The sequence below is a fragment of the Chiloscyllium punctatum genome, chromosome 19 (assembly GCF_047496795.1).
Source record: "Chiloscyllium punctatum isolate Juve2018m chromosome 19, sChiPun1.3, whole genome shotgun sequence".
NCBI classification, from domain to species: Eukaryota; Metazoa; Chordata; class Chondrichthyes; order Orectolobiformes; family Hemiscylliidae; genus Chiloscyllium; species Chiloscyllium punctatum.
This window is the reverse complement of record NC_092757.1, coordinates 58,584,940-59,734,551: the sequence shown is the minus strand read 5'-3', so window position 1 is coordinate 59,734,551 and position 1,149,612 is coordinate 58,584,940. Positions and strand designations below refer to the sequence as shown.

Genomic DNA, 1,149,612 nt, shown 5'->3' with positions numbered 1-1,149,612 from the left:
TTGCCAATGCTATCTCATGTCCCTTTTTTGCCCTCCTGATTTCTCTCTTAAGTAAACTCATACTGCCTTTATACTATTCTAAGGATTCACTGGATCTATCCTGACATATGTTTCCTTCTTTTTCTTAACCAAACCCTCAATTTCTTTAGTATTCCAACATTCCCTATACCTAACAACCTTTGCTTTCACCCTAACAGGATTATACTTTCTCTGGACTCTTGTTATCTCATTTCTGAAGGCTTCCCATTTTCCAGCTATACCTTTACCTGTGAATATCTGTCCCCAATCAGCTTTAGAAAGTTCTTGCCTAATAACGTCAAAATTGGACTTTGTCCAATTTAGAACTTCAACTTTTAGATCTGGTCTATTCTTTTCCATTACTATTTTAAAATTAATAGAATTATGGTCACTGGCCCCAAAGTGCTCCACCACTGACACCTCAGTCACCTGCCCTGCCTTATTTCCCAAGAGTAGGTCAAGTTTTGCACCTTCTCTAGTAGGTACATCCACATACTAAATCAGAAAATTGTCTTGTACACACTGAACAAATATCACTCCATCTTAACACTATGGCAGTCCCAGTCTATGTTTGGAAAGTTAAAATCCCCTACCATGGCCACCCTATTATTCTTACAGATAACTGAGATCTCCTTACAAGTTTGTTTCTCAATTTCCCTCTATTACTGGGTCCACAATACAATCCCAATAAGGTTATCATACCTTTCTTATTTCTCAGTTCTACCCAAATAACTTCCCTGGATGTATTTCTGGGAAGATCCTCACTCAGTACAGCTGTAATGCTATCCCTTATCAAAACACCACTCCCTCTCCTCTCTTGCCTCCCTTTCTGTCCTTCCTGTAGCATTTGTATCATCGAACATTAAGCTGCCAGTCCTACCATCCCTGAGCCATGTTTCTCCAATTGTTATGATATCCCAGTCCCATGTTCCTAACCATGCCCTGAGTTCATCTGCCTTCCCCGTTAGGCCCCTTGCATTGAAATAAATGCAGTTTAATTTATCAGTCCTACCTTGTTCTCTGCTTTGTTCCTGCCTGCCCTAACTGTTTGACTCGCCTTTGTTCTCAATTGTAACCATCTCAGATTTATCTCTTTCCTCACTTTCTCCCTGGGTCCCACCCCCACCCCCACCTTACAGTTTAAATCCTCCCGAGCAGCTCAAACAAATCTCCCTTCCAGAATGTTACTCCACTTCCAATTTAGGTGCAATCCGTCCTTCTTGTATAGGTCACTTCTACCCCAAAACAGCTTCCAATGATCCAAAAATGTGAATCCTTCTCCCATACACCAGCTCCTTAGCCAGTCATCTGCTCAATCTGCCTATTCCTGCCCCGCACTAGCTCGTAGCACTGGGAGTAATCCAGATATTCCTACTCTCTCTATCATACATTGCAAAAGGGGAGATGCTATGCTGAACCACATGGAATTCCAAAAGCAGGAAATCACCTTGAATGAATGACATGGACCAGCAAAAGTGAGAAGCAAGGAATGCCATTGTCTAAACAGCATAAAATCTGAAAACAGTGAACAAGAAGGATAAGAGTGGAACTGAAAAAGCACAGCAGGTCAGGCGGCATCCGATGAACAGGAAAATCAACGTTTCGGGCAAAAGCCCTTCATCAGGAATAGAGGCAGGGTGACTGCAGAGTGGAGAGATAAATGAGAGGGGGTGGGGTGGGGAGAAAGTAGCATAGAGTACAATAGATGAATGTGGGTGGGAATGGAGGTGATAGGTCAGAGAGGAGGGGGGGGGAAGGTAGCAAAGAGTACAATAGGTGAATGTGGGTGGGAATGGAGGTGATAGGTCAGAGAGGAGGGTGGGGGAAGGTAGCAAAGAGTACAATAGGTGAATGTGGGTGGGAATGGAGGTGATAGGTCAGAGAGGAGGGTGGGGGAAGGTAGCAAAGAGTACAATGGGTGAATGGGGGTGGGGATGAAGGTGATAGGTCAGAGAAGAGGGTGGAGTGGATAGGTGGAAAGGAAGATAGGCAGGTAGGACAGGTCATGGGGATGGTGCCAAACTGGAGGGTTGGAGCTGGGGCGAGGTAGGGGAAGAGGAAATGATGAAACTAGTGAAATCCACATTGATGCCCTGGGGTTGAAGTGTTCCGAGGCAGAAGATGAGGCGTTCTTCCTCCAGGCGTCTTGTGGTGAGAGACCGGTGGTGAAGGAGGTCCAGGACCTGCATGTCCTCGGCAGAGTGGGAGGGGGAGTTGTAATGTTGGGCCACAGGGCAGTGGGGTTGATTGGTGCGGGTGTCCCAGAGATGTTTCCTAAAGTGGTCTGCTAGGAGGCGTCCGGTCTCCCCAATGTAGAGGAGACCGTATCGGAAGCAACGGATACAATAAATGATATTGGTGGATGTGCAGGTAAAATTTTGATGGATGTGGAAGGCCCCTTTTGGGCCTTGGATAGAGGTGAGGGAGGAGGTATGGGTGCAGGTTTTGCAATTCCTGCAGTGGCAGGGGAGGGTGCCAGGAAGGGAGGGTGGGTTATTGGGGGTGTGGACCTGACCAGGTAGTCATGGAGGGAACGGTCTTTGCGGAAAGCGGAAAGGGGTGGGAGGGAAATATATCCCTAGTGGTGGGGTCCATTTGGAGGTGGTAGAAATGTTGGTGGATGATGTGGTTTATGCGAAGGTTTGTAGGGTGGAAGGTGAGCATCAGGGCCGTTCTGTCCTTGTTACGGTTGGAGGGGTGGGGTTTGAGGGTGGAGGGGCGGGATGTGAATGAGATGCATTGGAGGGTATCTTTAACCACGTGGGAAAGGAAATTGCGGTCTCTAAAGAAGGAGACCATCTGGTGTGTTCTGTGGTGAAACTGGTCCTCCTGGGAGCAGATACGGCGGAGGCGGAGGAATTGGGAATACGGGATGGCATTTTTGCAGGAGATAGGGTGGGAAGTGGTGTAATCCAGGTAGCTGTGGGAGTCGGTGGGTGTGTAAAAAATGTCAGTGTCATGTCGGTCATCATTAATGGAGATGGAGAGGTCCAGGAAGGGGAGGGAGGTGTCAGAGATGGTCCAGGTGAATTTAAGGTCGGGGTAGAATGCGTTGGTGAAGTTGATGAATTGCTCAACCTCCTCACAGGAGCATGAGGTGGCGCCAATGCAGTCACCAATGTAGCGGAGGAAGAGGTGGGGAGTGGGGCTGGTGTAACTACGGAAGATGGACTGTTCTGCGTAGCCAACAAAGTGACAGGCATAGCTGGGGCCCTGCAGCATCTGCAGTCCTTGTTTTTACCAAAGAGAAGGATAACTCAGGCAAGAATGTGCTCCAGTCAGTCTGGGGATTGTGCTTAAGTCAGTTCAGGGTCTGAAGAAATGGATGAGTGGAAGGTGTCCGCTGAGTAGGAAGCTGATGTTCAGTGTGCTGAAATGACCCAGGACAGACCTCACCAATTCCAAGATGACAGGACTGTGTCTAATGAATGACAAAAGACATGTCAGAAACCTATAGCCACCCACTCCAGATGACTTGAATTCATGGGCACTTAGCTTTCAATATGCTGATTGCTCTGGACCAGCTGGCAATCCTGCTGCATCCTCTATTCAATATACATCTTAGACTGCATAGCTTTTCATTTTGCACTATTATTTGGAATAAAAGTGAAGGTTTATTCTCTGTGATGTGATAACTTTGAGGCAGGATGCTCTGCATTAACTGCATTCATCTATAATTATAACATGTTCAGTATTCCCATTCATGGAGGGCTGTGATATTCTGGGCCACTACCTCATTGAACAGAAGACCAATTTGGAAGCACTCAAGAAGGCGCCCCAGATCTATAACATCCTACCTGAATGCATTAGCACCACTCTGCTCCTTTCCTTCATTTCCACCCATTTCTTCATTCATTCTGGTTTGAGTAAGATAAGGAATAAAAATTCATATCTCAACATTTTCAAAACATTATGAGCAATCATGATATAAGTCAGTTAAAGTTTTCATTTTACCACTCCCTTCCACAAAGAGCTTGAAAATGGTACTATCAAACACTCAGATCAATGGTCAGTGAATATCCTCATGATTAGGTCAAAGGAGCCTGCAAAGTACCTCAAGAACCAACCATGAAACTGTGGAAAGATGGACAGCAGCAGAAATGGCAATCACATTGGTTAAGAGCTAAAATCAAGTATGTCGGGAATTTTGGTCATGCTAGTTTAAACTCTGACCTCAGGTAAAACTTCCACTGGGATGTGAACTGTAGTTTCCTGTGTTGAACAAATAAGGTAGGTTCTATGGTTGTCTCAAGCATACTGGTACCATAGTATCTTAAATGGAGTATGGAATGCCACCGTGTGCCAGGATATGTTGTGACCTGCAGTTTCCTGTGTTGACCAATTAAGGTAGGTTTTCTGGTTGTTTCTAGATATACTGGGACCATACTATCTTACATGGAGTATGGAATGCCACTGTTTACAACTGCTATAAACATTTGGGAGTAGTTTACTAGTAAACTCCATTGGCGGGGATTGAACAATGTAATCAAGCTTTGATCAATTCATTGGCTGAATCCCAAAGAACTTTCTGGATGGAGTACATTTTCAGATAGCTTAGCAGAACAAAGGATGTTTATCAGGAGAAGCCTTTGTGGCCAGATTTGACAAGCTTGTGCCCTGAAATCACCTTCAGAGAGAATAAAGAACCATGAGGCATGATCTACATGGAGAACAAATTTGGCCATTTCACTCAATTTGGGGTAGTCATTGATTCAAGCCAAATGTTATATGTTAGCTAAGTATTGGTAACATTATACTGGTAACTAAGTATTGGTACTTATCAAGTTCAATAAAGAAGAGTTTGTTTAAATAAATTCTGAATCAGTCCCCTACCTTTTGTCTGTCACCTAAGGGAGGAATACTTAAGTAAAAGGCTTGCATACTCCTTTTTGGGTAACAAAACAATGGAGCCAAAAGCATGTCAAATTAGAAAAATAATATCAACCAGGGTGTAAAGTGTTAGTATTATTGAATTTCCAAAGTAAAAAGTAGCTTATGGTTACAAAATAAGTTTTAAAAGTCCAACATTAAATGTCATTCTACAACTGGACAACACTTGCTAAATAATTCTGAGTGTGTTAGGGATTATGTTGACAACAATTTAAGATTGTTAGTCAGGCTTGCAATGTGGCGTATGTTCATAGTGGAATCTACATACATGAATGCACATTGACTTTTTTGTGTAGCCAGAATAACATGTATTCACATCGCACCTGTTTTAAAGTTAATAAAATGGGTGACAGTCATACTTTGGTTCAGTCCTCAGTGCAATGCCTTGACCAATCAGAGCCAAAATGCTGAGTTAAAATTTAAACAAGCTTGGGAGTGAACTATCAGTTATCATTCAACTGGTGTATTCTCCATTATAGTACCTCAATCCATCAGATTCTACTTATAGGGTCACATCGTCATAGAGTTATACAGCATGGAAACAGACTCATTGGTCCAACTCATTCATGCCGAACAGATATCCTCAATTAATCTAGTTCCACTTGCTGCATTTGGCCCATATCCTTCCGTGATGATTCTGTCACTTTGAAAAAGGTTACTTTGGCCTTGTTTTTTTTGAAGAGAGGGCGTAAATGCAGATGTGCCAAAGAGTCTGGGGCTAACAACTAAACAATGGAAAGGGTGTGGCCATTCTCCCAGTTCACGTTTTTTCCAGTTTTTTTTTGCTGTAGCAGTCACAAAATGTTGGACTCCAGAAGTGTTGCAAGCTTCAGTAAACGATTCCTTTGACTTCCTCTGAAATGTCTTTCTGGATGTTGTTTCTTTCTGGATGTTGTTCCTTCCTGTCTGTGAGAATCTGTGTTTGAATTTACTTTTTTGCCAACGGGTGTGCTTATGGGATGTTACTGAATTAGAACAGTTAATTAATTAGGTCAATTAGGTTTTCCAATAGTTAAATTATTCTAAATTCTGTTTTCTTTTGTTTGTGTATCAACTGTAGTGTTTAAATAAATTCTGTTTCACTGAAAGCTAAGTGATTTGAGCAGTTGCAACACACCTGGAACCGCAACTTCACATCTGCCTTCAAAATAAGAAAACAAATAGGGTCTAGGCTACCTTCTTAAAATATTTTGAGGGGGTCTGGTCTGGTCCATAACACTTCTAAATCCTTCCTATTCATGTATCCATCCAGATGCCTTTTAAATATTCTAATTCTATTCTAATTTGTCAGCCTCCACCACTTCTGGCAGCCCATTCTGTACACACACCACCCTCTGAGTGAAACAGTTGCCTTTAGAACCCTTTAAATCTTTCCCCTCTCAGCCTAAGCCTATGACCGCAAGTTTTGGACACCCCTACTCTGGGAAAACTATCTTGGCTATTCACCCTATCCATGTCCCTCATGATTTTATAAAACTCTATAAGATTATCTCAGTCTCTGGTGCTCCAGGGAAAATAGCCCCAGCCTATTCGGTCTCTTCCTGTAGCTCAACTTCTCCAACCCCGGCAACATCCTTGTAAATCTTTTCTGAACCCTTTCAAGTTTAACAAAGTCTTTCCTATAGCAGAGAGACCAGAATTGAAAGCAATATTTCAAAAGCAGCCTAACCAATGTCCTGTACAGTAAAAACATGACCTCCCAACTCCTGTATTCAATACACTAACCAATAAATGCAAGCATACCAAATGTCTTCTTCAATACCATGTCTACTGTGATTCAACCTTCAAGGAACTATGAACCTGCAACCCAAGGTTCTTTGTTCAGCCACACGCCCCACAACTCTACCATTAAGTGTATAAGTCCTGCTCTGATCTGTTTTACCAAAATGCAGCACCTCACATTTATCCAAATTAAACTCCATCTTGCCACTCCTCGGCCAATTAGCCCATCTGATCAAGGTCCCATTGCATTCTAAGATAACTTTCTTCATGTTCACAACACCATCATTTTTGGTGTCATTTGCAAACTTGCTAACAAAGCAGCACTCACTCTTCCAAAATAGTTTAACATGTCATTTCCCCAATAGCCTGTATTATTTGGAAATGTTCTCATGAGAGCAAAAGCTTCCAGTTTCCTGTCAGCAATACTTCAATACAGAAACACATACACACACATACTGAATTCATCCTAACTGGATTCAAACTCTTTATGAATAGCATCTGGACTTGTTTCCTGTGAAGTGCCATTCAGGCACATTTTGAAATTTCACCGTCAAGGATGTTACTGGTGGTATTCTGATGTTTGCATCCTATAGAGTGTCTGTACTTGTATCCAGCACCTCACTTTCTTTGAAATTGTCATAATCCAATTGGACTAGCTGAGAAATTTGATTCAGATTGTTTAACCTCTCGCAGGGTAACCTTTTTTGCCTTATTTTCATGCTCTGGTGATCTCTGTTGCTTTGGGGTATGTTCTTTTCCCTTCATTTTGGGAATATATTTACCTGTTTTACTTTTCCTGGAACACTAATGTTATGGGATGCTCATCTTCTGCTCTTAACCCTTATGGATATTCCACAAAGTGAGGCTTCACCTTTACCTTCTCCTGGCCTGTCTGAGAAGCTTTCTAGTCTCTCTTCAAATTGATTCTGAAGGTATCTGGTAATCAGGCTCTGTTATATCACTTTTTATCACCTTCTCTGGCTTTTGTTATACCTAAACAGAGCCATAGAGTCATAGAGATGTACAGCATGGAAACAGACCCTTCGGTCCAATTCATCCATGCCAACCAGATATCCTAACCTAATCTAGTCCCATTTGTCAGCACTTGACCCATATCAATAGACAATAGACAATAGACAATAGACAATAGATGCAGGAGTAGGCCATTCTGCCCTTCGAGCCTGCACCGCCATTCAATATGATCATGGCTGATCATTCCTAATTAGTATCCTGTTCCAGCCATATCTCCATACCCCTTGACTCCACTATCTTTAAGAGCTCTATCCAATTCTTTCTTAAAAGAATCCAGAGACTGGGCCTCCACTGCCCTCTGGGGCAGAGCATTCCACACAGCCACCACTCTCTGTGTGAAGTAGTTTCTCCTCATCTCTGTCCTAAATGGTCTACCCCGTATTTTTAAGTTGTGTCCTCTGGTTCGGCACTCCCCCATCAACGGAAATATGTTCCCTCCTGCCAGAGTGTCCAGTCCTTTCATAAGCCTATACGTTTCAATCAGATCCCCTCTCAGTCTTCTAAACTCAAGGGTATACAAGCCCAGTCGCTTCAGTCTTTCCGTGTAAGGCAATCCTGCCATTCCAGGAATTGACCTCGTGAACCTACGCTGCACTCCCTCAATAGCCAGAATGTCTTTCCTCAAATTTGGAGACCAGAACTGTACACAGTACTCCAGGTGTGGTCTCACCAGGGCCCTGTACAGCTGCAGAAGCACCTCTTTGCTTCTATACTCAATCCCTCTTGTTATGAAGGCCAGCATGCTATTAGCCTTCTTCACGACCTGCTGTACCTGCATGCTTGCCTTCATTGACTGGTGGACAAGAACACCCAGATCTCTCTGAACAGCCCCTTTACCTAATTTGATACCATTGAGGTAGTAATCTGCCTTCCTGTTCTTGCCACCAAAGTGGATAACCAGACATTTATCCACATTAAACTGCATCTGCCATGCATCTGCCCACTCACCTAACTTGTCCAGGTCACCCTGTAATCCCCTAACATCCTCATCACATTTCACCCTACCACCCTATCAGCAAATTTGCTAATGTTATTGCTGATACCATCTTCTATATCATTTACATATATTGTAAAAAGCTGCGGTCCCAGCACGGATCCCTGCGGTACCCCACTGGTCACTGCCTGCCATTTCGAAATGGAGCCGTTAATCACTACCCTTTGTTTCCTGTTAGCCAACCAATTCTCTATCCAATCTAGTACTTTGCCCCCAATCCCGTGCGCCCTAATTTTACTCACTAACCTCTTGTGTGGGACTTTATCAAAAGCTTTCTGAAAGTCCAGGTACACTACATCCACTGGATCTCCCTCGTCCATCTTCCGAGTTACATCCTCAAAAAATTCAAGAAGATTAGTCAAGCATGATTTCCCCTTCATAAATCCATGCTGACTCTGTCCTATCCTGTTACTATTATCCAGATGTGCCGTAATTTCATCCTTTATAATAGACTCCAGCATCTTTCCCACCACTGAGGTCAGACTAACTGGTCTATAATTTCCTGCTTTCTCCCGCCCACCCTTCTTAAAAAGTGGCACAACATTAGCCGCCCTCCAATCCTCTAACCCCTTCTAACCCCTTCCTATTCATATACAATATCCATCCAGATGCCTTTTAAATGTTGTAATTGGACCAGCCTCCACCACTTCCTCTGATAGCTCCACCCTCTGCGTGAAAAAGTTGCCCTTTAACTCTAGCACTTTTGATTCCTTCGGGTTCTGTCCTGGCCCTCTCTGATATTTTGGCTACTGTTCACATCTGTTTAGTTGAAGTGACCCTCCCATGTGCCACTCCAACCCTCAGAAGTAGAGGTCCTGAAAGTTCCCAGCCACTCCGTTGCTTGCTTCCTACAGCCTTTCCAGAGTATCTGCACTGTTTTTGTTTGAGAGGTACCTAGAGTCATAGAGATGTACAGCATAGAAACAGACCCTTCAGTCCAACTTGTCCATGCTGACCAGATATCCTAACCTAATCTAGTCCCACCTGCCAGCACTTGGCCCATATCTCTCCAAACCTTTCCTATTCATATCCACATCAATATACCTTTTAAATGCTGTAATTGTATCAGCCTCCACCACTTCCTCTGGCAGCTCATTCCATATAAGCACCACCCTCTGTGTGAAAAAGTTGCCCCTTAGGTCCCTTTTATATCTTTCCCCTCTCACCTTAAACCTGTGCCCTCTAGTCCTGGACTCCCCCACCCCAGGGAAAAGACTTTGTCTATTTATCCTATCCATGCCCCTCATGATTTTGTAAACCTCTATAAGGTCACCCCTCAGCCTCCGACGCTCCGGGGAAAACAGCCCCAGCCTGTTCAGCCTCTCCCTGTAGCTCAGATCCTCCAACCCTGGCAACATCCTTGTAAATCTTTTCTTAACCCTTTCAAGTTTCACAACATCTTTCTGATAGGAAGGAGACCAGAATTGCATGCAATATTCCAACAGTGGCCTAACCAATGTCCTGTACAGCCGCAACATGACCTCCCAACTCCTGTGTTCAATACTCTGTCCAATAAAAGAAAGCATATCAAACACCTTCTTCACTATCCTATCTACCTGTGACTCCACTTTCAAGGAGCTATGAACCTGCACTGCAAGGTCTCTTTGTTCAACAACACTCCCTAGGACCTTACCATTAAGTGTATGAGTCCTGCTAAGATTTGCTTTCCCAAAATGCAGCACCTCGCATTTAACTGAATCAAACGCCATCTGCCACTTCTCAGCCCATTGGCCCATCTGGTCCAGATCCTGTTATAATCTGAGGTAACCCTCTTTGCTGTCCACTACACCTCCAATTTTGGTGTCATCTGCAAACTTACTAACTGTACCTCTTATGCTCCTTACACCCGTGACTTTGAACAAGAATTTTGTCATCTGTCCCAATATTACCTTATGTAGCACAGTGTCAATTTTTTCTTATGGCAATCCTGTGAGGCAGCTTGGGATATTTTGTTCCTTAAAAGGCACTATATAAATACAGATTGTAGTTATTATTTGTTTTCTACTGGTTTGTACCTATTGTGTATTGAGTAGTGTCACTTAAAAGATATCTGTAATACAGAGACAGGATACAGAACTCTTAACACTCAAACTGCAGGGAGCTTGTGATTAACATTGCCCCGGTAGTATAATTTCATTTAACATAATTAAATTATTATGACAGGAAGTCTTGTTCAGTGTCCCAAGTTTTATATTAACATTGTTCCTTACCTGATCTAATAGAGTGACTGCTCTGTTTTCAGACCTGAGGCTGTTCCCAGACCTCTGACTTGTAGTCTGTCCCCCTGCTGCACCAGAGCTTGAGGTCATTGCCAGGGACCAGATTGTCCACCCTCACCGTTGCCGAATAGCACAGGAAGACCACATGGGCTGCCACTGCCTGGAAGACCCATCCCAGCATAGTGGAATTGTCTTTCTTGGCAGTACTCATGTTATAGCCTAACAAATGATGGAGACAATGTTAGAAATTGGGGTGCCCTTTAACATTGTGTCAAACAAAGAACAAAGAAAGTTTACAGCCCAGGAACAGGCCCTTCAGCCCTCCAAGCCTGAGCCAATCTAAATCCACTGTCTAAACCTTTTGCCCTTTCCTAAGCATCTGTATCACTCTGCTCCCCACCTACTCATGCATCTGTCCAAATGCATCTTAAATGAATCTACCGTTGTTGTGGTTCTGTTCGCTGAGCTGGGAATTTGTGTTGCAGACGTTTCGTCCCCTGTCTAGGTGACATCCTCAGTACTTGGGAGCCTCCTGTGAAGCGCTTCTGTGATCTTTCCTCCGGCACTTGTAGTGGTTTGAATCTGCCGCTTCTGGTTGTCAGTTCCAGCTGTCCGAATTCGACTGGGACAACACTACTATTATACGACAAGCCAAACAGAGAACAGCCAGGGAATTCCTAGAGGCATGGCACTCATCCACAGATTCAATCAATAAGCACATTGACCTGGACCCAATATACCGACCACTGCAACGGACATCTGGAACTGACAACCGGAAGCAGCAGATTCAAACCACTGCAAATGCCGGAGGAAAGATCACAGAAGTGCTTCACAGGAGGCTTCCAAGCACTGAGGATGTCACCTAGACAGGGGACGAAATGTCTGCAACACAAATTCCCAGCTCGGCAAACAGAACCACAACGAGCACCCGAGCTACAAATCTTTTCACAAACTTTGAATCTACCGTGCCTGCCACTACCACCTCTGCTGGCAATGCATTCCAAGCACCTACTACCCTCTGTGTAAAGTACTTGCTGCTTATATCCCCCTTAAACGTTTCACCTCTCACCTTGAAAGCGTGACCTCTCGTTATTGCATCCTTCATGCTGGGAAAAAGCTTATCACTATCTACCCTGTCTATGCTCTTCATGATTTTGTAGACCCCAATCAGATTCCCCCCTCAATCTCCTTTTTTCTAATGAAAACAAACATAACCTACTCAACCTCTCTTCATAACTAGCAGCTTCCATACCAGGCAACATCCTTGTAAACCTTCTCTGCACCCTCTCCAAAGCGTCCACATCCTTTTGGTAATGTGATGACCAGAACTGTACACAGTATTCTAAATGTGGCCGAACCAATGTCGTGTACAACTTTAACATGACCTGCCAGCTCTTATACTCAATACCCTGTCCAATGAAGGCAAGCATACCATATCTACCTGTGCAGCAACCTTCAGAGTACAGTAGACCTGAACTCCCAGATAGAGTCATTGAGTCATAGAGATGTACAGCTGCTCATCAACTTTTCCCAAGGCTCTTCCATTCATTATATAATTTGCTCTAGAATTAGTCTTGCCCAAATGCATCACCTCACATTTGTCTGGATTGAAATCCATCTGCCACTTCTCCGCCCAACTCTCCAGTCTATCTGTATCCTCCTGTATTCTTCAACAGTCTCCTATGCTTTCTGCTACTCCACCAATCTTCGTGTCATCTGCAAACTTGCTGATCATACCAATAGTGCCCTCTTCTAGATTATTTATGTATATCACAAACAACAGTGACCCCAGCACTGATCACTGTGGAACAGCACTGGTCACCTTTCTCCATTATGAGAAACTCCTTTCAACTACTACTCTCTGTCTCCTGTTGCTCAACCAGTTCTTTATCCACCTAGCTAGAACACCTTGCACACCATGTGACTTCACTTTCTCTGTTAGTTTATCATGGGGAACCTTATCAAACGCCTTACTAAAGTCCATGTATATGACATTTACAGCCCTTCCTTCATCTATCAACTTGGTCACTTCCTCAAAGAACTCTATTAAGTTGGTAAGGTACAATCTCCCCTGCACAAAACCATATTCCCAACTCTGATAAGCCTATTCTTTGCCAAATATAAATAGATTTGATGCTTCCGTAACTTCTCCAGCAACTTTCCAAACACTGATGTCAGGCTCTTACCCGGAATATCCCTAATACCCTTCTTGTACAGGGGGACAGCATGAACAACCTTCCAGTCCTCTGGCACCTTACCTGTGTTTAAGGATGCTATAAAGATATCTGTCAGGGCCTCAGGTATTTCCTCTCTCGCCTCCCTCAGCAACCTGGGATAGATCCCATCTGGTCCTGGGTATTTGTTCACCGTAATAATCTCTAGCCTACCCAACACATCTTCCCTACTTATGTCAACATGATGCAGAGTAATCAAACTTCTATCTGTAATCTCAACATTCATCATGTCCCCCTTCTCAGTGAACACTGTTGCAAAGTAATCATTCAGAATCTCACCCATTCTCTCAGGTTCGACACAGAGCCTTCCTTCATTATCCTTTAGTGGGCCAATCCTTTCTCTAGTTACCCCCTTGCTTCTTATATAAGAATAAAAGGCTTTAGGATTCTCCTTAGTACTGCTCGCTAAAGTTATTTCATGACTCCTTTTAGTCAGCTTGATTCCTCGTTTAAGACTAGTCCTACTCTTCCGATATTCCTCCAGGGCCTGTTCTGTTCTTAGCTGCCTAGACCTCATGTACACTTCCCTTTTCCTCTTGGCTAGTTGAACGATTTCTCCTGTCATCCACGGTTCACGAATCTTGCCTTTCCTATCCTTTGCCTTCAATGGGACACGCCTATCCTGCACTACCATTAACCTATCTTTGAAAGCCTCCCACATCTTAAATGTGGACTTCCCTTCAAAAGGCTGTGTCCAATCCACATTTCCCAGCTTCTGCCTAATTTTGATATAATTGGTCTTGGCCCAGTTTAGTACTGTTCCCCTAGGAGCACTCTCATCTTTGACTACGAGTATTCTAAAACTTATGGAATTGCGGTCACTGTTCCCAAAGAAATCCCCCACCGCAACTTCTACCATCTGGCCTGGCTCATTCCCCAATACCAGGTCCAACATAGCCCCTTCCCTCGTCAGACTATTGACACACTGCTCTAGAAAACTCTCCTGGATGCTTCTTACAAATTCTGTCCCATCCACAGCTCTGACACAAAGTGTATCCCAGTCAATGTTGAAAATTAAAATCTCCCATCACCACCACCCTGCTGCCTCTACATTTTTCCATACTCTGTTAACCTATTTGTTCTTCTACCTCACGCTTACTGACGGGAGGCCTGTTACACAGCCCCAGTAGAACATAGAACATAGAACATAGAACAGTGCAGCACAGAACAGGCCCTTCAGCCCACGATGTTGTGCCGACCACTAATCCTCATGTATGTACCCTCAAATTTCTGTGACCATATGCATGTCCAGTAGCCTCTTAAATGATCCCAATGACCTTGCTTCCACAACTGCTGCTGGCAATGCATTGCATGCTCTCTCAACTCTCTGTGTAAAGAACCCGCCTCTGACATTCTCTCTATTCTTTCCTCCAACCAGCTTAAAACTGTGACCCCTCATGTTAGTCATTTCTGCCCTGGGAATAAGTCTCTGGCTATCGACTCTATCTATGCCTCTAATTATCTTGTATACCTCAATTAGGTCCCCTCTCCTCCTCCTTTTCTCCAATGAAAAAAGTCCAAGCTCAGTCAACCTCTCTTCATAAGGTAAGCCCTCCAGTCCAGGCAGCATCCTGGTAAACCTCCTCTGAACCCTCTCCAAAGCATCCACATCTTTCCTATAATAGGGTGACCAGAACTGGACGCAGAATTCCAAGTGCGGTCTAACCAAAGTTTTATAGAGCTGCAACAAGATCTCACAACTCTTAAACTCAATCCCCCGTTAATGAAAGCCAAAACACCATATGCTTTCTTAACAACCCTGTCCACTTGCGTGGCCATTTTAAGGGATCTATGTACCTGCACACCAAGATCCCTCTGTTCCTCCACACTGCCAAGAATCCTATCCTTAATCTGTACTCAGCTTTCAAATTCGACCTTCCAAAATGCATCACCTCGCATTTATCCAGGTTGAACTCCATCTGTCACCTGTCAGCCGATCTCTGCATCCTGTCAATGTCCCGCTGCAGCCTACAACAGCCCTCTATACTATCAATGACACCTCCAACCTTTGTGTCGTCTGCAAACTTGCTGACCCATCCTTCAAACCCCTCATCCAAGTCATTAATAAAAATGACAAACAGTAGAGGCCCAAGGACACAGCCCTGTAGAACACCACTCACCACAGACTTCTAGGCAGAATATTTTCCTTCTACTACCACTTGCTGTCTTCTGTTGGCCAGCCAATTCTGTATCCAGACAGCTAAGTTCCCCTGTATCCCATTCCTCCTGATCTTCTGAATGAGCCTACCATGGGGAACCTTATCAAATGCCTTGCTGAAGTCCACATCCACAGCTCAACCCTCATCAACGTTTCTAGTCACATCCTCAAAGAACTCAATAAGGTTTGTGAGGCATGACCTGCTCCTCACAAAGCCGTGTTGACTGCATTTAATCAAGCCATGCTCTTCCAGATGGTCATAAATCCTATCCCTCAGAATCCTTTCTAACACCTTGCAGACAACAGACGTGAGACTTACTGGTCTGTAATTGCCGGGGATTTCCCTATTTCATTTCTTGAAGAGAGGACATACATTTGCCTCTCTCCAGTCCTCAGGTACGACTCCAGTGGAGAGCAAGGATGCAAAGCTCTTCGCAAGTGGTGAAGCAATTGCATTTCTCGTTTCCCAAAGCAGCCGAGGACAAATCTGGTCCGGGCCTGGCGATTTGTCAATCTTAATGTTTGACAAAATTTTCAGCACATCAGCTTCCTCTATCTCTATCTATTCTAGCATGCACACCTGTTCTTCAAAGGTTTCATTCACTACAAAGTTCATTTCTTTTGTAAAGACAGAAGCACAAAACTCACTTAGGGCTTCCCCTACCTCCTCAGACTCCACACACAAATTCCCTATGCTATCCCTGATCGGCCCTACTCTTTCTTTGACCATTCTCTTATTCCTCACATAAGTGTAAAATGCCTTTGTGTTCTCCCTAATCCGTTCTGCCAAGCATTTCTCGTACCCCCTCCTGCCTCTCCTCAGACCATTTTTGAGCTCCTTCCTCGCCTGCCTGTAATCCTCTAGAGCTGAGCTTGACCCTAGCTTCCTCCACCTTATGTAAGCTACCTTTTTCCTTTTGACGAGAAGCTCCACCACTCTTGTCATCAAAGGTTCCTTTATCTTACCACTTCTTGCCTGTCTCAGAGGGACATATTTATTCATCATTTGCAACAACTGTTCCTTAAACAGTCTCCATATGTCTATAGTGCCTTTACCATGGAACAATTGCTCCCAATCCATGCTTCCTAACTCATGTCTAATCGCATCATAGTTTCCTCTTCCCCAATTAAATATCCTCCCATTTTGCCTAATCCTCTCCTTCTCCATAGCTATGTATTTGTAACACTACATAGTAGTGTAACTGCACCCTTCTTATTTCTCAGCTCCACCCATAATGCCTCAGTGCTCAAGCCCTCCATAGTGTCCTCCTTTAGCACAGCCATGATATCATCCCTGACCAGCCTTTTACTTTTCTCCATGTCCTGTCTGAAGAGTCTATATCCTGGAACATTCAGTTGCCAATCATGCCCTTCCTTCAACCAAGTCTCTGTGATTGCAATAACATCATACTCCCAGGTGCCAATCCAAGCCCTAAGTTCATCTGACTTACCCACTATATTCCTTGCATTAAAGTAGATGCACTTCAGGCCACCAATTCTTTTGTGTTCATCTGCTCTCTGCCTACTCTTCCCCTTATTAATGCTAACTTCATGATTCTTACAGTCTCCAGTTTCCACCTCGCTATCTACTTGCCTTCTCTTCTGGTTCCCAGCCCCCTGCCACATTAATTAAAAACCTCCCCAACAGCAGTAGCAAAAACTCCTCCAAGGACATTAGTTCCAGTCTGGTTCAGCTGTAGACTATTCAATTTGTAATAGTCCCACCTTCCTCAGAACTGGTCCCAATGTCCAACAAATCTGAACCCCTCCATCCGACACGATCCCTCAAGCCACATGTTCATCCTGCCTATTTTTTCATTTCTACGCTGGCTAGCATGTGGCACTGGTAATAATCCTGAGATCACTACTTTTGAGGTCCTCCTTTTTAATTTCTCTCCTAGTTCCCTAAATTCTGCTTTCAGGACTCATCTCATTTTTTACTTATATCGTTGATGCCTATATGCACCAAGACAACTGACTGTTCACCCTCCCCTTTTAGAATGCTCTGCAGCTGATCAGTGATATCCCTGACCTGAGCACCTGGGAGGCAACATACCAACCAGGAGTCCCGTTTTCAGCCACTGAACCACCTATCTAAGGTTCTATCTAACAGCCTATCTAACTGCCTACCAAGTGTCCTCTTAGTTTTCCACATTTAATATTTTCTGTGTCGTATAAAACTTCATGTAACTGTAATACGGTAGAAGCTAGCCTCCTACATGCAGAAACAAAAGTTTTATCAGGCGCCACACCACCCTATTATCAAAGCAGTATTTGAAAAATAATACGTTTCTGTCCTTAGAAGCAATGAAAGTTGCTTCATTTGCAATTGCAACATTTAATAGGCATTTGGATGGGTATATGAATAGGAAGGGTTTGGAGAGATATGGGCCGGGTGCTGGCAGGTGGGACTAGATTGGGTTGGGATATCTGGTCAGCATGGACGGGTTGGACCGAAGGGTTTGTTTCCATGCTGTACATCTCTATGATTCTATGACTCTATTTTCAAAACGTTATGAGCAATCATGATATAACTCAGTTAAAGTCTTCATTTTACCATTCCCTGCCACAAGGAGCTTGAAACTGGTACTATCCAATACTCAGATCAATGGTCAGTACACACTCATGAATATCCTCATGATTAGGTCAAAGGATTTAAATTTTTTTTCCTTAGCTACACAGAGTTCACCTAATGAGTTGACAGATTTTAATCCTTTTGAATTAGTTTATGGTCATGAGGTCATCTCATGTGGACATCTGAAAATAATGAACGAAAGGTTTTCAGGATTGAAAGATGAGTCATTTATGTATCTATGACCTGTAAGCAGCTCAAAGGAGTTCTAAAACTGACCTTCAAAGGAAGATGGACAAGGGGACAACAGAAATCATGGCATCATGAGAAGCTGTCTGTGATAATTGACTGAGAGGGTTAAGCTAATTGGTTGAAGGATGTTTTTATGACTGCAAGACTGGGTCCAGTGGTGGGCCACAGGGTTTAGTGCTTAGCCTATGCTATTTGTTGTGTACATTAATGATCTAATCAGTAAGAGCTATCATCAGTAAGTTCGCAGATGAAACAAAAATTGGTGGTGTGATAAATAGCGAGGAGAAAAGCCTTACACTACAGGATGACATAGACAGGTTGGCCAGAGGAGCAAAACAATGGCAAATTAAATTTAATCCTGAAGTGCATGAGGTATTGCATTTTGGGAGCATTTACAAGACAGGGGTGTCCATGTTGAATGGTAGGACCCTAAGAAGTACAGAGTATCTGCAGGGCCTTGGTGCTCATATTCGTCAATTCTTGAAACAAGCAGGACAGGTAGAGAAGGTGATTAGCAAGGCATATCAAATACTTGCCTTTATTGTTCAAAGAACTGTATACAAAAGCAAGGAGGTTATGATAAAGCTGTATATAAAATCAGCCACGCTACAGCTGGAGTATTGTGTGCAGTTCTGATCATCACACTATAGGAAGGTTATGATTACACTGGAGAGGGTGCATAGGAGATTCATTAGGTTGTTGCCTGGGCTGGAGCTCTGAAGAGAGATTAGACAGGGTGTAGTTGTTTTCAGTAGAGCAGAGAAGGCTGACAGGGGATCTGATTAGGGGATACAAAAGGATCACAGTTTAATGTAAGGTGCAGGAGGTTTAGAGGGGATTTGAGGAATTATTTTTTTCCACCCAAAGGGTGATGGGTATCTGACACTCATTGCCTGAAATGGTGGAAGAGATGGGAACTCCCAAGATATTTAAGATGATCACTTGAAGTGTCATCGTATCCAAGCTACGGGTCAAGTAGTGGAAAATAGCATTTGAATCGATGAATGTATGGACATGATGGATCCAAAGGTTTCTTTTCCATGCTGTAAAAACTCTATGACTCTGTTGTTTTCTGTAACACAATTTCATATCAAAGATTTTAAAGGCTCATTTATGGGATGTGGCTAACACTCGGTTGGGCAGCATTTATTGCCAATCTACAATTGCCCTGGAAACATTGGTGGTGAGCTGCCTTCTTGAAATGCTTGTGGTTTGAGGACATCCGATTGCTGTTTGGAAGGGAATTCCATATTTTGACAGAGTGACCATGAAGAATTGTAGTTTCAAGATAAGGGTTCTGCAGGGCTTGGATGGAAGCTTGCAGTTTGTGCAGTCCCCATGCATCTGCTGCCCTTATCCTTCGAGGTGGTATTGGTCTTGGGTTTGGAAGATGCTGTTAGAGGAGCTTAGATGAGTTACTACAGTCATCTTGCAGATGGTATAGACTGCCAACACTTTGTGTCAATGGTGTGGGGAGAGAATATTTAAGATGTTTGGGATGAGGTGCCAATCAAACAGTTAGCTTTGGCATTCTTGAGTGCTGTTGGAGCTGCACTTATACATGCAAGTGGGAATATTGCATCATACTCTTGACTTGTGCCTTGAGCATGATAGACAAGCTTGGAGATTCTAATTTCACTTGTCTTATGGAATCACTATCCATACAAATCGCACTATATCAAATCATCAAGACTCCTTCACTAGCACCTCCCAAACCAATGATCTGGACAACCTAGAAGGACAGGAGGAGCTGATGGATGTGAACACCATGGCCTACAAATTCTCTTCCAAGACACTCCCACATCCTGACTTGTACTATATCACCAATCCCTTACAGTCACTGGGTCAAACCGGAGGAACTCCCCACCACACATACCAGGTTATAGTCCAACAGTTTATTTGAAATCACAAGCTTTTGGAGCGCTGACTTCACCTGACAAAGGAGCAGCCCTTTAAAAGCTTGTGATTTCAAATAAACCTGTTGGACTGCAACATGCGGTCCGGTGACTTCTGACTTTCGCAAAGGCAATTAGTGATGGGTAATAAATGCTGGCCAAGCCAGCTATTTCCATATTCTGACAAAGTTTTTTTTTTGAAAAGGTACTAAAACATACAGTTGGCAATGAATTAGTAAACATAATTTTTTTTTGACAAGGAGATGATAGAATTTTTCATCAACCTATTCAGAGATGTTTCTGTATGCTACCAGAGCACTTGGGAGTTGAACTGCGGCTACCTAACTCCCAGGTGACACAATACTGCAGCGACAAAAAACCCCACACAGTGAAAATATACTTAGCTGCAAACAAAGATGCCGAGGACCACCACAGTGCCAGATAACATCCTCATTCAGGTGCCTCTTCATTTAGCAAAAGAATCTGAAACTAGATGACTGTAACTTCAGAATCTGGTCCAACGGGTAGCAATGGTAAACCGAGAACAGGAGCAAATGCCCGCCCACCACTCAGGGGCTATAATTGCCACTGCATTTCAGATCACCCTCAGCTCACTCCGGATCGGGAAATCAGAGCCAGTTTGTTTTGGTAGCTCACCGATTACTGCCACCTAAGTTCCAAGATTGGCATCAATGGGACTCCAGATTCTGGGCATAGCCCTGTGTGTGTTCGGGTGGCTGGGAGCTCTGCTCACCTGCGTCCTTCCCATGTGGACAGTGACCACTTTCATTGGGAACAACATCGTGGTGGCGCAGATCATTTGGGAAGGGCTTTGGATGAACTGTATTGTTCAGAGCACTGGGCAGATGCAGTGTAAGGTGTACGACTCACTGCTGGCCCTCTCGCAAGACCTACAGGCTTCCAGAGCTCTGACCGTTATCTCCCTGGTGGTGGGTATCATCGGTATTCTGATCTCCATTGCTGGAGGAAAATGCACCAACTGTATAGAAAACGAGGCAACAAAGGCCAAGGTAACAATTATAGCAGGAATTATCTTCATCCTCTCTGGAGTGCTCACCCTGATCCCAGTGTCCTGGTCTGCAAACACCATCATCAAGGATTTCTACAACCCACTGGTGACGGACGCCCAGAGGAGGGAGCTTGGAGCTTCCTTGTATGTCGGTTGGGGAACCTCGGGTCTGCTGATCCTCGGAAGGGGCTCTGCTCTGCTGCTCCTGTCCTCCCAAGGAAGAGAACTGGTACTCAGCAAAATACTCTGCACCTAGATCTACAGCTCCGAGCAAGAAATATATGTAACTTGGAAATGCATAAATCGTGGATGATTCCTGATGAAAAGCTTATGCTCGAAACGTCGACTCTCCTGCTCCTCGGATGCTGCCCGACCGGCTGCGCTTTTCCAGCACCATACTTTTTGACTCTGCTCTCCAGCATCTGCAGTCCTCAGTTCCCCTTTGCACTAGGGTGGACAAAGTTAAAAATCATCCAACACCAGGTTATATCCAGTAGGCCTATTTGGAAGCATAAGGTTTCGTAGGGCTAGGTACCTGACGAAGGAGCAGCGCTCCGAAAGCTTGTAGCTTCAAATAAACCTGTTGAATTATAACCTGGTGTTGTGCGAATTTTAACTTTGTTCTGAGAGTGATGGATGTAAGGAAGGATTTGAAGTGAGTGCACTTACACCCATCACAAACTCATGAATAGAGATTGGAAATGTGGCCAGGGTTTGAATGTGGAGATGTTTAAAAAGGGATTTTTGTTGAGAGATGTTGATGTTAATATTTTGCATAATATCGATGTTCAGCAGCAGTGGACCTAATGTATACCGATGTAATCACGTTTCCAGTGAGAGCAAAACTTTCCTTTCTAACTCTAACAGTGACCTGGCACTCGGAATATCCGGGGAGAATTGGAAAGAGGCAGCCGCCGCCATTTCACATCCAGTGTGGAAATGATAGCTGTGACATGGGTCTCGACCCACTCAGAATAGTTCAGTGTATTAAACAACGTGATCTTAATACCAGATCCCATTTGTATTTCCCTGTGGTTTAACTTATATCTCAACTTTTCACTGTATATTGTTCTCTTAATGTTACTTCCAGATTGAACCCTTTCCCCCATCCCTCTCCATTCCCCCTTTCCCAAGCTTGACTGTGTTTTGGGCAATATTGTGCAGAGATACTGGGACTTGGTACCTTTGTAAAACACGAAGACTCGAATTAAAAATAAATCTTACAAAACTATTTATCTTTTTTATGTACACTGTAGGCAACTAATCAACAGTGCTGAAGCAGTAAAGCAAAAGAAGCAGGCGATCTGGGGTATTGTATAAGAAACATTTAAAAGAAACACTGTTTAATTCAGCCATTTGAAAACAAACAAAGCACTGGGTTCGTTTCAGTTGGAAAGAATTTGACAATAAGTACGTTTTTAAGGCCTGAGGTTGAAAGTGTGCTGGTCGAGGATAGAGTCATAGTAGAGACAGTAGGGTCGGCAGATGCTGGAGATCAGAGTGGAGAGTGTGGAGCTGGAAAAGCACAGCAGGTCAGGCAGCATCTGAGGAGCAGGAGAGTAGATGTTTTGTGCAAGAGCCCTTCATCAGGAATGAGGCTGGGACCTTCCGGCGTGGAGAGTCATAGAGTCATATGGAAACAGACTGTTTGGTCCATGGTTAAAAATCACACAACACCAGGTTGTAGTCCAACAGGTGTATTTGGAAGCACTAGCTTTCAGAAAGTGGCGACAATCACCTGATGAAGGAGCAGCTCTCCGAAAGCTAGTGCTTCCAAATAAATCTGTTGGACTAAAACCTGGTGTTGTGTGATTTTTAACTTTGTACACCCCAGTCCAACACCAACATCTCCAAACCTTTGGTTGAACTCTTCCACGCTGAACAGGTTTCCCAAACAAAACTGGTGCCTGTTGTTAGCCCACATCCCTCTAAATCCTTTCTGTTCATGTAGTTGTCCAAATGTCTTTGTAACTATATTTGCCTCTACTACTTCCTCAGGCAGTTTACTCCATATATTCATCACCCATTATGTGACAAAGTTGCCCCTCAGCAAAAGATCTTTCTCCTCTCATCTTAAATCTATTCTGCCTAATTTTGGACTTTCCTAACCTAAGGAAAAGACCTTGGCTTTATCCATGCCTCTCATGGTTTAATAAACTTTAATAAAGTCACCCCTCAACCTCCTACGCTCCAGGAAAACAATTCCAGCCTATCCAGCCTTGCCTTATTAACCATGCCCTCCAACCTCAGTACCATCATTGTAAATCTTTATTGCATCCTTTCCATTTTAGTAACATCCTTCCATTAGTGGGTGAACCAGAATTGTATGCATACTCCAAAAGTGGCCTCACCAATGACCTGTAAAGCTGTCATATGACGTTCCAACCCTATACTCAATGCTCTGACCAATGAAGGCAAATGTGTACTTGAACCACTAGATCTGTCTGTTCAACAACACTCCTCAGGGCCTGACCATTAACTGTATAAGTCCTGCCCTCGACTGTCTCAGCAAAAATGCTAAAAATCACACAACACCAGGTTATAGTCCAACAGGTTTATTTGGAAATACTAGCTTTCAGAGAACTGTTCCTTCATCAGGTAACTAGTGGGGCAGGATCATAAGATACAGAATTTATAGCAAAAGATCACAGTGTCATGCAATTAAAACAATATACTGAACAAAAATGTGTTGCTGGAAAAGTGCAGCAGGTCAGGCAGCATCCAAGCAGCAGGAGAATCGACATTTCGGGCATAAGCCCTTCTTCAGGAATGAGGAGGGTGTGCCAAGCAGGTTAAGAAAAAAGATAGGGAGGAGGGACTTGGGGGAGGGGCATTGGGAATATGATAGGTGGAAGGAGATTAAGGTGAGGGTGATAGGCAGGAGAGGGGGTGGGGGCGGAGAGGTTGGAAAGAAGATTGCAGGTCAAGAAGGCGGTGCTGAGTCCGAGGGTTGGGACTGAGATAAGGTGGGGGGAGGGGAAATGAGGAAGCTGGAGAAATCTGCATTCATCCCTTGTGGTTGGAGGGTTCCTAGGCGGAAGATGAGTCGCTCTTCCTCCAGGCGTCGTGTTGCCATGGTCTGGCGATGGAGGAGGCCTTGGCAGAGTGGGAGGGGGAGTTAAAGTGTTCAGCCATAGGGCGGTTGGGTTGGTTGCTGCAGGTGTCCCAGAGGTGTTCTCTGAAATGTTCCCCAAGTAGGCGGCCTGTCTCCCCAATGTAGAGGAGGCCACGTCGGGTGCAGCGGATGCAGTAAATGATGTGTGTGGAGCTGCAGGTGAATTTGTGATAGAGATGGAAGGATCCCTTGGGGCCTTGGAGGGAAGTAAGGGGGGCGGTGTGGGCGCAAGTTTTGCATTTCTTGTGGTTGCAGGGGAAGGTGCCAGGAGTGGAGGTTGGGTTGGTGGGGGGTGTGGACCTGACGAGGAAGTCGGGGAGGGAATGGTCTTTCCGGAACGCTGATAGGGGAGGGGAGGGAAATATATCCCTGGTGGTGGAGTCTGTTTGGAGGTGGCGGAAATGACGAAGGATGATATGATGTATCTGGAGGTTGGTGTAGTGGTAGGTGAGGACCAGTGGGCTTCTGTCCTGGTGGCGATTGGAGGGGCGGGGTTCAAGGGCGGAGGAGCGGGAAGTGGAGGAGATGCGGTGGAGAGCATCGTCAATCACGTCTGAGGGGAAATTGCGGTCTTTGAAGAAGGAGGCCATCTGGGTTGTTCGGTATTGGAACTGGTCCTCCTGGGAGCAGATGTGGCAGAGGCGAAGGAATTGGGAATATGGGATGACATTTTTACAGGGGGCAGGGTGGGAGGAGGTGTCGTCTAGGTAGCTGTGGGAGTCGGTCGGTTTATAGTAAACGTCCGTGTTGAGTCGGTCGTCTGAGATAGAAATGGAGAGGTCTAGGAAGGGGAGGGAGGAGTCTGAGATGGTCCAGGTAAATTTGAGGTCGGGGTGGAAGGTGTTAGTAAAGTGGATGAACTGTTCAACCTCCTCGTGGGAGCACGAGGTAGCGCCGATACAGTCATCGATGTAGCAGAGGAAAAGGTGGGGGGTGGTGCCAGAGATGTGCCAAGTCCCTTCTTCCCTACCATTCATCTTAGCCGGCTTGGCACACCTTCTTCATTCCTGAAGAAGGGCTTATGCCTGAAACATAGTTTCCCCTGCTCCTTGGATGCTGCCTGACCTGCTGCGCTTTTCCAGCAACACATTTTTCAGCTCTGATCTCCAGCATCTGCAGTCCTCACTTCCTCCTAATATATTGAACAAACCTGGATTGCTGTTAAGTCTTTCATGTTTTAGAATAGGTTGCAGGTTTCAGTTCATTAATATGTAAACCTGTTGGACATCACCTGGTGTTGGGTGAATTTTAACTTTGTCCAACACTGGCACCTCCACATCATGCCTTACCAAAATGCAACACCTCACATTTATCTAAATTACATTCCATCTGTTACTGCTTGGCCCACTGGCCTAGTTGATCAAGATCCTGTTGTTATCCTCTTAGATAACCTTCCTCACTGTCTTCTATACCACCTATTTTGGTGTCATCTACAAACTTATTAACTGTGCCTCTTAAATTCTCATCCAAATTGTTTACGTAAATGACAAACAACAGTGGACTCAGCATCCATCCCTGCAGCACACTGCCAGTCACAGGCATCCAGTCTAAAAAAACAAGTCTCTACTACTAACCACTCTCTCTTATCATCAAGCCAAGTTTGTATCAAATTGAGCTTCTTGGCCACTTCTTCCAAACTCTCAATCAAATTTGTGAGACACAATTTTTCAGGCACAGAGCCACACTGACTATCCCTAATCAGCCCTTGTCTTTCCAAATGCATATAGATCTTAGAATGATTCATAGAATCCCTACATTGTGGAAAGAGTCCATTCGGCGCATCAAGTCCACATTGATGCTCCGAACAGCATCCCACTCAGACCTGCCCTCTACCCTATTCCTTGTAACCTTGCATTTCCCATGGCTAACCCACCATTTCCTATACATTCCTGGACACTATGGGCAATTTAGCATGGCCAATCCACCTATCTTGTACATCTTTGGACTGTCGGAGGAAACTGGAGTACCGGAAGGAAACCATGCAGACACGGGGAGAATGTGCAAACTCCACACAGACATTCACCAGAGAGTGGAATCAAACCTAGGTCCCTGGTGCTGTGAAGTAGCAGTGCTAACTACAGAGGCACCTGCGGCCATCTTAGAATCACCTCAAATAACTAACTACCACTGATATTAGACTCACTGGTCTGTATTTCCAAGACTTTTCCATGTAGCCTTTCTTAAATAATGGCACAACATTAGCCCACCCTCCAGTCTTCTGGCACCTAACCCATGGCTGTCAATGATATAAATATTGAATTGAATTGAATTTAGTGTCACATGTACCAAGGCACAGGGAAAAGCTTTGTCATGCGAGCAATACAGGCAGATCATAGAGTTAAGTAGCATAGATAGGTAAATAATAGGTAAACAGCAGCAAAAACAAAAACACAGGTACAGGCAAATATTAAGAGTTTGTGAGTCCATTCAGTATTCTAACAACAGTAGGGTAGAAACTGTTGTGAAACCAGCTGGTGCGTATGTTCAGGCTTCTGTACCTTCTCCCCGATGGTAGAGGTTGTAGAAAATCATTGCCAGGGTGGGATGGATCTTTGAGAATGCTGGTGGCCTTTTCTTGACAGCGGGCCTGGTAGGTGGATTCTATAGATGGGAGGTTGGCCTTTGTTATTGTCCGGGCTGAGTTCACCACTCTCTGTAGCTGTCTCCTATCTTGAATGGTACAGTTGCCATACCAGGTTGTGATACATCCAGACAGAATGTTCTCGATGGTGCACCTATAAAAATTGGCAAGGGTATTCGCCATCATGCAAAATTTCCTCAGTTGCCTGAGGACGAAGAGATGTTGTTGGGCCTTTGTAACCAGTATGTCCACTTGAAGAATCCAAGAAAGCTCCCAGAAGCTTGATACTCTCCACTCATTCCACATCTGTGCTGTTAATGTGTAGGGGGGCATAAGTAACATCCCGCCAAAAGTCAATAATGTGTTCCTTGGTTTTTCTGGCATTGAGAGCTAGATTGTTCTCAATGTACCATTTTTCCAGGTCTTCCACCTCCCATCTGTAAACTGTTTCATCGCAGTCTGAGATTCGACCGACTGTGGTAGTATCATCAGCGAACTTGTAAAAGGCATTAGTTTGGTATTTGGTGATGCAGTCATGGGTTTACAGTGAGTACAGTAGGGGGCTGAATACGCACCCCTGGGGGGCTCCAATGTTGAGTGTTAGTGAGGATGAAATATTGTCTCCAATCTTCACTGATTGTGGCCTGTGGGTCATGAAACTGAGGATCCAGTTGTAGAGAGTGGGGCTTAGTCTGAGATCACTAAGTTTATAATCAGTCTCGAGGGGATAATAGTGTTGAAGGCTGAATTGCAGTCAATGATTAGGATTCTTACATAGCTGTTCTTGGTGTCAAGATGTTCTAGGGAGGAGTGAAGGGCAAGTGAGCTGGCATCTGATGTGGATCTCTTGGTCCGATAGGAAAATTGGATTGAGTCAAGAGTAGTGGGGAGGCTGGAGTTGATTAATGTTGAGAGTGTGTTGCTGGAAAAGCACAGTAGGTCAGGCAACATCCGAGGAGCAGGAAAATCGACATTTCGGGCTGGAGCCCTTCATCAGGATTGAGGCTGGGAGTTGATTAATGCCATGACCAGCCTTTCAAAGCCCTTCATGACCAACGAAGTTAGGGCCACTGGACGGTAGTCATTGAGACATGCTGCATGAGACTTCTTAGGCACAGAGATGATGTTGGCCCTCTTGAAACAGGCAGGGACAGTGGCCTACTGCAGGGAGAGGTTGAAGATGTTCGCTAGAGGCCTCACAATTTCTTCCCTAGCTTCCCAAAATGACCTGGGATACACCTGATCAGGTCGCAGGGAATTATCTGCTTTTATGCACTTTAAGAGTTCCAGAACCTCCTCTTCTCTAGTGTGGACTCTTCAATCCATACCAATTACTTTCCCAAATTCCCCATCTTCCATGTCTTTGTTCATGGAAAAGCTTTACAATCTATTTTACAGATTTTCTCACATATACACACACACACTCACAGACACACTCACACAGACCATCTCTCAGAGGCACCCTCTCTCTCTCTCTCTCTCTCACACATTCACACTTGAACACACACTCTCACAGGGAAATACTCCATTAATACTTGTGCACACAGTCTCTCAAGCACACACACATACTTGCTCCCCTCCCCCCTTTACCAGAAGAAGGGCTGATGCCCGAAACGTCGATTCTCCTGCCCCTTGGATGCTGCCTGACCTGCTGCGCTTTTCCAGCAGCACATTTTCAGCTCTGATCTCCAGCATCTGCCGTCCTCACTTTCTCCTCAAAGAGTTGGGAGGTCATGTTGCGGCTCTTTGGGACATTGGTTAGGCCGTTTTTGGAATACTGCATTCAATTCTGGTCTCCCTGCTATAGGAAGGAAGTTGTAAAACTTGAAAGGGTTCAGAAAAGATTTACAAGGATTTTGCCAGGATTTGAGCTATAGGCTGGGGCTACTTTCTCTGGAGCATCAGAGGCTGAGGGGTGAGCGTATAGGAGCATAAAAAAATCATGAGGGACGTGGATTAGATCTTTACCCCAGGGTGAGGAGTCCAAAACTAGACAGCATAGGTTTAAGGTGAGGGGGAAAGAGTTAAAAGGGACCTAAGGGACAACTTTTCATGCAGAGTGTGGTGCATGTATGGGATGAAATATCAGAGGAAGCGATGGAGGCTGGCACAATTGCAACATTTAAAAGGCATCTGGATGGGTCTATGAATAGGAAAAGTTCAGAGGGATATTCGCCAAATGCTGTCAAATGGGTATATTAGTTTAGAATATCTGGTCAGCATGGACGTGTTGGACTGAAGGGTCTGTTTCTGTGCTGTACATCGCCTATGACTTTGACTCTAAATAAGTAAAACAAAAGAAAAGAAAAAAAAGAAAACCAGTCAATGTGGAAGAGCCCTGGCACAGGAGCCCTACTCCCCTGCCATCTTGATGACAACACATACAAAGATCTCTGACTACTCATGCCTCCCTTTGAGAAATTGCTGTAACTGCTCCAAGACATCTTTGATGCTGGCACCAGGGAAAAAAAAACAAGACTATTCTGGAGCCTCACGCATGGCCACAGAAACACCTGTCTGCGCACCTGATTAGAGCATCCCAATTGCTTGGTTGGTCTTTGCCATGCCCTATTTTGCATCAGAGTCAGTTGTACTGCCACAGAACTGGTTACTGCTTCTATTTTCCCCTGAGAGGGGGGAAATACCCTCCAATAGTATTCAAAATGGCACACTTGTTTGAGAGGGGGATAGCCACAGGAGACTCCTGCGCTACATGCACATCTCTCCTGGTGGTCACCCACCTGCCTCACTGAATCTGTGGTGTGACCACTTCCTTGAAGCAATTATCCATCACAATCTTTGCCTTCTTTGTGCTCAGTGTGTCCAACTGCTGCTCCAATTGATACTGCTCCCTGATCTCTTACTTCTGACAGGAGGAGCATACCCCTCCACTGACTGCCATCTCTATCCCTTTTACTTGACTGAACCCTTTAAAGTTCAAAAACTCTAGTAGACTTTTTAAAACACAAAACAAAGCCAGCCCCTTGCTCAAACAAAGATGTATAAAATAACAAATTGCGAACACCCACCTTGACTTACTCACCAATCTGCTGCTACCATTGGTGCTGAACTGTTACGTCTAGTCTGCCCCCAGCCCTGCTGGACCTGTCGAAGTACTAAGGGAAACAAAACACAGCAATACCTTCCACCCCACTTTCCTAAACTCCCACACTTAACTCAACTCCTAATGTTGAACTCTTTGCAGCGAGCACTCATAGTAGGCTAGTAGAGCTAGGTGACATCAGCAAACATATGCACACGTTTTGTTTCCTGTATTGTCCCCGAGGGCCAAGTTGTACAGAAGATATAGGAGGCAGTCAAAGGAGGATCTTAGAATACACTGGAAGTAAAGTTGCAGCAGTGGGGCAAGAAGCCATTGCAGATGATTTTCTGGTTGAGACTGGATGTTAGAGAGTGGCTGGGCTCAGCAGAGCCACTGACTGAAACAATAGAGACGATAAAGAGGAGCTGCCACTACAATGACCTGGGAGGATAGGCAAACATGAGCATGATGCAGCATCTGTGATATTTTTTAGGGTAAATTGATCAAAGATGTTGATGTCAAATCCATCCTTATTGATTGGATTAGAGGATAGTGATTTTACTTACTTGATATTGTTCATGGTTTGAACAGACCCCTTGTTTTATTCATTGCTTTCTTCCCTTTTGCGAGTGTCTGTTGAAACTAATTCTTTAGCATTTCAGTTTTCCTAGATTCCGATAAGTATCAATTTTCACATTTCAGTCTGCGGTTCCCACCAGAAGAATCAAAGAAGGAAATGGATAGCGGAGGATTTGTTTTACATCAGCTCGATGAATCTTTGCAATGTGAAAGCAGCAGCAAGGAATTCAAGTTCCAGCAGGTCGTGCAATTTACAAAAATAGCATTGTACAATTTATGAGGAGGATTGCCAATACAGCTTCCAGTGTGTTATTTACCAGCCCTATTCAAGTGTCTCTTCATTTAGCAAAAGAATCTGAAACTAGATGAGAGTAACATCGGAATCTGGTTCAACGGGTATTCCTTGTTCTCAGCAATGGTAAACTGAGAACAGGAGCAAAAACCCGCCCTCAGTTAAAGGCGATGATTGCCACCTCTGATCTTCCTTGAAATAACTCCACACAGGCCAGCATCTCACCACCAATCACCCTTTATGTACATGTGGAAATGTACTTGCCATTGCTCCAGCTCCCACAGAGCCAACTGTCAGAGTGAACAGAATCTCTGACACTTCTGCTTTTTTTTAAATAAAGGCCAACAATTCATTTGCCTTCTTTTATTACCTGCTGAACTTGGATGCAATTTTTTATAATCCATCCACAAGGACCCCCAAATCCCTTTGTGCTACACGTTTCTGCAGACTTTCTCCAATTAAATAATACTCATTTCTTTTATTTTTCTTGACCAAGTGCATAACTTCACATTTCCCCCATTATATGCCAACTGTCACATGCTTGCCCAATCGCTTGTCCTTTGTATACTCTTTGTGCAATCCACACTATTTGCATTTCCATTTATTCTAATGTCATATGCAAATTAGTTGATAGTACACTCACTTCCCTTATTAAATCATTAATACATATATTGTCAATAACTCTGGTCCCAAACTTGATCCCTGTATTGCCCTACTGGTTACAGGTATACACTTCTGTTTTATCTGGGTAAAAACAATGACTGCAGATGCTGAAAATCAAATACTGGATTAGTGGTGCTGGAAGAGCACAGCAGTTCAGGCAGCATCCAACGAGCAGCAAAATCAACGTTTCGGGCAAAAGCCCTTCATCAGGAATAAAGGCAGTGAGCCTGCAGCATGGATCTGTCAGCCCCAATTAACAGCCCCAATCAGGCAACTGATATTCTAAAAGGTCCTCCTGGTTGATCTCATTACATTCCAATAGATTAGATTAGATTAGATTCCCTACAGTGTGGAAACAGGCCTTTCAGCCCAACAAGTCCATACCGACCCTCTGAAGAGCAACCCACCCAGACTCATTCCCCTACGTCCATCCCTGACTAATATACCTAACACTACAGGCAATTTAGCATGGCCAATTCACCTGATCTCACATCTTTGGACTGTGGGAGGAAACCTGAGCACCCGGAGGAAACCCACGCAGACACAGGGAGAATGTGCAAACTCCACACAGACGGTTGCCCGAGGGGGAAATTGAACCTGGGTCACTGGCGCTGTGAGGCAGCAATGCTAACCACTGAGCCACCGTGCCGCCCCTAACATTGCTCCCCCTCTGAGCCCAAGGACATAGGCTGGGTCTTCCTTTTGTAGCTCCTCCTGTGGCGTTTTAGCACCTGGTCAAGTTCCTCCAACTCTGCCTCAAATACGAGCAGCATGTATTGCACAGTAGCTCACCTGTTGTGCCAGGAGTGTTTCAGAAGTAATTCCTCCTCTTCCTCAGGCAGCAAAGGCATTGGGGCAGTGACATCCACTGTGTCCAACTCAGACTTTGAGGTATCTTCAATGCTGGACAGATAGACAGAACTCCTAGGTTCCAGAACAATTGGAAAGGCTGCCAAGGAATGGTGCACGCTCTGCTCCCACACTGGGAGTTTGCAGCTTTCATATGGTCCATGTGCTTGTTCATAACTGTTGCATCTACGCAAATTTTATATGTCACTGGACCTGACCTTGCATCGAACTTGTCTCTCAGCCATACAGGACCATTTTTGTGGTTCCTACACAAAACTTCGTTCTCCAAAGTAAATTGTCCCTCTTGTTTAGCAGAGTCTTGTGTCCAGCATTGGTGTTCCTGATTCCATCTCACTCTCCCCACCAGGTCTGGGAAGATCAGATTTAACCTGGTGTTGAGTATTCTCTATTCTCTCTATCAGCAGGTCCGCTGAAGCCATCCCTGTAGTTGGATGAAGGGTGAACCAATAATCAAATAGGAACTGGGAAAGTTTGGTATCAAATGAAGCGGTACTCCTGAGAGTCCATGTGCTGCAAAAGATGCGTGCAAGTTTTCTATCATCATCCTCGTGTTTGACAAATGAACTCTATGCACACCCGGCCACTTTGAGCGGACGTCCACAATGACTAAGAACATTGAGCCCATGAAAGGACCTAGACAGTCAGTATGTAACTGAGTCCAGGGATAACCCAGGCATTCCTACAAATATGGGGGAGCTACTGGTGGTAGTTTGTATCCTTGTTGGCATTCTGGGCACTGTACCAACAATGCATCTATGTCTGTATCCAATCCTGGCCAGCAGACATAACTTCTTGACAATATCTTCATTTTGGAAATCCTGGATGACCCAAGTGGAGTTCAGCCAATATCTAGCGGCAACCTTTGCTTGGGACAATCACTCATGTTCTCCATAATAATGTGCCATTCTCTATTGTGTTCTGGTCTCTCTGGGTCCAAAAAGGTTTCAGTTCTGGTTGTGAGAGCCTTTTGGTTTCCCCCATCACCACCAGCTGTTTCAGTTTTGCCTCAACCGGATCTTTCTGCATCCAAAGTCAGATACTGTCAGTTGTGTTTGGAAAGGTTTCCAGAAAATTTAAAACCATTATAGCCTCTTCCAGTGGCGGTACTACTGGTGGTGTAACTGCCAGTGGGAGGTGGCTCAGCGTATCTGCATTTGCTGCTTGGCCTCCCAAATGGTGATCTAACCTGTAATTGCACGCATTTTGTATTAGAGCTCACTGCTGAATTCAACCTGAAGTTATGTGTGTACTGCCTTGTACAGTTTAAGTGGACCTAACATGGGTTTACGGTCTGTTATTATTATAAATGTACATGTGTGGAACTTCCTGACTCCAACTATGACAGCCAAACCTTCTTTCTCTATCTGGGCATATTTACGCTCTTCATTAGCCAAAGTCTGGATGCATACGCCATTGAGCGTTCCTCTTCCTTGGGCCACCTTTGAGCTAATACTACACCAATTCCATACAGGGAGCCATTGCATGTCAATACCAGATCTTGCTTGGGATTGTGGTGTGCCAATACCTTAGAGGATGGTAGGTGCTTCGTCACTTCACTGAAAGTTATGGCTTGACTAGGTGATCATTTCCAAGGCTGACCATTTTTAAAAAGTTCTTGCAAAGGTGGCAGGAATGAAGGCCAGGTTATATCTGAACTTTCTGTAATAATTCACCAGCCCAAGGATGCAGACATGGAACTGGGACACGTGTGATTGCCCTCATTTTATCTTCCAACTGGTGTAACCCTGTCTCGTCAATTCTATAGCCCAAGTACTTGGGGTGCCTAGAACACACATTTTTCTCTTATAAGGTGTATGCCTGCCTTCAAGAAACATCTAAGAACTAAGCCCAAGTTCTCTAGGTGCTCATTATTGGTCTTCCCAGTTATTAGCACATAATCTCAAGGTTGGCTAAAGTGATGCCAATATTTAAGAAAAGTCGTAAGGAAAAGCCAGAAAATTATAGACCAGTGAGCTTGACATCAGTGATGGGCAAGTTGTTGGAGGAGATTCTGAGGGACACGAAAGGCAAGGATTGATTAGGGATTGTCAACATTGCTTTGGGCATAGGAAGTCATGTCTCACTAATTTGATTGGGTTTTTTGAAGAAGTGACAAACATGATTGACGAAGGAAGAGTGCTGGATGTAGTCTATATGGACTTCAGTAAAGTGTTCAACAAGGTTCCGCATGGTAGACTATTAACAAGATTAGATCACATGGAATACAGGGAGAACAAGCCATTTGAATCGAAAATTGGCAAGAGGGTAGGAGACAGAGGGTGGTAGTGGAGGGATGCTTTACAGACTGGAGGCCTGTGACCAGTGGTGTACTGCAGGCATCGGTGTTGGGTCCACTGTTTTTTTCATTTATATACATTATTTGAATGTGAAAACAGGAGGTATAGTTCGCAAATTTGCAGATGACACCAATATTGGAGGCATAGTGGACAACCAAGAGTGTTACCTCTGATTACAATGTGAGACCTTGATCAGATGGGCTGAGGAGTGGCAGATGGAGTTTAGATAAATGTGAGGTGCTACATTTTTGTAGGGCAGGACTTAGGCACTTAATGGTAAGGTCCTGGGGAGTATTGCCTAACAAAGGGAACTTGGAGTTCAGGTTCATACTGCCTTGAAAGTAGAATTGCAGGTAGACATTAGTGAAGATGGTGTTTGGTATACTTTCCTTTATTGGTCAGTGCATTGAGTATAGGAGTTGCGAGGTCATGTTGCGACTGTACAGGACATTTGTTAGGCCACTTTTGGAATACTGCATTCATTTCTCGTCTCCTTACTATAGGAAGGATGTTGTGAAACTTGAAAGGGCACAGAAAATATTTACAAGGATGTTGCCAGGGTTGGAGGATTTGCGCTATAGGGAAAGGCTGAATAGGCTGGAGCTATTTTCCCTGGAGTGTCGGAGGCTGAGGGATGACCTTATAGAAGCATATAAAATCATGAGGGACATGAATAGGCTGAATAGCCAAGATCCCCGGGGTAAGGGAGTCCAAAACTAGACCGCATATGTTTAAGATTAGATTAGATTACTTACAGTGTGGAAACAGGCCCTTCGGCCCAACAAGTCCACACCGCCCCGCCGAAGCGCAACCCACCCATACCCCTACATCTACCCCTTACCTAACACTACGGGCAATTTAGCATGGCGAATTCACCTGACCTGCACATCTTTGGACTGTGGGAGGAAACCGGAGCACCCGGAGGAAACCCACGCAGACACGGGGAGAATGTGCAAACTCCACACAGTCAGTCGCCTGAGGCGGGAATTGAACCCAGGTCTCTGGCGCTGTGAGGCAGCAGTGCTAACCACTGTGCCACCGTGCCGCCCGATGAGATGGTTAAGATTTAGAAGGATCGAAGGGGTAACCTTTTCATGTAGAGGGTATTGCGTATACGGTTTGAGGTACCAAAGGTTGTGGTAGAGGCTGGTATAATTACAATATTTAAAAAGAATCTGGATGGGTAGATGAAAAGGAAGAGTTTGGATGGATATGGGCCAAATACTGACAAATGGTACTTGATTATTTTAGGATATCTGGTCAGCATGAATGAGTTTGACCGATGGGTCTGTTTCCATGCTATACTATAAATGACGACCTGGGGTCGATTTTGTAAAATATTTTCCGTCATTTGCTGAAAAATTTCATAGGCTGATGATATGCCAAATGGCACTCTCATATATTGGTCCAAACCCGAATGGGTATTAATTGTAGCGTACCTACACCTTCATCTAACCACAATTGCAAAAACACATGGTTCATGTCGAGTTTGTGAAGGGCAGTTCCCTTTTGAAAGTTTTTTTTAGATTAGATTACTTACAGTGTGGAAACAGGCCCTTCGGCCCAACAAGTCCACATCGACCCGCCGAAGCACAACCCACCCATACCCCTACATTTGCCCCTTACCTAAACTGCGGGCAATTTAGCATGGCTAATTCACCTGACCCGCACATCTTTGGACTGTGGGAGGAAACCGGAGCACCCAAAGGAATCCCACGCAGACATGGGGAGAACGTGCAAACTCCACACAGTCAGTCGCCTGAGGCAGGAATTGAACCGGGGTCTCTGGCGCTGTGAGGCAGTAGTGCTAACCACTGTACCAGCTTTGTGTACAAATCCTTTATGTCAGGGATTGGGTGTTTATCCAGCTGTGAAAAGCGGTTCACCATTTGTTTGAAATTCCCACAAAGGCAAACCAACTTATTCCAGCCTTCTGATTTCTGTCTCTACTTTTGCCTGTAAGGTAAATCATTACAGAATCATAGAATACCTACAGTGAGTGAATTTTGTTAAAGGCTGGTTCTGCGATCACTGAAACGGCTGCACCAGTATCCAGGCTGGCATAGAGACCAAGTTAAATACACAAGACGGGCAGCAGCACGTGAGAGAACGATGAAGACTGATGAGTTATTGCACCAGCCTCAATCTTCTCTCTTGTCTCACTACTGCTTCAGGTCCTACACCCCTGCCAGACTAGCTTAAACCATCCAAGTAGCTCTAGCAAAGCTCCTCACCAGGATATTGGCTCCGCCTCCAGCTCAGATGCAACCCGGATGCAATCGTTGCCAGGATGGCAGAAAATTAGTTTGCAGACTAGCAAACAATAAGGCAGACAAATGGTAAGTTGGCCTTTATTGATATGAATAAAAATTCTTGCGAAAATTGTGTAAGGTTTTCATGATGCAACATTGGAAGTACTTTATGAATTCTTCCATTTATGAAAGAATATACTTTCATTTGAGATTGTGCAATGAAGGTTCAATTATTCTTGAGGTGAGGGAATTGTCTTACGATGAAAGTCTGATTAAGTTAGGCCTATATTCTCTAGTCTTTAGGAGAATGAGAGGTAACATCATTGAGACATACAAGATTCTGAAGGGGTTTGATAGTGGACGCAGTAACAGATTGTTACTGCTTTTCAGAAAACATAAAACACTGGAACTGGAACACGACACACACAGTCTTAAAAGAAGAGGCAGGTCATTTAGAATTAAAACAAAGAAAAACTACTTCACTCAAAATGTGGTGGATCTAAACTTGATGCAATGAAAATATGACAGCGAAATTGCATACTATCTTTCACAATGACCAGGAAACCTTTGTGATGTGAATTGAGAGATAAGTATTCACCAGGGATAGCTTTTTCAAATAATACCATGAGAAGAAATATAAGGTGTTCATATATATGTGCACCTGAGAAAGGACATACAAACAAAAGCTCCTCCAACAGTACAATACTCCTTCATTATCATGCTGGAGTATCAGACGTGATTATTCTGCTCTACTCTTGCAGTAATCCTTGAATTCACAACTTCTGACTCAGAGGCTACAATGCTGCACTTTGAACACACAGCTGAGACTTTGCAGAGAATCACATAGAATGACAGACAGCATAAGTACACGCCACATAACACAATGTATCTGTCTGCCTTTGTGCTTCATGTGTGCCTGTTTCCACTCTAAATCATCTAAACCAATCTACATTTTGTTCCAAAACACTTGTTTTAAACCTGTCACTTAACTGCTGAAATAAATTTAGAGGAACATTAAACCAACCTGAAAGAGAACCCAAATGTTGTCTCTAGGCACACATAATGTAAAACAGTGCTGAAAGGAATGGGGCCAATTTGAAACCTACAAGGGATTCACATAGAGTGGCGGTTCTGGGTGGGAGACGGGAGTTTAACTGATGTACAAAACAATAAATTTGCATCTGTCTTTACAAAAGCATGATATGGAGGTGCTGGTATTGGACTGGGGTGGAAAAAGTTAAAAATCACACAATGCCAGGTTATGGTCCAACAGGTTTATTTGCAAGTACTAGCTTTCAGAGCATTACTCCTTCATCAGGTAACCAGTGGGGCAGGATCATAAGACACTGACTTTATAACAATAGGTCACAGTATCATGCAATTACAATGATATATTGAACAAACCTAGATTGGTGATAAGTCTTTCATTTTTTGGAATAGGTTGCAGATTTCGGTTCATTAGTATTTAAATCCCAGAACTTCTTTTAAGTCACATTCTCAAGATAACTTAAGGTTTTATTAAAAAAGGGTGACATCTCAGCTTAGGCACTGTACTAAAGATGTGAGGTTAGAGTCTGTCTGTAACCCAATCTTGAGTCAGATTGGTTCAATTTCCAAAGTAGGAATTGATGAAATGTGATATGGATTGACTCTCTGCAGATTGTGTGCTTTTTGAGCAAAAAATAGAATGTATCTGCAAATACAATTCTGCAAATGCAAATGCACCCCATAGACTTATATGTGTGCGTGTGTGTGCATGTGAGAGAGAGAGAGTGTGAGTGTGTGCATGCGAGTGTGTGTGTAAGTGTGAGTGCGGTAAGAGAGTATGTTTGTGTGTGTGCATGCTTGATAGAGTGTGTGTGTGAGTGTGACGGAGTATAAGCCTGTGAGAGGGTGTGTGCATGGGTGTGAGTGTGGGGCTTATATGTGTGTGTTTCTCTGAGAGAGAGTATGTGTATGACAGAGGATCAGTATGAGTCTGTGAGTATATAAGAGTGTGTGCGTGTATGTGTATGAGAGTGCATAGTGTAGTGGGGTCACCTGTAGTGTGACATGAACCCAAGGTCCCATTTGAGGCCATCCCCATGGGTACCACACTTGGCTATCAGCCTCTGCTTGGCCACTCTGTGTTGTTGCATAACCCAAAGTCACCTTGGAGGATGGTCACCGGAAGATCCCAGGTCGAATGTCCCCAACAGCTGAAGTGTTCCCCAACTGGGAGGGAACACCTCTGTCTGGCCATTGTGGCGCGGTGTCCATTCATCCGTTGTCATAGCATCTGCTTGGTCTCACCAATGTACCATGCCTCGGGGCATCCTTGCCTGCAGTGTATGAGATAGACAATGTTGATTGAGTCACATGAGTACTTGCTATGTACAAGGGTGGTAAACCCATGTGTAATGGTGGTATCCACGTTGACACTCTGACACGTCTTGCAGTGGTTGCCATGACAGGGTTGTATGGTGTTGTGGTCGATGATGTCCTGAAGGCTGGGCAGTTTGCTGTGAACAATGGTCTGTTGAAGATTTGGTGGTTGTTAAAAGGCGAGTAGTGAAGGCGTAGGGAAAGTCTTGGCGAGGTGCTCATCTTCATCGATAATGTGTTGCAGGCTGTGAAGAACATGGTTAGTTTCTCCTCTCCTGGGGAGTACTGGACAATGAAGGGGACCCTACTGATTCCATGCTGTGCCTGTCTCCTGAGACGGTCATTATGGTTTTTCGCTGTGGCACGTCAGAACTGGCAATCAATGAGTTGAGCATTGTACCCTTTGTTGTCCAGTACTTCCTGAGAGTGGAGAAATGATGCCATGTTCTTCACTGCCTGAAACACATTATTGATGAGGATGATCACCACGCAAAGACCTTCCCTATGCCTCCATCTTTTGCCTTTAAACAACCATCAAATCTCAATAGAGACCATTGTTTACAGCAAACTGCCCAGCCTTCAGGTCAACATCAATCACAACTCCGTACAACCTTGTCATGGCATCTACTGCAAGACATGTCAGAGTGTCAACATGGATACCACCATTACATGTGGGGACACCACTCACCATATAGAAGGCAGATACTCATGTGATACAAGGCAGATACTCGGCCAACATTGTCTATCTCATAAGCTGCAGGCAAGGATGACCCGAGGCATGGTATATTGCCGAGACCAAGCAGATGCTATAACAACAGGTGAATGGACACTGTGCAACAATCACCAGACAGGGATGTTCCCTCCCAGTTAGGGAGCACTTCAATTGTCAGGGACATTCGGTCTTGGATCTTCGGGTGACCATCCTCCAAAGCGGACTTTGGGGCATGTAACAATGCAGAATAGCTGAGCAGAGGCTGATAGCCAAGTTTGGTAGCCATGCGGATGGCCTCAACCGGGACCTTGGGTTCATGTCACATTACAGGTGACCCCACTACACGATACACTCTCACGCATAAGCACACACACACACACACATACACACACACTACACACCCTCTCACAGGCTTATAATCCATCACACTCTCACACACACTCTACCAAGCATACACGCACGCAAACACACTCTCTCACGTGCCCACATTTGCGTGCACACACTCACACACTCTCTCTCTCTCCCTCACATGCACACACGCACACATATAAGTCTATGGGGTGAATTTGCATTTGCAGAATTATATTTGCAGATACATTGTATTTTTGCTCAAAAAGCAAACAGCCTGCAGACAGTCAATGCAGACAGTCAGTCCATGTGACATTTCATGAATTCCCACTTTGGAAATAGAACCAGTCTGTCTCAAGATTCAGATACAGCCAGATTCTAACCTTACACCTTTAATGCATTGTCTGAGCTGAGAGGTCACTTTTTAAAAATAAAACCTTAAGTTATCTCAAAAATGTGACTTAAAAGAAGTTCTGGGATTTACATTTTAATGAACCGAAACCTGCAACCCATTCTAAAAGATGAAAGACTTTAACATCAATTTAGGTTTGTTTAATATATCATTTTAATTGCATGACACTGTGATCTTTTGCTATAAAGTCTGTGTCTTGTGATCCTGCCCCACTAGTTACCTGATGAAGGAGCAGTGCTCTGAAAGCTAATACTTGCAAATAAACCTGTTGGATTATAAGTGGCATTGTGTGATTTTTAACTTTACAACTAAGAAACTGCTGCCTGGTAAAAGAGGAGATGGTTACAATACAGGATAAAACCTGTTAACGGGAAGGTTAGGTTGATAGGTTGACTGTACTGAAAGTTGTTCAACCACTGGGACTGGGTGGTGTGCAATGAAGGGTTTGGGGGAAAGCAAGAATGAAAGTGGTCATGTATTTCCAGTCTTCCTTAGAGACAATGATATTCCCAAAGGACTGAAAAGTAACAAATGTTATACCTTATTCAAAAATTCTAAGGATAAGCCCAACAGTTACATTTGTTGGTTTGACCTTAATAATGAGTAATCATTTGGAAATTATAATTAAAGAAAATTAACAGCTTCCCGGAAAAAATGGATTAGTTAAGGAGAGCAGCTGATTTGTTAAAGGCAAATTGTTTTAGTCTAATTTGTTCCTTTTTTTTGATAAGGTTGTGATGATAAGGAGAGTGGTTTGATGTGGACTTCCAAACAAAATTTGATGAGCAGAATTGTGAACAAAACTAGAGGCCATAGAATAAAAAGGACAGTATCAGCATTGACATAAAATGAATTGAGCACAGGAAAACAGAATCATAGCGAATGGTTATTTTCAAGGTTGAGGGAAGCTATATCGTGGAGTTCAGCAAACCCCATGTTTTTCCTGATTTATTTTTATGACCTATACTTGAGTTTATGGAGGACATATTCAAAATTGTAGATGACATAAAGCTGGAAGCATTGTCAAGTGTGAGGAGAATAGCAATTAATTTCCAGGGACAATAACAATCTTACGGAATGGGCGGGCAACTGATAGATACAGTTTAATGTAGAAACGTGCAAAGTTGTTCATTTTGTTAGAAAAATGGAAATATAAATTAAATGGTGCAATTTTGAGGAGAAACTTTGGCATGCATGTGTACAATTTATTAAAATGCCAGGGTAGTTTCAACAAGTGGATAAAATAGCTTCCAGGACTCTGAGCTTTGTAAAAGAGGGAAGCAAGTATAAAAGCAAGGTTATAACAAACATATGAAACACTGGTGTAACATCAACTGGAATAATGTGTGCAGTTCTGAGCACCATACTGTAAGAAAGACTGGGGTGTACAAAGTTAAAAATCACACAACACCAGGTTATAGCCAACGTGTTTATTTGGAAACACTAGCTTTCGGAGCGCTGCTCCTTCATCAGGTGGTTGTGGAGTATAAGATCGTAAGACACAGAATTTATAGCAAAAGTTTACAGTGTGATGTAACTGAAATCATACATTGAAAACAACCTGGATTGTTTGTTAAGTCTCTCATGTTAGTTTTAGTTTTAACATATGTAATCATTACGAACTCGCATTCCTGGATGTCACAGTCGAAAGACAGGACAACGGAGAACTACAAACCTGCGTATACAGAAAACTGACAAACACTGACCAAATACTTAACTACACCAGCAACCATCCCAACACAAACAAAGCTGTATCAGAACACTATTCCAACGAGCCACCACACACTGCAGCACAGACGAACTTCAGAAAACAGAGGAGAACCACCTGTACAATGTATTCAAGAAGAACGGATACTCAAAAAATACAGTGCGCAGATTCCTCAAGAACAAACCATGACAAGCAGACCAAACACAGCCAGAAACCCTAACCACCTTACCATACAATCCAGGTCATTTTCAATATATAATGTTAGTTATATCACACTGTAAACTTTTGCTATAAATTCTGTGTCTTACAATCGTATTCTCCACAATCACCTGATAAAGGAACAGCGCTCCGAAAGCTAATGCTTCCAAATAAACCTGTTGGACTAAAACCTGGTGCTATGTGAGTTTTAACTTTATACTTTAAGAAGGAAGAGAAAAAAATAATGTCCAAGAAATTAGAGGGATAAAGGAAAGGGATGGATGACATCCTCAGTGCGTGGGAGCCTCCTGTGAAGCGCTTCTGTGCTGTTTCCTCCGGCATTTATAGTGGCCTGTCTCTGCCGCTTCCGGTTGTCAGTTTGAGCTGTCCGCTGTAGTGGCCGGTATATTGGGTCCAGGTCGATGTGTTTGTTGATAGAGTCTGTGGATGAGTGCCATGCCTCTAGGAATTCCCTGGCTGTTCTAGAGGCATGGCACTCATCCACAGACTCTATCAACAAACACATCGACCTGGACCCAATATACCGGCCACTACAGCGGACAGCTCAAACTGACAACCAGAAGCGGCAAAGACAGGCCACTATAAATGCCGGAGGAAACAGCATAGAAGCGCTTCACAGGAGGCTCCCAAGCACTGAGGATGTCACCTAGACAGGGGATGAAACGTTTGCAAGACAAATTCCCAGCTCGGCGAACAGAACCACAACAACGAGCACCCGAGCTACAAATCTTCTCCCAAACTTTGGAAAGGGATGGAGCTATTTACATGTCTCTTACAATGAGCTAACATAAAGATGAGTGGTCAAGTGGCTTATTTCTGTTTTGTAACCAATTATATCCTTTGAGAATGAATGTGTACTGGGTGTGACCACAGACACAGCAAGAATGAGTCAACTTACTTTTTATAATTAAGCAGACATAAAAATATTATCCCTATTTAACCTGAAGGTGGACTCAGGGGCCTGATTCCATGTTCTACTGATTGCAGAGGTTGTGATGCTATGTGTTGAACCTGCCTTTGCCCTGAGGACTGAAGAAGAACAATTCCTCAATCCAGTCTTGGTGATGGAGTGTATATGTGACTTATAACTGATTTGGGATAGAATGTGCTATCACATTGTAGGCAATCTGGTTCAGATACAGACAGTTGCTAGAGAGTGAGATGAGGTTGGTGATGAGAGAACTGAGTTGTTTATGGAGATGAAAGCAGTGGTTTTGTTCTTCCTAATATTAAATTAGAAGAAATTACTGGTTATCAAGTATTGGATTTCTGTTAAGCAGTGTGACAAATCAGAGGCTGCAGGAAATCTTGAGCGATGGTGGTAAGAGTCATAGAAGTATTCAGCATGAAATCTGGCACTTTGGCCCAACTCATCAATGAGGACCAGGCTTCATAAACTGAAATTGTCCCATTTGTCTGCCTTATCGCCATGCACCTCTAAACCTTTCCTATTCGTTTATCTGGCCAAATGTCTTTTAAATGTTGTAATTGTACCCGCCACTACCACTGCCTCTGGCAGATCATTCCATAAGCATACCACTCTCTATGTGAAAAGGTTGCCCTTAAGGTCCTTTTAAAATCTTTCCCCTCTCTCTTTAAACCTATGCCGCCTAGATTTGGGCTCATCTACCTGTGGAAGAGACCTTGACTACTCACCTTATCTGTGTCCCTCATGATCTTATAAACGTCTATAATTTCACCCCTCAACCTCCAGGGGAAGAAGTTCCAGACTTTCCAGCCTCTCCTTACAATTAAAATTTTCAAGCCTTGGTAACAAGTCTTTAAACCTTTTTTCTCCCTTTCATGTTTAATAAGATTTATCCAATAGCAGGGTGAGCAGAATTGTATGCAGTACTCCAAATATGGCCTTAGCAATGTTTTGTATGATTGCAATACGATGTCAAAACCCCTATACTCAATGCCCTGACATTAAAAGGCAAGCATTACAAATACCCTGTCTACCTTCGACGTCACTTTCAAGGAATTATGCACCTGCATCCCTAGATCTCTCTATTTGACCACACATCCCAGAGCCCTATCATTAACTGTGCAAATCCTGCCCTGGTTTGTCTAACCAAAATGCAACCCCTCACATTTATCTGCATTAAACTCTGTCTACCATTCCTCAGTCCACTGGTCCAGTTGCTCAAGATCCTGTTGTAAACTTCTTTTCTGTCCACTATACTACCAATGTTGGTGATATCCACAAACTTAATAACCATGCCTCCTATATTGTCATCTAGATCACTTATACAAATCATGAACAACAATGGATTCAGCATGATCCTTGAGGCACACCGTTGGTCACAGACTTTCAGTCTGAAAAACAACCCTCTTACATCACCTGCTGTCTCATATCAAATCAATTTTGCTTCCAACTGGCTACCTCACTCTGGATCCCATGTGAGATGTAATATTAATAACCAGTCTACTAAGTGGAACCTTTTTGAAGGCCTTGCTAAAGTCCATGTGGACAATGTCCACCACATTGTTCTCATCTATCTCCTCGGTCTTCAAAAAACTCAATCAAATTTGTTAGAAATGATTTCCCATGTACAATGCCATGCTGACTATCCCTAAACAATCCTTCCCTTTCCAAATGCATGTAAATCTTGTTTCTCAGTATCCCCTGAAATAACTAACCTACCACTGATGTTAGACTCACCTATCTGTATTTCCCTCGCTTTTCCTTGCAGGCTTTTTTAAGTAAGGGGACAACATTAACCACTCTCCAGTCATTTGGCACTTCACTCATGGCTATCGATGATACAAATATCTCTGCTACGTACTCACAATTTCTTCCCTAGCTTCCCAAAATATCCTGGAATACACCTGTTTCTACACTGTAGGGATTCTACAATTCTATGATTTGATCAGGTCCCAAGGATTTGTTTACCTTTATATATTTTAAGACCACTAGAACCTCCTTATATGTAATATGGACTCTTTTCAAGCCATCCCTATTTGCAGCCTAAGTTCTCTACCTTCCATGTCTTTCTCCACAGCAAATACTGATGTGAAATAACTCCCAGGATATTGACAGTGGGGGATTCAGTGATAGTAACACCATTAAATGTCAAGGAGCAGGGATTAGATTATCTCTTATTGTTAATGTTCATAGCCTGACGTTTGTGTGGCACAAATGTTACTTGCCACTTGTTAGCCCAAGCCTGGATATTGTCCAGATCTTGCTTCATTTGTTAAAAATCACACAACACCAGGTTATAGTCCAACAGGTTTAATTGGAAGCACTAGCTTTCGGAGTGCTGCTCCTTCATCAGGTGGTTGTGGAGGACACAATTTTAAAACACAGAATTTATAGCAAAAGTTTACAGTGTGATGTAACTGAAATTATACATTGAAAAATACCTTGATTGTTATTTTGTACATCCCAGTCCAACACTGGCATCTCCAAATCATTGTTTTATCTAAACATGGACTGCTTCAGTATCCGAGGAGTTGTGAATGGTGCTGAACATTGTGCAATCATCGGCGAACATCCCCCCCTTCTGCCCTAATGATGGAGGGAAAGTCGTTGATGAAGCAGCTGAAGATGGTTGGGCCTATGAAGGACACTACACTGAGTAACTCCTGCAGGGATATCCTGGAGTTGAGATAACTGACTTCCAACAACCACAACCATCTTCCTATGCATCAGGTATGACTCCAAACTGGAGAATTCGCCCCATGATACCCATTGATTTCACTTTTCCTAGGGCTCTTTGATGCCACACTTGGTCAAATGCAGTCACGATGCCAAGGGCTATAACTCTCAACTCACCTCTGGAATTCAGCTCTTTTATCTGTGTTTCAATCAAGGCTGCAATGAGATCAGGAGCTGAGTGGCCCTGGTGAAACCCAAACTGGGTGTCACTGAGCAAGTTATTGCTGAACAGGTGCAGCTTGATAGCACTACTGACGATATCTGACATCACTTTCCTGCTGATTGAGGGTAGACTGATAGGGCGGTAACTGGTTGGGTTCGATTTGTCCTACTTTTTATAAACATGACATACCTGGGCAATTTTCCACATTGTCAGTAGATGCCAGCATTGTAAATGTACTGGAATAGCTTAGCTAGGGGAGCGGTAAGCTCTAGAGAACAAGCCTTCAGTGTTATTACTAGAATGTTGTCAGGGCCTGTAGCCTTTGCAGCATCGAGTGTGTCCAACCATTTCTTGACAGCACATGGAATGAATCAAATTGGTTGAAGACTGGTATCTGTAATGCTAGGGACCTCTCGAGGAGGCTGATTGCTGTTAAAGCTTCAAGATTAGAGTGGTGCTGGAAAAGCACAATAGGTCAGGCAGCATCCAAGGAGCAGGAAAATCAAGTTTCGGGCAAAAGCCCTTCATTTAGGATTCCTGATCAAGGGCTTTTGCCTGAAATGTCAATTTTCCTGCTCCTTGGATGCTGCCTGACTTGCTGTGCTTTTTCAGCACCACTCTAATCCTGACTCTAATCTCCAGCATCTGCAGTACCCACTTCCGCGTTGTTAAAGCTTCAGCCTAATCTTTTGCACTGATGTGCTGGGCTCTTCCATCATTGAGGATGGGATGTGGAGCCTCCTCCTCCAATGAGTTGTTTAATCATCCACCACCACTCACTATTGGATGTGGTAAGACTGCAGAGCTTAGATTTCATTCTTTGTTTGTGGGAAAACTTAGCTCTGTCTATCTCTTGCGGCTTATGCTGTTTGTCATGCAAGTAGTCTTCTTTGGTGGCTTCACCAGGTTGATACTTTGTCTTCAGGTATGCTTGATGCCCTCCTGCATTGTCCATTTTACCAGGGTTGTTCCCCAGGCTTGACGGCAATGGTTGAGTGGGGAATAGGCCGAGCTATGAGGTTGTAAATTGTGCTGCTGCTGTTGATGGCCCACATCGCCTCATGGATGACCAGTCTTGAGTTGCTAGATCTGTTTGAATTCTGTCCAATTTAGCACGGCGATAGTGCCACACAACACAATGGAGGCTATTCTCAATGTGAAGGTGGGACTGTGCAGTGGTCGCTTTTACTGATACTATCATGGACAGATGTGTCTACAGTTGGCAAATTGATAAGGATGAGGTCAAGTATGTTTTTCCCTCTTATTAATTCCCTCACCAGCTGCTGTAGACCCAGTCTAGCAGTTATGTCCATTTGGACTTGACCAGCTTGATCAGGAGTACTGCTGCCAAGCCACTCTTTGTGGTGGACATGGAAATCCCCCACTCAGAGAACATTTTGTGCCCTTGCCACCCTCAGTGCTTCCTCCAAGTGTTGTTCAACATGGAAGAGTACTGATTCATCAGCTGAGGGAGGCTGGTACATGGTAATCAGTAGGAGATTTCCTTGTCCAAGTTTAACCTGAAGCCATGAGACTTCATGGGGTCTGGAGTCAATGTTGAGGACTCCCAGGGCAATTTCCTCCTGACTGTATGCTATTGTGCCACTGCCTGTGGGACAGGACATGTCCAGAGATCGTGATGGAGATGTCTGGGACATTGTCTGTAAGGTATGATTTCGTAAATAGGACTATGTCAGGCTGCTGGCTGTTGCTTGACTAGTCTGTGAGACAGCCCTTCCAATTTTGGCACTAGTCCTCACGTAGTGGTAAGGAGGACTTTGCAGGATCAACAGCGCTGTTTCTGCTGTTCTCTTTTCTGATGCCTAGGTCGATACCTGCTGGTCCACCCAGTTTTATTTTTCTAAGCCCTAGTAGCAATTGGTACAACTGAATGGCTTGCGAGGCCATTTCAGAGGGCAATTGACAGTCAACCACGTTGCTGTGGGGCTGGAGTCAACGTAGGTCACACCAGGTGAGGATGGCAGATTTTCTTTCCTGAAGGACATTAATAAATCAGATGGGTTTTTTCAACAATTGACAATGATACCATCAGTGGCGGAATTTGAACCCGGACCCAAGAAGTCTACCTGAGATTCTGGATTAATAGTTTAGAGATAATACCAAAAGGCCATCACCTTCCTGTGACCAGAAACTCAACTGGACTCACCCACTCTTGGGAAATAAGGCAGGGCAGGTGACTGAGATGTCAGTGGGGGAGCACTTTGGGGCCAGTGACCATAATTCAACTAGATTTAAAATAGTGATAGAAAAGGATAGACCAGATCTAAAAGTTGAAGTTCTAAATTGGAGAAAGGCCAATTTTGACGGTATTAGGCAAGAACCTTCGAAAGATGATTGGGCGAAGACGTTCGCAGGTAAAGGGACGGCTGGAAAATGGGAAGCCTTCAGAAATGAGATAATGAGAATCCAGAGAAAATATATTCCTGTTAGGGTGAAAGGGAACGCTGGTAGGGATAGGGAATGCAGGGTGACTAAATAAATTGAGGGTTTGGTTAAGAAAAAGAAGGAAGCATATGTAAGGTATAGACAGGATAGGTCAAGTGAATCCTTAGAAGAGTATAAAGAAAGTAGGAGTATACTTAAGAGGAAAATCAGGAGGGCAAAAAGGGGACATGAGATAGCTTTGGCAAATAGAATTAAGGAGAATCCAAAGGGTTTTTACAAATAACATTAAGGACAAAAGGGCAACTAGGGAGAGAATAGGGCCCCTCAAAGATCAACAAGTCGGCTTTTGTGTGGAGCCGCAGAAAATGGGAGAGATACTAAATGAATATTTTCCATCAATATTTACTGTGGAAAAGGATATGGAAGATATAGACTGTAGGGAAATAGATGGTGACATCATGCAAAATGTCATATTACAGAGGAGGAAGTGCTGGATGTCTTGAAATGGGTAAAAGTGGATAAATCGCCAGGACCTGATCAGGTGTATCCTATAACTCTGTGGGAAGCTGGAGAAGTGATTGCTGGGCCTCTTGCTGAGATATTTGTTTCAACGATAGTCACAGGTGAGGTGCCAAAAGACTGGAGGTTGGCTAACATGGTGCCACTGTTTAAGAAAGGTGGTAAGGACAAGTCAGGGAACTATAGACCGGTGAGCCTGACCTCGGTGGTGGGCAAGTTGTTGGAGGGAATCCTGAGGGACAGGATGTACATGCATTTGGAAAGGCAAGGACTAATTAGGGATAGTCAACATGGCTTTGTGTGTGGGAAATCATGTCTCACAAACTTGATTGAGTTTTTTGAAGAAGTAACACAGAGGATTGATGAGGGCAGAGCAGTAGATGTGATCTATATGGACTTCAGTAAGGCGTTCGACAAGGTTCCCTATGGGAGACTGATTAGTCAGGTTAGACCTCACGGAATACAAGGACAACTAGCCATTTGGATACAGAACTGGCTCAAAGGTAGAAGACAGAGGGTGGCGGTGGAGGGTGGTTTTTCAGACTGGAGACCTGTGACCAGTGGAGTGCCACAAGGATCGATGCTGGGTCCTCTACTTTTTGTCATTTACATAAATGATTTGGATGCGAGCATAAGCGGTATAGTTAGGAAGTTTGCAGATGACACCAAAATTGGAGGTGTAGTGGACAGCAAAGAGGGTTACCTCAGATTACAACAGGATCTTGACCAGATGGGCCAATGGGCTGAGAAGTGGCAGATGGAGTTTAATTCAGATAAATGCAAGGTGCTGCATTTTGGGAAAACAAATCTTAGCAGGACTTATACACTTAATGGTAAGGTCCTAGGGAGTGTTGCTGAACAAAACGACCTTGGAGTGCAGGTTCATAGTTCCTTGAAAGTGGAGGCGCAGGCAGATAGGATAGAGAGGAAGGCATTTGATATGCTTTCTTTTATTGAGTATAGGAGTTGGGAGGTCATGTTGTGACTGTACAGGACATTGGTTAGGCCACTGTTGGAATATTGCGTGCAGTTTTGGATTCCTTCCTATCGGAAAGATGTTGTGAAACTTGAAAGGGTTCAGAAAAGTATTATAAGGATGTTGCCAGGATTGGAGGATTTGAGCTATCGGGAGAGGCTGAACAGGCTGGGACTGTTTTCCCTGGAGCATCGGAGGCTGAGGGGTGATCTTATATAGGTTTACAAAATTATGAGGGGCATAGATAGGATAAATAGACAAAGCATTTTCCATGGGGCCGAGGTCTCCAGAACTAGAGGGCATAGGTTTAGGGTGAGAGGGGAAAGATATAAAAGAGGCCTAAGGGGCAACTTTTTCACGCAGAAGGTGGTACGAGTATGGAATGAGCTGCCAGAGGAAGTGATGGAGGCTGGTATAATTCAAAGTTTAAGAAGCATTTGGATGGGTATATGAATATATGGGTATATGGGCAGGTGGGACTAGATTGGGTTGGGATATCTGGTCGGCATGGACAGGTTGGACCGAAGGGTCTGTTTCCATGCTGTACATCTCTATGATTCTATGACATAAACACAGTGGCTATTACAGCATGTCACAGGTTGCAGCAGGTCAGGCCTGAAGAAGGGCTCATGCCCGAAACATCGATTCTCCTGCTCCTTAGATGCTGCCTGGATGACAGTAGCCTCACTAACACTCAAGAAGCTTAGGACATAGAACATAGAACAATACAATGCAGAACAGGCCCTTCGCTCCTCGATGTTGCACTGACCTGTGAACTATTCTAAGCTCATCCCTCTACACTATCCCATCATCATCTTCCATGTGCTTATCCAAGGATTGTTTAAATCTCCCTAATGTGGATGAGTTAACTACATTGGCAGGCAGGGCGTTCCACACCCTTACCACTCTCTGAGTAAAGAACCTGCCTCTGACATCTGTCTTAAATCTACCACCCTCAAATTGTAGTTATGCCCCCTCGTACAAGCTGACGTCATCATCTTAGGAAAATGACTTTCACTGTCTACCCTATCTAATCCTCTCATCATCTTGTATGTCTCTATCAAATCCCCTTTTAGCCTTCTTCTTTCCAATGAGAACAGACCCAAGTCTCTCAGCCATTCCTCATAAGACCTTACATCCAGACCAGGCAACATCCTGGTAAATCTTCTCTGCATCTTTTCAATGCTTCCACATCATTCCTGTAATGGGGCAACCAGAATTGTACACAATATTTCAAATGCAGCTGCACTAGCATTTTGTACAGTTGCAGCATGACATTGCAGCTCCGGAACTCAATCCCTCTATCAATGAAACCTAATACACCGTATGCCGTCTTAAAAGCACTATCAACCTGGTGGCAACTTACAGGGATCTATGTACATGGATTCCAAGATCTCTCTTCACATCCACATTACCAAGAATCTTTCCATTGACCCAGTATTGCGGAACATTTCAGAGGGCTGCCTACTTGCGGAACGTTTCAGAGGGCCGCCTACTTGCGGAACGTTTCAAAGAACACCTCTGGGACACCCGGACCAACCAACCCAACCACCCCGTAGTCCAACACTTCAACTCCCCCTCCCACTCCACCAAGGACATGCAGGTCCTTGGACTCCTCCATCGCCAGACCATGGCAACACGACGGTTGGAGGAAGAGCGCCTCATCTTCCGCCTGGGAACCCTCCAACCACAAGGGATGAACTCAGATTTCTCCAGTTTCCTCATTTCCCCTCCCCCCACCTTGTCTCAGTCAAATCCCTCGAACTCAGCACCGCCTTCCTAACCTGCAATCTTCTTCCTGACCTCTCCGCCCCCACCCCACTCCGGCCTATCACCCTCACCTTGATCTCCCTTCACCTATCGCATTCCCAACGCCCCTCCCCCAAGTCCCTCCTCCCTACCTTTTATCTTAGCCTGCTGGACACACTTTCCTCATTCCTGAAGAAGGGCTGATGCCCGAAACGTCGATTCTCCTGTTCCTTGGATGCTGCCTGACCTGCTGCACTTTTCCAGCAACACATTTTCAGCTTCCTGTTATTCTTCCCAAGGTGCATCACCTCACATTAGCTGCACTGAACTCCATTTGCCACCTCTCAGCCCAATTCTGCAGTTTATCCAAGTCCCCCTGCAACCTGTAACATTCTTTCACACTGTCCACTACTCCACCGACTTTAGTGTCATCTGCAAACTTATTAACACATCCACCTATGCCTGCGTCTGTCATTTATAAAAATGACAAACAGCAGTGGTCCCAAAACAGATCCTTGTGGCAGATAAGCTTGACAATATCCAGGACAAAGCAGCCACTTGATTGGCACCACATCCACTCCCTCCACCACTGATGCTCAGTCACAGCAGTGTGTAATATTTACAAGACACACTGCAGAAGTTCACCAAAGATTCTCAGACAGCACCTTTCAAATCCCAGACAGTACCTTTGAAACCCACGACCACTTCCATCTAGAAGGACAAGGGAGCACCACCAGCGTAAAGCTCCCCTCTAAGCCACTCACCATCATGACTTAGAAATATATCACCATTCCTTCACTGTCACTGGGTCAAAATCCTGGTATTCCCTCCCTAATGGCATTGTGGGTCAACTCACAGCAGGTGGACTGCAGCAGTTCAAGAAGGCAGCTCACTACTACCTCCCCAAGGGCAACTAGGGATGGCACTAAATGCTGACCAAACAACGATGCTCATATCCGACAAATGAATAAATTTTTAAAAATTCATTTAGGATCTACCCATCTCCTGTGGCTCGACACATCGAAAAACTTGTTGATTTTTAAGGGGCCGTGATTTCTCCCTAGTTCGTCTTTTGCTCTTAATAAACTTGTAGAATGTCTTTGGATTCCCTTTGTATTATCTACCAAAACTATCTCATGTCTCCTTTTTGCCCTCTTGATTTACCTCTTCAGTACAGTCCTACACTGCCTATACTCCTCAAGGGATTCACTAGATCCCAGCTCTCTATTCTAGACATACACCTTCTTCTTTTCTTGACTAGACCCTCAATATCTGTCATTATCCAGTGTGCCTACTCTTACCAGACTTGCCCTTCACTCTACCAAGAACATGCTGGGCAAGAATTCTCATTATCTCATTTTTGAAAGCTTTCCACTTGTCAGATGTCCCTTTACCTGCGAACAGTCTCCTCCAATCTACTTATGAAAGTTCCTGTCTCATATCTTCAAAATTGGCCTTGCCCCAATTTAGAACTTTAACCAGTCGACGAGACCTGTTCTTTTTCATTGCAATTTCAAGACTGATAGAATTATGGTCACTGATCCCAAAGCACCTCCCCATGATACCTCAGTCACTTGCTGCTGCCTTATTTCCCAAGAGGAGGTTGAGTGTTCTGTTTCTCTAGTAGGGCCCTCTGCTTACTGATTGATTTTTTTTCCTGAATACACTTAACAATTCCTTCCAACCAAAGCCTTTAACACTGTGGCAGCTCTAGTTTATCTTCAGAAAGTTAAGATCCTCAATTATTACAACCTTATCATTTTTCCAGCTATCTGTGATTTCCCTAAATAGTTCCTCCTCAATTTCCCACTGATTATTGGTGGTTCTACAATACAATCCCAAGAAAGTGATCATCCCCTTCTTATTTTTCAGTTTCACCCATATCACCTCACTGGACAATTTCTAAAAAATATCTTATAAGTGTACCAGCCTCCACCACTTCACGTCCATACCACATGAGAATAGCTTTTAGGCCTTCAGCTCCTTCCTCTCCAACAGACCCATCCAGTCCCCCTCCACCAATAATCCTCCTCCCCCTCGCCAAACAAGTCCTCACCCTCAATAACTTTTTCTTCAACTCTTTCCATTTCCTTCAAATCCAGGGAGTGGCTGTGGGCACTCAGGTGGGCCCCAGCTACACCTGCCTCTTTGTCGGCCATGTCGAACAATCCCTCCTTAGTACCTGCACAGGCACTATGCCCCAACTCTTCTCATCGATGACTACACTGGTGCAGCGTCCTGCACCCAAGCTGAACTGGACCAGTTCATCGACCTTACCCACAGCTTCCACCCCGCCTTTAAATTCACAGTCTATCTCGGACACCTCCCCCCGCTTTCTTGACCTCTTCATTTCCATCTCCGGCGACAGTCTACAGTCTAAATCCACAGACTCCCATAACTACCTGGACTACACCTCCTTCCACCCAATATCCTGCAAGAACTCCAACTCATTTTCCCACTTCTTCCACCTCGGTCGCATCTGCTTGGATGAGGGGACATTCCACTCACGAGCATTCCAGATGTTCACCTATTTTGAACAAAGTGCTTTCCCCCCCTCTGTCATCCGGACAGCCCTCCACCACACCTCCTCCATTCCCTGCTCCATTGCTCTAAACCACCTCCCCTCAAAACGCAATAAAGACAGGGTCCCCCTGTCCTCACGAACCATCCCACCAGTCTCTGCGTCTAATGTATCATCCTTAAATACTTGTGCCAAGGCCAACTAGATCGCACCACCAAGAACATCCTCCCCACCCCACCTGTCTCTGCCTTCCACAAGGACCGTTCCCTTAGCCAATCCCTGGTTCATGCCTCTCTCCTCACCAACCTACCCCCATTCCCCCCTCAAAACCCGCTGGTACCTTCCCCTGCAACCATAAATGATACAAACCCTGCCAGCACACCACCGCCCTCACCACCATCCAGAGTCCCAAACAGTGGGGCAGAGGGTCACCTGCCTCTCCTCTGACCTAGTTTACTGTATCCTTTGCTCCCGATGTGGTTTTCTTTACACTGGGGTAATCAAATGTAAACTCAGGGCACATTTCGTCGAGTCTCTCAGCCAGGTCTGCCCATTTTAATTCCCTCTCCCATTTCTTTCTGACATGACCATCTTTGGCCCTCCCCATTGCCACAGCAAATCAGACCGCAAATTGGAGGAACAACACCTCATCTTCTGCCTGGGCTGCCTACAGCCTGGAGGACTCAACATTGAGTTCTCCAATTTCAAATAACCTCCTTTCCTATTCCCCAAACTCCCTTTCCAGTCCAAACTCCTCCATTCCATTCCTCTGACTGACCCTTCCTTCCAGATTCATTTCTCCCATCGACTAATCAGGTTGTACCCTCTATCTGTGTTCACCTATCCCGACCTCACCACTCCACCTCTCTTCCCACCAAAAACCCTCCCCCATCCCCCCTCATTCTGAAGCACCCCGTACACCCACCCCCAATCCTGAAGAAGGGTTACATGTCTTGATGTTGCCTGGCTTGCTGTGTGCATCCAGCCCCCTGCTTGTCCACATTGGATTCCAGCATCTGCAGTTTTTTAAATCTCCTCCACTTTCTCTGGCAGCTCATTCCATACATGCACCATCCTCTGTGTGAAAAAGTTGCCCCACAGGTCCCTTTTAAAACCTTTCCCTTCTCACCCTAAACCTATGCCCTCTAGTTTTGGACTCTCCCACCCCAGGGAAAAGACCTTATCTATTTACTCTATCCATGTCACTCATGACCTTATAAACTTCTATAAGGTCATCCCTCAGCCTTTGATGCACAGGGAAAACAGCCCCAGTCTAATCAGCCTCTCCCTGTAGCTCAAACCCTCCAATCCTGGCAACATCCTTTAACTCTTTTCTGAACCCTTTCAAGTTTCACAACATCCTTCCAATAGGAGGGAGACCAGAATTGCACAAATTATTCCAAAAGCGGCCTAACCATTTGTCTTTCCTGTTAGGCCTCTTGAATTGCAATAGATACAGTTTAATTCACTAGTCTACCCTTATTCCTGCCATGCTCTTGCCTGTCTTGTCTATTTAACTTGCTGTCTTTAATTTCTGTCAATTTAACTTGCCCTCCTTAACTTCTGTACTAGCTTCAACCTTCTCTTTTGTCTCAATACTGTTTAGGATTTAAAGCCCTGCTAGATAGTTTAAAATCTTCCGAGTAGCTCTAACAAATCCCCCCGCCTAGATAATGGTCCCACTCCATTTCAGGTGTAACACTTCCCTCTTGTACAGGTTACCTCTGCCCCAGAAGAGTTCCCTATTATCCAAAAATCTGCATTCCTGCCCCCTGCACCAACTCCTCAGCCACTCATTCATCTGCCCTATCCTCCTATTCCTACTATCATTACCACATGGCACAGATTACTACACAGATTACTTGAAGTCCTGTTTTTTAAACTCCTGCCTAACTCCCCATATTCACTCTGCAGGACCTCATCCCTTTTTCATTGTCATTGATACCAATGTGTACAACAACCTCTGGCTGTTCCCGCACCCCTTTAAGAAATTGCTGTAACTGCTCTGAGATGTCCTTGACCAGGCATCAGGGAGGAATCACACCATCCTACAGTCTCGCACAGAAATGTCTGTCTTGGTCCCTGATTAGAGAATCTCCTATTATAATTGCTTGCTTGGACTTTGCCAGGCTCTATTTTAGAGCAAAGCCGTGGTGCCACACATCTGGCTGCTGCTGTTTTATTTTCCCCTGAGAGGCTGTCTCCCCAAAAGTATCCAAAGTGATATACTTGTCTGAGATGGGTCAGCCACAGGAGACTCCTACACTCTCTGCCTACGTCTCATGGCAGTCACTTGCCTACCTGACTGTACTTGCGCTGGATTAGTGGTGCTGGAAGAGCACAGCAGTTCAGGCAGCATCCAAGTAGCTTCGAAATCAACGTTTCGGGCAAAAGCCCTTCATCAGGAATAAAGGAAGTGAGCCTGAAGCGTGGAGAGATAAGCTAGAGGACGGTGGGGGTGGGGAGAAAGTAGCATAGAGTACAATAGGTGAGTGGGGGAGGGGATGAAGGTGATAGGTCAAGGAGGAGAGGGTGGAGTGGATAGGTGGAAAAGAAGATAGGCAGGTAGGACAAGTCCGGACAAGTTATGGGGACAGTTACTGAGCTGGAAGTTTAGAACTAGGGTGAGGTGGGGGAAGGGGAAATGAGGAAACTGTTGAAGTTCACATTGATGCCCTGGGGTTGAAGTGTTCCGAGGCAGAAGATGAGGCGTTCCTACGTACTTGCGCTGCGACCACCTCCCTGAAGCTACTATCTATCATTCTCTCTGAATCCTGTATGCTTCTCAGCGTTAATTGAGCCTTGGGGCATGCTTCTGAAGAAAGAGATCTCAGAGTGCAAGAGCATATTTGCTTTGTAGGTAGATAGGATGGAGAAGAAAGTGTTTAGCATGCTTGCATTCATTGGTCAGTGCACTGAATATAGGAATTAGAATATCACGCTTTAGCTGTACAAGTAATGTGAGGTCACTTTTAGAATACTGTGTTCATTCTGGTCTCCTAGCTATAGGAAAGATGCTGTTAAACTGGAAAGGGTTCAGAAAATATTTATGAGGATGTTGCTGCCATTGCAAGGCTTGAGCTATAGGGAGAGGCTGAATAGACCGGAGCTTTTTCCCTGGAGGATGAGAAGTGACTTTATAGAGGTCAACAAAATCATGAGCAGCATGGATAGGATGAATAGCCATTGTCTTTTTCCCAAGATAGGGGAGTCGAAAACCAGTAGGTATAGGTTTAAGGTGAGAAGGGAAGATGTAAAAGGGACTTAAGGGATAATGTTCTCACAGAGAGGGTGATGCCTGTATGGAACAAGCTGCCAGAAGTGGTAGTGGAGATGGGTACAATTACATTTAAAAGGCATCTGGATGGGTATATGAATAGGAATTGTTTAGATGGATATGGGCCAAATGCTGGCACATGGAACAAGGATATCAGGTGGGCACAGATGAGTTGGACCAAAGGGTCTGTTTCCATGCTGTACAACTCTTATGACTATGAACTGCTGCTCCAACCAATCCTGGTCTGAGAGGAGCTGCAGCCAGAGACACTTCCTGCAGATATAGTCACCAGGGACACTTGACTGCTCCCTGATCTGCCACATCTGACAGGAGGAGAAACCCCTTCACTAACTGCCATCTCCACCCCTTTAACAACTAGACTTTTTTTTAACTGAACCCTTTAAAGTTTAAAAACATTCTAGCCACTTAAAGACAAAAGAGATCTGTCCATACCCTTGCTCAACCCACCATGACTTACTCACCAATCCGCTGTTACCATTGGTGCCACTTACTTTCTGAACTGTTACGTCTGGTCTACTCCTATCCTCACTGGACCTGTTGTAATACTAAGGGAAACAAACACAACAGTCCTCCCTGTTCCACTTCCCTAAACTCCTACACTTACTCAACCTCCAGTGTTTCACTGTTTGCATCCAGCAGCCATAGTAAGCCAGTAAGGTAGAGGTAGGTCACATCAGCAAGCGGATGAATATGTTGCATTTCCTCAGGTGGTAATAGGAGGCAGTCAAGAGGAAGATCCTGGGAGTACACCCGAGGTAATGCTGCAGCACTGGGACAAAAAGGCATTGCAGATGAGTTTCTGGTTAAGACTGAATGTTAAAGAGCAGATGCAGGGCTGGGCACAGCCACTGACTGGAACAACAGAGATGATAAAGAGGTGCTGCCACTACAATGACCTGGAGGACAGGCACACATCAGTATGATGCGGCACCAGAGATATTTTTTGTGTAAATTAATCAAAGATGTTGATGTCAATTACATGCTTATTGATGGGACTGGAGGATAGTGATCCTTTGTTTTTTTTTTCATTTGTTTCTTCCCTTCCCTTCCAATTCGTTAGCATTCCATCAGAATCAGATAAGAAAATATCTACAGTCACCGTTCAATCGGCACCTCCCATCAGAAGAATCAGAGAATGAAATGATGGCAGGGGATTTGTTTTAGATTAACTCGATGAAACTTTACGATGCAGCGAGAAATTAAAGTTCCAGTAGGCAATGCAATTCACTAAAACGGCGTTGTTTTATTCACGAGGCAGAACACAGATGCCAATGCTTTATTTACCAGCCCCATTCAGGTGCCTCTTCATTTAGCAAAAGAATCTGAAACTAGATGACAGTAACTTCGGAATCTGGTCCAACGGGTATTCCCTGTTCTCAGCAATGGTAAACTGAGAACAGGAACAAATGCCCGCCCACCACTCAGGGGCTATAATTGCCACTGCATTTCAGATCACCCTCAGCTCGCTCCGGATCGGGAAATCAGAGCCAGTTTGTTTTGGTAGCTCGCCGATTACTGCCACCTAAGTTCCAAGAATGGCATCAATGGGACTCCAGATTCTGGGCATAGCCCTGTGTGTGTTCGGGTGGCTGGGAGCTCTGCTCACTTGCGTCCTTCCCATGTGGAGAGTGACCGCTTTCATTGGGAACAACATCGTGGTGGCGCAGATCATTTGGGAAGGGCTTTGGATGAACTGTATTGTTCAGAGCACTGGGCAGATGCAGTGTAAGGTGTACGACTCGCTGCTGGCCCTCTCGCAAGACCTACAGGCTTCCAGAGCTCTGACCGTTATCTCCCTGGTGGTGGGTATCATCGGTATTCTGGTCTCCATTGCTGGAGGAAAATGCACCAACTGTATCGAAAACGAGGCAACAAAGGCCAAGGTGACAATTATAGCAGGAATTATCTTCATCCTCTCTGGAGTGCTCACCCTGATCCCAGTGTCCTGGTCTGCAAACACCATCATCAAGGATTTCTACAACCCACTGGTGACAGACGCCCAGAGGAGGGAGCTGGGAGCTTCCTTGTATGTCGGTTGGGGAACCTCGGGTCTGCTGATCCTCGGAGGGGCTCTGCTCTGCTGCACCTGTCCTCCCAAGGATGAGAATTCGTACTCAGCAAAATACTCTGCACCTAGATCTACAGCTCCGAGCAAGAACTACGTGTAACTTGGAAATGGATAGGTCCGAACCAATTTCCAGAGATAAGATCAGACCAATGTTGTACACTGTCTATATTGTGTGACATTCGGCGAATTAAATCAATGTACTGTAAAACTAATTTGCTATATCAATATCCTAACAACAACTCGAGTAATTAACATTGAACCGTACCTGCCTGTTCTTAGAGTGATCGATGTAAGGAAGGATTTGAAGTGAGTGCACTTACACCCATCACAAACTCATGAATAGAGATTGGAAATGTGGCCAGGGTTTGAATGTGGAGATGTTAAAAAAGGGATTTTTGTTGAGAGATGTTGATGTTAATATTTTGCATAATATCGATGTTCAGCAGCAGTGGACCTAATGTATAGCAATGTAATCGCGTTTCCAGTGAGAGCAAAACTTTCTAACTCTAACAGTGACCTGGCACTCGGAATATCCGGGGAGAATTGGAAAGAGGCAGCCGCCGCCATTTCACATCCAGCGTGGAAATGATAGCTGTGAAATGGGTCTCGACCCACTCAGAATAGTTCAGTGTATTAAACAATGTGATCTTAATACCAGATCCCATTTGTATTCTATGGTGGAACTTGTATCTCGACTTTTCACTGTATATTGTTCTCTTAATGTTCCTTCCATTCGTGTATTTTTTTCAAACAGTCTTGTCTGCGTACTTATTTGGACTGTATATCATGAAGGCCAAAATAAAAAGTACATCTCTTTCACAACGTCTTGTAGTTTTACCTGTGGGTTTAAAAAGAATGCCAGGTGGGAGAGAAGAGGGGTAGGCCTAAGAAGGCAACAACAGAAAAAAAACAAAAATAAACTCCTGCAGCAAGCATCTTAACTAAGAAGAGCAGGTAAATTATGGCAGACATGGACTGAATCCTTGGTTGACTACATTTGCAGCAGTAACTGGTTCATAGCATAAAACAGACGGGAAGGCACTGGAGAAATACGAAAAATGTTTACTCAAATCATCAAAACTGAGAAATTGAATTTCATTCAGGACAACTTGTACTTATGTAGAACCTTTCGCATAATCAAATACCTTATAGGCACATAATGAAACAGAATTTGACAAGAGATTTACATAAATCACGTTTGTGGATTTGATGCCCAATCGTAATATGAATGGGGAACACAAAGAACTATTACACCACGAAATACAGGATAACGTCTAACTTATTCTGTAATTAGACTGTGATTTAAAGATGGAAGTAAGATTCTTAACACAATGTTCTCAGCGTTAATGGTTATTTTCTAAGAATTGTTTAAATAATTTTGGAACGTAAGTTTAAGAAAACAAAAGCTTTGAGATTTCTGCTTTATTGTAGCTAATCATTAAAACTAGATTATATTCAGTTAGTTGACCAAATAATAAGTTCTGTGAAATAATGGGTGTTTTGTGGGGTTGGGAACAGGGCATCACAGTCAGTTGAGCTCTATCCATGCAATAAACCATAATACCAGAGTATTTGTTCCAATTGAGGTGGTGGAATTTAAACTATGAATGTTCGCACTAGTGGTATTTGTGCATTTTATTTTTCAACTGTTTACAATAGTTGCACTTTACCCGTGCATAAGACTTAATCCACAAGGAGGAATTTTCCCTGTTGAAGTTAAAGTATGGCGGTGAGCATGTTGGATAGTGTCATATCCAACAAAACTTGGATGAGATATCTCACTTCATCATGCACTTCTCAGCTCATTATCTCTGCAAATGAGATTTTGCACAAGTTATTTGAAATTGTATGGTGAGTGAGCAAAAGTTCTCCCTGCAGTTGGATTTGGGTTTGAAGATTGAGATGTCAAATTTTATGAGGAGAAAGTGAGGACTACAGATGCTGGAGATCAGAGCTGAAAATGTGTTGCTGGAAAAGCGCAGCAGGTCAGGCAGCATCCAAGGAGCAGGAGAATCGACGTTTCGGGCATCAGCCCTTCTTCAGGGCTGCATTCCTGAAGAAGGGCTGATGCCCGAAACGTCGATTCTCCTGTTCCTTGGATGCTGCCTGACCTGCTGCGCTTTTCCAGCAACACATTTACATGTCAAATTTTATGGCCAATTGGATTCTACTTCAGATTCTGCAAGCCAGGAACTGGCCCTCAGGCTGTTCATGTCAGCAAAAAAACTTCTGATGGCTCCCCACTTTAAAGACTGTACCCAGCAGACATTGCTGGATGGGGGTCAGAGAAGGATGGCACAACCTTTTCCAGGTGAATAGAATCAAGAAATCATCACATCGCAACCTGGGTACTGATACTGGCACAGGTTGGTGTAGTTTGACCACACAAAACAGATGGCAAAGAGTGCCAGAAAAAAAGTCAATGATCAACTTTGCTAATTAACTGACAGCATCTTTTCCTTGCTATTTCACACTCAAAGGGCTATCATTCACCTAACAGCCCCTGCAAACACATCTCACAAATCCTCGTAGCCTGTGAGCCTCAGGATCTCACTTATTCAATAACGTAAATCTACCTCATCCACTCAAACTACTAACCCTTTCTGCTCTCGCATTTCCTTCTTATTCCTTGCTGACATCTCATCTGGTTGTAGAAAGTGAGGACTGCAGATGCTGGAGATCAGAGCTGAAAAATGTGTTGCTGGGAAAGCGCAACAGGTCAGGCAGCATCCAAGGAGCAGGAGAATCAATGTTTCGGGCATAAGCCCTTCTGCAGGAATGAGGAGGGTGTGCCAAGCAGGCTAAGATAAAAGGTAGGGAGGAGGGACTTGGGGGAGGGGCGTTGGGAATACGACAGGTGGAAGGAGGTTAAGGTGAGGGTGATAGGCCGGAGAGGAGGTGGGGGCGGAGAGCTCGGGAAGAAGATTGCAGGTCAAGAAGGCGGTGCTGAGTCCGAGGGTTGGGACTGAGATAAGGTGGGGGGAGGGGAAATGAGGAAGCTGGAGAAATCTGCATTCATCCCTTGTGGTTGGAGGGTTCCTAGGCGGAAGATGAGGTGCTCTTCCTCCAGGCGTCGTTTGCCATGGTCTGGTGATGGAGGAGGCCAAGGACCTGCAACTCATCTGGTTGTGCAAATTCATAACCTGCTGTGGCACTCATTTCCATTACACTGAATTCTTCCCTTCATTGATGATTATAGGAAGTAGTAAAGTGGTAAATGAAAATGGAAATCAGCAGAAACAAATCCTCAAATCACCCAGGGTAATATTATAGAAGCATATTACAAAAAAACCCAGATTTAAACACATCTATCTGAATGCAAGCAGCATTTGCACCAAGATAGGAGAATTGATGGTTCTAATAGAAGTGAAAGGATAAGATTGAATTACCATTATGGAAATTTAGCTGCAGTGACCAAGACTGCAAACTGAATAATAAAGGATATTCAATATTTGATGGAGATAGACAAAAAGCAAACATTGGGGAATGATCATAAGGGATGGGGTCAGTGTATTAGTGAAAGAGGATCTCTAATCAGGAGACCAGGATATAGAATCTGTTTGGATGAAGTTCAAAAACAACGATTGGCAGCAAAAATTGGTAGGGATGGTCTGTAGGTCCAGTAGCGGCAATGTAGGGTATGATATGAGTCAGGAAATTAGAGGCAAATGTAGCCGGGGGAAAGCAATCATAATCTACTTATAAACTGGATTAACTCATTGAGCATTAACACTGTGGAGGAAGAAATCCTGGAAAGTGTTTGAAATAGTTTTCTGGAGCAATCGTTGAGGAATCAACCAAGTAGAAGGCTACTTTAGAAATGATCATAAGAAAGGAACAGGAGAATCCTGCTCTTCCTCTTAATAGAACCATAGCTGATTCATAATTCCTCATATCTACTTTCCTGTATTTTTGTCATAATCCTTGATTTCCTGATGGATCAAGAATTTATCTATTTTAACCTTATATTTACACAAGGCCTTTGTCCCTTGTGGCAAGGAGTTCCAAAGACTCACAGTCCTCTCAGAGGAGACATTCCTCCTCATATTAGTCTTAAATTGGCACTGCTTTATTCTGAAATTCTATTTTCTGGTCCTAAACTCAGCCATGAAGGGAAACACCTTCTCAGCACTTACCCTGTCAAGCCACTAAAGAATCCTGTGTATGTTAATGAGATCATCTTTCATTCTTCTAGACGCTACAGAGTAGAATCCCAAACTGTTTAGCCTTTGCTCATAAGACAATCTCTTCATGCCAGGATGTGGAGGAGCAGGTGTTGGACTGGGGTGGACAAAGTTAAAAATCACACAACACCGGGTTATAGTCCAATAGATTTATTTGGAAGCACTAGCTTTTGGAGCATTGCTTCTTCATCAGGTGGTTGTGGACAACCACCTGATGAAGGAGCAGTGCTCTGAAAGCTAGTGCTTCCAAATAAACCTGTTGGGTATAACCTGGTGTTGTGTGATTTTTAACTTTGTCCCTCCATACCAGAGAACATCCCTGTGAACTTCTCTGAACTGCCTCCAATGAAATTATACCTTTCCTTAAATAAGGGGACCAAATCTGTTTGTAGCTGTATATGTATATGTAATTCCTAGAGGCCTGGCACTCCAAACACAACGCGATAACAAACAGATAGATCTAGATGCCATCTATGAACCCCTCAGAAAACGAACAGGAAATGACATATGACATCACCACAAACCCCAGGAACCCCTTCCAGGAGAAAGATATAAATAGAAAGCAAGAGACAACAGCTTCGCTTCACTTGGAGGTCACCACTGATGATGTTACCTAGCCAGGTAATGAAACGTCTGGATATCAAACCTACAGTTCAGCGAGCAAACCTACACCAACTCTCCCCCGCGCCCCCCCCCCCCCCCCCGCTTTTTTTCTGTACAGGTGTGGTCTCACCAGCACCTTTTACTGTTGCAGTAAGGCTACTAGTTGCAGTAAGATCTAGTAATATACAACGAGAAAAGATTAATAATGTTGTTGTAAAAGAACGTTCTGAGAATAGTGACCAAAGTATTGCATCACTTACATTAAGTTTGAAAAAAGATGTAGTTCATTCGATACTGGGACCTTAAATCTAAACAAAGATACTCATGAAGGTGTTAGGAGTAGGCCGGCTGTGACGGGTTGGAAAAATACATTATAAGTTTTGACAGAAGATGAACAATAATTGGTATTTAAAGTATTAATCCTTGGTTTTCAAAACCCATGCATTCCTTTAAGGAAAAGTGAGAGAGCCATGGCAAACAAGGGAACTTAGAGATAATATTAGATCAAAGCACTCAGCAAAGGAGGACCAAGAAACGAATAAAGACAGAGAGAATAGAATAAGAATGTAAAATAGTGAGAAACATGCTAATGAGTTGTAAAAACTTCCACTGGTACATAAAAAGCAAAAGATAAGCAAAATCAAATGTGGATCCATTGCAGGCAGAGACAGGGAGTTTATAATAGGATATAGAGAAATGGCAGAGAAGCTAAGTAGATTCACAGATGTATACACAAGTAGTCTTCTTGAAGTAACTATGATCCAAGGTTCTAGTGAGTGCAATATAGGAGAAATCAACATGACTGGAAGTTCACAAATCCCTGGGATCTGATAACCTTCACCCAGTGTTGAAAGAAATGGCTCCACACATAACAGATACATTGGTGATCCTCTTTTAGTGATGCCTGTAGCTTGGAAGGTTCCAAATGTAACCCTACTATTTAAGAAAAGGGAGAGAGAGAAAACAGGAAACTACAGACGTATTAGCCTGACGTAGTGAAAATACCTCATTCCTGACGAAGGGCTCTTGCCCAAAACATCGATTCTCCTGCTCCTCGGATGCTGCCTAATCTGCTGAGTTTTTCTAGCACCACACTTTCAACTCTGATCTCCAGCGTCTGCAGTCCTCACTTTCTCCTCCAAAGTGAAAATACCTGAATATATTATATAGGATATGACTACAGATATTTCAAAACTACTGCACAACATGAATTTATGAAGGGGAAATTATGTTGAACAAATGTGCCAGAGCTTTCTGAGAAATGTTACTAGCAGAATCAAAATGGGTGAACCAATGGATTTGATGTGCTCAGATTGTCAACAGGCTTTTGATAAATATCCACACAAGAATTTAAAAAACAAAATTAAATCACATGGGATTGGGGCTAACATATTAGTTAACTGGAACTGACCAGCATCTGTAGCATCAATGGCATCTTTAAAAGGCCATTGCATACCTGGTCACCATTGTTGGTTCAGAGCTACCCTGCAGGGTTCCTGACATTTTCACCAGACTTGGCAGACAAAGTAAATTTTGTGCCCCATTTTATGGGCATGAATCCTGTAAGTGGATTGGAGATATGCTCATGAGTATTGTTAGAGGTTGTCAAATGTCAGATGTCAACGTCCGTTGATGTGAGAAGTGTGTGTGGCTAGTGCCTTAGCAGCGTGCCTTGAGATGCTGGTTCCTGGTGTCCAACATGAGCTCTTCTGGAGTAAGCAGCAAGTTGAAATTGCCATGTTGAGAATGCTCAGAATCTAGTTTGCTTGCAGCAGCTGGTAGGATTGGAAATTGTATCTTAATGAGGTGAGATGTGCGGTTAAAAAGGTTGTTAACAAGCAATAATCTTCTTTAATAGCATCACTGTTTCTCAGCGAGAATCTTATCTCAACACTTTTCGTCTTTCTGCAGCTGTGATGGTAGACAGAGGTTGCGGAGCTGTTGAGCAGTGAATCTGTCCATTCTTCAGGATCATAGTAGTCATAGCTTGAGCAACTGTTTCAGCATCGATGAATTGGGGTCTAATCTTTTCCTCTGATGTTTTGGCAGCGTCTGCAACGGTGGCAGAGTGAATGATCTCTCGGTCCTTGGGAATTAATTTGAAAAGTCAATCGCTTCTTGGAAGTTGAGATGGGCCCCGGGCTTTGAGAGTTAGAACAATCTCCTGTAAGTTAGGGTGATGCTTGAGCAGGCCAGTTGGGAAGGTGTCTTCAAAGATCAAGTTGGATGAAAGGAGGACAGGAAGGGTCAGTAGTTTGGGAAAATGGGTTGTGTGCAAGCTGCTGAATAGACATATTGCACACAATACTGAGAATTGTATTCCATGAACCTTGATGAGATGTCTGTGCCGTGGCAGGATTAGAATGAGTGATTACACTGTGATTGGGAGTTAGATGATGGCATATACCTTTACGGAGCACAGAAGATCATTGGCACTCAAGCACTTCCTGCTTTATTCACACCTGACCTTAAATTCACCTGGACCATCTCTGACACTTCCCTCCCCTTCCTGGACCTCTCCATCTCCATTATGATTAGATTAGATTACTTACAGTGTGGAAACAGGCCATTCGGCCCAACAAGTCCACACCGACCCTCCGAAGAGCAACCCACCAAGACCTATTCCCCTACATTTACTCCTTCACCTAACACTACAGGCAACTTAGCATGGCCAATTCACCTAACTTGCATATTTTTGGACATAATGGTGACTGACTTGACACTGATAATTTTTACAAAACCACCGACTCCCACAATTACCTGGATTACACCTTTTCCCACCCTACCTCCTGCAAAAATGCCATCCCCTATTCCCAATTCTTCTACCTCCGCCTCCACCGTATCTGCTCCCAGGAGGACCAGTTCCACCACAGAACACACCAGATGGCCTCCTTCTTAAAGACTGCAATTTCCCTCCCCATGTGGTTGAAGATGCCCTCCAACGCATCTCATCTACATCCCGCACCTCTGCCCTCAAATCCCACCCCTCCAACCGTAACAAGGACAGAAACCCCTGGTCCTCACCTTCCACCCTACCAACTTTCACATAAACTGCATCATCCGCCGACATTTCCGTCACCTCCAAATGGACCCCACCACCAGACATATATTTCCCTCCCCACCTCTTTACGCTTTCCGTAAAGACCGTTCCCTCTGTGACTACCTGGTCAGGTCCATGCCCCCAACAAACAACCCTCCTGTCCTGGCACCTTCCCCTGCCACCGCAGGAATTGCAAAACCTGCGCCCACACCTCCCCCCTCGCCACCATCCAAGGCTCCAAAGGAGCTTTCCACAACCATCAAGGTTTCACCTGCACATCCATCAATGTCATTTATTGTATCCATTGCTCCCGATGCAGTCTCCTCTACGCTGGAGAGACTGGACGCCTTCTTGCAGAGTGCTTTGGGGAACATCTCTGGGACACCTGCACCAATCAACCCACCAACCTGTGGCCCAACATTTTAACTTCCCCCTCCCACTCAGCTGAGGACATGGAGGTCCTGGGCCTCCTTCACTGCCGCTCTCTCATCACCCGATGCCTGGAGGAAGAACGCCTCATCTTCTGCCTCGGAACACTTCAATCCCAGGGCATCAATGTGGACTTCACCAGTTTCTTAATTTCCCTTCTCCCCACCTTACCCCAGTTCCAAACTTCCAGCTCAGCACCATCCTCATGACCTGTCCTATCTGTCAATCTTCCTTCTCATCTATCCACTCCACCCTTCCCTCTGACCTATCACCTTCATCCCACCTCCATCCACCCATTGTACTCTTTGCTATCTTCCACCACCCTTCTCTCTGACCTATCACCTCCATCCCCACCCCCATTCACCTATTGTAACTTTGTTACCTTCTCCTGAGCCATGCACCCACCCCCACCCCACAAATTTATCTCTCCATCTTGGAGGCTCCTTGCCTCTATTCCTATTGAAGGGCTTTTGCCCGAAACATCAATTTTCCTGCTCCTTGGATGCTGCCTGACCTGCTGTGCTTTTCGAGCACCACTCTAATCTAGACTCTGGTTTCCAGCATCTGTAGTCCTCACTGTTGCCTGCTATCTTCACACATTTACCTTGCTGCAATATGTATCAGGTTGGCTCGGTCTGGTTGTATGATCTTCTGTGGTGATCAACTGCCCTCCTGTCCACCACTACATCCACCAAGCACTGCAAGTCCTTGTTTGTGAAGCAGGAGTGAGCTTGATTATCATCCAGGTCATTCCTTGACTATCGAGGCTCGAACACCACAGTATAATGGGTTAGTTCTGGCTTGGAGCATCTGAAATGGTGTGAGCTGGCCTTTAAATATAGTGCCAGAGGCATGCAGATTGGTAGATCCAAGCAGAGGTGAGCAATTCTGGCTCTGGCCATGTCATTCTCTGATAAAGGTGCCAAATACTTTGGTTGCCTAACTAATGAGGTAAAGAGCAGAAGGTTTTGTGAGAAACATAATTGTGAGCCATGGCAAATCAGGCACCATGAATCTCACTCAACAAAGCACTTCAAATGGAGATGGGAAAATTCCACCCTCAGTGATCATTAATTGCATCCTATATGACAATCTCTAATGATTAACTAACAAGGTCAGACCAAATGATTAAATTTTCCTGGCTTAGTCTTCTCTTTCCAAATGATAAGTACCTGCTGGCAAGACAGACAGTTCTTTGCAGCCTCCGCACAGTAAGTTAGCTCTGTATGTCTTTAAGGTGCATATTGTTTTGGAGACGCTATACTTGTGGTACTGCATTCCATTCTCGTCACTAAGAAAAAGAGAAATTTCTAATTTTTTTTTAACTTGCTCTAAGCCCTGAATCCTATTATCAAAAGAAAGAAAGTTTAAGAAAAAACCCAGACTTACAATTTGGAAATAAAATAGAGTGGGATTTTTAGAGTTCTGTAATACATTGTGTATAATTTAAGTTGGACTTGAAATTATATAGGACATACAACAAACTCATAGCATTCTAATATGCTTTACAATTGATGAAACATTTTTGTATTGCCATTGCTTCAAATTTGCAAAGACATCACAGAATTTGCACTCAGCAAGCTCTCACAAGCATAATTGGTGGAATCTTTCCAGCCCCTGAACAATATGTGCCCATCGCAAAAAAGTTGGAACAAATCAGTGAGATGGCCAGTGAGGAGCTTCTTGTGTCCTTAAAACCATAATACATTGGAGCAGAAATAGGCCATGCAGCCCACAGAATTTGCTCCACTATTCAATAAGATCATGGCTGATTTAAGAAATCTAAATTCCACTAAATGGATGGCGGAGCAGCCTCAAAGGGACGAATGGTCTATTCTTGTTCCTTGTTTGTATGAGATTGAAACCTCCATGCCTTATTCATCACCAAAATTACTGATTTTGATCTTTGCAACATTGATAGCCCTCACTTATGCCCCAACCACTAAAATCTGTATCCACATAGAGTTATAGAGACGTACAGCACGGAAACAGACCCTTCAGTCCAATTTATCCATGCCAACCAGATATCCCGACCCGATCTTGTTTCATCTGCCAGCACCCGGCTCATATCCCTCCAAACCCTTCCTATTCATATACCCATCCACATGCCTTTTAAATGTTGCAATTGTACCAGCCTCCACCACTTCCTCTAGCAGCTCATTCCACACAGGTACCACCCTCTGCATGAAAAAGTTGCCCCTTAGGTCTATTTTATATCTTTCCCCTCTCACCCTAGCCTATCCTCTCTAGTTCTGGACTCCCCCACCCCAGGGAAAAGACCTTGTCTATTTACCCTATCCATGTCACTCATGATTTTATTAACCTCTATAAGGTCACCCCTCAGCCTCCGATGCTCCATGGAAAACAGCCCTAGCCTATTCAACTTCTCCCTATAGCTCAAATCCTCCAACCCTGGCAACATCCTTAAAAATATTTTCTGAACCCTGTTGAAAATACAAAGGAAAGGGGGGAGCTAAAAAACTACTGCAACCCTGGATTGGATGTGCTTGTAGAAAAAGTGTGTTTGTGAAGTGAGATTCCGGTGTACTAGCCGGGGTTCAAACATTACTGTGCTGTGAAGGTCACAGTCAATGAACCACCCACAGGTCACCCGTATGTTATAGGAAACAGAATTCTCTCATTCTGACACAAGCAACCAACTCGCCAGCAAGCCATTGGGAAGGAAACTGCATAAGAAAACTTTTCTTGCGTTGAGCACTGCTAACCAACTACAGCCAAAGGAAACAGTACAAATGGAGTTAAAAATCACACAACACCAAGTTATAGTCGAACAGGTTTAATTGGAAGCACACTAGCTTTCGGAGTGCCGCTCCTTCATCAGGTGATATCACCTGATGAAGGAGTGGTGCTCCGAAAGCTACTGTGCTTCCAATTAAACCTGTTGGACTGTAAACTGGTGTTGTGTGATTTTTAACTTTGTACATCCCAGTCCAATACCGGCATCTCAAAATCATGAATACAAATGGATTTCAACCAACTGCAAAGAGTCTCAAAATCAGCTATCAGTGTTCCACTGTTTACTCTTGACCAACCACTCAGACAGACTGATCTGTATTTCTTAAAATATTCACTAAAGCGCAGAATATAGTAATTGAGATTTAGAAAAGTTCAAGTTTGTGATGATGAAACAATAAAAAGATAATCCAAAATTGGAGGTGCAGTGGACAGCGAAGAAGGTTACCTCAGATTACAACAGGATCTTGATCAGATGGGCCAATGGGCTGAGAAGTGGCAGATGGAGTTTAATTCAGATAAATGCGAAGTGCTGCATTTTGGGAAAGCAAATCTTAGCAGGACTTATATCCTTAATGGTAAGGTCCTAGGGAGTGTTGCTGAACAAAGAGACCTTGGAGTGCAGGTTCATAGCTCCTTGAAAGTGGAGCCGCAGGTAGAAAACACAGTGAGGAAGGCATTTGGTATGCTTTCCTTTATCAGTCAGAGTATTGAGTACAGGAGTTGGGAGGTCATGTTGTGGCTGTACAGGACATTGGTTAGGCCACTGTTGGAATATTGCATGCAATTCTGGTCTTCTTCCTTTTGGAAAGATATTGTGAAACTTGAAAGGGTTCAGAAAAGATTTACAAGGATATTTCCAGGGTTGGAGAATTTGAGCTATTGGGAGAGGCTGAACAGGCTGGGGCTGTTTTCCCTGGAGTGTCAGAGGCTGAGGGGTGATCTTATAGCGGTGTACAAAATTATGAGGGGCATGGAAAGGATAAATAGACAAAGTCTTTTCCTTGGATTGGGGGAGTTCAGAACTAGAGAGCATAGGTTTAGGGTGAGAGGGGAAAGATATAAAAGGGAGCTAAGGGGCAACTTTTTCACGCAGAGGTGGTACGTGTATGGAATGAAGAGGAAGTGGTGGGGGCTAGTACAATTGCAACATTTAAATGGCACATATATGATTAGGAAGGGTTTGGAGGGATATGGGCCAGGTGCTGGCAGGTGCGATTATATTGGGCCGGGATATCTGGTTGGCATGGATGAGTGGGACCGAAGGGTCTGTTTCTGTGCTGTACATCTCTATGACTCTATGTGGAAAACCCACAGCCTGGAGAGACTGCAAGCTATAGAAGGCATGTAATAGTTAACTCTTATTTCTTTGACGTCCTGATTTATACTATGAAGAACTGTAATGTATAACTTTTAGCTTTTCTCTTTGTTTTCTATTTTTGTATGTAATCTGTTTTCATACCTAAGTTAAGTACCTAGCTACTTTGTACCTAAGGTGGCACCTTGTGTGGTGACATTGTACACATTTCACTATACTCCTGTATTTTGTACTTGAGTACATGTGACAATAAACCTAATTCTAATTCTAATTTGGTGATGCTGGTGCTGGACTGGGGTGTTCAAAGTTAAAAATCACACAACACCAGGTTATCGTCCAACAGGTTTAATTGGAAGCACTAGCTTTCAGAGTGCTGCTTCTTCATCAGGTGTTTGTGGACAATTGTAAGACACAGAATTTATAGCAAATTCTAATTCATTTAACTGAATACATGGGCAATGTGTGACCAGATTTCTAGATAGAATGATGGTTTTTTTAAAAATTGTGCATCACATTACTGGATTAACCGTGAATATTTCTGAATTAATCTAATTGCTGTTGTGTTTTGATAAAATTGCTATGCATTCTCACCATTTTCCATGTATCTGGACTAAATTCTGCATTTGTTGTAGGCTTAGAGAGAGTAGGAGTACAGTCTGGTGAGCTCCTCACAGCGACAGCTCCATAGCTGGCCGGGGAATAAATATCCCAGGCAGTTGACACTCGCAGGTCTACCAGAGATTAACTACCTGCTCAGCCCCTCAACAACAGGGATGCTGTCCCCATGCACAGGAAGCGACAGGAGTTTCAGACAGTTATGTGAGATATATTGGTCCTCATTGTTCAGAAGCTGTAGCAGCGCAGTGAATCATGCATCTATCTTGGCTGGCAAAGGCAAAAGTGAGGACTGCAGATGCTGGAAATCAGAGTCTAGATTAGAGTAGTGCTGAAAAAGCACAGCAGATCAGGCAGCATCCAAGGAGCAGGAAAATCAACGTTTCGGGCAAAAGTCCTTAATCAGGAATGAAGGCCATCCGTGGACAGTTGGCGCCTATCTATATCAACCTACCTTCTGAGGGTCTGGTGGAGAAGAGCTTGCACCTGCACTTCATTGCCCCAGCCATTGGTCGTCAGGATTGAAGGGAAGGTGACTGGAAATGTGGTGAACTTTCCAGGTGCCCTTTCTCACGAGGAGACAGGGTGGTGCCAGGAGGCATCCAGCTAAAGAAGGAATCACACACAATGACCTCAGATGTAAATATTCAAGATATTCCAAACAGTGCCAGGCCCACCACCCTAAACTTGCTTGCCCCTCTCCCACCCCTCGAAATTCATGCTGAGTTCTGACCCTATCAGAAAATGCCCATGGGATCATCCAACAAAACCCCAGGGCCTACAGACTCCACTGCAAGCTGACTGCCTCCCCAGCTGTGGAACAAGGGAATACACAAGAAATAGTGGGAGGAAGAGAGAAGAGTTATTGAGGACACTTTGGTGACAATGCATAGTTTTTATAAATGTCACTGATTTCACCTTCCATCTGGTAGACCATCTGATTATTTAGTCCTGAATGCCATTGTTACAGCATGAGGCATAATTCCATGGGTACAGACAATGTTGCAAGATGGAGGTCTGTGCTGAGAGCCTGCTGCATTATCTAAAAGCAACAGGAAATTGTCATGTCTTGGGCTAAGATGCTGATAAAACATTCATAGTCCTTCCTATGCATCCCATAGACTTCACATCTTCCCAGGTCCCCAACCAACCCATGTACTTATGACTGCATCTGCAATCTTTCACACCCAGTCTCTGGCACATGAAGGAGAAGCCAGTGCCTATATATTCCCCAACTACCATTGAAGTCAGGGGTGAAACAAACTTCCCTCCTGCACGATCCATTTCCATTCCTTTATGTAACCCTCCCTTTCCGATATTGTTGCCTCCCTTTAAAATTATCCTCCAGAGGAGAACTACTCAGATCCTTGACTGGTGGCTATACATTTCATAGAATCATAGGGTCATAGAGTCATACAGCACAGAAACAGACCTTCGGTCTAACTCATTCACACTGACCAGATATCCTAAACGAAGCTACTCCCATTTGTCAGCATTTGGCTCATATCCCTCTAAGCCCCTCCTGTTCATGAACCCATTCAAATGCCTTTTAAAAGTTATTATTGTACTAGCCTCCACCACTTCCTCTGGCAGCTCGTTCCATATGTGCACCACCCTCTGCATGAAAATTTTACCCCTTAGGTCCCTTTTAAATCTTTCCCCTCTCCCCTTAAAACAATGTTCTCTGATTTTGGACTCCCCTACCCTGGGAAAGTGGCCTTGGCCATTCACCCTATCCAAGCCCCTCATGATTTTATAAATCTCTATAAGGTCTCCCCTCAGGCCCTGACACCCCAGAGAAAAAGCCCCATGCTATTCTGCCTCTCTTGATAGCTCAAATTCTCCAATCCTGGAAACATCCTGCAGATGCTGGAGATCAGAGTCAAAAAGTGTGGTGCTGGAAAAGCAGAGCAGGTCAGGCAGCATCCAAGGAGCAGGGGAATTGACGTTTCAGGCATAAGCTCTTCATCAGGAATGGGGGCTTATGCCTGAAACATCGATTCTCCTGCTCCTCGGATGCTACCCGACCTGCTGTGCTTTTCCAGCGCCACATTTTTTGACTTTGGTGAGCACTACCCCTCTAAGCTGCATGCAACGTGTTTGCCATATAAACATGGTGTGAGGCTGAGATTAATACAACACACTGCTGTGCAGTAAGATTATTCACCATTGATTGAGGAATGTTGATGAACAAGGTAAGCTGCATTAATTGGTATAGCAAGACAAGGTAAGGCAAGGCAGTGATGGTGTGAGCATACAGGTAAGTGCTACGTGGATGACTGCTAATTGAGCAAGTGATCAGCCCTGAGATGTAGCCTGGTTGAATCCTTCAGCTGGTGATGTTTGGACACACAGTCTTTCAATGACAGCTCCCAGTGCACTCAATGAGTCTGTGCTTCCAGAGCACCCAAGGATGCCATGATGGTCATGAAGGTTGGCAAACACTGGATGACAATGTTTGGGATGAGAGCTGTGTGTGGCAGGTGACCATGGATCTTGGCCTGTGATGCAGTTCCGTTGTCCGCAACATGGGGAAAGCTGTGATTTGAATTGGGCCAGGTACCTATTCTGGTTTCCATGTAAAGTTTTCTTGATGTCTAGCTTCTTATGTGCGTTTGTTAAAATAGAAAGCTGAATATTAATGAGGGAAATTGTGCCATTATCAGGGCATTAAATAAGCAATAATTATTCTTAATTGGCAACTTGCAACCTGACTAAAGCATAAACGATGGACAGAGTCCCTCCTGATTTTGAGAAAAACCTTGCTTGACCTCTTGTCTAATTCTGCTGCACATTTCACCATAGCCAATGTCACTGTAGTAAATTCTGCACAATTTTGCATTTCAGTTTCATTGCAGCCCTATTGAAACGTGTGGATGGTTTAAAAATCTGAGCTCTGTATTGCATGAATGCTTTATAATTTGAAATTCCAGTACAGCAACATTCTTGAGGCCAGCAAGGCATTACACTTTGGATAAGTAGGGTGAGGCTCAGTCAGCAGCTCTCTTTTCTTATACAAAGTAATTCATTAATTTACTGAAAACATATCTGATCAATGTGTGGGGATTTAACTAAAAATGTTCTTTAGTTCTTCATTTTACCCTCCTAACTTTCTGATTGCAAAATGTATTTTCCATTGATTGTCTATGTGAGGCTGCTAACTCTCTCAAATTCTCAGAGCTTTAATCACATGATCTATTGTCTTTTACCTCACCCACTCAAAATGTCTGCTTACTCAACTGCTTCTATAATAAATGAATTGCTCAATGAAAATTCGGTGGGAAAGCTTTTTTAAGTACCTACAATTTTATCCAACATTACATGAAACATGTCTGGGAGGCTAATTTTCAATTCTTGTGGGTTCCTGGACTGCCCTGGAAGGTTGGTGAGTCAGAAATGGAGTAGAGAGTCAAAAGGTGTGAAGCTAGAAAAACAAAGCCAATCAGGCAGCATCTAAGGAGCAGGAGAGTCGTCGTTTCGAGCATAAGTTACATCAATTTACGTTAACTGTTAAAGAATTACAAATGAGGTTTGGATTTTCATTTAGAATTCTAGGTTGTTAAAATATCAGAAAGTGAAGTACCTTTGAATAGGAAATAGGTAAATATTTGAAAAACAAAAGGTAAAGAGTCATGACTGACTTTTACCACAATGTGAATGGCACTTTCAGAGCAATGTCACAGCTGAAGTGAGCTGAATGGCCTTTTTCCAGAGGTGTGCAACAGCATCTTGATCAGGAAAAATCCAGAAGTAGAATGCCTGGAGGGAATTGTTACTTCTCCTGTTGAGAAATCATGGACAATAGTAAAGTGGCTATCTGTTTTTGTTTGATTTTTTTTTAAAGTGGGGAAAAGGGGTGTGCATAATAGACAGCCAAAGCATTTACCTTCCCTATTCATCGTTCCTAGATGTTTACATTCAATCTACAGAAGGGTGTTTTAAATTTGATCAGAAAGTGATCGATTTCGAAGCTCCTTGGATGCTGCCTGAACTGCTGTGCTCTTCCAGCACCACTAATCCACTTCTTTTACATCCCACCCAGTGTAGAGGCGTGCAAATAAGATGGAATCTAAGACAGGCAAGTGATTCACCAATGCCCATTTTTCACTGATGGTATAAATTACTGGCATTATTCAATTTTACATTATTGGCCTTTGTCCTTTCCAATGCCAGTGAAAGTTAAGAACAGTGGTTAGCAAGATTAGATCACATGAACTACAGGGCAAACTAGCCATTTGGACACAGAACTTGTTTGAAGGTAGACGACAGAGGGTGGTGGTAGGGGGTCGCCTTTCAGACTGGAGGCCTCTGACCAGTGAGGTGCCACAGGGACCGGTGCTGGGTCATTGGTTAGGCCACGTTGGGAGTACTGAATTCAATGCTGGTCTCCCTGCTATCAGAAGCATGCTGTGAAACTTAAATGAGTTCAGAAAAGATTTACAAGGATGTTGCCAGGGTTGGAGGGCTTGAGCTACAGGGAGAGGCTGAATAGGCTGGGTATTTTCGCTGGAGTGTCAGAGGCTGAGGCGTGACCTTACACAGGTTCATAACATCAGGAGGGGCATGGATAGGTTGAATAACCAAGGTTTTTTTTCTCTGGGTGGGGGGAGTCAAAAACTAGATTTAGGGTGAGAAGGGAAAGATTTAAAAGGGAACTTTTTCACACAGAGGGTGGTGCATGTATGGAAGAAGCTGCCAGAGGAAGTGTTGGAAACTGATACAATTACAACATTTTAAAAGACATCTGGGTGGGTATATGAATAGGAAGGGTTTAGAGGGATAGGGGCCAAATGCTGGCAAATGGGACTATTTAGATTAGATTACTCACAGTGTGGAAACAGGCCCTTCGGCCCAACAAGTCCACACCGACCCGCCGAAGCGCACCCACCCATACTCCTTCCCCTACATTTACCCCCACATCTAACACTACGTGCAATTTAGCGTGGCCAATTCACCTAACCTGCACATTTTTGGGCTGTGGGAGGAAACCGGAGCACCCGGGGGAAACCCACGCAGACACGGGAAGAATGTGCAAACTCCACACAGTCAGTCGTCTGAGGCAGGGATTGAACCCAGGTCTCTAGTGCTGTGAGGCAGCAGTGCTAACCACTGTGCCACTGTGCCACCGTGCCGCCCACAAATTAGTTTAGGATATCTGACCGGCATGGACAAGTTGGACCAAAGGGTCTGTTTCTGTGCTGTACAACTCTATGACTCAAAGAGCAAAGAAAAAATGTCATCTGTCCTAATGCCTGGGAATTTTATTTTTAGTTTAACCTGTGTGACACTCAAAACAAAAATTCAAAGTCACGTTCAAGTGTTTTCAAGAGAATACTTGAGAAATCCGGACAAGTAAATATCCGTTCACTATGGGATTCATTTTAGATTGAGTCCTTCAACCATATAGAAAAGAACTAATAGATATTTTTAATTAATCACTTCTGATATACTGTATATCTTCAACAAGCGTGACATGTACCCAGGCATTCTGGTTAATGAGTAGAGACACTACCATGTTGCCACAAGATCCTAAACATTTCACAGTTGTAATGATTGATTAGTTCAGACTTGTTATGGTACTTCCAGCTGTGCAGAACCCATTGGGAATGGAGGTGCATTGATCAATATGTAAATCCCTGCTCCAAGGTAACTTCAGGTTTTATCAGAATAAAGGTGACACTTTAAGTCAGACAATGCATTTTAGGTGTGAGGCCATGTTTCAAGTCTATTTGTTTCTCATTCCTAGAGCCAGACTGGTTTTATTTCCAAAGTATGAATTTATAAAATGCCACATTGGCTGACTGTCTACAGATTGTGTGCTTTTTGAACAAAATTGAATATATCTGCAAATTCAAATACTCAAAAGTAATTTCACGTGTGTGTGTGTGTATGTATGTATGTGGACCTATGAGAGAGTGTGAGTGCCTGTGTGTGTATGAGAGAGGGTCTGTGTGAGTATGCACGAGTGGTTGTCTGACAGAGTATGAATGTGTGTGTGTGTTTGTGGGAGGATATACCTGTGAGAGTGTGTGTGTTTGTGTGTGTATGAGATAGGGTCTGTGTGAGCGTGTGAGCGCATGTGTCCGCGTGTGTGTGTGTGAGTGTATAGTATGGTGGGGTCACTGGTAGTGTGACATGAACCCAAATTCCCAGTTGAGGCCGTCCTCATGGGTACCAAACATGGCTATCAGCCTCTGTTCAGCAACTCTGCGTTGTTGCGCTTCCCAAAGTCCGCCTTGGAGGAGGTTTGCCTGAAGATCCGAGGCTGAATGTCTTTGACTGCTGAAGTGTTCCTCCATTGGGAGGGAACATCCCTGTCCAGTCAAGCCCTACACATACACAGGATCTGCTTGGATGAGGGGGAACGCAACAAACACCTGAAGGTGTTGAGGGATGCCCTCATAAAGAGTGTAGAATGATTGTAGGAAATAGGAAACTTAGATCTGCATGCAAGAGCTTGCAATGAGTCGACCATATCCAGTGCCATCTTGCACCTTGCACCTGATGACACCACCATAGTCAGTCAAATCTCAGATCGTGACAAAACAGACTACAGACGAGAGGTGGAAGACCTGGAAAGGTGGTGTACTGAGAACAACCTAGCTCTCAATGCCAGCAAAACCAAGGATCTCATTATTGACTTTTGGCGGGATGTTACTCATGCCTCCCTACACATTAACAGCACAGAGGTGGAACGAGTGGAGAGTGTCAAGCTCCTGGGAGTGGTCATCCACAACAAGCTTTCTTGGACTCTTCACGTGGACGCATTGGATACAAAGGCCTAACAACATCTTTTCTTCCTCAGGCAGCTGGGGAAATTTGTCATGACGGTGAATACCTTTGCTAACTTTTATACATGCACCTTCGAGAGAATTCTGTCTGGATATACCACTACCTGGTATGGCAACTGTACCATTCAAGATCGAAGACAGTTACAGAGAGTGGTGAACTCAGCCCAGACAATCACAAAGGCCAATCTCCCATCTATAGAATCCATCTACCAGGCCCGCTGTCAAGGAAAGGCCGCCAGCAATCTTAAAAATCCATTCCACTCTAGGAATGTTTTTTCACAATCTCTACCATCCGGGAGAAGGTAGAGAAGCCTGAACACACTCACTAGCCAGTTTCAAAACAGTTTCTACCCTATAGTTGTTAGAATAGAACAAAGAACAAAGAACAAAGAAAATTTACAGCCCAGAAACAGGCCTTTCGGCCCTCCAAGCCTGAGCCGATCCAAATGTACTGTCTAAACATGTCCATCAATTCCTTAGCATCTGTATCCCTCTGCTCCCCACCTACTCATGCACTACATCCAGATGCATCTTAAATGAATCTACCGTGCCTGCCTCTACCACCTCTGCTGGCAACGTGTTCCAGACGCCCACCACCTTCTGTGTGAAGTACTTGCTGCATGTATTCCCCTTAAACTTTCCACCTCTCACCTTGAAAGCATGATCTCTCGTTATTGAATCCTTCACCCTGGGAAAAAGCTTGTCTCTATCCACCCTGTCTATACCCTTCATGATTTTTTAAACCTCAGTCAGGTTCCCCCTCAATTTCCTTTTTTCTAGTGAAAATAAACCTAACCTACTCAACCTCTCTTCATAGCTAGCACCTTCCATACCAGGCAACATCCTCGTAAGTCTTCTCTGCAACCTTTCCAGAGTGTCCATATCCTTTTCGTAATGTGGTGACCAAAACTATACACAGTATTCTAAATGCGGCCAAACCAATGTCTTGTACAATTTTAACATGACTTGCCAGCTCTTATACTCAATACCCCAACCAATGAAGGCAAGCATACTATATGCCTTCTTGACCACTCTATCCACCTGGGCAGCAAACTTCAGGATGCAATTAACCTGCACTCCCAGATCTCTCTGCCCATCAACTTTTCCCAAGGCTCTTCTGTTCTTTGTATAATTCGCTCTAGAATTAGTCTTGCCTAAATGCATCACCTCACATGGACCAACAAGCTCTTAGCATTTGCCTGTACCTGTGTTTTTGTTTTTGCCGCTGTTTACCTATTATTTCTTATCTATTATTTACTTGTCTATGCTACTTAACTCTGTGATCTGCCTGTATTGCTCACAAGACAAAGCTTTTCAATGTGCCTCAGTGCATGTGACAATAAATTCAATTCATAGTCATAGAGTCATAGAGTCACAGAGATGTGCAGCACGGGAACAGACCCCTCGATCCAAATTGTCCACGCCGACCAGATATCCCAAACCAATTTAGTCTCACCTGCCAACACCCAGCCCATATCCCTCCAAATCCTTCCTATTCATATACCCATCCAAATGCCTTTTAAATGTTGCAATTGTACCAGCCTCCACCACTTCCTCTGGCAGCTCATTCCATACACGTACCACCCTTTGAGTGAAAAAATTGCCCCTTAGGTCTCTTTTATATCTTTCCCCTCTCACCTTAAACCTATGGCCTGTAGTTCTGGACTCACCCACCCCAGGGAGAAGACTTTGTCTATTTATCCTATCCAATTCGATTCAATTCAATTCATAAGGTTGGTATAAAATCTTCAACTCATCGATTGCCAGTTCCGACGTGCCACAGCGAAAAACTGTCATGACCTCCTCAGGAGACAGACAAGGTATGTGACTAATCGGGTACCCTTCATCGTCCAGTACTTTCTGGGAGCGGAGAGACTGCTCCATGTTCTTTGCAGCCTTCAACACATTATTGATGATGATGAGCACCTCTCCAAGGTCTTCCCTAAGACTCCACTTCTAGCCTTCAAAGAACCACCAAACCTTAAATAGACCATTGTTCACAGCAAACTGTCCAACCTTCAGGACAACATTGACCACAGCACCATGCAACCCTGTCATGGCAACCTCTGCAAAACATGGATACTACCATTACACATGTGGACATCACCCGCTATGTGCACGGCACATGTGACTCGACTAATGTTACCTATCTCATATGCTGCAACGAAGAATGTCCGGAGGCATGGTATCATTGGCGAGACCGTGAAGACGCTGTGACAGCAGATGAATGGACACCGCGCAACAATTGCCAGTGGGGGAACACTTCAGCAGTTAAAGACATTCAGCCTCGGATCTTTAGGTAAACATCTGCCAAGGCGGATTTTGGGACATGCAACAATGCAGAGTTGTTGAACAGAGACTGATAGGGTGGCCTCAACCGGGTTCTTGGGTTCATGTCACAATACAGGTGACCCCACCATACCATCTCTCACACACACACACACACACACACTCTCACATGCATATACTCACACACACTCATACTTTTGCGCACAAACACATATGCATACTCACACAGACCCTCTCTCATAGATACACACTCGCACTCACACTCTTTCACAGGCATATACTTCCTCACACTTGCACATACTCTCTCTCAAGCACACACACTTGCACACGCTCACGTGTATGCTCTCACACACATATAATCCCTCACACTCAATCACACACCCTCTCAAGCACACACACTCACACATATGCACTCTTTCTCCCTCTCCCTAACACACATGCATGCACACACATAAATCTATGTGGTGAAATTGCATTTGTAGATTTGAATTTGCAGATACATTCTATTTTGTTCAAAAAGCACACAATCTGTAGACAGTCTATGTGGCATTTCATAAATTTTTACTTTGGAAATAAAACCAGTCTGACTCCAGGATGAGATACAAGCAGACTTGAAACATGGTCTCACATCCAAAATGCATTGTTTAACTTAAAATGTCACCCTTATTCTGATAAAACGTGAAGTTATCTTGAGACAGAGAATTACATAGTAATCAATTGAAACCTGCACCCCCATTCTAACTGTTTAAAGACTTAATAGCCATCTAGGTTTGTTCAATACATTCACATAAGCTGTATGACCCTTTGATCTTTTACTATAAATTCTGTGTCAATGTATTCTCTCTCACTAGTTGCCTGAGTTGGAGATGCCGGTGTTGGACTGGGGTGTACAAAGTTAACAATCACACAACACCAGGTTATAGTCCAACAGGTTTATTTGGAAGCACACTAGCTTTCGGAGCGACGCTCCTTCATCAGGGGACTATCCCCTGATGAAGGAGCGTCGCTCCGAAAGCTAGTGTGCTTCCAAATAAACCTGTTGGACTATAACCTGGTGTTGTGTGATTTTTAACCTTAGCTGCCTGAGGAAGGAGTAGGATCCGAAACTTTGCAGTTTCAAATAAACCTGTTGGGCTAAAACTTGATGTCGTGTGATTTTTAACTAGAGCACACTGTGGATGAACATGAGTCTTAAATTAATATAAAGAAAACATAAAATATTGGAAATTTAAATCAGACCATCTGCAGAGGAAGAAGCAGAAATGTTTCAGCTAAGAGCTGGGAACAGTTTGAAACGTAATCAGTTTTAAGTGAGTGTAAGGGTGTGAAAATAGCAAAAGGGGACATGATGGAAAATAGAAGAGTTTAAGTGATGCAAGTGTTGGTGATACAAGACCCAAGAGAGTGGCAATGGGAAAAGTAAAGAAACAGTGTGTTTAGGGTTGGTGTGCATGGCAGAATGATGAACTGCTGCTCTTTGAAAACAAACACCTGGCTGAAGTGAAGCTGAACTGAAACCAGCAAGGAAAAAGGGAACAAAATGTTGCAAAGTTTATGGTCTGAAATTGTTGAACTAAATATTGGGTTTCATGTGTTAATAACTTGATGCCAGTGGAATACAGAATTCTTTCTTCATGATCTTTGAGTTGTCTGTGTGTTCAACTTTAATGTCATATTGGGTTTGGAAGGATATATAACACCCACTTGATAGATGAATACTTTCCATAAAGTTAGTAAAAATCACACAACACCAGGTTATCGTCCAACAGGTTGATTTGGAAACACTAGCTTTCAGAATGCTGCTGCTTCATCAGGTGGTTGGCAATCACCTGATGAAGGAGCAGCGCTCTGAAAGCTAGTGCTTCCAAATCAACCTGTTGGACTATAACCTGGTGTTGTGTGATTTTTACTTTGTACATAGAACATAGAACATTACAGCGCAGTACAGGCCCTTCGGCCCTCGATGTTGCGTCGACCTGTCATACCAATCTGAAGCCCATCTAACCTACACTATTCCATGTATGTCCATATGCTTGTCCAATGACAACTTAAGTTTACTTAAAATCTACTACCATTGCAGGCAAAGCATTCCATACCCTTACTACTCTCTGAGTAAAGAAACTACCTCTGACATCTGTCCTATATCTATCACCCCTCAATTTAAAGCTCTGCCCTCTCATGCTCACTGTCACCATACTTGGAAAAAGGCTCTCCCTGTCCACCCTATCTAGCCCTCTGATTATCTTATGTCTCTATTAAGTCACCTCTCAACCTTCTTCTCTCTAACGAAACAGCCTCAAGTCCCTCAGCCTTTCCTCGTAAGACCTTCCCTCTATATGAGGCAACATCCTAGTAAATCTCCTCTGCACCCTTTCCAAAGCTTCCACATTCTTCTTATAATGCGGTGACCAGAACTGTACACAATACTCCAAGTGCGGCTGCACCAGAGTTTTGTACAGCTGTAGCATAACCTCATGGTTCCGGAACTCGATCCCTCTATTAATAAAGGTCAAAATACTGTATGTCTTCTTAACAACCCTGTCAACCTGGGTGGCAACTTTCAAGGATCTGTGTACCTGGACACCGAGATCTCTCTTCTCAGCTACACTACCAAGAATCTTACCATTAGCATTCTTTGCATTCCAGTTACTCTGACCTCACACTTGTCCACATTAAACTCCATTTGCCACCTCTCAGCCCAGCTCTGCAGCTTATCTGTGTCTCTCTCTGTAACCTACAACATCCTTCGTCACTATCCACAACTCCACCGACCTTAGTGTCGTCTGCAATTTTACTAACCCACCCTTCTACGCCCTCATCCAGGTCATTTACAAAAATGACAAACAGCAGTGGACCCAACGCCGATCCTTGCGGTACACCACTAGTAACCGGACTCCAGGATGAATATTTCCCAACAACCACCACCCTCTGTCTTCTTTCAGCAAGTCTGAACTAATCAATCATTACAACTGTGAAATGTTTAGGATCTTGTGGCAACATGGTAGTGTCTCTTATCATTAACCAGAATGCCTGTTGAAGATATACAGTATATTGAGCGCCTTGCTGAAATCCATATACACCACATCAACCATTTTACTCTCATCTACCTGTTTGGTCACCTTCTCAAAGAATTCAATAAGGTTTGTGAGGCATGACCTACCCTTCACAAAACTGTGCTGACTATCCCTAATCAAATTATTCTTTTCTAGATTATAAATCCTATCTCTTATAAGCTTTTCCAACACTTTACCAACAGCTGAAGTAAGGCTCACTGGTCTATAATTACCAGGGTTGTCTCTACTCCCCATCTTGAACAGGGGAACCACATTTGCTATCTTCCTGTCTTCTGGCACTATTCCTGTAGACAATGATGATTTAAAGATCAATGCCAAAGGCTTGGCAATATCCTCCCTGGCTTCCCAGAGGATCCTAGGATAAATCCCATCTGGCCCAGGGGACTTATCTATTTTCACACTCTGCAGGATTTCTAATAACTCTTCCTTGTGAACCTCAATCACGCCTAGTCTAGTAGCCTGTGTCTCAGTATTCTCCTTGACAACATTGTCGTTTTCTAGAGTGAATGCTGTCAAAAAATATTAATTAAGTGCTTCCCCTATCTCCTCTGACTCCACACACAACTTCCCACTTCTATCCTTGATTGGCCCTAATCTTACTCTCGTCATTCTTTTATTCCTTAAATACCTATAGAAAGCTTTAGGATTTATCCTGATCCTATCCGTCAACAACTTCTCATGTCTCCTCCTGGCTCTTCTGAGCTCTCTCTTTAGGTCTTTCCTGGCTACCTTGTAACCCTCAAGCACCCTAACTGAGCCTTCACATCTCATCCTAACATAAGCCTTCTTCTTTCTCTTGACCAGAGATTCCACTTCCTTCTTAAACCACGGCTCCCGCGCTCTACAGCTTCCTCCCTGCCTGACAGGTATATACTTATCTAGGACACACAGGAGCTTTTCCTTGAATAAGCTCCACATTTCTAATGTGCCCATTCCCTGCAGTTTTCTTCCCCATCCTATGCTTACTAAATCTTGCCTAATTGCATCATAATTGCCTTTCCCCCAGCTGTAACTCTTGCCCAGTTGTAAACCCCAGTCCATCACCGGCACCTCCAAATTATGACTTCCATGAAGTTAGGTTGTGCTCCATTTCAACATCACCAGAGACCAAAGGTAAAGGTAAGCATGAGTATAAGGTAGAATTTTAAAATGACAGGGTCAGCATTGTGGACTGATTGTTCCACATTACCTGCTTCCTTTGCATCATCAACTATTTTACCATTTAATCTCTCCTGTCTTTCACCTATCAAAGACTTATCTGTTTGATAATCCTCCCCGTTTCCCTTACACTTGCTTAAATCTATAGTGCTTCTAATTTTTTTTCCCCCAGTTTTGACAAAGTGTCATTGTAATAGAGTCATACAGCACTGACCAGACAGCTTAATCTGATCTAGTCCCATTTGCAAGCATTTGGCCCATATCTGTCTGTCATCATCCAGAAACGTTAACACTGATTATCTCTCCTGTCCTGCCAATAGCTTATGGCATTTCTCATTTTTAATTTCAGATTTCCAGCTTTGGCATTATTCTACTTTTTCTGTTACGGGCTTTTTAATGTCAGTATTTAATCAGTTCTGCACTGTTCACAACATTTGAATTGTGGGAATTTAAAGTGACAATATGGAAATTTAAGGTAAACAATCACATTTGCTATATGTAAAACCATCTCCCCCTGCTTTTGCAAACATTGTGATGCAATAAATCTACCTAATTTAGCTCAGATGCACCTTTGGTGCATGAACCTCAGCACATAAAGTTAATTTTGTACTTGAAAGCTATAGCTAATGTTAGAAGTCACATGACACTTGACTTTATTTGACGAAAAAGCAGCACTCCTAAAGCTTGTTATTTCAAATAAACGCTGTTGGACTATAACCTGGTGTTATGTGATTTCTGAGCTTATTCACCCCAGTCCAACACCTGCACCTCGACATGAGGGCTATAGTTGATAGGGAAAGCATCACAACATAAACCTCGGCAATTGAACCGATCCCAGGGTTAAATGCACCTATTCAAATATAAAGTTTACCATACAGTTTGCATGTTTGATAGCGAGTCTCCATTGTTCTTGCAGAGCTCAGCTAGGTGATCAACTGCCAACTTAGAGTGCAAGGGGGTCAGAGTGGAACATGGAAGATGGTGAAGCAGTTAAAAAGAACTTTGTATGAATAACACTAATCTGTGTGGGAAATACAAAGACAGCTTGCTTGAAAAAAAACATGGCCATCAACATCAAGGAAGATTAATGTAAGTGGAATCTGAAAGATTACCAACCTTTTAGAAAGAACAAATAAAGGAGTGAGGGATGCTTACAAGAACAGATAAAAAGTCATTCGTCCCTCTCTGATTTCTCTTTTTAAAATCAATCAGTAATCAGTCCTGCCTCCTTTCTATAAAAGCGTTTTTGCTCCGCAGTTTCCAGTTCAACTGTCTGTTGTGTATTTCAAGCAATGTCTTTCAAAATCAGATAGTTTTTTTCTAGTTGTACAGTGGAGCCTGTGACTGGAAACTGCTCTTTCATTTGTTTTGATGGGGGAAGGGTGGGTCAGGTGTTGTGTCAGATTTCCTTTTATGTTCTGAATTGCTGTGGGTGAGGGGTATGTGGCTTTTCAGGTTTTTCGTAATACTTTGTTCTGAAGTTAAATAGGCAAAGATGAATTAGACACCATAGTTTAAAGTAAGCAAAATAAACCAACCAAAAAGCAAATCAAACTTAGTAAAAGCTGTCGATCTTAAAGCTGAAAATGTTGGAAAGTCACCAAGTTACCAGCGACTGTCAGCCTTTCATTGAAACAGAAGAACAGCTTTTAAAAATGAACAGAAGGAACACACACTTGGTCTAATTTTAAGATTGAAGCCACACCTAAAAAACATCATGTCATCCACCAATCAAACTTCGAATTCTTACTGCTTGCTGAACTAGACCCACACTTTTTTATAAATAAACTCAGTGACCCAATTAACAAATCACCCAAGATAAAAACTGCCCAATAAGGGTTCCGTATGGCAAAAGGGAAAACAAAGGAGTGGACTAAATCAAAGTAGTTTGGAGAGGGAGATATGTACTCCAGCAGCCCCCACCCCCCCTCCCCAACAATGCCCACTCATCCCTATAGGCTTCAAGGGCACTGCCTGGCCCACCATAGGCTCCCTGTCTGAGGGTACCCAGACATGGACCTAACTCTGGAAGAATAGCAGCAAGTTGGGAACTACAAATCCCTCTGTAGTCCACTGTCTGGACCTGTTGAGGCTACTGAGTGTATTTAAAACAGAGATAGATAGGTATAAAAACAGAAATTGCTGGGAAAACTCAACAGGTCTGGCAGCATCTGTGGAGAAAAAACAATTAACATTTTGAGTTCAGTGACCTTTCTTCAGAGCTGATTGTAGCCAGGTAAAGGGTTTGGGCGGCACGGTGGCACAGTGGTTAGCTCTGCTGCCTCACAGCGCCAGGGACCTGGGTTCAATTCCCGCCTCAGGCGACTGACTGTGTGGAGTTTGCACATTCTCCCCGTGTCTGCGTGGGTTTCCTCCGGGTGCTCCGGTTTCCTCCCACAGTCCAAAGATGTGCAGGTCAGGTGAATTGGCTATCCTAAATTGCCCGTAGTGTAGGTAAGGGGTAGATGTAGGGGTATGGGTGGGTTGCGCTTCGGCGGGGCGATGTGGACTTGTTGGGCCGAAGGGCCTGTTTCCACACTGTAAGTAATCTAATCTAATCTAATATGCTGAAGATGGGATGTGGGTGAGGGGGAAGGAGTAAATAATAAGTGGAGATGAAGCCCAGAAGAGAGAGAGAAAACATAGTTGGACAAAGGAATGGGTAAAGGTTAACCTCGGGGCAATCAAAAGCTGAGAATGGAATAATTAGTGACTGATAATGGATTTGATAGCAGCCCATTTGATGATGAGGTCTGGGTGAGTGTGGGTTGGGAAAAGGCCATGGAAGAAGGTGCTCAGTCCGTAAAATGATTGAATCCCAAAGGCTGCAGAGTCCCCAGAGAATCTGGACTAGATGGGCCAATGGGCTGAGAAGTGGCAGATGGAGTTTAATTCGGATAAATGCAAGGTGCAGCATTTTGGGCAAGCAAATCTTAGCAGGACTTATACACTTAATGGTAAGGTCCTAGGGAGTGTTGCTGAACAAAGAGACATTGGAGTGCAGGTTCATAGCTCCTTGAAAATGGAGAAGCAGGTAGATAGGATAGTGAAGAAGGCGTTTGGTATGCTTTCCTTTATTGGTCAGAGTACAGGAGTTGGGAAGTGAAAACAATGACTGCAGGTGCTGGAAACTAGATTCTGGATTAGTGGTGCTGGAAGAGCACAGCAGTTCAGGCAGCATCCAAGGAACTTCGAAATTGACATTTCGGACAAAAGCCCTTCATCAGGAATAAAGGCAGAGAGCCTGAAGCGTGGAGAGATAAGCTAGAGGAGGATGGGCGTAGGGAGAAAGTAGCATAGAGTACAATAGGAGAGTGGGGGAGGGGATTAAGGTGATAGGTCAGGAAGAAGAGAGTGGAGTGGATAGGTGGAAAAGGAGATAGGCAGGTAGGACAAGTCCGGACAAGTCTTGGGGACAGCACTGAGCTGGAAGTTTGGAACTAGGGTAAGGTGGGGGAAGGGGAAATGAGGAAACTGTTGAAGACAACATTGATGCCCTGGGGTTGAAGTGTTCCGAGGCGGAAGATGAGACGTTCTTCCCCCAGGCGTCTGGTGGTGAGGGAGCGGCGGTGAAGGAGGCCCAGGACCTCCATGTCCTCGACAGCGTGGGAGGGGGAATTGAAATGTTGGGCCACAGGGCGGTGGGGTTGATTAGGGCGGTGTGGTTGATTGGTGCGGGTGTCCCGGAGATGTTCCCTAAGGCGCTCTGCTAGGAGGCGTCCAGTCTCCCCAATGTAGAGGAGACCGCATTGGGAGCAACGGATACAATAAATGATATTAGTGGATGTGCAGGTAAAACTTTGATGGATGTGGAAGGCTCCTTTAGGGCCTTGGATAGAGGTGAGGGAGGAGGTGTGGGCACAGGTTTTACGGTTCCTGAGGTGGCAGGGGAAGGTGCCAGGATGGGAGGGTGGGTTGTAGGGGGGCGTGGACCTGACCAGGTAGTCACGGAGGGAACGGTCTTTGCGGAAGGTGGAAAGGGGTGGGGAGGGAAATATATCCCTGGTGGTGGGGTCCTTTTGGAGGTGGCAGAAATGTCGGCGGATGATTTGGTTTATGCGAAAGTTGGTCGGGTGGAAGGTGAGCACCAGGGGCGTTCTGTCCTTGTTACGGTTGGAGGGGTGGGGTCTGAGGGCGGAGGTGCGGGATGTGGATGAGATGAGTTGGCGGGCATCTTTAACCACGTGGGAAGGGAAATTGCGATCTCGAAAGAAGGAGGCCATCTGGTGTGTTCTGTGGTGGAACTGGTCCTCCTGGGAGCAGATACGGCAGAGGTGGAGGAATTGGGAATACGGGATGGCATTTTTGCAAGAGGTAGGGTGGGAACAGGTGTAATCCAGGTAGCTGTGGGAGTTGGTGGGTGTGTAAAAAATGTCAGTGTCAAGTCGGTCGACATTAATGGAGATGGAGAGGTCCAGGAAGGGGAGGGAGGTGTCCGAGATGGTCCAGGTAAATTTAAGGTCAGGGTGGAATGTGTTGGTGAAGTTGCTCAACCTCCTCGCGGGAGCACGAGGTGGCGCCAATGCAGTCATCAATGTAGCGGAAGAAGAGGTGGGGAGTGGTGCCAGTGTAATTACGGAAGATCAACTGTTCTACGTAGCCAACAAAGAGACAGGCATAGCTGGGGCCCATACATGTGCCCATGGTTACCCCTTTGGTCTGGAGAAAGTGGGAGGATTCGAAGGTGAAATTGTTAAGGGTGAGGACCAGTTCGGCTAAACGAATGAGAGTGTCAGTGGAAGGGTACTGTTGGGGACGTGTGGAGATGAAAAACGGAGGGCTTGGAGGCCCTGGTCATGGCGAATGGAGGTGTAGAGGGATTGGATATCCATGGTGAAGATGAGGTGTTGGGGCTGGGGAAACGGAAGTCTTGGAGGAGGTGGAGGGCATGGGTGGTGCCTTGAACGCATGTGGGGAGTTCCTGGACTAGGGGGGATAGGACAGTGTCGAAGTAGGTAGAGATGAGTTCAGTGGGACAGGAGTATGCTGAGACAATGGGTCGGCCAGGGTGGTCAGGCTTGTGGATCTTGGGAAGGAGGTAGAACCGGGCAGTGCGGGGTTCCCGGACTATGAGGTTGGAAGCTGTGGGTGGGAGATCTCCTGAGTTGATGAGGTTCTGTATGGTCTGGGAGATGATGGTTTAGTGATGGGGGGTGGGGTCATGGTCAAGGGGACGGTAGGAAGAGGTGTCCTCGAGTTAGCGGGAGGTCATGTTGCAGCTGTACAGCACATTGGTTAGGACACTGTTGGAATATTGCGTGCAATTCTGGTCTCCTTCCTATTAGAAAGATGTTGTGAAACTTGAAAGGGTTCAGAAAAGATTTACAAGGATATTGCCTAGGTTGGAGGATCTGAGCTACAGGGAGAGGCTGAACATGCTGGGGCTGTTTTCCCTGGACGTCGGAGGTTGAGGGGTGACATTATAGAGGTTTACAAAATTATGAGGGGCATGGATAGGATATTTAGACAAAGTCTTTTCCCTGGGGATGGGGAGCCCAGAACTAGAGGGCATAGGTTTAGGGTGAGAGGGGAAAGAAAGAAAATAGACTTAAGGGGCAACTTTTTCATGCAGAGGGTGGTACGTGTATGGAATGAGTTGCCAGAGGATATGGTGGAGGCTGGTACAATTGCAACATTTAAGAGGCATTTGGATGGGTATATGAATAGGAAGGGTTTGGAGGGATATGGGCCGGGTGCTGGCAGGTGGGACTAGATTGGTTTGGGATATCTGGTTGGCATGGACGGGTTGGACTGAAGGGTCTGTTTCCAGGCTGTACATCTCTATGACTCTATAACTAATGATCCCCATTAGCAGCTATTGACTCCCCCAGGCCGACGTTTACCCATTCCTTTGCCAGTTTTCTCTCTTAGTCCCGAGACCTTGCAGATCGTGTGTCAAACTAGAGCTCACAGATTGAGACTCTCCATGAATCTCAACAAAAATGACAGTTTGCGAAAATTCTGACAAAATTCCTGTTAATGCCAGACTTGTCGGGTAAACGCAAACTTGGTTAGAGACAAAAAAAACTGTTGATGCTGGAATCCAGAGTAGACAAGCAAGACGCTGGAAGAACATAGCAAACCAGGCAGCATCAGGATGTGCAGAAGTCAACGTTTCGAGTGTAACCCAAATGGGGCTGATGTGGATGCAATGGCCCAGTGGTGTTATCACTGGACTGTTAATCTCAGAGACCCAGGTAACGTTCCGGGGACCTAGGTTTGAATCTCACCATGGCAAATGGTGGAATTTGAATTCAATAAATATCTGGAACTAAGAATCTAATGACTACTATAAATCCATTGCCAATTGTCAGAAAAACACAAATGGTTCATCAGCATCCTTAGGGAAGGAAACTGCCATCCTTACCTGGCCTGGGCTACATGTGACTCCAGACCCACAGCAATGCGGTTGACTCTTAAATGTCCTCTGGCCATCTAGGTACAAGCAATAAATGCAGCCTAGCCAGCGACGCCCTCATTCTGTTACAGAATAAATAGAAAGCAAAACATTCTTCAGGACAGGGGGTGGGTGTGGGGGGAGCTGCAGGGGCAGGGTGGTGAAGTGGGGATATGTGATGACAGGTAGAAGGTACTACCTAGGTGGTCAATGGGAGGAATGAATCCGGTTGGTGGCAGGGAGGGGGAGGGGCTTGGAAGGGAATGGGGAATGGGGAGGGAGGTTATTTGAAATCGAAGAACTCGATGTTGAATCCTCCGGGTTGCAGGGTGCCCATGCGGAAGAAAAGGAGTTGTTCCTCCAATGGCACCTGACTTTGCCAAAAGATGTGGATGGGGATTCCATGCAGCTCTTGGTCATGAACATTGGTGACTGATGGAAGGCCAGAGGAGCAAGTAGTGAACTAGGGTTTCCAAGTTAATGTTCTGAATTTCTGGCTGGGAATTGTTGTCAATTAGTTTCTATCTGGCAGGTGAACGAAGAACAACAGCAAAGATCAATACAGCACAGGAACAGGCCCTATGGCTCACCAGGCCTCTGCCATTAGCTAGTCCTTAAAAGATAGAAGAATATGAAACTGCATATTAATAAGGTGAGGTGACATCATATAAGGATGCTAATGCATGCAAATTTGAGCTGGTTACAAGCCAGAGTCTCATTTTGCCATTCAACACTTGGTTTGGAAATTGGACTTTTTGCTGTCAGTGTTTGGGAACTCATTGCTGGCCATCTCATGTGAATTTCTTGATCGTCTCCAACAACACACAAGTCATCAGGGACTGGGAAGACTCTGCCCAAATTGCCTGACCCTACTCTTCCATATTTCATTGAAAAAGATTTTGTTCCTTTTAAAAACTTTTCCATTCAGGACTTCAAAAACAAATAGGACTTTTATTAATGTAAGATGACATAACACTTATTGCCATTAAGATAAAAGAAATAAGGCACTTCACAGAACGACAATTAGACTAAAAACTATATTGAGCCAAAGCAGGAGATATTAGATGTTGAGACCAAAAGTTTGGTAATTAAAATATAGTGTTAAGAAGAGTTTTAAGATTGGTAGTGGGTAGTTAAGATTTGGAGAATTTGACAAGGGCTGTTCAGGATATAGATAATTGACAGACCAATTGCCATTGCTGAAAAGGAGGTAAAGGAAGGAAAAGCACAAGTGGACAGAATTGAAAGAAGCAACTTGCAGGTTAGAGGTAGTGAGGGGCATAATCATGAAAGGTTTTGAGCACAAGAATGAGAATTTTAAGTTGGAAACAGTGGGGGGCAGGCTGAAAATAAAGGTCAGAAAGCACAGTTTTTCAAATGGAATTGCATGCAGGTTAGGATGTGGTCAAGTAATTTGGAATGAGATGTGGCTGTCCAACAGAGCAATCAAATAGATGATTCTCGAAGTAACAAAGACATAGAAGAGGTTTTGGCAGCAATTGAGGTGAAACAAAAGGCAAAACTTGCATTGATAGAATACCTTTTACAAGGTCACTCAAAAATGCTTACTTTCAAAATGTTTTAATGTTCTTATAATACAGGGAATGTGGCAGCCAATTTGCACATAAAATTCCCACCAGCAATTGTATGATGATGATTTAGTGGTTTTAAAAGCAGTGTTCAAAGGATAAATATTAGCTGGACACAAGATACAAGTTTCTCTTGTTTTCAAAGTAGTGCCACAGGATCGCTCATGTCCATATGAGAGAACAGACAGGGCATCAGTTTAATATCTCATATGAAAACCTGCAACTTGTCAGCAGTCCCTCAGTCCCACACTGAGTTGCTTGTCCAGGTTTTGTGCTGAAGCATCTTGCCTCTTCATTCATCTGTCAAGTAGGACTCGAATCCATAGCCTTATGACTCAGAAATATCTGTTATCAACTGAACCACAATCGATATCATTGACTTGAGAGTAAGCACAATGTTGATGAAGAGAATGCAGCTGATATTTAATTCTTCAATGCCTAGGTGTAGGAATATATGTGTTCAGTTATAACTGACTTTACAATTCCCCCTCTTCTCCCCTCCAAACTCCGCCCTCACAACCAACAAGAAAACTTGTTGGATTGAGCTTTAATCAGATGGTTTAATCAATGTCCCTCAATGGCCCCAGATGGGGGGGGTAAATCAATGGTCAAGCCTTAGTTGCTGCTGAGTCAAGCAGGTCCCCAGGGGATCTTCTCGTCAGCGCTTAACTGCTTAGATGGTGGCAATGGGGGTGAGTATCCCCCTAGGGTCAAATTATCAAATAATGTCTCAATTCACCACGTTTCCTGTCACCTCCAGGGAGGGGAGAATCGCATCCATATAACATGCAAGTTCAGGTCTGCGCCAAATAGAACTCTTTGGTGACAGTCAGCCTCAACCGAAGACTGTGGGCAGAGGAAAATGATGAAGTGATAATGAAAGAGTTTATGGTGCAGGCCAAAGAAAATGACTAGATATTTAACCAGAAGTTAATGTGGCTCATCCACGATGCAATATCAACCTAACAAGGATAAGCACATTGACATTCTGAGTAAGACAAAACCTGGCTCACAGTGTTGACTTGTTCCCTTTTAACTTTTTTGTTCTAAATTCTGTGCTGTGGTGCAACTCTTGCTTCATGTTTTATTTTAGATTTTTCTCTTTCTCCGCAATGACCAAATACCCAGTGATTAAATTTTCCTTCCTACCGCTGTCTATAATATGCTAGATTACATTGTAAATGACCATATAGCCTTCTGTGATGTCTTTGCTCTTCCAATTCTGGCCTCTTGGACATTCCAGAATTGAATTGTTTCATCATTAATAGCTGTGCCTTCAGATACTTGGAACACCTTTCCAAATGTGTCTCTTTCTACTTCATTGCCTCCTTTAAAATAGTTCTGAAAACTGAGGTCTTTGACTCATCTAATATTCAGCTGAGTTAGTATTGCCTTGGTGCCTAATTTTATTTGATAATTTTAGATGTTGTTACCATGTTAAAGGTGTTCTTGAATTGAAGTTGTTATTTTTGCTTCTCCTCAGGAAACTGCCCTTTTCCCTTTCAAAACTGTTGTTGCTATTCCACCTTGTTAATAGGCCGACTCAGAACTTTAAATTGATTAGATTATTTACAGTGTGGAAACAGGCCCTTCAGCCCAACAAGTCCACACCGATCCTCCAAAGAGCAACCCACCCAGACCCATTCCCCTACATTTACCCGTTCACTTAACACTACGGGCAATTTAGCATGGCCAATTCACCTAACCTGCACATCTTTGGACTATGGGAGGAAACCGGAGCCCCGGAGGAAACCCATGCAGACACAGGGAGAATGTGCAAACTCCACACAGACAGCTGCCTGAGTTGGGAATTGAACCCAAGTTCCTGGTGGTGAGAGGCAGCAGTGCTAACCACTGTGCCACCGTGTCGCCTCTAAAGTATCACTTAAACTCCAACTTTAATGTTCTTGAATATTTGTTAATTCCCAGCTTAATTTGTGGCCTCTCTTTTGAAATGGTTTATGCTCTAATCCAGCATCCGCCTTTCCAGAATCTCAAAAGGGCTGAACTAAAATCATAATGATGTAACCTTTCTGCATTTGACACGTAGTCTACCGCACCATTTCCACCCAAAACCTTGCTTCTGATGCCCAGCAGTGTTGGACAGCACAAGCTTCCATTCTTACTTCTCTAACCATAATTGGAGTCGCTGGCTAGTTATTCTCTTCCCAACAGTTTGTCAAATTTTCAGTTCTTCAAGAGTCCATCATTGCCTCTCTACTTGATTGACTTGCTGCATTACAGGACAAATGTCCACATACATGGGATCAGCTCCCATATCCAACTCAATTCCTCCAGATTGCACCTGAAGTTAGCTCTAACTTAGTATGGTTACAGACAATTGAATTGAATTGAATTTACTGTCACGTGTACTGAGGCACAGAGAAAACCTTTGTCTTGTGAGCATTACAGGAAGATCACAGAGTTAAGTAGCATAGATAGTAAATAATAGGTAAACAATGGCAAAAACAAAAACACAGGTACAGACGAATGTTAAGAGTTTGTGACTGTATTCAGTATTCTAACAACAGTAGGGTAGGAACTGTTACGAAATCTACTATGCGTGTGTTCAGGCTTCTGTACCTTCTTCTCGATGGTAGAGGTGGTAGAAAAACATTGCCAGGGTGGGATGGATCTTTGAGAATGCTGGCAGCCTTTCCTCGACAGCGGGCCTGGTAGATGGATTCTATAGATGGGAGGTTGGCCTTTGTGATTGTCCGGGCCGAGTTCACCACTCTCTGTAACTGTCTCCGATTTTGAATGGTACAGTTAGGGAGAGAGGTGAATTAAACTTCTTTATTTTCTGACCTTCTGACTATAGCCTGAGTGGTTTAATTTTTTTCTGCCCTTGAAAAAGGATGTGGCATGTTTCCTCCAAACCCTCTGTTTGTGAAATCTAGATTTACAGTGACCTGCATCAAAATTCCTTTCGGGTTAAATATTGTTATTCATTCAAAACTGTGGGAGGGTTATTGCAACATATATACATGTACAAGCATATGTGGAAGAAAAGGAAAGAAGAGCTTACAGTTAAGAAAACTTAAAAACTCATAATATGAATGTTATTTCATGTGGTTATTGGAGTTCAAAAGTTTAATGCCCAGTCAGGATTCTTTCGTACAGGAACTCAGCTTGCTGAGAGAGGACCACAGTTGCAGAATTCATTTCAAAGTTAATGAAGATGTAGTAGTATGAGGTTGGCATATAGAAATTTGGTCCACTTTTCAGTCAAGTACAAGACTTCTTTCAGAATTAGGTTTCAAGGAGTCTTAGACAGCTTAGCTGTTAGCCTGGCATCATGTCCTAATTGTATGTTAGATTCTTAGCAAAGTTAAAAATCACACAACACCAGGTTATATTTCAACAGGTTTATTAGGAACAGGTTCCTGATGAAGAGCTTATGCCTGAAATGTCGATCTCCTGCTCCTCAGATGCTGCCCTGACCTGCTGTGCTTTCCCCAGCCTCGGCTCTGATCTCCAGCATCTGCAGTCTTCACTTTCTCCAGTTTATTTGGAAGCTAGTGCTTCCAGATAAACTTGTTGGACTATAACCTGGTTCTGTGTCATTTTTAGCTTTGCCCACCCCAGTCCAACACTGGCTCCTCCACATCACAGATTCCTGGCAGATGGAGGTAAGGGGTCGAGGTTATCAATGAATTGTTCAGAGACCAGAGGAGATTAAACAAAAATTGCTAAAGCACCCCAGCAGATCTGGCAACAACTGCAGAGCAAAAAATAGAGTTAATATCTAGAGTCTAATATGGCTCTTCTTCAGAACTGGTTGTTTCCCAAGAAGAGTCATATTGGACTCGTATTGTTAACCGAATCTGTCTCTCCACAGATGCTGCCAGATCTGCTAAGTTTCACCAGTGTTTTCTTTTATTTCTGATCTGCAGTACTTTGCACATCAGATGAACTTTAGCCACGTGACTGGTTCCTGGATGAGTCAGTTTCAAGTTAACAATTAGTTTCATTCCTTCTGGCACATTATTCAGGTTAAGAGATTAATGGGGTGATCAGCACCTCCACAAATATAGCGACGTTTGATGACTCTCCCTTTGTTATCTGTTCAGGTTTGCTCTCTCTATCTCCTGTGTTTGCAGTGCTCGAATGAGAAATTCTCTACCAGGACTGATCTGTTTAGCTTTGTCCTTTAAATTACAGCTGGAAGTTTCTAGAGCTACAGCCAATTTGCAAATCACGTGATCTGTATCAGTTATTTTAGTCTCGGAAAGTCCATTTTAAAATTAAACAGCTTTTAAAACAATGCAAGTCTCACTTGCATGTGATCTGACGTCATGATGACAGCGCTCCTTACGCACACTAGTAGATTTTATCAGAATATTGGTATAGTTACTTACTTATACTCCATAATTACATAGCATCTTTAACAAAACAGAATACTCCAAGGTGTATTTCACGTGTGACTAAACAGAAAATTGTAATTTATCAAGATAAAGAGATATGAGGACTGATGACTGAATCCAGATCAAAGAGGGATATTTAAGGGAGATCCTACAAGAAAAAAGAGAGGTAAAGAGACAGAAAAGTTTGGGCAGTGGAATTTCAAATCTTAGATCCTTGGTACCTGAAGGCACAGCCACCAACAACTAAGTTAAAAATCACACAACACCAGGTTATAGTCCAACAGGTTTAGTTGGAAGCACGCACTAGCTTTCGGAGCGACGCTCCTTCATCAGACAACCACCTGATGAAGGAGCGACATTCCGAAAGCTAGTGTGCTTCCAACTAAACCTGTTGGACCAAAACCTGATGATGTGTGATTTTTAACTTTGTGCACCCCAGTCCAACACCGGCATCTTCAAATCATAGAACAATTAAAACCTGGACTGCTGAAGAGGCCAGAATTGATGGAATGCGAACATCATGTGAAGGGTTGTAAACAGTATTTCCTCTCATTTTCTTTCTCTCTGTGGATCTCTGAAGTCTATACGCTGCAGCCATTTCTGGAACTTGAAGTCAATGCTGTGATCCGTGAGCAGAATGTCCAAGTGCACAACTTATGAAAGATACGATGCTGGAGCAAATTACTGCACTTGCTGGAATCTGGATTGAAAACAAAGAAATGCTGGAAATTACAGCTGGTCAGACAGCATCCATGGAGTGGCAGCAAGCTTCCATTTTGAGTCTCGATGACTCTGCATCTGAGCTGACGTGGAATGTAGAGGGGGCAGCATTTCTGCAATAGTAGGGAGTGAAGCGCTGGTGGAGAAAAAGTGCTCAAAGTGCAGATTAAGTGATCAGAATGTGAGAATGACAGAACAATGATGTGTCTAACTGCACAGATGGTCCCAATGGAGTGGGGGGAGGGGAGAGAGGACACTATGACAAAGAATGCAACGAGTGAATCTAAAAGAAAGGGAAGAAATGAGAGTGAGTTCACAATCTGAAGGTGTTGAACTCAACATTTTATTAAGTTGAGAAGATTGTAAAGTGCCTAGTCTGAAAGTGAGATGTTGTTCCTCCAGTTTGAGCTCTAATTTGCCACAGTATTGCAGCACACCGTGGATTTACTTCACATCAACTCTGCTGAAAAGTCATCTAGATGTGAAACATTAGCTTGGAGAAAGTGAGGACTGCAGATCTTGGAGATCAGTGCTGCAGGATCAGTCGGTTCCTTAGACAGGCACTAAGGTAGGAAATGTGGTTGTGGTAGCGAGTCTGCTTCTGGATGTAGCTGAAAAGCTTCAGGGCAGAGGAGATGAAGCAGGACTCTAACTTGCGGATTGTTTCAGAGAATAACTCTCGGAGACCCGCACCAACCAACTCCACCACTCTGTGGCTGAACACTTCAACTCCCCCTCCCATTCCACCAAGAACATGCAGGTCCTGGGCCTCCTCCATCACCAAACCCTAAGCACCCTACACCTGGAGGAAAAATGCCTCATCTTCCTCCTTGAGACCCTGCAACCACATGGGATTAATGTGGATTTCACCAGTTGCCTCATTTCCCTTCCCCCCCCACCTCATCCCAGTCCCAAGCCTCCAACTCGGCACCCCATCCTCTTGACCTGTCCATTGTCTTTCCCATCTATTTGCGCTACCCTCCTCCAACCTATCACCTTTTCCCGCTTCCATCATCTACCTATTGCATTCTCAGCTACCTTGCCCCCAGTCCCAAACCTGCCCCATTTATCTCTCAGCATCCTGGCCCACAAGCCTCAATCCTGATGAAGAGCTTATGCCCGAAACATCGATTTTCCTGCTCCTCAGATACTGCCTGACCTGCTGTGGTTTTCCAGCACCACACTCTTGACACGAAATATTAGCTTGCTCGCTCTCCATGGCTGCTTCCTGACCTGTTGTAATTTCCAGCATTTTTTGTTTGTAGTTAGTTATGAAAAATACATTATTATGACAATTGGGTGCTTCAGAATGCTTTACAGCCAATTAAGTTTTTCTGAAGTGTAGTTACTCTTTTAAGTGTAGGGAACACAGCCGCTAATTCCTTTACAGCAATCTGACAAACAGCAAAGTGGCCATGATCAGATCATCTGTACTTTGTAACAGAGAAAGTGAGGATTGCAGATGCTGGAGATCAGAGTCAAAAGGTGTGGCGTTGGAAAAGCACAGCCAGTCAGGCAGCATCCAAAGAGCAGGAGGATCGACGTTTTGAGCATAAGCTCTTCAACAGGAATGTTTTCTGATGAACATTCCTGATGAAGAGCTTATGCTCCAAAAATCGACTCGCCTGCTCCTCGGATGCTGCCTGACTGGCTGTGCTTTTCCAGTGCCAGACTTTTTGATTCTGTAATTTGTAATGCAGACCAAGAGATAAGTATTGGTCAGGACACCACTGATAACTCTCCTGTTCTTCTTCAGAATAGGAATCTTTTGAATCCATCCAAAGCTAGTGGATGGCTTAGTTTAGGATCTCACTTGGAAAGCAGTTCCTGCAATTGTGAAGTACAGAGGAACTTCAATTATCTGAACAACATGGGTGGAGAGTATTCCTTTTGGATAATCGAAATATGAATAATTGAATGTCAGATAACACAATTTAGACAAGCACCAGGACCTTGCGATCTTGCTCGATAATCCGAAATTCAGATAATCGAATGCTGGATAATTGAGGTTCCTCTGTACTCCCTGCTGCACTGGAGTATGAGCCTTGATGTTTGTGCTCAAGTGAGTATGTGGAACTTAAACCAAAAACCTTGCACGAGGTTAAAAATGTTACCAGTTAGGTCTAGGCTGACACATTAAATTAGACAATAGACAATAGACAATAGGTGCAGGAGTCGGCCATTCTGCCCTTCGAGCCTGCACCACCATTCAATATGATCATGGCTGATCATCCTTAATCAGTATCCTGTTCCTGCCTTATCTCCATAACCCTTGATTCCACAATCCTTGAGAGCCCTATTCAACTCTTTCTTAAATGAATCCAGAGACTGGGCCTCCACTGTCTTCTGGGGCAGAGCATTCCACACAGCCACCACTCTCTGGGTGAAGAAGTTTCTCCTCATCTCTGTCCTAAATGGTCTACCTCATATTTTTAAGCTGTGTCCTCTGGTTCGGCACTCACCGATCAGCGGAAACATATTTCCTGCCTCAAGAGTGTCCAATCCTTTAATAATCTTATATGTCTCAATCATATCCCCTCTCAGTCTTCTAAACTCAAGGGTATACAAGCCCAGTCGCTCCAGTCTTTCAGCGTAAGGTAATCCCGCCATTCCAGGAATTGACCTTGTGAACCTACGCTGCACTCCCTCAATAGCCAGAATGTCTTTCCTCACATTTGGAGACCAGAACTGCACACATTACTCCAGGTGTGGTGTCACCAGGGCCCTGTACACTGCAGAAGAACCTCTTTGCTTCTATACTCAATTCCTCTTGTTATGAAGGCCAGCATGCTATTAGCCTTCTTCACTACCTGCTGTACCTGCATACTTACCTTCATTGACTGGTGTACAAGAACACCCAGATCTCTCTGTATTGCCCCTTTACCTAAATTGATTCCATTTAGGTAGTAATCTGTCTTCCTGTTCTTGCCACCAAAGTGGATAACCATACATTTATCCACATTAAACTGCATCTGCCATGCATCTGACCACTCACCTAACCTGTCCAGGTCACCCTGTAATCTCCTAACATCCTCCTCACATTTCACCCTGCCATCCAGCTTAATATCCTCAGCAAATTTGCTAATGTTATTACTAATACCATCTTCTATATCATTAACATATATTGTAAAAAGCTGCAGTCCCAGTACTGATCCCTGCGGTACCCCACTGGTCATAGCCTGCCATTCCGAAATGGAGCCGTTTATCACTACTCTTTGTTTCCTATCAGCCAACCAACTTTCAATCCAAGTTAGTACTTTGCCCCCAATACCATGCGCCCTAATTTTGCTCACTAACCTCCTATGTGGGACTTTATCAAAAGCTTTCTGAAAGTCCAGATACACTACATCTGCCGGATCTCCCTCGTCCATCTTCAGAGTTACATCCTCAAAAAATTCCAGAAGATTAGTCAAGCATGACTTCCCCTTCATAAATCCATGCTGACTCTGACTTATCCTGTTACTACTATCCAGATGTGCCGTAATTTCATCCTTTATAATAGACTCCAGCATCTTTCCCACCACTGAGGTCAGACTAACTGGTCTATAATTTCCTGCTTTCTCTCTCCCACCTTTCTTAAAAAGTGGTACAACATTAGCCACCCTCCAATCCCCAGGAACTGATCCCAAATCTATCGAACTCTGAAAAATAATGACCAACGCATCCACGATTTCTCGAGCCACCTCCTTCAGTACCCTGGGATGTAGACCATCAGGCCCCAGGGGCTTATCAACCTTCAGACCTAACAGTCTCTCCAACACCAATTCCTGGCAAATATAAAATCCCTTCAGTTCAGGTGCTTCAGCCACTGTTACCTCAGGGAGATTGCTTGTGTCTTCCCCAGTGAACAGATCTGAAGTACCAATTCAATTCTTCTGCCATTTCTTTGTTCCCCGTAATATATTCCCCTGTTTCTGTCTTCAAAGGCCCAATTTTAGTCTTAACAATTTTTTTGCCTTTCACATACCTAAAAAAACTTTTACTATCCTCCTTTATATTATTGGCCAGCTTACCTTCGTACCTCATTTTTTCTCTGCGTATTTCCTTCTTAGTAATCCTCTGTTGTTCTTTAAAAGCTTCCCAGTCCTCTGTTTTCCCACTTATCGTTGCTATGTTATACTTTTTCTCTTTTGACTTTATATATTTCTTAACTTTCCTCGTCAGCCACGGCCACTCATGCCTCCTCCTAGGATCTTTCTTCCTTTTTGGAATGAACTTATCCTGCAACTTCTGCATTATACACAGAAATATCCGCCATTGTTCCTCCACTGTCATCCCTGCTAAGGTATTGCATCATTGTACTTTGTCCAGCTCCTCCCTCATAGATCCACTGTTCCCTTTATTCAACAGAAATATTGTCACTTCCGATTGTACCCTCTCCCTCTCAAATTGCAGATTGAAGCTTATTGTATTATGGTCACTACCTCCTAATGGCTCCTTCACTTCGAGGTCCCTGACCAATTCTGGTTCGTTGTACAATACCAGATCCAGAATTGCCTTCTCCCTGGTCGGCTCCAGCACCAGCTGTTCTAAGAATCCATCTCTGAGGCATTCCACAAAGTCTCTTTCTTGAGGTCCAATACCATCCTGATTCTCCCTGTCTACCTGCATGTTGAAATCCCCCAGAACAACTGTAGTAACATCTTTGCAACAGGCCAATTTCAGCTCCTGATTTAACTTACATCTGACATCTAGACTACTGTTTGGGGGCCTGTAGATAACTCCCAAGAGGGTCTTTTTACCCTTAGTATTTCTCAGCTCTATCCACACTGACTCTACATCCCCTGATTCTAGGTCTCCCTGCCCAAGGGACTGACTATCATCCCTTACCAACATGGCCACCCCACCCCCTCTGCCCGTCAGTCTGTCCTTACGATAGCATGTGTAGCCTTGAATATTCATCTCCCAGGCCCTGTCCACTTGAAGCCACGTCTCAGTTATCCCCACACTATCGTATCTGCCAATTTCCAAAAGAGCCTCAAGCTCATCCATCTTACATCTAATGCTTCGTGCATTCATGTATAGTATTTTTAATTTGTTACTGCCCTCACCCCTCCCATCAACTCCTATTTCACTCAACCTTACAGCATGATTGTAGGGCTAGAGGAGGTTACAGTGATATAGAGGGGAAAGGGCATGGAACAATTTGAAAATAAGGATAAAAATGTTAAAATCAGACCAGTGAACACATACACTGATGAATGAATGGGACTTGGTATGAGTTGGGACACAGGGTTTTGGATGATGTCAAGTTTAGAAAAATAAAGTCCATTTATATAGCATATGTCATGACCATCAGATATCTGAGAGCACTTCATAATCAACTACATGCTTATGAAGTATAGTCACAGTTGGGCTGGCAATCAGTTCTTGTGATATTGATTGAAGGATATAAATGATGAGTGGAATCTTACTAGACTCTGAACAATGGGGGCTATGGTGAGATGATTGGCAAATCCCATCTTGACACAAGATCACCTTGTAGATTGTTTTAAAGTTAACCTGTTCAGACACATTATCAGGTTATAATCCAACAGGTTTATTTGGAAGTACAAGCTTTCAGAGCCTTCATCAGGAGCAGCGCTCCAAAAGCTTGTACTTTCAAATAAACCTGTTGGACTGTAACCTGGTGTTATGTGATTTTTTAACTTTGTCAACCCCAGTCCAACACTGGTACCCCCACTTCATGTCAGACATGTTATGGCACACCTCTTGAAGGTAGAAATTGAAACCAAGTCTTCTAGCTTCGAGGTAGGGACACTATCACTATATCACAAGAATCTATGCCATATATTGTATGCTTTTTGTCATGCAGCCTGATGAGATCCTCGCAAGGCAACAGCAAGTTTCCCACTAATGCTCATTACTGCTTGTTGAACAGCTCAACATACTGTGGGTTGTGATCTTACCAAATTTATCATACAAACTAGCTGCCCAGAAAACTCAATACAAAAATCAGAGTATGTGTTTGGCAGGTTGAACTTGCAGAGTGGAGCAGAATCCTGAGGCAATAGTTGCCCATACCCTTCCCATATGGACATTGGCACTCTATTTTCAGGGAGCCATCAGCACTATGCTGGCATCCTCTAATGCACTGACACTCCACCCTGATGGTCTAGCTCATTGGCAACTAGTAGCACACAGCTGCGTCAGGTACAGGTGATGTACCGGCAGAGGAACCCAATTCAATACACACATTCTCTTGAATAGTAGAATTTTGGATGATCTCAAGCTTGAAATGAGCAGAAATTGGGGGTAAAACAACAATATATTAAAATACTCAAGCCTAGAGAGAACAGAGGTGTGGACAAGGGTTTCAGCAACAGATCAGCTGAGGCAAAGGTGAAGTAGCACAAGGTTTCAGAGGGGAAATAGGCAGTAAGAACAATGAAAAGAGAACAAAGAAAATTTACAGCCCAGGAACAGGCCCTTTGGCTCTCCAAGCCTGAACCAATCCAAATGTACTGTCTAAACCTGTCAGTCAATTCCTTAGCATCTGTATCCCTCTGCTCCCCACTTACTCATGCATCTGTCCAGATGCATCTTAAATGAATCTACCGTGCCTGCCTCTACCACCTCTGCTGGCAAATGCCCACCACCCTCTATGTGAAGTACTTGCCAAATGTATCCCCCTTAAACTTTCCACCTCTCACCTTGAAAGCATGACCTCACCCGTTATTGAATCCTGCACCCTGGCAAAAAGCTTGTCGCTATCCACTCTGTCTATACCTTGTGATTTTGTAAACCTCAATCAGGTCCCCCCTCAATCTCCTTTTTTCTCATGAAAATAAACCTAACCTACTTAACCTCTCTTCATAGCTAGCACCTTCCATACCAGGCAACATCCTCGTAAACCTTCTCTGCATCCTTTCCAAAGCGTCCACACCCTTTTGGTAATGTGGTGACCAGAACTGTACACAGTATTCTAAATGAGGCTGAACTAATGTCTTGTACAATTTTAACATGACATAGATACTGGTCGGAACCTCATCTTGGGGTTGAATGACACAAAGATTGTGCCAGTATATTTTGGCCTGAGGTAGCTTTTAGGAACAGGTGGGCAGTAGATGGGTTGGGACCAGATTTTTGGGTGGTCAATATTTGATTGGAAGAAATTTCTCCACATCAATACTAGATGTTGGTCAGGTGGCCTTATAATTTTAAGACAATCAAGAGTTCAAGATGAGTGGCGGTATGTTATTGCTAAACGTCATTGATGTAGACAAAGACACTAATTCTGTATTTTTGGACGATATACCTGGGGCATCAAATGGATTAGAAAGAGAAGGGGACTAAGGGGGAAATCAGGTCGAGAGCCAGAAGAGAAGCCCAATGTAGATGATTCTCTGGCTATAATTTAATAAATAAAATTGAATGAGGGTAAGAACATTCATTGATGAATTCCATTTCCAGCATTCTGTGAAAATGTAACATTCAGAGAGTAAATTATGAGTTGCCAGGTGACAACATTCAATTCTGCCCAGAAAAGTAGAGGTTCTTTTTGCAAAGTTTTCAATTGGTCAATCAGGACAGTTTGGGAGTTACTGAAGAGGATTTTGAAGTTTATAGGTAACTAAGTACGATTAGATTAGATTCCCTACATTGCGGAAACAGACCCTTCAGCCCAACAATTCCACACCGACCCTCCGAAGAGTAACCTACCCAGACTCGTTTCTCCTCTTTTACCCCTGACTAATGCACCTAACACTATGGGCAATTTAGCATGGCCAATTCACCTGACTTGCACATTTTTTGGAATGTGGGAGGAAACCCACGCAGACATGGGGAGCGACTTAAAAACATAAGTAAATTTCATGCTAGGCAGTGCTGATGTTAACTGTGTTGCCAAGGCAGCTGAATTACACAGACTTTGTGTAGTGAAGACTCAAGAAAGTCTTAGTGCAGTTGCATTACTTTATGTAGTGGAGGCTCAGGGAAATCCCAGGAGCTGTGTTGACTCAGAAGAAGATGTGTGCCACTAATAATTCAGTACAGCTGAGAGTGAGGGTTGAAAGATTCACAAGCAGTATTTGCTGGATACAGTTGATAAGGTTAGAGCTTCGGGAAACGTCCAGGGCAGTTTTAGCTTTGTGATATTAGCTGCAGTGAAGAGCTGGAGTTCTGCTTATTAGTTCTGGAAGGAGTTTGGTAGGCCAAGAGAGGAGGTTCAAGAAAGTAGAGTGATCAACCAGAGTAAGGGCAGTTTTTGAGGCATTCTATGACAAAGCAGTTATTGAGAGGATTTTCAAGTTTAGGTAATCAAAATGGAAAATCTGTCACCCCTTGCAAAGGTTAATGAGCTTTGATGACTCAGTGTGTTATTAACGTCTGGAAGGAGTTGCTGAGAAATCCATAGGGTCTGCCTTCATCACATTTCCTATTTAATGTGTGCGGTCAGGTATTCAATATTAGTGATATTTTCCACATGTTAATTTTGAGTGTTAGAAATAAGTTGCACATCTAATGTTGGTTATATTAATTTTTTAACACAGTCTAGTAAAATCGAATGTTATTTGTTCCAAACAGTAGTATCTTATTTTAACCATGAGATCAAAATCGTGAATTGATTGGTTACTAACAAAATGGCATAGATTTAATCTGATGTGCAAAAAGTGCAAGGTTAATGTGAGAAACAATTTTTCATACAGCAGTTAGTTTGGATATGGAATTCATTGTCTGGAAATATAGTGGAGGCAGGATTAATTAAGGTGTTCAATTGACCATTGGATGAGTTTTTGTATAGAAATAGTGTGGAATGGCATGGGAGAACGCAGGAGATTGGCATAGGTAATGGTGTTGGTTTGAAGAGCCAGTGCAGGCATGATAGGTCAAATGGCTTAGTTTTGCACTGTAACAATTCTGAGATGTTATTGTCTTAGACTTCTATATCTCTCATTTGGTCTATTTAAAAGTTACTTGTGCCTAGCCAGAATGTTACAAATTTGGCAGCATTGTTGGGATCCAGCAAGTCCCACCTAGCTAGACTACAGCACCAGGAACATGGTGCAGCCAATTGTGTCAATTGTGTCTGCAAAACATTTGCATTATCAGCCCTCTTTTGAAAATGTATAAGTTAGGTATGTCCTTTGTAGATCCAAGGCTTTGATCTGTGGGCATGACATTGAGAAATGTTATAAAGAAGATAGTATAAAGATTCAAAGTAGAAGGAGACAGTACTTGAGGAAAGAGAATCATTCATGATGTCAGCTAACATCAAGTGCGGTTTAGTGGAACTAGAACAAGAGGTCTCTCTCCTGGACATGATGGGTTCATAGGGGGAAGATGAAGTGGACAGAGGGGACAAAGGGATGAAGAGGGATAATTTATCTTGTTCGTAGTTATGTAGGATGACATTTATGAGTTAGATGAGGGCTGCTTCAGAACTGCAGCAGTGCAAAACTCCAACTGAAGAGATCCGGACATATCGCCTGGGAAATATAGGAATGGACTTTGGAGATAATAACATATTTCAGGACTTTCTGTAAGAAAGTGGTGTTGAAGATGTGACAGTAGTTTGAAAGGGCAGAGGAGTGAAGGTCTGGTCTTACTACCAGGTGAGATTTCCCAAGTTCTTACATTTCCAGATAGATTACTTTAAACTGTTAAACATTTGAGCAAGGAGGGTTGAACTGCCTCCCCTTCTTTTACTTACTCTCTCTTTCAATTGGTTGCACAATTAACAAAGCTGTTCATTTATGAATACCTTGCTCCCAGACCAAATTATGTTTTAAAAGGAGTTAATTTAATGGGTTCTTTTCAGTTAACAAAGAATAGGATTATTAATTACAAAACATGCTAAGAATTAAGAACACAACTCACATACACACTGATTAGAAATGAGAAATGAATCCAAAAATGATGCAAATTGAAAGATATCCAGTTTCTGGGTCATTCAGGACGAGTAAATGGAAGTACATTGGAGTCACTACAATGGTTGTAACCAGTAGTGTTGACATTAGAGCGTTGAACAGTCCATTCCAAAATTCACTGCATTGAAGACTGAAAACTTTTTGTCTTGATTACATCCCACAGTGGCTCAGAGGACTCAGAGTGAGTGACTGTCTTTCTCTTTCTTTACCTGTATTGTAGAGGCATTTCATGCGGTTCTCAAAGTTGAGATGTTCACAAAACATTAGAGAATGTCCGGCCACTAACCACTGACTGGTTTGTGGATTGCTTTTAACCCCTGCTCCTTTGTATTCTTGGGAAAACACAAATTAATCTCTCACTCAGATTACTGTCTTTTTTTTACCATCATGTTCATAAATTAAGGTATTCACAGGGGATTACAGTTTGGATTGTAGTGCATTCCTACTTTTGAAAATTCTTTGTCTTGTGCATGCATGACATACCAAAGTTTCTCTCCATACAGCCGCTATATTTATATCTGCAAAACATTTGCCTTATCAGCTCTCTTTTGAAAATGTATAAGTTAGGTTGGAGATCCAAGGCTTTGATCTGAAACAATTAGATTACTTACAGTGTGGAAACAGGCCCTCCGGCCCAACAAGTCCACACCGCCCCGCCGAAGCGCAACCCACCCATACCCCTACATTTACCCCTTACCTAACACTACGGGCAATTTAGCATGGCCAATTCACCTGACCTGCACATCTTTGGACTGTGGGAGGAAACCGGAGCAAACCCACGCAGACACGGGGAGAACGTGCAAACTCCACACAGTTAGTCGCCTGAGGCGGGAATTGAACCCGGATCTCTGGCGCTGTGAGGCAACAGTGCTAACCACTGTGCCACCGTGCCGCCCACTAATGTCCACTAATCTGTGGGCATGACATTGAGAAATGTTATAAAGAAGATAGTATAAAGATTCAAAGTAGAAGGAGACAGTACTTGAGGAAAGAGAATCATTCATGATGTCAGCTAACATCAAGTGCGGTTTAGTGGAACTAGAACAAGAGGTCTCTCTCCTGGACATGATGGGTTCATAGGGGGAAGATGAAGTGGACAGGATAGAAACAAGAAAAATACACAAGTTTACAGCTAGGGTTGGTAGAAATAATTTGACATGAAAGGGAGAAAGTGATTAGTGTTAGGTTTGAGGTTTATATAATCTCAATATTCATGACAAAAGATTGATTTAGGGTTTCAGCAGCAGACAAGCTGAAGCAAAGATTGAGTCACGTAGTGCCTTCAAGGTGGAAACTGACCATCTGAGTGATATTATGGATGTGTGGTAGGAAAATAATCTCATGTTCAAATATCGCCAAGGTCAATTATGATCAAATTCACCAAGGTTGTGAACAGGCTGATTTAAGCCTCAAGCTCTGGGAGAGAAATAGTGGCAAGAATTAAGTTTGTGGTATGGATGAAAGGCAACAATTTTGGCCTTCCCTATATTTGGCTGGAGGAAATTTCTGTTCCTTTGGTACCAGATCTCAATAAGCAATCTGAGAGTTTTAAGTGGAATGATCAAGAGATAGACATGAGGTCAACATCTCTCTGGAATTCCATTTTTAAACTGCTCAGCCCAAGTGGGATGGTAGGGAACCAGAAATTGATGAAAATTAAGCTCTTGGACCAGTGTAGGACTGGAGCAAGTTACAGAGTGGGAGAAGGTAAGAGCTATGAGGAGATCTGAACTTAAAATTTGATGAATTGAATGACTGGGACTGAAGTAAATCAGTGAGTGAACTAATCTAATTTCAGGTTCGGAAATATACACCAGAGATTTAGATAAGCTCAAGTTTACAGAAAAAGGTGATGGGGGGGCTAGCAGAGAAATTTGGAATAGTTGAGTCTGATTTTCATTCACCATTTTAGATGACAAAGAACTGAGCTCTGAAGGAAGAGTGTCTGAAATGTTGAACTGTGATTTTCAACATAAGCAACTGATCTACTTAGTATTTGTAAAGTTTTCTATTTTTTTTCATTATGATCTAGTATAGTGCAACAGTGACATCTTGTGACCAAAAAAAACCCCACAACAGATGCTGAAAAAGCACACATTATGCATGCATGACAATGGGAAATATACCACACAGTTCAAAATTAAAAATGTCAGTACAGACATGTTTAGTCTACACATGGGTAATGAATCTTTGAATCTCTGGGTACATATATTGGGACAGAATGATAGTTCACAAAATCAAAGAATTGTTACAGTATTTAGCCTATGGTGCTTGCACTGGGTCTCTCAGCATTTTAACTTGATGCCAATCCCCATAATCCTGCATGTTGTTTTGATGTAAATATTCATCCAATGCCTTCTCGAATGCTTCAATGAATCTGCCCCACCATACATCCAGGTGGAGTATTCCAGACTCTTGACTACTCGCTGTTTGAAAATGTTTCTACTCACCTCGCACTTGTGCTTTTTGTGGGAAACTTTACATCTGTGTTCTCTAGTTTTCGATCTGTTTAAAAGCAGGATATCTCTCTAGCTACTCTGTCCAGACTCCTTATTATTTTGAAAACTTCTTTCAAATCTCCTCTTAGCCTTCTTCTCTCCAAAGTCATAGAGTTGAACAGCATAGAAAGAGGCCCTTTAACCCCTTCAACGCATTGTGCCTATGCTGGCCATTAAAATTTATCTACTTTAGTCCCATTTTCCATCACTTGGTCCATAGCCTTGTATATTATGGCTCTTCAAGTGTTCATTTAAATATTTCTTCAATGTTATGATGGATCCCACCTTCATCACACATTCATAAGTTCATACGATATAGGAGCAGAATTGCACCATTTGGCCCATCGGGTCTGCTCCGCCTTTCAATTATGGCTGATATGCTCCTCACCCCCATTTTCCTGATTTCTCTCCATATCCTTCCAACCCATTACCAATTAAAAATCTGCCTAACTCCTTAAATTTACTCATTGTCCCAGCATCCATCACACTTTGGGATAGTCAATTCCACAGATTCAGAAGTAGTTTCTCCTCAACTCTGTTTTAAATTTGCTACCCCTTATCTAAAGACTATGACCTCACATCCTAGAGTACTCCACAAGAGGAAGAATCTGATCCATGTCTATTTTATCCACAATTTTTATCATCACGAATACCTCAATTTGGTCTCCCATCATTCTTCTGAATTCCAGAGAGTATTGGCCTAAACTATTCAAACTCTTTTCATATAACAAACCCCTCATCTCTGGGATCAATCTAGTGATACTACTTTGAACTGCCTCCAATGCCATTGCATCTTTCCTCAAATAAGGGCACCAAAATTGTGCACAATACTCCATGTATGGTCTCACTAATACCTTGTGTAGTTGCAACAATACTTCCTTACCTTTATATTCTATTCCATTTGCTTTCTTGATTATCTGTTGTACCTGCATATTAATTTTCTGTGACTCATGAACAAATACATCTAGATCCCGCTGCACGGGAACACCCTGAAGTCTCTCACCATTAAGATAAAGGTCACCTTCCCATTTTTTTAGACCCAAATGGATGACCTCACACTTATCCACATGAAACTCCATCTGTCACATTTTGGCCTATTCTCCTAATCTATCGATATCCATTTGTAACTTGCTTATTTCTTCATTGCAATTTACCATCCCACCTCTTTTGTGTCATCCGCAAATTTGGCTATAGAACCTTATATCCCTGTATCCAAGTTGTTAATGTTGATTGTAAATAGCTGGGGTCCAATGACCGGACCCTGTGGCACCCCACTAGTTACATCATGCCATCCAGAAAAAAAAAGCATTTTTCCCGACTCTCTGTCTTCTGTCCATCAGCCAATCATCTATCCAGGCTAATAAATTACCCCAATCCCATATGACCCAACCTTGTGAATTAACCTTTTGTGCAGCACCTTCCGGATGTCCAGATAAATTATATCTACAGCATCCCCATTATCCACTTTGCTTGTTACATCTTCAAAAAACTCTAGCAAATTAGTCAAACATGATTTGCCTTTCATAAAACCATGCTGACTCTGATGGATAGCGTTTTGATCTTGCAAATGTCCTGATATTGCTTCCTTGATAATTGATTCTAACACTCAAGTAGCAAGTTCAAAATACCAACCACTCTCTGAATGAAACAATATTTCCTCAAATCCTCTTGAAATATCCTGCCCTTGCCTAAACTCTGTCGTCCCTGGTTGGTATCCTCTCTATTAAGGGGAAGCTTTCCTTCCTCACTACTGTAACTATGATCCTCAATGTTGTAGATCTCAGACAGGTTTCCCCTCAGCCTTCTCTGCTCTAAGGAAAATAACTCTAGCTTATTTAGACTCTCTTCGGAGGTGAATCAGTCCAGCTTGGGCAATAGCCTTATGAATCTCTTCTGCATCCTCTTTATTGCAATCAAATACTTCCTATAGAGCAGTGAACTGAACTGCACACAGTACTCCAGCTGTAGCCAAACTAACACCTTATCCGGTTCTATCATAACCTCATTTGTATTCAATCTTTCAACGAGTAAAATCAAATATTCCATTTGTTTTCCTCACCATCTTATCTACCTTGTTGTTGCATTCAAGGATCTGTGGGCATACACACCAAAATCCCTCTATTCCTGTATATTTTCTAAAGTTTTACCACAAATTCTATTACAAAGTGGACGGACTACACATGGAACCAATGTCCTAGGGGGTGCTTTTGCTAACACTGTTGGGGACGGTTTAAACTAATGTGGCAGAGGGATGGGAACCAAATGAGGAGGTTAGTGGACAGTAAGGAGGTAGTAACTAAAGCCTGTAAAGAACTAGGTAATGAAATCAGCGTGACTGAGGGGAAGAATAGGCAGGGAGCAAATGATGAATGCAGAGGGACAGGTGGTCTGAGGTGCATTTGTTTTAGTGCGAGAAGTGTAGTAGGTAAGGCAGATGGATGTAGGGCTTGGATTAGTACCTGGGCGTATGATGTTATTGCTATTACTGAGACTTGGTTGAGGGAAGGGCAAGATTGGCAACTAAATGTCCCAGGATATAGATGCTTCAGGGGGATAGAGAGGGAGGTAAAAGGGGTGGAGGAGTTGCATTACTGTTCAGAGGGGATATCACAGCTGTACTGAAGGAGAGCAATATGGAGGACTTGAGCAGTAAGGCAATATGGGCAGAGCTCAGAAATAGGAAGGATATGGTAAAAATGTTGGAGCGTGAGATAGTTACAAGTATGGAAACAGATTATGGAAAGATGTCGGAGCAACACTGTGGTAGTGATGGGAGATTTTAATTTTCCCAACATTGATTGGGATTCACTTAGTGCGAGAGGTTTCAAGTGCTAGAGTTTATAAGGAGCATCCAGGAGGGTTTTATAGAGTAGTATACAAATAGTCCAACTTGGGAAGGGGCCATACTGGACCTGGTGTTGGAGAATGAGCCCGGCCAGGTGATTGAAGTTTCTTTGGGAATAGTAATCACAATTCTGTAAGTTTTACAATACTTGTGGACAAAGACGAGAGTGGTTCTAAAGGAAAAGTGCTAAACTGGGGGAAGGCCAACTATAGCAAAATTTGGCAGGAGCTGGGGAATGTGAATTGGGAACAGCTGTTTGAAGGTAAATCCACATTTGATATGTGGGAGGCTTTTAAAGACAGGTTCATTAGAGTGCAGGACACACATGTCGCCGTGAAAATGAGGGAGAGAAATGGCAAGATTAGGAAACCATGGATGACAGATGAAATTGTAAGATTAGCTAAGAGGAAAAAGGAATCATACATAAGGACTAGGTGACTGAAACAGATGAAGCTTTGGAAGAATATCGGGAATGTAGGACCAATCTGAAACGAGGCATTAAGAGGGCTAAAAGGAGTCATGAAAAATCTGTAGCAAACAGGGTTAACAAAAATCACAAAGTCTTTTATTCGTATATAAGGAGCAAGAGAGTAACTAGAGAAAAAGTTGGCCCACTCAAGGACAAAGGAAGAGGTTATGCGTGGAGTAAGAGAAAATGGGTGAGATTTTTAATGAATACTTTGCATCGGTATTCACCGAGGAGAGGAACATGACGGATGTTGAGGTTAGGCATAGATGTTTGATTACTCTAGGTCAAGTCAGCATAAGGAAGGAGGTAGTGTTAGGGAATTCTAAAATACATTAAAATGGACAAGTCCCCAGATCCATCCTATGTTACTGAGGAAAGCAAGAGAGGAAATAGCTAGAGGCCTTAACAGATATCTTTGAAGCATCCTTGAACACGAGTGATGTCCCGAAGGACTGAAGAGTTGTTAATGTTGTCTCCTGGTTTAAGAAGAGTGGCAAGGATGATCCAGGTAACTATAGACTGGTGAGCCTGACGTTAGTGTTAGGGAAACTACTGGAGAAGATACTGAGGGATAGGATCTGTTTACATTTTGAAGAAAATTGGCTTACCAGTGATAGGCGGTGTGGTTTTGTGCAGGGAAGGTCATGTCTTACCAACTTAATAGAATTCTTTGAGGAAGTGACAAAGTTGATTGATGTCATATACATGGACTTCAGTAAGGCATTTGATAGAGTTCTCCATGGTAGGCTGATAGAGAAAGTGAAGTTGCATGAGGTCCACGGTGTACTAGCTAGATGGATAGAGAACTGGCTGGGCAACAGGAGACAGACAGTAGTAGTGGAAGGGTGTATGTCAAAGTGGAGAACTGTGACTAGTGTTGTTCCACAGGGATCCATGCTGGGAATCACTGTTGTTTGTGATATACATAAATGGTCTGGAGGAAGGTATGGTCTGATTAGCAATTTTGCAGATGACACTAAGATTGGTGGAGTAGCAGATAGTGAAGGGGACTGTCAGAGAATGCAGCAAAATATAGATAGATTGGAGAGTTGGGTGGAGAAATGGCAGATGGAGTTCAATCTGGGCAAATGTGAGGTGATGCATTTTGGAAGATCCAATTCGAGAGTGAACTATACAGTAAATGGAACAGCCCTCGGGAAATTGATGTACTTATAGACCTGGGTGTTTACATTCTTTGTACCCTGAGGATGGCAACGCAGGTCGATAGAGTGGTCAAGAAGCATATGGCAAGTTTTCCTTCATCGGAGGGGGTATTGTGTACAAGAGTTGGCACATTATGTGACAATCGTATAGGACTTTCATTCGGCCACATTTTGAATACTGCGTACAGTTCTGCTTGATACATTACCAGAAGGATATGGATGCTTCGGAGAGGGTGCAGTGGAAGTTCGCCAGGATGTTGCCTGGTATGGAGAGTGCTAGCTATGGAGAGTCAGAGAGTCATAGAGATGTCCAGCACGGAAACAGACCCTTCGGTCCAACTTGTCCATGCTGACCAGATATCCCAACCCAATCTAGTCCCACCTGCCAGCACCCAGCCCAGGTTGAGTAGATTAGGATTATTTTCATTAGAAAGATGGAGGTTGACGGGGGACCTGATTGAGGTCTACAAAATCATGACAGATATAGACAAGGCGGATAGCAAGAAGTTTTTTCCAAGAGTGGGGGACTCAATTACTACAGGTCGCATTGTATAATGGTACAATAACAGCTATCCTCCAGACCTCAGGCAACTCTCCTTTGAAAATTAATGCCAGGGTACCTGCAAGTTCTTCCCTTACCTCTCACAACAGCTTGGGATATACCTTATGTGGGCCTGGGAAATTATCCAATTTTAAGCCTGCTAAAACCTCTTCCCTCTCAATTGTAATTTGTTCAAGTATGTTGCAGTATTTGTCCCAAATTTTTATAGATACATCATTGAAAACAGAAACTAACTAAAGAAAAAATAACTAAAGAAGAAATACTTGCAGAACACATTGTCATGGTATACTGTTCCCGGATACAGCCCTCTCTGCGTGCGCATGCACAGAACACAATGGCGTGGTACATCATTCCCGGAAACAGTAATCTCTGTGTACATAACACAAGAAACCATCTTTTGCTGGATTTCTTTTGTACATGTCTTCCAGACTGTAAAAACTGCTGTACCTGTTGTTCTGTGAGAGATGGCGGGGTCAAGTCCTGCGGTTAGGGTCAAAATCACGCTGCCCCTCCCAAAAACTTTTGATTTTATAAATTTGATTGATTTGCTTCTAAATTTGATTGACTTGCTTCTAAATTTGAGTTTTATTAATTTTACTACAACAAATTAGCACTGCGAGCAGGGTCCTTTTCATGGTCCCGGATAGGGTGGCCTCCTCCCAGAGTCGGTGCAGGATATCGGACAAAAGTTGCTCAAACTACAGAAGTTGTTGACTTAGTAAGAGTGAATGAGAGTGTCCGTTGTGTGACCTCTGAGTTGAGTCATACTCAGATGCCAGTGTGATTGTTCCTGCCTAGGTTAAAGGCCTAGATTAAATAAGCAGGATATAGAGAAATGATCACTCCCTAAAACAGGTGTCACCGGCCTCTGAGAAGATTGATTCCGGGAGAGATGTGGCAGGTGAGAAAACACGCAGCAGTCGTGGCTGGTTGGTAAATGCGGTTGACCAACAGAAGATCTGTGAGTATAAACATATCAGTGTTATGGTAGGACAGGGAGATCAATGGGGACCCCCGCGATCTCTCATTTGCCAATATATGATAGACAGACATTCTCTCATTCGACAGATGAGAAAGAGTGGGTGGAATATGTCCCAGACCCTAGATCAACAGCAAAATTGGCTCATGGGTGAAATGAAAGATAAGACCAAGAAAATAGGTGTCCTTTTGGTTCATCAATTGGATAGCCTCATAGGTCAGACTTTGGAATCCACAAAGAAATGGACCGAGGGAAAACAAATGCTTCATTCCTGACCAAGGGAACTGGAAAAGAAAAATCAGTTCCTAGAGAATAGTCAGTGGGGATCATAACCACTTTATAATGCCCAGGAGAGCCTGGAGTGAACCATTGGACTACCCTCCCAAGGAAATTAACTCGGTCCCTGTAACTCACAGTGGGGAAGGAGCTAACGTGAATGCAAAATATAAGCTGTTTACACCAGGTGAATTGCAACAGATCTTAGCTTCCCTGGGTCGCTTACAGCCCTGCAGTAATAACGCAAAAGTTTGGGCTGAATTAGATACCCCCTGAGTGGGCCACCAACTACAGTTAAGGGATATCCACCAACTGGTCCAGGCTGCATGCTCTCAGGACGAGTGGTGTCTGACGGGTCTGACATAGCTGATGGTGCACAGCAATGATGTCAAGATTATAGGAGAGGCAGGTGGACCCAGGGTACCCTTATTAAAGCAGATACAGAGGATCAGCAGGAGCCCTTTTGCAGATTTAAGGTTGAAATTGGGGAAACCGCCCGCCAATTGGACAAAAATAACAAACACCAAACACCAGAAGGGGGAAGGCGCTTTCATATATAGGAAATGACTCTTTAGGATCTACCAAGGATGCTCAGGGATTCCCCAGACTGCTCCTACCGGGGGTTCATTCAAGCTTCCAAGGAGGGACTGTCGCCCGTGCACCAGACAGTCCTAAAAATGGGGGTTGTCATTCTCCAAGATTATGACGCCCTGGTAAAATGGGCAACAGGTGTTAAGGAGAACATAGGAGGAAAACCCCTGTGCGCGTAAAGTAGGAAAACCCAGCTGCCGTCTCAAAGACAAAATCCAGGCTCACGTGTCACAATTGTGGCAAGATGGGCTACAGAACAACAGGAAGCCCACTTGTGTCTGTCAGTACTGGGGCAAAGAGGCCACTCTCCAGACGCTTGTTGGGAAAAACACGGCAAACCAACAAACAACGAGAATACATTGGACTGATGTCCAGCAGCCCCTGTGGGCACAAGTGATAAGGAGGGAAGGATTTACGTGTCTGCGCTGGTAGGGGCCAGACTGTGTGAGATGCTAGTGGACACAGGAGCCTTCATATCTATTACTGACCTACCCCTGCCCACAACTAACAAAATGATTTATGTGAAGGGGATTAATGGATAACAAACCCTGCGTGCTTGAGTGAGACTACTCTGGTAGAAATCAATAACCTGTATATATTAATGCAATCTTATGAGTGTAAACATAAAAAGGAACTATTATAGGAAATGATTTAATGAAGGAGTACAAAACCCTTATAGACAGTGGGAAAGGTGAATTAATGCGTCAATGAGTCTCCCGTCCCAATGGGAGAAAGGAAAAAATGGGGACTTATGCAAGCAACTTGAGCACTGTCCCAATGGGATACGATTGGCAGCTAGAGGATAATGGCTTTGGTGTCATTTGCACCTCTGTTCCAGGGGTATGGGTAGAGACTAAATTAGATACAGGCTTAAGTAAAATTGACCCCATAGTCACGGAGGGTCGGGAACACAAGCCGCACTGCCAATATCCAATAAAACCTGAAGCCAGAAGAGCGGTTGTGGAAACTGTGAAAGGATTAGTGGAGAGGGGAATTCGCCAAGATAAAACGAGCACTACTAATTCCCCCACATGACAGCAGTTACTGTCGCACAATTGATTATACATCCTTAAACAGGGTCACTCCTAAATCACACCCTATAGTCGCCAACCCATCCACATCTTAAATTGGCTCTCCCTGATCCACAAAGTCTTTACTATATTAGATATTGCGAATGGATTTTGGTCTATCACCCTCCATCATGAACTCCGAGATAAGCTTGCATTTACCGTCAGGGATAAACAGTATACTTGGACCAGACTTCCCCATGGATTCCATAATGGTCCAGCCATCTTTCACTGTGTAATGAGTTAGGTACTCAGGGACATCGACCTGTCCCATGGCAGTACGATACTCCAATATGTCGATGACATCCTCCTGGCTTCTGAATCCTAGCCAAAACATCAGGAAGTGCTATATTTAGTCCTGAAGCACTTGGAGGGAAGAGGGTTAAAAGCCAGCCTTAAGAAAGCTCAATTTGGGAAAACTAGAGTGCTTTACTTGGAGCATTTAACTTCCCAAGGCACAACAGAAATGCCTGCAGACAGGAACTGAAAAATGTGTTGCTGGAAAAGCGCAGCAGGTCAGGCAGCATCAAAGGAGCAGGAGAATCGACATTTCGGGCATAAGCCCTTCTTCAGGCAGTCAGCTATACAACAGATGCCATGGCCTGTGACAGTTCATGGTGTGAGAAAGGTCTTGGGCTTGTTTAATTACTGCAGGAATTTTATCCCCAAGTTTGCCAAAGTTGTCAAGCCCATACAACAATTGGTAAAAGGGGGTAAACCTGCAACGGACCCCATTGATGGGGGACCAGAGCAAGACAACTCCTATACAAAACTGAAAGAAGAGTTAATGTCAGCACCAGGACTGGGATTACCAGAAGCTAGTAAAGACTTTCACATTTACTGCAACGAAGAAGGAGGTTTTTACTTGGCAGTAGTAACCCAGCTCCATGGCAATAAACAGCGACCTATGGGGTACTACTTGACTGCTGAGGGTCCCGTAGTGAACGGCTTGCCCAGATGTATAGCTGTTTTAGACTGTGCCACATGGGCTGTGAGGGTCAGTGAGTCTATTGTGATGACAGGGAATATAGTCTTGCATACCAAATAGACGCTTGTAGAAATGTTAAATATGGAAAAATTACACATGGTTTTTAACATGAAAAGGGCAAAATAGGAGGCTGTTCTTTTGCCACCAACCAAATCCATTACCATTATACAAGATACCCTGTGGAAGGGATGTTACATGATGGTAAGCCACATGTGTGTGGGAATGTGGATGATGAAGTAGAGGAAAGTAGAATAAAGGATGTACCCATGAAGGCACAAGATGAGACCCTGTTTGTGATGGCTAATGAAAATATATAGACAGTTTGACATGAACGGGATGGGCAGTAGTGAACACGTACCAACGTTGTCGAGCGGGGAGAATAGAGGGAGCCTGTCAGTCTAGGTAGCTGAGTTAGTGGCCCTCACCCAGACTTCATGGAGGTGACAGGGAAGAGGGTTAACATTTACACTGACAGTAGATATGCATTTGCGATTTTCCACGATTACATAACTGTTTGGTAAAGACAGGGTTTTGTCACCACAGGGGGCACCCCTGTCAAGTATGGGCAGATAATAAAGGCCTTACTGGAGGCCAGCGAGCTTCCATTGGAGGCTGCAGTGTTGAAGTACAAGGCCCACTGAGAGAACCAGGTAAACAGAATCCCAAGTGGCACAATTTTAAGGGGAACCCCCAGGCTGCTGACAAAGCTGCTCAATTGACCCTAGAGACAGAAGACATCCATCCTTTGTCTGCCACCTTTGCTGAGGGTGGCCCCACCATAAGCATTACTCAACTGCACATTGATACCCCTGAGGGTGAATGTGCCAGGTGGAAGGCACAGGGGGTCATGCCAGATGAGAAAGATGTCTGGAGATTGAATGACAAGGTCCTGGCCCCCGCATACATCCAACACACTCTTATGCAATTACATCCTGACGTTTCCCATGTGGGGCGTGATGTTATGATGACCAGCATTGGAAAGGAATGGTGATGGAAGGGCATAGGCAGAGATATAGTTGATTCTGTCACTGCTGTGTGATGTGTGCTCAGCACAACCAAGGCAGGCCCATTAAAATTAGAATGGGGCACCAGCCATGCTCAAAGGGCCTGGGAGCATGTACAGATAGATTTTACAGGACCTCTTCCCCAATCCGATGGGAAGACGTATTGCCTTGTGATTATTGACCAATTCACCAGGTGGGTTGAGGCCTAACCTACCCAGAATTGCTCTGCTAACACTGTTACAAGGGTTTTAGCTGAGGAGGTGATTCCCAGGTGGGTGGTGCCATCCCAGATTGACTCCAACCAGGCGACCCATTTTACAGGAAGAGTTGTAAAAACCATATGTCACCTGATGGGCATAAACTGAAATTTCACATCCCTTAGCATCCACAAAGGTCTGGCATGGTGGAGTGAATGAACAGAGCACTTAAAACCTCCCTTGCTAAGGCCATGCAGGACTCTGATTAATGCTGGACTGAAGTCCTGCCTGCTTTACTCATGCGATTCTGATCCACCACAAGGCGGTCGACTGGTTTAACCCCTTATGAATCGGTGATAGGTAAGAAAATGCAACTGCCCAAATCCATCATCATGGGGGGGTTCCAATGTTGACCTTCTCCACGATAGAATATGTCGCTATGTGCTCGAACTGAGCGCCCAGCTGAAGGAGATGCGGAAAGCAATAAGGGATAAACAGGAGTGGTGGGATGAACAGAGGCAATTAGAGGATTTTCTGGAGGTCCCATTTATGGGTAGTAAGGTTATAATTGACACTCTACCCATTAAACCTGGCTTGACTCCCTAAGTGAAATGGTCCCGATGAGGTTTTTTTTTGGATTAGATTAGATTACTTACAGTGTGGAAACAGGCCCTTTGGCCCAACAAGTCCACACCGACCCACCGAAGCGCAACCCACCCATTCCCCTACATTTACCTAACACTAGGGGCAATTTAGCATGGCCAGTTCACCTGACCTGCACATTTTTGGACTGTGGGAGGAAACCCACGCAGACACAGGGAGAATGTGCAAACTCCACACAGTCAGTCACCTGAGTTGGGAATTGATTCCAGGTCTCTGGTGCTGTGAGGCAGCAGTGCTAACCACTGTGCCACCGTGCCACCGGTTATCATTAGCAGTGACATGTCGCCTGTATTGACATACGTGGGAAGGGGGTCTGGAAACATTGTCACAACTGAAGAAATATAGAGACACTGGTTGATGATCCTCACCCTCTGCTTTCTTTTCAGATTAACTCGTCTTGAGGCCTGCTGATGTTGTTTGTGTGTGCACGGTTGTTGCAAACTGACCAAGAGTGTGGGTTGTTGCGCGCGGGTGGTATAGCCTTTGGACCATTGTATAACTCCGTTTGGTGAGCTCCCGGATGTTTCTGTTGATTTTTGCCTTTGCCCTTTGCCTAGTAGCCACTGGTGGGGGAGCACCAAAGGAATTGTGACGACCAAGGCACTGTTCACCAGAGTAGACACAGGTTACATGTTAATATTTACCTATACATGTCCTATATGCATGTACATCAATATAACATCTTTAAATGTACTCAAATCCCCACACACTCTAATCGGGGAGGGGGGATTCCCCTGAGACCCATTCCGTTTAATAAGTTAGAAATGGCGGAATGGTGATTGGACCAGGACCCATCCTCACAATAACCCATTTGGCAGGTTTGTTGCGGGGGTGGGTGGGAGTCGTCTGACAGAGAATCTCACGAGTCATTCATGCAAGACCCTAACGGGATCATTTATACTGTCAATGATAAGGTCACCCGGGAGACTGCACGTTATAACATGTAAAACTATAAAGGATGGTTCCAGCCTCACTACAACCTTCCGCATACACCCTCGGCTCTGTCCCTCACAGACACCACAGGTGAAGGAACACCCACTATTTGTTTTCAATGTAATTGCACGTCAGGGTGGAATGCTGGAACCAGCGAATGTTCCCTTTCCCTGCTCCTTACCCCGCCTGGCCGCCAATCATTTCTTTCTGGAAGTATTCTAAGCCTTGAGGTTGTCAACATGACTACAGGTAAAATGTTCAAAACCATTTGCAATTCAGACTGATTACCTGAAGACTTACAATGGTACTTATTTTGTCTGTGGTTCCAAGGCCTACCCTTGACTCCCTTCAAATTGGTCTGGATCTTGCTACCTTGCCTATGTGATCCCTTTTGTTTGCCATTGCAGTTCCTTCCGCCTTCTTCCCAACATACACCTACTTCGATCCAAATAGTCCATCACTGAGACTGACTGATTCTTTATGATCACCTTCCCTGCCTATGGAATTGCTAAGGCTGCTGGAGAACTGATCAACACGGCCTCGACCTTGGAAAGGCTGGCTAATGAGACTGCCGATGGCTTTGCAGTTGTTAGCACAGCCATCTCTGAGGTGTCGGCTGAGGGTATTGCCACCTGTACTGTTGCGTTGCAGAACCGTTTGGTCCTTGACTATTTGCTAGCAGCACAAGGTAGCACCTGTGCTGTTATTGGCCCTGAGTGCTACACATACATTCCAGATGCCTCGGACAATATAACTAACCTAGCGGATCACAACTGTTTGGAGGCTGATAAGATCCAGCAGGAAGGGAAACAGTTTCATGATTATAATCCCCCAGCGTGGCTAAGATGGCTACAAGTTGGATCTTGGGGCTTGTACCTTTTGCATGCCTTCATCATGCTCATTGTTATTGTCATCGCTTTTGCGTTGTTATGGCTGTCCTTAACTCATGTTGTAAAGTTTTGACAGCTAACTTCCACGTTGAGTTGGCTGGGAGTCACCCCCTTTCTGGCCCCACTAATGATTACTCGATGTAGGTGGTCTGGTCGTCATGCTCCCACATGTCTCGGACCACAAGGGGGACTGAAAACAGAGACTAACTAAAGAAGAAATACTTGCAGAACACAACAGCGTGGTATGCTGTTCCTGGAAACAACAATCTCTGCATGCATAAGAAACAGTCTTTCGTAGGCTTTTTTGTACACGTCATCCAGAGTATAAAAACTGCTGTACCTGTTGTTCTGGGAGAGATGATATGGTCAAGTTTCACGGTTACAGTCAGAATCATGTTGCCCCTCTCAAAGACTTCTGAATAATAAATTTGATTGACTTATTTCTAAATTTTAGTTTAATTAATTTTACTTCATCATCCTTTTCTATAGTTAATACAAATGCATTTAAATCTCACCCATGTCTTCTGGTTCCACAGTTTCCTACTTTGGTCCCTGATGGGTTCAACTCTTTCACAGGTTATTACCTTGTCCCTAATACAATTATGATATTCCCTTATTTTTCCATTAGTGTTTTATCATGTCCCTTCTTCACTTTCCTAATACATTTTTAATGTAACCCGCTGCACTTTCTACATACCTATTGGGCTTCTGGCATTCTGAATCTTCAGGGTCTCCTAAAAGCTTCCCTTTTTTCACCTTATGAGAGTATATAGGCTCTACACTTTCACTATTTCCATTTGAAGAACTCTTGCCGCTCTGATGTAGAAAATAGTCCCAACTTCTCCAATCTTGCCTCATAACTGAAATATCTCATCCCTAGAAGCATAAACAACTCTGTAACCTTTCCATTCATTTCCTATCTCTCGTGTGGTGTCCAGAACTGTATTCCTATTTCAGCTGAGGTCAACCTTGTGTCTTGTATAAGATCATCACAACTGCCCTGTTCTTATACTTTTTGACCTCTCCGCCCCCACCCCCACTCTGGCCTATCAACCTCACCTTGACCTCCCTCCACCTATCGCATTTCCAACGCCCCTCCCCCAAGTCCCTCCTTCCTACCTTTTATCTTATCCTGCTGGACACACTTTCCTCATTCCTGAAGAAGGACGCCCAAAACGTCGATTCTCCTGCTCCTTGGATGCTTTTCCAGCAACACTTTTTCAACCATAGTGATACAGTGTCAAGTTTATTGCAGCTAACTTTTCAGGAGTTTTACCTAAATGACAGGATGGGGCAATGATGGAATGTTGCTGGCATTCTTACGTGTAACCATTGACCAAAAACTGAACTGCGCTAGTCATATAAATACTGTGGCAACAAAAACAGAGTGGAAATTCTACAGTGAGTAATTTACCTCTCCAAAGCTGTCATAATAAAGGCAATTAAGAGTCAGTGTGAGCTATATACGACATGCATGAAATCTATTATAGTTCTCCAAGTTATAAACTCCTTGCCTATTAAGGAAGGTGACAAGCAGTCATGGGTCATATTAGATAGGCCTCAACTGGGTGAGATGGCTGTAAGGCAGTAGACTTTCAAGATAGGATCATCCTAATAAAGACTTACAGACTATGTTGACTAGGGCAAATTCTCAGAAAAGATCTGTTTCCTCTTATTTGTTCATAGTACTATCATCCCAATTAATATTACTATTAGTCAGATCCTAGAATGAAGGGGAAAATTATTGCAGATGCTGGGGTCTGTACTGAAAACAACAAATGCTGGAGATCACAGCGGGTCAGGCAGCATCTGTGGAGAGAGAGAGAGCAAGCTAATGGTTTGAGTCTAGATGACTCTTGATCAGAGCTGAAATGACGTGCGCAGGGTGCAGCATTCATGTTACTGTTGGGAGGGTGTAGAGTGTAGGGAAAGAAGGATGTTGATAGAGCAGATTAAGTAATCGGAATGTGAAAATGGCAGAACAATGGTGTATCTAACTGCTAGGCTTGAAAGAACAGATAGTCCCACTTGGGGGTGTGTGAGAGGCGCTTGCAAATGTTGTTGTTTCTGCAAAAATCACAAGGCTGAATCATGAGGGGAGGGCGTTTATGTTAAGCTAGATATGCTTGCACAAACAGCTACAAGTAGCTGCATCTTGCTTCTGCAGAAGTCACGTACTCAGAAGTCATAAAGACTCAGTGTGAAGACATAATAAGGCCCAGTGTTGCGTCAACAAAAGTAATAAGACTCAGCTATCAAAGGGGGTTGCACACTAACAACAGGCCACAGACAGATGTGGTAAACCGATTAGATTAGCAGCTGCACAGAGCAATACAACTGTTACATATGAGGTAAAAGGGGAGGTACAGGGAGGCTCATAGAAAACTGTATAAATGTGCAATAATATTATTCAGAAGTGTGCCTACTTTGTGGTCACCCAGGCTTGCAAGAACGTATGAATCAAGACTGCTTCGGAATTTGACTCGGACTAAAATTATTTGGCAGTGAGCTTCGTTTCTCACAATTGGGGGCTCATGTCCGGGATCCTGTCATCACCAGCGGAGTAGGCACCATCGACGGCTGGGAAGATGTGCCTCGACGGTGGATGCCCCTTCCGGTAGACTGACCAGAATCCTCAAGGGGTCATCCTGAACCAGGAAAGAGTTAAGTAGTAATACTTGAACGGTAGGCACAGGGAGACGTCAAACTAGGCAACTCCATGCACAGATCAAGGTAAGAAAATTGACTTTTATGTACTACCTTGGTGGCTGGGATTGAGTTCTAGTAGTTAATAAGGGACTAACAAAAGAGCTTAACATGGGTAGTACTGGGAATAAAGAAGGAGTCTCTGGGAGAAAAGGAAATGGAAATAGAGGTGGGGTCCCTGGCAACATTCCTCCAGAAAGTCCATTGGGGAGAATTGGAAATATAATACTTGTACAAGGGAAAAGGATAAGAAGAAGATGATTAAATATTGTTGTTTTGTATGGACTAAGGAGCCCATTCTTCGTCCTGCCATCTTCTGGCCAATGTTCGGGTTGGACGAGGACTGGGTTTGTCAATATTTGAACTTATATGTCAACAGCAAACAGCCCCTCAGTCAGGAGGAATCAGATTATGCTTCATGTTGGAAGAGGGGTTCAGGAACAAATAATCATTTAGTTACAACAGAGAAGAAAGATTCTCCCACGGCGCTGCCTCTGTGAGAAGTATTAGATAATCTGCCGCCCCCATATAACGAACCTGCAAATAAGGCAGAAGGGGACTCAGGAGGAGCAGGGACAGGGGAATTGGCGGCAGGGACAGGGCTAGAGCCAGAGTCAAAGTCAGGACCAGGGCCGGGGCCGGGGGAAACTAGAATAGATGGGATGATTACCCGCAAACAAAAGGCAGAAGGAAAAGTTGGACAAAGAAGTTCCATTATGTATCCCTTCCGTGAAGTCCCAATAGGGGATAAGGAAATCAGGTTTGTAAGTGCACCCCTAATGAGCGGGGAGGTACGGACCTTAAAGAAGGAAATGAAGGTCCTCATAGAAGACCTGGTGGGATTGTCCGAACAAATCGACCAATTTCTGGGTCCCAGTTTATACACATAGGTGGAACTAATGTCCATATTATAATATTTTATTTACTGGAGAAGAAAGAGAGCTCATTAGAGGAGCCACAATTAAGATCTGGGACAGGGAGCATCCAGTCAGGGACGGGCAGGCTGGAGAAGGTGAAGCAAAGTTTCCCTTTAGGGACCCCAGGTGGGATAATCAAAATGAAGATCATAGAGAGGACATGAAAGAGCTCAAAGATTTAATATTAAAGGGAATCAGAGAAGCGGCACCGAAGTCACAAAATTTGACAAAGGCGTTTGAAGTGTGCCTGGGAAGGGATGAGACCCCCTCAGCCTTTCTCCAAAGACTAAGAGATTCTATGAGAATGTATTCTGGAATAGATCTGGAAGGGTCAGTAGCAGAAGGGCTACTGAGGGTACATTTTGTAACAAAATCATGGCCAGACATCCAGAAAACGATTCAAAAGTTGGAGGGGTGGAGCGAAAAGCCCCTAGATGAGTTGTTGCGGGAAGCTCAGAAAGTGTTTGTGAGAAGATAGGATGAGAAGCAAAAACAGAAGGCAAAAATGATGGTAGCCACGGTTGATGAGGTACTTAAGAGTGGAACTGATATTAAGCAACCGGAGAGGCGGCTGGCAGCATGTTGAAAATAGAGGTGGGGAAAAGAATGAGGAGGACCCATTAGGGGGTCCAGTCGACAGGGACAGGGATTAAGGTGGAAATCCCCACAGGCGGGATGTTACTACTGTGGAAAGACAGGTCACTTTAAGCGGGAGTGTCCGCATCTAAAAAGGGCGATACCGCTTATAAACTTTGATGAAGAATAGGGGTGTCAGGGGTTCCTGCCCCTGGGGACCCACCGGGAACCCTTGATAAACTTAAAGGTGGACCTTATAAAGAGGATGTAGTTTTCTTAGTCGATATGGGGGCAGCGAGGTCATTTTCTTAATTTCAAGCCCAGGGGAGTGGGAATTTCGAAGTGAATACTATCTGTCTCTGGGGTAAAAGGGGAGGGATTTACAGTCCAGTTTTTGAACCTATGATGATTGAAAGTGGAGAAGAGATAGTCGAAGGCGAACTGATATTGGAAGTAATTTATTGGGGAGGGAGTTAATCATACTCTTGGGGCTGGAAATTGGAGTATGGGACCAGAGATTAGTGATACAAATGGCCATCCTGATTGAGGAAGAGGAGAGAGAAATAGAACCCACGGTATGGGCTCGGAAAGGGAATCACGGCAGATTACAAATACCTCCTTTAGAGATCAGTTTAAAGAGGGAGGGAGACGTAGTATGTGAAAGACAGTATCCAATTTCAACAGAGGAACGCAGGGGATTGCAGCTGGTAATTGAGGGCTTGATTGAGGATGGATTATTGGAGCCCTACATGTCCCCTTACAATACCCCTATTCTTCCAGTACAGAAATCGGACAGAACTTACCATCTGGTACAAGACCTGAGGGCGTCGAACCAAATAGTACAAATCCGTCACCCTGTGGTCCCTAACCCCTATACACTATTGAGTAATATTCCCTATGACCATAAATGGTTCAGTGTAGTGGATCTAAAAGATGCCTTCTGGCATGTCCACTGGCGGAAGGAAGTAGGAATATGTTTTCCTTTGAGTGGGAGGATCCAATGACAGGATGAAAACAACAGTAGAGGTGGACAGTACTCCCACAAGGATTCACTGAATCCCTGAATCTCTGGTCAGGTGTTGGAACAAGTCTTGGAGGAATTCAGTTGTCCCAAAGGGACTACTCTGTTACAATATGTAGATGATCTTCTGGTAACAGGCAAGAGGAGAGACAAAGCAGTAGAGGCCACAAACAAATTACTAAACTTTCTGGGACAACAAGGATTGAGGGTCTCCAAGAAGAAATTACAGTAAGTAGAAAAGGAAGTTAAGTATTTGGGACATCTAATCAGTGAAGGAAAACAAAAAATAAGCCCAGAAAGAATAAAGGGAATCGTGGAAATGCCACTGCCCAAGACCAAAAGGGAGTCACAAAAATTTTTGGAGTTAACAGGGTACTGTAGATTATGGATAGACTCAAATGCACAGAAAACAAAGAAATTATATCTGAAACTATTGGAGGAAGAACCTAAATGATTGAATTGGACAGATGAAGAGAGAGAATTGGTTGAAGAACTAAAGAAGAGCCTGATCCATGCCCCTGTCCTTGCATTACCCTCCCTAGACAAGCCCTTCCACTTGTTTGCCACAGTGGATAGGGGAGTGGCTCCAGGGGTCCTAACCCAGCGATGGGGGGGGGGAATGAAACAACCGGTTGCCTACTCAAGGGGGTGGCCAGAGTGTGTGCAGGCAGTGGCAGCAACAGCCTTATTAGTAGAAGAAAGTTGGAAACACTACCTTTGGGGGAGCCCTAATAGTCAGTACTCCACACCAGGTATGGACCATATTAAATCAGAAAGCAGGACGACGGCTCCAGACTCAAGGATCCTGAAATATGAAGCAATTTTAATAGAGAAGGATGACCTCGTGTTAGTCACAGACAGTTGCTTAAATCTGGCCACATTCCTGTGGCGGGGAGAGGGTGAGGCCCCTGGTAATCCAGAACGCGACTGCCTTGATAGTATTGAATATCAGACGAAAGTGCAGATAGACCTAAGGGACATCCTGCTCTATGCCGGAACTCGGTTGTTTATCGATGGGTCCTCCCGGATGATTGAGGGCAAGAGACATAATGGATATGCTGTAATAGATGGGATGGAGAGAAGCATTATCGAGGCCGGGAGACTGCCTAACAGGCTGGTCAGCCCAAACTTGTGAACTCTATGCTCTAGAAAGAGCTCTCAGAGTCTTAGAAGATAAGGAAGGAATGATGTACACAGACTCTAAATATGCATTTGGAGTGGTGCTCACCTTCAGAAAAATTTGGCAAGAAAGAGGACTAATAAATAGTTGAGGAAAAGAACTGGCACATGAGGAATTGATAGAACGAGTACTAGAATCTCTGTTACTCCCGAGGGAAATTGCAATAGTTCATATAAATGGACGTCAGAAGGTGAATGATCTGGAAGTAAGAGGAAATAGACTGGCCAATGAGGTAGCTAAAGAAGTGGCCCTGAATCCACAAGGAGCAGCGATGCACTCCCTAGTACCTGTAATTCCAGATCTTTAGGGTACCCCGTTGTTTACTGCAAAGGAGGAAGAGGAACTAAAAGACTTAGGGGCCACAAAGACAGTGGTAGGGCTCTGGATGTTACCCGATGGGAGGGAGATGTTGAATAAAATAATGATGCGAGAGATTATAGCTCTCCTACGTCAGGGGAGTCATTGGGGAGTGCAAGCAATGTGTGATTTAGTGTTAAGGAAATATGGATGCAAAGGGATATATACAATAGCCAAACAGATATGTGAGGGATGTATAACATGCAAGAAGGTAAACAAGAAGGTGCTAAGGAAACAAGTCCCAGGAGGGAGAGAACCTGGACTAAGACTATTCCAGAGCATCCAGGTAGATTATACCAAATTACCCAGAGTGGGAAGACTGAGATATATGTTGGTAATAGTAGATCATTTATCTGGATGGGTGGAGGCGTATCCTCTGGCCACTGCCACCGCAAGTGGGGTGTCCAAGATAATACTTGAACACATAGTTCCCAGATACGGGATATTGGAGTGTATAGATTCGTATCAGGAAACTCACTATACTTCCAATGTACTCCATGGAACGATGAAGTGGTTAGGAATCTCCTGGGAGTTCCACCCTCATCAGGAAAGGTTGAGAAAATGAACCAGGCACTCAAGAGGTAGTTATCTAAATTAATAATAGAAACCAGACTCCCTTGGACTAAGTGTTATCTACAGCCCTCTTGAGAGTGCGGATGGTCCCAAGGAAAGATTTGGGGCTGTCTCCTTTATGAGATATTGTTTGGTCTGCTATACTTGAGAACAAAAGGGAACAAATTACCAATCCCAGAAACTAAAGATTTGTTCTTAAAGAAGTATATACTGGGCTTGTCCTCCTCTTCATCTTTCCTCAAGAAACAGGATTTATTGGCATAGACACTGCCCCTTGAATTCACCGAACATCCCATCTGGCCGGGAGATTGGGTCCTAATTAAGTCATGGACAGAAACTAAATTGCAACCGGATTGGGACGGACCGTACCAGGCTCTTTTGACTACCGAAACGGTGATAAGAACAGCGGAGAAAGGCTGGACTCAATACACCAGGATTAAGGGACCAGTGGAATCCCTGATTGAGAAAGAAGTCTGGACAGCCGAATCAACGCAAGAACCACTGAAACCCAGGCTAAAAAGACTTTAAGTGATTGATTATACTGTGGCAACGTGAGCGCTAAATGGTTTTTTTTGTAGATTGCATGTAAAATCTCTCGGTGCTTCAATACTATTGTAGAATGCTGGGGATGCTTAGGGTTATGATATTAGCTCTCTTAGTATTGGGATTTTGTCAAACATCGTCTTCATACTTGTTATTAACGGTCCCCAAGTCTGATAATCCGCAAGTAATAGATACCGATGCCTGCAGCCTAGTTGATTGTGGAAATGTAGAAAATCAGAGGCAGTATAGCTACTCAGAGATACATCTTAAGTCCTCCGGGGATGGCCTTGGGGATGGTACTTGGTATACTGGTCTTGTCACAGTACACTGGGCCCCTTTCCAACCAGTTCTCGATTGTCCCGATAAAAAGTGTAACCCAATATACTTAACGATAAAGAAAACTACATGGCACAAAGCGATTCTTGGGGGGGGGGGGGGGTGGGGAGGGGGGCACTTATCAGGTACAATTAAATGAAACATTTGGGATAGAAATGAAAACAAACGGGAAGGATTTCTCAGGCTGTTGTTTCCAAATTAGTGCAGGAAAGGGAAAACAGGCAGAAAAACTGGATAATAACAAACAACCTTTCACCCCTCTCGATGACCCTAAGGTGGTAAAAATTATAGAGGTGAAAGACTTGAAACAGACCATTGAAATAGAAACTGGACATGGGGATGCAAATGCCTGGGCTGAATGGGTAAAGTATACTGTAAAAAGTCTGAATAAGAGCAATTGCTATGCATGTGCCTCCGGTAGGCCAGTCGCCCAGGTTGTCCCCTTTTCGCTCGGGTGGAAGCGAGACAGGAAGAGCATGAAATGTATGATAGCTCTATACCAGGATAAGACTGTATGGAATGATAGGAACTGTACCTCCCTATCTCTAATGTTCCCTCCCTTGGAGAAGAAAGACTTAAAAGCCCCCCCTACACTTTCAGCCGCAGTCAGAAATCACACGTCGTGTGTACATAGACAAGGTACAAATTAGTTCAGAGACTTGGGGGAGCTGAAATTATGTATAGAAATTGAGAATGTCACTGAAATGGACAAGGGAGAGAACTACACAGCACTGAAGGTACCCCGAGTGGATCTGTGGTGGGACTGTGGAGGCAAAATATTGAGACCCACCCTACCTCCAGATTGGAGAGGGATATGTGCAATTGTATAACTGGCAATCCCATTCACCTTGGCATTTGAAAAGGAGAAGATAGCAACAAAAAGGGGGAGGAGTAAAAGATCATTATTAGACACTACTTTTGATGATAGGATTTATCTAGACTCTATAGGAGTTCCTAGAGGGGTGCCGGATGAGTACAAGGCTCGCAACCAGATTGCAGCAGGTTTTGAATCGGCTCTATTCTGGTGTGTAACGGTCAACATGAATGTGGACTGGATAAACTATATTTTATATAATCAGCAAAGATTCATCAATTACACTAGGGATGCTGTCAAAGGCAAAGCAGAACAGCCTGATGAAACCAGTAGAATGACCTGGGAAAACAGAATGGCCTTAGATATGATCTTAGCTGAAAAAGGGGGTGTATGCATGATGTTAGAAGGGAGCTGTTGTACTTTTATTCCAAATAATACAGCACCTGACAGGTCAATCACTCATGCCTTGCGAGGATTGACCACTGTGGTGGAAGAACTGGCTGAGAATTCAGGAGTAGACATCACTCACGGGATGGCTGGAATCATGGTCTGGGAAATGAAAGGGAGTAGTAGTCTCCATCCCCATCTCACTGACAGTGATAACAGGGGTACTGGTAGCAATTGGCTGTTGTATCAGACCTTGTAACCAGGGACTAACCCAATGGCTGATTGAGACAGCCTTGGCAAAACAGATGCCCCTAAAAGGTAATCAGGCAGAGGAACTCTACCTCTTGAATAATGAGGGGATGAGTGACCTTGAGGCCAAGATGGATGAAGTCTCGGGGATGATGCTTGCAAATTTGGGGGCGACATATGAGGGAAATGCAGAAATCAACAATTATTTAATAAAAAAGGGTGAGAGGCGCTTGAAAAATGTTGTTGTTTCTGCAAATATCATAAGGCTGAATCATGAGGGGGGTGCGTTTATGTTAAGCTAGATATGCTTGCACAAACAGCTACAAGTAGCTGCATCTTGCTTCTGCAGAAGTCACGTACTCAGAAGTCATAAAAACTCAGTGTGCAGAAGTGATAAGGCCCAGTGTTGCGTCAGCAAAAGTAACAAGACTCAGCTATCACGGGGGTTGCACGCTAACAACAGGCCATAGACAGATGTGGTAAACCGATTAGATTAGCAGCTGCACAGAACAATACAACTGTTACATATGAGGTAAAAGGGGAGGTACACGGAGGCTCATAGAAAACTGTATAAATGTGCAATAATATTATTCAGAAGTGTGCCTACTTTGTGGTCACCCGGGCTTGTATGAATAAAGACTGCTTCTGAATTTGACTCGGACTAAAATTATTTGGCAGTGAGCTTTGTTTCTCACAGGTGGGAATACATACGGTGGCAGAGAATGTAACAAGTAAAGCTCTGATGAAGGGTCACCTAGACTCAAAACGTTAGCTTGCTCTCGCTCCATGGATGCCCAACATGCTATGATCTCCAGCACTTGCTGCTTTCATCCTAGAATGAAATTTGGCCTGCTGGATTTTTAAAATTTAATATGGTGGGTCATTCACTTAAACATAGGCACATAAGGCTGTAGTATTCTTTAACAATAAAACAGTTTATTACACAAAATAAAAAAGAATCAAATCAAGCTACCTAAACATAAAATATAATTTGAAATATCTTAAAACACACAGAAAATCAAAACTATTCCTCAAAATCATCATTTGTGTTTCAAATCCAGATAAATGACTCATTACATTAAATCTTTGCATCACACAGCTTGTTCCCAGTTCTGTCTGGTGATCTGTTGAATCTTCATCCATGAATATTTTCAGAGTTGTGGCTGAAACAGTAACCATTGCCATCTTTAGTTGCCTTTGAGAGGGTGATGCTTTCTAGCTGGCATAGGTATACTTTCAATGCTGTTAGAGAGAGAGTTTCAGGATTTGACCCAGTGACAGGGAAGACATAGTGATACATTTGTAAGACAGAGTGAGCTTGGAGGGAACCTGCAGGCAGTGTTATTCCCACGTATCTGCTGCCTTATCTTGCTACTGTTAGTTGGTGATAAAGGGAGTGATTCCTTGATTTGCTGAATGGGATACCAGTTAGACAGGTTGCTTTCTCCTGCTTGTTCAGTGCTGCACTCATCCAGGCCAGTGGGAAGTATTCCATTACACCTCTGACTTGTGCCTTGTAGATGGTAAACAGGCTCTGGGGAGTCAGGAAGTGAGTTACTCACTGCAGGATTCCCAGCCTGTGACCAGCTTGAGTAGCAACAATGTTTAAATAGCTAGTTAAGTTCAGTTTCTAGTTAGTTGCAAACCTCAGAATATCGACAATTGTGCAATCGTAATTTCACTGAATGTCAAGGAGTGATCGTTAGATTCTCTCTTTTTGGATACTGTAATTGCCTGGCACCTGTGTGGCTCAAATGTCATTTGCCACTTAAACAGAAGTGCTGTGATTGCCAGAAATTTCAAACAAATGCAGAAAATACTGGAGAAACTCAGCATATCTGAAAGCATCTGTGAAAAGCAAAACAGTTAACATTTTGAACCCATTATGAGTCTTCTTCAGAACTGAAATTATTTGGAAAATGGTGTTTTATATACATTTGGCAGAAGTGGAGTAGGAGTATGGGAGCAGATAGTATGCAAAAGTCAAAGACATTGCTAATTCGAATCAATGAGCATCACAGATGTACAGCACAGAAACAGACTCTTCAGTCTGACACAGATATCTTAAATTAATCTAGCCCCATTTGCTAACATTTGGCCCATATCCCTCTAAATCCTTCCTCTTCATATACGCATCCAGATGCCTTTTAAATGTTGCAATTGTACCAGCCTCCACCACTTCCTCTGGTAGTTCATTTCATGCATGCTCCACCCTCTGCATGGAAAGGTTGCCCTTGGGTCCCTTTTAAATCTTTCCCCTCTCACCTTACACTGTTGTCCTCTAATTTTGGATTCCCCTACCCTGGGAAAAAGACCTTGACTATTCACCCTATCCATGCCTTCATGATTTTATAAATCTTTATAAGGTCACCCCTCAGCCTCCAACACACTCAGGAAAATAGCCCCAGCCTATTCAGTCTCTCCCTATAGGTCAAAACCTCCAACCCTAACAACAGCCTTGTAAATCTTTTCAGAACCTTTTCAAGTTTAACAACATCTTTCCTTTGCAAGACCAAAATTGAACACAGTATTCCAACTGTGGTACAAGAGAAACAGAAATGTAAAATGTGTGTAAATTAAGATGAAAAAAGTAGAAAATGTCTCCCCTGACAGCAATGTAAACAAGACACAAACAAGGCTACAGGGGTAGGTGGGGGGGATATAAGGGAAAATGGGGGCTCTGTTTGAAGTAGTGGATTTCAATATTGAGTGCTAGAGACTGTAAAGTATCTCAGCAGATAATGAGATGTTGCTGCTTGAGCTTGTGTTAACATATTGCAGCAGGCTCAGGACAGAAATGTTTGCATGAGAAATACTTGCTTGAAATTACATTTTCCAGATGGAACATTTGGAAGGTTTTATAGAAGATTATATTGTGTGACATAATGCCATAAATTGCAAAGAATTAGCCTTAGTAAACATGGGTATTCACCCACCCAAGGCACCTATAATGGTTTAGAGACAGCTGTTGTGAAGAACTACAAATATTAACATTCATGGATCTTCCTGCCCACCGTGAAAAGGAAAATCATGTGGTTTTTATGAAGATGTCATTTCCACCACAAATATGGGCCAAATTTCAGCACTTTAGCTGCCATACTGATTTACTTGCAACAGGTAAAATAAGTGTAGGTACAGGAGTGCCAAGCAACTTTTCAGAGGTTGAAAGCTATCTTAATAAATAACTTTGTGTTGGTCATCCAAAATTTCAGTAGGCCTTCTTAGAAGTTATTAATGCTTGTGACTTGTAGATCAGTGCTGACCAGTTCGAAATGAGTTGGGCATTGTGAGACAAAGGGATACTTCTTTAAAAAGATAAATCGACACTCCAAGATATATTTCAAGGCAGAGAAAGGAAACCTACATTATTACCAGTTTTTAAACTCTACATGTCTGCCACAGAGATAGCAATTAGAATATTTCTCTTAAGATGCTGAAATACCTGAATATTTCTAGTATTTTCTGATTTTATTGACACTGCTCCAGTAAGGTGTTATCAGTGATTTTGGAGTACATCACTTCTCACAGATAATTTAATTTGCTCTTTCCAATTGTAAAACACTTTTTACTAGAATGATGGCTGTCAATCAGCCTGTAGCTGCAATGAAATTTAAACTTTATTATAAAACAATTTTTGTTACCAACAATCCTGTATTTTGTACAAATATCTGACTGGTCAGAATGAATTAAATTCCATGCTGAAGCGACAGAGCCTCAATAAAGACATTGTTTAATTATTCGCAGGTAGAAATTTAATTCCTTGATTTGCGGTACAAATAGATAGTCCCAGAGATGTATGTAGAACCTTGTTCAGCTTCACATTCAGCTATTGCTTTTTCCCAATGTTCTATTTCTTGCACTGTAATTCTTTCCCACAATCCATTTTGTTCCATTTCCTCTATGACAGCTTGTAGTTGTTTTTTGTAGAGTTGATTTGAGGTATTGCTTCGGGTGGTCATGCACACAAAGCCCCCTGAAGAACAGAAAACAAATTTAAAGGGCAGGACTTTTCACACCTGCAGGAGAGAAGCAAAGCTTGCAGTGTGAACTCAATTGGGAGACAGTCAAAATCTTCCTGTCAAGCTGAGCTTTAGTAATTATGTCCTTCAATCACAAAAGCAGGGTTGCCAGCAGCTGTTCAGAAACTTATTGACATGCATCAGCAGCTCACAAATCACTGCAATTAAGCTGACTGCCCAAAACAAGATTTGAAGGGTTCTGCTCCAACCTCTCTAAAACAAAGCCGATCATTATGAGTAGGAAGGTGTATCAGTTTGCTTTAACTATCCCAGACAATGTACTCCAACTCCGTGCAATTGTATGCTTGATCAAGAGTTGTTGTTCTGAAGCCACATAGGATACTGCTTTCCATGTTCCATGCAGGTTGGGAAGGAGATTAGGTGGGAAAGATAGCTAGCTGAAAAGATTTACCTCAGGCACAGTAGCGAAGACTGGCAAATCAAAAGCCAAAGAAGAACAGGACTATTGGCATCCAATTATAGCTTTAAGAATTTAAATAGTCTTTGTAGATCTCCTGAAACTGATAATACGATGGCACATATCAACCTTTTATTCCTCTGATCACCTTGCAGTTAATGAGGAACCAGAGACAATAGTTGCTGCAGCAACAGTTAGTGGCTGCAGTCCAGATTGCAGAGTCATTACATTGAGGAAAATCATGTAAAATACAGGTGAGAAGTGGCCCAAAACTGCATTTACATGCTTCAATGCAGATATCTACAACTGACAGACAGGCAAGGTCAAAATCTCTTCAATATGTCCCAGGGCCATTGCATTCTGCATCTGCCAGCCGCTAGCCACTCTAGTTGCCTTGAATGTAGCAGTGGCCTGCAATTTCTATGCAAGCTGATTATTGTAGGGAGCCACTGGAGACCACTGCAGAAAGTTGTGGGAAGTGACTGATGCTAAAGTATACCAAGTTATTCATTCCCCTTGGATGCAAAGAGTCGGGCAGCCACAGAAGTCTGCTTCACTGCTGTTCCAGGATTTCTACAGGTACAATCCATTGCAACCCATTTACATTTATCTTCTACAGAACCATTCAGGTTTCATAAAAGACCTGAAATTTTCTTACCTCGCTTGGTAACACGATGGAGTTCAGGAAGGATAGCAAATGGCACCTGCCCTCCACTTAATGCCCCAACAATCACAACAACATCATAACTGTCTGAAACAGAATTTAAAACATCAATTTAACATAAATTCAGATTAACAGCTGCAAAATCTAACCGTGTACTATTAAGCAAAAAAATTTCTTCCTTGTCTAGTTTCACAATACAAATTAAAGCAGGAGTGATAGATAGCTGATACAGAAAAAGGAGGGAAAGCTATGTGATGTAGTACTATTTATATACAATAGTTTTTCACATCTGCTTATGAATGGACGAGATTTTGTTGTGTAGTGGGAAGAGTCCCTACTTCTGAGCCAAAAGCACTGGATTGAAGATCCACTCCCGGATGTAAGTGAGATGGGACTGGACAAGTGGAGAAAAAAATGGAGTCAAGAGGAAGAAAGTTTCACGCAACAGAAACAGGCAGAAACAATGGGTCTGTTTGGGCAGTCTTGTTTGTGGATTTTGTGAAGAAGGTAGAAGTGGGCTGTATGGGAATAAGGATCTGTGTGCTTGGAGGATAAGGGGAGGAGATCCCTAGTTAAGATGAAATTAGTAATGGACCTGGACACAATAGCCTGATGATCGATGGTGGAAATCAGGTCCGGGGAGATAAGAGGAGGTGTCTGAGAACTGGCGCTCACTCTCCACAATGAAGAGGTCAGTACACCAGACACCAACAGAACCACCCTTACTGTCAGGCTTGATTACAAAGTCAGAGTTGAATTTGAGCATGGATGTAGTCAGTTCAGAGGGAGATAGATTCAAATTTTGGTTTTGAATAACCTTTACATTTGAGCTTAGATAGGATGCTGATATTGGCTATTTGATCACAGAGGCAACATATAGAGCAAAATTTAGCTCCACTTGATATTAAAATGGGCACAAAACAATTAGACCATTGATTTTTCAATTACATAGGTTAATGCTAAAGTCAAGTGAAACCCTCCAACTCTTTCCCTGAATTGACCAGAAATCAAATTGACGATTTTTTGAAATGTATGATTACTGAAAACAATCAAATCATTCTACTCTGCTTCATTCTTTGTAGCAAGAACAATAGAAATTGGAATCGGAACAGTTCACTTAATCCTTTGAGTCAGCTTCACCATAAGATCATGTTCCTTTAGCACTGCAAAATCTAGGCAATAATGGAATTAGAAAATTATATACTAAGCTTGTTCTTAGGAACATGGTCGAAGAACAAAATATTGCCAGTCGCAGATAAGTATATGTGGCTTTAGATTTTGTGTTACCTGAAGATGCTGGAAGCAACTCAGAATCCAGCACACATTTCTGAAGTGTTTGGTATATTGATTTGGACCGCGCTAATTCCAACATTTCTTGACTACCATCCACGCCATGAAAGTTATGAAAACCAAATCTTTGCAACTAGACAAAATAAGCCACATAAGCAATTAGTTATGACAGATTTGCTTTGAACTGAAAATCAGAAGCAACCAGAAGGAACATTTTGTAAAACTCTAAATATGTTGAGAGCTATAGTACTGCTTACAATTAACAACCTGTTTAGCAACGAGCCCAGTTCCGCAGGCAACATCCAAGACCAATGCCTTATCACGATCTTCATGAATTACTGCTGCTAGACTTTCTGCGACCATGACAGGAGCACGATAATCCAGAATCATCATATCCTGCAGCAGAAACAAATGAAAAAAAGGTTGTAATTACAACACTGTACAGATTCAGATGGAAGCCTTGGTCTTTCAGATTTCATCAAATCATCATTATGGCATTTTTAAAATTAGCAGAGTCTATCCTTCCTAACAAATGATTTCTACTGATTCCATTCTACGAATCCAAACAATTGTCCTTTATAACAGTGAAGCAAGGTTGTTTCTCAGATTTACTTTCTCTAATCTGCTATGCTTTTTATTTTACACAGAAGTCCACATAACTGTTCTTTCTCAACACAGAATGAGACTGCACCTGGAGTACCATGTTTGGTTTTAGTCTCATTACCAAAGAAAGAATACTCTTGCCTTAGCAGGAGTGCAAAAAACTTTCACAACTGACTTTTGGGATACAGGATAGTACTATGAAAGGCTGAGTAAATTATATCTATATAATCTGGAACATAGACATTAAGACATGATCTCATTAAAACATATACAAAGTTTTAATGGGCTTGTTAGGGCAGATACTAGGAAGATGCTTTTCCTGACTGGAGAATTGAAAGCTTAGAATAAAAGTCTCAAAACGTAAAGTTGACCATTTAGGAAAGAGATGAGGAGTAATTTCTTTACTCAAAAGGTTGTGAATCTTTGGAATTCTCAATCTTGGGTTCCCTTTGAGTATAATGGAATCAATGGATAATGGATAGTATGAAAATTGGAAGTGGAGGTAAGAGATTACCCTTGATCTTACTGACTTGAAAAGGGGGCTCAAGGAACTGCACGGCCAACTCCTGGCCCTTGTCCATACTTTTATGATTCCCTTTCTTGGTAAGTAACACTTGTCACTGTTACGTCACCTGTTCATAGAGTTCAGACCAACTGTCATAAAAGGACATCTTATCTTCAGTCGTGGACTCCTTATGAGCAGAGAGGACAGTTCTCTGTACATCTGTAAATGTTCTTTGATTGGCTGCCATTCTGAAGATAAAACAGAGAGGTTTTCAGAAACTGTTATTTCAATCGGCTTCCATGAACCATGCAGCAGTTTAATTAATACTAGGTTACGCATACACTATGAACAGAGTTGCATGGTGCCAAATGTGGATAAGTTTGCACTGAAAGTTGCTGAGTAACAGACCACACATTGTTGTCAAATCTCAGCAATTCATAAATTTCAAATAATCAGACTTAAGAACAGCATTTATTCCCTCTTGAAAAACAATCAAAATCTATTAAATGTCCACATGTTGACTTAAAAACACTAATGTCTCCAGAATAGTTCACATTTATATAAAATGAAATTAAATCAAGCAAATAGATAAATAGAAATAACATATGGAGAACATAGAATTTGCACTGCTGACCATACATAAATGCTGTGTATTTCAACATAAAGTCTGTTAATAACAAAATTACTTACTAAACAAAATCTTTGACATTTCAGAATTGCAGATATTGAGAAATTGTTCAAATCAGTTTCTTCTGTATTGCATTATGTGTAAAGTCAACTAAATGCAATTTGAAATAATCTGGATGGTCAAGCAGAATGACTGATAACATATTGTCGAAGATTTCATAACGAGAACAAGCAACACTGAAAAGAAGAGTGGTTGGAAAGCACAATGGATATATTAAAACAAGGATACTTATTTTGGAGAAGCAGCTCAACTCACCTCAGATGGCACTTCATTTGCACACAATTTTTTAAAATGTGAAAAATTTCATAGGCTATCCATAAGTTTTACAAAATAATTAAACAGACGACATATCTGTTAATTATTTGTAAACTCTGAGGAGGATCTCATTAAGAGTTCTCTTATCTAGTTAACAGTATACCTGAAAGTCAATGTAGTATGATTGGAAAAAAAAGCCATTCAGCTACAGTTTTATCCCTCTGTTTCCATTCTCAATATTCCCTGATTCTTTAACTACATGAGATACAAATTATTTGACTTGTCCCTATACCTTCATTCTTCAGCCATTTCCTACAACCTTGGGACGGAATTTAAGTTAACAACTGCTCCTTGGAATAAAAATTCATTATTGGGAATGTGAGCGTGTTGGCATCGCACCAGTAATAGTGAACCATTTTCTTGAACTGCTGAAATCCACACGACCTTGGGTCTGCCCACAGTGCTGTTAGACTTAGAATATCCTAAAATGTCACGGTAATAGAGTACGGAAGTGCAGGAGCACAGTGGAAAGTGATAGGGAGGGAGTTTCAGGGTTTTGAGTCAAAAAAAATAAAAGAACAATGTAGCTCTCAGTCAGGATGGCGTGAATCTTAAAAACAGCAAGTGATGGAGAAATTCAGCAGGTCCGGCAATACTTGCGCAGGGAGAAACAATTGACAATTCACATATAATACGACCTTCCTGTAGAACTGAAAGGAGTTGGAAATATGTTTTATGCTGTTGACAAAGGGCGAGAGGATGCAGGTGGAACAAGTAGCAAGGGTGCTGACAACAAAAAACAAAGGGAGTGTTAATGCTAATGGAGGAGGAAAGATAAAGATGAAGAACAGGTTTCAATGGCAGGTGTTAGTAGCAGAAAATAGGTCAGCTCTGAGAACAAACTCATGCAAACAAAACAATTGTGTGTGTACACACGCATACACGTGTGGGTTTGGGAAGAGGAAGTGGTGGTAAAAGATATCATTAAAATAGAGTAAAGTGTTCATGTTCTGAAGTTGCTCAACTCAGTGTTGAGTGCTGAAGGTTGTAAAGTGCCTAAGGGAAAAATGAGGTGCTGTTCCTCCAACATACATGGGCCTTCACTAGAATACTGCAGCAGGCCTATAACAGAAATGTTAGCGTCAGAGTGATACTTATTCCTGATGAAGGGCTTTTGCCCGAAACATCGATTTCGCTGTTCGTTGGAAGCTGCCTGAACTGCTGTGCTCTTCCAGCACCACTAATCCATCATGAAAACAGGCCCTTCAGCTCAAACTGGTCCATGCCAACCATGGCGCCCACTCAGCTAGTTCCAATTGCCCACATTTGGTCCATATCCCTCGAAACCCTTCCCATCAATGTACCAATTCAAATGTATTTTTAAATTTTGTTATTGTACCTGCCTTAAACACTTTTTCTGGTAGCCCATTCCATATAAGCACTACTCCACGTGTGAAGTTGCCCCTCTGGTCCTTCATAAATCTTTTCCCTCTCACCATAACCTATGCCCTTTAAGTCTTCTATTTCCACATCCCTGAGAAAAAGACCATATGCATTTATCCAATCTACGCCTCTCATGCTTTTATAGACCTCAATAAGGTCACCCCTCATTCTCTCACGTTCCAAGGAATAAAGTCCTATTCTGTCCAACCTCTCCTGCAAACTCATGCTTACTAGACCTAGCAACATCCTTGTAAACCTTCTTTTCACTCTTTTCCAGTTTAATTATGTCGTTCTTATAACAGAATGACCAAAACTGTACACAATACTCCAATACTCCAAATGCGGCCTCACTCCAAATGACTTGTACAACTGTAATATAATGCCCCAACTCTTATACCCAATGCCTCAATTGATGAAGGCCCGCATGCTAAATGCCGCCTTCGCCACATGGTCTATCTGTGACACTGCTTTCAAAGAACTATGTACTTGTACTCCTAGGTTCCTCTGTTCCACAGCACTGCTCAGGACCTTACCATTTACTGTATAAGTCCTACCTTGGTTTGACTCTCCAAAGTGCAACACCTTACACTTCTCTGTATTGAATTGCATTTGCCAATCCTCAGCCCAGTTCCCCATCTGATCAAGATCCCTCTGTAATTTTTGATAACCTTTCTCGCAAACAACAGTATCTCTTTATTTTGTATCATCTGCAAACTTGTTGTGGTTCTGTTCGCCGAGCTGGGAATTTATGTTGCAGATGTTTCGTCCTCTATCTAGGTGACATCCTCAGTGCAGCACTTCTATGATGTTTCCTCCGGCATTTATAATGATTTGTATCTGCCGCTTCTGGTTGTCAGTTCCAGCTGTCCGCTGCAGTGGCTGGTATATTGGGTCCAGGTCGATGTGCTTATTAATTGAATCTGTGGATGAGTGCCATGCCTCTAGGAATTCCCTGGCTGTTCTCTGTTTGGCTTGTCCTATAATAGTAGTGTTGTCCCAGTCGAACTCATGTTGCTTGTCATCTGAGTGTGTGGCTACTAAGGATAGCTGGTCATGTTGTTTCGTGGCTAGTTGGTGTTCATGGATGTGGATTGTTAGCTTTCTTCCTGTTTGTCCTATGTAGTGTTTTGTGCAGTCCTTGCATGGGATTTTGTACACTACATTGGTTTTGCTCAAGCTGGGTATCGGGTCCTTCTTTCTGACGAGGTGTTGTCTGAGAGTGGCTGTTGGTTTGTGTGCTGTTATGAGTCCTAGTGGTGGCAGTAGTCTGGCTGTCAGTTCAGAAATGTTTTTGATGTAAGGTAATGTGGCTAGTCCTTTGGGTTGTGGCATGTCCTCAGGCCGTTGTCTTTCCCTTAGGCATCTGTTGATGAAATTGCGAGGGTATCCGTTTTTGGCAAATACATTGTATAGGTGTTCTTCTTCCTCTTTTTGCAGTTCTGGTGTACTGCAGTGTGTTGTGGCCCTTTTGAACATCTGCAAACTTACTAATCGTGTCATGTACATTCACATTATTTATGTAAATAACAAAGTTCTCAGCACCTACCCTTGTGGCACACACTAGTCACATGACTCCAGTCTGAGAAAACAATCCTCTACCATTATCCTCTGTTTCCTACCACTGACCCAATTTTGAATCCAATTATTTTGCTCTCCCTGGATCGCACCTGACCTAATCTGCATGACTTGCCTGCTGAGGAGTGATGGACAAATGGACCAAGTTGCCATGAAAGGAACACTATCTGTGTAATGCTGATAAGGGAGAGGAGGGGAAAATATGTTTGATGTAGCAGCCAGTTGGAGGTGGAGAATTGACAAAGGATGGTCCTATGACCAGAGGCTGGTGGAACAGATGCGAAGGATGTTGATAGCAAAAAGCAAAGAGAGTGCGAATGCTAATGGAGGAGGAAAGATAAAGATGAAGAACAGGTTTCAATGGCAGGTGCTATTAGCAGAAACTAGGTCAGCTTTGAGAGCAAACCCATGCAAACAATAAGTGAGCATAAAGGAACACTTGATTTTCTGGAAGGGAGATTAAGGGTGAGAAGACCTGTGGAAAATGAATCAGTTACAGCCAAAAGTTTTGACAGCCATGATGGTGTCGGAATCCTCAGTTGATGAGAAAAAAAAAAGGACAGGTTGAAAGCAGCCTCATGAAAGGTGGGATCATCACATAAAGAAACTTGAAGAATGGAATTGAGTCTTTAAGAAAGCAAGGTACAATGAATTATAATTAACATAACAGTGGGAGTTGATGGGTTTGCAACAGATATCAATTATCAGTCTTTCCCCAGAAATGGGAACAAAGAGGTCAAGTAAGGGACTGCAAGAGTCAGATATGGACTAGGTGAAGGTGAGAGAAAGATGGAAATTGGAAGGAATATTGATTAAATTTATTATTCTGAACAACAAGAGGAAGAAGAATCAATGATGTCATGAATAGATTGGAGAAAAATGTGGGAAGGGACTGGAACAAGGAATGTTCCAACTTCACAAAGAGACAGGCATAACTGGAACCCATTTAGGTACTCCTAGCTATACTTTGACTTGGATAAAGTGAGACAAGGTAAAGAAGAAACTGTTCAAGGTGAGAATAACATCAGCCAGATAAAGAAGGGTGGTGGTAGTGGATGGGAACTGTTCTGGCCTCCTTGCAAGGGGAAAGAGCTTTCAGACTGTCTTGAAGGGAAAGGATGTGTCCAGCGGCTGTATGTCCATGATGAAGAGGAGGTGGCTGAAGCCAGGAAATTGGAAATTGTGGAACTGAAGTAAAGTGACAGAACAATCATGAATGCAAGTGGAAATAAACTGGACAATGGGAGAAGGAAATAGAGCCCTCTATGAAGAAATAAGTTCAGTGGGTGAGGTACAGCCTGAAATGATAGGTCTGCCAGGACAGTCCTGTTTGTGGATTTTGTAAAGAAGATAGAAGTCAGTTGTTTGGGTATCTATGAAGTGGGAAGCTGTGGAAGGAAGACTTCCAAAGGCCATGAGGCCAGGGACAGTGCTGGAAACAACAGCTCGATGTTGGGAGATGGCGTCTTGATCCAGGAGATAGGAGGAAGTAGCTGAGACTTGGTGCTCAGCTTCTGGAAAGTGGAGCTCAGCATATCAGATGACAACAGCACTAGCATTGTCAGTAGGTTTGGCGATAAGTTCGGGGTTAGACATGAGACAATGGAGTGCATTAAGTTCAGAGGGATTCACAGGTGAAATACGTTCCAAATGGATCCTGTGAATTGAGAGGCATGACTATTATGGGATATGTAGGGACGTTACTGCCAATATTCAAGATAACAATTAAATCAGGGTCTCCAATTGTGAAGGAGAGATCTTGCATTTGTAGTGCCAAACAAAATCAAAGTGCAAATAGAGGCTGCTCCTCAAATAGATTATACAAGATGAAATTTAACAACAGTCTTGATAGGAGTAGAACCAGAAGGCCACATGAAAGTTTTAGTGGCTGCCAGTAAAGAATAAATTGGCAGCAGAAGGAATTAGATAGTGGTCAGGAATTGTGTTTATTTTACAATACTGAATAGGAGACAATTATCTTTATTGCATAGATGGCTTTGAATGAAAAAAGGTTCAATTTGATTCACTCCACATAATATCAAGAAATGTTTGGAAAAGATATGAGCCCACACAAGAGTTCAACAATAGTACTAAAGATTGCGTTCCAGAACTTGTTGCTCTCCTAGTCAAGCTCTTCCAGTATCCTCAGATACTGAAGCAGTTCATGTTCAAATGTAACAAGATCTGGACAATATCCAGGCTTGGGCTGACAAGTGGCAAGTAACATTTGCACCACACAAATGCCATGCAATGACCATCTCCAATAAGAAATAATCTAATATAATTATGATTGTGGTTCACTAGAAACATAAATAGAAAACAAGGTAGAGAGAGGGTAAACAGGAATACTTTCCTGTGTGTCATCTCACCCACATAGTTGATATTTGACTGCCTCTCCTGGCTCCTGTTCTGGATCACCTGATCTGCTCTCTTAAAAAAGGGGAACAGCACACAATTATAATACCCTCTGCTCTTTATTTCCATACTCCCCTTATCTATATACAGAGGAACCTAGATTATCTGAAGGACACAGGCAGGGAGTATTTCGTTTGGTTAATCGAATGCTGGATAACAGTTTAGCTAAGACCTTGGGATCTTGCTGGATAATCCGATATTTGGATAATCAACCCTTCTATTGTTACATTGACATGATCAGTCTCTCGGGGGATGGCAATCCTTCAAAGACACAGTCTCCTCACCTCAGGAACCTTTTCTAATGTAGTCTCCCAGGCTTCCATAAGCTCCTGCTGTTCTGCAGGCATACCCCTTGCTGATTGGTTGCTGTTGCCTTGTGACACTGCTGTTGTCTCCTCCCTGGGTACGGCCAATCCTGGCTAAGAGACACATTACTTAATTGACACTAGTGGTCCCATCTGGACTGGTACAGTATTCAGAGTAACATCCTTCTACTGGTGAGGTCCAGCGGCCGGCTGGTCCTTGTCTCTCCAGACCAATTTATCCTTAGCCTGTATCGTATATGGCAACAGTTCTTATTGAGCCGCCACCACCCCTGGGAACCATTTTTTCCCAGATGTGGTCTGTTGGCAGCACAAAATGCCTGCCGCAAAAGGAAATAGTTGAACTTCTTAACACAGAATACAATGCCCAATCCTCCCTTTCCACTTGGGCACGCTTCTCCTCTGCCATGGTTAGTGACACGATGCAAATGTAATACACTGCTCATCTCCATTCAGCAAGATGTGTGACAGTACAGCGCCAACCCCATAAAGTGAGGTGATGCAACTTTGGGTTGAAATAAGTCAACACTTCCAACCTTGTTTAGGGCTTGCTTCACCTCCCAGTAAGCCTCCTCACGTTCCTGGGCCCATTTCCACAGTCAGCCTTTTCCCAGCGAATCATGCAGGTGATTTTGCATTGTTGCCAGATCAGACAAGAACTTGCCATAGTTTTTGAGAGTTGTGAATTTCTATTGCAGCTGAGAAATGTTCTCTAGTCTAGGGGCCATTGCAATAACCTCCATCTTCGAGAGCCTTTTGTAGTCTCTCACCATTAACTACATGGCCCAGGTACTATATGGGGTCTTTAAAATACTTGGACTTCTCCCATTTCACTTGCAGACTGTGCTTTTGCAACCTTTTTTAAAAGGTTTTTTTTCCTCGGCTTTTCAAATGCCCCTCTTCAGAGGATTCAGGAACTAGAATATTATCCAGATAATACTGGACACCTGGCAATCACTCAAAATTTGGTCCTAATTCTCTGCAATAGCTGATGTGACACAAAAATGCAGTTGCTTGTAGCAGAACAGTCCCAGGTGTATCACTTACATCAGTAGCAGCTAGGATTCCTTAACCCCCATCTACAAGTAGGCCTGCGACAGATCCATTTTTGAGAATTCTTCTCCCCTCAGCCAGTCTACTGAACAGATCCTCAATATGTGGAAGTGGGTATTAATCCACACACAGGGCTGGGCTAGGTTGACTGTGACCTTAATGTCACCCATAAATCCTCACTACGTTGTTTTTAAAGCAGAAACAATTGGAGTAGTTACAGTTTCTGATGCTCCCAGGTTCACCAGCTATTCCAATTCTGCCTCCACTTTAGGTCAATGAACAGTACTGAATATGCTTTAAACTCCTTGAAAGGAGCCTCCCACTTCAACTGATGTTTAATTTCGATTTCTTTCATAACCCCCTGGGTGGGTTTCCTTTATACATTCTTATAAAAACTCTTACAAACTTGTTTGTGAGTCCACTAGTCTATTAACCATGCTCCAATTTAACTTTAACTTCGGTAACTAGGTGCATCCAAATAACACAGGTTAGTCGGCATTCACTACATATTGTTACAACATAGAGGTTGAACCCCTCTGTTAGTTAAAACCAAAACACCCAGAAAAGCTTGCCTCACCTTGTGATCTGTTAAAATATGAGTGACGGAAAATTCCTAAATTCCACTATTCAAAAGAAAAATAATTTATTTTCTTAACTCTGATAGAAAACATTGAACAACAATTATTCACAAATCCAAGCCTCCCTTTTCTTAACTACTTATTATCTGACACCAACTCAACAAAAATATATGTTTTTCCAATGACCCTTTTATTAAACATTACATTAAGTTAATCTCAAGACCACACAGTCTCTGTCTTCTCTGCTGTCTTCAATCTTTTAGCTGCTGATTTCCCTAGGTCATCATTTGTTTTTTTTTTTAAAAACTGCGAGTAGGCTTTACATGAAAAACTACCTTTGAAAAAGAGTGCTTTCTAATTTCTTTGAGAGCAAAATGTTCAATGGCAGTTAGCTCCAGCTTTACTGCAGTTGCTCTTCCTCTAATTTTCAAAATACCCTGCATGATGCATTAACTTTATGATTTGACTGGTTTCCAGGTGTCAAAACAAAAAAATTAAAATTTCATTGGCTTTCTGGTATCCTGGGCATAATTTAAATTAATTGGCTAAATTCGAATTGTCGTCAAAACAACAACCAAAACTCAGGCATCCATTTAAAAGCCAATTGTTAGATTTGGAACAGCCTGCCTTTAGCTGGCAGCTGCGGCTGTACTTTAAATTCAGAAAAGCACATTCTATCTTAAAATGACTGTAGATGCTTTTGACTTCGTAACACCTTCCTACTTAAGGAAAAAATGAGCCATCATAATGAAAAGATGGCTTTTTTTTCTCTAATTATTAATACCATGAAATATGTATGTCACTAACCCAAGTTATACCTTTCATATTAATTCTGCACACATGGGTAATGTTGGAATCAGTCAAATCTTATCTCTACTTGTTCCTTTAAACCCATTTGCCATCACATTTTTACAACCCACAACATGTACAACTTATAAATTAAACATCTGTAACATAAGACTCCAACAAAATATTTTTGTCTTAAAATCTTTCCAAAAATGTAAGAGGATTATAGTCCGTGTACACAACCCTCTCCAACACATTGTTTGCCACATAAAATGTTGGAAGGCCAGTATCAAACTCAATAATTCTTTGTTGACGGTAGAGTATTTTCTCTGCTGGACATTGAGCTTTTTTTTTGAAAAGTAGCCAATTGGCTGTTCAATTCCATCATCACCTTCCTCTATCAGTACAGCTCCAATTCCTATAACCGCTAGCATTGATTGCAACTTTAAAATTTGGTGTAGCTAAAATTGGTGCGGTGATTAACACAGTTTTTAAATGTTCAAGTGCCTCCTGGCATTGTTCTGTCCACTGAAATTTTGTGTTTTTCTTTCGTAAATCTGTCAGCGTTTGGAGCAGACTTCTGGTAGAATCTGCTCAGTCCCAAAAATTGAAGCACCACTTTCTTCGAGGATGGTTGTCGAAATTCCTTGATGGCCTTTGTCTTCCACATCTAATGTTATGCCCCAAGAACATCACTTATGCCTTTGCGAAGTCTGTTTTCTTTATTACCAGTTTTCCTTATCATAATTGTTAAGAGGTCTGTCAACTGTTCCGTGAGATCTTTTCATGACTCGCTAAAGATCACTACATCATCCAGATTAACTGCACAAATTGCTAATCTAGCCACAACTCTGTTCATGAGTCTTTGGAATGTGGCTGATGCGCTCTTCATTCCATAGCACATCACTTTGAATTGATATAGCCTATTTGGGATTACAAATGCAGAAACGTCTTTCGCTTTCTCTGATAATCATGCAGTAAGGCCAACTTTGCGATGTATGTGGCTTGTCCAAGTTTCTCCAGTCTTCCAACCTTTATGTTGGATAGGAGTCTGATTTAGTTATGGTGTTGACCTTCCAAAGAAAATCATTGAGCCCTGTCAGGTTTGGGAACTAACACGATTGGTGAACTCCATTCACTCTGACTCAATTCGATGTCTTCGTTGAGCATAGCATTCACTTCCTTCTAGACCTGTGCAGATTCGAGAGAATTAAGCCTGTAGGGGTGATGTTTTATCAGAACAGTATTCCCTAATTCCACCTCAAGCACAACAGTACTGGTCTTCCCCATTCTTTTCCTGCATATGTCCTCATACTGCTGCAACAAACCTTTCAATTCGGTTCTTTGGTCCTGAGATAGATAGGTCATTATCCTATCCAATTTCTCAAGGACTTTTGTTGTTTAAATGAATTTTGAGGCAATCAAAATCCACACCCATCTGGATTTGATTCTTCACTCAGAGGCAGTAAGTAACACCTGTTTCTCCAGTTCAGTCTCTTTTATAGTAACATTTCAACTTATTCACATGACATACCTGATACAGTTTTTTTCCTACCTGGCATCTTTACTAGACAGCTTACCTGACTCAACTTTTTCTCAATTTGATAGGAACCACTAAATCGTCTACCACTGGTAACAATACTAATAACTCAGCCCCACAGGAAAACATCCGAATTTTAGAGGTTTTATCTGCCACCTGCTCCATTCTGTGCTGTGCCCTCTTCAGGTGCTGTTTAGCTAATTCACCTACCTGGTTTAATCTCTCCCTCACCCTCAGATACATAATCCAAGTGTGAGATCTCCAACTTCGGTCCGGTCAATTTATCTTTAATAAATTTCAAAGGCGCTCTCACTTCATTAACAAATATTAACTCAAAGGGAGTAAAGTGAGTACATTTGTTTGGGGCATGTCTAATGGCAAACAAGATGAATGGGATCCCTTTATCCCAATCATTCGGGTAATCCTGACGTATGCTCTTAACATGGTCTTCATAGTCTGATGCCATTTTTCCAAGGCTCCCTGGGATTCAGGATGGTATGCATTTGATTTAAAGTGCAGTATGCCTAAGCTTTCCATGACTTCCTTAAACAGCCTAGTAAAATTAGACCCTTGGTCAGAATGAATCTCCCTGGGTAGCCCATACCATCTCCCTGGTAAATAAAGCTACCAGTTCCTCCACCATTCTTTTTTGCCTTATCATCCATAATGGAATTGCCTCCAGAAACCTGGTAGACACATCCATTATGGTTAGCAAATATTGGTTTCCATTTTTAATTTTAAGGAGGGGACCTACACAATCAATAATTTCCCGCATTTAAAGAACCTTTCATGTGGGTTTTAGCAACAAAGGTGCTGGTTTTATTACTGCCTGTGGCTTGCCTATCATTTGGCACATGATATGTATAGCAAAATTTAATCACATCCTTATACAGCCCAGGCCAATAGGAGTGTTCTTGTACCTTAGCCTGCGTCATCCTCACACCTAGATAACCTCCTAATAGTAATTCACTTTCTACCGGTGAAACTTCTTGTCTGTAATGCTACCAGCAACACAATCTGGTGCACTTCCCGCCTATTCTCCTCTGCACTAACCTGTCGTGGCCTCCATTTTTGTCTTAGGATTCTATCCTTAAGATAATAACCCTCAGCAATGCATTCTGATTCCTTTTCTGGGTATGAATTAATATATACATCTTCTATTGGCTCATCTTTCTATTGTAAGTCCATTAGCCTTTCAGGACTAAACATCTCCGCCTGACCCCTCCACCTGTTCAGGATTTTCATGCACCATTACGTCAAATAGCATGTTAGCCTAAACTCCTTTGTCTTTCTCTTCTTGTTCTAATTTATGACAGTGGGATTTTGTTACTGAACATTCTGGAAAAATTCCAGGGTATTTTTCTTTTACTGCCTCAGTTCCCTGATTTTCCTTGGCTTCTCCACCAAAAGGGATGTCACTCCCACCTTGAATCCTGCCAGGTCGTTCCCAAGAACAAACTGTATCCCAGGAACTGACATGCTGTCAATCACTCCCATGGTTACTTCCCCAGTCTTGGTTTCGCTCTCCCATCTGATCTTAGATAGGGGAATGCCAATTTTCTGTCCATCTATTTCACAAATTATCACCCTCTCGAGTAACAGTCTGAAAGAATGCTGATATTTTCATCTCTATTAAAGCTTGACCAGATCCTGTAGCTCTTAAAATTGTAACTTCTTTCCTTTCTCCTGTTCTTGCTGAGTAAACTTTACCCACAGAGGTGAGGGCTTTATAGAGATCGGGCACTAACTCAATACTCAGCCCCTGCCGAGGCTGTGCACTCTCTTGCAGCTCCTCAACTTTGCCTGAGGGTTCCTTTAGTACTTTCACTAATCCCACTGGCTTAACCTCTTTTACCACGTCTTTTCCCACAGTGCCTTTTTTCAACAATGACTTAACGTGTCCCACCAAATGCATGAAGGAAGCTTTTGAAATAAAAAAAAGCTTTCGTGGCCCAAATAATGCTTCAAGGTTCCCCATGGGAGACCGATTAGCAAGTTTAGATCTCATGGAATACAGGGAGAACTAGCCATTTTGATACAGAACTGGCTCAAAGACAGAGGGTGGTGGTGGAGAGTTGTTTTTCAGACTGGAGGCCTGTGACCAGTGGAGTGCCACAAGGATCGGTGCTGGGCCCTCTACTTTTTGTCATTTACATAAATGATTTGGATGCGAGCATAAGAGGTACAGTTAGTAAGTTTGCAGATGACACCAAAATTGGAGGTGTAGAGGACAGCAAAGAGGGTTACCTCAGATTACAACAGGATCTGGACCAGATGGGCCAATGGGCTGAGAAGTGGCAGATGGAGCTTAATTCAGATAAATGAGAGGTGCTGCATTTTGGGAAAGCAAATCTTAGCAGGACTTATACACTTAATGGTAAGGTCCTAGGGAGTGTTGCTGAACAAAGAGACCTTGGAGTGCAGGTTGACAGCTCCTTGAAAGTGGAGTCACAGGTAGATAGGATAATGAAGAAGGCGTTTGGTATGCTTTCCTTTATTGGTCAAAGTACTGAGTACAGGAGTTGGGACGTCATGTTGCGGCTATACAGGACATTGGTTAGGCCACTGTTGGAATATGGCATGCAATTCTGGTCTCCTTCCTATCGGAAAAATGTTGTGAAACTTGAAAGGGTTGAGAAACGATTTACAAGGATGTTACCAGGGTTGGAGGATTGGAGCTACAGGGAGAGGCTGAAAAGGCTGGGGCTGTTTTCCCTGGAGCGTTGGAGGCTGAGGGGTGACCTTATAGAGATTTACAAAATTATGAGGAGCATGGATAGGATAAATAGACAAAGTCTTTTCCCTGGGGTCGGGGAGTCCAGAATTAGAGGGCATAGGTTCAGGGTAAGAGGGAAAAGATATAAAAGAGACCTCAGGGGCAACCTTTTCCACACAGAGGGTGGTATGTGTGTGGAATGAGCTGCCAGAGGATGTGGTGGAGGCTGATACAATTGCAACATTTAAGAGGCATTTGGATGGGTTTGTGAATAGGAAGGGTTTGGAGGGATATGGGCCGGATGCTGGCAGGTGGGACTAGATTGGGTTGGGATATCTGGTCGGCATGGACAGGTTGGACCGAAGGGTCTGTTTCCATGCTGTACATCTCTATGACTAAGTGGAATCTACTTCATTGCAAGTAGACTGCATTCAACTAAAAGCAGAATCGACAATGTTTGATCAGCACAAAAATTGAAAACCTTTAGACATTTTCATCATGCACCTGATGATTTAAGAGATGTTTCAGAGATATGTAATAGAACTGCTTAACAGGATGATTAAAATATCTGCCAATCATAACATCTTTAGTCAGGCTTCGGAACATTTCAAATATACTGCTTCAGAAATTGAGCAGAATAGCTTGACAAATTTTGATTCAGCAATCCTACTCCAAGATTACTACGCTTTCACAGTTGCTCATGCTAGGCCATCACACACAAAAGAAGTTTTGAAGTTTGAATAGTCTTCTGAATTGGTTAAAGATTCACTCAAGAACAAATACCATATGGATATATACTGGGTGAAATACAATATTTCCCTGCTCTGTAACAAATTGTTTCCCCCACACATCCACTGATTTACAGAAGTTCTCTTTTGCTTCCACACTCGGCCCTCCCCCTCTCTATAATAAGTCTTTTCTACTATCCCTTGCTCTGTCATTGGTCTCATTCCACCCCACCTTCCCCCACTCTGCAATGGGCCTGCTCCCTCTCCTTCTCTATAATGGGCCTGTTCATTTCTTCCCCCTCCAGTTATTATCCCCACTGTTCTGTTATGGTCTCTCCTCCCCTACGCTGTTATGGGCCACCCTCTTGCCCCACACATCCTGTTGTGGGCTATCCCTCTCCTGTGTTGTTATGGACATCCTCTTCCCGTCCCCCAACCTCACTCTGTAATGGTACTCACACCCTCTGTTATGGGCCCACTATTACCCCCCCATCCCCCCCCAACATTATGGCCGCACCCTCTTATGGCCCACCTTTCTCCCACTCTGTAATGCCCCCTGACACCCCCCCCTCCCCTGTTATTGAAGGCCCTCCCCTTCCACATTCTGTAATGGGGCCCCTTTCTCCCCACTCCCACTCTATAATGGCCCTGCCCCTGCATGTAATGGTCCCCTTCTTCCTCCTCCTACTCTGTAATGCAGCCCACCTGCTCAGTTATGGGCCCCTCTGCCTCCCTTCTTCCAGCTCTATAATGAGCCCCCTCTTTCCCACTCCCTCTGCTCTGTCGTCATGGTTTCCCCCCCTCCCTACCCACTCTATTACAGCCCCTCACCCGCACTTACAGGACCCCTTCCATTCTGGGCCCACCCTCCTCACCCACACCGTTATGGTGCCCAACTGGCTGTTATGGATCCACCCTGCTCCCAGGCTGTTACAGGGCCCCTACCCTGTCCCACAATGTTACGAGCCCTCCTCACTCTGTTTTGCCCCTCCCCATGCTGATTCCCCACCTCTGTTATAGGCAACCCCCAGATACTATCTCCCCCCTCCACAACACTCTTTTGTTTCGGCTCTTCCTCTGTTATTCACAGGAGATGACCGGAGGATTGGAAAGAGAAGTTGTTCAGAGTGAGGACCAGTTCAGTCAGTCGAAGGAGGGTGTCAGTGGAAAGGTACTGATTGGTACTCTTCGTAGGATATGTGGAACAGTCCATCTTCCGCAGCTACATTGGCACCACCCCCCACCTTTTCCTCCGCTACATTGATGACTGTATCGGCACTGCCTCGTGCTCCCACGAGGAGGTTGAACAGTTCATCCACTTTACCAACACCTTCCACCCCAACCACAAATTTACCTAGACCGTTTCAGACTCCTCCCTCCCCTTCCTAGACCTCTCCATTTCAATCTCGGACGACCGAATCAACACGGACATTTACTATAAACCGACCCCCTCCCACCCTGCCCCCTGTAAAAACGCCATTCCATATTCCCAATTCCTTCGTCTCCACCGCACCTACTCCCAGGAGGACCAGTTCCAATACCGAACAACCCAGATGGCCTCCTTCTTCAAAGACCGCAATTTCCCCCCAGATGTGATCGACGATGCTCTCCACCGCATCTCCTCCACTTCCCGCTCCTCCGCCCTTGAGCCCCGCCTCTCCAATTGCCACCAGGACAGAACCTCACTGGTCCTCACCTACCATCCCACCCACCTCCATATACATCGTATCATCCGTCGTCATTTCCGCCACCTACAAATGGACCCCACCACCAGGGATATATCTCCCTCCCCTAAAGGGCCATTTCCCTTCAAAAAGACCACTCCCTCGTCAGGTCCACACCCCCCACCAACCCAACCTCCGCTCCCGGCACCTTCCCCTGCAACCGCAAGAAATGCGAAATGCGCCCACACCTCCCCCCTTACTTCCCTCCAAGGCCCCAAGGGATCCTTCCATATCCGCCACAAATTCACCTGCACCTCCACACACATCATTTGCTGCATCCGCTGCACCCGACGTGGCCTCCTCTATATTGGGGAGATTTGTCGCACACTTGCGGAACGTTTCAGAGAACACCTCTGGGACACCCGGACCAACCAACCCAACCACCCCATGGCTCAACACTTCAACTCCCCCTCCCACTCCACCAAGGACACGCAGGTCCTTGGACTCCTCCGTCACCAGACCGTAGCAACATGACAGCTGGAGGAACAGCGCCTCACCTTCCGCCTAGGAACCCTCCAACCACAAGGGATGAACTCAGATTTCTCCAGTTTCCTCATTTCCCCTCCCCCCCACCTTGTCTCAGTCCCAACCCTCGAACTCAGCACCACCTTCCTAACCTGCAATCTTCTTCTTCCTGACCTCTCCACCCCCCCCCCCCAATCATCCTCACCTTAACCTCCTTCCACCTATCGCATTTCCAACACCCCTCCCACAAGTCCCTCCTCCCTACCTTTTATCTTAGCCTGCTTGGCACACTCTCCTCATTCCTGAAGAAGGGCTCCTGCCGGAAATGTCGATTATCCTGCTCCTTGGATGCTGCCTAACCTGCTGTGATTTTCCAGCAACACATTTTCAGCTGTTATTCACACCCCACTACTGTGTAAAGGGGCCACTCTCCCCCACCTCCTGCTCTGAAATGCTCATCCACTCTAATGGTCCCACTCTTCAGCCTCTCCTATTCTGTAAAGGTACCCCCTCTGCTCCCACTCTTATGACCAACCCCTCTGTTATGCCACCACCCCCCCCCCCATAACGGGGACCCTTATCATCCCCCATCACCCCTGTTCTACAATCTCCTCCCACTCCATAATATACTGCCTCTCCTGCTATGTAATGGGGCCCCTCTTTGCCCCTTCCCCCACTCTGTTACAGCCCCCACCCAGCTCTATTACAGGCCCACCTCATTCCAACGCTATTACAGGGTCCCTGCCCCCGTTCTGCTTTGTTACAGCCATCACCCCCCCCCACAAAGTTTGTTACCAACCCTCCCCATTCTGTTAGTGATCCCCACCCTCTCACTGCCACTGTTACAATTTTCCCCACTCTCTCCCCCACTGTTAGAGGGAGCCACGCCCCCTGTCCTTTTCTGTAATGGGCCCCCTCTTCACCCCACCTGTAATGGGCTGCTCCCTCTTTAACCCTCCGTCTGTGTTCTGGATCTCTTCCCCCCCCCCCATCCCGCTCTGTGTGGGAGTGGGGTCGGTGCACGCACCCTTACATGGTCCTCCCCTTTGCCCCTCCTCGCCTGCTTTTTATGGGCCGCATTCCCGCCCCCACAACATTTCGGGACCCCCTACTTCGCGCGCTCACCCTGTTAAGGCCACGCACGCGCATCTCCGTTACAGGGTTACCCCTCCCCCCGGCTCCGTACTGCGTGTCTTTCTTGCACGACCGTTGGTCGCGCGCTCCCTGTTGAATTCTGACGACGAGGCGCGAGTCTAACTGGCATTATGTAGTTCCGGCAAAGTCCAACATGAGCGTCTTTAGTGCTACAGTATTCTATCATTATGAAAAACCCGACCCCTCAGCAAATCATTAACAATGTAAAAATTACCAGTTTGCTTTCTGAGCAACGTCAGCTTCAAAATAACGTGCGGGTGGCGGCATCTAGACATTATACCACTGTCAATTCTACAGATTTTAAAATTGCGCCTAATGATATAATTTGCCGTGCAATCGCTCTCAACATACAACTATCTGGAAAATGTTCTTAAAATGTCAATTTCAAAAAAAAAAATCCCCAGTCTCTCAGCACCGTTTTAGAAGCGCATTTTTTTCCCCTGAAGAAAGTGTCACTGGGTAGCGTAGACTGAGTCACAAGCGGAGAGAGTGGCTCTTGGAATCAAGATTCAGACAATCTGGAAAACAGATGCACTAAAGAAAAGCATTCGAGAATTAGAATCGTTCCTGACACCAAAATCTTTGGCTGGCTGCCAAAGTCAAACAGAATGTTTGAAGCAAACTTTATGATTACCTGTGTAGACCAAGTGAAAAAGTTACTCAACATGGATTTATAAGATGTCGCCTGCAAATCAATTGAAGGAAACGGTAATGTGAGTGTATTTGGAAAGTCACGTGACATGGTTTTACATATTTTAATAAGTTTCTCATTAAGGTGTGCCCAAAAACCTGAAAGGTGTTTCACGTAATATATTTCAATGGCTTCTACTTTGAAAGTGAAAGCAACCTGTAGCAGAGGTCAAAAACGAAAAACAGAACTTGTTGGAAAAGCTCAGCAGGTCTGGCAGCATCTGTGATGAGAAATCAAAGTTAACGTTTCGGGTCCGGTAACCTTTCCTCAGAACGTGTAAATGGTCACAGAACCCGAAACGTTAACTTTGATTTCTCTGAACAGTTGCTGCCAGATCTGCTGAGTTTTTCCTAGCAACTTCTGTTCTTATTTCTGATTTACAGCATCTGCAGTCCTTTCGGTTTTTGTACAACAGAGGTCACATGACTATGAAATGGCACAAGTGAATTTCTTCAAGCTACGCCCTTTTCGTTAAAAATTGCAATCATTTGTAGTTGTAAGTTATTCTACATATGGGGAACAGATAATTATCATTCCCAAAGAAAAAATGTTTGTTGGTTCTAGTTTATCCCACTTTCACTAGTATCGGCACAGGCATTGCACACACAATATGGATATTCTGATGTTATATGTGCCCATTGGCTGTTCGTGTGGAATCTGGCCATTCTTGGAGTGCTTATCCATTGACCTTGTTGGAGAACAGTGAACTGAAAATATATTGCTGGAAAAGCGCAGCAGGTCAGGCAGCATTCAAGGAGCAGGAGAATCGACGTTTCCGGCATGAGCCCTTCTTCAAGAATGAGGAGAGTGTGCCAAGCAGGCTAAGATAAAAGGTAGGGAGGAGGGACTTGGGGGAGGGGCATTGGAAGTGCGATAGGTGGAAGGAGGTTAAGGTGAGGGTGATAGGCCGGAGTGGGGGCGGGGGCAGAGAGGTCAGGAAGAAGATTGCAGGTTAGGAAGGTGGTGCTGAGTTCGAGGGTTGGGACTGAGACAAGGTGGGGGGAGGGGAAATGAGGAAACTGGAGAAATCTGAGTTCATCCCTTGTGGTTGGAGGGTGAGGAAGATGAGGCGCTCTTCCTCCAGCTGTCGTGTTGCTATGGACTGGCGATGGAGGAGTCCAAGGACCTGCATGTCCTTGGTGGAGTGGGAGGGGGAGTTGAAGTGTTGAGCCATGGGGTGGTTGGGTTGGTTGGTCCGGGTGTCCCAGAGGTGTTCTCCGAAACGTTCCGCAAGTAGGCGGCCTGTCTCCCCAATATAGAGGAGGCCACGTCGGGTGCAGTGGATGCAGTAAATGATGTTTGTGGAGGTGCAGGTGAATTTGTGGCGGATATGGAAGGATCCCTTGGGGCTTTGGAGGGAAGTAAGGGGGGAGGTGTGGGTGCAAGTTTTGCATTTCTTGCGGTTGCAGGGGAAGGTGCTGGGAGCGGAGGTTGGGTTGGTGGGGGTGTGGACCTGACGAGGGAGTCACGCAGGGAATGGTCTTTTCGGAACGCTATTAGGGGAGGGGAGGGAAATATATCCCCGGTGGTGGGGTCCGTTTGGAGGTGGCGGAAATGACGACGGATGATATGATGTTTATGGAGGTTGGTGTAGTGGTAGGTGAGGACCAGTGGGGTTCTGTCCTGGTGGCAATTGGATGGGCAGGGCTCAAGGGCAGAGGAGCGGGAAGTGGAGGAGATGTGGTGGAGAGCATCGTCGATCACGTCTGCGGGGAAATTGCGGTCTTTGAGGAAGGAGGCCATCTGGGTTGTTTGGTATTGGAACTGGTCCTCCTGGGAGCAGGTGCGGTGGAGACGAAGGAATTGAGAATATGGAATGGCGTTTTTACAGGGGGCAGGGTGGGAGGGGGTGTAGTCTAGGTAGCTGTGGGAGTCAGTCGGTTTATAGTAACTGTCCGTGTTCCTCTGGGACAGATGAAGTTTCTATATTCTGTGCAGTTGGTGACATCTATCTTTCTCTAATTGCCTACAGTAAAGGAGCAACTTCACTGGTTATACGTATATGTCCACAGTTGCAACAATGTAGAGGTGCTGGTGTTGGACTGGGGTGGACAAAGTTAAAAATCACACAATGTCAGGCTATAGTCCAACAAATTTATTTGGAATTACAAGCTTTTGGAGCACTGCACCTTCATCAGGTAGCTACTTGACGAATGTGCAGTGCTCCGAAAGCTTGTACTTCCAAATAAACCATTGGACTATAACCTGGTATTGTGTGATTTTTAACTTTGTACAGTTGCAATGATGTAGCTAGTCATTCTAAAGGACTGGAAAGTTGCTAATGTGATACCCCTGTTTAAAAAGGGAATGAGACAAAAGATGGAAAATACAGACCAATTAGCCTAACCTCAGTAGTAGGTAAGATCCTGTTCCATTGTGAAGAATGAGCTTGTGAATACGTGGAAGTGTCTGGTAAAGTAGGGCAAAATCAGCATGGTTTCATCAAGGGAGATCATACCTGACAAATCTCCTCAAAGCTTTTGAGGAAGTAACGAGCAAGTGAGACCAAGGAGATCCACTGGATGTTATCTACCTTGATTTCAAGAAGGCCTTTGGCAAGGTACCTCACAGGAGGCTACTGAGTAAGGTAAGGGTCCATGGTGTGAGAGGCAAGGTGCTAGCATGGATAGAAACTTGACTGGCAGGAAGCAGAGAGCAGGATTAAAAGGGTTTTTCTCAGGATAGCAACTGGTGACAAGTGGTGTTCCATAAGGTTCAGTGTTGGGACCACAACTTTTCACTTTGTACATTAATGATCTCGATGAAGGAACTGAGAGCATTCTGGCTAAGTTTGCAGACAATACAAAGATAGGTAGAGGGATAGGTTGCATTGAGGAGGCAGGGAGGCTGTAGAAGGATTTGGACAGGTTAGGAGAGTGGGCAAAGAAGTGGTAGATGGAGTACACCATGGGAAAGTGTGAGATCATGCACTTTGGTAGGAAGAATAGAGGCATGGACTGTTTTCTAAATGGGGAGAAAATTCAGAAGTCTGAAGTGCAAAGAGACTTGTGAGTTCTAGTCCAGAATTCTCTTATAGTAAACTTGCAGGTTGAGTCAGTAATTAGGAAGGCAAATGCAATGATGCCATTTATTTTGAGAGCACTTGAATATAAAAGCAGGGATGTACTTCTGAAGCTCTATCAGGCTCTGGTCAGATCACATTTGGAGTGTTAAGTGCAGGTTTGGGCCCCATATCCCAGGAAGGATGGACTGACCCTGGAGTGTTTTCAGAGGAGGTTCACTAGAACGGAATGCAAAGCATAACATATGAGGAACGTTTGAGGACTCCGGGTCTATACTAGGTGGAGTTTAGAAGGATCTAATTGAAACTTATAGAATACTGCATGGCCTGGACAGAGTGGATGTTGGGAAGATGTTTCCATTGGTAGGAGAGACTAGTGTTATGAAGTTGGAGTTGTGTACTGTACTTTAAGAGGGAGAGAATGCTGTTCTGAACTGAGAGATTACAAGCCCTTGTATATGATTGGATGGCAGTCCCAGAGTGTACTGGAAAATTGAAAATATATAACATTTGGCTGTGAAATGGATACATGAGTTTTGGTTGCTGTTTTGACAACAATTCAAATTTAACCAGTCAGTTTAGATTATACTCCAGGATACTAAAACCTAATCGAATTTGAATTTATTGTTTTGCCAACATTGAGTCAACGAGATGATCGACGTTGGGGAGTATAAGAATGCAGGCATTTTGAAAATTGGTCAGAGAGCAATTGCCAGAGACAGAAACTGCTGGAAATCTAAATGCCCATCTAACATGGTGCACTTCGAGAAATCAGAAAAATAACCCCTCTCTATCAAAGATATTTTTCATGTAAAGCCTATTTGCAGTGAAAAGGAAGAAGACAATGCAGGGACATCAGCAGGAAAACTGAAGACCGTGGAGAAGACAAAGGCAGTCTAGTTTTGAGATTAAGTTAACGTAATTTTAAGTGTCTTATTGGAACAGCATATTTTTATAGAATTGGGGTCAGATTGTAAGAGAAGTGGGGGTTGAATTTGTGAATAGTTTTTTGTTTAATGTTCACTATTAGAGTTAAAAAAATTGATATTTTTTCTTTAAGTAGTGGAATTTTGGAGTTCTCTGTCACTCACATTGTAACAGATTACGAGGCAAGGCAAGCTTTTCTGGGTGTTAGGTTTAGTTAACAGAGGAGTTCAACAACTGTTTCATAACACTAGGTATCAGAGGGCACAGCCTTACAGTAAAAGGAAGACCTTTTAGAATGGAGATAAGGAGAAACATTTTCAGCCAGAGAGTGGTGAATCTGTGGAATTCCCTGCCACAGAGGCTGTGGAGGCCAGGTCACGAAGTGCATTTAAAACTGAGATAGATAGGATCTTGATTGTCAAGGGGAGAAGGCAGGAGAATGGGGATGAGAAACTTATCAGCCATGATTGAATGGCAGAGCAGACTCGATGGGCTGAATGACCTAACTTCTGCTCCTATGTCTTATGATCTTATGGTTCAAGTTCACCAGATATGCTTGAGATGACAGTTGCTCACAGAGGTCTTAGTTGTCATTTGAAAACATTGAATTTTGCATTGTAAGTGGCTCTCCAGTGCTCAGCTTTGGCAGTTTTTAAACAATTTTATGAAGTGAAATCTCTCTCAATGTATATGTAGCAAATTCAGCTTACATTAATGCCCTGGATACAAATCCTTATGTCTTTGCCGCATAAGGATTGCTCCAAATCCTATCTTCTACTGCATCACACTGCAAGCTTGTTCGTTGTTGACACTGTTGTACCTCAGCACTGGCATTGTCGCCACTCGTTGTGAGATAACCAGTCTTTTGTGCCCCACTGACACTGCACGTCCTTAACAATGAACTATGTAGAGGTGCTTACACTGGTGACAAATAACAAAAACTTAGCTCACAAATCATTGCACCACTTTCATGCCTGTTGGTCATAGCATCTCTGGTACAGCCCTCACCTTGTCAGGATTCAGGTGAAACCCTTTAAGTTGTACATGACATATGTATTTTTTGCATCTTTTTCTTCTTCAGCATCCCATTCATCTGGTCTGCTCTTTTTAGTAGTTTTCCCAGACTCTGTTTATGGTTTTGTTGGCTTCTTCTATCATGTTTCTGTTAAAGTTCCTATTCGAGATGGCTCAGGGAATCCCTGATGGACTTGACCTGTAAGCCTCTCTTGGTTTGTCCCGGAGATCGTACTCTGTGGTAGTCTGGAATATAAAACTCTTACAGATAGTTTAGTTTAAATGATTATTTTTATTTACCAATGGCATCAATGTTACGTTATAACATCGATACTCACAAGCCAGGCTTGAGCTAAGATTCTAAAACCATTAGCAGAGTAGTGGTGCCAGCTCTTACCCCTAAGAGCTCTCTCAGGCTACTCTCCTTATTGCTGCAAATAAGCTGTCTTTATACAGAATTTGGTATTAAAATTACAAAAATATCAAATGTCCGTAATCAGATAAGCAGCAATAAAATGGCAAAAGTTTGCAGTGTAAGAGAAATTAATTGACAAGTCTGTGTATGCATGACTAATTACGCTACGTGCACATCAGAGTGGGAAACCTTGATCCAGCCAGGCCCAAAAGGCTGATTGCTTTGGTTAAATAACCTTCCATTTTAACAATACATCGTAATGAGGGACTAGCCTAAACTATGTGGGAAAGGTCATGAGGTAATATTGCTCAGCTAGCATGTCCAGTATCGTTGTCCTACAAAATAATGCTTTCTTTTAAAATCATCTTAGATTGCCAGAATGCAAATTAAATTCATAACCTTCCCAGATCTTGAACTCCAGGGAACAACATACAAATATTTAATCCATGACAAGCCAGTGTTCACTCAAATCAGACCATAAAGAGTTAATCTTTCCACCAGCTTCAGTCCTATCTGTCTGTCTGTCTCTTCGTGTTTCTTATCAACATGTTCAGACATGCTACTACACACATCTGAGCCAGGTGGGATTGGAACCCAGGCCTCTCAGTCCAGGTGTAGGGACACTACTTCTGCACTTCAAGAGGCCTCCAGAATGTATTTAAACCAATTTTTTCTAATCAATCTATTCAGAGGTGTTATTGCACGTCTCTGAGCAGGTGGGACTTGAACCCAGGCTTTCTGGTTCAGAGGTAGGGACACAGCTAGAGCAGCACAAGAACCTTGTCAGAATGTAGTTAGACTATTTTTTCTAATCAACCTGTTCGGAAGTGTTATTGCAGGTGCAACTTGACCTTGGGCCTTATGGTCCAGTTGTAGGGACACTACCACTGTGCCACAAGACGGCCTACAGAATGTAATTAGGTATGTTTCATCAGCCAGTCCAGTGATGCTATTATACACCTCTTGATGTGGGAATTGAACCCAAGCCCCCTGGTTCACAGGTAGGGGAATATGGTTAGACTTATTTTTTCTAATCAATCTATTCAGTGATTTTGTTACATATCTCTGGAGCTGGTGGGACTTGAACCCAGGCCTTCTGGTTCAGAGGTAGGGACACAGCCAGAGCGGCACAAGAACTTTGTCAGAATGTAGTTAGACTATTTTTTCTAATCAACCTGTCCAGAGACGTTATTACACATCTCTAGAGCAGGTGGACTTAAACCTAGCTCTCTTGGTTCAAGGGTAGGGACACTACCACTGAGCCACAGGAGAGCACCAAGAATGTAGTTAGAAAACTACTTTTATCAGCTTCACCTGCTGGTAACAATCCATTTCACTGAGGGTAATAAAGATTATGGCAACTTGTGGCAAAATTTCTTCAATGATTGGCACGGGTTAGTGCGATCTCTTTTAAGTCGTATTGAGATACTTTGAAAATTTGAATACTGCCAGACTTTGCAGTCTTACTTTTCAATGATACCATGCTGTTAATCTGGTTTATAGGAGTTGTCAGTTATTAATTATACCCTTTTCTATTTTATCTTTTGGCTGGACTTGGACATAGTTGGAACACCCTTTGACAATTGCTGTGTTGGTCTCACACTCATATACTTCAAGATGACATTCACCACAAAGACATCTAAGACCATTAAAAACATTTTGTAATCTTCTACGTCTGTTGTGGTTCTGTTCGCCGAGCTGGGAATTTGTGTTGCGGACATTTCGTCCCCTGTCCAGGTGACATCCTCAGTGCTTGGGAGCCTCCCGTTAAGTGCTTCTGTGATCTTTCCTCTGGCATTTGTAGTGGTTTGAATCTGCCGCTTCCAGTTGTCAGTTCCAGCTGTTCGCTGTAGTGGTCGGTATATTGGGTCCAGGTCGATGTGCTTATTGATAGAACCTGTGGATGAGTGCCATGCCTCTCGGAATTCCCTGGCTGTTCTCTGTTTGGCTTGTCCTATAATAGTAGTGTTGTCCCAGTCGAATTCATGTTGCTTGTCATCTGCGTGTGTGGCTACTAAGGATAGCTGGTCGTGTCGTTTCGTGGCTAGTTGGTGTTTATGGATGCGGATCGTTAGCTGTCTTCCGGTTTGTCCAATGTAGTGTTTTGTGCAGTCCTTGCATGGGATTTTGTACACTACATTGGTTTTGCTCATGCTGGGTATTAGGTCCTTCATTCTGGTGAGTTGTTGTCTGAGAGTGGCTGTTGGTTTGTGTGTTGTTATGAGTCCTAGTGGTCGCAGTAGTCTGGCTGTCAGTTCAGAAATGCTCTTGATGTATGGTAGTGTGGCTAGTCCTTTGGGTTGCGGCATATCCTCGTTCCGTTGTCTTTCCCTTAGGCATCTGTTGATGAAATTGTGGGGGTATCCGGTTTTGACGAAAAATTGTATAGGTGTTCATCTTCCTCTTTTTGCAGTTCTGGTGTACTGCAGTGTCTTGATGCAACTTCTTTTGTGTGTGTTGGGGTGGTTGCTTTCGTAGCTTAGGACTTGGTCTGTGTGCGTGGCTTTCCTGTATACCTTTGTGGTGAACTTTCTGTTAGGTGTTCTCTGTACCATCACGTTTAGGAATTGGAGTTAGTTGTCCTTTTCTTCCTCTCTAGTGAATCGGATTCCTGAGAATGTGATGTTGATGATCCGGTGTGTGTTTTCTATTTCTGTGTTTTTAATGATTACAAAGGTGTCATCCATATATCTGACCCAGAGTTTGGGTTGAATTTGCGGTAAGACTGTTTGTTCTAATCTTTGCATTACCACTTCTGCTATGAGACCAGAGATGGGTGAGCCCATGGGTGTGCCGTTGATTTGTTCAATACCCAGCATGAGCAAAACCAATGTAGTGTACAAAGTCCCATGCAAGCATTGCACAAAACACTACATAGGACAAACAGGAAGACAGCTAACGATCTGCATCCATGAACACCAACTAGCCACGAAACGACATGACCAGCTATCCTTAGTAGCCACATGCGCAGATGACAAGCAACATGAATTCGACTGGGACAACACTACTATTATAGGACAAGCCAAACAGAGAACAGCCAGGGAATTCCGAGAGGCATGGCACTCATCCACAGATTCAATTAATAAGCACATCAACCTGGACCCAATATACCGACCACTGCAGTGGACAGCTGGAACTGACAACCGGAAACGGCAGATTCAAACCACTACAAATGCCAGAGGAAAGATCACAGAAGCACATCACAGGAGGCTCCCAAGCACTGAGGATGTCACCTAGTCAGGGGACGAAACGTCTGCCACACAAATTCCCAGCTCGGCAAACAGAACCACAACAACGAGCACCCGAGCTAAAAATCTTCTCACAAACTTTGATCTTCTAAGTCTGTTTAGCTTCTAGTGGCTTCGAGGCCTGCAATATGCAGCAGAACTGTTCTGCATATGTAGGGTTATCAGCTCAGGCTTTAGATTTTCTTATGCTGAGGCAAGAGGATTTTGTTGAATATCTAATATCTGGAACTGCAGATCTTCTTTCTTTCTTGCCATTGACATCTCAGCTTCATTTGCTGCCTTGGGATGAGTATTCTATCATATACCCTCAGCTTAACTTAGCCTAACTTTTGAATCATCAAATTGAGTCACTTCACACAAGTCTGTGAAGCTCATGATGTTGCACTTAGTGTCAGTATCTATCTGGCATTTCACATTCGCTAAACACACTCTTGCACTCATCATTCTAATAGACAAAAAAAAGTTTATTACCTTTAGACCTGACAATGTCAATGTGTTGTATGGTGTACGATGACTGTCAGTCATCAGCTGATGTCACTGTAGAATCTTCTGTTTGCTTCTTTCTAGTTAAGCACCTAAGTACAATGTGATTTAGCTTCTTGCATTTGAAAGGTTGGCACTTCTGCATTTTTTTCCCTTTTTTTAAATGCTATTGTTAGGCCAGGGTTGTCTGTCAATGTAATGCAAAATTCCATTTGCTTTCCCATTATCATTCTGTGACTGATGGTTGACAATCTCAAAGCTTCTGCATATGTTGATAATTTTGTGCAGAATAACTTTCCCCTATCTTAGCATATATGCTCTCACACAGGATTTCTTGTGCCTAAAACAGACTTAACTCTGATGAGATCATCTCCCACTTACCAAAATCACAGATGTCAGCTGGATATCAGTGCCGTCACAACCGATCAACATTCCTCTTGTTCTCTGAGTTCTGATGTTGAATACTTGCCATTTGTACATTAATAGAGGGTTCAAAATAAGTTTTCATTGTCATCAAAATTTCTCCAATTTGACTTTTCTGCTCCCTGGTGAGATCTAGGTCCAGTACAGTTTGCAGCATTTTTTCCTCAACACTGACAACAGAATGATTTGTTTAAGTTCCTTATTCAAGTCTGTAGCTACTTCATAGTTTTGCTACTGAGTAACTCCAATTCTGATTCATATTGCTTTGCATTTCTAATAAACCAAGCTCTGGAAAATTCAGTCATTCTGAGCAATTTAAAGTTACAAACTGCTGTTTTAATTCATCCCAGTTGTTTTTTACATATGGTAGTTATCTTATTGCTCTGAAAATGCATTCAGTTTTTTCTGGCCTTTTAGAATCATAGAGTTATACCCAAATAGAAACAGAACCTTCCGTCCAACCCATCCATACCAACTAGATATCCTGAACTGATTCAGTCCCATTTGCCAGCATTTGGCCCATATCCCTCTAAACCCTGCCTATTCATGTACCTATCCAGATGCCTTTTAAATGTTGTAATTGCACTCGCCTCTACCACCTCCTCTGGCAGCTCATTCCATACACGCAACAATCCTTGCATAAAAAGATTGTCCCTCAGGTCGTCTTTAAATTTTTCCCCCTTCACCTTAAACATATACCCTCCAGTTTTGAACTCCCCTACCCTGGGACAACGACCTTGGTTATTCACCCTATCCATGGCCTTCATAGTTTTATAAACCTCTATAAGGCCACCTCTCAGCTTCCGATGTTCCAGAGGAAAATGCCCCAGCCAATTTAGTCTCTCCTTATCCGTTTCTTTGCTGTGTGACTCAATGAGTCTATAGCTGAAACTCTCCAATCCTGGCAACACCTTGTAAATCTTTTTTGAATCCTTTCAAGTTTAACAACATCTTTCCTGTAGCAGCAAGACCAGAATTGAATGCAGTATTCTAAAAGTGGCCTCACCAATGTCCTGTACAGCTGTAATATGACATCCTATACTCAGTGCACTGACCAACGAAGGCAAGCATGCCAAATGCCTTATTCTCCGCCTTGTCTACCTGTGACCCCACTTGCAAGAAAAGTCAACTATGCACCTGCTCCCAGAGGTCTCTTTGTTCAACAGCACTCCCCAGAGCTCTACCATTAACTGTTTGCGTCATGGGAGAAAGTGAGGACTGCAGATGCTGGAGATCAGAGTCGAAAATGTGGTGCTGGAAAAGCACAGCAAGTCAGGCAGCATCCGAGGAGCAGGAGAATCAATGTTTTGGGCATAAGCCCTTCATCTCATTCCTGATGAAGGGCTTATGCCCAAAATGCCGATTCTCCTGCTCCTTGGATGCTGCCTAACATGCAGTGCTTTTCAAGCACCACAGTCTCGACTCTTTATACATCCTGTCCTGGTTTACCTTATCAAAATGCAACACCTCACATTTATTTAAATTAAACTCCATCTGCCACTTCTTAGCACATTGACCCACCTGTTAAATGTTCTGTTGTACTCTGAGATAATCTTCTTCACTGTCCACTACACCACCAATTTTGGTGTCATCTGCAAACTTACTAACCATACCTACTATATTCACATCCAATTGATTAATATAAATGAAGAAAAGAAGTGGACCCAGTACCGATCCCTGTGGCGCACCGCTGGTCACTGGCCTCTCGTCCGAAAACCAACTCTCTACCACCACCCACTGTATCCAATTGGCTAGCTCTCTCTGGATTCTGTGTGATCTAACATTGCTAACCATTCTACCATGTGGAACTTTGTTGAACACCTTCCTGAAGTCCATATAGACAATGTGTACTGCTCTGCCTTCATCAGTTTTCTTTGCCACCTCGTTAAAAAACTCAATCAAGTTTATTAGACATAATTTCTCATACACAAAGCCATGCTGACTATCCCTAATCAGTCCTTGCCTGTCCAAATGCACATAAATTCTGTCCTTCAGAATTCCATCCAATAACTGACCCATCACTGACATTAGGCTTAATGGTCTATTGTTCCCTGGCTTTTCCTTACCAGCTTAAATAATGACATTACAATAGCCACTCTCCAGTCTTCTGGTGCCTCACCCATGGCACTCAATGATCCAGATATCTCAGCAAGTTTCCCAGCAATTTCTTCCCTACCTTCCCGCAAAGTTCTGAGATACACACCTGATCAGGTGTATCTACTTTTATGCATTTTAAGACTCCAGCACTTCCTCTTCTGTAGTATTTTTTACTTTTCAAGACATCCCTTTTTTTCTCCAAGTTTCCTAGTTTTCATATCCTTCTCCACAATGAGTACTGATGCAAAATATTCATTTAGTATCTCATCCATCTCCTGAGGTTCCACACATAGGTGGCCTCATTAGAAACCCTATTCTCTTTATATTTACTCTTCTGTCCTTAATGTTTTTGTACAATCTCTTTGACTTCTGAAGTCATCTGCCATATAATGTGTTTCATGTAAGGCAACGACTTTTAAAGTGAAAGTAAGATGCAATAGAGGTCACATGACTATAATACGCCATATGTTTACAATGTAAAATGTGTTTCTCCAAATAAAGAGGATTCAAAATACCATGTTGGAATGGACATACTAAGGCGTCTTCAAAAACAAGGACTGCAGATGCTGGAAACCAGGTTCTAGATTAGAGTGGTGCTGGAAAAGCACAGCAGTTCAGGCAGCATCTGAGGAGCAGGAAAATCGATGTTTCGGGCAAAAACCCTTCATCAGGAGGGGGAAAACTTCTTTAAGGCAGACATCCTTGCAAGAGGATTTGCAGTAGAGTTAAAATTGACTAGGTAAAAACAAGGACTGCAGATACCCTCCTGATGAAGGGTTTTTGCCCGAAACGTTGATTTTCTTGCTCCTCGGATGCTGCCTGAACTGCTGTGCTTTTCTAGCACCACTCTAATCTAGAATAAGGTGTCTTCATCCCAATTAAGATCACTCACAAAAATGTTTGCAGTACTCATAGACATACCCGATAATTGGTTTTTCTGGTCAGGTGAAAGCCCACATACAGATATAGCCATATTTTCCACATGATACATTTTACCTGAAATCCTTCCCAGCAATGACCTAATTAATGTTCCTAATTTCAAGGATATATACAAATGTTCTTTTTGATTGTATATTACTCATTGCTATTATAAGCAGATGCTGAATTCGCAATGATCAATAGATCACCTTTATTTATTAGAGTCATAGAGATGTACAGCATGGAAACAGACCCTACGGTCCAACCTGTCCATGCTGACCAGATATCCCAACACAATCTAGTCCCACCTGCCAGCAACTGGCCCATATCCCTCCAAACCCTTCCTATTCATATACCCATCTAAATGCCTTTTGAATGTTGCAATTCTACCAGCCTCCACCACATCCTCTGGCAGCTCATCCCATACACGTACCACTCTCTGCGTGAAAAAGTTGCCCCTTAGGTCTCTTTTATATCTTTCCCCTCTCACCCTAAACCTATGCCCTCTAGATCTGGACTCCCCGACCCCAGGGAAAAGACTTTGTCTATTTATCCTATCCATACCCCTCATAATTTTGTAAACCTCTATAAGGTCACCCCTCAGCCTCTGACGCTTTAGGGAAAACAGCCCCAGCCTGTTCAGCCTCTTCCTATAGCTCAAATCCTCCAACTCTGGCAACTTCCTTGTAAATCTTTTCTGAATCCTTTCAAGTTTCACAACATCTTTCCGATAGGAAGGAGACCAGAATTGCACACAATATTCCAACAGTGGCCTAACCAATGCTCTGTACAGCCGCAACATAACCTCCCAACTCCTGTACTCAATACTCTGACCAATAAAGGAAAGTATACCAAATGCTTTCTTCACTATCCTATCTACCTGTGACTCCACTTTCAAGGAGCTGTCAACCTGCACTCCAAGGTCTCTTTGTTCAGCAACACTCCCTAGAACCTTACCATTAAGGTGTATAAGTCCTGCTAAGATTTGCTTTCCCAAAATGCAGCACCTTGTATTTATCTGAATTAAACTCCATCTGCCACTTCTCAGCCCATTGGCGCATCTGGTCCAGATCCCATTGTAATCTGAGGTAACCCTCTTCGCTGTCATCTGCAAACTTACTAACTGTACCTCTTATGCTCATATCCAAATCATTTATGTAAAAGTAGAGGACCTAGCACTGATCCTTGTGGCACTCCACTGGTCACAGGCCTCCAGTCTGAATAACAACCCTCCACCACCACCCTCTGTCTTCTACCTTTGAGCCAGTTCTGTATCCAAATAGCTAGTTCTCCCTGTATTCCGTGAGATCTCACCTTGCTAATCAGTCTTCCATGGGGAACCCTGTCGAATGCCTTACTGAAGTCCATATAGATCACATCTACCACTCTGCCCTCATCAATTGTCTTTGTTCATTCTTCAAAAAACTCAATCAAGTTTGTGAGAAATGATTTCCCATGCACAAAGCCATGTTGACTATCCCTAATCAGTCCTTGCCTTTCCAAATACATGTACATCCTGTTCCTCAGGATTCCCTCCAACAACTTGCCTACCACTGAGGTCAGGCTCACTGGTCTATAGTTCCCTGGCTTGTCTTTACTGCCCTTCGTAAACAGTATCACCACGTTTGCCAACCTCTAGTCTTCTGGCACCTCACCTGTGACTATCGATGATACAAATATCTCAGCAAGAGGCCCAGCAATCACTTCTCTAGCTTCCCACAGAGTCCTTGGGTACACCTGATCAGGTTCTGGGGATTTATCCACCTTTAACCATTTCAAGACATCCAGCACTTCCTCCTCTGTAATCTGGACATTTTGCAAGATGTCACCATCTATTTCCCTATATCTATATCTTCCATATTTCCATATCCTTTTCCACAGTAAATACTGATGCAAAATATTCTTTTCGCATCTCCCCCATTTTCTGTGGCTCCACACAAAGGCTGCCTTGCTGATCTTTGAGGGGCCCGATTCTCTCCCTAGTTACCCTTTTGTTCTTAATATATTTGTAAAAACCCTTTCGATTCTCCTTAATTCTATTTGCCAAAGCTATCTCATTTATTTAGTTCAACAATATGATTTTGAGACTATAGCACAAAATTTTTGTGTAACCCTATATTTGGAGACATTATCTTTTCATGTATTATTTGATTTTGTGTTTGGCTGGAGAGAAGGCATCACACAAAATGTCTGTTCCCAAAGGTGTTAATGATTGACTTTTGAAAACATATAACGAGCAAGGGATTCTGCAGAAGTGCATCTTTAACTCCCTTGTTATGACACAGGGTTGGCAAGCCTGTCCAAATCAGACTTGCTAACATTGGATTTGCAACACTATGAAATTAATACGTTCAATAAGCCTCAAAATTGCCCAGTTGTTCCTTACCAGTCGCTTGGAATAACACATATCAGACACCAAATTTATAACTTAAAGAAAAATGAGCAATTCTTAATAATGTAACTGTGTCAGAACTTGAAGAAACAACACAACTATCTACTTAATATCAATGATGTCAGCCCAATATTCTTTAACCAAAACCCTGACTAACATACCAACAGACAGACACAATTAAGGGATAAATTAAAAGAAAAAAAAAGAATTATAATTTGCTAGTTCAACCATTTCACGATGGACTCCAGACCTTTATAAATTGTTGCTTAATTGAGTTGTTCACAGGCAAATAAATTGTACGCCTTATTTGAATTCCAAAGTCACTGATTCATGTCCATTACACTTTCAGGATTATTCACCCCCTTCTTTATATAGGGGCATTTTCTGATCACTTATTGTCTGGGGTTCACGTATGGGCTACATTTTTGAGGGTTCTAAGAGCTAAGATGCTCAAGAAATTTCTCCAGTAACAGACAACACCTTCAAGAAACATAATGGAAATTGCATAGCTGTGAAGCCTAATTCTCTAATGCACACTTGTCAAATACACAACATCGAAAAATGTTTTAATGGGGCTGTCTTGTAGTTTAGTAGTATCCCTATCACTAAACCAAGAGACTTGGGTTCAAGTCCCACCTGCTCTAAGGGTGTATCATAACATCTCTGAACAGGTTGATTAGGAAAAATAGGTTAATAATAAAAGTTAAAAGGTGTTTTGCTCCATTGCTTGAAGAATCACGTACACCCACTGGGTGGCAGAAGAGACTTACTAAGCTTAGAGGGTTCAAACATTAGAGCTGTTAAGTGATCGAGCTTTGGAATGATAAAATATCACCACATGAGATAAAGTTATTCTTTGTGTGCTCATTGTTTTCCTCTTCAAGGATGCTCATAACAACCTTTTATGGTCACTGGAAAGCAGTTAGAATGATCCATTTTTTGATTCCTGGCATTCCAAATAGCTGATTTTGGCATGTGGTGAAGCCTGCTATTAAACAGCCTGCAGAATGCATGCCCAGCACACAGCTGTGTCTGATGCACTGGTTGACACAGAACCTGGCTTCTTTGTGCACTGCAACCTGGGAACAATTTTCTTTTGTCTGATTTGTGCCAGAAATAAAATTGATTGTCACTAAAGAATGTACTGGGTAAAACTGGACTGTTTGTGAGGAAAAGCTTGTAATGTTCAAAGGAAAACTTGTAGCCATTCCAGTTTGTAGAAGAATTGACACTAAAACCATCATAAGCCTGTGGATTTAGGACAATCTCTGAGTATGGATGTTAGTTTTAACTAGACAATGATGTTATTGTAGGGACAGTCCAACTTGCTCCTGAGGTATGGAATAATAATGATCAGGTTGATTAGCATAATAAAACAGCATGGATACAAATTGGCTGAGTGATGGAAAACTGAGTAATAGTCAACAGATATTTTTTGAGGTGGAGGAAAAATTTATAGTGGGAGTTTTCCAGGGACAGGTATCAGAATCCTTGCTTTTCCTGATATATGTTAATGATCTGGATTTAAGTGTTCAGTGGATAGTTTCCAAGTTTGCAGATGATACTAAATGTGGAAGAATTTTAAACTGTGAGGAGGACAGTGTGAAACTCCAAAGGTACATTGACAAGTTGGTGGAGTGGTTAGATAGGTGGCAGATGATGTTCAATGCAGAAAAGTGAGGTGGTGCACTTTGTTTGAAAGAACACTGAAAGACAAGGTAAAATAATAGGTGTAATTCTAAAGGGGGTGCAGTAGCAGAGGATCCTGATTATATATGTGCACTGATTATCAAATATAGCAGTACATGTGGTGAGAGCAGTAATTAAACCACACCGTTCTCAGCTATATTATTTGTCCATAGAATAAAAGAACAATGAAGTGATGTTGAACTTGAACAAAATACTTGTTTGACCTCAGCTAGAGGATTGTGTACAGTTGTGAGCACCACATTGTAGAAAATGTATTAGAGAGAATGCAGAAGCAATTTTCTAGAATGGTTCCAGGTATGAGAAACCTGGACTATGAGAATAGATTGAAGAAATTGGGACTGTACTCCCTGGAGAAAAGAAGGCTGAATAGAAATCTGACTGGGGTTTTCAAAATCATGATCAGACTGGACAGAGTAGTTTGGGTGAAGCAGTTTCCCCTTGCAAAAGAAACAAAAATGAGAACACATAAATTTAAAGTGATGTGTAAATGAAGCAAGGGTGATGTGAGAAAAATGTTTTTGTACATTGAACTTTTTTTATTCATTCACAGGATGAGGGCATCACTGGCTAGGCCAGTATTTATTACCTGTAGGACATTCCAGAGTCATATGGACCAGACTGAGTAAGGATGGAGGTTTCTTCCCCTAAATGACATTAGTGAACCAACAACAGTTTCATTGTTATCATTAAACTCTTCTTTCCAGATTTTATGGAATTTAAATTTCACTGTCTGCCATGGGAGGTTCAAACCCAGGTCTCCAGTACATTACCTGGGTCTCTAGGTTAATAGTTGATAAAATGTGGCACTGGAAAAAGTACAGCAACTTCTGAGGAGCAAGAGAGTTCTAATTAAGGTTTAAACCTGAAACGTCTTGCTCCTCAGATGCTGCCTGACCTGCTGTATTTTTTTTATTAAACGCCACACTTTATTGACTCTTAACTTCTCCAGCATCTGCAGTCCTCACTATCTCCTGCTCTCTAGATTAATAATCCAGTGATAATACCATGAGGTCATCACCGACCCTGGTTGTTTGGGTTTGGAATATATGGCCTGGAAATGTGGTTGAGGTAGGTTCAATTGAGATTCAAGAGGGTATTGGATGATAGTTTTGATAGTAATGGTACACAGGGATGGAGAAAAGGCAGGTGATTGGCATTAGATAGAGCTGGAGCAGACATGATGGACTGAGTGACCTTCTGCGCTGTCATTATTCTGCAATTCTGTAATTAGACTGCATAGGTTCTTAAAGAAGAAACTGAACTATAGTCACAATTTCATTTGAATATAGCTCTGTTGAGCATCTAGACAAGCTTTTATCTGTCAACAGTAATGTGAAGAAAGGGATCTTGGATGATAAAACAATGGCATTGTTGAAGCTACAGTGACTCCAGATCAAGGTATTTTAAATATAAGATTTCTTTTGCAGTTACTTTAAAGCTAGTAACAACTCAATTAATTTTGTCCAACAAGTATTTCTTGACTGTTTACAGTTAGGGCTCTTTTGTATCACTTCTGGTTTGTGGTTCTTGCAAATAAAATCATAAGCACACTTATAATGTATCTTACTGCCACACCATATATGGGTTAAAATAGCTAATTTTTTCTTTTGATTGTCTACTATGCCAACTCCATTCTGCTATCCGTAACAAAAATCAGAAATTGTCATCCTGATTGGTCAACATGTGAGGACTAAAACTGTTTATCTACTAAGGGGAAGCGATGGCCTAGTGGTATAATCACTGAACTTTTAATCCAGAAATTTAGCTAAGGTTCCAGGCGCCCATGTTTAAATTCTGCCATGGTAGATGGTAGAATTTGAATTTAACATACATCTGAAATTAAAAGTCTAACAATGATCATGAAACCACTGCTGTTGTCGAGAAAAAAACATCTTGTTTTGAACGAGTGTTCTTCAGGGAAGGAAATCTGCCATCCTTACCTGGTTTGGTCTACATGTGACTCTAGACCACTAGCAATGATTCTTTACTCAGCAATATCAATTATTATGAAGTTTCACAAAAGAAATGCAACCAGATGGACCACCTGGCATCAATCTAGGCACACAGAAATGACAATTGCAACAGTTGTGTTCACCCTGCAAAGTCCTCCTTACAAAAAAATGGGGGTAGTGCTTAAATTGGGAGAATTGTTTCACAGACTAGTCAAGCAACAGGCTGACATAGTCATACTCAGTTATACCCTACAAACAGTGTCCTGTCCCACTGCCACAGTGGAATACAATATTGGTCCTCAACATTGATCTCAGACACCATGGCATCAGGTCAAATATGGGAAAGGAAACCTCCTGCTGATTACCATATATCTTCCTTCCTGATGACTTTGGACTCTTACAACACTTGAAGGAAGCACAAAGAGTGGCAAGGGTGCAGAATGTACACTGGGTCAGAGTGGTCCGGCAGCAGCACTACTGGTTGGATCCTGAGGTCATTACTGCTGGACTGGATCTGCAGCAGGTGGGAGGGAACCAACAAAAAGGAAAAACATACTTGGTCTCAGTCTCACCAATCTGCCTGCAATAGATGCATCTGTTCATGACAGTACAGTATGAGTGACTATTACACAGTCCTTGTGGAGATGAAGTCCTGCCTTCACTCTGATCATGCATTACACTGTGTTGTGTGGCAGTATCACCGTGCTAATCGAGACAGACTTTGAACAGATCTAGCAACTCAAGACTGGGCATCCATGAAGAGCTGTGGGCCTTTAACAAGCAGCAGAATTGTACTTCAACAATCTGCAACCTCATGGCTCATTCCATAACAATAGACCAGATCTAACCTCGACAGTCTTGCCACATCCAGTTGTGAATTATGGTGTATAATCAAATAATTCACTGGAGGAGAAGGCTCCACAATACCTCCCCCATGCCCCATGATGGAAGGGCTCAGCATATCAGTGCAAAAGAAAAGGCTGAAACATTCGCAACAATTTTCAGCCAACTTTTATCCAAACAAGTTTTACATAAGCTAGTGTCTGCAGATAATGATAGCTCAGGGGCATCAGGAGGTACTTACTCGCTGTAGAATTTCCAGTTTCTGACCGGTTCTTGTTAACATTCTATTGGGTGGCTCAGTGGTTTGCACTGCTGCCTCACAGCGCCAGGGACCCAGGTTCAGTTTCTGCCTCAGGCAACTGTCTGTGTGGCATTTGCATGTTGTCCCCGTGTCTGCGTGGGTTTCCTCCGGGTGCACCGGTTTCCTCCCACAGTCCAAAGATGTGCAGGTCAGGTGAACTGGCCATGCTAAATTTCCCGTAGTGTTAGGTATAGAGGAATGGGTCTGGGTGGGTTGCTCTTCGGAGGGTTGGTGTGGACTTGTTGGGCCGAAGGGCCTGTTTCCACACTGTATGGAATCTCATCTAATCTAATTCGTATGGTTAGTCCAGTTACGTTTCTGGCCAATGGTAATCCCCAGAATGTTGACAGTCGGGTATTCAGCTATTCAGTTATTGAAAGTTTCGTATTAAAGATAGTCATTGTCTGGCACTTTGCTGATATGAATATTACTAATTTCAATATTAATACTTAAATATTCATTTGTGTAATGTTTAATAGTAATTTCTTTTAATGATTTTGGTTGAGGGTATATATTGGCTAGTACATTAGGGAGAGGTCTCCAACACTTCTTTGAACTAGTGCCAAAGGATGGTATATTACCTGAGGGGGCCACTGGAACCTTGGCTTAATGCTTTTGAATGTTAGTAGAACCAATGTTGCAGCATCTCCTAGATTTTATGTGCAAATTGCTGATGGTTTTGAAGCCATACCATCTGACCCAGAGGTAAGTATGCTACTGCTGAACCATTGACATCTTAATTATCAGAAGTGACACATCAGGTGTCAAAATTGACACAATAATTAAAGAAAATATAACTCAGTGTGGTAAAGAATGATTATTTACTCTCCACTATTTTAATACTGTATCAATTTCAGAAAGTATTTCTCAGAATTTGTTCCACAATAATACTCTAGGAAGAAAGAGTCTGGTTTGTCTCCTAGTAGAAAACAGACATTGCTGGAAATTATCACTAGGTTGTTAAATCTGGAAAAAAAAAAGACAATATTTCAACTGTAACCTTGCATCAGACTGGGAAAAAAAATGATACTAGGTATTAGATAGGATTGAGGTGAGAAAGAGACGTGCATTTCATTGATATGATTTGTAAACAATTTCTTCAATGACAATGAAATAAAATGTTTTTTGATGCTGCAGTTACATGCATAAAACTGCAATTAATGTGGGGTTGCATTGCTCCAGCTTCACAATCATCCTTTTAGGATGATGTTTTTACTACATTGATCAAAACACTTGAAAGAAAACGCTTGTTTGCTTATTTTCAGAAAGTATCCCTGATCAAAATGTTTGTAAGAAAACTCTTGTTTGCTGCTTTTCTTTAGAAAGTATCCCTGAAACAGCGAGCTACTAAAATGTTTTGCTAAAATAAACATATTTAATTTTAGGAGTTTAAATTCAGAAATTTTCTTCAAACATGAATTTTACTGTAGTACTTGCAAAACCTATATTTTTGTTTAAATTTTTCATCTTTTAGGTAGTTTTTCCTAAATTCCAACATAAAGAAATTAAAAAAAAACAGCACTTAGAATGGCTTTCAAAATACACAATATTAAAAAATATCAGTTTTTTTACTTGCATTTGCTGAAAATTTCCCAGAGGTTATCAGCATATGGTATTATATTGGTAACCTTCATATAGTAGTTTGTTAAATCTCAATACTAGTCCTGCTATTATTCAGTCTTGTAGTATGTCATTAAAGAAATTGAGCCTCAAAATTTTGATTTCATTGAGTTATACTTAAACACCCTGAAAGTAAAAAAAAAGTGAGATATTGTGCTATGGGAAGAGAATAATGTTACAATAAAGCTTGGAGGTGTTCACTATTTCTTTATCTAGTTCCATTCCTCCACTGTTCACAACAAATTTCAACAAATTTAGTGCCACCCTAATGTGTGACAGGTCTTTGCAGTTACAATCTTACAATGCTTCATACCACTATGAATGAGACGTTTGCATCAAAGTAGACCAGGTACCATAGCAGAGCAGAGCAGATCACTTACCCTTTTGTGACACCGAACCAACATTCTTCTGTTCTGCCCATGGCTCCTGACATCCCTGCTACGTCTGTGCATGTGGCTTGATCAGTAAGAATTGCTTTCTGTTGCCATCCCTGGGAAAAAAGAATGCCTCTCCTTTGCTGAGAAACCTAATATGTGGCACTTTATGAAATGGCTTTTGGAAGCACTTTATGTTACATCAATTGCATTACTCCTCCTCAATTGTCTATTATCTCATCAACAAATTTCAGCAATTTATTGTTAAGAATTATGTGCTGGCTTTTCTTAATTAACCTGCATTTGGCCAAGCCATTGCTGTCATGAATGATCATTTCCAAAAACTTTCTCTCTGCTGAGGTTAACCTGACTAGCCTGCAGTTGCAGGGCTTATCCTTACACATTTGCTTGAACAACAGTGTACCATTTCCAATTCCTCAATGTCTGGCACCACATCTGCATTGAAGGAGAATTGAAAGATTGCCCCCACAATTTGTACTTTCACTTCCCTCAGTTTCCTTGGATGAATCTAATCAGCTCCAAGTGATTTATTAACTTCTAAGTACAGCCAGTCTACCTAATATCTCCTCCATCCATTTCTAGCCCATCAACTGTCTGAAATACCTCCTTTTTCACTGTGATTTGGGCAGTAATGTCCTTCTTAGTAAAGCACTATTTTAGTAGCACTTCAGCTATGACTGTTGTTTCCGTGTATAAATCCCCCTTTTAGGTACATAATTAGGCATACTCTTCTCTTGATCATCTTTTAACTATTTATATGCAGTTTGAAGACTTTTTGGATTCCTTTATGTTAGCTTTTCATACATTATTTATTTGGTTTTTTTTGTTTCTCACTTCCCGTCTGAACTATTTATGTTCATTCTGGTTCTGAATTATATGATCCATCTGACATGTGTCAGATGCATATATTTTTTGCTTTGTCTTACTCATTACGTAATCCTAAGAATGCTGGATTTATTTACCCTACATTTCTCCCACGTGGGAATGGATTTTGACTGTACCAGTATTATCTCCTCTTCAAAGACAGCACCATCGTTCAGTTATAGTTTAGCCTGTCAAGCTTTGATTATCATTTAAAAATACCCAAAGAACTGGATGCTGGGAATCAGAAACATAAAAAGATATGAGGATTCTGGGTAATTCAAGATGGAGGACAGGAATAATTTCTGGCTGTAACAGTTGCTCCTTTTTTGAGGTACTTTGGGTGCTGGAGGTGATTTCCTTGAATTCCAGGAGCAGCAATTACTGTTTTATATGCTGTTGCATTGTTTTGGAACTTTGGAAAAAAATGTCAAAAAAACAGTAGTTTTAAAAGGGAGAAGAACAGACAAAGAAAGCAGGAGGGAGAGAGAGAGAGCGACCGTGCGCACACGTGGGCCTGCACAGTTACTGCCTTTGATGTTTGAATTCATGTATTGCTGGACATTGGAGTGCATCTGGGAAAATTATCAAACAGTGAAATTCACAACTGATCTTGGAGGAACTGTTGGGCAAAGTTCACAGCACAGAATCAGATAAGTTAATCGTTGTTTTAAGTGTGGCCTACAGAGAATCTGCAGTAGTGAGTAGAGTAGGTTCTTTCTTTATTATATGTTTTTGGAGATATGTCTCTTGATTAAACTTAAAATATAAGCCATAAATATTAATTTAACCAGGGGCAGTGTTTGTAGAGGAATAAGACAGTGTTATCTTCTGGGTCTGTAGATTGTGAAGGAGTAAAAATAGCCTTTAATAGAGTGATATGTACTTCTTGTCAGATGTGGGAGTTTAAAGAGAGTAAAAATAGCCTTTAATAGAGTGATATGTACTTCTTGTCAGATGTGGGAGTTTAAAACAGACTGAGTGACCTTCTGCGCTGTCATTATTCTGCAATTCTGTAATTAGACTGCATAGGTTCTTAAAGAAGAAACTGAACTATAGTCACAATTTCATTTGAATATAGCTCTGTTGAGCATCTAGACAAGCTTTTATCTGTCAACAGTAATGTGAAGAAAGGGATCTTGGATGATAAAACAATGGCATTGTTGAAGCTACAGTGACTCCAGATCAAGGTATTTTAAATATAAGATTTCTTTTGCAGTTACTTTAAAGCTAGTAACAACTCAATTAATTTTGTCCAACAAGTATTTCTTGACTGTTTACAGTTAGGGCTCTTTTGTATCACTTCTGGTTTGTGGTTCTTGCAAATAAAATCATAAGCACACTTATAATGTATCTTACTGCCACACCATATATGGGTTAAAATAGCTAATTTTTTCTTTTGATTGTCTACTATGCCAACTCCATTCTGCTATCCGTAACAAAAATCAGAAATTGTCATCCTGATTGGTCAACATGTGAGGACTAAAACTGTTTATCTACTAAGGGGAAGCGATGGCCTAGTGGTATAATCACTGAACTTTTAATCCAGAAATTTAGCTAAGGTTCCAGGCGCCCATGTTTAAATTCTGCCATGGTAGATGGTAGAATTTGAATTTAACATACATCTGAAATTAAAAGTCTAACAATGATCATGAAACCACTGCTGTTGTCGAGAAAAAAACATCTTGTTTTGAACGAGTGTTCTTCAGGGAAGGAAATCTGCCATCCTTACCTGGTTTGGTCTACATGTGACTCTAGACCACTAGCAATGATTCTTTACTCAGCAATATCAATTATTATGAAGTTTCACAAAAGAAATGCAACCAGATGGACCACCTGGCATCAATCTAGGCACACAGAAATGACAATTGCAACAGTTGTGTTCACCCTGCAAAGTCCTCCTTACAAAAAAATGGGGGTAGTGCTTAAATTGGGAGAATTGTTTCACAGACTAGTCAAGCAACAGGCTGACATAGTCATACTCAGTTATACCCTACAAACAGTGTCCTGTCCCACTGCCACAGTGGAATACAATATTGGTCCTCAACATTGATCTCAGACACCATGGCATCAGGTCAAATATGGGAAAGGAAACCTCCTGCTGATTACCATATATCTTCCTTCCTGATGACTTTGAACTCTTACAACACTTGAAGGAAGCACAAAGAGTGGCAAGGGTGCAGAATGTACACTGGGTCAGAGTGGTCCGGCAGCAGCACTACTGGTTGGATCCTGAGGTCATTACTGCTGGACTGGATCTGCAGCAGGTGGGAGGGAACCAACAAAAAGGAAAAACATACTTGGTCTCAGTCTCACCAATCTGCCTGCAATAGATGCATCTGTTCATGACAGTACAGTATGAGTGACTATTACACAGTCCTTGTGGAGATGAAGTCCTGCCTTCACTCTGATCATGCATTACACTGTGTTGTGTGGCAGTATCACCGTGCTAATCGAGACAGACTTTGAACAGATCTAGCAACTCAAGACTGGGCATCCATGAAGAGCTGTGGGCCTTTAACAAGCAGCAGAATTGTACTTCAACAATCTGCAACCTCATGGCTCATTCCATAACAATAGACCAGATCTAACCTCGACAGTCTTGCCACATCCAGTTGTGAATTATGGTGTATAATCAAATAATTCACTGGAGGAGAAGGCTCCACAATACCTCCCCCATGCCCCATGATGGAAGGGCTCAGCATATCAGTGCAAAAGAAAAGGCTGAAACATTCGCAACAATTTTCAGCCAACTTTTATCCAAACAAGTTTTACATAAGCTAGTGTCTGCAGATAATGATAGCTCAGGGGCATCAGGAGGTACTTACTCGCTGTAGAATTTCCAGTTTCTGACCGGTTCTTGTTAACATTCTATTGGGTGGCTCAGTGGTTTGCACTGCTGCCTCACAGCGCCAGGGACCCAGGTTCAGTTTCTGCCTCAGGCAACTGTCTGTGTGGCATTTGCATGTTGTCCCCGTGTCTGCGTGGGTTTCCTCCGGGTGCACCGGTTTCCTCCCACAGTCCAAAGATGTGCAGGTCAGGTGAACTGGCCATGCTAAATTTCCCGTAGTGTTAGGTATAGAGGAATGGGTCTGGGTGGGTTGCTCTTCGGAGGGTTGGTGTGGACTTGTTGGGCCGAAGGGCCTGTTTCCACACTGTATGGAATCTCATCTAATCTAATTCGTATGGTTAGTCCAGTTACGTTTCTGGCCAATGGTAATCCCCAGAATGTTGACAGTCGGGTATTCAGCTATTCAGTTATTGAAAGTTTCGTATTAAAGATAGTCATTGTCTGGCACTTTGCTGATATGAATATTACTAATTTCAATATTAATACTTAAATATTCATTTGTGTAATGTTTAATAGTAATTTCTTTTAATGATTTTGGTTGAGGGTATATATTGGCTAGTACATTAGGGAGAGGTCTCCAACACTTCTTTGAACTAGTGCCAAAGGATGGTATATTACCTGAGGGGGCCACTGGAACCTTGGCTTAATGCTTTTGAATGTTAGTAGAACCAATGTTGCAGCATCTCCTAGATTTTATGTGCAAATTGCTGATGGTTTTGAAGCCATACCATCTGACCCAGAGGTAAGTATGCTACTGCTGAACCATTGACATCTTAATTATCAGAAGTGACACATCAGGTGTCAAAATTGACACAATAATTAAAGAAAATATAACTCAGTGTGGTAAAGAATGATTATTTACTCTCCACTATTTTAATACTGTATCAATTTCAGAAAGTATTTCTCAGAATTTGTTCCACAATAATACTCTAGGAAGAAAGAGTCTGGTTTGTCTCCTAGTAGAAAACAGACATTGCTGGAAATTATCACTAGGTTGTTAAATCTGGAAAAAAAAAAGACAATATTTCAACTGTAACCTTGCATCAGACTGGGAAAAAAAATGATACTAGGTATTAGATAGGATTGAGGTGAGAAAGAGACGTGCATTTCATTGATATGATTTGTAAACAATTTCTTCAATGACAATGAAATAAAATGTTTTTTGATGCTGCAGTTACATGCATAAAACTGCAATTAATGTGGGGTTGCATTGCTCCAGCTTCACAATCATCCTTTTAGGATGATGTTTTTACTACATTGATCAAAACACTTGAAAGAAAACGCTTGTTTGCTTATTTTCAGAAAGTATCCCTGATCAAAATGTTTGTAAGAAAACTCTTGTTTGCTGCTTTTCTTTAGAAAGTATCCCTGAAACAGCGAGCTACTAAAATGTTTTGCTAAAATAAACATATTTAATTTTAGGAGTTTAAATTCAGAAATTTTCTTCAAACATGAATTTTACTGTAGTACTTGCAAAACCTATATTTTTGTTTAAATTTTTCATCTTTTAGGTAGTTTTTCCTAAATTCCAACATAAAGAAATTAAAAAAAAACAGCACTTAGAATGGCTTTCAAAATACACAATATTAAAAAATATCAGTTTTTTTACTTGCATTTGCTGAAAATTTCCCAGAGGTTATCAGCATATGGTATTATATTGGTAACCTTCATATAGTAGTTTGTTAAATCTCAATACTAGTCCTGCTATTATTCAGTCTTGTAGTATGTCATTAAAGAAATTGAGCCTCAAAATTTTGATTTCATTGAGTTATACTTAAACACCCTGAAAGTAAAAAAAAAGTGAGATATTGTGCTATGGGAAGAGAATAATGTTACAATAAAGCTTGGAGGTGTTCACTATTTCTTTATCTAGTTCCATTCCTCCACTGTTCACAACAAATTTCAACAAATTTAGTGCCACCCTAATGTGTGACAGGTCTTTGCAGTTACAATCTTACAATGCTTCATACCACTATGAATGAGACGTTTGCATCAAAGTAGACCAGGTACCATAGCAGAGCAGAGCAGATCACTTACCCTTTTGTGACACCGAACCAACATTCTTCTGTTCTGCCCATGGCTCCTGACATCCCTGCTACGTCTGTGCATGTGGCTTGATCAGTAAGAATTGCTTTCTGTTGCCATCCCTGGGAAAAAAGAATGCCTCTCCTTTGCTGAGAAACCTAATATGTGGCACTTTATGAAATGGCTTTTGGAAGCACTTTATGTTACATCAATTGCATTACTCCTCCTCAATTGTCTATTATCTCATCAACAAATTTCAGCAATTTATTGTTAAGAATTATGTGCTGGCTTTTCTTAATTAACCTGCATTTGGCCAAGCCATTGCTGTCATGAATGATCATTTCCAAAAACTTTCTCTCTGCTGAGGTTAACCTGACTAGCCTGCAGTTGCAGGGCTTATCCTTACACATTTGCTTGAACAACAGTGTACCATTTCCAATTCCTCAATGTCTGGCACCACATCTGCATTGAAGGAGAATTGAAAGATTGCCCCCACAATTTGTACTTTCACTTCCCTCAGTTTCCTTGGATGAATCTAATCAGCTCCAAGTGATTTATTAACTTCTAAGTACAGCCAGTCTACCTAATATCTCCTCCATCCATTTCTAGCCCATCAACTGTCTGAAATACCTCCTTTTTCACTGTGATTTGGGCAGTAATGTCCTTCTTAGTAAAGCACTATTTTAGTAGCACTTCAGCTATGACTGTTGTTTCCGTGTATAAATCCCCCTTTTAGGTACATAATTAGGCATACTCTTCTCTTGATCATCTTTTAACTATTTATATGCAGTTTGAAGACTTTTTGGATTCCTTTATGTTAGCTTTTCATACATTATTTATTTGGTTTTTTTTGTTTCTCACTTCCCGTCTGAACTATTTATGTTCATTCTGGTTCTGAATTATATGATCCATCTGACATGTGTCAGATGCATATATTTTTTGCTTTGTCTTACTCATTACGTAATCCTAAGAATGCTGGATTTATTTACCCTACATTTCTCCCACGTGGGAATGGATTTTGACTGTACCAGTATTATCTCCTCTTCAAAGACAGCACCATCGTTCAGTTATAGTTTAGCCTGTCAAGCTTTGATTATCATTTAAAAATACCCAAAGAACTGGATGCTGGGAATCAGAAACATAAAAAGATATGAGGATTCTGGGTAATTCAAGATGGAGGACAGGAATAATTTCTGGCTGTAACAGTTGCTCCTTTTTTGAGGTACTTTGGGTGCTGGAGGTGATTTCCTTGAATTCCAGGAGCAGCAATTACTGTTTTATATGCTGTTGCATTGTTTTGGAACTTTGGAAAAAAATGTCAAAAAAACAGTAGTTTTAAAAGGGAGAAGAACAGACAAAGAAAGCAGGAGGGAGAGAGAGAGAGCGACCGTGCGCACACGTGGGCCTGCACAGTTACTGCCTTTGATGTTTGAATTCATGTATTGCTGGACATTGGAGTGCATCTGGGAAAATTATCAAACAGTGAAATTCACAACTGATCTTGGAGGAACTGTTGGGCAAAGTTCACAGCACAGAATCAGATAAGTTAATCGTTGTTTTAAGTGTGGCCTACAGAGAATCTGCAGTAGTGAGTAGAGTAGGTTCTTTCTTTATTATATGTTTTTGGAGATATGTCTCTTGATTAAACTTAAAATATAAGCCATAAATATTAATTTAACCAGGGGCAGTGTTTGTAGAGGAATAAGACAGTGTTATCTTCTGGGTCTGTAGATTGTGAAGGAGTAAAAATAGCCTTTAATAGAGTGATATGTACTTCTTGTCAGATGTGGGAGTTTAAAGAGAGTTTAAGGGTTACTGTGGATTATATCTGCCATAAATGCTGCTGGCTGCAAATCTTATTAGATCGAATGTATCGGTTTGAGAGACAGTTAGAAGCAATGAGGAATTTGCAACAGCAACAGTATGTGATGGATGGCAGTTATAGGAAGGGGGAAAGTCTCAGATACAGTCACGTAGATGGGTTAACTCCAGGAAAGGTAAGAGAGGTAGGCAGCTAGTGCAGCAGCCTTTTGTGGATATACCCATTTCAAACAGGTATGCTGTTTTGGAAAATGTAGGGGGTGATGGATTCTCAGGGGAACATAACACAAACAGCCAAATTTCTAGTATTGAGACCGGCTCTAATGCAACGAGGGGTACGTCGGCTTCCAAGAGATCAATTGTGTTAGGGGATTCTCTAGTTCAAGGTACAGACAGATGTTTCTGTGGCCAGCAGCGAAAAAGCAGAATGGTGTGTTGCTTCCCTGGTGCCAGGATCAAGGATATCTCAGAGAGGATGGAGAATGTTCTCACGGGGGAGAGGGGCCAGCAAGAGGTCATTGTCCACATTGGAACCAAAGACATTGGAAGGGAAAAGATTAAGATTCTGAAGGGAGAGTTAGGCAGAAATTTAAAAAGGAGGTCCTCGAGAGTAGTAATATCTGGATTACTCCCAATGCTACGAACTAGTGAGGGCAGAAATAGGAGGATAGAGCAGATGAATGCATGGCTGAGGAGCTGGTGTATGGGAGAAGGATTCACATTTTTGGATCATTGCAATCTCTTTTGGGGTAGAAGTGACCTGTACAAGAAGGACAGATTGCACCTAAATTGGAAGGGGACTAGCAGGGAAATTTGCAAGAGCTGCTCGGGAGGATTTAAATTAGTAAGGTGGGGGTGGGGGGCGGGGGGAGTGGTGGGATCCAGGGAGGTGGTGAGGAGAGAGATCAATCTGAGACTGATACGGTTGAGAACAGAAGCGAGTCAAACAAACAGTCAGGGCAGGCAGGGATAAGGTAGGACCAATAAATTAAACTGCATTTATTTCAATGCAAGGGTCCTAACAGGGAAGGCAGATGAACCCAGGGCATAGTTAGGAACTTGGGACTGGGATATCATAGCAATTACGGAAACATGGTTCAGGGATGGGCAGGACTGGCAGCTTAATGTTCCAGGACAAATGCTACGGGAAGGAGAGAAAGGGAGGCAAGAGAGGAGGGGGAGTGGCATTTTTGATAAGGGATAGCATTACAGCTGTGTTGAGGGAGGATATTCCCGGAAATACATCCAGGGAAGTTATTTGGGTGGAACTGAGAAATAAGAAAGGGATGATAACCTTACTGAGATTGTATTATAGACTCCCTAATAGTCAGAAGGAAATTGCGAAACAAACTTGTAAGGAGATCTCAGTTATCTGTAAGAAAAATAGGGTGGTTATGGTAGGGGATTTTAACTTTCCAAACATAGACTGGGATTGCCATAGTGTTAAGGGCTTAGATGGAGAGGAATTTGTTAAGTGTGTACAAGACAATTTTCTGATTCAGTATGTGGATATACCTATTAGAGAAGGTGCAAAACTTGACTTACTCTTGGGAAATAAGGCAGGGCAGGTGACTGAGGTGTCAGTGGGAGAGCACTTTGGGGCCAGCGACCATAATTCTATTAGATTTAAAATAATAATGGGAAAAGGATAGACTAGATCGAAAAGTTGAAGTTCTAAATTGGAGAAAGGCCAATTTTGATGGTATTAGGCAAGAACTTTTGAAAGGATAAAAACAATGACTGCAGATGCTGGAAACCAGATTCTGGATTATTGGTACTGGAAGAGCACAGCACTTTTGAAAGCTGATTGGGGGCAGATGTTCGCAGGTAAAAGGATGGCTGGAAAATGGGAAGCCTTCAGAAATGAGTTAAGGAGAATCCAGAGAAAGTATATTCCTGTTAGGGTGAAAGGAAACGCTGGAAGGTATAGGGAATGCTGGATGACTAAAGAAATTGAGGGTTTGGTTAAGAAAAAGAAGGAAGCATATGTAAGGTATAGACAGGATAGATCAAGTGAATCCTTAGAAGAGTATAAAGAAAGTAGGAGTAGGAGTATACTGAAGAGGGAAATCAGGAGGGCAAAAAGGGGACATGAGATAGCTTTGGCAAATAGAATTAAGGAGAAACCAAAGAGTTTTTACAAATACGTTGAGGACAAAAGGGTAACTAGGGAGAGAATAGGGCCCCTTAAAGCTCAGCAAGGTGGCCTTTGTGTGGAACCGCAGAAAATGGAGGAGATACTAAATGAGCATTTTGCATTAGTCTTTACTGTGGAAAAAAAATGGAAGATATAGGGAAATAGATGGTGACATCTTGCAAAATGTCCATATTACAGAGGAGGAAGTGCTGGATGTCTTGAAATGCATAAAAGTGGAAAATCCCCAGGACCTGATCAGGTGGACCCTAGAACTCTGTGGGAAGCTAGAGACGTAATTGCTGGGCCTCTTGCTGAGATATTTGTATCATCGATAGTCACAGGTGAGGTGCAGGAAGACTGGAGGTTGACTAACTTGGTGCCACAGTTTAAGAAGAGTGGTAAGGACAAGCCAGGGAACTATAAGGCAAGTTGTTGGAGGGAATCCTGAGGGACAGGATGTACATGTATTTGAAAAGGCAAGGACTGACTAGGGATAGTCAACATGGTTTTGTGCGTGGGAAATCATGTCTCTCAAACTTGATTGAGTTTTTTGAAGAAGTAACAAAGAGGATTGATGAGGGCAGAGTGGTAGATGTGATCTATATGGACTTCAGTAAGGCGTTTGACAAGGTTACCCATAGGAGACTGATTAGCAAGGTTAGATCTCACGGAATACAGGGAGAACTAGCCATTTGGATACAGAACTGGCTCAAAGGTAGAAGACAGAGGATTGTGGTGGAGGGTTGTTATTCAGACTGGAGGCCTGTGACCAGTGGAGTGCCACAAGGATTGATGCTGGGTCCTCTACATTTTGTGATTTACATAAATGAGTTGGATGCGAGCATAAGAGGTACAGTTATTAAGTTTGCAGATGACACCAAAATTAGAGGTGTAGTGGACAGTGAAGAGGGTTACCTCAGATTACAACAGGATCTTGACCAGATGGCCCAATGGACTGAGAAGTGGCAGATGGAGATTAATTCAGATAAATGTGTGGTGCTGCATTTTGTGAAAGCAAATCTTAGCAGGACTTATACACTTAATGGTAAGGTTCTAGGGAGTGTTGCTGAACAAAGAGACCTTGGAGTGCAGGTTCATAGCTCCTTGAAAGTGGAGTCGCAGATAGATAGGATAGTGAAGAAGGTGTTTGGTATGCTTTCCTTTATTGGTCAGAGTATTGAGTACATGAGATGGGAGGTCATGTTGCAGCTGTACAGGACATTGGTTAGGCCACTGTTGGAATATTGCATGCAATTCTGGTCTCCTTCCTATTGGAAAGATGTTGTGAAATTTGAAAGGGTTCGGAAAAGATGTACAAGGATGTTGCCAGGGTTGGAGGATTTGAGCTACAGGGAGAGGCTGAACAGGCTGGGGCTGTTTTCCCTGGAGCGTTGGAGGCTGAGGGGTGACCTTATAGAGATTTACAAAATTATGAGGGTCTTTTCCCTGGGGTCGGGGAGTCCAGAACTAGAGGTCATAGGTTTAGGGTGAGAGGGGAAAGATATAAAAGAGACCTACGGGGCAATGTTTTCACACAGAGGGTGGTACGTGTATGGAATGAGCTGCCAGAGGAAGTGGTGGAGGCTAGTACAATTCCAACATTTAAAAGGCATGTGGATGGTATATGAATAGGAAGGGTTTGGAGGGATATGGGCCAGGTCCTGCAGGTAGGACCAGATTGGGCTGGGATATCTGATTGGCATGGATAAATTGGACTGAAGGGTTTCTTCCCGTGCTGTACATCTCTATGACTCTATGACTCTGAGATATTGCTGGGAAAATTCAACAAATCTGGCAGCATCGGTGAAGAGAAAGTGGAGTTAACCTTTCGGGTCCAGTGACCCTTCTTCAGAACACTATAGGAATCAAACTTTGATTGCAATTTACCCGGGCCAGATTTGATCTCTGTCTACCAAAGTGGACTTTCTTCTAGTTGATTAGTTTCATTCTTTACTTTTCCATTGTTAACTTGAACCTTAAGATGCCACTGACCGTTAAATGTTCCCCAACTTGATCCTGAGAACAAGATCCAACAATGTCTCCCTAACTCATTGAACTGGGAACATACTCATCCAGATCTTCTGAATTCAAATTAAGAACTGACCTTCTTTGTTGTTTTTGTTCTAATGTTGTCTCATTCTATATTAGGATAGTAAAAGTTCCACATTATTCCTCCTCCATAATATCTATACCTTATTGTAATATCCTTTCAAGTTTATTCCTCTGTATTTTTTGTACGATGATGTAGAGGTGCCGGTGTTGGACTGGGGTGAACAAAGTTAAAAATCACACAACACCAGATTACAGTCTAACAGGTTTATTTGAAAGTACAAAAGTTTCGGAGCGCTGCTTCTTTTTCAGGTAGCTACTTAACGAAGGAGCACCGCTCCAAACAGTTGTACTTTCAAAAAAACCTGTTGGATTATAACCTGGTGTTGTGTGATTTTTAATTCTTTTCTACTAGTTAGTGGCCTATGGAATACACCCAGGAATTTTTTTTGAGACAATACTGTGGTTTTAAGAGGTGTATTTTATCCTGTTTTTAATTGAAGGAAGATTGTGACAGAACTGCTGGGCAGTCTGCTTGAAAGTCAATAAAGTTAGCAACTTGTCAAACCTTGGGTTTTATTTAAAGTTGGAACAATAGAAGCAACTTCAATGAGTGAGGTCAAGTTTCCACAGAACCAGGATTTTTAGTTTTAGTTTTTCAGTAACAGTTGCTGAGGTTTTGAAGCTGGATTTGGAAGTTGCAGTACATCTCTCCTTACTACTTTCTGTCTCAGTGTTTTCTCTTTATGTGTTTTTTTTTCTCCAGGACTGGAGAATTGCATGTGAAATAATCTATTTTACTGAATCTTTGCCAATGGTGTGTTTATGGAATGTTATCATATTGGAACAGTCATTGTTTAGTAGTTAAATAAGTTAGTTATTCTGTTAAGTTTTCCAATAGAATTGTTATTCCATTTACTTCTTTTGTTGTATTTTAACTATTGAGTATGAATAAAGTGTGTTTTGCTTCAAGACTGGTAGTGTGATCATTTGAATTGCATTTGGAACACGCTTGCAATTGCCTTTAAAATAAGAAAAAGCTAGTGTCTGGGCTAACTTCTTAAAATATTTTGAGGGGTTCTGTCTGGACCACAATACACATACAATTTGTTTCTTAGCTCAAACTAAATAGATTCTGAACTTGACCTCTGTAATATATTCTTTCTTTCCAATCCTGTAAAGTTTTCCCTAATTGACAATGCAACCTAACTCCTCTTCTTCCTCCCTATCTTGTATGAATACCTTTTATCTATGAATATTTAGTCTCCAATTCTACTTTTTTTTAGCCAAATCTCTGTTATCTTCACAATATTACGTTTCCATTTGGCCTTATAGAGGTTTATAAAATGAGGAGTATAGCTAAGATGAATAGCAACTGTCTTTTCCCTATGATGGGGAATTCTCATGACCAGGGAGCATATTTTTAAGGTCAGAGGAGAAAGATTTAAAAAAAGATAGGAGGGGAATTTCTTTTTACACGGAGTGGTTTGTATGTGGAATGAGCTTCCAGAGAAAATGATGGACGTGGGTACATTTACAACATTTAGAAGACATTTAGGTAAGTACACAAATAAGAAAAGTTTGGAGGGATATGGACCAATGCAGCAGGTAGGACTAGTTTAGTTTGCGATTATGGTTGGCATATTAACCTCTTCAAACTCTTATACTGTGATTTCAGTCACTGTTTCAAGATCAGTAGAAAAGCCACAAATTCCTTCAACATAAATATAGCAAGGCTACATACTCTTCCTATTCCTTTTCCACCCATTTAATGATTTCATTGTGAAGGAAGTGAAGAAAGCTGCAGACTTTGGAATTCCATTGCAGCACCACTAGTGGACAGAACTGGATTTCAGAAAGGACTTTGCCCTTCTGGCTGAAGCATCACATGCACTCCAAAACATGACTATTAGTCTTGGAAATAGTTGGTCTACACATCAGCTTTGTGAATGCCAAGACAGTGATGATTGGGTAGCAACAGGGTCACTTTGCCTCACCATTGGGCTACAATACATCAAGGACATTGATCACTTTCTCTGTCTAGGAAGAAATGTTTCCAGAGAGTGTGATGTTGATATCAAGATTCATACAAGAATCAGCAAAGCAGCATCAGTCATCCAGCAGTACCACAACATATGGGCATTCAAGACAATCAACATGGACATAATACCAGAAGTCACATGACACCAAGTTATAGTCCAACAGGTTTATTTGAAATCACAAGCTTTTGGAGTGCTACTGCAGCTCAAAAGCTTGTGATTTCAAATAAACCTGTTGGACTATAATCTGGTGTCATGTAACTTCTGACTTTGTCCACCCCCTCCTATTGTACTGCACTAATCACCATCTTCAACTGTCATTCCTACTCCTTGTTTTTTGTCTATTAATTGATTCATGCCAGTATATTGTCTTCACTCCGATGTGCTTTAAATTGCAGAATCAGCTTTTCAGCAAGTAGTTATCAAGAATTATCTGAAAATCCAAAAATGTAATATCCTTAGCTCTCCCTTATCTGTTATACTCGTTAAATCCTCAAAAGCTCCAGTAGGTTTATTCAACATGATTTCCCTTTCATAAATCCTTGTTGACTTTGACTATTCCTCTTGATATTTTCTAAATGATCTGTTATCACATCCTTTATTATAAAGTCTGGCTTTTTACCTATTGATAATAGACGAGCTGGTCTGTAATTCCCTATTTTCTCTCTCCCTCCCTTTTTTAAAATAATGGGATGACAATTGCCATCCTCCAATCTGCTGGGTCTGGTCTAGAGTCTGCAGAAGTTTGGAGGATGACAACTAAGTCTTTCATTATGTCCATGGCCACCTCTTTCAATACTCTTGGATGTAGATTATCAGGCCCTGGGATGTATATTATCTGTTCTTTCCCTTTCTCAACTCTCCCTTTTCATATAGAACCCATATTTGTCCAACCCAATTGGAGTTGCATATAGTGAAGAGGATTGTCAAAGGATACAGCATGATATAGATAGATTGCAGATTTGGGCAGAGAAATTGCAGATGGCGTTTAATCCAGACAAATGAGGGATGATTCATTTTGGAAAATTGAATTTAGGTGTGAATTATACATTAAATGGTAGAACACTTAGGAGTATTAAAATACAGAGGGGTATGGGTGTACAATTCCAAAGATCCCTGGAAGTGGCAACACAGGTGGATAAGGTGGTCAAGAAGGCATACAACACATTTGCCTTTATCAGCGAGAGCATCGAATATAAATGCTATGTCACAGTTGTATAAAACTTTAGTTAGGCCACGTTTGCAATATTGTGTTCAGTTCTGGCTGCTGCACCACCAGAAGGATGTGGATACTTTGGAGAGGGTGCAAAGAAGGTTTACCAGGATATTGCTGGACCTGAAGGGTTTTAGTTAGAAGGAGAGGTTGGATAAACTCGAGTTGTTTTCACTGGAAAGACAGAGGCTGAGGGGTGACTTCTCAGAGGTCTACAACATTATGAGAGGCACAGATAGTGTGGATAGTCAGAGGCTTGTTCTCAGGTTGGAAAGGTCAACTACAAGAGGGCACAGGTTCAAGTTGAGAAGGAAAACATCAACGAGAGAAGTGTGGGAAAAAGTATTCACACAGAGGGTGATGGCTGCTTGTAATGCACTACCAGTGGAGGTAGTAGAAGCAGCCACATTAGCAATGTTCAAGGCATATTTTGATAGACACATTGAATGGAAGGTGAACAGAAGGATAGAAACCACATATGAACAATAAATAGCGGGTCTAAATAAGGATTAGAAATTGGCACAGGCTTGGTAGGCTCAAGGGCCTGTTCCTGTACTGTGTTGCATTATATTGTATTGTATTATTTTATAAGCTATCATACTCTAAAGCTTTTATATTTCTCACAGGTTTATTCTCATACTTTAATTTTTCCCTCTTAATCAATATCTTGGTTCTGCTTTGTTGAATTCTAAACTGCTTCCAATCCTTAGATATGCTGTTTTTTATAAAAACTCTATGACTCCTCTTTGATTTTATTTAGATATAGTTGGGCCACTTTTCCTATTATTTTTACACCAGCAATGAATATATATAAGTTTGCAATGCATGTATATTCCTTAAATATTAGCCATTGTCTATCTACTGACATGCTTTTTAACGAGGTTTAAGTCTATTGCTGCTAATTCAAACTTTAAACCTTTCTGCTTTATTTAAATTTAGGACCGCAGATTAGGATTGGACCACTTCACTTTCTATCCCAATGAAGAATTTTACATGTTATGATCACTCTTCCCGAAATGATCTCACACAACAAGATTATTCATTGCATTCTCTTCTCTTGCACAAGACAAAATCTAAGATAGCTGTTCCCTAATTGGTGTAAAATAATAACTTGTATACACTCTAGGACTGCACCCTACATCATATTATAGCTGAGTTTCTATGTAGATTAAGGTCACCAATGTTTATTGTCAGACTCTTGTTACATGCTTTGCTAATTTCCTGTTTACTGCCAACTCCTAACTTACCATTATTTGTTTGGAGACCTATAGACAACACCCAGTAATATTTTCAAGCTTTCATTGCTTCTTAGCTCCACATCGACTGATTCCGTATTTCATTTTTTAGAGCCATTATCCTTTCTCACTTCTGCAGCGATTCCAACCTTTACTAACAGTGTTACCTAAGCTCCCTTTCCTTTTTCCCTTTCTAAATATTGAATACCATAGGATATTCAGTTCCCACCCTTGGTTACTTTACAGCAATTTTATTTATCATTATATTGCAATTATATCTCAAGGAGAACACTTGGGCACTAGTGATTAAAATGCTATTAGTTTTAAAATAGTTATAGAAAAGGATAAGTTCCATAACAATTAAAGTTCTGAATTGGAGTAAAGCAAATTTTAAGGGTATGAAACAAGAACTTTCAAAAGTTGATTGAAGTGGACTGTTCGCACGTAAAGGGATGATTGACAAGTGGGAGACCTTCAAAAGCGTGACAGTGAGAGTTCAGAGGCGTTAACTTCCTGTTAGGGTGAAAGGCACTGCTGGTAAGATTAGGGAACAATGGAGAAACAAAGATCTAGAACAAAGGTTCTAGTCAAGAATAAAAAAGAATCACATTAGAAATAGACATCTGAGATCAACTGAATATCTTGAAGAGTATAAAGAGTGTAGGGGCATTCTTAAGAAGGAAATCAGGAAGGCAAAAAGGGAATATGAGATAGCCTTGGCAGGTAAGGTTAAAGATAATTTTTTAAAAAATCTACCAGCACATTAAGAGCAAGGGAGGAACCAGAGAGAGTAGGACCCTTTAAAGATCAATGAGGTCATCTTTGTGTTGAATCTTAGCTGACGGGAGAGATATTGGCCCGGCATGGTGGCTTAGTGTTTAGCACTGCTGCTTCACAGCATCAGGTACCTGGGTTTGATTCCAGCCTCAATCTGTGTGGAGTTTTCACATTCTCCCTGTGTCTGTGTGGGCTTCCTCCAGGTGCTCTGGTTTCCTCCCACAGTCCAAAGATGTGCAAATTAGGTGAATTGGCTATGTTAAATTGCCCACAGTGTTCAGGGATGTGTAGGTTAGGTGGATTAGTCGGGGAGATCTAGAGTACGGGAACGGGTCTGGGTGGGTTACTCTTCGGAGGGTTATTGTGGGGTTGTTGGGCCAAATGGCCTGTTTCTACATTGTAGGGATTCTCTGATAGCCAATGAATATTTAGTTTTGATTTTAACTGTTGAGAAATAAGTGGTAGCTAGATAACTCAGGAAAATAAATACTGATGTTTTGAAAACAGTTCACATCACAGAAGAGGAAGTACTGGAGCTCTTAGAAAACATAATGATTTATAAATCTCCAGGCCTGATCAAATGTATCCCATGACATTGTGGGAAGTTAAGGAGGAAATTGGAGGGCGCCTGGCAGAAATGTTTGTATCACCTATAAACATGGATGAAGTACCATAGGTGGGTGGCTAATGTTGTGTCATTGTTTAAGAATATCTGAAAGGAGAAGCCTGGGAACTATAGATCTGTGAGTCTGACATTGGTAGATGGTAAGTTATAGAGATGTACAGCACGGAAACAGACCTTTCGGGCCAACTCTGCCATGCCAACCAGATATCCTAAATTAATCTCGTCCCATTTGCCAGCACTTGGCTCATATCCCTCTAAACCCTTCCTATTCATATACCCATCGAGAAGCCTTTTAATTGTTGTAATTATACCAGCCGCCACCACTTCTTCTGACAGCTCATTCCATACCTGCACCACCCTTTGCATGAAAAAGTTGCCCTTTAGATCCCTATTACATCTTTCCCCTCTCAGCCTAAACCCAAGTTCCCTTGTTCTAGACTCTGTCACCCCAGGGAAAAGACCTTGTCTCTTTACCATATCCATGCACCTCATGATTTTATAAACCACTGTTTTCCCTGGAGCTTCAGCCTCCAAAGCTCCAGGGAAAACAGCCCCAGTCTATTGAGCCTCTCTCTATAGCTCAAACCCTCCAACTCTGGCAACATCCTTCTAAATCTTTTCTGAACCCTTTCAAGATTCTCAACATCTTTCCGAGAGGAGTGAGACCAGAATTGCACACCATATTCCAAAAGTGACCGAACTAATGTCCTGTACAACCACAACATAACCTCTCAACTTCTATACTCAATTTGGAAGTGGCTCTGAAAGGTAGGATTTACAGACATTTGGAGGGGCAAGGATTGATTAGGCATAATCAGAATGGTTTTATGCAAGGAAGATGGTGTCTCACAAACTTGACTGAGTTTTTTCATAAAGTACCCAAAACGATTGATGAGGGCCGAGCAGTAAGCGTTATATACTCGGGCTGTAGTAAAATCTTTGCCAAGGTTCCACATAGTAGGTTAATGGTAAAGTTAGACACATGGGATTCAAGGTGAGCTTGCCAATTGGATGCAAAATTAGCTTTCTGGTAGGAGACACGGAGTGGTGGTGGAAGATTGTTTTTTGGATTGGAGGCCTGTGACCAGTAATGTTCATCAGGGATTGGTGCTGCGTCCACTTTTGTTTGTCATTTATATAAATAATTTGGATGAGAATTATAGGAGGCATGGTTAATAAGTTTGCAGATGACCCGATATTGGCGGTATAATGAATAGTGAAGAAGGTTATCTAGGATTACAAAGAGATGTTGATCAATTATGTCAATGGGCTGAGGAGTGGCAGATGGAGTTTAATTTGGATAAATGTGAAGTATTGTATTTTGCTAACACAAGCAAGGACATGATTTATACAATTAATAGCAGACCTCTGGATAATACTGTAGAACAAAGAGACCTAAGGGTTCAGGTACATAGTTCTTTGAAATTCACATCACAGGTAGACAGCATGCTTAAGGAGGTGTTTAGCATGCTTGATTCATGAATGAGACCTTTGAGTATAGGAGTTCTTCTTTCCACCCATCCACTCCACCCTCCTCTCTGACCTAACACCTTCATCCCCACTCCCATTCACCCATTGTACTCTTTGCTACCTTCCCCAACCCTCCTCTCTGATCTATCACCTCTATCCCCATCTCCATTCACCGATTGTACTCTATGCTACTTTCTCCCCACCCCACCCCCCTCTCATTTATCTCTCCACTCTGCAGGCACCCTGCCTCTATTCCTGATGAAGGGCTTTTGCCCGAAACGTCGATTTTCTTGCTCCTTGAATGCTGCCTGACCTGCTGTGCTTTTCCAGCACCACTCGAATCTAGACTCTGGTTTCCAGCATCTGCAGTCCTTGTTTTTATCCTGTTTGGTTGTTATGTTGAAGCACTGGAGGAGATTGGGGAGGCAGCAGTTCCAGCAACAGTAAGTGTACCTGTGGCGGCATTGTCGAGAAAAGACAGTTTGATGTCTCACTGCAGAGCAAGATAAGCGGACGACTCATCAAAGATGTTAAACTTTTAACTTATTCCTTTATTTTCCTAGTTTAAAATATAAAAGACTTTAATGTAAGCTATTACTGATGTATTTATATTTCTACCATTCTGTGAAGTAATGCTTAACTTTTTAACTCTTGTTTCTTACTACTTTGTATCTAAGATTTTTGTTTGCACCTAGGTACCCTGGTACCTAAGATGGCACCATATGGGATTGATATCCCTTTCGACCCTGAAACCTTACACACCCCTGCCCAGAACCTAACACCTGCTGACACTGGACCCAACATATTTTTCACTGTACTCCTGTACTTCTGTACATGAGTACACATTCCAATAAAATCTAAAATCTAAATCTAAAAACGTAAATCTAAATTATTTATGAAGTGTTTTGGTAGTTACCTATGGAGATTGTGTGGAATTGCTTGCAAAATTGAAGATTCTACTGAGCAATTCCCTTCCACCTTGTACCAGCTGAAAATATCAACTTAAATCAGAGAATTTGAAGGCTTCCACTGAATTTAATAGTTATTCAGGTCAAGTTATTAAAGCTATTAAAAAACTAATTAATTTCTGTGTAACTATTCATCTGACACACCAACTGACCATGCACTGTCAGTTACACATACCAGAAACTCTCATGTGACAGCAGATAAGACTCTTAGGATCTGATACCCCCTTTGACCCTGAGACCTTACACACCCCTGCCCAGAACCCAACACCTGCTAACATTGGATGCAACAACCCTCACCCTCACCTTTGCACACAGAGACCCAATACTATTCCCCTCTCCATGGACCCAAACTCCATTCCCCCAGGGCCAACACCAATTCCAGTCTATTAATCCAATCTCTGCTCCTGTGGTACTCGGCCCAATTCACTCCATTGTAGATCTGACCCACCTCATGCTTTCATACTGCCAGACATGATGCACCCCCCTCCAAGTTCCCCTGGAACTCAACCACTGAATATTACCAATCCAACTTCATGTTCCCTGCCACCAACGCAACCGTTCCTTCCTGACACCTAAATTCCAATCTGTCGGAACCAATATCTCCCACCAATCCCAACTTATCTGAAACATTCCACCATTTAACTTGGCACCCTATGTACCTGGCAGCCTACCCTTTCACAGGGGCTGTCAATGTAGCTGTTGGTAGTGCTGGTCATTTAACTGCAGCATACAGCAACAAATAGTTGTGAAAAAAGTGAGTATGGTTTTTCTTCTCCGACAATCCTGCGCTATATAGGCTGTGTATCATTTAAAGTATAGATCTGCATTTCCAAAGGAACCCTGATTGCAAACTCCTGTCAGAGATGCAGGTATCATCCTTTGTGTAAAGAGGAAGTAGTGGAGTAGCAATCTGCATATGATTGCCGCTCGTTGAAAAATCTGACCCTTTATCTATCGTTGAAACCAGTAAGACATGGCAAAACTGGGCATTCAATGCTCAAATTAGTCATTACTCCCATTCCTCCAATCATAGGTTCTATAATATCTGCTCTTGCAGCTCCTTCAAAAGACAGAAATTATGATTAGAGGAACAATGTAGGCGAGATAGGGGGAAAACCTGCGTTTAGAGGAGTTGGAATAGTTATTCTGGCTGTTTCTTCACCGTGCAGAAATTTTTCAGCTGAAATGAGTAATTTTGATGACATCACCGCAGCAGGCTAAGAAGGAACAGATAATGAATGAACATGAGATGACTCCACCAGCGTACACCCTGGATCAACTCTGAGTGAGCTGTCAGATATCATTGCATTAGTCAAATCCAGTTGTGACCCACAGCATGTCTACTCCCAGGGAATGGGAACTCCACTTATAATGATACTGTGATACCTTGAGTGAGGGGAATGACTGCCGTATGGATGTTTCTGGGAGGAGGAGGGAGCTTAGTAGCAGAAAATGCATGGGACTGTCGTCTCTCTCCACTACTCCTTCTTTCACTTCTCCAACTTTCCAACAATGAAACAATGTGAGATAAAGCATGAAAATGTCCTATCTTTTCTATACAGAACAGATAGTTGAAATATATAAAATGAAACCCAAAATATTTTCTTGCATCTGTATTGCATATATTGAATCCTTCCTTCAAATATTAACTTACTGTTTCAGTAGTCATGTAGTGCAATGTATAGAACACATTAATAAGTCAGCCATCAACACCAGTGTTATTGTCTGATACTGTGCCAAAAATAACTAATGGGTTATTTTCTTGTTAAGTGCATGATGCTGTTAAAATCCTTTTTCCAGTTTAATAGTCATTGTGGGATCACCTATAGGGAGCACGTGAACTAACAACATATTTGAAAGTTATTGTTCTTAGTAATTCTTGCTGATGATATTTATAGTAATATTTAAAACTGTTGAATGATGTAAATATTGTATAAAAACAATGCCTTTTGGATAGGGAATTGCAGAATAAAAGGTTGCCATAGTCTTTATCAGACCAAGGACTGTTCTCTCATTAGAGAGAGACAAGTGGAGGTGGTTCAACCTGTTGGTCATCACACCCCAGACAAGGGGAGAGGTTGAGAAGGACAGTCCTTATGGTAACTTCAACCACTGCAAGAAATGAACCCACAATGTTGACATCACTCTGCATCACAAACATAGCCATTCATCCAGCCAATTGAGCTAATCAAAAGCTGAGAAATTGTAATACTGTCATGGATGTTTCACCAAATAGTGGAATACTTTAAGGTTAGGAGCTAATTGAAAGAAGTACCAAATCAATATCCTTCTCTATGGAAATGGCAGCAATTTTAACTAATGTTTTAGCAAGGTAAGGTATAAATGAAGAAATTGTGATTTATGAAGAACTTATTAGAGCTTTCAATTGTACTACAATCTCTGGTGAAATATAATCAGGGAAATAGTGAAGACAGGACCTTGAAAGATGACCTAATTAGAAATTAGATTGTGGTCAGAATTTGAAGAAACCTCATCAGACATCTTACAGACCAGGGAAGCGAATGTGGTGCAATTCAGAAAATAAGCTGTTGTAAGGAAACAGAAGTCTTTGCTTAAGATGACATAGGTGTTCTTAGGAAAAAAAAATGGTTCCATTCGCACAGCATGCTGGACACAAAATCGAAAGCAGAACAAAGCTGAGACCAGGGAAGTGCAAAGAAAGAGTGGTAGATGCAATGTTTTCACAATTATGGTGAGAATCTCTGTCCACTGAAGATTATCCTGCAAACATTATGGAATATCATACTTGCGAAAGACTGGGCATTTTAAAATGTTTGTCATTGTAAAAAGATTTTACCCACAATGTAATGTTTCTGGTAGAAATAAATGAATCAAATGGAAAATACTGGAGTACCGACATAAGAGTAAATGAGTGTAAAATATATTTTGATATTGTCATTGGGACAGGTATATCTATCGTCTATGATTTAGTAAAATCGCTGAATCAAGAAAACCTCTCCCCATCCACCATTTGACTCCAGTAACCAAGAAGTTCTAACTAAAAGTTAACTGAAAGACAAAATCAAGAATGAACTTTACTGAACAGAAAATCTTGTAAAGATCTCTGGCTTATTTTTAAACTTGACGAAAAGGATAAGCAGAGTAAATGAGATGGATTCAGAGATTAATTCAAAAAGTTGTTCAAGCCCTGGAGAAGCTAAGGATAGTTTACCATTTAATGCTGAGAACAGAAACCAAGGCAAGTTGCCTATTCACACTGGGCATAAAAGAAAATTGGATTACATGCCAACGTTAAAATTTATTTACAAACGTAACTGAGCACAAAGGAAAAGCAAAAATGCTACCAAGGGTACAAAAAATCCACTTAAGACTGATAAAATACTACAATTGAACATTTTCAGAGAAAATATGAAATCACAGTGGCTACGTTGTCAGGGGTTCCAATTGAACAACCAGAACAGGAGAACATGGACTTAATGAAGAAACAGTGCCTTTGAGCACCCGACACTTGCATGAATGACAAGAAAACTACAAGATTACTAATCCAGTAAAATTATCACTACACTACAATTTCTGTAGTTTGAAAGGGAGAAGCTGAATCAGGTATTACACTTAAATAAAAGTAATCAAAGACATGAGGAAGAGCTGACCAGAGTTGAGTGGAAGTGATCTTAGTAGGGAGAATAGTGGAAGAGCAATGGCAGGAATTTCTGGGAGTAATTCAGAAGACACAGCAGAAATTCTTGCCAAAGAAGAAGAAACGTATGAAGAGGAGGATGAGGCAACCATAGATGACAAAGGAAGTCAGGGATAGCATAAAAGCAAGAGGAAAAACATGTAATATGGTGAAGATTAGTGGGAAGCCAAAGAATTGGAAAGCCTTTAAAAACCAGCAGAGGATAACTGAAAAAGCAATAAAGGAGCAGAAGATGAAATATACAGGTAAGCTAGCTAGTAATATAAAAGAAGATTGCAGGAGTTTTGTTTTAGATATAGAAAATGTAAGAGAGAAGCAAGAGTAGACATTGGACTGTGTGAAAATGAGGCTGGAGAAGTCATAATGGAGGACAAGGAAATTGCAGAGGAATTGAATATGTACTTTGCATCGATCTTCATTGTGGAAGACACCAGCAACATAGTAGAACTTCAAGAGTCAGTGGGCAGAAGCCTCTGAGTGTAGTGGCCATAACTAAGAAGAAGATGCTGCGGAAGCTGAAAGGTCTGAAGGTGATAAATCAGTTGGACTGGATGGCTTACCCGAGTTCTGAAGGAAAAGGTTGAGAAGATTGTGGAGGCATCGGTCGTGATCCTTTGGTAATTGCTGGAGTCAGGGAGGGTCCTAGATATCTAGAAAATGGCTGACATAACACCCTGTTTAAGAAGTGAGGGAAGCAGAAGACAGGAAACTATAGGCTGGTTAGCTGAACCTCAATTGGTAAGATTTTAGAGTCCGTTATTAAGGAAGAGATTGTAGAGAACTTGGAAGTGCATGATAAAACAGGGCTAAGTCAGCACAGCTTCATCAAGGGAAAGTCATGCCTGACTAATCTGTACGAATTCTTTGAGGAGGTAATGAGCAAAATAGACAAAGGAGTACCAGTGGAAGTATTTCCAGAAGGCCTTTGACAAGGTGCTGCACAGGAGGTTGCTAAATCAGATAATAGTCCATTTTGTTAAAGGAAAACACTGCTATGCACAGAGGATAGGCTGACTGAGAAAAGGCAGAGAGTGGGAATAAAGGGTGTTTTCATGATGCTACCTGGTAACTAATGGAATTTGGCAGGGGACAGTGCTGAGTTCGCAACTATTATCATTATATATTAATGATCCGGACAAAGAAATTTATGATGTCGTTTCTAAGTTTGTAGATGACACAATGGTAGGTGGAGTGACAAGTAGTGTTGAGGAAACACAGGTGGTGTTGAGGAAGCAGGGAGAATTCAGAAAGATTTGGACAAGCTTGGAATGTGGACAAAGACATAACAGATGGAATGCAATGTGAGAAAGTGTGAGATTATGCACTTTAGTAAGAAGTATAGAGGTGTAGACTATTTCTAAAAGGTAAAAGGATTCAGAAATCTGAAGAAGTCTTCGGAGTCTTAGTTCAAGATTCTCTTAAGGTTAGTATGCAGCTTCAGTTAATAGTTAGAACAGCAAATGCAATGCTAGCATTCATTTTGAGAGGACTAGAATACAAGAGCAAAGATGTATTGCTGAGGCTGTATAAGGCTCTGGTCAGACCACATTTGGAATATTGTGGTTTTAGACCCTGTATATAAGGCAGGATATCCTTGAGGGGGCCAGTTTACAGGAATAATCTGGGGATGGAGGACTTGTCAAATAAAGAGTGGTTGAGGGCTCTGGGCCTGACTATAATAGAGTTTAGAAGGATGAGGGGGACCTCATTACTGAAAGGCCTGGATAGAGGGGATGTGAAGAAGATATTTCCACTAGCAGCAGAGACTTGGACCCAAGTGCACGGTGTCACAGTGAAGCGACGACCCTTTAGAACTGTGATGAGGTGGAATTTCTTCCAGCTAGAGGGTGAAATTTATATTATGAATAGGAAGGGTTTGGAGAGATATGGGCCGGGTGCTGGCAGGTGGGACTAAATTGGGTTGCAATATCTGGTCAGCATGGACAGATTGGACCGAAGGGTCTGTTTCCATGCTGTACATCTCTATGACTCTATTGCCACAGAAGGCTGTGAAGGGCAAGTTATTGAGTGTATTTAAGGCAGAGGTAGATAAGCTCTTGATTAGTAAGGAGATCAAAGGTTATGAAGAAAAGGCAAGAGAATGCGGTTGAGAAGCATATCTGTCATGATCAAATAACAGCCGACTCGATGGGCCGATGATCTATTATGCTGCCATATTTTATAATGTTATGGAGAGAAAATAACATGTAATTGAAAGAGAGGGTTAACTGAAGCTAATAAGGGGATTGGAAACAGAGAAACACTTGGGCCTATGATTTCTCTCCCTGTCCCAACCTTTTTTTATAAATATTCTAATGCAACTAATAGTTGAATAATGTACATTTATGCATGCTCTCCACAAGACTAAAGTCTTTTTCTATGAAATAGTCTACAGTACTGCCAGCTTCCAAGAAGTTCCCAACTCCCTGTTTCATTAAGTCATAATATCCTTGTCTAATGCAAGGCTTCTCTGTTTTCAGAAAATTCCTTATGTGAGCACTAGCAATGTCCACTCTGGCAACTAACCCTCCTAGCTGTCTGAAGGCAAATCTACCAGAGCCTTTAGACTGCACAGGATGCAATTTTTTGGCCAACAATTGTCCTCCTTGGTAGTTTGCTGAGAACAAGCAGAACTGGAAAAACAAGACTGAATATCAACAGGTAGCACAGCTCCTCCTGCCTCTATTTTCTAGTGTGAATGATTTGTAAGTTTGTCATTTACAATTTAAATTTGTAAATCTCAATCTGGATGACCCTGCCCTGAAAAACCAAGCCACCTAGGTTTGTTGTTGACAAAACTTGAAGCATATCACTTGGCCATTTTCACTCCTCCATTTTTGCTTGAATTAAAGAGGAAGCCTAAAACATAATCAGTTATAAAATGTTGCATTCACACTGATATGGAATAGGTGATACTGAAGGGGCTATGTCATAGATATCTAGATAATCCATGCCACTGATATGAATAACATTTCCAGTCACAAAGCTTGAATTTTTTCAAACAGAATTCCAGTCTCTTTACTTCAAGGACTAGCTACTTTTCTTTTAAGGCAAGAGCTTCTATACAGACATGGTTTCTCCTATGCAATTTTTCACCCAAAAACACACTTTTTCCAGAACTCCAAATATTTTAAACAATCTATACATTATCCTTAGTGTTAGTCCTTCTGGATTAACTGTTATCACAAGATAGAGATTTATCCTTCATAGACGACACCTACTTCTTTCTGCCTTGGATTTCATTTCATCTGATGGTTGTAAATATGCAAAACTTTTCACAGGGGCAAAAACAGTGAATTATGGCGTATAACTCTTTTGAATTGCTATGGTCCCCATCAAATCCTTTATCTCTTGATTAGAACTTAAATTTGTAGTCCATCAATAATCTTACTTACAATTAGATCAGAAGCTTTCTTTTTAATTTTACTCTTTGGAGGAAAGCTGTACCCATTCATCCTGTGGGCAATTTCTGTATTTATTTAAAATAAAATATCTTGTCTCAAATTACTGTTTAGCAGATCAGTGCATGTTTCATAATGCTTTTCTGGCTTCAGGCCCCAATTTTCTGTCTGTGTTTGTTTTTTCTTCTTGTAATGTCCCAAATCTGCTCTATATGTTAATGAGTCTGTGTATTTATTAAAGTTATGGATTCTCATAATGCTTGGAAAAATTAAATGAGAAGCTTTTGAGTTCCCAATTGTTTCAGTCTACTATTGAGGTCATGAGTAATATACTGTTTAAAGTCTTTACCATGAATGCTCGAAAAGATGCTGCCAAGTCCATATCCATGATTTACCTGACAGGAGGCTTGCTACTTGCTGGAATGCTGCGAAGGTTCCAGTTCGTGATGTGATATTCTTTAGCTGGGCGTTGTATTTGGTTTCTGAGTCATAAACTTTATGGGCTTCTAAATAACGCACACTTCTTCAAGGTAGTAGCTGCTAAAGATACTTAGGTGGATTTTATAATACTTTTCTGAAGTAGTCATTGTTTATCAATGAGTTCCTTTCAAGTCTAGAGCCAATTAAATTCAGATAAACCAGTCAGGTTTCAAGATACTTTTCTTAGCAAGGGTTAGTATTGAAGACTAATTGGAAGCCAGAATGTATTGCAATGAATGGCACAAATCTGATTGAAGGAAGAAGATAATGTAAGTTATAGTATACAGGATTTCATATGAACTAATATTAAACTATGAGTCACAAAGGATGTAACTATAATACATATTGGGAAATAGTTGCATGACAAAAAGATATAACACAAAAGTAGCTTTCTGCATATATTAGATTCATGTTCCAATAGAGACATTAGACACAACTCCAATTTCAAACACAGATTCTGGCTAGATGCAAGTCTCAGTGAACATATGAAAGACATATTCTGATTATAGTGCAAGACTTTTAAAAAATTCACTCAGGTGACCAGGGCATTACTGGCTGTGCCAACATTTATTGCTTGTGCTTAGATGCGCTTGAGATTGTGGTGGTTGTAGTCATTTAATGAGGTTAGTCAGGTGGACTTCATAGAATAGACCCATGGGCCTCTGGAACCTTCCTTTTCTTTCCTCTGACTCCATTCCCTCCCTCCAGTCCACCTACTGTTGGGTATTCACCATCTCTCCTAACCTTCTGCTCTCTGATGCTGAATGTTCTGTATTCAACAAAGTTCTCAGCTTTATTCCTCTGCATGCTCACCTTAATGAATTTCGGGCATGACATGATTTTGAACTCCAGTTCCTTTATCTTCGCCTCCATGTCCATTTCTTTGGACAAGAGTCCTTGCCCCATCCCACAGACCCTTTCGCACAACTCCAACACTCTCCCTCCACCTAGACCCTTCCCTTTGGCCTTTTACCTGCTCTCGATCTGTTCATTGAAAACTGTCAACATGACATGGGTCGCCTCAATTTCTCTGCCCCCCTCACCCAATCCAACCTATTTCCATTCGAATTGATGGTACTCAGCGTGCTTAGATCCAACCCTGACTTTGTTATTAAGCCTGCTGGTAAGGTTGGTGATGTTGCAGTCTGGCGCACTGACCTCTACATTGCAGTGGCTGAGTGCTAGCTGTCAGATACCTCCTCCAATCTTCCCCTGGACTATGATCCCTCTGTGGCACATCAGGTTATTGTATCAACTACAGTCACTGACCCAATTTCATCTGGTAATCTGCAACCCAACCCCCACTGCTTCCAAGCTGATAGTTCCCCAGCCCCACATAGCTTACTTCTTACTTCTACCTTCTTCTGAAAATCCACAAACTGGACTGCCCAACTGACCCGTTGTTTCAGTCTGCTCCTGCCCCACAGAACTTTGTCTCTTCCTACCTTGACTCAGTTTTTTCTCTCCTGGTCCAATGTCTGCCCACTTATATCCATGATTCCTCTGATGCTTTATGCCAGTTTTGGAATTTTCGGTTTGCAGGCTCCAGCTACCTCCATTTTACCATGGGCTTGCAATTCCTTTTGCACGTCCATCTGCCACCAGGATGGTCAGGGCTCTCCGCTTCATCCTGGAGCAAAGGCCTGAACCGACTCAACCACCATCCTCCTTCGCTCGGCTGAGCTCATCCTCATTCTCAGCAACTTCTCTTTTAGCTCCTCTCATTTTCTTCAGGCCAGGGGCGTGGCCATGGATACTTGCATGGGCCTCAGTTTTACCAGTCTCTTTATGGGGTACATGGAACATTCCTTGTTCCAGTCCTATTCTGACCTCTACACACAACTCATTCTCCAATATATTGATGATGCCATCAGTTCTGCTTCTCTCTCACCTCTGGAATTGGAAAAGTTCATCGATTTTGTTTCCAATTTCCACTCCACCCTCACTTTCACCTGGTCTATCTCTGACTCCTCCCTGCCTTTCCTCAATATGTCTGTTTCCATTTCTGGGGATAGACTGGCCACTAATATCCACTGTGAACCCAGCAACTTCCACAGCTACTTGGACTATCCATCCTTGCACCTTCTTTCCTGTAAAGACACCATTCCATTCTGCCAGTTCCTCTGTCTCGGTTGCATATGTTTCGATGAGGCCAACTTCAACAAGGGAGTTTCTGAAATATCCAAATTCTTCCTCAGACAGTCATAGAGACATAGAGATGTACAGCACGGAAATGGAGCCTAACTTTCCCTGAGGCACCAGATACAAAAACCTTTCAAGAATTGGATTTAGTTAAGGAATATTACAATCCCAAGCCTCCTCTAATTCTGAGATGCTATTGGCTTTACTTGGCAATTCAAAAACCAGGGGAATCCGTATTGTGATTTTTGATCAGGTTAAGATGATTGGCAGAGGCATGTAACTTTGATTTCACCATAAGTTTCTGAGAGACCGTTTGCTATGTGGGATTATAGAGTCATAGAGATGTAAACATGTAAACAGACCCTTCGGTCCAACCCGTCCATGCCAACCAGATATCCCAACCCAATCTAGTCCCACCTGCCAGCACTCGGCCCATATCCCTCCAAACCCTCCCTATTCATATACCCATCCAAATGCCTCTTAAATGTTGCAATTGTACCAGCCTCCACCATATCCTCTGGCAGCTCATTCCATACACGTACCACCCTCTGTGTGAAAAAGTTGCCCCTTAGGTCTCTTTTATATCTTTCCCCTCTCGCCCTAAACCTATGCCCTCCAGTTCTGGACTCCCCGACCCCAGGGAAAAGACTTTGCCTATTTATCCTATTCATGCCCCTCATAATTTTGTATTTTGTAAACCTCTATAAAGTCACCCTTCAGCCCCTGACACTCCAGGGAAAACAGCCCCAGCCTGTTCAGCCTCTCCCTATAGCTCAAATCCTCCAACCCTGGCAACATCCTTGTAAATCTTTTCTGAATCCTTTCAAGTTTCACAACATCTTTCTGATAGGAAGGAGACCAGAATTGCACGCAATATTCCAACATTGGCCTAACCAATGTCCTGTACAGCCGCAACATAAACTCCCAACTCCTGTACTCAATACGCTGACCAATAAAGGAAAGCATACCAAATGCCTTCTTCACTATCCTATCTACCTGTGACTCCACTTTCAAGGAGCTATGAACCTACACTCCAAGGTCTCTTTGTTCAGCAACACTCCCTAGAACCTTACCATTAAGGTGTATAAGTCCTGCTAAGATTTGCTTTCCCAAAATGCAGCACCTCGCATTTATCTGAATTAAACTCCATCTGCCACTTCTCAGCCCATTGGCTCATCTGGTCCAGATCCTGTTGTAATCTGAGGTAACCCTCTTTGCTGTCCACTACACTTCCAATTTTGGTGTCATCTGCAAACTTACTAACTGTACCTCTTATGCTCGCATCCAAATCATTTATGTAAATGACAAAAAGTAGAGGGCCCAGCACTGATCCTTGTATAACCATTCAAAACACCTACTAGTGGAAGCCCAAAAGGACTTCAAACAGGAACTACAACCGGCTTTATCATTGGAAAATGAAATAATTGGAATATATGAGTTGCTGAGATTTCTGTTGGAAGTGGACATCCTCTCCAGTCTAGCTGAACTTGGGAAACACTATTCGAGTGAAGGCAATTGTATAGCCTCGGTCAAGCTATGTCCTGAAGAGAGGGACTCTAAGTCAGCCCACATTAAAACCCCAAAACAAAACCAAGCCTTGGCCAAATGGTTAACATTTTCTTCAGGATCCGGGCCATAAAGCCATTGTAGTTGCTGGCGGTATGTGGTCTTGAGAACAGCAAAAGAGTCCCAGTAGACCTAAATTGAGTAAGAAAACTCACAGGCCAGTTTCCAGGTGAGTGCATACCCTGGAAAGTCCACCTAAATCTGGTTTGGGACACATTGCTTAGCAGCATCCAATTCAGAACCCATCAGAATAAATGTCAGGTTGAGTGGTTACCTGGTTCTAATTGAGGTTGATACCAACATGGGCCATTTTAGTGACTGCAGAACCAGTCATAACCAAAATTTGTTCTGGACTTCAACTCTTAACTTTGTGCAAGACTCCAGGTAGACAGATAACATATGCCACAGAACCTTTATGGATTGAGTACAACTTTCGTTCTGATCTCTTATGAGAAACAGTTAGTTCAGTTGGTTGAGAAAGATTCATCTAGATTGACTCAACATTTCTTGATTTGAAAATGGCTGTCTGATGAAGGCCTAACTAAATACCTGGAAGTTTTCAGAAAAGTCTAGGGAAAAGCAAATAAGCCAAGCCACCTTGCATGTTGACCAGGAAGCAATTCCACAATTCTGCAAAGCCCATTGACTGCCATTTGCCTTATTGGCAAAAGTAGAAGCAGAAATCAGAACGCTGGAAAGTGAAAGAGTCAACCAACTAGTCTAGTTTGCTGAAGGGTCAGCACCGGTCATACCAATGGTAAAGCCTAACATGTTGCTTTGCCTTTATGGGGACTTTGAATGAACAGTAAAATGCTTTTCGCAGCTGGATAAATACCCAAACTGTCGCACAGAGGATTTAAACTAGAAGGCAAGTGAAGAAACAGCTATCATCTTCTAAGGTGTTGGCTCGTGATGATCCCAAGGTAAATCCTGTATAATTATGTGCTGCCTCTCCATATGGCATCAGGGTAGTATTAGCTCATAGGTGGCCCAATGGAGAGGAACGCCCAACAGCATATGCATTCAGATAAATGTATCCAAGTAGAGAAGGAAGGTTGGAGTCAGAAAGTTTCACCAACATCTTCATGGATGTAGATTTGTGATAATAACGAACCACAAACCCATTCTAGGTATACTTAAAGAGGACAGTGCCATGCTGCCCATAGCTTCAGGCCAAATTCAGTGGTGGTGGTGATGGGAGAAACAAAAGGGCTGTCACAGCCAGAGTTGAAAGCACAGAGCTCAGATCACATTTGAGAATGAGATATTATTATGGGGGGCAAGAGTGGTTGTCCTGAGCAGAGGTCACCACCAGATACTGGCTGAACACAGCCAGCATCATTCAGGGGTTTCCAAAATGAAGATGTTGATGAGAAGGTAAGTCTGGTGGCCAGGATTGGATGCAGACATAGCCATGTTGGTGCAGCCGTGCCAAAAGTGCCAATAAGGACAAAAATTACCACCACATTTGTGGGAACAGTTGGTTATCCGTTGACTGTGTAAGATCTTTCATAGGCTCAATGATCTTAGTCATTGTAGATGCCCACTCAAAGTGGCTGGATGTGTGTAAAGTTCATTCTTCAAACACTGCAAGTTCTTTGCCATGCCGGACTCAAGGAAGTGTTGATCACAATAAAAGACTATCGATTACCTGTTGGAAATTTGAGTATTTCCTAAAATCAAATGGTATTCGTCATATGAGGACAGCTCCATATCTTTCATCATTCAATGGTCTTGCAGAAAGAGTAGTCCAAACTTTGAAGGCAGGCTTCAAGAAACAGTTTACAGTTTCAATAGATATCAAACTGTCCTGGTTCCTATTTTATTATTGGACCACACCTCGTGCAATTACAAGGATTGCTCGAGCAAAGTTGCTAATGAAGAGAAGACTCACCAGGATGTGGGGTGAATGTACATTGTACATCCTTTAACCTCATTTGTTGCAACCAGTGCTCTGAATGTGGTGTCCTCTCCATTGGACAGACTGAGCGCAAACTCATGGAATGGTTCATAGGACATCTCTGGTCTGTACGCACCAAAAATCCGCACCTTCCTGTGTCCATCCATTTCAACTGTCACTCCCACTCCCGAGGGCATATCCATTCTGGGCCTCCTCCTATGACTACACAAGGCCACCTGCAAACTGGAGGAGGAACATTTCATTGTCCACCTTGGGAGCCTACAACCACACGACATGAACATTGAATTCACCAGTTTCCAAATCTCCCTCCTCACCCCCACTCCATCCCATCCCAGATCCAATCCTCTGATTCAGATCCACTCTCTTGATCTGACCCATCTGTCCATCTTACTTCGCACCTACCCACTCCACACTTCCTACCAATCTATCACAATCGCCTCCTTCCTTTGACAACCTATCACATCCTGCTTTCCATTCCACAAACCCATCCCCCTTTCCCATTTATCTCTCAGATCCTTTCCACTTACCTAGCCCTGAAGAAGGGACATCAACTATCTTGCTCCTCGGATGGTGCCTGACCTGCTGTGCTTTTTCCAGTGCCATGCTTTATCAACTCTGACTCTCCAGCATCTGCAGTCCTCACTTTCTCCTAGTGTTTTGAAGATAAAAGAGTTTACAGATGGAAATTGATTGGCTAGGAGAATGAGCTAGAATCTGGCAGATGGAGTTTAATGTGAATAAGTGCGAAGTTATGCATTTTGACCCGAAAAATAAAAGGGCAAATTTTGCAGAAAGTGGGTATGCAGGAGCAGCGTCTTAATAAGAAAGGCAAATTGAATCCTAACATTTATTACAAAAGATGGATTATAAAAGTAAAGTGTTACTACAATTAAACAAGGTGTTTGTGAGACCACAACTGAAATATTGTATCCAGTTTTCTCTGCTTGGCAAAAGTGAGGACTGCAGATGCTGGAGATCAGAGAATAGATTACAGTGTTGCTGGAAAAGCACAGCAGGTCAAGCAGCATCCGAGGAGCAGGAAAATCGACATTTTGGGCAAAAGCCCTTCATCAGGATTCTGAAGGGCTTTTGCCTGAAACATCAATTTTCCTGCTCCTCGGATGCTGCCTGATCTGCTGTGCTTTTCCAGCACCATTCTAATCTAGTTCTCTCTCCTTGCCTAGAAAGGATGTTCTTGTGCTTGAAGCAGTTCAGAAGAGGTTCACTAGGTTGAATCCAGGGACATCCAGTCCCTATACACATCCATTCACTATGGCAAAGTTCTCCAAACCCTCTGTTTCTTCTTCTCTCGCCAACAGTATCCCACCACCGACATGCTCATTTGATTGGCAGAACTGGTCCTCATCCTCAACAACTTCTCCTTCAAATTCTCCCACTTCCTTCAGACTAAATGGGTAGCCATGGGCACCTGTGTGGGCCCCCAGCTGTGCCTGCTTCTTCATAGGATCCATGGAACAGTCTATCTTCCACAGTTACACTAGGACCATCCCCAAATTTTCCTCCATTACATTGATGATTGTATCAGCACCACCTTGGGCTCCCAAGAGGAGGTTGAACAGTTCATCAACTTCACTAACACCTCCCATCCTGACCTTAAGTTCACCTGGACCATCTTGGACACTGTCCTCCCCTTCTTGGACATCACCGTCTCCACATCTGGCGACCGTCTATTTCAAACCTACTGACTCCCATAGCTAGCTGTATGGCACCTCCTCTCACCCCCCCACCCCTGTAGAAACACGATCCCTTACTCACAATTCCTCCACCTCCGCCGCATCTGCTCCCAGCAGGAGCATTTCCACTCTAGGACATCCCTGATGGCTCCTATTTCAAGGACTGCCATTTCCCCTCCCACATGATCAACAGTGCCCTCCAGCTCATCTCCTCCACTGCCCATACTTCTGCTCTTGAACCTCACCCCTCTAAGTGCAACAAGGATAGAAACTCCTGGGTCCTCATCTTCCATTCCTCGTATATCTGAATACAACACATTATCCTCTGCCATTTTCGCCACCTACACTCAGACCCCACCATCAGATATATTTCCCTCCCCACTCCATCTGTGTTCTGCAGAGAGTATTCCCTCCATGACTCCATTGCCAGGTCCACACCCACTACCAACCCACCCTCCATACCCAACTTTTCCCTATCCGCCACAAGATGTGTAAAACCTACACCCACACCTCCCTCTTCACCTCCGTCCAAGGCCCCAGAGGATCTTTTCACATCTGGCAGAAATTTTCCTGCACATCCAAACACTTCATTTACTGTGTCTGTTGCTCTCAATGTGGTCTCCTCCACACTGGGGAGACAGGACGCCAACTCGCGGAACGTTTCAGGGAACATCTCTGGGACACACGCACCAAACAACCCGCTGCTCTGTGGCCGACCAGCTCAACTCCCCTTCCCATGCAAGTCCTGGGACTCCTCCACCTCCAAACCCAAGCCACACGACAACTGGAGGAAGAATGCCTCATCATCCGACTTGGGACCCTTCAACGCTTGGGGTAGCACAGTGACACAGTGGTTAGCACTGCTGCTTCACAGCGCCAGAGACCTGGGTTCAATTCCCGCCTCGGGCAACTGTCTGTATAAAATTTGCACATTCTCCCTGTGTCTGTGTGGGTTTCCTCTGAGTGCTCCGGTTTCCTCCCACAGTCCAAAGATGTGCAGGTTCAGTGAGTTGGCCATGCTAAATTGCCCATAGTGTTAGGTGAAGGGATAAATATAGGGGAATGGGTCTGGGTGGGTTGCTCTTCGGAGGGTCGGTGTCAACTTGTTGGCCCGAAGTGCCTGTTTCCACACTAAGTAATCTCATCTCAAAAAACCACATGGCATCAACATCGACGTCACCAGTTTCCAAATCTTTCCCTCCCCCTACTCATCCTAGATCCAACCCTCCAACTTGGCACCACCCCCATGACCTGTCCTAACTGTCCATCTTTCTTCCTACTTATCCACTCCACCCTCCCTACTGACCTATCACAGTTATCCCCCATCTGCATCTACCTATCGTCTTCCCTGCTACTTTCCCTAACCTTCACCCTCACCCTATTTATCTCTCAGCCCCCTTCCGCCTGCCACATTCCTGATGAAGGCCTTATGCCCGAAACATTAATTCTCCTGCTCCTTGAATGCTGCCTGACCTGTGCCAATCCAGCACCACACTTTTTGACTCCAGGGATGAAAAGGGCTTTTGTATGAGGAGTGGATGAATGGCTCAGAAGAATGAAGCGTGGCTTGACTAAACGGGATGGATAAAGTGAATGTTGGTCAGATGTTCCTTTTTGTGGGAGAGTCTCAAACAATAGGTTATAGATAAAAAGTCAGGGGATGTAGGTTCAAAACTGAGATAAGGAGAAACTATTTCTGTAAGAGGGTTGTGAATATCTGGTACTCACTGTCCTAGAGTGCAATGGAGGCAGAATTAATCAATAGATTCAAAAAAGAAATAGATATATTTCTAATGAAAAGTGGTATAAAGGGTTATGGGGAACAGACAGGAAAATAGAGTTGAGACCAGAATAAAAGCAGCTGTGATCATGTTAAGTGGTGGAACCTGCTTGAATGGCTAAATTGCTTGTTCCCGCTTCTAATTCCTATGCTCTTAAGTTAAAAAAAATGGAGGATAGAGCAACACAAGTATATTTGGCAGCTGCAAAAGCAATTTTATACATCCTAGGCAAACCCATTTCATAACTAACCCTTCCTATTTCCAGTTTATATTGCACTTTCTGCATGATCTGCAATGGATTTATCAATACAAACCTCATAATTCTTGTCTGTTGCGTAGAACTGCTTCTTTTTTCTGCACAGATCTTTTCCACAATCATATAGATTGAAGTGCATATATTTAACCTGTGCTTTAATCTTTGATTTTAGTACCTTGTATTTTGTTGTTCACCTTCCTAATTGCCTATGTGTGTGCTGTGTTGCTGAAAATATGATATGGCAATTTTTTCTTTGCAATTGTTACACCTTTGTGTTGATTGGCAGTCGCATGTCAGTAAAATTTATCTCTAACTTTGGTAACATGATTCTGAAATGGACCTATTTCAGGATGTAACACTTTCCTAGCTGCAGGGACAACCTGACCCAGACATTTTCTGTCACACATGAAATTATTGAAAAGACCATCAGGAAGAACAGCAACAACCTTTGGCATTTCTAAGAACCACTGCTTCAGGTGTAACTTCACTATGAATCTGTATGTGAGACCAGCTCATTGTATTGACATTGATGAAGCATTTCTTTCATGTGACCTGTCTGAGGGCTTGGTGGCTTTGGATTGTGTAGCCTAAAAACAAGTGTTTGGGCATTCAGGAAAGAAAGAAAAAATAAGTTGAAACTACAGCTCCTGCTGTTAAGGGGTTGCAGCTATCCCAGAAAATATTAGATCCCAGAAGGTGAAATGCAGAGTTTCAGTTTCAACTACTGGGTTTCAGTTTGCTTCTGAGCCTTACATGTCTTGTGAAATTGCCATATGTACACTCTTCCAGATAATTACCTCCTCCACAAACATTGCTGAATTCTTGTAATACAGCTCAGAAGGCAAAATCTACCACTTATTCCTGAATTTTTGAGGTTTGGTGTTCTAATAGAAAACTACTTTTACAGTTATACTAGATCCTTAATGTATGTAAATCCCAGATTATTTAGCAATACTGTTCAAATGCTGGATGACAGGGAATCAACAGAGGGCTGTCTTTCAGTACAAAAATCATGAAAGCAATTTACTTATCTCAGATAGGTTTTATTCCACAATCCAAAGCTTGACACCTTGGCCAAACAACAGGATTTTCAAACTGAAATCGCTGCTAGCTGACAACCATAATTTACAGAATCTTTTCCTTTATATACATGTAATTATGATAATGTTACATGTCTAAGTTTCAAGCTGTTTTGAAACCCTCACAGGGACTCTAACTAGGCATACTGAAGGGTTCTAAAACATACATGCCAGCTGGCAACACTGAGTGGATGTTGGCACATTCAGTTGCTGATGAAGTGACTGTTTTTCAGTTTGTATCTGAGCCTCTGTTCTCAATCAGCATTCACTGCTGAGACACCAAATCATACTATCACTACTTGCCAAGGGAGGCAGCAAATGCCAGGGCTGGGGCTCCTCTTCGATCCCTCCAAAATATTTATTTATTAAATTGTACAGTGAACAATCTGATAATGGGTATTATAATAGCAAGTAAACATCATGGATGATTGACCTGAGCAAGGAAATAATTGCCTTGTTTGACATTATCAGAGCTGGATTCTTTCAGACTATTTAGAGTAAAATTATTCCTGATCCGTATATCCTGAATACTTCTTTAGTACACAGCATGTGGTTAAAATATATGTAAAACAAAAAAATGACCATCCCCAACTCTTATGTTGCACATTTCAAATGAGTGAGAAATACATGGTTGATGTGGGAATTCATTTAAGGAGAGGGGAGAAGACATTCCTATGTTTTCCAGCCTCCATGAGGGGTACAAGACATGAGCTGCATGTTAAGTAATTGGTTTGAGAGTATTTTTCTGGTTATCTTTCAAAACATGGGTAATTAATTGCAGTTGGAAGCTTTTATTTGTAATAGTGCTAAGGTTTGCTAGTGGAAAAGCTTTTTAGATTGGCTGGTGTGTATTTCCTACTTATCTTAATTAGGGCATATCAATCAGAACAAATAGAACATTTATTAAAATAGTAATAACATAAGCACAGAAAGGAATGGAGACATCATTTAAGTTTAGTTGGTAAATTAATGTATTAATTAAATGTCATTAAGATGTGAGGGTAAATGATATGTGATGGTTGGAACACATGTGGGCATATTTGAGACCTATACATTCCAAGGCAAACATGGCTGCAGTAAGCACATATAGCTGGAGAAACTTTGGCTTAGAGTCATTAATCTGGAAACTGAGCTGTAGATACAGCAACATAATCAGGAATGTGAAAGTTATCTGGACACTTTATTCCAGGAGGCAGTCATGCCTCTTTAGATCATATTTCATTTGGTTCATGGCCAAGGGCTGTAAGGCTAACTGAGTGAGATGCATGTGGGGCTGAGAAGGTAGAATTGGAAAAGCATCTGCATTTATAATTGTCCAAAAACGTGAAGTTCTTGCAGTATTCAACCAAGAAGGCACCCAGGAGACCTGAAAAGCTCAGGTACTTTGTCCTTCCTTAATATGAAAGGGTACAATAGTTAATTATAGGTTACTGTACTGATGGAATCATGTAGACCTTGTTGACTATGAGTTTCTTGATTGGGATTGTTAACCTGGGTCAATCAAAATGCCCTGGCTGATCAAAATAAACATAGGACCTGCCCTTTGATGTGAAGGGCACTGCTTGTCACTGGCCACTCGAGTGTTTTCCCATCTTCCTGGTGGTGGAAATTGAATAAAGATTTGTGCACCTTGTGTGTCTCTCACTGTGTCTCACATGTGTACACACACACACCATGGGTGCTGGGGAAAAACTAAGCACTACCACAGTTAGGCGGTAGTGTGGGGGTTAAATTAAAAAAAAAATAAATAGAAAAAAAAGGAAAAAAAAAATAAACATGAGACCTACAGGATACTAGCCTCTGTGGAGTTACTTCATCAGCCATGAGTGATATTCTTGTTCACGAGTCGGCCAGAATGATTCAGTACTGGAGAAGATGAACGGGACTCTTTGGAAATATTTACAAGATAATCTAGATTGGTTTGTTTTAATCATATGTTATCAAATCATATGTAAGGGGACACTTTGCAGTTATTAATTCAGAAACATGATAAAATATTGACTCTAATCAGAAAGTGATGATATTGAGAGATGTCAGTGAGTAAAGCATAGCTAAAAAAGGTGAGAAATGTCCAACTACTGATGTTATCTGGTGTACAACACTGAAAAAAAATAAACATGGGACCTAGGAAGCGGACAAGTAAATGAAGGGCGACTTGGTGATGGGATACCATCCTCTGTGCAGTTATTTCAGTAGTGACGGGAGAAAACAGTTCATACTTGAAGAACAGTTGGGGTAAACATTTCTGGCAACATGCCTTTATGTGGCAAGCTTGACTCATTCAATCTTGCTGTTGGAGACTGGGTCCAGTGTATGGAAAGAAAGTGATACTTTCTCCAGGCAAATGACATTGAAGCAGATGAAAAACAACGAGTAATCTTCTGACTGCTTGTGGACTTGCAGCATGTTTGGTTATAAGGGGCTTAACTTTTCCAGAGGCACCGAACTTGATCCCCTGAATTAGATTATCTTTCTTACTTACAGGAGGCACGTGGCTGGCGTTGGTGATTGATTGATTGATTGATTGATTGATTGATTGATTGATTGATTCTCTCCCCCGCCCCTGATCTGGAAATGTCAGGTTTAACCTGGTGCAGAGTATCTTACCCATCAGCAACTCTGCTGAAGCTATCCCTGTTGGTTTGTGAGGGGTGTCCTATACTCTAACAGGAACCAGGGCAGTTTGGTATCAAGTGACATTGTATGTTGCTTCTTTAAGTCTGTTTTCAATGTTTGGACCACACTTTCCGCTAGACCATTGGAAGATGGATGGTATGGAGCTGTGTTATAGGAACCTGGACATGACCCATGTCTACCTCCAATTGTGACTGTATGAGGAGTCCCAGAATTAACATCTGTAAGGGTTTATACCAATATACAAGTCTGACATTTGGTATTTCATCAGCCTGCACCCTTTTCCAGCGGATCATTGAGAACATTTTACAAGGGCTACCATTTATCTGGATGGCGTGCTAATAACTGGGAAGAACAATAAAGAACACTTGGAGAACTTGGACATGGTGCTTGAATGTTTTTCTCAGTTGATTGTATGCCTTAGAAGAGGAAAATGTGTATTCCAGGAACCCCAAGTAACCTACTGGGATTACAGAGTCAACAAAACCAGGTTACACCTATTGGAAGATAAAATGAAGGCAATCAAAGGTGCCTCAACTCCCACATCTGTACCTGGAGCTGGGTCTGTGTTTATAAATTGCTACCAGCATGCCCTCAAGTTCTTGGGAATGACGGGGTAAATTCTAGACTCATTTGCATGTTGACTAATCAGGTCCTTTCATGGGCTCAATGTTCCTGGTCATTGTGGACACACATCCAAAGTGGTTGGACATGCATAAAGTTGTTTTGGCAAACTCAGGAATGACAATTGAGAAACTGTGAACATCGTTTGCGATACAAAGGCTTTCGGAATTATTGGTCATGGACAATGCAATGTCATTTACCAGCGGGGAATTCAAATATTTGGGTGGAGGGTGAATTGGAAGCAGGAGACGGCCACATGCCTCTTGTAAGCGAGAAAGACAATTTAATTCAGTCGATAAAGTTTGGTGCCAGGACCATGGAAGTGGCCCTAACTGGGTATGTGGGGAGGTTTACACAAAGTCAGGTCCCATGACTTACAGAGTTGGGTAAGTGAGACAGTACCGAACAAACATGGATCACCTGAAAACTGTCACATCACAAACAGGACAGGAGCAAGATGTACCTGGCCCCTCAGAACAATCAGAAGGCCTATAAGAAACTGTTCATTCTCCCCGTCCATTAATGTTGAGGAAACATCAGAGTCAGAGATGGACGCAGCCTTGATTCTGCTACCGATGGAAGAAGAGGAGGACGACGCACCTGAGAGAGGGTACGATCTGGTAAATACTGCCTGTGTCAGAGTCTGAGTTAGAGTAATCGGACCTTGGGCAAAAACATCACAGGAAAATCTACAAGAGAAAGACCAGGCCTACATCCTGGACTTATCAGGGGAGGAATGCAGTGATTGGAACCAGGTGGATCTTGTTGACTATGAGATCCTTGATTGGCTTGTTAACTTGGGCCAATTAGTAATCCCTGGCTTAGATTAGATTCCCTACAGTATGGAAACAGGTCTTTTGGCCCAACAAGTCCACATCAACCCTCCAAAGAGGAACCCACTCAGACTCATTCCCCTACCCTACATTTATCCCTGAGTAGTGCACCTAACACTATGGGCAATTTAGCATGACCAATTCACCTGACCTGCACAGCTTTGGATTGTGGGAGGAAACCTGCACAGACACGGGGAATATGTGCATACTCCACACAGACAGTTGTCTGAGGCTAGAATCGAACCCAGGTTCCTGGTATTGTGAGGCAGCAGAGCTAACCACTAAGCTACCATGCTGACATATTGGCTGACAAATATAAACAGGGAATTTTGGAGACTGACTTTGAGCTGGCTGGCCACAACTACTGTTCTGTGGGGAAAGTTCTTGTTGGACAGTAAAAGAAAAAAAATGAATAAGGGATTTAGATTCTCCTCAGTTTAGGGTATTGACTTCGAGCTGGCTGGCCACAGTCAGTGTACTGTGCACAAGCAAATAAAGGGTAAATTTGTCTTCTGTGCAGTTATTTCAGTTATATTGATAATGACAGACATTCTTAATGAGATTTGGGGTGGCTCTGACTCCTTTGAGATGCATGGCTGTTCAGTCCACAAGTCTGTATAACACCAGCATAGTGATTGGTGCTAAGGGCACTCAGTATTAATGCTTTGTAATCCTTTCATACCCATAAACACCTTCCCCTGAAGCTTGTTTTATCATAATTAGTATTGTACACTTGTGTACGTAATTGCATTTACCATGACCCAATTTCCTTCCAAGTCCCTGCCTGTACAATTTCTTGTGATTGGGAGCTTTCATTATTTTGCCCTACAAATACCTTTTCTTCAGATTTGGAAATCTGGCAGTTAGCTGGGTAGAATATAGTGCAACTTTGGTTACCCACCTGCTAAACAATGTAGGCTTTGGAGAGAAAGTTGGGAAAATCAAATGTGGCAGCAGGAGCTTCCTAATGCTAAGAGAAAAGACCCTTTTCTCAACCAATTATTGAGTGTGAGACCAGATTCTCATTAGCGAGTGGCAAAAAGCCTATTTGCTTACATTAGCATGCCATTATTAGCTAATTTTATCCCATTTATTTGCATTTCACATTCTCCTAACTATGAATTAGAAACTAGATGGTGACATTTCCCAAAGTAAAAAGTCAGAGCAGTAACCTGGTGCCTCAAGCTTGTTGCTTGTTCTTCTGGCCTTCTATCTTGGACACCAGACACTAACATCTCAGGGTGTCCTTCTATGGTAATGATCACATGTACCTCCTATCCATGTATGTTAGTATTCATGGACATGTTACCACCCTCACCACATCCTGATGGAACATTTCCTACACCCTTGTAAGATGTTTACTTCTGCTCCTATTTTCTATGTTTCTACATTTCCGTGTTAGATTTTGGAGAACACTAGCAATCTCATCGCAATGCTTCTGCATGGACACTTTGTACACAAAAGACAGTCATCCATCTCAGCAATTGGACTATGCTGCATTTTGGGGATCCCTGCCTGCTCCCTTAGGACTCACTTTGTATCTACTTGGATGCTCACAACATTCCTGACACACCTTGCTTTTCTACCCTTTGCTTCTCGGCCAGAGCTTCAATGCTCACAGGACTTCTGCCTTGACTAGCCTTTCAGCACCGAAAGAAAGTCAAGCAGCGTGTCCTGGTTTTCGGCAATCACCAGACCAAGAGGCGCTATGGCACTGTGTGATATCAATCTTATTCCTGCACCATGTGCCAGCAGTGTATATGGCAAACACAGTGCATGTACATCAACCAAACAGCTACATTATATTACATTACAGTATGGAATCAGGCCCTTCGGCCCAACAAGTCCACACCAACCCGCCGAAGCGCAACCCACCCATACCCCTACATTTACCCCTTACCTAACACTACAGGCAATTTAGCATGGCCAGTTCACCTGGCCTGCATCTTTGGACTGTGGGAGGAAACCGGAGCACCCGGAGGAAACCCACGCAGACATGGGGAGAACGTGCAAACTCCACACAGTCAGTCGCCTGAGGTGGGAATTGAACCCAGGTCTCTGGCACTGTGAGGCAGCAGTGCTAACCACTGTGCCACCGTGTCACCCACAACAGCTATGTCACAAGTCTAAGGGAAATAGTCCTTCGTCATGTTAAGTGACAAGTTTCGTCAGGAAGTCTCAGCACAGTATACTAAAGGTAACTTCCAATATCAGTCTAGGAGCTTGGTCAGTCATGTGTTTTTGTCAGTCAGGATCAAAATCTATACCTCTAGAATCCATGGAGTGTGCCATGGTGATCCCTTTAGGTTCAGTACACACACAGTCTGGGGAGATACACATTAATCACTAATTCACCATCCAAGTTGATCATTGAGGTTGGGCCATGGTCAATTCGGGGAATCTGTTGACTCAAAATTGAAGGACTGAGATGAGGAGAAATTTCTTCACCCAGAGAGTGGTGAGCTTATGAAATTTTCTGCCACAGAACTATTTGAGGCCAAAACATTAAATGTTTTCAGTGGGAGTTAGATAAATTTTTGGAGTATAGGGAGAATGCAGGAACTGAGTTACTGAGTTAGATGATCAGTCATGATCATATTAAATGAGACTCTGCATGAGGTGAAACTGTTGTTCTCCTCTATGATGATGAAAGTAAGAAGAGCACATGGAGCTGAAAATGTCTCCCTCCACACTCAGAGTGGGTGAGGTGATGTTTCATTCTGTGAAGGAAAGTTCTTCACTTTTAATCGATGCCTTCAAAGGGCAATAGCATTAAACAAACACTCATAGAGAATAAGCGAAAGATACTTACGAATATGACATGCTCTGTAAAGGCATTAAGCTACAGTGTGGACCACAACTCCTGGCCCCAAGCACTGTTGACCATTTCATGCAATATCAGGAATCAATATCAATAGTACTAGCAATTTATTGAAGCTTGGAAAAGTTTGCCAAAGTAACGATCACCTTTCAAGGTCTAAAAACGTGCAGGTGATGCAGGAGCTTCATATCTTAGACTCTGAAACCTCATGGAGCACAATGGATGGCTAGGATCTGTACTTTTAAACGTGTATTTCCTGATAAGAAGACATTCACTCATACAGCTGTTGAAAAATGTGAACATATATTTGCAAGTATAGAAATATGTTTAAAATGAAGTGCCACCTCTGCTATGTGCAGAGGGTTTTCTTCCTTTCCCACCCAATATATTCTAGGTGTAGTCCCAATCTCTGCCACTGGGGTGGAAGTAGCCTACACGATGTGTGCCCTTTTGGTCTTTGGAGTTTTGTTTGAGTAAAGCCAGGCATTTGATTAGATTAGATTTCCTACAGTGTGGAAACAGGCCCTTCGGCCCAAGTCCACACTGACACCCCCGAAGAGCAACCCACCCAGACACATTTCCCTCTGACTAATGTACCTAACACTATGGACAATTTAGCATGGCCAATTCACCTGACCTGCACATCTTTGGACTGTGTGAGGAAACCGGAGCACCCGGAGGAAGCCCATGCAGACACGGGGAGAATGTGCAAACTCCACACATGCAGTCGCCCAAAATGGAATCGAACTTGGGACCCTGGTGCTGTGAGGTAGCAGTGCTAACCACTGAGCCACCGTGCCACATTTGTGGCTGGTGAACAGAATAGAGTAAAAATTTTGTAAGTTACCGTACCACCTAAATTAATGCAAAAAAAATAGAAAATATATTGTGAGAAAAGTGTAGAGGTTCAGCATGTTAAGAATACATTCACAGCTGCAATCATGGGAGAGTAGCATTGCAATGGACAATGCTTCTTCCTTGGTTGTTTGATATGGATGTTTTGGCATCACAAAAAGAGCAGTGGCCAGGGTGAAGTCCCCAACCCATATTAGTGGGTTGTTTTCTCCTGGAATAAAACAAAATGGGGAGATTGAGTAAGAGGAATGTAGCTAGCAGAGTTTTTATTGCTGCTGCAGACAGGAAAAACGGTTGAGAGAGACAGAGAAAGCAGAAGAAATACAGAGAAAATGTTGATTAGTAGTATGGGTGGGGGAGAAAGAGTTAGGGAAAATGCTGCATGCAATGGTGAGAATGGTAGATCATGATCCTTGGCGGGTGGTATGTGCAGCAGCAGTGATAGAGTGGGTGAGTGAGGTAGCAAAGTGAAGATGGTAGCATCCTCAGGAAAAGTAAAGGTCATTGACCTTCGTGGAGCATTGTTACACGTTCATCCAGACCATGGGTATTGGACTGACCCAGGTGGCAACTTCAGACCTGACTGGTAAGGTCTGCTGTTGTTGTCTTCTTTGCCAATCTTGACAGTTGAGGATGACCCTCCTCTGTACCACCATGTACACCAGGACCTTCTGTTCCCTTTTTATAGTACATGACACTGATTTTCCTTTGTCTGACTTTCTGGGGCAGTTGAGCTGAAACATTGCCAGTCTGGACTGCTAGTACTTGACCTGGTGTGTGGCCAGGCTTTAAGTATGGTATAGGTGCCAGGGATCCTGGGATGTTTTGGCAGTGGAGAACACTTCGGTCTATGGCACTTGAGAGAATACAATGAGCAAGATGCCTTGGGGTGTGGTGCATTTTAATAAGTGATTCTTGGCTTTATTTTGACTCTTATGAAGGATTCTCCACTTTTTCAACAGGCCAAATAAAGTTTCCATTTCATCAGGGTTGACCAAAATAATCACTTTAATCATTGGCTTTTTGATACTCCAGTTATGTGACCTCAGATTAATATTTCTTTCATGACCCTTTGTTTCTGTTTCTGTAGGTGTGTCTTATATTGCCTGTTTGCAATGGCCACAATGCAAATTTGAAAGTACATTTTAACTTCTTACTTTTCCTGCCCGGATTACTATACCATTTTAAAGTTTGCTATGGACTCTCCAATGTTTGTTTACCGGCCTGCTCTTACAGACCTCCCATGACGATACAACCTGTATCTGCTTTGGAGTTACAAACTCATATTCTACAGCATGTCTCTTACCCTTCACTGAGAAATTCAGCAGGTCTGGCAGCATCAGTGGAGGGAGAATTGAAGTTCATATTTCAAGTATATAAGATTCTAATTCTGAGATTGCTATTGAATTTCTCCAGCATTTTCTCTGTTTGTTTCAGATTTCCAACGTCCACAGAATTTTGCTTTTGCTGGAGTTTTGTTTCTTGATGAGAATTGCATGAGGGTTTTGTAAATCTTGAGGTTTTCTCTGCTGTTGACTGTGCTGTATGAGCAGAGGACTTAGAATCTGAACACCACGATTATGAGCTGTCAAAACAAATCTGCCCCATTGCCAACCATGTGATTAAGGCATGTCAGGTTATGACACTGTATGAGCTGCTGTGCACAATGAAGATTGTTGTCACCATCCTGGTTAGGTACAAGAAAACACAAGACCTGCTTGGTCTAGTGGGGTAGAGGGAAACCACTTACTGACACAACTAGAAGAATCTCTTGTAATTAACGAGATAAGTTTATTAAAGCTCTAAATTAGTTGTAGGTTACAATGATATGATAGACATTGTGAACTTATTTGAGATCCTAAGCTTTTTGGCCAACAAGCCTATCTGAAATCATATGGGAAATGCTTAACAAACTCTTCAGTATTTACAGTAATTCAGTATTAATGGACTGTTCAGTATTTGGGTGGTATGGTGGCACAGTGGTTTGCACTGCTGCCTCACAGTGCCAGGGACCTAGGTTCAATTCCTGCCTTGGGTGACTGTCTGTGTGAAGTTTACACATTCTCCCACATTTATGTGGATTTGCTCCAGTTTCCTTGCACAGTCCAAAGATATGCAGGTTGGTAAATTGGCCATGCTAAATTTCCCATGGTGTTCAGGGATGTGTAGGTTAGGTGCATTAATCAGAGGTAAATGTAAAGTAGGGGAATGGACCTGGGTGGGTTACTCTTTGGAGCGTTGATATGGACTTGTTGAGCCAAATGGTCTGTTTTCCACGCTGTAGAGATTCTATGCTGAACCCTTTCATACCCATATACAACAACACTATTTTGTAAAAGGAATTTGTGCATGCCATTGAGGTAATGGTACAAATGAATGTGCAATATTGATTTGAAGGTGTTGTATTTTTCAACTCTAACTAACGCACTATCTCAATGTTGCACAGATAATATGATAAATGGAAAGAATCTTCTCCTGGAAGAGTCATTTGAAGTCATTATGAAATACTTAAAGGTTCATTGTTCCTTTAATTTTTGTTCTGGCTGCTGGTGCAATTATATTCATCTTTGGGGGTTTTCTGTACAGTTTAGGACTACAGGTCATTCTGCTATAACATGACAGTTGTGTTCCTCTGCAACCTCGCGTTATAGAAAAATGAGCTATGGAAAACTGCTATAGAAAATCGCACTGTATGAAATTGCTAATAGAAAATCACTGTACCCCTGCAGTAGAAAGTTTGCACTATCCAAACAATGTCCATAATTCATCAATCATGTTATAGACAATTCGCGCTGATGAAATACACATTACAACAGAATGACTTTCTACACTGGAAAATATTGTTGAGCTGGTCCTTCAGTAAACTTTGTTGTATAAAATATTGTGCTGAAAGAACTACTTTCCAGACAAGGGTAAAGATGGTAAGACTTCTTGGTTTCTAGAACTGATTGTTTGCTGAAATTATTGGAACAGTTTCAACTATTTTATTGTCCTGCATGCAATGAACAAAGAGTTAATTGTGTATAGTGATCTCTCTGCCTGTTTTTGGGGCTTATCCAATTTCATTCATGAAATTTGTGATCTAGTTTCTGTGCTATTTTCTCTTCTCTGTCTTTATCCATTTTCCATTCACAGATTTAATAGCCTGACGTTCTCTGTTAACACAATTGATGCTAATTAAAGACAAGAAAAGGCATTTGCAACATTTTGTTCAAATGAAATGAATTGTTACCATTTTGTTTGAAAGGGAGGTGTTGAGATGGATGTTCCTATGTCATCAACAAGTTGGAAAAGAGCACTGGTGCACGTCTGGCTGATCTCAATGAATGAATTATGTATTTTTTCTGTTAAGATTGCACTCCAGTTGCATAGCACAATGTTTCATAACTAGTGTTCATTGAGAGACGTAGACAAGAATTTAACTTAGAAGTTCAATTACATCACGAGGAAAAGTAATCAAGATGCTATGGGTGAAAGAATTCATTGGCAGAAAGGAATTCAGTTTCACAAATTCATCACTTCTCTCATCTTTACTCAACAGATCTTTTGTACATTTGTACTCTTAGCTCTTCATCAACTAACAATTATTGTTTCCTCTGATATTAAATGGAATTTGAATCTTCTCCATTCATAATGCAGCCTCCCAAAGTTTGATTTTGTGCCTTTCATGCCAAACATTTGCCTTTCTCTTAATGATTTTCATTCTTTATAAGCCAGATCTCTCCAATATTTGAATACTGCTGCCACATCTGGTAAGTTATTCTAACTCATTTTTGTACTTCTTGAGAGAATACAGGGAATTGCTTCCTGTTTGATAAGTGATCATTGTCTCACTTTGCACTCCATTATTTCTTGTAACCTTATTCTATGAGCAGTTCTCATCTAACCATTAGCTAGCACAAAGAAGCTCTTCCTCCTTTCTGCACCCTCAGCTTTGAGAGAAGTCACCCCATTACCATCAACTTAAATTAGTTACTGCAAGATTTCAAAACTATGCCAGTCTCATCTCAGTGGATATTTCTTTTTTCAAAAGTACAAGCTTTTGGAAGCCAAAAGTAACATAATTTAATTACTACTTTCTGATTCAATCTCATTTTCATTTTTACTTTCTGATATCCAATGTGATGGACCAAAGCTTTGACCTTAGTTTCTGCAATTGAAAGTTATCAATTTCCTTTGTTTAGAAAGCTTCACTAACTTTGTGCAGTAAGGGAGGTTGATTGAAATTAAATTATTTTGATAGCTGTGATCTCTTTTGATTCCAAGTTAACTAAAATAAGAATGGATAGTTAGGAAATGCTGGAAGATTCTGTCCTCTTCTCACTCTGTGGGAAATGCTGGCATAGGCAGCAACATAAATAAATGTGTGCTTGCCAAATTGTTTCCATCACACTTCTCAGCAATGTTGGCACAGAGCTTGTCTAAGTGTCTCAGTATTTTCCACATTTCATTGTCTCCATTGGTGCATTTATCATCTTTGTTCTTTATCTTCCTGTTTATGTAAATGTTCAACAGATGTTCAGATAGTCTCTAAAGCTCCATTTAAGTTTTCTTGTTCACATGGGTCAGAATAAATTCAAAGAAACCTTGTCAGCTAAAGTAAATTTTCATTTAGCTAGTTGCCTGGACTAGCAAACAAAAAGTAATTTTGTTCTATCTTTTTCTACCATCTAATGATCCATGCTTTAAAAGTTTGCATTATGTGCTCGGTGGGAGAGGAATGGATTGTAGGTAACCCTATGCAATAATCATCAACAATCAGTGCCTGTAGGAGAGGTTGGGATGGGGGTGGCAGGGGAAGAGAGAGAAAAACTTTTTAAAAAGTTGTGTATCTGAGCAAATTCAGTAATAACTACCTCATGGGTCAGAGTGGCCTCCACTAACAAACAATTCCTGCATCTGCTGACTAGATGCCAAAGTTATAACATGTGTGAACCATTTATTGAAGCAATGAATCTGGAATCTCTGTTTATGAGGAAGATATGGCTCTCATCGTCTAAATAAAGGTCAAACCCACAGATTGGTGTGTTCATTACTGAATGTAGAAAAATCAGCATTTGTTTACTAACAAAGTGTAAATTGCTATAATAAGAGGAATCTGCTAACTTGTTCTAAACTTACTGTGAGGGATACAAATGGGGAGTCCATATTCATGGTGATGATGCCATAAAAAACAAAATTCGATAGATCAAAGATTTGGAATGTCTAGGATTGATACTCATTTCTTCATGTAACTACATCAATTAGCACAAATATCAGGAGGAGATTAAAGCCTGAAAAATGAGGCAAATGGAGATTACATTAATAAACAAAACACTAAGGCATTGGGGACCAAAACAGTTGATCAAACTTTTAAGCTCGTTAAAACCAAAACCCCATGTTGAACTCTGAGCCAAGTGGAGACTAAATCCACGCAATAAACAGTAAGCTAAGTGAAAACCAGATCTCCAAAGTGAACAGTAGAACTAAATGGAAAATAAAACCACAACTTGCACACTGAGCTATGTTGGGTTCAATAGTATTAATCCAATGCAAAGTAGACTGTAGATCAAAACCACAGTTGAAACATTGATTTGAACAGAAACAAAAACATGAGTCTGAAAATTTAAGGATTCTAGACATAAAAATCCAACTCCCAGGCTAAAAGGCCAATTTCATCGAATACCAATACAGGGTGAGTTCATAGACTGAATATCACACAAAGTTTGACTAAAATTAGGCAACCCAACACAAATCATAACAATGAAGTTAAAACAGAGGCTAGGGGTTTCCAATTTGAAATCAAAGCAATGCATTCACATGTTGGAGATCATTAATTAAGCGAGGGCCCAGGATGAGTTCTTTTACACGATCAATTGATTTCATAATACATACAATAAATTATTGAAAGAGTTGAACATCAAAATGGACAGGATGAGTAAACCAGGAAGTTCTTGCCTATACCAGGACCTTCTGAGGTTGAAGGTTCTATGGCCATATGGAGAGGCCACCTGGACAGCATTTAACTTATTGCAAATCTGTACTGCCACAAGAGATGGTTTTCATTGTTCTGATAAGATCTCACAGCAGAAAAACCTTCCCCGAACTCCACTTTTGATGATGTCTCACTAGAGATTCTGGTCCAGGCCACCCAGAAAAGAAAATAGATTCCCTTTCTAATGGATGGCAACAAGAAGCCAACCAATCAGGCCCCAGGCAGCCTGAATTGAGATTGCAGTGCAGGTAGTTACCTGCGATCCACACATTTGGATATGAATGTAGGAGATATGGTTAGTAAGTTTGCAGATGACACCAAAATTGGTGGTGAACTGGACAGTGAGGAAGGTTACCTTAGAGTACAGTGACCTTGATCAGGTGAGTCAATGGGCCAAGGAGTGGCAGAGGGAGTTTAATTTAGATAAATGCATAGTGTTGTATTTTGGTAAGGCAAACCAGGGCAGGACTTATGCAGTTAATGATCGGGCCTTGGGGAATGTTGCTGAACAAAGAGATATTGTCATGTGGTGCATTGTTCCTTGAAAGTTGATTGGCAGGTACACAGGGTGGTGAAGAAGGTATTTGGTACTCTTGCCTTCATTAGTCATTGCATTGAGTTTCAGAGTCGGGATGTCATGTTGCGGCTGTATATGATTTTGGTTCGATCACTTGGAGTATTGCAATCAACTCTGGTCTCCCTGCAGGAAAGATTTTGTTAAACTTGAAAGGGTTCAGAAAAGATTTACAAGGATGTTGGCAGAATTGGAGGGTTTGAGCTATAGGGAGAGGCTGAATATGCTGAATATATTGCTCCCACGTTCCTAGTGCGAGGAGGCTGAAAGGGTGAGCTTATAGAGGTTCATAAAATTGTGAAGGGAATAGATAGAGTGAATAGCCAATGTCTTTTTCTCAAGGTGGGTGGGGGGTGGGGGTGGTGGTCCTAGAGGGCAGAAGTTTAAGGTGAGAGAGCAAAGATATAAAAGGGACCTAAGGGGCAAACTTTTCACACAGAGGATGGCGCTTGTATGGAACAAACTGCTAGAGGAGGTGGTGGAGGCAGGTTCAATTACAACATTTAAAAAGAATCTGGATGGGTCCATGAGTAGGAAGAGTTTAGAGGGATATGAGCTAAGTGTTGGCAAATGGGACTAGATCAGTTTAGAATATCTGATTGTGACTGACGAGTCTGTTTCTGTGCTGCATAACTCTATGACTCTATGACACTGTTTAACTGGAAAAAATGTAGAACTTGGGTGTACAAAGTGATCTATGGTCATGGTACATGAATCACAGCATTATAATGCAGGTACAGCAAATGATTATGAATCAGAATCTTTTATTTTAAGGGAATGGAAGATAAAAGTGTGAATGTCTTAAAGCAGCTGTACAGAATTTTGGTGAGATGACACCTGGTGTACTAGGTACAATTTTGCTGTCTTTATTTTGAAAATGATGTAATTACTTTAAAAGCTGTTTAGAGAACATTTACTTGACAAATTCCTGGGATAAAAGGCTTATCTTCTGAAGATGGTTGACTGGGTTAGGCCTATATCCATTGAAATCTGATAAAATAAGGCATGATTTTATTGAAGCATGTACGATCTTGAGAAGCCTGAATAGGATGGCTACAAAATGACGTTTCTTCATATGGAGCAGACTAAAACTACGGGATCTTGCTTTAGAATGAGAATTTTTCTTTTTAAGACGGAATAGATGTTTTGGTTCTCTCAAAGTGTCATTTCAGTGCAGAATTCTCTTCCCAAGAAAAACTTTACGTTTTTTAAAGGCCACTTGATTTTGATAGACAAAAAAATGAAGTTTTATGAGGTCCAGACAGTAAATTGGAGCTAAGACAATTCCTAGATCAACCATAAGCTTGCTCCCTCATTCAAAGGGCCAGGTCTTCTCCAGTTCCTGGGTCCCATGTGCCTATGATTGCCTGGGCATCAATGAATGAATCCTGATGTGTCCAAAAATACCTCCTGCAGCTTAATGAGGCTCATTTACAACCAATATCTTGTGAATTGTCATGAAAATTTGTCATAATTTGGTCTCGTCTTTTAAGATCAAATATATGGATTTAGTGAATAATTCAATAGATAAAAGATAACAAGCAAACGTTTTCCAAAAAATTAATTTTTGTCCAAAAACATTTGAAAGTTCCAGAAAGGTGTTTTGACACTTACAGCAATATCTATTAGTTAAGCTGCATTTTCCCACCTGAAATGTAGATAGAAACCATATGTATCAGTTTCTGCTATCAAAGTCAATATTCCTGTCTTTTCTATCAGTTTGGGGTTTGACTGTGATCCATTTGCTGAATCCTAATTGATTTATATTAAATAAAATAATACCACAGAAGCATGGTTTCCAGAAATTCTAATATTACATTTGTAATGCCCTCAACATAATTGAATGGGATTTATATTATGTATCAATTTCCTGGATATTCAATAAGGTTGACATATATGAGGAAGTCTAGAGCTTGAAGTTTGCAGAATCTTTAATTCAGGGGATTATTGACTCTGAAAAAGAGTTTTGAAGCATTTATTTTAGCTTCTTTTATGGTCTGTGTTGTGCCTGATTCTAGCTATCCATGTGACTATGCATCCCCAGGACATCATTTCCCCACAGTGAAAATTTCTTAATCCAAGTTAAGGGTCTCCCAATTGGTATTTCTTTGTTTGACACCAGAATGGAAAAGGAGAAACAACAAGATGAAGAGGAAAGGAGTGATTCTCCCCTGTCAAATAACATAAAAGGTCAGTGGGGAAGGTGGAGCTGATAGGTGGGAAGGAAGATGGACAGGTGGGACAGGTCAAGATGGCAGTGGCAAGTTAGAGGGTTGGATCTGGAATAATGCGGGGGAGGGGAGATTTGAAAAATAATGAAGTCGACGTTGATGCTGTGTGGTTAAAGGGTCCCAATGCGGAAGGTGAGGCGTTTTTTTCTCCAGTTGTCAGATGGCTTGGATTTGGCGGTGGAGGAGGCCCAGGACTTGCATATCCTTGGTGGAGTGGGAGGGGGAATTGAAGTAGTCAGCCACAGGGCACTGGGATTGTTGGGTGCATGTGTCCCATGAATGTTCCCTGTACAGTAAGGAGCTTTGATTTAAAGGAGTGTGTGTCATGGAAGCTATTAAGAAGGTCTTGCACTATGTACTTAGAAAATCAAAATAATTTGACAAAATTAAACATTATTTTCTGCTCATTAAACCATGCTAAAAAGTTAGAGTTTCTGAGTAAATAATTACCTTAAACTGTGAATTATAAGTTTACCAGGTACATAAGACAGCCACATATTCTGAGTTGCAAAAATCATGTTCTTGCGTATGCTCAGTGTAGAAGTCAACTCCTTTTCAGCCACAACATACCATACTCATGTTAGTGTCATTGTCAGCCTCAGTCTTTGTGTTGTTAGAACTGGGCACAAGAAATCAGCATACAAAATGGGTGGTGTTGTGAAGATGCGTGACGTTCAAGACGTACTTGCACAGTGCAAACCATGTGAAACAAACAAAGAAAAATGAGTCTTCTAACAAATCAAATGAAATTTCACAATAAAATCATAATAATTGCTACATCATCAAATATCTGTGTTGTAGTCGTCAAATCTAACGTTAGAAAACAACTAGTGCCACCAAGGATGAAGGATAGTGCCCTAGATAATGTGCTCAAGATCAACGCACATATCAACAGATTCAAAAGTAGATTTTTCCCTGTTGTTATAAGACTTTTGAATGCACTCTCATAGATTAGAGCGGATCTTTTTCTGCACCTTCTCTGTAGCTGTAACACTTTATTCTGCATTCTCTTCTATTGCCCTGATGTACTCATAAAAGGTATGATCTGATCAGTTAGTACACAAAACACCTTTCACTGTGTCTTGGTACATGTGACAACAATCAAATCAGGGAACAGTGACCAGCAACTGGCCTAATCTTGAGTAGCATGATTCAGAATGGGCCCTTAAAATTTCGAGAATGATTTAATTGTCACCAGAAGTATAATCTAGATGTATGCATTTAAATGGGTCAAATCAAGCCTTGAGTCCAGCCAGGATTTCAGAGCAACAACTAGTTGGTGCAGCCGCTTAATGAAACAAAATACACCCAGTGTTGCAATGGAAGACCAACCAAAAACCACAATATTAAAATGACCAGTTTACAGCATTTCAATATCAGACAGTTGCAAGAACATGAGCCATCAACAACGCAGTGGCTCAGTGATTAGCACTGCTGCCTCACAGCGCAAGGGACCCGGGTTCAATTTCCGCCTCGGGCAACTGTCTGTTTGGAGTTTGCACGTTCTCCCTGTGTCTGCGTGGGTTTCCTCCAGGTGCTCTGGTTTCCTCCCACAGTCCAAAGATGTGCAGGTCAGGTGAATTGGCCATGCTAAATTATCCATAATGTTAGGTGTAGGGGAATGGGTCTGGGTGGGTTGCTCTTCGGAGGGTCGGTGTGGACTTGTTGGGCCGAAGGACCTGTTTCCACACCATAGGGAATCAAATATAATCAACAGTGATAACATTTGCATGAATTTTGATATGCCCAGAAATTGAATTGTGAAGTGGAAAGCTTTGATAACCATTCTAAAGAAAATCACAGGAAATTAGAAAACAAGATTGGGATAGTACTACATGACAATGGAATTGAATTAAAATCTGTGGTTCTTTTCCAGCATCAAAACTTGCCAAAAAACATGTTCCTTGCAGGAGTTCTTGTTCATGTTCATAGCAAGAGTGGATGGATTAGGGTGGATTAAGTTCTGGATTGACAATATATGGCTTGTGTAAATGGCTTGTGTGGGATTCCATATAATTAATGAGATCAAGATGCACTTACAAGGAAATAACACCCACTGTGCTGTTATACCAGCAGGTCTAATAACCAGGCATTAACATTTGGATATGTGCATCAACAAACCATTCAAGGATCAGGTTTGACCTCGATAGAATTGGTAGACGTTTGGTGGGGATCAAAGCTTTCACAAAGAATGTAAATATGCACATATATTTGGGTGGCTATGTTATCAAATTGTCAGATGTTGTTAGGTATGTTATATCTATTTGGAGCAATGTCACAAATTGTATGTTGCCTGGGATGGAGACATCACTGGCTAAGGTAGCATTTATTGCCCATGACTAACTTGAAGTAAGTAGCTTGCTAGGCCTTTTCAGAGACATTTAAGAGTTAACCACATTACTGTGGCTAAGGGATTGGTATGGAAAAGAGGGATTCCACTTCATGGGGCATTGGCATCAGTTTTGGAACGGGGGGGATCTGTACCGTTGGGACGGTCTCCACCTGAACCGATCAGGTACCAATGTTCTAGCGAAGAGGATAAATAGTGTAGTCAGTAGGACTTTAAACTTCTGAGTTGGGGGGAAGGGAAAGTGAAAGCAACAGGGAGTATGGCATTAAATGGAAAGACAAGCAGCAGGATAGCATGTGTCCAGGCGGATTTAAAATTGAGGCAGACTGGGAATGCAGAAAAAAGCAAGGATAACTTAGGACATCATATGACTTCCAATATCTCTTATGATAAGAAAGTTAGCATTAAGGTGCTTTACCTGAATGTGCGTAGCATTCATAACAAAGCAGATGAACGAATGGCACAGATCATAGTGAATGATTATGATGTGGTAGGCATCACAGAGACTTGGTTACAGGGGGGTCAGGACTGGCAGTTAAACCTCCAAGGATTTTCAACTTATCGAAAAGACAGGGAGGTCGGCAGAGGGGGTGGGGTTGCCTTGTTAGTTAAGAACAATATTAAATGTATGGCACTGAATGACATAGCGTCAGATGATGTGGAGTCTGTGTGGGTGGAATTGAGGAACCACAAAGGCAAAAAAACCATAATTGGAGTTGTGTACAGACCTCCTAACAGTGGTCAGGAGCAGGCACGCAACATGTACCGGGAAATAGAGAAGGCATGTCAGAAAGGCAAGGTCACGGTGATCATGAAAGACTTCAATATGCAGGTGGACTGGGTAAATAATGTTGCCAGTGGATCCAAAGAGAGGGAATTCATGGAATGCTTACAGGATGGCTTTTTGGAACAGCTTGTCATGGAGCCCACAAGGGAGCAGGCTATTCTGGACCTAGTGCTTTGCAATGAACCAGACTTTATAAAAGATCTTAAAGTAAGGGAACCCTTAGGAAGCAGCGATCATAATATGGTAGAGTTCAGTCTGCAGTTTGAAAGAGAGAAGGCAAAATCGGATGTAATGGTGTTACAGTTAAATAAAGGTAATTATGAGGGCATGAGAGCGGAACTGACAAAAATAGACTGGAAGCAGAGGCTTGCGGGGAAGACAGTAGAGCAAAAATGGCAGGAGTTTGTGGGTATAATTAAGGACACTGTACAGAGGTTCATCCCCAAGAAAAGAAAGATTATCCAGGGAGGGATTAGACAGCCATGGCTGACAAAGGAAGTCAGGAAATGTATTAAAGAAAAAGAGAGATCCTATAAAGTGGCCAAGAGCAGTGGGAAATCAGAAGATTGGGAAGGCTACAAAAACAAACAGAGGATAACAAAGAGAGTAATAAGAAAGGAGAGGATGAAATATGAAGGTAGGCTAGCCAGTAATATTAGAAACGATAGAAAAAGTGTCTTTCAATACATAGGAAACAAACGACAGACAAAAGTAGACATTGGGCCACTTCAAACTGATGCTGGAAGCCTAGTGATGGGAGATAAGGAAATAGCAGGAGAACTTAACAAGTACTTTGCGTCAGTTTTCACAGTGGAAGACAGGAGTAATATCCCAACAATAAAAGGGAGTCAGGAGGCTGAGTTAAGTATGGTTGTCATTACAAAAGAGATAGTGCTAGAAAAGCTAAAAAGTCTTAAAATTGATAAATCTCCTGGCCCCGATGGGATACATCCTAGAGTTCTGAGAGAGGTGGCTGAGGAAATAGCGGAGGCATTGGTTGAGATCTTTCAAGAGTCACTGGAGTCACGGAAAGTCTCGGATGATTGGAAGATTGCAGTTGTAACCCCATTGTTCAAGAAAGGATCAAGACAAAAGATGAAAAATTATAGGCCAATTAGCCTAACCTCTGTTGTTGGTAAAATTCTAGAATCCATCATTAAGGATGATGTTTCTAAATTCTTAGAAGAGCAGAGTCTGATTAGAACAAGTCAACATGGATTTAGTAAGGGGAGGTCATGCCTGACAAACCTGTTGGTATTCTTTGAAGAGGTGACAAGTAGGTTAGACCAGGGAAACCCAGTGGATGTGGTCTATCTAGACTTCCAAAAGGCCTTTGATAAGGTGCCACATGGGAGGCTGCTGAGCAAGATGAGGGCCCATGGTGTTCGAGGTGAGCTACTGGGATGGATTGAGGATTGGCTGTCTGACAGAAGGCAGAGAGTTGGGATAAAAGGTTCTTTTTCAGAATGGCAGCCGGTGACGAGCGGTGTCCCGCAGGGTTCAGTGTTGGGGCCACAGCTGTTCACATTATATATTAATGATCTGGATGAAGGGACTGGGGGCATTCTAGCGAAGTTTGCCGATGATACGAAGTTAGGTGGACAGGCTGGTAGTACTGAGGAAGTGGGGAGGCTACAGAAGGATCTAGACAGTTTGGGACAGTGGTCCAGGAAATGTCTGATGGAATTCAACGTGAACAAATGCGAGGTCTTGCACTTTGGCAAAAAGAATAAAAGTACAGACTACTTTCTAAACGATGAGAAAATTCATAAAGCCAAAGTACAAAGGGATCTGGGAGTGCTAGTCGAGGATTCTCTAAAGGTCAACATGCAGGTTGAGTCTGTGATTAAGAAAGCGAATGCGATGTTGTCACTTATCTCAAGAGGGTTGGAATATAAAAACACCATTGTGCTACTGAGACTTTATAAAGCTCTGGTTAGGCCCCATTTGGAGTACTGTGTCCAGTTTTGGTCCCCACACCTCAGGAAGGACATACTGGCACTGGAACGTGTCCAGCGGATATTCACACGGATGATCCCTGGAATGGTCGGCCTAACATATGAGGAACGGCTGAGGATCTTGGGATTGTATTCATTGGAGTTTAGAAGATTAAGGGGAGACTTAATAGACTCGTAAAAGGCTTGGAAAGGGTGGATGCTCGGAAATTGTTTCCGTTAGGTGAGGAGACTAGGACCCGTGGACACAGCCTTAGAATTAGAGGGGGTAAATTCAGAACAGAAATGCGGAGACATTTCTTCAGCCAGAGAGTGGTGGGCCTGTGGAATTCATTGCCGCAGAGTGCAGTGGATGCCGGGATGCTAAATGTCTTCAAGGCAGAGATTGATAGATTCTTGTTGTCTCGGGGAATTAAGGGCTACAGGGAGAATGCGGGTAAGTGGAGTTGAAGTGCCCAGCAGCCATGATCGAATGGCAGAGTGGACTCGATGGGCCGAATAGCCTTACTTCCACTCCTATGTCTTATGGTCTTATGTACCAAGTAAGACTAACAGATTTCCTTTCTTAAAGGACATTAGAGAACCATTTTTTAATTTACACCAATGGTTTCATTGTAACAATTACTAGTTTTTAAAATCCATATTTATTAATTGAATTTAAATTCCACCAGCTGCCATTATAAGATTTGAATCCATGACTCTGTGATCCAGTTCAGTGATGTCATCAATGCACCACTGCTGAACACGTTTTTACTCAATATGCAGAAGCATCCATTCAGCCCATCATGTCTGCACTGGTACTCCAAATGAACATTCTGATTTCATGCCATTCTCCTGCCTTTTCCCTGAAATCTGCACATTATTTGAATCAAAAAAATTATCCAAAACCTCTTCAATGTCTTGATTGAATCTGCCTCCACTATATATTCAGCCAATGTAATCCAGACCATAACTGTTTACTGTGAAAAGATTTTTTCTCATGTTGCATTTGCTTCTTTTGTAAATTAATTTAAATCTGTGCTCTGTCATTCTGGATCCTTTCGCAAGCAGAAACAATTTCTCCTCAACAAGTTCCTAGAACTCCAAATTTTAAAAACTTCTATCAGATCTCCCGTAACCTTCTCTTCCCCAAGGAAAATAGTCTCAATTTCACCAACATATCCTTATAACTTAAGTTTCTCATCCCTGGAACCATTCTTGTAAACGTCTTCTGCAGTCTCCTCAATATATTCACATCCTACCTGAAGTTTGGCATGCAGAACTATACACACTTACTCCAGCTCATGTCTAACTAATGTCTTATACAAATATATAGTAACCTCCTTGCTCTTGTACTCTATCCATCTATTAATATAATGTCTGATATCTATGCTTCATTAACTGTTATCTCCTTCTGTCCTGCCACTTTTAATTACGTGTGCACATGTACATTCCTAATACACGACAGGAGACAAGCAGGGAAGTGTCATTGTCACTACCCTTTTCTCCATCTTCATTGCCAGCATTTTTCATGTTGGCAAGAACGAGTGTCCTAGTGGTACAGACATTGTCTATAGCATGAATGGAAAACTTTTCAACCTCAACCAGTTGAAATCCAAGAAGAAAATGACCATGTTTCAGTTGATGCCCCAGTAGTCAGTGGGAAATTGAGAAACGACAGTGTCAGATCTCAGTTATCTGTAAGAATAATAGGGTGGTTATGGTAGGGGATTTTAACTTTCTAAACATAGACTGGGACTGCCATAGTGTTAAGGGTTTAGATGGAGAGGAATTTGTAAAGTGTGTACAAGAAAAGTTTCTGATTCAGTATGTGGATGTACCTACTAGAGAAGCTGCAAAACTTGACCTTGTCTTGGGAAATAAGGCACAGCAGGTGACTGAGGTGTCAGTGGGGAGCACTTTAGGGCTAGTGACCATAATTCTATTAGTTTTAAAACAGTGAATGAAAAGGGTAAACGGGATCTAAAAGTTGAAGTCCTAAATTGGAGGAAGGCTAATTTTTGACAGTATTAGGCAAGAAATTTCAAACGTTGATTGGGGGTAGACTTTTTTGCATGTAAAGGGACAGCTGGAAAATGGGAAGCCTTCAAAAATGAGATAACAAGAGTCCAGAGACGGTATAGAGTCACAGAGTCATAGAGATGTACAGCACAGAAACAGATCCTTCAGTCCAACTCATCCACGCCGACCAAATGTCCGAACCTAATCTAGTCCCAATTGCAGCACTTGGCTCATATCCTTCTTAACCTTTCCTATTCATATACCCAACCAGATGCTTTTTAAGTGCTGAAATTGTATCAGCCCTACCACTTCCTCTGGCAGATCATTCCATACACACTCTACCCTCTGCATGAAAAAGATGCCCCTTAGGTTCCTGTTAGGGTGAAAGTCAAGGCTGGTAGCTGTAGGGAATACTGGATGACTAGAGAAATTGAGGTTTTGATTAAGAAAAAGAAGGAAATATATGTCAGGTATAGGCAGCAGAGATTGAATTAATCCTTAGAAGAGTATAAAAGCAGTAGTAGTATACTTAAGAGGGAAATCAGGAAGGCAAAAAGGGGACATGAGCTAGCATTGGCAAATGGGGGCTAAGGAGAATCCAAAGGGATTTTATAAATACATTAAGGACAAAAGGATAATTAAGGAGAGAATTGGGCCCCTCAAAGATCAGCAAGTCAGCCTATGTGTGGAACCATGGGAGATGGGGGAGATACTAAACGAGTAATTTGCATCAGTGTTTACTGTGGAGAAGGACATAGAAGATATAGTTTCCCCACCCAAGCCTGTATGACATCACCAGATTGGGAGGAGCTTGATGCAGCATCCAAAACTTATCCTTTCAGAACTATTACTATATTCAGCAGCCACCAGTAACCATTCCTCAAGCCTTGCCAACTAAATTTATTTTCTCTTGGATGTAAATTTATAAATGTAGCTTTATCCTGATTGTGTCAGCATCCTTACATACATATATACCACAGCACAGGTAGTTGTGAATGCATTTCTGTTCCTCTGGAAGAGTACCAATGCTGACAAGGTGAAATAGTCAATGATCTTGCAGAAATGGAAGTAATTGTGGGTTATCTCCTAGTCTCTGAATGCAGATGTATGATGGCAGACTATCATCAGAATCTAATGAGACTACTACAGACAGTTTCCCACCTGAACCTGAAACTGAGCATGAGAACTGTTATGACATGGGGTAAACCCCTCTGTTAATTTAAACCCAACACACAGAGAAGCTCACCTCGTGCCATAATCTGTTAAATTTTGAGAGGCAAGGAACTATCCCAGAGCTCACTATTTAAAGTAAAAATTAACAATTTTATTCTTTAGATCCAGCAGAGAATATTAAAACCAACAACTATTTACAACTCCTTTCTCTTAAACCTATCTTTTACCACCCCATTCTAGAATATGTGTCCAATAAAAACCCTGATTAAGATATACAAAGAAAATTTAAATTTCAAAACCAGCCAGCTGTTGAATCTTCTCTTTGTATCTTCCTCTGTAGATTTTCCCCTGTTATTTTTTCTTCAATATTCTGCTTCACAGGTCTTTCATATGGACAGGTACCTTTCAGAGAGCTATTCAGCTAGCAGTCTATACTTGTTGGTTTTCTTGGCAGTTCTCCCTCTTTTGGTTTAAAATGTCCAGTTTTATACTCCAAAACCTGAGATTATTTCATTGGTTTGATGTTGTCAAAATACTAAATCAAATTTGATTGGACTTTAGTATCTGGGCATAATTTAAATGCATTGGCCAAATTTGAATTTATTTTTGTATCCTAGCAACTCAGCTGCGCTATTGGTTTCACAGTGAAATGTTATATTTTAAACTTTTTCAGCACACTCTGCCCTCTCTAAGTCTGTGCCAGCTTCCAGTCTCTCTTAAATGTGCAGTACACACCTGTACATTCATAACACCTCCCCCTTAAGAAAAAAATGACCCATCATGAGGAAAAGATGGCTTCATTTTTTTCTATTCCTTAACCAAATTATCATGACATACATGTAACTTTAATTTAAGTTCCTATTAACTTTTTCCTACATATATATAACATTGAATACATACCAATCTCATCTATACTTTATCAGTTAAATCCGCGATAACGCATCTGTGATTAAATTCTTATGACCCCCAACATGTACCATCTATAAATTAAAAGTCTGTAAAATAAAACCCCAACAAAATAATCTCATATTCTTGTCTTTAATGTGTTCTAAGAATGTAAGAGGATTGTGTTCTGTGTACACAACTGTCTCCGACACATTGATCATGATGCACACTTTAAAATGTTGTAAGGCCAGTACCAAACTCAATAGTTCTTTTTCAATCGTGGAGTATTTCTCCTGGTGGATGTTGAGTCTCTTCTAAAAGTAACCAACTGGCCATTCAATCCCACCATCATCTTCCTGTAGCAGTACAGCCCCAACTCCTATGTCACTAGCATCGATGGCAACTTTGACAGGTTTTGAAAAGTTTGGTGTAGCTAAAACTGCTGCGGTGGTTAATATTGCTTTTAAATGGTCGAATGCCTCTTGACATTGTTCTGTCCACTGAAACTTTGTGTTCTTCTTCAGCAAATTGATTAACGGTGCCACTACACTGCTGAAGTTTGGAACAAACTTCTGACAGAATCTGCTTAGTCCCAAAAATCAAAGCACCTCTTTCTTCGAGGTAGGTTGTGGAAATTCCTCAATGACCTCCATCTTTGCATTCTGTAGGGTCAACCTTCCATGACCGATGTTATGTCCTAAGTACGGTACCTTTGCTTTTGCGAATTCAGTTTTCTTTAAGTTTATTATCACTTTTACTTTTCGTAGTCATTCAAAGAGCTCTGCCAACTGTACAATGTGATCTTTAAAGACCACTACATCATCTAAATGGACTGCAGAATTTGTTAATCCAGCCACAACTCTGTTCATGAATCTTTGGAATGTGGCAGGTTCATTCTTCATTCCAAAGGGCAACACTTTGTATTGATATAGCCCATTTGGGGTTATAAACGCAGAAATTTCTTTCACCATCTCTGATAAAGGTACTTGCCAGTAACCACACAGTAAGTCCAACTTAGTGATGTAACTGGCTTGTTCAAGTTTCTCGATACAGTCTTCCAATCTCAGTATTGGATATGAGTCTGATTTTGTGCTGGCGTTGACCTTCCGACAATCCAAGCAAAATCATTGAGTCCCATCCAGTTTAGGAACTAAGGTGATTGGCAAACTCTACTCGCTCTGGCTCAGTTCAATGATATGAACTGTCAGCCATATCCAAACTGTGTATCAATCATAACTTGACAGGGCAAGCATTTCATCCTGATCCCGATAAAGTGAGCTGCAGCAGTGATGTAACAAAAAACAGATATGAAGTCAATATAATGACTTATGAACTACCTGAAAATATTCTCACCCAATTTTTCATCAAAGCGTCAATGTCTAATCAATCCACCACAAAAGATGAAGCAGAGAAGAAGTTGCAGCTTCCATGTACATAAGCAACTCACGATAAGTATGCCAGTTCTGAGGTACAACAATGTCAATAACAAAGTAACCTGCAGTGTGATGCCAGTCAAACAGGACTTGAAGAGACTCTCATGCAGCAAGGACAACCACTTCCATTTATGTCTGGAGAGTTTGCAGAAACTGAATGACACTATGTACAGATTGTGAAAGCATGTCTGTCTATTGTCTTTACTATTGAGCATTTCAATGATCACCTGTTTGAGAGAAACAAAGTTACAGTAGAGTCCAACTGCAAGCTACTTCAAAGCATGTACTTTAAATTTCTATCTTTTCCAAAGAGTATTAGAATTGGAGCTGGAAGAGGCAATTTAGCCCTCTGCTATTCAATACTATCCTGGCTGATCTCATCTCAGCCTCAACTCCAATTCCCTGCCTGTTCTCCATCACTTTTCAATCTATTGCCACTTAAAACCTGTGCACGTTATCCTTAAATTTATTCACTGTTCCAGCATCTAATGCATTCTGATGTAATGAATTCCACAGATTCAGGACCCTTTGAAGAGAAGTAATTTCTCCTCATCTCTACTTTAACTAAAAGAATGACTCTCATTCTAGATTGCCCCACATAAGGAAATGTCCTTTCTACATTTATTCTGTCAATCCTCGTTCGCATCATATACCTAAATTCAATGTCCTCTCATTCTTTTAATCTCTAGAGAGTAAAGGCATAAACACCTCAACCTCTCTGCATAAAGAAACTTCATTTCTGGGAACAATCTCATGAACGTCCTATGAATTGTGTCCAATGTAATTACATCTCTCCTCAAGTGGATCAAAATTGTATGCAATACACTGGGTGTGTTTTCAACAATGCCTTGTACAGTTCCAATGAAACTGCCCTATATTAAACTCTAATCTTTTAGCAATAAATGCCTAAATTCCATTTGTCTTCCTTATTAACTGCTATATTTGCATACTAATTTTCTGTGATTGACATATAAGGACACCCAGAACCCTTAGTACTGAAGCATCCTCAACTTAAATAATAAATTGCCTTAATATTTCCCCGACCAACACATCTGCAAAGCAGATCTGAAGAAAGGCCACTGGATCTGAAATATTAACTCTGCTTTTTCTCCACAGATGCTGCTAGACCTACTTACTTTTTCTAGCAATTTCTGTTCTGCTTCTGATTTCCAGCATCTGCAGTTCTTTGGTTCTTTTGTTCATGAAAAAAAGTCTTGTTTTCTGTCTTACCAAGTGGCTTGGTTCCAAATTGACAACCTTTCTCTCCACTTACATTTCCCTCAGTTTATTCTGTAATACATTTTGCCGTTGTTTTCCTCTGGAGACATAGTAGGCATTTTCCCCTTTGATGCCTCTTATCTAGGTAAGTCTCATGAAAATTTGTTTATTTTTGTAAATTATTGGAATACACTTTTTCCTTTTTGGCAATCTCTGTCAGATTGTCCAGTGGAAGACAATTTTTAAGAATTGCACAAAATCACACAAGATATCTAATATTTGACATAGGTTCACTGAACCAACCAATTTCTTATTTGCTGGTCATTTATCATGCTGCTGCACTCTTCAACCGGACTTGGGGACTTTTCAATGGCTGCACTCTAATTTATAATTGCTCACGGCAGATCGATTTTGCTTTACATGGAATTTGTGGTAATAGGTTTGCAAATTATTTTGGGGCAAATACTAATTGCTTATTTGGAGTTTAGTGCCGCCATCTCTTTCTTATTAGCTAATTCTTAACACTGTTGGATTTATCTCTTCAATTTAGTTGTGAAATATGCAATCTGAGGAAGAAATACCTTAATGTCAATGACATAACACAATGAATATCAATCATTGGTTAAGTTCAAGTAGTTGTAAAGGCATCTGATTGATCTTTCTTCCATCAATTTAAGTGGAAGAAAATTGGACAATTTTCTTTCTGGGTCTATGCTCTTACTGGCTAAGTATTCTGATATTTGGTATATTGGGTTCCAATTCCAGGAAAATCTTTCCAGATCCCTCAAATTTTGTGCTTAATGCTTCAAAGAAAAACCATAAAATGAGTAAGTTTTATGTCTGTTTGAATTTGTTAAAATGGATGTTTCAGCACATAGTAAATTTTAGAAAGAAAATTACACAAGAGCCTAAAGCGCAACATCATTAGTTGACCCTGTTGGCTGATAGACAACAAAGTTGGTGTAAACTACTAAGCAAAAAGCACAGGCACATGAACAAGTATAGTCCATGAATTTGTCAAAAAATAATTTACAAGTTCTGCAGCTGTTTATTTTCACTAGAGTTTTGGGAGTTGGATAATACATTTGGTATTGTTATTGGAAAAATGTAGTATTTTGTTAATCCTTCACACCTCTGTTGTTTCATGATTAAATTCATCAGAATCTGATTTTTATGCAGCAAAAATCATCATAAAATATCTAGTCCTAAAATTCTATGCAGTTTCAGAAAGATGATGATTTCTGTTTTATAATATAATTTGTAAGATGTAACAGGTAGTGTGCCACATCTAAATATGTACAGCTTCAAAAACTCTTATCACTGGTGAATTTACACTTGAAGCCAATGAGGTAATTGATGTCTCCTTCCAGCGTTTGAAAAAAAAGAAGACATTTGAACACCATGAATGTGAAAACTCTTAACTTTAGTTGTGAAATATGCAATCTGAGGTGGAAATACCTTGATGCCAATGAGAATAGGCCATATTACTCTAGAGAAACTGAAATTGCTGGGAAGTATGGTAATAAATAAAAAGACCACAATGTAAGTAACAGTGAGGGGTGAAAGCATTCTGTAGAAATATTCCTGATGTCGATGGAATACCATTGTCAATTGACATGTTGGCTAAATAATGCCGACAATCATTGGTCAATTCCATCATTTTTGAGGGACATGTATGTTTTGGTGTTAAACTTCCTCATCTTGCCCAAATCACCTCCACTGTTGGAAGCAAGGAGGCATGTGATTGCTCAGAATGGGCCTGGTCAACAAGATGGTCCTCAAGGTGATTAAAATCAATCAGTGTCACGTGTGAAGGCACATTTTGAGGTGTTTCTTCAAAAATTGTTTTCTTACTAATCATTAAATTTTGGCATTGGTGCTCAAATTGAGTTGTGTAGTCTCCTAGACACAGGATATGAAAGTCAGTTTTGGTACTCACGTTCAATTTGTTCAGATTTACAATGACTCATGATCCTCAAAATATATTTTGCCTCACCTCTGTTTTACATAGGGGACTCTACCTGATTTTTAAAACTGACTTCTAGTGTAGATGCTCCCATAAATAGAAACATCCTCTGCCTTGTCCATACCATTCAAGATCTATTTCAATCAAGTGACCAATGTTGTGCACAGTACTCTAGGTGGTGGAGGGTGGTTTTTTACAGACTGGAGTCCTGTCACCAGCAGTGTTCCACAGGGATCAGTTCTGGGTCCTCTTTTGTTTGCTATCTATATATTTATATAAATGATTTGGGTGAGAATATATAAGGCATGGTTAGTAAGTTTGCAGATGACATCAAAATGGGTAGTATAGTAGACAGTGATAAAGGCTTTCTAAGATTAGAAGGGGACCTTGATCAAATAGGTCAGTGGGCTGAAAAATGACAGATGGAGTTCAATCTGGATAAATGCAAGGCATTGTATTTGGAACAACAGGGGTAGGACTTGTACAATTAATGGTAGGGTATTATAGAACAGAGGGACCCAGGGTTCATAATTCTTTGAAGTTTGTGTCACATATAGACAAGGTGGTTAAAAAAGGTATTTAGCACACTTGCTTTCACTGCTCAGAGTTGTTTGAATATGGGAGTTGGGAAGTCATGTTGAGGTTGTGCAGGGCATTGGTAAGGCCTCTTCTGGAGCACTGTATCCAATTCTGGTTGCCCAGTTACAGGAATTAGACCATTCAGCCCATTGGATCTGCTCTGCAATTCAATCATGGCTGATATGTTTCTCAACCCCATTCTGCTGCCTTCTCCCTGTCATCCTTCATTCCCTTACCCATCAAGAACTTATTTATCTGTCTTAAATACACTCAATGACTTGACCTCCACAGCTTTCTCTGGCAATGAGTTTCACAGACTGGCTGAAGAAATTCCTCCCTATCTCAGTTACAAAGATGCCGTGCCCTCAAGTCCGAGTCTCTCCTCCTAGTGGAAACGGATTCTCCATGTCCACTCTATCCAGGCCTTTCAGTATTGTGTAAGTTTCATTGAGATTCCCAATCATCCTTCTCTGCTCTATCAAGTACTAACCCAGAGTCCTCAACAGTCCCTCATATGATAAGTCTTTCATCCCTGCGATGATTCTTGTAAACCTCCTCTGGAGCTCCTCCAAAAGCAACACATCCTTCCTTAGACACAGCACCCAAAACTGCTCACAATATTCCAAATGCTGTCTGACTAAAGCCCTATATAGCCTCAGCAGTACATCTCTGAGGTTGTAAGTCGGAACAGCAGCAGCACGGAGTGAGTAAAGATTTAGGGCATTGTCGCTGCAAAAATACTGGAGTGATGTCACAGGAAAACTGTGACCTTATTTGCTGGTAGAAAATCTGCACTAAGTTTGAAAAAGAACATAACAGAGAAGTATTAAGAAATTAATTAATTCATAAGTTTATATAAATTAATAAAGTAACTAAGTAGAGATGGCTGGGCAGATGATGTGCTGTCACTGTATGATGTGGGAGTTGGCTGATCCCATTGCGAGCTGCAGTGACCACATCTGCAGCAAGTGTTGATTGTTGGAAGAACTCTGGATCAGAATTGATGATCTAGAATCTGAGTTTCAAACACTGCAGCACATCCAGGAGGGGGAGAGTTAGCTGGATACTTTGTTTCAGGAGGCGGTCACACCTGTTACTTCAAATCCAATCAGTGATCGGCAACAGCAGGGTGTGACTGCAAGTGAGGCAGGTGGGGGGATCCTTTGTTCAGGAACGGAGGAGTCTAAGCTCCTGACCTTGTCCAACAGGTATGAGATACTTGCTCCCTGTGTGGATGAGGAAAAGGGCTGCAGGGAGGATGAGTCAGCTGGCCACAGCACCATGGTACAGGAGGCTATTTAAGAGAGGTCAGCAAAAAGACAAGTGGCAGCTGTAGGGGATTCTATAATTAGGTGGATAGATAGTATTCATTGCAAGCAGGATTGTAAGTCCCACATTGTATTTTGCCTGCCCAGTGCTAGGGTGCAGGACATCCATGACCAGCTTGAAAGGATATTGGAGCAGGAGGGCAAGAATCCACATTAGGACAAACAACATAGGTAAGGCTAGGAAGGAGGACCTGTTTGGGGATTATCAAGCACTGGGAATGAAATTAAGGAACAGATCCTCAAGGGTTATAATTTCTGGATTATTACCCGAGCCACGTGCAAATTGGTTAGGGATAAGAAAATTAAGGAAGTAAACACATGGCTAAGGGAGTGGTGTGGGAAAGAGGGATTCTATTTCATGGGGCATTGGCATCTGTTTTGGAATAGGAGGGATCTGTACCGATGGGACAGTCTCCACCTGAACCAATCTGGAACCAGTGTTCTAGTGAAAATGATAAATGGGGTGATCACTAGGACCTTAAACTAGTGATTTGGAGGGAAGGGAAGGGTAAAATAACAGGAAGTATGGTAGCACATAAAAAGGAAAGCATGTGAGCAGAAGGATTTAACCACCTGGCAGACTATGAAAGAAGTAGAAAGGAAGGATAACTCAGGAGATATTATTGTTGGAGATGTTAGAATTCATAAAGAGGTACAAAAACTAGCATAAGAGCACTTTACCTGAATGCTCTTAACATTTGTAACAATGTAGATGAGTTAATGGCACAAATCATCGCAAATGAACATAATTAAGTAGCCATTGTGGAGGCACGGTTGCAAGATGGTCACGACTGGGAGTTAAACATCCAGGGGTGTCAGGCTATTCGGAAGGACAAATAGGGAGGTAAGGAAGATGGTGTAGCTGTGATATTTAAGGGATGACATCGGAGTGATGGTGGGAGATGATATACATTCTACTACTGAATAAGGTTGAATCCATTTGGATGGAATTTAGAAATTCTATGATGAAAAAGTCACTGATAGGTACAGTCTGTAGGCCACCAAATAATATCACAGTAAACAAAGAAATAACTAATGCCTATATAAACGCATGTAAAAATTTTAATCTACATGTTGAGGAGGAGTTCATTTGATGTATCTGTGATAGTTTTCTTGAACAGTATGTAATGGAACCAATGAGAGAGTAAACTATCCTCAATCTGGTGCTGTGTATTGAGATAGAAATAATTAGTAATGTCATAGTTAGGGATCTTCTTAGAAGGAGCAATCACTGTATAGTTGAATTTAGAGTACAGATGGAAAGTGCGAAGATAAAATCCAATACCAGAGTCCTGTGCTTAAACAAGGGTGACTACAATAGGATAAGGGAGGAATTGGCTAAAGTAGACTGGAAGCAAAGACTTTATGGTGGAACAGTTGATGAACAGTGGAGGACTTTCAAATCAATTTTTCAAAGTGCTCTGCCAAAGTATATACCAGTGAAAAGGAAGGACTGTGGGTAAAAGAATAATCTGCCATGGGTGTCTAAGGAAACAAGGGAGGCTATCTAATTAAAAGCAAAAGCATACAATGTGGCCAAGATCTGCATGAAACTAGAAGATTGGGAAAGCTTTAAAGGTCAACAGAGAGCCACAAAAAGAGCTATAAAGAAAAGTAAGATAGATTATGAGAAAAAAAACTAGCTCAGAATATAAAGACTGATAGCAAAAGTTTCTATAAATATGTAAAACAAAAAACAGTGGCTAAAGTAAATATTGGTCCTTTTGAGGATGAGAGGGGGATTTAGTATGAGGATTTGGCCAAGGCATTATGATGGTATTTATAGTGGAGGGCATGAATAACATACTAGTAATTGACAAAGAGATGAAGGTAGGTGAGGACCTGGAAACAATCATTATCATGAAAGAGGTAGTGTCGGGCAAGCTAATGGAGCTAAGGGTAGACAAGTCTCCTAGCTCTGATGGAATGCATCCCAGAGTACTAAAAGAGATGGCGGGAGAAATAGCAAATGCAGTCGTGGTAATTTTCCAAACTTGACTGGACTCTGGGGCAGTTCCAGCATATTGGAAAACAACAAACGTAGCACCACTGTTTAAAAGGGAAATAGACAAAAAATAGGAGATTATATACCAATTAGCTTAACTTCTATATTGGGGAAAATGCTTAAGTCTATTCCCAAGGAAGAAATAGCAAGGCATCTAGGTAGAAATTGTCCCATTGGACAGACACACCATGGGTTCATGAAAGGCAAGTTATGCTTAGCTAACCTTTTGGAATTCTATGAAGACATTATGAACACAGTGGACAACAGACTCATTAGATGTGGTGTATCTACATTTCCAAAAGTCATTCGACAAGGTGACACACAAAATGCTGCTGCATAGGATAAAGATGCAAGGTGCTACGGATAATGTATTAGCATGGATAGAGGGTTGGGTCACCAACAGGAAGCAAAGAGTGGGAATAAATGAGTGCTATTCTGGTTGGCAATCAATGTCTAGTGGTGTGCTTCAGGGATCAGTGTTGAGCCTGCAATTATTCACAATTTATGTGGATGATTTGGAATTGGGGAACACATGTAGTATGTCAAAGTTTGCGTTTGATGCTAAGATAAGTGGTGGAGCAAAGTGTGCAGAGGACTGTGAAACTTTGCAAAAGGACATAGATGGTTTAAGTGAGTGGACAACGGTCTGGCAGATGGAGTACAATGTTAATAAATATGAAGTCATCCATTTTGGTAGGAAAATCAATAAAAAGGACTATTACTTGACTGATAAGAAATTGCAGCATGCTGCTATGCAGTGGGACCTGGGCATCCTTGTGCATGAATCACAGAAGGTTGGTCTGCAGATGCAACAGGTAATTAAGAAGCCAAATGGGATTTTGTCCTTCAGTGCAACAGGGATTAAGTTTAAAAGCAGAGAGATTATGTTGCAGCTGAACAGGATGCTAGTGAGGCCACACCTGCAATATTATGTGAAGTTTTGGTCTCCTTACTTGAGAAAGGATGTACTGGCACTAGAAGGGGTGCAGAGGAGGTTCACTAGGCTGATTCTGGGGATGAAGGGTTTTGCTTGTGAGGAGAGACTGAACAGACTGGCATTATATTCATTTGAATTTAGAAGAATGAGGGGAGATCGTATAGACACATAAAATTAGGAAAGCAATAGATGAGGTAGAAGTAGAGAGAACATTTCCACTAGGAGAAAGTGAGGACTGCAGATGCTGGAGATCAGAGCTTAAAAATGTGTTGCTGGAAAACAGCAGCAGGTCAGGCAGCATCAAAGGAGAAGGAGAATCGACGTTTCGGGCATAAGTCCTTCTTCGGGAATGAGGAGGGTGTGCCAAGCAGACTAAGATAAAAGGTAGGGAGGAGGGACTTGGGGGAGGGGCGTTAGGAATGCGATAGGTGGAAGGAGGTTTAGGTGAGAGTGATAGGCTGGAGAGGGGGTGGGGTGGAGAGGTCGGGAAGAAGATTGCAGGACAAGAAGGCGGTGCTGAGTCTGAGGGCTAGGACTGAGAAGAGGTGGGGGGAGGGGAAATGAGGAAGCTGGAGAAGTCCGCATTCATCCCCTGTGTCTGGAGGGTTCCTAGGCAGAAGATGAGTCGCTCTTCTTCCAGGTGTCGTGTTGCCATGGTCTGGCGATGGAGGAGGCCAAGGACCTGCATGTTCTTGGCGGAGTGGGAGGGGGAGTTAAAGTGTTCAGCCACAGGGCGGTTGGATTGGTTGCTGCGGGTGTCCCAGAGGTGTTCTCTGAAACATTCCGCAAGTAGGCGGCCTGTCTCCCCAATGTATAGGAGGTTACATCGGGTGCAGCGGATGCAGTAAATGATGTGGGTGGAGGTTGAGGTGAATTTCTGATGGATATTGAAGGATCCCTTGGGGCCTTGGAGGGAAGTGAGGGGGGAGATGTGGGCACAAGTTTTGCATTTTTTGCGGTTGCAGGGGAAGGTGCCGAGACTGGAGGTTGGGTTGGTGGGGAGTGTGGATCTGACAAGGAGTCGCGGAGGGAGTGGTCTTTCCGGAACACTGATAGGGGTGAGGAGGAAAATATATCCCTGGTGGTGGGGTCCATTTGGAGGTGGTGGAAATGACGAAGGATGATCCGATGTATCTGGAGGTTGGTGGGGTGGTAGGTGAAGACTAGTGGGGTTCTGTCCTTGTGGCGATTGGAGGGGCAGGGTTCAAGGGCGGAGGAGCGGGAAGTGGAGGAGATGCGGTGGAGAGCATTGTCAACCACGTCTAAGGGGAAATTGCGATCTTTGAAGAAGGAGGCCACCTGGGTTGTTCGGTATTGGAATTGGTCCTCCTGGGAGCAGATGCGGCGAAGGCGAAGGAATTGGGAATATGGGATGGCGTTCTTACAGGGGGCAGGGTGGGAAGAGGTGTAATCTAGGTAGCTGTGGGAGTCAGTCGGTTTATAGTATACGTCCGTGTTGAGTCGGTTTTCCGAGATAGAGAGGGAGAGGTCTAGGAAGGGGAGGGAGGAGTCTGAGACGGTCCAGGTAAATTTGAGGTCGGAGTGGAAGGTGTTAGTAAAGTGGATGAACTGTTTCACCTCCTCGTGGGAACACGAGGTAGCGCCGATACAGTCATCAATGTAGCGGAGGAAAAGGTGGGGTGTGGTGCCAGTGTAACTGCGGAAGATGGACTGTTCCACATATCCAACGAAGAGGCAGGCATAGCTAGGGCCCATGCGGGTGCCCATGGCTACTCCTTTGGTTTGGATGAAGTGGGAGGATTGGAAGGAGAAGTTGTTAAGAGTGAGGACCAGTTCAGTCAGTCAAAGGAGTGTGTCAGTGGAAGGGTACTGGTTGGTTTGGCGGGAAAGGAAGAAGCGGACGGCTTTGCAGCCTTCATGATGGGGGATAGAGGTGTACAGGGACTGGATGTCCATGGTGAAGATAAGGCATTGGGGGCCAGGGAAGCAAAAATCATGGAGAAGGTGGAGGGCGTGGGTGGTGTCCCAAATGTAGGTTGGGATTTCTTGGACTAAGGGGGACAGGACCACGTCAAGGTATGCTGAAATTAGTTCGGTGGGGCAGGAGCAGGCTGAGACAATGGGTCGGCCGGGGCAGTCAGGTTTGTGGATTTTGGGCAGGAGGTAGAAACGGGCGGTGCGGGGTTGTGGGACTATGAGGTTGGAGGTGGTGGATGGGAGATCCCCTGAGGTGATGAGGTTCCACTGGCAGGTGAAACTAGGACAAAAGGACATAGCCACAAAATTAAGGGGAGCAGATTTAGGACTGAATTGAGAAGGAACTTCTTCACTTAGATAGTTGTGAATCGATGGAATTCTTTGCCCAGTGAAGTGCTTGAGGCTTCTCAGTAAATATTTTAAAGCTAAGGTAAATAATTTTTTTGAACAGTAAAGGAATTAAGGATTATGGTGAGAGGGTGGGTAAGTGGAGCTGAGGCCACAAAAAGTTCAGCCATGATCTTATTGAATGGCAGAGTGGGCTCGAAGGTCTAGATGACCTACGCCTGCTCCTACTTCTCATGTTCTTATGAGTGATTTCACACTTGCCCAAACTGTGTTCCATTTGCTCCTTCTTTGCTCATTCTCTTAGGCTGTCCAAGTCCTTCTATATGCTCTCCACTTTTGGAACACTCCGTCCCTTCACCTACCTTTGAGTCATCTGCAAACTTAGCAACAATGCCCTCAGTTTCTTCATCTACATTGTAAATGTACAATGTGAATAGTTATGGTCCTATGATTTACCGCTGTGGAAATCCACTAGTCACTGTCTGCCATGTGAAAAGACCCCTTTATCCTAACTCTGCCTTCTACTGGTCAATGAATCCTCTATCCATGCCAGCACATCACCCCTAATATCATGGGGCTCTTATCTTATTTAGCAGCCTCCTGAGTGACACCTTGTCAGAGGCCTTCTGGAAATCCAAATAGATCACATCCATTGGCTCTCCTTTGTCTGACTTGTTTCTACCTCAACAAAGAAATCTAACAGGTTTGTCAGACATGACCTCACCTTGATAAAGTCATGCTGACTGAGTCTTATTTTACCATGTACTTCCAAGTGCTTTGCAATCTCATTCTGAATAATGAACTCTACAATCTTACCAATGACTGAGGTCAGGCTAATCAGTCTATAATTTCTTGCTTTTCTTCCCTCTCTTTTTAAACAGGAGTTTTACATTAGCTATTTTTCAGTCTTCTGGGACTCTTTCTGACTCCAGTAATGCCTGAAAGATCACCACCAATACTTCCACACACCACCCAGCAATGTCCTTTAGAACCTTGGGATGTAGTTCATTTAGTCCAGGTGAATTGTCCATGTTCAGATCTTCCAGCTTTCTCAGCATGTACTCCTTAGTGATGATCACTACACTGGCATCTGCCCCCTGACTCTTTTGGTGTTTTAGCATACTATTGGTGACTTCCATCATGAAGACTGATGCAAAGTACCTCTTCAATTCCTCTTTCATTTCTTTGCTCCCCATTACTATTTTTCCAGTCTCATTATCCAGCAGTTCAATGTCCACTTTTGCTTCTCTTCTCTTACCTTTTATATTTCTAAAAATCTCTTGCAATCTTTATTTTGTATTACTAGCTAGTTTATCCTCATTTCATCATCTCTCCTCCTTTTAATTGTGCCATGCTGGATTTTTTTTAAGGCTTCCAAACTTCTGGCTTTCCACTAATCTTTGCGACAGTGTATGCTTTGTATTTTGCTTTTGTGCTGTCCTTGACTTCTCCTGTCAGCCCTTATTATGTTTCTTCTTCCTTGGAGTGAGTTTCTGTTGTGCCTCCCTGAATACCTCCTGAAACTCGACTATTTCTGCTCCATCATCTTCTCTGCTAGGCTCCCCTTCCAATCAACTCTGGATAGCTCCTCCTGGAAAATTCATTCACATGTGGCTTGGAACAGTTAAATTGCTTAGCAATATCTAACTCAGAACTAATCAAAATAAATGTCTGGTTAAGTGGTAACCTGGTTCTAATAGAGGTCAATACTGGCACAGCTTTATCAGTGATTGCATAATCAGGCTTTAACAAAATTTGCTCTGGACTTCAACCCTTATGTTTATGCAAGACTTTGGCCAGACTGAGAACAAAGATGAGGAACCATTACAGATTAAGGGTATGACTTCAGTTCTGGTCTCCGATGAGAAGCAATTGGTGCAGTTAAAATTGATTGTAGTAAAAGGTTCAGGCCCAAGCTGGATGGGTGGATTTAGTTCAGAAAGATTCACCTTGGTTGGCTCAACATTTTTCAATTAGAAATTGGCTGCCTGAGTGAAATCTAATTAAATACCCAGATATTTTTCAGGAAGGTCTAAGGACTACCAAAGGAGCCAAGGCCACCTTGTATGTTGTCCAGGAAGCAATTCTGTGATTCTACATGGCCCAACCAGTACCATGTGCTTTATATGCAAAAGTAAAGGCAAGAATCAAGAGGCTGGAAAGTGAAGGAATCATCAAATCATTACATTTTGCGGAATGGGCAGCACCAGTTGTACCTATTGTGAAGCCTGATCGGTTCACCTTTGTGGGGATTTTAAGCAAACTGTAAACCGCTTCTTTCAGCTAGGTAAATACCAATACTTTACATAGAGGGTTTGCATGCAAACCTGACTGGGGGGAGGGCTGTCCTTTACGAAGTTGAACATGACCCATGTGTACATGCAGTTGTGACCAGATAAGGAATCCCAGAAGTATGCCACAATTAAAACACATCAGAGTTTGTACTAAATTACAAGACTGTCGTTTGGGGTATTATCAGCCTGAGCCCATTTCCAGCAGATGGAGTAAATTTTACAAGGCAAAACTCTAATCTAAATTTTACAAGGTCTAACCCAGGTTGCCATTTATCTGTATGACATGCTAATAATCAGGAAGACCGATAAAGAGCACTTGGAGAACTTGAACATGTATTTCTCCTAGGCAGGCATAAGCCTTAGAAGGGAAAAATGTGTTTTCCAGGCACGCCAAGTGACCTGCTTGGGCTACAGAGTTGACAAGACCAGATTACACATGTTGGAAGACAAAGTGAGGGCAATCAAGGGTGCATCGGCTCCCTCTTCTGTATTGGGGTTTAAACCTTTTCTTGTGTTGGTGAATTATTATGGAAAATTCATATGTAACCTGACCTCCATTTGGCAAATATATATTTGCTATTGAAAAAGGATCAGCCTTGGCAATGTTTGTGTCACTAAGAAGTAGTCTTTAGGGGAGTGAGAAAACAACTATTGTTGTTTAAAGTTTTTGTTCACTACAGTCCCAAGCGAGATGTGGTGCTGACATGCGATGCCTCCCTGTACAGTATTGGGGTAATTTTGGCTTACTGGTAGTCCAACGGAGAAGAACGCCTGATAGCGTATGCTTCCCAGACTCTCTGATGCTGAATGCAGATACACCCAGATAGAGAAGGATGCTTTGGTGACCATCTTTGGTGTGAGAAATCTCCACAATACCTTTACAGATGTAAGTTTGTAATAGTATCAGAACACAAACACCTGCTATGGCTACTTAAAGGAGACAAGGCCATGCCTTTCACAACTTCTGGTCAAATTCAACGGTGGGCCCTTATTCTCATTGCGTACAATTACAAGTTGGAACCCTATCCGGGAAGTCAAGTGATAAATGCGGATACCTTGAGCTGCATCCCACTGGTAGGTACACCAGCAGTGGTGCCTCCCTGGAAGAGTCCATTCTGGTTTTAAACTTTCCAGACACCCTTCCAGTCATCACTGACAATAACCGACAGTGGACACAAAAAGCTCTCATTCTGGCAAAATTTAGACAGTTAGTGGTGATGGAAGAAACAAAAGAGCCAACACAACCATTAAAACCTTTCTGGATACAGTGAGACAAGATCACTGTAAAGGATGGCATATTGTTATGGGAAGCAAGAGTGATTGCCCCAAGTAAAGATCACTACCTACTACAGGCTGAACTCCACAAGGGTCATCCAGGAGATTCTAAAGTGAAAATGTTAGCAAGATGTTATGTTTGGTGACATTGCTGTGTTGGTGGGGCAGTGTCCAGAGTGCCAACAAGGACAAAAATTACAGCCTGCATCTCTCCCATATTCATGGGTATGTCTAGGTAAACCCTGGACTCAGTTGCATGCCAACTATGCCAGTCCTTTCATGGGGTCAATGTTCCTAGTCATTGTGGATGCCCATTCAACGTGGTTGGATGTGAATAGAGTTCATTCATCAAACTCAAGGGTGATGACTGAAAAACTGCAAGCATAGTTTACCATACATGGACTCTGGGAAGTATTAATCACAGACAATGAGATGTTATTTACCAGCAGGGATTTTGAGTATTTCATAAGGTGAAATGGCATTTGACATGTTTAGGCAGCTCCATACCATCCATTGTCCAATGGTCTGGCTGAAAGACCAGTCCAAACATTGACAGCAGGCTTAGAGAAACATTCTACAGCTTCACATGATACCAAACTATCCTGGTTCCTGTTTGATTATAGGACCAGCCCTCACACAACTACAGTGATAGCTCCAGCAGCATTGCAGATGGGGAGAATACTCCAGACCTGTGGGGGTAGAGTGAAACAACATCAGAAAAGCCAATGCTGGGCACATACCTGCTCTAAGTGCAAGATGCAGTTTACTTCAGGGAACTAAGCTTGATATCAAAACCATGGAAATGGCCCTGCATGGTTATGATGCATGTGCAACATGAGGTTAGGCCCGGTGACAATGAAGTTGGAGTCGGTGAGGCTGTCTTGAACAAACATGTGGATCACATGAAAACAGCTACCTCACAAATGGTTAAAAATATGTTGCTGGAAAAGCGCAGCAGGTCAGGCAGCATCAAAGGAGAAGGAGAATCGACGTTTTGGGCATGAGCCCTTCTTCAGGAATGAGGAGGGTGTGCCAAACAGACTAAGATAAAAGGTAGGGAGGAGAGACTTGGGGGAGGGGCGTTGGGAATGCGATAGGTGGAAGGAGATTAAGGTGAGGGTCATAGGCCGGAGAGGGGGTGGGGGCGGAGAGGTCAGGAGGAAGATTGCAGGTCAAGAAGCGGTGCTGAGTCTGAGGGTTGGGACTGAGAAAAGGTTGGGGGAGGGGTGTCTGAGGATTGGGACTGAGAAAAGGTGTGGGGGGGGGGGGGGGTGTCTGAGGGTTGGGACTGCACTTTTCCAGCAACACATTTTTAAGCTCTGATCCCCAGCATCTGCAGTCCTCACTTTCTCCTGGTTGACCTGCAATCTTCTTCCTGACCTCTCTGTCCCCACCTCCTCTCCGGCCTATCACCCTCACCTTAACCTCCTTCCGCCTATCGCACTCCCAACGCCCCTCCCCCAAGTCCTTCCTCCCTACCTTTTTTCTTAGCCTGCTTGGCACACTCTCCTCATTCCTGAAGAAGGGCTTATGCCCGAAACGATATTCTCCTTCTTCTTTGATGCTGCCTGACCTGCTGCGCATTTCCAGCAACACATTTTTAAGCTCTGATCCCCAGCATCTGCAGTCCTCACTTTCTCCTACCTCACAAATGGGGCAAGAGCAAAACATACTCAGTCTCTCACAACAACCGGGAAGACTGTCAGAAACTGTGGTCTCTCCCCTTCTGCCTAGCATTGAAGAAACTTTAGAGTCCGAGATGGATGTGGCCAATGTTACTGCCTAAAGAAGAGGACAAATTTCTTCGAAGATGCTTTGAGCGCAAGGGGCAGGCTATGGTCTGTAACACACTGTCTGGTCCAAGTCAGAGTTGGAAGAACTGGATCTGGGTCAAAAATGTCACAGGAGAAACTACTAGAAAAAGAACAGGCCTACATCCTGGACTTGAAAGGGATGTAGTGATTGGAACAATGTTAGCCAGGTGGATGTCATTAAGTATGAGTTTCATGACTGGGGCTGTTAATCTGTAGGGTTCTGGCTGACAGGTATAAGTAGGAGTCTTATGGGTTCTCCTCACTCTAGGAATGTCTGTGGGCTAACTGGTCAGAGTCCATGTCTGGTGAATAAGGGGTGACTGGGTGATGGGATACTAGCCTCCATGGAGTTATTTCATCACAAGAGACAGAGCTGCGTATTCTCTACTGGGCTCTATCACAAGCTGCTCCAAAAAAAAACCATCACTTAGATCTGACGCAAATTCCTTTTCCTGAGATCTGCTACCAATTTAATTTTCCCAGTCTATTTGCATATTGATGACCCCCATGATTATTGTGATGGTACCTTTCTTTCATGCATTTCTGTCTCCTGATTTATTTTCTGCTACACATTTGACTTCTGCTCGGAGGCCTGTACACAGCTCTCTCAGTGCTATTTTGCTTAGCGGTTCTTCAACTGTATCCACACAGATTCTACATCTTCAACTATATAGCACTTCTTGCTTTCAATTTTAATTCACTTCTTACTAAACAGGCAACCCTCCCCCCGCCCATCTGCCTGTCCTTTTGTTAGGACTTGTATCCTTCTATATTTAGTTCCCAGAACTGATCCCCCTGCAGCCATGTCCCTGTGATATCCACAACATTGTACCTGGCATGACAATCTTTTAAGGTAATGTACCCAAAACTCCATTACTCCTTAACTCCTTTACACAGTTTGATGGGTTTCGATGGTTCAGTCCACAACTTCTTACTCTTTTTGTCTTAGTTCTTTGTTCCTTCCAACTGGTAATGCATTTAATAACAGACCTGCTTCAACACCAGGATCTGTTTAAAGACTGCCAAATGTAGAGAATGCTGCTTGTTATCTTTTCGTGCAAATTGTCAGTGTGTTCTGAACTGCCAAATGGTAAATACTGGCTGACCCAACTCCAATGCAATTTGCTTTCTACTTACCCTTTGCTTCCTGACTAATGTTCCTCATTACATACTCAGATCACATGGGCATTTCTTGGAATTTACTTATCTAGTGATCAGGAAATCAATCAACCATCTTTCAGAATGCCACTCAGTCTGCTTTGATCTTAAAGGGGCATTCCAGAGAAAAAAAAATCATATCTCCCAAAGCATGTGGTTCATCACATAAATAGGTGCAAACTCTTTCATGCTCCTTGACATTGACTCTTTATTAGGCCTTTCAAAACAAAGTATTCTGACATAAATAACCACTTGCATCCTTGTGCATATTTCTCCCTCAGTGTATCATTTGAGTTCTCATGTGTAACATTAATCATGAGGAACTTGACATCAATCCTCTCCTTACCCTGTGCTCTGCCTGCAGTCCACAATAACCAATGTTAAACTGTGTGCTGAACCCACCACCATCCTCTGAAATATTTTCACACAGTGTCAGTATCTAAATTGTTGACTACGAGTGTGAAATCAAATGACTGGGTGTCTTCATGCCTCCTGTATGCAGTTCCTTTCTTTATTGTCAGCAGCTAGGAGATAGTGAGGACTGCAGATGCTGGAGGAGTCTCAGTCAATAAAATTTGATGCTGGATAAAGCACAGCAGATCAGGCAGCATCTCAAGAGCAAGAGAGTCAATGTTTCGGGCTTAACCCTTCATCAGAACTAGGAAAAGGGAAGGGGACTGCGAAATAAATGGGGGAGAGAGGTGAGACTGGGGGAAAGGTAGTTGGGATGGCGATGGTGAGTGAAGATAGGAGGTGATTCTGGTAGGTGGGTGGGAAGTGTGGAGTGGATAGGTGGGAAGGAAGGTGGACAGATAGGTCAAGTCAAGAGGGTGGAGAGGAGATTTGGAAACTGGTGAATTCGATGTTGAGGCCATGTGGTTGTAAACTCCCAAGATGGAAGATAAGGTGTTCCTCTACTGGTTTGTGGGTGGCCTTGTTTAGATGGCGGAGGAGGCCCAGAACGGATAAGTCATGGGGGGAGTGGGAGGGGGAGTCAGCATGGATGGCTACAGGAAAATGGGGTTGGTTAGTGCATATGGACCAGAGATGTTCCCTGAAACGTTCCGTGGGTTTGCACTCAAGTCTCTCTGACGTAGAGGAGACCATGTTGAGAACAATGAGGTTTGAGCATATGCAAGTTAATCTCTGATAGATTTGGAATGATCCTTTGGGGCCTTGGACAGAGGTGCAGAGGGAGGTGTGGGTGCAAGTTTTGCACCTCTTATGGCAGCAGGGGATGGTGCCAGGTGTGGAGAGGAGTTTGATGGGTACTGTGGACCTAACGAGGGAGTCATAGAGAGAACAGACTCTACAGAATGCATATAGGGTAGGGAGGGAAATATAGTTTTGGTAGTGGGGTCTGATTGTAAGTGGTGAAAATATTGGAGGATGATACACTGGATTTGGAGGTTGGTGACATGGAATGCAAGGATCAGAGGGATTCTATTCTTGTTGTGGTTGGGGGTGTGGGGTTCGAGAACCCAAGTGTTGGAAATGGAGGAGATGCATTTGAGGGCATCGTTAAAAATAGGAGAGGGGAAATTACGGTTCCGGAAGTAGGAGGACAGTCCTGATGAAGGGTTAAACCCGAAACATCGACTTTCTTGCTCCTTAGATGCTGCCTGACCTGCTGTGCCTTTTCCAGTGCCACACTTTATTGACTCTTCCTTTATTGCCAAGCCAGTTTACACTTCCTGGTCTCTGAAAAGAGAAAGGTATAAGGGTAAGGTCAGTGTTGGAGGCATGAAAATAAAAGGTATGCTTATAGTGTAGTCACCATAGTCTTACTATACCACAGAGCTACTGTTTTACTAGAGAGAGATGACTGGTGGTGATTTCCCCTGAGGGCTACCATAACTCAGGTGAGGGGAGAGGTTGACAAGGAGAGCCTTTCATGGCAATTTCAGCCAGTGTGGGTGTTGAACCTCCGCAGTTGGCATCACACTACTTTGTGAACCAACTGTCCTGTTGACTGAACTAAACTGATTATTGTGGGTAATATCCTTTCTCAGATAGATAGAGCTACATAGAGAATAAATATTTTGGAAACATGGGAAATGCTTACATTTTTAATAAGGAATACTTTGTTAATAAAAACAAGTTGAATCACACACTGAATTTTGTGTCCCTTCACCCCCTCATCAACAAAAGCTCTTGGGTAAAGTGTTTTTAATACTGTTTGAAGTATCCAATGCATGGACAATGTTGGCCTCTCTAGGACACCTTTGATTAGAAGTGTATAATTTCCAAAGTCAAACCCCATCAACCCAAACTCTCAGATGTTCTGCCTGAACCTGTATTAAGAGAACAACTGCCCCGCGTGATGGCCAGGATTCAAGGATGGAAGAGACCGAAAGTTTCTGATCAGTGACTGGGCCATAAGCTAAGTGCTTGTAATGTGAGGACGACAGACAGCTAAGTTGGTACAGAGTCAGGGGCCTATGGAAAAGGAAATCTAGCATACTTTAGGACCCACAGAAAACAGAGACAAGAAAGCTGAATACAGGGTTGGAGGACCCATGAGGTAGCAAGAAGCCAGATTTTGGGGTTGGGTACAAGGTAAGAGATAGTGAAAAGGGTCAGAGACCCTGAGTCGCAGAGAAGCAAAAAACCAGTTAATATATCATAAGGGGGCACACAGGAGATAAATCAGAGAGAAAGAGAGAGAGTAGAGAGAGAGCAACAAATGAAAAGGAAACAATTGAAAAAATGGCACAGTGCCCTAGAAAGTACCTAAATAAGAAGTGGTTTAACTATTGCATTTAGCAAATATTAGGTCCAGGACCTGCACGATAGAAATGTTGGAAGGCACTGCAAAAAAACTGAGGGGAAGCGTGCTTTAAAACTCAGCAAGACTATAGTGATAAGCGCTGAAAATGTGTTGCTGGAAAAGCGCAGCAGGTCAGGCAGCAACTAAGGAGCAGGAGAATCGACGTTTCAGGCATGAGCCCTTCTTCAGGAATGTGCCAAGCAGGCTAAGATAAAAGGTAGGGAGGAGGGACTTGGGGGAGGGGTGTTGGAAACGTGATAGGTGGAAGGAAGTTAAGGTGAGGGTGATAGGCCGGAGTGGCGGTGGGGGCGGAGAGGTCAGGAAGAAGATTGCAGGTTAGGAAGGTGGTGCTGAGTTCAAGGGTTGGGACTGAGACAAGGTGGGGGGAGGGGAAATGAGGAAACTGGAGAAATCTGAGTTCATCTCTTGTGGTTGGAGGGTTCCTAGGCGGAAGATGAGGCGCTCTTCCTACAGCCGTCGTGTCACTATGGTCTGGTGATGGAGGAGTCCAAGGACCTGCATGTCCTTGGTGGAGTGAGAGGGGGAGTTGAAGTGTTGAGCCGGTTGGGTTGGTTGGTCCGGGTGTCCCAGAGATGTTCTCTGAAACATTCCGCAAGTCTGTCTGTCTGTCTCCCCAATATAGAGGAGGCCACGTCGGATGCAGCGGATGCAGTAAATGATGTGTGTGGAGGTGCAGGTGAATTTGTGGCGGATATGGAAGGATCCCTTGGGGCCTTGGAGGGAAGTAAGGGGGGAGGTGTGGGCGCAAGTTTTGCATTTCTTGCGGTTGCAGGGGAAGGTGCCGGGAGTGAAGGTTGGGTTGGTGGGGGGTGTGGATCTGACGAGGGAGTCACGGGGACTGGTCTTTTCGTAATGCTGATAGGGGAGGGGAGGGAAATGTATCCTTGGTGGTGGGGTCCGTTTTGAGGTGGCGGAAATGACGACGGATGATATGATCTATATGGAGGTTGGTGGGGTGGTAGGTGAGGACCAGTGGGGTTCTGTCCTAGTGGCGATTGGAGGGGCGGGGCTCAATGGCGGAGGAGCGGGAAGTGGAGGAGATGCGGTGGAGAGCATTGTCGATCACGTCTGGGGGGAAATTGCGGTCTTTGAAGAAGGAGGCCATCTGGGTTGTTTGGTATTGGAACTGGTCCTCCTGGGAGCAGATGCGGTAGAGACGAAGGAATTGGGAATATGGGATGGCGTTTTTACAGGGGGCTGGGTGGGAGGAGGGGTAGTCTAGGTAGCTGTGGGAGTCGGCCGGTTTATAGTAAATGGCCGTGTTGATTCGGTCGCCCGAAATAGAAATTGAGAGGTCTAGGAAGGGGAGGGAGGTGTCTGAGACGGTCCAGGTAAATTTGAGGTCAGGGTGAAAGGTGTTGGTAAAGTGGATGAACTGTTCAACCTCCTTGTGGGAGCACGAGGCAGTGCCAATACAGTCATCGATGTAGCGGAGGAAAAGGTGGGGGGTGGTGCCAGTGTAGCTGTGGAAGATGGACTGTTACACATATCCTACGAAGAGGCAGGCATAGCTGGGGCCCATGCGGGTGCCCATGGCTACTCCTTTGGTTTGGAGGAAGTGGGAGGATTGGAAAGAGAAGTTGTTCAGAGTGAGGACCAGTTCAGTCAGTTGAAGGAGGGTGTCAGTGGAAAGGTACTGGTTGGTACGGCAGGAAAGGAAGAAGTGGAGGGCTTTGAGTCCTTTGTGATGGGGGATGGAGGTGTACAGGGACTGGATGTCCATGGTGAAGATAAGACGTTGGGGACCGGGGAAGTGAAAATCATGGAGGAGGTGGAGGGCGTGGGTGGTGTCCCGAACGTAGGTGGGGAGTTCTTGGACTAAGGGGGACAGGACCGTGTTGAGGTATGCAGAGATGAGTTCGGTGGGGCAGGAGCAGGCTGAGAGAATGGGTCGGCCGGGGCAGTCAGGTTTGTGGATTTTGGGCAGGAGGTAGAAACAGGCGGTGCGGGGTTGTGGGACTATGAGGTTGGAGGCGGTGGATGGGATATCCCCTGAGGTGAGACTATAGTGATAGCCAGGTGTATGGAGCAGCTGAGAAAGAATGGGAAATACTGGAAGAAGTGACACAGGAACTGGAAAATGTTAGAGTCAAAGCAATAGAAAAGGAGCAGAGGAACTAAGTGAATGTGGTACATTTGGGATAGTTTCAAACACAATGCAATATATAGTGTACCAGGAGGGATAGCACACGGTCAGTCAGCGATTGGGGCACAGCCCAAAAAGCTGTGGAAAAACTGACCAAGAGGTGCATGCAAAGAAAACAGAACCCACATTGCAGACCATTTAAAATGCCAGCATGAAATTGAAAATTAACTTTCCAGTTAAAAGGGAATGATATGCACACTTGGGATAATAGAATCAAATGGGGACAGTGATTACAGGATAGTCTGGGTCGAAATGGAAGAACAAGCCCATAGATATGCCAAGAGGGATGAAAATTAGGGATCACCACCTCCTATTCCAGAGGGAGCAGATCCTTCAACATCCCCAGGATCTCACCCTGCCTGAATGAACCAACTGACCACAGGATGGTCAAGATATCTGTTAGGATGGCCAGAACAATAATTCAATTACTTATAGAACTCTGTTTATGGTGGCGCAATTGGTGGAGCTGGTAAAAAAATCCCTATATTTGATCCCATAACTGACTTCCATGTTTTGTGACTGTACCCACCAATAAAGAGTTCACCATGATTTCAATGATATGCAAGATGTAAAATTAGTGTAAATGTGCCTGAGACCTGTGATCCATTCTGTCTTCCGCAAACCTCAGGATGTGGAAGGAAGGAAATTTCAGGCCATCAAAACAGCAATCCTACCCACTGTAGAATAAAATAGCAGTGACCCTGTGGAGGGATTAAATAAGTGTAGTCAGTGAAAGGTAGAACACCCTACTGCATTTGCCAAGCATCTGTGGGTACAGTTTGCAGTAACCCCAAATCAAACTGTGCTGACACCACAAAACATGGCAAATTGGAACCAAACACTTGTCTCACATACCACTGAAGTAGTGAGAAATGCCTGCAAAAGGTTTGATCCCACAGACAACACCAACATAAAATAACATGTGATAAGGAGTATGATCTAGTCTTGGAAGAAAGAGATTCATCTCAAATCAGGCTAGGGAAATATGCATCCAGAAAAAGCCCCAAACCCTTAAGGAGGAACAAAGGGGGTGAGTGAAACAGGGGGAGATATTATCAGAGCCATCCACCTCTTTTATCCTGTAGAGTGCAGTGTATTGGGAGTCTGTACTCTGCTGCAATTGGAGCTTAGAGGCTGAAGTGGCAACATCTGTTGCAACTGAGAGCAGCTGAAGCTGATTTAGGCATAGAGCTTTGGGTGCTATAGTTTGCCTGCCTGCATGGAGGCTTTTGAGCTTGGGATTCTTTATTGCTGCTGTCTTTCTCTTTACTGAGTTGAAGTAATAGCATCTTTTGTGACTGGGAGGAGTTGCTGCTGAATTGAAGTCTAGGCTCTCTATTCCTGCTGCTGCTTTTAGAAGCCTTATGGCCTGCATTTCTCCCTTGTGAGTCAAAGGCTACAGTAACAATGTCTGTTGTGTTTGGGAGAAGCTACTGGTGATTAGGGCCTGGGGCCTTGGGTGCTGCAGCATGCCTGGAGGGACTTGCTGGTACTGCTGAGCAGAGAGATCAGGATATTGTGAAAGGGAGGTTGGGTGAGTAAAGGTGTGTAAGTGGCAACCAAGGAATGACAGAGATGCATACCTAAACAGCTTCTGGTGAGAGGGAGAGCAAGACTGCAGAGTGACATCACAGTCAAACTGGAAAGTGGCTAATAGTGGGATGAGTATAATTCTTTAATTTCCTTACTCTATTCAAGTAACATGTTGAAATTACTAGTTAAGTGTTAGTGAGAATTAGATTAGTTTTTTTAATTGGGTAATCTTTGATTTAATTATAGGGATGGTGAGCCAGCTCTTTCAAGTAATGTATTCCACATGTGGGAATTGTTGGATGCTGATTGCATCAATGAGCAATATGTGCACAGGAGGTGCTGTCAGTTCCTCCAACTCAAGTGCTCGGTTATGGACCTTCAGCTAGATCTGGTGGCACTGAGGAGCATCTGGGAGAATGAAAGTTATGTGACTAGCACATATAAGGTGGTGGCATACTATTGTGTAAAAAGGTGCAGGAGGATAGGGAATGGGTGGCCATTGTATGCAAACACAAGGTGAGGCAGGTAGTGCAGGACTCCACTAAGGCTGTCCCAATAGTGAGCTGGTATTCTGTGCTGAGCTCTGGCGATGGTGACAATATCTCCAGGAATTGTAGCCAAAGCAAAGTCTGCAGCACTACAGGACACTCGACTCCCAGGGGGAAAGCAAGGTAGTTATGACTGTATTGATAGGAGACTCAGTTAGGGGAACAGAGAGGTACTTCTGCAGCTGCTATAGTGACAACAGTGTGGTATGGTGCCTCCCTGGTGCAAGGTTGTTGCAGGTTAGAGTGGTTGTGGTAAGTGTTGGTACCATTGACATAGTGAAGAAGGGAGATGAGGTTCTGAGGCTGAATTTAGGGAGTTAGGAGCCAGACTGAAAGCCAGGACCTCAAAGGTAGTAATCTCTGGATTACTAGTGCAGCATGTTTGTGAGGCTAGGAATTAGCAGATTAGACGGTTTAACTTGTGGCTGTGGAGTGGTGTAGAAGGGAGGCATTTAAATTTTGGAGTTACCAGACTGTTCCTGCGGGAGTGAGACTTCTTCAAGAAGAACAGTCTTTACCCATGATTTGGAGGTGCTGATGTTGGACTGGCCTAGACAAAGTTTTTAAAAATAACAACACCAAGTTCTAGTCCAACAAGTTTGTTTGGAGGCACTAGCTTGCAAAGTGTTGCTGCTTTGTCAGGTGGGGAAGCAACGCTTCAAAAGCTAGTGCCTCCATATAAACCTGTTGGACTATAACCTAGTTTTTAACCAAACAGTGACAAAACAAATATTCTAGAGTGGTTTTGCTAGCACTTTTTGAATGGATTTTAAACTAGTTTAGCAGGGGAATGGTAACCTAAGAGGAGGCTTGGAGTTGGTGGGTGACAGGTTAAGGAAAAACAGAATCAGATAGTGAAGAAAAAGCAAGAAACAGCTGAGCTGAATAACACTAAGATGAGTAGAAGCTGGATAGTGACAGAAAGAGAATATGTAAAAACAAAGGTTTTTCTGGTGGAGGTTTTAAGATTCAAAAAGAAGGCATGACAACTAGCTTAAGGAGACTTTCAAATGCTACGAGCATTCAACTAACAAGGTAAATGAGTTGTTGGCACAAAGCATCACACATAGGTATTACTTAGCCATTATGGAAACATGGCTGTAGGGTGGTCAAGACTGGGAATTAAATATCCAGGACTATTAGACTATTTGGAAGGATGGACAGGAAGGAAAAGGAAGTAGTGTAGCTCTGATAGTTAGGGATGACATCAGGGTGGTAGTGAGAGATGATTGGGATGACTCAGTAGTTAGCACTGCTGCTTCACAGTGCTAAGGACCTGGATTCAATTCCACACTGAGGTGATAGGCTGAACGTATGAACTCTGCACAGACAATGTCTGCATGGATTTCCTGCGGTTGCACCAGTTTGTTCTCGCAGTCCAAAGATGCGCAGGTTATGGCCATGTTAAATTGCCCATAGCATCAAGGAATGTGCAGGTTGTGGATTAGCCATAGGAAATGTGGGTGACGGGGACGGGGATGGGAATGGGTCTGGGTGGACTGCTCTCCAGTGGGTCAGTGTGTACTCAATGGGCTGAATGACCTGCTTGTACACTGTAGGGATTCTATGATTTAGTTTCTATGGAGAAAAAGTTTGAAGCAGTGTGGGTGGAAATTAGAAATAGTAAGGGGGAAAATGTCACTGATGGGTGTAGGCTGTAGGCCACCAAATAATATAATTGTGGGACAGACAATAAACAAAGAAATAACTGCATGTAAAAATGATACAGCAACTATTATGGGGTTTTTAATCTACATATTAATTGGTTAAACTGAGTCAGTCAAAGCAGACTTAAGGAGCAGTTCATAGAATGTATCCACAATAGTTTCCATTACATTGTTCGAGGAAACTGAGGAGGTGAGCTATCCTAGATTTGGTCCTGTGTAATGAGATAAGAATAATTAACTAATCATACTGTAATTGTCCTTCTGAGAGGATCCTGAATTATGTCTGAATTTTAAAATGAGGTGAGAAGGTAAAATCCAATACCAGTTTCTGGTCCTTAAACAAAGGAGACTACAATGAGATGGAGTTGGCTAAGGTAAATTGGGAGCAAAGACTGTATGGTGGGACAATTGAGTGGAGGACTTCAAAAGTGGTTGTTCAGTAAAAGTATATAATGAGCGAAAAAGGAAGGACTATAGGGAAAAATAATAGTCAGCCATGGATAACTAAGGAAATAAGAGGGTATCAAATTGAAATCTTGTGCTGTTATGACATAGGGTAAACTCCTTTGTTAATTTTAAACCCAATACACACAAGCTCACCTCGTGCTGTAATCTGTTAAATTTCAAGAGGCAAAGAACTATCCCAGAGGTCACCATTTAAGAATAAAATTATTAATTTTTTAATTTAATCCAAGAGCAAATAATAAAACCAACAATTATTTACAACTCCTTTCTCTTAAACCTATCTTTTACATCCCACTCTACTGGTCCAATAAAATCCCTCTTAAATTTATAGCAAAATCAATTTCAAACCCAGGTATAGTGTTCAGATGTCAAACTTTCTCTGTAGATTCCTCTCGGTTGACTTTGCTGTTCTGCTGCACAAATATCATACAGACCGGTACCTTTCAGAGTTGTTCTGCTTGCAGTCTGTTGCTTCTTGGCAGCTCTCCCCCTAACTGTTCAAAATGTCTCGTTTTATACCCCAAAACATTAGATCTTTTCATTGGTTTGATGTCCTCCCAAACAGTAAAATTCAAATTTGATTGAATTTTGGTATTGGGGCATAATGTTAAATTAGTCGCAGTTGAATTTGTTTTTGTTCCATGGCAACACAACTCTAGCTACTTGTTTTGACTAAATGTTACATTTTTTATCTTGTTCAGGACACTGCGTTTTTGGTCAGCCCTTGCTAGTTTCCTCTCTTGTTAAAGGTACAGTATACCTCTAAACCTTCATAACAGTGGCAAAGATTTGTGAGAAAGGAGCAGATTGGGAAATCTTTAAAGGTCAACAGAAAGCTGCGATAAAAGCTATAAAGTAGCATAAGATTGAGTGTAAACTTTCTCAGAATATAAAAACAGACAGCAAGCGTTTCTACAAATACATAAAACGAAAGAGTGCCTAAGCTAAACATTGGTCCTTTAGAGGATCAGAAGAATTTAATAATGGGAAATGAGGAAATGGCTGAGGTGTTGAGTGGGTATTTTGTCTGTCTTCACAGTGGAAGACACAAGTCTCCTGGCCCTGATGGAAGGCATCCAGGGTACTAAGATTACCATGAGCACATTTGGTATTTCCCTAGCAATTTACCAAAACTCACTGGTCTCTGTGGCTGTTCCAGTAGATTGGAAAATAGCAATTCTTTTTTAAAAAAAGAGGTAGACAAAAAGTGGACCACTATAGGCCCATTAGCTTAATTTCTGCAATGAGGAAAATTTCTGAATCCATCATGAAGGAAGAAATAGTGAGACATCTGGATAAACATTGTCCCATCGGCAAATGCAGCACTGGTTCGTGAAAGGCAGATCATGTTTAACAAATTTATTGGAATTCTTTGAGAACATTGAGTGCAGTAGACAACAAGGAACTAGTGGATGTGGTGTATTTGGATTTCCAGAATGCATTCAGCAAGATGCTACACAACAGGCTACTGCATAAGATAATGATACAAGGTATTATGAGTAATGTATTAGCATGGAAAGAAGGTTGGTTAACTGACAAAGCAAAAAGTGGTTGGAGGTCAGTGGCTAATGGTGTGTCTCGGGGATTAGTGTTAGGCTGCAATTGATTACAATTTACATAGATGGTTTGGGTACCAAGTGTAATGTGTCAAAGATTGCAGATGGCACTAAGATGAATGGGAGAGCAAAGTCTGCAGAGGGATATTAGATAAGTTAAGTGAGTAAACAAGTGTCTAGCAGATGGAGTATAATGTTAGTAAATGTGAGGTCGTCATTTTGGTAGGAATAATAGCACAACGGACTATTATTTACATGGTGAAAAATTTGCAGCATGCTGCCATGCAGAGGGACCTGAGTATCCTTGTGAATGAATCTCAAAACTGGTTTGTAGGTGCAGCATGTAATTGAGACAAATGGAATATTGTCCTTCATTGGTAGAGGATTGTTTACAGCAGGGAGGTTATACTGTATAAGATACTGGTAAGGCCACACCTGGAGTATTTTGTATAGTTTTTGTCATCTTATTTAAGAAATAGTGTAATGGCACTGAAGGGGGAGCAGAGGAGGTTCACTAGGTTGATTTTGGAGTAGAGAGGATTGGCTTGGCTTATGTGGGGAGATTTGAGTAGACAGGACCAAACGCATTGGAATTTAAAAGAATGATGGGGAGATCTTATAGAAACATATAAAATTATGAAGGGAATAGATAAGATAGAAACGGGTCATTTATCCTCAGTAATGGAGAGAAAATTTAGGGCTGAGCTGAGGAGGAACTTCTTTACCGAAAGGGTTTTGAATCTTTGGAATTTGCTGCTCAGTGACACAGTTGAGTTTACCTCGTTGAATGTTTTTAAGGCAAAGAAAGATTACATTTTTGAACAGTAAAGGAATTAAGGATTATGGTGTGTGGGTGGATAAGTGGACCTGAGTCCACAATAAAGATAAGCTGTGATCTTATTGAATGGTGGAGCAGGTTTGAGGGGCCAGAATCTATTCCTGCCCCAACTTGTGTTTTAAGCCCATCCTGCATGAGAGCTAGGGGTCAGCAGCAGGAAGGTTTGAGGCAGCAACTGCAAGGGAAATGCTATTATTGTGGTGCTCAGGGCAGTTCTTAATGGTTGCAATGCACCCTGGCTGTTGGTACCACCACAGAAGCCAGACCCAGTTCATGCCACTGCAAGGACTGGAGATGAACAGTGGTTAATATGATGGGGGCAATTGTGCAACCAAATTCAGTGGAGGAAATTGCACTGTCTAACTCCTTCTTCTACCCATGATTGGATACACTCCCCAAAGCATAACAGATCCATGCCCCTCCTCACTGGGTGTGTAGTGCCAGACAGGACAATCAGATGGCCCTGGTAGATGCTGTGATGGTAGGCCACCCTGTTGAGTTTTTATGGCATGTGGGTGACCCAAATGATACTTAAAACACATGAAATTTTGTTAACACATGGTGTACCTGTAAGAAAATTCTGAGCAATTCCCTGGACACCTACAGGAGGGGACAGTGACAGAACCTATTGAATTTAAACTCTGAGACATAGTCAATCATCACCTCGCAGTGTTGGTTAATCCCCAAATGATTGCTGGGGTCATTTTAGACTGGACCTTTTATGAGGAAGTGTAATTTATCTTTTGACCCAGTCATTTGTTGTATTTGACAAATGTCCAAGCTCAATGAGCCCCCAATGGAGTTTGTGACAGGCATGTATACAGAGAATTTGTACCATGGGAGAATTGTGCATTTGACTCACTGAAAAGACTGAGGACACAGCAGCACAGGCAGTTCTTACGGAGAACACGTGTCCTCTAGTCATAAAATACAACTATGGTAGTATAGTGGGCAAGGTGGTAATAGAGGACAGACCCAAAGCCAAAAAGACAATATAATTTCCCCAAGCAGGAAGAGGGGGAGGTGAGTGAGGTCATTAGCAGTTTGTTAAAGCAAGGACGCCTATGCCCTATAGCAACTGCCAATAACTCACCAGTATTGTCGGTTACAAAACCAGGCAGTTCTTAGTGGCTCACCATTGAATATGGGGAGCTAAATAAAACCAACTCTATTATGCCACAGTCAGTATTGACTAGCGATGAAATCATGAGGAAGCAGGCCCAACAGGCAAAATATTTCACTGTACTCCACATTAGTAATGGATTTTGGTCCATCCCCCTCTACTGCTACTGCCACTGCCCATATAAATTTGCCTTCACATTTCAGGACCTGCAATAAACATGGACCTAAAAGCTCAAAGAATTATAGATGCTGAAAATCAGAAACACAAACAGAAAATGCTGGAAAAACTCAGCAGGCCTGGCAGCAACTGTGGAGAGAAAGCAGAGTTCACATTGAGTCTAGAGATCCTTCTTCAAATCCACCTTCAGAAATTATACCTTTATTTGACTCATTGGCTATAAGGATTGAAAACAGGGGTTGACATGGGGAAGACCAGACCCAGGCCAGTGCCCATAGTAAATGTGATACATTGAATAATTTGGGAACATCTTATGGAGCATGAATATCAATAGTTAATACCTTTGATTTGGGTAATATGCTCAGACTTGTAACCCAGTAGGTTGACTGACCTTGGATAAAATTAATCAAGATAGTTGGTAAAATGCTGAGGAGGCAATAAAAGTAAATCAGGTAAGCCAACACCAGTAATGGTTTTAAAAGGGAATACCAGCATTACGAATGAGATCATCTGGAGAAAGAGGATTATAAATCACAACACCAGGTTATAGCCCAACAGGTTTATTTGGAAGGACTAGCTTTTGAAGTGCTGCTGCTTCTGAGGAAGAAGCAGCACTTTGAAAGCTAGTGCTTCCAAATAAACCTTTTGGACTATAACCTGGTTTTGTGATTTTTTTTTTTTAACTTTGTCCACCCTAATCCAACATTGGCACCTCCAAATCGTGGGGAAAGATAGATGATGATAGAAGGCAATAAAATAAGACTCCATGCAGCATCTGTGGCCACTGGATGACTGAAAGATTTGAGGGAGAACCTAAAGTTTGCTAAACAAGGAAAGGTCCATTTTAGATCAGTGATTAGCAGGTAGAGCGTTTGTTCCATGGGAAGAGAAGTCCCAATATTTCAATTGTTCAATTACAACAACAGAACGAAGTCTGGTTTAATGACAATTGTAAGAGGGCCTCAGGGCGGCTCTGGAATAGTACTGGGGATCCTGATCATAATGCCAAATCAAAATGGGTTATAAGTCTTCAAAGTAGAAAACTTTGGCATTATCTGGGAGAGAGCATGTTTAGAAATTGATGGCAACCTTTCATATGCTGTTGAGAAAGAGGTTAGGCTCATAGGTACCACTCTTTAATAAATGGCAGCAAACAAAAGAAGTAATTGTATGCACCTACCCTGTATATTCAAATGAACATGCCTTGATTGGTTTTCAAACAAATATTGCTGTAAATTGAACTTTAGAGATCCAGAGCCCGAGCATTGACATTGCCAAGGTAGTGTATAGGTGGTAGGAAGAATGCTGCATTACAATTTCCCTAAACCAGTACTAATGCAGGGCCTTCATATGCAACATCCCATACACCATGTGTGTGTTAGGCCATGCATACCACCAGGAGACATTCACAGGAGGAGTGAGTTCTTTACAAGTGTCAGTGGTGAACTCGTTCACACTTTAAATGATTATCAGAGAAATACAATTCTGGCATTGAACTTTTACCAGAAAAATTACAGCAGCACACAATTAACCAATGCCCATAAAGTGTTTGCTGCTGATATTCAGCAAATAGAACAAATTCAAAAGGGTATCAGTGACTAATTGATGGAATGACATCTGGGATGCAGATACAGGATGGGTATGTCTCCTATCACACCTGGCTGTTTCTCATCCTGTTTACTTTGATCTGGATCACCAGTCTGAGTTAAATTTAGCTATTGTAAGAAGGAACTCATCCAGAAACAATCTATGGACTTTATGCAACTATAGTGGGAGCCAAGAAATTAACGACGGTGTTGTGAAAGGTATAGCTTGTCGTCTGGCATGAATTCTACTCTATCAAATGCTAATCACTAAAGAGGATTGAGGGTGATATATGTAAATAACAGCTAATTCTTAATATATTCAAAGAGGTCACAAAGGTCCAGGGGGATCCAGTTACATCCAGCCTAAGGGTTGTGTATTAGAGAAGTGTGATCAGGCTTTCTGGCACTTGACTTCCAGCCAGTGCCTGAGCATGTGCACTTTACATCTCCTGACATGGTAGTAGTGAAGGGCATTGGTGACCCCGTTGGCCAAAAGCTACAGAAAGTTTGGGAATGTCTACGGGGAAGCCACTCCATCAACAAAGACTCTCAGTAAGATTTGTCGTGAAAAGCTCTGTGGCAACACAAGAAGATCCAGGAGAAGATTGTCCTGACTTGCGAGAGCCATCTACATGGAAGAAAGTCAGCTCTATGTCAGAGGAAGGAGACTTCAGCAGTCCAGCTCAAACAAGTGGATCTTTGAAGATAATATACTTTCTGAGACAGATTGAGCTGGGTAGAGAGTAAATATTGTGGAAATTTGGGAAATGCTTGCATGTTATTTTTAATAAGGGTATTTTATCAGTAAAATAGAGTTGAAACAACCAAATTCTGTGTCCCTTTGTCTGCCTCACTGACAAAAGCGCTTAAGTAATGTATTTTTAATACATAAACTGAAGTGTCTAATGTACAGACAACAAATGTAATAATAAGAATTGAACTTGATAAGGATGGCCCATATCTGAAAAACACAAACTGGCCGATGAGATAAGTAGAATAAAACAGCCTGATCTTGCATTTAAGCGTAACGTAATCCAAGATCAACGAGGAGCACTGCCAGTGACCTTCCAAGACAGTTTGATAAAAGCATGCCTAAGGATAGATGAATCATTGATTCCAGTCTTATTAATGAAAGAGCGTTGTCCCATTAAGTGAATAACACCAGTTATCACAAGGGGTGTAAATCTCAGCCCACGAACCAGCCAACCTAACTCATTAAACAGCTGTGAAAACAACAACTCAAGTTTTTTGTAGTAATTGATTGTTTCTTTGAAGTTATTCCCAATGTTAAGAAATGGGATCTAGTTAAAGATTTTTCAGACAATCATTGCTATAGATTTCAACATAAGTATAAATAAACATATGTCTGAAGTATAATAGAGGCATTAAGGGAAAAACATTTAAACATAAATGTGAAAATTAATTAGTCTCAGGAAATGCTTTCTCTTATCTCTAAAAAGATGTTTGGTATGCCCTGAATGAAATAGGTTGGTCACAACTTATTAATCTCAAACTGTTAACAGTGGAAGTAGCTATATAACTTTATAACTAATTTATAACATAAATTAATATTATGAATTTTACAGCAGTTAGTTAAAATGAACTGTCTTTTGTGTCTTTTATATATAATTGGGACAGTAGACAATATGAGGAATAATTGAATTTGATAGAGAGAGCACTTGGAAGACAATGAATAACAGAATTCAAACAGTCCTTAGAGATAAGCAAGTCTGGGACAGACCAGAAGGAATATAACCAGTAACTTTGGAATGCTAATTAATAGGATGCATCAAAAGATCCCAAGATTATCATGTCTGTAAAACACCATGAGATCACAGGAACCTGGGGCTGTCTATTAGAATACCCATCATTAATTATGTGTTTCACAGGATTGGGTATATGGAATAAGAGGGAAGCATAGTAACCATGTTGTATGTGGTTATTGTAACACAAAATGTATATTAAGAAAGCTGTATTTTACTGTAAACATCAGTGTTTTTGATCTCATGATCTGAATCAAAGATTAAGGGAATAATCATGTTCTCACTTTGAGGCCAAATTCGGGGAAGATCCTTTAACCCTCTCCCTGCTTTATCCAGTTTTTTGCTAGAAAAAGGATGTCACTTGCCTGAATCCTGTCTACCTCCTCAGTCTTTGTCTCCAGTCATGGCCGGGTGGGGATGCTTCTATAAACTTTTCAATCACTTTAAGCATTTTCTTTACTTTTTAAGTGTTAAAGGCTGTTTTCTGTTGTGCATTTTTTGTTGAGGCAACTACTTTTTGGAAATTTTTAGTCACTTTCTTCAAGTTCTTACGTTGGTGTGTTTACATAATAAACTCATCCCCGGGGTGGCATGGTGGCTCAGTGGTTAGCACTACTGCCTCACAGCATCAGGGTCCCAGGTTCGATTCTAACCTCGGGTGACTGTGTGGAGTTTGCACATTCTCCCCGTGTCTGCGTGGGTTTCCTCCGGGTGCTCCAGTTTCCTGCTACAGTCCAAAGATCTGCAGTTTCGGTGAATTGGCCAAGCTAGATTGCCCATAGTGTTAGGTGCATTAGTCAGAGGGAATGGGTCTGGGTGGGTTACTCTTCGGAGGGTCGATGTGGACTTGTTGGGCCGAAGGATCTGTTTCCACACCGTAGGTGATCTAATCTAATCTAACGCTATGCTAAGAAATACGGCTCTGTGCCAGGCATAATGCATAAAACTGGGGTCTGAATGACTAACATTGTGTCCTAGAAAGTAGTTGAAAATATACTTGTTCCTAGCTTAAGAAGTGGATTGATATCAGCATAAACACCTTGTTGATGAATTAAGCACTTGTTTCAGTGTACAGAAAATTACAAACAATTGATGCCAGAACCTTTTTAATGATGTAGTATGTCAGTTACTTTTACCAAGTATTCCTACTGTATCCCTATCTTTTTTCAGTCATCTTCAGCATCTGTTTATTCTCTTGTGAATTGTATTTGTGTGGGACAAGTTGTAGCTAGAAAAAATAGTTAGGTCAGCTTAAACTTTGATTCTTTTTTAAGCTCATGAGACTGCAATGAATGTTGCATAGTATTTGTAAACAGGACTACCTTCCAGTTCAGTTTTCACTTTTCTTCTGGGATTTATCAGACATCTGCACTGGCTGACTTAACTGCCTATATACTCTGGATTCTCTACTATTTATAGCTGTTTTTATCTATAGTACCAACTGAGAGTGTCAAATGAATTCACTTGTCATACATCACACATTATGCTCAATTTTGGACTTTCAAACAACTGAGAGAGGTGGTTCAGATGAGATGTAATTGACAAATGAAACTAAATGTTTGGACCTGCAGAGTTGTTATGTCAAGAGAGAATGGATAAGCAATCTCAGAGTCCAACTTTTCAATAGTTTTTATAATGATTCCTTCATTCAGCTGTTTGACAAACACTGTCCAGTTCTCTCTGTATCTGTCCATAGCGACTAATTTTTAAATCCTATATTGCCAATTACCCCTTGGTTATTATTCCTTCCCCTGTTTCAACTTATGTTTCACCAGAGGCTGCTGGTTTTTTAACCCAAATTTAGGCTCTTCCTTGAAAAGAATTAAATACTTTAAATAGAGGACAAATTACACTTTAAAGTCACAAAAATGCTACACCTTGTTACCAAAGGATACAAACATCATTAGAGTTATTCTTCACAGGATGGTTCGATTTAGTTAATAGTTCTGGTTCTGTCACATGCATGGCTACGGCTCCTGAAAAACATTAGTGAGAAACATAGAGATTGAAACTGTGTAATATTTCAAGTTATTCTGGCATTCAGTTATTATTCATTTGGTATGAGATATCAGTGATACACAACATTATAGTTAATCTACCAAACACAGATAAACAATGTGCACACATGAATGTAAAATGCCAAGAAGATTTGGAAACTGTCAACATTTTAAGCAATATATTATGAAACCCCACAATTTAAAAACCCTTAGAATTTTTTGTTTTCATTCAATTTACCATTTTCAATTTAAATTGGAAGTGCATGAGTTGAAATAAATAAGCTTTTTTGTAGAACTTCTATTTTCCCTGATCAAACATGTTTCTACATTTATTTCACTTTATGACATCTTGCATGGTAGGTACTGAGTTTGGGAGATATGATGCAAATCATATTGACCTCAGAACACACTTTCACCACTGTTATAAAATCCTTCACATTCTTTATTAAAGATGTAACTTTAATTTCTTTTGAACGTCTAAAAGTATTCCTTCAAAATCCCTGTGGTTTGCTCAGAAATCTGAGTCATCCTATGAGGTATAACTCTAATGATGTTTGTCATTTGTTATTCAGACTTTTTGTAATAGATATTGCATTGATTCAATGTAGCTGTTCTATATTTTCTCCCATTCTAAGCAGACATTTTTTGCCTGGCCTCTGTTTATTTGTTCTTCATTCTTTCAAAAACAAAGGCTACAATAAAATTGCAATGTTATGTTTCCCCCTTACACTTATCAGATATTCGCGCCCACATACAAACATCAAACAAGCTGAAACACAAAATTAATATATTTGGTGAGCTAGAGGCAGCCATATAAAACCATTGAGCTTTGCTCAGGAAGTATATACAGTGTAGACAGGAAGGGCTCACAGCTGTTTTACTCCTGGCCCTATTATTGCATTCAGGAACCAGACTAAGGAGGAGCATGCTCATGGTCAGCCAAAGTAAACTATCATATGGCTTCAAAATTTATAGGTACTGTCATTTATATGCTGCAAAAGATCATGTTTACACTAGTACTGTATTGCTACGCAACAACTCAGTCACTGAACCTTGCACCCTTGGTGTGCTGGCACCTTTTTGTGGGAACAGATTTAATTTCAGAGTCACGCAGTCTTCTTTTTTGAAGGAAAAGAAGCAGAGTTGAGATAGGGGCAGGACAAAATTGGAAAAGAACACTGAATATCCTTGTTCATAATAGCCTTTCCAATTTCCAGTATACACAGCAGGGATGGCAATCTTCTATGATCATTAGATGAACAAAAATGACAGTCCTCTGCAAGACTTGGAAAACATTTACGGTTAACTTTTTCTTAAAGATCTCATGTCAATAAACAAGAAACAGCAATATTGAAATATAATGGTGAAAACATCAAGAGAATAAGCAAGCAATTGTCAGGACACTGAGGCTAAATTAAAACCAATATTCAATCCCACAGTTTATGAACAGCAAGCTTGTAGGGTTCCGTGGCAATTCAAAAGTGTATATTTTCATACTAAGGATATAGAAAGAGGCAAGTCTATCTTCATACTGATGAACATCTTTAACTAAGTAGTTACACTATATACATGGATGTGATAGATGAAAGCATTCTTTGAACTTGGACCTGGCTTCAAATGAATCTCACATCAGCAAGTATCACTAATAATGTAAACTATTCATTAACGAAGTGGAACTTACCAATAATCCTTTGCATTGCTGAAATTTTTTTATTCTAAATCATTATCATTTAATCACTAATACTTCTCAATATTTTTAACTGCATTTAACTTTTAGCTATTAATAGTTTCCTCAGTCCCACACAGCCCACCCTCAAGTTTCTTCGTGGTTCTGTTCTCACTATCTCTAGAAGATGGATGGGACATCTGTGGGTCACATTTTCTGGTAGGACTGAAGAATCGTGTCTAGACTGGGTATATAATTTGAAATGATTGGCACTTGTGGTACAGATTAGAATAGTAATTGTCAATTGTATTGTTACAAAAAAATACAGTGAAGTGTTAAGTCATGATACTTTGCCACCCATATTAATAACAGAAATCACATAAAAAATTAAGATAAAGTCCATCTTTGTTCAATTCATGGCTCATGGATTCCCAAGGTCAAAGAAAACACACAAACCACATTCTCCATCATTGCAGAAAGCTGACATTGAAACCACCAAATCTCAGACCATTGGAATCCTGGGCCACCATGCTGCTGAAGACACAGCAAAAATCGACTCAAGGATCCATCTCATTGCTGAAGCCGACCATCATGCTGGGCCATTGGAATCCCAGGCCAACAATCTGTAGGCAAAAGGACTGAAGTGGGATCAACAAAGGGCGGACTCAGTGGGCAAATCTTCAGCATCTAGAGGAAGAAATGAAGAAAAGAGAAAGGAAGGAACTTGTAGTTTGAATCCTATTCATGCTTTTCTCTGTATTAGGGGGACAAACTTCAACACACTCTTTGGGAAATATATCATTTTATCTTTCACACCTTTCCTCATGTACTGATAATGGAGGAATAACTGAACTCGCCTCTGGGATAAAAGAATAATGGCCAGAAAAAGGAAGATTTTCGATTGGGCTAGTCCATGGAACTGATATAGGTGCATTCATTCATTGCTGTAGGTAGTGGTGTAAACCTGTCCATGTTTACAAGTTTGGAAGTACTCTAGAATGAAGCATAATCTCCCTGCAGTCTGAATAAGAAAGATTAGTATTCCTATCTCATTGCACAATACTAGCTCTAATTTAGCCTGCACTTTGGTTGGCTTCAGTATACTCTGTTCTAAGAAACTATCCTGAAAACACTAGATGAGAAGCTAATATTGCTTCTCATGCCCACCTGATTTTTCCAGCCTATATGTAGATTAAAATCCTTCATGATTATCACTACTTTTCTGGCAAGTTGCCATTATGTTTCATTATATTCCATCCTAGCATGTGTTTACTGTTAGGGCCTATACATTACTCCACAGATAACTTCTTGCCTTTATCATTTCTTATCCCTATCCAATCACTACTACATCCTTATATCCTGAATTTAGGTCATCCTTTATTGTCTTAATACCATCGTTAATTAAGTGAGCTGTACCTCCACTTTTTCCTAGTGTTTAACCTTGCTAAATATTATTTTCTTTCAATATTAAGGTCCCAATCAATATTATGCACAGCCATATTTCTATAATGACTATCAGATTGAACTTCTTTATTTTAGTTTGTGTTGTCAATTTATCTGTTCTGTTTTGAATACTAGGTGCATTCAGATACAGAGTCTTTAGTTTTGTCTGCTTCTAATTTTATAACATCGAGCCTTATCTGTTGATTTACTCTTAGATTTATGTTCTTTACTCTTCCTAACACAGTATGTCCATCATTTCCTTTATTAATAACTTTCTCTCCTGCCTTGTCTCTACTCTTTAATTCACCACATCTTCCTAATTTTGATCACTTGCCTTCATTGATGCAAAATATCCTTTTAACTCCTCTGCATTTCCCAAAATTGTCTCCCCAGATTCATTTTCTAAGGACATATGTTCACTTTGACCTTTCTTTAAAAGGTATATTTAATGAAGTTCTTATTGTCAGTTTTTATATTCCTATGATTAATATTCATGGTATTCCATGAATAATGGGATGTTTCTTCAGTTGCTATTAAAATCTAAGCCTAACTCCTTCATTCCTCCAGCAACAATAAAACTTGCTGCTCTCACTTTGGATGTATTCTTTTCCAAACTGAAAGAGAATTGCACAGTTGTTTGCCCAGGCAAGGAGTTGAGATTCGCTATTTGTCTGTGAAGTAGAGTACCAGCAGACCTTTGTCACCAATAAAGATCCCACATATTCTATCTTACCATGCGCCCCCTCCACCAAACTTACAGCGAATACCCTCCATGTTATAATTGATGTCTTCATTTTGCCTCCAGGGTTGATCACAATCCAGGTTCCAATATGTCCTGATGCTCTATGCACCCTTACTTTCCTTGATTGCACACAATGAAACTGTACACTTCTTGCCTACTAAGTCCTCCCATTCAAGCACATCCAAGTCCCCTCTATGACTGTTGCCATTCCTTTTGCAACACAAAACCAGAAAAAAAGTCTCTTGATATGAGCTATCCCGAGCAGTAATAATACCTTGAACAGACATTCCACCACTCCTGGAGTGATAGCGGCTCAGCGTAGACTGACTGTAGCCCAATCCCAAGCCTTTCTGGAGGGGGCAGGCCACACCATATGATTGTGGCCCACTGCTTGACTGGCTCCACTCTAAGTTTTAGATCTACTGTGACCCAATGCTAGGATTAGTTGTGTCTTAACTTTGACCCATCAATCCTTCCACTCCTTTGCCATTAATGTTCTAGCTCCTTTTAGCCACATACATCCCTGCTTTACACTTTAATGTTATTAGCAAGAGGAGGGGCTAAGGTGGAGATGGAGCCTCAAGAGAGAGAGATTTAAAAGGGACAGGTAAACTAGGAGATAACTGAGAGCAGGCTAGGATAGAAAAAAAGCTGAATAAAAGATAATAAGAGCCAAGAGTGAGAAAATAGGTTAGCTGTGCTGAATGGGCCCAGACATAGCTGGGTGTGGGGATGGGTGAAAAAAAGGAAGGACAGAATCAGGCTCTAAAGTTATTGAACTTGATGTTGGGTCCTAGAGACTTCAGGGTTCTCAAACAGAAAATGAAATGATCTTCGATCTTGCGTTGAGGCTCAGTGCAGCAGGCCTGTGACAGAAATGTTGACCAGGGAACAGGGTGGTGTGTTGAAGTGGCAGGAAACTGGGAGTTCGGGATCATTTTTATGGACTGAATGTAGGTGTTCTGCAAAGCAGTCACCCAACCTCTGTTTTGTCTCCCTAGTGTATAGTAGACCATGTGAGCAGCAAATACAATAGAATAGATTGAGTGAAGTACAGGTAACTCACTCCTTCTCCAAGGCATGTCTCTAACCTTGGATGGTGAGGACGGAGAAGGTAAATGGGCAGATTAAGCTGGTAATTGGGGTCAATTGATTAATTAATTTACTGGTTGAATAAAAAAGTTTAACAGTGGGCTGTGGAGGGGGTCGTTATGGCTGACTGTCTGACCCTCTTCCCTGTGTATGTCAGAGCCCGGATGTCCTTGGAGAAGGAGCATGCGGTGTCCACCAACACCCTCGAGATTTTCTGTAAAAGATAGGCACCACAGGGAATAGAGTGTATTATTTCCCCCTCCAACTCTATTTTGATTTCATCCCTGCCTTCCCCTTCACCTTTTTGATCACGCAGCATCGCCCTTTGATATGAAGGGCATTGCTTGTCACTGGCCACTCGGGTGTTTTCCTATCTTACTGGTGGTGGAAATTGAATAAAGATTTGTGCACCTTGTGTCTCTCACTGTGTCTCACACCTGCACACACACACCATGGGTGCTGGGGAAACAATAAGCACTACCGCAGTTAGGCGGTCGTGTGGGGGTTAAATTAAAAAAAAGAAATGAGAAAAAAAGGAGTGTGATCACACAGCATTGCCCTTTTGTGAAAAAAAATAAAAAAGGTTAACAGTGGGCTGTGGAGGGGGTCGTTATGGCCGACTGCCTGACCCTCTTCCCTGGGTATGTCAGAGCCCGGATGTCCTTGGAGAAGGAGCATGCGGTGTCCACCAACACCCTCGAGATTTTCAGTGAAAGATGGGCACCACAGGGAAGAGAGTGTATTATTTCCCCCTCCAACTCTATTTTGATTTCATCCCTGCCTTCCCCTTCACCTTTTTGATCACGCAGCATCGCCCTTTGATGTGAAGGGCATTGCTTGTCACTGGCCATTTGGGTGTTTTCTTTCTTCCTGGTGGTGGAAATTGAATAAAGTTTTGTACCCTGTTGTCTTTCACTGTATCTCACACTTGCACACACACAACATAGGTGCTGGGGAAAAATAGGCTCTACTACAGTTAGGTGGTAGTGTGGGGGGTTAAAAAATATAACCAGGGGATTAGAATCTCTAAAAGAAATACATAAGGATAACATTTGGAGGTGCCACTGAAAGCAATTGGTGAGCACAGCATCAATTGAGAGGTCAGAAGAAATGAAAGGGAAATAATCTTGTGAGTACTGAATATCCAGATGTTTTTTGGTCATGTACTTACAGCTGATTTCTACTACTATGCTTTCACTACTTCGGAAGTGAGTTTCACCATTTTGGTGGTCTGCATAACTGGACTCTGTATATACCAGGTCAAGCATGGGTGCTATCTATACTGTTTTAGTTTGACCTCAAATAAAGAGCAAGGTGACCAAGATCATCAACACCAATGTTAGGGTAACTACCAGCAAACTACACAATATCAGCAGGGTTCTCCTCATGAACCTGCTGTTCCAAATGAGGAATGTAGATTCTAGAAACCATGAATCCATAACCGTAGGTATCCAGGTAGAAAATAAACTTAGTTCACACGTTTGAACAGCTTTCAGCCTATTGTGTCCATACATTGTAGACCTTTGTCACCTACTGGAAGAAGACCTGCTGCCTAGTGGATCAGGTTGCCATGCTTTTACCAGTTTCATCAGTCATCATTTTCCTCAACTTTGCCTCAAACACCTCCCAGGAATTGGCCTGCAACATTAGACATTTTTGCAGTTGGTATCATTTAAATGCATCATACAGATAACTGATGTCAGGTTTGCAATGACAGGCACTTTATATGAGATGCCAGTCATAGGGCTGGTCTCTTAGGTTTGTGGTTCTAACTGGCTTCCCATTGCCAGAAAATATTACTGATTATATATGTTTGGCAAACCAGATCCATCCAAAAGTGTCAGTTTGGAAACATTTGCAATTTACTATCAATATACATTCAGAGTGGGATCACAAAAGGATATTCATGCTATTGTATGCAAGATTCTGATCCAGTTGTCATGATATTTTTGCCTTGTTCCCTCTCACTCATCTCTTCATAAACTTTCCACATTGCTGAAAATTATAGGTTGGAGACAAACAGTAATATTGAAAATGTGGCTATTATTATCTTTGAGGAACCCAAGCAAAGATACCCAGGATTGCTACAATGACAACCATGTGACAATGAATGCGTGATTGAGCAAACAATTTCATTCTCAATAGAACTGAAGGCAATTTTAATTATAAACCAGCCAGAGTTCACAGTCCTAATCTCCTCTTCTCTGCTCAGCATTGTAGAGACAAAAGATTTTGACCTGACCAGGAAACAAATTACAGAGTACCAAGCCTCATTAGAGATGGAAGAGGTGAAACATCATACGGTCAGTGCACCAGGATGATGCATATTGCAAACGACGTAATGATGAGGTTCAGTTAAGTTGAATCAGTGCAACCATCTGACAGCCACACCAGTTACACTCAAATCCCATTCCTACCCACTCAAATCCTTTGTTTAACCCAGGAAATTAAGTGGTTTGGCCGTGCTAAATTATTTGTAATGTCCAAGGATGTGTCTGTTAGGTGCATTAGCCATGGGAAATGCAGAATTATAGGGTAGGGGGATCGGTCTGGGTGGGATACTCTTCGAAGGGCTGGTGTGGACTTGTTGGACCGAATGGCCTGTTTCCACACTGTAGCAATTCTATGGAAAGCCCAACAACTAATCAAGCATGCAAAGATTTCAAACATAGATTGAAACTTGAAAGACCTTAAACTTGCAGCTGCAGCAATTGAGTAGGAAAATGCTTATGACTGAGTTACTCTAACTGTCGTGAATGCTGAACTTGATAAGATGGCTATGCTTCGAAATCTACCTGTGTCAGGGTAACTGTGCAGCATGATGGTTGGTATGACTAAGCTGAAAGGCTGGATCTCAGGATGTAATAAGAGAAACAAAGTCATAATTTGAAAAAAGTGTTTTGGAACATTTGGAAGCTCAGTGCTCATGGCCTTGACAAGGGAGTGCCAAGAGAAAGGAATATGGATATTCCACCCTGACCTTAAATTTACCTGGACTATCTCTGACACCTCGCTCCCCTTCCTGGACCTCTCCATCTCCATTAGTGACGACCGACTTGACACTGACATTTTTTACAAACCCACTGACTCCCATAGCTACCTGGATTACACCTCTTCCCACCCTATCTCTTGCAAAAATGCCATCCCGTATTCCCAATTTCTCCGCCTCCGCCGTATCTGCTCCCAGGAGGACCAGTTCCACCATAGGACACACCAGATGGCCTCCTTCTTTAGAGACCGCAATTTCCTTTCCCATGTGGTTAAAGATGCCCTCCAACGCATCTCCTCCACATCCCGCACCTCCGCCCTCAGACCCCACCCCTCCAACCGTAACAAGGACAGGACGCCCCTGGTGCTCACCTTCCACCCTACAAACCTTCGCATCAACCAAATCATCCACCGACATTTCCGCCACCTCCAAAAAGACCCCACCACCAGGGATATATTTCCCTCCCCACCCCTTTCCGCCTTCCGCAAAGACCGTTCCCTCCGTGACTACCTGGTCAGGTCCACACCCCCCTACGACCCACCCTCCCATTCTGGCACTTTCCCCTGCCACCGCAGGAACTGTAAAACCTGTGCCCACACCTCCTCCCTCACCTCTATCCAAGGCCCTAAAGGAGCCTTCCACATCCATCAAAGTTTCACCTGCACATCCACCAATATCATTTATTGTATCCGTTGCTCCCGATGTGGTCTCCTCTACATTGGGGAGACTGGGCGCCTCCTAGCAGAGCTCTTTAGGGAACATCTCCGAGACACCCGCACCAATCAACCAAACCGCCCCGTGGCCCAACATTTCAACTCCCCCTCCCACTCTGCCGAGGACATGGAGGTCCTGGGCCTCCTTCACCGCCGCTCCCTCACCACCAGACGCCTGGAGGAAGAACGCCTCATCTTCCGCCTTGGAACACTTCAACCCCAGGGCATCAATGTGGACTTCAACAGCTTCCTCATTTCCCCTTCCCCCACCTTATCCTAGTTTCAAACTTCCAGCTCACTTACTGTCTCCTTGACTTGTCCGACCTGCCTATCTTCTTTTCCACCTATCCACTCCACCCTCTTCTCTTTGACCTATCACCTTCATCTCCTCCCCCACTCACCCATTGTACTCTATGCTACTCTCTCCCCACCCCCACCCTCCTCTCGCTTATCTCTCCATGCTGCAGGCTCACTGCCTTTATTCCTGATGAAGGGCTTTTGCCCGAAACGTTGATTTCGCTGCTCGTTGGATGCTGCCTGAACTGCTGTGCTCTTCCAGCACCACTAATCCAGTATTTGATTTTCAGCATCTGCAGTCATTGTTTTTACCGTATTAATTATTAGGTTGAGCCTGGGACTCATTTTCCAAATGCAACCTGCATTGCCTTCTATACTATTGTGAATTAGAAATATGCAATGTAAATGTGCTATGCCCACACTTGGAGTGGGCAGAGTAGGTGTTTTTTATTCTGTCTGTGCATGTGGGCTCTACTTATGAGCAGTGTCAGAACCTTCAAACTACAATTGCATTATCAGGCACTTTCACAGTACAATTTGAATTAATCTCTGACCATATTACCTGCGTGTGAATTACATGCAATATCTGATTTTGTGTAATACAAATTCCGGTCATTGAAGATGGTTCACAAAAAGAATCCAAAATCTCACAGGCTCAACAAGGGCACAGCCGATTTCTTCCTACCTTAACCACAATGCTCTTAAATGCAGTGCTGTCTTTTGTGATGATTATGGGGTTTGCGAATTAAGATATTGATGATCGTGCAGCACTTGAACTCTCCCACTGCATTTACATGACAATGGCTTATGTTGATAATATTAGAATAAAATCCCTGTGTCAAAGGTCAATGTAGAGACATGCTATGGCCCTCTTTGTTCAAGTACTCCATGTCCCACTGTATGAAGAACTGTGCTAAATTATTAGGGTTGAGGGGTTCAGAGAGTGGGCTACAAGCGATGATGATGTTGCTCTGCACACCTGGAGCAGCTAAAGAGGGCATGTTATAGACATTGACTCTCTAACTCTTGTCAGAAGGAAGGCAGAAATGAGGAACATGTTGAAATATTCTTTACTTGCCTGGCTGTATGCATCTCCAACAGCACTCCTGAGGTTCAGCATCATCCAGAACAATGACTGCACACATGCTTGGCACTCATCCTCTACAATCAACATTCACTCCCTCCACCATGATAAACAACAGTAGCAACACATTGCAGCAATCTACTGAACCAAAAGCAACTTCTTTGTAGGGTAAGAACAGCATTTGCATGCACATACCATTACCAGCAAGCCACATATCACCCTAAGTTGAAACAATATCATAATTCCTTCACTGCTACTGGGTCAAAATCCAGGAAATCTCTTGTTCAAAGGCCTGTGGGCCTACACCATATGGACTTCAAAGCTCAAGAAGACGTCTCACCACAACTTTCTCAAAGACAGATTTCTAGTACAAAGTAGGATGGTTGTGGTTCTTGGAAGGTAGTCATTTCAGCTCCAGGACATCACTGCAGGAATTGCAGTGACACTAGTGCTACAGCACCAATCACTCAGATTAGTGCCCTAGACTCAAAATTTTCAGCTGCTTAATAAATGACCTTTGTTCCTTTATAAATGGTGATGTTCATCTGATGATTGAAATTTAGACTCCATGTCTAAATCAGCAAGACCTAGACAATGTCAAAGCTTGGGTTGACAAGTGTCAAGTAGCACTTGTCACTTTAGTACCAGCCAAAGACCATCTCAAACAAGAAAGAATCTAAGTCTATGATGTTTAATAGCAAGCCATCACTGAATCCCTCCCTATCAACGTCCTGAGGACAGCATGAAATAGGCTGATACGTTTCAACAGGTTGATGTCAAGAAGGAGGATGTATTGGAAATTTTGAAAAACATGAGAATAGATAAGTCACCTGGGCCAGACGGGATATACCCAAGTGAGGGAAAAGATTGCTGCACCGTTGGTAATGACCTTTGCATCCTCACTGTCCACTGCAGTAGCACCAGATGACTGGAGGGTGGCAAATGTTGTTCCCTTGTTCAAGAAAGGGAATAGGGATAACCCTGGGAATTTCAGAACTGTCAGTCTTATATTGGTGGTGGGCAAATTATTGGAGAGGATTCTGAGAGTCAGTAGTTATGATTATTTGGAAAAGCATAGCTTGATTAGAGACAGTCAGCATGGCTTTGAGAGGGGCAGGTCATGCCTCCAAAGCCTTATTGAATTCCTTGAGAATGTGACAAAACACATTGATGAAGGTAGATCAGTGGATATGATGTATATGGATTTTAGCAAGGCATTTGATAATGTTCCCCATGGTAAGCTCATTCAGAGCATAAGGAGGCATGGGATTCAGGGAAATTTGGCTGTCTGGATACAGAATCAGCTGGCCCATAGAAGACAGAGGGTTGTAGTAGGTGGAAAGTATTCAGCTTGGAGCTCAGTAACCAGTGGTGTTTCGCAGGGATCTGTTTGATTAGATTAGATTAGATTCCCTACAGTGTGGAAACAGGCCGATTTGGCCCAACTAGTCCACACTGACCCTCCGAAGAGTAACCCACCCAGACCTATTCCCCCTAACTTATGCACCTAACTCTACGGGCAATTTAGTATGACCAATTCACCTAACCTGCAGATCTTTGGACTGTGGAATTGAACCCAGATCCCTGGCACTGTGAGGCAGCAGTGCTAACCACTGTGCTACCAAGCCATCTCAATTTCTGGGACCTCTACTCTTTGTGATTTTTATAAATGACTTGGCTGAGGAAGTGGTAGGGTGGGCTAGTAAGTTTGCCAATGACACGAAGGTTGGTGGAATTGTGGATAGTGTGGAGGGCTGTTGTAGGTTGCAACAGGACATTGACAGGATGCAGAGCTGGGCTGAAAAGTGGCTGATAGAGTTTAATCTGGAAAAGTAAGAAGTGATACATTTTGGAAGGTCAAATTTGAATGCAAATTACAGGATTAAAAGCAAGATTCTTGGCAGTGTGGAGGAACAGAGGGATCTTGGGGTCCATGTCCATAGATCCCTCAAAGTTGCCACCCAAGTTGATAGAGTTGTTAAGACGTATGGTGTGTTGGCTTTTATTAACAGGGGCATTGAGTTAAAGAGCCAAGAGGTTATGCTGCAACTCTACAAAGCCCTGGTTAGACCACACTTGGAATATTGTGTTCAGTTCTGGTCGCTTCATTATAGGAAGGATGTGGGAGTTTTAGAGAGGGTGCAGAGGAGATCTACCAGGACGCTGTCTGGACTGGAGGGCATGTCTTATGAAGAGTGGTTGAGGGAGCTCAGACTTTTCCTATTGGAGCAAAGAAGGATGAAAGGTGACTTGATAAAGGTGTACAAGATGATGAGAGGCATAGATAGATTGGATAGCAAGAGGTGTTTTCCTAGGGCAGAAATGGCTACCACGAGGGGACATACTTTTAAGCTGATTGCAGGAGGGTTTAGGGGAGATGTGAGAGATAGATTCTTCACACTGTGAATGATGGGTGCATGGAATGCACTGCCAGAAATGGTAATAGAGCCAGATACCTTAGGAACATGTAAGCATTTCTTGGATAGGCATATGGATGAAAGTAAAATGTAGAGTATGTAAGTTAGTTTGATCTTAGAGTAGGATAAAAAGGTTGGCACAACAATGAGGGATGAAGGGCCTTTATTGTGTTGTACTTTTCTATGTTCTATGTAGGGAGATGCCCAGAATTCTGGGCTTCTGTCCCACTTTAGGACTTGATTGCCATGAATGTGTATTCATCACAGTGATTAACCCATGGGTCCTTCCAATATGTCTGTGGCAGATGCTAAGATTAGGAAAGTTTCCTTGCCAACCATGGTTAATGTGGATGTCACCCATCCCAAGCTATAATCAATAGCACCAGGCTGACAAACTCTAACAGGCTAATTAGTAATGAACTCAAACAAAAGATGTTCTTTATCTGCCACCTCACCTCTTTAACTCACTCACCCACTCACACATTCAGTTATTTATGCATTCATCAGCTCACTCACTGAAATACTCGGAATTTTAAGAACTTACCTGAATTCAATAGCTACTGTTTGAAAAGAGCATATGTTCTAATTTCTTCTCTCTCTTGTGATCAATGATGTTGTATAGTGATGGCTATACCTACCTTTCAATTCTTCACCTTGAACCAGAAGATACAAATAAAAAGCCTTAAAAGGATCAAGCTTCAGAAATCATCATGGGCAATGTCAATGTAGTCAGCATTGACACTGACTGAAAGCTCAGGATTTAAAAATTGCCACACAAAACCCTGAGAATACGCTGGGCAGTTGCAATCATAATAAATGACAAGCAACATTTTCTCTCTTTTTAATGGCAAAATCTGGAACTTTTAAAAAGAATTTGCTAAGTTTGAACATCCAGGCACTAACCTCAACCTTCTGAATTCAAAATGATTTTTAATTTATCTACAATTTACTGGCCCTCTACTAAATGCTGCCACCCAACCTATCGAAATGACATGGCACTGAGAATAGCAACTGACAACAATATGAATCAACTGTACAAAGCTAGACTGTCATGGGAGACAGACTTCTTAAAGGTGAAAAATTAGATGAAGTTGTGTAATCACCAAATTGGAACATTGCGACTGCAAATATCTAGTGTACAGAATTTTTCAGGCTTTCTTGGCTATACTGAAAAGTCTGTTGGCTGAAGTGTATTTCCCTTTTGGACTAACTCTGAAAAGAAAATGAAATAATAGGACAACATAATACTTAGTCCTTGAAAATGTTTCAGTCTCACATGTGAACACGAATGAGAATTTGAGCTGTTGGGCGTATTGTTCCAATTATGTGCTTTTGGAAACTAACCACTGTTTATTCATAGTCCTGAGAACACAATCTTACAGCTTCTCACAATTTTGCCTCGTGTGCTTTGAGATGGATTCTGTGCAATGATGTATCCACCTTTCTCAGTATAATACTTGCTTATATATTCCACATATGTGTAATATTGTCTGACACTGTATATTCCGTATTCCTAATTATAATAATCTCTGGCATTTACATACTTATCACTCTACACTTTCCATGCAACACTGAAATGCTCCACATATTTAGTAATTTGTTCTAATATACTCTTCACTCCAGAATTCTGATATGCTCTACTTTTGCAGTAATGTAGTACAATATAAAATTAAAATATTAAAGCACAGAAGAATGCCATTTCCTCAGAGAGTTTGCATTGGCTTTTTTCAAGGAACAATCCAACTGCTCCCAATCTCTCCTCATGACCAGTAATTTATTTTTTTTTCAAGAATGATCTAAATTTTTTTCAGAAGGTTAACACTGAATCTATTTCCATCATCATATCTGTCAGTGCAATCTAAATCTTAACTACTTGCGTTGTACCTGACGGAGGAGCAGCGCTCCGAAAGCTTGTACTTTCAAATACAGGCTGTTGGATTATAACCTGGTGTTGTGCTACGCCTCATCTTCACCATGGACATCCAATCCCTCTACACCTCCATCTGCCATGAACAGGGCCTCCAAGCCCTCCATTTCTTCCTCTCCCGACGTCCCCACCAGTACCCTTCCACTGACACTCTCATTCGTTTGGCTGAACTGGTCCTCGCCCTTAACAATTTCTCCTTCGAATCCTCCCACTTCCTCCAGACCAAAGGGGTAGCCATGGGCACCCGTATGGGCCCCAGCTATGCCTGTTTCTTTGTCGGCTACGTAGAACAGTCCATCTTCCGTGGTTACACTGGCACCACTCCCCACCTTTTCCTCCGTTACATTGATGACTGCATCGGCACCACCTCGTGCTCCCGCAAGGAGGTTGAGCAGTTCATCAACTTCACTAACACATTCCACCCCAACCTTAAATTTACCTGGACCATCTCCGACACCTCCCTCCCCTTCCTGGACCTCTCCATCTCCATTAATGATGACCAACTTGACACTGACATGTTTTACAAACCCACCAACTCACACAGCTACCTGGATTACACCTCTTCCCACCCTATCTCCTGCAAAAATGCCATCCCGTATTCCCAATTCCTCCACCTCCACCATATCTGCTACCAGGAGGTCCTGTTCCACCACAGAACACACCAGATGGCTTTCTTCTTTAGAGATCGCAATTTCCCTTCTCATGTGGTTGAAGATGCCCTCCAACGCATCTCATCCACATCCCGCACCTCCGCCCTCAAACCCCACCCCTCCAACTGTAACACGGACAGACTACCCCTGGTCCTCACTTTCCACCCTACCAACCTCCGCATTAACCACATCATCCGCCGACATTTCCACCACCTCCAAAAGGACCCCACTACCAGAGATATATTTCCTTCCCCACCCATTTCCACTTTCCACAAAGACCGTTCCCTCCGTGACTACCTAGTCAGGTCCACGCCCCCCAACAAACCATCATCCTGTCCAGGCACCCTCCCCTGCTACTGCAGGAATTGCAAAAGCTGCGCCCACACCTCATTCCTCACCACCATCCAAGGCCCCAAAGGACCCTTCCACATCCATCAACGTTTCACCTGCACATCCACCAATGTCATTTATTGTATCCGTTGCTCCCAATGCGGTCTCCTCTACATTGGGGAGACTGGATGCCTCCTCGCAGAGCGCTTTAGGAAACATCTCCGGAACACCCGCACCAACCAACTCCACCGCCCTGTGGCCCAACATTTCATCTCCCCCTCCCACTCTGCCAAGGACATGCAGGTCCTAGGCCTCCTCCACTGCCGCTCCCTCACCACCTGGCACCTGGAGGAAGAACACGTCATCTTCTGCCTCGGAACACATCAACCCCAGGACATCAATGTGGACTTCACCAGTTTCCTCGTTTCCCCTCCCCATCTTACCTCAGTTCCAACCTTCCAGCTCAGCACCATCCTAATGACCTGTCCTATCTTCCAATCTCCCTTCCCACCTATTCGCTCCACCCTCCCCTCTGACCTATCACCTCCATCCCCACCCCCATTCACCTATTGTACTCTTTGCTACTTTCTCCCCAGCATCCCTCCCCCCCATTTATGTCTCCATTTATGGCTTCCTGCCTCTATTCCTGATGAAGGGCTTTTGCCCAAAACATCGATTTTCCTGCTCCTCAGATGCTGCCTGACCTGCTGTGTTTTTCCAGCACCACTCTAATCTAAACTCTGGTTTCCAGCATCTGCAGTCCTCACTTTTGCCTATATTAAACTTTGTCCACCCCAATCCTACATATGCCACCTCCCCATCATGACTTGTATTGTAAATAGCTATTTTTATTTTGTTGCCTATAGTTCTTTAAATTTTTGCCTTCTGGTTAACTAACCTGCTGCAATTGAAATAGTATGTCTTTAGTAACCTTTATATAACTATATATCTTTATTAAACCTTGATTTATTAAATCTACTTGTAGCCTTCTCTGTTCTAAGAATAACAACCACAACATCACTGTAACAGTAATCCATCTTCTTGAGAAACTCAGTCTGAATATTTGTGTACAACCATCCTTGATCTTCCTGTTTCTTGTGAACTGTAAATATATGCCACTTAGCTTGTATTGTTATTTTTTTCTCCTCAGTCATAATCCCAAAGTGTATGATCTTGCAATTTCTGTACAAAATTCTTTCTGTTATATGACTGTGCATTCCACTATCCTGTCTTTTGGTCTCTTGAAATTAATTACAATCTTCTTTGTTGTTTACAATGCTTTTGTTACATCTTCAAATTTCAAAATCTGACCTCCAAACGAAATCAATAAAGTATATTAAGAATTGCAGTAATCCTAGGATGGAACTTTAGACAGTACAACTTTATATCTTTATTTCCCCATGCTGAACAATAGCTGTATATCACAACACATTGATTTGTCTTCCTTAACCAATCTTGTACCATACTGCCAATTGCCCATTTGTCCTACAAGTCTCAATTTTGCTACCAAGCCCAATTTGAAGTGAATGTCTAGGGAAACATATATCCTATGGTGGTCTAACAATTGACTGCTGTAATGGCTGCTGCCCCAGATGGGCCACCCCAATCAGACCTCCAGCTTAATTAGATGTTTGTAGTTTAGCAACCATGGTAGTGTCACATACCAGTAGTGGTGGCCATTTCTGAGGCTTACTTGGACTTGGGTCATGTCAAGGATAGGAACCAATAGTCCCTGATGGCTGGGGAGGAGACATGTTAATGGATTTGGGAGATACTGACAGCATTGCTGTTGCATTGCATTGCCATTTTCCACTGGGGAGGCTTCTATGTTTGCCTGGAAGTGCCAAAGAAAGGAGCACCCCTTCCCACAAATGGAACATCTTGAAGTCTGCCAAGTTTCACAAGGCAGTCTCTTCAGATAGCAGTTGACTATTCAGTGCAGGGAAATGCCTGTAGAGATGGTAAGTAGTCCTTAATTGACCATTAATTGATTCAATTCAATTGACTACCATTCTGGCAACTTACCCAAAGCTGAGAAAATTGCAAGGCACAGGAAAACATTGGGCACAGCCTTTGATGAATTCCTAAGTCATTTTTCAGGACTTCCTGCCTCTTGGACACAATTAAAATGCTGGTAAAGTCTGGCCTACATAACTTAATTGAACACTTTCTGAAATAAAACAGAGAGTGCTACTGAAGAAAAGACATACTGGACTCAAAACGTTTATTCTCTTTTTTTATTTACGAATGCTGCTTAATCTACTGAGCTTCTCCATCATTCTCTGTACTTGTTTCAGACAAACTAAATTTCTCCTGGGCCAAATAGGTAAAACCCCTAATGTGTTGAAGAACCAAATAAAGGATTGAATATATCTTAAAAAATCGACCTTTGCAAGTAAATGTCCATCTGTAACAAAGGAAGACTGCAGACAATAGAATAATGAGAGCAACGGATTTAACTAGAGTATTCACTGTTTTAAAAGCCAGTGGCGATTGGAAAATTGTGCAAATGTATTTGTTCAAATATTCCTCCTAGTTTCTTAATATCTGATGTATGGGCTTGCTGTTTTTTGGATTATTTGGTCAACTTGCAGCCTAAACACTACACCTTAAGGTGATATTTGAAGGACTCCATCAAAAAGGTATGTTTTTCTTTTACTTAATTACTTTCTTCTCTCTGGTAACTGCCTGCAGGTGAATCAAACTGTTTATAACCTTTGTGTCATATTTGGCTCTAAGTTAAACTTTCAGCCTCATATCTGTGCTATCACTATACTGCTTATTTCTATCTTTCTAACATCACCCAACTCAGCCTCAAATCATTTGCTGCTGAAACTTCATCATGTCTTTGCTAGTTGACAATTCTGACTAATCTTTTATTATCTGCCCTCCATAAAATTGTGATCATGCAAGATACTGCTGCCTGTGTCTTAACTTCACCATATTCGCTTGAACCAACACCCCTGTGCTTATTAACCTACATTGGTTCCTGGTTAAAAAGTGCTTAACTTTAAATTTTACATTCTTATTTTCAATTCCCTCCATGATCTCACACTGTCTAATATTCTGTAATTTTCTCCAGCTCCAAAGCCCTATGTGTTCCTCCAATTCTAGCCTTTGAACATGCTGGATTTCAATCACAGCACCATTGGATCACTAGCCTTCAGCTGCCAAAGCTCTAAACTCTGGAATTTCCTCTCTAAATTTCTCCACCTCTGTTCTTTTCACTGTGCCTTTAAAATACTTTTAATTCTAGATTTTTGACTATGCTTTGCATTTTGGCCTTTATGTGACTCAGATATAAATTATTGTTTAATAATGCTCTTATGAAGTACACAGAACCAGTTTACTACATTAAAGACACACCTTTCTAGATTGTTGTTAAAGTCACCTCTGAGGAGCAACAGGGCCAAGTTGATAGTCCTTTTTTTGTTGTCATTTTTTCTCTCAAACCCCAGAAAAAAATTGCTTTATAGTCTTTCATGACAAATTAGATAAATGAAGTTAAAAGGAACCAAACTGTGGGAGCGTTTTTTGGAGATACAAGAAATGCTGGAATCACATCTGAGTTATGATGGGGTCTCAGATTACTTTCACGAGGCTGTCAGGCTAGTTATTTTGGTATGAGTCATGTCTAGTGAAATAAGAGAGTGCATCTCTTACAGCTTGGGGTCAGTTCACTTGTTGGCTCAACAGTTGGCTTGCAATATAGAGTGATGCCAACTACATGGACTGAGATTACCATGAAGGACTTTCCTGTCAGTCTCTCCCCTCACCTGAGGTGTACTGACCCTGAGGTTAAATCATCATCAGTCCATAAGATATAGCAGCAGAAGTAAGCCATTCAGCCCCTTGAGTATGCTCTGCCATTCAATGTGTTTTTCAACTTTATTCTCTTGCCTTCTCCCCACAAACCCGATCCCTTTACTAAAACAAGAACCTATCTACCCCATCTTAGATACACTTGGCCTCCTCAGTCTGCTGCAGCAATGAGTCCACAGATTTACAACACTGTGGCTGAAGAAATTCCTCCTAATTCCAGTTCTAAAGGGTTGTCCCTTCATTTTGAGATTGTGCCCTCAGGTCCTAGTCTCTCCTATAGTGGAAACTTTTTTCCCATTTCCACTCTATCTAGGAATTTCAGCATTCTGTAAATTTCAATGATATTCCCCCCCCGATGCTTCAAATCTCAACTACTCCTCAAATGACAAGTCCTTCATTCCTGGGATCAAGCTCATAAACCTCCTCTGGGCCTCTCCAAGGCCAACACATCTTTCTTTAAATATTGGGCTGAAACTGCTCACTCTATTCTGAGTGCGGTCTGACCATAGCCTTACACAGCCTCAGGAGCAAATCCTGCCCTTGTAATTTTGCCATCTTGAAATGAATGTTAACATTGCAGTTGCCTTCCTAACTGCCAACTGAACTTGTATTTAATCTTGAGTATCTTGAATTAAAACTCCTAAGTCCCTTTTTTGCTTCAGATTTCTGAAATCTTTCCCCATTTAGAAAATAGTGTGTGCCTTTATTCTTCCTACCAAAATATACAACCTCATGTTGTACCACATTTTATTCCAATGTTCACTATTTTGCCCACTGTCCTAAAATGCCCAAGTCTTTCTGCAGCCACCCCACTTCCTCAACATTACCTGTCCCTCCATCTATCTTTGTGTCATCTGCAAACTTAGCAACAATGTCCTTAGTTCATTCGTTCATATCCTTAATGTATTGTATGAATAGTTCTGGGCCCAACATGGACCCTTGCAGAACTCCACTTGTCACCAGCTGCCCTACTGAAAAAAATCCCCTTAGCTCCATTCTCTGCCTTCTGATATTCAGTCAGCCAGTCCTCCATCTATGGCATTGACCCGAACACAATGGGCTCTTACCTTATTTAGCAGCCTCCTGTGCCACATTGAGAAACTGTAATAACCTCCTCAGGAGACAGACATGGGATGCGACCGATAGAGTACCCTTCGTTGTCCAGTACTTCCTGGGGGCAGAGAAACTACGCCATGTTCTTCGCAGCCTGCAACACATTATCAATGTGGTTGAGCATCTTACCAAGACCTTCACTATGCCTCCATTTCTCACCTTTAAACAACTGTCAATCCTTAAACAGACCATTGTTTGCAGCAAACTGCCCTGCATTCAAGACACCATTGACCACAACACCATACAACCCTGTCATGGCAACCATTGCAGGATGTGTCAGAGTGTTGACATGGATACCACCATTACACGTGAGGACACCACCCACCATATACGCGGCAGGTCCTCATATGACTTGGCCAACATATCTGATATGCTGCAGGTGAGGATGCCCTGAGCCATGGTACATTGGTGAGACGAAGCAGATGCTACAATAATGGATGAATGGACAATGCGTAACAGTTGCCAGACAGGGATGTTCCCTCGCAATCAGGAAACAATTTAGCGGTCAGGGATGTTCAGCTTCAGATTTTTGTGTGATGATCATCCAAGACGGACTTCGGGATACACCATAATGCAGAGTGGCAGAGCAAAGGCTTATAGCCAAGTTCGGCGCTCATGAGGATGGCCTCATCCAGGACCTTGGGTTCATGTCACTCTACAGGTGACCCCACTACACTATACACTCTCTCACACACAAACACACATGTACACACACGCTTACATACTCACACTCACGTAGACATTCTCTCATACGTACGCTCTGTCTAAGGTGTATAAACACACACACACATCTCCCACACTCACACCCATGCGCACACCTTCTCACAGGTATATACTCCATCACATTCACACAAGCAACTCCATCAAGCGCACGGTCACTCACTCATTCACTCACTCCCCACCTCACATGCATGAACACATACAAATCTATGGGGTGAATTTGCATTTGCAGAATTGCATTGTCGATACATTCTATTTTATTCAAAAAGCACACAATCTGTAGGTAGTCAATATTTTTTACAATTCATATGACATTTTAAAAGTTTGTATTTTGGAAATAGAACCAGTCTGACTCAAGATTGGAATACATACAGACTCTATATGTCAAACATTTAATGCATTGTCTAAGCTGAGATGTCACTTTTTTATTAAAACCAGGAATGTGACTTGAAAGAGGTTCTGGGATTTACATATTAATGAATCGAAACCTGCATCCCATTCTAAAAGATAAAAGATTTAACAGCAATCTAGGTTTGTTCAATATATCACATCAGTGTATGACACTAAGATCTTTTGCTATAAATTCTGTAACCTATGATCCTGCTCCACCAGTTACCTGATGAAGGAGCAGCGCTCCAAAAGCTTGTACTTTCAAATAAACTTGTTGGACTATAACCTGGTGTTGTGTGATTTTTAATTTTGATCAAGATTAACAGGTTAGATCATATGGCTGAATTTTCAGGACTATATATATAGATGAATTTCATATTTTTAAAATCTTAGCTGTGATAGAATAATTTAAACAGACTTCAAAAGTGAGCACCTAAGGTGACAGCTTTTCACATGAGTAGCATTAAAACTTCTATGGAGCTTGTCTATAGATTTATCTGGGCTTTTACAGAAGTTAGACATGGTTCATTTTTAAAAAATCTGGAAATCCAAATAGATCACGTCTATTGGCTCTCCTTTGTTGAACTTGTTCATTACATCCTCAAAGAATTTTAACAGATTTGTCAGACATGACCAACCCTTGATGAAGCCATGCTGTCTTAGCCCTATTTTACAATGCACTTCCAAGTACTTCACAATTTCCTCCTTAATGATGGATTCTAAAATCTTACCAACAACCGAGGTCAAGCTAACTGACCAATATAATTTCCCATCTTCAGCCTCCCTCCCTTCAGAAACATCTCCTATCCTTTTGGACCCTCCCTGACTCCAGTGATTTCTGGAAAATCATCACAAATGCCTCCACAATTTCCAAAACCGTTTCCTTCAGAACCCTGGATATAGTCCATCCAATCTGGCTAATTTATCTACCTTCAGGTCTTTTAACTTTCCACTACCACCTTCTTAGTGATGGCTACTATACTCACCTTTGCTCCCTTACTCTCCTAAAGTTCTTGTGTGCTGTTAGTCTCTTCCTACCTATTCAGTTCCTCTGCCATTTCTTTGTTCCTCATTGCTATTTATCCAGCCTCACTTTCCAGCACACTAAAGTTCACTTTTGCCTCTCTCTTACCTATCTAAAAGACATGGTGAAATCTTTTAATTAACTAGCTAGCTTACTCTCATATTTCTTCTTCTCAATTTATATTAATTTTTTAGTAGTCCTATGGATTTTTAAAGACTTCCCAATTTCCTAGAATCCCTACAGTTTGGAAACAGGCCATTCAGCCCAACAAATCCACACTGACACATTGAACTGCATTCTACCTAACCCATCCCTTACTCTATCTCTGTAACTCTACATTTCCCATGGCTAATGAACCTAATCTACACATCTGGGCAATTTTGCATAGCCAGTCAACCTAACCTGCACATCTTTGGACTATGGGAGGAAACTCATGCAGACACGGGGAGTATGTGCAAACTCCATACAGACATTCACCCAAGAGTAGAATCTGAACCCGAGTCCTTGGTGCTATGAGGCAGCAGTACTAACCACTGAGTCACTATGCCACCTCTAATCTGTACTACAGTGTTTGTTTTTTCTTGTGTTTTGATGGTGTCCCTGATTTTTCTTGTCAGTCATGATTGCTTCATTCTCCACTTATTATGTCTCTTCTTCCTTGGCAAGATTTTCTGCTGTGTCTCTTGAATTATCCCCAGAAACCCCTACCATTGCTGCTCCACCATCTTTGGCTAGCTCCTTCCTCATGTCTTTGTATATACCTTTAGTCAATTGTAATACCATTACATCTGATTCAAGCTTCTCCCTCTCAATAGACAATAGAGAATAGACAATAGACAATAGGTGCAGGAGTAGGCCATTCAGCCCTTCTAGCCTGCACCGCCATTCAATATGATCATGGCTGATCATTTCTAATCAGGATCCTCTTCCTGTCTTATCTCCATAACCCTTGATTCCACTATCTTTGAGAGCTCTATCCAACTCTTTCTTAAATGAATCCAGAGACTGGGCCTCCACTGCCCTCTGGGGCAGAGCATTCCACACAGCCACCACTCTCTGGGTGAAGAAGTTTCTCCTCTGTCCTAAATGATCTACCCTGTATTTGTAAGCTGTGTCCTCTGGTTCGGCACTCACCCATCAGCGGAAATATGTTTCCTGCTGCCAGAGTGTCCAATCCTCTCAAACTACAGGGTAAATTTTATCATGTTAATGTCATTGCTCCCTAGGGGTTCCTTCACCTTAAGTTCCCGAATCAAGTTCTTATCATTGCACGTCATCAAATCCAGAATTGCCTGTTTCCTCATGGATTCTACCACAAGCTGTTCAAAAAACATATTGTAGACATTGCACAAATTCCTTTTCTTGGGGTCTGCTACTAACCTAATTTTCCCAGTTCACCTGCACATTGAAGTTCCCCATGATTATTGTAATCATGCTTTTCTTACATGCCTTTTCTATCTCTTGATTTATTTTCTGACCCACATTTTGACTACTGCTTGGTGGCCTGTGCATAGTTCCCATTGGGTCTTTTTTTGTTTCTGGTTCCTTAACTTACCTACAAACATTCTACACCTTCTAACTCTTTATCATTTCTTTCTATCAGGTTAAACTGGTTTCTTACTAATAAGGGAACCAACTCTGTCTGCTCTTCCACCTAACCTTTCAATAGGCTCTATATGTTGGATATTTAGTTCCCAGCCCCGATATCTTTGTAGCCACTTCTTTGTGGTGCCCACGACATCGTATTCTGCAATTTCAAACTGCACTACAAGCTCACTTACAGTGTTTCATATATTGCATGCATTTAAGTACAACCTCAAGTCCTGATTTGACTGCCCCCCTTCTCATAGTTCTACCCTTATCTGCTGTGCCTGAAGTTAGTTTTTCGATCCTTTCCTTACTCTGTCCTATAACTTTTTCAAGAAAATTTAATAACCTCTGCTGAGCCCTCCGTGCTTTAAATAGTTTCAATTCCTTTTGACCTCAGTTTACTTTGATTTACACCATCAGTTTGTCTATCTCATTTCAAGTGCTTATTACATTAAGAGACAACACATTTAAGTTGGTTCTATAATTGAATTTCCTTGCACTTTTAAGGTTTCTAGGTACAATATGGCATTCACAAATTTTCTGCCTTCCTTTTATTTTCCTGTAACAATCAAATGGATCACTAACCATTAAACCTACCTCTCCTTTACCTTTGATTTTATAATTTTCCATGCATCTGAATCCATCCACCCACTATTTACTTCAAAGCCCAGCCCACAGTCCAAGTTATGTAATTCACCAGGACTCTGGTCCCTGCATGATTCAAATGGACCCCATCCCATCAGAATAGTTCCGTTCCCCAGCTGCCATTGTTTCATGAATTTTAACCTGTTCCTCCCACACCAATGTTTAAGCCATATGTTTATCTCTTTAATTTTGTTGACCCTGTGCCAGTTAGCTCATGCCTCAGGTCATAATCTGGAGATTATTACCTTTATGGTTCTGCTTTCTAATTTAGCCCCTAGCTGCTCATATTCCCACTGTGAACCTCTTTTCTTTTTCTACTTGTATTGTTAGTACTTATTTGGGCCACAACAATGGATCTTCCCTCTCCCATTCCACATTCCTCTGCGTGCAATGAGATATCTTGAACTCAGACACTAGGTAGGCAACACAGAGATCAGGACTCTCAATCCTGAACAGAGAGCTCTCAATCCTGGCCCGCATAGAACGGGGACTACAGAGGAACCTTAATTATCCAAAGGACACAAGCGGGAGCATTTCATTTAGTTAATCGAATTCTGGATAATCGAATGCCGGATAACATAGTTTAGCCAAACATTGGGACCTAGCGATCTTGCCGGATACTACAAAATTTGGATAATCGAATGCCGGATAATTGAGGTTCCTCGGTATACTATCCCTGATTGCAACTAGATTTATCTTTTCTGCGCTGTCTTGAATGACTCCCTTTACCATGGTACTATTGTAGATTTGTTTACCCTCCCTCTTGCTCTTGCTGTTGTCCACACGGAGCAAGAATCTCAAAATAAGCTCAAGGGCTGAGGTTCCGTCAACACTACCTCCTGGATTCCTCTATTTATCTCGCTCATTGTCACATCTTCCTGTCGCTGACCACTGACCGAATTAGAAGTAATTCATCTAAGGGATGTGACTTCCTCCGGAAACAGAGTGTTCAGGTAAATCTCCCCTCCCTGGTGCACTTGAGGCTCAGACTCCAGGCCATCAACTCTCACATGGATTTCTTCAAGCAACCAATACTTGCTACCGATGTAGTCACTATGAACCATAATGGAGTCCATCAGCTTCCACATCATGCAGTTACAATAGATTGCCTGGCTCTGTGTCTCTATTTTATTTACTGAGTTCTTAATTTGTTTTGTTTTAAATTTCCCACTGGTCTTTTAGTTTGTAATCTTTCTCTTATTTACCTTCAATTTGTAACAAATCAATAATTTATAGTCAAATTAGCAGCTTTACTGGAGTGTCCTGTGATGTCACCCTTTGTTTTGTGCTGGGCCCTGATCCTAGGCTTCAATTTTTCCTGTAAAAATTCTTATAAACTATGAGCCAAAAAAAACAAGAAAAATGCACATCTCTCTATCTGCATTGGAATCCCACATTGTCTCCAAAGTCCTGAACTATACTCACACGAACTCTGTCTTGCTCCAGGTGTGGTCTCTCCTTCCTGAATGTGTGGAGTTTACTGTTGTCTTCTCTAAGGAGATGCTAGCCCTATAGTCTAGTAAGACTATGGTATCTTATGATAAAGTTTAATTACTTGGGCAGAAAAGTTATATTTGACATTTTAAAAATTAATTTACAGGAGGAGGGCATCACTGGCCAGGCCAGCATTTAATGCCAATTCATAATTACCCCCAGAGGGCAGTTAAGAGTCCACTACATTGCTGTGAGGCTGAGGTCACATGTAGGCCAGACCTAATAAACCTGTTGCTCATCACCTCCTCAATAATAAACATAAAGAGAAACAGGATGCAATTTTAACTACAACCACATTTAAGCAAGCTTCACAAGTGTACAGCTGAAACACTGAATGTTTAGTACTCGGCGAAGGTCAGGAATTAAGTTGGACAGTGCTAAAACTACTGCTGTCAATAATATGCAAGTTCCCTGGCTTCGTTGCTTTCTTCAGGAGGGTTTGCTAATTGTGGAATGAGATGGGAAGGATGCAGAGCTGGAGGGCTACAGCCTGATGCGATGGGTATTTGACCAAATGAATAAATGGTCACTTAACGTCAAATATAGTAGGCCAATTGCAATTTTTCAGTTAGTTTTCAGATTTCTGGATGTGACAGAGACAACTTTCATTATCTAGAAGCAGTGGGGGCTAGCATTCTGGCAGACCTGGGTTTAGCAGTATCTACAACATGCTCTGTGGAAGATCCCCCAAGTTGCAAAAGTCACATTACACTTTAATTTTGAAGAAGTTGGAGAGAGGGTGCCCATTTTGTAGTGACCTCTCCCTCTCCTATCTGCCATGATTGATTTCAGGCTGAATGGCCTCAGTTATGCTTACATAGACATCAAAAATGCCTTTGAGCCATTAATTGGCCACTTGAGGAAATTCACATTGAAATTTTGGGCACAGTTTACAGATCCAATTGAGATCACAATGTTGTGACCAAATGTGTGTTAGAATCACACATTGGTGAGACTTCCCTCTGCATTCTGACTTGGTTAATTGGCTGCTGATAGGGGAGGTCATCCAATTGATAGTGGTGGATGGATCCTACAGCTGGCCTGCTGTAAGCTTACGAGGAACCTATGTTGTATTCAGTCGATTGAAATCAGACTCAGGAGGAGGAGATGGACTGCAATGCTGAGATGCTTACAAGAAAAGCAAAGATAAAAATATTTTTGATTACTTACAGTGTGGAAACAGGCCCTTCGGCCCAATAAGTCCACACCAACCCGCTGAAGCGCAGCCCACCCATACCCCTACACCTAACACTACAGACAATTTAGTATGGCCAATTCACCTAACCTGCACATCTTTGGACTGTGGGAGGAAACCGGAGCAAACCCACGCAGACACGGGGAGAATGTGCAAACTCCACACAGTAAGTCGCCTGAGGCGGGAATTGAACCCGGGTCTCTGGCGCTGTGAGGCAGCAGTGCAAACCACTGTGCCACCTTGCCACCCTCACCACTGTGCCACTGTGCCACCCTCTCACACAACACCAGGCATAGTCCAACAGGTTAACTGGAAGCACCATCTTTTGGAGCGCTGCTCCTTCATCAGGTGGTTGTGAGAGAGAGGCTCTGTGTGTGTGTGTGAGTGTGTGTGAAAGAGGGTGTGCATGCAAGAGAGCATGTGTGTGCACTTGTGCGTACGAGACAGCATGTGTAGACATATATGAAAAAGAATGTGTGTGCATGTGTGTAGGAGAAAGGGTGTGTGTATGATAGAGAGAGTGTGTATGGGAGAGACAGTGTGTGCGAGAGAGTGTATGTACAAGAAGAAGTGTGTGCATGTATGTGAGTTGAGAGTGTGTGTGCATGTGTGTGTGAAAGTGAGAGTGTATAAGAGAGATAGTGTGTGTGTGAGGGAGAGTGTGTGTGAGAGACTTTATGAGTGTGTGAGAGAGAGAATGTGTGAGAGAGAGTGAGTGTGTGTGTGAAAGAGTGAATGTGTGTGAGAGAGAAAGCGTGTGTATGATAGGCAGTGTGTGCATGTATGTGAGAGAGAGTTTGCGAGAGAGAGTGCGTCTGCATGTATGTGAGATGAAAGCATGTGTATGCATGTGTGTGTGAGTGAGAAAGTGTATGAGAGAGAGTATGTGTTTGAGAGATAAAGTGATTGTTAGCATTTTTTGAGAAGATTTGTAGCTCAGGTTGATGATAAGTTTATAAGTTAGTTCACTGAGCTTGAAGGCTTGTTTTCAAACGTTTCGTCACCATACTAGGTAACATCATCAGTGAGAGTCTCTAGTGAAGAGAATGTGTGTGTGTGTGAGAGAGAGAGAGAGAGAGAAAGAGAGACAGTGTGTGTGAGACAGTGTCTGTGCCTGTGAGAGAGAGTGTGTGAGAGAGCGCGAGTGTGTGGATGAGAGATAGAGTGAATGTGTGTATGTGAGAAAGAGTGTGTGTGCGAGAGAGAGTGTGTATGAGAGTATGTGTGTATCTATGTGTGTGAGAGAATGTGTGTGCTTGTGTGTGCAAGACAGCCTGTATGTTTGCATGTGTGTGCAAGAGAGCAAGTGTGAGAGAAGGTGTGTGTGTGAAAGAGGGAGTGTGTGAGAGAGAGAGTGTGTGAGAGAGTATTTTTGAGAGAGCAAGTGTGTGTGTGAGAGAGAGAGAGAATATGTGCGTGTGAGAGAGTATGTGGGTGTGAGAGAGAGTGCATGAGAGAGAGTGAGCATATGTGTGTGAGAGAGAGAGAGTGTGTGTGAGAGAGAGTGAATGTGTGTGCGAGAGGGAATATGTGCATGCAAGTGTGAGTGTGTGAGTGTGTGTGTGTGTGTGAGAGAGAGAGTGTGTGTGTGAGTGTGTGTGTGAGCGAGAGAGGGAGGGAATGTGAGAGAAAGAGTGTGAGAGAGAGAGTGTGTGTAAGAGCTTTGCGAAAGTATTATTGTTTTGTTTCTGCCTTTGTCCAGTACATCAATAAATCTGAGTTATGGTAGCCATTGCACCCTGCTTGCATTTCCCTTATTTTTGTTCAGCTACACTTTTACTTTGGAGATTAATGATATGCACAGAGATGTATGTTACTTTGTTGATAAGTCTCCCCATCATCATAAATAAGTGTATGGTCCATTTTCTAACCACCACTTACTTGGCCAACTGCACAGCCTTTGACAATATCAAGTCAGCCGTCGACTACACAAATCTGACAATATGTCATCAAAGATTTCCAACCCACAATTTGGTTTTGATTAATTCTTCCTTTAAATTCACATTTTCACAATTTTCTGCCAGCTGAGATAAATTATTAAAACATGAATCAACAAAGCTGTGTGCATTTCATCCACTTGACAGTATTTTTTTCTGAGACTGAAGTACTCATTATATGCTTTAATTGCATTATTATGTACAGCTGTTTCCTCATCCATCCCTTGCCTAAAAGGAATATCACCTGCAGAACATCCCATCGAGTACAAAAGAATACTGACTTTATCGCTGACGGAGAGAAAAAAAAGGATGATTTGGGGGGGGGGGGGAAAGAGTCTTGCAGTTGTGTATAGCAGCACCTTTGGATATAAAAAAGTAGTACTGACCTTGGGCTGTAGTGGCATAGCAATTGTTTCTCTACCTTTGGGCCAGGTAGGCCTAGGTTCAATTCTTACCCACACCAAAGGTTTGTAATGACATTTTCTTTTACGGTGATTAAAAAGCAGTGCTGACCTAGGTCTGGCCAAGTTGGCCAATAACAGGTGCAGGCAGTAATGGGCATTGGTAGGAAGTGGGACAAGGTCTTGAAGGCTGATTTTAGGAGGAAAATAAAATGCAAGATTTCAAGAGCGGTGGCCGGAGAACTAGTTTATGAGAAAGGTCATGAGATTACTCAGGAGTTAGGTCAAGTTCTGAGGCAGATGCAAATTGTATAAACTAAATGGGTTACACCTTAATGGGACTGGGACTGAAATCTTCCGTGGAATTTTGCTAATACCTTTGGGCTGTGCTTCACTAACTTGTCAGGTTGATGGGAATCTGAGGGATAGTCTGAATTGGAAAAAAAGTAAAGATATTACAAGAAGTTGAAAGAATGCTAAGGAACCTAGAAAACAGGAAAAACAATACTGAGCAGAATATGCTTTGCAATCAGATGTAAAGAACAATGTTTAAAATGATAAAGTTAAGGGCACTCTTCCTAAATGCTCAAAACATTTGCAACAAGATAGGCAATCTAAAAGCTCAAACAGAGATGCATGAGTTTGATCTAATTGCGACTATAGAAACATGATTCCATGGGTACTCTGATTACTGAATATTGAAAAATATTCAATGTTTAGAAAGGAGAGACAGGAAGGAAAAGAATATGGAGTTGCACTGATAATAAGATTATCAGTTAGGATTAGTACATTTATAAAGGACGATCTCACATCTGAAGAACAATGTATCAAATCTCTTTGGGTGGAGCTACAAGACAGCAAAGGGTAGCAGACATTGGTTGGAATTATTTGTATGCTACTAAATAGTAATGGTAGTCTGAGGCATGGTATTAATAAGAAGATGAGAGAAGCTATAACATGGCTAGCACAGTTATAATGGATAACTTCATATTTGGGTAAACAAATTGTGTACTAAAACTGTGGAGGATGTCTTTCTGGAGTGTGTTAGGGAATGTTTGAGAGAAGTTTATGAGCACCAACTGCAGGTTAGCCAATTTTTGACTTAGATTTAGATCCTAAGACTATTTTAGATCTAGTATTTTGTAATGCAAAAGGACTAATTAACAATCTCATCCTGAAAGAATGGGCAGCAGGCTAGGTCAGTGGTTCACACTATTGCTTCACAGTACTAGGAACCCAGGATCAATTCCAGCCTTGGATGACTGTCTGTATTGAGTTTGCACATTCTCCCTATGTCTGTGTGAGTTTCCTCCCACAGTGCAAAGATGTGCAGGTTAGATGGATTGCCCATAGTGTCCAGGGATATGTAGGCTAGATTGATTGTCCATGGAAAATGCAGGGTTACAAGTATAGGAAGAATGGATGCTCTTCAGAGGGGCAGTGGGACTTGATGGGCCAAATGGCCTGTTTCCATACTATAGGATCTTATGATTCTGATATTAAGACAAGTGGCCACAATATGATACAATTGTACACTATGTTTGAAAGTGTGGTAGTTCAATCTGAAGCAAGGGTTTTAAATTTGAATAAAGTAAATTATGAAAGCATGAGGGATAAATTGGCTGAGGTGGATTGGGAAAATAATTAAAAGGAATATCTGTATCTAGGCAATCGATATTTTAACAGAACTATTGCATGACATACAACAGTCATGCAATCCTTTAAAGTGCAAAAATTCAAAATTGATTAATCAACCTTAACTAACAAAGGGCACTAAACCACTGTAAATATATCAGAAATTGGCATGCCTAATTCAAATCCACAATTTGAATATATTTAATAAAAATAGTAATTTTTTTGAAAATTTTGTCAATTGCATGAGAATTCTGGATGCTTGGCTACTGGACAACATGGAGTTTACTGTAGTAAAAAGGTTATAGTCGAGAAATTATTGGGGCTGAAAGTTATTAAATCCTAAGGACTTGATAATCCACATCACAAAGTATTAAAGCACAAGCCATAGAAATAGTTTATGCATCAGTGATTATATTCCAAAATTTCACAGATTCTGGAATGATTTCTAAAGATTGGAAAGTAACACATAGCACCCTTTGAAAAGGAAGAGAGAGAAAACATGGAACTACAAACCTGTTATCCTTACAATAAAGTAGGGAAAATGCTTAAATCTATTATAAATCTGATAAATAGACATTAAATGTTAGTTATCTGCTTGGGCCTAGTCAGATTGATTTGCAAGTGAAAAATTGTGTTTGATGAACTTGGAATTTTTCAGGAATGTTACAAACAAAATTGATAAAGGAGCGCCTTTATACATAGAATTTCATTCATGACCATGATAAAGTCTGCCAAAGCAGGCTGGTTAGAAAAATCAAAGCATGCATAGGAGGTAATGAACTGGCATGGAGTAATATTTAGCTAACTGTCAGAAAATGGGAAACAGCAACAAATGGATCATTCTTGTACTGGTAGTCTGTGACTCTGAGGAGAGTTTGGGCAAGTTTAGAGTTTCGAAGAATGAGAGGTGATCCCACTGAAACTTACAAAATATTTAAAGTTACAGATAGAGTAGATCTAGTAGTTTGCTTCCCTTGGTTGAGGAGTCTAGAGCTAAGGAGAACAATTTAAAAATAAAGGGAATGCTACCTTCATCTGAAATGAGGAGGCATTCTTTTGCTCAGCTGTTTCTGAATCTTTGGAATTCTCTATCACAAAATGCTGTGGAAGTTCAGTCTTTGAGGGGTTTATGGTAGTGATGGGTGGATTTCTGATTATTAATAATGTACAAGGTCAGGTGGAGGGGGGAATAAAAGGGATTTAAGTATTTGATCAGCCAGGATCATATTGAATAATGTCGCAGATTCAATGGACTGAATAGGTCCAGTCCTGTTCTTATATACCTGTCTTATTTACACAACCACACTAAGCCTTTTACACTACACCCATCAATTGTTGGAGGTTGAAATAATTCACATGAAAATAAGATAAGTAAATCTTTATTAAGCATTGGATGACATAGAGGATAAAATTAAACTGTGGAGAGGGATAGCTTTGAGGTACAGTGCATCAGTGCTGCTGAGAATTGTCAACATGTACATGTGTACGGGCTATGGCATTGATTGTGAAACTCAAAGCGGCAAGAACAGCGGTATTGTGTCTCCTGAATGTTGAGAAATTATCTGCAATTGTGGATTTACTTTGAAGTACAAAGAATAGAATTTTATTTGAATTTCATGCGAGGTAAATTGGAGCCAAAGATAATTGCTGAGGAAGGAGATTTGGCTGTGAAAGTGAGTTTGCTAGATACCAGATTAAATGTGGTTTGGAGGTGCCAGTGTTGGACTGGGGAGGACAAAATTAAAAATCACACAATACCAGTCCAACACGTTTATTTGGAAGCACTAACTTTCGAGGTGCTGCTTCATTAAATGTGAGAAGCAAAATAGAAAGCAATGAAGGCAAACAAGGTGAAAGAGATAAACAGAAATGTCACTGTAGAGATGAACAGAAGTTCTTCAAAGTAGGCATTCCTTGAATAACATTGATTGTGAATTAAACGTAAGTTCTAAAGCAATTTCTGCTGATGCTGGAAATTTAAAATCATGTCAGAATATGTTGGAAATGATCAACACTCTGGCAACATCCATGAAGGAAACAGTTAACATTCCAGCGTTGTAATGTTCTATCTGTTTCTCTTTTTGTAATTGATGCCAAGTCTGCCAAATACTCTCTGAACTTTGGCTATTATTTTGGATTTTAAGCACCCATCATATTTTGCTCTAGAATCCCAATATATTTTTTAGAGATGTTCCTCGTCCTGACAAAATAGGAAGCATATTTAGTGAGACTCTCAATCTTGGTAATAAAGGAAGCTTTTAGCCAGTTATTATAAAGGTTTAAGCACAGTTGGAATGTTAATTAAATCTGGTTTTTTGGAACCCGACATGCAAAGTTTTTCCTCATCCAGTTACAAGTAGAGTTATTTCAGCAAATTAGTCAGTTCTGAATTTGGAGTAATCCACTGTTCTTTAAAGAGTGACTTGACCATCAGTTGTGGACCAAGCTGGTTTAGCAACAGCGGAGGGAAATGAACTGTTTCTCATCATCATGACAGCCCAATGGAAAATATGTTGCTGCTTTATCAATTTGTTCTTTATTGTGTAACAGTCCATTGTAGAAATTGTTTATTTGGTTTGGTGAATATTTGTTTGCCACGTGAGGGAAGCTAGAATTTTTTGAACTCAGGCACATCAAGCATTCCTAAATGCGGCAAAGTTGTCTGCAGAATAAAGGTCTGCAGAATAAAGGTCCCCAACAATAAATCAGATTCTCCAAAAGTCATCTATTATTGAATTATGTGGAATGTATAGAATCTTCAGCACAGAATAAACCATTCAGCCCAACTAGTCTGCACTGCTGCTTATAGCTCTCACATGTCTCCTCTGACTTAATCCCCTCAGTTCTTCTCATTCATTCAATGCTGTCTGCTTCAGCTACTCTGATATAATTTTTAGTCACATGTTTTGTCACATTGGGCAATGCCTAGGAATCGGTCTTTAACTATACTGTAACACTAGTCCTCAAAGGAAATGACTGAACAAACTGTATGTAGTTTTAGTATGGATAATTTCCAAGGATTTGCGCCCAACTGCTGATTTTATATTTACCATAAAAACTGCAAAAATCAAATGCCAAATGGATACAAAATTGGGTTGATGACAAGAGACAGAGATTAGTGATGGAGGGTTAATTTTTGGAGTGGAGGCCTCTGACCAGTGGTGTTCCATAGGGATTAGTGTTGGGTCATTTATATAAATGGTTTGGGTGAGAATTTGGTAAGTTTATGGATGACACTAAATTTGGTGATATAGATGAAAGTCAAGAAGGTTATCTAAGATTACAAAGAGATCTTGATCAATTGAGCCAATGGACTGAGGAGTAGCAGATGAAGTTTAATTTGGACAAATGCGAAGTATTTCATTTTGATAAAACAAGGGCAGGACTTATACAGTTAATAGTAGGACCGTGGATAGTGTTGTAGAACAAAAATACCCATGGGTTCAGGTACATAGTTCTTTGAAAGTTGTGTCACAGGTAGACAGGGTGGTTAAGAAGGTGTTTTGCACATGCCTTCATTGTTCAGACCATTAAGTATAAGAGTTGTGACATCATGTTGCGGTTATACAGGACGTTGTTGAGACTACTTTTGGAGTACTATGTACAGTTCTGGTCACCCTGCTTTAGGAAGGATGTTACTAAGTTGGAGAGGGTTCCGAAAATATTTACCAGGATGTTGTTGGGAATGGAGGGTCTGAGTTATAAGCAGAGGGTGAACAGGCTGGGATTTTTTTCACAGGAACGCAGGAGGTTGAGGGGTTATCAACATTTATAAAATTATGAGGGGCACAGATAAGGTAAATAGCAAAGGTGTTTCCCCTAGAATTCAAAACTGTGGGGCATATTTTTAAGGTGAGAGCAGAATGATTTAAAAGAGACCTGAGGGGCAACTGTTTCACACAGTGAGTGGTTCGTATGTGGAATGAACAGCCAGAGAAAGTGGTAAATGCATTTGGTTACAAATAGGTATAGGAATAGGAAAAGAATAGAGGGATATGTGCCAAACACAAGCAAGTGGAGCTAGTTTAGTTTGGGAAACCTGGTCAGCATGGATAAGTTGGACCAAATGGTCTGTTTCCATGCTAGTCATTATTAAATCTAATATAACATTTTTTTATTGTTGATTCAAGGATAGTGTGCTGCAGAAAACTGAATACTCTCAGGAAGTTCTGATGCATACTAGTCTGCTTTCCTAATCCGTATGAAAGTTAAAATCTTCTATTATAACCACTGTACCTTTGCTTTCACTATTTATACAATCTACCATTTCACAGATATTACCAATTGTTCTAAACACAAACGCCATGACAAGTTCAAATCTTTTATTATTTCTTTTGTCTATTCTCAGCCTTGTTTTGAAATTTGTCCTTGGCCTTACCTCTCCAAATCACTGTTATCTCTTCAAAACTCACAGTCCTCTGGATATGTGTGTTCTCCTAATTAGAACATAGAACATAGAACATAGAACAATACAGCGCAGTACAGGCCCTTCGGCCCTCGATGTTGCGCCGATCAAAGCCCACCTAACCTACACTAACCCACTATCCTCCATATACCTATCCAATGCCCGCTTAAATACCCATAAAGAGGGAGAGTCCACTACTGCTACTGGCAGGGCATTCCATGATCTTACGACTCGCTGAGTGAAGAACCTACCCCTAACATCAGTCCTATATCTACCCCCCCTTAATTTAAAGCTATGCCCCCTTGTAATAGCTGACTCCATACGCGGAAAAAGGTTCTCACTGTCAACCCTATCTAACCCCCTAATCATCTTGTAATTCTGGTCTCTTGTGCATTTCCAGTCATAATATTTCCACTAGGGATGATTGTCTTCAGTTGCTTAGCTCTGGAATTCCCTCCCCTCTCTTGTTGCCCCCGTCTAAGGTTTGAAATCTATCTCATTATACAAGCTGGTGGTCATCTGACCTAATTTATTCTTATGAGTCTAGACGTTGTACCTTATTTTATAATTCTCCTGGAAAATGCCATGGGTTTTATTGAATTGAAGATGATACAAGATGTTATTATTTTCCATGAAGTTTCTTGATATCTTACCATTCAAATGATTTAATCCTTAATCACATGAGCCATTCCTTTTCTATCATTTTCCAGTCTTTTTTGTAAACTTACAACCTTGTTTAGTTTTTTTTTAGTTTTCAATCCTGCCTGCCTTCAAGGGTTGAATCAGTAATGGTTAACATGCCCGTTAAGTTGAATGTATGTCTGAAATTTACTCAATCATTTTTCTTGTACTTCATTTACACCAAGAATGTTTATTCTGCACTTAAGTCTCCATAGTCGATTAGTGGGGCCAGACATGTATTTTTTTTTGCAGTTGCTGCTGTATTTCAACAGGCAAATGACCATAGAGTACTTCGACAGTGATGGAGGAAATTTAAGTGTGTACTAAGTTAGGGGTAAAGAAATAATGTGTCAAGTAGGTGAGATGCATTGGGTGCCAGGTGGGTAGAATGCTGTGGAGTGTTGGTAGGGTTAGACTACTGAGGGAGTGGTATTTTGGTCAGGAGTCAGGGGAAGATGTAGTTTGATGAGTAAGCGATAAACTAGAAGGTCAGTTTAATATTTACCCAGGAGCTACATTAAGTCTTTAATCTGCTAATTTTTCCTGCATAGCTATTAAGCTTAATTGAATCAGAACATTCTGAACTCTCCAACATTAACTGACTTTTTTGGAGGATTCCAGATACAGGAATTTCCCACTGGGCAGTTCAATTTCTGAGCAATTCCCATGAAGTCAGATGTGTTCACGATTTTATGTGGTCCTGAATTTGCAAAACTATTCTACTCTGTTCTAATAACTCTTTAGCTATCAGAATATCTGGGCAATTAATTTACTTGAACTTATCCCCACTTAGTTTATAGTGCTTGTCACATCTCTGTTTATCTTTTCCCTTGGATCCTGCAGCATATTTGAATGGAGATTATCTCAAGTATACAGTTCCTTCCTATATTGTTATGGGTGCCAGTGTTCCATGCAATGTAATCACTCTTTTCCACATCACATCTTTAGCTATATGGCAGCTCCTTAGTCTGATTATTATTGAAGTTGATGTTCCTTCATTTAACTTCTATTTCCTAGCAGTTCCAAAGCAGAATTCTTTGCCAATTTCCATTATCATTGGCCTCAAAATTGTCACACAATTGGATCCTCCTCATTCTCTCTTTCATATCTTTTCAAGTTTGAGATGTTCCTCACCCTGGCACAAAGTAGGAAATATACTAAATGAGACACAGTCTTAATAACAACTGATGTCTGAATCTGTACAAATATCACATTTCATTCTGGTTCCTCTTCTCCTTCCTTCAGTATGTCATGGTCCTCATACTGACTGTTCTTCCAATAGTCTTTATCCTTATCTTGACAACTTTTTCCATTTGTGACAATTGTTTACAGCTCAAAGATTTATTAAGCCCTTTCAGAGGCATTAATGCTTAAAATTGCACTGCATGTAACTGGGCTGCGCATTCATTAACTTTATTTTGAATTTACCATTAAATACCAGTGTCACTCTGAAAAATCTATGATGTTTGACATTAGTGACTTTATAGGTCAGATATGAGAATTTCATCTTTCTTTAGAGAAATATTAATGAACCAGGTACAACATTTCAGCTGCATTCATAACCATTTCCCTATTACTAGTTCACAAATCATAACATGTATTAAATTCAATTTCACAATGCCCCGATGGTTGGATTTGAATTTCTAACTTCTCAATTACTAGAATGACATTTAATGTGCCTTAGAGTAAGGAATGTTCATCAAATTTGGCAAGCCAAGTCGTCTAGATCAAAACAGTTTTCAAAATGCAACTTGATCATGTGATAGAATTTTAATAAATAGAGCTTTAATAGAATTTTGAATTGTACTCCATTTATTTTTGTTGAATGTAATTAGTGTTTTTTTTGTATTAATCACTTTTTCCTGGTGCCTATTTAGTTATTCAGAGGATTTTACTGACCTCCTTTATTTAACTCCTTTAACATTTTATGACAGTTGTTAGATGCATTGAATTATGCCAAGTACATGTTTTGATTACTTATATTTGACCTGTTTGTGAAGGAAATTTTGAAAATACCTATAAGGTTTGGTCTTTCCAATGTCCATCTGATCCCGGTGGTATGTAACAGCGATGTGTGTAGTGATTACAGAAATCTAGTAGACTTGGGAATATGTTTGAGCATAAGTGACACCCAACAATAAGAGTGAAGTTTGTTACAAAAATGGGAGTATCCATTGAACTAAATCTGAAACTTCCAATAAAGGAAGTTAGCCATACCAAGAAGATGACTGATAATTTGTCCCTTGCATGTATTCACTGAGATCTCTGGTTATAAGAGGTGTGTGTGGAACATGGAGATCTCCCAAGAGTTAAGCAATCTAATAACATTTCTTGATTTAGTAAATGTGCAGTCAAATCCAGGCACTTATATATTTATATCAAAAATAGAAAACAACTTGTTCCTGGCAAGAATGAATGATTTTTCTGAGATGTTGTCATGACTGTTTTAGTTGGATGAATTAACAGCAATAATGTGGAAATTTGTTCTAAAAATATATGTGGGTACAGACAACATACAGAAGAAAAATATCAAGCTGAAGAGAAACAACAGAGCCAAAAAGCAATACCATCAACCCTGGATAATCATCTTTACCTTTTATGTACAAATAGTGCAGCTCCAGCCATGTGGTACTTCTTGTCTTCCACTCAAAAGACAGTTTGAGTGATCTCATTCAGATAAGGTCAAATGCAATAGGAAGTGATGTTCCAAAAGGGATGAAACAACAGTGAGTCAGAGGGGAATTGTCTGCCCTTTAATAAGGGTGAAGGAACATGAAGTGAGGACAGATGATGACCATATCTAAATGTGAAACACATTGCAATTGGATTATTCAGAATTCGATGATCTCTAAAATGACCATTTAACATCAATATAAGGGAACCAACCCAGTAATGCTGGGATAACTATGATTAGCAAACTCTTATACTTAGGTACTTATGAAAGGAGTCATGACCATTCATTAATTGACAACAGTAAAAACTGTGTCCATTTGCAGAGACACAGGATTATTCATATATTTTGAACCAATTAGCTAAAGACTGAAATTCTTTGTGTGTTTTTTTCTGATAATATCAGAGAAAGATATCGGCTGGAAAATTGATTAAGCGATATATTAAAATAATCATTTCTCATTTCATAAACTGAAGATTTGGTACATTTTGCTATCAGTTAAAAACTATGCAGAGTCTATGAGGTAATAATCTATTGCATTAAGCAATCAAATTTCAGAAAGAAATATACAACTAAGGCTGGATTTATCACTTAATCTTTTAATACTTTTACAGATTACCATTAGGCTCAAGGAACCATTGCTAGGACTGAGACAAATGGTTGTCACTGACAACTCGATCAAGGGAAAGACAGTAATCTCATGGTGGCCAATTTGCAGATGGGTTATAATTGTTTCTATAATGGCAAAGTGACTGCTAAAGGTGAAGCTGGTGGAGGTTATACCACCATAGTTAAAGTGTTGTCCCGTTGCTGCCGCCCTGTTTGGAGCCTTGAAATTCAGTGCATCTCAGAAAGTGAGAGAAGTCCAGCTGCCTACTGATGCTGGCTTCCTGAAAGCCAGAGAAATTAAACGTGTCTCAGCATGGCAGAAGTTAAAATCCTAGGTGATCCACTGCCCAGTGATGACTCCCCACAAATTTTCCTCCAGTTCAGGAAAAATAGAATGTCCTCATCCCTAGGAACAAACGGAGAAGACTGCCCTCTTTACTAAGCAAATCTGGATGGCAGTTGCAGAGGATTTCAGCAGCAATTGGGTTATCTTAATCTTAGCACAAATCTGAGAATTCTTTTCTGTCTGGTACACAGAATGTAGCAATGCTGAATCAGCTCAATTTGTAATTATTACATAAAATTATGAGACATTACAATGCAGAAACAAAATGTTAAGCCCAATTGAGCTGTACCATAGTGATCTCATTGATCAGTATATATTTTAAGGGAATTGGAAATGTAGGATTGGAGAAGAAATTTCACTTAGTCTAAACCAGCCATAGGGTCATGTAAGGAGACAAAATGTTTGGATTGTGATGAGGAGATTCTGTTCACGGAGTCAAAGGTACCCAGTTGTTGAGTACAGTATATTTGAGATAATGTTTCTAGAGTTCAAACACAAATGGAATTGAGGGATGTAGGGACAATGAGGGAAGGTAAAGCTAAGGGAGGTCAGCTATGATGGAGTAGATTCAAAGAGCTGAATAGCTTCCTCCTGCTCTCAATTTGAATAATCTTGTATCTCCTATTCCATCTTTTAATACTTTTACAGATTATCATCAGGCCACCTCTCTGCCTTCCCCTTTCTAAAGGAGAAAACTTATTCAGTCTTTCCTGACAATTGAATGTTCTCAGTTCTGATATCATTCTTGCAACATTTTTTTTTGTTTTTTCTTTGGTAGAATACTTCTCTCACAAGTTTTAATATGGCGAGTAGAACTAATTGTAGTACACAAGGTGCTATCTATGCAGTTCTACATAGTTCAAAATTTTGTCTCAGTTTTAAATTGTGTTCATTTTACATTCAATCCTGGTTTTGTATATTTGGTGATTTTATTAAAGTGTGCCTGCTAATTTTCATGATTTGTGAGTCTGTATCCCAAGTCCCCTGGTGTCTTGAATTTTAATCTAATTAAATCACAGGAATACAAAGTTAATGATTATATGACATGTGATTGTAGATTGTTACATTAACAGAGAAAGGGGAATTTTCAGGATCCATAATCACCTCCATGTGAGAGAGAAGAGGCACACACAAAAGTCAGCTATTTTCAAACAATTATGTTTCAAATGTAGCCTTTAATTCTCAGGTATCCTGAAAAGCTATTGGAATTCTTCTGACTGTTTGTGAAACTTGACAGCCAGTCACCACACTATTTCAAATAATGGTAGCAATGATGAAAATGAAGGCAGAACTATTTAGTTAACAGAGCTACACAATTCTATGCTAATCACCTCTAAGACAACCCGGACACAGACAGAATTATGGAAAGTGTGTTATCCTTAATGTTACTAATGTTAGTCTCAATGAAATCATTGCCTGGAAATGTTCACATTGCTTTCCAGTTCTTCCATGTAATTTGTACATTAAATCAATGAGTGACTGACTCAGTTTGACCAAGTTGTTTAATGTCTCATCTGAAACATGAATTTGATATCATGTGTTAAGTCTTGCAAGTAACACTTGCAAGCTGCATTGGCTGTTCTCTTTGTTTACTGTGCAAACCAAATGGAAGATCTGGAAAGCATTGTGAACATTTTCAGTACTACAGCTGAATTGTAATTTAAACCATTAATTCTGGCAATAGTTGCATCAATATGAAATGGGTTTCTGTATATCAAGTAAAGCAAAAATAAGATGTTCACATACTTCTTCATTATACCGAGGCAATGTATCTATAACAGTTCACAATCAAGTGCCTCAGACCAACGTTTTGAACATTCCACAATGTAAAATTAGTCATGTACCTTGAACACTTCACAATCAAATACTTCAGTCCACTGTTTAATGCAGTTACACAACCATACATCTCAAGCAATATTTGAGGTGCATAATTTCAGGATTTCATAATGCAGTGCTTGAGCTACAAATAAATCCAAAGCATTTCAAGGTACAGCAGTGTATAAAGTATCAACTGCATTGTAAAGGAGTTCCTCATGCACACACTTATGGCAGTTCACAACGTATTTGAGTCAAATAACTCTTGACAGTTTACAATAAAATAACTGAAACACTTACATGCAAAAGGACTCAGTTAAGTCCCTGCACCATATGACTGCAACATGATGCAGCACACTTCCTTGAATTGTACAGTTTAATCCTACATGTACTTGCAACACTTCATGATGATGTATCCAGGTTAACTGTAGATAATATAGTATCAAACATGTCTGTCTGACTCTGCACAATATAATTTGTGCACTATATATTTACAACAGTTAACATGGTAACCACAGCAGAATATTACCAATGTTTTGCAATGCTGTGGCTTAAGGCATGGAACTCCAATATTTTAGTGTGACAGCTGAGCAATATATCTTCAGAAAAAAATATTGTGCCTACACTATAACTCCAATGCTTTACAATGCCAGACTCATGTCATATTTTACAAAGCTTCACTATACAGTAACTGAATTGTAAATTTGAATCATTTTTCATAAAACGTTTCTACATAGTACTACTAGAGCCTTAATGTAGTTCATGCTGAAACCATAGTAATTTGATGGAATATATCAATGTGTATCAATTTTGGAATGCTCCAGCAATGAGAAAATGAAACCAGTGTGATACTTGTGACACATCAAAACTGAAGCCACTAGTTCTCCCAAACCAGTTGCTATCCTGTTTACTTGATCAAAAAACGAGGAATTCATTTTGGGAACAACAATTTTGAAGATATTGGGGAACTCACATTCCAATGTCTCAAAAACTATGTCCAGTTTTTGCACAAGTTGCATTGTCTCAAGCCTTGAGAAATTTGACTTGGATCTAGACACAGACATAGATGGCTATATTTATTGGCAAGCTGTTGGGTTTATACACATGGATATTATAACATTTGCATGTACATTTACAAAACACCCTTGGCCTCCAAAGGTAGTGCAGCTTCTAACAGTCCTCAAATAAGAGTGATCTGTAAGTCACTCTAAGTTCAAGCAAGAGTTTTGAGAAGATTTGTAGCTCAGGTGGAGGTTCTGGATGTAAATTTCCTCGCTAAGCTGGAAGGTTCATTTTCAGACTTTTCGTCACTATACTAGGTAACATCTTCAGTGAGCGTCGGGATGAAGCACTGCTGGTACCTGCTTTCTATTTATATGTTTGGTAATGTAATTTCCTGTGGTGATGTCATTTCCTATCAGGCCAAAGGGTCTGAGTAGTCTGGCAGTCATTTCCAAGATGTGTTCGATGTAGGAAAGAGTTGCTAGGGTTTCTGGATGCGTTTTTTCTGCTTGTTTGGTTTTGTTGCTGAGACATCGGTGGACTGTGTTCATTAGGTACCCATTCTTTTTGAATACGTGGGCATCATGGTAGCCCACAAACCCACCATCACACTGAAACAGCAGCTAATGAACTTGCAAGACCCTATGCAGACAACAAGTAAAACTAATGTAATTTACAAAATACCTTGCAAGAACTATAACAACACTACATTGGACAAACAGGCAGAAAACTAGCCACCAGGATACATGAACATCAACTAGCTACAAAAAGACATGACCCAATCTCACTAGTATCCTTACATACGGATGAGGAAGGACACCACTTCGACTGGGACAGCACACCTATTCTAGGACAATCCAAACAGAGACACGCATGAGAATTCCGAGAAGCATGGCATTCTAACTGGAACTCTATCAACAAACACATTGATTTGGATCCCATTCACCACCCCCAGAGAAAAAGAACAGGAGATGACCTCACCATAGGAAATGACGTCGCCACAGGAAATGACATCAGCAACCCAAAGGAACCCAAACATCTAAACAGAAAGCAGGCTACACCACCAGTACTTCATCTGGAGGCTCACTGAAGATGTTACCTACAATGGTGATGAAAAGTCTGAAAATGAACCTTTCAGCTCAGCAAGCAAACCTACATCAATTTGTTAAGACTGTATGCTATGATTTATTTTGAAAGAGTGTGACCTTGATGTTTGAAGAGTTATTGGCTATCACAACATGTTGTCCAATCTCCTAACCTAACAAGAGAAGCCATTCGATTTCATGAATGAGGACATTATAAGAAACTAGAGACAAGGAAGAACACTGAGAGAATCAGGAGATATGAGAGGCAATGGAATGAGTTGGACACTTGGATAGCAGGTTGCTAATATTGTAAAGTGAGAACACAATACTTACAGACAGAGCAAGCCTAGAGATTGAAGAGAATTGGGCAAATTGCGTAGAATACTTGGAGAGAAATTAGGAATCTTAAACACTTAGCTGTAAAGAGAAACCATAAGAAAATTCAACTGAGTATCATAGTGAAGCAAGGAATACACAGGAGAAAAAATGCAGATCCAGAATCAAGGTATACAGTATATAGGTCGACAAATTGGAATGATAAATAGAACTTTTAGCTTTCTACCTTCTCATGTTAACTTATATAATCTTCACTATTTCTTCCCACAGTCTTTAAATACTTATTAAACAGCTAAGTGTTTTTATGTTGGCATAGGTGAAAATTTTAAGCCTAATCAAGGAGCTGAATTCTTCCCCTGTTGATGAGCTAGGTTAGCAGAGTGCGAATACCAGACATACAAAATAATCCATGCCTAGCCTGTGATTGCTGATATTTACCATCTTGGACATGGCATCTTACTTGGTCCAGAAAGAATCACAAAATAGGAGTAAATCATATGAACTCTCAAACCTGCTTTATTATTCAGTGCAATCACGGGAGAACATCGACCTTAACTCCACTTTCCCACCTGCTCTCCATATCCCTTTATTCCCTAGGAGACCGAAAATCTATCCATCTTAGTCTTAGATGCATTCAATACTTGAACATCCCTCTGGGGTAGATTCCAAAAACTTACAATTCTTTGAATGATAACATTCCTTTACATCTCAGTCCAAAATTGATTTGTCCTTTATAATAAGACTGTGCTTCCATGTTCTATATTCCTCTCCACTGTGCGTTCCAATCCGTTCAGAACCTTAAAAATTTCCACGGATTAATTTTACATTCTTCTAAACTCCAGGGAGTATGGGAGCAGCCCAGAGACAATTGTGAACAAATTGTCAGTAAATCAGAAAGTTTGTTACTGAGCACCAGAGCAAATTGTTATGATCTGGTGAGAAGAGGTGAACTAGCTTTCTTCGTTTCAAACTTCTCAGTTGGCTGCAATACAGATTTGAATTCCTTTTAGTACAATACTATGAACGTAATTCAGTTATAGAAGGAATAAGTTTAGAACCTTCGAACCCCATGAAAAAAGTAAAGGTGCAACATCAAGCATGAGACCTTCATAGAGTCTCTTAGCACACACATGCACAACAGTACAAAGAAAAATACATAGGACATACAGTTTGAATCATTTAAATGTCCTTTTCGCTAAGGCTTTAACTTGAGACCACAGTTGGTTACTTGAACTCTCAGTAGTAGTGAATATTGTCAAATTCTTTTTAGTTCTTAGTCCTCTAATGGTTCTTTCTAATCAGTGCCGCCACTAGCTGCATTTTGTCGAGAGAGGAAAACATCCATAACCCACTGTGTTCAATTCTGAATTCTTTAATCAACCTTCACTAAGTTTGCCAAAATAAAAGAACTCCTTGAAACAGCATTTTATTTGTATGTTCTTCACTGAGCTGAAGTTTTCCAAGCTTAGTAATTGTAGGAAATGTTTCCTCTCGAACATATAAAATTTCTCATAATCGTGTAAATCACAGGATATGAGGGCATTTTCATGCCTGCCATGGTAGCTTGGTTGACTGCTTTCATTGCCTTTTGGAAACTGTTGATGTCAGCTCAGACTATCATTGATCTAAGGAACAATAGATTTATGAAATTTGGCAAATTTGTGTGCACCTGCAGCTATTTTAAGTCAAAGGAAGCTGAATACTAATATGGCGCCTTGCGCTATTAATAATAAGCTATAATCCCCCCTGAATTGGCAATTTGTCGCTGCCAAGAAAGAACCTCATTTTGCCATTGGCAGACGCACAAATAATACAGCGATGTGCTCCTGCCACCTCGATAGATGGTTGTGGGCTCCTGCCATAAATCTCACCATAACCCATGTCATAAAGGGGCCTTTAAGATTCCATCCTAAAAGTCATTGGGATAGAATAAAGACAGATCTGTAGAAGAGATGAAGAATGCCACTTCTTTACAGATACCAGAGAAACTGACAATGTTATCACAGAAACAGAAAATGAGAGGAGTAGGCTGTCCAGCCCATGAACTTGCTCTGTCATTCAATACAACTGTGGCTGATCATCCAACTCATTATCCTGCTCTTGTTTTCTCTCTATTACCCTTTGATCCCTTTAGCTTTAAGGACTATATCATTTTCTGTGGCAGAGAATTCCTCAGGCTCACCACTTTTTGGGTGAAGAAATTTCTGTTCATTCCAATTCTAAATGGTCTACCTCGTGTCCTTAAACTTTGACCCCAGTTCTGGTCTCCCTTGTCATCGAGAACATCTTTCCTGTGTTTATGCTGTTTAGTCCTATTAAAATTTTATAGGTTTCTAATAAGAACTCCCCTCATTATTCTAAACTCCAGTGAGTATAGTCCTACCCATTCCAGTCTGTGCTCACGTCAGTTCTGCCATTCTAGGAATCATTCTGATAAACCTTTTTAGCCTGTCCTCCAAATTCAGAACATCCTTCCTCAGGTAAGGTGCCCAATACTGTACCGAATACTCCAGATGTGGTCTTACCAAGTCCATCTCCAATTGCAGCAAGACATTCAAGTACTCAAATACCCTTACTATGAATGCTGTCATGCATTCTTTATTGCCAGCTATACCTGCATGCTTATTTTCTGCAATTGGTATTCAGGACTCCTGTCCTTTTCCCAATCTATTGCCATTCAGATAATAATCTCCCTCCCTATTTCTGCTACCTAAGTGAATAAACTCACATTTATTCAGATTATATTTCATTTGTCATGCATTAATACACTTACTCAACATTTTCCAATCACACTGAAACTTCTCTGCATTGTTTTCACAGTTCAACTTCCCACCCAGTTTTGTGATGTTTGTAATCTTGGCGAGTTTACATTTAGCTCTGTCCATCTAAATTGTTAATTTATATTGTGAATAGATGGGATCCAAGTTCTAATACCTGCAGTACCCTCTTAATCATTGCTTGCTATTCAGAAAAAGATCTGTTTACTACTACTGTTTGCTATTTTCTGTCTGCCAACCGGTTTCTCTATTCCTGTCAATAATCCAATCCCATGTGCTATACTTTTACAGCTAATCTGTAATGTGGGACCTGATCAAAAACACTCTGTAAATCCAAGTAAATCACATCAACTGGCTTTCCCTTATCAACTCTACTAATTACATCCTCAAAGTTCCAATAGATTCGTCAAGTGTGAATTCACTTTTGTAAATCCATGCTGATGCTGTCCAATTATGTCACTGTTTTCCAAATGCTTTGCTTTTAAATCTTTTATAATTGAGTCTAGCATTTTCTCCATGGCCACTAATCATGCTATAATTCCTTGTTTTCTGTCTAGTGTTTTCTTGAACAGTGGGGTCACATTAGCTACCTTCCAATCTGACAACCAGCTGATGAAGGAGCAGCACTCCGAAAGTTAGTGCTTCCAAATAAATCTGTTTGATTATAAGCTGGTGTTGTGTGATTTTTAACTTTCTCCAGTCTGTAGTCACAGCTTGCCAACTTGATAATAACCTATTTATCCTTACATATGCTTTCCACATATTGGAGGGTCAGATCATAAAAGAATAACAATTACATAGCTTTAACCTAATATTCAGTCAGTATTCATGTATTTTGTTGAAATGGTGGACAACAACAAAAAATCTACCTTCCATTATTGCAACACTTTGCAAGAAATCTCTTCTGACCTGAAGATCATCCTAGGTAGGGTGGAAGGCCAATACATTTCTGCAACAAAGTATCAGGCATACATAAATATCTTGCAGTTCAGCCTCAATGTAATGTTTGAACAATTCCAAATCTTACATAAAATCAAAAAAAAAACTGCAGGCGCTGTAAATCAGAAACAGAAACAGAAATTGCTGGAAAAGTTCAGCAGGTTTGGCAGCATCTATGGAGAGAAATCAAGAGTTAACATTTCGGCCAAGTGACTCTTCCTCAGAACTACAAATCTTGCATGTTAATTTGTAATGATACTGAGGAGTAGCATTTCTGAATTCAGTAGGGTTAACAAATCAAGGCTAAAAAAATTTGATTAGGCCTGATAACATGATTATCCAGCCTGATCAGGTTGAGGCAGACAATGCACAAATTGAATGCTATCTGCTTATTCCAATGATTGTTTGCATGGGGTTCTTGTGTGAAATGGAAGTCATCTGAGTGGCCTGTTTTTAGCAGGGGGCTAAGAAACACACATGATTTGCACAACAGTCAGTGAATCCACACTCCTTAAAGATTACTTGATGATCCTAATGCAATCATGCTATGCCAACTGCTACAAGTGTGTCAGAAAGTATTTTAGGGTGGAAATAATAATGCAAATGGAACAATATCTCCAAGAGATAACCCAGGTTCTCTAATATGGTACTGGTAACCTTGGTGCAGATGTTTGAGAGAAGGAATGAGGTGGTGTTTCCAAAGGTACCTGGAAAGCTTTCAAAATGTGCCCTCCAAAGGCAGTCAAAAGCCTTCTCATAGAATCTGGCCTGAAGTATCTGACAGCTGGGCTGTAAAATGTTCAAACACCTCACAAAAATGGTCCAGGCCAGTGTATACATCTTCAAATGACATCTTCTGCCAACCATACCACACCATCTTGTGATGCTGCTCAATCCCCATCAGTCATCATCAATCAGGACTTGTATCTAATATTCAATACTTCATTTCACCCTCTTCCTGCATTTATTTACCATTTCTGACAGCTTTAGCTACCACTTAGAGTTTCAACATACTTGCTATTATTCAAGTACAACAGATACACATAAGCACTTTCAAAATATGAACTGGCATTTTTCCCGTTCTCTTGTTGGATATGGTCACACATAACCTTAGGAACTGGCAAAGGGAACCAATAGAACGTTGAATATGGAACATAGAACATTACAGTGCAGGACAGGCCCACAATATTGCACCGACCTGTGGAACCGATCTGAAGCCCATCTAACCTACACTATTCCATTCTCATCCATATACCTATCCAATGATATTTTAAATGTCCTTAAAGTTGGCGAGTCTACTATTGTTGCAGGCAGTATGTTCCACACCCCTACCACTCTCTGAGTAAAGAAACTACGCCTGACACCTGTCCTACATCTATCACGTCTCAATTTAAAGCTGTGTCCCCTCATGCTAGCCATCGCCATCTGAGGAAAAAGGCTCTCACTGTCCAACCTATCTAACCCGCTCATTATCTTATTGGTCTCAATGTTAGCTGAGCCATTGGAGGGCCTATGCTCCACAATGTGGGGCTGGCATTTACTACAGGAGAATATAAATGGGCTGATCAGATGGGCTGATAAATGGCAAATGGAATTCAATCCAGATATATATCTGTTTATAAAATCATGAAGGTTATGGATTGGATAAATAGACAAGGTCTTTTCCCTGGGGTGGGGGTGTCCAGAACCAGAGCACATAGATTTACGGTGAGAGGGAAAAGAGTTAGAAGGGACCTAAGGGACAATGTTTTCACAGAGTGGTGTGTGTTTGGAATGAGCTGCCAGAGGAAGTGGTGGAGGCTGGTACAATTACAGCATTTTAAAGGCATCTGGCTGGATAAATGAACAGGAAGGGTTCAGAGGGATATGGGCCAAGTACTGCCAGATGGGACTAGATTAGGTTAGGATATCTGGTCGGCATGGACAAGTTGGACTGAAAGGTCTGTTTCTGTGCTGTATATCTCGATGATTCCGTGACTCTATATGTGTGTGGTGATGCACTTCTCCAGGACAAACAAGGCAAAAGGATACATGGTAAACAATAGGATGTTGAGAAGGCTCAAAGGGAACTTGCTGTACATTTTTACCAGTCGCTTAGATAATGGGATAGGTAGATAAAGTGGTTAAGAAGACTTATGGAATACTTGCCTTTATTTGCCAAGACATAGAGTTTAAGAGCAGGGAAGTTACCCTGGAACTGTAGAAAACATTGTGTGCAGTTCTGGAATCCACATTATAACAGCGATGTGATTGCATTACAGAGGGTGCGGAGGAGATTTATGGGGAATGTACCTGGACTGGAGAGTTTCAGTTATAAGCAGTGATTGAACAGACTGGAATTGTTTTCCTTGGGAGCAGAGGAGACTTAGGGAGGACATGATTAAAATGTATAAAATTATATGGGACATAGATAGGGTACTCAGGAATGGGGCAAATGGAGGCATCAATGACTAAGGGCATAGATTTAAACTAAGGGACAGAATATTTAGATGGGATGTGAGGAAACATATTTTACCCAGAAGGTGGTGAGAATCTGAAACTCATTGCCTATAAGGATAGAGACAGAAACTCTCAGAACATTTACTAAGTATTTAGATATGCTCTTCCAGGCCACATAAAGTTATGGGCCAAGTGCTGTAAGATGGAATTAGAATAGTTAGGTGATTGTTTTTGACTGGTATAGAGCTGATGGGCTAAAGTGGCTTTTGTGTGCTGTAGACTTCTACAATGATGCCATAGATGCTATTGCAGCTGGATTTGCTAAGAATATTCTGAATAATGGTAGGCTGTTGCCTAATGTAACTTTTAAAATCTTACCTCAACCTCTACAACCTCATGCTATCTAAAGTGAAGAATACCATAGACATTCAGCTTTCCACCCTTCCCTGAACCCACCACAACCCCTCTTCATTTCTACCTTCAGATACCTGAGATCTACTGTTTGATCAGCAAATACTACCTCAACATAAAAACCAGAAGCAACATGATGATGAAGAATCACCACTACTTGATCTGAGCCACCAGCTCAAATACTAGCACAATGCGTAGTTAAAAGAGTACTGCAATGTCAATTTCTGCACAATGAATCATCAGCATGAGTGGGCTGGAGCCAGGATATGGTGAATGGATAGTATGTGCACTGGCTCACAGGAAGGTAAGGTTTCAGATGGTTCTGCTGTGAGGAACTCAGAAATGGATTGTGATAATGTGTATGTGATGAGCATACCCACTGGTTCAATGACAAGCCTGACAAAGAACCTATTGTCACTATCAAGGACTAGGGAAAGGCATGCATGTGCAGGCAATCTGATTCCAAAGACCAAGCCAGACGCTAGAATAAAATACAGGGGATGACTGAGATGGTCCAATATTAAATACCTGGCAGTAAGGAGGCTGATAACGAAATGCATAAATGCAAACACATCAATGAAATTCAGAAACAACCAAGTGAAAGGTCAAGCATGAAACATGGAGCAGTGGTGGATTATTGTGGCATAGTTGTAATGTCCGAACCTCTGAGCTAGAAGTCTTGAGTTCTACCTGCTTTAGAGGTGTGTGATAACATATGGAGTCATAGAGATGTACAGCATGGAAATGGACCCTTCTCTCCAATTCGTCCATGCCAACCAGATATCTGAAACCAATCTAGTCCCACTTGCCATACACATCCAGATGCCTTTAAAATGTTGGTAATTGTACAAGCTGCCACCACTTCCTCTGCAGCTCATTCCGTACATGTACCACCCACTGTGTGAAGAGGTTGCCCCTTGGGTCTCTTTTATATCTTTCCCCTCTCACCCTAAACTGATGCCTGCTAGTTCTGGACTCCCCCACCCCAGGGAAAAAAGACTTCGTCTATTTATCCTATCCATGACCTTCATGATTTTCTAAACCTCTATGAGATCACCCCTTTGCCTCTGATGTTCTAGGGAAAACAGCTCCAGCCTATTTAGCCTCTTTCTATAGCTCAAATCCTCCAACCCTGGCAACATCCTTGTAAATCTTTTCTGAACCCTTTCAAGTTTCACAACATCTTTCTGATAGGAAGGAGACCAGAATTGCACACAATATTCCAAAAGTGGCCAAAAGTGGCCAAACTTCTGTACAGCTGCAACATGACCTCCCGACTCCTATACTCGATGCGCTGACCAATAAGGAAAGCATACCAAACGCCTTACTCACTGCTGCAAATCCACTGTCAAGGAACTATGAACCTGCACTCCAAGGTCTCTTTGTTCAGCAACACTCCCCAGTACCTTCCATTAAGTGTACAGGTCCTGCCCTGATTTACCTTTCCAAAATGCAGCACCTCGCATTTATCTAAATTAAACTCCATCTGTCACTCTTCAGCCCATTGGCCCATCTGATCAAGATCCCATTGTAATCTTAGGTAACTTCCTTTACTGTCCGCTACATCTCCAATTTTGGTGTAATCTGCAAACTTACTAACTATAGTTCCTACATTCACATCCAAATCATTTATATAAATGATGAAAAGCAGTGGACCCAGCACTGATCCTTATGGCACATCACTGGTCACAGGCCGTCAGGCTAAAAGCAGCCTTCCACCACCTCTGAATGAACAGGTTGATTGAAAATATCTAAATGATGGAGTGCGATACGCCCAGTGTTGTCAAATATACTTCTTGTCAAATCTACCACAGATCTCACCATAGCTCATGCTGTTCTAGCCCATATAACACTCTGCCCATTCTTACCATTGAAATGCGCAGCTTCATATTTTTCTCTGTTGAATTTACCTGCTGACTTAGGGCAATTAGGGATAAACAGCAAATGCTGGCATTGCTAGCAATCCTTATGCCAAGAATGAAAAAATGAAAGCTGACCGATTTGTTAGATTAACTGATTAACTGTAACTGTATTTGGACTTTGCCAGACTTCATGCCCTGTAGACTTAATGATTATCCTGGAATCATGCCACATTTCAACATTTGTTTTTAGTTGAAACCTGTTTAATTTATCACTGTCACATTACACATGCATCAAGAATGTCTGACTAGGTGAAACATCCTTTGTGTATTAAAACCTAGAGAGAAAACAGTGAACAGGGTGAAGATTCCTAAGGTTTATAAAGTGCCCATCTATGGAGATTAGATGTTAGATGCATCTCTTGGTTATTAGTTTAATGAGACAGGTGAAATGAAATTTTCTTTTCTGATGATTGTAAAAATCACTTGAGAAATAAGATCGGTAGCCTCACTATGTAGTGATAAACGGTTTCATCTGTGGCTCAGTTAATAATATGAGAGTCAGAAGCTGGTGATTCAGGTAAAAAACATTTAGCGGAGGTCCAGAGATAGAAGTAAAGAAGAAAGTTGTATCAAATTCTATCCAAAATATCTGGGTGCCTGGCCATGGATTTTTCTTGCTTGGCATTGGAATGTTTATGAGCTGATAAGAGTCCAAACACTGGAAGTAAGAGACCTTGGAACTCTGGTTTGGCCTGGGTAGGCAATTTCTTTTTACCTCCTTTGTAATTAGCTTGTTCAAAGAAAAGTGATGTAATGATTGGAGTCCATAGACTCTGTGTAAAGTAAATATTAGAAAGGATTTTCTGAATGCAGCAATTGTAAACATGGCTTGTCCAGAAGGTAAAGGGGCCGCAGTGGTAGTCAACCTCACTATTAAGCCAGCAGATAAAGGGGGCGCAGTGGTAGTCTGGCGCACTGATCTCTACACCACTGAAGCCAAACGCCAACTCGAGGACACCTCTTCCTACCGCCCCTTCGACCATGACCCCACCCCCCCATCACCAAACCATCATCTCCCAGACCATACAGAACCTCATCATCTCAGGAGATCTCCCACCCACAGCTTTCAACCTCATAGTCCAGGAACTCCGCACAGCCCGGTTCTACCTCCTTCCCAAGATCCACAATCCTGACCACCTTGGCCGACCCATTGTCTCAGCATGCTCCTGTCCCACTGAACTCATTTCTATCTACCTCAACACTGTCCTATCCCACCTAGTCCAGGAACTCCCCACATACGTTTGAGACACCACCCACGCCCTCCACCTCCTCCAACACTTCCGTTTCCCCAGCCCCCAATGCCTCATCTTCACCATAGATATCCAATCCCTCTACACTTCCATCCACCATGACCAGGGCCTCCAAGGCCTCCGTTTTTTCCTCTCCCAACGTCCCCAACAGTACCCTTCCACCAACGCTCTCATTCGTTTGGCCGAACTGGTCCTCACCCTTAACAATTTCTCCTTTGAATCCTCCCACTTCCTCCAGACCAAAGGGGTAGCCATGGGCACATGTATGGGCCCCAGCTATGCTTGTCTCTTTGTTGGCTACGTAGAACAGTCGATCTTCCATAATTACACTGGCACCACTCCCCACCTCTTCCTCCGCTACATTGATGACTGCATTGGTGCCACCTCGTGCTCCCGCAAGGAGGTTGAGCAATTCATCAACTCCACCAACACATTCCACCCTGACCTTAAATTTACCTGGACCATCTCTGACACCTCCCTCCTCTTCCTGGACCTCTCCATCTCCATTAATGGTGACCGACTTGACACTGACATTTTTTACAAACCCACCAACTCCCACAGCTACCTGGATTACACCTCTTCCCACCCTACCTCTTGCAAAAATGCCATCCTGTATTCCCAATTCCTCCGCCTCCACTGTATCTGCTCCCAGGAGGACCAGTTCCACCACAGAACACACCAGATGGCCTCCTTCTTTAGAGACCGCAATTTCCCTTCCCAAGTTACCCTCCAACGCATCTCGTCCACATCCCCCACGTCCGCCCTCAGACCCCATCCCTCCAACTGTAACAAGGACAGAACGCCCCTGGTGCTCACCTTCCACCCTAGCAACCTTTGCATAAACCAAATCATCCGCCGACATTTCCGCCACCTCCAAAAAGACCCCACCACCAGGGATATATTTCCCTCCCCATCCCTTTCCACCTTTCGCAAAGACCATTCTCTCTGTGACTACCTTGTCAGGTCCACGCCCCCCTACAACCCACCCTACCACCCTACCACCCTTCCCTGCCACTGCAGGAATTGCAAAACCTGCGCCTACACCTCCTCCCTCACCTCCATCCAAGGCCATAAAGGAGCCTTCCACATCCATCAAAGCTCTACCTGCACATTCACCAATATCATTTATTGTATCCGTTGCTCCCGATGCGGTCTCCTCTACATTGGGGAGACTGGACGCCTCCTAGCAGAGCGCTTTAGGGAACATCTCCGGGACACCCGCACCAATCAACCACACCGCCCCGTGGCCCAACATTTCAACTCCCCCTCCCACTCTGCTGAGGACATGGAGGTCCTGGGCCTCCTTCACCATCGCTCCCTCACCACCAGACACCTGGAGGAAGAACGCCTCATCTTCCGCCTCGGAACACTTCAACTCCAGGGCATCAATGTGGCCTTCAACAGTTTCCTCATTTCCCCTTCCCCACATCACCATAGTTCCAAACTTCCAGCTCAGCACTGTCCCCATGACTTGTCCTACCTGCCTATCTTCTTTTCCACCTATCCACTCCACCCTCTTCCCTGACCTATCACCTTCATTCCCTCCCCCACTCACCTATTGTACTCTATGCTACTTTCTCCCCACCCCCCACCCTCCTCCAGCTTATCTCTCCACCCTTCAGGCTCTCTGTCTTTATTCCTGATGAAGGGCTTTTGCCCGAAACGCGATTTTACTGCTCCTTGGATGCTGCCTGAACTGCTGTGCTCTTCCAGCACCACTAATCCAGAACCTTGTCCAGAAGATGGCCTGTGGGCCACCAAGGGGCTTATGTGGCCTACCAATAGTTATTCAAAATAAAGGTAAAAGTTACTGGCAAATTTTGCAGGAAGTTGCTCCTTCAAGCAGTGACTGGTTCCAACTTGGGTTTGCTGCTGATTGCCTCATTATGAGCCTATTAGCAGCAAATGGAAGAGAGAAATGGCCTCAGATTGGAAGAACAATGAGCAGTAAGATGTGAGCAGTTCACTTGGCACAAGGCCTTGTACTTGGGTGGTGAATCTGTGTAACTAGGACTAGGATGGGTATGGGGTCAGGATCTAGGTTTGGGAGTGTGAGCATCTCAGGGAGATGCAAACTTGGGGAAGTGTGAAAGTTGGGCTGCTTGGGGCATAGGGATTGGGATTGAAGAGTCAAGTGGAAATCAGGGCTGTGGGGATAGAATAAATGAGATTTGAGTCATCAGCGTACGTGAACAAGGTTTGAACAGGATGCCAAGGATTTGGGCAGAATTGACAGTCAGCTTGGCTCTGGGCACAGACAGGATGATCACGAGTAGTAATGACAGCAAATGCAAACTCCTGGACAACGAGTGTTAGATTGTCTGGGAGGAGGCCTATACTGATATCTTCTGTACTATTCTTCAGTAATATTAATCAGAAAACCTCCCAAGCTATGCTTAATGACTGACTGGGGAGAGAGTTGGGTGATTGAGTGATTAGGGGCCACCTGGAAGCACGGGTGTGAGTGGTTAGGGTGGGTAAATAAGTGAGTCATCAGGGGCGAGGATGGGGATGGGGTGTGAGGTGTGAGATGGGTGAATGAGCGGTACACATTCTTAATTTAGCCCTCCTCTTCTGCCTTCCAATCCACCCTGGAATAATCTATCCACAAAGCAGGCTGGGAGAAGCGAGGTAAAAACAATGACTGCAGATGCTGGAAAGCAAATACTGGATTAGTGGTGCTGGAAGAGCACAGCAGTTCAGGCAGCATCCAACGAGCAGCGAAATCGATGTTTCGGGCAAAAGCCCTTCATCAGGAATAAAGGCAGTGAGCCTGAAGCATGGAGAGATAAGCTAGAGGAGGGTGGGGGTGGGGAGAGAGTAGCATAGAGTACAATGGGTGAGTGGGGGAGGAGATGAAGGTGATAGGTCAAGGAGGAGAGGGTGGAGTGGATAGGTGGAAAAGAAGATAGGCAGGTCGGACAAGTCCAGACAAGTTAAGGAGACAGTTACTGAGCTGGAAGTTTGAAACTAGGATGAGGTGGGGGAAGGGGAAATGAGGAAGCTGTTGAAGTCCACATTGATGCCCTGGGGTTGAAGTGTTCTGAGGCAGAAGATGAGGCGTTCTTCCTCCAGGCGTCTGGTGGTGAGGGAGCGATGGTGAAGGAGGCCCAGGACCTCCATGTCCTCGGCAGAGTGGGAGGGGGAGTTGAAATGTTGGGCCACGGGGCGGTTTGGTTGATTGGTGTGGGAGTGTCGGAGATGTTCCCTAAAGCGCTCTGCTAAGAGGCGCCCAGTCTCCCCAATGTAGAGGAGACCACATCGGGAGCAACAGATACAATAAATGATATTAGTGGATGTGCAGGTGAAACTTTGATGGATGTGGAAGGCTCCTTTAGGGCCTTGGATAGAGGTGAGGGAGGAGGTGTGGGCACAGGTTTTACAGTTCCTGCGGTGGCAGGGGAAAGTGCCAGGATTGGAGGGTGGGTCGTAGGGGGGTGTGGACCTGACCAGGTAGTCGCGGAGGGAACGGTCTTTGCGGAAGGCGGAAAGGGGTGGGGAGGGAAATATATCCCTGGTGGTGGGGTCTTTTTGGAGGTGGCGTAAATGTCGGCAGATGATTTGGTTTATGAAGTGGTCAATCGAGGATAAAAGGCACTCTATTTCCAATTCCACTTTCATGTGAATTCCACTGAAGTCTGATGAAGTGTGCCCCACCAGAGGCAAAACTAGGTTAGTTACTTAGCACCTTAATTTGGCCTGGACTCCATCTTCCTCAAGTCAAGTTGTCCATAGCACGATGGCTCAGTGGTTAGCACTGCTGCCTCATAGCACCAGGGACCCAGGTTTGATTCCAGGCTTGGGCAACTGTCTGTGTGGAGTTTGCACATTCTCCCCGTGTCTGCGTGGGTTTCCTCTGGGTGCTCAGGTTTCTTCCCACAGTCCAAAGATGTGCAGGTCAGGTGAACTGGCCATGCTAAATTGCCCATAGTGTTAGGTGCATTAGTCAGAGGGAGATGGGTCTGGGTGGGTTACTCTTCAGAGAGTCAGTGTGGACTTATTAGGCTGAAGGGCCTGTTTCCACACTGTAGGGAATCTAATCATATATATTAACATTTCATAATTTCTCACACAGAACTCTGAATCAGCTACACATCGCACTCTTCTGTGTCAGCTACTCCTTTAGGTCAGTGGCTGTGGCCTTCTTTCAGATACAAGCCTGCTGGGTTTGTGCCTGGACATGCCACCATCTATATCCCAAAGGATGAGCATCTCACCCTACGCCACTATTTAATTGGCATTGTTGATAAGTGAATACGGGGTTCGATTAATCACTCACTTTCATGTTAGAACCCTGTCCATTACCATTTTGTTTCACCCAATGAAATTAATAAATCTAATTTTTTTTCAGTTTAATTTTTCAGGAATCCACAAAGCTGTCTGGAGGTTAGAAACAGCTTGAACCTCTTTTGAATTGTCAGAAATAAGAATCCAAAAGGTGGATTTCTGAAATACCAATCGCAGAAATTTATTGTCCTTGAATTAACTAGCTAGCATTTAGGTTTATGGTCAATGGAAAGCCCTGGGATGTTGAAAATTTACAATTGAATGTCATGGGGAGATGGTTACATTTTCTTTTGGTGGAGGTTGTCTGGCTCTTGTATTGTGAAAATGTTAATCACCATAAAACAATAAGATATATAAGCAGAAGTAGACTAAACAGCCAATTGAATCTATTCTGTCATTCAATAATATCATGGCTAACCTGATAATTCTGAACTCCACTTTCCTGACTTATCCCCATAATCTTGATTTCCTGTCAGTAGATATGAAGCTGGAAAAGCACAGCAGGTCAGACAGCATCTAAATAGCAGGAAAGGCAACTTTTTTGGGCCGAAACTCTTGGTCAGGACTGGGGAGCAGGAGCAAGCCCAGAAGTATATAGAGGGATGGGGTGAGGCTGTGGGAAGGGTAGGTGGGATAGTGATAGGTGGATGCAGGTAAGGGGTTATTGTGATTAATCATGGGAAGGGTGGAGTGGTTAGGTCTGTAGGAAGATAGACAGGTTAGGTCAGGCCAGGGAGGCGAGGTGGAGGAGTGGGGCTGGACATAGGATAAGGGTGGGGTTGAAGGATTTTAAAGTTGGTGAAGTCAATAATGAGTCCATTCGGCTGTAAGCTTCCCAGGTGAAATATCAAATGTTGTTGCTTCAGATTCTGTTTAGCCTCACTTTGCCAATAGAGGAGGCCAAGGATCGACATGTCACTGGGGGAATGGGAGGGGAAATTAAAATGAATGGCAACCAGAAAGTTGGGTTGGTTGATGCTCCATGAACCAGTCCCCAAGTCTGCCTTTGGTCTCTCCGATATAGAGGAGACCACATCGGGAGCAATAGATGCAATAGATGAGGTTGGATGAAATGCAGGTGAATCTCTGTCAGATCTGGAAAGATTGTTTGAGGCCAGGGATGGAGATAAAAGAGGAAGTGTGAGGGTAAGTGTTGCTCCTCTTGAGGTTGCATGGAAAGATACCGGGTGTGGTGGAGAAGCTGGTGGGGAGTGTAGAGTTGACGAGGAGTCATGGAGTGAACAATCCCTGCGAATGTGGATAGGGGTGAGGAAGGAAATATCTTCTTGGTGGTGGGGTCTGATGGTAGGTGGCAGAAATGTCAGAGGATGATGCGCTGGATTTGGAGGTTGGCCCAGCCTTATCCTATGTCCAACTCCACCCCTCCTCCTTGCCTCCCTGACCTGACCCTAAACTGTCCATTTTCCTCCCACTCCTCAGTCCTGACCAAGAGTTTTGTCCCAAAACATTGACTTTCCTGCTCCTTGGAGGCTGGCTGACTTCCTGTGCTTTTCCAGTTTCATATCTCTTGACTCTAATTTCCAGCATCTGCAGTCTTTACTGTCTCCAAACCTTGATTGCCTTACTGATTAGAAATATATCTATCTCAGCTTTGAATATACTTTATGGCTCTACTTCTACAGCTGTCAGTAACAAATTCCACAGATTCACTACCCCCTGTGAGTAGAAATTCCTCCTCATCTCTGTTATAAGTGGATGACGCTTTACCATGAGACTAGGCTGTCTGATCCTACACTGTCTCACTTGGGGAAATCTTCCACACCTACCTTGTCAGAATCTAAGAAGCTTACATGATTCGGTAAGATCTCCTCTGATTCTTCCAATTCCAATGAGTATAAACCCAATCTACTCAACCTTTTCTAATATGAAAATTGCTCCATACCTGTGAATTTTCTCTGGACTGCTTTCACCATCTTTCTTCAGATAAGGGTGTTCACAATATTCCAATTATTGTTTGATTGATATCTTGTATAATTTAAGCTTGACCTCCCTATTTTATTAATCCATTCTCTTTGAAATAAAGCTCATCATTCTATTTGATTTACCCCCATTACCTGCTGAGCTTGTATGTTAGCCTTTTGTGATCCATGCAGAAGAAACCCCAAAATCTGCAGCTTTCTGATGTCTCCCTTCATTTAAACAATGTTCAGGTCTTCTATTCTTCCTGGTAAAGTGCAAAACCTCAATTTCCTTGAATTTTATTCCATGTATATTTATCTCACACACAAAGTGTCTGTCAATATCCATCTGGAGACTGTATCATCCTCACTACTTGCTTCCTCACCTATTTTTGTGTCATCTTCAAACTTGGAGATTGTACATTCACTTCCATCATTCAAGTCATTAAAAGATATTCTGAATAATTGTGGCCACAGCACTGATCCCTGTGGCACTTCTCTCATTGCACATTGACACAAATTAAAAATGCCATCTCTATCCCAAAACTCTATCTTCTATTCGTTAGCTAATCCTCTATCTGTGCTAATATATTACACCAAAAACCAAGGCCTCTTATCTTATGAAGTAGCCTTATGTGCACTTTCTTATCAAATGCCTTTTGGAAATCCAGATATATTACATTTTCTGATTTTCCTTTATTTATCCTGCTTGTTAACCCCTCAAAGAATTCTTATAAATTTGTCATGCATGATTACTCCTTCATGAAGTCAAGTTGTTTGCTGGTTAATGTTGGACATTTCCAAATGTTCTGCAATTACATCCTTAATATTAGAATTTAACATGTTCTAAATGATAGATTTTAAGCTAACTGGCCTATAGTTGCCTACTTTTTTGTCCTTCCCTTTTTTATTAAGGGTATTACATTTGGCAGTTTTCCAATCCTCTGAGACTTTTCCAGAATCTGCTATCTGTGCAGCTACTTACCTTAAAATCCTAGGATATAACTCATTGTGTCCAGGGGAACTCATCAGCTTTGACCGTAATACATCTTCTCTGGTGATTGTTAATGTGTTTTTTTCCTTTGTCCTCCCTCTTTTAGCCTTTTGATTATTTAGTAATCTTGGAATGCTGCTAGTGTACTTGTCAACACAAGCTAGGAAATGTCCAGGTCTTGCTGCATTTGGACCTGAACTGCGAGAGTACTTGAGTAGTTATGAATGATACTGAAAAATGTACAATCATTAGCAAACATCCCCACTTCTGATCTTATGAAAGAGGGAAAGACATTGATGTAGCAGCTGAAGATGGTTGGTTTAAAAAATTACTGAGGAATTCTTGCACCAATGTGCTGGGGGCTGAGTTGACTGGACTCCATCATTGATGCGTTTTCCTCTGATTTCTATTGACTTCAGCTTTGCTAGGTCTCATAAATGCATTGGTCAGTTAGAAGCTACATTATTTTCAAGAGTATTTACTCTGAACTCAGTCTTAACTTCAGCTCTTTCATTGAGGTTTGTATAAAGACTGTACGAACACAGAATGTTGCTAAGTCTCCCAATTCTTTCGAAACTTGCATGATGCTATCCATTAGAGGTCTGGCTTTCAGCCTGATAGAAGGTGCTATCCAAAACATCTTGGTGTACTAAGTGTTTGAGTCCAGTGTTATGCGTCTGATTTATAGACAACTAAATGCTTAATCTAAGTAAAACATTGCGGTTCATTCTACAACCAATCTGTGCTTTCCTTACTTTGGAATTTTTGATGCAGGTAGTTGATAAATAAAAACAAACAAATTCTGTAATTCAGCAATCATTTCCCTAAACTTGGCTAGTTCAAAGTTTATCTCAGCTATATGTTTACAAGAAGTATATCCACTTTGGAACAAAAACAGGAGACAGATTATTATCTGAATGGCAATAGATTAGAAAGGGGGCAATGCATCAAGACCTGACTGTCCTTGTACACCAGTCACTGAAAATAAGCAAGCAGATGCAGCAGGCAGCGAGGAATTCAAATGGTATTTTGGCCTTCACAATGAGAGGATTTGAGTACAGAAGCAGAATGTCTTGCTGCAATTTTACAGGGCTTTGGTGTGACAACACTGAAGTATTTTGAGTAGTTTTGGTCTGTTTACCTGAATAAGGATATTCTGGCTATGGAGGGAGTGCAACAAAGTTGTACCAGACTGTTCCTGGAATGGCAGGACTGACGTGTGAAGGAAGATGATCGTTAGGTCTATATTCATGGGAATTTAGAAGAATGATGGGAAACTGTCAGAAACCTATAAAATTATAATAGGACTAGACAGGTCATTTGCAGAAAGGATTTTTCCAATGACCAGGGAGTCCAGAAGCAGAGGTCATATTCTCAAGATAAGAGATAGTCCATCATGGCCTCAAAATGATAACTCTGTTTCTCCCTCTACAGATGCTGCCAGATCTGCTGAGCTTCTTCTATGTTAGCATCAGCACAAAAATGTTGGAGAAGAGGAAGATGGCACTGCAGTTTTCCAGAAGGAGCTGAGGTCACCAGGTACCTGCTCTGACTTCCATGTTGAAAATTCATGGCATTTCAGTTTGTTCTGCACTTTATCGATTCTTTTCTGTTCAAAATTGAAACCTGAGTTAGGAAAGTTGTCAGTATTGCTCTGGAGCTATACTACCAAGATAGATTGCCAGCATTGATAGCATTGATTGTAGATAAGGGTTCAATATTTGAAAATCAGGTCTGGTTTTCCCGATTTGCAACAGTAAACAATCAGATCTGCGGTTAGTCTGCAAAGGTCAGGATAGCACAGTTACATTCTAATTCTGAATCACAGCATTGGAACTGGTCAGCCCACTAAGACTGTTTCACTAACCAATACAACCATGGCTGATCATCCATTTCACTGCCATCTTTCCACACTATCCCCTTATCTCTCTATAGTATTGATATTTCAAAATCTGTCAACCTCTACTTTAAACATATTCAATGATTCAGCTTCCAGAGCCTTGAGTTAGAGGATTCATAATTCCTTGACTGAAGAAATTCTCCTCATCTAAGTTCTAAGTAGCTTCACCCTTATTTTGGAATTCTCAACCTAGGTCTGGATGGTACAGAGCTGAAAAGACATGTTATATATGCTAGTTTAGTTTAGACCTGTGTGCAAGACACAGTAGGAGGAAATGTCCCCTCCTTGGAGTGGTGAGAATAATGACAAGTCTGATGACAAATGGAAGAAAATTATAACAGTAGACTCTCAACATTGGGAACGCTTTCCGGCTTTTCCCCACAGGACTTAAGTGGTGACTTGTGAATTTAACCCTTGAATGGTGACTACCTTCTTTTTCATGTATTTGTATTTCACTAAAGGCCCAACTTACCTGTTTACAGCCCAATTCCAATTTTCCTTCCCTCCACTGAGAAACTAGACTGCAAACATTCTTGACATGTAACACAGATCAGACAGCTGCAGATCACTGAAAACCTGTCCTGATCATCATGTGACTGCTTCTTTTACAAAACATCTCATGGTCCATGACCACCATCATTCTTCATCCCTTCAATTCAGATCAGCAAACCACCAGCCCCAGCTCATCATTATACCTGCTCTTGAATCAACTCAGCCACAATTTCAGGTCTTCAACACTGTAATATTGAGCTGATGGATACCTACAATTTGCATGCTTCTGCCAGGTTGTTTTGCGAGCAGGAACTGGCATGCATCTGTGCGGGATGCTTTTGTGCTGACATGGACACTCACTTCTTCAGGTTGTTAATTTGCTTTCTTTGCACTCTTCACTCTTCTGTACACTTCACATTGTTTTCTTCAGTCAAGGTGCTCACACAATTACTCTTGGGGAGGGGTTGCATTGGCCACAGTTTGCCATCGAGGTGAAATGTAAGCAGTCCAGTGATTATAGGTAGATTGGTTATGGTGCTGTTGGAATATTAGTCTGGGGGCTGGGCTAGGGCCAGTTTTTCTTACAATGAGACAAAGATTGGGATTAAGTATGATGGAAATGGATGCAAAAGCAGTTACTAATCACAATCAAAAACAGAAATGGCTAGAAAAACTCAACAGGTTTGGCAGCATCTGTGGAGAGAAAGCATACTTAATCTTTTGGGTCCATTGCCCTTCTTCAGAACAGTTCTCTTTACATTTTTACTTCAGATTTCCAGCATTGGCAGTTCTTTTGGTTTTTGTTTCAGTTACTGATCATGCCTGAGCAGGAGAGTTAATGAGATGCCCCCAGTGAGTGAGTAGGAAGCACAAGCTTGAGGATGAGGTGAGTATGAGCTCTACGGTTGAGATGATATATGCAATACTGAGAATTTCATTCCATGAGCTTTAATATGAACTATATGTAATGTCAGAGTTGGAATATTACCCCAGTCAGTATGATGTAACAGAAGGAAGATGGTAGCACTCACTATTTTGGAGTCCAGAAGATCACAGTTTGTTTTGCAGAATTGCTGTGCATCCATTTCATTTCATTTTCACAGCAATAACCTCTGCTAAAACTTCTGTCCAGGTTGACAGGATCTGTTGGTGTAGTCTCCTTTGGAAATCAGCAGGAAAAAAGGACTAGTCCAGTCCACCTCCCTTAGTTAGCTCATACACTCACTTTTCCTCAGTGACTATGAAAACAGTTTTGGCAGCTTTCAACTTCTGAAATATGGCAACAAGAGTATTAAAAAGATATGTCTAGGTCTGCAATACCACTCCCTCATTTCTTTTGATGGATGCTTTCAGGACTGTCCAGACGCAGAACCTTCAGCAGAAAATAACCTACGGTTAAGTGTAATTTTATAGAAGATCACTGATTATTGAATCTGTTCAAATGGTAATCAGAATGTACAAAGTTAATAATCGCACAACGCCAGGTTATAGTCCAACAGGTTTATTTGGAAGCACTAGCTTTCGGAGCTGTGGTCAACCACCTGATGAAGGAGCAACGCTCCGAAAACTAGTGCTTCCAAATAAACCTGTTGGACTATAACCTGGCGTTGTGTGATTTTTAACTTTGTACACCCCAGTCCAACACTGGCATCTCCAAATCATAATCAGAATGTCTATGCAAAAATATATAATAATTGACCCATGGAGCCTGCATTGTCATTCAAGTAGATCACATCTTACACCAATGTACCTTAATATCTTTAATTTAATTGATTTCTGCCTTGGACATGTTCAATTATTGAGGTACCACAACTGTCTGTGATAAAGAATTCTAAACATTCATCACTCTTTGAGTGAACAAATTCCTCACTGTCTCAAGTGAGCCTGACTTCGATGGTTGGAAAGGCAAGAACTGATTAGGGATAGTCAACATGGCTTTGTTTGTGGGAAGTCATGTCTTATTAACTTGAATGAATCTTTTGACGAAATGACAAAGAAGATTGATGAAGGCACATGAACAAGAAAGGTTCAGAGGGATATGGACCAAATGCTAGCAAATTGGAGTAGATTAATTTAGGACATCTGGTCAGCATGGATGAATTGGACCGAAGAGTCTGTTTATGTGCTATACAACTCTATGACTCTCAATGGCCTGCCCCTTGTTGTAAGATTACACCATTTGAATCTAGCCTTTTACTAGTGGAAATATTCTTCCCACTTCTACTTTATGCAAGTGACTGGTGGTATTGAACATGACACTATATCTAAAGCAAGCTTGCTCTTTGTAACAGGCTGATTTTGGAAAATTGGCATGGGATGGAATTTCCCATGGAAAGGGCACTGTCTGTGTTAATTTTATCTTTGAACACAGAAAGTTGGCTTCACTTGATTTAAGTCCAGACAATTGTAGAATGTGCCTTAGCTTTGTCCTTAAGCGATAGCTGTTGCATATTGCATTTAGAATAAGGTTGTCTCAATTTGAACATGGTGCAATGACAGTGCATGGCTAATGTTGCATATATTACATACAAGGACTGAGACAGTGACAAAATAAATTTGGGTCTGAGGCTTTGATCTGAAACATTGGTTTTCGATCTGGAGCTTGACCAATGACATGGTAATGTTTGTCATGATATATTGTGGTTCATTTCACTCTACTTGGCAGGGATAAAGGAGACAGGTTATTCATGGTGCCAGGGAAACTTCACTGGAAATATTTCTACATTTTAAGCCAAGTACAAAAAAAAACAGGTTTGAATTAAGTTTCTCAAAGAAAGGCCATGCATAAAAAAAAAGATATAAACTTGTTCCTTGGGGAGAAGACTGGGATGCAGACATCTGCAAGACAAACGTATGCTGTGTGCCAGTGAGGATGAATATGTGCCAGCATCAGAAACCATAACTATATCAACACAGGAAATATCCCAACATAATATGCATCACTTATTAAATACTAAACCTATTAAAGCTGAGTAGAATTTCTCAGACAAGCACAGGCCATTAATCAACACTAATGACCTCACTGAGACATCATGATATCACCACCAAATGAAGTTAAAATGTTTTTTGTGCAGTAACCTCCAACAATAATGTGTTGTTCACTTGCATATCTTTCCAGAATCAATATACCAAATTGTGCACCAGTGAAATTGTGATGCCAATCCTTTAAAAGCAGTTTTAATTTTCTAGCTTAAAGTAAAATGCAAAAAATCATAACGCAACATCCATTTTTGCATACTAAATTGTCTGCCTTGAATAAGACCAGTAAGTGCATGTTGATAATGAGCTGCAAATGAAGTGCTTGTTATATTGTCAAGGTGCTGAAAAATTGCTCTGTTGTGCCTATACCTGAAACAAGAGTTTAAGAGCATGTGCAAATGCAAAACTTAAAGTGTTTGGGGTCCCTGTTGAAAGATTCACTGGCCCCAAGGAATACCTGTGTTTTCCACATTTTTCTAGGTGGGACAGCAGCTCTCCCTTGGTTTCATTGGCCAACTCTGCAATGGAGCCAGCAAGCGTGAGTATACCAATCTGGTGGGTTCCCCATAACTTCATCCTGCAGGGAGAAAAAATGCCAAGAATGGAAACTGGGGAATGAATCCCATAATTACATCCTGTTTGCCATTTTAAAGGGCTCCAAAGTTCCATATATTAGCCACTATTCAACCATAATAGCCGCATCACTCAAAGGAGTCAAGAGAAGCAGGAATCTGAACAGTGACACAATGCCTCCATCAGACCAAGAAGCAACAAAAATAAAACAAGTATCACTGATTGCACTTTTCCCCAGTAAAAAACACTTCACATTCAGTTGGTTCAGTTTGTAATTCAACCAATGCTAATTCTGCTTTGACTTGCTCCATTGATCAGTTGTACCACCCTAGATAATACCTCAGTTGGTACAACTAATTAGTTTCATTTGACGAGACTTTAGTTCTTTGAAAGAAATGTAAAGGGTAAACAAAACTTGGCTAAGTGATCACCCTAGTGGGAATAGCCCCAAGCAGAGAGTTTTTACCTCCGACTTTTAATATGTCCAATAATATAGGCTTTGCTTTGATTCAAACCAAAACATCAGTGTCATAGAGTGCAAGATCTCATCCAAGCAGTTAAGCATTGGCATGAACTTATAATTCCCCAACTTATTGGAATGTTAGCAAAAATCACTTCAGCTAATGATGAAGATATGTAACAGAAAGAATAGAAAACCTAACTCCAAATCAAAATGTAAAATTAAAAGACATTGTGTTTTAAATTGATTGGCCCCTGAAATTGGGCACAGAGATTATAATGCACAATTAATCTGTGCCCGTGAAATACAATACAGGCAACATGCCAATATTATGCTGCTTGCTAATTATAATGATTCCGATATGTAACCAGTACTTCCTGCACTGTCAACTCTTTTAATTTGTTTATAGGGTATGGGTCTCACTGGCATTATTACCCAGCCCTCAGTGGCTTTGAGAAAGTTGTAGTGACCTACCTTCTTGAACCACTGCAATCAATTTGGTATAGGTACATCCACAGTGCTGTTAGTAAGGGAGTTCTACGATGTTGATCCAGCTACAGCTAAGAAATGATAGTATAGTTCCAAATCAGAATGGTGAGTGTTTTGGAGGGAAAATACAGGTGGTTTTGTTCCCATGCATCTACTGTCCTTGTCCTTCTTGGTGGTAGTGACCATGGGTTTGGAAAGTGCTGTCAAAGGAGAGGAAACAATGTCTACCATATTATACCTCAGAATCTTGTACAATTGTCTCCCTCTCCCCTAAATTCCAGTGAATATAGGCCAAATCTACTCAGCCTTTCATCATAGGTAAGCCACCTTATCCCAGAGATCAATTTAGTGAACCTTTGCTGTACTTTGTCCAATTCAAGTACTTTTTTTGTAAATCTGGAGACCAACACTGCATACTCCTGATCTGATCTCAACAAAACCATGTATAATTGTTGTAAGTCAATTTATTCTTATTTTCCAATTCCCTTACAATAAAGGGCAACACGTCATTTGCCAACCAGATTGCTTTCTGCACACTCATGTTGACTTTCTGCTTTCCTTTTAGGAGCAATCATTGTCTCTTGGAACATAATACACAGATTTCACACCTTTTACCTTTTTACTACAGTTTCAATACAATTAGATAAAAATGTCTTACTTACAATATACCATCCAACATCTGACACTGAAAGAAGAGATTTTTTTGTATTTCAGAGTATGTCAATGAACAAATTCCTGAAGAAGGTGACTATATTTTCCATGTTTTCCCAGTTGGGACAGCTACTGTCCCTCGTTTTGACTGTTCATCTCTGCAATTGAGCCAGCAAGCATGAGTATACTCATCTGGTGGGTTACCCACAACTTTATCCTGCAGACAGAAAATTGCTTAGAATGGAAACTGGGGAAGAAATCCCATAATTACGTCCTGTTTGCCATTTTAAAAGGACTCCAAAGTTCAACACATTGGCCACTATTCAACCACGATAGCTACATCACTCAAATGATTGTATAACACTCATTCATGGTGTTCTTTCTTTCTTTCAGTAGAAGGTGGCAGACAACTGAAAGCAGAATGAGTGAGACCTTCTGCATGTTTTGAGCCCCATGAAGGAGCCTCTTATGTTTTGCTGAGAGTCCATTTCCCTCTCCACCATCTTCTAGTAACTTGTGCTACTTTGTCCAACTTGGTGAAAACCCAGGCCACAATGCAAAGACAGGAGAAATAGTTGGGAAAGATGTGAAAAGCCAGAATTCAGCTGTGTGTCCCTAAATTCAGTATTGGAAGAAGTATGATGATCTGACAAAAGTAGTCAAGATCAATGAATCCATCTTAAAATTCCATCTTCTACTGTCTGCATTATTAGACTTAGATGCTGCTCAATTCATTGCTCGCCTGCAAACAATCTCTATCATTAGGCCCCATCTCTAATATTCATAACTTCTAATTTTTACATATTTATCATTATTGCAATTTTCAAACACACACCTTACAGCTTTTACACATTGGCCAATATTCAAACATGGTAGCCACATCACCCAAATGATTGCACTAACTGATGGTGTTCTCCCTCTCTTGCAAAAGACAACTGAAAGTAGGATGAGAGAGGCCTTCCTACATGTTTTAAGGCCCACAAAAGAGTCTTTTGCTGAGAGAACCCATCTTCCCCTCCTCCATCTTCTCGTTATTTGTCCTGCTATGCATGACAATTGCTCATTATTTGAGTCAAGTTCAATATCAAAGTGAACCCAGTGTGACAACAAAGTTGGAACAACTCATTTATGCATAATTCTTTAAGTCACCAGACAAAAAAAAAACTTCAGTATCAGTCAGATCACTTCTATAGATCACAGAAACCTGTAACAAGTATTGTGAAGCAGCCAAAATGTGCAGAAAGGCCAGGAGAAATAATTCAGCAACCAAAGTCTAAGCAGTCAATGATATCTTGAAATAGTACAGGGGGCACTGGTTTATGCCATTGAACATATTCAGTCAGGCTCGGTGATATTAAACCAATGGTTGACATCATGTCCTAGTCATTCAATGTACTTCCAGGAGAAACTTGTGTGTACAATAATCCTCTTATGAACTGCTAATATGGTCTCCGGCATATTTCAAAAACTCAAGAGTCTATCCATGCCACAGATGCCAATTTGGATACTCATGGCTGCTCCTGAGCCAACTTTGCCTCTGTCATCTGATTACTGCCATCAAGCCTGTGGAATGAATAAAATGTGTCATTCTGAGGCAGGTTCCAAGGCTGAATAGAAGATGTATCCAACACCAACTCAACTATTAGTAAAAACCCACACAGACACAAGGAGAATGGGCAAACTCTACACAGACAGTTGCCCAAGGCTGGAATCAAACCCAGGTGTCTGGCACTGTGAGGCAGCAGTGCTAACCACTAAACCACCATGCCAACACAATGCACACTGTTGTTATCTCCTTCCATTTCTCATTCCCAGCTTATTAAATAAGGGAATTCTGCAACACACAAATAATTCAATTGGTCTATTGGGCTTGCACTGCCTTCATCAGAGGAAATTATGCTATCATCAGGAAATGAGTAGTTTTAAAAAGAACTTGGTAATAGATGTGTCAATAACTTGCCAATAATCACAATATCTGCTCACTCGCATAAAATCACAGGAATGTAAAGTTTAATTCCGAGCTTGACGTCCTTACCAATTTTTTCTTAAGCCACCCTTATCTGCTTTATTGACGAGGATGCCTAGCTCCCTTTGTACATCTACACTTTACAACCTCTCACCATTTAAGAAATATTTTGCTCCTCTTTTATCCATAAAAGTGGAATCCTTCACATTTTCAAACATGGCACTCTATCTGCCATATTCCTGACTCCTCACTAGCCTGTCTAAATCTTCATAAAGCCACATTTAATTTTCCTCACAGCGCATGTAGTATTTGGAAACTTGGAAATATTACATTTGGTCCTCCACATCTAACTTATTGACATGTAATGTGAATAGCTGAAGTCAATTACTGATCATTGTGATGTCCAATTAACCAGAATTTGCCAACATGAGAATGGCCAATTTCTTCATGTGCTGTTTTCTATCTCTTAGCCAATCCTTGTTTTATGCCAGTACATGAACCTCCTCTCCTATGTACTTTCATTTTGCTCAACAATTGCTTGTGAAGGACCTTATCAAAAACCTTCTGAAAATCCAAATAAACAACATCCATCAGCTCCTCTTTTATGAATTTTCATAATATTTTCAAAAAACTTCAAGTGTTTGTAAATGTGATTTTCCATTTGAAAATCTATTCTATCTCCAATCAGTTAACTATTTTCCAAGTATCCAGTTATCAGATCCTTTACAGTAGGTGCTAGTACGTTTTCTAGTAACGCTAACAGGTTTGTAGTTCCTGTTTCTTTCATGCTTCCTTTTCAAATAGTGAGGTGCCGTTTGTTAGATTTGAATTTATAGAATTATTCCAGAATCTATAGATTATTTAGAAGCTGATACTAATGCATTGATTATAGCCATCACCTCTGAAATATAGAATATCAGGTCCCAGTGACTCATCAACTGTCAATCCCATTAATTTTGCCAATAGAATCTTCTTACCAATACTAATACTAATTTCCTTCAACTCCTAATTTTCCAAGGTCCTTCTGCACATTGCTCTATGTTGTTCTTCAATTAAAAACCACCTGTACAGGTTGGGGGAGAGTCTTCTCCAGAGGCAGGCACAGCAGAGGCTCCAGAAGCACACAATACATACAGTAGCTAAAACCACAGTGCACACTGGCACAAAACATGGCTTTGTGCATGGGAAATCATGTCTCACAAACTTGGTTGAGTTTTTTGAAGAAGTAACAAAGAAGGTTGAGGAGGGCAGAGCAGTAGATGTGATCTATATGGACTTCAGTAAGGCGTTTGACAAGATTCGCCATGGGAGACTGATTAGCAATGTTAGATCTCACCGAATACAGGAAGAACTAGCCATTTGGATGCAGAACTGGCTCAAAGGTAGAAGACAGAGGGTGGTGGTGGAGGGTTGTTTTTCAGACTGGAGGCCGGTGACCAGTGGAGTGCCACAAGGATCGGTGCTGGGTCCTCTACGTTTTGTCATTTACATAAATGATTTGGATGTGAGCATAAGAGGACACCAAAACTGGAGGTGTAGTGGACAGCAAAGAGGGTTACCTCAGATTACAACAGGATCTGGACCAGATGGGCCAATTTGCTGAGAAATGGTAGATGGAGTTTAATCCAGATAAATGCGAGGTGCTGCATTTTGGAAAAGCAAATCTAAGCAGGACTTATACACTTAATGGTAAAGTTCTAGGGAGTGTTGTTGAACAAAGAGACCTTGGAGTGCAGGTTCATAACTCCTTGAAAGTGGAGTCGCAGGTAGATAGGATAGTGAAGAAGTTTGGTATGCTTTCCTTTATTGGTCAGAGTATTGAGTACAGGACATTGGTTAGGCCACTGTTGGAATATTGCATGCAATTCTGATTTCCTTCCTATCAGAAAGATGTTGTGAAACTTGAAAGGATTCAGAAAAGATTTACAAGGATGTTGCCAGGGTTGGAGGATTTCAGCTATAGGGAGAGGCTGAACAAGCTGGAGCTGTTTTCCCTGGAGCATCGGAGGCTGAGGGGTGACCTTATAGAGGTTTACAAAATTATGAGGGGCGTGGATAGGATAAATAGACAAAGTCTTTTCCCTGGGGTCGTGGAGTCCAGAACTAGAGGGCATAGGTTTAGGGTGAGAGGGGAAAGATATAAAAGAGACCTAAGGGACAACTTTTTCACGCAGAGGGTGGTAAGTGTATGGAATGAGCTGCCAGAGGATGTGGTGGAGGCTGGTACTATTGCAACATTTAAGAGGCATTTGGATGGGTATATGAATAGGAAGGGTTTGGAGGGATATGGGCCAGGTGCTGGCAGGTGGGACTAGATTGTGTTGGGATATCTGGTCAGCATGGACAGGTTGGACCGAAGGGTCTGTTTCCATGCTGTACATCTCTATGACTCTCTGACTCTAATATCAGGTAAAATGCAGGCGTTGCACCCATCGAATAATTTCGGAGAAAACTTAGGATGTTCCAGAGAGATGGTAGCTTGCATACGTCAGCAGCTCAATGAAGTGTTGCATTCTAAGGACTATACGGAATCCAATGCATATGGCATAAAAATGTGGTCTCTTTCATAGTGACCTCTTCCAGGGTTCTACTGAGGACTTGTGCAAGATTTCCCAGTCACCTGTATAACAAGTGCATCTGAGAATTGTGACATGTTCTCTTCAGAAGATCCAGTAACTTTGTAACATTTTGTGGACTCCAAGTGCCAAGCAGCCACTGCATTGGGGATTGCTGCAATTGCAGTACTCCCACAACTGGCTACACACACTTGGCCCTGACATTTCCCTGGCAGTAGCCATTTGCATTTATTAACAGGAAAGATTTTCATTTTATGAATGAGCAGCTGATAGGTGATTACAAAAAACCGATAATTTGGGTTTATGATTTGAGTTCCTTGATGTGACCTTGTGTTTTTCTAAATTCTGGTGAATACAGGTATGGCATACTCGATCTCTCCTCATTGAACCATCCAGACATAGCTGCAAGTAGGATTGCTTAACATGGGTTAAACTCTCTACATTGTAATCACATCCTTCCTTCATTCAGGAGGCCACCACTGTGCACAATGCTCAAGGGCACTGAACACTGAACACATTGTACATCTGCAGCAATACATCTTTCATTATACATTCAATTCCTCTTGAAGTAAGGGTGATTATTTTCCTGAGTCATTGCTGCACCTGAACGTTGGCTCATTCTGACTTTTGACCAGGGCCATCCAGACCCTGACACTCAACAACACTTCATAATCTGTCATCATTATAAAGTACTCCACATTTCTGAAGGTCCTAGAAAAAATGGAAACCTTCAAATCTTTCATTATTGTATCCCTTTGACTGTTCTCACAAGCTTGTTTTGCCTATCTACTTGCCTTTGAGGCCTCCTTGCTTTACCAACATGATTCACTGCAGAACAGCACCAACGCCTATAATGAAACAGCTGCAGATGCAGCTCAGACAATATTCATGGAAGGATCAATGTATGGGGAATAGAAACTGCTGGATTCAGTGTGATATTTCAGAGATACAACTTTGCAACTGATAGGCAAGGATCATTACTATACATGTAAGGAAGCATACAGATGACTCAACTTATGTTGAAAGGTATTAAGTGGTGTTTCTATTGATGTGCATCATCTGTGACGAGAGGGAGGTCAAATTCAGTACCCAGGTCACAAGCGAAAAAGTTGGCTAGAGGTGGGGGGTGTTCACAGGGTTTGGTTCACATGTTCAGGGAGGTGGTCAACTTCACTAACAGGGCAATCGTCTCAGTAAGATATACTTCCAGATGCAGATTCCTTGATCAGAACTAAATGCTCGGATCAGGACTGAGTGCCTTGGGATGGGGAACCACCCTGTCACCCTTCAACCTGTAAATAGATCCAACAATTTGCTTTTCAGGTATACCAGTATATTGTGATCTCTTACAAGTCACAATCCATGAAATCAAACATCACAGTAACAGAAGAGATTGCAGCTGATTATTGAATAAATCAATACAGAGCTGAATATGAAAGAAGAATAGGATACTTCACTTACTTCTAAATTTGTAGAGCTAAATTGAAGCTCGCTTCTCTGCTAAGACAAGGAAAGTGGAAGTTCAAGAGGAAAGACTGAACAACTGCCTGAGGATAAATCCAAATTTGAGAGTACCACCTCTGAAATAATGCAGTATTTATGAGATAACTCTGCTCAACTAACAAGGCTGAAATGAAGAGCTGATAGAGAAAGAAAGGAAGTAGGATATATGACAGGCTGTGGACTAAGCTATTTAAAAGGTTGCCAGCTTACAGGAGGATCTGGAGCAACCTGTATATAAAACAGGCCAGACTCATCAAGAGCAGCTACAGAAACATCAGCTTGATCTCAAAGCAATGCTCAAAGTAAAAAGAAGTAGAGCTGCACAGTACACATTGCAAGGAGATGGAAATCACCCACAAAATATTCCTTTTAGAAATAAATGCAAACCATGATGTTCTCGTGAAAGAATTCAAGCAGGACATGGAGGAAACCAAACAATTACTGAAGCAGCAAGTATATGAGGATTTGACTTCCAAGAATGCAAAAAGAAAAAGAAAATGCTGAAAAGGCTGAAAAATTATTAGAGTAAATAATGAAGAAGAAAATGTACTTGACCAAAATAACACAAAAGCTTTGGTGGAATTGGAATAGCCAAAGTATAAAAGCAATAGATTTAAAATGAACTGTAAGTTATTAAGAAACAAAACAGTAAATGTCAAGCAGATTTGAACCATTCAAAACAGCATAAGTAACAAGATCAGTCAGGGCTAATCTAAAGAAAAACCTGGCTATAATACATCAAGATAAACAAATTGTGGGACAGTTCCTGCTATCCATTAAACAAACACTTGATATCACAAACAGGAATGTCATACAATATCACTGATGCCTGCAGAAATCGAAATCACCAATATGACATCCGGATGTATTATAAAGACTCATAGGCTCATCTGTTATTGTCAATAGTTAACTTCTTTTGGAAGAGTGGTTTATATGTATTTTCCCTTTAAGAGAATTCACCTTTAAGGGTGCCATGTGCGATATGTATACAATGTTGCAACTCTGACTGCAGTCAGTCTGCTGTTGCCCTGCAAGCTACTCAAACAAAAATCAATTGGTTTGCTGTAATATCTGCTTTATAACTTACCATGGGTTTTACTGATATAAATAAATTAACCTATCCAGTTAATCAATCCCTGATGAATGAATGATCATTAAACCACTCATATTAACAGGACAACACTGTACCAGAAATGGCTCATGTCTGTGAACTTACGTAGCTCATCAGTCACTTCTAGTTCTTTGAGGATCCCAATTTTAAAAATGTCTACCAGCAAAGCTTTAGTTCTAAAAAAGGATCATTATTATACAGATAATACTTAAAGTTACTAGTTAATAAAGTACTACAGTTATTAATTAGAACATAAATGCAAAGATTGAAATTAGATAAGATAAAAGTACATATTATTAGTGAGTTTTGTAGCTCAGGTTGAGGTTCTGGATGTAGGTTTGCTCACTGAGCTGGTAGGTTCATTTTCAGACGCTTCATCACCATACTAGGTAACATCTTGAGTGAGCCTCTGGACGCAGCACTGCTAATGTTTCCTGCTTTCTATTTATATCTTTGGGTTTCTTTGCATTGATGATGTCATTTGCTGTGGTGATGTCATTTCGTGTTCTTTTTCTCAGGGGGTGGTAAATGGGGTCCAAGTCTTGCATAGTATTTTGTAAATGACAGTAGTTTTTCTTGTCGTCTGTGTAGGGTCTTCCAAGTTCACCAGCTGTTGTTTTAGTGTGGGTTTGGACACATTTTGTCTGCTTGTTTGGGTTTGTAGCTCTGGTTGGCTTTACAATGGATTGGCATTAAGCTGAAGCCAGCATAAAGATCCAATAATAGCAGCTCAGCTCAACCTAACAATCGTCCAGTGTTCAATCCCAAGTCAGCGGTGATCTAGAAAGCCTCTGAACATTCACAACTCGGAGCTTACACTTGATCTTAGCTAAAAACTGAAATGTGATATGATGCAGTGGTAACACGTCAACCTGTCTAGCTTTCTGGCTAAATGGAATCAAAAGTCAATCATGTGACTCTTGGAAGCTATCTTTGAATTTGTTGTGCTCATTTTTAATAAATAATGTTTTTGTACAATATTTTATATTATAATTACACAACCATGACACATTTAAGAGGTACAGGCTTTTTAAACAGAGAAAAGTAGCTTCAATTTAAGCTAGATTTGCACAGTCTTCCTCCCACACCCCCATGAAGCATGCAACAATTCATCAGCATTCTTGTCACTGGGCTCATGCAGTTGTCCTTTAAATTAATAGATAGCATAACGTTTGCTAGGTATCTGCAGCAGAAGAAATAGACAAAGGTTGATTGTGCATTACAAGCCTCAGGTGATCTTGGGCCTGAAACGGCAGCAGGAATATCAATGCTGACCATGTGCCTCCTCTAAGTGAGAGTGACATTTTAGTTCAGGGGACTGACTGAGCATAGCCAGCATACTCTGCACAAGTAAATAAAGGATGACTTGGTGACAGGATATTGGCCACTGTGCAGTTATTTCAGTGGTGATGGAGTAAACACCACATGCCTGAAGAACATTCAATTACAACAGTCATCTTAGAATTGGGGATAAACTATTTGGGAAGCTTGACCCGTTTGATCCTACTGTTGAAGACTGGGCCCAGGATGTGGAAAGAATGCAATATTGTTTCCAGGCAAATGACATTGGGGTAGATAAAAAGCAACGAGTAATCTTTCTGACTGCTTGTGGACCGACAACAGTTTGGCTTATAAGGGACTTAACTTTCCCAGAGGCACCATACACTAAAACCTTAATAGAGTTGATGGAGTTGGTTAAGGAATATTATGACTCCAAACTTCCTCTAATTCTGAGATGCTATTGGTTTTATTTGGCTGTTAGAGAATCGAGGAATCCATATCTGGATTTTTGAAAAGTTTGAGATGACTGCCAGAGGCATGTAAATTTGGGGTCAATCTGAATGAGATGTTTGGTATGTGGGATTAATGATGTAACCATGCAGAAGCGCCTACTAGCTGAAGTCCAGCTGGACTTCAAACAGGCACTACAACTGGGTATGTCATTAGAAAATGTGACAATTGGAGCATGGGAGCTACACAGCATCCCAATGGAAATGGACTATCTTGCTTGTCCAACTGAGCTTGTGGAACACCAGTTGAGTGTACGCAATTGCAGAGCCTCATTCAGAGCATATCCTGAGCAAAGAAACCCAAGGTCAGCCCACAGCAGAACCCCACAAAAAGCCGAGCCTTGGCCAAGTGGCTAAAACATTCTTCAGGCTCTGGGCCTGCAAGCCATTGTAGTTGGTGCTGGTATGCAGACTTCACACAGCAAAGGGGTCCTACAAGGTTTGACTTGAGTAAAAAAACTCGTAGACTGGCACTCAGGAGAGTGCACACCCTGGAAAGTCCCCCTACATGTGTGATGGAACAATAAAATTGCTTAGTGACATCCAAATCAGAACTGATTAAAATTAATGTTTGGTTAAATAGTCACCCAGTTGCCATGGAGGTCAATACCAGTGCAGCTGTATCTGTAGTTAGAGAATCTGTCTTTAACAAGATTCTCTCTGGACTCCAACCCTTAAGTTTGCACAAGACCTCAGCCAGACTGAGAACATACATGGGAAACCGTTGCAGTTTAAGGGTACGACATCTATGAGAAGCAGTTGGTGCTGTTACCACTGATGGATGAAAAAAGGCTTGGGCTCAAGCCTATTGGGGAAGAATTGATTGAGAAAGATTCATCTGGATTGGCTTAACATTTTTTGATTAGAAAATGGCAACCTAAGTGAAATTCTAATGGAATAGCCAGGAGTATTTCAGGAAGGGCTTGGGACTATCAAAGGCGCCAAAGCCACTTTATATGTTTACCAGGAAACAATTCCAAAATTTTGCAAGGCCTACTCAGTGCCATTTGCCTTGTGGGCAAACGTAGAGACAGAAATCAGAAGGCTGGAGAACAAAGGAATCATCATATCAGTGCAATTTGCAGAATGGGCAGCATTGTTCGTACTGATTGTGAAGCTGGTGGTTCAGTTTGCCTTTGTGGGAATTTTAAGCAAACAGTAAACCGTTTCTCACAGCTGGATAAATATCTGATCCTTCGCATAGAGTACTTTACAAAGCTGAACGTGAGCTATGCCTACCTGCAACTGCAACTGCATGAGGAGTCCCAGAATTATGCTATAATTTATATCCACAGGGGTTCATACATATATACAAGATTGCCATTTGGGGCATCATCATCCTGCTGTCTTTTCCAGCAGACCATGGAGAACATTTTACAAGGGCTACCCCAGGTTGCCATTTATCTGGATGATGTCTTAATAAATGGGATGACCAATTAAGAGCACTTGGAGAACTTGGACATAGTGCTCCAACATTTCTCCGTGATGGGCAAATGCCTTAGAAGGGAAAAATGTATCTTTCAGGCAAGTGACTACCTGGGTCACAGACTTGAAAGAACCAAGTTACACCCATTGGAAGATAAAGTGAGGGCGATCAAATGAGCCCCAGCTCCCACGTCTGTACTGGAGACTGAGTTAGTGAATTATTATGAAAAATTCATACTTAACCTGGCACCCTTGCACCTGCCATTGAAAAAGTGTCAGCCTTGGAAATAATCATGGAACCAAGAAATAGCCTTTAAAGAAGTGTCAAAAAGAAGCTTTTGTCATCTAAGGCATTGGCCTACTATGATCTGAAGTGAGAGGTAGTGCTAATATGTGATTCCTCCCTACAGTATTGAGGTAGTGCTGGGTCACCAGTGGTCCAATGGAAAGAAACGCTAAATAGCGTATGTTTCCCAGACTTTGGCTGATACTAAACTCAAATATGCCTATATAGAGAAGGAAGGTTTGGCAGTCATCTTTGGTGTGAGGCAATTCCACCAGTATCTTTACAGATGGGAATTTGTCATATTAACAGGTCACAAACCCCTGCTAGGACTACTGAAGAAAGATAAGGCAGTGCCACAAGTAGCTTCCAGCAGAATTCAGCGTTGGGCTTTATTCTCAGTGGGCACAAGTTAGAACACAGTCCAGGAAGCCAAATGCTAATGCAGATGCCTTGAGCCACTTCCCACTGTCAGATACCAGCTCCCACGCCCCAAACCCTGGTGGTGCCTCACTGGAAAGATCCATTTTGATTTTAAACTTCCTGGACACCTGTCCAGTCACCCTGGACAGTATCAAACTGTGGACACAAGGAGATCCTATTTTAGTAAAACTAAAACAGCTGGTGATAATGGGGGAAACAGAAGGGCCATTGCAACCAGGATTGAAATCTTTCTGGGCCTGGCAATACCAGATCACAATACAGGATGGCATATTACTATATAGTGCAAGGGTGATTGTCCTGCATAACGATTGCCACCAGAAAATGACTGAACTCCTCCAGGGTCATCCAGGGGCTTCTAAAATGAAGATGCTGGCAAGAAGCTATATCTAGTGACATAGCTGCATTAGTGGGATAGTGCCAAGAAGGACAGAGATTACCACCAGCGGTACACCCACATTCATGGGAAAGGCTGGGTAAACCCTGGAGTCAGTTGCATGTCGACAATCTGGTCCTTTCATGTGTTCAATGTTCATGGTCATTGTGGACATCCATTCAAAGTGGTTGGGTGTGCATAAATTTCCTTTGGCAAACTCAGTAATAACGGTTGAGAAGCTGCTAGTATCATTTGCGATACACGATCTCTTGGAAATATTGGTCACGGACACTGAAATGTAATTTACAAGTGGGGAATTTGAATATTTCCTGAAGTCAAATGGCATTCAGCACATAAGGATACCTCCATACCGTTCATCGTCCAATGGTCCAGCAGAAAGAGTGGTCCAAATGCTGAAGACACGCTTAAAGAAGTAGCCTGCAGTCAATTGATACCAAACTGTCCCAGTTCTTGATTGATTATCGGACCACTCCACACACAGCAACAGGAATAGCTCCAGCAGTGTTGCTGATGGGGAGAAGGCTCCACACAAGGTTAAACCTGATATTTCCACACCGGAGGGCAATGATGAAATGGCAGCAGGAAACCAATGCTGGCCACATGCCTCCTCTAAGCAAAAATATCAATTTAGTTCAGGGGACTGACTCTGAACTGGCTGGTCACAGTCAGTGTACTGTGCGCAAGTAAATAAAGGTCGACTTGGTAGTGGGATATCGGTCTCTGTGTAGTTATTTTAGGGCCTTAGCAAATCGTTGTCTGTCCACCTTGAATAACAAAGAAGGCCAATGGACTTTCAGTCTTTTAATGATCACATAAATTCGTATAGAATTTAGAACATAGAAGCAGGTCAGCTATTCTAACTGAACCTTGGTTGTTTACAGCTAACTGAACAATATAGGAGATTTTAACAGACATGGCAGGCACTCATATTTTTGATAAGGCAGTTAGGTCGCCTGCAGCTGTACAAAAACATTCTCTATTAATCAGGGAAAAATATCAACAAGTACAGTTGCAAAATGCCACACAGTCCCTGAAACTGAAAAGAATGCATCTGTCCATACAACCCTGTCACGGTAGGCGCTGCAACACGTGTCAGAGTGTGGACATAGATACCACCATTACGCGTGGGGACACCTCCCACCTTGTACATGGCAGGTACTCATGTGACTCAGCCAACATTGTCTATCTTATACGTTGTAGGCAAGGATGCCCAGAGGCATGGTACATTGGGGAAACCGAGCAAAGGCTACGACAACGGATGAATGAACACCGCACAACAATCAACAGACAGGAGGGTTCCCTCCCAGTTGGGGAACACTTCTGTGGTCCAGGACATTCTGCTTCGGACCTTCGGGTGACCATCCTCTAAGGTGGACTTTGGGACAGGTAGCAGAGAAAAGTGGCTGAGCAGAGGCTGATAGCTAAGTTCGGTACCCATAGGGAGGACCTCAACTGGGACCTTGGGTTCATGTCACATTACAGGTGACCACCATTGCACTATACACACACACACAGATACTCCTACACACACATACTCTCACACATACACAGGCACTCCTATACACACATACACACGGACACACATACACACAGATGCGCACACACAGACACCCACACACACCCTTACAGACACACACACTCCCACACTCACACATGCACCCCCTGACAGACTTAATACACTCTGCACTCACTACACACACACATATACATTTTCTCACACTCACAACCCCCAACCCAGACTGGCACACACACACAGACAGACAAAGACCCACATGCACACATATATTTTGTGAGGTGAATTTGTACTTGCAGGATTACATTGTACTTTGCTCAGAAACTGCATACATTCATGTAGAGCTCTGAGCTCAAATACTGCATGAATTTATGTACAACTCTGTTATCTCACTTTTTAGATTAGAATCAATCTAAACATCATGGCATAGACAGAGAACACAGGGGGTCAACACCTTCAACATATTGTCTACCTATCACCATTGTTAACAGCTAACCTGAGAATGCAACTTTTTAAAAAAAAGGTTTTGTGATTTACACATGAAAGAAGTGAAACTATCACGGTACTCCAACAGATGAAAGGCTTAACAGACAATCAATTTTTCAATGTATAATTTCAGTTACATCACACTGTAAATTTTTGCTATAAATTCTGTGTTAGGATTGAGCCCTCCACTATCACCTGATGAAGGAGCATCGCTCCGAAAGCTAGCGTGCTTCCAATTAAACCTGTTGGACTATAACCTGGTGTTGTGTGATTTTTAACTTTGTACATCCCAGTCCGACATTGGCATCTCCAAATCATGTATAAACTACATCTTGTTGAAGTCAACAGCCTCTTCTTATTAAATCTCACCAGTGATTTTCCTCTACCATTGTATATTAAATAGACCCCTTGACCAGTGAAGGAAAGAGGATGGTGGCAGCAGACGACCTCAATTACAAACTGGTGGTAGCTGGCATCACAACACAAACCACTTGAAACAGAGTTAAACCAGAGGTTACATCAAGTAAAAGTAGACATCTACCAAAGTTATTTCTGTACAATTTTCCACCAATATTCTGTCCTTCATTGAATCTCTGAGTTCAATAGTTCGATAGTTGGCACCAATATGGCTGTCCATAATTAAACCATTCTGTAAAGACAATTTACTACATCAAGGAGAAACAAAAACTTTAAAATGCATGCTGTTTAGGCTGTCAATTTTGTGCCAACTTTTTATGGGAGCTATTTATGTAGTCCTATTGCAATGTATTTCTTCCATAATCTTTTAAATTTTAATTTTAAAATATTGATCTAATTATCTAATGAATGCTATTGTGCATTTTGTAACCATTCCTACTCTTTAGGATACATTCTGATTCTTAACAGCTTGTTCTGTAAAACAAACCCATGAAATGAGATCAGACATTTTTTACACAGGTTTATGTGATCCGAAATATTCTAGCTGAAAAAGTTATGGAAACTGATTTAATTAGTAACTTTAAAGGCAGTTGGAGAGGTGTCTCCGTATGAGGAACTATAGGTTACAAATAGAATGTGGAAATGTGCAACCAAGCCCTTTTGCTGTTTCAAAGACCTAGCACAGACACAACAGACTAGATGGTCTCTTTCTGTGCTGTACGTTTCTATACTTTGTATTTTTGAGAGTGGTTTGGAGAGAGGCAAATGAAATTTAAATTCTTGCAGAGAGTGATCCATGTTTAATCAGAATGCAACAATAAAGAATGTGAGACATGTCCAAAATAGGTTAGAACAGTGGATCTATCACAGTATCTTCATCAAAGTAAGCAAGACTGAAGATGAAACATGAGACATACCTGAAAGTATCTTATTATAGGTTGCAAGAAAAACAGGTTAGTGAATGGGTAGGGATCGATACTTCCTAGTTTATTTTTATTATGTAGGCTGCTAGTGAACTGTACCCCCACATGGGAAAAGATTCCACAGGAAGGTTATAAAAAGTCATTTGTAAAAATTAATGGTAAAAATATGCATGTGAAAAAACAGACACCGGTTTTTTTGTTAAATACTAATGATGTATTCTCTAAAGTTTACAGATGAAGCCAAAACCAGGAACTGGGGTGGAACTGGGGGAGGGGGAATCTCCTACTGGGCTGAAATTGATCTCATTATAATGGGACAACCCAGGACCTTGGCAATGATTTTTAAAGATTTCTATGTTCAAAGTTTATTTGTAGAACTCATCCAGCTGTACAAACAGAAACATCTGACATGTACAAAATAAGACCTTCACTGTCAGAGGGAAAAGATAGTAAATCTAAACAATGAATAATGGGCCCATTCATGCATAACACACTCTGGGAGGCTTCATGCAAATTCCCAGCATATAGAGGTCCTGATGTGAAGCAAAGTATGCAAAATCTGAATTCTTGTAATGTAGGTCCTCATATAAAAAATACACTCTTAAATGTTGTAGAATGTGCTTAGGATCCCTGATGATGCAATGATTAATGTGGAAGCTATGATTTCTGTCAACCCACAGATGCTCAGGCAGAGACTAAGACCTTCCTAGAATTGTTGGTAGACAATGGACTTTACTTAATACCTCAAAAAAGGTCGGGCTAGGGAGTAAGGGCCACCAGTCATCCTACCCACCATGCCACACTGTCATCCTACCCAGCTAGTACCCTAACTATTTACTTGCTTACCTCAGTCACTTGCTCACTAATGCGTAAAGGCTATTTAAATGTTCCAAAGCTTTTCAGTATGTGTTAGGGAATGGATGAAGATTTACCAAAAAAAGCAGCAAATACCATAAAAAGAGATCATAATTTGGATTTTTATATGGATGCTCCACATTTCTGGAGAGATTGGTTCAGAAATGTTGGTAATAAATCCAGAGATCCACTATAATGCAAAAAAAAGTAGCAATTTGACAGTGATTGTCAATACTTCAAAGATTTAGCACTAAAGTCTCACTCCATAGTTCTGGCCTCGCTTGTTAAATATGCTAATAGTTCTGAGAAAGGTTCATGTTTTGAGCTATTCTGAGCTCTACCCAATATTAATGTCATGTTGTCTCTGGATGGAGAATCAGTTGAAGACATCTGGTCTTCTCTAGCAATAAAAGCAAAGCACTGTATATGTTGAAATCTGAAACCAACACAGAAAATGCTGGAGATATTCAGCATGCCTGGCACTATATGTGGAGAGAGAAACAGATGACTCTTAGAATCTGTACAGTGCAGAAAGAGGCCACTTGACACATCGCATCTGCACCGACACTCCGAAGAGCATCCACCCACATCCCAGTCCCTTATCCTATCCCCCTAATCCTGCAATTACCATGGCCAATCCACCTAGCCTGCACATCCCTATGTACTATGGACAAGTTAGCATGGCTTTGGACTGTGGGAGGAAACTGGAGCACCAGGTGGAAACCTATGGGAAGAACATGCACACTGCCTGCAGATGGGTTCAGGTATATAATTCTTTGAAATTTCTGTCACATATAGACAGGATGGATAAAAAGGCATTTAGCAGGCTTGCCTTTATTGCTCAGTCCTTTGTATATTGGAATTGGGAAATCATGTTAAGATTGTGCGTGACATTGGTGAGGCCTCTTTTGGAGTATTGTGTCTATTCTGGGGACCCTGCTTTGGAAAGGATATTCTTAAGCTAGAAAGGGTTTAGAAGAGATTTACCTGGATGTTGCAGGGTACAGAAGATTTGAATTATAAAGAAAAGCTGGATGGCTTGGTACTTTTTACACTGGAGCATAGGAGGTTGATCGGTGACCTTATAGAATCAAGGGGGGTTCAGAGAGGGCTAATAGTAGGTGTCTTTTCCCCAGGAGGAAGATTTCAAGAATAAGGGGCATATTTTTAAGGTGAAAGGAGAGCGATTTAAAAAAGACATGAGGGACATTTTTTTTAACACAGAGGATGGTTTGCATGTGGAATGAACTTCCTGAGGAAGTGGTGTATGCAAGCACAGTTCCAATGTTTAAAAGACACTCAGATGACGAGGAGGGATATGGGCCAGGAGCAGGTAGGTGGATCTAATTTAGTTTGGGATTATGTTTCGGCATGGACTGGTTGGACTGAAGCATCTGTTTCCATGAGCTATGACTATGACTGTATGACAGTCACCCAAGGCTGGAATCTTCAAAACTTCAGAAATTTGGAAGACATTGTGCAAATTCCCAATAGTTCCTCATGTGAACCAAAGTCTTCTCTACCTCTTTTTAGTAACAGTTAACATACCTAAATCTAAATACTGATGTAAAGTGCCACTTTACATCAAGACAAGTGCCACTTCTGATCAGATATATTCATTCTATCCTCCACCATACAGTATTGAGCAGTCCCTTAAACTAAAGTAAGGAGGATTGGTAGCATCATTGTATTCAAGCACTAATCACCAGGAGTTGTCACCCAGGCATCAGATTATATTATAAAATCCTCCACAAGTTTTCATAGCTTCTCCACATCAATCAGTTTGTTACTACACAGGAATGGTTGAGGCAAGGAGCATAGACACACTTAAGTGTGTAAGAAATTAAAGAATAAATTAGGGAGAAAAAAGGATGAATTAGTGGGTTTAGAAGATAGAATCATGTAGGAGGAGCCAGGTTGTGTGCATCATAGACACCAACCCTGACCTATGTGTTGAATGATCCGTTTCTCTGCCTTAAAATTCAATGTTATTTTTTAATAAGATTTAAAGTGTAGGTTTAGGCATTCATTAGTGCTAGTAGTTTATTGCTGAATTGCATGACATATATACAGCATACTTGAGCAATGAAATGCATTACAGATGGTTTTAATGCTGAATTTTATGTCAAATCTGCAGTAGCTTCATAATGATGTGGTTTGGTTTGAACTGTAGTTTGTGTCAGATCCCTGGGGTATTCTGGTGATATAAAAGTCTCATTCAGACTCAAAATTCTGAAGTAACGTTGTAAATTATGGAGTGGCACAGTGGCTCAGTAGTTAGCAATGCTGCCTCACTGCACTAGGGACCCGGGTTCCATTCCTGCATTGGGTGACTGTCCGTATGGAGTTTGCATATTCTCCCCATATCTGCATGGGTTTCCTCCGGGTGCTTCATTTTCCCTCACAATCCAAAGATGTACTGGTCAGGTGAATTGGCCATGCTAAGTCGTCCATAGCGTTAGGTGCGTTAGTTAGGGGCAAACATAGGGTAGGGGAATGGGTCCGGGTGGATTACTCTTCGGACGGTTGGTGTGGACTTGTTGGGCCGAAGGGCCTGCTTCCATACTGTAGGTAATCTAAATGATGCAAAGATGAATCATAGATGCAGCAGAACAGTGGCCCCTCAGTGCTATTATTAATTTGAAAGCATTAGTATGCAATTAGGAAAATTTACATTAATACAAGTTGAAATGCCACTAAATACTTCACATAATTAATATTAGGAGCATAGTGATTTTTATTGTGTTGGTAAACACAGAACTCATTTCCCGTCAGTAACAATTCACGAATAGCCATGTTATGAAGAACAAGTGTTTTCATATGGTGTAGTTTGAAAAAGGAATGTTGACTACAAGTAAGGATTCTATGCTCACCTTTGAATCTTTACATCCATCTGAAGAGAAGGAAGCTGAGTTTATGATAGACTCAGAGGGTGTTACTTCAGATAATAGTGTACTGTACTAAATTTTATATTGTTGGATAGGATGCAAAGTTGTTTCACTTAAGGGAAGTGATCATAGCATCAGATGGTTGTAGTATGCTAGGAACATTTTCCCCACTGGTCAAGAGTGACAACAATTTATGAGGAATCAATACCTGTGAGTCAACATTAGAAATCAATACAAAGAGTTCCTCCTTGCTACTACTGGACTGTCCATCTTCTACTATTCTCTTCCCTGTTGTGCTGAATTATGCAAAGACAAAGTTTCATTTCAGTTTCAAAGGCTAAGCATCCTCACTTGGAGCACACCACCTTTGCATTGTCAGGAAAAACGAAGCATATGTTTTCCACCTACCACTGACCTCATCTTGAAAAAGGACTTAATCTGATGTGAAAACCAAAAGAACTTAAGATGCTAGAAATCAGAAGCGCAAACAAAAATAGCTGGCAAACCTCAGTCGGTCTGGCAGCATCTGTGGAGAGAAAACAGAGTCAATATTTTAAGTTGAGTGACCCTTCCTCAGAACTTAATCCGATGTAGTTCTCAATCAATAATTACTGATGGAATGCAAGAGAATGATAAATAGGCTCTCATCAGCTGCCAGAAGAGTCCATCCACCTACCACATTTCCCATTCATATAGGTTCAGTTAAATGCTGAATGGCTTCATTCTGTTCGGTAAGATTCAATGAACATGTAGTTCAGATATATGATACCACTGGAGATGATGCTATGTAAGTTAAATGGCACTGTGATGATAGTCACTTCTAATGCAGCCCACCTGAGGTACCATGTTAGGAACAGCACTTGTGTGGACATACTGTGAAGGAAGCAGCTGAGATGGTACTGACATAACTTTGCACATTGATGTGATGTGGGAATGGAAGATCATCAGAAGGGGAAATGGTGCTAAGAAGCCTGACTCAGGCTAAAAATGACTCAGATCTCAGCAGTCCAGAATTCAAATGGGAAATTATGTAAATGTTTAGAGTCCAGTTAAAGCAAGTAAAAACAGTTTCCAAGAATGCACTTCAGATGGTGTTTGCAACTGACATATAGATAAGAATGTTTAGTGGGGATAAATAAGGTCATGATGATTACAAGTCATCAGGAGAACAATCAATCATAACTTCTGATGTGCCAACTATGAAAACTTTGATTTGTTCTCCTTCCAAACATTCACCCAACTAAATAAAATCTAGCACCAGTATATTCCAAGATGTGGAGAGTGTGGTGCTGGAAAAGCACAGCAAAAGCCTGAAATATTGATTCTCCTACTCCTTGGATGCTACCTGACCTGCTGTGCTTTTCCAGGACCACACTCTCAACTATAATCTCCAGCATCTGCAATCCTCACTTTCACCTATATTCCAAGATTTGGAAAGTACAGATGACACTGTTGCCTCGGACAGTTACTTGAAGATACCCTTACAGTCTCTCATTAATAGGGGACCTCTGTGCTAATGCAACTTAGCCCTGTCAGGGCAGTAACTGATCCTCAACTTCAGTAAAACTGGTCCAGTTGAGTTGTTGAAGATTGCAGAAAAAAAATCGCATGGGAAGTAAGGGATTAGATATATTGGGCATAAGTGTTAATAATGTGGTAAGAAATAGAAGTAAGAAGTTCTAATATGTGCATCCATTAAGTCTGACAATGTTACATTACTGAATGTTTGTGCATCTTGCTATTAGAGTTTCTGCATTACTTTCTCTTACATTAATGGATTCTTCCTTGAAATATGTATAATAAGATGATCAAGTGCAAGGGGTTATTCAGGGATCAATAATTCTTGGATTACATATTTGTTTATGCAGACATTTGTGATGCTTGTTGGGAAATATATATTTACTTATTAAAGGAATTGTTTTCTATCATCTATTATTCATTGTTGGCATGGATTTTCATGTGTCCAGAACTGACTGCAGTGCTCCAAATCGCGTCTAATGAAAACTTCATATAAATGTAACGTAACATCTACTTATTTAAATCACAGCTTTCAAGATGAAAGCCAGCATTCCATTAGTTGTTTGAAGTATTTTTTGAACCTGTTCTCTAGTTAATGCTGATTTATGTACGAGATACCTCTAAATTTCTTTTCTTACCCAAGTTCCTACCTTCTTGCCATTTGGAAAATACATTGATTTATGTTTCAAAACTCCAAAGTGGATGACATTACAATTTCCTCCATTAAGTTTTATCAAAGAATAAAGGACAAAGAACAGTACAGCACAGGAACAGGCCCTTCACCCCTCCAAGCCTGTGCTAACACATTTTGCCCTTCCATACTAAAATTGTGTTCACTTACAGGATCTGTATCCCTTTATTTCCTTCCTCTTCCTGTATTTGTCCAGGTGTTTCTTGAATGCTGCAATTGTATCTGCTTCCATCTCCTCTTCTAGCAGTGCATTTTGAGCACTCACCACCCTTTGTGTGAAAAACATGCTCCGCAAATCTCTCTTCAACTTGCACACCACCCCCACCCCCCTCCCCCCTCCACGTTCAACCTGTGTTCCCTAGTAATTGACCCTTCCACCCTGGGAAAAAGCATCATATTTTCCACTCTATCCATGCCATCCACAATCTTATAAACTTTTATCATAGCTTTGCCTGCTCACCTACTTAACAAAGTCTTTTTGCAATATTCTGTTGCCACAATCCTATTTATTGTGGCACCCAACTTGGTGTCAACTGAGATATATGGCTCTACAACCCATTATCTGATCCACTTATCAATAGTGAAATGCTGTAGCCTAGTATAAATTTCTGTGGGACACCTTTAATCATAAACAGGCCATTTGAGGACATATCCATTATGTTTAGTCTCTGTACCTTGTTGAGTTTTAAAGCCAACAATTGTTGCTATTTTAACTTAAGAACAATTCATTGTTATCAAAGATCTAATCAATCAAAGTCAACTGTTACTAATATCATGTTTATTTTGTTATTAATCAAAATTTGAGGTGGGATATAACACACTCATTATTCTGCAATATGACTGGCATGTTGTGAACACTGGTCTAGATCATGTAAGATCAGTAGCATTTGTAAGCTTAGTTTTCTTGCTTCTTTTCTGTGACCCTGACATTATCAATGACTTTCCAAACTACCAAAGATTGTTAGTGTGATCCTACTCTTAGTTGTTTTTCTCCATCACCTGCTGGAAAGGCTTCCGTCTAAAAATATACCTTTTAGTCTTTTTCTTAGGGTGGACCTGGGTATTATGCTAATAGGACTAAACTGGCTTGCTGAAGTTCTACTTACTATAAAAGCTTTCAATTGTGCTTCAAGTTCTTTGTTTAAGCTATGATATACAAGCCAACCCTTAAGCTATCTCATATTTTCCATGAGCTTTCTTTTAGCCTTTTAAAGTACTAAATTTTTAATCAACCAAATCCTTCCACCAGTTTCGCAAAGCTCATTCAATGTTGTTCACCACGATAATTTCAACAACTCCCTCAAAGCATGTCTCTTACGGCTTTCAAAGTCATTGCCAAGGGATTAATTGTTCACATTTGCCTGTTAACAAGTATTTATGTTGTCACAACATTTGGGTGTGTTCTCACCATTGTCAATGAACTGCAGATAAATATAACTAATTTAGTCCCTTCTAAATTTTTAAGATTTAAGTTAAAGTGAACCAGCAGTTAAGCATTTGCTTGAAACAGGTTAAAGGTTCATTTATTATATATTAATACTGAAAATTCCTTTAGGATAAAGAGATAATATTATTATCAAGAAATTGTACACATCAAGATTAAAATAAATATCATTTAGACAAAAGATTATTTACAAGGAAGTCCCAAAAAGTCATCTTTCGTAAAGAAGGGAGATAAACTGAAGACACAGTCAGGTAGATGGGTTACATCCAGGAAAGGTAGGAGAGGGAGGCAAGTAGTGCAGGAGTCTCCTGTGGCTATTCCCATCTCAAACAAGCTGTTTGGGAAATTGTAGGGGATGATGGACTCTCAGGAGAATGTAGCACTGACAACCAGCTTTCTCGTCCCGTGACTGGCTCTAATGTAACAAAGGGTATGCCAGGTTCCAAGTGAATAATTGTGATAGAGGACTCTCTAGTAAGAAGCACAGACACATATTTCTGCAGCTGACAGCAAGACACCAGAATGGTGTGCTGTCTCTCTGGTGCCACGATTAAGGATATCTCTGTGAGGTGCAGGATGTTCTCAAAGGGGAGAGGGATCAGCAGAAGATCATTGTACACATTAGAACTAACGACATAGGAAGAGATAAGGACAAGATTCTGAGGAGAGAATATAGAAAGTTAGACAAGAATCTATAAAGGAGATCCTTGAGTGTTATAATATCTGGATTACTCCCAGTGCCGCAAGCTAGTGAGAGGATACAGCAGATGAATGCTTGGCTGAGGAGCTGGTGCAAGGAGAAGGATTCACATTTTTGGATCATTGGAATCTCTTTGGGGGTAGAACTGACCTGTTTAAGAAGGATGAATTGTACCTGAATTGGAAAGGGACTGATATACTGGCAGGGAGATTTTCTACAGCTGCTCAGGAGGATTTAAACTAGTTGGGGGGTTCCCAGGGAGATAGTGAGAAAGAGTTCAATCTGAGACTGGCACTGTTAGGAAAAGGAGAAAGTCAAACAGTCAGTGCAGGCAAGAACAAAACAGAGAATGAGGTAGGACTGATAAATTAAACTGCAATTATATCAATGCAAGAGACCTAACATAGGTGATGCAGATGAATTCAGGGTCTGATTTGGAACATGGTACTGGGATATTATAGCAATTACAGAGATGTGGCTCAGGGATAGGCAGGACTGCCAGTTTAATATTCATATAGATGCTATAAGAAGGATAGAAAGGTGGGGGTGGACAAGGGGGAGGGGGAGTGGCATTTTTGATTAGGGATAACTATGTGTGGAAATGCAGAAGTTGAGGAAAATGCTAAGTAAGTACTTTACATAAGTGTTTACTGTGGAGAAGGATATGGAAGATAGAGAACGTGGGGAAATAAATAACGACATCTTGAAAAATGTCCACAATACAGAGGAGGATGTGCTGAACATCTTAAAATGCATAAAGGTAGATAAATCCCTGGGACCTGATCAGGGGTACCCTAGAATTCTGTGGGTAGCTAGGCAAATAATTGCTGGGCCCCTTGCTGAGGCATTTGTGTCATCGGTAGCCAGAGGTGAGGTGCTGAAAGACTGAAGGACGGCTAATGTGGTGCCATTATTTAAGAAAAATGGTAAGGAAAAGCTAGGTAACTGTAGACTGGTGAGCCTGACATGAATTGGAGGCAAGTTTTTGGAAGGAATCCTGAAGGACAGGATTTAGGTGTATTAGTAAAGTCAAGGATTGATTAGGGATAGTCAACATGGCTTTGTGCATGAGAAATTGTGTCTGCCAACTAATTGAACTTTTTGAAGAAGTAACAAAGAGGATTGATGAGGGTAAAGAGTTGGAGACGATCTATATGGACTTCATAAGGCAAAATTCCTCATAGTAGACTGATTAGTAAGGTGATATCACACGTAATACAGAAAGAATAGCAATTTGGATAAGGAATTGGCTTGAAGGTAAGAGACAGCAGGTAGTGGTAGAGGGTAGCTTTTCAAACTGGAGGTGACCAGTGGTGTGCCTCAAGGATTGGTGCTGGGTCCACTGCTTTTCACCATTTATATAATAGGTATGAACATTGGAGGAATAGTTACTAAATTTGCAGATGACACCAAATTTGGATGGTGGAAAGTGAAGAAGATTACCTCACAGTACAATGGCACCTTGATCACATGGGGCGATGGGTCGAGGAGTGGTAGATGGAGTTTACTTTATATGAATGTCAGGCACAGCATTTTGGAAAGGCAAATCAGGGCAGGACTTATACACTTAATGGTAAAGTCCTGGGGAATGTTGCTGATCAAGGACACCTTTGAGTGCAATTTCATAGTTCCTCGAGAATGGAGTCACAGGTAGATAGAATACTGATGAAGGGATTTAGTATGCTTTCCTTTATTGGTCAGTGTATTTAGTATAGGTGTTGGGAGGTCATGTTGTGGCTGTATAGGGCATTGGCTAGATCACTTTTGGAATATTGTGTGGAATTCTGTTCAGCCTTCTATGGGAAGAATGTCGTGAAACTTGAAAGAGTTCAGAAAAGATTTAGAAGGATATCGCCAGGGTTGGAGGGTTTGAGGTATAGGGAGAGGCAGAATAGGCTGAGGCTATTTTCACTGGAGCGTCAGAGGCTGAGGGGTGACCTTACAGAAGTTTATAAAATCACGAGGAGTGTGGATAGGGTGAATAGCCAAGGTCTTTTCCCCAGGGTGGGAGAGTCCAAAACTAAAGGTCATAGGTTTATGGTGAGAGCAGAAAGATTTCGCAAGGACCTGAGTGGCAGGTTTTTTTAATGCAGAGACTGGTGGGTATATGGAAGAAGCCAACAGAGGAAGTGGTGGAGTCTGGTACAATAATAGCCCTGAAAAGGAAGGGTTTAGGGGGATATGGGCCAAGTACTCATAAGTAGGACTAGATTAATTTAGGATGTCTAGTCAGCATGAACGAGTTGGACGAAAGGGTCTGTTTCTGTGCTGTACATTTCTATTATTCAATGACTGTATGATATACCATTAGAGCCTGTTGCTTGAGTTTCAGTTGCAAAAGCTAAGAGGTCAGCATTTGAAGTCAGATCCAACAGGAGTGGTGATTTCTGTGGTTGAGTAGAAAGTATTTTCTTGTGCAGGTGGACTTCCTAGGACAACAGAATTTGAAAGAGAAAAGAGATTCTTGGCTGTTGGTTCTGCAGGTGTGGTACTTGTAGTTGCTTGGTTACTTCAGCAGAAAATCAAAGTGTTTCATGATGCCTTTCTCTCTCTTTAACTCAATCTCCCTTTGCCTTAATTTCCCTTTCTTCTGCATTTTCTCATTACCTGGAGAGGTAGTCCTTCCAGATAGTTCAAGATGGTTCTTTCTTTGTCTGGGCAGCTTATATTTTTGAATCATTACCACCATTGCCAGGTTACATAAGAATATAAGAATTAGGAGCAGGAGTAGGCCATCTGGCCCTTTGAGCCTGCTCTGCCAATTAATAAGATCTTGGCTGATCTTTTTGTGGAGTCAGCTCCACTTACCTACTCTCTCACCATAACTCTTAATCTCTTTACTGTTCAAAAATGATCTAACATAGCTTTAAAAACATATACTGAGGAAGCTTCAACTACTTCACTGGGCAGAGAAGTACATAAATTCACAGTCCTCTGGGTGAAGAAGTTCCTTCTCAATTCAGTCCCAAATCTGCTCCACCTAATATTGAGACTATGCCCTCTTGTCCTCATTTCAACCACCAGTGGAAACATCCTCTCTACTTCTATCTTAACAATCCCTTCATAATTTTATATGTTTCTATAAGATCCCCCCTCATTCTTTTAAATTCCAATGAATATAATCCCAGTCTACTCAATCTCTCCTCGTAAGCCAAACCTCTTAAGTCCAGAATCAATCTAGTGAACCTCCTCTCCTAGTGCCAGTACATCCTTTCTCAGGTAAGGAGACCAAAACTGCATATAGTGCTCCAGGTGTGACCCTTACCAGCACCCTATACAGTTGCAACATAACTTCTCTGCTGTGATTCATGCAAAAGGACACCTAGGTCCCTCTGCACAGCAGCATGCTACAATTTCTTTCTATTCAAGTAATAGTCCTTTTTACTGTTATTCTTACCAAAATGAATGAATTCACATTTATCAACATTGTACTCCATCTGCCAGACCTTTGCCCACTGACTTAAACTATCTATGTCTTTTTGCAAAGTTTCACAGTCCTCTGCACACTTTGCTCTACCACTCATCTTAGTGTCATCTGCAAACCTAGACACACTACACATGGCCTCCAACTCCAAATCAACCGTATAAATTGTGAATAATTGTGGTCCCAGTACTGATCCCTGAGGCACAACACTAGTCACTGATTGCCAACCAGAATACCACTCATTTATTTCCTCTCTTCCACTCTTTGCTTCCTGTTGGTTAACCAATCCTCAATCCATGCTAATACATTGCCTGTAATGCCTTTATCTTATGCAGCAAACTTTTGTGTGGCATCTTGTCGAATGCATTTTGGAAATCTAGTGTATCCCTGTTGTCCACCGCATTTGTGATGTCTTCATAGAATTCCAAAAGATTAGGTAAGCATCACCTGCCCTTCATGAACCCATGCTGCTCTGCCCAATGGGACAATTTCTATCTCGATGTCTTGCTAGTTCTTCCTTGATAATGGAGACTTGGGCATTTTCCCCATGACAGAAGTTAAGCTAACCGGTCTACACTTGTATTTCTCCTGCCATTTCATTTAGCACCCTGGGATGCATTCCATCAAGGCCAGGAGACTTGTCTACTCTTAGCTCCATTAGCTTGCCCAACACTAGCTCTGTCATGATAATGATTGTTTCCAGGTCTTCACCTACCTTCCTCTCTTTGTCAATTACTAGCATGTTATTCATGTCTTCCACTGTGAAGACCCACACAAAAATACCTATTCAATGTCTCAGTCATTTCCTCATATCCCATTACTAAAACACCCTTCTCATTCTCTAAAGACCAATATTTACTTTAGCCACTCTTTTTTGTCTTATATATTTATAATTACTTTTCTGTCTGTCTTTATATCTTGAGCTTTTTTTTCTCATAATCTATCTTACTTTTCTTTATAGCTCTTTTTGTGGCTTTCTATTGACCTTTAAAACTTTCCCAATCTTCAAATTTCCGCTGATCTTGCCCACTTTTTATGCCTTCTCTTTCAATTTGATAGTTTTACTGATTTCCTTCGACACCCATGGTCAATTACCCCTTTCCCTACAGTCCTTCCTTTTCATTGCTATATACTTTTGTTGAGCACTTTGAAAAATTGCTGTTCATCAACTGTCCCACCATAAAGTCTTTGCTTCCAGTCTACTTTCTTCAACTCCTCCCTCATCCTGTTGTAGTCTTCCTTGTTTAAGCACAGGACTCTGGTATTGGATTTTATCTTCTCACTTTCCATCTGTACTCTAAATTTAACCATACTGTGATCACTCCTTTCAAGGCAATCCTGAATGATGACATCATTAGTTTACAGGACCAGATCTAAGATACTTTGCTCCCTTGTCGGTTTCATTACATACTGTTCAAAAAAATTATACATTGAGTGAACTCCTCCTCAAGGCATGACCAATCAACATGTAGATTAAAAGTCCCCATGACAATTGCCATACTATTTCTACAAACAATGTGATATTATTATTTGGTGGCCTAGAGACCACACCTCTCAGTGGTCTAATTTCTAATTTCCACCCAAATGGATTCAACCTTATTCTCCATAGAACCTATATCATCTCTCACCACCGCCCTGATGTCATCCTTAAAAATCAGATCTACACTGTTTCCTTTACCTCCCTGTCTGTCCTTCCGAATAATCTAATACCCCTGGATATTTGACTCCCAGTCGTGACCATCCCACAACCATGCCTCTGCAATGGCTACTAGATCCTATTAATTCATGGTGATTTTTGCCATTACTCATTTACCCTGTTACGAATGCTATGAGCATTCAGGTAAAGAGCCCTTATGCTAGCTTTTGTAGCTTCATTATGAATTCCTACATCTCCAATAATAATATCTCCAGAGTTATACTTCCTTTTTATTTTTTTCATAGTCTGTCATGTAGTTAAGTCCTCTTGCTCACATGCTAACCTGCTGCTTTCCTTTTTATTGACTACCATACTTCCTGTCATTTTCCCCTTCCCTTCCCCCAAACTTCCTAGCGACCACCCTATTTATCCTTTTTGATAGAATACTGGTTCCAGATTGGTTCAGGGGGAAACAGTATCATCAGTAAAGATCCTTCCTGTTCCAAAACTGATGCCAATGCCCTGTGAAATGGAACCCCTCTTTCCCACACCACTCCCTTAGCCAAATTATTTTCTTAATTTTCTTGTCCCTAAGCCAATCTGCACGTGGCTCGGGTAGTAATCCAGAGATTATAACCCTTGAGGACCTATTCCTTAATTTTGTTCCCAGTGCTTGATAATCACCAAACAGGTCCTCCTTCCTAACATTGCCTATGTTGTTTGTCCCAACATGGACCACAACAACTGGATCCTCGCCTGCCTAATCCAATATCCTTTAAAGCCTATATACAAAAGAATTAAGTCATGTTCCACACTAGACATTATCATTTCATTGATAGTATTTCTCCTATTTGTGATTCTTAACTTTTATTTTGGCTATTGCCCAATTTTAAGTCTCAAAATAGTTTGTCAATATTATCTCCTGGACAAGAGTTTTTACATGTCTGAGGATTGATCTCTGTAAAACCTGCATTATCACAGCCAAGTTTTTAGTTTCTTGTGTACATATGCAATTACAGTCAGAATAACATTTTTTACAAATATTGGTGGTCTTTAGTAGATTTTTTCTAAATATTACTGGTTCATAACTAAGCAGTTGTGACAATGTTCAGAGCTATTCCTGAGGCTTGTCACTAAACTATTCATTATTGGCTATCTAGGTTAATAATTCTAATTTCATATCAGACTATTGAATCATAGAATGATTCACTTAATTGACCTCTTCTACCTCTACATACTTATTAACTGTTGCATTTCAGCAAGCATCTTAATTCAGCAGAGTTAACTGAAAACCTGCCACAGCTTTGAAGTATGGTTATTTATTTTGAATATCTGTCCAGTTGTCTCCCACGAATGCAAAAGTATCATCTGACAACAGCCTTAAACAGTTTCCAGAAAAACATATTTTGTAGAACTAACCTCGTAACTTATAAATCTACATTTATATAAGCACATCATGAACATGCAGTTTGTAATCTTATATAGTTTGAAAGAAAAGCAACCAAACTTCAAAATGAATACAAGGATACTTTCAATGTTTCTCCTGGCCTCCAACTTTTATCAACACAAGCTATTGCAGCTACAGGATCCAATTTTATGTTCGGAGTCCATTTAGGGTTTGAGTGATGTGGGCTTTGGTGGTATTTGTGACAGAATTGAACGAGAAGTCTGGTAAAGCCTATTTCAATGTTGGGAGCATCTTGTTCTATGTTTTATGCTTTTGGGGAGTAGAATGGTGAGTTTCTCCCTAGCCAGTGGAAATGTTTCTCTTGTGGATTCAATGGCAGCTAAAGCAAGCATTGAGACTGTATTATCTTAAGAATTGATCATAAAAGGCATTAAATAATTCAAGTATTCCAAAACTGTCCATTGAAACCTCAAAAGGTGTGAGGTCTTAAAGGTTTTCTAATGTTAAACAGGCAACAGGAGGGACATTGTAAAGAATGCCAACATAATTAATCCTCTATTTGGCTCAGTGGTTAGTACTGCTGCCTCATAACACTAGGGACCTGGGTTCAATTCCACCCTCAGGTGTGGATTTCTGCTGGGTGCTCCACTTTCCTCCCATAGTCCAAAAATGTGCAAGTAAGATGGATTGGCCATGTTAAATTGCTCATAGTGTCCATGGATATGTAGGTTAGGTACATTAACCATGGGAAATGCAAGGTTACTGGGAAAGGGTAGGGGATGGGTCTAAGTGGGATGGACTTGTTGGGCTGAATGGCTTGTTTCCACTCTGTATAGATTCTATGAAATTCTATTGTGGAGCAAGGATTTACCAAAGTTATCATTTGAAGTCATTTTGTCATCTTTCAAGCTGGCTCAGGTCAGGCATTTTGAGGCAACTGAACACTTGCATCAAACATCTTGAAATAAAACTGCTTCTCAACAGGGAGACAGGAAGAAGATATCAAGAATTTTAAAAAACACATAGTTGAAGCAGTACCATATCAAACCTTTCTACCAAGAGCCACAATCTGCAGTGCTGTAAAAGATGAAACAAAGGAGATTTTATTTACTCTTACGACATGTTCTGCTAACTGAGAGCACCTGTGGGAGTGGCCTCCAACTATGTTTTTTTTGCCTTTGCAGTTCCTCAATTCTAACCACACAGATTCTGTTCCATCAAACCCTACTTTGTTTCTCGCTATTGATTTAATTTCATTTCTTACCAATAAGGCTATCCCCACCCCCCTCTGCCCACTTGCCTATCTTTTCGCTAGGATGTATATCCTTGAATATTCAGCTCCCAATCCTGATCTCTTTGCAGCCACATTTCCTTATTTCCCTGCCCTTGCTAAGTCAGGTGGCAACTTAAATGTAAATCAGGCTATGAATTGCACATTGGGAGCCTGATTCAATTCTTTTAATATGTGTCTCAACTCACCAAAACAGGATGTTTGTATAACATACTCCTCACCACCATAAAAACAGTAGCAGGATATATGAAGCACATTAAGGGTGTTCAGCATTTTAACTTTTTTGGTGCCCCTTCTGACCCTGTCACATGGATAGATTAATATTCAAGTTTTTGAATGTGAATATAACAAGAAATTATTAACATCATTTTTAAAACTGATCAAGTTACAGTTGTAAGGGTTAAGATACTCAATAGATAATGTGTAGGATATATGAATTTAATTAATTTTTGTTTAATTTCACCTCATTCTGGAAGGTTGATGCAAATCAGTCAGAAAATCTTTCACGAGTTAGGTAAAAATCTCAAGACACATTATGTCAAGCTTTCTATTAACAGGTTTTGGTTCATCAACTTAATCACTTCTCAATTTGATTGATGCCAATATATGGGCAGTGTTATTGCAATTTTGGTGTTGAAAAAGCACACTGCACTAAAAAAAGTCTGCAAAACAAACTATTTAGAGATTCACATGGAGAGTTGTATATATTTGGAAAGCTTTAGCCTGAAAATAGTTAGCAAAATGTCTACTGATTAGACAGGCTACATTTGAATCTTTGCTAAATGGACAGTAGGTACCAGAAATTCTTCATAAACAGGAAAGTTCATAAACATATAAGATGCCATAACTGGATGACTGCCCTATCATTCAGCCATCCATTCTCTATGCCATGGTATGCATGGTGTGCGTGGACACATAGTTTAATTTGAATAAAGTCTTTTTGCTTCTCAGCAGGCATTTATTATAGACACTGAAACCTGAATACATGAACACACATTGCCATTTCTGCATGATACCTTTTAGTACACACAAAGTTTCTTATTAGTTATTTATGTAAATATATGCTTTACCAGTTAAATGTTTAATTTTAAACTGAGGAATGTTAGTATGTGTCATAGTGAAGCAAAGATCTTCAGATTTTAATATTGAACTGCTAAGCCCCTTTATCTGCCAAAGGAAAATTGAGAGCCCATGCCTGGTGCAGAATTTCAGGTCTGGCTTGTGAAATTGAAATGAGAGAAGTTTTTGCATTAGAAACATTTTCAAAATTGGAACACAACGAAGCAGCAATGTGAGACAGAAAGTTACTCAGATCCAAGCACATAAGTAGATATATTATACAATGAAAAATATTTTCTTCGAATGAATTTTGAAAAGGGTGAAGTACCAGAAATTATATCCCATGAAATAACAACCTAAAGCATTTAAGATTTCTGCATCATCTTAAGCTACATAATATGTTTTAGTCTTTGCAAAATATAATATGATTTAACTTTAATAAGCCCTTTGAGTAAGTACTGAATTTCCATAAGAGCACGGAAACAACTCTAAGATGCCAAACTTTAGAACATACAATTTGCTCTCAAATTCTCTAGGGGTTTACAAACTGTGTAACTTGTAAATTTGATTTAAGCTTCACAAGACTGGAATGGCTTTTTGAACATTCCAGCTGGAACTCAATCTGAGAGAAATGTGACAAGATTTGTGAGGGGTTTGTGAATCCTGTCTGAAATCAAATGCCAAAGATTTGCACTCAATTGAACTCATGCGATGAGGAAGTGAAAATGCCAACTCTCTACTGAAAATTATGCATGTCATTGGACAAAAACGTGCCATTCTGAGACTTTCAACTTTGTCACAGGGATGGCATAATGAGACTAAGCACATACAGAGGATAGAATCTAACCATATTTTTGCTTAAGATAGGACTAAGGAGTGTAAATAGTGCTATGTTATTATACTAAAAGAAGATGGACGTGCCTATATAGTACAACAGCAGAATGAGAAATTCACCAGCTCAAAATAAATGTATAATAATAAATAGGCACAGTACACAGCAAGTGTTACCAACCTTCTACTGGGGGATAATTCCAATTGTGGAACTTTTTGAATGAAATTAAATAAAATGGGATTCGATTACTTTGATAACCAGGACGATAAGTTTAGATATGAATTATTGGCAACTTAATACAGTAGATTTTAGACTGTTACAAATTAATTGAAAATGCATCACTGATGAATAAAGAAATGAATAAAGAGAACATTAAAGGTTATGCTGGAATACAGAATATCAGATATTACAGTAGTATTTTAAATAATTCTTTCAGTGAATACCCCTGCCACTAGCAAGATCAGCATTTAATGCTGACCTCTAATAATATGGTGAGCCACTTCCTTGACTCTGTGCAGTTCATATTACATATGTATATCTACAATGCTATTATGTAGGAAGATCCAGCAACAGTGAAGAAAAAATGAAATATCTTCAAGTCAGGACGATGTGTGACTTTAAGAAAAACTTACATGTTTCCAGGTTCCAATATGTATGCTCTCCTTGTCCTTCTAGGTGTTACTATCATAGGGATGGAAGGTGCTTCTGAAAGAGATTTGGTGTATTACTACAGTGCATCTTGCACAAGATACACATTGCTGCCACTGTGTGCTGGTAAAGAAGAGATTGGGAGATGGTGATGGAGTGCCATTAAGTGGCTTGCTTTGTCCTGGTTATGGCAAGACTTTTTTTAAATTCATGGGATATAAGTGTTGCTAGAAATATCAGCTTTATTTGCCCATCAATAATTGCAAATTAAAAAAAAGAAAAAAAATCATTGTACACTAACACTTGTGTAAGGCAAATTTGGGGAGTGATGGATTCTCAGGGGAACGTAGCATGAACAGCCAAGCTTCTGCTATTGAGACGGGCTCTAATGTAATCAGAGGTACATCGGGTTCTAAGAGATTGATTGTATTCGGGACTCTCTAGTCCAAAGTACAGACAGATATTTCTGTGGCCAGCAGCGAAAAATCAGAATGATGTGTTGCTTCCCTGGTGCTAGGTTCAAGGATGTCTTCGAGAGGGTGCAAAATGTTGTCAAGGGGGAGAGGGGCCAGCAGGAGGTCATTGTACACAGCGGAACTAACGACAATAGGAAGGGAAAAGGTTGAGATTCTGAAGAGAGATTACAGACAGTTAAACAGGAATTTAAAAAGGAGGTCCTTGAGAGTTGTAATATTTGGATTACTCCCAGTGCTACGAGCTAGTGAGGGCAGGAATAGGAAGATAGAGCAGATGAATGCGTATCTGATGAGCTGGTATATGGGAGAAGGATTCACATTTTTGGATCATTGGAAACTGTTTTGGGGTAGAAGTGACCTGTACAAGAAGGACAAATTGCACCTAGATTGGAAGGGGACTAATATACTGGCAGTGAGATTTGCTAAAGCTGCTCGGGAGGATTTAAACTAGTAAGGTGGGGGCGTGGGACCCAGGAGATAGTGAGGAAAGATTTCAATCTGAGACTGATACAGTAGAGAACAAAGGCGAGTCAAACAGTCAGGGCAGGCAGGGATAAAGCAGAGAACAAGGTAGGACTGATAAATTAAACTGCATTTATTTCAATGCAAGGAGCCTAAAAAGGATGGCAGATGAACTCAGGGCATGGTTAGGAACATGGGACTGGGTTATCATAGCAATTACAGAAACATGGCTCAGGGATGGACAGGACTGGCAGCTTAATGTTCCAGGATACAACTGCTATAGGAAGAATAGAAAGGGAGGCAAGAGAGGAGGGGGAGTGGCGTTTTTGATAAGGGATAGCATTACAGCTGTACTGAAGGAGGATATTCCCGGAAATACATCCAGGGCAGTTATTTGGGTGGAACTGAGAAGTAAGAAAGGGATGATCACCTTATTGGGATTGTATTATGCATCTCCTAATAGTCAGAGGGAAACTGAGAAACAAACTTGTAAGGAGACCTCAGTTAACTGTAAGAATAATAGGGTGGTCATGGTAGGGGATTTTAAGTTTCCAAACACAGACTGGGACTGCCACAGTGTTAAGGGCTTAGATGGAGAGGAATTTGTTAAGTGTGTACAAGAAAAGTTCCTGATTTGACCTACCCTTGGGGAATAAGGCAGGGCTGGTTACTGATGTGTCAGTGGGGGATCACTTTGAGGCCAGCGACCATAATTCTATTAGCTTTAAAGTAGTGATGGAAAAGGATAGACGAGATCTAAAAGTTGAAGTTCTAATTTGGAGGATTTTGATGGTATTAGGCAAGAACTTTCAAAAGCTGATTGGGCACAGATATTCGCAGGTAAAGGGACAGCTGGAAAATGGAAAGTTTTCAGAAATGAGTTAACGAGAATCCAGAGAAAGCATATTACTGTTAGAGTGAAAGGAAAGACTGGTAGGTATAGGGAATGCTGGATGACGAAAGAAACTGAGGGATTGGTTAAGAAAAAGAAGGAAGCATATGTCAGGAATAGACAGGATAGATCGAGTGAATCCTTAGAAGAGCATAAAGGCAGTAGGAGTATCAGGACGGAAATCAGGAGGGCAAAAAGGGGACATGAAATAACTTTGGCAAATAGAGTTAAGGAGAATCCAAAGGGTTTATACAAATACATTAAGGGCAAAAGAGTGACTAGGGAGAGAATTGGGCCCCTCAAAGATCAGCAAGGCAGCCTTTGTGTGGAGCCGCAGGAGATGGGGCAGATACTAAACGAGCATTTTGCATCAGTATTTACTGTGGCAAAGGACATGGAGGATGTGGAATGTAAGGAAATAGATGGTGACATCTTGAAAAATGTCCATATTACAGAGGAGGAAGTGCTGGATGTCTTGAAACACATAAAAATGGATGAATCTCCAGGACCTGATCAGGTGTACTGCAGCACTCTATGGGAAGCTAGGGAAGTGATTGCTGGGTGTCTTTCTGAGATATTTGTGTCATTGATAGTCACAAGCCAAAGAACTATAGAGCAGTGAGCCTGATGTCGGTGGTAGGCAAGTTGTTGGAGGGAATCCTGAGGGACAGAATGTACATGTATTTGGAAAGGCAAGGACTGATTAGGGATAGTCAACATGGCTTTATGTGAGGGAAATCCTGTCTCACAAACTTGATTGAGTTTTTTGAAGAAGTAACAAAGAGGATTGATGAGGGCAGAGCAGTAGATGTGATCTATATGGACTTCAGTAAGGCACTCGACAAGGTTCCCGAGTGGGAGACTGGTGAGCAAGGTTAGATCTCATAGAATAGAGAGAGAACTCACCATTTGGATACAGAACTGGCTCAAAGATAGAATACAGAGGGTGGTGGTGGAATGTTATTTTTCAAACTAGAGGACTGTGATCAGTGGAGTGCCACAAGGATCAGTGCTGGGTCCTCTACTTTTCATCATTTATATAAATGATTTGGATGCGAGCATAAGAGGGATAGTTAGCAAGTTTGCTGATAACACCAAAATTATCAGGTGTAGTGTACAGTGAAGAAGGTTACCTTAGATTGCAAGAGGATCTTGATCAGATGGGCCAATGGGCTGAGAAGTGGCAGATGGAGTTTAATTTAGATAAATGTGAGGTGCTGCATTTTGGTTATGCACTTAATGGCAAGGTCCTAGGGACTGTTGATAAACAAAGAGACCTTGGAGTGCAGGTTCATAGCTCCTTGAAAGTGGAGTCGCAGGTAGATAGGATAGTGAAGAAGGTGTTTGGTATGCTTTCCTTTATTGGTCAGAGTATTGAATACAGGAATTGGGAGGTCATGTTGCAGCTATACAGGATATTGGTTAGGCCACTGTTGGAATATTGCGTGCAATTTTGGTCTCCTTCCTATCGGAAAGATGTTGTGAAACTTGAAAGGATCCAGAAAAGATTTACAAGGATGTTGCCAGGGTTGGAGAATTTGAGTTATAAGGAGAGTTTAAATAGCTAGGGCTGTTTTCCCTGGAGCGTCAGAGGCTGAGGGGTGAACTTATAGAGGTTTATAAAATTATGAGGGGCACGGATAGGATAAATAGACAAAATCTTTTCCCATGGAAGGGGAAGTCCAGAACTAGAGGGCACAAGTTTAGGGTGAGAGGGAAAAGATATAAAAGAGACCTAAGGACAACTTTTTCACTCAGAGGGTGGTATGTGTATGGAATGAGCTGCCAGAGGAAGTGGTAGACGCTAGTACAATCGCAACATTTAAAAGGCATCTGGATGGGTAGATGAATAGCAAGCGGTAGGAGGGATATGGGCCAGCTGCTGGCAGGTGGGATAGATTGGGTTGGGATATCTGGTCGGTATGGACAAATTGAACCGAAGGGTCTGTTTCCATGCTGTACATCTCTATGACTCTATGACTTCCCATTAACCAGCCCAAGCATAAATGTTTCCTATCTGTTTCTGCATATGGGCATGAACTGTTCCTTTTCTCTAGTATCTGCGATTGATACTGAACATTTTACCATCATCAACAAACTTTCCAACATTTGATCTTATGATGAAAGGAGGTCAGTGATGAAGCAGCTGAAGTTGTATGGGTTTGGATATTATCTGAAGGAAATCCAAATCTATATCCAGGGGCTGAGATGATTGTTCTCCAACAAATGCAACCAACTTTCTTTATACATGGTAAGATTCTAATCAGTGGAGAATTTTCCCCCAATTCTCACTGACCTGAATTTTGCGAAGGATCCTTTATGCCGTCAACAAGATACACTGCAGTAAATCACCAAAGCTCATTCAAAAGTGCATTACAAACCATAGTCTCCACAATTTAGGAGGACAAATGCTGCGGGCATGTGGGGAAGCCACCACTTACAGATTCTTTCCAAGCTACATACTGCTCATCCTAATCTAGAACTACAACACTTCTTTCCGTGATAAATAATTTGAAACAAGGAACATAGGGATCCTGGCAATCTGAAGAAACAACAAAAAATGCAAAAGAATTGCTGCAAGATTTGGCAGCATCTGTGGGAAGAAAGCAAAGTTAATGCTTTGATTTCGGTGTCTCTTCATCAGAACTGATAAATAATCGATGAATGCAATGATCGAAAACGCACCTTCATATTATCTGCAAAAAAAGCAGCAGTTAAGTAGCTTAAAATGTTGTACTAGAAAATATTGGTTATATAAATATACATAAATTAATTATTTTTGTTCCTTTCCTTTTCCTAAAATCTTTGATTATACCTCATTCGAAATATATGTAAGCAAAATATGAGCATACCTTTGAAGTTTCTGCTAAAGCCTGGTTCTCTGCTGAAGGACCATTCCCTTATGCTCCTCTTGGACTCTGTCTTCCTCCTGTTCAACTTCACTGCAGATGTCTATCAACACTAATATCATTCAACATGGAAAAAAACCGTAATTATTCTGCCTACATATTCTGATCAACATTACAAAGTTTTCTTTGAGAGTACTGATCATTGCATAAATTGTCCAAATAGTCTAAAACTACTCAACAGTTAATAAATAGAATCTCAGTTATTAAAGTGAAAGGAATGCTATTGTTTATTGTAAGGGGAAATGAATACAAAAGTCAGGAGGTTTGCTTCATTTGTAAAACCACATCTGGAATATTGTTCACAATAATGTTCTCACTATTTAAAAAAGGATATAAATGAATTGGAAGCCATTCAGAGAATGTTTCATGGACTAATGACAAGATTAGGCAGGTTATCTTATGAGAAACAGTTGGGCAGGCTATGCTTGTATCTGCTGGTATTTAGAAAAGTAAGAGGTGACTTGTTTGAAGCATATAGGATCCTGAGAGGCCTTGATGGAAATAGAAATTATATTTCCAGAGAATCTAGAAAAAGGTTCTAGATTTTTCACATTGAAAGAGTCTTCACATTAAAATTGAGATGAGGAGCAACTGTTTATTATGGAGTGCCATAAGTCTTTGGAACTCACTTCCTCAAAAGGCGAGTGGAAACAGATTCTTTGATTATTTTTATGGCAGAGGTAGATGAACTCTTGATGAGCAAGTGATGAAAGATTTTTAAGGGTAGGCAGTAATATTGTATGATCAGATCAGCCACGATCTGATTGAATAGCAGAGTGGTCTTCAGGGACTGTCCAGCCTTCTAATTCACATATTCATATGCATGTATTGTGGGACCATGTTCAAATAAAGATCAAAATCAATGAGTGACGAAAATAACCTCTTTGTTCAACAACCGCAGTAGCACAAGTTCGAGGCAGCGATAGAGTTCTAAAATACAGTTTCTGCTGTAGCCTGTTTCTACACAGTTATTACATATATTAAAATTCTAAAATTACACTGTTTTATCTATTATACGCAAAGGTTTCGGTGACTTCTGTTCTGGGGAAACAGAAGATGGGTTTGTTAAGTGCTGGTTGATACTCCTGATAGGATTAAGAGTGTATTTGGGTCTACTTGCATTATTAAGAGGTGTTAGTCTTTTTCCTTTTAAGTTAGTAAACGTTTGTAAAAATACTAGGCCAATATGCTCCGAATAAGTTAAAAATTATACCTGTACTTAATAAAAGAATAAATGATGGGAAACTAATTACCGCAGCTGGGTTGTGAGATTTGTTAACTACAGAAGAACATCAATTATCCAAAGGACACGGGCAGGGAGTATTTCATTTAGTTAATCAAATGCCGGATAATCGATGCCGGATAACATAGTTAACCACACATCAGAACCTTGTGATTTTGTTCAGACGATCTGAAGGTTGGTAATCGAATGCCGGATAATCGAGGTTCCTCTGTATTTGCCGGTGTGAGTTTCACTCATTCATGCAATTTTACAGAAGCACTGTCTTAATAGGAAGTTACTTAAAGGGGCTGGTGGCTGCTTGTTGGTGAAACTGTTAGATGGTCTGTATCTATTCAGGTCCTGAGACATGGTTGATAAGGGCTGATTAATATTATAATCTCTTATGGAGATCTGATGATAGGGATGGTATTGTTCTGAATAAGTTACTATATTGACACTTATTCAGAGGTAGCTTTTGATGTGGAAATAGGCGTAAGCATGGTTTGTAGCAAGGGCTGATAAAGATTGAAGGTGTGAAAAGCAGTAATGGGTTGAAAGGGATGTTTTAATTTGTAATAGTAAAATGTACTACAAAATTGCAGTTTTATGAATGAAAGAACATTGTAGTAAAGAGTTATGAATGAATGAAAAGGGATTATGGTACTCAATAAATATCGAGTTCTTGTGAGTGACTAATAGGAGAGCTATATTTAGTTAATATAGCAAGCTAATGAGTGAGTTAGTAAAGACATGAGTTAGTAAATAACATGCTATCTCACAGAATGTTCATATGTGTTACAAATTCATATAGAAATAATTTCTTGGTGGACATTTTATGCATGTTCTACCAATACTCATAGTAAATCAAATTCCCTTATCAGGAATATAAATCATATATTCAAAAGAAAAAGGGAAGAAAGATATGCTTTTACATAACACAAATCATGATCATTGGACATCTCAAAATACTCTACAGCCAATGAATTACTTTGAAAGCGTAGTCAATCCTGTAATGTAGGAAATGCAGCAACCAAGTTTGTTCACAATAGTGTAATAATGACCAGGTAATCTGGTTTTTGAACAATAAACATTGGGTAGGACACAAGAGACAGTTCACTGCCTTTAATATTATGCCATAAATGTATAATGAAAGTTATCTTTAATTTCCAACATGAACATTACACTCTTCTACAAACAGCGATATTTTAGTAGCTCTGCTTTCCATCATCCATGTCCTCAGTTTGTGTTACAGCGAATTCCCCATACTTCCACGGGGGAAAAATCCACTTTTTTCCCAGATTAGTTTTGCTTTTGCTGCTTAATAAGAAGTAGTTAAAAAATTAAAGTATGCATAAAAAGGAAAGAATATATGATTTTAAAAATGTGGGGTATCGGGACATGTGGCAAGATTGGATATCCCTTAAAATCAGAGAGTGGAATTGTGATGCATGGTAAACCACATCCATTCAAAGAAATGGAGGCAGCATTCAGGTTAGATTATCTACACTGTGAAAACAGGCTCTTCGGCCCAACAAGTCCACACTGCCCCTCCAAAGAGAAACCCACCCAAACCCATTCCCCTACCCTATATTTACCCTGATTAATGCACCCAACACTGTTGGGCAATTTAGCATGGCCAATTCACCTGACCTGTACATGTTTGGATTGTGGAAGGAAACCGGAGCACCCGGAGGAAACCCAAGCAGATACAGGGAGAATGTGCAAACTCCATAAAGACAGGCGGGAGTCGAACCCAGGACCCTGGTGCTGTGAGGCAGCAGTGCTAACCACTGAGCCACCCTCAGATATTGTGTTCTTATTAAATATAATAGTAATATCATGCGGTCTACCACTGATCATGCTATTAAATGACTCAACATTTCAGCAGGATGGAAAAGCGTATCACCTAAGGATCACTTGTGCTGCTTAAAGCCAACCTGCGCTGTTAACAGTGAGGTGAACTCTGACTGCAGCAGGAGTGCAAGTGGTGAAAGAGAAATTCATTATTAGTGAGAATCTTGAAAAATAGCCAATAGACTTGAGAGTCCGAGCCCCACGGATCTCTATTGCAGTACTGAGAGACTTGGAACAGGAGTTACACTGAGGAGAGAGATTCTCTTCTCGGGATCCATGAGACTCTCCAAAGAAGTTACTAGAAAGGCAAAGGGAGTAGGTAACCATTGTTTTCTATTTTATTCTTAAAATCTGGATGCAGGGCTCAAAGATGTTTCATGTCCTCACAAGAGTGATCAACTATATTTTCATTTACCACAACCTACCAAATTCACCATAAGTCTTATGTACTGTGCCATTCACCACACCATCATCACCTGCCTATCAACAATCTGCATTGATCACAATTCACATCTCCCATTCACCTCACCTCATTTAAATATGTTTGAATTGTTGGGGTTAGTGTACTTTCAGTATCATTCAAACACTGCCAACTATAAAGTATACTTTCGTTCTTATGACATGGTTACAATTATAAGAATTCTTCCTGACATTAACTTTAATCCATGTTACTTTCTCTCAAATTATATGAGTATATATCACTTCTTTCCAGGATGAAATTACAGTGGTGTTGGTGCTTGGGGGTATGGGGAGGATATATGTGTGCACTAGGCACAGCTTCATGTCCTCGACGCAATAGAGCAGATAGTACTAGAACAATTGGTGCAGCTAAATAGTTGAGGCCAAACTGGACTGTCACCATGAAATATGTTCAGATGTTCTGATCTAATCTGCAGAAAGCTTCATAGCTACATTTAGGATCAGAGTTATTCACCTGTTTGATGTACTGACCATGGTTTCTTATCAACTGTATATTCAAGATAGAATAATTTCTGCTATTGCAATATATTTCAGCATTGACAAGCAGAGATGGCAAAGCTAGATGTATGCATTTGATGGCAAGCTGCAGGACAGAAAAGCCTGATCCACAGCTACCTGATGAAGGAGCATCGCTCTGAAAGCTAGTACTTCCACATAAACCTGTTGGACTATAACCTGGTGTTCTATGATTTTTAACAATAACCATAACAGCCGCAGACAGCATTACCCTCACTCCTCTAAGGCTGCACGTCAGTTCCAAGAAGTGCACAGAAAGCATCACCTTTGTGAAACAAAGATCTTGAAAGCACTGCTTCTGGCTCATTTGAAAACAGGAAAAGCACTTCAAAAATGATTCTGGATGTGTAAAGCTTTGCTGAGAGCTCTTCTCCGATTACTCCTTTTTCCACAAACAACTTACCCTACTTTTATCTGTTTTTCCTGCACAATATTCCAGTTGCTGCAGTCCACTGGTATATCCCTAGGTGCTGGTGCTCAATGGTATCCTTAGAATCACAAGTAACTCCTCTCCATTTGTAACAATTCTCCTGATGTACTTCAGCAACTATAATTGATTTGATTTGTTTTATTGTTGTTACATACACCTAAGTACAGTGAAAATGTTTAGTTTTGCATGCAGTACAGGCAGATCATCACATACAAGGATGTACAGGTCAGAGGGTGTTTAGACAGAGTGAGGCACACAAAGTTATGGCTGCACAGGAGACTCATTCATAGTATAATAATGACAGGGAAGATGCTGCTTTTGAATCTGTTGGTCCATGTGATTAAGTTTTTGCATCTTCTGTCTGATGGAAGAGAGTATAACTGGGGTGGCAAGGATCTTTGATGGTGTTGACTGCCTTTCTGCAACAAGGAAAAATGTAGGTGGAGTCTGCGGATGGGAGGTTGGCTTGCATGGTGGTCTAGGCTGTGTTCACAACTTTCTGTAGTTTCTTACGGTCCTGGGAAGAGGAGTTGCTGTACCAAGCTATGAACCACCCAGATAGAATGCTTTCTATGGTGCATCTGTCAAGGTTAATGAGGATCCTACGGACATGCCAAATATCTTTAGGAAGAAGGAGCAATGTTGTGCTTCTTGACCACCACATTTATGTGGGAAGACCTGGACAAATTGTTGGTTATTGTCACTCCTAGGAACTTGAAGCTCTCAGTCCTCTCCACCTCAGGTCCATTGATGTAGAGAGGAATGCACCCTCCTCCCTTCTTCCTGGAGTCGATAATCAGCTCTTTAGTTTTGTTGACATTGCGGGAGAGATTGTTATCTTTGCACCACGGCACCAAGCATTCTATCTCCTTCCTGTGCTCTGACCTGTTATTGTTTGATATTCGGCCTGCAATAATCATGTCATCAATTAATTTGTAGATAGCATTTGGATGAAATTTGGCCACACATTCATGAGTGCATAGGGAGTACAGTAGGGGGCTGAGTACACAATGTTGCATGGTGCCAGTGTTGAGGATTATTGTGGGGGAGGTGCTGTTGTCTATCCCGCTGTCTGTAGTCAGGAAGTTGAGGATCCAGTTGCAAAGGGCAGAGGTGAGACCTAGGTATTGGAGTTTGGAAATTAGTTTGTTTGGGATTATAGTGTTGAAGGCGGAGCTGTAGTCAATAAGTAAAACGCTGACATATGTATTCTTAATATCCAGATGTACCAGGTATGAGTGTCGGGCTATGGAAATGACGTCTGCTGTGGACCTGTTGCACCAGTAGACTCATTGCAAGGGATTGAGGCAGACTGGGAGACTAGACCTCTCTTGAAATCTTGACTAACCTCTTGAAGGATTTTGTAATTATGGATGTCAGAGGCAGTGGTTGTTGAGGCACATTACCTTGCCAAATCAGTCAACATTTTCAAACCTAAACTGACCCAGGATAAAGTAATCAGCAACTAATCTATAAGTTATTGATGACAAAATTAAATAGAGCAGGTGGTGCTGGGGGATGGGGTAGGGACGGGGGATAGGTAGGGGCTTTGGGAGACCATGATGCTGCTGAATGCATGTTAAGTAGTGTTTGTATAAAAATGGCATTAATTAGAAAAGAAAGGACCAAAATGGCTGTTCTGAAGAAGAGTCATTGGACTCGAAATGTTAACACTGCTTTCTTGCCACAGATACTGCCAGACCTGCTGCATTTCTCCAGCAATTTCTGCTTTCGTTCCAAAATAGCAGTGTGGAACATACTAATTTTAGATCTGCCTGACAGTTACAAACTATGCTCTGTATGCTTCAGCACATCATGTTAACACCTACCCTATCATTTTCACCAGGATAACATGTATTGCAAATTGCACTGGAAGTCAGTTGAAGTATCATCGATACAATTTTGACACTTAACTGGTATCTATAGCATCAAAACTATTGACACTATGGTGCCTGTTTTTCCAGCTGTGAACTGTATAGAGTCAGTGCTGCATAGCCAGTTATTTTTTGGCTGGTAACCCAACTTGATCTGCACACCATGTTGAGTCTTTAACCATGAATAGTGCCATGACAGATTCACTGGTTTTATGTATAGATATAAAGTAAAAGATCAAAAAATAACCGATAAAATATGACAAGTTGATGAGAAAATTAAAAATAATTGAAGGGACACTATCATACTGTAAATTATGTTCATGTAGTCCCACATTCAGCTTTGTCTGGCAGCCTCCCTTGCTTCTTCCAGGCTCACATTCAAATGATTCTGGCAGGTTTTTTTTCCTTCCTCTAGGTTCAGCTTCAATAGTCTTTGCCAAGTTTCCTTCATTCTTCAGAGTCCTCTCATTTAATTCTCCCTTTAGGATCATCACATTTTTAAAAAAGTACTTGCTGCCAGTGATCCTTTTACAGAATGTGGGTACCATCTCTAACTTCACTGATGGTGACAATTCTGTATATTATCACCAATTGCTCTAAAATAAAATTCAAATGTTGATTTAACGAACGTTTCCTGAATTAGGGGTTCTGGAAAAATGTGGATTATGGTGCATTTCTGTCTAATACATGTGCATTACAGAAACCATCAATATCACATTTATGGGACACCTGTCCCTGTTACACTCACCTCTGGCTGCACCCTGTTGTTATGCCACCTATTATACAAAATAAAACTTCAATTCAGGACCATATAGGATTTGATGAATTTCCAAATCATTCTGGAATCAATTTACTATCAAAACCTTTATTGGACTTAATTCAATTTCAGACACAGTTGGAATTAGTTGTGTCAGATCATATTGGATTCAATTTAGTTCCAGACTATTTTGACATAATTTGCTTCCAGACTTTATTGAAAACTATTCACATCTGGATTGTTTCAGTCATCATTTGCTCCTGGACTGCATCATATTCAATTCACATTCCATCCAGTATCAAACTCAATTCCCTTAGAGATTGTGTCACGCTCGGCTCTCCCCAGACTGTCAGACTTGATTCACTTAGCTGCCATTTCAGAATCAAGTAACTGCTAAAGCATAATAAGTACCATTAATTTCCAGACCGCTGGTTTACCTTCAGACATTAAATTAAATCCCAGACAATACCAGGCTGCATTTACTTGTAAGAAACAAGAATTTGAATTTATAACAGGATTTATAACAAGATCAGTATTTTGATTCTGATGAGCCCCATTCAAGGACACCTTCAATCTATTACAGTTACAATAGGCGTTTTGAACTGCAGAAACTACATGCCCTGGTAATCGCAAAATCCTGAAGCTTTCCTCCAATCTTGGGTCGACGAATCATCCCCTATTATTGGCTTCCAGTTTCAGAATCTCCTCCTCAGTGGAGGATGAGAATGGCCAGGTTTGCAGGTTCACCCCTCATCCTGGCCCTGTCTCAAGCACTATATTGCTTTTTATCTAGAAAGTAAAGCGAGTCACTGGCTGGAACTTTGCAGGGACCTGAATGAAATGGGGTATGGTGAGATTTGTGACCCCAAGTCTATCGAGGCCTCTATCGATGTCAGAGCAACCTTTTTATGTACTTGCTGAATGTTGAGGTGAGCTTCTCACCAAGCAGTGAGGTGAATTACCAAATAAGGCAGCTTATTGCTTATTAAATATGTTATTAATGTAACAATTCGCTTAATTAGTACTCTGCTTTCTATCTTTATCAAATTCACGAAATAAGCAAGAATACTTGACAGAGGTCAAAGCCTTTACCTGGCTAATTCAGATCACCACTGGCTGTGACCATGTTGCTCAACACCAAACAGCATCTCAAGGCATGATTCATTGACACCAGCTGTATGTACCCTTCGTCTGCAGACATTAATATTCGACATTTGTCCAGTCCTCATGATCCGCATGACACCTTTCCAAATCACTTGCAGGACAGTGAGGAAGCACAGCCGACATTGCTGGGTGCTCAAAAACTAGCAATGAGAGGTATTAATACACCATAGATTAGGTCAGGCTACATCTCAGGTCTGCTCACTTCCACTCAAAGTGCTTGCTGACTTCAAGCCTAATTGCATGCTTACAGCATCCACGCTTTGCCTTGTCTTGTCATGCCATGCTTATTGTCCGTTTGGTGCTTTAGTGAGAGGAAGGGTTATCAAGTTCTACCACACTGACATGCTGTTTTGTGTGGGCAGGCGTCTTGTCAGTCAAGATTGGGAACAAAATCTTCATCCAGAGATGGAGGCATCCCTGCCAGTCAGAGTTCCTGCTCCATCAATCACAGGCAAATTGTGCACATAATCTTGTCCACTGTCAAGTTGCTCATTCAGGCTGGTCATGATCAGCAGGTATGTCCAATGGCAGTCTGGGGAGTGGCAGCTATCAGGTTATCAGAAGTAGTCAGAGAAAATGCATATCATCATGTGGGGTGCTGCAAAAACAACAGTCGGGCATCTTATCTGTTATGTCTGGGGAATGCTTGAACTCAGTCAGAGGCTGGGGTGTATACAATCCTGGGAGTCCATGAACTGATCATTGAGGAGGGTGCAAGAGTAGTGTGTAGGGGGTATGGAGGGATCACTGCCAATATGGGTGGGGGAGTCAAGGTTAAGGGATGAAAGGAGAACCAGGGGCAAGGTGGACAAGTACAATGATAGGGAGAAGAACAAGGTGTTTGGCAGGGTGCATGGTAGGTAAAGCAGCATTGAAGAACAAGGTAGGCTACCAGAGGTAGGGTTATTAGTTGTATCATGGCATCCACAGGTTCCTGCAAATGCAACTGGAAAATATCTGGAACAAAGCCTGGAGTAGATGGAGTTTGTGCCAGTTTGATGAACAAAAGTGGAGGATTGACATTTGCCTGACACTAGGGCATTAAATTATCAAATATATAAAGTAGACACTTGCAAACTATAGCTACATTTCACTTACAATCATTTCATTTCTATTTGCAATGCATGCAGAATGGATATGGGCATCTATGGATTTAGTGTTGAGTGCCAGAGAGGACAGTTGGAGGCAAAGTTCAATATGGTGGAAGTCCACTTGGGATGGAAGAGTGGAAATGGGATGTCAAGGAAGTACAATGTAAAAGGGGGAGGCTCAGAGAAGGTATCTGGCATCGAGGCAGAGTTCAATGTTAACAGTTTCCACTATGAGCTATGTTTCCTGTAAATGCAATTGGAAAATATCTGGAACAAAGCCTGGACTGGATGGAGTTTGTGCCAATTTGATGGATGAAAGTGTAGGATTGATGTCTGCCTAATACTAGGACATTAAAGGAGCAAATACATAAAGTAGACACTTTCAAAACTGCAGCTACATTTCACTTACAATCATTTCATTGCTATTTGCAGTACATGCAGAATGAAGGTACTTTAGGGTTCAAATCCTCACCCCAACCACTACCACATAACCCCAGAGTCCAGTGGCAGCTGTTTGACCTTCTGTGGTGACCTGCCCTAGAAGCTGTCACCAGACACTTCATCATATTAAGCAACATTGTTCCATTCATTCAACAGACCACCCTCACCATGTTACCCAGAATGGACACCAGTCCATCTGTGCCTAGAGTAATTGTGCAATCTTGTTGCCCACTGCATCTACCATTTCATAATGTACAGTAGAGCTTTGTTTGGTGGTCTGGAGCCTTATGGTCTACATTTGGATCCCCTGCAGAAGATCGAGTATGGGCTATTTTTTCCTGGTGATTTTGCACCTATGTCTCTTATATACCTGGTTGGAGAAAGCAACTATGGCTTGTTGAATGAGGTGTGTAGGATGAAGTAGAGGTGAAGGGGGATAAAGAATATAACATTCGAAAAACATGGTGCAGTTTGTCATGATCATGACTCTCAACCTGCTTGGGATAGCCAGCCTGTGTTTTTCCAGAGGCAGAGAATGTACAGGTGAGCTCAATCACCTTAAAGGTAATCTCCAGGCATATCTCTGAGACATTCGACAGAAAGAAGAGTGTGACCTTCTCGAAAGTTGTTTAATATTTTATTTGTCATAAATATCTTGTGTACAGTATGTAAAATGTGAGCTGTGGTGAAGTGGAATTAGCGAAGTGGTGAATCTATGTGTAGGGAGAGAAGGAGCTGAAATGGAATATGTTACAATGAGTGCATGTTAAGTGAAAATAAATTGAAATGAAAGAATAGTGAGAGTGAAGGTGATGCAGGTATAAATGGAGACTAGAAGAACAATATTCTTACACTGATAATTTTTCAATGAGAACTTAACTCGTGGGCGGCACGGTGGCACAGTGGTTAGCACTGCTGCCTCACAGCGCCGGAGACCCGGGTTCAATTCCCGCCTCAGGCGACTGACTGTGTGGAGTTTGCACGTTCTCCCCGTGTCTGCGTGGGTTTCCTCCGGGTGCTCCGGTTTCCTCCCACAGTCCAAAGATGTGCAGGTTAGGTGAATTGGCCAAGCTAAATTGCCCATAGTGTTAGGTAAGGGGTAGATGTAGATGTAGGGGTACGCTTCGGCGGGGCGGTGTGGACTTGTTGGGCCGAAGGGCCTGTTTCCACACTGTAAGTAATCTAATCTAATCTAATCTTAACTCTTTTCAATGTTGCCGCTATATTCTGGGAGCAAAGTTCTTTGCGTTGTCATCCTCTTCATCCTCTTTCCACTGAAAGTGGTGATGTTGTCCAGTATACAATCTGTCTCGCTTTCCTGACCTCCAATGGAGAATCTGGCTTCCCACATTGGTCCTCTTAGAGCTATGTTTTCCTGTCTTAAATTTTCCTATTCTCAGTAGCCAGAGTACACCTTTTTTTAAGAGGGTACTGGCTACCTTTAAATGGTCTTTGTTCCCAATTTTCCATCTCCCCAAATAGATATGCAGGCTATGAATACTTTGGAAAGCACTGGCTGTACCTATTAATTAATGTAATGATTACTAACACCAATTTCATATAGTGCTGAACACCCATGAAATGAGAGTTTGCATCTATAGGGCACAATCAAACTTATTGTTCAGTATTTTTGGTTCCTCATTGTTCCTTCAGACAAAAGCTTGATGAAAGCAAGATACCTGTACATAAGAAGAAAACATTGCAGAAACAGAAATAAGTAAACATAATTTAGATTTGAAGATAATGGATGGGCAGAACTATTGCTTTTGCTACTGAATCAGGGGCTACAGTGCTTTAGACAAGTTTGTTGGGCTGAGTTTATTGAAAAGTTTTGATATATAGGTAATGACAGTTTAAGAGTGGAGTTGTGTTTTGCTTTATGAGGGCATTCAAGCAAAATTGATTTAAACATTGCTCTGTGAGAATTTCCTGGATGATTTGCACTGGGCCAAAGTTAGATAACCAGAAACCCCAATTAGTTTATGAGAATAGTCATATCTCTCAATCAAAAAATGTGAATTTCAGTCATATAAACTTAAATTCTTTCTGAATGCATGTAAGTTCACTCCCATGGTGTTAGGCACAGGTGAATTTCACTCATGTAACTTTACCTCTAGCAGCAATATGCAAGCCTATCTAGAGACTTACAATGCAGGAAGTGCCAAAGACCATTTCCCAGGCAACCAGTCTGGCATGAACCAACTGGAGTTTGTCACCTTCCCTTACCTGACGTTTCTGTACATGGGCGATCATCACTGATGCCCACAAGCTACTTCAGTGTCAGGATACAGAACTTGTCAGTGATTAAGCATGAATGGCCTGCTTTATTCACTCCTGCAACCACAAGTGTTTGGAAGAAGAGTGAGCTCTTTTTATCTGCTGTCCCTCAGACAACAATTTAGTATTCCTTTCTACTGAAGGCCACTTGGAGAAAATACTGAGGTTGGCAAGGGCACTCTGGATGGTGGACTTTAACAGTCATCATCAAAAATGGCTCAGTATTACCATACTGTCCAAATCCTGACAGCTACCAGTCTAGCCCTGAAGAGGATGGTGAGAGAATCAATAACAGGGAAACTTGTTTCAACTCGGCCTCACTGATCTAACAATCTAACTGCATGATATGAAATCTGGTGGAACCCATTGTGATTGGTAGTGACTGCATCCGTGGCAAGTATTAGTTGCTTGAGGAATTCTGGTTCAGAGTTGATGTCTTTAAGTCTGACCTTTGAACAAGGTGACACAACAGATATGGAGATAGTTACCTGGATATAATGTTTTAGGAGGCAGTCATACCCCCTTAGATTAACTACCTTAGCTTAGTCAGTGGTCAGGGACATGGAACATTAGGGAAAAAGTTCAAAGTGGGAGGTTTCAACAGAGGTTATTAAAGTTTCCAGAAAAAAAATATAGGACAGAGTGTGGAAAGGGTCAGGAATCTAACTTCAGACATAGCAGATTAGGGGACAACTATGGGAAGGGGCAGTCAATGCAGGACTGAGGGTGTTGTATTTAAATGAATGCAGTCTACAAAACAAAGTAAATAAGCTTGTAGCAGAGATTGAAATTCCCAAGTACGATGTTGAGCGTTTCTCAAGTGACTGCAAGTGGATCAGGGCTGGGAATTAAATATTCAAGGATGCACATTCTAGTGAAAGGACAACAGATGGTCAGAGGGGGCAGGATTGTCTTGTTCATGAGAAATGAAACTAAATCTATAGTAAGAAGTGATGTAGAGTTAGAAAGTGTAGAATCTGTGTAGGTAAAGTTGAGGAAGTGCAGAGGAGAAAAGACTCAGAGGGGAGTTGTGCACAGGATTCCGGCAGTAGTCAGGTTATGGGGAAGACAATAAATGGGGAGACACAAAAGGCATGTAAGAAAGGCGCGATTAAAACAATTAGTGGGGTCTTCAATATGCACGTGGACTGGGAAAATCAGGTTGGTAGCTGATCTCAAGAAAAAGAATTCGTGGAATGTATATCAGACGGATTTTTGGAGCAACCCACTATGGAAAAAGTTAATTCTGAGTTTGGTAATGTGTCATGGGGCAGACTTGATTAGGGAGCTTAAGGTGAAGGATTCACTCAGGGGCAGTGACCATATTATAACAGAATTCACCACGCATTTTGAAAGGGAGAAGCTTGAATCAAATGTAACGGTCTCACAATTTAGCAAAGGTAACAACACAGATATGAGGGAGAGCTGGCAGAGTTGACTGGAAGGGACGCCTACCAGAGTAGATAGTATAATAGCAATGGCTGGAGTTTCTGGGGATAATTAAGAAGGCACAACAGAAATTCATCCCAAGGAAGAAGAAGCATACTAAGCTGAGGATGAGAAAACCATGGCTGACAAGGCAAGTCAGGAACAGCTTAAAAGCAAAAGAAAAAGCATACAATGTGTTGAAGATTAGTGGGAAGTCAAAAGCGTATTAATCCTTTAAAATACAGGGGATAATTTAAAAAACAGTAAAAGTGAGGGGGGTGAGGGTGCGCAGAGAAGATGAAATATGAGATTAAGCTAGCTAGTAATATGAAAGAAGATTGCAAGAGTTTTGTTAGATATCTAAAAGGGAAGAGAGAGGCAACAGTGGACATTGGGCTACTGGAAAATGAGGCTGCAGAAGTAGTAATGGGGAACAAAGAAATGACAGAGGAACTGAATAGATTCTCTGCATCAGTTTTCACAGTGGAAGACACAAGCAGGATACCAATTCCCAAGAGGCTCAGAGGTGAGTGTAGTGGCCATCACTAAAAAGAAGGTGCTGGGGAAGCTGAAAGGTCTGAAGGTGGATAAATAATCTGGACCAAATGGACTACACTCCAGAGTTTTGAAAGAGATAGATGAGGAGATTGTAGAGGCACATGTAGCTATTTGTTGGGAAACACTGGGGTCAGGGAGAGTGCCAGAGGACTGGGAAATGGCTTATGTAACACCCCTTTTTAAAAAGGGAGGGAGGCAAAAGACAAGATATTACATGTTGGTTAGCTTGACCTCTGTCATTAGTAAGATTTTAGAGTTCATTATTAAGGATGGGATTGCAGAATACCTTCACTTGGAATTACATTGTAAAATGGTGTGGAGTCAGCACAGCTTCATCAATGGGAGGTCATGCCAAACAAATCTGTTAGTATTCTTTGAAGAGGTAACAAACAAGTTAGATGAAGGAAAGCCAGTGCACATGATCTGTTTGGATTTTGAGATGGCCTTTAATGAGGTGCCGCACAGGAGGCTGCTAAATATGATAAGAGCCCATAGTGATAGGGACAACGTGCTGACATGGATAGAGGATTGGCTGCTTTGCTGAAAAGAGACAGCAGGGAATAAAGGGGTCTTTTTCAGGATGGTAGCTGGTGACCAGTGGAGTTTCCACAGGGGTTCATGTGGGACCACAATTAATTATGTTATACATTAACAGTCTGAACAAAGGAAATAAGGGCTTTGTTGCTAAGTTGCAAATGACACAAAGAAATGTGGAAGGACAGGTTGCGTTGAGAAAGTGGGGAGGCTGCAGAAAGACTTGGACAAGAGGGGGCAAAGAAGTGGCAGATGGAATACCATGTGGGAAAATGTGAGGTTATGCGCTTTGTAAGGAAGTATAGAAGTGTAGACTACTTTCTAAATGGGAAACGGCTTTGAAAATCTGAAGCACAAAATGACTTAGGAGTCTTAGCTCAGAACTCTCTTAAGGTTAACATATAGGTCCAACTGGTAGTTAGGAAGGCAAATGCAATGTTAGCATTCATTTTGAGAAGGCTAGAATACAAGAGCTGAGATATGCTGCAGAGGCTGTTAAGGCTCTGGTCAGACTGCATTTGGAATATTGTGGGCAGTTTTTGGACCTGTATCTGAGGAGGAATGAACTGGCACTGGAGAATGTCCAGCGGAGTTTGACAAGAATGTTCCTGGGGATGAAGAGCTTGTCATATGAGGAGCAGTTGAGAACTCTGGGTATGTACTCAATGGAGTTTTGAAGCATGAGGGGGGGATCATTGAACTGAAGTTGTATCCAATTGTGGATTCACGCCCTACACCATATTTTGAAGAGTATATCCATCATGTAAGTGTGCAGCAATCTGTGTGCACTAATCTGTCAAAGGGTTTAACTGACAAGCTCTCATTGAAACTTACAGAGTACTGAGAATGCTGGATCGAGTGGATATGAAGAACATACTTCCCCTAGTGAGAGAGACTAGGACGTGAAGGCACAGCTTTAGAGTGAAGGGACAACCTATGGGAGGAATTTCTTCAGCCAGAGGGTGGTGTATCTGTGGAACTCATTGCCGCAGCTGGCAGTGGTGTCAGGAGGAAGGTACCGTCGCTTTGTCAGTGAATGAAATTGGGAGAAGGAGGAAATTGGAAATTGGTGGTCTATTTCGCAGCTTGATGTAAGCTGTAAACTCTGTCTAAGGTCTGTCTCGCCATTGGACCACAGTTGCTTTAGAGTCGGTGAACCACCCTTGGCAGTATCCAGCTGTATCCAGTGCTGTATCCAACTGGTTGTCTCAAATTTCTAAGGGATACAATCATTCAGTTTGTACAACAGGAGAGTAGACACATATCTTAGGAATTGGGAGAAAGCTTTTGACAGATTACTGCACACAGATTGCTGCACATCTACATGATGGATATATTCTTCAAAAAGGGTTTAAGGCATGAATCCACAATTGGATATGACTTCAGTTCAAATTGTTAGTACGGTTTCAATCAATGGGTGAATGGAAAGTTTTCTGATAAAATTTACATTTAGGGAGAGCTGCCCTTTGTCTCTCTATTGGTTTCTAATGGTTCTCTAACCTTTATAATGGTTTGTATTGAACATTTTGCTGAGTCTAGCGAGAAGGATGGAGGCATAAGAGAGGTGACAATCCTAGATTGTTGAAACGCTCAGGTCAAAGCTATGGATAGTATCACTGACTTCTGTTTGGATCTGCTGTCAGTGTACAGACTCAGTATCTTGCAAACTGAGAGCAAACTGGGCCTTGGAAGTCAAAGTAAATTGTGATAATGATGAGATTGCATTTTAGGAATTGGACCAACCAATTTTTTTTGTCCCCTTCATCATACCTGAAGATGCTTGAGGTATGAAACAGACTGAACGGGCCATGTCTCAATATGAAGAGGGATGTAGTATAGCAAAACAAAAAAAAAAGGGCATGTAGTAATGATGCTTCTGCTCTATTGTAGGTAAGAACCTAGTCATCAAGTATGAAGCCTCATGATTGCCTCATACCCACCTTTTTGTATGTGATGCAGGTCTGGCCCATACCCAACTTTGTGCTGTTTCTTCTACCTGTGCTGTCTGATCTTTTTTGAAGATCAAAAATTGACCTTGTCCACAGAACACAATATACAAATCGAGGTTCAAGAAAGCGGTTCACCACCATCCTCTCAAAGGTAATTAGGCATGGGCATTAATGGTGAAGGCAATGAAACCCTCGTCCCATGGATGAATGAAAAAAAATGCTGCCACAAAGGTGCAATGGGGAAAGTTGATAAAGAGTGGAGCTAGAAAAAGTACAGCAGGTCAAGCAGCATCAGAGGAGAAGGGGAGTCGACATTTCTGGTTGGAACCTTTCATTAGGACTGATGAAAGGTTCTGACCTGAAGCATCGACTCCCCTTCTTCTCTGCTGCTGCTTGACCTGCTGTGCCTTTTCCAGTTCCACTCTTTATCCCGTCTGACTCTCCAGCATCTGCAGTCCTCACAATCTTCATGCAATGGGGAAAGTCTGCTGACTAAGGCCCTTAAATCTTAGTTTACTGAGGAAGTGGAACTGTGATAAACCCCATGGCCAATATATTTGATACTTATATTGATATTTTATAATTATCAACATAAATATCAACTGTATTTGTAAAAGTAGCAAATAACATATGGCATAGGAACCTGACTGTTTTGTACTTTGTATGATTGTCAAACATTGTGGTTACATATCAAAGTTTTATAGATTTTATGAACTAAGTATAGTTTTGGAAAAAAAGTGCTGTAGCATTCTTTAAAAGGTTGGGGGTAAATGAATTTCATGCCAAAAGCATCTCATTCTGGGATGATAAAGAATTCATTCTTCATGATTTTTATTTAATTTATTAGACTGGATTTTACACCCCTATGCCCCAGCATCAAATTAATAGATGGTTTGAGGGTGTACACAGGACAAAGAGATGGGAACAGAGGTCCATGCTGAAGGAAACAATAATCCCCAGAGGTCTATAAGCAGAACCTCAGCCCCTCTGACATGTCTGAGCATCAATGACCCATGAGGCTGAAGCTTTCATGGCTGACTTCTGCATTCTCCAGGATGATCACCTTTGTAGAAGCACTACTAAGGCCCATCAAAATGGCTAGCTATCACTTGCTGACATCCCACCTTCCCAGAAGTTTGCCTTTCCCTGGATTGTTGCACTGTTTCCTCACACTCACAACTCCCTCCTTTCACTTCTTAAATGGGAAATGGATTTAAAGGGAGGCCAACATTTTAGAAAGATGACTTTCATGCTTAGTTGTGAGATATCTGTGAGTGCTGGTTATTTAGTTGAGACATTTGGAGAAGTCTGGAGAGAGATAGATTGAGTGGAATTGTAGGTTTTCTTCTGCGAAAGAGAATGGTGCAAGAGAATGTTCAGAAAGTCAGGAAGCCTGAAAATTGATGCCATTAGCGTTTCTCTCCCTCTTCAGGCTCTGTCCTGTTTGTAGACAGGTTCCACACCTGAGGGAACTACACTGTTTGCCGCTAACTTCATTGGCCACTTCTGTCTCTTTCGTTCTGTCCTTGGCAATTGTCACCTCACCTCAATACCTCTGGTCCCATAACAGAACCTTCAGGTAAGAGTCCAAGACTTGGAGAAAACTTCCCAAATCTCTATTCCAATGCTACGGTTGCTTAAGTCACAGGCATCAATGTATAGGTTCATTCTGTTACAGCCCCATTAACAAGAAAACCTTCTTTTAAGAGATTTGTTTTGTCATCCTGCTCATCCTCCTTGTTAGACCAGGAAGTCTGGAACTGGATGCTAATACTGTGGCTGAATTAAAGAGCCATGGCAAAGTCCACTTCAATTTACAAACAGGCTTCCAATATACTACTGGTCACTCTTCTGGTTTTGGATTTGTTCAGTTGGGAGCCTTCCCAATCTATTTAAGTGAAGCTAGACATGGTTGTTGAGGACTACTAGATCTCCTTGAATCTTTCACTGATGTTGGTCTGCAATCAGCCTTCATGACTTGTAAACCTTGAGTTTTTACAGATCCATTTGGTCAATGAATTAGAGAGGTTATTTTGTTTATATTTATATTTGTTCTTTGGTAGAAATGCAGTAATGAAGGATCTATTTTCATCAGTGAAGAACTATGCTCCTAGGTCCTTTCTAAATTTATCACTGACATCTAACTATACATTTACACATCAATATATAAATGGTTATGGGCCCTGATATTTCAACAATAATACTGAAAACAACTGCATCAAAACAAACCACACCCCTGGCCAAACTGTTCCAGCACAGTTACAACACTGGCATCTGCCCAGCAATGTGGATAAATATCCTGGTATGGCCCATCACAAAAAAAAACACAGATGCAATTCAGCACTTGACAAATCAAATTATTCTCATTCCTGATGAAGGTCTTTTGTCTGAAATGTCGATTTTCCTGTTCCTCAGATGCTGTCTGACCTGCTGTGCTTTTCCAGCACCACTCTAATCTAGATTCTGATTTCTAGCATCTGTAGTTTTCACTTTTGCCTATTCTTGATAATCAGCAAAGTAATAGAAGGAATGATCAACTGTTCCATTAAGCGGTGCTTAATCAGTACTAATCTGTTCACTGATTCTCAGTCTGGGTTCTGTCAGTGCTTCTCAGCTCCTGACATCATATAGCTGCAGTCCAAATATTGACACAGAACTGAATGCCAGAGCTGAGATGAGAGTGGCTGCTTTTGACAGCATTGGCATCAAGGAGCCCCAGCAAAACTCTAGTCAATAGAAATCAAGAAGAAACTTCTTCACTCGTTGGAATCATAACTTGCATAACGGAAGATGATTATGGTTGTTGGAGGTCTGTAGGATGTGCAAATCTTACTTTTAATTTTGAAGTATTGATCAAGATTAATACCAACAAGACATACTCAGATCAGATGCAATTTGTTTCCAATAAGCATGGGAATGTTTATTTCAAGTAACAGCTTGTGGAAAGTGTCCTACTCTGAATTACCCTTGAGTGGGAGCAGGCTTTCTTAGTCACTCCATGTCATCCTGTCTCTCTGCGTCCTCAAGTGGTTGGTTAAATCCCTCCTTCCTGACTGCAGCACACGAATCTGCAATGATCACAGTCGTTTCCAACTCTAAAGATGCTTATTGACTTTAGCAATGTGACATGCATCATGTCAAATTGAGTTCCATCTTCCATTTACATTGATTTCTTATCAGATAGTTCACAGTCAAGAGTTTTCCATGAATTCAGTCACAGCATTACCACAAACCATATGACAATGATTAGTTGGGTCATCCCATCTGTTTGAAACAAACAAGATGAGCCTATTCATTCATCAACTGCCGCATTTGCAAACAAAAACACAATCCACCAAATACATGTCAATTATTGCTGTCATAGAATCATATGCAAAGAGTACCTCTTAGAGAAGCATACGTGTACAAATATAAAATGTCTCTAAAATAATGGAAATAAAGTTTGAGAAGGATGGGCAGTAAGCATTTTGACTTTATAGCGCAATCATCTAAGTCCTAGGACATCTTTGCAGGAGTTCCTCCATGTTGCAACCATCCTAAGCTGCTTCATCATTGACTTTTCCTTCATCATAATGTCAAAAGTGGGAAAGCTTCCTGATGACCGTATAATGTTCAGCACCATTTGTGACTCTTCAGATATTGAAGCAGTATGTCTCCAAATACTTGCAAGGCATGAACCACAATTAGGTTTGGGCGATAAGTTGCATGTAACATTTATGCCACACAATTGCCAGGTAACGACCATCTCCAACAAGAGAAAATGTAACCATCGCCCCTTGAAATTCAGTGACACAACAACTCCTTCATTACTGATACCCTGAAGATTACCATTAATCAGACACTGAACTGGATAGTTTTGTTGTCTGTTTGGGATGTAATTATTTCATTTGTTAAATGGAGTTCAGACACCGTTCCACAATAACTCTTCATTTACAACTTGATCTGTACATATGTTAGCAAAATTCCTAGATAGACAATCATATTCGTTAATGGGTTAATGCTGCTGCTGATGCAATACATATGACATCTTCACACTAGGTTAGAGCTTTTCCTTTCTAGCACTCTCTATTTAATCATAGGCTTTATCTGCTGATACCCTAGAATATGCACAGGAGCAGTAAAATTCCTGAATTAAATTTAAATAAAGTGTTCAAAACGTAACAAACATATAAAAATGTAAAAATAAACTTATATCATTGAAGAGAAAATCTTTTAAACAAAGCAGATTTTTATTTAAGTTTTTAAACATTGGTTTTATATTGCACATATGTCTGGAAAAACAGAGGTGGGCATGTGCAGTTGAAATTGATCGTTCGCACTATCGATGTCAGCAGACACTTTATTAACCACGTAACTTTGACATCATTAATACATCATCTTCATCATCATTATTATGCTTCCAAAGTTAGCCTACATCTTAACCCATCCTACTTTACTTGCTGAGTCTTTACTGCTTGACTCCTCAAAGCAGCTCACCAAACACTTTCACAAGGACAATAGTTATAGGCAATAAATCTTTGCCCCGCTAGTGACATCCATATCTCATGAAAGAACAACAAAGGCCTGGCCACCATCTACAAGGCACAAGTTAGGAGTGTGATGGACTATTTCATTTGCCTGTTGAATGTATCTTGAACAACATCCAAGAAGCTTGACTCTATCCAGGACAAAACAGACTGCTTGATTGGTATCCCATTCACTGATGGGAGAAAGTGAGGACTGCAGATCAGGCATGAAGAAGGGCTCATGCCTGAAACGTCGATTCTCCTGCTCCTTGGATGCTGCCTGACCTCCTGCGCTTTTCCAGCAACACATTTTCAGATCCCATTCACTAATATCAACATGAACTCCCTTCATCACTCTCACGCATTAACAGCAGTGTGTACCATCTACAAGATGCACTGCACCAATTCAACAGAAGGATAAGGGCAGCAGATACATAGGAACACCATTTCCTCCCTGTCTTAGTTTGAGCCATATGCTAATGTGACTTGGAACCTGTTCTCTAATAGCACCGTGGTTGTCCCTACATCGTATAGATTGCAATCGTTCAGGAAAGCAGCTCACCACCATCAGCTTCTCAAGGAGCGATAAATGCTTGCCTAGCGAATGACACCTATATCTGAGAAAATTATAAAAACAATGCTCAAGCACAAAACCTTCTATCCAACGAGCTCACCTTGCTACAGTATAATGTTGGTAGATATGTAACAACTAATTTGTTGACATGAATGTCTTCCTTCTTGGAACCCATTAAAATTTCTGGTTGCACCAGCCAAACTGTTAATCTTTTCTGATTATGTATACCTTTTAGTATAAAGTTTCTTCCTGCAGTTAAAATTTTCTTTTCATGTCTCTTGTAATCATGTATATGTGTTTACTTACTTACCTTCCATAACAAGGTTTATTGGGTCCAATGTATTCAAAATGATCATACTTTTAAATATTTCTATTAGTTCCATTCTCAGACTACTCATTCAGGAAGGGAAGAAAATCTAGGTTAGTTAACACTCCCTCATTTGTCATTTCCTTATGTTCTCAGATCAAAGATGCATCCATTCCTTGTAATCTCTCTCCTTGTAAAATAAATCACAGTGCAGAATTATTACGGTGCAGGAGGAGGCCATTCAGCCTACCTTGCATCATGACATTGAAGCTTGGAAATAGAAGGCCAACAATGGGCATGATATATAATGGGAGTTAACTCATTATTATACATTTTATGCTGTCACCTAAAATTAGAATGACTGCAAAATTACAACTTACTGCTCTGACTTTACAGCTTAAATATTTGCTAAGTATTTTGAAATATTCTGGTTGTCTTTCTTTTTAAACTCTTAGCAATTGTTGTTCTCTAACAGTTTAACAAATGCATTCATTAAAATCTGCATCTGAGAAAAAAGGGTATAAAAACACAAAACGGTTGACTCAGTAAATCATTGATATAATTCAGGGAGATCTACTAATTTTCTGTGCTATCTTATTCAAATAACTCTGGGAAGCTATTATAATTGTACAGTTTGCCATTCATGCCACAGAAGTAAGGTCAAGATACAATATCTTAATTAATCTTAACTTTTATGTCAAAAAATATATTTTTTTCCTCAGGTCTGATGTTCTCAGCAAAATGCACAGAATGATTTTTCTTATCAATGCCTTTTCATCTGTTTTTGCTTAAAGTTGTGATTGTAGTGTAAAGGGTCATTAGTTATTCAGGCATAGCCAGAACAATAATGAATAAGTTTCTCACACAGTAAAGAACTATTGTTGACAGTATTCCTAATATTCCCAGACGCAAATGCCTACAGTAAATGTTCATTCCATTATATTTCTGTCCTAAAAGCTATTGGAAATACATTTACAGCCAAAGGCAACATTATTATTGTAATGCTATCAGAAAATTCACCAACCAAAGAAAACAAATAAATGCCAAGGTTTCATTACAGCTATTGATAGACACTTTTCCAAAATTTCACACATGAACTTCATTCAAGTACTTACATTCACACAGTAAATTATACAGTTATAAGTTGTATTTTTTTGTTAAAAACAATGAGAAGGTAAGATCATATAATGTTATCTTCATGCTAGTGTATTTGATAAACACGTGCAATTATGTATACAACTCCAGAAGTTGCTGTTCAAGATCTCCTGTTATTCTCAAAGCTGCATTATTATGGTATCTTATCATTTGATTCACTATTCAAAGCCATTATACAGTGTATAGTGCAGAGTTTTCCCAGCCAATGATATGGGCATCGCTGAGAAAGTTGGGAAAATACAGTGAGATTGGCAAAAAGGCGATTGTTGATGTCTGATGCAAAATGTCCAAGTTTCCAATTAAGGTTTGAATGGTGAGACAAGGATCTCATAGTAAGTGCCGAGAGGCCTATTTGCATATACTTAAATGGAATAGCATGTTCTTATTTGTTAATCTCTCCTCAAACATATACAGTTTCCCATTCTTGACCCACCAAATAGAAACTACCTGGTGACAATTCCTAACACAAAAGACAGTGGGTATCTGGCAACCCCAACTTGATGTTTGCTACTTTAACCTCCATTAAGTCACTAACATCTCAGGAATGCTCCTTCGCCATTGACCATCTGCAACTCCAGCCATGGACATTGTACATGATTCCAACTTCACTACATTCACATGGCACATCTCTAAGACTGCACTTTCAAACACACTGACATCTTTCATTGGGATGTTGCTACCAAGACACTATGTGTTAAAGGACAGGCACATAACTCATGACCTGCATAAAGATGCATCGCAGTGATCCCTATACAATTTGCACCAACTTGAATGCTTATAGTTCTTCTGTCTTGACTTGCCTTTTGTCACAGCCAACAAATTCAACCAAACGGTCATATCTCAAAGTCAAGGGGGTGTAGTCCTTGACCAACTCAAGGGAGACAGCCTCCACTCAGGCAGCTCCATACAGTAAAAGTTAAGAGCAGTCTCTGATATCCGTCCAGGGTCTTAGGCACTGTCATTTCGCCACTTGGGGCTGTCAGGAGTTCCATACCTTTACAGGGAGTAGGCCACTGACAGCCTTGTGAGTCCATAAGACCATAAGACTTAGGAGTGGAATTAAGGCCATGCAGCCCATCGAGTCCATGCGGCCCATTGAGTCCACTGTGCCATTCAATCATGGCTGATGGGCATTTCAACGCCACTTACCCGCACTCTCCTCGTATTCCTTAATTCCTTGCGAGATTAAGAATTTATCAATCTGCCTTGAAGACATTTAATGTCCCGACCTCTACTGCACTCCGTGACAATGAATTCCACAGACTCACCACTCTCTGGTTGAAGAAATGTCTCCTCATTTCCATTCTAAACTGACCCCCTCTAATTCTAAGGCTGTGCCCATGGGGTCTAGTATCCCCGCCTGATGGAAACAAAGCCAAAGCATCCACCCTTTCTAAGCCATGCATTATCTTGCAAATTTCTATTAGATCTCCTCTCAACCTTCTAAATTCTAATGAATACAATTCTAGGATCCTCAGCCATTCATTGTATGTTAGACCTACCATTCCAGGGACCATCCGTGTGAATCTCCGCTGGACACGCTCCAGTGCCAGTATGTCCTTTCTGAGGTGTGGGGCCCAAAACTGGACACAGTATTCTAAATGGGGCCTAACCAGAACTTTATAAAGTCTCAGTAGCACATCGCTGCTTTTATATTCGAACCCTCTTGAGATAAATGACAACATTACATTCGCTTTCTAACCGTAGACTCAACCTGCAAGTCAACCTTTAGAAAATCCTGGACAAGCACTCCTAGATTAGATTACATTCCCTACAGTGTGGAAACAGGCCCTTTGGCCCCACCAGTCCACCCTGACCCTCTGAAGAGTAACCCCGCCAGACCCATTTAGCACTCACTAATGCACCTAACACTATGGGCAATTTAGCATGGCCAATTCACCAGACCTGCACATCTTTGGATTGTGGGAGGAAACTTGAACACCCGGAGGAAACCCATGCAGACACGGGGAAAACGTGCAAACTCCACACAGACAGTTGCCTGAGCCTTGAATCGAACCTGGGATTCTAGCACTGTGAGGCAGCAGTGCTAACCACTGAGCCACTATGCCGCCCACTCCAGGTGTGGTCCCAGCTAGGGAGTTGAAAATGGCTGCTACCACACCCAGAGTGGGCAGGGTAAGAGCTTCATCATTTTAGGGTGGATGCGGTGCTTAACTGTTGTGGGATGTAAAGCTCTTCAAAGGGTAATGCCATTAAACAGGTACAGTTTATATAGGAGTACAGTTGGACAAGTCTTCCAGCACTAAATGCTGTATGTGAACCTTATGCATTGATCTAATGTGTAGATCCAAATCCTGGCCCTGAGCACTCTTGATTACATTGCACAACATGAAGAATCAATTGTACTAACGGCTATGTTGCACACACAATGTTTAGAGTCGAGCAAAGTTTTAACCTGGTTGCCAAAATAACAAGAAATTTCCAAGGTACCACAACCTGCATATAGGAACTATAGCAACTGCTTGCTTCACAGCTTGAGCCATAAAGCATCATGTAGCACTCAGGATGATGAGGATGTGCACCCTCATTCTTCTGGTTGCCGTTGGACAGACATTTGCTCAAATTGCTGCTAATGAATAGTAAACATATATTTACAACGTGAGAATGTTTTTACAATGAAGTTTAATCCATGCTACTTATGTTGCTTTAGATATTCTCCTTCTTCCTTTCCCTCCAAATATGTCTTGGTATAGTTCTGGGCTCTGCAACTGGGGTGGAAGGACCCTTGCAATAGTGTGAGTATGTTCATGTTGGAGTCATAGTTGGGCAACTCCACATGGGTGTTTGTTGCTAGACCACCTCAAACTTGCTATGTGCATCCTGCCCAGAGGTAGCTGCAACCTTCTTGGCTTGAACTCCCACCGGGTGAGGGTGGAACACAGAGTGGATATGGAGTCCTCTGGAGCATCCTAAAAGTAGTCTTCTGATGGGGGCCTTCATGTGTTTCCTGCTCCATTGGTTACTGACTGGCACTGCACTATCTCCTTGTTAGGCAGAAGCACTTGGAGTAAGGTTAAGGTTCATTTTTGCTGGTGTGGAATCATACGTAGGGACAGAGTTCAGTGAGAAGAAACACTAGCACAGTTTTAGTGTTACTGTAGACGAGAGAAAAGTGGTGAAGTGTCCTAAGTGAGTTAACAAGCAGGTGTCATGTAAGTTAGTAAGGGGGCATTAGATAGGTAATGGAACATTTGTATGACATAGTGACTGGTCGTTCGTGTGCCTTGGTGGAAGGTGTGTGGAGTAACAGAGGTAGAATGAGTGTAAGGTAGCAGAGAAAATGGTGGCACTTATCCTCCACAGTGGAGTAGGTCATTAACCTTCTTCCTGCACCTCACACTGTGGAAGAAGCACTGACTTGGGTGGCAATCTAAGACAAGGCTGGCAGTGTCTACTCCCATGCCTCCTCTGTTGGTCCTGAGTGAAGTGGATTGCCATTCTCTGCACCAGCCCATTCATCAGGACCTCTTGGTGTTTGGTGGCAAACCAGGATGTCAATTTCCCTCTGTCTGCCATGTCCTGGACAATTCATATTGTGGATAGCAGTTTCAGGCTGATAGCATGTGACTTGGATTGTAAATATGACACCAGCCATATGGCTATATACAAATATTACATTCTTCAGGGTCATACAGCAGAATCTTATGGGGGCCTGAATGACATGAGGTGTGCTGAAATTTGTGACAGAATCAGGTCAGGAGCCTGGTAAGGCTATCGTTTGGTTGAATTTGTTGGCTGTGACAAAAGGCAAGTCAAGACAGAAGAACTATATGCATTCAAGTTGGTGCAAATTGTATAGGGATCACTGCGATGCATCTTTATGCAGGTCATGAGTTATGTGCCTGTCCTTTAACACATAGTGTCTTGGTAGCAACATCCCAATGAAAGATGTCAGTGTGTTTGAAAGTGCAGTCTTAGAGATGTGCCATGTGAATGTAGTGAAGTTGGAATCATGTACAATGTCCATGGCTGGAGTTGCAGATGGTCAATGGCGAAGGAGCATTCCTGAGATGTTAGTGACTTAATGGAGGTTAAAGTAGCAAACATCAAGTTGGGGTTGCCAGATACCCACTGTCTTTTGTGTTGGGAATTGTCACCAGGTAGTTTCTATTGATCTGAAATGTTAACTCTGTTCCTGTCTCCACAGCTGCTGCTAGAACAGTTAAGCGTTTCTAACATTTTCTGTTTGTAAATTCAAGACATGTGTTTGGATTTGTCATTACTTTGGCATCTCAGCTGGTGTCATACAAGATAAATATAAAATTATTCAAATATTTCCATCTAAAAACCTAAGTCTTATTTCAATACTCTTCAGTAGAAGTGAACACGCCAAGAAGACCCTTTACCTTTTGACAACAATAAGACTCTGCAATATAATGTCTCAATCCAGCTTTCAGTGGGCATGGATTCAGAACACATTTGTCCAGAATCTAGCACGTGTTGGTAAAATACTGGACTTGCAAAAAAGCTTCAATGATGGCTCGTATAAGCATCAGGCAGATGTGTACTTTTCTGAGACTTGGGTAAAAACAGCAAAATGTTTAAGATTGGGACAGACTTACTTAAAGCATGAGAGAATCTTTTGTCTCCATTGCTCAGACAACAAGCACACATCTGTATTTAATAAGGTAGATTTGCTTTAAATTTGTTTGGACACAGCCGAAAGGTTACGCATGATGAATTGTTAACATAATGCAATTAATCATATCAATCTAGATTAATGAATAGTCGGGAGTGAATTCCAGTTATGCATGTAATTTCTGCTAGCCTGATTGCTGGAATGTATACTATATGAGTAGAAAAGTATGCACCAACAGATAAAATAAAACAGCAGTCCCAAAACCACATTTGGACACTTAGCACCGCAGTACATAAAGTAATATTCAAACACACTATCAGAAAAGCTAACAAACCACAATGTAACTTGCTGTTCTCTCTGTGCGGAAATGTGTCATCACCTGAGTCAGATCTGTCTTCCTTACAATATCACATCAAATCATGTCAGTATCTGTCTCCCTTCCTGAATGTAACATTATATGTCGTCCTTTCATGGAATGCTGTACTCCAACATATCAGCATCTATCTCTCATCCTATGAGTCATAAAGTCCTTATCAGGTCAATACTTATCTGTCCCTGTTTGGGTGGCAGATTTAAGATAGAGAAGAAGGGTAGTTACTTCTCTCAAAGGGTTAATGAATCTGCGGAATTCACTACTCCAAAGTGCGATGGATGCCAAGATACTGAACAAATTCAAGGAAGAGTTAGACAGATTTTTAATTAGTGATGGGTTAAGGAGTTGTGAAGAGTGTACAGGAATATGGAGTTGATCCAAGATGATATCAGCCATGATCTTTTTAAATGGAAGAGCAGGCTCAAGGGGCTAAATTGCCTACTCCTACTCTTGTGAGTAATGGCAATAGTCAATAGTGTTGGCTTAAGAAACCAGTGGAGTCTGATTTGAAGGGATATGTCAATAGTTAGACTACAACCTAATTTAAAAAAAGGACCAATTTGAGGTGGACTACATCACTGGTGCACATGTTGGTGAGGAGATGATGGAATGCAACAGGACCCTTCAAACATTTATTTCAATCTGAATTGTATGCAACCCCCTGCACATGGTAAGAATCTAATCTTCTGCTATCACCGATGAAGGATGATTTTTGTGTATACTTATTATCATTAATGGGGCTCACCCAGAAATATCCTTCAGGTTCTGATTTTAGCCTGCTTTAAGAGAGACACCTACTAGAAACTAGCCTGTTCCTACTTTATATTTACACACTAGGGTACAATACTGTTTTAACTAGAGACTTGTATTAGGAAGTAGTTGTAACTTTCTCTGGCAGAGCAACCCAACAAGAAGAGGAATCAGAAGCTGAGAAAGGCCCTAAGATCTATGTCTTTTTTAGTTCCCTATGAGTCAGATATAGTAGCAGTGAGCCTCCTGGCCCCATATAAAGAACTGTAGCTCTTGCCTATAGCTTTCCCTAATCTCAGATTGCCCCCCTTTATTTAACTGATGCTAAACACCCGACCAGTGTTCCTGATGGCAAACTTCTGCTATCTCCTTTATGTTCTTACCCATTGAGGACCTGATGCTGCTTTCTCACCTAGTACTCACTTACTGTCTGTCATCAGATTCTCTATCCTATACCCAGCGCTTCATTTTTGCTCTTTACTCTTGGCATTGAAGACCAATGGTGGGAATGGGACTGATCGTATGCAAAAACTGACAACTGAGAAGGTTGAGTTTCTTCACAGCCTGGGTGGGAGGATGCCTCGGTCAGAAGTGCATAATGCCTAATTGAGGAACCGGGCATTAGGAAGCTGGAGGCCTGACCATTGCCACTCTCCTATCGTATCTACTGGCCTCCATGCCTTTTCTCCCTGGTGACCCCCTCCCAAGAAACCCCATCTTGCAGTCACTTCCTCCAGACATATAATGAGGAGCTCTGATGAAGTCTGAAGGTTGATATATTATCAATTCCCTTTCCTTGGCGATAATGTCCTTAAGGTGGACTTGAACCAGAGGCACCAGCACTGCATCAAAAGACTTTGCCTTACATTTTGTATGTATAAGCTCCTCTATACAAATATTATTCTTTACCTCTCAGAACTCAAGCCATTTCCTGCTTCCTTCATCTTTCAGAATAGATCATGCAATTTGGCAAGAATCAGGTTTACAGAATTGTAATAGACACATAGCGTGCAGAGATGTCTCATGGAAATTCTCAGCTGTACCCTTTCACAGCACACTTTTGATTTAAAATTGGCTTAGTGATAAAATAAAGATAATGTTGCCATAGTCCGGCTGGAACATAGGTTTGCTGTCTCATTACAGACAGATGATTGATGATGGTTTAATCTGAGGATCATCATGCCTCAGGCAAGGGGAGAGGTTGAGAAAGAGAGCCTTTCATGATAACCTCAGCTGGTGGAGGAACCCACATTGTTGGCATCACTGTGCATCACAAGGCAGCCTCTCAGCCTGTTCATTTCTGCAACGTTTTGCAACTGATTAAAACTTTCCCAGCCTGTCAGTTTCCCTGAGACAGTACCTCATACTCTATTCTAGTCTAATTGCTAGCTTGGAGATAAAGCTCCCCTGTTGAGAAAGAATGGATTTGATTGGGAACATCTTTTGTAATTACCTTTCAATCACTTCAGTTGTGTTCCTCTTTCAAACACAAAGTTTCTTGCCCTCTTCACCTTCCCCTCGCAGGAAGGGCAGAAGAAGCTAGGGACACATGAGGATAACTATCCAATACAACAAACCAATCCAATGGCAATTATTCCAATTTCTAGAGTCCACCTACTCACACCCTCTAATGGCCTGAGAAACTGTCTTTTTCTCTGACATTATGATAGTTTTTGTACTTTTGTACAATAATAGGTTGTTTTCTATAAAGGACAAGAACATCTGTTGAATAACAGAGGTATAAGGGATGGTGAATAGTTCAGAATTTTGCTTTGTTCCTCTTGAAGAATCAAAGATTATTAATGTAGGACTCAATGCATCAGGATAGAATCCACAATAGCATAAATTGAACATATTTAAGAAGAGTGTGGGAAAATGGTCTTCTCTTGTCCCATTTATGTTTGTGTTTATACAGTACATTCTTATGACCTGAAAATTAGGTTCAAGGGAAAAGAGGTTATTGTCATATTGCCCTTTTATGTGAAGCTAAACAAAATAAAGAACCTGTTACTTGGGATAATTCCAAGATGGCCAAAAAGTTGTGTATGTTTGTCCTACTATATCATTTTCAGTTTCAACTGGATTTGGCATCAAGATAGAAATACATGATCTCATTTAATTTAAGAATTGCATTGTGTTCATAAAGTATTTGAATGACATTTGAATGTCTTTTCCAATCCTTTCATTGGCTTTTATTTGTCATGCCTTTCCATGTCAGTAGAGGACAAAAATGCAGCTACCAAGTAAAATGAATAACATATACTTGTGGCATTATAAAAGTCCAGAGTCGGATCTGTGCCTGAGGTAGGTTTTCAAATTTAAAGTCAAGACAATGTATGAAAGCAAAGAAAAACTTACATATACAGATCAATACATCATCATTAAACTTCAGTTCTAAATCACATTCTAAACGAGGTATTCTCAACTTGCTTCAGTATTCATAATTTTAAATAACATTAAGCAAAGATAATTTGAAACAAATTGATTAGCTAGTACAACCCAGAATTCTGACTTGCATTATCATTAAAGCAAGGTCAGACATTTTCCTAATAGTCAATTAGCCAGACATAAACATTGAATGCCAAAGGCAGGAGTGGCAAAACTCTAAACGTTCGCCCATACTTTAGGTATTAAAAAAGAAGGTTGAGTTTAGATTGATATTGACTTTAGTAATCCATGTTGTCTTATAAGGTATTGCTTAGATAGTGTCTTTCTGTCCAATTATCATTCTTCCTCCATTGGCTTCCTTCCAACAACTATTTTCTCCATTTTCAAGTAATGTCTCTGTGGCAAGTCTTGGGTGAGGCCTTCCCAGGATTAGGAAAGGAAATCATGACTGCCTGAGCCAAGTACAACATAAGTCTTTCATCACCACCACCACCCTACACCCAATTACCAATTCCTGATGCAAGCAATTTTATTGTTTGTTTTCTCAAATCTCTCAATTGTTCTGTGTCTGCTATTTGAAAAAATATTGATCAGTTTAAATTTGCAACTAAACAAGTTTGAAATTGCTTAAACTTAATCTGTTTTTAAACAGTTAAACAATAACAAGTGGGGAACATATTCAAATCTAAAATCATAGTTCATGATAAATGAGCAGAGGGATTACCAGGCTAGTTTAACTGAGTTATGTTTAATTTTAATTTGGCAGGTATGGTCCCAGAAGTGTAATACCTTTGAATGTGAGTTTGTTGGTTTTTTTTGAAGGAGTATGCTAATTGCAGGCACCATAGGGCATTAACTATACTTAACTACTTAACGGTAGGACATTAACTATAGTTAAAGGAGACAATGCATCAAAATGGCTCCTTCGTTTACAACCCTAGGAATGTCTATATGTTCTATAAGAGGCCGGAAAACTCTAGTGTAAGTACTAAGTTGTGGGACTACTTCTCTGTGAAATAATACAAAGAAAGTTGTACTATTTGCCCCAAATAAACAGCCTTCAAAGACAGCAGCATAATGATAATGACAGAAAGTGAACAAGTGCAACAATATCAGAAAATACATTGACTTTCTGTGCTGTAAAAGATTAATAATTCTGTAAGGACAGGCAAGATGTCAGAGGTTAGTATCACTTTGCAAGAATATAATATGCAGAACTCGTTAATGAATGTTTCCAATCCTTTGCAATGCTCAATAGATTTGTCCACTATCCAATGGCAAGGCTGAGCGAGGGTTTTGTACCATTAAAAATCTCTTGAGAATGATGAAGATTTTCATTTGGTCCTACTCAACTGCCAGTACAGAACAGCCTTGCTCCATGCCAACTTTTAGCCAGAGCTACAAACCTAACTTTGCTCTCTTTCCAATAAACTGATGATTATTCATCATAGCACAGGATTGTGGACAGCCTCCTAAAAAGATGAATGCCACACTGCAAATCAAGTCCAGACCATCAATCAGATACACAGCACTGATGATCTGCTCACATTGGAAAGGGGAAACAAAGTGTGGATCAGGAAGCAGTACAAGGGTACTGTGATTGCAAGGTTATAACAACAGAGCTCATACCTTGTCCAGACAGAAACTGAATCATCTGAAGAAACAGATGTATCTTGATTTTGATGTCATTTGGTAGATGGGTTATATACTCTGATTCTTAGGAGGCAACTATGACCACACAATCAAGAACGACAGAGATGAAGAATGAAAACCTTCGGAGAATGAGTTTGGAATAAGCAGATCCCCAACACTTCAACAGTAATCTTGTACACATTTGAGGAAATTGATCAAACATTTCCAAAGATTGATGCTGTAAAAATTGAAATTTTGTGGTGCCGAGATCCTGGGTTGTCTGTTTCATTCCAGTTAGAACCACATTTCTGTGGTCTGTAGCCACTTGTAAGCCAGACTAGGTAAGGATGGCAGACATCCTTCTCTAAAGGACATTAGTGAACTGTATGTGTTTTGAATGATAATAGACAATGATTTCACGATCACTATCTCTCAAAATAGCTTTTAATTCCAAATTTATTTAATTCAAGTTCCACCAGTTGCCATGGTAGGATTTAAACTCGTGTTGCCCAGATAACTATACTGGTCTGCTGGATTGGTAGTCCAGGGAATTTACCACTCCACTACCGCCTCTCTCTAAGATGAAGCAATGTACCTGAATGTGAAAATTGTCCCACTTAGAAGACTTTGTAAAATAATCAATTGATGTATCAGCCATTCTCTTATCCTCTGAAATATTTGTCTTATTTATTACTTAAGCATCTGTTTGGGTCTTTAATACAATATCTGAATTTTCATTACTCATATAGAATAAGACTGAAAGTGGGCTGAGAATCTTAATTGGGAAGATGTTTAACAACTGCAGTAAAATCCCTCAATATAATTGGGAAGATGTTTAACTTGGAGAAGCTTATGGATTTAGTCTTGAGTGGGGTGTTTAAATGGCAAAAGTGTTATGTATTGGAAAATTGTCACCAGATGGCCAACCTCTGTGCAGTGGGCGGCACGGTGGCACAGTGGTTAGCACTGCTGCCTCACAGCGCCAGAGACCCGGGTTCAATTCCCGCCTCAGGCGACTGACTGTGTGGAGTTTGCACGTTCTCCCCGTGTCTGCGTGGGTTTCCTCTGGGTGCTCCGGTTTCCTCCCACAGTCCAAAGATGTGCAGGCCAGGTGAATTGGCCATGCTAAATTGCCCGTAGTGTTAGGTAAGGGGTAGATGTAGGGGTATGGGTGGGTTACGCTTCGGCGGGGTGGTGTGGACTTGTTGGGCCGAAGGGCCTGTTTCCACACTGTAAGTAATCTAATCTAATCTCTGTGTTCTGTTGGAGCATATTTAGCTGCAAGAGTACAATCCAGTTGAAAGAGGCAGCTTGCCATTAACGTGTGTTTATTGATCAGGTAGACCAATATTTCCACTGACTTTTAAATTCTACAGCATGGCCAGCAGCTTCCCAGTCATGCTGAAATTTACCAGATGAGAGTGCAGAGATACTGGCAGGTTGAAACAATCTCAATGCAATACTTAGTATTCACAGTTTCTTCCCTGTTTGTGAGAAAGTATTCAAACACAGTCTTTTGATTACTTCTTACACTTAAGAGATTTTCTTAATCATTTCAGGTCATAAGCCACTCAGCTGCTTTTGATTGGACCTTGGATGAACTCCAAAGAGCTGCAGCTTACTCTTTCAAGATCTGTAAATGAATAGCAAGGAAGACAGTAACAAAGGGTGCACCAACAGACGGAGAATCTGCTGAGAATGAGCAAGGCAGAAAGGGGAGCCAGAGAGAGGTGCCCAACAAGGAGAGGACATGAAAACAGCAGAGCTGGAGAGAGGGGAATAATGGTGAAGCTGAGAAGAGGCATTATCAATGACACATTGTCAACAAGTAAAAGTTGAATTTCCATGGCATAGCCAAAAAGCAATACCTTAGGAGCATGAGGTTGTTATGTCAGATGATGGGTGATGCCTGCACCTTCCCAGATGATGTATAATTAAGTCAAATTCCATAGTGCACGCAGGTGTCTTGTATTCCCCAGTTGGTAATGATGTTATCCATCCCTTGGTAGCCGCATATTTACACCACGAAACCTCAAGCTTTGATTATCCACATAGGCACTTCCATGAACCTGTTGGCCTTCCTTTGTGGAGTGGTAACCATTTGCTGCCTGTAAAATGCCAGTGGCCTGGAAATTTACCTTTAATAAAATCTTCAATTACTTAAATCTCAGTAGCAATCCTACTTCCCAGATCGAGTGGTTGGTCATCTCATGCTATCATCTCCAATTATGCTGGCAGCACCTACGTTCCGCTTACTATCTGTAAATAGATGGTGAGCCCTGAAAGCATCTTTCTAATTGGCCATGACAGGACTCAAATATCCTCTCATTCTAATTGTACCATTGTTACTGAAGTTTTCACTTAAGTTGGCTGCTAGATTAAATTTAATGATAAGCTGATTTGCATCCAATGTCAGTGCTGGGAAATATCCCTAGTGGCAGGACTGCAATGGGGAGCTGACCTGGGGAAATCCTGCATTCAACATTACATTTTATTGGAAACCCATGCGCGCATCTGTGCACATCTGTAACACTTTGCTCTTCTATTCTTACATGTGCCACCCATGTGACTTAGGCTGAGATAGAAGCAATTTTAAAAATTGCCTGACAATGTTTGGATTTTTGAGTTTTTGAGGGTACCATCAACAATTGTTTCACCTGCAGGGTGAGTGAGGGAAGGACAATGGACAGGAAATCGATACAAGTCTCAGTACAGTCTAATTTCCATGTTCCTTTAGACTATCATTCTAATTATGATTCACTGCACTTGTTGTTGATGATGTGAGGCAATAAAAAGTGCCCTCATGAAAGACCAGCAATACATCCTATTGGGCAAAGATGTACTCCTCCTTTCACTTCAGCCGCTTGGCCTGCTTGGGTGTAAGCTGCTTGGGCGTAATGAAACTGCAACAAGCATTACAATAAACTACCTTTGTACTTGGCTATTAAGCATCATGGTCAACCTGCAGAGACTTGGGGTATAACAGTCAGCAATGATGAGTGAATGATGGTGGAGGGATATTCATTAGCTATTTTGGACTTCTGTAAGAATTTTTTTTATTGTGATGTCTGGACATGAGTGTCTCTCACAATGAAATCACATGAAAATCATCTCCTGGTGATTCTCCCTCTCTAGCTATGGCCATGCTCACCAGAACAGGACAGAACATGCTGTGATATCTACTCTTTCACATCTGGGCTGACATTGCCCCATTTACCCTCCCTTCCTTTGCCATATGAGCCTAAACATGGCTCACAGACACAATCAGCCTTGGTCCCCTTCAACTATTTGACTGTACTTGGAAACTTTGCATCACAACTCAGTACAAACATCATTTAAACCTGTGTTCCTATATTCCAAAGTTTAGGAAGAAATGAAGATCAGTAGGTACATGCCTGTTGTATATCTCTGGGTATCTGAAGGAGATATGAATTTCTTGATTAGGTAGGAGTTATTTGCACATGCTCAATTCATTCCAATGAGATCTGCTTTTAATAAAACTTCCAGAAACTGCAGTCAGGTAAAAGTTGATACATTCTTTGAGATCTGACAACTTATTCAAAACTTCACTCTGCCAGCAAGCATCTGATTTTTGACTTTCACCAAATTAAGACAGGAAGCTATTCCCTCCTCCTTCATAACCAGTGAGACCTGCTACTTATCATTAACTCGTTTACATTTGAAGTCAATTCTTTCTTTCTCTCTGCAATCATGGCCAGTGTGCTGAAAAAAATTGTCAATGCATTCTATATTCTCTCCTCAATGATTTGCACATTCAGCCATAGATCCTGCGATATAGAACTTGCACCAATTGTGCAGAGCTTGAAAAGCCATGCATCTTCAGACGTGCACTCAAAACTACAGTCCATACCATCACCATCTGTACTTCCTCATAGTGAAGTATGAGTCATCAGGTGAAAATATAAAACACTGTCATTGTGATCCCAAAACTGCATATTTTTCTGAGCTGGTGCATGTTATGTATGAACTCCTTCACGACCTGTTTGAGATAAACTACATAAGAAATACTGGCAAGGTAAGAATGGTGCAATTATCATTCTGAAGTCGATCATGGTTCGCTCGCTGTTAAAATCAAGTGACTAATTACTGTATGACAAGTGGCTCACTAGTATTTTGTTGTTTCAGCAGGTTGCCAAAAGGTCCCCTTTTCCTCAGTTCCATCGATTTTCAAGGCCTTCTTGCACCAATGAGCTGGTGAGCATGCAGACACCTCTCACTGTCCTTTGTGCTTGTTCTTTCAACAAGGGCATGATTGGAAGTATAACTGAGTGTATGTTGATGGATAGACTGTTTACATTGAGGGTGAATTTGGAGGTCAGACCTGAGGTTAAATAGGAAGACAATAGGTGACAGAAAAGGTTTTATGTAGAGATTCTGGATTCTCAAATAGGGTTGGATGGGTGGGGATGAGGAGAAGCGCAGGGAAAGAGAAGATTGAGCAAGGTAAGCAAGTCTAAGCAGGTGATGTAAGCTGAATAGAGCAGAATGAGGGATTGACATGCGGGTGATTGTGCCACTTCATTCACTTTTCCCTGTTAGGCCAAAATTGATCCTATTGGATTCCATTGTAGATAGGAGTGTGGAACAATATAACTGCTAGACCACTGCAGGGTTTTCTCTGTTCCAGCAGAAAATTTATTCCTGTTCTTGTTGGAGAGAAAAAAATATCTTTGCAGCTTCTCTCAGTCCCAGCAGCACAATACTGAAAAACAAATCACTGGAAAAACATATTACTGAAAAATGGCACCGCCCTTCACCCATTTGAAATACATCATTGAATTTCCTCTTCAATTGTTCCAAGCACCAATGGATCTAAATCTTCAGTGGCAATTTAAACATGAGAGTTGAGAACATATCATGCATGGCCTTACCATGCCAACTACTTTGGATTAAAAACTAAACCAAGAAATAAAGTGCTACTGAAATAATTTAGTTTTAAAAAATGCATCAGTTGGGATTTTGAACTTATATACAGATTTCTTGTGCAGAATAAATCCAGATTCTTTTTGCTCCAAACATTTCTCCAATAAATATTGGGTTCAATGATATTGATTGCGGTGTTTGCATCCTTTATACAGTGAAACTGAGTATTGGGTGTGAAACTGAATGAAAGCCAGGGAAATCTTAGAAAAGCTATCCATGATACCGGTGGTATGAATTTTTTTTCTAAAGTTTGTAAGGATGGGGGACATACATTAACTTCAATATATTAGGCAGTTGTTTAGCATCTGTTACTATAAACATTACTATCTTTACTAAATTATTCAAATTTGTTTCATCTTAACTAAACTAAATAAGTTATAAGAAGATTATGACATTTAGAATGCATGTTTACATTATGAGTAGTTTCTTTTAGACTTTAAAAGAATACTTTGGATTTGAATGAAACAAATAAGGCTTCTTCTAGATATTTAAACCATAGTCTTAGAAATTCAACAGTACTCTTCTTTTTGGGCTTATTTTCCTTCTGTTATTCTCAGAGCCATGTGACTGCAATCAACTAGTATCCATGTGTAATATGTTCCCTCACATACTCAACATTTGTTTTCAATTGAACTCAATCCTTTCCAACTATAGAATGGATCTCATCGGAAACATTTGACTGCATGTACAGCATTTAAAATGTAAATCATTCCAAACCTATATCATATAACCTGAACTATATAACATTCTTTACAAACTTCATTCTCAGAAAACATCCCAGTAAAATTTTAGAAAGGTCCACCTGGGAATAATTCGGATATGGAGTTGTGAAGACTTGGTTGCGTAGTATTATGGAGCTTTACCCTGATGAAATATTTTCTTTGTAATATGTTTGTCTGACCAAGAATATTTTGAATCTTTTTAAGGCAGAGGTCAAGAGATTCTTGATAGATAAAGGGATAAAAAGCTATGACGAGTAGGTGGGAATGTCCTCACACTCCTAATTTATATACTCACATGTAATGTTTTGTAACAATATAATGTCCCTTCCAATATATCTAATGCTATATAACAGGATAGTGAAAGGAATTTTAACAGTGAAGAGTGTGTAGGTTTTAAGTTGGTAGCATAATTCAAATTACTGAAAAGGCAGGTATGTCTGAAAACCAGTTCCAACGATCCAACTTCTGGGTTTGACTTTGACATGTTGTACGGTGTGTGCAAAGAGGGGAAAAGCAGAAGTGGCAACTTCTCAAGAGACACCTTCCTCAAACCAATATTTATAGACAAACTATAACTTTCTTGACCACTCAAAAAAATCTGTTTTTAAAAGCTCTCAATGTCACATTATGTTGGAGCAGACATCTGTAGCCTCCTGGAAGAAACCTCATGGTAACCTCTTTGCTTATTTATAGGGCTCTACCAGACGACTATTTGGTATCTCAAATCTATTATTATTGACCAACAATAAAATCAGCCTTGCCTATGGATACCAGTCAGAGTGAGCAGGTGCTCAGGTTTATCTCTGGTTATCTTCACTCAAATATAACATTTCAGCAAGTGCACACATTTGGAGACAATCTGGATATTTCTAGATGGACCAAGTTCATTTGTAAATTGCTAGAGATGGCATCCTATCAATCTTCTGCAAGTGTACAAACACAAGGAAATCTTTAGGCAGGTGAATGCATCAGATTCTCTCAGGGAGCTGCCATGATTCTTGCATTTTGTGATAGTCCAAGCTCTGGAAGCTCTTTGGACTTGCAGGCTGACTTCACGGTGGCTCCTAAGAGACAAAGGATATCTCCTTCACATCTGGCTGGTAACACTGGTGAAGGATGTGATCTATGTAGTTTGTGTAATGTAATGATTGCATTGTAACTAGCAACTTGTATCCTCAAGCAAGCCATTGGCATGGTCAAGCTGAGCAGCAAATGCTCAACAGATCTGGAGGTGCCATGCAGTACTCATCAGTAAGGATCTTTAGAATGGCTGTTGTGTGCTCCACACTGGACAACATTTTGGTAGCAGCAAAATAGAGCTCAGGTGAAACAATGTGGTGAGAATGCATCATATACAGAGAGATCCAATGAAGAAGATGAGGAGGAGAACATGGAAAAGGCAAAGGTTAAAGATGGAAATGCAAAAACAGCACTAGCTGCTCATATTGTTGTTTAGAATTCCAGAAATTCCCTTATAATTGTGGAGTTCAGTTGGTTACCACTGTTGGACTGATGTAACTATCACATCAACACCTCCACCCTGCCATTTCTCACCAACACAAAACAGTCCATCTATCCTTTGTTTAATCGCCTCCTCTCCACCCAACCAGCATTCAAAGCTCAGAGCACATAATAAAGTCGTTCAAAATCTTAGATGACTTTACCAACAGCATAAATGTAATAGTGTCACAGTTTTATTAACATCCCTGTGCACACATTCATTGAATTATAATGCTTTATTATTGTTTTTCCTAATTTATCTATGTATAACAATCCTTGTGGTTTTGAAGAGGTAAAGACAGCGTGCCGACCTCCTTGCTTTAACAGTTGACTCACATCAATATGGAAAATGGAGAACAGCATAGGATCTCATGAAATGAAGATCTATGTCATAGCTCTCCCAATATTATTATCAATTATGATGATCTTACTAATGTAACTTGCACCACATGGGGTGCACAGATTAATGCTAATATGTATTTAAGGTAAGAACCTCTTCTTATTAAGATGCACTTGTGGCAACAAATCAAACCATCCACAAGCTGGTAGTGGTAAACATACACCAAGGTGATCAATGGAAGGTAATTTAAAATTCATCCACAGCAGAATGCAACAATGTGAATGCAGCAGATAATTCCAATAGACTAGAAGCAGTCATGGACTTTGCAGCTTTCAAGATTTATGACTTTTGGAACAAATAATATAGAGAGTTGATAGCTTCAGTGGCTAAACAATGAAACGGCCTGCAGAGAAACTCATGGAAAGGTTAACAAGGGACAAGCATTACTTAATGTTAAAATCATTTATTCCCAACCTAGTAATAAGCACAGAAGAGCATGCGAGCTAGACGTAAGTCAAACCCGACAGTTACAAATTGGGAAGCAAGAATCTGTAGGAGCACAGTGGTTTGGGATTCAGTGAGGAAATAAACTTGCATCAGAGCTTGTACAGACTCTAATATGTAAGATATGACGTAGTGTTTAAGCCTCTTCTTAAGACTAATTTGGTGGCTGCAATCATAACCACAACTCCAGCCCAGGCTCTTCTGTCCCTTGCCCTGAATCCTCCCTCAGCCTTGACCAAACCTGACTCATTACTTGGCCTGATCTGCCTCCTCTTCCTCAGCCCTGGCCCTCTTTCCTCATCAGCCCTGACCTGTCTCCCTCCTAGCCCTGACACCCAACCTTCATACAATCCCTTGTCCTTGACCTGATTCTAAACCAACTTCAAACCTGGTCCATCTTGGTCACAACCTTTGCTTTAGCTCCAACACCTTCTTGGCTTTGACTTCACCCTCAGTTCACTTTCCTTAGTTTTCTCCTTCCAGCGTGAGATCATCAATCTGAAGTTCAGTTACAACAGGATCTCTTTTCTCAGACCAAAATGACTGTGTTATAACAGACTTTCATAGTGTATTGCACCTTAACTTTATGAAAGAAAGCTATATGTCACTTGCTGCTGAAATGTATGAATGTTATATGACATGTGGATCACTGATATTTTATTCTATCATCATATAGCAATAGAGCTCCACTCTTTCCATCTCCAATGGTTGGGAAACCAAACTACCACTGAACTCCAGCACTTTCTCCTCTGTAATTGTTCACTGCACAATCTGTATGGAGGGTACCTGCAATGTTTTATCTCTCCCTTGTAGTCTCTGATCTCTTCTTTCACAATAGGAGAGGAACAAAACTGTGAGTGACAATAATTGAATATTTTCACTGATTTCTCTTCTGAAAAAGCACAGTACTCCAATCACCATATTTAAATTCAACTAATCCCACAGCATTTTGTCCATATTATTTGTTAGTGCTAACTACTTGGCTTGACGTATTTGGTATACTGCAGGATCTGTCAAGTCTATCGCTGTCCTATCAGTTAATTCTGGAGAAAGTGTGAATTGGGGTTTGGACTTCCTGATTGGAATCCTTAGAAATGATGGCTAGATGATATTATCACTAGAATATTAATATAGAAACTCAGCTAATGTTCTGGGGGTCTGGGTTTGAACCGCTCCAAAGTAGATGATAGAATTTGAATTCAACAAAAATATCTGGAATTGAGAATGTATTAATAATCATGAAACCATTGTTAATTCTTGGAAAAGTTCACCTGGCTTACTTTTGGGGGGCACAGTGGCTCAGTGGTTAGCACTGCTGCCTCACAGCACCAGGGACCCACGTTCGATTCCAGCCTCGGGTGACTGTCTGAGTGGGGTTTGCACATTCTCCCCGTGTCTGCTTGGGTTTCCTCTGGGTGCTCTGGTTTTCTCCCACAATCCACAGATGTGCAGGTTAGGTGAATTGGCCATGCTAAATTGCTGATAATGCTCGGTACATTAGTCAGGGGTAAATGTAGGGGAGTGGGTCTGGGTGGGTTGCTCTTCAGCGGGTCGGTGTGGACTTGTTGGGCTGAATGGCCTGTAGGAAATCTAATCTAATCTAACGTATTTCAGGAAAGGAATTCTGTCAACCTCACCTGGTCTGGCCTATATGTGACTCCAGACCACATTAGTATGTTTGGCTCTCAACAACTGCTTGAAATAGCTTGGCAAACCTCTCATTTGTATAAATTGTCACAAAGTCACAACAAAGAAATGAAACCAGAATGGACCACTGGCATCAACCTAGGCACCAGAAAAGACGAGACAAAACCAGCCTTGTTGACTCCGCGAAGTTTTCCTTATTAATATCTGGGAGAGGGGGAGCTAATCCCAAAATTGGGAGAGTTGTCTGACAGATTAGTTAAGCAACAGCCTGACATAGTCATACTTATGGAACCATTCATGACAGACAATCTCCCAGACACCACCATCATCATCTGGATATGTTCTATCCCACCGGCAGGACAGTTCCAGCCGAGGTGCATGGCACAGTAATGTATAGTCGAGAGGGAGTTACTCTGGACATCATCAATATTGAGGCTGAACCCCATGAAGTCTTGTGATTTCAGTCAAATATGGACAAGGAACCTTGCTGCTGATTGCCATGTACCATCCTCCCTCAACTAATGAATCAACATTCCTCCATGCTGAACAGCACTTGAATGAAGCACTAAGGATGCCAAGGGTGAAAAATGCACCCTGGATAGAGGATTTCAATATCTGGCATCAAAGGTGATTTGTTAGCAGCACTATTGATCAAGGGTGTTGTGTTCTAAAGGACATAGCTGTGACTGAGTCTGCAGGAGCGGGTGAGGGAACCAACAAGCGTACTTCGACTTCATTCTTACCAATCAACCAGCTGCAGATACATTTGTCAATGACAGTATTGGTAAGAGTGACCATCGGACAGTCCTTGTAGAGACAGAGTCCTGCCTTCACATCAAGAATCCTATCTATCAAGTTATGTGGTTCTATTATTTTGTTAAATGAGATTTTGAACAGATCTAGCAACCCAAAACTAGGCATCCATGAGTTACCGTGCGCCATCAACCACACAGGATCAGACTCCAACCCAATCTGCAATCTCATGGCCACTCAACCATTACTTTAAAGCAAGGGGGTCAACCCTGGTTCAATGGAGAGTGCAGGATGGCATGCCAGGAGCAGATACTGGCCTATCTAAAAATGGGGCGTCAACCTGATGCAGATAACAAACAGAACTACCTGCATATCAAACAGCATAAACAGCAAGTGATAGAGCTAAATGATCTCAAAACCAATGAATGAGATATAAGTTCTGTAGTCCTGCCACATCCAGTTATTAATGGTAGTGGGCAATTAAACAACTCACTGGAGGAGGACAATCTACAAATATCCCCATCCTCAATTATGGAAGAGCCGAACACATCAGTGCAAAAGATAACACTCAAGCATTTGCAGCAATCTACAGGAAAAGTGCAGGGTGGATGATCAATCTTGATCTCCTCCTGTGGTCCCCAGTATTACAGATACCAGTCTTCAGCTAATTTGATTCACTCCATGCGATATCAAGAAACTGTTGGAGAAACTGGAGGCAAAGGGGGTGGGCCCTGACAATATTCCAACAATAGTACTGAGGATTTATGCTCAGAACTTGCTGCTCCCCTTGTCAGACTGTTCCAGTACTGTTTCAATATTGGCATCTACCTGACAACTGGAAAATTGTCCAGGTATTTCCAGTACACAAAAAAAAGGGACAAATCCATCCTGGCCAATTACCACCCCATCATCTACTAAATCATCAGTAAAAGTGTTGGATGATGTCATTACCAGCACTATTAAGCAGCACTTGCTCAGCAATGCCCAGTTTGGTTCCACCAGGGCCACACAGCTCCTGACCTCATTACAGCCTTGGACCAAGTGCTGAATTCCAGAGATGAGTTGAGAGTGACAGCCCTTGACATCAAGACCACACTCAATGAGTGTGGCATCAAGGGGCCCTAGCAAAACTAAAATCAATGGGAATCAGGGAGCAAACTCTCTGCTGGTTGGAAACATACCTGGCACATAGGAAGATGGTTGTGGTTGTTGGAGGTCAGTCATGTCTGCTTCAGGATATCTCTGCCGGAGTTCCTCAAGGTAGTGTCCGAGGACAACCATCTTCAACTGCTTCATAAATGACCTTTCGTACATCATAAGATCAAAAGTGGGGATGTTCACTGATGATTGCACAATGTTCAGCATCATTCACAACTCCTCAGTTACTGAAGCAGCCCATGTTCAAATGCAAGAAGATCTCGACAATATCCAGGCTTGAGCTGACAAGTGGCAAATAAAAGACAATCTAACACTACTCCCCCGCCATTCAATGGTGTTACCATTACTGAATCCCCCACTGTCAATATCCTAGCAGTTACTATTAACCAAAAAGATCACCTGAACTCCCCATACAAGTATAGTGGCTACAAAAGCAGGTCAGAAGCTAGGAATGCTACAGCAAGTAACTCATCTCCTGACTCTCCAAACCTTCTCCACATGTACAAGGTACAAGTAAAGACTGTGATGGAATGCCGCCCATTTGCCTGGATGAGCGCAGCTTCAACAATGCTCAAAAAGCTTGACACCGTTCAGGAAAAAAGCAGCCTTCATAACTGGCACCACATCCACAAGCATCCATTCCCTCCACCACCAAACTAAGTACTAACGGTGTATACTATGTATGAGATACACTGCAGAAAATTACCAAAGAACATTAGAGAACACTTTCCAAACCCATGATCCTGACCATCTTGAAGGAAAAGGGCAGCAGTTACATAACCTGCATGTTCCTTCCAAGTCAGTCACCATTGTGACTTGGAAATATGTTGTTGCTCCTTCACCATCGCTGGGTAAAAATCCTTGAATTCCCATCCAAGGGCACATCGGCAGCAGTTCAAGAAAGCAGCTCAGCATTACCTTCTCAAGGGAAACTATAGACAATAAATGCTGGCCAGCCATCGATGCCAAATTCCAATGAGTGAATTCAGAAAAAATTGAAGAGAGTGAATGCATAAAAAAACTCAGTTGGAGGGATGATCGAAAGCCTATGTTTCCCATGCCGGATATCAAACTGCCTTAAAGTTATTTACAAACCAAGAATGTTATATTTAGGCATACTTTTAACTAAGTCGAAAAATGGGGCACTGGAAAAGCAGAGCAGAGCAGGCAGCATCAGAGGAGCAGAAGGGTCAATTTTGGCCATAAGCCCTTCATCAGGGATGTTCACATTCCTGAAGAAGGGCTTATGCCCAAAACATCGACTCTCCTGCTCCTTGGATGCTGCCTGCCCTGCTGTGCTTCTCCAGCGCCACACTTTGTGACTATGATCTCCAGCATCTGCAGTCCACTTTTTTTCCCAAAACAATAACTAAGCCTGCCCAATGCAAAACTAACCCACTTAGTTTCAGACTCTGCCTGATTTTACTTTCCAATAAATTCAGTGCAAGTTAAATAGCCAAGATGCAAAATGGGATGAGCTGATTAAGTGCCACTAATTTCCTACAGAGTGAACTGGATAAACCTTTTCACATATCACTCCTCAGAAAGTTGTTCTGCCCTCTAAATGCTATTGGGAAGGAATGTCAACAGCTCACAGAAGACGCAAACAAACTCTACTAAAGCCTTCTCTGTACAAGGCTAAGTTTATCTTGTGTTTATTTACATACCAACCTGTTCAATATGCACACCTCTAGAGTAGGTGAGACTTGAACTTGGGCCTCCTGATTCAATGATAGGGACAGGACTACTGCACCACAAGGACCCTTCTGCCTTAAAGTTATTTATCACTGGATCTTTGCAGATAATACCTATTTTCCATTGGCCCAAATGTGAGGAAAATCGGAATAATCACACTTCCTTTCTGTTCCTTTCAGAGGAATTGTGCTGTGGCCCCATCCTCTCTTAAACTGGATTACATGATTCTGCTTTTCCTTTCTTCATCATTATTACACCAGATTATTCTCTACATCTCTATGTATTTGATAATTCTAACAAAACATACAGAGTCATAGAGTCATAGAGATGTACAACATGGAAACAGACCCTTGGTCCAACTCATCCATGCCAATCAGGTATCCTAAATTAATCTAGTCCCATTTGCCAGCATTTTGCCCATAACCCTCTAAACTCTTCCTATTCATATACCCGTTCAGATGCCTCTTAAATGTTGTAATTGTACTAACCTCCACCACTTCCTCTGGCAGCCCAATTCATACATGACTCTGCATGCAAAAGTTTCCCTTAGGTTTCTTTTAAATATTCCCCTCTCATCCTCAACCTATCCCCTTTGGACTCCCCTACCTCAGGGAAAAGACCTTGCCTATTTATCCTATCCATGCCCCTCATGATTTTATGAACCTCTATTAGGTCACCCCCCAGCCTCCAATGCTCCAGGGAAAACAGCCCAGCCTATTCAGCCTCCCTCTATAGCTCCAATCCTCCACCCATAGTAACATCCTTGTAAATCTTTTCTCAACCCTTAAAGTTTCACAACGTCCTTCCAATAGGAAGGAGACCAGAATTGCGCACAATATTCCAAAATTAGCCAAAGCAAAGTCCTCTATAACCGCAACATGCCCTCAGTACTTTGACCATACCAATGCCTTCTTCACTATCCTATCTACCTGTGACTCCACTTACAAGCAACTATGAACCTGCACTCCAAGGTCTCTTTGTTCAGTAACACTCCCCAGGACTTTACCATTAAGTGTATAAGTCCTGCTTTAATTTGCCTTTCAAGAGTGCAGCATGTCACATTTATCTAAATTAAACTCTGTCTGCAACTCCTCAACACATTGGCCCACCTAATCAAGATCCCGTTGTACTCTGTGATAACCTTGTTTGCTGTCCACTACACTTCCAATTTTGGTGTTATCTGCAAACTTACTAACTATATCTCCTATGTTCACATCCAGATCATTTATATAAATGATGAAAAGCAGTGGAGTAAGACATCTCTAAATCCTCATAGGAAAGCTGCATTTGAATGAAATATTTTGGCTGTGGATCAGAAATCATGATTGTCAGGTCTTGCATTAATATCATTATTGGGGTTATTAAAATTGTATGACACTTTATGATACACCTTGATAGTATACAAATATTCTCAGAAGGTTCCAGTTTGATGGATTCCTTCCAGCAAGCAAATTAATGTTTTACTGTTTTTAATATCATGAACCAAGGCAGTATTAATGGCCACTGTCTGTAACAGTATAAACTTTACAACTTTATTTTGTTTCTTGCTCCACAAACTTGAGATTCAGAGAAAGCAGACATTCCACTTGCTTTTCAAATCCTCCTTTACTGGAATGGTTAAGACATTTTACTGTTGTTTTCTCTCTTGAACATTTTTAAGAGTATACTGTCATGTGTTAGATCTCTTTGAAATATTACACAGAACTCCAGAAAAATGGCATTTCAAATTTGCTCTGGTTTCATCTAAGTAATTTTTCAACTTTTCCAGCATCTACAGCCCAATTTGTGTTGCTTTATAAAATGTTTTTATGTGGGTAATTTGGAAATGTTTTCGTTCAGGAGGTAATTTAAGAACAATATGGTTGTTTAAACATTCAGTTGTCTCAGGGAGGCTGTTGATTATAAGCCAGTCCTCTTCCTCCCTATTACTGAACCCAACTGAAACAACATGAACTTTATGGAGCTCTTGGTTCTCTGAGTTAATTAAGAGGTGATAGCATCTAATTTATTTTTTTAAATGATTGAATCCTCAATTGACTTGAGTTTTGTATGAGCTGCACAATTACAATTGAGAACATCATAAAATGAATAGCTGTTTCTGCAAATGTGCTCTAATTAGAGATAATATGGCAAAGTATGAATAATACTCATTGTCTGAATATTGAAACAAGCATCAGAAGCCAGAAACTAATAACAGCACATGGTTTTGTACTATATACACAATGGATTTGGGTGTTGAGTGTTTGGATGTGGGTGTATTGGTTGGGGTTTAAACCTGTTGTTCTTTAAGGTCAGTTAAAGAAGCAAAAAATATTAGCCTGTTGGAAACTTGGCCGGGGCATGCTGATAAATCCATTCAGCTGGTACATGTTAAAACATGCATGGAAATCTTTCTTTAGGAGGTAGATCTGAGATTTAAATATGCAGAAAATCAATTCTTATAAAATTCTGCCTTATGTGTCTGTGAACTTATTTTTTGTATACAACAAAATGCCCTGTTGGAGGCAAAATAATGTCAATATTCAACTTAATTTTTCTCTACAAACTCCTTGAGCGTGCCTTGAGTGTATTTCAGCATGGCGATATCATGAAAGATAGGTACAGATTGGCTGATGTCATTACATTCAAAGAATTTGGAATGGACAAGGGGTTATTTTGTATTTTGGCTACAACAAGGTATTTCTGCCTGATGGGACAATGCTTATGCTATCTCCTGTAATATATCAAATGTGGTTAATGCAGTATTGAAAGGTCCAGCAGAACAGTTATTACAGATCATTGGTATATCCAAAAATTAGATTCACAGCCTCATAATGTGGAATCTGAGCAATGCGGGGTATGGTAACATTTCTGGCAAGGTTGAATGAGAAATCAGAAGAGGCCTGTCTTGATGCTGGGTGCATCTCCCTCCATCTTTTTTGCTTTTGACAAGCTACTTGACAAGTTTCTTGTTAGGCAGTCGCGCATTGCCAATTAAGAGGGCTTATTACATGGTAGATACTTTATTAATAGTTAAACTTGCCTCACTGATATACAGATTCCCATCTTATTAAACTCACCAAACAAGCTAGACATCGAGAAAACTCGAAGAAAGTGAGGACTGCAGATGTTGGAGATCTGGGTCAAAAGGTGTGACGCTGGGAAAGCACAGCAGGTCAGGTAATACCTGAGTAGCAGGAGGTTCGACATTTCGACCATAAGCCCTTCCCCATCAGGAGCTTATGGATTGAAATATTGATTCGCATGCTCTTCGGATTCTGCCTGACCTGCCGTGCTTTTTCAACACCACACTTTTCTACAGAGAAAACTCGACATGGAAACAGAGTGGTTATCTGGAAAATTCAGTTCACTGCTTGCTCTTACTGACTTCCATGTTGGATTCATCTACAATATGTTCCATGGGCATTAGCCAATGCTTCCATGTCCACGGACATTGACAACTAATATATACCAACCTCTATGGGTCCTCCTGTAACATTCCCATCCATTTACCAGATGCTGTAAACTTCAATAGAACACTTACTGCTGCACTACATATTATCATTGTAATGTTGTTGCAAGTACAATTGCTGCAATTTGCTTTTGTGCCATTGATTGAGGAATAAATGACAGCCAGCTAAGGATAATTCTTTTGTTCTTCTTCAAAATAGCTGTTATTGAACAAGTCCACATTTGACATGTGGGAGTTATTTAAAGGCCTGCTGATCAGAGTTCAGGACTGGCACGTTCCAGTAAGGAGGAAGGAAAAGGATGCCAAGGTAAGGGACCTTTGGATAACAAGAGAAGTTGTGAATTTAGTAAAAAGGAAACAAAGAACCATATGCAAGGTTAAGGAAGCTAAAATCAGACAGGGCTCATGAGGAATATAAAGAAAGTAGGAAAGAATTCAAGCAGGGAATTAGGAGAGCAAGAAGGGACCGTGAAATGATCTTGGCAAGTACGGTTAAAAAGAATCCCAAGACATTCTATACATAAACTAAAAATAAGAGAATAACTAGGGAGAAGATGGGACTATTCAAGGATAAAGAAGGGATCTTATGTTTGGAGGCAGAGGATGTGTGCAAGATCCTAAGTGAATACTTTGCGTCGGTTTTCACCCAGAAGAATGATATGGCAGATAGTGAGATTTGTGTGGAGCATGGTAATATGCTAAGGCATTTTGAGATCAAAAAAGAAGTGGTGCTGGGTCTCTTGAAGAGCATTAATCTGGGGATGTCCCCAAGGCCATTTCTACTCCATGTTATTGATAGAGGCAAAAGAGGAGATTGCTGAGGCCTTGACCAAGATCTTTGTATCATTGTTAGCCACTGGAAAGGTCCCAGAGGACTGGCAAGTAGATAATGTTGCTCCTCTGTTGAAGGAGGGAAATAGGGATAAGCCAGGAACTACAGATCAGTAAATCTCACATCAAAGGTTGGGAAGTTATTAGAGAGAATTCTTAGGGTTAGGATTTATGCACATTTGGAAAAGCATGGCCTAATTAAGGACAGTCAACATGGCCTTATTGGGGACGGCCATCATGGCTTTGTCCTGCCGAGTCTTATCTTACTAACTTGATTGAAGTTTTCAAGGAGGTGAAAAAAGCCATTGATGAGGGTAAAGCAGTGGATGTTGTCTACATCGATTTTAGTAAGACTTTCAACAAGGTCCCTCATAGTAGCCTCATCCAGAAGGTTAAGATGCATGGGCTCCCAGGTGATTTTACCATGTAGATTCAGAATTGGCTTGCCTAAAGAAGGCAGAGGGTAATGGGTGGAGGGTGTTTTTCTTGCTGGAGGTCTGTGATTAGTGGTGTTCCACAGGGATCTGTAATGAGACCTCTGCTGGTTGTGATATATAGAAAAATGACTTGGATGAAAATATAGAAGGGTGAATTAGTAAATTTGCAGACAATACTATGTATAGTTCTGGTCACCACATTACCAAAAGGATGTGGACGCTTTGGAGAGTTTGCAGGGAAGGTTTACGAGGATGTTGCCTGGTAATGGAAGGTGCTAGCCCTGAAGAGAGGTTGAGTAGGTTAGGTTTGTTTTCATTAGAAAAAAGGGGTTTGAGGGGGGACCTGATTGAGGTTTACAAAATCATGATGGGTATAGACAGGGTGGATAGAGATAAGCTTGCTCCCAGGGTGAACATGCTTTCAAGATGAGAGGTGAACAGTTTAAGGGGGATATACATGGCAAGTACTTCACACAGAGGGTGGTGGGTGTCTGGAACGCGTTGCCAGCAGAGGTGGTAGAGGCAGGCACGGTAGATTCAGTTAAGATGCGTCTGGACAGATGCATGAGTAGGTGGGGAGCAGATGCTTAGGAATTGGGCGACAGGTTTAGACAGTAGATTTGGATCGGCTCAGGCTTGGAGGACTGAAGAGCCTGTTCCTGGGCTGTAAACTTTCTTTGTTCTTTGTTCTTAATACAAAGATTGGTGAAATTATGGATAGTATAGAAGGTTGTCAAAGGATACAGAGGGATATAAATCAGTTGCAGGTGTGGGCGGAGAAATGGCAGATGGAGTATAATCCAGATAAGTGTGAGATGCTGCACTCTGGGACATCAAATGTTCAGGAAAAGTATACAGTTAGTGGCAGGACCCTGAACAGCATCGATGTATAGAGGGATCTTGGGGTTCAAGTCCATAGCTCACTGAAAGTGGTCACGCAAGTACATAGGGTGGTAAAGAAGACAAAAAAAACGTAAATGCTGAATCCAAAGTAGACACGCAGGAGGCTGGAAGAACACAACAGGCTGGGTAGCATCAGGATAGAGAAGTTGTTGTTTCGGGTATAACCTAGCTTGCTGTGTTCTTCCAGCCTCTTGCTTGTCTACTAGGATGTTAAAGATGGTATTTGGTATGCTTGCCTTTATTGGTTGGGGAATTGAGTGCAAGAGTCAGGATGTCATGTTGCAGCTTTATAAGACTCTGGTAGGCCACACTTAGAATACTGCATTCAATTGTCATCGAGTCATACAGTCATAGAGATGTACAGCACAGAAAGAGATCCTTCGTTTCCAACTCATCCACGCTGACCAGATATCCCAACCCAATCTAGGCCCACCTGCCAACACCCTGCCCATATCTCTCCAAACTTCTTATTCACATATCCATTCAGATGCCTTTTAAATGTTGCAATTGTACTAGCCTCCACCACTTCCTCTGGCAGCTCATTCCATACACATACCATCCTCTGTGTGAAAAGTTACCCCTTAGGTCTCTTTTATATCTTCCCCCTCTCACCCTAAACCTATGCCCTCTAATTCTGGACTCCCCCACCCCAGGGGAGAGGCTTTGCCTATTTATCGTATCCATGTCTCTCATAATTTCTGGTTGCCACATTACAGGAAGGATGTGGTGGCTTTGGAGAGGGTGCATAAAAAGTTTACCTGGATTCTGCCTGGATTATATGGTATGAGCAATAAGGAGGGGCTATAAAAAGTCAGGTTGTTTTCTCTGAAGCAGTGGAGGCTGAGGGGAGACACGATAGAAGTCTATAAAATTATAAGATGCATAGATAGGGTTGACAGTCAGAATCTTTTTTCCAGAGATGAAATGACAACTGCTAAGAGGCACCTCCCCTTGACCACAACCTCACCTCCCATCACCAAACTATCATCTCCCAGACCATCCACAACCTCATCAACCCTTAGAATCCATAGCCTCCAACCTCATTGTCCATGAACCCCACACTGCCCAATTCTATCTCCTTCAGAAAAAGTCTCATTCCTGAAGAAGGGCTTATGCTCGAATTATTGATTCTCCTGCTCCTTGGATGCTGCCTGACCTGCTGTGCTTTTCTAGCACCACACTGTCGAATTTGCGAAGGGGCATGCATTTACCTTGAGAGGAGAAAAATTCAGAGGAGATGTGAGGGTCACATTTTTTACATAGAGAGTGGTAGGAGTCTGGAATGTGCTGCCAAGGGTGGTAGATAGAGGCATTTAAGGGGCTTTTAGATAAGCACATGAATATGCAAGGAATGGAGGGATAGGGTCCAAGGGCAGGTAGAAGGGATTAATTTGGCATCATGTTTGGCCCAACATCACCACTAACAGTACACCATTGCTGTGGCATAAGATTTCTCAACCTCAAGTATAGTCCAGAATTGAAATGACTACAAGTTATAGGAGACTCAGTGTCAGTAAACATTTTTTATTCAACATGGTAACTGCTAGCTACACACATATAGTGATTGTAATGAGGTTAGCCAGGTGTACGTCATAGACGGAGTTCCCTGATTGGGGCTGTCAGATCAGTATCAAACACTTTCCACATGTAAATAAAGAGTGACTTGATGATCGGATATTGGCCTCTATGGAGTTATTTCAGTGGCAATGAGAGTGGGATGTGACGAAACAGCTATCATCCTCTAAGGTGTCAGCACAGTATGATCCCAAATGAGATCTGGAATTGACATGTGACTCTGTATGGCGTCAGAATAGTATTAGTTCATTTTTGGCCCTAAGGAGCGGAGCACCTAGGACTTTGGTTAAAGCAGAGCATAAATGTGCCCAGATAGAGAGGGAAGGTTTGGCAATCATATTTGGAGTCAGAAAATTCCACCAATACCTTTGCAGATGTACGAAGTTAAAAATCACACAACACCAGGTTATAGTCCAACAGGTTTAATTGGAAGCACTAGCTTTCAGAGTACTGCTCCTTCATCCAAATCATTTACAGATGTAAATTTGTAATAATAACAGATCATAAAACCCTGCTACGTCTAATTAAAGAGGACAAGGCAGTGTCACCCACAGCCTCAGGCCCCATTCAGTGGTGGTCTTGAATACTAAATGTGTATAATTACAAGTTGGAACACCATCTGGCAGGACAAGTAGCACATGTGGATACATTGAGCCACCTTCCACTGACACATATACCACTGCTGGAACCACCACTGGAAAAGTCCATTATGATTTTAAATTTTCTGGACACACCTCCAGTCACAGCTGACAATATCAAACTTTGAATGCAGAAAGATCCGGTCCTGACCAAACTGAAACAGTAAGTGGTGATGGGGGAAACCAAAGGGCCGTCACACCCAGAATTGAATTTTTGCACCTGGAGAGGCCAGATCAAAATAGAGGATTGCATATTATTATGGGGAGGAAGAGTGATTGTCCTGAATAAGGTTGATGCCAATTACTGGCTGAACTCTAACGGGTTATCCAAGAGGTTTCCAAAATGAAGGTTATGTCTGGTGGCCAGGATTGGATGTAGCAGGGTAGTGCCCAGGGTATCAACAAAGACAACAATTACTGTCAGCTGCTCCCCCACATTCATGGTAATGGCCAGGTAAACCCTCGATTTGGTTACATGTCAACTATGCAGTCTTTTCATGGGCTCAATGTTCTTAGTCATTGTCGATGCCCACTCAAAATGGCTAAGTGTGCATAGAGTGCATTTGTCGAACACGGGAACAATGACATAAAAACTGCACACATCTTGTGCAGTACACAGACTCCTGGAAGTTTTGATCACAAATAATGTGCCATCATTTACCAGCAGGGAATGGTATTCATCATATAAGGACAGCTCCATATCATTCAACATTCAGTGGTGTGGCAGAAAGAACAGTCCAAACTTTGAAGGCAGCCTTTTTGAAACAACCTACAGCTTCACTAGAACTGTCCCAGTTCTTATTTGATTATAGGACCATTCCTCATACAACTACATGGATAGCTCCAGCAGAGTTGTTATTGAGGAGTAGACTCCACACCAGGTTAAATTTGATCTTCGTGGACCTGGAGTTGAAGGGTGAAATGGCATCAGGAATGCTAATGCCGGTCAGAAGACTCCACTAAGTGAGAGAGACAGTTTACCTCAGGGGATGAAGTTTCTTGTAGGAATCATGGGAATGTCCCTACATGGGTAGGAGGCATTGTTGATGCGAGGCCCTGTCCAGTAATGTATCAGGTTCGGTTAGGCGCAATGGTCCTGAACAAGCATACGGACCATATGAAAGCTGCAAACTTGCAAACAGTGCAGGAGCAAAATGTGCTTGACTCCTCACTAGCCTTTCTGACTGTTGTGGAGCCCATTGGTTCTCCCTCTCCATCAAGCGTTGAAGATACCTCAGAATCTGAGATGGACACGGTAGATTTTGCTGCCTTGATGTCTTTGCCGTCTGAAGAGAAGATTGAATTTCTTCCAAGATGCTCCATGAAGCAAGGCAATCCACTTCGCATTATACACCACCCATATCAGAGACAGAGTTGGGGAAATCTGACCCAGGACTAAAACATCCCAGGAGGAGCTACAACAAAAAAAGAACCAGCCTACGTCCTCAGAATCAGAGGGGGCGGGATGCAGTGATCGTAATGAGGTCAGCCAGGTGGACCTATAGAATATGAGTTCCCTGATTGGGGCTGTAAATCAGGTCCAGTTGGGGAGTCCTGGTTGACAGCTATAAGTAGGAGTGCCTTCCAACTCTATTTTGATTTAGTCCCTACCCTCCCGTTCACTGTCTTGCCCACACAGCATTGCCCTTGGGTTTGAAGGGCAGTGCTTGTCACTGGCCACTCGGGTGTTTTTCATATCTTCCTGGTGGTGGAAATTGAATAAAGATTCGTGCACTTTGTGTCTTTCATTGTGTCTCACACCTGCACACACACAACATGGGTGCTGGGGAAAAATAAGTGCGGTAGTGTGGGGGTTAAAAAAAGAGAAAAAAAGAAAAAAAAAATAAGTAGGAGTGTCAGCGATTCTGTTCACTGAGAGCTTAACGTGTAAATAAAGGGTGACTTGGTGATAGATACCAGACTCTGGAGTTATTTCAATACAGGATAAGGATTCTGCATGGAAGCATCACCTAGCAGTTCTGGTGGTCATGTGATCTTATGTTACCGATGATGTGAGTTCATTCACAAACCTGTCAAAAGGTATCATGTTCATTTGAAAAGATTTAGCAGAGGTTTGCATTACTGTCTTTCAGTAATTATTATCAAAAATTATAATTACTAAAAAGATATGTTATTCACACAGCATGCCTGGCCTTGGTTCATGTGAACCATATTGCGTTTCCAATTATAGAGGTCCAAAACTAGGAACAAAAAATATGAGTAGTCACCAAGTATTCTCCAAACAAACAATAAAGACAAACCTCTCTGCTAAATGAACAGTTAGAATACAGAACTCACATCTACAGGGAGTAAGGAAGTAATCAGCATTGGTACTTCTCAGGGGAGGCTTCCTCACAACACAAAAGATTAAAAGATTGGAAGAATATTCTAATAAATGAAGTGGATGGGAGATGTTTCATGTCAAGTTTACATTGTGTCTTTAATGCAGCAAAACATCCCAAGTGATTTCACAGTAGCGTAAAATTTGACTTTTAGCCAGATAAATAAGGCTGTTTAACTGGTGTTCAGTATTTTGATCAGAAAGTTAGGTTTTAAGGAATGTCTTAAAGAAGGAGGTGGTGGTAAAGAACTGGAGCGAGTCAGGAATTGAATTTCAGGGCTTGAGGCCTGGAGGCAACAGAAGGATAGAGCGATGAAAATCAAGAATTCACAAGAAGCCAATTGAAGGAGTATGTAAACTAGGGACGATTGTTGAGTTGGAGGAGATTGCAGAAATAGAGAAAGAAAGCGCCATGGCAGATTCAAATACAAGAATGAGACTTTTAAAATTGAGATTTTATTGTATGTGGAGACATTATTGGTCAACACATGCAGAGGATGATTGGTGATGGAAAAGGAAACCTGATGCAAGTTAGGATGCAGTTAGCAGAGAGTTCTTTGTTCCTCACATTTTTAGAGTCTACATTTAAGAGCGCTTGAAAACTTTGAAAATGATTAGAGAACCAGCATAGATTTTGAAAGTGTAGTTTGTGCTTGATGGGACTGGACTGCAATTTTAAATAAATAATAAAATAAAGAGAATATAAAATACTATTTATAAAATATTTGATAAAATCCCTCATAAGAATCTGTGAGATAACATTGAAAATCATAAAACTGGAAGCAAATTATTGCCCTGTTTAGCAAATTGTCTGACAGATAGGAGGTAGAGCACTGGAATAATTTACAGATTAATTGGCAATGACTAGCAGTGATCCACAGAATCTATGTTGGGTTCTCAATTATTCATATTTATTGGTGGTTTAGACAATGGGATTGAAAGATAGGTTGTCAAAATTTTCCATTGACACAAAGCCATGTAGATGGAAGTATAATGTTACAAAGAGAGAATTATAAATTAAGTGAATCGTCAAAACTGTGACAAATGGTTTTCATACAGGCACGTATGATGTCTTCAACTTTGGAGCTAAAAAGGAAAGATCTCATGAAAATCTTGAAGCAATGGATGTCCAATTAGATTTAGAGGCCCATGTACACAGATCAATAGAACAATTCAAAATGTTAAGAATAAACTGTAGCTATACAAAAGTCCAAGTTAGATCACAGCTGTCTTCAGCTGTGAGAGCAATACCCTTAGCAAGGATACAAAAGTAAAATACCATGGATGCTAGAAATCTGAAATAAGAACAACAATCTTAATTTTGGCATTGTGCTAAGCTATACTTCTGACACCTCTGTATTTTTGCCTATTGATATGATCAAGCGAGTTTCCCCATTCATCAAGACTCCAATATTCTCTTTCCACTTGGAACCCTCATTATGGCCTTTTACCATCTCCAGGTATTTTATTTAGAATTGCTGGTGTGATTCTGGCTGTCTCATTTTCTCTGCTCCTCCCATTCACTCTAACATGTCTCTCTTTGAACTTGCTACACACTGTTCTTTGCGGTCTAACCGTAACATTGTTATCAAACCTAACAGAGGTGGCAATGTTGTTTTCCAGTTCATTGACATCTATCCAGCAGACAGTCAATGCCAACTCCATATCATTTCCTCTTTGACTGAACCATGGATCATGACCCCATTGCTGAACATCAAGCCTTTATGTTCAGAACTGTCACTAACCTCTTAGCTTCTGGAGATTTCACTCCACTACCACCAACCTGTTGCCCCAATCCTGAATAGCTAACTTCTCCCTCTTTACCAAGATCCATAAACAAAATTACACCAACAGATCTAGTTTCTCAGCCTGTTATGTGAGTATTTTGACAGTTGATTTCAACTGGTTACTGAATAGAAGTGCTTATTTTCATGAGATATTACACACTTAATTGTTTATTGTCATATAAGATGAGTTGAAGGAATTTCATTGTATTGCTTTTATATCAATTAAAGTTATTTTTAATAGTAATGTCATAAGTAGACAAATAACTTTATTTTATGTCAACATGCTTGTACAATTTGCTGGGTGGGTTGGCATGGAGAGGGAAAGGCAAATGATGCTGGGTTAAGGGACATATGTTTACTTGAGTTGGCACTTTGTTGGCACAAGAGCTATAAAGATCTATATGATTATTGGGGCAGTGCGTGCAGAGGATGAAAGGAGCAATACATGACTAGGAATGGAAATAGTGATTGCATGGTCATTATTCAGTAATATGACCAGGAAATCAAGTTCAGGATGCAGCGAAAGAAAGCGAGGTAAGGAGAAGAAGAGCTAGGAATGGATTCCCATTGGAGTATTTTTTATAAGCACTTCACCTACCACCATGTTACCCACAAACTGTCTCTGAGATGACAAGGGTTTAACATAGAATGAAGCACTAAACTGTACCACTTCATTCAACGAATGCTGGAGTCTCACAGCATGATTAGGAAAGACTAAATTCAATATCACTGCTCCCCTCAATTTTTATGTTTCCAAGTCCTTCTATGTGAGAGTAGGACAAATCCACAAATTTTTCATATGCCATCATTAAAACCACACACACTTACTCAAGGTGAGCAGTCTCAATGGGCTGACTGGCTACTTTCGCTCCTATTTCTTAGGATATTCTGAGACTGCAGATGGCATTTCAGGCCATTCTTGAGTGTGCTGGGGCTCAAAGTATAACCTTGGCATAGGTAGCAGTAGTCTGGGCTGGCTGGCTGATGGGGTATGGAAAAGACAGTGTCTCACTGACATGAATGCTATCATTCTGAAAGCTGCAGCAGATTTGTGCACGATTGAGTGAATTCTATATAATGGACATCACTTCAAATCTCCTGAAAACCCACTGGTGTAGAGAAATAATCTGCCATGAAGGTCTGCATGAATTCCTTTCAGCATTGTGATTAAGCCTGCTCTATGGCACTGAGACACTGAAATACTTACACCTCTACTGCAGCGGAAAGTATGATGGCAGTCACCAGATATTTATCACAGTTGGGTCTGCTTATACAGTCATGGAGTTGGTCATTAAGGAATGGCTGCCATCTCTGAATAAAGTCCTGTGTTATTTGGAATTTGTCTCCTCCATGTCCAATCTATACATTTTTTTAGCTTCCATATATCCTCTTTACATCTTAATTTTCAATCTATCTTTGAGTCATCAGCAAATTTAGAGAGCACACCTTTGATCCCTTTTGTTCAAGTCATTTAAATAAATTCAACAGGTTGAGGTCCCAGCATTGCTCTTTGTGGCACACCACTCGCTACATCTTAGGACCTGGGTCAATCAGTTCATAGTCTCAATGATTTGCTCAATATCACTTGCCTGTGATTGTAATTTTTCCTGAGTTCTTCCAGTTCTGATTTGCAGCTATTTCCAAGTACCACTTGTATCCTCTAAAATGTAGAAAATGTCTGTTCAATTCACCTGCCATATCCTTATTTTTCATTGTTCATTCCCATTTTATTTTCTATAGGGCCAACAGTTTTTCAGTAAATATTCATAGGAACTCTTACTATTTTTGTTATATCTCTCGCTAGCTTTCTGTTTTAGCCCATTTTTCTTCCACATTATTTTTAGTCATTCTTTGCTTTCTTAAAACTCTGTCCAATCTCCTGATCTGCCACCCATTTTTGCATAATTAAATTGATTTTCTTTAAGTTTAGATATTACCATTAATATTATTAGTTAAACACTGATAGCTGTTCTATCCTTGGTAATTTTTCTTTCTCATTAGAATATATATATTCTGTGTATTCTGAAATTTCCCCTTCAATGTATGCCATTGCATTTTTATGTAACTATCCCTTAGCTAGGTCACTTTCATTAGCCTTGCCTTTATGACCTCATAATTGGTCTATTAAAATATTAGACTTGGACTCACTCTTCTCTCCCTCAAGAATGTAAATGTCAATCATTTTATGCTTGCTGTTACCTAAGTATGACTTCACTAAGAGATCATTCATTAATCCTATTTCAAAGCAAAAAAAAGTCCTCAGATTTATTCAATTTGAAAAGCAAATATATTTTTAGCAATAATAAAGGTCTTCTTAGATAGTTAGGCCATTAGCTCATGACACCATTCCTATTGAAGTCACTGAAGATGAATTGTCATGTCCAAAATAAAATCATTCCAGAAAGCAAGGTCAGGGTGAAAGATGTAAAGGTGAAAGATATGGATAAGTTTTCTTATCCTGCAAAGCTGTTGACATCAAATGGAAAACGCAACCAAGAAATAAAATGAAAAATTGGAATGTCAAAGATGCATTTCATTAAAAAAAGTGCATACTTAGTTATGATAATTAACTTGAGAATCCTGGAATACTACACTGCACTGATTTTGACAAATAAAGTGAATGTTGAGCAATCAGAAAAATAATACAGAGGCTGCAGGATTGAGCAGATAAAGCTTTTTAAATGGTTTCACAAATTGGATGAATGAATCAACAATGAAAATTATGCAAAAAATGATGCAAAAAACCTGGAAACTGCGAATGCTGGTATCCCAAAAAAACCACAAATTTTTCGGAAAACTGAGCAGGTCTGGCAGTATCTCTGGAGAGAAAGCAAAGTTAACGTTTCCAATCCTTCCTCAGAACAGAAAGGGTACTGAAGAACCAGCACTGGACCTGAAACAATTACTTTGCTTTCTTTCCACAGATGCTGCCAGGCTTGATGACAATAATGCACATTTCTAGAACAAGATTAACATGGATATCCAGAGTGACTGATGTCCTCTCAGGACACGGTTTCTGAACAGAGAGAGATTGGTTTTCACAAGGTCATCTGTTGGACTGAATTGGAACGGTTGGAGATATAGCAGTTCTCCCACAATCAAACCCATCCGCTTCACTCTGTCACTTTAATTTTAGGAGTTCTAAAAATATCTTACAACGTTCCTCAACCCTTAATTTCTCATCATTTTTATGTTGGATGTTGTACTGAGAAAACTTTTCCATGAGGATTCACAGCTGGCAGCTATCATTCAATACCATATTAGAGAGGGTAGCGAAGAGGTCAATATAACAAAGTGCTCAAATCTCAAACTTTATCACACCTTTAACCATGAGAGAAATTTGCTACATCACATTTGTGCTAGATATCTGATCTAACATAAATCTGATAGACACATTTCATATGAGTCTTAGTTTCATTTGATAAATGCTATGTTTGCAGCATCAGAAGCTTGATATAATTCAAATGACAGAAATATGACTTACCATATTTATGTCAGATGTATATCATCTGCAATGAGGACATTCCACATCCCACAGAGCAAATGTTATAGGTTTCCTCCTTTGTGGTAGATATTGTTACATCCTGTTTCCGAATAACTATTTGTTACATCACATGATTTCAGATCACTAACAAAGTAACAATTAATCAATTCATGTTTATCCCTGGCAGTCACTTCAACACCAAGCAATTTGTATTTATATTGGAATAAATTTGTTCTCCGGAAAGTGACTATTTCTCAGGGCAAATGAAAGAGGAGATGGGTTCCTGTAGTGATCACAGAGTAATCTCTTTGAGAGAATGAAATAAGCTCTAACCATTACTGAAGCTGGCAAGAGTTCAATTTATCAGAGTTAGATTTCTACACATAACTTTTAGAGCCAAAATTCTTCTCCCGCTTGATCTTTATTTTAGTGATACGCCTTTGTTGTACGCACAGCATGCACTGAACTTCCCTTCCAGATAGATTTTGCTTTTATCATAGAGGTGGCGAGAGGGCTAAAGAAACCCTTAGGGAGTTCCTGTTTCCTTTTGATCCTTTTAATGACCTCAATGCCAGAATCACTTTCTCTTTGTCTTCTCTTAGTTAGTATGCAAAAATATGAGGTCAGATATAAACAACAAAAAGTTCATGCATCACATAGTCATAAAGTACCAGGTAACATATTTACTTGCCATTCTCTATCTCACAGACAATAACATATTTTCAGTCAGTTTCACAATGTGATTCTTTTGAACCTGTTGGAAGTGATAGAAACAGAAGAACATGTCCAAGCATAGTGCCCCTTGCAATTAAACAAAAGCATGGGGAAAAGCTGTTCCCTAGTGCAGTCCCATGACAATATTTTCATCAATCAATGCCCTGCTTTCATGCAGTGTAAACTACTGTTACTTTTGAGGTTTGCATTGCTGTATCTGTCCTGATGATTACAAGATGAAATCTTTGATAGCACATTTCTTTTTCAGAAATACTCATCAATACTTTGAGATAATAGTGGGGAACACTATTAGTGGCAGAGATGCTGAATCAATACTTTGCCTCAGTTTTCATGGTGGAGGACAATAGTACCATTCCAATAGACAATAGACAATAGACAATAGATGCAGGAGTAGGCCATTCTGCCCTTCGAGCCTGCACCGCCATTCAATATGATCATGGCTGATCATTCCTAATCAGTATCCTGTTCCAGCCTTATCTCCATACCCCTTGACTCCACTATCTTTAAGAGCTCTATCCAATTCTTTCTTAAATGAATCCAGAGACTGGACCTCCACTGCCCTCTGGGGCAGAGCATTCCACACAGCCACCACTCTCTGGGTGAAGTAGTTTCTCCTCATCTCTGTCCTAAATGGTCTACCGCGTATTTTTAAGTTGTGTCCTCTGGTTCGGCACTCCCCCATCAACGGAAATATGTTCCCTCCTGCCAGAGTGTCCAGTCCTTTCATAATCCTATACGTTTCAATCAGATCCCCTCTCAGTCTTCTAAACTCAAGGGTATACAAGTCCAGTCGCTTCAGTCTTTCCGTGTAAGGCAATCCTGCCATTCCAGGAATTGACCTCGTGAACCTACGCTGCACTCCCTCAATAGCTAGAATGTCTTTCCTCAAATTTGGAGACCAGAACTGTACACAGTACTCCAGGTGTGGTCTCACCAGGGCCCTGTACAGCTGCAGAAGCACCTCTTTGCTTCTATACTCAATCCCTCTTGTTATGAAGGCCAGCATGCTATTAGCCTTCTTCACGACCTGCTGTACCTGCATGCTTGCCTTCATTGACTGGTGGACAAGAACACCCAGATCTCTCTGAACAGCCCCTTTACCTAATTTGATACCATTGAGGTAGTAATCTGCCTTCCTGTTCTTGCCACCAAAGTGGATAACCAGACATTTATCCACATTAAACTGCATCTGCCATGCATCTGCCCACTCACCTAACTTGTCCAGGTCACCCTGTAATCCCCTAACATCCTCATCACATTTCACCCTACCACCTAGCTTTGTGTCATCAGCAAATTTGCTAATGTTATTGCTGATACCATCTTCTATATCATTTACATATATTGTAAAAAGCTGCGGTCCCAGCACGGATCCCTGCAGTACCCCACTGGTCACTGCCTGCCATTTCGAAATGGAGCCGTTAATCACTACCCTTTGTTTCCTATTAGCCAACCAATTCTCTATACAATCTAGTACTTTGCCCCAATCCCGTGCGCCCTAATTTTACTCACTAACCTCTTGTGTGGGACTTTATCAAAAGCTTTCTGAAAGTCCAGGTACACTACATCCACTGGATCTCCCTCGTCCATCTTCCGAGTTACATCCTCAAAAAATTCAAGAAGATTAGTCAAGCATGATTTCCCCTTCATAAATCCATGCTGACTCTGTCCTATCCTGTTACTATTATCCAGATGTGCCGTAATTTCATCCTTTATAATAGACTCCAGCATCTTTCCCACCACTGAGGTCAGACTAACTGGTCTATAATTTCCTGCTTTCTCCCGCCCACCCTTCTTAAAAAGTGGCACAACATTAGCCACCCTCCAATCCTCAGGAACCGACCCCGATTCTATTGAACTCTGGAAAATAATCACCAGCGCATCCACGATTTCCCGAGCCACCTCCTTCAGTACCCTGGGATGCAGGCCATCAGGTCCCGGAGACTTATCAACCTTCAGACCTAACAGTCTCTCCAACACCAAATCCTGGCAAATAGAAATTCCCTTAAGTTCAGGTCCTTCAGCCACTGTTACCTCAGGGAGATTGCTTGTGTCTTCCCCAGTGAACACAGATCTGAAGTACCCATTTAATTCCTCTGCCATTTCTTCGTTCCCCGTAATATATTCCCCTGCTTCTGTCTTCAAGGGCCCAATTTTTGTCCTAACCATTTTTTTGCCTTGGACATACCTAAAAAAGCTTTTACTATCCTCCTTTATATTCTTGGCCAGTTTACCTTCGTACCTCATTTTTTCTCTGCGTATTTCCTTCTTACTAATCCTCTGTTGTTCTTTAAAAGCTTCCCAGTCCCCCGTTTTCCCGCTTATCTTCGCTAAGTTATACTTTTTCTCTTTTAACCTTATATGTTTCTTTACTTCCCTCGTCAGCCACGGCCGCCCATGTCTCCTCCTGGGATCTTTCTTCCTTTTAGGAATGAACTGATCCTGCATCTTCTGCATTATACACAGAAATATCCGCCATTGTTCCTCCACGGTCTTCCCTGTTAAGGTATTGAACCATTGAACTTTGGCCAGTTGCTCCCTCATAGCTCCATATTTCCCTTTATTCAACTGAAATATTGTCACTTCAGATTGTACCCACTCCCTCTCAAATTGCAGATTGAAGCTTATTGTATTATGGTCACTACTTCCCAATGGCTCCTTCACTTCGAGGTCACTGACCAATTCTGGTTCGTTACACAATACCAGATCCAGAATCGCCTTATCCCTGGTCGGCTCCAGCACCAGCTGCTCTAAAAATCCATCTCTGAGGCACTCCTGTTGGAATGGGCAAGTCAGAGGCAACAGATAAGGTTGAACTTAAAACAATCAACATCGATAGGGAAAAGGTACTAAGCAAACTATTAGGATTGAGGACAGACAAGTCACCTGGGTCTGATGGCCTACATCCTAGGGAATTATAGCAAGTAGCAGCAGAGATAGTTGATCCATTGGTTACAATATTCCAAAATTCCCTGGACATAGGAAAGGCTCCAGTGGATTGGAAAATGGCAAATATAATGCCCTTATTCAAAAGGGGAGGGAGGCAAACTATGGGAAATTATAGACCAGTTAGTTTAACATCTGTCAATAGGAATCAATTATCAAGGAAGAAATGTAAAACCATAACATCATAAGACATAGGAGCAGAAACTATGCCATTAAGCCCCTCGAATCTGGTCTGCCATTCAATCATGGTAAATAAGTTTCTCAATCCCATTCTTCCATTTTCTCCCTGAAACCCTTGATCCCCATGATACTCAAGAACCTATCTATCTCAGTCTTAAAAATACTCAATGACCCGGCCTCCACAGCCTCTGTGGCAATGCGTTCCATCGATTCAGCACTCTCTGGCTGAAGAAGTTTCTCCTTATCTCCATTCTAAAAGGTCTTCCTTTTACTCTAAATATCAGGACATTTGAAAGTAAAATTGCTATCCATCAAAGTCAGCATGGTTTTTTTGAAGGGCAAATCATGTTTGACTAATTTGCTAGAGTTCTTTGAAGATGTAACAAGCAAAGTGGATAACGGGGATGCTGTAGATGTACTTTATTTGGACCTCTGGAAGGTGTTTCATAAGGTGCATCACAAAAGCTTAATTCACAAGGTTGGATCATATGTGATTAGGGGTAATTTACTAGCCTGGATAGATGACTGGCTGATGGACAGAAAACAAAGAGTCAGGATGCTTTTTTTTCTGAATGGCAAGATGTAACTAGTAGGGTGCCACAGGGTTCAGTCCTTGGATCCCAGCTCTTTATAATCTACATTAAAGACTTGGATACAGGGATAGAAAGCTCCAGGGCCAAATTCACAGACGACACAAAAATAGGTGGGATGGCAAGTTACAAATGGATATAGATAGGTGAGGAGAGTAGGCCAAAATGTGAAAGATGAAGTTTAACATGGATAAGTGCAAGTTCATGCATTTGGGTCAAGAAAATGGGAAGGCAGCCTATTATCTTAATGGGGAGCGACTTCGGGATGCTCCGGTATACTCATTCATGAGTCACAGAAAACTAGTGTGCAGGTATAGCAAGTAATAAAGAAAGAAAATGGAATGTTGGCTTTTATAGCTAAAGGAACAGAATATAAAGATAACAATGTCTTGTTGCAACTATACAAGGTATTGGTGAGACCGCACCTGCAGTACTTGCACAGTTTTGGTCTCCTTATTTGAGGAAGAATGTGACATTGGAGGCAATTCAGAAGAGTTTCACTATATTAATCCCAGAAACGAGGGACTAGTCACATGAAGGATATTGAACAATTTAAGCCTATATTCTCTGGAATTCAGAAGAATGACAGGAGATCAAATCGAGGTAGTTAAGATGATAAAAGGTGTGGATAAAATAGATGTGGAGCAGATGCTTCCTCTTGTGGGGCATTCTAGGATGAGAGGTCATAGACTTAAGATAAGGGGTAGCAAATTTAAAACAGACTTCTTCTCCAAAAGGGTTGTGAATCTGTGAAATTTGCTACTCCAAAGTGCAATGGATGCTGGGAGAGTGAGTAAATTTAAGGAGGAGTGGCATGAGGTCTCAATGGTTAGCACTGCTGCCTCACAGTGCCAGGGATCCAAGTACGATTCCAGCCTCAGGCAACTGTCTGTGTGGGCTTCCTCCAGGTGCTCCAGTTTCCTCCCACAATCTAAAGAAGTGCAGGTTAGGTGAACTGCCCATGCTAAATTGCCCATAGTGTTCAGGGATGTGTAGACTGGTGCATTAGTCAGAGGAAATGTACAGTCATAGGGTAAGGGAATGGATCTAGATGGGATACCCTTCGGAGGGTTGGTATGGACTTGCTGGTCCAAATAGCATGTTTCCACACTGCAGGTATTCCATGGTTCTATGAAGAGTGAGACAGATTTTTAATTGGTAATGGGTTGAATGGATATGGAGAGAAAGCAAGAAAATGGAGGTGAGGACCATATCGGCCCTGATTGAATGGCGGAGCAGACTAGATGGGCCAAATGACCTAATTCTGCTCCTATATCTTATGAATTTATGAATTTATGAACTTATATCTATTAAGTGATTATTCCTTTTTAAGGTCCTTGTTTATTTTTAAATTGGTTTGTATTGTCTGCAATTCAAGGTGAATGCTGATTTCTGTTCATTAGATTCTATTTTTAAAAGGTACATGGAAATGATTTGAATTCAACAAGCTAACATCAAGTAACATGCTTCTGAGTTTTGGTGTCTTTCAAACAAAATTGAGTTGATTATATTAACAATTACTCAAGACTGTCTCACTGGGTTCTGATGCAGCGTCCTTGATTTGAAACATTAACCTAACCTCTTTGCTTTCCTCATGTATGCTGCCAGACCTGCTGAGTGTTTCCAGTACTTTTTGTTTATATTTCAATTTCTAGTGCCTGGAATATTCTGATTTTTGCTTTTTTTGATTCACTGCCATTTCCCTTCCAGGAACGTCTGTGGTGAGGAATTCTGTTTTATTCTTTGACATGATTTTTGCTTTGTCTTTTTTATCATATGCACTTGCAATATTATTTGTTAACCTTCTTGTGTTTGATCACATGCTTGCTAAAACTTGCTTCCATAGACACAACTCCTTTCTCAGTCTCCTGCTTTGACTAATTCCACTGTGCTTTTGGCCAAAATTCCACCTTTCATGTGTCGCATTCAGTTATGATTACAAATATCACCACAATGGGCAATGTTGGTCCATACATTACTATTAATTGCATCATTGGATTTATCGTGCACTGTGCATACTCCTGACTTTTTTTTCTGGTATTAACTCACTTTATTAAAAAGTTGTTTTTATCTTGAATTCCATTTCAGCTTTTTCCTCATCCAAACCTTCAACAATGAGTTACTTTTCTTTCAGGCAAGATTCAGCACCCCAATGGCACCAGTGTTTTTCCTGATCTGTCTCGATTTTTACATTCATCTGACAGAATCTCTCTAGCCAATCTCACCCCTTGACGTATTTTAGCTAACTTTTCTGGGCTTTCTCTTTCTGACTCCAAATAATCTGTTCTCAGCAAAGGCTACAGCTTTACTCGCTTTTGGGACAGTTTGGTAGAATACATTCTGGAACCAACTATGGAACAGGGCACTTTAGACCTGGTACTGTGCAATTGTAATTAGGGCAGCAGAATGTACACCAAAAGATGTAAAAAAAAGACTGGGACAAGCAAAGAAGATCCAGTAAAGTACATTTATGGAGGACCTTCAGGAGTGGTCATCTGTGCTTTAAGTTCTACTTTGGATTATTTGTATACCTTTTCAGTCAACTCAGCACCAGGAATGTGTTAGTGAGGTTTCCTCTACCTAGAGTGTGCTGTGGTTTGACTCTGGCAGGCACAATTTTATTTGCACTATTATGCATGCTTTCCTGTGGTATGGACTGTCCCTACTCTCCTCTCGAACTGTTAATGGTAAATTTACATTTACAGACATATAACCAAGCCACTATTCTACAAGGGAACACCCCCTGGGCTGACCTTAAAATGATAGTGATGGAACAGTGCCTGTGCCATAGAAAAGCTGCCCAATGTCTCACATGAGATCAGATGAACTAATCTATCAAGTAAGAAGCATATAATGAGATGGGATTATTTCATGGTATCATGGTAAAGGATTTGCTAAGTGAGAGTAATCATAATGTACTCATAAGCTGGTGTTCCAAACTTTAATAAAGGCTATAATAATAGGAATGAAGTTGAAGTGTACTGGAGAAACTGGTCAAGAGGTAAGACAGTAGAAAAATAGCACCAGAAAATAAAGAACTATTTTATAACTCATGAATCTCATAGAAACATAGAAAGTATGAGCAGGAGTATGCCATTCAGCCCTTTAAGTTTGTTCCACCTTTCTGTATAATTATGGTGGATCATCTAACTCAGTATTCTCTTCCCACTTTCTACCCAAACATTTGGTTCCTTTGTCCTGAGCTATATCTAATCCCTTCTTGAAAGCATTCAGTGTTTTGGCTTTAACTGCTTTTGCAGCAGAGAATTCACAGGTTGTATGGGATCACCCCACAGTCTCCTAAACTCAAATGAATATAGTCCTAACAGATCCAATCTCATCTCATATATCTGTCATAGAGTCATAGAGATATACAGCATGGAAACAGACCCTTTGGTCCAACCCGTTCATGCCGACCAGATATCCCAACCCAATCTAGTCCCACCTGCCAGCACCCGGCCCATATCCCTCCAAACCCTTCCTATTCATATATCCATCCAAATGCCTCTTAAATGTTGCAATTGTATCAGCCTCCACCATATCCATTCCCAGCTCATTCCATACATGTACCTCCCTCTGCGTGAAAAGGTTGTCCCCGACATCTCTTTTATATCTTTCCCCTCTCACCCTAAACCTATGCCCTCTAGTTCTGGACTCCCCGACCCCAGGGAAAAGACTTTGTCTATTTATCCTATCCATGCCCCTCATAATTTTGTAAACCTCTATAAGGTCACCCCTTAGCCTCCAACGCTCCAGGGAAAACAGCCCCAGCCTGTTCACCCTCTCCCTGTAGCTCAGATCCACCAACCCTGGCAACATCCTTGTAAATCTTTTCTGAATCCTTTCAAGTTTCACAACATCTTTCCGATAGGAAGGAGACCAGAATTGCATGCAATATTCCAACAGTGGCCTAACCAATGTCCTGTACAGCCGCAACATGACCTCCCAACTCCTGTACTCAATACTCTGACCAATAAAGGAAAGCATACCAAACGCCTTCTTCACTATCCTATCTACCTGTGACTCCACTTTCAAGGAGCTATCAACCTGCACTCCAAGGTCTCTTTGTTCAGCAACACTCCCTAGGACCTTACCATTAAGTGTATAAGTCCTGCTGAGATTTGCTTTCCCAAAATGCAGCACCTCGCATTTATCTGAATTAAACTCCATCTGCCACTTCTTAGCCCATTGGCCCATCTGGTCCAGATCCTGTTGTATGGTCTTATGGAATAGTAATGGCAAGAGGTTCTGGGGTAATTAGGAAGGTATAATAGAAATTCATCCCAAGGAAGAAGAAACATGCTAAGGGAAAGATGAGGTAACCATGGCTGACAACGGAAGTCAGGAACAGCAGAAAAGCAAAAGTATACATTGTGGTGTTAATTATTAGGAAGCCTTTAAAAACCAGCAGAGGATAACTAAACGGCAATCAGTGGAAGAAGATGAAATATGAGAGTACGACGTTTTTTTAAGTTATTCATTTGGGGAAGTGATGGACTTGTGGTATTATCACTGGACTGTTAATCCAGAGACACAGGTAATGCCCTGGGGACCCAGGATTGAATCCTGCTATGGGATAATTTTGTGGATAGTATGTATGGAGAGGTGGTCCCATACAGATTCATACTCCACAGGCAGGAAGGGAATTGGTGGCCGCCAGTCAAAGCAAGACAGCGAAGCAGGCAGTGTAAGAATCGCTTGTGGCTATTCCTCTGCAAAACAGATATAACATTTTGGATATTGTTCAGGGAATAGCCTCTCAGGGGATAACAGCATCAGCCAAATTCATGGCACCATGGTTGTCTATGTTGTAGAGGGAGGCAGAATTAGGCATAAAAATGCTGTAGTTGCAGGAGATTCAGTTGTAAGGGGAATACATAGGCACTTCTGTGGTCGCGAACGAGAGTCCAGGATGGTGTATGCCTTCCTGGTGCTAGAGTCCTGGATGTTTTGGAGTGGTTGCAGGATATTCTGGAGGGGGAGTGTGAATAGCCAGTGGTCGTGGTACATGTTGGTACTAATGACATAGATTAAAAAAAAGGATGAGGTCCTAAAAGCAGAGGATAGAGAATTAGGAAGAAAGTTGAAATGTAGAACGTCAAAGGTAATTATCTCCGGATTACTACCAGTGCCATGCACTAGTCAGAGTAGAAGCAGCAGGATATATAGGATGGACACATGGCTTAAAAGATGGTGTAAGGGGGAGGGTTTCAGATTCATGGAGCATTGGGATGGCTTCTGGGGGAGGTGGGACCTAACAAACTGGACTGGTTACACCTGGGCAACATCGGGACTGATGTCCTTGTGGGGGGTACTTGGTAGAATGATTGGGGAGGGTTTAGACTAGTGTGGCAGGGAGATGGGAACCAGAAGATTAGGGCAGTAGATGTAGAAATTGAGGGAGAGGTAGAAACCAAGGCAAACACTAAGAACAAGAACAAGTGGTGAAACAGTGCTGAAAAGAGCTGGGAAGGTGGTCTCTGAAATGCATGTGTTTCAATGCAAGAAATATAGTATGCAGGGTAGATGAACTTAGAGCTTTGGTTAGTACTTAGAACTGTAACATTATTGGCTGAAAGAGGAACAGGACTGGCAGCTGAATGCCTCAGGATTTAGATGTTTCAGGTGTGATAGAAAGGGATGTAAAATGGGTGGGGGTGTTGCATTATTGGTAAAGGAGTATCTCACAGTTGTACTGGAGGAGGGTACAGCAGAGGACTTGTGCAACGAGTATGGGTAGAACTCAGGAATAGGAAAGGTGAAATCACAATGCTGGGGTATTACTCCAGGCCTCCCATCAGCCAGTGGAAGATAGGGGAATGAATATGTCGACAGATTTTGTAAAGATGCAAAAACAACAGGGTTGTTGCGGTGGGTGATTTTAATTTTCTCAATATTAGCTGGGACTCATTTCATACTGAGGGTTTGGATGGGGCAGAATTTGTAAGGACCATTTAGGAGGGTTTCTTGACACAGTATGTAAACAGTCCAACCATAGAAAGATTTATACTGGAACTGGTTTTGAGAAATGAGCCTGGCTAGATGAGTGAAATTTCAATAGGAGAGCATTTCGGGAGTAGTGACCATGAGTTTTAAGATACTCATGGATGGGGATAACAGCAGTCATCGGGTGAAGGTGTTAAATTGGGGAAGGGTGAACTACATCAATATTTGGCAGGGACTGGAGAATTTTGATTGGAGGTGGATGTTTGAGGGGAAATCTATATCGGACATGTGGGAGAACTTCAAACATCAGTTGATAAGAATTCAGGAGCAGCACATTCTTGTGAGAACCTTGGATGACCAGGAATGTTATGACTTTGGTCAAAAAGTGAAACAAAGCATATGTAACGTCTAGGAGGATAGGTTCTGATGAAGCATATAAGGAAAGTAGGAAAGAACTTAAACAAGGAATTAGAAGGGTTAAAAGAGGTCATGAAAAGTCACCAGCATACAGAATTAAGGAGACTCCTAAGTCTTTATACATATATAAAAAGCAAAACGGTACCCAGGGAAAGACTTGATGCCTCCTCGCAGAGCTCTTTAGGAAACATCTCCAGGATACAGCACCAATCAACCCCACCGCCTCTCGAACATTTCAACTCCCCCTCCCACTCTGCCGAGGACATACAGGTCCTGGGCCTCCTCCACTGCCACTTCCTCACCACCCGATGTCTGGAGGAAGAACACCTCATCTTCCGCCTCAGAACACTTCAACCACAGGGCATCAATGTGGACTTCACTTGTTTCCTTATTTCTCCTCCCCCTACTTTACCCCAGTTCCAACTTGCCAGCTCAGCATCATCCTCATGACTTCCTAAATGCCAATTTTCCTTCCCACCTATCCGCTCCACCCTCCTCTCCGACCTATCACCTTCATTCCCACCTCCATCCACCTATTGTACTCTTAGCTACCTTCTCCTCAGCCCCACCCCTCCCATTTATCTCTCCATCCTGAAGGCTCCCTGCCTCATTCCTGATGAAGGACTTTTGCCCGAAACGTGGATTTTCCTGCTCCTTGGATGCTGGCTGACCAGTTGTGCTTTTCCAGCATCACTTTAAACTTGACCCTAGCCAGGGAAAGAGTTGACCCACTCAAGGATTGGGAAGGGAATCTGTGTGTGGAGCCAGAAGAGATACGCGAGGTGCTAAATGGATACTTTGCATCAGTATTCACCAAAAAGAAGGAATTGGTGGAGGGTGATCTCAGGAAAAGGAGTGTCAAATTTCTAAGCCAAGTTGTTATTAAGATGGAAGAGATGTTGAGATGTTGGGCTCTTAAAAAAGTATTAAGGTAGATAAGTTCCCAGGTCTTGATGGGATCCACCCCAGAATATTGTGGGAGGCAAGAGAACAAAATGCTGGAGCATTGACAGACATCTTTGTGATCTCTTTGGCCATAGGTGAGGTCCCAGAGGACTGGAGAAAAGCCAATGTAGTCCCATTGTTTAAGAAGGGTAGCAGAGATAATCTAGGAAATTGCAAACCTTTGAGCCTCCCACCTGTAGTAGGAACATTATTAGAAAATATTCTCAGGGACAAGATCCAAATGCATTTAGAAGCAAATGGACTAATTAGTGATAGACAGCACGGTTTTGTGTGGGGGAGGTCATGCCTCACTAACTTGATCAAGATTTTTGAGGAGATAAAGAAGATGATTAATGAGGGAAAAGTGGTTGTGTTGTCTACATGAGCTTCAGTAAAGCCTTTGACAAGGTTCCTCGTGGCAGACTGGTACAAAAGGTGAAGTCACATGGGGTGGGTATAAACTAATATGCCAGAGGGATGGGAACCTATGTAAGGAGTCAGAGAAGGAGGGAGCAAGGAGAAAATTGAAAGGTAGAAAAGGGATTAAGCAAAGTGATAGGCAGAGAAACCAAGGACAAAATTTGAACAGGGCTATTGAGAAAAATATTGGGAGCAAGACAAACAGTGTTAAAAAGATACGCTTGAAGACTTTGTGCCTTAATGCGTGGAACATTTGCAATAATGTGAATAAATGAATTGCACAGATAGATGTAAATGGATATAATGTAATTGGGATTATGGAGACATGGCTGCAGAGTGACCGGGGTATGAACTGAATGTCCCAGGGTATTCAGTATTTAGGAAGGACAGGCAAAAAGAGAAAGGTAATGGAGTGGCATTGCTGGTGAAAAAGGAAATTAACACAATAGTGAGAAAGAATATTAGCTCTGACAATGTGTAGTCTGTATGGATAGAGTTGAGAAATATCAAGGGGTAAAATCATGAGTAGGTATAATATATAGATCCCCAAACTGCAGTGGTGATGTTGGAAATGGCATTAAACAGGAAATTAGAGATGCATGTGATTAGGGCAAGTCGGTGATCATGGGTGATTTTAATCTGCGCATAGATTGGGGAAATCAAATTACCCCCAATGCCGTAGGGGAGGAATTCCTGGAGTGTACACAGAATAGGGTTCTTGAGAAATATGTGGAGGAACCAATGAGAGTGCAGACCATCTTAGACTGGGTACAGTATAATGAGAAGAGAATCATTGCCAATCTAGCTGTGCAAGACCCCTTGGGGATGAGCAACCATAGCATGATAGAATTTTTTATCAAGATAGAAAGTGAGGGAGTTGATTCAGAGACTAGGGTGCTGACTCTTAATAAGGAAACTATAAAGATATGAGACGTGGGTTGGCCTTGATAGATTGGGGAGAGTTATTTAAAGAGATGATAGTGGATAGGCATTGGCAAACATTCAAGAAATGCATGGGTGATCTGCAACAACTGTTTATTCCTGTGTGTTAAAAAAGCAAAATGAATAAGAGGGCCAATCCATGGCTTACAAAGGAAATTAGAGAGAGGAAGAAGAACACAGATTAGCCAAGAAAAATAATTGGTCTGAGGATTAGGGGTGGTTTAGAATTCAGCAAAGATGGACCATGTAATTGATTAAGAAGGGCAAAATACAGCACAACAGTAAACTTGCAGAAAGCATTGTTACAACATGGAGTAAATTCTCCTGCTTAATTTAAAGCAGCAATACAGAAAAGATTTATCACATGCAGTAATCTGTAGAAATTCAATAGGCCAAGAAGTAATTAAAGTAAAAATTAACAAATTTATTTCTCAAAGTATAACTGGGAATAATGAAATAATAGCTATTTCCAACTCCTTCCCCATACCTATATTTTACTTTCCCTTTCGACAATGCTAGCCCAATTAAACTCCCAACTTCTTATCTGAAAACTCGGCAGCTTTCAGTTTTCTCTGAATTCCTGTCTTCTTCTTTGGGATTCTGCTTTACAGGCTACTGATTAGATAAAGGTACCTTTAAGAGAGGTATTTTTCAGGCAATCGTTACATGTTGGTAGCTTGACAGTTCTCCTCCCAACTCTTGAATTTTCCCTGGTCTCATTCCCCCAAAGCATCAGATTGTGTCATTCGTTCTAAGTTTGTCAATATACTCAATTCAAACTTGATAGGAATTTGTTTTTTTGGAGGGGAGGGGGCATAATTTAAACTGATTGGCCTAATTCGAATCTGTTTTGTCATTTCCAGGTAACCCAGCTAACCTAGCTTTCAACCAAGTGTTACATTGTTACTTTATTGAGAATACTTGGTGCTGTCATGTATTTCTTCCAGCTTCCAACTCTCTTCAAGATACTTTAAACCCATATCCTCATAACAGCATAAAGATTGACAATAAGAGTTTCTTTAGGTACATGAAGAGAATGAAATTGGTGAAGACAAATGTAGGTCCCCTACAGACAGAAACGGGGGAATACATAATAAAGGACAAAGAAATGGCTGAGCTATTGAACATATACTTTGGTTCTGTCTTCACAAAAGAGGACACAAATCAGATAATAGAAATGTTGGAGAGTGCAAGATTTAGTGACAGGGAAGAACTGAGATCAATATTAGCAGAAAAATGGTGCTGGGAATATTGATGAGACTGAATGCAGATAAATCCCCTGGGCCTGATAATCGATATCCCAGACTGCTTAAGGAAGTGGTTCTACAGCTAGTGGATGCATTGGTGGTCATCTTCCAGGATTCTATACACTCTGGAACAGTTGCTGCAGATTGGAGGATAGCCAATGTCACTCCAACATTCAAAAAGGGAGGTAAAGCAAAAACACGAAGTTATAGACCAATAAGCCTGACATCAGTAGTGGGGAAAATTCTCAAATCCATTATCAAGGACTTTATAGCAGTGCATTTAGAAAGCAGTGGTAGGATCAGACAGAGTCAGCATGGACTTATGAAGGGGAAATCTGCTTGACCAATCTGTTGGAATTCTATGAAAATGTAACTAGTAGAGTTGATAATGGGGAGCCAGTTGATGTGATGTATTTGCACATTCAGAAACTGTTTGACAAAGTCCTGCATTAAGCGATTATTATGCAAGATTAAAGTGCATGGGATTGGGGAAAGTGTATTGAGATGGATAGAAAACTGATTGGCAGAGAGGAAACAAAGAGTAGCAATTAATGGGTCCTCTTCAAATTGGCGGGCAGTAACTAGTGGAATGCTAAATGGATCAGTGCTGGACCCCAGCTGTTCACAATATATATTAATGATTTGGATGAGGGGATATAATGTAACATTCAAAGTTTGTAGATGATACCAAGTTGGGTGGGAAGGTGAACTGTGATGAGGATGCAGGGATGCTTTAGCATGATCTAGACAGGTTGGTGAGTGGACAATTCAATAGCAGATGTAGTATAATTAGGATAAATGTGAGGTTATTCACTTTGGAATCAAAAACAAAAAGGCAGATTACTATCTGAATGGCTGTACATTGGGAGAGGGGAGTGTGCAGTGGGTCCTGGGTGTCCTTCTGCACCAGTCACTGAAGGTAAGCATGCAGGTGCAGCAGGTGGTAAAGAAGGCAAATGGTCTTCATTGCAAGAGGTTTTGAGTACAGGAGCAGGGATGTGTTATTGCAGTTATACAGGGTCTTGATGAGGCTGCACCTAGAATACTGTGTCCAGTTTTGGTCTCTTTTTCTGAGGAAGGATGCGCTTGCTTTAGAGGGAGTGCAGCAAAGGTTTACCAGGCTGATTCCAGGGATGGCAGGACCGATGTATGAGGAGAGATTGTCGAGGTTAGGTTTTTTGCGCTGGAATTCAGACGAATGAGGGAGGTCTCACAGAGACTTGTAAATTTCTAACAAGGTTAGGCAGGGTAGATGCAGGGAAGATGTTTCTGATGGTGTGTGTCCAGAACCAGGGGTCACAGTCTGAGGTTTCGGCGTACACCATTTAAGATGGAGATGAGGAGACATTTCTTCACTCAAAGAGTGGTGGGCCTGTGGAATTCATTACCACAGGAAGTCATTGATGCCAAAACATTGAATATATTCAAGAGGTAGCTGGATATGCTACTTGGGGGTGAGTGAGATCAAAGGATATGAGGAGAAGGCAGGATTAGGCTATTGAGCTGGACAATCGACTATGATTATGATGAATAGTGGAAGCAGGCTCGAAGGACTGAGTGGCCTCATCGTGCTCCTATCTGCTATGTTTCTATGTTTCTATCAGAGGTGAGCTGGCAAGATGGATACCGAACTGGCTTAGTCAAAGGAGACAGAGGGTAGAGGTGGAAGAATACTTTTCAGAATGGAGGGTTATGACTAGTGGTGTCCCACAGGGACCTCTGCTGTTTGTGGTCTTCATAAATGAATTGGAGAAAAACGTGGCTGATCTGATTAGTAAGTTCGTGGACGATACAAAGATTGATGGAGTTGTGGATAGTGAGGAGGATTCTCAGATGATACAGCATGATTTAGATCAATTGGAGGCACGGGCAGAAAAATTTCAGATGGTATTTGGATTCCCTACAGTATGGAAACAGGCAATTAGGCAAAACAAGTGCGCACCAACCCTCCAAAGAGGAACCCACCCAGATCCATTTCCCTCTGATTAATGTACCTAACACTTTGGGCAATTTAGCATGGCCAATTCACTTGACCTGCATGTCTTTGGACTGTGGGAGGAAACCCACACAGACACGGGAAGAACGCGCAAACTCCACACAGTCACCCAAGGCTGTGAGGCAGCAGTGCTAACCACTGCGCCACCATGCCACCTTGATGAATCTAGACAATGTAAGGTGATACATTTTGGATGGTCAAACACAGGTAGAAATTATACAGTGAATGGCAGAACCCTTAGGAATATTGATGTGCAGAGGTATCTGGTTGTACAGATCCACTGAAGGTGGCAGTGTAAGTAGATAAGGTAGAAAAAAAGGCCTATGACATGCTCGTCTTCACTGAACCCAAAATATAGAACATAGAACAGTACAGGTCCTTTGGCCTTCGATGTTGTGCTGAACTTTTATCTTACTCTGAAATCAAACTACTCTTCATTTCACTATCATTCATATGCCTATCTGAATCGCTTAAATATCCCTAGCATATCTGACTCTATTATCACTGCTGGCAGTGCATTCCACATACCAACTACTCTCTCCTAAACCCTCCTCCAATCACCTTAAAATTATACACCCTCGTGAGAAAGCCATTTCTGCCCTTGGAAGAAGTCTCTGGCTATCCACTCTATCTATGCCTCTCATCATCTTGTGCACCTCTGTCAACTCACTTCTCATCCTTCTTCGGTTCAATGAGAAAAGCTGAAGCTCCCTCAACCTTTCTGGGCATGCCCTCCAGTCCAGGCAGCATCCTGGTAAATGCCCTTTACATCCTCTCTGAAGCTTCCACACACTTCCTATAATGAGGCAACCAGAACTGAACACAATATTTCAAGTGTGGCCTAACCAGGGTAACCTTGCGGTTCTTAAACTCAATCCCCCTGCTAATGAAAGCCAACACACCATTCACTTTCTTAACAACCCGAGCAACTTGGGTGGTAACTTTGAAGGATCTATGGACATGGACCCCAAGATCCCTCTGTTCATCAACAGTGCCAAGAATCCTGCCTTTAACCCTGTAATCTGCATCCAAATTTGACCTTCCAAAATGAGTCACTTCACACTTTTCCAAGTTGAACTCCATCTGCCACTTAGCCCAGCTCTGTATCCTGCCAATGTCCCGTTGCAACCTAAAATAAGCTTCCACACTATTCACAACGCCACCAACCTACATACTATCAGCAAACTTACTAACCCACCCTTCCAATTCCTCATCCAAGTCATTTATAAAAATCACAAAGAGAAGAGGTCCCAGAACAGATCCCTGAGGAACACCACTGATCACGGGGCACAAGGTTGTATACTTTTCATCTAATACCACCCTCTGTCTTCTATGGAGCAGGCAATTATGTATCCAGACAGCCAAATTTCCCAGGCCTCCTTGCTTTGTGAATGAGTCTACCATGGGGAACCTAATCAAACACCTGCTAAAATTCATATACACCATATCCACTGCTCTACCTTCATCAATGTGTTTTGTCACATCCTCAAAGAATTCAATAAGGCTTTGAGGCATGACCTGCCCCTCACAAAACCATGCTGACTCGCTCTAATCAAACATTTTTCCAAATAATCAAGAAGCATTGAGTATAAGCGTAGGCAAGTTATGCTGCAGCTTTATAAAACTTTATTTAGGCCACACTTGGAATATTGCATGCAATTCTGGTCACCACATTACCAGAAGGATGTGGATGCTTTGGAGAGGGTACAAAAAAGGTTTACCAGAATGTTGCCTGGTATAGGGCATTTTAGCTATGAAGAAAAGTTGGATAGACTGGGTTTGTTTTCATTGGAACACAGAAGATTGAGGGAGACCTGATAGAGGTTCATAAGATTGTTAATGGCATAGATTGAGTGCAAAGTATGAGACTTTTTCCCAGGGTGGAAGGGTCAAATACTATGGGACACAGGTTCAAGGTGTAGGGTCGATGTTTAAAAGAGATGTATGAGGCAAGGTTTTCGTGCAAAAAACGGCAAGTGTCTGGAATGCATTGCAAGAGGAGATGGTGGAAGTAGATTCAAGAAGACAAATATATGAATAGGAAGGGAATAGAGGAAAACGGATCCTGTAAGTGAAGACTGTTGTGGTATGGAAGGCCAAATGTGTCAGCACAGGCTTGGAGGGCTGAAGGGCCTGTTCCTATGCTATATTGTTCTTTGTTCTTTAGAAGATAAGAGAAAAGAAAATTTGGATATTGGAACTTGATATTTGGACTACTGGAAAGTGGGACTGGAGAAGTAGTCATAGGATACAAAAAATGGCAGAGGAACTGAATCAGTTTTCATGGTGGAAGATACCAACAACTTGCCAGATCTTCCAGACAGTGAGAGAGAACAGGTGAGTTCAGTAGCCATCACTCAGGTGAAGGTGCTGGGGCAGCAGAAATTTCTAAAGACAGATAAATCACCAAGATTGGCGAGCTACACCCCAGAGTTATGAAAGAGATAGCTGAGGAGATCATAGAGGCATTGGTGGTGATCTGTTAGGAATCACTGGGGTTGGGTAGGGTCCCAGATGACTGGAAAATAGCTAATGTAACACCCCCATTTAAGAAGGGAGGAAAGCAGAAGACACGAAACTATAGGTTGGCTGGCCTGATCTGAGTTGTTGGTAAGGTTTTTGAGTCCTTGGAATACTTGGAAGTGCATGGTAAAATATGGCTGAGTCAGCATAATTTCATCATGAGCAAGTCATGCTAGAATTCTTTAAGGAGGTAATCAACAATTTAGACAAAGGAGGATCAATGGATGCAATCTATTTGGATTTCCAAAAGGCCTTTGACAATGTACCACACAGGATGCTGCCAAATAAGGTTGAATCCATGGTGTTTGGGCAAAGTAATGATATGGAGAAAGGATTGGCTGACTGGCAGAAGTTAGAGAAAGAGATAAAGGGGTCTGTTTCAGGAATGGCATCCGGTAACTCGTGGAGTTCCACAAGGGTCCGTATTTGGACCACAATTATTCATTTTATACATTAATGATCTGGACGAAGGAACATGGGGCATGGTTGCTACGTTTGTAGATGACACAAAGATAAATGGAGGGTAGGTAATGTTGAGGAAGTGGGGAGGCTACAGAAGGACTTGGACAAGTTATAAGGGTGGCAAAGAAGTGGCAGATAGAATATAATGTGGGAAAGTGCAAGATTTTGTGCTTTGGTAGGAAGAATAGAGACATAGACTATTTGCTAAATAGAGAAAGGCTTTGGAAATCTGAAGCACAAAGGAACTTGGGAGTCCTAGTTCAGAACTTTCTTAAGGTTGACATGCAGGATCAATTAGCAATATTAGCATTCATTTCAAGAGGGCTTGAATATGACAGCAGAAATGTACTTCCCAAATGTCAGACCACATTTGGAATATTATGAGCAGTTTTAGGCCTCATATCTGAAATAGGATATGTTGGCATTGGAGGGGATCCAGAAAGGGTTTACAAAATGATCACAGAAACAAATGAAGAGCAGTTGAGGACTCTGGATCTGTACACAAATGAGTTTAGAAGGATGAGAGGGTGATTTGATTCAAACTTACAGAATATTGTAAGGCCCCAGTTAAAGTGAACATGGAGAACATTTTACTACTAATAGGAGATACTAAAACCCAAGGTCACTGCTTCAGAGTGAAGGGATAATCCTTAGAACTGAGATGTGGAGGAATTAATCTGTGGAGCTTGTTACTGCAGAAAGCAGTGGAGGCCAAGTCATTCAGTGTATTTAGGACACAGACAGTTATGTTCTTGATCTGTAAGGGGATCAAGGGTTGTGGGGAGAAGGCAGAAGAATGATTTTGAGAAACATCAGCCACAATTGAATGGTGGAGCAGACTCAATGTACTGAATAGCTGAATTCTACTCCTGTATTTTATGGTCTTATTAGTCATTTTCCAGTCTTTTTGGACCCTCCCTGACTCCAATGATTCCTGAAATATCATCACCAATGCCTCCACAACCTCTCAGCTATCTCCTTCAAAAACCAAAAATGCCACAGTATATAATTTTTTTTAGTCATTGACAGTGGTTAGCCAATTATAACTTTTTAAAAATCAGAATATTATCCTGCTGTTGGTGCAATGTTGTTTTCTGATCTTGATATGTCTGGTATTTTTATATTATTAGCCAAATACTAGTCAGCCTCTCTTGGGACTAAGCACATTGTAACAATTACACTTTTCTTCTTTTGTTGTGTTATTCTTTAGCAAAATGTTCCAGAGGAACTGAAAGTAAATGCCATCAGTTGGATATTCATTCAAACACAATTTCATGGATAGATGGCATGTATTCCCTTTTTTTTTGCTCAGGATCAGTGTAAATGGGGTTTCAGATGTTTTCTTACCCTCGATAATTTACAAATAAGTAATTTCAGCAGCAAGTGGGTTTTGGTGAATGTAAAATGTAAAATAGATGTTAAATATGATCACACATTTAACTAGAAGTTATTGTCTTTTAATGTTTTACTCACTCCTCTCTCACACAAAAAAGATTAGAGATGAAGGTAAAATGCTTCCGCAGGATATAAAATTATTGTAGTTTCTGTAGTGGCAGGCATGTAGTTTCTTAGATGAAATTGTTACTTTAAAATTGAAGATTTGATAAAGCTTTCATTAGATTGCAGGATTTTTCATGGTCAAATTTCTAGGAAGTTGGTTCTCAGGTGAACTTAAAGTTGGAGCAGATGGGGGTGTTGGGTGGGGAGTGGAGTGGTTCTCTTAATTATGAACTCCCACTTTCAAAGTATTGCTGCTTATTACCTTGAGTAGTTGGATGACTTGCACTAGCTTGATGGCTTTCACTGGAACACTGTTTGCTAAACAGATTCCAACTGATTTAAAAGCATTCAGCAACAGTTTTTCCTTAACAAAGATGAAATTGCTGGACAAACTTAGCAGGTGAGGTGGCTTCTGTGGGAAGAAATGAGAGTCAATGTTGTGAGTTCAGCGACCTTTCTTCAGAACTTAAGTGAGGTAATTAGCCAGTCCCTGTTTGGAATTAACATTGCCAGTACTGTCTAGAAAATGACACTTGTCACTTCTAAGCTCAAGACATAAGTGAATCAAAGCATCCACAGCTTTGGCATACTTCTTAAGTGTTATGGGGGTTTCTGTTTATACAACCCTTATATGTAGTGAGTTCCAGATTCCCGCCACCCTCTGAAAAAATTATTTCTGCACATCCCCTATAAACCTTTTGCCCCTTACCTGAAAACTATGTCCCATGTTATTGATCCATCCACTAAAGGGGAAAAAAAGTTCTTTGCTATTTACCCTATTTCTATTTTTTACCCTCATAATTTTATACATTCCAATTATGTACCCCATCAGTCTCTTCTGCGCCAAGGAAAACAACTCCAGTCTGTCCAGTCTCTTTTCATAACTAAAATTCTCCAGCCCAAGCTAAATCCTGGTAAATCTCACCTCAACTCTCTTCAATGCAATCATATCCCTGCTATAATGTGGAATGCAGAATTGTTATATTCTAAATGTGGCCAAACCAACATCTTATACAGTTCTACCATAACATCCCTTATCTTAAACTCACTTTCTCAGCTAATAAAAATGTGGCAATACCGTGGCTTTAAGAGGTATATTTTGTATTTGATTTTGAATGAAGAGAGATTGTGGCAGAGGTATCGAGCAGTCAGTTCCAAGCCAATAAATTAACCAGCTTCTGAGGCCTTAGGTTTTTTCTTTAATGCAGCATGAATGGGTTAAGTCAAGCTCCCACAGAACCAGGGTTTTAGTTTATGTTTCAGTAGTTGCTGAGGTTTTGAAGCTGGTTGTCAAAGCTGCTATATCTTTCTCTCTGTTACAGCTAAAAGCCTGGGTTGTCTTCTTGCTGCCAGAATCGCATGTGGGTTAATCTGTTTTACTGAATTTATCTTTGCCAAGGGTGTATTTTATGGGATGTTACAATATTGGAACAGTTGCTGTTTAGTAGTTACATAATTTATTATTCTGTTAAGTTTTCCAGTAGAATTAAAGTTACACCAATCCTCTTTGTTTTGTTGTATTTTACCTGTAAAGCATGGTTGAGTGGCTCAGTGGTTAGCACTGCTGTCTCACAGTGCTAGGGATCCAGGTTCGATTCCACCCTTGGACGACTGTCTGTTTGGAGTTTCCACATTCTCCTCTGTCTGCCTGGGCTTCCTCCAGTTTCCACCCATAGCCCAAAGATGTGAGGGTTAGGTGATTAGCCATGCTAAATTGCCCATAGTGTCCAAGGATATGTAGGCTATGCAGATTAGTCATGGGAAATTCAGGGAGATAGGTTGGGGGGTTTGGGTAAGTCTGGGTGGGATTCTCTTCAGATGGTCAGTGTGGATTCAATGGGCCAAATGACCTGCTTCCACATTGTAGGGATTCAATGAATAAAGTGTGCTTTGCTTAAAGCCAAGTAATGTAACCAATTGAATTACATCTGAAACACAGCACCTTACACTTGTCTTTAAATACAAAGTTAGGGTCTAGACTATCTCTTTGATGTATTTGAAGGTGATTTGATCTGGTCCATAACAAAGCAAGTATCTGATATGCCTTCCTAACCACTTTATCTCCCTGTCCTACTACTTAGGGGACTAGTTGAAATGGACACCAAGCTCCCTCTGATCCTTGCTGCTTCTCAGGGTCCTACAATTCATCTTGTCTTGCCTTATTTGACCTGCCCACCGCCCATTTATCCAGATTGAATTCTATTTGTCTTTGATCAGTCTGTCTGTTCAGCCAATCTATATCCTCCTGAAGTTTAAGTATATCCTCACTATTTAGACCCTCATCAATTTTCATACCATTCACAACATTAATGATCAACCCTACCTCATTCAAGTCTAAATCATTTATATGTGCCACAAATAGCAAGGGCACTAACACTGATCCCTATGGAACCCCACAACACATAGGTTTCTGATTATCCTCTGTTTCTGTCACTCAGCCAATTCGGAATCCAAATAGCCAAATTTCCTTGGATTTCATGTGGACTTACTTTCGCTCTAAATCTCCCATGTGAGACCTTAGTAAAAGCCTTGTTTATGTTTAAGTAGATTATATCAAATGCAATGTCTTCATCTACACACCTGGACACCTCTTCAAAAAATTCAATCAGGTTGGTCAGACATGGTCTCCCCTTAACAAATCCTTGCTGAATATTGTTGAAAATCTCTGCCTCTCCAAGTGCAGATTAATTCTGTTCCTCAGAATTGCTTTCAATAGTTTCCCAACCACTGAGGTTAGACTGACTGGTTGTATTTTCCTCGCTTATTACTTCCTCCCTTCTTGAATATCAGTACCACATTGGTTGTCCTCCAGTTCTCTCCAGTGGTGAGAGAGGAATTGAAAGCTATTGCTAATGCCCCTGCTATTACATCACTTGCTACACTCAGCCTGGGATACACTTCACCTGGCTATTAATATTTGTTTACTTTTAAGCCTGCCAGACCAACCATATCACGTCTGGAGTTTGATGGATTTGGTAGACAAGGAAGGGGATTAGAGATATGACGAAGGTGAAGGTGAAGTAAAGGGCTGAGCACTGGAATAGCAGGCTTTGGGTGGAAGAGCGGAAATCAATGATTGCTGGTATAAGTGGGGAAGGCTTTGAGCCCGAGAAGAAAGCTAGTACATCTGCAAAATGAATAGGCGACCAATAGTTGTTGTTATCTAATATGAACTGAAGGAATGCCTGACACCCAATGAAATGAGGGAACAAGTAATGGATATATTAAAAGTTCACTGACTGCATAAATATGGAGAACAAGTAATCAGAGAGGTGTGAGTTTTGTGGTGTGTGCTAACTGAAATTAAGGTGTCCAATACCAATACGGATTTGAATTCAGTTTAAATGCAGTTCTCTTTCGGAGTATGACAGTAGTCAGGATCAGATGATAGGCATTTACAGAGAAGCGTGGTTGGGTACTTGTGTAGTGAGCTGTCTCCATATTTAGGTAAATTCTTATTAGTAACTTACCTTGAAGTTTCCAGTTTATTAATAGATCCAACATTATGTGGAAGATACTATTCACTGTGAAGTAAATAATGTAAACATAGTGTTGTCACCATAATATATATTAATATTTCATTGAGCAATAGCAATATATTTTTTGGTTCACTGTAATAATATTGCATAGGACAATATAAATTCACAATTATAACATTACTTGTACACTGGTAGGGTTCTAGTAGTAGGGAATAAATTGCTTTACAACCTTGTAGGCATGAGACAGAACAATACCAACTTACACTGAAGCAGCACCCTTAAAAAACATGTCCTGTGCTAGTTAATCTTTTTCACCACAATTCCAATAATGCTTCTTTTCCTGAGTCTCAGAACATTACACCAGGGACACCCATACAATCTTTCCAATTCCATAAAAAAAATCCTGAATCTATCAGAGAGCAGCTGTTTTTTTTGACATTTTCAGTAACAGCCATTGGATTTATTCCTTCAGAATCTTGTCTAGGTGTAATCCATAACAGGTTCGGAAAAAGAAATCATTGCCTGATTAATTTGAAGAAGCAGGCACATGTCCAACATTTCATGCTTTAGGTCAACTTGGGGCAATCGTGCCAGAGAAAAGCTGCTATTGTGCCAAGCAACTGGAGAGTTGAGGAATGCATGTTTTAGCAAAGTTGTCTTGCAGCTGCAGCGTGCTTTTCTCTGATCTCACTGTGCAAACAATGTACAAAGGTTAATTCTTCAAATTAGGAGGAATTAGCTGTGTGCTGGTTCTTGTACAGATGGTTACATGGTCAGACACTTTTCTATTTTCCCATTTATTATGCAGACCATACCCAAACTAATTAAAAGAAAATCCATTGGGTGTTCTACTCTCATTTCCAGTGTCTAGGTTGATGCTGGTGTCTTGACTGTGTAATTGTAATGTGATGTAATTTATAAAAGAAATGCTAATCTCTTTATATGGCCACAAGCACCCTAAAGAGATGGTTTTCAGAAGTTACACAACTGTCTATTTTTGATTCAGTTCAGCCAGAAAGGCAGTTTGAAGGATGCTTTTTTCTCAGTATCATTCACAAATGAAGATATTTAGAATGAAGGTAACCCTTGGAAAGGTGTGAGAAATCAAAACTTCTGATAAAAAGAAAAGACTAGAAGGTCCCCCACATGAAATTCCATTATAAACAACTGCTCAGCAGAACAATTATTTATCAAAACTTAAAATTGGAGCCAGGTTATGTTTTGATCTGCATATAAAGGGCAACAAAACACATTGAATGAGAGTTGCCCAGGAAGGAGTCTAAGAGACCCTATCATAGAGAATGCACTCTACCAAAGGATGCACAGAGAAAAAGGGTTTTTAGAATCAACTGAAGTTCTCTTGAAAGAATCCAAGCAAAATCCAAGTACTTTAACCTATCAAAAAGTGAAGACTAATGATTCATCAGAAGTTAATATTGCAGCCATCTTAAGTTTTCATTTGTGTAAGACTTTGCAGGATGCCATTTTAAGCAGAATGTCAAGAGGAACTCTGAGAGATATCATCAAAGAGAGGGTTCTCATCTGGGATAGGGAAGAAAAGGCAAAAACACTTGGGACTACTGGACTGAACAAGGCTACCAAAAGCCCCAACTAAAAGGAAACTACAGTTAATGATGGAAATCTGAAACAAACACAGAAAATGCTGGAGAAACTCGGCAAGTCTGGCAGCATCTGTGGAAAGAGAAACAGAGTTAATGCCTGAGCCCAATATGACTCTTCTTCTGAAGCCTGAAGAAGCATATTGGACTTGAAATGTTAACTCTGTTTCGCTCTCCACAGATCTGCTGAGTTTCTCCAGCATTTTCCGTGTTCGTACTAAAGCCTACAACCTGCAATGCCATCAAAGCAAAATAAAGGAGCCTTCATTCCCTCAAAAAATCTGCTTTGCCTGTGTCCACCTGAGGAAACCTTCAATTGTTCATGGAAATCATCAATGCTGTTGAATTTGGACTTCAAATATTCAACTCTTCCACTTTGGAAAGATAATCTTGAAGCAATGATAACAGACTAATCTTATTCTAATCTTTATAAGTATGTTTTATCCATATCTACATATATTTTTTCTACATGTACTTTATCCAATAGTTGAATCACATTTTAGCTTAGAAAGTTCCAACAGTATAAACTAATTTTTGACCTTATATAAAACTATTTGCTACTGATTGTTGTAAATGGGGGCAATCAAAAAACTAAAAGTGCAAAAAGATCTATACAAATTTATACTCCATAGAGCAAATTGTATCAATTTGATACAATGAGCGATTTTGTTTTGTCTATTTCAGAGGGTAACAACACTGTTATGAGTCAGATGTTGCATGCAGCTGAAAAATGTGTTGCTGGAAAAGCGCAGCAGGTCAGGCAGCATCCAAGGAGTAGGAGAATCGACGTTTCGGGAATAAGCCCTTCTTCAGGAAGATTCCTGAAGAAGGGCTTATGCCCAAAATGTCGATTCTCCTGCTCCTTGGATGCTGCCTGACCTGCTGCGCTTTTCCAGCAACATATTTTTCAGCTCTGATCTCCAGCATCTGCAGTCCTCACTTTCTCCCAGATGTTGCATGCTGTGTACCGGATAAGAGCAGATTTATTTCTCGAGAGGATAGTCAGCAGTTTCATGGTCATCATTACTGAGACTAGCCTTTTATTTAAGATTTATTAATTAAATGTAACTACATGTGTTGATGTATATTTTGTTCCACAAATCCGGACAACACAAGTTTCTGCACAAAGGTAGATGCTTTATTATTGGACAGCAGGCGAGAGATTCTGAATGTGACCAGCAGTAGCCATTCGTCTACTTGTGGTGACACTTCTTCACAAATCTCTGCCTGACATACAAAGACTGTAATTTTTATAGGAATAAAACACAAGGTCTATCAGTCGCATGGTCGATTGTCGTTACATAGTTGAAGATAGGCGACAAGGTTCCCCATGGGAGACTGATTAGCAAGGTTAGATCTCATGGAATACAGGGAGAACTAGCCATTTGGATACAGAACTGGCTCAAAGGTAGAAGACAGAGGGTGGTGGTGGAGGGTTATTTTTCAGACTGGAGGCCTGTGCCTCAAGAATCGGTGCTGGGCCCTCTACTTTTTGTCATTTACATAAATGATTTGGATGCGAGCATAAGAGGTACAGTTAGTAAGTTTGCAGATGACACCAAAATTGGAGGTGTAGAGGACAGCAAAGAGGGTTACCTCAGATTACAACAGGATCTGGACCAGATGGGCCAATGGGCTGAGAAGTGGCAGATGGAGTTTTATTCAGATAAATGCGAGGTGCTGCATTTTGGGAAAGCAAGTCTTAGCAGGACTTATACACTTAATGCTAAGGTCCTAGGGAGTGTTACTGAACAAAGAGACCTTGGAGTGCAGGTTCATAGCTCCTTGAAGAAGAGTTGCAGGTAGATAGGATAGTGAAGAAGGCATTTGGTATGTTTTTTTATTGGTCAGAGTATTGAGTACAGGAGTTGGCAGGTCATGTTGCGGCTGTACAGAGCATTGGTTAGGCCACTGTTGGAATATTGTGTGCAATTCTGGTCTCCTTCCAATCGGAAAGATGTTGTGAAACTTGAAAGGGTTCAGAAAAGATTTACAAGGATGTTGCCAGGGTTGGAGGATTTGAGCTATAGTGAGAGACTGAACAGGCTGGGGCTGTTTTCCCTGGAGCGTCGGAGGCTAAGGGGTGACCTTATAGAGGTTTACAAAATTATGAGGGGCATGGATAGGATAAATAAACAAAGTCTTTTCCCTGGGGTTGGGGAGTCCAGAACTAGAGGGCACCGGTTTAGGGTGAGGGGGAAAGATATAAAAGAGACCTAAGGGGCAACGTTTTCACGCAGAGGGTGGTACGTGTATGGAATGAGCTGCCAGAGGATGTGGTGGAGGCTGGTGCAATTGCAACATTTAAGAGGCATTTGGATGGGTATATGAATAGGAAGGGTTTGGAGGGATATGGGCCAGGTGCTGGCAGGTGGGACTAGATTGAGTTGGACCGAAGGGTCTATTTCCATGATGTACATCTCTATGACTCTACAGGCAATTATAAATTTACAAATCCCAGTGAATGTCGATGTCCTGTGATAATGAGTGAATGGATTACAGGGACTGATTATCGTATTCTTCATGATCATGTGTTGATAGGAAGAGATTAGACAGAAGGTTTTTGCCTGATCTCAATGGAGGATTCACATATCTCTGCTAATACAGAGGGGAAGCAAGACAATGGGAGCAGGAAGCAGTTTAGTAGGTTGGCCAAGGTTATCAGCCTTGTCTGGAGATGACAAATACCTTTGCCTGAGGCTGCAGAGGAATTTACATGTATGGCTCCAATGGATTCCTTCTCTAGGATTCAGTCAGCCTCCTTCCTACTGAGATGTTCTGTCTATACTGTAAGAGGACCGACATGCAATTGATTCTGCAGTGATGATTTGGAGATGCCGGTGTTATACTGGGGTGTACAAAGTTAAAAGTCACACAACACCAGGTAATAGTCCAATAGGTTTAACTGGAAGCACACTAGCTTCCAAGTAAACCTGTTGGACTATAACCTGGTGTTGTGTGATGCTGCAGTGAGTCTCTTTGGTAGTGGAATGTTTAACCCTTGAATCCCCCAGTATGCCTTGAAAGAGAAGTAAAACATGAAACTGATCCCTTTGTGGCATTCTAACTTCCTCATCTGCCATAATCATTTGAACATATTGCCAGATCATTAGTTCTGTTGCTTGTATGGATGATAATGGAATGGTGTAGGTTAGATGGGCTTCAGATTGGTTTCACAGGTCAGCACAACATCGAGGGCTGAAGGGTCTGTATTGCGCTGTAATGTTCTATGTTGCATCTCAAATATTAATCCAGTTGTTTTGCTGCTGTATGACCATTCCCCCTGTAACTGATTGAGTCATTTTGAAAATCCTTGCACTCACTACCATTGAACATGTCCAATTCCATCAAATCCGATCCTACAACAGCAACACTTTGTATAGAACATTACAGTGCAGTACAGGTCCTTTAGCCCTCAATGTTGCACCGCCCTGTCATACTAATCTGAAGCCCTTCCCACCTACACTATTCCATGTACGTCCATTTGCCTGTCCAATGACGACTTAAATGCACTTAAACTTGGCGAATCTACGACCAATGCAGGCAAAGCATTCCATACCCTTACTACTCTCTCAGTAAAGAAACTACCTCTGACATCTGTCTTATACCTATCTCCCCTCACTTTAAAGTTGCGTCCCCTTGTGTTTGCCGTCCCCATACTTGGAAAAAGGCTCTCCCTGTCCACCCTATCTAACCCTCTGATTATCTTGTATGTCTCTAGTAAGTCACCTCTCAACCTTCTTCTCTCTAACGAGAATAGCCTCAAGGCCCTCAGCTTTTCCTCGTAAGACATTCCTTCCATACCAGGCAACATCCTAGTAAATCTCCTCTGCACCCTTGCACCCTTTTCAAAGCTTCCACATCCTTCTCATAATGTGGTGACCAGAACTGTACACAATACTCCAAGTGTGGCCGTACCAGAGTTTTGTACAGCTACAGCATAACCTCCTGGTTCCGGAACTCAATCCCTCTATTAATAAAGGCCAAAACACTGTATGCCTTCTTAACAACCCTGTCAATCTGGGTGGCAACTTTCAGGGATCTGTGTATATGGATACTGAGATCTCTCTGCTCATCTGCACTCCCAAGAATCATACCATTAGCCCAGTACTTTGCATTCCGATTATACCGGCCAAAGTGTATTACCTCCACATTACACTCCATTTGCCACCTCTCAGCCCAGCTCTGTACTGCGCTGTAATGTTCTATATAAAGTGTTGCAATAGACATACTTTTGTGTAATACATTATTCCTTGTATAGCCATTGTTATTATGGTTAAACACATTATAATCATCCATGATTACATCCATTGATAACCGTTGCAATCAAACTCATATACCAATGTTCTAGGCAGTCTTCTTTATTCATTGAAACACCATAATTTCCTTATGACTTTTGAAATAACATCATTGTGGATTTGCCTTTGTATTCTTCATGAATTGCTTTCTTCATATATCAGGCACTTATGGAATGGCCCTAGTGACTGTTGTGTGATCCTTATCACCAAACCACACCTTTGTCACTCTCCTTCATTTTTTGATGTGGAGGTGTCAATGTTGGACTGGAATGGACAAAGTCAAAAGTCACATGATGAACAAGTTTATTTGCAATCACAAGCTTTCAAAGTGACGGTCCTTCATGTGACATTTGATTTTGTCCATCATTCTTTGAGTACTCAGCCATGTTCCATCCATTTTACCTTCTCTTTAAACTTCCCACTGTCTTGTGTCTCGACTAAAGCTCCACCATGAGTTTCTCTCAAAAGTTTACTCCTTGCTTTCTTCCTTAAGACACTGGACCTCACAATTTGTCATCCTCTGATTCCAACTCCTACCTCTGCTTCACTTGAATTCTGTTCTCTAAATTTACTACTTTCCAGGTCTCTCCAAACTACCAGCACCTTAATCCTGATCTGATTGCATGTTCTTGCAGCAGGATTGCATTTACTGTCCAGCACACTTCAAAGAGAAATTTACTGATTCTTTTGTTACTTCTATTTAATATTAAGTCTACATCAATACACATTCCCTCCCTGCTCATTTAATCATATTTGTTCTGGAAAGAAGGGCTTAAACCTCTCCAGCAATTCATATCTCACTCTTTTATATTTACAATTAGTTCTGATTTTCACTGCATTCTCTCCAAATGCTTATTCACATGAACTTTCAAAAAGGCAGAAAAATTTCAATCATACCAAATGAGGTTAAGTGATCTAAAAACAAATAGATCTTATTAAAGCAGGTGCTCCACAAAAACTGGAATGATTTAGCATCATCAAATTCCTCAGCTAAATGGGCATCTTAAACTTTTTCAGAGTGAATGGAGGAAAGTAGTAATGTAAAGGATGATACTTTTAAAAATGGTGTATATTGTGGAGACATATCAGAAGTTTGAAGAATGGCAAATAGAGCTCCAATATTCCAAAAAATAGTAAGGTGAACATTTGATATCGATCAGCCTATTAGTCTAATATCCATAACGGGAAAAGTAGGTAGCTATATTTCCAATGAAGGGCTTTTGCCCGAAACATCAAATTTCCTGCTCCTCGGATGCTGTCTGACCTGCTGTGCTTTTCCAGCACCAAACTTTTGACTCTAATCTCCAGCATTTACAGTACTCACTTTCGCCTAACAACATTTAATGAATTGCCTTAACATGGAATTGCATGCAATATTTAGAATTATTATTAAATCATGCATCATAACTTATGTAAACTTCTTTGACAGGCTAATGGATTACTGGATGATGTAAATCTTGGAGACATAAATTTCTTGGATTTTATGAAAATAATCAAGAAAGTTCCTCATGTAAGGTTTGGAAAGATAAAGACTTACAAGTTGGATATCAATTAAGTAGTGGTTTAGCAAAGGAGGAAAGGAAAATGTTTTGCTTTATGGGGAGAGAAATAATGATTAGAACTCTACACAATTCCGATATGGGCTTTCACTATTTATAAACAGAGTTTAATGTCCCTGACCAGCATGGTTGGAGGCCAGAGAGGGCTATGTGATCAGGCTGGATGGTGTGGTATGATGGTCCTGGCATCGTCTCATCTCCCTCTGATTAGGGCCAGGGGTGAGTCTTGCAGTTACTTATGGACCTCATCTTGCCAGTGCTGGTATCCAACTGGTAGTAAGTGGGTAACTCACCATCCAGGGACATAGCCTGACAAAACCTATTGATTCTACTGTGATTGACCAGGCCAGACCCCTTCAAAGTATTTTAAGAAGGTAGCCCAGACGCTAACCTTTTCTTATTTTAAAGGCAGATGTGAAGTGAATATTCCAGGAGTGATGCAGCTGGTCAAACCACTCGGCTTTAAGCAAATCAGATATTATTTAAACACTGCAGTTGAATCACGAACAGAAAAACCCAGAATTTAGAATAACTTCACTATTTGAAAGCCCAACCAACCCTATACAGCAACTTAATTAATGAGCTGTTCCAATTCCCACAACACCCCATGACAAAAGGCAAATTCAAATTCAGGTTCTTACAGGCATGAGGAAACAACTTCCAAAGCGATTTCAGACAGAAAGCCAGTCAAGAACCATTTGCTGAAGTTGGAACCTTTCTCCACTGCAAGCAGCTACTCACTGTTACAACTAAAAGAAACTAGAAACAAAATCAACTGGGAGCACTGACCACGTGTCACTGTTAAACTAGGCTCTTGTCCAGATGTTTCGGCATATCTGCCTGTACAACCTCTCTTAAAAAACCCAAGCACAAAATAACCTTGTTAAAGAGGCAGCATCATTACACCATTCCCCTGGAAAAAAAATGAACAATCAATATACAAAGATGCTTAATTTTACAACCCTGAGGCTTACTCTGTTAGTACACTACAACACATAGACATTCCATTGACTATAATCATGCAAACATGCACTACACTCTATTTCAATCTGTTTACTCATGCCACTGAACACCTCCATTTTCATCTGAGTCCCGATAATGCATCGGCAATTAAGTTTTCTCGTTCTTCCACATGTCCAGTTTTCAAATTGGATGGCTGCAATAGTAAGCTCCATCAAAATAGTCTGGAATTTTTGTCCTTAAGTTTCTCCAAAAAACGTTAATGGGTTACGATCAGTATAGATGATTGTCTCAGACACATTACTTGGAAACACAAATATTGAAGTCTTGTAATGCAAACACCAAGCTCAAAGACAACTTCTCAGTTGTCGAATATTTCTGACGATGAATGTTCAATTTCAGGAGAAATATCGGATAGGCCTTTTAATCTTCTCATGGTCTTCTTGTTAGAGTACAGCACTGACATCCACATGACTTGCATCGATAGCCACCTTCAACGGCTTCACGTAATGATGTGTGGCTCATATAGGGGGCAGTGGTTAACACAGCTTTCAGAATGTCAAATGCATTCTGACAGTCTGCTGTCCACTGATAATTCCTCCATTTCTTTAGTAATTCAGTGAATGGAACAGCCACACTGCTAAAATTCAGAACAAATTTCCAATAGAGCCCATTCAATCCCAGGAAACATAGTACTGTCCTCTTCGTCAATAGTATGGGAACCTCCCCAATAACCTGTGTTTTCACTTGCTGTGGGGTCATCTGTCCATGTGTGATAACATGGCCCAGGAATGTGACTTGGGCTTTAGCAAATTCACTTTAGCTTGGCTCACCACCAAGCCTGCCTCTTGAAATCGATTGGATAATCCTGATAAATCAGCTAAGAGAAAGTGCTGGAGATCAGAGTTGAGTGTGATACTGGAAAAGCACAGCAGGTCAGGCAGCATCCAAGGAGCAGGAGAAGCAACATTTCTGACAAGAGCCCTTCATCAGGAATGAGACTTATGGGCCAGGTGACTGAGAGCTAAATGGGAGTGGGGTGGGGCTGGGGGCAAGGTAGCTGAGAATGCAATAGGTAGATGGAGGTGGGGATAATGGTGATAGGTTGGAGAGGAGGGTGAAACGGATGGGGGGGGGAAGGAAGATGGACAGGTAGGACAGGTCATGAGGGCTGTGTCAAGTTGGGAAGTTGGATCTGGGATAAGGTGGAGGGAAGGGAAATGAGGAAACTGGTGAAATCCACATTGATGCTGTGTGGTTAGAGAGTCTCAAGGAGGAAGATGATGCATTCTTCCTCCAGGCGTCAGGTGGTTAAGGTGTGGTGATGGAGGAGGTCAAGGACCTGCATGTCTTTGGTGGAATGGGAGGGGGAATTGAAGTGTTTGGTCACATGGGCGGTGGGTTTGGTTGGTGCGGGTATCCTGGAGATGTTCTCTGAAGTATTCTGAAAGTAAGCATCCTGTCTCCCCAATATAGAAGAAACCATATCGGGAGCAATGGATACAGTAAATTACATGTGTGGAAATGCAGGTAAAACTCTGGTGGATGTGGAAGGCTCCTTTGGGGCTTTGGATGGAGGTGAGGGGGGAGGTGTGGACACAGGTTTTGCAATTCCTGCCATAGAAGGGGAAGGTGCCAGGATAGGAGGGTGCATTGGTGGGGAGCATTGACCTGACAATGGAATGGTCTTTACGGAAAACATATTTCCCTCCCAACTGGTATCTATCTCAGGTGGTAGGGTCCTTTGTAGGTGGTTCAAATGGTGGTGGAGGATGATGCAATGTATCTGGAGGTTGGTGGGGTGGAAGGTGAGGACCGGGGGGGGGGGGTTCTATCCTTGTTGTTGTTGGAGCGGTGGGGTGCGAGGTCGGAGGTGTGGAAAGTGGATGAGATGCGGTGGAGGGCATCCGTGACTACATGGGAACCCCACATCACCCGGCTCTACCTTCTACCCAAGATCCACAAGCCTGACTGCCCTGGCTGCCCCACAAAACTCATCTCTACATACCTTGATACTGTCCTATCCCCCGGTCCAGGAACTCCCCACATGCATTTGGGACACTACCCAAGCTCTCCACCTCCTCCAAGACTTTTGCTTCCCTGGCTGCTAATGCTCCATCTTCGCCACGACGAGGGCTTCCAAGCCCTCTGTTTCTTCCTCTCCCAGCGTCCCCACCAGTTCCCTTACACTGACACTCTTGCTTTGTTGAACCGGTCCTCACCCTTAATACTTTCTCCTTTGAATTCTCCCACTTCCTCCAGACAAAAGGGGTAGCCATGGGCATCCGCATGGGCCCCAGCTATGCCTGTCTCTTTGTCAGTTCCATGGAACAATCCATCTTCTGCAGTTACAACTGCACCATTCCCCACCTTTTCCTCTGCTCCTTTGATGACTGTATCAGCACCACCTCATGCTCCCACAAGGACGTTGAACAGTTCATCAACTTCACCAATACATTCAACCTCGACCTTAAGTTCACTTGGACCATCTCAGACACCTCCCTCCCCTTCCTGGGCTCTCCATCTCCATTAATGGTGACTGACTCAACACAGACATCTGCTACAAACCCACTGACTCCCACAACTACCTGGACTAGACCTCTTCCCATCCTACTTCCTGTAAAAATGCTATCCCTTATTCCCAATTCCACTGCCTCCTCTGCATCTGCTCCCAGGAGGACCAGTCCCACCACAGAACACACCAGATGGCCTCCTTCTTTAAATGCCACAATTTTACCTCCCACATGGTTGTCAATGCTCACCAGTGCATCTCATCCACTTCCCGCACCTCCACCCTTGAAACCCACTCCTCCAATCACAACAAGAACAGAACCCCTCTGGTCCTCACCTTTCACCCCACCAACCTCCATATACATTGCATCATCCCCTGCCATTTCAGCCACCTACAAACGGACCCCACCATCAGAGATATATTTCCCTCCCCACTGGTATCTGCTTTCTGTAAAGACCATTTCCTCCATGACTCTCTTGTCAGGACCACGCTCCCCACCAACCCACCCTCTCCTCCCGGCACCTTCCCCTGCCACCGCAGGAATTGCAAAACCTGTGCCCACACCTCCAAACTCACTTCTGTCAAAAGCCCCAAAGGAGCCTTCCACATCCATCAGAGTTTTACCTGCACTTCCATATATGTCATTTACTGTATCCATTGTTCCTGAAATGGTCTCTTCTACATTGGGGAGACAGGACGCCTACTTACAGAATGCTTCAGAGAACATCTTCAGGACACCTGCACCAACCAACCCCATTGCCCTTGAACACTTCAATTCCCCCTCCCACTCTACCAAGGACATGCAGGACCGAGGCCTCCTCCATTGCTACACCCTAACCACTCGTCACCTGGAGGAAGAACGCATCATCTTTCACCTTGGGACCCTCCAACTACCCAGCATCAATGTGGGGATTTCACCAGTTTCCTCATTTCCCCTCCCTCCACCTTATCCCAGATCCAACCTCCCAACTTGGCACTGCCGTCATGACCTGTCCTACCTGTCCATCTTCCTTCCCACTATCCGCTCCACCCTCCTCTCCGACCTATCCCCATTACCCCCACCACCATCTACATATCGTACTCTCAGCTACCTTCACCCCAGCCCCACCCCCTCCCATTTATCTCTCAGCCCCACAGCCCACAAGCCTCATTCCTGATGAAGGGCTCTTGGCAGAAATGTCAATTCTCCTGCTCCTCAGATGCTGCCTGACTGGCTGTGCTTTTCCAGCACCACACCTTCGATTCTAATTCTGATAAATGCTGCAAATGTTCCTTCCATGTATGACTGGAACTCACCAGGTCATCAAGATATACCACACAATTGGGCAATCCAGAAATTATTTATTTGGTCAGTCTCTGAAATGTGGCTGGCACATTTTTCATACCAAATGGCAGGACTTTAAATTGATCGTCCATTTGGTATTATGAAAGCCAAAACCGTTTTAACTCTTTTGGAGAAAGGTCCCTGCCAGTATCCTTGGAGTAAGTCCAACTTAGAAATATACATTCCTTGTCCCACGTTTTCAATACAAGCATGGATAAGATTTTGTAACTGCACTGACTTTACAATAGTCTAGACATAAACATTGGGGACCTGCTGTTGTTGGCGCAATTACAGTGAGCTCCAGTCACTGTAATTCACTTTGATTATGTCAACTCGGAACAAGTGTTAAATCTTTTTTTGAACATGTGCTAACTTTAGAAGTTTAAATCTATAAGGACGTTGCTTATTTTGAACAGCCTTCACAAATCTACATCATGCATGTTAGATTAGTATTTCCCAGTTTATTCTGACATATCTCCCTTTCAGGTCATATCGATTTTCCTCTGGAAGGTAACTCAATAATTTATCCCAATGTTTGATAACTTTTGAATTTTCCAATTTAATTTGAGGCATGTCCAATTCAGAATCCCCTGAACTTGATTTTTCACCAGTAAAACATTCTTCTTTTGCTTTCCTTTCCTATCAAAATAACTTTTAAGCATATTCACATGACATACGCTGTGAGATTTCTTTCTGCTGGGTGTGTCCTAATAGAGTCATAGAATCGTAGAGATGTACTACACGGACACAGACCCTTCAGTCCAACTGTCCCTGCCAACTAGATATCCCAAACTAGTATAGTCCCACTTGCCAGCAATGGCCCATATCCCTCTACACCCTTCCTATTTATATACCCATCCAGATACCTTTTAAATGTAGCAATTGTACCAGCCTCCACCACTTCCTTTGGCAGCTCATTCCATAAACGTACCATCATCTGCATGAAAAAGTTGCCCCTTAGGTCTCCTTTATATCTTTTCCCTCTCAACTTAAACCAATGCCTTCTCGTTCTGGACTCTCCCAGCCCAGGGAAAAGACCTTGTCTATTTACCCTATCCATGCCTCTCATGAATTTATAAATCTCTATAATGTCACCTCTCAGCCTCTGATGCTCCAGATAAAACAGCCCCAGCCTATTCACTCTGTCCTTATAGCTGAAATCCTCCAACCCTGGCAACATCCTTGTAAATCTTTATTGAGCCCTTTCAAGTTTCACAACATCCTTCCGATAGGAAGGAGACCAGAATTGCATGCAATATTCCAACAGTGGCCTAACCAATGTCCTGTACAGCCACAACATGACCTCCCAACTCCTATACTCAATACTCTGACCAATAAAGGAAAGCATACCAAACGCCTTCTTCACTATCCTATCTACCTGCGACTCCATTTTCAAGGAGCAATGAACCTGCACTCCAAGGTCCCTTTGTTCAGCAACACTCCCCAGGACCTTACCATTAAGTGTATAAGTCCTGCTAAGATTTGCTTTCCCAAAATGCAGCACCTCACATTTATCTAAATTAAACTCCATCTGCCACTTCTTAGCCCATTGGCCCATCTGGTCAACATCCTGTTGTAATCTGAGAAAACCTTCTTCGCTGTCCACTACGTCTCCAATTCTGGTGTCATCTGCAAACATTATAGCTATACCTCCTATGATCACATCCAAATGATTTACATAGATGACAAAAAGTAGTGGATCCAGCACCAATCCTTGTGGCACTCCACTGGTCACAGGCCTCCAGTCTGAAAAACAACCCTCCACCACCATCCTCTGTCTTCTACCTTCAAGCCAGTTCTGTATCCAAATGGCTAGTTCTCCCCCTATTCCATGAGATCTAACCTTGTTAACCAGTTTCCCACAGGAAACCTTTCAAATACCTTACTGAAGGCGATATAGATCATGTCCACTGATCTCCCCTCATCAATCCTCTTTGTTACTTCTTCAAAAAACTCAATCAAGTTCATGAGACATGATTTCGCACACACAAAGCCATGTTGACTATTCCTAATCAGTCCTTGCCCTTCCAAATACATGTAAATCCTATCCTTCAGGTTTTCCTCCAACAACTTGCCCAACACCAACTTTAATCTCATCAATCTATAGTTCCCTGGCTTGTTCTTATCACCTTTCTTAAATACTGGTACCATGTTAGCCAACCTCCAGTCTTCCAGTACCTCACCTGTGACTATCAATGATACAAATATCTCAGTAACAGGCCCAGCAATTATTTCCCTAGCTTCCCACAGAGTTCTAGGGTACACCTGATCATGTCCTGGGGATTTATTCACCTTTATGCGTTTCAAGACATCCAGCACGTCCTCCTCTGTAATATGGACATTTTACAAGATGTCACCAGCTCCATCCATCTCTTTCTTGAAAATATCCAGAGACTTAGCCTCCACTGCCTTCTGGGGCAGAGCATTCCATATATCCACCACTCTCTGGGTGAAGAAGTTGCTCCTCAACTCTGTTCTAAATGGCCTACCCCTCTGGGTCTGGACTCACCCATCAGCAAAAACATGCTTCCTGCCTCCAGATCCTTTAATAATCTTATACATCTCAATCAGATTCCTCGCTCATCCTTCTAAATTCAAGTGTATACAAGCCCAATCGCTCCAAGCTTTCAACATATGATAGTCCTGCCATTCCGGGAATTGACCTCATGAACCTATGTTGCACTCCTTTAATAGCCAGAGTGTCCTTCCTCAAGTTTGGAGAACAAAACTGCACACAATACTCCAGGTGTGTTCTCACCAGGGCCCTATACAGCTGCAGAAGGGCCTCTTTGTTCCTATGTTCAATTCCTTTTGTTATGACGGCCAGCATGTCATGAGCTTTCGTCACTGCCTACTGTACCTGCATGCTTGCTTTCATTGACTGATGTATAAGAACACCTAGATCTCATAATACTTCCCCTTTACTTAACTTGACTCCATTTAGATAGTAATCTGCCTTCCTGTTCTTGCCACAAAAGTGGATAACCACACATTTATCCACATTAAACTACCATGTATCCATCCACTCACCGAGCCTGTCCAGGTCACCCTGTATTCTCATAACATCCTTCGCACATTTCAGCCTGCCATCCAGCTTTGCATCATCAGCAAATTTGCTAATATTACTTTTAATAGCTTCATCTATATCATTAATATATATTGTAAACAACTGCGGTCCCAGCACCGAACCTTGTGGTATCCCTCTTGTCACCACCTAATACCATGTGCCCTAATTTTGCTCACTAATCTCCTATGTGGAACTTTATGAAAGGCTTTCTGAAAGTCCAGGTGCATTACATCCACTGGCTCTCACTTGTCCATCTTCATAGTTACTTCCTCAAAAAATTCCAGAAGATTGGTCAAGCACAATTTCCTCTTTGTAAATCCATGTTGACTCTGATCTATCCTGTTACTGCTATCCAAATGAGTCGCAATTTCATCTTTTCTAATTGACTCCAGCATCTTTCCCACCACTGATGTCAGGCTAACTGGTCTATAATTCCCTGATTTTCACTGCTTTCTTGAAAAGTAGGACAACATTAGCCACCCTCCAATCCGCAGGAACTGATTCTGAATCTATAGAACATTGGAAAATGATTACCAATGCGTCCATGATGTCTAGAGCAACCTTCTTAAGTACCCTGGGATGCAAACCATCAGTGCCGATTCCCAGTGCTGTTTCTAATCGACCAACACTGTGATTTCAAATGGGCTACTTCATTGTAATGAAAACGCTGGAGCTTTTTAACTTCTCTGTCCCCTTTATGGGTCTCCTTTTTACCCTGTGATAAGTTATCTCTATGACCATCACCGAGATCGACATTTCCTTTATCATGTGAGGATTTCTCTTTTCCCCAATTTCTATTCCTCATGGATTGTAATTAATGTTGGAAGCCAAACGTCGACTTATAAACCAACTCCTAATCGTCAGTCCCCTTCAAAATATTTTAAGAAGGTATCCCAGACCCTTACTTAAAAGGCAGAAGTGAAGGCGATATTTCCGGAGTGATCTAGCTGGTTAACCGCTCGGCTTTAAGCAAACAGAGTTTATTTACATCCTACAGTTGAAACACGATCAAAAGAAAACAGAATTTAGAATAACTTAGCTAGTTGAAAACCTAATTGACTCGACATAGCAACTTAATTAATGAACTGTTCCAATTCCCACAACATCCCATAAACACGTCCCATGGCCAAAGGTAAATTCAAACTCAGGTTCTTACAGGCAGGAGGAAACAACTTCCAAAGAGATTTCAGACAGGAAGCCAGTCAAGAACCATCTGCTGAACCTTGGAACCTTTCTCCACTGCAAGCAGCTTCTCACTGTTACAACTAAAAGAAACTGGGAGAACCGACTACTCCCCTGCCATTGTTAAACTAGGCTCTAGCCCAGATGTTTCAACACCTCTGCCTTTACAATCTCTCTTAAATAAAATCCAAGGACAACATAACCTTGTTAAAAGGGCAGCATCATTACACTAGCAATGGATGAGCAGGGTTGGAGTCCATTGTTCACAGGCATTCCATGGACAATTAAGGGACAAAGCTTCAGGAAGGGTGGGGTAGTAGGCCTCTATAGAAAGCCAATGCTCTGCTCTTGCTTCTGACCCTCATCCACACATTGGCTCTCTTTGCCTTTTCCATCTCAATCATTGATTTCCATCTATTGACTCAGAAATGAACCATCCTGTCGGCCACATTTCCCTGAGGCACTTCTGGCACTGCAGAGCTGCTGGGTCAGGGACAAGATTTCCAACATGGTGTGGGCTTAATCAGAAGGGAGGACTGATACTACCCTGTTAAATGTGGGATTGGAATTAAATAGCATCAGGCCTAGCAGAGGAAAATGAATGTGATGCTTCCACAGGATTTTAAACCAATAGGTGAGACTTCCATTACCCAGATTACATCTCAGGAATATTTTAAATGATGTGCAACAGGGCAGTAGTACTGTTATTAGTGAGTAGAAAGCAGATTGGCAATCTTCAAAGTTCTTGGACTAGTTATTTAGAGGGTCCAAGATATAAAAGATAAATTCAATATGGATAAATGTAAGGTAATTTACTTTAAAACAGTTAAGAATAAATATACATAACAAATACATATTTGTTGACAGCTGCCAAAAAAGGATTTAAAAGTCATCATTGACCAAATTTATGAAGCAATTGATCTCTACCATTTGGGTATTCATGTGGTGAATTTGCCATGGCTTTGTTCCTGAGGATTATGGACATCAAGTAAAGCAAGTTAAGCTAAAATCATACAATTTTGTGGTGAATTCTAGAGTATGGTTTGCAGTTTTGGTCTGCCTACTTCAACATGAATAGAAATGAATTATTGTTTACAATAAGTTGAAGCAACTAAACTTACATTTGAGAGAACAGTTGGAAGACTTGAGAAGCTGGGGTTCAAAATAATGAAAAGGATAGAAGAAATGGGAATAAACAAGATAGTTATCTTGGCCAATAAGCATAGGACTGAAGTAAAATTATTAAGCGTTGGTAAATTAGGAAAAATCTTTCTTTTCCATATCAGACCAGTCAAAATGTCAAGCAAAATCCTACACAATGTTGCTGGTTCAGCCTTAACTGATAGCTTCCGAAAGAAAGCAAATTAACTTATTTGTGAAATGGTAATTAAAGTTTGAAAAATAATTAAGAGAAAAGATCATTTTATCATTTTTAAAAGTATTTTCCTTATAGTTTTCCTGCAACACTTCAGCACCTTTGTTTATTTTTGTAAACATAAAGGGACCCATGTGCTTTACAGTACATTGATGTGAACTCTAGTTACATATGGGTCTGTCATTGTCTCTTAAAACACATTTCCCTCACTTCATTTCACTTTCTGCACTCGAGTTGGTACCAAATTCATCCATTCCAAATCATCCTAAGTCTCACCCCTTTCTCAATTTATTTCTTAAATCTTAAATCATGTTTCCAAATACCCTGTGTTCCTTACAACACCTTAATCAGCCCACACTTTTAGCAACCTATAGCACAAAAAATGAGCTGAAGAGTCCAAAACTAACTAAGCACATTATAAGATGTTGTGTTACAGTAATTCCAGCCCAATGTCTAGACATTGAAAATACCAAGCCAATTATCCCTCCCAGGTCTATTTCTAAATGTTCTTCTATTTGAATCATTGAATACATATGATGAAGTATTTTGGCTATTGTGGAATATGTTAGGCTTGAAATTTGTTTGCCAACTTTATCAATCATTTGAGAAATCTTTTGATGCATCCTTTGTCTCCATGGCTCTTCCCATTTTGTTGCATGGATAACATTACTACAAGCATTACTAAAATTAAAAAAGAGCCAAAACAAACATCTTCCCATTAAGCCTAAAGCAGTTTCAGTTCATAGCAATATCTTTTCAGAGTTACACAGGGACACCAGTGGTGAAGAGACATTGCAGAGGCATAAACAACATCATCCAACTCCAAAACTCATTATTTTCATTTGTTTGACAAAATATCATTCAATCAGATGTATGATCTTCTTAAATTTCTCCTTTTGAATGATCTCCACAAGGCTGTTGACCATATTCTGTTTGCCTATATGGAAAGATGTTAATTTCCTTCAATTTGATGTTGCTCAATGGAATTTCCATAAGATAATACTTTCCCTATATAGGTTAAAAATTTTGATTCAAATATCTCATGTAATTGGCATCCTAAGGAAGTGTTTACAGTACAGTATTAGATATGGCTATCAATAAAACCAAGAATAAAGTCAGAAAAGCCATTGGTAGGATAGGGCCATTTGTGTTTCCTGGGAGATTTACTTCTGTACTTGGGAATGGCAAATTATGTCGATATTTAGCTTTGCCACACTCAACTCACTACTCTGAAAGGCAGTGACGAGGTTAATTAAATGCCCATTTAACTATTTGCACGTAATGGTATTTTAAACGCACATTTAATAGAGATGGGTCCATACTTATGTAAATTTATTCTTTTTCACATGTTGCCATGATTAGTAACAGTTGTGGGTTGAACTTTAATGCACCGACATACAGGAAACCTAGAAACATGAAGCACATTGGTCAGTGGTTTTTAAAACAGTTATTTCATTAAACATGATATCCAATTTCCATCCAATTAGCATTAGCATTTGTGTTGCTGATCCACACGATGCAATCTTGACTCTAGTAGTTAATGACTCACGACAAGGATGAAGCTGGTGGAGTTGGAAAGGAGAGCGATAAAAATATTACCAGTCAAAGGCAATATCCCACTTCATCAAAGTGTCAATGAATGGATTAAGCAAAGAACTGCATGTGCTGAAGATCTGAAACAAAAACAGAAATCACTGAAAAAACTCAAAAGTCTGGCAACATCTATGGAGAGAAAGCAGAGTTAACATTTTGAGTCCAGTCACTTCTTCAAAACTGAAAGTAACTAGGATAAAGTGGTACTTATGCTGAATACAGAGTTGGGCAGGGGGGAGGAGGTAATGAAGTGAGTAGATAGTGGAGATAGAACCTAGAAAGAGAAATTTAGGTAGACAAAGTGATAGTTAATAGTAAGCTTGGGAAAAAGAAAAGCTGATAATGGGGACAATATGTGGGTGAAAATGGATTGGTTGTGCTGAAAGCAGCTGACAGCATGACCTAGGATGTGGGGGTGATAAAAGACATGGTTAAAAGGTGCTCAGGCCTGAAAATGATTGAACTCAATATTGAGCCCTGATAGCAACAGGGTCCCCAAGTAAAAACCAAGATGCTGTTCTTCTCGCTTCCGCTGAGCCTCGCTGGGGTACTGCAACAGGCCCAAGACAGAGATGTTGGTCAGGGAAAATGTTGAAGTGGCAGGCAACTGGAAGCTTGAGGTAAGTGTAAGAGTGTACGTGTTCCACAAAGCAATCACACAATCTGTGTTTCACCTTTCCAATGTAGATAAGACTGCATTGTAGAATTGAGCAAAATCCCCATATTTTACAATATTGGACCAAGATCCCAGACTTTCAATATTTAAAATACCGGACAAGAGCCAGAGATCAGGCTACAACAAATACACACACTGCTAGAATGATTTCAGTCTGGGACCATTGTTCAGCCCAAAAATCCAATTTACAACTTCACTTGAAGAGAATAATCAACTGGACCTAACACTGAAACTAACTTTCATACCTTGGGCTACCCAACCCGGACATTATGGAAACGGTACAGATACCAAACATTCAACTCCAATCAATATTCCTTCTGAGAGACATCGGGCATTCAACCTCTATCAAAATACATTTACATATGCTTGTTAACCACTGGGAAGTCAAATGACTTCACCAGTAACACAATGACAAGTGTAGATTTGGCATGAAGATAAGATGTCTGCAATAGGATGACCTCAATCTCATCTGAGACAGCTATCTTCCCTACAGCTATCCCCACAGCTTTCTCCAGATGGGGATCCAATGCAGCTATCACCCCAAGAGTCAATCCCCCGGCAGCTAATCCCCATGAGGTGTTCCAAACAGCGATCATGGGCGGCACGGTGGCACAGTGGTTAGCACTGCTGCCTCACAGCGCCAGAGACCCGGGTTCAATTCCTGCCTCAGGCGACTAACTGTGTGGAGTTTGCACGTCCTCCCCGTGTCTGCGTGGGTTTCCTCCGGGTGCTCCGGTTTCCTCCCACAGTCCAAAGATGTGCAGGTCAGGTGAATTGGCCATGCTAAATTGCCCGTAGTGTTAGGTAAGGAGTAAATGTAGGGGTATGGGTGGGTTGCGCTTCGGCGGGGCGGTGTGGACTCGTTGGGCCGAAGGGCCTGTTTCCACACTGTAAGTAATCTAATCTAATCTCAGAAGGAGTTCTAACAGCTAATTATAGTGACGATTTCCAAAAGCTACCTCTGGAAGGGGAATCCTGACAGCCATTTCTGAAACCTACTGATACAGACCTCTTCTCCACCAGGGAGAAGAGGCAAGCGAACACAACTAGCAGACCTGATAACCGGCAACCCCAGTTATCCAAGGCCTCAGACAGATCCTGAGTGAAAATGGCTCACAAAACTACCAAAAGTAAGGAAAAGCAAGTACTTACTTGATAAATCCAAAATGCATCCGACCACATCAGTGGACTCAACCCAGACTGTAGGCCTACACCGTTCGAAGTCTTCATCGAGGCACCGGGTACAGCAAATGGGAACAGCCACCTGTACTTCAAAATTGTGCTTTCCCCAGTGGTGAGCTTAAACTCCTGAGACCCCAAAGTTTCAAACTGAGCTAGCAGGGAGGGGAAGGTGGGTGGCAACAAAGCCAGGGCCCCAAGCCTGATTAAAGTTTCTGTGATTAAGACTTTGGTTTAGCTTCTAATAATGTTTAACCTGTGTTTAGTTTAATAGTGTATTTAATTGCTGTCCTCTGTATAGCTGTGTCAATTTCACTGTTTATTACATTTGCTTTTATTTCTTGCATTATGTTAATCTTGTGTATTTAATAAATGCAGAGGTTCTTCTGCCCTAAAACATCTATCCACTGTCTTCTTAATTTCACATTCCGAAATAAGTCCAGTGTTGAACCAGGGATCTCAGGGTGATTCAAACTACCTAAAAAGCAGCAAATTGTAGACTGCAAACCAGAACCCTACACTTGTGAGCAGTGAATGCAGCAGACTCGATTGAGTAAAGTGCAGGTAAATTGCTGCTTCACTTGGAAGGTGTGCCTGAAGACTTGGGTAGTGAAGAGGGACAATGTAAACAGCAGATGTTGCACCCTCTGCGATTGCAGGGGAAGGTGCCAAAGGGGTGTGGGAATGTGTTGGAAGTGGAGGAGGAATGACCCAGGTGCCCCAGAGGGAATAGCCCTTATGGAATGCTGACAAGGGAGGGGAGGGGCATATGTGTCAGGTGGTGGTATCCCACTGTAAGTGTTGGAAACGGTGTCTTATGATTCTTTGGATGCGGAGGCTGTAGATTGGAAAGTGAGGACTAGTAGAGCCCTATGGTGTTGTGGGAGGGAAGAGAAGGGGTGAGGACGGAAATGTGGGAAATAGGTGGTAAGCGACCAGCAGACCTGATAACCAGCAACCCCAGAAAACCACTGACCCAACCAACACCATAAGGTCTCAGACAGATCCTGAGGTGAAAATGGCTCACAAAACTACCAAAAGTAAGGAAAACCAAGTACTTACTTGATAAATCCAAAATACATCCTACCACATCAGCGGACTCAACCCAGACTGTAGGCCTACAGCGCCCTGTCAAGTACGCTGGTGGGGAATCTCCGATGATGCCACCTTCCACAGGTGGGCCTCAGAATTGTCCACCTTTTTCCTGCTACCTTGGTAAGACTTACCCATTTACTTCTTCCCCCCCCTCACTATCTCAGGTCCCAGATACATTGTTCAGGTGGAGCAATTTATCTGCACTTCACTCAATCTAATCTTCTGTATTCGCTGCTCAAAATGTGATCTCCTCTACACTGGGGAGACAAAAACACAGACTTTGCAGAACATTTATGTTCTATCCACAAAAATGACTCCAAGCTTCCAGGTCCACATATATCAATTTCCACAGATACAAAAAAAATCTGTTTCGGCCTTATACCATGTATTAGTGATTGGAGATGGAAGAATAAGGATTTACAGTTTCACAAAGATGTACAAATGAACATGATACATCTCAATTGTTTATTTGATACATATAAGCATCAAATTTTACAACCGTTTCTTAATGTTGCCCACCTTTGATGGTTTGTAAGTTTTGTTTTCAGATGTTTGATGATGACTGGCGTTCTAAAAACATTTAATGGTTTTTAGCCTAGAATCTGAAAGCAAAGGTATTTACTGAGAAGGATTAAGTTGCCAAGGTTTACGGTTTCAGACAAAATAAAGTTACACGAAAAACAAAGAATGCTGACAAGTACGTTCATCTTAAATATTCTGTTACAATGACAATATTAGAAGGACTGTACAATAAACACAGTCACTATAATCCAAATCAAACTTCTGAAATCAACTTTCTTTCTGCACCAATTTGACTTCCATTTCCAACAGCTCATTAGATAATTACCAGAAATTGGAAGATTTAGTATTTGGTCTGAGTAATGTTTCAAAGATTCCTATAAAGGCTGAATTTTCTTGGACCTTCCACTTACTTCCAGAGAGGCTGTCCTTTCAAATCTCCCCCAAACATTCCAGATGTTGTGAAACTTGAAAGGGTTCAGAAAAGATTTACGAGAATGTTGCCAGGGCTGGAAGGCTTGAGTTATAGGGAGAGGCTGAATAGGCTGCGGCTATTGTCCCTGGAGTGTCAGAGACTGAGGGGTGATCTGTAGAATTTTATAAAATCATGAGGGGCTTTTATGGGGTGAATACTCAAGATGTTTTTCTCCAGGGTAGGGAATCCAAAACTAGAGGCATAGGTTTAAATTGAGAGGGGAAAGATATGAAAGGAACCTAAGAGACAACTTTTTCATGCAGAGGGTGGTGCGTGCATGGAATGAGCTGCCAGAGGAGGTGGTGGAGACTGGTACAATTACAACATTTAAAAGATAACTAGACAGGTATATGAATAGGAAGGGTTTGGAGGATATGGACCAAATGCTGGAAAATGGGACTAGATTAGTTTATGATACCTGGTCAGTATGGACTATTTGGACTGTGGGGTCTATTTCTGTGCTGTATATCTCTATAACTCTGTAACTATCCATTCAACAAAATTAACTGTACATTCAATAAAAATATCACTACTTTTAAAGTATGGCCATTTTAGGTCATAACTTTCCTGGCTCTATTATTCTTTAATTCTGGAATCTTATATCTAAAATTCTATCTTTTTCTCTTCAACATTACTATCCTAGAAGTTCAATGCACCAATCTAAATCCTTCAGTTAACAAGATTTTGAACTCATTTATCCAACTCCAAGATTTCACTGAATAATACTTGAAAACAATGTTTACAGTACCAAGTCAGTTCTAAAACTATGGGGGGACATTTACCAAATATCAGCTTAAATGTCAATTTCAGGGAATTTCATGAAGGGTTTCTCATGATGAACTCCAACAAGTTATCTTATGCTGCATCAAATTTCTATTGTGTTACACTTATGCTATCATGCATTTTTCATAGAATTCCTACAGTGTGGAAACAGGACCTTTGGCCCAACAAGTCCACAGCGATCCTCCATAGAGTAACCCATCCCCCTACCCTATATTTACCCTTACTAATGACCTAGTCTACAGGTCCCTGAACACTATGAGCAATTTAGCACAGCCACTTCACCTAACCTGCACATCTTTGGACTGTGAGAGGAAAATGGTGCACCCAGAGGAAACCCACACAGACACAGGAACTCCACACAGACAGTTACTCGAGGCTGGAATTGAACCCAGGTCTATGGCTCTGTTAGGCAGCAGTGCTAACCACTGAGCCACCCTGCCAGCCCATTTACCAGAAGGGAAAGTGCTTCCCCACTGCTAGGACCTTCTAGATTCCCACTGCAAGCACCAGATTTAAATCCTGCTAGACAGGAATAGCCCTTCACAATTGCAGTTTGAGATGAATTGCCCTCTGTCAATGCTGACAGAAGAAAGTTTATACCGTGCTTTGCTGTCAGGGACCTGGAGCATCTGGTGAATGGAATGTTGGAGAGGAGAGCCATCACCTTTCCTGAGATCCAGCAAAGAACAAGACCGCGTCATAAGACCTGACCAAACTGATTTAGTGTGCGATTCAGGTGATGGTGGTATCTACAGTTTGGAGGAAAACTAAGCAGTGTAGGAAAAAGGTTAATAATCTTCTACACTCCACAAAGTTAACTGCTACAATATTCTCCCCATTACCTCACACAGCTGCTCTAACTCTGCTTACTTCACACATTTTTCTCCCATCACTTTCACCATTGCATGCAGCATCTTCTCTCAATGGCTGCCATCAATTCTATCTCCCAGATCAGTTACTCTTTCTGCCTACGCTTTTTACTAACTTGAGCTACCTCATGAACTTTCCTCCACCTGTTGCATCTACTTTCATCTTACTCAGTCCTGCCTTTGTCCAATTGCAGGAGGAAATGGCCCATGTAGGGCTGAAAGACTTAGAGGAGATTGGACAGGGTACCCAAAAATTGTCTCTTCATCCCAGACGAGGAGAAGACCCTTGAGGAGAGAAAGAGAATGGCTCATGTCTCAGTAACTTAGTTAGAATCATAGAGTTAGAGATTCATAGAGATGTACAGCACAGAAACAGACCCTTTGGTCCAACCTGTCCATGCCAACCACAGATATCCTAAACTAATATAGTCTCATTTGCCAGTATTCGGCCATATCCTTTTAAACCCTTCCTATTCATATACCCATTCAGATGCCTTTTAAATGTGGTAATTGTACCAACCTCCACCACATCCTCTGGCAACTCATTCCATACATGCATGTCCCTGCATTAGAATCTATTGTACCTCTCCCTCATTACCACCACTGTGAATGTATTCTTAACTAGCCCAAGCTCCCCTCTCATCTTACTACTCATTCCCTCTTTTGTGTTTGCAGACACCAGCAATGTTGACACAGTTTCTGCCTTCAAGAGAACAATCCCTGTAACCAACATCTCATCCTACATCCATGAGGAAGAAGTTATGGATGGCTCAGAGGCTACCTCCTGCATCTCCACCAGCTCAGCTACAGACAGTTTGCTGGGTATGTTCAATAGATTAGAGTTAAGAGCACATTCTAGTAAGCATATCACTGCCTCATCTCTGTAGTTGTCTAAGGAGAAACACTCCAGTTCACTGGCATTTAGTGGACTGTCGGAGACTAGACACCTGCTTATCCCCAAGCAGGAGATGACACTGTGGTATCAACCATTAACAACTTTCTGAAGATGTGCAAAGAGGCACAAGAAGAGGTAGGTTTGTTGGAGACACTTAGGAAACAGGATCAGAGGTTGGAGGAGTCCATCATCGCCCTGTGTGTGTGCTACTTTACTGTGCATGTGTCTGTGTGTCTCTACGGACCAGTTGGTGGCTGTGATGGAGAGCCAGATCCAACTGACTCAATGACTGTTGCAAAGGAACACAGAACTGCACTCAAGTACTGTAGCTATTGATGCTCAGCACCAATGACAAGGCAGGGGTACAAGGGACCTCGCTCCAGGTACCAGGATGGACCCAGCCAGAGGCAGAACTGCAGGAAGCCCTGAAGTAATTACATTTCATACAACTTCAAGGAAGCCCGCCCAACCACATCTGCTCTGCCTGCATTCCCCAACCCTATAGATTTTCATTTACTCAAAACTTACCTGATTTAGGGGTAAACATATTTAATTTGACTGTGCATTTGCAATTTAGATGAGGATATAAGGCAGCACAGGGGGCACTTCACAAAATGGGTTGCAGGCTCAGCTTGTCAATGTAAGTGATGCCCCAAAGCTTCATGTTCTTTTCTGCCTTGCCCTTGCTGTCAACCCCCTCAGGTTTGATGTTTCCTACCCAACATTTGCTTTTATTCACCCATGAGATGTGAGTGCTTCTAGCTGGGCCAGCATTTGTTGCCCATCAGCTTAGTTATGCCAAATGTAGTTTTGCACTGTTCCCTCACCAAAATCAGGGTGGTAATGACTGTTGTGGACCACCCCAACCATCTGCAATACACCTGTCTCCCTGTGTTCTACCATCTCCCAATCTTCCATATTGAGCTGTTCCTCCTCCCTCCACAATTATTATCCATTCTTCATCTTAGCTTGCTGTCTCCAAACCCCACAACTGACTTCTCCAAACTTGCCCACCAAATGATCTCTGAACATCAGGAAGGACATTCTGATGAAGGGCTCTTGTCCAAAATGTTGATTCTCCTACTCCTCGGATGCTGCCCGATCTACTGTGCTTTTCCAGCACGTCACTCTGGACTCCGGATCTCCAGCATCTGCAGTCCTCACTTTCTCCTGACTGATATCTGTCTAGTTCCTCACTTAAGAGGGCGACTGTGCAAAAATGAATTTTGGAAGAGTTGCACTTTGCTTGATAACCACTCTTGGTACCTTTGCCATCTCTATCAGAATGTGGTACCAGGTTAGGCTTGCTTGCGACAGTTCAGTGCTACCAATCCTCCTTGTCTTTGATTTGTATTCGGTTTATCTAGTGATCAGTGGTAGAAGATACACCACTGTAGAGTATCTACCAAAGTAGTATTTAGATAATAAGAAATTCTATTGCAAGAAAACAATAAGTGCAGATAACTTTCATTTGCCATAATTACTAGGGCTTTATGGAGCTGTTACAGATAGGCCTGTTCCTTCTGAAAGCCAGGATACACCTCCTTGTCTCCACTCCCAGACTGTGTGTGACATCAGTAGAATGGGTGAAAGCAATGAAACGTTGAACATTAATTCCTGAGAACCATTATCTTCTACAACATTTTGCCAACCCCAAGCTTTTACTCACCACAGCTAACCTAGTGTAGAATCACGTAAGTAACTATTGTATGCCTTATTATTTTGATTCCCACCTCCCAAGTCTCTAATTTCAAAAATACAAGCAGTTTCAATTTTCACAGTTTCGTTTCCAGAATAATGGTAGGTCTGTTGCTTGAGGACAGTTGACTTTGATTCTGCTGTATGGATTATTTCTCCACTTGATGATCTTTTATCTCTCAGATTTTCTTTACAGAGAACATCATTCTTTGTTGTTATTGGTTATTGCTATTGTTTTACTTTATCTGGAGTACCTTTAATGTTCTGAATTTCCTTCCTGGAAAACAGCTACTTCGTTAAAATAATGTTCCCTTCTTTTACCATTCCGGGTTTTTAAATCAGACTATCTGTTTCTAATTTAAAATTGTAATTTGTAGCATTCCTATTCCCTTGACATTATTCCACCAATGGAACAGTGTCTGCTCAGTAGGCAGTATCTTCGCCTTTTTGAGCCATGTTAATTTGTTTGATAGGATAGTGACCTTTTAACTCGCTTAAATTTAACAGTATTTCTATTGACAGAAACACATCTGTAAATCCAGGATTGTTGGAAAATGCCAATTTCCCCTATAAACATATGATAATCATTTCTAAAGGAGACCACTGTAGCCTATTAAGTTCTTTGCCCATGTAACCTTCTTGTTTTCTCTAATTCTATAACTGCATACCACATCTGTAGTGTTTGATTTTGAAGTAGTACTGTATGCATGATTCTGTATCGACAGCAATGTGGGTGCCTCTGAAATAGCTTGTGAGACACTCAACTACATTTGACAACATTACTGACTGGTCCCTTCTCAAAATCAATTAGGGATAGGCAACCAACACTCATTTTGCCAAAGTTATTCATTTTCAATGAAACAATAAAGATCAAAGCAACACATAAGAAATTGCAATGACTAGAAGACAATGTTCTCTCCTCCAGTGTGCATTCATGTTTAACCCAGACATACAGAACTGAAGTTTTTGTGTCTAATGGTGTTTAGTTCGATCTGACCAAGGATACTTTTGGCATAAATATTAAATGAGTGTATTTTCTGGAACATTGAAAGACTGATCAATACAATCTATCAGAGATTATGTATTTAATTAAATAAATGCTGGGAACATTTGTGTTGTTTTTCATTTCAATTCCTAAGGCTTGCTGATAAATACACCTGTAGTATGTACTTATGAAAGTCTACGTCAGTTGGAGTTGAGAAAAATCTGTTTAGGTGCCATATTTTTTTCAAAAATGTACTTTCTGGTTGTGATATTAGTTGTACCCTTGTGTGATTCTTGATTATCATTAGCAGTGAGATTGCAAAAATACCTGGAACATGAACAAAAAAATTAAGCAAGGTTTGAAACATTTGAAAAGGATTCCAGAATCCAAAGTAACATGTAAGTCATTGATTGTCTGTCTGATGCTTTCCAGAAGGTTGCCTTGGGTTTCAAGTACATGTGTATAAGTAATCCTTGGGGTGATATCTGTTTTTGTTTTTAACTGTTGCTGGATATGTCAAATGGATGATGTGAGTGCATTTGACTAGCAATGGTTTAACATTCAAGACTGTGCACGTTGGCTCAAATGTAAAGAATGCACTAATCATAGCTCAGACAGAGCATGATAATTGTTTGATTAATAAATATGAAATTCCCAGCTGTCAATGTATAATACATATTGCCAAAAAAGAATGACTAAGGGCCAGGAATGTAGTCAAGTAGGCCTTTAGAATATTCAAGAATCTTGTTGCAAATACAAGTTTGACACTGATGTGGTAGAACCAAATTTATTGCCCATTTTTGGAAAATGTTTAGTTTCAGGAAAAAAGCATAACTCCATGCAATAACTATAACTCATTGGATTGAATCTCATACCTTTCTCATGAAGTGCATAGAGACATAGAGTCCGACAGGACATAGACAGGCTCTTCGGCTCAAACTGGTCCATGCCGACCAAAATGTCCATCCATGCTATCCTTGCACTTGGCCCATATCCTGCTAAACTTTTCTATCTATGTATTTGTCCAAAAGCTTTTTAGATGTTGTTAGCGTACCTGTCTCAACCACTTCTAATGGCAGCTTATTCCATATCCGTACCGCTTTCCGTGTAAAAAGGTTCCCCCCTCTGGTTCCCTTTTATTCTTTCCCCTCTAGCCTTAAACTGATGCTCTCTAGTCCTCGATTCCCCAACCCTAGGAAAAAGATTGAGTGCATTTCATTACCCTTTTTTGGAGAAAGTTGCCATAAGGTCCAGTGTCATTTCTTGCTGTACCATATCAAACATACTTCATAACTACCTACAGTGCCCCTATGACATCCCTCATATCTGCTCCACACCTCGAGCTTATCATGTGCCGTTCCCAGAATGACTAGCCACTCATCCAATATCAACGAAAAGACGAGCATCCTTGGTGCCCATACCATCTTTAAGTGTGCACCTGGATGGGCACTGGCATTCTGAATCTGCCTTGATCAGTCAAGAATGTAATCCAAACTTGTCAGAGAAGAGTAAGCCAGAGCCATGATAGGGACCTGGAGTCCTTGGTCAAGAAGGAGCTACAAAGGAAAAGAGACCCTAGCAGTCTGCTCCAAGGCCATCATCCAGGGTAATGCCATCTCAACATAGAATCATAGAATTCCTACAGTGTGAAAGCAGGCCAGTCAACCCATCGTGTCCACACCAAACCTCTGAAGAGCATCCCACCCAGACCTTATCCCTGTTACTCTGCATTTTCCAAGGCTAATCCATCTAGCCTACATAACCCTGGGCAATTTAGCATGGCCAATCCATTTAAACTGCACATTCTTGGACAGTCTGAAGGAACAGCCAGCAGTGCCGTTCAAAGGTCAATATCCTTCTCTGCAATGCCAGGCTAAGTGCTACATTCTTGTCTGTGATAAAACATTAAAAGTCTAATCATGACCATGAATCTATTTCTTTTGTAAAAACCCATCTAGTTCATGAATGTCCTTTAGGGAAAGAAAACTGCCCTCTTTACCTGGTCTGGCCTAATTTGACTTCAGACCCACAGTGTTGTGTTTGACTCTTCATTGTCCTCTAAATGGCCTAGCAAGCCATTTATCAACTGTTATCAACTGCTAGAAAATTTCATAAAAGGAATGAAACATTGTGCATCACCGATGGATTGCAGCAGATCTAGAAGCAACTCAACACGATTGTCTCCAGGTCAACTGGGACTGGGCAAAAACTGCTGGACCTGCCAATAATGCCCATATCCCATGAATGAACGAAAAAGAAAAAAAAATCCTCTCACACTGCCTCTGCAGCTGCATTCACTTCCTACCAATGTTCATGCTCTACCACTCTTACTACTGCCTACAACACCTTCTCTTACTTGCTCTTGAATCCAATCACCTCCTGTGTATCCTCTGTGCTGCCGACTTAGACTCTCAGAACACTTCATGTTTCATCCACCTACACCAGCACTAATAGTCATGTTTTTTCACCACACCCAATTCCTGGCTTTCTCTCACTAAAGGAGAATACAGTTCCGCAAAAAGGGCTCAGACAAGTGAAGGGGTGCCTGATATTTTATTCCTCAAACCTTACAAAGAGAGAAACCTGGCCCTTGGAGGACAGCACCAGGAACAATGATGTGGGATTTCTGAAACATCCATGTGTCATTAACTAAGTAACTAACAAGCTTCATTTCACTCTCATATTAACCCAATGTAATCTCATTTATTGCATACCATTAGCCACGGTACCCTCTGTCTCTTTGGTTTTGCAGATACTGCCAGTATCCCTACACCTCTGCAGTGAAGTAGCCGACTCCCACAGAGGCCACCTACTCGACATCTGAGGGTGAAAGTACCAACAAGATGGCTTCTTGAACCAGCAGCTAGTTCAGGTACTGACACTATGGTGGGACCATCATGTATAGAAAGCTTAGGAGCCCAATCTGGTGAGCACCTCACTGCGATAGTTCCACAGCTGGCCAGGAAAGAAATGGCCCAAGTCACTGGCACTTGGAGAATTGCTGGAAACCAGGCACATGTTCAGTCCTGAGAGGAAAGGATCCAATACCGTCAGCAATTAGGATTTCATCCAAATATACATGAGGAATAGGAGTGGTAGACAGGTCACCTTGGCTTTTCCTTTCAGGCGCAGTGATACTTTTCAATCAAACAACACTCTCTTCCCTTCTTCAAATTATTCCAAACAGAGTTAATCCTTTGCTTAACTTTTATTTTAATATATTGCTCACCAGCCACCACTGACCCCAGATTATTAAAACTGTTCACTTACTCCAAATCTTCAGCTTTAACTCGTACACTATAATTCTTTTCCCTGGACTCATACAAACAGACCATGAATTGGACCTTTGTAACCATGACACCTTACTATCCTGGCAACTAAACTTCAAATTTACTTTATGTACTTCCCTTATGGTAGGAGCTGTCAAACTGACTGTCTATAATTCTAGACGTTTAAATGACAGAAAACAGCAACTGACTACTTTAAAAATTGAGCCGTAGTTTGCTTTTACCTGGCTATCCTTCACTATAAGGAACCAATTAGGTTTAAATTACAGGTTTGCGTTTCTGAAGGAGCCCTGATTATAATTTTCTTTCAGAAATACGGAGCTCTTTCTTAACATATAAGAGTATAAGAGTTGAAGTGTAAACCTTAATTAAAAAGTGTAGCAATCTCTTTAAAACCAGTCCATTTCCCATTGCAGTTCACAATTAAAAATATAGAAAAGTAAAAAAAACGGTCTTTATAGTAATTAGTCCTTCTGGAGCTATGTATGAGTACAGGTTTCTATCAAGCAATTTTTTGACTGCTCTTCACTGAACCCAATCCCCAAAACACACACACGAGCAAAACACCCATCTCTTTAAATCACAATACAAGGTTTATTTCTCTGTTAGCTCATTCCATTATTTTATAAGGTTTTCTAATATGCAAACAAGAGTGAAAATCTTAAATGCAAACTGTTAAGATTACAACTACACTGGATTCACTGGGAAGTTGGTGTAACTGCACTCTCTTAATGCTACTTGAACATTTCTAATGCATTGTCAATGTTAGTATTACCAGGTGCATGCTTACATGGGTCAAGGAGCTCATTCCACTTGAAAAGCTAATCACATCAATTATTGTGTTTGTTTTCTTGAAATTACCATATTAGGGGCAAGAAATAACATATTACCCTGACACACTCTGATATCAATGCTGAGCAACTCTGCTCCTGTACTAGCTGTGCCCCTAGCCAAGCTATTCCAGTACAGGTACAAGACTGGCATCCACCCAGCAACGCAAAAATTACCCAGGCGTGTCCTGTTTTCAAAAAGCATGACAAATACAACCTTACCAATTACCATCTTATAAATCTACTCCCAGTCATCAACAAAGTTACAGAAGGGTTTGTTGACAGTGTTATCAAGTGTCATTTGCCTAGCGCTTACTAATGCTCAGTTTGGGTTTTATCTCAGTTTGGGTTATTCAACTTCTGACGTCATTACAGATTTGGTCCAAACAAGGCTGAAAGAGTTGAACTACAGAGGTAATGTGGATGGCTACCATTGACAACATGATAACATTTGCTAGAATGGTAATAAGGATCTGTAGCACAATTAGAGTTAATAGGAATCAGGTGAAAGCTCTCCACAAGTTGGAATCATAATCAAGGACAAAAGATGACTGGTGTTGATTTAATATGAAATATTTTGAAGTTCACAGCTAACACAAAGCTAGGTGGGAATGTGAACCAGGTGACCCAATTTCAAAACTGGGGGAAAAACATTTAGATCTGAGATAAGGAAACTGTATTTTACTCTGAAGATTGTAAATCTTTGGAATTCTCCAGTCCAGAAGGCTGCAGAAGCTTAGTCATTGAATATGTTTAAAATATCAATGGACAGATTGCTTAACTCCAGTGTTGCAAAGGGAAATTGTGTTTTGGGGGGAGTAGTGTGGGAAATGGCATTGAAATGGATGATCAGTGATGATCCCATCAATGGCAAAGCAGGTTTGATGGACTGAATGGCCTATTTCTGATCCAGTGCTTCAATGATGGGGGTTGATAAACTTGGTCCCAAGAGTTGCTCAGGGTAGTACCCAATCTGCTTACCATCATCAGCTGCTCCATCATAAGGTTAGAAGTAGCGATGTTTGCTGCGTTTGCATAAGATTCAGCACAAGTCATGATTCCACAGACAGAAAAACTGCTTGAATCCATATGTAGTGAGATCTGGACAAAATCCAGGCTGGGGGTGATAAATAGCAAGTAGAACTCATACTACACAAGTAACAAACAATGACCATCTCAAATAAAAGATAATCTAACTATTTCTCCATGATGTTCAATGACATGACCATCAGTGAATCCCCTACTATTAACATCCTGGGAGGTTACCATTGACCAGAAACTGAACTGAAGCAGCTATAGGTCAGAGGCTAGGTATTTTGTGGAAAGTAACTCATCTCCTGTCTCGTGAATGTTTACTCAGCATTTACAAGGCACATATCACTGAATGTCAATTATCCTCTAAGATATACACAATCTTAACTTGGAACTATACCACTGTTCCTTTACTGTTAGTAGATTATACCAGTGGCTCAAAAATAAACAGCTCACCACTACCTTCTCAAGGGTATTTAGTGATAGCCAAAACATGTTTGCTTAGCCAGTGATGCCCACATCCCATAAACACATGGAAAAAATGCCATTTAGGAATTTGCATAATATGGCACATAAAATGAAAACTGGTAACAATTACTGGCAATAAACTTCAACACTTCCACAGAGAATGATTGTTCCAAAAACAGTAATTCAATCAGTTTTGTTTGATTAATCTAACTTTGTTAAACAGTAATTTCCTTCAAATCTTGTTGTACTAACAAATGCACTTCCATGGTATATTTGGAGCTGAAAATAACTAATACACATTTTTTCATGAAATTGCTTTAGAATGATTATATTCTGCTGTAAAGCTTGCTTGAAAATTTATGTAAATGGAAATTGCATTTTATCCAGCTACTTTTATGAGATTTTCTGACATAAATCAGGCCCCAAACTGATACACAAATGAAAATGAGTACCTAGAAATTAATGGGCAAAATATGTATATATCAATGTATGCCAGAAAAGGAAAATGTAGAAAGCAGAACCACTTTATTGCACATATTCAGATTTTGTAAATACTGGCTCAGAAATTGCAATAGGAATGATGAATTCATTGTACCTGCCATATGCTGTGCATTTGAAAAAGATCAGCAATTTGTGTCAACTGAAAGTTGAATTATGAATTATCAAAAATTGCTGGACATCTTATACTGCTTTACCATTAGACTCGTAAAGATGGGAGTCTGTATGTCTACCTTCCCATAAGCTTCAAGATTTGTTGAATTTCGTAATAGTTGTAAATTTTCATGAATCCCACTATAGATATTTAGGGCTGGTATTTTAGCTATGCCAGGAGTTCATTGGTGCAGTGATAGTATTATTACCTCTAAACATGAAGTTTTGATACAAGTCCCATCTCAGGACTGGTAGCCAACAAAGGTATGCTCATAATGTGATGACAAAGCTACATCTTTCCTTAAGAGAGTGTGAGTTTCTTTATCAACCATGTGATGAAAACAATTGAACCCTGTACAAACTATCTCTGTCAATTGTTCCAGATGCCAGTGTATGATACTGCAGCAATCTGCACTCCTTGGAGCTGATGTTTTATCCAGTTGCTGGGCAGCCAGTGTGGGTCAGATATGTGTTAACTGTGAGGGATTTTATTCCTGTCCTGGTTGAGGTGGATTAAAGGCCTCACACCTTACCCTACCTTGTGGTGGAGGTGCCATGGTCATTGTTGCCTTCAGGCAGAGAACTCAAGAAGATTTTATATCATAAGATGCTGGCACTAAGCATTTGCTATACAATACTAATTCAATGCTCTATATTTGAACCAATGCTCTCTTTTAAAATCACACAGCTAACCATGATATTAAACAGTATGAAGGAAGCCCCACCAACACTAGTTAAGGTGATTATTGACAAGTTGCAAATTATTTGCAGATTCATTCCTTCTGCTTGTTGCTCCAACTGTACACACTTTTTGTATTATCCATCGATGTTTCAGGTTTCAAATGTTGCCACAAAGTAGATGTTGAAGAGATTATAGTACAATTCTAAGCTTCTCACAAGCTAGTCACTCCAAGACATGGGTACACTAGTTAGCCATCCTCTTGGAATTGAGCGTGACTGGAAGAATAAACAAAGTCTACACAGAGCACGGCAAGCTGCAGGAGAAGTGAAAAGAGTAATGGAGAAGCAGAAAAGGGAGCATCCAGCAGGTGGTCATATCTTTTCAGTGAGCAGTTCTTCAAGCTGTATCTTAGCAGGAGTTATTATTTGAAATAGAATGTTTCACTGAGGCAAACCTTCAAGCTTAGATCAGGGCAAGATCTATAAGACAATGTGATGATGGCCATGGCTGAAAGAATATGAACCTGTTTTGACTTATGAGGAGAAAGTGAGGACTGCAGATGCTGGAGATCAGAGATGAAAAATGCGTTGCTGGAAAAGCGCAACAGATCAGGCAGCATCAAAGGAGCAGGAGAATCGACGTTTCGGGCATGAAGAAGGGCTTATGTCTGAAACGTTGATTCTCCTGCTCCTTGGATGCTGCCTGACCTGCTGCGCTTTTCCAGCAACACATTTTTCAGCATTGTTTTAACTTATTCCAGGCAACTGTAGAAATATTAGTAACATCTTGCAGTTTGCAGTGAGCTGTTCCATAAAGGTGTCCACAGAAGCTGTCTATTTATCTCTATCATTTCAATTCCCCTTGAGAAAGAAGCAAACAGAGTGAACCTGATGGTTTACAAGAGGTTTCAAAGGTGTGACATATTATTTTAGGCACACACAACACTTTTGCATGTACCTCATTTTGTTCCTGTCATGTCTTCCAGCAACCTTTTACTTGTCATATCTATATGAAACTGAGTACCAGAAGCAGGAGATGGAGGAGGAAGAAGAGGAGGAAGAGAAAGTGGTGCTGTATCCCAGACAACTTATTTCTGCTAGGGTTTGTTAATTCAAGTGTGGTTTCAGCAACTTCAATTGTAATTCTCCATATTCATTCCATGAGTTCTGCCTCTGTGATTGACAATCACTTTGTGGTCTTGTGCACAACGTTAACATAAAATCCAAAATAAAACAATAGAAAACTAAGTCGAGAGTGTGGTGCTGGAAAGGGCCTGCCAGTCAGGCAGCATCCGAGGAGCAGGAGAATTGACATTTCAGGCATGAGCCCTTCATCAGCACCACATTCTGGACTCTGATCTCCAGCATCATGAATGCTGCAATTTTCAGAGAAGTCTGTACATTTGTGTTCTGTTAACCATCTGCCTCTGCTTTGGGGCAACTCCTCAACAATCCTAATTCATTGGAGAACAGTTTGTTGACTGATGAGCACAAAACTCTTTTCAAAGCATTATGCAAAAAAAAAAATGCTCAAATGATGCATGTCGCTTCACATTGAATATAAGCATTCTGGAAGAGTTCCCACTAACTCAAGCATTTAATTGTACGTGTGCATCAATCGATTTCTGTAGTCTGATCCATGGAAACCCTCATCTAAATCCTCTGTGGTAAAATAAGATTATGCCTCACTCTCTGGTGAGTCAGAACTCCACCCTCACCCCTCCCCATCCCAGTCTGCCTCATGCTTAGTGTCTCATCAAGTGCATAATCCATCTCTGCACTATCATCTAAAATACATGCAGTGTCAACATCTGAACTGATGGGTACAAATATAAAGTCAAGTGATAGTGCGTTATCTTCATCACTACCTCCCTCCATTGTCTGGCCTGGTTGGAAGTCTTCACAATTCTGAAAAAAAGAAGACAAGGATTAGGTTATAGTTGAAATAGGTGGTGCTAAAAAAGCACATCAGGTCAGGCAGCATCAGAGGAACAGGAGAGTCGACGTTTAGGGCATAAGCCCTTCATCTGGATTGTGGAGGGAGAAGGTGGAGAGAGAGAAATAGGAGGGAGGGGCTGGGGCTGGGGGTTAAGGTATTTGGGAAGGTGATAGGTGAATGCAGATGGGGTGTGATTCTGATAGGTCGGTGGGGAGGGTGGAGCAGATAGGTGGGAAGGAAGACAGACAGATAGGACAGCTGAAGAGGGCGGTGCCAAGTTAGAGGGTTGGAACTGGGGGGGGGGGGGGGGGGGGAAGAGGGCAGATTTGGAAACTGGTGAAGTCATGTTGATGTCGGGTGGTTGAAGAGTCGCAAGGTGGATGATGAGGTGTTCTTCCTCCAGTTGGCGGATGGATTTGATTTGGCGGTGGAGGCAGCCCAGAATTTGCATGTCTTTGAGCGAGTGGGAGGAGTTGAAATGATTGGTCATGGGGGTGGTGGAGTTATTTCCCAGAGATGTTCCCTGAAATGCTCCATGAATTGGCGTCCTGTCTCCCCGCTGTAGAGGAGACCATATCAAGAGCAACAGACACAGCAACAGACCAGTAAAGGGAGGTGCTAGGTATGGAGGGTGTGTTGGTGGCGGGGGGGGAGGACCTAACAAGGGAATCGTGGAGGGAATGGTCTCTGCGGAATGCAGATAGGGGTAGGTATGGAAATATATCCTTGGTTGTGGGGTCTGTCTGTAGGTGGTAGAAATGGCAGAGGATAATGCGCTGTAGTCAGAGATTAGTGGAGTGAAATGTGAGGTCTGGGGCGGGGGGGGGGGGGGGGGGGGGCGCAGTTCTATGCTTGTTGCGGTTAGAGGGGTTCTCGTAAGTTCCTTTTAAGACTTTCTCCTCTCACCTTAACCTATGCCCTGTGATTTTGCACTCCCCCATCCAGGGGAAAAGATCTCGGCTATTCACCCTATCCATGCCACTCATGATTTTATAAACCTCTATAAGGTCACCCCTCAGCCTCACGCTCCAGGGAAAACAGCCCCTGCCTATTCAGCTTCTCCCTATAGCTCAAACCTTCCAATGTTGGCAACACCTCTGTAAATCTTTTCTCAACCTTTTCAAGGTTCACAACATCCTTTCTATAGCAGGGAGACTGAGACTGCATGCAGTATTTCAAAAGTGGTCTAACTAATGTCCTGTACAGCTTGATTCCTTGTTTTTATCTTCACCAGGTTGTTACCAGATGGATGCCTGGTTCTGCTCCTAACATGCAACTCTGCACTGCTCATTGAACCAGGCTTGTTGATAATGGTGGAATTGGTATCTGCTGATCCATTAGATTATTTTAGGTCGACCGTTATGCAATGAAAAAGGATTAATTAATTATAGTCTAGATTAGAGTGGTGTTGGAAAAGCACAGCAGGTCAGCCAGCATCCGAGGAGCAGGAGTATCGACATTTCGGGCAAAAGCCCTTCATCAGTAATAGGGCCCTTCATCAGGAATAATTAATTACAGTTCAAGCTTAAACTAAGGTTGTAGACTTACAGAACAGTAGTAGTCCATTCGACTCAACATGTCTCTACTAATCAAGAAAGATCTGACTACCCTAATCCCATTATCCAGTTTTTGGCCCACAGCCCTGGTGGCATTGACAATGCAAGAAAATCTTTAAATACTGTTTAAGTGCTACAAGAGTTTCTGACTCAGCCACCCTTTCAGGTAATGACTTCCAGACTCCCACCTCTCCAGTGAAAAAGGTCCTCCTAACGCTCTTCTTAGCCTTCTGCTTCTAACCTTAACTCTATGATGGCTGTTTACTTGACTAATGGAAAATGTTTCTTATTATTCACTCTTCCTATGCACCTCATAGTCCTACACATTTCAATCAGGTCCCCTCTCAACCTTTGCTTCTCTAAGGAAAACAACACCAACTCTCCAATCTTTCTCCATGGGTAAAGGGGAGGCAATGACCTGATGGTATTATCGCTAGACTTTTAATCCAGAAACTCAGCTAATGTTTTGGGGACCCAGGTTCAAATCCTACCATGGCAGATGGTGGAATCTGAATTCAGTAAAAAGAAGCTGGAATTAAGTATCTAATAATAACCATGAAGCAATTGTCAGGAAAAACTGATCTGGTTCACTAATGCCCTTATGGGTGGGAAATCTGTCATCCTTACCGGGTCTGACCTACATGTGACTCCTGACACACAACAATGTAGTTGACTCTTAATTGCCCTCTGGGAGACAATAAAAGTTGGCCAAGCCAGCAATGCCCTAATCCCATGAGTGAAAACTAAAACAAATCCTCAAGCTCAAGCACCATCCAGGTAAATCTCACCAAACCATCTCTTGTGCAATCATATCCTTCCTGTAATGTGTTGACCGGAACTACACATATATTCAACTTGTGGTCTAACTAGCATTTTATATAGTTCCAGCATTATGTCTTTGCTCTTATATTCTATGCCTTAGCTAATAAAAGCTAGCATCCCATCTGCCCACTGGCTTGCCTTGTTAACTCCAGGGATCTGTGGATGTCCACATCAAGGTCCCTTAGTTCTTCAGTAGTTCCCAAGAATCCTATCATTCAGAATAAAATTCACTGCAGTGATAGCTTTTCCCAAGTATATTACCTCACACTTTTCTGGGTGAAATTCCACTTTCCTCTGTTCTGCTCTGCCCAGCTGTCCAGTCCATTGATGGCTTCCTGCAATTTATGGCTCTCCTCCACATTATTTACCATCCTACAAAGTTTCGTGCCATCTGCAAACTGCTTAATGACATATCCTACATTTAAGTCCAAATCACTAATGTACACTACAACAGCAGGGCTCCAGCACTGAGCCTTGTGCAACCCCACTAAAAATAGGCTTCCAGTCACAGAAATATTCCTCTACCATCACCCTCTGCTTTCTGCCTCTCAGCAAATTTTGGATCCAAAGTGTCACTTTAATTACAATCCCAAGGGCTCTTACTTTGATCAGTGTGCCATTATGTTCCTCATCAAAAGTTCATGTAGACCATATCAAATGCATTATCTTTATCAAAATTTCTGGTTACCTCCTCAAAAAATAATTGATCAAATTTGTCAAATACAATGTTCCTCTAACAAATTCATGCTGAATATCCCTGACAAATCCATGCAGATATTCCATCTCTTAGCATTCCTTCTTGTAACTTTCCCATCATTGAGTGACTGACTGGCTTGAAATTTCCTGGACTATTCCTTCCACTTTTTTCATTAATGGGATAATGTTAGTAATTCAGTCCTCTGGCTCTTCACCTTTGGCCAGAGACGATTTGAAATTACTGGCTATCTCATCCCTTGTCTCCTTCAACAGCCTGGAATACACCTCACCTGACCTATGGATTTATCTAATTTAAAGGCTGCTTCATACTGTTACATCCTTCCTCTCTAGGTTAATTTCTCTTAATAATTCACAGTCCTCCACCTTGATATCCAGACCTTTCTTGTCCCTTTCCATTATGGAGGTTGATGCAAAGTATTAATTGAGATTGTGTCCATGTCTTCCAGATCCATAGATTATCTCCACAGTCCCTAACGAGCCACACTCTTCAATTTAAGTTTGCTTTCTCCCTAGTCTGCACACTAAAACTATCATAGTCAATATTTGTGCAGTTAAAAATTTCTCACTATTACTGCCTTATTATTCTTCTGCTTTTCTAAAATGAGGTAACCTATTTGATCCTCTATCTCCCTTACAGTACACACCCAAAAACATGTTTGCCCCATTTGTGACTTGTACTTCAATCCATATGATGTTATTTGATGAACCTTCCAAGACATCATCTATTTCTTGATCAATGCTGCCACCCCTCTCCTTCTTTATCTCCCTCTCTATTTCATCTGAACATCCTATAACGAGGAATGTTGAACTGCCAATTCTGCCCATTTTTCAGCCAAGTCTTAGGTCATAGCTATGATTCATATTTTCCTTTGCCTTTCTATGCTCTCAGCTCATCTGTCTTGTTCCTCAGGCTCCTTGCAATAAAGTATATTCCACATAGCCTTGCTAACTCATTTCTTTCTTACATAGAATGTGTTTCTTTTGCCCTTCTAACTCACTTGTTTGTGTTTTAATTTCTAACTTCATCTCAGCTCTCTGTCCTCTGGACTAATTGTCAGGATCCCAGTCCGCTGTCAATCTAGATTAGATTAATTGATTGACTTGATTTATTGTTACATGTACCTAAGTACAGTGAAAAGCTTTGTTTGCAAGCAGCATATTTGGTCATACTTGAATTGCCAGTGTAACAGTGGTCTAAAATGTTCGGGCCTCTGGTGGGGGAAGTAATGTTCTGGTGGTACTTGGGCAATACCTACCTTAGATTGGCTTGATTGAAGTCAGAGTTACAATAAACAGGGCCTCGGGATGTTCTGTCTCCAGGATGTTAGTGGTGGAGTACAGCACATCCAGAGCTTCCTCAACCTTTGCTTGTGGCGGTATGTACACAGCAGTTAGTATAGCAGCGGTAAATTCCCATGGTAGATAGAAGGAGTGGCATTTGATGGTGAGGAATTCATGATTTGGGGAGCAATAGCTGCCCAGGGTTGCAATGTCCATGCACCACAAGTTGTTGATTAAAAAGCAAACCCCCCCACCCTTTGTCTTAACTGAGCTTGGTGTACGGTCTATACGATGGATAGAAAAACCATCAGCCTGAAGTGCGCAGTTGGGAATGGATGGGTTGAGCCAGGTTTCTGTGAAGCAGAGTGCGCAGCAGTCCCACAGGTTACACTGGAAACTGAGCTGTGATTTGAATTCATCCATTCTGTTCTCCAGAGATTGTATATTTGATAGGAGTAAGCTAGGAAGGGGGGCCTTGCAACCATGTAGTCTCAGTCTTACTAGCAGGCCAGCATGCTTAGCGCGCTTCCTCACAGGTTTCTTACATTTGAGTGGTCCGGTGATCTGGTGGAGTGGATTCTGACTGCTTCCAGTAAAGTGATCCTTCCTAGGACCCTATGGAGCAGGTAGGTTGCAGTTCAGTGCATCTTTGCACAGGGTCTGCCTAGGATCCAGTGGAGAATTTCCTGGTTTCAGTTGCTGCTGATTTGCGGCTCCAGGACCAGCCACGTTTATTTTGCAGAAATGTTTGGGGGGGCTCTCCAGGTACATTTTGATCAATTTCATGTTAGGCAGGCATCTTATTGAGGCGGGAGTGTTTCCTGTCAGTTCTCTTTCCTGGGACAGGTCTCTCAGGTCCCTCCATTTGGCAGGCTCCAAGCCTGGGGCTCGCATAGGTTGCCTCTAGCTGGCCTGTCCTTCTTCCAGGGTGGTTGGATGGGGCATGGGTACCATATAGTCAGCTGCCTTCATCCAGTAAGCTGGCTTTGAGGATAGGAGGAGCTTCAAACCTGTGAGTGAAGATAAAACATAGTTATTAGTAATTTGTAAAAGTATGTGATTAAGTTTAAAGAGTGTAGAATGATTGTAGGAAATAGGAAACTTAGATCTGCACGCAGGAGTTCACAAAGAGTCAACTAAATCCGGCACCATCTTGCAGGGAAATGCAGTGCAGGGATCTTGCAGTGCAAGATAGCAGACGATGACACAGCCCTCCCAGATTGTCTCAACGCCTTCTATGCTCACTTTGAGCAGAGTTTCAGTGGAGAGGTAACACCTATTATGACAAGTCGGAAAAATATCTGGCTGTAACAGCTACTCCTTTTTTCAGTTATTTTAGGTGTTGGAGGTGATTTCTTTGAATTCCAGAAGTAGCAGTTACTGATTTATATGCTGTTGCATTGTTTTGGAACTTTGGATAAAAGAAAAGTCAAAACACAGCACTTTTAAAAGGGAGAGGAACAGACAAAGGAAGCACATGGTAAGGTCAGTGCATGAGAGACAGAGAAAGAGAGAGAAAGAGAGAGAAAGAGAGAGAGAGACAGAGAGACCTACACGGACAAAGCAGTGAACCTGCACATTTACTGCCTTTGCTATTTGAATTCATGTATTGCTGGACATCAGAGTACGTCTGGGAAAATTAAAGAACAGTGAAATTCAAAACTGATCATGGAGGAACCTGTTTGTGAGAGGTCACAGCACAGAAACAGATAAGTGGATATTTTAAGTGTGGCCTTACAGTAAGTCTGCAGTAGTGAGTGGAGTGGGTTCTTTCTCGATTATATGTTTTATTGAGATATGTCTCTTGATTAAACTTAAAATATAAGCCATAAGTATTAATTTAACCTGGAACAATGTTTTGTCGAGGAATAAGACAGTGCTATTTTCTGGGATTTAAAGAAGCAAAAATGGCCTTTAGTAGAGTGATATGCTCCTCTTGTCAGATGTGGGAGTTTAGGGGGTGTTTATGGGTTATATCTGCAAAAAAAAAATGCCGTTGGTTGTGAATCCTGTCAGATCGAATGGATCGGTTGGAGAGACAGTTAGAGGCAATGAGGAATTTACAAGAGCACGGGGATGTAATGGATGGCATTTATAGGAAGGGGGAAAAGTTGCAGATACAGTCACATAGATGGGTTAACTCCATGAAAAGTAAGAGGGGGAGGAAGTTAGCACAGGGGTCTTCTATGGCTATCCCCATTTCAAACAATAATGCTGTTTTGGAAAATGTAGGAGGTGATGGATTCTCAGGAGAATGTAGCATGAACAGCCAAGTATCTGTTATTGAGACTGGCTCTAATGCAATGAGCAGTACGTCGGGTTCCAAAAGATCGATTGTGTTAGGGGACTCTCTAGTCCGAGGTACAGACAGACATTTTTGTGGCCCGCAGCAAAACTCAGAATGGAGTGTTGCCTCCCTGGTGCCAGGGTCAAGGATGTCTCAGAGAGGGTGCAGAATGTTCTTAAGGGGGAGAGGGAACCAGCCGGAGGTAATTGTACACCAACTACATAGGAAGGGAAAAGGTTGAGATTCTGAAGGAAGATTACAGAGAGTTAGGCAGGAATTTAAAAATGAGGTCCTCGAGAGTTGTAATATGTGGATTACTCCCACTGCTAAGGGCTTGTGAGAGCAGGAAGAGGAGGATAAAGCAGATGAATGCATGGCTAAGGAGCTGGTGTATGGGAGAAGCGTTCACATTTTTGGATCATTGGAATCTCTTCTGGGGTAGAAGTGACCTCTACAAGAAGAATGGATTGCACCTAAATTGGAAGGGGACTAATATACTGGCAGGGAGATTTGCTAGAGCTGCTCAGGAGGATTAAAATAGCAAGGTATTTGGTGGGGGGGGGGGGGGGGGGGGGGGGTGGTGTTGGTGGTGGGACCCAGGGAGATAGTGAGGGAAGAGATCAATCTGAGACTGGTACAGTTGAGAACAAAGGCCAGTCAAACAGTCAGGGACAAAGCAAAGAACAAGGTAGGACTGATAAATTAAACTATATTTATTTCAATGCAAAAGGCCCAACAGGGAAGGCAGATGAACTCAGGGCATAGTTAGGAACATGGGACTGGGATATCATAGCAATCACAGAAACATGGCTCAGGGATGTGCAGCTTAAAGTTCCAGGATACAAATGCTACAGGAAGGACAGAAAGGGAGGCAAGAGAGGAGGGGGAGTGGCATTTTTGATAAGGGATAGCACAAAGCTGTAATGAGGGTGGATTCCCAGAAATATATCCAAGGAAGTTATGTGGGTGGAACTGAGAAATAAGAAAGGGATGATCCTTATTGGGATTGTATTACAGACCCCTAATACTCAGAGGGAAATTGAGAAAGGAATTTGTAAGGAGATCACAGTTATCTGTAAAAATAATAGGGTGGTTATGGTATGGGATTTTAACTTTCCAAACGTAGACTGGGACTGCCAAATTGTTAAGGGTTTAGATGGAGAGGAATTTGTTAAATGTATGCAAGAAAAGTTTCTGTTTCAGTATGTGGATGTACTTACTAGAGAAGGCGCAAACCTTGACCTGCTCTTGGGAAATCAGGCAGGGCAGGTGACTGAGGTGTCAGTGGGGGAGCACTTTGGAGCCAGCAACCATAATTCTATTCGTTTTAAAATAGTGATGGAAAAGGATAGACCAGATCCAAAAGTTGAAATTCCAAATTAGAGAAAGGCCAATTATGATGGTATTAGGCAAGAACTTTCAAAAGCTGATTGGGGGCAGATGTTCGCAGGTAAAGGGACGGCTGGAAAATGGGAATGTGGGATGTGAGATAACAAAGTCCAGAGAAACCTGTTACGGTAAAAGCATGGTATAGAGAATGCTGGATAACTAAAGAAATTGAGGGTTTGGTTAAGAAAAAGAAGGAAGCATATGTCAGGTATAGACAGGACGGATGGAGTGAATCCTTAGAAGAGTATAAAGGCAGTAGGGGTTTCCTCAAGAGAGAAATCGGGAGGGCAAAAAGGGGACATGAGATAGCTTTGGCAAATAGAGTCAAGGAGAATCCAAATGGTTTTTATAAATACATTCACAAAACAAAAGGGTAACTGGGAGAGAATAGGGCTCCTCAAAGATCAGCAAGGTAGCCTTTGTTTGGAGCCGTGGAAGATTGGGGAGATACTAAACAAGTATTTTGCATCGGTATTTACTGTGGAAAAGGACATGGAAGAAATAGAATGTAGGGAAATAGATGGTGACACCTTCGAAAATGTCCATATTACAGAGGAGGAAGTACTGGATGTCTTAAAACATATAAAAGTGAATAAATCCCCAGGACCTAATCAGGTGTACCCTAGAACTCTGTGGGATGCTTGGGAAGCGATGCTGTGCCCCTTGCTGAGATATGTGTATCTTAGATAGTCACAGGTGAGGCGCCGGAAGACTGGAGGTTGGCTAACGTAGTGCCACTGTTTAAGAAAGTTGATAAAGATAAGCTAGGGAACTATAGACCGGTGAGCCTGATGTCGGTGGTGGGCAAGTTGTTGGAGGGAATCCTGACAGACAGGATGTACATATATTTGGAAAAGCAAGAACTGATTAGGGAAAATCAGCACAGCTTTGTGCATGGGAAATCCTGTCTCACAAACTTGATTGAGGAGGGCAGAGTGGTAGATTTGATCTATATGGACTTCAGTGAAGCATTTGACAAGGTTCCCCATGGGAGACTGGTTAGCATGGTTAGGTCTCATGGAATATAGGGAGAATTAGTCAATTGGATACAGAACTGGCTCAAAGATAGAAGACAGAGGGTGTTGGTGGAACATTGTTTTCCAGACTGGAGGCCTGTGATCAGTGGAGTGCCACAAGAATCAGTGCTGGGTCCACTACTTTTCATCATTTATATAAATGATTTGGATGTGAGCATAAGAGGTATAGTTAGTAAGTTTGCAGATGACACCAAAATTGGAGGTGTAGTGGACAGCGAAGAAGGTTACCTCAGATTACAATGGGATCATGATCAGATGGGCCAATGGGCTGAGAAGTGGCAGATGGAGTTTAATTCAGATAAATGTGAGGTACTGCATTTTGGGAAAGCAAATCTTAGCAGGACGTATACACTTAATTGTAAAATCCTAGGGAGTGTTGCTGAACAAAGAGACCTTGGAGTGCAGGTTCATAGCTCCTTGAAAATAGAGTCACAGGTAGATAGGAAGAAGGCGTTTGGTATACTTTCCTTTATTAGTTAGAGTATTGAGTGCAGGAGTTGGGAGGTCATGTTGTGACTGTCCAGGACATTGGTTAGGCCACTGTTGGAATATTGCTTGCAATTCTGGTCTCCTTCCTATCGGAAAGATGATGTGAAACTTGAAAGGGTTCAGAAAAGATTTACAAGGATGTTGCTAGGATTGGAGGATTTGAGCTATAGGGAGAGGTTGAATAGGCTAGGGCTGTTTTCCCTGGAGAATCGGCGGCTGAGGGGTGACCTTATAGAGGTTTATAAAATCATGAGGGGCATGGATAGGATAAATATACAAAGTCTTTTCCCTGGGGTGGGCAAGTCCAGAATCATCGATTTAGGTGAGAGGGGAAAGATACAAAAGAGACCTAAGGGGCAACTTTTGCACGTGTATGGAATTAGCTGCCAGAGGAAGTGGTGGAGGCTAGTACAATTGCAACATTGAAAAGGCATCTGGATGGGTATATGAATAGGAAGGGTTTGAAGGGATAGCAACCAAGTGCTGGCAGATGGGACTAGATTGGGTTGGGACATCTGGTCAGTATGGACGAGTTGGACAGAAGGGTCTGTTTCTGTGCTGTACATCTCTATCACTGTATGACTATGACTCCATGTCCTGATGAACCTATCCCAACAGTCACTGCATCAGTGGTCAGATCAGTTTTCCTTCGTGAGAGTCCAAGGAAAGCGATGGGATGAGATGGAGTACCATGCTGTGCACTCAGACCATGCGTGGATCAATTGGCAGAGGTCTTCTTCGACATCTTCAACATCTCCCTGCAGCAGGCCGCTTTCCCTGTATGTTTCAAAAGGGCCAACATCTGGGGCAGTATGGTGGCTCAGTGGTTAGCACTGCTGCCTCACAACACCAGGGTTGCAGGTTTGATTCAAGCCTCAAGCAACTGTCTGTGTGGAGTTTGCACATTCTCCCAGTGTCTGTGTGGGCTTCCTCCCACAGTCCAAAGATGTGCAGGTCAGGTGAATTGGCCATGCTAAATTGCCCGTAGTATTAGGTGCATTAGTCAGAGGGAAATGGGACTGGGTGGGTAACTTTTCAAAGGGTCGGTGTGGACTTGTTGGGCCAAAAGGCCTGTTTCTACACTGTAGGGAATCTAATAAAACAAAAAACATCTCTGTGCCTAAGAAGCGTCATGCAGCATGTCTCAATGACTACTATCCAGTGGCCCTAACTTCAGTGGTCATGTAGTGCTTTGAAAGGCCAGTCATGGCATTAATCAATTCCAGCCTCCCCACTACTCTTGACTCACTAATTTTCCTATCGGACCAACAGATCCACATCAGATGCCAAGTCACTTGCCTTTCATTTCTCTCTAGAACATCTTGACACCAAGAACAGCTAAGTAAGAATCCTACTCTTGGACTAGAATTCAGCCTACAACACTATTATCCCCTCGAGACTGATTACTAAACTTACTGATCTCGGACTAAGCCCTACTCTCTGCAACTGGATCCTCAGTTTCCTGACCCATAGGCCACAATCAGTGAAGATTGGAGACAATATTTCATCCTCACTAACACTCAACATTGGAGCCCCTCAGGGGTGCGTACTCAGCCCCCTACTGTGCTCGATGTATACTCATAACTGTGTCACCAAATACCAGACTAATGCCATTTACAAGTTCGCTGATGACACTACCATAGTTGGTCGAATCTCAGATGGCGACAAAACAGACCACAGACGGAAGGTGGAGGACCTGGAAAAATGGTGCATTGACAGCAACCTAGCTCTCATTGCTGGCAAAACCAAGGAACTCATTATTGATCTTTGGCAGGATGTTACTCATGCCCATCTCCACATTAACAGCACAAAGGTGGAACAAGAGACTATCAAACTCCTGGAAGTTGTCATCCACAACATGCTTTCTTGGATTCTTCATGTGGACACATTGGTTACAAAGGCCCAACAGTATCTCTTCTTCCCTTTTACCCCCCCCCCCCCCCCACTCCAACCTCTCACCCTCACAACGCGCAGCCCTCCAATCCCTCTGCTCCAATCCCAACCTCACCATCAAGCCACCAGGGGGCGCAGTGGTAGTCTGGCGCACTGACCTCTAACCGCTGAAGCCAAACGCCAACTCGAGGACACCTCTTCCTACTGCCTCCTCGACCATGACCCCCACCCCCCATCACCAAATCATCATCTCCCAGACCATACAGAACTTCATCACCTCAGGAGATCTCCCACCCACAGCTTCCAACCTCATAGTCCGGGAACCCCACACTGCCCGGTTCTACTTCCTTCCCAAGATCCACAAGCCTGACCACCCTGGCCAACCCATTGTCTCAGCATGCTCCTGTCCCACTGAACTCATTTCTACCTACCTCCCCCCTAGTTCAGGAACTCCCCACATACGTTCGAGACACCACCCACGCCCTCCATCTCCTCCAAGACTTCCGTTTCCCCGGCCCCAAACGTCTCATCTTCACCATGGATATCCAATCCCTCTACACCTCCATCCGCCATGACCTGAGCCTCCAAGCCCTCCATTTTTTCCTCTCCTGACGTCCCCAATATTACCCTTCCACCAACACTCATTAGTTTGGCCGAACTGGTCCTCACCCTTTGAATCCTCCCACTTCCTCCAGACCAAAGGGGTAGCCATGGGCACACGTATGGGCCCCAACTATGTCTGCCTCTTTGTTGGCTACGTAGAACAGTCGATCTTCCGTAATTACACCAGCACCACTCCCCACCTCTTCCTTCGCTACATTGATGACTGCATTGGCGCCACCTCATGCTCCCATGAGGAGGTTGAGCAATTAATCAACTTCACCAACGCATTCCACCCTGACCTTAAATTCACCTGAATCATCTTTGACAACTCCCTCCCCTTCCTGGACCTCTCCATCTCCATTAATGACGACCGACTTGACACTGACATTTTTTACAAACCCACTGACTCACACAGCTACCTGGATTACACCTCTTCCCACCCTACCTCTTGCAAAAATGCCACCTCGTATTCCCAATTCCTCCGCCTCCATCGTATCTGCTCCCAGGAGGACCAGTTCCATCACAGAACACACCACATGGCCTCCTTCTTTAGAGACTGCAATTTCCCTTCCCACATGGTTAAAGATGCCCTCCAACGCATCTCGTCCATATCCCGCACCTCCGCCCTCAGACCTCACCCTTCCAACCGTAACAAGGACAGAACGCCCCTGGTGATCACCTTCCACCCTACCAACCTTTGCATAAACTAAATCATTTGCCGACTTTTCCGCCACCTCCAAAAAGACCCCACCACCAGGGATATATTTCCCTCCCCACCCCTTTCTGCCTTCCGCAAAGACCGTCCCCTCTGCGACTACCTGGTCAAGTCCATGCCCCCCCCTACAACCCACCCGCCTATCCTGGCACCTTCCCCTGCCACCACAGGAATTGCAAAACCTGCGCCCACACCACCTCCCTCACCTCCATCCAAGGCCCTAAAGGAGTCTTCCACATCCAAAGTTTTACCTGCACATCCACCAATATCATATATTGTATCCGTTGCTCCCGATGCGGTCTCCTCTACATTGGATGCCTCCTAGCACAGCGCTTTAGGGAACATCTCCGGGACACCCTCACCAATCAACCACACCACCCTGTGGCCCAACATGTCAACTCCTCCTCCCACTCTGCCGAGGACATGGAGGTCCTGGGCCTCCTTCACTGCCGCTCCCTCACCACCAGACGCCTGGAGGAAGAACGCCTCATCTTCCGCCTCGGAACACTTCAACCCCAGGGCATCAATGTGGACTTCAACAGCTTCCTCATTTCCCCTTCCCCCACCTCACCATAGTTCCAAACATCCAGCTCAGCACTGTCCCCAAGACTTGTCCTACCTGCCTATCTTCTTTTCCACCTGCCTACTCCACCCTCTCCTCCCTGACCTATCACCTTCATCCCCTCCCCCACTCACCTATTGCACTCTATGCTACTTTCTCCCCACCCCCACCCTCCTCTAGCTTATCTCTCCACCCTTCAGGCTCTCGGTCTTTATTTCTGATGAAGGGCTTTTGCCCGAAATGTCGATTTTACTGCTCCTTGGATGCTGCATGAACTGCTGTGCTCTTCCAGCACCACTAATCCAGAATCTGGTTTTGCGTATCTGCAGTCATTGTTTTTTACCTAGTATGTCTTCTTCCTCAGGTACCTGGGGATATTTGGCATGACAGCGAATACCCTTGCCAACTTTAATAAGTGTGCCATCAAGAGCATTCTGTCTGGATGTATCACTACCTCCGATGGCAACTGTACCATTGAAGATTGGAAACGGTTACAGAGAGTGATGAAGTCGGCCCGGACAATCACAAAGGCCAACCTCCCATCTATAGAATCCATCTACTCGGCCTGCTTTCAAGGAAATGCCGCCAGCATTCTCAAAGATCCATCCCATCCTGGCAATGTTTTTCTACAACCTCTATCTTCATCGAGAAGATACAGAAGCCTGAACACACTTACCAGCCAGTTGCAAAATAGTTTCTATCCTACTGTTGTTAGGATACTGAATGGACTCACAAACTCTTAACATTTGCCTGTACCTGTGTTTTGGTTTTTGCCGCTGTTTAACTATTATTTACTTATCTATGCTACTTAACTCTGTGACGTGCCTGTCTTGCTCGCAAGACAAAGCTTTTCACTGTGCCTCTGTACACGTGACAATAAATAAATTCAATTCAATTCAGTACAGGCAGGTTACAGTAGCAGGATATACAGATCATAGGGTGAAAACAAACTTGTTTAGAATAAGGCATATAGGTTACACCACACTGAGCAAGATCAAATTTAACAAGATCAGCATTATTTGAAGCTAGAGAGTCTATTAATCATCTTATGATGGCAGGGAAGATGCTGTTCTTGAATCTGCTCCTCTGTGTTCAAGCTTCTGTAGCTTATACCTGACGGAAGAGGTTGCAGGAGAGCATTACCGGGATGGGGTGGGTCATAAGTTGTCAAGACCTACAGCACAGAGACAGGGCCTTCGGCCCAAACTAGTCCATGCTGACCAAAATGTCTATTAACGCTAGCCCCATTTCCCTGCACTTGGCCCATATCCTTATAATCCTTTCCCGTGCATGTATTTATCCAAATGCCTTTTTAAATTATGGCAATGTACCTGCCTCAACCACTTCCGCTGGCAGCTCATTCCGTATATGTACCAGGCTGTATTCAAAAATGTTACCCCGCTGGTTCCTTCTTATTCTCTCCCCTTTAACCTTAAAGTGATCCCCTCTAGTCCTTGATTCCCCAACCCTGGGAGGAAGACGGAGTGTGTTCACCGTATCCATGCCTCTCATGATCTTACAAACCTCTATAAGGATCCCCTTCAGTCTCCTACACTCTAAAAAAAAATCCTAGTTTGTCCAACCTCTCCGTATAACTCAGACCATTGAGTCCAGGCTACATCTTTGTAAATTTCTTGTGCACTCTTTCCAGTTTAATAACATTCTTGCTATAACAAGGTGACGAAAACTGAACACAATACTCCAAGTGCAGCCTCACCAATGTTCTGTACAACTGCAAAGTAACTTCCCAAGTTCTATACTCAATGCCGTGACTGATGAAGACCAATGTGCCAAAAGCTTTCTTCATTGCCCTGTCTCCTGTGACTACATTTTCAGGGAACTGTGAACCTGAATTCCAAGATCTGTCTGTTCCACAGCACTTCTTAAGGCCCACCATTCACCATGGCATGGCTACTTTGATTTGACTTTCCAAAATGCAAGACCTCACACTTATCTATGTTAAACTCCATTTGCCATTTCTCAGCCAACTCACCCAGCTGATCAAGGTCCTGCTGCAAGTTTTGATAACCTACCTCACTATCCATGATACCGCCTATTTTGGTGTCATCAGCAAACTTACTAATCATGCCTTTGACATTCTCATCCAGATCATTGATATAGATACCAAACAGTAATGGGCACAGCAACAACCCCTGAGGCATTTCACTAATCTCAGACCTCCAGTCTGACAAGCATCCTTCCACTATTACCCTCTGCTTCCTACCATCAAGTCAATTTTATATACAATTTGCCAGCTCGCACTGGATTCCATGCAATCTAACATTCCAAGCAGCCTACCATGTGGAACCTTGTCAAAGGCCTTAGTGAAATCCATATAGATCACATCTACTGCCCTGCCCTCATCAACTTCCAGGTCACTTACAGAGTCATAGTGTCATGGTGATGTACAGCACAGAAACAGACCTCAGGTCCAACTCATCCATGCCGATTAGTTATCCTAAATTAATCTACTCCCAATTGCCAGCAGTTGGCCTTTATCTCTCTCACCCTTTCCATTCATGTAACCATCCAGATGCCTTTTAAATGTTGCAATTGTACCTGCCTCCACAATTTCTTCTGACAGCTCATTCCATACACACACCACACTTTGCATGAAAAAAGTTGCCCCTTGGTCTCTTAACTATTTCCGCTCTTATCTTAAACCTATGCCCTCCAGTTCTGGTTTCCCCTCAGCCTCTGACCCTCCAGGGAAAACAGGTCCAGCCTATCTTGCCTTGCCCTTCAGCTCAAACCCTCCAACCTTAGCAACATCCTTGCAAATCTTTTCTGAACCCTTTCAAATTTCACAACATTCTTCATATAGGAGAGAGAATAGAATTGCATACAATATTCCAAAAGTGACCTAACCAATGTCATGTCCAGCCACAGCATGACCTCCCAATTCCTATACTCAATACACTAACCTATAAAGGAAAGCATACTATCCTATCTTCCTGAGGCTCCAATTTCAAGGAACTATGAAGCTGCATTCCAAAGTGTCTTTGTTCAGCACATTCCCCAGGACCTTTTCATTAAATGTATAAATCCTGCCATGATTTACCTTTTCAAAATGCAGCACCTCACATTTATCTAAATTAAACTCCATCTGCCTCGCTCAGCCCATTGGTCCATCTGACCAAGATCACATTGTACTCTGAGGTAACCTTCTTCGCTGTCTACTACACCCCCAATTTTGGTGCTATCTGCAAATGTACTAACTATTTCTCCTACGTTCACATCTAAATCATCATTTATATAAATGACAAAAACCAGTGGATCCAGCAAAAATCCTTGTGGCACACCACCAAACACAGACCTCCAGTCTGAAAAGCAACTCTCCACCACCACCTTTTACCTTCAAGCTAGTTCTGTATAAAAATGGTTAGTTCTTCCTGTATTTCATGTGATCTAATCTTGCTAACCAGTCTATCTTGAAGAACCTTGTCGAAAGCCTTACTGAAGTCCATATAGTTCACATCCACCACTCCTCCCTCATCAATCCTCTTCATTACTTCTTCAAAAAAAAATCAATCGAAGACTGATTCTGGATAGTCAACATGGCTTTGTGTGTGGGAAATCATTTCTCATAAACTTGATTGAATTTTTTGAAGAAGTAACAAAGAAGTTTGATGAGGGAAGAGCAGTAGATGTGATCTATATGGACTTCAGTAAGGCATTCGAAAAGGTTCCCCATGGGAGACTGATTAGCTATGTTAGAACTCATGGAACACAGGGAAAACCAGCCATTTGGATACAGAACTGGCTCAAGGGTAGAAGACAGAGGGTGGTGGTGGAGGGTCGTTTTTCAGACCGGAGGCCTGTGACCAGTGGAGTGCCTCAAGGATCGATGCTGGGTCCTCTACTTTTTCTCATTTACATAAATGATTTGGATGTGAGCATAAGAGGTAGAGTTAGTAAGTTTGCAGATGACCCCAAAATTGGAGGTGTAGTGGACAGTGAAGAAGGTTACCTCAGATTACAACAGGATCTGGACCAGATGGGCCAATGGGCTGAGAAGTGGCAGATGGAGTTTAATTCAGATAAATGCGAGGTGCTACATTTTGGGAAAGCAAATCTTAGCAGGACTTGTGCACCTAACGGTAAGGTCCTAGGGAGTGCTGCTGAACTAAGAGGCCTTGGAGTGCAGGTTCATAGCTCCTTGAAAAGTAGTCGCAGGTAGATAGGATAGTGAAGAAGGCGTTTGGTATGCTTTCCTTTATTGGTCAGAGTATTGAGTACAGGAGTTGGGAGGTCATGTTGCGGCTGTACAGGACATTGGTTAGACCAGTGTTGGAATACTGCGTGCAATTCAGGTCTCCTTCCTATTGGAAAGATATTGTGAAACTTGAAAGGGTTCAGAAAAGATATACAAGGATGTTGCCAGGGTTGGAGGATCTGACCTTCAGGGAGAGGCTGAACAGGCTGGAGCTATTTTCCCTGGAGCGTCAGAGGCTAAGGAGTGACCTAATAGTGGTTTACAAAATTATGAGGGGTATGGATAGGATAGATAGACAAAGTCTTTTCCCTGGGGTCAGGGAATCCAGAACTAGAGGGCATAGGTTTAGGGTGAGAGGGGAAAGATATAAAAGAGAGCTACGGGGCAACTTTTTCACACAGAGGGTGGTGCATGTATGGAGTGAGCTGCCAGAGGATGTGGTGGAGGCTGGTACAATTGCAACATTTAAGAGGCATTTGGATGGGTATATGAATAGGAAGGGTTTGGAAGGATATGGGCCGGGTGCTGGCAGGTGGGACTAGATTGGGTTGGGATATCTGGTCGCCATGGACGGGTTGGACCGAAGGGTCTGTTTCCATGCGTACATCTCTATGACTCTAAGTTAGTGAGACACTATTTCTCATGCACAAAGCCATGTTGACTATCCTTAATCTGTCCCTGCCTATCCAAATACATGCAAGTTCTCAGGATTCCCTCCAACAACTTGCCCACCACTAATTCACCAAGGAACTCTTACAAATTTGTGAGGCAATATTTCCCACTCGCAAAGCCCTGCTGACTATTCCAACTTAAACCCTATCTTTCCAAATGCATGTATACCTTAATCCCTCAGAATCTTTTTAAGTAACTTACCCACCATACATCTTAACCATACTGGTTTATCATTTTGTTTGCAGTTGTTCTTGAATAATGGCACAACATTCAGTACACTCCAGTCTTCTGGGCATCACCCATGGCTAATAGTGATGTAAAAAGAACAGCCAGGGCCCCAGCAACAACTTCTTGCAGTTTTCTTGGATATATCTGGTCAGGACCAGGAGATTTATCCTCCTTCATATATTCCAATACATCCAACATGTCCTCTACTGTGATATGGATTGTCCCACTAACTTTCCCAAGTTCCCAAGTCTTTGTGTGTTTCTCCATGGTAAACACAGAAAACCTTGCCTCTCTCCTGTGGTTTTACACATACAAGTGATAAAAACAATGACTGCAGATGCTGGAAACCAGATTCTGGATTAGGGGTGCTGGTAGAGCACAGCAGTTCAGGCTGCATCCAAGGAGCTGTGCTCTTCCGGCACAACTAATCCAGAATTTTACACATACATGTCCACTTTGGTCCTTGAGGGGCCCTACCCTCTCTCAAGTCATTCTTTTTCCTTTAATATACTTAAAGGACCTCTTTGGGTTCACCCTAATCATCTCAGCTAAGGCTATCTCGTGCCCGGTCTTCGCCCTCCCGATTTTTTTCTTCAGTAAACTTCTGCATTCCCTGTATAATCCAGGGATTCCCTTGATCCTAGCTGCTTGTACCTGAGCCATGCCTCCTTCTTTAATCTGATCCAAGCCTTAATATCTCTTGTCATCCAGGGTTCCCAATTCCTGCCAACCTCGCCCTTCACCCTCACAGGAACATATCGATCTTGAACTCTAGCTGTCTCACTTTTAAAGGTCTACCACTTGGCAGAAATCCCTTTGCCTGTAAACAAACTACTCCAATCAACCTCTGCAAGCTCCTGTCTAATTCCATCAGAATTTGTCTTGACCCAATTTCGAACTTGAAACTGTGGACCAGTTTTGTCCCTCTCCATAACTATTATAACATTGATAGAACTATGGTTACTGATCCCAAAGTGCTCTCTCACTGTCACCTCCGTCATCTGTCCTGCCCTATTTCCCAAGAGTAGGTCGAGTTTGGCTCCTTCCCAAGTAGGACCAATATACTTCTTGAAGAAACCTTCCTGAACACATTTATCAAATTCTATTCCATCTAAGCCCTTAACACTCTGGCAGTCCCAGTCTGTGTTAGGAAAGTTAAAATCCCCTACTATGACAAGCTTATTGCTCCTGCAAGTCTCTCCAGTCTCCCTGCATATTTGTTCCTCTAACTGCCATTGAGTATTTGGGGTTGTATACTACAACCACAATAATGTCACCATCCCCTTTGTATTTCTTAGTTCCACTGACAAAGCCTCACTGGCTGATCTTTCAATTTTTCATCTCTAACTATTACTGTCCTACCACAGTGGTGTCATCAGCAAACTTGTAGGTTCTGTTTGTTTAGAATTTGGCAACAGAGTCATAGGTGTACAGGGAGTACAGTAGGTGGCTGAAAATATAGTGTTGAGTGTTATTATGGAGGAGGTGCAATTGTCTATCCTCACTGGTTACAGTCTATGGGTCAGGAAGCTGAGGATCCAGTTGTAGAGGGTGGTGCCAGTCTTAGATCTCGGAGTTTTGAGATCAGTCTGGAGGGGATAATGGTGATAAAAGCAGAGCTGTAGTCAATGAGCAGGAGTCTGATGTGGGTGTCATTGTTGTCCAGACGTCCCAGGGATGAGTGCAGGGTTAGGGAAATGGTGTCCGCTGTGGACTAGTTTTTACAGTGGGTAAATTGGAAGGGATTGAGACAGGTTGGGATACTGGAGTTGATGTGGACCATGACCAGCCTCTCAAACTGCTTCATGAATTTGGAGGTCAGAGCCACTGGGCCATAGTTATTCAGGCAGGTTGCACTTCTTCGGTACTGTTGGTGATCTTCTTGAAGCACATGGAGACTTCAACTTGTGGAGGGAAAGGTTTTAGGTAAATACTCCCACCAGCTGGCCTGCACAGGGTCGAAGTGCACTGCCAGGGACTCTGTCCAGGCCCGTCGCTTTCCTAGGGTTGACTACCAGGAAGACTATGGAAGGAACAGCTGCACCCGGGGCTGTCCGGGCAGGTGGTACTGGGCTGCTGGTATGCTCGTACCAAGCTTAGAAAGCATTGAGCACATCAGGGAGGGATAAGCCTTTGTCCACTATTTTGCTCTGTTTTATTTTTGTATCCCATTATGTTATTTATGCCTGGCTACAGGCAGCGGGAGTCCATATGGTTGGTTTGGGCATCTAACTTGATCCTGCAGTACCTCTTGGTCTCTCTAATGGCTTTGTGGAGGTCATATCTGGATTTTCTGCAGAGGTCCGTGTCATCCTGGTCTTTAGTAGGGACTGGATTTCCTCGTTCATTCAAGGTTTCCAGTTGGGGGATATCTGGATTCACTTCCTTGCACGCAAGCACGCATTTCCTAATGAAGATTAGGTCCACCACAACAGCATTAGCAAACCACTCCATAAAGATGTTGGTCCTAGTTCTATGTACAGTTGCCACCTTCCCCAGAAATGCTCCCAATGCCTTAGCAGTGCAAAGCCCTCACTCCTGCACTGTCTCTCTAGGCTTGCATTCATCTGCTATGTCTTTCTATTCTTCTTCTCACTAAAATGTTGTACTGGGAGCAAAGTGAAGATTACTACCTTTTGAAGTCCTACTTTCAGTTTCCTCCCTAACTTCCTCAAATCCGCTTGCAGAACCTTATTTCTCTTTCTTCCTATGTTATTGGTGCCAACATAGACTATTACTTCCAGCTGTTCGGCTCCCCTTTCAAAGTACTCTGCTTCCATTCTATGTTGCATCTTACCATCCTGGAGTCACATCTATGGCTACAACAATGGCTGTCTCCTCCCCTCAGTAACAAATCCACTACCGCTATTCATTAGGACTTCTAGTTGGCATGCATGAAAAAGGCTGCTATCGTACTGTACAACTCTATGACTCTCTTGCCTTTCTACACTTCATCCTCCCACCACTGAGCAACTGGACCATTCACACTGCCACAATCTTGCCTGTGGCTCACTTCCATAAATAAACCATTTCTCTCACCACTTCCCAAGGCCAAAAAATGGTTTGCAAGCAACTCAGGGAATTGCCTCACCTCATCCTCTCCTGTCTTGTAACCACCCATTCCCTTTCTGCCTGAACTTCCTTAAGCTTTGGCTTGACTACATCCTGAAGTTTATTATCATGGGTTGCTCAGCCTCTTGAATACTCCAAAATCCAAAGCTTGATTTGCTCCAAACAAAGACACCTCCTGGATAATCAACATTGATTTGTGGAGGAAAGGTCATGCTTGACAAACCTATTTTTTGAAAATGGTACAAGCAGAGTCAATAATTTTGATAACCAGTGCATGTGTGAATTTGTATTTTCAGAAAATCATTGATAAAGTCCCACACGGTATTAGTGAACAATATTAAACTACAGCGATTGGGGGTAATAAAATATTATGGATTGAGGATTTGATAACAGGCAGGAATTGTAAAGTAGAAACAATTGGGATATTCTCAAATTGACAGATTATGAACAATGGGATATGGGAAGGATAATTGCTTGGAATCCTGACTGTTTCACAAATTGTATCAATGATTTAGATATGACAGATAATTGTAATATTTCCAAGTTTGCAGAGGATATAAAATTTGGTGGGAATGTGAATTGTGGGGAGGATGTAAAGTGGCTCCAAGACAATTTAGACAGATTGAGTAAATGGAATATAATGTGCAAAATGTGAGGTTATCCACTTTGGTAGGGAAAAAAGGTGCAGAGAATTTCTTAAATCCTGAGAGATTGGAAAATGTTAATGTCTGTAGGTATCTAGGTGTCCTTGCTCATAAGTCACTAGCATACTGGTGCAGCAAACAATTTGGAAAGTAAACAGTATGGTCACCATTATGACAGGAGCAAAAAGGATTTCCTTCAATTATATGGAACATTAGTGAGACCATATTTGGAGTACTGTATGAAGGTCTGGTCCCTTGACTAAGAAAGGATATACTTGCCACAGAGGGTGTAACAGACACTCACCAGACTGACTAATGGTATTACTAACTTATGAGCGAAGATTGAAAACAGTGAGACTGTATTGTCTGGAGTTTAGAAGAATAGGAGGTAATTTCATAGAAACCTACAATACTCTTAAAGGGATAGACAGAGTTAATTCAGAAAAGATGTTTTTCTGACTGCGTGATCTAGAACCATGGAGCACAGTATCCAATAAAAGGCAAGCCATTTAGGACTGAGATGAGGAAGAAAGAAATAAGAGCAGAAAGATATAATTCTGTAAAAATGACTGTTGGTCTGCCATTTGACCCATTAATGCAATAGTTCCACAAATTTTGGTAGAAGTCTTTAAATTTTAGTGAATATAAACTTAAAAGTGTCACTCAGCTAGTTGTGTCTTTATTATGCCTTGTGCCTTGAATAATGACAGGCAGTCTGTCAGAATTTATTCTTATCATATTTTATGACAGTGACCATCCGTGGTTGCAGTCCTTTCAAGACATGGGTTGGAAACTCACTCCAGAATTTTGAGACCACAGTTTAGGCTGACATTCAAGGCAGTATGAAAAAGTGCTGCACTGTAAGAGATATTTGCTTTGGATGTATTATTAAACTGAGGTTCACCCCCCTCATTTTCAGTGAATGCAAAAGATCTACTCACACTCCTTGAAGAGTTGGCATTCATCCTCGCCAACATATATAGCCCAGCATACCACAAATCTTGTCATCTTACCCTTACTTTTTGTCGGACTCTGACATGCCATAATATTTTGCAATATTACAATGGTGAAAACACTTCAAAATACTTATTGTCTACTGTAAGGCAAACTGGGAGATCCAAAGTTTAGAAAAAGCACAATATAAGATTTTCATTTTTTTTAATCAGTACTGAATATTAAAGATTAATTGTAAATAATACTGCTTTTGGATAAGCCAACAAATGATTAACATTCCTGTGCAACTCAGTAAAGGAACAGGTGAAACATAGTTGATGACTGGATTGGATGTTTACAGAATTACTTCCCTTAAATGATATCTGCTCCAGGGTATTATAATTAACAGTTTTTAAGCTTCTTCATGAAAGGAGAGTTCCAGATTAAATGGTAAAATGCCATTTTGATTATAGGATAACAATGTGTGAAATGTTACTGTTGATATCCTAAATTTACTTCATTGACTTGTTAACATTTCAAGGTATAAAATCTGTAGAGGCTCTTATATTCCTAATAGGGAGGAAATTTGATTCAAGTATGTGTATTGCTGCTCCTGGCAAAAAACGTCTTGTATACTTAAGGATATAGTATTCAATATCTTCATTTACACACATAAAATGTGGAGTTTCAAGGCCATTTAGCCAAAATTATCTTAGCGGATTACATTCAATCGTTTAAGTTTGATGAATGTATGACTTAATTTTGGAATAGATTTCCAAAAGAAAAACAGCCTGCAGTCAGGCACTTACTGTTGGCTTTTTCCCAACACAGGTCGATACCAATATTTTCCATCAGATTTTAACAAAAATTGCAGACCTCGGACTAGCTTTTCTCAGACACATCTGATATGAAAGCCTTTGGATCAAATTAGCATGTTTTAAATGGACAACTGCCAGAATGTTTATTCCTGGTACAGACTGCTGGAATTCATTATTCTTCACTGTCACAGTTTGTATTTGGTCTACAAATACCAAAATTGTTGTTCCACTGTAAATTGCAGAACACTGAAAATGTTGTAGAGACTCATGAATAGGACAAATTGTATGATGTCTTTCCACTGAGCAAACAACTGAAGAACTGTTAGAACAATGACAAGTAGCGCTACATGCCCCTAGCAGGATTGATGTCTGCATTCTCTACTCTATTTGAGGTTGATCAGTTCAGTTGGCTGATTTGTATTGTAGAGTGACACTAACAACATGGGTTCAATTTCCATACCTGCAAGCTCACCAAGAAGGCCCCATCTTTTCAATCTCTTCCCTAGACTAAGGCATGGTGACTCTCAGGTTAAACTCAGTGCCAGTCATCCCTCTCTAATGACAGAACAGTCTATGGTCTTCTGGGCCCTGCAATGACTTTTGCTTCACTTGCCTTCCTGATATCATCCTCTTCATATGAATAATGGCATTATGAGAGAGACTTTGAATTAAAAACTACAAACACCCACAAAAGGTCCACAGGATGAGACACAACTTTTAATAAAGCAAAGAAATAGAAAGTTCCCAGATAAGGCAGAATAAAATTTGAGATATTACATACCAGTTAATTTATTTTTTCATATGCAGTTCTGCTTTTCCTGTATAATGTAGCAATGTACACATACCATTTCAGAGGTCATAATTACTTCTTCAAATAACAAAAATATTGTAAGCTGGATGGTCACCTGCTTTCTTTTAGTGTAGTTTTGGACAAAGGCTAAGTTCTTTTAGATATCCCGGTGACCTGTTAAGATTCTGGTGTTAAAACAGCTCACATGGCATCAGAAGAACACATAGGGCCATGTGCCTTTGTTCGAATTTAGGTTTTTGCTCACAGGGAAGATATGTATGCCCTTTACTTGGATTACCCTGGCATGCAATAATAACACCCAATGTCTTTTCTCCATCGAGTCTTCTTAATTACTCTGCTTTGTCCCATCCTCATCTTCAACAGCAACTGTGAGGTACTCACTGACTTTGTTGTCACCAGGGTTGAGGCAATCTAATTAATTGCCTCTACTACATCTTCTCCCTATACACGTCAGGGTGGAGATGGCCTAGTGGTATTATCACTTGGCTGTTAATTCAAAGACCCACATAAAATTCTGGGGACGTGGGTTCTAATCCTCCCATGGAAATAGTAGATTTGAATTCAATGAATATTTGGAATTAAGAATCTAATGATGACCTCGAATCCATTGCTAATTGCCAGTAAAAGTCATCTAGTCTACTAATTCCCTTTACGGAAGGAAAGTGCCATCCTTACCTAGACTGGTCTGTAAGTGACTCCAGACCTACAGCAATATAAATGACTTGTAATTACTGTCTGGGCAATTAGGGATGAACAATAAATGCTGGCTCCAGATACTAACCCATCTGACCAAAGCCTCTTTAATACACCTCCTTGTCTAAGCTCTGAACTTGCACATCTCTCTCATCTAAGCTTCTCCAAGACTCAACACCTGGTCTTTCAATCCTATTTCTACTTAACAATTGATCATCAATTTACTCTTGACCCCCTTGTTAGTTGATGTGATAAATAATTCCCGCTCTTTAAATTTTATGCATCATTCCTTTACATCTGCTGCCATCATCACCTTCCTACAAAAGCAACACTTGACACACACACACACACACCTTTAAAAATTGCCATCTCATCTCTAATCTCATTAAATATTGGGAAGAATGAAATCATTGTTCTTGGTGTCCACTCTAAGCTAGGAGAAAGTGAGGACTGCAGATGCTGGAGATCAGAGCTGAAAAGTGTGTTGCTGGAAAAGCGCAGGTCAGGCAGCATCCAAGGAGCAGGAGAATGAACGTTTTGGGCATAAGCCCGAAGAAAGGCTTATGCCCGAAACGTCGATTCTCCTGCTCCTTGGACGCTGCCTGACCTGCTGCACTTTTCCAGTCCACTCTAAGCTTCAATTCATAACTACTGACTCAATCCATCCCAGAAAGTAAAGACAGCTCTATGGAAAACACAATTTTGGGATGGTGAACTAAAATGGATTTCAATTTAATGCTTGACTTTTCAATGTTTGAAATGATAGCCAAGGATGATGATCTTCTAAATTCATATTCATGTAACCATCTATATCCACTTCCTTATTTGTCTTTGTTGAAATCCTCATCCATGTCTTTCTTATCTCTAGCCTTGACTATTCCAATGCACCCCTAGCTGCATGTCAACATTCTACCCTCCACAAACTTGAGATCATCTTCATCCAAAACTCAGTTGCCTATATCATAACTCACAGCTAGTCCCATTCCCATATAATCCCCGTGCTTGCTGAACTACATTGGCTACTGGTCAAGCAATTTGTTGATTTGAGAATTTTCATCCTCATTTTCAAATTCCTCCTTGATCTTGCTGCTCCATATTTCTGTAATCTCCTTCAATTCCACACTCCTCGGAGATAAATGTGTTTCTCTATTTCTGGCCTCTTATGCATTGTCATTTATATTTGCTCCACCACTGGGGACCATGCCTACTGTTGCCTAGGCCCCAGCACTGGAGTTTCCTCCAGACGTCTCTCTACATCTCTACTGCAGTTTCCTTTCAGATGATGCTCTTTTAAAATCCTTGAAAACCTTTTGATCATTGACTTGATATCTTCTCACATGACTCAATGTCCAAATTTATTTTGTAATTCCCCTGTGAAACCTTGCAACATTTCATCACATCAAAAAGGTCCTGTACAAATATAAGTAGTTGTTGTACAAATATCAGTTCTTTCAGTGAAAGTGACAGAACTATTGGGGAAAGAACTGGTTGAGCTGAGCATTCCTGTTCAGCCCAAAAGTTTCACATTGCACAATGCAATGCTGATGAATCTACCTCTACAGCCCCACATTTCCTTTTTCCTTTTATGAAATTCTTTGGGTCTGTTATATGCTACATTATATTTGTTTGCTTGCCAAATCTGTCTTCCTCATAACACTTTTCTTTTGCTCTTTTTCCCTGGCTCTGCCCCAAATAGAAATCTGCTCTTCGACCAGAAAAACTGATCAAGAATGGCACGCAACATTCCACTGCTCTCACTCAGCAGACACTCCATTTTTGGCCTGAAATATTTTTTAAAAAGATGCATGTGGCTTTACCTCAAAAAGAAATACCAGTTAAACCATATATAGGATTTTATACTGAGCCTAGGGCTCTTAGTTAGTCCAACAACATGGCATCTTCTATCATAAAATCCTGCAACATGCAATCTAACATTAATTCACCATTTTCCTTGTTGATATACACAGACTGGAAGAATTGGTCAGGAAACAGGGAGTTGGCTTGGCTGATATGAAATGTCAGTACTCTTGACTTGAGTTAAATAGAGATGAGAGGTTTTGGACTGCAAGGAAACGTTGCTGGACTGGGCGGTAAGTTGCTCACCTCTTTGCTGGAAAGGAGAGCAAATCTGGTCTAACTGATAGAGAAAGGGGACACAACTAACATTACTGAATTGTTATGGGCACGCTCCTGGCCTCAACTTTGGTAGAAGCTTTCAGTGACATAAGCACAAATGTTAACAAGATAGAATAGGAAAGATATGATTACTGGCATGTTGTAGAAACAAGGAAGTAAGGATGATGTTGCTGCGACGAGAAACAGAAACACTGTTAACACCATGTAATAAAACAGGAGCACTACCTGCATTATTGACATTGAGCAGAAAAGCAATTCATACTTAATGACATGGAATGTAGGAATATTGCCTGCAACATTGACATGTAACGGGAGTATCTACAAGGATCAGAAATGTGAAGTAGAAATGTTACCAGTCTCAAGCACTTGCAATACTAATGCTAATGACTTCAGTACCATACTACTGTATAAGGAAACCACTGGCATTACTGGCATGAAGTGAAACCACAACAGCTTTCAGGAACACTGCTTTCTTCAGTGACATGAAGTTGTTGTCACCCTCACTGGTATGATGTGACAATTCAGCTACCTAAGCACAGATGGATTAAAAACTGATGCTTCTGGTTTTGTTAGTAAGCCTTTAAAATGCTGTTTGTCTCAGATAGAGCAGAACCATGGAGTTCCTGGCCTCATTAGGATAGCATAACAAATATCTGTTGACTCCACTGAGCAGGAAAATTGGTAATAACATTAATTGGTAAAATTGGTAATAACATTTGGTTAATTCGTGACATATCTGAGGACTTTCCTGTATTATCCTTAGCACATTTTTAAAAACACACAAACTAGACACTCTACTGCACCTCTGGGATATGGTGTTAAAATCCACCAAAGGAATAAACAAAGTCTGCTCATCAACAGGAATAAAGCAATACAGTGTTTTTAGAAACATAATAATCTAGATTGTTTTTGCAACAAATACTTTGCTTTTTATTTTGGATGAAAAGCAGAACTCCCAGTTATGTTTAATTTAAATTCCATTCCATTTCTTGAGATCAATGCTAAAGGCACACAAAAAACCTATGAAAAACATTTAAAAATAACAAATAATATTTTTACATGATTGTTATCAAATGGTGCAAGGTATCTCAGCAAAGTGTCGACAGTTCCTTCTCTTTACACTCTTAGCTCTTAAATGTATGGGTTATGGTTTCTTGTGGGATAGATTCATAAAAAGAAATAGGTGCAGGAGTAGGCCACTCAGCCCTTCAAGCCTACACCACTATTCAGTATGATTCCCACTTTCTCTCCATATCTCTTGATCCCTTTAGCCACCAGGGCCACATCCAGCTCCGTCCTGAACGTATCTAATGAACTGGCCCCAATGGTGGCACAGTGGTTAGCACTGCTGCCTCACAGCGCCAGAAACCTGGGTTCAATTCCCGCCTCAGGCAACCGACATTGTGGAGTTTGCACATTCTCCCTGTGTCTGTGTGGGTTTCCTCTGGGTGCTCTGGTTTCCTCCCACAGTCCAAAGATGTGCAGGTTAGGTGAATTGGCCATGCTAAATTGCCCGTAGTGTTAGGTGCAGGGGTAAATGTAGGGGGGTGGGTGCGCTTCGGTGGGTCGGTGTGGACTTGTTGGGCTGAAGGGCCTGTTTCCACACTGTAAGTAATCTATTAAACTTTCTGTGTTCCACAGATTCTCAACTCTCTAAGGGAAGATATTCCTTCGTCACCTCAGTCCTGAATGGCTTATCCCTTATTCTTAGACTGTGACCTACTTCTGGACTTCCCCAGCATTAGGAACATTCTTCCTGCATCCGGCCTCTCCAGCTCATCAGGATTTTATTTGTTTCCATGAGGCCCCCCTCATTCTTTTAAATTACAGTGTGTACAAGCCCTGTCAATCCAGTCTTTCTCCATATGTCAGTCCTGCCATCCTGGGGATCAGTCTGTGAACCTTCGTTGAATTTCCTCAGTTTCCTTCCAGTGTCTCATCCAAGAAGCCATTGACTGTAAGTGAATTGTGTTGGTGAATGCTGGTTAACACTAAATCTGGAGATAATTACAGTGCACCAGCACTTTCCAACAAGAGTCACTTGATGGTGATTGGGAATGTCAACACTTGTCCCTTCCTAACAAAAGGGACACTGCAGCCTTCAAATGCAATCCCTGATGTTTCAATTTATTCAGCATGGAACAAGGATCAAACCTGGCACAGTCTTGATGCGTAGGGACCAATGCAGAGGGTTTATTTTAGAGTGAGAGGGGAATGCCCAAGGTGTCAGTTGTTACAAGTTAATTTTCGTTTGAAAATGTGCCTTTGTTTCCATTTGAGAAAAACAACCTTAAGGAAGATTCTGTGCGGTATTTTAAATAAGTCTTGTTTAGTATGTGTTGTTACTGCATTTTCAAGAATTTATATTCATACGTGTATTTAATGAGGTCGCTGTATGTTTTGATTATAGAGTGTGGGATGAGTAAATATTTGTTGCAATATTTCTGGATGCATGTGCAAGTTTGAAAGCTGAAAAACATTGCCCCTGGCTTTTGTGGATCTTATTTCTGTTTTAGCAAGTTCATAATTTATATTTCAATTGGAGTTTATTTTCTGGGTCAGCAAATCTAAGGAACAGATGAGCAAAGTGTTCAGTTCTAACAAACCATGCTGACATGTCTACAGTTTTTCTGTAAGATAATATCCTTTATCAAAGATGTGTTTTTGATAATGTGGCATACTTTGAATGCATTTGATGATTCTAGGGTAAATTAGCCTATTTAGATCAAAATTTGTTTCTCTCAAGTTTCTACTCTGAACTCATTTAGATAATGTTGAACACAAAATAGACTTGATGAGCCAAATGGGCAAACGTGAGGACGGCAGATGCTGGAGATTAGAGTCTAGAGTGTGATGCTAAAAAAGCACAGCAGGTCAGACAGCATCCGAGGAGCAGGAGAGTCAACGTTTTAGGCAAAAACCTTTTACAGGAAGCCCTGATGAAGGACTTTTGCCCGAAACATTGACTCTTCTGCTCCTTGGATGACAATACACAATAGGTGCAGGAGTAGGCCAATCTGCCCTTCAAGCCTGCACCACCATTCAATATGATCATGGCTGATCATCCTTCATCAGTATCCTGTTCCTGCCTTATCTCCATAACCCATGATTTCACTATCCTTGACAGGTCTATCCAACACTTTCTTAAATGAATCCAGAGCTGGGCCTCCACTGCCTTCTGGAGCAGAGCATTCCACACAGCCACCACTCTCTGGGTGAAGAAGTTTCTTCATATCGCTGTCCTAAATGGTCTACCCCGTATTTCTAAGCTGTGTCCTCTGGTTCGGCACTCACCCATCAGCGGAAACAAGTTTCCTGCCTCCAGAGTGTCCAATCCTTTAATAATCTTATGTGTCTCAATCAGATCCCCTCTCCGTCTTCTAAACTCAAGGCTATACGCTCCAGTCTTTCAGCGTAAGGTAGTCCCGCCATTCCAGGAATTGACCTCGTGAACATATGCTGCATTCCCTCAATAGCCAGAATGTCTTTCCTCAAATTTGGACACCAGAACTGCACACAATACTCCAGGTGCGGTCTCACCAGAGCCCTGTACAGCTGCAGAAGAACCTCTATGCTTCTATACTCAATCCCTCTTGTTATGAAGGCCAGCATGCTATTAGCCTTCTTCACTACCTGCTGTACCTGCATGCTGACTGGTGTACAAGAACACCCAGATCTCTCTGTACTGCCCCTTTACCAAAATTGATTCCATTTAGGTAGTAATCTGCCTTCCTGTTCTTGCCACCAAAGTGGATAACCATACATTTATCCACATTAAACTGCATCTGCCATGCATCTGACCACTCACCTAACCTGTCCAGATCACCCTGTAATCTCCTAACATCCTCCTCACATTTTACCCTGCCACCCAGCTTAGTATCATCAGCAAATTTGCTAATATGTTATTACTAATACCATCTTCTATATCATTAATATATATTGTAAAAAGCTGCGGTCCCAGCACTGATCCCTGCGGTACCCCACTGGTCACTGCCTGCCATTCCGAAATGGAGCCGTTTATTACTACTCTTCATTTCCTGTCAGCCAACCAACTTTCAATCCAAGTTAGTATTTTGTCCCCAATACCATGCGCCCTTATTTTGCTCACTAACCTCCTATGTGGGACTTTATCAAAAGCTTTCTGAAAGTCCAGATACACTACATCTACTGGATCTCCCTCGTCCATCTTCAGAGTTACATCCTCAAAAAATTCCAGAAGATTAGTCAAGCATGATTTCCCTTCATAAATCCATGCTGACTCTGACCTATCCTATTACTACTATCCAGATGTGTCGTAATTTCATCCTTTATAATAGACTCCAGCATCTTTCCCACCACTGAAGTCAGACTAACTGGTCTATAATTTCCTGCTTTCTCTCTCCCACCTTTCTTAAAAAGTGGTACAACTTTAGCCACCCTCCAATCTGCAGGAACTGATCCCGAATCTATCGAACTCTGGAAAATAATCACCAATGCATCCATGATTTCTCGATCCACCTTCTTCAGTACCCTAGGATGTAGACCATCAGGCCCCGGGGACTTATTAGTCTTCAGACCTAACAGTCTCTCCAACACCAATTCCTGGCAAATATAAATTCCCTTCAGTTCAGGTCCTTCAGCCACTGTTACCTCAGGGAGATTGCTTGTGTCTTCCCCAGTGAACACAGATCTGAAATACCAATTCAATTCTTCTGCCATTTCTTTGTTCCCTGCAATATATTCCCCTGTTTCTGTCTTCAAGGGCCCAATTTTAGACTTAACCATTTTTTGCCTTTCACCAATCTAAAAAAGCTTTTACTATCCTCCTTTATATTTTTTGGCCAGTTTACCTTCGTACCTCATTTTTTTTCTGCGTATTTTCTTCTTAGTAATCCTTGGTTGTTCTTTAAAAGCTTCCCAGTCCTCCGTTTTCCCACTTATCTTTGCTATGTTGTACTTTTTCTCTTTTAACTTTATATGTTTCTTAATTTCCGTGGTCAGCCACGGCCACCCATGCCTCCTCCTAGGATCTTTCTTCCTTTTTGGAATGAACTGATCCTGCATCTTCTGCATTATACACAGAAATATCTGCCATTGTTCCTCCACTGCATACCTGCTAAGGTATTGCACCATTGAACTTTGGCCAGCTCCTCCCTCATAGCTCCACACCCTTCCATCAACTCCTCTTTCACTCAACCTTACAGCATGATCTCTTTTTGAGTTTTCTGCTTCATTTATACAGTTGTCTTTCTTGACTTCCCTTGTTCTAACTTTCCCTTCAATTTCCTTCTTATTCAACATAAATATTGTCACTTCCGATTGTACCCTCTCCCTCTCAAATTGCAGATTGAAACTTATTGTATTATGGTCACTACTTCCCAATGGCTCCTTCACTTCGAGGTCCCTGATCAATTCTGGTTCGTTACACAATACCAGATCCAGAATTGCCTTCTCCCTGGTAGTCTCCAGCACCAGCTGTTCTAAGAATCCATCTCAGAGGCACTCCACAAAGTCTCTTTCTTGAGGTCCAATACCATCCTGATTCTCCCTGTCTACCTGCATGTTGAAATCCCCCATAACAACTGTAGTAACATCTTTGCGACAGGCCAATTTCAGCTCCTGATTCAACTTACATCCGACATCCAGACTACTGTTTGGGGGCCTGTAGATAACTCCCAAGAGGGTCTTTTTACCCTTAGAATTTCTCAGCTCTATCCATACTGACTCTACATCCCCGGATACTAGGTCCCCCCGCGCAAGGGACTGAATATCATCCCTTACCAACATGGCCACACCACCCCCTCTGCCTGTCAGTTCTGTCCTTACGATTGCACGTGTAGCCTTGAATATTCATTTCCCAGGCCCTGTCCACTTGAAGCCACGTCTCAGTTATCCCCACAATATCGCATTTGCCAATTTCCAAATGAGCCTCAAGCTCATCCATCTTATTTCTAATGTTTCGTGCATTCATAGTATTTTTAATTTGTTACTGCCCACACCCTTCCATCAACTCCTATTTCACTCAACCTTACAGCATGATCCCTTTTTGAATTTTCTGCTTCATTGATACAGTTGTCTTTCTTGACTTCCTTTGTTCTAACTTTCCCTTCAACTTCCTTCTTAAACATCCAGTTTGTCCCCTCCCCCCCACTACTTAGTTTAAACGCAGCTGTGTTGCAGTAGCAAACCTGCCTGCCAGAATTCTGGTCCCCAACCTATTAAGGTGCAAACCGTCTCTCTTGTATAATTTATGCTTACCACAAAACATACCTCAGTGATCCAAGAATTTAAATCCTTGCTTCCTGCACCAGTTCCCCAGCCACACATTCAAGTCCATTATCTCCCTGTTTCTGGCCTCACCAGCCTGAGGAACTGGAAGCAAACCAGAGATAACCACCCTGGACGTCCTGCTTTTCAGCCTTCTTCCTAGTTCTCCGAAGTCCCGCTGTAGTATGTTCCTCCTCTTCTTCCTGACATCATTTGTGCTGACATGTACCACCATCTCTGGCTCTTCACCTTTGTCCTTGAGGATTTCCTGCAGTCTGTCTGTGATGTCTTTAACCCTGGCACTAGGAAGGCAATACACCATCCTTAAGTCCCGCCTGCTGCCGCAAAACCCCAGTCAGTTCCTGTCACTATGGAGTCCTGTATTACCACGACTCTGTGCGATGTCCGACTCTTCCGCTCTGCCTCCACGCCAACGTTTGATTGACAGACCTGGCCGCTTCGCGGACTGGCAGTGTCATCTGTCTCTACTGTTTCCAAAAGATTCAACTTGTTCCTGACAGGTACTTCCCCTGGGGTCTCTTGCAACTGTCTCCTCTCTGCCTTCCTCATGCTGCCTGACCTTCTGTGCTTTTCCAGCACCACACTCAATGAGCCAAATGGCCTAATTCTGTTCCTTTGTTTTAATGTCTTATGGTCTTATCATGTGATCATAGAGTCAGAGCTGTACAGCATGGAAACAGACCCATCCATGCTGACCAGAATGCAAAGTTAATCTAGTCACTTTAGCCAGCATTTAGCCCGTATCCCTCTAAACCCTTCCTATTCACTTACCCATCCAGATACCTTTTAAATATTGGAATCGTACCAGTCTCCACCACTTTTGGAACTGATTCCATACACGCACCGCTCTCTGCATGAAAACGTTGCCCCTCCGGTCCCTTTTAAATCTTTCCCCTCAGGTCCCTCTTAAATCTTTTCCCTCTCACCTTAAACCTATGCCCTCTAGCTTTGTGTTCCTCTACCTCGGGAAAAGACCTTGGCTATTCACCCTATCCATGCTCTTCATAATTTTATAAACCTCTAAAAGGTCACCCTTGAGCCACCGACACTCCAGGGAAAGTAACCTCAGCCTATTCAGCCTCTCCCTATAGCTCAAACCCTCCAACCCTGGCAACAGCTTTGTAAATCTTTTCTCAACCCTTTCAAATTTCACACTATCCTGTATAGCTGTAATATGACGTCCCAACGCAAATACTCAATGCACTGACTAATAAAGGCAAGCATACCAAATGCTTTCTTCACCAGCCTGTCTACCTGGGAGTCCACTTTCAAGGATCTATGAACATGCACTCCAAGGCCTCTTTGTTTAGCAATATCATTAAGTATATAAATTCTACCCTGAATTGCCTTTCCAAAATGCAGTACTTTATATTTATCCAAATTAAATTGCATCTGCCACTCCTTAGCCCATTGGCCCATTTGATCAAGATCCCATTGTACGGAGGTAACCTTCTTTGGTATTCATTACACTGCCAATTTTACTGTCGTCTGCAAACTTACTAATGTTCACATCCAAATCATTTACATAAATGATGAAAAGCAGCAATAGTAACATAACGCAACCTCCAAGAATATATCCAAACATAACTGAAGTCCCTGTTCTGAACTTATATTAATTTTAGATGCTTGATGCTCTGGAGAGTCTATCAGGACACTTATTCCCTTATGAAGTCAGTTCTGCCGAAAGTATAATTTCAACTGTCAAGTGGATTTCTCATTTGAAGTATTACTTTTCAATGTTTTAAGGATGTGGAGAGAGGATGGGGAAACAGGATAGACTAGATTGAAGACTCTTATGAGTGAAGTTTCAGTGAAAATGTCCATTTCCTAGCTCAAATGGCTTTACCACTCAGGTGAGTTTACATACAAAGAACATTGGCACTAATATGGCTTTTCAATCTGGCAAAAGGCATTGACCTGAAATATTTCTCCCTTCACACTGTTGCATCATCCACTTAGAATTTCCAATCTTTCGTCTTTTACTTTGAGTAAATAAAATAGCATTAGGCTTTGCAAAAATGCGTTAGCAACCTGGTGAAGCTACAATGCAATGCTAAATCGCCGAAGACCCATGCTACAGAAAGAGCTAAGTGGTCCCACAGGCAACGGACAAGTACCCAAAATTCTGCACTCCTAACACATCGAAATGTAGTTGTGGTGGGGAACTAAACGATAAAGAGCAGGGTAACATTGTACATGAACATATGCTAAAAGAGTGGAAGTAGGCCTTTTGGCCACTCAAGTCACTCAAAGGATCACAGCTGATTTTTTTTTGGATTCCTTATTCCCCTCTGTTCCTGATCACTCTTGATTTCACTGTCTCAAAAGAATCTATGCACCAAAGCCTTAAAAATATTCTATGCCTCCACCTCTAACATCTCTTTAAGCAGAGAGGTCTAAAGTCCTGTCAGAGAGGCAAATTCTCCTCAGCTCTATCCTGATAAGGGGTACTGTCTTAAAATTGGGGGATACCCTAAGTTTTAGACTGATTCACAAGAGGAAAATCCTATCTACATCCACTTTGGCAAGAACATTCAGAATTTTATGCACTTCAATCCAGTCACTCCTTTTTTTGAACTCCCATGGAAACAAGACCAGTCTGTCCAATCTATCCTCACAACCAGTTCATTACAAGTATTAAGCTTGTAACCATCCTCTGAATTGCCTATAAAGCATTGACATCAGTCCATAAAAATGGAGGCCAAAACTGCACATAGTATTCAAGTTGCGATCTTGTCAATGTCCTGAATCACTGAAGTATAACATCCTTATTTTTATGTTCAGTACCTCTCGTAATAAATTATAACAACCCATCAGCCTTTGTGATTACATCCTGTAGCCACATGCTAATGTTTGTGACTCCTACTGCAGAACACCTAAACCCTTCTGCACCTCAAAAGTTTGCAGTCATCCTCTATTTAAAAATACTTCGCTTTTTCATTCTTTCTGCCACAGTGAACATCATATTTTCCCACATTATTCTCCATCTACCAGATCTTTGCCCACTCACTCAAGTTACCTATATCTGCAGCTTCCTATGACTTCTTTACAGCATATCTTTTTACCTATCTTGTCTCATCTGTGAGTTTCACCACAATGCCTTTCTTCTCCACATCCAAGTCATTGATGCAAATTGTAAGAAGTGGAGGCTGTAGCACAGACTGCTGCAGGATTCCTTGTTTCATCCTGCCAATCACACAAAGACCTGCTTATGCATACATATTTTATGACAGCCAGACAACTTTCTAACCATGCTAATGTGTTTTCCTTATACCATGAGCTCTTATTTTCTGCAATAACTTAGGAGATGGAGTCTTATCAAATAACAGCTGGATATCCATATTATAGTCGTCTACAGATTCCCCTTTAACCAGACAACTCCATAAATTGGTTAGACATCATTGGCCTCCCTCACCTCTATCCAAGGCCCTAAAGGAGCCTTCCACATCCATCAAAGTTTCACCTGCACATCCACCAATATCATTTATTGTATCCGTTGCTCCCGATGTGGTCTCTCTACATTGGGGAGACTGGGCGCCTCCTAGCAGAGCGCTTTAGGGAACATCTCTGAGACACCTGCACCAATCAACCAAACTGCCCTGTGGCCCAACATTTCAACTCTCCCTCCCACTCTGCCAAGGACATGGAGGTCCTGGGCCTCCCTCACCGCCTCTCCCTCACCACCAGACGCCTGGAGGAAGAACGCCTCATCTTCCGCCTCGGAACACTTCAACCCCAGGGCATCAATGTGGACTTCAACAGCTTCCTCATTTCCCCTTCCCCCACCTCATCCTAGTTTCAAACTTCCAGCTCAGCACTGTCTCCTTGACTTGTCCGGACTTGTCCGACCTGCCTATCTCCGTTTCCACCTATCCACTCCACCCTCTTCTCCTTGACCTATCACCTTCATCTCCTCCCCCACTCACCCATTGTACTCTATGCTACTCTCTCCCCACCCCCACCCTCCTCTAGCTTATCTCTCCACGCTTCAGGCTCATTGCCTTTATTCCTGATGAAGGGCTTTTGCCCGAAACATCGATTTCGCTGCTCGTTGGATGCTGCCTGAACTGCTGTGCTCTTCCAGCACCACTAATCCAGTATAATTTTCCTTTGGCTAAACCATGCTGACTCTTCATGATTACCTTGAGTTTTACTTTAAGAATACAACTTGAACATCCCTATCCTCAATCATCCCAGCAGATGAGTACATAAGAGTTAAATAGCTACGACTATCTTAGCTCGAAATGCCGGATAGATGAACCATCTTGAGGCATCTTACTCCTGAGGTATTCAACACGATGGAAATCCATCTCCAGTCAAGTTCCATTACATAAAGAACATTCTATTGGCTCAAATATCATTTTGGGCTGTAGTTAGGAATAATTCTGCTCCAGGACATAGCTGCCCCTGTATGCTAACTATTCCAGTACAACTATAACAATAGCATTTAACTCACAAAATGAAATATTGCTCAGGTATGCCCTTTACAAAAAAAAGAACAAATCCAGGCTGGCCAATCACTGCATTCTCAGCAATGTTATCAAGGGGGTAATTGGCAGTGCTATTAGCAACATTTACTCACCAATAATCTGCTAATTGATTCTCCAAGACTGTGCTGCTCAAATCCTTATCAATTACATGGTCCAAGCATGGACCAAACAGCTGAATTCTAAAAGGAGAGATGAGAATGGTAGCACTTGAAATCATGGCAAAATTGATAAAGCATGGCATTAAGGAGGCCATAAAAATGATATTAATGAGAATCAAGGGATTCTCCACTGATTAAAATCATAATGTGCACAAAGGAACCTGGCTACTGGGCACTAATAACTTTAGCTCCAGGTATGCTATTGCAATAAGTACGCAGACCTCAGGGAGCATTTTATTTATTCTTACATAGGTCGTGGATCTCACCAGTAAGGCCAGCGTTATTGCCCAAAAACTAACAGGCTCAGCCATTACAGAGTGAAATTACATGTCAATCATATTTCATGACTTTGAAGTTAGATGTAGGCCAAACCAGATAAGGACGACAGATTTACTTCCTTAAAAGATATTAATGAATCAGGTGGGCCTTTACAATAATCATTTCATGATCACTATTACAGACAACATTTTCGTTTTCATCCATTGCATTTGAATTCAGCCAGATACAAAGATACAATTTGAATCTCCACCCTGAGACTATTAGCTCAGGACTTCAGATTACTTGTCTTGTGACTACTACATTATCACCGTGACACTGTCTGCTCACTAATTCCAACACAGCTGACCCTGAAGGAATTGCCCAGGAAATTTAATATTCCATTGGGCATTTCCTGTGTATCTGGAGCCCTTTGAAAAATGTAGAGTTCTAACTCAATTTTAATGATTCTGAAAGACAAGTTAAAGGTTCAAACAGAAGTCAAATTCCAATCCTAGTCAACTGTTAAGGTGAATCCGTCTCACTTTTATTGACCATCCCTACTACACCCCACCAAACCTTGACACCTCCAGACGTGACATCCCTCACTTCAGCACAACAACAATTCTGCCCTCCCTTCAACAGTTCTGCTGGAAATAACTTATTTTATTATGTAGTTATAGTCCAACAGGTTTGCTTGGAAGCATTAGTTTTCGGAGTGCTTCTCTTTCATCAAGTGGTTGTGGAGTATAAGATTGTAAGACACAGAATTTATAGCAAAATCTGTAACTGTAATTATGTAATGAAAGAGACCTGGATTGTTTGTTAAGTCTTTCATCTTTTAGAATTAACATGTTGGTTTCAGTTCTTATATGTAAGTCGTAGAACTTTTTTTAAAGTTACAGAGAAAAAATGTTCTGTTCATAACAATGATAAATACTATGCCTTTACATACAAACAAGTCTACTCTTAATCTTTCCACAGATCTTGATGACAATGATTATGGTGGGCATAACGTGGAGATGCCAGTGTTGGATTGGGCTGGACAAAGTTAAAAACCAGGTTATAGCCAACAGTTTTATTTAGAAGTGCTAACTTTCAGAGTGCTGCTCCTTCATCAGGTAACTAGTGGGACAGGATCATACGACACAGAATTTATAGCAAAAGATCACAGTGTCATGCAATTAAAATGATATATTGAACAAACCTAGATTGCTGATAAGCCTTTCATCTTTTACAATGGATTGCAGGTTTCAGTTCATCAATATGTAAATCCAAGGACTTCTTTTAAGTTACATTCTTGAGACAACCTAAAGTTTTATTTAAAAAGGTGACATCTCAGCTCATACAATGCATTAAAGGTGTGAGATTAGTCTGTCTGTAGCTCAACCTTGACAGCAACTGGTTCTATTTCCAAAGTAAGAAATTATAAAATGTTATATGGATTGACTGCCTGCAGGTTGTGTGCTTTTTGTTTTAGCAAAAATAGAATGTATATGCAAATACAATTCTGCAAATGCAAATTCACCCCATAGACGTGTGTGTGTGTGTGTGTGTGTGTGTGTGTGTGTGTGTGTGTGTGTGTGAGAGAGAGAGAGAGAGAGAGAGAGAGAGAGAGAGAGAGAGAGAGAGAGAGAGAGAGACAGGAGAGAGACAGAGAGAGATTGTGAGAGTGTGCATGTGCAGGAGTGCGCTTAAGACAGCGTGTGTTTGCATGTGTGCATGCTTGGTAGAGTGTGTGAGAGTGTCACAGAATATAAGCACGTGAGAGGGTGTGTGCGTGGGTGTTAGCGTTGGGGGTGTACATGCGTGTGACTGAGAGAGAACATGTTTATGACAGAGCATCTGCATGAGTGTGTGAGGATGTAAGAGTGTGTCTGTATGTGTGTGTGTGCGCATGTGGGAGTGTATAGTGTAGCAGGGTAACCTGTAGGGTGACATGAACCCAAGGTCCTGGTTGAGGCCATTATGGTGGTCAAGTTTCTTTCTGTTGCTGATACTGACACTGATAATACAGATTTGACTGTTGGTATAATTCTCGCAGTCAAATGAGTAATCCCAGGTCAACATTTTGATATTTTGGGGTGACACTGGTGTAGTCATAAAGTTACTGAGTCATAGAGATGTACAGCATGGAAACAGATCCTTCAGTCCAACGCGTCCATGTTGACCAGATATCCTAAAGTAATCTAGTCCCATTTGCCAGCACTTGGACCACATCCCTCTAAACGTAGAGGTTTATAAAATCATGAGGGGCATGGATAGATTAAATAGAAAAGGTATTTCCTATTCATATATCCATTCAGATGCCTTTTAAATGTTGTAATTGTACAAGCCTCCATCATTTCCTCTGACAGCTTATTCCATACATGCACCACCTTTTTCATGGAAAAGTTGCCCTTTAGGTTCCTTTTAAATCTTTCCTCTCTCACCTTAAACCTATGCCCTCTAGTTCTGGACTCATCACCGCAGGGAAAAGACCATTTCTATTTAATTTATCTATGCCCTCATGATTTCATAAACCTTGATAAGTTCAACCCTCAGTCTCTGATGCTCCAGGGAAAAAAAGCCCCAGCATATTCAGCCTCTCCCTACAGCTCAAACCCTCTGACTCTGGCAACATCCTTGTAAATCTTTTCTCAACCCTTTCAAGTTTCATAAGATCCTTCCATTAGGTCTTTGGAGAAGATTACTTTTGAGTATTTGTCAATCTTTCAGTAAAAATTAGAAATTATCTATCACAGTGATGCTTTAATTGCTCAGATTATTATCTTAATCCATGTTGTATTACGTCTCATGGTCAGTATATTTTTCAGAGACACAATATGCCAGTATACCTTTAAGAGGCATGTACAGGACATCATCATTGTATCACTAAGTGTGGCCTCAGTGTATGAACATGGTATACTCATCTTACCTTCAATTATTTCAAACATATTCTACTGGAATGTTACAATCAGTATAAGTGGTACAAACAGTAGAATGATAGAAACAGTAGACATGTGTATGGACTTCAGCAAGGCCTTAGGCAAGGTTCTGCATGAGAGACTAGTCTGTAAGTTATAGATCACATAGGATCCACAGAAAGCCAGCCAACTGCATACAAAACCGACATAGGAGCAGCACAGTGGCTCAGCGGTTAGCACTGTTGCTTCACAGCACCAGGGACCTGGGTTCAATTCCACCCTTGGCCGACAGTCTGTGTGGAGTTTGCATATTCTCCCAGTGTCTGCGTGGGTTTCCTCCGGATGCTCCTGTTTCCTCCCACAGTCCAAAGATGTGCAGGTCAGGTGAATTGGCCATGCGAAATTGCCCATAGTGTTAGGTGCATTAGTCAGAGGGGAAATGGGTCTAGATGGGTTACTCTTTGGAGGGTTGGTTTGGGTTGAAGGGCCTGTTTCCATACTGTAGAGAATCTAATCTAATCAGGACAGTAGGAGATGGAAGGTGGTGGTAGAGGGTTGTTCAGACTGGAGGCCTGTGACCAATGGTGAGCCATGAGGATTGGTGCTGGGTCCACTGTTGTTCACCATTTAAATAAAGATTTGGATAAGAATACAGAAGGCAGAGTTAGTAAGTTTGTGAATGACACCAAAATTGGTAGTATAGTGGACAGTGAAAAAGGTTGTCTATGAGTAGAATGAGATCTTGATTAACTGGGCCAGTGGGCTGAAATGATAGATGGAGTTTAATTTAGATAAATGTAAGGTGTTGCATTTTGGGAAGACAACCAGGGCAGGACATACACAGTTAATGGTCTGACCCTAGGAAATTTGTTAAACAGAGAGACCTGAGGGAGCAGGTACATAATTCCTTGAAAGTTGCATCACAGGTAGACAGGGTGATAAAGGCGGCATTTGGCACACTTGCCTTCAGCGGTCAGAGAAATGAGTAAAGGAGTAAGAACGTCATTTTACAACTGTATTGGTAAGTCCATGTTTGAAGCACTGCAAACAATTCTGATCACCCTGCTATAGGAAGAATGTTATTAAACAGGTAAGGATACAAAAAAGATTTGCCAAGGATGTTACTAAGACTGGAAAGTGGAGCTATAAGGAGAGGCTGAATAGACAGATTTTTTTTTTCTCAAGTGTAGGAGGCTGGGGTGACCTTATAAAAATCATGAAGAGCATAGATAAGGTGAATAGCCAAGATCTTTTCCCCAGGGTAGGGAAGGCCAAAACTAGAGGGCATAACGTTATGGTGAAAGGGGAAAGATTTAAAATGGACCTGAGGGGCAACTTCTTCACACAGAGGGTGGTACATATATGGAACAAGCTGCATTGAAAGTGGTGGAGGCAGGTTCAATTACAACATTTAAGAGACATTTGGACATGTACATGGATTGGAAAGGTGTGGAGGGATATGAACCAAACACAGGAAAATGGGACTACTTCGGTTTAGGAAACCTGGTTGACATGTACAAACTGGGCTCAAGGGCCTATTTCCATACTCTATGTTACATCTTATTACCAGGTACCTGTGCATCTAAAAAATGCAAAGTAAGTCTATAACAGTTGTAATAAACTTTTGTTACCTTTTTCAATACAGCAAAATACATTCCCAATATTTTATATTATGGAAGACATTAATATCTCTGCCAAGTCCAGTAAGTCAATAGACTGGAGGTAAAATCACATCAAGGTAACAATGGTGGCTGACTACAAAAGAATCTAATATCTTGGTGGTAGATATTAGAGAACGAATTGAAGACCATGACAAGACTATGGCTTTAATGAGAGGTGTTCCATGCTGTTTCGCTTGCAGAGAGGTGTTGCCAGAATGTTTCAGACAAGTAGTTGGTAAACAGCTTGTGGGTTTTCCCTTTTTAAAATGAGACAGAAGAATCATGAGTGGGGGAGGGGGAGTAGTCAGGGCTCACACAGTTGCAAGGAGGCTTTTAATTTGCCTTTCTGTTAGAAGATTTCTGCTGGCTGCAGAAAGCTGCTAGAGTGAAGTCTTAGACAAAAGGCTTCCTCTTAAAAATCTTCTAGATTTCTTCTAGAATTCTTCTAGACTGGACAGAGAGAAAGTAAATGAGAATAATTCCCATTTGCTGATCTGTATTTTTGCCAAAAGTTGTGTTTATGGGCTGCTGCCTACATTGGAACAGTTGATGTTTAAATAATACATAATCTTGTTAGGTATCCCAAAGGGTAAAGTTATGCCAATTCTTTTTTATTTGTATTCTAACTGTGTTGCAAGTATAAAGTTTCATGAAGTGTTTTGATTAAAACTTAGGAGTGAACCAATCAAATCACATATGAAACACGACACCTATACTTGTATTTGAATAAATATTGAAGTTAGGGTCCATGACAATCATAACAGCACAATAGCTTTGGACATCAAAGAATTCGGGCAAAGAGGAAGGTTTGTAGCATCAGCTTCTAAGAAAAAGCAGATCTGTAGATAGAGTTTTTAACACCAAAGATACAGCGAATTTCTTTTGATTTGAATGAAGTTCTTTCAGAATAAAACAGATTTAAAAGATAGTGTCAATTAAAAAATAAAAAAAGAGTTGCAGTCTACTTTTGAGATCAGATACAATGCTATACATTGCCGAAAGCAAGCAGCCTAGAACACTTTAAGTAAAGATTGATAAAGAAGTAGCAGTCTTCCACAATAGTTGCGGAGTCTGTGTTCTTAAAGAAGCAGCTGTTCCAGTTTCACTGACACAAAGTTCAGGACTTCTTTTTTAAAAGAAAATTTACACTTTTTAACTCTTTAAACTGATACTGTTCCAACATTTTTAACGAACGCTTAGATAGCGGAAATCTCATTCGAGATTGGGCATCCAGTGAAACCTTTACTGAATTACAACTATTTAAAAACAACTTTTGAAATTTGTTTTACCGATCAAGCAATGGATGATCAAAGCAGAAAATGTCTAAATATCCTTTGGCAAGGAGGAGCTTCACAAAATTAAAGCAATGAGAAAGATCCATAAAAGCTATAGATTACAGAAAATCAGTTCAATGTATGATGTGACTTTGGGATTGACAAACTCAAATGCATGTCACATAGACAGAAACCCCAAGAGTCTATTGACCAGTTTTTCCTAAAAATGCAGCAGGAAAGTGACTTTTCCAAAACAGAACTGTCAAAGAGGCTCATCGAGATAGTCATTGCTTCCATAACAATTAAAGCCCTTAGAAAGGACATTATGATCCAGTGAAAGGGCCATACCATTGACATATTACTTGAGGTTTGTCATAGCTGCCTAAAAGCTATACAATTTTTCTTGATAACTGTACAGCATGTGGTACAAAATACCATTGGGCTTACAAGTGCAGGAAATCTGGTTCCAAAAGCCAAGCTAGAACCCAGAACAAAACACAGATGACCAATAAGACTATGTGACATCACACCAGCAACACAAGAGCTGTTAAGAAGGTATACAAATACAAACATAACAGTAATGTTCAAAGTCAACCAGGTGTAAGGCAATTTTTTGAACATTACCAAACTTTCCACATCCTAAAAAGGCAGATTAACATAGAATAAAACCTAAAATCAACTCAGAAGCTAGCGTCACTATATTACCAATATGTACCCTGAATGATATTTATATCAGCCAGTGGTGTGACATGATATAGCTTATGAGACCCCATCTAACAGTGTATATTTTGCCATTTTTCCAATCTACTCCCCTTTTAATGTTTGTCCTAAATCAGCATGTCTAAACTCCGAGATGTGGACTACAATAATATTTGTGTTATTTAAATGTAACACAAATGACACCTGCAGTTGAAGATCTCTGGTGGGGCTATTTACAGCTAAACTAACATATAGAGTGAAAACCAATCAACAAGCTCAGTTTAACTTTCCAAACTCCTTTCCCTGGTAGATGCTAATAGTCCAGAATTGACAGGGTTAACAGTATATTCAAATATAAGAAAACCAAAAAAAAAAATTACGGATGCAATTGTGGGAATATGAAACAAAAAAACCCAGAAATTGCTGGAAAACCCCAGCAGATCTGGCAGCATCTGTGGGAAGCAAACACTGTCAATGTTTCAGGTCCAGTAGCCCTTCTTCAGAATTGGGTGTATGTGGCTGGTTCCCATGGACAGTCCCCTGGCATCTGGTTTTCAGTGTGGAAGTTATTTGGAATACACGGTGACAATATAATGCAGAACCTGCTGGCTCACTTGGCCAAAAAGACTTTAAACCCATAGAAGCGGAAAACCTAAGCAAGACAAATCATTGTCAATTATTCTTCAAATGTTATCCTTGATGTTGGGAATGCAGGACACAATAACTTATTCTGCATTTCTGTATAATGTTCCATCCATTCACAATAATCTATTTCTTAGAACTTTAAGAGAAATTCTGACTACTTTTAATTGATATTGTGCAAGAAGATTCTGCAACTGATGTCTAAAGTCAGTGGATCCAATGTGCAGTTGTCACTATGACCAAGTTTCTCGTTCTGAGCTATTGTTAAGAAAACGATGACCAACTAAACTTGGTGTGTCAAAGGAATTTTCTTTTGTTAATCTGAACAAATCTGCTGCCAATAGAAATCAAACTCTAATTAAGCAGAACTTTTGAAAATGATTGAGATCTGCATTGCATAGATTGTACAGCATTAAATATTTCAGTCACAATAATTTCACTAATTCCCATGATATTTTATGGCATTTTAAGTGCTTTGCTGTTTACTTTAGAATTACCTGATTTATACTATCAAATTATTTAGAATTTTTTGAAAAGGTTGAGTTAACTGGAATAAGCGAATGATATTTTTAAGACGCGTATATCTATCCTATAATTAAACCACCTTTTTGGTTATAAATATATGGACACCCGGTCTATGAGAGCTGTGATTGCTTCACTGAAAAGATAATGTTAGCAAGTATCAAATATAGGTAACTGGAAACCACATTTCATTCTGAGTTATAACGATTTTTCCACAATAAATTATTCCATTGAGGAACTATGCTAATCAGAATCTGCAGGATTGAACTGTAATTTGTCAAGATGCACTTCCTGCAAATACTTCTCCTTTCTGAAAATATCAGAAAGGAAAATCATCACTTTTGCCATGAAATGTTTAAATATAAAAACAAATGGTCATTTTATACTCCCTCAGAAAATTATTTAGGAGATTGGACTTTTGAGCGACCTTGGATATTATAGTCCTCAAAACTATCAAAACATTGCATGATCAAGAAACTACAGACGAGGGCTATGTTACTTGAATTAAAGTAATATACTTGTGAATGACTAACATTTGACTATAAGAAGTCTGTAGAAGACGGAAATAAATGAACATTTATGTATGGCATGATCTGCGGTACATAATACAACAATGTGTTAATGCTTTAAATTGTAACTTGTGAAATAGAGTTTAAAACAATCTGTTAGTACCTAAGTCAGTAGTTCTTAGTGCTGTAAGAAAACATAATTGGAATACGTTTTGTTCAATCCAGAAAAAAGTTTAATATTGCTTTTCTTGTGTCTGTGTTTCAAAATGAGTTATTAAGCTCCGGTCTTCTGCCTGATCAGTTTATTTTTCAATCATGCCATTTCTAGAGACTTCAAGAGTTCTACCAACTTAGGAAACATTATAAACTATTGTTGCAATTATACATTCAATGCTTCAGGTCTTGATTGTTGGGTGTTTGTGCCCAAAATGAATGTTAGCATTTAGTAAGTTGTTGATGAGGATTTTCAATGGCACATTGGAGTACTTTGGGCCTTGCTTATAAATTGTGAAAAAATATCATTGAGTGGGTTCAAATAACACACTTCTTGGAGTTAACTTGTTGAATCCAGTTATTACTGAACTGATCAGGAATCTTGCTTTACCAGTGATGGAAAGCTTGAACTCTCCTGGGAAGGTTTAATTTTGGCACGCTTGATGATACAGCAGAGAATAACAGATGGAGTTTTTTTGTGAAAACCAATTGAAAATCCATCTGGACATTGACTCCATCTATACCCTGGGAGATTTCACCCATTATATTTACTTATATCTCACTAGTACAGCAGTAAAGTCCACTACACTTTAAAATGATTTGGAATGCATAATCTATTTATTTTCCTTTGAAATGCTATATGGTCATTTAACCAACCAGCACTTTTTGATCATTTCAATTTTGAGTTTTCTGCTCGAGATTAATATATAGTTGTAGCATAGATACAGTGGAATAATTATAGTACCTTTTCAATTTTTTGTACGTTTTTACAGATTTCCATCATGTATTCACCAGTTTCTAGTTTCATGATTTCTTTGTGCTAGTTAAACCATCCAATATAAAATGTATAGAAAATAATTCTACAGCATCTGTGAATATGGGTCTGCAATACTATGTTATATAAATTGCATGGAATCACAGTTAATTACATTGTATATCTGAAGTTCAAAACATAATCTTGTTTCTTGATTAAATGTTGGAAAATTGTGTCCTGATTTACATTCATGGGTTGCAATAAAAGTTGATTGAAATGGGATTATGATTTTTACCAGTTTAAGTTTTGATGCTTCTAAAAGCCAGAAATTGTGCTATTAACTGTAAGCACAATAAGTAGTGGGAAAACCAATTTCAATCTACAGGTAGTTCTGCACCAGAGACAAAAGAAGCTTATAATCCTACATAGACTAAAAGACTTTATGTACTGGATACAGTGTAACATCTCAAAATGTTTATGTCAGCAGTATTTTTACCACAAGCAAAATAAATGTAATGGTAATGTGATCACAACTAGTGTCTTCTTCAAATCCAATTCTTTCTGACACCCTTAAATACCATGTTTCAAAAGTTCTAAATCAATCAATATCCAGTAATATTCTGAGATGACATTATGGGATCTCTATCAACACAAAGGATCAAAGTGGTTCAAGGAAAGGATATACCACTGCTCCCACCTCCCTAACCACCTTCTTAGTGTTTCTAAATCTCAGCAGCAAATAAGGCTGACTACTGTTGTCCACATCCTGACAACAAAATTGACAAATGCAATTGGGTGATAGACTATTCTTTCTCAAAATTGTATACGTTTATCCAGGAATTTGAAGTTATGTGCAAACTTGTTGATACACAACTGTAAACATACATGCATTAGCCCTTTTAAAATTCTATCAATCTCAGATTAGGCAATATAATTAAACTTTAATTCTCATCAATTTCTTCTCTTATTTTGATTTTGAAGCATTGCAATTTTAATGGTTTTAGTTACTTGTCACTGGTCGATTGTTATTTGATCCTTGTAACCAACTACAAATCACAAGTATTTCACTCTCTCCTGTCCAACATTCCCTGCTAATGGGAAAATAATTTATGTACAATTCCAGGGAAGTAAGAACGTACCAATAATTGACTGTGGACTAGCAGGTGTGCTTTCTACTCTAGTTTCAATATGCCTTTATGAGGTTGTAATTTTCAAGGGAAAATAGAATATCAGTCATCTGCATTTTGAAATTTGCTGTCAGAACATGGACAACATTAGTTGATGTGATGTGATGAAATATACTGGTAGTCTGCCAGTATCATCTATGATACTTATGTTAGCTCCCATAACATAAATATGAAGAATTCAATTAACTTTTATCAGAGCTTCCAATATCTACATTCATATGTTACAATCACTGGCACTTACGTGTTTGGCTCAAGCTAGGTAATTCAAATGTTCTGTAGCATATTTTCTTCAGTGTGGAATGCTATGACAGAACATAACTCAGTGGACTGGAGGTGGTCACATGCCATGATATAGGGGTTAGGTACACTGCACATCTACTGCAAGTCATAACAAAAATGTTAGTCAACCTTGTTGTGAACCTCCGACTGCCGAAGAATGTGCTGGCAGATCTTCTCTCTAGGCTATTGTAGCCCTTTATTTGGAGTGAATATCTCCCTGTATATTACATGGGTGCCACAGTTGACTATAATACACTGGGAAAATAGATTAAAAGATATAACAGTAGTTGGGCAATGGCAAATATTAAAGGAGGTGTTTCATAATTCGCAACCAAGAAATATTACATTAGGAGAGAATTGCTCTACATCTGTGGCAAACTAAGGTGGCTACCATCCAACTTGAAAGAAAATATTTGTAATGCTTAATGGAGAAACTAGATTTAAAGAGTGAAGGAGTAAGAAATATAAATTTATGCACTAAAAATATCTTCACATCTATTAAATGGAAGCAAGTAGCTGAATTAAATCATAAACCCTTAAAGGATGACACTGTGGAATCAATCATGGGAAAGAAGAAAATGGCAGAAACCTTGAAAAAAATATTTGCATTGATCTTTATGGTAGGATACACTAAAAAAGTGTCCCAATAATAGTAGAAAATGGAATGCCTTGTTCAGGAAAAGAGGAAAATTGCAAGTAGGAAACTACAGGGCAATTAGCCTGACCTTGACATTAGGAAACAGTAGCAAGATATTTTAAAAAGTCAAAATGATTTTATGAAAGTAAATTTTTTTCACAAGTTTATTTGAATTCTTTGAAGCTGCAACAGATAGGGTGGATAGAGGCAAATCAGATGTAGTGCATTTGGATTTCTAACTTACTTTGATAAAATGCCACATAAAAGGTTACCATACAAAATAAAACATCACGTTATTGAGGGTAATAAGGATACAGGATTGGCTACCTAACAAAAAACAGAGGCTTACAACCTCATTTTGCGGTGCCACAGGGGTCAATGATGAGGGCCCAACAATTTACAATTTATATAAATGAGTTTGGTGAAGGGATAGATTACATTTAAGCAAAATTCACTGATGACAGAAAAGCAAATTTTCAGGAGGTCATAAAAAGTCTGCAAAGGGATATAATTAAGTTAAAGGATGGAGTAAACTGTAGGAAAAGTTAAAGATATCCACAGTGGTAAGAATAGAAGGTCAGAATATTATTTAAATGGAGAAAGACTGCAGAAAGTTACTGAACAGAGATTCTGGACATTGTTGTATATGAAAACCAGAAGTTAGCATTTTAGGTACAGCAGGTGGTTGAGGAAACAAATGGAAGCTTGGCTTTTCTTGTAAGGTAATTTAGATACTGAACCTTTTTAGGTAGATCTCTTTTGATTCAAACCTCTGGTGAATATTGGTTGCTGCAAAAGAAAAGTCATCTGAGGGGATTAAAATTTGATGTTCTTGTTCTGCATAACATCTGTAAGTAATCCATAATTTTACAGATAAAGCATTCTTTTGTCATAGTTGGGAACTGCCTGTGCTTGTGAGACCTTTTTTCTATAGAACTGGTACACACTTAGTATCTGCAATTTGGCTTATGCTTTGTAAGATTGTCATGATATCTTTAGAATATTTATATCATACATTATGGAGAGATTCTTTTGTTCTCCTGTGATAAGGTTATTCTTCTCCATTCAGGATTTATTTGTGATTCTTTAATATGCCGGCTTCTAACACAAACAGAATAGCTTTCTCCAAAGTTGTATCGTAATTGGGATGCAATTAATTTGACAAAGGCTCAACAATAATTCTATCTAAAATTTTGTCTGCTATGACTTCTAATTTCAAAGCACTACAGTTACATTCAAACAATAGGTCACTTTCAGAAAATATACAGAAGTAGGATGGAGTTTCAAAGCGCGAAGTGGAGGAGATGCGGTGGAGGGCATCGTCAATCATGACTAGGGGGGAAGTTGCGGTCTTTGAAGGAGGAGGCCATCTGGGTTGTACGGTATTAGAACTGGTCCTCCTGGGAGCAGACGCGGCGGAGACGAAGGAATTGGGAATATGGGATGGCGTTTGTACAGGGGGGCAGGGTGGGAGGAGAAGGGCGTTTTTATAGAGGGCAGGGTGGGAGGAGGTGCTTCCCACCCTGCCCCCTGTAAAAACGCCATCCCATATTCCCAATTCCTTCGTCTCCGCCGCATCTGCTCCCAGGAGGACCAGTTCCAATACCGTACAACCCAGATGGCCTCCTTCTTCAAAAGACTACAATTTCCCCCAAGACGTGATCGACAATGCCCTCCACTGCATCTCCTCCACTTCCTGCTCCTCCGCCCTTGAGCCCCGTCCCTCCAATCGCCACCAGGACAGAACCTCACTGGTCTTCACCTACCACCCCACCAACCTCCATATACATTGTATCATCCGTCGTCATTTCCACCACCTCCAAACGGACCCCACCACTACGGATATATTTCCCTCCCCTCCCCTATTAGTGTTCCGAAAAGACCACTCCCTCAGTGACTCCCTCGTCAGGTCCACACCCCCCACCAACCCAACCTCCACTCCCGGCACTTCCCCTGCAACCGCAAGAAATGCAAAACTTGCGCCCGCACCTCCCCCCCTTACTTCCCTCCAAGGCCCCAAGGGATCCTTCCATATCCACCACAAATTCACCTGCACCTCCACACACACCATTTATTGCATCCACTGCACCCGATGTGGCCTCCTCTATATTGGGGAGACAGGCCGCCCTACTTGCAGAACGTTTCAGAGAACACCTCTGGGACACCCGGACCAACCAACCCAACCGCCCATGGCTCAACACTTCAACTCCCCCTCCCACTCCACCAAGGACATGCAGGTCCTTGGACTTCTCCATCGCCAGACCATAGCAACACGACAGTTGGAGGAAGAGCACCTCATCTTCCGCCTAGGAACCCTCCAACCACAAGGGATGAATGCAGATTTCTCCAGTTTCCTCATTTCCCCTTCCCCCACCTTGTCTCAGTCAAATCCCTCGAACTCAGCACCGCCTTCCTAACCTGCAATCTTCTTACTGACCTCTCTGTCCCCACCCCCACTCAGGCCTATCACCCTCACCTTAACCTCCTTCCACCTATCGCATTTCCAACACCCCTCCCCCAAGTCCCTCCTCCCTACCTTTTATCATAGCCTGCTGGACACGCTTTCCTCCTTTCTGAAGGGCTCATGCCTGAAATGGCGATTTTCCTGTTCCTTGGATGCTGCCTGACCTGCTGCGCTTTTCCAGCAACACATTTTCAAAACTTAAAAGAAGTATTGATTGGACTTGGATCCACAAATGTTAAATGAATTTTTCCACACACGAGATTCCTAAATAGACAGTTTGTCTCATGTATCAGTCCTGTGTGAATGAATGTGTTTATGTTTAAATCTGAAGTTAATAGTTCAAGTTTGCATATTAGCAATTATTAATCTGTTTTTGACATATTAGAAAATAGGTTTATTACTGTAAATTTTTTTTGTTTTCTTGTTCATTGATGGAGTCTGGTATGAATTTCTCTTATCTTAAACTGTGGTAACAGTTAGGCACTCTTCATCCTAGAGATTATATTGGTTATATTTTTGTAGAACGGGGGACCTAGAGATGCAGGTGCATAATTCTTTGTTTGTTTGTTACATATAGACAGGGTGGCTAAAAAGCCTTTTGGCACACTTGCCTTCATTGCTCTGTCCTTGAATATGGGAGTTAGCAAGTTATGTTGAGATTGTACAGGACATTGGTGAGGCCTATTCTGGAATATTGAGTCCAGTTCTGGTTACCCAGTCATAGGAGGGATATTATTAAGCTGGAGAGGGTTTAGAAGAGATTTACCAGGATGTTTAGTTATAAAGGAAGACTGGACAGGCTGGGACTTTTTTCACTGGAGGTCAGAAGTTTGAGAGGTGACCTTATACAAGTTTATAAAATAATGACGGGTATAAATAAGAGTTAGTGGTGGTTGTCTTTCCCTCGGGTGGGGGATTCCAAGACTAGGCAGCACAATTTAAAGTGAGAGGAGAAAGATTTAAAAATGACATGGGGGCAAATCTTTTACACAGACAGTAATTTGCATGTGCAATGAACTTCCTAGGGAAGTAATGGATGCTGTACAATTACAACTTTTAAAGGATTGATCCAAATTGATAAGTACATGAATAGGCAAGGTTTGGAGGAATATGAGCAAGGAGCAGGCAGGTAGAACTAGTTTAGTTTAGGATTATGTTTGGCATGGGCTGGTTGGACAAAAGGGTCTGTTTCCGTGCTGTATGACACACTTGTGACTCATGGAATAGTGTGACTTTACTTCCAGAATACTATTTTTACCAGGTTCATAACAAACATTTGCGGGCCCATTATATGATGTTTGTACATGGGCAATGTGAGATTAGACATGGAACAATTGGCAAAAGATAATTGAACAAATGTCAGTTTTCATTATGTAAATAAGATGATATTGCAAACAGGTAAGACTATCCTGCAATTAGAGGAAATAGACGTGGCTGTTTACAAGATTCAATGAAAACTAAAGCCACAGAATTGACCAAGGGGTTAAAGGTAGAACTTCCTGTAAAAGCTAAGGCGGCAGAGATAATTAAAATACTAAAGTAGCACAGTATTTGGGATTGGTAGAAATCCAAGAGGGACCAGACACTCTAAGCAGTGAGTCATCAGAGGTAGTTATCATTGAGTTAAAGTTAAAAAAAATTGAACATTGTAAAGAATTGAGGCAGCTTGATATGGAGAAGAAAAAAACATTGGAGATAGAACTTGAAACATTTGCACTTCTAAAGATAAAGATGGAGGGATAGAATCTAAGAGGCTGGAACTTGAATTGTAAAGAGGCAACAGACAAAGAAAGAAAGAAAAAAGTTTTTAACTTAAAAAAGCCTCAAAGTTCTGATAAGAAAATCATAATATAACTTAAAGTCTAATGAAAAAATGGTTAAATTTGTATTGGTCCACCCAAAGTTTGTGGAGACCAAAGGAAAACTAGTCTCTGCTGATGCAAAGACAGGTTAGAGAAAAAAAAACTGCAGATGCTGGAATCCCAAGTAGACAGGCAGGAGGCTAGAAGAAGACAGCAAGCTAGGCAGCATCAGAAGGTGCAGAAGTCGATGTTTCGGGTGTAACCCTTCTTCAGGACTGGGGGTGGGTGGGGAGGAAATTGTAGACAAAGGGAGTGGTGGGGGCAGGGTGGTGAAGTTGGAATAGGTGAAGACAGGTAGAGGGTATGACCTGGTTGGTCAATAGGAGGAATGAATCTGGTTGGTGGCAGGTAGCAGTGGCAGGGTGGAGGAGGTGCTGGGAAGGGAGTGTGGGGATGAGGAGGCAGATTATTTGAGACTGGAGAACTCAATGTTGAGTTCTCTGGGCTGTGGGGTGCCCAGGTGGAGGATAAAGTGTTGTTCCTCCATTAGGCATTGTAGTTTGTTTTGGCAATGGTGGAGGCCAAGGATGGTCATGTCAGAAAGGGAATGGTTGGGGGAATTGAAACAGGCAGTGACCGGGAGGTCTGGTCGGCCTCGCAGACCTGGCTGTGATGCTTGGTGAGGCATTCCTTAAGTTTACGTTTGGTCTCCCTGATGTAGAGAAGACCACATTGGGAACACCTGATGCAGGAATCTAGGTTGGAAGAGAGGCAGGTGAACCTCTGTCTCACCTGGAAGGACTGTTGGCGCCCTGGGTGGAGGTGAGGGGGAGTGGTGTGCTGGCAGGTTTTGCATCTTTTCTGGTTTCAGGGGAAGGTACCTGGAGGTTCAGTGGTGGGGTTGGTGTGAACCAAGGACTGCCGGGGGGAACAGTCCTTGCGGAAGGTAGAGAGGGGTGGGAAGGGGAAGATGTTCTTGGTGATGGGATCTACTTGGAGTTGGCAGAAGTGTTTGAGGATGATGTGTTGGATGCGGACACTGGTGGGGTTGTAGGTGAGGACATGGGGACTATGACTTCATTTCAGGGAGCTCATTCTCGTAGAACAATTAAAAATACTCTCTACCTTTAGTAATTCAAAATGACATTGAAGACCAGAGGGTAGCAACCGAGACAGGAATGTCTGACAAGTACACCCTGGTCAAGAAAATTAAAACTTTCGTCCATCATCCCAATAAAACAGAGAAGAATACAAATTTGGAGATTGAAAAGATGATAAGAAGCCAACCTGGGAAATGGACAGTGGGGAATGTCCAGAAAGGATGGCCCTAAGGGTTGAAATGAGAGTCAGAGGCCTAAGTACAGAAGAACTTTGATTATCCAAAGAATACAGGCGGGGAGTATTTCATTCAGTTAATCGAATTCCAGATGATCGATTTCCGGATAATTGAATGCCGGATAACATAGTTTAGTCAAACATCAGGACCTTGCAATCTTGCTGGAAAATCTGATATTCGGATAATCGAATGCCAGATAATCAAGGTTCCTCTGTATTTCCATTGTAACAAAGTGGAAAATTGTATTGTCTGAATGCTGGAAATCGTCATGGAAGCTCGTCAGTCATAATGGAGTTTGCAAAGTGAGTTAGAAAAGGAAACCTACAAAGAAAATACCAGGTCAAATTGTAGCTTTAGCTGCAACTATGGATCAGAAGGTAAACAGCACTGAAGTGCTTGAAACATGAATAAAATAGCTGAGATACATAAAAGATTTTTGTCAAAATTAAGGTAATCCCATATGCTTCAAATGATGTGGCCAAACTCAATGATATTAAAGGACACAGGAGCTACTGAAACTCATTTACAAGAGAAGGATCTAATTTTTCCTCCAGAGGATTCCTTGAATGCCAAAGCTTCAATATACATGTAAACATATACCGAGTTCTTTGTAGAAAGTGTGCTGAATTTGTATTTTGCTGTGTGGAAAATTGTTAGAAGAAATTATTGAGGAATTACCCATAGATGGAGTTGATTTACTGGAGGAATGATTGTAAACTGTCTATCATTGCAGAAAATCCAAATGATATTAAAGGGACTAAACACTTACAGGTACAAATTGTGGGTAGCTTTCCATTTCATGGTAACCAAAGCAATGGCTAAACAAAGTCCATCACTACAGGTCAAAATAATACCATAACCACATGACAGAATAGTCATAATGTTTTTTTTAAGGATGACGATAATGCCAAACAATTGTTTATTATGTCTTCTTTAATTGAGTCTCAGAAAGTAGATTCAAAGTTAAGCAAGTTAACACAATTAGCTCACAGTGATGTCAATGGCTGGATGAGGTCTGCAGCATTACTATCTTAAAACCAGAGTTGCAGTACCTAGGTCCACCTGGCCTTCTAGCAGACGACGACGACGACGACGACGACGACTACTACTACTACTACAACTACTACAACTACAACAAGATATCACAGTCAAAACAAGCTATGAGAAAAGTCATCTCATTCAACCCATTTGGATTTGGACTTTGGTCCACAAACATTGTGTTTTTGCTTCTATTTTCCATTCTATTTTTAAAAGGATTATGTATATCATCTGTCTGTCCACCTCAGATGTGAATAATTATGTGCGTTTAGCCGAAGTTTATATCAATAACTAATGGTCTGTTTTGCCACATTCGAGGATAAGTCTATTGTAATAAAAAACATTGTTTCTTGTTCATTAATGAAACCTGTGCTGAGTTCATTTTATCTTACCTAATGGTAACAGCCAGGCATTAACAATCTACAGATTAAATTGGTCATATTTCAAACTTGTGATGATCTGTTGAATAGAAGGGTTTGATTTCCAGTAAGGTGGTAACACTGTCCCATCTGGTCTAGAGGTGTGTAACACTATTTCTGAATATCCTGATTAGAAAATATTGACAAAGATTATTATGTAATAAAATTAATCAATATTAGAAAAGATACCCAGAACACGTTTACCTGGAATTGGTGATCAAACTAAATAGTTATTGTTGAACCTGTTTAGGATGTTGACTTTTTCAGTCCCAGCTTGACTTTCCAAAATATTTACTTGTTCTCAAATGAAAGTAAATGTTGAGGGACTTTCTCAAAAGTATTTGTCTCCTTTTATACTTTGGTGATTTAAAATTTCATTAGTGTTATATTCTGTTGAATACAATGGTAGATTTATTTGTTCAGTTTTGGTTTAGTATTTAAGTTTGACTCAATTCTGTGGTTTAAGAATTTTTTTTTCCTAAGATGTCAATTCCCATCTTATTTGGCTTCTCTTTGATATTAAATCTTACTGGTAGTATTATTTCTCTGGCCTTACTTCCTAGTGTTTTTTTTTTATTTTTCTTACTTTAAAACTTTTATATAACATCAAATGATGTCCAAATCTTTATTCCTTGAAGACTTTTGCTCCAGGAAATAGAAATGCTGCATTGATTTTCTCATTTTAAAACTGTTAATTCTGTTAAATAGTACCACTGTATCTCTGTTCTATTTGCTGGGGATTTTGTCATGTTTTGTTTCAATGCCAAATGAAGGTTTTCTGACTTCAGCAGGCAGAATGGAGGTTTACAATCTTCTTGCAACAAATAAGTTGATTTTCCACCTTTCACCATCTTATACACAGTGCTATTTTTTTCTCATGACTTCCCAAATTAAAGTCTCAGGTCTGCAGCCTAACTACACTATTCCAACTGAATCTGCAGTTTAAAATATGAAGGACTACTCTTATCTCAATTTCAAAATCTTCAGGCTACCTTCTTCTGTTGGTCTTTATCTGCTTTAAGTTTAAAGTTGTTCCTTTTATCATGGTGATGCCACAAATCATTTTTCCGTAACTGGTTTCCAGTGTAGAGGATCAACAACTATTAAGTTTTAACAAGATGTACCTAATTGCTGTCAATCAATAAACTACGAGTTACATTAGTTGGCTAGACATTGCCATCAAGACTACGAGGTGGCATATGGATCTTGATCTGGATGCCTCAAGATTCTAATTTTTAAAATTTTATTTTGACCTTGTTTACCTGTAGATATTTTCTACGCAACCTGTCAGAAATGTTATTGCACCCTAAAATAAAACAAAAAATGACAAATGCTCGAAATCAGAATCAAAAACAGAAATTGCTAGAAAACTCAGCAGCAAAACTAAAAGTTCAGTTAACGTTTTGGGTCCAGTAGCCTTTCTTCAGACCTAATGAGATTCTCCAGCAATTTCTATTTTTGTTATTAAGCATGCCTGGTGTGGGTGAGTTTTGAACTCAGACCTCCTGGCTCAGAAGGAGGGACACTACCAATATGTCAAAAGAATCATTATCTTAGCGATATCTCCATCCAAGCCAGTATGACATTGTTAACTTGAATGGAGTATAATACTGCCTCAAACTGTAAATTGTTTGGAACCATAACTTGATACAACACTCACCTTTCAATTCAAATTACGGTTCTGCAGGCAGTTACTGATTGCCAGAGCAATGCTTGGGACAACCGAGACGCTGAACCCCAAACTTATGATGACAAGTCTCCACTGTTGCCCAACAGTTCTGGTATGGACTTTTGAGGAATTCATCCAGGATATCAGTGATGGTCCATGTCATGAAGGTGCACAGAGAAAATACCACTGCATATAAATGATGGAGTTTCAAAATATCAGCGAATAGAATCTTCAGATGATTATATTTTTCCAAGCCTCATGGACATTAAGATCCTCCCTGAAGGCCAAAGTCTGAAATCACATGATACCAGGTTATAGTCCAACACATTTATTTGAAATCATAAACTTTCAAAAATGTAGCCACTTCGTCAGATGCAGGGCCACTTCACCTGACAAAAGGGGCTATGCTCCAAAAGCTTGTGATTTCAAATAAACCTGTTGGATTATAACTTGGTGTTCTGTGACTTCTGACTTTGTCCACGGCTGTCCAACACCAACACCTCCACATCACGGTTCCTTGGAAGCAGCTTAGTTAGTTACCTGCTGCAGCTCATTCTCCATTCCACTCCAATTACTCCTCAGAGAATCAAGCTGTCTACCTCAATCACGCTCTAAAAAGATTTCCTGTGTAAGGTCAAGTTACGTATCACCCAGGGTGACTCCTGCCATGCATACTGGAGTGAACCAGTATGTTCTGTTGAGGCATCTGGGTCTCACCTTGAATAAACCATTGGTCTGTTGATGATGAATTTGGTCACTTGGTGGCTTTCGTTGCAACAACACACTGTTGACACCATTGTACTTTGAATTGGAGTCATCAGCAGGTATCCTTTTTCTCTGAACATCCCACTATCCAAAATGTCCAGACTTGTAAACATGCCCGACATTTGGAAGATCTGAGGATATACAAGTCTGAGTTGCTTCCTGTGTATCTTGCATACCTATGATTTTTCAAATCATGTTTGTATACAAACTGCACATTGATGGAGAGGTATCTTTTGCAATTTATAAAATCTTCTAGGATGTCCCTACTGGCGCATTGATGGTTACCTGGGTACAATACATGACCCATTGCTCCTGTGGAAAACCACCAAAACCTCAAACACTTTCCAGTTGACTGTTCTTGTCTGTTCTACAGTACGTACATTAGTGGACATGCCTAAATATACCAACAATGAATACCTTTGAACAGTGATCCCACTGCAGTCTCTACAGTCAGTTTGAAGTAACCTGGAGGTGAGAAAGTTACATTTAATTCTGCAGGCATTGGTGCCATACACACATTTGAAGACCATCTTGGATGCAAGCACACCATAGTGACTGTCTCATGAAAGGTGAAGTCTGATGTAACATTGTCATTCTATCATCTGAAGGTAGGACTACCCTTACTTATATCAGCTGCAGCCTTTTCTCAACAGCCCCTCACTGGCTCAGTAGCTTTCCCACTTTCCTGGCACTCCTACCTCTGCATAACTGACCACCTTCTACTTTTGCTTGCACTTTTATTGTCGAGGCACCTCCCACACTTATACACGGCCCACAGAGACATCATTTCAATAGTCAACATAGATACAAACAAAACCGTACCTTGCAAACTGAGTTCACGGGTTGTTTTATCATCAGATGATGGAATTACAATGCCATAGCAGATTTCTCACAGCAAAATTGCAGAGATCAAAGTTTATCAGAACATCAACAATTTGGAACCTCCCTTGAGGAGTAAGTCTGAATGTGTTTATGAACAGCAAACTTTTCTGAAAGAAATTATTCTCAGCAGCCTCTTCTGCTAAAGTTAGACTAGACACACTTACAAACATTATATACACTCATTCATGAGACCGTGAAAAAGACATACTTTCCAACAGTTATATTTCCTGTGCATCCATCTTATTTTGGCATAGGAACATAAAATTCAGTCAGTTATTAAGTGCCTGTTTCAGTAAGAACAGAGAAGATGGTAAAAGAAGGGAAGGTGTGGCATTGTTAGTCAAGGACAGTATTATGGTAGCAGAAAGGACTTTTGAGGACTCATCTACTGAGTTAGTATGGGCTGAGTTTAGAAACAGGAGAGGGTCACCTGTTGGGAATTTTATATAGGCCTCTGAATAGTTCTAGAGATGTAGAGGAAAGGATAGCAAAGATAATTCTGGATAGGAGCAAGAGTAACAGGGTAGTTGTTATGGGGGACTTTAACTTTCCAAATATTGACTGGAAATATTATAGTTTGGGTACATTAGATAGGTCAGTTCTTGTGCAATGCGTGCAGGATGATTTCCTGACACAGTCTGTAGACAGGCCAACAAGGGGCGAGGCCACATTGGATTTGGTACTGGGTAATGAACCAGGTCAAGTGATAGATTTGGAGGTAGGCGAGCATTTTGGTGATAGTGACCATAATTCGGTTACGTTTACTTCAGTGATGGAAATAGATAGGTAGATAATGCAGGACAAGAGTTATTTCTGGGGGAAACGCAATTATGATGCATTTAGACAAGATTTAAGATGCATAAGATGGGGAAGGAAACTGCAGGGGATGGACACAATTGAAATATAGAGCTTATTCAAGGAACAGCTACTGTGTGTCCTTGATAAGTATGTACCTGTCAGGCAGGGAGGAAGTGGTTGAGCGAGAGAACCTTGGTTTACTGAAGAAGTTGAATCTCTTGTCAAGAGGAAGAAGAAGGGTTATGTTAGGATGAGACGTGAAGGCTCAGTCAGAGCACTTGAGAGTTACAAGCTCGCCAGGAAAGATCTAAAGAGAGAACTAAGAAGATTCAGGAGGGGACATGAGAAGTCATTGGCACGTAGGATCAAGGAAAACCCTAAAGCTTTCTATAGGTATATCAAGAAGAAGAAGGACTACAGAAAGATCAGGGCCAGTCAAGATAGTAATGGGAAGTTGTGCATGGAGTCCAAGAAGATAAGTGAGGCGCTAAATGAATATTTTTCATCAGTATTCACCATGGAAAAAGATAACGTTGTCGAGGAGAATACTGAGATACAGGCTACTAGACTAGATGAGATTGATGTTTGCAAGGAGTGGTTAGCAATTCTGGAAAGTGTGAAAATAGTTAAATCCTCTGGGCCAAATGGGAATTATCCTAGGATTCTCTGGGAAGCCAGGGAGGAGATTGCAGAGCCTTTGGCTTTGATCTTTATGTCATCATTGTCTACAGGAATAATGTCAGAAGACTGGAGGATCGCAAATGTTGTCCCCTTGTTCAAGAAGGGGAGTAAAGACAACCCTGGTAATTATAGACCAGTGAGCCTTATTTCGGTTGTAGGTAAAAGTGTTGCAAAAGGTTATAAGAGATAGGATATATAATCATCTAGACAGGAATAAGTTGATTAGGGATAGTCAACAAAGTTTTGTGAAGGGTAGGTCATGCCCCAGAAACTTACTGAGTTCTTTGAGATGGTGACCAAACAGGTGGATGGGGGTAAAGCAGATGATGTTGTATAGATGGATTTCAGTAAGGCGTTTGGTCAGGTTTTCACACTTTCCAGAATTGCTAACACCTCCTCCTTGCGAACATCAATCTCATCTAGTCTAGTAGCCTGAATCTCAGTATTCTCCTTGACATCATTGACTTTTTCCCATGATGAATACGGATGAAAAATATTCATTTAGCACTTCCCCCTATCTCCTTGGACCCCATGCACAACATCCCACTACTATCCTTGATTGGCCCTAATCTTTCTGTAGTCATTCTTTTATTCCTGGTATACCTATAGAAAGGATCAAGGAAAACCCTAAAGCTATGTGCCAACAACTTCTCATGTCCCCATATTAGGCTCTTGCACAAAATACAGAGGCATGGGATTGTGCATGATTTAGTGGTTTGGATCAGAAATTGGCTAGCTGAAAGAAGACAGAGGGTGGTGGTTGATGGGAAATGTTTATCCTGGAGTTCAGTTACTATGGTGTACTGCAAGGATCTGTTTTGGGTTTGCTGTTGTTTGTCATTTTTATAAATGTCCTAGTTGAGGGCACAGAAGGATGCCTTAGTAAATTTGCAGATAACACGAAGGTCAGTGGAGTTGTGAATAGTGCTGAAGGATGTTGCAGGTTACAGAGGGACGTAGATAAGCTGGGTTGAGAGGTGGCAAATGGAGTTTAATGCGGAGAAGTGTGAGGTGATTCACTTTGAAAGGAGCAACAGGAATAAAGAGTACTGGGCTAATGGTAAGATTCTTGGTAGGGTAGATGAGCAGAGAGATCTCTGTGTCCATTTGCATAGATCCCTGAAAGTTGCCGCCCAGGATGATAGGGCTGTTAAGAAGGCATATGTTGTGTTAGCTATTATTGGTAGAGATATTGAGCTTTGCAGCCACGAGGTTATACTGCAGCTGTATAAAACTCTGGTGTGGCCGCACCTGGAGTATTTCGTACAGTTCTGGTCACTGCATTATAGGAAGGATGCTGAAACTTTGGAAAGGGTTCAGAGGAGATTTACTCAGATGCTGCCTGCTATGGAGGGAAAGTCTTGAGCAAAAGCTGAGGGACTTGAGGCTGTTTTCATTAGACAGAAGAAGGTTGAGAGGTGACTTAATTGAGACATACAAGATAACCAGAGGGTTAAATAAGGTGGACAGTGAGATCCTTTTTTCTCGGTTGGTGATGGCTAGCATGAGGGGACATAGCTTTAAATTCATGGGTGATAGTTTCTTTATTCAGAGTAGCAGGGACGTGGAATGCACTGCCTGCAAAAGTTATAGATTTGCTAACTTTTCAAGCATTTAAGTGGTCATTGGATAAACACATGGATGAAGATGGAATAGTGTAGGATAGATGGGCTTCAGATTGGTTCCACAGGTCAGTGCAACAAAGGCAAAAGATCTTTAACTGTGTTGTAATGTTATATGTACCTTAAATGACCTTTAATTATTGAGGAATGACCAAATGAAATTGAGTTTGATGACCTGATGCTATCATGCTGGATGTTATTCTTCTACAGACTGAAAAGTTCATCCAAAGGAGATTAATGCTGCAGACAGTGGGTGGCATCTTCTTCTGTCTCTGGTGTTGTATGTGGAGTCAGTGAGGAAATCTAGTGGGTGTTGAGTGCACACCCATGATCTTCCTGATTAAATCTGAGGCAGGAAAGCCTGTAGTCAGCATTTCTGTTCCAGCTAAGTTGCTTGCGTGGACAATTTATGACCATTTAATTGCCTCATGCCATTGCTGATAAAACAAGCACCGCTGTGGGCAGGCCTGTTGCCAAGCATGGAGAAGTTAAATAGACTTCTGCAAGCTGCTGGTCTTCTTCTGGAGGAGGTTGAGGGGAGGACAGGCAGGCTCTTCTGCAGAGATACTCAGTGCATGATCGAAGGGCCTATAGCATTGAGAATGGAGGGTGTTGACCCCATTGAAAGCCATCCTGTCTTTGTTGCTGATCCTTCCTTTTCCTCCCCACCTACACTGACACCTTCACTCCATGAACATAACCATGGATAGCTTTGTGATCTTTGACCTCTGATGGCTGTTGTTCTAGCCTAAGTGAGCGCATACATTTAAAAAAAAACTATATGCCAACTCAGTCAACCTATCTAAATTCCTTTGCAGCCTCCTCATAGCTGACATTCTCAACAAACTCTGTCCCATCAATCAACATGCATTCTTTAATTTGTCTAAATCATTTACCATAACTGAGGCAGGCAATTATTCAAAATAAAAATGAAAGAACTGCAGAAACAAAATCAGAAATTGCTAGAAAGGTTCAGCAGGTTCAACATCTGTAGTGAGAAATCAGAGTTAACATTTTGTGTTCACCGAGCCTTCCTCAGAACTGATGGTAGCGTGAAAAATGTTTTCTATGCAGAAGATGCCATGGGAGAAGGGGGTGAGGAGCAAGCGATAGTTGGAGATAGCACCATGAGAGTGAGGAAAACAATTGGTCGGACAAAGGAGTGGATAACGATCAGTCTGGAAGAATGAATGGACAGTTAGAGGCTAACAATGGGTTCTGTGTAATACCAGACCATGTGATAACAAGGCCTGGTGTGTGAGGGTTGGGATAAGGACATGGGAGAAGGTGCATTAGCCCTTAAAATTGTTGAATTCGATGTTGAGTCTAGAAGGCTGTCGAGTTCCTCAATGGAAAACGTGGTGCTGTTTTTGCAGTTTGCACTGAACTGCACTGGTGCACTGCAGCAAGCCTGAGACAGAGATTGTAGCCAGGTGACGAATCCAGATGGAGCGTCACTTAACATATTTACGTTAGCTGTTGAGTGCCACATGCATTAGATATATAATGCTGACATTAACATTTTTCTGGCATTTATTTTGCAAGGACTCTTAAGTTAACTAATTCAATTGGGTTAGCAATCATCACTCCACATCCTCACCCCGTCCTGTCTTTCTTCTCATCCTTCATTATATCATTAACTTGAAAGTTAAAATGCTTTCAGGAAACAGTTATGTATCACTAAATTTCAGAATTTCAAAGTTGTTTGTATAATGGATATAGTAGAAATAAGTATTAACCAATATATCATTGGATCAGTACATCATGAATGCCAAGTCACTAAACGTTTTTGAGAGGCACAGTGATTGGGATTGTTATAACCTACTTATACATTGTGCCCAATGAAGCTTAAAACTATTCCATTCAATTTGATCCAGTGTTTAACAGCAAAATTCAAGAGGTCAAAACCACAAAAGAAATTTACAAACTTTATATTAAAATATAATGGTTGTGGTGGTGGGAGCAGAGGGGGTGGGGTAAGATAGGATGCTGGATCACAGCTCCTCCAAAACTCTCCACTTGTAGAAAGCCTGAGGTATAGGATTGGATGTGTACTTCCTCTCCAGAGCTGACCTGGTGCGGATGAGAGGCACACAGATAGGTAGAGTGAACTCTTCCAAGACTGTTGCCTGTTTCTGTTAATGGCTACCTCAGTCAGGCTCAGGATCAGATCCACAAAAAGGTTCTCTCAATACTGGGTTTTCAAAGATCAGGAGCATAGAACTGAAGAATAACCTGAATTTTATAAAACCAAAAATGGGGCTGTAACTTTTTGCATTCGATATAAGATGGCTCAGGCACTCCTGAAGATCACCAAAACTGCAGACAGTCCATGAATCTACTTAATCTATGATTGCACAGGACTGCTGCATGCAACACTGTGCACCCCAGAAACCAACGGAAAGGGGGAGGACTCCTGTGTTGCTATCCCTTCAACTGGGGCGCTCTCTACCACTAATTGACAAGTTGCAAGATCAGGACAATTCCAGATGGCTGACAATGGTAACAAAGTGTAGGGCATAGAGCAGCAGTCTGAATAGGAAATGCCTCATGCCAAGCTAAAGGATGCACTGAGAATATCCTGAAGATGGCTTAGATTGTGACATCTGGGGCTGGTTTTTGGACCGGGGTCAATATTAATTCTGTCTGAATTGGGCCAGAGGTGCTGTTCGGACTTATGATCATGACATGCTTGAACTGCCTCAACACCCCAAGTGCCCTTGGGGCTAAGCACCACTTGGTTTTATCCACAAGTTGGACATCAATTGAAGGACACCTAATCTTTAAGGGTTCTTACAGTGCCACTCGACCACCCCCGCGTCTTGTCGCCCTAGCCCTCTCCTCCATTGGCCAATGAAAATTGTACTTGTGGGGGTGCAGATTATTGAGCAGTTGCTCCCTTACAACAGCCCACAATTCTGATGTGTGAGTGTTCCAGCATGAAGTGACCATCTCCCAAATTTTGATCAGGTCCTGGTAAAAGACAGGCAACTCCTGTAAAGAGAGTTACAAAGATGGATCACTCTATGAACATGAGGTGCATGCAGTTATTGAGGCCATGGACCTGGCAGCAGAACTACATATTGGAGGATATCATTTTGGGGAAGTCTGAATATAAACGTACCACTGCAGCATCTGAAACAGAAAGTTGCCATTGAGTATAAAGGCACACCCAAACTAAACTGCCCTCCCTAAGTGCGAGACTTCAATACCTCAGCAGTTACCCAATGCTGCCTTTAGTCCCAGAAGAAGGCTATAAGGATTCTCTGTATCTTAGTGACAAACCACAGGAGAGGCATTTTCCTCTCCTGAATAGAAGGAAATTTTTAATTGTTGGTAATGGCATATAAGCCACTCTTAAGCCCTAATAAGAACTAGCAACTGTTTTACACAACAAGATGTAGTTTGCTGCTTGATAGCAATAGGCAAATTGATGAATTAGGCATTACTTTAAGACTAAGCGAAGGTGGAGATGAAACATCTGTCTCTATCAGAACCTCATACTATACTGCTTCTTCTCACCAAAACTGGGTGGAATCATCAAATTTGGTGCTGTTTAATGCAGCTGCATGATGGACTCTTAAGAACCATTGTCTTATCCAACAGCTGAGGCCAAGCAATGCACTAGTTACAACTCTTCAACTTGGAAATATACCACTTACTCCCATTATCTGCTTAATGAGTATTAACAAATTAGCCATCCACGTTAAATATTAACCCAACTCCATGATACCCGATTTGTGCACTAACATTTCTGTGACAACTTACAGAATTTTTATAGGAAATCCAAGTACTTGCGTTTTTATAGCTGAATTGTGCTGGGAGGATCATTTCAGACTCAAATCTCTCATTTAAATCTGTGATAGGCCTCATATGTTTCCAAAAGCTCATATTGTATAAAATCTATACAGAATTAAATTCTTGCTGTATTGGGTGAGTCCTTCTGTTGATTTGATTCTCTGAGCCAAAGCTTATTGTGAAATACAGATTACTGAAGTGTATAATTACCATGCAGGAGAAAGAAGAAATACTTTGAAGATTCAGCTTAGGTCACTAAGGACTCAAAAATGAAGATATTCCAAAGCTGTTGGCAAATGTAAACCTTCACATGATATTTAGGAGGGCAGTTTTATCTGTGGTAGAAAAAGACTTTGCAATATGTAACGTATCTAAGATTCCCACAGCTCAGTAAAATAACTTGTTTCCTGTTTCTAAAGCAAACGGCAATCACATGTTTCTCTGGAAAATATTTCAGGCTGATAAATACTAAAATGACATATTATTTGAAGGGCCTCTTCAGTTCTTAGAATTGTGATATTGCCACAGTCAACAAGTGCCAGATTGTTGGAACCGTTAAACCCATGATGGATTACTTCTGTTAGTTAAGAAGGATGTCTTGCATAGTTGACTCAATTAAACTTGATTGAGAGTCACAAAATAGCACTTGATTCCTTTTGGAATTTTGATCTACATTGCACAAAAAATTAAATCATTCATTACCTGCATCAAAGAATAGGAGAATTTTTTATGCAAAGAAATAAAAATTAAAAAGATGGAAATTGGGCAGTTAGTCACTATCATCTGTTTTGTACTATTACACACAGTTAAGATCCAACTTAATGATTGCACGTACACTAACGGTCGAACAAATTTGGTTGCTATGAATCTGAAAGTGTATATATAGTCTTTAAATGAGCTGTGATCATGTATAAACAGGGTAGTTGATTTCCACATGCAGTTAAAATGATAAACATGGACAAGCTCCTTGCCCATGCACACAATAATACATTTAGATAGTTGGCAAGATTATATCAATGGCAATTGAGATCTTCACTAAGTCATTAGTGTTGTAATCCATCATCAGTGGCTGGAAATCATCTATGGTCACAATAATGCACAAACTAGACAAAGATTCCAGTGAGCCCAGCATTTACTTGCTTAAAATTCCAATTAACTGCTTGAAAAGGCTGCTAGAGAAACATCAGATACATTCCCTCAAGATTATTAACTTTTCACCTCAGGCTATGAATTGTCCCCACAAGGAAAGGGGCACCAGGGACAAGAACATATGCTCGGAGCTTCCAAAAAAAAAATCAACTGCCCAACTTACACATGATAATGTTCATAGCTACAGCTATCAGAATGCATCCTTGAAGATGCATTAAAAAAACGGTGGTTTGATGGTTTTTCAGAGATTTCTCCAGGTCAAATGAAGATTTCTACAATATATTCCTCATTGAGCAACTGACTTCTCCCATATTCATTATCATAAAAATGACACTGAGAACCTGGATTTACTATTCCCACCGCCATTTCTGCCAGATCCTATTTTTGCCTGAAGGAGAATTAGAACATAAGAACATAAGAGTAGGAGCAGGCCATCCTGCCATTCTAGCCTGTCCCGCCACTCAATAAGATCATGGCCAATCTTTTTGTAGACTCAGCTCCACTTACCCGCGCTCTCAGCATATTCTTTAATTTTTCAAAAAAAATCTACCTTAGCTTCAAAAGTGATTATGGTAGTAGCGTCAACTACTTCCATGGGCAAGGAATTCCCTAGATTAACAACCTCTGGGTGAAGAAGTTCATCTCAGTTCAGTTCTAAACCTGCTTCCTCTAATCTTGAGGCCATGCCCTCTTGTCCTAGTCTCACCCACCTGTGGAAACATCCTATCTACCTGTAATTCTATTTTATCTATTCCCTTCATAATTTTATATATTTCTATATGATCCCCTCTCATTCTTATGAATTCTAATGAATATAATCCCAATCAACTCAGGCTCTCCTCATAAGCCAACCCGCTCAACTCCAGAATCAACCTAGTGAACCTCCTCTGCACCCCCTCCAATGCCAGTATATTCTATTCTTTCTTAAGAGAGCAATCTTGCACACAGTATTCCAGGTGTGACCTCACCAGCACTTTGTACAGCTGTAACATTATCTCTCTGCTTTTAAACTCAACCCCTTTTGCAATGAAGGACAAAATTCCATTTGCCTTCCTAATTACTTGTTGTTCCTGCAGACCAACCTTCTGCGATTCATGCACAACATCACCCAGGTCCCTCTGCAAATCAGCATGCTGAAACTTGTTACCATTCAAGTAATAATCTATTTTACTGTTACTCCTACCAAAATGAATGACTTGCTATTTACTAACATTATAAGTCCATCTGCAAGACTTTTGCCAACTCACTCAATGTATGTGTTCTCTATTCACAGTCCTCTGCACACTTTGCTCTGCCACTCATCTTAGTGTCATTTTTGACACCGTACACATGGGCCCCAATTCCAAATCATCTAGATAAATTGTAAATAATTGTGGTCCCAAAACCGATCCCTGAGGCACACCACTAGTCATTGATTGCCAGCCAGAATAGCACTCATCTCCACTCTTTGCTTGCTGTCAGTCAACAAAACCTCTATTCATGCTAATACTCTACACACCTAACACCATGCAGAGTGGCGTTGGAAATGCACAGCAGATCAGGCAGGATCTGAGGAGCAGGAAAATAGACTTTTCAGGCAGGATCCCTTCACCATTCCTGATGAAGGGCTCCTGCCCAAAATGTCAATTTTCCAGCTCCTTGGATGCTGCCTGGCCTGCTGTGCACTTCCAGCACCATTCTAATCTTGACTCTAATCTTCAGCATCTGCAGTCCTCACTTTCGCCTAACACCATGCAGCCTTACCTTTTGCAGCAGCCTCATGTGTGGCACCTTGTCAAAGGCCTTTTGGGAATCTAGGTGCATCATATCCACTAGGTCCCTGTTATGCACCTTGCTTGAAATGCTTTCATAGAATTCCAAAAGGTTTGTGAAATCATGAACCCATGCTGTATCTGTACAATGGGATAATTTTTTTTCCCGAGATGCGCTGCTATTTCTTCCTTGATAATAGACTCAAGCATCTTCCCCACGACAGAGGTTAAGCTCACTGGTCTATAATTCCCCATCTTTTGTCTACTTCCCTTTTTAAACAGTGGTGTCACAGTTGCTATTTTCCAATCTGCTGGGACTGCCCCAGATGATTGGAGCAGATGGTAGAAAGTCAAACTTAGCAGGGCCATTTTAATTCATTGCTGAATTCAAACAGACCATATTTTTGCTGGAGCAAGGGTCCAGATACATATAGAACATAGAAAAGTATAGCTCAGAACACGCCCTTTGGCCCACGATGTTGTGCTGAAGGTTAATTCTAATGTAAAATAAAATAACCTAACCTACGCACCCCTCAACTCACTGCTATCAATGTGCATGTCCAACAGTCACTTAAATGTCCCTAATGACTCTGCTTCCACCACCACTGCTGGCAACGCATTCCATGCATTCATAACTCTCTGCATAAAGAATCTTCCTCTGAGGTTCCCTTTATACCTTTCTCCTAGTATCTTAAAACTGTGAACCCTCATACCAGTCAATCCTGCCCTGGGGAAAAGTCTCTGGCTATTGACTCTATCTATTCCTCTCATTATCTTGTATGCCTCGAATCAGGTCACCCCCCAACTTCCTCCTTCTCTCCAGAGAGAAAAGTCAGAGCTTATTCAACCTCTCTTCATAGATCTTACAAATTGTTACAATTTTCTTTAAATTAAACAGAAATGTCTTAAAGATAGATAAGCTCCATGGAACAGTCAAGCTGTCAATTTATTTAAGTAATGTTCTTTAAGTTTTCAAAGAAAAGAACTTCCATCGATGTCTGTTGATCTAATCATAAGCGTTATCATTATAGCTTGGCTACTTTCACAACCTCCCATTATCACAGTGGGATGAGGTTGGTGCTAAAAATATACACGACCGAGAGCTATGAGATATTAAAGGACTAGCTGTCTTTGGTGTAGGTTTATGAATGCAAAGGTCTGTTTTCATAAGGAATTAAATACATGAGAGGTTTTAAGTGTATTGAATGGGAATATAAATTAAATGTTTATTTAATATAGTGAAGTCCATAACAGATATTCAGAACTTTGCTTTATTTCATCTAAACATGGCTTCAAAAATTGCCAAATGCCCCAGATATAATTGTCAGATCCTTCCCAGTGACTGTGAATGTGCCTGTGACCATGAACTTTAATGCATACACGCTGCTATGTTTATTGATCGACAGATGAGCAATATCTCACATTTTGCTACCTGTGTCAAAAAAACAGGAGTCTAGTTGGAGAACAGACTGTACATTTCACTTCTCCATCTACTGAATTCATGTTTAATAGTACATTCCTTCATTTGACCAAAATTTGCAAGATATAACTCTATCATTAAGTGAAATATCCTCCCATTTAGGTGTACTTAAAACAACAAATGTGGGAGATCACAATGAGTCAGACAACATCCACGGAGAGAGAGAGAGAGAGAGAGCAAGCTGAAGTTTCGAATCTCGACGACATTTCTTCAGAGCTGAAGTGAAGTGAAGTGCGGAGGGGGTAGCATTTGTGCTATAGTTGCGGTGGTTGGTGGTGGGCATAGTAGTGGGTGTAGAGTGCTGGTGGAGACAAGATGTTGATAGTTCACATTAAGTTATCGGAATGTGTGAATGGCAGAATAATGGTGTGTCTAACTGCCAGACTTGAAAGAGAAGACAGTTGCACTGGGGTGGGGGGAGAGGAGAGAGGACATGGTGACAGAGAATACAACATGTACAGGAGGGGTTGGATTTCTTGAAACACATAGAAGTAGATAAATCCCCAGGACCTGATCAGGTGTACCCTGGAACTCTGTGGGAAGCTAGGAAAATGATTGCTGGGCCTCTTGCCTGAGATATTTGTATCATCGATAGTTACAGGTCAAGTGCTGGAAGACTGGAGGTTAGCTAATGTGGTGCCACTATATAAGAAAGATGGTAAAGGAAAAACCAGGGAACTAAAGACCAGTGAGTTTGACATGGTGGTGGGCAAGCTGTTGGATGGAATCCTGAGGGACAGGATTTACATGTATTTGGAAAGGCACGGACTTTAGGGATAGTCAGCATGACTTTATGCATAGGATATCATGACTCACGAACCTGGTTGTGTTTTTTGAAGAAGTAACAAACAGGATTGCAAGGGCAGAGTAGTGGATGTGATCTATGCGGACTTCGGTAAGGCAATTGACAAGATTCCTCATGGGAGACCGGTTAACAAGGTTAGATATCGTGGAATACAGGGAGAACTTGCCATTTGAATACACAACTCACTTGAACTTAGAAGACAGAGAATGGTGGAGGAGGGTTGCTTTTTAGACTGGAGGCCTGTTACCGGTGGTGTGCCACAAGGATCGGAGCTGGGTCCACTACTTTTCATCATTTATATAAATGATTTTAATGTGAACGTAGAAGGTATAGTTAGTACGTTTGCAGATGACACCAAAATTGGAGGTGTAGTAGATAGCAAAGAAGGTTACCTCAGAGTATAATAGGATCTTGATCAGATGGGCTGAGAAAAAGGCAGATTCAGTTTAATTTAGATAAATGAGAGGTGCTGGGTTTTGGAATGGTAAGGTCCTGGGGAGCGTTGCTGAACAAAGAAACGTTGGAGTGCAGGTTTAAATAGTTCCTTGAAAGTGGAGTCACAGGTAGATAGGATAGTGAAGGCAGCATTTGGTATGCTTTCCTTTATTGGTCAGAGCATTGAGTATAGGAGTTGGGAGGTCATGTTGCAGCTGGATAGGACATTGGTTAGGCCACTTGTGGAATATTGTGGGCAATTCTGGTCTCCTTCCTCTCGGAAGGAAGTTGTGCAACTTGAACGGGTTCAGAAAAGATTTACAAGGATATTTCCAGGGTTGGAAGATTTGAGCTACAGGGAGCGGCTAAACAGGGAGAGAATAAATAGGCTAGGGCTGTTTTCCCTGGAGTGTCAGAGGCTGAGGTGTGACCTTAAAAAGGAGGTTTATAAAATCATGAGGGACATTGATAGGATAAACAGACAAGGACTTTTCCCTGGGGTGGAGGAGTCCAGAACTAGAGGACAGGTTATAAGGTGAGAGGGGAAAGATATAAAAGGGACCCAAGGGGCAATTTTTTCATGCAGAGGGTGTTGGGTGTGTGGAATGAGCTGCCAGAGGAAGTAGTGGAGGCTGATACAACTACAGCATTTAAAAGGCATCTGGATGGGTATATGAATAGGAAGGGTTTAGAGGGATATGGGCCAAATTGCACTAGATTAGGTTAGGATATCTGATCAGTGTGGACAAATTGAACCGAAGGGTCTGTTTCCATGCTGTATATTTCTATGACTCTAAGTAAAGCTAAAAGGAAGAAATGAGAGTTGGTTCACAATTTGAAGGTGTTGAACTCAATATTAAGTCAGGAAGGCTGTAAAGTTCTGAGTCTGAAGATGAGATGTTGTTCCTCCAGTTGGGAACATTCTCTCTCATCATGTCCTCTCTTCCCTCCACCACCCTCACTGCAGTTGGGCTTTCTACTTTCAAGTCTGACAGTTAGGTACACCATCATCTGCCATTCTCACATTCTGATCACTTAATCTGAACTATTAACATCTTTTCTCCACCAGCACCCTACACCCCACCACCACCACCACCACCACCACCAACACCACCACACCCCCACCTTCTCCCCACCCCCATCCTTCTACAGCATAAATACTGTTCCCTTCCTCACTTCATTTCAGCTCTGATGAAGAGCTATCTAGACTCGAAATGTTAGCTTGCTCTCTCGGTGTACACTTTGACTTGTTGTGATCTTCAGCATTTGATGTTTTCAGTACAGATTCCATCATCTGTAGTAATTTGCACCCATTTGAGTGTAGCCCTTTTAAAATCAAATGAGGTTAGTGCGGATTAGATTTCCTACAGTGTGGAAATAGGCCATTTGGCCCAACAAGTCCACGCTGACCCTCTGAAGAGTAACCCACCTAGACCCATTTGCCCCTGACTAATGCACCTAATGCTATGGGAAATTTAGCATGGCCAATTCACATGGCCTGTATATCTTTGGATTATGGAAGGAAACTGAAGCACCTGGAGGAAACCCACGCAGACACGGGGAGAATGTCTATGTGAGTTTGCACAGTCACCCAAGGCTGGAATCAAACCCGGGTCCCTGATGGTGTGAGGCCGCTGTGCTAACCACTGAGACACCGTGCCACCGGTTGATATTATACAAAATAAATTGGTGAATTTAGTTTGTTCATTAGGCCTTTCATATACCAACCACCTCCCTGGTGACCCACCTGAAACATCTGTTCCTTCTTTACTGGGTTGCGAGCCATACAGGGTTCTTCCTGTGACCCTCCATCCTCTCTCCTCTTACAGGACTCATCACTGTAAGAATTGAGTTCTGCAACTTACTCCAAAAGCCTCTCACTCAAAAGGTCCCAATGGCTCTGCTGACCCTCACCCTCCCCTGATTGAGGGGACCAGTTGAAACTGTTTTCTTCTGTACCCAGGTTGAGCTAATCTTTCAGATTCAGAAACAAAAAAACAGAAGCATGTCTGCAAGACTTAGTCCTGAGTCTGACTTTGAACACAGTGCTGGTAGTTGTGTGGCTAGGGGATTGAGGGAAAAGATGTACTTTGCTTTTTTCCAACTTCTTACCTTTAGGAATTGATTTTTATTCACGTTGTTTGGCGAGTTTGCTGCTTGGTAATCTGTTAAGTAGGTAACTAAAAAAGTCTGGCAGCATCTGTAAGGAGAGAAAAGAGCTGACGTTGAGTCTAACTGACCCTTTGTCAGTTAGTTTTGACAAAGGGTCAGTTAGACTCGAAACGTCAGCTCTTTTCTTTTTTGGTTTCAGATTCCAGCATCTGCAGTAATTTGCTTTTATCATATACGTTAAATAGGTAAGATTTGTTTTATTTTTAAAATTTAATAGGTTATAGGAAAATAGCAAGGTTAATTAAATCTAACAAATGGAAACTAAATAATTGAGTAAAACAATGAATTAAAACACAATGAGCATGGCAGGGAAGATGATTGTTACAATTACAGAATGTGAGAGATCCTGCATATCAGTGAAGTCCAGGTCACACATGTCTTCATTAGGGTTTGCAGCTTGAGCAGTTTTGGATCAGAATTTATGAGCGGAGGCCAAACTGCAGATGCAATGACACTTCAGGAAGGTGCAGAATTATCTGGACAACTGGATCCAGGAGAAAGTCACAGCCCTTAAGACAGAGTCTTCTGATTTGGTGACTGGTAAAAGGAGTTTGTTACTATAAAGGAGACAGACAGAACTCAGGCGGTGAGGAGTGCACGAGCCTCAGCCTTTGTAAAGATACAACAAGTTTGAGATTCTTTCAAATTATTTTGGTAAGTGCGGGCTACGGGGTGGATGAGCTAATGGACCATAGCACCACATTACAGTAAGCATTCTAGTATGGGAAAGTAAAACAGAATGTCATTATATTGTTCCCTATTACCATGACAATGTTGTTGTTATTTGCAGCACAGAGAGAATGTCAAACTTTGTTGCCTACTAGTGCCAGGGTTTGGAACATCAGCCCAGGGCTGAAGAGAAACTAACAGTGGAGAAGAATGATCCAATCATCGTGGTCTGTGTAAATACGATCGAGGTAGGACAGTGGAAGAAGTTTTGCCCAGTCATTATAAGAAGATGGTGTTACAAATCATTGCGTAGCACACTGAAAATCAAACCCTGCTGTTCCCAGAGTGACCAGAATAGTAAAAAATTTTTAATAAGTACACAAAGATCCCCTAATTAACTGTCTTGTAGACTAATGTTGATAGGGGCAGATTCCTATATTTAGCTAAAATGCCTATTTATTACAAGTGGCTCAACTCTAGCTATAGGTATACAATTACAAATTGTTGAACTATAACAGGATTAATTAAAACTCTAATCCCCTTAGAAACACGCACACAGATACCGAAAAAAAAAAGTTAAGGATGGAGGATAAAATTGGAATAACAGTTCAGTGATTCCTGCCCACAGGTTGCGGATATGAATCTTACGATTCCTATTCTGGTCAGAATGCCATTTCTCAAATCGTCCTTCCCGAGAAGCTTTCATTGTTTAGTGAGAGATGCATGGTGGCTGGTTTACTTATAAAAAAGGTCTCTTTAAAAGGTATTATTAAAAATCATGACGCACAGCAGCCACAGAAGGAAAGATAAACTGAGTTTCTTCAGGCTTCAAGAGACTTACTCAGAGAACAAAGAGGATACCTGGCTGGTGGAGACCTGACGGCTTCGCAGTGACTTGATTCCCAAACCCAAGTGGTTAGTTACTGGAGAATCAATTACGTGGTTGCTGGCAAGCAGAAACCTCTGTCATCAATAACTGGTCACGAGTTCACAAAACCAAATCATCTTGCTGCTATGCAAAAGCTCCATCTGTGCACAATCCTTCGACTCTAAGTTGTCTGCAAACATAGTTGCAACTCAGTGTTCACAATAAATATCAAATTACTTGCTTTTAAACCATCAGCATCCTTGATTTTTAAAACAGTTCTTTTCTCACCCTCCCCTTTTCAAATTAAAAAAGTATAAATACATAAATATACAAAAATGAACACATGCTCAAAGACAGGTGTGGGAGAAGGGTGCTCCAATTCATGGGCACTCACACCAATATTCAGGAAATGGAGGACTATTACACTCAAAGGAGAAATCAAAGGATCCAAGAATCACTAGACACCCAGGACCAATCCAATCATCAAAAGGTTTATTATTTACACAAGAGGGGTGCATGCAACCAAGGTAGGTAAAAATTAAATTTCTTCACTGAATACATTTAATTTTTTGCTAACCTTGACTGTTACAAACCATTAATTGATGACATACACATCCAATCAAGTTTACCGTGTAACTCATAGGGATAGTCAACATGGCTTTGTGCGTGGGAAATCATGTCTCACAAACTTGATTGAGTGTTTTGAAGAAGTAACAAAGAAGATTGATGAGGGCAGAGCAGTAGATGTGATCTATATGGACTGCAGTAAGGCGTTTGACAAGATTCCCTGTGGGAGATTGATTAGCAAGGTTAGATCTCATGGAGTACAGGGAGAACTAGCCATTTGGATACAGAACTGGCTCAAAAGGTAGACAGAGGGTGGTGGCGGAGGGTTGTTTTTCAGACTGGAGGTGTGTGACTCAGAGTGCCACAAGGATCGGTGCTGGGTCCTCTACTTTTTGTCATTTACATAAATGATTTGGATGTGAATATAAGCAGTACAGTTAGTACATTTGCAGATGACACCAAAATTGGAGGTGTAGTGGACAGTGAAGAGGGTTACCTCAGATTACAACAGGATCTGGACCAGATGGGCCAATGGACTGAGAAGTGGCAGATGGAGTTTAATTCAGATAAATGCGAGGTGCTGCATTTTGGGAAAGCAAATCTTAGCAGGACTTATACACTTAATGGTAAGGTCCTAGGGAGCGTTGTTCAACAAAGAGACCTTGGAGTGCAGGTTCATAGCTCCTTGAAAAGTGGAGTCACAGGTAGATAGGATAGTGTAGAAGGCGTTTAGTATGCTTTCCTTTATTGGTCAAAGTATTGAGTACAGGAGTTGGGAGGTCATGTTGCGGCTGTACAGGACATTGGTTAGGCCACTGTTAGAATACTGCGTGCAATTCTGGTCTCCTTCCTATCGGAAAAGATGTTGTGAAACTTGAAAGGGTTCCGAAAACTTTTACAAGCATGTTGCAAGGGTTGGTGGATCTGAGCTACAGGGAGAGGCTGAACAGGCTGGGGCTGTTTTCCCTGCAGCGTTGGAGGCTGAGGGGTGACATTATAGAGGTTTACAAAAATTATGAGGGGCATGGATAGGATAAATAGACAAAGTCTTTTCCCTGGGGTCGGGGAGTCCAGAACTAGAGGGCATAGGTTTAGGGTGAGAGGGGTAAGATATAAAAGAGACCTAAGGGGCAACTTTTTCACGCAGAGGGTGGTATGTGAATGGAATGAGCTGCCAGAGGATGTGGTGGAGGCAAGTACAATTGCAACATTTAAAAGGCATTTGGATGGGTATATGAATAGGAAGGGTTTGGAGGGACATGGGCAGGGTGCTGGCAGGTGGGATTAGACTGGGTTGGGATATTTGGTCAGCATGGACAGGTTAGACTAAAGGCTGTTTCCATGCTGTACATCTCTATAACTCTAATCAGTCCATTGAAAGCTTTGATCTCAGGATATCTACCAGATCATCATCCCTTCACCCCACCCCCCCACCCCCAAATTGTAGATTTATCTCCTGCACCAGTTATACAGCACTCCCCTGCGAAGAGTAGGGAAGTGCCCTAGTCACCTTGGACTGAATGTCTGCAGGGATGCAGCTAAATCCCATAAAGCCCCTTTATTACACTCCATTTTGATTTTGACATGTGGCTACACATTGTTATACAATATATGGCTGTACTTTGCAACATCATACAATATATGATTAAAGGTAACTGCCTCTGCCTTGGTTTTCACTCTCCCCAACAACCTTGGAAAGAACTGTTCCAGAGGCAGGATAACTAGGGCAGCAGCACAGTTTGGAAAGAAATTGTGGGAGCAAGTAATCATATTTTGAAAGATATGGTAAATCAATGAATACAGACAAGGGGAGAGAGATATTTATTTACATGGGCAATAATAAACAGACTTTGTCAAGTAGGGACAGGCAATATAAATCAAACAGTAGATGAGGTGAGAGGTTACAAAAATCATAAAAGGATAAAAAGTAAAGATTCTCTAACTGTATGCATCTATCAATTGAAATAAAACAGATAAACTGATAAGACTAAATAAGTACAATCTAATAATCATCACAGAAACATGGCTGTAGGATGACAGAGACTGGAATCTGAAAATTGAAGGGTGTATGATATTTAGGAAAGATAGGAATCTAATTAACGATGGTATGAGCACAATAGAGAAAGATTATTTAAGTTCAGTAAAACAGGGAGTAGAAGCAGTTTAAGTAAAAATGACAAATGACAAATGATAAAGGTAAGATGTCACTTGTGGAAACCCCCAAACAGTCACACATGGTAGGATGAAATATAGAGGAAGAAATAATGGCAACATGGTGGCCTATAACCTGTATATAAAAGTGGAGTAAACAGAAGGACAAAGCTTACCTAGGTACTGAGTTCATAGAATGTAATTATGCTAGTTTCTTAGGAAATCATTTTCTGTAGCCAACAAGAGAGGAGGCTATACTATTTCTGGTTTTCTATAACAAGACAGAATTAATTAATTACCATAAAAAGTGACATGCCTCTAGGTAGCAGTGACCATTACATCATTGAATTTACATTCAGCTTTAGGGTGAGAAAAGTGGTTCATGGCTAGTTATTTAAGCTTATAGAAGAGTAATTATGAGGGCATAAAAACAGAACTAGTTAAAATACACTGGCAAATTTAGGTGGAGAGATTAGTCAACAGAGATGTTGTAGCAGGCACTTATGGGGATATTGCAGAATACATGCATTAGATACATTAATAAGAAAGGGAATCCAAGGGAAAGGCCCATCATCCTTGGCAAACTTAAAGAAAGTTAAAGATAGAACTAAACTTAAAGAAAAATTATACAATTTCTCAAGATTTGGAGATGCCGGTGTTGGACTGGGGTGTATAAAGTTAAAAATTACACAACACCAGGTTATAGTCCAACAGGTTTAATTGGAAGCACACTAGTTTTCGGAGCTTCATCACCTGATGAAGGAGCATCGCTCCAAAAGCTAGTGTGCTTCCAATTAAACCTGTTGGACTATAACCTGGTGTTGTGTGATTTTTAACTTTGTACAATTTCTCAAAGACAGGTGGCACATCGGAAGATGAGACAGCATATTAAATAAAACAAAGATGACTGAAAGATTGAATGAGGGAAAGCAAATAAAGTAGGAGAGAAAGCTACCTAGAAAATATAAAGACAGATGGTCAAAAATTCTACAAAATAATTAAAAAAGAAAAGCTCAGCAAAATGAACATTGGCTCTAAGAATGTATGGAGGTGACAGATGAATTGATAAGGTATTTTAAATTAGTCTTCACTGTAGATGATACAAGTAACATTCCAGTAATTGCTGAAATTTAGGAAATGAAAGGAGGGGGAAACTGAGGGAAATTACAATTACTAGGGAAATGGCATGGAGTAAATTATTGAGTTGCAGGCTGACCAGTCCCTGGATCCTGATGGACTTCATCTTAAGGTCTTAAAAGCTTGCGCAATGAGATAGTTCATGTCTTGATTAAAATTTTCCAAAAGTCCCGAGGTTTGAAGAAGGTTCCATTTCATTGGAAAATATCAAGTGCAACTCCTTCATTCATAAGGGAAGGAAACAGAAAAGGAAAGTATAGGCTTTCCTATCAAGATTCAAGACATTAGAGATATTAGAGCGGACATTAGAAAAGTTAGAAGTAATCAAAGTAAACATGATTTTGTGAAAGGGAAATCATATCTAACCAATTTTTGCAGTTTTTCTTTAGAGGAAGTAAAATATGCCATAGATATTGGGGAAGTAGTAAAAATATTGAATTTGGATTTCCGAAAGGAATTTGATAAAGTGACATATCAAACATTAGTGCAGAAAATAAAAGCTAATGATGTTGGGGATAGCATATTGACATGTATACAATATTGTCTGGCCAAGGAAGGAGTAAACATGCATTCCAGTTGACAAGATTTAAATGAGATTAGATTCCCTACAGTGTGTAAACAAGCCCTGCAGTCCAACAAGTCCATACTGATCCTCCAAAGAGCAACCCACCCCCCTCTGACTAATGCACCTAACACAATGGGCAATTTAACATGGCCAATTCACCTGGCCTGCACATCTTTGGACTGTGGGAGGAAACCAAAGCACCCAGAGGAAGCCCACGCAGACATGGGGAGAATGTGCAAACTCCACACAGCCAGTCACCTGAGGCTAGAATTTAACCTGGGACCCTGGTGCTGTGAGGCAGCAGTGCTAACCACGGAGTCACTGTGCCACCCATGGTGTGCCACAGATCAATGCTCAGAATTCAACCTTTTACAATTTACAAAAGTATGGTTGCTAAATTTTCTGCTGACACAAGTAGGAAAGTAAATTGTGAGGGCAACATTTGGAGGTGAAAAGTAGGCCAAATATAACATGGAAAAAATGCGTAATTGCCTATTCGGACAGTAAACCTTAAAAAAAGGGAGGCATATTATCTAAAGGGTGAGAGATTTCACAGCCCTGAGATGCAGAGGGATCTCGGTGCCCTTGGGTGTGATTCACAAGGGATAAGCATGCAGGTATGACAAGTATTTGGAAAAGCAAGTAGAAAGGTTTCATTTATTGTGAGAAGAATTGAATACAAAAGTTTGAAGGTCAAGCTTCAGCTATACAAGCCACTCGTGAGACCACATTTGCAGTATTGAGACCAGTGCTAGTTTCCCTATTTAAAGAAAGGTAGAAATGTGATGGAGGCTGTTTAGAGAAGGTTTACCAGATTAAAACCTGAAATGTGTGGGCTGTGTGATTAGGAAAGATTGGACAGGTTTAGGCTTATATCCACCGGAATTAGAAAAGTGAGCCATAATTTGGTTGAAACATAGAAAATTCTGAGAGGTCTTGATAATATTCATTTGGGAAAAAAAGTGTTTCTTCTAATGGGACAGCCTAGAATTAGGGTTTTTAGTGTTTAGAAATCTGTTCCTTAAAAAGTTGACTGAAGCAGTCTTTGAATATTTTTAAGGCAGAGATAGATGGATTCTTGATGAGCAAAGAAGTGAAAGGTTATTGAGGATGGGAAGTGGAGTAATTTGACTGGCTCTGATCCTATTGAACGATGGAGCAGGCTCGAGGGACTAAGTGGCCCACTCCTGCTCCTAATGTACATGCATGTATGTTCTTACCACCTCTGGGACAGAAAATCCAATCTGGCATGCCACACCTGATAGGATGGAAAAAAAAAAGTATGTTACAACTTTTAAATGCACAGGATCCATTTTCAACAAGGAATCCTAAAACAGTAGCAGGCTCAAGGGTGTCACAGCTGGAATAGCTCCCAGATTCTTGAAAGCATCTCTGGAGTTCTTTTGGCAACAGTAGAAGAGTAAGATTGTAGGGTTCTAAGGATAGGAAGTATCTAAATAGAACAGTGCAGATTATCTAGGAGGGATAGCTAAAGACAATAAATGCCATTCAATGCTAAAACGTAGCTATAGTAACTACAAAGCATCTTTGTAAATACATATTCTTTATCAATCTGACAAATTGCATGAATAGGCTGGCCAGTACCCAGGCAACTCCACTGCATATTTAGCTTCCAGAGTTGCATATTTAGAGGTTGTCATATCCTCAGCAGTTGTGTCATGGCATCTTATTGCAGAAGCAAATGCACTGGGATACTTATTCTAGATGAAGTATTGCTGGATGAAGCACTGAACACTGTTTGGTACAGTTGGTATATTTTGTGGTACATCTGGTACACTGACTTCAATGAAAGGTTCTTGATGAAGGATATCACAGATCATCAAACACTTGCCATATAATTAATTGCAAGGAAGAAAGCTGCAGTCTATAGGAAAACATCAATGGTCTGGTCAGATTGCACAAAATTGTCAAATGGAATTCAAACCAGAGAATTAGGGTTACCATTGACCAGAAACCAAACTAGACCTGCCATACAAATACAACAGCTATAAGAATAGCTCTGAGACTAGGAATATTTCAGAGAATATCTCACCTCCTAACTTCCAAAGCCTATCCATCTTCTACAAGATACAAGTCAGAAGTGTGCTGTAATACTTTGCACTTACCTGGCTGAAAGTAGCTCCAAAATTACTGAACATTGGCACCATTCAAAACAGAGCAGCCTACTTGTTTGCCAGCCATCTACCTTTGCCAATCTGATATGTCTGATCTATACATAAATTAAAGTCATGCATGGTTATCATTGTACCTTTCACACAAGACTCCATTATTTCATTCTGTATACTCTTTCCAGAAACTACTCCCACAAGAGACTTTTTAAAACATTGCTATTTCTTATCTTTATCCAAGCTAATCTTACATCTTGATCTTCAGAACTGAGAGTGCACTGTTTTCTTGTTTTGGCTCTATTGGCTGTTTTGTACTAAATTAAAGTTTCTGGGCTGAGTTCACAGTTGGAGGCTTTGGAATGGGACTTCTGCCAGGGCCTTTGGTTGGTATTATAGATTTGTAAACCAGGTGCCAGATTTCCTTCTTCAGTATCAGCTGATTGATAGATTCCAGGCGGTTCTTCATCTAGCCGCAGCTGTATCTCAGTCACTGCTTTCGGCAATCCTTGGAAATTGTACGCATTGAACTGAATTATAGAATTAGATTTATTATCTCATGTACTCACGTAAGTACAGTGAAAAGTTTACTAGTCACCATGTATGGCGCCATTTTAGTAACAAAGGTACCTAGGTACAGAATCTTATGTGAAAAGCAGAAAAATAAGGAAAACAAGGCTTAAAAGTTTAAAATTTCAGTCCTTCCTACTAAAAGGTGGAAAAACAAAGCAACACAGTTAAGAGTTCCACACCACAATCCATAAACACCTGGTCATGTTGAGTTCACACTCCTCACAAGGACTCTATTTCTGCTGCTTTGGGCTTAATCTTGTCTCTGCCTCCACTGCTGGCTGCCTGCTTTCATCATTGTGCAGCCTGTTTCTGCCTCTGCCAGCTGCCCTAGGCTGCTGATTCTCGCTCTCACCACCAACTGTTCCGGTCAATCGGCCACTCCACCCTACCTTCACCCACTATTGCCACCTACCGCCCTGGGCTGCCTGCTCCCGCACTCAAACTCTCCTGCTAGAATCCTAATCATGTACCGCTCTGGGTCCCCAGATGCATTCACACCCCAAATCTTGAAGAAGTCACGATGTGGCTGGCCGCCAGAGTTCTCCCCAGGCACCTCATGGCCAGCTGACAAAGCCTCCAGCCACTGCCACCACCACCATGGGTGGCCTCCCCAACTGAGCTCCCTTCAGAGGTAAAAGGAGAAAAGAAAATCTAAAAAAAACAAAGAAAGAAGGAAAAAAAGGAGGGAAAAAAAAGAAGGAAAAAAAAAGGAGAAAAAAGAAAGAAGGAAAAAAAGAAGGAAAGAAAGAAAGAAAGTCAGAATGGATGAGCTCTGGCTCAGGAGTCTTCCTCCAGTGCTATTCTAGGGTGGATTTTGCCTAAAACTGCTTTGCCTAAACTCTACAACTTATTGATGCACTTGCTGTATGCAGTGTTAATTCAATGCTCTTTTTCAGTGGCTATGCTCTATTTTGTTGCTGACAACTTTTTTTTAAAAAATGGCATTAAAATTGAAAAATTAAAATATATACCCTGATATCCATGATTATTCTTCCAAGCTGGAGGAGAAAGTGAGGACTGCAGATGCTGGAGATCAGAGCTGAAAATGTGTTGCTGGAAAAGCGCAGGTCAGGCAGCATCCAAGGAACAGGAGAATCGACGTTTCGGGCATAAGCCCTTCTTCAGGAATCAGGCTGATGCCTGAAACGTCGATTCTCCTGTTCCTTGGATGCTGCCTGACCTGCTGCACTTTTCCAGCAACACATTTTCAGTGCTATTCTTCCAAGCTGTTTGGTATTAGACTACGTTATTTTTTAAAAACATTACATATCCTCCAGATGTACAATCCAATTGCCGTTAAATTCTCTCTTGCACAAGAGGGATTTGGGATATGTTTAACTGCAGTCCAGTGAAGCTAAAGTATATAAAATAACAGCTGTTTTCTCACTGCGGCTACAGAGATACACAACCCTAAACAATTAGCAGAGTTTCTATTGAGAACTAATCTTTTTATGATAGTTGTTTATTTCAAGATGCAAATGGGGAACTAATCACGAACAGGAACAGACAATAGCTTGGTGGATAGATATGATTTTAAAGATATATTCGTGTGATGAATATTTTTCTACATGTGCTGGATGATCTACTGCAGCTACTTGTCATGCACGTGATTGATATAGAATTCTCTCTCATTGAGATTGAAAAGTCATTGATTCCTCAGCAGCAAGGAAAGCAGCTGCAAAGGACATAATACAATCTGAGCTTCTCCAGTATGGATTGTCTCATCAGATGCTACATCTCCATCAGCACCTCATCCTCTGCTGGAATGAAGGCTCTGACCCACAGGATGTGTGTGGTGCAGGCGTTATCACATTAAACAAGAACAATGGTAATCAAAAAGGTTTGCCACAAAATGAGAAATCTCACTCATCTGTATCACCAGCAAGAGTTTTTCAAGGTCACGGCAGGAAAGCAATATCGACTAACTAACAGAATATATTAACTGGAGGCATAATGAGGCTTCAGAACAGACAAATTCACTGTTAATATGTCAGCCTCAAGTGAAATGAAGACAGTCCACTATGACTGTTCTTCAGACCCTACAATTGTTAAAAGGTGAAGGGCTAACTCTGTTCATTTCACCACAGATTTCATCAGACCTGCTGAGTTTCTCCAGCACTTTTGAAATAAAGACAAAGACAAAGACAATCTCCAGTATCTGCAGTACTTTGTTTTTAACTGTCAGCCCAAGATGCTTATCTGTACAGCTATGTACTGAGCATATTTGTGTATAGCAGTGAAGCTCGAACAACTCATACTGACCAAGAAAACAGGCTCAATAATAGCCATGAGATAGTGAGGACTGCAGGTGCTGGAGAAGTCAGAGTCAATAAAGTGTGGCACTAGAAAATGCACAGCAGGAAAGGCAGCATCTGAGGAGGAAGAGAGTTGACATTTCAGGTGTAATCTTCATCAGGATTCTCGAGCTCAATAATAACTATTTCCAGAACACTTCCACAGCATTGAGTAGAAAGACAGAACCATGAATGAAACAGTCCTTTTTCAGCTAAGCATGTCATATGTGAGAGCACTAATTAAGCAAAGATATCCCTGGGCATGTGCACAGAATGGAAGATAGCCCTTTCTCCAGGGATATTCCACATCAGAGGATAACCTGCATCAAGAGATCAGCAAGTATCCAAAACTCTGATTTAAGGATACTGTCAAAAGGGACAAGCTTTCAACATTAACTGTGACAAGTGAGAAACTGTGGATGATGATTGATGCAAACAGCAACATCTGCTGTGGTCAGGAATTCTCGATCATGACTATGTATAGCTTCAAAAGCTTCAAAACAAACTCCAGCACTATAAACCAGGCATCAGCAGAAATTATCTTGTACTAGCAAGGGAGAATTCCATGCAAGACCTTTGAGGCAAACTTTGCCTTTCCAGAATTTGCACTTTCAGCTGCCAAAGAAGTGCAGCAGATGACATCATTCAATCTCACCAAAATTTTGAGGCTACATCCCTATCAACTCTCAGATGGAAAGATATAAACTTTGAAGTCATTCTCATGGTCTACAGTTTTACAGGCACCCTTTGGTCCTTCAACTCAATGATGGGCTATTATATATGAACTCAGCCATTAAACATTAATAGGATATTCAGTACGATGGGAATCAAATGCAAAAGTATTTTCTCACCCAACATGCAAAATGTTCACAAACTGTTGCACAGCAGTCATTGGATGGTGACCTTAGCTGATGTTTCTTCAAACAGTAAGGTGCCTTAATGCTGTCACAGCTGATGGCATGTAATTCAGTACAAGCTTGGAATTCAACCTAACCATTTTGAATATATAGTTAAATACCATTCCACCTCAGTAGTTGTCCATTAGGACAACAGGGAAGCATAGTAACAATCTCTTCAAATAGATAAATAAATCATTCAAGTGTATTTGAATGAGTATAGTTCTCTCATTTTGTTTTAATATACAAAGAGTTCGGCTACTATGTACATTATTCAATTTCAGTGATAATCACAGTAGAGGTATGGCTTTTCTTTCCTTCTGGTATTGGAGTATAATTTATACTGTTCCTTCCTTCAGTGAAATAAACTAGCCTCTCAAATCTTCAAAATGTTGAAGCACCACAACAAGTATAGGTTCCTGTGGCTCAGTAGGACTCTAATCCAAAGCTTTGGATTCAAGTTCTACTCCAACTCTTGTTTCCTACAAAAGGCATTCAAGTTGTAATTTAAGAAGTTAATGATTAACTTGTTAATCCTTCAAAGCCTTCCCCATGATTTTCATAGGAGAAAAATGGTGTGTGTGAAGATGACAAATAATACTAAAGTGCCTTAATGAAATTAAGTGGGATTGAATAAAGTAGGATCATAAAACTGCAGAGCAGAGAACAGAACAATTCTGTAGTCCATTGTGTTAGTCTGAAAATCCTTCCACCATCCTCTAATTTCAAGCTTTGCATTCCAGTTGGCAACAACTAAGTGTTTAAGTTTTGAGACTCAACCTGCCTTCGTTTGTTAATTAACTTAAATCTGTCTCCTCATGTTATGGACCATGTTATGGGAATGGCAACATTTTCTCTATCAATGTTTATGATTTAGAACATTTCTACTAGCTCTCTCTTTAACCATCTCTGTTCTCAGGGAAACACCCAGATTCAGCCTGCCAAAATAACAAAAATCTTTCACCCTAGTAACATTTTAGTACATCCCTGCTTTAACTCTTTTCTATACTGTCTAGAGAAAATGACTTTCTCCTCCCCTGTCCAAGGCACTCTCATTCTTCCTAAGTGTGGTATCTAGTGCCTGAACACAACACTACACAGAGGCCAAATGAGCAACTTATAAAAGTTTAGTATACTTACTTGTTCTATAATGCCACGGATATTACATGCACTTTTAACAATCTTCTCAATACACCTTAAAAGATATTATACATACACTCTCCCGGTTCCTCTGTTTTTGTATTTTCTTTACCACTTCATTTGTGATGCCCTTATCCATTCCTTCCATCATTTTCATGTGCTTAGGTTCATCTGTTAGGTGTCTACTCAATTCACTAATCTATGCCCTCCAGACAACTGTTATTATCCTTCTCATTGTTTCCATGTTTCATGTTACCTGTGAACTTTTGAAGTGTTGTCCTGTATATCTAAATGCAAGTCATAAATAGCTATCAAAAAAGAGCTGCGGTGCCCATACTGACCCCAAAGAGACACTATGGGATATCTTCCTCCAGTCTAAAAAAAAAGCTGTGCATCACAAATTATTGCTTTGAGACAGTTCTCACCTCCTTTTACCTTTGATGATAGTCTGTACTGTGATCTCAGCCTTTTACGTGGACCTCAATATAAAATAAAATTTCCAAATACTTTATCATGAAAACATTTCCTCTTTAATAACCCCAGCAGTTATAACTCATTGATGAAAGCTCATCATTTAAAAGGAACTTAATGTATCTCTAAAGAGCATATTTTGTAATGAAGCTTTCTATTCTTGTTGCCAACTTTTGGAGGTGTACTGTGAAGACTGAAAATTTCCACTTGCTGCCAGACGTCTGGTCAGACCTTGTTGCAAATTTTACTCAAGCAAATGTTGGAATGGAACTTCTTGGAATCCCTTGCTGCCACTGATCAGTGAACCAGAACTGTAGGATCTGTACTTGACATTAAAACTTATAGACATTACTTAAATGACTACCTTCTTTAAGAGAGATAGAAAATTAATTTTGCAAATTTATTTTACTGACAAAAGAGCTTCACGTGTGAATCAAACGTTTTGAAAAGTCAATGGGATATGACTAGTAGTGTGAACTGAGAAAAATGTACTGTGGATGGGAAGTATTTCAGAAATAAAAGCAACATTTTAAAAACGAAATAAATAATATTGTGGTCAAATTTGAGAAACCCCAGACACAAACATTGAGCATTTTGCATTCAATGATAACTTTACTGATTTTTCTTTTTGTAATATAAAAACATTCAATGCTAATTTCACAAGTAATGATCAGATGAACTTTGTTACAAAAACAACTGTAGAGTTGGAAACTTTAGTCAAGTAACCTAAAACTAGAGTTATGAAGTGAGGCGTTGAGCTGCACTTTCCCAACATTAATCAATTCCAATCAAAAGTCTAAACAGGGCCTCTAGCAAATGTTCCCACATTCAGGCTGTGCTTTAGGAATGCCTGAAGGATGGAATCTAATGTATTTATATTAATCTAATGGCAGTGTTACTGTACAAACCCAACATCTGTTTCCCATGTGTCAGCATCTCACAGATATCTAAAGAGCTTGATAAGATGCTTCAAGCTGACCTCATTGACTTAGTCAGTCAAACACAGATGTATTGTTCAAATGGTGCATTGTACAGTGTTGGTTTTTGCAGTACAATGGTGTATGTTGTATAGTATTGTATTGCAAGTTGTCGAATAATACAAGCTGTAATGCACCATATGAAGTATTGCTTGGCACATCTTGCATGTTACTTTCAAATGGACTATGCATTTTTGGTTTTATTCCTTCATGGGATGTTAGCACTTCTGATAAGGCTAGAATTTGTTGCCAGATTGTCCATGAAACTGGATGGCTTGCTAAGGCATCACAGGTGACAGTTCAGGTTATCCACATGGCCTCCATGTGATTTCAGATCCAAAGCTAAGCCAGATAAGGATGGAATATTTCCTTCTCCAAAGGTTAGTGAACCGGACATATTTTTACATTCACTGAGACCAGTTTATTTTCCAGATTCATTGAATTCAAATTCCACTAATAGCCATTGCTGAATTTGAACATGTGACCACAGGGTGCTACTCTGTCCCTCTAGGTTATTTCACCAACAACTGTATTACTGTTCCACCAACTCATCAAGTATATAGTGTTGTAAAATATTGCTTGATTCACTGAAGATTTTTGCATTGTGCGCTATAGTAGTCCATGGTTATTCACACAATGTTGGATGTCAAATATTGCATTTTAAATATTGATACAAAGATGCCTACTGATAATCCAGTAAGGAATTCAAGAGAAACTTCTTTATACTGACAGTAGTTAAAATGTGGAGCTTACTATCACATGGGGATACCCTAATCAGGGATAAAAATGTAAGACACAGATGGGTAAGCTCTGAATTTTACAATTACAGCCGATAGGTCAGTTTCCCAGTTCCATTTAACCCTGGACCATTATTCTGAAAATAGGATGGTGATGGGGCAGAGGACAGTACATGTGTGACCGTTTTGCGAGCTACAGACAAGTTACAGACACTTACTACCAGGAGGCAATGGAGCTTTTCCCCTTACAGGGGTCAATGCAAGTCTCTGGAGATGTCCCGTTGCCAGATCAACACTCCAGCTTGGCTTCAAATGCTCTCTCTCTCTCTCTCTCTGACTAACCTGCTATAGCATCCTTGCAGTTAAAAGGTCTTCTTTTGTCCCTCTATTTTTGAAAGCTAGTCTGATTGTGAGGAGTCATTTCTTTAGAGGTACTTCTAGAGATTGTTTCGAGGGCTACTTTTAAATTTTGGGGACCTACTTTTAAAGTTTGGTTTTCATGTGTTTTTTTTTCATTCCTTCCATAAATTCACAACAAATGCACTTCATCACATGGGCACAGGAAGTAGTGATCAGACAGTTACAGCCCTTTTTTAACTGTATTAAAAAAAATTCCTCAGGTGTATTACAGCTCTTTTTTTGAGAGTACAAGATAACCCACTTTACAAAATAAGTTAACACCAAAATGATCATTCACTATCAATTACATCATATCACACAATGACTCAACAGATCAATAAATTGACTAAGAGAAACATTGTCAGGAAGTAAAACGAAATATAAATTCAGTGAGTCAATATAATGTCACATCAGCTCATAAAAGAAGCAAAAACCTAAAAAAAAAGTTAATTTGGTGCAGAGTGATGATACAAACTACCCAACTTCCCAAACCATTCCATTTACATTTACTCAGAACTTTTACAGTTTCCTTTAGTCCGATGGGGATGGGGATGGGGAATGGGAGCAGACTGGTTAACAAACCTGCAACCCCATCCAAATTCCTGGAAAGGAAGTCGACATAACATATTAAAAAAAAACTCATCCAGCAACCCAAGTTTAACATGCTGCAGCTGGGCTAAACAAGGTGACAACAGGATATCTGGCTCTCAGTGGATTATGGCAATCTGATTGTCCACGACCTCTAAACAGTTTCAGAAACACCAAAACTGAATACACGTATTGCCAGGACTGCACAGAGAAGCTGGGATAAAAAACGACTGTGAGAGACAGGTTTTTATGAGGAGGGGAGGGTTCCAAGAGCCCAGAGATGGGGGAAGGGGGATGGCTGGGTTTTAGATGACAGACAGCAAGGAATGAAGTTGAAAGTGTTATCTTGTGAGGGGTGTTCCCCAACATGCATAGGAAAGATCATGAACAATGTACCAACCCCTGCCCCTTGCTTCTTCAACCCAGTCTCCACAAAGAGAATGCTTAACTCCTGTTAGACTGCCCATGTCAAGCATATTATGGTCAACATAATATCCTGATCAATTGGCTTGTAATAATGTACTTAGACACAGCAGATGGACTGTTAATTTTCAATGCCCATCAATCTCATGCATCGTGGGGACAAGTGCCGGAATGCCCAGAAAAGTAATGACCTACATTAACTTTACACACCCATCTCCTGCTGAAATCATGTCTGGTAGGGGGCTGCAAAATCTGGCCCAGTTTCTATCTACAGTACGCCTGCTAGCTGAGTCCCATCCCCCTTGGAATCCATGCATATTTCTCAGACTTCCTTGGAGTCATTCTCTCTCATTTCTTTTGTATTTAACTCTCTGATAGAACAATGGAGTCTCCAAATGTACATCTCTCCCACTCTTTCAGAGACCCTCTCTCTCAACATCCTGGAGGTCTCCCTCTGACTTTCTTTCACTTTTTAAGAGTCACCCTTTCTCCCTTTTGCTCTCTTGGCTTCTGTCTCACTCAATTGCACTCTTAAATAATGTGTGCATATATGTTTCTCTCAGTACCTTGGAATTTATACATATCTCTCTTTTAATATCTGCTTCTCCTCTTTCTCACCACCATGGCACCTTTGATTCTCTCCCATGCCGTCTCACTACGCCGCAGTGTCTCACTATCACTGCACCAGGTTACACACAGTCACTGTGTCCATCTTTTACAAGCTTGAATGCAGGTAACAATAGGTAATTTGATTCTATGGGTTGTGGTTTTAAGACAACCAGGGCCAGGAAGTTGTGGCTGTTTTTGGAGCTAAATACAAGCACCAGGAAGTCAGGGATCAGCAGCTAAGGTGAGGAGGGCAGCATGAAGCCTGGCTGCTGTTCTGTCTCTCAGATTGTCTGGGAGCAGTAGCAATGGGGTGTCCTTGGAATGAAGATGCCTAATTTCTCAGGTAATTGCTAAAATTGTCCAGGTTCTTTGTGGTCAGGATCTGAACTGTTGTTTCTCAGCATTATTATATTACATGCAGCCTGTCTTCTGCCTACTGCACCTCCAATCAGGTGGCGAAAATATTACTTGCCACACATCAGCCCAAACAATACTTGCTTCTTAAATTGTCAACTGCATTTCATCTGTGATCCAAACAATAACAAACATGGCTATTTCTCTAGACCAGTCTTTTGAACACAATGGCTAAAAGAGCAGGTCAAACCTTTGGAATTCTGTGGTGAGTAACTCACCTCTTGTACCCTCAAAACTTGTCCATCATCTACAAGACATAAATCAGGAATGTGATGGAAAATTCTCCCTCACTTGGATAATTGTAGCTCCAACAAAATTCAAGGAGATCAACACCATCCAGGACACAGCAGCCCACTTGACTGGCCCTCATCTACTAACTTCAACATTCACTCCCTTCACCACTAACACACAATAGAAGTAATGTGGATTGTTTCCAAGATGCTCTCCAAAAACTCACCTAGCCTCTTTCAACACCACCTTTCAAAGCTGCAAACAAAGCAAATGTACAGACACATCAGCACTGCATGTTCACTCCAAGACATTCAGCTTCCTGACTTGGAAACTTATTGTCGTTTCTTCATGGTCATGTGTTATATTCCTGGAGCTCCTTCTCTAACATTATAGTGGGAGTATCTAACTTCATGGAATGCAAGGATTCAAGGCGGCAATTAACTACCACACTCTCCAGCACAATTAGGCACTGGTAATGAAAAGGTGACTAACGAGTTATGCCAACATCCAATAAACAAATTTTAAAAATTAGCTGTTGCTTGAATATGTGAAAAGTTCACCAACTACCTCATAGGATAGAAATTCCAATTCAAAATGGATCACATCATAGGTAACACTTTGGGATCAAAAGAAACCTCAACAAGCCTTGACACATACAGATATTCAGATTTAGGCTGATGATATAGAACCATGGAATAATCTTTGTCATAACAAAGGTGGAAATCATGGCAGATGTACTCTCAAGAGCAGCTGAAGATCTAGCAGTAAAAGATGATCTTATTCTTGTTGAAAAAAAAATGGAGTTAATTCTTTACCTAGAGTCAACACTTTACAAATGAAAGCAAACTTTAGTGGAGATCAAAAATCTAATAAATATGCCAAGGTCAGGCAATGTTGTTTGCAATGTTGTTACTAAATAGCGTCACAGTCTAAGTCCATATGCCATATGCAGAAATAATACTTAACAAATATGTAAAAAGTATTGGTACACAATCAGGAACTGTTATTCCAAAGTCGATACAAAAAAACCCTATAGAAACTCATAGGATCATCAAGGTTTGACGGGCAAAACAAGAGCTTAACAATAAGACATACAGGGACTAACTGTATCATTTCAAACTTGTACCATGCATAGCCAAGTGCCTACAGAGACAATGATTTCATCAATTTTTTTGAAAAGGTCACAGGAAAGGTTAGCTTTGGGATTGGTTGAATTTTAGAGAGAAAGAATGGACTTGGTCCCCAGTCAAGTATTATTCAAGATGTATTGAGATTTTTGAAGTAACAAAGAAGATTGATGAGAGCAGAGCATTAGACATAATCTATATGGACTTCAGTAAGGCGTTCAACAAAGTTCCTCATGGTAGACTGGTGGACAGTTGCTTTTCAGACTGGTGACCTGTGACCAGGGGTGTGCCACAAGGATTGGTGCTGGGTCCACTGCTTTTCGTCATTCATATAAATTATTTGGATGTGAACATAGGAGGTGTAGTTAGTAAGTTTGCAGATAGCACCAAAATTGGAGGGGAGGTGGAAAGTGAAAAAAGTTACCTCCAAGGACAAAGGGATCTTGATGAGATGAGCCAAATGAGCCGAGGAATGGCAGATGAAGTTTAATTTAGATAAACGTAAGATGCTGCATTTTGGAAAGGCAAATCAGGGCAAGCCTTACATACTTAATGGTAAGGTCCTGGGGGAAGAGTTGCTAAACAGAGACCTTGGAGTGCAAGTTCACACTTCCTTGGAAGTGGAGTCACAGATAGATAGGATAGTGAAGAAGGTGCTTAGTAAGCTTTCCTTTATTGGTCAGAGCATTGAGTGCAGGTGTTGGAAGATCATGTTGTGACTGTATAGGGCATTGGTTAGGTCACTTTTGGAATATTGCGTGCAATTCTGGTCGTCCTCCTATCAGAAGGATGTTGTAAAATTTAAAAGTGTTGAGAAAAGATTTACAAGGATGTTGCCAAGGTTGGAGGGTTTGAGCTAGAGGAAGAGGCTGAACAAACTGTGACTGTTTTCTTTGGAGGTGTGACTAATAGAGGTTTATAAAATCACGAGGGGCATGGATAGGTAAATAGACAAGGTTGGGAGATTCCAGAACTAGAGGGCATAAGTTTAGGGTAAGAAGGAAAAGATTTAAAAGGGACCTAAGGGGTAACATCTTCATGCAAAGGGTAGTGCATGTATGGAATGAGCTGACAGAGGAAATAGTGGAGGCTTGTACACAGTTAAAAAATTTAAGTGGCATCTGGATGTTTACATGAATAGGAAGGGTTAGAGGAAGATGGATCAAATACTGGCAAATGAGACTAGATTAATTTAAAGGTATCTGGCCAGCATGGATGAGTTGTTAGTGTTGTACATCTCTATGACTCAAGGTGGCAAGCCTTCATTCAACTCAAAGTAAACTCAGTTATTCAAGCACTAAGATGGATCTTTGTGATACAGGGTTTCTTGGAAGAAGTGGCATTGGATAATGGATTTCAATTGCTAATTTTGAGGGTTTCAGGAAATTCATCTTGGAGGCAGTCATTAAACAGGTGATAGAGTGGAGAATCAATCCTTAATTGAACAGAGAAATTAAAAAGCAGTTTAGACCCAGAGGTCACGAATGCATAAGAATCCAAACTGGGAATGAGTGAGTTGTACTCAATTTGAGAGCAATACCATGGAGTCCTGAATAATCATCAATGGAATTGTTAATTGTTAATTTTTAATAATGGATACAGCAGTTTTAGAATACAACCTCAAGCCAAATGTAACCACACAAGACCATGAGAAGGTACAACAACAAGAGCCAATCCATGTTGATGAAATGCACATTATACCAGAATGATGTGTATATCAGCCAAAGCAGAGACATAACACTTCATGAACAGAGCTATGCATCACAGTAGTCAAAGCAAGCTTATCAATATGCAACATGCCAAATGAAACAGCTTGAGTTGGCTCAATTAAGTTACAGATGAAGCAGCTTGAGATAGAACAAGGAGATGCAAATGTTTGGAATTCAACTTCAAAAAAGAGAAAGAAATGAGAAGGCATGAACTGAATGAAAAAACATTTAGGTTATAGACAGCAAGAGAGTCTAGAAGTTCAGATAAGAATTGCACTTGAATAGATCACAATTCTCTGCAGGAAATGCTACATTAGAAATTTAAGTGTGGAAGAAACCCATTGTTGTCTATTGGTTTTATGGTGAGAATAAATGGAGATACCAAGATCTGTAATGGTCTAAATTTGAAGAGGAAATCATTCCATTTTTGACCAAGGAAGGCCCATAGAGATTGTTATTCTGAGTGAGACTGGTTTGGCTCAGAGCTTCATGTTAGATTAGATTAGGTTACTTACAGTGTGGAAACAGGCCCTTCGGCCCAACAAGTCCACACTGCCCCGCCGAAGCGTACCCACCCACACCCCTACATCTACATCGACCCCTTACCTAACACTACGGGCAATTTAGCATGGCCAATTCACCTGACCTGCACATCTTTGGACTGTGGGAGGAAACCGGAGCACCCGGAGGAAACCCACGCAGACACGGGGAGAACGTGCAAACTCCACACAGTCAGTCGCCTGAGGCGGGAATTGAACCCGGGTCTCCGGCGCTGTGAGGCAGCAGTGCTAACCACTGTGCCACCGTGCCGCCCACAAATGTTAACAAAGGATTTAGATCCTTCTTCAAAACGTTTGCTGAATCAACATATATTAGTACAGGGCTTTCATGTAAAATGTGTGTGCATTTCCTGTTACATAAAATAAACTTAACATGATTGTATGAAGAAGAGATTTTATATGTTTGAAATTGTTCCTGAATTGGTATTTAAAAATACAGATTTTATAAATGGAAAAAAAATTATCAGACAGTATGTCTTTGCTACAATCTGAAAGGAGTGCCCTAAGTCCAAAGTTATTTCCTTGAGTATAAACTCTTTGCCTAATTGAATCCTGTTAGGCAAAGAATTGGTTCAAATAAAAGGTTAGAGTGATCACTTCACCGTCCTTCTGGAGACAAATTCTCACTTTCACATTGAAAATACCTTTCATTGTGGAGGAAATGGAGCCCTAGAGTGGCAGATGGAGTTTAATTTAGATTATGATTTAGCAATATTGCATTTTGAGAAGACAAATCAGGGCAGGACTTACACAGTTAATGTTAGGGCACTGGGGAGTGTTGTTGAACAGAGACCCAGGGGCTCAGATACATCGCTCCTTGAAAAGTGGCATCACAGGTAGACAGGTTGGTGAAGAAGGTGTTTGACTAAATGAATGCAAGCAATCCAAAGTATTGAGTATAGGAGCTGGGACATCATGTTGCAGCTGGCCAGGATGTTGATGAGGCCACTTTTGGAACGCTGCAGACAGTTCTGGTTGCCCTGCTATAGGGAGGATATAATTAAATTTGACAGAAGGTAGAAAAGATTTACAAGAATATTGCTGGGACTGGAGAGTTGACTCATAAGACAATGCTGGACATTTTTTCCTGGAGAGTTTGAGGTTGAGGGATTACTTTATAAAAGGTTTATAAATCATGAGGGGCATAAATAAGGCAAATAGTAAAAGGTCATTTCCCTTGTGTACGGAAGTTCAAAACTAGAGAGCATAATTTTAAGTTAAGAGGGAAAATATGTAAAGATGGTGGGGCGTATGTGGAATGACTGTCAGAAGGGGTGTTTGAGGCAGGTATAGTAATATCATTTAAAAATATTTGGACAGATACATGAATAGGAAAGGTTTCGAGAGATATGGGCCAAATGTGGGGGCAAGTGGGACATATATCAGGAAACATGTTCAGCATGGACAAATTGGACTGAATATTCTATTTTCATGCTGTATGATCTAAGTACTGATGTGTCCTTCAGTGCAAAGGTCTGAAACTACAATCAAAGGGTTAATATCACTTGATACCAAACCAAGAGTGCTTGTTTGTGTAAAAACACAGTATGTAACAGCAGGAATAGCAACACATTTAGCCGTTCTCAAAAGACAATTTAAAACTCCAAGAAGATTGGAAGAATATTGTTTATGATTTGTGTGGGAGACTACAAGAGTTGGCAATGAAACTCGAAGACCAAAGGAAGGAAGCCATGGATATCGCTCAGAAATAATTAAATAAAAGCAGATTCACAATGAGATCAGGAGAAAGTGAAATATCTCAGTGTGCAGAGACCTAATCCAGCAGGATTACATCATAATTGCAGTGAAACACATAAGCATTTCAACATTCTTGGAAGGGGGTTTTCATCAGGAAAAAACCAAATTATTGGCATAAAAAAGCCTTTCTAATTTATGGTATGAAAATGATAAATTATTCTAGTTGAGATAATTAGAATTATCTCAATTCTAATTGAAAGGTGAGATCATACCTTTTTGACAAAAAAAAAAGACACTTCGGTATTTAACTGAAACTTTCATTGCAGAGTTTTTAAAAATGAGGCTTAAGAAGAAAAATTAACAGATGGAAAGAGACGATAGGAGCAGGAGTATCCTATTCAACCCCTTTAGATTCAGTGGTGAATCAGAGGGAAGCTCAGAGTCATCACAGCGGAATTCTGGGAGACACTACCACAGTCTTCATGACTGTACAGGAGACCTCTGCAGAAGAAGGGTGGTTGAGAGTCATCACAGAGGAATTCTGGGAGATGCCACTGTAGTCACTACGATTGGTCTGAACATTGCAGAGGGACTAGTGTCAGGGAATGGTTTTATATTCTATTTCTCTTGCAAGAAAAGCTGATATTCCATTTGCCGCCTTAATTATTTGCTGTACCTATATGCTAACATTTTGTGATACAATACAGAGCAGCCTAGATGTCATTGAATTGCAGCATTCTGCAATCTCTTAACTTTTAAATAATGCTTTATTTTTGTACTTTTCTTGCCAACTTGGTCAAAGTCACATTATACTCCATAAGCCAAATTTTTGCCACTTTACCTCCTGTCTAAGTCATTTGTATATTCTTTGCATTCTTCCCACAGCTTATTTTCTTTCTTATCATTGTACAATCAATAAATTTGGCTACAGTACAATCAATCCCTTCATTGAAGTCATTGATATTGTTCGTAAATAGTTGACGTCTCAGCATTGATGTGTGTGGCACTCGTTTAGACATAATTTGCCAACCCGAAAATGACTTATTTATTCTAACTGTCCTCTATCCAAGACAATGTTAGCCAGTCCTCTATCCAAGACAATGTACAACCCCAATACCATATGCTTTTGTCCTACATAGGAACTTTTCATGCGAATACATTATTGAATGCCTTTGGAAATCCAAGCACATTGCATCCACTAATTTTTCCTTATCCAGCCTTTCATAAAACTTGACTTTGTCTGAATGTATGATAATTTTTGAAATATCTTGCTATTACTACATCCTTAATAATGGATTGTAGCATTTTTCTAATCAGAAATGTTTGGCTAAACAGCCTAATGAACACAGAACATTACAGCATGGTACAGGCCCTTTGGCCCTTGCACCAACCTGTGAAATTAGTCTGATGCCCATTTAACCTACTCCATTCCATTATTATCCATATGTATGTCCAATACCTGTTTAAATGCTCTTAACATCAGCGAATCTACTACTGTTGCAGGCAGGCTGTTCCATGCCCCTACTAATCTCGGAGTAAAGAAACTACCTCTAACATCTTTCCTAAATCTCAATTTAAAGCCATGTCCCCTTGTGTTAGCCTTCACCATCCGAGGAAAAAGGCTCTGACTGTCCACCCCATCTAACCCTCTGATTGCCTTATACTTCTCGATTAAGTCACCCCCTCAACCTTCTCTCCAACGAAAACAGCCTCACTTCCCTCAGCCCTTCCTCTCACACCAGGCAACATCCTAGCAAATCTCCCCTGAATCCCCTCCAAAGCTTCCACATCCTTCCTATAATGTGGTGACCAGAACTGCACGCAATTCTCCAGGTGCGGCCCTGCCAGTGTCCTGTACAGCTGAAGCATGACCTTGTGGCTCCGAAACTAAATCCCCCTCCCAATATAGCATTACAGCTGTACGGAGGGAGGATATTCCTGGAAATACATCCAGGGAAGTTATTTGGGTGAAACTGAGAAATAAGAAAGGGATGATCACCTTACTGGGATTGTATTATAGACCCCCAAATAGTCAGAGGGAAACTGAGAAACAAACTTGTAAGGAAATCTCAGCTATCTGTAAGAATAATAGGGTGGTTATGGTAGGGGATTTTAACTTTCCAAACATAGACTGGGACTGCCATAGTGTTAAGGGTTTAGATGGAGGAGAACTTGTTAAGCGTGTACAAAAAAAAAATTCTGATTCAGTATGTGGATGTACCTATTAGAGAAAGTGCAAAACTTGACCTACTCTTGGGAAATAAGGCAGGGTAGGTGACTGAGGTGTCAGCAGGGGAGCACTTTGGGGCCAGCGACCATAATTCTATTAGTTTTAAAATAGTGATGAAAAGGATTTAAAAAGTTAAAGTTCTAAGTTGGAGAAAGGCCAATCTTGATGATATTAGGCAAGAACTTTCCAAAGCTGATTGGGTGCAGATGTTCGCAAGTAAAGGGATGGCTGGAAGATAGGAAGACTTCAGAAAGGAGGTAACAAGAGTCCAGAGACAGTATATTCCTGGTAGGGTGAAAGGAAAGGCTGGTTGGTATAGAGAATGCTGGATGACTAAAGAAATTGAGGGTTTGGTCAAGAAAAAGAAGGAAGCATATGTCAGGTATAGACAGGATAGATTGAGTGAATCCTTGGAGGAGTATAAAGGCAGTAGGAGTTGAAGATGATTCATACTGGACTTGAAATGTCAACTCTGTCTCTCTTTCTACAGATGCTGCCAGGCTTTGAGTTTCTTCAGTCTTTTCTGGTTTCATTTCAGAGTTTCAGCATTCACAGTACTTTAATGTAACTATGTTTTCCGTCTGTCTGTCCTTTTTTGAATAGTGCTAAAGTTTTTATTTTCTGTTAAGATTCAGAGACTCAAATGTTCATTGCTTTGTTCTAGTGTACATTTAAACACACTAGTTTTCCTTTGATATAATACAGATAATTTCAATTAATTAAATGTTACAACTTTAAATTAGAAAAAAGGGAGATGTCAAGGTATATTTTTAAGTGGCATATCTAAAAATGCTGTTGTGAGTACTAATATTGATTGGAAGACTTAAATTTAAGGATTGTGGGAAAATCATTTATTCTAAGTTTTATGGACATACCTAGGATGGATTCTTCCTTTTGAAAGTTTGTTTGGTAGGTAGAAAAGACAGCATTAGACATGTGGTGTAAAAAAGGGATTTTAATTCCAATGAACCATTTGTTTTAGCTATTTCTAATTGTAGTACCATTACAGGTAATTTTAATCAATCAGACCATGTATGCTTAATTATTTTCTGTGTCTCTCTGCTTCTGAATACTACTCTATCTGTTAATGTTTGCTGATATGTACTGGTCGGACACTATGTTGTATTTTACCTTTTAGAAAGAAATAAAGAGAAAATTATGACATCTCCAGTGACTGCCAATGAAAGATATCACACAGAAAGGTTAACCATAAATCCTGACCTCCATTTCTTGGATATGCTATGTGTAAGAATGTAGATTTGGAGGGCTTCACAGGGGTTTCCATCGTTTTATGAAAACTGACTGTTTGTCGATATTGTAAAAAGACAAAGTCTATGCAATGTCCAAGACTCTGGCACTGGATCTAACAAAATTCTGTTGAAGAATTTTAATGAGGCAAACTGAAGGACAGGTTTATTTTAATTGATATTAACCAAACTAAAACAAAACATTATATACAAGGAAGAGATCAATTCACCTTCGCTCCCATCATGAAAATATTAGCCATAAATCCCAAAATGTATAGAACTTGTTGTGGTTGATGAATTTATGCAGATGCATCAATTTTATTATAGATCAACATATATATTTGCAGAAAGTTTGCAGTTTAAGTCCTATAGTACTTATATTTGCATAGAAACAGAAGGTAAGAACAAGGATAGGTCATTTGACTTGTCAAGCCCACTCAGTGACTCAACATGATCATGGTCGATCCTCTATCTTAACATCATATTTCACACTCCCTCCCCAAACCCTTTGACTTCTTTAACCTCTTAAAAAGCCACCTTTTTCTTTCACAAATATACCCAGTGACTTGTCCTCCTCAGAATTCAGTAGTAGTGAATTCTACAGGTTCACCACACATGAGGAGAAATTTATTTACTCACTCAGTCTAAAATGGCATCCGCATTTCCTTGTTCTGGACCCTACCCCTTCTCCTGGCCAAGTGAAACATCATTCCACCATCCAGTCTGTCCAGCCTTCTCAGAATTTTATATGCTTCAATTACATCCTAATCTCCAGTGAATATAGGCCCCAAATACAATGAATATAGGTCCCTGGAGGAACATCAAATCATGATAATACTGACCATAGAGGAATATAAAGTAAACATGATGGGTCTAAAACCATTATGACCATAAAATGGGAAGCCAGTACCTCATGGATTTCATTATAGTGAACCTTGAATATTACATTATTGGTCCCATTCTCTTCAGAAAATCAGGTTACGCCAGAGAGAGTCTCAAAAGTTCATGGAGCCTGAGGGTCACATCTGTGTCTTGTCATTTCAAATCTCACAGAATTGTTGCTGCAGTTGTAAAGCTTACATGCTGCACATAACAGACATACCCTCACTGCCCAGGAATGAGGGACCCAATGTAAAAACACAATTTCCCTACATTTTTGTCACTGTGATTCAGAGCCATTAAGTTTGGACAGGAACAGAGAACTGCTTTTGAATGCCAAAAGAAATAAGGCAGTGGGAAAGCAGTGCTAGAATAAACAGGTGCCAAACCAAATGTTTGCCAGTTTGTACTCAGGAACAGGTGAGCTTGATGGAAAACAGCACTTTATTCACAATCTGGCCCCAGCAGAAACATTGGAACTGTACAGGAAACAAGTTTAAGCTACATCTGTCAAAACTTGGCAATTTTTACAACACCTGTATTAAGTTTATTTGAATCCATTCAAACAATCTTCCTATGCTTCAGCTTCAGATCACACATTAATGGTGGATTCTCAGACAGTGAGTATTACTTTCTTTTGCTCAAAGTCTGTGGGTCTAACACTTTTGTTCAATGACAAGTGGCTTTGAGTCAAAGAACAGACTATGACCTTCATCTTATTTCATTTGTATATATATTATATTTCCTCTGACACATGCCAGTTTATTGACTTAAAATAATACTATTCTGGTCGTTGCATGAATACTACTTTGTTCTTTTGGTGAGGATGCCAGCTTTGAATCTCCATGAAGTTAGAAATGTTTTGAGGGAAGTGCCGTAATATTGTTTGGGGATGGTAAAAGGCATAAAACAAACAGTGTTTAAGAGAGAAAGGGTGAGGCACAAGATTCTGGGCAGAAGTTGAGAGCAGTGTTTTTAAAAAAAAACTGGATTTGATTAGAAATATGGTAACTAGGATCAAATACAACTTGAGTAAAATAAACACTTGTTTTAATATTACAAATATTGAATTTTTAAGACTGTTGCAATGCTCCACTTAGTCATGTTAAATCTCTTCTTCAGATTTTGCAAAACTCCATTCCACCACTCAACTCCATTCCAGGAACGTTTCCTGTTAGTGAAGAGATGTCCCTCTGATTTCCATTCACACAAATTTTGCTCAGATTCCTGGTGCCACATTCGGTCAATTAAGTTTATTTGAATCCACTTAAACAATTGCCCTTAACTTCAGACTCTGGCTCTATTTTTGCAAATAGTGGTCACTTAACTCACTTCTGGAATTCAATTCTGTTGTTCATGTTCGGATTAAGACTTTTTTGTGGCCTGGTGCCAAGTGGCATTTTCAGACTCCAACCTAAGCCTCATGGGCAGGTGAATGGTTAACACAGGGCTAAAACTTCCCACATTTTGGCTGTGTCCTTTTTGGGAAGTTTCATGGATGTCTTTGGGCCACGACAACTTTTCTCACACAAACCTTTGCGACTCATCTTATTAGAGGGCACAGCAACAGCAGCTTCATAACTACCAGGAAAGAAAGAGAGGTGAGAGAGCAGAGGCAGTAGCTTCATGTAAGACAAATAAAGGCAAGTATCTCATGTGCTTTCTTAACCACCTTACCTACTTGGGCTGCTACATTCAGGAATATATGGATATGTATGCCAAGATCCTTCTGATTTTCAGCATTTAGTGGGGTCCAACCATTCACAGTATAATCCATTGCCGTATTTGCCTTCCACAAGTGCATTATGTTTCACTTGGTTAAATTTTATTTGCAACTGTTTTGCCCACCTGACAAATGCATTGGTATCCTTCTGAAGTTTATAGCAATCCTCCTAAATATTTATCACCTTATCAAATTGCATGCTTCTGTGAACTTCTTAATCATACTGTATGCAGATATTAGAACCAGATGTTATATTAATAACAATAGAAATTAAATCAATAGCACCTTCTAAGCCAAACAGGTAAAAAATCCCAAAACAACATAGGCACTAAAGGCAGCAATTAGCACAGATACCAAGGTACCTAATGTACCTCAATGGCAGACAAAAAACATTCCCATCTTAGCTTGTTGAAATGTCAGTTTTTCAGAAAAGTTCCAATTTCCTTAGGAGATGGTAACATGCCTGCGCCATCCCCTGAACCTAAAACATAAAATAGACTTAAAATAGTTTGTAGCGAAGCATTCAAGGGAAAGCAATAGAAAGGAAAGTTGTGAGGGATATAAAACGGGGAGTTACTCCATAACTGCTCCCAGTTAAATCAAAATTCTGTGTTGTCAATAAAGTCAAACCCAATCAGTACACAGTCTACATCCACCACATTCATTACACTACAAACTACCTTCAAGCAACATTAGAACATAAGTGTTGTTTAAATCTAGCAGCTCACTACTGCAGGTTACAGTATCCAGTTTTAAAAATCTGGCCGACTTACCTTTCTAATGAACATTTCACATCAGGACGAAAGGGTAACTTAATTTCTGAAAAATAGAGGATTCTTTGGGCCCTACAAGATCATGTTGATTGGTTCAGTGTAACTTTGCTTGCCTGTTGCATGGGCCTAAAGAACATGCCTTAACTACCACCTACTGTGATGAGGTTGTATGTCCATGGGCAGAATAGCTCAGGGTCTTGCAGAAGTTAAAACTAACATCTGGTCTTTCTCCTAGTCTCTGTAACAAATGTCCAATATATCAGTGCAACCTGCAATGGATTGCTAACATGCAATAAAATATTTATTTTTCAATACAAGATCACCTCCTAGTTAGACCACTATGTGGTTTTCTTCTATCACTCCAGACCATGCACACCCTGTACTTTTTTACATTTAAAAGGGAATGGTGGTAGTCATCTGCATCATAAGTAGAGCAGCTGTACAACTAGTGAGTTGGCATACACATAACAATGCCCACTTCTAAACTCAGAAACAACTTTGTCAGTAGAAAAGGTCACACTTATTTAGTATGCAGCTTGTAAATGCCTACTACCTGGATGCTGGAACAAAACTTTTTTATACAGTCAAGTACAACTGCTTATTAAGCCAAGTCAGTATTCCTATTGGTTACAAGAGGAAAGGATACTCTATAATCATTGTTTCATCACCCCAAGTATGGAAGCCCAAAATCACTAAGTACCCAGGATTCAAGGTATGACATAAGGAAATCTATTTCTTTCAAAAAAGTTCAATTCAAGTGGTTGGTTCTTAAGTGAGGGAGGAGAAACATACTCTCATATTCCTGAATGAGGTTCACAATATATTGATGTGTGTTGCAATATCAGTATTAGAAAAGGTCTTTGTCTTGCAAAGATGAAGTAAATCCAGGGCAACTGATTCCAAAATATGAAGCTACTCAACAAGGACTGGAATCCTATGCCAGGAGATTGACACATACAATAACTCACCAGTAAAGGATAACCCCTTCCAAATCCATTTTGATTTAGCCTCCTCCCTTTTACCTTTGATGGTTAGATTTCCCCTAATGGGCTTTGTACACAAATAAACCAATTGGAAAACATAAATGATTAACAGATGGTAATTGATGGACCTAATCTTCACCAGTTGATGCATGGAAGGCTGCATGCCAATAAGTCAATCTGGGTGTTTCCCAACTGGAAACCTTGGATGAACCAGGAAATCCACTCCTTACTAAAGACCAGGCATGCAGCATTCAAGTCGGATGACCCAGACTGATGCAGAAAATCCAGATATGACCTCCGCAAAGCCAGAGATGCCAAGAGGCAGTACAGGACCAGGTCAGATGCCCAAACCAATCAAAAGGGCTCCTGTCACGTGTGGCAAGGCCTAAGTAACGTATTGGGATAAAAAATGAAGCACAGCAAGATAGCTAACAAAGACACATCCCTCCCTGATGTGCTCAATGCTTTCTAAGCTCGGTTTGAGCAGAATGTCAATATTGCAATGTCACTTGCCAGGGCAGCCGCAAACACACCTATGCCCTCCATTACTGCTGCAGACGTCTTCCTGGGAGTCAACTCAAGGAAAACAACAGGATCTGATGGAGTCCCTGGCAGTGCACTTCAATCCTGTGCAGACCAGCTGGTAGAGGTATTCATCTTCAACTTCTCCCTCCTACAAGCTGAAGTTCTCACCTGCTTCAAGAAGGCCACTATCTTCCCAGTACCTAAGAAGGGCAACGTGCCTTAATGACTACCACCCAGCAGCTATTACCTCCAAATTCATGAAGTACTTCGAAAGGCTGTCATGGCCCACATCAACTCCAGTTTCCCAGCCTGCCTCGATCCCCTGCAATTTGCCTACCGATGTAACAGGTCCACAGCGGATGCGAATTACCTGGCTCTGCACTCATTCCTGGAATATTTGGATAACAAGGACACCCACTTCAGACTCCTGCTCATTGACTACAGCTCTGCCTTTAATACCATCATCCCCTCAAAGCTCCAAGACCTAGGCCTCGGATCCATCCTCTGCAACTGGATACTCAGCTTCCTGAACCATAGACTGCAATCAGTGAAGATGGACAACTGCACCTCCTCCATGATAACACTAAACATTGGAGCCCCCAAGCATGCTTTCTCAGCCCATTACTCTACTCCCTGTACACCCACACCTCTTGCCAAATTCTGACCAAACAGCAGCTACAAGTTTGCTGATGACATCACTGTGGTAGGACGGTTATCAAACAATGAGTCACAATACAGGAAGGAGATAGAAGGTTTGGTGACATGGTGCAATGACAACAACCTACCTCTCAATGTCAGCAACATTAAAGAACTGATCATTGACATCAGAAAGAAAGGAGGATGACACACACCCATTCTCATCAGTAGAGCGGAGATTGAGAGGGTTGAGAATATCAAGTTTCTAGGAGCAATGTTAACCTGTCCTGCACTTCCCACATAATGCCTTGTATTCCTCAAGCTGCTCAGGAAATTTGGCACATCCATAACTTTTACAGATGCACCATAAAATACATACTGTCTGGTGCATAGTGGCCTGGTACGGAAACTGCTCTTCCCTGGACCACAATAAATTACAGAATGGTGTGTGTCCAACCCAGACCATCATGGAAGCCAACCCCTCTCACCTATGGGCTCCATTTACACATCTCATTGCCAGGGAAAGGCTGGCAACATCATCAATGACCTATCCCACCCCAGAAATGCTCTCCTACAACCTCTTCCATCAGGCAGAAGATACAGAAGCTTCAACACATGCAGCAGCAGGTTCAAGAATAGCTTCTTCCCTGCCATTATAGACCGATGAATGGATTCTTTAAATTCAAATATCGCTGATTTTGTTAATATTGACTTTGCCTCGCACATGTCCTGTGCGGTGTAACCTGTATGCATTAATCTGTCCAAGTTTATGGATCTATATGTCCTTGCTGCTATGATCTGCCTGTACTGGTCTCAAACAAAACTTAGGTACACATGACAATAAATCAAGTCAATCAGACAATCTAACCTAGTTTGAGGGGGGAACAGGAATCCTGACAATTAGTCCAGAAGACAGAACTGAGATGAAATTAGAAATTAAAAGACATACAAACACAAGAAATAAGTTAGCAGGGCTAGGTGGAGTATAGTTTAATGTGAGGAGCCTGAGGAATAAAACGGATGAGCTGAGAGCATAGAAAGGAACAGGGGAATATAGCTATAGTCAAAAACTTGGCTGCAAAATGGGCAGAATTGGCAGCTCAACATTCCTCATTATAGGGTGTTCAGATGAAATAGAGAGGAGCATAAAAAAGGAGTGGGGTGGCAGTATTGATCAAGAAATACATGATATCATGAAAGGTTCATCAAATAAGATCATATGGATTGAAATACAAATCACAAGTGTGGCAAACATGTTTTTGAGTGGCTACTATAAGCGAGATAGAAGATCAAATAGGTTATCAAACTTTAGAAATGGAAGAATAACAAGGCAGTAATAGTGAGGACTTTTTTAACTGCACAAACATATTAACTGTGATAATTTTAGTGTGCAGTCTAGGGTTAAAACAAATTACTTAACTTGAAGAGTGGCCCATTAGGGACTGTGGAGATAATCTATGGATCTGGAAGACATGGGCATAGTCCTCAATTAAAACTTTGCATCAGTCTCCATAATAGAAAAGGACAAGAAAGTTCTGGATATCAAGGTGGACGACTGTGAAATATAAAGAGAAATTAACAGAGAGGAAGGCTGTAATAGAATACTAAACAGCCTTTAAATTGGATAAAGCCGTAGGCCAGATGAGATGTATCTCAGGCTGTTGAAGGAGGTAAGGGAAGAGATAGCCAGGGTCTTGGCAGTAATTTCAAATTCTGTCTAGCAAAAGGTGAAATGCCAGAGGACTGAATTATTAACATTATCCCAGGATTAAAAAGAATGGAATGAATAGACCAGGAAATTTCAGGCCAGACAGTCTAACCTCAATGATGGGACAGTTATGTTGTGAAACTTGAAAGGGTTCAGAAGATTTACAAGAGTAGAGGATTTGAGCTATAGGGAGAGGCTGAACAGGCTGGGGCTGTTTTCCCTGGAGCTTTGAAGGTGGAGGGGTGACCTTAGAGGTTTATAAAATCATGAGGGGCATGGATAGGATAAATAGACAAGATATTTTCCTTGGGATGGGGGAGTCCAGAACTAGAGGGCATAAGTTTAGGGTGAGAGGGGAAAGATATAAAAGAGACCCAAGGGGCAACTTTTTTTTTTTACGCAGAGAGTGGTACATGTATGGAATGAGCTGCCAGAAGTAGTGGAGACTAGTTTAATTGCAACATTTAGAAGGCATCTGGATGGGTATATGATTAGGAAGGGTTTGGAGGGATATGGGCTGGGTGCTGGCAGGTGGGACTAGATTGGGTTGGGATATGTGGTCGGCATGGACGAGTTGGACCAAAGAGTGGGTTTCTGGTTTGTACATCTCTATGACTCTATCACTCTAATTCTGAGAAATGGAATGTCTGCAGGGATTAAGCAGGGATAGTCAGCTTGGATCTAATGGAAGATTGTGTTTGACAAATATGATCAATTTTCTTTGAGGAGATAACTAGGAATTTTGATAAGGATAATGCATTTGATGTAGTCTACATGAACTTTACTAAGACTTTTGATAAGACCATTATGGCATATCGGTCAAAGTAAGAAGCCATGGGCTTGAAAGCTAAGTGGCACATTGGATTGAAAATTTGCTGAGAGGCAGGAAGAGGGTGATGGTAGAGGAATGTTTCTGTGACTGGAAATCTTTAAGTGGGGTTGTACAGGGAACCTTGCTGTCGTAGTGTACATTAATGACATAAACTTAAATGTAGGAGATAACGCCAAAAGGTTTCCAGATGGCACGAAAATTTGTAGGGTGATAAATAATGTGGAGGATAGCCATAACCTGCAGGAGGACATCAGTGGACTGGTCAGCTGGACTTGAGGATTGTTTTGTTTTCACTCATGGGATGAGGGTGTTGCTGGCTTGGCCAAATTTTATTGACACCAGAGGGCAAGTAAGAGTCAATCACATTACTGTGGGTCAGGAGTCACATATAGGTCAGACCAGGTAAGGATGACAGATTTCCTACCCATAAGGGCATTAGTGAACCAGATCAGTTTTTCCTGACAATTGCTTCATGGTTATTATTAGACACTTAATTCCAGCTTCTTTTTACTGAATTCAAATTCCACCATCTGCCATGGTAGGATTTGAACCTGGGCCCCAAAAACATTAGCTGAGTTTCTGGATTAAAAGTCTAGCAATAATACCACCAGGTCATTGCCTCCCCTTTACCTATGGAGAAAGATTGGAGAGTTGGTGTTGTTTTCCTTACAGAGACAAAGGTTGAGAGGGGACCTGATTGAGATGTGTAGGACTATGAGGTGCATAGAAAGAGTGAATAATAAGAAACATTTTTCCATATGTCAAGTAACCAGCCATCATAGAGTTAAGTTTAGAGGTAGAAGGTTATGAAGAGAATTAAGGAAAGTCTTTTTCATTGGAGAGAGGTGGTAGTCTGGAACTCATTACCTGAAAGGATGGCTGAGTCAGAACTACTTATAACACTTAAGCAGAATGTAAACATTTTCATGTGTTGTCAATGCCACCAGGGCTGTGGGCCAAAAGCTGGATAATGGGATTAGGGTAGTCAGATCTTTCTTGAGCAGAACAGACATGTTGAATCGAATAGCCTCCTTCTGTTCTGTAAATGTCTATGTATCTACAATCCTAAAGCTTGACCCATAATCAACTAGCCCTTTCTCATTGAGCAATAGTAGACATAAAATAACCTCATGATTCAGCAGATCCGAATTCCACCTAAATCAACAAACTAGTGGTCCTATCCTGGTTCAATGAGCAGTACAGAGTTAAATACTAGAAGCAGAACCAGATATCAATCTAGTAATGACCTAGTGAAGATGAAAAGAAGGAATCAATTTGCAGCTGTAATGGACATTGGTTAGACCACTTTTGGAATACTGCGTGCAATTCTTATCTCTCTGCTATAGTAAGAATGTTATGAAACTTGGAAGCTGGTATAATTACAACATTTAAAAGGCACCTGGATGGGTATATGAATAGGAAGGGTTTACAGGGATATGGGCCAAATGCTGGCAAACAGGACCAGATTATTTTAGGATATCTGGTCGGTATAGATGAGTTGGACTGAAGCCATTCAGATTCCTTTTAAATGTTGTACCAGTCTCCACAACTTCCTCTGGCAGCTTAAACCTTCTGTGTGAAAACATTCCCCCTTAGATCCCTTTTAAATCTTTCCCCTCTCTCCTTAAACTTATGCCCTCTAGTTTTGGATTCCTCACCCCAGGAAGATGACCTTGGTATTCACCTTATCCGTGCCCCTCATGATTTTATAAACCACCCCCAGCCTCCGGTACTCCAGGGAACATGGCCCCAACATATTCAGCCTCTCCCTATCACTCAAACCGTTCAACTCTGCAACATCCTTGTAAATCTTTTCTCAACCCTTTCAGGATTCACATCCTTCCTATTGGAGGAGACCAGAATTGAACACAATATTGCAAAAGTGGCCTAACCAAAGTCCTGTTACAGCTGCAACATGATCTCCCAACTCATATAGTCAAATGTACGGAGCAATACAGGAAACCATAACAAATGTCTTCTTCACTATCCTCTCTACCTGGGGCTCCACTTTCAAGGAGTTATGAACCTGCACGCGAAGGTCTCTCTGTTCAGCAACTCTCCCCAGGACCTTACCATTAAGTGCATACGTCCTGTCTTGATTTGCCTTTCCAAAATTCAGCACAGGACGTTTATCTAAATCAGACACCATCTGCCATTCATTAGCCCATTGGTCCATCTGATCAAGATCCCACTGTACTCTGAGGTAACTTTATTTGCTGTCCACTATACCACCAATTTTGGTGTCATCTGAAAACTTACTAACCATACCTCTTATGTTCATATCCAAATCATTTATATAAATGACAAAAAGCAGTGAACTCAGCCATGATCCTTGTGACACACCACTGGTCACAGGCCTCCAGTCTCAAAAGCAGCCATCCACTACCACCCTCTGTCTCCTACCTTCCAGCCAGTTATGTATCTAAATGGCTAGTTCTCCCTGTATTTCATGTGATCTAACCTTGCTAACTAGTCTACCATGTGGAACCTTGGCAAACGCCATACTAAAGTCCATATAAATCACTTCCCAGATCTGCCCTCATCAATTCTTTTCATTACTTCTTCAAAAAATTCAATCAAGTTAGTGAGAAGTGATTTCCCACACAGAAAGCCTTATTGACTATCCCTACTCAGTCCTTGCCTTTCCAAATACATATAATTCCTGTCCTTTAGGATCCCCTCCAACAACTTACCCATCACTGATGTCAGGCTCACTGGTCTATAGTTCCATAACATTTCCTTTCTCAAGGAAACCTTTCTTAAATAGTGACACCATCTTATCCAAACTCCAGTCTTCTGGCACCTTGCCTGTGGCTATCGATGATAACGAATATATCAGCAAGAAGTCCAGAAATTACTTCCCTAGATTCCCAAAGAGCTTGAGGTTGCACCTGATCAGGTCTCAGGTTTTTACCCACCTTTATGTGTTTTAAGATGTCCAGCACCACCACCTTTATAATATGGACATTTTCCAAGATATTGCTATTTATTTCAAGTTCTTTAGCTTCCATATCCTTCTCCACAGTAAACACTGATGCAAAATATTTGTTTAGTGTCTCCCCCATGTTCTACACATAGGCGACCTTGTTGATCTTTAAGGGGTCTTATTCTCTTCCTTGTCACTCTTTTGTCCTTAATCTGTAGAATCCCTTTGGATTCTCCTTAACCCTATTTGCCAAAGCTATCTCATGTCCCCTTTTTGACCTCCTGATTTCTCTCTTATGGATACTCTTCTAGGGATTTACTTGATCCCTGCTGTGTATGCTTGACATTGATTCCTTCTTTTTGTCCAAAACCTCAATTTCTCTGGTCATCCAGCATTCTCTACACCTCCCAGCCTTGTCTATTCCCTAACAGGAATATACTGTCTCTAGAATCTCAATATCTCATTTTCGAAGGCTTCCCATTTTCCAGCCATTCCTTTATCTGCCAATATCCTCCCCCAATCAATGTTTGAAAGTGCTTGCCTAATACCCTCAAAATTGGCCTTCTTCAAGTTTAGAAGATTTTGTTTAATTAAATCTATGAACAGGTTGACTAAACAAAAGCAGTCATTTATTTTATCCCAAATTCTATCAATAATTAATTGTTCTGTGCACTTCCAACTTTAGAAGATGGTAGAGGACATAAAACATGACTGACTGGCATTAAGTAAATATTTGATGGTGGCAGAGTAGGACGCTCCTGCTGGAGGTCTTCGACTCCACTTGTTCAATTTCTTCCTTTCTCTGTCGCTCTTTTTTTCTTTTGCGCCCCTTAGCACGGGAGGCGAATACTAATGCAGCGGCAGGTGCCGACAGCAAGTTCCCGGAGCAGCAAGCCCCAGAACACCGCGGGGAGCAGCCCCTGAGGAAGCAGTCCTGGAATAGTGTGCAGGCAGTAAGTCCTGTACAAAGGAGGTAATCCGGCCTTCTGTGGGATGTTGTGTTATGAGGTATTGTGTTATAGGTTTTCTTTATTAACTCACTCATCAGCTTGCTTTATTTATTAATATTGAATTCCTGGTCATTCATTCCTAACTCTTTACTAACTCGTTATTTAGTATAACACAGTTTCATTCATTCATAAAAACCACGGTTTTGTACCAAATTTTACTATTTTAACAAATTTAAAACAACCCTTTCAAACCCATTACTGCATTTTCACAACATATCAGCCCTTGCAACAAGCAGTATTTACCTCTGAATAAGTGTAGCACACAATACCAACCTCATCAAGTCTCCACAGACATTATGATAATAAACAGCCCTTACCAACCACCTCCTAGAACTGAATAGGTTCCTCAACTAGTAAGCACTTGTTAAATATCTTTTAATTAGGCCATTATCCCTTTAAGAAACTAAATGACAAAACAGCGCTTCCATAAAATTGCATGATTGAATGAAACTCACAGAGGCAAATAGTAAACAAATCTCACAACCCAGCTATAGTAATCCGTTTAATATCCTTTATAGGTACAATTTTTAACTTACTTAGTAAAAATACTGGGCCTTTTTGCTCTTTCAGTTACGATTTTAAAAGATAAAAGGAGCAACATCTCTTAATTATGCAAGCAGACCAGACACCCTTAATCCTCATCAGATGTAGCAGACAGGTTAAAATGTGCTAAATGCTATCTCCTGTTCCCCAGAACAGAAGTCTTTCAAATCTTTGTGTACTTTTGATGTAAGACTATAGTAATGGAATTTTAATATATCTAAGAACTATGTATAAAGGGGGTCTTGTAAGAAATGTTTTTCGGGATTGTATTGCCACCTTGAACTTGTGCTGTGATTGCTGAATAAAAGAGGCTACTTTCGTCACTTAACAATTTTGGTTGTTACTTGAACACAATCCCATACTTGGAGCAGCGAAATTGATAACCTCATTCCTGATGAAGGGCTTTTGCCCGAAAAGTCAACTTTCCAGCTCCTCGGATGCTGCCTGACCTGCTGTGCATTTCTAGCACTACTCTTATCGTGATTCTAATCTCCAGCATCTGCAGTACCCACTTTTGCCATACTTGGAGCAGCTGAGTGTCAATATGGAGCAGACTGGGGCTTGAAGCCGAGTGGGGATGCTGTTGGATTTGTGTCTAGCACAAGTGGAGAGATCACATGCGGAGGTCTTGTGCTAAACTGCTACACTGCAATGTCTATTTGAAATTTCCTCCCTTACTATAATGTCAACCCTTTAATGATGTCCTGTTTTTAACTTATTTGTCAACTATGTAAGTAATGCAACTATTCCTCTCCTGTATCCAAGAATTGTACCTAGGTACTTCTACCTAAGATGTCACCATACGACGGCAGACAGTAAAAGCTTTTCAATGTATTCCTACAATGGAGCACATGTGACAATAAAAGGATGTTTTATTTTATTCCAAAAAAAATTGTTTTTCATTCCTGCAGCTTTGTAATTAGGGAGAATTGGAAGCTGATGTTGTGAAATACTTTCAAATTTAATTGGGATCTATGCATTTCATTTATTTTTAATCCTCATCAGATACAAACATTTTTTATAGCAGCTGCACTGAATTAATTTAAAATTATGTTCAAACATCTCTCTCAGAGAAGGAAACAGGCTCTAAATTGATCCACTAAGAAAAATAGAATTGGAGAGAAAATGAAACCAAAGCTTCACTTGGATTGAATGTCACTACGAAGGAAAATAATCTGTTAATAGATTCCACAAAGAAATAATATAAGTAGACCTCAATTCAATTTTCCCCTGATCTACCAACTTCTTCATTTAACAGTAAATATCACTAAATAGTGATTAGAACCAGGATCCTTGGGTAATTTGTCCATTCCCATGTGGTAGAAAGTCAAGAAAATTGGTAAAGCCTGTACTGCTGTTCTGTGAGATGCATTAGGGGCTACAAATAGTAAGTTTGTCTCAGTACCACAAACAGAGGATATACATACCATGCTATCACGAAAAAATTAAAACCTGATAAATTCTAACTATGAACAATAGGAACATTGTTCTGACATTCCATAATCTGTAAATAACCAGGAATATTTGACTTTACAATGGTGTACAACAAATACATTTCATGAAATAATGACAGTATTATAAAATGACTTAGTTGGCAGAACTTTGCTTCTGATTCAGAAAATCGTGAGCACTTAGTAGACACTAGCGCAATCCTGGGGATGCTCTCTTAAATGTATCATGGTTTGTGAGAAATTGAAGGAAGAATTGTGTGTTAGTTTGACTGTATTTTAAGTTCTTATTGTAGAGTACAAATAATATAGGAAATTTTCCTCTTGTTCTGATCATCAGTTTCCCAACAATAAATACCCCCACAACCAAACTATTTGGTCATTTATCTTATTGCTATTTGAGGAACTTTATGTAAAGTACTGATGTGTTTGCCCGTGCAATGTTGTAACTGAAACTCAGTAAGTTAGTGATTAAAATAATATTTTATCATATTTAAGTGACATAGATGGCATCTTCCATTTATTTATATGTTGTTTTGATCCTTTGACATTCTAAGAATTGATGGGAGAAGCACAAAGTGCAAACTTGATATTTAAATAGTAATGCAATATTTCTGTCTGATCTTTGTACAGTTCTGGTTTTCATCTTGTTTGTTTAAGCATTATTGGGTTCTCCCAAAGTGTTTAGTGCTCTGCTAAGCAGCACAAATACAAGAGCATCAATATATCAAAAGTGTTTGATTTCTAGGCCAGAAAATGCGGACGATATTAGTATTAGCTGATATTTGATCTCAAATCACAGAATATCATTGGTAATCTTATCGAGAGGCTTCACACCTATGTAGCATGTGTCACATCATCTAGTTTTATTTAGATATTGCCATGGAGAAGTTTTGTGAATGCTGTAGTTCTACTTCATTTCATTATAGATTTATTCATTTTTGCTTTCCATATGGTCAAAATGGTCATTCTGTTTGCTAATTGCTTTTATTACACACCTCCAGAGCAGGTGGAATGTGAACCTGGGTTTCCCAGTTTAAGGGTAGGGAACACTTGTCCCCTTGTTGCTCATTCTGTATACCACCGTGGTGGTAGTGTCCCTACCTCTGAGCTTCAAGACCTAACCAGGTTCATGCTGCCTGAACTGCTGTGCTCTTCCAGCACCACTAATCCAGTATTTGGTTTTCAGCATCTGCAGTCATTGTTAAGACCTACCTGCTCCAGCAGTGTGTCACAACATCTCTGAACAGATTGACTGGAGACTATCTACGACAGTACTGGTGACTACTTAAGGCATCATGTACCTTTACATGCATGTCACAGGCTGATGCTATGGATGGTCTTCGTAGAGATTCCAACTTTCTTTCCACGGTGTTGCTGATCTGAAATCTTGCCTGCTTTTGCTGCCTGCATGTGTTATAAGGATTTGCAGCTTGATAATTGACCTGTTTAGCCATGTGAGGGCTGCACATTTGATGAAGCCTGAGGGTGGGGCTCAGACTCAGAGCACTTCACTCAGAGACAGGGATGTTAGCCACTGCATCACAAAACCTTCTTAATGTGCTATAGATAACTTATTGATGTTAACACATAACATTCCAATTACTTCTTAAATTTAACATTCCAATTTTACAATTTCTGGTGAATGTATTGTTGTTTATTGTCATCCATATCAAAGTTCTCCAGTTAGTGTAGTCATTTTGGAATCTATGTGCTTCAGGTAAGTTCATCTTTCTCAGATGACAGTCTACTTTCTGTGTATGAGAGATGAGGGGGAAATTTCAACAGTTAGACTTCCTTTGTGTTAACACCTGCATAGTAAATGTGTGTACAAGAAAATTGTACAAACATTTTAATCATTCACAAGTTTTTTTAACTGGAACTTCTAAATTCTTAATTTCAATTATGATGGTAAAAAATTATGTTGTAGCAAACCAAGCTTGAACTGAATAAGTGCCATTTTTTGCTGGAAATAAAACTGTTGCAGATGTTGAAATTGATCTAATTAGCACCTTAATCTGGAGATAAAGCTGTTATGTGTGGAGAGCATGATTCAAAGATCCTTCAAAGATCAACAGATTATGCACTTAATTTTGAAGTAAATAGTGTGCTGGTGGTACATGCATTGCCTTTGGAACAGTATCAAAATTTGGTCTTCAATATTACTGTTGAACATTAGGTAGCAACCATTTTGCTATTGCGCTGTTTACGAAGGACAACTGTTACACTTCCTCCTGTTGTTAACACTGGACAGTTTGTTACTATGGTTCTCTACCTAAAAACTGAAAGGATTTCTGGGTTTTATCAACAAAAGTATTGGATGTGTGATGATGAAAACTATTTAGAATTGGCAAGTCATTACAGAAAGAATTATGAAGCCACAAATTTTAGATTTGATATCAAACAGGTGAGCACCTGTTTATAATAAACAATTGACAACTAAGGGCTGTATTAATAAGAGTATGATGTCTTTAAAAGCTTGGACTTACAGTCCAGCAGAATTTTTTTTTAGATTACTTATAGTGCAGAAACAGGCCCTTCGGCCCAACAAGTCCACACTGACCCACCGAAGCGCAACCCACCCACCCAGACCCATTCCCCTACACCTAACACTACGGGCAATTTAGCATGGCCAATTCGCCTAACCTGCACATTTTGGGATGGTGGGAGGAAACCGGAGCACCCGGAGGAAACCCACACAGACACGGGGAGAATATGCAAACTCCACACAGAGAGTCGCCTGAGGTGGGAATTGAACGCAGGTCTCTAGCGCTGTGAGGCAGCAGTGCTAACCTTCATGCCACCCACCAAATTGCTCCTTGGAAGCAGATGCAAAAAGATGGGGAGTGGCAAACCACATTTTCTATGTAAGAGTTGCTGAAGAGCCAGTGCATTATACTGCAGTATTAGTTGATATCTTGAATTTATGATGTTCTTTTTCCGCAATGATTCAGAAAAGTCATTGTCTTTTTAAATAAAAAATAGCAAGCATGCATTTAATGCTGAAGGGACATGGGTGAAAAAAAAAGTTTACTTTTGGTCTTCTCTTTCACAAAGACAGTGTAAGCTCTCTGGACATAATGACCTTATTACATTTCTAATTTTTTTTTGCCATCCAGGTAAAAAAAAGTCAAAGAATGTAATTTTAATTATTGTAATTGTCAAAGTGCCAAATAAATTGATCACAAAATACTATTAGTGCCAGTTCTGAACATTATTTAATTTATATGAATACTTGGGGAAAAAATTCATTGTAGCATTATCCACATTGTCATCAAATGTGGGCCTCGAACCGAGATCTATTGGCTCAGAGGTAACGACACTGCCACTTCATGGTAAATAGTTTTCTTTGGAACTGTGAGAATTAAGCAGCTTGCAAATAATGAATTAATCGATTACTGACTGCTATAGCTCATTCATGCGCATGACGATTGTTAGTTAAGTGATCAGGTGTACTCAACAGGGCTTTTTATTGCCTCACTTAGCATTATTTAGTAGTTTAGACTGCATTGGCTGTGCTATTAATGATGAACAGTATAATTTTGAAGGTGACCTACCATCGTTTGTCAAAAGTTCATTTCTTTTGGGAAGTAGAATTCTTTTAACATGGAAAGTAGGTTTATATGACCCCAACAGAACCCCAATTGTCATTTTGGATAACAACTGACCAGAGTCTGTACCTGACTCCATCAGAACCAACAAAAATAATCTTCATTGCAGCTGCCCTATGTCCTGTCAGTTTCTCTGTCAGCAAAGCCATTTTCCATTCTGTAATTTTCTATTCTGGGGGCACTGGGAGGGCGAGTTATCTCTGTCCAGTGAGCTGGATTGAAGTGGTTGTTTGGCCTGAAGCCCATCTGCCAATTTTAAATAAGGCCGGAACTTCCAAGTGACGTGTCCTGTTCAGCACAGGATGGGTGAAGACTAGTGTGCTCTGTTAGTAAATCAGAACAAAAGCTGCAGGAAGGAGTTAGCAATTTGAGCAGAATCTGTGCAAAGAAGCAGAGTTAACATTTTAGATTGATGGCTGCTCATCAGAGTATATCGTCAAATATCTAATTAAGTGCCACCCATGCTTGGATTAAAAACAGCAACCAAAGTAACCAATTTTATGAGAATAGTAAATGTCTGACAAAGTAAAAATTGAGTTGGCACAGTCAGGCTGACTTGGTGTATTAACCATTTTCTGCTGACAAAATTTTTACTAGGTCAGAACATGCTGTCATAAGAAATTTCCACAATGCAATCATTCTATTAATATACAAGAAATGTATTGAACGAGACAACCAGAGGGTTAAGAGGATGGCTCAAGCTGATTAGAGTAATTCTTAGATGATGGAAGTTGACATTCTATAGAGGCTAAACTTACACACCATGGTTCTGCCAAAAATTAGATTTTATAAGCTTTTGCTATCCAAACAAAATACTTTATTATGCTATTGCTGTCTGTGTAATTAAACCTCTGTACAGCAACATAGTCAGGACTGAAATATCAGTTGTTTAAATTACATTCCTAAATAAAATTGAGAAAAAAAAGGTTGGTAGAATTATCAGAAAACTGATAACATGGGGTCAGCGCTAAAGAGACACCTTAACAACTAGAGGATGGGCATAGTAGTCAAACTGGTAGTCAAGGGCACCATCAAAACAGGAATTTATCATATGAGGTAATGGTTCTGAAGAAGTTAATATTTTATTCATTGGCTCCACCAATTTTTCTATGAATGTCTCACACAGTCTGTGGGTCAAGACAAGGAAATCTACTCCAGCTTTCAGAGGGAGCAGCTGTATCTGTACCAGCTCCTTAAGATCCTAGTAATGATGCTGACTAAATGTAGCTGCATTATTGCAATCATGCAGTAAACCTTATTGTTATCTAAGAAGAGTGCCTCAATTATAAGTGCTTTACAGTGATATGTCCTGAACACTAATCTCTAGGTAGATGCAAGGCAAAGCAAAGCAGGACTGGTGGCTGTGAATGTCCTCAAATAATTCTTAACCAGTGCCACACACTAGCAGAGTTGGCAAATACCACAAAGTACCGAGAAAGGGAAACAGTTAGAGTTTCCCTCTACAGAAAGTTTTGTAAACATTTCTCTCTGAAAAGTATCCCCCTACAAAGATGTGCTTTTTATGTCAACTGATCAATATTGTCATGAATATGTAAGAACTAAAACTATTTTCATGATTATTTTTTCAGCTGTGGGATATGATTTTTTAAAACCTCTAGTGACTTATTTTGCTTTAGCCTTGCTTGTCTGCTCTTCAAAATCTTCATACATACAAATATAGCTGAGTGGAAAATCTAGTTGCCCCTTGTCTGGTACCTGATAGTAAACACCAAACTTTGAACTTTGTTTTTGCCTCTTTTTCTTGGTAACCATCAAAGCTTCATGAACGCTTCCAATTCTGTTCTGTGTTTGTGGTAGTTATTTAGAACTCATTGCCTATTGGGGTGGTAATTTTATTGTTTTGTGTTCAAGCCGGGGTCTCCTTTTACACCTATACCTAGATTTATAGTGATTCAGGTATTTTTACGGCATGGAAAAAAGGGTCTTTGGCTCATTGTGTTCACACAAGTCATCAAGCTTTTAGCTACTTTAATCTCATCTTTCAGAACATGAACAATAATCCTGGGATGCTGGGGCATTTCAAGTTTAAGCTTGAGTTTTGAGTTTGATCTTTTGTTGTCAAATGAACTAAGATACAGTGAAAAACATTTCGCAATATAGGCAGATTGTACCATACAAAGTGCATCAGAGCACAGTAGCAGAACAGAGTGTAGAATACAGTGTTAAAGCTACAGAGAAAGTGAGATCAAAGTCAACATTTGAGAGGTCCATTCAAAAATCTGATTACAATAGGGAAGAAGCTGTTCTTGAATCTGTTCATAGGTATTCAAATTTTGAATAAGTGCTCATTTCAAATATATTAAGGACAAAAGGGTAACTAAGGAGAGAATAGGGCCCCTCAAAGATCAGCAAGATGGCCTTTGTGTAGAGCCACAGAAAATGGGGGAGATATACTAAATGAATATTTTGCATCAGTATTTACTGTGGAAAAGGATATGGAAGATATAGACTGTAGGGAAATAGATGGTAACATCTTGCAATATGTCCAGATTACAGAGGAGAAAGTGCTGGATGTCTTGAAATGGTTATAGGTGGATAAATCCCCAGGACCTGATTAAGTGTACCCGAGAACTCTGTGGGAAGCTAGAGAGGTGATTGCTGGGTATCTTGCTGAGATATTTGTATCATCGATAGTCACAGGTGAGGTGCCGGAAGACTGGAGGTTGGCTAACGTGGCGCCACTGTTTAAGAAGGGCAATAAAGACAAGCCAGGGAACTATAGACCAGTGAGCCTGACCTCCGTGGTAGGTTGGAGGGAATTCTGAGGAACAGGATGTACATGTATTTGGAAAGGCAAGGACTGATTCAGGATAGTCAACATGGCTATGTGCGTGAGAAATCATATCTCATAAACTTGATTTGAGTTTTTTGAAGAAGTAACAAAGAAGATTGATGAGGGCAGAGCAGTAGATGTGATCTATATGGACTTCAGTAAGGTTCCCCATGGGAGACTGATTAGCAAGGTTACATCTCATGGAATACAGGGAGAACTAGCCATTTGGATACAGAACTGGCTCAAAGGTAGAAGACAGAGGGTGGTGGTGGAGGGTTGTTTTTCAGACTGGAGGCCTGTGACCACAAGGATCAGTGCTGGGTCCTCTACTTTTTGTTATTTACATAAATGATTTGGATGTGAATATAAGAGGTACAGTTAGTAAGTTTGCAGATGACACCAAAATTGGAGGTGTAGTGGACAGCGAAGAGGGTTACCTCAGATTACAACAGGATCTGGACCAGATGGGCCAATGAGCTCAGAAGTGGCAGATGGAGTTTAATTCCGATAAATGCGAGGTGCTGCATTTTGGGAAAGCAAATCGTAGCAGGACTTATATACTTAATGGTAAGGTCCTCGGGAATGCTGCTGAACTAAGAGACCTTGGAGTGCAGGTTCATAGCTCCTTGAAAAGTGGAGTCACAGGTAGATAGGATCGTGAAGAAGGCGTTTGGTATGCTTTCCTTTATTGGTCAAAGTATTGAGTACAGGAGTTGGGAGGTCATGTTGCGGCTGTACAGGACATTGGTTAGGCCACTGTTAGAATACTGCGTGCAATTCTGGTCAACTCCCTGTCAGAAAGATGTTGTGAAACTTGAAAGGGTTCAGAAAAGATTTACAAGGATGTTGCCAGGGTTGGAGGATTTGAGCTACAGGGAAAGGCTGAATAGGCTGGGGCTGTTTTCCCTGGAGCATCGGAGGCTGAGGGGTGACCTTATAGAGGTTTACAAAATTATGAGGGGCATGGATATGATAAATAGACAAAGTCTTTTCCCTGGGGTTGGGGAGTCCAGAACTAGAGGACATAGGTTTAGGGTGAGAGGTGCAAGATATAAAAGAGACCAAAGGGGCAACGTTTTCACACAGAGGGTGGTACGTGTATGGAATGCGCTGCCAGAGGACGTGGTGGAGGCTGGTACAATTGCAACATTTAAGAGGCATTTGGATGGGTATATGAATAGGAAGGGGTTGGAGGGATATGGGCCGGGTACTGACAGGTGGGACTAGATTGGGTTGGGATATCTGGTCGGCATGGACACGTTGGACCGAAGGGTCTATTTCCATGCTGTACATCTCTATGACTCTATCTAAGTATTTTTAAAATGTTTTGAGGGTTCCTACCTCTACCATCCTCTTTAGGCATTGAGTTCAGACAACCACCACCCTCTGGGCAAAAAAGCTTTTCCCTAAATCCTCTCTTAACCACCTGTTCCTTAACTTTAAAACTGTGACAAAAATAGAAATGGAAAATTTCACGAAGTCTGGCTGCATCTGTGGAGAGAAATCAAAGTTAACACTTTGGGTGGAGTAATCCTTCCTTTGAATTGTGCCCTCTGGTTACTGACCTCACTACCATGGGATAACGGTTCTCCCTATCTATCGTATGTATATCTCTTATGATTTTGATGTGGAGATGCTGATGTTGGACTGGGGTGGACAAGTTAAAAATCACACAACACCAGATTATAGACCAACGGGTTTGTTTGGAAGTACTAGCTTTCGGATCACTGCTCCTTCATCAGGTAGCTGTGGAGCAGGATCATGTGACACAGAATTTATAGCAAAAGATCTTAGTCTTGTGCAACTGTAATAATATATTGAACAAACCTAGATTGCCATTAAGTCTTTCATCTTTTTGAGTGGGTTGCAGTTTTCAGTTCATTAATATGTAAATCCTAGAATTTCTTTCCAGTCACATTCTCAAAATAACAAGGTTTTATTTAAAAAAGTGACATCTGAGGTCTGACAATGCATTAAGGTGTGAGTTTAGAATCTGTCTTCATCCCAGTCAGACCCTTCTAAGCTTTTTCTGCTCTAAGGAAAATAACTCCAGCCTTTTAGGTTTCTCATCATAGCTGAAATGCTCCATCCCAAGAGCAAAATCTTTGATGAATCCTGTGTGCAAAATCTCTGTCGGAACTACTCCTGAAGATCGATCCCTTGTATTCAGAGTTTCTCCTATAAAATCATCACTTTCTATGGTGGAGTCATTTTTGCACCCATTCAGTTGGATTTTGTGACAAGGCTATGGGTTTCTTGTGGTGGCACCAGTGGTGTACAATTTTCACTTGGACATTCAGTTGCTGATGGCATATGACCTCTCATGGTTGTCCAATTACAGTAGAGATTCAAATCTCTATAACTGTATATAAAACATGGCTTATTTCAGTTAGTTTATATGGAACACCAATTCTTTAATAACCTCAGTGCATTATCTCTGAAAAGGCACTCTTCTGTTTGCAAAATACCTACATCCTATCCACAAGAATGAATTCGAGCTTCCAGTTGTCTGATACTTCAACACACCACCATTGTCCCTGGCCAACATCTCTGTCACAGACTTGCTGCAGTTCTCCAGCAAAGCTCAGGACAAGCTGGAAGAACAGTATCTCATATACAGTTGGGAACTCTGCAGCTTCTGGACTTAATATCCAGTTTAACAATTTTAGGGCTTGAGCACTTTCTTCCATGTCCTTACCCCAACCCTCACACAGCAGGCCTTGGCATCACATGAACTGCTACTACACACAACCCATAGTCAGCTACTAATAAACCCAGTTGGCAGCTATTCATTCTCCTGGGCTGACCCTTACTCATTCCTTTGACTGTCCAACTGTTTTTCTCTTTCCTTGGGCTCTATCTCCACCTAACATATATTCCTTCACTCCACCACCCACCCCCAGCCCCCCACCTGCTACCACCACCCCATGTTCTGCATAAATACCAGCTTTTTCCTGGCTACCATTAGTTCTTAAGAAGGGTTACAGAACTCAAAACATTAACTCTATTTTCTCTCCAAAGATGCTGTAAGACCTGCTGAGTTTTTCCAGCAATTTCTGTTTTGTTTCTGATTTCCAGTATCCACAGTTCTTTCTGGTTTTTGGGGCGCTGGAAATAGTACTGGGAAAAGTGGAAACTGAACCAACGGATCATGAAACATGCTGGGGCCAGTGTTCTTGCCATCCGTACAGCTAGGAAAGGCAGAGTCATATTTGAGAAGATGTGATAAATCAAGCCAAGGACAAAGGGAAAGGTATTAATACATGAAATGGTAAATAGACTGTGAGAGGAAGGGATAGAGATTATGAATTGAAGAATCAACCAACAAATAACAGCAGACTATAAACAGTAAGAGGATAAATCTAAAGGCCCTGAATCTGAACGTATTTAGTATTTGAAACAGATGAACTTAAAGTGCAAATGAAAATGAGAAAGTACAATTTGGAAGCCAAAACAGAGACATGGCCACAGGGTGACATGGATTGTGACACGAAGCTTGAATGGTATAAGACATTTAGAAATTACTGGAAATAGGAAAGGTGGAGGGGTTGCACTGTTAGTTAATGATGGCATTTATAGTCATAGAGTCATAGAGATGTACAGCATGGAAACAAACTCTTCGGTCCAACCCGTTCATGCCGACCAGATATCCCAACCCAATCTTGTCCCAACTGCCAGCACCCAGCCCATATTCCCTCCAAACCCTTCCTATTCATATACCCATGAATCCATTGCAGAAATGATAAAGGCAAGTGGTCATTTATGGAAGTGGTGTACAGGCCCATAACAGTAACCCCACAGAAGGGTGGATCATAAAGAGAAAAAAAAGGAGCTGAAATATTATCAAGGGTAGATGTGACAGTGGATTTGAAGTTACAATCAGAATAGCTGTGACCTTATTGGATGGTGGAGTTGAGAGGCTTAATGGCCTATTCCTGCTTATAATTTGCATTTTAGTATGTATTGACTCCTTTCTGTTCTTTGTATTCACTGCAGAATATGTTACTCTGTTACATGAAGGCTGAAGAACATATGTTTCCCCAGTATTATTTTGTTGCTATAGCAGACATTTCTCGAATAGGGTGTCCCTCACAGAGAACTGACCCAAAGATTTTGAATTTGAATATCGTCAATTTTATACAATCTGTTATATGACATATGTTTTCTATCATTTATTGTCATTTACTATTGTATTTGCCTCTTGTTTTATGAAAACTATCAAAAGACTGAACATGCCATAAAGCCATTTAACAAACTATTTTTCATATACATTTTACCCAACAGCTTTAGTAGAAGGTTCAGGCTTTCATCTCTATCCAGCTCATAAAATATTTAACTTGCTTCCAGAAGTAAGATCTGAGTATCAATAACAAGGCTATACTTTGATTTCTTTTCATTAAGAACATCAAAGGTAATCATACTGAAACAAATTGCATTTGCTTTCTGGCATTGTTCAGAATGGCTACTAATGTTTGTTCTTAGCTTTCAAATTTCATCTGTCAGCAACAATTCTCTGTTACCATGGTCTCTGCCAGGAAGCCATTGGTAGATGTTAAAATCAATCTCAATCTTTATACACTTTAAATTTTTAGAGATTACAAACGTTCACCTCTGAACCCAACAACCACAGAGTTTTAATCTGTATCTATTACTTGATCTAATAACTTGCCAGTTTATTGTATACTGATGCTGGGTATTAAAATTCAATTAATATGCAGGTCAGGGATGTATCCAAGCACTATTATGCATGATTATAGAACAGCAGATAAGCAACCTGATGGAAAAGGTGAGACTTTCTGTCATCTGGTTGCCTCTGTAAAAGTATTATCTAAAAGCAAGACATGGACATCACGAGTAAGGGCTTGATTAGAAACTCATTAAACACCTCTGCTACAACTTGAAAGTGAATAAGAGGAAATAATGTTAAACATGGAATAAAAAATAAATGTGGAAGGGTGGAGTGAAAGATTTGATTTATGAGATCTTGATGCCCAAAGGTTGTGTGGGGTCACCATTTCCAATGGAAGTAAAGGAATGCGTCCCAAATCGAATCCTTAATGGATTGTGGGATGCTTTGTGAAACAACTAGTACGAATAATTCTTGCATTTGACCTACCTAGTTTGATGGAGCATGGTGATTAATGATCAATTGCAAAATGAACCCAATACTTTTCTGCTGTTGTCCAGTCCAAGGTATAGATGAATATCACAGCTACCTCAAAGGTTTCAAGTGGTGGATTTGATCAATGATTTCTGGTCTTTCTCAGTCAATTGACAGTGGCAATGCAAATTCATTTTAATTATACATGGACAGCAATGTAGGTGAGATATACCTACTGCAGGCTTCCCACAACTCCCCTTCTATTTTTCATCAGTTATTAAAGGAACATTTGGCTCAGTCCTCACAATAGGAATCCTTTGTCCAAAATGTGGATAATATATTTCTCCGAAGGGAACAATGGAAGATCATATGAAGCAGTTTCAGTGTACTGTTAACACTGAGCCTTCACACTGGGTATCAAGTGACTGCCAATGTACAGACAGCTCACCTGGAAGTTACACATTATAATTGAATTATGTGATTGCAAAAACGAGGACAAGACAAATAAAGCTGTGAAGGGTACTATGAACACTTGGGTGTCCCATCCCAGAAGTGATTTTTCATGTTCATTGTCTTTTGCAGAAAGTTGATTGGAAACTTCGCAGTCTAATCCACCTCTTTTTATTTGTAGTGTTATAAAAGGATGTAGATTAGATTACATTACAGTGTGGAAACAGGCCCTTCAGCCCAACAAGTCCACACCGACCAGCCGAAGCGCAACCCACCCATACCCCTACATTTACCCCTTACTTAACACTACGGGCAATTTAGCATGGCCAATTCACCTAACCTGCACATCTTTGGACTGTGGGAGGAAACCAGAGCACCCGGAGGAAACCCATGCAGACACAGGGAGAATGTGCAAACTCCACACAGGCAGTTGCCTGAGGCGGGAATTGAACCCTGGTCTCTGGCGCTGTGAGGCAGCAGTGCTAACCACTGTGCCACCGTGCTGCCCAAAGACATGCCCAAAGACATGCCGCACATGTCTTGTGGAATCGGTGGTCTGAACAAGTAGAAAAGTTAGTGCAGGTTCCCTGTGTGTTAAAAATCCTAAACACCAGATTGTCTTCTCTAACTTTCTCCTGAAGAGCAGTTCTCCTACAGCAAATGAATGGAATATTGGTCCCAATGGCATTAGCACCCCATTCAAGGATGGAAAAAAAGGTTTTCCTCATAATATTCCTTGGACAAATCTGAAGCCTATGATTTGGAGAATGGTTTGTATTTATCATGAAGACAAGATGTGGAATCCAAAGCCAATATTCAATTATTGACAAGGTAAGCCCACAGATATTTAAAGTACAATGCTGCAAATCTTCCAAAAGGAAGACAGTTGTTTCCGAAGCATAGCCTGTGGTTAGATATTTTGTAATTTATTTGAGCGACTCTGTCTCTGATACTAAACTGAAGCCAAACTCTAAAACATACAGAAGAATTGAGTATCTTGTGCTATTAGTATTCCCTTAGTCACTTTCTAATCTCTCTTTGTTTACAATGAATACAATATATATCCCTCTGTGTTAAAGGTTAATGTGTCAGGGTATCCTTCACCCTACTTGGTTATAAAGAATCAGTTGCACTCTAGATGTTGCTGGCTCTTCCTTTATCAGTGTTTGTCCTGCACTGCCTCCTCCCAAGTCATTCTTAGAATGTTTTCATTAGTGCTCTCTTCTGTTTACACAGGTGCCTACAAACACGAGACTCTAAGTTGCATAACAGTCACTCCTTCTACTTCTAATATGGATGTCAAAAGATCAAACTTTCCCTGAACAATCAGTCAGGAAATATTTGAGGAATTGAAACTTGCCTTCACACCTAGCTGAACCTCTCCAAGGCCATCTAAATACCCATTTCCTCACATGCACCCTGACTTTTATTCTCCCCTGCCCTGGACCCAACACACTCCAATTTTCCCGACTCCCAATCCTCCTACATCTGACATTCCCTTGAACCCACTCCATGGTTCCCTCCACAACTACCTGACACTCCCTGAATTCCCACAACTCACATAATGACACCCTACAACTTCCATCCACCTTGCACCTAAACCTCGTATCACTTCACTTGCCCTACATACTCCCCTACTTTTAGTCACTGTCAAAGTGGCTAAAGGGGATCTTTCAAGCATAGAATATGTTAGCCACTACTATAAAAGTGGCCATCATTTCAGCACTGATCTACTTCATTGCTGCCTGGACTGGACTACACTGCTTTGGCAGGAAAGGTCCCCGGCCCAGATGTTTGGCTGGAAAAAAATGGTAAGTGGGTGACGTTTAGTCTGATCTGGGTCAGAAATAGGGAATCTGTTGACAGAAAGAAGGAACCAATGGATTCACGTAAATCAGCTTAAAACAAAGAGTAGTTAGACAAATAGCTTCATTGTGGGTCAGCAGAATATAGTGATCACATGATTAGTTGATGGATATTATTGAGAATTAAATGGTACATAGCCCCAGTAGCATGAATGAGCAAAGGAAATGGAAAATTAGGACTCTTGGCAGTTTTAAGTCCTACTCAGATTGTAGGGAAGAAACATACAAAAAAAACTGAAGTAAATGGATCCAGAGAAAACAGAATACTAACAAACAATGCGATGCTTAGTGACAAAAGCAGAAAGAGGAACAAATCCTTTATGCTGTGCTTGAGCAACTGTGAGCTATACAACAAAATTGGGGGTGACTTTGAAAGTATTATTATGCTAATTAAGTGGTGTTCAATTAACACAGTTCCAATATAACATCATGGTGAGAAATGTAATAGAAATGTTTGCCGCCCCTCTTGACTGGGCTCAGACACTATTTTACTATTATACTGCACATTGTAATAAGAATATAGCAAAGAAAGTTAATTACATAAAAGTCCATTTCTGTCTCTTCTTTTCCAAAAGCATTAAATTCTTTCACTGCTAGAGGAACCATGTGTTCCAAGAATTAATCCAAGAATTAAATGAATTGTAAATATCTTCTATGTCATTGCTGAGGCAAGTAAGATCAATTGGCTTTGAATCAGCCCAAAGTAACAGACGTTTTTCTGGTGTGATTTCCATCTTAAGAGAGCTTTTAAACTCTTAAGTTTGCAAATTTTAAATTAGAAATGTTCTATTGTAGTTTCTTTTCTTTAAAATGTCTGCAAAATCAGAACTACACAATTGTGATAACTTACTTGGATTTTGTAGATGATAGTCAGGTTTCAAAGTCAGGAAATAAATTGCTCACCATAGAAACCCTAATATCTGACCTGTTGTTCGAGCCACAGTATTTATATAGTTGGCCCAGATCAATTTCTGGTAAACAGCAACCTTCGGAATGTTAGTTGGAGATTCAGCGATGGCAATATCAATTGGAAACAGCTGGATTTTCCTTTAAAAAGATGGAGAAATGACAAAAGAGGGTTCAGGGTGTAATTATTAAGGTTCAAAAGGAAGATATAGGATTGTTTCATGGAGTACGTAGTTAAAGTTCCCCCCGTCTTGAATACTTTGGCCACATTTCCTAAGGTCAAGACTGATCAATCTTGGTGAAACCACATGACATGTAAACTGTAATGATATCCTTTCAGAATACATGTAATAAACCTTGGTTGAAAAGCATGTTTGAGCCTAATCTATGAAGAATTATTTATTTTGTCATCAATTTCTAACAGTCACTGAAAAGTCAAAGTCTTTTGTCTAAATCATCACATCCCAATCTGTGCCTCCTGTACCTTCAGATTTACAAGGAAATTCATTTCTCAATAAATAATTTCATAAATCACTTTGAAGCATTGTTGACCACAGTGGTAAGACAATTACCAGCGAATACACATTTTGAGTGTTACAGTAATTGCAAGATCATCATCATTAATCAGACTGCTCAGTGATACTACCAGATGGGATGGAAGGAGTCCCTCAATATTCTTTGAGCATAAATATCACCCTCCTTCAGTTGTATTTCAGGGAAAATACACACAGTTAAAATAATTACCACACAATGATTGCACAATGAACACAGAATACTAAACATAATTGCCCTCTTCTTTTAAACTAGTTATGAATTACAAACTGATTCTAAGCCTAACCAGGTATATAGAAACAGGAAAATTATACATTTAATTCACAATAAAACATATCAAACAGAAGAAAAGTGGACATATTTGCATATATATTAAGTATATAAGTAATTAATATACATTAAGTACCAGTTTTATACACTCAATACAATGAATGGGTCATGTTTAGCTGTAGCAAAGCACAACAGCCATTATTTAGACTTATACTTGCAATTTAAAAAAAAAATATTTTGGTGGCAAATTCCTTAAACTCTGCACTGATAATTTTGCAGTTCATGAAACAGGACAAATAACCTTAAATCTCATTAGTCAATGATATTGAAGGATTATTAATATGTAGACTGAGAAAACTTGCAAATGAGTGAATTTATTACCAAATTTGGAAAAATAAAGATATAGCAATAAAGAAAGATTGGACAAAGAGTGAAAATAAAAAGGTCAAAAGGGAAATACTTGATAAAAGTCTTCAACCTGAAAATCTTAAAACCTGAAAAAATGAAACTTCATAATAGTAACTTTTCAATGTCTGAGAGATTGTTTATTATAGACTGAAATAGATAACATTTAATTTTCCATGTTGCAATTCAAGTGATCAGAAATGATTCAGTCAGCCCATGAATATTTTGCTTATGAGAAAGTGATTCAATTAATCTAAGTCCATGCTCTTTCTCTGTCCTTTTCCCCCACCCACTTCATAGTCTTTAAAATGTTCTTTTTTGAAATATTTATCCAATTCCTTTTCAAAAGTTGTCATCGAATGTGCTTCTATCACAATTTCCGATTGTATTCCAAGCCATAACTTGCTGCTTTTTTTTTGCTGGGTTGCAAGAACTTTTCACCTGCACTCATCAAGACAAACATAAGGCTGCCAAATTTTAAATGACCACAACAATTATGGCCAGATGATAGTGAAGGTTTGAATACATGTACAAACACATTCAATACATCTTCTTCCCCACTGTTATCAGACTTTTGAATGGACCTCTCAAATGTTAATTTTGATCTCTCTCTCTCTCTGCACCTTCCATGCGGCTGTATTCTGTTATCCTAAAGCACTATGTGTGATACTATCTGCCTATATTGCAAGCAAAACAACACTTTTCACTGTACTTCAGCATGTGACAACAATAAATCAAAATAAATTAAACTCAAAATTTCCAGACAGGATACTACAAACTGTTAAACTCCTAAATGAGGAATGGTGAACTTGGTCCTCTGTATTCACCTATCTCCTCAGTTGATTGCAACAAGGTTTTAGTTTAAAAGGATTTTTGTAGGTACCTTTCAAACAGACCACAAACAAAGCTTCTGTTTTAAAAGCAGCAAATTTAACCATTTTTTTTGAACTAACAAAATGCATTTTTTATTAATCATTAAATAAGCAAAATTAGTTAGTCAACATGCATATGCACATAGATTAGAAATAGGATCACATATGGATGATTTGCTTTTTAATTGCAAAACATTTTCTTTGATTTAATTTCAGAAATCCTCTTATCTTATGGTCATAACTAATTCTAAAGGGTAAAAACTAGTTGACTCGTTGGATGAATCCATATAGCAAAAAAAATTCAATCTTTTGTCTCAGGCATGAGGATATTCATGACCGTTTGTCTTGAACATAATTTTGAGGGTTTGATGGTAACTTTCTGATGCTCCTCGTGTCTGGGGGTAGCATGCTGAAGACTCCAACTAGGAGAAAGTGAGGACTGCAGATGCTGGAGATCAGATTCAAGAGTGCGGTGCTGGAAAAGCACAGCCGGTCATTCAAGGAGCAGGAGAATTGACATTTTGGGCATAAGCCCTTCTTCAGGAATGGAGTTTGTGGGTCGGGGCTGAGTGATAAATGGGAGGAGGGGGGTGGGATTGGGGGGAGATAGCTGGGAAAGCGATAGGTGGATGAAGGTGATAGGTCAGAGAGGACAGTGATGGACAGATCCGGAGGGCGGTGCCAAGTTGGAGGCTTGGGACTGGGATAATGTGGGGGGAGGGGACATGAGGAAGTTGTTGAAATCCATATTTATCCCAAGTGGTTGCAGGGTACCAAGGCTGAATATGAGGCATTCCTCCTCCAGGCATCGGGTGGTAACAGTTTGGCAGTGGAGGAGGCCCAGGACCTGCATGTCCTTGATGGAGTGGGAGGTGGAGTTGAAATTTTCAGCCACAGGGTGGTGGGGTTGGTGGGTGTGGGTAGCCCAGAGATGTTCTCTGAAACAATCTGCATGAAGGCGTCCTGCCTCTCCGACGCAGAGGAGACCACCTTGGGTGCAACGGATGTAGTAGGTGACATTGGTAGGTGCACAGGTAAATTTCTAATGGATGTGGAAGGATCCCTTGGGGCCTTGGACGGATGTGAGATGAGTAGTGTGGGTGCAGGTTTTGCACTTCCTGCGGTGGCAGGGAAAGGTGCCAGGAGTGGGGAGTGCTGTAATGGGGGTGTGGATCTGACGAGGGAGTTGCGGAGGGAATGGTCTTTTTGGAACGCTGATAGAGGTGGGGAGGGAAATATATCTCTGGTGGTCCTGTTTGGAGGGAAGTACATGAAAGTTGCATAGCTTACATTCTTTTATGTCCAATGCAGTGGAGAAATACAGTTTGTCGAGAGCATGTATCCTTCTGAGGATGTAGAAATACAGAGGTCAGCCGCAGATCTGGGAAAGTGTGGCTCTGAGCTGGGACAGGACTAACTGCAGGTAGAGTAGATGGTGGCGCATGGCTGATAGCGTGGAGTGGAAGATATGGAAAGAGAATCATTGTTGAGGGTTTTGGATTTGTAATATGCACTGTATATCCTGTTCAGGTCCAAATTATGTTGGTCTAAATGTGGTCCAGAGTCCATGTGGAATCCGTAGGCAGGTACTGAGGAAGGAGATGTGCCTGTGGTAGTGAGTCTGCTTGAGAATGTGGCTGAAATGCTTCAGGGCAGAGGAGAGGACTTGGGGAGTACAGTGAGAGAGGGAATCACTGAGATCCTTGTCGAGAGAGGAGAACTTCGCAGCACGGTTGAAATCAACTAGGAGTAAGTGAGGACTACAGAAGCTGAGATCAGAGTTGAGAGTATGTTGCTGGAAAAGCACAGTCAGTCAGGCAGTATCCGAGGAATGGGAAAATTGATGTTTCCTCATACCTTCCAGAACCTTCTCCTCGCCTCTAGAACTGCCCAGACACCATTAGCCATGTGACTGCTCCTTCCATGACTGCTGGGACTGTCAATGATGTCACGTCCGCCCCTGACACCGCCGCATGGCCTGTAGCCACTGCCAACCACACCAGCTCCGAGTTCGCCATCCACCCAACCACCTCCATGACTGTGAGAAGACTACTGCCACAGGATCCATTGGCGCCATTAGATTCACCAGCACAGGCGTGATACCTACCTAGAATGTCACTTCCACCCCATGGTTGCCACCACGGCAGTCACTTCTGTCCTGCTGAAAAGCTCTATCGTTGATGACACATTCGCCACCAGTGACGTCAGCAGCCAAGTACCCAACAGTAACGTTGCCCTTGCCACCCATGCCATCACTTCCGCCCCATTAACACATCCATAAGCACTACTTCTGCCCCTTTGTGAGCGTTACTCCCTTTGGTGATGTCATTCCTGACCCTACAACCACACCCACTCAAGCAACTGTCTCTACCCCCACCTCGAACTCCAGCCCCACTCCAAGTCCTAGCTCCCATCCCTGCCATGTCTTCACCATTCCCCTGACCTCTCACTCACTGAGGATGAATGTTTAGTCCTCAGTAAAGGCCTCACCTTTATCCCTCTACGGTCACAGATTAATGAGTTTGATACACATTGCAACTCAAATGTGCCTTCCGCTGCCCCCAACTTCCCGTCTACTTTTTAACAAAGACACCCACCCACCCACCGAGGAGCCTTTCTCCTGCCTTCAACACATCCCATCCAACTGGACACCCTGTGCTGGCCTGCTACCCACCCTTGCCCTCTTCATTTCAAACTGCCACCCTGGAATCGACTGCCTCAACCTGTTCAATCGCCTCACCACTCCAACCTCTTGCCCTCTCAATGTGCAACCCTCCAGTCCAACTCCAACCTCACCATCAAACCTGCAGTCAAGGGAGATGCAGTAGTAGTGTGACGCACTGACCTCTACACTGCTGAAGCCAGACGCCAACTCGCAGACATCCACTCCTTCTGCCCCCTTGATCACAACCTCACTTCACCAAACCATCATCTCCCAGACCATCCACAACCTCATCACCCCTGGGGATCCCCCATCCACAGCCTTCAACCTCATTGTCCATGAACTCTGCACCACCCAATTCTACCTCCTTCCTAAGATTCACAAACCTGACTGCCCCGGTTGACCCATTGTCTCAGCCTGCACCTGTCCTACCGAACTCTCTCTTCCTACCTTGACATTGTCTTGCCCCCCTTAGACCAGGAACTCCCCACCAATGTTTGTGACACCACCCATGCCCTTCACTCCTCCAAGATTTTCATTTTCCCCATCCTGAACGCCTCATCTTCACCAAGGACATCCAATCCTTGTACATCTTGATCCGCCACGACGAAGGTCTCCAAGCCTTCCGTTTCTTCCTCTCACGCCATCCCCACCAGTATCCTTCCACCGCCACCCTCACCCACCTGGTTGAACTGGTCCTCACCCTCAACACAGAGTCATTGTCATTCAGATGTACAGCACGGAAGCAGACACTTTTGTCCAACTTGTCCATGCCAACCAGATATCCCAAACCAATCTAGTTCCCTCTGCCAGCACCCGGCCCATGTCCCTTAAAACCCTTCCTATTCATATACCCATCCAAATGCCTTTTAAATGATGCAATTGTTCTAGCCGCCACCATATCCTCTGGCAGCTCATTCCATACATGTTCCACCATCTGTGTGAAAAAGTTGCCCCGTAGGTCTCTTTTATATCTTTCCCTCTCACCCTAAATCTATGCCCTCCAGTTCTGGACTCCCCCACCCCAGGGAAAAGACCTTGCTTATTTACCCTATCCATGCCCCTCATGATTTTGTAAACCTCTATCAGGCTCTGACGCTCCAGAGGAAACAGCCCTAGCCTATTCAACCTCTCCCTATTGCTCAAGTTCTCCAACCCTGGCAACATCCTTGTAAATCTTTTCCGGACCCTTCAGGTTTCACAGCATCTTTCCAATAGGGAGGAGACCAGAATTGCATGCAATATTCCAACAGTGGCCTAACCAATGTTCTGTACAGCCGCAACATGACCTCCCAACTCCTGTACTCAATACTCTGACCACTAAAGGAAAGCATACCAAATGTCTTCTTCACTATCCTATCTACCTGTGATTCCACTTTGAAGGAGCTATGAACCTGTACTCCAAGGTCTCTTTGTTCAGCAACATTCCTTAGGACCTTACCATTAAGTGCACAAGTCCTGCTAAGATTTGCTTTCCCAAAGTGCAGCACCTCACATTTATCTAAATTAAACTTCATCTGCAACTTCTCAGCCCATTGGCCCATCTGATCAAGATCCCGTTGTAATCTGAGATAACCTCCTTTGCTGTCCACTACACCTCCAGTTTTAGTGTCATCTGCAAACTTACTAACTATACCTCTTATGCTCACATTCAAATCATTTATATAAATGATTAAAAATAGTGGACCCAGCACTGATCCTTGTGGCATTCCATTGGTCACAGGCCTCCAGTCTGAAAAACAACCCTCCACCATCACCCTCTGTCTTCTATCTTTAAGCCAGTTCTGTATCCAAATGGCTAGTTCTACCTGTGTTCCGTGAGATCTAACCTTGCTAACCAGTCTCAGATGAAGAACCTTGTCGAATACCTTACTGAAGTCCATATAAATCACGGCCACTGCTCTGCGCTCATCACTCCTCTTTGTTACTTCAAAACACTCAATCAAATTTGTGAGACATGATTTCCCACACACAAAGCCATGTTGACTATCCCTAATCAGTCCTTGCCTTTCCAAATATATGTACATCTCTATGACTCTTTTGCTACCATGGATACCTTAGTTAAGGACAAAAAAAAACAGACGCTGGAGTCCAAAGTAGACAAGCAGGAGGTCTGGAAGAACACAGCAAGCCAGGAGGTGGAGAAGTCCTGATTCTGCCTGACGTACTGCTTTCTTCCTGACTTCTGCTTGTCTACCATGGCTACCAAGGTAATCATGTTGGTAGTGATCATGTTGACAGCTGCACCTGATATTGGTCCTTCCACTGCTAGTAATGCCTCTGTCTACCAGGTGAAATATTTGTGGTTTTTACACTGAACTGTCATAGATGAAATGCATTGTTAGTTTACCAATGCAAGGAATTGGCAGACCATGATATGCACTAATTTGACAGTTGTCATTTCTGCCATTTTGATTTCCAAATTTTGATCCTGGTATATATCTTTTAGAAGTCATACTAGTAGGAGATTTGTTCTAGCTTCATTGTTGGTCTTGGTTTTGAGTGTGCATTTGCAATTTCCTTTTGATAAATCATGTGATTTGTGTGAACAAAGCTAGAAACTATTGGCACAATATAGAAAGCCAGTTTGTCCTGTTTTGAAAGTTTGAAGGTCTCTGGTGCATTTCTTGATGGAGTTGGATGTATTGCAGAGGCCTAGTATTCTTATGTACCACATGCTTTGCACAGATCTTGGAATGCTATAAAGTTGCACAATGAGTGTGATAAACCATAGTTGCCGCACTACTTGTACTTTTGTCTCCTGGCTACAGTGTAAATGCTGTTTGATGAATCTTTTGCTTGTGGGCATTTAATTCAGCTCTAATCTACCATTACCAGCTAAACCAAATACCAACTAACAATCGTTGGTTGTATTGATTTAGAGGGCAAAGTAAATCATAAACACACGTGAAAAGATTAATTGTTGTTCGCTTGCAAAGAAATAATTAATGATTAACTCTGGGAAGATCTCCAATCTTAGATTTTCAAAAGGCCAATTTAGAAATGTAAAACATTTGCACATCAAAGCATATATCAAATAGGGGTTTCAACATCATGAGGACAAAGATTAAAAGGAATTCTGATTCGTTAATAATCAGGGTACATATTAAGTTTTGAGTACAATAAAAAAACTATTAAAAGAAGGACAAGATTTGCCAAAGGGGCCCGCAGTTAGGTCTGTTGAAGAGTCAGTGAATTCTGCACAATTTTAAAATAGTCTAAATAAATGCTTTCAAACCTAGGGATCAAAGATGTTAGTCAAAGTTGCATGAATGTGTATTTATTGTTAAACCCCATCGTAGCATGAGTTGGCTACAGTACAAAATCCTGAATCAGTACTGAATATCGACACGTAAGATTATAAGCATGTCAAGGAATAAACTAATGCAAGAGATCAAAACATTAAGATTGGGGGAAATAATGGTCAGAGCTGAAAAATGTGTTGCTGGGAAAGTGTAGCAGGTCAGGGAGCATCCAAGGAGCAGGAGAATCGATGTTTCGGGCATAAGCCCTTCTTCATGCCTGAAACGTCGACTCTCCTGCTCCTTGGATGCTGCCTGACCTGCTGCGCTTTTCCAGCAACACATTTTTCAGCTCTGATCTCCAGCATCTGCTGTCCTCACTTTCTCCTAGGAAATAATGGTCATTCAGGTTTCTGTTATTGTTGACAATTTTGCTTTATTCAAACTGGGATACTCGTGTACACAATGTGGACCTACAAGAATTTCAAGAGTCACCTTTTGTGTGTGAGGTTAAGAGTTGGTTGCATGCTCCACATAAGAATGCAGATATTATCAATGTCATTCACATTCTCTGCTTAATCCCTTTCACGTTTTTGATATTTTCTTACATCAACAATTGAACATTTACACTAAACAACCAGAGTTGAAGTATTTAGTTTTGTTTAATTTTCAGTGTTGTAAATGTTTCAAATAATGTATACATATTTGTTTTCAATTTCAAAAGTGAAAATTTTGTTACCGATTTTCTAGCACAGACAGAACAACTGGATTAAAATATTAAGTGTCCTTGGCAGAAATTTATCAGAAAATAATTGGAACATTTTTGAAACAAAACCAAACAATTAGACATCCAATGTTTTGAGGTAGAATATCATACTGTTCATGAAAATAAATTTACATGGTCTCTTCCGGGCATTTTTCTTTAAAATTAGTTATATTTTCAGTGACTTCATGTCATTTATCCTGGTGTTAAGATGGAAGATACTAAACAAGAGTTTAAATTAGATTTGCCTATTTATCCCCATTGTGAAAATTTTACCTCTCATATTGTTGTGACCCTGAATTATTTACCTGAGACAGATGTCATTTGACATAAAGGCCACACTCTGGTTTTTAGATTCCTATCACATTAAAAGAACCTGCCTGTGGAAATGAAGAAAATCCTAATGATGCTGAAATACAAACCACAATCAAGGTACACAAACAAGCTTGAGGCTGAGGAGACAAAAGAGTATGAAAAGAATTCAGCTAAAGTTTCTGTAGGCATCCGCAAAGAGTGCTGACCTCCAATAGTGACCTCCTTCAAAGTGGAAGCTTGGAGTTTACTGCCAGACTTATCCAGCTAATTTTTGGAACCTGCTTAAGGGATACGTAAGAGGGAAGTGGATCAAGAATCAAGGTCTAGTTTTGCATTTGCGTGCAACCAATGAGAAAGAAGTAGACAGTAGATGGGAGTAAAGTAATCATGCTGTCAGATTTTTCCCATTGTTTGGGATGTCAGCAGAAACAATTTTGGCCATGCTGACAGTAAGTCCTTGCCTTGATGTCTGTTACTCTTAAAGGGAGCTGAATATGTTGAGGTAATGTCACTGAACCAGTAATCTAGGGCAAAAACAAATACTTATGGATGCTGGAAATCAGAAACAGAAATTGCAGGAAAAAAACTCCACGGGCTGGCAGAATCTGTGGAGGGAAAGTAATCTAGGACCCCTAGCTAATGTATCACTGGACCAGTAATCTTAGGGCCCCTGGCTAATGCATCACCAAGCCAGTAATTTAGGACCCCTGGCTAATGTGTCACTGGACCAAATTTGAAAACAATTTAAAAATAGAATTAAAAATTAGTCTAAGAGCAATCATGTAACCATTGTCACTTGTAAAAACCTATCTGATTCAGTAATGTCCTTTAAGGAAGGAAATCTGCCATTCTTACATGGTCTGCTTGCTAAGTGACTGGCAATAATGTGGTTGACTCTTTATTGCCCTCTCAAATGGCCAAATAATTATTTTTTGGAAATGTCAGTCTTGTCAGCAATGCTCACATCCCATGAAAGAATAAACCCTAGCTTGTAGTGATCTCCTTAAGAAATTCAGCTTTTCATTTCTTGATACCCTGTGTCTTGTACTTTCTTCTTCAGTTATTCGTAGGATCCTTCAGTTTTCAAGTTGAATGAATGTTATGACCGGGAGAGTGTAATAAATGGTTTCCCATTCTTTTCCTTGGACGTGTTTAAAGGAAATATCAGTTTTCTAACTTAAGTATACTCTATCAGTTGCAAGAAACCACTTTTTTTGGAACAATAACATGAAACAGAAGTTGGACCATTGTAATTGAATAAGAAGAGAGTTTTATGACTTGAAGATGTCATGTATTGTTGTATTTGCACAGGTCGATGTGTGAAGGGCAAAATTTTTAAAGCAGTGAGCGGCAAAATTTGTGACTACGAGTGTTACTAAGAATCTTTTGAGTTAAGGAAATTCTGCCTGACACTAGTCTCTGGTTGAACCACAAAGTGACTAAAAACCTCAAGTACCAGGGAAGCAGAAAGGGAGAAAATCATCCAGAGCTTATCCATCACTCGTTGTTATACTCACAATCTCTTTCTCTGTGAAAGACAAACTGTTTGCTCTTTTAAAATTCGAGATACATCTGAAAAATTGAAGAACACCAGTAACTTCACAGACAATACCATGCCATCATTGAAAAATATGATAAGATGTGTAAGAAAATAACTTTCCATTTTGTGATCTGAACTTCTGATCTTCATAACCTTCAAATGATCTTGTTGCCACAATGGATAAATTCCTGAAGAAGGGCTTATGCCCGAAACGTCGATTCTCCTGCTCCTCGGATGCTGCCTGGCCTGCTGTGTTTTTCCAGCACCACATTTTTCAACTCTTGTTGCCATAATGTATGATACTAATTACTGATGAAAATTCAGCACAAAATTTACATTAATCTGTTCCTAATCACTGTCTTGTATCAATTAATTTTTCCAAGTAAATTAAGTAATATTTTTGACCCAGCAGTTAAATCTAGATAATTTTTGTTTCAGATTTCCTAACAGGTGAGGAAGTGAATCTCATATTGCATCACTGAATTGTATAAGAGCAGGGAAAATTGATAATAGGTCAAAATCTGAATGTTCATAACATTCAGCATAAAATTAATGGGTTAAGAGTACAAATAGAGATAAATGGGTAAGAATTGATAATTATTATTGCGTTATAGTTATAGGGAGACCAGAGACTGAGGAGTTGAATATTCCACCATACTGAGTTAAAAGGATAGACAGAAAGGAAAAGGAGGTAGTGTTGGCAAAGGTAGAAATCAGTGCTGTAGTAAGAAATGATTTTGGCACTGGAGATCAAGACATTATTGAGCCTAGGTAAAAATAAGAAATAGCAAAGGAAAAAAAATCTCTGGTGGTAGTAATCTGCAGATCCCCTAACAGTAATTACACAATAAGATAATGTAAGCAAGGAAATTTTAGGGAGTTATAAGGAAGGTATGACAATTATGGGTGTCCTTAACATGTATTTAGTGTGGATTAATCAAATCGGCAAGGGTAGTCCTGAGGGATATACAGCAAGGAAAATAAAGATAACATTAGGGCCAAAATCTAAGGCATGTTTAGGTTAGTACCAGAGAAAGGTTAGTGGCAAGCTGGAGAATTTGGAGACTTAACGACCAGTGAAATGTTTAGAAAAAAGTAATGAAAAGAGCAAAGGTTAATTATGAAAGAAGACTAGTGCAAAATATGAAAATTGACAGCAAAATATTTTATAAGTTTTTAAAATGGAAGAGAATAACTGAAGTCAACGTTGCTCCTTTACAGGACAAGATTGGGGAGTTGTTAATGGGGAGCAGGGAAATGTTTTGCCTCCATTTTCATTGTGAGGAACACTAAATCCATCCCAATAGTAACAGATAATACAGAGATAATCGAAAAGAAGTAACTTGAAACAATCACCATCACTAGGGAAAAATGTACTGAGTGAATGATTGGGATTAAAAGCAGACAAGTCCCCAAAGCCTGATGACTTTTGTCTTGGGATCTTAAAGGAACTGGTAGCAGAGATAGTGGACCCAATGGTTATATTTCAAATTTTTCTGGATTTTGGATGGGTTCAAGTAGATTGGAAAAATTCTAAGGTAGTACCTTTACTCAAAAAAGGAGAATGAGATAGAAAGTAGAAAATATGGTCTAATTAGTTCAACATTTGTTGCTGGAAAATTGTTTGAAGTAAGGAAGTAGTGTGAGCCATTTGGAAAGTCAAAACACAATCCATCAGAGTCAGCATGGTTTGTTGAACAGTAAGTTACTGTTTAGTGTTCAAACGGGGGCAAAACTTATATAATTAACACGAGGGGCCTGGATGTAAGTTTCCTCACTGAGCTGGAAGGTTCATTTTCAGACGTTTCAGCAACATACTAGGTAATATCATCAGTGAGCCTCCAGTGAAGCACAGGTGTTAGCGACCCACTATCTATTTATGTGTTTAAGTTTCCTTGGGTTGGTAATGTCATTTCCTGTGGTGATGTCATTTCCTAGTCTTTTTCTTAGAGGGTTGTAAATAGGGCCAAGTCAGTGTGTTTGTTGATAGAGTTCTGGTTGGAATGCCATGTTTTGAGGAATTCTCATGCGTGTCTCTGTTTGGCTTGTCCTAGGATGGAGTGTTGTCCCAGTCAAAGTGGTGTCCTTCCTTATCTGTATGTAAGGATACTAGTGAGAGTGGGTCATGTCTTTTTGTGGCTAGTTGATGTTCATGTATCCTGTTGGCTAGTTTTATGCTTGTTTGTCCAAAATAGTGTTGCCTAAACACTACATTGGAGAAACAAGCAGAAAACTAGCCACCAGGATACATGAACATTAACTATCCAAAAAAGATATGACCCACTCTCATTAGTATCCTTACATACAGACGAGAAAGGACACCATTTCAACCAGGACAACATACTAGGACAAGACAAACAGAGACATAGACAAGAACTCCTCGAAGCATGGCATTCCAATCAAACCCTATCAACAAACACATTTGCTTGGGCCCTATTTACCATTCTCTGAGAAAAAGAACAGGAAATGACATCACCACAGGAAATGACATAATCAAACCAAGAAGACCTAAACGCATAAATAGAAAGTGGGTCACTAATATCAGTACTTAACTGGGGGCTCACTGTTCCCCAGTCTGATGATGAAACATCTGAAAATGAATCTTTCAGCTCGGCGAGCAAACTTACATCCAGAACCCAACCTGAGCTACAAATCTTCTCAAAACTCACTAAAATTAGGGCCTCGGGTAGTGTTGTAGAACAGAGAAAAATAGGGGTTCAGGCACATAACTTTTTGATGTTTGGGTCACATATAAATAAGATGGTTAAGAAGTTGTTTAGCACGCTTGCCTTCATTGCTCAGACCTTTGAGTAGAGGAGTTGAGATGTTATGCTGAGGTTGTGCAAGATGTTGGTGAGGCCTCACCTGGCGTACTCTCTCCAGTTCTGGTCACCCAGTTATAGGAACGATATTATTAAGCTGCATAAGGTTCATAAGAAATTTACCAGGATGTTGCCGGGAGTGGAGGATTTGAGTTATAAGCAGATAATGAATTGGCTGGGACTTTCAGTGGAGCATCAGAGTTGAGAGAGACCTCATAGAGGTTCATAAAATCATAAGGTGAATGGCAGGTATATTTTCCCCAGGGTGGGAGATTTCAAGACTACGAGACATATTTTTAAGGGGAGAGGAGAAAGATTTAAGAAAAGACATGATGGACATTTTATTTACACACAGTGTGGTTCGTGTGTGGAATGAACTTGTAGAGGAAGTGGTTGATGTAGGTACAGTTACAAGGTTTAAAAGATATTTAGATACGCACGTGAATAAGAAGTTTTTGGAGCTATATAGGCCAAGCCTAGGTAGGTGGGACTAGTTTAGTTTGGGATTATGGTCAGCATGGACTGATTGAACTGAAAGGTCTGTTTCCATGCTGTATGACTTTATGACTCAGGCCCTAACTATTTACAATCTATATTAATGACTTGGATGCAGGGACAGAATGTATGAAATGATTCTAAGGTAGGTAGAAAAGTAAGTTGCATTGAACCACTAAGAAATTTGCATGTAGGTAAGGATAGATGAGGTGAATGAGGCAAAATTTTCCAGAGGAGTTTAATCCAAATCAGTGTGCGGTTATCCATATTAGTCAGAGGTATGGAAAGGCAACTTATTGTCTACATGGAGAGAAACATCAAAATGCTTCAGTGCAGAAGGATTGAGATGTTCTTGTGCATGAGTCGTGGAAAATTAGTATGTTGCTATAGCAATTAAAAAGAGAGGGAAAATTGAAGTTTTACAATTATTGCTAAAGAAATGGAATATAAAAGCTGGAAACAACTGTGGTAATTGTACAAGGCACTCACATATGGAGTACTACATACAGTTTTATTTGCCTTACTTGAAGAGAAGGCTGTTCAGAGAAGATTTAATTGATTAATCGATTAATTCCAGAGCTGTTTTATGAGGAGAGATCGAGCAGTTCAGGCCTATAGTCACTGGAGCTTAGAAGGAGAGAGGAGATATAAATGAGGTATATAAGCTAAAAGGGATTAACAAATTAGACTTGGAATGGATGTTTCCTCTTATGGCGCAATCTAAAATGAGAGTTCATAATTTTAAGATAAGGTGTGGCAGATTTAAAATAGATCAGGAGAAATTACTTCTCTCAGAGGGTGGTGTACCCCAGAGTATGGTGAATACCAGGGTACTGAATAAACTTAAGGAGGAGATATGCAGACTTATTATTAGTAGTGGGTTAAAAGGGTCATGGGGAACAGGCAAGAAAGTGGATTTGGGGCAATGATGAGATCAGCCATGATCATGTTAAATGGTGGAACAGGCTCAAGGGGCTGAATTGCTTACTCCTGCTCAGAGTTCTGATGTTCAAATGTGCAATCCAGGCCTCAGCAGAAACTGTTGGGCCTTCCGTGCCCTGGACTTTACCCCACGTCAAAAGTCGAGACTGGACAGTCTTGCACTGATTGTTGTCAAATCGTCCCTTCAGATGCCTCCAGAGTACCCCAATCACCTTCAATTAACAGCTTGGGACTATTCCCACAAGTACCTGAGAGTTTCTACTGTGAAGTCTGGTTTCTGTTTGTCTTCTTGGAGGGGTTTCTGGTAGCAATCCAAGAAATCATATTCAGTTGAGGTGTAACTCCTTAAAATTTTGGGCTCCATGCCCTTGAGTTCTTTGTCTGCTCTAAAAACCATACACTCGAATTAGTTCCCCACTTTAATACTGTTGCCCAAAGGAAGGATAAATATTGCACACACTAATAGGATGCAGTACTTGTTCCCCAAGGAAGTATATAAGACTCCAAATTTTCAACTTAGTCAACCAAGTCTGGGTGAAGGAATGTGGAGTGGTATTTTAAAGTTATTAGATCGTACTAAATTGAAAGAGCTAGTATGGGAGACTTTGCAGCGGGAGGTAAGAATTATATGAATCATAAAAGCCAATAGACATGTACAAAAAGCAATTAGAAAGGCTAATGGAATGTTGTTCTTTATCTACAGGGGAAACAGAATGCCATGGCATGGAAATTCTGCTTCAGTTGTATACAGCCTTGATTAGACTCAATCAGTTTTGGGTACCAAACCTCAGGAAGGATGTTTATTGCTTGGGTCTTGAGGAATGACAAATGAAACTGTGCACTGTATGATCATCAAGGGGCATTCCCATTAATGACACCAAAATGGAGGGTAAGTCTTGAATTGATGAAGATGGTTTGGTATGGGACAACATTTGTAGCAATTGCCTGGGGCTGTGATGGTTGGCTGCACCAATTACAACAAATCCCATTGACTTCAAATTTTGTTTTTATGCCACACTCAGCCAAATGCTGCGTTGATGTCAAGGGTATTCACTCTTGTCCTATTTATAGAATTCAGCTCTTCTGTGGATTGTGGTTGGCAGAGACAAAACGTGATGTTAATATGCAAGTTATTTTTGAAAAATGTTGCTTGATAGGACTGTCAACAACACCTTCTATTGTCGTCTAATGACTAAGAGTAGACCTTCCATCATTTTCCTGAAAATTATTAACAGCAGAATCTGACCTTGGACCTCCTGCTTTCCATACACCTGCTCCCCTCACTTCAAACATCTCCTTGTGGTTTTCTGTTTTCAGAGGAGCAAGAACGATCACTTGTTCAGCTACAGCGATGTCTGATGATGAAGCACCATCAGTAATCCTATGCTCACAACAACCAGATCAGATAGTGTCACAGCATATACTTTAAAAGGCAATATAAATTTGTACCTGTAGGTGGTAAAGCTATGGATTTACATGAATGTAAAGGTCAAGATGATAGGAGAGTTCATTTGCCAGGTTCCCAGAAGGTAAGGTCATGGATGGATTTTGCTGTAGGTCATTGGATGAGGACTCCACTGACAGGCCTACAGGGAAAAACACAACATGCACACAGATATTCAGTGCATTGGCAGGCCTGTCATCCAATCTGCATTCACAGTCATCCAGTACATAGCAGTGTTGCTCCAATTTGGCATAGATGATTTACACAACCTGGAATCCATTCTTTCCTGTTGTATTGAACATTATACTGTAATGTTTGTAGACCTATTCATAGAGTGGAATCCAGTAGCTACTATCTCCACGCCTCTGTGACCAATGTCTCAGTGTTGCAGTGAAAGCTTTAACAGGGTTCATGTGACCCATGTTTGTTGCCCTGCAGGTATGAGCTGTTTCTATTATGGTTGTGAATCACAGTGCTCAAAAGGGGATGAGGTCTCATCTGGCAGTCCAACAGTGGTCTTCCAGATTAATATATTTATGGAGTTGCCAACCCAGTGGGAGCAGCAGTGATCCAGTGAAGCATGAAACTTCTATATTCTCTCAAGATCAAAGCCTTCATCCTCCCACTCTTGTGAATGTCTTTGCTGGTGTCTCTCAGTGAACTAGCAAAGACTGGAGGCATTTATGTTGAGGTGGCCCTATATGTACCTGGGCTTTTAATGCTCAGAACTGCTTGAGATCATTCTGCAAGACAATCTGCAATTTTCCCCAATGAAATTCAATAGACTTCCATTAGCTGGGATGCAACCATTGGAAGAGTACAGTGTGGGAAAACAAAGACAAATTAAAAATACTCAAAGGCTGATTTCTACACACAAAAATCATTTCAGAACATTAGTTAAAGCACGTGAACTGGTGTTTAGATGGCTACACCTTAAAACAATGCTAATGTGGAGCCCTTCATGTTTAAGACTCAGCATTCATATGGCTTGGGCTCCTGTCCAAGCTTACATAACATTTTTTCAAATCAGTATGAGAGGCTGTTTGTTGTCATGGCCTATACACTGTCAAAGTTTTAAGCATACACATGCACATCAGGGCAAACACTCTTATTGTAGTGATTGTAATGAGGTCAGTTATGTGATCCTCAAAGAATATGAGTTCCCTGATTGGGGATGTTAATCTGGTCCAATCAGGGAGCCCTAGCTGAAAGACAAGAACAGAAGTGTCAGACATCCTGTTCACTCTGAGAGCTGGCCCACATGGAGCTGGATCAGTGTCAAGGATTCTCCACACATAAGTAAAGGGTGACTTGGTGACGGGATAGTGGTTTCTGTGCAGTTATTTCAGTGGTGATGAGGGAAAAGCACATTCCTGAATAAATTTGTTTGCAATGGTTATCTTTGAGTTGGGGGTAAGCATTTCTGGCATCACGCTGTTATTTGGGAAGGTTAACTCTGTTGATCCTGCCATCAAAGACTGGGCCCAGTATGTGGAAAGAATGTGTTTTTTTTGCCCAGGCAAATGACATTGGGGCAGATGAAAATCAACAGGTAATTCTTTTGATACCTTATGCATCCACAGTTTTTTGGTTATTAGGTGCCTTACTTTTCCTGAGGCACCAGACACTAAAACCTTTCAAGAGGTGATGGATTTAGTTAAAGAATATTATCACCCCAAGCCTCCTCTAATTCTGAGATGCTATCGGTTTTACTCAGCCTTTTGAGAATGAGGGAAATCCATATCAGGATTTTTGACTGGGCTAAGACAAGTGGCAGAGGTATGTGGCTTTGGTTTAATCCTTAATGAGATGCTGATTGACCATTTGGTATGTGGTATTATTGATGTAACCATGCAAAAGTGGCTCATAGCTGAAATCAAACTGGACTTCAAACATGCACTACAACTGGCTTTATCATTGAAAAATACTGCAATGGGAGCATATGAGCTGCAGGGTATTCAATGGAATTGGACACCCTTGCCAGGCCAACTGAGCTTGGGGGCACTACTTGAGTGAAGGCAATTGTATCGCCACACTCATGACATATCCTGAACAGAGGGATTCTAGGTCAGCCCACTGCGAAGTCCAAAACAAAGCCAAGCCTTGGCCAAACGGTTAAAATTTCCTTCAGTATCTGGGCCAGCAAGCCATTATAATTGCTGCCGGTATGCGGACTCAAGAAAGCAAAAGAGCCCCACTAGACCTAAATTCAGTAGGAGAACTTGTAGGCTGGTATCCAAGAGAATGCACACTCTGGAAAGCCCATCTACATCTAGTTTGGAACAGATACATTTCTTAGCAATATCCAAATCAAAACTAATCAAAATAAACATCTGGTTAGATGATTCTAACCAGCGTGACCATTTCAGTGATTGCAGAGCAAGTCTTTAATAAAATTCGCTCTGAACTCCAATCCTTAAGTTTGTGCAAGACCTCAGCTAGACTGAGAACCTATACCAGGGAACCTTTACAGGTTAAGGATACAACTTTGGTTCTGGTATCTTATGTGAAGCATTTGGTTAAGTTACCACTGATTGTAATAAAAATCTCAGGCCCAAGCTTGATGGGGTGAAATTGGTTCACCTCAATTGGCTCAATAATTTTTGATTAGAAAATGGCTGCATGAATAATATCCTTATTAACCACTACCAAGAAATAATCGAAATGTAGTATGTGGTGTCATTAATTACACACAGAGTTGAGCCATGTTTTCTTTTCTTTATTCTTTCACGGGAAAGGTAATGCTGGCAAATGCTAGTGTCTGGAGAATTCAACAAATTTTCCATCCAGTTTTGATGTGTTTTATGTTGAGATGTGGATCATAATCAAATTTCTGCTACTCCCATCATCCACACCATGTTAAACCAGGCACAAAAAAGTTTTCACACACACAAACAATTTGACAATTTAGTCCTTTTTTCAGGGAATTTAGTCTTTATTCATATTTTGGATTAACCTTCACGTGGTTACCTTTACAAAGGATCTACTAAATAGGATTTGATTTATTGGACATCTGTTTGGAGTGCTGCTTTAAAACAAGACCTTTAATTCTTGAGACCTTCGATTGAATCCAAGCTAACTTTAATGGGATAAAAATGTATTGTAAAAATCCAACCAAAGAATATTTTGGCATTGCAACAATGGTATCTATAACTCAGTTTTACCCATAATTAAACACCACATCAATTAGCAATAAGCTAGCTATCTCACTAAGATTTTCTTAATGGTAGCTAAGACTTGAAATGACTTTTGCTACTTGCATCAGAAGCTGCCAATCTGAATTTTCTAGAAACAGGCACCATAACTCCCTGACAATTTTGAAGTAAGTCCATCTCTGTCCTGACAAAGTCAATTGTTCACTTTTTCATACAGCTTTTCTGTGGTGTTCACGGTGTTTGCTCTAAGGATCCAATATCAGCTGTTGAATGGACTAAACAAATCAAAAGACACTGTCCTACAGAGTGTGACTGCATTCTGGCATATAAAATACTCAGGTAAATAGTGTCCTTCCTGATGTGTCAACTATCTATTGTTCAGTCTCCTGCTCATTATCCCTGAGCTGAAGTTGCTTTAACTGCAAACATTTACGACAGACATATGTATCCTGGTTTACGCTGGCATCTAGAAACAGCCACATAATGCAATTGTGACACATCACCTGTTCTGCCATCCTTAATACACATTTCTGACTACTTAAATTATTTGTTTCCCATTTCTATATATTATTAGTCCAACCATTAGTTCCTGCACTATTTTTAACCTTGGGAATTTAATATATCTTAATCACTTAACAGAAAAAAACTTCTTCCCAATAGTACAGAGAGTACCAATTCCAAACTGCCATAAGACGTAGTATATAGGAGTAGAAGTAAGTCATTGAGCCCATCAAGCCTGCTTCATTATTTAATGTAATCATGATAATTCCCAGCTATCTTTCCTTCCTTTTTTCCCTATAATTGCATAACTGATTAAAAATCTGTCTCGCTCAGCCTTGGATGTACTTAATGACCCTGTCTCTACAGTTCTCTTTGGCTAAGAATTTCACAGATTCCTACTCCTCTGACAGAAGAATTTCCTCCTCATCTTTGTCTTAAATGAACAACCCTTACTCTGAGATTATGCCCACTGATCTTAGATTTTCCCACAAGGGGAAAACAACCTCTCAGCACCTGCCCTTTCAATCTCCCCCCCAAGAGTCTTGTATGTTTCAATAAGGTCAACTTTCATTCTTCAAATTCCGAATAAAAGCCCAATTTATGAGTGATAGTCAAAGCTTGTATTTATGACTACAAACCTATGCATTGTGGCATACTCCAGAGCTCATTGCTTGGTGTCTTGCTGTTGGTAGTGTATACTCTAGATCTAGAAATGACTCTAGGAAGTTTGATTAGTAAAAACTGAAAGAATTGTAGATGCTGTAAATCAGAGACAAAAATAGAAGTTGCTGGAAAATCTCAGCTAGCAGCTGAGGAAGGATCACTCGACCCAAAATATTAACTAAGATTTCTCTCCACAGATGCTGGCAGATCTGCTGAGCTTTTCCAGCAATTTCTATATTTGGCTCTGATTTACAGCATCCACAGCTCTTTTAGTTATCATTAATCAAACTCTAATGTCACCTATTGAATGGACTAATCTAATCAGAAAACCCTGTCCTTCAGAGTGTGATTGCATTCTGGTATATAAAATTGTCTCCTTCCTGATGTGTAACCATATTTATGGTTCAGCCTCCTACTCATTAACTCTGAGCTGAAGTTATAGAGTCATAGAGATGTACAGCACGGAAACAGGCCCTTCGGTCCAACCCGTCCATGCCGACCAGGTATCTCAACCCAATCTAGTAACACAAAACAATACAGCACAGGAACAATCCCTTTGGCCCACCATATCTGTGCTATGATGCTATTTTAATCTAATTCCATCTGCCTGTCTGTTCACATCGGTCCAAATGCCTCTTAAATGTTTCTACAGTAACTGCCTCAACCATTCCACTGACAGCGCATTTCAGCCACCTAATATCCTCTGTGTAAAAATACTTTCCTCACACATCACCGTTAAACCTGCCCTCTTTCAACTTAAACCTATGCCCTTTAGTATTTGATAGAGAAAAAGGGAAAGAGGTTCCAAGTATCCACCCTGTCAAGTCCCTCATAATTTTATATATTTCTGTCAGGTTGCTCCTCAGTCTCTGACACCAGCGAAAACAAACCAAGTTTTTTGAACCTTTTCATAGAGTTAATACATTCTAATCCAGGTAAACGTCTTTTGCAGCCTTTCCAAAGTCTCCATATCCTTCCTATACTGTGGGGAACAGAAATGTACACAGTACCCCAGATGTGGCCTGACCAAAGTCTTACACGATTGCAAGATGAGTTGCCAGTTTTTAAACTCAAACCCCAATTGATGCCATATGCCTTCTTTACCACTTTATTTACTTGTGTTGCCACTTTTAGGGAGTGCTAGTCCTGGACCCCTCTGCATATCAATCCTCCCAAGGGTCCTGCCATTAACTGTACTTGTTTTTCTTGCATTTGATCTCCTAAAATGCATCATCTCACGCTGGTCCAGATTAAACTCCACAACCACCCTCCGTGTTCTATGGCCAAGTCTACTTTATATCCAACTTGCCAATTCACAATGAATTCCATGTGATTTGATCTTCTGGATCAGCCTGCATTTTGTCAAATGCATTCGTCAAGTCCATGTAAACAGCATCCATTGCTTTACACTCATCAATCATCTTTGTCACATCCACAGAAACCTCAGGTTTGTGAGGGAAGACTTCTCCTGCATAAAACCATGCTGACAATCTCTAATAAGTCAACTATTCTTCAGTCCAAGTAAATAGTGTCCCTAAGAATTTTCTCCAATGATTTCCCGATCACTGACATAAGACTCACCAGTCTATAATTTCCTGGATTATTCCTGTTCCCTTTCTTAAACAAAAGAACAACATTGACGATTCAAAAAACTGGAAGAACTAAAGATGCTGTAAATCTGAAACAAAAACAGAAATTGCTTGAAAATCTTAGCAGATCTGGCAGTATCTGTGGAGAGAAATCAAAGTTAATGTTTTGGGTCCAGTGACCCTTCAAAACTGCTGGTAGCGAGGAAAAGGATTGTTATACAGAAGATGCAGTGTGGTGAGAATAAGTGATAGGTGGAGATAGGCCCAAAGAGGGAGATAAACAATTGGACTGACAAAGGAGTGGGAAAAAGTCAGCCTGGGGGAATGGAAAACTGCTAATGGGGACAGTTCATGGCTGACAGTGGGTAGTGCATGGTACAGCCCATATAATGGCAAGGCCTGTGTGTGAGCGTGCAGAAAAGGAGGGAAAGATGTTCAAACCATTAAATTGTTGAACTTAATATTATACCCAGAAGGTTGCAGGGTTCCCAAATGGAAAATTAGGTGCTATTCCTCCAGCTTCGACTGAGCTTCACTGGAACATTCTAGCAAGCCTGAGACAGAGGTAGTGGCCGAAGATTATATTGGTGTGTTGAAGTGGCAAGCAACTGGAAGCTCAGCGTCTTTTTTGCAGACAGAATGTAGTTGTTCTGCAAAGTGGTCACCCAGTCTGCACTTCATTTCCCCAATGTAGAGCTGACCACCATTGTGAGCAGTGAATACAGTAGATTAGATTGAGTGAAGTGCAAGTACAGCATTGCTTCAGCTGGAAGATGTGTCTGGGGCCTTGGATAGTGAGGAGTGGAAAAGTAAATGGGCAGGTGTTACACCTTCTGTGACTGCAGAGGAAAGTGTCGAAGGGGTATAGGGATGTGTTGAGAGTGTCCAAAGAGTGGACCAGGTTGGGAATGGTCCTTGTGAAATGCTGACAAAACAGGGGAGGGGAATATGTGTCTTGTGTGGCCTCCCACTGGAGGTGGCAGAAATGACAGCTGTTGATTCTCTGGATCTGGATGCTAGTGGGATGGTGGGTGAGGTCAAGAGGGCCCCCATCACTCTTGTGGGAGGGAAGGCAGGGGATAAGAGCCGAAGTATAGGAGATGGGTCTGACCCAGTTGAGGGTTCTTTCTAACTCTGTATGAGAGGGGAAAGCAATACTAATGATGTCATTGATATACCGAGGAAATAATTGTGGATGAGGGCCGGAGTAGTACTGGAACAAGGAATGTTCCACATTCCCCACAAAGAAGCAGGCATAACTGGATACTCATAGTCACCCCTTTGACCTGAATATTGGCTATTCTCCAATCTTCTGGGACCTTGCCTGTAGCTAAAAAGAATACAAAGATATCTGTTGAGGTTCCAGTGATCTTCTCCCTTGCCTCCTTCAGTATCCTGGGATAGATCCCATCAGGCCCTGGGGCCTGCCATAATAAGGCAAGGTATGGTTTCCACAAATATTTTCCTTGCTACTCTGCCTGGGTTCTGCAATTGCTGAATTCTTTAGGATCTGCTATTTGAAGATATGCCCAAAATATCTGAAGAAAAATCAGATCAGGTGTTTTGGCTCAGTGTATTGTGAGCTTCTGCAATTAACACTTCAATGTTTTTTTAAAAAAGTCTTTGATAATCAAATTATATTATAACTGGATGCAAAACATTTTCCATGTCATTGCCAGATTTGCTGGAAGCTGCCATTATACTTTTCCTGAAGAACTTGGTTATTCTTGAGATCATTCAGAAAGATTACCAAAGAACTAATAGCTTTTGCAAAGCAAAGCATAAACCTTACCATTAAAGAGTAATGATCACTCTATGAATGGTGAGAAAACAATAAGACAAAAGTTATATTAAAGCTTTGCTTGAGGAAACCTTAGAAATCTGAAAATGCCTTTCTTATGCTTGATAGTTAGCTGGTCTTCCACTTCCTTCCCACACACTATTCTTATATTTGCTGGCCTACATTTGCTGCTACAACAGTTTAAATTTTTCATCCTCTGTTTAAGTTCTATCACAACTTCATTACTACCTATCCTTTTAACTTGCTTCTGTTGTGAGATAATACGGAGGATGCAGAGAGATGAGTATCTTCATAATGGTGAACAAGAACCTTTTTATTAACTGTTTACACTACAAATGTAAGCAGGTCGGAGAAAGTATTTATGTTTGCAAGTTTGGTTAAAGTTCCAAGTGTGTCCCTACCTCAGCAAGCATCACTGACGAATACCATTCAGTAGCGTAACAAGACTTGTGCACTATACTACACCACCCCACCACAACCTCCAATACTTTCATTACTTTTTTAAAATCATTGTAATTTAATCATTATCATTTGTCCTAACATTCTGAAGGGTGGGCTGATAGAGCTTTATAAAATCATGAGGGGTATGGATAAGGTGAATAGTCAAGATTCTATTTTCTAGGATAGAGGAGTGCAAAATTAGAGGGCATAGGTTTAAGGTAAGAGGAGAAAGATTTAAAGAGGACCAAAGGGGTAACTTTTTCAAGCAGAGGAGGGTCCACATATGGAACAAGCTGCCAGAACATATAGTGGAAGTGAATACAATTACAAATTTGGATCGATATAGGAAGGGTTTAGATGGATATGGGGCAAATGCTGGCAAATGGGACTAGGTCAGAATGGGATGTGTCGTTGGCTCAGATGAGTTGGACTGAAGGATCTGTTTCTGTGTTGTATGACTCTATGACTCCATTTGACCATTTACATTTTCCTCATCTCCCGGTCCCCCAATGCAAGGTCTCTGTTAGACACTGTTCTCAGCTCATCTTGAGGAAGAATGGAATGTCAATGGTTCACTTGCTACATATAGGGGAGGTGGAGTTTCACAAAGAAAGGGGAGATTTCTCTAATTTCCTGAAACACGTACTGTATTTGTTCTCTCGCAGGTTGTGGAGGATCAGTGCATTATGATGCCAAGAACTTTCAGCCTTGTCTCAGCCATATTCAGCTCAGTCATCACAGCAACCTCCTGAGAGTCTGAGTACAGAAACTTTCCAGCTAATAGATCGTCCTTTAACAAAATAAAATCATTCCTGTTCCTTTGAACACTACTATTTGGTGTGCAGAGAAAGAATGATCTCTGCTGCTGTAGCTTTGCCAATACTATTCCCATGTACTGCTGATCCCAGATCCACAACTGGGATCCAGTTTCCAATAGGTATGGATCATGAACACTATGTTGCTAGTCTGATGGGGAACTTGGTCCATCCTGTATCATCCCTTCTTCAGCCATAATTTTCAGTGTAACATTTAGTGTTAGAGCCTGGGAAATAGAGAAAAGTTGGGTTCACTGTCTTCAGTCCATTAACAGTTGGCATCAGGTAAAGTTGTTTTGGACAGTAGGTAGAGATGGCTGGTTGAAATTTACTATTTTGCACGAGGTGCCTCACAGTCCATATCACATTCTCTAGTGCCCTACTGGCATACGGATTCCTCATTCTGTTTCTAACCATATGACGCTACAAAGGGTTGGAATTAGGCAGTGATAGTCTGAGAGATCTACATCTGGAATTCCATGTATGGAAAACAGTTTTGAAAGTGGTTATTACAATCTCTAAGGAGGGTCAGTTGAGCTACTGCACTGCACTGTCTAAATATAGTGTAGGTGGTATAGTCGGAGACTATGTTTTAAGGAGAAAGAGAAATTTTTGGCCATTCTAACTGTCATGCCCTGGCACAAGACTTGGAAATATCCAGATGCCCCGGTTGATCTTCTTGAGGATATCCTGATAGAAGTTGAGTAAACATAAACCATGTCAGTGTACACCAGAACATTGATAATACTGACTTCACTGCATTGTTCGATATACTGCTGCAGGTCAGGGTTGTTGGGAACATTCATTTACATACTCCCATTCATTCTTTAACATGCTATCTCCAGAGATCTTCAAATAACTGGAATCCAGATACCTAATTTGTATTATACTTAGATATCCTGTAACAATACTCTTGTGTTATGTCAGAGTTTGAGGTTAGAGATTATGGTTGAATGCAATTCTGCTGGGCCACAACACTTCATGCACAGCTAGTTTTCAGTTACTAGGCTTGTTCAAAATCCCAATCAGCACAGTGCATGTGTCTCACACGTTATGGACCAGGCCTAACCCCTCAAAACATTTTTAAGCAGGTTGCCCAAATCGCAACTTTGGTATTTGTTTTAGTTAAGTGTACAATGGATATTCTTGGAGTAAATTAGCTGATATGACTGCCAAGTTTTAAACAAACATAATTTATTTACAAAATTACAGAATGAAACACAAAAAACAGAAATAGAATACCGGGTAAGTTATCCTATCCAAAACTCAACAGCCTATCCTGAGTTAATGATGCTGTTCAAAACATACTTACAACAGTCCCAATAACCATATCCCTTAGCACACAGAGTAAAACTGAAACAAACCACGGCTTACAGGCTTGAAGTAAGAAGACAGAGTACCCGGCTGGACTTGCCCCAGCAGCCTTTCGTCACACACACTGCAGCTAAACTGACTCAAAAATTTTACTCTAAATGAAGACTAGCTACACAGCTAGCTGGCCGCTCCCCTTTGATTATAACATTTTTTTCGAAGAAATGAAAGCCTTAGGCCGGAGGCATTATCTGTTATCTGTTAGGGTAAACAAAAAGGGTTCCAATAAACTTTTCAAACCCAGCCTAGTTGGAACCTGGCCAATTATCCCCCTTCTAGAAAAAATACTCAAGGGCATAGTAACCTTTAAAAAGACCAACATTGTGACACACAACCTAATATGAAGTTAGGACCTCATCTCCACAAGGACTGTGCGGCGATTGCTCTGACTAATAGAATGATCTAACTGTCATGTCATGCCATAAATAATCAGAATTTCTCACATGTTCAAATCACTGCAAGTGCCTGTTACTCAATAATGACATGTCTTGTTCCATGTCTGTAAGAGCTCTGAAAACATAGTGAATTGGTTGCTTGATCACATCAGAGAGTCATGGTCATAGAGTTGTACAGCATGGAACAGACCCTTCGGTCCAACCCGTCCGTGCCGATCAGACATCCTAAATTAATCTAGCCCCATTCGGCAATGATTGGCCCATCTCCTTCCTAGCCTTTCCTATTCATATGCCCATCCAGGTGCCTTTTAAATGTTGTAATTATACTAGCCTCCACCACTCCGTCTGGCAGCTCATTTCATTACACGCATCATAATCTGTGTGAAAATTGCCCCTTAGGTCCCTTTTAAATCTTTCCGTTCTCACCTTAAACTTATGCCTTTTAGTTTTGGACTCGCCAACACCTGGGAAAAAGATCTTGACTATTTACTCTAATTATGCCCTTCATGATTTCCTAAACCTCTATGAGGTCTCCCCTCAGCCTCCAACACTCCAGGGATAATAGCCACAGCCTATTCAGCATCTCCCTAATCCTCCAAACCTGGCAACAGCATTGTAAACTTTTTACGAATCTGTGCAGTTATTGCCTTTGCTGTTTGAATTCATGTAATGCTGGACATCAGAGCGCATCTGGGAAAACAAACCAACAGTGAAACAGTGAGCTGATCTTGGAGGAACCTATTTGGGAGAGGTCCCAGCACACAAACAGATAAGTGAATATTTTTAAGTGTGGCCATACAGTAAATCTGCGGTAGTGAGTAGAGTGGGATCTTTATTGATTATATTGAGATGTTTTATTGAGATATGTCTCTTGATTAAACTTAAAATTACAAGCCATAAGAATTAAGTTAGCCTGGAGCAGTGTTTTGTAGAGGAATAAGACAGTGCTATTTTCTGGGTCTGTAGATTGAAAGAAACAAAAATGGTCCTCAGTAGAGTGATATGCTCTTCTCCTTGGATGTGGGAGTTTAGGGAGAGTTTACGTGTTACTGAGGATTATATCTGCAATAAATGCCATTGGTTGCAAATCCTATCAGATCGAATGGATCAGTTGGAGAGACAGTTAGAGGCAATGAGGACTTTACAAAAGCAAGGGGGTGTGATGGATGGCAGTTATAGAAAGAGGGAAAAATTGCAGATAAAGTCACGTAGATGGGTTAACTCCAGGAAAGGTAAAATAAGTAGGCAGGTAGTGCAGGAGTCTTCTGTGGCTATCCTCATTTCAAACTAATATGCGGTTTTGGAACATGTAGGAGGTGATGGATTCTCAGGGGAATATAGCATGAACAGCCAAGTTTCTGGTATCAAGACTGGCTCTAATGCAATGAGGGGTACGTCGGGTTCCAAGAGATCAATTTTGTTAGGGGACTCTCTAGTCCTAGGCACAGACAGATGTTTCTGTGGACAGCAGCAAAAAATCAGAATGGTGCGTTTCTTCCCAGGATCCAGGATGTCTCAGAGAGGGTGCAGAATGTTCTCAAGGGGGAGAGGGCCCAGGAACAGCACTTTGTACACATTGGAACCAATGACATTGCAAGGGAAAAGGATGAGATTCTGAAGGGAGAATATAGAGATTTAGGCAGGAATTTAAAAAGGAGATCCTCAAGAGTAGTAATATCTGGATTACTAACAGTGCTACAAACTAGTGAGGATAGGAATAGGAGGATAGAACAGGTGAATGCATGGCTGAGGAGCTGGTGTATGGGAGAAAGATTCACATTTTTGGATCATTGGAATCTCCTCTGCTTGCAGCACTGCCTAGTGTGCAAGCACACACTCGGGATTACTGGGCTCCCTGCCACATAGTGAGAAGCAATCAATAAAGGATCTTTAATACTTTAATTTTTTCTTGTTCTCTCACTTTCATTAGGAAAGCCAAGCGAGCTTTAACATAATGTCAATAAGGTATTATGAATTTGTCAATTTTTTTGGAGTCATCCTTCACTGTTGCTGGCAGAAGATGCTTTCAGCATTTATCTTGGGGAACAATGTACTGTTTATAAGCTTAGCAGGCACTCATTATAGACACCACTGGATGTATCTCATGTTACACTGTCTTGTCCAAATGTGTTAAATTGACAAATTTTAAAAGATCCATTTGGTTTCGGGACTGGTAACATAGCTGACCACATGCCTTTCTGGGAGTGACCAAACAGATCTGCTTTGCGTACAATTAAATACACAGTATCGAGCTTCTCTAGGCCGGCAATGAAACAAACTATTTTGTCTCACTTATGTCTGACTGATTACAGCAATTGACTTAAAGATGAGGTCAAGAGCTTTACATGCTCTCCTGCTGAGTAGCGAATATCACTTGTTATAGAGAACAGACAGCATTTCCACAATTCAACTGTTGTAATGTTGCCCGAAACTGAAATTTACCACAAGTTTGATCTTCCTGGGCCAAATTGTTAAAAAAGATGAAGGTGTAGGGTAAACAACCATCCCCCGCCTCCCCCCTCCCCCCACCCCCACCACCTCCTCAGCTATGTAAGGTTATCCCACAAAGCAGTGACTGAAGTCTCTATGTTGAAATTTGCATGTGTGATTATTATTGATTCTCCAGTGCTGACTATCCTGGTCAATAATTTGTGGGCTGCATGGTGGCATAGTGGCTAGCACTGCTGCCTCACAGTGCCAGAGACCCGGGTTCAGATCCCACCTCAGGACTGTGTGGAGTTTGCACAATCTCCCCGTGTCTGCGTGGGTTTCCTCCGGGTGCTCCGCTTTCCTCCCACAATCCAATGATGTGCAGGTCAGGTGAATTGGCCATGCTAAATTGCCCAAAGTGTGAGGTGAAGGGGTAAGTCTTCACCATAAGGGAATGGTCTGGGTGGGTTGCGCTTCGGCGGGTCGGTGTGGACTTGTTGGGCCGAAGGGCCTGTTTCCACAGTGTAAGTAATCTAATCTAATCTTTGAATAATTCCTCCAAGAACTACTTTGCTCTGCTGCTGTCATTTGCCTGATCGGCTGATATGAACATCTCATGATCTTTCTGTTGGCACTTTGGTATCTAGACCAATGTCACTTCACTGGCATCTGGGGCCTGCCTGATCTTAGAATTGTTAGAGTTTTAGGATCAGTAGTACTTTGATTTACTTATTTGCTCATCTGGTTTACCACTTCAATATTGGAGCAAGGCTCCTGCTGGTCACTTTTTTTTGTTTTAAATGTTTGTGCTAATGGTAGTTGTTGCTCCTGTTGCAATTTTACTGTTATTACAATGTTCTGAGATTTATGTTGATTGATGTGTAGAGGTGAGCCTTTCCCCTTATTGATGAAAAGCAACCTTTCTGTGACCTTGATTATTTTCAGAGGGGACGTAAGCACTCCTGATGCCAATTAGACTGGTTTAGTACAGAGATTAAAGGATTTTGACAGACCTTTTGTTTATCTGTAAACTGTTGAGACTTCAGGCCAAAGTGATCATGTTTTAGAAGTGACCTGTTTAATGGAAGGGGAGTGGTCAGCTGTCTAGCTGAGCAGTTCTGTCCAGAACTAGTTGGGAGTTCAATAGTGAGCTGTGTGGAAACTCTCTCTCTCTCTCTCTCTCTTTCTGCCCTTCTAACCTCAACCTGTAAGCATCTGTTCCATTGTTTAACTGTGTTGTAAAGGGGTTTGCTTATTGGGACTGTTGTGTGTATTCAGAACAGCATAATTAAGTCTAGTTTGGATAGACTAAGTTCTGACGGGGTTCTTTATTCTGTTCTTTGTGTTTCATTGTGTAATTGTGTGGATAAATTTCTGTGTTTTAAAACCTGGTAGTCAACCTCGCTAGCTTACTCTGGGTAATTCTCAACGTATACTTACTAAAACAAATTGCAAAGTTATGGCCTGGGTTGCCTGCTAAAGAATATTTTGAGAGGTCTGGCCTAGTCCATAACTGATTGGGGTTCATTGCCAGATTTTAAACAGCGAGTGGTAGGTGCTAGTGTCTATTTCGGGTGTTGGTTTGGTTAGGTAGATGAAGCTTGGGATAGTAATGGCTCTTTCAGTTGCCAAAAGTTTTCTGGAAGTGGATGTCGTGACTTTGGAAGTTTTGTAAAAGGTGAATAAGACCAAGCTTCAGGAATTACTAGACAAGCTGGAATTAGAACCATCTGCTTCCTTGAGGAAAGGAGAGGCAATTACAACAGTCCCTCAGCATGTAAACTTGCTGGAGAAACCATCAGAATCTATTGAGATGGCAAGAATTCAATTGCAAATGAAGCAGCTTGACTTAGAGGTGAGAGATAAGGAAAGGGCAGCAGAAATGAAACAGTTTGAGTTAGCATTAAAAGCAGAAGAATGGGAAAAAGAGAGAGCAACAGAATAGAGAGAGAAAAAAGAGAGCATCAGAAGAGAAAGAAAAAGAGAGTGTTTGAACTTCAGAAACTGACACTTAAAAAGGAAAGTCAGCTTAAAAGGTTGGAGATAAAGGCTGAAGGCAACCTTAGCGAGGAAGTTGTGCGATCTCATGTGGAAGAGTCCAGAATTAATTTCAATCCATGAGGGATAGAAATTAGGGCAAAGAGAAATCCTCACATGGAAAGGGAAAGGTAGATCTCAGTGAAGATCATAAAGATAACTTACTACAGAGTAAAAAAGAAACCTTTTAGGGGGACAAAGAAGTTAAAAAGCTCTGGTGTTTTCATTGTAATAAAGTGGGCCACACAAAATCACGGTGTTGGTGGGCTAGGAGAAAGCCAGATGTAGGAAAACTAGACAAGCCTGGGAGTTTTGTTGGACTAGTAACAAAAAGTGCAAGGAAAGTTAGACAATTGCCTCAGAGTATTCAAGATGATCAGAGGTTGTTTAAGGAGGAAGATCTGCTTAAAAAATACACATTCAAGGGTAAAGTTTATTCACACATAGGCCAGGAGTAGCAGATAAAGCAGTTACAATATTAAGGGACACAGGATCCTCTCAGTCTGTGATGCTGAAGGATGAGGAGATATGTGCTCCTGAGGGACTATTGCCCGAAAAGGTACTGGTGACAGGAATTCATGGTGAGACAAAAAGTGATCAATTATGTAAAGTGATGCTAGACAGTCCCGAGAAGAGTGGAGAATTTGTGGTAGGAGTACTGGACAAACTCTCAGCTCCAGGAATACAATTTGTCCTTGCAAATGATATCGCTGATTCGCGGTAGACTTGCTGCTGACTCTGGTTGAAAAGCCAGTGGAGATGCAGGCAACTGAAAGAATGAAGAATGTTCATCCAGGAATTTTTCCAGATCGTGTGATCACAAGATCACAGAGGCACAAGTTGAAGCAGGAGAGTTCAAAAGGCACAGATAAGCAAGCTGACATAGCTTTATCCGAGACTTTTTTGATCAGATAAGTGGGAAAGAGAAGGAGCAAATAGGTAAACGTGCAAATATTTTTAACTCTGCTAAGCTGATTGAACCACAGCAGAAAGATGAGAACTTAAAACAGTTGTATCAAAAGGTATATATAGAGAATAGTAAATTCATCCCTGTAGGTTATTACTTAACAAATGATGTCTTAATGAGGAAGGGGAGACCATCACACATTCAAGCAGATGAGATATGGGCAGAGATTCATCAAATTGTTTGCCAGTAGAGTGTGGAAAGGATGTGCTGCGAGCGGCACATGACCTACCACTTGGAAGTCATTTAGGTGTGATGAAAACACAGGCTAAGATACAAAGACATTTTTATTGGTCTGGACTACACAAAGGTATATTTGAATTTTGCCAGATTTGTTATTCATGTCAGCTAATCAGAAAACCGCAGGCAGTAATAAAACCTACACCTTTAATACCTATTGAAGCATTTGAGGAACGTTTCACAAGAGTCTTCATTGATTGCATAGGTCCCCTATCTCAAACAAAAAGTGGGAATAAGTATTTATTAACAATAATGGATGTGTTGACTAGATTTCCAGAGGCAATTCCATTTTAAAACTTCACAGGTATAAATATTTTGCTAGATATGGACTAACAATTGAGATCCAGTCAGATCAAGGATCAAACTTCCCATCCAAACTATTCAAGGAAGTTGTGGATAACTTGGGAGTAAAGCAATTCAAATCTACTGCTACCATCCTGAATTGCAGGGAGTGCTAGAGAGATGGCATCAAACACTAAAGACCATGTTGAGGGCTTATGTCAAGATTATCCAGATGATTGGGATAAGGGAGTTCTGTTTGTACTTTTTGAGACACACCAAATGAATTGACCAAATTCAGTCCATTTGAATTAATTTTAAGGCATGAAGTAAGAGGACTATTAAAATTGATTAAGGAGAAACTAATAAGTCAGAATTCAGTGACCACCCATTTGGACTATGTGTCAATTTTTAGAGAACAATTAAATAGAGCTGGAGAGTTGGCTAGACAGCATTTAAAGGTATCACAGCATACAATCAAACAGAGAACTGGTAAGAAACCACAAATTCGCAATTTTGCCAAAGGTGATAAGGTATTGGTGTTACTTCCAGTAACAGGTAAGTCTTTAAAAGCAAGGTTTAGTGGACATTATCAAACCGAGAGGAAATTGAGTGAGGTGAACTACTTGATAAGAACTCCAGACAGGAAGAAATCTCACAGAGTGTGTCATGTGAATATGCTCAAAATGTATTTTGATAGGGAAGGAAAGCAAGAGGAGAAGGTGATAATGATTACAGCACAGAAGAAAGAACCAAGGTCAGAGGATTCTGAATTGGACATTCCTCAAATCAAATTGGACAATGAGGAAGTTGTCAAAAACTGGGATAAATTATTGAGTTAACTTCCATAAGAAAATTGAAATGACCTGAAAGAGTTATTGCAAATACATGGGGAGATATACAGAAATAAACTGGGAAGTACTAACCTAATTGTGCATGATGTAGATATAGTAGATGCTGTTCTGATTAAGCAACATCTTTACAGGCATAACCCTCTAAAGTTGGTACAGATTCATAAGGCGATAGAGCGCATGCTCCAAGATGGCATAATCAAGTTACAGTGACTGGAGCTCACCCATAGTCATGTGCCAAAGCCAGATGGTACCCAACGGTTTTGTGGGAACTATCACAACGTCAACACCCTTACAAAGACTGACGCATACTCAATTCCACAGTTGGAGAACTGTGTCAAAAAAGTGGGACAAGCAACTTACATTTCTAAATTGGACTTGCTCAGAGTGTCCTGGCAAGTACCTCTGTCAGAGAGAGCAAAGGCAATTTCGGCTTTCATAATGCTAAATAATTTGAAATAGTTTACACTTTGAAGGTATTATACAAGTGGTTATTGCTGGTGGACAGAAACTGAGAATTAGTGAATACACTTGTTTTGTGAATAAAACAACAGTGAAGACGGAGGAAGTCTCTGTTTCACAAAGGCACTATTCCATTTGTCTGGTCTGCTCACTTATAGCCTTCACTGTCCCATCCATTTTATCATCTTGCATGAGCAAAGTGTAATGTCAACCTACCAGCTTATCTTCAGAGGGTCACAACATAGTATCAGGAGTGCTGTCACCTGTCTTATGTATTTGACAGGTACCATGAGTGAACTTACACTGTTATTTGAGTTTGGTTTAGCATATGAACTTGAAGGAAGTCTCCGAAATAGGATCAGCAAACGGGTACTATTCCATGAAGGAAAGGGTACAACAAACCAGTGTGATGTATGACCTGTGAAATTATTAATTTAGAGAATGAATAGTTTTTTGATATCCATATGAGAAAAAAGAGAAAGTGATGATTGCATTATACACTTCTCAGATTTGTTGGTGAAATTGTCAGCTATTTTCACTTTCCGAAAACACATCTAAAATTTCATTCTTAAACTGAGTACATTAATTCTTTTGCTATACAGTAATTGTACTCAGCCATAAGCAAGGGAGATGCAAATGAACTTCTTTCATAGTTTACAAGGTACAGACTGTTGACATTCACAAATACACATGCACATTAATCTGGACATTTACAGTGGTGTAACCATCAAAGTGGGTGGAGAGAAAAGAACATCCAACTCCAGCAAACAGCCTCAGGGCAAGTGGCCAAGTGGAATTTTGAGTTTGAGATGTGTTCTCTCACTTAAGGAGATTACAGACTCAGAAAAATTAGTTCCAATTATATTCTTGCATCAGCAGGTTTTGCAATAAAGATGCTTTATTTATTTCTCTTTCAATCATTTTGCTACATTGTAAGTCAGCAATCTATTATGTCATCCGTGGACATAAAGGCTTTCTATACAGTAACTACTACCTTCAGATAATGTTACAAATAAAGGTGGCAATTTCCTAGACAAAGAAAACAAAAGAACTGTGGATGCTGGAAATCAGAAACAAAATCAGAAATTGCTGGAAAAACTCAGCACGTCTAGCAGCATCTGTGGAGAAAAAGCAGAGATAACATTTTGAGTCCAATGATCGTTTTTCAGAACTACTTCTAATAATACTAGTACTTCTACCAGAACCACTATTATTGTTTTCTCTCCACAGATAATACTAAATGTGCAGATTTTCCAGCAATTTCTGATTTTGTTTGTGATGTTTTCCTTTTTTTTGTTACAAATCAGGTGTAATAGTATTAGATTTAGGTTTTATTGTCAAATGTACTCAAGTACAGAAATACAGGAGTACAGAGAGAAGTGTACAAAGTCACCATTTTCCAGCACCATCTTAGATACCAAATTAAAAAAGAATCATCTAAGACACAAAAATGAGAACTTTAAAGAAAAAAAAACCAAAGCAGAAATATAGAAAAATCAGTGCAAAGAAAAAAGGGGGAAGCATCTAGATTTACAACCAATCAGTAGCAACTTGAGGCCTTGACATGATTTTCTCTCCTATACTTGCTTTGCCAATTTCTGGATGTTACTTTCCTATCCCATTCCAACCCCATTTAATTGCTAGATCAAGAGGCAATGCCCAGAATTCTGGATAATTTTCATGTTACTCTCTTATTATCACCATCTCATCTGGACTGTCTGTTGGATGGTCTAAAGGCAATATTAATATAAAGTTTGAAGGAGTGAAAGGCTTTATTGAGGCCTTTGTTTTGCCCAGATTAACCACATGTGTCAACTATCTTGGGCATCATTTTCAATTGTGATTTGAGAATTAGGTTTGCCCGTCTTCAATGATCTTTTGCCACGTTAAACAAAATTGCTACTTCAAATATGAGCTCAGCCAATTGATTTGCTGTCTGGCAGTATAAGTCTCAACTTGGTAAGAGGGATCTTGCTAAGAATCCACTTTGTAATTTGATTATTAATTGCCCATTTACCCACCTCCTGCCGAATAGGGGTAAAATCACCATTTTTTCCAAGCATACTTTAAATTGATGACATGTCAGCCGAAATGAGCAAATGACACCAAAATTGGAGATGTAGTGGACAGCAAAGAAGGTTATCTCAGATTACAACTGGATCTTGATCAGATGGGCCAATGGGCTCGAGAAGTGGCAGATGGAGTTTAATTTAGATAAATGTGAGGTTATGCATTTTGGGAAAGCAAATCTTAGCAGGACTTATACACTTAATGATAAGGTCCTCGGGAGTGTTGCTGAACCAAGAGACCTTAGAGTGCAGGTTCATAGCTCCTTGAAAGTGGAGTCGCAGGTAGATAGGATAATGAAGAAAGTATTTGGTATGCTTTCCTTTATTGGTCAGAGTATTGAGTACAGGAGTTGAGAGATCATGTTGCGGCTGTACAGGACATTGGTTATGCCACTGTTGGAATATTGCATGCAATTCTGGTCTCCTTCCTATTGGAAAGATATTGTGAAACTTAAAAGGGTTCAGAAAATATTTACATGGATGCTACCAGGGTTAGGGCTGCTTTCCCTGAAGCATCGGAGGCTGAGGGGTGACCTTGTAGAGGTTTACAAAATCATTAGGGACATGGATAGGATAAATAGACAAAGTCTTTTCCCTGGGGTAGGGGAGTCCAGAACCCGAGGGCATAGGTTTACAGTGAGAGGTGAAAGATATAAAAGAGACCTAAGGGGCAACTTTTTCATGCAGAGGGTGGTACGTGTATGGAATGAGCTGCCAGAGGAAGTAGTGGAGGCTGGTACAATTTCAACGTTTAAAAGGCCTCTGGATGGGAATATTAATAGGAGGGGTTTGGAGGTATATGGGCTGTGTACTGGCAGGTGGGACTAGATTGGGTAGGGATGTCTGTTCGGCATGAATGGGTTGGACCGAGGGGTCTGTTTCCGTGCTGTACATCTTTATGACTCGATGACTGTACATGCAATTTGGTGGGGGCTAAAATGCTGATGGAAGATCATTAAACTCAAAAAAGGTTCCAACTGAGCATGCTGACACGTTAATTTGAAAGTTCCAATAGTGCTTGGTAGGGGAAGAAAGAAGCTTCTTAGGTCTTAGGGACAGGAATGGTTGTTGGAGGTTCCTGGTTACAGATGTCTCAGTAAGATTAGGGAGGTGGTAAAAAAGGAGGGGGGAGTTGGCGCTGCTAATTAGAAATGGTATAACAGCTGCAGAAAGGCAGTTCGAGGGGGATCTGCCTTTGGAGGTAGTATGGCTGAAGTCAGAAATAGGAAAGGAGCAGTCACCTTGTTGGGTGTTTACTATAGGCCCCCAATAGCAGCAGTGATGTGGAGAAACAGATTGGGAAACAGATTTTGGAAAGGTGCAGAAGCCACAGGGTAGTAGTCATGGACGATTTCAACTTCCCAAATATTGATTGGAAGCTCTTTAGATCAAGTAGATTGGATGGAGCGGTGTTTGTGCAGTGTGACCAGGAAGCTTTTGTAACTCAGTATGTAGATTGTCTGACCAGAGGGGAGGCCATATTGGATTTGGTAACGAACCGGGACAATTGATGGGCTTGTTAGTGGGTGAGCGTTTTGGTGATGGTAACCACAATTCTGTGACTTTCACCTTGGTTATGGAGAGAGATAGGTGCGTGCAACAGGGCAGTTTTACAATTGGGAGAAGGGTAAATATGATGCTGCAAGACAGGATCTGAGGAGCATAAATTGGGAGCATAGGCTGTCAGGGAAGGATGTCGTTGAAATGTGGAACCTTTTCAAGGAACAGATACGACGTGTCCTTGATATGTATGTACCTGTCAGGCAGGAAAGAGATGGTTGTGTGAGGGAACCTTGGTTGACGGGGGAGGTTGAATGCCTTGTAAGGAGGAAGAAGGAGGCTTACATAAGGTTGAGGAAACAAGGTTCAGACAGAGCATTGAAGGGATACAGGATAGCCAGGAGGGAGCTGAAGAAAGGGACTAGGAGAGCTAAGAGAGAGCATGAAAAAACTTTGGCGGATAGGATCAAGGATAACCCCAAGGCCTTTTATGCGTATGTGAGAAACATGAGAATGACGAGAACGAGGGTAGGTCCGATCAAGGACAGTAGTGGGAGATGGTGTATTGAGTCGGAAGAGATAGGAGAGGTCTTGAATGAGTACTTTTCTCCAGTATTTACAAATGAGAGGGACCGTATTGTTGAAGAGGAGAGTATGAAATGGACTGGTAAGCTAGAGGAGATGTGTTGGGCATTTTGAAAAACTTGAGGATAGACAAGTCCCCGGGCCTGATGAGATATATCCTAGGATTATGTGGGAAGCAAGAGAGGAAATTGCAGAACCGTTGGCAATGATCTTTTCGTCTTCACTGTCAACGGGGGTGGTGCCAGGGGACTGGAGAGTGGCGAATGTTGTGCCCCTGTTCAAAAAAGGGAATAGGGATAACCCCGGGAATTACAGGCCAGTTAGTCTTACTTCGGTGGTAGGCGAAGTAATGGAAAGGGTATTGAGGGATAGGATTTATGAGTATCTGGAAAGACACTGCTTGATTAGGGACAGCCAGCACGGATTTGTGAGGGGTAGGTCTTGCCTTACAAGTCTTATTGAATTCTTTGGGGAGGTGATCAAGCATGTGGATGAGGGTAGAGCAGTGGATGTAGTGTACATGGATTTTAGTAAGGCATTTGATAAGGTTCCCCATGGTAGGGTTATGCGGAAAGTCAGGAGGCATGGGATAGTGGGAAGTTTGGCCAGTTGGATAGAGAACTGGCTAACCGGTCGAAGTCAGAGAGTGGTGGTAGATGGTGAAGATTCAGCCTGGAGCCCAGTTACAAGTGGAGTTCCGCAGGGATCAGTTCTGGGTCCTCTGCTGTTTGTAATTTTTATTAATGACTTGGAAGAAGGAGTCGAAGGGTGGGTCAGTAAATTTGCAGACGATACGAAGATTGGTGGAGTTGTGGATAGTGAGGAGGGCTGTTGTCGGCTGCAAAGGGACTTAGATATGATGCAGAGCTGGGCTGAGGAGTGGCAGATGGAGTTCAACCCTGTCAAGTGTGAGGTTGTCCATTTTGGAAGGACAAATAAGAATGCGGAATACAGGGTTAACGGTAGGGTTCTTAGTAAGGTGGAGGAGCAGAGGAATCTTGGGGTCTATGTTCTTAGATCTTTGAAAGTTGCCACTCAGGTGGATAGAGCTTGTAAGAAGGCCTGTGGTGTATTAGCGTTCATTAGGAGAGGGATTGAATTCAAGAGTCGTGAGGTGATGTTGCAGCTGTATAGGACCTTGGTAAGGCCACATTTGGAGTACTGTGTGCAGTTCTGGTCGCCTCATTTTAGGAAAGATGTGGAAGCTTTGGAGAGGGTGCACAGGAGATTTACCAGGATGTTGCCTGGAATGGAGAATAGGTCGTACGAGGATAGGTTGAGAGTGTTAGGCCTTTTCTCATTGGAACAGCGAAGGATGAGGTGTGACTTGATAGAGGTTTATAAGATGATCGGGGAATAGATAGAATAGACAGTCAGAGACCTTTTCCCCGGGTACAACAGAGTGTTACAAGGGGACATAAATTTAAGATGAAGGGTGGAAGGTATGGGGGGATGTCAGGGGTAGGTTCTTTACCCAGAGAGTGGTGGGGGCATGGAATGCGCTGCCTATGGGAGTGGCAGAGTCAGAACTATTGGTGACCTTTAAGCGGCAATTGAATAGGTACATGGATGGGTGCTTAAGCTAGGACAAATGTTCGGCACAACATTGTGGGCCAAAGGGCCTGTTCTGCGCTCATTTGTTGTATGTTCTATGTTTTATGTCTTGAAGTGGGACCATGTTTGAGAAACATAGGTTTTGATGGTGAAATTGAAATTGACTCTTGGTTAGTTTCCAAACAGTTAGTGTTTTAAGAAAGAACATGATCGAAAAAAAAACAAGAAATTTTGCAGAAGAAAAATATGCAGAATCTAGAAATCCAAAATTAAAACCAAACATTGCAATGCATTCTATTACTTATGAAGTGAAAAACAAAAACTGGTAGAAAGTGGATTTTATAAAAGGTGAAACTGCTTGAATCAATTAGCACTTCATATTTTCATCTTGGACTTTTTCCTGGGACGAGTGGGTGTATGTTTACAGTGTATTCCTCCGACTGGGAATGCAACAATTCTGCCTGGCACATCATGAAATCGAATGCAAAAGTATGGGATTCTTTGTCTGTTCACTGCCTGCCTTGTATTCCCTTCAAAGTCAGTTCTAGTTCAGGTGGGTGCATGAACATTATCCTTTAAAAAGGCATTAGCATGGAAATTGAATTTAAAACAATTGATCTATGTCATTGTGGTTTGTACATCTATTCCCCTGTTAATGCAGGTTGCACATAATACATTTAGAGTACACATAAATTGGCCATTCTGATTTGTCTGTTACATGAAAATACTAAGTACTTGAAACAAGCACAAATTTGGGCATTATGAACCAAATAGACGCTGACAGTGAGGTGAGAAAAAACTTTAAAAATTACAGGACCTGATGTCAAAAGTTTAAGCATAATTAGGAGTTCTTCACATCATCTCATATAGCACATGATTTTATTAGTTAGAATCTATTATCTATGTTCTCCTTGGATGTGAATAGGGAGGAGACGGAGAAGTTGCAAATGTGGATCCCAGGGAATTATGCAGGTTTGTGATGGGTTTTCCCTGGTGGGAGTATAATAACCCTCATGTTGTGTGTTCAATACATGGCTGCGAGATATAATTTACCTAAAACCAGAAGAATAGGCAGGTTATTGTGCATTGAAGTTGGGCACATTTTAACAATTCTCCACACAATTTGCAATCAGATAGGGAGATAAGTAAAAGAAAACACAGCTAAATGATGCTGTTTTTAATGGTAAACATGCAGTTCATGCTTTAAAGAATCTGAAGCCAAAACATCATGTTTTTAATGAAAATGGCATCATTAAAAATTTCTTCTTGAAACAATGATAGTTCTTAATGCCAAGGTTTTACTGGCCTATGTCTGTGATTTCCTGGAATAGGTCCAGTAATATAGCTCCCTCAAGCAGAGTTCTATTCAAGAGGACATTATACATTTTGTGTACGGTAAATGTTATTCCACGAACTTACAAGCAACAGATGTAACATGTGCTCCATCTTAGATGTACAGCCTACATAACAGTAAATAGAATCCCTTTCATCACTATAAAACTGCTATTGGCTGAGCTATGTCTACTTGCTTATTTAATAGATTTGGAATTTCCATATATTGCCATATCCTAACAGAGGAAACTATTACAAATGTTTTGGTTTCTTTTCCTCTGTAAGTTCAATTCTATCTTAATTATCCACTTTATTGCTGAGGTAATTTCCGCTTTAGGGCTGAGGGAAAACAATGATTTTCACGGATAGTTATTTTATTCCAACATGAACATGCTCAAAGGAAAACATCCACCCAAATAGCAAGGTTAATGATGCTAATGAACCACCCTTCCTTTCTTGAGGCCCACAGAATAGCTGCCAAGTATTCTAAGCCATGGTCCATGCCACTCAATTTTTTTCATCTGCTTACCTTCCTGCTGGTGTGACAAAAAAAGATATCTCCATATGTTGCATTTAATTGTTGTCTTTATTACGCTAGGCAATAGTGAAACATAAAGAAGTGGTAAATAGTACCATGCATTTGCTGCCTTCAATCTGCACATTTGGTTCAAGCTATTATTTTCAAATCCTTCCAAGTACATGTAACTAATTTATTTTTTGCTCAAGTTGTATTACCAAATATGTAAACCTAGAAATTATTGTATTCACTTTCAACTCATGGAATGCTGAACATATCTTAGAATGTCTTCAAGGGCCTGCTTCCATCAAAATACACCTTTGTATCAGGAGAGTCAGGCTGGCTTTAAATCGTGCAAACCAGTTTGAACTCTTGCTGGCCTCAAAAGCTCAGGTATTCAGTTACTCAAAGTGCAATTAGCAATGCTTGCATGCTACATTCAAGTAAATCACGGTGTTTGTGTTGGAACAAATGGGCAAGTGTTTCTCATATATCCCATTCCTTCATCCATTTTCAGGGCATCCAATTTTATCCCAGTGTCTATTCAGAATAAGTTTTCCCAGTGATTTACACCTTTCCATTGTTAGATTTCAGCATTGATTTAATGGTAATTCTCTTTACTTTGAGGTTGAAGATTGTGGGTTCCAGTTCTCTCTAACACTTAAGCACAATAAAGGTTGTCACTTTGTTATGGTATTGAGGATTTGCTACACTACACAACTGCAACATTTAAGAGGCATTTGGATGGATATATGAATAGGAAGGGTTTGGAGGGATATGGACTGGGTGCTGGCAGCTGGGACTAGATTGGGTTGGGATATCTGGTCGGCATGGACAGATTGGACCGAAGGGTCTGTTTCTATGCTGTACATCTCTATGACTCTAAGTGTATATTTTGAATGAAGCCTTAAAAGAGGTCTTCTTTATTCTGTCACAATTGTCCACATAATGTGTGGGGCTGCATTCACCAGTTTTCATGCTCATTTATTCAATAGTAGTCAGAAAATTGCTGCAATGTCCTTGGTTTCCTTCTATTTCGCTTTAGTATGCTCACCCTCAATTAAGTCATCAGAAAATACAATATTTCTACATTTATGCTGATGACACTCAGCTTTATTCACAACCATCTCTCTTGAGCTCTTCACTGTCTCTTAATTGTCACACTGCTTATCTTATATCCAGTACCGAATGAGAAGAGATTCCTTGTAACTAAACATTGGGCAAATAAAACCCTTGGCTTTACAGATACCATACGTTCTACTGAATCATTAACTCCATTCCTCTTTCTGGCAACTATCCAAGATTAACTTCCGACCATGTATCCACTTCATAACTAAGAGTGCATATTTTTGCTTCTGTAATATCACCCAATTCTGCCCCTACCTCAGTTCATTTGCTGCTGAAATCCTAATCCATGCCTTTGTTGACTCTTGACCTTTCTAATACATGCTGAACCAGCCTCCCATGTTTGATAATCTCAAAGTTGATGCCATTCAAATTCTGGTGCCATTTATCCTTTTTCATACCAACTTTACTCATTTATCACTTATATGTTTGCTGACCTCAACTGTCTCCTGGAGAAGCAACACATGTATTTTAAATTTCTTACTCTGTTTTTGAATTTCTTCATGTCCTCAAGTTGTCTTATCTCCATAATCTCAAGACTGATACTCCCTTCCATTCAAACCTTTTGAGCATCCTTGATTTTAAATTTTACTACCATAAGTATATAGAACTATTATAGATTCTTGATTGAAAGACTCCACTAATGACAATGAGCAAATATCAGTAGTTATATCCCATATAAGGTATTTAATAACTTTTAAGCAACTTAACAGACAAAACCTTTAAAGTCTGCTAATCTGGTGTGAAGTGTGCAATTGTGTTAGATAACAGTTTGAAATAATTTTCCAAGTTAAACTCAATGTAACAATGTTCTCAAACTCATGAGAAATGATATGCATCATCAACCTAATTTTTTTAGCCAACTTAAAATGCCCTCCAATTGCAGAAGATGCGTATTTGAAAGATATCATTATAAAAAAAAACTCACTGCTGAAGATCTGAAATGAAAATGTGAAATGTCTGGGATATACAACAGTTGTGTCTTTGACTGTGTGGAATATCTGTTGCATAAATACTCTTGAGCATGATGAAAATAGTTGACTAATGAGTGAATTTTAAATGGTGGAAGTTGGGCACTTGTCCATGTTGGGCTCTTTCCCCATGTGTGAAGATGTATAAAATTATAGGTAGGGTGGACAGAAAGAGTTTTCCCTTTGGGGTAAGGATCAATGACCAGAGTTATAGATATAAGATGAGGGGCAGGAAGTTTAGACGGTATGTGAGGAAAGATCTTTTTTCACCCAGAGAGGGGTACAAATCCAGAACTCACTGCCTATGAGGGTGGTAGAGGGAGAAACCTTTATTAATATTTAAGAAGCGTTTAGAAGTGCACTTGCAATACCAAGACATACTAGGCTATTGGTCAAATGCTAGAATGTGGAATTAGAATAGTTAGGTGGCTGTTTTTGAATAACACAGACATGATGAGCCAAAGGACCTTTTTCCATGCTGTAGACCTCTATGACACTATGACTGTCTCTGCCAGTTTTTTTGGACCAAATAGAGCAACTCATTGATAACATTTACTTTCAGGCACAGGTTTTCATTCATGGTCAATTAATAGTTATAGGTTCACTGCTGGAGTACTTTTCAGCCTTGTATGCATTCAGCACAAAATTTCTAAATCCACTACACAAACATAATTCTGGTTGATCAAGCATTCAAGGCTTCCTGGTTTAATTTCAGTTACTTCACTTTCTAATCCATTGTAGTACCTTAAAATTGCAGGAACTTTGCCCAGTCTCTCAGTAAGGATTATCACTACCAGCTCTGCTGCTGCTGACAGTCCAAACTCAAAAAAACAATTAGAAATTGAAAAACATGGAGGAAAATCAATGTATACCTTATGGTGAGAACATCAGGCCTATTTGATAACAGACTTGTGAAAGACTGCTTGATGCAAATAATCTCCCCCAAAGTATCTATTATAGATAAATAGTTTAGTGCATTTTTGTTAATTCTAACAGAGACAAGTTTAATTCACTTAAAAGTAATTTAAACTGAAGGGCTAAGCTACAATGAAACTGCTTGCATGTTATTTTATGCCATGTTAAACAGAAAATTATACCTCTGGGAGATATCAACATTTGCGCTGGGAGATTAACTCTGTTTGTATTTTTGGTATGGTTTTCATGACTTGTAAAAACCCTCTGACAATAAAGCAAAAATTTGTGAGATGACATGTTAGTGCCGTTATATCACTGGCTCTGAGACTTTACTTCAAAGTTTGCAAGCTCTTTCCTCAGGTGGAGGTTTCGTTGCCCTTTCTCTCTCAGATTGATAGGATACTTATTCATCTTGAACGTTTTGTTAATCCTTCAAAACTGATTTAAGTATTAGACTGCAGTTTGATTGCATCCAGATTTAAGCCCGATATGGATGATACACAATCTTCCAATTCTAAAGCATACCCAGAATAGGCCAAGAAAGATCATGCCAAGATTCCTGAAATACAATCATGTATTTTTGGACTTGTAACAGAAATGGAACTGTAACTGCCAATAAAAGGTGCATTGTCTAGCATGGCCTAAGATATTGACATCAAACTGAAGTGTCACTCTAATGAAAAGGAAGATGCTTAAAATCAGAAATAATATTTTTGCTCTTTGATGGATGGTAAGAATAACCAGCTTCGTGGATACTTGTGTAAGGCTCATTTTGTAGATTGCGACTTCACATGGAAGATTTGCAATGAAAATACAACTACTGCAGTGTGTTCACAACTCCATTCATTGTCATGGTCTCTATCTTTATTTGTACAGCATATCCATTATCAGCACATTATAAAGCTTTGTAAGAATCTTATGAATACAGTGAAAATTGATCAATGTTCAATGAATAGTGATGCCAGATTGCAGATATGGATATCAATAACATTACATCTCTGAAGAGATATAGTTAATAATCCATCTCCTATGGAATAGCACATGGGAATTCAAGGCTCATTATAGTTTTCGGGTGACATGGAGGGATTGGAGAACAGAGGATTCTTCAGCAACCTGGAAATAGTAAGGACTACAGATGATGGAAGTCAGAGTTGATAAAATGTGGATCTGGAAAGGCACAGCAGGTCACACAGCATCGAAAGAACAGGAAAGTTGACGTTTCGGGACAGGACCCTTCACCAGGACTGGGGAGGGGGAAGGAAACTCCAAAATAAATAGGAGGGGGATGTGGCTGGGGAAAGGTAGGTGAGATGATGACAGATGGATGCAGGTAGGGGTTATTTTGATTGGTTAGTGGGAAGGGTGGAGCAGATAGGTGAGAAGGAAGATGGACAGGCTAGGTCAGGTCGAGAAAGCAGGTAGGAGAGGGAGGGCTGAACATGGGATGAGTTTGGGGATAGGGAGATTTTGAAGCTGGTGAACTCTATGTTAAGGTCATTTGGCTGTAAGCTGCCGAAGCAGAAAATGAGGTGCTGTTCCTCCAGTTTGCAAATGGCCTCAAGGTGATGGTGGAGGAGGCCCAAGATGGACATGTCACTAAGGGAGTAGATGGGGGAGTTGAAATGGTTGGCAACCAGAAGATGGTTTTGACTGGAGCATACAGAGCGCAGATGCTCCGCAAACCAGTCCCCAAGTCTACACTTGGTCTCTCTGATGTAGAGGAGATTACATTAGGTGCAATGGATACAACAGACCAGGTTAGAACAAGTGCAGGTGAATCTCTGTCAGATTTGAAATAATTGTTTAGTGCCTTGGATGGGGGTGAGGGGGAGATGTAGGGGAAGATGTTGCACTTCCTACAGTTGCAGGGAAAAGTGCCAGGTGTTGAGGAGATTGTGGAACTGACATGGAAGTCACTGAGTGAACGATCACTACAGAAAGCAAATGAGGTGGGGAAGGAAATATCTTTTAGGTGGTGGGTCTGATTGCAGGTGGCGAAAATGGCGGAGGAAGAGACATTGGATTTGGAGACTGGTGCAGTGGTATGTCAGGACTACGGACACTCTCTCCTTATTGTGGTTGGGGGGAGGGAGTTTGAGGGTAGAGTTCCACAAAATAGAGGAGATGCATTTGAGAGTATTATTAATCACAGGAGAGGGACAATTACAGTCCTTGAAGTAGGACAAAATCTGGGATGTCCTGGAGTTGAATCCCACTTCCTGAGAGCAGAGGCAGCGGAGATGGAGGAATTGGGAATATGGGATCGCATTTTACAGGAGGGCAGGTGAGAGGAGGTGTCGTCGAAGTAGCTATGGGAGTTGGTGGGTTTGAAATGGATAGCAGCGCTAAGACGGTTATAGGAGATGGAGAGGTCCTGGAAGGGGAGGAAGATGTCAGAGATGGTCCAGATGAATTTGAGGTTGGGGTGGAAGGTGTGGGTGAAGTTAATGAACTGTTCAAGTTCCTCGTAGGAGCATGAGGCAATGCCGATACAGTCATCAATTTAGCGGAGGAAAAGGTGTCCTACATTTTAAAGATTTGTATTTGGCCTTAATTTGAAATGTTTGGATTTTATTATTTCGAGTTAACAAAAAAAAGTAAACTAGGGACAGGCATTATGTATGCAGTAAGGACTCAGGAGTACATTTTAATGGGCAAGGGAAAGAGGGGATGCAGCACTGGAGAGAGTTACATCTCTCAAAAGTAACATTTGAGTCCCACTTTCGGGTTTCACCTCCTTGGGTCTGAAGGTGAGTGATGATTTGCCTTGGAGCAGTTGCTGCCGGGAATTGTCAAATCCTAATAAGTAATTAACTATTTTAGTCACACTTCTGGCAGTAAAAATCAGTTCATCCATTTTTTTCAGCTATCAGCCAATTGCCAAAGACAACCAAACAAGAGTAAAATGGGGAGTACTTCTTCAGTGAACCTGAAAGGGTGGGAAAGCTGTGAACATTGAAAGTGAAAAGTTCCTACCACGGCCATGTGAGAAGTTTGCACTCACAGCACTTCTCTTGAGCTCCTAATTCTTGATGGGGTTATGATCTCAGCTGATGGTAATACTGGACAAGTCAGAAGCCAAAGTGAAATCTGGCTCATTAGATCATAAGTTTTACTTTATATATGTACCATGGCAAGTAGTCACTGAACATATTCAGACAGGCTGTTAATGAACAAGATAACATGTAAGTTTATTGTGAAAATAGAAACTAAAAAAGAACTAGTTGAAATTGTCTTATTAGAAATATCAACAATATAGATCCAACCATTCTACCTGCAACAACAACCTTACACAAATTCAAACCCAAGTACAGAGTTATTCTATTTTTTTCAACTTCCATGTTCAATTGGCAAGGCTGTTATTGGCTTTTGTTGGTAGCTTCCTGCCGTCACTCGATGTTTAATTAATGTTTTTCAGAGGCATTCAAGTGAGCTGTGTGAGCAGTTTCTTTATTTATTAGCATGGGTTATTTAGGTCCCACCTTCTTTTGTTTCTAGGACTTTTCTATTATGGACATTGAGAATCTCAAGATTTTTTTGCTGCTGCTCTGACTATGTTAGAGACTGCAAACTTCATGTTACTATTACAAGCCTTTTCCCTCTAAGCGTCCATCTTTGATAGAAATCTACACCCTCTGTCTGATCTTCTATGTTATTCTGTCTTTGTACGCTACTGGACTCCTGCTACTAGCAACAGCAGTTTATTTTCTCTTCTACCTCATTTCTCTTCTACCCCAATTCTCTGACATATTCTCCTCAAGACTTTTAAAGCCTTTATTTATATACATGTAAACAAAACTTTAAGATAATCCAATGCCAAGCTTTGAACTGAAAAATGAAACTCAACAATGTTCTTCCCTTCTTAATGCAAATAATATCAATGTAGAAATCAAGCTTAAAGATATATATGTTTCTGCCCATTTTTGAGTCCAAGCTTCGTGTGGAATAGTGATAATTTCACTGGTCAATAAACTATAACACCAGGCTAATGTTCTGGTTTGAATCCTATGATGGAAAATGGTAAAGTTTGAATTCAATTAAAAATAAATTAAAAGTTAGTCTTATGGTGACCAAGAACCATCTGATATACTAATGTTCTTTTAAAGGAAAGAAATTTGTTATCCTTACCTGGTCTGGCTGACACGTGACTCCAGATCTATAGCAATGTGATTGATTCTTAACTGCTTTCACAAATGGCCTAGCAAGTCACTCAGCTGTATCAAACCAGTACAACTTAAAAAAAAGAAATGAAACCAGATGGACCGCCTAGTATCAACCTAGGTACCAGAAATAAAATGGCAAACATAGCTATTGCTGGTACAAAGTTCTCCTTTTCATAATCTGAGGGATTGTGCCAAAATTGGAACAGCAATCTCACACACTGGTTAAGCAACAGCATGACACTGTAAGATATAATTCTTTCATATTTTTATGGATATGTCTTGTCCCAGGCCAGACAAACAAGTTGTGGCAGCTCAGTGGTATACATTCAGAAAGGATTTGCACCGGGAGTCTTTAACATTGAATCTGGACAGCATGAGGTCTCATGGCACCACTTCAAGTAGGAGCAAGGAAATATCCTATTAACTAACAAACACCAACCAATCATCAGCTGAGGCATCAGTACTCTTCTAAGTTGAACATGTTTAGAAGCACTGAGGGTGGCATATACATAAATATGCCATGGATCAGTGCATCAATGTCCATCATCAGGGATAGCATCACTCCTCTATTATCTGACCGAGTTCAAAAATACGTAACTGCTATACTGGGTCTGTGGTTAGGTAAGTTAGAAGAGGGAAAAATCTACTTAATCTCATCCTCATCAATCTATCTTTCTCAGATGCATCCATCCATGACAGTCTCAGTAGTAGTGACCATGCACAGTCTTTGTGGAGATAAGATCCTGTCTTTACATTGAGGATACCTTCCATTATGTTATGTAGCACTATCACTGTAGTAGTAAATTGGACAGATCTAGCAACTCAAGACTGTACATCTAAGAGGTGCTATGGGTAATTGGCAGTGCAGAATTGTACTCCAACACAAACTCCAACCTTGTTATCCTGCGTATTCAGATGGAAGTACCACCTGATGGACTAGTCCTTCCTTCTCATCAGCTGGTATTTGAGGTGGCCTTCATATCTTCATTCATACCTTTTTCTTAACACACAGATAATGTTTGGATGAAAAATTTCTGAGGGGCAGAATAAATCTCCAAATGGAGAGGCAAGGATTAATGGATTAATCAAGGATAGTCAGCACGGCCTGGAAGGGAAAAAATCATGTGGTATAAATTTGTTTGAATTTCTATTAACAATAAGTATTTATTCTGGTTGAATTTCTGGGGATGGTGGTTGATACAAATCTCTCAATCCAGGATCCATTAGTTGTATTTTGGATTAAAGAAGAAGGGCTACATATGTTCAGACTCATTCTCTTTACTTTTCTCCTTTTTACTTAACTTTTTGAAAATAAGATCAAATACATGAATTTCCACATTACCTCCCTTGAGTAGAAAGAATTTTTCCTGTTTAATGCTGTGACCCTGAGTTCTAGTTATAATACACTTAGGAAGCAATCCAGGTTATTCCTCCTACCGCATCTCAGTTTTTTTTACTTCCACTCGTTATTTCGACATCTTCAGTTCGGCCATTATTTTTTAACCAGCCTGATCATTAGGATAGTACAAACCTTCAGCATAATAGGTATTTGCCTTCTTCTTGATGGTCAATCCACCTGCATTTTAGTTCATTCACCTTGAGCTGTATTTCCTTGCTACCAGCTTTTACCATTACATGGCAACAAATTTTTGTAGCTGTATCTTACATTCCAGCATCAATATCAGTATCACTAGCAGCATCAGCACTAGCTTTTCCTATTGGCTTCACATACCACTCCAAAGGGCAGAGGTGAATGAATACTGAGATTCAGTTCCAAGAATCCAGCAACATTCATATAAGGTCTGTAGGCACAGCATCTGAGAAAGATAGATTGATGAGGATGAGATTAAGTAGATTTTTCCCTCTTCTAACTTACCTAACCACAGACCCAGTATAGCAGCTACGTATTTTTGAACTCGGTCAGATAAGAGAGTAGTGATGCTATCCCTGATGATGGACATTGATGCACTGATCCATGGCAAGTATAAACACAACATTTCAGGAGGCTCAAGAGTTTATAGTAGGTCACTACTGACATTTACTGTCACCTGGAACAATCATCCTTAACCAGTAGAACACATATGCAAACTTTGCCAATATGTATCAAGCTAGTTGTCACTGGGGACCACCCAAACCTTTTCTCCCGAACACCTTACCTCCTTCTCCCCCAAAGTTGTATGTTGGCTTCTCCTGCATGCCAAGAAACCAGAACAGGGTTATTAGTGCTAAAAATTGTTTGTGTGGAGAAGACGGATAGAATAACATTTGTGCGGAGTGCCTGTGTAACAAGAATGAGAGAAAGCAATAGAATGAGTTGGGTGTGAATATTAATGTTTTAGATGGGGATGTGACTACAGGTTGGAAGGAGTGCAATGCTGACTTGCTTGGATATTTCCACATGTGCCCTGCTTGGTTTGAGACATTGGACTCTTCCATCCATCACTGATAAACCCCAAAAAACTGCAATTTTTCAGATCACACAGTGGGACCTCCAGGTAAGCCTTCCTTATTCAAAATGCAATGTATAAACTAAGTGAGCAAAAAGAGAAGCTGCAAGGAACTGTGTTCAGCTGAGCCATTCTGACCATACCAAGCTTCGTTTAATTACAAATCCTTTTTTTAAAGCACTTGGAGCTTCCTTCTAGTTGTCCCCTTTGGTTGGGACACCCAGGAGCTGGTTGCTCAAGCTTGGCTCAGTTAAAGTGCCATGTTAGAATTGTAGCAATAATAGGGTCCCCAAGCCACCAAAAATCCTATCATTTCTCCAGAGTATTACTTTAAATAATGGGAAATATGAAACTGAGGTACAATATACAGCCACTGATGGAAATATATCATTACAACTTGACAAGTTCACATAGATCTATTGCCAGATAGGTCAGTCACCAAGGAATAGACAGCCTTACCTGGTCTTACTGAGAAAGGCACAAACAATTTGTCCTATATATGTCGGTCTGATAAGAATACTAGCAGATGCAACAGCTGTAGTTCTCCATGAATGTGACTTTGTGATGTTTTGTGTGAGAACATAAAGCCACAAACAAAGGCATCACAGAGCTATTCATGGCAGTTAAAATTATAATTGCTTTAAATTTTGTCTGCATGTTAGATCTTAATGTTGTCATTTAGAATGTTAGAACAACATTACTCGGTTGACATTTTAGATTCCTTAACTCAGAACAATTTTTCAGAAGGGCTACCACAAGTCTTTCGTTCTTAACCTTTTAATAAGTGCATCCTTCATTTCTGCCAGAAACATCATGGCAGCCAAGTGCGATGTCTTCTAGAAATCAGCCCAGTTATTACAATACTTGATTAAGCCACAACCATTGATTGCAATAGAGAGAGTCTGCTAAATTTATGCTGCATTCTTATTTACATGATTTCAGTATGAAGCCAGCATTTAGACTGCTAATCATTGGTTGGATACAACAGCAAGCGCGACTGATTTGAGGGGTTAACACTCTTAAAACTCACCAGCACTTCTTCAGAGGGTAAGTGCATTATAGCTGGAGCAGATAAATAAGATGTATAATTTACATATATTTTTAATGTCATTTATTTTTGAATTAGTGATACATGGGTTTTCTCTATGTCAGAGAGTTTAATGTTTAACTTATTGGTATTTCTGTAGCTATGTGATTTCTTTCAGACCAGCTTGAGTGTAGCTTTCTGAACCACTTTTTTTTTAACCTCTTGAGAGAGTTTATTGAGCGAGGTAAACAATTGTGCATCAAGGTTTCTGTTAGAAACTTTAGGAATTTCTTTTTAAACTTAAGAAAAATTACAAAAGCTTGAAAAAAATTATTCTTACTTTCAGTTTGGGGTAGTTCTATAGAAGTCTTTGAATAAAGGTAAATGTATAAAGCTTGTTGTCCTGAGAAAAAGAGAAGATAGAACAATAAACTCCTTAATCTAAGGCAATCTAGAGATAATCCTACAGGAGAAGTGTCTGGATAAAACCCTGAAGAGGTTTTTCAAAGCTGACAACAATTAAACTCAGGTATATGACAGTGCTAAGGATAGTTACCTGATGTTTCAGACTGTGAGTTTAAGTCACTGTTAAATTAAGCTCAATGAGGTGTTATAAAAAGAAATTTTGCTTTCTGGTGTGAGTATTGTACAAGGGGTTTTTTGGGAATTACACAAATGTTCTGGGATTTGTAAAAGAGTTTCTTTTGGAATTAACTAAAGTATATGTTACTGTGTGTTTGAAAATCTTTAAGCTTGTATTTTAAGTAAGTCATCTGGTATATTATATTGTGTCTTTACTTCTTTTGCTTAATAGACTTCTGTTTTATTGTTAAAATCAAATATGCAACATTACATGTTCAGTAAGAGATCAGCTTGTTAAAACTGAGACAAAACAAACTATGATCCAGGAAGCCAGATTTCAGCCTAGGATCTTATTTGTCCAGTAATAACATCAACTAGAATCATGATAGCGTAGCCTCTTGATGGAATTTTGAATTCACTGAATTTCAGAAGAATCTATATCCTTCTCATTAATATAATAGGTCTGCCGTGGTTCTGGGCATAAAGCAATTATGTTGTGGTGAAGTTTTTTGCATAGAATTTGAAGATAGTTTTGAATGCTGCTGAAAGTTTTCTGGAAGTGGAAGGTACAACATGAGATTACATATATTTTGCCTAAAGCTAAATTGAGGGTCATAGAGATGTACAGCGCAGAAACAGACCCTTCGGTCCAACTCATCCATGCCAACCAGATGTCCTAACTTAATTTAGTCCCACTTGCCAACACCTTGGCCCATATCCCTTTTAATCCTTCCTAATCATATGCCTTTTCAATGCTGCAATTGTACCAGCCTCTATCGGTTCCTCTGGCAGCTCATTTCATACATGCACCATCCTCTGCATGAAAATGTTGCTCCTTAGGTCCCTTTTACGTCTTTCTCCTCAGCCTAAACCTAAGCTTCTAGTTCTAGAGTCCCCCACCACGGGAAAAGACCTTATCTATTTATCCTACCCATGCTCCTCATGACTTTATAAACCTCTAGAAGGTTACCTCCCAGTCTCCATTGCTCCAAGGAAAACAGTCCAGCATATTCAGCCTCTCCCTATAGCTCAAATCCTCCAACTCTGGTAACATCATTGTAAATCTTTTCTGAACCCTTTAAAGTTTCACAACATCCTTCTAATAGGAAGGAGACTAGAATTGTCAGGCAGTAATAACAAATATTGAAGGTTTTAGTAAAAGCAAGATCTCGTAAGGATGAGATGCTTCAAGTAATTATCCACCATTAAAGATTGGAAAAAAGAAACCTGAAATTGGTGTGTCATGCTTAGAACTAGTTTAGAGTTATAGAGCTACACAGTTTGGAAACGAACCCTTTGGTCCAACTCATCAATACCAACCAGATACCCTCAATTAATCTAGTCCTACTTATACAGCATGGAAACTGACACTTCAGTCCAACTTGTCCATGCTGACTAGATATCCCAACCCAATCTAGTCCCATTTGCCAGCACTTGGACCATATCCCTCTAAACCTTTCCTATTCAAATACCCAATCAGATGCCTTTCAAATATTGTAATTGTATCAGTCTTCACAACCTCCTCTGGCAGCTCATTCCATACATGCACCACCCTCTACATGAAAAGCTGACTCTTAGGTCCCTTTTAAATCTTTCTCCTCTCACCTTAAACCTATGTCCTCTAGTTCTGGACTCCCCCAACCCCAGGGAAAAGACCTTGTCTATTTACCCTATCCATGTCCCTCGTGATTTTATAAACCTCTATAAAGTTACCCCTCAGTCTCCAATGTGCCAGGGAAAATAGCCCTAGCGTATTCAGCCTCTCCCTATACTTCAAACCCTCCAAATATGGCAACATTCTTGTAAATCTTTTCTGAACCTTTTCAAGTTTCACAATATCCTTCCACTAGGAGGGAGACCAGGATTACACACAATATTCCAAATGTGGCCTAACCAATGTCCTGTCCAGCCACAACATAACCTCCCAACTCCTATACTCGATGCTCTGACCAATTAAGGAAAGCATACCAAGTGCCTTCTTCACTATCCTATCTACCTGTGGCTCCACTTTCAAGGAGCTGTAAACCTGGACTCCAAGGTCTTGTTTTTTCAGCAACATTCCCCAGAACCTTACTATTAGGTATATAAATCCTGCCCTGATTTGCCTTTCCAAAATGCAGCACCTCACATTTATCTAAATTAAAGTCCATCTGCCACTCCTCGGCCCATTTCCCCATCTGATCAATATCCCATTGTACTCTGAGATAACCTTCTTCTATGTCCACTAAACCTCCAATTTTTGGTGTCATCTGCAAACTTACTAACTATACTTCCTATGTTCACCCCCAAACATTTATATGTATGACAAAAAGCAGTGGACCTGGCACCAAGGCATGTGACACATCACTCGTCACAGGCCTCTAGTGTGTAAAGCAACCCATCACCACCCTCCTCTGTCTTCTACCTTCGAAAAAGTTCTGTATCCAAATGACTAGTTCTCCCTGTATTCCATATGATCTAACCTTGCTGACCAGTCTACTATGAGGAACCTTGTTGAATGCCTGACTGAAGTCCACATTTTCATGTCTACCATTCTGCCCTCATCAATCCTCTTCATTTCTTCTTCAAAAAAACTTAATCAACTACACATATAATTGACTTATAGTTTTATCTTTCTCACAGTTACCCAGATTACTTCTACTTTCTGATTTCCTGAACCCCGATGATCTTTCTTTGCTGTGCTAATCTGTCATTAACTGACAATTTCACCTGGCTTCATTTCCTTTCTAAATATCCTATAATCTTCAATATTCAGGTCCAAATATATATCATCCTGCAGCCATGTTTTTGCAATGCCTATCAGATTGTATTTGCTTTCTTTTTATATTCCATTTCTGTTACAATAAGTTACAATGTACCATTTGCTTTCCTGTACGTGCACACCAACATTACATGACTGATGTATCAGGAAACCCAGGTTCCTCCGTACAACCAAGTTCTGCAAACTCTTGCCATTTCAATAGGGATGCTTTAATTCCTTATTAATGCCATTTATAAACTGGTCTTAATAAATTTTAAATTTTACACAGTGTCGACATTACTAATCACATAGATATTAGACTGTATAGTTTAGTAATTGAAATAATTCAGCTGGATTTCTTTCATCAGAGAGTAAATAGGTTATTATAAATAATACTGGATTAGTGGTGCTGGAAGAGCACAGCAGTTCAGGCAGCATCCAACGAGCAGCGAAATCGATGTTTCGGGCAAAAGCCCTTTATCAGGAATAAAGGCAGTGAGCCTGAAGCGTGGAGAGATAAGCGAGAGGAGGGTGGGGGTGGGGAGAGAGTAGCATAGAGTACAATGGGTGAGTGGGGGAGGAGATGAAGGTGATAGGTCAAGGAGGAGAGGGTAGAGTGGATAGGTGGAAAAGAAGATAGGCAGGTCGGACAAGTCCGGACAAGTCAAGGAGACAGTTACTGAGCTGGAAGTTTGAAACTAGGATGAGGTGGGGGAAGGGGAAATGAGGAAGCTGTTGAAGTCCACATTGATGCCCTGGGGTTGAAGTGTTCCAAGGCAGAAGATGAGGCGTTCTTCCTCCAGGTGTCTGGTGGTGAGGGAGCGGCAGTGAAGGAGGCCCAGGACCTCCATGTCCTCGGCAGAGTGGGAGGGGGAGTTGAAATGTTGGGCCACGGGGCGGTTTGGTTGATTGGTGCGGGTGTCTCGGAGATGTTCCCTAAAGCGCTCTGCTAGGAGGCGCCCAGTCTCCCCAATGTAGAGGAGACCACATCGGGAGCAACGGATACAATAAATGATATTGGTGGATGTGCAGGTGAAACTTTGATGGATGTGGAAGGCTCCTTTAGGGCCTTGGATAGAGGTGAGGGAGGAGATGTGGGCACAGGTTTTACAGTTCCTGCGGTGGCAGGGGAAAGTGCCAGAATGGGAGGGTGGGTCGTAGGGGGGTGTAGACCTGACCAGGTAGTCACGGAGGGAACGGTCTTTGCGGAAGGCGGAAAGGGGTGGGGAGGGAAATATATCCCTGGTGGTGGGGTCTTTTTGGAGGTGGCAGAAATGTCGGTGGATTATTTGGTTGATGCGAAGGTTTGTAGGGTGTTCTGTCCTTGTTACGGTTGGAGGGGTGGGGTCTGAGGGTGGAGGTGCGGGATGTGGACGAGATGCGTTGGAGGGCATCTTTAACCACGTGGGAAGGGAAATTGCGGTCTCTAAAGAAGGAGGCCATCTGGTGTGTCCTATGGTGGAACTGGTCCTCCTGGGAGCAGATACGGCGGAGGCGGAGAAATTGGGAATACGGGATGACATTTTTGCAAGAGGTAGGGTGGGAAGAGGTGTAATCCAGGTAGCTATGGGAGTCGGTGGGTTTGTAAAAAATGTCAGTGTCAAGTCGGTCGTCACTAATGGAGATGGAGAGGTCCAAGAAGGGGAGCAAGGTGTCAGAGATAGTCCAGGTAAATTTAAGGTCAGGGTGGAATGTGTTGGTGAACTTGATGAATTGCTCAACCTCCTCGCGGGAGCACGAGGTGGCGCCAATGCAGTCATCAATGTAGCGGAGGAAGAGGTGGGGAGTGGTGCCGGTGTAATTACGGAAGATCAACTGTTCAACATAGCCAACAAAGAGACAGGCATAGCTGGGGCCCATACGTGTGCCCATGGCTATGCCTTTGGTCTGGAGGAAGTGGGAGGATTCAAAGGAGAAATTGTTAAGGGTGAGGACCAGTTCGGCCAAACGAATGAGAGTGTCAGTGGAAGGGTACTGTTGGGGACGTCTGGAGAGGAAAAAACGGAGGGCTTGGAGGCCCTGGTCATGGCGAATGGAGGTGTAGAGGGATTGGATATCCATGGTGAAGATAAGGCGTTGGGGGCCGGGGAAATGGAAGTCTTGGAGGAGGTGGAGGGCGTGGGTGGTGTCTCAAACGTATGTGGGGAGTTCCTGGACTCGGGGGGATAGGACATTGTCAAGGTAGGTAGAGATGAGTTCAGTGGGGCAGGAGCATGCTGAGACAATGGGTCAGCCAGGGTGGTCAGGCTTGTGGATCTTGGGAAGGAGGTAGAACCAGGCAGTGCGGGGTTCCCGGACTATGAGGTTGGAAGCTGTGGGTGGGAGATCTCCTGAGGTGATGAGGTTCTGTATGGTCTGGGAGATGATGGTTTGGTGATGGGGGGTGGGGTCATGGTCGAGGGAGCAGTAGGAAAGGTGTCCTCGAGTTGGCGTTTGGCTTCAGCGGTGTATCCACTGGCTTAATAGTGAGGTTGGGATTGGAGCAGAGGGATTGGAGGGCTGCGCATTGTGAGGGTGAGAGGTTGGAGTGGGGGAGGGGGGACGACAGGTTGAGGCGGTTAATGTCCCGGCGGCGGTTGGAAATGAAGAGGTCGAGGGCAGGTAATAGGCCAGCGCGGGGTGTCCAGGTGGATGCAGTGTGTTGGAGGCGGGCGAAGGGGTCCTTGGAAGGTGGGCGGGAGTCCTGATTGTGAAAGTAAGCTCGGAGGCGGAGGCGACGGAAGAATTGTTCGATGTCACGTCGTGTATTAAATTCATTGATGCGTGGACGGAGGGGGATGAAGGTGAGTCCTTTGCTGAGGACTGATCGTTCGTCCTCAGTGAGTGGGAGGTCTGGAGGGATGGTGAAAACTCAGCAGGGCCGGGAGCTGGGATCTGGTGTGGGTGTGGAGCTGGGAGTGGGGTTGGAGCCAGTACCTGGAGTGGGTGTGATGGTGGGGGGAATGGGGGTGGAGGCATGAGCTGGAGTAATGTTGCCCTCGGGGTTCTGGGGTGTGGGGATAGTGACAGTGGGGTCTGTGGGGGGCGTGTCAGCAGAATGCAGGTGAGTGGCGCTGGTGGAGGAGGAAGTGGTGGTGATCATGGCAGTAGGGGTGGCGGAAGTCACTGAGCATGTGGCATCAGCGATGATGTGAGGGCAGGAAGTAGCTGTGGGAGTGGCCATGATGTGGGCGGAAGTGACATCATCACTCAGTGTGGGGGTGGTAGCTGCGTCAGCCGCATGGCTAATGGCGTTTCCGAGGCCAGGGGAATCTTCTGGAATGTTTGAGGAGCGCTGGTTATGGAGGTGGGTGGATAAAAGTTTGTTGTACTTACAGTTTTTGATGTTTGAGATGGAATTGAAATACTGTTTGTTGAGAGTATGAATTCTCCTGAGGATGTAGTACAGAGTGGGTCCTTTGCAATTCTGAGAGAGTGTGGCCCTCAGCTGAGGCAGGGATGACTGGAGAGAGGTTAGGTGACGGCACATTGCTGCAAGCGTGGAGCGGAGGATCTTGAAGGAGAACTGTTGCTGGTGTTTTTTTTAAATTCCACTGACACTCTCATTCATTTGGCCGAACTGGTCCTCACCCTTAACAATTTCTCCTTTGAATCCTCCCACTTCCTCCAGACCAAAGGCGTAGCCATGTGCACACGTATGGGCCCCAGCTATGCCTGTCTCTTTGTTGGCTATGTCGAACAGTTGATCTTCTGTAATTACACCGGCACCACTCCCCACCTCTTCCTCCGCTACATTGATGACTGCATTGGCGCCACCTCGTGCTCCCGCGAGGAGGTTGAGCAATTCATCAACTTCACCAACACATTCCACCCTGACCTTAAATTTACCTGGACTATCTCTGACACCTTGCTCCCCTTCCTGGACCTCTCCATCTCCATTAGTGACGACCGACTTGACATTGACATTTTTTACAAACCCACCGACTCCCATAGCTACCTGGATTACACCTCTTCCCACCCTATCTCTTGCAAAAATGCCATCCTGTATTCCCAATTTCTCCGCCTCCGCAGTATCTGCTCCCAGGAGGACCAGTTCCACCATAGGACACACCAGATGGCCTCCTTCTTTAGAGACCGCAATTTCCCTTCCCACGTGGTTAAAGATGCCCTCCAACGCATCTCGTCCACATCCCGCACCTCCGCCCTCAGACCCCACCCCTCCAACCATAACAAGGACAGAACGCCCCTGGTGCTCACCTTCCACCCTACAAACATTCGCATCAACCAAATAATCCACCGACATTTCTGCCACCTCCAAAAAGACCCCACCACCAGGGATATATTTCCCTCCCCACCCCTTTCCGCCTTCCGCAAAGACCGTTCCCTCCGTGACTACCTGGTCAGGTCCACACCCCGCTACGACCCACCCTCCCATTCTTGCACTTTCCCCTGCCACCGCAGGAACTGTAAAACCTGTGCCACACCTCCTCCCTCACCTCTATCCAAGGCCCTAAAGGAGCCTTCCACATCCATCAAAGTTTCACCTGCACATCCATTTATTGTATCCGTTGCTGCCGATGTGGTCTCCTCTACATTGGGGAGACTGGGCGCCTCCTAGCAGAGCGCTTTAGGGAACATCTCCGCGACACCCGCACCAATCAACCAAACCACCCCGTGGCCCAACATTTCAACTCCCCCTCCCACTCTGCTGAGGACATGGAGGTCCTGGGCCTCCTTCACCGCCGCTCCCTCACCACCAGACGCCTGGAGGAAGAACGCCTCATCTTCTGCCTCGGAACACTTCAACCCCAGGGCATCAATGTGGACTTCAACAGCTTCCTCATTTCCCCTTCCCCCACCTCATCCTAGTTTCAAACTTCCAGCTCAGTAACTGTCTCCTTGACTTGTCCGGACTTGTCCGACCTGCCTATCTTCTTTTCCACCTATCCACTCTACCCGCTCCTCCTTGACCTATCACCTTCATCTCCTCCCCCACTCACCCATTGTACTCTATGCTACTCTCTCCCCACCCCCACCCTCCTCTCGCTTATCTCTCCACGCTTCAGGCTCACTGCCTTTATTCCTGATGAAGGGCTTTTGCCCAAAACATCGATTTCGCTGCTCGTTGGATGCTGCCTGAACTGCTGTGCTCTTCCAGCACCACTAATCCAGTATTTGGTTTTCAGCATCTGCAGTCATTGATTTTACCTTATTATAAATAATGCCTAAACAAACATGTGAAGATAATTGAAAAAAATATTTTCAGATTATCCCAATATCTATTATATTCTAACATTGTGAAATTAACAATATCATGATGAGATGCTTTGATAAAAGTTTTGTACTATTAAAGAACTGCAAGTTCATTAGTCTTGGTTTTTAATTCTGCACTGAGCTCATTATTTGATTCATCAACAATTCCTTTTACTAATCCACGCATTTTTCTGAGTCTTCCTAGAGACTTTTGATGGATGAAGTTCATCAAGTTTAAGTTGAAGGTCTGACATTGTTAAACTTACTTTCTTAAGTTAATTATTTACATGTTTTTGGTCCTCATGCATGTGTTTTATTTCCTATGACTGATGCACAAGTGTTGTCACCAGTTCATATATTTTAACAGCAAACACATCTTTTATGTTAGAAAGGTGGTTCTCTTGTAGGAACTGCATATATTTTACTTGAAATATAAACTAGAATCTGGGAGATTGAACACTACTAAGGTTCAGAGAAGGTACCAGTTATGTTTTTTAGAAACTCAAAGATCAAAAGTGGAACTGTGTGATGTTCACTTATTGGTAACTTTTGGAGGAGCTGGAATAATGTTTTTGTAAGACAATCAGGCACCAGCTAGCCTTGGTGAAATAATTCTTCAGAGGCTGGTATCCTGTCACCAAGTCACCCTTTATTTACACATGAAAAATTATTTGACTATAGTCCCGCCTCATACAGAATCAGGCACCAGAATGTCAGTTTCCGTGACACACAAACTTTTTATGTCAGCCAGGCTTCTTGATTGAACCAGATTAAAAGCCCCACTCAAGGTACTCATATTCTATGATTTCCAGCTGGCTGATCTCATTATAATCATTACACTTTGGAATTTTTAAGACACCGTGTCACAGAGCTGAGAAAGGTCTGTTGTACTCAAACCTCTCGAAAACCTGAAAGCCAAGAGGGTTCTCTTTTTCCCCATTACCTTCTCTCCCCCTCTGTGAATGAAAAAAAAATCTTCTAGGATCTGAGAAGAATTTTTTAAAAAAATTTGAGTAAAGATGTAGGTCTAACTGTCCAGTTACCAAATTGAGGATCATCTGTGGTCAGTGACAACATAATCACATTACCAAAATCGAAAAGAATTATGAGAAAGCCGCCTATTCCATTGTTATGGTCTGAACACTTAATCCACAGAATTTGTTCTACTTGCATATGTTTTGCACCCATGAAACGTCTGCTGAAGAATATCCTTCTGTCCTATTTTTGAATGAATGTGTCAGTGTTTATATTGAAAGGAGATATAGTTTTAAATTTGCATATCAACAGTTTATAATTCATTTTGCCACATTTTGAAAGATACATTTATTCATAATAAATAAGTTTTGTTTCCTTGTTATTCATGAACCTGGTGCGAGCTCCTTTTATGGTCAAAGACAGACAAATTAACCATCTTCGTGATTCAACTTGTCATTTATACATTTGTGATAGCTCACGGAAAATAGGGCCTTACTTCCAGTGCATCTTCCTATCAGAGTCACAGCAATCTATAATATTCTTTTCTGTTTAGCCACAACAATTGTGAGGAGTTTGGCAAGATCAGCATGATCAAGCAACTGCTATAACTCAGTCATCATCATTTTATGATCTACACTGGGGGGGAGGGCTAAATCATTATCCAATATTAAATCAACCCATCCAATGAGTAAGCTAGGAACATACCTACATCAATAACTTTAATTACTTAAATCATTTCATGATTTAGCTTCAGATAAGGGGACAGATCCATAATCTAAAGATTACATTGTGATAATTCTTTTTCTTTTATCAAAGAAACACAAATTATATCAACAGCCATTACCAAAACTGAACTGTCCCAGAGTGTCTCAAACTATAAATTTGTTTATTGGGTTCAGTGGAGAAGTAAGGGGATAATCCTCCCTTGGAGAAAAAAACTTTTATAACTTCGAGTAACCAGACTAATTTTAGCAGTATCGAAATAAAAATTCCCTGACTATTCTGAGCCATATTTCCCATTCTAATTGGTTCTGAGCGAAAAAACTTATATTATTGTCAATTGTTTACTGTTACCTTTCCAACAATTGGTGCAAAGGTATCCTAACTCATTGTAATGGAACGATGTAGGATTTCAGGTATCATGATGCCTTGTTTTCTGGCCTCAGTGTCCATTCTCTCTTTTGCCATGAGTCTTTCTTTCATCCTTCCACATGCAGTCATCCTTGAATTCAAGGGAATGATGGAGAAAGGCATGAGCACTTGTCAAAAGCTCACAATCATCAGCCATTTTAGTTGTGTGTCTGGCTTCCAAAACTTTTGGTTCTCCACATGTATTCTTATAGTTGCAGGGAGTCAATTTTTAAATTCGTCAAGAAGTTTGAACGCAACGTAGATTTAAGGCACTAGTTTCAGAATGAACTAAACGAAGAAAACAATAAAAAAAAAGGACAAGTTGGCTAAAGTGGTTTAGGAAGATATACTAAAACATTTGATGGCAGACAGGCAATGGCTAATATTTAAAGAAATGTTACAAGGTCTACACTGATAAACATTCCTAAGACACAAATGCTCAAAGGGAATAGTGAATTAACCATGGTAAACAAAGATGGTAAACAAACCATGGTAAACAAACATATTAGATCAATGAAAGTGATTTATAAAAATGCCAGAAACAGCTGTAGGCCTAAGAATTGAGAGTAATTTAAGACCCAGCAAAGGAGGATAAAGAAACTAACAAGCAAAGGGAAAGATTATATGAATGAAGCTAGTGAGGAACATAAAGGTACATAGAAAAAGATTGCAAAATGTAGTAATGGACAAAGATTAGCTAGGACAAATGCAGGTGCTTTACAGAGAGGACAAACTTATTTATAGTTAAGAATAGTGAAATGGCAAAGAAACTCAACAATTACTTTGTTTGTCTTCACAGAGAAAGATACAGATTCCTCATACTAGCAAGGTACCACAAGGTTCAGTGCTAGATCCGCAATGGTTTGCAATCTACGTAAATGATTTTGACGTGGGAACCAATTATAATATTTCAAAATTTTTTGATGACATCAAACTGGGTACGAATGGAAGTTGTGAGGTGGATGCAAAGAGGCTTCAAAATGACTTGGACAAGCTAAGTGAATCGGATAGAACATGGCAAACAGAATAAAATGTAAATAAGAATGAACTTATTCACTTTGGTAGAAAAGCAGAACGGCAAAATATTTCATAAATTATGAGAGCTTGGAAAGTGTGGATATCCAAAACAGTCTGGGTGTCCTTATCTATGAGTGGATAAAAACACGCATGTATATGTAACCAGCAGTTAAGATAACTGTTTACGTTATTGACAATCAAAAATGTATCTACTTTGTACTCAAAGACTGAGCTTCAACAACCCTCTAGGATAGAGAATTCCAAAGATTCACTACCCTCTGAGTAAAAAGATTCTCATCTTGGTCCTAAGTGACGTTCTCCTTATTTTTGAATTGTGCTGTCTGGTTCCAAACTACCCAAAAAGAGAAAAATCTTACCTTGTTCTACCCTATATACCCCAAAGTATTTTGTAAGTTTCAATGCAGTCACTTCTTATTCTTTCAATCTCTAGAAATTACAGGCCCAGTTTTCCCAATCTCTTTTCAAAGGACAGTCTCATCATCGCTGAACAAGTCTAATGAATCTTTGACTTTTTCTCTATGGCAATAATATCTTTCCTGAGATTATGCAACCAAAACTGCAAACAGTACACCAGCTGGGGTCTAACCAAATGCCTATACAATCGAAGCAAGACTTCACTACTTTGTTGCACCTGCATGTTCGCCTTCAGTGACTTGTTGACAAGGTCCCTTTACAAAAGTAAAGTCATGATGGTTCTACCAGACCATAAGGCTGCTTTGGAGAGAGTGGACTGGTGACAGTTTAATCTAAGGGTCACCATACCTCAGGCAATGGGAGGGATTAAGAAGGAGAATCCTTCATGGTAACCTCAGCTGGTGTGGGAATTGAACAGTAGATGTAAGCATCACTCGGCATTGCTGAGCTAATCAATCCCTTTATACATCTGTGCTTTCTGACCTCTCACCATTTAAGAAGCACTTTGCTCATCTGTTCTTACCGAAGTTGATAACCTCACATTTTACTACATTACATTTCTTCTGCCACATTCTTGTCCAATAAATAAGGATGTTCAAATGCTCCTGGAAATATGTCACATTTTCCACACAACACATATTTTTGAGTTATGGGGTCATAAAGCATGGAAACAGACTTTACGGTCCAACTCATCCATGTCAATCAGACATGCCAATCTGAACTATGCCTATTGTTTCTAAACTTTTCCTATTCACGTACTGATCTTGGTGCCTTTTAAGTGTTGTAATTGAACCCGTCTCTATGACTCCCTGCAGCAGTTTGTTCCACATTTCTGTTTAGCTTTGTATCATCTGCAAATTTGGAAACATTACATGTGGCCTCCAAGTCCAAATCATTGATAAATCCATATTGTGAACAGCTGGGAACCAAGACCTGATTATTGCCAACCCCTACTGCCAAAACAAGAATGACCAATTTATTCCTGCTGTTTGTTTTTTGTCTGTTTGGCATCCTGACTCTATGCCCATAAATTACCTTGTATGCTTTAATATTGCTAATCCACATCCTGAGAAGACCTTATCAAAACCCTTCTGAAAATTCAAATACACTGTACCCATTATCAATTTTCTTAATAATACGCAAAAAAAACTTGAATAAGTTTGTCAAACATAACTTTTTTATTCCTAAATCTCTGCTTAACATGCCCAATCACACAATGTTTCCTTTAAGATAGATTGCAGCACTTTCAGTACAACTGATGCAAGGGTGAAGCAATTGTAGTTCCCATTTTCTCTTTGTTCATTTCTTACGTAGTGGACTGATATTTGTTAGGGTCTGTTTCCGTGCTGTACATCTCTATCTCTATGTCTAAGTCAACAAATATAGCTAGGCCACAGAAGAAATCTCAGTGTGGAAAGACTCAGGCACAGAAAGTGTCGTAAGGACAAAATGTCGAATAGATACCCACAATATCACAGCCCTGTAAGATGCTAAATATTATTAAAGCTTACAATAATACCTGAACTCCATTCCATAGTGGGTGTGACCAATAAAGGCTTCCATTGATCTTTTGTTCATTCTATTACCCAGACTTCTAGCTAAAAGTGTAGGGAAAATCTGAGAACAGCATATTCCTGGTGAACCCTGCTCACTGTGTATTTTGGTAGATCTTAGGGAAAAAGAAATACTTAAACTATATCTCAAAGTCTTTGTGAAATTTTCAGGAAGGAAAGTATAGTTTAACAACATAACCAGTAGGCACACTAAGTGACAATGATGCAGTTTCTTACACACACAGAGTTGTTGATTTTCTTCTTTGAAGGCAATGTAAGTAGAATATTTTATGAATCTTTTATTGAGGCAACACAACAAAAATGAACCAACTAAACAGAACATAGACAAAATGTAAATTGTACAGCATTTGAATGAGAGCAAAGACATCGTAAAGCCATGGAATACCATGGAAATATGGTCATTGCTGGAAAGAACTTTATCTGATCATAAAAACATTTCAACAAAATCCAGACAAGCCAAGCTGCACTACAGACTAAGACATTCTATTCTGAACAAATTCTGTCAAGGTTAATTAAATCATGTTAAGTACAAAGCTCAGATGTACCACAACAATGGCCGGCATGGCTACAAATGGCAATACAACTGTGTAATTATTAGGATCATATTCAATATAATAACAACCAGGTATGTGTGCCTGGAATTTACACCGTAGAGTATTGTAACTGGACCTGTAACGATAAATATGATTTTATTGCATCAATAGAGGTATAGTGAACCCATATATTTGTGAAATAGAAAATATACTTGCAGGTGTGCATTATCTGAAACTACAGCAAGGTATGTGTATTTAATAGACAAATCCTAGCATTCACTGAATACATAATTGTAGATGTTCATTTGTCAAGGTTCGCATGCAGTCTTTTGTTTGATAATCACAATTTCCCTAATTCCAGCCATTTCTTTATTTTGAAGAGTAAACAGGAGAATTTTAAAAGTAATACAATCCCAGAATTCACATTAGAAATTAAAAACTGCTAAGTTATTGGAATTATAGTTTTAGCCAAGGAAATTTATTCACAATGGGGCCATTGGTTAAAAAAAAAGTCCTTGAAATGTTTTTGCAGGTTATTCCCATGAGCCCTTTGGCTAAACATATTAAGAAACCCAAATTGTCTTAACATTTCCCTGATCTTCCATTGATGGTAAAAGCAAGTGTTTGGGTGGACCTTTATGAAAATTTTCAGCTCTCTCTTCATAGCTGCTCTAGCTTCCCAACAACAAAATCAAGAAAGAATACTTGCTAATCTCAAAAACAAATTGGGGTGTGAGATTTAAAAGGAATATGCAGAGATAAAAGGATATTAAGAAAGATGGGAATAGAATGTTAGTAAGGTTATTCTCTGTCATCCACTTAGCAACTTTTGCCATGATCATGCGTTTTGATATCGCCTAGGGATAATCTTCTGAGTTCGTGCTTCTTGTGAGCCCCACCTACCAGGAATCCATATTGGGCATTTGGACATGCATTCCATCTTATGGAGAGCATGTTGTACACAGCTTGTACACAAATTTCTGTTGCACATTCCTAACAAGTGAAGCTTCCTATTCAGAATGGCTAAAACAAAAAATTCTCTTTCTCCCACATATAAAACAAATGACAGAAAGACCCCTCCAAACATTTATCCAATGTTGATAATTACTTTGCACACCTGTGCTGATATCGTAAATATCACCATACCACCAAAATGGAGAGATAACAATAGCCTAGACAGTGCCCAATGGCTGTACAGTATCCTTATAAAAGAAAATGCTTGGAAATGTCTAATTACTGAGGTTCGTTTACTTAACTTCCTTGGACTGCTGTGTCTAATTGCTCTGCACTCAGTCAGATAAAATTCCAATTTGTTCATCGACCTTGTGTCACAGAATCTATTGGTAGTGAAAAGACAAGGACAAAATGCTGCTGATTTTGGAAGTTGGAAATGATTTTCTCCATTTATTTTAGTGCCAGATACAGATTTATATAATTGTCTCCTACAAAACACAGCTAACAGTTATTGGAAGTGGCTACTCTTACGGAATTTAATATTGATTACCACACAGGGTTGGAAGATGGTACGGATATTTAATTGGTCAATATAATGATAATAAATTGTGTGTGCATAATAAATTATGGAAATTAGCGAGGCAACAAAATCCCTCAAGTTAATTTGTAGAAATTAGACATGCAGAAAAGTATTCATAGGACTTTATACAAAAAAAGGAGAAAAGGAAGCCATTCAGTTCATCATAATGAACGTTTAGAGTTACTTGTCAACTTGGGTTATAAAAGTAGGTAAATGGCTTTTTGATTTTTAGTTATGTGAAAGTGACTTTTTAATGGTTTGGAGTACAATGGTACTGTGCACATGTGGATCACTTTATTTAAGGAACAGCACAATTACATTGGAAACAGTTCTCTGATGTATTAGATTAATACCCCTGAAATGGGGGTGTTCTCTTAATGAAAGGTTGAAGAGGCTAAGCTTGTATCTGCTAGAATTTAAAAGAGTAAGAGGTAATTCAATTAAAAAATATAAGTTCCTGAGGAATCTCGACAGGATGTATATGTGGAGAGGATGTTTACTCCTGAGAGAATCTAGAATTAGGGTCCATTGTTTAAAAATAAATGATTACTCATAAAGCAGAGATGAGGAAAACACTTTTTCTCAGCGGGTCATGAAATTCTATTCCTGAAAGGTGACGGAAACAGAGTCTTTGAATACTTTTAAGGCAGGAGTGGATAGATTCTTAATAAGCAAGGGAATGAAAGATGTTTAGAGATAGTCAGTTTGCAGATTGAAGGAGACAATGAGATCAGGCATGATCTTATTGAATAGCAAAGCAGTCTTGAGGGGCTGAATGGTTTATTCCTGCTCCTAATTTGTATGTTTATATGCATGTAAAACTGGAAAGAAGGCTCAAGTTTTAAGACTTGTTTTACTAACCCATGTAGACTGGGCTGCGAAAACCTGATTGTTTTATTAGAGTTTAGTGAATTAGCTTAAGTCTGTGTGTCTTGGTGAGAGAAGGTAATGGAAACAATGACATCTGGTAAAAGAACAGAAATTTGCCAAACACTTGAAAGCTTGCTGGTTGAGTAAGAGATTAAAGAGTGAAAACAGGAATGATATTTCACTATGGTTCAGGAGATTGCTGGGCAAAAGTACTGAATCTTTCTTTTTGCTGTTTATGGTAAGATCTTTCAAAATTGTCAACAATACAGAACTTTGCTTTCTTTTCTTTGTTTCATGTGGTAAACTTTTATTCCTTGGTTAAATGTTTATTGGCAGCCTCTTGTGAATATGTTCAGTCTCACAGTGGCTTCTCAATTTCAGGTTTCCTTCTAATATAACATATGTAATATAATTCTCAACAATCCACCCCATTTTTAATGTCCAACACTGATCATCACAGTCACCAAACTGTAAAAGTAAACCTATGAACGATCAAACCTGCTCTCACTCTGGCATCTAACTTGTCCAGGATAACCACCAGCTGGGACCATAATAAAGTACAGGCTCTTGGCAGGATAGGAATTCATTAAAATTAAGAAGGATTTATGAAAAATTAAAGAAACAAGAATGAGATATATTACATAGGTTGGAATTTTAAAATAGTTTTGACTGTTGCTAAGATCTTTCTATGAGCAGAGAGTTGTCACAAAATCTTTGAATAGGGCTGCATTGAGAATATCAGAGGATAGAAGGTAGAAGTAAAAGCAGGATGTCATAAGTATTACATTCATGTAGCAAATAATTATTATTCAAAGTTCAAAGTCACTGTTAGACTTACCTAGGGTTCAGTTGGAACTTAGAAACTTAAATTAGAAATGAAAAAAGAAAAGAATGATAAGCCAAGAGCAATGGAAAGGAATGCTCATGAAATAAGAAAGCTTCAGAGAGTGAGGAGAAAGAAAAATGAGGCAAATTGGAAAGAGAGAAGAGGAAAGAAAAAAGGAATTTTGAATAAGAAACTTGAATTCCAAAGAAAAAGGAAAATCAGACACTATAACTTGGCTAAACAAAGGCTTAAAAGGAAGAAAGAAGTGGCAGTAGACCAAAGGATGATTCTGATCCCAATGAAGGCTTTGATTTAATTAAGAATCAGTGTTTAGTGCATAAATTTATAGAGTAAGCAGTTGGAAAATACTTTACCTTGCTTGAAAAGATAACTGTGTAGTTGAAGTTGCCAAAAGGTATTTGAATATGTAAACTGGATAATACAGATGTGCTAAAAGATTTAGATGGAACAATTATGCTATCTCCTAAGAAACTGCAAAATTGATTCGTGTAAATAGACTCCAAAAAAAATCTTTGGCTCTACATGTTATTGTAAGGGATGCCTTAAAAAACAATATCTTTACAGCCACAAACCGCAGAAGTTAGTCAAAGTCAGGAAGTTCACAATGAACAATTATATTATCAAATCGAGTCATAGAAGCTCAAGCTCACATATTTTAATGGTGTGAAAACCAAATGGATCATAATGGTTACAAATCAATTATCACAAAACCAGCACAATGAAAAGCTGTTTCTTATCTGATTCCACTATTAGAGCATTTATTGAAAGGATTGGACATGCATTCTTTGTTGCAAAAAATGACATATTGAAAGAATATTAGCAAGTGCTAATGATTGACACAGCCAAAGAAATATCAGATTTTACAACAGCAGACATCCTTAATCAATGTTAACTCATGACCTGTGAAACAAATAATGCACCAGCATTTTTTAAATGATTAACCAATAGGCTAACAAGGAATTGTATAACCATGCTGTTTACAAAAGCAGCTTGCTTGTGTTCAGCCAAACTTCTAAGAAACACTTACAATACTTGAATGAATTATTTAATCAGTTACAAAGAGCCAATTTGATTATATATTTGCTTAAAAGTGAATTTGTCAAAGCAACAGTGACTTATTTGATCCACAGAAATATTCAATACTTGAGAAACAGAATGAGTTTTAATACTGGCTCTACAATACTTTGAAGTGTACATACCTAATAACTCTGCAGAGATTTGTATTTAGATGGATCACAATGGAGAGAATAGGGCCCCTCAAAGATCAGCAAGGCGGCCTTTGTGTGGAGTCACAGAAAATGGGGGAGATACTAAATGAATATTTTTCATCAGTATTTACTGTGGAAAAGGATATGGAAGATATAGGCTGTAGGGAAATAGATGGTGACATCTTGCAAAATGTCCAGATTACAGAGGAGGAAGTGCTGGATGTCTTGGAACGGTTAAAGGTGGATAAATTCCCAGGACCTGATCAGGTCTACTCAAGAACTCAGTGGGAAGCTAGAGAAGTGATTGCTGGGTCTCTTGCTGAGATATTTGTATCATTAATAGTCACAGGTGAGGTGCCGGAAGACTGGAGGTTGGCAAATGAGGTGCCACTGTTTAAGAAGGGCGGTAAAGACAAGCCAGGGAACTATAGACCGGTGAGCCTGACCTCGGTGGTGGGCAAGGAGTCCTGAGGGACATGATGCAAATGTATTTGGAAAGGCAAGGACTGATTCTAGGCTGAGGGGTGACCTTATAGAGGTTTACAAAAGTATGAGGGGCATAGATAGGATAAATAGACAAAGTCTTTTCCCTGGGGTTAGGGAGTCCAGAACTAGAGGACATAGGTTTAGGGTGAGAGGGAAAAGATATAAAAGAGACCTAAGGGGCAACTGTTTCACACAGAGGGTGGTATGTGTATGGAATGAGCTGCCAGAGGATGTGGTGGAGGCTGGTACAATTGCAACATTTAAGAGGCATTTGGATGGGTATATGAATAGGAAGGGTTTGGAGGGATATGGGCTGGGTGCTGGCAGGTGGGACTACATTGTGTTGGGATATCTGGTCAGCATGGACAGGTTGGACCAAAGGGTCTGTCTCCATGCTGTACATCTCTACGACTCTATGACAATCTTTAGCTTTATTGTTCATGACAATCTTTAGCAATTTTATTTTTTAGGGTGCGAGTGTAAGAGTGCAAAGTTTTTTTTTGTGAAGGTAAATGGGTTTTTGGATTTTAATTCTGTGAAAATGACTACTTTAATGGTTAGAAACTCATTTTTAAAAAAGAATTGGGTCAAAACAGCCTTTCCAAGGAATCATGTGAATCAAGTTAAATGCCCAAGCAAACCACCTGATGATAAAATCGCTGCATTGTTTGTTACATTAACATATCCAACTCAATGAGATGCAAATGGAGAGGGGTCACATGCAGGGCCAGTTCCGAGAGAGAAAAAAAACAGAAGGCAAGTTTAGATTTGGCATGCTCCAGTTCAGAGCTGAAAAAATTGTTTACATTGTTTCATCTGTTAGTAGACAGGGCTGGGAAAGACCATTAGACATGAGAACAGATGAAGGCCATTCAGCGCATTGAGTCTGATAAACCTCAATAACACTTTCCTGTCCGTGAATCCTATACTGATTTAAAATACGACCATTTCAACCTTACATATACCTAATGACCACGCCTCAACAGTCCTCTGTGGGATGGAATTGCACAGACTCAATACCGTCAGAGAAGAAATTCCTCCTCATCTCTGTCCTAAATTTGGAACTCCTCATTTTGAGATTATGCCCTATGGTCCTAGATTGTTCCATGAGGGGAAATAACCTATTATCACCTATGCTAACAACTCACCTGAGATTCATTTTATATTTCAATAAGGTCGCCCCTTATTCTTGTATATTCCAATGAGTATAGGCCCAACCTACTCAATCTGTTCTCATAAGACAGTCTCTCCATTCCTGTTATCGGCCTAGTGAACCTGCTCTAGATTGCCTCCAATGTCAGTATATCTTTCCTTAGACAAAGGGCCCAAACTGTACACAGTACCCTAGCTGTGGTCTGACTAATGCACTGCATAGTTTTAGTAAAACCTATTTGTATACTCAATTCTCTTTAAAATGAAAGCCAACATTCCATTTGCCTCCCCTATTACCCATTGAACCTGGATACAAGCGTTTTCATGGATGAGGACTCCCAAATCCCTCTAAGCTTTCACGAGTATTTCCCTATTTAAATAGCTTTCAGTTTCTCTATTTTTCCTGCCAAAGCACATAACCTCATATTTCCTCATATTATGAGGCACAACCACAGCAAGAGACATTAAGGGCCATAGAAGCAATTTAAACTGAGGCCACAGACCCACAGATGCCATGATCCTAGAACAAAGCAACAATGAGTCAGATTACAAGTTTAAGCAGTTCTGGATTTATCAGAGAAGGAAGTTAGGTACAGAAAGGTGGGAAATCCTTCAGTAAAACTGCTTTAAAAGTGAGAAGCATTTATTTAGACTGGGGGTGTGGAATCATCCAGGAAAAGAAATCTGTGAAAGGAACAGTATCATTGTTAATGCCTCAGACAAAGTGTCTCATTTAGGTCAGGAATTAAGGAAAAGGGAATCATTTATTAATGCTGTATACACCTGGATTCATCCTATAAAGCTACAAATAAGGTGGGAATTATCCATTTTCACTGGATGAAGGCAGGTGTAACAGTTGCAACAAGGTTAGCCAGGTGGACCTCAGAATTGGACCAGATTAACAGCCCCAATCAGGAGGCCCTGGCTCGCAGACAAACAGGAGTGTCAGAGGTTCTGCTCACACTGAGAGCTGGCTCTGAGGAAACTGGATCAGTGTCAAGAACTCTCCAAATCTAAATAAAGATGCCTTGGTGATAGGATACCAGCCTCTGTGGAGTTATTTCAGCAGGAATTTGTTATTTTTGTCACAAGATGTGAAAAAACCCTCCAGCATTGCAACACACTAGCAGCACAAAAGTATTTTAAACAAGGAAAACAAATTTATGAGGAAGACATGACTTTAGGAATCATACTTCTAGGAAGACTTTATTTCAAAGATGGTTCAAATAGAACATGTAATTGGCCACCTTGGAGAAAATAATTCAGAAGATGCAAAATAGCTCCCTAAGACTTGCACCTCTCCAGATCTCCACACAACACATCGACGAACTTTCACTGGTTTAGGGAGAGAGGGGAAAGATTTAAAAGGACCTAAGGGGGAACTTATTCATGAAAAGGATGGTGTGTGTATGGAATGAGCTGCCAGAGGGGGTGGTGGAGGTTGGTTGGCAAATGTCAGATGGCAATGCCTGTAAATGAGGGGTGCATGCAGCCTAAGTTTTGTGCCCTTAGATGCTATTTGATGTCGATCAACATGGAACTACCTTACAACCAGAGAGCTGGAGTTACTAGGTACCTGCTTAGACTTTTACTTCAAGAATTTTTAATACCTACTTTTTAGATATGCTTGGAAAGACAGGAAGTTGAATATTAATGAGGTGAGTTACAATGTTAATAAGGCATTTAACCATCTATAATCTCCTTTAACTGGAAATTCACCACTGCATAGTAAGAAATTTATCTCACGGCTTAGCATGTGCATAAAAGATGCAACAAGATGCGCCCTATATAGAAGTAGACCTTACCAGACTTCTAGTCCAATTCTGCCAAAAATCTAATCTTGGCCAAAGTGTTCATGCCCCTACAGGATTCCATCCATCTGTTTCTGCTTTACCTGTGATACAGATTGAAGTATTTGATTAACCCAGTCTGATGAGGTGGATCTGTGATTATAAGGTTTAAAGAAGACCAATGGACACTGCAGTAATTTTAAATAAGTGTTACCTGCTTGTACCAGCAACATGAGCTCTCCCCCACAACAGAAATCTAATGAAATCCACCAACATTGCCACAGGAGAGATCTTTATTGGTCAACATTTATACTTCCACACAATCAATACCATCTGATGAAGGGTTTATGCCCGAAACGTCGACTTCGCTACTCCTCGGTTGCTTCTTGCCCTGCTGTGCTTTTCTAGCGCTACACTTTTCGACACTGACTCTCCAGAATCTGCTCTTATTCCATTTTACTCTGATGTAAAAATGCTTGCCAAATAGAGACCCTGTTGCCAGCAGCAATGGCTGTTACTGGTAATGCTTAGAGGCCCAGACCTAGGATTATTTCTGGCTCCCAAAGAAATGGACAAGTGAAAGCAAGATAAGGCTCACTGGTAAGGGGACAGCTAGCAAAGGGATTAGAGAAAGGATGTCCACCCACTTCCCAATGTCAAGTTCCTCAATTGTTCAAAGAGTGCCTGTTCACAAGGACACAGAAAAGCAGGGTGGGATAGGAATATGCAATTTCCAGTAAATCCCACAGGGTGGAACTTTTCTACTATCCAAATAATATGATTATTGATTCCCTACAGTGTGGAAACAGGCCCTTCGGCCCAACAAGTCCACACCAACCCTCCGAAGAGCAAGCTACCCAGACCCATTCCTTACACTTACCTCTGACCAATGCACCTAATACTACGGGCAATTTAGCATGGCCAATTCATCTGACCTGCACATCTTTGGACTGTGGGAGGAAACCCACACAGACACGGGGAGAATGTGCAAACTCCACACAGACAGTCGTCCGAGGCTGGAATCGAACCTGGGACTGTGAGGCAGGAGTGCTAACCACTGAGCCACCGTGCCGCCCATGAATATTGGAATAATTGAAAGTTGAGAAAATGAAATCATACAACCCCTAAAGTCTAGAAAGTGGCCATTTGGCCCATCAAATTTACACGAACCCTCCAAACAGCATCTCACCCAGACACAGCACCCCAGCCCCTCCCCTCTGCTCACCCTCTCCCCTCATCTCCTTAAGCCTGCAATTACCATGGCTAATCTATCTAGCTCACACATCTCTGAGACTCCAGGCAATCTACCTAACCTGCATATCTTTGACCTATGGGAGGAAACCGGAGCAGCAGGCAGAAACCTATACAGACACAGGGAGATTGTACAAACTCTACATCAACAGTCACCCAAGGTTGGAATTAAATCTGAATCCCTAGCACTGAGGGTAGCAGTGCTTTCTACTGTGCCACTGTGCCACAATAAGGTATAAAAATGAGATTCTCAATATTGAGAAAAAATAGTCCAATTTTCCCTTTAAGGTTTTGACAGGCAGGCGACATCCTCGCTTGTTAGTGGAAAGATGCTTATTTGCATGCATTGGTATCTTATTATTACCTAATCTCACTCCATTTACATATAAATTGCTGTTCTCCTAGATACTACTCAGAAATTAGCTAGCACTAATTTTGCTGACTTTTTCTCAATTTTGAAAACAGAGAAGTTACTTGGTGAATGTAGCTTGCTGGCACCTTCTCCAAATCCACTGTGACCTGTATTCCCTACAATCTCAGGACATGCTCCATGGGCAGTGATTGCCTATACCCTCTGTACACAGAAGTCAGCATCAGCAAAGCTCCACCCTCCCTTGTCATCACGACACTTCTCGGATTAAATTATAGAATCCCTACAGTATCAAAACAGGCCATCTGGCCCAACAAGTTCACACCAAACCTTTGAAGAGTAATCCACCTAGACCCATTCCCCTACACTATTACTCTCCATTTACCCCTGAATAATGCACCTAACCTACACATCCCTGAAGACTATGGGCAATTTAACATGGCTAATTCACCTGACGTGCACATCTTTGGACTGTGGGAGGAAACTGGAGCACCCGGAGGAAACCCATGTTGACACGGAAAAAATGTGAAAGCTTACACTGACAGTTGCCCAAGCCTGGAACTGAACCCAGGTCCCTAGCACTCTGAGGCAGTAGTGCTAACCACTGAGCCACTATGCTACCCATATAAATTATAATATCTTTCAGCACCTCAGTACTACATTTTGGAACTCATTGAGATCTTATGCTGTAAAGTTGCTGCCAGGCTGTTTGGCTCACAGGAACAGCCACCCATCTTACGCATTGTATGAGGATGTATATCAGACTTCTTAGCTCGCTGTGTTAGAATTCCCTCATTTTGGTGCTTAATTGGATGCTCACAGCAACTCTGTATTGACTTGCCTTGCCTAGTAATGCATATTGCCACTTTATTTAGAACTTGTGGGTTCACAGTAGTTCCATTTTGCCTTGCAGACTGAAAGCCAAACAGCTTGTCATGTTTTCCAGCACCGAACAGTCAAGGGGTGGACATATTGCTGTCTGCCATTGTACTAAGTTCGTGTCACACGGCAAACATACTGCGTGTGCTTCAACCAAATATACCAAGTGCAAAAGTCAAAAGTCTTTACTGTAGTTAGTCACAGTCAAAAGCATTTTCCAGTCTCAGTCCAGTGGGTTGACCACAATAAGTTGGGCAGAGGTCTGAGGATCAAAGTAGAGAGTGTGATGCTGGAAAAGCACAGCAGATCTCCAGCATCTGCAAGTCCCCACTTTTTCCACAGGTCTGGGAATGCGGGTCCTTACAGCCTGAAGATTGGGCCACAGTCTTGCAGGTCCAGTCCAACCAGTCCAGGATTACCAATAAGTCAGACGGGGAGAGCCACAGAGATCACTCAGGGGTCTGGTCCATCATTAGTCAGGCTGCCTGTCAAAACAGTTTGTGGGGATGGGAGGAGGAATACAGTCAGTCTAGGGGTTTGGCCACTAAGTATCAAGGGAGTTTATTAGGGCAGCACTATGTCAGAGAAGTCAACATGGGCATTGGAGTCAGCATTTTGTAATGCAGAGAGGATAATCACTGCAAAGAAGGGCACATCTACATATAAAAAGATGGTAGATGATATACCGTGGGAAGACATGGGGGTATTTCGGAAGAGTCACACTACCATGGATTTTGTTGGGGAGGACAATGGATGATGATGGTGGACACCTGGGGCTCAGCAGTAAAATGGGGGAGAAAAAGGTTTTAAAAGGAAAACAGGATTAGCTGGGAATGTGGGGAGGTTCAAACCTGACAGGTTGCCAGGGAGTTCAATGCAGAAAAGAATAAGATGACTGGGAGGAGGAGTGTCACTTAGAATACAACTAACTCTCCTGAATATGATGTGAAAAGCCTTCGATCTCTATTGAATTCTCAACTGTTTAATGATATTGAAAAATGGCTACCAGGACAGAGTAGGAGGACTAAATTTGTTTGGTTTTGTTTGTGAGGACAGGCTCCATTTGTGGGTGATGTGCAGTGCTTCAAGGAGTCGTTGTATTAATTTGCCACTCATAAATTCAGCAAATTACTCCTAGTAACTGTAGGATTGAGCAAAACTCCCCATTATCTATAATACTGGACAAAACCCTGGACTTCTCAAAACTTTTTAAAAAGTAAATGGGAGCTGGAACAAGTTCTGTGGAGAAAACACAAACACAACTCTCAGAACTAAGTTGGCAGTCTGGAACCATTGTTCAGCCTGAAATTCCAATTTATACATCTAAGAGGACAATCAACACAAGCTAAATTTTTACACCTCGGGCTACCCAGCACAGACAGTTTGGAGCCTATAGAGATACTGGACATTCAACTTTAATCTAAATCCATCCATCCTTTCTTTTTAATCAGGAAACCAATTAACTTCAGAAGTGGAGGAGCGAGCGTTGGACTGGGGTGGACAAAGTTAAAGACTACACAATACCATGTTATAGTCCAACAGGCTTATTTGGAAGAACTACCTTTTGGAGCGCTGCTCCTTCATCAGGTAGCTGTGGAACGGGATCATAAGACATAAAATTTATAGCAAAAGGTTAGTGTCATGCAACTGTTGAATCAACCTAGATTGCTGTTAAGTCTTACATGTTTTGGATTGTGCTGCAGGTTTCAGTTCATTAATATGCAAATCTCAGAACTTCTTTTAAGACACATTCTTGAGATAGCTTAAGGTTTTAAAAAAAGTGACATCTCAGCTCAGACAATGCATTAGAAGGTGTGAGGTTAGAGTCTGTCTATATCCCAATCTGGAGTCAGACTGGTTCTATTTCCAAGTAGGAATTTATAAAATATTATATGGATTGAGAGCCTCCAGGTGTGTGCTTTTTGAGCAGTGTATCAACATGTCTACCATCATCACATGTGGAGACACCAATATGCCATGTACTTGGCAGGTATTCATGTGACTTGGCCAATGTTGTCTAAGTCATATACTGCAGGCAAGGATGCCTGAGGCATGGTACATTGGCAAGACCAAACAGATGCTATGAGAAAAGATGAATGGACACCATGTAAAAATCACCAGAGAAGGGTGTCCCCTCCCAGTCAGGGAACACTTCAGTGGTCAGGGACATTCGGTCTCAGATCTTCGGGTGACCATCCTCCAAGGCAGACTTCAGGATACAGAACAATGCAGAGTGGCCGAGCAGAGTCTGATAGCCAAGCTCAGAACCAATGAGGATGGCCTCAATTGGAACCTTGTGTTCATGTCACACTACAGATGATCCCACTAAATTATACACTCTCTCATACACACACACACTTTTATATACTCATACACTTACGTAGACCCTCTCTCATACACACACGCTCTCTCATACACACACAAACATGCAACCTCCATACTCATTCCCACACACACACACTCTCTCACAGGCTTATACTCCATTTTACACACACAAACACACACACACTCACAAACAAGTCTATGGGGTGAACTTGCATTTGCAGAATTATATTTGCGGATGCATTTTATTTTGCTCAAAATGTGCACAAACTGCAGGCAGTCAATCTATGTAATATTTTATAAATTCCTACTTTGGAAACAGAACAGATCTGACTCCAGTTTGGGGTACAGACAAACTCTAACCTCACACCTTTAATGTATTGTCTGAGCTGAGATGTCACCTTAAGTTATCGTGAGAATATGACTTAAAAGAAGTTCTGAAATTTACATATTAATGAACTGAAACCTGCAACCTATTCCAAAAGAAGAAAGACTTACAAACCCTAGATTGCTGTTTCAATATATCATTTCAGTTGCATGACACTAATCTTTTGCTATAAATTCTGTGTCTTATGATCCCATTCCACAACTACCTGATGAAGAGGCAGCACTCTGAAAGCTAGTGCTTCCTATTGGACTATAACCTGTTGTGCGATTTTTAACTTCAGAATGAAACACAACAGACAACACAGGTTCAAGGGGAGATAATGGGGCACATAGTCTGTATAACTGCCAGCCCTGACCTCCTCTGAGAGAGCCTTTTTTTCCCAACAAAATGTTTCTGCACAAACAGCTTCCCCACAGGTTTCCACTCCCAACAAGCTGCTTCGGAACCAAGAGCCACAGAGGCCAAATGGAGAAGCTGAATCTGAAGCCAAACCAAAAGTATCATCAGAACAAAGAATATCAGAGAGGGGGAAGCCAACCAGGAACTATTCGAATAAGAATTTCCAAACACAGTCCTGTACCGAATCAAGAGAAATGATGGCAAGAACGTGAGCAAACAGATGCACTTTAAAACCATGTTTTCCTCAATGGTGAGCTGAAACTCCCAAGAGCCCAAAGTTCCAACCTAGCTAGCAGGGAGGTGAAGGCGGGTGGTGATAATGTATTAGGACCCCAAGGGTATGAAGCCTGATTAAAAGTTTCTCAAACTAAAATTGTTGTCTTTAGGTTCTAATCTAGCTAATAATGCATATACTAGAATTAGTATGTCTGCGAGAAAAAGTTGCTCCTAAAGTCCATTTCAAATCTTTCCCCCCTCACCTTAATCCTATGCTCTCTAGTTTTGGACTCCAACAACCCAGTGAAAAGACCTTGGCTATTCACCCTATCCATGCCCCTCATGATTTTATAAACCTCTATAAGATCACTTCTAAGCCTCCAATACACCAGGAAAATAGCTCAAGCCTATTTAGCCTCTCCCCAGAGCTCAAACCCTCCAATGCTGGCAATATCCATATATATCTTTTCTGAACTCTTAAGGTTCACAACATCCTTCCTCTAGCAGGGAGACCAGAATCACTTGCAGTACTCCAAAAGTGGTTGAACCAATGTCCTATACAGTTGCAACATGACCTCCCAACACATATATTCAATGCACTGACTAATAAAGGCTGGCATATCAAATGCCGCCTTAATATCCTCTCTATTTCCAACTCCACTTTCAAGGAATTACAAATCTGCACTCCAAGGTCTCTTTGTTCAACAACATTTCCCAAGACCTTACCATTAAGTGTATAAGTCTTGCCCTGATTTGCCTTCCCAAAATGTAACACCTCACTTATCTGAAATAAACTGCATCGGCCCATTGGCCCATCTGATCAAGATTCCATTATACTGGGAGGTAACCTTCTCTGCTGTCCACTACACCTCCAATTTTGATGTCACCTGTAAACCTATTAATCATACCTCCTATGTTCACAACCAAATCATTTACATAAATGATGAAAATCAGTGGACCAGCACTAGTCACAGGCCTCCAGTTTGAAAAGCAAACTTCTACCACCACCCTGTATCTTCTACCTTCAAGCAAGTTCTGTATCCAAATGGCTAGTTCTCCCTGTATTCATGTGATCGAATTTTGCGAACTAGTCTTCCACAAGGAACCTTGGTGAATGCCTTACTGAAGTCCATATACGTCCACCACTCTGCCCTCATCAATTGTCTTTGTTACTTCTGAAAAATACTCAATCAAGTTTGTGAGACATGATGTCCCATGCACAAAGCCCATGTTGACTATCCCTAATCAGTTCTTGCCTTTCCAAATACATGCAAATCCTGTCCCTCCGGGTTCCCTCCAACAACTTGCCCACACTAATGTCAGGCTCATTGGTTTATAGCTCCCAGGCTTTTCCTTACCACCTTTCTTAACTAGTGACACCATGTTAGCCAATCTCCAATCCTCTGGCACCACACCTATGGCTATTTTTGATATAAATATCTCAGCAAGAGGTGCAACACCAAAGGGTCTGTTTCCATGCTGTACATCTCTGATTGGATGTAGGTTTGCTCATTGAGCTGGAAGGTTCATTTTCAGACGTTGCATCACCATACTCGGTAACATCTTCAGTGAGCCTCCCGACGATGTTACCTAGTATTGTGACGACAAGTCTGAAAATAAACTTCCAGCTCAGTGAGTAAACCTACAACCAGAACCTCAACCTGAGCTACAAATCTTCTCAAAACTTGCTAATCTCTATGACTCTATGACCTGATCAGGTGCCAAGGATTTATCCACCTTTATGTATTTCAAGACGTCCAGCACCTTCTCCTGTGTAATATGGACATTTTTCAAGCTATTACTATTTAATTCCCCATGTTCTCCATCTTCCGTAGCCTTCTCTGCAGTAAACACTGATGCACAATACTTGTTTAGTATCTCCCCCATCACCTGCAGTTCCACACACAGGCAGCCTTGCTGATTTTTAAAGGGGCATTCTCTCCCTAGTTACTCTTTTGTCCTTAATGTATTTGTAGAATCTCTTGAGATTTTCCTTAACCCTATTAGCCAAAGCCATTTCATGTCCCCTTTTTGCTCTCCTGATTTCCCTCTTGAGTATACTCTTACTGCCTTTCTACTCCTCTAGGGATTTACTTGATCTCTACTGTCCATACTTGACATATGTTTCCTTCTTATTCTTGATTAAAATTGCAATTTCTCTCATTATGCAGCATTCCCTACACCTACCAGCCTTGCCCTTCACACCAACAGGAATATACTGTCTCTGGATTCTCATTATCTCATTTTTGAAGACTTGTCATTTTCCAACTGTCCCTTTACTTGTGAACATCTGCCCCTAATCAACTTTTGGAAGTTCTTGCCTAATACTGTCAAAATTGGCCTTCCCCCAATTTAGATCTTCAACTATTAGATCCTGTCTATCCTTTTCCATCACTATCTTAAAACAAGTTGAATTATGGTTGCTGATCCCAAAGTCCGCCCCCACTGACACCTCAGTCACCTGCCCTACCTTATTTCCTAAGAGTAGGTCAAGTTTTGTACCTTCTCCAGTAGGTACATCCACATACTGAATCAGAAAGTTTTCTTTTTACACACTTAAGTTGTCCTCCATCCAAGCCCTTAACACTATGGCAGTCTCAGTTCATGTTCAGAAAGTTAAAATCCCTTACCATAATCATCCTATTATCCTTACAGATAACGGAGATCTCCTTATGCATTTGTTTCTCAATTTCCTACTGATTATTGGTGGTGGTTGTGGTGGAGGAAGGATATATAGTTCAATCTCAATAACATGATCATCCCTTTCTTATTTCAGTTCCACCCAAATAACTCCCGTGATGTAGTCCGTGGAATATCCTCCCTAAGTACAGCCATAATGTTATTTGTAATCAAAAGCGCACTACTTCCCCCTCTGTACTTGCCCCCCTTTCTATCCATCAAATTCTCAAGGACACAGAGCTTCTACCTTCTCACATTGAATCATAAATTTGGCAGAACATGCTCTTTTAGGCAAGGCTGCATCTCTTGGATCATTTATGGGGGTAGAGGAGAAGGTTTCAGTAATCCTACCACATATATAACGCAGACCTAGGGGTTCAACTACATAGTTCCTTGAAAGTGACATCACAGGGAGACAGGGTAGTGAACATAAAAGAAAATAGGAGCAGGAGATGGCCATCTGGCCCCTCGAGCCTCCTCTGCCCTACAAGCTGAGTCTTTTTCATGGACTCAGCTACACTTCCCTGTCTGCTCATTATAACCCTTAATTCTTTCATGGTTTAAAAATCTATCTTTGCCTTGAAAACATTCTAAAACGTAGCCTCAACTGCTTTACTGGGTGGAAATTCCATACATTCACAACCCTTTAGGAGAAAAACTTCCTCCTCAGCTCAGTCCTACATCTGCACCCCCTTCATTTGAGGCTATGCTCCTTGATTGTAGGTTTACCCACCAATGGAAATAACCTCCATGCTTCTATTTTATCTATTCCCTTCATAACATTATAAGATTGCCCCTCATTCTTCTAAATTTCAATTAGTACAGACCCAAGTTGCTCACCCCCTCATAAAACAGTCCCTCCTAACCTGGTATCAACCCTAGTGAACCTTTCTGTACTCCCTCCAATGCTAGGAGATTTTCATTTAATGAGGAACATGTTCACTGCATTCCAGCTGTGGTCTGACGAGTACTTTGTATAGTTTTAGCAAAAACTTCCCTTTCTTTTATACTCCATTCCCTTTGAAACCTCAAAAGTGGGTTAACCATGAATATTAAACAAAACATGATGAGTTAATTGCTCCTATGTTGCAGAAATCAAATAGTAGGGCTCTTGTGGTGCAATAGTAGTGTCCTTATCCCTGGGTCAAAGGGCCCAGGTTCAAGTCACATTTGCTTTACAGGTGAGTCACAACATGTCTGGACGAAGTGATTAGAAGTATCTAATAAATCAAGCAGTTAATTGTAGAATGCCTTATGGTGTTTGGCACCCTTTGCCTTCATTGGTCACATCATTGAGTATAGGAGTTGAGACGTCATTTTGCAGACTGTACAGGACAGTGGTGAGGTCACTTTTGGAATACTGCATACAGTTCTGGCTATCCTGCTACAAGAATTATATTATTAAATTGGAAAGGGTGCAGAAAATATTTTCAAGAATGTTACCAGGATTGGAGGGCTTCATTTATAAGAAGAAGCTGTATAGGCTTGGATTTCTTCCCCTGGAGTGTAGGGACTTGAGGGGTAACCTTGTAGAGGTTTAAAAGATCATGAGCATAAATAAGATGAATAGAAAAGTTTTTTTTCCCCCAAGGTAGTAGATTTCAAAACTAGAGGGTATAGATTTAAGGTGAGAGAGGAAAGATTTAAAAGAGACTTGAGGGGCAACTTTTTCACATAGACGGTGTACCTTTATGACCTCTTTGACCTTGGTTTCCAAGGTTTTCTGCAGCTGATAGCTGCTGGCTGCAATTAAACTTAGTTTGGCCAACTTACTGTCAGGAGAAAGTAATTTACTGTCAGGCTTGATATCACTGGCTGCAGGTCAATTTAGGAAGTCCAATTTAGGAAGTCCTGTTCAAAGCATCTGTTGGATGTATTCTCTCTGGGTCCCAATTCCAAGGTCATGCTTGAATGGAATGAGGCAGTTGTGTCAGAATGTTGATCCTACCAACATTTTCAATCTTTAACGGTGGAGTTGAGGCATTTTAATGGTGTTAACAAGCACGCATAAATAAGATTCTGTTTGTCTCCCTCTCGCAACTCCATCATAGGTCACATAAATTTCAGATTGGCTAATCCTAGAAGGTCTGTGTCTTGACCTTATTTCCTGTCCTTCTCCTTGTTCTCAAATCCACTAATCTTCAATGTTCCACTCCGTCATCATGAGACAAACAGTGCACACAGAACTCCCCATCATCAGTTTGCACTCATTGGAACATAAGAAGTAAAAGAATAGTTACATAATTCTAAGTGATTAATATAATACAAAAGGTAATGATGCATTGGCTTACATAGTTCAAAACTATTCTGGATCACCGATACAAGCTTCTTCACTTCAGTTCAGTTTCAGATATGGATTGTAATCGAAGTTCATTTTGTCAGGTTGCCTTCCACAAATTCACTACTAATCCTTAAACTGACATTATTTTTCTTTTGCTGCTTTTAAAATATATCTGTGATAACTGACAATTAACCAAATCTCTCAATAAATTGCTATTGAAAGCCATTCCCTAATTTGAAGAAATTCTGTCTATTTTAAAATCACCCTGAAGCACATTTCATTTGTGACACCAAAATATAATCTTGAATTATTTTTGACTTTCACTGAGATATTATCCATCTTAAATCTTGGAAGTCATGACATCTGAAATTTAGTAGCAATGCTCATAGAATTCCACTAAGGTCACAAAACTTGTGGAGTCTCAATCAGGGACAGAATTCTTTTCAGAGTAAAGCAAAATGCGAGATGATCTTTTGTTAAGGGCCAGAAAATGACTGTTGACAACTCCTGAAAGGAAAGGGTTGAGTGATGCAGCAGCTCATAATTCAAGACTATCAGCTTTGGAATCTGTTTTTGAATCCAACCAAGAACAATGGAATGAAAACTTCCTCTCTGCAAACTAAGGCTCCCAAGAGAAACAAGTTTGGAACGTATTCAATTCAGTTTCTAGTGCACGCAAATGCACAACACAAAATTACCCATAATTTAACACTAAATTGGCAATCTTGCTCTGAGACCACAGGGACGAAAAATGTGGGAAATGGAAATGTTGTACTGCTATAAATGCAGGGTGTTCTGAGACTGGAGTTAAGACGCACTTTTGGCACAGAGTGGAAAATGTTAAAATCTGCACTCAATGTATACAGCAAATGATTTGAGCAAAGTTTGCTGCAGCAATGTGTCAGCAGCTTTGCTTTGATCTGCTTCATACTATACCTGGCTTATTAGTACTTAAATATGATAGTGGGCATAAGAACAAATACCACTCTTGGCACTCTCAGATGAACTACACAAAAAACAATTGTTTCAGCTCTATATATTTTTCAACATGAATAATTATTTTTTAGCTTCATCTAGTGGACAGAATATAGAACTGCAATCTAAACCAGAACCAGAGGTGATACAACTTTTCCTCCTAGAAATATTGTGCATGTTTTAAGGAACAGATAAATCAGACTACACACGAGAGAGATTAACACCAGTCAATTCAGGAATGCTAGAGTTTAACACAGACAATAATTGTTTCAAAGAAATATTTTGAATGTTGCATGGTTTTGGCCTGTTTATTAATTTACTCTAATTCCCAGATGTATGGAATTAAAACAAGAAGTTTGCAAATAAGTTGCTTTGTTCGATGTAAGATTTTCAGTTCAGTTTCCATCATGTTTTTAAAAGTCTTTCAGGAGGTATGGTCATTGCTGGCTGGACCAGAATTTACTAACCATCTCTAATTGCTCTGGAGAAAATGGTGATGAGCTGCCCTCTTAAACCACAGCAGTGTATTTAGTGTAGATAAAGCCACAATGCTGTTAGGGACAGAATTCCTTGGATTTTAAAGGAATAGCGATATATTTCAGGATGATGTGCGGCTTGGAAAGTAACTAGCAGGTGGTAGTTTTCCCTTGTATCTGTCAACTCTTTCCTTTTATATGGTAAAAGTATTAGGTTTGGAAGGTAGGTCTAAGAAGTAGAAACATAGGAAATAGGAGCAGGACTAGGTCATTCAAACCCACTACACCTTTCAATATGATCATTGCTGATAATCAGTACCCTGATCCTGCTTTCTCCCCATACCTTTTGATCTTTTTAGGTCTAAGAATGGCATCTAATTCCTTCTTGAAAACTTTCAATGTTTTGGGCTCAACTGCTTTCTGTGGAAGAGAATTCCAAAGGCTCATCACTCCCTGGGTGAAAAGATGTCTCCTCATCTCAGTTCTCAGTGACCTACCCATATCTTTACACTGTGAACCTTGCTTCTGGACTCAGCGATTGTTAGGAACATTTTTCCTATGTTTACCCTTTGTAGTCCTGTTAGAATTTTATAGTTTTTGTGATCCCCCTCATTCCTTTAAACTCAAATGAATGTAGTCTTAACTGATTCAGTTTTCATTTGTCTGATGAAAGGCTTATGCCGAAACATTGATTCTCCTGCTCCTTGGATGCTGCCTGATCTGCTGTGCTTTTCCAGAGCCACATTTTGACTTCTTCATATGTCTGTCCTGCCAACCCTGAAATCAGTATGGCAAACTTTCATTGCATTCCCTCCATAGCCAAAGCATCTTTCCTCCGATAAGGAGACTAAAACAACACATAAAACTCCAGATGTGGTATTATCCAGGCCCTCTGCAACTACAGCAAGACATTACTGCTCCTTTACTGGAATTCTCTCACTATGAAGCCCAGCATATCAGTTGCCTTCTTCACTACTGGCTGCACCTGCCTGCTTACTTTCAGTTACTGGTTACAAGGACACCCAGATCACTCTTTCTCAATCTATTGTCAATTTAGAATGTCCAATGTTGGCTTGTGATCGTTTGACTACAGTGCCACATACAGTAATATCAACTTTGGACAATTTAATTGGCTTCAGAAAGGGAAAGATGAACTTTGAAGCTGTTTCAGTTTTAGCAATAGCAATTTATTATTATTTTTTCAATATTTGACCATATATACAATTTATTCTGTAATCCAAGATGGCACAAAATGTGGTGACATTATACAGTTTTACTGTACCTAGGTACAAGTGACAATATTAAAAGATTTGGATTTAGATTTGTTTAACTACATCACTATCCTGTTTGAAGCTGCCGGATGTATTCTCTCTGGGTCCCAATTCCAAGCTCAAGCTTGAATGAAAAGAGGCAGTTGTCTCAGAATGTTATTCCTAATACTAATATCAATCTCTAATGGTGGAGTAGAGAGATTTTCATAGTGTTAACAAGCAAGCAAGCATGAGGCCATGCTTCACTCTCTCGCAGTTCCTTCATACTGACAACCTTATAAATGGTGAATATGGTTTATGGAGTGAGGAAGCTACTTGCTCACTGCAGGATTCTTGCTCTCGTAGTCACAGTACTTATATATCTAGTAGAGTTCAGTTTCTGGCCAATGGCAACCCTGAGAAAGTTGATTCTGAGGGATTTGCCATGGAAATGTAATCGAATGTCAAGTGGCAATGGTTAGATTCTCTCTTGTTAGAAGTGATCCCTTTCTTTTGGTCCATTTGAATACACGACCATGCTATAGTTGTCTGTAGACATACTGCAGTATTCAAGTGAAATCCAATGCAAGCCTGAGAAGCAGGACCTCATTTTTAACTTATGTACTTTGTAGCCTTCTTGACTAACATTGAGTTTAACAATTTCAATTCACAACTCTCTTCTCCAATTTGTTTTTATCCCCCTTGTGTCTGCATCTTGTTTTCATGTTTTTACTTCTAGTCACACCTGACCTTTAATCTGCTATTAACATCTAGTGTGGATCTATGCTTTGTCTCTTAATTATTACTACTTCCTTTGCCTTTTGGTCTATAGTTTTGGTCGCTGTTCTCCACTACCGTCGAACCTTTTCCTGACCTTCTTGACTATTCCACTCACTCCTCTGCCTCTTATTTCTCTTTCTCCAACATAAAAGTCACCATATTTCCACCTCTCTTTGGTTGTGAAGTCATATTGGACTTGAAACATTAACTCCGTTTCTCTCTCCAGAGATGCTGCCTGACATGTTGAGTTCCTCCAGCACTTTCTGCTTTTATGTCAGATCTCCAGAATTCATTGTATTTTAATATTCTTGCATTAAAAGAATGTACAAAGATGAATAATTCCTATTGAGTGGGTGTCTTTCCTTGTCGTAGCCCTTCTACAATATACTACTCAGTATGTGTAGCATTGCAGGTGAATGAATACTGATATACAAAGGAAGATTGCAGCACAACCTCAAGCAACTCACTTTTGGGTTTGGCTTTGGCTATACCCCTACAGAATAGATGACTATAGTCTGGGAAGGCTGGCCGAGAGGCAACAAGGGTTGGAGCAACACATCCGTCGCCCTGGCAGGCATTCAGAAAATAGCAAATTATATATCTCAGCAAGGATGAAGGATTTTAGGAAAGGTACATGTCAACAACAGTTAACCAGTGAAGTCAAAGATTGCATCAAATTGAAAGAAAAAAATATACATTGTGGCAAAGATTAGAGGTAATCAAGGGGATTGCGCAAGTTTTAAAAACAAACAAAAGATGACCAATGAAATACTAAAGATGGAGAAGATAAACTTTGAGGTAAAAACTTGGACATAATATCTTGACAGACACTAAGAGTTTCTTTAAATGTATAAAAAGAAAGAAGCTAAAGTAAATGCAGGTCCCTTAGAGAACGAGACTGGGGAAATAATAACGGAGAACTAGGAAATGGCACAAGTGTTAAATATATGCTTTATATCAGTTTTTCACAATACAAGAACCTAATACCATTCCAAAATTATTAAATATTCAAGGGGCAAAAAGAGGAGACAAAAAAAAACTATCACTGGAGAAAATGTATGAGGAAAATGTGCTAAAGACCAATAAGTCCCCTGAACTTAATGGGATGCATCCTAGAATATTAAAAGAAAGTAGCTACACAGATAGTGGATGCACTGGTAAGAATATGCCAAGAATACTTAGCTTCTACAAGAATTGTAAAACTGCTAATGTAATATCTTTGTTTTAAAAGTAAAGGAGACAAAAGTACAAGTAACTATAGGCCGGTTAGTTAACTTAACATCTGTTATTGGGAAAGTATTAAAATCCATTATAAAGAATGCAATAGCAAAGCATTTAGAAATACATATCAGTATCATCATGGTTTCATGAAGGGCAAAGCATGCCCGACAGATTTACTAGAATTAATTGAGGAGGTAGCAAGCAGAATAGATAATGGGGAATCAGTGGATGTAATAAATCTAAATTTTTAGAAAGCATTTGATAAGGTACCATACATTAGACTACTTAATTAGATAAGAGCTTATGGTGTTGCAGGTGGTATATTAGCATGATTAGAGATCTGACTAGTGCAAGGCAGAGTTAGGATAAAGGGATATTTTCAAGATTGGTAATATATAACTGGTGGAGTGCTCTAGGGATCAGTGCTAGGGCCACAACTATTTATAATTTATAGGAATGACTTGGAAAAGGAAAGTGAATGCACCATAGCCCAGTTTGTGTACAACAAAAAAAAGGTTGGAGGGTACGTAGTGAGGATAACACAGAATCTACAGAGGGATTTGGACAGGTTAGGTGAGTTGGTAAAAATGTGGTAGATGGAAATAACGTGGGAAAATGTGAAGGTATGTATTTTGACAAGATGAAAAGAGGAGTTGAATATTAGTTAAATGGGGAAAGACTGCAGAAAGCTACAGCACAGAGGGATTCAGGAGTCCTTGTGCATAAATCACAAAAAAGGTTGATTTCTTTACGTAATAAGGAAGGCAAATGGAGTTGGTCTTTATTTTAAAGGGAATGGAATAGAAAGGCTTTGCTAAAATTATGCAAGGCAGGAGCCACACTACATCTGGAACATTGTGAACAGTTTGGGACCCTTATCCAAGGAAAGATACGATGACATTGGAGGCAGTCCAGAGAAGGTTAATTAGGCTGCTACCAGGTGGGGCTGCCTTATGAGAGGAGGAGAGTAGGTTGGGCCTGTACTGATTGGAATTTAGAATAATGAGAGGCACCCTTAATGAAATACACACATTTCTTAGGAGACTTGATAAGGTAGATATGGAGAGGTTATTTTTCCTTGTGAGAAATTTTAGGACTAGAGGGCATAATCTCAGACTAAGGCATCACACATTTAAGACTGAGATAAAGAGGAATTTCTTCACTTAGAAGGTACGGAATCTCTCACAGCTTTCTTGAAAAGCAGCAATACATTTGACAATTTGCAATTTGATAGGACCATTCCCAAATGTAAAGACTTTTTGAAAACCAAAGCTACAATATTGACAAATCCTATCTCTTTTAGAAACCTAGTTGCAGGTATCAGGTCCTGGGATTTAATTGGGTTGAAGACTCTTAAGTTGCTCCAAAAACTATTTCTTTGCTGATGTTAATTTCCTTAATTTTATCACTCTTTTTAGCCGCTATTCCCTATTCCTGATGTCCAAACTGTGTTTTCTACAGTGAAGAGTGACAAAATATTTGTTCAAAGTCAGTGCCAGTTCCTTATCCCCCATGATATGTTATGTTGTATTTGCTTTTAAAGATCAAGTATTTACTTTGGCAATCCTCTTCCTTTTTCTAAAAAGGTCTTACAATCATCTGAAATTTTTGGCTAATTTACTGTCATTTGTCTTTCCATCAACTTTTTGATGTCCTTTTGTTGGTTTTGAAAACATTTCCAATCCTCAGACTTGCTACTGTTCTTTGCCTCAATATAACTTCTCATTTTAATTTAACACCATACTTATCTTCCTGAGTGAGCCACAATATTTTTCTTGAGGTTTTGCTTCTCAATATTTTTATTGAACATTTTGAAATATTTCTTTAAACATTTCTCACTGTTCATTTAGCACTGTAGATTTTATTCTCTTTACCTAATCAACATGAGCAAGCTCTCCTCTCATACTTATGTATTAGTTTTATTTAAGCCTGATAGGGGTATGCCACTTTCAAACTTAACAGGACAATCAATAACATTATAATAATTATTTCTCAATCAATCAATCCTTTCATATAATATTAATAGACATGTCTCTTAGCATATCTAAGGTAGCTTTATCTCCATAGTTGGCTCCATATTTGTATTTGTGCAGAAACTTGTTACAAAACATTCTAAATACATATCTTCTGTATCACTTTTGCCAATTTGATTGTCTTAGTCCATAAGAAGAGTAAAGACACTACAATTATTACATCACCTTGGTTACAAGCTCCAATAATATATTGTTAAAGCTCTGTTCAATGGTACAACCACTGTCAGGAACCCATATAGTAAAGACAGATAGAAAGGCTATCCCAATGGGAAAAGATACCTTCCATAAATAGCATCCCATTCCTTTCCACCATTTTAAAAACATTGCCCACCCTTGTCTATGCTAATCATATTATGGTGTAAAATATAATTCCTTAGAACTCCTGCAGTGCAGAAAGAGACTAATCAGCCCCTCGTGTCTGCACTCACCCTCCAAAGAGAATCTCATCCAGACCATCCCCATAACCCCAGATTTAACATGGCTAATCCAACTAACCTGCGCATCTTTAGACTGTGGGAGGAAAGCAGAGCACCTGACAGAAACCCACACAAACAGAGAACGGGCAAATTCCACACAGACCATCACAAAGGCTGCTATTGAACCTGAGTCCCTGATGCTGTGAGGCAGTCGTGCTATCCACTGAGCCACCATGCCATCTGTGTCAGCAACAGAATATTGGGGGTCAACTGAGCTTTCAACAAGGATCAATTAACCTTTAATTATTTATTTACAGTGATGGCTCCGGTCCAGATTCCAGTAATCCCCCCACATAAGTTTGGGGAGGATGAAAAAGTCTACCAACCTATTTTAGTTGCCCCTACATTGAAAACCTGACAGGAGCATGTTAATTGGCACGAGCCAATAATTATGAATTAGCAGCATTTTAAAAATCAAAATAACAATGTGTACATCAACACGAAAAGGGCCATCACCCTAAAAATACCTATTAACAGGGATCATTGTTTGTTGTCAACCTCATGAACTGCAAGTCACGATTCAGAATGGATATCTGACAACTTCAACTCATTCCTCTGGGCTCTTATCTTGAATACCCAACAACATCTCAGGGTACACTTCAGGAGACCAACCACAAGTACAGTGTTCACAAACACTGGCATCTGACATCTACCAGCCTCTCAGGAGCCTCATGGCACATCCCCAATCCACTTACAGGATGCTTCTGCACTCTAAACATGCACTTCAGGGTACGCTGAACTAGGGCTGAAATGTACCTGCAAAGACATTTGTGGCACAGAGACAGGTGCTCAGCTCAAGAGTTGGATGTGGCTGCATCTCAGGGCTGTTCACCTGTCCTCCTGGCACTCAATCACTTTCAGCCAACCTTGCTGCTCACAGTAGCCATGGCTTTGGGGGCAAAGTACAAAAAGGTAAGGCAGGGATACTAAGCTCACATTACTTCTGCCTTGCATTGCTGTTTAACACAGACAGACATAATACCAGAAAGTTGTTGATGATTTTCAGGAGTTTTTAAATGAAATCAAGGGAGACATCCTTCAGTTTTGGGATCCCAGTATGATTAATGAAGGCAGCATCCAATATTATCACATGGTCAGCAATTTGGGACAGCCAGGTCAGGATTCCCTCTTAGATAACTCACTACCCATCTTGACTCTTTCTCCCCTACATCACTCCATCCACCAAGACCATAACGGCATGGTTGGTTGTTAATGAGGTGAGTTCACAGGGATACAGATAGGGATCTCACTGGGACTCAGGGGAGAAATGCTCCATGAAACGGATGCTATTTAAACAGCCAAGGTATGATAAGATTCAGGCCACAGTGTTCAGTACAATAGCAACCTATACATTTTCCCTTAGATTAGGTCTTACATATATGCAGTCTTAAGCAAGAGGTCCCAGGTAATAGTTAAGTTGGGTTGCAGATTTATAATTGTTTATTTGAGGGTCTTAACAAAGTTTAAATCATTGTTTCAGTATTTGATATTTTTCGGTTGCCTGTAGATTTCTTAATAAGTAGCTGAAACAAAGGTAACTCGTGGTCCTTCATAGATTTGCAAGACTTCCTTGCTCCTAATTAGGTGAGTATTCCTTTGTTGGCAAGTTTGAAACAGTTCTTCCTTTTTTGCGGTCTTATTATAAAGCCTCATGCAGCTTTCCTATTCACTCCCACAGCCTGTCTCTCTCATCACCCCATGAAAACTGCCTCTCTGTACCACTGCAATCTCCACCCTCTTCCAGCTTCCCTCTCCCACCTTGCAGGTTTTGCCCCAGCCACTAAGCTGTCTCCTTTTCCTCCCACATCTTTTGAAGCCTCTTTCTTCACTCAATCCCCTTGTAGCCTTTTTCTTCATCACCACCATGTCTCCCCAATGCTTGGCAGATGACAATAAAAGGCTCTACAGATGGAGAAAGGCTTTCCCAGTGGCAAAGTGGCCCTAGCAACACCAAACATGAGAGAGAGAGAGACTGCCTGTGATTGCAGAGCAACTCCTCACCAATTATGGCTGTTCCATTTACAGGGCCAACTTGTCTCCAATTGATCACCCAATGATTGAATTTTGGAGACTTTCTGGGCTTGAACACTGATTGTTGACTATAAAAGAAATCTGAGAATTCCCTGAAGTATTAAGTAATTAATAGGTGCTATTGCATTAGTTACTATTAGTGACTGATGGAATCAAAATTCCTCATATCTCTGGTTTTCTCCTCCCCTTTGTATCATATGTTCCTTGTTCACCCTTCACTGGTAGTCTTCTGATTCTGATAGTTCGTTTCATAATAGCTGCTTTTAGAATACCAAGCGAGGATACTCAACTGCAATAGTTCCAATCTTAATAGGATAAGTGCAATACCAACACAGTTGCTACGTTTGCAATCTACTGGGACTGCCCCTGAGTCCAACGAATTTTGGAAAATTACTATCAGTGCACTTGCTATTTCTCCCGCTGTCTCTTTTAGTACCCTGGGATGCATTCCATCAGGGTCAGAAGACTTGTCTATCCTTAGCTCCCTTTGTTTGCTCAACGCTACCTCTTTCGCAATATTGATTGTTTCCAGGTTCTCACGTATCTTCGTCTCTTTGTCAATTACTGGCATGTTATTAGTGTCTTACACTGTGAAGACAAATACAAAATAACTGTTCAATGCCTTGGCCACTTCATCATATCCCATAACTAAATGCTCCTTCTCATCCTCTAAAGGACTGACATTTACTTCAGCCACTCTTCTTCATTTATATATTTATAGAAGCTTTTGCTATCTGACTTTACATTCTGTGCTAGTTTTATTTTCTCATGTTCTATCTTACTTTTCTTTTTAGCTCTTTTTGTGGCTTTCTGTTGACCTTTGAAGTTTTCCCAATCTTCTAGTTTCATTCTGTTTTTGGCCACTTTGTATGCCTTCCTTTCATTTTGATAGCCTCCCTTATTTTCTTAGACAACCATAGCAGATTACCCCTTTTCTTATAGTCCTTCCTTCTAACTGGAATATACTTTGGCAGAGCACTTTGAAAAATTGCTTTCAAAGTCCTCCAGTTGCTCGTCAACTGTCCCACCATAAAATCTTTATTTCCAGTCTGCTTTCTTCAACTCCTCCCTCATCCTATTGTAGTCATCCTTGTTTAAGCACAGGACCCTGGAATTGGATTTTATCTTCACACTCTCCATCTCTATTCTAAATTCAACCATACTGTGATTGCTCCTTCCAAGAGGATGCATAGCTATGAGGTAATAAAATATTCCTGTCTCATTACAAAGGACCAAATTGAGGATAGCTTGCTCCCTCATTGATTCAATTATGTACTGTTCAAGAAAACTACCATGATACACTCAACAAACTCCTCCTCAAGGCTACCCTGACAGAGCTGGGTTCGACCAATTAACATGTAAATTAAAATCTCCCATGACATTTGCCACACCATTTTTACAGGCATTAGTTAATTTTTTATTTATTGCCCGCCCCAATGTGATGTTAATATTTGGTGGCCTATAGACTATGCCCATCAGTGACATTTTCTTGTTAGAATTTCAAATTTCCACTCAAATGGATTCAACCTTATTCTCCACAGAACCTCTATCATCTCTCAGCACCACCCTGATGTCTTCCTTGAATAATCAGAGCTACACTACTTCCCTTATCTTCCTGTCTGTCCTTCCAAATAGTCTGATACACCTTGATGTTTAACTCCCAGTCGTGACTATCCTGTAAACCATGTCTCTGTAATGGCTGCTAAATTGTAATCATTCATGATAATTTGTGCCATTAACTCATCAACCTTGTTACGAATTCTACAAGCATTCAGGTAAAGTGTCCTGATGCTTGCTATCTTACTCTCATGATTTCCAACAACTCTAATAATATTTCCTGAGTTATCCTTATGGTTAACTTCTTCCATAGTCTGCCTTGAACTTAAACCTTCCTGCACACATGCTAACCTGCTGCTTACCATTTTATTTACCATCATACTTCCTGTCATTTCCCCTTTCCCTTCACCCTGACTCACTAGTTTAAAGTGCTAGTGACCATCCTATTTATCCTTTTTGCTAGAACACTGGTTCCAGATTAGGATATTCTCCACCTGAACCATTGGTAGAGATTCCCCCCACTTCTAAAACTGATGCCAATGCCCCATGAAATGGAACCCCTCTTTCCCACACCACACCCTTAGCCACATGTTTATTTTCTTAATTTTCTTATCCCTAAACCAATTTGTCGTGTTGATATACAAGGCTTTCTCAGCCCGAAATTTCCCAATTGTATTTGTGGAGTAGGTTGTGGGCATCGTTAACTGTTTTTCTCAGCATTCTGTGGCTGCTCTGTCCTGATATTCTTCTAGCTTGTGGGGTGTTGAGCGCTGGTTTGTACTTGGGACATTTTGGTAATCCCTATTTCCTGAGGCATTCATGTAGGAATGATAATTGTTCGCAGGTAGAGCTCCATCAGATGCCGTTGGTTTCCCATCTTCAGGCTAGTTTTAGCATATTGCGCCCATAGGTGTTTGCAATTTTTGAGAAGCTATCATCTCGAAACCCACAGACGGAGCTGCACCAGGACATTATTTAAACAGACCACAACATACTGCAGCATCCAGGAACTAAGAGCGGCAGAAGAAATATACTGATGAAAGTATATTCAAGAACAAAGGGTACCCGATAAACACAGTCTGCTGATTCTTAAACAACAAACTCAAACAGGTGGACACAACACACCCAGAAACCCTAGCCACACTACCATACAAAGACATCTTGGAGATGGCAACCAGATTACTCCAACCCCTTGGCATCATGGTAGCCCACAAACCTACCAACACGTTGAAACTTCTACTGATGAACTTAAAGGACCCTATATCAACAAACAGCAAAACTGAGTCATTTACAAAATACCCTGCAAGGACTGTAACAAGCACTACATCGGACAGACAGGCAGAAAACTAGCCACCAGGACACACGAACACCAACTAGCCACCAAAAGACATGACCCACTACCACTAGTACCCTTACATACTGACAAAGAAGGACACCACTTCAATTGGGACAACACATCCATCCTAGGACAGGCTAAACAAAGATATGCATAGGAATTCCTAAAGGCCCGGCATTCACACCAGAGCTCCATCAATAAACACATCAATTTGGACCCCAGTTACCAGCCTCTGAGAAAAAGAGCTGGAAATGATATCACCAACATTAACAGACCAAGACACATGAACAGAAAATGGGACAGAACACCAGCACTTCACACCAGAGGGCCACTGATGATGTTATTGCGCATGACAACGAAACATCTGAAAACAAACCTTCCAGCTCAATGGGCAAACTTACAACCTGAACAGTTATATGTCCAAGCCTTCAGGAAAGCCTCTAATTGGAGTTGGAATTCCCAACTGTTGTGAGAATATGGAAAGACATTTTTTTTTATTTTGGAGCAGATGAACTAGTTATAGTTACCAAAAAACATTTGATTGCTCTTTGTGAACTTGCAACATATACATCAACCAAGAATCATGTTGCACCAGGGCAACCTAAGCACAGACCTATGATGCATTAGTCTAAGTTGTCAAGGAGCATCAGAATCAGCATTAGAACTACCTATTAGTATGGAATGTTCAAGTTTAACCAAAGGAAGCAAAGAGATTATGAAAAGGTTGCAGTTTATGAATGAACAGAGGAAGTTATCTAAAACACGTAGCTTTGTGGATTTCTTGACGCAGCAAGAGAACTTGGCAATTTGTAGAAAATATTGATATGGAGAAAAATGTTGGTAGAAGGCAAACTCATGCATGCAAGTGTTCTTGAAATAACAACATGGGATGTTAAACATGGAAACAGAATTGCTTAGCTATGTTGGATATGCAGTAAAAATAATTTTTTTGGAAGAAGATGATTAAAGAAAAAAGTTTGCTCTTGCACTCAAGTTGGAATGGTCTGCTTCTGCATGGTAACCAGTCTATAATTCTAGAAAGTAATGATTGCCCTCTCAAAAGGTAATTATTACTGGGAATAATAGCTTCTGCCAGAAAGTGACAGAAAAGTGAACAAAGGCAATACAGAATTATTAACTGAGGCCACTAAGAGAAAATTCGTTACAAATTAAAAGTAGTGGTATCATTTCAATGTATGAAGTTATTGTAGATGAATTAATGGTGCAAACAGTTAACTGAGTTTGATATGGTTGTCTTTACTGAGTTGGGGGAGAGCCAAGATTGAAAATTATGTATTCCAGACAAGTAACTGTTAAAAAAGATAGCAACTTATTTTGGAAAATGATGCAGAATCACTACAGATGGAGCAAAGCAATGACAAGGGACAGAAAACACTGATGTTGGAAAGCAAAAGGCTTGTGTCACCAATAAGTCACTAGTTCACAGACTATAACATCTACTTCTATTAAGAAAACTCCATCGGTACACAACCTCACAGCTGCAGTTAATTTGCAAATTATAGTTTAAGTTCTCTCTTGCGGGGCAGAGGTACAGTCTCTATCACTGAATTGGGAGTCCCAGGTTCAAGTCTCACCTGCTCCAGAGGTGTGTAATAATATTTCTGAACAGGTTGACTAGAAAAAGCTCAACCACTTCTCAAATGAGCAGCTGTGCAAACAATGCTTATAATGATGGTCAGGAAACATGCAACAATTTTCCAGCATTCCCTGCTTTTTGAAATAGTTATTTTTCATTTCAGTCCACAATAAAGAAAATCAAGAAACAATCTTTACAGAACTCACTTCCTAATAGCACTGCAGGTGTTCCTACACCATAAGGGCTACAGTAGTTCAAGAAGGCAGCTCACCACAATTTTCTCCAGGGAAATTACAGATGAACACTAAATACTGGTCCAACTGTCAATCCCCACGTTCCCTGAAAGTGTGCTTCTTCTGTGGATGTTATATGCGGTATTCCTTTTATCGCTATCCACGTGAAAAGCACAAGACAAAGCAGGAAGGTACTAAACTAGGGGAGGTCAGTATCAGGCAGGAGACAGGGAGTATTAATTGGGAGTTGTTGTTATTGGAAAAATCCACATTTGACATGTGGGGATGTTGCCAGAGTTGCAGGATTTGAGCTATAGGGAGAGGTTGAATTGGCTAGGGCTGTTTTCCCTGGTACATCGGAAGCTACGGGTGACCTTATAGAGGTTTATAAAATCATGAGGGGCATGGATAGAGTAAATAGAAAAGGTCTTTTCCCTGGGGTGGAGGAGTCCAGAACTAGAGTGCATAGGTTTAGGGTAAGAGGGGAAAGATATAAAATAGACCTAAGGGGCAACTTTTTCATGCAGAAGATGATGCGTGTGTGTAATGGGCTGCCAGAGGAAGTGGTGGAGGCTAGTATAATTGCAACATTTAAAAGGCATCTGGATGGTTATATGAATAGGAAAAGTTTGGAGAGATATGGGCCGGCTGCTGGCAGGTGGGACTAGATTGGGTTGAGATATCTGGTCCGCATGGATGAGTTGGACCGAAGGGTCTGTTTCCATGCTGTACATCTCTATGACTCTACTGATCAGAGTTCAGGCTTGGCATGTTCCAATAAGGAGGAAGGACAAGAATGGCAAGGTAAGGGACCCTTTGATAACAGGGGAGGTTATGAATTTAATCAAAAAGAAAGAAAGAAACACATGTAAGGTTTAGGAAGCTAAAATTGGACAGGACCCATAAGGTACATAAAGAAAGTATGAAAAATCTCAAGCAGAGAACTAAGAGAGCAAAAAGGGGCCATGAAATGTCCTTGGCCAGTAGGGTTAAAAAGAATCCCAAGGCATTCACACATACATTAAAAACAAGAGGGTAAATAAGGAGAAGATAGGGCCACTCAAGGATAAAGGAGGAATTGTCCTTGGAGGCAGATGATATGAGCAAGATCCTAAATGAGTACTTTGCATTGGTATTTATCCAGAAGGATATGGAGGATAGAGAGATTAGTGTGGAGCATGGTAATATGCTACGCACTTTGAAGTCAATTAAGATGTGGCATTGGGTCTCTTCAAGAGCATTAAGGTGGATAAATCCCCTGGGCCCGATGGTATCTACCCCAGATTAAGAGAGAGGCAAGAAAGAAGATTGCTGTGGCCTTGAACAAGACCTTTGTATCCTTGGCAGCCACTGGAGAGATCCCGGAGGACTGGTGAGTAGCTAATGTTGTTCCACTGCTCAAGAAGGGAAGTAGGGATTATTCAGGAACCTATAGACTGGTGAGTCTCTCATTGGTGGTTGGAAAGCCAATGGAGAGAATTCTTAGGGATAGGATTTATGCGCATTTAGAAAAGCACAGTCCTAATTAAGGTCAGTCAGTGTAGCTTTGTCTTACTAACTTGATTAAATTTTCTGAGGAAGTGACAAAGGTGATCAATGCAAGTAGAGGAGTGCATGTCTACATGAAATTTAGTAAGGTTTTCAACAAGGTCTTTCATGGTAGGCTGATCCAGAAGATTAAGATGCATGGGGTCCACAGTGACTTGGCCACTTGGATTCAGAATTTGCTTGCCCATAGAAGGCAGAGGGTAGAAGGAAGTGTGGTTTTCTGGTTGGAGGTCTGTGACTCGTGATGTTCCACAGGGACCTCTGGTGTTTGTGATATATATAACATTTTAGATAAAAATGGACATGGGTGGGTTAGTCGGTTTGCAGATGATACAAAGACCAGCGGAATTCTGGGTAGTGTAGAGGATTGTCAAAGGATGCAGCAGGATATGGATCAGTTGCAGATATATTTAGAGAAATGGCAGCTGGAGTTTAATACGGGTAGGTGTGAGGTGCTGTACTTTAGGAGATCAGATGTTAAAGAAAAGTATACAGTTAATGGAAGGACTCTGAACAGCCTTGATGTTCAGAGGGATCTTGGGGTTCAAATCCATAGCTCCCTGAAAGTGATGCATAGGATGGTAAAGAAGACATATAGCAATGCTTGCCTTTATTGGTTGGAGAAGTGAGTACAAGATTCAGGATGACATGTTGCAGCTTTATAAAACACTGGTTAGGCCGCAGTTAGAATATCGTGTTCAATTCTGGTCGCCACGTTATAGGAACGATGAGGAGACTGTGGTGCAGAAGATGTTTACCAGGTGCTGCCTGGATTAGACGGTATGAGCTACAAGGAGAGTCTAGAAAAACTCAAGCTGTTTTTTCTGGAGCAGTGGAAGCTGAGGAGAGACTTGATAGAAGTCTATAAAATTGAGATGTATGGATTGGTGGATGGTCTGAATCTTTTTTCCCAGCGTTGAAATGCCTAATGCTAGGAGGCATGCATTTAAGGTGAGAGGATGAAGGTTCAAAGAAGATGAGTGGCAGGATTTTTTTTTACACAGAGAGTAGTAGGAGTCTGGAATGTGCTGCCAGGGGTGATGGTGGAGGCGGATTGGATGGGGCATTTAAGTGACTTTTAGCTAAAGACATGAATCTGCAAGGAGTGGAGGATAGCCAGAGGGATTAGTTTAATTTGGTTTCATGTTTGACGCAACATTTTGAGCTGAAGGGCCTGTTCCTGTTCCATGTTCTATGTTCTAAGACCAGAGTCAAAGACAAATTAGCTACCTCAAGCAACCCTAATCCAGTAATACTTATGAGCAGAATGTCAACTACAACAAAGTAATGAGCTGGTCATCCAGAAAAATATCACATTGTTACCAGGGTATGACCAATACCACAAGGAGAAGAAATCCAGAAGATATTGAGAATACAAAAAATAACAAGCAAGTAGACTTACCACTTTAAGCATGTTAGCTCTTTAAAAAGATGTAGTCAGTCAGCAGCTGAAATTTCATTATTTACAATGAAAGCACCAGCTGTGGAAGCAACATAAAAGCAAGCTCAGCAACATGAAAGCAAAACTTTATTCAGAAAACAGTAAGAAGTACTGAGTTTAAATCTAGGCCAGGAAAAGTGAATAAAGCCAACTATGCTGAGAAAACACAGACCTTACGAAAGAATCTCGAAAAGGAGCAACTGCAGGCACTATGATGTAAAGTTAGGAATTCCAAAAGGAAAAGGTAATAACTTTATGAAAAATAATGCAAAGACCAGAAAAGGAAGAAAAGGAACTGTAAGGGAGAATCCTTACCTCTCATAAGGAGTATTACATCATCAGTATCAGTCTGTATGAATGAACAGTGAAAATGAACAGTGAAAGGGTGAGAAAAGAAACAAAGTCAAAGGCTACAGAATTGGGAACACCTCAGATTTTATTTTAGCTGAAAACTCACAAATTTAAAGAAATCCAATGAAAGAGTATAGAAGAGAACAGTGGAAATGATTTGAATACCTAAAAGGACTGGGATTCAGTCTAAACCATAATTTTGATTAGATAATTTAATCGATAAAAGATTGAAGGAAGGTGCTCAGTGTTTTAAATCACAAAAGGCAGGAAAATGGCCATTTAACCCCTTCTTATGTGCTGAGCAATGTCCCAGAAGGGGAAAAAAACCAGTAAAACTTATGAATAACGCATACTCCTCCAACTTGTATACTTCAAGACGAAAAGTGCTTTTGCGATTGGTTTTGACTTGCTCAACTAGTCAGCAATTAAGGTCCTTAAGAGGCCAATTAATGGCCACACATCACTACTTACCCTAACACTTGCCTCCCTAGTGGGTAAGAAAGGTGACTAGTTTACCAACTGGAGCAATCAGAAGCACAGGTGGATAAGAGTACAAGGGCGAGGCCTCCAAAAGCCATCCCCTCCCTTTACTTCCACTCTGCCTATTACCCCCACAAAAAGGGGACAAAGATACTGATCTACTTGCCCATGGGATGCCCCCAAGGAGCTAGCCTCAACCAGCAGACTTTCGGACCCAGATACTGCTGGCATCTGATTGGCCAGCAGATGCTGGTGGCAAGGTTGCTAGTGTTAAAGCCAGTGATCAGACAAAATATTGTCCCTTGTTTGAACCTTGGCTTTTAATGAACTAATGGGTGCTCTGATCTCACTGCTGGGGAGAGCATTTAAGTCACCATTGAACATGCTTGCCCCACACTTAGATAAAAAAGGAAAAACCATGCCAAATATGTTGAGTGAGCAACAATCTTGCAGTAAAACAAGGGTATGAGAAATACTACCAGTAAAACAAACATGGATGATGAGTAATGACATCCAACCTTATAAATAAGTTTAAGGAAATAAGCTGCATATATGGCTCTATGGGAGCGACACCAATGCCAACAGATTGAGGTCATAGTATAAAAGAAGGAATTAGAGTCATAGAGATATACAGCACAGAAACAGACTCTTTGGACCAACACGTCCATGCCAACCAGATATCCCACATAAATCTAGTCCCATTTGCCAGCATTTGGCCCATATCACTCTAAACCCTTCCTATTTGTATATCCATCCAGATGCCTTTTAAATGTTGTAATTGTACCAGCCTCCACCAATTCCACTGGCAGCTCATTCCATACACACGCCACCGTCTGCATGAAAAAGTTGCGCCTTAGGTCTCTGTATGTACTTCCCCTCTCACCTTAAACCTATGCACTTTAGTTTTGGATTCTTTCACCCTGGGATAAACACCTTGCCTATTTACCCTATCTATGCCTCTCATGATTTTACAAATTAAAAATAAGAGCAGTGATTAATCTGCACAACTCAATTTAAAAGGCTCAATGAAACAGCTCCTTATACACAGCTCTGCAAGAATCCTGCTGTCGGACATCTGATCCTTCTTGCCAAATGATAATTCTTCTTATTAAAACTTAATATTTAACACTCAATAGATTTGTTGCCAACTTTTCAAAAGCTTTAATTTTCTCTTTTACAAAACTGACTCAAAGTGCTATGTAGTCCCTGTAAAAGTAGAGTGGCACTGAAGGGTTCACTTGGTCCAATGGGAGTGGTCTTATCTCTGAGCCAGAAGGCCTGCTTAGTTTTAAGTATCCAAAACTGCAAAAAAAAACCTCTTCCTATTCATAAGTGCCTTCCTGAATCAGAAACCCCAGATACTACAAGGAAAAAAATGGTTACTTCAGCAAGGCAGCTGTCCTCCAGAAAGGAAATTCAGGAGGTTAACGATCTTCCAGTTAAGATAATGGACTAACAACATCCTCATAAAGAATGCTATCCTTCACAAAGGATATCCGGGAGATATCAGATCAGCAAACAGAGAAATAATCCACAGATCAGAACATGGGTGAACAGTGCTCAAGCAGAAGACCTGCCATTCTTCCAAGCACAAAGGAAGCACATTCTTAGAAAAGTTTTGATATGCCCAAACCATTAATAAGCCAATTGGTCAAAATATTACAGTGTCTATTGTTACGACACGGCGGTGAACCCTTCAGTTAATTATACCAAACACCAAGAAATGTTCACCTCATCTTGTAATCTGCTAAAATATGAGTGACAGAGAACTCTCAAATTCCACTATTTAAAGAAAAAAATATCATTTTATTCTTTAACTCTAAAAATGAACAATAATCAGCCACTGTTTACAACTTTAAGCCTCCTTTCTCTGAAAGGCTTTTTATCTGCCTCCAACTCTATAACAATATACTGTTCCCATAAAACCTGTATTAAAATTACATCAACTTAATTTCAAAATCACACAGCAGCTGTCGTCTCTGGTGTCTTCCTTCTTTTGGTGGAAGATCTCCCTGGATTGTCTCCTGTCTTTTACTGCAAAGGTGTTTCATATCAAAAAGATACCTTTTGATAGAGAGTGTTTTGAATGGCAGGCAGTCTGTCTGTCTGTCTGTCTGTCTCTGTCTCTGTGTCTCTCTCTCTCTCTCGATGGCAGTTTACTCTCTGTCTAACTTTCAAAATGCCTGCTTCTTTACATCCCAAACATCAGATCGAGGTTGGCAAAAACAATAAATTCAAACTTGATTGGGTTTTAGTACCCTGTGGCATAATTTAAATTGATCGGCTAAATTTGAATTGTTATCAAAACAGCAATCAAAACTCAGGTATACAATTCAAAGCCAAATGTTACATGTTTTCAATTTTCCAATATACTGCTTGCTAATCATATGACAGGTGCTTGTAAGCTATCTGTACAAAACAGCATTCACTCTCTCTTAAAGATACAGCATATGCTTCAACTTCATAACACCATAGTCTAATATAGTATCACGAGTCAAATATTTCACCATCTGGGACTAAAAAGTGGAAGCGGGGATTATATTTGGGAATCTCCTAAGTGCATCATGGCAACCACTCAAGGGATATTGACTCCATGCCTCAGCTCCAAACCCATCTCACTTCCCTGTATTTCTAATCCATTCCTGCCTAGAAGCCCTTGGATCCATTTCTCTACTTCCAGGGACGTATGCACACTGTTTATTCATCTTGCATCTAACAACATACAAATGTAACTGTGATGTGTTCAGTCGCATTTGATAGTTTTTCCAGTCAGTTGCCAATTTAGTTATGCTTCTAGGTAATTAAAACCTATTTTAACAAGGGTTTTCAACTTTAACTGGTTGCCTGAACTTCTTGGAACATATTAGTAAAAATGAAGCAAAAGCATGGTGGCAATCAAGGAAGCGGAATAAATGCAAAGCAAAAATACCTCTTAGTAATGAAATCATGCACTTGCTTTCCTGTCTATATGAAAGGATTTTGCTCAACTTACTTGTTCAGAGGTAATGCACTACACTGTGGATGCCTGAGATCTGAAACAAACAAAAACAAAAATTGCTGGAGAAATGGCAGCATCTGTGTCGAGAAAACAGAATTGATGCTTTGAGTCCAGTGACCCTACATTATTTCCCCTCAAAACAATAACCTATTCTGAGACTTTACTTTCAATACTTTGTCAGTGATTTCTATTATTTTGGAAGTTCTTTTTCAAAGGAACCTGTTCAGATACGTTCTGGCACACCTCTGGAGCATGTGAGACCTGAATCCAGTTCTTCTGGCCCGGAGTTAGGGACACCACCATTGCACCATAAGACCCCTTTTGGAGGTGTTCTTTGCTACATTACAGATGACAATCTAATTTAGAATTAACTTTCATTACTTTGGAGATTTACACATCCACTCACCAACATTCCATTTGCCACATATCAGACCAGCCTAGATCCTGTTTACTATGCTTTCACTTAAACTTCATCTGGGGATCAAAATGATCAACAGTGGCAACAGCACCAGTGGCATTGGCAGGAACAATAGCAGCCTTCTCTTGACATATTACAGGAAGAGGGAATATGCACATAGGTGCAAGTTAATGGGCACTTCCAAACCCACTAACTCTACTCCAGCAGCTGCAGCACCACCAACTATCTTTAACTTCCCTTCTTAATAATTCTATCTGTTCTTTGATAGAGATCACTGATCCTTCCAGGATTTTGACATGGTATCACTGAATTCCCTAAAGAACAGCACTTCAAATGTATTTATATCAGAAGGGCTCCAGATGTGCAAGAAAGCAGGTTGTCATCAACTTTTAAAGAGTAGTTAGTAATGACAGTCCCGAATTCCACAAATGTACTTTAAAAGAGCAGACAATTGCCACAGTATATAAATGAAAGATCAGCTTCCTGAGCATGTTCAAAAGTCAGCTTGTCACACATACTTGCTGCCAACCTAAAGATGAACTGCTGTCAAATCAACCTTGTGGCTGCATTTTTGCAATGTTTGTCTAAGTGATCACTGCCTTCAATTATTTTGCTCGTGCACCTTCCAGGGATCTGCAGGAGATATCTATACATTTTTGCAGTTGACTGTCCACAAATGCAACACGCAGATGATCAATGGCACATTTTCCATGAAAGGCAATTAAGCACATTTTATCACTAATTAAGCCTGTCAGAATATGTGAGTGTTTAGCTTTGCAGTTCTGGTTGGAATTCCATAAGTGCAGAGCATCATTCACTGTGTACTTATGGTAGTTAAAGTAGATCAGTCAGGAGTGTGTCAAAACCTATGACCTCCCACTCCATTAATGTAGAGCTTATTTGTAACTACAAAGAAAGATTGTGGTGCAGGTTATACACTAGCAAAAATGGCCTTTAGTAGAGTGGTATGCGCTTCTTGTCAGAGTTTACAGGTTATTGCGGATTATATCTGCAATAAATGCTGTTGGCTGAGGATCCTATCAGATCGAATGGATCGGTTGGAGAGACAGTTAGAGGCAATGAGGAATTTGCAACAGCAACAGTATGTATGGATGGCAGTTATAAGAAGGGGGAAAAGTCGCAGATACAGTCACATAGATAGGTTAACTCCAGGAAAGGTAAGAGAGTTAGGTAATTAGTGTAGGAGTCTTCTGTGGCTATCCCCATTTCAAACAAGTAAGCTATTTTGTAAAATGTAGGGGGTGATCGATTCACAGGGGAAATAGCACAAACAGCCAAATTTCTGGTATTGAGACTGGCTCTAATGCAATGAGGGGTACATCAGGTTCCAAGACATCAATTGTGTTAGGGGACTCTCTAGACTGAGGTACAGACAGACATTTCTGTGGCCAGCAGTGAAAAAGCAGAATGGTGTGTTGCTTCCCTGGTGCCAGGATCAAGGATGTCTCAGAGAGGGAGCAGAATGTTCTCAAGGGGAGAGGAGCCAACAGGAGGTCATTGTCCTCATTGGAACCAACGATATAGGAAGGGAAAAGGTTGAGATTCTGAAGGGAGAATATGGAGAGTTAGGCAGGAACTTAAAAAGGAGGCCCTCGAGGGTAGTATTATCTGGATTACTCCCGGTGCTACGAGCTAGTGAGGGCAGGAATAGGAGGATAGAGCAGATGAATGCATAGCTGAGGAGCAGGTGTATGGGAGAAGGATTCACATTTTTGGATCACTGGAATTTCTTTTGCGGTAGAAGTGCCTGTACAAGAAGGATGGATTGCACCTAAATTGGAAGAGGACTAATATACTGGCAGGGAGATTTGTTAGAACTGCTTAGGAGAATTTAAACTAGTAAGGTGGGGGGGGGGGGGTGAGACTTAGGAAGATAATGAGGAAAGAGATCAATCTGAGACTGGTACAGTTGAGAACAGAAGTGAGTCAAACAGTCAGGGCAGGCAGGGACAAGGTAAGACTAATCAATTAAACTTCATTTTTTCAATACAAGGGGCCTAACAGGGAAGGCAGATAAACTCAGGGCATGGTTAGGAACATGGGACTGCGATATCATAGCAATTACAGAAACATGGCTCAGGGATGGACAGGACTGGCAGCTTAATGTTCCAGGATACAAATGCTACAGAAATGACAGCGAGGGAGGCAAGAGAGGAGGGGGAGTGGCGTTTTTGATAAGGGATAGCATTACAGCTGTAAGGAGGGAGGATGTTCCCAGAAATTCATCCAGGGAAGTTATTTAGGTGGAATTGAGAAATAAGAAAGGGATAATTACCTTATTAGGATTGTATTATAGACCCCCTAAAAGTCAGAGGGAAATTGAAAAACAAATTTGTAAGGAGATCTCAGCTATCAGTAAGAATAATAGGGTGGTTATGGTCGGGGATTTTAACTTTCCAAACATAGACTGGGACTGCCATAGTGTTAAGGGTTTAGATGGAGAGGAATTTGTTAGGTGTGTACAAGACAATTTTCTGATTCAGTATGTGGATGTACCTACTAGAGAAGGTGCAAAACTTGAGTGTCAGTGGGGGAGCACTTTGGGGCCAGCGACCATAATTCTATTAGATTTAAAATAGTGATGGAAAAGGGTAGACAGATCTAAAAGTTGGAGAAAGCCAATTTTGACGGTTTTAGGCAAGAACCTTCAAGAGCTGATTAGTGTTAGATGTTCGCAGGTAAAGGGACGGCTGGAAAATGGGAAGCCTTCAGAAATGAGATAACAAGAATCCATAGAAAGTATATTCCTGTTAGAGTGAAAGGTAGGTATAGGGAATGCTGGATGACTAAAGAAGTTGTGGGTTTGGTTAAGAAAAAGAAGGAAGCATACTTCAGTTTTGATAGGATAGATCGAGTGAATCCTTAGAAGAGCATAAAGGAAGTAGGAGTATAATTAAGAGGGAAATCAGGACGGCAAAAAGGACATGAGATAGCTTTGGCAAATAGAATTAAGGAGAATTCAAAGGGTTTTTACAAATAACATTAGGGACAAAAGGGTAAATAGGGAGAAATAGGGCCTCTGAAAGATCAGCAAGGCAGCCTTTGTGAGGAGCTGCAGGAAATGGGGGAGATACTAAACAAGTATTTTGCATCAGTATTTACTGTGGAAAAGGACATGGAAGATAGAGAATGTAGGGAAATAGGTGGGACATCTTGAAAAATATCCATATTACAGAGGAGGAAGTGCTGAATGTCTTGAAACGCATAAAGGTGGATACATTCTCAGGACCTAATCAGGTGTACCCTAAAACCCTTTGGGAAGCTAGGGAAATGATTGCTGGGCCTCTTGCTGAGATATTTGTATCATCGATAGTCACAGGTGAGATGCCAGAAGACTTGAGGTTGGCAAACGTGGAGCAACTTTTTAAGAAAGGCGGTAAAGACAAGCCAGGGAACTATAGACCGGTGAGCCTGACCTCGGTGGTGGGCAAGTTGTTGGAGGGAATCCTGAGGGACAGAATGTACATGTATTTGGAAAGGCAAGGACTGATTTGGGATAGTCAACATGGACTTGTGCATGGAAAATCATGTCTCACAATCTTGACTGAGTTTTTTGAAGAAGTAACAAAGAGAATTGATGAGGGCAGAGTGGTAGATGTGATCTATATGGACTTCAGCAAGGTTCCCCATGGGAGACTGGTTAGCAAGGTTAGACTTCACAGAATACAGGGAGAACTAGCCATTTGGATACAGAACTGGCTCTAAGGTAGAAGACAGAGAGTGGTGGTGGAGGGTTGTTTTTCAGATTGGAGGCCTGTGACCAGTGGAGTGCCACAAGGATCGGTGCTAGGTCCTCTACTTTTTGTAATTTAAATAAATGACTTGGATGTGAGCATAGGAGGCATAGTTAGTAAGTTTGCAGATGATACCAAAATTGGAGGTGTAGAGGACAGCAAAGAGGGTTACCTCAGATTACAACAGGATCTGGACCAGATGGGCCAATGGGCTGAGAAGTGGCAGATGGAGTTTAATTCAGATAAATGCAAGGTGCTGCAGTTTGGAAAAGCAAATCTTAGCAGGACTTATACACTTAATGGTAAGGTCCTAAGGAGCGTTGCTGAAGAGTGAGACCTTGGAGTGCAGGCTCATAGCTCCTTGAAAGTGGAGTCACAGGTAGATAGGATAGTGAAGAAGGTGTTTGGTATGCTTCCTTTATTGGTCAGAGTATTGAGTACAGGAGTTGGGAGGTCATGTTGCGGCTGTACAGGACATTGGTTAGACTACTGATATACTCCAATGCCCTCTAAATGAGGTCCAACAATCCATTATACTTCCTTAAAACATGCAAGCTTTGCATGTTTTGTGCTCAAGTAGACCTAAGTCCCTTTGTGTTGCAGCTTTTTACAGTTTTCCCCATTTAATTCATGCAATTGTTTTGTTCTCCCACTCAAAATAAACATCTTCACACTTGCCCACATTATATGCCATGGTTAACTTTCTACCCACTTACTAAAACTGCTAATACCTCTGTTAACTTTGTATCCCTTTGCAACTTGCCTTTCCACATATTTTTATGTCATATGCATGTATGTGTATTTGGTTATAGTACATTTGCTTCCTTCCTGTGGCCACATTGGTTGCATATGATGCCTTCGACACTTCCTAATATTTTATAAATCGTCTTTTAGAAAATTTCTGATGCAGATGTGATTTTAAAAGATAGAGATAGTTGAAACAATAATATCCTCAGGATTGCTATAGTAGTTAGAAGTTTGGACTCCTTATCTATTGGCAATGGATAGGATCCGCTGTTGTGGCCAGGTTGAAGACTGTGCGGTTCACAGTTTTAGTTAGGTTCTCAACAATACTGGGTGTATCTGTCATTGCAATACATTTTTGAAATCTGTCAAGTCATGTAAATTTATTTTTTTCACTCAGTTTGGAACTAGTTCAGATAAACGCAAGGTGCTGCATTTTGGAAAAGCAAATCTTAGCAGGACTTATACACCTAATGGTAAGGTCCGAGGGAGTGTTGCTGAACGAAGAGACCTTGGAGTGAAGTTCACAATTCCTTGAAAGTAGGGTTGCAGGTAGATAGGATAGTGAAGGAGGCATTTGGTATGCTTTCCTTTATTGGTCAGAGTATTGAGTACAGGAGTTGGGAGGTCATGTTGCAGCTATACAGGACATTGGTTAGGCCACTGTCTCCTTCCTATCTGGTCTCCTTCCTATCGGAAAGATATTGTGAAACTTGAAAGGGTTTAGAAAAGATTTACAACGATCTTGCCAGGGTGGGAGGATTTGAACTATAGGGAGAGGCTGAACAGGCAGGGGCTGTTTTCCCTGGAGTGTCGGAGGCTGAGGGGTGACCTTATAGAGGTTTACCATATTAAGAGGGGCATGAATAGGATAAATAGACAAAGTCTTTTCCCTGGGATGGGTGAGTCCAGAACTAGAGGGCATAGGTTTAGGGTGAGAAGGGAAAGGTATAAAAGAGACCTAAGGGGCAATCTTTTCACGCAAACGGTGCTATGTGTATAGAATGAGCTGCCAGAGGAAGTGGTGGAGGCTAGTACAATTGCAATATTTAAAAGACATTTGGATGGGTATATTATTAGGAAGGGTTTAGAAGGATATGGGCCAAGTGCTGGCAGGTGGGACTAGATTGGGTTAGGATACCTGGTTGGCATGGATGGGTTGGACTGAAGGGTGTGTTTCTGTGCTGTACATCTCTATGACTCTACCACGATGCATTCATCCTTTACTGCTCCATCCTCCCTGAGCTCTTTGCATCTGAAAATTGATATATCTGGCTGGTTACCTGGAGGCAAGACCTACATGGCTACTTAACCCATGAAGAACCCAAGCAATGAAGCGCAAGAGTGTAATAATCATAGTCATATGACCATTGGAAATGTCATTGAATAAATACTTGGATGCAGAAGAAACACTTAGGGTACCCAGATAGATCTGGAAACACTCTCAAACTGCAACAGGAAGGGTTTAAGGTAATAATGGTAATGAGCACTCTGCGAAACAAAGCACCTCACTGAACATGAGACCCTTAAGGGGAGCAATGCATAGAGCCTCCTCAGAGCAACTGCAAGAGGAAGCGAAACACAATGAGGACGACATTACTACCAGTCATACTCAGGATGGTCTAACATAAAAATTTCATTAGGTTAACGCATCTGGCACCCACATTGAATTCCCTTACCCTTACCCACTCTGCCATACAAAGTCCTACAATCAACAAAGCAAAAGTTACCATTCATTTTCTTCTCCAAAGTCTTTGAACATTTGCCACCTCCTAAATCTGTGGCCATCATTCACAGAATTTCATTTTAAATCACTCTAATTAGTTTTCTGCCCCTGCCACAATGTGGAAACATAGCTTTCACAGTTATCAGTGACAAATGTCTGCAACAAAAGTAAATTTGCCTGGTTATTAATCTGATTGCAGCCTTGGGCACCAACCTTCAGCACATAATTCGCCTTTAAAACATCTCCACTGTCATCCAGCTGAGTGAGAATACTCTCATCTGATTCCATTCTGATCTATTTAATTATAACTAGAGTATCATTTGCAATGTCTTCTCTTCCTACTCCTGCGCTGTTACGTTTGGTTTCCTGCAAATATCTACTCTTGGCACCTTCCCAGTTTTTCATCATCTAATGATGTCCCTTGATGACATTATCCAAAAGCAGACCATTAATTCTCAAGTGTACACAGATGACAGTCAGCTCTACCTCACTACCATCTCTCTCCACTCCTCCTAAATGATGTCTAAATTACTTACCCGATATCCAGTACTAAATAAGTAGAAATGTCCTCCAATTACAAGCCATTGTATTCAATCCCCATTTCAAACCCCATTATCTACCTACCAACTTAACTCCCCTGAATGGTAACAGTGTGAGACTAAGCCACTCTGTTCACAACTTCGATGTCTGTATCCCTGAGCAAACTCCTGACCTTATACTTATCAATAAGAGAGTCCATATCAAGACTTATTATGGTCATTCTTCCCAAGGACAATAGCATTTTTCTAAACGTCTGTAGCATCACAGCACTCATGTTTAAAACAGATTTTGCCTATCTCATTGATAGAAAGCCCCCGATAATATATTCATTCATAAGATAGACAAATCAGAGTAGAAATAGTTTTGACTATTTGACAAACCTACTATAGAACCTACTATATTACTTGGTGACAACAATCCAGGCTATTTTTGTTTAAAGATAGGTAAATTGAAAGGCAGTATGATCCCAAATGGCAGAGTTGAAATAAAAATGTCTAACGGATGTTACACATATCACTAGAAATTTGGACACATCTTGCAAAAGCTGCCAGAAACCATTGTTTACATTCAGTTTGGTAAAGATTGTGCTGTCCTCCACAAGCACGATTAGACATACTTCTCATTCTACAGCCATGTTCAAATGTGCTAAGAAGGCACAAATTATAATACATCGATACCATTTGGGACCAGCACCAATAATGGAGTTCACAATATCAGTTCTGTAACTATGAAAACAAATTCCGGTTGAATTATCATGTCACCTACTGCTCTTTGTGGATGTGGGGCGTTCCTATAGGTAAACAAGCAGGTGGATTGGATATTAGCTTTCAGCATGATGTGGTATGTCATGGTTAATTTTTTCTGGCCTTTGAAGAATTTGGGAACTATTGTTTAAATTTTTTTACTGGTTCTTGTGAAGGAATGAAGTTGAAACCTAAACAGGTTTTTTGACTTTAGCAGCAGAAAACGTCTGGTTGTGAATAAGATAGTGCTTCTGAGATTTTCCTGCCTTTGTGTCTTAACATTGCATGATACTGAACTTTGACATGATGGCAGATTCTTCCTGAGCCTTGAAGTTTAATGAATGAGGGCTGCAGGTTAATTTTTACAGCCATTCAAGTCCACTAAATAAAAAACCAGCTTGTGTATCTAACTTAAAGACCATTTGATATCTATTGACTTTGATGTTCACATGGTAGTATTGATTTTCCTTTTTTGTGATTTCCCCAAGAAACGTGACTTATGTGTATTGGGCTTCTTTTAAACTTTCTTCTTATATTTTGTAAACACAAGCTTTTGTTAAGCAATCCATTGTTTAAAAGATGATTGATTTATGTAGCCATGATTTTCATAGTGTGGGCTACCTTATTCACACCATTGTTGATACCTTTTCCAAGTGCCTCCCTTGTGGCTGCCCTGGTGCACTTCCAGTTCTGCAGCCTCTAAAGTTGATGGCTGGAGAGGGCTTACACATATGTTGCTCTTGCTCAGCATATTTGGGGCCCTCTACATTCCAGCAAGGTCTTGCTTGAGTGGAATTCATTCATCAACAAGCTGAAGTCCTTAATTCAAGATATCTGTGCTAGTCATTGGTCTAGCCAGGTACTTTTTGTCCTCATCATTCAATTGCTGAATTGGCTTCAAAGTCCTTTACCCATGGCTGTCTGAGCTTCCGGGTTGTTCTTCTCACCACTTGCTACCATATAGGAATATATTGAAGAATGACAAGGTCCTTGAGACATATGAGGATTAAACACAAGTCTAGTGAAAACTCTTAACATGTATTGCCTATAATCTGCATGAATAAGCAGAATAACACAGGGCTTCACTAATGCCTTCTTCCATATCAAGTCCCATGTGATCCAAATACCCATCATGGTGGAACTCCTTAAACACTTGCTCAATAAGTATTATTAGAGCATTGATATCATTTACCTTTAACTTCCCATTTATCTCTCATTCTTCTAAATGCTAATAAGTATAGGTCCAATTTCACATTCAAATGTTTCTCATTAGAGAATCCATTCATTCCAGGAATCAACCTCATGAACATTGTCTGAAGTGTCCCAATCCAAATATTCCTCTTCTAGTAATGAAACCACAACAGTGCACAGTATATACATTCTGTAAGTAATAGCTCTTTACTTTTAAACTCAAATTTTCTTGCAATAAAGGCCAACATAATACTTTAATTCCTAATTATTTGCTATAAGTAACTTTTTGTGACTTACATACAAAGGACCCACACCCTTCTACATCGTACGATTATGCAGCCTCTCCCCACTTAAATAATATTTTACTTCTTTATTTTCTTATAAAAGTTGACAGCCAAACAATTTCCACATTTTCTCCATCTGTCAAATTTTTGCCTAATATCACTTAACCTATCTTTATTCTGTTGTAGATTCTTTGTGCTCTCCTCAAAACTTGAATCCATGCCTAGCTCTACAAATTTTGCAACAAACCACTTATCCAAGTCATTAGTGTGGATTTTAAACAGAAGCCTGAGCCTTCTAATATTAGTTTGCCAAAATACAGTTTGCCAAACTGGAAAAAATCATTTATACTGATTCTTTGCTTTCTGTTAATTAGAAAATCCTCAATTCATGCTAATATATTAATCCCAACACAGTGAGCGCCTGTCCCATACAGTAACCTATTGTGTGGCAACTTACCAACTGTGTTTTGGGAATTCAAGTACATTATATCAACTGATGCCCCTTTATCCACAATCAAAAGAACTTTTATCAAAAGGATTCTGGGTAATCCAAGATGGAAGATGGGAAAAATTTCTGGCTGTAAGAGCTGCTCCTTTTTTTTGAGGTATTTCAGGTGCTGGAGGTGATTTCCTCAAATACCAGGAGCAGCAATTACTGTTTTATATGCTGTTGGATTGTTTTGGAACTTTGGGGAGAAAAAAGTCAAAACAACAGCAGTTTTAAAAGGCAGAAGAACAAACAAAGGAAGCACATGGTGATGACAGTGCAAGGGAGAGAGGGAGAGAGAGAAAGAAAGAGAGAGAGAGAACCTACACAGTTACTGCCTTTGCTGTTTTTGAATGTTGGAGGAATCTGTTTGAGTGAAGTTCACAACGCAGAATCAGCTAAGTTAATCGTTGTTTTAAGTCTGTCCAATAGAAAGGCTGCAGTAGTGAGTACAGTGGGTTCTTTCTTGATTATATGTTTTTGGAGATAGGTCTCTTGAGTAAACTTAAAATATAAGACATTACCATTAATTTAACCAGATGCAGTGTTTTGTAGAGGAATAAGATAGTGTTATTTTCTGGGTCTGTAGATTGTGAAGGAGCAAAAATGGCCTTTGCATGTGATATGTACTTCTTGTCAGATGTGGGAGTTTAAAGAGAGTTTAAGGGTTACTGCAGATTATATCTGCCATAAATGCTGTTGGATGCGAATTTTATCAGATCGAATGGATAGGTTGGAGAGACAGTTAGAAGTGATGAGGAATTTGCAACAGCAACAGTATGTGATGGATGGCAGTTATACGAAGGGGGGAAAGTCTTAAATACAGTCACATAGATGGGTTAACTCCAGGAAGGGTAAGAGAGGTAGGCACCTAGGGCAGGTGTCCTTTGTGGACATACCCATTTCAAACAGGTATGCTGTTTTGGAAAATGTAGGGGATGATGGATTCTCAGGAGAACGTAGCACGAACAGCCAAGTTTATGGTATTGAGACTAGCTCTAATGCAACGAAGGGTACGTCAGCTTCCAAGAGATCAATTGTGTTAGGGAAATCTGTAGTCCGAGGTATCGACAGACGTTTTTGTGGCCAGCAGAGAAAGAGCAGAATGGTGCTTTGTTTCCCTGGTGCCAGGATCAAGGACGTCTCAGAGACGGTGCAGAATGTCCTCAAGGGGGGAGAGGGGCCAGCAAGAAGTCATTGTCCACATTGGAACCAAAGATATAGGAAGGGAAAAGGTTGAGATTCTGCAGGAAGATTACAGAGAGTTAGGCAGAAATTTAAAAAAGGAGGTCCTCAAGGGTAGTAATATCTGGATTACTCCCAGTGCTACGAGCTAATGAGGGCAGGAACAGGAGGATTGAGCAGATGAATGCATGGCTGAGGAGCTGGTATATGGGAGAAGGATTCACATTTTTGGATCATTGGAATCTCTTTTGGGGTAGAAGTGACCTGCACAAGAAGGACGGATTGCACCTAAATTGGAAGATGACTAATATACTGGCAGGGAAATTCACCAGAACTGCTCATGAGGATTTAAATTAGTAAGGTGGGGGTGGTGGAACCCAGGGAGATAGTCAGGAAAGAGATCAATCTGAGACTGGTACAGTTGAGAACAGAAGTGAGTCAAACAGTCAGGGCAGGCACGGACAAGATAAGACTAATAAATTAAACTGCATTTATTTCAATGCAAGGGGCCTAACATGGCAGATAAACTCAGGGCGTGGTTAGGAACATGGGACTGGGATACCATAGCAATTACAGAAACATGGCTCAGGGATGGGCAGGACCGGCAGCTTAATGTTCCAGGAAACAAATACTATAGGAAGGATAGAAAGGGAGGCAAGAAAGGAGGGGGAGTGGTGTTTTTGATAAGGGATAGCATTACAGCTGTGCTGAGGGAGAATATTCCTGGAAATACATCCAGGGAAGTTATTTGGGTGGAACTGAGAAATAAGAAAGGGATAATCATCTTATTGGGATTGTATTAGAGACTCCCTAATAGTCAGAGGGAAATTGAGAAACAAACTTGTAAGGAGATCTCAGCTATCTGTAAGAATAATAGGGTAGTAATGGTCGGGGATTTTAACTTTCCAAACATTGACTGGGACTGTCAGAGTGTTAAAGGTTTAAATGGAGAAGAATTTGTTAAGTGGGTACAAGACAATTTTCTCATTCAGTATGTGGATGTACCGATTAGAGAAGGTGCAAAACTTGAACTACTCTTTGGAAATAAGGCAGGGCAGCTGACTGAGGTGTCAGTGGGAGAGCATTTTGGGGCCAGCGACCATTATTCTATACGTTTTAAAATAGTGATGGAAAAGGATAGACCAGATCTAAAAGTTGAAGTTCTAAATTGGGGAAAGCCAATTTTGACAGTATTAGGCAAGAACTTTCGAAAGCTGATTGGAAGCAGATGTTCACAGGTAAAAGAAATGGCTGGAAAATGAGAAGCCTTCAGAAATGAGATAACAAGAATCCATAGAAAGTATATTCCTGTCAGGGTGAAAGGGAAGGCTGGTAGGTATAGGGAATGCAGGGTGACTAAAGAAATTGAGGGTTTGGTTAAGAAAAAGAAGGAAGGATATGTCAGGTATAGACAGGATAGATTGAGTTAATCCTTAGAAGAGTATAAAGGAAGTAGGAGTATACTGAAGAGGGAAAACAGGAGGGCAAAAAGGGGACATGAGATAGCTTTGGCAAATAGAATTAAGGGTTTTTACAAATATATTAAGGATAAAAGGGTAAATAGGGAAAGAATAGGGCCCCTCAAAGCTCAGCAAGGTGGCCTTTGTGTGGAGCCACAGAAAATGGGGGAGATACGAAATGAATATTTTGCATCAGTATTTACTGTGGAAAGGGATATGGAAGATATAGACTGTAGGGAAATAGATGGTGACATCTTGCAAAATGTCCAGATTACAGAGGAGGAAGTGCTGGATGTCTTGAAATGGGTAAAGGTGGATAAATCCCCAAGACCTGATCAGGTGTACCCGAGAACTCTGTGGAAAGCTAGAGAAGTAATTGCTTGGCCTATTGCTCAGATATCTGCATCATCGATAGTCACAGGTGAGGTGCCAGAAGACTGGTGGTTGGCAAATGTGGTGCCACTGTTTAAGAAGGGCGGTTTAAAAGACAAACCAGGGAACTATAGACCATTGAGCCTGACCTCAGTGGTGGGCAAGTTGTTGAAGGGAATCCTGAGGGACAGGATGTGCATGTATTTGGAAAGGCAAGGACTGATTAGGGATAGTCAACATGGCTTTGTGCATGGGAAATGATGTCTCACAAACTTGATTGAGTTTTTTGAAGAAGTAACAAAGAGGATTGATGAGGGCAGAGCAGTGGATGTGATCTATATGGACTTCAGTAAGGCATTCGACAAGGTTCCCCATGGGAGACTGATTAGCAAGGTTAGATCTCATGGAATACAGGGAGAACTAGCCATTTGGATGCAGAACTGGCTCAGAGGAAGAAGACAAAGGGTGGTGGTGAAGGGTTTTTTTCAGACTGGAGGCCTGTGACCAGTGGAGTGCTGGGTCCTCTACTTTTTGTCATTTACATAAATGATTTGTATGCGAACATAAGAGGCACAGTTAGTAAGTTTGCAGATGACACCAAAATTGGAGGTATAGTGGACAATTAAGAGGGTTACCTCAGATTACAACAGGATCTGGACCAGATGGCCAATGGGCTGAGAAGTGGCAGATGGAGTTTAATTCAGATAAATGCGAGGTGCTGCATTTTGGGAAAGCAAATCTTAGCAGGACTTATACATTTAATGGTAAGGTTCTAGGGCATGTTGCTGAACAGTGAGACCTTGGACTGCAGGTTCATAGCTCCTTGAAAGTGGAGTCGCAGGTAGATAGGATAGTGAAGAAGGTGTTTGGTATGCTTTCCTTTATTGGTCAGAGTATTGAGTATAGGAGTTGGGAGGTCATGTTGCGGCTGTACAGGTCATTGGTTAGGCCACTGTTGGAATATTGCGTGCAATTCTGGTCTCCTTCTTATCGGAGAGATGATGTGAAACTTGAAAAGGTTCAGAAAAGATTTACAAGGATGTTGCCAGGGTTGGAGGATTTGAGATATACAGAGAGGCTTAACAGGCTGAGGCTGTTTTCCCTGGAGCGTCAGAGGCTGGGGGGAGACCTTGTAGAGGTTTACAAAATTATGAGGGGCATGGATAGGGCAAATAGGCAAAGTCTTCTCCCTGGGGTTGGGGAGTCCAGAACTAGAGGGCATAGGTTTAGGGTGAGAGGCAAAAGATTTGAAAGAGACCTAAGGGGCAACCTTTTCAGGAAGAGGGTGGCATGTGTATGGAATAAGCTGCCAGAGGATGTGGTGGAGGCTAGTACAATTGCAACATTTAAGAGGCATTTGGATGGGTATATGAAAAGGAAGGGTTTGGAGGGATATGGGCCCGGGTGCTGGCAGATGGGACTAGATTGGGTTGGGATATCTGGTCGGCATGGATGGGTTGGACTGAAGGGTCAGTTTCCATGCTGTACATCTTTATGACTCTAAAACATGATTTCATTTTCAGGAAACTATGATCATTCTGTGTGATTTCAGTATTTTTAGTATTCATCCAATCATTTTGTAAATATTCTAGTACTTCTTTTATAATGGATTTGACAGATATAAAGCATATCGATTTATTTCCTACTTTCCGCTTTCCCTTTTTCTTGTCAGAGTGATACATTAAGAATCAAAAAATCATAGAAACCTCTACAGTGTAGAAGCAGACCATCCTGCCCATTGTGCCCACAATGAAACCGAGCATTTCCCATGGTTAATCCACCTGGCGTACAAATCCCTAGAAACTATGGACAATTTACCATGGTTAGACCACCTAACTTGCACATCTTTGGACTGTGGGAGGAAATCCTATCGCAGTGATGTAATCCACGGGGACCTTTATAGAACCTCTGGAAATTTGAAATATTACAATAAAGGCATCAGTGGCTTTGCAACTACTTTCTCTAAGATACAAGCCATCAAGTCCCAGGGACTTGTTAACCTTTCGTCCCATTATTTTTCCAAGCATTTTGCTCTAGAAATACTTATTTTCTTGAGCTCCTTATTCCCTTCTGCCCCTCAATTTTCTACTATTCTTGTAATGCTTATATTGTCTCCTCCCAAGAGGACAAATAGAAAATACTTGTTCAAACTCTCAGCCATTTACTTGATTCCATAGTAATTACTTTATTGAACTGCACTCTTCCTATTTATATGCCCATAGAAACTCTTACTGTTTGCTTTTATAATTCTTGCGAGTTTATTTTCATATTCTAATTTCACCCTCAATTATTTTCTCAGACAACCTTTGTTGATATTTAATATTTCTCCACACAATGTGCCATTTCTTTAAATTTGATACCGACTTTAACTTTCTTAGGTTGCCATTGATAATGTACCATTCTGATGGAGTTTTCTTTTCTCAATAGAATATCCTGGTATTAGCTATTTGGAGCAGGCTTTTAGGAAAAAAAGCTACAAGAAAATGGAAGAATCCATCACAATCTTCTTAATTCTATTTGCATGGAATAACAATCATTTATGGTCGATGTCAAAGGAGATGTGTGTTTTTGTGGGAGAAGAATGCAGATGCAGTTTCTTTCAAATGTGATTGAAGCAATAAATTATAACTTTTTTTGTTTGCCGCCCCAAATTCAAAGGAGAGCCTTTATTGGGCTTATGAAGGCAATTCATTTTAAACATTCATCTGTTTGCATGTTGTGAGGAAATCTGTATTTTTAACTTTGATTTGTAGTTTTTGAGGCATACCCTAACTGAACTAAAAGGACAGGAAGGGAAACAGCTTAGCTAAACACAGGATGAAACCAACCTTGCCAAAGTCTATGGAAACAAAAATAAATTAAGGTTTGGAAACCAACATTTCTGGGCAAAGTGAGCCTGTTCAAAAGAATTAAAAGACATTGTCCAAGCTAGGCATTAATAATTGATGAGTATACTACAGTGTTACTGGCAAGATAAGAGAACTGAAGGAGAAAGAGGCCTTATCCAAAAGCTGAAACACATTTTTGCAAGTACTTCTGTTATTAGAAGGTACATTGGTAGGTCTACCTCATCCAGATTGAGGAGAGCTTAGCAGGTTCTGCAGGCACGTAATATTTTTGTTGAGGAAGATCCGAAAAACTTGCCATGTGTATTACTGTTGTCTGAAGATTAGGCTTACTTCTGGATCAGAGCTGAAATTCTTTGTGAGGAAGACAGTTTGAAGGACTTTGTGACTGACTGTGATCACTAAAGTTTAAGTGGACTTGCTGAGAGAATTAGTAAGATTTATTTATTTTAGTTGTATTGGCTTTTTAACGTGAAATTAATTGTCTATCTTCAGCCACAATTTACCTGTTACTACATAGTTTACTCATGTTAATTCTGTATGTTAGTGTATAGTATTGATGCTATTCTATGTTTGCTTTGTTGATTCTTCTATAGTAATTCTTTTTCTGTATTAAACTATGGAATCTTGTGGCTTCATTCTTTTAGTAAACAACCAGGATTTTGTATTTCTTATTTTGTTTAAAATTATTGGCCTCTACCAAGATTTTTAAAATGTAAACAAAATAAACCAAGTAGCATTATGACTATTATTGCAGGCACCTCTTGAATTTAAGAGCTTTTTATATTTCAAACAAAATTGTTTGTGAGAACAGGAAAGCTTTAGGGTTATGGTCAATCAAACAGATATCAACTTGAAAAGAAGAAAATAAATGAAGATTGTTTTCCACAGAATGTTGTAGTCATCACATGATTTAGTACCAACTTCATTAGGTTCATTATGATTACTGCTGTATTTTTGGTGTTTGGTAATTTTAAAGGTACTCGGTACATTGAATATGCACATTTGGTGCAGGATCTAAACTGCTTTTGTAACCATTTCCATTATTATATATGAGCCCATGTTTAGATAGTTAGAATGATGCAATTCAAATAATGTTGCATAGAAATAATGTAATGGGGTGTTAAAAGTGTTTATCAGCATATATAATTAAAACAAAGGGAAGAAAATCCTCTTTCCATCTGCTCCCATCAGTACAATGTTAAAAAGAATTTTAGAAGTGCCTTTATCAGTTTCAGATAGAATGTACAGCACATGCTTTAATGATAGTAAGAGGTCATTAAAACTAATCATCTCTGCTCGTATTCACTTTGACTGTTACTTCCATCCATCTCAAACCTAAATAACAACATCATCTTGAGTAGATTAAATAAATATACACACACAAGAAACAAAAAGCATCAGATGCATTTATAAATAAGATAGACTTCAGTACCACATAGAGAAAACTGAAATATTCAAGCAATGTGTGTAGATGTGTTAGGAAGAAAATGCACAATTGTAAGAAGTTAAAAGCTGCACTTCTATATAAGAGAATAGTTCTACAACTCCTAGTTGCAGATCCTCATTGCCTCAATTATGTTCAAAGTCCTCCAGAACTTAATGATTTCCAATTTCAGTAATGTGAAATCATACAACCTTTCTAGAATTTTGTGCCCTTCAAATGCTTTTCACCTGTATATTTCCCAATCCTGTGGTCAAAAAATGGCAGGTGTGCCTTCAACCATCTGTATGCTAAGCTCTGGAGTTTCAACATCAAGTCCTCATCCAAAAGGATTTTAAAAAGTAAATGGAAATTGAGCATAGGTGGGAAGAGCAGCATTTGATGGCGAGCACCTTCTTGATGTGCAACAGGAAACCTGGTGTAGGTGCACCCACAGCACTGTTACAAAAGGAGTGCAAGGTTTTTTGACCCTGTCACGGTCATCCTGACTCCACAAGGCTTATCCATCTTCGAAAGGTTACAAATCAGGAATAATGCAATAATGTCTACCTGTCTGAATAACGTTAAAAATCACACAACACCAGGCTATAGTCCAACAGGTTTAATTGGAAGCACACTAGCTTTCGGAGCGACGCTCCTTCATCAGGTGATGCGGAGCATCGTTCCAAAAGCTAGTGTGCTTCCAATTAAACCTGTTGGACTATAACCTGGTGTTGTGCAATTTTTAACTTTGTACATCCCAGTCCAACACCGGCATCTCCAAATCATGTCTGAATAACTGTATCTTCAACAACACTCAAGAAGAATAATACTATCCAGGACAAAACAACCTACTGATCATGACCCCATCCACCACCTTTAAACTTTCACTCCTTCTAGTACCAGTGTAGTGTGGCTTCAATGACTAATTCAATGTAGCAAGTCACCAAGAGTTCTTCAACAGCGCTTTCTAAATCTGTCAGGTGCATGGGAACAATACCAACTGCAACCTATCCTTCAAGTAACACACCACCCTGATATTCCTTGCATTGTAACAAAATCAAAATCCTGCAATTTCCTAGCTGACAACTGGAGTGGTTTAAGAAAGGTACTCCACACCAGAAAGGGAAGTTAGAGATAGGTAATGAATCTTGGCCTTGTCATTGACACACATATTCCAGAATTTTTTTTAAAATATGTAATCACAAGAGATGCTCTGAGAAACTCAAGGCCCTAGAAGAATTTAATGTATTTCTCAAATAAAATTAATGTTTTCCATTAGCTCAGTAGATTCTGTAAATATTTGCTAGCAGCACATGTCCAAGAATATCATATGGTAGCAATGGCTGAAAGAAGAGTTGGAGGGGTCTATCCTGTTAGCAGAATGCTTAGAGCAGGTTGTTGTTCTCAAACAAGCATGAACATGGCTGAATTGGTGCCAAATATTTGCCAGATATCACAACAAATCATGTCTTGTTGTGAAATGGATCAGTGAGCTGATCAATTGTATTAACAGATGGGCTATATAGACAATATCCTAGTCAGGCAAAGGATCAAAGATAAATTTATGTATGAAGAAATAATAAAAAAACTTGAAACCTACTACTAATTGTGAAAAAAACACCATTATCAAACAAGGTAGATTTAATAAACAGACACAGTGAAGAAGAAAAAGTAGAAATTCTTTAATGATCTGAACAGACTTGCAGAGAAATAAGTATGACAGTTTTAAAAAAGAACTAAATAAGATCAGCTTTGACAAAGGGTCAGTTAGCCTCGAAACGTCAGCTCTTTTCTCTCCTTACAGATGCTGCCAGACCTGCTGAGATTTTCCAGCATTTTCTCTTTTGGTTTCAGATTCCAGCAACCGCAGTAATTTGCTTTTAAATAAGATCAAAGCTACTGTCAGAGACTTAGAAGAAGCGCTGTATGACAACGTGCAGTTAAGGGATGACTTAACAGATAGACAATTTTACCTAACTCAACTGAGCAGACAAGCTGATGTCAGGAAACAAAATCAATTGCTGACTTGGAGTAACAGTGAAAATCATGTCCCAAAATTGACTTACTCAGCTGAACATGCTCAATTTCTAAGCAGGAAAGGTGGCTGTGCAAAATCAGTAGAGACAGGATGATCATGCATCAACCACCTGTTATCAATGTGATGGGAATAAAAGCACAGGTGAAAATATTGTCCTGTCAAAGAGGCTGAATGCCATTTTTGTAAGAAGCAGGGTCACTTCCACACTGCATGCGATACAAAGAAGATTTTACAAAATAAACTAAAAGAGAAGACCTCCAAACTAACAAGATCTGGGGAAGATATCTTGATGTGGTCAGCAGGGATGGGTTGGACTGAAGGGTCTGTTTCCATGCCGTACATCTCTATGACTCCATGTGGAGATGCCTTTCTTGGTGAGGTCAAGAAATTATGCAGAAGTATTGATATTCTAGTAAAGCAAAAACAAAACACAGGTTTAGCAGTTACAATTCTCACAGTGCCAGAGACCTGAGTTCAGTTCCCGGCTCAGACGACTGACTGTGTGGAGTTTGCACACTCTCCCAGTGTCTGCGTGGGTTTCCTCCGGGTGCTCCGGTTTCCTCCCACAGTCCAAAAATGTGCAGGTTAGGTGAATTGGCCATGCTAAATTGGCCGTTATGTTAGGTGAAGGGGTAAATGTAGGGGAATGGGTTGCACTTTGGCGGGTCGGTGTAGACTTGTTGGGCCAAAGGGCCTGTTTCCACACTGTAAGTAATTTTTAAAAAAATCAAAACCACAATTGGGGAAAAGTTCTCACTGCATCAACACAAATCTACTTATTTTAGGTGGTATAAACTCAAATTCAAAGCTCAACTAAATATGTTTTGAAACTGAAGCAGCAAAATTACTTGAACCACACATATAATCCTAAACTGGACTGTTCATTTAAAGGCATTTGATACAATGCCACAAACCACACTTTGTGAGGAAAGCTGTAGATCGTTGTGTAAAAGGCGTAGTAGCAACATAAATACGAAATTTGCTGAATGATGACAAACAGAGAGTAGTGGTGAACTGATTTTTCAGGCTAGAGGAAGGTTTGTACTGGAATTCCCCAGAAGTTGATATTGGAACCCTTGTTTTTCCTGACACATAATTAATTGAGTAACATAGAATCTGTAGTGTGGAAACAGGCCATTCAGCCCAATAAATCCACACTGATCCTTAAAAAAGCATCTCACCCAAATCCTGCATTTCCAATGGCTAACCAACCAAACCTACACATCTTTGGACATTATGGGTAATTTAACATTGCCAATCTACCTAACTTGCAAATGTTTAGACTGTGGGAGGAAACTGGAACACCCAGGGGAAACCCATGCAGACACAGGGATAATGTGCACAATCCACACAGACTAAGGGTGGTATCAAACCAGGATCCCTGATGCTGTAATACAACAGTACTAACCACTGAGCCACCATGCCACACACATGATCTGGATTAGGGGACAATTTTAAAGTTGGCAGATGACTCAAAACAATTCTTCCAAGTAACTGTGATGAAAAAGTGTGAAACTCCAAAAAGCCATTGATAAGTTGATAGAGTAGATGGATCAGTGGCACATGAGGTTCAATGCAGAGAAGTATGAGGTGATGTGCTTTGGTAGGAAGGACACGAAAGACAATGCAAAATAGGGGGTACAACTCTAAAGGAGGTGCAAGAGCAAGCGTACTTGGGTGCATACAGGCATAAATCATTGAATGTGGTGGGACAAGTGGAGAAAGCAGCTAAAAAAGTGTCCTCAACATTATTAGTACAAGATCAAGGAGGTGAATTTGAATTTGAGTAAGTCACTTATTAGACCTTATTGCCTGTTGTGGGCACCTTATTATGGGAAAGGCATGAAAGCGTTGGAGACAATGCATAAGTTATTTACAAGAATAATTCCAGGATTAAGAAACCTCAGTTATGAGGATAGATTGAAAAAGTTGAGATGTTCTCCTTGGAAAGAAGAAGAATGAGGGGATATCCGATCAACGTTTTTAAAACCATGAGTGGGTTGGCTTGAGCAGATAGGGAGAAACTACTCCCACTCAGTAAAGGAACAAGAGGGCACAGATTTAAAGTGATGTGAAGAAAAGCAAGGGTGATTGAGAAAAAGAAATCACACTGGGTAGTTAGGTTATGGAATGCAATGTTATGAAATGTGATGGGGCAAATTCAATTGAGACATTTAAGAAGGCAGTGGATGATTATTTGGACAGGAATAGTGTGCAAAGATGCTAAGAAGAAAGTACAAAATTGGCAAAGGTAATGCTGCTCATTTGAAGAGGTACAGGCACTATAGCCAGAAGGCCGCTAAGAATTGGCCAATCAAATAGAAAAGAGTGGAAGCTGGAGAAATGTAACATTGTCAGGTTATCCAAGGGTTTGCAGTAGAGTGAGGTACTGAGGTGCCCATCCTTGATGGAGATGCATGTCCAAGAATGAGACAGATACTAAAGAGTAGTCTATGGTAAGATTGGCACCTCAGCACCTCACTCTACTGCTAACCAACAGATAACCTGACAATGCTACATGTCTCTAGCTTCAACCCGAAACACATTAAACAGCCAACACCTATGGACAAGCCCTACACATACACAGGATCTGTTCAGATGAGAAGGAAAATGATGGACACCAAAGGTGCTTAAGGACTCCCTCATAAGACTCTCAATTCATCGATCACCAGTTCCAACATGTCACAGCAAGAAACTGTAATGGCCTCCTCAGGAGACAGACACGGATTGCAACTGATAGGGAACCCTTCGTTGTCCAGTACTTCCTGGGAATCGAGAAACGACACTATGTTCTTTGCAGCCTGCAACATATTATTGATGAAGATGAGCATCACGCCTCCACTTCTCATCTTTAAACAACTGCCAAATCTTAAATAGACAATTCTTTGCAGCAAACTGCCCAGTTTTCAGGACAACATTGACCACAACACTGTGCAACCCTGCCATGTCTACCGCTGCAAGATATGTCAGAATGTCAACTCAGATATCACCATTATCTATGGGGACACCACCCAGATGTGTACGCTGCAGGTACTCATGTGACTTGGTCAACATTGTCTATCTCATACACTGCAGGCAAGGATGCGCCAAGGTACGGTACATTGGTAAGACCAAGCAGACGTTATGACAACGGATGAATGGACACCGCATAATAATTGCCACACAAGGGTGTTCCCTCTGAGTCGGGGAGCACTACAGCAGTCAGGGACGTTCAGCCTTGGATCTTCAGGTGACCATTCTCCAAGGTGGATTTTGGGATAGGGAACAAAGCAAAGTGGCAAAGCAGAGACTGATAGCCAAGTTTAGTACCCAGGAGAATGGCCTCAACCGGGATCTTGGGTTCATGGCACACTACAGGTGACCCCATTACACTATACTCTCTCTCTCTCTCTCTCTCACACACACACTCTTACATATTCACACATTCACACAGACCCTCTCTCATACAACACACCATACACACAATCCCCACACTCACACCCTCTCACAGGCTTATACTCCATCACACCCATACACACACTTTACCAAGTTTTCACACATACAAACCAACACTCTCTCATGTGCACTCGCACTCATACTCACACTCACATGCACACACTCTCACTCTCTCTCTCTCTCTCTCATGCATGCACACATGCACACATACAAGTCTATGGGGTGAATTTGAATTTGCAGAATTCTATCTGCAGATACATTCTATTTTGCTCAAAAATGCACAATCTACAAGCAGTCAATGCAGGCAGTCAATAAATGTAATATTTTGTAAATTCCACTTTGGTAAAAGAACCAGTCTGACTCAAGATTGGGATACAGATAGACTCTGACCTCACACCTTCAATGTATTGTCTGACTTGAGATGTCATCTTTTGTTATAAAATCTTAAATTATCTCGAGAAGATGACTTAAAAGAAGTTCTGGGATTTACATATTAATGAACCAAAACCTGCAACCCATTCCAAAAGATGGAAGACTTAAACAATCCAGCTTTATTCAATTTATCATTTCAGTTGTATGACACTGTTATCTTTTGCTATAAATTCAGTGTCTTGTGATCTTACACTCCACAACCACCTGATGTACTCCAAAAGCCAGTGCTTCCAAATAAACCTGTTGGAATATACCTGGTGTTGTGTGATTTTTAAATTTGTCCACCCCAGTCCAACACTGGCTCCTCTGCATCATGGCTACCTTTAAGTACAGTTGGAGCTACACTCATCCCAGAAAATAATATGCCTTGTTTCATTTCTCAATCTGTCAGCAATCTATCAGTGCTAAGTTTAATATCCAGGAAGTTGGTATGCTCAATAACCACTGTTCAAACTGAGAAAATCTTGCAGGTTCAGACAAGGCCCTTCCAGTATATAATAAGCTTACTCTTGTTCGACTTTGCAGTTTCAACAACTGGATTGGAAAATTTCTCAAAGTGGTGAAAAGCTTGACATCTTTCCAAAATCTTTTCATTGACCCTTTTCCATCAATTTGAATATATATCAGTTATATTGCCAGTGTTGTAACATGTAACTAAATCAACCAAGAATAAAAATAACCAGTTACATTTAACTCTCTGAGTTCATATCACCAAAAGTATTCAAACAATTTGTCATTAATCAACCCTCATTTTCAGATAAGACTACAGATTCTGCAGTTTGTCAGCCCTGACATCAGTGGAAAAGCAATGAAACTCTGAGAACTTAGTCTAAGTGGTGACTGTTATGCAGTTGCACATTTTGCATATGATAAGTATTTTAAAACCATGTCATGCGTTATGAGTATTCTCCAGGATACAACAGGCTAGGTAGTCCACATAAATTTTTACTTTTCAGACAACAATTCTACAAATTGTTAACTCATATCTCTGATACAAAAAAAATTCAAATGCAACCAGGTTGTTTTTCAAGTTCATAACATACTGACACATCTAAAATGTATCTTGATTTAGATATAATGCAGAACATTAACTAACTGAAACAAGCAAACATCTGCTCTTTCACACATACTAAGGTACAAATCAATTCCGCTATGTGAGCTAAATGTAATTTACTTCAAGGCAGGCAATCAGAATGTCATGACCTGTAAAAACAGGACAAAGAATAAAAAGATATCTAAAAAGATAAATAAAAAGACAGTAAAACAGCATAAATCTGAGGGACAAAAGGAATTCAGCCCAGTTATAATGTAAATATTGGCAGCTAAATCATCAGTCTTCAAGGAGCACTATTTACATATTGTAGTATAAGACTGAAATATCATAATCAGGATTAAAGGAGTTGGTTCAAAGGTCAGCATTCCAAGGAAGACTAAGGAGCATATGATAAGGTAAAGATAGGCAAATCAAGGGACTGGGCAGATGTGTGGGAAATGTAGATAAATATGAAGTATTTGATTTTAGAGAAAATAATGGAACTAAAATTAAAACAATAAAAGTATTGTAAAATGTAGCAGAAAGACAAAAAAGCACTCTTTGATGGGACTCTGGGTGGAACAGATTATGAAAGAGAAATTGGCTTTCTCAATTTTACACGGATATTAAACACAAAAGCAAAGTGATGGACTAAAATGGACTATGCAACCAAAAATATTAATGCCATGAAAAGTTTGAAGTACAATTTAACTAGAATGATTATCAGGTACAAAGGATATAGTTATAGTTAAACGCTACTTAAAAACAATTAGGACTGCATTTGTGTGGATTAGTTCAAGAGAGATTTATTGGAAGTGCTCAATTTATTTTGGAGGTTGAGACAGTAAACAGGGAAACTTTATCTCAATAGCTTAATAAGAAGAATCATAAAATCAGGAACAGTTTGAGAGGCATAAAATGCTCGGTCAGCAGGACATCTTTTCATGCAAAAGTTGATTAAGTCTAATATATTTTAAAAGTGGTTATTCATGATGCACCATGAGGGAATTGCAAAATATTTGAAATGTAATAAGAAAGAAAAATTGGATTAAATTTGCTCACAGCATGTAAGGGAGTTAATACTGACAAATGCATAATTAGTACCTTATTTGTTGAAATTTCTCTAATTCTATGACATTGTATAGATTTCATATGGACAATTGAATAGTAACACTGTAGTAAATTCAGGCGCTCAATCTACTAATTAAACATAATTGCTGATAATACTTGCATATAGGATCTCACTATTTTAGGTACCAAGTTTTATTCAAATATGCTCTGGGTCAAGTGCACATTGAAGTTTTGATTAATTAACCTCAAATTGATCTGGTGTCCACAAATTCACAAATATAAGCTTTGTCATTTCCACATCATGCTTTTTTTTTATACATTCTTGGATGTAGAGATCACTGGCTAGACAAGAGTATTTATTGTTCATCCTTAATTGCTGTTGAGAATGCTGCAGTCTTTTGGGTGGAGGAAGACTCACAATGTTATTACAGGGAGTTCCAGGATTTTGACCCAGTGACAGTGAAGGAACAATGATATACTTCTAAGTTAGTACAGTATATGACTAGTAGGTGGCAGTGTTTGCATGCATCTGCTGTCTTGTCCGTCTAAGTGGTTGAGGTCATGGATTTGATAGGTGCTTTTGAAAAAGCCTTTGTGAATTACTGCAGTGCACCTTGTAGATGGTGCATATTGTTGATACTGTGGTCAGTGGTGGAGGGAGTGGCTTTCAAAAATGGAGGTTAGGATGTCAATGGACTGCTTTGATGGATGGTGTCAAACCATTGAGTCTTGGAGCATCCAGACAAGTGGGGCATGTTCCATCACATTCCTAACTTTTGTAGATGGTGGTCAAACTTTGAAGGGTCAGGAGTGAGTTACTTGGCGTCAAATCCCTAGTCCCTGATCTGTTCTTGTGGTCACACAGTACCTATGACTGGTCAAGTTCAGTTTCTGATCAATGATAACCCCAAGGATGATCCTTTGGGGGAGAGTTATGAATTTGTATCAATGTACGCTTCCAACAATTTGTGGTGCAAAATGTTTTGATCTGATAGATGAAGAAAAATGTATTTCAAACAACATAAGTTGCAGATGCCCTCCATAAAAATTGAATTGGAAAACTTAATACGTGCATGCAGACATTTCTCTCACAGGGTACTTAACCAGGAACCTTCCAGACATAAATTGAAAAGTCATGTACCAAAAATTCTGCAACATTGGTAACATACAAAACTAGCTATGCACAGTCTGAACACACATCCCCTGTCTGATTAAGAAAGGAAAACATATTACTTTATTGCATTTAAAATAAATAATGAAATGTCTCATTTGGCAGTGAGCTAGGCGTATGGCACAGAATCAGCCAACAAAGTAAGTAAAATCCTGTCAAATTGAAAAGGACAGATTTGACATTTGTAACAGAACTAATCAAAAGTCTGTAAATGGTTCTCAAGCCGTTTGACTGACATCATGTAGGAACTGTTGGCTTGCTATGTATATTCACTTGAAAAATATTCATTTTTTTTCTAATCTTTTACATTAACTTTATTCTTAGTTCAGTGTTGTAACTCTGTACCTGTCAATTGACTGTGTGTATATACTTGCATATCATGTCTGGAGACGAATTTAAATTATAGTAAGTTAGCAAATTGATGTGTATTGATGTCCCACTTGGTTATCTATTCAAATCTGTTTGGATTAAAATACCTGCATATGTGTGATATATCTGTGCATGCAAATATCTAATGACTGCAACCCACTAACTGAAACTTAAAACTGTTTACTTTTGCTGAGGCAATTATAGTTTGTTATGTATATCAAATGTTTTTTGGGGGGTTGCAGATTTCCAGAACTTATAGTTCATTTTTAATACCTGTTTACATGAAACAAAGGTCAACATAAAACTAGATACTTTTTTTGCATTATATGTAGTCACTAGTGTAAATAACCCCTATGTAACTATCTGCCCAAATAAATCGGTATGTAAGTTTCTTACCAAATACAGGTATAGGTCAGGCATTGTATCAGATCTCTCCAAAAATGCACCTGACTCTGGGCCTGTTTGTCTCCTGTTTAGTTGAGACAACGTATAAAAATTAAATTGATACTCAAGCTGCAAATTTACTTATCTCCCTTCACATCCTGTGATCCATACTGTCTGCACAATTCGAACTGCCTTATCTGGCTGACTCGCTGTCCTTTTTTTTCTAATAAATTCTCAGAGCGCACGCAAATGACCTGGCACAGAGAATAGACGCAACTGCCGAGATTCTGGCAAGACTTCTGCAATGTTGGCAGGACTGACCAGAAAAAAAAAGCCGCGGCGTAGAAAAGTCATCTGGCTACTAGTACCGAGTTGGGTCCCTCACTAATTACGTATTGTCCACATCCGTCTCTTACAAGTGGCAATTAGGGTCAAGTGAATAAAAGCGCGTGGACTTACAGTGAGTTAGTATTTTGTGGAGTGGCCGGCAAGATGGCTACGACGGTCTTACAGGGATACCTTCTCATGATCCTCATCAAAACGTCTCTGCAAGGAGGTGAGCACGAATAGTGATTGCACTGTCTATTAGTGATTCTGATTAAATAACATATTGCCGGTGGCGATGTGCTCTACGTTTACACCGAAATGTTGAGGAAGAATGTACTTTAAAAGTTACGCAGGCGGTCCTTGTGCTTCAGGGGAAATTGGATGAGTTTTGAAGATTTCTTTTTCTGTTTTCTGCTGCGAGAACTCTCTCAAACACTCTGATAAAGCACACTTTTCATTACAGTTCAATCGCTTTCGTTTAAAAATTGCGGTAGAATTCCGATGGGGATTGCAAACTACGCTCAGTAGTTACATTCACAAGTGTATATGACCTGCTTATTCCTTTCACATGTTTGTCCCTTGATGTTTCTCTATGTAATTTCGTGTTTTTCCTTGCCTCCCTTTTTTGTTATTACTATAACGTCTTTACTACTTATACCCTGTATGCGGCCTGGCTGGGTATGCCTTCTACTCCGCCCCATCAATGAGTGGATGCGCGCGCCTTCTTGCCGGAGCTGTTCGGTATTCCAGAACAGTTAGGAATTTATAACCCTGGATTGGCGTAAGACTGAAAATTATTTAAATACCAAGCTGATTGTTATAGTAATTACAGCAAATAGACAAAAGCTTAAACGAATGAGTTTTTAAATGTTTCCCTACAGATCATTTTATCACACTAGTGAACAATAACTGAGTTGTGGTGTCAGGCTGACTTCATAACTCTAGAAGCTTCGTTTTCTGTAATCAGCGTACAGACTGTGTTCAGATAGGCGGTCAATTTTTGTGTCAGAACAAGGAAATCGCTCAATCTCCGAGCTGTGAAATGCAAGTCAACGATGAAACTGACCAGTCCTCCACCAAATGTGACCGCGCGGCGCACAACACTGAGCTTTCCGGCATTCTTTGAGGTCTCTACTGTAGTGTCCTGCCAATTAGGCGCTCACGATTTAATTCGCTGTTGCATATGAGCTGGAATTGGCACCTGACTCCAGAAGCCTAAACATTCACCCGATATAAGCAACCACTGACCCACCTGCTGCAACTTTCCCAAACCTTTGAAAGAATTTATGAAGCATGTGATAAACCATAGAAATCATGAACCAATAAAGCTTATTGTGTGAACTTGTAAACGGTATGCAATCTGGTAAAACCCTATTCGTCTATTTATTTTGAAGACAAATTAGGAAACGTTTGCAGCTCAAATGTCTACTGATGGTCGAAGCTGTTGTGTCCTTTCTTTAAAGGAATTGACTCTAATCCATTTTAAGGGTGAATTTCGGAAACCCTTCTTTATATTGCTTTAAAATACTCCAATTTATAATCAAACTGTGATTATATACTATACCACCCGAAAGGTTTACTCTTTGGTATGGAAAGCTTTTATTTCCCCTTTCTGCAGTAGCCTGTAGGTGATTTGATACACTTTTTTTTATTTTAGATTTCCAGCTTTGGCAATTTTATATTTCGACCCAATTTGTTTAATTACAGTAAACTAGTATCCTCTCCTTCACTGTCAAAAACTCTCTCTTGTAAAGTGGAAACATCCACTCCATATTTTCAGTAGTTGCGAAGAGAAATATCTCAACTGAAATAAAATCAAGTCAATCTTGGAGCTAAAAATCTTAAGATGGCATTGATATCTTTCACTGGAAATAATAAATACATTTCTTTACAACCATTTTTCCCTCCAATCTCCATCGTTCTCACCTTCCTTCCTTCATTTTATTTTTGGTCTGGATCAGAACATCGAAGGACGGTACTTTTTTAATCAGTAATTTGAAAATTTCAAAAATTAAAAAGGCTGAAGTGACAGTAAGGCTTCCCTGGCAGGAGGAATCAGTTCATGCAATCCGATAGAAGAGGCAAATTCTTCTATTTTGGGGGTCAGTTTTTACATTCGCCTACCTAATTATGTAGACTTGATGCATATTTCTGCGCAGCAATTCAAAATGTAAACACGAATGTCTTGAAAAAAGTGGTGGTGTACAATATCGTCCAGAATGAAAACACAAATTGGTGATTGTTTAATACATGTGTCCACTTTTTTTAACGCCCAAAGTTGAAAATTTAATCTTGTCACCCATCTAGTATCAATCTCTAGTCCACTGTTCCTAAAGCCACTGCCGTTTCTCGGCCGGACAATCGAAATGTCATACCTTGTTTTTTTTAAAATAAGCCTTATACATTTGTCCTGGACATTTAATATACGCAGGATTTAATCGCAACAAACACTTAAAAACTAGACTACGCTGTTACGTTACAGACTGATTGATCTGAACCAACGCACACAGTAGTTTGGCGTGTATTGATTGTCGCGCAAGGATCTTGAAGTATTAGAAAGCGGTAAACAGCACCGCTTTGTGGTATTTCTGGGGAAATTTGGATGACCCGCCCTAAAAAAACGTTCAATCGAGATTGTATATGAGCCAACAGCTTCAACAAATGCTACATAAAATGTCCCTCAGCCGAAGTGCTGCGTTGTGCTATTTCTATACACCTGTCTAACTTCACAGGAAATCACGCGATTTATAGCTTAGAAAGCACAATATAGTGTCCTAGCTCCAATGTCTTCAGATGCTTTGTTAATGATTTTTCACTCCAGCGTCTAAAATGAATGTGACTGTTGAGTATTCAGCACCATTCACGACTTCCCCAGATACTTGATGAACTCTACATCCCAGTATTTATCACTGACCAGAAGCTGAGCTTGATTAGCCAAACAAAAATGCAAGTCTAAGACTCATACTTCGTTGTTGAGAAACTGGTCTCCATTTTCCCCAATATATGATTACCACTCAAGGCACAAGTTTAAACTTCTGTCTACTTGTCTGGATGAGTACATCTCCAACAACAGAATGCACTATATCATACAAGATAAAGCATGTTACTTGATTTATTCAACATCTAATCTCTTCACCACGTTGATAGCAGTATATACCATCTGTAACATGACTCCAATAACGCTCGTTCTTTTGACAACATTTTCCAAGATATTACCTCTACCACATAGAATGACAAAGGAAGCAGATGTGTGGGAACACTTGCCTCCTGCTGTCCCCTTTTAAACCACTGGTTGGTAATCCAAGATGGAGGATGGAAAAAAATTGTGACTGTAAGATTAGATTTGTTAGTGTGAAAACAGGCCATTCAGCCCAACAAGTCCAAATTGACCCTCAGTAACTTATTTCCCCATGTTTATCCCTAACTAATATACTTTGGCCAATTTAGCATAGCTAATTCACCTGACCTGCACATCTTTAGATTATGGGAAGAAACCCACAAGACATGGAGAATGTCCAAACTCCACACACAGTCACCTTAGGCTGGAATCAAACCCAGGTCCTTGGTGTTGTGATGAAGCAGTGCTAACCACTGAGCTGCCCTAACAGCTGCTGCTTTATTGAGGTATTTTAGATGTTGGAGGTGATTCCCTTGAATTGCAGGAGCAGCAATTACTGTTTTGTTATTGCATTGTTCTGGAACTTTGGGAGAAAAAATGATCAGGACGACAGACAAAAGGCAGCAATCACATGGTCAGTGAGGGAGAAAGAAAAAACCTGCATTGCTAACTGACACAGCAGTGAATCTGCACAGTTACTGCCTGTGCTGTTTTGAGTTCATATCTCTGGACATCAGAGTGCAACTACAAAAAAATTAAAAGCAAAAGTCACAGCTGACCTTGGAGGAACTTGTGTGGGAGATCTCACAGCACAGGAATAGATAAGTGCATAGCTTTTAATTTTTAAAAAATTTTTTAGCATTGCTTCACATGAGGTCCACTGAAGATGTTACCTAGTAAGGTGACAAAATGTCTGGAAATGAATCTTTCAGCTCAGCGAGCAAACCTACATCCAAAACCTCAACCTGAGCTACAAATCTTCTCAAAACTCGCTAAGTGGGTTCTTTCTTGATATGTTTTATTGAGATCTATCTCTATTACATTTTAAAAATAATAGACTGGTATTGCAGGGGTCTTTTTGTGCCTATCCCCATTTCAAACAAGTATCCTGTTTTGGAAACTGTAAGGAGTGATTGATTGACTTTCAGGGGTATGTAACATAAACTGCCAAGTTTCTGGTATTGAGACTGTCTCTAATGTAATAAGGGGTATGTCGGGTTCCAAGAGATTGATTGTGACTGTCTAGTCAGAGGTGCAGACAGATATTTGTGTGGCCAGCAGAGAAAAATCAGAATGGTGTGTTGCCCCCCTGGGATAAGGAACCAGGATACCTCAGAGGGTATAGAATGTTCTCACAGGGGAGAAGGACCAACAGGAGGTCACTTACACATTGGAACTAATGATATAGGAAGGGAAAAAGTTGAGATTCCGAAGGGAGAATATAAAAAGTTAGGCAGAAATTTAAAAAGGAGATCCTTGAGGGTAATAATATCTGAATTACTCCCAGTGCTGCAAGCTCGTGAGGGAAGGATTAGGAGGATACAGCAGATGAATGCGTGGATTAGGAGCTGGTGCAGGGGAGAAAGGTTCATTTTCCAATGATATAAAAATCTCTTCTGGGGTAGAGGTGATCTGTACAAGGATGGATTGCACCTGAATTGGAAGGGGACTAATATACTGGCAGGCAGATTTGCTAGAGCTGCTCAGAAGGATTTAAACAAGTAAGATGTAGGGATGGGACCCAGGGAAATACTGAAGAAAGAGATCAATCTGAGACTGGTACAGTTGGGAAAGGGAGCGAGTCAAGCAGTCAGGGCAAGAAGGAACAAAGTAGAGAACAAGGTAGGACTGATAAATTAATGCAAGAGGCCTAACAGGGAAGGCAGATGAACACCAGGCATGATTAGGAACATGGGACTGGGATATCATAGCAATTACAGAAACATGGCTCAGGGATGGACAGGACTCTTAGCTTAATGTTCCAGGATACAAATCCTATAGGAAGGATAGAAAGGGAGGGCAAGAGAGGAGAGAAGTGGTGTTTTTGATAAGGCATAACATTACTTTGATACTTGTTTTTATAAGGAAATTTCAGTTGTCTGTAAGAATAATAGAGTAGTTATGGTAATGGATTCTAACTTTCTAGACTGGGACTGCCATAGTGTTAAGGGTTTAGATGAAGAGAAATTTAAGTGTGCATATTCCTGTTAGGGTGAAAGGAAAGGCTGGTAAGTTGGGAATGCTGGATGACTAATGAAATTGAGGGTTTGATTTCGGAAAAAGTAAACCAGCATATGTCAGGTATAGACAGGAGAGATGGAATCTTTAGAGTATACTTGAGGGAAATCAGGAGGGCAAAAAGGTGACATAGCATTGGCAAATAAGGTGAAGGAGAATCCAAAGTTTTTATAAATACATTTAAGGACAAAAGGGTATTTTGGGAGTGAATAGGACCCCTCAATGATCAGCAAGGCAGCCTATGTGTGGAGCCACAGGTGGACATGGTGGAGATACTAAATGAGCATTTTGCACCAGCATTTACCGTGGAGAAGGACATGGAAGATGTAGAATTTTGGAAAATACAGTACATTGTGACATCTTGAAAAATATTAGAGGTGGTGGTGCTGGATGTCTTGAAATGCATAAAAGTGGATAAATCCCCAGGACCTGATCAGGTGTATCCTAGAACTCTGTAGGAAATCCAGTGATTGCTGGGCCCTTTGCCGAGATATTTGTATCATCGATAGTAACAGGTGAAGTGTTGGAGGTTAGCTATTATGGTGCCATTATTTAAGAAAGGTGGTAAGAAAAAGCCAGGGAACTATAGACCAGTGAGCCTGACGTCAGTGGTGGGCACGTTGGAGGCAATCCTGAGGGACCGGATTAACATGTATTTGGAAAGGCAAGGGATGGTTTTGTGCATGCCAAATCATGTCTCTCAAACTTGATTGTTATTTCTTCAAAAAACTCAAAGGGGATTGATGGCAGAGCAGTAGACATGATCTATATAGATTTTAGTAAGGCATTTGATAACGTTCCTCATGGGAGACTAGTTAGCAAGGTTAGATCTCATGGAATAAGGGAAAACTAGCCATTTGGATACAGAACTGGCTTGAAGGTAGAAGACAGAAGGTGGTGGTGGAGGGTTGCTTTTCATGCTAGAGACCTATGACCAGTGGAGTGCCACAAGAATCTGTGCTGTGTCCACTACTTTTCGTCACTTATATGAATGACTTGGAACTAAACATAGGAGGTATAGTTAGTAAGTTTAAATTGGAGGTGTAGTACACAGCAAAGAAGGTTACCTCCGAGTACAATGGGATCTTGATCAGATGGGCCAATGGGCTGAGGAGTGGCAGATGGAGTTTAATTCAGAAAAATGCGAGGTGCTGCGTTTTGGAAAAGCAAATCCGCAGGACTTGGACACTTATTGGTAAAGACCTGGGGAGTGTTGCTGAACAGAGATCTTGGAGTGCAGGTTCACAGTACCTTGAAAGTAAATTTGCAGGTAGACAGGATAGTGAAGAAGGCATTTGGTATGCTTTCCTTTATTGGTCAGAGTATTGAGTACAGGAGTTGGGAGGTCATGTTGCGGCTATACAGGACATTGCTTAGGCCACTGTTGGAATATTGTGTGCAGTTCTGGTCTGCTTCCTATCAGAAGGCTGTTGTGAAATTTGAAAGGGTTCCTTAAACATTTACAAGGATGCAGCCAAGTTTAAAGGATTTGAGCTATAGGGAGAGGCTGAATAGGCTGGGGCAGTTTTCCCTGGAACACTGGAGGCTGAGGGGTGACCTTATAGATGTTTTATAAAATCACGAGGGGCATGGATAGGATAAATAGGTAATGTTTTCCCTTCAGTGGGGAAGTCCAGAACTAGAGGGCATAGGTTTAGGGTGAGAGGGGTAAGATATAAAAGAGACCTGAGGGGGCAACTTTTTCACGCAGAGGGTGGTACGTGTATGGAATGAGCTGCCAGAGGAAGTCATGGAGGCTCGTACCCTTCCAGATGCCTATTAAATGCTGTAATTGTATTTGAATATGAAAGGTTTACAAGGATATCGGTCAAGTGCTGACATATGGGACTAGATTAGGTTAGGATATCTGGTCAGCATGGAAGAGTTGGACGTAAGGGTCTGTGTCCATGTTGTACATCTCCAAGGCTCTGACTTCTGAATTGGAAATGTTCCTTAGCTGTGGTTCAGTGAAAAGTTTGGAACTCCCTCATTAACCCTATTCTGACTTGGAAATACATTGTTGTTCCTTCATTGTCACTGGGTCAAATATCTGGAATTCCCTCTGAAGGAGCATTATGGGTCAACTTACAGCACGTGCACTGTAGTAGTTTAAGATAGCAGCTCAACATCACCTTTTTTTTAAAGGACAATTAGGGATAGGTAATAGATACTGGTCTGTCAGCAACATCCAGGTCCCATGAGTGAATAAAAGAAAACTGTCTGTATACCTACAGTATGTAAACTCAACAGTTTGGTAAGTAACTTGGTACTACTTTCACAAGGGCAATTAGGGTGGGCAATAATTTCCAGCCTTGCCTGCATCCCTATAATAATAATCAGTTGAGTTGAGATAGAGTTTTAGTGGTACAAAAAAGGTGAAATTATGCAATATTTGTGATAGCATGGACATATGGATGGAAGATCCATCTTGTGGTCAAACGTTACACAAGATTGCAACAGTCTGCTTGACGCTTTGGCATTTTTCTTCTTAGCAACTACCTATGTTGACCAAGTAATGGAATTGAAAATGGGGACCAAAGTCAATGGTTTTGGCTTTGCCAATATTAAGTTTATAGGACCTCTTTGTACCAAGTGACACAGTGAAGAGGGAAAGATAGCTTGCTTTATGTCACCATCACCTGCTGTCAATGTGTATGGAAACAGATGGTGTTTTTGTAGTGTTTCAGGGGTAGGATACATAGAGCAGGAGAGGGCCATGGGTAGAGAGGCACCAGAGGTATTGGTGTGTGAATAGAAGCTATTGTGTTTAATTATTAAAAATTGATACGCTGTAGCCCATCCAGCTGGACGAGAGTGAAGAGGCATAGAAAAGAAGAGTCAAGTATTTTCTTTCACACTCGTTGAGGAATGAAATATGAACGATAAATGATACTCCAATAGCTTTCATAATTACTTGCTGTACCTGCATACTACTTGCCTTTTGTATTTCATCCATGAAGACACTCCGAATTGTTTACATCACTGAGCTCTGAAACCTCTTTCCTTTTCAGGTAATATACTTTACTATTCTTCCTGCCAGACTGGACAATTTTTAAATTCTTTCAAATGTACTTTAATTTGCCACTTGTTTCTTCCACTCACTTAAACTTTCTTTTTGTAACTTAACTTTTTTTTCCTATCTGTCATTTTGAGCAAATTTGGCAACCGTACCTGTCCCTTCATTCAAGTCATTTTTGTAAATTATAAGCAGTTGACCTCCAGGACCAGTCCAGTGGCACACCACTTTCTACATCTTTCCAAGTAGAAAAGAACTATGCATGCCTACTGATTCCTGTTATCCAACCAAGCTTCCAGCCATACCAAACTGCTACCCCTGACACCAGGAGACTTAATTTTACATAATAACCATTCGGTTATCTTATCAAATGCCTTCTAGAAACCTAATAAAGGGAAACGTGCAGAATTTGATACATAAATGGGATCCATAATGAAGTATGATTTTGCGAGGGTACTATCTTCCTTCTGTGATTTTTAAGGTTTTGCATTGCATCATGCTGCTTGCCCCACAATTAAGTAATTTAGTATAGTACTAATGCTAAGTGATTGATTTAGATCCTTCTGCCATATTCAACTTGGACCCTTAACTCCATGACAGCCATTACAGAAATTGTGCCTTATTTATGACAATAAAGATTGGGAGATTACAGCTGTTGATTAAAACCTAGCATTCCTTCTATAAGAAACAGCAGAATAAAATGCAATGAACACAGTAGGAGGATGTCCCAAACTAGCAAATGAAGAACAAGTAATAGCAATTATTGCTTTCAGCATTGTTTGATAATTGTGGGACGCTGTGTCTCAAAGGTCTGTTTCTATGCTGTGCATCTGACTCTGTATTTCCTTCTATATAAGCTCTTTAAATGAGCGATCCATAAAGATCTAATTCAAATAGACTGTTTCTTAGACAGATCAGTTGGCAATAATATTATGTTCATCTAGAGCAGAGTTTTCCCATTTCTTTTTAGTGTTTTGAGTAAGATTCATGGCTGTGGGTTGACATGACTTTTTCATCATGTAACCTTCCATTCTTCACCATATGCAATGGGACTATTGGGTACAAATATCCAGGAATCTCCCAGCTGGGGAGGCAGAAGTACTTGCTATGGCCAAGGCTTTCTGGCTTGATATTTAAAGTCCAGCTGCACATCTATCTGAGAAGGTATCCCTCTCTTTTAATTTCACTTCAGCCTCCATATTCATCACATGACCCACAGGAAAGGCAAAACTGCACCCTGCTTCAGAGTCCTGGATGCATTGGTGGTTGGAGTGGTGGAGAGCCTAGTCCCTTTTCTCCAGCTGACTGTCACAGAAAGTGATGTCACCAGATCAAGCCAGCCTGGATCAGCATTGTCCTGCGTGAAGTGGAACACCCAGCAGTGTGGCAAGGAGGCTAATAAGCTTCTGTACCTCAATGCAAGTGCTACCAACCTCTCTCTCTCTTTCGACTAATTTCCGTACAATATACATCACACCTGTTCAATACCTCTTATTCACCTCAAACTAATCCTTCCTTTTCTCCCTTTTTTTTTATTTTTTGCTTCCTCCTCCACTGCAGCACATTACCCATACTTCAGCACTTTTTCTCATCACTGAAGTGGGATAAATTCTCCCTTTCCCCTTAAGATTCCAAACTGAAGATCTTTCAAAAAACCAAGACCATGCAGTCCCCTTTACCCCTCTCAACACTAACAACAATTTGTCTACCTTTTATCTTTCAACTTCTTGCATTCTGGAATGAGGTAATCAACAAGCAATGCAAATAGTGTAAGTGAGGTACTGATACACAAGATGCATAGCACAAGGAAGCTAATTGATGCAAATATGCAACCCATTACAAGTAATGCGAAGTGAATTTATTTGAGTTAAGAAACCTGAAACCATGCAATGCTACAGAAGATTGCTTGAGCACTGTCCTGCCAGCAATCCACACTGTATCCGTGACTTTTATAACATAGAAATCTGTTTCACCATATTTGTCATCCGATCTTGCTGTGGCCCACATTGCTCAGATGTGTAAAAGATTTCACCTCTAATGTTTAAAGACAAAATGCACCATAAAACATCAAAAAATGATGCTGGGTCAATTTTGTTAATGTTTATCCACCACCTGCTCAGGGGTGGCATAAAAGCAGGAAATTGAAATTGATTCTTCTGCCTGACACACCTAATCATAAATAATCAGCAACAAAGGATTTCAGTGAAAGTTTAACTAACTGTCCACTAAAGACAGAGGAAACAACAGTGTGGTGTTAAAAATTGTTGAAGTTAATTGTGAGCAAAATCCCACTCTATTTCATCAAGTAATTCATTTCCGTTCTTAAAGTTTTTTTTTTCAAGATGCCCAAGTAAGTGGATTGAGTCTAATTTTAACAAACTTCAATTTGAGATTGTGGTGCTGGAAAAACACTGTAGGTCAGGCAGCATCTGAGACGCAGGAGAATCAACATTTTGGACATAAGCCCTTTTATCAGGAACTTTCCTGATGCTGCCTGATCTGCTGTGCTTTTCCAGCACCATGCTCTTGACTTTGTTCTCGAACATCTGCAATCCTCCCTTTCTCTAACTTCATGCCAAAAGATTGTATTTGCTGGTCATTGGTGTGTGGCTGTCAACAATGTACTTTGGTCCAAGAGGAGGTCGTATTGGAAGGGATACATCGTAGACCTGGGCAGTCACCTGTGTAGCCAAACCGCAAATAAAAATAAACTGTGTTCCAAATCATGTTTAAAAGCCAATTAAACTGTCTGTCTTCTGATAACAGTAAAATGTGTACTGTTTAGACTCAATATTTTCATTCTTTTAGTGTAATTATTCACTGATCTTTGTTTTATTTAAGCAAAAAAGTGTGAATACTGGAGATTTGAAACAAAAACAAATCGCTGTGGGAAGAAAACAGATGCTGCTGAGTTTCACCAGTAATTTCTATTTTTCTGGATGTAAGTTTGCTCACTGAGCTGGAAGGTTCATTTTCAGATGTTTCATCACCATACTAGGTATCATCATCAGTAAGCCTCTGGATAAAGCACTGGTGACATGGCTTGCCTTCTATTTGTGTTTGTTTCCTTGGGTTGGTGATACCATTTCGTGTTCGTTTTCTATGGATGTGGTAAATGGGATCCAGGTTAATATGTTTGTTGATAGAATTCCAGTTGGAATGCCACTCTTCTAGGAATTCTCGTGCATGTCTCCGTCCTAGGATGGATGGGTTGTCCCAGTCAAAGTAGTGTCCTTCCTTATTCGTATGTAAGGATACTAGTTGATGTTCATGTATCCTGGTGGCAAGTTGTCTGTCTGTTTGTCCAATGTAGTGTTTGTTACAGATCTTGCAATGTAGTTTTGTAAATTACATTTAGTTTTGCTTGATGTCTGTATAAGGTCTTTCACATTCATTAGCTGCTGTTTCAGTGTGTTGGTGGGTTTGTGGGCTACTATGATGCCAAGAGGTCTGAGGAGGTGGGTGTTGCAATGATTTGTTTTTGTCGTTCAGTTTTTGAACCGTATATGTTGTTTTCCCGTAGATGCTGGATGAAGTTCCCCATTGGCTGTTCGCTCTACTGTGACATCTAGGAATGGCAGTTTTTTGCTGTTTTCTTCATCTTTAGCGAATCTTATGCCAATAAGGGTATTATTGATGGTCTTGAAGGTTTCCTCTAATTTGTTTTGTTTAGTGATGACAAAGGTGTCATCCACATAGCGGACCTAAAGTTTGGGTTGGATGGTTGGCAGAGCTGTTTGTTTGACTCTCTGCATTACTGTCTCTCCTAAGAACCCTGATATGAGATCCCACGGGTGTTCCCTGTATGTCTCTAGGTTTTGTTGTTGAACTCCATCCACTCCACCCAAGATTTCCTGAAGACCATCAAAGATACCAAGATAGAGGATGAAATAATGGTCTCCTTATATAATGGCCCTGTTCACATGCATGAACATCAACCTGGCCAAGGAAACACTGACTACATTATTAGAACCAAAGACACATGCACCAAACACCACCAACTTCATCAGCAAGGACAATGTCAGCAAGCCGATGGACCTATGCGTTACTTCACTTTCAACAACAAAATCTACAGACAAACCAACGGAATACCCATGGGATCACTGATACCAGCATTCTTAGCAGAGGCAGTAATGTAGGGACATGAACAAACCGCTCTGCCAACCATCTAACGCAAACTTTTGGTTTGCTACGTGGATGACACCTTTGTCATCACTAAATGAAACAAATTAGAGGAAACCTTCAAGACCATCAATAATGCCTTTACTGGCACAAAATTCACTAAAGAGGAGGACATTTCTAAATGTCGCAGTAGAGCGAACAGCCATTGGGGAACTTCAAACCAGCATCTATAGGAAATACAGAAGCAATCATCACAACACCAAAAACTAAGCTGCATTAGAACATTATTTCAATGAGGCACCACACACTGCAGCACTAGGAGGAACTATGCAGAGCAAAGGAAAATCACCGATACAATGTATTCAAAAAGAACAGGTTCCCAATGAACACATTCCACTGATTTTTTTTTTTTCTCTCTCAGCTACAAACCCCAGCAAGCAGACAAAACACCTCCAGTTACCCTAGCCACTCTCCCCTACATCATAGACATCTTGGAAATGACTGCCAGACTACTCAGACCTCTTGGCATCATAGTAGCCCACAAACCCACCAACACACTAAAACAGCAGCTAATGAACTTGAAAGACTTTATACAGACATCAAGCAAAACTAATGTCATTTACAAACTACCTTGCACCAACTGTAACAAACACTACATTGGACAAACAGGCAGAAAACTAGCTACCAGGATACATGAACATCAACTAGCCATGAAAAGACATGACCCGCTCTCACTAGTAACCTTACATATAGATGAGAAAAGACACCACTTCATCTATCCATCCCAGGACAGGCCAAACAGAGACACTCATGAGAATTCCTAGAGTTCTGGTTGGAATGCCATACTTCTATCAACAAACACATTGACTTGGATTCCATTTACCACCCCCTGAGAAAAAGAATCAGAAATGATATCACCAACCCAAGGAAACCTAAACACAAATAGGAAGCGGGCTATGAGCTTTATCCAGAGGCTCACTGATGATGTCACTTAGTATGCTGACGAAATGTCTGAAAATTAACCTTCCAGCTCAGCAGGCAACCTGACATCCAAAACCTCAACCTGAGCTACAAATCTTCTCAAACCTCACTAATTTCTGATTTGTTTCCGTCATTATTGCTTGCTTGTTTTGCTCAAGTTATTATAGTTTCCTTCATTTCCATTTAATCTTGGAATATTGTTAATTATCATATTACCCACTTTAGTTTTTCAAAACAGTGTATTCTGTATAAGATATGATCTGGCTCAATCAGTATTCTCTGAATGCATCAAGCTTTTTTATTAGCATTGAACAAAGTGGGAAAAAAATGTACTTTTGGTTTGAAGAATTGGAAACTATTTTATAATTCTCTTTATGGTTTGTTAGGTGTTCCTGGAGCAGCTGGAGTTCAAGGAATACTAGGACGCCTCTTTCTTCCAAGTTCATATTTTCGCAGCACTGGTAAGTGGTGCCTTCAGAATGGTGCATGTAGGTTTGCTCACTGAGCTGGATGGTTCATTTCCAGATGTTTTGTCACCCTACTAGGCAACATCTTCAGTGGGCCTCAGGCAAAACACTGCTGATAATTCCTGCTTTCTATTTATATGTTTTGGGTTTCTTTGGGTTGGTGACATTTCCTGTGGTGAAGTCACTTCCTGTTTTTTCTCAGGGGGTGTTAGATGGGTCTAACTCTGTGTTTGTTGATAGAGTTGCAGTTGGAATGGCATGCTTCTAGGAACTCTCTTGTGTGTCTTTGACTGGGACAATACATCCATCCTAGGACAAGCCAAACAGTGGTATCCTTCCTTATCTGTATGTAAGGATACTAGAGAGAGGGTCATGTCATTTTGTGGCTAGTTGGTGTTCACGTATCCAGGTGGCTAGTCTTCTGCCTGTTTGTCCAATGTAGTGTTTGTTACAGTCCTTGCATGGTATTTTTTTTGTTTGTAACAAACACTACATTGGACAAACCAAGACAAACACGAGAATTCCTAGGAGCATGACATTCCATCTGCAATTCTATCAACAAACACATCGCGTTAGACGCCATCTACCACCCCCTGAGAAAACAAATAGGAAGTGACTTCACAGGAGATGACATCACTAACCCAAAGAAACCTAAACATATAAATAGAAAGCAGGAATTATCAGCAGTGCTTTGCCTAAGGCCCACGGAAGATGTTACCTAGTAGGTGACAAAACGTCGGGAAATAAACTTCCCAGCTGAGCGAGCAAACCTATATCCTCAACCTGAGCTACAAATCTTCAGAATTGTGTGTAAATTTAAAAAGTTAATTTTGGAGAGGTATTTTCTTTTGAACTTCTTACAATGACTGAAGCTTCCTGATCTAACTATTATGACCAAGTAAGAGAAGATGAATTTGTCTCCCTCTTTTCAATCACTTCTGTTGGCCACAAAAACTTAATGTTCTTAGCATGCAATTATACATTGGAGTTTAAGTAATGTAGTTGAACTTTTTTGGCACAAACTAATAAGGAAACAATTTACCAGGTTTTCTTGAACAAAAGGAAGAGCAATTTTATTACTTGTTAACTGTCACGATGGATTAACAAACAACCTTAGCACAAATACACGAGTGACAGTTTCAGAAATCACATTAAACTGCCCAACAAAGATGTGTCTGGACTTGGTACTCTTCCAGAATCCTTAAAAGTAGGTCAGCCACACAATCAATGGTTCGTGTACCTCCTGATAGGACTTCAACGCAAATGTTGAGTTATAAACTGCCACAGAGATGGGTAGACTCTAACAAAGGGGGGTTTGGTGACATGACTCTCCGTGTATGCCAAATCCAACTGTCTTTCAATCATCATTTTGAACAAGCAGTTAAGGGGTTGGTGCTACTTCATATAACATTTTAGTCTGGAGTTAGGGGGTTTTGATTTAGCACTATGAAAGAGGAAGTTCTGACCTTTTTTTATATGTTTCAAAATAAAAGCAAACCAATGTTTTACACTTATATATATATATATATAATGGAACTTCCCATCCTCTTTAACCAATACAATGAAGCAAAACTATTTTTGTCATATTCCTCCGAAGGAAATTTCCTTGAAGATTTTAGAATTTCTAAAAGGAAAAAACTTTATGATCTTGAAATGCTGCCAGTTCAATCTTCTTTCTTTCACTTTAAGAAAGCCAGGTTATTTTGAGCAAGTTACTTCACAATTTGGGAACCTGTGGAACAGCAGTGGCAGGAATTTCTGGAAGTAATTCAGGAGACACAGCAGAGATTCATCCCAAGAGATTAATCATGGCGTAGGGAGGATGAGGCAACCGTGGCTGACTAGGAAAGTCAGGGATAGCCTAAAAGCAAAAGAGAAAGCATATAATGTGGCGAAAGGCAGTGGGAAACCAAAGTCAACAAAAAAAAGAGGGAGAAGATTTAAATATGAAGGAAAGTTAGCCAATAATATAAAGGAAGATTGTAAGAGTTTCATTATATAAAGTGGACACAGGGTTGCTGGAAAATGATGCTGGAGAGATAGTAGTATGGAACAAGGAAATGGCTGAGGAACTGTAATTACTTTGTGTCAGTCTTCACGGTGGAAGACATGAGTAATACCACAAAATTTCAAGAGTGTGAAGGGACATATCTGAGTATGGTGGCCAACATCAAGAAGAAGGTGGTAGGAAAAACTGGCCTGAAGGTGGATAAATTACCTGGACCAGATGGACAACAGTTGAGAAAGCTGAAGAGATAATGGAGGCATTAATGGTGCTCTTTCAAGAATCATTATCTGGTGAGTTTGTGGTGCAACGGTAGCACGTCTGACTCCAGATCAGAAGGTTGCGTCTTCAAATCACATCAGGGTCACTGAAGTCAACTTCTTGTGGGCAGCACGGTGGTACAGTGGTTAGCACAGCTGCCTCACAGCGCCAGAGACCTGGGTTCAATTCCCACCTCAGGCAACTGTCTGTGTGTGGAGTTTGCACATTCTCCCTGTGTCTGCATGGGTTTCCTTCAGGTCCTCCGGTTTCCTCCCACAGTCCAAAAATGTGCAGGTTACGTGAATTGGCCATACTAAATTGCCCGAAGTGTTAGGTGAAGGGGTAAATATAGGGGAGTCTGGTGGGTTGCTCTTCGGAGGGTCGGTGTGGACTTGTTGGGCCGAAGGGCCTGTTTCCACGCTGTAAGTAATCTAATCATTAGAATCAGGAAGGGTCTCTGAGGACTCAAATCGCTATCACGACACTTGTTTAAAAGGGAGTAAGGCAAAAGACAAAGTTACAGACTGATTAGTCTAACCTCTGTTGTGGGTAAGGTCTGGAATCCATTGTGAAGGATGAGATTTCTGAATAGTTGGAAGTGTATGGTAAAATAGAGCAAAGTCAGCATGGTTTCATCAAGGGGAGGTCATGCGTAACAAATCTGCTAGAATTATTTGAGGAAGTAATGAGCAGGTTAGACCAAGGAGAGCCAATGGATATTATCTACCTGCATGTCAAGAAGGCCTTTGACAAGGTGCCATACGGGAGGCAATTTAGTAAGATAAACGCCCATGAAGTTAGAGGCAATTTGCTAGTATAGATAGAAGCTTGGTTGTTTGGCAGAAAGCAGAGGGTGGGGATGAATGGGTCCTCCTCCAAGATGGCAGTCGGTGACAAGTGGTGTTCCCAGCACTGACCCTTGTGGATCATATCTTTTTTACTTTTGACATTAATGATCTAGATGAAGGAATTAAGAGCATTCTTGCTAGGTTTGCAGACCATACAAAGGTAGGTAGAGGGACAGGTGGTATTGAGGAGTTGGGAGGCTGAAGAAGGATTTGGAAAGGTTGGGGGAGTGGGAAAAGAAGTGGCAGATGGAATACAACATGGGAAAGTGTAAGGTTATGCTCTTTGATAGGAAGAATAGAGGCACAGACTATTTTCTAAATGAGTAGAAAAATTCAGAAGTTTGAAGTGTAAAGAGACTAGGGAGTTCTTGTCCAGGATTTTCTCAAGGTAAGCTTGCAGATTGAATCAGTAGTTAGAAAGGCAAATGTTGTAATGGCACATTTTGAGATGATGCGAATATAAAAGCAGGGATGTACCTCAGGCTCTATTAGGCTCTGGTCAGACCCGATTTGGAGTATTGTGTGCAGTTTTGGCCTCCTATCTCAGAATGTACTGGCCTTTGAGCATGTTCAGAGGAGGTTAACATGAATGAAAAGCTTAACATATCCAGAATGTTTGAAGACTCTGGCTCTATCCCCGATGGAATTTAGAAGAATGGGGAATCTAATTGCCATTCAGTATTCTGAATGTTTCTTGGAAATAATAAATGTTGGGAAGATGTTTCCATTTGGTAGAGGAGACTAGGACTCAAGGGCACAGCTTGAGAGTAAAGGGAGGACCTTTTAGAACAAAGATAACTAGAAACTTCTTCAGCCAGAGAGTGGTGAATCTATGGAATTCATCGCCACAGAAGGCTGTGGAGGCCAGGTCATTGAGTACATTTAAGACTAAAATAGGCCCTGAGTCTCTCGGTGGTCAAGGTTTATGGGGAGAAATTGGGAGAATGGTGTTGAGAAACTTATCAATCATGATTGAATGGCAGAGCAGACTCGCTAGGCTGGCCTAATTTCTATTCCTATCTCTTATTGTCTTATACTCTGTCCCTCCTGTAAAGTATCTGGAGGAGAGCAGTATGAGCAGCAAGCTCTGACATGCAAAATGGATCTTTGCACTGCCTTTCTAGTTTTTTACACTTTAACATCAATTTTTTTTTTCCCTGGTGTAGGGGAAAGTTTAAGATGGTTAGTGTTTTAAGTAGGAGTCAATAATTATATGTCATCAGTTCATTCAATTCTAGCTAAAGATAAACAATTAGTTAATCTTAACAAATAGTAAAACTCTTTGAATTGTCTGTTTAAGAGGGGTAAATTGGGGAATTTTGCATACTTAATAAAACCTTTAACTTTTGTGACTCCAAGAATAAATGGGCTTGATTTTCCAGTAAGGTGTGACATAAGACTTGGACAACATCCAAGCTTATGCTAACATGCCACACGTAAAAGGCAATAACCATCTCTACCAAGAGAATCTAATGATTCACCTTTGGCATTCAGTTGCATTACTATTACTGAATCTCCCAGCATCGACATCCTGGCTGTTACCACTGACCAGAAACTGAACTACCCATATAAAATACTGTCTATAGCCTGTCTTCAGTTAACAAGGCACAAACCAAGAGTGTAATGGAATATTCCCCACTTGTCTGGATGAATGCAGCTCCAACAACACAAGACGCTTGATACCATCCAGGATAAAGCTTCATTGGCACAACATCCACATGCATTCATTCCCTCCCATTACTGATGCACAGTAATAGCATTGTGTACCATCAGTCAAGAAGCACTGCAGAAATTCACCAGGGCTCCTTGGACAGCACCTTCCAAACACATGACCACAACTACTTAATTGGACGTGCACAGCAGAGGTACAGAAATACCACCACTGACACTTTCTTCTTCAAACCAGTCACCATCCTGACTTCAAAATATATCAATGCAATTCTCAACTATAGTTTGACAAAGCAGTTAGAATTGTGTTTTTATGAAGTGAGACTCTGGTACAAATGCATGATTGCTAAAATGGTCTGTCACCCTAAATTTTATTTCCACGAACTCCCTTTTTTTTTTGAGAAAATTAATCAGACCTCCTATATGTGAAATTTATAGCATTAGTGAATGCTCAAAGATGCCATTTGGCCTTTTCAGTCCTTGCTAGCTGTTTTGCAAGAAAAACTTAGGAAGTCCTATGCAGCTTTCCCTGCAGCCCTGCTAATTTTCTCTTTGGGTACTCATCCAACACCCTATGAAGGCCATGCATAAATCTGGCTCTGAAAACCCCTCTGGCACCTGTTTTCTTTAATGAATTTTCTTTGCTACCGTTTTAGGTATTTTCAAGCATCTCCAATCAAGAACTATAGGACATAAATTTTTCAGCCAGTGGGAACAATTTCTTTTGCCACCCACCATCACCACCACTTCATTATTATGCTTTTTTTTATGGATGCAGGTTCATGAGGTAGTGGTGTAATGGTAATTCATTAGAATAGTAATTAGAGCAACCAGGTTAATGCTTTGAGGATATCAGTTCAAAATCAACCATTGCAGGTGGTAGAAATAAAATTCAATGAAATTCAGTCTAATGATGGCTATGTATCCAATGTTAATTGTTTTTTTAAAAAAAACCCATTTGGTTCACTAATGACCTTTTTTAAATAGAGAAATACCAGCTCACCTGATCAGACCTATGTGACTCTATATCCACAGCTATATGATTGCCCACTGCTATTTCAAGCAATTAAGAATCAGTTCAATGGCAATTAGGTAATGGCAAGAAAAGCTTTCCTTTCTAGCATCACCCACAACCTACACAAAAATAAAAATACTTGTTAAAATTTGCACTTAGCCTTTTCTACAAGGAGAACAACTTCAGATTTTTGAATCTATGAAACTGAAGTGTATCATCCATGGAATATTTCTTGTGAATCTTTTTTGCACCCACTCTGAAGACTTCATATCCTTAGGTTGTACATATTACTCCAGTTGAGGCCAAATTAGCATTTTTAAGTCATCATTCTTTCTTTCATTGCTTTTCTACTCCTGCTTTTATCTAGAAAGCTTAAGATAGTCTCTGCCTTTTAATCACTTTTTCAATTATTTTTCAGCATTAATGATAGATTTCTTGTACCTATACTGCCTTTTAGAATTTTAACTTGTGCATTCTTCTTAACAAATGGATCGTTGAATACCTGCATTAAATTTCATCTGCTATGCATCCATCCAGTCTACCAGCCTCTTGAAATCTTTCACTATTGTTGTCCCACCATTCATTCACACCCCCACCCCAATAGCTCATTTATATTTCTGTATTCCTTAAAGACCCAAGCCTAAGTCATTATTACATTATCAACTTAAAAACTTTGGCCCTCATACCAACACCTGGGAAACTGATTATCTTTCTTCAGACCATTCACCACTTCTGTTTCCTGGTACTCAGCCAACTTTGGTTCTAAGCTGTAACTTTCCCAATTTAGACTATATGTAGCAAGATTTGAGCTACATTCAGACTTTGACTAATATGTGGCATGAATGATACTTGGCATGTGCCAGGCAGTTACCAACTCAAAGAAAAAAATTTAACCACTCACCTGAACATTCAATGGTATTCAATTGATACCCTCACCATCGCTGGATTACCATTGATCAGAAACAGAACTGAATTAGCCAAATAAATACTGTGGCAGCAAGAGCAGTTCAAAGGCTGAGAATTCTGTGACAAATGTTTCATGTCCTGGCTTCCCAATTCACATACAATATCTACAAGGCATTGGTTGGGAGTGCGATGAAATGCAATCTATTTCTGGGATATGTGCAGCTCTCTGTGCTCCAGAAGCCTGGCACAATCCAACAGCAAGCAGTCTTCTTGAGCTTCACCACATCCACCACCTTAAATGTTCACTTCCTTCACAGCTGAGGTAAGGGTAAACACCATCTACATGATGCAGTGTATAAGTAATGAGGTGAAAAGCAAATCATGTGAAAAAGAAATTCACCCTACGTTAAGGACCAGATGTTGAGAAACTGCCACCATAGCTCACTGCATATAAGAAAATTCAGCCCAATGTTTCAAGTCCAATGACTTTTCAAGCACCAGTTAAGAGACTCAAAATACAAAATAAATATCTAGGGCTGATTTTTTTTTTTAAACCCTGCCTGTCCAGGAGATTCCAGGTTTGAGTATGTCACTTTAGCTAATTGTAGAATTAATGTCTCATGCTTGACAAACCAGTTGAATTTCTATATTTGTAATTTATTATGTTTCATGTAAAGAGGCATTCAGCTACAACTCAATCATCCAAACAATGTGCCAGCAGATCCTAGCTTTCACATTACTTTTCCAATTTTAACACTGTTCAACTTCTGTAAAGATTTCTGTGCTTGCACAATTTAGTTAGTTTCTTTTATGTACTGAGTGGTGTATATCTAGAACATGGTGCTTAGGCATGGAAATCATTTTTGGACCCATGTGAAGAGCCGTTCCTTTGGGGGAAAAAAATGCACTGCTGCAAGTAGATTATTTTAGACCTCTGTAGCTTTGTGTAAAAGAACCCATTGCCTGCTGGATCTATGAAGCATGCATTCTCAGTGGCTGTCAATGTTACCATAGCTTGTAACATTTTCTATTTAACTTTTCCTTGTAGGACAATCCATTCATTCCATTATTGCACCCCTAGTATATCTTACCATAGGTAAGATGCTGTACCAAGAGGCTATTGTTTTTTTTCTAAAAAACAGGACCTTGAAGGCTTTTGAGTATTGGATTGTCTGGCTGGAGAAATGGTATATAAAGGAGGAAAAAAAAATTCCTGATCTAGGAGCGACTTTTTGAAGACATAAGATGTATGGGATTGGGCACCAAGATGAAGCATTAAAAATAATAAAATGGAATCCAGAGGCAAATAGCACACAAGTACAATTTAGAAATGAGGGACAAAACAGATTGCTTCACATCTAACCCCAAAGACTGGTTTAGATCATACTTTGCATATGTAAATGTGTCATAAATAAGGTTGAGTTGCAAGCACACACACTCTCAAGACAGAATGAGAGTATGGCACTGAGAGACATCTGCATCAAAATAGGAAGGACTAGGAATTTGAATATGTTGGCTGCAAAGTATTCAGGAGAGATTACTGGAGAAAAGGATGAGGATATTGATAAGGAAAATATTACACTGCTAGAGAGACTATAGTTGAGAAGCCAAAGCTTATTTGGCTATGCTTAAGGAACAATAGAGCCAATGTTACTGAATATATGCTATCAGTCACCAAATACCAGTGTTAGAGATACCAGCAAATAAGAAGGTAAATTACAGAAAATACAAGAACTACAAAGTAACAAAAATTGGGATTTCAATTATCCTAATTGTGACAAATTGTCAAGAGAACTGGGAGAAATTCCTGATTGTATGTAAAAGAACTACATCAGTATTGCACCTTTTTAATTAATTCAGTCTAAATTAGTTCAGTGTAACAGAAATATTGTAGAAGGAAGCCATTCAGCCTGTCATATTTGTACTGGTTATCTAAATAAACGTCATAACTGAGTGCCATTGTCCTGTTTTTCCCATTTACCTTTGCATGTTATTTCACTTTGAATAATTATCAATACCTTCTTGAATGCATCAATTGAACTTGCCTGCATTGTACTTCCAGGCAGTGCATTCCAGATCCAAATCACTTGTGTGGAAAGGTTTTTTTTCTCACCTCTCATCTGCTGCTTTTGCAAATCATTTTAAATCTGTACCCTCATTCTTGATCCTATTATAAATGGGAACAGGTTCACCTTATCTAGTCTATCTGGCCCCCCCTCTTTTTTTGCAATTATTAACAGATCGCCTCTTGGACTTTTCTCAGGTTAAAGTTCCCATTCTTGTAAATCTTTTTCCTGCACTTTCTCTGACATGTTCACATCCTTCCTGAATGTAACATCCAGATATGTTCTCCAATATTCTGGCTGAGGTCTAATCAGTATCTTTTACAAGTTCAGCATCATCCATGCGCTTGTACTCTCTACCATGTCATTATTAACAAATAATGACCATCCTCCAAGGTGGACTTCAGGACAGACAGCAGAGGAAAGTGGCTGAGCAGAGGCTGATAGCTAAGTTCGGTACCCATAGGGAGGGCCTCAACCGGGACCTTGGGTTCATGTCACATTACAGGTGATCACCATTGCACTACACACATACACACAGATATTCCTTCACATACACATGGACACAGGTACACACAGATGCGCACACAGACACCCACACACACCCTTATAGACACACACACTTCCACACTCTCACATGAACTCTCTCTCTCTCTCTCTCTCTCTCTCTCTCTCTCTCTCTCTCTCTCTCTCTCTCTCTCTCTCTCTCTCTCTCTCTCTCTCTCTCTCTCTCTCTCTCTGTGGGGTGAATTTGTACTTGCAGAGTTACATTGCACTGAGCTCAAAAACTGCATACATTCATGTAGAACTGTTATTTCACTTTTTAGATTGGAATCAATCTAAACATCAGGTCATGGACAGAGAACACAGGGGGCTAACACCTTCAACATATTGTCTAGCTATCACCATTGTTAACAGCTAACACGAGAAATGCAACTTTAAAAGAAAGGGTTTTATGATTTACACATGAAGGAAGTGAAACTAACAGATGAAAGGCTTAACAGACAATCAATTTTTCAATGTATAATTTCAGTTACATCACACTGCAAACTTTTGCTATAAAGTCTGTGTTATGATCGAGCCCTCCACAATCACCTGATGAAGGAGCGTTGCTCCGAAAGCTAGTGTGCTTCCAATTAAACCTGTTTGACTATAACCTGGTGTTGTGTGATTTTTAACATTATTAACAAAGTTCAGGATACTGCTTGCTTTAACTGTTCTCTCCACCTGTCCTGTCAACTTCACGGATCTATGCATACACCCAGGTTCCCAATGTTCCTTCACCTCTTTAAAATTCTATCTCTATATAGTATAAGGTGTTTGAAATGCATTGCCTCACAATTCTGGCTTGAACCTCATCTGTCACTTGTTTACCCGCTCCACCAACTTGGCAACATCCTTTTTGTGAAGTTCTACACTGTCTTCCTTGCAGTTTACAAGGCTTCCAAGTTGCATATTTTCCATAAACTTCTAAATTGTCCCCTGTACACAAAGATCTGGATTGTTTACACATGTCAAGAAAAGCAAGCACCTCAATACTGACCCCTGGAGAACTTTTCAAAAGCCTTCCTGCAATCAGGAAAAATATTCATTGACCATTACTGTGTCCCATCGCACTATCAATTTTGTATCTATGTTGCTACTATTCCTTTTTAAATCTTGAGGTATAATTTCTTTTTCAACTCCAGTCAGTTGTAGCCCTGTATCAAAAACTTTCTAGAAGTCCACGTTTTAAATTCATTAATGGAAGGAGGGCGTCACTGACTAGGCCAGTATTTACTGCCCAGAGGGCATTTAAGAGTCAACCACATGGCTATCAGTCTGAAGATACAAAACAGTTTTCTTCCCTAAAGGACATTAATAAACCAGATGGGTTCTTCTGACAATCAACCATGGATTTATGGTCATCATTAGACTCTTAAATCCAGATTCTACTATCTGTTGTGGTGGGATTCAAACCCAGATATTACCTGGGTCTCTGGATTGACAGCCTAACAATAATATCACTAGGTGACTGCATCCCAGTGTTACACTCATCAACCCCTAGTTACCGTTTCAAAAAAACCATTACTGAAACACAATTTCCCTTTTTAGAAAACCATGTTAGCTGTTGCTAATCAACCACCTTTTTCCATGTGTCCACAAACACAATTCAAAATAATTATTTCTAGAAGTTCCTCATCTCTGACATTAAACTGAGTGGTCTCTAATTCTGGGCTTATCCTTGTAATTAGCAAGTTTTGAGAAGATTTGTAGCAGAAAGGTTCTGAGAAGGTTCTGGATGTAGGTTTGCTTGCTGAGCTGGAAGATTCATTTTTGGACCTTTCATCACTGTAGGTAACATCATCAGTGAGTCTCCAGATGAAGCACTGGTGGTATGGCCTGCTTTCTATTTGTGTTTAGGATTCCTTGGGTTGGTGACATCATTTCATGTGGTGATGTCATTTCCTGTTTTTTTTTCTCTCTGGGGGTGGTAAATGCAATCCAAGTCGATGTGTTTGTTGATAGAGTTCTGGTTGGAATGCCATACTTCTAGGAATTCTCATGCATGTCTCTGTTTGGCTTGTCCTAGGATGGATGTGTTGTCGCAGTCGAAGTGGTGTCCTTCATCATCTGTATGTAAAGTTACTAGTGAGAGTGGGTCATGTCTTTTCATGGCTAGTTGATGTTCATGTATCCTGGTAGCTAGTTTTCTGCCTGTTTGTCCAATGTAGTGTTTGTTACAGTTGGTGCAAGGTAGTTTGTAAATGACATTAGTTTTGCTTGATGTCTGTATAAAGTCTTTCAAGTTCATTAGCAGCTGTTTTAGTGTGTTGGTGGGTTTGTGGGCTATTATGATGCCAAGAGGTCTGAGTAGTCTGGCAGTCATTTCCAAGATGTCTTTGATGTAGGGGAAGTGGCTAGGGTTTCTGGACGTGTTTTGTCTGCTTGCTGGGGTTTGTTGCTGAGAAATTGGTGGACTGTGTTCATTGGGAACCTGTTCTTTTTGAATACACTGTATAGGTGATTTTTCACTGCTCTGCGTAGTTCCTCGTAGTGCTGCAGTGTGTGGTGGCTTGTTGAAATAATGTTCTAATGCAGCTTCATTTTTGAGTGTTGGGGTGATTGCTTCTGTAGTTCAGTATTTGGTCAGTATGTGTTTGTTTTCTTGTAGATGCTGGTTTGAAGTTCCCCAATGGCTGTTTGCTTTACTGCGACATCTCAGAATGGTAGTTTGTTGTGTTTTTTCTCCTCTTTAGTGAATCCTATGCCAGTAATGATATTATTGATGGTCTTGAAGGTTTCCTCTAATTTGCTTCATTTAGTGATGACAATGGTGTTAACCTCATAATTTTTGTTTAAACAAGTGTGCTATTAGCACCTCCCCTGCATCTAGAGAAGAGTGAAAAATTATGACCAGTGCCTCTGCAATTTCCTTCAATATCTTTTGCCCTTCATTTCCCCATTTTAGTTTTGAGGGAATATATCTTCTGATTGAATCCAAATCATATCCTGTTGAAGGTAGCTGATTACTCTGTTATAGATTTATTTTTTTTCTCCCTACCATTTTTTCCCTTCTAATCCATTTTGCCCAGCTCTGCTCTTGCTCCGTTTGAAGTTGGCTCTCCAGAATTGACTTTTCTTACTGATCATTGTCATTCCCCAGCAAAATCCTAAACCATACAATATAATGATCTAATTGTTCTATCACTGGCACTTGATCCACTAGGCTCACCTTCTTTCCAAAAAACAGGTCCAATAGTGCATCCTTTCTTGCTGGACACTTACTGCTGCAGAAAATTCTGCTACACGATTTGGGAATACTGGTCTCTGTCACCCATGGACCATGAGTGTCCTAGTCAGGTAATTGAAGATCCCCCTTATGATTATTCTATAATAGTGGCATTTCTGTAATTTCCCTGCAGATTTATTACTCTACAACCTTCCCACTAATCAGTGGTCTCTGGTATATGCCAAGCAATGTATTGCACCATTTTTGTTTAACTCTCGTCAAATTGATCCTTTCTTTGAATCCCGTGGACATCCTCCTACTCCAGCACTGTAAGGATCTCTTTAACCAACACTGCCATCCCTCCTTTTATTTCCTTTCTATCTTTTATTGAAAACCTTGTACTCAAGGATATTTAACATCCAGTTTTGCTCTTCCTTGAGTCAGGTCTCTATTATTGCCACAACATTATACTTCCACATGACAATCTGTGCCTGTAATTCTCCAATCATGTGACTGTACTCCATGCACTTGCATATAAGCACAGTATCCCTGATTAAGACATCATTACTTTCTCCCTTACTCTGACTTCACCATCAACTTACTATTCTCCATGCTAGCCATGTCTAGATGTCCAAATATTTTGTGAACCCTAGTATTCTTCTCTAATATTTTCCCTTGATTCCTACACCTCTACCAAGTTAGTTTAAAACTCTCCCAACAGCACGAGCAAAATACACCACAAAGAAATCCGTTCCAGCAGATGTAACCCATCTGGCTTGTAAAAGTAACATCTAATCCAGTGCGTGTCCCGGAAATATAGCACCTTTCCTCCCTGCTTCATCTTTTCTAGCTATATGTTCAATTATTCTTATATTTCTATGTTCACTTGCATGTGTCGCTGGGAGTAAACCAGAAATTACTGCATTTGAGGTTCTGTTTACTAATGTTTTACCTACCTGTTTACATTTAGAGCGTAGGACCGTATCCCCTTTTCTACCTCAGTCAATGTTGACCAGGACCTCCATCTATTCACCCTCCAAAGAACGTCCTGCAGCTGCTCTCTGACATTGTTGACCTTGACACCAGGGAGTCAACATACTATCCTGAAGTCAGGTCTACAGCCAGAGAAACACCTGCCTGTTCCCTATTAATTAAGCCTCTGTCACTATCATTCTTCCTGTCTCCCCTTCTTCCTTTTCCGTACAATCAAGCTACTCATAGGACCACAGATTTGGCTCTGACTGCGCTCTCAAGAAACCTGCATTCCCATTGAGCTTGTAAAATAGAAAATCAATGTAAATGGGACACTTGGACTGCTGCACTGTCTGTATGGTTGTCTTGGCACTTCTCAAAGATAGAGGTAAGTGTGAAGCAATTGTTGCAGACTAGTGAAATCTACATGCTCTTGATTCTCAACAACTGTAACTAACAAAAGGATCAGAACACATAGAAATCTTGTAGGAGATGTGCACTGTCTCAGCCATCAAGACAATGTTCAGAATTTTATAACATATACAAGCTATAGTCCATGAGAGGACATTGAGGTAAATGTTACAACTGCCCAAAAAACACAAATATCAAGGCTGTTTCAAAACTTCCTTCATGGTGCACGAGCATGTCAGTGAAGTCCAAGATTTATTTACAATCAATTTAAAGACCTCAGTCAGACAGTACATGTGAATGTGGTCAATTTGACACACCACATTGATGTGATCAGCAAAGTTCAAAACTTTTTTACCTCCATTCAAGTGATAAATGCCAAATGTGCATTATGCCAAAATTGACTGGTCCAAGTGCAAATATCATCCCTTTATTCATTTACAAGAGAGGTACTCAGAAAATTGGAACAATGTGGTGCAGTCCACACAAAAGCTAATAGCCTTTAATGACGCTGATATTCACATATTGGCATTATCCATCTTAATTGTGGATCCTACAGACAGACTCCTGAAATCTTTGACATTATTAATAGCTGATTCAACTGTTTCAATAATCTGCCAGGAGGCATGGATCTGTGCATTATGGTGATTCCTGGAATAACAAGCAAATCGATTCCAAGATCAAAGTTCCTGTCTGCAACATGGAGGCTATCTGCAACCTTTTTACTCTAAAAGGTTTCCATTAGAATTAAATCTGTTTAAGTTAATGATCTTTCAAATGTGAAACACCATGTCCAAACCAGCATTGACCCTCCTTTGTAAATACAATATTCACCTCTGAGAAAACTTCAACTGAGATTGGACTTCAAGGTAGACAACAAGTCTTATGTAAAGTTAGGGATCAAACTGATGGCTGCAATTCCATTACTTGCATTTTTGGAGAAATATGTATGTTTTGATTCAGTAATTGATTTGAATATTGCACTAAAGATATGGTCACATAGGCTTCATACCCTGGATACAAGAATTAGCTAAATGCCAAATCTATAGTGGTGGTGATCAACTTTCTTTTTTTTAAGACAGGAGGAAAGAATACTGTGGTATTCTAAAAGTAAATCAAAACAAGGAAATGCAAAAAAAAACAGAAATTAATAGACTGAGCAGACATAGACAAACTAATAAAATAGATGAAATTTACAAAGCCTCTCCTTGATTTTTTTCCTCTAAAATGTTGACAATTTCAAATGTAGGGATAGAGACCTGGGGGGGCAATTGTTCACAACTGTTAAAGGTGGTATGAAAAGCTGAGAATCTGTTCATGTGATCTTTCTATTTATCAATAGAAAAATAGGATACAAAGGAAATGAAATTATTCAAATCCTTTGTAAACCTTCCAGATGGAATCCAGCCCAACCAATTACTACCCCATCAGGTAACTCTTAGTCAGCAATATCCTGCTTTGTGCCAGGGACTGAGTTCCTGACCTTTTATTATAGACCTGGTCCAAACATGGAGAAAACAACAGACTTTGAATGGGGAAGTGAAAGTAACTTTGATGTGAAGGCATCAAAAAATCCAAGCAAATTTGGAACTCAGTTGGAATCAGTGGAAATCAATCATTGGAAGCAGTCTCCACTGCCTAGAGACGTACATAGCACAAATGAATGTGATTATGATTACTCTGAGAAAATTCATTAAGCACTGGGAAATTAGTGCAGGAGTTGTTTTAGGGTATTTTCACAGGCTTGATCATCTTCTGCCACTTCATCAATCATCTCTCCTTATTACAAGGTCAGTGAGGATATTTGTCGATTGAATATTCAAATGCATCCAGATACCAATGCAATTAGTGTCTATATACAGTAAGGCATGGAAAGTTTGCAGCTTGGATTGATAAGTTGCAAGTAAAATTTGCAGCATATGCCAGATAATGACTACTAATGAAAAGGAATCTAACATATTGCATTACCATTGAATCTTCCAAGAGCGCACCCTGGTGGGAGGTAAAGGGGTTTACCAATTGTCAGAAATTCAGCTAGACTAGCCATATAAATACTGTGAATACAAAATTAGGCCAGAAGCCTGGAATTTTGGGATATCTAGCTTATCACCTGGCTCTGTATTATTCACAAGGCACAAATTGGGCACTTGGCTAGATAACAACACAAGATGCTCTCCAACAACACAAGTTTGACATCATCCAGGAAAAAGCAACTCACTTCAGTGGCACCCTATTTAATACCTACAACAAATACTCCACTGATACACAGTGGCCACTGTAACATGCTCTGCAGCAACTCACCAAAGCTTCCAGGACTGCATCTTCCAAAACAATGACATCTCCAAGAAGGACAACAGATACATGACAATACTACCACCTGCAAATTCCTCTCCAAATGATTGTGGTTTAGACCTATATAATTCCTTCATGGCTGGTCAAAATTCACTCACTAACAGAACTGTGGGTGTACCTGAACTGCAGAAGTTCAAGATGATGTTTGCCACCACTTTCTCAAGAGCTGGACATTAAAAGCTGTCTAGAATTTGCAGTCGAATGTTAGACAAGTTGCAGTGGCACAGAAATAAGCCACTCAGCCCACTGTGTCTGCATGGCTGAATAAACTAGCCACTCATTGTAATCCCACTTTCCAACACTTGGTCCGTAACCTTGCAAGGTGCAGATCCAGGTTCCTGTTTAAATGTGTTGAAGTTTCGTAGTTGTGGAAGAAACCTGTGAACAATTTATCCTCTGGGTAAAAATATTTTCCTCGTACCCACTCTACTCCTTTTACCAATCCTCTTAAATCTGTGCTCCTGATAATTGACCTCTTAACTGAGAGAAACTGATCTTCCCTATGCACTTTATGCAAGCCCCTCTTTAATCTTGGAACACTACAATTTAAGTCACTCCTCAATTTCCTTCTAAGGAAAACAACTACAGTTTATCTAATCTTTCCTCCAGGGAATAGTGGGAACAAGTTATCTTCATCTACTGTCTAGTCCCCTCATAATTGTAACTTCTGTCAAATCTGCTCTGAACTGTCACTTCTCTGTAGTGAACCATTAATTTGTCATCTGTTAACAAAGCAGATGATTAAGATAAGACATAAGTGTTTGTGAACCAAGTGAAGTACAGCAAGCAGAACTGTGCAAAACATAATTTGAAACCATTATTCTGTCAGCTCCAACATCAACTGAAGCACTTAACTGTCCCTCAATTGTTCATGTAACTAGTTATTAAGTAAGTGATTGTATTAGTTAATTAATTAACTGTAAAGACAACAGGAACTGGAACATTTCATTTAACTAGTTGTTAATTAGGTGATTTGCGTTAGTTAATTAATTAATTGTAAATAGAACAGGAACTTGAACTTTTGTGGTGCAGTGTTAGTGCTCCTACCTCTGAACTGAAGAGCCTGGGTTCAAGTTCTACCAGTGGGCGGCATGGTGGCACAGTGGTTAGCACTGCTGCCTCATAGCGCCAGAGACCCGGGTTCAATTCCCGCCTCAGGCGACTGACTATGTGGAGTTTGCATGTTCTCCCCGTGTCTGCGTGGGTTTCCTCTGGGTGCTCCGGTTTCCTCCCACAGTCCAAAGATGTGCAGGTGAATTGGCCATCCTAAATTGTCCGTAGTGTAGGTAAGGGGTAGATGTAGGGGTATGGGTGGGTTGCGCTTCGGCGGGGCGGTGTGGACTTGTTGGGCCGAAGGGCCTGTTTCCACACTGTAAGTAATCTAATCTAATCTAATCTAATCTACTCCCTATATGTGTGATTAAAGCTCTAAACAGAAATTAAAAAACAAAGTTTAAAAAAAATATCAAAATAGATTAAAAAACAAAGTTTTTCAAAAATATCAAAAGGGAGACTAGATAGGATTAATGTATGGAAGGAGCTCTAAGACTGATTATTGGGCACCAAAGGGCCTGGAGTGCGTTAATTTCCCCTTTTAATAACATTTCTGATTGACCTGTTCACTTTTACCGTACCCCTCATTTTTGTTACTATTACATTGCCCCTGATGAATGGAGCTTCTAAACAAGCAACAATTTATTTGTTTAATTGAGTGATTTGTGGTAGGTCTTTAAATAAAATACACTAATTCATAATCTCTCATCTATGAAGAATGGTAACTTGGTTTCTGTATGGCCAACTGGCTTGAATCTAGATTGACACTGACAGCAGAAGATAGTTGCCTAGAGGTGAAGACTGTGGATTTATAATCCTGTGTGAAAATAATTCCAGTCGGATTTACTTTGGGGGAGGATGACTGAAACCAAGTGCAAAGTTTTGGCATATGACTTCCCATTGAATGTTTGTGAAGTTAAACCTGAGACCAGTGGAAGAATTAAGTAGATATATAGATACTGGATTTTTTTTTAACCAAGAAAAAAATGTAAGATTTGGCCTTGGCGCTGCCACTTCCTACTAGAAACAAAATCAACTACAAGTCCATAACAAGTAGGCCATTGGTCCAAAGAATCTGCTCTCTCATTCAATGAGGTCATGCTTGATCTGATAATCCTCAACTCCTTGTTCTTCCCTTTTTTTTCCCGGAACGCTAGATTCTCCTCTTGATTCATATTAAAGACTGAGAGATTTTTAATTAACAATCTGCACTTTACTGCCTTTTGCAGAAAATAATTCTACAGACTTCATCTGTCTTAAGCGGGTGACCCTTTACTCTGAGACCATTCTCTCTGGTCTTAAACTCTCCCACAGAGGCAGACAAACTTTCTGCATCTACCTTGTCAAGTCCCTCAAGAATCTTCGATGTAATAATTCTTCAAAAGTCCAATGAATAAGCTCCCAACCTTCTTGACCTCTCCTCATAAGACAGTCCATCATAAAACAGGATTAACCTACTGAAGCTCCTCTGGAATGCCTCCAATGCCAATGTACCATTTCCTTTAAAAAGGGAACAAAAACTGCTCAGTATTTCCGCTGTGGTCTGATTATTGCCTTGTGCAGTTTTCACAAGATCTCCCTAATGTTAATCCATTCCCTTCCAATAAAGGCCAACATTCCATTTGCCTTCTCCTATTAGCAACTGAACTTGTGTGATAACTTTTTATGATTTATGCATGAGGACTCCCTTTTTTTTGTGCTGCAGCTTTCTGCACTCTTCTCATTTAAGTAATATTCAGTTCCTGTCTTTTTTTACTGCAAAAGTGCAAAACCTCGTACTTTCATACATTATATTCTATTTGCCAAGTGTTATTTTACCCACTAACATAAACTGTCTAAATCTGTAAAGTATACTTAAAGCTAGAGACTCAATAATGGGACACTGAGGAAGGTTTGGAATCTGTATTAAAGCTCATGCACAAAACTTGTGAGAAAAATAATATGTTGAATGCATATGACATGGTGTCAGACTTTGATAAATTTGGAAAGCAGGATTTATATTTAATAGGAGAACATGTTAGAATTTGATAGACTATCTGAAAGATTGAAAATATTCTGCTTAGATGTTTTTAATTCAGTGCTTTCCTTTTCAAATTATTACATTGCACTAAAGTGTCAAATATAGATATATTCCTCATATTAACTGGAGTTAGATTTTAAGAAAGAAGATTTTTTTTTTGGGAACATGCATGCAGGGTGAAAGGCTTTTGTTAAAGTATTGGAAAATTCAGCAAGCCTAACAACATTGTATAAAGCCATCAGAAATAAATACTTTTCCAGATGACATGGTAAATTACAAAACAGAATGGCAGATAAATATTTGAAAGGTCCAAGTGAAGTAATAGATAGTAATGCAAAATCAGTAATTACACAACATGCCAAGTTAGGGAGCATTCCTTGAGGCTAATCAGCATTGATTTATGTATTTACAGAATATGAATAAATTATAGAACAAATTTAACAACTTGATAAAATGTGCTACCCCATCTATATTTACCTAGTTTTATATTTTTCTTGAATGTCATAAATTCTTCAATATTCAGGACTGAATACTTGTCATCCTGCAGACATGTCTCCCAAATGGTTATCAGATCATATTTATTTACCTTGATGCGCTTGTCAGTTTGTTAACATTGTTATGAATGCTACATATATTCAGATACAGAGGCCTTTTTAATCTTTGTAACATCCATCCTTGACTGTTACTGTGTTGAGACTTTTTTCCTCTTTGTCTTGTCATTCTCTGACCTTATTTTCCCATATCACTACTTCCTCTCCTGCCTGGATTCTATTTCTTTCTTGGGTGACCTTTACCCAAGCTTAATATCTCACCACCAACCTTCCACACCCTATCTCCATAGTTATGAAGTACAAGGCGCACCAGTCCCAATGACATGGATCCCACTTCCTCAACACTGGTCAGTGCTTGATGAACCAGAACCCACTTACATAGTAATGTAGAAAATAGGAGCAGGAGTAGGTCATTTGGCTTTTCATATCTGCTTCATCATTAATGTAGTCATGGCTAATCATTCAACTCAGTACTCTGTTCCCACTTTCTCCCCATACCCTTTGATCCTTCTAAACCCTAAGATTTATATCTTACTCCTTGAAAATGCTCACTGTTTTGGCATCAAAAGTTTTCTGTGACAAAAAAATTCCACAAGCTCACCACTCTTTTTCACACTAGTGTTTCAGGCACACATGCATTTGTCTATTTGTATTTATTCTCTGCATATTTACTCATGATTCAGTTAATAATGCAAAGATTATAACCACCAAAGGTTATGTATTTTAATTCAGCACTTAACCTCTAATATTCCCACAGCAGAACCTCTTTCCTAGTTCTACCCATACCATTAGCAGCCAAGCATGCACATGCTGGAATCCATTGAGAACTGATAATATTGGATTCCTTCAGTCTTCACTCCAATTTAAAGGGTGCATTTGGCAAACCTGCCCGATGCTACTGTGCTTGGCTCTTGCAGGTTGGCCAAATCATTAATAGCTGAGAACAGGGATGAGTACTCTTCCTGGTGATGAGCAAGTGCATGAAAATGGAGTGCTTTGAGTGTTAAAGGTTTGGAGCATTTCTTCCTGGATTAGTTGCAAACACGTCAGTGATGTGGTCACCAGATTGTGTGCTTCTTAGTCCAACCTGGAAAGAGTACTCACAGAGGTGAAAGTCTCTGAGCTCATGGTGTATCCATGTGAATGTCTTGTGGTATATCTGATGAGGTATCACTGGCTTCCTCCTCCCAAGTGGAGCTTAGTGAATCCAATCCTGATCTCACTGTGGAGGTTTGCTAGATACCACTAGTGCTATCATAAGAGATAGAATTAATTTTTGAAGATGTACAAAAGCTTGTATAGATTAAGAATGAGTAAACATTGGTAGCAATGGGAGTGTAGCGCAGCCAAATGAAGCTTGCTGGGTTGGATGCCCATTAACGGTCTTCCTGGCCTTACTTGAGTAATCCTGCTTACTTTAGTTGGATCTATTATCTTCCTATTGTGTAAGGTACATAGTGGTACTTAGCCTTGCAGACCACAAAAGAACATTGATCTGCTTTCTGCACCTGCTGTGCATCCCTGTTCACCTCGGACATAACACTATGCTGTTCAGTGTCCAGTTGACCTGATCTTGTTAGATGGTCAGTAAAGAACAGGACAGCCCTCCTCTCCATCACACTGTCCACCAGCATCAGATCCTGATTCTGAAAGTGGCGAGTAAGCTTACCTTTCCTTTCTAACACCATCAGTGTCAGTTTACAAGCCAGGAACTGTTTATCACGTCTGAAATGGTATGCAGCTGGACTTGAAATATGGCAGCAGAGGTGACGAAGCAGGAAGGTCACATCACCACTCTGGCCACATAATTCCAGGAATTCAGCTCAACAGTAAGGTGAATAAGTAATGAGGTGAAAAGTGGAAGACACCTGTAAGAAAAAAAGTCCCAGCCTAGATTGGACTGGATGTCATAAATTTAGTGCTAACCCTGTTAGTTTGCCATCACACCAACTGTAGGTGGATAAATTTACCCCATTTTCCTTTTTAAAGAAAGGAATATGAAAGATTGGCTGTATTATTTGGAATCTTAAAAGTTGTTACTGATTGTATGAAAAGGTAAGAGAATATGATTTTTTTCAAAGATTTTGTACATAGCTTTCACTTCAGGGCACCTTTTAATGTAGTGTAGTTGAGCAGGTGATTGGGGTTAATTAATTGACTGGATAGATATAAAGGGAGATATATTCATAAACATGGGTGATTTAATGAAGGATAAAATAAATAAACAACAGCTGTGGGGAAGAAAAACATTTCTGTGATGCATAAAAGCATCTTTGGATATATTAAAAAAGTAGAAATGTTTTTAAAAGGAGAGTGGGGTGCACACCACAGGGGCCATGGTGCACTATTTTCCCTACCAACTCTATTTTAATTTAGTTCCCTCCCTATCTTCCTCTCCTTCCCAACTTTTGTAGTTACATTGCAGTGCTTGTAATTTGTTATTTGTTTAATCTGCCAAATAGGTGATTTGATAGTAGATGTGACAAAAGAATTCCAAGTTACAATTTAATTATTCAAGAGACTTTGACTGAAAACCGTATCTACTGAAAGGAACAGATAAAAGGATATCAGTTATCCATGGAGAGGTGGAGGGGCAGTTTTGGAAGTAGTCTACCGATTGGGGTTAACGGTACATTAATAAATTTGGGCCTTTTGCATCAAAACAAATTATTAATCTGCACCTTCTAGCCAGATGTGACAAGCCGAAAATGTTCACATGATTTTCAATCTGAAGATTACCTCCAGGGTGTCATTACTTAGAAAACCATTTTTAACTTTGTCAGACATTTGTAGTATCAGTAGAAATAAACACTGGAAATAAATCTTGCCAGTGGAAATATTTTCTGGCCGACTTTGGCTTTCTGCAAGTAATATATCATTTTGTTACGAGCATTGATGCTTATTCTGCATCAACTGGTCTTGTTGACTGGTCCCTTGTCCCTAGCATGTAAAGTGTTTGGTTATAAAGTTAAATAGACTGGATGTTCCTTTTACACTAAGTGACTCTGTTCTTCCACATTTGTTTTCAGTTTCAATTATTTGCAAATCTTTTAAATAGATATAAAATTATTAACACATTCTTGTATTTTTTTAAAAATAGTTTTGTACAATTGGCAATCCTACTACCGAGGATGTACAGTAATATCAGGGCTTCAAAAAAAGCAGCTTGTACGTGCAACAACAGTTCCACCCCTCTAGGAGTCATCAATTTAGTAGAGACATTGAATGTGAAAGACCAGTGTCTTGCTCTGATCAAGTACTCTTGACAGGAACAACATGCCCCAGGGAGAGTGCATCAGCCCAAGTTACCAAATGAACACCTAATACAAGAATCATTTTAGTTCTGATCAGTTCAAAGATTATATATGCAATGGAAGTGCAGGCTGAAAGTCTGAAAGACGAGAATTGAAGATTATTCACAAACAAAAATGGTTTGTTATTATCATTTAAAATGGTAACTTGTGACTGCAAATAATGCTTCCTTTTTATAAAAAGCAAAATTGATGTTAAGATAAATGATTTAGTACAATTGTGACTGCCATAGTCATTTGACTCCTAACTTTTCATTTTGAATGAGTAGCCATTAAAACACACACCATGAAACAATCTTAACCCTTCTACATCACGATGTGGAGGTGCTGGTGTTGGATTGGGGTGGATAAAGTTTAAAAATCACACATCACCAGGTTATAGTCCAACAGGTTTATTTGAAAGTACAAGCTTTTGGAGTGCTGCTCCTTCATCAAGTAATTAGTGGGGCAGGATCATAAGACATAATTTATAGCAAAAGATCATAATATCATGCAACTAACACAATATATTGAACCTTAACTGGGACCTTGGCTTCACATCACACTACAGGTGACCACGCTGCACTATCCATTCTCACACACTCACTCTCACACAAGCGCGCGCGCGCACACACACACACACACACTTTTACATGCGCATATACTTCAGCAAACTCTCTCTTGTACGCATGCTGTCTCTCTCTCACACAAACATACACGCCACATACTCTCACCCATGTGTACACCCTCTCAGAGGCTTATATTCCATCACACTCTCACACACAAACTCAATAGACAATGGATTCGAGGTGCATAAGTAGGCCATTCTGCCCTTCGAGCCTGCACCACCATTCATTATGATAATGGCTGATCATTCTCAATCAGTATCTTGTTCCTGCCTTATCTCCATAACCCTTGATTCCACTATCCTTGAAAGCTCTATCCAACTCTTTCTTCAATGAATCCAGAGACTGGGCCTCCACTGCCTTCTGCGCAGAGCATTCCACACAGCCACCACTCTCTGGGTGAAGAAGTTTCTCCTCATCTCTATCCTAAATAGCCTACCCCTTATTTTTAAGCTATGTCCTGTGGTTCGGGACTCACCCATCAGCGGAAACATGTTTCCTGCCTCCAGAGTGTCCAATCCTTTAATAATCTGATATGTCTCAATCAGATCCCCTCTCCGTCTTCTAAACTCAAGGGTATACAAGCTCAGTCGCTCCAATCTTTCAACACAAGATAGTCCCACCATTCCAGGATGTGAACCTACGCTGCACTCCCTCAATAGCTAGAATGTCTTTCCTCAAATTTCGAGACCAGAACTGCACACAGTACTCCAGGTGTGGTTTCACCAGGGCCCTGTATAGCTGCAGAAGAACCTCTTTGCTTCTATACTCAATCCCTCTTGTTATGAAGGCCAGCATGCTATTAGCCTTCTTCACTACCTACTGTACCTACCGGCTTACCTTCATTGACTGGTGTACAAGAACACCCAGATCTCTTTGTACTGCCCTTTTATCTAAATTGAAACCATTTAGGTAGTAATCTGCCTTCCTGTTCTTGCCACCAACGTGGATAACCATACATTTATCCACATTAAACTGCATCTGCCCTGCATCTGTCCACTCACCTAACCTGTCCAGGTCACCCTGTAATCTCCTAACATCCTCCTCACATTTCACCCTGCCACCCATCTTTGTATCATCAGCAAATTTGCTAATGTTACTATTAATACCATCTTCTATATCATTAATATATATTGTAAAAAGCTGCGGTCCCAGCACCGATCCCTGCAGTACCCCACTGGTCACCGCCTGCCATTCCGAAAGGGAGTTGTTTATCACTACTTTGTTTCCTGTCAGCCAACCAATTTTCAATCCAAGTTAGTACTTTACCCCCAGTACCATGCGCCCTAATTTTGTTCACTAACCTCCTATCTGGGACTTTATCAAAAGCTTTCTGAAAGCCCAGATACACTACATCTACTGGATCTCACTCGTCCATCTTCAGAGTTACATCCTCAAAAAATTCCAGAAGATTAGTCAAGCATGATTTCCCCTTCATAAATCCATGCTGACTCTGACCTATCCTGTTACTACTATCCAGATGTGTCGTAATTTCATCCTTTATAATTGAATCTAGCATCTTTCCCACCACTGAGGTCAGACTAACTGGTTTATTATTTCCTGCTTTCTCTCTCGCTCCTTTCTTAAAAAGTGGTACAACATTAGCCACACTCAAATATGCAAGAACTGATCCTGAATCTATCGAACTCTGGAAAATAATCACCAACACATTCACATTCCGTACGCTGGGATGTGAATCATCAGGCTCCGGGGACTTATCAGCCTTCAGACCTAACAGTCTCTCCAACATCAATTCCTGGCAAATATAAATTCCCTTCAGTTCAGGTCCTTCAGCCACTGTTACCTCAGGGAGATTGCTTGTGTCTTCCCCAGTGAACACAGATCTGAAGTACCAATTCAATTCTTCTGCCATTTCTTTGTTCCCTGTAATATATTCCCCTGTTTCTGTCTTCAAGGGCCCAATTTTAGTCTTAACCTTTTTTTTCTCTTTCACATACCTAAAAAAGCTTTTACTATCCTCCTTTATATTTTTGGCCAGTTTACCTTCGTACCTCATTTTTTCTCTGTGTATTTCCTTCTTAGTAATCCTCTGTTGTTCTTTAAAAGCTTCCCAGTCCTCTGTTTTCCCACTCATCTTTGCTATGTCATACTTTTTCTCTTTTGACTTTATATGTTTCTTAACTTCCCTCATCAGCCACGGCCACCCCTGCCTCCTCATAGGATCTTTCTTCCTTTTTGGAATGAACTGATCCTGCATCTTCTGCATTATACCCAGAAATATCTGCCATTGTTCTTCCACTGTCACACCTGCTAAGGTATTGTACCATTGAACTTTGGCCAGCTCCTCCCTCATAGCTCCATAGTTCCCTTTATTCAACTGAAATATTGTCACTTCCGATTGTACCCTCTCCCTCTCAAATTGCAGATTGAAGCTTATTGTATTATGGTCACTACCTCCTAATGGCTCCTTCACTTCGAGGTCCCTGATCAATTCTGGTTCGTCGCACAATACCAGATCCAGAATTGCCTTCTCCCTGGTAGGCTCCAGCACCAGCTGTTCTAAGAATCCATCTCGGAGGCACTCCACAAAGGTTCTTTCTTGAGGTCCAATACCATCCTGATTCTCCCTGTCTACCTGCGTGTTGAAATCCCCCATAACAACTGTAGTAACATCTTTGCGACAGGCCAATTTCAGCTCCTTATTCAACTTACACCCTACATCCATACTACTGTTTGGGGGCCTGTAGATAACTCCCAAGAGGGTCTTTCTACCCTTAGAATTTCTCAGCTCTGTCCATACTGACTCTACATCCCCTGATTCTAGGTCCCCCCACGCAAAGGACTGAGTATCATCTCTTATCAATGGGGCCACGCCACCCCTTCTGCCATCAGTCTGTCCTTACGATAGCACGTATAGCCTTGAATATTCATTTCCCTGTCCACTTGAAGCCACCAAGCAAGCTCTCTCTCACTCTCACACATACACTTTCTCTCTCCCTTACATGTACGCACGCACATATAAGTCCATAAGGTGAAATTGCATTTTCAGAATTGTATTTGCAGATCCATTCTATTTTGTTCAAAAAGCACACAATCTGCAGGCAGTCAATCCATGTGACATTTTATAAATTCCTACTTTGGAAATAGAACCAGTCTGACTCAAGATTGGAATTCAGACAGCCTCTATCCTCACATCTTAATGCATTGTCTGAGCTGAGATGTTACTTTTTTAAAAATAAAACCTTAAGGTATCTCAGGAATGCGACTTGAAAGAAGTTCTGGAATTTACATAAGTTTTAAGCTTTCATGACTAATAAAACTGCTAAAGACAAATCAGGTTCCTCTAACACAACCTGCAAGTAGTGAAAACATTATTAAATTCTTCATTCTACACGGCATGTACGGACAGAAACGACACATCATTTATAAGTGGAAGTGATTCATACATACTAGTTTTCCCATGTAACCGGTTTCATTATTGTGGATGATTATCGCTTGTGCATTCGAAACGTTGGAAATGAGCCCCCTATCCCCGCGAGCCGAGCGCGCACCAACCGCTCGCCCATCCCCGCGAGCCGAGCGCGCACCAACCGCTCGTCCATCCCCGCGAGCCGAGCGCGCACCAACCGCTCGCCCATCCCCGCGAGCCGAGCGCGCACCAACCGCTCGCCCATCCCCGCGAGCCGAGCGCGCACCAACCGCTCGCCCATCCCCGCGAGCCGAGCGCGCACCAACCGCTCGCCCATCCCCGCGAGCCGAGCGCGCACCAACCGCTCGCCCATCCCCGCGAGCCGAGCGCGCACCAACCGCTCGCCCATCCCCGCGAGCCGAGCGCGCACCAACCGCTCGCCCATCCCCGCGAGCCGAGGGCGCACCAACCGCTCGCCCATCCCCGCGAGCCGAGGGCGCACCAACCGCTCGCCCATCCCCGCGAGCCGAGCGCCAGCCAATCACTCGCCCATCCCCGCGAGTCGAGCGCCAGCCAATCACTCGTCCATCCCCGCGAGCCGAGCGCGCACCAACCGCTCGTCCATCCCCGCGAGCCGAGCGCTAACCGCTCGCCCATCTTTCTTGTTGTTTGATTTTTTAATATATTCTTTGATGTTAGTCACGCCGTTTGAAGAAATTGCAAGTCACCTTTCACTACTTTTATTTTGCACCTACATTCCAGAATCGGCCATCTGTTGGTGAGGTGGGAGGAGAATCGTAGTCACAAATTAGTCCTGATTATAGTGTCGTACAGTACGGAAACAGACCCTTTGTCCCGACCCATCCCCCCCACTAAATACCAAGCTAAGCTAGTCCCACCTGCCTGCTCTTGGCCCATATTTCTCCAAACCCTTCTTATTGATGCTCTTGTCTCAATATTTTAAATGTTTTAACTGTTCCCACACCCATCACTTCCTCTGGCAATTCATTCCACACATGAACTATTCTATGTATAAAAAGTTGCCTCTCATGTCCTTTCTAAATCTTTAACTTCTCTTAAAAACATGCGCCCTAGTTTTGAACTTGCCCACCGTAGGGAAAAGAGCTTTGCTATTCACCTTATCAACGCCCCACTTGATTTTATAAATCTCTATAAGGTCATCTCTCAACCTGCTCCTCTCCAGTGAAAAAAATCCCAACCTATCCAGCTATTTTTATAACTCAAACATCCCATTCCCAGCAGCCTCCTAATCTTTTTTGAGTCCTGTCCAGTTTAATAATATCTTTCCGATAACAGGGTGACCAGAACTGCACAAAATATTCTAGAAGAGGCCTCTGTACAACCTCAACATGACATCTCAACTCCTATAAACAAAGGACTGAGCAATCAAGGCAATCATGCTAAATGCCTTCTTAACCACCTTGTCTACCTGTGATGCAAATTTCAAAGAATTATGTACCTAACTAATAGGTCTCTCTGTTCTACAACACTGCCCAGAGCTTTACCATTAATTACATAAGTCCTGCCCTTATTTGTTTTACCAAAATGCAATAGCTTGCATTTATCCAAATTAAACTCCATCTGCCACTCCTCAGCCTATTGACCAAATTGACCAAGATCTCTTTGTAATCTTAGATAACCTTCTTCACTGTACACTACACCACATACTTTGTGTCATCTGCAAACTTACTAGCCACATCTCCCACTTGTCCATCTTCCTTCCCACCTATCTGCTCCGCCCTCCGCTCTGACCTATCAGCATTACCCCCCACCCCAGGTCAGTGTGGACTTGCTGGGACTAAGGGCCTGTTTCCACACTATAGGGATTCTATTTATTCTAAGCTACCTTCACCTCCCAGCCCCACCCCCTCCTATTTATCTCTCAGTCCCCTTGACCCACCCTCCATATTCCTTATGAAGGGCTTATGCCCAAAGCATTGACTCTCCTTGGATACTGTGTGACTCGCTGCGTTTTTCAGTGCCACACATTTTGACTCATGCCTCCTATATTCTCATCCAAATCATTTGTATAAATGACAAACAAAATTGGAGCCGAGTACTGATCCCTGTGGAACACTGCTGGTCATGGGCCTCCAGTTCAAAAAACTACCATCTACCAGCAATCTCTGTCTCCTACCGCAAAGTAAATTTTTTATGCAATTGGCAAGCTCACCCTGAATCCCATGTGATCTAATTTTACTAATTAGTCTACTATGTGGAAGCTTATCAAAGGTTTTATAAATTCCAAGTAAATAACACCTCTCCTTCTTCCCTCATCAATCTTTTTTGGTTACTTCCTCACAAAACACAGTCAAGTTTGTAAGGCATGATTTTCCTCGCACAAAACCCATGCTTATGATCTCTACTCATTCTATGCTCTCCAAATGCATGTAACTCCTATCTTTCAGAATCACCTCCAACAACTTACCTACCATCAATGTCAAACTCGTAGTTCTATCATTTCGAGGTTTCTCCTTACATCTTTTCTTAAATAAAAGCACAACAATAGCCACTTTCCAGTCCTCTGGCACCTCACTTGTGGGGTTATAGATGATACAAATATTTCTGCTCGGGTCCCTACAATATCCTTCCTAACTTCCTAATGTCCTGGAATACACTTGATCAGATCCTCGAGATTTATCCATCTTTATGTTTCAAAGACCTCCAGCACTACTTCTTTTGTAAATGAATTGTTTTCAAAGCATCAATATTTATTTCACTGAGTTCCTGCTTCTACTTCTTTCTCCACAATAAAAAAACTGATGCAAACTATTCATTTAATATTTCTCCCAAGTCCTGTCTTTGTTGGTTTTAAATGGGCCCTAGACTCAAGTTGCTCTTTTGTTCTTGTTACTTGTAGAATACCTTTGGATTATCCTTAACTATCTTGAATGTATACCAGGAAATTTTTCTTCATAATATTAATGCTCATTTGATTTAGCCAATCCATATGTAGATTGAAACCCCCTTGTGATTACTGCATTCCTTTTGTTACATACATCCCTAGTTTCCCAATTTATGCTGTGCCTTACATTATCACCACTGTTTGGTGGGAGTGTCTCATAGCCACCAATGTTTCCTACTCCTTTCTCTTTCTCAATGCAACCCAAACAGATTTTACATTTTGTTGTTCTGGTTGGAAGAAGTTCTCTCACTAACACACTGATTTCCAACTAAACTCCTTTTTTTTGGCTTGTCATCCTAAATGTTAAATATCCTTTAATATTAAAATCTCAGTATTAATCACCTAGCCACACCTCTAATAGGGAATAATCATACTATACTTTTATTTATACTGGTGCCATCAATTCACTTATTTCATTGCAAATACTGCGTACATTTGTATAGAAAATTTTTAATTTTACCTTTTTAACACTATTCTGTAATCTTGCTCTTGTTGATTCTTGGACTTGTTTCTGCTGCTTTTTACTTACAGCTTTTCTTCTTGCCAAAAATCAGTTTTGTATTCATTCTGCCTGAATTTACTCGCAGGTTCCAATACCCTTGACAGACTGGTTTAAATCCTCTCAAACAACCCAGCAAACCCCCCGCTAGGTTTGCAAAGTGATCTAAAACAAAGTACTAGTAAGTTGTAACCAACCTCCCCCAGAAATCTGAAGCCCTCCCTCCTGCACCACTTTTCCAACTACATGTATGTTAGCTTTTATTTTTATTATGCCTATTTCTATAATCACTAGCACATGGTACTAAGAATAGCCCTGAGGTTACTGCCTTTGAGATCCAGCTCTTCAGGGTTTTACTTGTCTCTCTAAATTTTACTTTCAGGACTTCATCCGACTTTTGCCTGTTGCTGACAATGTGCGCAATGATCTTTTGATTCTTCACCCTCAGACAAAAGAATGTCTGGCCGCTGTTCTGTGCTATCCTTGACTTTGACACCTGGGAAGAACAAGCCACACTAGAGTAATTTTTACGGTCACAGAAACTGCTGTGTATCTGTTGAACTATCACAGGACCTACCAGTACCATCCTTCCATTCTCCTTCTGCCTCACCTGTACAGCAAGCTACTTGTGATGTTATAAGCTTGAAACATTACATTCTCTGAAGAACCGTTGCCCTCACCAGCATCTTAAATGAAACTTCAGTCACTAAGTGACATAGACTCAGGAGTCTCTGTAGTATCTGTCTGCCCTTAGGATCGTAGAATAATGCAATCCCTACAGTGTGGAAGCAAGCCATTTGGCTCATCAAATCCACATCGACCCTCTGAAGAGCATCCACTCAGACCCATGCCCTACTCTATCCCTGCATTTCCTATGGCTAATTCACCTGACCTGCGCATCTCGAGACTCCATGGGCAATTTGGCATGACCTACCTACCTGACCTGCACATTTTTGGACTGTGTGAGGAAACCTACGCAGACACAGGGAGAATGTGCAAACAGACAATTGCTTGAGGCTGGAATCAAACATGGGTACCTGATGCTCTGAGGAGACTGCCCAGCAGTCATCCATTCCTTCTGTGCCTGGCTGGTTTTCATTTATGATGTGACCACTTTGCTAAATGTGTGATGACAGAGTTCACTGCTTTCCAGAAACCACAATGAGTCCAGCCACCACTCGAGCTCCAAAACCCAAAGCTCAAGATGTTGTGAAGGCAATTTTGATAGGTGTGATCATCTATCAAGATATTAATGTTCTTCCATGTTAGTTGGGGGAGTAAGGTAATATACCTCCTTTGGAATTCAAATAGCCTTCTTCATTGCATAAGAAACCAATGAATAAGTTCCTTGATTATTCTGAGCATTGTCCGCCACTCTAGAAGGTTCTTTGCAATTGTTCAATTTCTAATGTTCCATCATCCATTTCCTTTACTGCTACAGATTTATTGAAAGACTTCTTAGCCATCCCTAACTATTACCACTGATCAACATCAAGCCATTTGCTTGTATATGCTCTGTGTTACTGTAGTGGCAGCATAATGACTTTATTTAATCAATTTATCCTCTATACTATTATTTTTGTTAACAGGCAGCTTCTCCCTATGACCAGATTTTATGTTCAGAGTCTGTTGTGGTCAACAGAGTAATGATACAAAGAATGTAAGCAACATCCCTCACCACACCTCCCACCAACTTGGTCAGAACAATAGCCAGATCAAAACAAAGTAGGTCTCAATTCATCATCAAACTATTAGTTCTTCACCAAAAAAAACCTGTCTTTCTTCAGATCATGTTGGCTAAATGCTTCTCTGTTTTGAAGACCTGTTTCCCATTTTCTATCCACCCTTACCAATTTTACTTTCTGTAATTCAGTTGCAAACTTCTGTATTTCTCTTGTAATTTGAGTTTTTTCATTTCTTTTTCCAGTCCAATTTGCTTCATTTGGAGATCTACAAACTTCCAGCACTTGACCTTCTATACGTTGACATATTCCGAGCAAAGGAATCCAATTTCTATAGTTCAGCTTTCTTATCCTCTGTTTTTAACTCTATTTTCAACTTTTGCCTTAAAGCTATTCACCCAACCTTTGTTCCTTGTTGCAAATCACTCTTGTGCTAAAGCCTTCCTTTAAAGAACAGCCTCTGCCATGACAAAACCATTCTGCGTTTTGAAAGAAATAGGGTTTTATGGTGAATTTTATTATTAATTTAACCTTTTGGCTCATCAAATCCACATCGACCCTCTGTGCCTGTGTCCATCTATGGATTCAAAATCTTGCAAAGAGCCCAGTCAAGTCCAGTTTTTTTTGAAAAGGTGAAACCTTAAAGAATTGAGCCACAAGATTCCATGATTTAGAACAAAAATAAAAGATCACAGCAAAAGAATCAAAGTAGTCACTAAATCCTACCTTGGGTAACCACCTATTCTAATATCCATAATCAACTTAGGTTAAACATTAATATACAGGCAGATTGTGGCAGTTTAAGTTATAAATTTGCATGTTAAATGACAAATATAACTAAGATGGATCTTTAGCTATTAGCTTGGCAATTCACTCCATATATATATTGTTAATGTCAGTAACAAAATTCTTCAACAATTCAGCTTCCTGGAAATAATTTCAGCCTCTCTTCTGGCATTTAGCCTGATTCATAGCAATGATATTCAACAATAATGGTATACATCTGTAGAACCTGCTCAACTCTGCTAACAATTGTCTGGAAGGCTTAGCCCACCAAAGTTAACTTCCAGTGGTAGAAACACTTGCAACAACAGAATATTACCCGTTCCTCATCTTCTGGATTTAGTGTCCATTTTCTTCAACCTGCCTGTACTGAGAAGAATCATCAACTGAGCTCTGATGGCTCTGTATTCGTCAACTGGTTTTAACTATCTTTAGTCATCCCTCAGATTTAATTTTTAATCTTAGTTTCTGCCTTAGTTCCCTTTAGAAACTGAAAATGACACTTTACTTTCTCAATTTTCTTTGTGGTTTCCATATTTAATGGGTCCATTTTATAATTATAAGCTTCAAAACTACAATTTCTAACACGTGAGACATATCCTATTTGAGGCTGAAAAGGAGATGTTGCTGATGGTGGATAAGAAATGAAGATGAGAATAGCATACATTTTGGAGGTAGAATGAAATGGTCTTGGTAATGGTACATAAGTGAGGAAGAAGCTCAACTCAGTTTTCAGCAATAGACTGGGGATGTGTATTAGATGACTGAGATATCAAATAAGGAGTTTTCTGCAATCAGGACCAAAGAAGGCCAAGCCTGAACTGAATAAAATCAGTTTAGTTTTGCCACATTAACACCAAGGAATGGTTCCACAACTTGTGAATAATGTTGGACAGCAAGTTGAAAAGTCCATGAACAGACTTTGGATCATTTAAGGCAGAGAAGCAAGATTAACTGTCATCATTGTCTATGTGGTTCCTGACCTTTTTCGATCAATGAGTTGAAATATTACTTAGAGCAACAACAATGAAAATATGATTAATGCCAAGTTGTCCCAAAATGCCTTACAACTAAAGCTTGCAATCATGTAATTAATGACTTTATTTTCTCTTTTCATTGCAGGGGTGCAGGCTCCTGGACCTGGAATTCTACAGCAACAAATAGCTGCTGCATCGAAAGCAGCCAAATTTGCAGGAAGAGGTAACATATTCATATCCTGTATTCTGTAGTGACTCAATGGTAAGCTGGTATTAGGTATGTCAATAAAATCAGAAATGTCACAGCGTGATAGAGGATGAGGTAGGGGAAGAAAAACTTTAGATTATGTAGCATTTTCATGACTGCAGGGGATTTCAAAATATCTTTTGCTGAAATGTAGAAAACATGGTCAAGCATTTGTGCAAAGCAAAATGTCACAGTTGGCAATAAGGTAGTTTATCAGATTTTTTAAATGATATTGATTGACTGCCAGGACACCAAGGATAAATGTATGCTCTTCAAACAATGCCATAGGATAATTTGTGTACCTGAGAAATGAATCCAATTTCATATCTTATTCAAAGGTAGCACTTCCAATCATATATTGTTCCCTCAGTCCTACATTGAGGCATGAGCTGAATTTTTTGCTGAGGCTATCCAGCATGGGACTTGAACTGACAGCTTTCTGACTCAGAGAAAAAGTGCCGCCATGGAGTCAAGGCTGACAAGTACTAAATTTGTGAACTGGTAATATCAAGTGCTCCCCCTTCTTCCAGCATTGCCGTTCTTTCTTTCAAAATCACTTTTCATTTTTGCCCTTCTCTCTTATAAGTGTTTGGTTGAGAGTTCCTCCGTATGCAACAATTTCCTATTCCTTTTGTGGCCTCTCCCAGCAGCATTTCTTATCATTGCTTCAATCTGGCTCCATTCAGCATACAGAAACAAGAATTTGCATTTACTGGTATCTTTAACACAGCAAAATGTCCTGATTATGCTTGATGGTTGTACTGTCTTTTAACATGTAAGGAGATATCGGAACAGGTGAGGAAAAAATTAATAAATGAGGTAGATCTTAAGGAATATCTTAATAGTGGAGAAACACACTGATAAGTTGTAGGGGAGGAGATAACTGCAAAGCTTGCAACTTATGCAGCTGAATGCATGGCTACCAATAGCAGACTAAAGAAAATTATAAATGCACGATAGGGCAGGAGTTGAAGACGGGCAGAGTTATGGCCATTCCCAGCTGAGTTTCCCCAATTTTTTGAGCAGAATATCTGAATGAGGAAGAGAGTGAACTGACTCCCCTTGATTATTCAATATCACCCCCTCCCCCACCCCCTCCATCTCAGTTTGTCATAACAAATTTAATTTTAAAAGGATCTGCTCCCTTTTTGACACTTTCCTCTCATAATTAAAAAAACTTTTAAAGGATGTACAGTTTAACAAAAGAAGTGTGTTTATTAATTACTTAATGAAAGAAAAAGTAGTAACACAACACACATACATTTAAAAACTTTAAAAAACACAGATCAATTTCTAAATTGTTTGTGAAGAGCAGATAGTCGAACATTGAAGCTGTTGTTATGCATCTTACGTATAGCATTGACATTGACACTAGAATAATCAATTTCAAGATTTTTGATGTTGTAGGTGCATTGAAACTTTTTTGTCCTGGCCATTTTTAACCAGTGCCTGTCTAGTAGATCTCAGAATGAGCAACTTTAACTGACAACACAAATGTGTTTAAATGACTTCTCAGAGAGGTAACCCTCACAGCACACTAGTACATGCAATAAGACATCAGGCCACATACATAGATCAGGATCGCAGTTCACTTTTAACTCCTGTCCCTCTGTGTTCCTGAAAGGGTGGAAGCATAAATACATTTCTCACTCAAACTGTTGTCTCTTTTACCATCATGTTCATACTACTAGCAGATTCAAATTTAGTTTATAATATATTTTCTCTCTTTGAAACTTCTATGACACCTTGTCAGGTGTGACATTCTACAGTGGGTGTACATCTGCGTATGATGTGGATGTGCTGGTGTTGTACTGGGGTGGACAAAGTCAGAAGTCACACAACACCAGGTTATAGTCCAACAGGTTTATTGGAAAGCACAAGTTTTTGGACAGCAGACCCTTTATTGGGTGTAGTGGGAGAGAAGAGCACACAGACACAGAATTTGTAGGCAGAAAGGTCAAGGGTAAAGAGATCAAAAGATCATATAACTGGTGTGAATGGAGTGTCGAATAATAAGCCTCTGTAGGTGACCAAGAGTGTTAGAAGGTGTGAATAAAGTGCCAAATAGCTGCATAACATGTCAAGGAATGACCTATAATCAATTAAATGAGGTAGAGAGAAAAATTTAAAAATAAGGTCGTACTGAAGACAAGCTAAATGACTGGAATAACATGATAGATATAAGAGTTGCATGTCGAGATCCAACCAAAGTAATAAGTAATCCAAAACAGTACAAACTAATTAAGGTAGAGAGATCATAACAATTTATCAAGATGACGGTGTTAAAACAGAACAGAAAGACGGTCTCAGGTACACATATTATCCCATGGCATTGTTTGAAGAGCATACATTTAACCTTGGTGTCCTGGCAGTCAATCAATATCACTAAAAAAATCTGATAAACTACCTTATTGCCAACTGTGACATTTTGCTCACCACACTTTTCTGTATCTGTAAACTCTTCTTTACTGTCCTGTCAGATGAAGTGGTGGAGGCAACGTTTAAGAGGCATTTTGATGTATATATGATTAGGCAGAGAATAGAGGCACATGGACCACTTAGAGGCAAAAAGTATTTAGTATAGAGAAGCATCATGTTTGTTGGACCAAAGGGCCTGTTCCTGTGCCGTTCTTTCCTTTGTTCTTTTGTGAAAATATTCAACAGCTAGAAGTCAGTATCAAATGTGGTCTCTGTGTACCCATTTCAAACATACATTTTATTGTTTCAGAGTCAGTGATAAACTTAGAGCTCCCTTCTCCACTGTGGATTACCATTTCTGACATAGATATTAGCCAATAGACAATAGGTGCAGGAGTAGGCCATTCTGCCCTTCGAGCCTGCGCCACCATTCAATATGATCGTGGCTGATCATCCTTAATCAGTATCCTGTTCCTGCCTTATCTCCATAACCCTTGATTCCACTATCCTTGAGAGCTCTATGAAACTCTTTTTTAAATGAATCCAGAGATTGGACCTCCACTGCCCTCTGAGGCAGAGCATTCCACACAGCCACCACTCTCTGGGTGAAGAAGTTTCTCCTCATCTCTGTCCTAAATGGTCTACCCCGTATTTTTAAGCTGTGACCTCTGGTTCGGCACTCACCCATCAGCGGAAACATGTTTCCTGCCTCCAGAGTGTCCAATCCTTTAATAATCTTATATGTCTCAATCAGATCCCTTCTCAGTCTTCTAAACTCAACAAGTTCTAAACAAGCCCAGTCGCTCCAGTCTTTCAGCATAAGGTTGTCCTGCCATTCCAGGAATTGACCTCGTGAACCTACGCTGCACTCCCTCAATAGCTAGAATGTCTTTCCTCAAATTTCGAGACCAGAACTGCACACAGTACTCCAGGTGTGGTTTCACCAGGGCCCTGTATAGCTGCAGAAGAACCTCTTTGCTTCTATACTCAATCCCTCTTGTTATGAAGGCCAGCATGCTATTAGCCTTCTTCACTACCTGCTGTACCTACTTGCTTACCTTCATTGACTGGTGTACAAGAACACCCAGATCTCTTTGTACTGCCCCTTTACCTAAATTGAAACCATTTAGGTAGTAATCTGCCTTCCTGTTCTTGCCACCAAAGTGGATAACCATACATTTATCTTCATTAAACTGCATCTGCCATGCATCTGACCACTCACCTAACCTGTCCAGGTCACCCTGTAATCTCCTAACATTCTCCTCACATTTCACCCTGCCACTCAGTTTAGTATCATCAGCAAATTTGCTAATGTTATTACTAATACCATCTTCTATATCATTAACATATATTGTAAAAAGCTGCGGTCCCAGCACTGATCCCTGTGGTACCCCACTGGTCACCGCCCGCCATTCCGAAATGGAGCCGTTTATCTCTACTCTTTGTTTCCTATCAGCCAATCAATTTTCAATCCAAGTTAGTACCTTGCTCCCAATACCATGTGCCCTAATTTTGCTCACTAACCTCCTATGTGGGACTTTATCAAAAGCTTTTTGAAAGTCCAGGTACACTACATCTATTGGATCTCCCTCATCCATCTTCAGGAATACATCCTCAAAAAATTCCAGATTAGTCAAGCATGATTTCCCCTTCATCAATCCATGCAGATTCTGACCTATCCTGTTACTATCCAGATGTTTCGAAACTTCATCCTTTACAATCGACTCCAGCATCTTTCCCACCACTGAGGTCAGACTAACTGGTCTATAATTTCCTGCTTTCTCTCTCCCACCTTTCTTAAAAAGTGGTACAACATTAGCCACCCTCCAATCTGCAGGAACTGATCCCGAATCTATCCAGCACTGGAAAATAATCACCAATGCATCCACGATTTCTCGAGCCACCTCCTTCAGTACCCTGGGATGTAGACCATCAGGCCCTGGGGACTTATCAACCTTCAGACCTAACAGTCTCTCCGACACCAATTCCTGGCAAATATAAATTCCCTTAAGTTCAGGTCCTTCAGCCACTGTTACCTCAGGGAGATGGCTTGTGTCTTCCCCAGTGAACACAGATCTGAAGTACCAATTCAATTCTTCTGCCATTTCTTTGTTCCCTGTAATATATGGTTCAATTTTTAAGGAGAAGTAGTACCCAATTGGTCTCTATATTCTGGACTGATCTTCCTGAAGGAAAGCAACCCACACCCCAATGTCAGTTGCATTGAGGGATGTTTCTGTGATTGAGTGTTTGGTTACCAGTGGGATTCTGCAGGGCTCGGTGCTGGATTGCTTGCTGTTTATGGTTTACATTAATCATTTGGACCTAAATCTAGGTGGTATGATCAAGAAGCCTGGAGATGATGTCGAAATTGTTAGAGTTGTAAGTAGCGAGGATAACTCTAAATTTCAGAAGGATGGTCTCATCTGGTGGGCACAACAGTGGCAAGTGGGATTCAATTCAGAAAAGAGTGAGCTACTGCATTTGTGAAGGGCTAATAAGTTAAAGAAGTTGACTATGAATGGTAGGGCCATGGAAAATACTGAAAATCGGAGACTTGTGATGTGCATATCCACAGATCCCAGAAGTAGCAGAACAGGTAGGTAAGGTGGTTAAGAAGACATGTGGGATGCTTGTCTTTATTAAATAAGGCATAGAATACAAAAGCAGAGAGGTTATTCTGGAACAGTATATAATGCTGGTTAGGCCACAGTAGGAGTATGGCATGCAGCTCTGGTCACCACATTATAACAAGGATGTGATTGTACTAGATTTGCCAGGATTCTGCCTTCTGATGGGTTTGATCTATGATGAAAGATTGGATAGGCTGGGGCTGTTTTTCTTGGAGCAGCGAAGGTTGTGTGAGGGCTGGATAAAATTATGAAAGACATAGGTAGGGTGGGTATAAGGGCACTTCTTCCATCAGTTGAGTGGTAAATCATCAGAGTACATAGATTTAAAGTAAGAGGAAACTTGAGAACAATCTTTTTCCCTCAGAGGTTTATGAAGTCTAAAACTCACGACCTGAAAGTGTGATTGAGTCAAGAATTTTCATAACATTTAGGCAATTTTAGATATTCACTTGAATTGCCATAACCTCAAGGTTTCTGGGTCAAAAGTTGGAAAATGGGATTAATGTGGTCAGTTTGTTGTGCCAAATCAACACCTTTGTAAAGATCCAAGAGCCTATGATGATTTAAATATTTGGTTAAAGGTTGGAGTTGCAAGTGCAGACTTGCTTATTAAAATGGTGTTCAGCTTTAAAAAAGCTGTTTGGAGCTTTACATTCTATGATACTTCTGATTTTTCCAGTTTTGTTTCCATGGGAAGCTGTGCTACCCCTTGTACCTTTGCATCCCTGTATGTTTTTGTACATTACAAAGTTGCCTTGTGTGATGTAAGTTGTACGATTTATATATGTTTAATATCATTTAATTTGGATTCTTGAAATTTGAACAACTGGATGTGGTTTATTTATTTAACCATGGAGATTTATCTTTTTAAGTCTGACAGAGTTACTGGAAGCTAACAGGAATTTGTTTATATCTGGACTTTTTTATGAATGAACAAAATAATTTTTTGTACATTAGGTTTTCAATATGAAAGATGAAGGATTGATTCTTTTCATTTGATTAGAGGAAACACCCTTAAGCTTTACAAGGAATGCTTTTTAGTTTCAGTTTCAGCAGTTTTGTCAGCCTTGGCTGAAGGTGGATTTGTAAAACTTGTGCTCCTCAGAAAGGGAAATAGTTTAGGATTGTTAAGAAATATGTTAACTAAGTGTAAGGAGTTTAGTTGAAAAGTTCCAGACCAGATGATAAATTGAAGCACAGTTAAATTAAGCTTTATAGGTATAAAAGAAAAAGGAATTCTCTCTGGTATACATACTACAAAGGAATGTTTTTTGGATGAAAGGGATTATACTTTTTAAAACTTTAAACACATTTTATATGTACATTGTTTGGTTTATTCCATATAGCCTTCATTTATTTTGCATAATAAACTTCTGTTAAATCCAAAGATGTACATTCCATGCTTCTGTTTCAGTCAAAAAGTAATTTTAATTTAAAGCAAGAAAAAACTAAATATGATCAATCAAGCTAGTTGTCAGTCTCTGATCTGACTTGTCCACTAAAAACATCAGCTGTGATTATAGCATTAGGTACACAATGTACTTAGATAAGTCTGGTTTGTCAGTCTCTTGAAGGTGGTTAGAGAATTTCGGAGTCCAAATGGCATGACCTAACACTGGTACAAGTTTGCCGTTATAAAGGCAGAGATTTCCTTCACATGGATTGTCAAGGAAGCCTGCCAGTAACCCTTTAGTAAAATATCTTGATAATGTAGGGAACTTTACTCACCCTATCTATGTGATTTTCTAACTGAGCTACCTGATAGAAGTTGGCTCTCACCACTGCATCACCATTTCAGTAGTTGATGCAGAACCTTGTGCAGGAGGCACAAATACTATAGAGAAATACCAAGTACTACTGCACGACTGTATCAATTGGTGCTCTAAAGCTAATCACGTTTCGAACCTGGGCCCCCATTTCTGGATGAGCTGATAGGGATGTTGCCTGATGAGAGGGACCTCTCTGATGTCCACATTATGTTATAAGACCATAAGACTTAGGAGCAGAAATTAGGCCATTCAGCTCGTTGAGTCAGCTCTGTCATTCAATCATGATTAAGAAGTTTCTCTACACCATTCTCCCTTTTTTTCCTCGTAACCCTTGATCCCCTTGACAATCAAGAATCTATCTACATCAGTCTTAAATATACTCAATGACTGGTTTCCACAGCTTTCTCCCGTAGTGAATTCCATAGATTCACCATTCCCTGGCTGAAGAAATTTCTCCTTAACTCCATTCTAAAAGTTCTCCCCTTTTCTCTAAGACTGTGCCCTCAAGTCCTAATCTCTCCTACAACTGGAAACATCTTCCCAGCATCCACTCTGTCCAGGCCATTCAGTTTTCTGTTACTTTCAATTAGATACTCCCTCATCCTGCTAAACTCAATTGAGAAGAGACCCAGAGTCCTCAAATGTTCCTCATGTGTTAAGGTTTTCATTTCTGGGACCACTCTTGTGAACCTTCTCTGAACCTGCTGCAGGGCTAGTACATGCTTCCTGAAATATGGGGTCCAAAACTATGCACAATGCACCAAATGTGGTCTGACCAGAGCATTATAGAGCTTTAGAAGTACATCCCTGTTTTCATATTCAAGTCCTCTCAAAATGAATGCCATCATGGCATTTGTCTTCCTAACTACTGACTTAAACTGCAAGTTTACCTTGAGAGAATCTTGGATTAGAACTCCCAAGTGTCTTTGTACCTCAGACTTCTGAATTTTCTCCCCTTTTAGAAAATAGTCCATGCCTCTATTCTTCCTTCCAAAGTGCATGACCTCACACTTTCCCACGTTGAACTCCATCTGCCACTTCTTTGCCCACTCTCCTGTTATAAAGGTATAAAGGTACTTTATGAGGGTTGAAAAGCTAGCAAGGACTGTCTGACACAACACAGTGTTCTGAACAAGGTAACAATGTAACACTATCAAAACCAATAGTACAGCTATGTTGCTGTGGAACACAAAAACAAATTCAAATTCAACCAATCATAGAACATAGAACATAGAACAATACAGCACAGAACAGGCCCTTCGGCCCACGATGTTGTGCCGAACTTCTATCCTAGATTAAGCACCCATCCATGTACCTATCCAAATGCCGCTTAAAGGTCGCCAATGAATCTGACTCTACCACTCCCACGGGCAGCGCATTCCATGCCCCCACCACTCTCTAGGTAAAGAACCCACCCCTGACATCTCCCCTATACCTTCCACCCTTCACCTTAAATTTATGTCCCCTTGTAACACTCTGTTGTACCCGGGGAAAAAGTTTCTGACTGTCTACTCTATCTATTCCTCTGATCATCTTATAAACCTCTATCAAGTCACCCCTCATCCTTCGCCGTTCCAACGAGAAAAGGCCGAGAACTCTCAACCTATCCTCGTACAACCTACTCTCCATTCCAGGCAACATCCTGGTAAATCTTCTCTGCACCCTCTCCAAAGCTTCCACATCTTTCCTAAAGTGAGGCGACCAGAACTGCACACAGTACTCCAAATGTGGCCTAACCAAAGTCCTGTACAGCTGCAACATCACCTCACGACTCTTGAATTCAATCCCTCTGCTAATGAACGATAATACTCCATAGGCCTTCTTACAAACTCTATCCACCTGAGTGGCAACCTTCAAAGATCTATGTACATAGACCCCAAGATCCCTCTGTTCCTCCACCTGACCAAGAACCCTACCATTAACCCTGTATTCCGCATTCTTATTTGTTCTTCCAAAATGGACAACCTCACACTTGGCAGGGTTGAACTCCATCTGCCACTCCTCAGCCCAGCTCTGCATCATATCTAAATCCCTCTGCAGCCGACAACAGCCCTCCTCACTGTCCACAACTCCACCTATCTTTGTATCATCTGCAAATTTACTGACCCACCCTTCGACTCCCTCATCTAAGTCATTAATAAAAATTACAAACAGCAGAGGACCCAGAACTGATCCCTGCGGAACTCCACTTGTAACTGGACTCCATGCTGAATATTTACCATCTACCACCACTCTCTGACTTCGACCGGTTAGCCAGTTTTCTATCCAATTGGCCAAATTTCCCTCTATCCCATGCCTCCTGACTTTCCGCATAAGCCTACCATGGGGAACCTTATCAAATGCCTTACTAAAATCCATGTACACTACATCCACTGCTCTACCCTCATTCACATGCTTGGTCACCTCCTCGAAGAATTCAATAAGACTTGTAAGGCAAGACCTACCCTTCACAAATCCGTGCTGGCTGTCCCTAATCAAGCAGTGTCTTTCCAGATACTCGTAAATCCTATCCCTCAGTACCCTTTCCATTACTTTGCCTACCACAGAAGTAAGACTAACTGGCCTGTAATTCCCGGGGTTATCCCTATTCCCTTTTTTGAACAGGGGCACAACATTCGCTACTCTCCAGTCCCCTGGTACCACCCCAGTTGCCAGTGAAGACGAGAAGATCATTGCCAACGGTACTGCAATTTCCTCTCTTGCTTCCCACATAATCCTAGGATATATCCCGTCAGGCCCGGGGGACTTGTCTATCCTCAAGTTGTTCAAAATGTCCAACACATCTTCCTTCCTAACAGGTATCTCTTCTAGCTTATCAGTCCGTTTCACACTCTCCTCTTCAACAATACTGTCCCTCTCGTTCGTAAATACTGAAGAGAAGTACTTGTTCAAGACCTCTCCTATCTCTTCCGACTCAATACACAGTCTCCCACCACTGTCCTTGATCAGACCTACCCTCGTTCTCATCATTCTCAGGTTTCTCACATACGCATAGAATGCCTTGGGGTTATCCTTGATCCTATCCGCCAGGGATTTTTCATGCCCTCTCTTAGCTCTCCTAATCCCTTTCTTCAGGTCCCTTCCGGCTATCCTGTATCCCTCCACTGCTCTGTCTGAACCTTGTTTCCTCAACCTTATGTAAGCCTCCTTCTTCCTCTTTACTAGACATTCAACCTCCCTCGTCAACCAAGGCTCCCTCACACGACCATTTCTTTCCTGCCTGATCGGTACATACATATCAAGGACACGTCGTATCTGCTCCTTGAAAAAGTTCCACATTTCCACCACATCCTTCCCTGACAGCCTATGCTCCCAACGTATGCTCCTCAAATCCTGTCTTACAGCATCGTAATTTCCCTTCCCCCAATTGTAAAAACTTCCTTGTTGTGCGCACCTATCTCTCTCCATAACCAAGGTGAAAGTCACAGAATTGTGGTCGCCATCACCAAAATGTTCACCCACTAACAAGCCCACCACTTGTCCCGGTTCATTACCGAGTACCAAATCCAATATGGCCTCCCCTCTGGTTGGACAATCTACATACTGCGTTAGAAAAGCTTCCTGGACACACTGCACAAACACCGTTCCATCCAATCTACTTGATCTAAAGAGCTTCCAATCAATATTTGGGAAGTTGAAGTCACCCATGACTACGACCCTGTGGCTTCTGCACCTTTCCAAAATCTGTTTCCCAATCTGTTTCTCCACATCTCTGCTGCTATTGGGGGGCCTATAATAGACACCCAACAAGGTGACTGCACCTTTCCTATTTCTGACTTCAGCCCATACTACCTCCAGAGGCAGATCCCCCTCAAACTTCCTTTCTGCAGCCGTTATACCATTTCTAATTAGCAATGCCACCCCCCCTCCTTTTTTACCACCCTCCCTAATCTTACTGAAACATCTGTAACCAGGAACCTCCAACAGCCATTCCTGTCCCTCATCTATCCATGTTTCCGTGATGGCCACAACATCGTAGTCCCAGGTACCGATCCACGCCTTAAGTTCACCCACCTTATTTCTGATACTCCTTGCATTGAGTTGAATGCAGTTGAAATTATGCCCCAAGATATCAGAATCCAATCAAATCTGAATGTAGTATTTTGATAATCTTAAAACCAATGAAATGATTCAATGTTTAGGGATGTAAAACCGGACATTTTGAACAGTTAAGGAGAATTACCAAGCCACCAACAACTACAGACTGCCAGCAGAACAGCTCTCTGAAAGCTACCTGTCTATAACAAGTTTGCGCAGCAGAACATCAAAAAGACGACAGAGGAAAATCTGCAGTCGAAGATACCAAGCTGACTGGTTTTGATATGTGATTTTTTATTTTGTAAATCTTAACCCAGATTTTTTTTATATCAGACTAGTATTGTAATGTGGGAGGTAAAAGATAGGCTTAAGAGAAAGGAGTTGTAAATAGTTGTTGGTTTAAATATTCTCTGTAGGACTTAAAGAATAAAGTTGTTAATTTTTATTTTAACTATTCAGCCCTAGGATATAGCTCTATGCCTCTCGAATTTTAACAGATTACAGCATGGGGAGAGTCTTTTCTGTGTTGTTGGTTTAAATTAGCAGAGGGGTTTACCCCGTGTCATAACAATACTACCTGCCCATCTACCTATCTTTGTATCATCTGCAAACTTAGCCAGAGTGCAGTCAGTTCCTTCATCTAGATCATTAATGTGTAAAGTGAAAAGTAGTATCCCAAAACTGACCCTTGAGGAACACCACTTGTCACCATCTGCCACCCTGAGAGAGATCCTTTTATCCACACTCTCTGCCTGCTGCCAGACAGCCAAGGTTCTATCCACGCTAGCACCTTGCCTCTAACACCATATCTAACTCAGCAGTTTCCAATTCAGCATGTTGTCAAAGGCCCTCTTGAAGTCCAGGTAGATTATATCCATTGGCTCTCCTTTGTCTATTATGCTTGTTACTTCCTCAAAGAATTCTAGCTGATTTGTCAGGCATGACCTCCCCTAAATGAAACCATGCTGACTTTGCCCTTTTTTACCATGTACTTCCAAGTATGGTGGCACAGTGGTTAGCACTGCTGCCTTACAGCGCCAGAGACCCGGGTTCAATTCCCACCTCATGCAACTGTCTGTGTGGAGTTTGCACATTCTCCCCGTGTCTGCGTGGGTTTCCTCTGGGTGCTCCGGTTTCCTCCCACAGTCCAAAGATGAGCAGGTTAGGTGAATTGGCCATACTAAATTGCCCGTAGTGTTAGGTGAAAGGGTAAATGTATGGGAATGGGTCTGGGTGGATTGCTCTTTGGAGGGTCAGTGTGGACTTGTTGGGCCAAAGTGCCTGTTTCCAGATTGTAAGTAATCTAATCTAATCTAAAAAGTATTCAGAAATCTCATCCATCACAATGAACTCCAGGATCTTACCCACGACCGAAGTTCGGCTAATCGGTGTGTAATTTTCCATCTTTTGCCTTACTCCCTTTTTAAACAGGGGTGCTACGTTAGCAATTTTCCAGTTTTCTTAGACCCTCCCTGATTCTAGCGATTCCTGAAAGATCACCATTAATACTCCCACAACATCTTCAGCTATCTCCCTTAGAACTCTGGGGAGTCCAGGTGACTTAACCACCTTCAGATCATTCAGTTTTTCTAGCACTTCATACTGGTGCATCCTTGCCCAGCATAAGCCCTTAAACTCGTTAAGCAGGCTTGTTAATTCTGCTTCTTGTTCTACACCTAAGTGAGCGAATATGAAGTCCAAGTTTAAGGTATTTCTGAATGGGTTACTTCACTAGTAAAAGTTCAAAGTGAGCTTCCCCCATGTCTCCATCCAATTCATGCCCATTGCTACCCAAATCCATATCAGATAAATCATTTCCCTGATCTTCTTTGCTACTCTGTAGGGGCCACTGAATGGGGCCTTGAATGGTTCACCTGAAATTGATTGGGCCACTAACACATCTCCTGGCTGAAAGGTTCAGGATTTGGTAGGTTGGTTTGCCTTTTGTTTTATCACAGTTTGGAATACTCTCCCATGTTTTCAGATGACTTCCCACGGTGATGATAGTTACTGGAGGAACTCTGTAACATAGACTAATATGGACACTTCTTCCTTCTATTCTGAAAAGAACACTCCTTGACTTGTTCCAGAGATCCTCACAGTTGGTACTTGTAAGAAAATTCAAATAGAGTAAAACTAGTGGATTCATTGGGTAAGTTTCTGTGGCGAACAGAAAAAAACATCTAGCCCTTTATCCCAGTTATGGGGTTATTCCCAGATGCCCTGATCATTGTGTCTACTGATACCATTCCAGCATTCCACGTGACTACAGGGAACATGCAGAAGATATCTTGATTGCACCTAGTATAGCCATGATTTCCTGGAATATTTTAGTGACAAAAAAGATTTTTTGATCTGACACAGACCATGCTGGGTGAAGAATTGGGAGAATTCTCTCACCAATGTTTTGGCAGATGTGAATTTCAGAGGAACAGCCTCTGGGAAATGTGTAGGTACATTATGGAAAGACTATACTTACTGGTAACCTGCTTCTGGTTTGAGCAGTGATTCCACGCAGTCCAATAATAATTTTTGAATGGTTTTACAAAGGCCTGTACAGGAATCAGAAGTGCAGGTTTTGTTGCGGATCATGGGTCTTTCCTACAAACTGGTGGCTGTGACAGATGCTGCAAAATTTTACTGCATCTTTGTGAGCTGTGGCCAATACAAATGCTGGCTGATGTGAGTTTGGTTTTCACATACACTGACGTACTCAAACATTGGAACTTTGAGCTAGCTGCATTATTCCTATCTGGTACCCCGTCAGCATCTTACATGCTGTATTATTGTGCACACTTCATTTAAAGGTCTGTGACTGGGGGCCTCCATTTACTCATAAGCACCTCACCTCATTTGTAATGTAGTAGCATTCAAGAACTGTTGTGCTTCAGCTTCAGTGTGTGCTGTCTGAGTTAGTACTTTTAACAGTTTGTTGGACTGCTGCCAAGGAAGTTCTGTTTATTATTTCTTTGGAGTTTTCCAATCTCCTGGAAAGAAAAGTTTTCAGATGATTAAACTGGATGGTTTTCTGTTGTCACTGCCACACAATTTGTAGTTGCTGAGCTTGTTTGTTCATAAACTATGTAACCACACAGGCATGGAAAATGCCAGTCACTTTCACTTGCTGTCTTTTGGTCTCCTTAACTTCAACAAGCTTCTTGGCAACCAAATGGAGATGCTATTACTTTTTGATCCTGCGAGGTTATTGATGAGTCTATAGACATGCAAACTGGGATGATTTTCCTTGTCCTAACACAAGTTTGCACAGTAGATGCACTCCAAAAAGGAGGGCAGGAATGTTTTCTCCTTTAATCCTATTTCCAGCACCTTGGTACTTGTTATACTCTCTAATGATAAGGTTATGCTTTTTCCCATGAACAGAGTTTGGCTGGCCCCACTATTACTCAGAATCACTATAGGCTCCCTCATTTCCCGTTGGAAAATGTGACTACTGTTCCTTTAGATCCCGAATCCCAGTAAATCTCAGGTATTTGTTTAACCTAGTTTGCACTTTCATTCAAAGCTAGAGTCAGAGGTAGCTTGGTCTTCTATGCTTTCAGTCTGATTCCAATTCTTTGCACAGGATGTATGTGCCTGGATAAATGCACTTATTTTATTGTGTAGCCTCCAAAAGTGGCCTAGACGTTTCCCACCCTTTGGCAATTAAAATATTCTTGGCTTCACTTTTCATCTTAGCATGATCCCTCCTGTCTTGAGTAGGACTCCCAGTATTTACCCCCTCTCTCATGGTTGCTCAGTTTCACATCAATCTCTCAACCTATGTACTTTCAAAATGATTAGGGTTGACTGGGGGAGGGTTTCTTCTAGAACAGGGGTTTATGGATCAGCTCACAATCATTAGCTAGTATGACAGCTTACCTCAACCAAATTACTCTCTGTCTCTCTAGGTGTATTGTTATTGGGATGGGAATGGAGTGTTCTATACTCCTCAAGGAGAATTATTTAATCTAAAGTTTTGTAAGTGGCTTCTGCTTTAAGTGCTTGTTCCCACTGGTCAAAAGCAAGCTGCTTCAGCTTTTCAAATTCCAGTAGATCTGGTCAGGTCATTTTCAGCAGGTACAGAATTTCTGATATATACCTCCGGCGCTAACTGCTATGTACTTAGATAGCTTTTTTTGCTGTCTGTAATCAGTGACACTTGCCTCAGTAAATTTTGTAAGCTTTCACTGAAATCTTATTCTGCAGTCATAAGGATCATTCTTAGGCTGGTCACTTGAAAGAGATAAAGAAGGCTTCTACCTCTGCCTTATCGAGCTAAGGAATTAAATTGTTCTGCCCTTAAATCTGCAACAATATCTTTTCTGGAGACATAGCAGGATTTGTGCCCCTCAGATCTAGCTGTTTAGTTCAAATACTTTTTTTCCTGTTGTTATTTCTGAAATTCTCTGACTTATGTCCTTGATCTTTGCTCTCTCATTTCTCTCTCACTCTCCTCTCTTCTGTCCCTCACCGTTCTCTCTCCCTGTCTTTCCCTTTCTTCTCTATTTTTTCATTCTCTTTTTTTCTTGAAACTTCAATTTCCACTGCTTCAATTTTAATCTCTGTAATACTACTTTATCTGTTTCGTCGAAGAATCAAGTAAACCGTATTAAATAATAGACCCAACTGTTAGTGGTCCAAGTGCAAAATATAAGTAGTTCATTACACATGTATGCAGGGAGCAGCTCAAAGTCTCTTCACTAAGTTACAAACAATCATGGTTTTTCCACAGAAAATAAAGTTACATATCCCAATTCAGGTGGACAACCTACCTAGGATGAGTCTTGGTACTTGTCACATGTTCTAGTTATTAACTTATGTTTCAACCTGGCTGTTCAGAGTCCAAACAGCCTTAATCAAAGTACAGAGTCTAGATTAGAGTGGTGCTGGAAAAGCACAGCAGGTCAGGCAGCATCCGAGGAGCAGGAAAATCGACGTTTCGGGCAAATGCCCTTCATCAGGAATAGAGGCAGGGTGCCTGCAGAGTGGAGAGATAAATGAGAGGGGGATGAGGGTGAGGAGAAAGTAGCATAGAGTACTATAGGTGAATGGGAGTGGGGATGGAGGTGATAGGTCAGAGTGGAAGGTGGGGGAGACGTCCCCAACAGTACCCTTCCACCGACACTCATTCGTTTGGCGGAACTGGTCCTCAGCCTTAACAATTTCTCCTTCGAATCCTCCCACTTCCTCCAGACCAAAGGGGTAGCCATGGGCACTCGAATGGGCCCCAGCTATGCCTGTCTCTTTGTTGGCTATGTAGAACAGTCCATCTTCCGTAGTTACACCGGCACCACTCCCCACCTCTTCCTCTGCTACATTGATGATTGCATTGGCGCCACCTTGTGCTCCCGCGAGGAGGTTGAGCGATTCATCAACTTCAGCAACACATTCCACCCTGACCTTAAATTCACCTGGACCATTTCTGACACCTCACTCCCCTTCCTGGACCTCTCCATCTCCATTAATGACGACCGACTTGACAGATTTTTTTTACAAACCCACCGACTCCCACAGCTACCTGTATTACACCTCTTCCCACCCTACCTCCTGCAAAAATGCCAGCTTGTATTCCCAATTCCTCCGCGTCCACCATATCTGCTCTCAGGAGGAGCAGTTCCACCATGGAACACACCAGATAGCCTTCTTCTTTAGAGACCGCAATTTCCCTTCCCACATGGTTAAAAATGCCCTCCAACGCTTCTTGTCCACATCCCGCCCCTCCGCCCTCAAACCCCACCCCTCCAACCGTAACAAGGACAGAACCCCCCTGGTGTTCACCTTCCACCCTACCAACTTTCACATAAAGCACATCAGCCAACGACATTTCCGCTACCTCCAAACGAACCCCACCACCAGGGATATATTTTCCTCCCCACCCATTTCCACTTTCCGCAAAGACCATTTCCTCCATGACTACCTGGTCAGGTCCACGCCCCCCAACAACCCACCCTCCATTCCTGGCACCTTCCCCTGCCACCACAGGAATTGCAAAACCTACGCCCATACCTCCTCCAAAGCCCCAAAGGACCTTTCCACATCCATCAAAGTTTTACCTGCACATCCACCAATATCATTTATTATATCCATTGCTCCCAATGCGGTCTCCTCTACATTGGGGAGACTGGACGCCTCCTATCAGAGCGCTTTAGGGAACATCTCCAGGACACCCGCACCAATCAACCCCACTGCCATGTGGCCCAATATTTCAACTCCCCCTCCCACTCTGCCGAGGACATGAAGGTCCTGGGCCTCCTCCACCGCTGCTTCCTCACCACCCGACGCCTGGAGGAAGAATGCCTCATCTTCCACCTCAGAACACTTCAACCCCATGGCATCAATGTGGATTTCACCAGTTTCCTCATTTCCCCTTCCCCCATCTCACCCTAGCTCCAACCTTCCAGTTCAGCACTGTCCTCATGACCTGTCCTAACTGCCTATCTTCCTTTCCACCTATCCACTTCACCCTCCTCTCTGACCTATCACCTTCATCCCCACCCCCATTCACCCATTGTACTCTTTGCTGCCTTCCCCCACCCTCCTCTCTGACTTATCACCTCCATCTCCACCCCCCATTCATCTATTATACTCTATGCTACTTTCTCCCCATCCCCACCCCCTCTCATTTGTCTCTCCACTCTGCAGGCACCCTGCCTCTATTCCCGATGAAGGGCTTTTGCCTGAAACGTTGATTTTACTGCTCCTCGGATGCTGCCTGACCTGCTGTGCTTTTCCAGCACCACTCTCATCTAGACTTTGGTTTCCAGCATCTGCAGTCCTTGTTTTTACCTAGTTGACCTTAGTCAAAGTACAGCTTTACCATAGCTAAGCAGGATAAACTTATTCAAAGTTAAACATATGTTCCTTGAAGATAGTAAAATAAAGACAATAAAAGATAAACATATTTTCCTAGTTGTATTACAATGAAGTCAAAATCCCTAACTTTCTAATTAGACCTAACTAAAAGTGAACAGGGGGATCTAAAACTAGAGGACAGAGGTTTAAGGTGATAGCAGAGAGATACAAAAGGGTCCAAAGGGGCAATTCTTTCTTACACAGGTTGATGAATGTCTGGAATGGGCTGCCAGAGGTAGTGTGGAAACAAATACAATTTTGTCATTTAAGAACCATTTGAGGGATGGGATAGGTATGGAAGAATATAGACCAGCACAAGCAAATGGGACTAGTTTAGTTGTGAAAACTGGGTGGCATGGGCAAGTTGAGCCAAAGTTTCCATGCTGTAGAACTTTGTGACTCAATCCCATGTAACATTGTAATTAATCAAAATGTACAAGCACAACCTCTAATTTCAAGATTTTGATTGAGAGTTATCCCAGTCATGTGTCCTGGATCCCCATTGAAGGACTGTCAACTGGTATTCTGGTCTTTCGTTATCCTTTATCTTAGGAACACAGACTTGCAGACTCTCGTCCCTAACCATATAAGGGTGATGGTAGCTCTTTAACTGTATGTGTGTGTGTGTGTGTATGTGTGTGTGAGAAAATTTGGACCCTAATTGGTCTAATGACTCACTTTTTGTAAAAATGCCAGCTGGTTCATATAAGTCCTTTCGGGAGGGAAATTTATCTTCTTTACCTGGTCTTCCCTATTTGTGTCTCTGGACTTGCAGTAATGTAGTTGACTCTGAACAATGGCCGTCGTAAGAGACTCAACAGTAATTGCTTACCCATCCAGTTACACCCACATCCTCTGAACAAATGAAAAAAAAAGGATTTCCTGGCTTTCAGGCAATTTTCTAACCCCAGGTACTTTAACTGTTCGAGGATCAGAACTTTTTAAAGCTCCCTAAGAACAGGCTGGCATTGAATGCAAACATTTTTATAAATCATATTTTATATTTTTATACAATGTATAAAAAAAGTCTTACAGTGACAGTTTATCCATTCTAATTCTTTTGTTTCATTCATCAGTTCAAATCTTGGCCAAGAGCCCCCAGTTTGAGAACCAGTCCCTGGGGTGATTCCTAATTTGTTGCAATTCTACATGGGTTTCCTCAAACAGTTAAGTTCTCGGGTACGGAGAAATGGACTGGCTTCCATTAGTTATTTATCTGCCCCATCATTTGGTGCCAGATTAGTTTTAAAATGATCCTTTCATTTGTGGACAACTTTCTTCCAGACTCAAATGAACTTATGCTTCAAAAGATGTCGGATATAACTAGGCTTTCTTAATTAACAAAACAAGTGAGTTTATTGTTACTCAGTATGAGAAGAAATAGGAACACAACACATATTCACACAAATTAGAAATAAGAAGGGAGTCCAAAAAGATAAATCTTTAAAAAAAAATGTATGGATCAGTCTCTGAATATTTCATAAAGGATAGTAAACTTTATGGCTGTTGCAGTGGATATTACTGGTAGCATTGACATTGGTAATTGAACAGCTGCTTTTTTTTTATTATCATATCACAGTCTGAGATACCCCCGGAGATCACAATTTGTCATTCAGTTTCTTCCTTTGGCACCTCACTAGGTGTGACATAGTCTCCCAGAGAAAGTGAAGTTACAACTACGTCAACGTTGGCTGTGTGTCCTTTTTATGTAAAAAAGGATATTGAAATGAAATTTCAATATTTTCCATCGATGATTTTGGACTATGATCAGTGATCAAGACGGTAGAGATCTTAGCCTACAGTACAAAAGGAAGTGAAAAGAATAATTTGGCACAGACAGTCTCACACAGGAAAGCTCACATCTTAAATGCATTATCTGGGCTGACATGACATCAATTGTCAAAGTTCACTTGAGAATGTAACTTTTAAATGTTTTATGATTTACATATGAAAGAACTGAAACCAACATGTTCAGTCTAAAAGATGAGAGACTTGACAAACAATCCAGGTCTTTTTCAATATATAATGTCAGTTACATCACATTGTAAACATTTGCTATAAAGTCTGTGTCTTATGATCTTATACTCCAGAACCATCTGATGAAGGAGCAGTGCTCTAAAAGCCAGTGCTTCCAAATAAACCTGTTGGACTATAACCTGGTGTTGTGTGATTTTTATCTTCTAAATTCCAGTGTGCTGCACTTGTGATGGGTTGGGGAACATATGATTTACATTGGTCAAATAATTTTAACTTCATTGCGGTATCATACAGGAAAATTTTCAAAATTAATATTTTGGCAGTCTGCAGTCAGTTACCGGGAGTGAAGTTGGGTAGATGGAGTACAAAGCTAAATCACTACAGGGTCAATGTAATAAACTGCAATTAATATTTGCAGTCGTTTGCAGGTTTTTCAACCATAATTGGGGGTGGCACTGTGGCTCAGTGATTAATACCGCTCACAGTGCCAGGTATTTCCGCTTCGGGCGACTATCTGTGTGGAGTTTGCATATTCTCCCTGTGTCTGTGTGGGTTTCCTTCAGGTGTTCCGGTTTCCCCCCACAATCCAAAGATGTGCAGGTCAGGTGAATTGGTCATGCTAAATTGCCCATAGTGTTAGATGCATTAGTCAGGGGTAAATGTAGGGGAATGGGTCTAGGTGGGGGTGGTGTGGACTTGTTGGGCAAAATGGCCCGTTTCCATCCTGTAGGGAATCTAATCTAATCTAATCATAATTGTACCTGGTGGCTCGACTTTCCAGGCGAATATTGCTGCTACATTTGCCCAAGTATTCTGATAGACAGGTACTAATCGGAGCAATGTAGACTGGAGTTGTGCATTGGGACTGTGCAGAATCCCTGTGGTATCTGATTCAGTGAGTTTGCCCTTCATCTGGAAACCTTCATAGAATCCACTTCAAGTCAGAGAATTCAAAGAGATTTAGTTTGCTTGAGCTTAGTGGATACCAAGGAAAAGTTAAAGTTTGACTAATATTAACTCCTAGTAACTTTTAAGGTGAATCACTGGCTCACTGCTGAACAAATTTTTTTTTGCTCAAAGACTTTAACAAAGAGATACAAGTTATTTGATATTTATGCAAATGAGAACAAGAGCTATTGACAATCTGACCATAGTACCATGTTTCATGACATTATTCAAATGGTCGTCAGGCTGGTAATGAAAGTATTGTGGTAATAGGTAGTATGCTCAGGAGTCTGGATACTGTTCTGTACAGTCACAACCAGGAGTTCCAAAGGTTGTGTTATTTGCCTGATGCCTGAGATAAGTGCATCTTGTTGCTAGAAAAGAACTTGGAGATTCAGGGAGATGATACAGCTATCTTGATCCACGAAGAAACTAACAATATAAGTTAAAATAAGAATGATATTTTTACTGACAGGGTATCAGGAATAAAGGATCAAAATTAAAAGAAGAACCTTAAAAGTAATCATTTCAAGGTTGTTACTTCATCAACGCAATAGTCAGCATTGGAAACAGATACCTAGTTAAGTATATAGCTTAAAAATGGGAATGGGAAATAAACATTAGCACCATAAACTAAATAATACAGTTTTAAATTAGTCTCAGGATCAGGATGTTACCAGCAAAGTCAGCATTTATTGCCAATCCCTAATTGCCTTGCAAAAGAATTTTGGAAAATTACTGGAAAGATCACTGAAATCACCAGAATGTGAGAATAGAAGAAACAATAAATACAAACTTACATAGCTAGAGGAAATCAACTTTAACCTCAGGAAGTGATATTGCATCTAGAATCCTAGTTTGGTCCCACCCAAACTGCCATGCAATTCTGGCTGTGTTATTAAGAAATACCCATCTTGGTATTTGAGGACTCAGGAAAAGCTACAAAAACTTCAAATGCTTATTCTGGAAAATAAAACATTTGGAGGTGAAACTGTTAAAATGTTCTGTTTGGCTACTATCTGAAACAGAACCAGATTCTTTATAACCATATTGTATTTGACATTGTTTTGACCACTATAGGTCCTGAAGCTGCTTTATTGGTAGCATTAAGCACTATATTCTTACCAAGCTAACAGACTCTTCTGCGACAGCTGAGGCGCTGCAAAAATCCTCACTATTTATTCCCGACTCAAACTTGTGATTATCTAAAACTCTGTTGCCTACGTTCTAACTTGCATCAAGTCATCAAATCTTCCCTCTTACGAAAACCACATTGGATACTGATTATGATATTACACAATTAAAAAAATTTGTTTAATCTTTCCCATCCCTCCCTATCTCTGTAATCTCTTCCAGCCCTTTAAGTCTTCCACATCTCAGTAATCCTCAATTCAAGCTTCTTGTTCATACCCAATTTTAACCTCTCTACCAATAGGTGAACACACCTTCAACTACTCACTTAAGGCCTTAAAACCCATATGTTTGCCCAGGGTGTTTTTATCATCAGACCTAATGCCTCCTCAGGTGGTGAGAAAGTACTCCAGTGTTATTTGCAAGTACTCCAACATGCAAAAGATAAAAAAGCAGTTATGTCCAATGGATGCAGTTTATCTTGGGTTGGCAATTCAAGGCTTAATACACAAGCAATTCTATTTTAGTTATGTAAAAAGTACTTGGTACTAAACTAAATTTTCTTTATTCCAGGATTACCTGGTTCCATTCCAGGGGCAGCATACCCTTACAAGGCTGGACCTGGAGCTGGAATTTTAGGTAAGAGTCCTCTGCTTTACAGGGAGACTTTTGTTTTCTTCTCATTTTTCTTCTTTGAACTTTGACAGACTTCTCAGAATAGAAGTCTGTTCTGCTTTACATTCCACATTTTCTATCGAGTTTGGTATGGAGTCATAGAGTGTTACATCATGGAAACAGACCCTTCAGTCCAAACAGTCCAGGCAAACCATAACTCCAAACTAAATTAGTCCCACCCACTTGTGCTTGGCACATATCCCTCCAAACATTTCTCATTCATGTTCTTATCTAAATATCTTTTAAACATTGTAACTATAGCCCCATCCACCACTTCCTCTGGAAGTTCATTCCACACAGGAACCACACTCGGTAGAAAAAAAAGCCTGTCATGTCTTCTTTGGATCTTCCTCCTTTCACCTTAAAAAAAGTCCCCTCGTCTTGAAATCCCCCATCCTAGAGAAAAGACACCATCCATTCACCTTTTCGATATCCCCTCATGATTTTATAAACCTCTATAAGGTTACCTCTCAACTTCCTATGCTCCAGTGAAAAAGTCCCAGCTATCCAGCCTCTGCTTGTAACTCAAATTCTCCATTCCTGGCACTATCCTCGTAAATCCTTTCTGAAATCTGTCCAGTTTAATAACATCCTTTCGAAAACAGGGAGACCAGAACTGGACACAGTATTCCAGAAGAGGCCTCACCAACACTCTGCACAATCTCATTAGGGATATTTACATGACTCTTGGATAGGCACATGGAAGTTAGTACAATGAAGGGTATGTTGGTTAGTCTGATTTTAGAGTAGGATAAAAGGCTGGCACAACATTGAGGGCCACAGGGCCTGTAATGTGCTATACTGTTCTATATTCTATAACATCCCAAACTCCTATACTCAAAAGATCTAAACAATGAAGGCAAGCATACTAAATGCCTTCTTCACCATCCTTTCTTTTTGTGATGCAAATTTCAAGTAATTATGTCCCAGAACCCCTAGGTCTCTCTGTTCTTCAACACTGCCCAATGCCCTACTTTTAATTCTACAGGTTTTGTCTTTGTTTGTTTCACCAAAATGCAATGCTTTGCACTTCTCCAAATTAAACCCCATTCTTCAGCCCATTGACCCAATTGATCAAAATCTCTTTGTAACCTTAGATAATCTTCTTTACTATAGCACCAATCTTAGTGTCATTGCAAACACTTACTAACCATGTTTCTATATTCTCATGTAAATCATTTATCTAAATGACAAACAAAAATGGATCCAGCACCAATTCTTATTCAATGAAGATGAAATTAAGATATATTTTGCTGATACTGAAGTCTAATCTAGAAATGATTAGCCTGTTTGCATAGCAATATCTTTCAATGCCAATCATATTCTAGCAATATGTCGAACAAAGGCTAGACTGTTTTATTTCTTCCCTGTTTCGTCTCAGTTGCCGTTCATAAGGATTTGCAATTAAGCATCGCAATGCCATACTGAGAGGAGAAAATACATTTCTATTTTAGCTCCAGGTGACAGACTAGTTGCAAACAACAGGAGCAACATCATACTATATTTATATAGCACCTTTGACTTAGTGAAGTGCTTCATTGCATCTTTATCCCAAATCCTAAAAGGGGTTGGTAGGAAAGATGACTAAATGTTTGGTGAAAGGGGTAGGTTTTAAGTGTAACCCTAACCCTTTCACAGGAAGAAGGTAAGGAAAAGTGTAAAGTCACTTATCAAAGTAATTCCAGAACTCAGCACCTTAACCAAAGGCACGGGCACATTAAACTGAAGATGTTCAAGAGTACATAATTTGAGAAACTCAAATATTTCAGAGTTTTATAAATAAAGAAGATTACAGAGTTAGAAAGATTGCAAAGCCATGGAGGCATTTAAAAAGAAGAATAGGGACTTTAACATTGAGACATTGCTTAACCAGGAGTGGGTTTAGATTTGTGAAAAGGGCAGGGATGGATGAAAGGACTTGGCACTAGTTAGAATGTAGGCATAAGAAGTTGTGATTACGTAAATTCTTTGTATTGTGATCTGAGGGAGACGAGCCAGAAGAGTGTTAAATAGACAAGACTCAGAATAGTGAAGACATGAATAAGTGGTTCAACAACACAAGAGTTTAGGAGGAAACAGAATTAGATTCTAGTTTGTGTGAGAGGTAACTAGCATTACTGTATGCTAGGAAGCTCGGCTTGAGCTTAAATGTAGCTTTGAACTTTGAACTTTAAAACACTCTGGTTCAGCTTCAAATAGTTGCTATGTAGCAGGGATGAAGTTGGTGGCTTCAGGCTGACAATTATGGTAGGAGGACATTTCTGTCCATCCAATATTGGATGCCTTGTGACAATTTTGAAGTGGCAGTGCAATTGATAGAGATGGTGATAAGAATTCTGAGCACTGTCAGCATACATATGCAAACTCAGACTAATGACTCAGTTTTTGGATTATGTTGCCAAGGCAGCATCATGGGGATGACAAATAGGAGAGGAATAAGGATATGTCTTTTAGGGAAATCAAAGATTAGTGTGAAGAGGTGGAAAGGGAAGCCATTATAGGTGATTCATTGGTAAGAACGGAATCAGGATAATGAAGTGTTCTCCAGCTGAACAAGGTGGCGAGGCTTTGAAGGAAGATAGTGTGGTCAACCGAGTCAAAAGCGCCACAGAATGATAAAGAACAACAGAGGGATACCTTTCTTTTGTCACTACCACACTACTAATAAATGTATGACTTGAAAAGAGTCTTGTGGTTTGTGGAAGACGAATTCCAGGAAAGATGGACATTTATTTGGGAAGCACAACACATTTGAAGAGTATTCAAAATTCAGGAAAACATCATTTTTCACCTTTTATGTATTTTATATTTTCCAGGTGCTGGAGTTCCAGGTGCTGGAGTTCCAGGTGCTGGAGTTCCAGGTGTTGGAGTTCCAGGTGTTGGAATTCCAGGTGCTGGAGTTCCAGGTGTTGGAGTTCCAGGTGCAGTTGTGCCAGGGTTGTATCCAGGTATGAGTCAATATTGTCTTGGTATGCGTGTGTATAGTAATTGCAACCTATGATTTTTGTACTGGTAATCTTATAGGTTGGATGGTCTCCCAAACCCCTTATTTTACTTCTCATTTTTATTGTGAGCACTGAAATTGCACTGACACCTCTTGGGTTAACTTCTTCGAATGTATCTTTGGAAGTAGATAAAATTAGTTTTCTTTGAGTCAAAATTAAATGTTGAATGAACAGTTTTCTAACACTAATCTGTCACTGCACTTATGGTTCGTTACATTGATTTTTAACAGGACGAGTAACAAAAGCTTTAAGAAGTTGGCAAAATGAAACAATCATGAGTATAAATGGTATAAAGGTGATGCAAAATTGAGGTGGGATATAAAGCTATCTTATGTCATAACATAAGATACCAGTTATACTCAACATTACATAATAACTGCTAAGTAATCCTGTATTACATGCAGGGAGCTTTTCAAACTGCTGTTTTTGTGATATGTATTTATAAAATGATTTTTCATGTTTGATTTGTTAATTCCTGCTTGTATTTGTCAAAATGGCATAGAAACATTCTTCCTCTTAAATGTTTCCTAAATTCATTCTGTCACTCCAAACTGAAAAGGATGAAAAAGAGTTGTATGGTGAATTGTAGTGAAGGTGTATACTATACTACTGTTCTTTGGAAACTTAGCTTCTAAAGTAGAAGTAAATGGATTTTTATTTTTCAGTTCTGTGATATGTGACTTTTTTCTCAGGTTCATAAACTTGTTTTTTAGTAGTGGGTGAAAACAGCATTTCTAAAAATATTTGGGCTAAATGACTAGCCAAGCTACCTGGTGAGATAAATGTTTACTAATGTAGTGATTGGAACCAGGTAGATCTTGTTGACTGTGAGGCTCTTGATTGGGGTTGTTAACCTGGGTCAATCAGAAAGGCCTGGCTGACAGGGGATTTAGGATCTCCTCAGTTCAGGCGTCTAACTCTGAGTTGGTTGGCAATAGCCAATGTACTGCGCGCAAATAAGTTAAGGGTGACTTGGTGATGGGGTACTGGCCTCTGTGCAGTTATCTTAACCAAGTTAGAACATAGAACAGTACATCACAGAATAGGCCCTTCAGCTCACGATGTTGTGCCGACCATTAATCCTCCTGTAAGGTAAACCTAATGTAGGAACCCTCAAATTTCTGTGACCATATGCATGTCCAGCAGTTTCCTAAATATCCCCAATGACCTCGCCTCCACACCTGTTACTGGCAACGCATTCCATGCTCCCACAACTCTCTGCGTAAAGAACCCGCCTCTGACAACCCCTCTATACTTTCCGCCAAACAGCTTAAAACTATGACCCCTCGGGTTAACAATTTCTGCCCTGGTAAAAGTCTCTGGCTATCAACTCTATCTATGCCTCTCATTATCTTGTACACCTCAATTAGATCCCCTCTCTTCCTTCTTTTTTCCAGTGAATAAAGTCCGAGCTCAGTCAACCTCTCTTCGTAAAATAAGCCCTCCAATTCAGGCAGCATCCTGGTAAACCTCCTCTGAACCCTCTCCAAAGCATCCACATCTTTCCTTTAATAGGGTGACAAGAACTGGACACAGTATTCCAAGTGCGGTTTAACCAAAGTTTTATAGAGCTGCAACATGGCTCTTAAACTCAATCCCCCTGTTAATGAAAACCAAAACACCATATGCTTTCTTAACAACCCTGTTCACTTGGGTGGCAATTTTAAGGGAAATATGTATCTGCACACCAAGATCCCGCTGTTCCTTCACACTGCCAAGAATCTTGTCTTTAATCCTGTACTCAGCTTTCAAGTTCGACCTCCCAAAATGCATCACTTCGCATTTATCCAGGTTGAACTCCATCTGCCACCTCTCAGCCCATCTCTGTATCCTGTCAATGTCACGTTGCAGCCTACAACAGCCCTCTATACTGTCAACGACACCTCCAACCTTTGTGTCGTCTGCAAACTTGCTAACCCATCCTCCAATCTCCTCATCCAAGTCATTAATAAAAATTACAAAGAGTAGGGGCCCAAGAACAGAGCCCTGTGGAACACCACTCACCACTGACTTCCAGGCAGAATACTTTCCTTCCACTACCACTCGCTGTCTTCTGTCGACCAGCCAATTCTGTATCCAGACAGCTAAATTTCCCTGTATCCCATTCCTCCTGACCTTCTGAACGAGCCTACCATGGGGAACCTTATCAAATGCCTTGCTGAAGTCCAGATAGACCACATCCACCGCACGACCCTCATCAACTTGTCTAGTAACATCCTCAAACAACTCAATAAGATTTGTGAAGCATGACCTGCTCCTCACAAAGCCATGCTGACTGCATTTAATCAAGCCATGCTCTTCCAGATGGTCATGAATCCTATTCCTCAGAATCCTTTCTAACACCTTGCAGCCGACAGACGTGAGACTGACTGGTCTGTAATTGCTGGGGATTTCCCTATTTCCTTTCTTGAAGAGAGGAATTACATTTGCCGACCCCCAGTCCTCAGGTACGACTCCGGTGGAGAGCGAGGATGCAAAGATCTTCGCAAGTGGTGAAGCAATCACATTTCTCGCTTCCCAAAGCAGCCAAGGACAAATCTGGTCTGGCCCTGGCGAATTGTCAATCTTAATTTTTGTCAAAATTTTCAGCACATCACCTTCCTCAATCTCTATCCGTTCCAGTATGCTTACCTGCTCCTCAATGGTTTCATTTACTACAAGGTACTTTTCTTTAGTAAAGACAGAAGCAAAAAACTCATTTAGGGTTTCCCCTACCTCCTCAGACTCTATACACAAGTTCCCAATGCTATCCCTGATCAGCCCTACTCTTTCTTTGATCATTCTCTTATTTCTCACATACGTGTAAAATGTCTTTGGATTCTCCCTAATCCTTCCTGCCAAGCCTTTTTTGTGCCCCCTCCTGGCTCTCCTCAGACCATTTTTGAGCTCCTTCCTCGCCTGCGTGTAATCCTGTAGAGCCAAGCAAGACCCTTGCTTCCTCCACCTTACGCAAGCTGCCTTCTTTCTTTTGATGAGAAGCTCCTCTGCTCTCGTCATCCAAGGTTCCTTTATCTTACTTTTCTTGCCTATCTCAGAGGCACACATTTATGCATCACTGACAACAACTGTTCCTTAAACAGTCTCCACATGTCTATTGTGCCCTTTCCATGGAACAATTGCTCCTAGTCCATGCTTCCCAATTCACATCTGATAGCATCATAGTTTCATTTTCCCCAATTAAATATCCTCCCATTGTGCCTGCTTCTCTCCTTCTCCATAGCTATGTAGAATGTGAGGCTCTCCCACCGCAAGATCTGACACCTGCCCCGGCTCATTGCCGAGCACCAAATCCAAAATGGCCTCTCTCCTCGTCGGCCTGTCAACGTACTGAGTTAGGAAACCCTCCTGAACTGACCTTACAAAAACAGCACCTTCCAAACCATCTGCTCGAAGGAGGTTCCAAACAATATTGGGAAAGTTAAAGTCACCCATTACAACAACCTTACTACATTCGCACTTTTCCAAAATCTGCCGACCTATGCTTTCTTCAATCTCCCTGCTGCTATTGGGGGGCCTGTAGTAAACCCCTAATGAGGTGACTGCTCCCTTACTGTTCCTAATTTCCACCCATACTGACTCAGTAGGCAGACCCTCCTTGACAATGGTCACTTCTGCAGCTGTGATACTCTCTCTGATTAGCAGTGCTACACCCCCTCCTCTTTTATCCCCCTATTCTTTTTAAATGTTCTAAACCCTAGAACATCCAGCAACCATTCTTGCCCCTGAGAAACCCGCGTCTCTGTTATGGCCATAATATCATAGCGCCAAGTTCTGATCCATGCTCTAAGCTCATCATTTTTATTCCTGATACTCCTTGCATTAAAGTAAACACACTTTTACCGGTCCCTTGGTTCTTTCTCAGGAAATTCCTTCCCACTGGCTGCGCTACCTCTTGCTATTGCCTCATCTCTATCAACCTTCACCATCAGTATATAGCTCACCTCCCTGCCATACTAGTTTAAACCCTCCTGAACCACTCGAGCAAACCTTCCACCCAGAACATTGGTTCTCTTCCAGTTCAGGTGCAACCTGTCCTTCATGTACAGGTCCCACCTTTCCCCGAAGGCATCCCAAATTACCTACATATCTGAAGCCCTCCCTCCTACACCAACTGCACAGCCACGAGTTAAGCTACGCCCGCTCCCTGTTCCTCGCCTCGCTATCTCGAGGCACCGGTAATAAACCGGCATCACTTACTTTCCTTCCTGGCAGCCCCTCTGGTCCGCGTCACTTCTGCCGCTGCTCCCGCTCCTCCTGTGGAGGAAAAACACCGCTGGCCATTACCGGTAAGTAATTTTTAAAAATCACGCCTACCTTAGCTGTTGAGCTCTTATCTCCCAGAAAAGGAGAAGCCCACCACTAGTTGTAGTTCACGGAGGAAAGATCCATATCCTCAGAATAACAGTTTAGTTTTAGCAGTCTTCAGTGCATCAAAACTAAAAAGAAGTCTTCAGCTGTTTCAGCAGTCCATTTTAGACAGGACTAGACAACTTCCTGAACTTTTTTTTTAGAGTTTAGTGATTTATCTTGTGTCCGTGGTTTTTTTGGGTAGACGCATTAATGGAGAGACACATTGTGTAGACACATTAATAATCTGCTGTATGTGCAAGAATTTGCCAAAAGGAAACACTTGCAACCTAATCAGTCAAGCAAGAAATTAAAAGGTGATGTTAGAAGCAATATTTCACTGAAGTTAGCTGTCTGTAAAATATTATTGATGAGGAAAAGGATTTAATTTTTACTTTTACTTCATGATAAGATCCTTCCAGTTTGTCTTATTTAGTTTTTTTCTTATGTTATTTTGGTAAAAGTACATTGCAAGCTTCTTGACAATACTTTCCATGACAGACCACCATGATAACAACTTGCAATTATCACATTTATGATCAAGCCAAGTTTAATCCTGAGATTTTATTTATCATATATTGCTGTAATTTGACATCATAATGGCTGTGTATTTTTCATTTCTTTTCAGTTGTTATTCCTCTTCCAGATTATACTGTATTACATCCTTTTGCACTAAATTGACTCCATCACTTTCTTCTGTTTTTCTTTCTCTTGGTTCCTTAATGAAATCCCAATTATGCTGCTTCCTGCTTGTATAAATAGATGAGCATGCTCCTTGCTAAATTGTACCTTGAAATGGCAATTGGCAGCTCATGTGTCTTGAGCTTTGAATTTGCACAATTTACTTACGCTCCTGTCTGGGATGCCTTTATAATGGCCCAGCTTAAAATAGGTTGGATCAGATATGACCTTAAATTTGACTGTGGTACTCAGATTTTAGGGCTGTCACTGTTGTATTCATGTTTTATAGTCAGGATTAAATTTAAAACATGTCTTTATTAAATTGTATTAAATATAATGTAAAATGGTTAAATTTATAAGGCAAAGTACAATGTGTTTTTTTTTGCATTTATTAAAAGCAAAGAAGTTTATTTCTGTGAAATATTTTATGTTATATTTCAAGGTGCAAGAACTCATGGACTGGGTGTGCTTCCTGGTGTACCAACTGGGACTGGTTTGAAAGCTAAACCAGGTAGGGAAAGTTTTAACATTTGTGTTGAATATTCCCTCTGTTGGAAATATTTTAGAATATTTTAAGATCTGTTTGATGTATACCTGTATAAGGTATGACAATCAATATAAAGGCAAAAGCATACCTGTCACCATTTGAACTGTCATGTTAAAAGGTACATTTGCTATACCTGTAATATTGGTATGAAGTATCTTTTTTTTGTATAAATTTTCAGTTGTACTTTAAATGTGTGTTGAGCTGTGGCCAAATCTGACACTGGAGAAAAGTAGAATGAGACTTCTGGAAAAGTTTCACTCTCAAGTGATTATTAATTTTCACTTTCAGCAGCTTGGGTAAATAAAAAAAGTTAATGGGAGTTGAAATCTATGTGCTAAATATGAATACTTATGGGGAGAAATCTGTTCACAGTGCTTCTCCTGGCAACACTATGCAGACTTGTCAATTCCATCAGAGTAGGCAATGCTGTTGCATGGGCTGCAGCACATTTGTCATCACCATCATTATAGAAGGCTACATCTCTCATTGGTAACAGTCTGCAGCACTGCCTGCAATCACCCTGCTCTCACTTCCCAGGGAATCAAAATAATCTGTGCAGCACCACTAGGAACAAAGCTGCTTGAGTGAATTTACCTCCTGACTTAAATTATCTTAATGCCTTCCCAAAGGGGAAAGAACAGTTTAAAGAAAGACTTCAGCAATATTTGAACATACTGTCATACTTGAGCTCCATTTGAGATCTATATGACAAGTCAGACTCACGTGTCACTTACAGGTTTTACTTATTTAACTTCAGGTCTAGTGATCATAATTCTGTTTTAAGCTTTTTTGTGGAAAAGCATAAACCTTCCACCTAAATTAAAGCTTTTAATTGGAGTACACTAAATTTAATAGTATGAAACAAGAGCTATCAAAAATTGATTGGAATAGACTGTTCACAGGTAAAGGAATGTCTGATAACTGGGAGGCTTTCAAAAGTATGATGACACGAATTCAGAGTCATTATGTTCTTGTTAGAGTGAAAGGTAATGTTGGTAGTATTAGAGAACAATATATGGATAAAGATATTGAGGTTCTAGTTAAGAATAAAAAAATTATAGATATAAACAACTGGGTTCAAATGAATCGCTTGAACGCTATACAGAGAAACCTTGATTCTTCGAACAAGATGAGCAGGCACTATTTTGTTTGGATAATTGATTATTCAGTTAATTGATTTAATGCCTTTCCTCTGGGGCTTGGAGTTTTCTGTTAAGTCCACTTCTCGTTCAGGAGATGAGGCACGTCACTGGCGAGCACCCGTACCCCTGTCGCCCCCGCCTGCCTGCCAGCCAATCCCGTCCGCCCTCACCCACCATCCAGTCCCCGTCCACGCCCCCACGTCCTATCCGGCTGTCCTGTTTACCACCCACTCCGGGGCAGCCGGACTGGACACCAACAGTAAGACTGCTGCTGCCTTTGTGGGCGAGCCTCCAAATAATACGCACGCACACACACAATTTTTTACTGCAACTTTTTCACAGGTTCCACCTTTGCCCTGTACAGGACGATGTTGGAGAAATTATCTGGGAAAAGGGGGGGTTTAGGGTACACCTCTGTGTAGAACTCCAGGGAAAGTGTAGGGGAGAGAGAGAGGGCAGGAGGTCAATCATTTGGAGATGGTGCCTGGCCTGCCATCAATGTCCAAGATTGTTCTCTGCAGCATTTCAGTAAGCTGAGTTCAGTTTTAATCATTGTAAACAAAAGACGCGATCAGTGTTGGAAACACGTCTTTGATGTAATGTTTCTATCGGGACCTTGAGATTTTCTTCGGATAATCCAAAATTCGGGTAATTGATATTCGGATAATACCTAAAATGTTTCTCAGGATATGCAATAGCCTTTTAAAGGTGGCACAGCTCCAGGGATGGTGGTCTACTATGGAATATCTGTTCCTCTGTAAAGGGTATAGCGGCATTCTTAAGAGGGAGATCAGGACGGCAAAGAGAAGTTATATAATAATCTGATTTGCCAAGACTAAGGATAATCCAAAGAGATTCTATAAGTACATTAAGAGAAAGAGAGCAACTACAGAGAGAGTGGGGGCCCTTAAAGATCAATGGGGTAATCTTTGTGTTGAACCTCAGGAGCTGGGAGAGATATAAAATTAATATTTAACATCTGTTGTTACTGGGGAGGAAAATAAAGGAGGCTGGAGAATTCAGGGAAATAAATATTGATGTTTTCAAAACAGTTCACTTTATAGAAGAGGAATTGCTGGAGGTCTTAAAAAATATAAAGGTGTATAAATCTCTGGGAACTGATTTAGAGTATCCCAGGAATTTGTGGGAAGTTAAGGAGGAAGTTGCAGGACCTCGTGCAGAAGTATTCGCATCTATAAATACGGATGAGGTGCCAAATACTGGCGAGTAGCTAGTCTTGTGCCTTTAAGAGGGGATTTAACGAAACTGTAGTCTTAAGATTCTGACTTTGGAGGTCAGTAAGTTGTTGGAAGCGATTCTGAAAGACAGGATTGATATGCATTTGGAGAGGCAAGGAAGAATTAGAGATAGTCAGCATGTTTCGTTTGAGGGAAATCATGTCTTGCAAACTTGATTGAGTTTTTTGACAAAGAAACCAAAAAACATTGAGGGCAAAATAGGACATGTTATTTACTTGGACTTTATTAAAATCTTTGATAAGGTTCTACATGGTAGACTAATTAGTAAAGTTAGATCACATGGGATTCAGGGATGTTTTGAAGAGTGTGCAGAGGAGGTTGCCCAGGTGTTTCCTGGTATGGAGAGTGCTAGCTGTGGAGAGATGTTGACTAGATTAGGATTATTTTCATTAGAAGGGCAGAGGTTGAGGGGGTATCTGATTGAGGTATACAAAATCATGAGAGATATAGACAAGTTGTTTTTCCCAGAGTCCGGGACTCAATTACTAGGGGTCACGGGTTCAAGGTGAGAGGGGAAAGTTTAAGGGAGATATGCATGAGAAGTTCTTTACACAGAGGGATGTGGAATGCGTTGCCAGCAGAGGTGGGCAATATGGCATCATTTAAGATGTATCTAGACAGATACATGAATGGGCAGGGAGCAGATCTTTAGAAAATAGGTAACAGGTTTAGATAGGGGATCTGGATCGGTGCAGGCCGAAGGCCTGGTTCCTATGATGTAATTTTCTATGTTCTTTGTTCTTTGAGAAGTTAGATTTTTAATTGGTAATGGGTTGAAGAGTTAATGGGAGAAGGCAGGAAAATGAGAATGAGGACCAGATCAGCCATGATCTAATGGTAGAGCAGACTCGATGGGCTGAATGGCCTAATTCTGTTCCTATTTCTTATATACTTGTGAACTTATTGAAGCATAAGATTCTTAAGGGGTTTGACAGGGTAAATGTTGAGAGGATGTTTCCCCTCATGAGAGAGTTTAGAACAAAGAGCATAGTCTCAGAATAAAGGGGTGCTAATTTAAGTCTGAGATAAGGAGGAATTTCTTCTGTCATGTCTGAGGCAACACCACAAAGTGTAAAAGCATCTCCGGACCAATAATGTTTCTCAGGATATGCAATAACCTTTTAAAGGTGGCACAGCTCCAAGGATGCTGGTCTGCTATGGCATTTCTGAACAGTGGCAAGTCCTTCTGGATATTGTGAAATGATAGAATCAAGTTAGTTTCAGTTCAGAGAGGTATCTCAGAGTCATTAATGAGATATTTTTGGGACAATATGACAAGGAATCTCCCTGGGCCTCGGGTAGAGAAACCCTTCATGGAACTCAACTAAATTGACATGTTGCCAAAATATTGAGATTCAGCCCTTGTTATTCCTGACATCCCAAGATGTCTAATGGGAGACATTAGAGTGCATTCTTGAATTGGAGAAACTGAATGATTTTTGTAAGGTGAGACAATTACCAATTTGCCAGTGTGAAACATCAAAAACATTGTGTAGAAAACAGTCAACAAATTATTTTCAATCTGTTTGGTGGAGTCCTTCTTACACTTAATAATTACTATGTAATATTTAGATTGATTTCCTATTGCATTTTGTAATTTGTCATTCTGGCTCTTATTGCAGGTGTTGGTGGCCAGTATGGATACCCAGCAGGTAAAGATAGATTACTTTCTATCTATTTATATCCATACCTAATCTAATATTGACACTTGTAATGTAGTATAACAGAAATAAGCAAATAAAATAGATCCTAAGCCTAAGCAAGTCAGAATATATCCTATTATCTATTAAATACATTGTTGTATAAATGTAGAATCATTCAGAGGATAAAATTACTGAAAACAGGAAGTCCATTATACAGAAAATTATCAATGATTTTCAGAAGTCCTTATACACTACATAAATTGAGTAACATAATCAAGCATCTACTACTTCATTAATAAACTCAATCAAGTTAGTTAAACACGATTTGACCTTAACAAAACTATGTCGAGAATGTGGTGCTGGAAAAGCATAGCAGAGCAGGCAGCATCCGAGGAGGAGGAGAATCGGTGTTTCGGGCATAAGCCCTTCATCAGGAAAGAAGAGCTTATGCTTGAAACGTCGATTCTCCTGCTCCTGCGATGCTGCCTGACTAGCTGTACTTTCCAGCATCACACTCTCGACTCTGATCTCCAGCATCTGCAGTCCTCACTTTTTCCTTACCAAAACTGTGTTGACTAAGCTTAATTAAACCATACTTATCCAACTGATTTAATTTTACTTCAGCTTATTTGTCAATGTTTTCCCACTATTGATGTTAAACTGCTTGGTCAGTAGTCCTTGTGTTTATCTTTGCATCCTTATTCAAACAAAAAAGTTGCAATTCTCTCATACTCTAGCACCATTTCATTTAGTAAACGGCAGTGTAAGTTTATCATATTAAGAATTGAACAAAGAATATTTTGAAAAAGTGTGAAACTAAGACATGTTGATATTCAAAAAGATGTAGTTGTCATTGGACAAAGACACAAAGTTAGTATGCAATTTGGAGGGAAATGATAATTAGCCCTTGGTTTAAGGAAATTTAGCAAATTGAATCCACAATTGGCTGAGTGGCAGGAAGCTTAGGATTATGGTTGATTGGTGTTTTTCTGTTTGGAAGTCTGTGTCCAATGGGCTCCCACAGGTCCTTACTGTTGTGGTTTATATAAATGATTTAAATGTTGGAGGGTTGATCAGTAAGTTTGCAGATGATAAAAGAAAATTGCTAGGATGCTAAATATGGAGGCATATAACCTTAGATTACAAGGGGATATGGGGCTGGTCATTTAGGCGTAGTGGTGGCAAATGAAATGCAATCTGGATAAATGTGAGGTAATGCACTTGGGCAGAACAAACTAGGCAGGGAATACTTGATAGACAGTAGACACCTGGGAAGCACTGAGGATCAGAAGGACAGTGGTCTGTGGGTCCACCGGTCATTTAAGGTATCAGAACAAGTGGATAAAGTGGTTAAGACGTGGGATACTTGCCTTTATTTGCCAAAGCATAGAGTTTAAGAGCAAGAAGGTTATACTGGGACTATATAAGATAGAGGTTAGACCACATCTACAGTATTGTGTGCAGTTCTAGAATCCACATTATAAGAGAGATAAGATTCCACTGTAGAGAGTGCAAAGAAGGTTTACCAAGGTGTTGCCTTTTCTAGGAAGTTTCAGTTATGAAGAGTGATTGGACAGACTGCAGTTGTTCCCTTTAGAGGAGATTGAGAGGGGACTTCATTGAGATATGTAAAAATTATGAGGGGTCTAGGTAGAATCGATAGGAAAAAACATTTCTCCTTGATGGAGGGATCAGTGACCACGGGCATAAATTTAAAGGTACAGAGCAGAAGGTTTAGGTAGAGGAAATGAGAAAATATATTTTCACCCAGACAGTGATTGGAATCTGGAATTACTGCCTGTAAGGGTAATTAAAGGCAGAAGCCTTCCATGGCATTTAAAAGTATTTAGATGTGCAGTTGTGATGCCAAGGCATATAAAGCTATGGGCTAAGTGCTGAAAAATGGGACTAAAATACTTATGTGGCTGCTTTTGACTAGCATTGTTATGATGGGCCAAAGGGCCTTTTACTCTGCTGTAAATCTCACAAAAATTGGAATAAAGCAACCTTGCAAAAATTATATAGAACCTTGGTGAGAGCATACAGGCTCGCAGTTTTGGTCTCCATTTCTGAAGAAGCAGATACTTATCTTGGAAGTGATACAGGAAGGGCGCATTAGGATTGATTTCTTGAATGAATGGGTAGTCCTTTAATGAGAGACTGAATAAATTGGAGCTGAGCTTTTCTGAAGTTTAGAAAAATAAGAGATGGTCGCCTTGAAACTTCCAAGATTCTGAATGTTCTGGGTAGGGTGTTAGCCATGATCATATTCAGCGGCAGAGTAGGATGGAGAGGCCATTTGAAATGCTTTTGCTCATTTATCCAATGTTGTAAAATATTTTTCACTTTCTTCACAAGCTAGTCACTTTCTTTGTTAAAGGCAAGTCATTAATTTTCCTTACTTTGTTAATAGGTTTGAATGACCTCAGCAATACGTTTGTACATATTGTAATTTAATTTCACCTGGCCCCAAGCGTTACTTATTAATTAGAACTAAGCCTCATAATTTACGTGTGAACAGAAACAATCCACTCAATTCAGTTGGCCCACTCTGGTAATTATGCTGCATATGAACCTCCTCCTACAGACTGCATCTAATCCTAGCAGTGTATACTTATAATGCTTTCTGTCATCTTGTATTTGAGACAGTCAATAATTGCATCGATGTTACTTTCCTCAAATACTCCATATTATAGCAAGATCCACATTCTAACTATTGTGTAAGAAAGTTTTTTTTTCTTCTGAATTCATTATTGGATTTATGAGTTGCTGTCTTATTGATGTAGTCTAATTTTTGGGCTCCTGCGCATATGGAAGTATCAACTCTACAGCTGCCCAGACAAATTTTAAACTGTTGTCATCATTCAGTTTTCCTTTGTCTAAAGAAAGGAACCTCAGCCTTCTTTCATACATACATTTATTTGTTCTTTTAGATCTGAAGATGAATATCATCACACCCTTAGCTTGCTTACATTTAATTGTACATTAAAATTGATTCCTTTACTTTAATTTTCTTATTCATTCTGATAGGTTATGGTGGCTTTGGAGTAGGAGTACCTGTTGGTTATCCTGTGCTCTCTCCTAAACTACCAGGTATGTACAGTTTGTAAATCATATTTAGTAATGCAAATGATTATGCAGAGATAAAAGTGAGCAGGTATAGCAGAACTGAGGCTAGATTTCAGCAGAAAAGCACATTGCCTTTAGTTAGAAATGACAGATGAGAAATCGAGCATGTTGATGTCTACTCTTTTGGGTGTACCCCAAGTGCTCTGAAATTGAATTTGTGGCACACATACATAGTGTGAGGGTGAGTCATAACATGCAGTATTGTAGGTATTACAGCATGTACAGTGAATGCCCACCAGAATTATGCAAGATATGGGCATCAATCTACGTGCAGCACTGTTTTGTAACTTAGTGGTCCAGCTGACACGGTATCTTAACCTTAGGCTCATTAAGCAGCAGGAACGATTGCATATCAATGAGTTTTAAATAGGTAATTAACCTATCAATTTGTTGCTGGCTAATTTCTTCTGTCTGTTTGTATGGTTCTTGAAGTTTGGAGGGCTTTTGTGGTGCAGTGGTAGTATCCTTACCTCTGAGCCAAGAGACCAAAGTTCAAGTGTCACCTGTTCCAGAGTTTTGAAAAATCATTTATGTACAGATTGATTATAAAATGTTTAGAGGTGTCTGGGGAGATGTGGCAAAGTAGTAATGTCACTAGAATAGTAACTTGGCCGCCGGAGCTAAAGTTCTGGGAATGTTGCTTCAACTCTCAACTCATCTTGTGGAATTTAAAAAGAAGGTCTTTTGCACAGATAACTGAGTCAGATAATTCAAATCCCACCCACCCCAGAGATGCTGTAACAGATTGATTAAAAAAAATGTTGGATCTTGTGGCACAGTGACAGTGTCTCCACCTCTGAGTCAGGGATCCATGTTCAAATTCCTCAGAAGTGTTTAATAACGTTTGGAAGTATTTGATGCTTTCTATGGTTGTTTGGAGAATATGATAATTGAGGGAATAGCAATAGGTATGTTCCAATTTCTTCCATCACACAATGTTATATGACTACATTATGCCTATGTTTTCACATTTATCACTAGTTTTCAGACTCTGTACAGGATGTAATTTAATACAAACGAGATTTTATTTTTGAATTATATTACGAACGTTATTATTTATATTGCAGGTGGCTATGGAATTCCATACAATGCTGGTAGGTTCTTTCTTTAAAATCTGTTACAACATTGTAAATTCAAATTCAATAGTGCAATTCCATTAATCTTGATGCGTAACACTGCTGGTATTACCACAGTATCTTTTAATTTTGTAATGATGGCAGTGTATCCACAGAATTTCTGTGTCCCTGTGGTACTATGTGACAATGTGTTTGAGGAGAATTGAACACTACTTAGAGATAATGATTTATTGAAGCAGATACACTGTTATCACAAAGATTATTTAGCATATTGGCATTTACATCAATGGACAAGTCTAGTAAATGTGAAATGTATTTGCAATTTCCTAATATGTAAGGCTGTCAGACAAAAGCTTTCATATATTCCACATATTTGAAATATATAAAGTTAATATATAAATGTTATCAAATATTGCACTTCTTAGTATTCTCACAAATTAAATGAATATATTACTGAAAGCAATGATAAAAGGTCGAGCTGTAATTTTCTGGATAATGTTCCCGGTCCTAGACTACTAGAACTCAAGCAGTGCTAGGCCTTGAAGGCCACCTGCAGTGTTGTCCGTTATAAAATCAAAAATGTGCCAGTAGTCATGTTGTAGCCACAGCACATCTACAGCACAGCACATATAGATGACAACCACCAACAGAATTTGCTAGGGTTGGTTGAATTTTATATGCAGTACATTGCAATATATACATTTTATTTGGAATAGAACCTGATCAGGTATATCCCAGAGCTTTGTGGGAAGCTAGGGAAGAGATTGCTCGGCACCTTGCTGAGATATTTGTATTATCGACACAATGGGTGTGGTGCCAGAAGATTGGAAGTTGGCTGATGTGATACCATTATTTAACAAAGGTTGCAAGTAAAAACCAGGAGTCTATAGACCAATGAGCTTTATGTCAGTGGTGGGTAAGTTGTTGCAGAGGATTCTGAGGGACAGGATTTACATGCATTTGGAAAGGCAGGGACTGATTAGGGATAGTCAACATGGCTTTATTTAAAGGGAACTGTGCCTCACTAACTTGATTAAGGTTTTTGAAGAGGTAGCAAAGAAGATTAATGAAGACAGAGTGGTAGATGTCTATATGGAATTCAGCAAAATATTTGATGAGGTTCCAAACAGTAGACTGGTTAGTAAGGTTAGACCACATGGGAGCCAGGGGGAGCTAGCCAATGAAATGCAAAATTGGCTTAAGGGTAGGAGACAGAGGGTGGTCATAGAGGGTTGCTTTTCAGACTGGAGGCCTGTGACCAGCAGTGCGCCACAAGGATCAGTGCTGGGTTCACTGCTTTTTATAATTTATATAAATTAATTGGATATGAATATAAGAAGCAGGGTTGGTAGGTTTGCAGATGCCAATAAAATAAGTGGACAGTGAAGAAGATTATTTCAGAGTACAATGGTATCTTTAGAATGGGCCAAGAAGTGGCAGATGAAGTATAATTTAGATAAATGTGAGGTGCTGCATTTTGGAAAGGCAAACCAGGCCAGGATTTATAGAGTTAATATAAATTGCCGAACAAAGAGACATAGGGGTGTAGCTGCATAGTTCCTTGAAAGTGAAGTCACAGATAGATAGGGTGGTGAAAAAGGCGTTTGACATGCTTGCCTTCAATGGTCTGACCATTAAGTAGAGGAGTTGAGATGTCATGTTGAAGTAGTATAGGACATTGATGAGGCCACCCTTAGAATACTGCATACAATTCTCATTGTCTTTCTATAAAAAGGATGTTGTTGTACTTAGAGTCAGAGATGTACAGCACGGAAACAGACCCTTCAATTCAACTCGTCCGAGATATCCCAACCTAACCTAGGCCATATCCCTCCAAACTCTTCCTATCCAGATTCCTTTTAAATGTTGTAATTGTACTAGCCACCACCACTTCCTCTGGCAGCTCATTCCATACACATACCATCCTCTGCGTGAAAAAGTTGCCCCTTAAGTCTCTTTTATATCTTTCCCTTTTCACCCTAAACCTATGCTCTCTAGTTCTGGACTCCACTACCCCAGGGAAAAGACTTTGTCTATTTGTCCTATCCATGCCCTTCATGATTTTATAAACCTCTATAAGGCCACCCCTCAGCCTGTGATGCTCCAGGGAAAACAGCCCCAGCCTATTCAACCTCTGCCTATAGCTCAAATCCTCCAACCCTAGCAACATTCTTGCAAATCTTTTCTGAATCCTTTCAAGTTTCACAACATCTTTCCGATACTTGAGAGGGTGCAGAAAAGATTTACAAGGATGTTGCTGGGACTGGAGGATTTGACTTAGAAGGAACAGGCTGAAAAGGTTGGGGCAGTTTTCCCTGGGACTTTTGGAGGTGGAGATTTATAAAATCATAAGCATGGATAGGGTGAATAGCCAAGGTCATTTTCCTTGGGTGGAGGAATCCAAAACTAGAAAGCATAGGTTTAAGGTGAGAGGGAAAAGATTTTAAAAGGGCCTGAAGAGTGGTGTGTATATGGAATGAGCTGCCAGAGGAAATGATAGAGGCGGGTACAACTACAACATTTAAAAGGCATCTGGATGGTATATGAAAAGGAAGGGTTTAGAGGGGTATGAGCCAAATGCTGGCAAGTGAGATTAGGTCAAATTGGGATGTCTTGTCAGCACAGATGAGCTGGACCAAAAAGTTTGTTTCTGTGCTGTATGACAGTCTATTTTCTGGTTATTTGAGACTAAACAAGCACTGTGGTGTTCAGTGATAGTGGACAAGGACAGTGTGACACTGTTGATGAATGGGAATTGAGGCTGTTAATAAAGTATGGCATGTGGATAATATTTTATTGACTGTCTGACCAAATAGGAACTTATCAGCTTGCCTCCTTCCTTTTGCTCATGCTTCTCACCCATGTCTTCTGCCCCTACTGCTCCTTTCCTTTCTTAAGTTCCTATTCTTAGCTGCTTATTATGCAATTAGTAACAAGCTGTCTTCTCTCATGATTATATGGAGCAGCAAACCACAGAATTTTGGCACCAACTCTGCTGAGTTCTGCAGGGCCCATCCAGGCAGGAGAAGCATTGTTCCAGCATGCCAATTATCTGCTGTAAAAAAAATATGTAGCAAGAATGTTTTTTGTCGTTGTATGCATTCTGTACACTTATATGTGGATCTGATGCTGGAGTCACTAGGCAAATGCCTTAGACATTAGAGCTGATGACCCTTGTCACTTAATAGTCATCTTTTGGCAATGGTGGCTCAACTGCAGCTTGTACAGTGGACCACTACAGAATAAAGCCATCGTGCCTACTAGCAGGATACTGGACAATGACCTGAATGGTGCACAGCTTTTAGCCACATATGTTGAAGGGCTTTTGGCCAAACCATCGATTCTCCTGATTCTCTGATGCTGCCTAACCTGCTGTGTTTTCCAGCACCACACTCTCGACACATATTAGGTGGGTGTCAAGGCAATAAAACCCAACAGGGCATAATTAACATGCAGTTTCTACAAAACGATTTATTGACTACTGAATGAAACACTAACAAAAGAGAACTAAATTTAGAATAACTTACCCTACTGAAAGCCCAGTTGACTATTGCAACTTAATGATGTTGTTCCAAATACTTGAAACATCCGCATAAACACCCCCATGACAAAAAAAGGTAAAATCAAACACAGGTTCTTATAGGAGAGATATCAGAAACTAACCCAATCGAATCAAAACCCTAATCCTAACACTAACCTTAACTGATGTAACTTTCAGCACAGTTCAGGTCATTTAATAAATCATTTCCCATCCCAGAATCATATCTTAATGGTGGATATTCTTTTGAGACTTGTAATCACAGGCTGGTTGAGCACAAACGCCTATAAACTACATCCTTCCATATGTAGATGACATGTTTGCAATATTTCAATCACATTAAAGAAGTTTGTTACCCCGGTGAATATGTTCTGTCCTTCACTCAGTTTACCGTTGAAATTGTTCAATCAAATGAGCTCCTCTTTCTCGATGTACAGTTAAGAAGTCAGTAAATAGTTTCTTTACTATTTACCAAACACTTCTGGTTACTGGTCAACTTTGGGATTCCTTCAGTCCCAAATGCTACAAGATCAATTTTATTGACAACTTTATAAGTAGGGCCCTAGCCATCTGCTCACTGTGTAAGCTTAACTCTGAGATAGACCGTATTAAAACTCCCCTGCATTATAATGGAAACCCTGATCCAATCATCACTGAGTGCATATTATGAAAATCCTGTGAAAGGGATGGTGTTACAAGGTTTAACCTTTGGTTCGGGTCAGAATGTCCTTTCAGGGCACTTCCATTGAGGTAAGTGCTATGACAAGTTCAATATTCAGTCAGCTAGCTCATCTATTGCAAAGTTGCAACCATGTCCCTTATTTGTGCATTTACTTGTGATTTAATCAATGGTCACGTCAATTATTATCTGAAATATTAGGTCTGGATTTTCTTGGAATAACAATCATTGCCAGATTTTCTTCTCCTGCTCCTACTTACTTCACCCAGTTGAGTTCTGCATTTCTGGTGGGACTTCCAATCCTGGCCTACTTAGAAACATGGAAAATACCTGAAATTGGTGTCCTTTGTCGTGTGGATCATGAGGAGAAGCTAAGAAACACTGCTTTCTACAGCACTAAGCATGTTCTGCTAAATTAATTCACTCATACTTTTGAAACATTTTGGGACATTTTAAACAGCTTTTCATTGTTAATTATGATTTCTGGATGAGTGTAGTAAATGATATGGTGAGGTGTAAAGGAAGGTGACAGGAGGATAAGGTAGGTAATCAGGTTGAGTCAGGAGAGTGGCTTGGTCAGGTCAGGAATAGTTATCAGAGCAGCTGCTAGCTATGTTATGGGACAGAGACAGGTTGGTGGGGTTCATGAAGTAGTTATGGTAGGGCAACAGCTGAGTCCAGTCAGGAGTATTTAGGGGATCGGGGAAGTTGGAGATTTTAGGAGGTGTGGTCAGAGTAATAATTGAGCGATAGGAGCATTAAGATTGGGCTGAATTGGAGGGTCATTAAAGTATTCAGATGGTGAGGGATGGTCAGCTCAGATTGAGTGGAATGGGGGAGTGTCAGGACATTAGGGTTTGTCAGGAGGGTCAAAGACGATTGTTGTCCCATGCAATACTTTGGAGCATATCCTCAATTTGCAGATGGGACTTTGTATCTGCTTGGACTGAGCAATACTGTCACATATGTGTGCAACAAATAGATTGGTGAGGCTGATGTAAAGAACATTTCTCCCTCTTGTTGGTTCCCTCATCAACTGCCATAGGCCCTGTCAAACAGTGTATTCCTTTAAGATTACAACAGTTCAGTGAGTAGTGATACCACTGAACTATTCCTCATGATGGCCATGCAGTCTCCCATCAGAAGTACATTGTGCTCTTGCTACCCTGGGCTCATTTTCTAATTAGTGTTCATAATTGACAAGAAATTTCCTTGCTGATTATTTGGCCTGATGCCACAAGATTTCATAGGGTCAATGTTAACAACTCTGTAGGTGATTCCCTCCAAACTATGTAACACTTTGCTGCTCCCTGTGGTGATGCTGATCTCAAGAATGGTGATTGCTGTGACATGTGTCATTGGCTGTAATATACCAATTGCGTGAGTATTACTCTTTCAGGCTGCTGCGACTTGTTGTAGCGTAGCCCTTCTAAATTTGGCAAAAGACCTGAGATGTGAGTATTGAGAACTTTGCAGAGTCAACAAGATTGCGTTCACTGTAGTAATTTCTGATGCCTGGGTTAATGTCAAGCAGTCTGCCCAATTTGATTTTCTCTTCAGACTTTGTGACTGTTCTATAGAACTGATAAGTGGCTTATTAGGCAATTGCTGTGGACTTTGAGTCATCTTGTAAGCCAAACAGATAAGAAAAGCAGATCTTCTTGAAAGAACTTTGGAGAACCCGATGGGTTTTAATGACAACCAGCAGCGATTTTGTGACTGCCATTAGATGTAGCAGATTTATTTAAGTGAATTGAAATTTCGCCATGTGCCGTGGTGAGATTTTAGCTCATGTACCCAGAATGACAGCCTGTGTTTCAGTGTTACTAATCCATTGACAATATTGTTATGCTACTGACTCCCCAAATGTGATTTTAAATAAAACAACAATGCAAAAAATGCTCAACAACTTTGGCAGCATTTGCGGTAATTAAGAACTTTATTTTTTTTAAATACAGGATTCTGGCATCCACAGCAGATGCCAAAATAATATTTCAAGTCTATCCCTTGAGATTTTCCCAAGGCCTAATTTTGGTTTTTGGGAGACATCTTTTCATTTTCACGAACTCATTCGATGATAACATCAAATAATAGCAATACTTTTTTTAAATTATCATATGTGGTATTGGGCTTGCGCAAGAGGAGAATTAAAATACTTCATCAATATCTTTAATAATGGTCAATTCTCCACTAAGTTTAGAGCCACAGCACCCAAGCAAAACATTAATTTCCCAGATGCCAGCGTATTTAAATTAGTACAAAATAATAGGCTTAAACTAACAAAAGTTATTTTTCAATAAAAGACACACTTCCACACAAAAGTCTACCACCATAAGCTATCTTCCACAGACTGGTGAGATAACAGCTTTCCGTTGTACAGGTACAAGGCTGAAACATTTTAACCAGGCAGTGACAGACCTCTCTATTATACTGCTGGTCTCAATCTCAGACTAAATTTGACAATTAATGGTGCCTGATCCAGTCAAATCCATTACATTTTTTTTCCAACTATGGTAGCTCCAAAACTTATTCAGCTGTAAACTAGAAGTGAAGCTGCCCATGTCCAGGTGCAGCATGTACTGAAAGTACACTTGCACAACTCAAGTGCCAGGCAATGACCATCTCCAGCAAAAAAGAATCTAAACATTGCCCCCTGATATTCATTGAAATTACCATTGCTGGGGGTTACATTGAACATAAATTGAATTAGACTAGCCATAAAATACTGTGGCTAGAAGAGCAGATCAGAGGCTAGAAATCTTGCAGAGAGTAACTCTCTTCTGGCTCCTCCAAAGCCTATATACCATCTAAAAGGTACAAGTAAAGAGTGTGATTGAAAATCCCCATTTGCCTGGATAATGCAGCTCCCACAACATAAGCTTGACCCCGTCGAAGACAAAGTAGCCTGCAAAAAGCATAGGGAAAACTAGACCATTTTTGGAGGAGCAGCTGATTGTTTCTTTCCATTCTATTTATGAGGTGACTTTTCACTCACTGGTGGATTCATTTTCTGGGTAATGTGAGAACTTTTGAGGACCTGCAACAATCTTGTATTATGGGTATTTCACTTTTGTAATATAATTTGCTAATTGTACTTGAACAATTTTTGTTTGGTAATATTGAAAATTTCAAGCTTATCGTGAATAAAATGAAACTTGGTCTTCATAATGATATTCATTGTTCTACTTTTTAGCCAATCACTGCTTTGTCATAAATTGTCATTCCCTTCATTACAGGTGGATATGCAGCAGCCAAAGCTGCTAAATACGCAGGTATTTCTTTTTATTTCTATAGATGATAATGGCATCGTAATATTATAAGAAATGAAATGTAGAATTAATATTCTTGATACGTTTATGATCAAAATGAGTAACAGACATGTAGGACAGTGTTATTTCTTCTGTTTCTATATTTGAACTCTACTGATACTCACTCATGCCTTTTGTCATGATAGTTTAATGCATGGTAGATTCATGAGTAAAGTTAGGACATATGGGATTCAGGGTGAGCTTGCTAATTGGATATAAAATTGGCTTTACTGTAGGAGACCGCAGATGATAGTGGAGGGTTGTTCTTCTGATTGAAGGCCTGTGACCAGCAGTGTTCCACGGGGATCGGTACTTTTGGTCTTTTTATATAAATGACTTTGATGACAATATAGGAAACAGCTAGTAACTTTGCAGATGACACCAACATTGGTAGTGTAGTGGACTGTGAAGAAAATTATCCAAGATTACAGAGATCTTGATCAACTGGGTCAATGGGCTGAGGAGTGGCAGATGGAGTTTAATTTAGATAAACGTGAGGTATTGTATTTTGATAAAACAAACAAGGACAGGGCTTATATATAATTAATTATAAGGCCCTGGGTAGTGTTGTAGAACAGAGACACCTAGGGGTTTAGTTACATAATTCTTTGAAATTTGTCACAGGTGGACATGGTAATTAAGAAGTCGTTCAACACACTTGCCTACATTGCTCAGACCTTTGAGTATAGGAGTTGGGATCTCATATTGAGGTTGTACAGAACATTGGTGAGGGCTCTGCTAGAGTACTGTGTGCAATGCGGTCATGCTGTTATAGGAAGAATACTATTAAACTGGAGCAGGCTCAAAAATGATTTACCAGGATGTTGCTGGGAATGGAGGGTTTGAACTACGATGAAAGTCTGTATAAGCTGGGACTTTTTTTCACTGGAGCATAGTGATTTACAGAATCATGAGGCATAGATAAATTGAATAGCAAAGGTCTTTTCCCTAAGATGTGGGAGCATATTTTTTAAGGTAAAAGGAGAAAGATTTAAAAAGACATGAGGAGCAATATTTTTACATAGAGACAGGTTAGTGTGTGGCAGAACTGACATAGGTAATGGTGGATGGAAGTACAGTTACAACATTTAAAAGACATTTGGATAAGTACATGAAGAGCAAAGGTTTGGAGGGAAATGGGTCTAATGCAGGCAGGTCAGACTAGTTTAGTTTGGGAACTTTGTTGGCATGGACTAGTTGGACTGAAAGGTCTGTTTCCATGCTGTATGACTCTATGACTTCAAGTTCATTGAGATGAGCTGAATGAAAAAATGTTGATTGTCAATTATGTAATTTAAGATTTTTTTTTACAATTTTGCAATTACATTGTAAATGCAACCACTCTCACTACTGTGCCTCAGCAGTTTTATAGTTCATAATCAGGTCTATCATCATTGGTGGTACCTTTCATCCAGAGGGAAGATAGTACTTGTACATTAACAGCCATTGTCATCAAACACTGCTCCCAAATACACCAGTTCTACTATGCAAATATTTAGAAACAGAAATGAATTAACACTTGTTGGTAAGGATTGCTGGAATATCCATTGAAGTGGAAAAGTCAGTTGGCAGCCCAACCTAATTGATACTCCTTGTTTAATAAGGTTCTATGTGCTTCCAAAATGTATTAGCATCGATTTTGTGCAATATTTGCCCTTCTGTTCCATTTTGTATCAGATACAGTCGGTTATTGCCACCCATCATTGTATAGATGATAAAATGGTTTACATGATTCTCATGTAAGTTAAATTTCACATGCACTATACACAAGATAAGAATTGCTAGACAAGTAGTCTTATTTTAATCCAGGTTTTCATGTTATCCTAAAGTTTTCTGTATCTTGTCAGTTGGAATAGAATCATTGTATTCATATTGAATATTTCTGGAATGGGACTGCTGCTGGTTTGCATAAAGTTAATAATAGATCCACTTTCCATGTGACTGGTCTTTAACTGTCATTACTTGTCAGTTCTCTGTCTTTGCAGGTGGCTATGTGGCCACTAAAGCTGCTAGATATGGAGGAAAGTTCTTCTACTTATATCATTTCTGAAAGCATCAATTATTATTGTACAGTATGGAATATTAGAAACAAAATCTTGACAAGAATAGAATGTATGTTAGAGTTTATTATTCAGGAAAGAAGGAAAATTTGTCTAAATATTGCTGTTAGCTCACCACTCTTTACTGGTTAATTAGCAATATTGCATCAACTAAATTAATTGTTGAAATGAGAATATTTAGGGGACAATGATCACGACATCATAAGATGTTGTTTGCTTTGAAGAAGGAACAATCCAGAGTACAGATAAAGAGAAAATTTCAATGATATAAGAACAGATCTGGCCTGGGTACAGTAGAATCAAAGTTTGGCAGGCAACCTGTAACTGAACAATGCCAACAACAGTTGCCTTTAAAGAGCTCATAATCTATATGGTGGGGAGTTGGGGGGGGGGGGGGTAAAAGCATAGTCTCATCCAGAGCTTGCCTGATGACAAAAGAAATGATAAGTAAGTTAAAATAGAAAAATTAGTGCAAATAGTAACTATCAGGTGAAAAATACACTTAAGAATATCCAGGCTGAATAAAGAATCATAGGATTTTACAGTAAAGGAGACCATTCTGCACATTTTGTCTAGTCCCGTTCTCCAGCTCTACCTCAGTAGCCCTCTCAGTTCTTCACTTTCAAATAAACATCCAGGTCTTTTATGAAACCTCTGTAGAATCCGTCTCCAATGGAATCCAAATATTTGGAAGGGAATTTTTTAAAATGAGAAGCAAATAAAGCATGAGAATAGACTGACAATTGACATAACAGGGAACACAAAAATCTTCTGTACATATAGAAGTAGTAAATGGGTGAAAGGAATGTTGGGGGACCAAAATTCTAAAAGGCTGTTTATGCATGCAGGTGGGTGTATGTCTGATATATTAAATTAATAATTTTTGGTAAAACCAGATTAAAGTAAAATGCTGCCCAAGTCATAGTAAAAGAGAGAGTACTTAAGAGATTAGATGAGCAAAAAACTAATCAAGGAGGGTTTAGATAGGTTGGCTGTATTTAAATTTGATAAGTGACCAGGACCAAATGAGATGTAACCCAGAATGTTTGGCAAAGGAAGATTGGAAATTATGAAAAGCACTAATCATAATTTTTAAATCTCTTTTTGATAGAGTAGTGCCAAAGGAAATTTCAAATGTTGAGCAATTATTTGAAAAATAGTGTAAAGATAAGCCTAGCAACTACAAACCAGTCAGTTTAACCTTTTGAGATATAGGTTTTACGCACTAATATCAAAGATAAAATCAATAGTCACTTAGGTAAATGTGATTGATTTAAGGAAAATCAGCATAGATCTTTTAAGCTCAAATTGTATTTAATTAATTTGCTTTCATTTTTTGAGATAGTGCAGTTGATTTGGTGTACACAGTCTTCCAAAAGGCAAGTTGGCAAAATTGGATGCCATTGGATTAAAAAGAACTGCAGCAACACAAACGCAAAATTAATTTATGACAGGAAGCAGTCGTGTTTATCATTTGTTTGTCCGGATTGGATGGAGGTATGTAGCAAGTTCCCAGCTGTTGATATTGATATTAGGACTTCTCCATGTTAATGACCTAGATTTTGGTTGCATACAGCATGACACAAAACTTTGAAGTATTGTGAACAGTGAAGTGAAAAATGGTAAACTTCAAGAAGAGACAAACTGGCTGAATGGGCAGACAGTAGATGAAGTTGAATGCAACATAGTGACTTATTTTGTATAGAAAATGGCAAGAGGTGATATCAATTGAAAGGTACAATCCAAAAGAGAATACAAGAGCAGAGGGATCTGAAACTCTGTGCATAAATTATTGAAAGTAGCAGGTTGTGTTACTTAGTTTTTGACGCCCCCACTAATGGGGACTTTTGGATGGCCCCCTACCTGTTTGCTTCAAGACCTTACATTTTTCAATAAAATAACCTCTCATTTTTCTATATTCTAATGTGAATAAACCTAAACTGTTGAACCATTTTTCCTAGGATAATCCTTTCATCTGAGTGAATCATGTCTGTACTAAATAGAATCATAGGATCATGCAGTGCAGAAGAGGCCTTTTGGCCTATCGCGTCTTTACTTAAACATGAGAACCTAATGCTATTTCCCAGCATTCAGTCCATAGCCTTGAATGTTATAATGTGCAAAGTGCTCATCAGGTACATTTTAAAGGATGTGAGGCATTTCACCTCTACCACCCTCCAGGTAGTACATTCCAGGTCATTACCACCCTCTGGGTAAAAATTAATTTCCTTACATGCTCTTTAAACCTCCTGTCCCTCTCCTTGAACTTGTTTCCCTGAGTAATTGGCCCTTCAATTTAGGTGAAAAGCTGCTCCTTATTCATTCTATTCATGGCCCTCATAATCTTATGCACCTTAATCAGATTGCCCTTTAGTCATCTCTGCTCCAACTAAACAATTACAAGCCTATCCAACCTTTCCTCATAACTTACATTTTTTACTCCAGGCAGCGTCCTGGTGAATCTCCTCTGTACACCCCGACTCCCCACCCACCCACCCACATCCTTTCTGTAATGTGGCAACCAGGACTGCGCACAGTGCCCTAACTGTGGTGTCATGAAAGTTCTGTGCAATTCTATAATGACTGCCATGCTTTTCTAATCTATGCCCTGACTGATTAAGCTACGTGTCCCATATGCCTTTTTCAACATTCTACAAACATGCCATTCCACATTTGTAAAGTTATGTCTTTTTTTTCAAATAGAGTCCAATGTTGTACCCAGTATTCCAGATGTGATCTTTCTAATGTCTGTAGAGCTACTATAAAATTTCCCAACGTTTAACAACAGGCAATATCTATTTGCCTTCCTAACAATTTCCTGTACATACATGCTAACTTTGTGATTCAAGTGCCAGAACACTGATAAGCCTTTGTAACACTAAGTTCTGCAATCTCTCATTGAAACAGCATACTGCTTTTTCTGTTTTTCCTGCCAAAGCAGATAAAATTCACATTTACCAACTCAATGTGATATTTTTCCCATTCACGTGTTCTATCTTCTGTCTATAACCCCTTGTAGATTATCTATCTCTTCTTGAAAACTTACTTTCCTACTTATATACCTGGAAAGGTGAGCTGATAAAGCATGGGGCTGGAAAAGGCACAGCATGTCAGGCATGCCCGAAACATAGACTCTGTTGCTCTTTGCATGCTGCCTGATCTGTTGTGCCTTTTCCAGTGCCACACTTTATTAACTCTGATTTCTCCAGCATCTGCAGTGCCCATTGTCTCCTATACCTAAAAAGATAGGAGCTTTTCTTTTTCTTATGGGAGCTTCATTGATAAGGCCAGCATTTCTTGCCCATCCTTAATTGTCTCTGGGAAGGTGAAGGTGAGCCATCTTCTGAAACTACTGAAGTCCAATTGGTGCAAATGCACTGACATTGCTGTTACAATGGTCTTCTGGATCGAATTCTTGATCAAATAATGTGTAGGGTGATATCATTTCAAATCAGTAAACTGTGTGACTTGGAGAGAAGCTTACAAGTGATGGTGGTGCCCTTGTCCTTCTGGAAGGTAGTGATTATATGTTTGCAAAATGAAAGGAGGTAGGCAGGATGTTGCCAGCGCATCGTGTATAACTTTAAAAAAAATTAGAGGTGTGAGCATTTCTAGCGAGACTAGCATTTCTTGTTAATCCCTAATTAACCTCAACTGAATAGTTTACCATATCATTTTAGAAGACAGTTAAAAATCTGCTGCGAGATTTAGATGGTTATATACCGACCTCACTATAGTAGGGACTCGGACCTTCAGGCTTACAGAACGATATCTCTGTTCTGTCTCCCTGTGAATGGGTAGGTATTATCATTCAAAGATGTTATAGAAAGAAAGAAAACTCTGAATTCAAGCCAAGACCTAGGTCCAACTGACCAGCTACTGAATTGGGAATTGCCACTGTTGACAACAACATGATATTATTGCCAAAACATGTGGGAGATGTCACCTCATTCCACCACTTGTAACTTGGATGTTGATCCTTATACTATGTATTTATTTTGCCCAAGCTTTCCATCTTAAAACTGTTTGTCTCTTCTGTTTTGTCCACTCTACGTGTGAATGAATGTGTGTTTGTGTTTGGATTTAAAGAGATATAGTTTAAGTTTTCATATTAATAATCTGTTCTCACTGCATGTTAGATGATTAATTTTGTTTACATTAGATTTTTGCATTCTATTAATGTTAATGTTAAGTAATTAGATACTTCATAGTTAGATGTTAAGCATTCTAGGGATTCAGGTAGTCATATTTTACGTTTGTGACAACTAATCAAATAGTGCGGCTTGATTTCCACAGCACTATTCGTACCAGGGGCATGAGTCAAGATTAGAGTAGTGCTGGAAAAACACAGCAGGTCAGACAGCAAAGAGGAGCAGGAAAATGGGCATTTGTAGCAAAAGCCCTTCATCGGGAATCCTGATGAAGGGCTTTTGCCCAAAACATCAATTTTTATGCTCTTTGGATGCTGCCTGACCTGCTGTGCTTTTCCAACACCACTCTAATCTTGACTCTGATCTCCAGCATCTGCAGTCCTCACTTTCGCATACCAGGGGCATGACCCTAGTCCAGTTCAGTCTTTGGTCATTCTAACCCCTAGGAAGTTTATCATAGTGGTTTTCAACAATGTCATATTCTTAAAGGAATCAGGATGTAGGTTTGCTCGCTGAGCTGGAAAGTTCATTTCCAGATATTTCATCAACCTACAAGATAACATCTTCAGTGGGCCTCAGGATGAAGCACTGTTGATAATTCCTGCTTTCTATTTATATCTTTGGGTTTCTTTGGGTTGGCGATGTCATTTTCTGTGGTGATGTCATTTTCTGTTCTTTTTCTCAGGGGGTGATATATGAGGTCTAACTTGATGTGTTTGTTGTTTGGCACTCCAACCAGAATTCTTTCTTCTAGGAATTCTTGTGCGTGTCTCTGTTTGGCTTGTCCTAGGATGGATGTGTTGTCCCAGTCAAAATGGTGTCCTTCCTTATCTGTATGTAAGGATACTAGTGAGAGTGGGCCATATCTTTTTCTGGCTAGTTGATGTTCATGTATTCTGGTAGCTAGTTTTCTGCCCGTTTGTCCAATGTAGTGTTTGTTACAGTTCTTGCACGGTATTTTATAAATGGCATTAGTTTTGCTTAAGGTCTTTCAAGTTCATTAGCTGCTGTTTTAGTGTGTTAGTGGGTCTGTGGGCTACCATGATGCCAAGGGGTCTGAGTAGTCTGGCAGTCATTTCTGAGATGTCTTTGATGTAGGGGAGAGTGGCTAGGGTTTCTGGGCATGTTTTGTCTGCTTGTTTGGGCTTGGGACAAACAGGCGGAAAACTGGCCACCAGGATACATGAACATCAACTAGCCACAAAACGACATGACCCTCTCTCACTAGTATCCTTACATACAGATAAGGAAGGACACCACTTTGACTGGGACAACACATCCATCCTAGGACAAGCCAAACAGAGACACGCAGAAGTATTCCTAGAAGCATGGCATTCCAACCAGAACTCTATCAACAAACACATCGAGTTAGACCCCATCTTCTACCCCTGAGAAAAAGAACAGGAAATTATGTCACCAACCCAAAGAAACCTAAACATAAATAGAAAGCAGGGATTATCCACAGTGTTTTGCCTAGAGGCCCACTAAAGATGTTACCTAGTAGGGTGACGAAACATCTGGAAATGAACCTTCCAGCCCAGCGAGCAAACCTACTTCCAGAACCTCAACCTAAGCTACAAATCTTCTCAAAACTTGTTAAAGGAATTCCTGATGAAGGGCTTATGCCTGAAACATAGATTCTTCTGCTCCTCAGATACTGCCTGACCTGCTGTGCTTTTCCAGCATCACACTCTTGACTCATATTGTTAAAGCCAAAGGGAAATTGTTAGAATTTCTGTTGTTGGAGATATTCACGCCCCAGTATTCATGTGATGTAATTGTTACTTGCTACATATCACCAGGTCTGAATGTTGTTCAGGACTTTCTGTGTATGAACACAGACTCTTTCTTTATCTGAAGAATTGTGAACAGTATTAAATATTGTGTAATCATCAGCAAACGTTCTCACCTCTGACCTTATGATGGAGGTATGCTGGATGAAACAGCTGAAGATGGATGGGTTTAGGATACTGCCGTGAGGAACTTGTGCAGTGACATTCAGGGACTTAGATAATTGATCTCCAACAACCACAACCATCTTCCTTTGTGCTATGCAAGATTCCAATCAGCAGAAAGTTTTTCCCTCAATTCCACTGACTTTAATTTTGTGTGTGCTGCTTGGTGCCACGTTTGATTAAATGGTACCTCGATATCAAGGGCAGTCACTCTTGCCTCAACTCAGAACAGAGGTGGTATAACCAATAATGTGCGCATGAAACGTAGTCAAATGAGAGAAAACAAAGATCACAGAAACTAATGTTATTCAATAATGAGGATAAAGGTAAAGGATGTCGGTGGGCCAGAATGCTAATTAATGCATTGGAGAAGTAAACAGGATGAAGAATCCTATGCGGTATGTTGCTTTTTTGGTGCCAGAGTGAGGTAATCTCAAATCAGCTTAATAAAATATTGGAATAGGGTTAAAGTTAATATGAGGCAACAGTGAGTACTGCAGATGCTGGAGATTAGAGTCAAGATTAAAGTGCTGGAAAAGCAGAGTAAGTCCGGCAGCATCCAAGGAGCAGGAAAATCGACATTTCGGGCAAAAGCCCTTCATCAGGATGGGCTTTCCTGATGAAGGGCTTTTGCCTGAAATGTCACTTTTCCTGTTCCTCGGATGCTACCTGCCCTGCTGTGCTTTTCCATCTCCACTCTAACCTTGTCCTTAAAGTTAATATGATCCATGAACTAACCTACAAAAAGGAAAAGGTGGCAAAATACATTTTTTTTGAAAGCCAGCAAGAACTAGGAGCTATATCCACCTTTTTATATTTTCTAATCAATCAGTGATGTTATTACATACCGGATGTGATTTTTCTCTCTTCTTTGACAATGATATTGCATTTTTGTTATGTGTGGTTGTCCCCAATTCAGTACCCTAAAAGTCCTCATTGTCTATAATCTTGAGATAATAACTTGAAAAACTACCAGAAACCTAGAGTAATGACAGGGAAATTATGGAGGCAATCATGTGGATGAAGAAGCAATTTGAGAAAAAATGATTTATTTCATGCGACACTGCAACCATTATTGGGAAGGGAAGAAAGTATATGGTTGAGTGAGTCACTTGGCAGTGGCTAGAGCCTGAAGATTAAAAGGTAAATAAGATAATAATTGGGATTTTACTGCCCACGGTAAAACTGCAAAAGATCAGTGGGACATGTTACGTCACTTTAACCATGTATACATGTCGGCCTTCGTTTGCCTGACTCATCAATGTCATCGCCAGTGTCCTGCACAATAGAACTGGGGTGTGCCTCATCTCCCAGAAAACTGGCACCTTTGTTCTCGTTTTCCTTGCCCTGGTTGCAGTGCAGTCATGGCTAAATTCTTACTGCATGCTTTCACTTCTTTGCTTTATCAAAATTTAACTTCTTGTGCTTCACTTGGATAACACACTGAAAATCAAGCCCCACTATTTGCGAAGTCAACACAACAGTTTAAAATTTTATACAAGTACAGAAAAATTCCCCAATTTGCCAGTCTGTTAAACCCAGGTTGACTGAAAGCATGGACCAGGTTTCTGTACTTAGCAAGAATTACTATCTATTATAACTAAATAAATTCTAGGTAAATAATTATGTATTGCTGACATTTGATAATATTTAATATTTAGTAATTAATAAATAATAACATTTACTAGCTAAACGCTAACCACCCATGGGACACTCATATAGACATTAGAAAATGTTAAGGGCAGAGCGAAATACTGGAAAGGCAATTCAATGACCATGGGGTTCACTGCGATGACTGTTTGACTTGTTCCTCAATCTTCCTTCAGGTAAGTTCACCTGTTTACAGCAGGCATAGGTTAACTTGTTCACATTTATAAATCTCTAATTTATTGGTTAAAATTGATTGGGTGAAATGAACTTGCTTTCTACTGGCTTGATTTTTAACTGCCAAGAAAGGGATAATTCCTTTCGCAGATTCAAGAGCTTCTTACTAAACATGTGCAACCACATGGTATTCAGCTACCTCGGAGCCAGTCACATTGTTGTTGGAAGGCAATAAGACCTTTGTCATTGACAACAGAGATCATCCATTCCACAGACAAATCAGCTACTTGTCATTGGCTGAATCTTCCTTAGAAAGTATGGTGGCAATATTATCCTCTTAGTACATTGGCAGCAGCAAAAAAAGCTCAATATTGTTAAACTGAAGTAAAATCAGAGCTCACAAGGCACAAGAGAAAGAAGAGATAACATTTCAATGGGCCCAACGTCTTCTATCAGTACATCGTGAGTTTGTGGTAGTCCTTCAAGGTCAAAGATGACTTGCTTCCACACAATGGGGTGGTGCAATGGCTTAATGGTCCAACCCTAGAGCCACAGACTCTGCCATAAGTAGGGCAGTTGGTGTTTGGCGGGTGGATGGATGAGATGCTCTGAAGTTTGCACACTCTTTTCATTACTTGTGCTTGCTCTCTATAGCTCCACTCAATGATGCTTGAAGTGGCTGTTGCCTTCATGGATGCTTCTTCTCCAGTTTGTGTGTTTTAGAGCAAGCAATTCCCATGTGTCAATGGGAATGTTGCATTTGTTTAAGAAGGCTTTCAGTGTAATCTTGTAGCATTTCCTCTGCCATCCCAGTGATTGCTTACTGCTGTGGAGCTTGGAAGAGAGCACTTATTTAAGGAGTCTTGTGTTGGGTATATGGACAATCCTTCGCAGTTGGTTGGACTTGATCAGTGCCTCAATACTGGGGATATTGGGCCTGGGAGAGGGTGCTCACAGTGGTGCACCTATCCTGCCAATGGGGTCTTCCAGGATATTGCAAAGGCAGAACACATGATAATTGCAGGCATTTGAGATATGTGTGGTACATGGTCTATACTTCCAATGGATATGGGTAGATAAGGGTTATGACATGAGCTTGATACTGGTTTTGTGATCTCAGAGTAAAAACGCACTGTTCCTCGGTCTTCCAAACACTTGACACTAATCCATGATCTCATCAGGAGGAAAGGAAGCATACTGGGAGATCTCAGAGGTGCTATATTTATTACCATCTTCAAGAAAAGAGACCGGTTCAACTGTGCAAATTAGAAGGATTTCCCTACTGTCCACCTTAGGGAATTTCATCATGAGAATGTTCCTCAACCTCCCATCGGCTCTTTTCTGAGTCTCACATCAAGAGGCACAATGGATGATTTTCAGTTTGTGACGAATCCAAGAAAAGTACAGAGAATATCAGCAATCTCTATTCATGGCCTCCTTCAATCTCACAAACGTCTTCAACTCTGTCAATATCCTCCTCAAATTTGGTTGCCCGAAGAAATTTGTCACCATTCTCCACCTGCTTCGTGTTGACATCCAAGCCATGATCATCATGAATAGATCCAACAACAACACAAATGAGTGCAAACTGGGGTCATACAGGGTTGCATTATTGCACCAATGTTCTTCTCCATTTTCCATGCTCGAACACTCCACCCATCTCCATGAAGCTTCCTGCAGGAGTGGTGCAAACCTACAGGTATTCAACATTTACCTCCAGGCCAGAACCACGACCACTCCAATTTATTTCATCAAGGTGCAGTACACAGATGGTGCCTGATTGCGCATACGTTCGAGGCCGAGCTACAAAAATCATTGAATTAACTGAGATACATGGGAGAATAGGCCTCAGACTAAATATCTAGGAAACAAAGGTGCTCTATCAGCCAGTTCCTTGACCATCAAAATTCATGGCAAGCCCTTGAATAACATGGATCATTTTCCATACCTTGGGAGCCTCCTGTTGCTTTGAGCAGACATTGATAATGAAATCCATCATCAACTCAATGTGCCAGTACATTAATAGGAAAAGGGGAGAAGAGCTTATTTGGGACGAGAAAGAGGATTTACATTTTGAATAGGTAAAGTTCAAGTGCTAAATTAATACTTAGCATCTGTGTGTGCCCATGAGGCACAGCCTGCCAAGGCTACATTACTGAGGAAGGAACTTAGTCGATTTTTTTTATATTAAAAGGGTTTAAAATTGATAAGATGGTTTGCATAAGCTGTCCATAATTAAAGTTGATAAGGATGTTTGCTGATGACTATACCATGTTTAGCACCATTCACAAATATTCAGATACAAAAGCAGCAAGATCTGGACCATATCTAAGCCAGGGCTGACAAATGGCAAGTATATTTGCATGCACACAAGTTCCAGCAGTGACCGTCTGCACTATCTCTATTTGTCATTCAATGGCATTACCATTGTTGAATCTCCTATGATCAATATCCTTTGCCATTGACAGAAGCTGAACTGAACTAACCACACAATTTTTATGGCTATAAGAACATATCAGAAACAAAGTCACCTCATGACTGCCAAAAGCCTGTCCACAAGGCATAGGAGTTCAAGACAACAGCACAAGCACGCTGCGTGCCCGGTGTACTTGTGTTAGGTGCTATCAGTATGAAAAAGTAGAGTACTTGAGAAAATACTGTACATCATCAGCTGCTACATTACCACAGAAACATAGAACGAGTCCCACAAAGGGAAAAGTCCAGAAAACACAAATCATTGAAGAAGAATAAATCCGAGCAGTCAAGAATAGATGTCAACAAAATCAGTCAACATTACTTGGTGAAGTCAAAGAGAAGCAGGAGAGGTTCTGAAGTATCAGCTTGCAGAGGAAAGGATTTAATACTGAATTGAAACTCAATACAAGGGTGGTTGTTCCAGTATCAACTAAAGGCCTGCAATGGTTAAAATCAGTAGATGTTTAACCCAAAAACATCAAACTGCAAGGCTTGAAGGCTCAGATCTACAGGCAACTGGTCAATTTACTACCAAACATAGAACATGAGACATCAGTGAAACTGTCCATATTGAAGAACCAGAATGCTGTTGCAAATTCGAAATGCATACACCCAACTATGTCTCTTAGTGAGAGTGGAGGCACTGCTGTAGGTTGAAAATGAAAGAGAATTTTACTATGAATTTTCAAGTTTATGCAAAGGCTTAGGCAATCTGAAACAGGTGCACTACATTAGTCTGCAACAAGGTACTAAGCCTATCTGCCTGTACACTCCAAGGAAACTACCTCATTTATGGTTAGAGAAAGTGGAAGTTCATTTAGGCAGCTTGTAAAAAAGCAAAGTCATATCACAAGTGTTGCATTGGATAGTAACTTCCCAAACATGAATAGAAAATTGTGGATCCCATTCAACTAAAGCAGTGGCCTGAAGCCATCACTAAATGGCCAGTTGAGGGCATTCATTTGCTGCCCAGAAATAAATTCTTAATCAGATGATTATTCCAACATCAATGTTTGTGCAGAATCATACAGTGGTGCTTTGAGACAGTGGCTGTAATTCAATAGTGAGTGAAGTTGAGAAGTTGTGTGTGTGTGTGTGTGTGTGAGAAAAATATAAAACAATATTGTTCCTGAATAATTTTAGAATAATACAACAATATAACTGTGTCCCATGAGTATCCTTAGTATTATTTCAGGAACAGTAGCCTGTTTCCAAAGTCAGGTGCTATGAAATGCAATAGATATCAGAAGGCAAAAAATACAGAGTTAAAAATCACACAACACCAGGTTATAGTCCAACAGGATTAATTGGAAGCACACTAGCTTTTGGAGCGTTGCTCCTTCATTCGGTGAAGAAGCGACGCTCCGAAAGCTAGTGTGCATCCAATTAAACCTGTTGGACTATAACCTGGTGTTGTGTGATTTTTGACTTGGCAGAAAATACAGGACAGCTTTACATTTTAAGAAAAGGTGAAGATATCTGTGATTAGACTTAATGTGATTGACCCATTCAAAATGGAATAATGCTCAACCTAAGTATTTTTGATAGCAGCAGTGTCAAACTAGATTGTGTACAAAGTACAAAGTGTTACGAATGAAAAGAAATTTAAATGGACTTGCAATATAAATACTGTGGTCATGATTCTTGCCTTCCTGGAAGTGGTGAAAAAGATAAATCATTGGGCATGTTGGACTCAGAGAGAACCTCCTCTATCTCAGCAATTAAGTGCTGGGTGAGAAAGTCCATGGGTGACCTTCTTGACTCAGCACTTATTAAGGGACCGAAAATGGTGAATTAATGACCACCCAAGGGCCTCAGGTTGCTAATGGCCCAATTAAATATCTTTGTGGCTGGAAAAAAAAGTAGTGGTTTTCTTTACTGGATCAACTGGGAATAGGAATAGAGAGAAGTGGAACAATTGTTGATGTTCAGCTCTTCCCCCTTATCCATGACCCGTATCAATCCAAAACCTACCTTTTTGCCTGGATTTCCTGCAAAAAACTAGATCATGTCTTTAACTTTCAGATACATAGGACCATACATATGATCTTCAGGACCTGGAAGCTGCTGACCTATGATTGACTAGTAGCTTCCAGTCAGACAGGACCTCAGTATCAAGGTTTGATTCAACAAGCTTTCCCACTTTTGCAAGTCACAGTAAGTCGCCCTGAAGATTCCCAACCCAACACTTAGTGCATGGGACACTAAATTGTAGTGCTGGGCATGTATGATGTCTAATTCACTTCCTGATTCCCCAAAGCCTGTGTATCATTTACAAGGCAAAAAAAGCGCATGTGTTGAAATACTCTCCACTTGCCTGAATTAATGCAGCTCCCAGCAGTATTTAAGGAGCTAGAAACCATCCAGGATTCAGCACCATTTTAAACATTCATTTTCTGTACTACCAAATCACTGCAGCAACAGTGTGTAAATTTACACTTACAGCAATTTGCCAACGTTCTTTTAAATTACATCTTCCAACCCTTCAGCCTTTACCGCTGAGAAGGACAAAGGCAATAGGATCATGGGATCGCCACCACCTTCAAAGTTTCCTCCAAGCCACACACAATCACTGAAGCTACATCCCAGGACTCCCTTTCTAACACCAATGTGGGTGTACCACCAAATTATCACATTTTCAAGGGTAATTGGGGATGAACAAGTGTTATCTACAAATGCTATCTGCTGTGAATGGGTTAGAATTGTTGTGTAGAAAGTGAATCAATCAAATAAAAAAATAATAATCAGCCTTTTCTCCAACATTTCATTGCAGAAGAATGTCTTGCAGAGAACCTGCAACACAAATGACAGGCGCTAAGATCTGTTTTTACATTCATGTGCACAAGGCAAACATACATATTTGAGGGAACCAAAACAGAAACTGAAAATGACTCTTGCATGAGCTCTCAGTTAAGGGATTAGAACCAAAGAGAAGTACCCACTGCAGAAGCAAGATCTATAAACCCCTTATACCAATATCCCAACCATGTCTTATGATGCATTTAATTCTCAGAAGAAGGCTGCCTAAAACTCTCCAACAATGATAATGATCTGGGAATGTTATTCCACTTGCAGTTACAATGGCGTAATCACAGACCTATGTATCTGAAAGCTAAGGACATGGGGTTGATATAGTTTTTTAAGTGTCTTATTGAATCCTTTTATTATAGTTTCTAGCATTTTGCCTACAACTGATGTCAGGTTAACAGGTCTATAGTTCCTTTTTTTTTCTCCCTTCCCTTTCTTAAAATAGTGAGGTTCTATTTGGTACCTTCTAATGAACTGAGATCATTTCAAGAGTCTATAAACCTGTGAAGAAACTCCACTAATACATCTACTGTCTGAATAGCCACCTCTTTAATACTCTAGGTTGTAGATAATCGGTTCATCTCATGATTGTAACTCCCCGGTTCTGACATTCCAGGGGGTGTACCAGGCCAGGTTCCAGGAGGTGTACTAGGCCAGGTTCCAGGAGGTGTACCAGGCCAGGTTCCAGGAGGCATTTCAGGTAATTTCATCTCCAATGACAGTTTAGATACTTGAGATAATTTGAATGAAAATATTATTCCAGGTTTTGAAATGCACTCAGAATGCATTTCTGCTGAAAATTATACTGTACTGTATTTCACTTCATTTCAATGCATAATGATAGCATAAATCAAATCTTCTACTACTAAAGCATTAGCATTCTTATTGCTGTTTTTGAACTGTGTTCTGGACATAATGGCATTATAGTGGCACCTGCCAATATTAACTTCAGAGACAAGATGGTGCGAGAGTTAGTTCCTACAATGGTCACCTGTGATTCAGGAGAAACTGTCATATGAGACAACCCCATGGTGACCCTTTGGAAAGAATTGTCTCCATTATCTATGCATGCTTGATGATAGGCGATATTATTAATTGACTGTGGACCTCATTTTGTTCCAAAAACAATAACAGATTCTAATAAAGAGTCACTGGACTTAAAGGAGTGACTCTGTTTTCTTTGCACAGATGCTATCAGCAGTTTTAGTTTTTATTTCAGATCTCCAGCATGTGCAATTCTTTGATTTGTTTCCTAATGACATTAGATATTCCTATTTTTTTTTCGGATTTGAATTTTTTCAAATTAATTTTGAATATTTTCAATATTGTCTAATTGGGAATGAGGAATTTCTCATTGCTGTCATAAAATTTCACAATGTCCCCCTCTATAAGTAGATGTTCTTTTTTCCATCATAACTGGTCAATACTTTGTATTACAGGTGGACTCGCAGCAGCTAAAGCTGCTAAATTTGGAGGCAAGTATTTCTACTTTTGTCATTTGTATTAGTATGAATTTTAATGCATTATCACGCACAGACAATTTTTCTAAAGCTTTAAATACATGTAACAATGAGATTAATCATTGTTAAAGAAGAAATATATTTAAAATACTGTGACATTCTTGCTATATTGTCTGAAAACAAGTTTGGAACTGATTTTTGAAAGAAATATCATTCTGCAGTTTGCCTTTGAGAAGTCTAAGAGCAGACATTGTAGTTAACTGGGTACACAGAGCTCCAACTTCTTTAATTCTGCCAGATATTTATTGCAGGGCATTTGCAGGAAAACAAAAAGCATCTTGCTATAGGAAAATTGAGTAGAGAACATCCAACCATGGACATAGCAGTAGTAAATATGCTTTGATGAGAAACTTGTCAAAAAAAGTATAAAAGTACGAATCAGAGCAAAGACAAATAGCACCAGAGGCAGTAGCAGAGTCACAATTTGTTCAGTATTATTCTCCCTCATTAAAATGTTCTATCTGGCATGTAATCTTCTATTCTTAAATCAATAATATTTATTTGACTATTTTCAAATAGTGTTTTATGTTTGTGGCTTGTTTTGATACTCGATCTGTTAGTTTTTGAGTTTAGCTCTTTTTGTAGTATTCCACTACTTCAACAGTGACCATTCTTTCACTGATCACTAATCACTACCTGTTGTTACCTACCACCAGCATTCCCTTCAATGCCCCAATGTTATCTTTTTATGTGTTCATCCCCAGGAAGAATTGACTTCTCCCAATTCACTTATAATTTTACTTGCAAAATCTCTACTCTCTAGTTTCCATTCACCAGAATTTTTCTTCAGCTAGTTATTTCCTCCACTACACCTCCAATTTTAATATCTTAGTACATTTTAAACAGTTACAGGTTTCTCATCTATATTTTTCCAGGACTTTGATTTGAAGTGATACTGTTCTGGGAAGGCAATGGTAGTTGATTGTACTAATACTCTATCAATATCTCCTGAGCATGTGCACGAGGAGCTGTGCAATGATAATATTAGGTCACTTGAGACTGAGTGCTGAGGAAAAACATACTACATTTGACCTGCTCAATCATGCTTCTACATATAGTCCCTAGTTAATAAATGTTCACAGCATGCACTATCATTCTGTTCAGGCCTTGTCTGTCCCCAGCTCCTGGGTGCTGCTAGCAGTATTCCTAAATGTTGATAATTGGGGATGAGATTCTAAAAATGGCAGTGAATGGCAAGAAAACGTTTGAGGAGAAGCACAATAGCAGCAATGATTGACTGGTGAAAGACTTTGAAAGTAGCCAGTAATTGGATTACAGGGAGGAAATCTCCAAGGACAGCCCAGTACCCAGCATACATAGCACTGCAAGAGACACCAACCTCAACTTGTGAGCATTGAACTCCATGTTACCCTATCCAGGAGCTTTCCAGAATGTAGAGATCCCACACAGACTTAGAAAGACTGGAGCAGGAGTAGACCATTTAGAACATTCAGTTTGAAGAATGTCGTTTTAAGGCACAAATGCAGAGAAATCTCAAAAATACTGTCTGAAGTTCATAACTAGCCATACACACTGATAAGCAAGAAGCCTGTGCAGGTCTGAACCTCAAGAGTCAACAAACAAGAACAAGTATATTTATGAGACAATTTCAAAAATTCTCCAGACATCAGGGGAAACTGTATACTGCATACTGCATCACACAAAAGGTAGATGCCAAATACATTTTTTATTACACCAGGAATGTCTCTTACCACTTCTGAAAGGGTAAGGAAGTGAAATCACAGAGATGTGTCATCAAGAGACAATTTCTCCAGTTACTGAATTTACCATATGGTGGTCTGCTTTGTATTAGTTCCAAACTGAGTGAATCCATTAAAATTTACATGACTTGACAGATTTCAATAATGTATTGCAATGACAGATAAAACCAATGGTGTCTGTTGATAAGAACCTAACTAACATTGTGAACAGCACAGTCTTCAAGCTGGCCACAACAGCCGAACCCATTAATTGCCAGTAGATAAGGAGTTCAACTTTTAACTATTATCGTAATCCTTAGGATATTATTGTTTAAACTAGCTACCTTTTAGAATCCCATCTGCACCAGGTTGGGACTCTTCACTCATTGCAGTGCAGAAGAATGAGACATCATCTCATTGAAATGTATACAGTTCTTAAGGATAAATGGTGAGAGGACCTTTCCGCTCATGAGAGTGACTAGGACCAGGTGACATTGTCTCAGAATAAAGGGGGCACTAATTTAAGACTGGGATGAAGAGGAATTTCTTCTACAGAGGGTTGAGTGACTTTGGAACTTTGCCACAGAGAGCTATGGGGGATGAGTCCTTGTATATAGTTAAGGCTGAGATAGTTGAATTCTTAATCAGTAAGGGAATCGGGGTTTTGGGGAATGGACAGGGCATTGGAAATGAGGAATGTAGGATCAACCATGATCCTACTGATAGTGGAGCAAGCTGAAGGGGCACATGGCCCATTCCTGTTCATATTCTTATGGTGTTATGGCCTTATGTCACATGGATGATATTTTAATCTATAAATCAACAAAAGAGTAACATGACAATGTATTCATGTAATTTTGAAAATATTACAAAGTGCTGAGTTAATATTTAGTAAAAAGTGTAAATTTTCAATACCCAGTCTACATTGTCCAAATAATAGCAGTCACTGTGGTTATTCTGAAAAAAGTGTAACCAACAGTCATTGGCACATCATCTAGTCCATAGAACTTGACTTCCAGCAGTTCGGAGTTCATTCAGAATCTTTAGTTTTACACCTGTCTTTTAATTACTGAAACTGATATGTCTTGGCTTCAATGGCAGATTCCATCACTGTCAGCATGTTTGAATGCATGCTTTCTGGATGTTGACAGTGCAGCATAGAATGTGTTTCACAGTCTGTTCTATTCTGCTTTAGCACTTTCTGCATGGGAATGCCTGGAAGTCCACTCAGTCCCATTGAAGAATTACGTTCTTAGGTCTGAGTAGGCCGTTTGAGAATAACATTACTGTGTTGAATTAAAAAACTTCAAGGATTACCTCCTAACTCTGTAGACCAGGGACTGGTTCATATCACTAAGTGCTTTGGTGTGTAATAAGAATTGTGTTCAGAGATTTACATCTACTCCAATTGTTCTATTTTGTATCAATACCCTGACCTTGGATATCTTCTGGACAGCTTGTGGCATGGTTTGCATTGAAAGTGTTAGTTACACAACATTCCTGGTAGCAGCAAAGCTCAAGTAGTTTGTTTTTATTTATAGTTCCAAGGCCATGATGTTTGAGGAAGCAGAGACCTCTCTCGTGGTCCACACCGACTATTGTGTTGCAATCTCTCAATAGGTAAAAATGTGCAGCCTAAGGAATTCTGCTGACCATGTATTGTGTTCCGTGATAGGACTTGCTCACTGCTGCTGTAGAGAAGCATATCGTCAGAATACAAATGAGGTTAACTTGCCCTGTTTGAGCTCAGCGATGAATGGACTTGTTAAACTGAGGAACTGAAAGAAATTAGAAATAATAATATTGAAATGTTAACTGGGTTGAGGTTGATTAATCCTCTGGATGCAATTAGTTACTTTCCAGAGTATTGAAGGAGATGGCTTCAGAGATAATGATACGGTTCATTCATCATTCAAAATTCTACAAATTGTGAAAACTTCCTGAATGCTAGAAAGTAGTAGATGTGACCCCAGAAGAGATGGAGAGAAAGATTAGATAACCATAGACATGTTCCCAATATGGAATATATTAGAATCTGTTATTAAGGGTGTGGTAACAGGACACATAGATAATGACACTAAAATTGTATAATGCTAAAAGTCAACATTTATTTATAAAGGCAAATCATGTTTGAAAAACCTGTTGAAGTTTTTTGACGCTGTTACTTGCAGAATAGATAAAGCAGAACCAATGGAAATCATATTTTTGGATTTTCATAAAATTTCAAATAAGAAGCAAAACACACAGTTAGTAAACAAAATTTAGGGGCATGCTATGCTGGTATGGATTCAAAATTGGTTAACAGACAGAATTTACAGTAGGAATAAATGAGTTATTATCAGGATAGCAGGCTGTCATTAGTGGGTACCACGAGATCAGCGCTACAGCCACAGCCATTCACATAATATATAAATGATTTGGATGTGGGTATATTTCCAAATTTTCTGATGATGTAGATGGTAATATAAGTTACTTGGACAGGCAAGAACATAACAAATAGAGTGCCGAGTAATGTGAATGAATGAGAATTAAGTTTGGAAGGAAAACCAGAAAGACAGAAAACATGTTAAACGGTGAGAACGTGAGGAATCTTAGTGTCCAAAGCAAACTGAGTGTACATGATCGAGAGTCACAAACATGTAGATGCAACATTCAGTAAAGAAGGTGAATGTTTTTCTAATGCTCACCATAAGCAGTTTATTAAAAGTGTCTTTCTACAATTATATAGAGCCTCACTAAGCCTGAGATCTAAGAAAGGATATAGTTGTCACAAAGGAAATGCAACAAAGTTCACCAGACTAATCCCTGGGATGGCAAGATTGTCTTATGAGAAGCGATTGAGAAAACTGATCCTGTACTTTCTAAACTTTCAAATAAGATATGCTCTCATTGATGCGAACAAAATACATCCAAGGCATGATTGGGTGGGTGTAAATACAATGTTTCCTTGGCTGATGAGTGTACAACCAGGGAAACTAATCTTAAAATAAGGAGTAAGCTATTTAAGTCTGGGTTGATGAAGAATGTCTTCACTCAGAGGGTGCTGAATCTTTGGAATTCACAATCCCAGGAGGTTGTGGAAGCTCAAACATTGAGCATGTTCAAGACAGAACTAATGGATATCTCGAAATGACTGGCAGTGTGACATTGAAGTAACTGATCAGCCAAGATCTAATTGAATGAGGAAGCAATCTTGATGGATTGAATGTCCTGGTGTTTATATGGTCTTGCAGTGGCATTGGCTATTGACAATATACATAAAATAACATTTGATGATGCATTCACTGGTCTTGATATAATACTCATTGTAGAACGAAGTCATTGGCCTCTACAACTATATTTTCCATCTGCTTTCAAAATGTTTTTTCTCGTGTACCTCCTGCTGCCATGATAGACATAGACAATCACTTCTCCTTTTCAACTCCTTCACCAAGATCTTCATGCATGACTACATTCCCAGATGGTAAGTCATTCTTCACTCAATCCAATGTCAGATTCATTTGTAATGCAGCTCCCAGCATATGTTCAAGTAGAATGTACATCTCTTTAAGACATGCAAGCTATCTTTAATCAGATTCCTGAAGAAGGGCTTATGCCCGAAACGTCAATTCTCCTGCTCCTTGGATGCTGCCTGCCCTGCTGCGCTTTTCCAGCAACACATTTTTCAGCTCTGATCTCCAGCATCTGCAGTCCTCACTTTCTCCGATCTTTAATCAATGCCAGGTTGTAATGATGTTTGGCCTGCTGCTGATGCATGAAGTTAGTACACTGTTCAGGAAGTGCAGGCTGTACATGGTAACCATTATAACAAGCAGGTATCTCAAAGTTGGCATCCTGTGTACATTCCACTGAATGATTGTGAGTGAGTCAGGAGTCACGATCCTTCCATCTGTTACATAAGAGCATAATAAATAAGAGAAGTAAGCTTTTTGGACCCTTGAATCTCCTTTACTGTTCAACCATAATTATGGCTGATCTGAAATAACCATAACATCACTTTTCAGGCTGTGCCCTTTAGCATTGTGCTTCCCCTGTGTATCAAACCTCTGTCTAACTGAGCCTTAAATATGTTCAGGAGTTAAATAAATTTCTTCTATGGTGTTACATGCCACATGCAACTGCTACTACATTTTGAAGCACTATTTTCATGTTCCATACATAGCACACTTATATGTTAGTTTCAAATCTAAATGTATAGAAAGAACAGGAGAGTAAAATTCTCATGCAAAATTGTTTCATCTAATTCAGTGAAAGTACTAAATAATTAATTTGTAGTATTTTTGGTTAACAGGGTCCAACTGGTTAACTCAAAATGGGCATTTAGAGAGACAATAATTTTGAGAGTGAACTACAATTGAAAAATGCATATAATAGACGATGCCTTAGAAAACATTGAATTTCCAAAAAGACATGACCACCAATCTAAATATCACATCCAAATGACAGAATATGCTTATTCCTTTCCGCACGACATTGCGATTAATTCAGTAAAGGAATTAACTCATTTGAACTTCCATTTCTCCGTATGTTCTTGCAGAAAATGAAAGCAGCAGCTTAAGCTTCATGGGAGGTAATCTTCATAATACTACAATGTCTTTGAAACCAAAAGTTCGATCATCTGATGGGTTTATTTGGCATTTTGTGGTTGTAAGTTGTTCTAGCATTTCAGGAGGTCTATCAGAATTAGCTTCATGGAATGCATCAAGAACCATTCCTAAAGCTTTTCAGGTTGATTGACCACTTATTATTAACATTTTAAATTTGTGATGATGAGCTGGCTTGAAGCATCATTTCTCGTTTTGCAATGCAATCTGTTGGAATGTTTTAACATATAATGGTAGTTTTCCATTTTGGTCACATTATACTGTAAATACAGTCAATCTCCTCCATACTCTGTAACACTGTGATCAAGCTCATTGTCACTTACCAGTGCAATGAATGGCCATCAACTTTATTCCTTGGGCTTGTCCTCAGAGACAGTATCCAAGGCTCTGACCATAAGACCATAAGACCATAAGACATAGGAGTGGAAGTAAGGCCATTCGGCCCATCGAGTCCACTCCGCCATTCAATCATGGCTGATGCGCATTTCAGCTCCACTTACCAGCATTCTCCCCGTAGCCCTTAATTCTTCTAGACAACAAGAACCTATCAATCTCGCCCTTGAAGACATTTAGCGTCCCGGCTCTGGGAGCAAGGCTATCATGCAATCACATCCTCTGACAAGTCAGCACCTGTGATGTCTTTTTCTCTGCTCCATTTCATGCACACTTACCGTAACCTTTTGTTTAATCTTTCTAGGTTTTATGATTTTTGATTCAGATGGTCCTGCATACTACAAAAGATCCGTCAAGAAGATTTTGTGAGGAATGGAGAATTGTTCTCATGTTCTATTTTTCTCCATACAAATGATTTCCCATTTCATTACATCACACAATATCTTTGCTCCATGCCTCTTTCAATTATAATTCACTATCAAAATTATGCCCATTTTTGTGTTATCCAGTTGGACCTGATTAACCAAAATACTGTAAATTAATTAATGTTTTGTACTTTCACTAAATGAATTGAAACAATTTTGCAGATCGGATGAGCTGAGAGGCAGGTGAAGTTTAATTTGGATAAATGTGAGGTGTTATCACATTGGATGAATGTGGGATGGAAAGGAAAATGAGGGCAGGACTGATTTACTTAATGATAAGTTCCTGTGGAGTGTTGCTAATCAAAGAGACCTTGGAGTGCAGGTTCAATTTTCCTTGAAAGTGGAGTTGCGGTGAGACAGGATAGTGAATGTGGTGTGTGGTATGCTTGCCTTTATTGGTCAGTATATTAGGTATAAGAGTTAGGAGGTAATGTTGTGACTGTACAGGGCATCAGTTAGGCCAGTTTCTGGTCTCCCTGGTATAGAAAGGAGATTGTGAAACTTAAAAGGGTTGAGAAAACACTTAAAAGGATGTTGCCAGAGTTAGAGGGTTTGAGCTGCAAGGAGAGGCTGAAGAGATTGGCCATAGAACATGAGAGGCAGAGGGGAGACCTTATACAATCATGAGGGACATGGATAGGATGAATAGTCAGTCTTTTTCCCAGGATAGGGTAGTCCAAAGCCAGAGGGTATAGGTTTGAGGTGAGGAGGAAAGATTTGAAAGGGATATAAGATGCAACATTTTCATGCAGAGAGTGTTGTGTATATGGAATGAGCTGCCTGAGGAAGTGTTGGAAGTGGAGGCTAGTACAATTAAACATTTTAAACAATTAAGCACCTGGATGAGTAAATGAATCAAAAGGGTTTGGAGGGATATGGGTCAAATATTGGCAAATGGCACTAGATTAATTTAGGATATCTGGTTGGCATGGATGAGTTAGACTGAAGGGTCTGTTTCCATGCTGTACTGCTCAATAGTTCTATGACTCTAATTTATTTGGCTGTAAAAAGATTTGCATTATATAGAGATGTAATTAATCCAAGACCTTTAATAGGTTGTCACATTAGATCAAAATATTGGAACATTCCTGAGTTACTTCAACGTTGATGCTCTTTCGTGACTGAGTGTAAAATGTCAAACGTTAGCCGCAGCTCTGAAGACATTGTGATGGAATTAGATCATTTGGAGTTGATGGAAACAGTGGTTTCTGGCTACCCATTTAATAATAGCTACCCAATCATTCTGTGTAAGTTTTGCAGAATATGATTCACCTTTAAACTGTCATCAAAATACACTGCAGTGATTGCACAAGGTCAACCAGCTGGACATCATAGAATATGGGTTCCCTGATTGGGGCAGTTAATCTGATGCAATCAGGGAGACCTGGCTGATGTAAACAAGATGGTGACTGTCATCTGGTACCTGACTCTGTGTAAGACAGTACAAAGGTCAAGGTAAATGTTCTTGTGTAAATAAAGGGTGACTTGGTGTTGGATATTGGTTTCTGTGGAACTGGGCCCAGTGTAGAAAAAATGTTTGTTTGAGGTGGAAAGGCAAGTGAGTCAGGACTTATATACTTAATGGTAAGCTCCTGGAGTGTGTTGCTAAACAAGAGACCTTGGAATGCAGGTTCATTTTCCCTGGAAAGTGGATTTGCAGGTAGACAGGATAACGAAGAAGGCGTATCTTCAGATACATAAGCAGCAAGACCTGGACCATATCTGAGCTAGGGCTGACAAGTAGCATGTAGATGCATGCACACAAGTTTCAGCAGTGAGCATCTGCAACAACAGAATTTATTCATCGCCATTTAGCATTCAATGGCATTACCATTGTTGAATCCCCCCTCATCAATGTCCTTGCTGTTACCATTGACCGTAAACTGAACTGAACTAACCAGACAATTTTTATGGCAACAAGAACAGATTAGAAATTAAGAATGCAGTCATGTTCAACAGCGTGCTTGTGCTGTTGCCTTGAACCCCTATGCCTGTCCACAAGGCATAGGGGTTCAAGGGAACTGCACAAGCACAGTGCTATCAGTATGAAAAAGTAAAGCACTTCAGAAAATATTATAGATCATCAGCTGCGACATGACCACAGAAGCATAGAACGAGTCCCACTCAGAGAAATTTCCAGAAAACAAGAAACCAATGAAAATGAATAAATCAGAGAAGTCAAGAATAGATGTCAACAAAATTAGCCAACATTACTTGAAGTCAAAGAGAAGTAGGAGAGGTTCTGAAGTATCATGTTGCAGAGAAAAAGATTTAGAACTGAATTGAAACTCAATATAAGGGTGGTTGTTTCAGTATCAATTAAAGGTCTGCAATGGTTAAAATCAGTGGATGTTTCACCTAAAAGAGTCAAACTGAGGTCCTGATTTTTGCCTGCCTGGATGGATAAATCATTGGGCTTGTTGGCGTCAGAGAGAAACTCTTATATCTCAGCAATTAATTTTTGGGTGAAAGAGTTCATAGGTGACCTTCTTGACTCAGCACCTATTAAGGAACACAAAATGGTGACTTAATGACAACCCAAGGGCCTCAAGTTACCAATGGCCCAATTAATAATCATCTTTGTGGCTGGGAAAAAGAAAAAGTGGTGGTTTTCTTTCCTGGAGAAATAGGCCTGCCTGCCAGGCCAGGAGAGATGTTTCACTTTCCTCAGTCTGGATCAACTGGGGACAGGAATAGGGAGAAACGGAACAATTGTTGATGTCCAGCTCTTGCCCTTGTCCATGACCCCTGCTGACCCCTACTAACCCAACACTTACTTACCCCTACCAACCCAACTTCTTGCCTGGATTTCCTGCAGTGATTTTCAGGACCTGGAAACTGCTGACTTATGATTGGCTAGTAGCTTCCAGTCAGGCAGGACTTGATTCAACAAGCTTTCCCACTCAAGCGAGTCACAGTAAGTTGCGTTGAATATTCCCAACCCAGCATTTAGTGCATGGAACACTAAATCTGTGTACAAGGGCCAGTCAGAGGCTGGGGCACCAATGAAGTCTAACTCACTTCTTGACTCCCCACACCCTTTTTACTATTTAGAAGGCAAAGAAAGGGGGTGTAATGAAGCACTCTCCACTTGCCTGAATTAATGCAGCTCCCGGCAGTACTCAAGAAGCTAGAAACCATCCGAGACTCAGCACCACTTTAAACATTCATTTTCTACACTGCAGCAACAATGTGTAAATTTACACTTACAGCAATTTTCCACGGTTCTTTTAATAGCACCTTCCAACCTTTCAGCCTTTACCGCTGAGAAGAACAAAGGAAATAGGATCACTGGATCACCACCATCTTCAAAGTTTCCTTCAAATCACACACCATCACTGAAGCATCCCAGGACTCCCTTTCTAACACCAATGTGGGTGGACCACCAAGTTATCACATTTTCAAGGATAATTGGGATGAACAACAAGTGCTACCTACCATCTGTTGTGAATGAGATAAAATTGTTGTGTAGAAGGTGAATCAATCAAATAAAAAATTAATAACCACCCTTTTCTCTAACATTGACTTGCAGAAGAATGTCTTGCAGAGAACCTGCAACACAAATGAGAGGCATTGAGATCTGTTTTTACATGTATGTACATAGGGCAAACATACATATTTGAAAGAACCAAAACTAAAATGGAAAATTAAGCTCTCAGTTAAGGGATTAGAACCCAAAGAGAAGTACCCACTGCAGAAGCAAGATCTATAAACCCGTTATATCAATATCCCAACCATGTCTTATGATGCATTTAATTCTCAGAAGAAGGCTGCCTAAAACTCACCAACAGTGGTAATGAATTGGGAATGTTATTACACTTGCAGTCATGCAGGTGTATTCACAGATCTGCATATCCAAAAGTTGAGGACATGAGGTTGATCTAGTTTTCTAAGTGTCTTATTTAATCCCTTTATTATAGATTTTAGCATTTTGCTGACAACTGATGTTAGGTTAACAGGTCTATAGTTCTCTGTTCTTTTTCTCCCCTTCCTTTCTTAAAATAGTGAGGTTCTATTTGCCACTTCCTAATCTACTGAGATCACTTCCAGAGTCTATAACTTGTGAAGAAAATCCACTCACACATTACTGTCTCGATAGCCATCTCTTTAATACTCTAGGTTGTAGATAATCATTTCATCTAATGAATGTAACTCCCTGTTCTGGCATTCCAGGGGGTGTACCAGGCCAGGTTCCAGGGGGTGTACCAGGCCAGGTTCCAGGAGGCATACCAGGCCAGGTTCCAGGAGGCATTTCAGGTAATTTCATCTCTCATGATAGTTCAGATGCTTGAGATAGTCTGAATGAAAATATTATTCCAAGTTTTGAAATGCACTTAGAATGTATTTCTGCTGACAACTGTATTGTGTTTCACTTTATTTCAGTGCATTATCATAGCATACATCCAGTCCACTAATCCTGAAGCTTCAACATTCTTGTTGCTCTGTATTTGAACTGAGTTCTGGACATAAAGGCATCATAATGGCACCTACCAATTTTGACTTCAGCACCAAGATGATACTAGTGTTAGTTGCTATAATACTCACCTGTGATTCGGTGGAAACTGTCATAAGACACAACCCTATGGTGACCCTTTGGAAAGAATTGTCTCAATTATCTACACACGCTTGATGTTAAGGGATATTGTTAATTGACAAGTGGACTTCATTTTGTTCCAAAATCTGTAATAGATTCTAATAAAGAGTCACTGGACTTGAAGCACTGACTCTGTATTCTACCCACAGATGCTGCCATACTTGCTGAGTTTCTCCAGCAATTTTTGTTTTTGTTTCAGACTTCTGGCATTCGCAGTTCTTTGTTTTCTTCTGATCTTAGATATTCCTAGATTTTCTTTTTTGGATTTGATTTTTTTTGCACTAATTTTGTATATTTCCAGTATCGGCTAATGAGGAATGAGGAATTTCTCACTGCCATCATAAAATTTCACAATGTCGCCCTCTATAAGTAGCTGTTGTTCTTTCCATTATAACTGGTCAATACTTTGTGTTACAGGTGGATACGCAGCCGCTAAAGCTGCTAAATTTGGAGGCAAGTATTTCTACTTTTGTCATTTGTAATAGCATTGAATTTTAGTGCATTATTGAGCACAGACAATTTTTCTAAAGCTTTAAATACATGTAACAATGAGTTTAATCATTATTGAAGAAGAAATACATTTAATATACTGCAACACTCTTGCTATACTGCCTGAAAGCAAGTTTGGAATTGACTTTTGAAAGAAATATCATTCTGCAGTTTGTCTTTGAGAAGTCTAAGAGCAGACATTGTAGTTAACTGGGTACACAGAGCTCCAACTTCTTTAATTCTGCCAGTTATTTATTGCAGGGCATTTGTCCAGAGGAAAACAAAAAGCATCTTGCCATAAGAAAATTGAGCAGAGAACATCCAATCATGGACATAGACTGAAATAACATGCTCTTGCAGTAGTAAATACGCTTTTGATGAGAAACTTGTCAAAAAAAGTACAGAAGTAGGAATCAGAGCAAAGACAAATAGCACCAGAGGCAGTAATAGAGTCACAATTTGTTCAATATTATTCTCTCTCACTAAAATGTTCTATCTGAATATAATCTTCTATTCTTAAATCAATAATATTTATTTGACTATTTTCAAATAGTCTTTTATGTTTGTGGCTTGTTTTGATACTCGATCTGTTAGTTTTTGAGTTTAGCTCTTTTTGCAGTATTCCATTATTTCAACAGTGACCATTGTTTCACTGTTTCAACAGTGACCACCCCCTGACATTTGTACCTAGAGATTATTAGAATTAACCATCATCTTTCAAGACTTACATAATGGCATCTTTGGTTACTGCTTCTTTCACAACACAATATTGATATATTTATTTCAGTTTCTTGTGCATAGGGAACAGCGCCAAATGAAGAATTTATAGGTAATTTTTGGATTAGTGGTGCTGGAAGAGCACAGCAGTTCAGGCAGCATCCGAGGAGCAGCAAAATCGACGTTTCGGGCAAAAGCCCTTCATCAGGAATAAAGGCAGAGAGCCTGAAGCATGGAGAGATAAGCTAGAGGAGGGTGGGGGTGGGGAGAAAGTAGCATGGAGTACAATAGGTGAGTGGGAAGGGGATGAAGCCTTTGTTCCTGATGAAGGGCTTTTGCCTGAAACGTCGATTTTGCTGCTCCTCGGATGCTGCCTGAACTGCTGTGCTCTTCAAGCACCACTAATCCAAAATCTGGTTTCCAGCATCTGCATTTGTCAAGTGATGTATGTCAAAGGTAGTGTAAATTTGGTATTTTTCCAAAAGGCTGTGAATGTTGAAATAGGTAAAAATTTATGCAAAATGACATTAATCGAATTTTAATAAGTAAGGGTATCAAACAATATTGATGAAAAATTATAAATGATTTGTTATAAATTAGCCATGACTAATTTAAATGAGAGAGCAGATTTAAGGGGCTGAATTCCCTTCTCATATTCCTATGTTTGATCATTGGATATGACAAGTGAATAATGGCAATCACTGCTTTTACACTAGTAGTTGTGGAAGACTAACAGGCACGGTGGAAGCTTGCAATATTATTACCTCTCGTTCCTTAAATCTCTCCCTTTTAGATTCTCCAAACTTTGTCATATCATCCCTTTAGCACCTCATGTGGTCTTGCTATTCACATTGTATCAGTTACAGATAAAACTATCACTAATCACTGCCTGCTGTTACCTACCATCACCTTCCCTTCCATTCCCCAATGTTATCTGTTTATGGATTCATATCTGGGAAGACGTTGATTTCCCCCAATTCACTGATAGTTTTATTCGCAAAATCTCTACTCTTTAGTTTCCATTCACCAGAACTTCTCTTCAGCTAGTTATTTGCTCCACTACACCTCCAGCTTCAATGCCTTAATACATTTTAAGCTGCTACAAGTTTCTCATCCATATTCTTCCAGCACTTGGATTTGAAGAGATACTGTTGTGGAAAGGTAATGGTAGTTGACTGTACTAATATTCTTCATCAATATCTCCTGAGTATGTGCATTAGGAACTGTGTAATTATGTTAGATCACTTGGAACTGAGTGCTGGTGGAAAAAAGACACTACATATGATCTGCTCCAACATTCTTCTATATATAGTTCATAGTTAATAAATATTAACAGCTTGCACTCCCACTGTGTTCAGTCCTCATCTGTCCCAAGAGGCTGCTAGCAGTATTCCTAAATGTTGATAATTGGGGGTGAGATTCTGAAAATGGCAGTGAATGGCAAGAAAAAGTTTGAGGAGAAGCACAGTAGCAGCACTGGCTGGTGAAGGACTTTGAGGCTAGCCAGTAATTGTATCACAGGGAGGAAATCTCCAAGGACAGCCCAGCACGTAGCATACATAACACTGCAAGAGACAGAAACCTCAACTCCGTGTTATGCCACCCAGGGGGTTTCCAGAATGTAGAGGTCCCACACAGGCTTAGAAAGACTGGAGCAGGAGTAGACCATTTAGAACATTCCATTTGAAGAATGCAGCTTTGAGGCATAAATACAGAGGAATTTCAGAAACATTGTCTGAAATTCATAACTCGCTATACACACTGATAAGAAGGAAAGCATGTATAGGTCTGAACCTCATCCTTAAAGTGGAAAGAGTCAACAAACAGGAACAAGTACATTTGAGACAATTTCCAAAATCCTTCAGACATCAGGTAAAACTGTATAAACACAGCATACTATATCACACAAAAGGAAGGTGCCAAATACATTATATTTGTTTACGCCAGGAATGTCTCTCACTCACTTCTGAAGACGGTAAGAAGTGAAATCACAGTGATGTTTCAGCAAGAAACTATTTCTCCAGTTACTGAATTAACCATATGGTGGTCTGCTATAGTATTAGTTCCAAACTGAGTGAATCCATTAAAATTTACATGACTTGACAGATTTCAATAATGTATTGCAATGACAGATACAACCAATGGTGTCTGTTGATGAGAACCTAACTAAAATTGTGAACAGCACAGTCTTCAAGCCAGACTAAACAGCAGAACCTATCAATTGCCAGTAGATAAGGAGTTCAAACTTTTAACTACTATCATAATCCTTAGATTAGATTACCTATGGTATGGAAACAGGCCCTTCAGCCCAACAAGTTCACACTGGCCCTCTGAAGAGTAACCCACCCAGACCCATTCCCCTACCCAACCGACTAATGCACCTAACACTTAGCATAGCCAATTCACCTGACCTGCACATCTTTGGACTGTGGTAGGAAACTGAAGTACCCGGAGGAAACCCACGCAGACACGGGATGAATGTGCAAACTCCACACAGACAGTCACCCAAGGCGGGAATCGAACTCAGGTCCCTAGTGCTGTGAGCCACCGTGCTGCCCTCAAGGATAATGTTGTTTCAACTATCTACCTTTTTAGAATCACAGCTGCATCAGAATGTTTCCAAAGGACAGTTTCCAAAATCTCAGGAAATGTGGAAGGCAACATATGGAACAAATTTGGTCACGGAAAGGCAGCAAATGTAATGTAACCAAATGTGCAGATGTCACAAAAATATGTTGAAAGGCAAGTTGCAACAGGGATACAAAGTTAACAGAGAGATATTGACAGGTTTAGTAAATGATGAAAAAAGTTAACGAATGGAGTATGATGTGTGAAAGCGTGAAATTGTTTATTTTGGGAGGGAGAACAAAACATCTGTATTAATGAAATGGGGAAAAACTATAGAAAGATGCAACACAAAGGGACTTGCGGCTACTTGTGCATAAAACGCACAAAGCTTGCATTAAGGTGCAGCAGGTAATTAGGAAGGATAATGGATTGTTGGACCTTATTTCAAGGGGGTTGGAGTAAATGAGTAGGGAAGTCTTACTTCAACTGTACCGGCTGCTGGTGAGACCATAGCTGGAATACTGTGAGCAGTTTTGATCTCCTTATTTAAGAAAAGTTATTATTTCATTCAAGGCAGTTCTGATAAGGTGCACTAGGATCTTATCAAGAAATTGTTTTATGAGCGAAGGCTAAATGCTTGGGACTTCACTCATTGGTGTGCAGAAGAATGAGAAGTAATCTCATAGAAATGTATAGAATCCTGAAGGATAAACGGTGAGAGAATGTCTCCATTCATGATGAGTCCAGGACCACAGGACATAGTCTCAGAATAAAGGGGCACTAATTTAAGACTGGGATGAAGAGGAATTTCTTCTACAGAGGGTTCAGTGACTTTGGAACTCTGCCACAGAGAGTTGTGGGGCAGAGGCTTAGATAGTTAAATTCTTAATTACTAAGGGAATCAAGCATTTTGAGGAATGGACATGAGGAAAGTAGGATCAACCATGACCCTACTGATAGCGGAGCAAGCTCAAGGGGTCACATGGCCCATTCTATGGTATTATGGCCTTATGTCACATGGATGACATTTTAATCTGTAAATCAACAAAAGAGGAACATGACAAATGATACATGTAATTTTGAAAATTTTACAAGTTGCTGGGTTAATATGTAATGAAAGGTGTAAATTTTCAAAACCCAGGCTGCATTGCCCAAACAATAGCAGTCACTGTGGTTATTCTGAAAAAGATTTAACCAATCGTCATTGGCACATCATCTGTCTAGTCCATACACCTTGACTTCCAGCTGTTCTGAGTTCATTCAGAATCTTTACTCTGGGTTCGGTCTTTTAATTAATGAAACGGGTATGCCTTAGCTTCAATTGCAGATTCCATCATTGTCGGCATGCCTCCATGCTTGCTTTCCAGATTGCGACAGTGCAGCATCGAATGTGTCTCAATGTCAGTCCTATTCTGCTTTTGTCATGTGAATGCATGGAAGTCCACTTCAATCAAGTTGAAGAACTGCCAGTTTTGGTCTGAGTAGGCCATTTGAAAATTGTGGGAATGATATTACTGCATTGACTTAAAAAAAACTTCAAGGATTACATCCTAACTCTGATGTAGACCAGGGAGTCGTTGGTATTTCTAAGTGATACGATAGCTGTGTGTAATAAGAATTGTATTCAGATATTTACATCTACTCAACTGTTCTAGTTTGTACTAATACCCTGACCTTGGATATCTTCCGGACAGCTTGTGACATGGTTTGCTCTGAAAGAAGTGTTAGTTACACAACATTCCTAGTAGCAGCAAAGCTCAAGTAGTCTGTTTTTATTTATTGTTCCCAGCCATGATGTTTGAGGAAGTAGAGTCCTCTCTCGGGTCCATACCCACTATTGTGTTGCAATTTCTCAATAGGTAAAACTGTGCTACCTTAGGGATTCTGCTGACAGTGTGTTATGTTCCATATTAGGACTGGTTTACTGCTGCTATCGAGAAGCATATCTTTGGAATACAAATGAGGTTAACTTGCCCTGTTTGAGTTCAGAGACAGATGGACTTGCAAAACTGAGGAACTGAAAGAAATTAGGAATAGTTATTAGGTAATAGTAATATTAAAACAGGTAAGTGCAATATTCAATAAAGAAGGTGAATGTTATGCTAACCTTCATCACAAGCAGTTTATTAAAAATGTCTTGCTGCAGTTATATAGAGCCTCAGTAAGCCTGAGATTGAAGAAAGGATGTACTTTTCACAGAGAGAATGCAGCAACGTTCACCAGACCGATCGCTGGGATGACAAGATTGTCTGATGAGAAGTGATTGAGAAAACTGACCCTGTACTTTCTAGAATTTCAAAGAATGAGAGATGAGCTCATTGGTGCTAACAAAATACATACAAGGCATAATCGGTGTAACAATGATGTTTCCTTGGCTGATGAGTGAATAACCAGGGAATCTAATCTCAGGTTAAGGAGTAAGCCATTTAAGTCTGTGGTGATGAAGAATGTCTTCACTCAGAAGGTGGTGAATCTTTCAAATTCACAATCCCAGGAGGTTGTGTAAGCTCAACATGTCCAAGACAGAACTGATGGATATCTAGAATTGACTGGCAAAGTGACATTGAGGTAGCTGATCAACCAAGATCTAATTGAATGATGAAGCAATCTTGATGGGTTGAATGCCTGTTGTTTGTGCGGTCCTCGCAGTGACATTGGCTATTGACAATATACATAAAATAACATTTGATGATGCATTCAATGATTCTGACCATTATGCATACTGTAGAACAAGGTCATTGGCCTCTACAACTGTATGTTCTGACTGCTTTCAAAATGTTTTGGCCATGATAGACTTACGTAATCATTTCTCCTTTTCAAAGCCTTCGCCAAGACCTTCCATGCATGTCTGCATTCCAACATGGTCGGTCATTCTTCACTCAGTCCAATGGCAGATTCATTTTATGCTGCAGCTCCCAGCAGATGTTCAAGTAAAATGTATATCCCTTTATTGCTGATCTGAATTTTATCCATAATATCACTTTCCAGCCTGTGCCCTTTAGTCTTGTGCCTTCCATGTGAATCAAAAATCTGTCTAACTGAGCCTTGAATATGTTCAGGAGTTAAATAATTTTCCTCCATGGTGTTCCGTGCCACATGCAACTACTACTACATTTTGAACCACTATTTTCATGCTCTATACATAGCCCACTCATTTGTTCATGTCAAATCTAAATGTATGTGAAGAACAATACAGCAAAATTCTTATGCAAAATTGTTTCATACAATTCAGTGAAAGTACTAAAAAAAATTAATTTGCAGTATTTTGGTTAACACAATCCAACTGGATAAAACAAAATGGGCACATAGAGAGACATAATTTTGAGAGTGAATTACTATTGAAAAAGGTGTACAATGGATGATTCCTTAGAAAACATCACATTTCCAAACAAAAACATAACCATCAATCTAAATATCACATCCAAGTGACAGAATAAGCTTGTTCCTTTCTGCACGACATTGCTATTAATTCAGTCAAGGAATTAACTCATTTGAACTTCCATTTCACCATATGTTCTTGCAGAAAATGAAACCAGCAGCTTAAGCTTTATGGGAGGTAATCTTCATAATACTACTATGTCTTTGAAACCAAAAGTTTGACCATCTGATGGGTTTATTTGGCATTTTAAGGTTGTAAGTTGTTCTGGCATTTCAGGAGGTCTATCAGAGTTAGCTTCATGGGATGCATCAAGAACTGTTTCAGGAAACTTTTCAGCTAGATTGACCACTGGGTATTAGCATTTTATATTCATGATGATGAGCTGAATTGAATCATCATTGCTAGTTTAGCAATGCAATCTGTTGGAATGTTTTAATATATAATTGTAGTTTTCCATTTTGGTCACGTTATACTGTAAATGCAGTCAATCTCCTCCATGCTCTGTAACATTGTGATCAAGTGCATTGTCAACTTGCCAGTGCAATGAATACCTATCAATTTATTTTCCTTGGGTTTGGCCTTAAAGACAGCATCGAAGGCTCTGGGAGCTAGGCTATCATGGAATCACATCCTTTGACAAGTCAGCACCTTCGTCTTTTCCTCTTCTCTAGCTACTGCATATTTACCATGTTTTTCCAATCTTAAGGATTTTTGGGGTTTTTTTGGGTTTTATGATTTTTGATTCAGATGGTCCTGCATACTACAAAAGATCCATCAAGAAAATTTTGTGAAGAATGGAGAATTGTTCTCCTGATCTATGATTTCCCCATTTATTACGTCACACAATATCTTTGCTCCGTGCCTTTTCCAATTGTAATTCACTATCAAAAATTTTATATCTCTCCATATTGTGTTATCCAGTTGGACCCTGTTAACCAAAATACTGTAAATTAGTTAATGGTTTGTACTTGCACTGAGTGAATTGAAATAAATTTGCAGATTGGATGGGCTGAGTGGCAGATGAAGTTTAATTTAGATAAATGTGAGGTGGAAAGGCAAACGAGGGCAGGACTGATCTACTTAATGTTAAGGTCCTGGGGAATGTTGCTAAACAAAGAGATCTTGAAGTGCAAGTTTAATTTTCCTTGAAAGTGGAGTTGCAGTGAGAGAGGATAATGAAGAAGGCATGTGGTATGCTTGCCTTTATTGGTCAGTGCATTGATTATAGGGGTTAGGAGGTCATATTGTGACTGTACAGGATGTCGGTTAGGCCACTTTCGGAATTCTGGTCTCCCTGCTATGGGAATAATATTGTAAAACATAAAAGGATTGAGAACAAATTTACAGAATATTGCCAGGGTAGGAGGGATTGAGCTACTGGGGGAGGCTGAATAGGCTGGCTATTTTCCCTGGATCATCAGAGGCTAGAGGAGACACTATAAAATCATGAGGGGCATAGATAGGATGCAAAGGCAAGATCTTTTCCCCAGGGTAGGGGAGTCCAAAATTAGTGGACATGGGTTTGAGGTGACAAGGGAAAGATTTGAAAGGGACATAAGGGACAACGTTTTCATGCAGAGGGTGTTCTGTGTATGGAATGAGCAGCCAGAGGAAGTGGTGGAAGAGGAGGCTAGTACAATTAAACATTTAAAATGCACCTGGATGAGAAAATGAATAGAAAGAGTTTGGAGGGATTTGGGTCAAATATTGGCAGTTGGGACTAGATTAATTTAGGATATCTGGTCGGCATGGATTAGTTAGACTGAAGGTTCTGGTTCCATGCTGTACAGCTGTATGGTTCTATGTCTCTAATTATTTTAGCTGTAAAAAGATTTGCATTATCTAGAGATGTCATTAATCCAAGACCTTTAATAGTTTGTCACATGACATCAAATTGTTAGAATGCTTCTGGGTTACTTCAACATGGATGTTCTTTGATGACTGTGTAAAATGTAAAATAAATAGCCTCACTTCTGGCTGCCCATTTAGTTGTAGCTACCAAGTCATTCTGTATAGGTTTCATAGAATGTGAGTGATTAATCTTTAAACTCTCATCAAAATACACTGTAATGACTGCACAAGGTCAGTCACCTGGACATCATAGAATATGAATCCCATGACTGGGGCAGTTAATCTGATCCAATCAGGGACACCTGGCCGATGTATACAAGGTAAAAACAATGGCTGCAGATGCTGGAAACCAGATTCTGGATTAGTAGTGCTGGAAGAGCATAGCAGTTCAGGCCGCATCCAAGGAGCTTCAAAATCGACGTTTCGGGCAAAAGCCCTTCATTAGCAGTAAAGGCAATGAGCCTGAAGCATGGAGAGATAAGCTAGAGGAGGGTGGGGGTGGGGAGAAAGTAGTATAGAGTACAATAGGTGAGTGGGGGAGGGGATGAAGGTGATAGGTCAGGGAGGAGAGGGTGGAGTGGATAGGTGGAAAAGGAGATAGGCAGGTAGGACAAGTCCGGACAAGTCATGAGGACAGTGCTGAGCTGGAAGTTTGGAACTAGGGTGAGGTGGGGGAAGGGGAAATGAGGAAACTGTTGAAGTCCACATTGAAGCCCTGGGGTTGAAGTGTTCTGAGGCGGAAGATGAGGCGTTCTTCCTCCAGGCGTCTGGTGGTGAGGGAGTGGCAGTGAAGGAGGCCCAGGACCTCCATGTCCTCGGCAGAGTGGGAGGGGGCGTTAAAATTTTGGGCCACGGGGCGGTGTGGTTGATTGGTGCGGGTGTTCTGGAGATGTTCCCTAAAGCGCTCTGCTAGGAGGCGCCCAGTCTCCCCAGTGTAGAGGAGACCGCATCAGGAGCAACGCATACAATAAATGATATTAGTGGATGTGCAAGTAAAACTTTGATGGAAGTGGAAGGCTTCTTTAGGGCCTTAGATAGAGGTGAGGGAGGAGTTGTGGGCGCAGGTTTTACAGTTCCTGCGGTGGCAGGGGAAAGTGCCAGAATGGGAGGGTGGGATGTAGGGGGGTGTGGACCTGACCAGGTATTCATGGAGGAACGGTCTTTGCGGAAGGCGGAAGGGGGTGGGGAGGGAAATATATCCCTGGTGGTGGGGTCTTTTTGGAGGTGGCGGAAATGTCAGCAGATGATTTGGTTTATGTGAAGGTTGGTAGAGTGGAAGGTGAGCACCAGGGGGGTTCTGTCCTTGTTACGGTTGGAGGGGTGGGGTCTGAAGGCGGAGGTGCGGGATGTGGACGAGATGCGTTGGAAGGCATCTTTAACCATGTGGGAAGGGAAATTGCGGTCTCTAAAGAAGGAGGCCATCTGGTGTGTTCTGTGGTGGAACTGGTCCTCCTGGGAGCAGATACGGTGGAGGCGGAGGAATTGGGAATACGGGATGGCATTTTTGCAAGAGGTAGGGTGGGAAGAGGTGTAATCCAGGTAGCTGTGGGAGTCGGTGGGTTTGTATACATGTGGTGCACGTCAGAAAAGCTGACATCTGGTACCTGACTCTGACTCTGAGTCAGGCAGTACGAAAGTCAAGGAATGTTCATGTGTAAATAAAGGGTGACTTGCTGGTAGAGTATTGGTTTCTGTGGAGTTATTTCCGTAGTGACAGGAGTAAAACATGATCCTGAAGAAACTTGCTTGCAACAGTCATCTTCGGCATTTCTTACATCATGTCTCTTTCTGCGAAGCTTGACTCATTAAGAACTGGGCCCAATATGTGGAAAGAATGTTTGAGGTGGAAAGGCAAAGGAGGGCAGGACTTGTATACTTAATGGTAAGCTCCTGGGGAGTGCTGTGAAACAAAGAGACCTTGGAATGCATCTTCCTTTTTCCTTGCAGGTAGATAGGCCATTCTTCGCTATCCTATCTTCAGATACGTAAGCAGCAAGACCTGGATCACGTCTAAGCTAGGGCTGACAAGTAGCAAGTATAATTGCAGCACACAAGTTCCAGCAGTGATCATCTGCAACAACAGAATTTATTCATCACCATTTATCATTCAATGGCATTACCATTGTTGAGTCTCCCATTATCAATATACTTGATGTTACCATTGACCAGAAACTGAACTGATCTAACTGATCCCGCCTCAGGCGACTGACTGTGTGGAGTTTGCACATTCTCCCCGTGTCTGCGTGGGTTTCTTCCGGGTGCTCCAGTTTCCTCCCACAATCCAAAAAAAATGTGCAGGTCAGGTGAATTGGCCATGCTGAATTCCCTGTAGTGTTAGCTGCAGGGGTAAACATAGGGGAATGGGTATGGGTGGGTGCGCTTTGGAGGGTCGGTGTGGACTTGTTGGGCCGAAGGGCTTATTTCCACACTGTAAGTAATCTAATCTAACCATGTAAGCTTTATGGCAACAAGGACAGATCAGAAACTAAGAATGCTATAGTGAACAGTTCACCTCATGACTGTCAAAAGCCTGTCCACAAGGCATAGGAGTTCAAGACAACAGCACAAACACACTGCGTGTCCAGCATGCTTGTGCTAAGTGCTATCAGTATGAAAAAGTAGAGCACTTCAGAAAATACTGCAGATCATCAGCTGCGACATGACCACTGAAACAGAAAGCCCAGAAAACAAGAAATAAATCCAAGTAGTTAAGAATAGATGTGAATAAATTCAGCCAACATTACTTGAAGTCAAAAAGCACCGGGAGAAGTTCCAAAGTATCAACTTGCAGAGGAAAGGATTTAATACTGAATTGAAACTCAGTACAAGGGTGCTAAAAGTCTGCAATGGTTAATATCAGTGTATGTTTAACCAAAAAGCATCAAACTGCAAGGCTCGAAGGCACAGATCTACAGGCAGCTGGTCAGTTTACCATCAAACATAGAACATGAAAGATCAGTGAAACTCTGTCCATATTGAAGAACCAGAATGCTGTTGCTAATTTGAAATGTATACACCCAGCTATGTCTTTTAGAGTGGAAGTATTGCTTTACGTTGAATATGAAAGCGAGTTTCACTATGAATTTCCAAGTTTATGCAGAGGCATAGGAAAGCTGAAACAGGAGCATTACATTAGTCTGCAACAAGGTACTAAGCCAATCTGTCTGTACACTCCAAGGAAAGTACCTCATTCATCATTAGGAAAAGCAGTCGAAATGAACTTTCACTTGTTTAAAAAGCAAAGTCATATCACCAGTGCCTAAGCCAACTTAGTGGTGCGTAGGACCAGTAATTGTTCCCTAGCATGAGTAGAGAATTGTGGATCCCACTCAACTAAATGGCAAGTTGAGGGCATTCATTGACATCAATTGATCATGGACCTTTGCTGCCCAGAAATTAATTCTTAATCAGGCTGGAGAAGATGGCACCATCCTACCTGATTAAACACTATTCCATCATCAGTGTTGGTGCAGAATCATACAATGTTACTTTGGTACAGTGGCTGTAATGCAATAGCAAGTGGTGTTGTGTATGTGTGTGAGAGAGAGACAAAAATACAAAACAATATTGTTCCTTAATCATTTTAGAGTGATGCAACAATATAACTGTATCGCATGAGTATCCTTAGTATTATTTCAGGAACCGTAGCCTGTTTCCAAAGTCAGGTGCTAAGAAATACATAAGATATCAGAAAGCAGAAGAGACAAGACAGCTTTACATTTTAAGAAAAGATGGAAATATCTGTGATTAGCCTTAATGATTTGATTGACCCATTCAAATTGGATGCATGCTCAACCTAAGTATTTTTAATGGTAGTTTCAAATCAGATTGTGATATTCTGGGCGTTAGTAGTGACAAGAAATTTAACAGGACTGGCTATATATATACTGCAGTCATGATTATCGCCTCCCTGAAGGTGGTGAAAAAGGTAAATCTTTGGGCATGTTAGCTGCAGAGAGAACCTCATCTATCTCAGCAATTAGGGGCTGGGTGAGATAATCCATGGGTGACCTTGACTCAGCACCTATTAATGGACCTAAAATGGTGAATTAATGACCACCCAACGGCCTCAAGTTGCCAATGGACAAATTAATGGCTGGGAAAAAAGTGGTGGTTTTCTTTACTGGAGAAATACATCTGCGTGCCTAGCAGGTCAGGATAGATATTTCACTTTCCTCAGTTTGGAACAACTGGGGACAGGAATAGAGAGGAAGGAAATAACTGTTGATGTCCAGCTCTTGCCCTTGTCCATGACCCGTACTGACCCCTACCAACCCAACACTTACTGACCCCTACCAACCCAACTTCTTGCCTGGATCTTCTGCAGTGATCTTCAGGACCTGGAAACTGCTGACTTATGATTGGCTAGTAGCTTCCAGTCAGGCAGGATTTCAGTATCAAGGCTTGATTCAACAAGCTTTCCCACTCAAGTGAGTCACAGTAAGTCACCCTGAAGATTCCCAACCCAGCACTTAGTGCATGGAACATAAATCTTTGTACAAGGGCAAGTCAGAGGCTGGGGCATCTATGATGTCTAACTCACTTCCTGACACCCCACACCTGTTCTACTATTTAAAAGCTAAAAAAAGGGAGTGTAATGAAGCACTTTCCACTTGCCTGAATTAATGCAGATCCCAGCAGTACTCAAGAACCTAGAAACCATCCAGGACTCAGCACCACTTTAAACATTCATTCTCCACATTACCAAAGCACTGCAGCAACAGTGTGTAAATTTACACTTACAGCAATTTGCCACGGTTCTTTTAATAGCACCTTCCAACCTTTCAGCCTTTACCGCTGAGAAGGACAATGGCAAAAGGATCATGGGATCACCACCACTTTCAAAGTTTCCTCCAAGTCACACGCAATCACTGAAGCTACATCCCAGAACTCACTTTCGAACACCAATGTGAGTGGACCACCAAGTTATCACATTTTCAAGGGTAATTGGGGATTACCAACAAATGCTACCTACCATCTGCTGTGAATGGGATAAAATTGTTGTGTAGAAAGTAAATCAATCAAATAAAAAGTTAGTAAGCACCCTTTTCTCTAACATTGACTTTCAGAAGAACATCTTGCAGAGAACCTGCAACGCAAATGAGAGGCATTGAGATCTGTTTTTACATGTATGTGTTTAGGGCAAACATACATATTTGAGGGAACCAAAACAAAAACTGAAAATTACAACTGCATGAGCTCTCAGTCAAGGGATAAGAACCAAAGGGAAGTACCCACTGCAGAAGCAAGATCTATAAACCTCTTATACTGATATCCCAACCATGTCTTATGATGCATTTAATTCTCAGAAGAAGGCTGCCTAAAACTCACCAATGGTGGTTATGATATGGGAACATTATTCCACTTGCAGTCACGTAAGAGTATTTGCAGACCCATGTATGAGAAAATTGAGGACATGGCGTTGATCTAGTTTTCTAAGTGTCGTATTGAATCCTTTATTTATAGATTCTAGCATTTTGCCCATAACTGATGTTAGATTAACAGATCTATAGTTCTCTGTAGTTTTTTCTTCCCTTCCTTTCTTAAAATAGTGAAGTTCCATTTGCCATCTTCTAATCTTCTGAAATTATTTCCAGAGTTTCTAACTTGTGAAGAAAAACCACTAATCTACTGACTCGATAGCCATCTCTTTAATATTTTAGGTTGTCGATAATCAATTCATTTCATGATTGTAACTTCCCTCTTCTGGCATTCCAGGAGGTGTACCAGGCCAGGTTCCAGGAGGTGTACTAGGCCAGGTTCCAGGGGCTGTACCAGGCCAGATTCCAGGAGGCATTTCAGGTAATTTCATCTCCAATGACAGTTTAGATACTTGAGATAATTTGAATGAAAATGTTATTCCAGGTTTTGAAATGCACTCAGAATGCATTTATGCTGAAAACTGTATTGTATTTCACTTTATTTCAATGCATAATCATAGAATAAATGCAGTCTTCTAATCCTAAAGCTTCAGCAATCGTTGCACTCTGTTTTTGAACTGAGTTCTGGGCATAATGGAATCATAGTGGCACCTGCCAGTATTAACTTCAGTGCCAAGATGGTACTAATATTAGTTGCTCTTAGAATCACCTGTGATTCAGTGGAAACTGTCATAAGAGACAACCCCATTGTGACCCTTTGGAAAGAATTGTCTCAATTATCTACACATGGTTGACGATAAGGGAAAATATTAATTGATAAGTGGACATTATTTTGTTCCAAAAACAGTAACAGATTCTAATAGAGAGTCACTGGACTTAAAGCACTGGCTCTGTTTTCTTTCCACAGACGCTGCTAGACTTGCTAAGTTTCTCCAGCAATTTTTGTTTTTGTTTCAGATTTCCGGCATCTGCAGTTCTTTATTCTGTTTTCTTGTGATCTTAGATATTCCAATATATTCTTTCTCGGATCTGAATTATTTGCCTTGATTTTGGATATTTTCAATATGAGTTAATAGGGAATGAGGAATTTCTCATAGCCATCATAAAATTTCACAATTTCCCACTCTATAAGTAGCTGATCTATTTTCCATCATAACTAGTCAATAGTTGGTATTACAGTTGGATACACAGCAGCTTTGGCTCCAAAATTTGGAGGCAAGTTTTTCCACATTTGTCATTTGTAATAGCATTGAATTTTAGTGCACTATCAAGCTCAGACAATTTTTTAAAGTTTTGAATATATATAACAATTAATTTAATCATTGTTAAGGAAGAAATATATTTAAAATATTGCAACACTCTTGCTATACTGTCTAAAAGCAAGTTTAAATTGATTTTTGAAAGAAATATCATTCTGCAGTTTGCCTTTGAGAAGTCTAATAACAGACATTGTAGTTAACTGGGTACACAAAGCTCCAACTTCTATAATTCTGCCAGGTATTTATTGCAAGGAATTTGTCCAGAGAAAAACAAAAAGCATCTTGTCATAGGAATATGGAGCAGGGAACATCCCCATCATGGACATCTGCTGAAATAATATGCTCTTGCAGTAGTAAATAAACTTTTGATGAGAAACTTATCAAAAAAAGTACAAATGTAGGAATCAGAGCAAAGACAAATAGCATCAGAGGCAGTAACAGAGTCACAATTAGTTCAATATTATTCTCCCTCATTAAAATGTTCTATCTGGCATGTAATCCTCTATTCTTAAATCAATAATATTTATTTGACTGTTTTCACATTGTGTTTTAACTTTGTGGCTTGTCTTGACAGTCTATCCGTTAGTTTTTGAGTTTAGCTCTTTTTGCAGTATTCCACTATTTCACCAGTGATATTCTTTCACTGTTTCAACAGTGACCACCACCTGACATTGGTGCTGAAAGATTATTGAATTAACCATCATATTTCAAGATGTACATCATGGCATCTTTGGGTACTGCTTCTTTCACAACACATTATTGACATTTATTTCAGCTACTTGTGGATAGGGAACAGCACCAAATGAAGAATGCATAGGTAATTTGTCAAGTGATGTATGTCAAAGGTAATGTAAATCTGGTATTTTTCCAAAAGGCTGTGAATGCTGAAATATGTAAAAAAAAAATTTACCCATATTGACATTAATAGAATTTTACTAAGTAGGGGCATCAAACAATATTGATGAAAAATTATAAATGAGTTGTTATAAATTAGCCATGACTAATTTAAATCATAGAGCAGTTTTAAGGGGCTGAATACCCTGCTCATATTCCTATGTTTGATCATTGCCATTATTCACTTGCCATATCCAATCACTGCTTTTACACTGGCAGTTGTAGAAGACTGACAGACACATTGGAAGCTTGCAATATTATTACCGAATATCTCGTTCCTTAATCTCTCCCTTCCAGATTCTCCAACCTATGTTAAGTCACCTCTTTAGCACCTCGTGGTCTTGCTATTCACATTGTATCAGTTGCAGATAAAAGTATCATTAATCACTTCCTGGTGTTACCTACCAGCAACATGCCCTTCCATGCCTCAATGTTATCTTTTTATGTATCCTTCCCTGGGAAGAAGTTGGTTTTCCCAGTTAACTTACAGCTTTACTAGCAAAATCACTACTCTCTAGTTTCCATTCACCAGAACTTTTCTTCAGCTAGTTATTTGCTCCACTACATCTCCAGTTTTAATGCCTTAGTACATTTCAAACTGTTACCGTTTTTCTCATCTATATTCCTTCAAGACTTGGATCTGAAGTGATACTGTTGTGGAATGGCAATGGTACTTAACTGTACCAATACTCTTCATCAATATCTGAGTATGTGCATTAGGAGCTGTGTAATGATGATGTTATTTCACTTGGAACTGAGTGCTGGTGGAAAATGACACTGCATATGACCTGCTCCAACATTCTTCTATATATAGTTCATAGTTAATAAATGTTAACAGCTTGCACTACCACTGCGTTCAGTCCTCATCTGTCCCAAGAGGCTGCTAGCAGTATTCCTAAATGTTGATAATTGGGGATGAGATTCTAAAAATGGCAGTGAATGGCAAGAAAAAGTTTGAGGAGAAGCATAGTAGCAGCACTGATTGGCTGGTGACGGACTTTGAGGCTAGCCAGTAATTGGATCACAGGGAGGAAATCTCAAGGACAGCCCAGCACGTAGCATACATAACACTGCAAGAGACACAAACCTCAACTCGTGCGCAATGAACTCAGTGTTATCCCACCCAGGAGGTTTCCAGAATGTAGAGGTCCCACACAAGCTTAGAAAGACTGGAGCAGGAGTAGACCATTTAGAACATTCCCTTTGAAAAATGCAGTTTTAAGGCACAACTGCAGAGGAATTTCAGAAACATTGTCTGAAATTCATAACTAGCCATACACACTGATGGAAAGCATGTATAGGTCTGAACCTCATCCTTAAAGTGGAAAGAGTCAACAAACAGGAACAAGTACATTTATGAGACAATTTCCACAGTGGCTCAGTGGTTGGAGCTGCTGCCTCATTGAACCTGGGTCTCAGATTCGATTCCAGCCTCTGGTGACTGTCTGTGTGGAGTTTGCACATTCTCCCTGTGTCTGCATAGGTTTCCTCTGAGTGCTCCAGTTTCCTCCCGCAGTTCAAAGATATGCAGGTTAGGTGAATTGACCATGCTAAATTGTCCATTGTGCTAGGTGCATTAGTCAGAAGGAAATGGGTCTGCGTGGGTTACTCTTCAGAGGGTCGGTGTGGACTGGTTGGGCCAAAGGGCCTGTTTTCACACTATAGGGAATCTAATCTAATTTCCAAAATTCTTCAGACATCAGGGAAAGCTGTATATACACTGCATACTATATCACACAAAAGGCAGGTGCCAAATACATTTATTTGTTTACAGCAGGAATGTCTCTCACCCACTTCTGAAAAAGGTAAGAAATGAAATCAGAGTGATGTTTCAACAAGAAGCTATTTCTCCAGTTACTGAATTGACCATATGGTGGTCTGCTATAGTATTACAGAGTCATAGAGATGTACAGCATGGAAACAGATCCTTCGGTCCAACCTTTCCATGCCGACCAGATATCCCAACCCAACCCACCCAGCCCATATCCCTCCAAACCCTTCCTATTCATATACTCATCCAAATGCCTTTTAAATGTTGCAATTGTACCAGCCTCCACCACATCCTCTGGCAGCTCAATTCAATCATGTACCACCCTCTGCATGAAAAAGTTGCCCCTTAGGTCTCTATATCTTTCCCCTCTCACCCTAAACCTATGCCCTCTAGTTCTGGAGTCCCCGACCCCAGGGAAAAGACTTTGTCTATTTATCCTATCCATGCCCCTCATGATTTTATAAACCTCAAGAAGGTCACCCCTCAGCCTCCAACACTCCAGGGAAAACAGCCCCAGCCTGTTCAACCTCTCCCTATAGCTCAAATCCTCCAACCCTGGCAACATCCTTGTAAATCTTTTCTAAACCCTTTCAAGTTTCACAATATCTTTCCGATAGGAAGGAGACCAGAATTGCATGCAATATTCCAACAGTGGCCTAACCAATGTCCTGTATAGCCACAACATGACCTCCCAACTCCTGTACTCAATACTCTGACCAATAAAGGAAAGCATACCAAATGCCTCCTTCACTACTGCAACTCTACTTTCAAGGAACTATGAACTTCACTCCAAGGTCTCTTCGTTCAGCAACACTCCCTCGGACCTTACCATTAAGTGTATAAGTCCTGCTAAGATTTGCTTTCCCAAAATGCAGCACCTTGCTTTTATCTGAACTAGTTCCAAACTGAGTGAAAAAATTAAATTTACATGACTTTGACAGATTTCAAAAATGTATTGCAATGACAGATACACCCAGTATTGTGGAGAACCTAACTAAAACTGTAAACTGCACAGTCTTCAACCTGGCCACAACAGCGGATCCTATCCATTGCCAATAGATAAGGAGTCCAAACTTCTAACTACTATAGCAATCCTGAGGATATTGTTGTTTCAACTATCTCTACCTTTTAAAATCAGATCTGCATCAGAAATTTTCTAAAAGACGATTTCTAAAATATTAGGAAGTGTCGAAGGTATCATATGCAACCAATGTGGCCACAGGAAGGAAGCAAATGTACTGTAACCAAATACACATACATGCATATGACACAAAAATATGTGGAAAGGCAAGTTGCAAAAGGGATACAAAGTTAACAGAGATATTAGCAGGTTTAGTAAGTGGGTAGAAAGTTAACCATGGCATATAATGTGGGCAAGTATGAAGATGTTTATTTTGAGTGGGAGAACAAAACAATTGCATGAATTAAATGGGGAAAACTGGAAAAAGCTGCAACACAAAGGGACTTAGGTCTACTTGAGCACAAAACATGCAAAGCTTGCATTAAGGTGCAGCAGGTAATTGAGGAAGTATAATGGATTGTTGGACCTCATTTAGAGGGGATTGGAGTATATCAGGAGGGAAGTCTTACTTCAAATGTACCAGCTGCTGGTGAGACCATACCATGTGCAGTTTTTATCCCCTTATTTAAGCAAAGATATGATTTCTTTGAAGGCAGTTCAGATAAGGTGCACTAGAATCTTATGAAGGAATTGTGTTATGAGCAAAGGCTAAACAGGTTGGAACTCTTAACTCACTAGAGTGCAGTAGAATGAGAAGTGCTCTCATAGAAATGTATAAAGCTCTTGAGGATAAATGGTGAGAAGGTGTTTCCATTCATGGGAGAGTCTAGGACCAGAGGACATAGTCTCAGAATAAAGGGACACTAATTTAAGACTGGGATGAGGAGGAATTTCTTCTAAAGAAGTTTGAGTGACTTTAGAACTCTGCTATTGAGAACTGTGGGGACAGAGTCCTTGTGTATCTTTAAGGCTGAGATAGTCAAATTCTTAATCAGTAAGGGAACCAAGGGTTACAGAGAAAGGACGGGACATGGACGTGAAGAATGTTGCATCAACTATAATCCTAATGATAGCAGAGCAAGCTCACGGGATCACATGGCCCGTTCTTGTTCACATTTCTTATTGTATCATGGCCTTATGTCACATGAATGATATTTTAATCCATAAATCAACAAAAGAACGACATCACAAATCCATGCATGTAATTTTGAAAACATTACATCGTGCTGGGTTGAACTTAATAAAAAATCTAAATTTTCGAAACCCAGGCTACATTGCTCAGACAATCACTGTGATTATTCTGGAAAAGATGTAACCAACAGTCATTGGCACATTATCTAGTCCAGAAACACTGACTTCCAGCAGTTCTGATTTCATTCAGAATCTTCACTCTTGGATCTGTCTTTTAATTAATGAAACTGATATGCCTTGGCTTCAGTGCAGATTCCATCACCATCAACATGCCTCCACGCTTGCTTTCCAGATGTTGACAGTGCAGCATAGAATGTGTCTCAAAGTCTGTCCTGTTCTGCTTTTGTACTTTGTGCAAGTGAATGCCTGGAAGTCCTCAATCAAGTTGACGAACTGCCAATTTTAGACTAAGTAGGCCCTTTGGCTGACATTATTTTGAATATAGTATTACTGCATTGAATTAAGAAACTTCAAGGATTACATCCTAACTCTGATGTAGACCAGGGAGTTGTTCATGGTAGTTGTGTGTAATAAAAATTGTGTTCAGAGATTTACATCTACTCAATGTTCTATTTTGTACCAATACCCTGACTTTGGATACCTTCTGGACAGCTGTGGCATGATTTGCTTTGAAAGAAGTGTTAGTTACACAACATTTCTAGTAGCCGGAAAGCTCAAGTAGTCTGGTTTTATTTATCATTTCAAGGCAATGACGTTTGAGGAAGCAGAGATCTCTCTCATGGTCCACACCTCGTATTGTGTTGCAATTTCTCAATAGGTAAAACTGTGCTGCCTTAGGGATTCTGCTGACAGTGTATTAAGTTCTATAATTGGATTGGTTCACTGCTGATATAGAGAAACATATCACTGGAATACAAATGAGGTTATCTCGACCTATTTGAGTTCAGAGACAGATGGACTTGTAAAACTGAGGAACTGAAAGAAATTAGTAATAGTAATATTGAAAAGTTAACTGGGTTGAGGTTGATTAATCCTCTGGATGCAATCACTTACTTTCCAGAGTATTGAAGCAGATGGCTTCAGAGATAATGATATGGTTCATTCATCTTTCAAAATTATATAAATTATGAAAACTTCCCCAAGATGGCACGATTGTGTTACGAGAAGCGATTTAGAAAACTGATCCTGTACTTACTAGAATTTCAAAGAATGAGAGATGATCTCATTGGTGCTAACAAAATACATCCAAAGCATGATAGGTGTAACTATGATGCTTCCCTGGTTGATGAGTGTACAACCAGGGAATCTAATCTCAGGTTAAGGAGTAAGCTATTTAAGTCTGGAGTGATGAAGAATATCTTCACTCAGAGGGTGATGAATCTTTCAAATTCACAACCCCAGGAGGTTGTGGAAGCTCCAAAATTGAACATGTTCAAGACAGAACTGATGGATATCTCAAAATGACTGGTAAAGTGACATTGAGGTAGATGATCAGCCAAGGTCTAATTGAATGATGAAGCAATTTTGATGGATTGAATGTCCTGTTGTTTATACGGTCCTAGTAGTGGCATTGGCGATTGACAATATACATAAAATAACATTTATTGATGCATTCACTGGTCTTGACATTATACTTATTGTAGAACGAAGTCATTGGCTACTACAACTATATTTTCCATCTGCTTTCAAAATGTTTCTTCTCGAGTATCTCCTGCTGCCATGGTAGACATAGACAATCACTTCTCCTTTTCAACTCCTTCACCAAGATCTTCATGCATGACTACATTCCCAGATGGTTAGTCATTCTTCACTCAATCCAATGTTAGATTCATTTGTGATGCAGCTCCCAGCAGATATTCAAGTAGAATGTACATCTCTTTAACACATGCAGGTTATTTTTAATCAATGCCAAGTTGTAATGATGTTTGGCCTGCTGCTGATGCATGAAGTTTGTAAACTGTTCAGGAAGTGCAGGCTATACATGATAACCATTATAATAAGCAGATATCTCAAAGTTGGCATCCTGTGTACATTCCACTGAATGATTGTGAGTTAGTCAGGAGTCCTGATCCTACCATCTGTTACATAAGAGCATAAGAACTAAGAGAAGTAAGCCTTTTGGACCCTTGAATCTCCTTTACTGTTCAACCATAATTATGGTTGATCTGAATTTATCCATAACATCACTTTTCAGGCTGTGCCCTTTAGCATTGTGCCTCCCCTGTGTATCAAAGCCTCAAAGTTCAGGAGTTAAATAAATTTCTTCCATGGTGTTACATGCCACATGCAACTGCTACTACATTTTGAAGCACTATTTTCATGTTCCATACATAGCACACTTTTATGTTAGTTTCAAATCTCAATGTATGGAAAGAACGGGAGAATAAAATTCCCATGCAAAATTGTAAAAGTACTAAACAATTAATTTGCAGTATTTTGGTTAACAGGGTCCAACTGGATAACGTAGCATGGGCATTTAGAGAAACATAATCATTTTGAGAGTGAATTACAATTGGAAAAGGCATACAGTGGTTGAATCCTCAGAAAACATTGCATTTCCAAAAAGACATGACCACCAATTTAAATGTCCCATCCAAATGACAGAATAAGCTTATTCCTTTCTACAATACTTTCATTTGAACTTTAGTTTCCATTTCACCATATGTTCTTGCAGAAAATAAAACCAGCAGCTTAAGCTTCATGGGAGGTAATCTTCAGAATACTGCAATGTTTTTGGAACCAAAAATTCAATCATCTGATGGGTTTATTTGGCATTTTATGGTTGTAAGTTGTTCTGGCATTTCTGGAGGTCTATCATAGGTAACTTCATGGTGTGCATCAAGAGCTGTTCCAGGAAAATTTTCAGCTAGATTGACCACTGAGTATTAGCATTTTAGATTCATGACGATGAGCTGAATTGAAGCATCATTGCTAATTTTGCAATGCAATCTGTTGAAATGTTTTAACATATAATTATAGATTTCCATTTTGCTCAGGTTAAACTATAACTGCAGTCAATCTCCTCCATGTTCTGTAATGTTGTGATCAAGCTCATTGTCAACTTGCCAGTGCAATAAATGCCCATCAACTTTCTTCCTTGGTCTTGGCCTCAGAGACAGCATCCAAGCTCTGGAAGCAAGGCTATCATGCACTCACTACCTCTGACAAGTCAGCACCTGTGATGTCTTTTTCTCTGCTCTAGCTCCTGCACATTTGCCATAATTTACCTAGCTCAGTGAAGAATGACGGCAGTATTTTTTGTTTAACCTTTCTGGGTTTTATGATTTTTGATTCCAATGGTCCTGTACACCACAAAAGGTCCATCAACAAATTGTTGTGAAGAATGGAGAATTGAGCTCCTGACCCCTCTTTCTCCATGCAAATAATTTCCCCTTTCAATATGTTACACAACATCTTTGCTCCATGCCTTTTCCAACTGTAATTCACTATCAAAATCGTTATGTCTCTCCTTATGCCCATTTTGTGTTATCCAGTTTGACCCAGTTAACCAAAATACTGTAAATTAGTTAATGGTTAATATGTTCACTGAATTAATTAAAACAATTAATTGAACACATGGGCTGAGTAACAGATGAAATTTAATTTAGGTAAATGTGAGGTGGAAAGGCAAATGGGGGCATGACTTATTTACTTGGTGGAAGGTTCTGGGGAGTGTTCCTAAACAGAGACCTGGGAGTGCAGGCTCATTTTTCTTTGAAAGTGGAGTTGCAGTTAGACAGATAGTGAAGAAGGCATGTGGTATGCTTGTCTTTATTGGGTAGTGCATTAGTATAGGGGTTGGGAGGTCATGGTGTAACTGTACAGGACGTTGGTTAGGCCACTTTCAGAATACTGTGTTCATTTTTGGTCTCCATGCTGTAGGAAGCACATTGTGAAACTTAAAAGGGTTGAGGAAAGACTTACAAGGATGTTGCCAGGGTTGGAGGGTTTGAGTTATAGAGAGAGGCTGAATATTTTCCCTGGATCATCAGAGGCTGAGGAGTGACTTTATAAAATGATGACAGGCATGGATAGTCGAGGTCCAAAAAGATTTCAAGTTGTGATAATCGCAGACTGCAAACACCTACTTGGTCTGCTTAAGGATGACAAGGCAGTGCTGCTCATAGCTTCAGCAGTGGGAGCTAATATTCAGTGCTTATAATTACAAGTTTGAACATCATTCTGGAGGTAAAGTAGCAGATGTACCGCAGGTGGTACCCCCAGTGGAGGAGTAAGTAATGATATTAAATTTTCTGGACACGCTCCCAGTCACAGCTGACAATATCAAACTTTGGACACAGAAAGATCCGTTCAAAACTGAAACAACTGGTGCTGATGGGAGAAAGGGCCGTCACAACTAGAATTGAAATCTTTTTGGACCTGGAGAGACCAACTCACCATAGAGGATGGCATATTATTATGGAGAACAAGAGTGATTACCCCAAGTAAAGGTCATTGTCAAATACTGGCTGAACTCCACCATGGCCATCCAGGGGTCTCCAAAATGAAGATATGGCCAGGTTGGATGTAGGCATAGCCATGTTGGTGGGCCAGTGCCCAGAGTATCAAAAAAGACAAAAATTACTACCAGCCGCTCTCCAATATAGTGGAAATGGCTGGGTGAACCTTGGACTCGTTTGCATGTCGACTATCCCGGTTCTTTCATGGGCTTAATCTTCTTAGTCATTGTAGACACCAACTCAAAGTGGTTGAATGTGCATAACTTCCATTCCTCAAACGTGGAAGTATTGGGCATAGATTACAAACCATCATTTGCCAGCAGGGAATTTTGTTATTTCTTAAAGTCGAATAGGATTCAACATGTAAGGACAGCTCCATACCACCCATCATCCAATGACCTGGCAAAAAGAGCAGTCCAACCATTGAAGGCTGACTTGAAGCAACAGCGTACAGCCTGACCAGATAGCAAACTGGTGGGGGTGGAGGGTGTGGTGATGAGTGAAACAGCATCAGGAGTGCCATTGCCAGCCACAAGATCTAGCCAAGTGAGGGAGACAGGTTGATACAAGGGACAAAGTTGGTGAGAATCACAGAAATGGTCCCTCATGAGTAAGACATATGGTCGACACAAGGTCAGGACCAGTGACATACAAAGTTTGGTTAAATGCAATGGTCCTGAAGAAGCATATGGACCATACATGAGCTGCAACTTTACAAATGTTGTGGGAGCATAACAAACCTTGCCCCTTGAAACAATCAAATGCTGCCAGAACACATGGATTCACCCTCTGTCTCAAGCATTGTTGAGTCTTCAAAATCTGAGATGGACATGATGGAAGTAATCACCTCAACACTTTTGTCACCAGAAGAAAAAAATGAAATTCTACCAAGGCGCTCCCTGTACAAGAAGCAAGTTCCTGTGTTTTACATGCAGCCTGTACTGGATGCTGAGTTGGAGTAACATAACCCAGTAAGACCTCATGAGGCTCTCCAAGTGAAAGAATCAGCCTATGTCACAGATTCAGAGCGGGAGAGATGTGGTGATTGTAACAAGGTCAGCCAGCTGGACATCATAGAATATGAGTTCCATGATTGGGGCAGTTAATCTGGTCCAATCAGAAAGCTCTGGCTGACATAAAAAGATGAGTGTCAGTATTCCTGGTACCTGATTCTGAGTGAGGCAATTTTATGTTCATGGACTGTTTAATGTGTAAGTAAAGGGTGACTTGGTGATGATACACTGGCCTTGGTAGAGTTATTTCATACACCAATCCCTCAGAGATACTTTCTAATCAACCTATTAAATTATATTATTACATATTTTCAGAACAGGTGGGACTTGAATCCAGTTCTCTATCTCAGAGGTAGGGGCAGCACTACTACATCATGAGAGACCTATCGATTCCTTATAAACAAATGTTCAGGTACTGGACTAATTAATACGCGCTAGGCAAAGTTTGTTAGAATATCTGTTAAACTAGGAAAATCTATTCATTGTCCAAACCAATGGAGGCAAAAGCAACATTGTTCAGCAAGCTTATCTGTAAGACCAGAGTGCATCAGGATTGATTCAGGATCTATTTTGTGAGATACTTGCCTTTTCAACTTCAACTTATTTTTTGAATACAACCAGTTGTGTGTCATCTAATAAACAATAAAATTATCTCCATATTCTCTATGTAAGCAATAGGAATTAATGAGCAAGTAGTCTATTTTAATCTTTTTTTTCCTGATCCTAAAGATTATTATACAGCAACATCTGGAATGGCAGATTCCTGATGATTTACATAAAAATTACTAATTATCCAATTTATATGTAGCAGGTCTTTGCACTGCCATAATTTATCTATCCTTCTCATTGCAGATGGAATTGCAGCAGCAGCTAAAGCTGCTAAATATGGAGGTAGGTTTTACTATTATCTTTTTATGAAAGCATTAACTCATTATTTTAAGCATTGAATATTAGTTGGAAGATTGTATTGACAGGTATAGAAGGTGACTAATTAAATGTATTATTTAGTATAGAATATTACTATTGGGAAGTCTCACTTAACCGTGTGCTATCAGCACTGAAGCGATACAGAAAGAAAAAAAATTATGCAATTTAGCTTTAAAGAAGTTGCTGCCTTGACAAGAAATTGAATAACATACATTCTCAGAACGTACAGCGTCAAGATTACCTGTCAGACCTTTATTTCAAGGGCCTTAACCAGAATAAAACAACAAGAAAATTTCTTGACATGAAGAAAAACAATGTTTCCAATTCTGAACTTGGATCAAGGTTAAATGTTGCTGCTCCTGTGAATAAGTTTCTGATTAAAACATATATAAGGAAAGGATGGAATCAATAGAGTCTGCAAGCAAGAAACTGAGTAAAGACATAAGGCAACAGAGGCAGTAATAGTCATAAATTGCTCGACCTTCTTTCTTAAATTGCTCTGCTCATCCTTTTTGCACAATAAAATCTTTTGTTATTTAATCTCACCTGACCTCCAGCCTATCACATAAAACCTTCATTTTTGTTCTTCCTCTCCCCTCACCATCATCCAACTCAAAGTCTTGCTTAAAATGTTTCTATCTCTCCTTTGTTCTGGTTAAAACTTATGTTAATCTGAAATGTTAACTATTTTTTGCTCCAGAAACGCTGTCTGACTTGAGCATTTCCAGCTTTTCTTTAGTTCTATTTCAGATTTCCAGCATCTATGATATTTTGCTTTTGTAAGGCACAAACCACATCACTTCATGAGATGAAATGTTGCCAAAGAGAATGTCTTCTATGATCAAAACTGTGTTCTTCTGTTTGGGGTTATATGGCATCTAATGATAGTGCTTTCCTGTTCTATCATTCCAGGAGGTGTACCAGGTCAAGTTCCAGTTGGTGGACGTGGAACCATTCCTGGAGGTGGTGCAGCACATTCAATTTCTTAGGAGCAACATTTTTAGATTAATTTAAATAAGTTAAATAAGTAATTTTACTATTTTTAACTTTGCAATGTGTTCTATTAGAAATTTTAGTTTTATAATTGTTCTTTTTCACCTTTTATTAATCAATGGACTTGTTGGCTACTCTCCTCATTCTGTCTCCTAACATTGCTATGGGTCACTGTGCCCAGAGTGTAGGAGAATTGTGACATCTTGGGGCTCCAGAACCAAGATGGTACCAATATTAGCAGCCATTGTAGTCATCTGAGCTGTTGTTTAGAAACTGCAATAAGAGGCCCCTTCATGTTGCACAGCATGGTCATATTTATGGAACAGATTGGTTGGTTAAAATTGGAAAATATTGTCTCAGTTCTGTAAATGTAACCTTAATAGATGCAGCATTTTGAGCAAACATGTCAATTTGCCCAGCGTGCCAACATTTTTCCTAATCAGCCATCTTTCCTCAGCTTGGACCTCAAAGGCAATATTTAAATTTAGCAAAAATAGCTGGCATTTAATTTCCCACTCTGGCAATTTGGTACTGTAATATCTTATCCAGCTGCTCGAGCAATGGTATAATTCTTCTGGGCTTGTGTAGGTCTGGCTACCATTTGGAGTTAACTTCTCATATAATTATGCTAACAAAATAGGTTGTTCATTACTTTTCAGACAATCAATAAGAATTCCCCTCTCTTTGGGAAAATGGGTATTTTGTGCTAAGTGATTTTTCTGATGATATTGTAAACTGTTTGTGAACATATTGTTTAGAATTTTCAATGATACCATTTAATGAAGAAGAGGGAATTGTCTTTATTCAACCAGCAAAACCAAAGAAAGAAACTACTGATTCACCTTATGTTTCTGTGGATATTTCTCAATGCAAATTGACTTTCCCCATTGATTCAATCATTTCAATTTATGATTTTTTTGCAATCATTGAGAAAATGTGAGTTATGCATGTCAATTTCTAAGGTTGTCGTAAGAATGAAAGAAATAAGAGCAGGGAAAGACTGTATAGCCCCTCCACCATGCAGCCCATTCAGTATCAATATGGCTATCTTTGGCTTCAACTCCATTTCCCCTTCTCTTTTCTATGTCCCTTTATCCCTGAGAAACCAAGAATGTGTTTGTCTCATCCTTAAGAATATTAAACAGTGGAGGATTTGACAATGTTATTCCCTCCTTATTAGATTATAATGGAATCAACATCATTGGAGTTAGAATGTTGATAGATGGTTGAAACTAAATGAGTTCATAGTTTTAACAACTATAAATAATCAAACCTCAAACTCTATGCCCATATACATAGTTTGTGTCTGTAATTATTCAGGATTACTTCGGATTTGGTAGAAAGGCTTGCTAAAATATCCATTTGGGAGCCTTTGAGCCTTAGTTTAGCAAGCTTCTCAGTGTTCCAAAATCTAACAGGATCTATTTTGTGTGATAGTTTTCTCTCTTGGTTCTGTTCTTTTTGAATGCACTAGCTTTAATGACATAAAACAGAACATGAAATGATTAGGCTATTGTCATAGGGAGTCATAGAGATGTACAGCACAGAAACAGACCCTTCGGTCCAACTTGTCCATGCTGACCAGATCTCCCAACCCAATCTAGTCCCATCTGCCAGCACCTGGTCCATATCCCTCCAAACCCTTCCTACTCATATACCCTTCCAGATGCCTTTTAAATGTTGCAATTGCGCTAGCCTCCATCACTTCCTCTAGCAGTTCATTCCACATACATACCACCCTTTGCATGAAAATGTTGCCCCTTAGGTCTCTTTTATATCTTTCCCCTCTCACCCTAAACTATGCTCTCTAGTTCTGGACTTCCCCCAACCCAGGCAAAAGACTTTGTCTATTTATCCTATCCTTGCCCCTCATTATTTTATAAACCTCTATAAGGTTACCCCTCAGCCTCTGACGCTCCAGTGAAAACAGCCCCAGCCTATTCAACCTCTCCCTATAGGTCAAATTCTCCAACCCTGGCAATATCCTTGTAAATCTTTTCTGAACCCTTTCAAGTTTCACAACATGTTTCCGATAGGAAGGAGAACAGAATTGCACACAATATTCCAACAGTGGCCTAACCAATGTCCTGTAAAGCAGCAACATGACCTCCCAACTCCTGTACTCAATACTCTGACCAATAAAGGAAAGCATGCCAATGTAATTAAGGTAAATTGCAAATACTGTAAGGAAAAGATTGTCATGGGCAAATAGCATTATTTTCTTCTTTTTTTTCTGATCTTAAAGGTTACTATACTTAAGTTAATAAGCATAATGTTTCCATTAAATAAATGGCCCTGCAGGCCAATCTTAAAATTTGTTCCATTAGTCATGAAAAAATTATTTATTTTTTGCAAAAAAATTGTTGCTTCTTAATGCAATCTGCAATCTGTCCAAATTGGGAAGCTTGAGTACTTAAGAAATAGAATTTAACTCAACTTAAGTCTTTGTTCATCATAATGAAACTCTTTGTTCTATTCTGCATATTACTGCTATTGGCTGTATTATAAATATTATAGTCTTCTGTTACAGATGGATATGCAGCTGCTAAAGCTGCAAAATATGGAGGTATGTTTTGCAAAGCTTGTAATTTGTGAAAGTATAAAATAATTTGATATTTCATGTTTACTAATTACACTAGGAAAATCATCTCGCATATAAATTGTATTTTAGTCATACTTAATTGTACACGGGTGGTGAGAAGTAACTGAGGAATTATTTTGTTTCTTTAAAAAGGTATATTTATGAAGGTCATGTCGTGATTTTACTCTACCTCTGAGCTAAAAAAAAGTCCAGTTTCAAGTCCTACCTGAGTCACAACTGTTTCATTACATATCTGAACAGATTTTTAAATAAAAGGAATAGCCTGAAGCCATGGTTTTGGATGAAGAGGTACATACTTGATGTGTATCCTTATAAATAAATGCTTACATGCATAGGCATTTAAGTATAGTTTGAATAACATAAAAGCAATATAAGTATAGACAATATGTTAGGGTGTGTAGAACCACTCCAAGTGATCACAGATGCAGAAGGAAAGCCAAGAAAACTCGAATTTGCAACAGTCTTCAGCCAGAAGTGCTGAGTGAATGGTATGCAAGGTTAGCAAAGGTTATGGATTGACCTCTTGACTTGAAATAACTATTGAAGAAAGAGTAAAACATACAAATTAAATGGGTGGATGCAAGTCAGCAATTGATGTAAGTTTTATGAAAAGAAATGTACCATGATGCTCATCTTCTAGAACCTCTAATGGGTCCTGGAAGATGAGCATCTCACAATATAGCTCATTTTATAGAAATGTGCAAGAAGACCCAAGGGGCTCTCTTCTGGTGCAATAGTAGTTTCCCTACTCCTGGGCCAAGAGGCCTACGTTCAAGTCCCACCCATTCCAGAGAGAAAAAAAAATAAAGCAGACCCAAGTATAAATCTGCTGAACTGTCTGTCCCAGGCTAGGACAAGCCAATGTGTGCTACGAGTAGTGGCTCTATTTTGGTGTTTGACAATAAATGATGTTCATTTCAAAGTCAGGTTTCCTGAGTTATTACAGTTTCTAAAAGAAGAGTTAATTTATGTCAGTGTGATCACTTAATACCATTATAAAGACATAATTCAGGAAAATCAAAGTAATATGTTGGGAAATATGTACTTTTGAGAGAATGAGAGTGATCAATAGCATTCAGTAGAAATATTTACTTGTTAACTATAACACATTAATGAAAAGCAAAACACCATGGAAGATAAAAAAATGAATAAAATTGAAACTGAAGGAAAAGGTACACAATAGGAACATGAACGGTCAATGAGAGGTTAATTAAAGGGACGATGAATAGTGAAAAAATAAGTCAGCAAAACAATTAGCAAAGCAAAGGAGAGCTACAAAATTAAGTTATTAAGGAATTTTTTGAAAGATATTTTTCAGACACACAACTGACAATCAGAAGAGCATAACATAAATTGACACCAAAATGATATAAAAATTGAATAATTATTTCAGTTCAGCATCTACGAGAGAGATTGAGTGCATAATCTCCTAAGAAATTATTTTAGAAAACATGAGGTTGAAAACAAACTGACCAAATTCAGAAATGTAGATTGTATATCCTGCCTGCAAACAGAAACTAGGGAAGCAATAGCAGCGGTTCTACTAAATATATATGAAAATTCATTAGTAAGGTGAATGGTACCAGAGAGCTACTGAACAGCTAAAGTATATATTTATTTAAAAGGAGATACAATGCTTCAAAGTTATTATGAACCTGTTACTAACACCAGTAGTGGGAAGATAATGAAAAACTTCTGAAATGTACAATGGAACAAAGTTAAGATACAATAGGTTATTAAAGAACAGTCAGAAGATTTCAAAAACAAAGATCATTTTTGACTAACCTTACTCAATTATTTAAGTATCAAAGAGTAGATAGAGGGAATGCAGTAGATGTAATATATTTGGATTTTTAAAATGCTTTTAATATGTAACTGCATTAGAAATTTGTAAATGAATTCAGAAAATTTGAGTCAAGCACAAATATGGGATAGCAAGCTGCTACAGTATGTTTGTAAATGGAGTGCATCACAAACAGAGCACCTGCTCCAATTAGGATACATATCTAATATACATGTTACAGGCTTGCATTAAGAGGAACAAGATACACATGACATTGAGATCCCTGCTGGCTACAATCAGAAATCATTATAAATGAGTAGAAAGGATAACATTGTACCAACTAGTGTGTGTTAATCATACATCACAATCCTGTCACTCTCTTTCTAGTGTTAACTGATTTAACCCCATAGTGTTGCACATTATCCTTACTGCTGCAAATATTTCATTATGGTCTGTTCATTGTTTCATTGATTTATATGCTTATGTCACATTTAAAACCCAAAATAGAATAAAGGATTTCTTCCTCATAAAAGACTATTTCAACTAAATCAGGCAAGACAGTAATCAATAATTCAATAACGTTAGCAGGATCAAATTGGATGACAGAATCAGATTATTTTATTGACATAGTCTACTGATATTCCATAGAAAATGGGCAGGATGTTCCCTGCAAGCACTTGAACTTCACTGTCAAGCGGAAATGAGTAAGAAACCCCCACTGTACTGGAAACATCATTTGTAATGATTTTCCTGAGATTGGCCAGAAGTGACTTGACAGACAGATTCTTGAGGCTTGAGGAGCAATCATAGCCTTCTAGCTTGAAAGAATGAGCAGACTGAAATGGAAGTGTAGAAAAGGAGAAGGCACTTCAATATGTCGGCATGCTCTCCAACTTTTTAAAGTTTAAATTAAAAAATGCTTCTGTCATCAAGCTATCACTACAGCAGGGGCATCTAACTGGTCCAGACAGGCCAGAAGATACACTAGGGTTGCCTGGAGCATTGCCACTTACTTTACTGGGAACTCACCTTAAGTTATTTTATTAACAATCAGGGCAGACCTGAATGCTGACTGGAAAATTCTGTAGTAGGCCCCTAATAAATCTGCTGCATGAAGGCAAATAGCGCTGTTATCTTTTACCCTCATCCTGCCTCTCAAAAATGGCCCCGAGATGTGGTAGAGTCAGGGATATCATCAGATAGGGCAACTACCAAACTAGAGTATCAGCCATCTCTGATTCTGGCCCACGTGAATTTCCATAGTTTCTTATTCTAACATGATTTGCAACTCATCTAAAAATTGTCGATATATATGCCTCATTAGCAAAGATAATTTCTGCTAATTAAGTTCACAAAATGAAATCTCTGAACTTTTGGCCAGATTCCATAAGCTGCCGAGCAGCAGTACTGCAGTATTTATGGAATACCTTTGTAGCAATTGAAAGCAGCGTTTTAAGTCTTGCAACAGATAACCTTAGCGATACTGTAATGTCTCTCATTTATAATAAATTCTCCTGAGTTTATTTGAGATCTATTGATTATAACTCTCCCGATTTGGCATTCTAGGTGGTGTACCAGGACTAGGTCCAGGAGGTAGAGTTGGTCCAGGTAATTTGATCTTGCGGTATTAATACTTTAGGTTTATTGAGATGAATTGAGTGAAGATTTATTGTTACAGGTTTTGTAATATAGTCTGTTTGTATGTTTTTACACATATTGTGTTTCCATTTATATAATTGTTGCAGTTACAGAGTGAAAGCAACCAGTTGCCCAAGTCTTCACCTCTGTGCTCTTGCAGCGCAGTGTATGAACAAAATACAGGACTACTGTGATACCCTGAAGACAGCTGTCACCATTCGCCTCAGGGTCAATGATAGCTACCTGAACTTCAGTGGCAAACACGTTAATTGCTATCGTTGACATTGAAGGGAAGTTTCCAAATGAGGCTACTTTGTGGGCAGCACAATTATACTTATGCCATTTGGACCATTTTTTTAATCTTAATGGTCTGTGCTTAGCCATTAGGGGAAATGGAGCTGCGTTCCTTAATCCTCTATGGCATTGTGAGTTAGGTCATGTTAGGTTGCTCAGTGCTTTGAATATTTCTTGGTTGAAGCCTTCATTCATGGGATGAGAGTGTTGCTGTCTACACCAGCATTTATTGCACATCCCTAATTGCCTAGAGAGTGATTTATGTGAATCTGGAGTCACGTGTAATCTAAACCAGATGAAGATGGAAGGTTTCCTTCCCTGAAGGACATTATTGAACCAGAACAACAATAGTTTCACAGACGTCAATGGATTCTTTATTCCAGATTCTTCTTCTTAAATTCAAATTCACCAATTGCTATGGGTCCCCAGAACACTACTGATTTTTGGATTAATAGTCTTGTATTAATACCACTAGGACATTGCCTTCCCTGTGCCTCAGAGGCAACATTCTAGCCCACTGCAACAAATCTCGCATGCAATCTTGCTGGCAAGCTGGCATCTATAACATTCTGTTCATCACATCCAGGTTTTCTTTACTTGTGACCAATACTTTTTCCAGCCTGAATTTCTATTTACAATCCTATGTTAATTCAACCCGACATGAAAATCCTATATTACTCAATCCAAAGTATCACATTAGTCCTATATTTACAATCCTACATCAAGTTAGTTCAACTACCACTTGGAGGTCTCCTCTCTCATGTTGATTTTATGAAAAAACCTTTTTCTTTCGAAGAGTCGGTAGAATCTTTCTCTGTTAAAGTGATTAATTTCTGTTTGAAGCTCAGGGTTTTTTTTAGATAAGCCTTGATCCTGAGGTGATAAAAGATCTCTCAATAGTCATTTGGCCACACTGACCTTGAAAATTGCTGAAAAAGACATTTTGTTGAAGCTTTTCATGTTGAATCATCAGGCCAATTTCAAAGATACCTATAAAGGAAATATGACATTTATGCATGTGAGAGAAGTGTGCTAATTAATTGGCAGTTGACTTTACTATTCATGTTGCCACGAAAAATGCAGCAGTTAATGATGATTTACTGTTAACTGCCGGAGTTTGTTTAGATTTCAAAGCAGACAAGTTAATACTGGTCATAACATTGCCCTGAGAAAGAACCAGTGAATGGCTGTCATCTAGTTTGTTGAATTGAAATAGGTGCAGTCCATTCTTTCTGTCTCCAAACAATGAGGCTTTGAAGAGCCCTCATCATATAGTGGTCATGTTTGGATTGGGTGGCCTGAGTTGTTTATAAAAGTAGGTTAATTCACAGAGCCTTTTTTTTATTTAACATATGTATCTTTCAAGCATCTGTAAGTGTGCCATAGTATGAGCCCCAAATGATAGTTCTGAATTGGTTTTCGGTGCAATTCTTCACATATTCCAACATTCCTATGTCCTACTTAGCTGGCATTGAAATTCATATACTGGACAGTGTTACTCATTTTGTGATAGGTAGAGTGCATTTTTTGGCATGACAGCAGCATTCTGCCAGTGCCAAATACCACCGGTGTTGATACTGCACGGTAGCAGCATGAAACAATTAGCTTCAGGGTGAAAGAGAGCAAAGCCAACATGCAGAATAACCAGACTAGAGATTTTCTCACTATGTACCATCTAAATTCTTGAAAGGGAAAATGACAGGAAGCAGGGAACTACAAGCTATTTGGCTTAACATCTATCATAGGGAAACAATTTAGAAGCTATTATTAAAGATATATCAGGGCACTTGGATAATTTTAAGGTATGCAAACAAAGTCAACGTGGTTTTATGGAATTGAAGTCATATTCAAACAAACAATTGGAGTTCTTTGAGAAGATAGCATGTACTGTGGAAGACAGGGAACTGAGAAATTCAGTGTACTTAAATTTCCAAAAGGCATTTGGTAAGATGCTACAGTAAGGATTACTGTAGAAAATAAAATTTCATGGTGTAGAAGTAACAGATTTGCTGGCTAACAGGAAGCAGAAAGTAAGTGTAAATGGGTCTTTTTTCAAATTGGCAATATGTTGCAAGTGATAAGGCACAAGAATTGGGGCTGGGACCTCAACTGTTGAAAACTATGCAAATGCTTTAAATGAAGAGATGGAAGTTATGATTGCCAGATTTGCTGATGCCACAAGGTAGGCAGGAAAGTAAGCTATGGAAAGAACACAGGACGTAATAAAAGGTATTGATAGTTTAGGTGAATGCGAAAAGATGTGGAAATTGCAGAGGCACTGGCCACCATCTGCCAAATCTTATTAGACATGAAAATGGTGCCATAAGATGGTGATTTGTAAATATCACAAAAAAAACTTTAAAATGTTAAAAATGTGTTAACAAAAGCCATGCAACTACAGTCCAACCCTGTAATGGGAAAACAATAACCCAGGGCGATGGATGCTAGGGCAAATGCAGATTAATGAAAATAAAGAAACTGAAATTTGTTAAATCCAAATAGTATTAAACTAGCTTGGGGTTTTTTTTTAAAGATGGAAAGGATGATTGTGAAGGCTAATGAAGTTGATGTTTCACGGAGTTGCAAAAGTATTTGATAAAATGCACTTGCCAGAAAATCTGCAGATTTGTAATACGATACAGTGCTACCATTAATGCAAAATAGCTGAATGGTAGGGTTTTTTTTAGACTGGAGAAATGTATATAGTGGAAATCCCCCAGATCATTGGTTTTCTTTACATTTATTAAGGATCTATAGATGGGAATGTAGTACACAATTCCAACATTTTCAGATGTCAAAACTTGAAGTCTTTTGAACTGGGAGTAGGATTGTGATAGACTTCAAGAGGCTGTGCGATGACTGATGGATTGGGTGTGCTCAATTAGATGGAATATGCAGAGAAGTGTGGTGTGATACCTCTTGGTAGGAAGGATGATGATGATCAATATAAATCAGTAAACTGGCTTAAAAGAGCATAAATTGATGTAGAGAGCAGAATAGATTTAGAAAGTGGTTAAAAATGCACACAGGAGCTGGTGCTTATAAATAAATGGGAGCACAAGGAAGTCATGATAAATAAAAGCAAATGGCTGCAGATGCTGGAAATCTGAAGTCATAAAGAATCTTTTATGAACATTTTTACTTCAAATACTCATGTTTTATAAAGAGGTCCTGAGGAACAGAATGCAGTAGGTCAGGAGCTGGTTAGTGGGATTGAGAATGATGCAAAAGAGAGCTGTTACATCCACAGCATGGGTACTATGAGTTCTAAAGAAATTGAATGAATGGATGAATCTGATGTAGAAAGAATGTTAAGTTCTTAAGTATTAATCAAGATCATGGTCAAGAGGTAAGAACATAACTATCTGGGAAAAGCTATCCAAACAATGAATAAACTTTCTTGCCCATTAAAGATCATTTCTACGAATTAATTCAAGGAATTTAACCCATATGAACTTCTGATTAAGCTCCACTGTTAGATCGCAAATGAAAGTAGCAACTCAAGTATCATGACGGGCAGTCTTTGTAATTCCATAGTGTGTTGGTAACAAGAGTATGATCTTCTGTCTCATAATGATGATTGCACACTTCTGTCCTGGCTTTCTAGGAGGCTTTCCATGGCGAGGAGCTGGAGCTCTGCCATGGCGTGCACCTGGTGGCTTTGTCGGAGCTGTTCCAGGAGGGGTTCCAGGTAATTTGATCTCTTAAGAATAATATTTAGATTATTTGAAATGAATTAAATGGAAACTGCAAGATTAGTTGTTAGTTTTCCAATCAAATTGTTCACATTCCGATATAGCATAAGTAGAGAGTGTGGTGCTGGGAAAGGACAGCTGATCCGGTAGCATCCGAGGAACAGGAGAATCAATGTTTTGGGCATAAACCCTCCTGATGAAGAGCTTATGCTCGAAACATTGATTTTCCTGCTCCTCAGATGCTGCCTGACTGATTGTTCCTTTACAGCACTGTACTCTCAAGTCTGATCTCCAGCATCTGCAGTCCTCACTTTCTCCTATATAGCATAAGTGTAATCTTCCCACTTTATTCAAAACTTACAGACATAGTACAAATTCCATTTAAGTTCACTGAGCCCAACCAGATCAAAGCAAGGAGGAGTGATTTCTTGGACCACTTCTATTTCTCATCAAAACCTGTTCCTCCGTAAAATCACCTGAAAACAGTGTCACATATACACTGACTTTTAAAAAAATATATTAATTCATTAGATGTCGAAGCTCTTGCCTAAGATATCCACATGTTATAAATGAATAGGAAATTTAGCTTGACCAAGCATCACCAATTCTGTCGACCTCCACTGCCTTTGATTAATCACCTCCTTATCTGATATCAAGTATTATATAAGTAAATATTCTCTAAGTTACATAGTTATAAAGATGTACAGTACGGAAGCAGACCCTTCAGTCCAACTCATCCATGTCGACCACATATCCCAACCTAATCTAGTCCCATTTGCCAGCACCCGGCCCAAACCCTTCCTATTCATATACCCATCCAGATGCCTTTTAAACGTTGCAATCATACTAGCCTCCACCACTTCCTCTGGCAGCTCATTCCATAGACGCACCACCATCTGCATGAAAACATTGCCCCTAGGTCTCTTTTTTTAAATTTTTCCCCTCTCAGCCTAAACCTATGCCCTCTAGTTCTGGACTCCCCAACCCAGGGAAAACACTTTGTCTATTTGTCCTATCCATGCCCTTCATGATTTTATAAACCTCAATAAGGTCACCCCTCAGCCTCCGATGCTCCAGGGAAAACAGCTCCAGCCTATTCAATCTCTCCCTATGGCTCAAATCCTCCAACCCTGGCAACATCCTTGTAAATCTTTTCAGAATCCTTTCAAGTTTCACAACATCCTTCCAAAAGGAAGGAGACCAGAATTGCACGCAATATTCCAACAGTGGCCTAACCAATGTCCTGTACAGCCGCAACATGACCTCCCAGCTCCTATACTCCATACTCTGACCAATAAAAGAAAGCATACTAAACGCCTTTTTCACTATCCTATCTACCTGTGACTCTACTTTCAAGGAGCTATGAACCTGCACTCCAAGGTCTCACTGTTCAGCAACACTCCCTAAGACTTTACCATTAAGTGTATAAGTCCTGCTAAGATTTGCTTTCCCAAAATAAGATCAGGAAAGTATAAGTGCATTGCATCTAAGTAATCTCCTGAAATAACTGATCATGGTTTTCCTGCTCTACTAGGAGACCAAGATTGAATCATAAACTTCAAAGAATGAAAAGTTCAGTTAAGTCGTCAAAAGTTAGAAGCTCCAGCTTCCACCATGCCAATTTCCAATTTAACAGATGTTGGTATTGGTGCAGAGTAACCCAAGCTTGAGGGTGACAACTAAATTTGTGTTTGAATAATTTGACTGTAATGTATTGGGCACAATTTCTGTGGATTCATAAAACCTAGGAATAAAGCAATTAAGAAGCACTTCATGCAAATTGTTATTGTGCAAGTTACCTAATTTTAATACCCAATCAATCATGTTTGCAGAGGATAGCCCTTATCATTCAGTAACTATGTTTGTAAGGCATCCATCCCTTGAAACAAAGCAAGAAAATTTGCAAGAATAATCCTTGGTCTTCAGGGGTTGTGCAATGGGAGAGATTATGCAAATTATGCCTTTTTTGCTTTGGAATTTAAAAGGTTATCTGATTGAAGTCTTCAAGGTATTAACAGAAAAATACAGGGTAGATAAAGATAAATAATCCCCACTGGTTGTGGATACAAAATAAAGTGGCAAAGTCTGAGAACTGAGGCCAGACCATTCAGGAGAGATGTAGGGAAGCGGTTCTGTACACAAAGGATGAATAATTCCACAAATGGCAGTGAACCCTGGCTAAGTTATTAATTTTAAATCTGAAATAGATACATTTTTGTTAAGCCAAGGTATTAAGGGATATGGGTCAAAGGCAGGGATATAGAGTTAGGCTACAGATCAACTGAGCTCTAAGTGAATCATTGTACAGGCTCAAGGGGTGTAAAGGCCTATTCTTGTTCCTATGTTGAGAGTTTGTGAAACTCTGCTCCCTATAAATAGTGAGGGAAGCGTCATCAATTTTTTTTTAAGGCAGCACTTTTATGATTCTTGATTAACAAGGTACTTAAAGGGTATTGATGATAGGTAGGAAAATAGACTTCGGTTTAGCTGTGAAAATATTGAATGGCAGAGCAGACTGAATGGTCTGAATGGCTTGATCTTGTAAATTCATATGTTAATATGTATGTTTCTGCTACACAAGTAATCTTTACTTTCCATGGAAATATTGCCAGAGTGTGTTTGAAGAAGTCATCAGGATCTATTTTTTGAGACATTGCCCCTTGCTATTTCGTTATTGCACATGACCTGAGGTAATGCCAAATTGCACGCACTCTTTGTAAGAGCTAAGAATTAATACAGAACCAAAGCTTTGATTCACCTAATTTTTAATTTGATCTTAAAAATATTGTACTTTTAAGTGAGATTTGAACAAGTTACATGTTATTGCGTTACTTCAGGATTAGCTGGAAAGAAGCAAAGCTGTTTTACTGTTTAATGTTACCTATTCCATAGTCTCTGTTTTGTATAATTTCTTAATTCTTTGTCATTGCAGGTGGATATGCATCAGCGAAAGCTGCTAAATATGGAGGTAAATTTTCCTATTTTGTAATAACATCCAAGTATTACTGTAGAAGTAGGCATGGATTGTTAAGATTAATAAGAATAATTTTCTTCTTAAATACAAAACATATATAACTATTAAACTGTGATCAAGTAAAGAGTAACTTTCAAGCATTGTTAGAGAGGTTTCCTCAAGTTAAGCAGATGTATCCAAATATGACTTCTCAACTCTCCACTTTAATATCTAGTTGCCAGAATTTTGACTTAGAGTCATAGAGCTGTACAACATGGAAACAGGCCCTTCGGTCCAACTCGTCCATTCAGACCAGATCACCTAAGCTAATCTAGTCTCATTTGCCAGTACTTGGCCCGTTTCCCTCTAAACTCTTCCTATTCATAAATCCATCCAGATGCCTTTTAAATATTGTAATTGTACCAGCCTCAACCACTTCGCCTGGCAGTTCATTCCATACATACACCATCCTCTGTGTCAAAAACTTGCCCCTTAGGTCACTTTTAAATTTTTTCCCTTCTCACCCTAAACCTTTGCACTCGAGTTCTGGACTCCCCCCAAGCGAGGGAAAAGGCTTTGTTTATTTACCCTATCTATGACCCTCATGATTTTATAAACTTTGATAAGGTCACCCCTCAGCCTCCGACACTCCAGAGAAAACAGCCCCAGCCTATTCAGCCACTCACTAAGCTCAAATCCTCCAACCCTGGCTCCATCCTTGTAAATATTTTCTGAACCCTTTCAGGTTTCACAACATTCTTCCGAGGAGGAAGACCAGAATTGCACACAATGTTCCAAAAATGGCCTAATCAATGTCCTAGACAGCCGCAACACGATCTTCCAACTGCTGACCAATAAAGGAAAACATACCAAACGCCTTCTTCATTATCCTATCTACCTGCAACTCCATTTCAAGGAACTATGAACCTGCACTCCAAGGTCTCTTTATTCAGCAACACTCCCTAGGACCTTACCATTAAGTGTATAAGTCCTGCTCTGATTTGCCTTTCCAAAACGCAATATCTCACATTTATCTAAATTAAACTCCATCTGCCACTTCTCAGCCCATTGGCTCATCTGATCCAGATCCCACTGTACTCTGAAGTAATCTTCTTCGCTGTCCAATATACCTCCAATTTTGGTGTCATCTGCAAACTTACTAACTATGTTCACATCCAAATCATTTATATAAATGACAAAAAGCAGTGGACCCAGCACTGATCCTTGTGACTCACCACTGGTCACAGGCCTCCAGCGTGAAAGGCAACCCCACACCACCACCCTTTGTCTTCTCCCTTCAAGACGGTTCTGTATCCAAATGGCTAGTTGTCCCTGTATTCCATGAGAGTTAACCTTGCAAAACATTCTGCCATGACGAACCTAGTTGAACATCTTACTGAAGTCCACAGAGATCATGTCCAACGCACTGCCCTCATCAATCCTCTTTGTTATTTCTTCAAAGAACACAATGAAGTTTGTGAGACATGATTTCCCAAGCACAAAGCCATGATGACTATCCCTAATCAGTTGTTGCCTTTCTAAATGTATGTAAATCCTGTCCCTCAGTATTCCCTCCAACAATTCACCCACCACTGATGTCACGCTCACCGGTCTATAGTTCCCTAGCTTTTCCTTACCACCTTTCTTAAATGGTGGCATCACATTAGCTAACCTCCAGTCTTCCGGCACCTTACCTATCACTGTTGCTGATTCAAATAACTCAGCAAAGGGGCAAGTAATCACTTCCCTGACTTCCCACAGAGTTCTAGGGTACACCTGAATAGGTCCTGGAGATTTAACCACTTTTATGCAATTTAAGACATCCAGCACTGCGTCCTCTGTAATATGAACATTTTTCATTGATTGAGTTTGTGTCTAAGAAGCTTTACCTCATACTAAAGTGGTGACTTCATAAACTAAATAATATCCATTGACATAATGTGCAGAGAATTTGAAGTATGAGGCAAAAGTTTTGCAAAGCAGAATAGTCTTTATTGCAGGTAAAATCCAGGAAGTGCCTTGCTAAGTGAGGAATAAGATTAAAAGGCACAATTCCAGACATATATTTATATGAAATGTTTAATTAGCAATTGCTAAGTACTTAATGAGAGTCCTATATTTGGAATGTATGGAAGTAGCAAGGTTTACTAACCCAATTCAAATAACCTGAACAAATGGCTGCTCAGGGAATATCAGAGTCAAAAACTATTCAATACTCCTTTCTTTCACAGTCTTTCTCCATAATTACTTCATGTTCACTTGAATCACCTTATTTGATAATTGAATAGGAAAACACTCAATTACATCAATTAAATCTGAACTTAAGATCTGAGCCGCAATACAATGGTAGTAGCGACCTTGTTAAAATGTTGCAGGTTTGTGCACATATGAATATACATTAGCTGTGACTTCAGCATTCTGCAGATGTGTTTATGATGATGGCATTTTGTGTGTCAGTTATTTTGAAAAAACTTCTGTTAACTCACCTTGCCTTGTTTTGTTCCAATTTAAATTGTGTTGTCCAGGAAGTGAATGTGTCCCCTGGGTATTGTGGTTGTAAATTTAATAAAGGATTGATTATTATGAAGTATATTAATAAATTCTGCTGATTCTATTTCTGTATGGTCCAGATGTCTATATGACAAATACCAAAGATGATATTACTACATGGTTATATCACCTAATAAATGAATTAGTGAGAATGATAAAGTAGCCACTGAAAACCATAAGGTGGCCACCAAAAATCAAAAAAGCGGCCCCAGAGAAAATCTTAAAAAATCCTCATGAAAAATCAAATTTTGACCTCGAGAGTCACATTCAAATCAAAATGGCAAAATGATCAGGAGTCAAGCAACACTTGAAGCAACAGCAAGGCTCGAGGGAGATAGATTGTTGGATGGAGCCCAGAAGAAACAGTTCTTCAAAGACATCTCAAACTCCTCTTTAATTAATTAGTCTTCAAACCTTCCATCCCAGGGATGGTGTTGAGTAAGTCATGACAGAATACTGACTTATAGATAATAGAAAGAGTCAGAGACTGAGCCAGTACTGTTCAATATATAAACATATGCTGTGATGGAGATTTAAAGTAAGTATAGGAAAAAGAAATATCAACCTAACAGTTGTTAGATGAGAAGGGGTGAGAGAGTGAGAATGACAATGAGCTGTATTGGAGATATTAGATCAGATGACCAGAATCTTCAAGAAGGAGGGGAGGGGAACTGTCTGAATGGAAGGAAGTGTTAAGTCCAGATGTAGGGAGGGAATTTGTAGCATAGATAGCAGAGGACATTGTCAACATGGTGAAGCAACTATGACTTCTGCCCCCATCATGGTCACTTCCACAGCCACTACCACCCCTTACGATTCCTCATGCACCACACGTGATATCACTTCCGCCCCCCACGTCATCACTACATCACATGTTCAGTGACTTCCGCCCCCTCTACTGCCGTGTTCACCACCACTTCTGCCCCCACCAATGCCGCTCGCCTGCATTCTGCCGACACGCCCCCCACAGATCCCACTGTCACAATCCCTGCCCCCCCAGACCCCTGAGGGGAACACCACCCTTGCTCATGACTCCACCCACATTGCCCCCATCACCATACCCACTCCAGTTACAAGCTCCGCCCCCACTCCCAGCTCCACACCTACACCAGGTCCTTGCTCCCAGCCCTGCCGAGTTTTCATCATCCCCCCCAGACTTCCCCTCATTGAGGACGAACGATCAGTCCTCAGCAAAGGCCTTACCTTTATCCCCCTCCGTCCACGCATCAATTAATTTAATATGCATCATGTCCCCCCACCCCCCACCATTTATCTCTCCACCCTGGAGGCTTCCTGCCTCTATTCCTGATGAAGAGCTTTTGCCCCAAACATTGATTTTCCCGCTCCTCGGATGCTGCCTGACCTGCTGTTCTTTTCCAGCACCACTCTGATCTAAACTATGACTGGGAATGCACAGAGGCCAGAATTAAGGTAAAAACAATGACTGCAGATGCTGAAAACCAAATACTGAATTAGTGGTGCTGGAAGAGCACAGCAGTTCAGGCAGCATCCAACGAGCAGCGAAATCGACGTTTCGGGCAAAAGCCCTTCATCAGGAATCCTCTGTAGGTAGGTGTCAGCATCTGCAGGTAGTTTCTCTGCTTGCTGAATCCCTTTTAAATTACAAACATTATAAACTAGCATAAAGTATGAGCAGAAATAAACAATTCAATAATACAATGGCTGATCAGTTTGTGGTGCTCCAAATTTTACATTCACAACTATCCCTAATAACCTTCAAATCCCTTGCCTAACAAGAATCAATCTGTTGCTGCCTTAAATATTTAAAGATCCCATCTCTAAGGCAGAGAGTTCCAAAGTTGCACAACTCTCAGAAAGGAAAAAAATCCCTCATCTCTTTCCTAAAAGGATGACTCCTAAATTTAAAACAGTGTCTGTTAATCAGATTGTAAGTTTGCTGGCTGAACTAGTATGTTTGTTCTCAGACATTTCATCACCATGCTAGGTAATATCATCAGTGAGCCTCCAATTAAGTGTTGGTGTTCTATCCTGCTTGCTATTTATGTGTCTTGGTCTGTTGCTGTGGGTGATACCACTTCCGGTTCATTTTCTGAGAGGTTGGTAAATGAGGTCCAAATCAATATGTTTGTTAATGGAGTTCCAGTTTGAATGCCAGGCCTCTAGGAATTCCTATGCATGTCTTTGTTTAGCTTGTCCCAGGATGGGTATGTTGTCCCAGTCAAACAAGTGTCCCTCTTTTTCTGTGTGTATGGATACTAGTGATGTTGGTCATGTCTTTTAGTGGCTAGTTGGTGCTCATGTATCTTGGCAGCTAGTTTCTTGCCCATTTGTCCAATGTGATATTTGTTACAGTCCTTGCAGGGTATTTTGTATATGACTTCGTTCTGCTAGTTGTTGGTACAGGGCCCTTTAAATTAATCAGGAGCTGTTTCAGTGTGGTATTAGTTTTGAGGGCTTCCATAGTGCCTCGGGACTGGATTAGTCTGGTCGTCATCTCTGAGATGTCTTTAATGTATGGCAGGGTGGCTGGAGTCTCTGAGCTTGTTGTGTTTTCTGGTTTGGGTCTGTTGTGTAGGAATCGGCAGACTATGCTTATCGGTATACATGATTCCTGAGTATGTTGTGTTGGTATTTTTCCTTGGCTTCTCATAGTTCTTGGGTGCTGCAGTGTGTTGTGGCTCATTTAAATAATGTCCAGATGTAGCTCCATTTGTGGGTGTTGGGACGATTGCTCCTGCAGTTGAGTATCTGGTCAGTCTGTGTAGCTTTCCTGTAGACGCTGGTTCTGCAGCTCTCCATTGGCTTTTCATTCTCCTGTGACATCTAGGAAGGGAAGTCTGTTGTTGTTCTCTTCCCCTTTCATGAACTTTATACCTGTAGGGATGTTGTTTATGTGTTTGTAGGTTTCTTCTAATTTGTTGCATTTTGTGATAACAAAGGTGTCAACCACATAGCGGACCCGAAGCTTGGGCTGGAGCATGGGAAGGACTGTTTGTTCTAACCTCGACATAACTAATTTTGCTAAGAGTCCTGATATTAGTGATCCTATAGGCGTCCCATTGATTTATTTGTAGATTTTGTTATTGAAGGTGAAGTGGGTTGTGAGGCACAGGCCTACGAGTTTGAGGACGCTGTCCTTGCTGATAGAGTTGGTGCTGTCAGATGTTTCTGTCCTTGGTTCATCTAGCAGTGAGGCCAGTGTTTCTTTGACTAGAGTGATGTTTATTGATGTGAATAGGGCAATCACATCAAAGGAAACCATGACCTTATCATCCTCTAACTTTGGTGTCTTTGGTGTTAAAGCATTCCTGGGTGAAGTGGCTTGAGTCTTCTACTGGGTGTTTCAGTTTGTGTTGCAGTTTATTTGCTAGTCTGTATGTCAATGTACCATACAGACTATGGGTCTGGAGGGAGCCCCTTGTATATGTGCTTTTGGTAATCCATAGCAAAGGGGTGTGTTAGATCCTTTACGTTTCATTCTTTGGAAGTCTGTCATGTTAATTTCACCTGTCTTGTGAAGTTTCCTCGGGAGAGCTATAATATGGTTTTCAAGCTGCGGTATCGGGTCCATCACCACCAGTTGGTCGGTGTCGGTATCTGTGAGTAGAGTGTTTGCTTTTTCAATATATTGTCTTCTGTTCAAAATGACAGTCACATGCCCTTTGTCTGCCAGTAGGATTGTGATATTTCTGTCTTTTCTGAGTCCTTCTACGGCTTTCTTTTCCACTGTGTTGAGGATGTTCCTTTTTTTTCCTGCTTAATGTTGGTGCTACTGTCTGTCTGATGGCCTGCGCTGTTGTTTAGTGTTGGTGGCTTGTTCCACGGTACTTAGAGTATAGAACATTACAGTGCAGTACAGGCTCTTCGGCCCTCGATGTTGTGCCGACCTGTGAAACCCTTCTGAAACCCATCTAACGTGCACTATTCCATTGTCATCCATATGTTTATCCAATGGCTATTTAAATGCCCTTAAAGTTGGCGAGTCTATTACGGTTGCAGAGAAAGCGTTCCATGCCCTTACTACTCTCTGAGTGAAGAACCTACCTCTGACATCTGTCTTATATCGATCACCCCTCAATTTAAAGCTATGTCCCCTCATTGCTAACCCCCATCACCTTCCGAAGAAAAAGGCTCTACTGTCCATCCTATCTAATCCTCTGATCCTCTTGTATGTCTCTATTAAGTGACCTGTCAACCTTTTTCTTTCAAACTAAAACAGGCTCAAGTCCCTCAGCCTTTCCTCATACGACCTTCTCTCGTACCAGGTAAATATCTTCTGCACCCTTTCCAATGCTTCCATATCCTTCCTATAATGTAGCAACCAGAACTGTATGCAGTACTCCCAAGTGCAGTCACACATGACCTCATGGCTCCAAAACTCTATCCCTCTACCAATAAAAGCTAACACACTGTATGCCTTCTTAACAATCCTATCAACTTGAGTGGCAATTTTCAGAGATCTATGCACATGGACACTGAGATCTATCTACTCATCCACACTACTAAGAATCTTACCATTATCCCAGTACTCCGTATTCCTGTTACTCCTACAGCAAATCACCTCACATTTTCCTGCATTAAACTCCATTTGCTATCTCTCAGCCCAGCTCTGCAGCTTATCTATGTCTCCCGTAACCTTCAACATCCTTCCACACTGCCCACAACTCCATTGATCTTAGTGTCGAGCGCAAATTTACCAACCCATCCTTCTATGCCCTCATCCAGGTCATTTATAAAAATGACAAATATCAGTGGCACCAAAACAGATCCTTGTGGTACATCACTAGTAACGGAGCTCCAGGATGAGCATTTCCCATCAACTACCACCCTCTGTCTTCTTTCAGCTCACCAATTTCTGATCCAAGCCATTAAATCAGCCCCAAACCCATGCCTCCGTATATTCTGCAAATGCCTATCATGGGGAACTTTATCAAATGCTTTACTGAAATCCATATACACCACATCAACTGCCCAACTATTTGGTCATCTTCTCAAATAACTTGATAAGGTTTGTGAGGCACGATCCACCCTTCACAAAACCGTGTTGACTATATCTAATCAACTTATTTCTTTCTAGATAATTACAGATCTTATCTTATAGTCCTTTACAACACTTTACCCACAACCGAAGTAAGGCTCACTAGTCTAAATTTACTAGGGTTGTCTCTACTGCCCTTATTGAACAAGGGGCAACATTTGGTATCCTCCAGTCTTTTGGCACTATTTCTGTGGACAATGGTGGTATAAAGATCAAAGCCAAAGGCTCTGCAATTTCCTACCTAGCTTCCCAGAGAACCCTAGGATAAATTCCACCTCGCCCAGGGGACTTATGTATTTTCACACTTTTCACAATTGCAAACACCTCCTCCTTATGAACCTCAATCCTTTGTAGTCTAATTGCATGTATCTCTGTATTCTCCTCAACAACATTGTCTTTTTCCTGTGTGAATATTGACAAAAAATATCCACTTAGTGCCTCTCCTATCTCCTCGGACTCCATGCACAACTTCCCACTACTGTCCTTGACTGGATTCTAATCTTACTCTAGTCATTCTTTTATTCTTATTTCTATAGGAAGCTTTAGGATTTGCCTTGATCCTGCAAACAACTTCTCATGTCCCCTCCTGGCTCTTCTCAGCTCTCTCTTTATGTCCTTCCTGGCTAATTTGTAACTCTCAAGCACCCTAGCTGAGCCTTCACATCTCATCTTTACATAAGCCGCCTCCTTCCTCTTGACAAGTGATTCAACTTCTTTAGTAAACCATGGTTCCCTCGCTTAACAATTTCGTCCCTGCCTGACAGGTACATACTTATCAAGGACACTCAGTAGCTGTTCGTTGAACAAGCTTCACGTTTTAATTGTGGCCATCCCCTGCAGTTTCCTTCCCCCATCCTATGCATCCTAAATCTTGCCTAATCGCATCATATTTTCCCCCAGCTATCAATCTTACTTTGCAGTATATGCCCATCCCTTTTCATCACTAAGTAAACGTAACTGAGTTGTGGTCACTGTCATCAAAGTACTCGCCTACCTCCAAATCTAACACCCCGGCCTGGTTCATTACCCAGTACCAAATTCAATGTGGTCTCGCCTCTTGTTGACCTATCTACATATTGTGTCAAGAAACCCTCCTACACACATTGGACAAAAACTGACCTATCTAAAGTACTTGAACTATAGTGTTTCCAAACAATATTTGGAAAGTTAAAGTCCACCATAACAACTACTCTGTTACTTTTGCTCCTATCCAGAATCATTTTTGCAATCTCTGGAACTTTTCAGAGGCCTATAGAAAACTCCCAACAGGGTGGCCTCTCCTTTCCGGTTTCTAATCTCAGCCCATACTACCTCAGTAGACAAGTCCTCATCAAATGTCCTTTCTGCCACTGTGATACTGTCCTTGACTAACAATGCCACACCTCCCCCTCTTTTACACTTTCCCTGTTTTTCCTGAAACACCTAAACCCCTGAACCTGCACCATTCCTGTCCCTGCTCTATCCATGTCTCTGAAATGACCACAACGTTGAAGTCCCAAGTACCAACCCACACTGCAAGTTCACCTGCCTTATTCTGGATGCTCCTGGCATTGAAGAAGACACACTTCAAACCACCTTCCTGCTGGTAAACTCTTGCGACCTTGAAACCTTTATATATGACCCCACTACTCTCAACCTCCTGTACACTTGATCTACAATGCAGGTTCCTATCCCCCTTGAAGAGCATTAGCAAAATTCTCCCCCAGGATATTGGTACCCCTCTGGTTCAGGTGTAGACCATCCCATTTGTAGAAGTTCAGCCTAACCCAGAATGAACCCCAATTATCCAAGTATCTGAATCCCTCCCTCCTGCACCATCCTTGTAGCTAAGCGTTCAACTGCTCTCTCACCCTATTCCTCATCTCGCTAGCATGAATGGCATGGGTAACAAACCAGAGATTTGGTTCCACCCTAGCTCCCTGAATTTCTGCTCTACATCTCCATTCTTTTTCCTATCTATATCATTTGTACCTATGTAGACCACGAATTACGGCTGCTCCCCCTCCTCCTTAAGGATCCCGAAAACACGATCCGAGACATCACGGACCCTGGCACCTGGGAGACAACACACCAATCAAGAGTCTCTCTCATTCCCTCAGAATCTCCTATCTGTCCCCCTAACTGTGGAGTCTCCAATGAGTAATGCTCTACTCCGCTCCTCCCCCCTCTTCCCTTCTGAGCAACAGGGACAGACTCTGTGCTAGACATCTGTACCCCATGGCTTACCCCTAGTAAGTCATTGCGCCCCCCCCCCCCAACAGTATCCAAAACTGTATACTTTTTGTTGAGGGGAACGGCCAAAGAGTGTTTTAATTCTCAGAGACTATCGAAAAAAACTAGTAACCTTTTTGTTTGGTTAGAGGAGGAGAATGGGTGGGAGACACTACCTAAGTAGTGTTTCGGCTAAAGCAACTGCCCAAGTATATTACCTCACTTACTCAGCCGTCCCATGTCCACTCCTGGTCAGCGTGCACCTGCACCTATACATGAGGTAAGTTTTTAAAGGATTATCTTACCTTCTTGGCAGCCCCCTGGTCATCTCTCTCACCACTCCCACCGAAGATGGAGGCCGCTGACTCTCGAAGTAAGTTCTTTTATCCATTCATGGTCAGTTGTGTTAGTGTACTGTTTTTGGCACAAAATTTCTCATTCATATTTGTGGAGTCGGTTGTGGGCATCGTTTATCATTTCTCATAGCTTCCTGCGGCCATTCTGTTCTGCTGTTCTTCTGGCTTGTGGGGTGTTGAGAGGTGGTTTGTGTTTAACACATTGTAGTAATACCTGTTTTCTGAGGCATTCATGGCGGGTGGCGCTCAGTCGAATGGCATTGGTTTCCCATCTTAGGGCTAATTTAAGCATATTACACCCATAGCTTTTTGGGCCCATAGAGAAGATTTGTAACTCAGGTTGTGGTTAGCTCAGTGTCTGCTAATTCTGGACGTACCCACTACATTATTTTCATATTCACCTTTCCAAGATTACTTAGGAGCCAGCATAATCTATCTTTCCATAAAAGAAAACCCACTCATTCCACATATCAATCTAGTAAACCTTCTCTGAACCACCTCTAGTGCATTTATATCCTTTCTGACATGAGAAGACCAAAACTGCGTGTAGTCTGACCAATGCCCTATATAACTGAAATGTAACATCCTTACTTTTTATCATCAATGTTCAGATTCTATTTTGTTCAATTCTCATCCAACAAGAGTCCATACTTGTTCGGCATTACTGGACAAGTCAAATCCCAGAGTGAACCTTGACTTGATTAATCATAATTTTAATTTTCCTTTATTTGGTTGGTTATGTTAGTTAGGTCACTTTTGGAATATTGTGTGCAATTCTGGTCTCCCTGCTATAGGAAGAATGTTGTGAAACTTGAAAAGGTTCAGACAAGATTTACAAGGATGTTGCCAGAGCTGGAGGGTTTGAGCTATAGGGAGAGTTTGAACAGTTTGGGGGTGTTTTCCCTGAAACGTTGGAGGCTGAGGGGTGACCTTATAGAGGTTTTCAAAATCTTGAGGGGCATGGATAGGGTAAATAGACAAGGTCTTTACACTGGGTTGGGGAGTCCAGAACGAAAGGTTAGGATGAGAAGGGAAAGATTTAAAAAGGACCAAAGGGGCAACATTTTCATGCAAAGGATGGTGTGTATATGGAATGAGCTGCCAGAAGAAGTGGTGAAAGCTGGTACAATTACAGCATTTAAAAGGCACCTGCGTGGGTACATGAATAGGAATGGTTTAGAGGAATATGGGCCAAGTGCTGGCAAATGGGACTAGATTAATTTAAGATATCTGATCGGTATGGACGAGATGAACCGAAGGTCTGTTTCCATGCTGTACATCTCTATGACTCTACATGGTGGTTAGACACAAGCATATTGACAAGAGGCTGCAGATATTCTTTAATCTTGGAATATATGTTTAGTATACAAAAGAAAGGGAACAAACAAACCAAGCATTGTATATATATATTACATTTAGTAAAATGTTAATACAAAAATCAAAACAAAGTTTTGCCTTGTTTTCCAACTTTACCCATTGGAGAGTCTCAAGTCTGTGTTGTTATATTCTTATCTTGACTCTAAGTTGCTGACTTCTGACTACTTCTAATTTCTCTCTTTTGAAGTAAGCATTCACTTGTAAATTTGTCTCTGAGTCAGGAAGCATGAACCTTTCAGACATTTGATGGCCTGAAATGTTCTCAATTCTAACAACCTGAAGATTTTTATCCCAAACTCTCCTAGTTTGGAATCACAAAGCTGCTATAATGACTGGCTTCCTCTTGACTTGAACTGTGCTAAACAAGAAGCTGATATTTGCTAATGAATTTGACTTCCTCCCACCAAACTTACAGAGTTTTCTTAACCTAATTGAGAACAACATTAATGGCTTAAAGTGTTAACACTGCCAGTCATAAATCCAAACCTATAAACATCTAATTCCATTGATATTTCAGAGTTCTCCCAAGGCCTTGATGACAATCATATGTTGTCTTTGAACTCATAGCAAAAGGGAATGAAGGTCAATTTAAGTGATTATTCCTTTTCCCCTCTTAAGCCTGAGACAGTGAGGTATTATTTGATGTACGCCTTCCCATTTTAACCCTTGTACCTTACTGAGGTAGGAACCCAATCAGCTTTTGAAGTAATTATACAATAAAATCCTTAGTGAAATCAAAGGTAGAGTTTATTAATGCTACATTCAAAACATCAGGAGCCATTGCCTTGCTACTCCATTCATACAATTCCTACATGTTGAAGCAGGCAATTTGGCCCACTGAGTCTACACTGACTCCCCCACCCCCTTCCCCTCCCCCGGTCTACCACTGAAGAGCGTCCCACCCAGACCCATCCTGCATTTCCTATTGATAATACATCTAGCCTGCATATCCCTGGACACTGTGGGCAATTCCACCTAACCTGCACATCTTTGGACTGTGCAAGGGAACTGGAGCACCCAGAGGAAACCCATGCAGACACTGGGAGAATGTACAAACCCAACACAGACAGTCACCTGAGGATTGGAATTGAACCTGGGTCCCTGGCTCTGTGAGGCAGCAGTGCTAACCATTGAGCCACAGTGTCCTCCTATTCACACACAGAAACACCAAGGAAATTAAGGAAGAGAGGAGACAGTTATAAATTGCAAGTTTTGATAAGTCCAGTGTATTAAAAATCATCTTACATGAATTATAATATCCTGCAAGTCAGTGGCCAATGATAGTGAGCAAGAGCTAGTAGTTTTTTCCCTTCTTGCACACATGGTCTAGATTTCATTCTGGCCAGTGACTTGGAGACAGAGATAGATGGTCCAAGGTAGGCTGCCAACCCAGGAGTCCTGCATGTCATCTGAAGATCAAGCAATAAATAACATAGAATCTCAAAAATGGCACATTTGAGCAGTTCAGCCAGCTCCAATTTATTTCATGGAGCAAAGTCAGAAGTTTAAGGTGCTGAAGGTATATCTTGGTTGGCTAATTGGAAAGTCGTGTAGTTTTAACTCCCTCAGTAAAATTTTCATTGCAAGATGATGAGGTAACCATAAAAGCATTTGTGTTGATTTAGCATCAATGATTGTAATGTTTTCCTTTGTCCCGACCTTAGAACTAACCAACTTGTTTTCAAGTCCTTTGTGTCAGCATTAGTTGGAATGTCTATACAATACAGGAGCTCCTGGTAAATGAATATGTTATCAGTCTTGGCAAATTTTGTTCATTGAGCAAGGTTGTCTGATGTTAAAAGAAACATTAATTTAAACCAGAAAATATAGTCATGAATATTGTTTTCTTTGGCGTTTCTCTTCATGCTCTTTGACCATGAAGTACCTTTAAGTCACTTCCAGAATGACTTTCTGATCCTTCCTTTTGAAAGAAATTTCCACAATGCTAATATACATCAATTTAACTCTCTTTTTAAAGCAACCCAATTTACAAAAATGTTGATAATATGTTTTACACACCTGTCATTAAAGATTTCAGACATGCAGTTTGTTCACTTCACAACAGTGGAGGGTATAGAAGATAGAGATATTGACATGGAGATGTGTGCCTTCAACATATATGTGAAACACTGATAATGTCAACAAGAAGCAGCAAGTAAATATGAAGGAGGAGGTGGTCAAGGCCCAAGAAGGAGAACACATAAGTTAACAATACTGCACAAGAAAATACGCCTTTATAAGTCATACTCTGGTTACAATTAGACAGATAAATGTGGAAATGTGTGAGAGCAATCGCACACAGATAGATGGTAGAGAAGAGGCAAAGAAGAATGATTTGATCAACCATGCCAAAGAATGCAGAGAGGTCATGAAGGAAATGTATCTTTGTCACAGTCATGTAGGATATGACTTGATTAAAGCTGTTTTAGTACTGTGGCAGGGAGCAAACCTGATTGAAGGGATTCAAACATCAAAGAGGTGGACAAGTGGCCAAAAAAGATTGTAGAAGTTAAACATTCAACCAAGTAGGGAATAGTTAGGCATTGGTAAGGATTAGTGAGCATATATTAGTTGGCTGAAAGGTGGCATATATTAGTTTATCTTCAAATTAGTATTATATTAATTACGAATGAATTGTCAAAGTACTGTATGCACGTAACATACAAGTGTATAAAAAAGGAGCAGAATTAGACCATCCCGACCATCGAGTTAACTCTGCCATTCAATAGGATCATGATTAATCTGTTTGTGTTACAAATTTCACATATTCCAATAATCCTATATTAATCTGCCTAACGATCATCTATCTATCTCTGACCTTAAAAAAATGTAACTAAGCTGTCCAACTGCCGACCAACTCTGTCCAGACTGGCTTGATCTGATGTCTCGTTGTTCTTAGGAGAAGAAGTTGATCCTGTGCACTACCCCATCCAGAAGTGCCTCAGGAACCTACCCTTTAATCAGTGAAGTAAATGTTGGGAATCATATAGGACAGCTCGAGATTGAAAGTGCTTATCTGGGTTTTTAATGGTGAAGCAGGTACAACGGATGCTGGTTAATTGAAGGATATTCTGAGTGGTGAGTTGCTTCAGGAACAGTGTATGATAAGATGCGGTGGAAATCAGATGTGAGCAATGCAGAGTGGGGGAGATAATTAGTGTGGATAGTTTGGTCTGACAGGGTGATACACATCTTGAACTTAGCCAAAAATAACAAAAAAAAGCCTTAGATTATTCCATTCTTTCAATTTCTCTATCTCCCTCATATCTGTTCTGATGATACCACATTCCACAGTAATGCTTCATATATCACTTCATTTTTCCTCAGTTAAGATTCCTTCACTGTAGGTGACAATATCCTAAATGATTTCTCTCCTATTTCTTGCACTTTTAATGTCACTCCTACCCCTCCCTTTCAGAGATACAATAATCTTTCCCCTGTCCTCAAGAAGCACCACAACAATTTTCACATAAAGGATTTCCCTCACAATTTCTTCTGCATCTATTACAATACTACCATTATGTACAAATGCTCCAGTCTTCCACTTCAGTACTCTGACGGGGCCAACCACTACAGAACATTCTAGTTCATTCTGCCATCACAGCATTTTTCTGCAATAATAGGAGATACACCATTTCCCTTTCACCTCTTCCCATCACCCAGATGAAACAGCAATTTTCTTCCAGTTTGGTAAATTGCATCCTCTACATTAAGGATACCAATGTGAAATTTCCTGATTGATGTGTTGAGCAGTACCATTTAATAAAAAAGCCACATCTTGAGTTTACAACACTTACCAGTTTTATTCTCCATATTATCCTCACTTCTTCTTCTCTTTTCTTGTCTTCAAAAAATGTACCTGTAGTGGAGGTAAATGAGGTTGTTGTCTGCAGGGCAAGAACCTGCATCTGGAGTTTTTTTTTGAGTTGTGATGCTACTTCACTGCAACTACCACATAATTATGGTCAGCCAAGAAGTTCTCCCACTCTGACCATCTTCCACACATGTTTAGGAAGAGTTTACAGATTGATAATGAAACTTAAGCAATGTATTATGACACACTTTCTGTGGCCATAAAGTTTGGAAGTCATACTTGAACCTGAGTGACTGGCCCAGATGTAGAGATGCTACCAATTCATCATGAGGTCTGCTATTCCATCAGTGATGTAAATGGAAGTTCAAGGAACACATCTCATTTTAATTAGTTCTTTCTGACCTTAACATTAGGTTCAACAATTTATGGTTGTAGCCGCTGCTTCTATTTTGTTTTGGATGATAGATGTGCTTAATTATTCCATTGTTACCATTTACATTTTTTAATGCATCTTTTGTTCCTTTGCTTGTCCCATTACCATTCCTTTAGTTTTCACTTTTATTCTTTTATGACGTTTTAAATCAATCCTGCCTTCTGATTTTTCAAACACTTTCCATTTTGTTCTTTCCATCATCACCCTCTCTTTCCCTGCCAATGAGCTTGTGTAAAACTTGTTACATTTGTAATGTTTTCTAATTTTGATAGAAGATCACATTACCCAAGACATTACCTATGTTTTGTTCTCCATAGATACAATCTGACTCTGCTGAGTGTTTCAAGTATGTATGCGTTATATTTCAAGAAAGACTTTTCAGCTTCAGGAGACCAAATTAGATAAAGACAATGAGAATGGAGCTGAATTGCAGTTGTAAAGTTCCTTGGTTGGTTTAACAGACCTCTATCTAATTTTCACCCATCCTTGTGGGTTTAATGGCAGTGGTACAATTGTGACATTAAAAAGCAAAAGATATTGAAAAGTGGCTCCAAGCTTGATGGTGAACCAAGACTCAGAAGTTTTTCTTTGACAGTAACTTTATTCATATGTATGCAGTCTTGAAGCTTTCCAGATCACAAATGTCAATGGCCCAGTCTGTCCTTTTTTGTTATATTTGATATTTTCCAATCAACCTGTTCAGCAATTTAATTGCACACCCCTCGAGCAGGTGGGTTTTAACTTAGGCCTCCAATTAACTCACATCACTTGTTTAACCTTAACCTTGTAATTGACTTGACATTAACAGATCTTCGCGTTGCAATCATTCATTCAAACAGAACTGTATGGACTATCATAACATCATTTGATGAATCTGATAAAGGAAACGTTAGACCTTGCACTGACATTTGTTTTGTATGTAAATACATTGGAAAAATTTTGTATTCAAGTCTTAATTCCTTGTGCTGTTATACAGGAGCAATTCCAGGAGCTGTTCCAGGAGCTATAGCAGGTACAGTTATTTTATTTTTAGTTTAACATTGGATTGACCTGTTATTCTGACATATATTCATATTTTCATTGTCTCATTTTTGGTAGCAGTGTCATAAGTTTAGATCACAGTGGTGCTGGAAAAGCACAGCAGCATCGAAGGAGCAGGAAAATCGATGTTTCAGGCAAAAGCCCTTCATCAGGAAACTTTTGCCTGAAATGTCAATTTACCTGCTTCTTGGATGCTGCCTGACCTGCTGTGCTTTTCCAGCACCACTCTGATCTAAACTCTGGTTTCCAGTATCTGCAGTCCTCACTTTTGCCCAGCACTGTCATAAGGCCAACTGGTAGAGGTTTGAACTTAATTTTGCTATATTAATGATCTAATTAATTTCAATGGTACATTATTCAGCTGTCTGGGCTTTAACATTCTTGTTGATTCTTTGCAAGGTTCTCATTTATATTTATTACTACTATCCAGCATTGATACTGGCAGGAAATTTCATATCTGACATAGGTTTGCCTGCAATGCCACTGTTACATATTACTGCTCGTACCAGTCATTTCATGTAAAATAAAATAGGACTGTGATAGTTTTTTTTACCTGTGATGTCTCAACTTCATTGTTAGCTTTCCTTCTGTTGTTAGCAATAATTGAGTTATGTTGCTGTCCGTAATATTGCATTGTTGGACTGGGGGTACTTAAAATAACAGTCAAACATTGCTAGCTATAAAACATTTTAACTTTATTTTAACACATTTACAGTTGTGAGAATACTGCCATAAACTAATTCCATGGTACTTTCTCTTTGACCCTTGAATCATTGTGAAACTAAGTTACTTACTTCTATAAATCTGATACTATTACTGCTTTATGTCCATAGTCTGACATATTACATTATGCCATCTCCCACTGATCGCGCATGCCAAACGTCAACCTTCTCTAATGTTCTGGAAACATAGAGTTTCTGAGTCCTAGTCATTCAGAGACATCGGAGATAGATTCAGTACTTTGAATTCTTGTAGGAAATGTATGCTCTCTTAGGTAAATGTCCCCTTTCTTTCTTTATATTCTTTTCTTGCTCTCTCTTTTCCTATCTCCAGTTTTTTGAGTTTCTGAATTTTCTTACTTCAATAAGCATTGTGCAGTTTTTCACTCATTTACTGTTTCACATTCTGCTCACACTGGCAATAAAGCATTCTGATTCTGCGGCTGGTCCTCCAGATGCAGTTAAGTAGAATTTGCACTAGTAGATGATATGGGATTTCACTTGTAGATACTTCTGCTGCTATTATTACATGTAGTTCTAAATCATAATATGCTAGTATTTCTAATGACAGCACCCTACTATTGATTTTTAATAATTTCTGATGTGTTTCTTCCCAATATCTATTCATCATCATATTGTAGCAACTGGTATAGTTGCTCTTAGAGATATGTTATGTTTTTCTTTCAAGACTTTACCATATGATTCACTACTCCCATTAACCTTTATAATGGTTGTTGGAGCTGAAGATTCTTTTATTATTCTAGACTTCAATGGATTAACTAGTATTACTGGTGCACTTGCTATATGACCATGAAGTTTGATTGTTGGTTGTCAAAACTTGTACTTACTGTTGAGTGCCAATATTACCTGTTGTAGACTTCACAGCACTGCTGTCATTCTCTTGACTCTACTCACGCTGAGAATAACATTTTTCGGTACATCACCGATGTGACAAGTTACTCTGTGTAAGGCCTCTTAAAATATTTGACATTTCTTCTTTTAAAGATCTCTGGTGCTTATATTGTTCTAAAAGGTAACTTGTTGAAAATTGTGAGAAACTTGGACTTCTGTTCTAGTCTAATTTACTAAAATGTGATGTTAATATGTGTTTCTGATACTGAAGGTTATTAAACAATTCCTTAACTTTGATAAACTTTCTTTTACTGCTACCATTGGATTGACTTTTCACAATTTTATTGAGTCAAATGAAATCAATACACGTTTCTTTCTATCCATTTGTCCTCAGAACAGATATTATCCCTAATCACCGAGTTGATGGTTCTTTGTATGGGTGAAATATATCTTGTCTGACCATTTGAGTTGATCACCTCTTGCCATTTGGAAGTAAAGGGTATGAAATGTTTCTAGGTGTGTTTAGAAATGAAATCAATGTGACGTGCTGTTTTTCACTTTCCCAATCCTGTAAATGACTCAGAAATTCTGCTTAAAGTCTCTTCACTGATCTTCATCACACTTTAGTTATTCTGTTCTGTAAATTAGATTCAATTACACAGATATCTTCTTGCTTAAGTATAAACAACTCTGATCCTGAATTATCTACATTACTCATTAATACAATTTTTCTGTGCTTTAAACTAGCTGATCTCCTATAATCTTCTATTATGTTCCTCCTTACCCATGCAGCTTTTTACAATATGGATGAAGAATTTCCTTGTTTAATTATGTTCCAGTATCTGAAAAAAAACTGAAAGTGCTGCTCAGTATCTGAAGTATGTCCTGTGACTTTCTACCAGTGACTCTGTGCTCCAATAATTTCAACTTTAATCTCTCCTAAGAAGGATGTATCAATAACTTGTGAATATTTTCCTTCATGAACTCTGTTTCTTTTTAAAACATTGGAATGTCATTGATTAATCTGACAAATTTAAAAGCATTAAATAGTGAAACGTCAAGCTTACTCATTTAAAAGTTTTGTGCTCATATTACATATTCAGAAAACTTGATTTTACTGCTGTGCAGTGCGTCTACTTTTTGGAGCATTATTATGGAGTTTGCTTACTTTGATCTAAACTTTCTTGCTATCAGCCTTCACTACAATAATGGAAAATCACATAGAAAAATTATGACTGTTCTCCTCACAGAACGGAAGGAGAGGAAATGTGGCAAATGTATATTGCCAAATCATGTACAGAATAGCTAGGAAAAATGGTTCCTACTGGTGAGGTCTTGCAAAGGAAGAAAATGGATACATGAAATGCACATTCTGAGAGTGTGGTAAAGGCAGATTCAGTTGAAGCTTTCTAAAGGAAACCAATTCTTATGTTGAAATGGAAAATGTGGGATAAAAGGGAAAATATAGGTGAGTAGCTCTAGGTGAACTGTTCTTTCAATGGACCAGTCCAGTCATGATAGGTCAAAAGGAATCTTCCTTTACTGTAAACAGTCTGTGATGCTGTGAGTGTTGTTACTATTTTTGTGCTGACAAGCTATTGTTGAAGACCTATCCTGGGAACTATAATGGTCAAAATTCACACTTTGAATAGCACTTTCCAAACTCTCAACTACCATCTACCAAAAGAAGGTTAACAGACACATTGGAACACCATCACTTGTAAGATCCTCTCTAAGCCACTAACCATTCTGACTTGGAAATATATCACTGTTCTTTCTGTTTCACTGGATCATAATCTTAATGTCCTGGCCTATGACAGCATTGTGGGTATACCTAGAACAAATGTACTGCAAGAAGGGACCAAAAAACGTAACTCGGGATGAGTAATAAATGCTTGCCCAGCCAATGATGCCCACCTCACATCTCTTCACTGTGTTTAATGCAATCCTGATGTTGTTTAAGAATTTCCCATTTATTACTACTTTTCTAACCCATCATCCCATTGATTGTGATGATACAGCCAAGATTGATGCTGGAATAGCAGATAGTACTATGCAATACACTGCTGCTAATTATTCAATGATGTTCTTGCCATTTTACTGAAGATGCCAATGAATGTAACACTCTGTCTGATTTTACAGGTGGTCCAGGAGCTGTACCTGGAGCTCAGCCAGGTGTTGTACCTGGTAAGTTTTTTTTTCCCGAGAAGTTAGATGGAAAATCTATACATTTTATTGTTATCAGTTTCGAGTCCCTTGTAGGAATGTTCCAACTGGATCTTAACCTTTTAACATACCTTTGAAAAATAGTCCCTGTAAAATGTCCAGAAAGAATACTTTGAAAGTCAACAAATATAAACATACCTCGGTACAAAATTGGAAAAAGTGATTGATAAATGTATTATCTTTTGTTAATCATCTGTCACAAATTGCAAGAAAATAATGTAACTTGTTTTCTTTCAAGAAACACAGTTAAATATACAAATAAATTGTTGTCTTGACATTACAAATGGATTAGCAGAGGTAATTCCATTGCCTATAAAACCTTAGCATCCAACACAGTAGCAGCAGTTCACTGTTTTCCAAAGCTATAAAAATTTGGTTTGCCAATCTTTGCATAAAATTGGGATAAAGTTTTATTGTTCACAAAGGTGCAATTTAGATTTAAGTGCTAATCCATCTAACATCTATACTGGAAAAGCAGGGTGAGACTATATATTTGGACAAAATCATTCCTTGGATAACTATGGTAAAGTAAATAACATCCAGTGCAGATTTGTTAAAGATAAGTTTTGGCTGATAAATTTAATTGACCTTTCAATGAAATAAGTAACAGAATTGATGAATTTAGAAAAATTAGTGTTACGTATGGACTTCAAAAGATATTTGATTAAAAAATGTGATCAGTATTATCAAAAGGAATGCTACAGAGCAAATAGGAGTGGGAGCTTGCCACAATTCCATTTGTCTGCTGAAGTACCTTACAGAACCTGCTTGCTAAAACTTTCTGTTTCATGTTTGAGAATACCAAGATCCCTCTAAGTTGCACTTTATTGAAATTTCTCTCCATTTAAACAATAGTCTGCCTTTTAACTCAGAAGTGCATGACTTCACAATTTACTGCAATAAATTTCATGTGCCAGCATTTTGCCCACTCATTCAACTTATCTGTGTCCCATTTCAGGTTTCTTACACCCTCATCACAACATGCCATCCCACCTATTTTTGTATCATTAGCAAATTTGGATACATTACACTCTGATCCCTTTTCCAAATATTTAATATAGATAATAAACAATTAAGGCCATCGGACATGCTTATGGCATTCAACCAATTAAATCTTTCCAACCTGAAAAAGACCCATTAATCCCAACCCTGTGTCTTCTGTGTGTTATTCTTGCTCGTATACTAACCACAATATTTGAACTCTGTCTTGTGCAATGATGTTTTATGTGGCACCTCATCAGATGTGTTCTGGAAACCCAAACATGATATAACTACCTGTTGCACTTTAACAGTTCTGTTTGTTATATCCTCAATGAACTGTTGCAAATTTGTCAAATGTAATTTCCCTTTCACAAAACCATGTTAACTCTCTTTGACTGTGGTAAATTTTTCTCAATCAGTGAGTTTTGAGAAGATTTGTAGCTCAACTTCCAGCTCAGCAAACAAACTTACATCCATTTTTCTCAATGTTTTGTTATTTTTTCCTTAATAGTGGTCTATAGCGTTTTCCTAATGAAAGATGTTAAGCAAACTGTCTTTATCATTTCTGGCTTTCTGTCTCTCCTGTCTTCCCTCAACATTCATGAACAGGCGTGTCATGTTGGTGGTTTTCATATTCTGTATTGGCTTAAATTATCTGTCAATTTCCTGCTCGCTCCTATCAATTTACCAGTCAGACCCTCCAAGGGTCAATTTAGTTCAATTTAGCTGTTCTCTGAATTTTATTTACTTGTAGAAGCTCTTGGTGTTTGATTTTCTATATCTTGCAAATTTACTTTCAAAATAAGTTTCCACCTTTTTTTATTAGATTTTTAGCCATCTACCGCTGGTTCCTAAAACAATCCTAAACCTCTGTCCCACTAGTTTGTGCTGCTTTGTATACTTTCTTCCTTAACTACCTTGTTGAATGATAGTTCCTCTTTCTTACCTTGAATAAATTTTTGCTGAATGTTATGAAATATCTCCTAAAATGGTTCCTGATTAATTCTTGTCTTACAGTAAAATAACTCTTTGGAACTTGCAAAAGACTTCCACTCATTACTTTTTCCTTGCTGTTCCTTATTTCCACCCAAACTAGTTCCTCATCATGATCCATTCCATCTATATCCCTACTCAGCATTGCACTGTCACCTTCCTTTATTAACAATACTACCTCAGCTCTTTTGTCTATTTTTTCCAGAACATCAAATTCCTTTTGAGTATTGAGTTCCCATCCTGGTGACCTTGCAGCTACAGCTCCATAAAAGCTATCAAATGATAGTTTGGTAGTTTTAACCATGCTGCAATTTCATCAGATCTGTTACAAATGTTGTATACATTCAGATAAAGAGCTTTAAGCTTGGACATTTTACCATTATTACTTATTCTGGTTCGAATTTCTACTGGATCATTTCTGTCCCTTCCCATGACACTTTGATTATCATTCACTCCCCTGCACCTCTACTCTTCCGTTTTTTTTAATGTTTTAAACTTTTGCTTCAGTTGAAACATCCACCCACTAATTCATTTAAAATTATTGTCAAACTAATTATATAAATTCCAGAGACTCTGGTGCCATTATGGTTCTACTGAATCCCACCACAATAAAGCAGCTCTTACTTTCCCCAATACAGCTGTTGGTGCCACCTGATTCAGAATCCCTTTCTCTCAAACTAATCTTTAAACCATATATTTCCTCTCTAATCTTACTTATACTACAGCAATTTGCAAGTGTCTCAGGTAGAGACCTTTGTGATTTTGCTTTTTAATTTAGTCCCAAACTGCTTGTAATCCCTCAACAGAACCTCTTTCCTCATCCAAACTTTGTTGATGGTACCTTCATGGAACTTGGCAATTGGATCCTTCTTCTCCCAGTCCAAGTTCTTGTCCAGCATAGAAGGTATCAGGTAAGCAACTCAGCTTTCTGCACTCTGTCTTTTCAGAGTGAAAATTTTTCAGAACTCAATTTTCCAGAGCTGGGTCAAGCTATATAAACTGCTCCTAAATAGGTACATCATTAATAAACTTTTGCCATCTCTCGAGCAGTGAGTTTGTTGATCTTTAACCAAGAATGAAAGGAACTTAGCTTTACTGGTAAATTGTAATTCAAAGTTAAATACAAACTTGAATAGATTTCAGAATAAAAATCCCTCACTTACCAAATTCTCAAGTTCATGACTTGTCTTGGCTCATAGTTCTAAACTGGCATATTCGGGGTTGTTTATTTGTGTGCTTAGCAAGAAACCTTGATTTATACTAGCTGAAATTCTACAAAATTAATCTAAGCATTGCCTTAGGCAAGGTTGATCTGAATTAATTAAAAACAGCTGAGGTCTCCAAAGAAGATGTTGTTAGGTTTCCAGCTTTAAGTCTCCTCAACTGAACAGTGCTCAACAAAAAGTGAAAAATCATCATGATTCTCTTGGTTACTCATAGTAGTAGTCCAGCAGTAGCATAAGTTTAAAAATATATAAAAATTATACACTTTCAAGAAGGAAGAGAGAGGCCAATCAAAGCCAAAGTTGCTGTATAAGCATTTATTAAGGGCACCAATTTTTATTGTCACTGCCTGATGCCCTGAAGAGTTGAGAATCTAAAATAAATTGCATGAGAATGATTGATTATATTGTCTCATCTTCCTTGTGAAGTATCCATAAATTTCTTTGAGGAAGAGGTGGCAATTTTGGATGCTTTCCATAAAGTCAGTTTGGCAGTACAGAGGTTGAAAATTGCTGAAAAGCAAAGTGCTGGTTTGGTATCAAGTAGGTAGGCTGTACGTCCAAAAGTTGGTGGATCATATCATGAGTGCAATATGAAATGTTTTGACAAAATTCATCTTTTTACAGCTTTCCAGGACGATGTAGCTTGCTGCTTGATTGCCACTGTTTGTTGATTCCTGCAACTTTTGTATAATTGGTAGATTCCTTATTACTACAAAACCTGAGTACTCTTTCAGTTCCACCTTAACAGTTCAAAAATTGAGTGTCCCCATCCCTAATATGACCTTCTTCTCAGGAATAGAGATGCTCCTCTGAATTTCATAAAGGTTAATCTGCTGAAGCCAAAGGTTTTTTTTTATACTTCTTTATTCATATCACAACAAGTAGTTTTAAGTAGAACTGATTAAAAATAGACAATATATGTTCAGCAATCAGTTCAGCAGGAAGTATGTAGTTGCAAATCTATTAAGACAAAGCCACATACAGGAAATGAATCAGCACCTTCTTTGCTCCCCCACCCTTCACTGACTAATTATGAGTTCAACTAATTGGACTGTTTTAATTACTGTGTCTTTTTACAAGATCGCCCAAATTTGAATAATTGTATTTTAACAGACTGTTTCCTATCATTCTTAGATTAGATTACTTACAGTGTGGAAGCAGGCCCTTCGGCCCAACAAGTCCACACTGACCCGCCGAAGCGCAACCCACCCAGACCTATTCCCCTCCATTTACCCCTTCACCTAACACTACGGGCAATTTAGCATGGCCAATTCACCTAACCTGCACATTTTTGGACTGTGGGAGGAAACTAGAGCACCCGGAGGAAACCCACGCAGACACGGGGAGAATGTGCAAACACCACACAGTTAGTCGCCTGAGGCAGGAATTGAACCCAGATTTCTGGCGCTGTGAGGCAGCAGTGCTAACCACTGTGCCACCGTGCCGCCCACGGAGCAAAGAAGGTGCTGATTCTTTTGTGGATTAGCATTTTTTTTAATATCAGATTTCTTTCATTCTTTTTGAACGTCGGTAAAAAATCACACATCACCAGGTTATAGTCCAAAAGGTTTATTTGGAATCACTAGCTTTTGAAGCACTGCTTCTTCATCAGATGGTGCTTCAAAAGAAGCAGCACTTCGACAGCTAGTGATTCCAAATAAAACTATAACCTGCTGTTGTGTGATAATTTAACTTTGTCCATCCCAGTCCAAGACTGGCACCTTCAAATAATTTTTGAACTTTGTAATTGAATTCTGACTATGTTGTTCATGTTTCACTGTATTTGTAAATTCCATGCAGACTATCATCGGCAATCAATCACTTATCCTAAAAAAATCTGTCAATTCTTTGTCATTTCAGGTGCAGCTGCTGCAGCTAAAGCTGCAAAATATGGAGGTAATTTTTAATACTGTTGTGAACTTATAAAAATATTAAATTATTATGTAGGCTTTGAAGGTAGAATAAAGTTGATTTCGAATTAAAAATGAATAAATATCCCTGGTTTATAGCATGCAAAATATATAATCGAAAGTCTAACTTCTTGTAAATGGTAATGAACCTGTTTCTTCATTTATGATGTGTGATTAGTATAATTCTCTATTTTTAGAATGAACATATTTTCTATTTGTGTCTGTGCCAGTCATCAATAATCTATCTATTCTAATCCAATTTTCCAGCACTTGATCTGTAGCCTTTCAAATTCTCATCTAAATACTTACCATTTAAATACTTCTTAAATACCTTGAGGGGTCCCACCTTGACTACCATTTCTAGCAGTGAGTTCCAGATATCCATCCACCCTCTGGGTGAAAAGGTTTTCATCAAATCCCTTCTAAACACCTGCTCTTTTGCTTAAACTGTGTCCCTCATTATAGACCTCTTCACGAAGGGAAAATGTTTCTCACTATCCAACCTATGCCCCTCGTAACTTTGTGTTCCTCAATCAGGTGCCCTCTCAGCCATCTGTGCTCTGAGGAAAATAAATCTAACTTCGAGTCTATCTTCAAAGCTGAATCGCTTCAGTCTAGGCAACATATTGGTGAAACACCTCTGCACTGTCTCTCATCCATCCTATAATTTGATGACCAGAACTGCACATCGTACTCCAGTTGTTGCCTAACATTATAAATCCAGCTCCATCAAACGTCCTTGAGATCTCAACGCAATCAGCTTTCATGAAACTAATTGGCTAATTTATTAGAGTTCTTTAGGGATGTACATATATTTCTAAAAAGTATTCGACAAAGTTTCATAACAATGGATTCTACAAAAATTAAGATCTTTGATGTAAGGAGTAAGACATTAGCAAAGTAAGAGGTTGGTTAGCTAACATGAAAATGATAATAGGCATAAAATTATCATTTGTGGTTTGGCAAGATGTAATGATTAGAGTACCACACAATCTGTTTTGGTCCTCAGCCAAATCAATGACTTTGTTAAAGGGGACGAATGTTGCAAAATTTGATGATGAGACAAAATTAGGTAGGAAAGTAAATTGTGAAGAAGACATGAGAGGAGTCTGCTAAGGGATATAGATAGATTAAGCAAGTAGGCAAAAATAGTGGGCAAGTGGAATTTGATGTGGCAAAATTTGAACTTATCCACTGGCAGGAAGAATAAAAAAAATGTATTATTTAAATGAAGAGAGATTGCAGAGCACTGCAATTTACAGAAATATGGGTGTCCTGGCAGAAGAATTTTAGATGTTAAATGCAGGTACAGCAAGTTTTTAGTAAAGACTTTTGTTTTATTCTTCACTCACTGGATATTATCATCAGTGGCTAAGCCAGCATTTATTGCCAATCTCTAATTGCTTAAGAGAAGGTGGTGTTCAGCTACCATCTTAAACTATTGCACTCCACATGGTGTAGGCAAACACACAGTTGTATTAGAGCAGAAGTTTCTGCAACAGTGAAGGAACAGAGCTATAGTTCCAAGTCATGTTGACTTACACGTTTCATGTATCTGCTGTCCATTTCCTCCTGGGTCATCGAGTTTGCTGGTTTGAAAGGTTGTGTTTAAGGAACCTTGGTGTTTTGTTGCAGGTATCTTATAGGTCTTAGATGGGGTGAGAATCAAATAGGTTGCTGTGTCCTAGATGGTGTTAGCTTCTTCAATGTTGTGGAAACTATGGTCATCCAGGCAAGTAGATAATATTCCATCACATTTCTGACTAGTGCTTTTGTTTATGGTACAGATTTTGCAGTATTGGGAGGTAAGTTACTAAGCTACAGAATTCCTAGCCTCTGATTTGCTGTTATAATCACAGTATTTATATGGCTAGTCCAGTTCAGTTTCTGGTTACTGGTACACCAAGGACATTGGTAGGCGGGGGCGGAATTGAATGCAATTGAAGGTCAAGGGATAATGCTTAGATTCTCTCCATTCAGAGATGTCGTTGTCTGGCCTGTTTGGTAAGAATGTTGCAAGCTGCCTATTAGCCTGACCTGGAATGTCATCTAGATCTTGCTACAGTTGTTTCAGTATCTGAAGAGTCACGAATGCTGCTGAACATTGTGCAATCATCAACAAATACTGCTAAACACCATTCGGTCATCAGAGAACATCCCCACTTATGACCTTATAGTGGATGGAAAGTCATTGAAGAAGCAGCTGAAGATGGTTGGGCATAGGCCACAAGCCTAGATCTTGGCATCTAGAAACCACTATCATCTTTCCTTTTGCTAGGTTTGACTGCACCCAGCAGAGATTTTCCCCCAATTCACATTGACTTTATTTCACACAGGCACCTTAATGCCACACTCTGAAGTGCTGCCTTGCTGTATAAGGCACTTATCCTTGCTTCCTTTCTTGGAGTCCTTCACTTTTTTCTATATTTTGACCAAAACTGTGATGAACTTAGGAATTGATTTGGACTAACAGAACCTAACTCAATGTAAATAAACAGATTAATGTTGAGTAGATGCTACTTGATTGTACTGCACTGTTACCTACAACTTGCATAATCTTTCTGATGATTGAGAGCAGACCAATAGTGTGGTAGCTAGTTGCATGAGATTGATCCTGCTTTTTGTGGATTGGAATTTTTTCTTTTTGTAAGGTAACTACCATTGTAACTGTACTGGAACAGCTTGTCTAATGGTATGGCTAGTCCAGGAGCTCAAACCATCAGTGAGTGGTATTGTTGGAATGTTGTCAGCATCTATTGTATTTGCAATATCCAGTGCCTCCAGTTGTTTTTTCATATCGCATTAAGTGAATAAAATTGGCTGAAGGCTGGCATCTGTAATGTTGGGCCCTTCAGAGAAGAACAAAATGTATTGTTAGCATGACAGTTTTTGACTGAAGATTAATGCTTCAACTTTGCCTTTTGCACTGGTGTGCTGGGCCCCATCATGGATGATGGCGATATTTGTGAAGCATCCTCCTTCAATGAGTTGTTTAATTGTCCAACATAATTCATGACTGGATGTAGCAGGACAGCGGGGCTTAGATCTGATTCATTGCTTGTGAGATCACTTATGTAGATCTCTCTATCGCATTCTGCTACAAATAGTCCTGTGTTATGTCTTTATAATCAGCAGGTTTGCTTGTCCATATTTGACTTGATGCCATAAATTCTGTAGGGTCCAGAGTCATAGAATCTCTACAGTGTGGAAACAGGCCCTTCGGCCCATAAGGCCACACCAACCTTCCAAAGTGTAATCCACCCAGACCCATTCCCCCTACCCTGATTAATGTGCCTACGCATCCCTGAACACTATAGAGCAATTTAGCACAGCCAGTTCACCTAACCTACATATCTTTGGACAGTGGGAGGAAACCAGAACACCTAGAGGAAACCCACACAGACACTGGGAGAATGTGCAAATTCCACACAGACAGTCACCCGAGGCTGGAATCAAACCTGGGTCCCTGGCACTGTGAAACAGCTGTGCTAACCACTGAACCACCATGCTTACGGTGTTGAGGACTTTGAGTAAAATCTTTCCCAACCAAAACCACTCTGGTAGGTCTGACCTGCAGTGGAACAGGAGATATGTAGGTATAGTGCTGTCTACAACACAGTCATTCTCACAGAATCAGATATTACAATGTCAGGTTGTTGCTTGACTAGTCAGTAGAACAGTTCTTCCAAATTTGGCACAGGTCAAAGAAAGGAACACTGTGCAGGATTGACAGAGCTGGATGTATCATAGCTGCTTTTGGTGCCTTAATCCATGTTGGGTGGCCTGCTGAGTTTCGTTTCTATGATCAAACTTTACCACCAGTGACTAGATTCAGCAGTGGCTTGCTGGGGCATTTTGGAGAGCATTTAAGACTCAATCAAATGACTGTGGATCTGATTCATGTAGGTCAGACCAGATGAGTATGGAAGATTTTCCTTGCCTAAGAGGTATTAGTGAAACAAATGGGGTTTTACAGCAATCGACAATGGCTTTGTGGTCACAATCAGACTCACTTTTAATTGCAGATTTACGAACTGAATTCAAATTTAACTATCTGCATGTTGAATTCAAGCCAATGTCCCAGAATTTTGTGAGGGTCTCTGGAACAATAGTCCATTTAGGATGCAGAGTCTACATTTAGCAATATACACTGAACTTTGTTTTGCTTTAAGTTATTGGAGGCTTAAGCTTTGTTGCACATCATGAGATAGGTTTGTTTTAACATTGTTTACTGTAGTACCTGGCACGATGTGCACCACTTTAGCGCAAATGCTCCTATTCACCAATTTGGCCTATGCCCAATGCTTGCTTGAGATCTGCATTAAGGAATGCCCAGCCCCAGACCCCACAAAACTGTTTGATGGAACAGCCACCCAACAGTGGTCATGTTGCATCTGTAGCCCACTAGCATCCACACCAAGGTGCTGTCATGTTTTCCACTAACAAACCCCTACACTGGCAGGTACCAGCCCAGGACCCTCTCAGAAATAATGGAGTGCTCTCCTTGCCACATGCTGATCATTTGCAGAGTATCTGCTTCACTCAGATTGGAAGACCCCACTCTACTCGCCTGCCCATCTGACCCTTGTGAAGAGTCAAAAGTGAGGACTGCAGATGCTGCAGATTAGAGTCAAGAATGTGGTGCTGGAAAAACACAGCAGGTCAGGCAGCATCAGAGTAGAAGGAGAATCAACGTTTCAGGCAAAAGACCTTCATCAGGATTGGGGATGTGAGCCAAGGGGGTAGAGAGATAAATGGGAGGGAGGTGGGGCTGGGGCCAGAAGGGAAGGTAGCTGAGTGTGAGATAGGTAGATGGGAGTGGGGTGATGGTGATAAGTCAGAGAGGAGGGTGGAGCGAATAGGTGGGAAGGAAGATGGACAGGTAGGATAGGTCATGAGTGCAGCGCCGAGTTGGAAGTTTGGAACTGGGCTAAGGTGGGGGGAGGGGAAATGAGGAAACTGGTGAAATCCACATTGATGCCATGGGTTAGAGGGTCCTGAGGTGGAAGATGAGATGTTCTTCCTCCTGGTGTTGGGTGCTATGGGAGTGGCGGTGGAGAAGGCCCAGGACCTGCATGCCCTTGGCGGAGTGGGAGGGGGAGTTGAAGTGTTCGGTCACTGGGCGATGGGTTGGTTGGTGCAGGTGTCCTGGAGATGTTCTCTGAAGCGCTGTGCGAGTAGGCATCCTGTCTCCCCAATGTAGAACTGACTGCATCGGGGCCAACAGGTACAGTAAATGATATGGGTAGAAGTGCAGGTAAAGCTCTGATGGATGTGGAAAGCTCTTTCGGGCCTTGGTCTGAGGTGAGGGGGTACATGTGGGCACAGGTTTTGCAATTTTTGCAGTGGCAGTGGAAGGTGCCAGGAGGGGAGGATGGCTTGGTGGTGCTTATAGTCAGTGCTGTGTCCAAAATTGATTGGATTAGAGAATACGTCAATCTCCGACTCCTATTGGAGCAAAACCCATATTGCCCACTAGCCATAAGCCACAATCCAATCCCAGCCACAGCTCACATGCTACCAGGAGGATAGGGAAGAAAGTCAAGGTCCCACATCCAACCAAGAGAAGCAACCCCACTAAAGGTGTGTTGAGTGGACCCCGGAGGTGGCGGCAGTGATCAAAAAGGAGTAACACAGACCTGAAAAATAGTGCCAAAGGCAACAGCTATGATGAGTAGGAATGAGCAGGAGCTCCAACAGATGGCTCAGAACCTGATGAACATAGAAGCCGCTGTGCAGACCCTGGTCAATGGTGCTTCAATCTTCATTCTCGGAGGTTCCACGACAGGCGCTTCTGTATGTTAAATGTTACATTGTTCTAAAATTGTTATTTTGACAGCTGTTTAATTCACCAAATGGGTATTTTGCCATTTAAAATATTGTATTTCAGTTTATATTAAACAAACATAATGTTTTGAATTTGGGTTTTCTGCTAAGGGGAAGTCCAAATGGAACCTAACTCCAGTTTTAACATTGATTCTCATGGGATTTCAATGATTCACTTAAAATCATTTCACTGAAAATTGCAATTTTCTGAAATACAAACAGTTTCTAAGTCAGGACTTCCAGCTCTGTCATCATCTTCCCTATGTTTATTACAAGGGAAATGGAATATGATAGTACAGATGTTTTGCTACACTTGTACAGGGATTTGGTGAAACCACAGCAGAAGTATTGTATACAGTTTGTGTCCCCTTATTTAAGTAAGGACATAATTGCATTAGGACCAGTTCAGAGAGAGTTTACTCAACTAATTTCTGAGGGATTATTTTGAGGAATGATTAAACTTGTTAAAGCTGTATCCATTGGAATTCATAAGAATAAGAGATGATCTTATTGAAATATGAAGGGTGAGGAGATTTGATGGGTATATGCTGAAAGAATGTTTTCCTTTCTGGGACAGATTAAAACTAGTAGACACAGTTTATACATAAGGAGTCTCCCATTTAAAATGGAAATGAAGAATTTTTTTCCCCTGAGGATTGGGCATCCATGGACTTTTCTTCCCTAGAAGATGGTGTGTAGAAGTGGGCTGTTTGAATATTTTTTAAGCAAATAGATTCTTGGCAAACACAGGACAAACTTGATTGAGTTTTTTGTAGAAGTAACAAAGAAGATTGATGACGGCAGAGCAGTAGATGTGATCTATAGATGTGATATGTGATCTATCAGTAAGGCATTCGACAAGGTTCCCCATGGGATCCGATTATCAAGGTTATATCTCATGGAATATAGGGAAACTAGCCATTTGGCCCAAAGTTAGAAGACACAGGGTGGTAGTGAAGGGTTGTTTTTCAGACTGGAGGCCTGTGACCAGTGGAGTGCCACAAGGATCAGTGCTGGGTCCTCTACTTTTTGTCATTTACATAAATGATTTGGATGCGAGCATAAGAGGTACAGTTAGTAAGTTTGCAGACAACACCAAAATTGGAGGTGTAGTGGACAGCGAAGAGGGTTACTTCAGATTACAAAAGGATCTGAACCAGATGGGCCAATGGGCTGAGAAGTGGCAGATGGAGTTTAATTCAGATAAATGTGAGGTGCTGCATTTTGGGAAAGCAAATTTTAGCCGGACTTATACACTTAATGCTAAGGTCCTAGGGAGTGTTGCTGAACAAAGAGATATTGGAGAGCAGGTTCATAGCACCTTGAAAGTAGAGTTGCAGGTAGATAGGATAGTGAAGAAGGCATTTGGTATGCTTTCCTTTATTGGTCAGAGTACTGAGTACAGGAGTGGGGAGGCCATGCTGCGGCTGTACAATACATTGGTTAGGCCATTGTTGGAATATTGCATGCAATTCTGGTCTCCTTCCTATTGGAAAGATGTTGTGAAAATTGAAAGGATTCAGAAAAGATTCACAAGGATGTTGGCAGGATTTGAGCTATAGGGAGAGGCTGGGGCTGTTTTCCTTGGAGCGTCGGAGGCTGAGGGGTGACCTTATAGAGGTTTACAAAATTATGAGGGGCATGGATAGGATAAATAGACAAAGTCTTTTCCCTGGGGTCGGGGAGTCCAGAACTAGAAGGTATAGGTTTAGGGTGAGAGGGGAAAGATATAAAAGAGACCTAAGGGGCAACTTTTTCATGCAGAGGGTGGTACTTGTATGGAATGAGCTGCCAGAGGATGTGGTGGAGGCTGGTACAATTGCAACATTTAAGAGGCATTTGGATGGGTATATGAATAGGAAGGGTTTGGAGGGATATGGGCTGGGTGCTGGCAGGTGGGACTAGATTGAGTTGGGATATCTGGTCAGCATGGACAGGTTGGACCGAAGGGTCTGTTTCCATGCTGTACATCTCAATTCTCTATGACTGTATCAGGGATAGGCAGGAAATTGGTGTTGAGGCCATAATCAGATCAACCTTGATCTTATTCAGTTGTGTAGCAAGCTTGAGGGACCAAATGAACTATTCCTGTTGCTAATTTGCATGTTTGTGTTAATTTTTATATATAGGCCAAATATTAATGATGCATATCTCAAATGAATCTGAATCAACTTTGACTAGAGTAATTATTAAAAGGAAGTTGACTTCTATGTTTTTGTAAAAGGAGAAACTATTACTAATCTGTTCAACAAAATATAACTAACCAGAACAACTAGTTAGAGAAGCATTGGTTATAAAATCATCCTTGTCCTGTCACATCCTAATTAAGCAATGTATATATTTCTTACATGTTTATTGTTTGTTAGCATAAAATGGTGTAGTGCTTTAAGCACAAGTGCTTCTAAACTTTTCAATCCCCTGAAGGAACCATCAATCATTGAAATGAACTTTCCTTCATTCCCCCCTACGCCCCCCCCACCGCATACCCCAAATAGTTATGTATTACTGAAATGTATCAATTTGGTATTCTAATGTCTTCTTTCTTGTGCTATTCATGTAGGTGCTCCAGGAGCTGTAACAGGTATAATAATTTGTTCTTGATTTCCTGGACCTATAATTTAGGATTATTGATCAGTTACTACCATTTCACCAAACATCTTATTAGTGAAATCAATCATTGTAATATGCATGTAGCCTTCAAGTAAACCAGGTTGTTTCAACTTTGAACAAAGAAGTTTTAAATTTGTTGAGAATATACAGGCATAATAGGCCACTTGGTCTCATTCTCGATTTTGATGTTATGGTACTGAAATTCCTGGATGTTGAAGAAGACAAAACATTTGATATTTATGATAAAAAGAAGTGAAACTTGGTATGGAACATTGTGTTAGGAATTTTGCCACTGTTGGTAAAATCATGGACAATAAAACTGAAAGAGAACCACTGATTAATGTTTTAGATAAAACCAAGATCTAATCTTATAAAATATTATTCTAACATTTTCTTTTCCATCTATTATATTTGCTGGTTATCTCACTGAGCATTTCCATCACTTTCTGTTTGGTTTCAGATTTCTGGTATTTTTGCTTTTCTTCATATAATACTTAATAAATCTGACTTTTCTGACTATTACTGTGTACTTAGCAATGAAATTCAGTATTTTCAGAAACAAGATCCTACAGCATACTTGCTGCACAGAATTGCAGTATGAAAAATTTCCACTGTATCCAGGCTGTTGCTCAATGGATGTAACTGCATCTAATGATTGGGTTCAGAGTGAAGGAATAGCAATAAAAAGAGTTCTTCAAATATGTGGATCGAGTTTTAAAAAATTAATTTCTTTCTCCTCGACCATAGTAAAACAATGGAACTATCAACTGTGTAATTCATTAATCCATTAATGAAATATCTGAAGGGAAAAAGTTGGTATATCATATGGCACATAAAAGTTTTAGTGTATGAAAAATGTTTTAACAAAGTGGATAAGGCTTTATGGGATGTATAACTAGACATAACTGGAAAAAATAGTAAATCTATAATAGAGGCATGAGATATGATGATTCAAGTTTAACGCTAAATAGCACGGTCTAAAAAAGTTTAATTTTAAACTATTGTAGTATTTTTAGTATTTTAATGATTACCAGATTAGTATTCGAATGTTCCTTAGTAAGTAAATTCCAGTAGTTAAATAGTAATGAATGGTAAATTTTAGTTTTTATTTGTCTTTATGCTTTTCAATGGAATATTCCCATGATTTATTTAATTCATTTAATTAGTTCCATCTTTATTTAGCTGGGTAATCAATAGTGTGAGGTGAGGTCTATCTATATGCTGGGATGAGGGTTACAAGTAAATGTGTTACAGTGGAACGTTGCTACTTAAGTTAGTAGTTCTCAGATCTTGTATACTCTCATTCTGCCAAGTCAATCCTATTTTGCTGTTTTGGATAAACTTGGACAAACCATTTTGGGCACAAGCAAAAGTATAAGGTGATTACATTTCATTCCATTCCTTCATGATTTAGCATTCTCCAATGGTGAAAATCAGTCACCAACTATAGTACTGCCGTTAGGATAACACTGCATAGGAGCATTGTACCAAGCTAAGGTGTCCATAAAATAGGCACTGAAGCCATGCACAAGGATATGTATTGTTATAATCATTGCAGGTACTTTAAAGAGATGCTTGAAATTCAAATGACCAATTCAAAGGAATCACATGACAAGATTTCAAGTTTTATGACTTTCATTGTATGAGCAAACTAAAATCAGCATTAACTAAACACAATTAGCCAACTAATCAGGGCAGGGCTATCGATGTTTCGGGCATAGAGGCCTCTATTCCTGATGAAGGGCTTTTGCCCAAAACATCGATTTTCCTGCGCCTCCGATGCTGCCTGAACTGCTGTGCTTCTCCAGCACCACTCTAATCTAGAATCTGGTTTCCAGCATCCGCAGTCATTGTTTTTACCTAACTAATCAGGGCAGCATGATGGTTCATGGCGCCAGGCACCTAGCTTCTATTCCAGTCTTGGGTGTTTGTGTGGAATTTGCATGTTCTCCTTATGTCTCAATGGATTTCCACTGGGTGCTCCAATTTCCTCCCACAAACTAAAAGCATGCAGATTAGGTGTATTGGCCATGCTAAATTGCCCTGTAGTGCACAGGTGTGTGCAGATTAGGTGGACTAGCTATGGTAAATGTGGGGTTATGAAGATAGTTTGGGGGGGCTGGGTCTGGATGGAATGCTGTTCAGGGTTGGTGCCAGCCTTGATTTCCGCACTGTAGGGATTTGATGATCTATGATAATACCCAACTATAAAAATACAAATCCTTATTAATGTCTTAATGAAACAAGAAAACCTAAACTGCATGCATGCACATTATCACACACTGCACAGAATTTCAATCTTTTCACATAACAGCCAAAAATCACTCCTAGCTTCCAGTAGTAGTATTGTCAATGCCATCTGTTCTTGCCTGGATAGATCCAATTCTATGACCACATCCTTAATAGTTCTCAGAAACTTCAAGCATTGCTCCTGGCTGAGATGGAATTTGGAGTCAACTTCATTGGTATACCAAGGCACAATGAATTGTCAGGTGGCATAGATGGACTGTTCGTGTTGCAACCAGTAATTAGGCAGTCCAGGAAGGACCATTAGCATCTCTTTCTGTTATGGAAAGGTAAGTGATTGAGTAGCTTGAGGAGCATCACTTCACATCCAACATGGGGCAAGACAATGAGACAATATTCTGTGACCTACAACAATCAGTGTTGGATTTAACCCATACTATTGGTAATCCTGCACCACATTCTAGCCAACAAACTAACTGGTCTCACCCACCCCCAAATAAACCATGTTGTAACTGCTATGAAAGTATATGGCATTAAGTTTGTGGGAACGTTGTGAGTTCTTCAAGAGTATTGCTAGCAAAATTGAATGCTGACAGTGTATGTCCATATACCTGAGATTAGGAAGCTTAGTGATGCAGGGACGATGGGACATTTGTACATTTATAGTGTAGTGGGTGGGGTGGGGGAAGGGTAGTGCAAAGTGCTGTGCATTTAGTTATAAATGAGGATCAGTGGTGAGAAAGCATATTCATAGTCATCTTAACTTGGCAGCTGTAGTTAAATCATGCTATTTTTCTGCAATGTAGCCATATGGAGGCAATGCTACAGACATGTGATACATTTAGCATACTCCACCTGAGTATATTGATTTTATTTTAAAATGAGTGAGCACTTTGGATAATATTTATTTATAGCAAATCCTGCAGCCTAGTTCAGTCATATGAGTTACCATCCCAATCATTGGCAGTGTTTAAATGAGCCAACTGTATGTTTTTGTGTCACTAATACAGGTGCTGAAGGAGCTGTTCAACCTGGAGTTCAGGGAGGTAAGGACACTGGTAAAGTAAAATCACCACAATCTTACCAGACCGTAGGGCTACTCTCTCATTAGAGACAGACGACTGATAGTAGTTTAACCTGAGGCAAGGTGAGAAGTTAAGAAGGGGAATCCTTCATGGCAACCTCAGCCGGAGCTTGAATTGAATTCATGCTGTTGGCATCACGATGCATTGCAAACCAGCCATTCAGCCAATTGAGCTTCCAGTGACGGGTGTACAAGAACACCTAGGTCCTTTTGTATATCAACATTTCCCATTCTGTCACCATGTAATGTTACTCTGTTATTTTGTTATCCCTGCCAAAGTCAACAACCTCATACATATCTTGAGTAAATTTGTCAAACATAATTTCCTTTGATAAATCCATGTTGATAATCCCATTGGAATTTTCTAAGTGCCTGTAATCACATTCTTTATTTCTTCAGCATTTCCTCACTGGTGTTAGGCCAACCAGATTGTAATTTCAGGTTTTCTGTCTCTATCCTTTTTCAAAGAGTGGTATTAAATTGATACCCTCCAATCTGCTGGGACTGTTCCAGAACCAAATGCTCTCATCTCTTTCCAGAATTAACGTGAAATAAAGTGAGATGAAATGAGAGTGATAACCCTTGACATCAAGGCTGCATTCAACTGAGCATGGCATTAAGGAGCCCTAAGAAAACTGGAATCAATTGGTATTGGGGTCAAATTCTCTGTTGGAGAGTTTGTAATTATACCTGGCACACAGGAAGATGGTCATAGTTGTTGGAGGTCAGTCATCTCAACTCCAGGACATTTCTGCATGAGTTTCTCAGGATCGTGTCTTCGGCCGAACCATCTTCAGCTGATTCATCAATGACTTTCCTTCCATCATAAGATCAAAAGTAAGGATGTTCGTCAATGAGTGTACGGTATTCAGCACCATTCACAGCTCCTCAGGTGTTGAAACAGTCCATGTTCAAATGCAACAAGATCTGGACAAATATCAAGGCTTGGGCTGACAAGTGGCAAGTTACATTCGTGCCACACAATAGGTTATGATCATCACCAATAACAGACTATCTAACTACTGCCCCCTTGATATTCAATGGTATTTCCATCACTGGATCCCCCACTATCAACATCCTGAGGGTTATTATTGACCAGAAATTCAACTAGACTCGCCACATAAAGACAAGAGCTGGTCAGAGACTAGGAATACTGCAATGAGTAACTCACCTCCTGATTACAAGGTACTAGTCAGGAATGTGATAGGATGCTCCCCACTGGCTTGGATGAGTGCAGTTTCAACAGCACTCAAGAAGGTTGACACCATCCAGGACAAAGCAACTCACTTGATTGGCACTACATCCATTCCCTCCACCAACAACACTCAGCAGCAGTGTGTACTGTCTACAAAATGCACTGTAGAAATACACCAAAGATCCTCAGACAGCAGCTTCCAAATCCATGACCACTTCCAACTAGAAGGACAAGGGCAGCAGATACATGGGAAGAATACCACCTTTAGGTTCCCCTCCAAGCCACTCACCCATTCCTGACTTGGAAACAATTGCATTTCCTTCACTGTCACTGAGTCAAAACCCTGGAATTCCTTCCTTAATAGCATTGTGCATCAACCCACAGCAGGTGGAGGTGCAGCAGTTCAAGAAGGCAGCTCACCACCACCTTCTCAAGGGCAAGTAGGAATGGGCAATAAACACTGGCCAGCCATCAATGCCCACATCCTACAAAAATTAATTGTAAAAAAGTGCAGTTTTAAAAGTAATGCACTTTGATACATGAATACATTTGGATAACTTAACTGAAAAACAAAATAGAATAAAACATTCTCAATAATCACATTAATGTTCTTTCCTTATCACAGAGCCCAAAATTATTACAGTGCAGAAGGAGGCCATTCAGCCCATCGTGTCTGCAGTGGCTCTGCAAATGACCATCTTTGTGTCAATCTTCTGCTTTCTTCCCATTGTTACTTTTCAAATAACCATCTAATTTTTCTTTTGAATGCCTCAATTAAACCTGCCTCCACCAACCAGCATTACATTTCAGAACCTAATCACTCATTGCATGGAAACATTTTTCGCTTATATCACTTTTACTAATTACTCAAATTTGAGTGCTCTCATTCTTGTTCTTTTCATGAGTGGGAGCAATTTCTCCATATTTATTCTGTCTAGACCTCTTATGATTCTGATTATATCAAAACAGATCATCTCTTTTCTCCAAGGAAAACAGTCTCAACTCCTTCAAACTATCTTCATAACTGAAATTCCTCAACTCTGGAATACATCCTTCATTTAGTAATTGATATGGATGTCCTTCAGCAGTCATCTTCAGATTTTTTTTCTTTTATTAATATCAGATTATAGGACAGCCTGAAGTGCTTTATAGCAATTTTTTCACTTTTGAAGTGGCAACATATTGGCATTAGGAAGCAGTCATACATATAGTACAGAGTAAAACTATTCTACTCATGTTATTCAAGAATTAAGCAAGGACACTAGGAGAATTCATCACCTTTATGTTGGTGTCATGGGAGCACCCTGTCCACAGAGTTTGGCTTTAATGTTAACATGTCATCCAATAGATATGATCTCTAACAATCCAGCACACCCTCCAACTTACATGGAAGGAGAATTGTTACAAAGAATAACAGCTAACCTCGAGGTGTTGAAATTAACATTTAGAATTACAAAGTGAGCATAGTTCAGGATTCATATTATCCATAGCACCATCAGACACTATTGGCCAAAAAACCCTTACATTTTTTAAAATAAGTAGTTTATGTTTCTAATTATTAAATTCTTGTTATCTTAATTAGGTGTTGGAGTGGGTGTGCAGCCGGGCGCTGGAGTTGGTGTGCAGCCAGGCGCTGGAGTTGTCCAACCTGGCCTTGGAGTTGGTAATTTGCTGTCTTCTGAAAGACGTTTTGCTCCATTTTACTCCTTTTATAGCTTCTATTCTGTGGCATTTCTGTGCAAGTGATGTTGTCATGTTATGCAATGAAATGTTACAATTAACCAAAGGTTGATACGTCATAACATACCAGAGTTTCTTCATAAATTCATTGTTGCAATATTTTTAGTTAACATTTACCCAATGGAATTCAGAAATTGATCTGAGCAATTTGTGTTATTGTAGAATATTTCTGACTCTTGTTTCGCAGGAATGCTGTGTGATTGTAATCTTCTGTATTTCGTGATCAAAGACATTTTGTCATATCCATGTACAGACAGATTTAGCTGTATCATTACAATAAAGGTCCTGTTCAATTTCATTCCAGGTGGAGCTGCTGCATCTAAAGCTGCCAAATATGGAGGTAAAGCTACCACTGCTAACATATTCACAAGAGAGTTTTGAGAACTCACTGGTCAATGTAATGATCAAATTGTTGTCCTTGAAAGTCAAGAATAAGCCAATTAAATGTGAAAGAAAAAGTAATTTAAATGATTTATGTAATGGCTATGTGAGATACATTTCCACATTAGTAATCTATACTGTACTCTGCTAATTCTTGCGGCATCAAAACATAACAAAAAATTATGGAGGCTGGTGATCTGAAACACAAAAACAAAAATTGTTGGAGAAATTCAGCAGGTCACAGATGCTGCCAGACTTGCTGAGTTTCTCTGTAATTTCAGTTTTGTGTCTTGCAACATCAAGTTGACCAGATGAATTGGTGCAACTGATAAATTAAAGCAGAAAACATCATCAATATTCAATGATGTGGATTGAACCTTTTAGCATAGGTTTCATGAAGGGTAGGTCATGCCTCTCAAACCTTATTGAGTTCTTTGAAAAGGTGACCAGTAAGACATTTGATAAGGTTCCCCATGGTAGGCTACTGCACAAAATATGAAGGCATGGGATTGAGGGCGATTTAGCTGTTTAGATCAGAAATTGCCGAGCTGAAAGAAGACAAAGGGTGGCGGTTGATGGGAAATGTTTGTCCTCGAGTTCAGTTACTAGTGGTGTACCATAAGGATCTGTTTTGGGTCCACTGCTATTTGCCACTTTTATAAACAACCTGGATGAGTGTATAGAAGGATGGGTTAGTATATTTGCGGATGACGCTAAGATCTGTACAGTTGTGGATAGTGCCGAAGGATGTTGTATGTTACAGAAGGACTTAGCTGCAGAGCTGGGCTGAGAGGTGGCAAATGGAGTTGAATGCAGAAAAGTGTGAGGTGATTCACTTTGGAAGGAGTAACAAGAATGCAGAATACTGGGCGAATGGTCAGACTCTTGGTAGTGTAAATGAGCAGAGAGATCTTTGTGTCCATGTGCGTATCCCTTAAAGTTACCTCCCAGGTTGATAGAGCTGTTAAGAAGGCACACCATGTTTCAGCTTTTATCAGTAGAGGGATTGAGTTTCAGAACCATGAGGTCATGCTGCAGCTGTACAAAACTCTGGTGTGGCCGCACTTGGAATATTGTGTGCAATTCTGGAAAAGGTTCAGAGGAGATTTACTGGGATGTTGCCTGGTGTGGAGGGAAGGTCTTACAAGAAAAGGTTGAGGGACTTGAGGTTGTTTTTGTTAGAGAGAAGAAGGTTGAGAGATGACTTAATTGAGACATATAAGATAATCAGTGGGTTAGATCGGGTGGACAGTGAGAGTCTTTTTCCGATAATGGTGACAGATAGCACGAGGGGGCATAGTTTCAAATTGAAGGGTGTTGGAAATAGGACAGACGTCAGAGATAGTTTCTTTACTCAGAGTAGTAGGGGTGTTGAACACACTACCTGCAACAGTTGTAGACTCACCAACTTTACAGGCATTTAAATGGTCATTGGATAGCCATATAGACAAGAATGGAATAGTGTTGGTTAGATGGTCTTCAGATTGGTTTCACAGGACAGCTTAACATCAAGGGCCGATGGGCCTGTACTGCACTGTAATGTTTTATGTTCTATATGTTTTCTTTAGTTTTGAAAACTAATGCTTATTAGTAACCAATTTTCTCAAAAACCTTAGGAACCACTTTATAAATAAATAGTTATGCTGTTTTAGTGATTGTCAAAGACATCACACAGCCTCATTCTTTGGATAACTATTTTTAGGTATTTTTAATAAATCTGTTCAGCCATGTTATGACACTCATTTGGAGCAGGTGGGACTTCAACCTAAACCTCCTGGCCCAGAGTTTATTGCACTACCATTGCACTGCAAGTACCCAAAAGCCTACTGCACCTAATATTGCCAGTTGGTCTCCCATGCAAGCAATAACCAGGCCTAAGTCTGCTTAGTTTTTGAGATTATGTATTTTTAGACTAGTATTGCCATCAGCTTATTGCTCCTTTTAGATCAGTGATAACAGACTGATTGTCTTTATCATTTCATCCAAAAGACAGTAGCTCTTAAAAAATGTTGTACTTCTTTCATCCAACACTTAAGAGTAATAATTCATCGCAAAAGATCTTAGTTTAAATATTGAAGTGCTGGAAATAAAATGGCAGAAGATTTACGAGAGCAACATTATTCCATTATGTGCCACATTAGACCGAAAAAATCTTAATTTGTTTTTGCTTTAATCTTCTAAAATAACGAGTCACTATTTTGAAATATTGCATTTTTTTAATCTCAATGTAGGTCTTGGAGTGGGTGTGCAGCCTGGCGTCGGAGTGGGTGTGCAGCCTGGCGTCGGAGTGGGTGTGCAGCCTGGCATCGGAGTAGGTGTGCAGCCTGGCGTCGGAGTAGGTGTGCAGCCTGGCGTCGGAGTGGGTGTGCAGCCTGGCGTCGGAGTAGGTGTGCAGCCTGGCGTCGGAGTAGGTGTGCAGCCTGGCGTCGGAGTAGGTGTGCAGCCTGGCGTCGGAGTGGGTAAACTACTGTCTTTTGGAAGACATTTTTCATTTTGTTTTACAAAGAGTGTATAAGTCTATTTCAACCCAATTCTGTGCAAATTGAAGTATCTGACTCAAATTGAAATTAATATCAAAAGCAAAATGAAATAACTGCAGCTGCATGCATTCATCAAGGATACCGTATGAAGAGTTTTTGAATTGTACTTTATGGGTCTGTCAAAAGAACTTGCAAGTTTTCTGAATAGCTGAGATCGTCCATTCTTGCAATGTCCACCTGTGATATTCCTGTCAACCAAAATTAATTGGGTGAACATCATTGGCTGTTGATTGTATAGCCATAAAAAAATAGGGTAACAGGACTAGCGATATCATGTATAATGGTACTCAGGGAATTATCACCCATTTAATGCAATCATTCAGTATTGTTTAAAACTAAATGATGTATTTTTTTTTGCAGTTAAGCAATGCAAGCATTTCTGTCAATGACTAATTCTTGATGGACCAATTTTGGACTTTGTTTTGCCATTGTTCAGGTCACAGTGGAAAAATATCTACAACTTGTGCCTGTACCTGTTCCTTTTCTTTAACTTCATTCAGACTTTCTATAGTTCTAGGCAAAGTAATGAATTTAATTACTCCAGCTAAGTCGTTACCCAGGATAAGTCAATTCCATCCACAGTTTATTACTGAACAATTCCTACTACTGCTGTTTCAGATGTCAGGTCACATCCTATGTGTACTTTGTATATAGAAACAGGTATTCTCTACTTACTCTGTGTAAAACATTGGCTTTCAGAGCAAGTCTCTCTGGAGGAGAAGTAAAGTCCTTCTCTTGCAAAAGATGTTGCATAATTTCTGTATCACTTAATACAGTTCTGGCTTTATCTGTATCATTTGAATAAAGAAGGATTACCTTGCCTTTCAACAAAAACCTTTTGTATCACTCATCTACAATTCACCACTCCTGCACTCAAAGCAGTGCTTAACTTTGGTTTCATAGTTGCAGTTAAAGCTACAATTTGGTCCATGGTACTTGCCTTGTGAGCTCCCTTTTCAGACTCTCACTTCTGAAACACAAGTCAAGCTTATGTGCATCCATCACAACTTCCAACGTTTTGAATGAAAATGTTCTACTTTGTGACAATCGAAACAATTAGGCAAATGACACTCTGAGCCCTTACTTTCTGGTCTCAGCATGAAATCTGAAGGCATGCCCAGCTGTTTCTTCATTAATCTGACAACTTACCTTGTTTCATCCTCTCACCTTTTTATCCATTTCAGGTCTGTGTAGTTGAAGGAAAAAAATTGTTCTGTTTATTATCCACCAGTTAAATTTATTTTGCTTTACCCTTTCAAGTTTGCTAAAGTTATTTCCTTCAATATTTGAAACGTTTGTCTTTATACTTCAGGAATTAACTCAAAAAAACCCAGAAAAGCCTTTTATACAGCATCATAATCCAAAAGAACTCCTCTGTTAGTGAGGCATAAATTTCATATGCTCTAGCTTTCAACCTACACTGTATAGACAACATCTGGTTTTCTTTTGACCATTTTATTTGCTATGCTATCTTTTCAAATGAAAGAATGACTCCACATCCTTTCTTTACACTTTGGTATGGCCTGTATGAATTTATACATTTCCCACTTGGACTTTAGACTCTGCCTATGGCTTTCCTCATCAGAAATTTCTTCTATATCTGAGGCATTTAAAAAAAGAACTACAGCCTTATAAGCCAATACTCTTTTTCTTCTCTCTCTCTCATCTCTTTGCTCTTTTTTCCCTTTGTAATTCAAGTTCCAATCTCCTTGATTTATTTTTCTTTGTTCCTTTTCCCTCTATCTGTGAAATGCTCTTTTTTTCTCTCTTTCCTCAAGCTCAAGTTCTGTCATCCCTATCTCCATCCTTTTCAACTGCAATGTTCTTTACTTTTTTTTAAATTTAAGCTGCCTCAACTTTGTCATGTTCAAGCTATTTTAACTGTAATTCAATCATAATCACCTCCACTGACTCAATGGTCTATCTGGATTTTCTTGTATTTTCATCAATCCCAAATGCTTTGCTAATATTTTAAATATCACCCTGCCTTCTTAGTGTTTAAAGGAAAACCAACTTTAACTTCTATGCCAAATCTATTGCCTTAGTCTTTGTAAAATGTTGTAAAACAGTCGGGTCTATTTCCTCCATCTGCAGGACAGTTATTTCTGCTTCTAATAACATTGTATTTTAATGTATGAGAAACCTGTACTCCAAGTGGGGTGAGGGGAAATGAGAAAGCTGGAGAAATCTGCATTCATCCCTTGTGTTTGGAGGGTTCCTAGGTGGAAGATGAGGCGCTCTTCCTCCAGGTGTCGTGTTGCCATAGTCTGGTGATGGAGGAGGCCAAGGACCATATTCCAAGTGTGGTCTCACCAGGGTTTTGTAGAGCTGCAGCAAAACCTTGCAGTTCTTAAACTTGATCCCCCTGTTAATGAAAGCCAAAACACCATATGCTTTCTTAATAACCCTATCCACTTGGTTAGCAACTTTTAGGGGTCTATGCACTTGAACACCGCTGTTCCTCCAAACTGCCAAGAGTACTGTCTTTAATCCTATATTCAGCATTCAAGTTCGGTAACGCTTCCCATTTATCCAGGTTGAACTCTATCTGCCATTTCTCAGCCCAGCTCTGCATCCTCTCAGTGTCACGCTGCAGCCTGCAACAGCCCTTGATACTGTCAACAGCTCCTCCAAACTTTGTGTCATCTACAAATTTACTAACCCACCCCTGAACTTCCTCAACCAAATCGTTTATAAAAACTACAAAGAGCAGAGGCCCAAGAACAGAGCCCTGCGGCACATCACTCACCACTGACCTGCAGGCAGAATACTTTCCATCTACAACCATTCTCTGTCTTCTGTCAGCCAACCAGTTCTGAATCCAGAGAGCCAAATCTCACTGTATCCCATACTCCCTGACTTTATGAATGAGCCTACCATGGGGAACCTTATCAAACGCATTGCTGAAGTCTATATACACTACATCCACTGCCCGACTTTTGTCAGCTTGTCTCGACAACTCCTCAAAGAACTCAATAAGATTTGTGAGGCATCACCTGCCCCTCATAAAGCCATGCAGATTACTTTTAATCACGCTATGCTTTTCCAAAAAGTCATAAATCTTATCCCTCAGAATTCTTTTCAAAGCCTTGCTGACCACAGATGTCAGACTGACTGGTCTGTAATTGCCAAAGATTTCCCTATGACCCTTCTTGAAAAGAGGAACAACATTTGTCTCCCTCCAATTCTCTGGTACGAGTCCAGTGGAAAGTGAGGAAGCAAATATATTTACCAGCAACTTAGCAACCTCCTCTCTCGCTTCCCGGAGCAACCTAGGATAAATCTGGTCTGGCCTAGGGGACTTATCAATCTTAATGTTTGCCAAAATTTCCAGCATATCAACATCCTCAATCTTGATCTGTTCAAGCCTGTTTCCTGGCTCCTCAAAGTTCTCATTCACAACAAGGCCCCTTTCCTTAGTGAAAACTGAAGCAAAAAACTCATTTAGGGTTTCCCCTATCTGCTCAGACTCCATGCACAAGTTCCTTACGCTATACCTGACTGGCCTTACCTTCTCCCTGATCATTCTCTTATTCCTCATGTATGAGTAAAATGCTTTTAGGTTCTCCCTAATCCTTCCCACCAAGCCTTTCTCATACCCCCTGCTGGCTCTCTTCAATCCATTTTTGAGCTCCTTATTAGTAAGCCTGTAATCCTCGAAACATGTGCTAGATCCTTGCTTCCTCCACCTTACATAAGCTGCCTTCTTCCTTTTGATAAGAGACTTCTTTGTTCTCGTCATCTAAGGCTCCTTATTCTTACCCCTTCTTGCCTGTCTCAGAGGAACAAATTTATGCATCACTCACAATAACTGTTCCTTAAACAGTTTCCACGTGTCTGTTGTGCCCTTTCTGTGGAACAATTGCTCTCAATCTGTACTTCCCAACTCCTGTCAGATAGGTCATAATTTCCTTTTCCCCAATTAAATATCTTGCCATGGTAACTGCTCCATTCCTTCTCCATGGCTATGATAAATGTGAGGCATTGTGGTCACTGTCACTGAAGTGTTCTCCCATCACAAGAACTAACACCTGCCCTGGCTCATTACCAAGCACCAAATCCAAAATAGCCTCTCCCCTCATTGGCCTGTCTACATACTGAGTAAGGAAACCCTTCTGAACACACCTGACAAAAATGGCTCCATCCAAACCATCTGCAGTAAGGAGGTCCCAGTCAATATTGGGTAAAATTTGTACCTATTCCTCAAAGCATTAGCATCGTCCTGTAAACTACTGGATGAGTGCTATTACTACTACCACCATCAGAAGACATAATTTAAGGTTTTGCTGCCAGCATATGTTGTAGTCCAGAACATCTGATGCTATTATAATCCTCAACAATAACAAACACTTCAGTATTCACTGCTATGTGTATCAGAAGATCAGAATCCATTTTTCTTCTTGTCAGAGAGTCAAATGTTAGAGGCAGTAACTATAAAACAATTACCATTAAATCTAATGGAGAGTTCAGAATATGACTTCTTTTTTACCCAGGGAATGATTAGAATATGGAACTGTCCTAGACTATTATTTATTGTACCAATTAACATGCATAGATTTAAGGTAAAAGTAGATAAAACACAACACAAGGGAGAAGATCAAGAATACCTTTACATGGTGTAATTAAGCTCAAGCCTTTTAGACATATAGTATATTCATCAGTCTCTGCTTGTACAGAGTATGTTTTTATTTATGGGACATGCTGTGCAGAATGGCCATTTAACAATTGATTAACTTTAGGGCAGGTGAACAACCAATGTAATACCAATACTATCACTTTTAGTAAGATGTTTAGGTAGGTTGCATAGGTCAGGAGAGAATATCAAGAAGAATGTCAGGAACCTTGACTTGAAAACTCTTCTTGGATGTTTCTTCTTCAGCTGTAGGACCTGCTCACAAATACTATGCGTGTGGCAAGGAAGCAGATCCCAATCCACCACATCTAGAATAGAGTTTAACTCCGTGCTGTTGGTCCCAGTCTGATCCACACCATCCATTCAGTAAACTATGTCAACTGGTTCCTTATGATGTCCCTGCTGCTGTGGCAATGCGCACTTTACATGCATGCTGTAGACCAGAATGAAGATGGTAGAGTCTCTAATTTTCTAATCATCACAAATCTGACCAAGAATCTCACTCACTCTCAATGCCTGCCAGTAGCAGGATTGGAATGATTGGAAGGTTTACGATTTGATAGTATGAATGTAGCTTCCTAGACCATCAATCTTTGAGTAGGACGAACCCAAATCTTCTGAGTAAACAGCAAGGACGCTATCCACTACGCAACAATTCCTCCCATTTATTCAATATATTCAAATAAGGTTTTATTTTTAAATCCTGTCTAGTAATTAAATGTAAACCAAGCTCAGCACACTTCTTAAGACATTTTGAGAGCATTGACCCAGTTAACAAAACTTGACAAAGCTTGGATTTTGAAATGAATATTTTGTCTTAAACTTGATATTCACCCAATGGAATTCAGGTCAATGTCAGTTCAATTTGGGCAATTCAATTTAATGAACAGGATTTCAGAGAACCTATTTTTCAGGAATGCTGTGTTGCTGTAATGTTAAGAATGTTTCTTGCCATGCATATATGAAGATACAGTAATTGTACCAATACTTATTGATTCTCTATCACTGCAGGTGGAATTGCTGCATCTAAAGCTGCTAAATATCAAGGTAAGTCTAACAGATTCATTAGTCTAAATTACTGTTAAATTATTATTTTTGATTGGTAACAAAGTTTATTGTTAAAGGGAAAGGAATTTTCCTATTGCATGTTATAAATAGATGAAAAGCATTTTCATGTTGCTGACCTGTACTCCGAATATTCCTGCAGCATCACATTGACAGGATGATCCAGCACAAGTACTAATATGACACAGAAAATATTATTGGTATTCAGTGATGGGATGTGAACTTTTATCAATGCTGATTTTTGTTTTCAAAATTGTCATTGGATGGAGAGCAGTTTCTAAATACACAGTTAAATGATTTTCGAGGATGCTAGTGTTAACAAGATCATGATATTGCCTCATTCTACATTTGGATAGCATCATCAGACCTTTTTTCAATCCATATAAACAAGTAGATTGGCATCTATTGTCTCATCTAAAAATGGCATCTCCGACAAAGCAATGCTTTCCCCTCAGACATTGACGAATAATAGTTCGGGTGAATAAAATTTTAACTTAAGTTTTGAAATCAATATCTGGATATAAAAAAGCAACAGGATTTCGGATTTGTATTTTTTTCCACCATTGGCAATAATTAGATGAAAAAGTATAAAGTCATTTTGCTTTATGTAAAGCCTTTCATTATTCCTAATTATTACATTAATTCTATCTGATTTAGGCCTTGGAGTGGGTGTGCAGCCTGGTGTTGGAGTAGGTGTACAGATGGGCCCTGGAGTAGGAGTCCAGCCTGGCGTCGGAGTGGGTAATTTATTGTTCCTTGAAATACATTTTCTTCTATTATACTTTTCATAAAGTGTGTAAGTCTGGCTCATCCAGTTCTGTGCAAATAGAGGTACCTCGATGCAAAACAAATTTCATTTCTGGAGCAAAAGGAAAATAACTGCACATTGATGCTTTCATCACTGATACAGTTTGAAAATGTTGATGCCTTGTCACTTACAACTCTGTTAAAAGAACATGTAGATGATCTGAATAGCTGTGGTTTTCCAATCCCATTTTACCACCTTGGTATTTTCCTTTCTACTAAATTTATTTTGACAAAATCATGCATTGTTTATTGTAAAAACAAAACAGATCTCATGGGTGCATCAGAAAGCAGCTACTACAAGTTTTCTGCAATCCATTGAAATGGCCCTATGTTAATCCCCAAGTGTCTCTTAAATGAAGATTGCTCGCATTTGTTGATTTGACTCACTTCAATGAAAACATCCCATTTGGCTGATTATTGTCCATTAAAAGCCTAGGCTGACATGATGGCTCAGTGATTAGCACTGCTGCCTCATGGCACTAGGGACCCAAGTTCAATTCCCACCTCAGGCAACTATCTGTGTGGAGTTTGCACATTCTCCCTGTATCTGCGTGGGTTTCCTCCCACAATCCAAAGATGTACAGGTCAGTTGAATTAGCCATGCTAAATTGCCCATAATGTTAGGTGCATTAGTCTAGAGTAGGGGAATGGGTCTGGGTGGGTTACTTTCTGGAGGATTAATATGGACTTGTTGGGCTGAAGGGCCTGTTTCCATACTGTAGGGAATCTAATCTAAAATTTGGATTTTATCCTCTGTCAGGAGGATAGCCCATAGTGATTTATGAAATTTGATAATCTTGATAAATGTGATCTATTCAAGTGCTCCTAATTTGGATGTGAATATAGGCAGCATGGTTAGTAAGTTTGCAGATGACACCAAAACAGGTGGTGTAGTAAAGAGGATTATCTCAGAGTACAATGTGACTTTGATCAGATGACCAATGGGCCGAAGAGTGCCAGATGGAGTTTAATTTGGATAAACGTGAGGTGTTGCATTTTGGTAAGGCAAATCAGGGCATGACTTGTATAGTTAACAATTGGGCCCTGGGGAATGTTGCCAAATAAGAGACCAAGGAGTGAAGGTGCTTAGTTCCTTGAAAGTGGAGTTGCAGGTAGAAAGGGTGATGAAGAAGGCATTTGCATGCTTTACTTCATTGGTCAGAGGATTGAATATAGTAGTTTCATGTTACAGTTGTACTGGACCTTGGTGGGATCACTTTTAGAATACTACATAGAATTAGATTAGATTAGATTTCCTACAGTGTGGAAACAGGCCCTTCGGCCCAACCAGTCCACACAGACCCTCCAAAGAGTTACCCACTTCCCTCTGACTAATGCACTTAACACTATGGGCAATTTGGCATGGCCAATTCACCTGACCTGCACATCTTTGGACTTTGGGAGGAAACCGGAGTACCCGGAGGAAACCCACACAGACACTGGGAGAATGTGCAAACTCCACACAGACAGTCGCCCGAGGCTGGAATTGAACCAGTCGCGAGGCAGCAGTGCTAACCACTGAGCCACTGTGCCTTCAATAGGAAAGAAGTTAAATTTGAGAGGGTTCAAAAATGATCTACAAGAAGCTGCCAGGACTGGAAGGTTTGATTTATAGGGAGAGGCTAAATGGGGTGGAATTTGCTTCCCTGGAACGTCAGAAGCTTGAGGGGTAATGTTTTTTGAAGTTTATAAAATCATGGGGGGCATGGATACAGTGAATAGCCACGGTCCTTTTCCTAGGGTAGAGAAGTCCAAAACCAGAGGGCATATGTTTAAGGTGAGAAAGGAAGATTTAAAAAGGACTTGAGGGGTAATGTTTTCACGCAGAGGGTGATGACGGTATGGACAAACTGCTAGAGGAAGTGGTGGAATGGGTATAATTACAACATTTTAAAAGGCATCTGAATGGATATATGAATAAGAAGGGTGTGATGGGATATGAAGTAAATGCTAGCAAATGTGACTAGGTCAGATTGGGATGTCTGGTCGGTGCGGACGAGTTGGACTGAACAATCTGTTTCATTGCGGTTTGTCTCTCTGACTCAATACTTATACAGGAAGATCCCTAAGAGGCTTTAGAGTTTTCAGATTCAACTTAAGTTGTTCACCTAAGACTAATTGATAGATTCCCAGTTGGTGTTTTTTTTTCTCAGTTGTAATCATCTGTTTGAATCTTCTATGATTGGAGGAATACAAATGTAAGATTTGTGTTTGATCATGGTTAGTTCAAATGTTCTCAGTACAGTTTAAGAAAAACAATGCCATTACTGTTGCACATAACTACATATTACTGTTTCCAAATATTCAATTTCCTTGGCAGTTCAGCTGCGCAGAGTTGATGATGTGGCAGTTCGCTGTATTATCATGTGGTCAGGTTTCATCAGACGATAGATGAGCATTTACAACAAATTGGTCAACATTATCAAGGGAGGAGTGTTGAGCTGTGTCAGGGAGGTGTCAGCTGTGAGGGAGGGCTGGGAGGAGGCTGGTGTGTAATGTGGTTTCAGTTGGTGAAGCAGTGCTTTGATACTCCGCTGTACTCATTTCAAGTTTCACTTCTGATCAGGCTTTATGCCTGTTAGGAACATCTCTACAAAACCAGTGTAAGACCAGGGTCAGCATAAGGAAACCAGTCCAGGTCTGCATGTTTTCAGGTCCTGGGGACACTGGCACCAAGATGTCCCAGTCACCCACAGAGCCATTAATAGAAGTCTCTAGTTACAATGTAAAATGGTTCCCTAAAACATCCAATCACATTGAGACCTCTATCCCAACAATCATCTCTTCATTCACCAATAATGGGGATTAGAAGATCTGGAAATTTTTTTGGGGAGTCCAAAGTTATATACCATAAATCTAAAAGCTACACCAATTACACTCAAAATAATTAAAATATGAGTAGTTGAGGCAATTAGCACAAAGCACTTAAGGAAAACAAACAAAAAGAGTAAGAAAGAATATCAAGTCAACCTGGCTGATTGAAGTCAAAAAAGAGTTCTTGTAAATGAGACTTGTTTGTTATGCACATTGGCTAATATAACATCTGACAGATTTTGGGGAGGGTAAAAATAATACCAATACTAGCCCTTTAATAAAATGCTTAATGAAATTCTATGTGTCAGCAGAGAATATCAAGGAAAGTGTAAGAAGACCTGACTTAAAAAGATATGTTAGGTCCTACCAAAGCAGATACAGTTCTTATGATGTTTTATAAGGATTGAGTCAAATTGGCAACACATTTTGGGAAATTTTGAAAGTTTACAAGTGTTGATGTAGTTAAAGAAATATAAGACAAACTTGCCAGACATACACAGTCTCTTAAATTCTTAATCATAAATTTTCAGCAGTTGGACATTCACCCAAAGGACTTTAGAAGTTAATATTCACTTAATTTGGGCAACTTTTGTTAATGAGGATAATTTCAGAGAACTTATTTCTCAAGAGTGCTGTGATATTGTAAACTTCAAAATACTTATTATTTTACCTGTATACAGACTAACCAGCCCAGACCAATACTACTTCTAGTTTTCTCTCATTACAGGTGGAGTTGCTGCATCTAAAGCTGCTAAATATGGAGGTATATTTGACCACTACTGACATATTCACTGGTCAACGTATCTGTTATGTTATTATCTTTGAAAAAAGCCACTTCAATTTTAAAAAGAAAGGAGTTTTCCTGCTATGTGTAATGGTTACATGTGAGAAGTACCATATATACTCATGTATAGGTAAGTCTCACGTACAAATTGACCCCTTAGCTTTGGCCAAATATTCTGGTATTTTTCATATACCTTGTGTATTAGTCAACCCTAGTTTTTCAGGGATCTCTTCCTGACCATATATGCAGCCTTAAAGGGCATGATTTGCACATTTTCGGTTCAAATGCAATACCGGTGTCATCATTTGTTACACGCACCAGTATATATTTGCATGTGATTTTCAAATTGTTAAATTGAATGTTGATAACTATATATATATTTATGTAATATTTACATACATATATTTGACCTGTGCATACAAATATCTGCGGTACCTGATGGCAGTTCTCAACCTTGTCTTAGAAGTAGGTGTCGCGTACAGTTGTGCTCTGAACTTATTGTAAAACTGCCCCAAATTTTTATGACAAAATAGCATCACAAAGAAACAAGTAGACAGCACAGTTTAAACTAAAAGTTATTGAATTTGCAGAGAAGAACAACAATAGCATAGCTGCAAGTAAGTTCTGTGTTTCTGAAAAACTTGTTCAAGAAAGAAGGAAAAAAGCCACACAGTTAAAGGCTATGCCAAACAGGAGTATGTCAACTGAGGAAAGCTGAACGAGTGGCCACAACTAGAAGAAAAGATTGCTGACTGGGTAATTCCATGTTGTCAAAATGGAAGCACACTGACTTGACAATTTGTCAGAATATGCGCCAAAAATGAAGCAAAAAAAGATGGATTCAGTGATTTCAAAGGCAGTTTTGTATGGTGCAATAGGTTTATGAAAAGGTATGATTTAGTGCTTAGACAGAAAACCAAGATTGCCCAATGACTACTAGCAGAACCTAATGACAAGTTAATTGGGTTCCATGGCTTTGTAATCAGAAGTCAGAAGAAAAATGGTACAGGTTCTCATGCATCAGCCGTATGGACGAAACCCCAATGAACTTTGGTATGCCAGGGAGTAGATCTGTGGATAAGATTGGAGCAAAAATAATTTTGGTTAAGATTACTGGCCATGGAGCTTGTTTCTGAATAAATGCTCTTGCTCAAAACGTCAATTCTCCTGCTCCTCAGATGCTGCCTGACCTGCTGTGCTTTTCCAGTACGATACTCTAAACTCAGAGTGTTTGAAGATTTGAAGAGAGAAGTTTCAAAATCAACAGATGAAGGCTTATGCCCAAAACATCAACTCTCCTGCTCCTTGGATGCTGCCTGACCTGCTATGCATTTACAGAGCCACACTTTTTGACTCTGACTCTCCAGGGTCTGCAGTCCTCACTTTCACATCAATGACAGTCACTCAATCCATTCGGACTGCCCAACGATTTCTAACTATGATTCTGTGAGAAGGAGCAAAGCTTTTTGGTCCTTGTCTGAGTAAGTTTGCAGAATCAGTGGGGCTGGATGAGAGCCACGACTGTTGCAGCGCATTGAGTGTGGACCCTGAAGCAATTTTCTGGCCCGGGAAGAGGAATGCACGGTGAGGAGGGGGTGTACACACTTTTTTGCGCAGCTGAAGCTTTAGCCATGAAGAAACCTGAGGAATCCTGCCCTATGGAGAAACTGTGGAAGTGTGGCATCTGCGGGAAAGGCCTCTGTGTCTCGTCTGCCCTGGAGAGTCATTAGCGCAGTCACACTGGTGAGAGACCCTCCAGCTGCCCCGAGTGTGGGAACGCCTTCAGCGATTTCTACTCCCTGCGAAGGCACCAGCGGGTCCACACGGGTGAGAGGCCCTTAAACAAGTGCGGGAAGGATTTCACTCACTGCTCCCACTTGCTGGACCACCGGCGGATCCATACTGGCAAGTAGCCCTTCCCCTAACCTGAATGTGGGAAGGCCTTCAGCAATTCCTCCCTCCTGCTGGCCCACCAGTGGATCCACATTGGGGAGTGCCCTTCAGCTGCCCTGAGTGTGGGAAGGCCTTCGGCAATTCCTACTCCCTGCTGAGGTACCGGCAGATCCACACAGGCATAGGCCCTTCCCCTGGCCCGAATGCAAAAAGAGGTTCACCCGTTCCTCACACCTGCTGACCCACCAGTGAGTCCGTACTGGCGAGAGGTGGTTTGCCTCTCCTGAGTGCAGAAAGGGGTTCAGCAATCCCTCTGACCTGCTGAAGCACCAGTGGGTCCACTCAGGCAAGAGGCCCTTCAGCTGCCCTGAGTGCGGGAAGGGCTTCACTTGTTCTTCCAACCTGCTGAAACACGAGGGGTCGGGGGGTCCATACTGGTGAGAAGCTGTTCCCCTGCCCCAAGTCTGGGAAGGCCTTCAGGAAATCCTCCAACCTGTTAGCCCACTGACGGCTCCACACCAAGAAGAAGCCCTTCAGCTGCCCCGAGTGTTGGAAAGCCTTCAGCAATTCCTCTGCGCTGCTGACCTACCGGCGGGTCTACACTGGGGAGATGCCCTTCAGCTGCTGATCCACCAGCAGGTCCACACTGGGGAGATGCCCTTCAGCTGCTGATCCACCAGCAGGTCCACATTGGTGAAAGGCCCTTTAGCACCCCTGTGTACGTTAAAGGGCTTCAGCAATTCCTCCAATCTGCTGAAACACTGGCGTGTCCACACCGGGGAGAGGCCATTCACTTACCCTGAGTGCAGAAAGGGATTCAGCAATTCCTTCTAACTGCTGACCCACCGGTGGGTCCACACGGGTGAGAACCCTTCAGCTGCCCTGAGTGCAGGAAGGCCTTCAGCGATTCCTCCAATCTGCTGACCCACCAGCCTGCCCTGAGTGTGGGTGGAGGTGCACTGCAGTTTGCAGAAGCACCAGCAGGGGGCCAGACTCCCAACATTTGGATTCCGCTGCTGACGCTGATGTAGGTAACGTCCAGGACTGAACCTCCTGCCTGTTCTGACAGTGGGTAGGTTGGGAGATTTTTTTGTTGTGTGCTGAACTGCACCAACCCTCAAGACGCCAGGGACCCGGGTTCAATTCCAGCGTCGCAGTGACTCTCTGTGAGAGTTTATACATTCTCACCCCATGTCTGCGTAAGTTTCCTCGGAGTGCTCCGGTTTCCTCCCACAATCCAATTTGTGCAGGTTAGGGTGGGTTGGCCAAGCTAAATTGACCCACACTGTTCAGGGATGTGTAGGTGTGGTGCATTAGTCAGTAAATGTAGAGTAATAGGATAGGAGAATGGGTCTGGGTGGGTTAGTCTTTGTAGTGTTATTGTGGACCTGTTGGTCCAAAGTGCCTGTTTCCACACTATAGAGGTTCTGTGATTCTGTGAAAGGAGTCAATTCACTGTGGTACTTGGTTGTATGGCAGATGGAACAAAGTTAAAGCCTATGGTGATTTTTAAGCGGAAAACTGTGCCCAAACAAAAATTTCCAAACAGGCATTGTTGTCCTCGTCCATAAAAAAGGGTGGATGGATGAAGGTGACTGCAACACTTGGGTAAGGGAGATCTGGAATATGTGACCATGTGAACTTAGAAAGAGTAAAAGCTTACTGGTTTGGAACATGTTCAGAACACACAGAATGAAAAGTTTTGGACGTGAACTTCGAGCTAACAATACTGACATTGCAATGATTCCTGGGGGCCTTATGAGCATGGTGCAGCCACTGGATGTTAGCATCAATAAACCTTTTAAGGATTTACTATGAAAAAAAATGGGACACTTGAATGCACGAAGGGGAAAAAAGCTTCACAAAGGGTGGCATCATGCATACTCCATTACTTGCAGCTATATGTGAATGGATTGTTGAGTCCTGGAAGGAGATGAAAATTGAAATTATTGTGACAGCCTTCACAAAATGTGGAATTTCTAATGCTTTAGAAGGAACGAAGAATGACTATTCATGGTCAGCTGGAAGTGATAACAAATAAATTGCTGATCCCCTTGACAGTACAGCTGAAGATGATCCATTCGACGATGTGCTTGACCCAGATGTCGGGAATGAATTATTCAGTGATGCAACTGATGACGGCAGGGAATTTGAAAGATTCTAATGGACTTTTGCATGTACCGGTAACTTTTGTTTTAAGCAGCTATCACATCATATTTGTGGGATATAGTGAGAAGAGTTTTTTGCTGTGAATACGAGTTTTTTGATGTAAAGTATTTATCGTATATTATTAACATTTTCATGCGGTCTCTTTCTTAATAAAATACTATCAGTCATTTTTTTGTACTGCTCCCCTCTTTTTATTTCATGAATTGTACAAGTACCCCCGGTAGATGGCTTGACCACCTGCCAATAATGTTTATACATATGTGTTTATACATATGTATATGCACTTTACGGAATTGATAACTGGAATACAGTACGACAGTATTTTTCTACCATAGAAGGCAGAATGGAGACAGTTATTTTGTAGATAAACATTCAATAATGGCCATAATTCTATTTTCTTTTGTTGTTTATTATTTTATATAGAGATCTAGCTCTTGTTTGTCCATTTTTTGACTCATGCCAAGCATGAATTTCATCCCCTTGAAAACTATACCTCGTGTACAAGTCGACCCCCTAATTTCACCTTAAAAAACTGATTTCAAAACTTGACCTATACATGCGTATATATGGTTGCCTACAGGCGACTATAATCATGGATTCTTGTAACATCACATTGATTAATTGCTGTTGATTAATGACAAGTACATAAATGCACAGTCAAATTATTTTAGTAATGTTAATGTTGCTAAAAACACCAGAATGCCACATTCTTTCTTGAATAGTGGTGTTGAACCTTTTATATCCACATAAACCAGCATATTGACCACTATTGTCTCATCTAAAAGAGAGTACCTCTGACAGTGAAGTATTTTCTCTATCATACATGAAACGATAATGGTTAGAGAATAACATTGTGTCTTAATGACTGGAATTAAAAAGGATTGAATCCTGGATTTATGTTATTTCACTGTTGACCACAAATTGGCCTATAAATCCTAAAGTTGCTCAAATGTTTTAATTACTGATAATTTTTATTTCTTTATTATCTCCAAGTAGGTCTTGGAGTAGGGGCCCAGCCTGGCATCGGAGTAGGGGCCCAGCCTGGCGTCGGAGTAGGGGCCCAGCCTGGCGTCGGAGTGGGTAATTCACTGCCTTTTGAAAGACATTTTTCTTCACTTCACTCTTTTTGTAAAGTGTATAAACCTATCTGATTCCAATTCGATGCAAATTGAGATAAAAACACAAATTTAAATTAATATAAAAGAAAAATAACTGCAGCTGGGTGTTTTCATCAAAGATACAGTATGTGAAGGTTGATGGATTGTAGCTTATAAGTCCATCAAAAGAAGATATTAGTGTTCTGAATAGCTGAGGTTTTCCACTCTTGGACATTCCTTTCCATTAAAATGAAATGAAAATAAAAAAGACAGAATAACATAATTCGGATGTCAGGTATGGTGGTACTTTAGATTGGACAGTTAATAACACTGCGCAGGTACTAAAACCGGGCAAAAAAATTAATTCTTTGTTTTCTACAATCAAACAAAGTAGACACTTTGTCAATCTGAAGGTCTCTTCAATATTTGTATCCGATGATTTCACTCACATCAATCGAAACTTCCCATTTGCAATTAATCAATGAAGAATTTGGATATTGTACTGAAGCCAATCGATCTCAAACATTGAAATAGAAGACTTGCAAAATTGAGTTGATAGAACCTTGATATCTATCCTAGGACCTTGATAGTTATGCTAAATTGAAGTGAAGGAAGATCCCTAAAACACTTAAGAGTTTTTAAAATTCCTTGTTCATGAAAGAGTGTTAGCATTTTTTTTCAAGTTATTGTAATCATAAGTTTGAATTAGTTAAGTCTGGATATATAATTTTAAATTTCAGTATTATTTTCATCATTAGTTCCATCTTCCTAAATCAGAGTGTATGCAAGACAGTGTTATTCCAACTTACTGTCCCATGGATACGAATATCATGAGAAGCCCTTTGAGCTAGCTAAAATATTCTATGATTTGGAGATGCCGGTGTTGGACTGGGGTGTACAAAAATTAAAAATCACACAACACCAGGTTATAGTCCAACAGGTTTAATTGGAAGCAATAGCTTTCAGAGCGCTGCTCCTTCATCAGATGGTTTACAAGTGATCATCTTTCCCAATAACCTGAATATTGTTAGTACCTAGAAATCCATCAAAATCTCTATCTTCAGCATATATAGTAACTCAGTTTCCTCAGCCCTCTTTTGGAATAGAGATTTACTATTCTCAGAGTGAAGAAATTCCTCCTCATCTCAGTTGCAAATTCCTGCCCTACATGCTATTATAGGGTCTCCTGGTTGTAAACTCCTCTTACTCCCACCCCATCTAAGTTCCAGGGAAACATTTTAATTGCATCCAAACTTTCTAGAATTTTGTATGAATCAATGGGCTTCAATGGCAAAGATCTGTCGTTTTTCTCTACTCTGGAGAATACAAGCCCATCTCCTCAATCACTTCTCTAAGGGCAGTTTTACCATCACAGGATTTTATCTAATCAACCACTGCTGCAATCCCTCTATGGAAATATACCCTTTCTTATGTAAGAGGGTTCAAAACTGTATACAATATTCCAGACACAATCTAACTAAGAGACTATACAACTGCAACAAGACATCTTTACTGCTGTTCTTAAATCCTCTTGTGATAAATGCCGGTATACTACTTGCCTTCCTAATTGCTTGTTACATCTGCATATTAGCTTTCAGTGACTGATGAACAAGTACAGCAAAGTTCCTTGGACATAACACTTTGTAATTTCTCACAGTGTCTGTAGCTTTGTTCCTCCCACCAGAGTGAATACATGCGTTATCTTCTGCATAAAATAAGAAATTCAGCCAAACTCTCCATGTTTGATGTTTCCAAGGCCATGGGGTACTATCATCAAGGACTTCAACATAGCAATTTAAGGGAACTTTCAGTATCATTGTGATCCTCACTAGCAGTGAATGTCACAGTGTTTTTGTAGTAATGAAAGATGTAAACCAATATTTACGTTTGTTGGAGAGTCCATAATTAGAGAACATAAAAGTGAAATAATCACCAATGAATCCAATTGGGAATTCAGGATTTTATCCAAAGCATGGTTAAAATGTAAATATCACTTCTACAATAAATAATTGAGAAAATCCATATACGTGCATTTAAGGAAATAAAGTTACAATCAGGGAAGGAGGGTTCAGATCGATACCGTGTTTTCGTACTCACATTTGACTGTAACAGTTTTTTTTTAATAGGATATAGTATGCAATTCATTGACCATTTGTCTATTTATGCGCTGTGATCTTAAAAGAAAAAGAAAGGATTTCTTCCATTCTTTTAGGGGGATAGTTTCATTGTACTTGTCCTAAGAAAAATAGTGAATATAATCCCACTATCACATTTGCTGTGGTCTGACCAGTGCTTTGTAAAGTTTAGTAAGGCTTCCCTGTGTTTGTACTCCATCCCTTTGATACAAAAGCCAACATTAATTCGCTTTCCCTGTTACCTGCTGAACTTAAACGCTAACTTCTGTGATTCATGCATGAGGATCCCCCAAGTCCCTGTGTGCTGCAGCTTTATGTAGTCTTTCTCTACTTAAATAATACTCAAGCATTGTATTCTTCCAGTGTAATTGCCTCATTTATCTAATCTATCTGCCAACTTTTTACCCATTCATTAAATCTCTCTTGAACTCTTTGTAAGTTCCACATGTCATCCTCATTATTTGGCTTTCCACCTATTTTTATGTCATCCACAAACTTGGTGATACTTCCTTCATTTCTGTCATCCAATTGTAAGTAATTGTGGCCTCAACACTAATCATCATGACATTATACTAGTTACAGCTTGTCATCTTGAAAATGCCATGTTTATTCTGACTCTTTATTTTATATAAGTTAGCCAATCCTCCATCCATGAAAATATACCACCACCAACACCATAAATTCTTATTTTAATAAATGCCCTTATGTGCGGTACTGCTCAAATGTCTTTCAGAAATCCAAATATATTACATATACTCCTTCCATTTTACAATTCTTTCAGGATATAGCAAACAGAATAAATAATAAAATTGTCAGGCATGATTTCATCTTTGTAAAGATGATATTGTGTATTTCTGAACTCTGCTATCATATCCTTTATAATAAATTAATATTTTCCAAATAACGGATGTTAAGCAAAGTGGCCTATAGTTACCTTTACTTTGCTACTTCGCATTTCAAATAAATATGTTACATTGGCAGTTTTTCAATCCTCTGGGACTTTTCCATAATGTAAGCATTCCTGGAAGATTATTGTCAGTGCATCCACTAACTGTGTAGCTACTTTCTTTAAAGTCCTAGGATGCAGCCCATCAAGTCCAGTAGACTTAAACCTTTAGACCCATTAGCTTCTCAGTACATTTTCTCTGTTAATAATTATGGTATTTCTTTCCTTACCCCTGCATTTTGATTGGTTACTTTGTTTTTGTATCACCATTAGTAATTCTGACCATGAAGACTGATGCAAAGTGTCTGTTCAGCTCCTTTACCATTTCCTGGCTCCACATTATTAATTCTACAGCCTCATTCTCTAAGACATCTATATTCACTGTTGCCTCTTTTCTCCTTCTTAAAGAAGCTCATGCAGTTTGTTTTTGTGTACTAGCTGGTTTGCACTCATTGTTTATTTACCCCCTTTTTATTATATTTAATAGTCATCTATTGCTGGCTATCAGACTTTCCCAAGCCTCTGATTTACAACTGATCTCTGCCACATTGTGCACTTTTTCCTTTTCTTGTGATATTGTCTTTAACTTCTCTGGTTATCTGTGATCAGCTTATCCTTCTTCCTCATTTGTAAATAGCTTTGCTTTGAGTCATGAAGTTTAAAAAAATGTGCCATTGTTCATCAACCATCTTTCCTGCTGAACTCCTTTCCATTCCACTCCAACTAACTCTGCATTCTTGCCCATTGTCATTATACTTATTTAAATTTAGCACAGTTGTTTTTGATCTATGTTTCTCACTCTCAAACTGAATGTTAAATTCTACTGTGTTATGGTAATTGTTCCCTGGACAATCATTTAATAAAGCTGCTTCACTACACATGATCAGATCCAAAATAGCCTGATCCCTGGTTGGATCCACACATATTGTTCTCGAACGTTATCCTGAACAAGCTCTGAATTTTTCCTCATGGCTACCTCTGTCGATTGATTCTTCCGATCTATATGAAGATTAAAGCCACCCATGATTCATGTACTGTCTTTTTTTACATGCCGTCATTATTTTCTAATTTATTCTGTAACAGTACAGCTGTTAAGGGGACGATAAGACTACTCTTACCAGTTTCTTCAGGCCTTTGTGCTTTATTACTTCCAACCATATAGATTCTACATCATCCAATCCGAGATTATTTCTAACATCAAGGAGATGTTGACATAATACAAATTAAGCAAATCTTTATTAAATTTCAAGCCTGTGTATCAGTCCCTACCACAGAAATGAGACATGTTCTTGTGACTGGGACTTGTCCTTGGCACAATGCCTGATATGACGTCTGGCAGACATTAAGGCAGGTGAGCATGTACAATAATGCCAGTTTTGCCACTTTTGGTGCTTAAGAACTTATTTGGGTCAGCTACAATATCAGAGAAGGTGCGAAAGATTTTGATTTGAAAACTAGTGGTAAGTGCTTGTAATATTGTTAAAATGCAGTTCTTATGTTTAGTATATCTGTTTGCTATTAAAACTAAACTTCTCATCCTTCCACCTTCAAAATCCATCCCCTCCAAGCAGAGATCACATTCTCTAGTCTTAAAACTAGAGATTGGACGTGATTCAGGCCCATTTGGACTACCACTCTCCCACATTGGATGAACAATCTAAGCCTTTCCACCCAGGATCAACTATCATTCTTACCACCACCCTTAAACCAGGAAACTCCTTTGACCTGGTCCCAAGTCCTTACTACCCAATTGGAAGTAAAACATGTTAGTCAGGCAGACATCCAAACAATGGTTTGGTGAGCACAGGATGCATGTTGTGGATACTGTTATGTAAGGGCTTCAGGACTCTGGAGCAATCTTATGATGATGTCATTGAGCTGCACATCACTCAGCATAAATAACATAAGTTTGGGTTGAATTAGACTACACCAGCCTACACTTAATTTAGAATGAGAGAGACTTGAGCACATATGAACATAATCACACCCATTTGCATTTTTTTGTAGTCTGATACTCTCAATTAATTAAATAAGATTGAAAATCTTGTGTTGAGTTTAGTGAATTACCATAGTTCACTAAATATGGAAAAAGGAGGATTGCCCTTAATTTACTGGAGTATTGACATATGATAATTACAAGTTCGAGAACATCCAAAAGACTAAAGATCAAAAAATTAAAGACAAAAGATTAAGATCCAGGGCTAATTTAAAATTGATAATAAAACATCCTGTATTACTCCTCTGTCTTGTCAGATTCCAATAGGTGAATGCAACGAGTCCGAAAGCATGACAAATGAAAGATATCCATGATTGTCCCTCATGAGATCAAACTTTCACTTTCAGCTCCACTGTGCCCGAGCAAATTAATTTCAAAATTGTCATCTTCAAATGCCTCTGCGTTAATGATTCATATGAAATTTCCCCTGACATAAATGTTCAAATCCCAGAATATTAGTTTGAAAATCAAATTTGATTTGAAAAGTCTGGACTTATCTCAAAATCACAACTGGTTCACTGCTGCCTTTCTGATTTTATTACTGATCTGCTAAAATATGACTCCAGTACCATGCCAACTTTCTTCAAATGTTATCTAGCAAGCCATTCAATTCTGCCATTACCTTCTCTCAGAGACAAGATATAGGCAATAAATTTTGACGTCCAGTTTCATCAACCGTCATCAGCCAATCATGGATCATTATATCTACCACTTTAAGAATTCTTTCCAAGCCACTTAAACTTTTTATCCAAATTGGGTTCTGGCTACTAACCAGTGGCAGCTGTTATTTTGGGTAGTTCACTGCAATCAATGCTTCCTTCTCTGTTGGGTCAATGGCACTGTCTAATTACAGTGGTAAGTGATAGACCACTAAACACCCTTAACTAGTAAAGGTGTTTGTTTTGGCTAACAAAGTATAGGTTATTACATGACAACAATGGATACAATTAACAATAACTAGACAGGTATGGTTACAACTATCAGGAAACAATTATGTACATATAGAAGTAAAACGCTACAGGTGCTAGAAATCTGAAATAAAAACAAAGTACTGGAGAAACTCAACAAGTCCAGTGGCATCTGTGGAAACAGAAACAGAGTTAATGTTTGAAGTCTAATGTGACTTCAGAACTGTAGGTTTAATTGTCACATACCTTAGATGTGATATATCTGGACAACATTGTATCTAAATGTTCTGACTATAACAGGTAAGACTAATCTGTTCTGTACACCAACACTGGAATTCCTGTAGCAATACAAGCAATCTTTGCAGTAGTTATTCTGCTAATCAAACAAAAGTTTAAACTTATTTCCTTTCAAAACCTGCTTATCTTATTTACTATTGGTATATGATAAGACTGATAGGCCAGCATTTATTATTAATTAAGCAGAATTAGAAATTTAAAACATTTGCCTTGCCAGCAATGTCTAAATCACATGAAGAAAAAAATCTCACAGAGGGTGGTACGTGTATGGAATGCCAGAGGATGTGGTGGAGGTTGGTTTACAACATTTAAGAGGCATTTGGATGGGTATATGAATAGGAAGGGTTTGGAGGGATAAGGCCCGGGTGCTGGCAGGTGGGACTGGATTGGGTTGGGATATCTGGTCGGCATGGACGGGTTGGACCGAAGGGTCTGTTTCCATGCTGTACTTCTCTATGACTCTATTCAGTGTCAAATATGTAGAGCATGACTGGGTCTTCTGACAAAGACAATTAGTATCTACTACCTTTCTCTTAACTATCACATTAACAAGTACCATCAAAAGATATTAAGACATTCTGTACTTTTCTTTAAGTTCAAAATTTGTTTAACTTGCGAAAATAAGTTTTTAAACAAAATTGTTTTTATTTTTGATGATTCACATAATACACCCATTAAAAACAAGAGAATATGGGTTCTGTTAAACAATGATACTTATCTAGCTCCCAAATTTAAAAGCAATTAAAGATACTTCTTGTCTTCTACATATCTATCATTGGAAAATTCATGCTCTCATTACAACATAAATGGCTCTCCTGAAGGACACCTAAATTTTCTTTAGACAGATACTTCTCTTTGTAACATTGTTTGACATTTAATGACGATTTAACCATTTCATTTTTTAAAAAATTATTTATGAAATAACTCCACAGAGGCTGGAATCTCATCACCCTTTATTTATACTCTGAGAACCCTCAACACTGATCCAGCTCTCAGAGTGAGCAAGATATCTGACACTCCTATTCTTATCTGTCAACCAGGGCTCCTGATTGTTAAGGGACTATTAATCTGGTCCAATCAGAGAACTCATATTCTATGAGGTCCACCTGGCTGACCTCTTTACAATTACTATAATTTACTTTTAAACTCATTCCCTTTCTGTGCTGTATACTTCTATGATTGTATATGGAACTGGTTCAGTTTAGGACCCTGGTTGGCATAGACAAGTTGGGCTAAAGGGTCTGTTTCTGTGCTGCATGCCTCTAACTATTGTGGTCAATTCCCAAACCTTTTCTCTGCCATACAATTTGTTGAATGAACAATTGTCCCAAAGAATAATTAGCCATACAATATTCTATGTGCACATTTTTTTCTCATTATACCTTGCATCAGATTTTGTTCAGAATATTAGACATGTACACCCCTATATTTATTGTTTCAGTTAGTATCAGTTTCCAGCAACTAGGGTGCTTTTAACTACCCTTTTTAAAAATTGGTTTACCAGGACAACATACATTATTCATTCCATTCAAAAAATGTGACAAACTCAGCTATACTAAAAAGATTCCCTGGAAGATTGGCAGATTAAACCGTACTGAAAATAACTAACTACTTATGTTCTGGATCACCTAAGGTGGGAAATATGACTCAATGCTTCTCTGAATTTAATTTCTTTCACATTTTATTTACTTTCAGAGCATGCTCAGATGTACCATACTTTTAGATAGTATCCAGCTCCATTAGGTTATACCTGCCATCTGGTCTAGTCTGAAGGCAGACTGACCCATTCCATTTCTGATCTGGTTTGTTTTAACCTGTCTTCTAAACTTGTTAGTACACAAAAACATCTCATCATAAGGGTTTCAAATTCTCATTCTCTCCTTCCATGTTTTCGTCAATAAGTAATTCTAATTGCAATTTTCTATCTGAAAAAAAATCATTACTTCCAATCTCTGCCTTCAGGCAACCTTTCTTTGCAACCACAGTTAATAGAATCCTAGCTGGTCTGGTAGAATAGCAAAAGGAATGATCTTTCATTGTGGAAATAGAGAGTATATTGATTTTTCTCATTCTCACAGCTTTCATCCAACATTCCATTATCTTAACTGATCCCTGTTTAAGTTCTTAAAGACAATTAATGTCCACCATCTGTTTCTCTCAACCATAACAATGCCATTAACAAAGCTTAACAATGTGATTGATAAGACACCTAACAAGCAAGAGCACAAGGAGTGTTTGCTGGGGCCCTCTTCTGGTGCAGCAGTAGTGTCCCTGGCCCAAGAGACCTAGGTTCAAATTGCACCTGCTCCAGAGGTGTCTAGTTACACTTCTGAAAAGGGCCAATAAACTTGATTAGGGGAAATAAAAAAAGTGTTTTCTTGGGAAATAGCAGCTGAAATTCCAAAGGTTCCACATTGTTAATACTATGCCTGGATCCTTCAGTTCTTATATTTGAAAATGTTGATCCCTTGAAAATAGGAGGTCAGTTCTTTAATATTTTAGAAGTAAATCAATAAGGTACCCTAACTTGATCAGATCTAGAAATTAGCCAATTTCCAAAAGAATGAATGTCTTACACTATTTGCATACATGTGCGTTCTTAAACATTTAGGAATATTAATAAAATATTAATGTATCACGCACTGTTGATTAATTTTCACTTTATCACATCACACACTGTAGAATTTCATACGTGAAAATGAAGATAAACTCTCTGCCCTTGAAGTTTAATCATTGCTTGACCAGCTTTTATTAGGAAACTGAATAGCCTGTTGCCCTCAAAATGAAACTTCTGGGGACAATAAATGGATGAGTATTTCCATTTTGCTTCAAACTTCAAAAGGACCAATCGGTGTGAACTTCAAAGCTGCAATCATAAAGCAGAATTCTGATCATTATAAAGGGAGATAGAGCAAACCCAGGAACTATGGATAACTTAGTTTAACATGGATTATAGGAAACATAATGAAATCTTTACTCAAAAGATATAATCAGAAAAACATTTAGAAACAATGAGATAATAATGAATATTCAGTACAGCTTTCAAAATAGAAGATCACGTTTGAACAGCATTGAAGGTTACTTGAATATGTAACAGAAAGACCAGTCAAGAATAATGCAGTGGATATAATGTACATATGTTTTCAAGGCTTTTGTTAAGGTAGTGCATTGTAGCGTCGTGAATAAGATTGAATGACGCAAAATTGGAAGAATAATAGACAATACTTGAAACAAAGTAGAAAATGGAATATAGGGTTTAATGTAGTTGTTGAGACTGAAAAAAGTGGTAAGTGTTGTTTCATAAATTTCATTACTGGGAACAGTTTTGTTTGTGATTTACACAAACAATTTGGATTTGGAAATACAATTGCAAAGTTTGTGGACAACGCCAAATTGGAGATATGTCAATTTTGAGGAACACCGCGACAAATTGTGAATCAACATTCGTAATCTTACAAAAAAGGGCATGTTGTTGTAAAATTGATTTCAGTGGAGATAAATTTAAGGTCATTTGGTACGAAGAGTAAAGATGTCACTCTCTGGATATAAGAATATAAGTGGGTTAGAAAGCAGAAGGATCTAAAGGTACAGATGGGAAAATCACTAACAATAATGATATAGATTATTGATAGGGGAAAACAGCACTTGGTTTCAATTCCAGAGAGAGAGGATGGAATAACAGAGTTTTATTTTAAATACAACTGAACCTGTTGAGACCACATGGTCCCAGTTCTACTCTCTATAGTGTATTTGGAAGCATTGGAGAAGTTGCAAAAAGTAATTTAACTCTTTATCAGGTAAGACTAAAGCAACTAGGACTGCCCTGTCTAAGAAAAGGAAAGTTGAGCGATAACCTAGTTTTAAAGATTATGAAAGGATTTGTTAGGGTTGCAGAAAAAGTATAATGGAACATTTTCAACCTTGTGTCATTCTGAATGGAATAACCAGAAGTATGTATCAATACTGCATTCATCCTTTTTCCTGCACAGTTGCAATTAAAATTTAAAATGCCAGCAATATACATAGGAGACACTTCCAATGATGTAAAAGCTGAAGCCTTTTAGTGGTTGTACTCACTGTCACTTGATAATTCTGCAGCTATAAAAGCAACATCCTGTCAAAAATGCCAAAACCCCTCTGCGAACTCCATTGCCATTAACATATGCTTTGACAAGGACGAAGGTTTCAGGGATGATTTCTAATGTTAACTTGTAATCTACAAAATGTTACCTGTAAATACTTTGCATTACATTAGTTTCATTTTATTCATGTATGTAATATGTGTTAATGATAGAAACTTCATTTAAAAAGAACTGCAGTTAATCTTTTGAATGCTTCTTCTCATACCAATGTAAGATAGTCTGTTGACAAGGAGAACTAGCCATTTGGACACAGAACTGGCTGAAAGGTAGAAGACAGAGAATGGTGGTGGAGGGTTGTTTTTCAGATTGGAGACCTGTGACCAATGGAGTGCCACCAGGATTGGTGCTGGGTCCTCTACTTTTCATTATTTATATAAATGATTTGGATGAGATCAAAAGAGGTATAGCTAGTAAGTTTGCAGATGACACGAAAATTGGAGGTGTAGTGGACAGCAAAGAAGATTACCTCAGATTACGATGGGATCTTGATCAGATGGGCCAATGGGCTGAGGAGTGGCAGATGGAATTTAATTTAGATAAATGAGAGGTGCTACATTTTGGGAAAGCAAATCTTAGCAGGACTTGTACACTGAATGGTAAGGTCCTAGAGAGTGTTGCTGAACAAAGAGACTTTGGAGTGCAGGTTCATAGCTCCTTGAAAGTGGAGTCGCAGGTAGATAGGATAGTGAGGAAGGTGTTTGATATGCTTTCCTTTATTGGTTAGAGTATTGAGTATAGACGTTAGGAGGTCATGTTGTGGCTGTATAGGACATTGCCTTGGCCACTTTTGGAATATTGCATGCAATTCTGGTCTTCCTATCGAAAAGATGTTGCAAAACTTGAAAGGGTTCAGAAAAGATTTACAAGGATGTTGCCAGGGTTGGAGGACTTGAGTTATGGGGAGAGGTTGAATAGACCGGGGCTGTTTTTCCTGGAGTTTTGGTGGCTGAGTGTTGTTGGTCACCTTATGGTGGTTTATAAAATTATAAGGACATGGGTAGGATAAATTGACAAAGTCTGTTCCCTGGGGTGAGGGGAATCCTGAACCAGAGGGCTTAGGTTTAGGGTGAGCGGGGAAAGATATAAAAGAGACCTAAGGGGCATGCAGAGGGTGGTATGTGTATGGAATGAGCTACAAGAGGAAGTGGTAGAAGCGAGTACGATTGTAACATTTAAAAGATATTTGGTTGGATATATGAATAGGAAGGGTTTGGAGGGATATGGGCTGAGTGCTGGCAGGTGGGACTAGATTGGGTTGGGATATCTGGTCAGCATAGACGAGTTGGACTGAAAGGTCTGTTTCCATGCTGTACATCTCTATGACTCTATGTTTCTATGATTCTCCATCATTGCAGGTGGACTTGCTGCAGCTAAAGTTGCTAAGTATAGAGGTAAATATTCCTTCTCCTGATACAATCATTAATCTATACAATCATCAAATAATTGTTTTATACTTGATGTGATTTGAGGATCTTTAGCGAATGAAAATGAGTGATTCACTGGGTTAAATTTAATGCCCTCTTTGAGAAAATTGATAGTTGATGGTGGGAAGGCATTTGAATCAGAATGGAGAGTGGTGATTGGCTTCCCACCTCTATCATAATTAAGTTCATGGTGTGAAGATCTGTGGGTGTATGTTGTCTCTTGAGTTAACTGAACGATGGACAGACTCAGCATGTGGGGAGTATAGCAAACAAACTCCTGTGGAACTGTTATGGTGCAATAGTAATGTCCTTACATCTGAACCAGGAGGCCTGGATTCAATTGTCATCTGTTTCAGAGGTGTGGAATAGCATCTCTGAGCAGATTGATTGGAAAATATTTCAATACAATTTCTTGTATGCTTCCGGGGAAGAGGGGGACATCGCTAAAGGCTTCTCAATGCTTTATCAAGGAATTCAGCATTTAGAATTGGAGATTGTTGCTGTGAGCCACCTCCCTGCTTTTACTATTGATCTGTATTCCTACTTCCATGATCAGACTCCATTCTCCCTTCTGCCCATCACCTACTGTGGCCTGACATTTGGCCAAGCTTAGAATGTGTCCCCTAAAAAGAACAATCACTCCATTAGCACTGTCCTTCAAATAATCTGCTTTGACTGAAGAAACCTAGTGGGTAGGACCTCTGTCCCCAGAATCCTTGAATTCAGGAAAAGCTTGATACTGTCCAGTTAAGTACATTGGCAAGTCTTCCAGAAAGGGGGAATGTGGATTGCTAACTGGCTCTTCAGCCAGTGTGCAAGAATCCCATCTTTAAATACAGTTCATTATTTCTGATTATTAAATTCTTGTGATCTCAATTGTAGGCCTTGGATTGGGTGTGCAACCTGGCGCAGGATTAGGAGTAGGAGTCCAGCCTGGAACAGGAGTAGGTGGTCTGCCTGGCATCGGAGTGGGTAATTTACTGAAAAACATTTTCCTCCATTAAAATTAAAATTTATCTTGTTCTAGTTCTGTGTAAATGATGGTGTCATGGCACACCTTTAAATTAACACCAATGGCAGAAGGAAAATTGTAACTGTAGTTTGTGGTTATTGTGAAGGATGCTGAAAGGGAAGGTTGATAAATTGCTGTTTATAAGCAAATGAACATCTATTATTTTAATGTGCTGAATTAAAAATAACTAGCCCAATGGTGATCATGTGAACTCTGGTGATTATGGTACAAACCGGTCAAAAACAAAACTGCAAAATATGGAAGTATCCAGGAATATCCCCAGACCTCAGTTTCCCACTTGAAACTTTTCTCAATCACCTACCTTACCCACACCTGTTAATAGCCAAGCCTAAGAGTCCAACAATGGAAAAGTAACTCTTTAAAGAAATGAAGAGTATACTCAGTAGAGAATGTATCTCACCAAACTGTGTTAACTAGTTATTATTTCAATTATGCTGCTCTGACTTGAGACTGGCCTCTACCTGATTCATGTACTTAAACTATGAATTTGAAACAAGGAATGTCTTCATTAATAGCCTCCATCTCCCAGGAAAGTTCAGGCTAATCCATGTCCAACAACCTATTTTGTTAACTCTGCTCACAGTTGCGATAATCCACAATATTCTGAAACAAATAATTTTCTTAGTTGTGGGTATGTTTGCCGAGCTGAGAAGTTGATTTGCAGACGTTTCATCCTCTGTCTAGGTGACATCTTAGTAGTTTGGAGCCTCCTGTGAAGCACTGCTGTACTGTGTCTTCTGGAATGTTCTTATTCTTCTGGAATCAATTCCAGAAGACACAGTACAGCAGCACTTCACAGGAGGCTCCAAAGCACTGAAGATGTCACCTAGACGAAACATGTGCACATCAACTTCCCAGCTCAGTGAACATAGCCACAACCATGACAACCGGTGCCCAAGCTACAAATCTTTATGCAAACCTTGAAATATGTTTCTTTCAAAAATTGACAATTCACCCTATTTCCCAGTTTAAATAGATTCTGAAAAGGATTCAGAATCCAGGTCAATATCTTTGTGCAAAATCTATTACGTTCAACTCCGGAACATGCCTTATCCATGTGCCAAGTTTTGTTGGTGTCTATCCTTTTGAGATATAGGCCTAAATATTTTGATGTCCAGAACTGAATTAATGTCTGAGTTGCACACTGGAGTTCTTCAGATGATTTAACAGACATACATACATGGCAATTGCCCAAGAAGCTTAAACATTTGATGAGCTGGTTCACACTGACATGGACACTAAGCAAGTGTCTCTGAACCTGCGCTTTGTGGTTGGAGATTGAAGCTAGATTTTCTTGGATATTCTGTAAATAATGTATAGTTTAGCTTCTGATGTACTTCAGCAATTAACCACCATAACTAAACTGAGTAGCACAAGTGACTCCTTTAGGATTGATCTGCCAACCACCCTTCACTCCCACCACTCAACCTAAGATGACTACCCACCAATACAAGTATACCCCACCAGACTACACACTCACTCTCCAACTTTCCTACTCAATGGCTCTCAATGAATCTCCTACCCATCTGCTGGCTCGTTGAAGGATTGAAACTTTTAAAGATATTCCAAAATATGCAGCTGCTGCCATAACAGCGACCATATCCTATCTTTGTTCTTTTTTTTCTACCTTACTGGACTTGCACTGAAGAGGTTGCACCAGCACATTTCTGGAGTAGCCTGGATCAGAAGTCTCAGCTGAAACTGGGCAATAAGATTGAAGCTTAGAAAACTTGAAGACAATGATAATACACCTGGCATTGCTGCTGGGCCTATATATAGGTCACAACATGACGAACAGGTTAACAAATGAGTAAAAATATGAGCTCCTCTCACTTTCTGTAGTATTGCTAACATATCTTTTGCTCCTTAAGGAACAAAAAGCCATACACTTAGAATATTTTGAAAGTATTTACCTGGTTCAGTAAAAGCTAAACAAGCTTGTCGAAATAGATACTTGAAGAAATCTATAGTTACAAACTGACAGTAGCTGGATATTCATCCACGAGAATCCACAGGCTAAAACTTGCTGGATTTATGTTAATAATGTAAATTTAAGAAAACCTATTATAGTAATGCTGTAATATATTTAATCTCCGTAATATATTTAATCTTCTTGTCATATCCTGTATATTCTCAGTCTCAGCTGTATCACTATCTGTCCATTCTTTATCATTGCAGGTGCTACAGGTAAAGCTGCCAAATATAGAGGTAAATATTCATACTTCCAACATATAAATTGATTATTATATAGATTAATTAATATCATCATATATTTGAGGATAGGATAAGACCATTTTCATATTGAACATCAAAGTATTTTCCTGTCATATATAATCATTACATTTGAGAAGCACTTTATAATGTTTCTACATTCTTGAAATATCACAGCAGGTAGATTTCAGCATAACAAGTGACATGAGGTAGAGTACTTGAGAATTCACTAATGAATTTTGAACCTCGCTAATATCTGTCACATAATTCCAAAATTGGTTTGAGTGATGTCCAATTTGTAAATTATTGCATTTAGCTACATGTACCAACCTAAAAATAAAACAAGTAGAACACTTGTATTTACCACATTTTAATAATAACCTTTAACCTTTGAGTTTTTTTTATTTTTAGTATAACACCAGAAAACATCCTAAAGCTTTACATTATTTTTATAAAGCTGTTATGACAGTAACCACATGAGGAATTATAAGGGACTTGCAAGAGCAGAGATATCGAAAGCAGAAAGACTTAATGAGGCAGAGCTGAAACTTCATTTTCCTGAAAGCAGTTTCAAATTTCGAGATTAGCTCATAACGTGCTTGTAGTAAATCAGGCATCATGCTATCTCGTGTTGCTTTCCTACTTGTATGACATTTACATGCCAACCATACAGATTATATTAAAACATGTTGCAATAGCATCTTGCCTTTATCAGAATGTTAATGGTGCAGAAGAATTTTGTGGCATGGCTCACATTCATTTAAAGGCAATGTACAGGAGTCAGCCTTGTGCAGTTGATTCTGAGGTCAAAGATTTTCCTTATTGAAATCTGAGATACAAGGTAGAACACCAGGAAGATGAGGCTCAGAACAAATAAGGCTTAGTCAGTGATGAAGGAGAGTTGTGGTTTGCGATCAGGAGGAATTCAGAAGTAGTAAAAATATCTGAGAGTGGACAGAACATGGGGGAAGGGGCATGAAGGAATAAACGGGAAGGGCCTTGCATCCTGCATGTGATAATGAATGGTGGGAAAAGTCAATGTAAAAAAATTAGAAGCTGAAAGGGCAGTGTCAATACTGTCCACAAATGGTCTACCTGAGGTTGTTGGCTGGCAGAGTTCTTAAAGGGCTTTGAGTCATGGTCATGCCATCATACAGCATGAAACAGACCCTTCAGTCTGACTCATTCATGGTGACCAGACATGCCAATCTGTCCTAGTCTCATTTGCCAGCATTTGGCCGATATCCCTCTAAACCCTTCCTATTCATTTACACAGACACCTACAGCATTTTGATTATCCCCATTGAGAGTGATTTCAGAAAATGTCATTTTCAATGCATAGAAGAGAGAGTCAGCTGACATTACAAGTTCAGGCATGTCTGAGCGGCATGTACAGCAATGGACATTAATATAATTTTTGAATAAATAATGAATGAAAAACTACATCATAATTAATTTTACAAAATAGCCCTAAGTGCCATGTATGCATCAATGTGTGAGATTTACCAGTATATTTAGCTATCTGACTGACCAAATCTTAACAAATAATGTTATTACACTGAACAATGTGAAACTAATGTAATTTGAAATATTTATAGGTGAACTATAAACTTAAAAGGCAACAATACCGCCTTTCTGGCTTCAATAGATATTACAGTAATGGTAATGAATTTGGGCAGGAAAGTTGGGGCCATGATGAACAGCCTTTCTGTTTTGTCCAGGGGACACATTTCTACCCCATTTGTACGTACTGCATTGTTCATCCTGAAAGGTTTCTCCACAGCATGTTGTCAAGTGCATGGAATGCAAGTATTAGCACTTTAAGTTGTAATACACTGGGAATCAATTAAAGGCAAGAAAGCAGAATTGGCAGCCACTTCCTGATCTGCTGTTGGGAATGCATGTCACAGCTAAAATTGCACAAACAAATTATACTATGAAGAGATCATACAAATACAATACAAGGCTAATCAATTAGTGGTGTCATCCAAGAATTAACATTGGTGACGGTATTTGGAAAACCTTTCACTCTTCTTTCAACAACATTGTAAGATTGTTTACAGTATAACCAAATGAATAGGAAAATTGACCTTGTGTTACCCATCCAAAAGGTGCCATCTGCAATAATGTTCCACTTTCTCCAATTTGAGTGAAAGCTTTAATTTACTATGTAGAGTAATAATAGTTAATATAAAAAATAATTGACCCGGTGATTAAGGTTAATTAATTAATTTATTGACGAGGTAGAGGAGAGCTCATGTGATACAGTTGTAATGCCCCTCCATCTATACAAGCAGGCTGGTTTCAAGTCCAACCTGCTCCAGAGACATGTGATAACATCTCTGAACAGGTTGATCAGAATTTTTTTATTTTAAAAATGACTGGACAAAGGAAGGCTTTTGCGGTGCCCTTATCTCTGAGGATTCAAGTATTCCCTGCTCCAGAGGTGTGTAATTACTTCTTTCAGCATGTTGATTATAAAAAACTGACTACATGGATACAAAGGGGAACAGATGGAACTGGTATGTAGAAGAAGTCAACTTCTGATTTAAACACACCATTAGGACTTCTTTTGTTATGCTTCACTTCCTCTTGGGATTTTCTGGCACAAGGTAGTACCCCTACCTTTCAGTCAGGAGGCCCGGTTCAAGTCCCGCCTGCACCAATGGTTTCAAATAAGGTATTTGAACAGTTGATTAGAAACTGCAATAAAAAAAATACTGAACTGATAATAAACACTTGTGGGCAAAGAAAAGTGACTGGTTTCTGACTCACAGATTGGCTTGGATCACAATTAATATTGGTAATAAAAGATAGTTGCCTAAAGGTGAAACTTGGAAATTAAGTGCTCATTTCAGACTGGTGAATTTGATTGGAGTTAGCTTGGGAAAAGTAAAATGGCTGAACACAAGTATGGGGATGTGACTTTCCACCAGTATTTCATGAAGTTCAATCTTGCAACCAAAAGAAACTGATGTGGATATGTGAACGTGGGTTACATCTTGGCTGAGATTAAAAAAAAATGTATGGCCTTGATGATGCCACTTCCTACTAGAAGCAGAATCAGAATTAAAATATTCTTGGAGTTAGATGTTAAAAATTGAATACTGAGGAGTGTTTGGAAATTTTTGTAAAATTTATGCAATATTTGTTAAGATGACCTTTTGAATGCATATGAATCTTGGCTAGACTTTGAATTTAGAAAACTGGGGACGCCCTATTGAACAGTATATAGGTATTTAACAGGCAGTGTGCAAGATTGCAAAAGTTCTATTTGGGGATTCCGAATTTAGTGTTTGCCTTTACATTATTGGGCTGTACTTTGGGGTAAAACATGGACAAACCCAAAGTTTTAACTGCTAGAAGCATATTTTTGGAACAGATATCAAAAGTCTGAACAAAAAAAGTTAGGGGAAATCATTCATTCCCAGTGGCCCTCAAGGCTCAAATGGAATATTTGGCAATACAACAAATGGAGGATTCAATGGCAGCAACAATGAGAGACCACACAGATATAAGTCATAACTATAAAAGGATAATCAGAACTAAAAAGAGTGAAGATAGAGATACGTATGGCAGTTATGACAGATGACAGGAACTGGAGAAATATAGCAGGAATGTCCAGGGTATGATCAAAAGTGGTTTACGTGTAACTCAAAATGCCACTATGCAATGCAATATTAATGGAATGACAAAGTTTTCATGAAATGCAAGGTTCAGAACCATAAATTGGTGATATTGAACAGGCAGAGAGAATTGTGTTAGATACAAAAGGCTTCAGCCCAGTTAAAAATGTGTTTGTCACAGACTCATTCAGTTGCATCATGTTGGATAGTGGATGCACATGCACAGTGAGAGAAGGGGATTGATTAAAATGTTACTCATATTCTTATCTAATAAGAAGAAAAGTAAAGGGAATTTTAATGTTATATTTGTTTTAGGTTTGGGAATGACAAATGATTGGTGATTCCTGTAAAATAGCTGGGGTAAGCCACTTTATAGGAGAAAGTGAGGACTGCAGATGCTGGAGATCAGAGCTGAAAATGTGTTGCTAGAAAAGCGCAGCAGGTCAGGCAGCATCCAAGGAACAGGAGAATTGACGTTTCGAAACGTCGATTCTCCTGTTCCTTGGATGCTGCCTGACCTGCTGCACTTTTCCAGCAACACACTTTCAGCTCTAAGCCACTTTATAGCACAAATGTGATACCAAGTGAAATATCCTTACTGTTGAACAAGTTATCTCTGAAAATAGGTTCAAAGGAAACTGAACTGTGGAACATGGCAAGGGAGTTGTTTTCGGACACTCGGTGGATTTACAGTGCAAACAATCGACAATATTGTATTATTTTGGAGTCAGGAATTTAAAGGAAAAAGATCTAATAGTCTTAAAACTATAGTCATTAGGGAGAACAACAGATTGACTTATGTACTGAAATGAATTTGCAGAATTAAGAAGACAGCATGTGGCCAACAAGTGCTAAATTTGAATGTTCTAATTATTCACTTTTCATTATCAAAATGTAGGTGTTGGCGTGGGTGTGCAGCCTGGCGTTGGAGTAGGTGTGCAGCCAGGTGTTGGAGTAGGTGTGCAGCCAGGTGTTGGTGTGGGTGTGCAGCCTGGCGTTGGAGTGGGCGTACAACCTGGCATCGGAGTGGGTAATTCACAGTCTTCTGAAATACATTTTTCTCCATTATATTCTTTGTACTTTTGTAAGTTTGTCTCAGTCCAATTCTGTGTAAATAATGGTATCACAGTGCACATGGAAATTAACACCAAAAGCTGAACATCTGCTAAAAGAACAACTAATATTGTCTTGAATGGCTGGGAGTTCCCACTTTTGTGTCAGCTGCATGAGGAAAGCAGACTGATAGCATCAGGTTTACTGGGGCTCAGAATTATCATGGTTTAAATTATACTGTGTGGGTGTATTAAAATATAATGGATTCAAGGTTCCTAATATTCAATGTGACAATTATCTTTACTCCATGAGTGAAGATTTGGAGGAGCCAGTGTTGGACTGGGGTGGACAAAATTAAAAATCACACAAGATCAGGTTATAGTTCAACAGGTTTATGTGGAGGCACTAGCTTTCGGAGTGCTGCTCCTTTATCGAGTAGTTGAGAAGCAGGGCCATAAGACACAGAATTTATAGCAAAATCTTTTGCTATGAATTCTGTATTATGGTCCTGCTTCACAACCACCTGATGAAGGACCAGTGCTCCAAAAGCTAGTGCCTCCAAGTAAACCTGTTGGACCAAAGCCTGGTGTTGTGTGATTTATCCTTGAGTGAAAGAAGACTTGCATCAGCTTAATTGAATCAATGAAATCAAAACAATCCCATTTGCAGCTGTTTGTGAAATAACACCAGCAGACGCCAGTATCCTGTCAACAAGTCACCCTTTATTTGCATGGGGAGAATCCTTGACATTGATCCAGCTTCTTCAGTACCAACTCTCAGAGTGAATAGAACCTCTGACACTCCTGTTTATGTTTGAAAGCCAACACTCCCTGATTGGGGCTGTTAAACTTGTCCAATCAGGGAACTCATATTCTGTGAGGTCGACTTGGATGACCTCATTAGAATCACTACAATTTGTAACCTGATTACTGGCAATTAATTGATGTCAGATTTTGGATTTTTCTTCATAACATTGCCTGAGTCTCTGGATTAATAATCAAGAAATCGTTCCACTAGACTATTTAACTAGGCTTTCTTAAATTAATGAAGAGTATGTTTATTAACAAATAAACATGATATTAATTGGTAACACAATACACATAAACATAGATTAGAAATAAGAGGTGAGTTCCAAAGAGTAAAAGATTTTTTTTTTAATGGATATATGGTTCAGTTTCTGAATTGTTCATATAGCAGGTCATTGAACATTGAATGTTGCCGCCATTGTAGTGGAAGTTGCCACTATCATTAAGAGTAGGAGTTTAAACATTGGTTCTCTCCCTCTCTCTCTCCAGATTAGCCATTTAATTTACATCCACAGCCATTTGTGGTTTTATCAGCCCTCTTTAATTTTGCAAGTATTTTAGGGTTTTGACCAATGGTCATGACAGTTTTCATTTACAGAAGTCACCAAAAATACCAATATCCAACAAGAGAGAATTGAACCATTTGTCTTGATTTTCAATGGAATCGCCATCTCTGAATAATCTTGCCTCTATCAACATTATGGGATTTGTATTAAATTGAAACTGAACTGGTCAAGCTATGGTCACAGGAACAAGTCAGAGGCTGGGAATTTTGAGGAAACTAATTCTCCAAAGCCTGTTTACCATCAAAATGTGAAGGACTGCAGCTCCAACAAAACTCAAGCAGCTTGACACTCATTTAGTGCAAGGCAGTGCACTAAAGTGGCACCCCAATCAGTTCCCCTTACCACTGACACAAATGATAGCAATGTGTTCCTTCTCTCAGATACATGGCAGCAACTCACCTTCTAAACACATGACCTATACCATCAAGAAAAACAAAGCAGCAGATGCATAGAAACCTAACCACTTGCAGTTGCCTTCCAAGTACATACCATTGTGGCTTGGAATTATACCAGCATTCTTACATGTCAAAATGCTCGGACTTCTTTCCTGACTGTAATGTGGCAAATCTATACCACATTAACTTAAAAGGTTCACGAATGTTGCTCACCAGAACCTTCTCAAAGACAGAAAGAGATGGCAACAAATGACCGCTTTGTCAATTGCAAACTTTCTAATCTGTTGCCATGCATTTTTAATTACCTTTCAGAAATTGAGTGATTCATATACATAAAAAGGTGATTGGACACAGAAAGAAGGTTACCCACAAAAATAACTTAAATTGCTTGAAATAGTTGGCCTGCTTACAACAAATTAAGCAATGCCTTTATAATTAGCACATAAAACAATTTAAAAAGGGTTAACGTAATTCGCCTAACATAGGCAATTATTTGAGATAAACGTACATGGTGTGATAGTTTATAAGTTTCAATTAACCATTTAGCTTTTGTTATTGTGTCTCACCAGGGACTGTCTAATAATTTGTTGTTTTAAAAGAGTAGATGGTGTAATAGTTGGATGCTATATTCATTATTTATATTGAAAAAGAAAACTCTTTACAATATATCTGCAAGATATGTGTCTTGCTTCAGCTCCTGTCGCACCGTATGGATCGGTTGAAGTGACAATTGGAAGCACTGAAGAACATACAATTAGGGGAGAGTGTGATCAATAGCTTCAGGAAGGTAGTTGCACCACAGTTACAATCAAGTAGATGGATGACCACCAGGAGAGGTAGTACATGAGTCTCCTGTGGCTATCCCACTCTCAAACAAGTATACCATTTTGGCTGCTGTTGGGGGCTACCCTTACAGGGGGAGATAGCAGCATCCGGGTTTTTGGCACTAGGACTGGCTCTGCTGTAAAGCAGAATATGGCAAAGTCCAAGCAAGCAATTGATTTAGGGGACACTAGGTGCATAGACAGGGGTTGCAGGTCAAGGATGTCTTGGAGTGGTTGCAGCAAATTTTTAAAGGGGAGCATGAGCAACAAGAGTCATTGTACACATTTGTACCAACAACATAGGTAGAAAAAGGGATGAGGTCCTGCAGAGTGAATTTAGAAAGTTAGGCAGTCGGTTAAATAGAAGGACCTCAAGGGTGGTAATCTCTGGATTACTCCCAGTGCCACATTCTAGTGAGAGTAGGAATGGGAGGATAGGGCAGATAAATGTGTGGCTGAGGAGCTGGTGTAAGGGTCAGGGCTTCAGATTTTTGGATCAGTGGGATCTCTTCTTGGGCAGAAGTGACATGTGCAAGAGGGACGAGTTGCAGCTAAAATGGAGGAGGACCAAAATCCTGGTGAGAGATTTGCTACTCAGGAGAATAGTCTGGCAGGGCAGTGAGACCCTAAGCAGTATTGAGAAAAGGTTGTGGCTGGTACAGAAATTAAAGGGAGCAAGTTAAATTGATAAGGCACAGTAGCGAATGAGCGAAGACATGAATTCAACTACATTTATTTCAAAGCAAGAGGCCTGGCAGGTAAGGCAGATGATCTCAGGGCTTGGATGGGAACATGGGACTGGGATATTAGAGTTATTAGAAAAACATGGCTGAGGGAGGGACAGGATTAATGTTCTGTGTTCTGGGATACAGACACTATTGGAAGAATAGAAGAGGAGAGGGAGTAGTGTTTTTGATAAGGGAAAACATCACATTCAGTCACCTCTAAACAAGTATTTAGTCCTCTGACCTTTAGTCCTGTGATACTCTTTTGGAATCTTTGATTACATTAAAGGCATTATAAAAATGCAAGTTGTTAACTTAGGTTTCTGGCCAAATTCTGTGCCATATTATTTGATTTCTTATACTTTGGTACACATTTTTATGCTAGTGTAATATGTGAGTGGGAATAAAATTGAAGATTAGCAGGATTAGATGTTTGAGTGACATGGGATGTTAAGATTATAGAAATGTTATGATTAGATTAGATTCCCTACAGTGTGGAAACAGGCCCTTCGCCCAACAAGTCCACACCGACCCTCCAAAGAGTAACCCACCCAGACCCATTTCCCTCTGACTAATGCACCTAACACAATGGGCAATTCACCTGGACTGCGGGAGAAACCGGAGCACCTGGAGGAAACTCATGCAGACTTGGGGAGAATGTGTAAACTCCACAAAGGCAGTCGCCCAAGGCCAGAATCAAACCTGGGACCCTGGTGCTATGAGGCAGCAATGCTAACCACTGAGCCACTGTGCCGCCCCTTTTCAAAACTTTTTTTTCTCTCAGTGGAAAGTGATTTTAATCGAGGTTTCCAATGCGCGAGGTACAAACAGCAGTATGTGGCCAGAGGTTGGCAGGGGAGAGGGGGCTCCTTCTCCCGAGCTCCAAACGCTACACACACACACAATTGGCTCCCCCCCCCCCCCCCCCCCCCCCACTCCGGTCCCCCAACCCCTTCCTCCTCCTCATTCGGCTGCAGAGATTGGCAATCTGCTGTCATTCTTGGGGGGTGGGGGGAGTGGGGTAAAGTTCAATCCTTCATTGCTAAGAAGGTAAATTTTGCCAACAATGTTCTCTTACTATAGAAGATGCCAACTTGTCTGCTATGAAGTTTACTGTATTACCTTTTAAACAAGGAAAGGATTTACAAAAATGTCTTCCATAATAGAACTGTGTGTGTGTGTGTTTTGAATGTTTGGCTGTTTCAAATTTCATTTTTTACAGGATTTGCACAGCAACTTCAACAACCATGTCCTCTTAGCAAGCCACTGAACTGAAAGTAGCACAATTTGAGAATGGTGTGAACAACATTCTGTATTCTGCAATCCACATTCCCACTAAGCAAAGCTTTCTGATGAATTTACATTAAACCTATATATCACACAACTTTGACAAGACGCTCAGATCAGATTGTAGCATAACAATTACGAGTTAATTACCAAGTGAGAATCTGGAAATTGATCTTTGCAACAAAGCTCCAATACTGCTGCAAGATTTAGTTTTAAGGATAAAGAAAAGAAAGTTGAATATGGATATAATATATAGTTCTCAAAAATACTAGTTATTAATAATAATTGATTAAAATAGTTATTTATAATCAACCTGTAAAACCACAAACTCAATTAGGACTAGTTTAGATTATCTAGAGTTACATTAAATCAAGCAAAAAAAAATTAACTTATTTTGGATAATTTAGATTAATTCTGAAGTGTTATGGTAATATAAGAAAGAATTAAGTGAGATTACTTCATTTTTAGCGTAGATCAATTTATAGTTTGCCACAGCTCAATTTAGGCAAAACAGCTACTATTGCAATGGTGTCAATAAACTGTGTTTTTGAGTGCAGGCCAAAACACCTAATTTTCTTAATAGGTTCAATGATACCAACAGGAGAGTACTAGACAGTAACTACACAAGGTTCATATAAGTTACAAAAAATTTAAATTAGTCACCCTAAAATATGACTGAAATGTCTGAATAGTGTTCAGTGTGTTCAATTTAATAGGCGCCTATGCCCAAGACAATAAGGGAAGCTCCAATAGCTACAAATAGAGATCTTGTCTGGGTAACATACTTTCACTACATTAAGACAGCTCTCTTCCTGTAATGCATTTGGATCTTTTCCACTGCTGTTGTCTCTTTCTTTTTTATCTGTCTCTATCCAAAGTAAAGTTTTCTTCATGGGTTAAAAGCTCCTAAAATGTTTGACCACCATGAGCAGATGCTTCCAGTGGAAGAATATTTTTTAAAGAACAGACCTCTATTTTGAACAAGAGTGCAATATCTGAACAACACTAGCCTTGGCAGGCACTGTATGTACTACAGTTATTCTGAAATTAGTATGATTATGATTAATAGCATTTGCATCACTTTAGAGGTTCAGTACTAACTGAAAATATTGAATTACCTTTACGTTAAATGGGTGATGTATTTAAATGTTGTTCTGAATATTCTGAGTTTTCAGAGAATGAAAGTAATTCAAAGAGTTAATGGTCTGTGCATGGTCATTACAGGTGTTAATGGAGTTCGACCCAGCAGTGCTCCACTGACTCCTCAACCAGGTACCATTATTACTGCTAAATAAATAGCATAATGGATGACTAATTGGGATATACATCCAGAGATAAGTTTTATTTAGATAAGTGAAAATTGTAAATCTCATTCAGACAGGGCAGTTTTCCAATCCATATGCATCTACTGTACATAGAAAGGGATCAAGTGACTACAAATTTGCCTGAGATGAAGCTTAGAGATTATCAATTAAACCTGGAGATTTTTGAGACTATTAAAGGATAAAGACTTTGGCAGTTCTGTAATACTGGCAGTTTTGATGCAGTGCATGCTGGTTTAACACCAGTTCCAATTACTTCTTCATGAAAGTATTCGCATGAACACTATTGTCACTATATTTAAGATCTTCTCCTAAACAGTAAATGAAAAGATGTTTAGCAATGTGAAGGATAGCCCCACCAACACGATATAAAGGGGGTCATCTGTTTCCTGCAGATTACTTGCTGGTTACTTCCTGCTAATTCTATTTGAGTTTGTGGAAGTACTAGTGAGAGCTGGTGAGGGTAAGAGAGAGAGAGAGAGAGAGAGAGAGAGACAGTGCCTCCTCTGAGATGACCTGCCAGTAGACAGAGGACAGGAATCCCACCTACCAAGAGCTGCTGGCTAACAAGAGACTTGCAACACTGTTGAACAACAGTGCCTTTGGAGATTCTGTGGCTGCTGCCAGAATGGTACCACTTGAAGGCTCAGTATTAAGAAATGATTCAGGCCACAGGTAAGAAATACAGGAGAGCTCTTGCTGGATAAAAGTTGTGGAGAGAGGGCTTTGAGGAGTCTAGCAGCAATGGGAGAGAGGTAGTTCTCAACACTCCTCCCATTTCCTAGTATCAGATCCCTCCATCAGATACCAATTGTCTTCGAATGGAGGAACCTCAACCAGTGACCACAAACATAAAACTTCACTTGATGTGGACTCTACACATTGATAGCCCACATGGCAGTTGATTTAATATTAACCATGATGGAATGAGTTTTTAAGTGATCATTAATTGGTCACTGCGGGTCCTCAGTTACCAGAGGGGTAGGAACTTCTACCTGAATTCTAACAGGTAGGAAGATGACAGGTTCCGGCATGGGGCCATCATAATTAATTGAGTGAACTTCGCAAATCCAACACATCAAAAGAGAGGACATAAAATTCTACCCTGGGTTACACATAGTAAAGATTTCAGGGAATGCTGCTAAATATGAAGTAGTCCTTGCTCAAGGTGTAAGGGCTCTGAGCGCAGGATTGTTTCCAGTCATAGGTGCCACAGTTGTAGATTCTCTTGGGCTGTGATATGATGTGAATGCAGAGGCAGAAAATAAGAATACAAGTTTTTCTTAGTACGAAGGGTAGAAAGAAGAAACTTCAATACGGAACTATGACCTTCCAGAAGCAGGTTTCCTACTTTCCAAAAAGCAAGAAGGGGTGTATATTTCTTCTGGAAGGTGCTTGCATAACTCTGCTATCTGATGGAACCAGACCTGCAGCCTCAGAGTAGGGAAAGTACAGCACTTAGTGACATCAGTTCTGAATTTCTTCATTGTGGGAATATTATCTAAAATTCATAGCTTTCCAGCCATTGCTGCACCCGAGAATTAATAGAGGCTTTTTCAGAAGAAGCAGGCAGTGTGCACACATGGATTTTCCAGGACAATAGGCCTGCCCCCTAGTTCAGGTACCGCCAAATGTGCACACATGTTTTTTTGGATGTTGCATCTCACTTTTGTGACGTACAGCAAACACAGTAAAATGGTTGTTGATGCGCAACGACAATTAGTGCATGACTCTTGATGGTGCATAATTTTTCTGCCAGTCCACTGTCCCTCAATGTTTTAGCCAAAATGTCCAGCATGTGAGTGCTTGAGAACAAGCCTATCAACCTGACATCTAATGCATGATTTCTTTCACAACACAATCACATGTGACAGGCATTCATAAAATGAGCCAATCTGCCACAAGAACTGTCAGCAAGTCGACAGTTGAGGGTCCTGAAGCAATGGTTCTGTTGCTCTAAAGCATGGGAGGAGCCCTCCAGTATTGGCTGGAGTAGACATTGTAACTCATGGTGCTCTACTGTATCTTCCATAACCTGATTGTGCATAGACATGTCTTGTTAATTTGATAATAAGTGGAGGTGCAGGTGTTGAACTGGGGTGAAAGAAAGCTACCTGACAAAGGAACAGTGCTTCAAAATCTTGTACTTCCAAATAAACCTGTTGGACTATAACCTGGTGTTGTGTGATTGTTAATTTGATAATCATACAAACTTGTGAAATAGAGTTTGCAAGATTAATAATTCAAACTGCAATGTAATGGTTTGGATGTTTGGCAACTTGGCCTCATCTGGTGATTGTATATTGATCTGCAGAGATATGTGTTGTGTTCTGCTGCTCTTGGTTGACAATTTGGTTATCTTACTGCTGAATGTGCAGTGATGCTGACTGAGAGCAATCATTATTTGTCAAAGTTTTCTTCTTCACACTCTTTATGGACATTTAGTGTATTGTACGTTGGTCTGAATAGACTTCTGTTCCTCAAACTGGAGCGCTATGATCAGTAATGACTAGATGATCTAAAGATCTTTGCAGGTGTTCAAGCATTTGTATTTCTACCTCCACTATCTGTCCAGTATGCAACTGTAGTAGTTCCCTACGTGCTTGCTAGTCATATATCCCTTTCATTCATATGTAAGTATCTCAAAATGATTAAACAATTGGTTGCTGGGCAACATCATTCATACTTAACTTTCAAGCATTAGAGTCATAGTGATGTACAGCATGGAAACAGACCCTTCGGTCTAACCCGTCCATGCCGACCAGATATCCCAACCTAATCTAGTCCCACTTGCCAGCACTCGGCTCATATCCCTCCAAACCCTACCTATTCATATACCCATCCAGATACCTTTTAAATATTGCAGTTGTACCAGCGTCCACCACTTCCTCTGGCAACTCATTCCATACACGTACCACTCTCTGCATGAAAAAGTTGCCCCTTAGGTCTCTCTTGCATCTTTCCCCTCTCACCCTAAGTCTATGCCCTCTAATTCTGGACTCTCCCACCCCAGGGAAAAGACCTTGTCTATTTATCCTATCCATGCCCCTCATGATTTTATAAACCTCTATAAGGTCACCCCTCAGTCTCTGACGCTCCAAAGAAAACAGCCCAGCCTATTCAAATTTTCCCTCTGACTTAAATCCTCCAACCCTGGCAACAGCCTTGTAAATCTTTGCTGAACCCTTTTCACGTTTTGCCACATCCTTCTGACAGGTAGGATACAAGAATTGCACGCCATATTCCAAAAGTGGCCTCATCAACATCTTGTACAGCCGCAACATGACCTCCCAATTCCTGTACTCAATACTCTGACCAATACAGAAAAGCATACCAAACTCCTCCTTCACTATCCTATCTACCTGTGACTCCACTTTCAAGAAACTATGAACCTGCACTTCAAGGTCTCTTTGTTCAGTAACACCCCTTAGGATCTTACCATTCAGTGTATAAGTCCTCCTAAGATTTGCTTTCCCAAAATGCAGCACTTTTCATTTATCTAAATTAAACTCCATCTGCCACTCAGCCAATTGGCCCATCTGATCAAGATCCCATTGTAATCTGAGGTAACCTTCTTCACTGTCCACTACACCTCCAATTTTGGTGTCATCTGCAAACTTACTAACTATATCTCCTATGTTCACATCCAAATCATTTATATAAATGACGAAAAGTAGTGGACCCAGCACCGATCCTTGTGCCACTCCATTGGTCACAGGCCTCCAGTCTGAAAAATGACCTTCCACCATCAACCTCGGTCTTCTACCTTTGAGCCAGTTCTGAACCCAAATGGCTAGTTCTCCCTGTATTCCATGCGATCTAACCTTGCTAACCTTGCTAATTAGCCGTGCTGAAGATAATAATTCCTTTTCCAATAGTGCTAAACAAAAATCCAACAATGCAATGTGAAAATCTTGTTTTATTGTCCAACACATATTGATCATTGATTTGAAATACAATATTCTGCTGGGCTGTTTGTCATCCCACTATCCTTGCTCAGTGTGATATAGGTCACTCCCTACTGAGCATGTATGCCTTTAAACAGTTTGCCAGAAAACTGCAAATTGTTCTCAGACACTATCCATTCTGACACCAAATAAACTGTAAATAATGGTCATGATGTGATGTTGCTAAGTTGTTGAACAGGGAAAATTTGGAAAAGTGATCTGTCACAAGGATATACAGTAATCTTCATTATGCACTGTGAGTAAGTCTGTTGCTACTTTCATCCAATGAGGAGATAGAATCATCTTGACAAAGAGCCTCTCCACTGCCAGAGTCAGTAAGTTTGGTATGTCTCACATACATTCACAAGTTGTTGAATTTCCTGATTCATTTCTGGCCTTTCATAGATTCACGGTACTAGCTTTCTTGTGTGTTCAATCCCCATGTGTTCTTGGCGTAGCATGTTCAAATTATCCTAACATTATAGTTTTATTACTGAGAGTTGTTTACCCTTAAAACTGTGACATACCAAGATCTTCTCTGTGGCTAAAATGATTGAATATTCTCAGGTGCTTAATGCTGTCAGGCCATCCTTGGATAACGATCTTTTGCAACGCTTGCAGTTGTTCATTTTTTGCAGTTGCTGATTGCAACTGTTCGCACTGTTCTGGTGGAAGTGTAATGGAAGTCCAAATGGAAACATTTGACATTGGCAACAGTAAGGGTATAAATGCTATGACATAAAGATCATATTCCACAGGGCAACGGCTTCCTTCTATGGTTTCTCTCAGCAAACCAAACTGTTAAATGTGAAATTTTAGTACCTTCTTCAGGCGCTGATATGAATAGCCAAGACGGCAGCAGTCTGAGCTGGCAAGGTATCAAACCATGCTTATATGACACCAAGTTGAGATTTCATGATCTCAGCTGGAACTTCCATTGCAACATGGATTCATCTATGTGCTGCTATAGAAACTAAGAGACACTGACCACCAAACCTGCCATGTATCCACCCGTCTGTGTCCGTCCACAATTGTGCAAAATACACAGGTGGCATCAGAAAGCCCAATCGTTATTGTGCCAGTTGAGACCCATTCTTGGTCAATTTACAAATACCTAAAGGCCACTTCCCACATCCACTGATCTTTCATGAGCAGCAGACTGAAACTGGTGATGATCCAAAACTCAAGAAAAAGGAGTGTATTTCCCACACAGGCTCACTGTTTTGATTGAAGATCACGCCACACCCAAGCTTCAAACACACCTTGTTTACCCTCTTCCACTGCCCTATTCACACTAACCTCAATCCACTTTGTCACATCGGTATGCCAGCTTGGCTTGAGCAATGACCTCATTCCTCACTTACCCTGCTTCCAACTCCAGTGATCAATATTATTGTTGACTGACTGCAGTAGTAGCATGGCCACTGCTCCAGGCCTCTCCCCAGATGTCTTGTCTCAACGTAATTAAAGTTCCAAAAAGTTTGGGTGGGAGGAGTAAACGTACCCACCTCCCCACCTTTCCACAGCACTGCTTGCAGGATGCCATCTGCCCATGACACAATTTGATGGACATAATACCTAATGATGCATTATGGTTGTGTCTGCAACTGCTTGCATGAAGTCAGCTACCACATCATGATGTGAACAGATACCGAACTGGAGCCAGATTCCTCCATTTTCCATGGTAATGAAAACCAGTCTTCTTGGAAGGTCAGATAATGTGCAAGCATTTCTATGTGCATGTTCATCAAACTGAAAAAATGGTTCATAGAAACAAAGTCTTCATCTGAGATTTCTGCAACAAACTCAGAAGCATGTGTGATTTTCTTTGGCCTGGTTGTGGCACACTTTTGCCTGCTGATTCACCATATGTGAACTCTTTACATGTGCTACCCTCTAAAGTAAATAGTGCCGGCATCTGAACTGGGAGTTTTAATGTCAGATTGGGTAATGGTGTTTGATTTTCATCAGTGTCTCTCATTTCTGTTTCAGGAGAAATCAGGACTTACATAGTTACACTACCTACCAATTATACATGTTAATATATTGTGGGATGTGGGTGAGGTGGCATTGGGCGGTCACATCAAAGACTTCCTGCAGTCTCTTCCACAGGATTGAGGACATGCAGCCACATCTTTTACACCACTATCAGCCTCCTCAATACGACCAGTTACGTGCTGCTGTCTCCTTTCATAGGCCATCTGGAAATAGTGCTAAGTATATAAGGGCAAGATGAGGCTACAAATGTCAACTATATGTTATGATGGATAGTGGTTGTGGGGAGGCCAATGAAGAGAGCTTGTGAATGAAAGCATAAGAGGTCATTGGTGCTGTTGGTAGGTATGGTATGTGAACATGCATTCACTGATTTTGACTATTCTTGTGAATTTATTGAACTTTTTCTGCTGCATCTGCATCCTAAGAGCTGGACTGTTGCCATTGACTGTGATAACTAAATGCTCCTATTGCCTTCTTGGTTTCTGTGTGGAGGACAGTCTTGATTGCTCGTGCTAGGTTTATTTGCATTAGGCCTGTTAGTTTAAAAATGACAACAGGAGTCCTATTGCCAAATAGCACACTAATTATAATTTTAAATGAGCTATCACCTGACAAGGATGGCTGTTCCTTCTAGTCAACAATAGACCCTAATGAATGTTTCTTTTTATGGCCTGGGTGGCAATAAATGATCAGTCACTGAACACTATTTTGCTGTGTTTTTGTCCAATTTCTATTCTTAGTTCTTAAAATGACTCACTTCTAAACTCTGTCTTCTTTGAACAGGTGGTGTGCAACCAGGCCTTGGAGCTAAAGCAGCCAAGCTAGGTAAATCAAAATTATTTCAGTTAACGAATTGCAAAATCATCTCGTAAAGTGAATACAATGATTGCAATATGTCCACCAAGCCATATGTTTCTCTCATCATGATAAGGACATCTGGATTTAAGGACAACATGCTGGATTGTTTATCATGTTAGTTATTAGAAATATACAAGAGCAGCAGTTGTTACCTAATAACTCAAACAGCTTCCTGTCAAGTGAAAGTAATTTGAGGAGAACCAGATATATCCTCCTTTTTCTGTTATATTTTGCAAGTATCATGTGTATAATTGATTGCCCCCAAAGGAGTTGTTGGACATTCACAAGGACATCTGAAGGAAATTTCCATTCTCCAAATGGAAACAATGCACATTTTGAAAGAGCAGTAGTTGTTAAAACTAGACCATGCAATCACAGGTGCATAGGGAAATTTAGATAGTCACAGGGAGTGTAGCGGAGTGTAGTGATCAAGGAGTCTCAGCCCTTTACTTTGATAAACATGTAAAATATAATAATACAGATGAGAAGCACTACAGAATGGATGCCAAACTGACCATTACAATGTGTTGCAAGAAGTCATTGAAGAGAGGGATTGAGAAAGTGCAAGCCCATGTCGCTAGCATATTATGTCATGAAAATAAATACTGTTCTCTTCTGCAAGACAGAGAGTTCCTGAGGTCTATCCTTTGTGAGGGTTAAAGATGTCTCCTCAAGTATGAAAAAGAACTTGAAGCGAGAGAGGAATTTTCAGTTTCCATGGTGTCCGTGGCATAGTGCATGTTCTAGCGATTTGAATACAGAGGCAGTCGGCAATGCTTTAAACTAATGAAATGGAAGTGGCAAAGGATTCATTCAAAAGCAGTAAGGGAAATGTCAAGGCCCTGGAGAAGAGCAGAATATTGGATAAAATTAAATAGTGTTGGTCAGAAGAGACCATGAGACTAAGATAACAAGGTATTGGTAACTAAGGTGATAGCAAGTAAAATAAATAATTATAAGCAAAAAGCTCTGTACCTTAATATATTAACTATTTGTAACAAGTCAAATGAAGTAACACCACATATAGAAATTAATAGGTTTGATCTAATTGCTATTATGGAAACAAAGCTGTTATGCAATCTACATATTGGGAACTAACTATTCTAGGATATGTGTCTTTTGGAAGAAATGAGGAACAATGGAAAAACAGGAGGAACAGCCCTAAAAATAAAAAAAAGTAATTTTCTTATCTGAGCAAATAAAGAAGTAAAATAAGTTTGGGTTGAGCTAAGAAATGAAGTATAATCTAAATTGTAGGCATTTACAATTGATGAGGAGGTAACTGACAGGGAGACTCTTACATCAATAAAATAAATCAGATTAGAAAAAGCAGGAGAAGTTCTTAAACACTACACCAGAGAGCTTTATTTAGTAACCAGCAATGTATAGATGTTAATAAATGAGGGTTACAGTACATCAGGAGTGGAAGACCCTTATTTAAAGATAAAGAGCTAACCGTCTTGAACACAATGTATGTCAGATACCTGCAACCCAAACAAACTAAGGACAAGTATCTACAGATATCAGTATTGGCTGAAAGCATATAATGAAAGGAAAAAGAACAACAATATACTGATGAGAGTTATTTATAGGTTTTCGAATGGTAATTGAAGTACAGTGGAGAGTATAAATCTTGCAGTTAGAAGTGCCTATAAGAAGGGCAATACTGGAAATATGATGGACTTATAGAAACTGTGCAAACCAAATTTAGATTAGGGTTGTGCAGGGCAACTTCAAGCAATTCATAAAATATATTTTTCAAGATCAATATGTTGATAATCAATTACTATGGTTCTCGTATCTTAAGTGGAATTGAGTCCATGAAAAGATTAGCCATGAATTTATTGAATGGTAGAACAGGCCCAATGGGTCAGATGGCCTACTCATACTCATATTTCTTATGTTCTAATGTAGTACTAAAGGGGTCTCCAAGGCAAAATGTTAACAATATGATACATTTACATTGAGGTTGAAAGTGATTTAGTTGAATTTGAAACAAGAGTTATAATTCTGAACAAAAGACAGTTGATTAAGATAGAATGGAAAGTTATACTAAATGAAATTCCCTCCCTAAGAGTATTGTGGAGCATGTGGATTAATGTGGTTCAAGAAATCAGCTCATCGACAGCTTCTCAAAGACAACTAGGGACAGGCAATATATGTTGGCCAGCTAGCAATGCCCACATCGCACAAGTGAGTACAAAATGATGTGCTGCTGGATGAGCAAGGTCTGTCATTTAATGAACTGATACATAATTTGCAACAAACATACATTCCTAAAATGCACAGTACGTTCCAGATAAAATGGTTCAACTGTGGTTAACAAAAGGAGATAAAGATAATTATTGGATTGAAGAAAGAGGTTACAATGTTGCCAAATGAAACACAGCCTGAGGATTGATAAGATTTTAAAATTCAGGAAATGAAGTCTAAGAAATTCCAGAGGAAAGGGAAAATAAAATATGAGAGTAGTCCAGCGAAGAGCAAGCTGTCAATATTTTATTACGACACTGGGTAAATCCTTCTGCTAATTTAAACCCAACACACAGAGAAGCTCACCTCGTGGTGTAATCTGTTAAGTTTCAAGAGGCAAAGAGCTATCCCAGACGTCACTATTTAAAGTAACAATTAATAATTTTATCTCTTAACAACTATTTACAATTCCTTTCTCTTAAACCTATTGTTAACCTTCCCATTCTATAATACTGGTCCGATTTTAAAAAAACCCGATTAAGATTTACAAAAACAAAATTCAACTTTCAAAACCAGTCAGCTGTCGAATCTTCTGTTTGTATCTTCCTCTGCAGATTTTCCTCTGTCATCTTTTCTTTAGTATTCTACTTCATAGGCCTTTCATTTGAACAGGTACCCTTCAGAGAACTATTCATCGAACAGTCTATACTTGTTAATCCTTGGCAGTTCCCTCCCTAACTGTTCAAAATATCCAGTTTTGTACCCCAAAACATCGGATCATTTCATTGGTTTTGATGTCATCAAAAACAGTAAAATTCCAATTTGATTGGATTTTTAGGAGAGGCTGCACAGGCTGGGGCTGTTTTCCCTGGAGCGTCGGAGGCTGAGGGGTGACCTTATGGAGGTTTACAAAATTATGAGGGGGACAAAAAGTCAAAGTCTTTTCCCTGGAATCGGGGAGTCCAGAATTAGAGGGCATAGGTTTAGGGTGAGAGGGGAAAGATATAAAAGAGACTTAAGGAGCAACTTTTTCACACAGAGGGTGGTACGTGTATGGAATGAGCTGCCTGAGGAAGCGGTGCAGGCTAGCACAATTGCAAAATTTAAAAGGCATTTGGGTGGGTATATGAACAGGATGGGTTTGCAGGGATATGGGCCGGGTGCTGGCAGGTGGGACGAGATTGAGTTGGGATATCTGGTTGGCATGGACGGGTTGGACCAAAAGGTCTGTTTTCATGCTGTACATCTCTATGACTCTCTGGTATCTGGAGCATAATTTAAACTGATTGGCTGAACTTGAATTTGTTTTTGTTCCATAGCAAATAAATCCAGCTATTTGTTTCAACCAAGTGTTACATTTTTACCTTGTTCAGGACACTGTGCTTTCAGTCAATCCTTGCTTTTCAACTCTGTTAAAGGCATAGAACACACCTACACCTTCATAACAATTTTCATAGATACGTAATGGTAAGAGATCAGTGAAAGTAAATGATAGAGACAAAGACAACTGAAACTATAATGAGGAACATGGAAGTAGCAAGGCATGAAATAAATATTTTGCATAAATCTTTCAGAAATAGAGAAACAAAAGCTTGGTCAATAAATCATACAAAAGATGTGAGTGGGACCAAGTGGTTACAAATCCACTGGATCTAATGACGTGCATTCTAGGGTTTTGTACATTGTGTACATAGTTGGCTGTATGAGTAACAGGGCAAAAGTGAGTACTGCAGATGCTGGAAACCAGAGTCTAGATTAGAGTGGTGCTGGAAAAAAGCAGCAGGTCAGGCAGCATCCGAGGACCAGGAAAATCAACGTTTCGGGCAAAAGCCCTTCATCAGGGAACCTCCTGGGTGAAGAGATAAATAGGAAGGGGAGGAGGAGGGGGTGGGGGTGGGGCTGGGGCTGGGGCTAGGGCTAGAGCTAGGGAGAAGGCGACAAAGAGTACAATGGGTGGATGCGGGTGGTGATGAAGGTGATATGTCAGAGAGGAGGATAGAGCGGATAGGTGGGAAGAGAGATTGGCAGGTAGGACAGGTCATGAGGATGGTACTGAGCTAGAAGTTTAGAACTGGGGTAAGGTGTGGGGAGGGGAAATGAGGAAACTAGTGAAGTCCACATTGATGCCCTGGGTTGAATGTTCCGAGGCGAAAGATGAGGCATTCTTCCTCCAGGTGTCAGGTGGTGAGGGAGCGGTAGTGGAGGAGGCCCAGGACCTGCATATCTTCGGCAGAGTGGGAGGGGGAGTTGAAATTTTGCCAGAGCAGATTGGCTGCTTGCTCACAGACTGATTTAAACATACAAAGAGTAAGATAAACCTTCTATTGTAGAGTGTCACATATCATGATATCATCCAGCTATTTAAAGGTCTAGTGCCATTCTGAGATCTGTACAATCATTCGTACAAAGTAAATAATGAAGAAGTTACACAGAAACTGTAGAAAGACAGACATAATGGATAGGTAAAAACAATGACTGCAGATGCTGGAAACCAGATTCTGGATTAGTGGTGCTGGAAAAGCACAGCAGTTCAGGTAGCATCCAGGAGCAGTAAAATCGGCGTTTCAGGCAAAAGCCCTTCATCAGGAATACAGGCAGAGTACCTGAAGGGTGGAGAGATAAATGAGAGGAGGGTGGGGATGGGGAGAAAGTAGCATAGAGTACAATGGGTGAGTGGGGGAAGGGATGAAGGTGATAGGTCAGGGAGGAGGGTGGAGTGGATAGGTGGAAAAGAAGATAGGCAGGTAGGACAAGTCATGGGGAAAGTTACTGAGCTGGAAGTTTGGAATTGAGGTGAGGTGGGGGAAGGGGAAATGAGGAAACTGTTGAAGTCCACATTGATGCCCTGGGGTTGAAGTGTTCCAAGACGGAAGGTGAGGTGTTCTTCCTCCAGGCGTCGGGTGGTAAGGGAGCGGCGGTGAAGGAGGCCCAGGACCTCCATGTCCTTGGCAGAGTGGGAGGGAGAGTTGAAATGTTGGGCCACAGGGCGGGTGTCCCAGAGATGTTCCCTAAAGCGCTCTGCTAGGAGGCGTCCAGTCTCCCCAATGTAGAGGAGACCGCATCGGGAGCAATGAAAAGGCAGAATAGTTTTGAAATGAGGAGAGACTGGGGAATGTTTGCATTTAGAAGCACCTTGCTACCTTTGTGCATGTATCTCAAAAACACAATATGCAGGTACAGCAAACAATAATGTAAGCAATAGTTTATTAGTCATCAGTACAAAGCAGATTGCAGTATGAGTGGTCATACTGCGAATTTACAGGACATTGGTAAAGTTTTTAATACCGTGTGTTGTTTTGGCCACCTTCTCTATTTGCCTGAGAGGGAGTGCAACTAAGGTTCACTATACTGGTTTCTACAATGAGGGCTTCATCACATGAGAAGAGATTGAGTACACTAGATGTATACCTTATGCATTTAAAAATGCTACTTAATTGATTTCTATTTGAAATAAAATAGTTATTTATCAGCATGATACTTACTGCTAAATGATAAATTTACTTACAAAGCTTTTATTCAGAAGCTTATTAATGGTAATTAGATTTTTCACGCTCTGGTTCTTCTTCAGGGCAAGGAGGCTATGGTGGATACCTACCCTATTATCAACCTGGTAAGAAGCTCTGATACATTATCTAGTCATTGTATACCTTATACATGAAGAGGATCCTCAACTGTGTGAATTTCAAAAATAATGTTAATGCTGATTTATATTCAATCTGGAGATGAATCTTATTCTGTAAGAAAGTTTTGATATTGAAGCCAGAATAAGATTTCAACTTCCTTAATCATCTGAATGAAAAGCATATTGTATATTCTAACTCAACAGGTGGGGATACACCAACGAAGTAGTCTTTAAGTAGTTTTAGAACAAGCTGTTCTGTTTGTTACACAAGCATAAACATCCCAAAAGTTGCCCAGTGCACCCATCATGATTATTATCTTTGCACATTTTAATGTAGTCTACTGATCAATTTGGATTGAGTTACATTAATGTACTAACCCACGCTCATCCTTTAACGTAACCAACACAGGGCTAGTGTAGATCTTTCTCAAGGATTTGGATAGTCAGCATGTGGTAAATTAATAGTCACTATATTATATGCAACTGTTTTAAATTTATTGGATTACACAAATAGGTAAGATAATCTTAAACAGGAATTGATGTGATCCTCAAGACTACTGTGGCTGATGCAACACTGTAGCAATTTACATGGTTTTATTTAAAAACAATGACCATTTTGATATTGGGCATTGAATCATGCTGCTAGAATTGACCACACAATGACATTGAAAAATGTGCAAAACAGGGACAAACCAACAGCACAAGAAAAGTGATAAAGATATTCAAAGTGGTATACTTAATAATATGGTTGATCAGTAGTTTGTTCTTTGATAAAGACAACACTAACAGGGCAGTGTTTTGTCTGGCAGGTGCAAAGATTCAGTAAAGAATGAATAAACTAGTACAAGGAGTCAATGATGAACCAATGTTGGTTGTGCAAGTGAGAATGTATTTCTGAGATAGAGATCTCTAGAAGGTTTAGCATTTTGGAAAATTAGGTTAAAATTATTTTATAGTTAGTCATTAGTGACAATAATGAACTTCCAACTAAATTGTTGAGGCAAACAACTCATTTAACCAAAACTTTTCACAAGATAACTGGATTTGTTTTTTTTTTGTTTAGGCCAGTACAGTCACTCAGTTGAATCTCTCTTGTTAAAGTGGAAGCTGACGTGAGGAAATTCTGCATCATAGTTAAAGTAGAATATCTACTTGAAAATTGAAGGTGTTTTTACATTAGCACTCGTTTAATTCAGATTGTAAGACAATAACACCTGCAAGCTAGCTTTCCATTCTTACATTATTAAACCTGGCTGAATTCCTAAACATCAAAATTATTGACCGATGCAAACACTTCAGTGGTAACAGATTCAGATTTAGCAGTGAGAAAGGAGAGGGTCGTCACAAACACTAATCTCTCATAATGCTCACTGACATGTGTAAATGCAAAAGCAGCTTAAAAGTAGGAAATGAAGATATCATAGAAGGGAGGAATACAACAGAGCAAGCAAAGGACTTGCAATACACAAGAGGAAACATTGTATTGACGGAAAATATGAGGTTATCTTGTCACACTTCAAAAAAAAATTACCATTTGATGGAGGTAGCATTAGTCTATCTTTGACTAATGTCAGCACCATACAGAGGTGCATGGGAAAATAAATTGCAAAGAGAGGCTATTTTCATTTTTAATGTTGCCTAATAAATTACTTTTCAGGAGTTGGAATTGGATACGGAGCTGGAACTGGACAGCTAGGAGGCCTACAGACTGCAGGTACCAAATATTCAGCTTGGTGCTCTGGAATTTCAAAGTTGGACTAAGTTGGCTCTCTGAATAGCACATTAACTAAATCACTAAATATAAAAGAGCCGTCTCCATCAATACCTCAGTCTCTTCATCATTTTTGAAGTCACATAAAGGGACATATCTGCCTACATTTAGAAACTGTTCATTATTTCAGGCCTTCATTTTTATCTCTTTAATATTCAGCTGCATCTAGACCCATCTCTTTCTTTAAAAAGGGAACTCACATTATCATTATTGACACTGCTGAGAGCATGTTTCTAAATCTCCTACTTTACATTTGTATTTGATTCCTCAGGTTAAACTCCTCTTATATCCATATTATCTCGGATCCCAAAATTTTAATCTCTCATGATTTGTATCTAATTCTCAATATGTAAGTATCTTTTTGAAGATGGATGCCGCAATACCACATACAACTACATGGTCTTCCACTTATGGCCTCACTGTTGTTCTATTTAAAGTTTTATTAGTTATATGTTTTCATCCTTCTATTTCCATTATGTGCTATCCTTCATCATCTCTTTTCTGCATATGAGGAGACATATCCCAAATCTACCTCATTCAGAACGAGGGTCGAACCTGATGCCATTTTCATGATTCTGATCTATGTGATAACCATCTAAACAACTGAACTAACTGTACTCCACTGTCTACTACATCTACTAACTTTTTAATACTTTTCAATATATCTGCATTCAGAAGCAACTGAATCAACAGAGATCACACAGAGAAGAACAAGCATTGATGTGGGAGCAGGAGTTGGGACTAAAGGACTCTCAGGGAGCTGCCTGTGCCTAGAGTGGTCAGGGAGCATTTGATTTATTGGTGCAATCTTGGAAAATGGGCATTTACGGTTCATATCTAATTTCCCTTGAGAAGGCGTGAATAACTACCTTCTTGAACTGCTATAGTCCATTTGGTTTAGGGGGACACACAATACTGGGTCGAAAGGGATTCTTCAGGATTTTGATTCAATGTGAATGAATAATGCTGATAATTTCTAAGTCAAAGTGGTGTGTCTTGTAAATGTTCTAATGCACCTAGTGTGCCTTTTGCTCTGGGCCTTAGAGGCCACCGGTTTGAAAGATACTTTTGAAGAAGCCATTACGAGTTGGTCCAATGTATCTTGTATATAGTACATACTGCAACAACTGTGTGCCTGTGGTGGATGTAACAAATGTTCAAGCTCATGTATCAGGTGCCCGTGAAAAAAGCTGCTTTGTCCTAGATAGTTGAGATTGTTAAATGTTGTTTCAGTTGGTTCCTGAAGCAAGTGGGTTGTATTCTGTCACATTTTTCATTAATTCTTTTTAAATAGTGATAACCCTTTTAGGGACCAGTAAATCATGGAATAATTGAGAAGAATCATAGAATCCCAACAGTGTGAAAGCAAGCCATTTGGCCCATTGAGTCTAAGCCAAACCTCCAAAGAGCATCCCATTCAGACCCAACCCTTCACCCTACCCCTGTAAATTTGCATTTTCCGTGGCTAATCCACATAGCCCGCACATCTCTGGACACTATAGGACAATTTAGCATGGCCATCCACCTAAGTGAATTACTCTTTGCAGAATCCCTAGTCTCTGACCTGCTTTTGTAGTCCCAGTAATGGTAATGGTTGAGTATTCCGTGATGATGAAGCTATTGAATGTGGAGTTGGTTAGATCATGTCTTGTTGGAGTTGGCCAGTGCCTGACAATGTATATGGTACAACTACTATTTTCCATTTATCAACACAAGCTTGAATGCTATACAGTCTGTGCTGCATGTGGGTATGTACTGCTTCGTATCTGAAGAGTTGAAAATGGTACAGAGAATTATGCAATCATCAACAAACGTTCCTACTTTTGATCTTATAGTGGTGGGAAGGTCATTGATAAACAGCTAAAGGTGGTTGAGCATAGGACACTGCCCTTAAAAATTCCTGCAGTGACATCCTAGGGCTATGATAATTGGCCTCCAAAAACCAGATACATCTTTCTTTGTGACAGGTAGGCTGCCGCATGTTGAGAGTTTTGCTCTGTGGCACTTACTGACTGTGATTTTAGTCCACTTTTTAAATGCTACACTCAGTCAAATGCTGTATTTATTTCAGGGGCTAATTCACCCATGACATTCAGATCTTTTGTCCATGTTTATAACATGAGCAGGTTATTGGTAAAAAGTGCTACTTGATAACATTGTCAATGACAGCTTAGATTGTTTTGCAGAAGTTTGAGAGTAAACTAATGGGATGACAACAGCAGTTTGAAATTTATCCAACTTTTGTGGACTGGGAAAACATGGGTGAGTTTCCCTTTGTTAGGTAGATGCCAGGATTGTAACTGAACTGGAATAGCTTTGCCAGAGGAACAATAGAAGAGAGAACAAAGAACAAAGAAAATTACAGCACAGGAACAGGCCCTTCGGCCCTCCAAGCCTGCACCGATCTAGATCCTCTGTCTAAACCTGTCGCCTATTTTCTAAGGATCTGTATCCCTCTGTTCCCTGCCCATTTATGTAACTGTCTAGATACATCTTAAATAACACTATCGTGCCAGCTTCTACCACCTCCGCTGGCAATGCATTCTAGGCACCTACCACCCTCTGCACAAAGAACTTTCCACGCATATCTTTCTTAAACTTTTCCCCTCTCAATTTGAACTCGTGACCTCTAGTAACTGAGTCCTCACTCTGGGGAAAAGCTTCACACTATCCACCCTGACTATACCTCTCATGATTTTGTAGACCTCAATCAGGTCCCCTCTCAACCTCCATATTTCTAATGAAAATAATCCTAATCTACTCAACTTCTCTTCATAGCTAGCACCCTCTATACCAGGCAATATCTAGGTGAACCTCCTCTGCACCCTCTCCAGAGCATCCATATCCTTTTGGTAATGTGGCAACCAGAACTGTACGCATTATTCCAAATGTGGCCTAATCAAAGTCTTATGCAACTGTAACACGACCTGCCAACACTTGTATTCAATACCCCGTCTGATGAAGGAAAGCATGCCGTATGCCTTCTTGACCATTCTATTGACCTGCGTTGCCTTCTTCAAGGTACAATGGACCTGAACACCCGGATCTCTCTGTATATCAATTTCCTTAGGACGTTTCCATTTACAGTATAATTTGCTCTTGAATTGGATCTTCCAAAATGCATCACCTCGCATTTGCCTGGATTGAATGCCATCTGTAATTTCTCCGTCCAACTTTCCAATCTATCTATATTCTGCTGTATTCTCTGACAGTCCCCTTCACTGTCTGCTACTCCACCAACCTTAGTGTATTCTGCAAACTTGTTAATCAGACCACCTATACCTTCCTCCAGATCATTTATGTATATCACAACAACAGTGGTCCCAGCACAGATCCCTGTGGAACACCACTGGTCACAGTTCTCCATTTTGAGAAACTCCCTTCCACTACTATTCTCTGTCACCTGTTGCCCAGCCAATTCTTTGTCCACCTAGCAATACACCCTGGTCACCATGCAACTTCACTTTCTCCAACAGCCTACCATGGGGAATCTTATCAAATGCCTTACTGAAGTCCATGTATATGACATCTACAGCCCTTCCTTCGTCAGTCAACTTTGTCAGTTTCTCAAAGAACTAATTTTGGAACACAGGTCTTCAGGATACCAACTGGGATGTTATTGAAGGCCATGGTCTTTGCTGTATCGAGTGGGCTAAACCAGTTCTTGATGTCATGTAAATGAAACAAATTTGACTGAACACTCTTATAGATGGTATTTGGGTCCTCTGGAGAAGGCCAAGATGGAAAATTCACTTCACATTTCTGATTAAATATAGTTCCAAATGCTTCAGCCTTGTTCTTTGCCAGTTAAACACTGATCTCTCCTGTCATTGATGACAATGATATTCATGGAGCCTTCACTTTCTATATGGCACTAATTAGTTAAATCACTAACATAACTGAATATGGGAGAACTGTACTACAGGGCAAATTATAGCACAGGCCATAAATTGACAGATTCTGGTAGAATGAAATTCTGCAGTTCTGATGATGCAGATTATTGAGCTCGATTATTACTCAGTTTATCTCATCAAGCATAGTGATGTTACCACACAATATTAGGATTCTAAGTATGAAGGATTTTGTTTCTAAAAGCTCTGTACTATGGTCATTCCTACCAATACAGCCATAGCCAGATGCATCAAGTAGACAGATTTTGGTGAGGACAAGGTGATCTTGGTTTTTCCTTCAGATTTAATTATCAACGCACTCAGCTTTGAATCACAAGGCATCTGATTTTCACAGAATTTCAACCTTGAGCAAAAAGCATAAAGGTTTTCATTTCAGTGCAATCCTAAAGGAAAATCACACTGTCGGAGGTGTCTTCTTTCAGATGAGACATTAAAATGAGGTGCATTTGCCTGTTTCTGTCAAAATAAAAGATTTATGGGACTATTTCAAAGATGAGCAGAGACATTATACCCAGTGTCTAGGCCAATATTGATGCCACTAGAAATAGATTACCTGGTCTTTATTATATTGGCATCTGTGGAAGCTTTGTATCTGCCTTCTGCTCAGCCACACACTGCTCCACATTATCAAAGGGAATGGACACAGGGTTTATGCTCAATGGAGATTGTACTCTTTTCACAGGATATACATACAGATGAGGAGATGTGGTGAAATTTCCTCAGGCTGTTCAGGTTTCTGTAACAGATCTGCAATTTGCAGCCTGCTGTACTAAAACATTCTCAGTGAAGCACATCTGATCAAGATATTGTGATAGTTGTCATAATTCATTCAGAAGCAGATGGCTCATTGGAGATACGTTATCCTTCAAGGACCTATCTGATACCTCCTGAGGGGATTCTATCACCAAAATAATAGTGTACTAGACTCAAACTGTTAATTCTGCCTCACGGTCTCCACAAGTGCTGCCAAACCTGTTGAGATTTTCCAGCACTGTATGTGTTATTCAAATTTGTACCACTATTAATGCAGACAACAGACACAATAGGAACTTGATGACCACAAGGCCAATTGTAGAGCTATAATGATTTTATGAAGATGCAATTTAAATGCCTCAACAAATCTAGGAGCATCCTTCAATATGTCCTATTAAGGGTCTTCAAGATGGTTTGTCAGTTGCACAACCAAACTGCTGAGGGGAGTAGAACTGCAGGAAGTGGAAGATGTTGAGCATGTAGTATCTGGGAAGAAAATGAGAAGGAAGAATTCCCTTCCACAGAAAGAGGCCAAAACATTGAATGTTTTAAGAAGGAGTTAGATATTGTCCTTGGGGATAAAGAGGTCAAAGGGTATGGGGAGAAATTGGTAACAGAGTACTAATTTGGATGATCAGCCATGATTATATTGAATGGCGGAGCAGGTTCAAAGGATTGAATGGCCTCCTCCTGCTTTTATTTTCAGTTTCTTCTGGATTTAACCTGAATAGGTTTTCAGGTAAAGGAAATTAACCTAGCATTTTGTCTCTGGGTGAGAAGATTTTGATTCAAGTTCCATCCGCCCCAGAAACATGCAATAACATGCCAGAACAAGTTGATTCAAAAACAAAAGAATATATCAAATAAGGGAGGATGGGGATGTAAAACAGAGAATGAGGAATTAAGTTGCTCTTATCTTTGATGGTTACCAGTTACTGGCATGATTCCAGCAATGGCTGTATCAATAATATCCAAGACAATCTCCCCCCTCTAAGGAGGTTAGGATATACTTGTAGGTCTCCCATTAACTCTTGCTGCCTCTAGTTGTGCATCCTTTTCCCTTTTAGGAGAAAGAAATGTGTTAGAGAATATCATGCAATCTGTTTTACTGATGTGGCTATCATGGTTGAATAGCTGACAGCATACGTAAACTGTGAAATGTGAGTGAGGCTTTCAGCAGTGTTAAAATGTTAAAGCTTAGTCAAAATATAATACAGTTCTAACGCATAGAAATTGTTGGTAGTTAAGTGGTGGACATGCAGAGCATTGTGGAGCATGTGAGGCTAGTTGTGTTATTGTTAGGAAATGATCTTTGAAGATGCATTTGCTAACCTTGACTACGTGACATAACTGAGGTTTTCGTAATATGTATCCAGATCTTGAAGCTTTGACTCTTGGGTTTGATCACTATGCCTATGTCTCTTCCGAATATGTGACTTGAGACATATTAATACAAAACCGTCCTTGCAGCCTCCTCCCTCCATCAGGATATTCAGAGAAGAGTGTAGAAAGGTTAGGAGCTGCTATCAAACATGTGCCATTATTTAGTATTTCTCAAGTCCAGTTCACTTTCTACCTAACTCCCAGCACCAGCTCCAGCTACAATAATCTTAATAGAGTTCTAGGCCTGCATTAAGCAATACAACTTCATTTTCAGTGGTCTCACCACACATGACATTAACACTCTGTTAGTATGTCCAGTCCATTAACAATACAGTTAGCATTGCTTACATGCTGAAACGTTTGAACTGAATAGGCAGCACAAGATTGACAGAATAGCTATGTTCGAAGCAGCAGTAACAGATTAATTGTATATTGCTATATATGCACTGATTTTAAGGACCTATCAAAGTTAGTGGTCAATTAATTGCCTTTACACTTGTATAATCAGAATAATATCTTCAACATCATTTACAAATAGTGTGGGGAGCAGATAACCAAAATAATATTTATCTCCAATTTCATAAATCTATGACAACAATCTTAATTAGTCTTTTCTTTATGCCAATGTGTTTTGCTTTCCATAGCCAATACAATTATAACTCAGGTGGTAAATCTTCCATGCATTCCATGAATATTAACTTTTAAGAAATGCGTCACATTCTCAAAAATGTATTGAAAATCCAGATAACTTGTATCTACAAACATATATACAAACAAATCAAAAGCAGGAGTAGGCCATCCAGCCACTCAAGCCTGCTTTGTATATCATAAGGCTGCTCTGATTGTCATCTCAAATCCACATTCCCACCTAATTCTGATAACCTTTCAACCCTTTGCTTAACAAAACCTATCTACCTCTAACTTAAAAGTAGTCAAGTTTTCTGCTTCAACTCGGAGTGCTTTTGGGAAAGGAGTCCTAAAAACATATTTACAATGTTTCCCTGCACAACTGAGTTATCTGGTTAAAAAATAAGTGCAATTATAAAGGATAATGGCTTTTATTCTCACTGAGTTGAGTATGACAAAAGTTTTTTTTAAAATTTTGTATCTGTTTCCACCATTTTATCATGTGAATAGTCAATCCCAGCCCATTATGAATGAGGATATATAAGCTGTCTTAGTAAAACAATGTTTAATGGGCCAGATTTTGTATTGCAGGTAAACCTCCTAAACAGTATGGGGCACTGAGCCAGTTTGGGTATCCTTATGGGAGAGGTATGAGCAATTAATACTGGATTCATTTGCATTGAATGTACACATTATTTAGCTAAAAGTTAAGCAGTTGAACAGATCCTAATGTATTAATTAGCTGGTAATGTGAATATTTTAAGTATTTATGACTTGAGATCCAAATGAAGCATTGTAATTGTGTACATTTCATTCTTTGTCTAAATACTATGAACTTTTAAACAACAGTTTGTATTTATATAACACCTATAATGTAGTCAGGCATTTCACAGGAGTTCTACAAAGCAAAGTTTGACAACAAGCTGTATAAAAAATATTGAGGTAAATCATCAAAGCAGTATATTTTGAAGAGTTTCTTAAAACAAGGAGAATGGTAAGAGGGAATTCCAGAGCATGACATTAGCAGCTGAAGGCACAGCAACCAATGGTTGAGCAATTAAAATCAAGGATGTTCAAGATCAGAATATGGTTGCCTTTGAGGTTTATAGGGGTGGGGAAGATTTGGAGATAGGGAGCGAGGAAGCTGTGGAGTTATTTGAAAGCAAATATGCAAAGTTTTAAATGAAGATATTAGTGAACCAGGAATTAAGACAGTGAGCAATGAGGTTGATGAATGAATTGGACTAAAACCCAGTCAACTACAGGCATCTCCAATTTCTTCATTGAAATCTCTGGAGCCTCCCTTAATCCTTAGCTGAAACAACTTGAGAAGTATCTTCGAAGAACACGGTTAAGACATTTAGAAGAACACTTAAAACATGTGCTAGATGTTGCTCCACAATGAACAATGTTTAATGACTAGAGAAGTACTTAGATTCATTTTTGAAATGTTTGATACTTTCTAAGTATTTGATAATGTAATATGTTTTGCCTGAAAGTCCTTGTCTTTAGGCTAAGCACACTCCTAAAAATAATGGTAGAAATGAGATTGATCTTCTGAGGAATTGATGATGCAGAGGAATGGTGCATTTAGAACACAACTCCATTTGCTTGAGCTACTAGCAAAGAAATCATGCAATTGACAGGAATGGTGGACATCTTTTATTCTCATCGCCCTCAATGTCATCCTATTACATCTCCTATCCACCTTCCATTTCTTCCTGCTAAATGGGTTTCCCCACTGAATAATAAAGTTATGTAAAATGCCGCACTCAACCACCGTTCTGGAAAATCTGCGTCATTACCTGAGTTTTGAAGAGGATAGTCTTTGTCTCTCAACTGAACTGAAGTCCTGAGTTCTGAAAAAGCTTCATTGGACCCAAAATGTTAATTCTGCTTTCTCTGCACAGATGCCTCCAGATCTGCTGAGTTTTTCCAACAGTTTCTGTTTTTGTTTCTGATTTGCAGCATCCACAGTTCTTTCAATTTCTTTTATTCTGTAATGTAATATTGTATTTGTCTAAGATGATGTAATGCCACTGATTCCAGGGTGTTTTCCAGACCAAACCGATTTTCCACCTGCTAAACACATTAATCAAATTTTACCAAGGTTCAACCTTAAGCTAAAAAATTACAAGTGTTTTAATAGTAGCCTATTGTACTGGTTCCATGCAGATTTTGTATTTAATGATAAGTAGATAAGGTTTATTAGCAGTTTGGGGACAAAGGGCACAACTCAAAGTGAATGGAAATTTGCTCACAATTTGCAAAGACATCACTAATTGTATTAAATCAGAACTGATACTCCACAATGTCACTCTATCATAGATGTAAAATATCTTAAAGAAAGCAAGCCCAGAGCATGTTATTTCAAAATGTTTCAGTTGACTTCAGTAATTTATAAGTCACTGAAATTAACTGGGATTCCTTATTTGAACCATTGCATTTAAGGGAAGAGTGCAGACTAGAAACTGAATATGAGCCTACTGGATCTCGCGTAACTCAAATCATGATCATAATACAGTGCAGGCACCTAATGAGGCCAATAACTGAACCACAGGAAATTGGTCCATTGGTTTCATTTACTTATTACTGGTTAGCTGCAGGCAGTGATTGAGTACTCCTTTAAAACAAAGTTTATCCAGAAGGGATCTTGTGGCACAGTAGTTGTGTCTTTACTCTGAGCTGGAAGTCCAGGTTAAAGTCTCCTGTGCCATGGAGGTGTGTCATAGCATGTCCAAAGAAGTTGATCACAATGACTGAAGAGTGTCTAGCTTAGAGGTGGCAGAGATTGGAATCAGAGTCCACAGCGGAATGGGAAAGACAATCGTAGGTTATGAATATTGCTCATAGATGTGGAAGCAGTGTTCATAAATTAGATTTTAAAATGTTATAAATTACCTGAGAAGACAGCCAAAGGCACCCACAATTTGACTGCTAAGTGCATGAAAGTATTGACTACAGCATACGTGATTTAAGCTGCAGCTATTCACTAATAAATTTCAGTGGCAGCATTAAATGACCTCCCTGGTGGTTAGTTTAGTAGTGGAGAGATTTAGTTGTGTGGGAGGGTACACAGCATCCCTCTGCCTTCACCCTAAATAAGTTTGTGCTAGGACACGTTGTTGTTCAAGGCTGGAATTCAACTTGCAGCAGATATGAGGCTCACATGCAATGAGCATACCACCCAATCCATTCTGGGTAGCTTCTCAGCCCCTGAAGGTTGCTTCATGCAAAGGTACTCAGTATCTGAGTGAGGGTCATGGTATCAGGAAGGGGATTCCACTGAGAACATACCACTGCCGTTGCTTCTAATCACCCAAATATTCACTTCCCCAATGCCCAGCCTGTAAATAATCTCACCATTATCATGCTGTTATGCCTGGTTGAAGTCATGATTCAAATCTTCAAGTGTCTATAGGGTAGGTTAACCAGATTTTCAAAAGTCAAAATGATGACAGTTAAAAAGCCATGAGAAGATGGGACACTGATGACTAATATGTTGAGCGATAAATGAGTGATTTGCAGCTGAAATTGGGAGATCATTTTATGACATCTCTTGAAATGTGTCCAGCCAGAGTTACCAGCCTTATGCCAAATTCTTGTACTAGAATCAGCAGTGGAGTCACCACTACCAAAACGTAGTGACTATTCCCTTGAATACACCAAAGGTGCAGTGGGGTGAAAGAATACAGATCAGTAGCATGTAATGCAATGTGATATAGTGGGTGTTGACAGGAAGAAGGATTAAATTTTCTGCAGATTATTTCCCCGACCCAGTTTACATTCAATAAAAGGGTAAAGGTGAAAAGTGGGATGTTTGAACTATTTTTAGGAAACAGTCGGGATAGCAGGATATTTGGTGAAAAACGAGGTCTTACTTGAATGTCTGGCCTCTAAGTACAGACAACAATTGCCATCTCCCTGGTGATACTGTCATTCAATATATCTATTGGCTGGCATTGGCCAGCAGCTCTCTTCAGATGAAGCTGCTTTATCCTGGAGTGATTAATCTCTGTGAAGGGCTACCACTGGTTGTCAAGTGCACTTACTGAGTGACATATGCTATGGAAGATCTTTCCTATTGGCACATCATTGAAATGACATAGGTCACCTGATATATTTGAACAATTTGGAATCTGTTTGCATGCATAAAATAAATATGGTGCTATTAAATGTCTAAGAGAACAACACCTTTTCCGTTTGAAACTACGTATAGCAGTACAGCAGATCTATTATTTTATCTACAATCTCTTCTCATATTTTGGCATTATAGAACTGAATTTAAGAAAGATTAATTACTTTAGTTTGGTCTACTTCTGAACAGCCTGTGGTTGGGATGAAAATAATTCAATCTAACGAAACAGCTTTTCTGTGTTTTTGAAGGATCCCCTTGTGCAATGGGAAAATATTGTGGCCGAAGGAGAAAATAAATAAATAATTGGAAAAGAAGTGACCTCAAGAATTCTGGTGCTACTGCATGATTCGGAATGTAAAGGATGGTGTGGAATGGAACGCCCCTCACCACCACCCCCCACCTTTCTTCATTTCATCTATGAAAAAATTTGGCTGCATACATTATCAGTATCTAATGGACTTTGTTATCAAAGAAGCTGTGCTATACACTGTGTGCTTCAAGCATTTAGGGACCAGCTTACAACTGAGTCCTTTGCTGTTAATCTCATTCATAGTAAACACCATCCTTGACTTGATTTGTTTGTTTTGTGACTCTAACTCCAGTATTTTTAAGTTATAAAATTGTGTTATTAATTTTTAGTGGCTTGTGCTTTGCTTTACAAACTGTACTGTGAGTGATACCTGGATTGTACAGCTGGGCCATAGCTCCAACCCCTGCCATAATTTTGGTGCTGATGAAAATCTATTTTTGAGAGTGGCAGCTGTATTCATACAAATGATGGCTCAACCCTAATGAGTGGGGCCTGAAGTGACCAATGCAACTTTTGCATATTGTTTTTCTATATGTTTGTCCACATGACTAACAAGACTTTGGACTTGGAGGTCAAATTAGCTTCCTGGCCATAAGATTCCTGGAAAGATCTGGCTACTTTGGTTTGGTAGGCTTTGAAGTTTATACAAGCTGAATGACATTGGGACGGATTTTTCCCCTCCTACACTTGAAGCTAATTAATTTCTTACACACAATAAATTCAGGAATATTGGGCCAGTTATCCTACTTTATATTTCTTCCTACATTATTTTCCTGTACCCATTATCCCTGAATGGCTCAGACCGTCAGGTTCAGTATAAGGAAAACCTACTCCCAAGCTATGATAACATTAATCCTTCAACATTGGCAGTGGTGTGGCTAGGATGTTACTACCTCCAGGAGCAGAGTAAATAAATGAACTCGGCACATTTTAACAATCTGATTACCTCCACAGCATTAATTGGTTATGATTTTTATTTGATTGAAATATCCTCTTGGAATTCTGTCAAATGAATTAGTTGGGTTCAAATTTATCCAACAGATATTTTGCTCCTAAACTGAATAACTTTCCAATTAATCCTAGCTCATCCCCAACTTAGTAATATTGTAAAGCAGTTCAAAATCCTGCTGTCAAGAAATGAACCCCTGTCCATATTGCATGCTGTTATAAATTCTTACAGCACAACAGTGCAGTCTCAGGCATCATCTTCTAAAATTAATAATACAATAAGAGGATATATAGACATTATTGCACATGATTATTAGATTGTAACTGAAGGGGCTAACTGAATTGTGAAAATGCAGAAGCCCACCACAGCCACTCCTTTTCTTTCTGCTTTCTGTGTCCACTTTCTCTAGCGCTAATTTGTTTTTCTTTGACTGTCTTGTCTGTAAAGTAGAAATTATGATCAGCACTATTCTTGAAACAGGTTTAACCGTTAGATTTTTAACAAATTCAATGCCTGGATCAAAATAGATTTGATATAAGCACCTTAAGTATCCTTCATAGATGCTGATCAGAGTTTCTATTCTTAACATAACTCATTATTTCCATCATGCACCTCTTTTGATAAGTGATATGCTATAGTATGTAATACTTTACATCAGTCTGCGATAATAAGTACTGTAGCAGATCTTGAGCCCCAACATTGGTGTATTGCTTCAGGTTTGGTGTAATGCCCATTCGCTGTATCTTTATAAACTGTGTGAATGAGAAAATACTGGATGGACAACAATTCAGTAACAGCTTTTAAAATAAACAGAATTGTTTAAATATATATTTTCGGTAAGCAAATCATTGAACATTGAATACAACTTGATGTCTAAGTGAATGGAAAATATCATCATGAAGACTTTGGCACAGTTTTGGTCCAATTTGCATTGCACAGTCAACCAAGACAGGTCAATCTATTAAGTTTGTAGTGACACACAACTACACAGTGGGTGACTGTAAAAACAAGCAAGCACTCTGTTTTCCAGAACCCTTAATAATACTGACAGTTAGGCCTTCCCATAAAATGATTTGGCATTGAAATCAGAAAGTTTAAAAGTAATAAGGAAAGAACTAGAACTTGTCATTCCTTTCATGACCACAAGAAATTCAAAACTGTTTTACAATTAAGTATTTTAAAAATGTGGTCATATAGGGAATACAATAGGTAATCTGCATACGATGAGGTCCCATAAACAGCAATGACATAAGTAACCGAATAGTGCATTAAAAATGCATTTAAAACATAAATCCATTATTCCAGTTGACCAGTCATAATGGTTAGAATCCAATTAAAGAGCATGCTGTTCACAAATAAGGTTTTCAGAATTAAGTTAATGGTAATTTCCCACATAAGGTTCCCAATAACGTTGAATTATATTCTTAATCTAAATTTTATCTTAAGTAGTTAATGAACAGGAGATGTGGTGCAGTGGGTAGCATGCCTGCCTCTGAGGCAGAAGCTCAAGTTTTAAGTCCCACTCCAGGAACTGATGGCTGCAGGTGAGTTCATAATGTGGTCAACAGATGGTGGAAATGACAAAGTTTAAAAACAAATTAAGTAAAGAGGACCAAATTTAACAACTTATTTTTGAGAAAACTACCAGGTGAGGGAAATCCAGTAGACATTGTCTTCTGGGACATTTTTGGAAGTGTTTGATAAGGTGCTTCATGTTGTCTTACCACACAATTCAATCTTGTAAAGTATCAATAGAAATTCAATATGTTTGTTAAGGAACATACAAACAATTATTCCTGATGAAGGGCTTTTGCCCGAAACATCGATTTTACTGGTCCTCAGATGCTGCCTGAACTGCTGTGCTCTTCCAGCACCACTAATCCAGAATGAGCAGAAGTAGTCCATTTAGCCTCTCAAGCCTACTTTAACATTTAACAAAATCAAAAATATGATTTGATTGTAATCACAAATCCACATTCCCACCTATTCCTGATAACCTTTCCCCTTCATAGCAAGAATTTATCCATCAACACCTTAAAAATATTTAAAGACTCTGTTTCGTTGCCACAAAAGAGTGTCCCAAAGATACACTGTGAGGGAAAAAAAGTGATCTATCTTCTCATTTTGAGGGCAGCCCCTTATTTTTAAATATTACCCCTACTTCTATATTCCTCTCCATATCTACACTGTCAAGATCCCGAAGGTTCTTTTATATTCCAATCAAATTTCCCCTTACTTCTTCAAATACTAAGCAAATAGCCTGACTAAGCTTTCCTCATGAGACAAACTCATTCCAGGTGTAAGTCTGGTAAAACATCTTTGAATTGTTTCCAGCACATTTACATTCTTCCTTTATTGAATTGAACTGAATTGAATAGGCTTTATTGTCACATGCACTCGAGTGCAGTGAAAAGTTTGCCATGTTGCCGCTTATGGTGCCATCTCAGGTACAAGAAACCTAGATACAGATAATTATATATTTGATACAAGACTGAAAGAATAATAAATAAAAAGTTCAGCATTGCTTTCACCCTATCATGAATAACCTTACGTAATACATCAAAAATACTCTTAGATCCACTCTTCTCTCTCTCAAACTGAATGTAAAATTTAATCACATTCTGTTCATTCACTGGTTACTGCAAAGGCTATGGGCCCTGACAACATTTCAGTAATAATACTGAAGACCTGTACTCCAGAACTTGCCACTCCCCTATGCAAATTCTTTCAATAGAGTTACAACTCTGACATCTACCTGACAATGTTGAACTTTGCCCAGGAATGTCCTGTATGTAAAAAGCAGGATCAATCCAACCCAGCCATCAGTCTATTGTTGATCATTAGTAATGTTTTTCACACAGAGGGTGGTACGTGTATGGAATGAGCTGCCAGAGGATGTGGTGGAGACTGGTACAATTGCAACATTTAAAAGATATTTGGATGGGTATATGAATAGGAAGGGTTTGGAGGGATATGGATCGGGTGCTGGCAGGTGGGACTAGATTGGATTGGGATATCTGGTCGGCATGGACGGGTTGGACCAAAGGGTCTGTTTCCATGCTGTACATCTCTATGACTCTATGTGGTGGAAGGTGCATCAATCACACCATCAAGTAGCACCTGCTCAGCAATAAATTGCTCAATGAAACGTCAACTGTACTTGTCATGTAAAAACAATTGCTGCAAAAACAGGTCAGAAGCTAGGAATTCTGCAGCGGGTAATTCACTTCCTGACTCTGGAAAGCCTGTCCACCATCTACAAGACATACGTCAGGAATGTGATAAAATATTCCCAACTTGCCTGGATGGGTGCAGCTCCAACAACACTCATGAAGGCTGACACCAACCGAGACAAAGCAGCTCATTTATTTGGCACTTCAGCTACAAGCATCCACTCCCTCCACCACTGATGTTCAATCGCAGCAGGGCGTGCGATCTACAAGATGCACTGCAGAAATTCACCAAAGGTCCTCAGACAGCACCTGATTTAAAGTGATTGGGAGAAGGATTGGGGGGATGTGAGGAAAACCTGTTTCACCCAAAAGGTGGTAGGGGTAGAGACAAAAGCCCTTAACTCATTTAAAACCCTTAACTCATTTATATAGCATCATCTGAAAGTTGTCAATTAGTACTCTATTAGTTACAGACAGAGTGTTGGAAAACGTGATGAGACTGGGTGGCTCATTTTCACAGGCAATTGCAGAGTGGCCTTCTGCTTTGCTATAAATTTGTTTACATTGTTAAAAATCTTTTAAAAATACCTGAAAAGGAGAAACGTTCAGGGATGTGGAGGGGATGGGGAGTGGCAGTGTTTAAGTTGTTCATTAGCAGCAGGAACACAATGGGTCGTACAACCTTCTGCGCTGGAATGATTCTTTGTCTTTATTTTTCTGAGTCCAAATGGCTTGCAGAAGACATTTCAGGTGGTGTAGCTACCATACATCTTTACCCATGTTACTCTGGCTGATAATAGTCATAGGTTTGGAGGAGTTACTGAAGAAGATGTTCTGACTGAGGTTGGAAGTGCACCGATATCTTTCTAGTCACATTCCTCCACTGCTCATCATAAATTTTACATTTCGCTAGAATGATGAAATGGCCAATTACACAGGTCTCAGACTGTACCTGACTTTGTACTAAAAACAATCTTTTTTTTGTCAAAGAGTATTTGGTTATTACAAAATAAAACATAAACAAATATGCAAAGATTATAAACAAAAAAAGGTTTAGGCTGTGCAAAGCAATATATGATTTATTTTCTAACATACCAATTATAACACGAGGCAATACGTGCAAGAAGCAAACTATGGTGAAACATACCATATAACCAATCATATAACAAATGCAATTAAGATCCCACGGATTTCTCAGGAACCCACCCTCAGACTCTGCTCCCTCAATTGGTGAGGTTTGGGTCATTAAATCTCTTTAAAATTTCACATGAGATTCCAGTTCTTCACAATTGACAAGCTGGCCTTGAAATCTCCTCAAAGGTCCCTCCATCATGTACTGCTTCAATGAGGCTCAGTCTGGTGGTTCACCATTCTTTCCTGGCACAATGCTCCTCTAAATGCTTTGAAACTGCACTCATCAATTATTAACAAGCATGCTTACTATCTATTCACACACAGCAAATTTCACCAAACCCGTAATGCCTAAGGGTTTGATTCTGAGTTCTGATCTGGCTCAGTTGCACAAAACAAGGGCTTTCAACCCTTACCCTCTATTACATTGTACTGTTGGTGGCACACAGCTCCAACACTTAGCTGCTAACACTAGTTTTTAAGAACAGCTCTTTTCTGCTTGGAGCTTGCTTCTGTCTTCATCTGTATTCTTCACCAGCTAACCATAATCCCAGAAATGCAATTTAATGACTGTGCTGAGTTAAATATTGGAAACCTAACAATCAGATTTTGATCACATTCCTAGGCAGTTAAATGTAACAATTAGCAATGAAATTCGAATGTAACAATCCATTCAGACTATTGGCTTTTGAATGTCACAATATTCATCAAATGCCATTTCCTGGACCAAACTAATACAGCAAAAAAGGAATGCATGGCACCTCAGCCTTCTGTTCAGAAGAAGGGAAGTTACACCACACTGAAGCTTTCTTTATATTTGCTTTGAAAATACAAGTTTTTGTCATAAACCTCTAACAAACAACTTATTACTGACTATAGATACTTGCATGTATCATATTGACAAAACTTTAAAACTTCAATTCAAACAAAAGTGACGAATAGGATTACAGGGTTTAAACTTCATTGCATTAGCATTTTCTCTTACACTCTCCTCCATTTAACTCTTCACCGAATATTCCAGTTAAGTCCACAGCCCAATACCACTCCTTTTGCCAGCTCTGATGCAACTGTTTCTTTCAGTTCTTTTTCCAAATTCAAATGCAGTAACTTCTCAACTGCAAGGTCAAATTGCTTCATTATGTGTTAATAATTCATCTCTTCCAATCAAAATCCTCTCTGGTTCTTTCAAGAATGTTACTGAGATGCTATTTTTTATGTTGAAGTGGGAGTATTTTTGTAATCCTGCTGGCTTTGATTTCTGATCACTTTAAGAACTTTCACCTTTTTCTGACCCCTGTTCTCATCAACCAGAATAGTGAGTTGAGTGCAGACTAAAAGCCATGGCTAATGACCTATTGAAGCTTCATCACTAGCAGAGCAATAAAAATTATCCAAACTTATCTTACTCTTTCCAAGCAATGACAAAGTTCTTTCATTCTGGAACTTCACTTTATGCTCCAAAAATTTTAGTCTTCTACTAACTCATGAGCTATAGGTATTGTCAAATCAACGTGTTCAGAGATGGTAGGACACACGTTTGCAGTAGGTGAGACTTGAACCCAGGCATCCGAGCTCAGAAACAAAAACAGAAATTGTTGGAAAAACTCAGCAGGTGTGGCAGCATCTGTCAGAAGAGTCTGAGGAAGGGTCACTCGACCTGAAACGTTAACTCTGATTTCTTTCCACAGATGCTGTCAGACCTGCTGAGTTTTTCCAACAATTTCTGTTTTTGTTTCTGATATATAACATCTGCAGTTCTTTTGGTTTTCTCCTAGCTCAGAAGTTAGGACATTACCACTGTGTCACAAGAACATTTAAGAATGAAGAGTTGTCATGAAAACCAACGACATTGGCCAACACAGAGATTGAAACTGTGACCCTGGTGGTACATGGTGGTAATAATACCAACAAAGCTAACCATCCACAAACTCATGAACTCTGTCCTTTCAATCCTCTTCAGGTTTTTCAGTACTTGTCTCCTTTGTTGATAGAACCTTTCTCTCAATGGGTTATTTTGTTTATGATGGAAAGCATGTATTTCTGATTGATAACAAGTTTCAAAATTATCTTCCTTAATCAGTTTGTCCAAACACAGACTTTGTCATTTAATTGTGTGTATGAATCAAGACATCAGGAAGGTTTAGCCCTCTTTAGCAGCTCTTAAAATCTAAATCTTGCTTTCCACACTGCATATCTCATCTTTCTTGCTTCCAGATCACGTATTGGTGTGTTTTTTTTATTGAACTTTTCACATTGAAGCTTCAGTAGTTCATTAGTCACGGTTTTTAATTCTACACTCAACCAACTGTCTGGTTCACCATGAATTCTCCTTCCAGTTCAAAACATTTCTTACAATACTTCATAGAGACTTCTGATACTTGAAGCTTATTAAGTTTAACTGAGAATCTATCAATTGAATTTGTTTCCACAATTTCATCACAGACACTTGAAGTCCCTATTCAGTTGTTTGACTGCCTGTGAGTAATGGTCAAGTGTTCCCACCAGTTCACATTTTTTCCTTTGATGAATTTTTCAAATTTGTCTTTCATGTGGGAAAGTTAATTCTCCACATTGATCAGATTTTCCTTTAATTGCTCATTAACAACAATAAGCTTCTCATGTTTAGCCACAGTAATTCTGAGGAGTTTGGCAAGATCAGCACGATCAATAAACTGCCGCAACCCAGTCACTGTTGTAGTATCACCTACACTGGCCAAATACAAAATTCACCCTTTCAATATGTCAACTAAGAACAATTGTGAGATTGTGTGCAAACACTGGGACTGAACGAAAAGCGGGAGTTTAAGCAAGTCAGGGAGGGAGGTATTCCTGTGTCTTGTTCTGGCCATTTTTGCAAGGTGTTGGTTTGTAGTTGAGGTGCCACTGGTTAGACCTAAGAGATGTCAAGGTGAAGACTGGGCTTTGTTGAGGAGGGTGAGCAATGACAAGCTAAGGGTAAGACTTTCTTTTTCCCCTAAGTCAGCGAGTTGTTAAAGGGGCAGAGATGGCAGACAGTGGAGGGGTATGCTTCTCCTGTCAGATGTGGGAGATGAGGGAGTAGGTCCAGTGTCACTGTTGGCTATGTCTGCAGGAAGTGTGTACAGCTACAGCTCCTCTCAGACCACATGGATTCGTTGGAGCAGAAGTTGGACAAACTGAGTGTACAGAAGGCAGAGAGTGTGATGGATAGCAACTTCAGGGAGGCGGTCACACCGCAGGTATCGTCAGGTAGATGGGTGACTGACAGGAAAGGTAGGCGGCTAGTGCAGGAGTCACCTGTGGCTATCCCCCTCTCAAACAAGTATACCATTTTGGATACTGTTGGGGCCTAGCCTCTCAGGGGAAAATAGCAACAGGAGTCAGGTCTATGGCACCTTGACTGGCTCTGTTGTAAAGCAGGGTATTGCAAAGACCAACCGAGCAATTACGATAGGGGACTCTGTAATCGGGGACACACACGGCCATTGCTGGAGCTGCGAGCAAGATTCCAGGATGATGCATTTCCTCCCTTGTTCCACGGTCAAGGATGTCTCAGAGCTGTTGCAGCAATTTCTCAAAGGGGAGCACGAGTAGCCAGTTGTACACATTGATACCAACGACAAATATAGAAAAAAGGATGATGTCCTACAGTGTGAATATGGGGAGTTAGGCAGGCAGTTAAAAAGCAGGAGCTCAAGGTAGCAATCTCTGGATTACTCCCAGTGCCACATGCTAGTGAGAGTAGAAATAGGATAGGGTAGATGAACTGGTGTTGGGGACAGGGATTCAAACTTTTGGATCATTGGGATATTTTCTGGGGCAGAAGTGACCTGTACAAGAGGGATCTTGCAACCACACGGGATAAATGTGGATTTCAACAGCTTCCTCATTTCCCCTTCCCCACATTATCCCAGTCCCAAGCCTCCAACTCGACACCGCCCTCCAGACCTGTCCATCAATCCCCCCCTTGGGCCCTATCACCTTCTCCCTCACCTCCGCCCTGCACCCCCCCCCCCAACCTCCCATTTATCTCTCAGCCCCGACTCATAAGCCTCGTTCCTGATGAAGTGCTTATGCCCAAAACATTGATTCTCCTGCTCTTTGGATGCTGCCTGACCTGCTGTGCTTTTCCAGCACTACACTCTTGTCTCTGCATTGACTTCAAAGCAGGAGGCCTGACAGATAAGGCAGATGAGCTCAGGGTTTGGATGGGAACATGGGACTGGGATATCATAGCTATTACAGAAACATGGCTAAGAGAGGCACAGGTCTGGCACCTCAATGTTCTGGGGTACAGATGCTATGGGAAGGATAGAAAGGGAGTCAAGTCCATAATCATTTTGATTAGAGAAAACATCACAGCAGTACTTAGAGAGGATATTCCTGGGGAATTGTCCAGTGAAGCTATATGGGGGAGATGAGAAATAAGAAGAGGGTGATCACCTTGATGGGATTGTACTACAAGACCCTCAATATTGAGAATTGAGGACCAAATATGTAGGGAGATCGCAGATAATTATAAGAATAATAGGATTGTAATGGTAGGAGATTTTTACCTTTTGAACTTAGACTGGGACTGTCATATTGTTAAGGGCTTTGATGAGCAGAAATTTGTTAAGTGTGTTCAAGAAAAAATTCTCAATAAATATGCAGGTGGCCCTTGTAGAGAAGGGGAAAACTCAACCTCCTCTTGGGAAATAAGACAGAGGCAAGTGACTGAGATGTTGACTGAGAGGCAACTGATTAAAACATGGCCAATTTTGATGGTATTTGACAGGAACCTTTCAAAAATAGGTTGAGGGATGTCTGGCAAGTGGGAGACTTTCAAAAGTGAGATAACGAGAATTCTGGGCCAGCATGTTCCTGTTGGAGTGAAGGGGAAGGCTGACAGGAGTAGGGAACACTGGATGATGAGAGATGTTGTGGCTCTGGTCAAGGAAACACAGGCATATGTCAAGTGTAGACAGCTGGGATCAAGTGAATTCCTTGAGGAGTATAGGCAGTGTAGCACTACACTTAACAGGAAACTCAGGAGGGAAAATGGGGACATTAGATAGTTTTGGCAGATAAGATTAAGGAGAATCCAAAGAGATTCTACAAGTATATTTAGCGTAAAAGAGTAACTAGGACCGCTTAATGGTCAACAAGGCCATCTATGTGTGCACACAGGAGATGAGTGAGATCCTAAACTAATATTTCACACCTGTATTTACTGTGGAGAAAAATATGGAAGCTAGGGAACTCTGGGAAATAAAGTGTTATCTTGGAAAGAGTTCATGTTATAGAAGAGGTGGTGCTGGATGTCTAAAATACATAAAAGTAGATAAATCCCCAGAACCTGACCAGGTGTATCCCAGGACACTGTAGGAAGCTAGGGAAGAAATTGTAAGCCCGCTAGCAAAGATATTTGCATCTTCAACAGCCATGGGTGAAGTGCCAGAAGACTGAAAGGTGGCTAATGTTGTGCCCTTATGCAGGAAAGAGTGTAAGGAAAAGCCAGGGAATTTCAGGCTGGTGATCCTTACATCAGTGGTAGGTAACTTGTTGGAGGGGATTCCAAGAGAAAATATCTACATGCATTTGCACATGAAATAGTTTAGTTGAGGAAAGCTGGTCAGCATAGATGAATTGGGCCAAAGGGCCTATTTCCATGCTTTATGACTCCATGACTCTAATTCCTACAGTGACAACTGTTTACCAAGTCACTTTGTAACTGTACAAGGAGTAATATCTTCAAAATCAATAATAGTCTTGAATAACTTCAAGAATTATTTTCTTAACTTCCTTATCTATGCTGTCAACTTTAAGCAGCAGCATCCAAATGTGAATTAGGCCGTTTTACCCTTTCAAGCAGTTTGTACACCTGATCTGGCTGCTTCAAGAGGTTTCACGTTTTCTACATGTAAGCCTCAGGGTCAGTTCATAAGCAGCGAGAGTTGCCTTTTTAGCTCTCCCATAAACTGGTGAAGACATAGCATCAACTTTGAGCTTTGTCAGTCTGTCTGCTCTGCATGAGCAGAGTCCACCTTTCTGCTAATTATGCTGTGTAATTTAAAAAATAACCCTCAACATCCCTTTCTTCCAATTTTGGGATTGCAGGGACAATTTCAAAACAGCTCCGGATTAGTATCTTTGCTGAGTTCATAGAAGACAATAGCAATTTATTGTCACGTGAATTTTTACAAAAAATACTGTAAAAAGTGTTAGTTGTCTTACCGTAGCACCTAAAATAATGATAAATCATAAATAATGAGAAAACTTAAGTAAGCGTTCAGCACAGTTCGATTAATGGGACTTTGGTATACTGGAAAACTGAACCAAAATCACCAGGGCACAGTGAGACAGGACGACCAGGCTGGGCTGTTGGAAGACCCGGAAACTGCTGAAATAGACCTTCACACTGGGACAAGATCCATCATCACCTTTCCTGGACAAGACTGCCACACCAGGAGATCATCCCGCCAGTCTCTACGACACCAATTCGTTGCTGGGCCAAGAGAAGATACTTTCTGCCAAAGTTGTTAAAAGAAGTCAAGGTACCATGATAAATGCAAACTTTGTTCTTAAAATCGTGATTAAAAAATAACGCAGCTGGAATAGATGGGTCGAGGAAACCACATGTTGCTCTGCTTATAAAAAAATAATCAGGAATCTTCCCTTCATCATTCAAAGCTTTTCTTTAATTGAAATGCCCTTTCTCACTCCCTTCTGCCTCCTTCCTCTTTTTAGGATTTTGAAATGTCCTTTCTCAGTCCCTTTCCCTCTCATGTGTTTTCTAATGTGACCCTTTGAAATTCTAGCTCTAGCCCTTTTCATTCTTACTGATTCTTTGCTCCTGCTACCTTGTCTACTTCTAGTTCTACACGACTATCAGATTTTCCCAATTCAATAGCAGATTGTTGGCCATTTGTTGTCTCTTGGCATTTGATCTAAATTCAACTGTCAGGAAATACTTTTCACAGTCAGTGGAAATTGTCTTTAAAATATTAACGTTTATCCCAATCTGCTATAAAAACACTTACGTTTCAAAACGGTACATTACAGTTATACATCACTATATATCGAATCATAGAATCCCTACAGTGTGGAAACAGGCCGTTCAGTCCAACAAGTCCTCACTGACCCTCCGAAGAGCAACCCACCCAGACCCATTCCCCGATCCTATACTTACCCCTGATTAATGCACCACACCTGCACATCCCTGAATACTATGGGACAATTTAGCATGGCCAGTTCACCATAACTTGCACATTTTTAGACTGTGGGAGATGATAGGAAATCTATGCCAGTACTTTCATGATTTATTGATCCCAGCTCCAATTATGTGTTTTTCTTTTACAGAACAGATTAAATGCTAGAACTAGTCCCCAAATATTTGTTCTAACTGAGATTGGAGGGTCCTCAGTAATTACACTCCTCCACTGAGCATGACAGTGGTAGAGCCCATTATGAAAGCCATGTAGACTGCATTTGGTTTTGTATCAGAAACAATTAAGCCAGGTTTCTTTGGTTTACAAAGAATAACTAGTTTATTACAAAATAAAATTTATCAAAAATGCAGATTATCAAAAAGGTTAAGAACATGCAAGGACAGAAGTAACTCAACACAAAAGGAGACCATTTGGCCCATCTTGTCTATGCTGATCCAAAGACACCTAGCTGCCCTTTCTAATCCTACCTTCCTGCACACAACCTATGCTTCAGCAGCCCAAACCTAACAATGAGGTCATAATGGGTAACTGCCAAACCATGGTTGAATACCTCAGAAAACACACATGGGGTGGGTGAAGTTTTGTATTGAGAATGCTAATTTATTTCATAAATTGTAATAACTAGATGACATGGAGTTCCTGCAAGCAACCAATTAAACACTGTCAGTCTTTGGAGATGGGCATGAAGTCTTGTGATACAAGACCCCTACCCCCTCAATACTGACCTGCTATGAAGCTTTGTGACATGCCAATGTTACTATCTCCTTCAAAACAGAAGCAACTGAACAAGTTCAGCGTCTACTGCCTGCATCAAAGTTTCTTATTCATTCAACAAGCCAATCAGACTCATAGAGCAAAAACACTATTCACATGACATGTATTTTTCAACTGATTGAGACAAATATTGGTAGTTCCTCATTGAAATTACTAATTAAAAATGATTTCTGCGCCCATTATACACTGTCATAGGGTCACGATGATCAGAAAAAAGGGCTCTGTGAGGTTTAATACCTTGAAATAAAAAAAAGGAAAGCCCACTTTAGATACAGGGATGCAATTCTAAAGTGAAAGCTGGTCGTTGGAGGGGGATGCAGGATCTGCAGTGATGCATGGGGTTGCAATGTTCTGACCTGTCTCTGAGTATTTGTGTGTGTGTATAAGAGAGAGTCGGCTGTGCGGCAGGAGTTGCATTGCTGTGCAGTTTGTAACGATCCTATCTCGGGTCTCAGGATCAGCTGCCAGTTGGCCAACCTGCGTCTGTCTCACTCGGTGTCTGAGGGAGGAGAGCAGAGCAGAGCTGAGCTGAGCTGAGCTGCAGTGGCTGAATGTTCACTTGGAGCTCATTCCACACACTCGGCTTCAGGGGAGGCAGGCTATCGGCTCTGGATGTGGTTGATGCTGCTGTGCTGTACCTGGAGGGACGATCGGATGGGAGAGGAGGAGGGTGGGTTGTACCAGACACTGCAGTTATTAACACTGCAACACTTCCACCTGGTTTTAATTAAGAACTTCACTGTCCTGAGGTCGATTCAATTGCATGTTATCGTTTGAGTTGGTTGAGAGCTGCATTTTATTGTACTCCGCCAAGTTCATGCTGTTTGTATTTCTTTCTGGTTGTATGCTTTACTGGGCTGTATTGTCTGGCTGCAGGTCGCAGGCCTTGCTGGGCTGTATTCGCTTGTATTGTGCTTTGTGTGCTATCTCTGCTTGATGCTGGTCTGGGCCTAGTTGTATTGAGTTATACTGCACAGTGTGTGTGTGTGTGTCACAGGTCTGTCTGGCTGCAGCCAAGGTGGGCTCTATATTGGGTTGTGTGAAGTTACTAAAGTGTGTGTTAATATTGTGTTTTGGGTTGCAGGAGGATGTTTGCCATGCTGTGCAGGATGTGGGCGCTCTATCTACGATGGTCAGTATCTCCAGGCTCTCAATACAGACTGGCACAATGCCTGCTTTAGGTAAGCATCCAGGTTCCCTGAGTGTGATTGTGTAGACTCTGTCTGTATCCTTGGACACATCAATAACCTTGAACTTTTTTTTATATTCTGTGAATGTTCGTATTACAAACCAGGGACTGGAAAGGAGGCTTACCAACACTACCTCAAGGGCAGTTAGGGATGGGTAGCGAATACAGGCCTAGCCAGTGCAGTCCCCATTCTGCAAAACACAAACATTTTAAAAGGTTTTTTTTAAAAGATGCAACTCCTGTTTATTTTGTAAGTTACATTCATTAGAGTGCACAGTGGCTGCATTGTCAATGGCTTTTCTGAACACTAATGGTAATTCTGTTGCATTTCCCATATGTGGAAAAAAAGGGTTGGAAAAAATATCAAAATAACTTTTGCTTTCCTCTCTCTTTTAGATGTTAGAAAATTAATGTTTGAGCATCATGATACTGGGCTGGAAGCAGTTTGAATTAAATGTTACAAATGTAATTGCAATGTTATGTCCAGACAGTTGTACAATAATTATTCTAACAATATTTTAAACAATGCACAGCAAATGTGTGTACCCTCATGTATAATTACATGAAATAACATATGTCTACTGTTGCTAATCTTCCCCATGCCACTGGTTTGAAGTAACAAAAGTAAGGAAAATAATAAGAACATTCAATAGTTCCGACAGCATCTGTGAAAAGATAATTTTAAGGTTTTTGACTTTTTTTTCTGTTAGGAATGGAATAGAAACAGCAGAAATTGCTAGAGGAAACTCAGCAGGTCTGGCAGCATCTGTGGAGAGAAAGCAAACATTCAGGTTCAGTGACCTTTCATCCGAACTAGTAGAAGTGAGGAAAAGATGGTCTATAATGATGGTGGGGCTGGTATAAAGGTGGAGATTCTGCTCAGAGGAAGACTAAGGAAGTTAGGCAAACAAAAGAATGAATAATGTGGACCAAAAGATGAAAAAGGGGTGGGCTGTGCTGAAAGCAACTGAAAGTGAGGATTGCAGATGCTGGAGATTAGAGTCGAGAGTGTGGTGCTGGAAAAACACAGCAGGTCAGGTAGCATCTGAGGAGCAGGAGAGTCAATATTTCAGGCAAAAACCTTTCATCAGGAATGAGCAGCCCATGTCAAAACAAGGACTGGGATGTGTGGATGGGCAAAGGATAAGGAAGAGGGTGCTGAGGCCTTCAACTTATTTCCCTTTAGGAATGGAGCAGGTTTTTAAATTGGATGGTCTGTACCTGAACCAGACTGGAAATAATGTCCTTGGGGGAAGTGTATGCTACTGCTGTTGGGGAGGTTTTAAACTAATGTGGCAGGAGGCTGGGAACCAGAAGAGAGGATAAGTAGACAATGACGTGGAAACTAGAGACTGTAAGGATTGTGAAGTTAGCATTACCAAGGGGAAGAATAGACCGAGAGCAGATGAGTGCAAAAGAACTGGCGGCCTGAAATGCATATACTTTAATGCCAGGAGTATAGTGGGTAAGGCAGATGAATTTAGGGCTTGGATTGGTGCCTGGGAGTGTGATGTTATTACGATCACAGAGACTTGGTTAAAGGAAAAGTATGATTGGCAACTGAATGTTCCAGGATGTAGACGCTTCAGACAGGACAGGGAGGGAAGTAAAGGGGGGTGGGGTGGGGGGGGGGGGGTGGAGAAGTTGCTTTGCTGGTCAGGGATGATATCACAGGTGTGCCACAGGAGGGCATTATGGGTAGAGTTGAAAAATAAGATGGGTGCAGTTACATTGTTGGGACTGTATTACAGGTCTCCCACTAGTGAGCATGAGGTAGAAGAACACATAAGTAAACCGATTTATGGAAAGACTTGGAGGCAACAGGGTGGTGGTGATGGGAGATTTTAATTTTCCCAACATTGACTGGGACACACTTAGTGGCAGAGGTCTGGATGGAGCAGAATTTGTAAGGAGCATCCAGGAAAATTTTCTCGAGCAGTATGTCAAAAGACCGACGAGGGAAAGGGCCATATTGGACCTGGTGTTGGGGGAATGACCCAGGCCAGTTGTTAGAAGTTGCAGTGGGGGATTTCTTTAGGAATAGTGACCACAATTCAGTAAGTTTTAGAATACTCGTAGATAAAGATGAGTGGCCCTAGGGGAAGAGTACTAAACCTGGGCTAAAGTCAATTATATCAAAATTTAGCAAGATCTAGCAAGTGTGGATTGGGAGCAGCTATTTGAAGGGAGGTCCATATTTGGTATGTGGGAGGCTTTCAAAGATAGTGCAGAAAAGGCATGTCCCTTTTGAAAACAAGGGATAGGAAAGACAGATTCGTGAACTGTGGATGACAGGAGAAATTGTGCGACTAGCCAAGAGGAAAAGGGAAGCGTACATAAGGTCCAGACAGCTAAGAATAGAATAGGTGTTGGATGAATATACGAGAGTAGAAACAATCTTAAACATGGAATCAAGCTGGCTAAAAGGGCTCATGAAGTATCATTAGTGAGCAGAATTCAGGAGAATCCCAAAGCCTTTTATTCTTCTACAAGAAGCAAGAGGGTATCTAGAGAGAGGGTTGGTCCACTAAAGGATAAGGAAGGAAGGTTGTGTGTCGAACCTGGGAAAAAGGGTGAGATTTTTAATGATTACTTTGTATCAGTGGGGCATGATGAATGTCGAAATGAGAGATAGAAATTTGTTTACTCTGGATCATATTGACATAAGGAGGGAGGATGTGTTTGGTAGGCTAAAGGATATTAAGGTGGACAAATCCCCAGGCCGGATGGGATCTATCCCAGGTTGCTGAGGGAGGTGAGAGAGGAAATAGCTGGTGCCCTGTTGTATCCTTAAACACAAGTGAGATGCTGGAGGACTGGAAGGTTGTTTGTGTTGTCCCCCTGTACAAGAAAGGTATTGGGGATACTCCTGGTAACTACAGACTAGTGAGCCTGACGTCAGTGCTGGGAAAATTGCTGGAGAAGGTACTGAGGGATAAAATCTATTTATATTTGGAAAAGAACGGGCTTATCCGTGATAAGCAACATGGTTTTGTGCGGGGAAAATCGTGCCTTAGCAACTTAGAGTTCTTTTGAGGAAGTGACCAAGTTGATAGGTGAAGGAAGGGCTGTAGATGTCATATATATGGACTTTAGTAAGATGTTTGATAAGGTTCCCCATGGTAAACTAATGGAGAAAGTGAAGTCACATGGTGTGCAAGGTGTTCTAGCTAGGTGGATAAGTAGTAGTTGAAGGGAGTTTCTGGAAATGGAGAAAGATGACCAATGGTGTTCCACAGGGATCAGTGATAGGGCCACTCTTGTGATATACATAAATGATCTGGAAGAGGGCATTGTTGGTCTGATCAGTAAGTTTGCAGATGACACAAAGATTGGTGGCGTAGCAGAAAACATAGGGGACTATCAAAGAATACAGGAGAATATAGACTGGAGAGTTGGGTGGAAGTGGCAGGTGGAGTTCAATCCAGGCAAATGAAGTGATACATTTTAGGAAGTTTAATTCTTCTAGAGTGATCTATACTGTAAAAGGAAGAGTCTTGGGAAAAGTTGATGAGCAGAGAGATCTTGAAGTGCAGGTCCACTGTACCCTGAAGGTGGATAGAGTGGTCAAGAAGGCATACGGTATGTTTGCCTTCATCGGACAGGGTATTGAGTATAAGAACTAGTAGGTCATGTTAAAATTGTACAAGACATTGTTTCGGCTGCGTTTAGAATATTGTGTACAGTTCTGGTCGCCACATTACCAAAAGGATGTGGATGCTTTGGAGAAGGTGCAGAGAAGCTTTGAGGATGTTGCCTGGTATGGAAGGTGCTAGCTCTGAAGAGAGGTTGAGTAGGTTAGGTTTGTTTTAATTCGAAAAAAGGACATTGAGGGGGTCCTGATTTGAGGTCTACAAAATCATTTAGGGTATAGACTGGGTAGGTAGAGCTAAGCTTTATCCCAGGGTAAGGGATTCAATAACGAGAGGTCACGCGTTGAAGGTTGAAGGTGAGAGGTGAAAAGTTTAAATGGGATATACACAAAGTACATTACACAGCGAGTGGTAGGTGTCTGGAACGCGTTGCCAGCAGAGCTAGTTGACTCTTTTCAGGTGTATCTGGACAGATGCATGAGTAGGTGGGGAACAGAGGGGTCCAGATCCTTAATAATTGGGCGATAGGTTTAGGGAGTGGATTTGGATTTGGATTGGCTCAGGCTTGGAGGGCCAAAGAGCCTGTTCCTGCGCTGTAAATTTTCTTTGTTCTCTTTCTTTTGAGCAATTGGAAGGACTGGGCAGTGTTGGGGTGGGGGGTGGAGCTGTGAAGGTGGATCACAAAAAAACTAAAGAGAAGGCCTGTGATAGGGTGGAGAGCAAATGAAAATGTAATATCTAAACATTTGGTTTTTATAAAAGCCGAAGAAAGTGGTGTCGGAACATGTCAAGAAATAAAGGATGTCCAATGAGGTATAAATAGCTGGATAGCAATTGTCCAAATGAAAAGTTTAAAAAAAAATAAGCAAACAAAAGCTGAACCAATGAAAAATAAACATGAAGTGGAGGGAGGGTTGATGCTTGAAAATTGTTGAGCCCAGATGGCTGAGTGGAGAAAGGCTCCGTTTCTCAAGGTTGCGTTGGGCTTGATTGGAAAGCTGTCACAGGCAAAGATGCAAAGAATAGTGAAGGACGATCAGAGTGGGACTCTAAAGAAAACTCAGGATCAGTAACTGTTGTACACACCAGGCAAAGGAGTCCATGTTGACAGGTAGGACTGTAAGAAGTACAGAGGGGCCTCTGTATGTGTTCTCATTGATCCTTGAAACCAGCAGGGGAGGTGCATAAGGTGGTTAAGGAGGCAAAACCAGAAATTATTGCAAAGCAGGTCCAGCAGTATCTATAGAGAAAAAGCAGCGGTAATGTTTCACATCCAGTGACCCGTCTTCAGATTTGGAGTTTTACTAGGTTTTACCTTATTTTAGTGATGAAGAAGGCATATGGGATACTTGTCTTTATTAGTCAAGGCAATTGATACAAGAGCAAGAAGATTACGATGAAGTTGTGTATAATGTTAAGCCACAGCTGGAGTATTTCTGCTCCCCACACTCTAGACAGGATGTGATTGTATTGGAGGGGATACAGAGGAGGTTCACCAGGACGTTGTCTGGGCTGGAGTGAGTCTGCTATGAAGGGAGACACTTAAAGGCTGTGGTTATTTTCCTTTCGAACAATGAAGGCTGAGGGCAGATCTGATTTTAGGCCTACAGAGTTCTGAGGGCATAGGCAGGAGGCACTCTTTTTTCCCCCCCCCCCGCCTTGACCTTGCTGGGGCTGTTTGGTTTTCTTGGGGAGCAGTACAGTCTGGATGTTAGGTAGCAGTCCATCCTGTGATCTAGTGAGTCCTTGCAGAACTCCCCAAAGGGCGGTAAGCTGGCACAGTGGTTAGCACTGCTGTCTCTCAGCGCCAGAGCCCTGGGTTCAACTCCTGCCTCAGGCAACTGTGTGTGTGTGTGGAGTTTGCACATTCTCCCCGTGTCTGCGTGGGTTTCCTCTGGGTGCTCCGGTTTCCTTCCACAGTCCAAAGATGTGCAGGTTCAGTGAATTGGCCTTGCTAAATTGCCCGTAGTGTTAGGGGAATGGGTCTGGGTGGGTTGCTGTTTGGAGGGTCGGTGTGGACTTGTTGGGCCAAAGGGCCTGTTTCCATACTGTAAGTAATTAATCTAAATCATTGCGGATGGTGAGTTGGAGGGGATGAGATGATGTGGGTCATTTTGTCATGGGACGCGTCACTGGCTGCTTCCACGATTTTGCCAGTGGGCAGGAAATCAGGGGCTCTGGCTTTGGTACATTCTGTAGTGACAGTCGCACAGTAGCTGGAACATGAAGCTACAGACTAGCTCTGGAGGAATGGGTCCTGGCTTTGACTTGAATAAGTACCAACCGTCAAGACCCTCCCTGTCATGAGGACTGGTATGGGCTCTCCTCTGTCCTGCGTATTATCTTGTTCTGGGTAAAAACAATGACTGCAGATGCTGGAAACCAGATTCTGGATTAGTGGTGCTGGAAGAGCACAGCAGTTCAGGCAGCTTTTGTCTGTTTTTGTTCAGTAATTTGTTAGAGCAATTTAACATACATAGTCATAGAAATGTACAGCATGAAAACAGACTTTATGGTCAACTTGTCCATGCTGACCAGATATGTTAACCTAATCTAGCCCCATTTGCCAGCACTTGGCCCATATCCCCCTCAACCCTTCCTATTCATATACTCATCCAGATGCCTTTTTTTAAATGTTGTAATTGTACCAGCCTCCACTCCCTCTGGCAGCCCATTCCATACACACACCACCCTTTTGTATGGAAAAGGTTGTCCCTTGGGTCTTTTTTTTAATATATCTTTCCCCTCTCTCTCCTTAAACCTATGCCTTTTAATATTGGACTCTAGTCTATAGTTCCCTGGCTTGTCCTTACCACTTTTCTTAAACAGTGGCACAACGTTAGCCAACCTCCAGTATTCCAGCACCTCCCCGGTGGCTATCGATGATACAAATATCTCAGCAAGAGGCCCAGCAATCACTTCCCCAGCTTCCCACAGAGTTCTAGGGTACACCTGATTAGGTCATGGGGATTTAACCATCTTTAATTCAATTCAAAACAATACAAAGAAAGAACGACCAAAAAAAGTTTTAAAACCCAAACCACCCACATGGACAAATGTATCAATATCTTAAGAAAAAAAAACAACTAATTAACTAAATACATAATAACTAACAACAAACTAAATAATAAAAAAATGCTCCGCCAAACAGAACACTAACTCTCGAATGTTGAGAGCATTAATTTTCACCTATTCATTGTTTGCAGTTCCCCCTCTCTGGATATTGGACTCATAAAACACAATCGTTACAGCTGTGTAAAAGCCCTAGTTAGTGTGGCAGACAAATCTCTGTCCAGGTATTCCAAAAAGGGCCGCCATGTCTTATAGGAATTCTCAGTTTTGTGAGAAAGTCCAGGGGTATGTGCTCCATAACACTTTTTCGCCAACCCTAGAGGCCCAGGGGATTTTCGGGTACTCAATCTAAAAAGATATTCTTTCTTGCTGAGAGAGTGCGGATGTTAAGGGGTTTTTTTCTTATGCGCATAGAGTCCTAGAGATGTACAGCATGGAAACAGACCCTTCAGTCCAACTCGTCCATGCTGACCAGGTATCCCAATCCAATCTAGTCCCACCTGCCACCATCTGGCCCATATCCCTGCAAACCCTTCCTATTCATATACACATCCAGATGCCTCTTAAATGTTGCAATTGTACCAGCCTCCACCACTTTCTATGGCAGCTCATTCCATATACGTACCACCCTCTGTGTGAAAAAGTTGCCCCTCAGGTCTCTTTTATATCTTTCCCCTCTCATCCTAAACCTATGACCTAGTTCTGGACTCCCCCACCCCAGGGAAATGACTTGTCCATTTATCCTATCCATGCCCCTCATGCTTTTATAAACCTCTATACGATCACCCCTCAGCCTCCGACACTCCAGGGAAAACAGCCCCAGCCTGTACAGCCTCTCCCTATAGCTCAAATCCTCCAACCCTGGCAACATCCTTGTAAATCTTTTCTGAACCCTTTCAAGTTTCCTTACTTTAGGAAGGAAACCAGAATCTCACGCGATATTCCAACATTGGCTTAATCAGTGTCCTGTACAGCTGCAACACAACTTCCCAACTCCTGTACTCAATACTCTGACCAATAAAGGAAAGCGTTCCAAATGCCGCCTTCACTATCCTATAACCTTGTCGAACGCCTTACTGAGGTCCATATTGATCATGACCACTGCGCTGTACTCATCAATCCTCTTTGTTAATTCTTCAAAAAAACTCAATCAAGTTTGAGAGACATGATTTCCTACGCACTATCCCAAATCAGTCCTTGCCTTTTCAAATACATGTACATCCTGTCCCTCAGGATTCCCTCCAACAACTTGCCCACCATCGACGTCAGGCTCACTGGTCTATAGTTCCCTGTTTTGTCCTTACCACCTTTTTCTTAAATACTGGTAACACGTTAGCCAACTTCCAGTCTTCTCCAACCTTCAGTCCACTCACCTGTGACTATCAATGATATAAATATCTTAGCAAGGGGCCCAGAAATCACTTCCCTAGCTTCCCACAGAGTTCTAGGTTACACCTGATCGGGTCCTAGGGATTTATCCAGCACTTCCTCCTCTGTAATATGGACATTTTTCAAGGTACCACTGTCTATTTCCCTACATTCTATATCTTCCGTCTTTTCCACAATAAATACTGATGCACAATACTCTTCTGCCATCTCATGTGGCTCCACTCGAAGGCCACCTTGCTAATCTTTGAGGGGCCCTATTCTCTCCCTTGTTACCCTTTTGTCCTTAATGTATTTGTAAAAACCCTTTGGATTCTCCTTAATCCTATTTGCCAAAGCTATCTCATGTCCCCTTTTTGCCCTCCTGATTTCCCTCTTCAGTATACTCCTACTTCCTTTATACTCTTCTAAGGATTCACTTGATCTATCCTGTCTATACCTGACATATGCTTCCTTCGTTTTCTTAATCAAACCCTCAATTTCTTTAGTCATCCAGTATTCCCAACGTATACCAGTGTTTCCTTTCGCCCTAACAGGAATATACTTTCTCTAGACACTCTATCTCATTTCTGAAGGTTTCCCATTTTACAGCCATCCCTTTACCTGCGAACATCTCCCCCCCCCCCCCCACCCCCCACCCAGGTCAGCTTTTGAAAGTTCTTGCCTCATGCCATCAAATTAGCCTTCCTCCAACTTAGAACTTCAACTTTTAGATCTGGTCTATCCTTTTCCATCACTCTCTTTTAAAACTAATAGAATTACGGTGCTGGAGCAAAAGTGCTTTCCCACTGACATTTCAATCACCTGCCCTGCCTTATTTCCCAAGAGTAGGTCAAATTTTGCACTTTCTTTTTCGGTACATCCACATACTGAATCAAAACATTTTCTTGTACACACTGAACAAATCCTCCAACTAAACCCTTAACACTATGGCAGTCCCAGTCAATGTTTAGAAAGTTAAAATCCCCTACCATAACCACCTATTATTTTTACAGATAATTGAGATCTCCTTACAAATTTGTTTCTCAATTTCCTTCTGACTATTAGGGTATATATAATACAATCCCAATAAGGTGATCATCCCTTTCTTATTTCTCAGTTCCACCCAAATAACTTCCCTGGATGTATTTCCGGGAATATCCTCCCTCAGCACAGCTGCAATGCTATCCCTTATCAAAAATGCCATTCCCCCTCCTCTCTTGCCTCCCTTTCTGTCCTTCCTGTAGAATTTGTATCCTAGAACCTTAAGCTGCCAGTCCTGTCCATCCCTGAGCCACGTTTCTGTAATTGCTATGACATCCCAGTCCCATGTTCCTAACCATGCCCTGAGTTCACCTGCCTTCCCGGTTAGGCCTCTTGCATTGAAATAAATACGGTTTAATTTATCAGTCTTATCTTTTACTCTGCTTTGTCCCTGCCTGCCCTTACTGTGTTTGACTTCTTTTCTCAACTGTACCAATCTCCGATTGATCTCTTTCCTCACTATCTCCCTGGGTTCCCGCCCCCAGCCCCACTCCTTACTAGTTTAAATCCTCCTGAGCAGCTCTAGCAAATCTCCCTGCCAGTATATTAGTCCCCTTCCAATTTAGGTGCAATCTGTCCTTCTTGTACAGGTCACTTCTATCCCAGAAGAGATTCCAATGATCCAATAATGTGAATCCATCTCCCATACACCAGCTCCTCAGCCATGCATTCATCTGCTTTATCCTCCTATTCCTGCCCTCACTAGCTCGTAGCACTGGGAGTAATCCAGATATAACTACGCTTGGGGACCTCCTTTTTAAATTCCTGCCTAACTCTGTAATCTCCCTTCAGAATCTCAACCTTTTCCCTTCCTATGTCATTGGTTCCAATGTGGACAATGACCTCCTGCTGGCCCCTCTTTCCCCCTTGAGAACATTCTGCTCCCTCTCTGAGACATCCTTGATCCTGACACCAGGAAGGTAACACACCATTCTGAGTTTTTGCTGCTAGCCAATCTGTGCCTTGGACTAGGTTGTCCTCTAACACAATTGATCTCTTGGAACCCAACATACCCCTCATTGTATTAACGCCAGCCTTGATGCCAGAAACTTGACTGTCCGTGCTACATTTCCCTGAGAATCCATCACCCCCCCCACCCCCTACATTTTTCAAAACAGCATATTTGTTTGAAATGGGGATAGCCACAGAAGACTCCTGTACTACCTACCTGTCTTACCTTTTACTGGAATTAACCTATGTATGTGACTGTATCTGCAACTTTTCTCCCTTCCTATAACTGCCATCCATCACACACCCTTGGTCTTGTAAATTCCTCTGACTGTATCTCCAGCTGATCCATTCGATCTGATAGGATTTGCAACCAACGGTATTTATTGCAGATATAATCCTTAGTAAACTCTCCCTAAGCTCCCACGCTCGACAAGAAGAGCATTTCACTCTCCTAAGGGCCATTTTTGCTGCTTTCAATCTACAGACCCAAAAAATAGCATTGTCTTATTCCTCTACAAAACACTGCTCCAGGTTAAATTAATACTTATGGCTTATATTTTTAAGTTTAATCAAGAGATTTATCTCAATAAAACCTAATTAAGAAAGAGCCCAATCTACTCACTACTGCAGACTTATTGTCAGCCCACGCTTAAAATATTCGCTTACCTGTTTCTGTGCTGTGACCTCTCCCAAACAGGTTCCTCCATGATCAGTTGTGAATTTCACAGTTTTAGTTTTCCCAGATGCACTCTGATATCCAGCAATTCATGAATTCAAACAGCAAAGGCAGTAGCTGTGCAGGTTGACTGCTTGCTTTCGCTCTGTCACCCATGTGCTGCCTTTGTCTATTTCTTTCCCTTGTAAAAGTGCTGTTGTTTTGACTATTTTTTTTACTCCAAAGTTCCAAACAATACTACAGCATATAAAACAGTAATTGCTGCTCCTGGAATTTGAGGAAATCCCCTCCAACACCTAAAGTACCTCAAAAGGATCAACCTGTTACAGCTAGAAATTTTTCCCATCCTTCATCTTGGACTACCCAGAATGGAAGACACTGGGCAGGCCAAGAAGAGGCGAGATCTGGTCCGTCTCCACCCTTTCACCCCAAATCCCCTCCATTGCACCTGCCAGAGCACTCCAGTGTGTTTTGAAGGCTATCACAGGGCCAGAGACAATGGATAAGTGTACCCGTACCAACTTTACACTTGGGACATCTTGAAGATACTCCCGGTTTAAATTTTGACAAATGATGCAGAGTAAAGTGGACCCTGTGGAGAATTTTCAACTGTAAAGCATGGGTCCTATTGCAAATTGATATCTATCTTACATTTTCCCAAATATCTTCCCATGCCTCTGAGGAGACCTCAATGCCTAGAGCTCTCTCCCACTCTCTGCAGAGTCAATCGAACTCGTCTGAGGGACCACCCTCCCAAGTGCTGACAGACAGTGTACTCTTATCACTGAGCATCCGCCTCTCTCTCTGTCGGATTTTTAGGGATCAGTCAAAACTCTAGGTTTTTTTTAATAAAATCCCTAACTTGAAGAAAACAAAAGAGGTCCCTGTTAGATTGTTCGTATTTCTGTGTTAACTGATCAAAGGACATCATTATATCTCCCTCAATAAATCCCTCATGCAAGACCTATCCCTAGCTGCCCAATGTCTGAATCCTGAATCCATCATCCCCAGTTGAAAACCCAGCATATTCACCATAGGTGTGTGTTTTTTTTTTAGAAATAAAAAGTTGTTTTGCTAATATTGCCTTCCCTCTGCTGAATTGCCCTCCATCCTCTTAACAGTATTGATAACTATTGGTTCTGGCAATATTCCTTAACTGTCCTCATTTTGTCCAAAAATCAGCAAGCTAGAAAGGGGGCGCCTTGCCTGGGAGGTTTTGATATCTAACCATATTGAAAGAGGGTCCCCACAAGTCCAATCACTCACTCAAGATAAAAGTGAGCTTAGTTTTTAATGTCTGGGATTTCCGTCCCTCACCTCACCACACTGCCGCCCCCCCCCCCCCCACCCGAAAAGTATCTGGGCAATTAGATAAACTGCAGTCTAATAAGGGGCCGCTCACTATGCCAAATAAGAGCTGTCCCAGCCATTAGATTTCCTGAACATTTGCTTATTGAAAATCAAGGGAAGCATCTGTACAAGAGTACAACAAACGGAGGAGAATATTCAACTTAAGTGCTATCCGATCCAACCATGAGACTGGAAGCACCTCCCATCTTCAGAGGTCTTGTTTGATTTTGTAGAATAATTGAACAAAATTAGCTTTAACAATCGATCAAGAACTAGAATAATGAATATGCCACTTAAATGGGAATCGAAATTTGTCCTCAAGACCTAGCACCTTCATAAGACCACCCATAGGCATAGTTTCTGTTTTTGCAAGATTAATCTTGTACCCCTGAAAAGGTGCCAAACGTGCTGATGCATTGTATCAGGCAAGGCACTGAAATTGCTGGGTTTGACAAAGAAATGAGGGGATCGTCCGCGTACAATGAAATCTTTAAGTTTGACCTTCCTTCTTCTGGAGCCGATCTGTTAGCATCCCTCCAAATGGCCTCTGCCAATAGTTCAATCACCAACATGAAAAGCAGTGGCGAAAGGGGACAGACCTGCCGGCTGCCCCTAAAAATACTAAAATTGCTTGATTGTACCCCATTGGTAATGACCGCAGTGAGAGGGTCACTGTAGAGAACCTTTACCCACCTTATTAAAAACTTCACCCAAGCCAAACAACTCCAGAGTATAAAAAGGGTACGGCCACTCAACTCGGTCAAATGCTTTCTCTGCACCTAGAGAAATCACCAATCCCTGTATTGACTGTTGTTGACGTGCTTGAATTACATTAAGCAGCCTCCTAACATTATTGGAGGATCTGCGGCCCTTTATGAAACCCATCTGGTCCATTTTAACAAAAGACGGTAACACAGTCTCCAACCTTAACGCAAGTCGTGGAGAGGATCTTAAAGTCCACATTTAGAATGAAATGAGCCTGGAAGAAGCATAGTCCTCTGGGACCTTGCCTTTTTTAAGATTAAGTGAAATATTGGCTTCTCATAGATGGTGGAAGGCAAACATGGTTGTATGCATCATTGAACATGTTGAGCATCGGGCCTGACACTCTATTTATAAATTCCTTATAGAATTTGCTGAGATGTCCATCAGGCCTGGATGCCTTTCCACTCTGAAGCTGCTTCACAGCCTCTTGCTCCGATAAGGGGCATTGAGAAAAGACTCTTGTTCAGGGATCACACCTGGGAGCTCCAGATCCTTCTTGGCCCACCCTCGTCACAACTCTCAGATTGGTATAATTCAGAGTAAAATCTCTGGAATGCCACATTAATCTTTTGGAATCACATATTAGGTTCCTAAATCGTTCCCAAATAGCTGTAATGGCTTTAGGGGCACTCCTTTACCTGGTGAAATATGCTAGGTACTTGCCTGGCCTGTCACCATGCTCATATAATCTTCTTTGCTGTCTGCGTGAGCACTGAATTCAACGCAGACCGGAGCGCTGTAATCCCCTGATGTTTGGCCAATGACGGCCTGTCAAAGTGAGCCTTCTCGACTACCTTCAACCATGTTTCAGGGAGACGTTGCTGCTCGCCCTTCTGCTTCCTACTGGCAGAGTAGGAGATAACTAACTCCCGGCATAGGCTTCGGCAGTTTCCCAAAGGACAGATGGGCTCCTAACCGAGACTGAGTTAATGTCTAGGAACACTCAATTCTCTAGGGGATTACTCCACGAACTTATTATCCTGGAGGAGAGAGGGATCCATTCGCCAGCACCTCAGGCCCCCAATAACATCCTTAATCTTAACCAACAGGTATAGTGGAGCATGATTGGAGATGGTAATGTTACCAGTCGTGCAGATGCCACCAAGTCCAGGCTTGCCATAGGGATCCGAAAAAATATCAATCCTGGTGTGCCGTTGCCTCTGCCACTCCCTTGTCAGGTACACCCACCTCCCCACCCAACCAGCCCACACCCTACTCCTGGCACCTTTCCCTGCCACCACAGGAAGTGCAAAATCAGCGCCCACACCACTCCCCTCACTCTGTCCAAGGCCCCAACGGATCTTTCCATATCCATCAGAAATTCACCTGCACCTCTGCCAATGTCATCTACTGCATCCATTGCACCTAGTGTGGTCTCCACTACATCGGGGAGACAGGACACCTCCTTGCGGGACACCCACACCCACCCCCACTGCCCCATGGCTGAACACTTTAACTCCCCCCTCCCACTCCGTCAAGGACATGCAGGTCCTGGGCCGCCTCCACCACCAAACTGTTCTCGCCCAAAGCCTGGAGGAGGAATGCCTCCTATTCCACCTTGGGATCCTGCAACCACACAGGATAAACATGGATTTCAACAGCTTCCTCATTTCCCTTCTTCCTCACATTATCCCAGTCCCAAGCCTCCAACTTGGCAGCACCCTCCGGACCTGTCCATCACTTCCTCCCTCTGGTCTATCACCTTCTCCCTCACCTTTTTTATCTACCTACTGCTTACCAACTACCTCTCTCTTTTTCCCACCCCGCCCCCATTTATCTCTCAGCCCCGACCCACAAGCCTCATTCCTGATGAAGGGCTTATGCCCAAAACCACGATTCTCCTACTTCCTGACCTGCTGTGCTTTTCCAGCACAGCGTTTGCAGTCCTCGCCTGGTGTGACATCTGCCTGGATGGGTAAAAAATGTAAAATCCCTGCCTGTAGGATGAAGACCCCTCCATACGTCCACCGACCCTAACTCCACTAATTGTTTAGTTTGTGCAAATGGTATTGGGGGACCTTTTGGGCAACCTGTCTACTGTGGGATCCCCGAGACAGTTAAAATCTACCCCTGGAATGATATGCTGGGACTTGAAACTGTGTTCTCTAAATTGATCATCTATCAAAAATTTGAGGGGATGGGCAATAGATATTTATAACACCATATTCTTCCCTGTTTATCAGGGCTTTGAGGATTACAAACCTCCCGTGTGTGTCTTTAACGCACTCTAGTAACTTAAATGGGAGATTCCTCCTAACCAATATAGCCACATCCCTACCTCTGGTATTAAAAGATGAAAATTAAACTTGATCAAAGCCATTCTGCTGTAGTTTCAAATGCTCGCTATCATCCAACTGTGTCTCCTGTAAGAAAGTAGGCATCTCGCCACCAAAAACACTTTTCCCCCCTCCTAGCGAGAGCTGCAATGCAAACACAAACAGAAAAGAAAGAAAATACACCATGGAATGATAATGTGGACAACGTAATTTTGACAAAAAAACTTAAGTACCCCACCCATCCTTCAGTATAACATAATTTAAAAATTGAAAGTACACATCCCAACCGCCCCCGAATGTGGTTTAGACCAGATCATTACTGATTTTAAAAAAAGGAAAAGAAAGCCCTGACTGGGCTTCCTCTTTTTTTTTAAGAGGGAAAAACCGAGACATACCCAAACAACAACACTATTTGTACATACTAAATTGTTCACATTGAGTTAATTTGTCCACCAACTCTCTTGCCTTCTCTGATGTGTCAGAGACATACAGATGCATCTAAGTTGACCAAAGCACAGCTGGATACCTCCGAATACTGGATTTCGAGCTCCCTCCGTCTTCTCTTGATGTCGACATAGGATTTTCTTCTCTGGATCACTGCTGCTGAGAAGTCCTAGAAGAAAATGATCTGAGAGCCCTCGTAAACTAGGGCCTTTGGATCATTCCCCTGGATTCTGGAAACATCCACGAGTCTCTCCTTTCACTCTGTAGTGATGAAACCGTCCCAAGAGGGGATGAGGACATTGACCCAGACCTGACCTCCGAGCTGTGACCTGGTGAGCCCTCTTGATCTTCAAGCCTCACATTCCAGCCTCCAAGTTAAGGAATTTCAGCAACCACTTCTCCAATCGATTCTACCAGCTGCTCCCCTTCCTTACCCTCCAGCAGACCGACAGTCCAAATGTTTTTTTTTCTCCTGTCACTATTCTCGAGGTCATCAACCTGGTCAAGCAAATTACAGATCTGCGTCTGCAGGGCTTGGACCCTATCCTTGGAGGAACTGGTATCGGCTTCCACCGCTGCAACTCTGTGTTCTACCTCATCCGTCCTTTTTCCAGGTATCCTGGCTGCTGTTTGTGCTTTTGCAGCATGCTCGAGATTGGGGCCAGCTTCTCTATCTGCTTGCCCAACGTCAGGTGAGATTTTGCGAGCTCCTTCACCTCGGACTCTATTTCTCACCAGGTCCAGGAGCCTGTAGGCTGGGCTGCGGTCCCGGCCTCTGCCTTACCTTCTCCCTTCCTTCTTTGGCATCCCTGGACAGTGAAAACAGAGGTAAGTTGCTCTCTGACCGATTCCTGGGATGTCACGACTTTTCCAGAGTCCCAGGATATCGTGGTGGTCGGGGTAGGATGCGTTAAGACTTAGTCCTGCTTGCAACGTGGTGTGGAGCTCTGCAACCTAATCTTCCTAGATTGCCATCATCTTGGATCCCTTTATCTTTATGTATTTTAAGACATTCAGCACCACCGTCTCCTAATGTAGACATCTTTTCAAGATGTCGCTAATTATTTCCCCACATTCTGTATTTTCCATATCCTTCTCCACAGTAAACACAGAGACAAAATACTCAATATCTTCCCCCATTTCTTGTGATTCCACACATAGGCAGCCTTGCTGGTTGTTTAGGCACCCTATACTCTTCCTAGTTACCCTTTTGTCCTAAATGTATTTGCAGAATCCCTTTGAATTCTCCTTCATCCTAATTGCCAAAGCTATCTCATGTGCCCTTTTTGCCCTATTGATTTCCCTCTTAAGTATAGTCCTCCTGCATTTATACTCTAGGACTTCATTTGATCCCTCCAGCCTATACCTGACATATGCTTCCTTCTTATTCTTGACCAAAGCCTCAAGTTTTTCTAGTCATCCAGCATTCCCTACACCTACCAGCCTTGCCTTTCACCCTAACGGGAATATACTGTTTCTAGGCTCTTGTTATCTCATTTTTGAAAGCTTCCCATTTCAGAATTGAATTGGAAGCATGTTCTTTTGTTCACCATAACCTGCTATGTGTTGGCACACAAACCTCCTGGTGCCCTCATTGTACGTGGCTGGAAGTGATTGAAGTTGGAATCTTGTGGGCTCGGTGTTTGCCTCATGCTGTTTGACACCAGTGCAGAGTTTCCAATTAGCATCACCTCATTTGCAAATTGATAAGGCAAAAAGAAAATAATACTTTCCTTTTGATCAGTTCTGTCTTTGAATTGAACGGGGTATAGTGCTTGGTAGTACAATTGCTTTGGGCAAATCTGGCAGTAGTGAGTCATGGTTAGTAGTTACACAGGAGTTAAAGTAGGCTTCTGATTTTCTTTCCTGGATTGCTTAAGCTTGACTTGGTTGAGTGTGGAATGATTCAGCAAAAGAATTGTGACTGAGAAATGTTAACTGAGTGATTTCAAATTTTAACATTTGTGACTAGGGTAAGAAACCTTGGACCAATTCACTGTTAAGTTTAAGCAAGATGGGCTCTTCATAAAGTCACTAACAAATTCAAGAAGCCTTTCTTGTAAATATTTACAGTAAACAATCGAGATTAGGCAAACTGTTAATAAAATAATTCAACAATGTTTTTCTCTTTGATGTAGACAAACTTGATGTATAAAAGAATGTGATTTTTCACTAGTTAGTTGGAGACCTTGGAAGATGGAGAAGCCAGATGATACTGCTCATTCTTGGGGAGAATGAATAAAGTCAGTCTGTCAACATCTTCATCCAAACTGTGCGTAGATTGAGGTTGTTATAACTTTACCATCAGCTTTCTGATGCTGCCTAATCTTGGTTTTATGACTTGGGTGGGTGGGGGGGGTTTGTTAATGAAACAGCAGCACTGAGGATCCTAGCTGTCAGATTTAAACAGGGTTGGCCGAGGTAGACTATTCTAGGAGATTTCACCACTTCCTTCTCTAATTGCCTTGTACAATTAAGCAGCCATTTTCCCTTGTCACCACTTTTTAAAAAAAAATTCCAAGAAAATGGGAGAAGAAACACTTTTATGGTAATTCCTGATTTTTTTTTTCCCCATGATTCCACAGCTCCCCACCCACCCAAATCTCTCACCTATTGCTCTCAGCAGTGTCCAAGATGGTCTTCCAATTCTTTGGCAGGTTAGCCATCTTAGGCTACTTAGCAAATAGAAGATACAAGGGCACAAAGAACTGAACTGCCTGAGCTTAAAGTGCTAGACCTTAAAAGGCTGCATGTGGCCAAAGTTTGGCCAAATTCAACACCTGCAGTGAGTGGATTTGATAGGAGTAAGCTGCATTAGAGTCGAGGACCGGGGAAGCACAAGTGAGCGCCATGGAGGAAGGAGTCAGGTGAGATTGTAAAAGATTTCAATTTGAATATGAAATTACATTATTCTTGTGCATCAAGTTCACGTTCAGGTTACTAACTTCTCCAAATTGGTTCCCCCTTGATGTCATAAGATAAATAGTCACAAAATGCAGCTGATTTTTCTGAGCTGTTTGGTTCAAGGAAGTGGAGCTTAACTATTGGTTCCTCCGCCTCTGTCTGTGCATTGTGGGTTGCAAGAGGAAGTGGGCTTGCTCTTTCAGACGTGATCAATTCTGGTGAGGATCGAAACTGCTAATTTTGGAGATGTGGTGTCAAAGCAGAGTGTAGAGTCCGCAAGCCGTGACTATTTCAGGATTTCTATTGCTGTGGAGCTGTTAGTGTAGAGTTTTCGAAATCACTCCAAGGTTGAAAACAGGGACTTGGAGTGGCATGACCTACAGTGAGAGAGAATGCTGACACGATGTTACAGAGTCCAAGCCTCAAATTATGGAATTAGGTGAGTAGTTGAGCTCCTAGTGTTACTTTCTCTCATATCCGAAAACTCGTGATGGTGTATTTGGGATATGGCACGGCAGTTTCTGAGCTAGTCATGACCGTTCCTGACACATCACAGCAGCTGTGGGAATTTAAATTTAATTACATAAATCTGAAGAACATGTCTCTTAATGATGACCATATCATAGTCATAAAAATCCCATTTGATTCACTAATGCTGTTGAAGAAGGAAATGTCAACCTAACCCAGTCTGGCCTGTCTATGACCCCAGAACAACAGCAATGTAATTGTTAACCACCCTGTCAAATGTGCTGGTTTCTAGCTCACTTGTTTGGTCGGTGATTCGCTTAAAGGGTTATTAGGAATGGTCAGTAAATGCTGGCTTTGCCAGTGATGTCCCTGTCCTGTGAATGAATGAAAGATATAGTGGATGGCAAATGTCACAGACTTGGAGCCAATTCCAACCCACCACCTCTTGGTAGAGGTCACTTCTGTTACTTCAGTTGTTCTCCTGAGGGTATCCCATTTCCTCTCGCCTTTTCCTATTTGATGTGTACTGTTGTTGTACTTTACCTTTTTAGAGAAATTGTGTAACGGGGCCTGAGATATTGGCTGCACTTGGAGGCTCTGAGCCATTGTTAGCAGTTGTCCAGCCAAGGTAGTGATTAAAATTATTCCAAATACATTGGCACCAGAATACTCTGAGAACTGCGCTTGAGGAAATGTTTCAATGGTGCATGATGCTCAAGTTCTTCATTGCCACCAGTGACTGATCTGTGCCCACCTGTTCAATACCCCATACTCGCTCTGTTGCTTTATGGTAGCTAGGCTATTTTTGGAGGGCCAAAAACTTCATCTAAAGGCTTAAATCAAAAATAAAAATGACTTTAAATGAATCAAGCTTCAGTGGAAGACTCAAACAATCATAGTCATACTGTGTGAAAATGTGGTCCGTTTTAAATCTTTCTCCCTCACCTTAAACCGGTGTCCTCTAGCTCGGCCCCCCCAATCCCTGGACAAAATAACTTTGGTATTCACCCTATCCATGCCTCTCATGTGTCTCCCTGTTTTGGTGCCTGCTGGCAGGTAGTAGAGGAGAATCAGCCAGTGTCCCAGTCCTGACACTCCTAATCCTAGTGTCATGTGAAAATGGTGGTGTGAGTGGGTGGAAGGGAAGTTCAGGGGGTTTTCAAGATGGAGAAGTGGAAGTTGGACTCCTCATCCTAGTTCCCTCAGAATGTCACAAGCCAAAACTGATCTTTTCTTGGAGAAAATTCTCATTGGTTAAAAGACAGTTACTAGGAGAACTTGAGGACTGCAGGGTGCTGGCGATCAGAGTTGAAAAGTGTAGTGCTGGAAAAGCACAGCGGGTCAGGCAGCATCCGAGGAGCAGGAGAATCGACATTTTGGGCATAATCCCTTTAGAGTTACCTCAATTTTGTTTTGGTTAATGAATCAGATTTTATTTTTAGTTCATTTATTCAGGGCCTTAAGAAATCTTATGAAGTTTGATGGTTCTGTATCCGTGAGGCATTGTGTATAGTTATCTCCACAATGGGCAGTGATCCAATGTATGGATCTTGTTTGCTTGGTGTAGGCAATAACTTTTAGAAATGTGATTTTTGATATATTTTTGTGTCAATATACATTACAGTAGTTGGAAGAAAAATATCTTCCCTTACAATATCCAAGTGAGTTCTGGACTGAAACCATCTTCATTACTGTTTTTTTTTTGAAAAAAGAAAATCTAGACCTTGTTACCAACAGCACCTATGCTATTGCTGACTTTGGCACACTTCGGTTGTTTGTAACCTTGGCAAACTCCACTTTGGAACCTGTATGCTCTGTCTCGACCATCACTAATTCCCTCTCTACCACATTTATGCCATCTGCCCTAAAGTCGTGCCGTCTGTCACCTCCAATGCTTTACTGCACATCCTACCCAATATGTATGAATCTCTGCAGTCCATAACTCCATAAATGGATCGTGCTTTGTTAACCTGCATTCCACCTCCTATAACCATATGATCAGACTTAAAACTTCATCCTTGTGATTTGAGTCTCTAGCTTCATCTAGCCTTAAGTTAACTTCCTTGCACTAGCCAGGTTTCACCTTTTGTGTACACTCCTCCAGCTTGTGCTACTTGGGCCCAGGACCCATGGCTTCCCTAAATGTTTCTGCCTCTTCCAGCATTATGATCCTGTTTTCCCTCCCTGTGTCCTTCTGTCATATTTATTTTGGCTGTTTCTGTTTCCTCATTCAGCTAGTGCTTTGGGTCTTTTTGATATTCAGTTGAACTATAATGCAGTGTTTTAGTGTAATGCTATCACTCACACTCATTGCATTAGTATATCTCTTGATGCAGTCTTTTTTTTTAAAAAAAACTGGAGTTGCACACTGTGATTGGTGGATGATCTTATCAACTTTAGTCTTTAATACCACAAAAAAACCTCACAAATGAAATGGTCCACAGAGGCTTATTTGGAGCATCTCTGTCTTGCACCCTGCTAAGTCTTTTTAAGGGAGGCCCCACACTATCTACTCTCTTTGAGAAGGCTTGTCCAGCCCAGTTTCTGGTCTGAGAGCTTGTATTGCGTTTTTGTCCAAGACGACATGTCAGTCCTGAGGCCTGTGTGCTCTGCCTCTCCAGGTGTTTAGGCTGTTTTGTGATGCATTATTGTGTAGCAGCATTATAAACTGCTTCATAGCTAGTATGTTCTTAAATTTGCTGTGCACTGTTTCTCAAAAAAAAACTTTCTTAAATCTCAAAAGAATCTGTGTAGAACCATACAGTCCAGTCAGGTAGTTGGGCTCATTCCTGAAGAAGGGCTTTTGCCTGAAATGTCAATTTTCCTGTCCCTCGGATGCTGCCAGACCTGCTGTGCTTTTCCAGCACCACTCTCATTTGGACTCTAATTTCCAGCATCTGCAGTACTCACCTTTTTTGTTTAGTTGGCCTCATAGTCCTGTCTGGTCTTCTGAATGCCACTTGGATTTAGATATTAATAAATTTGACGAGTTAAAGTTTGGTTTTGACTTGTATGTCTTTTAAAATATGGTATGTACAGAGTTGAGTTGAGGCTTTTTTTTTCTATATGAGCATTCATGTTTCTTCAGCATATCAACTCAGTTGGGTTTAGATTGTACAAAAGCTGCAGCTTCAGTGAGTGGGGTTCTTCAGTTTTTAGCCAATTATTTTCTGTTTCTGTCTTTAATTTGGAATCAGTAGCTGTCTATTGACTTGTTATCCTGTCACTTATTTTTCTTTCGTTTTAAAAAAAAAGTTTGTGTGACAGGATCCTGTTTGTTTGTTTGTTTGTTTGTTTGTTTGTTTGTTGCTCGTTCTTAACTACCTTGAAGATGACAGACATTCATAAAGGCAACATCTTATGTTCTGTCTGGTGCAAGTACATTTGAAGTGCTGTTAGCATCATAATTCCAGGACTTTGACTCAATGACAGTGACGAAGTATCCATGTATATCCAAGTTAGGAAAGAGTGGTTTGGAGGGGAGCATGCAGGTAATGATGTTTCCATATAACTGCTGCTATGATTCTCTAAGCTTGAGATTGAAAGGTGCTGTCCAAATGGTCTTGGTGAGTTGAAGCAGTGCATCTTGTAGATGGTACACAGTGTGTCCTGATTTAAGCTGCTTCACCATGTTCCTCGACATTCAATTCTAACTTAGAGGTACTTGTATTTTTAAAAAATCAAAATTTGTGCTTGCAAAATTCAGAATGTGATGATCAGCATTAGATATGACTTTGATTGGATAGCACTTGCTGAACACTCCTATGTGTGCTAAGGGCTGCACTAACAACCCAATCAGTCTTATTAGTCAAACTTACAATGTAATTACATACATTCTGATGTAGAGCCTTTTAAGAGGAGTAGCCACACCCTCACTTGGAGACCCAACACACACCGGTCAGTTAGCTGATGCGGTGCCTCCTACATATCAGAAATCAATGCCATCATGGCTCTGAGGTCCATGCAGCATGAAAGAAAACAAAGGGGAATGTAGGCCCTGCCTTCTGCAAATAACATCTCAGTACATTGTATTCTTTTCAATTAAATAAAACCTTTTTAAAGGCCAGCTGCTTTCTGGTACATTCCTCTTTGCAATATCTTGGCCAATCAGCATCCACCTGCCAACCAATCGGATTTTCTTTTCCTCCAGGCAGTATGAATTGTTCCCTTTGAAACTTGGCATTCTTATATCCCAAGGAGAGCAGGATGAAAAGCTTCAAAAACATGTCTCCTTTCTTTTCCTCTCTCCCCAGTAACAGTCCAGTTCTGTATTACAAAGCAACTGTCCATATTAGAGAGTGCAGGGCAAAAAGAGTTGTGCAGAATCTCACCGAAAACAGTTTTCCAGTCGCACAAATAAATAACTCTTGACATTTACCCTTTGATTCCTGTCATTGAGCCAGTTTTTATCCAGTAAGCCTCTCTGCTTTCGATTCCCTGGGGATCTCCCTGTTTAGACCAGCCTGCCATATTTGGACCATGTTAACCAAAAAAAAAGTTGGCCACATCAAATTCACAAACCTCATCAACCCTCCTGGTACCTCCCCAAGACTTTAGTGAAACTAATCAGACATGACCTTCCCATAACAAATCCAGGCAGTCTGTTCCTGTTTAATCCAAGTGATTTATACTGTACATCAAATTTCTTCCTGTAATTTGTTCATGCTGACAGATTGGGTTGAGAAACATGTAATTACTTGGATTATTCTTAATTTTTATTCATTTCTTTTAAAAAAAATAAATAGCTCTCCTCTACTGTGCATGTAGCCAGAAAGGATTGACTGCTTCCTATCAGTTCCCCTTTCAGAATGATTTTCAGTAACTCTGGGTGTTTACATAGTTGGCCAGCAAGTGCTGCTGACTGCAGACAAGAGGGAAAGGGTAATTTCTGTATTGACATCAAAGATGGCAATTGTCCTAGCGGTCAGGGGTCAGAGCTGTGCTTTGTTCCACCTTTTGTTTCCGCTCCCTGGAACTCCCACTTCTGAAGCCTGTACGAATTTAGCCCTGAATAACATTGCTCCCTTTAACGTGACGTTAGGACTGTCTGTCGTGTGAGAGGTAGAAGAATAGATGCTGCCACGGTGCAACCCTGAGCCTTGCTGTTACCATTGCCTGAATCTCCCTGTGCTAATCCCAGACCCTCTACTGCTCCCTGCGTGGGATCTTTGTACAAACTGCAGCTGTAGTCCGTGCTAGCAGACAGGAGGGGCAAGGTTAGATTGAAAGGGGGCAGGGGGTGTCACCGTCTGTGTTAACAATAAAAATTCTTGGCTCTGATGACTGTGTCCAGTGTCATGGAACTGGAGGTAAACTTGGAAAAGAGTTTGTTTTCTTTTTTTAAAAAAAAGTTTGGCATCTGATTTCAATCTGAAAATTCTGGATAATCTTCTTTTTAAAAAAAAAACCTGTATCCAGTTCAAACTTCCACGTCAGTCTGTCATCAACTGTTCCCAGTTTAATAATTAGCTGTTAACTGCTTCTGGGACTTGTCCACCCTCCCTTTTCCCATGGAACAATGTTTGCAAATGCATTCCTTTCACATCAGTAACTTTCCTGATTTCGTCACTCTGACTTGGATCACAGTATGTGCTAGAATGTCTGTCTGGCCAGATTTGTAGCTTTTTGGAGGGATGCGCAGAGGTGAGTACTAATGTCAGTTCTTTACTTTGCTGTTTGGTGCTTGAGATCTTTTTGAGCTGTTCACAACAGTTTTGGCTCTTTACCCCCCCCCCCCATCATCCATCTGATGTGGGCAATACATAACAAAGACTAAGCAGTGCCTCCACCATGCAACGCTGTATGGATTTAAGCGAGTTGCTGTTCAGTGCGAGGTGCTTTTTATTTGTTTGTCCGAAAGTGGGTCTGTACTCAGCAGATCCGATTTTAGTCTGGGAGCAGGTATTGAGCTCACAAGCTGGAGGGCAGGACTGCAGAGGCTCTGCCTGCTAAATTGCAGTCCTTTTGCTAATGTCGTGGGTCTTTGTTTATGCCCATTCCATCAGCAGCAGCGTCCTCCTCTGCTTAGAGTTTGTTCCCATTTTCAAAGAAAAATTCTATTCTAAAAATCTGAAGAGGAGGAATTTGCAGGGATGTGGAGAGAGTGGTGGTGTACAGTACAGATGGGATGGTTGGTAGGCCTTCCCCTCTGCTATAATGACTTTGTGATGATATTCCTTGTTTTTCTTTCCACCTGTATAGATGCTGTGAGTGTAACGTCTCACTCTCTCACTGGTATTATGAGAAGGAAGGCCGGCTGTACTGTAAGAAGGATTACTGGACCCGATTTGGGGAGCTGTGCCATGGCTGCTGTGAGCGTATCACCAAAGGGTTGATCATGGTAAGTGTTCATGCTGAGACTGAGCAGCACCGATTGGTTGTATGTGTTCTCTTCAAATTGAAAGGCTCTACACATTAACCAATCTGATCCTTTCTGCAGTCCTCTTACAAATCAGTCTCCAGATTTCCTAAAATAAGGCCATCTCATATGAATTTAAGGTTTGTGCATTGACAGATTGAACGGAATTTGTGCAGCCACTTTGGAACTATTCACAAGAACATGAATGTGTACTGCTGTAAGGTTGTGAAGCTGACTGAAATAAGTTTTTTTTAATGTGGGGTTGGGGTGTGGAGTGCCCAGTGTCTTCACTCTGCAGAAAGTATCTACAACCACCCAGGTCTAGCTAAGTGAGTGAGTGAGCGTGGGGCAAAGGATTATGTGAAATCCTCTTAAAATGTTGAAGAAATTGAATTCCAAGAACACAGGATCAAGAAACCAATTTCTAAAAAAAAGGAGGATGCCAGGATAGGTTATGTTTGAGGAAAAGGTGAAGCACTGTGTGGAATTCGGCCCAAAGTGGGGGATGAGTGGAAAATTAAAATAAAATGCTAGTTGAGATCATGGGCCTTTGGGATTGATAGAATGAACCCAGCGCCTGCAACCTGTTTATAATTGGCAGCTGTGACAGGAAGATGTGTACCTTCTGCCCCATCAGCAACATCAGTGTCATGAGCAGCTCATCACCCTCGACAGTGCTATATGTCTGCTGCCTGTATCTGTTTGCACTGCATGTCTTTGCTGATTTATCTTCCAGGTGGCTGGAGAACACAAGTACCACCCCGAATGCTTTGTATGCCTGAAGTGTGGTGTATTTATTGGAGATGGAGACACATATGCATTGGTAGAACGCTCCAAACTCTACTGGTAAGTACAGGATTTGGTGGTCGGACACTTTATACCTGAAACTCTGTCTGTCATGTTTCTTTTTTTTTATGATAATGGGGGTTAATGTTTTTGAATTTTATGATTAGAAGGTTCTGTTTGACTGTAATAGTTAGAGCAGTATTCTGTTTGACACCAAAGAAGCATTAAAAACAGTCTCCTCTGGATTTTCGGTGTTGGAGGATGGCCACCTGTGCAGTACCAGCATTTGGCTGTGCAATTATTAAATAATTGCTGAGGTATTGAACACTTCCCTGATGGGCTAAAACGTGGCACTGTGTGGTTCCTATATATACAGAACAACCTCGATTATCCAAACGAGACAGGTAACGTTTTTAGGGGACCTTGAGATCTTGTTTGAGACGTTCGGATCACCGAGGTTGTTCTGTATTGTGTTAGCCATGCCTCTGTTTATGTGATTTATTCCAGGCCTTCAATCCATCACCTTTTTAGAAGTCTTTATTATGTGGTATTGCCCATTCTTCAAAATACATGCTTCTTAAACTTGTATTTCCCTCACTGTGATTGAGTTTCAAGGTTTGAAAATTGTTGGGACTCCTCAGCAAGGACAGTGTGCAAGGACACTGGGCTGGGCCTGTTAGTGGGGAAGCATGGGTGTTAGAACTTGGAGCTTCACCGAAGCCATTGTTGTCTTGGGGCTAGAGACACGAAAATTTCAGCTTGCAACCCCACGTGGTGTTGTGACCTCCACTTCGGGAAGCCCTGTTCTAAAGATTCACTGTCTTACAGTTTGATTATTTTGAGTGGATTAGTGTGAGAAACAGCTGTGGGATAGTATGTGGTCCTTCGGCCAACATTAACAAGTTCTTTGATTTGATTTAAACAAATAGTTGGAGCTGTGCCAATTTTCTTCATCCTACCCTCTTGCTAATCAAACACAGAAGACATCATAACTGTTCTGATCCCCTCCTTCCCTAATACTCTTTTTGCCCAGGGTGCTGAGATCATTGATTAGCAGTGTGGAGTAATAATGCTAATTTTTAATTTCCCTCCCCCTCTTCCTGACAAGATTGGTGTCTCAGCATAGATCAGGTACTGAACATTGAACGGTCTGATTTGCAGCAGTCTATCAAGAAGCTATATTAGCTGTGTCTCAGACACGAATTGTAATCTTTTGCTCTTGGTTTGGTAACTATCGAGATCGCTGTTTTACATTCACCTTATTGTTCGTCTCTCCTGTAGTGGTTGCTGCTATTACCAGACGGTAGTTACGCCTGTAATTGAACAAATCCTCCCAGACTCTCCCTGCCCTCCGATCCCACACACTGTGACATTGGTTTCAATCCCAGCCTCCACGGAGGGAAAGCGAGGCTTCTCTGTGTCTATCGATCAGCCCTGCAGTCCCAGAAGTTCCTCCTCAGAGTATGTGCACACCGTACGGGTCAAAGAGTAAGTGAAAGTTGTCACGATACAATATGATTTGGAGGAGCTGGTGTTGGACTGAGGTGGGCAAAGTTGAAAATCTCTCAGCGCCGGGTTATAGTCCAACAGGTCTCTCGCTCTCTCTCTCGGTGAATTTATATTTGCACGTGCATTCTACTTTTGTTCAAAAAGCACACAACTTGCAGGCAGTCAATCCATATAACATTTTATAAGTTCTCATTTTGGAAATAGAACCAGTCTGACTCAAGATTACCATACAGACACACTCTAACCTCACCCCTTTAATACAATGCCTGCCTGAGCTGAGATGTCATCCTTTTTAATAAAACCTTAAGTTATCTCGAGAAAGTGACTTAAAAGTTCTGGGGTTTACATGTTAATAAATTGAAACCAGCAACCCATTCTAAAAGCTGAAAGACTTTAACAGCAATCTAGGTTTGTTCAAAATATCATTTCAATTGCATGACGCAGTGATCTTTTGCTATACATTCTATGTCTTATGATCCTGCTGCACAGCTACTTGATGAAGGAGCAGCGCTCTGAAAGCTAGTGCTTCCAAATAAACCTGGCGCTGTGATTTTTTTTTTAACTCTGATATAACAGTGGCTCAGTAGTTAGCACTGCTGCCTCACAGTGCCAGAGACCCGGGTTCAATTCCCACCTCGGGCAACTGTCTGTGTGGAGTTTGCACATTCTCCTAGTGTCTGCGTGGGTTTCCTCCGGGTGCTCTGGTTTCCTACTACAGTCCAAAGATGTGCAGGTTAGGTGAATTGGCCATGCTAAATTGCCCATGGTGTTAGGTGGATTAGTCAGGGGTAAATATAGGGGGTTGGGTTTCACCTCGGAGGGTCGGTGTGGACTTGTTGGGCCGAAGGGCCTGTTTCCACACTGTAGGTAATCTAATTTTTAAAAAAAAGCAAGACATTTGTCACTGTGTGCCTTGTGATGGATGAGGGCCATCTTGACAGTTCACGGCCATTCTACAGTTAGTGATATCCCCTCCTCTATTGGAGGTAGAGCAGGTCATTTGGCTTCAGCCTGTTTCCATGCTGGTTTTATATTGGGATATGATCCCTGCCCCACTTTAACTTCTTGTGTAACTCAGGACCAATGAATGCTAATAGATGTTGGCCCAAGCAGTGAACAGATGACGGTGGCTCAATGGTTAGCACTGTTGCCTCAAAGCACCAGGGACCCAGATTCAATTCCAGCCTTTGGCGACTGTCTGTCTGTGTGGAATATGCACGTGGGTTTGCTGCGTGGGTTTCCTCCAAGTGCTCTGCTTTCTTCCTAAAGATGTGCAGGTTGGGTGGATTGGCTATGCTACATTGCCTGTAGTGTCCATGGATGTACAGGCTTGGTGGGTTAGCCATGGGAAATGCAGGATTATGGAGATGGGGTGAGTCTGCGTGGGATGCTGTTCAAGGGGTTGGTGTGGACTCTGGGCCGAATGACTTGCTTCCACACCTGTAGGGATTTAGTGAGGATATTGGTTCATATAGGGCGTCACTATTGAGCCTAATGCCATCCTTTCTCAATGCCATCCATCCATTACTAGTAGGAGTGGCTGGACAGTGGTCCATCAATGGACCTTAACAGATCTTGGCCTTGCTGAGCCAGAGGTGTTGAATGTAGTTGTCCTGCAGTTTCTGATCTGTTGTTGGGCTCCAGGCATTGCTTAATTATTGACTGACTGATTTGGAGAGAGCCTGCCTTGAATCTGATATTAGCTGGAACATTTCGCTCCTAATGGCTTCATCCAACAGGACTGAGACTCCAGTGGTCACTTGTCACTGAGGAACCTTGCATTTGTGAAGTGAGTACTAGCCCTACCAGGTCTGAGTAGTTTCAAATACAGCGCAGACAGTGGAGGCACTACAAGAGTTCAAAGTAGCAACCTTCTGAGTTATTTGACAGGATTAACAGCTTGTATAAAGTTCAGATTGTATGAAGTTTTTCTCAAATAAAATGCCATTATTTTTTGTTAACAAATTGGGAACATATTCAAGTGTTTGTTTTGAATAATGTCAAACGTCTGGACATTGAAGAATGTTTGGCAGTGTTGCTGTTGGTTCTGGGTGAGGCTGAATGTGGCTATGGTCTTTTGTCTGGCTACTGTAGGGATTGTTATAATGATGAGATTTCATACACATCCTCAATGGTGTTTGACATGAGTGAAGGGCAAGTGCAGTCTTTGGAATTTCTGGAGGTGGTGACAGAAATATTCCCCACCACTTGTTGTTTGTTTAATATGCAAAAGATGTGGATTAGGAGGGTTAGCAATCGAATTTAATGTTTGTTTCGTGCATCCTGATACTTGTTTATCTGTTTTTTTTTAATTGCTTACTGAGTTTGCAGATTTCCCAAAGGGATTAATCATTGGAGGTCTGTGCTCTCTATCCCAGCTGGCAAGCATTTTGATGCAAACTAACATCACTGCTAAAAATCATTGTTTAATATTCCTCATGACTAAGTGACCTAACTACATCTTGAGACTATTGCACAGTTAATTGTTGAAATTTTCTTTAAATTAGCTGCTAATTGAATCCTGTCTCCAGCCAGGTCAGATCTTGCATTCTAAAAATCACTAAAGATTGTCTAAAAGATTAACTAGGAGGGGCAAAGTTAGATAGCGAGAGAAAAGTAGTGAAATATTAAAAACAGCAAGAATTTCTGTGGATTTTTGAAAAGGAAAAGTGTTAACAAAGTGAGTGTTGGTCCTCCCGTGTTGGCAGCTTAGCCACACCACCTCAAGGGCAACTAGGGTCAGGCCAAAAAAAAATGCAGGCCAGCCAGTGATGCCCATGTTCCTTGAGCAAATATAGAAAAGAAAGTAGACAGTAATGGAAAATGAAGAAAAACCTGAGGGGAAAAAAACGCTGAAATCTGAAACGAAAAAAAATTACTGGAAAAGCTGAGCAGATCTGGCAGCATCTGTGGAGAGAAAGCAGAGTTAACCCTTCGGGTCGGGTGACCCTTCGAAATGATGGTAGCTCAGAAAAGTGTTGGTATTTATGCAGAAGATTGGGAGGGGGCAGGAGCTAGAGTAAATGTTCGGTGGAGATAGAGCTCAAAGAAATGGAACAGTGGAAATATAAGAGTGTGAGTAAAGGTCAGCCTGGGAAAATGATTAGCTGCTAAGGGGGACCATTAGTAACCAACAATGGGAGTGTGATAGCCGTCTGTGTGATAACAAGGCCTGGTGTGTGGAGGTGGGAGATGACATGAGTGAAGGTGCTCAAGTTCTAAAATTGTTGAACACTATATCGAGTCCAGAAGGCTGTAGAGTTCCCAAGCAGAAAATGTGTTGCTGAGTTTCGCTGGAACACTGCAGCAAGCCTGAGACACAGATGTTGCACAGGGGACCATCTGTGTATTGAAGTGGCGGGCAGCTGGAAGCTCCGGGTCGTGTTTGTGGACAGTGTAGCGTTCTCCAAAGCAGTCACCCAGTCTATACTTTGTCTCCCAAATATAGAGGAGACTACATTGTGAGCACTGCTTCACCTGGAAGCTGTGTCTGAGACCCTTGGATAGTGAGAAAGGAGGAAGTAAATAAGCAGGTGTTACACCTTCTGTGGTTGCAGGGGAAAGTGGGGTGGGGGGTGAGAGGTCCATGTAGACAGCTCCTAAAGGAGGAGAGGGGAATTTGTCTGATGGTGGCATCTCACTGGAGATGGTGTAAACGGTGGCTAATGATCCTTTGGGTGTAGATGCTGGTGGGGTGGTTTGTGAGGACAAGGGGGACTCCTTGTAAAATAAGTAAAGGACAGTGAATTGAACATGTACTTTGCACTGGTCCCCTCTATAGAGGTTACAACGAACAACCCAAAATGTGCTGTAAATCAAATGGAGGGGAAGAAATATCAGAAGAGAATCGTTGGAGCTGCAGACTATATTGATGGACTTCACCGGGCGTCTTTTAGAAGAAGTGGCTACTGAGTTATTTGTGGATTGATTTTTAAAAAAAAATTTTTTTTTTTAATCTTCTAGATTTGGGGAAGGTTCCAGTTTGAATGTAAATACGAAATGTAACTCCTTTATCCTAAAAGGGACAGAGACACCGAGAGAGAGAGCAGGAAACTACAGGCCAGTTCACTCCTCTGTTACAGGAAGAATGTTGGTAGCTATAATTAAAGGTATTATTGTGGAGCACTTGAAAATATTCAAAGTAACCAGGCAGATTCAGCACTGTTTGTGAAGGAGAAGTCAGGTTTAACCAATTTATTTGGAGTTCTTTTGAGGAAGCAGCGTGTGCTATGGATAGGGGAATCTGTGGATGTACCATACTTGGATTTCCAGAAGGCATTTGATAAGGTGTTGCAACAAAGTTATTGCAGGAAAATGAAGCTGCATGATGTAGAATTTAACATGCTGATATGGATAGAAAAGTGGCTGGCTAATAGGAAACTGAATAGGCATTCATGTAAATGACTCTGAAGGGATGGAAGATACAAAAATACATAGGAAAGGAAGTTGTGAGGAAGACAGGTTAAGTGAGTGGACACAGATCTTTCAAATGAAATATAGTGTGATTTGAAATGTGAAACTGGCAATTTTTCTGCAGGCAGAATTAAAGAAAGACGTGCATTATCCAAATGGTGAGAGATTTTAGAGCTCTGAAATGCAGAGCAATCTGAGAGTCCAAGTACATGAATCACAAGGTTAGTTTACAGGTACAGCAAGTAATTAGAAAAACTGAAATAATGTTATTGCTGATTGTGAGGGGAATAATTGAATATAAAAGTAAGGAGGTTATGCTTTAGATGGACTGGACACAGTTGAGACTGTGTGTCTGGAGTACTGTGCAAAATGTTGGTCACCTAATTTAAGGAAGGATAGAAATGCATTTGAGACGTTTCAGGGAAGGGTTACCAGACTAATTCCAGAATGAAGGAGTTATTTTATGAAGAAACGTTGGAGAGGCTAGGCTGTCTGGAGTTTAAAGAGTAAGATTGAAATGTACATGGTTCAGAGGGGGCTTCGTCACAGCAGATGTTGAAAGAATGTCTTCTCCTGTAGTAGAATCTAGAACTGGGGCCTCACTGATTTTAAAAATAAAGGGTTGCCCATTAATGAGATGGAACTTCTTTATGTCTGGATCATGAGTCTCTGGAACTCTTCTTCAAACAGTGGAAGTGGAGTCCTTGACTATTTATTAAGGCAGTGGTAAATTGATATCAGAAAATAATCTTCCAGCTTCACAGGCAATCTGATGTAAATAAAAAGTTCTGATGTGAGTAGATCAGTGGAGGTAGGAAATGAAAATAAACAGGAGCGTGTAGTGGTGACACAGTGGCTCAGTGGTTAGCACTGCTACCACTCAGCGCCAGGGTCCAAGGTTCAATTTCACCCTCTGGTGACTGTCTGTGTGGAGTTTGCCCATTATCCCCATATCTCTGTTTCATCCCACAGTCTAAAGGTTTGCATGTTAGATGGATTGTCTGTGCTAAATTGTCCAGTGTCCAGGTATCTGTAAATTAGGTGGATTAGTTGTGGGAATGCATGATTACAGAGGTGCATTAGGTGAGATGCTCTTCAGAGGGCCAGTGTGGATTAATGGGTTGAATGGACTGCTTCCACACTATAGGAGTTCTGCAGTAGGGAAAGGTAGAGGAAGTGCAACAAGGAGCACAAAACCACAGGGCCCTGAAGATGACATAATAGTTGGATAACATTTGTAAAGAAGGCCTTAGGGTGCTTTCCTTCAATGGCCTTTAATATAACCGCTGGGTTGTAATGTTGGAACTGCATAAGATATTGAGTTCGATCATAGCTGGGGTTTTGTATCCTGTTCTAGTTACCACATTAAAGGAGGATTACAGAGGATATTCACATAGATGTTTTCAGTGCTGTAAAGTTGTAATGATATGGAAAGATTGGATAGGCCATCATGAGGGGCTTGGATAAAATAGATAGGGAAGATCTGTCTCCCTGATGGAGAAGTTGATTTCAGGGAGCTTAGATTTCAAGTGATTGCTTGTGTCCCCTCCAACCATTTTACCAAATATCTTCTCTGCCCAGATGGTGGTGGGAGTGTAGACTTCACTGCCCAGTTTGGTGGTTGAGGCAGAAATCATTCCTTGTTTAAAATGAACCTGGATCTGCCTGTGAAGTGCTGAGGCCTATGGACCAAATGCAGAAAAGTGGGGTTGGAATGAGTGGCCAGTTTATTCGGAGGCAGATTGTCTCCGAATGCTTTATGTGCTGTAACTGTGTTTTACTGCTCTATGGCAATGAACAGTATTTGTAATGGTCAGTAGGCTTAACAAAGCCTGCAAACTTAACTCCCTTGCCTACCTTCTGGTTCCTCTTCACAACACTGCATTGGACAGTGGGAGTCTTTCTGCAGGAACTACCAAATATCAACTATAGTTACCTAAGCAGGATGGTAGATGCCACTGGAAGTGTAGTGAAGAAGGTTACCTCAGATTACAACGGAATCTTGATCAGATGGGCCAATGGGCTGAGGAGTGGCAGACGGAGTTTAATGTAGATAAATGTGAGCTGCTGCATTTTGGAAAAGCAAATGGTAAGATCCCAGGGAGTGTTGCTGAACAGAGACCTTGGAGTGCAGGCTCATAGCTCCTTGAAAAGTGGAGTTGCAGGTGAATAGGATAGTGAAGAAGACATTTGGTATGCTTTCCTTTAATGGTCAGAATATGGAGTACAGGAGTTGGGAGGTCATGTTGCGGCTGTACAGGATATTGGTTAGGCCACTTTTGGAATATTGAATGCAATTCTGGTCTCTTTTTTTTTTCCCTATAGGAAGGATGTTGTGAAACTTGAAAGGGTTCAGAAACGATTTACAAGGATGTTGCCAGGGTTGGAGGATTTGAGCTAGAGGGAGAGGCTGAACAGGCTGGGGCTGTTTTCCCTGCAGTCACAGGCTGAGGGGTGACCTTTATAGAGGCTTATAAAATCATGAGGGGCATGGATAGGATAAATATGCAAAGTCTTTTCCTTGGTGTGGGGGAGTCCCGAACTAGAGGGCATAAGTTAAGTTTTTTTTTCTCCTCTCCCCCTAAAAAGGGGCAACCTTTTCATGCAGAGGGTTGTGTGTGTCTATGGAATGAGCTGCTAGAGGCAGTGGTGGAGGCTGGTACAATTACAGCATTTAAAAGGGATCTGGATGGGTATATGAATAAGAATGGTATAGAGGGATATGGGGCAAGTGGTGGCAGATTGGACTAGATTAGGTTGGGATATCTGGTCGGCATGGATGAGTTGGGCCAAAGGATCTGTTTCTGTGCTGTACATGTGTATGACTCTATAATGAATGAAGTTGGTGGGAGGGGCTAATTTGTATGGAGGGTGGATATGCAAATTAGGGAGTAGAAAATGCCAATTTTATCGGAAGCGGGTGGGAGAATTACTGCAGGTGTACAGAATGGAGATGTTGGGATGGTTTTCCCTGTTTGAGGGGGCAGGAGGGGGGATCGATGGCTGAAAGATTTGTTGGAGGTGTTAAATCGTGTGTGTGTGTGTCAGGAGAGGTTGTTAATGTCTGGAGAGAGTATCTAGTTTTAAATATGTTTCCACTGGTGGAAAGATAGAACAAGAGAGCATAGATTTAAGGTAATTAGCAAAAGAAGCAAGGAAATAGATGAAGAGTAACCTTTCACACTGAATGGTTAAGGTCTGGAGTGCATTACTTTGGAGACAATGGAGCCAGGTATATTTGAGGCATCCAGGAGGGAATTTGACTGTTAGATGAAGAGGAAAAATGTGCAGAGTTATTGGGAAAAGACAACAGAATGGCACTAGATAAATTGCTCATTTTAGACGGTCCGTACAGAGTATGACAGATCAAATGGTCTGCTGTGCTGCAACAAAATCTGCAGAGTGTTCCCTTAATTTTATTGTGCACCAGCTGCCAATTTTTTTTTGCATGTTCCCGTGAATATCTTTCACAGCTGAGCACACAGTAGTTGAATACATAGGCGTATGTGTTTTGCAGCTGTGCACCTTAGCAGGAATGTTGGTCAATAACTATATTTAATGGCTGGGAATACCGAGGCAGTGTGTGATCCACTGAGTTGACTTGATATTGGAATCCATCAGCATGCTAAATTTCTTACATAATTGTCTACCTGGATTGATTCCTTTTTTTTTCAAAATGTGGTTCATATTTAGTTGCTAGACATTTTGTGGTGAATGCCAGAACATTGGAGATGGTGTTTTTAACTGAATAAAGTTATGGTTAATGCAGTCATCTTAAGACTCCTGATGTCTTGTCTCCGGTTCTTTTTTTCTTCAGGGGGAAGTAACGGTCTTTTAGATGGTGCGTTTTCCCCATATTATACAGCATTTGTCTATCTCGTCCGTATAGACTTACTTTGCTGCTAATTGTGTCTTGTGCACACAAGGCTGGCTGGTAAAATTGTTAGTCAATTGGAATATGTTTTTGAAGATTTGCCTGGCCCATTCTGAGATGAATTGAGTCGACTTCATGAGCCATCAATATAATCAATTCTTGAGGAGCTTGTGAAAAATCTAGTGGTTATAGTTGCAGGTTTCATCCTATAAGGAACTTATTTCTACGATATCGTTTTTGTTGCAGAGTTGATGCTGGCTGCATCAGTCCAGACGTGAAAAACTCCATTCATGTTGGTGATAGGATCCTGGAAATCAATGGAACACCAATCAGGAACGTGCCTCTGGATGAGGTAAGCTGGGAATCAAATTACTGCAAGTTTGATCGCATATTATTTTAATATGCGTGTATCAGACTGAATGATTGATTGAGTCTCTCTTAAATGTAACTGTCTAAAGTTGAGAGAGGTCAAAGCCAAAACTCTGTATGGGAGACTGGGAGAACCAGCTTCAGGAGGAGGCAATGGCTGACTGGTATTATCACTACACTTAATCCAGAGACCCAGGTAACATTCTGGGCACCTAGGTTAAAATTCTGCCATGGCAGATGGTGGAATTTGAATTCAGTTTTTAAAAAATTTGGAATTAAGAGTCTGATGATGACCATGAGTCCATTGCTGATTCTTGGAAAAACCTATCTGGTTCACTATTGTGAAGAAAACTGTCCTTACCTGGTCTGGCCTACATTTGATTCCAAACCTACAACAATGTGGTTGACTCTGAACTGCCCTCGAGGTAATTCAAAATTAATGCTGGCCTAGCCAGCTGTGCCCACCTCCCTTGTTTTGAATTTTTTAAAAACCATGGTGGTGGGGATGTCAGCTGTCCACTGTAAGTAGAATGGTCATAATTGGTGAAGAGCTTATCCTCCGATTACTGACTGACTCCTGGCCATTATGCAGCTCTACAGGAAATTGGTTAGTTGACTTTTGGAATATTGTTTGAAATTCTGTTCTCCCTCCTACTGAAAGATGTTGTGAAACTTGAAAGGGTTCAGAAAAGATTTTCAAGGATGTTGCCACAGTTGGAGCATTTGAGCTATAGGCAGATGTTAAATAGGCTTGGGCTCTTTTCCCTGGAGTTTCCGAGGCTGAGGGGTGACCTTTTATAAATGTTTATAAAATCATGACAGGCATGGTTAGGGTAAATAGGCAAAGTATTTTCCTTTGGGTGGGGGAGTCCAGAACTATAGGGCATAAGTTTAGGGTGAGAGGGGGAAACATTTTGAGACCTAAAAGGGCAACTTCTTCAGACCGAGTGGTGTGTGCATGGAATGAACTGCCAGAGGAAATGGTAGAAGTTGGTACAATTGCAACATTTAAAAGGCATCTGGGTGGGTATATGAATAGGAAGAGTTTAGGAGGATTTGGGCCAAGTGCTGGCAAAAGGGACTAGATTAGTTTAGGAGATCTGGTTAGCATGGACGAAGGGTCTGTACATCTGACTCTGCAATGCAGCATAAGCAATGAAAAAGCAATCAGTAGCAAACATAGGAGAGAAACTGCCTGAGATTGGAGGTGCAGCAAGCAGTGTGGAAAGCAAGTGCTGATCGTTAGGGAGCCACCAGGAGAAATGGAGCATCTTTTGGCTGGGGATTTCATTGTGAATGTAGAGCAGGCCCTTTGACTCTCATCAAGCTTGCCCCACCATTCAACAAGATCATCACTGATCTGCGTGTGGCCTAAAACTCCTGACTTTAAACCATCAACTTCCTTATTGGTTAAGTATCTGCCTACCTCTGCCTTTAATGTTGAGCGAGCCGCCCTCGCCCCCCACCCCCCCAGCAGGGCTTTCACCATTGGCTGTGTTTTTTTGCCTGACTAATGTCAGGGGGATGTGAAGAAGGAGGAAATTGCAAAGCACAGGAGAGCTTTAAACCTGAAAACAAAGAAATATTCAGCTAATCGGAAGCCAGAAACATCACTGAGGTAACTAATTCCTTGCAAATGAATGTGGATTATTTTGGTCATGTGGATAAATCCAAGAATTGCTGTATGGGAAAACATGTAGTGGATGTTAATGTAATGAAGATTGTCAGTTGTTGAATCTAAATCAGAGATAAATTGGAAAAGAAGATAGTAAGTGCCTTGTTAAAATGTTCTAGTTCCGAGGATATGCAGTGGAAACACATTAGCTGTGACTCACCAGTCTGTGAAACTCCTGTTTCGGTTGATGGTGTTTTTTTTATGCAGAGGAGTGCCAGTTATTTTTGGCAGGGGGAACAAATCTTTTGCTAATTTGTGCTTGTTTTCTTCTGCCACTTTAAATACTGCTGAGTCCAAATAAGAAGCTTTCCTTTTTATTTTGTGGCTTTAATGGAGGATCAATAATTTTTGAGGTCTTAATGTATTATAATTTGCTTTTGAGTTTAAATACAAAGGTATTGCCATGTGACTGTATCACTTAATGCATAAATTACTCAGAATGAGAAAGGAACTCCTGAGATTTGCTGGGGGCAGAGGGGGTTCAAAGGCAGAATCATACCTTGGCCCCTAAAGTTGGCATTTCCCATTGGCAACTGTGTGTTGGAGAGAATGGACAATATGAGCTCTGTATTGATTCAGATGAGATGCTAACCATTTAGGCAGACTTCCACTGGAAGCAATGAAGTTGGAGAGAGGGGTTCTCTTCCTTTTGGAAGGAGGAATGCATAACACCAACCATATGAAGGTACAGTGGAATAGGAAGAAGCTGGAGGGATAGAATGGGAGATCGTGGCCGTATAATAAGGGGGTGTTTGGGAGGAATCACTGGATAAAATGGGCTAAACCAGTCCTACATAGTTGGGAAAGCTGTGTAGTAGACAACAGCAAATGTGTGGAGTGAACAACTGTATGTACAACAGCGAGGGGAGTACTACGGGCAAATATGGCTGGAGAACAAGGTGATCTGTTATAAAATGGTCCTGATGGTTTTTCCTTGAGCATACCTCATCCTGCGAAAGATTTAATATATTTGGATTGTGTGATGTTTGACTTTTGCAGATTGACCTCCTGATTCAAGAAACCAGTCGCTTGCTGCAGCTAACTATTGAACATGATCCACATGACACTCTACTGGAGGACCAAGCAGAGACCAGCAGCCCGATGTCTGATATTTACAGCCCACGGAAGTTAAGTGCCCCTAATGGAGAAGGTAGTGCGGTCAAAAAACGCCCTATCATGTAAGGACAGTTATAATTTGTACTGAATATTCCCTTGATCTGCTGTTTCTTAACATGCACCATCCTATAAGGTGACCTTTAAAACCGCAGCAAAACATAAGACTGAAGGAGATGATTTGGCCCATCATTCTGCTCACTCATTGAAAGATGCATATATATGCATTAAAGCTATGCCCCGTTGCATATACAAGGGGGCATAGCTTTAAATTGAGGGGGGGTAGATATAGGACTGATGTTAGGGGTAGGTTCTTCACTCAGCGAGTCGTAAGTTCATGGAATGCCCTGCCAGTAGCAGTAGTGGACTCTCCCTCTTTATGGGTATTTAAGCGGGCATTGGATAGGTATATGGAGGATAGTGGGTTAGTGTAGGTTAGGTGGGCTTTGATCGGCGCAACATCGAGGGCCGAAGGGCCTGTACTGCGCTGTATTCTTCTATGTTCTATATTTAAGAATTCACTCTTCCCTATTGACATTGATCGATTCAGTCCTTCGTTCAATTAGATTCTCAATCTCGGCAGTGGGGAAGCATCAAGCAGAAAATGGATACCTTCAGAAGTCACATGACACCAGGTTAGAGTCTAATAGATCACTTCACCTGACAATGGAGCAGCGCTTTGAAAGCTTGTGATTTCAAATAAACTTGGTGTCTTGTGACTTCTGACTTGGTCCACCCAAGCCCAACACTGACACCTCCACATCCAGAAGATTGAAGGAACGAAATTCATTTGTTTGCCATCATAAGAGTATTCTTCTTCTTTCTTGGTTGTTTAGAGTGGAATCAGCACAAAGACCAGACTGAAGCTGTTTTTTTTTATTCTGAGGAGTTGTGTTGATTTGGCATTTGAATCATCCTTTACCATTAAATGAACTGAAAGGAGATGAACATCAGCTGAGAACATGAACTGTTTTCTCAGCTCTACTAAGTAGAGTTTATTGTGTAAATCAAATCCTTTTTTTATTAAAAAATTACAAACTATTTAAAACATCCCTAACATGATGCTGGGTATTATCAACTTTATTGGGAGAAAAGTGCAGACTTCCTTAGGAAAGAATTGAGGAATATTTATTTTGAATAAGAATTTTGTAGGTGTCTCCAGCTCTGGTAGTTTGGATGGGTATTAAAAATCCAATGGAAATCTCTATAAAGAAGCTGGGAATTTACATAGAAACTGAGAAAGCAACAGCACAGGGAAGATCTGTACAGACTAATCCCATTTCCCAGTCCTTAGTCTGAAGTCCTGTAAGTTATGGGACCTCAGCGTTTCTGCCTCTGCTTCTGCTACTTTTTACTTTGCAGGCAGTGAGTTCCGGTCTCCTATCACAGTCCGTCACAAAAAACCATCTCCTGGACTCCTATTCTTTCTACCAATTACTTTTAAACCATGCTCCCCCTGAGTTAACATCACTGTTTACTAGTCCCTCATCATTTTTAAGGCTCTTAATTAAATGTCTCCACTGTTGCAAAGCAAAAAGCCAGCTTGTTCATTCTTTTCTAAGCTAAAACTCTACATTCCTTGCGGTATCTTTAAATACTCTCAATCCTCTTGCATATGGTCATATCCTTTCTGTAATTTAGTGATAGAACTATGCATAGTACTCAGGCTGTGGACTGTTTAATATATGTACAGCATAATAAACATCCTCCTTGCCTTTTATTAGTGGAAGCATAAAATGTATGCTAAATGCTTTCCTAACTTCCTTGGACCTGTCTGCCCACCCTTGGGGATCTGTGGATTTGCACTTCAAAATCTGCTGTGTACCTCGCTACATCTCGATCTCACCAATTTTATTGTCACATTTTGATTTTCTTAGTGCCCCTCTGTTTTGAATTCCATTTGTGCCTTTCTAAATTACCATTTCTATTCTCCCTCAGATGTTGTTCGACATTTTGGGAGGGTTCCTGGTGTAGGGGAATAGAATAGTGGAATCTTCAAATTCCGGGCAGTTCTCTTGCACTCCACAGGGTCCCTATGCACAGTTCCCATCTCCACTGCAGAAATGATTAACTATCTGGCCATCGGAAACTCCAGGTCAATATTTCTTTTTCTGTTGAAATATTGGATGGAATAAATATACTCAATGACTGTCTATTGCCTTTTAAGACACTTGCAAAGTGCTCCTTGCCTCTATGGATAGATTGCCATTTTGATCTCTAGTAGGCATCAATTTTTCCTTTTAGTTATCCTCTCGATCCTTCTGCCCTTTAATACTTTTTTTGTTTGCTAAAGTTTGGCATGTCCTCACTTTTGTTTGCCAAACTTTCCTTTTTAAATTTAGTCCCAGCAGTTATTCCCTCAGTAAACTACAGCTAAGTATCTTACACAGATCCCTTTGGGAAGAGTTACCAGAATTTGATTGAATTCTTCTTTTGGATAGAGTGAAGTGGTTAATTCTGAGACTAGGGCTCTGCATCTTAAGGGAAAAAACATTGATGTAAGGTGGCTGTGATGGATTGGGAAATATCACTTGAAGGAATGATAGTGCAAAGGCAATCGTAAACATTCAAATAGTGAATGGGTAAACTACAAAATATTATTTATTCCTGTGTGGCCCAAGAGTGTAAAGAGAACAGTAGCCCCATATTATGCCTTATGAGGGAAGTTAGAGTTGGCATTAGACGTGAAAATTAAGTGTGCACATAGGCAAGGAGAAAACAATATCCCTGAGTATTGGAAACAGTTTAGAAGTCATCAAAGGGCCATCTGATTGATTCAGTAGGGAACATAAAGTTTGAGAGTAAGCTTGTAGGGAATATAAGAATTGACCATCAAAGTTTCTGTAGGTATTCAAGAGAACAGGATTGTGAAAATGGATGTAGATCCCTTACTGTCAGAAACAGGGGAATTTATAATGGGAACAAAGAAATGACTGAGCTAAATTCAAAACTTTGTGAAGACCGAACAAAGGGGGAAACCCCAAACAAACCAGAAATGACGGGGAGTCCAGGATTTAGTGAGAGGGAGGAGCTGAAGCAAATCTGAACTGGTAAAGAAATGGTATTGGACAAATTGATGGGATTGAAGGCTGATTAATCCCTAGGGCCTGAATCTACATTAGACTACTTAGACAATGGCCCTAGAAATAGCTTTGGTCCTGTTTCAAGAATATTTAGACTCTGGAATAGTTGCTACAGGTTGGAAGTTAGCTAACGTAGCCCTGCTATTTTTTTAAAAAGTGCGGGAACAAAATATAGTTCTCTATGTTCAGATGGGATTGACCTGGGTGGAAGGTGAGCTGTGAGGAGGATGCAAAGATGTTGCAGTGTGATTTGAACAGGCTGTATGAGTCAGCAAATGCAGAATAATATGGATAAATGTGAGGTCATCCGTTGGTAGCAAAAATAGGAGGGTAGATTATTATTTGACTTAAGTTGAGAAAGGGCGATGCTCAATGAGACGTGGGTGTCCTCATCATTGAAAGTAAATACGCAGATGCAGCAAGCAGTAAAGAAGGCAAACTGTATGTTGGTCTTCGTAATGAGTGGATCCAGGTACAAAATGAGGATGTCTTCCTGCAATTAAACAGGGCGTTGGTGAGACCACACCTGGAGTATTGTGAGCAGCTTTGGCCTCTTTATCTGAGGAAGGGATGGTCTTGCTGCAGTCCCTCTGTAGCAAAGGTTTACCAAATTGATTTCTGGGATCATGGGACTGATGTATGAGGGATTGAGTCAGTTTAGAAGAATGAGGGAGGAATCTGATAAAATTCTAACTGAATTAGACAGGTAGGATGTTCCCAATGGTGGGGTGGTCCAGAATTGGGGGCGTCAATGTTTAAGGATAAGGGGTGAAATGAGAAGGAATTTCTTCCCCCAGAGTGGGGTGAGCCTGTGGAATTCGCTACCACCTGGTTGTGGCTAAAACATTTTTGAAGTTAGATACAGCTGTTCTTAATAAAAGGATTTGGGGGAAGAGTGAGATTTGGATATTGACTGTACGATCAGCTGTGACCATATTGAATGGTGGAGCAGACTAGAAGAGTTGAATGGTCTAGTCTATCTTCTGTGTTTCTATGACCCCACACTCTATGGTCTTCTAACATCCAAGAAGTGATCTCTATTTAGAATTACGACCCATTCTGGGAACATCGCTCTGAGCCCTTTCTTTCTTTCTGTCTTGTTGTGTGCTCTTGACACTGATTTAATTTCATGTCGCTGCTTTCAAATTACTTTTGAAGAATTGCATCAGTAAGATTTGCCTTTCACCAATTTCCTGGTTTATCTTTGCCCCTTTCTAAAACCATACTAAACCTAGCTGAACTGCAACCAAAATAATGTCCCTGCCACCTGCCCAGTTTAATTCCTGAAAACTAAGTCCAGAGTTGCTGGGTTTTTTTTTGGGGTGCTATATAATATCTTAAAATGCAATCAGCAGAACCTTTACAATTTCAGTAATCTCTATTTGCTGTTTTCTTTTAAATTGTTTTGAGGCTATGTGTTCATCCTGTTTTCTCTGTTCCTCATTCAAGCCCAAATGCATCTCCTGAAATATTTTACCAAGTGAATGTTTTGTCTGGTCTGCAATGCCACTTCTTTGAAGCAAAGATACAGAGCAGAAATGGCGAGAGCACCATGTATTTGTAATTGTATATTATTGTTACTTACTACTCCTGGTTGAAGTCTTCAGTTTGCTCAATATTTGATCATTTAATCTAATAAGACATGGAATTTGTTGAATTTGATTGATTAGACCACTGTCAATTAGTGTGACTGATGGTCTTCTGCTTCCAGGAGAAGTTGCAGTATTGACAAGTCGCCAAGCACTGGATCACCAGCCTCTCAAAAGAAAGATTTGGGCCGTTCAGAGTCTCTGCGGATTGCCTCCAAAATGCATCGTATCTTCCGCCCTTCTGACCTGATCCATGGCGAAGTGCTGGGAAAAGGCTATTTTGGGCAAGCTATTAAGGTATACAAACCACAATTGTGCTTGACAAATATGATATTTCTTTTAAAAAGCGACTCCAGTAGGTATTGGGAATGACCAAAGATGTAATTCTTACGGATTTCCATGAGGCATTTTTAAAAATGCACCTCCAGATATTCTAAGCCAAGTTTGAAGCTCATGGCATTGAAGGAAAATTATTAACTTGTTTGGGAAATTGACAAGAGTCAGAATAAGGATAATGAGCAGATATTTTAATTTGTAGAATTTGATCAGTGATGTGTTCTTGACCTTTTTGGAGTTTAGATATTCACAGTAGGATTGGAAATGATGTATCTATTTGGTGGCAGAACTGTCAGTAGCAAAGAGAAGTTGAGAATTACAAAAAATTTAAGTTAATGCTTATGACTGTGGCAAATTTATTTTCTCAAAATAGAACTGAACCTTTTCTGAATGATGTGAAGCTATAAACAGAATCTGACAATAAATCATTGAAATATCCTTTTAATGTAAGAATACAAAAAACAGAAGTAGGAGTAGGTGATTTGACTTTATGAACTTGCTCTGCTATTCAATAAGAGAACATATATGGTTTAACCACAATTTGCTGTTTTTCCTCTCTCAAAACCCTTGGCTCCCTTTTATTGATTTGGAAGGCTGTCATCAGCCTTGAACATTTTTTGTTTAGTCTTCCACTATTCAGTCATTGGGAATGCTGAAGATTAACAACCCTTCAAGAGAACAAATTCCTCTGGAGCTGTGTCTTAAATGGGAGCTGCCTTATATCGCAACTATGTGGTCTTATGTAAGATTGCTCCTGAAAGGAACCATCCTCTCGGCATTTACCTTCTACCCTGTTAACACCCCCTCAGAATTCTATACCTTCCAAAAGTCATTCCTCTTGTTCTTCTAAATTCCAATGAGTGTCGCCTTTCCTCGATAAGACAGCACCTTCAGTCCAGATATCAACCAAGTTCTCTGAACTAACCCCAACATAAATATTTCCCTTCTGGAGATCAGAACTGCACAACTACTCTAGATGTAGTATCACTAGTGCCCTGTACAGTCATAGCAAAACTTCCTTGCTTCTGTGTTCTGTCTTGCTTTTCAGTCAAGGCCAGCATTCCATTTGCTTGCTGCACCTCCAAGCTAATATCTTGGCTCATGCAGTGAGGACCGTGCAGTCCTCATGGCATTGTTCATGATATTCTGCTTTGCTATCAAAGCCAGAAACCTCATGTTTTCTGACTGCATGCTCCTCATCACAAGCTGCTTTCCTACCTGTCTTTTTATCACAAGTATGTTTATCTATATTACAATCAGTCCCTTCATTGAAGGAATTAATACAGATTATACATAGTTGTGTCACTAACATTGGTTCCTTTGGCAAATTTCTGGAGTAGGGTGCCAATCTTCAGTTTGAAAATGACCCGTTTATTTTAACTTCTGAAAAGGCTCAGAATGTAATTTGCAAGACTAATAGAATCATCGAGGGTCACAGGGCCTGTACTGTCCTGTAATGAATGCTAATCTTTATAGCTGGAGGACTGAAATACAATGGGATATAGAGCTAATAGGACTCCTTTTTCTCAACCACTCCTGAAGCACTGTGAGCAACTCTGAGAAGCACATGTTGTTATGAAGGGTCGATTAGCCTTTGATAGTGTGTTTAGAGAAGAGAGGGGTGCAGTGGTAGCGATGGAGAGTGTTTGTTTAGCTTTACCAGAATGATACATAGACTCCAAGTACTTAGTTATATCAAGAGGCTACTTAAAGTAGGATTTTATTTCCTGGAATTTGGATGTTTTAAGTGGTGACTTTGTTGAAGCCTTCAAGATGTTAAGGAGTACAAACAGGATTGATCGTGAAATATTTCAGATGGCTGGGAAGTCTTGAAACGGGGTCAAAGTTTGAAAATCACAGTCAAAACATTTCTGGAGTTATACTCCAGGAGGGGTGAGTGTGGGCAGTGGAAGGCTAAACAAAATTATATTTCGAAACCTGTTTGACATCGGCATGATGATAGATCACTTGTTTTAAATCTGAGATTGACATTTTGTTATTAATCATGAGGATATAGATTGAGGCAGTTTTGTAGTTAGGTTGCAGGTCTGCCATATCTCATTTGATGACAGAACAATCTCACAGGGCCAAGTAACCTACCCCTTGTTTCTACTGCTACTCTGCTTCTCCTGGATTTGTGCACATCAGTTGAATGCCATGTTTCCAACACCACAACAATGACTTCACTTCAAAAGTGCTTCATTGATTTAAAACACTTTAGGGTGTTCAATGTCATTGTCCCAAATTCTCTAGGTCTCAGCAGGTTAGTGAGTATAAATATAAGTGTTATTTAGAAAAAGGGAGTGAGAAAATTAGGGAATGTAGACTAATTAGCCAAAAATCAGGAGTGGGGAATTTGTCTGTTCTAAAGGATGTGACAATGGGGCGCAGAAAATTAGAATGGAATTAGACAAAATCAACAGATTTTTGAAAGGGAGATCATATTTGACAAAACTGCTGTAGTTTTGAGGACATAACTAGGTAAATACGTAAAGGGCAATCCAGTGGATGTGATCGTGTTTTTTTTTAAGGATTCTCATTGGAAAGTAGGGTTGGACAGACTAGATGCAGGGATGATATTTTCCCCGTGTCATGGGAAGAGTGGCTGGTTGGGACAGGTCTCGGGATGTGAGGTAGGCCATTTCAGACTGAGATGAGGAAAGATTTGTTCACTGAAGATGGTGAACTTGTGGGATTAGACTACAAGAGACTGGAGACCAAGGCACTGAACATAAATAGTTGTTTGGCAAGTGAATTCCAATGAATAGTGTCTCGAAAACTTAAGCTTAAGTCAAGGGATATAATGAACTTAGGACAGTATAGCACAGAACAGGCCCTTCAGTCCACGATGTGCCAACCACTGATCCTCATGTATGCACCCTCAAATTTCTGTGACCATATGCATGTCCAGTAGTCTCTTAATTGTCCCCAATGACCTTGCTTCCACAACTGCTGCTGGCAACACATTCAATCTCTCTCAACTCTGTGTAAAGAACCCGCCTCTGACATCCCCTCTATACTTTCCTCCAACCAGCATAAAACTATGACCCCTCATGTTAGTCATTTCTGCCCTGGGAAATAGAGTCGATAGCCAGAGACACTCTATGCCTCTAATTATCTTGTATACCTCAACTAGGTCCCTTCTCCTCCTCCTTTTCTCCAATGAAAAAAGTCCGAGCTCAGTCGACCTCTCCTCATAAGATGAGCCCTCCAGTCCAGGCAGCATCCTGGTAAACCTCCTCTGAACCCTCTCCAAAGCATCCATATCTTTCCTACAATAGGGCAACCAGAACTGGACGCAGTATTCCAAGTGCAGTCTAACCAAAGTTTTATAGAGCTGCAACAAGATCTCACGACTCTTAAAGTCAATCCCCCTGTAATGAAAGCCAAAACACCATATGCTTTCTTAACAACCCTGTCCACTTGGGTGGCCATTTTAAAGGATCTATGTACCTGCACACCAAGATCCCTCTGTTCCTCCACACTGCCAAGAATCCTATACTTAATCCTGTTGCCCAGTCCCTTGAGCAATGTATACTTTTGGAGCCTTGGCTCCAGCCTGCCACAAAATAAACTTTACCTTAGCCCAACAGTTAGCCATAGTTGCAACCTAAAAAAAAAAATGTAGTTCAAGATTTTGGCCTTTAACTGTAATCCCAGTTCTAGTATTCCTGTCCATTCTGTATGTGTACTTTGAACCCTGAATCTACAATTGGAATTGTTTCGTGGTTTGGCGAGATTCAATGTAGCAGTTCCATTTCACTTTTTATGTGTACTTTTTATTTTTTTTTTCTTTTGATCAGGTAACACACAGAGAGACAGGAGAGGTCATGGCAATGAAGGAACTGATCCGCTTTGACGATGAAACACAAAGGACTTTTCTGAAAGAGGTTGGTCAATAAGAGTTTCATTTCAGTGTGTGTCTATGGTCTAGTGTAACACATCCATAGTTAATGCTCCTATCCAGTAACATGAATAGGAATACTAATGTACACATTAATGTACTGTTGACCTAATTGGAGAAATTACTGATATTTAAGATATGACACATTTTAAGTGTGAGAATGAGTTCATGTCACCCAGGTACATTCCTGTTTTTGAGAGTTAATTACATAATCAGTTAAGTATCTTTCAGCTGAACTGGGATCGTTTGTAATGTCACTGTTTGGCAAGGATGTGGAATTGAAAATGGGTGAAGGTTATTCATAAATGTTTTGTGGTTCTGGGAAATATTTCCCTGGTCAGTGTGTTTTATAGTAAGTGATTGGAAAAACTTACGGGGACCATTATAACTATGCTAATATAATAATTGGGAAAGGTTGAGGTACAGTCAGTGCTACTTCCTGTCTTTTTATTCTGTATCACTTTTGTCTGTTGTGATATATTGGGATTTAGTACTTGTATGCGTGAAGTAGAGATCAAAGTTAGAATTTACATACATTGATTAAAAAGTGTATAATTTATTATTTTGAGTTTGCATTCCGCAATAGTGACACTTAGGTGTTCATTTCATTTATCTTAAAAATAAAGGGCAAAAAGTCATTTGGTAACTGACTTTATCCAGAATGTAACAGATAAAGTGACTACAAACAGCTAATGGAAAGATGTTTGTACAAAGTGGTGTTTATAACAGGTACAGAAAGCTTGTAAGGCCATTAGTTTTGTTTACAGTTCAGAAATAGCTAGGGATGAGCAACTTTTTTATTTTTTTAATCCACTCAAAAGGTTACTCAGTTCAAAAAATTCCAGTGTTAAGTTAGGAGTCAGTTTAATTTGTCTCCCAGAAGAATTCAGGGAGTAAGCTTTCTCAGCAAAAGGGTAGTTTTTGAAACTTTGAACTGACTTCTCCTCCTGGTTCAGAACTGAGGAAGTTTAAGCTCTGTGTTGTAAAAATGTTCAGGTTGACAGAATTAAAAAGGTCTAGTTCTGCTGTCTCTACAATCCACAGGGCAACCTTGAAAGAGTCTGTTAAGTAAACTCCTTAGGGTTAAGATGGGGGATTTAGTTCCTCTGGGCATGAGCCTCTGTAGCAATAATAGGAAAACTTAGTTTAACTGTGTGTGAGATCATTCTAACTACGTAGATTTGGAAAGTTCTTTTGTGTAATAAGCTTTATTAATACATATTTCACACAGCTACAAATATTTATCTGCGACTAATCACCATGTTGACTTAATCATATAATTTAGCAAGCCAGATTTCATTCTGGGATAAGACTTGTCCAATAGTACCATCAGTTGCGATCATAAGTGAATTTTAAATAAACCACTGTTATACATCTAGTGGATTATGTAACTTTTTTTTGTGTGTGTGTGTGTGTGTGTGTGTGTGTGTGTGTGTGTGTGTGTATAGTGAATATAGAACACCTGCTCTCATACTGGAATACAGGGGCCCCCTCTGGTAAATTATACTACATGTTGCATCATGGAATATGATTTCTTCAAGCTCTGGTGTCTATTCTGATGTTTAAAGCAACAAAATGAATTTGAACAAAAGTATTTTCAAAGTGAGGCATCATTTGTTGTCGGTAATGTCACTGTATTTGATCCCTTTTTATTTTGGAATTTTAAAAATTTAAGTAGCAAGAAAATGATTGATTGTCTGTAGTACTTTGGGAGTCTCCCAAAACAGCTGTAAGTACAACTAGGGCCCAGTAAACCTTTTTGGGTTGGAGTTCGTGGATAGCAAGAAGCTTTTCCCCAAGTGGTGTCTCAATTACTAGGGGTCATGAGTTAAAGGTGAGAGGGGAAAGGTTTACAGGAGATATGCATAGAAAGTTCTTTATGCGGAGGGTGGTAGATGCCTGGAACGCGTTGCCAGTGGAGATGGTAGAGGTGGGCATGATAGCGTCATTTAGGATGTATCTAGACAGACACATGGGCAAGGAGTAGAGGGAAACAGATGCTTAGAAAATAGGTGACCAGTTTAGATAGAGGATATGGATTGGCACAGGCTTGGAGGACTGAAGGGCCTGCTCCTGTGCTGTAATTTTCTTTGTTCATTTTTAAATCCCACAATCCAGAGATGTGCAGGTCGACTGAATTGGCCATGGCTAAATTGTCCATAGTGTTAGGTACGTTTGTCAAGGTTGAATGAGTCTGGGTGGGTTACTCTCCGGCGGGTTGGTGTGGACTTATTGGGCCGAAGGGCCTGTTTCCATACTGTAGAAATCTAATCTAATCTAGTCATCCCTCAATGCTGTAAGGAAAGGGATGCTTTGCAAGGGCTGGTCTTCACATGGACCTAGTGTGTGATCACATCTAGGCTAATCTTGACATTCACCTTCTCTAGGTGTATTTGCAATTTCCTCTCCTCTAGGCTTTTGGCAGCTTTAGTTTTTGGACCACACTAACATATGGGTTATGTTCAGCTATGTCAGTATCCACTGGGCTATTTGTATACTGCATCACTAAGTTGCACAGAAACAGATTGTTTTATTGGGGAGAGCTCTTTATATCAACATAACAGCATTTTACAAATTAAATGCACTTTTTGTTGCTTAAAGTTCAGGCCTGAGAATTAATTGAGAGAATTTGTAAAATGATTTGAGTATAACTGTGTTATAGGGCAAGAGATGAGTGAGTCAAGTGCATGAAATTAAATGAGAATACAGTGTGTGCTAATGTTACACATGGTTCTTTGTGTGGGTCATCACTAAAGCTTGCCGTTTGTTTCTGTAAACAGGTGAAGGTGATGCGCTGTCTCGACCATCCGAATGTTCTAAAGTTCATTGGTGTCCTTTATAAAGATAAGAGGCTGAACTTCATTACAGAGTACATCAAAGGAGGGACACTGAGAAGCATCATCAAAGACTTAGTAAGTGATGACAGACATGATGTGTTTTGTTAAGGGCGTATTCAGGTTTACTGCAGTTTCGAACCATAGTATTATGAGGGACCCTTTCCCAGTGAAGGCTTCACTGAACCATTTGCCAAGTGGTTTACAATGATGCTTGTCACAGAGAATGCCCTATACTTGAGAAAAAGGTCATACGGCTAGACAGTTTTATATTTATTGGCAATAATATCATGAAGGGACAATACTGTCTGTAATATAGGACAATTATTAAACTTTCTCCTGAACGTGTTGCCTGACTAATTTAAAGATTGTAATCTCAAATATGCCCATAAAGGAGGGCTTCTTAAAAGGAGTATTGTACATCTTTAAGCCCCATAATGTCCATATCCAAGGAGTTTAATGTGTTTGTTATCCCCCTGTATGTCTGGGGCCTGTACATTTAGCAATGGGACCAATGCTTGTGTTGGTTGGGTACAGGTTGTGATATGTTTGGTACAGGTTTTACAACTGAAAAATGGATGCATTGCATGTCAATCGATATTGTTGCTAATACTGCAGTATAAATGATAGGAGCAGGAAAAAATGATTTGGCCTCATCTATTACTTTTCTGCATATCAGCCCTATCCATTGTTTCCATCATATCCCTCAACCCCATATCCCTTTGATAGGAGGCGTCAATGTTCTTCAATGCTAGCTCACTCCATAAATTTATTACCCCATAGTTAACAAATTTCATTTTTCTTTCTGTCATGTATCTAACTTTAGCATTGCTGCTCCTTGTATTTACATGTTTTGCCATGGTCTGACTGTGAGGTAACTGCAGTTGTTGGAAGGGGCAAATTAACTGTCCCTTTTATGGGAACTGCTTCCTGTTGATGACCAGTTGAAAGATATAAAATTAACTGGGTCTCTTTTTTTTTTTTTCCCTTCAACAGGACCGTCCATTACCATGGAACCATCGTGTCAGCTTTGCTCGGGACATTGCTGAGGGGATGGTGAGCTTCTGGCTGTAATGGGAGATTTGAACAGAACAGCATACGGGGGCTCTGAATTCCAGACAGTAGCAGTGAAGAGTATTGTTAAATAATCAAATGAAGGGAATCTGATAGCATGACAGCTTTCATCTAGCACATGGCCCAGCCTCCAATTCAATATCACTATCCTGTTACAATGAGCTTTGAAACTGTACAGATTCTAGTTTAGTAATTCATTGCCATCAGAGTTTGAGACCAAACAGGTGTGATTGGCGCTGTTGAACTTGTAGCCAAATGGATTCTTTACTTATTTATGTGATTTCTAGAATGATTCCAAAATTGTGAATATATTTGTGTAACCATCTAGCCTAATGGAAGAGTTCTTTGTCCTTTACCTTGGTCTTGTTTCTTCACAATTTTCACCAAAAGCTTACTGTCAGTGAACTGTGACCAAAAGCTTGGTGGCTGAGTTTTGGTAGTTGCATCTTTGTGGATAGCTTGTCTGTGCTGTCAATTTCCCTGTGGGGTTGGACCATCGTAACAACAGTGCTGTCCACCCTGCTGATCCCTGGTCCCCTCGATTAAGTCTGTCTTTGGGTTGCAATGTTTTAAAGTGCTTTAATCCCTTCAAGAGAAGGTAGGTGTCCCTGACTGGGTCAGTATTTATTGCAGAATCCTAATCACCTTTCAGAAAGTGACGATGAGCTACCTGCTCTAACCCTTGGATGTCTTGGGCTGCGGAGACACCCATAGTGTCATTGGATTTTGTCCCAGAAACCGTGAGGGAATAGTAATTATGGGTCCAGGTCAGGTTGGTGTGTAGCTTGGGAGATGAGCTTTCAGGTGGGCAGCTCCTGTGTATCTGCTATCTGAGATAGTTAAGGTGCTGTTGAGGGAATCTTGGTGAGTTACTGCAATGCGTTTTGTAAATGGTGCACACTACTGTCACCTGTGTCAGTGGTATACAGACTGAATGTTGACAGTCATGCATGGGGTACCAAGTGGTCTGCTTTGTCCTGGATGGTGTCCGGTTTCTTGAATGTTACTGCAGCTGCAATCATTAACTGACATCTCCACACCTGACATTTTTATAATTGAAATAACTGCCGATGGGTGGGCCTAGGAAAGAGATTTTCTGGAGCTGAGATGACTGATCTCCAATGACCACAACTATCTTCCTACATTCCAGATATGACTCCAACTATTGGAGAGTTTTCCCCAAAACCATTGACTCCAATTTTGCTAGGGTTCCTTAAAGCCACACACAGCCAAAATGATGTCAAGAGCTGTCACCTTATTGTTGCTCTGGAGTTCAGTTCTTTTGGCTTTGTTTGAACCAAGGCTGTAATGTGGTCTAGAGCTGAGTGGTCCTTTTTCAGAAACCAAATTGAGCTTCAGATGAGTTGGTTATTCCTTCACAAGCAATGCTAGGTAGCAGTGTTGATGACCCCCAGCTCAGTTAGAGTTGAGTGATAAAGCATAAGGGACTGCACTCCCAATTTTGGTCCAAGCCCCAGATGAAAGAGGACAAGTTTTCAGTGTTGACGGGGCTGTATTTGTCATTGATTTCTGGTGTCTAGGTCATAACTAGTGGGCCATCCTGTTTCATTCCTTTGTTTAAACTTTGTAGCAGTTTGATACAAATTAATGGCTTGCTTGGCAATTAGAGGGCACTTCAGAGTCAACTGAATTGCTGTGGGGCTGAAGTTACATGAATGCCAAACCAGGTACGGATGGCAGATTTCTTTCCCTGAAGGACATTTAGAGAACCAGATGGGTTTTTACTGCAAATGACAATGGTTACACAGTTGTCAATAGGCTATTTTTTTTCAGTCCCAGGTATTTACTGAATTTTGATGTCGTCACTTGACGTAATGGGATTTGAACCTAAAATCACTGGAACCTTAGCCTGGGTTTCTGGATTATAGATTGCTTGTCCAATAACTTTGTCATTATGAGACCACCACCACCTTGTTATTGAATAAACTGAAGGAGAAATTGTATTAATTTTAAAGCTCTTCACTTTGTTCCCTGTTATCTTTCTGATTTCAGTCTTACCTGCATTCCATGAACATTATCCATCGGGATTTGAACTCCCACAACTGCCTTGTGCGAGAGGTAAGTACCAATAAAACTGGTTGGGGTGGGGCTTGAAAGGGCACTGCAGATGCTAGCTGGCATGGCAGGGCTGGTTTTGTTGAAGTGAATGAGGCTGTCTCTGGGAATACCAGATTCCTGTCAGATGGCAAGGTGACCTGGGTGATGCCAGTTTCTTTGGGTGGAGGTCCCCTAGAGCAAAGTCTGGAGTGTTGGTGATTTCTGTCTGGTCTCCCAGTCTATACTGGAGCAGGGTGAGTTTTGGGCAGGTGCCAAATGATCCTAATTTCTGGCATCTGTTTCTTCGGGGCTGCTGGGTGTGGTAGGAGCATGCCGCTTTTGGCAACCTCACACCACAAGGGTAGTGCTAACATGCCGTATACCTTTTTTATCGCAAGCCTAGGGCTCGCAATTCAACTTGCAGCTTCTCCTTTTCTCAGTGGCACTGCCCACTGCGCAAATCGCCATGTCCACAAGTTACACTGAAAGGCCATTGTGTTTGATGGGACTGAACTCTAGGATATGGCATCCTCCTTGGATACTGATTGTGCCTGCCAGTGCCAGTCCACTGTCTCCTGGATGGCCTGTCCCTCTGCTGCATATGCAGAGCTCACAGTAGCTTGGATGCAGAGAATGCTGTACTGTAACTGCCTTCAGCCAACATTGCAATGCTACAGATGCTGAGGCAGGTGAAGGTAGCACAGCCGCCTCTTTCTGGATCTGTATGTGTGCTGGTTGGTCATCACTACTGACATATCCCTGTCCTGACATGTGAAAACTTGAGACCCCATCTTAGCCCAATTTGTTGGAGAAAAATTGGAAACAATTGATTAGTTTGAAGCTGCTAAAAAGGAGAAAAATGGTTTGAATTTCAGATGTTTCACAAAGTTATTTACAAGGAGTTAGCTTGGCTCTTGAAGGTTTTATTTTGTACTTTTATGATAACATTGACATTTTGTGCAAATAATAATAATGTACTGAGAAAATAAGAAATGGAAGCTTCCCAGCCCCAAGACACACACAAAGTCAAAGGAGAACATACTGTGGTCAGTCAGATTAGCTTCCGCTTGTTGCTCAATGTTACATTCTGATCAGATAGTTTGCCAGTCACCAGTGCTTTTGAGCAAAGTTCAGAAATGGTTCTGGCTTGCAATTATTTTCCAACTGCAAGAGAAGGTAGTCTGCTTCCTGTTCCACCGCCAAGTGAATCCCTCCGTGTGTGCCACCAGAAGTTAACGCAGGTGATGTTAGTTAAACTGAACTCTCCTCGATTCCAGTGCCCTCCCTACTTCCTGATTTGAGTGACTATCCGTTTGAAGCCTGGTCTGTCTCCAGTCCAGCTGCTTATATGGGGGAAAAAGTAGAAGAGATCTTTATTAATAAACTCTGCTGCTTGGCATATTTTAGTGGTCATTTTTTTTTTAATACTGATTATTTTGCTTTTTAAGTTCAGTTTATTGCTTTGAACTTTTTTTTTGCAAGTTGTTTTCTTCATGTCTGAACATCTCTTGTTAAATTTGTATCAAATGTTGTGCCAGACCAGATATCAGGCAGCTGTTGCTGGCTTTCCTGCTGAAAGAGAATGAGATGTTCACAAAAAATCTGTTTTTGGTGGTCTGGGGGAAAATAAAGGGGTTATTGTTGCTCTAAAAGAAGTAAGAACTGTTGAGACATCTGGCAACATCTGTGCAAAGAGAAACTGGTCAATGACTCTTTGTCAGATCCCATGCAGATCATAAACCAAAAGCATGGATTCTGTGTTTCTCCCTGTACAGATACTCCCTGGCCTGTGGAGTATTTCCAGCATTTCTGTGTTTCCGATTCCCAAAAGCTGCTGTTCTGTGAATATATAATCAGAAAAGCAGTGTTGGATATCCATGTGTGGTCACTTTAAATTTAAAGTGAGAACATCTTGATCACTCTGCAAACGAATTAGTCTCCTTTACAAGTCCACTTGTGTGGATAAAAATGGCCCATTACAGTCAGTGAACTAATGGGTGCTAAATTACTGGAAGGTTTTGTTGATTTTATACTTAAAAGTGAAACTAGGAGACGGCTGTCAGTCAGTTTGTCACTCTAATGCAGATATTCCTTTCTGTACTTGCTGTTCTTGTTTGTAATGCTCAAGGCTGAAGTCAGTTGGATGTTGCTGTTTGGTTATTTTGTTGAGCCAAGTTCAAAGAACTGGAGCTGTTTACATAAAACGAATGACCAAGTTGTGCAATTTTCTGACAAAGCTGTGGCTATAAAATATATCAAACTAAAACATCTGCTTCTGAAGGACTTTTTTGAGTCGAGGCACAGAGTACAAAAATCATTAAGTTCTTCTTCAACGTATACGAAGTAGTTGAACACTTCTGTGACTGTGCCTCCATTCTGAGGCACAGAAAGGTGTGAGGCTTTGTGAAGTGTTCAGGGGCGATGTACTAGGTTGAGGGATTACATAGTAGGGTTGTTCTCCTACTTCGGGGAATTTGATGGAAGTGTATAACTTAACGATTAGATCAAATAAACAGAAACTGTTTCCCATGGCGACAGATCAATAATCAGATGCTCCACATTTAACTTCATTTAAATTGATTTGACAAAAGCAGGAGAGGTGACATAAGGAAAACCATTCCACAATGGTTAGGATTTGGCATGTACTCTGTCTCTTGGATACAGATTAAATTAGTGACTAAAAGGAAATTGGATGAATAACTGGAGGGGAAGGTAGGAGTGGAGACATAAATGATTTTGAATTTGTTCTAGTTTTTTTTTTATTGAAGACCGTCAGCGGAATGCCTGCCTTCGGTGTTGCACTTGTCTATTCTCTAGGCCCTAACCTACGTTGCAAAGGCACTCGTAGAAGCTGCTTGGGGTTAAAAGGATGAGGCATGGACTAAGGGGCACAGACACAGGAGATGCAGCAAAGGCGTGATATTTCTCCCCACTCCGGCGGCAAGGCACTTTGAAATGGGGGTCCCTGTCTTCGGGGAGGGGGGACACGTTTTTTTTAAAAAAAGTAGTACTTGCAGATGTAGCTTTTCAGCCCCTTGAGCGTTGCTTCATCATTCAATAAGATCTTGGCCCAAGCCTGCATTCTTTTTCATGCAACTCCTCGGCCTTATCTCTATTTCATATATCACCTCTGTTCAAATACTTTGTGATCCAGCCTTCACATCACACTCCGGGGTAAAGAATTCCAGACATTCCCTTCCCTCTGGGCAAAGAAATAGCTTTGCATTTCAGCTCTAAATAAGTATCCCCTTATCCTCTAACTGTGTCCCCAAGTTTGAGATTCCTTTTGATTAGTGGAAACACCTTCTCAACATCCACCCTGTCAAGCCCCTCAGAATCACATACATTTCAAAAGATCGCCCCTTATTTTTCCAAACTGTAATGAATAAAAGTCTAACTTCTTCATAATTCCTCTCACTGAATCAGCCTCATTAGTCATTTTTGAACTGCCTTCAATGCGAGTATATTCTTTCTTAAATACAGAGACCAAAGCTATACACAGTACTCCAGGCATGGCCTTGTCAACACCCTGGATGTTTGTATGACTTTGGGGCATTAGAGGTTAAAACTAGCAATGAGGGCTAAACTTTCATTTGTTGCCTTTAATTACTTGCTGCATCTGCATCTTAACTATGTTTTTGGCACCTTGATCCCTTCACACTGTACTTTCCTGATATCTCTCCCCATTTAGAAAACCTCCTTCTGATTCATCCGACCAAAGTGCATGACATCACAATTTCCTTCGTTAAATTCCATCGGCCATATGCTTAGCTGCTGACTCATCCCTTCTATAATCACCTTGCAAGTTGCTTCATCCTTTTCTAACATGACCTTTTTTTTTGTATCATTAGCAGATTTGGATACATTACCCCCTGTCCCGCCAGTATGTTATATAAAAGTAAATAATTGAGGCCCTTGGACTGATCCTGTGGTACTTCACTAGTTACATTGTTTGTTTGAGCCTGAAAAAAAACTGATTAATCCCAATTCTGTGTTAATCGATGCTCAATCTATTCTAGTACATTAATGCCAGATGCAAAGCTAACTCGCTTATAGTTTCCTGCTTTGTCTCCCTTGACCAGGAGTATCACATTAGTGTTTCTTTAGTTTGCTGGACCATCCCAAAATCCAGTCAGTTCTGGAATATTTCACTGCCTGCATTATCTTGCGAGCCACTTCCTGTAAAACCCTTTGATGCAGGTTGTCAGTCTGAGTTGTCTGCTTTCAGTCCCATTAGTTTCATCCCTCAGATGGTCTCTGTTAGACTGATGGGGAAAAAAAATTGCACACTGTCTATCTTGTTTCAGAATAACACTGTAGTAGTTGCTGATTTTGGACTGTCTAGACTAATGGTCGATGATAAAAAGCAGACAGACAATCAGTCACCGGGAAACCTATCCACAATGAGAAAGCCAGACAGAAAGAAGCGTTACACTGTGGTGGGAAATCCTTACTGGATGGCTCCAGAGATGATAAATGGTGAGCATAAAAATGGGGAACTGTCTCTTTCCTCATTCTTTTATTTCCTATCTTTTTATCCTTTGGTTGAAAGGGTTGCTGAGATTACACCATGGAAGCCTCATTAGCATGCCCCGTGATCTGTGAGCCAAGCAGTGAACTTCAGTAAGCTAGTCTGTTGTCCTCTTGCTCCAGTTACCTGAACGAGTGAACACTTGCCAGCACAAGCCTGTACTTGATCAGGGATGAGCTGATTAATTTTACCCTTGCTAGCACAGTGGAGCTGCTGCCGTGAACAAAAAGACAGAAATCATACCTGGAGTTTGAGTCTGTTTGTGCAGCAGGTACTGGCTGGCTATATCCAACTACAACTGAATAAAAGCTTCCCACTCGTGTTTTAAAGTGAGCTCATGCTGTTCACAGCAGCTATTATTGCTGCACTTGCAGAGGTTATTTTAAGGATGTGGTAATGTTCTGGCCAGCCCAACGGCTCAAGGAGAAATTCTCATCTGTCCTCTATCTGAAGTTACAGATCACACATATGGTGTTTTCAAGTGGTGAATTGTAGGGTAAATCTGCTGGATTTTGTGTTATCCTCTACTAAAGAATCTTTGGAACTATGTATAATCCAGATTTCTGAGAAGCTTCTCCAGCATCTCGTGAAAAAAATGCAAATGTTTGGGCTTTGCTCTAATGCTTTTTGACCAGAGTATGGGAGGAACCCCAACATCTGTGTATGTATAAGTTGGGACAGAATAGTTGTCCAATTCATTTTATTCTACAATATTATATTAGAACCCATATGTACTTGTTGAAAATTGTCCAGTGTTCAGCAATACTCTTAGTACTCCATTCTGTTGTCCATACGGATACTGCAGTTTGTACAGTGTTGCTCTGATCCTGAACAATTCTTGATTCCTGTTCTCTGATGCATGATCGAACTCAAATGCTCATTTCTCTTTTTTTGTTTTTGTTTTTCTTCCCCCCCCCCCCCCCCCCCCCAAACAATATTTGCTTGATTCAGTCTCACCCAGTGTTTAACTTATTTTTTAATTCCCAGGGAAAAGCTACGATGAGAAAGTTGACATCTTTTCATTTGGGATTATGCTGTGTGAGGTAAGTGGAACAACTCTGGGTGGGGTGGGGGGGGGGAGGGGCACCCAACAACCCCACTGCCTCATGGTTGACCACTTCAACTCCCTCTCCCACTCCACCAAGGACATGTAGGTCCAGGGCCGCCACCGCTGCCAAAACCAAGACACCCGATGACTGGAGGAAGAATGCCTTTTCTTCTGTCTTGGGACTGTTAAACCACACGGCCTCAATGTTGATTTCATTAGTTTCCATATCTCTGAAACAAACCCTCCAACTTGGTACAGCCCTCTTTAACCTGTCCTACCTGTCCATCTTCCTTTTCTACATATCCGCTCCATCCTTCGATCTGACCTATCACCATCAGCCCCCCTCCACCTGCACTCACCTGCCTTCCCAACTACCCTGTTTCTCCCTGCCGCCCTCCCCCCCCCCCCCCCCCCCCCCGGCAAGCCCCTTTATTCTCTCCTCCATATTTCTGATGAAGGGTTTATGCCCAAAATTTCAATCATCCTGCTCCTCCGATGCTGCTTTACCTATGCCTTTCCAGCACCACACATTTTGACTCTGACTCTCCAGCATCTATAGTCCTCACTTTCTCTAAGTTGCTGCAGTGAACTGCTTGTAAAAATTAAAGACCAGGAATCCATCATCTCAGCAGCTTACTGAACCAACAGCTCAGTAAATTCAGAATGTTACATTCACCCTTCATTGTGATTGTTGCTCTTAATTGTGTGTGCCACATTTGCGTTGGGAGATAGCAAGGTGATTGAGGGCTGAGATATCAGCCATGGACTGCTAAATGCCACAAGCTTGGAGGAAGGATCTAGATCTTTAAGAACTTCCTCAATTGAAATATAGTTGCGCTTGAAGAGGGAGGAGATTTCCCTCCGGCAATTGAGAATAAAAGGAAAAGGCTCCAGCAAGTAAAAAGTTGTAAAAGTATGGTGTGGCCTTATTTAATATTACATGCTCTGGAACAAGATATTTGCAACTTTAAGTTGTTCACTGATTTGGCCATGTAAAAGAAACTAGGCTTTGAGATGGTACTGTCATGAAAAGTTCATACTAACACAGTTTGAGGAAAACCTCCCTTGTGCGCATGAATTTATTGGTTAACTCTCACCTTAAATCATTCCTAAGTGTTCCTATAAGAGTCTGATCTCAACCCACCACTATAGTTCTCATAAGCACAATATACTTAAACTGTTTCAACCAAGGCAGTTCAAAAACAGAAATTGCCAGGTAACTCATCAGGTCTGGCAGCACTGGAGAGAAAGCCGAGTTAATGGATTTTTGAGTCCAGTGACCCATCTTCATTACAGTGTTGCATTGAACTTTTGCAACCTCCTGACATCTGATCGAACTCAGTACTACTCGTTTTTTTTTTCTTCCACAATATTTGCTTGATTTAGTCTCACCTGGTCTTTGTTGATTATTTTATATTCAGAACATTGTTCTGAAGGAGGGTTACTGGACCCAAAACATCAACTGCTTTCTCTCCATGGTGCTGCCAGACCTGCTGAGTGTTTTCAGCAATTTCTGTTTTTATTTCTGATTTCCAGCATCTGCAGTTCTTTTGTTTTAGAAAGGTTTCATCTATATTTGTTCTACCAGTCAAGTAAATGAAGTACAGAGGACGTCATATGCACAAACTGTGAACAGTCCTATTGTGACTGCATTTAGACATAAATTATTCCTAAAATTGTACATCCCCAAACTGCAATTTTCTCTTGACTGCACAAGATTTTAAGCTTTTAGAATTCTTTCATTTGCACAGGGTTAACATTAGGCCCAAAACTCAGTTACTCAAAGAGCTCCATTAGTCTTAGAGCTGTTAGAGACATAATCTGTAAACTGAGAGATTTGTGTGATGAAGCAGTGAGCACCATACCTGATAATGTGAACAGTCTCAATGGGGAGGCAGGGGTATTGTCACCTCATTAAACTAATGTCAGCTTTCCTTATAATACGCTGTTTTGTTTGACTTCCAGCTGATTGGTAGAGTAAATGCAGACCCAGATTACCTGCCCAGGACAACAGATTTTGGATTGAATGTCCCTGTTTTCTTGGATCGATACTGTCCAGAGGAATGTCCAGCTGCCTTTTTCCCAATTGCAGTGATGTGCTGTGACTTGGATCCAGAAAAGAGGTGAGTCTGCCACAAGATTTCAGAGCAAGATTTGATATGGAAAGGCTAATACAAGAGGACAATACTGTAGATGCTGGAAATCTAAAATAAATGGATGAAAGTGTTAGCTGACTGGGTATTTTCAGAATTTGGATGGGTTTCAGTGATACTGCCAATCAGCTGCTTGAGTTTGATTTGACTGAAGTTGCCTAAAAGGTCTTGTGCTGAAAATGTGTTGCTGGAAAAGTGCAGCAGGTCAGACAGCATCCAAGGAGCAGGAGAATCGACGTTTCAGGCATGAGCCCTTCTTCAGGAAGGCTCATGCCCGAAACATCGATTCTCCTGCTCCTTGGATGCTGCCTGACCTGCTGCGTTTCTCCAGCAACACCTTTTCAGCTCTGATCTCCAGCATTTGCAGTCCTCACTTTTTCTCCTAAAAGGTCTTGTGATCAGTACAAGGACATGTGCAGTTTCTAATGAATAATATGGAACAGTATTCTGAACAGCAGTGCTACCCATAGGAATTTCTGGACAAGAAATCATCTAGTGTACCCTCTGCCATGTTGATCGTAGAGTAACTGTAACCTTATTAATGATCGATATCTGTCCATTAATCTGAAACCGGTTCAGATCTGATAGTTGGGGTTTTAAAAAAAAGCACAGTGGACTAATTTAATAATATTGGCTGTTGATGTGGTGTATAGCGTTGTTATTTCTGATTGCATGACTGCCTTGGTATCTCTAAGCATTTAACATTAACATCATTAGCGCTGATATTTTTGGTGAGTTTTCTTTAATTTGATCAGTGGTATGAGTATTCTGGGCCAACAGCCTGTTTCTGTCTGGTAAATACATTACAATAAGGACACTGCACACTGGTACAATGTTTGAGTAAAAGTTGTTTTTAACAAGTTAATATCTTTGGCTAGTTTTTATATTTGCATTAAGTACATAGCATTGTAGCAATGAATTTTTGCAGAAGTATAGTTTTATTTTCTCATTTTGCTGTCTTTCACTGGATCATCCTTTCCCTCTAACCACTACAAATGGTTTCAAATTGATCATTCACCAGGTAATTTTGGGAGTGACCACTTGCATTTGAAGTCAGCAACTTCCAGGATATACATAATGATGCTAGGCAAGTTTGACATTTTTTTTTCAAACAAATGCAGTTGGGAGGAGGGAAAAGAGGTTTGACAATCACCTTGGTGTTCAATCAAGCTGGTGCTCCCCCTCTCCAGTGAGTAGGTAGATTTAAGTGTTTGTTGCTTCACTCAAGTCATATATTTCAACTCTACGACTACAAGATCTAGAGAGCCCACTGTACTGTCCATTATGCCATTCCTAATGCTGTTTTTTGTTTTCCATAGACCATCCTTTATGAAGCTGGAACAGTGGTTATTAGTTCTGAAACTGCATGTGGAGATGCATCTTGCTCTCACCTCTGACCTGGAACAGATCAATCATTCCTTCTTCCAGAACCATTCAAGAAGCAAAGAGAAGCTTCTGGAAGCCATGTGAGCTGGTCCAGCTGAACCATTACAGTGTAGTCTACAAGCATGCTGATGTTCAGCTAACCACCTTCAAGTAATCTCCCATTTCATCAGCGTTCTGGGCACAATCAAACCTGCCAGTACTCCACTGTACTGTTCATAATCCTGCGGGTAGACCCTTCTGCTTTAACATTTCACTGGACAAGACTCAACTCATGTAAATAGCTGGTCGCCTCCAGTTGGATACAGGAAGGACATGGCAGTTTATTGGGTATTGGTGTAAGTGGTTATGTCCACAATGATGCTCTTGTTAACTCAGTGCCCATGCACCTTACATGTGATTTGTAGATAACTAAATACCTTCAGTTAGTGGCAGCATAGGGTTCCTGCTCAAAGTCTGGACACAGAAGAACCTTGCTTTGGTAATGTATGAAGGGCATTTGATTAGTGCTGTCCAGCTCCAAATAGGCTGCACCCTCAGTAGAAAACTGCCTCCAACTTAGCAATGTCACTAGTACTGGCAGCACAGAGTGGTTGTATGATTTTAGAAAGTTTTTTTTAAAAATCTTTTTCAGTTGTTTAGGGTCGGGAGAATGGAGCAATTTTAGCCTACACCTGGCAAATTCTGCATCGGAGTTGAATCTGTGTGGTAGACAGCATGAACCGAAATGATAACTTTACATTCCAAGCACTAATGTCCCTTATCTCAGTGAGCACAAAAGTAAAAACTGGTTTTATATATCCAGTAGGAAAAGACAAATTATTTTATGTAGTTCATTCCAATTTGGATACTTCAGTGACAGAAGAAATCACTGAAATTTCAGACAACAGTTGCACCCCATCATGTTGACAAGCTCCTTGATCTGAGGGGAAGGTTCAGGGCTGGGGTGTCTCATTAATTTATTTTATCAGGGTTTATAGATGTGTGGCATGAATTGAAGTGCTGCTCAATTAAGATTCCTCATTTCTTTTAATGGAATGAGAAATCTGTTATTGGATTAAAAAATTTCAAAATGACGCCACTATAATTTCAGGAGCTGCCAACATGGATTACTGTATTTGAATCAAACATTGTATCTAATTCTTGAGAACTTGCTCAGATTGAGACTCTTTTCTTTTAGCCCTTCCATTTGTTTACTGTTCAGCATCTGGCCTCAACCAAAACACCTTTTACTTTTTTTTTAACAGAAATATAAGGCCCCATTTTCTGATATGCAAGCGCATGTGCAAGAACCATATTTGAACTATGCATTTATTTGGTGACTCTCCAGTTATTTACAGGAGAGGTCTGTAGTAGCCTCCTTTTTTTTTTCCTCATCAATCTGTAGTACACACTTAATTATTTATTGGTGTTGCACATTAATGTTGCTCCATGCATGTTTCCTGATTTGGACATTCCAGTTCCAGTCCTTTTTTTTATTAGTCTGGAACATCCTTGACAATCTTAGTGATAAATTGTAAGATTTCCAAGATCTGCATTTTGAGTTGATGGCGAGTTAACAATTTTTTTAATCTTCTGGTTTTATTCTGAAACCCTCATCCCTTCTCTTTTCCCCTATCTCTCACCTGAGGTGACCATGTTGTCCCCCCCATTTCCCCCCCCCCCCCCCACTCATTTTGCCTTTTCTGTTTGAAGCATCTCAACACCACCTAACAGGATAACCCTTGTAAATATTGTGAAGTCAGATTCAAATAGACATAATATATAGATCCAAATCAATTCTTAATAGCCAACATGCAATCACTGCTTTTCCTCAAGTCCCTAGGTTTGGGTATTAATCCTTCAAAAACAGGGATGTAACAACTAAACTTCCAGTCCATTATGTTTCTTGGCAAACTTTCATCTGCTTCTTGCTCATTGTGTTACTGTGAACTCTAACTGGATGTGGACCTGAATCTCTGCAGAGCCAAATGCACAAACCTCAAACATAGAGGACTTTAGTATAATCATTGGGAAATTCTTTGGGACCCTTCCACAACTGAAAACACTGGCTGCTTGGCCAGGCCTTGCTTTTCTGCCCAAGCCTACTTGGGGCAGGACCACCATCTGCAGCAAATTTGGTTCATGACGGCAATGGGATTGGCATGAGGCATTTTGATGGCTGCGACCACATAACCTGTAAACTAGGATGAACTCCTTGGTGAAGTAAATAGTTTCTACCTCTAGTTTAAATCTGGTTTCAGGCCTAAAGGCCCTGCAGAAGAATGTAGGATATCCTTCAAATATTTTCACAGGTGGTAACCCTCACTGCAACACCAGTGGTTGCCTAGTATCATCACATGCATGAACTTAACATTTCTCGTTTTAATTCCTCCTTATTAATATTTCTGCTCTGTCATTTGCTTATTTGTGCTTGTTAGACTCTTCAGATATTTGTTTTTTCACTTGTCTACATCACATTTACATCTGCATTATTGCAGATTGCATTTATTTGAGCTTTCAGGCCAGCTGGTTTTCTGCTTTTTCCCCTCCCTCCCTCCTCTTTTTGCCTCTCTTCTGTTTGTATCCTGGTGTCTCCTGGTGAACAAAGAACACTCACTGTTACTGGTGCCAAGTGCACTCACTAGTCACTTTGGACACACATCTGGAAGTTGAATTTCAAGATTTCAGTAATGTAATGTCAGATGTTCTTCCACCTTTTGGAATTTGGGTGTTCACCAACCCAAGACTGAGGAGTTGAGCATCTTGTTTGCAGAAACTTTTATTGCAACTAAACTCTGATTCTGACTGCTCAAAACTGACCCGAATAATGATTCCACACTGACTCGTATGTGAATTGGAAAAATGGTGTAACAATTCAACTGAGCAAGACTGTTCTCTGCAGAGATTGGAATGAGACACATGGTGGGAGATGTATGTGGGGATCTTTACTTTGCATCTGGCCTATGTTGTACCTGACATGGTTGATAATGGACTACTGCTGGGGTGTGGAGGGGGAGAGACTGTACTTTGCATCAAGACTATCCTGTACCTGGCACTTAAGCTGACATTTGGTAGCCAGTCTTCCATTCCAAGCACTAATAGCCCTTTTCCATTCCACAATACATTGAAGATTCAGTGAGATTGAGTGAGTCTGACTCAGAATTCTAGTTTGTTTTTGATTCTTCAGCTAACTAAATGATTGCAGCATTGACTTTTCCATCTACTTTGTATACCATTAGCTGAGGACCTAAGTGTTAGTCAACTTTAGGCCACCCATCAGTAGGAAGTGTTTGGAACTTGCCTTTTATATCAGACAGGAACTGCTGAATATTAGGTTCTGTAATGTTAAGACTAGTCCTTTCTTTCTGCTCCTCTTCAGAACCCAACAGAGCAAGGAATTTTGAATATGGCCATTCGAATCACATCACATGTATAAGGTTACTTCTTAAACATAAGACCGACTTTCAGATGCTCTTGGGCTTAGTCACATCACTGCTGAGTGGTGCTGTCTGTTGACTTCAGAAAGATTTGTAGCTTGCATAAATTTAAAAGGACTGCTTCAGGAGTGATTAGGGCTCAAGCCATAACCATATTTACTATGTAGATTGTACTGGAGAGTTGCCACTCTAATTTTACAAGGCAAGAAAATATTGACATCTCTTGTCCGTACGCTAACCTGTGATCTGTCAGCTGGTGTTTCGAAAATTAGCATTGCATATTCCATGCACTGCTGACTTAATGAAGAGCTGTTACATCAATAACTTATTTAAAATTTTCAAGTATCTCAGGATTCACGTCATTAAATATTTCACAGTTCAGTGACATGGGTGTACTGTGAGAAAGCTCTGGAACCTTTCGGTATAGCATCAGCTGCTTCACAAATGTGGGGGCTCCTGTGAGGAAAACATTTATAACTGTTCCTCTGATGCTTGGCCTTAAACATTTTGCACTTAGTAACAGCCCTTGTAATCAAGTGGCTGACTCTATTTATCACTATTGTAGCCATGCATCGATCTTCGCTAAGTTTGAAGACAAATGTTGCAATATATACTGTATAGATGGTAATATCCAAATCAACTGCTCTAAAAATATTCGCTAGTTTACAAATGTAGGTAAAAACTGAAATTGTTAACTTTGTACATTAACAGTAAGGAACATTAGGTTTTTGTTCTGACATTCTGATTTAAATGTTTTAATTTTAATGGAGGCAGAGTTGCGATCATTAAGATAAATGCAGTATGGGTATTGATAATGAACCATTTTGGACCAGTTTCATTTACTAGATCTATGCCTCATTACCTAATCCAATAGAACTAAGCCAATGCATCAGTTTAGAATATTTATTTTTGAAAGTCTTGTGATCATCAGTTGAAAACAGAGTCAAGATTGGCTATGACCGTCAAATAATTTGGCAGCAGTATCTACCTGGATTAGCAGACACTTGAGTGAACTAAAAGTTTGCCTCCATCTGAGAATCTGCAGCCCGGAATGTCCTCAATGGGGAATGTTGGGGCAGGGGCAACTCAAAAGCATTACAGCTTACAAATGTACGTAAATTCATTACCCATTGGATTGCACAGTGTAATAGAGAACACTACAATCTCAAATCCTGTGCAGTTTAGTCCAAGCCCACTTGACCTTTTGTGAGCAGTTGGGTAAACAGCACTCTGTAATGCAAACTTAGAGTCTCCAGAGTTTTACAGTCAACTCCCATGGTTAGAATGTAGTATTAATTTTGAATGCAAACTGGATATTATAGGTCAAAGTGAAAAGGGGCTAAAAATGAAGGGCAATCTTCAGTTACTTCAGAAACTAGTATACTTGAATATTATACTTATTTAAATTACTGAAATATTGTAAAAGTGGACAAACGTCTGGCACAGTCTACCCCACAGACCAGGAGGTCAGTCCCTGATTTGTACTGAATCACTGGTTGGAAATTATGATTGGTGTCAGTGCGTCTGGCTTGAAAATGGTGAAGAATTTGAACAGGACTCCTGCTCCTGAGTTCCATTTGGCATTTCCTGCTGCAAGGAGCCTATGCTTGGAACAAGTTTGAACTCCATTTCAGTGTCTTCCGTGATTTAAGTAGCCTGTTGGCATTCATTGCCTGCATATGTCTGAGGAATGACAGCCTGGACTTTTGGCAGATGTTGGTGCCTTCAGTAGTCAAGGTGCAAACTTCATTAACAGTAGAGGAATGCTTTCTGCTATTTGGTGCCAATTTTGCCTTTAAACTTCATGCAATAATATTGTTCAGTGCTGTGCTCAAAGGCACAACTTAATAATACAAAATTATGTGCAACGTTTATTCATTGTAAACTTGAGTGACACCAAAGCCTCTGCTGTCAGAGTGTACAGGGATAGGTGTGGCACTGAGAAACCTGCAGTGCAAGCTGAAGAAACTCACCCCACTAATCTGTGCCTTGTTTAGCCAGAGCTGTCAAGGACCAGTGGTTGATTTAAGTTGTTTACAACGTCAAAACTTGCATTTTCTGTCATTAATTTATTGTTTCTGTGGATTCAGTCATTTCATTCCAGTGTTTAATTCCTAGTGTTTTATTTTGAAACTGTGAACATAGTGCACTTTACACACACACAGGAGGGTGACTATGACAGCAAATCTGTGAAGTATTGTAACAGGAAAATTGAATAAAACCAGCTTCATCTCAATGAGTAACTCTACCAGTCTCTTGTACACCAATTTTTTTAATGTCCTTTTTTTTAGGTGCTTACTGCTAGACATCTTGTTCAATCTGCAGTGCCTCCTATTGGAAATTGTGAGCATGAGTGAATTTGCAAATCTTAAATCTGTTACCAAGAATGATTATTTGGAAAATCACTTCAGCCCTCCTTTATAACCAGATAATAAACAAGTGTGGAACTTTAGCTCTCAATGAGACAAAGAAGAAGAAAACAATAAGCAAAGCCATATTCACTGAAGGGTCTTCTTTTTAGCTTTGGGCTGAGGCGCACACGGGGTAGAGTAGAAGGAACTTCATTAAACCTAATAACGAGCCGTTACTTAACACTGACATGGGATATCCAAAGTGGAAAGTATTCTAGTCCTGGGCTTTAAATTTGGCTGTCCTATACTTGACCTGAATGCACATTCTGTAAACTTTGCTTAGAAAGGTCCAGCAAAAAAAAAGCCACAATATAAACAAACAATGCAGATATATTCAGTTCCATCATTAATATTTAGCACATATGATTAAAGAGCATCCTCTGGTGGTGAAAAATGGAGGGGAATAGTTCCAAAATAGGATTGTAGTCTTCCTCTCACCTCCCCATTGAATTATTAGAAAATTTGTATGTTAATATTCATTAATTCAGTTATTTATGCAATGACTAGAATTTTATAACAGCAGTAATCTTTTTTTCAGTTTTCAAAAAGTGGACATAACCACAGTGTGGGTGGAATGAGATAAGATGCTTTACCATCAATAAAACAGTGACGATATTTTAAAGGTCATTTAATGTGGGGGGGGGGGGGAAAGGGGGAATGATGAGGTAAGTTCGGTTTGTGTCATTCATATGAATTTTAGCCACGCTTTTGACAAGGTCCCACATGGGGAAATAACTGAGAAGGTCAAGGCATATGGAATTCTGGGAAATTGTGAGAGATGGACCAGAAACTGGCTTAGGAACTGGACAAGTGGCAGAAAGTTGTTTAAGTGATTGGAGGCCAATGCCCATTAGGAGAAGGGACCAAGGGGACAACTTGAGTGTGAAGTTGCAGGATATTAGAAGTGTGTTGAATGAATACTTCTCCTTTTCCAGAGTGAAGGTCAAAGAGCTGTCGATATGGATTTCAGGAAACAGGGCTGTGAGGAGCTTGTATTGTTAGATATAGAAAATGGGGAAGGTATTGCAGGCTGTGTGGGGTTTAAAAATAGATAAAATCTCTAGCCCAGATGAATTATATCTCTGGCTGCTGGGGGAGGTGTGGCAAGAAATTTCAGGGACCCTGAAACAAATTTTTAATCACTCTCTGGCCACAGGAGAGTTGCCAGAGGACTGGAGGACAGCTAATGTGGTTTCACTTTTTAATGATGGTAAAGGTAGACCAGGAAATTACAGACTGAGTCTCCATCAGTGTAAGGCAAACTATTGGAGAAAATTCTGAAGGAGCTAATTAATAGCCACTTGCAAAGGTATAGATTAATTTGGGATAGGCTGTATAGCTTTGTTTGAGGAAGGTCATGCCAAACAAATATATTAGAACTTTTTGAAATTATGATCAAGTTCAGTTGATGTAGTTTATATAGAATTTAACAAAGCTCTTGATGAGGTCCTGCATGAGAATGTTAAAACATGGAATTGATAGAATCTTGGTGAGATGGATCAGAAACTGGCTAACAAAGGATAGTGGTAGAAGGCTGTTTTGAGTGACTGGAAGCCGATGTCCAGTGGTGTACCACAAGGATCAGTACTGGGACCCTTATTGTTTGCTGTATATATAAATGATGATATATATGAAAATGTGGGGAATGTAAAGCAGATTTGGTAGTGGTTAATAGCAAAGAATAGTAATGTTTAATGTTAGACATTGTAGCATAGTTTGCATGTGTGAGCTGCTTGGGTAGGGAACACATTCATCGAATTGGGAGAGGCACCGTCAAGTTTACCGAAATTAAATAAACTGGGGTTTAAAAAAACAAATTAAATGACTGTGTATTAAATATCAAAGGGATGAAACACTAATAATATAAATCATTCCTATTGATTTCAATTAAAGCAGTTTTTTTTCAGAAATGCGCTTTCTACTATTTAACAAGTTGAGCCACAAAAAAAATTAGAATTAAGCATGTTTAAAAAGTATTGTTTACAAGATTGCTAAACATCTGAGCAACAAGTCAGCAAATTGTGATTAGAACTCAGAGATGGAGTTTTCATATTGAGCTTCAAGTGTACAATGGCATACACCAAAAGCAATTCAGTTTCAAAATGAAACTAGGCCCTGAAACTGCTTCCTGGCTCCTAAACTAAACGTAGGAGGAAATGAGTGAACTAACTAGCATGTCTGGGCCAATACCACATTCAATCATAAGTATTTATATGAACCAGTTTTAAAATTCATAATAAAACTTCCAAATAGATTTAAGAAAATGAATAGAACCTCAGGACATTCAGTAAAGATCAGTGAATGGGGTCTCTTGTGATTGATTCAGCTAGTAATTGGTTGTGTGTGTGTGTGTGTATATACCGTATACAAGAATTTAGAATGGTTAACCAATGAAATCAATTACTAGCAAATTTAATTTAGTTTTTGGTAGATGTTGTTAGTGAACTAGGAATCAGCATCTGCCAGGTTACTGTTTTATCAGCTACCTTCCACATGGTACGGTTTTGCATCTGAGGTAGAAGGCAATGAAGCTAGGAATTGCCATCACTGTTTCATTGTGAGAGAGAGGTTTCCTAACAGTTCTGAGTACAGTTTTTAGTTACTGCAGAGCTTTGTGTAGTAGCCAGAAGCCTAAGTTCATTGGAACATGAGGTGATATCATATTCAGTTTTATTTTGCATAGCCTAGGGCAATATGGATAGGGTCTCAGTAACAACTGGTCTGCTTCAAACAGGGCCTGTGACTAAATAGGGGTGGGGGTGTGCAACAGAAAGTGTTTTAATAACCAGTCTGGAGCCATGGTATTTGTAAACAAGCTAAGTACGAAGTACAGTCCCAATGCTCCTTATCATTATAAAATCTTCCCTCTCCAGTCAGCCCAGATGAACAAACTAATCTCAGTCAGGATGGCAATGAGAATAGGTTGATAGAGTGCTGGGCCAAGTAGGGAAAATTCAGCCAGCTTTAAATGAGCATATGTAACATAATAAATAACTCAACCAAGACTTTTAGCATCTGGGTTTAATTAAAGCTGTGTAACTTTATTGTTTGAAAACAGTGTTTTAGTTCCTATAGCAATGGAACAGATACAATCAACTCTTTCCTCCTTAGTTTGGAAGTTAACAAAGTACACACAGTGTCTTTGTTTAGGCTGCTTTATTGAAACATTTAAGAGTCGTAGAGTCATACAGTATGGAAACAGACCCTTTGCTCCAACTCAGCTGTGCCGACCAGACATCCCAATCTGACCTTGTCCCAGTTTCCAGCATTTGGCCCATATCCCTCTAAAACTTTTCTATTCATATACCCATCCAGATGCCTTTTTAAATGCTGTAATTGTAACAGCCTCCACCACTTCCTCTGGCAGCTCATTCCACACATGCACCACCTGCTGTGTGAAAACTTTACTCCTCTGGTCTTTTTAAAACTTTCTCCTCACCTTAAACCTAAGTCTCCACCTAGGAAAAAGACCTTGGTTATTCACCCTATCTATACCCTATAAACCTTTATAAGGTCACCCCTCAGCTTCTGACACTCCAGGTGGAGAAAAGCTCCAAGCTATAAACCTCTCCTTACAGCTCAAACCCTCTAGTCCCAGCATCATCCTTGTTAATCTTTTCTGCACCCTCTCAAGTTTAACAATATTCATCCTGTAGAAGGGCAACCAAACTTGCACACAGTTTTCTAAAAGTGGCCTCTATGATGTATGTACAGCTGCAATATGACATCTCGACTCCTATACTCAATGTACTGACCAATGAAGGCAAGTGTGCTAAATGCCACCTTCACCACCCTGTCATTTTCAAGGATACCTATGCAACTGCACCCATAGACCACTTCGTTCAGCAACATTCCCTGGGACCCTACCATTAGCTGTAAAAGTCCCACCCTGATTTGCCTTACTAAAATGCAATACCTCTCCGTTATCTAAATTAAACTCCATCTGCCACTCTTTGATCTGTTGGCCCATCTGATCAAGATTCCATTGTACTCTAAGCTAACATTGTTCCCTGTCCAGTACACCAACTATTTTGGTGTAATGTGCAAATCTACTAACTATACGTTCTATATTCATATTCAAATTACTTCTTTAAATGACAAAAAGCAGTAGACTCAGTACCGATCCTTGTGGTATACTACTGGTCACAGGCCTCCAGTTAAAAAAAATCACTCCACCACCACCCTGTGTCTCTACCATCAAACCAATTTTCTATCTAATTGGCTAGCTCCCCCTGGGTCCCACATGATCTTACTAACCAGTCATTGTTGAACACGTCCATACGGACTTCAGCAATGCCTACTGCTATACCTTCATTAATCTTCCTTGTCACCTCTTCCAAAAAAAACTCAAGTCAGTGAGACGTGATTTCCTATGCACAGAGCCAGGTTGACTATTCCTAACCAGACCTAGCTTTTCCACTTGCGTAGAAATCCTGTCCCTCCTATTCCTACCAACAATTTATGCACCACTGAGATAAGGCTCACTGTCTACAGTTCCCTGGCTTTTCCTTCCAACCTTTCTTAAGTAATGACCAACCTCCAGTCTTCCAGCAGCTTAGCTGTGGCTATCGATATCTTAGCAAGAGGCCCAGTGATCACTTCCTTAGCTTCCCACAAGTTCTGGGAAATAGCTGATCAGGTCCAGGGGATTTAATCACCTTTTGTGTTTTAAAAGAAACAGACTGGTGAATGGGTGAGGATTGTGGCTGTGAGAGCCGCTCTTTGAGGTTTTTTTCAGTGCTCAGCTGAATTTACTACCTTGGAGCAGTAATTGCTGTTTTTACAATTTGCATTTGTTTTGAAAGCTTACATTTTTTTTAAAAAAATCAAAAACAAAGATACCTTAAAACTCTCGAAGGAGAGGGTGTTTCAAGAGAGAAACCACGTGGCAAGGTCGCGGTCTAAGGAATTGCATAAGGCTCAACTTTACATGAAGCAGCTAACCAAGTGCAGTTTCCCAGCTGTCAGACCGAGAAATTGAACAGGGTTCTGGAGATCGACTTGCACTAAAACAACAAATAAGCAGTGAAATTTCATAGCTGACGCAGGAGGTCTAATATCCAGCTTCAATGAAACGCCGCAGAGTTAGAAAACAAATCACTGCCTAAAACTATTAGTTTTTGAGCTTGATCAGCTAAGTGTTCGATTTTAAGACTTATAAAACTTTTAAATCTTTTTGTGTGTGTAAATCTATAACAGTGAGTAAGGTGAGGGCATTTTTTTTAAAAATGGGCTGAGCTGTCTCTTGATTGAATTTTAACATTAACGACTGGTATTGTTACCCTTGAGCAGTAAGACTGTGCTAACACTGCGTTTTGAGCAAAGTGTGTAGTAATTTCCTGGTCTGTAGATTTTTTTTAAAAAAAAGGGGCAAAAATGATTTTTACCACGGTCATGTGTTCTTTCTGTGGATGTGGCGTGATCCTGGAGTCTATGTGCGCGGGAAGTATGTTTTGAGAATCTTATCGCAACACATTGATCACGTAGAGTGGCAGATAGAAGAGTTTACAAGAGCAAAGGGATGTGATGGAGAGTAGTTTCAAGAAGGTGGAGACATGGCAGATATAGTGTAGGAGAGGTAGCCAGGTAGTGCAGGAGTCTGCTGTGGCAGTCCCCATCTCAACAGGTATTCTGTTTGGAATACTGTGAGGGCATGGCCTTTTAGGGCAGTATAGCACTGTAGTGTAACTGGCTTTACCGTAATGAGGGGTATGTCAGGTTCCAAGTGATCAATTGTAATAGGGACTCTCTAAACTGAGGCACAGTCAGAGGTTCCTGTGGCTGTCAGCGAGGCATCGAGATGGTGCTTTGCCTCCCTGGTGCCAGGGTCAATGATGTCGGAGAGGGTACAGAATGTTCTGAAAGGAGAGAGTTGTTCATGTTGGTACCAATGACGTAGGAAGAGAAAGGGATGAGGTTCTGAAGAAAGAATATAGGAACTTAGGCAGAAGATTTAAAAAGCAGATCCTTGAGGATAGTACTATCTGGATTATTCTTTGTGCCAAGTCTAGTGAGAGTAGGAATAGGAGGATAGAGTTGATGAATGCATGACTGAGGCACTAGTGCAGGGGGCAATGATTCCGTTTTACCAATCATTGGGATGTCTTCAGGGATAGAAATGACCTGTATAAGAGGGACGGATTCCACTTGAAATGGAAGGGGACAATATCCTTGCAGGCAAATTTGCTCACGTTACTTGGGAGCCTTTAAACTAGTAGGAGGGTGGAGAGGGACCAAAGTGATAGTGAGAAAAGGCCAGGGCTGTTACTGTGGATAAGGAGAGCAAGTCAAATAGTCAAGGCAGGCAAGAACTTGGCAGAGAATGAGGTAAGACATAAACTTCAGATCAAGAGGTCTGACAGCTAAGATAGGTGAACTTAGGGTATGGTTGGGAACATGGGACTGGGATATCATAGAATCCCAAAAGTGCAGGTGTAGGCCATTTGGCTCATCAAGTCTATGCCACTCCTTTGAAGGACATCCCACCCAGTCCCACCCCTCTCCCCGTAACGCTGCATTTCCAATGGTTAAACCACCTAGCCTGTACATCTTTGGACTGCGGGAGGAAACTGGAGCACCCAGAGGAAACCCATGCAGACACGGGGAGAATGTGCAAACTCCACACAGTTGTCCAAGGCTGGAATCAAACCTGAGTCCCTAGTGCTGAGAGGCAGCAGTGCTGACTACTCCGCCACCCTGCTGCCCCTATTCATGGCTATTACAGAAATATGGCTCAGGGATGGACAGGACTAGCAGCTTAATGTTCCAGGGTATATATGCTATAGAAAGGGGGCAAGAGAGAAGGGGGAGTGACATTTTATTATTAGGGAGAATGTTATTTGGGGAGGATATTCTTGGGAGATGGTCCAATGAAGATATATGGGTGGAACTTAAAAAATAACAAAGGGATGATCACGTTGTTGGGATTGTACTATTGTCCTCCCAATAGTCAGCAGAAAATTGAGAAGTAAATATGTATGGAGATTTCTAATATCTGAAAGACAAATAGGGTTGGAATGATAGAGGATTTTAACTTTCTAAAGATAGTCTGGGACAGTTATGGTGCAAAAGGCTTGGAAAGGGAGGAATTTAAGTGTGTACAAGAAAACTTTCTTATTCAATATGTGGATCTACCTACTAGAGAAGGAGCAATTCTTGACCTTCTGTTGGGAAATAAGGCAAGAAAGTGACTGCAGTGTCACTGAGGGACCGCTCTGGGGCAAATGATTATAAGTCAATTAGTTTTAAATTAGTTATGGGAAAGGATACAACTGATCAAAAACTTAAAATTCCAAATTGGAGTAAGGCCAATTTTGACAGTATTAGATAGGAACTTTCAAAAGTTGATTGGCTGTTCGCAGGTCAAGTGACAGTTGGGAAGTGAGAGGCCTTTAAGAATGAGATACCGAGAATTCAGAGACAATATCTTCCTGTTAGTGTGAAGGGCAAGGCTCGTAGGTGTAGGAAATGCTGGATGACTAGAGAATTTGAAGCTCTGGTCAAGAACAAGGAGAAGGACTATATCATGTATCGACAGTTAGGAGCAAGTGAATTCCACGACAAGTACAAGGGAAGGCGATGGCCTAGTGGTATTATCGCTAATGCTCTAGAGGCCTGAGTTTGAATCCTACCACACCAATTTAAAAAAAGTGGAATGAAGAATGTACTGATGACAATGAAATCACTATCAATTGTCAGAAAAATCCATCTGGTTCACCAATGGCCTCAGAGAAGGAAATCTGCCATCCTCACCTGGTCTGGCCTATATGTGACTCCAGACTCATTGCAATTCATAGAACCCCTACAGTGTGGAAATTGGCCCTTCGGCCCAACAAGTCCACACCCAACCCTCCAAACAGCAATCCACCCAGCCCCATTCCTCTATCTTATACTTCTTTCTGACTAATGCATCTAACCTACACATCCCTGAACACTATGGGCAATTTAGCATAGCCAATTCACCTAACCTGCAATCTTTGGACTGTGAGAGGAAACCAAAGGATGCATGTACAGACATGGGGAGAATGTGCAAACTCCACACAGACAGTTGCCCGAGACTGGAATTGAACCCTGGTCCCTGGTGCTGTGAGGCAGCAGTGCTAACCATTGAGCCACCGAGCCATCCTCAGTTGCTACAAACACTCAAAGAAAATGAAACTGGATGGATCACCTGGCATCACTAGGCACTGGAAAACACAATGGCAGAAACAGCCCTGTTGACCCTGAAAAGTCCTCCTTACTGGGGCATAGTGCCAAAACGGTTTCTCAGACTAGTCAAGCAACAGTCAGCAGCCTGATATAGTCATACAGAATCATACCTTGCAGACAATGTCCTGATGCCATTATCAACATCCCTGTATATATCCTGTCCCACCAGAAGACAGACCCAGTCGCAACACAGTGGTATACAGTCAGGAGGGAGTTGCCATGGGAGTCCTCAACATTGACTTTGGACCCCATGAAGTCTCCTGGCTTCACATTAAACATGGACAAGGAAACCTGTTGGTGATCACCACATACCATCCTCCCTCAGCTGATGAATCAGTACTCCTCCATGTTCAACAACACTTGGAGGAAGAACTGAGAATGACAAGGGCACAAGCTATACTCTGGGTGGGGTGTTGTCCATCACCAAGAATGGCACAGCAGCAGAGATTGAGTTGGTGGGGTCCTAAAGGACATAACTGCTAGACTGGGTCTGCGGCAGGTGCTGAGGGAACCAACAAGAGGGAAAAACATACTTCACCTCATCCTTACCAATCTGCCAGTTGCAGATGCATCTATCCATGACTGTTGCGATAAGAGTGACCATCACACAATCCTTGTCAAGATGAAGTCCCGCCTTCACACTGAGAATAACCTCCAGCATGTTGTGTGGCATCACTGTGCTATAGAGCCATACAGTCATACAGCACAGAGTTATAGAGTCATAGAGATGTACAGCACAGAAACAGACCCTTCAGCCAACTCATCCATGTTGACCAGATATCCCAACCCAATCTAGTCCCACCTGCCAGCACTTGGCCCATATCCTTCCAAACCTTTTCTATTCATATATCCATCCAGATGCCTTTTAAATGTTGCAATTGTACTAGCCTCCACAACGTCCCCTGACAGCTCATTCCATACACGTAGCACCCTCCGTGAAAAAACCTTAGGTCTCTTTTATATCTTTCCCCTCTCACCCTAAACCTATGCCCTCTAGTTCTGGACTGCCCCACCCCAGGGAAAAGACTTTGTCTGTTTATCCTATCCATGCCCCTCATGATTTTATAAACCTCTATCAAGTCATTTATATTAGGGCGGCATGGTGGCAGCTCTTGACATCAAAGCTGCATTTGACAGAACATCGTATCACGGAACCCTAGCAAAACTGGAATAGATGGTTATAGAGGGCAAAACTCTCGGGTGGTTGGAGTCATACATGACACATAGGACAACGGTTGTGGTTGTTGGAGGTCAATCATCTCAGCTCCAGATGATCTCTGTTGAAGTTCCTCAGGGTAGTAACCCAGGCTGAACCATCTTCAGCTGCTCATCTCCATGGTCAGAAGTAGGGATGTTCGCTGATGATTGCACAATGTTCAGCACCATTTGTGACTCCTCAGACAGTGAAACAGTCCATGTTCAAATGCAACAAGATTTGGACAATATCCATGCTTGGGTTGATAAGTGACAAGTAACAATCGAGCCACACAAATACCAGTCTATGACTCTCACCAATAATATACAATTTAACCACTGCCCCTTGACATTCAACCATGTTACCACCACTGAACTCCCCCACTATCAATATCCTGGGGGTTATCTTTGAACAGAAACTCAATTGGACTTACCACATAAACACAGAGCAGGTCAGAGACTCGGAATACTGCAGAGAGTAACTCACCCAAAGCCTGTCCACCATCCCCAAGACACAAGTCAGGAGTGTCATGGAATACTCCCCACTTGTCTGGATGGGTGCAGCTCCAACAACACTCAAGAAACTTCACACCATCCAGGATAAAGCAGCCTGTTTGACTGACATCACATCCACGAACATCCAATTCCTCCACCACCGATGCTCAGTAGCAGCAGTGTGAACTACCTACAAGACGCACTGCAGAAATTCACCAAAGATTCTCAGCACCTTCCAAACCCATGACCACTTCCATCTAGAAGGAGAACGGCAGCATATATATGGGAACACTTGCACCTACAAGCTCCCCCCCAAGCCACCCACCAGCATGACTTGGAAATGTTTCACAGTTCCTTCACTGTCACTGGGTCAAAATCCGGGGAATTCCTTCCCTTATGATATTATGGGTTAAACCACAGCAGATGGACTGCATCGTGTTATGGACCAGGCCAAAGGCCCTCAAAACATTTCAAGAAAGTAGCCCAGACGCTAGCTTTGCTTTAAGCAAAGGTGTTTTAAGCAGGTGTAGGGTGGATATTCCTGGAGTGATGCAGCCGGCCCAACCACTTAGTTTTAAACAAAGCAGAATTTATTTGCAAGATTATAGAATGAAACACAAACAAAAGAGAATAGAACATAGAATAACTTAGCCTATCTGAAAACTGAACAGAGTATCCCAGCGTGGTGATCCTGTTCCAACTACTTGCAACAATCCCCATAAACACCCATTGGCAAAAAAGGAAGTATCAAAAACAGGGTCTTACAAGAGAGATGGAAGAGAGATTCAGCATGGGACACTTTCTTCTATGTAGCTGTTTCTTTGACCAGCAGCCTCAAACAAACTGACTCTTTCTCTGAGCAGAGTCGAGAGTGTGGTAATGGAGAATCACAACAGGTCAGGCAGCATCCGAGGAAGCAGGAGAATCGACATTTCGGGCCCTTCATCAGGAATGCTTATGCCTAAAACAATGACTCTCTGCTCCTCGGATGCTGCCTGACTTGCTCTACTTTTCCAACACCGCACTCTCGACTCTGATCTCCAGCATCTGCAGTCCTCACTTTCTCCTGCTTTCTCTGAACAGCCAGACTGCTTAAAAAAAAACCCCAAACCAAACCACAGAAAGGTTGAGCTGGAAGAACTGGCAACTCCCCTTTCATCGTACAAGTTTTTTTTAACTTAAAAGCTTCTTCAAATAGATCAAGCCAGACTTTTCGGATCCTGTGTCATAAAACACTTTTGAAATAAAACAAGAACAATGCAACCTTGTTAAAAGAGCAGCATCATCAGAAGCGGTTCAAGAAGGCAGCTCACCCTCACCTTCTCAACAGCAACTAGGGACAGGCAATAAGTGCTGGCCACAAAATAAATATTTAAAAAAAAGGACAGGAGGAATATACAGAGGAACCTCCATTACCTGAACAAGATGGACGGGCACTATTTTGTTCAGATTGTCGATTATTTGGATAATCGATTTTACATCCAGGTTAAAATGAGAAGCACTCACGATCATATAAATACTGTATATCAATCCCAGCATTAAACCAAGTCCCGAACAGCTTCTACAATTGCAAGAGCATTTGTCAATTTCCAGGAATTCAGTCTTAAGATAGAAAGACAGAAGTGCCTCCTTGCGTATGTGTTTACGTTCTTGACCTTTTTTTTAATGAATGGCCCTGTAAAGTGAGGGGAATACAAGACTGTAAAACAGTTACTTTTGTAAAGGGCTGTGTAACAACCATTACCTAAAAAATATCCAATTGCTGATGCTTGTGCTGCTTGTGTTTCTTTGTTTTTGCCAGCATTTTCACATCTTCTTCAGTCCAGGTAAATCAAATACACTTACCTCTTTGTTGTCACGTTTTTGTGGCACCTTGAAATCTACTTCAGATAATCTGAAATTCGGATATTGATACTCGGATAATCGAGGTTCATTAGTACTTATGAGGGAAATCAGGAGGGCAAGAGAGAGACATGAGATAGCTTTGGTAAATAGTGTTAAGGAGTATCCAAAAAGATTCGAGAGAGAATGGTGCCGCTTAAAGATCAACGTGGCCATCTTTGTGTGATAGATGAGATGAGATAGTCAACAAATATTTTGTGTCAGTATTTACTGTGAAGAAGAACATGGAAGCTTAGGAATTTGGGGAAATAAATATTGATGTCTTGGTTATTCCAGAACAGGAGGTGCTGGAAGTTGAATCTTTGGATGGAAGTTGCCTCCACACCTTTAGCACATCTCTTGTAATCTCCTCGTTTGGTAATCTGTGGTTTTCCTTTGTTCCACTGGGTCACCTGAAGCGTTTTGAATATATATTATTTAACCCTGTGGACCTATCTTGCTGGATTTTGCAGTTAAATAATAGTGTACTATTTGCGTTTGTCCTTGTCTTCACCTTTTGCCAAACTTTTAGTTTTGTCTAGACCTCTTTAACCAGAAACTCTCTTTAAATGATTTTTGCAGCAAAATGATGGTTTTTAAATATCTCACCTAGAGAAATAGTCCGGGCAATCTGATTTATCGATCTTCCCATATCACTGTTAGAGTTCCCATATCAGTAAGAGTTTTGAACTTCATACTCTGTATTGAATGAAAAACCCAGTCCACTTGCTTGTTTTAGCAGCAACAGAAACTGCCACTCTTTGCTTCAGCGCTAAACCTTCTTCAGAGCAACTTGTTGCTGAGAAAAACTAATCAGATTGGTGTTCTTCAAAACGAATAAATGTTGAGTACATCTTAGCTATTCTGTAACAAAAGCAAAATACTGCCGGAAATCTAAAACGAAAGACAGAATGATGGAGTTTCTCCAGTGTTCTCCCACTTTGTTCCATGACTTATTCCGAGTTCTGACAATGGCCCATTTGACTACCAAGAACGTTTAGCCGCTATTGCATTGGAATCTCAGTGCTGTATAACAACAAGGACAACGGTCCTGGGCGATACCTACCTGAATAAATCATATTTCTGCAGGGAATGTCACTGATGTTGTCATGTATTCCATTCTGTGGTATCACCCTGGTCGAGGTACATCCAACATCTGGAATGTTCGACTCCTTAGCACCATGTTCTTCAATATTTAATGGAAAACCAGCTACCGTTGTGCAAAGTCTCATTTCCCAACTGCATTGCCTTTGAATAACTTGATCATTCTCTTGCACTGTATCCATTTCTCTCAAGGAGACAAACGTGACTCCCTGCCCAGACGTGTTCCGCAAGGCGGCAAAGCCTTTAGAGAAGTGAAGTGTCCCAATCGGCATCTTTCAGGGGCATGAAGGAAGAACACGTTCCGGGAATAAAGGTTACATTTTCTGGTGCGGTCTACGAGATGATCACTGGCAAAGCACTCAGAGCTGGCACGGCCTTCCAGGTGGAGAGGTGTCGGTAGACTGAGTGACTTCCTTTCGCTGTTGGCCCTGGTCTCCCTGGTCTACATTGTGGCGTGTGCGGCTCTGTCCTTTGTGATGGGGAAAGCAGCTGAGAAAGGGTGAAGCTTTCAGACACACACACACACACACACAGAGGGGCCAAGCTGAATCTCCGCCGTGCCAGGCCCGGTGAGCAGGAGCGGCCACCCCACCCTGCCAACAGCCGAGACCCAGCACTTGGGGAGGGGAGTGGGGGGGGGAATGTTGACCGATGAGGTTTTGCAAAAGGCGCTGCTAAGTATGGGTAAGTCTCTCTCTCTTTCCAGAGAATTTTCACAGCGATCTCCAGGACTCTGTAGCTCACCCCATTCTCTCTTTCTCTGCCCTCCCCCCACCCCTCCTCTTTGTCGGTAACCCCATCTCTACACTCGGATCTGTCTGCCTTTGGGAATGGCCCCCACCATCTCCGTACTCGCGGTGTTTGGATGAGCCAGACTGGGAGGTAAGCGCCTGTTCATCATTCTGCTGAACTGGGGCTAGCTAGCATCCTTCCGCAGCTGCTAACAACTAGACCCAGTTCAGAAATCCAACCCTTCAAGTGTTTTCATCGTTTTGCAAATCAGAAAAAAGATGGGCAGACTGTTTTCTTTAGCTTGGTCAGACCTATCATACATGGCACACCTCTGGGACTAGAACTTGTAGCCCTAAGGCAAGGACACTAACATTAAACCACTGGACAGCTATTGTCAAAGTTGGAGGCGATTTCCACCTCATAATCCCTTTCAAGAAACTGACTGGATTCAGTACAATCCAGCTGTTTTTATATTCTGCTCAAACCTCCCATGCAGGGAAACACTGAAGCCAATGAATTCCGTCCCACTCATTCCATCAATTTTAATTTCCAATTCCATTCCGGTCTTTAGGACTTCATGAAACAATGGAGTAGAGCAGTTGGAGGCAGAAATCAATGTCATACGTGCACAGAAAGATACAACAAATTGCACCAAGATCACTGAGCAATTAATTTGTATTTGCTTATGCAGGTTAACATATAGACATTCTCTGGGACTCCTGTCCACCTTTTTTCTCTATTCTGCCAAAAGCAATGCTGAATCTTTTACATCCACATGATTACTATAGGCCAGGGCTGCATTTAACATCATGCTACAGATAACCGGCATGATGTTGGGTCCGTACTTCAGGTTCTGAACAGCCCCAGAATGGACAAGATAAACTTCAAGCTAAAGCACTGACTTCAGCGTTAAGTACAAAAGGCCAGTTTAGGGAGGGAGTGAAACAGGCGCTTGATATAAGCTTACTAAAGTTGTGGAGTTCGGGCACTAATTCTCAGACAATGCCTCTTGTTCTAGAATCACCAACCAATAGCAATAATTTATATTTACTTACTCTGCGTTCTCCTCTTAATATCTTGAAGACTTTGATCATATCACCTCTTAACCTTCTAAATTCAAGAGAAAACAGGCCTAATTTGTTCAATCTCTCATCATAGCTTAACCCCTTAAGTCCAAGTATTTTTCTTCTAAATCTGCATCATACTCCATCCAAGGCCAGATATTTGTCCGAAGGTGGGATGCCCAGATCTGCTCACAGTACTCCAAGTGGGGTCTAGCCAAGGTTTTGTATAACTGTAGCATTATTTTTGTACTCATGTACTCCAGTCCTCTAGATACAAAGCTAGCATTCCATTAGCTTTCTTGATTCTTTTCTGCACCTGTTTGTGGCATTTTAAATATCTATGCACCTGACCCCCAAGTTTCTTTGGGCATCTACTGTATTATATTCATACGATGTAGAATGTACACTGATCAATCCTTTGGCATTCATAGAGTCACATCTAATCTTCCATGAACATGGTGTCTCATCTAGTTTAACATCAGCATTCAAATTATTATTATTTGACCACAAGATAATGCAGCAGAATTAGGCCATTCGAGCAATCGAGTCTGCTCTGCCAATGAAGAAGGATTATACCCAAAACGTCGACTTTTTCACCTCCTGATGCTGCCTTGCTTGTTGTGTCCTTCCAGCCTCCTGTTTGGCAACTTTGGATTCTTGCATCTGCAGTTTCTTTGGTCTCTAACTGTCATTTGATCATGGCTGATATTTTCCTCAACTTCATTCCCTTGCCTTCTCCCCATAACCCTTGACCCCCATACTAATCAAGAACCTATCTATCTCTGTCTTAAACTTGGCCTCCACCGTCCTCTGCAGCAATGATTTCCACACATTAACCACCCTCTGGCTGAAGGAATTCCTACTTTCTCAGTTCCAAAGGATTGTCCCTTCACTCTGAGTCTGTGTCCTCAGGTCATAGTCTTTCCTACTAATGGAAACATCTTCTCCATGTCCACTCTATCCAAGCAACACAGTATTCCATAAGTTTCAATCAGATGCCCCATCATCCTTCTAAATTCTATCAAGTACAGAACTACTCCTCAACCACTCCTTATATGATAAACCCTTCATCCACAGGATCATTCTTGTACATCTCCTCTGGACCCTCTCCAATGTCAGCACATCCATCCTTATTTTTGGGATCTAAAACTGCTCATAATATTCCAAATGCAGTCTGACTTATTTTCTGTCCTACTGAATGGTTACCATTAATGAGTCTATAGACTACTCCCACCAGTGTTTTTTTTCCCTTTGTTATTTCTTACCTCCAGCCATATAATTTCTACACCATCTGATCAAAGATAATTTCTTGCTAATGTACTAATTCCTAATATGAACAAAGCCATCCCACCCCACCTTTCCTTCCTGTCTGTCCTTATGAAAGAGCACACACTCCTGAATGTTCGGTTCCCAGCTTTGATCTCTGTGTAACTATGCCTCCATAGTAACTATAAGATTATACCATTTAACCTTTATTTATGCTGTTATCTGTTTATTTCAATTAATACTAATATTAATTAAAGTTAAGAGCCATTAATTCTGTTTTTCACCTTTTTTCACCCTTTGGCCCTATTTGCCACTTTTTACAATGCTTGTATAATCTGTCCCATCCTATCCCCCTATAGGTACTACTGGCAATATATATGCCCTGCAATGCTGCCTTATCCTTTTTATTTTCAAACTTACATTTCCTTCCTCATGACTGTCCCATTACCCTCTTATTAGTTTAAAGCTCTCTCTACAACCCTAGTTATTCAATTTGCCGCAACATTGATACCAGCAAAGGTCAAGTGAAGCCCATCTGTTTGCAACAGCCCCCTTCTACCCTAGTAATGGTGCCAGTGTTCAATGAACAGAAACCCATTCATCTCACACCATACTTTTGACATCTTATTCAGTATCAATTTATTCAGTGTCAATTTGCCTGTGGCTCAGATGATAATCCTTAGATTGTAACCGTGGAGGTTCTGCATTTGTCATTGCAAAGGTTTAGTCCTGAGTTTCCCAAGTCTCAAAAAGATGCTATAGGGAATGGGAAGTAAACTGATATGTTGAATGTTGTTCTTTCCCTTCCAAGATGAAAAAAATTTGAGATCAATTGCTACCTACTTAGCACATCTACCTGGATACAAGGTTAACATCTTTCGTATTACCATGA

At 40.8% G+C, this 1,149,612-nt stretch overlaps 5 protein-coding genes and 1 long non-coding RNA gene across 22 annotated transcripts; 4 read left to right on the top strand and 2 right to left on the bottom strand.

Annotated features, from left to right (window-relative positions):
- Nucleotides 1-20,576: 20,576 nt before the first annotated feature.
- LOC140491385 (claudin-4-like) lies at nucleotides 20,577-21,283 on the top strand. The gene has a single exon (XM_072589494.1). It carries the CDS (start codon nucleotides 20,679-20,681, stop codon nucleotides 21,270-21,272), a length of 594 nt encoding a protein of 197 aa, XP_072445595.1. The 5' UTR covers nucleotides 20,577-20,678; the 3' UTR covers nucleotides 21,273-21,283.
- A 37,931-nt stretch (nucleotides 21,284-59,214) lies between these two features.
- Nucleotides 59,215-60,657, top strand: LOC140491382 (claudin-4-like). The gene has a single exon (XM_072589492.1). The coding sequence runs from the start codon at nucleotides 59,303-59,305 to the stop codon at nucleotides 59,933-59,935; it is 633 nt and encodes a 210-aa protein (XP_072445593.1). The 5' UTR covers nucleotides 59,215-59,302; the 3' UTR covers nucleotides 59,936-60,657.
- Nucleotides 60,658-137,415: 76,758 nt separating this feature from the next.
- Nucleotides 137,416-159,466, bottom strand: mettl27 (methyltransferase like 27). Of its 6 annotated transcripts, none has more exons than XM_072589487.1 (6): nucleotides 159,394-159,466; nucleotides 141,443-141,563; nucleotides 140,475-140,603; nucleotides 140,205-140,340; nucleotides 138,912-139,004; nucleotides 137,416-137,789 (listed from the first exon to the last, which is right to left on the bottom strand). In XM_072589487.1, the coding sequence occupies exons 2-6, from the start codon at nucleotides 141,560-141,562 to the stop codon at nucleotides 137,569-137,571; spliced, it is 699 nt and encodes a 232-aa protein (XP_072445588.1). In that variant the 5' UTR covers nucleotide 141,563; nucleotides 159,394-159,466; the 3' UTR covers nucleotides 137,416-137,568. The 6 variants fall into 6 exon arrangements, with proteins under 6 accessions (XP_072445588.1, XP_072445590.1, XP_072445587.1 ...); XM_072589489.1 differs by lacking the exon at nucleotides 159,394-159,466 and adding an exon at nucleotides 158,974-158,995; XM_072589486.1 differs by lacking the exon at nucleotides 159,394-159,466 and adding an exon at nucleotides 157,870-158,230.
- Nucleotides 159,467-510,397: 350,931 nt separating this feature from the next.
- On the bottom strand, nucleotides 510,398-775,700 carry LOC140491379 (uncharacterized). The gene is made up of 4 exons (XR_011963299.1): nucleotides 775,557-775,700; nucleotides 658,159-658,295; nucleotides 515,969-517,003; nucleotides 510,398-511,586 (listed from the first exon to the last, which is right to left on the bottom strand). It is a non-coding gene; the product is annotated as an uncharacterized lncRNA (long non-coding RNA).
- On the top strand, nucleotides 775,504-1,051,319 carry elna (elastin a). Of its 10 annotated transcripts, none has more exons than XM_072589478.1 (43): nucleotides 775,504-775,653; nucleotides 789,286-789,360; nucleotides 823,499-823,576; nucleotides 845,937-846,002; nucleotides 848,870-848,986; nucleotides 854,514-854,582; nucleotides 858,642-858,671; nucleotides 861,693-861,755; nucleotides 862,859-862,885; nucleotides 870,321-870,356; nucleotides 886,282-886,365; nucleotides 887,105-887,140; nucleotides 898,481-898,564; nucleotides 899,319-899,354; nucleotides 913,624-913,707; nucleotides 925,709-925,747; nucleotides 926,696-926,746; nucleotides 929,307-929,342; nucleotides 932,728-932,769; nucleotides 936,701-936,784; nucleotides 939,721-939,756; nucleotides 956,479-956,514; nucleotides 960,257-960,301; nucleotides 965,401-965,436; nucleotides 973,837-973,857; nucleotides 977,144-977,179; nucleotides 979,995-980,075; nucleotides 980,457-980,492; nucleotides 982,765-982,992; nucleotides 988,718-988,753; nucleotides 989,429-989,512; nucleotides 993,120-993,155; nucleotides 998,232-998,318; nucleotides 1,010,115-1,010,150; nucleotides 1,011,066-1,011,155; nucleotides 1,013,395-1,013,424; nucleotides 1,017,952-1,018,083; nucleotides 1,023,934-1,023,981; nucleotides 1,030,760-1,030,801; nucleotides 1,036,596-1,036,637; nucleotides 1,038,307-1,038,363; nucleotides 1,045,686-1,045,742; nucleotides 1,049,481-1,051,319. In XM_072589478.1, the coding sequence occupies exons 1-43, from the start codon at nucleotides 775,590-775,592 to the stop codon at nucleotides 1,049,525-1,049,527; spliced, it is 2,580 nt and encodes an 859-aa protein (XP_072445579.1). In that variant the 5' UTR covers nucleotides 775,504-775,589; the 3' UTR covers nucleotides 1,049,528-1,051,319. The 10 variants fall into 10 exon arrangements, with proteins under 10 accessions (XP_072445579.1, XP_072445586.1, XP_072445578.1 ...); XM_072589485.1 differs by having other exon boundaries at nucleotides 848,855-848,986; nucleotides 982,765-982,848; XM_072589477.1 differs by having other exon boundaries at nucleotides 848,855-848,986; nucleotides 998,235-998,318.
- Nucleotides 1,051,320-1,063,198: 11,879 nt separating this feature from the next.
- On the top strand, nucleotides 1,063,199-1,132,601 carry limk1a (LIM domain kinase 1a). Of its 3 annotated transcripts, none has more exons than XM_072589473.1 (16): nucleotides 1,063,199-1,063,429; nucleotides 1,063,844-1,063,940; nucleotides 1,089,058-1,089,196; nucleotides 1,089,951-1,090,060; nucleotides 1,091,282-1,091,488; nucleotides 1,100,043-1,100,148; nucleotides 1,102,840-1,103,018; nucleotides 1,107,748-1,107,922; nucleotides 1,111,765-1,111,851; nucleotides 1,114,646-1,114,777; nucleotides 1,115,696-1,115,755; nucleotides 1,117,787-1,117,852; nucleotides 1,122,139-1,122,310; nucleotides 1,123,350-1,123,405; nucleotides 1,125,376-1,125,533; nucleotides 1,126,585-1,126,869. In XM_072589473.1, exons 1-16 carry the CDS (start codon nucleotides 1,063,372-1,063,374, stop codon nucleotides 1,126,586-1,126,588), a joined length of 1,806 nt encoding a protein of 601 aa, XP_072445574.1. In that variant the 5' UTR covers nucleotides 1,063,199-1,063,371; the 3' UTR covers nucleotides 1,126,589-1,126,869. The 3 variants fall into 3 exon arrangements, with proteins under 3 accessions (XP_072445574.1, XP_072445573.1, XP_072445576.1); XM_072589472.1 differs by lacking the exon at nucleotides 1,126,585-1,126,869 and adding an exon at nucleotides 1,126,883-1,132,601 and having other exon boundaries at nucleotides 1,063,201-1,063,429; XM_072589475.1 differs by lacking the exons at nucleotides 1,063,199-1,063,429; nucleotides 1,063,844-1,063,940; nucleotides 1,126,585-1,126,869 and adding exons at nucleotides 1,087,741-1,088,499; nucleotides 1,126,883-1,132,601.
- Nucleotides 1,132,602-1,149,612: the final 17,011 nt, after the last annotated feature.

Bases quoted from the DNA above. Each gene is read 5' to 3' on its own strand.
- LOC140491382 (XM_072589492.1), top strand. From the start codon at position 59,303: ATGGCATCAATGGGACTCCAGATTCTGGGCATAGCCCTGTGTGTGTTC.
- LOC140491385 (XM_072589494.1), top strand. From the start codon at position 20,679: ATGGGACTCCAGATTCTGGGCATAGCCCTGTGTGTGTTCGGGTGGCTG.
- limk1a (XM_072589472.1), top strand. From the start codon at position 1,063,372: ATGTGGTTGATGCTGCTGTGCTGTACCTGGAGGGACGATCGGATGGGA. The intron at 1,063,941-1,089,057 runs GTAAGCATCCAG...CCACCTGTATAG, and splicing joins TGGCACAATGCCTGCTTTAG to ATGCTGTGAGTGTAACGTCT. The intron at 1,125,534-1,126,882 runs GTGAGTCTGCCA...TGTTTTCCATAG, and splicing joins GACTTGGATCCAGAAAAGAG to ACCATCCTTTATGAAGCTGG.
- mettl27 (XM_072589487.1), bottom strand. From the start codon at position 141,562: ATGGCAGCCAATCAAAGAACATTTACAGATGTACAGAGAACTGTCCTC. The intron at 140,604-141,442 runs GTGACGTAACAG...TTTCTGCTGCAG, and splicing joins GGTCTGAACTCTATGAACAG to GATATGATGATTCTGGATTA. The intron at 139,005-140,204 runs GTAACACAAAAT...ATTCTGTTTCAG, and splicing joins GTTGCTTCCAGCATCTTCAG to ACAGTTATGATGTTGTTGTG.
- elna (XM_072589476.1), top strand. From the start codon at position 775,590: ATGGCTACGACGGTCTTACAGGGATACCTTCTCATGATCCTCATCAAA. The intron at 925,748-926,695 runs GTAGGTTTTACT...CTATCATTCCAG, and splicing joins TAAAGCTGCTAAATATGGAG to GAGGTGTACCAGGTCAAGTT. The intron at 965,437-973,836 runs GTAATTTTTAAT...CTATTCATGTAG, and splicing joins TAAAGCTGCAAAATATGGAG to GTGCTCCAGGAGCTGTAACA.